At 46.0% G+C, this 1,153,433-nt stretch overlaps 12 protein-coding genes and 7 long non-coding RNA genes across 58 annotated transcripts; 9 read left to right on the forward strand and 10 right to left on the reverse strand.

Moving 5' to 3' along the window:
* Window positions 1–9,917: 9,917 nt before the first annotated feature.
* Window positions 9,918–48,744, forward strand: LOC128333513 (tumor necrosis factor receptor superfamily member 10B-like). Of its 3 annotated transcripts, none has more exons than XM_053268994.1 (10): window positions 9,918–10,113; window positions 33,471–33,603; window positions 35,510–35,641; window positions 37,592–37,706; window positions 40,376–40,482; window positions 40,723–40,827; window positions 41,665–41,705; window positions 43,679–43,726; window positions 45,153–45,210; window positions 46,174–48,744. In XM_053268994.1, the coding sequence occupies exons 1-10, from the start codon at window positions 10,066–10,068 to the stop codon at window positions 46,467–46,469; spliced, it is 1,083 nt and encodes a 360-aa protein (XP_053124969.1). In that variant the 5' UTR covers window positions 9,918–10,065; the 3' UTR covers window positions 46,470–48,744. The 3 variants fall into 3 exon arrangements, with proteins under 3 accessions (XP_053124969.1, XP_053124970.1, XP_053124971.1); XM_053268996.1 differs by lacking the exon at window positions 9,918–10,113 and adding an exon at window positions 20,903–21,003; XM_053268995.1 differs by lacking the exon at window positions 43,679–43,726.
* A 4,440-nt stretch (window positions 48,745–53,184) lies between these two features.
* RHOBTB2 (Rho related BTB domain containing 2) lies at window positions 53,185–80,987 on the reverse strand. 2 transcript variants are annotated; one of them, XM_053269467.1, is made up of 10 exons: window positions 80,505–80,987; window positions 71,703–71,904; window positions 70,174–70,277; window positions 66,468–66,653; window positions 64,915–65,921; window positions 61,996–62,114; window positions 60,333–60,483; window positions 59,194–59,282; window positions 56,610–56,715; window positions 53,185–54,489 (listed from the first exon to the last, which is right to left on the reverse strand). In XM_053269467.1, the coding sequence occupies exons 2-10, from the start codon at window positions 71,892–71,894 to the stop codon at window positions 54,257–54,259; spliced, it is 2,187 nt and encodes a 728-aa protein (XP_053125442.1). In that variant the 5' UTR covers window positions 71,895–71,904; window positions 80,505–80,987; the 3' UTR covers window positions 53,185–54,256. The 2 variants fall into 2 exon arrangements, with proteins under 2 accessions (XP_053125442.1, XP_053125444.1); XM_053269469.1 differs by lacking the exon at window positions 80,505–80,987 and adding an exon at window positions 72,979–73,464.
* A 217-nt stretch (window positions 80,988–81,204) lies between these two features.
* Window positions 81,205–91,804, forward strand: LOC128333684 (uncharacterized). Of its 2 annotated transcripts, none has more exons than XR_008311027.1 (3): window positions 81,205–81,547; window positions 89,444–89,565; window positions 90,602–91,804. It is a non-coding gene; the product is annotated as an uncharacterized LOC128333684 (long non-coding RNA). The 2 variants fall into 2 exon arrangements; XR_008311028.1 differs by lacking the exon at window positions 81,205–81,547 and adding an exon at window positions 89,068–89,147.
* A 30,536-nt stretch (window positions 91,805–122,340) lies between these two features.
* LOC128333686 (uncharacterized) lies at window positions 122,341–132,680 on the forward strand. The gene is made up of 3 exons (XR_008311030.1): window positions 122,341–122,450; window positions 131,691–131,800; window positions 132,548–132,680. It is a non-coding gene; the product is annotated as an uncharacterized LOC128333686 (long non-coding RNA).
* Window positions 132,681–143,368: 10,688 nt separating this feature from the next.
* On the forward strand, window positions 143,369–547,577 carry PEBP4 (phosphatidylethanolamine binding protein 4). 15 transcript variants are annotated; one of them, XR_008311022.1, is made up of 10 exons: window positions 143,369–144,355; window positions 154,860–154,987; window positions 157,414–157,546; window positions 270,820–270,918; window positions 347,395–347,514; window positions 416,906–416,951; window positions 425,446–425,562; window positions 469,409–469,463; window positions 527,296–527,446; window positions 547,129–547,577. XR_008311022.1 is itself a non-coding variant. In XM_053269481.1 (9 exons), the coding sequence occupies exons 1-8, from the start codon at window positions 149,984–149,986 to the stop codon at window positions 527,409–527,411; spliced, it is 762 nt and encodes a 253-aa protein (XP_053125456.1). In that variant the 5' UTR covers window positions 149,784–149,983; the 3' UTR covers window positions 527,412–527,446; window positions 547,129–547,577. The 15 variants fall into 15 exon arrangements, 5 of the variants coding, with proteins under 5 accessions (XP_053125456.1, XP_053125458.1, XP_053125457.1 ...); XR_008311023.1 differs by lacking the exon at window positions 143,369–144,355 and adding an exon at window positions 148,085–148,212; XR_008311020.1 differs by lacking the exon at window positions 143,369–144,355 and adding an exon at window positions 148,872–149,111.
* On the reverse strand, window positions 167,347–169,338 carry LOC128333687 (uncharacterized). The gene is made up of 3 exons (XR_008311031.1): window positions 169,219–169,338; window positions 168,620–168,689; window positions 167,347–167,428 (listed from the first exon to the last, which is right to left on the reverse strand). It is a non-coding gene; the product is annotated as an uncharacterized LOC128333687 (long non-coding RNA).
* EGR3 (early growth response 3) lies at window positions 509,034–514,923 on the forward strand. Of its 4 annotated transcripts, XM_053269474.1 has the most exons (3): window positions 510,311–510,436; window positions 510,755–510,833; window positions 511,300–514,923. In XM_053269474.1, the coding sequence occupies exons 2-3, from the start codon at window positions 510,806–510,808 to the stop codon at window positions 512,373–512,375; spliced, it is 1,104 nt and encodes a 367-aa protein (XP_053125449.1). In that variant the 5' UTR covers window positions 510,311–510,436; window positions 510,755–510,805; the 3' UTR covers window positions 512,376–514,923. The 4 variants fall into 4 exon arrangements, with proteins under 4 accessions (XP_053125448.1, XP_053125450.1, XP_053125451.1 ...); XM_053269473.1 differs by lacking the exons at window positions 510,311–510,436; window positions 510,755–510,833 and adding an exon at window positions 509,034–509,218; XM_053269475.1 differs by lacking the exons at window positions 510,311–510,436; window positions 510,755–510,833 and adding an exon at window positions 509,320–509,414.
* Window positions 547,578–551,867: 4,290 nt separating the features above from the next.
* BIN3 (bridging integrator 3) lies at window positions 551,868–679,327 on the forward strand. Of its 3 annotated transcripts, none has more exons than XM_053269480.1 (9): window positions 551,868–551,927; window positions 599,879–599,927; window positions 623,558–623,598; window positions 624,873–624,934; window positions 632,824–632,960; window positions 633,209–633,249; window positions 658,465–658,606; window positions 661,491–661,625; window positions 678,321–679,327. In XM_053269480.1, the coding sequence occupies exons 4-9, from the start codon at window positions 624,907–624,909 to the stop codon at window positions 678,465–678,467; spliced, it is 630 nt and encodes a 209-aa protein (XP_053125455.1). In that variant the 5' UTR covers window positions 551,868–551,927; window positions 599,879–599,927; window positions 623,558–623,598; window positions 624,873–624,906; the 3' UTR covers window positions 678,468–679,327. The 3 variants fall into 3 exon arrangements, with proteins under 3 accessions (XP_053125455.1, XP_053125453.1, XP_053125454.1); XM_053269479.1 differs by lacking the exon at window positions 551,868–551,927 and adding an exon at window positions 556,533–556,658; XM_053269478.1 differs by lacking the exons at window positions 551,868–551,927; window positions 599,879–599,927 and adding an exon at window positions 556,299–556,658.
* Window positions 636,087–639,932, reverse strand: LOC128333685 (uncharacterized). The gene is made up of 2 exons (XR_008311029.1): window positions 639,821–639,932; window positions 636,087–636,359 (listed from the first exon to the last, which is right to left on the reverse strand). It is a non-coding gene; the product is annotated as an uncharacterized LOC128333685 (long non-coding RNA).
* Window positions 679,328–679,712: 385 nt separating the features above from the next.
* Window positions 679,713–708,168, reverse strand: CCAR2 (cell cycle and apoptosis regulator 2). Of its 4 annotated transcripts, none has more exons than XM_053269466.1 (21): window positions 708,030–708,168; window positions 706,868–706,959; window positions 705,820–705,911; window positions 702,974–703,065; window positions 702,537–702,651; window positions 700,582–700,708; window positions 699,252–699,348; window positions 696,166–696,282; window positions 695,502–695,736; window positions 694,782–694,895; window positions 694,023–694,186; window positions 688,380–688,554; window positions 687,650–687,901; window positions 686,306–686,536; window positions 685,627–685,786; window positions 685,184–685,263; window positions 683,844–683,990; window positions 683,618–683,726; window positions 682,882–683,079; window positions 681,953–682,158; window positions 679,713–680,895 (listed from the first exon to the last, which is right to left on the reverse strand). In XM_053269466.1, exons 2-21 carry the CDS (start codon window positions 706,932–706,934, stop codon window positions 680,839–680,841), a joined length of 2,835 nt encoding a protein of 944 aa, XP_053125441.1. In that variant the 5' UTR covers window positions 706,935–706,959; window positions 708,030–708,168; the 3' UTR covers window positions 679,713–680,838. The 4 variants fall into 4 exon arrangements, with proteins under 4 accessions (XP_053125441.1, XP_053125438.1, XP_053125439.1 ...); XM_053269463.1 differs by having other exon boundaries at window positions 685,627–685,792; XM_053269464.1 differs by lacking the exon at window positions 708,030–708,168 and adding an exon at window positions 707,690–707,712 and having other exon boundaries at window positions 685,627–685,792.
* A 6,117-nt stretch (window positions 708,169–714,285) lies between these two features.
* Window positions 714,286–763,773, reverse strand: C8H8orf58 (chromosome 8 C8orf58 homolog). 4 transcript variants are annotated; one of them, XR_008311016.1, is made up of 9 exons: window positions 763,630–763,773; window positions 748,956–749,742; window positions 733,325–734,022; window positions 727,785–727,949; window positions 725,783–725,981; window positions 723,968–724,080; window positions 721,168–721,286; window positions 716,964–717,139; window positions 714,286–715,284 (listed from the first exon to the last, which is right to left on the reverse strand). XR_008311016.1 is itself a non-coding variant. In XM_053269470.1 (9 exons), the coding sequence occupies exons 3-9, from the start codon at window positions 749,002–749,004 to the stop codon at window positions 717,040–717,042; spliced, it is 1,443 nt and encodes a 480-aa protein (XP_053125445.1). In that variant the 5' UTR covers window positions 749,005–749,091; window positions 749,321–749,742; window positions 763,630–763,773; the 3' UTR covers window positions 714,286–717,039. The 4 variants fall into 4 exon arrangements, 3 of the variants coding, with proteins under 3 accessions (XP_053125445.1, XP_053125447.1, XP_053125446.1); XM_053269470.1 differs by having other exon boundaries at window positions 714,286–717,139; window positions 748,956–749,091; window positions 749,321–749,742; XM_053269472.1 differs by having other exon boundaries at window positions 714,286–717,139; window positions 733,544–734,022.
* Window positions 763,774–774,520: 10,747 nt separating this feature from the next.
* Window positions 774,521–841,061, reverse strand: PDLIM2 (PDZ and LIM domain 2). 2 transcript variants are annotated; one of them, XM_053268975.1, is made up of 10 exons: window positions 840,704–841,061; window positions 821,426–821,564; window positions 814,133–814,284; window positions 802,663–802,732; window positions 798,885–799,078; window positions 796,416–796,500; window positions 783,020–783,168; window positions 780,643–780,788; window positions 777,041–777,161; window positions 774,521–775,471 (listed from the first exon to the last, which is right to left on the reverse strand). In XM_053268975.1, exons 2-10 carry the CDS (start codon window positions 821,516–821,518, stop codon window positions 775,276–775,278), a joined length of 1,206 nt encoding a protein of 401 aa, XP_053124950.1. In that variant the 5' UTR covers window positions 821,519–821,564; window positions 840,704–841,061; the 3' UTR covers window positions 774,521–775,275. The 2 variants fall into 2 exon arrangements, with proteins under 2 accessions (XP_053124950.1, XP_053124951.1); XM_053268976.1 differs by lacking the exon at window positions 840,704–841,061 and adding an exon at window positions 840,273–840,474.
* Window positions 841,062–845,416: 4,355 nt separating this feature from the next.
* SORBS3 (sorbin and SH3 domain containing 3) lies at window positions 845,417–922,047 on the reverse strand. Its single transcript, XM_053269751.1, has 21 exons — window positions 921,809–922,047; window positions 896,270–896,425; window positions 891,846–892,091; window positions 890,676–890,793; window positions 889,099–889,331; window positions 886,844–886,907; window positions 885,644–885,679; window positions 884,467–884,554; window positions 877,723–877,819; window positions 877,206–877,268; window positions 873,674–873,760; window positions 871,847–871,932; window positions 866,629–866,759; window positions 865,351–865,433; window positions 864,086–864,132; window positions 860,042–860,156; window positions 857,030–857,155; window positions 854,933–855,451; window positions 851,944–852,038; window positions 851,261–851,367; window positions 845,417–850,283 (listed from the first exon to the last, which is right to left on the reverse strand). The coding sequence occupies exons 2-21, from the start codon at window positions 896,312–896,314 to the stop codon at window positions 850,222–850,224; spliced, it is 2,448 nt and encodes an 815-aa protein (XP_053125726.1). The 5' UTR covers window positions 896,315–896,425; window positions 921,809–922,047; the 3' UTR covers window positions 845,417–850,221.
* On the forward strand, window positions 887,856–890,334 carry LOC128333778 (uncharacterized). 2 transcript variants are annotated; one of them, XR_008311069.1, is made up of 3 exons: window positions 887,856–887,915; window positions 888,801–889,023; window positions 890,181–890,334. It is a non-coding gene; the product is annotated as an uncharacterized LOC128333778 (long non-coding RNA). The 2 variants fall into 2 exon arrangements; XR_008311070.1 differs by lacking the exon at window positions 887,856–887,915 and adding an exon at window positions 888,373–888,490.
* A 20,388-nt stretch (window positions 922,048–942,435) lies between the features above and the next one.
* PPP3CC (protein phosphatase 3 catalytic subunit gamma) lies at window positions 942,436–1,024,396 on the reverse strand. 5 transcript variants are annotated; one of them, XM_053269212.1, is made up of 15 exons: window positions 1,023,908–1,024,396; window positions 980,633–980,830; window positions 980,207–980,331; window positions 969,020–969,131; window positions 966,435–966,580; window positions 965,284–965,423; window positions 964,419–964,496; window positions 964,227–964,321; window positions 962,934–963,059; window positions 961,318–961,395; window positions 959,983–960,009; window positions 958,922–959,003; window positions 956,844–956,941; window positions 951,256–951,285; window positions 942,436–948,952 (listed from the first exon to the last, which is right to left on the reverse strand). In XM_053269212.1, exons 1-15 carry the CDS (start codon window positions 1,023,960–1,023,962, stop codon window positions 948,792–948,794), a joined length of 1,551 nt encoding a protein of 516 aa, XP_053125187.1. In that variant the 5' UTR covers window positions 1,023,963–1,024,396; the 3' UTR covers window positions 942,436–948,791. The 5 variants fall into 5 exon arrangements, with proteins under 5 accessions (XP_053125187.1, XP_053125188.1, XP_053125189.1 ...); XM_053269213.1 differs by lacking the exon at window positions 1,023,908–1,024,396 and adding an exon at window positions 1,023,637–1,023,691; XM_053269214.1 differs by lacking the exon at window positions 959,983–960,009.
* A 131-nt stretch (window positions 1,024,397–1,024,527) lies between these two features.
* LOC128333601 (uncharacterized) lies at window positions 1,024,528–1,029,573 on the forward strand. The gene is made up of 2 exons (XR_008310983.1): window positions 1,024,528–1,025,257; window positions 1,026,983–1,029,573. It is a non-coding gene; the product is annotated as an uncharacterized LOC128333601 (long non-coding RNA).
* Window positions 1,029,574–1,030,976: 1,403 nt separating this feature from the next.
* SLC39A14 (solute carrier family 39 member 14) lies at window positions 1,030,977–1,081,021 on the reverse strand. Of its 2 annotated transcripts, XM_053269922.1 has the most exons (11): window positions 1,080,875–1,081,017; window positions 1,079,023–1,079,240; window positions 1,055,801–1,055,926; window positions 1,052,186–1,052,474; window positions 1,050,381–1,050,567; window positions 1,045,204–1,045,373; window positions 1,042,999–1,043,121; window positions 1,039,539–1,039,721; window positions 1,038,140–1,038,347; window positions 1,036,823–1,037,007; window positions 1,030,977–1,034,575 (listed from the first exon to the last, which is right to left on the reverse strand). In XM_053269922.1, the coding sequence occupies exons 4-11, from the start codon at window positions 1,052,462–1,052,464 to the stop codon at window positions 1,034,429–1,034,431; spliced, it is 1,482 nt and encodes a 493-aa protein (XP_053125897.1). In that variant the 5' UTR covers window positions 1,052,465–1,052,474; window positions 1,055,801–1,055,926; window positions 1,079,023–1,079,240; window positions 1,080,875–1,081,017; the 3' UTR covers window positions 1,030,977–1,034,428. The 2 variants fall into 2 exon arrangements, with proteins under 2 accessions (XP_053125897.1, XP_053125896.1); XM_053269921.1 differs by lacking the exon at window positions 1,079,023–1,079,240 and having other exon boundaries at window positions 1,080,875–1,081,021.
* Window positions 1,081,022–1,098,320: 17,299 nt separating this feature from the next.
* Window positions 1,098,321–1,148,074, reverse strand: PIWIL2 (piwi like RNA-mediated gene silencing 2). 4 transcript variants are annotated; one of them, XM_053269992.1, is made up of 23 exons: window positions 1,147,550–1,148,074; window positions 1,142,667–1,142,868; window positions 1,141,015–1,141,093; window positions 1,140,742–1,140,886; window positions 1,139,323–1,139,505; window positions 1,138,801–1,138,911; window positions 1,134,441–1,134,558; window positions 1,132,938–1,133,062; window positions 1,127,311–1,127,391; window positions 1,123,796–1,123,909; window positions 1,122,540–1,122,728; window positions 1,122,212–1,122,296; window positions 1,121,216–1,121,305; window positions 1,118,322–1,118,462; window positions 1,116,699–1,116,812; window positions 1,115,492–1,115,680; window positions 1,113,654–1,113,755; window positions 1,113,217–1,113,336; window positions 1,112,117–1,112,205; window positions 1,110,600–1,110,705; window positions 1,105,693–1,105,946; window positions 1,104,081–1,104,147; window positions 1,098,321–1,102,398 (listed from the first exon to the last, which is right to left on the reverse strand). In XM_053269992.1, the coding sequence occupies exons 2-23, from the start codon at window positions 1,142,859–1,142,861 to the stop codon at window positions 1,102,261–1,102,263; spliced, it is 2,835 nt and encodes a 944-aa protein (XP_053125967.1). In that variant the 5' UTR covers window positions 1,142,862–1,142,868; window positions 1,147,550–1,148,074; the 3' UTR covers window positions 1,098,321–1,102,260. The 4 variants fall into 4 exon arrangements, with proteins under 4 accessions (XP_053125967.1, XP_053125966.1, XP_053125965.1 ...); XM_053269991.1 differs by having other exon boundaries at window positions 1,104,040–1,104,147; window positions 1,113,654–1,113,743; window positions 1,147,550–1,148,073; XM_053269990.1 differs by having other exon boundaries at window positions 1,104,040–1,104,147; window positions 1,142,667–1,142,865; window positions 1,147,550–1,148,072.
* Window positions 1,147,623–1,151,490, forward strand: LOC128333916 (uncharacterized). Its single transcript, XR_008311116.1, has 2 exons — window positions 1,147,623–1,148,691; window positions 1,151,189–1,151,490. It is a non-coding gene; the product is annotated as an uncharacterized LOC128333916 (long non-coding RNA).
* Window positions 1,151,491–1,153,433: the final 1,943 nt, after the last annotated feature.

Raw genomic sequence — 1,153,433 nt, forward strand, 5'->3', positions numbered from 1 at the left:
TGATGAATGATAGTTCAACAACATCTGGGGACCCACTTTTGAGAAGCCTGGGTCTGGAGTGTTGTATACCATGAGTTGGCAGTCAATGCAGAAGACCGTCTGAAGCCATGGTGAAATAATTAGATAATGCATTCCGCACTATGGGACTAAATTCCTCAATAAGGAAACATGTTCTCCAGCAACAGCTCACTCATGAGGCAGCTGTCTCTGTCCAGGGATGTCCCACGCCTGTCCCAATCCATCGGTTGCCCCTTTTCCTGCCTTTTGGGGATGCCGGCTGCATTTTTATTTTAAACCTGAACTGCTAGAATTGTCATGCTTCAGGACAGAGTCTCTAGAAATAACATCTCCCAGGACAGCGGAATTTACTACAAGGCTTTACTGCGAGTTCAGAGTTGCCAACCAAAAACGATGCAAAAAAGTGGATTAAAATGGCTTGACTAGCAAGCCAGAGGTTGCCGGTTCGAATCCCCACTGGTATGTTTCCCAGACTATGGGAAACACCAATATCAGGCAGCAGCGATCTAGGAAGATGCTGAAAGGCATCTTCATCTCACACTGCGCAGGAGGAGGCAATGGTCAACCCCTCCTGTATTCTACCAAAGACAACCACAGGGCTCTGTGGTCGCCAGGAATTGACACTGACTTGACGGCACACTTTGCCTTTACACTCTAATGCACAATGACAAACCTGGATCATGTGTGAAGTGCTCCCCGAGAGCTCACAGAATCTTTGGGGTCAATCTGGCTGATATATGAACACCCCCCCTCCATTCCGGAAGAGATGCGAGCTAAAAGCCCTGTGTGAAAAAGCTCTAGCTGGCAGGTGGATGCATTTTGTGCACTTGCACATCAGAGGATGTAGAACTGTAAGGCAGCACAATATCTAGCAGGTGGAATTGAGTCTTCAGCCATGCATGATATTGGGGCGGGGGGGGGGGTGCCTGGCACAATAACTCTTGGTCTGAGAATTGGTTGCTACAAGGATATCCCTCTTTTCATTTGTGAAATGGTTTAGGGAGGATGGGCCTTGGTAATCTGGAATCATCTGCTTTGGTAATCTAGAGTCATCTGCTTTGGTAATCTGGAATCATCTGCTTTGGTAATCTGGAATCATCTGCTTTGGTAATCTAGAATCATCTGCTTTGGTAGTCTGGAATCATCTGCTTTGGCAATCTGGAATCATCTGCTTCGCATGCACTTTATGACCTGCCTTTTTTGAGTGGCGTCCTTGGAGTCCAGATTGTATGCCATTTCCCTCAGGTTGCCTGGCCACGCCCCCTGCAGATTCCCAGGCATTTCTCTGTTGCATCAGTGACCTGCTGGACAGCATGAGGATACAATCTGGTTGCACAGGAGTCCAGTTTTATTGATGCTTGCCCTTCTGTTGTTTTGAATCTCCTTTTCTGTATTTGCTTTTAAAAAGTCAGATGAATTGGAGTCAGATGACTCACCTGCTAGGCATGAATACTGAATAAGCTTTGAAAGAAACTTGGAACCAATATAAGGCAGCTTCCTGTCTTCCTATGTCTGTTCCTATGTTCCTGTGATGCCCACTAGATTATATGGCTTTCAAAATATGCATGGAGACTATCAATGGCTATTGCTTAGGATGTCTTTGTAATCACCCTGGGGGGATTTGTAGGGCTACTCTGATATGCAGAGATATGTAAGGAGAGCTGGTCTAGAGCAAGCATTAATTGTTTCCTTTGCTAAACAGGGTCTGCCCTGGTTTGCATTTGAATGGGAGACTACATGTGTGAGCTCTGTAAGATATTCCCCTTCGGGGATGGGGCCGACCTGGGAAGAGCACCTTCCTGCTTGCATGCAGAAGGCTCCATGTTCCCTCTCTGGCAGCATCTCCAAGATAAGGCTGAGAGAGACTCCTGCCTGCAACTTTGGAGAAGCCGCTGCCAGTCTGTGAAGACAATACTGAGCTAGATGGACCAAGGGTCTGACTCAGTATATGGCAGCTTCCTATGTTCCTATATTCCAGAGCATCTGCATGCAGGTACAGTCCTCCTTGGCAGCATCTCCCAGAAGGGCTGGGAAAGCCTCCTGCCTGAAACCTTGGAGAGCTGCAGCCCCTGCTAGTCAGCCTGGACAAGGCTCCTGCTGGAAACCTTGGAGAACTCTTGCCAGTCAGGGTAGACCAGCATGAAGAGACTGGCAAGCAATGATGACGGAGGGAGGAGGAGGCAGCAAGGCAGGGGGTGGCACGGAGGCAGAGGCACACTAACCTTGGGAACCCGGTCCGGTCCTCCAAGGTCCCGGGGAGCCTCCAAATGGCTGGGGCTGGGGGCCTCCGGCAGCTGCACCCCCCCACCCCCCAAAGCTCCATTTAAAAATCCCCCCCAAAAAACCCTCTTACCATGGCCAAGGGATGTTATTGACTGGATTTGGTATTTTAATTATTGGACCCTTTCCAAGGCTCTAGGATAACTAAAGAAAGTTTAAAGATAGCGTCCTAGTATTCGTGCTGCCCCAAGTAGTGTGGCCTTCTGTAGTTGATGTGTTGTGATTTTATTGATGCCCAAGGTGTCGAGATGGGGTTCAAGTTCTTTTGGTACGGCACCAAGGGCACCCACAACTATTGGCACCACTGTTTTTTTCTTTTTCCAGAGCTGCTCAATTTCAGTCTGAAGGTCCTTGTATTTATTTATTTTCTCCAGTTGTTTTTCACCAACTCGTCTATCCCCTGGGATTGCAATATCAATTATCAGAACCTGATTCTTCTTGATGACTGTCAGATCAGGTGTATTGTGCACTAAATGCCTATCAGTTTGTATTCGAAAATCCCAAAGGATTTTTGCCTCTTCATTTTCTGTGACCTTCTCAATTGGATGATTCCAACGATTCTTGCTTGCTGGCAATTTGCAATTCTTGCAAAAGTTCCAGTGGATCATTGCAGCAACTTTGTTGTGTCTTTCCTTATAATCAGTCTGTGCGATTTTCTTACAACAATGTACAAGGTGTTCAACCAACTAATAAATGTAATACTACTACCATTACTAATACTTTTTATCCTCACACTCTCTTTGCACCTCCTGCTAACGTTATTTAGCACCATCCACTTCCCTGATTATCAGAAAATTTCATGGGTATGTGTGTGGGTTTCATAATGTTTTGTTTAGAAATATGCAAGTCAAATTGTGGGGCTTGGAGTAGGCTCAATCTGAATAAAACAAGTATCAGTTCCCCAAAAAGGAGTCCATGTGGCCTCTGTGGCTATTTTGGGCTGGCTCTTCACAGCAGCTACCCACATAAATGCATGTCCCTTTTGCATATTCCTTTTAGATATGGCACCACATCTAAAAAAGGACATTGTAGAACTGGAAAAGGTGCAGAAGAGGGCAACCAAGATGATCACTTGGGGCTTCTTAGTTTAGAAAAATGACTATGGGAAGACATGATAGAGGTCTATAAAATCATGCATGGTGTGGAGAACATGGAGAGAGATAAATTCTTCTCCCTGCCCCATAACACTAGAACCAGGGGTAATCCCATGAAATTTATTGCCGGGAAATCTATGACCAACAAATGGAAGTACTTTGTCACACAATGCATAATCCACTTGTGGAATTCTCTGCTACAAGATCTGGTGACAGCCAACAACCTGGATGGCTTTAAGAAGGGTTGGATAATTTCATGGAGGAGAGGTCTATCAAGGGCTTCTAGTCGGAGGGCTGTGGGCCACCTCCAGCCTCCAAGGCAGGATGCCTCTGAGTACCAGTTGCAGGGGAGTCACAGCAGGAGCGAGGGCATGCCCTCAACTTCTGCCTGTGGCTTCCAGAGGCATCTGGTGGGCCACTGTGCGAAACAGGATGCTGGACTAGATGGGCCTTCTTGGGCCTGATCCAGCAGGGCTGTTCTTATGTTCTTATGGCTACACTCCCACTCCAAAATGTTCCCTATAAATGCACACAAAGGCGGAACAATGATCTAAGTTCCTATCCTGTCCTACTGGCACATCTAATAGCCTGTAACCACCATCCATCATGGGTGGTTGAAAAAATAACTTTAACTCTTAGTATCATTGAGAAAATGTGTTAGTTGTTTAAATACTGAGAAGATAGCCTCTTGCCAGAGGTGGCAGAGAAGATAGCCTCTTCCTACATCTTATGTTCCATACTGCTTCTTGTGTGTGTGAAAAAGAGAAAGAGAATATCTGCAAAATACATTGGAGCAAACTTTTTTAACAAGTGTACCGCTTCTGTCACAAACCTTCAGCTCAGGTACCCCATAGAGATGTTTCGTCTGTGTGTACACACAAAGTTTAATGTTACACTTATGAAACAAGCTACTCTCTACCCACTGACTTACATCCAGACCAAGTTGGTTTTGCACTGAAATTAATAGAAGTAAACTCATCCCATTAACTTTAGTACGACTGCTTATGCTTAATCTGAATGAAAACCAGTGACTGGAGTAGCCTACAGGTGAAACTCGGAAAATTAGAATATCGTGCAAAAGTCCATTAATTTCAGTAATGCAAATTAAAAGGTGAAACTGATATATGAGACAGACGCATTACATGCAAAGTGAGATAAGTCAAGCCTTAATTTGTTAAAATTGTGATGATCATGGCGTACAGCTCATGAAAACCCCAAATCCACAATCCCAGAAAATTAGAATATTACATGGAACCAAGAAGACAAGGATTGTAGAATAGAACAATATCGGACCTCTGAAAAGTATAAGCATGCATATGTATTCAGTACGTGGTTTGGGCCCCTTTTGCAGTAATTACTGCCTCAATGCGGCGTGGCATGGATGCTATCAGCCTGTGGCACTGCTGAGGTGTTATGGAAGACCAGGATGCTTCATTAGCGGCCTTCAGCTCTTCTGCATTGTTTGGTCTCATGTCTCTCATCCTTCTCTTGGCAGTGCCCCATAGATTCTCTATGGGGTCAGGTCAGGCGAGTTTGCTGGCCAATCAAGCACAGTACACTGTATACTTTTCAGAGGTCCGATATTGTTCTATTCTACAATCCTTGTCTTCTTGGTTCCATGTAATATTCTAATTTTCTGGGATTGTGGATTTGGGGTTTTCATGAGCTGTACGCCATGATCATCACAATTATAACAAATTAAGGCTTGACTTATCTCGCTTTGCATGTAGTGCGTCTGTCTCATATATCAGTTTCACCTTTTAATTTGCATTACTGAAATTAATGGACTTTTGCACGATATTCTAATTTTCTGAGTTTCACCTGTATCTCATAACTGTAGTGTGTGTGTGTTTACACACTCAAAAACACGAAATTATATTTAGGGAGACCGGCCACTACAGTCACTGATTCACATCCAGAGGAAGTTATTCATTGAAAGCATTGCACACCTTTCTTTCAGATTCAGAGACTGATCCAGGTCTGCATAAAACCTGCTAAACTCAAATTTTAGACTCTGCAGACTGTTAGGACCCCTTTTAGCACGCCCTCTTTCCTCCCCCCATCCTTTTTCTTATGAGCTTGATGAAGAATTCTGTAGGATGTGAAAGCTTGCTGTTTGATGCTTTGCGGAAGAGGGCAATGAAAATGACCAGGGACCTGGAGCACCTTATGAGGCTAGGCTACAGCATATGGGGCTCTTTACCTTGGAAAAGAGGCAACTAAGAGGAGACATGATCAAGGTGTATAAAATTATGCATATGGAGTGGAGAGGGTGGACAGAGAGAAATTTCTCTCCCTTTCTCACCACACTAGAACCAGGGGTCACCCCATGAAACTGAAGGCTGGGAAATTTAGGACCGACAAGAGGAAGGACTTTTTCACACAGCGCATAATTAATCTATGGAATACTTTGCCATGGGATGTGGTGATGGCCACCAGCATGGATGGCTTTAAAGGGGCTTAGACAAATTTATAGAGGACAGGTCTATCAATGGCTACTAGTCTGGTTGTTGTGGGCCACCTCCAGCCTCAGAGGCACGATGCCTCTCAATATCGGTTGCCGGGGAGCAAAAGCAGGAGAGAGGGCATGCACACACCCCTCTTACCTGTGGGCTTCTCAGGGGCATCTGGTGGGCCACTATGTGAAACAGGATGATCGACTACATGGGCCTCAGGCCTGACCCAGCAGGGCTGTTCTTACGTTGGTCCTTCAAAAGCATGGATTGCTTGTTTTAAGGCATTTTCACTGGAAGGAGGGGAGGTAGACTCTCAAGGACATATTTTTTTTAAACCATGCAAAGTGACATGTTTAGCCTTGTGCTACAAATAGAAGTTATACAATAAAGCAATACTATGATAGAAAGTTAGCACATTTAACTAAGACAAAATCCATTTGGGCATAAACCTGCTTGTTGCATTTCCATGTGTATTTAATTTTACATTTATATCCCGCTCTTCCTCCAAGGAGCCCAGAGAGGTGTACATGATTATGTTTATCCTCACAACAACCCCAGTCCTCGTCCAACACTCTAACCACTATGTTAGCCCTGGTTTTCACACTCACTTTCTGCATGGTTTAAAATGCCCTTCTGAGTTCATTTCCCAGGGAAGACTCCTTTAAAAAGCCTGTCCGGGGCACCTGAAGTTAACAACCTTGCTGAAGCTAAGTAGGTCCATTTCTGGTAATTGCTTCCCCCCAGAATGTGCACCCCCACTTTCTATAATAAGCTAGAAGGTTCTTCAAATGCAAAGTGGGCAGTTAAGGCTGGCAGCTTAACGGTTCACATTCCAGATGGGAAGAAGACTAAAGGGACCCATGTGAGGAAAGAGGCAGGGGAATAATATCTTTCGCACTAGCTTCACTCCCAGACATCACACAGGCCAGCCTGTGAAACTCTGAGCAATTTATCTGATGGAACCCAACAGAGTCCAATGTGCTCTTCACTGGGGGAGATACTGGGTGAGGAGGGGCCCAGGATGGGCAAAGGGACCCACCTCGGGGTCACAAAGGTGCAGAGTACGAAAAAAGGTACTTGACTGCATGGTGGGACCCGATTTCAAATGTTCCAGGGAATAATTTCCACCACCGTATGCATGCGTGCGTGCGCACACGCACATGCGCGCACACACACACCCTGCTTTGAGAGGACATAGATGGATATGCATCCTGGGTGTGCATTTGATTCAGAGCTATGCAGTATGGCTAGATATTGATACACAGGAATCCAGCAAGTTAGGGGTTCCCCAGCTTTTTAAATGAGTGCACCCCTTCTGTCGCAAACCTTCAGCTCAGGTACCCCACAGAGATTTTTAGTGTAATCTCTAAAATCTTCTGCAATCCTGCCATTCCTGGGCCTCTTCTGTTCCATCCACTCTGGCCTCTTCTGCAATCCTCCCCACATCAGTTGAGAAGTGACACCTCTCTGTGCTTTGGCGGCTGGTGGGTGGGTAGGTTTGAAGTTTCAATCAACCACTCTTCCCACACAGCCTGCTGTGTGGATTGTTTTTCTAAGCAACCTGCACTCCAATTATGCACGGAGTGGAGAGGGTGGACAAAGAGAAATCTTTCTCCCTCTCTCACCACACTAGAACCAGGGGTCTCACCCCATGAAACTGAAGGCTGGGAAATTTAGGACCGACAAGAGGAAGTCCTTTTTCACACAGCGCATAATTAATCTATGGAATTCTTTGCCATGGGATGTGGTGATAGCCACCAGCTTGGATGGCTTTAAAAGGGGCCTCGACAGATTCATGGTGGGCAGGTCTATCAATGGCTACTAGTCAGAGGGCTGTGGGCTACCTCCAGCCTCAAAGGCAGGATGCCTCTGAGTACCAGTTGTAGGGGAGCAACAGTAGGAGAGAGAGTGCATGCACATACCTATTGCCTGAGGGCTCCCCAGAGGCATCTGGTGGGCCACTGTGTGAAACAGGATGCTGGACTAGATGGGCTTCCTTGGGCCTAATCCAGCAGGGCTGCTCTTATGTTCAATGTTGTGGTTTCCTCTGCCCACAGTACCAGAGGGCCTCTAGGATTTCATTTCTTGAACTTGCCTAGCAGTGTAATCTAAGCAAAGCAACTTTGCCGGTCACCAATGGGCCTCACTTGCTTACTAGCTCATATGAAACTTAAATGCACCCAGTGAGGATTACCCCCCCCCCCCAAAAAAGCTGCAGCTAACACCACCTTCCCAGCTCTGCTAGGCTGGACACAGTAAGGCAGGCTTGTATTAAGGCAGGGTTCTCCGATTTGGGACTGCTGCAAATATTGCTGGGCAGAAACTCCCATCTTCCCCCAGCCACCATGGGGATGATGGGAGTGGTAGTCCAGCAACATCTGGGGACCCAAGGCAGGAATCCTATGCCTGCCTGCCTGCCTAGGAGCAAGCTTCCTTGAACTTAGGAGAGGAGAGCTGGTCTAGTGGCAGCAAGCATGACTTGTCCCCTTAACTAAGCAGGGCCTCTCCTGGTTTGCTTTTGAATGGGAGACCTATGTGAGCATTGTAAGATATTCCCCTCAAGGGATGGAGCCGCTCTGGGAAGAGCAGAAGGTTCCAAGTTCCCTCCCTGGCAGCATCTCCAAGACAGGACAAGATTAAAAAAAAAAAAAAAAAAAGGACAAGACTATTTATTGAATCAACAAACTACCAAAGCATACAGTACGTTACCAAAGCACAATTATATACAAAGTGGTTGTTTGTACATCATATATCTACAAATATTTGCACACAAGGATTTGGTAACCCACAGGGTTATAAAGTGTATGCAGACAGTACTGTAACCTGTGGGGGGGGGTTTCAAGGTACATCAGGTGGTAATTGGAGGGGGGTTTCATCCAACACCTATTTCCACAATTGTTCCCATTGCTGTTTAGAAGAGATACCCTTGTCTTTTTGCACATAACCATACAAACTTTTCCAGAAGAGATTTACTGTCTCATCTGCGTGAACCTCTTGGTCGCGTCTTCCCTCCCTATTCTTAGCGCTCCTTCCTCTTTCCAGGAAATAAGCAGCCTTAACTTTGGTCTTGAAAATAGAAGTATACAAAAAATCCACCCTCTATGTAATATCACATAAAAGGTATTATATCTTGAATGTAAAAACCTAGTATTTATTTTCACTATGTATCCAGTAGCCTGAATAAAACCAATAATCTGAATTTGCATCAATTCCAGTCCAAAATCTACATAAAATCACAGTGATACATCCAATGAAATGTGATTACAAGAACCAATCATTCTTCCATTGTTACCAGATAGTTAATTTTTCACAAAGTTCATGTAGAAAGAACCCACTGTTGTTGTGTATAACTGACTTTACCAAAAGTTATTACTCTTGTTATCTTGTTCTTATTGTTGGAGTTCCTCTGAAGAATGCAGATTTCTGTGCAGCCTGTTAATCTCTGCCAAAGGCGTTTCCACCTTTATGGTCTTCCTCAGTGGCATTTATAACCATGTTCATGCAAATTCTTCCTCCAAAGTGTCACTATAAGCACAGCAAATCATGAGCACACTGAAAAGATATACATTAATTATTACAAACCTTCTTTAAAACTATCCATATACCAATGCAAAAGTTAATTAAAACTACTTACACAATGGTATCCAAATGAAGAGTAACCTTCTGTTGCAAACCTTCTTATCTTGCCTTCTTCGAAGAGTGGTAAATGCAAACAAACAATGAGCTATACATTCTTCATCAGAGCTCATTGTTTGCACACCACTATTGTGTGCAGAAATCTGCATTCTTCAGATGAACTCCAAAAAGTTGGATATGATTCAATATGATTCATATGATTCAAGATAACAAGAATCATAACTTTTGGTAAAGTCAATTATACATAACAGCAGTGGGATCTTTCTACATGAACGTTGTGAAAAATAAAGCTAAAGCTGGTGAGGACGGGGAGGGAAGTTACTTGGTGGGCGCGGCTCACAAACTTCCAGGACCGCCCCGGCCCGCCCCTTGGGAAGGCTAGGGCTATAAAGGCCACGCTCAAGAAACCTTCGAGTTGTTCAGTCCCGCGATCCGATGGTGAAGTTTGTAAGTCGGCTGCTGGCATACATTAGGGAGATAGAAACAGCCAAAGTGCGCTGGTGCTGGCGAACTTTCTTCCGTTCCAAAGGAGACCTGGTGGGATTGCCGCTGCCCGCCGAGTCTGTCGCCCCGCTGCCGGGATGAGTCCGGGGGCTAAGTTGGTCCTGTGCCTGAGCCTCGTCTTCCTGGTGAGCGCCACGCTCGCGGCTGTCCGCCCCCGGTTTTAAACCGCGGCTTCTTCGAAAGGCTGCGCGAGGAGCGGAAAGGGAGGGGGGTGGCTGGTCTGGGCGCGCTTGTTTGGGGGGCCCTCGGAACGCCGCGAGACATGCTCCCGAGGCGGAATGCATCGGCATTCGGCATTTCTGCAGTCTTGTTCTGTTTGAGCGTTGGAGCTTCGGCTTTCTGGCGGAGAGGGTGCACTTTAGACGCGCGCACGGGCATCCACGCGTGAGGACGCTGTCAGTGTCCACCCCACGCCGAGTGGGGCAGAGGGAGAAAAGATGGCGAGAGGCAGCCCCAGTGTGTGGCCCCCGAGAAGGCTAAGGCGGGCAGTCGCGTCGGGTGGTGTGGGAGCCCCCTCCCCACTCACAGGCAACGGGGGGAGCAAAAGGGGGCGGGTCTCCCAGGCGATCGCCCCCCGCCGCTCTCCTTCGCCCTGGGAACATGCCCGGGCAAGCGAGCCAAGCCGGCAAGTAACGGCGCTCAGTCCAAAAAGCGGCCGTTTTGGGGCGCTGGTCTTGGCGATCGGGAACCGGGATGGGGCTGTATCTGCGTCCTGGCTGGCGAGGGGCGAAGTGGCGTGTTCACACGTGAAATCGGCGCCGAGCCCGGCGTGGAAAACCGCTCCCCGGTGGCCGGCCTATTCAGGGTCTGTGATTTTCGCTCCTCGTGGGCGGTGGAGCGCCTGCCCTGGACAGCACATGCCCAAAGCTGGAGAGATTTCGTGCCCGTCCTCCGAGCTTCAGGCTGTTTCCTCGGAGGTTAGCCCCACTGAACTCAATGGGGCTTACTCCCAAGCGAGCGATCTTGTGGTTTTGATGCGGCAATGTCTTCTCCTGCGACGCGTGGGCCTCGGTGCCAATGAGCTCGCTACGGGATTACTCCTAAGTAGACCTGGGTTAGGGTTAGGGTTAGGCTCAGGCGGGCATGGCTGATGTTACAAAGTGTACAAAGTAAAGCAGCGGGAATGGGGGGGGGGGCTGGAGGAGTTGTGTGATGGGGAACTCCCAGGAGGAGGGGATTCGGGATGTCCAGATCTGGCTCCCCTCCCCCTTTCTCCAGCTAGCCCGGTTCTTTCCCCCTTTCTCCACCCCAGATATCAGCAAAGTCACATGCAACAATGCACTCTGCGTCACCCAAGGCTGGGTTTGCCCACCTCTTGATGTTGCAATAGTTGGGACTGTTTTGCACAGTTGAAGCCCGACTCTTGCTTTTCCTACCTGGGTTGCTTTTCTCCTCCTTCTGTCTCTTATCTCTGTCACTTCAGAACAACTTGGCTGCAATCCTGGGTGGACCTACTTGTGAGCCTACACACACATTCACACACACAGAATTTGGGACTTACTTCTAAGTAAATGCACACACTTGATGCCTTCTGCAGGAAAGGCATCTCAGTGCAAGTTTCCCCATCAGTGGCCTTCAGATTCATAATGATGACGTAAAGTTTACAGAGCATAAGAACAGCCCTGCTGGATCAGGCCCAAGGCCCAGCTAGTCCAGCATCCTGCTTCACTCAGTGGCCCACCAGACACCCCTGAGAAGCCCACAGGCAAGAGCTGAGGGCATGCCCTCCCTCCTGCTGTTACTCCCCTGCAACTGGTATTTAGAGGCATCTTGCCTCTGAGGCTGGAGGTGGCCTGTAGCCCTCAGTCTAGTAGCCCTGATATATCTGTCCTCCATGAATTTATTCAAACCCCTCTTAAAGCCATCCAGGCTGTTGGCTGTCACCATCGCTTGTGGCAGAGAATTCCATAGGTTGATTATACGTTGTGTGAAAAAGTACTTCCTTTTGTGGGCCCTACATTTCTTGGTAATCAGTGTGTGTTTGTGTATGTGTGTGAGAGAGAGACTGGATGACCCCACTAACTTTTGTAATTGTGTAGGATTTCAGTATTTGTTGTTGACCCGGTCCCTAGCCAGCCCAAAGGTTTAGGGGCCATGCTCCCCAAAGGTAGTAGTAAAAAAACATCTTTGGTAGCCATCACAACAGACCAAACGGAGAAGAAAAAATACAAAATACAATACAAAGCAATTTTAAAACTGTTTTAAAAATCAGTTTTAAAAATCAAATTTAAAACTCAAAATGTAAAAGGCCTGAGTGAACAAAAAGGTCTTTACCTGGTGTCTAAAAGAACAAAGTGATGAAGCCAGGCAGATCTCACTGGGGAAGTTCAAAGTAGGGGGAATTGGCCCTATCAGTCCTAAGTGCAAGTAACATCCAGCTATTTAAAAATTGTTTGCAAACAAAATATACAAGGGGGGCAGAGAAAAATTTAAACCCACCCTAGCTGCCCCCCCCCGCCCACAAGCTATGGGTCTGTTGTTGACTGCCCCATGCAGAACTAGCAAGGCTCAGACACTTAATTTAGGAAATACCGTATTTTACGGACTATAAGACGCTACGGACTATAAGACGCACCTTAATTTTAATCCAGTTTTTCAGAGTTTTAACATATTAAACTGTTAAAACATATGATGCTCCTGAATTTTGGCGGATATTTTTTGAGGAAAAAAGTGAGTCTTATAGTCCATAAAATACAGTAAGTCATTTTGCCAGCCTGCGTATGTAAGACTCAGCAGTTAATATGCTGGTTCCCCTCTTAGTCATATCATCACTAACAAATACAAGTGCAATTTTAATCTTGGTTCTCCTTCTCTGAATTTCATTTATTATTATATTTTATATAATAATGCTATATAATTTTATAGAAGCCAGCGTGGTGTAGTGGTTAGAGTGCTGGACTAGGACCAGGGAGACCCGAGTTCAAATCCCCATTCAGCCATGAAACTAGCTGGGTGACTCTGGGCCAGTCATTTCTCTCTCAGCCTAACCTACTTCACAGGGTTGTTGTGAAAGAGAAACTCAAGTATTTAGTACACCGTTCTGGGCTCCTTGGAGGAAGAGCGGGATATAAATGTATAATAATAATAATATTTTTATGCTGACCTTCAGCTTCAGGCCCTGGGGCAGTGAGCAGAGAAGTTAAAAATAATAATAAAACATCCATACAAAACTTCCTCAGAATAATACAGACACAGCTACAACTTAAAAAGAGAGGTGAACTGAAAGAAAACATTAGCTTAAGCTGTTGTTGGTACCAAGGAAAAGGTACCCAAAATAGGAAGGAAAGGAAGCGGAACATGAAAGGTAAAAATGATACGGGATTTATTAGGAAAAGATTTGTTCTAGGTTCAATGCGTTTAGCTAATTGCCGCCTTGAAGCAAGAGATGACCAAGATTACTACAGTCGGTGGGTTTTTAATGCCATGGCAAACTTGCTTTTGTGCCCTGCAGAGGGCAATTTGGTCAGTTAGGCCTAGAACAAATATTCTCTTAAATAGATAATTGTCTTGTTGGCACCTCCTTGGAGATCTCACCTGCACTTTCTATTGGTGATATCAGTAATTGTTGGTAAATTGAGCCTTGCAGTTGGTAAACAGAGCCAAATTGGTGGCTCTTTGAAGGTGGAAAGGTCTAATGAAAGTTATTGTTTTCACTACCTGACCCAACCCCCTTTCTGACTGCATTCCCCTCTCTGCCCAGGTAGGGCAGATGACCTACTTGCCTGGACATGTTCCCGGTGCAAAAGGAACTGCAGGGGGTGATGCCTGGAGACACCCCCCCCCCCTTTGCATGTGAGTGGGAAGGGGGCTGTCCACATCCAGCCACCCTGGTGCAAAGCTCTACATGCTCTTCCACCACTCCCTCTGGACTCTAGCTGCCATCCTGGGAACACTGCAGCATGCATTTGTAATCTGGGTTATTCACATGCTAACCTTGCTAAAGATTGCGGGGGTTGTGTTTGTGTGCGGAGTGTATGGGAAGGGTAGAAAATGATGGTGTGTGGTGGTTGAATGAGAGAAGTTAGCTAGCTTTTTGTAGTAGTTGAGAGCCAGCGTGGTGTAGTGGTTAGAGTGCTGGACTAGTATGTAGTACACTGCTCTGGGCTCCTTGGAGGAAGAGCAGTATATAAATGTAAAATAATAATAATAATAATAATAATAATAATAATAATAATAATAATAATAATAGTTACATAGGAAGCTGCCATATACTGAGTCAGACTCTTGGTCCAACTAGCCCAGTATTGTCTTCACAGACAGGCAGTGGCTTCTCCAAGGGGCAGGCAGGAATCTCTCTCAGCCCTATCTTGGAGATGCTGCCAGGAAGGGATTTTGAGTGGGCTCCATCCCCTAAGGGGAATATCATACAGTGCTCACACATCAAGTCTCCCATTCATATGCAACCAGGGTGGGCCCTGCTTAGCTAAGGGGAGAAGTCATGCTTGCTACCTCCTCTGCATAAGAGAGAAGAGTTGTCTCCAGTTTTCAAACTGAAGTGGTTCGCCATAAGGGTTCAGATGAAAGGCTTTGTGTCCATTGTGTGATTGCATTAGCTAATCCACAGCACCAGTTGCCAGGTCAAAATTTGCATGGTCTTGGGCTATACAATCTGCTGCTTGGTACCATTTTCATTTTTTAAAACGTTATGTTGAAACCAAGGAAGTCCTCCCGCTGATATTGAAGGGCAACCCTTGATGCAGCATGTGAGAGGAACACAACACACCAATGAGGCAATTGAGTCTTGTGCTGAGGAAGCCACAGAGATCGCAATCGCATCTGCTGGGTGACTGTTTCGGAAAGGAAGAGTCATGATGCTCCTGTAATGCTTTGACCTGGAGAGTATAATTCTGCTCCTAGAAGGTTTTGTCCTAATCTTGAACTTTCCAGTTTATGGTTGCTGGATTAGAGACAGGCCAAAGGTTGCATAAAATCTCTTTTCTTTTCTTTTTCTTTTGGAGTGGGGGAGGGAAGACAGTTTCTTTGGAGGGAGAAAAATATATTTGATGGGGGTTCACGAAAATGCGGGGGTTCACTCAGATGCTTGGGTGGGTGGGGGGAATAAGCACTCCTGTCTGGTTGGCTTTTGGATCCTAAATGTGGAGGAGGTGCTTGTCTCCTCCCAGAATGGCCTCCTCGTGAGATGAGGGGAATTCCCAAGAGAGGTTGCCTCTGCTTATCAAGTCCCCATTCCTTAGCGCCTGAGAGTTGGCCTTTAGTGACTACTAGTCATCTGCCCGTCATCTTAATGGGGCCTTATGGCTTTAAGCCAAGGGTCCTCAAACTTGGCATGATGGAAGTTGTAATCCAACAGCACCTGGAGACCCAATTTTGAGAACCCCTGGCTTTAAACGGTCCACGTGACTGCCATTTCTCATCCCTTTATTTCTCTTGAAAAGCGGTATATAAATATTCATGGTCCTCCTCCTTGTCTTCTAGTCCAAACTGCTGCCCAGTACAGCAAACTGGTACAGTTAGGAAGGTGGACATTCTGTTTAGCAGTCGCAACTCTTGGTAACTGGGAGACTGATCTGTATGAGTTTTTGTCTGGCTAATTCCAAAGCAAAAGTGTAGGGAAGTTCAGTATCTTTTTCCAGTAAAATTTATTTACTTCCAATATCTTTATTTCCAAAAAGTTTCAAGTTGCGTATCTTCACAATCTCACACTGATCCTATTAATTTATGTATTTTTTGTATGTATTGTTTTATTTCATTTCATTTATTTATTTAGTTCGTAGACTGCCCCAAACTTCTGTCTATTTGTCTTGTCAACACTCATACTGTTGCACAACAATTGTGTGGGTGCAGGATATATAAACATATATGTTGTTACATTCATCGTATCTGTCAGTTTCAGACTTGCAGTTGTCCTGCTTTCCACTCAAAAAAGAGTATTGCCTGGAATGCAGAAGGAAGACAATATACTTTCTCTTCTGACAACCCTTTGTTGCTTCCCTTGCATGTTTATCTGCCACTGTCTTGGATTTGCTTTGTCCATCTAATCTTATGGTCTTCTCCTTATCTTGAGTTTGATTAGTTCACTATGTGCTGTGCAAAGAAGTACTTTTTCTGTGTCCTGAATCTACAGGCACTCAGCTGGACTTGGGAGTCATTCAGTCTGGTTTTCTGTGCCCTCTATTCTTACAGTGAATAATGTCATAAGCCATTATGTCCTTCAGTGCCTGTTATCTCCCCCCCCCCCCGCCCTCCTCCTCTCGGCTACAAACCTCCGAGCACTTCTCACTTTTCTTTGAAAGAAAGATGCTCCAGCCTTGTGCTCACTGGGGCCACCTTTTTCTTGAGTGATGGCAAAAATAAATAAATATAAAACAAAATAAATAAAATAGATATATAAAAAGAAAACAAACACCTGTAGTACACCAGGGCTGTAGCTAGAGAGGAGTGGGCTCCCTTGGAGCAGGCAGTTTTTCAACTTGGTTCCCCCGGCTGTTGTGGGACTGCAACTACCATCATGCACAATGCAGCCTTTGTGGCTGTGGATAATGGGAGTTGTCATCCAAGATCATCAGACGATCCCATTTGGAAAACACCCTGCCCCAAGGGAGCCAGGTCCTCTCTGGTAGGGAGCCCTGGTGTACTACAAATTCCATCATCCACAGCCACAAAGGCTGGTATGCATGATGGGAGTTACTGTCCAACAACACCTGGGGACCCAAATTTGAATAATCCCTACCTAAAGGGAGCCAGTCCCTTTCTGGCTGCAGCCCTGGTATACTACAGCTCCCATGATCCACAGTGGCCTCTGACCATTGTGGCTGTCAATAGTGGGACTTGTAGCCCAACAGCATCTGGGTTGGGCTGGCGAGTGCTTGCCTGAATGGCTACCCTATGGCTGGGATTCCCAAACCTGAGTCCCCAGCAGTTCTACAACTCCCATCATTCCTGGCTGTTGGCCAGTGTGGCTGTGTAAGATGGGAACTGTAGTCCAACAACATCTGGGGCCCCAGGTTTGAGAAAGTGGAGAGGAGAGTTGGTCTTGTGGTAGCAAGCGTGACTTGTCCCCTTAGCTAAGCAGGGTCCATCCTGGTTGCATATGAAAGGGAGACGATGTGAGAGCACTGGAAGATCTTCCCCTCAGGGGATGGAGCCACTCTAGGAAGAGCAGAAGGTTCCTAGTTCCCTCCCTGGCAGCATCTCCAAGATAGGACAAGATTTTTTTTTATAGGACAAGATTTTTCTTTTAATTGAACCAACAAACTACCAAAGCATACAGTACGTTGCCAAAGCACAATTATATACAAAGTGGTTGTTTGTACATCATATACAGTATCTACAAAGATTTACACACAAGGATTTGGAAACCAACAGGGTAAGAGAGGGCTGAGAGAGATTCCTGCCTGCAACCTTGGAGAAGCCGCTGCCAGTCTGGTTAGACAATACTGAGCTAGATAGACCAATGGTCTGACTCAGTATATGGCAGCTTCCTATGCTCATAAATGAATAATTCAAACCACTGCTCTAGGGCCCTTCCTTTAATCTTCAGGATCTTATTTCTTTAAAAAAAAAAGTAAAATCTGAAGCTTGTTAGTTACTACACTGTGGGTGGATATGTGTGTGTAGATATTTAGGTGGTACTGGAATCAACTGCGCAAATAAAGAGCAGCCTGTCCCCAACTTCCATTGTTCCGGCCACTGCGTGCAAAGGTCCCTGGGACGATTAACAAACACTTTGGCCCTTAGGTTAAATTTTATGAAAATATTGCAACTAAAATATAACTTCAGTTGAATCGTATCAGACGGTTTGCATTTGAGTTTTTGCACAGACTTAGGATGCCTCTCCCCATCACTGTGGTAGCCCCCAAGGAAAGGCAGTTTGCAGGAGTCTTCCTGTGATAAACGTAACCAGCCGCCCTGCCCTTACCCTTCTCCGTGTATCTTGCTTGTGGTTCTGTGCGGGGGGGGGGGGTGATGGAGGCTGGCAAAGAGGATCGGTTTCCAAAACAGCAAGAGGGTTTATCTCGAAAGAGGGCTCTGGAATGTGCTGACAAGGGAGAGGGTGATGCAAGGCCTGGCCGGGAGTGGAGAGGGGGAGGGTGTTTGTCTCTTGGTAGGGTTACGTCAGCGGAGAAGGGCGGCTATTTTTAGTTCTTCTGGCTTTTCTTGCCTCCACACACTGGATGACATCACCGTGTCTCAGGTCCTCTGTAGTGTTACAAGAACCTGATCTTTGGAGCACACAATCTGTGAGCATACAAAACGGCCTTCTGGTCACTGCTCTCGCGTCGGTGTCGACTCCTTGCGACCAGAGAGCCCTGTGGTTGTCCCTGGTAGGATACAGGAGGGGTTGACCATTGCCATCTCCTGTGCAGTCTGAGAGGATGCCTTTCAGCATCTTTCCTATATTGCTGCTGCCTGATATAGGTGTTTCCCGTAGTCTGGGAAACACACCAGCAGGGATTTGAACCAACAAACTCTGGCTTGTTAGTCAAGTCATTCCCCGCTGTGTCAGTATTGTCTGCACAAGGGGTTCTCAGACACGGGCCCCGAGCTATTAGGGCCCCCTTGCTAACCTACTTTTTAGCAAAGGCTGCACAGGAGTGCTGGACTGGGACCAGGGAGACCCGAGTTCAAATCTCCATTCAGCCATGAGACTTGCTGGGTGACTCTGGGCCAGTCACTTCTCTCTCAGGCTAACCTACTTCACACGGTTGTTTTGAGGAGAGACTTAAGTATGTAGTACTCTGGGCTCCTTGGAGGAAGAGTGGGATATAAAATGTAAATAAAATAAAATAAAATAAACTTTGGCCCTCCAGCGGTTGTTGAACTACACTCCCATCATCCGCTGTCACAGTGGCCAATAGTCAGAGATGATGGCAGCTCTATTCTGGCAGCAACTGGGGACCTGTTTGAGACCCTCTGGTATGCACTAAATGGCATCATGGTTTTCCAAGGGCCTCCTGGAGAGAGGAGAGCTGGCCTTGTGGTAGCAAGCATGCCTTGTCCCCTTTGCTGAGCAGGGTCTACCCTGGTTTGCATTTGAATGGACTATGTGAACGGCTTGAGTCCAGGCTATCTTAGAGAGTGCGTACTTCAGTATGATCCCCATCGCATGTTGAGGTCATCTAGAGAGGTCCGTCTCCAGTTACCACCAGTGTGTCTGCTGGCGACTCGGAACCGGGCCTTCTCTGTGGCTGCTCCTGGCCTATGAAATGCACTCCCAGCAGATATCCGCAGTTGAGGCTCACTGTCGGCCTTTAAGAGAACCCTAAAGCCCTACTTTTTTGGCCTGGCCTTCCAAGGTTTTTAAATTCTTGCATTGTGTTTTAAATGGTGTGTGTTTTTGTGTCTTTTAAAACTTCTTGTACACCTTCCAGAGCCTGGGGCGGTTTGTAAATATAATAAAATAAATGTGTGCGTGAGCACTGCAAGATATTCCCCGTAGGGGATGGGGCCGCTCTGGGAAGAGCGCCTGCATGCAGAAGGCTCCAAATTCCCTCCCTGGCAGCATCTCCAAGATAGGGCTGAGAGAGACTCCTGCCTGAAACCTTGGGGAAGCCGCTGCCAGTCTGTGAAGACAATCCCGAGACAGTACTGGATCTGTGGTCTGCCTCTGCAGAAGGCAGCTTCCTATGTTAACTTTTAACTAACTTTTTAGTGCAGGTGGCACAACTGGTCTTCCAGCTGTTATTGTACTCATACTGCCATCATCCCCAGCCACAATGGCCAGTAGTTAGGGATGATGGGAGTTGTAGTTCAACAATAACTGGAGGGTTGTGCAGCCCTGTGGAATGTCTCTGTAAGAGCAGCAAGGTGCTATGACACCATAACTGGCTAGGGGGAGCTCTTCTTCCTGGGGCAACCTGTATTGGTTATAGCCCTATAGCTCTAGTTATAGCCCTGTTCAGACATTATGGTGTATGTGCGTACAGATGTCTGTACATGTGTTTGTGTGAATCTCCATGTGTTCACTTCAAAAGTGAACCTAGGTGCAAGGCCCTTCAAATGCAAGGCCCAGAAAGCAAGGGTCCTGCTGTAGCTCTTGTGTGTGTGTGTGTGTGTGTGTGTGTGTGTGTGCATACAGGTCTGGGTTTATGACTCACGTCCTTCTGATTTCAGTGAGAGACTGAGGTTTGTGGATCTTGTTGGTGTGGGAACAGAGTAACATGTGGCATTCTCCTGCCTAAAGTGGTGCAGTCCAAGGAAAGTTTTTCCTCTTGACCTCTGTTGATTGTTTAACTGGCCTTTGACCTGAGTGATGTGGGTTCAGATCTCACCTTATAGACTGACATGTGTACCTTTGGAATCACTTGAGTTTGCTGGCCTACCTCACAGGGCTGTTTGTGGGGCAAACATTAAGACTTTGCCAAGACCTACGGCACAAATATATAACTACTTTTCTAAGTTGTCATTCCTATGGACTCCTTTTATCTTGATTATCTTCTAGTTGACCAGAATGATTTAATATCGATAATGTGGCTAAATTTTGTTTGATAGCCAGCAAAATTCCCCAGGTGCTTTTTATGAATTCAATTTAGCTGCACTGTTCTGAGGTTTAACTTGTTGATATTATATGACAACTTTTATCTGTTGGGCTTCTGTGTGTATGTATTGCTAATGCACTGGTCTGTGACTGTAATAGTGATTTGATTCGGTTCATCAAGACTGAAGTACATGAAAGGTAGGCTAGTGATAACAGTACTGTGACAAAACAAACTATTAAGATGGCTGTCTGTGTTTTTGTTTTTGTTTTTGTTTTGCTAGAAAGTTGTTATGGGACTTTCAGACGGAAGGTTTTCCACCTTAAAGTTTTGTTTGGAAAACTACTATGCAGGAATGGGGTCATAGCCCATTGGTAGAACATCTGCTTGCATGAATAGCAACAGCAATAGCACTTACATTTATATACTGCTTTATAGCCAGAGCTCTCTAAGTGGTTTACAATGATTTAGCATATTGCCCCCAACATTCTGGGTACTCATTTTACCGACCTCGGAAGGATGGAAGGCTGAGTCAACCTTGAAGAAGGTCCTAGGTTCAATCCTTAGCAGCGTTTCCAGGTAGGCCTGCCTGAAACCTTGGAGAATCACTGCCAATCAGTGTGGATAATCCTGAACTAGACTGACTAGCTCTGTAGAAGGAGCTTCCTATGTTTCTGTCCTCTGGGAAGCAAACGTGGAACTCTTCAGTGGGGATTCAGAAATCATTGGATACCTGTCAGGCTTCCGGAAACCCTGGGGACTGATTGAGAACACTTGCAAACTAAGAGGTCATTAACACAACCCAAAACTGTGTTCTACCTGGGTTTGGGAGCTGTGTGTGCTCCCAGTTTTTGGTTGTGTGGAAGCAAGGTAGGAGGGAAACCTGGGTCGCTTTTCCTCCTACACAATCCTTCCACACATTCACTCTAGGGGGTAGAATGGCAGTTCAGTCCCCAAAGAGCAGAGCAAAATCAGTTTGAGAAAGCAGCAAAGCAAGAGGTCTTGAGACAGTTCTTTAGTATTGAAGAACTACAAGGATTTATTTAAAGAAAAGGTTACAAACAAATGTGAAAAAGCCTGCAGCTTAATTTCAGCTGTAGCTCATGGTTGAAGAGAGAGACCAAAACAGCCATCTCTGGAGAGACAAAATGGAGACTAACACTGGAAGAACAAAGAGGGGAGGAGTCCAACACTTTTATCCATGTCTGTCTGTCTGTCTGTCTGTCTCTCTCTCTCTCTCACACACACACACACACACACACACACACACACACACACACACACATATATATATCCATGGTCACTATGTGACATTGCAGCTGACAGCTGATGCTGCCAGGGTCCTAGCTCTGACAATCACTCTTATCCAGGTTTTCCTCTTACCTTGCTTCCACACAACCAGAAATTGGGAGCACACAAAGCTCCCAAAACCTGGGTAGAACAGAGATTTTTTTAAAAAATTGTGTGAATGACCACTATACATGCTAAAAGGATTTCTGTTCAGCTGCCTGCCTAGTTGTGCATACGTTCCTGGCCCTGCACGCCAGCTCTGCTGGGTTTTGCAGAAAGGAGGGAAATGGGTTTGAAAAGTTTGGAGGTGCTGAGTCATGCAGGGCTGAGGAGATCCCTTGGGCAGGTTGGCAGACTAGTTTCAGCCAGTTCACTGCTTCAGCCTTCTCCGTGGCCCATCCTTTATGTAGCGGAGAGGGAGTGTGGCAGATCTGGGGGAAAAAAAACCTCACAAAGATCAGGTGTGTTGACTGCTTATAATCACACCCCCACCCCTTCCGTGATGACTCATTCCAAAAAAATCCCCCAAGGCCTAACACAAAAGCAAAGGAAGCGGAGGGGGAGGGGAAGCACAATTGGGCAGCTAAACTACATCTGCATCACCCTGGAGAAGGGATAGAGCTCAATTGTGCTGTCGAGTTGGTGTCGACTCCTGGCAGTGTTGACTCCTGTCGACCACTGAGCCCTGTGCGGGGGCAGAGCCATCATTGGGCGGATGGGTTCAAAGAACCCGGGCCGCCACCAGTCAGGGACTGCGCCTCGCGGCCCCAACCCAACCCCCTGGTTTAGATCCGAAGCGGGGGCCATGCGGCCCCCGTTCAGGAGTAAAATGGCTGCTGCATTCACCGCGTGGCCAGGAGCGGCTGGCTGCACTGCGGACACAGTGCCAGCCCCAGACTAGCTCCCGAAGGGGCCATGTGACCCCTCTGGGAGTTAAATGGCCGGCGCGACAAACGCAGCACTGGCCAGACCCCAGCTCCCAGATGGAGCCTCCCAGATGTCAGACGCAGGGGGTGGGATGAGCAGCCACAAACAGGCCGCTGGCGGTCAGGCTCCACGCCTGGCCCTGGAACATAGGGAGCTGCCATATACTGAGTCAAACCATTGGTCTATCTAGCTCAGTATTGTCTTCACAGACTGGCAGCAGCTTCTCCAAGGTTGCAGGCAGGAATCTCTCTCAGCCCTGTCTTGGAGTTGCTGCCAGGCAGGGAACTTGAAACCGTCTGCTCTTCCCAGAGCGGCTCCATCCCCTGAGGGGAATATCTTGCAGTGCTCACACATCAAGTCTCCCATTCATATGCAACCAGGGCAGACCCTGCTTAGCTACGGGGACAAGTCATGCTTGCTACCACAAGACCAGCTCTCCTCTCCCTGTGGTTGTCTTTGGTAGGAGCGGTTGACCATTGCCATCTCCCATGCAGTCTGAGATGATGCCACCTTTCAGCATCTTCCTATATCGCCGCTTCCCCATGTAAGTGTTTCCCATAGTCTGGGAAACATACCAGCGGGGATTCGAAGAACCAGCAACCAGGGATACAGCCCTATTAAAGTGGCTGCCGCTTTAATATGAATGCAAGGCGGAATATAATGAATATTTATATACTGCTTTTCAACAAAAGTCCCCAAAGCGATTTACAGGGATTTAAATGACATGGCTTCCTTGTCTCCAAAGGGTTCACAATCTAAAAAGAAGCAGAAGATAAGACACCAGCAACAGCCACTGGAGGGATGCTGTGTTGGGGATGGATAGGGCCGGTTGCTCTCCCTCTGCTCAATAAAGAGAATCACCACTTTTAAAAGGTGCCTCTTTGCTCAGCCAGCGGGGGACAGATTTCACCTGAGCCAGGGGTTCCCAACCTTGGGCCCCAGATGTTGTTGGACTACAACTTCCATCACTAGCTGCTATTGTGGGAGTGGGAATGATGGGGGTTTTAGTCCAACAATATCTGGGTGCCTCTGCCCTAAGCAATTCAGGGATAGAACTACATCTGTTTACCCACAGAGAATGCTGGCCAATATTGTTTTTCAGGTGATTGTCAGAAATTTTTATTTCTACATCCCCCGTCCTCCATTTATATCCCACTTTTCCTCCGTGGAGCTCAAAGCAGTGTACATGGTTATGTTTATCCTCACAACAACCCCGTGAGGTAGGTTAGGCCAAGAGATAAGTGACTGGCCCAGACTCACCCAGTGAGTTTCATGTTTGAATGGGGATTCGAACTCGGGTCTTCCCGGTCTTAGTCCAAAACTCTAACCACTACGCTATACTGGCTCTCCTCTTTTCTCTTCTTTGCTTCTTTCCCATAAAGATTTCTCCAGTTCTGTTCTCTTGTGGTTTATTTTTACATTTATATCCCGCTCTTCCTCCAGAGAGCCAAGAGCGGTGTACATGGTTGTGGTTACCCCCACAATAACCCTGTGAGGTAGGCTAGGCTTAGAGCAAAGTCACTGCTCACTTAGTGAGTTTCATGACTGAATGGGGTTTTGAACACTGGTCTCTCCAACACTCAAATCTGGTGTGCTTTTTCTTACTGTATGTATACCCCACTTTTCTATAGTGTTTATAACTAGAGCAGATTCCAACCCACCCACCACCCACAATTTTACAGTGTTACATCACAATGGGACAGACTCATGTTCTGCTAGGGATATTTGAACCAAGGGACAGGAGCAATACAGATGGGGAAGACATCTAATGCAAAACATCCAAGATTTATGATATATTTGATTTGAGTAGAATCAAAATATACCAAATCAATTAGGGAACTGGCAAAATGACACGTTCACACGAGGCATTTGGCAGGATGGACTTGCAAGAATGTTAACACAGAAAAATGATGCATTGAAACTGTGAAATTGAAATGAATGTTAAAAACGGCTGGGTTCTGGAAAGTGCAACTCCTAGTCAGCACTTGAATTGACTGGCAGTTTGTAAAGCTACTTAGGGATGGATCCTAGAACAGACAGCAAGGCCAGATACGAGTGCAGGAAGAGACTGGGCAGATCTGGTTCATTTAGTTAGCAGAGGTGGAAATATAGCTGTCTGCAAAGCTTTTCCTGGAGGAATCCGGCACCCAGTTGGCAAAGGGCAACTCAGGATAACTGGGCTGAAGTTTGCAGGGGGTTGAAGCACCCAAGCAGTATTCCCTCTAACAGGGATTCACTACAACAGGGGTTCTCAACATTGGGTCCCCAGATGTTAGTGGACTTCAGCTCCCATAATCCCCAGCGGCAGGGGCCTATGGTTGGGGATTATGGGATTTGAAGTCTAATAACATCTGGGGAACCAACATTGAGAATCCCTGCACTACAACTCCCAGCATCTCCAGCTGCAGTGGCCTTTAGCTGGGGCTTGTGGGAGTTGTAGTCAACAACTTAGGATTGGCCATCAACAGTAATGGATCCAGCAGTCAAGAAATACGCCGCAGACTAGGACTTGGTAGGGTTGCAATGAAGGTCTTGGAAAAGATATACTGACAAAGATTAGAATTGTTCGGACAATGGTTTCCCCCGCTGACACACTATGGATGTGAAAGCTGGACTTTGAAGAGGCAAGATAGAAAAAGTATTGATGCTTTTGAACGTTGGTGCATCTATGTGGACACTGACAGCACTTAATCAATCAATCAATCACTCAGTCAACAGTATCTGGGAATTCCTGTTAGAGGGGACCCAAGGGAGTGAAATCAGCTCCTTGATAGCTAGGAACTTGTGAAATCAAGAATCTCTAGAGCAGGGGGATAGGCAGCGTGTGGCTCCCCAGATGTTGCTGAACTACAACTCCCATCATCCCCAGTGGGAGAGCTGCACATTGCATCTCCCTGCTCTAGGGACTTGTCCACATAATTCTTTCTCTGGGCTTTGCACTGTAGTGGTTGGCTGTTGGGACAGAGACCTGCACGGCCATGTGATCTCTTGGAGGAGGTCTGCAGTGTTCTCAGATGTTCTGGGACAGAGGCCCATGCCACTAAAGCGTGCTTTGGGAACAATCCGCAAGCGTTCTCTTTGGGTATCTGGGCTGGACTGCTCAAAAGTGCTGACTCTGAGCAGCTGGGGTTCTATCTTATCCTCTCCCCCCAATAGATTGGAAGAAACAAAAGGATGGAATAGATTCTACCTTCCTCTGCCATTCAGAGGGCAAAGGTGAGAAGGTGATTTTGAAGGAAAAGTGTTTTGAGAAGGTGGGTAAGAGACTAACTCCATTGGCATTGGTTTTCCTCCTAGGTCTGTTGTTTTTGTAATTCAGGCTGGCTGAACTAACAAAGGTGATTGCATTACAATTCAGGGTTTGATTTAATCATGGATTGGTAATCCTTTCACTAACTCAATCAGTGAGAGGTGAAATCTCATTAATGCCAGGGAGGGGATAGCTCTAGCTGGGGGGGGGGGGGGAAGGTGTTTTCGCATATGCAAACCAGACTTAGTTTTTAACCAAACTATTCTTGCAAGTAGTTTCCTTCTGGGCCTTCTAAGGTAATTGATGCCGCAAGGATCTGTCTATTCAACCTTTCCCTAGGGCATAGCTAGGGAACCAGGGCCCGTGTTCGCCCCTCTGCACAGAGGCCCCTTGGAATGAGGAAGATAATGAAGAAGATAGGGAGGTGTGGAGCTGGGGGGCCCTCAGGACCTGGGGCCCCCGGATTCTTTGAACCCATCCGCGTAATTATAGCGACACCCCTGTATTCAACCCATTGTTAGCAGGTGAAGGAGAGGAGCACAGACATCGACCTCCTCCCAAATTCCATTTCAAGATGCCCATTTCTCTTTGGTGTCTGGTAGTACCAACCTGGACCCCAAGTCCTGGTTCTGCCTGGGAGACCCTCAAGGGTCGTGTGCTCTGAAAAGGGGACTCTTCTAGCTACAGATGGAGCCCCTTTTCACGGCCAGTGAGAAAGGGCCACCCGGTTAGCACTTACCTCCTTGCATACGAGCAGTCCACCTTCCTTGGGAGGGCAGATTGCCCCCCCCCCCCGAGAAGCACCAGCTCCCGCCCCCCGAGCGCCATGCAAGTGTTCAGTGCATTATGGCCCTCCCCTTCCTCAAGTCTGACAGCTGACACACAATCAAGGGAAACCGGGTTCAGAGAGTGCTGGCTCTCCTAACCCCGTTTTCAAGGGAGGCTTCATATTCCAGTTTGCCGCTGTGGTGTCGCCAGGATCCTGGTGCCAGCGCTGCGGTTCACATGCGTGTAGAAAACCAGGCTGGGCTCTCCTAGCTTGGTTTTGCACACGGGTGTGAATAGCCTCCATCATGTGTCTCAAACGAAAAGCATTGCAACACAAGTCAAGTCCATTGACTGTAATTAACTTGCCACTATACAAAACATGGCAGTACCAGGCAGTGCTAGTATTTGTGTTTGCCAGACAGAGAGGTCGTGTATGTGCTTAGTGAGGAGAGGAGAAGAGAGCTGGTCTTGTGGTAGCAAGCATGACTTGTCCCCTTAGCTAAGCAGGGTCTGCCCTAGTTGCATATGAAAGGGAGACTAGAAGTGTGAGCACTGGGAGATCTTCCCCTCAGGGGATGGAGCCGCTCTGGGAAGAGCAGAAGGTTCCAAGTTCCATCCCTGGCAGCACCTCCAAGTTAAGGCTGAGAGAGACTCCTGCCTGCAACCTTGGAGAAGCCGCTGCCAGTCTGTGAAGACAATACTGAGCTAGATAGACCAAGGGTCTGATTCAGTATATGGCAGCTTCCTATGTTCCTATGCTGGATCTTGGAGCAAGTTTTTTGCTGCTGGGGTTAATTTTTTTGTGAAAGGGCACATTCTTTTAGGTACTTAATATCCCTCTTCTCAAACCAAAGGCTCTCTTTTCCTCTCCCTCCATTACATTTTCACTCACACTGCTCAAGGCAGGCCTTGACATATTTTCTTTGGAACTACGAGCCAAAAATTTGAGAGCAAGACAGTGGATACTGACACAATTACTGGACATAGGGATGGACATTTGCAGAGGGGAGGAGTAAATGGGCTTCTCTTTAACCTCCTTACTAGTAAGATACTTAGAACAGAAACAGGACTGCCTGGGACAAATGGAAAATTTATTAAATAACTCTACCTCTGAATGTCCTAGCTTAGGTGCCGTGATTAAATTTCTAGGTGTCATGGCTCCCTGGCATCTGATCAGGCCCAATGCCCATCTAGTCCAGCATCCTGTTTCACACAGTGGCCCACCAGTTGCCACTGGAAGCCTACCGGCAGGAGTTGAGGACATGCCCTCTCTCCTGCCATTACTCCCCTGCAACTAGTACTCAGAGGCATCCTGCCTTTGAGGCTGGAGGTGGCGTTTAGCCCTCCGACTAGTAGCCGTTGATAGACCTCTCCTCCATCTGGGTTTTCCAAGCCTTGCCATAACGTCTTGGGTTGCCTCTGCAAATAAAGGCCTTATGAAATCATTCTACCGTGGAATATCCTAGTCTATGGGTACAATGCTGTGGCTCCCATAAGAACATTGAACAACAGCCCTGCTGGATCAGGCCCAAGGCCCATCTAGTCTACCATCCTGTTTTGTACAGTGGCCCACTAGATGCCACTGGCATCTAGCTGAAAGGGGCATGCCCTCCCTCCTGCTGTTACTCCCCTACAACTGGTACTCAGAGGCATCCTGCCTTTGAGGCTGGAGGTGGCCTAGAGCCCTCCGACTAGTAGCTGATGATAGACTTCTCCTCCATGAAGTGATCCAAACCCCTCTTAAAGCCATCCGGTTGTTGGCTGTCACCACATCTTGTGGCAGAGAATTCCACAAGCTGATTATGCATTGTGTCCTGGCAATCAATTTCCTGGCAATCAGTTTCATGGGATGACCCCAGGTTCTAGTGTTATGTGAGAGGGAGAAGAATTTCTCTCTATCCACTTTGTCCACACCATGTATGATTTTATAGACCTCTATCATGTCTCCTCGCAGTCATATTTTTTCTAATTGATTGGTCAGGCCCAATGTTCATGGCTCTTCTCTGCCTGCCTCGCTGTATTTGATCTGCAAAAGCCTGTCCTCTAACAGGGTTGTGTTAGTGAAGTGACCGCAAGAGTTTCCACTTAAACTAAACAATAAACAAAACCATAACTGAGCTGGACAGAAGCTCAGCAAGGGATTATGTTCTAGTTTGACACCACGACAACATCCAGAGAGTTGGCTGTCTTCAACTATTGGAAAAACAAATGCTATAACACCTTTAAAAAGCTAACACAGTTGTTGCAGCATATGCTTTCATGAACTATATGCATCTGACGAAGTGGACTATAGCTTATGCTGCAGTAACTTTGTTGGCCTCTAAGTTATCACAACACTCCTGTTGGAAAGGAGTTTCAGCACTTCTGAGACATTTGGTTTGTGTAAGCAACTGAGGATGGTGTATTAACCTTGAAACCGGTTTTGTTTTAATTCTTAACATCTGGTGGATGGTATTTTATCTTTTGCGTAATAAAGAGGTCTTGGTGGAAGAATTGCTTATAGTTAATATGTGCGTAGCATCTCCAACTTTATCTGTCTATATATGGGATACCTGAACTGAGGTTTTACAAAAGAAGGGGTGTACTTGCTAAAAAGAGGGGAACCCCTAGGCTAGGAAGATCTATATCTCGATGAGAGAGAATGAGCCCACACATAACTAAATGTTACAGTTATGAGCTAGGCTACTCCAGTCATTGGCTGATATCCAGATTAAGTTACTCCTCCCACTGAAATTAATAGAATAAGTAAACTTGTCCCCTTAATTTCTGTAAGGCTGCTTATATATAACTAAATATGGATGTGAGCCAGTGACTGAAGCAGTAACATGTCGTCTTAACTATAATGCTTAAATTTGTGTGTATGTATGTTTGCACATAAAAACACAAACATAAGTGTTACCCTTAGGGAGACAGGCTGTTACAGTCACTGGCTCACAGCCACACTAAGTTACTCATGAGTAGTCTTCTAGAGATTAAGGGGATGAGTTTACTTGTCCAGTGGGAGTAAAGGTAAAAAGGTATAGTGTGCCATCAAGTCCGATAATCGGCTGCTGCTCGATATAGGTGTTTCCAGCAGGGATTCGAACCAGCAGCCTTTCTGCTTGTTAGTCAAGCATTTCCCCACTGCGCCACTTAAGGTGGTTCCCAGTGGGGAGTACTCAGTGGTAACTCTCAGATGAGGAACAAATAGCTCTGTGTGGGGAAGCAGGAGGGCTCGGAGGACCTCCTGGGAGCCCTTCAAGTGCCCCTAAGGCAAGGGGCTATCAAACGTGGGTCGCCACCCCAAATGTTGTTGGACTTCAACTCCCACAATCCCCAAGCCACAGAGGCCAAAGATCTTCGGCCATTGTGGCTGGGGTATTATGGGGGTTGAAGTCCAACAACATCTGGGGCCCCAACATCTTTGAGTGTTAGGAACCCCTGTCCAAGCCTCATTCTTGTGTATCGGAACGTGCCAGAAAGCAGACCGCTAGCCTCTTTCCCACTTTGACAACAGCTGGCTGTGTGGGCAACCACAAGCCGCTTGGTTTTCTTTCCTCCCTGCTCTGCCTGCCTGTGAGATCAGTCATAACTGCTGTTGTGGCTTCCCCGGGACTTTCCTCTTGCACAGTTATCAGCGCAAAGGCACCCTGGAGATGTGATGTAATCAACTCTTAAGAGTTTTTGCTTGAGGGCCTGGGCCTTATTGTTATTGTAGTAGCCTTATTGTTATTGTAGTAGCCTTGTACTCTCCCAAAGACAACCACAGGGCTCTGTGGCTGCCAGGAGTCGAAATCAACTTGATGGCACAGTTTACCTTTCTACAGCCTTTACTCTGACTGGCAGCAGCAATCCAAGGGTCTTTACACACCCTTTGCAAGGCATATACTCTTCCATTGAGCCTCTCCCTGTAGGGGAGGGAAGCTGATCTTGCAGTTGTGAGCATGAATTGTCCGCTTTGCTAGGTCCCGGTTTGCATTTGGATCTGTGACTATATGTGAGCACTGTCTGGTGTAAGATATTCTTCTTAGAGCATGGGGCTGTTCCTCAGTGGCAGAGCTCAGCACGCAGAAGGCCCCTCAGTTCAGTCTTTGGTGCCTGAAACCTGGGAGAGCCGCTTCCCGTCCGTGTAGACGATGCTGAGCTAGATGGACCAAGAGTCTGTCTGACTCAGTATAAAACAGTTTCCTATATTACCCAAAATCTTATCAAATCTCCATTTGTCGCTTGGATGCCTTCCCTGATTCTGACTGAATCTATGCCCCTCACCCAGTCCAGGGGTCCTTTCAGCCTGCCTTATACACATTCCTCAGTGATGAAACGAGCATTTTGGCATGTGGGGTGGTCTTGAACCAGCAGCCGAGCTCACTTAAAGCCAGAAAGATATTTTAGTTAATAATGGAGGGGATGGGTGGGCAGGCTGACAGTTCAAAGAAAAAGTAAAAATTATTTCTTCTCTGTTTTGATGACAACCTTCTGCACAGTTGGTTCTAAGACCTAAAGGTTCCTTGCTAAGCCGAGAGACAGGGACTTGTATCTCTAAGGCAGGGCTGCACACAACTGTTTCAATCAAGTTCCTGGACCTGGGGTGTAAGACAGACACGCATGCAAAACGCAAACCGTGCAACAAAGAAATGCAAAGGCTGGTTGCCCAAGTGAAACAGCATAATGATACGTGAGGGGCTACTGCTTTGAAGATACTGAGGGGAGCCTGTCTGGACATGCAAGTGTGTATCTGCCTTGGTGCTAAAGGAAATGGCCAAATTAGCATCCCATTTTTGATTAAAATTGATCTGGGCGGGGGGAGGAATCAGAATATTGCTTTATGTATAGTGTGCATCTGCCTTCTGGAAATGAAACCCACATCTCTCTCTGAGTGGCGATGAATATGTATTAAGGTTTTATCAAACAACAAGAATGCACTTTTACTAGAAAATGGTGATTAAATAGAAGCTTCCTGACTGGTGGTTTCGATCGTGGTTTCAGTCATTAAATTGAAACTTCCTGAGAAGTGATTCAAATCCTGATTTTAAATTGATTGGATTTAGATCAAATCTGCCTTCCTTTATAAAGTGGGTGGTGGGTAAACAGAACCCTCCTCCTTTAGAGTTCTCTAAACAAATTAATGTCTAGTCTTAAAACTGGTTAACAGCCCACTTCAGATAAAAGATTGGCACCTGGTAGGTAATTGATTTAGCAGGTAACTGGTTTGTTGTTGTTGTGCTGCCTTCAAGTCAGTGTCGACTTCTGACGACCACAGAGCCTTGTGGTTGTCTTTGGTAGAATACAGGAGGGGTTGACCATTGCCATCTCCCATACAATATGAGATGATGCCTTTCAGCATCTTCCTATATCACTGTTCCCTGATATAGGTGTTTCCCATAGTCTGGGAAACATACCTGCAGGGATTCGAACTGGTGACCTCTGACTCCCTAGGCAAGTTACTTCCTTGCTGCACCATTAGGTTTATTTATTTATTCTATTTAATACATTTCTATACCACCCAAAACACAAGTTCTCTGGGAGTTTAGCAGGAGTTAATTTGACCCCTTGACAAACAATTCCTCAAGCAGTTCCTGTCCCAAACAAGAGGAAAGCTGATAACATACTGATACTACACTAGTCTTCTTCAGACTTGCTGTATGTGTGCTTGGCATAATGTGTGAATAACTGCACATGCAAACAGATCTGTGCATGCGTATGCTGTGCACGGATTGTATATGTGTTGAGCATAACATGTGAAAAAGGCTATTTCTTTAGAGTGTAAGCTTGTGGGTATGGTTTTGTCAGTGTGTATGCAACACACCTTTTTAAAGCTCTTAACTACAACTGCAGCTACAATATGAACCACAGCAACTACAGCCGTGGTCCTCCCCAGGAGTAAGCCCTATTGAATACAGTGGGACTTGAGTTGTCAGTAAGTGTGCATTAGATGGTTCTGCAAATCTCTGCCCATTAGTTGCAGTAAAAAGTTTGCTTTATTTCATTAGACTCATGCCCAGCGGCCATTTGGGGGGTCAGTGTGGTAGAAAATGTGCCGCGCTGAACCCTACCGCGCATACGCATTGGCCAGCTGAGTGGTGGGGGCGGGGCCTGGTTGTCCATGTGGGATGCCAAACAGTGGGAGTTTTTGCCAGGAGTTAAAGATATACTCTGCCTTCCTCTCCACCCTCCTTGCCTCAGCCACCCGAGATAATACTCAGTAAGTCTACAACAGCATATGGAGGCTACTCAGCATTATACACTTACCGGGTAATCCTAACAACTTGCAGCTGGAAAAGAGAGTGAGCTCTAGAAAAGAGATCTAGATTCTAGAGCAGGGATCCTCAACGTTGGGCCTCCAGATGTTCTTGGACTTCAACTCCCATAATCCCCAGCCAAAGGGCACTGGGCCTGGGGATTATGGGAGTTGAAGTCCAAGAACATCTGGGGGCCCAACGTTGAGGATCCCTGCAGAGTACAGTAGCAATTGTTGGGAAGGAGCATCTCCTAAGCTGCCAGTAGATGGGGGGGGGGCTGGCTGGCTTCTGGAAAAGAGGTTCAGACTACAGTGACTGACAGTATCGGCCAAATCTCAGGCCTTTATCTCTGTTAGAATGCTTCTGGTGAACATGAACATGTAACATTGCAAGGCCATATTGGATCATTAGCTGCCATATTGGATTTTTGGGGTGCCCACTTGCACTTTCTAAACCCACACATATCGGACAACGTTTCTGCAATTGTTGGGAAGTGGCATCTCCTAAGCTGCCAATAGGCATTGGGGGTCGGGGAGTTCTTCTGGAAAAGAGGTTCAGACTACACTGACTTCTTGCCCATTCCTTGTCTTCAGTGTGTTGCCAAGACAGCAAGTCTTCCTGTAATTCAGCATTCAGAAGACGCTCCTCCTGTGACCTCAGAACTGCAGGATGAGATGAAACAGTTCTATGAACATGGTGGACTCTCTTGTAAGAAGTGTTCTCCAGGTACTGTATTCCTAGATCCAAAGGACCATTAGTTTGTTCTGCATATTAATTAGCTAAGCCTCTATTCCCATATTCATCAGAGCAAGTGCAATCAGAGCAATCAGATAAGACAGTTAAAGCAAGCCGTTCGAAGCCGAACACATGTCTTCTAAGATGGCGATTCTTACTGAGGCACCCTCTCTCATACTGTGGTTTGTAGCTGGTTATCAGCACATGGGTTATGTAGGGCAGGGATTCTCAGCATTGGGTCCCCAGATGTTATTCAGCTCCCATAATCCCCAGCTCCAGGGGCCTATGGTTGGGGATTATGGGAGCTGAAGTCCAATAACATCTGGGGACCCAACGTTGAGAATCCCTGATGTAGGGGGGTTGCCTATAGTTAGAGTGGACACCATCTTGCAACAAGATGGCGGATCAGCAACAAATATCCCCGTTGGGACCCGCTAGGCCCCCCACCCCTATACTGTGGATTTGGTTTGTATCTGACTGTAAACACAACAGTGATTAGAAGGTGGTGTGCATAGCTGTGGCAATCTCCTGAGCCGCCTTATCTTTGGAAAGTAGGCTAAAGACATAGACAAACTAGAAAGTAAAACTAGAGATGGCATAATCATGTGGAGTAAAACGGATGTGTCTATCACCATCAAAGGCAACCCATCTCACTCTTCCTCTTTAGGCCTCTTTAGGCCTTGGGGAATACCTAAAGATCAGTGTGGGGCAGAATGCTGCCTCAAGGATGCCTGGGGGTCCTAGACATCTCAAGTATTATACTCCTCCAGCAGTGGCTTCCATGACTGCCATTTTGCTTCCAGGTTAGATTCAACGTGCTGGTTTTGATCTTTAGAGCCCTACAGGGCTTGTGGCCAAAGTATAACTGTATTCACCTATCCGAATCTCCTACTCCAGGAGGCCCCCACTAGCAGCATTTTGTTTTTCTTTTGCTGTATTCAGGAGACCCTTGAATATCATGGGAGTAACGTTACAGTTCTGTGAAGGTTAAATCCGCAATATTCAAAAATGAAACCTAACCCGGGAAATGGGGTTAGGTTCTGTGCAGGTTGCTCCTGTGGGGTTTAAAGTTTCAATACCCAATTTCTTGCTGCTTCTCTGCTGGCATGGGGTTGGATATTTTAAAAACGTTGAAGCCCCAGAAGCAGCTTCTGTGTTTCTTGGCTCCAGGAGACTTGAAGTTTAAATATCCAACCCCATGTGCCAGTTGAGAAACTGTGCAATTGTTGAAGGGTGTGAGGAGAAACATTAAAACCATCACACAGCAGAGTATGCTCTGGTGGTAAAGACATTCAGCCCAAGAGATTATCTGGAGACAGTAGGTTGAGTTCAAATAACAGATAAGATTTATTAAGAAAATCACTTAATGAGAGAGCCATTGAACAACATGCCCAAGCAGGTACTAGCCTTCAACAACAAATGGAACAGTTCTAAGTGATTCTAATTGACCAAGAGAGACCTAGCATCTCATCATGCCTCTAGTGGCCAGAAGAGGTTACTGTGGTGCTTAAGATAAATGCTTTATAATCCTAACAGCAACAATGGGTGTTTAAACTTTAAACCTCCCCGAGCTGCCGTTGTGCCAGCTGAGAAGTTCACAGACTTCTCCTGGGGATTTTAAGTTTAATTATCCAACCTCGCACCAGTTGAGAAGCCGTGAGAGATTGGGTATTCCAACTTTAGACCTCCTGGAGCAGCAATATGCAGGCTAAGTACATCGATTTAGTTAGGGGGTAGTTAAAGGGGATTCCCAAGTGGAAAACTCCATGATTGACGACCCCTGCGATAACTAAATTGGTCTACGAGGAAGTGGCCTGCAAGTGAATGAAACTGCGGGAGGTGAACCCACGGAAGTGGAGGGTCACCTGTATTTCCATATCCAATTGCTTTCTTGCAGGCCATCACGTCTCTGTACATTGTACACGCAGTGGGAAGGTGGGGATTTGCCATCCTTGTCCAGAAAATACATTCAGCGAACATATGAACGACCGGGAGTCATGTTTTGGCTGCGCATCCTGCAGACCTTTAGGTAAGGAGTGTGGAGAAGTGGGGCGGGGGCTGGTTCTTGGGTCCTGCCTGCAAAGGCCAGCCTTGCCTCCTACTCACCACTGAAAACTCACACATGGTTGGACCCAGAGAAGGGATTTATTTGTATTCATGACCTGCAGCACATGTAGAAACGAGTTAAAATGTGTCAGGAAAGATGTAAGAATTCTGACGTTTATAATAGAGCCGAGTATACTGGACACTAAGCTTTCTGGCCCAAAACGGCTGAATTCTGTGTCCCGGGAATGTAGGAAATTGCCTTAGACCGATTCTGACCATTAGGCCATCTCGCTCAGTGGCTGGCAGCAGCTCTCCAAGGTTTCAGGCAGGAGTCTTTCTCAGCCCTAACTGGAGATGCTGCCAGGGATTGAACCAGGGACTGAGCAGAGAGGCACCTTTTAAAAAGTGGCGATTCTCTTTATTGAGCAGGGGGAGAGCAACTGGCCCGCTCCATCCCCAGCACAGCATCCCTCCAGTGGCTGCTGCTTTTATCTTGTGTCTATCTTATGTTGCTTTTTTAGATTGTGAGCGCTTTGGGGACAGGGAGCCACTTTTATTTATATCTATGTAAACCGCTTTGGGAACTTCTGTTGAAAGCCAGAATATAAATATTTTGTCATGTTCTGCAAGCAAGCAGATGCTCTTCTACTGAGGTACAGCCCCTCCTGGGACCTTCTGAGCCACCCCTGAGCTATAGATGCACCCCTTAATGGGAATATCTTACAGGGGACTATCCCCTGCCATGCTAACCCCTGTAAGAGGGATTCCCAGATGTTGTTGACTACATCTCCCATCATCCCCAGCTTTAATGGCCTTTTGCTGAGGATTATAGGGGTTGAAGTCAACCACCGCTGGGAATCCCTGCTACAGGGAACTCTACTCACATGTCATCCAGCCAAATGCAAACCCAGATGGACCCTGCTTAGCAAAGGAGACAATTCATGCCCACTACTGCAGCCACCTAATGGCGCAGCGGGGAAGCAACCTGCCTAGAGAGCAGGAGGCTGTTGGTTCGAATCCCCGCTGGTGTGTTTCCCAGACTATTGGAAACTCCTATATCAGGCAGCAGCGATATAGGAAGGTGCTGAAAGGCATCTCATACATGAGGCGGCAATGGTAAACCACACTCCTGTATTGTACCAAGAAAACCACATGGCTCTGTGGTTGCCCGGAGTCAACACTGACTCAACGGCACAATTTTTCCCTTTACTGCAAGACCAGCCCTCTTCTCCAAGGCTTCATTGTGCAAATGGCCTCCTTTTACTTAATGTATTCTCTTGTGTTTGCAGCTTGGTGTAAATCTGGTTTTGCTAGTTGAGGGTGGGTGGGGGCAAAAGGTTATACAGAGTACCAAAGATCAGTGCCTGGACAGGGACTCTTACACGGAGGGAAGATAAGGAGGACTATAGCCCAGTGATGGAGCATCTGCTGTGCATGCAGAAGGTTCCGGGTTCAATCCTGGGATTCTCTGGATAGAATTAGGATAGGGCTTTCCCTAAACCTCTGGAGAGCATCTGCCAGTCAGAATAGACAGTGCGGAGTTGGCTGGACCAATGGTCTGACTCCCTCCAAGGGAACTAACATACATTCCTATACGTTATGTCCTGTTCAGCCAAGGGTTCTGAAATTCACCAGCCTCTACACACACATCTTCAAGACTATTTTGACAACCATCAGAGCTAGAAACCTTTTTCGTGTGTTGTCTTTTTTTAAAAAAAAAATTAAAGCTGAGATTCACAAGGAGCTAAATTGTGCATAGTATCAGCTCCCTTGTTCATCCGTTGCTTCTATGGTAATCTCAGCACCAGCCTATCCCTACATCCAAGCCCTTAGTTCTTTCCTGTAATTAATTAGGCATTATTGTATCCAAATATCGAGGAACTGCTACACAGCAGGAATGAGTGGAAACTGATTTTGTTTGTTGCCTTTCCAGATCAAGTGGAACTAAAGTCCTGCACGAAAACCAGCAATACTCAATGTGCCTGCAAAAATGGAACTTTCTGCCACCTTGACAGTCCATGTGAAACATGTTACAAATGCACTGACAGGTCAGCACTACATTAGATATGTTTGTTTACCAGGCCTGCTCAACTAAGACCCCCCCCAGCTGTTTTTGGACTACAACTCCCATAATCCCTAGCCACAGTGACCAATAGCCAGGGATTATGGGAGTTGTAGGCCAACATCTGCAGGAGGGCTGACGTTGAGCAGCCCTAGTTAGACCATCTATTTAGAAGGTCCCTCTTTACATATATGAGGACATTTCCAAAGTGTGGATGACTGCTCCTGCAGTACTGTAGGATTACCAGCATTTCACACACCAGAGATGTAAATCTATGATTCACAGTGACACAATAGCCAAGCAGATTCTTAAGATTGTGCACCTCCTCCATCACCCTTAGAGCAGAAACTCTACACTGGAGCCAGTGTAGTGTAGTGGTTAGAGTGCTGGACTAGAACCGGGGAGACCCGAGTTCAAATCCCCATTCAGCCATGATACTAGCTGGGTGACTCTGGGCCAGTCACTTCTCTCTCAGCCTAACCTACTTCACAGGGTGGTTGTGAAAGAGAAATTCAAGTATGTAGTACACCACTCTGGGCTCCTTGGAGGAAGAGTGGGATATAAATGTAAAAGTAAAAATAATAATAACAGCCTATATTCTGCGACGATATCTATAACAACTGACAATAAAATTCAGCCATCCCAAGTCCTTGGGAAGGACTCGATGTCTGGATAAAACAAACCAGTCAATAACACCTGTCTGACTGTGCAAACAAGAAAAAATAATAGCAATTAAAAAAAAATAAAACTGAACTACATAGGCAGAAAAGGCCTTGTGGTACAGCCCTCCTAGAATTGCAGAATAGAAACAGGAGGCAACATGCTTGACTTTCCCCTACCGTGCGAGGGTGTGGAAAAAACACTCTGTGGATGGAAAGCTAGCATTTCAAGGGGACCCCTTCTTCCTTGATATTAGAATGGGGGACTTCTGACGCTGGATAACATTTCAAACAAAGAATTTTCTCCCTCTGTGTTCTGAAATACTACATTCCCAGCAGGACTAATGGGAAGGAAAATTAAAGAGGGCTTTCTCAACCTTGTGGCTTCCGGGAACTGCTGAAATTGGGGAGCCCCATGGCCAGATGGGATGCTCAGGCGCCAGAGAGTGAACTCTCATGACACAGGGGAGCACAATGTTACCCCCAGATTTCAGAGAAATTGTTCCAGAGCAAAACTGTGTGCAGTGTGGCACAGTTGTTGCTGCCCCAATAGACCCTCAAATCTGGTTGTAAGGTAAAGTGTGCCGTCGAGTCGGTGTCAGCTCCTAGCACCCACAGAGCCCTGTGGTTGTCTTGGAAGAATACAGAAGGGGTTGACCATTGCCTCCTCCCGCGCAGTATGAGACAATGCCTTTCAGCATCTTCCTATGTCACTGCTGCCCGATAGAGGTGTTTCCCATAGTCTGGGAAACATACCAGCAGGGATTCGAACTGGCAGCCCCTGGCTTGCTAGTCAAGTCATTTCCCCACTGCACCATTTAGGTGGCTGAATCTGGTTGTACCACATGCTTATTCTGAATGTCTATTTCATCAGAGGCGCTGCTTTTCATGGAGGGAGCAGGTGGACAGCCGGTCTTGTGGCAGCACACATTAACTGTCCCCTTTGCTAAGCAGGGTTCATCTTGGTTTGCTTTTGGATGGGTGACTACATAGGAGCGTTGCCTGGTGTAAGATATTCTCCTCAGGGGATGGGGCTGTAGTTCAGTGGGAGAGCCGAGTTCAAATCCCCATTCAGCCATGAGACTTGTTGGGTGACTCTGGGCCAGTCACTTCTCTCTCAGCCTAACCTACTTCACAGGGTTGTTGTGAGGAGAAACCTAAGTATGTAGAACACTGCTCTAGGCTCCTTGGAGGAAGAGCGAGATATAAATGTAGAAAAATAAATTAAATTTAAAAAATCTCCAGGTAGGGCTGGGAGAGTAACCTCTGGAAGCTGCTGCCAGTCTGTGTAGACAATACTGAGCTAAATGGACCAAGGGTCTGACTCGGTATAAGGCAGCTTCCTATGTTCTTGTGAGGTACATGGAATCTTAGCATTCTGTAGCTATGTCAGGTAGATCCTTGCAATAATCCTCTCTATTGACAGTCATGGGGATTACAGCTGCGCAGTTGATCCATCAGGAAACTTCTGTAGCTCCACACGATGCTCCCATTAGGGATGTGCACGAAACGCGATTCGAGTGCTGAATCGCAGCACATCCCCCACACCTTTAACAGGGAGGAGAGCAGGTCCATACCTGCTCCTCTGCCTGCCACTCACCACCACAGGAAGTTCAGCAGCCCTCCCCGCAGCTATCATTGTGTGCCGGTGGGTCATCTCCCAGCTGCCCTTGCATGACACCGGCACGCACATAGCCTCCGCGCATGCGCCACCGAACTTCCTGTGGTGATGGGTGGCAGTGGAGCAGGTATGGACCTTGCTCGCCTGCCTGTTAAAGGGGCAGGGAATGTGCTGCATTTCGGTGCTTGGATCGCATTCTGTGCACATCCCTCGCTCTGATGCCACCTGCACATGGCTAACGTGTCTGTTGAAAATGGTGGTTGGGAGCAACACCTCTTCCTTTTTGATTGCTGCAGAGGGAGGAGGTGTTTGGACTTTTAGCTCTTGGTAGCAGACAAGTAGTTCCATTTACCCCCTTTATTTTTCACCCCTTAGATGCCCGAAGGGAGAGCAGGTGGTGCAGCCGTGCACCTCTAGAAGTGACCTGAAGTGTGCCAAGCCCCCAACAAACCCCTCTACAACCGCATCGACTCCCGTACCAGGTAGGAGCAGGAGGTTTTTTTGGTGGGTTTTTGTGGGGTTTTTTGTCTGGGTGTCCCCAGTTGGCCCAAGAGGCAACTCCCCTAGCTATTGTGCTCTGCTGAAGACGGGATTTCAGATACGAACCGACTCTCCTGGTTCTTGTCCTGATGGATAGGGCGCCCCACCTGGGCCATGGGGAGAGGTGCTGAATCCAGATCGCTGTTCTGTGTGTCTGACTTCTGTTCTTAATCTTTCTCAAGGTTTCAAGAGAAGTAACACAGTTCGGATGGTTGCTATCGGGGTGCCGCTGGTTGTGGTTCTGCTCGTTTTCTTTCTGTCTTGGAAGTGCAGAAGAACGTGCCGAGGTAGCTACCGACTTCTCATTGGGAGCCAGTCTAACGCGGCAGCGAGGGCCGGGGCTGGCCACGTTGGCTCTCTTGCTGTCCTTGAACTACAACTCCCATCATCCCTCACCACCATTGAGTGTGGCTGGGGATGATGGGAGTTGTAGTCCAGCGTCAGCTGGAGGGCCAAGTTGCATACTCCTGATCTAGGGTGCTTGGACTTGAGCCAAGGAGCCCCGGGTTCACATCTCCTGTCAGCCCTGAAGCTCAGTTGGTGACCTTGGGCCAGTCACCGGCCTAACCTACCTCGCAGGGTGGTTGTGAGAATGAAAGGTGTATGCTGCCCTGAGCTCTTTGAAGGAAGAATGGGATTAAACTTCAGCCCTCCATACAGGTGAGGCAGCCTTCTACCCCCTTGTTTATTGCTGATTATTAGGGTTAGTCTCCAGGCTAGGTATTTCTGGCTGGTTGGCTTTTAGACAGTAATAATAAAGCTTTGTTAGCCACCTCATAAATGGTTCTCTGGGTGGCTTACAACACAGCATTAACACATGAGAGAAAAACACACACAACAGAGGACTATTCATTTACTGTAATATAGATCCTGCTCTTGCATGGAGGACCACTCAGTAGTCTCCTGCCCAGATGGATGGCCAGATCCAGGCTTGCTTTGCTTCAGTGAATTTCAGCGTCTGGTGCCTTCAGGCCATTAGCTTGTCCATAAGACCAGGGCTTTGTATGCTCCACATCTTAAAAGAAACGGCCCCAAATCTAAATTCTGGATCCAGGAAAGCTGAATGATGCAAACTGGTAACATTTGCATTTTTTATTAAAATTCAACGTGCTTTTCTTTTGCAGGCAAGTGCATATTACCATCTCGCACAACGGACTACACCAAGGTGAGTCAGTTAGCTCAGTTTCCTCCTCTGGGGAAGTTAGAAATGATCCGGATCTTGGTTGTTGGAAGGCTCTTTGTGGCTTCTGCCCCTGATGGTGAACAATGGAAGTGGTCTTCTACCGAGTCAGACCCTTGGTCCATCTAGCTCAGTATCGTCTACACTGACTGGCAGCGGCTCTCCAAGGTTACAGGCAGGAGTCTCTCTCAGCCCTACCTGGTCTTGTGGTAGCGAGCATGAATTGTGCCATTTGCTAAGTAGGGTCCACCCTGGTTTGCATTTGAATGGGAGACTAAATGTGTGAGCACTGTAAGATATTCCCCTTAGGGGATGGGGCCGCTCTGGGCAGAGCACCTGCATGCAGAAGTTTCCAAGTTCCTTCTCTGGTATCTCCAAGATAGGGGTGAGAGAGACTCCTGCCTGCAACCTTGGAGAAGCCACTGCCAGTCTGGGTAGACAATACTGAGCTAGATGGACCAGTGTTCTGACTTGGTATAAGGTAGCTTCCTATGTTCCTAGATGCTGCCAGGGAGTAAACCTGAGACCTTCTGCATGCAAGCATGCAGGCACTCTTCCACTGATCTATGGCCCTATCCCCTAAGGGGAATATCTTGCAGGGCTCACATACGGACTCCCATCCAAATGCAAACCATGTCAGACCTTGCTTAGCAAAGGGAACAATTCATGCTTGTTAACACAAGGGTAGCTCTCTTCCTCTAGCACCTTCCTGATGAACTCTGGTGGTGTGGCTTGCTGGAAGTAGCCCTAGGGAAGTACCCCTAGGATATCTTGATATTGAATGATGGTCTGACAATGGTGTGTGTTTTGAACTGGAGGTTGCAAAACAGGCCTCCCTACAGTAGAGTGGGACTGTAGCTCTGAGGCAGATTGTCTGCTTTGCATGCAGAAGGTCCCAGGTTCAATCCCTACTACTACGAATACTTATAGTCTACTTTTCAACAAGAGTTCCCAAAGCGGTTGGCATTGAGATATACAAATAAAGATGATCCCTGTCCCCAAAGGGCTCACAGTCGAAAAAGAAACATAAGATAGACGCCAGCAGCAGTCACTGGAGGGATGCTGTGCTGCGGGTGGAGAGGGCCAGTTCCTCTCCCCCTGCTAAATAAAGAGAACCACTATTTTAAAAGGGTATCCCTTTGCCCACTTAGCAAGGGCATTTAAACTGAAGTCTCAAATCCCTCTGAAGATTAATACTGTAACTTTAAAGTGTGATGTCAAGGCTATTTTTAAGAGGCCAGTTCTCTAAAAAAAAGGGGGGGGGGAAGTATATCTTCTGGGAAATCAGACACTTCAGTGCCAAGTAGTTGGGTATCCAGTACAATACAAAGACTATGATGTTTGTGGTCCATAGTAGGCGGAAGCACCTTTCTGAAGCCTTTTGTCTCAATTGTGTACAATTTTAGGCGTTTGCAGAATAGATCTCTTGTGCAACTCCGTCTGTTTATAAAGTCTGAAGCAGCATAGATACTGCGTGGCAATGTTTTGCAAAAATCTGTGCCCAAGGCACTGGCATCTCAAAATGATGCCATTTTTCTCCCTCTCACAGCACTAGAACCAAGAGTCACCCCATGAAACTGAAGGCCAGGAAATTTAGGACCTACACAAGGAAGTACTTTTTCACACAGCTCATAATTAGTCTAAGGAATTCTCTGCCACGAGATGTCGTGATTGCCATTAGTTTGGATGGCTTTAAAAGGGGCTTAGGCAAATGAGGTCTATCAATGGCTACTAGTCCAGTGGCTACAAGTAGGCCACCTCCAACCACAGAGGCAAGATGCCACTCAATACCAGTTGCAGGGGAGCAACAGCAGCAGAGAGGGCACGCCCTCACCTCTTGCCTGTGGGCTTCCCAGTGGTGTCTGGTGGGCCACTGTGTGAAAAAGGATGCTGGACTGGATGGGCCTCCTTGGGCCTGATCCAGCAGGGCTCTTCTGATGTTTTTATCTGCTTCCCAGGCCAGCTCCAGTGCAGGCAATGGAATATTTCCAGGAAACAAAACGCAGGTAAAATGCAGCGATTGAATTATTTTTTGCTTTGAACACAGACATGACATAGCTGGGGTTAGCTTGCCGCTCTCTTGAGCAAAGGAGGCCAGTGCAGGCAGCACCAACTGGGAAATGAACAGGATCAAACTGCAAGGTGCATGAATCGGTCTACACGCTTGCATTTCTAAAATGCAGATAGAAGCTGCATGGTGCCCTAATTTGAAGCAGCATTGTGCTGAGGGTGTGAGTAAAGGTAAAGTGTGCCATCAAGTCGGTGTCGACTCCTGGCGACCACAGAGCCCTGTGCTTGTCTTTGGTAGGATACAGGAGGGGTTCACCATCGCCATCTCCCGCACAGTAAGAGATGATGCCTTTCAGCATCTTTCCTGTATCACTGCTGCCTGATAGAGGTGTTTCCCATAGTCTGGGAAACATACCAGCAGGGAATTGACCTGGCAACTTCTGGCTTACTAGTAAAGTCATTTTCCTGCTGCACTATTAGGGTGGCTGCTGAGGGTATAGGGGGGCTTTAACTCTTTGCTCCAGGTCTTGAACGGGGACCATGCATGGGTGCTGATTTAAAGTTGAGGGGGGGGGCAGCTTCCGTTTGGTGCCAGTGAAAGCTCTGGCAAATCAGAGCTCTCTTGAAAATAGCACCCATGGGTGACTTCAGTTCAGATCTACACTGCAGCTGGTCAAAGAGCTAAAGGAGAGGAGAGCTGGTCTTGTGGTAGCAAGCATGATTTGTCCCCTTAGCTAAGCAGGGTCTGCCCTGGTTGCATATGAATGGGAGACTAGACATGTGAGCAGTTTCAGAGATTCCCCTCAGGGGATGGAGCTGCTCTGGGAAGAGCATCTAGGTTCCAAGTTCCCTCCCTGGCAGCCTCTCCAAGACAGGGCTGAGAGAGATTCCTGCCTGCAACCTTGGAGAAGCCGCTGCCAGTCTGTGAAGACAATACTGAGCTAGATAGACCAATGGTCTGACTCAGAATATGGCAGCTTCCTATGTTCCTAAAGCTTTCCTTCACCATCCCAGTCAAAACTGTCACAGCTGTTGTTTGTGGGCCTGTGCTAACTGAGCAGAGAAACACTTTTTCAGGTGGTCTTGTATTTTGCAAGGGGATAACCAGCCTCAGCACAGCATTCCTCCAGTGGTCCTTGCTGATGTCTCTGTTATGTGTCTTTTTGGATAGCTCCCTGTCCCAAAAGGGCTCCTTATCTTATTTATGTATTTATCCTATGTAAACTGTGGTATGTAATATTTGCAGTAGTAGTAAAAATTCAGGCCTCCAATCCACGGCTTTCTAGTTATTTACTATGCACGAGACACCCCCACGATTGGCTATTTTTCTAAAGTCAGTCCCCAGAGTGGTGTTTCTCTTGCTTCTTTTTCCAAGTACTCTTCCTTCGGTCCTCTTGATAACACAGTTCTGACCTGTTTCAGGAACCTTTGCCAAGAAGGAGGAAACTCACCCCGGCCACAGAGGGGAGTCCGACAGAAAGCAAGTATTTTTATGTTCTTGTATCTCAGTCTGAACCCGCCAGCCAGGGAGCTGTTAAACACTTGCTGTGCTTGGCCAATATTGAACCTTCGTTAAAGAACTGGGTTGACTTCTGCCCACTTAGTTTTCCTTAAAAATATTTAAGGAAAGAGCTGGAAACTTAAAAAACAAACAAACACACTGTTGAATATTTAAGGTAGGAGCCTTGATATTCCTGAGGGGGTCCAAACCCATAGTGGCTACACCCCTAGCATCTCCAGGTGTCCTTGGTCCCCTGCCCCTGCTACATAAAATACATATTTATAAACAAGAAGAACTCACACACACACACACACACACACACACACACACACACACACACCCCATTGCTCATTCTTTTTGAACTTACCAGGTGGTTGTGTTAAAGCAGGCCTGCACAAAACAAGGCCCGGGTTCCAGATCGGGCCTGCAGGAACTTTTTTGCTGGCCCCAGGGTAGGAGTATCCTGCAGTAGGAACCATGAACAGCAGGATCCATGAAGAGCTCTAGGACTGCATGCCTAGAATCGGAGCTTAAAATCAACTGTGACTGAGGAAGAGGAAAAGATGACTTGGTATTTATTTGGGGCTATTATGTACTCCAGTTGCCCCACTGACTGAGCAGGGATAGGGCCTATTTTATGGGTACTCTCCTTGGTTTAAATTGTGGGTCCTTTGACAGGGGGAAAGATCCAGAGGTAACTAATAGTTACTTCCCTTAATGTGTTAAATAATTTTAATGTCACAATGCACTGAAAATTGACCTCGGCCCCTGCAAGCCAAGTCGTGGTTGGTTCTGGCCCACTGGGGTGTTTGAGTTGTATGCCCCTGTGTCAAAGGAAAGCAGAGTATCTCGGAAAGCAGAATTCTTCCCCCACCCCATTCGGCACACCTGCAGGATTGCAGCCTTCACACAACTCTAATCTCTCTCTCTCTTTTCTTCTAGTTCTTCGTCGGTCTTTTCAGACATTCGTTACCGAGGTGCCCGTTCCTATGTGGGAGAGGTACGCGAGGGCCCTGGGCTTGACAGACAACGAGATTGACAGCATCAAGGTGAATGAAAGAGACGTGAATGAGCAGCATTTCCAGATGCTGCGGACCTGGCTGGACCATAATGGGAAGCAGGCAACACTGGACACACTGCTGGAGACCCTCTGTGACCCCAACATCAAGCTCTGGGGTCCCAGGGGGGAAATAGAAAAGCTGCTGATCTCACGGGGTCTATATGCTGAAGAAGACTAAGTCGTATGAGCAGGACTCTCTCCGTTCTCACCCTGCGTATGAAACCTCTCCAGTATTGGACTGTCTTGGTTTTCCCGGGAAGAGGGCACTGATGCTTTTAAGTGCATCAGTGTGTTGGCAGAAGCTTGGAACCTTCAGACTGCAGTGATAAGCTAGCATGAGACTTCTTCAATACCTCCAGCCTACCCTCGGCGGAAAAACTTGTTTCTGGCCGAGTCCTTTTTTCAGGGACTGCAAGAAATGGAGAAGGAGCTGGAAGAAGTTCATACTGGTAGAGTTCCCATGCCCCCCTGGAATTTTGGGTTTTGCCTGGATTTTAAGCATCTCTCCCAGATTGCTTAGCCCACCCAGATTTCATTTTTTTGGTAAAAGCTAAGCTCTAGCTCTCGTAGAAGCGGAGTTATGGAGCAAAACGTGCTGTCATGATTCTGCTCAAAAATTTTCAAGCCAATTTACATAATATGAAAATTAGGCACCCGGATTTAGAGAGCCAGAATATGGCAACCCTACATACTGGCTAGTTTTATAACTTCAGGGGTCCAGATGCTTGATGCCCGCTTTCTTAATGTGATGCAGCCTGCTTTGCATGCAGTATCTTGCATCCAGAAGGTATATTTTTGCCTCCAAACCGAGCCTTTTTGCTGCAAATGGGTACCAGTGTGGTATATTTAACTTGCTTTCCAAGGCAAAGAAGGCTTAGGAGATCACAATACCCCTCTGATAACCTTGGTGTTTGCAGATGGATACAAACCAAATTCACAGCATGTGGGAGAGGGGTCCAAGGGGACCCTGCTGGGTGTCTTTGGTTGATCTGCCCTTTTCCTAGGATGGGCAACACCCCTTTGTAACCCATATGCTGGCAACTGGATACAAATCAAATCCACAACAGAGGGGACTAAGTCCTAGGAAAGGGTCATTATGATAGAAGAAGGGAAAGTGGGCTCCCATCCTTCTCCTTCGAACTTCTTGCGTTTTATGACGTTTTGTACAATAACTTGCGGTGCCTGGAAGAACACCTGCCATTTTTGCCATAGGTAAATAGTAGCTTTTTGAGGCTGCGGAAAGTCTCTTTAGCTTAAAGGCTGGTTTTGCACAAAAGCTTGCCCTCAGGGTTAAAATGTTTACAAATCCAGCTGCTATGCAAAGGTGACAGTTGGGATGTCAAATGCCATGCTTTTGGCAGGGCTGGGAACGCTCTGCATTCTCTGTGCGGAAGTAGAATTCCTGATTTCCGGGTGCAAGATTTCAACTCCTTGTATAGATTTGCGAAGTTCTCTATTTTGCATTAAAAAAAAGAAACACCTGGCTTTGCTGCTTGGGGGCAGAGGAGTTGTGCCATTCTGAACTTTGCGCAACCCCCTCTTCTGGCTCTTCAGCAGCCCTCGAGAGTCTCTCTGCAACTCTAAGGAGTAGGACCTTGATTTTTGTCCTTTAAATGAAACTGGAACATCTCAGGGAATTGAATTCTGCTCCCAGCACCTCATTCAGTGCTTTTCTGCATCCCTAAGCATCTTGGCACACGCTTGGTCCTGCCAGAGACCATTGTTGCACTTTGAAAGTGTCCTCCTTTTCCCTTTTGCGGGGAGGAAACCACAAAGATCAAAATTGATTGGCCTGCCTCCTGTTTACTGCTGTTGTGAAGCAATGTGAAGTCTGGAGGCGGCGGGGGTGGGGCGGGGCGGAGGGAGACGGACTCCTGTGTGGCAGTGGAGCCCTTGCCCTGATTGCAGAAGGTCCCAGGTTCAAAGCCTGGCATCTCCAGGTAGCATCTCCTGTCAAGCTGCTGACAGTCTTAACAAACTGGATGGTCCAACAAACTTTTACTTGGAACCAGTAATCTGGCGGGCATCTGGTGGCCCACTGTGTGAAACAGGATGCTGGACTAGATGGGCCTTCTTGGGCCTGATCCGGCAGGGCTGTTCTTATGTTAACCAGAGAGATAAGAGGTTTATTTATAGATTTGTGGTTCTTAAAATACTAAAATGAGTTTTTGAGCAGTGGGTGCATCTCTCTCTTGGTCACTCTCTGTTGTCGTCCGCTGATGTCTGTAAATTTTGCAAGATGAATTTAGGTACAAGCAGATGTTTTGTCGTTTTCGATAGATGGAATGCAGAAAGTTCCTGGCAGCATCTCCAGATGGGCATAGGCAGTAGGGATGTGCACAGTTTGGACGATGGGCAGTTTTGCCGGTTTGAAGGTGGGGGGGAAGCATGGTGAAGCACTTACCCCTCCCTCCACTCTCCCCCCCCCCCCGCCGGTGCTCCGTGTTTCAAAAGTCCACCAGGGCGGCAGCTTCCCACCCTGCTGCCACGTTGCCTTTACCGGAAGTAGGCAGAATGATCTGACGTACCTGCATGCACTGGGCATGTGCACACACATCGGGCTCCAGCTTCTGCTGCAAGTGCAGGTAGGCACAGTGTGGCCTGGGAGAGGGAAGGAAAGGGGGGTGGGGTGGGGCGGGGGGAGAACATAAAACCCCTGCTGGATCAGGCCAAAGGCCCAGCCAGCCCAGCATCCTGCTTTATGTAGTGGTCAGGCGGATGCATCTGGGAAGCCTGCAGGTGGGGGGAAGAGGGCAGCAGCCCCCTCTGCTTGGTGTTGCCTAGCACCTGGTATTGAAGGACATGCCCCGCCCCATTTGATGGCCAGTGGCCATTGAAAGCCCTATCCTCCATGAATTTGTCTAACTGGTGGCAGAAAGTTCCATAGTTTAACTACGCTTTGGGTAAAGAAGTCCTTCCTTTTGTCTGGGAAAGAAAGAGGGACGGTGGGAGGGAGGCTGGTGGGAGGGGCACCCATTGTGGGGGGTGGGTGGGGCCAGGTGCGCTGAACATAGAACAGGATGTAAAAGTGAATGCCCGGACAGGAAAAGCTTCTAATTTATTGGGAGGAGGGTATTTTTAACTCCTTGTCCTGGGTTAAATCCTATTCAGCTCTCTCCCTCACTTTTAAGTCTTTTTCTCTTACATGCATTGGACATTTGTGAATAATTGTATGTGCATACACTGTATATCAGCGATGTTGTTTTTCAAGTGGGGGGGCACGTTGGCCCCCCAAAAACCAAACCTCCCATGCATGAGAGCCATTTCCCACAGTTGTTGATCTCTGCAAGTGCTGTGCTTTCACCATTGCTGGGCAGGCTTTAAGAGAAACGGAGCCCTGTCAAACTCCAGCACCATCTTGGAAGGTGGGCATGGATCTCTGGGGAGCACAGTCTTTCCCAGAACTTCTATGGGGAAATCACTGGGGAAAACTATACTTCCCAGTGATCCATGCCCACCTTCCAGGATGGCACTGGGGCTCTCGAGGGCCCTGTTTCCCTTCAAGGAGTCTCCTCAGTGCTGGGGAAAGTGTAGCACTGCACAGTGGTATGGTCGCCTCTGCACAGTGCCAGGAGAGCTGTGCAGAGCATTTGGCTTTGGCTAAAACTTTGCACAGACCTAAGACACCATTAGTCAGGGTGCCACACTTTGGCTCGATGGAAGCCATCTCTGGCCCTCGGGCCTTGCAGTGAAGAACCCTGCTGTATACAGAGTGCACATGCATTGAACAGGACTTGTGGCCGAGCAGGATTTTTATTTTCAGAGGAGTCTGCTCGCTGGGCTTCTGCATGAGTTGTTGTTCTGGACTCGACCCTTCTGAGGGGCAGATAATTCTGCTGCACTTCTGCATCGAGAACATGGAGTGAAGATGTTGCAGCTGATGAAGGGGAGGGTGGGCCAAGGTTCCCCATCCCTGGCCTAGAGCAGTGAGCCATACAGAGAGGCAGAAGGCAACCCCCTGTATTGTGGGGGGTGGGTCCTAATGCTTTGTAATTCTGTGTTATGAGGGCGCCTCATTGTTGTCACTCCCAAATTGTGTGCCATGAGAAACGGAAGCTTTACTGCATTTAAAAATTAAATGTTAACAAGCTTAACCCTCTTCCCAGAGACCTCCCCACCCTCACCCGAGCCCTGCTCCTACTCCTCCCCACAGGAGGAGCAGCAGCAGCAGTTGACTGAGCCCTTCCTGACTGCCGCCACTGCCATGGCCACTCATTCCCATCAGGCCACTGACAGGCTCGGGCCCATGCCTCACCCTTCCTTCTTTCTCTTTCTCTCTCCTCCACTCGCTCTTCCCCTATGTCTTTCTTTCCCTCCGTTCTTTCTCTCTCTCCCTTCCCGAGTTAACAGATCTTGTTCATTTCCCCCCCCTCCTAATTCACACAATGGCAGCCTCCTTCTCCTGAAGGGGCTCTTTCCTCCCTCACGACCCCTCTCTTCAGACCCCTGCCCACTATCCTTTTATATAAACACAACTGACCTTAACTATCACAGGCTCCTCCTCCCCATCTGCATATGGAATCCCCACTGCCCAATCACCATGGTGCTTCTGCTCAGGAACTCTCATGAGAGCTGCTACACACGAGATTAGCCATGGGTATGCCTTAGAGAATTATATATATTGATGATTCTCTGACATGTAGCAGCCTGATTCTGAGTGTACTTCCACACGAAGTCCCACTAAGGTGAATAGGGCTTGCTGCCAGTGAAATGGGCACTGACTTGGGAGATCAAATCCTCTTATTCCTTGAAATTATCTGATGGCCAAAGGCCATTGTGGTGGGGGATGATGCGAGTTGTAGTCTGGGATCCAAGTTTGAGAGCCCCCACTCTAACCCCTCCCAGAAAGCAGCTCTGATTCTGGAAGATGATTCAGGGAAATATTAAAAGAATGACAAATTGTGTCCTCATGACCTGGATAGGACCATTTTGCTAGAATTGGTAAGTAACATCCCCAAGAGGCACATGGAGTTAAGAGTCCTTACAGTGGCCAAGTTAGTAATGGTTACACATTGGGAAATGCATCAAGCACCCCTCCTGTAAAGAGTGGATTAGCAGAGAGGCAGGGATTGTGAAGCTGAAGGATGGATGGTGGATTAAACTTAATTTTAAAAACCCAATGGCAGCCACAGAGTTCTGGCATGAGAGAGATGTAAAACTACAAATATTTATGTGCCGCTTTTCAACAAAAGTTAGTGGTTTACATGGAAAAATAATAAAGTTGCTTCCTTGTTCCCAAAAGGCTCACAATCTAAAACAAAACACAAAGTAGACCTCAGCATCAGCCACTGGAGGGATGCTGTGCAGAGGTTGGATTGGGCCAGTTGCACCCCACTGCTAAATATAAGAGAATCCTCACTTTAAAAGGTACCTCTCTGCTCAGTTAGCAGATGTTGTTGCAAAGGGTTTGTCAGTACATTAATTATATGCTTAAGCCAAACATAAGGAATTGGGATATTTTGTTAGTTGAGAACCACTAAGCTTATTTTAAACCTCTTGCTCTTTTTTATTTAAAAATTGGAATCTTATATAAGCTTATTTGTACTTTTTAAATTTAAAATAATGTAGTATAAGCAGAACACTGTTACTGCTGTCAAAACTTACTTGAAGTTTGTTTTTGAAGTTTTGTTATCTATATATTTTGTATTCTTTGTAGTTATGATGTGCAATTTCTAATGTAGGATTTTTATACTAGAGATGAAAGCTGTGTACAATGATAAAAATAAACAAGTTCTCAAGACAAGATGGTCAATGGAGCTTCTTCGTTGCCTTTTCCGTGAGATTTGTATATTTGATAGAACTCGTCACTCAGGTTGTCAAAACATGTATAAACCCCATCCCCATCAAAATGTGACTTAAATATGTGACACATTTTTGCTGTCACATTTTTGGTTTTCTTGTATTTTGCAATCTATGATGCAGCTTTGTGGGCTTGTTGCAAACTTCAGAATATGTATAAGTGATTCTCTCTGAACTTGAGACTTCTAGTACTCCTGTGTTTTGCATCGGCGTGGTGGTGGTAGCATCCTCATAGAATTGTGCTAGGCATAGACAGCCTGATCATGGAGACAAATACAGATGCTGAGATGGCAATCACAACAGTTTCAAAAGCCGTGTTTTAGAAGGCTGGCTGTGTAAGGCGCCTGCTCACATTTTCATGTGGGTATGGTTTTTCCAGTGGGAAGTGGAGGAATCCTCATTGGAAAAGATTAATGGAAAACGGAAAACTGCATTTCCCGTTTGCAGCCACAGTTCCTGTAAACTGCAGGAAACTGGACTGTATATTTGAACTGAAGGCAATGCAAAGGCAGATGATTTTGGCTATTAGTGCTTATTCTAGACAATAGACAATTATCGGGGCGTTAAATCTATTGTACAATCCTAGTCTTCTCATTCCACTATTGGTCTGGAATAAAAAAGGTAAAGTGTGCTGTCGAGTCAGTGTTGACCAGAGCCCTATGGCTGTCTTTGGTAGAATACAGGAGGGGTTGACCATTGCCATCTCCCTCACAGTATGAGACGATGCCTTTCAGCACCTTCCTATATTGCTGCTGCCTGATAGAGGTGTTTCCCAGAGTGAAAATACCAGCGGGGATTTGAACTGGCAACCATGGCTTGCTAGTCAAGTCATTCCCTGCTGCGCCATTAGGTGGAATAAGTTGAGCTTAATAAGCTCTCTTTGTCCAGGGGTTCTAAAATTGTGTACCCACATGCAACTCCTATCATCCCCTGCCACAATGGCTGAAGGGGGATGATGGGAGCTGCAGTCTACCATCAACTGGGGACCCAAAATTGAGAACCCCTGCTTTAGTTCACTCTGCCTCTCCTTGAGGTTTCCTTTCTTCTCTCTCCCCCAACCTTCCAAATCACAGAAAGACCACGCAAAGACCCTGTCGTTTTAAAATACCATTTATTACAACTGAACCATCTGCACTGAAATCCAAATTGTTGTGTATTGGTTTGTTTTTAATAAAATAAAGTGTCAACTGCTGGGATCTTCCATTTCAGAAGCAGAACGTTTCCAGACATCTAACTGAGCAGACCAGGGTGGGAAAGGCTCTGCCAGACTCTCGTAACTTAGCTGTGGTCTGGCCACCTTGTATGCAAGCCAAAGACATAAAGAAAATAGAGAGAAAGAAAAAGAAAAGCAGCATCTTTTCAGCCTCTCTGGGCTGAATTCTCATTCAGCAGAAGATCTGGCTTCTCCAGCCTAGAACCCCTTCCTATCGCAGTTCAGTTCCAGCACTGGACTGAAGCTTCTATTGGCTGGAGCCACTTCTGCAGGACCTGCCTTTCATCAACAGGGTCCACATCCATCTGTTGCTCACAGGATATGTGCCCTTCAGAAAGCAAACATCCCAGAGATAAGAGCCAGGGTGGTAAAAGTGCAACCAAAAGGGTACCTGTCGCCAAAAGCAGCCCAGCCAAAATCCTGGGCACAGAGTTCACTAGAAATGTCATAGTGCTAAGGATGGCCAATAGGAGGTACCCAATCACTTTTTTTTTTTTGCCATTAGCAAAGGAAAAAAACAACCCAGCTCATTAAAAATAATGCAGAACTGCTGCATCTTCCTTGTAGCAGAATTTTCTTTTTAAATTAAAAAACAAAACAAAACCCTCTGGCATTCCTGTAAACGTTGAGGTTTGTTCTGCTAGATTAGTGAGGCCCTTATTAAAACAAAAAGCCAGCCTGCCTGCCCTTTTGTAGGAGCCTCTTGGCTCCTGTGCAACGATGCCAGCTGAGGCAGGGATCAGGACCGCATGGAGCTCTGGATGAGATGGGCTGCATGGAGCTCTGGCTCCTGAGCCCCACCTGTGCAGGTCCTCGCCAACCTCCCAGGGATGGGCATGCTTGCTTTCTCTCTCCACGGAGAATGTAGCTGGTGGCGTCTTCCAAGCCTCTTGAACCAGATGCTGGCTTGGCCCCTTCTCCCAAGAGGCCCTGAACGGTGGTCAGCGCATCTCTCAAACCACAGCAGAGGAGGAGGAAGAAGAGGAGGAGGAAGCTGTGGCCGCCGAGGAGGCAGGCGACTGGGCTGGGGAGGAGGCATTCCAGAAGAGCCACCTCCTTTTAGGCTGCCGTTTCTGGTGGAGGTAGTCTTCCTTCTCTCGTTCCTTCCTGGCCCGCTGATAGTGGTCCTCCTCCTTCAAGTACCAGACTGGAGGCCATCGATGCTTCTCAAAGTAGTCCTGGTTCTCTGCAGGAAGGGGGGAAAGCAGGGGAATCAGGCCACAAGCTGACAAACTTCTTAATTAATTAGGGATGTGACATTTTTAGAGATTTACCAATGGATTAAAAACCACTTTGTCCACTAAAAGCCAGGCTGAATTAATCAGGACAACGTTTTGTAAAGGTTAATCTTAAAATGTGTATGAAAACTAAGGCACCACCTTAGAAGTGGCTAGAGAGACTTTATCACAGCCATGGACCAGCGCATAGCTTAGAAGAGGCATCTCTCTGCTAACTCACATTTGGGGATGCCTCTTTGAGACTGTGGCTGCTGCAACAGATACATGTACCATCTAAACACAACAGGCTGGTTATGTGCTGGGTAGGATGATGCCATCGGAGCCTGTGCCTGCTTCCCACATGATCCGTCCCCCCTCCTACTACTTAGTTCTTAACTCAGACATGATTGCAAAGCAGGCGCACACACAGCTCCCAAACGTATGTAGGATGCTTGCCCTGCTAGTTACCATATCAATGATCATGTGAACAGCCCTAATGTATAATTCTTCAAAGCAATGCCTAAGTGGATGCAAGTACAGGCGGACCTTGCGGATTTCACTATTGGCGCATTTGTGTATCCACGGTTTAAAAATAAGCACCAGATTCAACAGGTGTGGTAGGCGGTTTCACATATCTGTGGTTTTGAACTCAACCTTGAACTTGACACTTGGACCCTGAACTTGCAGCTTTGACCTTGAACATTGGAGGGGGGCATTTGTGCTGTTAAGTGCTGAACTTCAACTGTGGGGAAAGGAAGCTTCATGATTACAGTACTGTACGCATTACTGGAGGAACTAGACAGTGGGAATGTGTGAGATCTGAGGTGGCCACAGTACAGTGCTGTGCCCCATCCTTAGTTCTGCTCCTGCCCCCCAATTTTTTGGCTCTTTTTCCAGGCTCCAGAACTTAACCCCCTCATCCCACAGATGCAACACCTCGTTATTCACGTTTTTTGTTATTCGTGGAATGGAACCCCTGCGTATAATGTGGCCCACCTGTGCACGCAGCTATAATCAAAGTAGTTTGGCTTTTTAAAGTTGTGTGTTACGTTGTATAATAAAATATCATTAAAAATAACAGAGAAACAACAAATATATATATCGTTTGCTCAATCAATTGTGATGTCTTTAGCTGTGAGCCACAAGGGTGTTAATTGCAAAAATGGGCAGATTTACACAAATGTGTTCGAGGGGCATGTGAAAAAACTATGTGGACAGAACTGCCTCACTGGTAAGTTTTGGAATATTATGTACATTTTTCCCATAACAAGACTATGGCAAGGGCTTTTGCCTTGCTCTCAAGGCAAGAGGAGTTTTTATAAAGCAGCAGATCCCAACTTGGTTGGATTACAACTTGCATCGTCCTCAGCTGCAATAGCCTTTGGCCATTCCATGCTGGAAGCTGTCAGCCAGCAATATTAGGGATCCAAGGTTGGAAGCCGCTGCTTTAAGGGAAGAGAAGCAGAGACTAGGCATCTACAAATCCGCTCGCCAATGGCGAGTGCTCCCAACCCTCTGGCGAGCAGTCAGCCAGCAACACACAGATCTCCCCGGAGGCCCCATTTCCCCTGCCATTTTTGAGGTTAGCAGGAATCCTTCATGAGAGGGATCCTGGGGTATCCTACCATCTCCATATCCCAATGACAAGACCCACTTCTCTCCTGCCTGTGTGCTAGAAAAGGGTCTAGGGAAGAAAGGGAATGGGTGGCCACCACCAATGACGGCTGGCTAGTGAGCTAAGCCTAACCTTGTGGATCCCTGGCAGGGACCAAGGGCAACAGGAAAGATCATCACTAAAAGTGACAAGGAACTTCCATTCAAAACACAGAAAAAGCACTGGGGCAGTTTTCTGGGTTTCTAAGCCTTTCCCCAGAAACTGAACATTTTCCAAACTTTAAACACTGTTGGTTTTGAGCTCGAGGCGACAAGATGGCGGGCAGGCTACAGAGGCATTGCCCACGGCCACAGAGGTGGCAGAGCTGGGCAGGAGCAATGTCAACTGGAGGACCTCCCATTGTATTGACTAATGTCTATTCGTCGCTGCGTAAAAGGCAACCAAGGCAACAGACAACTCATACGCCACACTCACCGGCTGACATTGCCTTCATCTCCCGAGGAAACTTGCGACAGATGTTGTTGTAGTTGGTGCAGATGTGATGAAGGCACCAGTCAGCAAGCTGGTAGGCACCGTGGAACTGAGGAAAAAGGTAGCCAAGGCATACAATTATGTCACATTCTGAAGAACCATCCAAGTTCCTAATTGTTCCTTGAGCCAGGCCCACAGAGTTTGGTCACCGGTGCCATCTCTGGGGACAAATGCCTATAGTGATTTCTGGCAACGTCTTCCCCCCTAGAGATGAAGAACAGGTGCTAGAACTGCTGCACTTACAGCTTTCTCTGTGGCATCTGCCCTTATTTATCCCTAACCCCCAAATCATTAAGGTTAAATTACAGTCAATTATTGCACAGAGAAACAAACTCTGTGCGAAATGAACACATGGTTGTACTCCCTCCATGAAAATAATACTTGGAGGATATCCCTGCCAGTTTTTATTTCTGTTCCTCTGACGCCATCGATAAAATTTTATTGTGGCTTTTTTTTTTTTTAAATTTCTAAAAGCCATGGCAAATTTGGCCACTGCAGGCTCAATGGTCATAGGAACATAGGAAGCTGCCATATACTGTCAGACCGTTGGTCCATCTAGCTCAATATTGTCTACACAGACTGGCAGCAGCTTCTCCAAGGCTGCAGGAAGGAATCTCTCTCAGCCCTACCTTGGAGATGCTGCCAGGGAGGGAACTTGGAACCTTCTGCTCTTTCCAGAGCGGCTTCATCCCCTGAGGGGAATATATTCCAGAGCTCACACTTCTAGTCTCCCATTCGTATGCAACTAGGTCAGACCCTGCTTAGCTAAAGGGACAAGTCATGCTTGCTACCACAAGACCAGCTCTCTTCCATGCATTCCGTGCATTCACAATGTACTTGCTCAGTATTATCTACACAGACTGGCAGTGGCTTTTCCAAGGTTGCAGGCAGGAATCTCTCTCAGCCCTATCTTGGAGATGCTGCCGGGGAGGGAACTTGGAACCTTCTGCATGCAAGTGCTCTACCCATACCCTCAGGGGACACCACTGAGGTGTCCCTGTGTGACCCTGCAGTTGTAGCACGACTTCCCCCCACTTCTTGCCTGCCAGATCCACTTCCTCCTCCTCAGCCACATGGGCAGGAGAGAGAGGAGGGCTGTTCTCAGAGGAGCTGGGCCCGCTCCCAGTCTTTGGGCATGTGCCTCCAAGGTTGCAGGCAGGAATCTCTCTCAGCCCTATCTTGAGATGCTGCCAGGGAGGGACCTTGGAACCTTCTGCTCTTCCCAGAGCGGCTCCATCCCCTGAGGGGAATATCTTCCAGTGCTCACACTTCTAGTCTCCCATTCATATGCAGCCAGGGCAGATCCTGCTTAGCTAAGGGGACAAGTCATGCTTGCTACCACAAGCTCTCCTCCCTATTAGTTGGGGCAATAAAAGCATGGTAACAATGAAAGTTGATTATATTGCAATATGATCATGTATTTTCCATCTCTAGGGGTATAGATCTTGTCAATGAGCATCCATCCCCCTCCCAGATGGTACCAAACACCCCATGTACTATAACCCACTCAAGGAAATAGCACACAAAGGAGGCTCTTACATGCCATGGAAAACAGGCAAGAATGGGCTTGATGGGTCAGAATAAATGCCCATCCAGCCCAGTACTTTGCCTCTAACCACGGTATTATCTAATCCACATTCTACCATTTTGTAGAAAAGGATGTCATGGGAGTCTTTGCCAAATGTTTTGCAGTAATCGAGAAAGACTACGACTGGCATCCCCATGATTTCCTAAACTAGTAACTCAATTAAAGGAGGTGGTAAGATTAGTCCCCCATGATATGTTCTTGACAAATCCATGCTGGCTCCTAATAGCCACTACATTCTTTTCTAAGTGCTCACAGACAGACTGCTTAATCATCTGTTCTAGGACCTTGCCAGGTGAAGTCAATTTTCCAAACTCCTTTTTGAAGACAGGGACAATGGTTTCCCACCTTTGATGTGTTCTAGCACCAAACCCGATCTCCAGGTATCCTCAAAGGTGAAAGATAGCAGCTCTGAGATCACACCTGCAAGTTCCTTCAGTACCCTGCGTCATTTTCCTGTCTGTAGTACTCAAATCCCTGCTGGTATGTTTCCCAGACTATGGTAAACACCTATATTGGGCAGCAGCGATACAGGAAGATGCTGAAAGGCATCGTCTCTTACTGCACGGGAGATGTCAATGGTCAACCCTTCCTGTATTCTACCAAAGACAACCAGGAGTCGACACCGACTTGATAGCACACTTTATTTTTAGGACGTGGCTCTTCACTTGATTCTTGTTAGAAAAGGGCTGCTCAATTTCAGGCCTCCTGCAGATGTTGGCCTACAACTCCCATAATGTCTGGCTATTGGCCACTGTGGCTGGGGATTATGGGAGTTGTAGTCCAAAAACAGCAGCGGGGGGTGGCATAAGTTGATTAGACCTGGTTTAGAACCATCAGCAATCAGTGAGATCCCCTTCAGTCTTACATAATTTTCTAAACCACCAAGTGCAGAAGCAATACCAAGCTCTCCTGTGTTTGCTATGACTGAACAGCTTGTACCTGAGCCAGCTCCAGGAACACGAGGACGTCTCCGTCGATATCCACCAACATCTGCGTAGCCTCCATCAGACCCGACACTGTGAACTGCTCTGTAAAAACATACACAAGACCCAGTTCAGAAGTCAGGGAGAGCCAGGATGAAATCGTGCTTCCCCTCAGCATACACAGGGAGGAAATGTTCTACTTCCAACCCAGGCTTGGAACAAGCCAGGATATGTTGTGACAAAGACACTGGCATCTCAGGTTGCAATGATACAATCCCAGCATCAGATCTATCTGGAAACTTTGGCTAAAATAAAGCAGGATTGCCAGGTTCAGACATCACAACAGACTATGGCTTTTTCTAAGTCTTTTTCTAAGTCAGTACCAGAAGTACTACCACAAATATTTATATCCTGCTTTTCATCAAAAGTTCTCAAAAAGAACTGTCTGCTAGAATAATAAATGCACCAAGATGGTTCCTTGTCTAAAGGGCTCACTGTCTAAAAAGAAACAGCAGGTAGACACCAGCAACAACCACTGGAGAGATGCTGTGCTGAGCCTGGATGGGGCCTGCTGCTCTCTCCTGCTAAAGATAAGAGAATCTCTGCTTTAAAAGTGCCTCTTTAAAAGTGTAAGTAGAAGCTTGAAAGACAGGAGAGAGGTGAACGCACCCGAGGCGAGGGGATGTCGCAAGAACACAGGGTTCAATTCTAGCTTTGCATGAGGTCTGAATCAGAGATATCGTATGGACTATTGTTAACAGAGTGGATAAAAATCAATTATATTCTTCTATCAAGTTAAAAAAAACAACCCAAATTTTAATTTTTAAAATGGACCTGTTGTGTCATATTTAGATTTCTTGGCCTCAGGACTTGCTCGTGTTTTCCTGAGCAGCTCTTTGGCTACCAGCCTAGATGCCCAGAACTTTCCAGGAGCAAAAGCTGGTGATTAGAAGGCTGAACCGCGTTTCTCCGTAAAGTGGGAAATAATGGCCCATCTTGTCTGGGGTTCACAGGGCCATAGTCACAGTCGACCCAATAATAAACACGATGCATGATCTGTTTCATTGCATTAGCAAAGTGGGGTCTGGCGGCTTACAAGGAGGTTCTTGGAGGCAGCTATGCAATCGGATCTTTGCCTCTAACTCCCCAAATTACCTGTGAGAGCAACCAGGTGTGGCAAACACAGGCGGTTGGCCAAGATGATGAGCTTCATGTAGTCGAGGTCTGATGTGGAGCAGAACTGGCCGGTGTACAGGTACTCAAGCACAGCCCGCATGCAGCTCTTGCTGGTGTACGGTAACACCACCTGTAAGAGGAGAGATACAAGCAGGGGTGAAGAAATGTTGGCTCGGGCAAAATATTTTACTCATCAGGCTATGTTGGTACATTGTTCAACAGGGCTTTCCCCCCCACTCGTCAGGCATCATTTTTCACTCGTCACAGACTAGTAGACTAGTGGATTTCTGCAGCCCTGGATATGCGCACATGGGGTTAAATTCCTGGCACGCCGAGAGGCAGAAAGCTGCATGGCTGTGCATAGCCTCAATCATGAAGGGGCTTTCTCCTTCAGTCACACTTTCAACCCGAGACCCAGCTGCTGTTTTCTTGCCTTCAGCATGGTGTGTCAGGACAGGAACATAGGAAGCTGCCTCATAATGAGTCAGACTCTTGGTCCAGCGAGCTCAGTATTGTCTACACTGAAGGTTTCAAGCAGAGTCTCTCCCAGCCCTACCTGGAGATGCTGCCAGGGATTGAACCTGTGGCCTTCTGCATACCAAGCAGATGCCCTGCCATTGAGCCATAGCTGCATCTCTCACTCTGACCGCCCCACCCCCAAATGGGACCAAAGTACCCCACTGCTTGAGAGATTCCCATTGAGAGAGTCGCTCTCTCTCCCATTTCCACTTCTCATTGCTGCACAGAACCTGAAGTCTCTTTCCCCTTCCAATTTCACAAAATTGCTCCTTAGTATCCTTTCTTCTCTTCCCTTTCCGTTCTCTGTCCTCCCTTCTCTTTGGACCACGGATAGAGACAGACATACAAGCAACAGGCAAGCACGAGCCCTATTTAGACATTGCACTGTTTGAGCTTACAGGCCTCTGCACACACGTACACGCGTTTGTGTGGATGACATACAGGCATGCATTTTAAAAGTGAAGCTGGGTACAGACCCCCCTCAAATGCGGGGTACAGACAGAAAGTGCACTACAGTATGAACCAGTGTTTCCTCTAACAGGGATTCCCACATGTGGTTGACTACAAATCCCATGATCCCCAACTGCAATGGCCCTTGAATGGAGATGATGGGAGCTGTAGTCAACATCTGGGAATCCCTGCTGCAGGGAACACTGGCATGAATGTTGATCATAAAGTGTGAATAACTGTAAGTGTGTACTGAGCTGTGTGTGCATACACTGCGCACAGATTGTACCGTATGTACCTGAATCTAAGATGGGATTTTTCTCAGTTCTTCCCTGTTAAATATAGAGTGAGGGTGGGGTCATTTTAGATTCCTCTTTCTTTGGGGTAAATACAGGTATAACCTGTATTTAGCCTCTTTTAAGGCACTGTCTTACTTTCAGGGTCGCCTTCTATTTGGGTAAATATGGCATGTGTGCTGAACATAATGTGTGCCCAGCCCTTCGGGATGTCAGGTCCGCAGACGAAAGGAGCCAAAAGGCTGGTTGATCAGAACAGTTGCCCAGATGCCGTGCGGACCAACGTCAAGGAGCACATTTGGGGGGCTCAATACCGAGGCCTCCGGAATATGGCTAAAATGGGACGAAGAGGAGATCACCCATCCGGTCCGACGCCTTACCTCACGGGTGGAGCTCTCCACAAACGGGCCTCCGAACATGGCAGCCATCCAGTCGCAGCTGGAGATGAGCAAGGGCTTGTGGGCACTGATAGCACCATCGTCCAGTAGAAAGGTGACGTCTGCAGACAAACAAAGGCACGTGAGCCGGAGTTCGGTGTTCACAGACTGGGCTTTGCCCACAAAGCTACCTACTATGGATATTTAGACACCACTTCCCCACAGTTTACATAGATTGATTAATTAATTAATAAAGATGGCTTCCTTGTCTCCAAAGGGCTCACAATCTAAAAAGAAAAACAAGAGAGACACCAGCAACAGCTACCAGAGGGATGCTGTGCTGGGGGTGGATAGGGCCAGTTGCTCTCCCCCTGCTAAATGTAAGAGAACCACCACTTTAAAAAGATGCCTCTTTGCTCAGTTAGCTACCCACTATTGCTACTCTAAACTGGGTCCCTGTATCCCTGTCCTCTGGCCTTCCTTGATAGCCAGCGTTGTAAAGAATCACAGGCAACCAACCAATCCTACTCCATATATACTTGGCCACAGGTCAGGAGAGGAGAGCTGGTCTTGTGGCAGCAAGCATGACTTGGTCCCCTTAGCTAAGCAGGGTCCATCCTGGCTGCATATGAAAGGGAGAGTAGAAGTGTGAGCACTGCCAGATATTTCCCCTCAGGGGATGGAGCTGCTCTGGGAAGAGTAGAAGGTTCCAAGTTCCCTCCCTGGCTTCTCCAAGATAGGGCTGAGAGAGACTCCCGCCCGCAACCTTGGAGAAGCCGCTGCCAGTCTGTGTAGACAATACTGAGATAGACCAATGGTCTGACTCGATATATGGCAGCTTCCCATGTTCCGATGTCATGCACTTATCTCAGTATGAAGCAAAGATGAAATGGAACTCAAAGGCTACCCTTACAGGCCAAAGCAAAACCAAAACACTGGTCAGGCTGACGCAAGGCTCCAATAATTTAAAAGGGCATTTTAACCATCTAGGAATATCCCACACCTCAGAGCTGGGTGGGTCCCAGATGTATGACGAATCTCTCCTACAATCCAGCATGGTTCAGAAGAACAGGGCCCCAGGGCATGGTCTAAAGGCACATGAAACCGGCACCTTGCTGAAGCTAAGCATGTCGTGGTGTGGTCTGTACCTGCATGAGAGACCCATGTATGCCACTTTGGGGATGGGTCCATAGCTCAGTGGTAGAGCATCTGCTTTGCATGCAGAAGGTCCCAGGTTCAAGTCCTGACTTCTCCAAGTAGGGGTGGGAAAGATTTCTGCCCCAAACCTGGGAGAAGCTGCTGCCAATCAGCTTAGACAACACTGAGCTAAATGGACCAATTGTCTGACGCGGTATAACCTTCACCTTTGTGTCTCCACTACAAGCGTAATCAGAAAAGGATGGAGGTTATGCACTAGCACTAATCACAACAATTTGGTGAGAAGATTCTGCTGTTCCATCCAGCATTTTAAATTTGTATTATCTGTGGTCTTGGACTGTAAGGGTTTTCCCAGACTGTAGTAGTATATTCAACTTGAACACAAAATGATTTTTTTTTTAAAAAGCGCGCGGGGGGGGGGGGGGAGGGTTTCCACACTACAAACATGGACATCACATAATATTCTTAGTGCTGTCTACCCTACTGGCAATCTGTGACGATTCATGAAAAAACTGGGAAGAGTATCTAGGTCCCAAGTTCCCTCCCTGGCAGCATCTCCCAGATAGGGCTGAGAGAGACTCCTGCCTGCAACCTTGGAGACGCCGCTGTCAGTCTGTGAAGACAATACTGAGATAGACCCATGGTCTGACTCAGTATGTAGCAGCCTCTTATGTTCCTGTCTTTTTATCAAGTCCGGAATAAAAGGTGTTTGAAAAAAACACAGTTATGTCACAGATTGCCAGCAGATGGCACACAATGTCCTTATTCGCAGATGGACCAAGGCTCTGTCTAACTCAAGATGAGGAAGATTCATATAGTCAATCTAGCTTACCATTGGCCAGCAGTGGCTCTGTAGGGACCACGCAAAGCTGCTTTATACTGAGTCAGACCATCAGTGTCCCCTCTACAAGGGATTCCCAGATGTTGTTGACTACAACTCCCATAATCCCCATGCAAAGGCTACTGCAGCTGGGGATGCTGGGAGTTGTAGTCAACAACATCTGGGAATCCCTGTTAGAGGGGGCACTGCAGACCACTGGTCCATCTAGCTCAATTTTGTCTACAGTGACTAACCAGAGTTTCTGGCAAGGTGCTTTCCCAACTCGATCTGCAAATGTCAGGGATCCAACCCGAGACCTTCTAAATACAAAGCATGTGCTCATCTTGGAGCCACAGTCCCCCCATTTCAGACAAATGACGCAGTGGAATAGGAAGCTGCCATATACCGAGTCAGACCCTTGGTCCATCTAGCTCAGTACTGTCCGCACAGACTGGCAGTGGCTTCTTCAAGGTTGCAGGCAGGACTCTTTCCCAGTCCTATCTGGAGATGCTGCCAGGGAGGGATTCTGGAACCTTCTGCGCATGCAGATGCTCTTCCCAGAGCAGCCCCACGCCAGAAGGGGAATCTCTTAACAGTGCTCACCAGTATTCCTTGTAAGAGGGAATCCCAGATGTTGTTGACTAAATCTCCCAGAATCCATAGCTGCAGTGGGCTTTGGCTGAGGATGCTGGGAGTTGTAGTCAAGAACATTTGGGGTTTTCTGTTAGAAGGAACACAGGTGCTCGCATGTAGTCTCCCATCCAAATGCAAACCAGGGTGAGCCCTGCTTAGCAAAGGGGACAATTCATGCTTGCCTCCTCGAAACCAGCACTCTTCCCATCAGCTGTTCTTCATTAAGGAGATACAAATGCCCACCTGAACCCCCTCTGGAAAACCAACCCCTGGGGTGCAAAACCGTCAAGTCCTGCTGTTCCAGGGCATACCTGAGAAGGTCCCTTTGGCCAGGCACTCCTTAACACGGTTGGTTCTCCTGACGTGGAAGGCTTTGGTGATCTCCTGGTTCATGAACGCCTCGTGGTTCAGGATGTTCGCCACCATCATCCTGAGGTCGAAGACTTCCAGCAGCTCCGCAATGTGGGCGATGTGCATGAGGTCCCTCTCGTTCTCGTCCAGCTCCCCGGTGTACAGGTATTTGAGCACCGCTCGGAAGGGCCCCAGCTGGATGGAAGGGTCCATCTTCACCACCACCATCAGCCGGGGCTTGTAGGTCACGGGGTCATCTGCCATCTCCTCCTGGATGCTGACAAAGGCACGGCTCCAAGAGGAGAGGACCCGGCCCCGCTTGAGCCCTCGTTCCCCGTAGTTCCTGCCCCGTAAAATCCCGTCGCTGGTGGAGGCTCTAAGGCACGGTTTTTGCTGGCCAGAGGCCGCTTCCTCCGCACTCTCGCAGATATCGAAGCTAGCCGCCCGCAGGAGGAATTCCCGCCCGTGATGATGCCGTTCCTCCTGGTGAAGGGGCCGCTCGGCCGCACCGCCTCGGGGGCCGCCCCCTGCCGCCGCCGCCTCCTCGCTTAGGTCCATCAAGAACAAGTCGTAGAACTTGGAGGAGGAGGTGGCGAGGTAGATCTTGTGCGCGTAGATTTTGATCCGCTCTTGCAGCACCAGGATGACGTCGGCACACAAGGGGTCCTCCAGCAGGTGGGCCGGCCGCTCTTCGTTGTGAGAAGGAGGGTCGGGGACGACGATGATGGGGGGAGGCGGCTTAGGGGGCAGAAAGGGGGCCTGGAGCAGGGGCCTCTGGACATTGCGCAGGTGGGACTTCCAGAACTGGAGGTGCCGGCGGGAGATGAGGGCCGCTCGGATGGCATTGTCAAAGACGTCCTTGATGCCAAACTGGGCGACTACGCTGGTCTCATAGTAAGGGATCCCCAGTTCTTTGGCGACCTCTCGCCCCTTCTCTGGTGGGAGAATTTCATTGGGTTTGATTGGTCTAGACACAGCAAAAAAATAAAAGTGGATTTTACATCCGCTCAATATTTCTGGGTGACATTTGTACTCCACCTTCTTGCTGCCCCGGAACTCCACGCCACCCACATGGCGTTAAAGGTGGTCCCCCATCCAGGCAGTGACCACACCGAGATTTGCTTAACTCCAGCAAGCGCGCTGTCTCGTGTGCCTTGAGATCACATGGTATCCTGGGCAGTGTTCCCTCTAACAGGGATCCCCAGATGTGGTTGACTACAACTCCCATAATCCCCAAGCAAAGACTATTGCTGCTGGGGATGCTGGGAGTTGTAGTCAGCAACATCTGGGAATCACGGTTAAGAGGAAACGCGGATCCTGGGGCCCAACAGATTTCAGAGAGGGCCTTTGTAAGGCCACAAGAGGAACAGAGAGGCCTCGTGGCCAGAGGAGAAACGGGAAAACTTTAAGGAAACACTACACCCCATGTGGCAGGCTGGGGATCTTCACTACCCTTCAGGCAGGAGCCATTCTGGCAAAAAACCCCACCACAAACCCTTGCATCCTCCTCTACCTTGCTAAGGGTCGCCTGGCACGGTTCACGGCTTCCAGGTCGGCATAGCGAAGGTCAAGCTGGCAGCCAACAAGGATGACAGGTGCTCGGGGGCAGAAGTGCTTGATCTCGGGGTACCACATGGTCTTCACGTGGTGCAGGGAGTTGGGGTTGGCAATAGAGAAGCATAATACGACCACGTCAGATCTGTGGACAGAGGAGGCAAGAATCAGTGGGAATCTGGACACTCCGCAAGCTCCTTCTATACAGCAGTCAGCAAGCGTGGGTGCAAGCACCCATTCCAGTGCACGGACAGTCTACGTATGCAACTCTGTAGACGAGATGGAACGTCGGAAGCGGCCTTCTACTGAGTCAGACTCTTGGTCCATCTAGCTCAGTATTGTCTACCCAGGCTGGCAGCAGCTTCTCCAAAGTTGCAAAGAGAAGGGGGAAGAAAAACAAACCCAACCCGTGAACAGAATGCTGACCACTCTAAATAGGCAGTAAAAGTAACATAGAACTATATACTAAACATATAGTAAAGTTTAATCAAAACAACCACTGTGTAACTAAAAACCAGGACACATGCAGTAAACCGTATGACTGGAAACATCCTATACAGAAAAATCGACCAGCTAGACATCTATAACCACCATGTATACACAATAAAATGCAATGCACATATGAAGACACTGAATAATGAACTCCATTAAAGAACCCAAGGTCTTTTTGAGGCAAGGAGATAACTCCCACAGCCAAACTTGGCAGTAATATGTCGCTCCAAAGTAGCTCAAAGTTCCCAACTGCAGCTCTTCTTATAGGGACCAAGTGCAGGATAATTCAGAGGGATGCCAACAGTTCAAAGATGATCTATAGATATCTCGCCAGTGTTTGTACATACATACAATTCTGCTCAGAAACCTCAGGACCGGAGAAGGAAAGACAAGACACTCTGTTGTGTCTGCTAGCTGAGAACGGTGATAGTAAACACATACAGTTCTGCTCAAAGCCTCAGGGCCGGAGAAAGGAGAGCGACACATGCTGTTAGTCTGCTGGATGAAAACTAGGAGAAACTTTAGCCTGCATATTAATAGAGTCTGATGGAAAATGCTCCTGAGGAAGCGTTCAGCGAAACGGCTATCTATCCTGGGGTGGCTGTAGTGCTTTTCCAAGTTGCTCCTAGTTTTCAGCCAGCAGACATAACAGCGTGTGTCGCTCTCCTTTCTCCGGTCCTGAGGCTGGTTTTTGGTCACACAGTGGTTGTTTTGATTAAACTTTACTATACATTTAGTATATAGTTCCAGGTTACTTTTATTGCCTATTTAGAGTGGTCAGCATTTTGTTCACAGGTTGGGTTTGTTTTTCTCCAAGGTTGCAGGCAGGAGTCTCTCTCCACCCTAGCAGGGAAGGAACTTGGGACCTTCTGCATGCAAGCAGGCAGGTGCTCTTCCCAGAGCAGCCCCACCCCCTGAGGGGAATATCCTACAGTGCTCAGATGTAGTCTCCCATTGAAATGCAAACCAGGGCAGACCCTGCTTAGCAAAGGGGACAATTCATGCTTGCTGGCACAAGAGGACCAGCTCTCCTCCACAGCGAACTCATGTTCTATTTGTAAGGATGCCCAAGGGGTACAATATGAACCCACTTCCCAGATAAGCTGAAGTTCTCTGGCAAAGACCCTGTTCTGGATTCTCCTACCATCTGTCATATCGGGCAGGGCCTTTCCCACAGTGGCACCGAGGTTGTGGAACTCCCTCTCTAGGGAAGTTTGATCCACTCTATGATTTGTGGCCTTCGGGCACCTGGTGAAGGCAATGCTTTTCAGGGGGCTGTTGAGAGGTTTCATCTCCAAATGGAGTTGCCATGGTTATTTCAGCTGAATCCTTTCCCCTGTTGCTAATTGTTTTTGACTTTTCTGCTCTTTGATCTGGGAGGAGAGCTGGTCTTGTGGTAGCAAGTAGGACTTGTCCCCTTAGCGAAGCAGGGTCTGTCCTGGTTGCATTTGAATGGGAGACTAGAAGTGTGAGCACTGGAAGATATTCCCCTCAGGGGATGGAGCCGCTCTGGGAAGAGCATCTAGGTTCCAAGTTCCCTCCCTGGAATCTCCAAGATAGGGCTGAAGAGATTCCTGCCTGCAACCTTGGAGAAGCCGCTGCCAGTCTGTGTAGACAATACTGAGTGAGATGGACCAAGGGTATGACTCAGTATACGGTAGCTGCCCATGTTCTTATGATTGTTGTGCTTGATTTGTCTTGGTTATTATTTCATTGCTGTGTTGGTGGTTTGAAGCATCTCGTTAGTCACTTTGTAGATCTACCAGGCCCAACGTTTTAAATAAGCAGATGTGCCTCTGCGCCTTTGGCGACTCCGTGAAATTCGGCCAGTGGCCAGAAGAACAAGCAGCAGGGAGGGGGAAAGGCTTTATTTCCGCCATAAGAGTGCCCCCAATGGTAGAACTATTTCCCTCCACCGCTGACAGCCATTCCTTCTTTATGGGAAGAAGTAAAAGGACGTGTCTGGGGGGAGGGCAATCCTGCTCCCTGCCCCAGGTGGCCTATCACCCCAGTCATCTAGCAGCCCATCTTACTTATCCTCACAACCATGGGGATGGGGTCATGGCTCGGGAGCAGAGCCTCTGCTTTGCACGCAGGAGGTCCCAGGTTCAAGCCCTGCCAGCACCTCCAGGTGGGGCTGGGAAAGACGCCTGCCTGCAACCTTAGATGCTCCTGCCAGTCAGCACACCTCAAATGCCCTGGTGGGCTGGAACCAACCACGGCACGGTATTCGAGGGCCGAAGTCAATTTTCAGCACATCAATACATAGATTAATGAAAGCAGTTATTCGTTACCGGTGGAGGAGAGGTCATAGGAACATAGGAAACTGCCATATACTGAGTCAGACCATTGGTCTATCTAGCCCAGTATTGTCTACACAGACTGGCAGCGGCTTCTCCAAGGTTGCAGGCTGGAATCTCTCTCAGCCCTCTCTTGGAGATGCTGCCAGGGAGGGAACTTGGAACCTAGATGCTCTCCCCAGAGCGGCTTCATCCCCTGAGGGGAATCTCTTGCAGTGCTCACACATCAAGTCTCCCATTTATATGCAACCAGGGCAGACCCTGCTTAGCTAAGGGGACAAGTCATGCTTGCTACTACAAGACCAGCTCTCCTCTCCTATCATCGGCTACTATCATTGGCATCCTATCATCGGTCTATCATCGGCTACTAGACGGAGGGCTATAGGCCAGCTCCAGCCTCAAAGGCAGGATGCCTCTGAGTACCAGTTGCAGGGGAGTAACAGCAGGAGGGAGGGCGTGCCCTCAACTTCTGCCTGTAGGCTTCCAGTGGCATCTGGTGGGCCACTGTGTGAAACAGGATGCTGGACTAGATGGGCCTCCTTGGGCCGAATCCAGCAGGGCTGTTCTTATGATCTTTCCCCTTTGTCAAGGGACCTACAATTTTAACTAGAGATAATGGCCAGAAAATAGCCCCAGTTCCTGTCCAGTCACTGTGACTGACCCAAAGGGTGATTGTCTGCCTTTCTAGGGTACTGTTGCTGCAAGATATTTCTACCTGCGGGCCAGCAAAATAAAAGATCTGGCCCCCTTATGTTCTGCAGGCCTGGTGTAGAGGATATGGAACTGGTCTGACTCGGTACAAGGCAATGTGAAATCGGAATGTTTGGCTTCCGTGTTCTATGCAGGTGCTGCACCAGGCTGAGTGGTACTCACCTTCCATAAGCGAAGCGCCTGTCCTTATGATGATCTCCAAAGGTATCCCAAAGCCTCAGGGATACACTAACATCATCCACCACATCTCGGGAGCGCTCCAATACCTGGGGCGGGGGAGCAGGGACAGCAAAAGTTAAGCACTGCATTGCCTTCAAACAACAGCTCTAGTCACACATTGTGTTCAACACTTGTACAATCTGAACCCAGGGACGAGGCCGTCGCTGCAGAGTAGAGCATCTGCTTTACATGCAGAAGATCCTGGGTTAATCCTTCACCGGATCTCCAGGTAGGGATGGGAGAGACCCCTGCTTGAAGCCAGGCAGAGGAGACAATACTGAGCTAGCTGGACTAATGGTCTGACTTGGTATACGGCAGCTTCCTATGTAGAACTGTATGCAGGTATGACTATTTTATTTTTACTATTTTTACATGCATACTCTGCTTTTCCTCCAGGAGCCCAGAGTGGTATATATGTAAGGTAGGTTAGTCTGAGAGATAGGTGTCTGGCCCAGACACCCAGTGACTCAAAATATAGCAACAAATAAGAAAAAATCCCTCTAAATCCCCCCAAATCACCATGAGTCAGTGAGAGGAGTGAAGAGGAACCCCCCCAAATCATCCCTGGCCCTCCTAAAATTACCCAACCCCTGAAAATCATGACACCACACCCCCACCCATCCACCCCCCCCACACACAATTGCCAAAAAATCTTGCCAAACCACAGATACTCGGGGCACGGCAGGTGGGACCGGCCACAATTCCCCAGTCACAGAAACTCAAAACCACGACTGGGAAACTCATGGTTGGCGAGGGAGTCAAGTACACGTGTACAGACATCTGAACGCAGGAACAGAATAATGTCTGAATAGGGCTAGAACGGAAGGGCGAAGAGGAGGAGATTCCACAGTAGCTTTTCAATCTGGCAACCACTGGGATCTCTCACAGGGATTCCCAGATGCTGTTGACTACAACTCCCATCATCCCCAAACAAAAGCCACCGCAGCTGGGGATTCTGGGAATTGCCGTCAACAATATCTGGGGATCCCTCTTAGAGGGAACAGTGCTGGCCACAGGAGTGGATTCAAGACATCAAGGTTCCTGCCATAGACCTGGCAAGGACCAGCACGATACTGTAACTAGGCCTTTACATACACATCAACATAAAATAATTGCACACTCTTCCTGTTTCCCGTTTCGCCCATTTCCCCCCCACTTCCTCTGTCATCTCCCTTGTGAGATTGTGAGCCCCTTTGGAAGAGGGAATTCTGTTCTGTGTATCATGCCAGGCACTCCGATGGCACTATAAAAATAGGACAACAATAACCATCATCCTCACCCTGCAGTCCTTGAGAGAGGCGTTCCCTGTGACAGGGATTCCCAGATGTTGTTGCCTACATCTCCCATCATCCCCAACTGCAATGGTATCTGGCCGGGGATGATGGGAGTTGTAGTCACTATCGGGGCCTCTGATACAGGGAACACTGCTTGAGACACCCCATGTGACACCCGCTGCTGGAGATGCCACTCACCTCCTGGCAAACGCGATACTGGTCAATGGCCCAGACGGTGGGCACGTGAGTGGCAAGAAGCTGGTACTGAGTCAACGTGGCATTGCAGGCACGGGCACAAATGAGCCGGGTCTTGCCCACTGCGTTGTCTCCAACCACGACGCACTTGATAGTTTCTACGTTTGGCCTTTCATAATCCATGTCAGAATCCATTAATTGGGACCTGTGGCAGGAGAGAAGGAGACACAGCAGAAAAAAGTGAGTCAAGCGTCTAGAAATGTTTCCCTGCTTTGTATGGGCTCCTCTCCATGCCAACCTTTCAGTTCTCTGTTCCCTCAGTCTGGAGTGGTGGAGGATATAGCCCCAGGAACTCCTTGCCACTGGCTGCCTCTCCACCCGACACCAACAGCAGCTTCCCTCATGGGGCAAACGGCAACAGGATTGGGGCCAGGCTGGGAAAAGAGTCAAAATGCCCCCTCATGCTATGGTTTCAATCCAGATTGAGCTATTTGCAACTGCTATTTAAAACAAAGAAACAAAAAAAACCAAACAAATACAGAAGGCCAAACAACACGTTCACAGTCACGTGTAGCTTGGCCCAGAAGTAGTCCTATCAAACCTCCGTTTCACAGCATGAGGAGTTGCAGGGGACAGAAACAAGGGAGGCTGCCTTATTTTGAGTCAGACCATTGGTCCATCTAGCGCAGGATGGTCTACTCTGACCGGCAGCAGCTCTCCAAAGTTTCAGGCAAGAGTCTTTCCCAGCCCTCCCTGGAGATTCCAGAAATCGAACCGGGGTCCTGCTGCATGCAAAGCAGAGACGCTCTACTACTGCGTTCCAGCTACTTTTCCCAAATGGGAAAGGATCCACTCCCTTCCACTAAGGCTTCCTTTACTCCATACCAGTTCATCAACAGAAAGCGTCTCCCCTTCCTACCCAGCTCCGAAACGAAGGATTCCACACTCCTCACAACATCAGAATCACTGCAGAGTCCGTGCAAGGGTCTCAAGTTAAATCAGCCAACCAATCACAAAAGCAAAAGAAAAAAAAAGCATTCCAGGTACAACCTTGGACAAGATTGACTAGAGACAAGAGTCGGGGCTCAGGGCAATATAACCAAATGTGCCACGTCTTCTTGCGGCTTCACACTTACGAGAGATTCGTTTTCTACTCTGCACGGGGACCTGTAATTCAGCCTAGAGCCGCCTGGCCACCCTGGGTGAAGCGCGTCCCCCCTTTGGGTCAGCCGGCCTGCCAGTCAAAGCATCTCTTGTCCTCTGCGCCGACCAGACCCACCTCCTCAGGGTCCAGTTCAGTGGGATCTCCACATTGCCCGTCCAATCTGTGATCCTCGGGGCGCCAGTCGAGTAGACCCGCTGCCCTTAGGAACGTGGCCCCCAATAATCTTCCCTAATTTCCAAATAATCTTCCCCCAGGCTCCTCGTGGACAACTCCCCGACGGCACCCCGGCCACCAAGGAGCGGGCTCCCGCCACGGGGACTCCCCAGCGGAGGATGTGGCTGGCCGCCCTCCTCCCGCCGGAGCCAGACCCCGCCAAGCCCGGAGAACAACAAACAAGAGTCCTGGAGAGGGGCACGGAGCCAAGCCGGCTCCCCCTGCCTCCCCAGCATGCATTCCAGGCACCATCCCTTTAAAATTTAATAAGCTCGTGGAAGCATGCCTCAGCTCGGCTGCTGCTAAGACACATGCCCTGTCGGCTTGATTCCGGCCTCCTCCCTCCTTTTGTCTCTCATGCTTGTTCATGTGAGGGCTGCGATTTCCACCCCCCAACCCGGCCGCCCGCCCGTTCCTCCCCTCCCAGCATCGGCTAGGGAAGCTTCCAGATCCACCTGACTGAGCATGGAATGTGTCCCCTCCCTCACTCCCGGTGCCACCTCCACCCCCACGGCCATCCCCACGTCTCCACACAGGCACACGGCTGATCTCTCTCTCTCTCTCTCTCACACACACACACACTTCTAAGAAGTTGCCCCGGGGACCTTGCAGGCAGCTCCTCCCGCCTGCTTGTTGAGTAACTGGAACCACTGTGCTTCCAACAGACTCAACACAGAGCTGGGCAGCAAGAGTGCAAGATCCCCGCGGGGGATTCTGCTCCTCGTTTCCTCCGATGCGGACGTTCGCCACAGTGGTGCCTCTGCGGGACACGGCCCTGCGATACGAGAGGACCGTGCCGCGTTCGGAGAGCCTAACCGGCTGTTGCGGGCAGCTGGGGCACCACGACGGGGAAGCGCGGATATTGACCACCCGAGGGGCCGCTCTCGAAGCAGATCCCGGCACAAGCAAGCGGCTGGGGTTTGTGGCACGATCCGCTGCCAGACTCACACGAGCCCGAGTCTCACGCAAAGGGAGTTAAGGCTTAGAGCGAGGGATTCGAAGCACTGATGTGGGGAGGGGAAAGGGGGCGAGGCTTCCCTCCAAAGCGGCAGCAAACCCACAGCTGCACAGTCCCAAACGCTCCAGAGCAAGAGGGCTTTGTGGCAATTCGGTGTTGGTGAAGGGACGGAAAAGAAGGCAGAACAGGTCAAGTCCCCCAGGTGGGTAATGGCCACCAGGTCAGGTCAGGAGCTAGGAATGGAACTCTCGGGGACCCAAGTTTAAAAGGAGCATGAAGATCTTTCAGCATGGCCCTCTCCCATTCCGACAGCGGAAGATCTCAAAGAGCAGCTAAATGCTGGCAAGCACGAAGGACCCTCAGTCTCCATGGGATTCGGCACTTGGCGCAGCAGGCTTCTGGCACAGAGAGGCGGCCCGCCCCGCTGCTCGGCTCTTCCAGCCTGTGCAAGCCAGAATCTCCGTTTGAATGGGGTGCCCGCAATTCACCTTGGCTGGGGATCGCACACAACCTGGTGAGGCTTTGAACTAAGGGGCCCGATGCAAAGCAGCATTGATTTCGCAGCCACACTGCATTGAAAACACAGTGGAGAAGGAACAGGGCTGTTTTCAGTCAAAGTGTTCAATTGCCTCTTTTGCTTCCAATATGCTGATCAAGTCGCAATCAAGCCACATCCTGTCCACACACAACAGAAAACTGTGGGTACACAGGAACATAGGAAGCTGCCTTATTCTGAGTCAGACCAGTGGTTCATCTAGCTGAGGAGTGTCTAAACTGATTGGCAGCCTGGGACCTAGGAAGCTGCCATATACTGAGTCAGACCATTGGTCTATCTAGTTCAGTACTGTCTACACAGACTGGCAGCGGCTTCTCTTCTTCACCTGCAGGCAGGAGTCTCTCTCAGCTTTATCTTGGAGATGCTGCCAGGGAGGGAATTTGGAACCTTCTGCTCTTCCCAGAGCGGCTCCATCCCCTGAAGGGAACAGCTTACAGTGCTCACACTTCTAGTCTCCCTTTCATATGCAACCAGGTGGACCCTGCTTAGCTACGGGGACAAGTCATGCTTGCTACCACAAGACCAGCTCTCTCCCTCATGCAAGCAGATGCTCTAGAATGAAGCCATTGCCAATTCCCTAAGGGGCATAGCTTATAGAAGACAGTGCTCAAATGTAGGCACCCATCCAAATGTAAACCCTGGCAGACCCTGCTTAGCAAAAGAGACCATTCATGCTCACTACCGCAGCAGCAGCTCTCCTCCCCCAAACACTCATAAGAGATAACTGTGTTGCCATCCCTCCCTCTTTTTTAATATCTATAACTGGTTAGATGTGGGCCAGCGTGGTGTAGTGGTTAGAGTGCTGGACTAGGAATGGGGAGACCCGAGTTCAAATCCCCATTCAGCCATGAGACTTGGGTGACTCTGGGCCAGTCACTTCTATCTCAGCCTAACCTACTTCACAGGGTTGTTGTGAGGATAAACTTAAGTATGTAGTACTCCTGGAGGAAGAGCGGGATATAAAATGTAAAAATAAATTTAAATAAATAAATAAATGTACTGTCTGGCACAGGAGAAGGGAAGCACACTGTCTCCAACCTCTCTGGCAAATGGGAGGTTCCACTTTACTTTCAGCCCCTTTGCAGATAAAACACAGACAATCATCCTGTACTCAGTGCAAAATTTATCACTTTAACCTGGACTCCTTGCCTAAACTGAAAACAAGAAGATAATTTATGAATGGAAGCATTCCATCTTGTGCTGGAGTGCACAGCTCACTTTAAAAACAACAACAACTAAGAACAAGAATATGGCTAAATAAATTAGAGACCAATAATATGGCTAAATAGTAGCATGGCCATACTGTCCCCCCAGTGCCTGGCACATATTCAAGAAACTTCAGGCCATGCGGCTGGTACCTGCTGCCACCTTGAATCTCATATGGCAATCTGATTTGGGGCATCTAGAAGGAAACTTTGGCTAGAGAGATTTGTTGGACTCAGTAGCTGACATACAAAGAAGGGATGCACCGGTGCAGTGATCAGCCTAACAGAACTTTCCAACTAGTTGCACTGGTGCAGCGGGGAAGCAGCAACTTTTGATGACTTGCTGTTCCGCAGAGGCAGTGTTCCCCTGGGGAACGACAAGCCATATTTCCATCTATGTGCGGAACGGGCTTTGTTCTAGAGAGTAGCCTCAAGGCAGTGTGCGTTATGTGCCACCATATGAAAGGATGCAATGTATTTTACATTTTCTTTCTTCCTACCACTTCACATCTCCAAGTCTATCTTAACCAACTAACTGATGGAGAACAGATTCAGCCCTGAACACACAATTTCTTGAGCGAGTGCCACTGGTTTACTATAGAGTACATAGGAACATAGGAAGCTGACATATGCTGAGTCAGACCATTGGTCCATCTCGCTCAGTATTGTCTACCCAGACTGGTAGCGGCTTCTCCAAGGTTGCAGGCAGGAATTTCTCTCAGCCCTATCTTGGAGATGCTGCCAGGTAAGGAACTTGGAACCCAGATGCTCTTCCCAGAGCGGCTCCATCCCCTACTAAGGGGAAGATCTTACAGTGCTCACACTTCTAGTCTCCCTTTCATATGCAACCAGGGTAGACCCTGCTTAGCTAAGGGGACAAGCCATGCTTGTTACCATAAGACCAGCCATAGGTGCCCCCTATGAAGAAACAATACTGTATGTTACTTTTAGTTTATGCCAGCTAGTCTTAATAATGTTTAGCCACTCCACTACTTGTTTCCTGGCTAAAATGAAGATTTTGGTCTCCTTTTTCTCCTGCACTCAATACCAGACACTATTAAGAGCCAGTGTGGTGAAGTGGTTAGACTTCTGGATCAGCATGGGGGAGATCTGGGTTCAAATCCTTCCATGCCCAACTGGGAAGTTCACCTTAGGCTAGATACTCTCTCTCACCTTAATCTGCCTCACATAATTGTTGTCAGAATAAAAGTAGAAGGAAGAACCATGTGCACCGCTGTGAGCTACTTGAAGCAAGGGCAGGATCTAAGTGTCATAAAAAAATAAATGAATATATGTACATGTATCATATAGGTATTTATATTGACCTTTAGCCACATGTCTCCAATGAAGTCTTCTAATGCAATGCTATTAAACAGAAAGAAAAGCCAGCCACTAATAATCAATTTAGACTCCCTCTCTCTCCCTCTCCTAGTTTGACAGCAGAATGTCATACATGGAGACACCTGAGTTCCTTAGGACTTAAGGATAAGTAAGCATTTTAAGGGCAGAAGAGAATAGCAGCTTTCAAAAAAAGAAAGAAAAAAAAATCCCCATCATCTGATTTGCAAAGTCTTATGCAAGTATTATTTTTTTTAAAGACTACAGAATCATGCATTTTTGGTCGACGGGCAAGAAATGCTTAATTCTCGGGTTTGTACATCATACCCCTTTGTCAAGAGTGAAGCCACTTTCAAGAATCTGGAGCTATTTTGTTCCACTGCAAGCTTGTTAAAACTGTGTAATTCATTTGTTTATGAGCTATTGAACAAAATAAAGTGGCCGCTAATTCTTATGAGGAGAGAGCTGCATTGGGGAAGATAACTATTTTTTTTCCATACTTCTTGCTATGTGAACTACTTTGGGGACTCTCTTGTTTAGAAATGGTGTGTGTATATGTGTCTGAATGCCACCTAACACTGCAGCAGGGAAGTAACTTGCCTAGGGAGCAAGAAGTTGCTGGTTCGAATGGTATGTTTCCCAGACTATGAGAAACTCCTATATCAGGCAGCAGAATTATAGGAAGATGCTGAAAGGCATCATCTCATACTGCACGGGAGATGGCAATGGTAAACCCCTCCTGTATTCTGCCAAGAAAACCACATGGTTCTGTGGTCGCCAGCAGTCGACATCAACTCAACAGCACAATCGTTCCTTTCCTTTATGTGTATGTGTGTGTATTTTAAATCATTCAATCCTGTCTACTTCACAGAAACATTTGTTTCTTTCTTCTTCTAAGCAATTGTTCTTTCTGTCTGAAAAGAAATGAGCTTTAGTTTAGCCCCTTATGGAAGGGATGTGGCTCCAACCTGCAAGATCCCATCACATTAAACACACACACACACACTGAACATAGGAAGCTGCCTTACACTGAGTCAGACCATTGGTCTACCTATCTCAGTATTGCCTACACAGACTGGCAGTGGCAGCAGCTTCTCCAAGGCTGCAGGCAGAAGTCTCTCTCTCTCTCGGGTCCCCAACAACATCTGGAGACCCAAGTTTGCAAACCCATGAACTAGGTGAAGAAAGGCCATCTTGGGTAACTACATTCTAGGGTTGCCGCTAAAATACATATGAGATGTATTCTGCTCCAGTGAAGAGCAAACATTATTTTCAGAAGGGCAGAACTGAGACAATTCATCTTTGGGGGGGCGGGGTTAATGGGGGCAGGGGCTCCACCTAGTCACGACAAAAAGATGGCATGGATGTGGACACATGCCAGAATCTTTGCAGGCGCTGGTTCCGCACAGCCTATGCAAGCCTTTGCATGAAACTCCAAACCTGTTTTGGCCAAGCAGGGGTTGCGGAGGGAGCCAGCTCTCCCTCTTCAGGAACTCCTGACACCTCATAAGAGTTCTTTAAAAACAAAACAAAAAAAACTCATCCCCAAAGGGAGCAGGTTTCAGCAACGGAGGAAATGAGTGCCCAGGACACGTGGGAAGGTGGGGTGTGTGGAAGCCAGCGAGGCAAAGCGGAGACGGCGAATGCCATGTGCATCTCCAGCAGCAGCTGCGGAGGCGGTCAGCAAACTAGCGCCCATGTGACATTTCCCAAGGGGACCATCAAGTCCCTGCACAGACAGATGCCATCATTCCTGGCTGGCTCCTCCCCTGCGCACACACACACACACACACACCCTCACCCATCACAGGGCCCCTCCTCCTCGCTGCCGTCCCAGCCTACAAAGCCTGAACCCGAAAGGATCCGTGGGGCCGTCCGGGCGCGCAATGCCTCCAGCAACGCCACGGACCTCTCTCTTTCGGTGGCTCTTTTGTCTGAGCGCACACACTCACTCCTCCACCGGCTTTGTTCCCTCTGACCTGCTCCGACAGCCTCCGTAATCCCCACATGCGCCGCCTCCCAGCCGAGCCTGCCTCCTCCTGGGCCGCTGCTTTCTGACTCCATCTCCTTGGCCAACCCTCCCTCCCGCATCTGGCTGCAGTTCTCCGGCCACTCCTAAGCGCTCCTCCTCCCCCCGAGTCCTGTGGGCCTCCCTCTGCCCCCCATCATCCTGTCCTCCCAGTTAGCTTCTCGCCCCGTCGTCGTCCCAGCCCCCGAAAATGCCCCGCAGGTGCTCCAAAGGGAGTCACAGCGCGCGCGCGTTGCCGGCGAGTTGCCCCGTCTCGGTTGCCAAGGAAACTAGAGAATCTCCCGGGGAGCCAAGCCCGTTGCCTAGCAACCTCCGGGCGAGAAGTCCCGCCTCCCCGTCAATCTCATTTGACACCCCGCCCCTCCAAAAGGAGGAGGAGCCCCCGCCATGGAGAGGATGGAACAAAATAACAAAACGGTCTCCGAAAAACCCGTTGCAATTTGCCAGGAGGACCGTGGCAAGAGGCAGGTGCAAGGGGCGGGTGACCTGGACATCCAAGGCCAGCAGAGCGGGAAGAATCCTGCATATGGACGCCAATGCCCTCTTGGCACCGCGATTGCCATCAGTAATGCGCACACTGGAAAGGCGAAGCGAAATATGAGTAAGGCTGTTGCAGTTCAGGCCGAAGCAAGCACCGATGTGCCTGCATTCACACGTACACGTCTCTCTCTCTCTCTCTCTCTCTCTCTCACACACACACACACGTTCTGCATGACTCTCGAAAGTGTGCTGCGCAGCTCCACGCTGCAAACGTCATGTTACAAGGGGCAGGAGACCGAACTTCTAGTTTCCTTGCTTCCTGCTTGCAGGCAGGGAGAGAGAAACACGCCGCAAAGGTTTATGCAACGCGGGAGACGCTGCCAAGAGCGCCCTGGGGACAGCGCTCTCCTCCCCGCCCGCTTTGCAAGTCCCGCCCCGATCCTGCCGCCAAGGCATTGCGACCACTCCCCCTCCTCTTGCGTGTTTTGGGCCGTGCAGCAGCGCGCAGAGCGAGTGCGTGTCAGAGAGAGCCCGAGCGCCCTGCGACGGCATCTCCCTTCCCCCGGCAGGAGATCGCTCGCCGAACTCCGTGTGAGTGCCGGAGGAGGGGAGGCGGCCAAAGCACTTTGGCGAGCCCTTGCAAGGAACAGCTCTCGCTGCGCGCGCGCGCGCGCACAAGCCCACCCCACGCGCGCATACAGCGCGCTGCTTCTTCCGCCTGCCCCGCAAAAGCCTCCTCTGCTGCTCTTAGGCAGCTCTGCAAAATTCTGCCCCCCGTCTTCTCAGAGCGGATCTGGGCCGACCTCCCTGGGGCCAGGGGGCTGGCGGAAAAGCTAGCCAGGCAGCCCGGCGTCTACTTACACCAACACATCGGAGGGGGCAAGCGCCAGCGGAAAGAACCGAGCTCTTCCCTGGAGACATAGTGATCGGGGTGGCGAACGCCCGGCTCGGGTCCTCCTCTTGCGCCGCTGTTGCTGCTGCCGCCGCCGGGCCGAATGCGCACTGCTCGGCGCCGCTGCTCAGATCCCCTGCCATAACGGTGCGGGCCGGCACCGGAGCGGAGGCGTCCCTCGGCTCTGCAGCTGCAGCCATGGCCTCTTCCTCAGCAGCATCCTCCGCGGCGGAGCCCCGCTGCTCGCAGAGCGCTGGAAACCCCGGTGGGCTCCGCTCCCGCGCCCCCCCCCCCCGCCCCGTCGTCTCCCCTCCCCTGCTCGGGCAAAGATGCGCCTTCCGAATCCTGCCTGCCAGCACCGGGGCTGCGGAGCGGAGTGAACGGCCGGCGGGAGGGTGCAGCAGCCCTAGAAGAAGACTCTCCCCCACCGCCTCTTTTCATTCACAAAATTAAGGGGGGGGGAGGAACACCAAAAAAAGAAAGAAGCGGGGGGGGAGGTGGAGAGAGAGGGGAAAGAAACCGCCCAGAAGCGCAGCGGCAAGCCCCGCCTCGCCCCAGGGCGGCTGCCCATTGGCTGAGAGCAAGCCAGCCAGCCAGGCAGCGGGGGGCGGGGGCAGCCACGCGCGGTGCCCAGCCTTCCTGGGCAGAGGGGAGGGGGCTGCAGGAGGCGGGGCCAAAGATCCTCCCCTCAGTCTGTTCACTTGGAGGGCTGGACTGGACTGGAGCAGTGCCGCTTCCTCCACTACGCTGAGCCTCTCTCTCTCCGCCGCCCGCCACTCTGCCAGCCTGCCCTGCGTCCTTCCCCTCTTCCTTCCATCGCCCTCGGTCCCGTCCCTTTGCTTTCCAACCTCCCTAACGCCACAGGCCCCTCTCCTTCTCATTCAGCCCTTTTGCCTTCCTCCCGCCCCACTGATGGCCGGAGGAAACCTGGTGCCACAAAAAGGCGACTGTAAGAACACACATCACCTCTGGAGTGACTGCTGGGATAATTCTCCTCCTGGCAGAGCTGTGGGTAAGGTGTGGGATGCGCATAGAGACCCGGCATCCTTTATGGGGCTTAGAGGTGTCTAGTCTGGCTGGCAAAAAGGGGGCATTTTCAAAAACATCTGGTTCTATTCTAAGGCAGGGTGTGCAAGCAATCATTAGTGTTTCTTGGTCTCACTGAAGAATGGACACTTCCTCACAGCCAAAGATTCCACCTCCAGTTCCTTCCTCCCACAATATGAGAGGGGTGTTAATTTTCAGGCATTTGGAGGCGATTCAAGGGAGCAGTGCTGGCCCACGGTAGGGATCAGAGGTTCTATTCTGACCCAGAAGATTTGGGGATCTCAACCTTGGGTCCCCAGATGTTGTTGGACTACAACTCCCATGGGAACACAGGAAGCTGCCTTATACTGAGTCAGACCACTACTCTTTCTAGCTCAGTATTGTCTACACTGACTGGCAGCAGCTCTCCAAGGTTGCAGGGTGAGGCAGGAATCCCTTCCAACCCTACCTGGCGATGCCAGGGGCCTGCTCTCCGGCTGAGCTATGACCCTATCCCCTAAGGGGAATACCTTGCAGCGCTCACACATGTTGTCTCCCATCCAAATGCAAACCAAGGCTGACTCTGCTTAGCAAAGGGGACAATTCATGCGGAGTCCCACAAGACCAGTCCACCTCGCAACAGCCATTGTGGCTAGTGATTATGGGAGCTGTAGTGTTAACAACATCTGGGGACCCAAGGCTGAGAAACCCAGCAGTAGCATCTGAATGCAATCGCATGTCGGGTGTTGCAGTCTCAAGATGACAAAAGCCACCCTCTGTCTTCCCAGACGGAGGAGATCGTCAAGCCCTCCCTGCCCTTTCTTGTGGCCCCTCTCAGTACCGACAAAACCAGATCCTATTGCAAGAGTCCCAGACTCTAGGGAGTACGCGCACTGATTTCCAAGAAGATTGCTTTTTCCCAGCACAAGACATGCACCAGCACACACCCTGAGCAGTTACAGCTGCCTTGCACTGAATCAGACCATCAGTTAAGCTAGTCCCATATTGTTTGCTACAGTGATTGGTTGGAACTTGGTAGGGTTTCAGCCAGGGGTCTTTCCAGGCCCTACCTAGGGAGGCCAGGCCAGGGATTCAACGGGGACCCTTGTGCATGCAAAGCAGGCCTCTACCACTGAGCAGCAGCCTCTCACCAAGATTTTAAAGCAAAAAGTACAGCTCCCCACAAATCCGCCAACACACAGATGCCTCTGTGTGTTTGTGTTGGGTGGGTTCCTCTGATTTGCCAGGGAGTGCCAGGGTCTGGCCCCGAGAGCTCTGGCTTGCTCCCCCCACCCCAAAAGTCCATGTAGCAGTGATGCACTTGCCTCAAAGGTAGATCTCTGCTAGGTAGGCTTTGTTGAACTGTCCCAGTACCACTGTGAACTCTGCCCTGCTAGCCGCCCCACCCCCACCCCACCCTGTGCTGTTTCTGGTGCTGCTGTGCTGCCCTCCCCAGTCTCCACCCCCACCTCCTGCTGCCGCTGGAGGACAGCGCCTAAAATCTCAAGTCATCAGCTGGCAGCAGAGTGGCTGGCCAGCTCCCTGGCAGCTCAGACTAGCTGCTGTGATCCAGCAGATCTCAGTCATGTGATGGCTCATTGTCCTCACTCAAGGCTTAATTCCCTCCTCCCTCCCCTCTTCCCTCTCCTCCCCCGCCCCGCACCCATGCATAACCAAAATAAACTTGTTCCTGCTCTCATCCTGTTAGGATCAGCCTGGCCACTGGCCCCCAGAACTGCTCCCAGGGCTGGTACTGATGCAATGCAGCGTCGTCGGCCAGCGTCAGCATTCCAGCATCTACCTCACCCTGCCCCTCTGCAGTCTGGTCACACAAGCATCCCTCAGCTCCTGGAGGCCTCCATCTCCCAGACACCCCGTCCCCCACCCCACCCTAGTCACACTCACTGGCAGACATCACCCCACAGCAGCCTCCCTTCTCCATTTCTCACCTAACTCGAAAGACGGGGATCTCTCTCTCCATAGCAGAAGCACCCTTGGTCTACTTGACTGGGGGTCCTTTAGGTTTGGTTTGGTTTTTATGCCAGCTCCCCAGCAAGCCCACAGAGACCTCGGAGAGGCTACCGGCTTCACGCACAAGGCTGTTTATTTCCCTGCATTGGGCTGGAATGAAATCTACAGGCAGCCGAGATGCAGCTTCTAGCTTCCTTGCTTCGAGTGGGTCACGGGGGAAGGAACGCAGAAAGCTTTCCTTGCCAGCCGCATGATTTGGCTTATTTGCTCTGGCGTAGCAGGTGCTTAATTGTGGCATAAAAAGTTCCTGGCAGCTTTAACCATCAGTCTCATTCCTGAATGACCCCCTGCTTTATGCAAGACAAAAGCACAATTGTGACTTAGGTCAAAACAATGCCAGCAGTGCCCTGTTTAACCTAGAGAACCACTGAACTGGTGGGCATTTGCCCGCTTCCCGTCTTTCCTTTGTCCAGAAGGAGGTGCTGCAGAGCCCAAGGCATAAGTAGCTGAAAGATGGGTGGGGGGATTAGTCCTACCAGCAAAAGAGGCTGTGGGGGAAAGAGAGTCGTTTCTTGGTCCAACTGTTCCATTCTACTCCACAATATAGGCAGCTCATATAGAGCGCCTCGAGTAGAATTTGCAGGTTATGGACAGCAAGGGTGCATTTTGCAGCAAACCGTTCCAGATCCTACAACATGTAGGAACATAGGAAGGTGACGTATACTGAGTCAGACCATTGGTCCATCTAGGTCAGTATTACCTACACAGACTGGCAGCGGCTTCTCCAAGGTTACAGGCAGGAGTCTCTCTCTCAGCATATCTTGGAGATGCCAGGGAGGAAACTTGGAACCTTAGATGCTCTTCCCAGAACAGCCCCATATCTAACAGTGCTCACATGCAGTCTCCCATTCAAATGCAAACCAGGGGTGGACCCTGCTTAGCAAAGGGGGAAGTTCATGCTTGCTGCCACAAGACCACCTCTCCTCCCATGCTTCTGTTACCAGAGTGTTACCAAAACTAAGGGCTCTGAGCATGACCTGAAGGTAGAGTTCCTAACTGACCAAAACATCACACATACCTTGGCCTGCTTTTGTGTATTTGAAAGCATCCTAATGTGCATTTAAAAACATCTTGGTGTGCAGAAGTCAACAGGTGAATTCTTGCACAGCATGGAGAGACACATTACCATCTGGTAGCATCTATATATCAAGCTGCTGTTAGAAGCAGAACTCCAGGGGGAGGCTGGTCGCTTGATGGGAGTCTGCTTGAGAACCTCATGTACACCTGTCTGAGAACAGCTCTGTGTCGTCTTTGCATGTTGTGTAGAGCTGTGTTCTTCATTTTTAAGGCCTGGGGGCCATTGGCATGGATCCCTGGCTAATCGTTTATTGGACCTGTGTGAAACTATGTGTAAGTGGAGAGGAGAGGTGGTCTTGTGATAGCAAGCATGACTTGTCCCCTTAGTAAGCAGGGTCCACCCTGGTTGCCTATGAATGGGAGACTTGATGTGAGAGCTGGTCTTGTGGTAGCAAGCATGACCTGTCCCTATAGCTAAGCAGAGTCTGCCCTGGTTTGCATATGAATAGGAGACTAGAAGTGTGAGCACTGTAAGATCTTCCCCTTAGGGGATGGAGCCACTCTGGAAAGAGCAGAAGGTTTCAAGTTCCCTCCCTGGCAGCATCTCCAAGATCGGGCTGAGAGAGATTCCTGCCTGAAACCTTGGAGAAGCCGCTGCCAGTCTGTGAAGACAATACTGAGCTAGATAGACCAGGGGCGTAGCTAGGGGAGAGGGGGCCCGTGTTCACCCCTCTTTCTGGCGGCCCCCCAGACTGAGGGAGATAATGAAGAAAATAGGGAGGGATGCAGCTGGAGGGCCCTCTGGAGCTGGGGGCCTGTGTTCTTTGAACCCTTTCATTCAATTATAGATATGCCCCTGAGATAGACCAATGGTCTGACTCAGTATATGAGAGCGTCCTATGTTCCACCACTCTGAGAACAGCTCTGTGTCCTATTTGCATGTTGTGTAGAGCCGTGTTCTTCATTTGTAAGGCCCGAGGGGGGGGGTCAGTGGTGCTGCTCCCTGGCTAATTGTTTATTGGGCCTGTGTGAAACTTTGGCCAAAGCTGAATACTCTGTCCATTCCCTCTGGCACCATGTAGAGATGATCATTCTCACCATGTTCTGCCATGCTGTGCTTTGCCTAGAGCTGGTGAGGCTGCTTTAAGGGAAGCTGAACTCTACTGTATCCCTGCAACATCTTGGAAGGCATACTTAGAATGCTGGGAAGTGTAGCCCTGCCATACAGCTCTTAAAGGGCCCTCCCAGCTCTGAAAAGGGCAAACTACTGTGCAGAGGTTAACACAGTGTGAAATAGCTTTCACACTGAAGGTGGTGGTGGTGGTGGTTGTTATCAATATGCTGATTACACCCAGATCTATTTCTCCATGTCAACCTCATCAGGAAATGACATATATTCTTTAAATGCCTGCCTGGGGGTGGTAATGGGCTGGATGAGGGATAACAAACTGAAGTTGAATCCAAATAAGATGGAAGTACTGACTGTGGGGGGTCAGGACTCTAGATATGGTTTAGGTCTGCCTGTTCTGGATGGATCCCCCCTGAAAGATCGGGTACATAGCTTGGGAATACTCCGGGACCCAAAGCTCTCCCTGATTTCTCAAGTTAAGGCAGTGGCCAGGAGTGCTTTTTATCAGCTTCAGCTACGTCAATTTCTGGAGGTAAATGACCTTAAAACAGTGGTACATATGCTGGTAACCTCCAGGCTTGACTACTGTAATGCACTCTATGTGGGGCTGCCTTTATACGTAGTCTGGAAACTACAATTGGTACAGAATGCAGCAGCCAGAATGGTCTCTGGGACAACACAAAGGGCCCACATAACACGGGTCATGTTATGTGCACTGGCTGCCAATATGTTCTGGGTGAAATACAAAGTGCTGGTTATCCTCTCTAATAAAAGCCTTGGTGTCCGTCCGTGGACACCCAGGCGTGTGTCTGTGCCTCCCTCGGCCGTTCTGGGCATGCACGGAGCGCATGCCCAGAACACACCGAGGGAGACATGACCGCTGGGACCAGGCGGCCATGATGGCCGGGAGGAGAAGCGGTGGCTGAGGAGAAGCAGCCGCCGCGAAGCCGGGTGGGGGGAAGAGGCGGCAGGGGAAGCTGGCCGAGGCGGCGGCGGAGCCATGGCCGAGGCCTGGAGGCGCCGCCAAAGCCAGGCGGGGGGAAGACTTTGGGGCCCTTGCCCGGCTGGGGAGACCAGCCGCGGCATGGAGGCTGGCGGCAGGAGGGGGAATGGCGGCGGGGGGCCTGGAGCGCTTACTAGTGCCCATTATTTAACGGGCCGAAAATCACTTGTAGCCTATAAAGCCCTTAATGGCTTGGGTCCACCTCTGGCTGTAGGTGCAAAAGGCTTAAGAACCCTGGTGTATCTGTCGTGCATTCTCTACCTCTCTCAGCTGCAGTCCCTGCACAATCCCAGCCATGTGGCATGAAAGAGGGGCGCAAATTCCACACACGGAATCTTTTTGTGCTTCTTTGCCACATGACAAGCCCCTTCACAAATGCTACACCAGCCACGTGAAAATGTGAAGCGCTTTGTGCCTCCTGCTTCCTTGCTTTCAGGTAATGCCTGAGGGCAGGAACGGGGCTTTAAAAGCAATGAGGAATTATGCCTTTTTTTGGTAAATTACATCATTCTGGCTGCAGAATAACACTGTAACGTGACTCCTTGGCGGAGACTTACAAGGATTTACAAGGAGACTTACAAGACTTACGAAGATTTACAGTGAGATAACCTAAAGGTTGAATGCCAAAGAGGTGTGAGAGGAGGAAACTGGAGAAGGAACTTAATGACAAAAATGCAGATGGTTATTATCTTTCAGCCCTTCAGACAGACAAGCTCAAGTCTCCAGCTCTGCAAAAACCCTCAGGGTCCTAACCTTGCTCCACCTTGTCTTTCTGACCATTTGTGGTTAGGGAGCAGAAGTGCACCTAGGTAATTTTGGAGCTTGGACCTAAAGGCCTTTGGAGGCCCCCCTCCCCTGCAAATTAAGCATAATTATGCTCCGCTGGGTGACCAAACCATCCAGGATAAATTAAAGAGGATTTGGGTGCCCCCATAACATCTCTGTCCCATAACATGTCCCATAACATCTCTGGACTGTCCCATCCCGATCATCTCTGTTAGGGAGTATAACATCTGTGGTCAGTTCCACGAGTCTTAAATTTTGCAGCCGTCATAACCTAATTCAGATCAGAAGTTCTCTGATCTCAAGTTTCTCAAGTTTCCTGGTGGGTGGTTCCTCTCGGGCTGTTTCACAATTAAAATGCAAGCAGGTACACACTGGAGGCCCACATGATGTACCGGCTAAAGCCACAACGTTCCAAAGGCATACAAACCTATTTTTAATCTCTTGTGTACACCACAGAAATATTCCAGCAGCCACACAACGTGGGTCTGTAACGTGCACCCATTGAAATGGTAATTTGCGAAGAGACCTTAGGAAACATTACGAGAGCCATGTGTATGTTACCATGGAGACAGATCTCTTAAAAATATCAGGAGAGGCAGATGGAAAGGTAGAGCAGTGTATAGGGTAATGATATAACAGACAAACTAGAAGGGGAGGGGGTGGTAGGGAGAGGGACTTCAGAGCTGCCAGCCACATCAGACCTTCTACCCATTTCCCCATGGTTCTTTGTAATTCCCCATATCCCTAGTAATTATCCCACATCCCATGCTTTTGGATCTGCCCCATCTCCATGGGGCCTGTCAGCTAGGAGGTGGCGGGTGGCACGGGCTGAAGGTTCCCCCCCTCTAGCATGGACAAAGTGGCTTCATGTCCAGGCTAAATTTTCCAAGCTGCAAACCTGTGGACGCCTCTTTTAAGAGTAAGCCCCATGGACAGGGGCGTAACTATAATAGGGCAAGGGGAGACAGTTGCCTAGGGGCCCACTGTCTTGGGGGCCCCCCAGAGGTAAGTCACATGACTGACTCCCCCAGACGCACACCCGCCCGGGCCTCCTTCAGTTGTATTCATCCTCCGAAACTGATGTGAGTGTTAAGACCTGGAGCTACCAGAACAGCATGTCTTTCTCTAGGACCATTCAATGACTTGCATTGTCCACAATTTACAAAATGACCACTATTCAGCCTCATTTAAGATTTCTTTACTTCATGAGCTGAGCTTCAGTGAGGGGGGCCCATTTTAAAATCTTGTCTCTGGGCCCACTCCAACCTTGCTACACCCCTGCCCATGGAACTCAGTGGGATTTTTACTTCTGAGTAAAGATGTGTAGGATGGATCACCCTGTAAGGATGCGGTTCTAAGGATCTTCCCCCAGCTGAACTTGGCAGAATTGTTTTACTGTGTAAATATGCTTAAGAACAGGTGGTGGCATTTATTTATTTATTACTGTTATGTAATCAGGGGAATGAGTTGGCAATTGTGTGTGTGTGTCAAAATAAGAGAGGGGAGTGGTTTCATTGTTACACACAGGAAGTAAGAGGAAGAAGAAATGGCAATAGCATTTTGAAAACCCAAGTTCTCCCTACTACAGCAGATGCTGTAATGTGATTATAACGGTTCAGAGTAAGCTTAAAGCAATGTTATAAACTAAGCCACTTTATAAACAGTGTTATAAACTAAACCACAGTGGGGCAGTAACTTGCCTAGGGAGCAAGAGGTTGCTGGCTTGAATCCCTGCTAGTATGTTTCCCAGGCAATATCGGGCAGCAGTGAAATAGGAAGATGCTGAAAGGCATCATCTCATACTGTGTGGGAGAAGGCAATGGTCAACCCCTCCTCTATTCTACCAAAGACAAGCACAGGGCTCTGTGGGCGCCAGGAGTCGACACTGACCCAAGGGTACAACTTCGCCTTTACAGTTGTTAAGTGTCTGGAGTTGCATGGTTGGGGTTTTGTGCTGCAGAAGAATATTCCAGGAGTCAACATGTAGCCAGTGACTATGTTGGACCTGCTGTGGAGAGAGAGTCTCCCTCCAGCACTGGTGAGTGCCCATGGAGTGTTGTTATATGTATGTTTGATGATATAGCTGCTGATTAATTTTAAACTGCATGGTATCCTAAAAACAAAAACAAAAAACCCCCAGAAATCTATTCATGTTTGGATTAGGTAACTAAAACAGTCGGGGCGGCGGTGGCGGGGCGGGGGGTGGGGGGAGCCTGCAGGATACTGGAACATCCATGCCCAGGCCTAATTCTATACTACAAATTTATATCTTGAGTGCAAAGTTTAACTGTCAGGTATTTATCCAAAGTATCTTAGTAACTGTCGGCAAGTGAGTGGGTGGATTGATAATCTCCACTGGAGGAAGCTGCTGGCCACCCAGTCCCCTCCATGGGACTACAGTTCCTATCGACTGGGAAGCGGGAGTGCCTGGCCAGCTGAGTCAGTTCATCTGAGACTATTACAAATATTTATGCACTTTGTTTCAACAAAAGTTCTCAAAATGGTTTACAGAGAAAGAAAGAAATGAGGTGTCTCAAAAAGGGCTCATAACCTTAAAAAGAATCAAGGTGGACACCAGCAACAACCACTGAAGGGATGCTGGGGCTGGATAGGGTCAGTTGCTCTCCCCCTGCTAAATACAAGAGAATGATCACCTTAAAAGGTGCCTCTTTGCTCAATTAGCAGGGGGATGATGGCCTTCTTGCATTGTGGCTGGAGATGATGGGAGCTGAAGTCCAACAACATCTGGGATCCAAGGTTGGGAGATACTGGTCTATAGACCAGCTAGTGCAAATTAGAAGTACCATCACAGAGAAATTTACACCATTGCGGCATAGCCTATTGTGGCTGTGCCCCAAGAGTGTAGATTTCTCTATGATAGTACTTCTAATTTGCACCAAGTTTAGAATCTGGTTTAAATGACATTTCCTAGAATATGGGAAGAGAGCTTCAGACCATGTGCAGAATGTTCCCCTTGCTATAGAGGAAACCATGCCACTGGCCTGTGTATGCCTAAGAAAGAGATACAGGTTCACTGCAAATGGTTGCCGTCTCTCTCTCTCTCTCTCTGCTAGATGGGCCAAGGGTGTGACTGGGCATATGCAGTTTCCTGCGTTCCTAACCTAAGCATGCTGGTGGGGCAAGAACATTCACTCTCTTCCCTTAGCCCAGGAATCACCAGGCTTCCGACTGTGAGGCTGCTGCACCTTTAGCACTTGTAGGTACGTACAGCCTGTCACGTGATGCTCTGCGAGTCTGAACATTTGCTCCTGCCAACATTCCTCCAGCTGCACATCTGTTAAAGATACAGGAGCCCTGATAGACTGGAGAGCTGGCCCCTCCTGCTGTGGCCCGGCCACCGACACAGAAAGGTGCTGAGGCTGCGACTTCCCTGGAGCTCCGAACAAGCTGGTGTGTGTGGCCCAGTTGAAAGGGAAATCATCACACATGCTCCAAAGTTACCGACGCAGCCAGCGTCGGCTCCAAGTTAAGAACTGGATTTTGCCAAAAGCAGCAGCTGAACTCTCCTTTTCCCTCCCACCGCCTTCTGTTTTATCACAGCTGTAATTAAAATGCAGTTGGTTCTCTGTTCCCATGTCTCCCTGATATAAGCCTCTTGAACGTATCCCAAAAGGCTCCCATCTGCTCCACTCCGTAATCGCCCTTGTCCCAATCGGATAACTTCATGCTCAAATGCCAGGTCCGAGTTCTTTGTCTGAGCATTGCAGCAACTACGGATCAAGCCGGGGATGGGGGACATTTTCAAGCGGCCTGGTAAAGAAGCCCTTTGCCTGGGCTTCCAAAAATATCCATTTGTTCCTCTGTATATACACATCATTATCTAACATCTGCACTGCATCCCGCTCTGCAGTCCTTCCCTGGATTCATAAGCAATTCTCTCTCATATCGGTGAATCTACTTCACCTTACATATTTGGGTACCAAAAATTCTGCAGCTATCCTAATAAATTCTCCTGCCTCTTCCTTGCATTCTCAAAGTCTGCTGGGCCTCTTTGCCCCTTTCCTTATTACCCAGAGTGCTTTATGCCAGCACCAGCAATGTAGAATATACCTTGTGCATTGCTCTGGTGGTGCTATATCCTCTTAATTCAGAATCCTTTACAGCTTTTCCCCCACGCCTGAACTCCAGCACAGCATGCTACATTATTCATAATCACTCAATGCCCCTAAGCCCCCAGTGCTGCCGTAGTTTGCTCCCTAAGCTGCCAGGACCCTGTTGACTTAGCCCCACTGCTGCAATCTGTTGCTTATAAGCCCTTGGACAGTTCTGTGTTTACGGCTTCAGATAATTACCAATAAATATCCTGAAGTTCTACCAACCTCTTCCAATGGCCTCTGATTGCTGTAGCTTGTGGGAAGCCTTGCAAAGCCTCAGTTTAATTTCGCAGTCTCTTGCAAAGCTGGTGTGAGCTGCCGGATGCTTGTCAGTATATAGCAGGCAGCTTGGTGAGATCAGAGATTAAGAATCATCCCCTTGGGCTAAAGTTCAAACTCTCTCTTGGAAGGGCAAGAAGCTGGCATGGTAGGGAGGAGGGCCATACACTGTATAAAATCAGAGGCACTTGTTTCCCCCCCCCCTTTGGCTACCATCTGACCCACCCATATTATATCTTCCAAGTAATAACTCGAATTAATGTTACAAGTAGTTTCACATCAGCTCCAGAGTCTAAAGATCCAACTCTAGCTGGGAGTCAGGACCATAGGAAGCTGCCATATACTGAGTCAGACCCTTGGTCCATCTAGCTTAGTATTGTCTACACAGACTGGCAGCGGCATCTCCAAGGCAGCAGGCAGGAATCTCGCTCAGCCCTATCTTGGAGATGCTGCCAGGGAGGGAACTTGGAACCTAGATGATGCTCTTTCCAGAGTGGCTCCATCCCCTGAGGGGAATATCTTACAGTGTTCACACATCAAGCCTCCCATTTGTATGCAACCAGGGTAGACCCTGCTTAGCTAAATGGACAAGTTATGTTTGCTACCACAGCTCTCCTCCAGAGTTCAATTCTGAGGGCAGGGGTTCTACTACTACATATTGCAACAAATGTTTATATATATATATACCCCTTTTCAACAAAAGTGCTCAGAGCAGTTTAGATAGATAGATAAGATTACTCCCTGCCCCAAAAGGGCTCACAATCGAACAAGAAATATAAGGGAGACACCATGTCTGGCTGAAGGCCACCACCAGCCTCCGAGGTAAGATGCCTCTGGATACCAGTGGCAGGGGAGCGGCAGCAGGAGAGAGGGCATGTCCTCAGCTCCTGCCTGTGGGCTTCCCAGGGGCATCTGGTGGGCCACTGTGGGGATCCGGTGCTGGACTAGATAGTCTTCCTTGGGCCTGATCCAGCAGGGCTCTTCTTCTGTCCCAGTAACAGCCACTGGAGGGATGCTGTGCTGGGATTGGATAAGGCCACTTGCTCTCTCCCTCCTAAATAAAAGAGAATCGCCACTCTAGAAGGTGCCTCTTTGCTCTGTTAACAGGCTTCCAGTTCTGAAACCAGGAGCGTAGGGAGGCTAGCAGCGGCCCGTGTGTGGCCGCTGATGCAGCCCCCTGGCCCCGCCCCTGCCTCTGACGTCAGACATGGGGCCGGCTAGCCATGCCCCTGCATCTGACATGAGACGCGGGGGCATTGTCTCCCTCCCAAACGGAGCCACACAGTCCCGTTTGGAAGGGAGGTTGGCCCGCACTGCGTTGGGCAGCACAGGCCAGAGCAACTCTCCCTCCCTTAAGGCAGGGAAAGCCGTTCCGGCCGCACCGCCAAAGCCATGCAGGCCGATCTCCCTCTTGAATGGGGCCCCATGACCCCATTTGGGAGGGCGATTGATCAGCCCTGCTGCATTGGCAGTGAGACCCGGAGCAGATCTCCTTGCCTTTAAGGCAGGGAGAGTCACTCCGGCCATCCTGCCAACGCAGTGCGGGCCGATTTTGGTTCCAAATGGGGCCACGCAGCCCCGTTTGGGACCAAAATAATCCCCCCCGCATCTGACATCAGACACAGGGGGACGTGTCTGGGGCCGCGCTTGTGGCCCCTGATTGGTGGTGGCCCGGGCTCTTTGAACCCGTTTGCCCAATGGTGGCTCCCTCCCCTGTCTGAAACCTAAAGTGGCATCATTTGCCGCAGAGCCAAAACCAGTGGGCTGCTCTTTCTGCAGCACTGCCCGATCCAGTGTGGCAAAGCGATGGATCTCCATTGTCGGAGTGGCGCAGGAAAACACTTGGTGAATAAAGCCGTTCTTGCCACACCATAGCATGGGGGTGTCTGTATTGTTTCCACTGGCCCTGGACGGTGCTTGCCTCCCAGTGGTTCTCTTGTCTGGTGCAATTAGTGATTTGTGAGCCAGGAGCTTCTCAGGAATTGCTAGACTGGCAGGCCTCCAACATTTTACAGGTGAAACTGGGGACATGCCTGTGGAATGCGTCGGGGGCGTGGACAAGCAACCTGAGAGGTGTGCTGTATAATCCAGGCAAGCCACCAAGAGAAGCAGCAGGTCACCAAGTCCATGCAGAGCACACAGATGGCCAAAAGATTGCCAAAGCAGATGAGCCGATGCGACAAAATTTCATGGAAACGGGAATCCATTTGTAACAGCAAGAATTGTCATGCCAAGTCCCCACCGCCAACATACACACACACACACACACACACACACACAAATACACACTTCTGAAGACAGGATCCCACCTGTTGCAGTATGTACTTAACACTGCATAGTTTCACATAGGAAGCTGCCATATACTGAGCCAGACCATTGATCCATCTAGCTCAGTATTGTCTACACAGACTGGCAGCGGCTTCTCCAAGGTTGCAGGCAGGGATCTCTCTCAGCCCTTTCTGGAGATGCCAAGGAAGGAACCCTCCATGGAAAATTTTCCATTTCTAAAATTTCTGCTTGGGTACTTGAAAACCCTTTGAGAAACAGTGAGGGGAAATTTTGGTGGGCTTTTTTAAAAAAAAAACAACAACAATACAACTATATACATATGTTAAATAGCATAACAAATGGGATCACAATCTATTGAGGGAGGCAGGGAAAATGGTATAGTCATTGTTTCAGAAAAAAATATGCAAATGAGAGGGAAATTTACACGGGAAAGTTTTCTGGAAGGTTTTCAAATTCAGATTTTTTTGGGAAACCCACATGTCCATTCTGAAGGGATTCAAATTTGTTTGAAACTAATTCAGAGGTCTTGAATGTTGTTCCTTGTATTTTTCAACATCCAGTACTTTGTCCAATATTGTACTGATTTGAAAGCAAAAAATAAGCTGCAAACTAGTGAACTGTATCCTTCATGTCTAATTTGTCTATTACAGAACAAGCTCTAAATAGCTTGGGGCCAAGGTAGCTTAAGGAACACTTCCTTTCTCATTAATCTAACTCCCCATAAGGTCTTATGTTCCTTCTGTGTGTCCTGCCACTTTTTGAGATTGGTTGGCAATCTCAATGTGCAGGAGAGCCTTCTTGGTGGTAGCTCCTAATCTATGGAGCTCCCTGATGTGTAAATTTGGTTTGGCACCGTCCCTGAAAGTTTTCTGGCACAGGCTGAAGACCTTGGTTTTTTCCAGGAGACCTTCTGAAATGCTTCCAAGTTTTTGTAGCTCTGAGTCTTTTCTTGCTCTTTTGCTTTGGACTACCTCTTATTATTATTATTATTATTATTATTATTATTGATTGTTAGCTGACTTTAGTCCCTTGTGAAGGAGTACTTGGTATGGAGGCAGAGTGATCACATATGTTTATACAGAACTATAGCCCTTTGCCCATCCCCAAAACATCCTGCTTGCCATTTTAATCTCACTTATGTAGCAATCTGAATTTTTTCTTCATGTGGTTGAGGTGGGGGATAGAAGGATTACTTTATGATCTTGTTTCTCTTGGGAAACAGTTAATTTTGAACCAAACATGGCATTATTTATAGTGTGATATGCCTGAAAATTTATAGGCATCTTAAATATTATACAAAAAGAACATGTTTTGGAGCACAATTAAAAAGAATGTTGACCTGAACATGCAGCCGTTGTATCATTATTGAGAATATCAGCAAGATCTAGAGCAGGGCTGCTCAACTTTGGCCCTCCTGCAGATGTTGGCTACAACTCCCATAATCCTTGGCTATTACCCACTGTTGCTGAAGATGATGGGAGTTGTTGTCCAAAAACAGCTGGGGGGGGGGAGCAAAGTTGAGCAGGCCTGATCTAGAGAAAGGAAAATTGGATAGATCCAGGTACTCACAAAGCATGGCTCATTTTGGTCTTCAGTTTGAGGTGGGGTTTGCCTCTGAATTCCATCTCTTCCTCTTCTCAACAAACCCTGAAAATAGAAAAAAGGGTCAATGCAGGTGAAATGAGCCCATCTGCTTTGAAAGTGCTCTTCTTTACCATGCTTCTCCCCAGCATTTGGGAGATTTCCAGTTTCCCAAGGAAGGAAATGCAATCTGCCCCCAGAGACTATCCATACCAGCTCTGATTTCGGTGAGTGAGGTAGTTTGGAGACTAAAAATGACCTATTGAATGGAGTTTATGGAAATATTTCCATGTTCGTCCCAACATGCAGATATTCCATAAGAATTGATTGAAAACCTTCCAATAAGAGAAGAGTTAAGGTGCTTACAGATTTATTCACACAGCAAGAAACATGGACATTGTAATTTAAGGTGCCAACCTTAACTTCCACACCATGTAAGCAGGAAACACATTCTATAGTTGCAATTATTGAACCACTGAGCTATGGCCCCATCCCCTAAGGAGAACATCTTACAACCAGTGGTGCTCACATGTAGTAGTAATCCATACAAATGCAAACCACCCTGCTTAGCAAAGGGACCAATTCATACTCACTACCACAAGCCCAGCCACCTAATGGTGAAGTGGGGAAGTAACTTGCCTGGGGAGCAAGAGGTTGCCAGTTCAAAACTGGTATGTTTCCCAGACACCTATATCGGGCAGCAGTGATAGAGGAAGATCCTGAAAGGCATCATCTCATACTACGTGGGAGGAGGCAATGGTAAACCCCTCCTGTATTCTACCGAAGACAACCACAGGGCTCTGTGGTTGTCAACGGCACAACTTTACCTTTTTACAAGACCAGCTCCCCTTACATTGTTTGAAAGGGTTTCAACACTTGCTCATGGGACTGTAATATTTCTCTCCAAGTCTGTCATAGGAACATAGGAAACTGCCATATACTGAGTCAGACCATAGGTCCATTTAGCTCAGTATTGTCTACACAGACTGGCAGCTGCTTCTCCAAGGTTGCAGGCAGGAATCTCTCTCAGGCCTACCTTGGAGATGCAGCCAGGGAAGGAACGTGGAACCTAGATGCTCTTCCCAGAGTGGCTCCATCCCCTGTAGGGAATATATTACAGTGCTCACACTTCTAGTCTCCCATTCATATCCAACCAGGGTGGGCCCTGCTTTGCTAAGTTATGTTTGTCTAAGTTATGCAAGACCAGCTGTCTTCACTCTTTGATGACTAGTGTTTATATTTATTTAATATATTCATTGTTTTTTTGTTTTGCCTCCCAGAATTACTGGGAGGAAAATGTTATAGAAAATGTTAGAAAATGTTATAGGAGGGTGGGTGGATCATGGATGTGCTGGGTTTAAAATAGGGAATATATTTACCTATAATAAGGAATAGTTTACCTATTTGTTTTTTTTGTTTTTTGTTAGTTACTTTAGTTTTTAATTTAGAATGTAATTTTAATGCTGTCTTGCTTTGCATGTTTTTGTACACCGCCCAGAGTCTTCGGAGTGGGCGGTATATTAAATGTTTCTAATAAATAAATAAATAAATTAAATGAGAGCAAAAACGGTGCAAAGATTGCTAGGTAAGCATTCATAATAACCCATGGTTGGCTTCTACCTTTGGAAACTCAAACCATGATTTCTAAACGATAGTTTATGCAAACCATATGCACGTGTCTTATGCAATGCATGCAGCTTGAAACATGAGAACAGGACATCCTTTCTAATCTATTCTGCAGCTTGAAACATGGGTTGGTGTGTTCTATCTTGAACCAAGGCATGCTGCTAATAAAAACCTAGTTCCCCACAGGTCAAAGGAAGTCAAGCAAACCTCTTTGCTTTGTGTAAAGCTTTCCTTCTGTGAACTCTGTTGCAAAATAGCAGCACAAGGTCTCTCCCCCGCCCCCCTCTCTTTTTAGTTGGTATAGCAACTGTTTCTAAGCTATCCAGCAGCGGGTCTGGCAATCGGGAGTCCTGATACCTGATATGCAGAGGCAGCTGCTGGTACCACCCAAAGTTTCCATGATGGAGATATTAAAAAGCTTCCATGGCTGACAGGCTGAGCTTTGAGCAACCCCACAAGCTGAGTTTTAAGGGTGGTGTACATTTTAAGCAGATCCAAGAAAATCTGGGATATCCTAGAGGTCTTCCGACAGAAATCTCAAGGTCCAATCCAAGACTCGTTTTTTCAAGGGGAAGTGTTTTTTAAAAAATAGGGATCCTTTTCAGGGGCGGGGCCATAGCTCAGTGGAAGAGCATCTGGTTTGCACACAGAAGGCCCCAGGTTTAATCCCTGGCTTCTCAGGGATAGAGCTGAGAGAGACCCTGTCCTGAGGCATTCCCATATGGAGGGGTTCTTCTTGCAGGAGCTGCATGCCAGAGCCACAGGAGTGATTCTAATTGGTTTTGGGTTGACAAAGAATATTATTGGCGGGCGGGGTGTGTGTGTGTGAGGATTTTGCTATACATTTAATACTTCCAGAGGAAAGGTATCCTAATTAATGTTGTAAGCTCATTTACCTTATGAATGAAGCTTGTGTGATATTTTCAGACTTATTCAGAAAATGGGCCAGATTCCTCTTAGAAAATACTGAGGCTATTCCCACAATCATTGGAAAGCGGGCGAAGGGAGCTTAGCTCGCTTTCCAGGGATCGTGGGAACCACCGGCTCCCGGGCTCGCCCGGTGCTCCCAAGGCAGCTAGCCCATCTGAACCACCCTCTCCTTAAACGAGGTCATTTCCCCGCTCGTGTGCCACAGCAGCGTACAGCGACACATGAGTAGACTCCCGACCGGGAGGCTGCAAGCAGCCTCCCAGTATCGGGGGCCCCCCTAGAATGCCCTGCACATCTGCGCAGGGCATCCTGGGATTTCCGGGGGCCAAGTGGACCCCAATCCCCGCAGACCCCATCGACGCCATGGCGGAGCTGGTAGTCATGTGGGCAGCCGATCTAGCTATCCAGGGCTGCACAACTGCTAGTCTGCAGAGAGTGTGGGCTAAGCCCACTCTCCCTGCAGAACCCTCCCAGGCTCTGCACACAAATTGTGGGTAGAGCCTCACTGTCTCTTTGGCCTAGACTAAACCTCCCAGTCCATTTCCAGGTTAGTCTTCTCTTCCTGTCCAAGATCAGGTGGCAGAGAGAGACCGGGGTAGGGAGAGAGGTGAGTGCCAGGCCAGCTGAATCCTGCAGGGCAGAGGGCCCTGCGCTCCATTTGCACGCATGCTCTCGCTAAGCCCGGTTCCTGGCCAGGAAGGAAGCGAAGGGGTTGGCCTGGCTCCTGGGAGGCTGGAGGAGTCTCCTCCCACCTGGCGGCATTGGCCTCTGCTGCTTATTCTGGGGTAGAGGGGTGAGTGGATGAGGCTTCTTTAAACACCGGACGCCTTTAAAAATAATTAAAGCCTTAGGAGCATATATGCTATGATTGCATTGTCTGACACTTTGCTGTAAAGTTCCAGTCTGGTGGATAGGAACATAGGAAGCTGCCATATACTGAGTCAGACCCTTGGTCTATCTAGCTCAGTATTGTCTTCACAGACTGGCAGCGGCTTCTCCAAGGCTGCAGGCAGGAATCTCTCTCAGCCCTGTCTTGGAGATGCTGCCAGGAAAGGAATTTGGAGCCTAGATGCTCTTGCCAGAGCGGCTCCATCCCCTGAGAGGAATCTCTTCCAGGGCTCACACTTCTAGTCTCCCTTTCATATGCAACCAGGGCAGACCCTGCTTACCTAAGGGGACAAGGCATACTTGCTACCACCAGACCAGCTCTCCTCCCGTGGGGGAGGAGCCAAAGGGGGAGTGGGAAATATTCGGAGGGGAGCACCTGCTATCCCTTGCTCACCCCTCAGAGTCATTCTTGGGCATCTGTACCAAAGCTGGACTTCTGGTGGCTCTTCCCATTTTTTTTCTGTCCACACAGGATTAGAGATCACATGTTGTGTTCCCTCCCTTTGCAGATTCCAGTCCCTCCCTGAATCGCCACCTCTTAAGTTGCTTTCGGCACATATGTATAGACAACCAGGACACTGTGTGTTAGGTTTAAAAATGAAAAATGAAAAATTCCTGCACAATAGAGCTCTGCTTGAGATCCACTCCCCTGCATATATTTCTGCTCATTATTCCGCCACACTTGAGTTCCAGAGACAGCCCTTCAATATATCTTTAATAACTCATAAATAATGCATTTCCTCTGTATTTCCACTATATCATGGAAAATTCTAAAATCACTGCTTTGTTTTTCTGCTGTGAAAGGAAAAGTTTGGGAATGCTGTTGCACCAGTCTTACACTAGACTGGTTCAATGCGAAAACACCAAAGTGGTGTTTCTGGAAGCCTGCAAAACCAGAGAAACAATATTCCAGTAGAGTGTTATAACTGGAGAGTACTAAAAGGGGGCTGGTGAGTGTGTGTCCTGGTCAATTTCACCGCGGCTGCGAAATTTCCCTAGCAAGCCTGTTCATTTGAACTTAGCTGGTCAGTTTCACCTCAGCTACCAGTTTCCCCAAGACGGCAAACAAAAGCAGCAAATGTTTGAAATGGGTATCTGTTTCTCTGAGCATTGTTGCTTCTTGATTGTTTCTGCTCACCAGACCTTTCTTTTTAAATGACTTGCCTGGGAGAAGCCCCATTGAACTTAGAGGGACTGACTTCTGAGTCCCACTTCTCCTGTTGAGAGCACAATTTCCTCCTTGTTCCGAAGCTTGACTTTTGACCTTTTAAATCTCCCTTCTCAGAGAAGCAAGGAAACAAATTGCAAACAGGAAACCCATGTGGGAACATATGCCCCATGTGTCAGTAATACTAATACTAATACGAATACTGTCTTTTTATAAATAAATAAATGGCACCAGTCTGCGGGCGAACTGGGAGGAGTGGAAAAGCAATATAGTCCTTATAGTACCTAGAAAAATATGTGTATTTTAAAAAGCTGGGGAGAGGTTATGATAAACCACGGCACAGGCAAGTAACTGGAAGAGGAGTTTCCATGGTACTGAGAGGTATATTGTGAGGCCACCCCTCCTGCATCAATACCCATACAACTATCCACATCTCCGCAGAACATGCTGAAGTGAAGTCTGTCCGTATAGTGTCCCTCATCTCACAAAATGTTTTAATTTGTGGGAAGGTGCCCTCCCCCGGAGTGGAGATCAGGCCTGTATCTAGGAACAAAGGAAGCTGCTTTCTACCGAGTCAGACCCTTGGTCCATCTAGCTCAGTATTGTCTACCCAGACTGGCAGCGGCTTCTCCCAGGTTGCAGGCAGGAGTCTTTCCCAGCCCTACCTGGAGAAGCTGCCAGGGACTGAACCCGGCACCTTCTGCATGCAAAGCAGATGCTCTGCCACTGAGCTCTGAGGTCATTCCCTGTAATACAGAGGCCGGCTGGAAACTGAGTGGACATGCACGAGGCTTGGGACAGAGGGCTACTGCCTATCAATCCTGCATCTTCGGCTTCTCTAAAGATGAAAGGGAGCAGTGGTGAGAACTTGCATTGCTGAGCAGGGGGAAGGAATGGCAATGTCTTGCAATTTGGTAAGAAAGGTGGCACTGTTTTGAGGCTTGTTGGCCAGGGTGGGTGTTAACCCCTGCTAACGGGAGAGCAACTAGCCCAATTCAACCGCCAGCTCGGTGTCCCTTCAGTGGCTGTTGCTGGAGTCTCCCTTGTGTTCCCTTTTCACTTGTAAACCCTTTAGAGACAGGGAACCACCTTCTTTTTCTTATATCAACCACTTTGATGAGCAGTATATAAATGGGGGGTAGTAGTAGAAGTGAAGGCACCTAATGACTCAGCGGGGAAATGCTTGACCATCAAGCAAAAGGTTGCTAGTTCGAATCCCCGCTGGTACCGGGCAGCAGCGCTATAGGGCAGCAGCGCTATAGGAAAATGCTGAAAGGCATCGTCTCCGACTGTGCGGGAGATGGCAATGGTCAACCCCTCCTGCATTCCACCAAAGACAGCCACAGGGCTCTGTGGTTGCCAGGAGTCGACGGCACACTTTACCTGTAGTTGTAGGGTGCCAACCATGGTTTGCAAAGTCAAGCCCTGGTTTACTATTACGTTTAAGCAGACCCCGGCTTACAAAGCAGGATCTCAGACCACAGTTTGCACGACTGAGAGCTTGCCACTGTGTCTGGATTCACAAGCCATTGACAAACTACCATTACAGCCACTGCTCTGCTTCAAGAGGCTGCTGCACCCGGGAGATGGGAGTACACTTGGGAAGCAGAGTCCTGAGCATATGTCAGGAACAAAGCCAGCTGTCTTATTCTGAGTCTGACCATCTAGGCCAGTACTGTCTACACTGACTGGCAGTGGCTTCTCCAGGGTTGCAGGGAGTGAACCTGGGGCCTTCTCCATGCAAAGCAGACGCTCCTTCACTGAGCTGCGGCCCCATCCACTAAGGGGAATATCTTACAGCAGACCGTGATGGAATGTAGTTGCCCATCCAAATGCAAACCAAGGCAGAGCCTTCTTAGCAAAGGGAACACACTTGCTACCCCCAGCTCCAGCTCTCCACTTCAATTGCATGCAGAAGGTCCATGCATATAGAAGTGATGCAGAATATATTGCATCCAGGGTTTGAACCTGTGGCCTTCTGGATACAGAGAATTATTATTATTTTTTATTATTTTACATTTTATATCCCACTCTTCCTCCAAGGAACGGTGTACTACATACTCAAGTTTCTCCTCACAACAACCCTGTGAAGTAGGTTAAGCTGAGAAAGAAGTGACTGGCCCAAAGTCACCCAGCAAGTCTCATGGCTGAATGGGGATTTGAACTCGGGTCTCCCCCGTCCTAGTCCAGCACTCTAACCACTACACCACGCTGGCTCCACCTCTGAAGATGCTCTACCTCTGAGCTACAGACCATCAAAGGGTAGATAACACGGAGCTCAGGAAGCTGACCTGTACTCAGGCAGAGCCCAAACCACGGTGTTGACACAACCTCAGTTTGGCGTGCCGTCTGAATTGGGCCACAATGTGGCCAAAACACCTCTGATTCCTTCTAATGCCCCTGCAGCAAACTACGCCTGAAACCATAGTTACGTAACCAAGAGGCACTGCTGCCGTCATGTCGTTTTGGTCCCTTCTGCTTCCTAAATGTCGTAACTCAGATGCTTGCATAATGTGAAAGAGCTGTGCTCTTTTGATATATGGGCCAATCTCTCAGGAATGCTGGTCTGCTAAGAAGGATCTTGCTTCAGAGTTTAAATGGCTATCTGGCTTAAACTTGGTTTCCAGTCTTATCTATAAATAACAGGTTTCATGCCCTGATCACATTCATTTTTGATAGGTACCTCCAGCAGTAAAGAGAAAGGAGAGCAAAGTATTACGTGCTGATCACACAGTGTGTTCTGTCTTGGGATCGTATTTAAAGCCTCAAGCAGGAAGGGAAAACAAGAAATAACTCTCTCCTGTTTGCAAAGAAACTAAAGCCCCACATCATGTTGTACCTGCACACAGATGTCTGTTAACATATCCCTGTTTGGGGTGAATGACTGTACCCGTGTCAATTTTAAAAATGAACCTGGGTGCAGGCCCCTCGAAATGCAGGATACAGATAGCAAGCAAACTGTTGCACCTTTGTTCAGCATAACATGTGAACAATAATGCAGTTCTGTACCTGTGTACACCATACACAGATTTAACTTGTGTTAAACACAATGTGCGAATAGGACTTAAGCCTGCAATCCGATGCACATCTGGAAACCTTGGAAGCTGCCTTATACTGAGTCAGACCATTGGTCCATCAGTACTGCCTACTTGTTCCTACTTGTAGGAACTGCTCCAAGGTTATAGGCAGGAGTCTTTCCCAGTCCAATCTGGAGATGCTGCCAAGGATTGAACCTGGGACCTTCTGCATGCAAATCAGATGCTCTACCACTGAGCTATGGCCCCATCCCCACCTGGGAGTACCCCATGAGTGCAGTGGGACCTGTTTCTGAGTAAGCATGAAGAACATTGAGCTGTCAACCAGCAATCCTAAGAACATTTGCCTGGGAGCGAGTGTGCTTAACCCATTGCATTCCATGGAACTTGCATCTTTGTGAACATCCATCAAGGTAAAATGTGCCGTCAAGTCGATTTCGACTCCTGGCGCCCACAGAGCCCTGTGGTTGTCTTTGGTAGGATACAGGAGGAGTTGACCATGGCCTCCTCCCGTGCAGTGTGAGATGAAGCTTTTCAGCATCTTCCTATATCACTGCTGCTCAATAGAGGTGTTTCCCGTAGACTGGGGAGCATGCTAGCGGGGATTCAAACCGGCAACCTTCTGCTTGTTAGCCAAGCATTTCCCCACTGTGCACTTAAACTGGGAAACATGCCAGCAGGGATTTGAACTGGCAACTCCAGGCTTGATAATCAAGTCATTTCCCCGCTGTGCCATTAGTTGGCTGTAAACATCCATAGGATTGTGCCATAACTGTGTATGGAGGGCAGGGCAGGAGAGGAGACGTACTGTCTTCAGCCCAGGAAGCAGACCACACAGCCCTCTGTCCCTCCAGCGGCAAAGGTGCCTTTGACTTGGAAACGTGGGCAGAAGAAGGGGCCCTTTTTTGCACCCGAAGATGGTTTCTGAGCACATTCGGCCCTTTTTCGGAGCACATGCGCAGGCAAGCCAATGTGGAGTCCAAGCGGAGCAGTTGCGGCTGTTGGCATGAAACATTTAGAGGCCTGCCTCCCTGCTGAACTGTAGCTTCATACAGTATTCACAGCCTCATACAGTATTAAGAGCTGCTGATGCCATATGGGGGGGGGGAACCCTGCAAAAACATGTTCTGTTGGGACATGGTTTTGCTTTTAATAGCGCATCTCATCATTTCTCTCCAACCTCCTGCTGCTTCCTCCCTCTGTTTCTTTTTGCCAAGCAAAGATGCATAAAAATAGGATAATATTGCCAGTAATACTTCACACTTTTCATTTGCAAGTGCCTTGCAGTGCATTAATTTTCACTGTACATTCATAAGGCAGCGAAGTGTTATCAATGCCCTCTCTCCCCCCCCACCTTTTTTCCCCAATGGAGAGAGAAACTGCAGTGCAGAGAAGCAAATGACTTGCGCTTAAAACACCAAGGCTGTGAGGAACGCATCCCATCTCTGACTCTGCATCCTTGTGAGGCCTTGGGCAGGCCACTTTACTGAATCGCTGCATCCACTTCCCCATTCTCATCCCCCAGAAGGGGATAATCCTAGATCTTTCTTTCTCCTGCCTTCTCCCCCACCCCCGCCCTTCTCTGTCTGTCCAGATCTCGAACACATTTCATTATTTATTTTATTATTATTTATTCAATTTCTAGACCGCCCTTCCAAAAATGGCTCAGGGCGCTTGACACAGAGAAATAACAAATGAATAAGATGGCTCCCTGTCCCCAAAAAGCTCACAGTCTAAAAGAAACATAAGACAGACAGCAGCAACAGCCACTGGAGGGATGGATGGTGTGCTGGGGGTGGATCGGGCCAATTACTCTCCCCCTGCTAAACGTAAGAGAATTGCCATTTAAAAAGGTGCCTCTTTGCCAAGTTAGGAGGGGAGAGAGAAGCTGCCAAATGGATCTACCACTGCCTCCCAGGATATCAACATCTGACTAAGTGCAGACCAGGCCTCAACAAACCATTTTTGGCTCTAGGAACCAGTCCAAACATGGAGGAGCAAGAGACCACCCTCTGCTCCACTGGGGTAGCAAGCAAGCTCTCTGCTCACCCCCAGCAATGCCTTCTGCTCCCGTGTGTGGGGGGGGCAGACACTCCGCCTTGCTTGGTCACTCTTTCTCCTGGTCACGTCTGTCCGGTTCAGGCAGGCAATGGACTGATATGACCAGGAGGAGGAGAGGGGAGCAGACTACCTCTGCTGACTCCAAGGGGTAGCAGGTGCTCTGCTGAAAGTATTTCCCACTTGCTACCACAAGAGAGCTGCCCTGGTGGTAGCAAGCTTTACTGGTCCCCTTAGCTAAGCAGGGTCCACCCTGGTTGCATATGAAAGGGAGACTAGAAGTGCTGTGCAAGCGCTGTAAGAGATTCCTCTTAGGGGATGGAGCCGCTCTGGGAAGAGCAGGAGGTTCCAAGTTCCCTCCCTGGCAGCATCTCCAAGATAGGGCTGAGAGAGATTCCTGTCCTGCCTGCAACCTTGGAGAAGCTGCTGCCAGTCTGGGTAGACAATACTGAGCGATATGGACCAATGGTCTGACTCAGTATATGGCAGCTTCTTATGTTCCTAAGGTCTGGGTTCACACAACCATGGACTGAGAGAATGCACAGCTCTCTTACCCTATCTGGGCTCTCCTCCCACTCTGTTTAGGGCTGTGTGGCCAAGCCTAATAGGTTTTTGAGTTACACAGAGCTCTTAGGACTACAGTCCACACTGATTTTGTGGGCAAGCCCATCCCAAATAGAAATATCATAGGGGTGACTTAAGCACCTCCGTAGCTGGTATAAGAGAGAACCATAAACACTCAGGGCTTAAGGATAATGCAAATAGATTTTGGCCAGTGCTGCTTCTCTGGGCTGGTGGCTGAGTTTGAATGTACTTGGAAGCAAGGCTTAGAGAAACCAGGCAGCAGTGATAAAATGCTGCCGAGCATTCATCTGGAGAGAAACAGTGGAAAGACGTCAAGGCTGCAATCGATACTGTACATTGAATGGAAAGGGGAGAGCAAGCAAGGTTTCCAAGAGAGATTCTCGCACCCCATTACTGAAGAGCACGACACTCAGCATCCTTTGATGCACATCTTAACCCGCTGCATGTCATTTGAACAGAATTCTACTGAATGTTGCTCTGGTAGCAAGTTTCTTGTTCTTGTGTAGATGCACGAGGAAAGGAGGAGAGGAGAGCTGGTCTTGTGGTAGCAAGCATGATTTGTCCCCTTAGCTAAGCAGGGTCTGCCCTGGTTGCATATGAAAGGGAGACACTGCAAGTGTGAGCACTGCAAGATATTCCTGTCAGGGGATGGAGCCGCTCTGGGAAGAGCAGAAGGTTCCAAGTTCCAATAGGGCTGAGAGAGATTCCTGCCTGCGACCTTGGAGAAGCCGCTGCCAGTCTGTGAAGACAATACTGAGCTAGATGGACCAAGGGTCTGACTCAGTATATGGCAGCTTCCTATATCCCGAAGTCACAGACTTTCTCCCAGACATCTTGGAAACCAGCTTCCAAGCGATGACATGCAGGCTGTATCAGGGCAGGGTCAGGGAAGAGGAGGTAATGAAGGGTAGGGACACCTCTTGGTTACATAACCCTAGGCATGGTGGTTGTACTCCTGTGAAATAAATGGAAATACACACCTTTGTTTTGATTAGATCAGGGCCAAGCCCCATGCGCACACACACACACACACACACACACACACACACACACACACACACACACCAGTGCCTGGGTCTGGCCTTAAATATTTGGCAGTGCAGGTAAATAAGCAAAGCCACCAGCCATACCCAGTATACTGTTAAGAAGCACAAGTGGGGTACAGCTTCTCTAACCCAGAACATGTATGTGCTGGCACATCTTGCTCTTCGTCTCCTGCAATGTGTGATCTATCCCCGGCATGCCACTGCTTTAAACAGCGGCCTGGTGCTCTTCTGGATGGAGGGCTGTTTGGAGCATGCTTCAGTCACTGTCAGATAATTGTGGGGAATGGTGCTTCCACATGCAGCAGTCCTCCTGGATTTCATTTGTGTACTTGTGTCACTATCAGGGGCGTAGCCACCAATGGGTTCCAAGAACCCGGGCCGCCACATCCCTGGGGCCACCTGTGGAAACCTAGCCACGCCCCCTGCATGAGATGCAGAGGGCATGGCCACATGAGGAAATGGGGCCACACACCCCATTTTCAAGTAAATTTCGGCCAGCTCTGTGTTTGCGGTGTGGCTGGGAGCACCTTTCCCTGCTTGGAAAGGCAGAGAGATGCATTCTCGCCCAGGCTGGGAACACAGTGTTGGCTGCAGCTTCTAAAAAAATGGGGCCTTCTTCCTCATGTGGCCACACAAACTTCTTTTTTGTGGCTATAAGTGTCTCCTGGTTCTCTGGACACTGTTGCTGATTGTTAATCATTTCCCGAAATCCCACAGATCATTCAATTTTCCTTCCTCCCATTGTTCTCGTTTGATCATGTGGCTGCAACCCTATGCACATATTCCTGGAAGTAAGTCCGCTTGTACATAGTGGGACTGACTTCTGAGTGAATATGCATACATTGTGCCATTGAGACCACCATTTCCTCCATTTTTAATTTTATTTATTTATGATAAATTGGTGATCTTGTGCACTCTTGATTACTGTGGGGGAAGGGAGGGAGAATAAGCAGTATAGCAGAAGACTGTAATCGTGCTAAAATTATTCTCTAGACTAGACTACTACTAAAAGTATCTAGATGTTAAGAAATTGCTAACATGCCTATATATATATTTTTTCATTTCTTGATAGGATGGGATGAAAAACATAGGCATGGTTGGTTTTCCTTCCTGAGGGCATTATACCATCCAGATTTCAGGCAGATAGGTGCAGGGGTTCTGTAAAGGTAACCATTGACGTTTGAGGTTTCTCCTCCCTTAATCTCTTTTTGTTTCTTCTCAGAACCGGGCAAACGTTGCAGGTATGTTAGTTCCTTAGGAAGGGTATGCCAAAACTGAAGTTCAGTAAGTGGGATTTCTGTTAGCACACACTTTAAAGTGAGGGTTTGCACCTGCCCCATAACTTTCCCACTTCTTCACAAAGTGGGCTGAAACTTGCATTTTCGATACAACCTTCTGAAATTGTGATGCCCCCCAAATTTCAGAGAAATAGCTCTAGTGGTTTCCATACAGACATACTTTCAAAGTTGCAAGGCATGACTTTCACCATTTAAATTGCTGCAATCAGAATAGTTGGGAGGGGAACAGTGTTTAAAAATCCTACATCTGCACTGATTTACTGCCCTAGTTCTTTCTCTAAATCTTGTGGTTCTCCTCCCCACCACAAAGTCTTGGAAGGAAGTTCCATTAATAGCAGCGCAGCTTACATCTGAGAATGGATACGGGTATGATACGACAAATATTTATATACCGCTTTTCAACAAAAGTTCCCAAAGCAGTTCACATAAATATAAATAAATAAAATGACTCACTGTCCCCAAAGGGCTCACAATCTAAAATAAACATAAGGTAAACACCAGCAACAGCCAGTGGAGGGATGCTGTGCTGGGGATGGATAGGGCCAGTTGCTCTCCCCCTGTTAAATAAAGAGAGATTTTTAAAGAGATTTTTAAAAGGTGCATCTCTGCTCATTTAGCCAGGGTATACCTGAGTGGGAGCAGGCTTGATTAAAATAAAAAATAAAAAAAATAAGGGGTGGGCAGAATATCATAATGGCAATAAAACTGGCCTGGCCGTCAAAAAGAAATCTGTGAAAGATGATGACCAGAAGTGACATGGCACAATAGCCAAAGAGAATTTGGGTATGGAAGAGAGCCTGTGTGTCTTGGGAGCCGACACATACTAAGTTGCCACCTTTGCAGCAAACCATTCCCACGTCAGAGTTCTGCTACACACCATCTATACATGTAGCTCGTTCCACAAGTTCTGCTAGGGTTTCCATGTCAGAATAAGTTTAGTCTGAAAAGAAACAGGTCTTTATGGAAGCAGCACCCCTCAAAAAACCCACAGGATATGTTTGACATGTGAAAGGAAAGGAAAGGCTGTGCCATCGAGTTGGTGTCAACTCCTGGCAACCACAGAGTCCTGTGGTGGTCTTTGGTAGAATACAGGAGGGGTTTCCCATTGCCATCTCCCATGCAGTATGAGATGATGCCTTTCATCACCTTCTTATATCACTGCTGCCCGATATAGGAGTTTCCCATACGTGTAGATGCCCCAAAAGTTCCCCCGTAACAATCGGTGATAAAGATGGAATAAACTGCCGACTAGAAGGGTCCCTACAGTTTCTTGATGCCCAGAGCAGTAGAGCGCCAAAGAAACAAAACTATGAATCTCTATGGCCACAATTTATTGTGGCTGGGGATGATGGGAGTTGTAGTTCAACAACAGTTGGAGATCCAAGGTTGCCTACCCATTCTGTGGCATTAATAGACCATCAAAGGCAAGCAAATTGCTCAATATTTAGAGGCTCTTGCCTTGTTTCAGCTCCCCTTGCCACTAGAACCCATGGGGTATAGTGGTTAGAGTGTCGGACTAGGACTGGGGAGAACCGAGTTCAAATCCCCATTCAGCCATGAAATTTACAGGGTGACTCTGGGCCAGTCACTTATCTCTTGGCCTAACCTACCTCGCAGGGTTGTTTGTTTGTTTGTTTGTTTGTTTGTTTTTGCATTTATATACCGCCTTTCGTTAAAAGACAACCCCAAGGCAGTTTACAAAAGTTAAAACATACAATAAAAAGACAATAAAAACATCAAGCTAAAAAGTATAAAAACATAGAAAAACAGGCATAAAAACAATACAACAGATAAAAACACCCAGAAGCAGCAGTAAAAACGATTATGTAAAAGCCTGGGTAAAAAGCCAAGTCTTTACAAGCTTTCTAAAAGCCATGATGGAGTCCGAGGAACGAATGGCCACTGGGAGAGCATTCCAGAATCTAGGAGCAGCAACAGAGAAGGCCCTGTCCCGAGTGCGCGACAGCGGGGCCTCTCTCATTGTCGGCACCTGGAGCAGGGCCCCCTCAGATGTCCTCGTCAAGCGGGCAGCAACCCTTGGGAGCAGGCGGTCCCTCAAATACCCTGGGCCCAAACTGTTAAGGGCTTTAAAGGTCAAAACCAGCACCTTGAATTGGACCCGGAAACAAACCGGCAGCCAGTGCAGCTCTTTCAAAATGGGGGTGATGTGTTCCCAACGGGCAGCTCCGGATAAAACCCTCGCTGCCGCATTTTGCACTAGCTGCAGTTTCCGGATATTCTTCAAGGGCAGCCCCACGTAGAGCGCGTAACAGTAATCCAGCTGCGACGTGACTAAGGCATAGGTAACCGTGGCCAGATCTGTCTTCTCGAGAAAGGGACGCAGCTGGCGCACTAGCCGAAGCCGTGCAAAGGCACCCCTGGCCACCGCCTCCTCCTGAACTTCCAAAAGCAGAGCCGGGTCCAGTAGTACCCCCAAGCTGCGTACTTGCTCCTTCAAGGGGAGTGCAACCCCATCCAGAACCGGTAAAATCTCCTCATCCCGATTGGCTCTCCTACTGACCAACAGTACCTCCATCTTATCCGGATTCAATTTCAGTTTGTTAGCCCACATCCAACCCATCACGGCCTCCAGCCCCCAATTCAGGACATCCACCGCCTCCCTAGGATCAGATGACAAGGAGAGATAGAGCTGAGTGTCATCCGCATATTGCTGACAACTCAGTCCAAATCCCCAGATGACCTCTCCTAGCGGTTTCATGTAGATGTTAAACAGCATGGGGGACAAGACCGATCCCTGCGGGACCCCACAGGCCAACGGCCACGGGGCCGAGCAGTAGTCCCCCAGCACCACCTTCTGGACCCTCCCCCCAAGAAAGGACCGGAACCACTGCAACGCAGTGCCTCCGATTCCCATACTCGAGAGGCGGCCCAGGAGGATACCATGGTCAATGGTATCAAACGCCGCCGAGAGGTCCAGCAGAACCAACAGGGACGCACTCCCCCTGTCTATTTCCCAGCGTAGGTCATCCACTAGAGCGACCAAGGCAGTCTCAGTCCCATACCCGGGGCGGAAGCCAGATTGAAAAGGGTCCAGATAATCCGTATCATCCAACACCCTCTGCAGCTGGGACGCCACCACACGCTCCATCACCTTGCCCAGAAAGGGAAGGTTAGACACAGGTCTATAGTTGTCCAGGTTGGAGGGATCAAGGGAGGGCTTTTTTAATAGTGGTCTTACCACCGCCTCCTTGAGGCACGATGGCATCCTGCCCTCCCTTAATGAAGCATTAATGATCACCTCCATCCATCTGCCTGTCCCCTCCCTGGCAGCTTTTATTAGCCATGAAGGGCAAGGGTCAAGAGCGCATGAAGTCGCCCTCACACTGCCCAGGATCTTGTCCACATCCTCAGGCCGCACCAACCGAAAAGAATCCAACACAATGGGACCAGATGGTACCAAAGGCACGTCTGCCGGAACTGCCAAAACTCTGGAGTCCAGGTCAGCACGGATGCGAGCAACTTTATCTGCAAAGTGACAGGCAAACTGATCACAAAGAGCTGTAGATGACTCCTCCCCCATTGTCTGGGGGGATGTGTGGAGCAAGGTTTTTACCACACAAAACAGCTCTGTTTGTCTGCACTGAGCAGACGCAATGGAGGCGGAGAAAAAGCATTTCTTCACCGCCCCCACCGCCATGGAGTAGTCCCTAAAATGGGCTCTAGCCCGTGTTCGGTCAGATTTGTGACGACTTCCTCCAGCGTCGTTCCAGCCGTCGCCCAAGTTGCTTCATCAGCCTAAGCTCCGAGGAAAACCAAGGAGCAGATCAGGCTCCACCAAGCCGGAGAGGGCGTTTAGGAACAACCGTGTCAACAGCCCGGGCCATCTCTCCATTCCAGAGATCAACCAGGGCCTCGACAGGGTCACAAGCTCTGGACACTGGAAACTCCCCGTGGGCTGTCTGGAATCCAAGCAGATCCATAAGCCTCCGGGGGTGGACCATCCTAATCGGCCCACCACCCCTGCAGAGGGCAGACGAAGCAGTCAGACTAAACCCCACCAGATGATGATCTGTCCATGACAAGGGAGTGGTCTCAAATTCCCCCACCTCCAGATCATTTATTTCCCGGTTGGCAAAAACCAGATCCAGAGTGTGTCCCGCCAACGTGGGTAGGGCCCGATACCAATTGAGACAGGCCCATGGTTGCCATGGAGGCCATGAAATCCTGAGCTGCATCCACTAGGGGGGCCTCAGTGTGGACATTGAAATCCCCCAAAACAATAAATCTAGGGGAACCCAAGGCCACCTCCGAGACCACCCCCGCCAGCTCAGGTAGGGAGACTGAAGTGCAGCGGGGTGGTCGATACACCAACAGAATCCCCAGCCTATCTCGGAGGCCCACCCTCAAGGACAAACACTCGAAATGTTGTGAGGATAAACATCAATTGTGTACACCACTCTGGGCTCCTCGGAGGAAGAGCGAGATATAAATGTAAAAATAAATAAAGTCCTTGCTGGGAGGGGGAGTTTCCCATGCAAGCTTTCTGGGAAAGCATTAAGAAAACCCACTTCAGCACTGTCAGCTGCAGATTGCTGTGTCCCATAGTGAAGATCTTGCTTTCGCCATCAAGAAAGGCATGCCTTGGGTTGACATAATTCTTAGAATTCCCAATTTCTTTAACAAGAGCATGGTTGGTACCAGAAGAGGAAGGGAAAGCCCCAGAAGATAAGCTGGGAGAGGAGCTATGACAGCCCCAGATGTTACCTGTACACCAATTCTGGAGGAGATGGACTTCTTGCCTTAATGCACAAGATTGATGGAGAGGGTTCTCTTTGCTCTCGTTGATCTTTCTCTTTGCCTCTGAGGAACAAGGAGCTGTATCTCTCTCTGGTCCTTGGTGCTAACTGGCGTGAGCAGGTGAGCTCCATTTTATATGTAGCTGCCCATGTGATCTGAATATCCTCGGGCTGAGCAGTTTTTTTAATCTCCTCCTCCTCAATTCACTGGAGGGAAAAAAAGAGCTGGGAACCGAAACCTGTTGAACCACAAGTTGTGGTTTAGGCTCAATAGAAAGGAATTTTCCACTAATAGGAGTACATTTCTGTGTTTACAACCTGCTGTGCCCTCTCAACCGGAGATCAGTTAGGGCAGGATGGAGGCAAACCATTAAGACAAAAAGAAGAAAAGAAAAAAGCGTTGATTTTGGATACTTTCCTATGTGCCTTTGAATGAAGAAGCACAAGTGCAGAATCCAGTCCAAGAGAAATGTGATCAGTAATTTGTGTTGTTCAGAGTACAGGGGATGTAGATGTTGTTTGTTTGTCCTGGTTCCGTTCTGCTTTCCTCCCTATCCCTCTGGAATGTTGTTAGGAAGTTATTCTTGGAGTTCTGTGGATGCTGGAATTTTTCTGGAGCACCAGAAAAAAGGCAGAATGTGGTACCAGATGCAGAATTCGGCTTCCTGAATCTCGGCTTTCATTAAAAAAAAGTTTCTAGTTCTCATGGATGCGGAGATACACTTGAAAATGCAGTGCTTGTTGAAATCTCAGAAGGTGGACGTGGGTGGGGGCAGATGAATAAAATGCCCAGTGGTTTAAGGCAAGACTTTGGTACATCTTGCAATAGTCCTTGAAGCAGGTTCTCCCTTATTATTGTAAAATCCAGCAGAGTGAGGGGAATGCAAAATAATTGTAGCCTGGAACATAGGAAGCTGCCTTATACCAAGTCAGACTATTGGTTCATCTAGTTCAGTGCTGCCTTTGCTGACTGGCAGCCAATTCTCCAAGGTTTCAGGCAGGAATCTTTCCCAGCGGAGATGCCAAGGATTGGGCCTGGGAGACCTTCTGCAGGCAAAGCAGATGCTCTCCCACTAAGCAAGGGCCCCATCCAACGACCGCATATGACTGGATTATGCACCACCAACCCCAAAACGGATGCATATTGTGCAATTTGCATAACCATTTCATGCATAAGAATAGGGGACTATGTTTCACACCCCAGTTCTAAAACCACTGCCTAAAATGGCCACAGTATTCTGAGCCTCTTCTCCTCCCCTGCCGCCACCATTGTATTGAAGGCTCTGCTTCACCGGCTTTATCAGCTTTCTCTGAGATTTATTTATTGTTAAATTTATACCCCACCTTTCATTAAGAAAATCCCAAGGCGGGATAGCCCTGTCCTCCCTTGATTTAAAGGTCAAGGCTGGTTACTCTCTGGATGCATGCATTTAAAACATGTAGATCTGACCTCTCCAAAGCTTGAGGTAGCTCCCAACAAATTAAAGCAATAAAATACGTTTCAAGCAATAAAGTTGACAGCAGCTTCACAGTGCCACAATGGGCCAGCGTGGACTATACTCCCCCCTGACCCACATGATTAAGGAGTGGATGCACCAAGAGCACTGCTATCCTGTTATATTCCTAGAACAGGAAAAGTGGGATCTACAAAGATCCCATATTACTTTGTAGCCTTTACAGTCTGGTGTTCTAGACGAGGTATCTACCACCCCCAGAACGTAATGTTTCTGTAGGGAGAAAACATGGCGACTTTTCCCAAGGACCTGTAAGTCTTTTCAGCACAGGAAATTTAAAATAATTCCAACCAGTGGGTTGAAATGACAAGGAGCCAGATTTAGGCTATGGAATTTCCTAACTGTAAGACGTGTTGGACCATGGAGCAGCTTGCCTTGTGCAACAGTGGGCTCGTTTTTGCTATGGAGGTTTCCAAACAGAGGCCAGAGAGCCATCAGTCAGGAAATGCGGGAGCAGTTTCCTGCACTGAGCAGAGGGTGGGTCTAGAAGACCGCAAAGGTCCCAACTCCAAAGTTCTATGATCCTAAGAACACCAACAGGTGGAAATATACAGAACATTGCCGGAACAAAAGCCGAAAGATTTTTCTACTTACAAAATAATGCCTTCCAAGGAATTTTGGTGGGTCTGTAGTTTGGAATCTTGGCGTACGTCCACGTCTCCTTTATAATAACATGCCTCTATCAGTTCTACAACCCTCAGAAGCCACAGCAGTACAAAACACCCTGACCGGTTCTGGCCCTGCTGCTTTATAGGAGGTACTCGGGATAAGAAAGGATGCAATTAGATCCTGAGGAGGAGGAGGCGGCTGAGGAGAGTGAGTCAATGTGAACTGAGAGGCGAGCATTCTTCATGGAGTGGTTCGGTGACTAGGCGCATGTCAGAGAGGATGGTGACTGCATGGGAACCTAAAGATGTAGAGTCAGCAAGGAGCAGACAGCTAGCCATGACCAGGTTATGGAGAGGAGTGAATGAATCACTGCTAATGAAGAATTGCTATGTTGCCACTCAGTGGGAAAGAATTCCCTGGGAACTCTCCTTTGAAACTGATGGGGATAGCCTGTATCCTATACTTAGGGCAGTGTTCTTCATTGCAAGGCCTGGGAACCAACAGTGGATCCCATCAACTGTCAGTGCAACTCCCTAATTGTTTATGACATAAGAACAGCCCTGCTGGATCAGGCCCAAGGCCTATCTAGTCCAGCATCCTGTTTCCCACAGTGGCCCACCAGATGCTTTCTCTCTTGCTGTTGCTCCCCTGCAACTGGCATTTAGAGGCATCCTGCCTCTGAGGCTGGAGATGGCTTATAGCTAACAGACTAGTAGCCACTGATAGACCTGTCCTCCATTAATTTGTCTAAGCCCCCCCAACTAATGGCCATCACCACATCCCATGGCAGAGAATTCCATAGATTAATTATGTGCTGTGTGTGAAAAAGTACTTCCTTTTGTTGGTCGTAAATTTCCCAGCTTTCCATTTCCTGGGATGACCCTGGGTTCTAGTATTGTGAGAGAGGGAGAAAATTTTCTCTCTGTCCACTCTCTCTATTCCAGGGATTCTCAACGTTAGGTCCCCAGATGTTGTTGGACTGCAACTCCCATAATCCCCCAGCCCCAGTGGCCTTTGGCTGGGGATTATAGAAGTCCATGAACATCTGGGGACCCAACACTGAGAATCCCTGCTCTATTCCATGCATCATTTTATACACCTCGATCATGTCTCCCCATCGTCACCTCTCTTCCAAACTAAAAAGCCCCATATGCTATAGATGCATATCTTCTGCATCTTTTCCAGTTCTACGGTGTCTTTTTTAAGATATGGTGACTAGAATCGTAGAACCAGAACTGCAGTATTACATGCATGGTGGGAGACCCAGGTTCAAATCCCTATTCAGCCATGATATTTTCTGGGTGACTCGGGGCCAGTCACTTCTCTCTAAGCCTAACCGACTTCACAGGGTTGTTGTGAGGAGAAACTTAACTATGTACACCGCTCTGGGCTCCTTGGAGGAAGAGTGGAATATAAATGTAAAAAATAATAAATAATAATAATAAATGTGGCCACACTATAGATTTGCATAAGGGCATTATTATACTAGCATTTTTGTTTTCAATCCCCTTCCTAATGATCCCTAGCATGGAATTTGCCTTTTTCACAGCTGCTGCACACTGAGTCAACACTTTCAACTAGCTGTCCACCCTGACCCCAAGATCGTTCTCCTGGTCAGTCACTGACAGCTCAGACCCCATCAGTGTATATGTGAAGTTGGGGCTTTTTGCCCCAATATGCATAACTTTACACTTGCTTTCATTGAACTGCATTTGCCATTTTGTTGCCCACTCCCCCAGTTTGAAGAGATCCTTTTGGAGCTCCTCACAATCTGTTTTGGATTTCACTACCCTAAATAGTTTAGTGTCATCTGCAAATTTGGCCACCTTCATGCTTACCTCAACTTCTCGATCATTTATGAACAAATTAAAGAGCACTGGTCCCAGTACAGATTCCTGGGAGACCCCACAACTTACTTTTGTCCATTGTGAAAACTGTCCATTTATTCCTACCCTTGGTTTCCTGTCCTTCAACCAGCTACCAATCCATACACGAACCTCCCCCTTTATTACCCCATGACTGCTAAGTTTACTCAAGAGTGGGGAACTGTGTCAAAAGCTTTTTAGAGGTTAAAGTATACTATGTCAATCAGATCGCCTTTATCCACATGCCTGTTGACACTCTTAAAAAAACTCCCCAAAGCTTAGTGAGGCAAGACTTGCCCTTGCAGAAGCCATGCTGGTTCTTCTTCAGCAAAGCCTGTTCTTCTATATGTTTAACCCTTTTGTCCTTGGGAATGCTTTCCATCAATTTACCCAGCACAGAACTTAAGCTAACCATCCTGTAATTCCCCGGATCCCCCCTGGATTCCTTTTTGAAAGTTGGAGTTACATTGGCTGCTTTCTAGTCCCTTGGTACAGAGCCTGAGGGACAAGTTCTGTATTTGTGCTAGGAGAGCAGCAATTTCACATTTGAGTTCCTTCAGAACTCTTGGGTGGATGCCATATGGCCCTGGTGATTTGTTAATTTTTTAGTTTTTCAAGACAGTTTAGAACATCCTCTTTCGTCACCTCAGATTGGCCCTGTTCTTCAGCCTCCAAGCCTGAGAAGCTCAGTTCTGGAGTCGGTATATGGTCAGTGTCCTCTGCCATGAAGACAGATGTAAAGAACTCATTCAGCTTCTCTACAGTCTCCTTACCCTCCTTAATCATCCCTTCCATGCCCTCATCATCGAAGGGTCCGGCCGCCTCCCTGGCAGGTTTCCTGCTTCTGATATATTTCAATAAGTTTTTGTTATTCCCTTTGACACGTCTAGCTATATGCTCCTCAGACTCTCTTTTTGCATCCTTGCATTTCTTTTGCCAGAGTACATAGGAAGCTGCCTTAGTCAGACCCTTGGTCCATCTAGCTCACTGTTGACTGGCAGCAGCAGCTCCCCAAGGTTTCAGGCAGGAGTCTTTCCCAGCCCTACCTGGAGATGCTGCCAAGGGATTGAACTGGGGACCTTCTGCATGCAAGCAGATGCTCTACCACCGGGCTACGGCCCCATCCCCTAAGGGAACTATCTCACATGTAGACATTTATCCAAATGCAAACTAGGGTCGACCCTGCTTAGCAAAGGGACAATTCATGCTTCCTACCACAAGACCAACTCTCCTCCCCAAAGCTGAATACTCTTCACAGCCCTGCCCGTCTCCCAGTCCTGAGTGAAGATGACCATCCCCTCTGCTCAGTGTTGTGCTTTGCCCAGACTGGTGAGGCTCCTTTTAAGGGAACTGGTGCTCTCTTGAGCCCTAGTTCCATTCTGGAAGCTGCACATGGAGTGATGGTAAATGTAGTCCATCCCGAGCACTTTCCCAAAAATGCTCTACAGGGAAATCACTGGGAAGAACTTTACTTCCCAGAGGTCCATGAATGCCTTCCAAGGACACCCCCCACCCACACTATAATGAAGGGCGGGGAATGCCCCCTGGAATTCACTGGTTCCTTCGAAATGGCCATGGAATGTACTGGATTTCCGAATGGCCAGTGGTCATTCGGAAACTCCATGCAGTTCTATAGCCATTTGGAAAGAACCAGTGCATGCCAGGGGGCATTCCCTGTCCTTCATTACAGTACATTCCCTAGAGTCTACACAGTCAGATGCATGGCGTCAGCCTCATGGACTAGGAACACAGACCCTTGGCCCATCTAGCTCAGTGCTGTCTACGCTGACTGGCAGCGGCTCTCTCAGGTTTCAGGCAGGAGTCTCTCCCAACCCTACTTGGAGATGCTGCCAGGGATTGAACCTGGGACCGGTAGGATGCAAGCAGATGCACTTGCCAGTGGCCGCCCAGAGATGCAAGCTTGGGTGGGGTATAAATTTGATAGATAGATAGATAGATAACCTCACCTTTGCATGCAGGTGCTCCTGTGCTCTGGGACACCTCCGCTTCTGCAGCAATAAGGGGCCTTGAGTGGCTGTTCTCACAGCAGGCTGTGCCACTCGTTCAGATCCAAATGGCAAATATGTTAGTGCAGGCCTGCTCAACAGGGCCCCCCCCAGCTGTTTTTGAACTACAACTCCCATCATCCCCAGCCACAGTGGCCATTAGCCAGGGCTTATGGGAGTTGTAGGCCAACGTCTGCAGGAGGGCCGAAGTTGAGCAGCCCAGGGTTAGAGGCTGAGGTTAGGCACTGCATGTGCACGAAATGTCCAGTCTGGGTTAGGAAAGCCAGAACAATGAAGCCGTTTGTGCCATGACAGGGATCTGGGGGACCCCTAGTTTCCTCCTCACATGGCAATGCTTGCACAGACACTGTTAATTCCAGGCAAAGCCAGCCCTAGGCCTTCAGGCTTTGAAAACTCTCTGACACATTTCCATGCCTATCTGCAACTGCAGCAGCCTACCTGACCTCGGATCCTGTGCTGCACGAGATCTGTTGGTGTGCAGACTGTTTGGATGGAGGGAATCTTGCAACCCCCGTGGCAGCTGTTCCTCTCGGGGCCTGTTGCTGCACACGATCTCAGCTTTGAATTGTGGGAAGCAGATGTTTAGCACGTCCGTGTTTGCTTGTTGGATGCTAAATAGCGGCCCTCTCATGGCCTCCGTGGCTCTCGAGCATGGGGGAGGTGTGGGGAGGGGCTCTTTAACCTTACCCTCTACCATGTCCTCAGTCCAGATGGCTGCTATGGGTATGAGCTCGGGACAGATTTACACATAGGCAATATAGGCACTTGCCTACGGCGGCAAATTTTGAGGGGCGGCAAATTTTGGGAGTGTTGTGCAAGTAAAGGACTTGGGTTGGGGGGGAAGTTAAATCTTCTTTCTCTACCTTTTAAAAACCACCACTGCTCCACCTTGGGATGGCAGAGGATGGTGGCGAGAGCTCCTCCCACGGGCCCGCCTGCCTCCCAAATGACAGGTCGGGCTGTTTTTGGCCCATTCAGGGCTCTCTGTGCAGGGGTTTGGGGGACTTAACTCCGCCCCCCACCAAGCCCTTTACTTGTAAAGGGGAATCATTGCCTGATTCCCCTTTACAAGTATAGCCATCGAGCCCCTTGAGTCAGGGCAGCAAATCTTGGGTTGCAGGCAGGTTACAGGCGGCAAAAAGCTTGATCCACCCCTGGTGGGGCTGCAGCTTATCTGAATGGGACACTGATGCTATTTGTCAAGGAAACAAACTTAAGACAGACCATTCAATTTTGTCATTGTGGGCCAGGGATTCCCAACCTTGGGTCCCCAGATGGACTACAGATCCCATCATCCCCAGCCACAGTGGCTGAAGATTGGAGTAGGGATTATGGGACTTGTAGTCCAACACCATCTGGGGACCAAAGTCGTATCGTCCCCAGCAACAATGTCCTCGGTCATTGCGGCTGGGGATAATGGGGCTTGTAGTCCAACGACAAGATCACAAGTTGCACCAAAGGTTACAGGGGCAGAGAAACAGTGGTGGGTTTCCCTTTTAAGATATAAATGTGAGCATGCAATAATATATACTGAAATCATTCTGTTGTCACCAGAATAGGATCCCAGTCCCTTCAGTGCTCCAGGAAGTGCATTTATGTGTGTCCTTAAAGGAAAGTGAAGGCACTGCTTGCCTCCTGCTCTTCCGTCCCTGCCCATCCTTGCAAACACCTCCTTTTAATTGCACAAACACTTTTGTGCACCTGGATGCTTGTGCAGCTTGTTGTTGACACCGAAAGAAACAACATGTACCGAGATATGTAGATGCAACAGCAACACATGTGCCTCTGAGACAGATGCTGGGGGCTGCTCTCAGATGATGAAGAGTCCTTTGAAATCAACCCAAAGGGTTGTGAGTGGGGGCATTGCTGGATACTTAAAAGAGCAGAGGCCTGGGCCCACAGGCCCCCCTTTGATGACTAAATGCCATCATATCCCCCCAAGGATATTTTATGTATTTATGTGCTTATTTGACATATTTGTGGTTAAAAGATTACAATAATTTAAAATTCAAAACCATGTTAAAAACTATTAAAACAGTATCTAATGAAAATCCTGGGTGAACAAAAAAGTCTCGACTTCCTTTTTACAAGTTGCAAGTTGCCAGAGATGGGGAGGATCTTATTTCAGCAGGGAGCGCATTTCAAAGCCTCGGGGCAGCAACGGACACAGGCCCGGTCCCTGAGTAGCCACCAGATGAACCAGTGGCAAAAATGTGTGTGTGTGTGTGTGTGTGTGTGTGTGTGTGTATACACACACACACACACATACACTTAGAAACCATAGATAGATAGATAGATAGATAGATAGATAGATAGATAGATAGATAGATATGGTTTCCAAATGGTGCAGCAGGAAATGACTTGCCTAGCAAGCCAGAGGTTGCTGGTTCAAATCCCCACTGGTATGTTTCCCAGTCTATGGGAAACACCTATATTGGGCGGCAGCGATATAGGAAGATGCTGAAAAGCATCATCTCATACTGCTTGGGAGGAGGCAATGGCCAACCCCTCCTGTATTCTACCAAAGACAACTACAGGGCTCTGTGGGCGCCAGGAGTCAAAATTGACTTGATGGCACAACTTTGCCTTTACCTATGAAGGTGGAAGCATCAGAGAGCTAGGTAGGGATAGGATCTCTCTCCCATGCGCTGTGTACATGCCTCCACTGTTGCACTTCCTTTCTGGAAGAGGTCATGGAGGAGGGAGGTGGCTGATGAGATTCAGGGCTCTGAGACATTAACTGAGGGCCTGTTCCCCATGGGCCACCCCCTAAAGATGCCTGTGGTTGTAAGATTTTTTTTAAAAAAAAAATCTAGTGGTGCTGGTTTGTTTGGTGTCTGTATTTCTGACTCACTGGGGCATACTCAGGCGCATAACAATGATAGGGCAAGGGGAGACAGTTGTCTGGGGGCCCCACTGCCTGGAGGGGCACCCCAGGGGCACCTCATGTGACTCCCCATTGCCCCCTGCCCAGCCCCAAGGCCCCTCAGCCACTTGCCCTGTTCGCCGTCTCTCCTGCTTGTTCTGCTGGCCCGCAATCGAAGCAGCAGGCAAGCTGCCAAGAGCTCCTTTTCTCCCGCCTCTCAGCTGATCGGCGGGTGGGCGGGGCTTCCACGGAGGCCTCCGTGTAGGCTGCAGTGAAGCCTGAACTCGAATAGGGCCCAAGCCAGCCAGGAAGGAGGAGGCAGCCAGAGTGTTCTCTGCAGCAGAAGACCACTTGCTGCCCTGCTCAACCCAGCCCAGCATTTGCCAGGTAGAGTGTGAACTCCTTTATGTGGTTACCTTTCCCGCCCCCCCCGCCCCCCATATATAGGGATCTGCTTGCCATAGGGCTTGGATATGGGGGGGGTTAGGGACCGAGAAGTCTCTGAATATTTATTTTGAAACAGCTTGGAAAATTTGCTGACTTAAAAAAAACTATCTAAAAAGTCCTATAAGTGGCTTGTTTCATGGCAGAAAATTGCAAAAACTTCTGGAACAGTATTTTATTAATTTTATTTATTCATTCATTCATTTATAAATGCACTTATGTTCAAGTTGTTTTGCAACCCAGGTCTGAGTGAGAACTGTGAAGCATGTCTTGTGCTTTTATTTTATTTTATTTTTCTTGTGTGTGAACTGCTCCCCAATAACTTGCAGGGACTTCAGGGTAAATCTGGCCAACATGTGAATGCAGCACCTCCATTCCAGAGGAGATGTGTCTTAAAGGGCTTTAAAAGCCTCCTGTGAAAAACCTCCTGCAATCAAACTTGACTGAATTTGTTCAGAATTCTGGGAAAACTAACATAGGTTCACCCTGCATGGTTGAAAGTCTCCTTTGCTAATCTGCAGCGAGGGGCCCATTTTAATAATTCATCTTTCTAGTGTGTTCTAGGCATTAAAAGTAATACAAATGTATAGTACTCAATGTATATCACTATATATTGTGGTGTGTGTGTGTATTCAGTGAAATGTATTTGCAGGCAGCATACTTATTTTGGAATATCAGACTTAAATCCTTGGGGGCCTGGGGTGTGCGGAGGCCCTGGACTTGGGGGGGGGGGGGCCCATTTTAAAATCTTGTCTCTGGGCCCACTCCAACCTTGCTACGCCCCTGGGCATACTGAACCCATGTTTTCAACCCTTCCTTGGCAATTGTGGGACTTAGCTCCACTCAAAGAGTCTTTCAACCTTAGGGTTGAATTTTAAGGTCTTCCAGAAGCTTTGTAATCAGACTGATGGGTGCCATGTGCAGAAATTGGAGCCCACCCCATTGGAAAAAACAGGTGGTATACAGGAGGCTGGTTCACATGATTATGAATAGGGTAGGAGGCCCGTCCTACCCTAGTGCAGGAGCTGTACATGCTCCTGTTTTCTGCTTGCATCTGAGTCAAAACCAAGGGAAGTACTGTCTGTGATCATGTGCTGAGTGGCAGCTGGGCCAGAGGGCTCCCTCCTATCCAGCAGCTGTACTCAGGTCTTTAGTAAGGTGTGTGGGGGAGCGGGGACCCTCTGACCCAGCTGCTGCTTAGCACACAATACAGATGGTGCCTCCAGCCTGGTTTTTAATTAGGAACACAGGAAGCTGCCTTCTCCCCAGTCAGCCTATTGGGCCATCTAGCTCAGTATTGTCTACGCCAGAGATTCTCAACCTTGGGTCTCCAGATGTTGTTGGACTTCAACTCCCATAATCCCCAGCCCCAATGGCTTTTGGTTGGGGATTCTGGGAGTTGAAGTCCAATAACATCTGGGGACCCAAGGTTGAGAATCCCTGGTCTACACAAGACAGGTGGCAGCTTCTCCAAGGCTGCAGGCAGGAGTCTCTCTCGGCCCTCTCTTGGAGATGCTGCCAGGGAGGGAACTTGGAACCTTCTGTATGCAGATGCTCTTCCCAGAGCAGCCCCATCACCTAAGGCAGGGATTCTCAACATTGGGTCCCCAGATGTTATTTGAATTCAACTCCCATAATCCCCAACCAAAGGCCACTGGGGCTGGGGATTATGGGAGCTGAAGTCCAATAACATCTGGGGACCCAACATTGAGAATCCCTGATCTAAGAGGAAGTTCTTACACTGCTCACATATGTAGTCTCTCATTCAATCAATCAATCCGTCTTTATTACGGTCATAGACCAGCATAGTCTCATTCAAATGCAAACTGCTTAGCAAAGGGGACAATTCCTGCTTGCTACCAGATAGACCACATATGAGCAGAAAGCGGGAGAGTGCACAGCTCCCGAACAAGGGTATGATGGGTCGGGTAGGATGGGTTGGGTAGGATGGGTCTCCTACCCTATTCTTAATCATGAGAACGAGCCTAAATGTTAAAAAAGGAAAGTTTGAGGATACGTTCTTCACTCCTTCATTGCACAAGATAACAATTAAGTACATTATACTTATGTATGTGGCAGGCGTGTTGCTCCCAGCCCTCTTGGCCCCAGCAAAGTGAAACCGCTGCCAAGGCCGCCAGCCAGCCAGTGTGCCTTCCATGTCCTTCTTAGTTATTGTGAAAGGGCACACAGCAGGCCAGATTGTCTTCCCTCCCTCTGCAGGGTGGGTGTATCTAGTCAGTCCTACCTTCATCCAGAGGTGCACCTATATAATTTTGGAGCCTGGACCAGGGTTCCCACTAATGGAGTCCCAGATGTTGTTGACTACAACTCCCAGAATCCCCAGCAGCAATGGCTTTTGCTCAGGGGCTATGGGAGTTGTAGTCCACAACATCTGGGAATCCCTGTTAGAGGGAACACTGGCCTGGACCTAAAGGCCTTTGGAGGACCCTCCTCCCCTGAAAAGGAGAGCTGGTCTGGTGGTAGCAAGCATGACTTGTCCCCTTAGCTAAGCAGGGTCCACCCTGGTTGCTTATGAATGGGAGACTAGAAGTAAGTGTGAGCACTGCAAGATATTCCCCTGAGGGGATGGAGCCGCTCTGGGAAGAGCAGAAGGTTCCAAGTTCTCTCCCTGGCAGCATCTCCAAGATAGGGCTGAGAGAGATTCCTGTCTGCAACCTTGGAGAAGCCACTGCCAGTCTGGGTAGACAATACTGAGCTAGATGGACCAATGGTCTGACTCAGTATATGGTAGCTTCCTGTGTTCCTATGCAAATAAACATCATCATGCTCAGCTGGGCAACCACACCACCCAGGACAGAATAAAGAGGATTGGGCGGGGGGGCAGGGGCTGTGGAGGCCCTGGACTTTGGCCCGGAAGTCCAGGGGTAAGAGCACCTCTGCCTACATCTTCTCAACCTCAGACTACACCTGGCCTCGTGCCAGCGTCTGCCTCTTACGCAGTCATTTCAGAGTTTTGTAGAGGCTGACGTAATGACAGCATAACCTGGAGTGAGAGCTAGGCTAGGCAGAGGCCCTATGCAGCACCCCTGGGTGATTCTTCAAAGCATGACTGTAGCCCTTCCCATATCCTGAGTGACACCTGAGCGCCAGAAACTAAACAGAAGAGCACAGGTGCTTCTTAGTAAGGAGAGGAGACAGCAGGTGACATGGACTCGGCTGGAGGCCCATGAGTCAAACTCCAGGTTATCTCATCGAAGGGAAACAGCCCTGATACTCTGCCTGGCTGCAGGGCTTTCCCATGGCTTAAATGGAATCTCACCGCACCTACAAGCAGTCTATTTACAAAAAGTTGTTATTACCGTAATAATATTTGTTTATACATGTGACAAGATTACTTAATGCAGTGGTTCTCCCAAGTTAGGAAGCCCGTCGAAGCATGTGGGTGGATCACTATTGGCCTTCTGGCAGTAGGCACTGCAAACGATTGAGGCCGTGGGAAAGAAATCATTGGCTTCCTGTCCACTAGGAGTGTACTGACCACCATTAACTTATGGTAGTGTGGATTTGGCTGCAATTCTGTGTACAATTACCTAGCAGTTGTAAGACTAATGGATCTCAACTGGACTTCTGTGTTTTGTATACACTTGATTGAAGAATAGAACATTCCATGTACAGGAGGACCACAGTATTTGCAGGGCTTCCATTCTCCGCAATTACTGCGGATAACGAAACTGCAAATACTGAATCATTATGTCTATGGGATCACAGAGGTTAGGTTCCCGGAGGTCGGGAAAATGTCTAAAAACTGGGTAAAATGGCTCTAGAAACGCAGGGGAAACTGGCCTATCGTGCTCTGCAGGTCCCCAGCAGTCCAGAAATGCACCCCAAGAGTTTCAGTTTTGGCAAAATCACATTTTAAAGAATGATTTAAAACGAGCTACAAAATTGCTCCTGAGCACAAAATGACAGCCAGAAATAACCTCTGAGGTCATTTCCGGCCACCACTGATCCATGGATATGCAAATTTAACCTTCCCACTCAGTGTTCCCTCTAACAAGGATTCTCAGTTGTTGACTGCAACTCCCAGAATCCCCAGCTGCAATGGCTTTTGCTTGGGGATTATGGGAGTTGTAGTCAACAACATCTGGGAATCCCTGTTAGAGAGAACAGTGCTCCCACTCCCTTTCCCCCCTCATGTATACTGAGGTCAGGTGTTAAATACCCGACCACGGATACGTGAAACCGTGGTTGCTGAATCTGTGGGTAACGAGGCCCTCCTATATCTGGGATGGTTGTCCTCTTCCACTGTGTGCAGCTTCAGGAAGGATGCACATGGCAGTGAGGCAGAATAGTGACTGCACATTTTGCTCCATAACTCCGTTTCTACAAGGGCTAGAGCTTAGCTTTTTTCTTTTTTTAAAATGAAAGCTGAAATCTGGGGGATTTTGGGTGGGCTAAGCAATCTGGGTGAGATGCTTAAAATCCAAGTGAAACCCAGAATTTCATGGGGGGGTAGGTGTTGGCATGGCACCTCTATCAATGGCACACTTTACCTTTGCCTTACTACTTTAAAAGGTGCCTCTTGGCCCAATTGTTAAAATCACATACTATAAAGGGCAGTAACTCAGAGAGCCTAGCGTTGCTGCTAGTGTTATGTCACAAACTGTTTTGTTATCTATATCTCTTCTCTATGGGAGCACGGAGCAGACAATAATCCCTTGAAAGAACTTTCACAAGTAAAATGTTTCCTATAACCCTATTAGTCCATTCTCAGAATTTAAATCCACGTTACCCATCCAAATTTGAGCTCTGTTGCTCATACAGTATCTAAAAATAAAACAATGACAAAAAAACCCATTGAAACAGCAATCTAAATCCATCACACACTGTCATGGTGGGAAATGCTAGCTCCGTTCTGTGGTGTTGCATCTGTAGTAGGTAACTGAGCACAGTCCAACAAAAGCTAGTTGCAATTAAATCTCATGAGACTTCAGTGCAATGAACTCAAGTCCCAATCCCACTGAGACTTTGGCTCAAACTACATGTGAGGTTAATCGCTTGCAGTTTCTTCCCTCTCCACCTGCCAATTCTCTCTCTCTCTCTCTCTCTCTCTCTCTCTCTCTCTCTCTCTCTCTCTCTGAAGCAGCCTCTGAGGCTGCTCCTCCAATGGGAGACCAGTGTGGTGGGTGGGGGCAGAGGATAAGAACAGCCCTGCTGGATCAGGCCCAAAGGCCATCTAGTCCAGCATCCTATTTCACACAGTGGCCCACCAGATGCCCTCTGGGAGACCCACAGGCAAGAGGTGAGGACATGCCCTCTCTCCTACTGCTACTCCCTTGCAACTGGTATTTAGAGGCATCTGTTCTCTGAGGCTGGAGGTGGCCTATAGCCACCAGACCGGTAGCCATTGATAGACCTGTCCTCCATGAATTTATCCAAAAACCCTCTTAAAGCCATCCAGGCTGTTGGCTGTCACCATATCTTGTGGCAGAGAATTCCATAGGCTGATTATGCATTGTGTGAAAAAGCACTTCCTTTTGTCGGTCCTAATTTTTTGCCATTCGGTCTCATGGGATGACCCCTGGTTCTAGTGTTATGCGAGACGGAGAGAAATCTCTATGTATCCATTTTCTCCATTCCATGCATGATTTTGTGGACCTCTATCATGTCTTTGCTCAGTTGTCCTTTTTCTAAATAAGTGGGATCTTAACCTGGAATCCTGTGTTCAGTTCTGGAAGCTACATTATAGGAAAGATGTTGAAAAACCAGAAGGGGTTCAGAGGAGGGCAACAAAGATGGCGAGGGGAACATAGGAAGCTATGTTATACAGAGTCAGGCCATAGGTCCATCTAGCTCAGTATTGTCTACACTGGTTGGTAGCAGCTCCCTTAGGTTTCAGCCAGGAGTGGCTCCCAGTCCTTATCTGGAGATGCTTGGGATTGAACCTGGAATCTTCTGCATCCAAAGCAGATGCTCAGCCAAGTCCTAGGAAGACTGGTTGAAGGTGGTGGGTATGGTTAGCCTGAAGAAGAGAAGACAAAGGGGACCCATGGGTTGAAATTACACAAGGAAGCAGATTCAGGGCTGGACATTGGGAAGAATATCCGAACGGTAACAGCTATCGTTGACAGTAGAACAATCTGCATTCTGCCCGGGTGGGTCTGGCGGATCATCCTGTCCAAATTCCTTGCCTAAAAACTAGGTAATGTCTTTTATTTATTAGTAATAAATAAAATACATTTCCTAAGGAAGCAGGTTAATATAATATCAGGATAATGATGGGAGTTGTAGTCCCTGGGTAATGTATTTTATTTATTGCAAATAAATAAAATACATATCCCCAGATGGTGCTGGACTACAGCTCCCATCATCCGCTAACTAAAGTGTCCCCCACATGTGTGACCAGTGTTTTAAAAATCATTTGGGGGTGGGGGAGAATAGTATCCTGCCTCCCTATGTAATATATTTTAGTTACTGCTAAATTTGCTCATGCATTTAAGCTTATCTTAACGTTTAACCAAAATCTGTGTGCTGCTTGTTGTATTTTGTATGCTAGGAGCCCTATTAAGAGGAAAACTTCACAGAAAGATGCTAGGGCTCCTAGGCTTTTCAGGAATCTTCTTGGATCCCATATAACTTGTTAGAATCCTTCCAGAACCGTAACTGCCCAAATGGGAAAGTAAAGTAAAGTAAAGTGTGCCGTTGAGTCGGTGTCGACTCCTGGCACGCACAGAGCCCTGTGGTTGTCTTTTGGTAGAATACAGGAGGGGTTGACCATTGCCATCTCCCGTGCACTATGAGATGATGCCTTTCAGCATCTTCCTATATCATTGCTGCCTGATACGATGTGCAGGCCGGTGGCAACCATACCACCCAGGACAGTCTAAAGAGGATCTGGGGGCTCACAGGGTGTGTGGAGACCCTGGACTTTGGACCCGAAGTCCAGGGGTAAGAGCGCCACTGACCACAGTGGACAACCAGATGCTTCTGGGAAGCCCACAAATGAGACATGTAGGGAAATAACCTTAGGAACATAGGAACATAGGAAACTGCCATATCCAGAGTCAGACCATTGGTCTATCTAGCTGAGCATTGTCTTCACAGACTGGCAGCGGCTTCTCCAAGGTTGCAGGCAGGAATCTCTCTCAGCCCTATCTTGGAGAAGCCAGGGAGGGAACTTGAAACCTTCTGCTCTTCCCAGAGCGGCTTCATCCTCTGAGGGGAATCTCTTGCAGTGCTCACACATCAAGTCTCCCATTCAGATGCAACCAGGGCAGACCCTGCTTAGCTTTGGGGACAAATCATGCTTGCTACCACAAGACCAGCTCTCCTCTCCTTCTTCCCTTCTTCCCACCACTGACCTCTCCCCAGCTACTTATCTCCAGTGGTATCCGACCCCTGAACGTGGAGGTTCCTAATAGTCACCATGACTAACAGCCATTTAGACTTACCACCCATGAATTTGCCTAATCCCTGTTTGAAGCCATCTAAGCTAGTGGTTATCGCCACATCCTGTGGCAGCGTATTCTATCAATGAATTATGTGAATAATGACCAGGGACAATAATCATGGGAATTATAGCTTGTTGCTGAAAGAATGATTGGAGATCTTTCTCCCCCACGCCAGTTCCCTGTAGGGAGGAGATCATTCATACACGATTTTAAAATTCTGTGGTGTCATTATGGATTCCAGTAGCAAACCAGCCCATGCTATTAACATGGGGCGTGCTGAGAGTGTGCATGTCCTTATATTTTCCCAGCATGCCCTTACATCCTCCTGGCATGCTTCTTTCTTGTGTGTGTGTGTGGGGGGGTTCATCCAAGCCCCCACTCCATACGTGACCCAAACATTAATAAAAGGGAGCTGTAAGACATACATGCTATCAATAGATCCCCTGCCGGTCCGTGAACCAGTGCCAGTCCGCGAGGCGTTGGGTACCAGTCCGTGAGGCATCGCTAATAAGGTATCACCCAACCCCCACCATGGTAAGGATTCGAGCTGCAGACTTCACTTTGAGTACAAGATGTGAAATTGGAGAGAGCATGCTATTCCCCTAAAGATCATCTACTCCATGAGCCTAATTTATAAATAGGGCCTTTGCAGAGGCAAAGTTTATGGGGTCCAAACTTTAAGCAGGACAGTAATTCAATAAATATAAAAGGTCACAGAAAAGCCAGTGCCGCCGTGCATATATTGAAACTGGTCCTGCTCAGACTTAATAGGGCAGAGGGGAGTACTGGTGCTTTGTCCTGTCTGGCCTCTAAGGACAGGACCATGTCCTAAACCCGAGAGCTGCTGAAACAAAAACAAAAAAACACAGGCTCTCATCAGCAGCACCTGCCTTGTGACTGCAAAGTGTGTGCACTTTATATATAGGCCAAAGGAAAACATTGTCCTCAAAATAGAAGCCTGCGAAAGATCTGCAGCTGTATAAACGCTGCCCAGGCAGCAGCCAGCACAAGGTGCTTGCCTGCGTGGCTGGTGGGTGGGTGCTATTGCCAGGTGTCTTATGTAATCCTTGCCGGGAGAAATCAGAAGCTCTGAACTGCTGCTGGATGTGATTGCTGCAACTCTCCAAGCTTGTCAGGATTCCAAGGTCACCTCCCACCGCCTTTTGCTGTGTGATCATTCTTGAGAACTTGCCCGTGCATACCGGAGCAGTCAGGTGACCATAATAAAATGTGCTGCCCGGCATGTAATTGCCAGATGCGGATTCTGTTCTGCACTTGGCTTTTCTGTTGTGGAAAAGTGCAGGCTCGAGGCATGTATAATGTGTAACTGACCTAGACTGACCAGATGCAAAGGAGATCAGGGCTGCTTGAAAAAGAGGGAATTCCAGGAAATGCACCTTTTCCTGCTTCTGCATCACTGTTGCGTGACAAGTGCAGTCAGAAATTCTCCTTTCTATCCAAAGGTAAAGGTAAAGTGTGCCGTTGAGTTGGTGTCAACTCCTGGCGACCACAGAGCCCTGTGGTTGTCTTTGGTAGAATACAAGAAGGGTTTACCATTGCCATCTCCCACGCAGTATGAGATGATGCCTTTCAGCATCTTCCTGTATCGCTGCTGCCCGATAGAGGTGTTTCCCATAGTCTGGGAAACATCCCAGCGGGGATTCGAACCGGCAACCTCTGGCTTGGTAGTCAAGCCATTTCCCCACTGCACCATTAGGTACAAGAGCTATTTTTCTGTCCATCCGGTCACCTTATTTGTCCTGTGCTATAGATTCTGGGAGGACTGTGGTGGCAACATTGAAATCTCTACCAGTCTGGAGACTCTCTCTGTAACCTCTGTGGACAACCATATCCTTTCCTCCGATGTCCTGGTTTTAGGAGGTGAGATTTGCTTGTTTTGGGGCCCTTTTTGTTTTCTGATGCCTGGTTGTGGAACTTCACCAATTTGCTACATGAATCTTGATCATCTCCCCACTGTATGGTGGAGGTGGAAATCCCATGGGGATGACAGGCATGGGGGAATAATAGAATTTTAGAGTTGGAAGGGACCTTGGGATCCTCCAGTCTAGTACTCAGTACTCAGACCTCCCTGGCAGATGGCCGCTCAGCCTCTGTTGCCCAACTCTAGAGAAGGAGAGCCCATCCCTGCACGAGGCAAATTGTCCCAGTCAAACAGCATTTACAGTTGGGAAATTCCTTCTAATGTGTCTAGTCTGAATCTCTTTCCTTGTAATTCCAACCCATTGGTTCTAGTCCTGACCTCAGGATCAATAGAGACTCCTCCTCCGATATAACCACACATTTCAAGACGATGATCTTATATATCCCCTTAGTCTTTTCTTCTCCAGGCTAAACATGCCCAGTCCCTTTGACCATTCCTCATCGGACTTATTTCCAGGCCCTCCCAGTCAGTACCCTGCTCATTGAGCAAAGTGGTGGTTCTCTTTCTTTAGCAGGAGGAGAGCAACTGGCCCTATCCATCCCCAGCCCAGCATCCCTCCAGTGGCTGTTGCTGGTGTCCATTTTATGTTTCTTTTTTAGTTTGTGAGCCCTTTGGGGACAGGGAGATCCATCACCGTATCCGTATCTTTTCTCTTCCATTTTATCAACGTTCACCTTAAAATGCAGTGCCCAGGACTGGACGCAGTATTCCAACTGAGAACAGAATGGAACTACTGAGTGAGGAGACGTCGCGCCAGCAAGGAAGTACCGTAGGTGGTGGGGGAGAGTCAAAGACCTTCTATACTAGCTGACCCTGCACAGAGCATCCGTGCAGTTGTGAGCCTGAGCCTGTGGCATCCTCCCGCAGTGCTCTCGCTCGCTCCCCCCCGCAGTGCTCTCCCCCCCCTTCTTGGTCGTGGCTGCAGCACTGGCCAAGATACAGCCCCCTATCCCCAGAGACCTCCCCACCCTCACCTGAGCCCCACTCCTGCTCCTCCCCCCAGGAGCAGCAGCAGTGGTTGACCGGGCCATTCCTCACTGCTGCCACCACCATGGCTTCTCGTAACAGTTGCATTCCAACTGACCTTAACCATCACAGGCTCCTCCTCCCTATCTGCATATGGAATCCCCACTGCCCAATCACCACAGTGCTTCTGCTCTTACAGGCTCCTTCTCCCTATCTGCATATGGAATCCACACTGCCCAATAAGGTTCTTCTGCTTGCAAACTCTGTCAGCCAATCGCCTCCTTTCTACCACGTCCCCACGCATGGCCCGTCTTGGAGAATTAATAATATAGATGTTCTCTATACCGTCCACAGCTTCTTCTTGTCTGACCAGTAGCAGTTGCCATAGACCTCAGTCCATTGAGTCAGCCAGGGCGCACACACCTTGGCTGCCCTTCCAGTGAATGGCCAGTGTTTCAGACAATGTGCCAGGGGAGCACAGGATGATGGTCCATCTTTTGGTGTACACTCAGCTAGGGGAGTGTTAGGGCTGGTGTGGAGACACAGTCAGATCTGGCAGAAGCCTGTTGCCATGCAATGGGTGGGTTGGGGGCAGGGTTTCCTGTAACAGAGATTCCCAGATGATGTTGTACAGCTCCCACCATCCCCAGCTGGGTGATGACGATGGGAGTTGTAGTCAGCAACATCTAGGAATCCCTGTTACAGGGGACAATGGTTGGGGGTGGTTGGGTGAAGCAAAGCAGGCATTGATGATCAGGGGCCTGGAGCACCTTTCTGATGAGGCAAGGCTACAACACCTGGGGCTATTTAGTTTAGAAAAAAAGATGACTGCGGGGAGACATGATAGAGGTCTATAAAACCATGCATGGTGTGGAGAAAGTGGAGAGAGAGAAGTTCTTCTCCCTCTCACATAACACTAGAACCAGGGGTCATCCCATGAAATGGATTGCCAGGAAATATAGGACCAACAAACGGAGGTACTTTTTCCACACAGTGCATAATCCATTTGTGGAATTCTCTGCCACAAGATGTGGGGACAGCCAACAACCTGGATGACTTTAAGAGGGGTTTGGATAACTTCATGGAGGAGAGGTCTATCAACGGCTACTAGTCGGAGGGCTATAGGCAGGGGAGCAACAGCAGGAGAGAGGGCATGTCCTCAACTCCTGCTGTAGGCTTCCAGTGGCATTTGGTGGGCCACAGTGTGAAACAGGATGCTGGACTAGATGGGCCTTGGGCCTGATCCAGCAGGGCTGTTCTTATGTTCTTATGAGCAAGGAACATAGGAAGCTGCTGAGTCAGAGCATTGGTCTATCTAGTTCAGCATTGTCTTCACAGACAGGCAGCTGCTTTGCACGCAGAAGGCCCCGGGTTAAATCTCCCTAGGATCATAGGCAGCTGCCATATACTGAGTCAGACCATTGGTCCATTTAGCTTAGTATTGTCTACCCAGACTGGCAGTGGCTTCTCCAAGGTTACAGGCAGGAATCCCTCTCAGCCCTATCTTGAAGATGCCACCAGGGAGGGAACTTGGAACGTAGATGCTCTTCCCAGAGCGGCTCCATCCCCTGAGGGGAATCTCTTCCCATGCTCATACTTCTAGTCTCCCATTCATATGCAACCAGGGCAGACTCTGCTTAGCTAAGGGGACACGTCATGCTTGCTACCACAAGACCAGCTCTCCTCCCAAGCAGATTCAGGGAGCCTGTGAGCAGCTTTAATCTCCACCCAAGAGATGAGTTGCTCAGACTGAAGAGCCAAGCCAAAGTCCTACGCTTTATAGGGCCCAGTAACCTCCAGGGGCCCTTTGTATCACCTGACCATTGCTGCAGTGCTTCTTATTTTTGTGGTGGCTACATCATGGAGCAGACAATGAGCCAACAGCTCCCTCTTTTGGCAAGCAACTAGAGTGGTGCAGCTGCTACTCCAGTCAAGCGCTTGGGTGTAGCCGCCACTGCAGTCTCTGGTTCAAGATCAGGGGCCAGCCATGGCAGATGTGACTTGGGCGTTTCCCTAGCAGCAAACTGACAATTCACTCCAAAATACAAGTCAGGCTTGACTCTTCACTTCATCCATTTTAGGCATGAGGCACTGGGGAGAGAAGCATCTAAATTCCGTTTCCAGCACGTTTGTTGTTGTGGGATCAGTTGCTGCTCATACCAGATTTAGCATGCCTCCGAGTAAATGTGCAGACCTCCTTTTTTCCATATTCCCAAGCAACGGGGGGACGACGACACATTTTTAAAAAGTCACTCCCAAGGGTTAATCTCTAAAAGCAATCAGAATCCATTAAAATCTCCTGAAATGAACAAGAGCCGCGTGCAAGATGTTGCCTGCTGTTGCAGATTTAAGGGCTCTTACGTGACAAGAGCTCAAAGAGCAGAGATGTTTTGCTGTGCCTTGCCAAAGTGGGAGAAAGGAAGCAGCTGAAGTGAGAAATGGGGCGCCCTCCACTGTGTAGATTTGGTACAACCACTAAGGCCAGGGGTGTGTGTGTGTGTGTGTGTGTGTGTGTGTGTGTGTGTGTGTGTGTGTGTGATGGGGGGGATTCATCTGTTCTGGTCTGAACTTCATCACAGACCCATCTGCCTCCTTTCTAGCCTGTGACATTGCTAATGCTTAATCCGGTATGACCGAATGCAGCTGCCCATTAGCAAATGGTGCAGATAAAATCCAGACGCTTGAACTCTGACAGGTAAAAATCCTTGTGGCTAATCTCCTGTGCTGGCTGGCTGCTATGGCATGGAACCCGCTGCCAGAAATGTTATGTGTTGTGTTGTGTTTATACCCAGGCCAGAGCAGTTTGGCTGCTGCACGTATGCTGTGAACCGGTAGGCGTATTTAAAACCACAGGGCAGCACACGAACACAAACTGAGTAGGTGATGAGTCCTGCCCAGTTTTGGGCGCTGGGCACCAGGGGTGGATTAACGCATAGACAATATAGGCACTTGCCTATGGCGGCAAATTTTGAGGGGCGGCAAATTTTGGAAGTGGTGTGCAAGTAATGAGCTTGGGTCAGGAGTAAGTTAAATCTTCCTTCTCTGCCTTTTCAAAACTGCCCATCGGGATAGCAGAAGGATGGTGGCGGGGATGGTGGCAAGAGCTCTTCCCACGGGCCTGTTTGCCTCCCAAATGACAGGTCAGACCATTTTGGGCCCATTTGGGGGCTCTCTGCACATGTGGAAATGATTTAACTCCCCCCACCCAAGCCCTTTACTTGTAAAGGGGAATCCTTGCCAGATTCCCCTTTACAAGTATAGCCGCTGAGCCCCTCAAGCTGGAGCAGTAAATCTTTGGTTGCCTACAGGTGGCAAAAAGCTTAATCCATCCCTCCTAGGCACGCTCAGGTTTTGTGCCTGTGTGCTTGGAAAAAAGCAAGGTTGGAGTTGGGGACCCTGATCATCAAGCCTCAGCTGGGTAGGACAAGAACGCCCTACCCAGATTTCATCCCCAGCTTCGGAACAAGGTAGGAGGAAACATTGTCCTACCCACCTGGAGCTTGACTGACAATCAGACTCCAATCTTGCTTTTTTCCAAGCACACAGGCGCAAAATGGAAGCATGCTGAGCTCCCAAGATTGAGTAGAACTCGTCTCTGACGCAGCTTGTGGTCGTATGAACTGCCCTTACTTTTTGCCGGGCTTCAGGAACTCAGAGCAGCCCATTCATGTGCATTTTAGACACACTTCATCTAGGCCATGCTTTATGCAGCATTTCTTCGCAGCTCTGGGACAGGCACATACTAGAAATTCCTCTGCTCTGAACTTGAGAAGAGTAAAAAAACCTGCCTCGGGCATCACCTTTCACTCTTCAAGCAAGCAGGAAAGAGGAAAGAGAGTGAAAGACACCTGCTTGGTGATATTTGTGAAGTACAGTACACCTCCGCCACCTTAAGTGGAACAGCAGGGAAATGACTGACTAACAAGCAGAAGGTGGCCAGTTTGAATCCCCGCTGGTATGTTTCCCAGACTATGGGAAACACCTATATTGGGCGGCAGCGATATAGGAAGATGCTGGAAGGCATCATCTCACACTGCGTGGGAGGAGGCAATGGTAAGCCCCTCCTGTAATCTACCAAAGACAACCACAGGGCTCTGTGGCACCAGGAGTCGAAACCGACTCGACGGCACACTTTGCCTTACCTTTAAGTACACCCCCAATTCAGAGGGGGTGTGAGCGACATGCCCACAGCCCACTGCTAACTGGGAACACAGGAAACTGCATTATACCGAGTCAGACCCTTGGTCCATCTAGCTCAGTAGTGTCCACACGGGCTGGCAGCAGCAGCTTCTCCAAGGTTTCAGGGAGGAACCTTTCCTAGCCCTACCTGGAGATGGTGCCAGGGATTGAAGCCAGGACCTTCTGCTCTTCCACCGAGCTCCATCCCCTCAGGGGCAGTGCTCCCTATAACAGGGATCCCCATTGTTATTGACTACAGTTCCCAGAATCCTCGTCGAAAAGGCCATTGTAGCAGGAAAGACGGTAAGGCTCTCCACACGAGCAGTGTGGGGAGCCTAAAAGGGTTCTGTGGGGAGAGCGGGCTTGTCCCACTCTCCCCGCAGATGAGCAGGGAGGCCGCCCACACCGTTACCTGCTCCATCACAGAGCCAGTTGGGGTGATGGTGTTCGGAGGCCTCCTGGCCCCCAGAAGTCCCAGCAGGGCATGCTGACACCAGGAGGCTTGTTGTAGCCACCCAATCGGGGGGCTACTTGTGAGTTGCTGTGGAGTGGTGACACGCGATCAGAGAAATTGGGTTAGTGGAGCGTGTTCCTTGCTAACCTCGTTGCGGGGGGGGGGGGAGTTTAAGCCGGCTTGCCCCCACGAGCCACGTGGCTCCCGTTGCCGCACACAGGGGCGTAGCAAGGTTGGAGTGGGCCCAGAGACAAGATTTTAAAATGGCCCCTCCACTGAAGCTCAGCTCATGAAGTCAAGAAATCTTAAATGAGGCTGAATAGTGGTAACAAAAAGAATCACACACACACACACACACACACACGCCACAATAGAACATCATCCTAAATTATTTTTAAAAGGTTTGTAAATTGTAGATGATACAAGTCATTTAATGGTACAAGAGAAAGACATGCTGTTCTGGTAGCTCCAGGTCTTAACACTCAACATCACTTTCGGAGGATGAACACAACTGAAGGAAGCCCGGGTGGGTGCGCAGCTGGGGGAGTCAGTCATGTGACTTGCCTCTGGCGGGGGCAAGGCAGTGGGCCCCCAGACAACTGTCTCTCCTTGCCCTATTATAATTACGCCCCTGGCCGCACACGACCAGCCAAAACCAGGCTGGGCTCCTAGCCCGGTTTCGGCTGCTCGTGTGAATAGCCTCTGTAATTGGGATATCGTACAGCGTTCACACGTAGTCACCCGACCAAATACAAACCAAGGCAGACCCTGCTCAAGAAAGCGAACAAGATCAGCTCTCCTCGCAAAGGAGGGACAAAGTGGTGATTCTCTTGATATTTTGCAGGAGGAGAATAACTGGCCCTGTTCCTCCCTGGCACAGCAACTCGCTAGTGGCTGTTGCTGCTGCTTCCCTTGCGTGTGTGTATGGGGCGGGGGGGGCAGTTAGATTGTGTCCCCTTTGGGGACAGGGAACCATCTTCTTTTTCTATGCAAGCTGTTTGGAGAATGTTTTTGTTCAAAAGTGGTATATATACATTTGCCTTGGAGGCTAAGATCTTGGCCTGAGCTAGAACCTGCCAGGCATCCAGACAAGCATGCTAAGAAAGCTAGCACTCTCTACATAACTCTCTTGGACACTGTCCCAAGTGCTAATCACAGACATTTTCAGGACTTTTCCCAGGGTGGGGTGGCGTCGGGTGGTAGCTCAATATACTCAAAGTATGTAAATTATAGAAATCAGAACACAACAAGTTGTATCCAATGTTAATCCTGCTTAGAGTAGACCTGTTGAAATAATTGGACTTACGTTTGTCCTAAGGCTGTAATTCTATACTCACTTGCCTGGGAGTAAGCCCATGGAATTCAGTGGGACTTAGGACTGCACTGTTATTTAAGTACTACCGTGTTTCCCCGAAAATAAGACAGTGTCTTATATTAATTATATATTATAATATATAATATATTATATATTAGCCCCCCAAAATGCACAAGGGCATATTAGCAGTACATCAGAAATTACTACTAGGTCTTACTTTCGGGGAAACAGGGTAAGAGTTTAATGGGTCTACTCTAAACATCCCGATCAGTGAATGGGAGATTGATGGCTATTTTAAGTTGATTATTGGGTTAAACAAATTATGTCTCTTGGTGCACTAATTCCATATCTTGTAATTAAAATCAGCGCAGACAACATAGTAACCATAATCCTGGTCAATCTACGTATATATACCACCAAGAAATTCAAGGCATTATGAGGATGCATAAATGCAAATTATAGAAGTAGCTATAAATACACAGCCCATAATATAACTCAAAATCCACACTGGGTTTTTAAAAATGATGTACCAGTTGTATTATTATTGACGATTCATGAAATAATAATTAAAAAATTAAGAACACAATGTTGCACAAGGATCAGAACACTGGAATCAAACAAGAGTCTCAAATATAGATATCCGTTCAGCCATGGTCACCTTCTGGCCCTGACCTGAAGTAATACCGAACCCTACCAGACAATATCTTGGTAAGGTATCTTACATGGGAGGTCTTTCAGGGTTATGGGGCCCATTGGGAGGAAGTTGATTGCCTGATCAGTCTCTCCCAGGGTCTCCTTCTTGGGGCCCCAGATCGATGTTGTGGGATTACAGCTCCCATCATCTGCAGCCCCAGTGTGCTGAAATCACAAAGAAACGGATTCCAGCTAGACATTAAGAAGAATTTCCTAACTGTCCTTAACCTCTCTTGCCTTTGTGCAGCGGTGGGCTCTCCTGTTAGAGGACTTCAGACAGAGGCTGGACAGGTATCTGTCCAGGATGCTGTAGCAGTTCCCTGCACTGAAAATGGAATTGGGCTCATCCTGTGGTTCTCGACCTTGCTTCTGCAGATGTTTTTGGACTACAACTCCCATCATCCCCAACCACAATGGCCAAAAGTGATGATGGGGTCTGTAGTTCAACAGCATCTGAGAGCCCAAGGTTGAGAACCCCTAATACAAACAGATTTCTGGCATCTGGATCCTGGTGAACCTGAGTCATGAGATCTGTATGTTCTGGTTGTAATTTCCAAGATTCAGCTTCTCTCTTTCTATGTGCTTGCACAAAGGGAAAATGTACATAAGAACAGCCCTGCTGGATCAGGCTCATCTAACCCAGCATCTTGTTTCACACAGTGGCCTACCAGATGCCTCTGAGAGCCCACAGACAAGCGGTGAGGGCATGCCTTCCCTCCTGCTGTTGCTCCCTGCAACTGGTATTCAGAGGCATCTTGCCTCTGAGGCTGGAGGTGGCCTTCAGCCACCAGTCTAGTAGCCATTGTCCTCCATGAATTTGTGTAAGCCCCTTTTAGAGCCATCCAAGCTAGTGTCCATCACCATATCCCGTGGCAAGGAATTCCACAGATTGATTACGTGCTGTGTGAAAAAGTACTTCCTTTTGTACGTCCTAACTTTCCTGGCCTTCAGTTTCATGGGATGACCCCTGGTTCTAGTGCTGTGAGAGAGGAAGGAAAATGTCTCTCTGTCCACTCTCTCTAAAGGTAAAGTGTGCCGTCGAGTCGATTTCGACTCCTGGTGCCCACAGAGCCCTGTGGTTGTCTTTGGTAGAATACAGGAGGGGTTGACCATTGACTCCTCCCACGCAGTCTGAGATGATGCCTTTCAGCATCTTCCTATATCGCTGCTGCCCAATATAGGTGTTTCCCACAGCCTGGGAAACACACCAGTGGTTGCTGAATCAGCAACCTCTTTGCTCCCTAGGCAAGTTACTTCCCTACTGCACCATTAGGTGGCTTAAAGGTAAAGTGTGCCGTCAAGTTGATTTCAACTCTTGGCAACGAGATGATACCTTTCAGCATCTTCCTATATTGCTGCTGCCCATTATAGCAGCAGTGGGGATTCGAACCGGCAACCTTCTGCTTTTCCCCACTGCACTGCTTCCTCGTCAAGCATTTCCCCACTGCGCTGCTTAAGGTGCTATGCATAATTTTATACACCTCGATCATGTCTCCCTGCAGTTGCCTCTTTTCCTAACTTAAGAGCCCCAGATGCTGTAGCCTTGCCTCATAAAGAATGTGCTCCAGGCCCCTGATCATCTTGGTTGCCCTGGTACACAGGACAAGGTACGTTTTGAAACATATGCCCTCCTTAATTGGGTATTCCCTTCATCTGAAACTGATCTAGTTTACTGTACATTCCTTAAGCTGACACTGGATGGAAAGTCCAAATAACATCGAGGCTCTTTTGAAGGCAGTCTGTTCTGCTCTTACGCAACAGGCTTGTATTTTTGCCACCAGGACATACAGGAGACATGAAATTACAGCTTAATCTGCTTATGAGCAGGGGCTCACAGTACAAAGCTAATGAGGCATTTCCCTAATAATCGTAGTAATCATAATCTTTTTATTATTTATAAAAGTGCCTAGTATACACTGGGCGCTGTACAAAAAAATAGAAAGAGCAGGCACCTGCTTGTGGGCTCACAACCTAGCAAGAGAAGGAAGGATGGCGAGCTCAAGGCAAGAGGGAGAAACTTTGCTTTTCTGAATTGGAGGTGGTTACAACAAAATCCAAATTTTTGCTAGCTTGCTAGCCCACATTGCTACAAAGATATGGATGCAATGATTGCTAAAGTTCTGAAACCAAAAGTACCAGTGTAGACATGATATTTCCGATTCCTAGATCCATCCCCTTCCCATAATAGGGGTGGAAGTGGAAGAATCATGGGTATTGGCAAATTGTGCACACACTTGCACAAATCAGAGTCCTGGTTCAAACCTGCATGTTCATCACATTCTTTCTATATACTCCACAGCGGTGGCAGCATAAATTGGGGTGGGGGCTCAGAAGGGGCGATGTGCAGAGTGCAGACCACATAGATAGAGTCTCTCTAGGATGATCTGTCTTCAACCCGGCCTTTTAGGTCTCTCAGTGGTGCATTCATTGTTGTCGTAATCGAGTCCATCCACCTTGCTGCTGGTCATCCTAGGAACATAGGAAGCTGCCATATACTAAGTCAGACCCTTGGTCCATCTAGCTCAGTAATGCCTACCCAGACTGGCAGCGGCTTCTTCAAGGTTGCAGGCAGGAATCTCTCTCAGCCCTATCTTGGAGATGCTGCCAGGGAAGGAACATGGAACCTAGATGCTCTTCCCAGAGCAGCTCCATCCCCTGAGGGGAAGATCTTACAGTGCTCACACATCAAGTCTCCCAATCATATGCAACCAGGGCGGACCCTGCTTAGCTAAGGGGACAAGTCATGCTTGCCACCACAAGACCAGCTCTCCTCTTCTTCTCTTTCCTTCAACTTTCCCCAGCATTATGGACTTCTCAAGGGAGCTGGGTCTTCACATCATGTGTCCAAAGTATGATAGTTTCAGCCTGGTCATTTGTGCCATCACATAAATGATCACAAAAATGACTGCTGCAACCTACCATTCACCTATAGCTTGCACAATGTCTGCAGTGGAATCCTGACGTGTTCTGGAGTGTTATATCCCATGAGGTCTGGTTTCCTTGGTGGGTGGGAGAAAGGATATGTACCTTTTTGTTTTGAGCAGGAGCTAATTAACATTTTGCCTTTTGTGAGAACATGGCGCACTTTATATAATTTAAGGCACGTCAAGGGGGAATCTATAAAAGGAAATATCTTAATTTTGTTCCCAAGAGGTATTAACTTCTTCCAGGAGATGAAGGTAAATCAAGGAGGTTTCCAGATGGCAATAAAGTGCAGTGTCTGCAGATTTTTGTTGCATATGTTCCAAGCACAACCTTACTCGCCATACAGATGCTCTTGCAGGCTTCCATGCTCCTTCCTCGCACAATCTTGCCCTCTGTACACGTGCCTAGCAGAGACCTTGAATGATTTTAACAGTGCTGTCTGCTGGACAGCTCTTATATTCCAAGAAACAAATTGTGGCTGGGCATGATGGGAGTTGTAGTCCAGCAACATCTGGGGCGCCAAGGTTGGAAGGTCTTGGACTAGGTCAGGGCCCTCCGGCTGTTGTTGGACTACAACTCTCATAATCTCTAGTCAAGGGTTGAGGATGATGGGAGTTGTAGTACAACAGCAGCTGGGGGTCCAGGATTGGAAGCCCTTGGATTAGATGGACAGTTGGTCTTATCTGACAGGGCTCTTTTTATGTGCCTATAATCAGACAGCTCAATGCCCACCTTTTCCTCTAGAAGGCAATGCAAATTATAACAAATGTGAGTCTGTGAAAGTTCTGGATCTCACTGAATCAAAATGGGAATAATATTTATTCATGGTTTATTTATTTAACATTTTTATACTGCCCAAAATTTGCATCTCTGGGTGGTTTACAATTAAAATCATTTAAAACATTAAAACCATTTAAACATTAAAATCATAAACATTAAAATCATCAAAACCAACAATAAAAATTAAAACCATGAATCTAATTAAAAGCCTGGGTGAATAAATGTGTCTTCAGTGCCTTTCTAAAAGTTGCCAGAGATGGGGAGGCTCTTATTTCAACAGGGAGCACATTGCAAAGTCCAGGGGCAGCAACGGAGAAGGCCCGTTCTCGAGTAGACGCCAACGAACCTCTCCAGATGATCTTAACAGGCAGTGGGTGGATGGGGGTGAAGAAGACATTCTCTTAAATACCCAGGGCATAAACTGTTTAGGGCTTTATAGGTAATAACCAGCACCTTGTATTTTGCCCGGAAATGTATCGGCAGCCAGCATGGTTCTTTCAACACATGAGTAATATGGTCAATGTCTCCTAGATGATCCAGAGACGAACCTGGCCACCACATTCTGGACCAACTGCAGTTTCCAGACTACGTACAAAGGCAGCCCCACATAGAGTGCATTGCAGTGATCCAGCCTAGAGGTTACCAGCATATGCACCACCGTTTTGAGGTTGTTCATCTCAAGAAATGGACACAGCTGGAGTATCAGCTGAAGCTGATAAAAAGCATCTCTGGCCACCATCTCAACCTGGGACCCCAGGGAGAGGTTCAGATCCAGAAGCACCCCCAGACTGCGTACTTGTTCCTTCCGGGGAGTGTGACCCCATCCAGAACTGGCAAATCAAAATCATCTCCCGAGTTCTGACCCTGCACAATAAGTACCTTCGTCTTATCTGCATTCAGCCTCAGTTTGTTATCCCTCTTCCAGCCCATTACTGCCTCCAGGCAGGCATTTAGGGAGGTTATGCCTTCTCCTGATGATGTTGACATGGAGAAATAGATTTGGGTGTCATCAGCTCATTGATAACACCCTGCACCAGATCTCCTGATGATCTCTCCCAGCGGTTTCATGTAGCTGTTAAACAACATCATAGACAACACGGAGCCCTGAGGGACACCATAGGAAAGTTCAGGTTTTGAAGAACAGCAGTCTCCAAGAGACACCATCTGGAGTCTGCCCATGAGGTAGGAGCAGAACCACTGCAAAGCAGTGCCTCCCACCCCCAACCCCCTCAGACATTCCAGAAGGATCCTATGGTCAATAGTATTGAAAGCCTTCGAGAGATCTAAAAGGACCAACAGTGTCCATGGTGGCGGGAGCCCCCCAGGCCTTTGGTGGCCCCCCAACTTTGGAGGCCATGGGCTGGGGCCCCATGGTCCAAAGGTAAGAGCGCCTCTGCATCTCTCCCTAGCCAGCGTGAAACGTTGTCTGGAGAGGAGAGGGGCATGCTTTGTGCTCCCAGCCGGCGAGCACTTTGCTCACTGGCTGGGTGCAGGTAGGGGCAAGGAGGCCTTGCCCAGGGTGAGGGAGAGCCTCAGGGGACCCCCTAGACCCTTGGGGACTGGAGACAATTGCCCCCACTTGCTCAACGGTTGCTATGCCCCTGCTTCTTTCTCAATTATTTCAGTTAATTTTTTTAGTTGTGACCAGTATTTGCAGGGATGCAGCCAATATGTAGAAGAAAGCAGTAAGCTATTAAGAAAGTTGTTCCTTCTGTTTCTTAGCAGGGTTTTTGTATGACTGAGAAGGAAGCCTTAAAGTGAAAAAGCACTGAAAGTTTTCCTTTCGGTGCAGTGCTGGCTTACACATCTTTTTGTTCATTTTTAAGAGTACTACACCGACTTTTCAACAAAACAAGTTCTCAAAAATTTTGATGTAACAAAATAGATTGAAAAATAAACTATGGTTCTCTGTCTCTAAACAGTTCATAACCTTGAAGAAGAAGGAAAAAACACAAGGGAGACACATTGCAGCAGGTGCTGGGAGGGATATTTGGCTCAGATGATTGATAGTTGATCTCCTCCTGCTAAATATGACAGTCACCAAGTTGAAAAGTAATTCTGTTCAGGTAGCAGAGGCAGACTGAAGATTTTTCTTTCAACAGAACCATTGTCTTTGTGATTAATTATTGGTCAGGTTCCAGAAACACAAAGCTCAGCTGTACCCAAGTAACACCTTTGATAATAAACATTTATTGTGCCTTATTACACATTTGATAAACTTCTTAACTGAGAAAATTAGATAAGTATATGTAACTCCATTGTACCCAAATTGCCCCCCAAACAAAAGTAACTTAAAATGGGGTACATTTTTAAAATAAGAAGTTTATTATTTAAGATCAGTTCCAGGTTTTTCTTGTGTTCTTAATGCTTTTAGTATGTTTGGGACCCCTAAGAACTGATAGGATTTCCTAGAATTGTCTTGGAAATTCTGTAGAAGGGCAAATTTTTGTTGTCTAGCACTATAAGTGACATGGTCTCCACTGGCAGCAGCTATGCCCCTGTCTAGCAATAACTTTAAATATGGAGCTAGAATAAAACATGCATAGTGAGTTAGAAAGCCCCAGGGTTCTGGATGCATTAGCTGACGGTCATTTGACCTTGAACACTAAAATTGCTGTGCTAAGTGCAAAATGCAAACACTGCTGTACTGAGACTTTCTCCTTTTTTCTTTATAAGTGTTATTTCTTGCCAATGTCCTCTCGAGTGTGAAAACATGTTGGCGTTTGGCCCACCATGGGAAGCAATAATTCTTTTTGTCATTACAGCTTTGTCTATGGGCCACGGTTTTTGCAGCATTTCTTTCTGAACTCCCTTCTGCCCAAACCACACTGATATTTTATTTTATTTTATTTTTATTGACTGCATTTCTGTACCGCCTAATCCAGTAACCCTAGGCAGTTTACAACAAATAAGACAGACAGACAGACGGACGGACAATCAAATGGTCAAACAATAATTAAAACAAAATAATAATAATAATAATAATAATAATAATAATAATAATAATAATAAACAACTGTTCAAAATTCACTAAAGGCTAGACTAAAGAGAGAGAGAGAGCCTTTAGGGCTCTCTTGAAGGCCAGTAACAATGCCAACACTCGAATTTCTATGGGGAGCACATTCCACAGTTTGGGGGTGGCTATAAAGACAGTTCGATCTTGAGTTACCACCACTAGATGAACTGGTGGCAGCTGGAGACGAATTTCTCCTGATGACCATAATACTCAGTGGGGATGATGCAGAAGAAGGTGCTCTCAGGTTACTCTGTCCAAAGCCATTTATTTTATTTATGTTTACATTTATATCCTGCTCCAAGGAGCCGAGAGCGGTGCACATGGTTGTACTTATCCTCACAACTTTGTGAGGCACATTAGGCTGAGAGAGACACAGTGACTGGCCCAGAGTTACACAGTGAGTTTCATGACTGAGCAAGGATTTGAACTCTGCACTTGGGTTGCCCCAGACCTAGTCCAACACTCTAATCACTACACCATTCTGGTTCTAGGGCTTAAAAGGTAATTGCTAGCACTTTGCATTTTACCTGGAAACATGTTGGCAGCCAGTGCAATACAAAGGGCCAAAAGTGTGTGTGTGTGTGTGTGGGGGGTCCCATCATCTCCACCCACAATAGCCTTTGGCTGATCGTGGATAGTGGGGATTTTATATTGTTTTGTATTTCATCTGTTTTACTAATTTTGTGAGCCGCCCTGAGCAGTGGAGGGGCAGGGTATAACTATTTAAAATATAAATCAACACACTGTAGTCCAACAACATTTGGAGATCCAAGTTGGAGAACTCCTGCCCTAAATGAAAGAGAGAAAGATAATGGCCTCCTGACTACGTTACAGTACTATTAAGGAATTACTCCAAAGACTACTGAACTTCATTAAGACTTCCTTTAGTAAATTTAGTCATGTTGTCCACCGGTGCCCTTGGTACAACCCAGCAGCTGAAGTCCAATGAGGAGAAGACACACAAGAGGTTAGTGTTGCCAACTCTTACTACATTATCCTGGTAGAAGTTGTTGAACCTGTTGAGTTTCTCCCCATACCAAATGCTGTTTTCAGTTAGGCAACCCTACTACGAGGGTGCAAAGCACACGATGATCTTGGAGACCATTTGAGTTATCTGCACTGCTGCTTTTAAATGGTTTTTGCATGCTTCTTAACAATCCAGAGCTCCCCTGGCTTCTCCTGTCCCTCTCCATCCTCAGTCCAACTCCAAATCTTTTTGTGGGATCTTGTTATTGATTGGTGTGGGGTTTTTTTTGCAATGACTGATGTATTTTTAGGTTTAAAAAAAAAATTAACCAGTTGTTAGCCACCTTCGAAGCACTGCATAGACTGAAAGGTAGTGTACAATATTTAAGCAAATAAAATAATTGTGGCAAATGATAATTTATATTATCTTAATACTTTGAACAGTGATCTGTTGATGGAATACATAATTTCCTATTTGCAGGGGTTCTTAAACTTGGGTCCCCAGATGTTGGGCTACAACTCCAGATGTTGCTGGTCTACAACTGTTGGACCATCAGCTTTGGCCACTGAGGCTGGGAATGATAGGAGTTGTAGTCCAACATCATCTGGGGGGACCCAAGTTTGAGAAAGTAAAGGTAAAGTGTGTCATCAAGTCGATTTCAACTCCTGGTGCCCACAGAGCTCTGTGGTTTTCTTTGGTAGAATACAAGAGGGATTTCCCATTGCCTCCTCCCATGCAGTATGAGATGATGCCTTTCAGCATCTTCCTATATTGCTGCTGCCCAATATAGTACCAGTGGGGATTCAAACTGGCAACCTTCTGCTTGTTAGTCAAGCATTTCCCCACTGCGCCACTTAAGCTACTCCAAATTTGAGAACCTCTGTCCTTTTTCTAATGTACTATGAAAAGATCCCCACCCCCTACTCCTGCACACGAGATGGGCTGCTTCCTTCTGTGTCAGGTTATCTAGTTCAAATCCTTTTACTCCCTGGCTGCACTAATTATATTGATATTTTGAAATAGATCTCATATGTTTTCAAGGAAACCAACTTCCAGGTAAGGCTGAAATCTTATGCACGGTTATAATTAAATTAATGAGACTTCACTTTGCTTCTAAGGGTTAACTGTGTCTAGAACTGGAATCACGGGAGGCCATCAAATAACACATTTGGGAATAAGCCCCACTGAATTTAAGGTTGCCAGTTGGCCAAGAGAAACAAACTCCCAGCCCAACTGTTTCTGTGTCCTTAAAAGAAGCTCGATATGCAGAAATCAGAAAGTGAAAATTTCCATGGCATAGAGCTAAGTGCCAGTTGCTGCAGAGCAAACCGCTGTTAAATGGGACATATACCGTTTCTTAAACTGGCAATTCTAAATAAAATTAAAGGGGCTTTTCCAAAAGGAGATGCCCATTTAATCAGCCTAGGAGACTGATGTATCTTATTGTATTTATTCATTTATTTATTCGAAACGTTTAATATACTGCCCACTCCGAAGACTCTGGGCAGTATACCAAAAAAAAGCAAAGCAAGACAACATTAAAATTACATTCTAAATTAAAAACTAAAGTAACTAACATATATGTTTGTTTTCCCTGCTTATGCTTGAATTATGTCAGTTTCCCCCTTTCCTTCTCCCCATGTGTGTCTCCTTAAGCCAAAAGGTCTCTAGGGCAGCTCTTGACTTTCTAATTCCATTGGAATCCCATTGGTGGGTGGAGAGAAGCTTGGAATCTCTCTCCAACTGCCAGCCTGTGCTCTGATGGATGATTGCAAAACCCAATTGGCAGCAGTTTTCCTTTCTGTTTAGCTGGCCCTCCCTTGCACCTGCGGTGCCAGCTGCCGCTCTGGCATGAGTTTAGTAATGACTGAGTCCTCCCAGCTGCTAGGATTATTTGCTTGCTCACTGCAGACAGTCTCCCCTGGACGGCTTGGTCCCGGCCTCCTCAGCCCCAGGTAACAATGCCAGAAGCAAATGAGACCATGATGCATGTGCAGGGCAATCCTTTATGCACTTACCCAGAAGTAAGCCCTGTTGAGCTCCATGAGAGTTACTTCCTGGGAAGGGTACACTGCACTGCACCCTTCAAAAGCAGTATTTCTCTCCTTGGGTGTGGGACGGCTCCCTCCCCAGAAGAGGCCTTTGGGGACCAGAGAGTAATTCTGCTGCAATGGGAAACCCAAACGTTTAGAGTTGCAGTCTTAAATACGCTTACTTGGGAGCATTTCCCACGGAACTTGAGGGGGCTTGCTTCTAAGTAAATGTGTAGGAAAAGTGGGTTGCACAGAGTGAGCAGCAGGCAGGGGCAATGAGAAAGCTTAACACCAGTAAATAACATTGTCTTTCTGGGCCTGACAGGAAAGGAGAGAGGCAAGAGATTTGGGGGCTGTTTAAAAGCCAGAGCAGTGCATATATCTTCAGGGGGTAACTTAATATGTTTTGAAGTTATTTAAGTAATGCAATTAAATCACGAGCAGCTGAGTACAGCCTGTGTGTTTTCCCTACAAGTAACAGGACGAAAGGTTTTAAATGGAACCGGAAAACTCAGGACAGGGGCCTGGAATATCCCGGAGGAGGGCAGGCCCTCCTCACCATCTCCATAGCAACAGCCCTGGGCTTGCCAGAAAAGCAGGAGGCAGAGAAAGCTATTGTTGACCCTAGTGCAGGCCTGTTCAACTTAGAGCTCCCCCAGTTGTTTTGGGACTACAGCTCCCATAATCCCTAGCCACAGTGGCCAATAGCCAGGGATTATGGGAGTTGTAGGCCAACATATGCAGGAGGGCCCCAGTTGAGCAGCCCTGCCCTTGTGGGAAACTCCAGTCTACCAATGGTAAGATAAGATGGAGGCTGAAGACGTTTCCTACAAACTTAAGCACATTTAAAAGTAAGGTGTGCCCTCAAGTCGGTGTCGACTCCTGGCAATCGCAGAGCCCTGTGGTTTTCTTTGGTAGAATACAGGAAGGGTCTACCATTGCCATCTCCTTACCCTCTGCCTTGATCCTTAGAAGGTTTTGCAAGGATTCCCCTGTTTCGGGGCTATGTTCTTGTGGAGAGGGCTGCTTAGAAACAGTTGCTCATGTGCTTTTGTACTGCCCTCTGTTTCGTGACTCAAGGAAAGAATTATTGACCCCCACATTTGATCAGTTCCCAGGCGGGCCTGACTCATTTTATCTTAAATTATGTCTTGCTGATGTTAATGTGGGTATTACTAAACTGGTTGCTAAATTTTTATATGGGGCTATGAAACTGACCTCTCGTCATGGGGTTTTATGAGGCTGATTGTGTATCTTTTAGTTATTTTATGCTGTTATATTTATTTATGGTAACTCTCTACAGTTTTAATTTTGTTTGGCTTACGGCTGTAAACAAAATGATTGACTGATTGATTGCATTGCCATCTCCCTCGCAGTCTGAGGTGGTGCCTTTCAGCATCTTCCTATATCGCTGCTGCCCAACATAGGTGTTTCCCACAGCCTGGGAAACACACCAGCTGTTGCTGAACTAGCAACCTCTTGCTCCCTAGGCAAGTTACTTCTCTACTGCACCATTAGGTGGCTTAAAGGTAAAGTGTGTAGTCAAGTTGATTTCCTGGCGTCCACAGAGCCCTGTGGATGTCTTTGGTAGAATACAGGAGGGGTTTCCCATTGCCTCCTCCCATGCAGCGTGAGATGATTGATGCCTTTCAGCACCTTCCTATATCGCTGCTGCCCTATATAGTACCAGGAGGGACTCGAACCGGCAAACTTCTGCTTGCAAGTCAAGCATTTCCCCGCTGCGCCACTTAAGGTTTACCTGAGGGCAAATTTCATAATAAACCAAGTGATTGAAAGTGTACTGCCTTATCATTCTGCTCTTGTGATTTGTCACCTGAGTTAGACAGTTTCACTTGGCCTCAGGATGAAGCTAGCTTTGCCCACCTAGTGAAATGTCTAGTGCACAAGAAGGGAGCAGGGCGACATAAACAGCTTTAGTAAGGTGGGCCTGAGGCCACATTCTACCCAGTCGGAGGTGCTCTGGCCCCTGGACGTCCTTGCCCAACCCCCTGGGGGCTCCCAAATCCACCAAGTCCCCGGAGGTGTGGCCGCCATGCTGCACCCCCAGCCTGTGCTGCGCCAGCAGCTAGGTGTGACCACTGCTTTAGAGACAGAGCGAGGAGTGGGGAAAGAAATATGTGGGATGGGGATATGTTAAATTGTGTGTCGAAATGTTTCTGCTAGTGCATATTTGCATAAATATACCTTGTTTTATTATTGATTGATTGATTGATTTGATTTATATACCGCCCTTCCAAAAATGGCTCAGGGCAGTTTTACATGAAAATCAGCACAATTAAAATCAATTAACAATTAAAATCAAAATGAAATAAATTAAACAATTAAAATCATTTAATCATTTAAAACCAACATTAAAAATTTAAAGCCATAAATCTAATTAAAAGCCTGGGTGAATAAATAATTATGTATTCTCATATTCTTGTGAGTTCAGTTGCTGTTTGAGCCCTCAAGCACCCAAAAAGACTGTGTGTGTCACGGTGTGTGTGCCCATAGGGGGATGTTGCTTAACTTCCAGCTGGGGGGGGGCGAGGTGGTTCCAAAGGCCCTTAGGGTCCAGGCTCCAAAATTACCTAGGTGCACCTCTGTACCCACTTGCCTATTAAGTATGTTAGACTATCTGTATATATGTCCTGGCTCTTCTGTAATGATTGAGTGGGCCTTCTTGACATACTGTTTCTGACTGTGGACCTGGGTGAACCTGAAATCATGCTCAGTATTTTGTTGTGGTGATTCATTTGTTTGTTTATTTGCATCTGAATCCCGTTCTTGTATCCTGTTCTTGACCCCTGCTGCTAATTGAGCAAAGAGACATTTTTTAAAGTGGTGATTCTCTTCTATTTAGCAGGGGGAGAGCAACTGGCCCTATCCAACCCCAGCACAGCATTCCTCCAGTGACTGTTGCTGGTATCTGCCTTATGTGTGAGCCCTTTGGGGACAGGGGACAATCTTATTTGTGTATTATGTATTTTTCTATGTAAACCACTTTGAGAACTTTGGTTGAAGAGCGGTATATAAATATTCATAGTAGTTGTAGTTTTTCCTTCCTCCGAGGAGCCTAAGGTTGTGTGATCCTCACAACAACCTTGGGAGGTGGTTAGGCTGAGAAATAAGAGACAGGCCCAGAGTCACCCAGTGAGTTTCATGGCTGAGTGGGGGAATGAACTTCCCATTCGTAACCCAACACTCTAACCACTACACCACATTGGCTCTCATTTAGTTGGTGTATTGACTAAGTCTGATCATTTGATTTAGTTGGTTCTAATAAACGTAGTGTTACTTTTGGATTTGTTTGTTATATATTTTACCCCTGGGGGCACCCTTCGGGCTGTGTCTGCCAGTTGAGTCAAATGAGTAGGAGCATTAGGGATTTTTAGGAGGCTAGAAGCCCTGATTTGAATTGCATACTTTGGTTCCCACCCAGTTTTAGTACATTCAGAGCATGTGTTACTCATTTCCTTGAGGTTCTTTATCACTGTGAACAAACTTGAGGCACTGGCTGATGATTCAAGGTAAAGTCAAGAAGAAAAACAACTGTGGTGTCAAGGTTATTCATACAGAATAGCCTGTCATCATTCATGGTCTTTCTCAATGGCCACCATTTGGTATCATTAGGTTGACCACTGCCTTTCTAGGCAGCAGCTTCTACTGGGGGTGGCCCTATCCACCCCCAGCACAGTACCTCCAGTGACTGTTGCTGGTGTGTGTCTTATGTTTCTTTCTAGAATGTGAGCCCTTTGGGGACAGGGAGCCATCTTATTTGTTATTTCTCTTTGTAAACCGCCCTGAGCCATTTTTGGAAGGGCGGTATAGAAATTGAATTATTATTATTATTATTATTATTATTATTATTATTATTATTACTGAGGCAAGTTCCAGCATAGAAGCTGGAACTTGATAAGCTCTTGATGGAAGCAAGTTTGCCCTTGCTGAGTGAATCATAAATTGTCATTTTCTCTGTGTGTGTGAGATTGTGAGGAGAGCCCTTTTTGAGACAGGAACAATTTTCTTATTCCTTTTGCTGTGTAAATTGCTTTGAGAATGTTTCTTGTTTTTGCTGTGGATTTTTTTTTAATTATTAAAAACAAGTGCTTAACCTTTCCTGGATGCAAAGCTGCTCTAGGAAAGTTTCAAAGGCATAAGAAGTCTTCAGCACAGTTGGGTAACATATGGTCCAATGTGAGGACTGCAATTAAAAGACCACTTATGTTGAATAGCTGTCAGGAATCCTTGGTTCTAGGGATGTGCTGTGCACAAAAGGGTTTGTGCACTCCTGGGAGGAGGGGGGGGTTACCTTTAAGGAGCAGGGAAGGTGCCCATTCCCCCCCCCCCGCTTTCTCCCCACTAGCACTGTCTCCAAAAGGCATACCTCCATGCAGCCCTGGTCAGTATCATACATGTGCACATGCATTGGCCATTTCTGGTACGGCGCTGACCAGGGCTACAAGGAGGTATGCAGCAGCCACAAGCCAGCGTTTTTGGAGACAGCACCAGCGGTGGCGGCAAAGGTGGGGATGGGCACCCTCCCTGCTCCTTAAAGGTAACCCCCCTGCCTCCAAAACGGTCCAAACGCCAAACCTCCAAACCAGTTTGGCAGTCCGTAAAAGGACTGCCGAACTGGTTCGCACACATCCCTACTTGGTTCACTTAATCAGTATTGCTGGCATATAAGCTGGTGAATGTGCGTGTCATTTTTGAGGGCTCAGGAGATACTGGGGACATTTTGCTAAGATTTTGCCCCGCTAATTGGGCAAAGAGGCACCTTTTGAAGTAATGGCTCTCTTACATTTAGCAGGAAGTGAGCAACTGACTTTCTTTGCCTAGCATAACCTCTCTCCAGTGGCTGGTGTTTCCCTTGTGTTTGTGAATTTACAATGTAAATAGCTTTGAGATGGGTATTTAATTGAAAAGCAGTATATACATATGTATGTATATAGGTGGTGGCAAGCATATTATTGCATCTCCTACCGATGTATGTGGACAGGGGCATCATTAGGGAGTGGTGATGGTCCATGAGGCACAGGCCCCCGGTGAATGGCTCTCTCTTCCAGAAAGGAAGTGCAGCAGTGGAGGCACCTGCTCAGAGCATGGCAGAGAGCTCCTTGCCCCGCCTTGCTCCCTGCTGCTTCTATCTTCAAAGATGATGTATTATTAGAAACTTGAGGGGGATGCCATGGTTCTTAGGGGACTATGATTGGGTTTTATTATCAAACGTGGGGCTGTGAGCCCAAGCCCCGGATCTTTCAAGTACCTAGCAACACCTCTGAATGCAGACAAGCAGCTGCTGTTTAGGATATCTTCCTACTATAGAAGCATAAATGCACTCGGAGCTGACAGCTGACAAAACTCTCCAAGGGCTTTTGTTGTTCTAAATTATGCATTGTAAGGAGATGCAGTTTATGTCTGACAGGATTAAATATGAGATTGGCAAACGTCTTATATAAGAGCAATGTGACTTAATGAGCAACAGGGAAAGATGAAAAAATGGTGTCCTCATGCAGGTGTTGCAACATCAGCAGATGCAAAGTACAAAGTTATTGAGAAAAGATCTGGCAGTAGAACTTGGAAGAAAAGCATGACCGTAACTTGATAGAAGCTTTATATGTGGCCTCATTGGGAAGCTGTAACCGTTATACCCTTTACCTTTGGCAGGTCAGGATGAAGCCTCTGGTCACTTATTTCCTGGCAGTTGGCTTGACTGCAGTTGCTGTGCAAGAGGGCGTGTCTGCACAGATGTGCACCTTTGACCTGCTGGACAAAAAGGACAGCCAATTTTGCAGGTGAGCTGGACATTCCATCACATTTTGAGAGCTTTCTAGTTCTGAAGCATGGCCCACAGAAGTGTAGCCGAGAGGGTCTTTCCAGTGCATCACGACCCATGTCACCCAGCAGTGTGGTAAGTCTGCTTTAGAGACTGAGGGTCCAGTTAGACACTACTTTAAGCAGGTATTTTGTAAATGCATTTTTGGTTTATTAAGCTTGAATGCCAGACAGATCAGGATCACCTGCAGATCAGGATTGTGGCTGGTGGTGCCAGGTATGGGGTGGCTTTAACTCCAGCTCCCAGGTCCTGATCAAAATCCTCTTCCCCACAATGCTATTTACTGGGGGGGGGGGAGGGAGCTATTTTTCCTTGGCAAATCACAATCATGGTGGGGACTAGATTGGCAAGACAATGTGGTTAAGGTCCCGTCTACCTGCCACAGTGCCAATCTGCAAGGGGCTTTGATTTGGCTGCCATTTAATATCAAGAAGAAGCAACACACACTTAAGATCATTAGTTTGACTGCAAAAGTGGGCAACCTATTTAGCACCAAGTATCACACTGGAAATGTGATTTCCAGGCAAAATACAAAGTGCTGGTGGTTATTACCTTTAAAGCCCTGAACAGCTTAGGCCCAGGTTACCTTAAAGAGCGCCTTCTTCTGCATGATCCCCACCGCATGCTAAGGTCATCTGAGGAGGTCCGTCTCCAGTTACCACCGGTACATCTGGTGGCGACTCAGAGGCGGGCCTTCTCTGTAGCCGCTCCTGGACTGTGGAATGCACTCCCTGCAGAAATCCGTAATTTGAACTCTTCATTGGTTTTTAGGAGAGCTCTTAAGACCTGTCTGTTTGGCCTGGCCTTCCAGGGTTTTTAAATTGTTTTAAAGGGTTTTAACTGTGCCTGTTTTTCAAGATTTTTGAATTGTTTAATTGTTTGATGTTTTATGGTATTTTATAATTTTAATTGTTGATTGTTTTTAACTGTCTTTGTTTTATTGTAAACTGCCTTGAGCCAATTTTGTGCGGCTGCATTTAGTAACCTTGCTAACTGGACTAAGAGGCACATATTTAAATGGTGGCTCTCTTGAATTTAGCAGTGGGAGAACAGCTGTCCCTGTTCGACTGTAATATTGTGTCTCTCCAGTGGCTATTGCTGGTATTTCTCTTGTGTTTCTTTTTAGTTTGCAAACCTCTTTGTGACAGGGAACCATTATCTTATTTTTATTCCTTTTGCTCTGAGAACCCTTTTGTTGAAACACAGTATATAAATAAGAATATGTCATTCATGATGTTTGGGGGCAAAAAAAAAGCTCACATATGTATAACTCTCTATTTGAAATCCATTGAAAGCTGTGCTTAATTTTGATGGGATCATGCTTCTTACTCTACAGTTATATAAATGTTTTGAGAATCAGCTCGATGAGTTGACAGATAGGAGTGATATGGTATCTCCGAGATGACCCAGAGACCAACCTGGCTCTCACATTCTGGACCAACTGCAGCTTCCAGACTACATACAAAGGCAGCCCCACATAGAGTTCATTGCAGTAATCAAGTCTGGAGGTGACTTATGTAGTCACCCATCCAAATGCAAACCAAGATGGTCTCTGCTTAGCAAAGGTGACAATTAATGCTCGCTACCACAAGACCAGTTCTCCTTCCCTGTCATTTTGGGAGGTATGCTACTGTAAAAATATCAGCAGAAGATCACCTACACATTCAAGGGGCCTCCACTGTAGAAGATCTCAATTGGTTCCTATGTTGTTGTTTATATTCTGAACTAAAGATGTAATTCATTCTGACTGATAAGTGGTGTGCCCAGTGTCAATAATCAAGCAAAAGCTGTATCTTTTATTATCTAATTAAGATCAGCTTGTGATTGAGCAGCCAGAATTGCAGTGACTGTTTGAAAGTTGAGAAAAATATTTGTTGATGGTTAATTTGGTGAGTTATAAAGATGTAATTTGATATGGATGAAATCCTCAAAATCTTTTGAGTTTGTTCCATCGAAACAGCCAGCTCGGTTGCTGTTTCGACGGAACATTCTGGCTGTCTTGCATTTTGTTTCAAGCTTGAACCAGAACACAGAATCTGTTTCACACACATCCTTACTGGATTGTTTGGATCATCAAGTCCCATTGAAATTATGGGACTCAAATTCATCATGTCTCATTCATTTCAATGACACTTAGTCAGGACTTAGTCTGGATCCTGCTGAAAGCTGTTTGAAATCATTATTGTCATGTATGCTTGTTGTGAGAACTAGAGAATGTCAAATTTATTCTGTATTAATTTATCTGATGTAAGCTTTATTTGGGAGCAAATTAAATATAATTTAAATGAATATTCTTCACAGGGCACTGTTGAACCTCAGTACATTCCCAATTTCTAATCTCTGCTAATTGGCATCAACTTCACTCCAGTATTCTGTTCCTTACAGAGGGAAGTTAGAAATTATCTACCCAGAACTGGGAGATGTTGGCTGCACATATATTCCAGCTTGCAACCAGTACCGTAAGCTGATCAGCAACGAATGGAAAAGCCCAACTGTTAGATACCGGAAGGCAAATGAGGTAAGATCTAATTATATTGTCATGTCATGTGTAGATATTTGTGACAGTGGAGATGTTTAAAACAGAATGAATCATAAATTGTCTTACACACAGTTTCTTTTTATCCTTTGTAGTGTCAAGCATCAACACAAGTACAAAAATTACTACCATGGTTTTTGATATTTGGTGTGTTATCTAGAACATCTATGATCAGGCTAGTAGCTGTTTTAGAAGCTCCTGCTTGTATCTGTATGGCGTAGTACATAGGAAGCTGCCCTATACTGAGTCAGACCCTTGGTCCATCTAGTTCCGTATTGTCTGCACAGACTGGCAGCAGCTTCTCCAAGGTTGCAGGCAGGAATCTCTCTCAGCCCTATCTTGGAGATGCTGCCAGGAAGGGAACTTGGAACCTTCTGCTCTTCCCAGAGCAGCTCCGTCCTCTGAGGGGAATATCTTACCGTGCTCACACATCAAGTCTCCCATTCATAAGCAACCAGGGTGAACCCTGCTTAGCTAAGGGGATAAGTCATGCTTGCTACCACAAGACCAGCTCCCCTTAATAGTGGTAGGCAACCCTGCTATTGAATTACAACTCCCATCATCCCCAGCCACAAATTATTGTGACTGGGGATGATGGAAGTTTTGGTTAAACAACAGTGGGACAGCCAAGGTTGCCTGCCCCTGGTGTACTAGGTAGTATACTGCTTCACACAATGGTAAATAGGGTAGGAGACATTTCCTATCCAAGTTTGGGAGCTGTGCACACACCTGTTTTGTGATCATGTGAAAGTAAAAAGCAAGGTAGGAGGGGGAGGAAGTGATCATGTATGAGGCTCATTCTGGAAGGCTTCATCCTACTCTGTACTTCACCCAGCTGTTAAATGAAATAGGAGGAAAAGCCCCTCTGCTTATTGTAACCCTCATAAACCATCACTTCCTCCCCCTCCTACCTTGCTTTTTACTCACAGACGAGCAGAAAACAGGTGTGTGCACAGCTCCCATACTTGGGTCCAATATGTCTCCTGTCCTATTGAGGATAGTGAGAACAGCCCCAGTGTGAGACTAGGACAAGGGTGACCTCACCTCATAGTACTGGGTGGCCTTGAGTCAGTTACCATTTCTTAGCCTAACCTACTTCACAGGGTGTTTGCAAGGATAAAAGGGGAGACCATCTACACCATCCTGAGCTCCATGGAGGAAGAGCAGGACTCAAATGCAATGCATACATAGTTTGCATCATGCACTTACCCAGAAGTGCTGCATCAGCACAGTACAGAGAAGAACGTTTGGTGCATGAACAGTCACTAGCATAGCAACTGTGCATCTCCTCTACAGATCACGTTGCAACCACACACACTTCCCTGGCAACTACACAGAGAAGCACTTCTCAAGATGCCTCAACATTATTCCTGCATTGATTATTTCCAGGCATATCTTTTAGGTTGCTTTTATGAGATAGGAAGGAAGTGATTACATTTGGGAGCAATGTCTGTTCACAAGAGCAGATTTTTCAAAAAGTCTTGAGAAATGTCCTTAGACCAGAGGCATGATCTGAAGTAGGAGCAAAGTGTGTATTATTGGAAACAGTCTACACTTCCCTGGAGCCGGAAATACTACCGCTCAGAAAGGATCTCTCATTGCTGATGCTCCAGCTTCTCTTCTCCTGTTACCAAAGTCTGCTTTCTAGAAAGGTGTGCAGCAGCATCTAGTGGCTCCATAAGATATTGCAAGTGTTTTGTTTCAAGACATCTCTTTATTACTTAAAGGTAAAGTTGTGCTGTCGAGTCGGTGTCGACTCCTGGTGACCGCAGAGCCCTGTGGTTGTCTTTGGTAGAATACAGGAGGGGTTGACCATTGCCTCCTCCCGTGCAGTATGAGGTGATGCCTTTCAGCATCTTTCTATACCGCTGCTGCCCTTATAGGTATCTCCCATAGTCTGGGGAACATACCAGCGGGGATTCGATCCAGCGACCTCTTGCTCCCTAAGCAAGTTACTTCCCCGGGAGCAAGAATTTCATTATAGCTTTTCCTACAAGGCAAGAGTTACTGATGGATTCTATCAAAGAATTGTACTGGCGGTGCTGATGTCCTTCAGCCAATGATGATTTGAAAAAGCCATGTACAATTTCAGGGAGCCTGGCGAATAAACAGGAGCATGTTGGATCAGCTGGAACTATACATAAGGGAAGACCATGGACTGATTGTAGTCCTCCACTTCTGTTTGCAGCCAGCAGGGGGAATTCCAGATGTTCACGGTTTGTGGCCATTTCCCAGGACTTTGTGGAAACACCTGAAGGCCAAACGTTATATTAAATGCATGGTTTGTGTTTTTAAAAGTTAAATGGTAGCCACAGTGGGGGGGACGGGACAATCAGAATAGGGACTATGGGATGCTGGGAAGGGGTACTTAACCTATTCCTGCCTCATTCTTAACAACAGCAACAAAACATTCTGGAAGGGAAGCTCTGTTGGTGCCAATGAAAGCTTCCCTCTGAGACTGATAGCGGTCTTGGGAGTATGGTTTTTGTCAGGACTGCAATAGGAATGGGTTAATTACCCTTTCCCTGTGCTCTGCCCCTCCATTGCCCCCCGCCCCCAGACTGCTATTTAACTTAAACACACACTATACATTTAATGAAAATTGTTGAGTGGCCATAGGGCCCCTCCCCAGCCCTTCTTGCCACACTACATCTGTCTTGTTTCCCTTCTCCCTGGATTCAGAACCCCACAGTTGAAATTGGTGATAGTTTTTCCATGCTGTTGATGTCAGCCAGCCAGCTAGCCGCCTGGCCTGATTTTCTGGGAGAATGAAAGCCTTGTGTGCTATTATAGACAAACTCGCTGGTGACATTGTAACAGATAGAAGGAAAGCAGAAAGAGAGAATGAAGGAAGAAAAAGAGGAGGGAATGGAAGATAGGTGAGAATGTGAAGAATTTGGAGAATGTGAAGTAAAGGAAAAAGTGGCAGCCAACAGAGATGAGGATGCAGAGAGATCTGAGAGATAATACTTGGAGGTGCATAAAGGAAAAGAGAGGGTAATGGAAACAGGGTTACTGTGGAGAATATGAGTAGAGGATTAGAAAAAGAGGGGATAGCTGAGCACTGAGGTTGCAGACCTTTGGGTGGAACACAGAGAGAAGAAACAGCATTGTGGAGAAAAAACTTGAGGGAGGTTCCTAATCGGGGTGGGGGGAGAGAGAGAGAAGAGTTTGTATTGCAAGGGGCATAGAGGAAAAGAGGATGAACAAAGAATGGCAACCACGGAACTAAAATTATTCATTTTTTAAAAAACCCATCCTTATCCATACCATTTTGACCTTCTTGAGTTCATGATTTAAGCTATGAGCTCCATTTTGGGCAATTGATCTTGTAGTGGACTGTTTCATGATTGAGTTAAGCCAGATCAGAAGTGTTTCACCATTTGCTTGTGAATTTGGGCTAGCTTTCATGTTGTACATGAGGAAGGGGTTCGTTGTGCTTTTGGGGTGTGGGCTGGGCTGGGCTCAGTGTCATGCACTGAGCCCTTTTCCTGCTGCTCAGAACTCGTGTTCATATGAATGCAGGAAGAGCCCTGCCCGATCAGTCCAAGGCCCATCTAGTCTAGCAGCCTGTTTCCCATAGTGACCCATCAGATCCATCACAAGCAGGAGGTGAAGGCCTGCCCCCTTTCTTGCTGTTGCTCCCCTGCAACTGGTACCTGTAGGTAGCTTATAGTCATTAAGACTAGTAGCCATTGATAAACCTCCTCTTTTAAAGCCATCCAGTCTCGTGGCCAACACTACATCCTATGGCAACAAATTCCATATACTAATTATATGCTATGTGATGAAATCTTCCCTTTTGTCCATCCCAAATCTCCTGCCAGTCAGTTTCATTGGATGACTCCTGGGTCTAGTGTTGTGAGAACTTCTCTTTCCATTCTTTCCACAACATGCTGGCAACTGTGGTTTGCTTATCCGCAGACAGGTCTGAGAGACCCACTGTCTCTATCTGCGGTGTGAAAATAGACCAAAATTCACCTATTCGCAGTTGCGAAATGGCTGGAAATGACTTCTGGTGTAGCTTTCAGCTGCCATTTTAGAGACCAGCGCCATTTTGAGGCTCTTTCTGAAAAAAACCAGGCTGATTTGGCAGTTTTGGGGGGCATTCCTAAATCCCTGCAGCTCTGGAGAGTGCAATTCTACTCTTGTGCAATTCTACTCTTATTTCTCCCCCCCTTCCCACTTTTTAGGCATTTTAAGACACTCTTCCCCCCAGAACCTAACCCCCCCGCCCAATCCCCATAGAGTTAAGGTTTTGTTACTTGTGGTTTCTGTATTTGCGCTAATTGGTGGGAATGGAACCTCCGTGAATAATGAGGGCCACCTGTAAACTTTTATTATGTCTCCTCTAGATTGCCTTTTTTTAATAAATGAGAGAGGCTACAACATTTGGGGCTTTCTTTGTAAGGAAGGTATTGCAGCTCCCAGATCATTTTGGTTGCCCTCTGCTGTACCTTTTTCACTTCTATATCAGTTTCGTTCTGTTTCCTATCCTTTAACAACTTATCAATCCATAAATGGAACTGTCCCTTTATCCCATGACTGCTAAATTCACTCAAGAGCCTTTGACAAGGAACTTTGTTAAAAGCTTTTTGAAAATCCAAGTATGCAATGTCTGTTGGATCACCTCTGTCCAAAAGATACTTACCTTTGTGGAAACTATGCTGATTTTCCTGCAGCAAGGCTTCTAGAGTGTTGGACTAGGACTGGGAAAACCCAAGTTCAAATCCCCATTCAACCATGAAACTCACTGGGTGTCTCTGGGCCAGTCATGTAACTACAGGGTAGTTGTGAGGATAAAAATAACCATATTCACCGCTCTGAACTCCTTGGAGGAAGAGTGAGATATAAGAAATAAATAAAACAAATAAAAAATATATATCTAAGTTTATCCGAACAAATGTTATGCCAACTGGCCCATAATTTTCAGAATCCCCTTATAGAAATTGATGTTACATTGAATATCTTCTAGTCATCTGGCACAGAGCCAGATTTGAGCAACACATTACTTTTTTTTTTTTTTTTTGCTATGAGAGCAGCAATTTCACATTTGAGTTCTTTAAGGACTCTCAAGTGGATGCCATCTGACCCCAGAGATTTGTTAACTTTTATCTTTTCAATACACCCTAGAACATCATTTCTTGTTGCCTCCTATTTGACTCAGTTCTATAGATCAGGGATTTTCAATATTGGGTCCCCAGATGTTATTGGACTTCAATTCCCATAATCCCCAAACAAAAGCTACTGTGGCTGGGGATTATGGGAATTGAAGTTCAATAACATCTGGGCACCCAACGCTGAGAATCCCTGCTATAGATTATCTCCCTGAAAATTCAGTTCAGGCATGAGTGACTGCTCTGTATCCTTTGTAGTGAAGACTAATGCAAAGATTCATTCAGCTTTTCTGTAATCTTCATATCTCCTTTAAGCATCGCTTTTATCCCATGTCATCAAATGGTCCAACTTAAGTTTGATATATTGAAAGTATGCAAAGCTAGAAAAAAGCTTCTGGGGGGTGGGGAACAGGGCAGACAGGGGAGGTACTCCAACTTGCAGTGTGCTCCACAATGCTTTGTCCCCAGTGTAGGCAGAAAATAGTGGGACGTGCTAGTACAAGAACTGCTAGGTATAGACAGCCAGCTATGTGTCCCCATGCAATTCCTTGTGCAAAGAAAGTGCGTGCATGAAAAAGCCCTCCTGTGAAATGCTAACCATGTGGGGAAAGGACCACGAGATGGCAGCGTTTCTCTTGAAGTTTAAGCAGAGAAATTGGCAACCGAGGTGACATTTCCCTCAGGATGCTAGCGTTAACTCTGCAATGGGATCTTTCCCACTTGCAAGTGGGCAGAATCTCTATGACTTCTGCTGCCTCTTCTAAAAGGCTTGTGTAGCAGCAGTAGGCTTCAGTATCATGCTACTTAAAGCATTAAGAGGACCATCTGTAGTATATCACTTCACTTCTGCTGCAGCAAGACAATGTGCAAGATTCCACTTCAAACATTGGTCAAGAAGTCCAGTGTTACATAGCTTCTATGAACTCTGACTAGGCAGTGACCTGGAGGATGCAGGCCTGTATGTCTGGGTGAGTCTAATCTTCACATTTAATTACTTGCCTCTTCACTATGTTTGTAAATGTGGGGAGCAGCAAATTAGAGATGAAGCCAGTGCTGACTTCTCATTGGTTGCTGTGCTGTTGACTTTCTGGCAGAGAAGCAAGGATAATAAAATATTGCAACAGCTTATAAATGCAAGCGAAACAAAGCAAAATTGCCAAGGCAACCATTGAGCACCAGCACAGATACTCTGCGTTTGGGTGAAGAACTAATTTTACCAGTCAGCTAAGGCCAGCTGCCCTCATCAAAGTTCATGCTGTTTCAAACGTAGGGAGGGTACAGAAATTATTCTGGAACTTGCAGGGAGGCAGGAATGAAAGCAAAGAGATTTGGTGGAAGGCAAATGTACTTTTGAGAGCATGTGCTGTGTGTTAATTCCGTAGTAAGCAGAGCTATTCTTCAGTGCTTCTGAAGAATAATCGTGTGTTCTGAAGCACCAGGGAGGGGAACTTGCCCCTTCTCTGCCCTCCCACGATGACCCCTCTGGAGTCTTATATCATGTTCTGCTTCCCTAAAACGACAGATTTTTTGGCCTTCGTAGTCCTTAGAACATGGAACCCCTGCAGCTTCCAAATCTTTCTAGATGAGAGGCGTTCGTGATGCGAAAGATCTTGTTTAAATACCCCAGTTGGCCAAGCTTTCTCTAGAGATTTCCAGTTTTGACTGTCTCTCCATTCAGTAGAAATCTCACTCTTTGACAGCCAGCAGGGAGCGCTATGTGGACAGCATATGCACAAGCTTTCCTGACTACAGCCTACATGTGGCTCTCTACTTACTAGCCTTCTCCCAAATTGCTTGGTAGAATTCCAAGCAAGTCTCTTTTGAGTGAGGATGAATAGCACATAATGTGCTAAGGTTTGCAGCATGTGTTGAGTTTTTATTTTATTTTATTTATTTATTTAATTTTAAGCAAAGGAAGAGGTGCACTAGATCAGAAGCAGAAAGCTGGCTCTGAGATTCCATGTTCCCTGTGTGCTTTTTTTTAATTATTTTTTTAAACATATATACATTTTAACCTTTTGAATGCCTTGGGATGCTTCTGAAGTTTAGAGGAGCCCTCGTAAAGCCTGCTTCACCAAAAAGGACTGCCTGCAGGTGAGATGATGGCTGGAATCTGAGCCTAGCAGTAATCAGGGTTCCCCCCACCCAGTCCGCATGCATGCCAAGCTGAGCTGTTTTCTAAGCCTGCACAGGAGGGAGAGAGAGAGTGTAAATCGGATATCTAGAATGCAGCAAAAAGTACCCAGTACTGAGCATAACCTGATACTGCCAGTCCCAGAGACAATACTGTTGGATTTACTTGGAAAGTCCTTGTCACAATCTTTAAGATTTTATTTAATGGGAAGATGTTAAAGAGGGAAAAGGGAGATATGACTGCAGCTGGTATATATATTTTCAGAAAATCAGGTGTTGGGTTAATAGCAGTCAGATGGATTGGAAGTGCCTGCTCTCTTTAGTAACAGATTTGAGGCGCATGGCAGCCAGATTAGAAGTAGGATGTTGAAGCAAGGCTTATGATTTTAGCGCTGTGTGACCCTTTTTGAGAAAGTGACCCTTTGGGGCGCAACTTCCTAGGCATATTTTTCTGGCAGCGCTCACAAATGGATCTGAGGTATCTCTGCACTGAAGCATCAACAGGAGGCTTAGCTAAAAGTGTCGCTTTTGGGATTTAAAGACCTACTCCATTCAAAACTTCACTGAGAATTCCACTCGCATTTGGAAAAATACTGAGGGACAGTGGCTGACATCCAGACTAGCTGTACGTGTAAATTGTACAGATTAGTACATGTAAACCTATACTAATGCAAGGATGTTGCACTAGCTAGTTTTGTTAAGCTGCATTCCAAACTAGGGTTGCATGAGGGTATGCCTGCACAATGTGTAGCGCTCCTCCTGCTGTGAAACAAGAGGTAAGTTGCAGGGAATGATGCAAAGCTGTCCACTATCCTGTTGTGCAAGCAGCCCAAGAGTGAAAAAGACTGAACAACTCTGATCTACTTGCATGGCTGCATCTTTGTTGGTTTCACTAGTGCAGCGTTGGTCTGTATGTCGGCCATTAAATTTATTTAATTTTAAAATTCAAAAAACGGGTTTTAAAATTTTATTTAAAATATTTCTGCCCTGCCCCTCCAGTATACTATTGCTCGGGGTGGCTCACAACAATAAAATAGAAACAATGTAAAATAAAACTAATACAATTAGCTATTTGGGCTTCCTACTGACAATGTTCTGGGCTGAATCCAATCCCCTAAGGCAGGGATCCTCAACATTGGGCCCCCAGATGTTGTTGGACTTCAACTCCCATAATCCCCAACCAAAGGCCACTGGGGCTTGGGATTATGGGAGTTGAAGTCCACTAACATCTGGGGGCCCAACGTTGAGGATCCCTGCCCTAAGGGGCATTTTAGGAGAAGGGTTTAGCTCTGTAGTAGGTAGAGTGTATGGTTTGAGTGCATAAGTGCCCAGGTTCAGTCCTCAGCAACACTTGTTAAAAGGATCTCAGGTAGCAGGTTTGGGAAAGACCCTTGCTGAAGAACCTGGAGACCCACTGCCTGTCAGGATAGACCAGGACCTCTCAACCTTGGGTTCTCAAATGCTGTTGGACAAGAACTCCCATAATCCAAAGGCCATTGTGGCCGAGGATGATGGGAGTTCTAGTCCAACAGCATCTGGTGATCCAAGGCTGAGATTCTTTGGAGTAGACAATACTGGACTAGACAACCAAGGGTCTGCCCGTATGTTCAATATGCCCCATCAGCTGAACCCCAGTTACAAAGGAAGGTAGGAATCTAGCCATTGGTCCATCTAGCTCTGTATTGTCTACACAGTGACTGGCAGCAGCTGTCTGAGGCTTCAGGCAGGAGTCTCTCCCAGCCCTAACTAGAGGTACCAGAGATTGAATCTGGGGCCTTCTGCATGCAAAGCAGATGCCCTACCACTGAGCAACTCAGAAGCTGGGGCGGAGCCACCATTGGGCGAAGAGGTTCAAATAACCTGGGCTGCTGCCAATCAGGGGCCGTGCCTTGCGGTCCTGACACACACCCCCCCCAGCGTCTGACATCAGACGCAGGGGTACTGGTTTAGCTCCTGAGCGAGGGCCATGTGGCCCCCGTTCGGGAGTTAAATGGCTACTCCTGGCCATGCTGTGAATGAAGTGCCGGCCGGACTCAAACTCCCAAATGGAGCCACGCAGCTCCGTTCGGGAGCCAGACCATGCCCCCCACATCTGACATCAGACACAGGGGTGTGGCTAGTCCCTGCGTCTGACGTCCAATGCAGGGGGCGGGATGAACGGGGCCATCGTTGCAGCCAGACATGAGCCGCTGGCGGTCTGGTTCCACGCCTGCTCAGAAGCTTGTGTGGGTGTAGAAAGAGCAACAGGCTGTAGCCCTGAGACTTGCTGGCAGTCCCAGGGATGGGAGGGCATTATATCCCTTTCAGTAAAACTAGTGACTAACCTGAGAAGAACATATAAACTGGCACAGTACTATGAATGTGATTCAGAAGAAGGGAAAGAATTAATTAGGTTGATTCCCATCACAAACAAAAGCACACTTGTATGGCCACGATATACATAAAAAGTACAAAGAGTGGGATAGGTATTGAATTTTCCCAGCTTCAAGATTTTGACTGCATGGAAAATGTAATATTCCAGTACCTGAAAAACTGTGTAGTTGTTGGTGATCTTTCCCTGGTTAGGAGATGATTATCCAGTAACATCCCAGGAAGAAATGATTAATTCTGGAGTCTTGGAGAGGAAGAGATAAATTGGTGAAAGCATCTGAAATGTTTTAACCAATAAGAATATTCCAGTATCTGATAGGTTTAATGCTCAATTTATGACCCTTCATAGTCTTGCAATAATATCTTTATAAGATAAAAAAAATATTATCTCAATGCAGTAATCTACTCTTAAAGAACTTGGCTGCAAACTTATTTGATTTATTTTTCTGGTCTTCCTGCTTGAGATAATGTGCTCTGAAGAGCATAATTTAACCCTCAGTCCATTCTGCTGGATACACACTAACTTGTCCCATTAATTTAATGGGATTACTCGTGAGTAATTTAGTCTGTCAGCCACTGCACTTCCCCTAACACCTGCCTTCATGAGGAACACCATCTTTAAAGCACGGGTTACCAACCCTTGGATCCCCAGATGATGATGGGCTACAACAGCTTTTATCCCCCCCACAGTGGCCAAAGGGCTTGTGACTGGGGATAATGGGAGTTATAGTCCAGCAACTCCTGGGAACCCAAGGGTTTGGAATTGCTGCTTTAAAATATTACTCCATTTACAGTTGTAATGGCTTGTGGGAGACCGGAGAGATTAAACAGAAAGCAGCATCTACCCACCTATCTGGGATTATCTCCAGGGGAGGGGGGCAGGGGGAAAGGTTGTGTTTTAAAGGGCATTTGCCATGTGATTATCAAATCTCCTTGTTTATCTTCATTTTCAATAATCTGAAATTGCCTAGATATCTTCTTTATTGTAATGATTATCATTCATTCCCTTGTTAAAAAAACATTGTGGTTTACTCTTAATAATGGAATAATATTGTCCTTACAAGGTTTCCTTTACAGGGTGCGGGGTGCTTTCTGTCTCTATATAGTTCAGGTGTCACAAACACTGGGTCTCTTGGTCAGAATATTCCACAGTTCAGAATACTGAAGGTTTTTCTCCCTGTACTCATGGGCACTTTCACACTGCCCACTTGCATGGGCAGATGTGTACTCTTCTTTGCAATGCAGCCTTAATAAAAGGAGGAGCCTGGTATGTCTTTAAACCTGATGGATGCCAGATACTATCTTTGTAAAGGCTTTTAAAATATTACTTTCTTACTTTCACTCACATTGAGATTGATAGGCCACCAAACTAAGAGCTTCATGTAGACATTTCTATCTTCCAACACATTGTAAAATGGCTACGCACAATACTCACATGTTTTAGAAAAGGTTCCCACTGTATCACATAATCCCTGGTTGATTAGATTTGTAACTTCCTTACAAAGCTGTAATAAGAAAAACCAACCTTTCATCTTGTTAAGAATATTACATGTAGCATGTTTTCCTACGTATTCAAAGCATTTTATGTTGTTTTAGTTCAGATCTAACTTGAGCGCGTTCATGGCTGACATTGGAATTTAACTAGAGCTGTGTTCTTCATTGTAAGGCCCACGGGCCAGTGGTGACCCCCACCAGCTCCCTGTGGAACTGTTGCTCCCTGACTAATGTGTCTCCCTGACTATTGAGCCCATGTGAAGTTTCAGCCGAAGCAGAGTGCTGAGATGACCCTTCTCACCGTGTAGGGCTGCACTACTCACCCTCTTAACTGGTACTCTGCAGGAATTTCCCCTTGTTCCTGTGTTTGAGGAAAGAGTACCTAATACCTTGTGTTGTATCTTGGATATCTTTCTGTAGTTGTCAACCCTAGTGCTTGGGAAATCTCTGCAGTTTATAGTGGTGTGAACCAATGTTTGAAAACCATTGTATATGGTAAGTTTTTCAATACAGAAACATCCAGTTATAGGCTTTACTTACCCATGTGCTACAAAGTTCTCCAGAAACCTTAGCGTCTGAGGAAACAGCAGCACTTGGTTGCTTTCAGTTGGCCACTCTAAGGAGTAGTCTCCTCCATCACTACTGAATTGATCTTCCTGGAGGCACCAGGGATCTTACAATGGTGTGGTTGGTCTACTGATGCAAAAAACAGCCCATCTGAAGGAACAGGGAAGGAATGGGGAGTGCTTATAAGGACATGAACTGAAAAGTTAGAGTTCCATTCATGTTTGGAAAATATAAAGAGACATTAGATTTCTTGAACTGCAAGAAGGGTGTGTGTGTGTGTGTGTTAAATTCCATGGTCCTTTTACTGATGCTCCTGAACTACTTATCAGCAACTGGCATCCTCTGAACCAAATCAAAATTCCCTAAGGGGCATTTAGGCAAATATCCTTCACCAAAATGTGAAAGATGTATATCATTCCTCTCCCCCACCCCCCATTTTTGTCTTTACTGCTTTGGTACAGGAAGAACTTTGATCACACCAAGTTGTGTATGCATATGGCTTTATGTTCTCACCTTTTGCTGTAGGTTTAGAGCATATGTATACACTTCTAACAGTATATTTATTCTTGTTTGAAAACAGTTGGAATTCTTAATGTCTCTGAGAAGCAATAAGCTTCACTGTGCTTTCCAAGAGCAGAGAACAGCAACCTGCCGGAAGGGTTCTTCTGCTGCTGACTGTGCTTCCTTCCACAGTGGGTACACTCTTGCTCTAGCAGGAAGTTCAAGTTAAGCTGGAAACATCTGGATAGATGGGAAATACTCCCTCCTTGTCTTGCAGACACCTCAATATTGCTTTGCTCAACCAAAAATAAATTGGAAAAGAAAATTGGACATTGCATCAATTTGGAGCAAGTTTATAAATTCTACAGCTAAGCAATCCCAATAGAAAATGATAGATCGCCAGCAAACGTGCAGTCCCTCTGGTGATGTATAGTCGCATTAGCCGAAATTCCGTATTACATGATTCTGCTTTATTACCAGTGTTGGTGGCAGACAGAAAAACAGATTACACTTGAGATCAAATCGATAGGAACTTTATTTACTGGCCTTTTAAAAACATATTTCTGTGCTTTATAAAAACATACGGTAGATGCTATTGATAGAGCTTGTCTGCTTGTTAAAAAGCAATTTACCCTCAGCGATGTTTTTAAGCTGCAATTTACGGCATTACCTTTTACCTACTCTTCCACATTTCTCTTTTTTATCATTGCATTTGACGACTTCCTCAGAGGATTCTGTGGGCTCCAGCCATGTTCACTTAGGCCAAGACAGTCTCCATGTCATGTGTTCAGTTTTGCTTCACTGTTGTAATGGGTAAATGATGCCATACGTTAAGTGGCTTCGTTGCATGCATTTGGTGGTGTCTCTCGTTTGCTGCTCTGTGACCACTTCAAGCACCACAGGAAAGGAAAACCGTAAGGTATTTTAAGGAAGATACTTGAACTGAGTGCAAATCATTTGAGGAGTTAAGAATTTGCCATCATATGTACAGGAGAGAGGCCAAGAACCTTCCGTTTCCCCTTTTCAGCATCCTTAACTGTTTTTCCCCTAGTGGGGCTATATCTCTGAGGGAGGGGCTGCAGGGCAGTCACCTAGGGCATTGTACTTACAGGGGTCCTACACTGCAGCCCAACAGAGACTGTTCTAGTTCCAGCAGGGCTGGAGCTATATTGATTTGTTATGGAGGGAGGGCCCGGTAAACTGTTTGTGTCCTGGGTCCTGTACAAGCTAGAAACAGCCCTGCCTCCAGTCTTTGAGACCCACTAGGAGAAAAACAGCTGGCTGGAGGGAATTTTTGAGGGAAAGCGCAGGTGGAACATAGGAAGCTGCCTTCTACTGAGTCAGACCATTGGTCCATCTAGCTCAGTATTGTCTACACAGACTGGCAGCGGCTTCTCCAAGGTTGCAGGCAGGAATCTCTCTCAGCCCTATCTTGGAGATGCTGCCAGGGAGGGAACTTGGAACCTTCTCCTCTTCCCAGAGCGGCTCCATCCCCTGAGGGGAAGATCTTCCAGTGCTCACACTTCTAATCTCCCATTCATATGCAGCCAGGGCAGATCCTGCTTAGCTAAGGGGACAAGTCATGCTTGCTACCACAAGACCAGCTTTCCTCTTGGGAGAAGGTGGGAGAAGGGCTTAGCATAAATGTGCTATAAATTGAACCCCCTTCCTGTTCTTTATGGGGATTTGGCTGCAACCTGATTCTGAGACACGCTTCTACACTTGTGTTGCTTCTACAGATACTAGCTTTCAGTATCTCAGTAGAAGACAACCTTTTCAGAAATCTTTTGATTAAATTATTATGTCTCCCAGGATTTATCTATTTTCAGGTTGCAAACGATTCAAATGGAGTAGTTTCAGGGCTTAGGAAGCTTATTCTGGAATTTGTTCCATATTTACAATACTGAAAACACACACACACACACACACACACACACACACACACACACTCTCTCTCTCTCTCTCTCTCTCTCTCTCTCTCTCTCTCTCTCTCTCTCTCTCTTCATTCATTCATTCATTCATTTGATTTCTATACCATTAGAATATAAAACATGTGCTTGATCCTCCTTTTGAACCTAGGAGATATTTCAAGTAACCCTTTATTCCCTTTTGAAGAACAGGATATTTTCCCAACCACGGTTTCATAATAGTTCATTCTGTGGCCTAGTAATAGAGATATATATTAGGCACACTGTATGATTTTTATGTTTTGTTTCTTGGAGTGTTTTGAAACCTTTCATTTACCCCCCACCCATGTGCAATCATTTAATACTCCCCCCACATTTCTATGATCATAAACAAGTGTATATATCAGCAATGAGAACAATGTGTGCTTTTGTTTTAAGGTGGTACAAATATGTGGAGGGATAGCATGGAGGGGGAGGCCCTCTGCTCCATGTGCCGACAGTGAGGGAGGCTCGCCTGTTGTGCATGTGGGGCAGGGCCTTCCCAGGAGCTCCGTAATTCTGTTTCTCTTCCTTTTGTTGAGAGAGAGAGAGAGAGAGAGAGAGAGAGAGAGAGAGAGAGAGAGACCCCTTGCAGGACTTCAGAGCCTGGTCCACAAAACATAATGTTGCAAGTTACCCATTCTTTCTGCTGCATGATGTTGCCTAACATGTTTGGTAGTAGGCAGATTTATCTTGAAAGAGGAGTTCCCAACCTTGGGTCTCCAGGTGTTGTTGGACTACAGCTCTTATCATCCCAAGCCACAGTGGCCTTGGGCTGGGGATGATGGGAATTGTAGCCTAATAACTGGGTACATAATGTTGGGAACTCCTATCTTAGAGTAGTCCTGGAGCCAGCCAATCAAAATCTTGGATGGTGCTTTTGATGGAGCTCTTCCATACTATATTGTTTGAAGGAAATTTCTCCCTAGTGTAGAGGTCCAACACAAGTCACTTCTGTGTTCTATGCCTGGATGTTCCTCTTGTTTTCCGAGGTACATCTTCATGTTAATTCACACATACCTGTGCTGGTCATTTGTAGTGGCCATAAAACAAACACACCAAATCCTCCCCACCCCCTATCACCAAAACACACAAAAGTTTTGTACAACTTTTACTGGCCACCTACAACAGAGGTTCTTAGCCTTGGGTCTCCAGATATTGTTGGACTACAACTCCCATTATTAACAGCCACTTAAAAAAAAACCGGTTTCAGATTGGTTTCTGAAATGGTTTCATTTCATATTGGTTTATTTGGTCATGGCTGGAAATGGGAGTGGGGAACAACACTAACAGGGGAGGGACGGGTCTACAAGACTAAGACCAATCGTACTTGCACACAAGATTTTCTTTTTCTTTGTTATAGTCTTGTAAAGTTTGTTGCATCATCAAAGGCAATTCAGATACGGTTCTTCCTTTAGCACTTTTTGGGCATTATGTTCTATGTGTATACTGATGTCTGTACCTGTGTATATCTTTTTCTGTGAATTACCGTACTGTGTAAAGGCCCGCTCAATTGCATGGTATAAAGAAGTATACTGCTGTACAGGCACTGAGCGTAATGTGTGAATTGGGGTATGTGCATACAGATCTGTAATGCATACACTGCACACGGATTGCACATGGGCTGAACATAATGTCTGAACAGGACTTGAATTTCTCCTCTCTACCATATCATAGCCTATCAGTCTGAGACATCTGGACTGGCATACATTTCAGATTTCCAGAAATCCTCCTGTTGCAGGATTCTGTGGCTTGCCCTTAATGAAAACTTATTTGCCTTTCTGTACTGTTACCTCTGTCTGAAATGGGAATGGTTTATGTCTGTTCTGTGGAGGAGAGTGGAATTCACTAGCTAAGAGTTAAGCACGCTGGGGCACCCAAATAAAAGGCACATAGGGAATTGTGAACAAGCTTGTTTCTTGGTGCAGGCAGAGCTGAGCTGCGGATGCCTCTTATGATAAGAACCTCCTCTCATGAGCAGTCTTGGCAGAAATGTCACTTCACATCCACTTTATTACCTATATTCTGGCCAGACATGACCATCCCAGACAAACAGCCTTCCACCCCTCCAGGCATGATAGGAGGAAGGAGAAATGTGAAAGACCTATTAGGTCATGCACAGTCCGTTTCTGCAATCCTTAAGTGTGAATTTAGGAGATAGGTTGGTGGTGCCCCTTAATAAAGCGGCAGAATGTGGATGGGTTTTACTTTGATCTCCGCAAACAGTATACAGTAATCAAGGCTTAAACTGCCTTGGATGAAATAATTGCTTAACAATTGCATAAAACCAAAATGATTCAACAAATGACAATTAGGACTTGTGATATACAGAACAGATGCATTCAGTGTACCATATTATAATGTGCTAATACAAGATTGACAGCACAATAATAGGAGAGAACAGCAACTCAGCCTATAATTCTAAACCAAATGTGAGGCTGTCCACAGAACTCAAATCCCAACAGGCTGTGAAATTAGAGGTAACATGGCACAAGGGTCAAAAAGACTCATTAGCAGGTTGGCTGTGAATTTTTTTGAGGGGAAATTCCTGACGCTGGGTTTTTCGAAGCGATGGCTTTGCAACTTTTAAATGCAAAAAATACCTTGTGAATATCCATAGAAGAAAGCACTTGATGGGGGGGGGAGCGGGGGGAGGGGAGAGGGAGTGTGTGTGTTACATCTCTCTCCTCCTGCTCAGATGCATCTTAGCAACAGCCACTCTCTTTAACACCCCAGTGCTGGAAGAGGAATTTGCCGATCAGACATTGTGGTGCAAAAGCTCCCACAACTTGGTGTCAAGAAAGCCAGGTCCATCAGTTACTATTACTGTAAAGGACTAGATAGATTAATGAGACAACAGAGTCGGGAAACAAATGAAATTAAGACTGATATGCACATGAAACCCTAATTGGCATTCCCCATGGGTGTTGGAGAGTCCCCAGCCTCTAAATGCTATTGATGGATGATGGGTGCCCCTGTAGCACTGTCTTCAACAATTAAAGAAAACTGGCTTGTGCCTGCCTGTATTCAGGCAAACCAGAGAAGGGAACATTTGCTGAAGAGGCAGGCTGCCAATCTCTTTTGGAGCTTGTCTGCATAGTAACTCTGTGGAAGAACCAAGAGTTTGTGAGCGGGTTGCCTGAAGAGCAGCTGCACCGAGGAACTCAGACAATGGTTCCATAGAGCAGGGATCCTCTATGTTGGGCCCCCAGATGTTCTTGGACTTCAACTCCCATGATCTCCAGGCCCAGTGGCCTTTGGCTGGGGATTATGGGAGTTGAAGTCCAAGAACATCTGGGGGCCCAACGTTGAGGATCCCTGCCTTAGAGGGAAGAATGGCCACCTCCTAACACACTGAGCAACATGAGTCAGACCATTGATCCATCTTGTTACACTGACTGGTAGTGGTTTTCCCAGGTTTCAGGCAGGAGTCTCTCCTGGCCCTACCTGGAGATACTGCCAGGCTTTAAACCTGGGACCTTTTGGATGCTCTTCCACTGAGCTGTGGCCCCATCCCCTAAGGGGAGTATCTTACAACGCTCACATGTAGTCTCCTATCCAAATGCAAACCACGGCAGACCCTGCTTAGGGACAATACATGCTGGCTACCACAAGGCCAGCTCTCCTTCCCAAACTTGCCAAGATCTTTTCTCCATGTTTATCGGGGACACCACACTTGTTGCCAAAGGATGCAGGAAGGCCTTCCCATTCCAGAGGCAAAGGGGTTGACTCTTGTCAATCAGTGTGTGTTGGTGCATGCCTTCTTGAAATGTGTCGGTGCTAAGATGCATGCCTGTTGGTTGGATGCAGCTGCTTGAAGATCAAGTTCCAAGTAGCCAGAGCATTCCATTAAGCAGAGAACAGGATTGATAAATTCATGGAGGAGAGGTGCATCAATGGCTACTACCGGTGAAACTCGGAAAATTAGAATATCATGCAAAAGTCCATTAATTTCAGTAATGCAAATTAAAAGGTGAAACTGATATATGAGACAGACGCATTACATGCAAAGCGAGATAAGTCAAGCCTTAATCCTCTCTAATAAAACGCTTGGTGTCCGTCCGTGGACGGACACCAAGCGTGCGTTCGTGCCTCGACTGTTCTGAGCGTGCGTGGAGCGCACGCTCAGAACAGTCCAAGGGAGACACGACCGCCAGCACCCGGCAGCCATCTTGGGCGGCCAGAAGTGGCCGCCCGAAGAAGCCGGATAAGCGGCGGCGGGGGACACTGGCCGAGGCGGCGGCAAAGCTGCCGCCTCGGCCAGAGAACGCGGCGCGGCCAAGGCGGCGGCGGAGCCATGGCCGCGCCGCCGAAGCCGGGTGGGGGGAGGAGGCGGCAGGGGAAGCCGGCCGAGGTGGTGGCCGAGCCGCCGCCGAGGCCTGGCGCCGCTGCCACAGCCGGGCAGCTTGGGGCCCTTGCCTGGCCGGGGAGACCGGCCGCGGCATAGAGGCTGGCGGCAGCGCCGCCACAGCCGATATCCACCTTCCCGCCCTCCCAGCTGCCCGACTTACCCTTCCCCGCACCCTCCCCAAAGGAATAAGGGCCTCCGCGGCCGCCGGAACTGCCCTCCCACCCTCCCAGCTGCCCGAGCCCTACTCACCCGAGTCAGCCCGCAAGAGCCGGGCGAAGTGCAAGCATGTTTTCAAAAGGTCCAGAGAGGAGCTCACGAACAGAGCTCCTCTCTGTGCTAAGTGTTCGAGACTTGCGGGCTGACTCGGGTGAGTAGGGCTCGGGCAGCTGGGAGGGCGGGAGGGCAGTTCCGGCGGCCGCGGAGGCCCTTATTCCTTTGGGGGGGGTGCAGGGAAGGGTAAGTCGGGCAGCTGGGAGGGCGGTTATCGGCCCCTTCCCTTCCTAGCGCCCGTTATTTAACGGGCTAAAATTTACTTGTTTGTTATAATTGTGATGATCATGGCGTACAGCTCAGGAAAACCCCAAATCCACAATCCGAGAAAATTAGAATATTACATGGAGCCAAGAAGACAAGGATTGTAGAATAGAACAATATCGGACCTCTGAAAAGTATACAGTGTACTGTGCTTGATTGGCCAGCAAACTCGCCTGACCTGACCCCATTGGGAATCTATGGGGCATTGCCAAGAGAAGGATGAGAGACATGAGACCAAACAATGCAGAAGAGCTGAAGGCCGCTAATGAAGCATCCTGGTTTTCCATAATACTTCATCAGTGCCACAGGCTGATAGCATCCATGCCACGCCGCATTGAGGCAGTAATTGCTGCAAAAGGGGCCCAAACCAAGTACTGAATACATATGCATGCTTATACTTTTCAGAGGTCCGATATTGTTCTATTCTACAATCCTTGTCTTCTTGGTTCCATGTAATATTCTAATTTTCTGGGATTGTGGATTTGGGGTTTTCCTGAGCTATACGCCATGATCATCACAATTATAACAAATTAAGGCTTGACTTATCTCGCTTTGCATGTAATGCGTCTGTCTCATAGATCAGTTTCACCTTTTAATTTGCATTACTGAAATTAATGGACTTTTGCACGATATTCTAATTTTCTGAGTTTCACCTGTAGTCTGAGGGCTATAGGCCACCTTCAACCACAGAGGCAGGATGCCGCTGAATACCAGTTCCATGGGAGTAACCGCAGGAGAGAGGGCATGCCCTCACCCCTTGCTTGTGGGCTTCCCAGTGAAGCAGGATGCTGGACTAGATGGGCTTCCTTGGGCCTGATCCAGCAGGGCTGTTCTTTTGTGCTTATGGTTCCTTGCAACCAATCCAGCCTGCCACATTCCTATTACTGTCCAGGAACACTCTGCACACAGAGTACCTATATCTCTGTTTCATAAAAGAGATTTTCCAGCTATGTCCATTTCTAGAGGTGAATGACCTTAAAACAGTGGTACATATGCTGGTAACCTCCAGGCTTGACTACTGTACTGCGCTCTACGTGGGGCTGCCTTTGTACGTAGTCTGGAAACTACAGTTGGTACAGAATGCGGCAGCCAGACTGGTCTCTGGGACAACACGAAGGGACAACATAACACCAGTTTTCAAAGAACTACACTGACTGCCAACATTGTGTTTCCAGGTGAAACACAAAGTGCTGGTTATCCTCTCTAATAAAACGCTTGGTGTCCGTCCGTGGACGGACACCAAGCGTGTGTCTGTGCCTCCCTGCCCTGTTCTGCGCCTGCACGAAGCGCAGGCCCAGAACAGGGCAAGGGAGACACACTTGCCGGCACTGGCAGCCATCTTGGGCGGGCAGAAGCGGCCGCCCCGATGAAGCCGGAGAGGCGGCGGCGGGGGAAAGTGACCGAGGCGGCGGCAGAGCCGCTGCCTCGGCCAAAATAGATGGAGGCCGGGGGTGGTGTGGAGGCCATGTAACTTAAAAAAAAAATTTACTCCCGCGGCCGCCGCCGCCGACTGCCCACCCTCCCTCCCAGCTGCCGAGTCCCCCTTACCCTGGCCGACTGCTGTCGGCCGAAGACTGCCCTCAATTTAAGAGGCAGAGAGGAGCTCGCAAGCAGAGCTCCTCTCTGTGCAAAGCCTCTTGCCGAACTGCCGCTTTGGGCGCAAGGGACGCAAGCGCCCAAAGCGGCAGTTCGGCAAGAGGCTTTGCACAGAGAGGAGCTCTGCTTGCGAGCTCCTCTCTGCCTCTTAAATTGAGGGCAGTCTTCGGCCGACAGCAGTCGGCCAGGGTAAGGGGGACTCGGCAGCTGGGAGGGAGGGTGGGCGGTCGGCGGCGTCGGCCGCGGGAGTAAATTTTTTTTTTAAAGTTACATGGCCTCCGCTCCGCCCCCAGTCCCGGCCTCCGTCTCCCTGGCCTGGCGGGGGCAAGTGCCTGGGCCGATTTGGCCCTTAAATGTGGGGGGGGGGGCGTACGGCGGAGGGAGGGGGAATGGCGGCGGGGGGCCAGGAGCGCCATTACTAGCGCCCGTTATTCAACGGGCCAAAATTCACTTGTTACCTATAAAGTCCTTAACGGCTTGGGTCCAGGCTGTTTAAGAGAGTCCCTCCTTTGTCATAAACCCCTGCCACCTATCACGATCTTCTGGAGAGGTCTGGTTACGGTTGCCAACAGTTCGTTTGGTGGCAACTCTGGACTAGGCTTTCTCTATGGCTGCTCCAGGGCTTTGGAATATACTCCCTGCTGAAACAAGAGCATCTCCTTCTTTGTTTGTTTTCAGGAAGAACCTCAAGGCTCTCCTGTTTTCGCAGGCCTTTAGAATTAATTTTAATCATTTAAAAAACTTGTTCTAATAACTATTTTATTCTATTGTTTTTATTGTCATGTATTTTAATCTGTGATTTTTAAATATTGTAAATTTCTTAAAAACTAGCTGACCCTGCACAGAGAATCTGTGCGCTCTTTGGGGCCGGCGGTTACCTCTTCTCTCCCCCACCCCCACCTTCTGCCCCAGTCTCCACTTCCAGGCCCAGCCACCTCTCCTCCTCACCACCACTTCTGCCCGCCTCCACTTTCTCCCCCCTCCCCTCCTGGGCCTTGCCTCCGTGGCTGGGCTGGGCCTGCCGCTGCCTCTGGCCTCTGTGGAGAGGCCTGCTGCTGCCGCAGTGACCAATCCTCCTGGGTGTGCCTCAGCCAATCAGGCCCGTCTGCTGCCCAGCCAATCAGCTTTGCACTGGGACGCACATTCTAAGGCACACCCAGGAGAATTATATATATAGAAAATTTAAAGCCACACCCCCTGCATCTGATGTAGCATCTGACATCAGACGCAGGAGGCGTGGCAGGGGGGGTCTCTGGCAGGAGAAACATGGGCCGTCAGCTGGCTTCCTCCGCCAATGCTTCAGCCTTAACTACTTCACATTAGCTATGTCTGTGTGTACATGCACTTATGCGTGCAGGCAAGCACACACACACACACACACACACACACACACACACACACACACCACTTAAACTGCTCTGCTTTTCTCTTACTGTGCTTTAATATGTGCCTCAGGCTGATAATAGATGTATGGCTATCCCACATTACCTTGAAGAAAGTTATCATATTGCCTTTGACAAGGTCACTGTATCGAGCGGGAAGTAGTTGCGCTATGTCTGAATCCAGAAAGTATTCTGTTGTCCCTTTTAGCACTGACTGCTCTAAGATGCCCAGAGTTACTGTGGTTATCTTTTAGCAATGTCTGAACTAGATTTAACAGAAATTAATACAGCCAGTGTGGTGTAGTGGTGAGAGTGTTGGACTAGGTCTGAGGAGACCTGAATTCAAATCCCCATTCATCCATGAAACTCACTGGGGTGACTCTGGGCCAGTCACTCATCTCTCAGCATAACTTAGCTCACAGGGTTATCCTTGTGAGGATAACAACCATGTGCAGCTCCTTGGAGGGAAAGTGGGATAGAATTTTTTTTTTTAAATAAAAATACTATTACCTAGTTGAGACTTATTTGGGATCAAAATCCTGTATTTTGGTGGGAAATGCAAACTGTACAGCAGTAGGAAAGGTTCAGTGGGTAACTCCATTAATTAAGGTACTGAATCCTGGTTATTGATTCTGGTTAAATTTTATTTATTTATTTATTTATTTATTTTATCCCATTTATATACCACCCTTCCTAAAGTGGCTCAGGGTGATTTATATTAAAATCAAAAACACAGAAAACAATTAAAATTAAATAAACCCCCCACACACATTTGAACCAAATTAAAATTAAAAACTACATATTAAAAGCCAGGCTAAAAAGAAGGGTCTTTAAGGCTCTCCCAAAAGCCTCCAAGGAAGAGCACGTTCCACAACCCAGGGGCAACAACCAAAAAGGCCCAATCAAAACTTGTGGTGGCACCACAAGTTGGATCCCTCCTGATGATCTTAATGAGGATTGGGGATCTTGTAGAGAAAGGCACTCTCGCAGGTAACCCAGACCTAAGCCATTCAGGGCTTTAAAGGTAATAACCAACACTTTTTTGTACTTTTCCCGGAGACATGGTATCAGCAGTCAGTGCAACTGTTTAAGAACAGGCATAATGTGATTTCTTCAGGATGCCTGAGAGACCAATCTGGCTGCTGCATTTTTAAACTAACTGACGTTTCCGAACTACATACAGAGGCAGCCCTACGTAGAACACATTGCTCTATATATGCCCAACCTGGGCATTTTCCAGTTTACATGCTGCAACGTACTTGCAATGTATCTGCTAAGTGCCACTCCGTCTTGCCCGTGTTTCCACTTCGGTGACACTGTGTTGTCAGCAGGGTGCCATTCATATTTCCCATGCCTTGATTCAAATTCTAATGATGCGTTTTTGCCCTACAACATTGTAAATGTGCTACAGGACAGTAGCTGTATTTTTCTATCATAGGGAGCCTTGCCCTGCATTTTATCCATTGCAGTGCATGGCAGTATGGACAGTTCTCCCCCGGCCCTACCACCACTGCAAGACTCTTCGGCCCTAGCGAGGCTCTGCCTGGGGCACTGACTAAGGAGGCGTGGCGGAGGCTGCTGCTGCTACGGCTGCCCCCTGCACGCCCAGCAGAGGAGCTGAGGGGGCCACTGGCTGCTGCCATGGAAGAGAGCACCCATCCAGGCACCCCAGTTTCTCTCTTCCCCCTTCCAGGCTGGCCACAGAATTTCCTTTTACTCCCCCATTTAAAATTTTTATATACACACACACACACACACACACACACACACACACACACATATACACACACACACACACACATATATGTGTATATGTGTGTGTGTGTGTGTGTGTGTGTGTGTGTGTATATATATATATATATATATATATATATATATATATATATATATAATATAATATAATATAATATTATATTATATTCCTAGAATCACTTACACAAGGATGCAATGATGAAAGGTTTTGTTTTGGAATGGTGCTTCCCCTTGCTGGTAGATTAGTGCAAGGCAGCTGAGAAATTTTGTGTATATATAAAGGTCGTCACATCACACATACTCCACAACTCCATTGGCCCAAAAGGAGCAGGAGGAGGGGCAGATAAATGCGTTTCAATGAGAATATGGACACTTCTGCCTGGAAAACACATTGCAGCAGATAGAAAATATGAATGGCCACCAGCTTACATCGAAGCATTAAATAACCTTTACTCTCGTTTTAGAATTGTTGCACTATTCCGTCACTGTTTACAACGCATTAACTGTTGCAAATCCAGTAGTCCGGAAAGCACTCTTGAGGTTACCAGCTGGTATACCACTGTTTTCAGGTCATTCTTCTCAAGAAATTGGCAGAGTTGTCAAATCAGTCGCAGCTGGTGAAAATCACTCCTGGCCACAGCCTCAACCTGAGGCACCAGGGTGAGATCCGGGTCCAAGAGCACTCCCAAGCTATGAACCTATTCTTTCTAGGAGAGTGTAACCTTATCCAGAAAAAGATATTCTATCTTGTCTTGCAGATTACGACGCCCATCAATGAGCACCTCCATCTTGCTTGGATTCAACTTCAGTTTATTATCCCTCATCCATCCCATTAATGTCTGTAGGCAGGCATTTAAGGGACTAATTCCATTTCCTGATATTGATGACAAGGATAAATAGATTTGGGTATCATCAGCATATTGATAATAGTGTGTCATCAAGTCGATATCGAATCCTGGCTCCCACAGAGCCCTGTGGTTTTCTTTGGTAGAATACAGGAGGGGTTTGCCATTGCCTCCTCCCAAGTGGTATGAGATGATGCCTTTCAGCATCTTCCTATATCGCTGCTGCCTGATATAGGTGTTTCCTATACACTTAGTCTGGGAAACATACCAGCGGGGATTCGAACCAGCAACCTTCTGCTTGTTAGTCAAGCATTTCCCCATTGCGCCACTTAATACTCAGCACCAAATCCCCTGATGACCTCACCCATTGGTTTCAGGTAGATGTTAAAAAGCATTGGTGACAGAATGGAGCCCTGAGGGACTCCATATAGTAGCTCCTGTTTTGAAGAGCAACTGTCACCAAGTGCCACCACCTGAAATCTACCTGAGGCATAGGAGCAGAACCACTGTAAATCAATGTCTCCTATTCCAAATCCCTCAGGTGATCCAGAAGAATACCATGGTTGATGAAATCGAAAGCCGCTGAGAGATCCAAAAGAACCACCAGGGCAGGGCTGCTCAACTCTGGCCCTTCTGCAAATGTTGGCCTACAACTCCCATAATCCCTGGCTATTGGCCCCTGTGTCTGGGGATTATGGGAGTTATAGTCCAAAACCAGCCGGGAGACCTAAGTTGAGCAGGCCTGCACCATGGTTACACTCCCTCTGTCAATTCCCTGGTGAAGGTCATCTGTCAGGCCGATCAAGGCCATCTCAACCTCATAGCCCACCCTAAAGCCAGTCTGAAATGGGTCTAGATAATCAGTTTCCTCCAAGAAGCTGGTCAACCACCTCAATCACCTTACACAACCATAGGAGGTTGGAGACTAGACTATAATTATCCATCACCAGGGGATCCAGGGTGGGCTTCTTAAGAAGGGGATCTAACCACCCCCTCCTTCAAACAAGGTGGCATCCTGCCCTCCCTCAGTGAGGTATTATTGGTATCAACTAGGCCAGCTCTAACAACCACCCTGCAAGGTGAAACCGGCCATGTTGGACAAGGATCCAAAGAACAAGTGGTAGGCTGTACTGCCCCAAGCAGCTTGTCCACATCCTCAGGAGTCACAAGTTGAAACTAATCCATTCTAATTGAACCAGAGGAGTTAATGGACACCTCTGTGATTGACCCCGCCATAACAATGGAGTCTGAGTGGGTTCGAATGCGAGAGATTTTTTTCGCAAAAAGTTGTTAAAAGCATCACAGCGGGATGATGAAAAATCCAAATCTAAGTTCAGAGAGGAGGGAACCGGAGTCAGTCCCCTCACAACTCTGAACAACTCTGCTGGATGCAAACTTACGGACACATTATGCACAAAATAAAATTGCTTCCTTGCTGCACGAATTGCCACAGCATAGGCCTTCAAATGGGCTCTATGCTGTGTCTTATCTGATTCAATATGGGTCCTCTTCCATTTGCGCTTCAGTTGTTTACCTTGCTGCTTCAGCTACCGTAGCTCTTCCATTTACCATGGAGCTGATTTTGAAGCGAGTTGGAGAGGACTCTATCGTGCCTGGTAGGTTCCCTGTTCCAGGTATCCACAGGGCATTGACAGAATCACTGGCAGAACCAACTCTAAAACCCTCCAAGGCCCTTGGGAATCCTACTGGATCCAACAACCTTCTCGGCCGGGCAGACCATTCTGATAAGTCCACCACCCCTGCAGGGGTCAGATGTGACTAAGTGCTGGTTAACTGGAATGTTTGACCTGGATTGCCCTGAAATTCTGGGTTCTTGCAATCAGCTCCACAGGGCTCACTAATCCTTCCCAATTAATTTTTAAACCAGGAACCTTGTGATTGTGTGAACTCCTCCCTCCATGGTAAAGTGTGGGAATACAGCCTGTGATGGCTCTGGACATCTTGCTATAATCTTAGAGGAGGGTTGCCTCTACTGGGTGCAGCCTCTAAGGCAGGAGACTAGACATCCCAAAGCCTATTGTGTCTGGGGATGATGGGATTTGTAATCCAAGAACCTCTGGGGATCTAAACTTGAGGACCGCTGCTGTAAGGGTTGAAGGAAGTGGTGGCAGAGAGGGTAGAGGAATTCCATGTGCAGCAGCCAGCTGTGTGTGGCATCTTTCTCAGAAGCCTCTTCTTGCAGGCTCCTCTGCCCTCCCTATTTCCCTGCTTCCTGTCTGCCTACTTACGAGCCTTTGACAGAAGTGAGTAACTCTTCTAAATTAGGGGGATCCTCTTCTGTTGCCAAGCAGCCTGCAAAAGTCCCGGGGTTTTCTCGCTTTTCTCCAGCTGCCACGGTGATGGATTTTCTCTTTGACTGGGGGTGGAGTGAAGAGGAGGATCTCAATTAGACAATGTGGGGGCAGGGTGGGGGGGGAGATTAGTTTGCAGACATATTCCCTGCCTACAAATTGCAGTTTAGAAGGTGACAAGTTATAAAACACTTGAGTCATCTTTCTCTCTCTCTCACCCCCACTGCAAGAGGTGAGACTGCTAATTTTTTATCTCTGCGCCCCCCCCCCCGCAGCCCCATCTCTCCCTCTGACTTTCTGCAGCCCACACTCAGGGTATCTCTGAAACGGTGTTTATGTAAGCTGCTCAGGTTCTGCTGAGCCACGTTGAGAAGCTGTTGTCAGTTCTGAGGAAAGCCCACGTCTGCCCACACAGGAACTCCCAGGCAGGGGTTGTGTAACAAGGATGGGGAGGGGAAGCCGGCAGCGCTGACTCTGGAGGAGGCTGGCCTCGGCTTGCTTAGAGCTCCTGCTGCTGGCTGAATGTGCACGACCACCTTCCTTTCTCTAGGACATGCACCGAAATGGGGCCGCGTGCTCGACTGCAAGCGGGAGAGAGCCGTGCATGGGGCTTTTTGTGACTGAGTTCTATAGCACTTTAAAATCTGCAAAGAGCCCTGCTGATGGAGCAAGAGGCACCTTTCAAAGTGTCCAGGCTCTTTATATCAGGGCTGCGCAACTTCAGCCTTCCTGCCAACTACCACTCCCTAGCGATGTGCCCGAAGTGCGGTTCGAAGCACGGTTCGAGCACTTTAAAGCAAATTAAAAAGGGGACTTTAAGGAAAAGGAGAGCAGCGCTGCCTCTTCCAGCTTCCTGCTGGGGTGGCACTGGTCCCCAAAAGCCCTGCGTGCAACCAGTATGCATATGGCATCGGCGCCAAATGGGGATTCTTAAAGTCCCCATTTTAATTTCCCTAAAAGTGTTTCCCAGATTATGGGAAACACCGATATTGGGCAGCAGTGATATAGGAAGATGCTGAAAGGCATCATCTCATACTGCACGGGAGGAGGCAATGGTCAATCCCTCCTGTATCACCCCACCTGTAAAACAATTAGCACCCACCCGCATTAGAAGTTAACAGGAAATAACTTTCCTAAGGCCATCTCAGTGAATTCATGGCAGAATTTAAAAACTGAGCCAAGACTGGAAAACTCACCTCTGATTGAATTCGAGTCTGAACCAGACTGGGCCAGTTCAGTTCCTGCCCCATCACACACACCGCAGTTTGGTTCAGGGTGTGTGTGTTTTGCAAGCCATTTTGAGGTTGTTTTTGTTTTTGTTTTTTAAATAGTACTTATACTCTCCAGGGTGCTTCTCTGGGGCTGCTGGGGCGGGGGGGAGTCTGTGGAGGTTCCACCCCCCCCCCGCCGGCCTCCCTTATGCCAAAAAATGCACCTGTTTCAGGCTTTCCCCTGTTGCAGTGGCCATTTTGGAGGCCGCCACGCATGTGCAATGGGCCCCTGCATGGCTGGGTCATGACTACCTCTGACAGCACTGAGTCATGTGTTCTAGGCTGCTAGAATCAACTCTGTACAAAATAAGCCCCCTTATTGGACAGTTTCATTAGATAAGAAAAGGCACTACTGCATCCCAATCATAGGTTTCCATGATTTAATAAAACTTGGCAGAAAAGGAGAGAGAGGAGAGCTGGTCTTGTGGCAGCAAGCATGAATTGACCCCTTTGCTAAGCAGGGTCTGCCCTGGTTTGCACTTGGATGGGTGACTGTAAGGTATTCCCCTGGGGGAATGGGGCCCTAGCTCAGTGGTAGAACATCTCCTTGCATGCAGAGGGTCTCCGGCTCAATCCTTGCATTTCTAGGTAGGGCTGGGAGAGACTCCTACCTGAAACCTTGGAGAGCTGCTGCCAGTCAGTGTAAACAGTATTGAGCTGGATGGACCAAGGGTCTGACTCATTTTAAGGCAGCTTCCTATGTTCCTAAGTGGGTAGCCCCTCCACTTTGCACTAAAGGTAAAAGTTCCCATCCAGATGACATCATGTTTCTGTATATTCTGTCTGGCCGGCATCCAGACTAATGTTGTGCTGGTGAAAACCTGTTGTGCTCATTCAAGGATATTGCATTAGTTAGTTCTGCCAAGTCAGGAACTTGCGATCCTGAGAAGTGTTACGCAGGTGCCACGGGGTGCGCTTGCTCTCCCTGTGTGGCACACGTCCTGCTGTGATCCGTCTTCTCAGTCTCTATATGTTGCAGAGAACTATGCAAAACTGCTCGTTATTCGTGTTGCGTGGTGCTTGCGCAAAGTGACCCCAAAGCACAAGGGATTCTGCTTAGCTACACAGCTTTTTTGCATGTGCACATCTTTGTTCATTGCACCTGCACTGCATTGGTCTGGACATCTCCCACTGTTTATATATTTTTTAGATGTACTCTGCAATAATGACAGCTAGAAACTTGCCTTGGTGGCGCAGTGGTAAAACTGCCGCCCTGTAACCAGAAGGTTGCAAGTTTGATCCTGACCAAGGGGCTCAAGGTTGACTCAGCCTTCCGAGGTTGGTAAAATGAGTACCCAGAATGTTGGGGGGCAATATGCTAAATCATTGTAAACCGCTTAGAGAGCTTCCAGCTATAGAGCGGTATATAAATGTAAGTGCTATTGCTATTGCTATTGCTATTGCTATTGCTATTGCTATTAAAGAAGCAACTGGGGTTGCATTGTTCCTTGCAGTATATTGTGTCCTCGAAGCTTGGTTCTAAGATTTATGGTCTGGCCACAGCTATACAAATCCCTAGGTCTCTACTAATAGAACACTTTTCTACCCACAGCATTCAGATTAGACAACTGCAGCGCATTATGTTTACTCAGTTGGCACCGAACACACCAGTGGGAGCAGTGACCAGAACTGATCTGTCTGATCATAGCTCACTAGTGTTAAAAACAGCTCCAGAAGTTTCCTGTTTCTGAATGTGCTGCTTTTAGCTTCCGAAGCCCTATATATGGAGGCGATTCTCACGACCGCGGGAAAGTGGGCTAAGGGAGCCGAGCCCGCTTTCCCGCGGTCTTGTGCTGCCACGGGAGCTGTGCAGCTCCTGGCAGCAAACCTCAGTAAGTACCCCCACCTTTAAACGAGGTTAGTGGAGCGAGCGCTCTGCTCCCCCTGTCTAGTTGATCATGTGCTGCCGCGGTGACATATGAGTAGACCCCGGCCCGGAGGCTACAACAAACCTCCTGGCCTCAGGGGTCTCCCCGGGATGCCCTGTGCACTCATGCAGACTTCTGGGGGCCAGGCAGCCCCCGATCCACACCGCCCCTACTAGCTCCGTGACGGAGACCAGGGACAGCTCTCCGCTCACCACCTCAAGGCGCTTTACTTTGCTCGTGTGAAGCACCTCGCTGTCTAAAAGACTGCATCAACCTGCCTATGAACTGAGAACTGCATCAGAACTCTATCTCTGGGTGCTCCCATTGTCAGATACTGAGTGAGTGGTGACCAGGAAAAGGGCTTTAGTCACCCCACATGTGGAGAGCACTCCCCAAGGCTGATCGCTGGGTGCCTCATCTGATTAGTTTTGGACATCAGACTATGAACTTTGTCCAGGTTTTCAACTGCTGCTAGAACTGCTGTTTTATGGTGTTTTGTTTGCTGTAGCTCTTCTTTTTTGTTTTGCTTGCAAGCTGCTTTGGAATTTTTGATTTAAAACCAGGATAAATAAATACAATGAATGCACATTTTTATTTCATGGGGGACAGCAAAATCTGAGGCAAGGATACAGAAAGCCCACTCTGGGAAAGGTGCTTGGTAAAGGGATGCATGTCTGAAGGAGAGTTCCTAAAATGAGTTATTTCACAAAATGCATTTTCAGTCTATGGAATTATTTGCAACAGGATGCAGTGATGGCCACCGGCTTGGATGGCTTTAAAAGGGGACTAGGCACATTCCTGGGGATGCAGACAAATCTATCAATGGCTGCTAGTCTTGATGGTTGTGCTACTTCCAGAGTCAAGAGGCAGAGGAGGGACTCACCTACATCTCCTGGGCACTTTCCAGATTACCTGCTACCACAGCGGTAGTTTACTTTGGCTTGGTAGGATCGTATTGAAACCATAAATAAAGGGTGTTGCTCAAAGCCACCAGCAGGGGGGCAGTCTTTTCTAGCTTGCACAAACCTCCTACAACGGGAAATTACAGCTGTCTTTTTGCAGCGTTGTAGCTGCAAAACTGTAACGCAAAGATACAACCTGAAAGAAGGCATCAGAAACATGAATGGCACCTTGCTGACAGTGCAGGGACTGCAGGGTGGTGAGGCACGCCTCACCTTTTGTATAAGGGAGGTAACAAAAATGAAAGTACCAGTGCTGGATTTGTAGGATTTCCATCCCTACCCTTTCTTACAGTTCATCAAATGGAATTAGGGACAACTTCTACATGATACAGTTTATAGCAGGGTAACACCACTAATGGTGCAGTGGAGAAGTAACTTGCCTAGTGAGCAAGAGGTTGCCGGTTTGAATCCCTGCTGGTATGGGAAACACCTACATCTGGCAGCAGCAATATAGGAAGATGCTGAAAGGCATCATCTCATACTGCGCGGGAGATGGCAATGGTAAACCCCTCCTGTATTCTACCAAAGGACAACCACAGGGCTCTGTGGTCTCCAGGAGTTGACACCGAGTCAACGGCACAACTTTACCTGACATAGAACACCCGTTGTACTGCATGCCTGGCAGATAGGATGTCTGTTGCAGATGCTCATGTTGAACATATTGTGTGGACCAACTCTTCAAAGGAAGGGCTTCACTCAAAGGAAGGGCTTCTTCGTCCTGTGTAATTGGCATTATCTTACAAGTAATTAACATCAGGGGTGTGCAAGACAGAGCATGCCTATATTGCTACTGTTAACAGGTTTGTACAGATGGCTTTAGCATCTGAATTTTTCTAAGCCACTACAAAGAAAAATAGAATTCTTGCACATGGAGAGCAAAAATTCCACATTATCATTTCAATGGTTCTTTACATAAATACCGAAGAATCAGAAAAGCTGGAGGCTTGTTTTCCTCCCAGCCTCTAAGAAACACTATTGCCATTCTCGGATTTTAGTCCTTTGCAGCATTACATTTTTTATACATATTTATTCATGCAGAACAGAGAGGCTGAGTTTCTCGCCCTGCCATGGGGAGCTGATGGAAACACTGTTATACATAAGAATGCACCTTCATTTACATCCTCGCTATTTTTCAACAATTGAATTGTATGCAACTAGGTTATTTTTACTCCTTCTGTTTCTTAAGGTATGGGTGGGGGTGAGGCTTCTAAGTTTTTAGGAGTCTCCCCCCCATTTCATGAGTATAAAAACTCCCCTCCTGAAATTTCAAAAGTCATAGAAATGCACAGAGTTGGTGGGCCTGTCTTCAAAGGGGAACTGTGTTGGGACATATAGTGAATTAATGGCTATTTCATTTTGATTGAAACAGTTAACCTCACTGTGCAAGCTATTCATCTCCCAGTTTAATAACCCATTGTGCCTGCTTGGAGACCTAGGGTATTATACTCCTGGATATTTCTTTGCTGCTCAGTATAGAATATCAAAGCTGTATCCCGTTTTTCAAATAAAATGTGTTTTCATACTAATTGAAATAATTTTTAATTCCTTCATTTTCCAAGCTCTCCTTCTAAAACTTGGAGTCTCCAAATGCAGCCTCTTTATATAACTTTTAGTACTGTGTATATTATTTTATTTAAACTCTGGATCTTTCTAGGAGCTCCTGGCTGTTTGTTTGGCCAGCAGAAATAGCAGAAGCTGCTCTTTTTAGCCACTGGGGAAGTAAACACACGTATCTACTTCTAAATATTTTTGTTTCTTGCCTGTCTAATACCTTGACTATGTCAAGGTTGAGTCTGACATTTCTGCTAGCTTTCCTCACTGGAAGTGTCACTGCATTCACAAGGGTATTGATAGTCAGTAAATAATGTACCATTGCAAAATCTGTCCCTTTGGGAGGGAAAATTAGCCGGGGGCATATGTGAGCAGGACACTAGAGTAAGTGTGTGCACAAATCAATTTTTGCAATTGGATTCAAGCTCGAAACAAAACACAAAAACTCAAATTGATTAATCTAAAACAACAAATCGACCTTGAATCACTTGAATCAATTCGAGTGATTTGGTCGCCATTTTGAGGCCCATTTTTCTGGGGGAAATGGGCCTCAAAATGGCACTTCCCACCCACCCCCGGAGAGATCTGGTCTACCAATTGCGATTGGTGGATAGACCAGCTCTCCACTCTGGACTTGGTGCGTCTGCCCGCCTCAGGTAGGTCTACCTGGGTAGACCTGTCCTCCAAGGCAGGCTGATGTGCCAAGTCCGGAGTGGAGGGCTGGTTTACCCAATTGGTAGACCAGCTCTCCCCAGGAAAAAGTGCCATTTTGAGGCCCATTTTTCCAGTAAAACGGGCCTCAGAATGGCATTTGAATCACCTGAATAGATTTGGGTTAAATCTGGGTGGGGGATCTTTTAAATTGGATCTTTTATTTTGAGGGTGATTTGATTTGGGGTCAAATTTGCGAATTATCCCCAATTCGATCCAAATTCAAGGTCAAATTGAATTGCATACCCCTACACTAGAGACCATTACTTTCATGATGTTAGGGACCCAGAGTCTTGCCATAATTATTTTTCTCATCATGCTGGATGCTGTGCAATCTGTTCTTGATCAAGTAACTTAATTTGGAATTGGTACAGACAAAATCTGGCATAGAAAAAGGATCATTCTGTTGTACCTCTCCTTACTATGAATGAATGAATGAATTTTTATTATGGTCAGTGACCAGTGGTCAGCAAGTAACGATAAAAGTAAAAATAAAAATAAAACAAAATGAGATCAAAACAACAGAGGCAGGTAATAAAATCTATTTTGCATTACACATGAGGCAGACAGGATCACTAGGAAGTAAACTCTGATCATCTGATCTGATCCTACAATTTTTAAAGATTATTGTTACAATACTAAGATTTTCAATAACGCTTTGCAATCAAAGACACCATAAGCATTTGCTAACTCAGCTGTTTGTTGAAGTGAACTATTACCTTCTCCAGCAGGTTGGTTTCATGAAGCAGGGAGTCAGACCATGGAAGATTTGGGTTTGGTTCTGCTTCTAGTTCACTAGTATTTTTTAAACTCTCTGAATCATATATTTAACTCTAAAAGGGGTTGATAACTGGTTCCTACACTTTGAACTAGTTTAGCTATATTTCATGCAGTAATAATGCAATTGTATAAAATGAATACTTGTGGGAAAATATGTATTTTAAAATTACATATTTTTGAATTTTAAAAGGTTTTTCATATAAAACAAAACACTTAAGCAGGATTTAAAAAACCAAGAGGACTTCAGAGGCAGTGCAAGACATTTTGCTGCCTGAGTGGAAGGACAGTCTCTCTCTCTCTCTCTCTCTCTCTCTCTCACACACACACACACACGCGTGATCTATCTGTAGGTGGGTGCTAAGCATTCTAAGGACATGCTACCAAGGTAGCAGCATGCAAGTGCTCTCCGTCTACGCCACCAAGCCCTGCCATGAAGCAGGCTGAAGCGGACCATTCCAGGCAATGGATTTGTGTGCCTTTGTCACATTTACTTACTCGTAAGTGAATTTGCTTCGTAGCCTTATATGTGTAGAGAGACAGGACCATATTTTGCATATTGGGTTCCCTAAGCAGCAATAAAGGAAGGGGAGACTAGTTTTAATAGAAAATGAAGGAAAGTGGAGAGATTTGAAAGAAAAAAAGGAAATGGGGCTGTGCAGGGGCTTCTTAAGCCCCCACCCCGGCACATGAGGCGGCATTGAAAGCCCCTTCAGCCTTCCAGCCCTGAGTCTTCGGCCCTAAATCTTTCCAGCAGTTCAGAAAGCATGCCACTTCCTCCACCACACCACCCTACTGCCCACCGCATCCCCCCCACCAAATCTTCTCCCCGACAATCTTCCTGAGAGTGTACAAAGCATACTGCTCTTCCATTAGGGTAGAGTCCTCACCCTAAACCAGTTGGGCCCACCAGACTCCTCCCACCTTGCAGGACATGCAGGGCTCCCCCAACACGAGCAGACTCCTTCCCCCTTACCTCACCTGGTGGTGGGTGTGCCAGTTTCTCTTCCTCCACTCTTTTCAGAAGCCAAGGGAAGAGGGTGGGAAATGAAGTGTGGAGGAGGAGAGGACAGTGCTGGGACTCAGGTGGTCTTCTGGCTGCAACCTGCATATGCTCTTCTTGGAAACATCAGAGGCCAGCAGGATCAGAAAGAGGGAGTTGGTAGGGAAGGAGGTGGCTCTGTGTGCTGTAGGGAGCACCTATCCTTTCCCATTGGCTCTGGCTGCATTTCATAAGAAGCTATACTCTTTACGTACATATGTAATTTACATACATATGTAATTACATACATATGTAATTTAAAAATACATATTGGCTCTGGCTGCATTTCATAAGAAGCTATACTTTTTGTATAGATTAGAGTTTTATGACAGTTATCAGGATTCCACTGAAACTGGGTTGAGGGATGCTGTGAAGCAATGTGATGATCTAGGAAGGTTTTTTGTTTGTTTCTTTAACTTGATCCAGTGATCTGCTATTTTAAATTCTATAACCCCATCTTGAGCTTTTGGGTGGAAAGTGAGGTGACAACGTCCTATTTTAAAAGCCAGTTCTCCATTTCTATCATATGCCTTTGCTTCTGTCATGCTGTAAGACAAAGTATTCCCTTTAGGGGATGGGATCACAGCTCAGTGGTAAAGCATCTGCTTTCATGTAAAAGGTCACAAATTCACTCCCTGGCACCTCCAGGTGGGAGAGATTCCTGCCTGTTACCTTGGTCCAGTATTCCATCTGGAATACTGGACCAAGTCTTCCATCTGGATGCCTTACCCAATAGCCACATGGAATCGGGTTCCATTTAAACCTAATATCCATCTGGAAGATCTCCAGTGGGAAGAAGCTCTGACATTGTCCAAGAATGCTTCACTGGTCAGGGAAATAAGGTAACTTTTAGGAGAGTATTTGGAGGATGCATGCATGGCTACATGTTGTATTGTGACCCTCGCTGGTCAGATCCAGTACGGAGAGGGAAAGGGTGCTTTTTATCAGATGTCTGCAAGTAGTGTACCCTTAGCCAGCTTGTTAACAGGAAACAGGCAAGGAGGCAAAATATAGGCAAAAACAGCCTGAAGCTGGACGAAGTCTTTTCCTGATATATTTTGTGAGTGCCTGCCTGCATATACATAATGAAGTTTGTTTGGGAAATGGGCAAACTCAATAAAACTCCACAAGGACAGAGACTAAAAATGTGGGTGGGTGAAATCTCCCAAAGTTGGCCAAAGGGTCTCAGGCAGTTAGCACATGGAGAGGGTGAGGACAGTGAATAAGTGGGTTAACAAATATCAAAATGACAGTCCCTAGCTGGAGGCTTGTTTGTGTGCAGGTATCCAGGCCGACAGCAAGCTCCTGGTCATCAGCTCATTGTTATATAAGGAGCTGAGGTCTGCCTGCCTTGCATAAGGACAGCGTCAGAGGGAGACTGCTAGTTCAAGTGGGAAGATTATGGGACAGACAGAAAGGAGGAGAGACTTGACTTGGTATTAGATGAAAAGAGATTCTCCTCCTTTCTCCAAGGAGTTCCATAAAATAGCTGATCAATAATCTAATCTGCAGAAGCTAGAGCAGCGGTCTCATGACAGCCTCTCTTTTGATGGTTTGCCAGCTGCAGCAGTTAGTCTTTTCTCCTTTATTAGATTCCTGCCGTTAGAGAACTCTCCACGGAGCCCACGTAGGGCTGGAATTCCCTCATTAAACAAATATTTGGCAAGTGGGAGGAGAAGGAGGCGAAGAGATGCCGCAGCGCAATGAGGTGTCCTGGCAGCCACAGGCTGGAGAGCGCCCCTTGCCCTTCCTGCACAGGCCTACTCAGGCAAGCAGCAGCCACAGCAATCGGCAGCTAAAATACTACGAAAGAGACTTCACAAATCTCTTGCCATTTCAGAGGAAGCAAGCGACCCTTCGCTGTTCTCTCTAACATGCGGGAAATCATTCTGTTCCACTGATGGAATGGTCAGTGTAAGACCGTCCACATGATCATAATTTGGGTAGGAGAAGAAGCAGCTGGGTTGGAGAGCTCCCTCTTACCCAGCAGTTAAACCCAGGTCTCTAATGAAGTAGGAGGAAAAGCCCTCCAACTCCACTGCTGCTGAACACCATCACTGCCGGTGTTGGGTGTCCCCGACCTTGTTTTTAACTCTCACTCAATCAAAACGGGAGTGCACACAACTCCCAAACTAGAGTAGGAGGCTTCCCCAACCCTGATTCTGATTGTATGAACTGCCTTTGTGTCTGCACTGACTGGGACAATGTTCTGAGCATTTTTTCCAGTTATTAAGGCTTCAAAAATCAGGATCATGTGACCATCAAGTTCCTGGGGTTTAGTGAGAGGGGCATGATATAGCCATAGAACTCTCCTTCGTCATCTCTGTTTTGGTTTACATTATCTGGAGTGTATCTGTGTTATAGATATAAACAGGCATAACAGTCCTTCCCCTGACCCAGGGAAACCTCGGAGCTCTTGCCTTGTGCTGGGCTGATATGCTCCAGTTTTAAAGATGTGATTTACTGGCTGTGGTCATGTAGTGGTTAGAGTGTTGGACTAGGAGCAGGAAAATCTTGGTTCAAATCTTTTCTCAAACTAGGTGGTTTAGTTTAATTTAGAAGATTCATATGCTGCTTTCCAACAAAAAAATGATAAAGTGATTTCTATAGCAGAGAAATGAAAAAAACGTTCCCTGTTCCAAAAGGCCTCACTATCTAAAGAAATGAAAAAGGGGAAGCTGCCCTTTTAGCTACTGGGAAAGGTGTGATGCTAGAATGAACAGGGACAGTTGCTCTCCCCTTGCTACATATAAAAGAAATACTACTTGAAAGATGGTTTTTGCCCAGTTAGCAGGATGTAATTCTGAGCCCATCCCTATTTCTCAGCCTAACCTACTTCACAGGGTGTTATAAGGATAAAATGGGGTAGGAGAGGGAGAATCACGTATGCCACCCTGAGCTTTTTGGCAGGAGGACAGAATAGAAATGTAACTAATAACATCATAATGTGGTTGACACTGGCAGCCTGGCAAAGGCATCATACACCTCCACTTGCAGTCAGTTCTGCTTCCCGGTCAGGGTCTTTCTTTTTATGAGAAAAGAGCCAAGGGATATAGTTAACCAGTCTCCTTGAATGTTTGCTTCATTGGCCAGGTAGGAATTCAAAAAGGATTCCTCTCCACCACCACCACCACCAATCAACCTCTTGTCTGGCTTAGTCTGGAACCTCTAAACTTTTGTCCTGATGAATTTTTACATTCAAGATTGCTATGCTCTTGCTAAGCGATGTGGGCACATATTTATATTGTGCATGGCCTGGAGACAGTATGGTACAGTACTGTCAAATCCAACATCTTTCGCATCTTAAGGACTTCCATAATTTAAAAAGCCGATTCTCTTCTGAAACCATTTTCCCTTCTGTTACCGCACTTTGAAGGCAGGTGCCACTCTTAGCTCTTCATTACCATGACGGGAAACCACCATGACATATGAATCTCACATTTTAAAACATGCACTCAGCAGATGTCATTTAATGAAGATTGTCTGTCCACTGTAATTACTGCAGCTTGACAGGCTGTAAGATAGTTGGTTTTTCCACAGTGAAGTTCCTGTAATTGGGAGCACAGAATTTTCAGACAGACACAGTAGAAATTATTCCTGCTGGGGACCCATATTTTGTTGATTTAGATTATATGTGTATATATAGGCCAGAGCTGACCCTTTGGGATCATATCTATATAAATTACTTCTCTAAAGATGCTATTCTCATCTTATCCTCATGCTGCTATTCATGATTCAATAGGAGGTGCTGTTTGCTTTGATTCAGAGTTAACTGATTCCTCTTACTGTGTTTCTGTTGAAGTGATGTAAACAAGCCGTCCTCCTTTATGACTGTAGCCATTTGAACGTATATGCATTTTGTCTAAATACGTCTTCAACACATGTATTTAATGCTGCGTTTTTCAAGCTGTGTTTGGGGAACCCTGGTGTTCCTTGGAAGATTAACAGTGGCTCCACTATGAGAAGATCAGTACTGCTAGATAGTCTTCTCTGGTACACAGCTTGCCTACCACTACTGGTTTCCCCCTCCAATATGTAGCTCCAGAGGAGGGCTGAGCACCTTCTCAGTGGCACTTACAGGGAAAATCTGAGTGTTGCAATAAGTGTGGGGTTGTGATAATAAATATTATCAGAAGCATAATAATTATGCTATGCATTTTGCTGTACTTGTCAGCAGCCGCCAATGATGTGGAGTGTGGTGGTGTAATGCACCTACTTTCCCCATCAGTTCATCACCCTGGGTTCCCAGATGTCATTGGGCTGCAACTCCCATAATCCCCAGCCAAAATGGCCAAAGGGGTTCCCAACCTTGGGTTCCTAGGTGCATAGCCAAAGGCTATGTTGGCCTCCAGCAACATTTAGGGACCCAACTTCCCAGCACCCCCAGCCAACATAGCCTTTGGCTATGCACCTGGGAACCCAAATTTGGGAACCCCTTTGGCCATTGTGGCTGGGGATTATGGGGGTTGTAGCCTAAAAATCACATCCCAGAATTCTTTGCTATGTGCAGTGGTCCTCTGGGAGACATACTGGTGTCCCTTTGCAGAAAAGTACATGTGACAAGGGTTCCCTGAAAGTAGAAAATTTTGAAAACTGCACACTAGGTACCATAAGGAAGTGATATAGCTGGCGCCTAAGAGGCTTACTGTCTAAGCAGGATGGATGAGAGCAAGGTTGAGGGAAAAGGCAGAGCTCAATAAAAGAGTCAGAAGGATAGAGTAGGGAAGGACTGAGTGGTACCAATCGGTAGAAGTGAGCACAGAAACCATGGAAAAAGGTCACAGATGAAGTGAGCTTTGGGGATGGATTGAAGAGTGTGCACTTTATAGATAATTGGGGGGAGGGCTTTATAGGCACTGTAAGAATCAGCACTGAAGATGGCAGGAGAGGAGAGGCGAGAGAAGGAAGCCAAGGCCAACAGCTATTGAGCTTGACATAATGGAGAGAATGAGGAAGAAGAAGAGACAGGTGTTATAGCACTGGCAGCGGGAAGATTGGCTTGAGTGGATGGTGGCTGTGGTGAATCTACCAACCCTTGCACAGTGGGTCAGGTTCCTGGGGCTCTCTGGATACACTTCTCCCAGGTTCCCGTGGTGGTGTTCTCGCCTTGCCTTCTGCACCTCTAGTCCTCTGCATCACCTTTCTCCCTACACTGTTCTCACTCTAAAAAAATGCCTCTCCAGAAGTAGCAGTTTGTCCCTAATTGCTCCTTTAGGGGTGCCATGTTCAGGGTGAAAAGAGAGCAAGTGCTACACTCGCCAGCACTCCACACTCTCCATTCAGGTCAGGAACGGAGTTCAGTTTATTTTTAAAGATAAAAGGACCACTTCTGGGTTAAGCACATCTTAGATGGGTTTAATGCAGTAATCTTCACTATTTTTCAAGCATGGGCCTCTTTGGCAAAAAGACCTTCAGTCTGAAAACCATTTCCCGCTACATTGACAACCCCATGGCACTGCACTTCTCTCAGTGCTGGGAGACACTGGGAGAGAGGAGGAGCCCTCTTGTAAGAACTCCATGGGGACAGCACTGGGAAAGGCTTGATTCCCCACCGCTTTGTGTGCACCTCCCAAAATGGTGCAGGGACTCAAGAGGACTCTATAAAGAGGTCCCACTGATGCTGGGCAAAGGACAGCACTGCGCAGTGTGAATGGTTGTCTCCACATGGCGCTGGGGAGCTGAGCAGAGTATTCAGCTTGGGCTGAAGCTTCACACAGGCCCAATGAACAATTAGTTAGGAAGCTGTACTTATGGTTGATGGGGGCTGCCATTGGCCCCTGGGCCTTACAGTGAGGAACACTGGTTTAATCTCTTCTGTAATTTGGCTCTTAGCAATGCTTTACACTTCTTTTCACTTACAGAATAGATAACTGTCCTTCTACATTCTTTCTTCACTTTTGGTTCCACAGGTGAATGAGAGAAAGCAGAAGAAGGAAATAGTTGTTGTTTATTTATTTATTTGATTTGTATACTGCCCTTCCAAAATGGCTCAGGGTGGTTTACAATTAAAACAAACCACTAAAACAGTAAAGAGCTAAAACAAGTAAAAAATAATATAACACTTAACAATTTAAAAACATTTTAAAACAACAATTAAACAATTACAATGATTAAAATCCCAAAATCGGGTTTTTAATTTTAAAATAAACCAGATATTAAAAAACCCCAAATTTAGGAAGCTGAGAAAGCTTGGGTGAAAAGATGGGTTTTCAGGTGTTTTTTGAAAATTGCCAGAGATGGGGAGGATCGTATCTCAGCAGGGAGCACATTCCACAATCTTGAGGCAGCGACTGAGAAGGCCTGTCTCTGTGTAGCCACCAAATGAGTTGGCAGTAACTGGATATGGACCTCCTCAGATGACCTCAATGGGTGGTTGGGTTCATAATGAAGAAGACGCTCTCTTAGATTCCCAGGGCCTAAGCCGTTTAGGGCTTTGTAAGTTATAACTAGCAGTTTGTATTTTGTCTGGGAACCTGTTGGCAGCCAGTGTAACTCCATCAGTAAAGGAGTAACATGTTCTCTCTGAGATGACCCAGAGACCAACCTGGCTGCCGTGTTCTGAACCAACTGAAGTTTCTGGACTACGTACAAAAGCAGCCCCACGTAGAGCTGAGTGAACAGGCAAATGAGCAGAAAGCACAATCAGGATATTTCCGGACGGCAATTAATTCTGACATGAACACAAACTGTGATGAGATTTTCCAGGGGATCCAGATGACACCAAAGGACATTGCACTATTTCTTAGTGCCATCAACTGAAAACCCTTCACTTTTAAATAGTACTTTGAAGTAGTATTTAAAAGGGACAGGTTTTTAATGGGGGTTTCACAGGTTGTCAGCAGATGGCGCTAAAAAATAGTGCAACATCCTTTGATATCATCTGGATTCCCCACCCCCACCCCCATCTCTCCTTGCAGTTTGTATTCATGTTAGGATAAATTGCCATGTGGAAATGCCCTTTGTTAGAGGTCCAGCTAACAACAATTCAGAGTCTGTATCTGGCTCATAGTCTGCTACTTGCTGACTGACTACCATGTTCAAGTTGGAAGCAGAGCAGTAAAAAGCCTGATAATTAAGACTCTGAAGCAATAAGGATAGGGCTAACATTATCATTTGGAGGGGGAGGCTATTTTAAGGAAGGTTTTCCCCCCCACTTCCCATCTGCTTATTTGTTGGAGCAGGATTGTTCTCTCAAGATGCATGTGCAGTGCCTAAACTGGAGAAGTTCCTAAAAGTAATGCAATTGTTGGGGAAGCCCTAATGAAAGCAGATGCTCTTCTTTCCCTTTTGTTCAATGGAACAGGTGGCACAATGCCAGGAAAAGCTCCTTCCACACTCAGACTTAGAGCCCTTGTATCCTTTGCACCATTGCAAAGAAGCACTTGATCATCATAGTCTGCAACAAACAACGTGGCTTTTCTTTTGCTCTTCAGGAAGATATGTCCATAGGTCATTTCTTTCCTGCATTTTTATGACTTGGGTGGATAAAAGTGTGTGTTGTGGGGCAGGATATGCCAGCAGTCCTCCCCTCTCATATAGTTAAGTAAACGTATGACTGGGGAACAGTGAGAAGGCTAGCCACAGATGCAAAGGTTGCTGGGGAAGCATGTTGTTGCTCCCATGGACTTACACATACTTTTGGAAGCTTACCTATGTGACAGGTCACCTTAAGTGGCACCATGGGGAAATGCTTGACTAACATGCAGAAGGCTGCTGGTTTGAATCCCTGCTGGTACTATATCGGGCAGCAGTGATATAGGAAGATGCTGAAAGGCATCATCTCATACTTCGCGGGAGGAGGCAACGGTAAACCCCTTCTGTATTCTACCAAAAGAAAACCACAGGGCTCTATGGGTGCCAGGAGTCAAAATCGACTTGATGGCACACTTTACCTTTTACGTTACCTATGTGACAGATGCCCTGAGAATGCACAGCTCTTTTTTACCTGTCAGTTGCAGGAAGATGTGGTAAGCGGCCGCCCAGGGAGGGAGACAGAGATGAATAAAAGAATGTCATACTCTGGTCACTTTCATTAATTCTTTCCAACCACAGTCAGTGAATGTATGAATGCCTTCCTGGCCCCAGTGTTAAAAGAGTGGACAGCACTCCTTTGTTCACCTTGGGGATTCCATCCCTCCAAATCTGACCACATTTCATCAGTGCTGAATACATGACAAGAAGTGTATAAAACCGGGATCCTCTGTTAGAAGAATCTTCCATTTTTCTCCTTGTGGCATTTAAAAGGCAATAAACTAAAAAAAGACATGAAACTTGTAAGGTAGCCCTGGCGAAACCTTAGGAAATGATCTATCACATATCAGCTCCATCCCTGAATTTCAATCCACATCAACAAAATCTGGCCATTCCATTTTGTTTGCTGTCAATCAGTGTCTCTCAGTGTCATTGAGGCTGCTGCTTCTTTTATTTCTATTGGTGTTGCTCAGAGCTCAATTGTATCGTAGCCAGCCATAATCACAGAGTGATTAAATCATCTTAAGAGATGAGATTTTGCTTCCTAGACATAATAGTGCAAGAAGAGGGCGGTGGGGGTGGGGAGAGACTTCAGCTTGTTTATGTTCTGATATGTGCTAGCTACAACTGTATCCATTTCTGAACAGGAAATAAATGGATTTAAGCCTTCAGTAATTCATATTTTTGTTTGCCCTCTGGATGGCAAATTGCAAATGTTGTGCTTTAATTTCTCTCCTGCAATTCCAGATATACCCAGTCCTCTGCTTCCCTCATCAGGAAGAGTGGGTCAATCTCAATAGCACCTACTGTAATTTCAAATCCCCACATTTGTTGCAAATAGGAAGATGAGACAGAAGCTGTTTGCTAACTTAAAGTGAATGTGTCAGTTTACAGCTGGTTCTATCATTGTACAGGCCAATCCAATATTTTTCTTCTCTTGCATGCACGGTCTTTGGTGTAATATTACTTCATTGCTATAGGATGCTCCTATGTCATTTAGGTCAAAAGGCCATGTCTTAGCCATGCTGGAATGTCTTTGGTCAGACTGTTAGATGTTCCTTTCATTACTCCATCCCTGTTTTCCATAACTCATTTTTACACTCTCAGCGTACAGTTCCAGTGCAGGAAATGTGCTCTGCAAATAAATTCCAATTCTGCAGTTATACCCCTCTCTCCATGGTCTCTTTAGAACCTGGATCCTTATATTGAGTTCATGTTATTAAAGCACTAGATTTTGAAAGAGGGAGATGTCTTGATGTTGTTAGGTAAGAAAAGTGAGAGAAAATTTCTAGCATCATTGGAATCTGAAATTATTTGCCAGTGGCTTGTTATGCAGATTTTTTTAAAAGGTAAACGCTTGAGACAGTGTCCAGAGAAGGCCTACTAGTCCTACATTTCACTAATCCTTCTTCTGCATGATCCCCACCACACATTAAGGTCATCTGAGGAGGTCTGTCTCCAGTTACCACCGTACGTCTGGTGGCAACTCAGAGACGTGGCCTTCTCTGTAGCTGCTCCTGGGCTGTGGAATGCACTCCCTGCAGAAATCCATAATTTGAATTCATTATTTGCCCTCAGGAGAGCCCTCAAAACCTATCTGTTTGGCCTGGCCTTCCAGGGTTTTTAAATTGTTGTAAACGTTTTTAACTTGTAACCTGGTTTTCCAGGGTTTTAAACTGTTTTGATTTTTTTAAACTGTTGATTGTTTTATGGTGTTTTATAGTTTGTTTTTAACTAATTGATTTTAATTATTTTGTTTTATTGTAAACTGCCCTGAGTGGTTTTGGAAGGGCGGTATAAAAATCGAATGAATGAATAATAATGAAGCATAAAGGAAATAGGGCATATAGACCCCTATATTTCATCAGTTGTGAGAGATTAAGGTCCTTCCAGATAGCAATAAGCTGCATTATTCCAAGAATGAATTTACTCACACTCAACAAACTATCCCTGCTAGCTGAACCAAGAGGCACTTCTTAAAGTGGTGGTTCTCTTATATTTAGCAGGGGGAGAGTAACTGGCCCTATTCAGCCCCAGCACAGCATCCCCCCAGTGGTGATTTCTTTTAAATTGTGAGCCCTTTTGGATCAAGGGGACCATCTTATTTATTTACTATTTCTTTAGCTATGTAAACTGCTTTGAGAACTTTTGTTCAAAAGCAATATGTAGATATTTGTTGCAGTAGTAGTAATAATACACTTCCACAGGCTTCTGGCCTCCCTCCCAGCACAAATTCATGCCCTGTTCAGATGCAGAGCAAGGTCCTTGAATGATTTTTGCAGTTCCACCTGCTGGCCAGCTCTTGCTCTCTGAGAGGAATTGGATACTACTTTTCTGAAGAATGGGGGAAAGGGCTGGTTCTTCTCAGAAAGCAAGATCTGGCCAGCAGGTAGAGCTGCAAGAATCGCACAAGGACCCTGTATCTGAAAAGAGCATTCATTCATGCTGGGAAGGAAGACTAAAACCTGCGGGAGTTTGTGGAACATGAGTAAACTTGTGCTTGAAACAGTGCAGTTTATTGCCCTTCGGAAGGACAATAAGTGCAGACTGCAATTCTGCCTCTTGGCTCAATTGACTTATATTGCAAGAGATCTGGAAAGAACATTATTCATTCATTCATTCTGTTTCTGTACCGCCCTTCCAAAAATGGCTCAGGGTAGTTTACACAGAGAAATAACAAACAAATAAGATGGCTCCCTGTTCCCAAAGGGCTCAAAATCTAAAAAGAAACATAAGATAGACACCAGCAACAGTCACTGGAAGTACTGTGCTGGAGATGGATAGGGCCAGTTACTCTCCCACTGCTCAATAAAGAGAATCACCATGTTAAAAAGGTGCCTCCTTGCCAAGTTAGCAGGGGCATTATATCTTCCCTTGGGACCTTTAAGTTTCTAGGAAGGCCCACTTTACAAGGCAACAACCATTATTGGTCAACAGGTTGTTAACTCTCTTCTATGAGCACCAACACTAGGAGCAACCGATATAGGCAGAGCAGGGGTGGGGTTAAATGATCTGTGGGTGTGGCTTCTTCCCTATCTCCCCCCACCTGCCCCCAGCTGTCTCTCTGCCTTGTTTCACCCACTGCTGCATTAACCCCAGGCATGCGGGCTGGTTATTTGCCCCGTTGCAATCTGTTTGCATCCTTCTTGAAAACTCTGGCCTAGAAGTGACAACAGTACTTCAGACATGGTCTGATGAATGCTGTGCAAAACAGTATTATTACTCATGCCTCGACTTTGTAGCACAAATTTGCTCCTTCTAATATGCCATCTCCAACTGTGTGACATGAATGCTTCAGAGACTGGATTTAAAAAAAAAAAACTTTTCTGGGACATCAATCTTTCTGACCCAAGTAAACCACAACAGAGAGGATGAATAGTGACACACAGCATGTTAACATGCTTCATATGTGTGTTTTCTTGTTATGAAATAACAACTGAAGATACTTGGCAAGTTCAAGAATTCTCGTGCTAAGTAGTATAAGCTGTGCTAGATATCTGAAAGAAGAATAAAGCAAGCCAGTGTGGCAGGATTATAATTACAGTTTTATAGAGGCTTTTCTTCCTTCTGTACTAGGGCAGAGTAGCACTTGAGGTATGGAGATCTGCTTTGGATGAGATCCAGTTCCAATTCCAATTCCAGTTCAGTTTATTTGTGGTCGCTGACCAGAAAAATAGGATGAGGTCTGACTCTCATTCCATTCTTTGTCTCTTTACAGTTCCTACGCCAGTGTTAGAGCAGAACTCTAGCTAAATATAATTGTGATACATTTCCTTCATCTCCTTTGTGTTTCCTGATGGTGTCAGCTGAGAATAGTTCATGCTTAATTGACAGTAAACATAGCTTTGGGCTCTGGGCTGCTTTCTGCACCATTCTGCCTCTTGGCTCAGTGGTGAAGCTGTTACTTTACCATGGTGTTAAACTGATCTCTGAGCATAAGGAAGGAATATACAGTAATTAAATGTATACCTGATTTGGGATCCTTCTAGGCAAAAGAGAGAGAGAGAGCGCGAGAGAGAAAGCATTACTATTGGCGTTATGGTTATTAAGGCGTGATTTGTACATTATCATTTAACTGTGGGAGCTATTTTCACATGGTCTGGTTCAACACTGCATCAGTTCATGTCAGTAAACAGTTGAGTGAATGATGTGGTTACTTCCCCCATTAGCAGGGTGGGATGGCACTGGCATGGAAATAACCAAATAATTAATACTTTCCACATGGTTCCTGTTTTGACATTAACCCCTGCATTGTGGGGCTGGACTACATCAACATGTCTTCAGTGGTAGAGTAGCAGTGTATGAATCAGGCCAAAGGGACACTATGGGGAGCTGCTAAAATCAGTATGTGAAGCTTTCCTGATGATCACTGAAAACCGGGCTAGGGGAGCCCAGCCTGGTTTTCAGTGATTGTTGGAACCACCAGGCTCGCAGGTGAGCCCGGTGGTTCCACAGCGGCTAGTCCGCCTGACAACCCCTCCTCTCAAATGAGGTTAATGGAGCGATCACTCCGTTTACCTTGTGTTTCTGTTGGTGTGTCAGCTGCGGCTGGCACACTTGAGGGGGGGAGAGGGGAGGGAGGACCCCAGGAAGGCATCGTGCACTCGTGTGGTGCCTTCCTGGAGTTTGGGGGGCTGGGGCGCTGCATGGCAGCACTCCCCTTCCCCTGATCCCTAGAGTTTCTGATGGAGCTGCAGCCGGGCACCTGAGCGCCTGACCGGAGCAGCTGCTTGTTTGGGCAGCTAATCCGGCCACCCAGCAACAAACAACGGCTCATGTGTGGGCTAAGCCCGTTCTCCCTGCACAAACCCTCCTGAAGCTTCACATTAATCGTGTGAAGTGTCTCTGTGTGTGTGACACTGGTCCATTCTGAATTTATTTGCACACACACTTCAGACCATCAGCAGTTAGAGCTTCCTGCTTAGAGGAGTGGTCAAAAAGAAGCTTCCCTAATTACTGGCCTGGAGCCTGACTCAGTACAATTGTTCTGTCCCTGTCCATTCAATCTTGGCAGGAGAAGCTCTGGGTCTGGGGAAACACATTAGGTGCCACAGTTTCCTCATGGTGCTGCTGCCTGTGTGCTGGAACACCGCCCGCCCACCTACACGTTTGTTTACTTGGGCGGGACGGTTATTGTGGTAGCTGCCCTGATTACTAGTAAATATTGTAGCAATTTCCATCTTTGTTTCCTGGGAGAAAGTCCTGTGCATGTTACTGCTTAAGCCATATAGTGACTCTTTCCTATGTGATTCCTCTCATATATGAAAGATCTCAACGCCATTTAAACGACTACTGTTTTGCTATTCCTGAAAGAAATTGGCATCTTGAAAAAGCAAAAGCACGTTTGCCTGTGATTAGCCATAGTTATAACTGTGTCCAAACTGGGAACAAGAAGTTCTGTTGTCTGAGAACATGGTGCTTGCTTGACCCTTGACTCCTAGGAGGGCAGGGAAACACTTGGAGATTACGATGCTTAAGTTCTGAGTGTCATTGTGTCACATATTAAGCATGAGGTTATGAGAGTTTTCCCCCTGCACGACTCTGAGATACCTTCCTTGGATATTGTTATGTGCACCCCAATTCCAAGCCGTGGGAAGTTCGAGGGGAAATGTTACAAGGTTTAGTTTCCTGTGGATGAGAGACCATTAGAGACTAGCCTTGTCTTTATAATGTGTACTTTATACAAAAATCCAAGCCGAGCATATTGGAAACAAACAGATTCTTACAGCAGGGAGCAGATCTCTGGAGAGCAACAGCCTCCCGACCAAGGCTATACTCCAAGGCGGTTAACCAAGGCAGTTAACCCACCTAATTACCCCTCCCCTTACAACTGGGTTTGCAGAGTGAGCTCTCCGCAAACCCGGTTTTCAAAATCGTGAGTAGCCAGTCACAGTGCAGCTCCGCACCTACTCACAAGTAGACCCCCGGATGGGAGGTGAAAAGCTGCCTCCCGGCTCCAGGGGTCTCGCCAGCATGCCCTGTGAGCTTGCACAGGGCATGCTGGAGCTTGCGGGGGCCATTTGGCCCCCGCTCCCCACAGACCCCACTGGCTTTGTCACAGAGCCGGCAATTGTGTGGGTGGCCGATCCGGCCACTCAGGTGTCACGCCTTCGCTCTCAAATAGTGAGGAGAAAGGGGAAGCTGACAGCCCTTCAGCCAATGCAGGGGTGCCTGAGGGGCAGAGCCTGGCTGTCAGTTCCCAAGAGACAGCTGAGGCAGGTCTGGCTGATGTTTCAGAGCAGGCACAGCAGTCTGAGGCAGCAGAGACAGTGACGGATGAACCAGAGGATGAGCTGTGCAGGCAACCCCCACTGACTCCACAGCAGAGGCGCGTCACAAGATGGTGGGCACAGCTGGAAACCATCAGGAGAAGTAAGCGCCTCTTGCAGAGGGCTGATAAACCTTGGATCCCTGCCAGCTGAGAGTTATTAGCTTGGACTATAAAGCACGTCTACAGCTTGCAGTTAGCTACTGGAAGGCAACGTGTGTCATCCCTGGTGTCGACAGCTATCAGCCTGAGCCAGAGAGAGAGAAATATTTCTGAGCCGTGTTTCATCTGCAACCCAGTTTGGTCTTTTGGTGAACTATCATCCTAGACTTCCCTACCAGGCAGAGGCGTAACGAGGGAAAACGGCGCCCGGGGCAAGCACTGAAATGGCGCCCCCCCACCGCGCCCCCCCAACATACTACATTATACTTAGGTTTTTCCTCACAAGCGTCCGCCGCCGCCGCCAAGCCAGGCCACTGACTGGCCGCCAGGCACCAGCAAAGCAATGGGGGGGGGCGCGCAGGCGGCGCGGAAGGGACCGCTCGTGGGGAAGGGGGCACCGACGCGCTCCCTTGACTGCTGCAGCGCTGCTGCACTGAGCAGGAAACATTTGTATTAACAAAAAATTAAAAAAATTTTTAAAAGAATTTGGTCATGGCGGCGCCCCCCACGTGACCAGAAAAGATGGCGCCCGGGGCACGTGCCCCCCCTGCCCCCCCTATAGTTACGCCTCTGCTACCAGGTGGCCAGATTTTTGACACCAGGGCTCCCTCCCCACTCGTGTGCAGGGAGAGCGGGCTTAGCCCTCTCTTCCCGCTCACCGCCCCAAACCAGGTCTCACTGATTGTGAGACCCAGCTCTATCTGTGGTGGAAAAATGTGACCGTGAGCCCTCTTTTTAGGAGTGAAAAACTTAAACTGCTGTATATCAGCTATTTTGCAATGCATTTGCACCAAATGTGGGTGAGTGGTGTCTCTTGTCCCCTAGTTTATGTGTGCACAATTTCATGGGGATTGGATGGATACCTTTGATTTTGTAAGCAATAGAATATTCAGGGTCTATAATGGTGGAATGTTGAAAACACTTCTCATCTTAACAATAAAGGCACGAGGGTGCCAGTATAATGATAGCCATTCTCTCTTACAAAGGCTTCGGGATGGGAGAACCCTTTGTGCTCGGTTACCTCAGGCAACAGTAATGCTCCCACTCTCATAACTAAAAAAGTTGTTGCCATGTTGGTTTCAGGTAATGTGAGATGTTAAAATATAAGCCAATCAACAATGGATATACAAATAGATAAAACAGGCAGAATATTAAGATGTTTAATTGAGGGCGCAACTAGATATGATGTTGGAGATCCATTATTAGGAACCCTCATAATTAACCCCCTGCTTGCCATTTCCCCAGTAAAAATCACCCTGTGTGGCTGCTATTTACCCCACATGGGAAGGCTTACAGTTACCCGTATGCTACCTATATGATTTACCCCTTGGAAAAATAGTAGCTTTGGTGGGGATATTTTAAACCAGGAAAACTATGTATGTGGGGAATAGGTTAAATTTTCCTTCCCCAGTGTCGTGGTCTTGTTCTGACTTCCACTCCCCAACCTGTGACTGCTATTAAATCACGCCACCGATAAAAACCACAGGAGACCTAATCACAGATCTCCTATGTCACATCTAGTTTGATTCTGAATGATTAAGGTATAAATGCCCCAGGTGATTTATACATGCACAGAGAAGGCTAAATAATTAGAATCGGTTCTTAATCCTTGGGTATTTCCATCACAATTAGGTTTTGCTTTATGTTTTAATGAAGCCTAACAAGTAACCTGCAAACAGGTTAAGGATATGCTGTCAAAAGCCTTTGCACCTCATCCCCTCTGGGTCCTTGCACCTTTTTCAATTTCTCTGTGTACTCTATAGCACAAAAAACTGGTAGTTAGAAATAGGACTGTCTGGGGTGGGGGGACGAGGAGGGCAGTAACCCAGGGGCCACATGCTGCAGCACACCCACAGAGATGCTTCTAGTTCCATCAGGGCCAAAACAATATTGATTCATTTTGGGAAAGTATATTTGCATTGTGCCATGTGCAAGCTGGAGACTGCCCTGGTTAAGGAAGACTGCTGAGAAAGAAGCAGAATTTTTGAGTTTCCAAACAAAACAGACATATATCCAAAAGGTTACTTAAATTAGAAAACAGTTCACCACACACACCCCTTGCTAAGATATTGGCTGGGCTCAGACATCATGTGAAACCGTGGCTGACATAGTGAGCAACTAGAGTACATCAGCTTAGTAACATTGCATGTGTGCAATTTGTGTAATGAAAAATTTGCATTGCATATGAGTAAACCCATTAGGAATCATGGGCTTACTCTTGTACAATGCAATTTGTGCAACTTGCACAAATGTAACATTACTAAGCTGACATGCTCTTGTGCAGTATATCAGCCCATGGTTCACTTGCTAAAGCCTGGTTTTGTGTTATATCCAGATGTGCACCTAGGTAAAAAGGAGCCTGGACCTAAAGGCCTTTGCAGCCCCCCCCCCCCGCTGGAGCCCCCCTCCACCACTGAAAGTAAAGCATCATCCCTCTACACACACATACACCGTGACACATGCGTGTGTCCCCACTCCTCCCTCTCTCCCTAAAGTACCTAGCACAGCTCATAATTACATTTGGTCGCCTGGTGCAGTGTGGGCCAGTGGCAACCACACCACCCAGGATAGTCTAAAGAGGATTTGGGATCCCCCAGGGGGTGTGGAGGCCCTGGACTTCAGCCCTCCCAGCCCCCAACCCTCCCTGCTGCCTGGGCGTGCAGGTAATTGTCTGGCCGCGTGGTGAGCGTGCACAGCAACGCCACCGCAATCCTCTGCAGAGAAGGTAGGTTTAACCTGCCTTCCCCACAGCCCGCTCTGGAGCCCTCCTCACAGATCGCAAGAAGAGGCTCTCCATAAGTGTCCTGGGTTTAAAGGAAAAACAGATGTGGGGTGGAGCTGTTTACGTAACAGCATCGGGAATAATAAATCAATCTTAGTATTTTTATCACAAAGAATCCAATTGTACCACAATTTAGTCATAGCCAATTACAGCTCCCTCTGTTTGGGAAATAAGTAAACAATTACTTGTGTTCTCCTCTATTCACTAATATATGTAATCAGTTCAGTACACATCTCCTACCTCTGAGTGTGTCTCACAGATCTGAAGAAAAGCTTTGGGAATGCAGGTGTAAAGGAACAACCCATTAATTAGGTAATCTGGGTCTTCCCTTGGCTAGGAAAATACTCTTATCAGACTGGCCTTTCTTGTGCTGGGACTCAACATTTCCAAATGCAAAATGGGAAAACTTGCATGAGATAAGCAAGGTAGAACAAAGACTTCTGTGGTTGCAAGTCTAGCTTTCAAAGGCAGATTGTCTCAGATACAGATTAAGTGCCATCAAGTCGGTGTCGACACTTAGCGACCACATAGCAACAATATAGGTATGCCATATACAATAAGCATCTTCTATATATTTAATTCTCTTAAACGTACCCGTCGCGAATCCCATGAGTGGCAGCTCTCGTGAGAGTTCCTGAACAAGCTGCAGATTCGCGACAAGGATGAGAGGAGAAGCGGCCGTCAAGGAGAAGCGCCCGCCGGCCAGTGAGGAAAAGGAGCCTGGCTGCCGAGGGAGAACGGGCTGGGCAGGGTGTGTGTGTGGAATGAAATGGGGCTGAAGCAGAGGGAGAAAGAAATGAAGGTGGGGGAGGAGAGACAGGGAGGCAATTCTCACAGCTGCCAAAAAGCGGGTGAAGGGACCCTAGCCCGCTTTTTGGCGGTCGTGTGCTGCAGTGGGAGTCGTGCCGCTCCTGGCAGCAAACTCCGCTAATTCCCCCTCCTCTCAGCCCAGGTTAGCGGAGCGAGCGGTCCGCTAACCTGGGTTTTTTGGCTGTGTGTTGCCGCGGTGCGGCTCCGTGGCAATACACAAGGAGACCCCCAGCCAGAAGGCTGCAATCAGCCTCCCGGGCTCGGGGGTCTCTCCAGGATGCCCCCCGCGCTTGCATGGGGCATCCTGGAACTTCCAGGGGCCTCCCAGGGCTTCCTGCCTGCTTGTCTGCGGGGGCAGTGGGCTAAGCCCACTCTTCCCGTAAACCCCCTAGAGGCGAGTCTCACTGATTGTGAGACTCGCCTCAGGGAGAACTGGGGGCACAGATGCTCTGCACCAGGTCAGCTAGTACAACTTCCCTTAATACCCGATTTTAACTGCTCAGGTTAGCAAATTGTGTGAGTAGAACTTTATTTACTTGTTTGTTTTTCTATATAAAACGCTTAGAAAACTTTGGTTCAGAAGGTGGTATATAAAATGTAGTAGTATTTAGCGGAGTTGTTATATGACAACTTTTGTATGTGGTGGTGGCTGGAAAATCAGGGTCAAGTATGTAAAATCTGTCGGTATGCCCTGTCTAGGAGATCATTTGCTCTAGATCTGTCTTGTTAAGCCACAGAGCCACGCCGTGGCAACTCACAATTGCCAAAACGGGTTTAGCAGAGCACTCGCTGCACTAACCTAGTTTAAGGGGAGGGATACTTTGGGAGGTACCCCGCCCAGCCCGTTCTGGTTATGAGAATTGCCTCAATAATACTTGCATGCAACTTGAGTGGGAATGCATTTGCTGTTCTGCTTGATTAAGGGGTTTTCCAGCTGGCAATAAACCGTGGAATGTCTAAAGCTTTCGCACAAGTTCCAAGTGTGATCTTACTTCCTGTACACACACTGCAGCAAACTTCCACGATACTTTCTAGTGCAGTCTTACCCTCTGTAACACACACTGAGCAGCAATCTTGCACAATTTTGGAAGTGCTGAATGGTATGCCAGCAATTCCATATCAAAAAGAACCCACCCCTTTTCATTAATTTTGGCAACTGGGGGCGGGGGGAAGGGTGGGTTCTTCTCAGAGTACAGGAGTTGGCTGGCAGGTGGCATTGTGAAAACCGCACGAGATCTCTGCTTGGTGTGTGTACAGAAGACAAGATTGTGCTCGGAACCTTATGGGAGTTGTAGTCCAAACACAGCTGGAGGGCCAAAGTTGTGCGGCCTTGGTGTAGACAGTCCTGAACTAGATGGACTAGTGGCCTACATGTTCCTTTCCCTCTCCCCTCTATCCATTCATGCAATAAAATCACTTCATCAATTTTGTTTCTCTAAATGGCAGGGCCTATTTAGAATTCAGCAAATGCTTTTTTAAAAAATCTTTTAAAACAGCTGAATCTCTGGTGTGAGTAGTAGAGGATGTCATAGAACAAATGTGGGTAATATTTTGGAGCTGTATGGCAAGAAAAGTGAGATGGGAGAGTTTTTCTAATGTGCAAGCTCCCTTTCAGTGCCGCACATCCAGGAGAGCGGGCGAGGGAAGACAGCTGCATAGAGAGAGACAGCAAATAGACAGGGCTTTAATCTGACTCCCTTACCAGAGGGGCAGAATGCTATCTGCTTGTCTAACATGTGGCTGATTAATTATGACATGCACAGGGTTGTTCTTTTGGTGAATGCACATGCTCCCAAAAGATCCAGTGGTCCTTCACCCTTGGCTTCCCTTGTTTTCAGTCATTTTTTCCAGGTTTGTGCAAGCAGAACTATGGGAGACAAGTGTAATGTGACCCATAAACTTTGTCATATCCTCATTAATTTTGCGATGTATTCCATTGTAGCCTAAGGGAGCAGTCAGATTTTTAACAAGGGAATGAGGGTGCCGTCACTTTAACGGCTTCATTTTGACAGCTACGAAGGCTGACATGTAAAAGGTGCAGTGTCAGGTTGTACATCCCACCCACCCCAATTTAAGACAAGGGGGAGGGGTTGCAGGATTTCATAATCACATAAACCTGACCGTGCAGTGTTAAGACTCAGTAAGATTAAGAGCAGGCAGTGACCTCAGGGCACAGTGTGTTTTGTCCCATATTCCTCACTGCCCAGTTCCCTGCTTTTATAGGAACTGTCTGTGAGGTCCAACAGAAAGCTGATGGCATACTGAGTCATCTAGACTACTGCATAATAGTACTTTTATTAGGACCAGCTAAAAATCACAAAACAGTGAGAGGCAATCGCCAAAAAGTGGGCTAAGGGAGCCTCGTCCACTTTCTGGAGACCATAAGAACCACCAGGCTCGCAGGCGAGCCCGGTTGCTCTCAAGCGGGTAACCCGTTTATGGAGCCCTCCCCTAAGCCCAGGTTAGCAGAGCGAGCGCTCCGCTAACTGGGGTTTCTGGATCGTGTGTTGCCGTGGTATTGCTCTGCGGCGTGGCAACTCACGAGGAGACCCCTGACTGGGAGGCTAAAAAGCAGCCTCCTGGCTCGGGCGTCTCTCCAGCATGCTCTGTGCACTCACGCAGAGCATGTTGGAACTTCCGGGGGCGGCATGGCCCCCGAACTCCCAAGCCCCCGCCAGCTCCGTGACAGAGCTGGCAGTCGTGTGGGCGGCTGATCCAGCCACCCAGGGCTTCCCCTCCGGTTGTCTGTGGGGAGAGCGGGCTAAACCCACTCTTCCCACAAACTTTCTCCCCCCCCCCGCTCAAACCCACTCTGGGCGAGTCTCACCGATCGTGAGACTCGCCTCTGAGTCTGCTTTCAGGTTTCACAGAACTCTTCCTCAAGCTCGACACTGGGGTAGTTGGAGAGAAAAAGATTGCAGGTAAGTGGTTATGGTAGAGGCCGAGCTTATAACTCCTGTGGAGCTTGGAATGAAAGAAGTCATGTTTGGCTTCAGTGTCTCCTTGTTTTCTTAATAAATCACTTCACTTCCTGAAACTGTACGAAATGGTTCTCCTTTCCTCCTGCCTGATCCCTCCATAATGACTTAACTGTAATCCTGTGCACACTTTCCTGGGAGTAAGTCGCATTGAACTGGGGGAAATGAAGCTAAGGTTTGTTTGTGATGAAGCTTCTCCATTTCTCCTTGCATCTACAAGATTGCTACACTCTCAAGGGGAGGGGAGAAGAAGATGAGCCATGCAAGACAAAGCAGGGAGGGTCCCTTTGCATATTGAGAGGGAGGGGTACTTGTTTCTCTAGGGAAATGTGTAAACTGCTGATTAGGCTCCATTTATCACTGGATCTGATTCTTGCACTTTTCACTTGTGTAATATGCTGATGCTTCAGATTAGGACTGCAATGTCAATTAACTGGTTGGATTTGTTGATTAAAAATACCTTGATAAGATAAAGATAAGACCAAAAATGTGCTCCTGACTAACTGAGCAGAAGATTTAAAATTAAGAAAAAAGTACAAATATATACAGAAACCCCAGAAGCATCAAAGAGGTTTTCCTTTGTGTATGAGAGAGAAGGGGAGAATGCTGATGTAACATATGCACATATCATCTAAAAAGAAAGTGGCTGACGTGACACCCTGTCTAACAAAGAGCCCACATACGCTGATGCTGAATGTGCAAGCAGGGCACAGGCACAGATTGTGCAAGGGGCTTGCAGCAAGAGTACACAAGTCCAGCTATGTCACGGGTTGTGTGCCCTGCTTGCGCTGGAGCAGTTGTCAAAGCATAAGTCTGGAACAGAAGCTCCCAAAGTAGTGGAACTATTTGTGCCAGCCTTTCCAAGAGTGCTTCATTAGTCAGGATGTCACCCACTGGGCTTGTTTTTTCAGAGCTTTTAGTTTTTCCCATTTGCAAATGTATGCAGATATTAATTCACTGATTAATACTTCTTTAATCAGTTGACAGCCATGCTCCAAAGGTTTCACCTCAGCAGCTGAATATTCAGCCATATTATCTTTTTAGAGTGAAACAATGGCCTTTATTTCTAAAAGGTCACTTTTTAAGGGGAAGGGCTGGGTGAAGAGCATCACAAAATCCAGGCCAACCAAAGAGAACCGGTGCCTGGGCCTTGAGAGTCTTCTTGTAACAGAACCTCCCAAATTATTGATCTGTGTGGCCGTTGGGGTGGCTGAGCCTATGGGGCATGGGATGGGTGTGCCTATGTGGCATGGCTGTTGGGGTGGATGTGCCTATGGGGGCTGTCATGAAGAGCACGTGCACTTCTGAACTTGTGATTACTCCACTACTACCCAGGCCAATAATTCCAAGTAGGAGGTGCCACAACTGAAGAGGCCATGCCTTGGCCTCCGCAGAACTTGTGTCAGAAAAATAATGGACATGGAACAGGTATTCATCTTCACACTCATATCTCAGAGGGCAGGAATGCTCATATGGGAGAAGGTGCACCTTAAGGTACACACAGTCCAGGGGCTTTAAAGGTGATCATCACCAGCACCTTGAATTGGACATCTCTCGAATAATAGCCCTGAGAGAGACTTCTGTTCATCCATCTCTGTCTGTCCTTTCCACTAAGCTTCTTGTACAGCTTGTCTGTAGCTACATGTTCTTTGTTTCCTCTAGGGTAAAGAATTGATTTGCCTCCCAAATGTCATATTGATGAGGAGGATTAGCTGCTTGTTACTTATGTGTCTGAAAATAGCAGGCGACAAGGCAGGTCTCCTCGGTGTTTCTTTCAGTTCCTTTTGTTTGAACTGTGGTATCCCTGGGGACTAGGTTCCAGCTGCGCTAATGAAATTGGTAATTAAAGATATTTCAGAACAATTAGCTAAACTACTTTATCATCATACTGCTCTGTCTGTACAAGGCTCAATATTTGGCCAATTAGAGTATCTCTCTTTTTTTTTAGTGGAGCCATTCCTTTTCATACTGCTACTACTTCATTTAGAAATATTTATTTCAGTTTCACTTCAAGTCCTTTTATTGTTCCCCCCAAATATATACTTCTTCCAAGATAGTGACCATCTCGAGGTCCTCCTACCTAGATCTTAAGGCTTCTAATACTCATTCTTATCCTAAATGGCTCACTGGAAAGGGAGCACCCAGGGGAATTTACATATCTATCTGGTAAAAAAAAAAAAAAAGCACCATAGTCTATATTGCTGTTACCGGGAAGCTGCTCCCCTTTGTTGTGAACTTTGAAGTCATGCCCCATGTAGATAGTGATCACTTCCCGCTCTTCCTCTAACTGGCGCCTTTGGCCCAACAGCTATGCCTGGAGACTTGCTACACTCCCAATATTCTACCAGAGGGTCAGGGGAGATGTCATGCCAAATGAAAACCTCAGTTTGATCAAACAATAAAAGAATTGCTTGCAGTAGAACCCCTCCTGACCTACGAGCGAGACCTCACTTCAAAGGATCCATCTCTTGCCCCTTTGGAGAGTTATGACGCGCTGGTACATGAACTCCAACAACATTTAACTAGGAAAGTAGACTACGCTTCAAAGCCACCCGGGTGTCCATCCAAACCCTGGTTCGATAAGGACTGCATAGAAGCAAAGAAAGCCCTTACATCTGCCTACCTCTCCTACAGTGCTAGCACAGGGGCAGACGCCTTAGAGGGCCTCTTTCACAACTCAAGAAACAATATAAACATCTATTGACAACCAAGAAGAGAGAGGCCATGAGGGCCACTTGGTCACGACTTATCCAGGCAGTCAAAGATAAGGACTCCTCCACATTCTGGCACATTACAGCCAACTCTTCCTACAGTGGCATAACCCCAACAGATTTCCACATTCCTCCAGCAACCCGGGAACTCACTTTCAGAGCCTATACGAGGACGTAACAGCAAACTGTGGTCCACCTCCAGAGGACATAAAGGACTTGCCTAGCTGGCCACCGGTCTCAGCCGTGGAAGTTGAGTTCCTTGTTTCACAATCTAAACAGGGAAAGGCCCCAGAAGAAGACCTCATCCCTATAGATCTTATAAAAAGTAACCTGGAGTGGTGGGCCCCAGACATGGCTTTGTTATTTACCCATATTGACTGCCAGGGTCACATCCCCAGGGACTGGGGGCGGACAGTCATCGTCCCCTTATTCAAAAAGGGACAAAGGGATGACCCTGCCAACTATAGGCCCATTAGCCTGCTCAACACCTCCAGCAAGCTGTATGCCAGGCACATACATGGGAAACTCAAGGACTGGCTAGAGCAAGAAGGGATGCTGGCAGACGAACAAGCGGGCTTTAGGGAAGGCAGATCTACAACTGATAAGTACCTGATCCTCCAGCATTTCATTGAAAGGTACTCTTCTAACAAATTTATCTCCCTCTATGTTGCCTTTATAGACCTTAAGGCTGCATTTGACTCTTTCTCTCGAGTTAAGCTATGAGAAAAGTTTGAATCCTCCTCTATTGATCAATGCCTGCTTTATCTGATCCACGCCCTCCACACAGACACATCTCTCAAGGTGAGATGTAGCCCCCAAGGACACCTTACAAACCCTATATCAACCCAGAAGGGAGTTAAACAAGGATGTATCCTGGCCCCGCTATTGTTTAACTTCTATATCAGTGCCATGGTGAGCTGCCTCAACAATCCTGACTTCCATCCTCCTAAGTTGGTTGGAAGAGCCATGTCAGTTTTACTCTATGCAGATGCTGCTGCTATCCTATCGAGAACTCCAATAGGCCTCAGAAGGGTGATGGCAACACTTTCACAGCACTGCAAGAGAGAACAACTTGTAATAAACTACCAAAAAACCAAGGTTATGGCCTTCGCTAGAAGACCGAAGACCTACTTTTAGAATATTGACGGACACAGAATTGAGCAGGTCGCCTGCTTTACATACCTGGCAGTGGCCCTTCATACCTCTGGCTCAAGAAGGGCCCATTGTGAACATGTTGTCCTAGCGGCACAGAGGAGTTCCACTGCCATCTTGAAGTTCCTTCATTCTAGAGATGGCCATTACATTCCTGCAGCACTCAAACTATATGAAGACAAGTTGCTGGCACAATTATTATATGGCGCCACCCAGGATCTCCATCCAATTTGGCTATAATGGAATGTGTTCAATCTAAATTCTTGAGAGAGGCCTTACAAGTGCCTTGCTGTGTCTCCAGTGCCACTCTACGACTGGAAACTGGCATAATAAAAGTGGAGGCTAAGGTTTGGATGTCAGTTCTCAACCATTGGCTCAAACTAGCCATCTGTCTGCGGGGCTTGGCCCCGCTAACCCTGCAGGACAACTTCCAATCCTCATGGAAACAGGCTCAACAAAGTGGTGCACTCAACAAAGTGGTGCATCTGGGCTTCTCCCCATCCCTTCTGTTGGCTGTGGGCTGGGACAAGGCAAAAATGGCCATCAGAGGACTCTGGACATGGAACACCAGGCAGATTTCAGTAAGATGCCAGGCTTTCTGGACCCGGATAATTGTAGATTTACCGTCTCCCCCTCTCTCCATATCTGGCGAAATTGGAAATATCAAGCCATAGAAGGGTGTTCACCCTTGCCTGGTGTCATGCCCTTTCCTCTGCCGTTCTGGAAGGGAAATACAAGAAGATTCCACTCATGGAAAGGCTTTGTCCTTGTGACTCTGGGGAGGTGGAAACGATAGAGCATGTTCTCCTCTCATGCCCCTTTTATAAAGACAGCCGTGACAAGCTCATATCCCCCCTGCTTTTCAAATACCCTGGTCGCTCCAGTCAAGTCTACACCAAGATGCTGCTCTCAGATGACAATCGGAATCTCACGTACAATGCTGCTAGGTTCTGTGGGGCAGTGTGTAAGATCCGCTGGGTCCTGATCACCAGTTAATATCCCTATCTTAACCTTTTTATATTTCCAGGTGCCCCACTTTTAAAGATAGTTGTATATTTACTCCTGTTTTATCTATACTCTTTTAATCTCCCTACAGCTTCTAGGTTTAGCCGGCAGTATCCTATTTTATTAGCTACCCCACAGATTCTAGAGTTGTATTTTATCATAACCACAATGATCATTCATAGCATTTTAGGCATATCTATCTGGTTTTTAATAATTTTAATGTGTTTTATTTCAGTTGTATATGCTCTACTTTTAAAGTTCTTTTTGCATTTTTAGAGTTGTATTTCATTAACCATAACCATAGTATAGTTACTTTTTTGTAGGTTAATTATAGCCATGGACTTTTAACCTGTATCTATCTGGCTTATATTAATTTTAATGTGCTTTAGTTCATTATACTATATCCTGTGCTGGTCTTTGACCGTAATAAAGATGATTGAAAAATCATTCTTTCGCCTTGGACACTGGGTGTCACTAGTCTTATGTTACAGCAAGAGAAAGCATAGAGGTTTGGTGATGTTTTCCCAGTTGCACAGTGAATCCATAGCACATTTGGAAATTAAACCAGGCTCCTTGATTCCCAGTTCAGTGCTGAATAGGCACTGGTATTTTATGAAATCCTCTTGGTTAAACAATTGGTTATGCTGTACTATGGCTGGTAGGCAGGATACGCTTTTGCAAGATCCTGATGTGTGAAGTGGAAGAAAATTTTCTTTTAACATTTTATATCCCGCTCCTCCTCCAAGAAGCCCAGAGTGGTGTACTACATACTTGAATTTCTCCACACAACAACCCTGTGGAGTAGGTTAGGCTGAGAGAGAAGTGGCCCAGAGAATTCCAGTGGATTTTCTTGTTCTCTTCACTTTATCTTACTGTGATGCTCAAGAACCTGCAAATAGTCTTCTTTTACCAGATGGTGCATTACTCAGATCTTTCTCAAGTCTTGAACTGCCTTAATAGACATTCTGAGCCATTCCGCGGTGTTAATAGCTTGTGGTACTGAACTCTGCAAGAAATCTTCCTTTGAATATTTTGTGTGTCAGGCTTAACATGCCTCCTCATAGGAACATAGGAAGCTGCCATATACTGAGTCAGACCATTGGTCTATCTCAGTATTGTCTTCACAGACTGGCAGCGGCTTCTCCAAGATTGCAGGCAGGATTCTCTCTCAGCCTTACCTTGGAGATGCTGCCAGGGATGGAACTAGGAACCTTCTGCTCTTCCCAGAGTGGCTCCATCCCTTGAGGGGAATATCTTGTAGTGCTCACACATCAAGTCTCCCATTCATATGCAACCAGGGCAGACCCTGGTTCACTAAGGGGACAAGTCATGCTTGCTATCACAAGACCAGCTCTCCCCTTCTTCCCTGAGGTCTTCCAAAGTCTAAGCTTGAATCCCTTCTAAAAATGATGTGATGCCTTTTCCCTTTATTTTGATGTCACTCTTTGTGAGGTGCACAATAATCCAAACTGGCACAGAATCCAAAAAGTTTCTGGTTGAGCTAAGAATTGTGTTGTTCCCATGAAAGCCTTTAATTGTAACCATGTGATTCTATGACCTAGTTAATGTGTAAAGGGCAGAGCATACCTAAATCTACAGACCCTCTTGTGTTCTTTTTAATTCAGAGTTCTTTAGCCATCAAGCTGCCAGTTTTGAGCATCAGAGGGATACATTTACCTGAATGCTAGGGCAACACACATTTAAACTTCAAGTAAAATGCTGCATAACCATAAAACAACATCAAAGAAAGCATAAGGGCAAATATTCTACTTCTGTATCTAATTTCTAGGTGGCAGATATGGTACATCTGACTAGGGCACATTTATCAATATTCAGAATCAGAAAAGTCAGGTTTATGGAGGAGAAGCAAGTGTATGACAGCCAGCTAGTGGGATGGTTTCCCAAGCCATGGGATGGGTTCCCCATCCCTAACATAATGATATAACTACTATTCCTCTATGATTGCTGGTTAACGGATCAGAATGACCAATTGATGTTTCATCAGTTACGAGAGACACCACTCCACAGCTGAATGGAGGGGCAGTGTGTGTGTATGTTTGTGTGTTTGTGTGTGTGAGAGAGAGAGAGAGGGAGAGTGATAGTGGAGCGCACAGTTGACAGTTTGGAAGAAGAGACAGACAGAGGGAGAGTTTCTTGTGAAAATTAGCTGAAACTCGGAGTGATCATTGGATGCTGCCCAAGTTGCTCTCTGATCCCAAAGAGGGATCTTTATAATATACATCTTTATAATATTTATTTTAAGTCTCTGGTGCTCTTTCAACCCAAATAAACTTGGGGAACAAGGGAACATGTAATTTGTACACAGAATTACATTTATAGAATGCATTTAATAAATTAGCAGATTGCTCTCCAAATTTTGAAGAAGGACTTTAAGCAGAGGCTGTATTCTGTCTCAATTTCATTTCAGCTTCAGGATGAGGACAAGAATAAGGCCGTTGCACTATTTAAATACCACTTAATCCTTCAAAAGATATGGTTAAGTGGCACTTCTGATGCCTTCGCCTTGGACTGAAAAGGGCCACTTATTATTATACAGAAAAATAATTCTGGTGATTCAGTGACTTTTTAAAAAAATGTAAGGACACAGATTATCTTGTTAAGCATGAAATTGTCAAGCTTGGGTATTGTGAAAAGGCCCTTTTACAAAAGCATGCACTTCATTATGTATTGGGACTGAATAGTTTGGGTGGTACTTGGAAGGAGGGCAATAAAATACTTTGGATTTAGTTTGTATTTTAGGGACGCAACAAATTAAATAGCTGGGGGGGGGGGATGTGAGGGTTTCCAGACAGCAATATAGTGTGGGATCTGCAAAGTGTGTGCAAGTTCCATTCACAATCCTATTCACCATACAGACTTTCCTGCAGCTCTACAAAGGAACATAGAAAGCTGCCTTATGCTGAATCAGACCCTTGGTCCATCTAGCTCAGTATTGCCTACACTGACTTGCTGTGGCTCTCCAAGATTCAGGCAGGAGTCTTTCCCAACCCTACCTGAAGATGCTGCTAAGGATTGAACCTGGGACCTTCTGCATGCAAAGCAGATGCTCCTCCACTGAGATATAGCCCCATCACCAGTGGATCCTTCCACACTCCTTCCTAGCACAGGCTTACCCAGAGGTTGCAGAGAAGCAAAATGAGTTCTTTGCATCTGTCTTCACGGCAGATGATACTGAGCATATACCTGTTCCTGAACCAGGCTTTTCAGGGATGGAGGCTAAAGAACTGAGTCAGATAGAAGTGACAAGAGATGATGCTCTAAACTGTCTGGAAAAATGGAAAATTAGCAAATTGCCAGGGCCAGACAGCATCCATCCAAGAGTCCTTAAAGAACTCAAATGTGAAATTGCCGACCTCCTTGCAAAAATATATAACTTATCCCTACAATCAGGCTCTGTACCAGAGGACTGGGAAGTAGCAAATGTAACACCGATTTTCAAAAGTGGATCTAGGGGCGATTCAGGAAATTACAGGTTGGTTAGCTTAACGTCTGTTCCAGGTAAATTGATGGAAAGCATCCTCAAGGATAAAATTGTTAATCACAAAGAAGAATAGGCCCTGCTGGGGGAGAACCAGCATGACTTCTGCAAAGGTAAACTTGCCTCACAAACCTTTTGGAGTTCTTTGAGAGTGTCAACAAGAGTGTGAATAAAGGTGATATGGTTGACATAATATACCTGGACTTCCAAAAAGCTTTTGACAAAGTTCCTCATTAAAGATTCTTGAAAAAATTTAGCAGTCATGGGATAAGGAGACAAGTACATGTGTGGATTAGTAACTGGTTGAAGGACAGTAAACAGAGGGTAGGTCTAAATGGAGAGTTTTCACAATGGAGGAAAGTAAGAAGTGGGTCCCCCAGGGATACTGGGACTGGTGCTTTTTAATTTATTCATAAATGATCTAGAAGCTGGGGTAAGCAGCAAGGTGGCCAAATTTGCAGATGATACCAAACTCTTTTGGGTAGTGAAATCCAAAACGGATTGTGAGGAGCTTCAAAATACTGGATGAGTTGGCGACAAAATGGCAAATGCAGTTCATTGTTGGCAAGTGTAAAGTGATGCACATTGGGAGGGACGAAAAACTCCAACTTCACGTATACACTAATGGGATCTAAGCTGTTGGTGACTGACCAGGAGAGGGACCTTGGGGTTGTAGTGGACAGCTAGTTGAAAGTGTCAACACAATCAATGTGCAGCAGCTGTGAAAAAGGCCAATTCCATGCTAGCAATCATTATGATGGGGGTTTAAAATAGAACTGCTTCTCCTCACAACAATCCTGTGAAGTAGGTTAGGCTGAGAGAGAAGTGACTGGCCCAGAGTCACCCAGCAAGTATCATGGCTGAATGGGGATTTGAACTCGGGTCTCCCCAGTCCTAGTCCAGCACTCTAACCACTACAACACGCTGGCTCTCCCAATTCTGGTCACCACATCTAAAGAAGGACATTGTAGAACTGGAAAAGGTGCAGAAGAGAGCAAACGATGATCAGGGGCCTAGAGCACCTTCCTTATGAGGCAAGGCCTGGGGCTTTTTTGTTTAGAAAAAAGATGACTGCGTGGAGACATGACAGAGATCTATAAAATCATGCATGGTGTGGAGAAAGTCGGCATCTGGTGGACAACTATGTGAAACAGGATGCTGGACTAGATGGGCCTTGGGCCTGATCCAGCAGTGCTGTTCTTATGTTCTTATGTACAATGTTCTTATGTACCTAATGTAGGAGGGGACTTCATTGTAATGTAAACTTAATTGCAAACTTCATCGATCAGTATGTCACAGCATTGCGTGCCTTAAGCGTAACCTGTGAGTTTGCCAACTTTACTGATGAACTAATGAGTGATCAGATTGTTATTTATTTGTTTGTTTGTTTATTGCATTTATATCCCGCTCTCCCTCTGAGGAGCTCTGAGTGGTGTACATGCTTATTTTTATCCTCACAACAACCCTGTGAGGTAGGTTAGGCTGAGAGATACATGACTGGCCCAGAGTCACCCAGTGAGTTTCATGGTTGAATCGGGATTCAAACTCGGGTCTTCCCAATCCTAGTCCAACACTCTAACCACTACGCTATGCTGGCTCTCTTTTTACGTGTGTCTGCCATTTCCGGTATGACGCTGACCAGGGCTGCAAGGAGGTATGCTGCAGTCCCGTGCCAATGCTTTTGGGGAGAGCGCCGGCAGGGGGAAAGCAGCGGGGCAGGTAAGTGCACCCTCCCTGCCCCTGAAAGGACCTTGCCCCGCCTCCTGGGAGTGCACGAACCAGTATGTGCACATCCCTATCCTGGATGAAGTTATAGAGAAAACTAGGAGGGTGGAAAATGCTCTTTGCTTTGCCAGATCACTCTCTTTGGTACTGCAAAACCAACCTCCTGAAATCCAGTCTGTTCAGTCTGAATCTTTCAAAACCCAATCTTCTCATATGGCACTGCCCTAGACAGTGACAGCACAAGAAAGGAGGAGCTACCCATGCCACTGATGTGGAGACTCTGCCCACAAAGCCAATTTTGCTCATTGTCCTGCACAGAAGGTCACAAAGGGGACACTAAGCTTTACAAGTCTGCTGTCCACTCCATTACTGATTCAAGGATGAGGCAGATGAACCACTTCCTGACAGTGTTTAAGTGTGACAGAATCAGAGCCTGCTTCTCCACATTGTCGAGATAAATGGCCATGGAATGTGGATGCTGGCTGATTCTGGTTCTCCGTACACTATGATTTCTGATTCACTTTACAAGAAACTCCTTAATACATCAGATCTGCACTTGCAGCCTTCAGACATCCACTCACGGGCATATGGAGGTTCCCCTAATTGCATAAATGGATACTTCACTGCTGTCCTGGAATACAAAGAACGTACTGCAGAAGGGAAAGTGTATATGCCACAAAAAGGAGTCTCAATATTGGGCTTGAAACATCAGAAAGATCTATGGATCATGTTAGACCCAATACGGAACCTTTATTTTATTTTATTTTATTTTATTTTATTTTATTTTATTTTATTATCTATCTATCTATCTATCTATCTATCTATCTATCTATCTATCTATCTATCTATCTATCTATCTATCTATTTGACATATTTTTATACTGCCCAAAACTTCTATCCATCTGCTAATATGATTGCTGATTTCTCAGACATTTTTGCTGATACTTCTGGCACTGCCATACATTTCAAACATAAAATTCAGATGAAGGCAAATGCAATACCTACATAACACAGGTATGTGTTAGGATTACTTTATAGCATTGCACCAACCACTTAGAGAGGAGCTCTTAAGACTACAGCATGCTGACATCTTAGAGCCTGTTGATTCATCAGAATAGGTGTCTCCCATTGTTCTTGTGCAGAAATCAAATGGTACAGGTACACTTTGAATGTCCATAGATTTAAGATTTAAAGATTTAAGGTAATGCCATCCATTACCTAATATCAATGAAATGCTACTTAGTCTGAAAGAGGCCTCAGTGTTCACAAGTTTGGACTTATCTTCAGCCTAATCAAACTCCTCTGTTCAAATGTTCTCGCAAATACACAGTCTTCATTATCCCAGAGGGTATTTTTCAATACAAAAGACTGCCCTTTGGATTAGCCTCTACAGCTTCAGTATTTTAAAAAATGATGCATGCAATTTTTGGAACTACGGATGGAATAACTTACTTTCAGGATAATATTTTGATTGATTGATTGATTGATTGATCAAGTGCCGTCAAGTCGAGGTCGACTATTAGTGACCACATAGATAGATTCTCTCCAGGATGATCTGTCTTCAACTTGGCCTTTTAAGTCCCTCTCAGTGGTGCATTCATTGCTGTCGTAATCGAGTCCATCCACCTTGCTGCTGGTCGTCCTCTTCTTCTCTTTCCTTCAACTTTCCCCAGCATTATGGACTTCTCAAGGGAGCTGGGTCTTCGCATAATGTGTCCAGAGTATGATAGTTTGAGGCTGGTCATTTGTGCCTCAAGTGGAAATTCTGGATTGATTTGTTCTGTGATCCATTTGTTTGTTTTTCTGGCTGTCCATGGTATCCTCAAAAGTCTTCTCCAGCACCAAAGTTCAAAAGCGTCAAAACCTTTTTCTATCTTGCGTCTTCAAAGTCCAGCTTTCGCATCCATTGAGTGTCACGGGGAAAACCATTGTCCAAACGATTCTAATCTTATTGATGTTTCTTCCTCCAGCTTTAAAACCACACTCATATTCTTCCAATCCAGCGTTTCTCAGTATATGTTCAGCATATAAATTGAATAAATAAGGAGAAAGTATACAGTCTTGTTGTTCTCTTTTGCTGATCTGGAACCAATCTGTTTCACCATGTTCTGTCAAGACTGAAGCTTCCTGCCCTGTGTATAGGTTTCTCATGAGAACAGTGAGATGTTCTGGGACGCCCATTTTCCTAAGGATATTCCACAACTTGACATGGTCCACACAATAAAAGGCTTTTCTGTAACCAATAAAGCACACATTGACTTCTTTTTGGTATTCTTTGGCTTTCTCAATTATCCAGCATGCATCAGCAATGATGTCTCTTGTTCCTCGGTCTATTATTATTATTATTACTATTACATTGATATCCTGCTCTTTCTCCAAGGAGCCCAAAGCGGTGTACTACATACTTGAGTTTCTCTTTCACAACAACCCTGTGAAGTAGGTTAGGCTGAGAGAGAAGTGACTGGCCCAGAGTCACCCAGCTAGTTTCATGGCTGAATGGGGATTTGAACTCAGGTCTCCCCGGTCCTAGTCCAGCACTCTAACCACTACACCACAGCTTGAACATCCAGCATTTCACTTTCCACGTAGGGCTGTAATCTGCATTGGATGATCCTGAGCATTATTTTGCTAGCATGTGAAATTAAAGATATTGTGCGACGGTTTGCACAATCATTTCTCCTTTCTCCAATCTCTTCTCTTTGGTATTGGTATGTAGACTGACCTCTTCCAATATTTTGGCCATTGTGTTGTTCTCCAAATTTGCTGGCATAGTTTCGTTAGAGTCCTGACTGATTCTTCTGTTGCCTGGCAAATGGCAAAACTATTGAGGAGCATGATGCTAAACTAACAGTAGTCTTGGTGGCGCAGAGCCCCTGGTGGCGCAGTGGTAAAACTGCCGCCCTGTAACCAGAAGGTTACCAGTTCGATCCTGACCAGGGGCTCAAGGTTGACTCAGCCTTCCATCCTTCCGAGGTCGGTAAAATGAGTACCCAGAATGTTGGGGGCAATATGCTAAATCATTGTAAACCGCTTAGAGAGCTCCGGCTATAGAGCGGTATATAAATGTAAGTGCTATTGCTATTGCTAAGTGCTATTAAGAAAACTCCAACAACACGGACGCACTATCTTTGCAGATAATATCAGTTTTGCACGAACTCAATGATGTATTTGGGACACACAATATCTCAGAGTGGCATACATCCCAAAACAGACTTGGTGAAAGCTATTTGGGAAGCACCAGAGCCACACAACAAGGATGCACTTTGCTCATTTTAAGATTCTGTGATTATTACTCTAAATTTGTTAGGCAATTTGCCTCAAAAGTTGATCAATCGCACCGTCTTTTTACAAAGAATAAAAAGCATTTAACTGTGTTGCATCCTGCAAGGCTAATTTTCAGACTATCAAATCAGCCGTTGCTGAAAGCCTGCTCTCACTTCCTTTGACACCAACAGGCGCACTGTTGTAGCCACTGATGCTTCTGAATATGGTTTGGCTGCTGTCTTGACCCAGCAAAAAGGGGACAGGTTATATTTGCTTTTGCTTCCAGAGTGCTTACTGTATCAGAAAAGATGTATTCTGTCATTTTAAAAAGAAGCTCTAGTATGTTTCTGGGCAGTGAGGCACTTCAGGACTTACTTGTGGGGCATAAGATTCACTTTACGGTCAGACCATAAACCCTTATCTTCTTTATTTACTACTCAGGGATCAAGTCGAGCAACCCCAAGTATAGCCAAATAGATCACCAGACTTTTGGATTTTGATTTCCATGTGGAATATCTTCCAGGTCTTCAGAATACAACTACAGATTGTTTATCTTGATTCCCACTTCCAGGTCAAGAGGAGATCCCAAAAGACAAGGATGAAGGAGTCGTAATTGCGCAAATAGCTTCATGCACTCATGGAGTGATCACATATTCTGAATGGAAAGCCGCCCTCAGTGCTGATCAAGTGCTTACTAACTTAAACCTAAAGGATGGCCATGCAAAAACACCTTCAATCATACATGCACATAGCAAGTGAGCTGTCTCTTCTCAATGAGCTGGTGCTGAGGACTGATCGTTTGGTGGTGTCTACCTTCTTACAAGCAAAAGTGATCAAAATTGCCCACAAAGGTCACCTGGGCATGAGCTTGACTAAAAGGTGAATCAGATAAAGTTTTTGGTGGCCAGGTATGGACAAACACATTGAAGATGTGATCAGGCACCGTATGGCTTGTGCTGTATCTGACAAGTTGCAGAAGACTTCCCCCCCCTTTACTCCAGCAGAGTATCCCAATGGTCCCTGGGAAAAGCTTGCTCTGGATATAATGGGACCTTTTGATAACCAACCCGCAAACCAAAGATTTGTTATAGTGATGGTGGATTACTATTCCAGGTATCCATAAGTTTCATTTGCTGACAACATGTTGACTTTTATTAGAGAATGTTTAACATATGGTTTACAAAAGCAACAGTGAATAGAATTTCCCGATAAAGCATGGCCGTGTACTACAAACAAGGTGATCCAGTTTGTGGCTGCAGTTTTTGCAAAAGAATCTTCCTAAAGAACTAGTGACTGACAATGGGTCACAGCTTACCTCAATCAAAATGGAGCAATATTTGCATAACCATGGGATAAAACACAAGACTATTTCCTTGTACCATCCTCCAGGATATGGCTTAGTGGAAAGAATGAACAGATTAGTGAAAGAAAGTTTGCAACTGGCTACTACACAACAATAATCTTGGAAAGAGGCAATCCGTGAAACTCTATTTGCTTATCTAACTACTCCTCATTCCGCTACAGGAAAATCACTTTTTGAACTGCTGAGAGGATGCAAAGCTACCACCAGACTTACCAGCGGCAACAACTGATAGGACTTTCTGCACCATCTCAGTCTGAGGATGCAGAGATTTGTGATGGCACTGCGATGGAAATGCTTGACTAACCAGCAGAAAGTTGCCGGTTCGAATCCCTGCTGGTATGTTTTCCAGATCATGGGAAACACTTATATCGGGCAGCAGCGATATAGGAAGATTTTGAAAGGCATCGTCTCCTACTGCACAGGTGGAAGCAATGGTAAACCCCTCCTGTATTCTACCAAAGAAAACCACAGGGCTCTGTGGCACCAGGAGTTGAAATCGACTTGACGGCACTCTTTACCTTTAAGGGAGAAACAACAAAAATACAAATTGTATGTGGATCAGAAATGGGTTGCGAAACAACAAATATTTCAGGTGGGGGACTTTGTTCGAGTACGGCTGCCTTATAAAGTGAGAAAGGGATGTTCTTGATATTCTGGACCAAAACAATCAAAATCTGAGGAGATTCTCTCATACTGGATGATGGAAAGAAATGGAACAGTTTGAGACTTTCCAGCATGCATACTATGAGAAAAGAGGGAAGGGAGTCTGGTCTCGAGAGAGGAACTGGAGAGGACTTTCATCTTGCCTCCAGTTTTGACCTCACTGAGGAGGCTGATGAAGGTGATGGGCAATTCTCTTTACCAGAAAGAACATCACGAACAGCTCCTGTGCCAGAAAACCCAAGAATTAGGAGAAGTGTGCATAACAGGAGACCACCTAAAGACTTCAAGACTTTGTGACTGAATTTTAAAACAATTCAATTCTGGTCGTTATAAAAGGGAGGGATGGTTGTGTGGTATTCTATCCAGTATCTTTTATGTTTCGTTGTTTAGAAGTTTTTCCAAGTGGGGATCCTATAGAGAGGGTGAAGTCGGAAAGGAAGAGGAAGGGAAAGGAGAAGGAGAAAATGGAGTTGTTTCAGAATAGACTCTTAGTCAAATCTATATAAGATTACTTTGTGTTTGTGAGGGAAGCAGCTGTAAAGCCGTGAGTGTCTAGCATGACCACCTGCCGTCCTTACCTCCTCCTCTGGAAATTGCAAGTCTTCGGCAGAGGCAGGAACAGGTGACAGCGGGGGAGGGGGAGGGCAAGCCAGCCGGCAGAAGCCAGGCCCCAAGGGCTGAAAGTGGACCAAAACAATGGCAGGGGGAGGTGAAGAGGTGAAGAACCATTTTCTCCAGAGCAGCTCCCAGAGGGAGCTGTGGAAGAGGAATGCCACAATTATGTTAGCGGTGCACCTCTAGAGGGGAGGGGGCCAGAGGGGGAGTAAAGGAGGGTCATGACACATCTGTAATGGGTGGGAGCTTGTTAAAGGGAATAAAGGAGGGTGGGGGCATATAAGGGGGATGGCCAGTGGTGAGGTGGAGGCTTTGAGTGGTAGTGTCCTGGACCTCCTGGGAGAGGTGGACACAAGAACCAGCAAGTCCTAAAAGAGGAGGATTCAGGTTGCAGGTAACCTCCTTCCCTTTGTACTCTGAGGCCTGAACCGTCTGGGCCCACACCCCCAAGCAGCGTGAGAGGAGACCCGACTGGACCATGGTCACTGTGAGAAACAGGATGCTGGACCAGATGGGCTGTGGGCCTAATAAAAATAACCGTCAGAGGAATCCTCAGAGGAAGAGCAGGATAGAAGTGTAAAAATAAATAAACAGACAAAGAAATAAAATAATCAAACAAGATTCTTCTTTTGTTCTTGGAATGCCAGAGCTGGCTGGCAGGTGGCACTGCAAAGATCACACCAAGTCTCTGCTCAGCATGTGTCAGACAGCACTAGGAAGGGCAGTGGGAGGCTGCAGGGGTGTCTGCCGGGTGAGTCAAATTGTGCATGCAACTTGTGCAAAAGCTTGGTAGAACCCTCACTTTATTGCCATGTGGAAACTCTGTGTGTTGTGATGTAGAGCACATCTGTATCCCATGTTCACGTCTAAAGAAGCACATTCCATTCCAACTTAAAATATCAAACTTTTACTTTTCACTCCGAGTTTCTACATGACAAAGAAGCAGGTATCTGTGTTAGAAAAATATATATACCATTTAACCTGCTGATTGACCTGGGAAGCATAATTGGATCAGATAGGTGGTCTTTAAGGCAGGTTTCACTGGACAAGAAAATGAAGATCCCTGTCCATAACCCAGTGTGGGAAAGAACAGAGACAAGATGACTAATGGTTCATAAAAGCAGCAAACTTATTGACTAATAGAATTCTTAGTCATGAAGTCTCCATGTTCCATATGTACCAGAATCAAAGCAATTACTGATTTAAGTGAAGCTGAAATCTATAGAGCAGAAAATGCTTGTTTTAGCATAAGATTGGACGGAGGTGAATGACCTGTAAAACCTCTGATAATGAAAGCTCTTCACAGCTTGCAGTGTTTCACTGAATGGTAATTGCTTCAGTCTCTGATATAGATCTAGCTGTGTTAATGATGCACTGTTCCTTTTCACAGGACTTATTTAAGCTTCACATTTTTCACAGATTTGAGAGAAACAAGGCATAGTAGAAATTAATACATTAACATTGACATTTTATCACTTTGCAAATTTAAAGTATTATTGAAGATTTTGAATGTGTCCCCCCCCCCACTCTAAACCACTTAGGGAGTGATTTTTCCTAATCATTTTGGGAGGCTTACTCATTCATGTTTTCAAGTTTACAGTTGGGTGACACAATGACACTGCATACTTTTAGGGATCGTTCAGTGAAGCCAGAGAACAGGAATCTTTGGAAGAGCCCATTTCGCCCCCATGAACAGAGAAAAGAAGCAGATGCCAGCAAAGTACCTGTTGGAAAGCAGATACTAGAACCAATCTATATCCTACTAAATTTTACACTGGGAAAAGACTACTGGTGTCCCTCCATCAGTGGTGGCACCACACACACACACACACACAAAAAGAGGGTGCAGAAGGGGAAAAGTACACTTATGAGTGTGCAAGCTGTGTCTCACATGAAACAGAAATGGGGGGCGGGGGAGCAACCTACTTGCATTTATGGGTTCGTGCACTGTGTGCCACATGAAACAGAAATGGGGGGTGAGGGGAAAATGTCTCCCCACCCCTGCCACAGAGTCGCCTTTGCTCTTGTCCACCCTTTTCCAATATGGATGTAGTGATTTGTTAAATGGTGCAACTTTCATATGCATTCCAGGAAGTATCCATTCTTGTAATTAGGTAGATTATTTTGTGCTGTGAACTGGAGCATTTTGCAAGAGGTCTCTTGATTTGAATCAACAGTTGTAGAGAGACGCTCTCCTTCACAACTACACAAACAGTCATAGGTGAAGGGATAACAAAGTGGCTTCCTTGAACTGGCATTAGATCTCAGTGATGGGGTTGGCAGAGAGGTCTGTTCCAGTCGCTTCTGAAATGCATTTGAAGAAGCCTAATAACCAGTGCTTGCAGGAGATTGCACGATTCTCTCCCAACACGTGTAATTTTCTCTGGATGAAGCCAGGAGGCTTCTCTCCCAAGGGGAACCACAGTTAATTTCTTTCTCTGGCCCAAGAAGGCTGATGTGGCCTGACCTCTGGTCCTGCTGGACAGACAGGTCAGGCAGCAAGAGTGGAAGAGAGTGGAGTAAATGATGAAGGGCTCTTGCCACTTAGAGTTTGAACAAGACAGAAAAGGCATTTCCAGTTAACTTAATCATAGGTAGGTATCCAGCGGAATAGAAGCAACGGGATTCAATTACTGTCCCTGCTTACACTGCCCCTAGGGATAAGTGTTTCCGTCTACCCAGGCAGGACATACGCAGAAAAACTGAGGTCCTATTAAACAGGCAGGTAGGTAGCTAGGAGGCTCAGGTGGGTGATGGGTGAGACGTAGAGCCTCTCCTTTTGGCATTTCTTCACAGAAGTAGCTTTTGCTTTCAGGGGTCAGTTTAGATCTTTTCTTTTGTCCTTTAAAATGGGGACAAAGGCCTGACGTTAACTAATGTGGCACGATGGACACTCCTACACAGCCTGTCTACAAAGCTCTCCCTGCGAGAAAAGTACAGAAAATCAAACCAGGGCAAAACATTTTCACTAGGGCTGCCAAAACAGCCGTGGTTTTCTGTTTCCGTTGCAGCACCCACAACTTTGCTGTTACAGATAACTGTCCTGAACAGTGAGCTGCTTTGATAATATTGTTACATGCTCCCCAGTTTCCCTGAGCTGTGAGAAGCTGCAAGAGATGATGCCATTCAGGTTTTGGTCAGTCCTGCTAACTGGGCAGAAAAAAAGGCACCTTTTCAAGGGCTGTTTCTCTTGGTATTTAGCAAGAGGAGAGCAACTGGCCCTATTTAGCCCAGCAAAGTGGCTATTGCTGCTGCTACTACTTCTGGGTATTTTTCTGTTCTGTATTTTAAATTGTGAGCCTTTTTAGAACAAGGAACCATTTTCTCATACTATTTGTTCATACTGACTTAGAGAACTTTTGTTGTTGATGATGATGATGATGATGATGAAGAAAAGTTGGATATAAATATTTTAAGCAACAGTTATTATGGTGTTTTATCAATACTTGCTTTATTTGCAAATCTAAGAGTTGAGCATCAGTAGGAGCATCAGTAGTAGTAGGTTTTCCTACTAGGCTGCAGATCTGTTGCCTCGCATCAGATCCCCAGAGAGAGGGCTTGCATCACAAAGAGCCTTCAGGTCTCTCTTTCTCTCTATGCCAAACTGCAAAACACTGGCATCCAGAATCATCTCCTAGAAATTAACTCCCATTTTAGGGGCATCAGCTGATCATTACGAAACATTAACATTATTTTGTAAAATCTGAGACTCCATCAGACTTAGCTTAAAGGCAGAACTTTGAGAGGCCTCTTCAGAGCAATCAGACAGCAAACCCATATACAGTATTATCAAGGCAACTGAATGTGCAAGTGCCGTACAGATAAGGTAGCAATCCTGGGAGTAAGCCCTTTTGGACACTGTGGCTGCCACATTTCATGGTGTAACATGGATGGTTCTGAGCCACCTGCACTGCTAAAGGCTCCTAAAGAAGAGAGCGAGAACACAAACACTTACAAGTCGTGTGCCTACACTCAGGGACTGCTACTCACTTTATTTCAAACTAAGTGGTGCTCCTGTCCCAATTTAAGTGCAGACTTGCTACTATAAGTGTTTGCACTCTTGTGTAAGACCACTGGTGTTTCTTAGGAGCCTGCAACAGTGCAGGGGTAACCGCGTTATGATGAGGAACTTGTCGGCCAGTGAGACTTGCTTCCAAGTACAGATACGTTGGATTGTGCTGCTTGCCAGGGAGTTATTTGCACATGGCTTCATGCTTTGGGGTAAATGTTGAGCGAAGCCACTTCAAACTCCATTCGCGGCATTGAGGGAAGCAGCCCCTTCCCTCTGCTTTTGGGTTTTGTTTTGAAACAAGTGCACATGGCATGCATCTGTGTTTTCCTTCTAGCCAATGCAGGGGGGTGGAGGAGAGTGAGACTTTCCTTAAGAGTAATATCTGCATTTCTAAAGAGAACATCCCTCTTATCATGCTAATGATTCTACTTCAGTGCCTCTAGTAGCTTAAAAGCAGCATTTTAAAAATCTGAAAATACCTCGAGATAAGCTAGAATTCGCATCACAAAGCCCGATTTGTGTGTGGAGTGGGTCTAAAAATCTCGAAGGGTAGGTTTGGCTGCTGTGTGAATGCACACACTCTCCTCTGAAGTAGATTCGGGGTAGAAGCCCTGTGTATAAAGCCTCCGGTTGCATATGCAGCATTAAGCGGTGTGTCTGTGTTTTCAGATGGGGCGTGTCATACATAATTAAGCAAACAGCTAATAATATGCATATGATGCACAAAAGTGATTTGGATTTGGATTGTGCACGTTGCATGTCTGCTGCTCTTCTGGAAAAGTGTTCTGAACATGCAGTTCCACTCAAGTGGAAAATAGTTTGGAAGCTCTGGAAATGACTTGACTAGCAAGCCAGAGGTTGCCACTTTGAATCCCCACTGGTATGTTTCCCAGACTATGAGAAACACCTATATTGGGCAGCAGCGATATAGGAAGATGCTGAAAGGCATCATCTCATACTGCACGGCAGGAGGCAATGGTAAACCCCTCCTGTATTCTACCAAAGACAACCACAGGGCTCTGTGGGCACCAGGAGTCGACACCAACTCAACGTCAAACTTTACTTACTTTACTCACCTGCACTTGGACATACCAAGTTGCTTAAAACATTTGTGAATCAGAGGTCTGCATTTCAACAATGGCAATGGCTTCAGCACCTTGGAATAGGGCTTTGCATCGCTTCTTGAATCTCAGTTATATCTCCACCATTTCCTCCTGTGAGTCATTGAAACGCCGTCAGAATTAGAACAGATTAAATGACTTTCCCAAAGGGATGGGCAAGAAAACCTAAGCATATGGCCACAGACAGGTTTTCTGCACTAACCATTCAACTTTGGTCCCCTGCTCAAGGGGATGCTCAAGGGAGTTTTCACTAACTTTGGAACCGTCTGGAATTCCAACACTGTTTGTGTTGTAGCAGATCCTCTGGCTGGATCCTCTGTATTTGGGTACACTCTCCCTTTTCTCCCCAGGGTCTAGCCAGTGTTAACCCAGCCAAACATTTATGCAGCTTACTGTTCTAACAATAATTGATTAATCCAGTATCATTGTAGCCAGATTCTGTCTTGCTTTTAGTCTGTTAGCTTTTCAAAAAGACGTTTTAAAATGCAAAATGAAATATTTTCCTGCAGCTTATAAGTACCCTGTTTAGGAATTTGTGTTAAAAAATTTAGAATGCTCATTCCTAAATAGTACATTGATACGCTGTAGGCGCAGAGCACCAAACTCACCTAGGCAGGGCCCCACACCTCCCTATCACTGAAAGCCTAAAGTCCATAGTGGAACCTGCTGCATAGCTAACGCCGCTAGAGGCCCCTAAGCACAGAAGAGCCGTCACCGTAGCTCCTTGCAGCGCCCCCACCCCGGCTGCGTTAAATGGAAGATACAAGAAGAGCCCCTTCCCGGAATGTCTGTGCCCCTGCGATGCTGGGCAAGTTGAAATCACAGAGCATGGCCTCCTACACTGCCTATTTTATAGAGACATCTCTAGCACCCTCATTCTCCCACTACTTACAAGGTTGCCATGCCACACGAGCCAGTTTCTACGTCTCCCTACTACTCTGACCGCAACCCTTTTATAACACAGAATGTTGCCAAGTTCTGCACGGCAGTGTACCAAATTTGCCAGGATCTGACCGCCAGCAACGATTAATCAGGCCCGACACAGCTCCTCTCTGCACTGCTGCCCCTGATATCCAGTTATACAGTTTTCATTTTATCATATTTTAATCAAATTATAACTCTAATCTTAACTGTTTTATAACTTCTCATAGATTTCAGTTTTATGCTCGCAGTCTCTAACTTCGTCACCTCTATGCATTTACTTTATCACATGTTAATTAACTTTATAACGCTCTATAGATTTTAGTTCAACAGTAAGATTTTAGCTTTAACATACAGTTACTGTCTCCACAGGCACAGACTGTTTTTCAACACTATTGTTGTTTTATTATGTTTTATTTTATGCTGGTCAAAGACCAAAATAAAGATATTGATTGATTGATACACTGTAGGAAAAGATTTCACTTTGCAGTTAAGAATGTCTTTTTCTAAAACTGAACAAGACCAACTATTACATTTCTAAGGGATCTATTGTGCCCTGAGTGCAGTCACATAGCCCGAAGGAAAGATCAAAATATGGACAAAATACCTTCTTTCTTATGATCTTTGCTCTGAAGCATTCATCCCAAGGACACATCTCTTATGTGTCCTTGGGGTTCCCTTTATTCTCCAGACAGTGGTCCAGATGCTGGAAATGTACTTTGATGCACAACTATGCTGCTCATGAGCATCAAGCTATATAATAAAGTTGGCACTACCACCTAGAGCTCAAGTTCTAAAGTTCCCTGGATGTTGTTGGACTACAATTTCCACCTTCTAGAGCCACAATGGCTGAAGGTCCATGTGGCTGTGGATGATGGGAGTTGTAGTCCAACAACAATTAGGGACCCAAGATTGGGAATCCCTGTTTTAGAGTTACAGAACATGGGCACTTAGATACAAAACTGTGTACAAATGTATGTGTTTAGATGTTACATATGAGTTGCAAACAGGAGAGAGAGAGAATAAAGGATTAATCTCTCTATTAGTTACAATTTTAAAACATTTTTCTCAGTTGTGGACAATCATTCTACCATGACTCAGTGAATATTTGGGGATATTAGGGGAGGAGAGCTGGTCTTGTGGCAGCAAGTATGAATTGTCCTCTTTGCTAAGTGAGGTCTGTTTTGATTTGTATTTGGATGGGAGACATGTGAGCACTGTCTGATATAAAAGATTCCCTAGGCCTAGGGAATAGGATCATAGCTCAGTGGGAGAATATCTGCTTGCATGCAGAAGCATCTTCAGGTAGGATTGGGAGAGACTCCTGCCTGAAACCTTGGAGAGCTGCTGCTCCACTGCTGTCAGTGGAGACAATAGTCAGCTAGATGGACCAATGGTCTAACTCAGTATAAGGCAGTTTCCTAAGTTCCTATTTGGTAGGCCTGTCAAGGGCCAGATAAACTTGGCTTGGAGCTATAGCTGAAGCCATCCCAAAGGCCATCCTTGATCCAGAACATGGTAGGAATCCTGCCCTTTTCCCACCCAGGTTTTTAGGAGCATTGCTCATGGCCATTTATATGCACACACATACACACTCAGGAGGCTTTTGAGGCATGACTGAAATGTTGTTCCCTCATGCAGGAAAATTAGGTGCACGTTTTTGGCATGCAATGGGATGGCTTGGAGCGGGAGTGTGCCATTTCTAAAGAGAATGCAATAGTCAAGGGCAAAAGAAAATGTTTACAGATATACCAGGTTAAATTCAAGTTTCCATAGTGAAGAGAGCAGCATTTGTCTGATGTAAGCAAGATCAGAATCCGCCTCCTAAGTATTTTTCTGCCAAGAGCTATAAATGGTAAAGTGGGGCTAAGCAGCATCATTCTTAAAACTGAAACAAGGAAAGGTGGAAAATAGGATTGGAAGCAAAGATGCCTCCTCTCAAAGTTGCCTTAAATTGGTTGCAATACAGAATGACGAGGGCAAATTTATACTTTTCATTTTTCTAGAGATAAAAAGCAATTACAAATGTAGGTTATAGATATAAAAATAAACCTAGAAGGGACAATACTGTTTCTTAACCACCTTCCCTCCCGCCCCCCCCCGCCCCAGCACACTCAATCATCTCTAACACGGAGCAATTGGATGGTATACTTAAAGCCCCACTAAAATAAAACTGCCAGAGAAAAGCTAAATGCAGCAGCAAAAAGAGAAGTTAAATAAAACAAAAATGACTCTGTCTGTTGGGGGAGGTTGTGATGTCTTCAACTTGATAAAAGTGGCTGGCCAGGCTGTGAGAATTTACGTTCCCTCCCTTTTAGGATGTAACCAGGACTCCTTTTATTTGACGAATGCTGTCAAGAAATTTTCTTGGAAAGAGTTTAATTATCAAAATCATGTTTAAAGCCATGCCACTTTCACTGCATGTTTCAGAGTCTGGATAGAGACACAGATGTGCCTATTCAGAAGCCAGGGAGCCAAGTGCATTAACGAAGTAAGCTTAATGCATTTAAAAATCTCACCAAGGAGGAAGAAGGAGGCAAGCAATGCCTCCAACAGGCAACATAGCCTTCCAACCCAATTACTATCATACAGGGGGACATGCAGATTGGTGACATTTGACATATTCTTGAAAATGTTTTCATGCAACATGGCACCTCCATCACAAATTATTTTCATAATTCTGAGATTTTGTAAAGATTTCACTCAGTGACATTTATTTAAAAAACAACAACAGAAAAGAAGCTAAAGCAAGCCATTCCCTGACCAAAAGCTAAGGAGTCACTCTGCATAACTATTTCTTATCAGTCCTATTCTTTTTGTTCTGATGTGGTCCTTTGCACCTGTTAAGGGTGGTTCACAATGAGAAATTAATCAAGCATGTACTCATTTTGGTTAATTACCATGGGCTTGGATCCACAAAAAAATGGAATCTTTTAAAACAGCCAGCCTAATGTGCATTGTTGACTTTACAACAACCGATAGGATGAAATCATGGTGGACCTTTGCTTCAGATGATATTCCTCATGGATTCTATCACGCTGTGATTGCAAAATAATAATTGCATAGCAAGCATGCTGAACATATGAATCACGGCTTAGTCTGTAAACAGTTCTACCCAAACAATATTTACTATCTGTGCCTGAATCAGAACTAGTTCCAAATGTTACCTACTTATCTGGTAAAGCAGCTGTCCTGCCCTGCTCTCACTGGGGTTAAATTTCTCATGGTGTTTAAAGTATTGTTAGTCCTGATGAGTATTCATTTCACTCTTCTTTAGTGAAATGCAGCCAGATTGGGTGCCCTACAGATGAGGACTATGGCGGTGGGGATGGTGGAGGGGCTTTAATGCTGTTAACCCTTTTGCAGTGCCAATCTACAGGGGCCCCAATCTGGCTGCTACCCCATAAAGAAAAACTAGGGCTAACAACACTTTCAAAGTAATGTAGCTTGGCCTTCACATCATGATCCTGCATTTGTTTTTCACACCTTAAGAACATAACATAAGAACAGCCCTGCTGGATCAGGCCCAAGGCCCATCTAGTCCAGCATCCTGTTTCACACAGTGGCCCACCAGATGCCACTGGAAGCCACAGGCAGGAGTTGAGGGCATGCCCTCTCTCCTGCTGTTACTCCCTTGCAACTGGTACTCAGAGGCATCCTGCCTCTGAGGCTGGAGGTGGCCTATAGCCCTCAGACTAGCAGCCGATGATAGACCTCTCCTCCATGAAGTTATCCAAACCCCTCTTAAGGCCATCCCGGTTGTTGGCTGTCACCACATTGTGTGGCAGAGAATTCCACAAGTTGATTATACGTTGTGTGAACAAGTACCTCTGTTTGTTGGTCCTAAATTTCCTGGCAATCAATTTCATGGAGTGACCCTTGATTCTAGTGTGATGTGTGAGAGAGAAGAATTTCTCCCTATCCATTTTCTCCACACCATGCATGATTTTATAGACCTCTATCATGTCTCCCCGCAGTCATCTTTTTTCTAAACTTATTATTATTATTATTTCTTGTTTACACAGTCAGACAGGTGTTATTGACTGGTTTGTTTTATCCAGACATCGAGTCCTTCCCAAGGACCTGCAATGGCTGAATTTTATTGTCAATTGTTATAGATATCGTCACAGAATATAGGCTGTTCCCAGTAAAGCTGCTTTTTGTAATTGGCTGATGGTGATTTCTGTGGCCCCTATGGTGTTGAGGTGCTCTTCAAGGTCTTTTGGAACTGCACCCAGGGCGCCAATTACCACTGGGATTATTTTGGTCTTTTTCTGCCACAGCCTTTCAATTTCAATTTGTAGATCTTTGTATTTGGTGATTTTTTCTATTTCTTTTTCTTCTATTCTGCTATCCCCTGGTATTGCTATGTTGATTATTTTGACTTGTTCTTCTTTCTTCTCCACTACAGTTATATCTGGTGTATTGTGTGGCAGATGTTTGTCTGTCTGTAGTCGGAAGTCCCATAATATTTTTACATCATCATTTTCTTCAATTTTTTCAATTTTATGGTCCCACCAACATTTGGCTACAGGTAGCTTGTATTTTTTGCAGATGTTCCAGTGTATCATCCCTGCTGCCTTGTCATGCCTTTGTTTGTAGTCAGTCTGTGTGATCTTTTTACAACAGCTGATTAGGTGGTCCACTGTTTCATCTGCTTCTTTACGAAGGCGGCACTTGCTGTTTGTGGTTGATTATTCTACTTTTGCTCTTATTGCATTTGTTCTTAGTGCCTGTTCTTGCGCAGCCAGTATTAAACCCTCTGTTTCTTTCTTCAAGTAACCATTCTTAAGCCATTGCCAGGTCTTGGTGATGTCTGATTTTCCACTTATATTGTACAAATATTGACCATGCTGGGGCTTATTTTTCCATTTTTCTGCTCGGTTCTTGACTTGTTCTTTCTTGTAGGCCTGCTTTGTTTCATTGGTGTTGAATAGTTTCGCATTATTGACCATTTGAAGTGCATCTTCTTCACTGTCCTTGATATATTCTTCAAGGCCTCTTTTCTGCTCCTCTACTGTTTGATGGGCTTGCAGCATTCCTCTTCCACCTGAGCTGCGAGGGAGGTATAGCCTATCTACATCACTGCGGGGGTGCAGAGCATGATTGATGGTCATGATTTTCCTGGTCTTACGATCTAGCGTCTCTAGATATGCCTGGGTCCTGTCTATTATTCCTGCAGTGTATCTGATAACAGGTATAGCCCAGGTGTTGATGGCTTGTATGGTGTTCCCGTCATTGAGTTTGGACTTGAGGATTTTTTCTAACTCTCCTGATGTATTCACTTCCAATTTTTCTTTTAACTATTATTCGTACCATTATTATTATTATTATTATTATTATTATTATTAATTCAATTTCTATACCACCCTTCCAAAAATGGCTCAGGGCGGTTTACACAAATAGCCCCAGGTGTTGTAGCCTTGCCTCAAAGGAAAGGTGCTCTAGGCCCCTGATCACCTTGGTTGCCCTCTTCTGCACCTTTTCCAGTTCTACAATGTCTTTTTTTAGATGTGACCAGAATTGTATGCAGTACTCCAAGTGTGGCCACAACATAGTTTTGTATAAGGGCATTATAATATTAGCCATTTTATTTTCACTCCCCTTCCTAATGATCCCTAGCCTGGAATTGTCCTTTTTCACAGCTGCTGCACATTGAGTCGACACTTTCAACGAGCTGTCCACCACGACCCCAAGATCCCTCTCCTGGTCAGTCACCGACAGCTCAGGTCCCATCAGCGTATACTTTGGAGTTGGGGTTTTTCATCCCAATGTGCATCTTTTTACACTTGCCAGCATTGAACCACATTTGCAATTTTGTTGCCCACTCACCCAATTTGGAGAGATCCTTTTGGAGCTCCTCACAATCCATTTTAGATTTCACTACCCAAAAGAGTTTGGTATCATCTGCAAATTTGGCCACCTCACTGCTTACCCCAACTTCTAGATCATTTATGAATAAATTAAAAAGCACCGGTCCCAGCACAGATCCCTGGGGGACCCCACTTCTTACTTACTTCCATTGTGAAAACTCTCCATTTATACCTACCCTCTGTTTCCTGTCCTTCAACCAGTTAGCAATCCACACATGTACTTGTCCCCTTATCCCATGACTGCTAAGTTTCCTCAGGAGTCTTTGATGAGGACCTTTGTAGAAAGCTATTTGGAAGTCCAGGTATACTATGTCAACTGGATCACCTTGATCCACACACTTGTTGACACTCTCAAAGAACTCCAAAAGGTTTGTGAGGCACCTTGCAAACCTCCTGTCTGGATTACTGAAATGCACTGCACATGCTCTTGCCCTATGATAGCTCAGAATTGTCAATGAGTGCAGATTTCAGCGGCTCATTTCTTGGCTGAAGTGCATAAAAGAAAATATAGAACTCCAGTGCAGTCTTACTATGGTTGTGTTGGTTGCCTATTTGCTTCCCGGACCAAATCAATGTGCTGATTCTAAAGCTCTAAGTGTGAAGGTGTCATTAGTGGCCCATGGGGCACAGGCCTCCAGTTAATTCCCCAGAGTCTCATCAGCCACTTCCCTCGTCCATGACCTCTTTCGGGAAGGAAGTGCAGCAGTGGAGTCACCTGCACAAAGCATGAGAGAGGGATCTCCTAGTCTCACCTACCTCTCTGCCACTTCCACCACAACAGATGCTGTTATGATTGTATCATTTAAAATACCTAGCAACGCCCCTGCCTAAGTGGGTTGGGTCCTGCATACTTTCAGCAGCTTCCTCTCCCCTAAGGTGCCTACTTGCTTGTTAAGAACTGCTGGAGCAGCCTTGCTGCATGTTTCCATGTTTAGTTAGCTCTGCAAGAGCAGGCCCTTCTTTGCCCTTGTGGAACACCCATTCCCAGGAAATCAGACTGTCCTGATTTCCCAGTGGTTGACTGTAAGTGAGATGTGCCAAGGCCAGGGGGAATAGCACAAGTAGAGAGGAGAAAAGCAGTCTTCTAAGTAGAGCAGAAAGGTCTACTGGGGAGAGGGAAGCTCAAAACCAGAAGCACTCAAATTTGGGGGAGCCATTGGGGATGGGCACATAAACCGGTGTGGGGCATGAGAAGATATGACCTGTAGGTAATGTAACTAGCTCAGTTAATTTAAGTTGTTGCTGGTGTTTGTATGCAGCAGAGGATCCAGCACACTCCCTGCACCAGTGCAGCAAAGACATTTGCTCCCAGGTTTTCTTTTACTCCCTCCTTTGTTCAAGATCTTGACAAGCCTTCAGTCCACCCTTTGTCCTGCCAAAATAATCCATATCCTGGCTACTTCTTCCAGATATGATCTGGAACCGAATTTCTACATCCTTATTCCATGCAGATGGGGCTCATCATGGGTCCCAAAAGTAAATGAAAGAGGGAAAGGAGGAGGAGACACTAGCACTTCAGAGGTACACTAGAAACAGTTTTAGGCCCACCCAGAGTGTCTGAAGTCACAAGACTCTTCTTCCGGGCAACAGAATCAGTCTCATCAAAGGACAACTAAAACCATCAGGCATGCTACATGGTAGATTCCGTTGCCCCTGAAGAAGAGTCCTATGATGACGCATGTTAGCTCTTAATAAAACTGCTGTAGTATACCTCTGAAGTATCTTCTTTCCTTCATTCCCAGAATTAATTGCACCATGTTCACTCCCAGCTTCTGAGATCACCATATACCAGGTATTTTCAAACTTGGGACCCCAGCCCCCATTTTGATAATTAAACATCTTAGAAGTGGGATCCCCAGATCTTGTTGGACCATAACTCCCATTATTCCCAGCCACAGTGGCCAAGCCTCATTATGGCTGTCAGTGATGGGAGCTGTAATCCAACCGTATCTGAAACCCAAAAGAAGTGGGATCCCCAGATCTTGTTGGACCATAACTCCCATTATTCCCAGCCACAGTGGCCAAGCCTCATTATGGCTGTCAGTGATGGGAGCTGTAATCCAACCGTATCTGAAACCCAAACTGGAGAGCCCCTCCCTGCTATATACAATTCCCAAAAAAGGAACCAGACTTTACAACATTCTCAGGAAGCCTTGGGTACACAAACAACTACATGAGAAAATGGGAGTTTCTCTCTCTCTCTCTCTCTCTCTCTCTCTCTCTCTCTCTCTCTCTCTCTCTCACACACACACATTTTGATGGAGAACGGTGCATTTTAAGCAGCTGCAGCAATGAGGAGCCATTATTTTGCTTCCAAAAAAAAAAAAAGGATTCTTAAAGATGGGTATTAGCACTATGAACTCCTTCACTGTGATGGGAACTGCACAGCAGCTGTAATTGCTGAACTCCGTGCTACCAGACACCTCTAAAAAGCTAAAATGACTTTAAATGCCTAAACATTTTAAAACAAACCTAGGAACAATTCAGCTTCTACCTCTTCGCCTGATCTCTCTCTCTCTCTCTCTCTTTCTCTCCCTCTCTCTCCCTCTCTTTTTACAGTTTCCGAGAACTGTTTTATGCCTCATTACCTGCACACTGTGAGTGATGTCTGTCGGTCCTAGAGCTGTAAATACCTTAAATCATGCTTCATTAAGAATATCTATGGTGCTATTAAAGAGCTATAATAGACAACGAGTTAACAGATGATTAAATATGAACTCCATTTGTGTCAGTCACCAGCTTGCAGGGAAAGGCTTTAAGTTTTTTTAAACTCATACTCATTAGCTGCTGGGATGTGGCTCAGTCAGGTGCTGTCCGCGGTGGGACTGGGAGAGGAAGCATTTCTGGTGCTTGACAGAGTGGCAAGAAGAGTGGTGGCTTTCTTTAAATTAGGGGCCTGTTTTCCCTGTTGTGTTTGTGGAAAGAGGGGCAGAGATCCCGATTCCCTTCTCATCAGAGCAGCATACCCCTAAGGAATCCAGATGCCCCACTCCACGGCTGAGCAAGATCACCTTGTGCTCTCCTTGTTGCTGGGATTTGTGTTTTCCTAACTGACAACACTGACAGTCCTTGCCTGGCTGTTTCCATGCACACAGTCAAATACCATTTGGAGACCCAGGCAACAGATCAATCTTTAATGTTTGTTAGCCACAGACAAATGGAGGAGGAGGAACAGGAGGGGAGGGGACTAGACATACTAGGATGTTGGTTCTCTTTAGCAAACAAGACAAAGGGGTGTGTCTTTGCGCCCTTGTACACAAATCCTGTGTGCTCTTTCCACTCTATAGGAAAATAGGAAGCTGCCACACACCAAGTCAGACCATTGGTCCATCTAGCTCATGTACTATTATAAATATATCTTATATTGTACGGTTACATAGATGTATTTTCTCTTTTGCTCTGATGAGTATGGTATATGATATCTATTGTGTGCTGGTCTATGACCATAACAATAAACAAACATACTTACCGACATCTAGCTCAGTATTGTCTACCCTGACTGGCGGCGGCTTTCCAGCGTTACAGGGAGGAGTCTCTCCCAGCTCTACCTGGAGATGCTGCCAGAGATTGAACTTGGGACCTTCTGCCATGCTAAACAGATGCTCTTCCACTGAGCTATGGCCCCACCCCGTAAGAGGAATTAACTTACAGTGCTGACATGTAGTCTCCCATTCAAATGCAAACCAAGGTGGGCCCTGCTTAGCAAAGGGGGCAATTCATGCTCACTTCCATTTGCCCTCTTCCCAAGACCAGCTATAGCTGTTGGAGTCAAGATTTTAAAGGCTGCTTCCCATGTCAAATTTTCCAAATGCACCTGATTGGCCACTGGGTGAGGCAGGATTTTATTTTATTTTATTTTACTTACATTTTCTATCCTGCTCTTCCTCCAAGGAGCCCAGAGCGGTGTACTACATACTTAGGTTTCTCCTCACAACAACCCTGTGAAGTAGGTTAGGCTGAGAGAGAAGTGACTGGCCCAGAGTCACCCAGCTAGTCTCATGGCTGAATGGGGATTTGAACTCAAGTCTCCCCGGTCCTAGTCCGGCACTCTAACCACTACACCACGCTGGCTATAGAAGGATGCTGTAGAAGATTAACCTTGTCCTTATGTAGCAAGGCTTTTCTTATGCTCTTATGAAATTTAAATTGAGGGGTTGGAACAGGGGGAATAGCTCAAAGGTTAATCCTCTCATACCATGGTCCTGATTCAAATTGTGATGCCTCAGATTCTAGCGAAAGCAACAACAAAGTCTGAGATAATTGTACCCTTCATTCTCTGACATCATGACTAGTTATTGGTGTTACAAATATTTATATACTGCTTTTCAACAAAGAGTTCCCAAAGTGATTTACATAGAAAAAGAAATTATGGTTCCCTGTCCCAAAGGGGTCTCAGTCTAAAACAAAACAAAAAAAACCTACCCAACTTTAAGATGGACACCAGCAACCAGAGGCGTAACTATAGGGGGGCAGGGGGGGCACGTGCCCCGGGCACCATCTTTTTGGGTCACATGGGGGGCGCCGCCATGACCAAATTTTTTTTTTAATTTTAAAATACAAATTTCTCCTGCTCAGTGCAGCAGCGCTGCAGCAGTCAAGGGAGCGCGTCGGCACCCCCTCCCCCACGAGCGGTCCCTTCCGCACTTCCCGCGCCCCCCCCCCATTGCTTTGCTGGCGGCCAGTCAGTGGCCTGGCTTGGCGGCGGCGGGTGCGGCGGCGGGCACCTTTCATGCTGCTCACTGCGCCTGCCCGCCCGCCCCCCCATTGCTTTGCTTGCGGCCAGTCAGTGACCTGGCTTGGCGGCGGGCGCCTTTCATGGTGCTCACTGCGCCTGCCCTTGGCTGAGGCTCGCTCGCTCCGCCGCTCGCTTAGTCTGGAACAGCCAGAAAGAGGCCCTCTAGTGGCTTGCCAGCCAGAGGGTCTCTAGTCAGTGACGCACGCACACGCGACTTGGCTGGCGTGCCATGCGTCCGTCCTCCTCTGTTCGCCTGCACGTGGTGGCGCGGTCGCCGTCGCGGAGAAAAGCGTGGTTGCTGGGGCTGGGGCTGGGGCTGCACTGCAGCAGGCGCAGGCAGGACGACGAGGACACACACGGACACCCGCACAGAAGAAAGGATTCGGCGGCGGGCGGGTGGAAGCAGCAGACCAAGTGTCAGGGTGAGAAATTGAATGAGTTGCAAAAACTACAGAAGCCACATGTGGGGGAAAAAACATATTAAAGAATCAGGCTTTTATTTAGCTGCCCAACTATGGTCTCAGGTGCCTAACAGGTGTTAATGTTTGCATGATACGCTCCTCTCTCCGCCCCAAAAGAAAGAAAAACAATCATAAAGATTCTTTGGCACTCAATCTTAAATGCATGCATGTATATGGAACTGAGAGTCAATTCCCACAGCCTGGGTAGTACAGCAGTGTGAGTTGACTCAAGCAGTGTAACATAGCTGCCTGTGTATTGTTACAAGGTGTTTCAAGAGAGTTTTACCATGAGTTCTGCTTGCTGGCATGCTCATTTTTGCACTGTGAAAGCTTGCCTTGTGATCTCAGTTTACGCTGAAGTGCTCCTATAACAGCTCCATCTCAGAAAAACCTGCAGTGTTAGCTTTAACAAGTGCCTGTGGTATCCTGCTAAAGACACAAAGTTTGGCAAGAAAAATGTGGGAGGGGGTTATATGCCAGGACCTTTGGAGATTGTCTCTTGCTTTTGAGGAAAAACCTAAGTATAATGTGGTGTGTATCATCAATCATTGCATCATAATTCTGTTGTTTGAGATACAAGCCAACTCCACAGGGTTGTTGCTTGTGAGGAAAAACCTAAGTATAATGTAGTGTGTTTCATCATTGCATCATAATTCTGTTGTTTGAGATACAGGCCAACTTCACAGGGTTGTTGTGAGGAAAAAACACATGTGTGTCAGTCAGATGTATGCTGGGGGGGCGGCGGCGGGGGGGCGGCGGGGGGGCGCAATTTCAGTGCTTGCCCCGGGCGCCGTTTTCCCTAGTTACGCCTCTGCCAGCAACAGCCACTGAAGGGATGCTGTGCTGGGGCTAGAAAGGGACAGTTGCTGGTCTTGTGGCAGCAAGCATGAATTGTCCCCTTTGCTAAGCAGGATCTGTCCTGGTTTGCATTTGAATGGGAGTCTACATGTGTGAGAACTCGAAGATATGCCCCTCAGGGGGTGGGGCCGCTCTGAGAAGAGCACCTGCCCGCTTGCGTGCAGAAGGTTCCAAGTTCCCTCCCTGGCAGCATCTCCAGATAGGGCTGAGAGAGATTCCTGCCTGCAACCTTGGAGAAGCCGCTGCCAGTCTGTGAAGACGATACTGAGCTAGATAGACCAATGGTCTGACTCAGTAGAAGGCAGCTTCCTGTGTTCCTCTCCACCTGCTAAATACAAGAGACTTGCCATTTTAAAAGGCACTCCTTTGCTCGGTTAGCAAGGGTAACAGCCCCTGAGAGGAACAGAAATTTGTATTGAAGGTCCTCAGTCCCCAGCACTGGGTCTAGGAAGAGAAGTTCACCTCAGAAAAAAGTGAAGAGGGAAGAGTACAGCAGGCAGTGCCTGGCCTCCTATCCTTCCCATGCAGATATCCTCAGGCCATGTCTAAAAAAACCACTTTCCCTTCAGCTGTGAGGCACAGAAGAGGAAGAGAAGTCAGTAGAAGCCAGTTGAGGACCTCATGGGGTAAGACTCTCCCCCCCCCCTTCTAGCCAGGAGATGCAGCCCAGCACTGCTCAGCATGGCAAAGGATTTAGCCAAGCATATGAGGAGGCCCCAAAGTGGCAAGTGCACCACAGGAGCCAGAGTGCTCCCAGAAGCTGTGAGGGTTCCCACGGTCCGTTCCACCCTTTCCTCACATCTGAGGCCAAGATGGAAGCAGGCCCCGTGGCTGGCTGGGTAAGTTCTGTGCTTCCCTGCTTCGAACCCACAGGTCTTTGGTCTCTCCGCTTCAGAACACGCCACACATTCCTTCATAAGGTCCATTCTGCTTTTTCCAAGTTCCAGCTTGAGGCTTTCAAGACACAGCCCAGCTTTCTTTGTTTCCAAAAGTTGTGCATCCTAGAAAGGGAGTGGCAAAAGTGTCCCCTCAAGGATCCCTGCTAACTTGGCAAAGATATAATGCCCCTGCTAACTTGGCAAAGAGGCACCTTTTTAATGTGGTGATTCTCTTTATTTAGTAGGGGGAGAGTAACTGGCCCTATCCAGCCCCGGCACAGTACCTCCAGTGACTGTTGCTGGTGTCTATCTTATGTTTCTTTTCAGATTGTGAGCCCTTTGGGGACAGGAATCCATCTTATTTATTTATTATTTCTCTGTGTAAACCGCCCTGAGCCATTTTTGGAAGGGTGGTATAGAAATTGAAGAATTATTATTATTATTATTATTATTATTAATAATAATAATAATAATAAAAGCCCCAGCCAGACATTGTGTTCAGTGTTCCCTTTAAGGCGTGCGCATGTGTGTGTGCTCACATGTTTTTGGATTTCCGCTCAGTTAATTTTAGATCCCACTCAGGTTTGAATCAGGAAAGTCCCACTCTGAATGCTCACGTGCGCATGCACTGCCTTGATCCTGCCGTCCAGGAGAAAACTCATTCTGCACACAGATGAAAAAAATGAGAGGGAACACTGATTGTGTTGTGCCTGCATTGAGGTGTCTGTACACAAGCACATGCTTTTGTGTGAATGACCAGGGGTGCAGATGGAGGGGAAGCTTGAGGAGCAAACCCCCCACTGAAAAAAATTGGGGAGGGGGGAGGAAAGACATTTTTGGAGGGATACAAATTGAAGACATGGGCTACTAGGTTTGGCAGAGGCGGAGTTTAGTAAAATGAGGGAAGGGAATGCCCAGATGCCTAGGGGGGGATCTGAACCCCTGTGAATTACTGTAAAATACAAAATGTCAAAACCTCTCAAATACAATTGCAGATAGGAAGTGTTCTGCTGTACCTGCATCAACATAACCTGAGAATACAGTAACTGTACCTGCATAGAATATAACCATATTGTACTTGCACTGAACATAATGTGTGAATAATAGGGTTACAGACTTGATGTCTGAAAGGCACTATGTTTTTACATTGATCACATATCAGAAAGACAGGAGTACTTGTTATTTCCTTTAAAGAGTCATCTTTGCAGGGCAAAATGCATTCAAGTCTACCTTAGCAAGGTGGCTGCAAGATTTTAATGTAGAAACATTTACGGCAAAGGGGTCCCCCCCTTCCCCAGGACCTTGGTGTACTTATCAGGGGAGCAGCAGCCTCTGTAGCCTTTCAGGGCAATAACTCCAGAGCTGAGCTTTGCACACTTTCTATCAGTATTATTAAATCTGATACCTCTCTGCCTCTGTAGTAGGAAATGGCTGCAAAATGCTTTGAAACAATAGAACACATTAAACAATATCTTCTAATTATACATGATATTTATGTACTATACGTTTCATACATTATAACATTTATTATTTGCTATTGTGAATTGGCTTAATTTGTGTGTGTTGTGAACTGCCATAGGAACCATGTATGGCTGAAAGGCACTCTATAATAACATGCACACAAACTCTGCCACCTGAGATGATACTGCTCAGGAGGAACAAAGGAAGCTGCTTATCATCTCCACCAACTGAGGAAGAAAAATGGGATTTACCATGAAGTTTTGTTCTTGTAACTAGTAGGAGAGCAGCCTGCCCCATCCAAATTCTAGGGATGGGATATATGAAGAGAATGAATATCTCTTCAAGTTTGGGTACCACCCTCTTTCCTGCTCCTTCTAGTCTTGTTCTCTTTGAGTGTTGACATTCTTGATATTGGCTGACATGCAGTCTAATGCCATACGACTGAAAGGTTCGGGGTGGACCTTTCATGAGGCAAGGTGAGGCATTCGTCCTCAGACTATGGATTATTGGGGCATCAGTCGGAAGGCAAGACCACTTTAAGTGGCGCAGCAGGGAAATGCTTGGCTAACAAGCAGAAGGTTCCTGGTTCAAATCCCTGCTGGTATGTTTCCCTGACTATGGGAAAGTCAGACAGCAACGATATAGGAAGGTGTTGAAAAGCATCATCTCATACTGTGCGGGAGGAGGCAATGGTAAATCCCTCCTGTATTCTACCAAAGAAAACCACAGGGCTTTGTGGGCTCCAGGAGTCAAAATCGACTTGATGGCACACTTTAGTAGGAAAGCAAAACATCCCCCTCTTCCGCTGAAGCAGCTCTTTGGGACCTATCTGAGATTTGCAAGCTCTTCAAGGAACATGGAGAGAAGCTTGCAAGAAGATGAGAAGAGGCCACTGGCAATTTCCCCTCCTCCTCACTCTGCTGCCACTTTCAAGCTTGAAAGGGTCAGTTTTGAAAGGGAGATGGCCCCATTAGGGGCTTGGGGCAAGGCAGCCTTTGGTACCTCACCTCAGGTTCTCTAGTCCCTTGGGCTGCTCCTGGCAAGGATGTTGCAGGGTTCTAGATTGGTGTGTGCTTGCAGAACAAGAGGTGTACTTGCAGAACAAGATGTGCAACTTGTGGTAGGAGACGTTCACATCCTGTTCCCCTATTCTTGTTGTGCAAGCAGTGCCTGTGCAAGCCCGGCTTTGAGCATCTGCTCAACTATGTGCCCTTCCAGCGTGTGCACATCTTTGTTGATTGCACAAGCACAGCATTAGTCTGGATGTTGGCCATTATATTTAATGTTGTTATAAGTTTGGAGTGTATAACTTGACTATACTTATTCTAGAAAGGCATGAGGATTGTTCTTCCACTTGACTTCCTCTTTCTGTATGAAACAAAACTTTTTCCAATTTGAATCAAAAATCTGCAGCAGTAGAACAAGCTTCATCCCAAATTAAACGTCTTTCCTGTCACCATCACCAAGAACAAAATTTCACAGTACCATAAGCCCAGTTTGTCTTTCTTTGTGAAAAAGAGTGTCTGGGGGGAGGCATTTCCACACATTCAGTTTATTGCACAATAAATGCACATTTCTTATTTGTTGTGCACCCCTCTGAAATCTTCCCTCAAGACTGGCCATTTGTTGTGGGGATATTGCATTTTCACAGAGCACTGAAAGTCAAGATTTTTGTACCTGGGAAAATGATATATCCCCTCCTCCCAACGGTTCCTTCACTGCTATTGTGCAAGTGTCACTATCGGCTGTTTTTGGTGACATAATTAGTGATAGGTGACACAACTCTCCTGCTGCCCGTCATGCCTGCACCCTTTTGCAGACCTTTGGTGTGAGTTTTAGAGTACACCGCTGTGTGAGAACACTCATCTCTGTGTGTGTTTCTTTTAAAGTGGTGACCACTAGTAAGTCTGTCCTCCTCCCTAAACCCGCAGGCAACATTCTGCCATTTTCTGCTATTTTGTTTTGTTTGATTTTATTCCTTATTATGAAGTGGAGGCAGTAACATGACTGTTTCCCACAGCAGTGCTATTCCAGCCTTGTTATCGAAGAAGCACTTGCTGGAATGCTTGTTCAATAACTCTTTGAGAGTTATCTTGAGAATTCAATAACTCATTCATTGCATGTTTCCAAATGGAGCAGTATTCCATTTTAAAATGGAAATTCTTACCGCTTTTCTACTCACCATCCAGTTTACTTCCTTGACTGTCATCATGTAATTCTGCAGCAGTGTTAACTGCTGTCAATCCATGATGAGAATTGAGGTTTTTGAGAACACCTTAAAAGGATTCTCAGAAACCTCGATTCTCATCACCAATTGCCAGCAGATGGAGCTGCAAAGTTGTGCAAAGTTGGACATTATCTGGCTGCCAAATAGAGATGCAATAAGAAATTCCAATTTAAAATGGAGTATTTCATTTTAATGAAAATGAAAGTGGAGGCAGTGGAGACTCGGATTCAAATCCCCACATTACCAAGAAGCCCACTGGGTAACCCTGGGCTATTCACTATCTCTCAGCTTAACCTACCTTACAGGGTTGTTGTGAAATAAAATAGGGGAAGAGGAAACTTGTATACCAACTTGAACTCCTTGGAGGGAAGACAGGATAGAAATGTAGCTAATAACGACTGCACATAAAATGAAACTCAGACTTGATACATGTTTAGGATGCAGCAGAAGTCCTTCTCCAAGAATTTTATGCACCTAAAAACATACCATAGGGTTATACTGGTGTCTGTTTCTGAGACAGGCATGGTTATTGCTGAGTGGTTTCACTTTCAGAAATGGACATATGTAGAAACACTTCTTCTGTCATGTTTTCAGAAGCTAGTGCAGGGGTTGTAATCCCAGATGTTTTTGAATTACAACTCCCATCATCCCCTGCCATAATGGTCAAAGGAAACAAATTTAAATCATGGAGGAAGTCGCACTAACTCAGGGATTCTCAATCTTGGGTTCCCAGATGTTGATGGACTACAACTCCCATCATCTCCAGCAAGGCCATTGTGGCTGGGGATAATAGGAGTTGTAGTGCAACATCATCTGAGGACCCAAGACTTAGAACCCCTGAGCAAGGTCACTGAGGCTGGGGTTGATGTAGATTGTAGTCCAGCAACATTTGGGGACCCAGGTTTAAGAATCCCTGAGGAGTATGACTGTCTTCCGGACTTAAAAGACATCGAGGCTAGTCTCACGATTAGTGAGACTCGCCAGAAGGGGGTTTGCGGGGAGAGTGGGCTTAGCCCGCTCTGCCCGCAGATGATCAGAAGGCAGCCCTGGGTGGCCAGATCGGCCACCCACACAACTGCCGGCTCCATCATGGGGGCTGTGGGGATTGGGAGCCGCGCGGCCTCTGGAAGTTCCAGGATGCCCCGCGTGAGTGTGCGGGGCATCCTGGAGAAACCCCCGAGCCTGGGAGGCCGCTTGCAGCCTCCCGGGTGGGGGTCTACTCATGTGTCGCCGCGCGCCGTGGCAACAGAGGAGCAGAAGTACGTGGTTAACAGAGCACTCACTCCATTAATCTCATCTTAGGGGAGGGATATTTTTTTAGGGCTAGCTGCCGGGAGCCACGCCGCTCCCGTTGCAGCACATGACTGCCCCAAAGTGGGCAAGGCTTCCTTAGACCGCTTTCAGGCGATCACGAGAATCGCCTCATTAGTTTTTATTTCCTGGGCTGTTTTTTCCCTTAAGGTGGCTATGTTGCTGCTCCTCCCCGCTTCTTCTTTCAAATTGCTTTAGTCCACCCTCCACCCTTTAGATTATATTTTTGGGTAGGCTCTAATTCTCTGGGAGCCAGGTCAGATCCAGCCTGGATCCTGACACATTTCTTGGCTTTGTTCATTTTCCACAGATCTGTGCTAGGCAGCTTTAGTAGTGCATGTATGGCAGTTCCCTAGTGCATTTGTTACCTAGGAAACCATGAGCTCTACATGTGTGTCACTTAACACCCTATTTGCTTTCATTTGGATAAGTCTTTAATTTCTGCACTGCCCCATCTCCTCTGGATCTATTCAAGGTGCCTGTCTTCGTGCACTAATCCCTTTCCCTCTGCCCTGCTTGCTTCTCTGACTGTGGTGGTTCTCAAAAAAAGTCCCTGCCTGTTCAAAGCAAGTTTCCAAACCTGTGGGTAATCTGAACACCTCGTGCCTTTAACAATAATAACTCAAATTATATACGCGGCTTCTCCCATCCAGAAGCAATTAGTAGCTCAAATGTGATGCTTAACACTTCCATCATCAAAGCACTCTGCAGACGTTAACTAATTAATCTTTCAAATATCACAATGAAGCACAGTAAGGTGGCTATTTCTACTTTGCAGATGGGGGAATTAAGGCACACAGAGGATCCAGACCAGTGGCTGGCACTGCCTGGTTTTGCAATGTGCAAGAAATGTGATTCGGATAGAAACAGAGCCCTCCTTTCAGCCCTTAGAGAGTTTCACTTGCATCCAAGTTCATAACTGATTAATATAAGACTTTTCATGTTACTAAATCATATAGACATGCTTCCTGTTTTTGTGATTTTTACATTGAAACATGAAGTTGGGTTCAAGCTTTTTTGCAGCATATTTACTACTCAGTCATCTCTCAGGCCCTTCCTTATGAGTTGTTGTAAGGATTCCATTAAAGTAATAAATATGAAGCACTTTGCATGCTCAAACAGGGCTTTAGAAATGCTGAATATTATTATTATGTGAGCAACTGCCAGGAATTCAACAGGTGCAGTTTCCCCCATTATTTAAGTAGCAAATGCGATACCTCCTCAGAGTGTTTTGCTTGCAATGCCTCCTGGGAAATGATATTGGATTAAAGCAAATGCCATCACCTTCCACAACTGGGTGATGTTTTGGTTAACTTGTGCCAGCTGTTCTACAGGCTGAATGTTTTGTGAACTTGTACACACCCACAAAGGTGTACAGTGGAGTTTCTTCTGCAAATCTCCCACATAGGGTGCAGGTGCACAAAACACTGGGAGTGTGAAACAGCAGATCCAGTTAAAGCTGAGAACTTTGCAGAGAGTGGTAAATAGTCCAGAAATAAATGTGAAGGCAATAATGCCACCTCCTGCCTGCTGCATTGATATAAAATCCTATCCTTGACAACATTGTACATATACATGCCCAACTAAAGACAAATCAGATATTATGAGGGATACAATTATATTTTATAAGCAGTAGGTCTTGTAGTAGTGAGCATGAACTGCCCCCTTTGCTAAGCAGAGCCCACCCCTGGTTTGCATTCAGATGGGTGACTACATTTGAGCACTGTCTGCTCAGTAGTAAAGCATCCGTTTTACATGCAGAAGGTCTCAGGTTCATCTCCTAGTACGGCTGGGAGAGACTCCTGCCAATCAGCACAGATGGACCAATAGTCTGATGTGGTATAAGGCAGCATCCTATGTTCTGGTGTTCCTAGATGTTGCCTAAGACCATCAATCTGCACACACCACAACCCTATTCAGACATTACATTTTATGTGCATTTAGGGGTTTGTATACATGTGCATGTTAATTTTAAAAATGAACCTGGGTATGGGTCCCACAAATGCATTGTGCAGATAGGAAGTCTACTGCTGTACATGTGTTCAACATAACATGAATAACTGTATGTAAATACACTATACTTAGATTATACATGCACTGAAGATAATGAGGCGGGTCTCACGATTTTTGAGGCGGGTAATGAGATAATGAGGCGAGTCTTCTCCATTTTTGCAAGGAGGTCGGCAGTTTCACATTTGAGTTCTTTAAGGACTCTTGGATGGATGCCATTTGGCCCTGGAGATTTGCTAGTTTTCCATTTTTCCAGACAGTTTAGAACATCATCTCTTGTCACCTCTATCTGACACAGTTCTTTAGTCTCCATCCCCAAAAAGCCTGGTTCAGGAACAAGTATATGCTCAGTAGCCTCTGCTGTGAAGACGGGCACAAATAACTCATTCAGCTTCTCTGCAACCTCCATATCCTCCTTAATAATCCCTTTCACTCCCTCATGGCCCAGCCGCCTCCCTGGCAGGTTTCCTGCTTCTGTTGTATTTAAAGAAGTTTTTGTTATTCATCTTGATGCTTTTAATGAAATGTTCCTCAAACTCTCTTTTTGTCTCCCTTATTGTCACCTTGCATTTCTTTTGCCATAGTTTGTGTTCCTTTCTGTTCTCTTCATTTGGGCAAGATTTCCAATTTCTGAAGGAAGTCTTCTTTCCCTTCCCCATTGACTTTATCTGTTAGCCATGCTGGCATCCTCCTGGTCTTGGTGCTACCTTTCCTCTTTTTAGGTATACAATCTAACTTGCATTCTAGTACTGTGGTTTTGAGTAAATTCCATGTGTTCTGGAGTGAAGTGACTCTCCTGATTTTCCCTTTCAGTTTTCTTTTTACCAAACTCCTCATTTTGGAGAAGTTTTGCTTCTGAAATTCAAAGTGTCTAAGTTAGACTTCCTTGGTAATTCTCTCCCTGCATGTATGCTGAATTTGATCGCACTATGGTCACTGTTCCCTAAGATATCCATGGCAATGACATCATGCACCAGGTCCTGGGTGCCACTCAGGATTAAGTCCAAGGTCTCTTTCTCTCTGGTTGGTTCCATGGCCAACTGTTCTAGGGCACAATCACTCAGCATATCTAGAAATTTGACTTCTCTGTCATTACCTGATGGTGAATTTACCTAGTCTATGTGTGGGTAATTGAAATCACCCATTATTACTGCCTTGCCTCTCCTTGATGCCTCCCTGATTTCCTTCTGCAACTCCCAGTCACTGTCAGCGTTTTGATCCGGAGGGTAATAGCATGTCCCCAGTAACACATTTCCTTTCAGGCCTTGTATTGTCATCAACAGGGTTTCTGTGGAGGTCTCCAGTCCACCTAGGTTTTCTAGCTTGTTAGATTCTATCCCTTCTTTTACATACAGTGCTACTCCACCTCCAAGGCGCCCCTCCCTGTCCTTTCTATAGAGTTTATATCCAGGGATAACAGTGTCCCCACCGGTTCTCACTGTTCCACCATGTTTCTGTTATGCCCACTATATCTATTTCTGCTTTAGCAACCAAGCACTCCAGCTCACCCATCTTGGCTTGGAAGCTTCTGGCATTGGCATATCTATCTATCTATCTATCTATCTATCTATCTATCTATCTATCTATCTATCTATCTATCTATTTTTAATAAGCACCTATACACTGAATCTCTTACCTGGGGTACCTCTTAGCTAAGGATCACTTACCTGAATCTCTTAGCTGAGGATGGTATGTCACACCTAAACATTGTATGTTTTTATGTATACCAACTTTTAGTTTTTCCTTGTTTTGTGCAAAAAAAGGTCTTTTTGTTGAGAGTTTGGAGTTAATATGTGCATTGCATTGCCGACATATCAACTTATTCTCTTACCTGGTGTATGCTATCTTTCTTTTGGCTCTTTAGTCTCTGACCAGCTAGTACAGCCTTCTGTCTGCTCTTTATGTGGTTCTGCTCTGTCCCCTTCAGTTTTATCTGAATCTTTTACACCCTTGCACCTTAAGGGATGGCATTTGCCAAACCGGATACTGCTCAGCTCCTGTCAGCTATTTTCCAGGTATCATTTTAAAAGCTGCTCTGTGACCTTTTTGATTTTAAGCACCAGCCGTCTGGTTCCACCTTGGTTCAAGTGCAGCCCATCCCTTTTGTACAGGCTTTGCTGAGGGCTCTTAATGTGTGGATGAGATGTTGGTGCTGGGAGGAGGGGTTTAGAACAAATCTCAACCACTCCTCCCGGCACCAACATCTCATCCATTGAGAACCCATTGAGAGCCCTCAGCTCTGCCCATCTCGCTGACCCTGCGTGTGGAACAGGTAGCATTTCTGAGAATGCTACCTTGGGGGTCCTGGACTTCAATATGCTACCTATCAACCTAAATTTGGCTTCCAGGACCTCCTGACTACATTTCCCAACATTCTTGGTGCCAGTGAACACCACGGCAGCTGGCTCCTCCCCGGCACTGCCTAACAGCCTATCTAGACACCACATGATGTCCGCAACCTTCGCACCAGGCAGGCAAGTCACTGTGTGGTCTGCACGTGGGTCACAGATGCATCTATCTATGCCTCTAATGATTGAATTGCCCACTACAAGGAGGCCCCCACCCCCCGGAGGAGTATCCCCTGTGTGAGAGAATATGGGCTCATCATCCACAGAAGGGGTCCCTACTAAAGGAGCATTTCCCTCTTCCTCAGACTGATGTCCTCCTTCCCCGAGAACTTCATTCTCTCTGACAGCAGAGCTGCTATCAGCCTTAGAGTGGGATGCCTCTACCAAGTCCCTGAAGGTCTCATCTGCATGCCTCTCTGTCTCTGAGCTTCTCCAGATCCACCACCTTGGTCTCAAGGGAATGAGCTTGTTCCCTGAGAACCAGGAGCTCCTTGCACTGAGCACATACCCATGACTTCTGCCCATGGAGCAAATAGTCATACATGTGACACTCTGTGCAATACACTGGGAAGTGCCCCTTCCCCTGCTGGTTATCTATCTTCATAACTACTTTTGCTGGCTGTTTACAGTACAGTGGTCCCTCTACTTACGAAATTAATCCGTTCCGAATGCACATTTGTAAGTCGAAAAGTTCGTAAGTCGAAAAGCGGTTTCCCATAGGAATGCATTGGGAACGGATTAATGCGTTCCGGAGCCTAGAAAAAAGACCCAGACCCCCAGTAAGGTTTGCAAACTGCACAGGAACATTTCTTTTCAAGAATAAACAGGCAGTAAACAGGCAGGCAAGTCAAGGAAACCGCATGTAAAATTCGTAAGTCGAGGAAACCCCATCTAAAAATTTGTAAGTAGAAAAAACCGCATCTAAAACCGGATCTAAAACTGCCGTTTGTAACTCGAAAAATACTTATGTCGAGTAGTTCGTAAGTCGAGGGACCACTGTATTTAGAGATCGTTTATTAGAAAGTTAGGACTTAGCTGTATTGGTCAGCTATTTAACTGTTCAAACTTCCTTTCTTAAGAATATGAAGGAGGGAGTAATACTTACCTTCTCTTTCCACTGGGCTCTTTGTGATCAAGGGGACACATTTCAGGCTCCCTTGGTTATCCTTGAGATTTTATTTATTAACTAGCTGGGCCGGACACAGAGCATCTGCACCTCTAGTTCTCCCCCTCTCCCTCCCACCACCGCCACCGTTTTCTTTCCCTGCCTGCCTGCCTGCTGCTGCCGTTTTCTTGCCCACCCACTGCTGCCATTTTCTTCACCTGCCTGCTGCTGCTGCCATTTCCTCCCCACCCCCTCCGTTTTGTTTTCCACCTTACCCGCAAGCCTGTCTGCTGCCACCGCCACTTTCCTCTCCCCCTGCCAGCAGCTCGCTCTGCCGCGCATGGGATTAGTGACAGGTATGCCTTAGAGAAATAGATAGATAGATGGATAGATAGATATCCTAAAATTGATTGGATATACCTGGCAGTGCAGTCAAAATAGGCTTGATCACTTGTTGGCAGGCTCCAGAATAGAAACTGCAGGACAACAAAACTTGCTCCACACTAACCACATCCTGACCATTACATGGCAAACCCTCAAAGACAGGGGAATTCCAGCTTATCTCCCCTGCGAAACTTATGAAGGGAGTACACGAAGTCTTGCCCAAGAGAAAGTGTTTTGATAATTAACTACATGGAGGCAACTGAGGTGAGCAGCCAGCTGGAAGGCACTTCTATATGTGATGCCAAATAAATCTGGTGAGCAGGATGTATGAACGGATGCAGAAAGGTCTTGAAAGGATATATCCCGTAGTCTTTTCTTTACTAGAGCTACAGCAAAATTATACCCCTTCTGGGCGCTTTCCAGATTAGACCCCACAAAAGGGTCATGTCGTATCTCGGAAGTGTGCTTCCACACTTCCTGCATTGTGACACCGCAGTCCCTATGCGGACAGCAGGGTTCAGTTCACGTTGCCAATGCCTTGTCTTGAACTTAATCGCTGCGATATAGAGCTAGGACGACATATATCCGGCGTAAGGAAGTTGCTGGTTTTGGGGGTTGTTAGTTGCTGCAAGGCTGCTCCCCCTGCTGTTTACGTTTTCAATGCGACTTGCCTGAATGGAGTCATTTTGCTGCTGTTGAGCAGCTAGCCCGGAAAACTCCCTGGAGGAAGAAAGCAGGTGCCAACCCAATACGTGAAGCTCTTTGGACGATCAGAGTCACCCAGGAGTTATAGTGGCCATCAGCAGGGAGATGGGACAGTAATCCAAAAGCTGTCCTAAAAATATACACTTTCAGCCAAAATTTTAGGGCAACCAACCAAGCTCTGAGCTCAAGTGAGCACTGTTCTATCTCCAGTAAAAAAATAATATTGGATTTATTCCATGGTTTTGCTATGATCTGATGACTAATTCAAATGAAGTCTACTACTACACAGCACAGTAGTTCACACATGTTGCTGAACTCAGGTACAGCAGTACGCTTCCTGTTGGTACCATGCATTTGTGGGGCCTGTACCCAAGTTCACTTTTAAAATGAACACAGGTACAGTCATTCGCACAAAAAGATGGGTGACCGTACAGACTTCTGTGCACTCATACAACATAATAAGGCTGTTCTCACGAGCAGCCTAGCGTATGACCCCGGCACTCCTGCCCAGCCTAACCCTGCTCCTAAGCCTGGCTCTTAGCTGAGGTTAAGGGAGCAAGTCCGGCTGCCGGGCAAGTCTGGCTGCCAGGCTTGTGTGTCTCCTCAGGCTGTGTGCAGGTTGTGTGGGTGTGCGGCTCACGCACCAAAGGGACAAAGATTGATTGTCTGGGGGAAGGTAGGTTGAACCCTGCCTTCCCGCCTGTGTGATCCTGTGAATAGCCCCAATGTCTGAATAGGACTAGTATTAATCCCATATTCTTCCCTGTTTCATCTTTAGCCTGAGAAATCATTGGTCCCTCTTCCTCTATTGCAATTTTTGTTTTAATCTCCTGCAGGCATGGAGTACATAGTCTTGTAACCTATAGCTGACAGATCTGATACACAAATGAAGATGGAGCATGCCAGCTTTGTCACAAGGTTGCCAACCCCCTCTTCCACCCGGATAAGGGTCTTGTTTGACCACCCTGAAGCCGTGTGCGATGCTGCCTTTGTAGACCACAATCTGTACTGAAATCCAAGCCTGCTGTTAACTTCACTTGCGCTCTATTCTCGTGTTTCCTGTTATTTTTTAACACTTTTTTTGTGCATAAAAGCACTATCCTCTCCCTAGAGCCTGCCTGCAGTGAAGGCATGGTCTGTACAACTGCAATTATTTAGAAGAACAGATGGAGTGAGGAGCAGAAAGTCTGTTAATAGTAATAGAAATGCTACATGTTAACCTGGACAGCACACGATGACAGTCCCATGACTACACGTTCTGTTCCCACCAGCTGGGCACCAACGCAGAAGTGAGAGATTCACAACCATAGCAAAACCAAGAACCCACCTAAAGTTAGAAATCAAATTCCTTCACACTTTTCAGTGTAGATTTCTTTCCTCTCTTTCTTTTCAATAATCTCATACCTCATGGTCATTTCAAAATATTGTCATATTTAGGGTGTGATGTTATACACTTCAGTGTGGTTGGCAGCACAGAAATTAGGCATAAATGTGCGAGAAAGAGATACAGGCTAGTGATAACCAAGAATTTTCCATCCCCTCTTATCACTGTCCTTAACTTTGGGACTGTGCCTAGCTAGTGTAAGCACACATCAAGCCTCTTCTCATGATCTGTGAGAAGGGCTGGGGGAAGTCTGCAGGGAGAGTGGGTTAAACCTACCCTCCTCGTAGATAATCATGGCGCCATTGCTGGGTGTGATCCCTGCATGCCCAGACAATTCCCCGCGCACCGAGGCGGGCTGGGATGTTTCATCCCAGCCCCTGAAACTACCAGGATGCACTGCACGAGTGCGCGGTGCATCATGTGGATCCCCCCTCCCCTCCCCGGGGCTCCCTGCCATGTGGCGCCTGTGTCTGCCACACGAGCAAAAAAACTAGGTTAAGGGAGCATTTTGAAAGGTGGCTAATTAGGCGGGTTTGTGTCATAGAGCCGCTGGGATCGGGTCCGATTCCAGCGTTGCACACATGTGTGCACATCCGGGCTGGGCTCCCTTAGCCCAGTTTTGCACATGTGTGTGAATTGCCTCATCTTCTCTTATACCGATTAAGCATATAACCATAGACCTGTAGAGTCAGAAGGGACCTTAGGGGTCTTCCAGTCCAACCCTGTCCTCGGTGTAGGAAACTGCTACAGCATCCCTGTCTGTCTAGCCTCTGTTTGAAAAATATCCAATGGAGGAGAGAGCCCACCACTGCATGAGGCAGACTGTTCCACTGCTGGGTAATTCCTATAGTTAGGAAAGGCTTCTTAATGTCTAGCCTAAACCTGCTTCCATGCCATTTCAACCCACTGGTCCTAGTCTGGTCTTCAGGAGCAACAGAGAACAAGTTTGCTCCTCCCTCTACTTGGCATCCCTTCAGATCCTCTAAGACAGCTCCCATATTTCCCCTTAGGCTTCTCTTTCCCACGCTAACCCCCCCATGTTTTTCATAAGACTTGGTTTGAGAATTAATCAAAAGTTATTCCTAGAGGCAATTGAAAGGCCAGGGGCTTATGATTCAGCATTTCAGGCTTTGGCCTCTGAGGCTATGGATGATGGGAGTTGTAGTCCTATTGCATCTGGGGTCCCAAGGTTGGGAACTTCTGGCATGGGCAACAGGGAGACTGAGCTGTCATGACTTGCAGATTGTGACTAGTTTTCTATGTTTAAGCATTTTCCAGCCCCAGTCGGCACATAAATTCATGCCTCTGCCATGCCCTATGTTGTCTACTAAGAAGCTGATACCGCAGAGCATTGCCTGGGGGCACAGCTGAAATTTTCAGCACCAGTCACCTCTGCAGTCTATCCTGTATCAGTGAAAGCAAATCATTAAGGTGTTTCAATGGCTAGACAAAAAAGGGGCATTTGTAATGGGATGGGGCCATAGCCCAGTGGTAGAGCATCTGTTTTGCATGCAGATGGAACCTTGGAGAAGCTGCTACCAGTTAGTGTAGATAAAACTGAGCTAGATGGACCAATGGTCTGACTCGGTATAAGGCAGCTATGTTGCTAATGCACATGAGCATTTTGACCAATGGAGGGTTTATATTTGCATTGCTGTAACCACCTAATAAGTCACCTTAAGTGGCGCAGTGGGAAAATGCTTGACTAACAAGCAGAAGGTTACTGGTTCAAATCTGTGCTGGGATGTTCCCTAGACTATGGGAAACATCTCTGTTGGGCAGCAGCGATATAGGAAGATGCTGAAAGGCTTCATCTCAAACTGCACAAGATGAGGCAATGGTCAACCCCTCCTGTATTCTACCAAGGACAACCACAGGGCTCTGTGGGTGCCAGGAGTCTAAATCAACTTGACGGCACGCTTTACCTTACTGAGAAGTGTGGGGCATAATAAGCTGGATACATTTCCATAGCTCATTTATAATTTACATAAACTAATAACTTACAAGTGTAAAGTCCATGAACAGGGCTGATTCAAGGCATTTTGGTATCTTACACAGAAATGACTCACCCCACCCCTCTCTAGTTAACACAGGGCACAATGCATTATGACTATTACATTTTTATCCTACCTCTCCTCCAAGGAGCTCAGGGCAGTTAACATGATTTTCTCCCTTCCCTCACAATTTATCCTCACAACAGCCCAGTGAGTTAGGTTAGGGTGAGAGAGGAGAGCTGGTCTTGTGGTAGCAAGCATGACTTGCCCCCATAGATAAGCAGGGTCTGCCCTTGTTGCATATGAATGGGAGACTTGATGTGTGAGCACTGCAAGATATTCCCCTCAGGGGATGAAGCCACTCTGGGAGGAGCAGAAGATTTCAAGTTCCCTCCCTGGCTTCTCCAAGATAGGACAAGATTTTTTTTATTGAACCAACAAACTACCAAAGCATACAGTACCTTGCCAAAGCACAATTATATACAAAGTGGTTGTTTGTACATGATATATCTACAAAAATTTACACACAAGGATTTGGAAACCCACAAGGTTATGAAGTATATGCAGGCAGTACTGTAACTCGGGGGTGGGGGATTTCAAGGCACATCAGGTAATGGGGGGGAGGGGGGTTTACATCCAACGTCCATTTCCACAATTTGTCCCATTGCTGTTTAAAAGAGATACCCTTGTCTTTTTGCACATAACCATACAAACTTTTCCAGAAGAGATTTACTGTCTCATCTGCGTGAACCTCTTGGTCGCGTCTTCCCTCCCTATTCTTGTGCAGGAGCATTGCATAAATGACATACAGGTTTACTAACCTGATTACGAGAAGGGGAACATTCCAATTCCAAGATAGGGCTGAGAGAGATTTCTGCCTGCAACCTTGGAGAAGCCGCTGCCAGTCTGTGAAGACAATACTGAGCTAGATAGACCAATGGTCTGACTCAGTATATGGCAGCTTCCTATGTTCCTATGATGAATGGCCCCAATTTACCCAATGAATTTTATGGATTTGAACTTGAGTCTCCAACATGGTAACCACTATGCCACATTGCTTCTTGCATAGTTCCTATGCTTTTCAGCGCAGGATAACTCTCTGGTAGAATGTGCCCGACAGATCAGATTTGGGCACCCTTTCCCATAAATATGAATACTGGTAGAAGTACTGTATCCAAAAAGGTAGTGTGGGATTTGGACCGTAAAGGTACAGTGGTAGGCAGCTGTGGCGCCATGTAGTTATTCTGTGTTTGGAACTTGCATTCCAGACTAGGGCTGCTCTACTGCAAACATTTTTGTGGCATGCTCATACTGGGAACCTTTGCGCAAGAGCGCACTTTCAAGCATCCCCATGACTTCAAGCAGTCATGTGGTCTTCTTGCACTAGTGTGCAACATTGTTGTGCATGTGCTTCGTTAGACTGGATTTCAGCTACTACATCTACTGCTGTATAGAAAGAACACTGAAGTTCTCCATCTGATTGCCAGTGGAAACATAACTGGCTGGCGAGGACAAAGAGAACGTCTGGAAGTGCCCTGAAATAGGAGGGATCTGTTGATTATCTCATGCACAGCACAGCACAGCACGGTGTTTTTCTAAACAAACGTTCATTGTTACATCAGTTATCACCTTTCCCTCTCTTGTATATTTGCATGTTGTTGATAAATTACAATTAATATTTTGTCTGTGGTATCCATGTACACTATAGCAACTGTTGTAAACCTGTTAAGACTTTCTAAAAAGCTGTTTTGCTCACTGGCAATTCTGATGAAATGCTTGTTAAAGTATTTGTTGTTAAACCTAGCATTCTTAGAAAGTTAAAAGAGTATTTTTATTTCAGGGGTTTTATAAGGAGGTGGGAGTTTGCTTTTTCCTCCCAAATGTATTTTAGCATTGAGCAAATGAGAATTAAACAGCTAACATCTCATTCATAAACACTTCACAGAGAATGAAATCCCTTGATATTCACTACCTTGCAATGGCCATGGTCCCGGTAGCCAAACTGATGAATTCATTTAGTCTTCCTTTTTCAAGACCATTAATTAGACCAGCAGTAATCAGCAGACCATAATTCATTCCTTTATTTTTGGTATGATGTTTCTTCTTTGAAGTCTCAGGGAAATTACCACATAATCATCGGTTAGGAAATTGCAGCAAGATAGGAAATATGAGTGCAAACACTGGATTCTAGTGGCCGATATCCAGACTAATGAAGCACTGATGGTGTTTGTGAGTTAGTTATTTTTGTTTATTTCCCTCTTCCCTTTTGAAGCACACTGTGACTCACAAAAACAATTACTCAATCTATGAAATTCTCTGCCACAGGATTTGCTGATGGCCCACCAGATTGTATTTGGTGATGGCCACCAGCTGTGGCACTATCAATGGCTACTCGTCTTGATGGCTATAGACCATCTCCAGGCTCAGAGACAGGATCTCTCTGAATCCCAGTTGCAGGGGAGCTATGATGGGAGAGGGGTATGCCTTCATCTCACCTGTGGGCTTCCCAGAGGCATCCAGGAATTTATTATTTATATCTATGTATTTATAGCTATGTAAACCACTTTGGGAACTTTTGTTGAAAAATGATATATAAATATTCATTGTATTTATATCTGGTGGGCCACTGTGTGAAACAGGATGTTAGGCTAGATGGGCCTTGGGCCTGATCCAGCAAGGTGTTCTTGTGTCCCTTAGGGACATATTTTGTGGAGTCACAATGGGCTTCAGAGGGAAAGGGAGATCAACCAAAATTGTCCTTCCCCCATAGCACCAGTGCAGTGTTGCTGCACCAGACTAATTTTGTTAGTCTGGATGTTGGCCAGTGTTTTCTAGGAATTTGACATTTGATTGATTGATTGATTGATTGATTAAGTGCTGTCAAGTCGGTGACAACTCCTAGCAACCACATAGATAGATTCTCTCCAGGATGATCTGTCTTCAACTTGGCCTTTTCGGTCTCTCAGTGGTGCATTCATTGCTGTCTTAATAGAGTCCATCCACCTTGCTGCTGGCCGTCCTCTTTCCTTCAACTTTTCCCAGCATTATGGACTTCTCAAGGGAGCTGGGTTTTCGCATAATGTGTCCAAAGTATGATAGTCTGAGCCTGATCATTTGTACCTCGAGTGAAAATTCTGGATTGATTTGTTATATGATCTGTTTGTTTGTTTTCCTGGCTGTCCATGGTATCCTCAAAAGTCTTCTCCAGCACCAAAGTTCAAAAGAGTCAATACTTTTTCTGTCCTGCTTCTTCAAAGTCCAGCTTTCGCATCCATAGAGTGTCACGGGGAGAACCATTGTCTGAACTATTCTAATCATTGTAGGTATAGACACGTCACGGCATCTAAATATCCTTTCCAATGCCTTCATTGCAGCCCTACCAAGTGCTAGTCTGCAGTGTATTTCTTGACTGCTGGATCCTTTACTGTTGATGGTTGATCCCAAAAGGCAGAAGCTATCCACCACTTCTATGTCTTCATTAACAGTTCTGAGGCTGGTTGCTGTACCCATTGTCATTAGTTTAGTCTTCTTTACATTTAGTTGTAGTCTCATTTTTTTCACTGTGCTCCATGACTTTCATTACTAGAGCTTGCAGATCATTCGCATTCTCAGCTATCAGAGTGGTGTCATCAGCATAGCGCAGGTTATTGATGTTTCTTCCTCCAACTTGAAAACCACACTCATCTTCTTCCAATCCAGCTTCTCTCAGTATATGTTCCGCATATAAATTGAATAAATAAAGAGAAAGTATACAGCCCTGTCTTACTCCTTTACCAATCTGGAACCAGTCATTTCCACCATGTTTCGTCTGGACTGTGGCTTCCTGTCCTGTGTATAGGTTTCTCATGAGAACAGTGAGATGTTCTGGGACACCCATTTTCCTAAAGATATTCCACAACTTGATATGGTCGACGCAATCAAAGGCTTTTATGTAGCTAATAAAGCACATATTGACTTATTTTGGGTATTCTTTGGCTTTCTCAATTATCCAGCATATACCAGCAATTATGTCTCTTGTTCTTTGGTGCTTTCTGAAACCAGCTTGAACATCCAGCATTTCCCTTTCCACATAGGGCTCTAATCTGCGTTGGATGATCCTGAGCATTATTTTGCTAGCATGCGAAATTATGGCTATTGTGCGATGGTTTGCACAATCTGTTTCTTTGGTATGGGTATGTAAACTGACCTCTTCCAGACTGTCGGCCACTGTGCGTTCTCCTAATTTGCTGGCATAGTTTGGTTAGAGCCTTGACTGATTCTTCTTCTGTTGCCTGCCATATTTCTATAGCTATTCCATCAGTTTCTGTAGCCTTCCAACTTGGTAATGACCAGAGTGCTGATCTAACTTCATCTTCCCATACTAGAGGTTCTTTCAAGTAGGGGATATCTTCTAGAGTATGTCGGATGCTGACATCCCTGCTGTGCAGATTTCCAGAATACTCCTCCCATCTCTGTTTGATCTTTTCTGAATCAGTTTCAATCTGTCCTTTCGCATCCTTTAACATACCAATTCGAGGCTGGAACCTCCTTATGAGTTCAGAGATCTTTTGGAAAACTTTCATTGTTTTTCCATGTCTATTTCCATCTTCAAGGTATTTACAGATGTCATTGTAGTACTGCTCCTTGTCTCTTCTAACAGCTTTCTGAAATTCCCTATTAAGGTCCTTCATGAGGTTGCTCCCAGTTGCAGGGGAGTAACAGCAGGAGAGAGGGCATGCCCTCAACTCCTGCCTGTGGCTTCCAGCGCCATCTGATGGGCCACTGTGTGAAACAGGATGCTGGACTAGATGGACCTGATCCAGCAGGGCTGTTCTTATGTTCTTATGAGGTCTTTATTTTTCTTGACTTTGGCTTCTCTCCTCTTCCTGGCAACTTCCGCCGTCTGTTCTGACATCCATTTTACTTTCTTCTGTTCCTTGGTTTTTGGCAGTCTGTTTTCGCATTCGTCCTTAACAACTTCTTTGATTTAATTCCACAGTTCCTCAGGTTCCCTATCAATGAGGTTCAGAACTTCAAAGCAGTTCCTGATGTTCTCTTTGAAAGTGGTGGGTACATTCTCAAGATCATATCGTGGAAACTGGATATATTTGTTTTTCTGCTTTAGTTTAACTTGGAGCTTGCGCATGAGCAGTTCTTGATCTGTTCCACAATCAGCCCCCAGCCGCAGCTTTGCTGTTATAACTGAGCTTTTCCACCTCCTTGCACCAATAATGTAATCAATTTGATTTCTGTGTACTCCATCTGGTGATGTCTATGTGTATAGGTGCCACTTTGGTGGTTTGAAGAATATGTTATGAAGAGATCACTGGCTTGGCAGAAACCAATAAGTTGTTCTCCTGCTTCATTTCTGTTTCCTAGGCCATACAGTCCGACTGTGTTTTCCCCCTTACCATTTCCAATTTCAGCATTCCAGTCTTCAACCACCAGTAGCACATCTTGCTTGCATGTTCTGTCAATTTCAGACTGAACTTGAGTATAAAACTCATCAACTTCCTCTTCTTCTGCACCAGTCGTTGGGGCATAGACTTGCAAAACTGTTATGTTAAAGGGTTTTCCGTGAAATCTAATTGATATTAGTCAGTCACTGAGTGTATTGTACCCAAGTATGATCATTGCTATATCCTTCTTGACTATGAAAGCAACACTGTTCCTTCTTTGTTTTTCGTGTCCTGAGTAATAAACGGTATGATTTTCTGACTGAAAGTGTCCAGTTCCAGTCCATTTTAATTTGCTGATGCCCAAGATGTCAATCTGTAGTCAATTCATTTCATCTTTCACTGTGTCAAGCTTTCCCATATTCATGCTTCTTACATTCCACATTCCCATTGAAATTCTGTCTTTGCATCTTTGGATTTTCTTTTCCCGCATGGCAACATGTTTTTATATTTTTAGCTAAATACTTTTAACTGTCATTTTTATTATATGTGTTTTAAATTTTGTAAACCGCCTTGAGATTGTTTTTAATGAAAGGCAGTATATAAATTTAATGATAAATAAAATAAATAAAAAATAAACATCAGCAGCTAGACATCCAAAGGGCTTTAACCTAACTGTGTCATAAAGACCATTGGTACTCTGAAATATCCTCATGTCTTCCTCAGCCCACCATCTGGCACTACATCGACGATCATTCTATCTTGTCTCTCTATGTGGTTTTCCTGGTAAAATACAGGAGTGGTTTACCATTGCCTTCTCCCATGCAGTATAAAATGATGCCTTTGTCATTTTCACTAAAGAGATCGCCCGGTGCCAGCACCTTCCTATAATGCTGCTTTAGGTGTCTGCTATAGGTGTCTGCTTGCTTTAGCTAGGCAGCTGGGATGACCTTCATGCCTTGGGTGACCCTACTGGGGGTATACCTCCCAGCATACTTCACTCATCCGTCCCAGGAACACCGCCCCACCCCCCACCATAATGAGGCAGCATAGCCGGACTGGGGGCAGGGGGAGAGCCAGATTTGACATATCATGGTACAAATCCCTCCCTCATATAACCCACAGTTTCTCCAATGTTTAGTGACTGCAAGTAAAAATGTGGCTGATTATTTTGAATCAACAGATGAAATCCATCATTCCTCACATTTTGACACCCTATCCCATGCACAGCATATTGCCCCTCCTCTCTCTAGGGCTTATGTGATTCGCGCCTTCCTTGAGTCTCCTTGGCTATTTGGTCCTTTCCTATTATCCTACTAAGCCCTCGTGTCCTTAGGCCATGTATGAGGTCACTCACACTAATCTTTGTATGAGGTCATGTGAGATCCGTAGGCCATGTGTAAGGTCCAATTAATCTTGCTTTTAGCTCAGCAATGTTTTAAATAATGTTTTTGGGGTGGGTTTTTTTTACATTTTCTATCCCACTCTTCCTCCAAGGAGCCCAGAGTGGTGTACTACATACTTAAGTTTCTCCTCACAACAACCCTGTGAAGTAGGTTAGGCTGTGAGAGAAGTGACTGGTCCAGAGTCACCCAGCAAGTATCATGGCTGAATGGGGATTTGAACTCGGGTCTCCCCGGTCCTAGTCCAGCACTCTAACCACTACACCATGCTGGCTCTCTTTCACATACTATGTGCTGAACTTCCAGTTTTCTTCACTCTATTCCATTTTGCTTACCCAAGTCCTATTTTTTTAAAGAACCATATGTTGACTATTTAAAGAGAGAAGTTCTTAGAATAAATAATGTATATCAGTTTTTGCAATCTTTTACTGAAACAATGTTTGGTACAGTTGCTTCTATTAGAATTGCCTTTCTGTATATAGCAACTATTCTAGAAAAAGTGAAGACCATAATTCAGTCCAAAAGGTACCATTGACATAGGAAAGTGGGTGAATGATAAATTATTGTACTAGCAAAGTTTCCTTCTTCTCTTGCTTACCACCTAACTGCATAAAGATCTCTTACCTTATATGTTTTCAGAATAAAGAGTATGTCCTGATCATGGTTGATCCAGATGCCCCTAGCAGAGCAACTCCAAAGTACCGTTTCTGGAGACATTGGCTTGTCAGCAATATCAAAGTGAGTACCAAGAATGTTTTCATCACAATATTCTCTTCATTAGGATGCATCAGTTGTTTTGAAAATGCTATCTGATGTGTTCAGTAAATATTTCATCCATATAGATAGATAGATAGCCTCTTCCTTCATGGTTTTGGTTTTAATTTTACTCAGGAAGAGCAACGTGGGCTGATCGTCAAAGGAATTTTCATTTTCAGTATTGTTTCTTAAATGTGTACTGATTATTGTTTTCCAGTGACATGGAGGTGACATTGTAGAATCACCTATGTCACTGTGGGTGGGATTGGAGTCCTTATTGGTCATTCGGGCTAGGTGAGGACTTACTTGGGATATGAAAAGAGGTACCACAAGCTTTTGCTCAGTTGGGTTGGAAAGCTTCATCAAACTTGCTCCTTGTGAACTAGCTCAGGGGACCGCACAGCTCCCTTGCTCCCAGGGCTCATCTCTGGTGTATGGCCCATGAGCTAGTCAAGGATTGCATAGTACCCTGGAGCCCTAAAAATCAGCCGTTTGGAGTAGTTTTTGCACAACTCTCTTTGAGCAGGGGCCAGGGCTTGATGTCCAGGACTTGGATGAAAATACGGAAGTGCTTTAGACTTTTGCACAGTTTGCAACCTGTCTGGCAAAGTGTTCTGCCATGTTGAAAATGTAAATTTCATTATGGAAATTGAAATGTAATAAACATTTGGCTCAGTTCTAACTAAAACACACACACACACACGTCAAATAACACACATTTAACCAGCCATTTGTAGTTCAGCATTATGACTGTTGCATGGATTGTCATGAGTCGATGTCTTGCTGCCCAGAACAGGCAGCAATAACTTGCAGTTAATCTTCTTCCAATGATCTTCTCATAATTGTCTAATAGCGGTATTAGAAATGTAAATAGCAGATAAAGGGGGAAATAAAAAAGAAGCAGTATTTTATTATCTGTCCTGTAAGTGAAGAAAGTTATGTCCTCCAGCCCTCCACATCTACTAAGAACCATCCCTATTTACTAGTACAGTGTTTCCCAACCCTTTTCCCATCCCACAAGGCACTCTTGGATTAAAGGAAAAACAAACTGAGTTCAGCAAGCCGAGTGGCCTAAGGAGGCAGCTGGCAGTGGCAGTAGTAGCAGTAGGCATTCACCCGACTGAGTCCATCCTCCTTCCATCGGCTGGGCGCAAGTGCAGCCAAAGGAGGTGGTTAGCCTCGGCTGAAGACCAATGGTGGCACTGGCAGCGGGACCACTGGCATCCCGGAGGACGGAGCTCTGCAAGGTCTCCGTGAGACTCAGTGGCTCCCCAGTGAAGGGCTTGACAGGTTCTTTGAACCCATCAACCCTATTACAGCTCCACCCCTGTTGTGCATTATGGGGCACATCAGCTGCAAAAGTTGAGTTTAAACTCCTGACTTTGCAGCTGACTCACCTTTATTCATTGGGGGGGCAGGGGGCTCTCTCCTTGTGTATTATGGGGTGATTCATCTCCAACACATGCATACTTTGCAGCTGATTCTCTCCTTTCTGTATGGGAAGGGAGCGCCTCCTTCCCCACCCGTGATGGGCCAAGTCAGCTGCAAAGCCAGGAGTTTAAACTCCCTGCATCTGGAGCTGACTTGCCCCATAATGCTCTGGGAAGGAGGCACTCTTTTTCCATCTTTTCTTTATACATTCTTGATGCATAAAGGAGTTGACTCACTCCTTTATGTGGTGGAAAGGTGGTGCTACCTTCTCAGTGCATTATGGGATTAGTCATCTGCAAAAGCTGGGAACTCCTTGCTTTTGCAGATGATTTAGAGCCAGTCAGCACCAGTGATATAGTTGCAAATTCAGAAATGCAGGCATTCTCCCTGACAGCCCTCATGGCCATGCCCACTGCAACAGCCAGAGAAACTGAGAAGTACCGGTGCTCCGTCCCTGCATGTCCCCAATCCACTATACCCCTGGTCAGCATGGCACATCAGCCAGTCTCCCACAGTACACTAGTGTGCCCCAATACACTGGTTGAGAAGTGCTGTTCTAGTACATGGCCATGGTAAATCACCGGTCTTTTGCTTCTACTTTTGCCTTTTGGGATGCACCTTATTAAAACGTGTGAATAGCTCAATTTACCCTTGCTCCAAACCTGAGGCCTGTAGAAGTTATATCTCTGGGGAAGGGGTGGGAGTGGATGTGTCTCATCTCTAATGCACATACATGTACATGCATAAACACTGATGTGTTCATGCTTGCCATTTTATGTGCTAAAAGCTCATTTTGATAACTGATTGAAGGACAAATTATGTTTCTCTAGCATATCTTTAGAACAAGCACCTTCTTGGATTTTAAAACCATGTAGAACAGGCTGTTGCAGAGAAAATAAATATAGCATATAAGAAAGAGTGGAGCCTTCAGCAATATGTTATGGAGGGTATGGGCTTGGGCAATGATCTTTGGTATGAGATTGTAACAGGCTTTGTTACAAGCCTGTCTCAGTTTTAATATGTTAAATGTTGGTGGCATATGTTATCTTCACTGGATCTGGGGATAGTTGAGGGTAGGTTTTGTAGAAGATTTGGAAGTTGTAAGACAGCTGTTTCCACTTGTGGAGAGTTGTTTCCTTTGTCCCATTATTGTGACTAGTCATACCGATTTTGCGAATTATTGAAGTTTCCAAAATTTGCAAAACCTGTCCTGTCAAAGACAAGCGTTGGACAAAATAAAGGAGTTCATACTCCCTTGGACAACAATGATTGTTTCATATCATTTTCAGTTCTTCCAAAACCATTGTCCATCACCATCTTTTAACTAAGTCACTGTCCAGAGACTTGGCTAGTGATTTCACTTCGTACTTCTAAGTGTGAGTAACCATGGTTCTCAGTGTCAGCTATATAATTCATACTACTATACCCTTGCTAACTGAGCAAAGAGGCACCTTTTAAAAAGTGGTGATTCTCTCCCCCTGCTAAATAAAGCAGGGGGAGAGCAACTGGCCCTATCCAACCCCAGCTCAGCATTCCTCCAGTGGCTGTTGCTGGTGTCTACCTTTATGTGTCTTTTTAGACTGTGAGCCCTGTGGGGACAGGGTGCCATCTTATCTATCTATCTATCTATCTATCTATCTATCTATCTATCTATCTATCTACAGTATCTATCTCTATGTAAATCACTTTGAGAACTTTGGCTGAAGAGCAGTATATAAATATTCGTAGTAGTGGTAATTCAGGAAAGTTTTTAACATGTCAGGAAGTGCTAGAATAGAAAAAGCAAGAGAGGACCTATTTATTTATGCCAATTCTGTTGCGTTGTCTCTTCCTATCTATGAGTTACTGGCTACAGAGAAATGCTTTTTTAAAAAGCAACTTATTTCTCTTTATGCCTTTTCGTATTTTATAATATGTTTTACAGTTTAGGTGTTTTCAGCCCTGATTCGATCTAATAATCTCAGTACTAAAGTCTAATTAAGATATCAATTAATTTGCAACCTGCATTTAAAAAGAAATATCTCGTTGTTCTTCTGTATTATTCTCTGAAATTACTGCCAAGGGCTTTTTGTACAGATACCTTAATTAGACTTTTTATTGTTAATGGGAATATTGAGCAAATTAAAATTGGATATTAATACCTTCCATGATTTTCATAATTGGCTGAAGAAATAAAGCATTCAGAATAATTGTAGCAGCTTGTGTACAATTTTGCTCCTATACAAATTCTTTCATGGGAATCCTTATGCATTTCTTAACAATGGGATCTTGAAAGTCTCTCATTAATTTTAATATTTATTAATTTATTAATCACAAAAAAGCTGGAGCTAATGTTCCTCCTTCTGTATGCGGATACTCCTAGTGTATTAGCTGTTGCTAATTATTGTAATTAAAAATAACTTTTATGGCAAGCAAGAAAAGTCTGAAATTCAATGTGATTCTCCTCTGAAAAGCAAGTATATTCAAAATGGCAAAGTGTAGTTTCTCATAGCACTGGTGGTAGTTCTGTCTTTCTTCATAGCTACAACACTATAGTTGGGAAAGGAGAAAATTTGCTTGCCTGATTTTGAAGAAGTGCTCAAAGGCTGAGTGACAAATTCAAACTAGAAGGTGTGTGTGTGTGTGTGTGTGTGTGTATGAGAGAGAGAGAGAGAGAAAGAGAGAGGGAGAGAGAAGGAGAGGGAGAGAGAGAGAGACTTCCATTTATACCTTAATGACATTTTTAGGAAACCAGAAAAGGTTAAAATGTAGGAAAACCTACACTGGCCACCTACAATAAAGACGTTATGGGATAAAATTGGACCTTTCCAGGCCTGTAGCCAGTCTCCATTGGGGGGTGGGGGGATTGCAGAAGTCAGAGGAGGCAGGTTATAAGGTTATAAAATGTTCAGTGAAAACAGTCCGTGAGGCTGAGGAGGAAAGAGAATCTTTTGGTATGGCAGGTACACGCCGTGCCACCAGCTGGCTATGGGCCTGGACCTTTTCATTTGTGACTACCATGGATCCTCTGTCTAGAAAATGAGATCCACATTAAAATGTAATAATAATAAAAATCATCATCATCATCACCATCATCATCATCATCATCGCACAGACTGACTACAAACAAAGACATTACAAGGTAGCAGGGATGATACACTGGAACATCTGCAAAAAATACAAGCTAACTATAGCCAGAAATTGGTGGGACCATAAAACTGAAAAAGTTGTAGAAAATGAAGATGCAAAAATATTATGAGACTTTCGACTACAAACAGACAAACATCTGCCACACAATACACCAGATATAACTGTAGTCGAGAAGAAAGAAAGAAAAGTCAAAATAATCGACATAGGAATACCAGGTGACAGCAGAACAGAAGAAAAAGAAACAGAAAAAACAACAACGTTGACCAAACTACTGTCAAAGATACCTGATTTTATATATTTGATGACATTTTAGACTTTGTTTCCATTATTGTTTTCTCTTTTTACTGTGTATATTCTGTGTATATTGATGTTTGATCTAAGATCGTAAATAAACAATAACAATCTACAAATTGAAATTGAAAGGCTGTGGCAGAAGAAGACCAAAATAATCCCAGTAGTAATCTAAATATTTATTGTTACAGTCATTCGACCAGGTGCAATTCCAAAACATCTTGAAGAGCACCTCAACACCATAGGGGCCAGCAGGGGCGTAGCTAGGGAAGAGGGGGCCCGTGTTCATCCCTCTCTCTGGCGGCCCCTCAGATTGAGGTAGACAATGGAGAAAATAGGGAGGGGTGGTTCTGGAGGGGCCTCAGGAGCTGGGGGCCCGTGTTCTTTGAACCCTTTTGCTCAATTATAGCTACGCCCCTGGGGGCCGGGGCAGAGCCTGACCGCCAGCGGCCCATGTGTGGCCACGGCCCTGGCCCCGCTCACCCCGCTACAAATTGTCTGACATGGGGGCGTGGTCTGGCGTCAGGTGCAGGGGCGTGGTCTGGCTCCCAAACAGAGCCCTGCGGCTCCGTTCGGGAGTTGGGAGTCAGGCTGGCGCTTCATTCGCAGCGTCAGCCATTTAACTCCTGAAGGGGCCATGCCTTTGTGCCTCCGCGCCCTTCAGGAGCTAGACTGGGGCTGCTCTGTGTTCGCAGGGTAGCCAGGAGCAGCTCTTCCCTTCCTTTAGGCAGGGAAGAGCCGCTCCTGGCCGCGCTGCGAATGCAGCACCGGCCATTTAGCTCCCAAAGGGGCTGCGCAGAGGGGCCCCTTAAAGGCAGGGAAGAGCTGCTCCTGGCCATGCTGCAAACGCAGCGGCTGTTTAACTCCCCAACGGGGGCTGCGCAGCCCCTGCTCGGCGGCTACACCAGAACCCCCGCATCTGACATCAGACGTGGGGGGCATGTCAGGGCCATGAGGCGCGGCCCCTGATTGGGCCCGGCCCGGATTCTTTGAACCCGTTTGCCTAATGTTGGCTTCGCCCCTGATAGGGGCCACAGAAGTCACCATCAGCCAACTACAAAAAACAACTTTACTGGGAACAGCCTACATTTTGCCACAATACCTATAACAACAACAGTATTGATAACAAAATTCTGGTATCCCAGGTCCTTGGGTAGGACTCGATGTCTGGATAAAACAAACCAGTCAATAACACCTGTTTGACTGTGCAAACAAGAAATAATAACTAGCCGACCCACACAGAGCATCTGTGCGCTCTTTGGGGCCGGCTGTTCTCCCCTCCCTCCTGCCTCACTCTCTTGCCCTCTCTCCCTCCCACCCCATTCTCTTGCCCTCCCTCCCTCCCCTCTCTTGCCCTCCCTCCTCCTCCTGCCTCAACTCTGCAAGAACACCAAAATAATCCCAGTAGTAATTGGTGCCCTAGGTGCAATTCCAAAACACCTTGAAGAGCATAGGGGCCACAGAAATCACCATCAATAAATTACAAAAAGCGACTTTACTGGGAACAGCCTATATTCTGCGACAATATCTATAATAATAACAGCAACAGTATTGATAATAAAATTCAGCCATCCCAGGTCCTTGGGAAGGACTCGATGTCTGGATAAAACAAATCGGCCAATAACACCTGTCTGACTGTGTAAACAAGAAATAATAATAATAATAATAAATCACCATCAGTCAATTACAAAAAGCAACATTACTGGGAACAGCCTATATTCTGCGACGATATCTATAATAATAGCAGCAACAATACTGATAATAAAATTCAGCCATCCCAGGTCCTTGGGAAGGACTCGATGTCTGGATAAAGCAAACCAGTCAATAATACCTGTCTGACTGTGTAAATAATAATAATAATAATAATAATAATAATAATAATAATAAATTTAAAAAAAATGTGAACTGCCTCAGGGTGGACTTACTCAACTGCTTTTCTGTGAAGACAGAGAGGCTTTTGTTTGTGTGAATCCCTCTTATCTTCCTCAGTCCAATATATCCATGTGTCTAAGTGCAAATATTTTATTTTATTTATTTAAGCTGCAGAACTATTGTGAGTATTAGTTGGATCCCATAGCCCTAGGTTCTTGAACATAGAGATAAACTTCCAAAGGCTTAGAGGGTGTGCATGTGCATATGTGTAAATAATGACCAAGGCCCTTTTGATTTCCAGTGAAGGGCATCTCTCTTGTGCTCTTTATCCCAGAACTGTTTCATGACTTTGGCAAAAAAAAATCTGGCTGATATACTGACTATTCATTCATTCATTCATTCATTCAGTTTATATACCACCCTTCCTAAAGTGGCACAGGGCAGCTTACATTAAAATCAAGAACACATAATAAAACATTTTAAATTTTTAAACATTTAAACCAGATTAAAATTAAAACAAGATATCATTAAAAGCCAGGCAAAAAAGCAGACTATTATTTATTTCATTTTTAAAGCATATTTCTATACTGCCCAAAACTTATGTATTTGGGCAATTCACAACAAAGCAAAATAAATGACAACAGAAAAGTTAAAACATTAGTTAAAACAAAATAAATGACAATAGAAAAAGTTAAAACATTAAACAATATGTAAAAACAATGTTAAAACTATTATAACACTTTTTAATTAAAAGCCTGGGTGAACAGATGTGTCTTTAAATACTTTTTAAAACTGTCAGAGAGGGGGTCTCATTTCAGCAGGGAGCGCATTCCAAAGCTTCAGGGCAGCAGTGGAGAAGGCCCGTCCCTGAGTCGCCACCAGATCAGGTGGTGGCAACTGCAGATGGACATTTTTGATGATCTCAATGGGCAGTGAGGTTCATGACTAATGAAACACTTGCAGAAGTATGTTGTGCTAGCTACTTGCTCTGAATTATCTGTTTTTAATGAAACCTTTGCACACATGTGCAATAGCACAGTTCTGCAAATCCCCATTTTTAGTGCAACTATGCCCCTTGTGCTAGCACAACCTTTTAATTGTATAAGTGCTTTGTTAGGATGCCCTTTTCTGATTCCTTTTATCCCCATCTGCAAAATGAAGGTGGAGCCAGTCTTATAAGCATAGGTGATTATCTTTACTGAGCAGAGCAGGAGGAGAGCAACTGGCCCTGTGCAACACCATCAGAGCATCCCTCCAGTTGCTGTTGCTCGCGTCTTTCTTTCTTTTTCTATTGTGTGACCTTTGGGGACAGGGAGCCATCTTTATTTATTTATTCTTATTTCTCTATGTAAACTGCTTTGGGAACTTTTGTTGGGAAACGGTATATAAATATCCATAGAAAGTAAGAGTTCTCTCTAGTAGCAAAGAGTTTCAGTGCCATTTTGTGTGCCACTTCTACTTTGGCACTGTTCCAGAATTCTTCCTGGCAAATTCAGTTTTGTTGTAGGGGTTTCATCCAGAACTCTTCTGATGTTGTAAATTTCAACAGTCTAATCTATTGAACACCTTCTGTTATATAATTTGTCATTCACTGCTTATCACCGTTGACAACAATGTTTCTCGAATTGTCAGAAAGAGGGTGCTTTAACTCCAATTGAAAATAATGTATATTTTAAAAATTGTTGCTACAAAGTGGAATAATATCTTTTGATGACTGTTTTTAAAGCCCTTTAGGTTTTCATGGTAATTTGCAGTGTAAAATTATTTAGAGATAAGAGCCAAATTAGCTCTTAAAGGCAGGAGGTCGATATGTCCCGTTATCCATGCAAGCAGTGTTTAAATATAATCAGCCTTTACTCTAATGCAGCATAATTGTTCATTTGAAATAGCCTTTTTTACTCCATTCAATGAATCATTAAAATATTCAAAAGATAATGCAGTGAATTAGAAATAAATTTATCACATTATCCTGCATATACTGAGGAGTATCAAGTAACTAGGCAGAGACTGAACCGGTTTACCCAGAGATGCAGTAAACAGTGTTTTGTTTTTTAATTCAGTGGGAAGAATGAAGAAGTGGGGGAAGCATAATGAAAATCCCAAAACTCTGTTTTCACTTCCCAATCAGCGAATGTACAAAGGAATGTACAAAGAATGTACAAATCCATGCTTTCCAGAGTGTTGCTGTTTTAACTTTTTTTTATTAGAACAATATTTTCTAATAGAGGATTATTATGGGAAATGACTCTTTGGAGAGAATTACGGCATGATAATTCCTTCTTGCAACATAGTTAAGGGAAGAACACACCCTACTATGACTTTGATTGGCAGTAGGGTACAACCATCTATTTTGCATGAACAACAAGATTTGAAGTCACTAGGAAAATGCCCAGACCGTGGTTTGGCTTTTCCATATGCGTACAGATCTGTACGCAGTTTATTCACATGTTATGTTGAATGCAAGTACAGTAGTACACTTCCTATCTGTAGCTTGCATTTCAGGGGGCCTCGACTCAGGTTGACTTTTAACATGAACACAGGTACAGTCATTCACACAAAACACATGAACATGCCACTTGTACACTCGTACAACATGTCTGAATAGGACTTAGGACGAAGAACACTCAGGAGATCTGGTTCCCATATTCTCCTCCACAAACAACTAGGTTTTACTCCTGCGAGTTACTCCACACTCAAAAGCCAGCAATGTCATATGACTATGTTTACTTTTGATAATGTATGGTCTAAGCGTTGTTTTCATGACAGGCATTTTCTTCAACATGTACAAGGTGGGAATGGGGTCCCAGCTGTGCCTGTCCTGAGGTACAGGCAGGCGGCTCTGTCTCTTAGCGCTCCAGGTGTTCTCATTAAGGATGCTTTGATGCCTGAAGGTGAAGCAGCAGGGACGGTAAAGGAAACAATCTGTTCAGCGAGGAACATGGTACAGAGACAGCTGTTCCTTCTGTGCAGTACGGTAGCTGTGTGAAAAGCATGCCCCAGTAGGATGTTAGGCTAGCAAGCTGCTTCTGTGACATGAAGAGCACGCCTGTTTTCATCAGCATTGATCTCTCAGTCCTCTCTGTGTCTATCTCTGTGTCTTGGGCATGTGTAGAACTGTGCAGAGGGAGGGACAAATTGCAGCGCCCTTCTGTGCAAGGATCAGGCCTCTATTAAAGGGAGCCAACTCTTTGCATCAGGGCCACACATATCGAGGATTTTGCAGGCATTTTTCTGTTGGTTGACTTTGTCAGTGAATTTCCTTTTATTGGCTGATGAATAGGTTCTGGGTTGCAAGTGTCACCATAGAAACAGGTGCTATCTTAAGCAAACAAGAGCTTTATTAACATTAAAAGTAGTGGAATGTTTCAGAAATTATTGGAGTGGAGTGGAGGGCTTGCTGGTGGGGAGCTTTGGTTAGTCCCAGTATTCTTGGTGGGGAGGAGAGTAAGAGGGGTTGTCCGGGTGCATATTCTGGGTTATCTTCTGAAGTGCAATACTAGGTTCTTGTCTTGACTTGATCTTCTTTCCAGATTTCCTGGTGAATGGGCATGCTCACATGTGTCTTGCATTGCCCTTGTTAGCCTGTCTGTTGTCAGTTCCTGGGCAGGCAAGAAGTCATCCTAGGGATAAATGAAATTAGGGTTTTTACTTTCCACACCATTTGGGATTATTAGGCTGACTCACCAGATAACCTCTTTTCTTCCTCCAGTACATGGAGCTCTCCAATGTGTTGGTACTTGGAGAGTGGGATGTCATTTGCACATTCTGCCTGCCCGAGTTCCGTCATTGATGCCAGCTCAGCTGGGAGGGCAAAGCAGATCCCCAGAAATTAAAACAAGGTTATTTCAATTATCAGGTGTCTCATGTAGGAAATATCTTTAGATCTTCAATTGCTCAGCATTCAGCCCATCATAAACCTTTCTGTAAAAAGGGTATTTTCACACAAAGGTGTCTTTGAGCTTCTCTCCCTTCCTGCTCCCCCCTTGCTGTTTGTGCCATGTGTAAATGTTATTAACGTGAGATAGAAAACAGAATAGAAATTAAATGTAGGTTGTAGCCAATGTAGGCTTTTCTTTTATGATATAGACTGACTGAAGCCCATGCCAACTTGAGTATCATGTGAAAATGTCAGTCATGTATGAGAAAAATCTTTGTGATGCATTTATTTTATAGATTTAGTAGCTGCATTTGGCTCGGTGTGCAAGTACATTGATCTTACAACGTAAGATGAAAAACAGAAGTGTACCGGGTATTTTGGGGTTTTTTGTGTTTGTTTGTTTGTTTGTTTGTTTGTTTTAATCACCTTTCACTGGATGGAAAACAAGGAGGTGACTAGGCAGATCTTCCTAGGTAGGGAGTTCCAAATGGTGGGTGCCAAGAAGGGGTGGGGAGGAATTTACAGGAGAAGGGTATTCTCCTAAGGCATGGTCAGAGGAGCAAAATGCTGAAATGGGATATAGTGTGTGAAAATTAGTGAAAAGCGAGATGAACTCACAACTGCAAAGTGAAGGAAGAGTGACAGGTTAACAGAAGGAGTTGCAAAACCTGTGCCCAATGACTGTTGCTAGTAGTTCATTTGTGTCTGTAGCATGATGCTAGTAGTATTACTTCTCTAAAATGCTAGTTTTCGTATTACTTGAGTTGGGGTTGGTTGTATAAGTAAGTCACGGGTCATAACGATATGTCACTAAAAATAGCAATGGCTCTGACGAGCCATCAATGTTAGTACTAAAATTACAGATTAGGACGATAGCTGGCAGTTGTTTGGCTACAAGCACAAAGGCCTCCAGGATTTTGACCCAACATTTACATGATAAAGGTCGCCGTGCTCATGCTTATGGATAAACGCTTATGGATAAACGCAAGAACAAATGCATTCTCACACTCCTATATGGCCGTCTTATGGGAAAGCTGCATTTTCAGACTCCTATTGCGTTGTACTGTGTTATTGATTTGGTCACTAGTATTATATTATTCTAGCTGTGCTTATGGATCTTGTAGCTTCTGAGTTCATCTTTGTCATAGTTTGCTTTTAATTTGTATGCCCTGTTTGACTGCAGCTCCCTGCTGCATCAGTGGAATACACCACAGCTTTGTACTAATATGCAGATATCATAGTTAGTTACTGTGCAGTGCTCCATCTTGCTGGGGCCCTTTATAGACAACTTTCGGGTTATCTTTAAAACTGAGTGTTTAAAGGGAAGAAACAGAAAAAAATAGTGTTGCTACATTATGGGATGCATTCATCCCATGATGAATGGGATTCTTGACTTATATAACAGCTTTAGGATAATCCTCTAAAATCTTTATTAAGTACAACCCCAAGAAGTAGTGATAGTAATTCAGCTGCATAGAAGCATAGGGTTGAAAAGAACAAGCAGGTCCTAAAGAATACAGCCACTTCCTAAAGAATACAGCCACAAGGCAATAAAGTGCAGAACTTTAACAACTTCAGTGCAAGTCCCATGCGCAATCTTACCACCCATACAAACACTGCTGTAGGTTTCCATCCATGCTACTTCATAAAGTGAGATCTTATCCTCTGTATACACACCGAGCAAGCACTTTGCATGATTTTCACAGTTCCACCTGCCTGCCAGCTCTTGCATTTCAAGAAGAATCCACCCATTTTCATTACCATTCCTGTAACATCTGGGGAATTTCTGGCAACTGGTGGAAAGGACGAGTGCTTCTTGGAATGTGAAAGTTGCTGGCAGGTGGCGCTGCAAAGATTATGCACAATCCCTGCTCGGGGTGTGTTCAGAGGGTAAGATCATGCTAGGAAATGGTGTGGAAGTCTGCAGCAGTGTGCATATGGGGAGTAAGATTGTGCTTGGAATTGCACAAAAGCTTTGAATGTCCCACACTTTATTGCCATATCCTTCAGTACTCCAGAGCAAGACATTATCTAAGCAGCAGCTGTGCATCCCTCCCTCCATCTGACTCATGTAATCCAGATCACAGCATTCCACAAAAGAAATAAAGATTATAATAACAAAGAACATATTGCATAGATATTGCATGTTACCTTTATAAATTCTATATGCTTCTTAAGGAACTGAAGAGTTGAAGTTCTCTGTTGTCTATGCCCCAAAGATTCTATTCCTCTTTTCATTAGTCATTTTCTCTGTTCCTCTTTATGTATCCCATAATTAAAGCCAGTAAGAAAATCCAGCCAGTTTAACATTGCCAATGGGAATGCTGGACCCCTAACACAGAGCATTTCCAGTCTGCAGTCCAAGATGATATTTCTAATTTTCTTGGGGAGACTTAAGTAGTTCAAACGAACTGTGAAGTGTGCAAAATGTCTAAAGGATGAGGATCCATCTGTGTGTGGAAAGGCAAAAACATTTGGTGGGTCACTCTGCCTAGATGTCACCACCTACAGGTGAAACTCGGAAAATTAGAATATCGTGCAAAAGTCCATTAATTTCAGTAATGCAAATTAAAAGGTGAAACTGATATATGAGACACACGCATTACATGCAAAGTGAGATAAGTCAAGCCTTAATTTGTTATAATTGTGATGATCATGGCGTACAGCTCATGAAAACCCCAAATCCACAATCCCAGAAAATTAGAATATTACATGGAACCAAGAAGACAAGGATTGAAGAATAGAACAATATCGGACCTCTGAAAAGTATACAGTGTACTGTGCTTGATTGGCCAGCAAACTCGCCTGACCTGACCCCATAGAGAATCTATGGGGCATTGCCAAGAGAAGGATGAGAGACATGAGACCAAACAATGCAGAAGAGCTGAAGGCCGCTAATGAAGCATCCTGGTCTTCCATAATACCTCATCAGTGCCACAGGCTGATAGCATCCATGCCATGCCGCATTGAGGCTGTAATTGCTGCAGATGGGGCCCAAACCAAGTACTGAATACATATGCATGCTTATACTTTTCAGAGGTCCGATATTGTTCTATTCTTCAATCCTTGTCTTCTTGGTTCCATGTAATATTCTAATTTTCTGAGATTGTGGATTTGGGGTTTTCATGAGCTGTACGCCATGATCATCACAATTATAACAAATTAAGGCTTGACATCTCACTTTGCATGCCATGCATCTGTCTCATATATCAGTTTCACCTTTTAATTTGCATTACTGAAATTAATGGACTTTTGCACGATATTCTAATTTTCCGAGTTTCACCTGTATATGGTAGTCCTGGAGGTAAGATCTCCTATCCAACTTCACATTTGCTTGTTGGTATCAGTAGGAAATTATGTGTTGCTGAAAATGGTTCTGTTTAATGGTATCAAGATGAAGTGCAGCAGGGTGGGGGGTGGGGAGAAATCTCCAGAGTAAGGAAACAAGAAATCTCAGCTTTGGTGCTGATGCCTCTTAGCTCCATGTGTGAGGGTGGCACAGACCAGCCCTGAGGGCACATACTTGCGGCAACAAGTTTCTGTGTTTAACAGGTTTTCCATGAATGGTATTAGAAGTTGAGTGTCAACTGTTATTATTCATGCCCTGCAAACAGATGGGGTTTAATTGCTGTTACTGTCAGCCCGGCTGCAAATATCACCAGGAAAAAAAGAGCTCTTTGGCTAATTGTTTTAAAATAAAAGTTGAGAAAGTATGTATGGAAATTATAGATCAAGTGTATTTTAAAGATCAAACTGTTTATATTGCCTTTAAATACAGTCTTTAGTCAACAGCATTAGTATTGGTGAATGGCTGAGAGATACAATGCCTCCCTACGGCCTGAGATGCCGGAACAATATGACAGCAGTAACTTATTACTGATGGGATGGGGGGGAGTACCTAACATGAGAATGTGATTGGCCAGTGCACTAGAAGAATAGAACAGCTAATCTTTGTAATTTCCTGGGCCCCATTAAGGCAAAGTGCTGCTTTTATATAGCTTTTGGGAGGGCAAGGTAACATACACAGGTTTGCAAAGGGACTGAGAGTTAAGACACACGGCATTGGGAGGTATGGCTTTTCTTTAGCTCCTGAGAAAATGTAGGTGACGGGGGTGGGGTCAGTGGTGAGGCAGGCAATAATTGCATGTGAGAACAGTGCGTTGAGCGTGCATATAAAAATATATATATATATGACTAATAAATAAAAATAGTGGTTTGTGGCAGTTTATTGTAATTACCGCACCATTCTTTGTATATGTTGTGGAACAATTTCTCAAATCCACCTGTGACTATGCTGCTATGCGAGACGCCCACCTTCACCTGGAGGGACGTTTTAATGCACCAGTGTGCCAGGGCAAGAGCTTCAACTTATTGTGACACAAATTGAGTCACACAATAGTGTATTTTTGAAGTGTGGGAGACAGGGATCAGAGTCATCTCCTAACTACCACTAGGATTTGAGGGCACGTGTTTGCGCCTTCATACAAAGAGTGCTTCATGACATGCCTTAACCATTATTTTGTACCCACAGTCAGTCATACAAGTCACTTTTGGTCCGTTTCTTCACTCATTACATTTCACCCCTTGCATGGGCAATTTAACACATGAACCAGGAAGTGCAAATCTGTCACAACAACTTTTGCAATCTGGAAAAAAGTGCATGTTTTGGAGATAGCAAATTCAAACTCTTGGGTCTCTGGAGCTGCTGATAGCACATTTGCTTTCCCAATATGACAAGCGTATAAAGCAGTATTTGCTTCAGTTTTTACTTTACTTCACCATATGCAATGGCCAATGACAATAACAGAATGCTAATGTTGTGCACAGGCAAATCTTTGTTGCTGACTAATCATAGAAATCATCTAGGCAGCCAGGGACCATGGGTAATACTGTGCGACTCTTAGAACTAATGTTCACTTCTGAAATTGGTTGTGCATGCCTGGAGCTAATCTGGTATGCCATGAAACTTTCTCTGGAGAGTTATTATATCTGAGTATTTGTGGTTTCATTGACAAACAAGAAAGAGAATGTGGCTACAGTTCTCAGCACAGTTACATGAGAGTAAGCCCTGTTGACCTGAAAGAGACTTAGTTCTGAGTAGACATACTGTAGATATAATTACACTGTAAATTATCAAAGATGAAACTCAGCTCAGTATTCATTGGTCAATCCTGAGAATCTAGATTTCTTTCAGGGCATTAATGGATACTTTATTATTATTTTTTTTTAAAGAAGGATGACTAGGCTTTATGGCTGTGAAATTAAACTTGAAAGGGTGTAGACAATGCCTCCTAGAATCTCAAAAGCCTGAGGTGGCTGACTAAGATTTTGAATGGTCAGGCACAGCTGCTTTCCCCTCCCCATGACTAGCAAAACAATAAAAGGATAAGCAAAATAGTGAAAATTACAACATAAATTATGCAAAATTGGACACATTTGCACAATCAGCATGAGATACAAATAGATAAATAAACTGTATTATTCACACAGGTCATGCGCTTCAGCTTTTTATGCTTTAGAATTTGAAGCCGCTTGATCCAGAATTTTAAGTTTATATTTTTGTCCAGAGAGTAAACAGCCTTGATTATGTTTGGTCTCTTCTGGCTCTTTTTCCACAGATGAAATTTACTCTACAAATGATAGTTGTTTGCTTAGTTCTGACCATTTCATACAGATTTTCAAGTTCCCATCAAATAGAAGTGGCTTTGGATCTCTCCTAACTTGACCAGGATCCATCCAAATGTATTCCACTTCCTATCCATTAATACTTGGAAATAAATTTCTACATATGTAGCCATTGGCTTGTTAACATTTGTTTTTCAGTGCTTTGACAGGTTACCCTCCCTCCATCGCAGGCAGCTCTGAGGATGAGAGTGAATCAGTCCTTGCTGCCTTCATTTTCACAGCAGGTATCTACTTTATGCAGATTGAATTTAGGGTTTTTCCTGGATGCTTCTATTTCATTTAACATGCAAGGGCTAATAAATTGTCTCAATTCAATAAAGCGAAGGTTACAAACACTCACTCTGCTGTTTATTTAAATGATGGCTTGTTAATTAGCTTCTTTCAACAAGGAGGGAATAAATCAGATAAAATATCTCACGATGACAGTGCAGCATTTTTGCGGGCTTATGTTATTTTGGTGGAACTATTTTGTGCTTTTCGGCCTTGAAATCTAATAAGCACATTTTAAAGATGAATTGGTGGGATCTGCCCTGGTGTAGCTCAGACCGGGTAGTCAGTTGCTTTTTATCAGACCAGATAATCAGTTGATGCTGCACCACTGACTCAAGCACAAGAGTATTTACACAGCTCCAGGGCTTTTACACAAATGTGCAGCCAAACACAAAATGAGCAGTTCTTTAAAAAAAATTTTTTTTAAAGGAGGGGGGGCGGTCCTAAATGAACATTTGGCCTGTTCAAAAATACAAGTCTTGCAAAAGTTGTATAATATTAGCTGATGTAAAAAGTGACTGATAACCACAAGAAAAGCAAAGTGAGTCGTCCAGGCTGCTCTAGAACGCTGACCCTGACCAAGCACACTCATTTCTCTTTCCCCTAACAAAGATGCAGAGGATTCACTGATAACACTATTCTGTCTAATAGGACTGTCAAATTCCCAGTTCTGAGGATTTTCTCCCACTCTGTGTAGACTTCCAGATGTCATGGAATGTGATTCCAGGCAGCAAAGTATGTGTGCGCAAACAAGGAAAATCCACAGGTGTGTGTTGTTTGTTGTAAAATATAAACATTTTGAATAAACAAATTGATTAATTAAAATAAATAAATAGTGGCCCATGCTATGTGCATGAATTACACTCACATACCATTGTGCAGTTCTAAAATTTCCTTTTTAATAAAAACCCTGCACCGCTCTTGAAATCTTATCAACCAATAAGCAGTTAGCACTTTAAGTGGCGCAGCGGGGAAATGCTTGACTAACAAGCAGAAGGTTGCCGGTTCGAATCCCTGCTGCTACTATATCGGGCAGCAGCAATATAAGAAGATGCTGAAAGGCATCATCTCACACTGCGTGAGAAGAGGCAATGGTAAAGCCCTCCTGTATTCTTCCAAAGACAACCACAGGGCTCTGTGGGCGCCAGGAGTCAAAACTGACTTGACGGCACACTTTACCTTTACTTTTTTAGAGGAGAGGAGAGCTGGTCTTGTGGTAGCAAGCATGACTTGTCCCCTTAGCTAAGCAGGGTCTGCCCTTGTTGCATATGAATGGGGGACTTGATGTGTGAGCACCGTAAGATATTCCCCTCAGGGGATGAAGCCGCTCTGGGTAGAGCCGAAGGTTCCAAGTGCCCTCCCTGGCAGCATCTCCAAGAGAGGGCTAAGAGAGATTCCTGCCTGCAACCTTGGAGAAGCCGCTGCCAATCTGGGTAGACAATACTGAGCTAGATGGACCAATGGTCTGACTCAGTATATGGCAGCTTTCTATGTTCCCACCAGCAGATGTACCCCTTCTACTGCAGTACTACTCTGCTGCTCTATAGAACATCCCCCACATCTTTAAAATATATTTCTTTGAAGGCAATACACCCCCGCAACACAGCTTTTCCCCTGCAGGGTGGCTAGCCCTTTCCATTGTATTAGGATAGGATATAACACTCCTGGCACCAGATCAGATCTAGTGTAAATATAGACCAAGGGAGCGACCCAGGATGAGGTACAAGTTCTGAAAGGTTCCGTTATATATTTTGTACTTGTATAAACAGGACTGTACTCTTGTGGAGGAGAGAGAGACTGTTCTAATTTCCTCCCTGTGTTCACATCCCTTTTGGTTTTCCTCTGTGCTTCCTACTCTACTATTTGGAGTGTGAGTGTGTGTGTGTGTGTGTGTGTGTGTCAAATTCTTGACCTTGATCATTAATCCCTAACCATTCATCTCTTTTTAAACAATTGTTATTGTTAAACAATATATATATCCCCCACCTTTTCCCCCCGAAGGAACTTAAGGTGACTTAAGTTATAAACAATAATACAATAATTAAACTTTTATTGTAATAAAAACAAAAAGTAGCACTGGAATCAGATTGATAGGCTCCAGGGGGGGAGAGAAAGATGCAGCAAATTACACAAAAACATCAGCAAGACCAGAGTCAGAGATCATCTAAGTTGTGTTTAAACACTAAGATTTTCTTTTACAGTTAGAAACAGAAAGGGAAGGTGCCAGATGTACAACAGATGTATATCCATAAGGTGAGAGCAACCACAGAAAAAGCCTCCTTCTCCCACATAGTCATCAACCATGCCTCTGACAGGAGGGCCTCCCTGAAAGATCTTATGCTGTCCGCAAACCAGGCCCGCATATTTTGGTCATCGGTACCGTCTTGTAGAACGAATGCTCACAGTGATTTTTGGCAACGTCTACCCCACTAGAGAGGGAAAATAGGTGATAGCATTGTTGCGCTTACAGCTTTCTGTGTTTGATCACCCCTTTTTCTAATCCCTAGTCCCCAAATGATTCAGGTAAAATTGGAGTCATTTTTGCACCTAGGAAAGGGCTAGGGTAAGGGTTAGGGTAACAATGAACAAATTGTTGTGCAAGGAGTCATCTTTGGAGGACATTCCTGCCAATTTTCATTTCCATCCCTCCGAAAACATTGATAAAAATTTATAGTAGTTTTTGTGTTTTCAACACTTTTTAAAGCACCTTGTAAATTTGGCTTTTGCACGCCCGATGATCAGGAAAATAAAATCATGAGAACACACTGAAAGCTGAATGTATTGCCATGCTATCACCTATTTTCCATCTCTTGGGATGTAGACCTTGTCAAAAATCACCGTGAGCATTCATCCCCACCCCACCCCAGATGGCAGTGGCCATCCCAGCTGGCTCCTGTACTTATGGACAGGACAGACTCATATGGGATGAGGCAGTCCTTAAGGTAGTATAATCTTAAGCTGTTTAGGGCTTTAAAGATAGCAACCAGCACCTTGAATTGCACTTGGAAACTTACTAGCAACCGCACAATTGATAACAGCAAAGGTATAATGTGTTCTGGTTATCTAGCACACATCAGAACTCTTGCTGCTGCATTTTATACCAGTTGTAATTTCCAAAGAGTCTTCAAGGGCAGTCTCACATAGAGAGTGATATTGTATGTATGTATGTATGTATGTATGTATGTATGTATGTATGTATATTTATATTTATTACATTTCTATACCTCCCAAAACTTGCGTCTCTGGGCGGTTTACAATTAAAATAATTTAAAACATCAAATCACTTAACAATTAAGATCATTTAAAACATTTAAAAAAATAAAACATTTAAAACCCAGTACTTTAAAAAAAGATTTTCTTCTAATTAAAAGCCAGGGTGAATAAATGCATCTTCAGTGCCTTTTAAAAAGTTGCCAGTGATGGGGAGGCTCTTATCTCAACAGGGAGTGCATTCCAAAGTCCAGGGGCTGCAATGGAGAAGGCCCGTTTGCAACTCGCCGCCAGGCATGTAGGGGGCACCCGCAGACAAACCTCTCCAGATGATCTTAACAGGTGGTGGGGCTCATGGCAAAGAAGACCTTCTCTAAAATACCCAGGGCCTATGCTGTTTAGGGCTTTATAGGTAATAACCAGCACCTTGTATTTTGCCTGGAAACGTATCAGCAGCCAGTGTAGTTCTTTCAACACAGGGGTAATATGGTCTCTCCTAGATGACCCAGACACCAACCTGGCTGCCACATTCTGAACCAACTGCACTTTCTGGACTATGTACAAAGGCAGCCCCACATAGAGTGCATTACAATAATCCAGTAATCCAGCCTAGAGGTTACCCGCATATGTACTACCGTTTTGAGGTCGTTCATCTCAAGAAACAGACGCAGCTGATGTATCAGCCAAAGCCGATGAAAAGCACCTCTGGCCACCGCCTTAACGTGGGATACCAGGGAGAGGTTCAGATCCAGAAGCACCCCCGGACTGCGCACCTGTTCCTTCTGGGGGAGCGTGACCCCATCCAGAACAGGGAGATCAAAATCATCTCCTGAATTCTGACCCCACACAATAAGTACTTCTGTCTTATCCGGATTCAGCCTCAGTTTGTTATCCTTCATCCAGCCCATTACTGCCTCCAGGCAGTAATGCTCCAGGCAGGCGTTTAGGGAGGTTATGCCTTCTCCTGATGATGTTGACATGGAGAAACAGATTTGGGTGTCATCAGCATACTGATAACACCCTGCACCAAATCTCCTGATGATCTGTCCCAGCAGTTTCATGTAGATGTTAAACAACATCAGAGACAATACGGAGCCTTGAGGGACACCATAGGAAAGTTCAGATTTTGAAGAACAACAGTCTCCAAGGGACACCACCTGGAATCTGCCCTTGAGATAGGAGCAGAACCACTGCAAAGCAGTGCCTCCCACCCCCAGTCCCCTCAGACGTTCCAGAAGGATACTATGTTCAATAGTATCAAAAGCTGCTGAGAGATCTAAAAGAACCAACAGAGTCACATGCCCTTTGTCAATTCCAAATGGGAGATCATCCATCAGGCTGACCAAGGCAGTCTCCACCCCATAGCCCACCCAAAAGCCAGTTTGAAATGAGTCTAGATGATCAGTTTCCTCCAAGATCGCCTGGAGCTGGGAGTCCACCACCTTCTCAATCACCTTGCTCAGCCATGGGAGATTGGAGACAGGCCTGTAATTGCTTAACTCTGAGGGATCCAAGGCAGCCTTCTTCAGAAGTGGTCTAATAATTGCCTCCTTAAGACAAGGAGGCATCCTGCCCTCCCTCAGAGAAGCATTTATGATCTCTACCAGGCCCTCTACAACAGCTTCCTTGCCAGATTTTATAAGCCATGTCCGGCAAGGATCAAGAGGGCAGGTGGTAGGGTCCACCATTCCAAGCAACCTGTCCACATCCTCAGGGGTCACGAACTGAAACTAATCCAGGGTCATCACATAAGGGGAGCTGCTGGACACCTCGGCATCATACTCTGTAACAATTGTGGTGTTTGAATCTAAGTCAGCCCGAATACGAGAGATTTTGTCCACAAAAAACTCATTTAAAAGGTCACAGTGAGTAATGGTTGTTTCCAAGTACTGATTCAAGGGGGAAAGGACACACATTAGCCCCTTCACAACCCTGAACAACTCTGCTGGATGTGAACTTGCGGACACGATACGGGAGGAAAAGAATCTCTTCTTTGCTGCACATATGGTTTGAGCATAGATCTTCAAATGCTCTCTATGTAAAAATCTGTCTGATTCAAGTCGAGTCTTCCTCCACTTGCTCTCTAGTCGTCTGCCTTGCCGCTTCTGCCCCTGTATTTCTTCTGTATACCAAGAGGCCAATTTCGAAGCGGGTCAGAGATGAAGGAGAGGAGAGCTGGTCTTGTGGTAGCAAGCATGACTTGTCCCCATAGATAAGCAGGGTCTGCCCTGGTTGCATATGAATGGGAGACTTGATGTGTGAGCACTGTAAGATATTCCCCTTAGGGGATGGAGCCGCTCTGGGAAGAGCAGAAGGTTTCAAGTTCTCTCCCTGGCAGCATCTCCAAGATAGGGCTGAGAGAGATTCCTTCCTGCAACCTTGGAGAAGCTGCTGCCAGTCTGTGAAGACAATACTGAGCTAGATGGACCAATGGTCTGACTCAGTGTATGGCAGGTTCCTATGTTCCTATGATCGTATCCACTGCCCTAGTGAATTGATTATTCCAATTCTCCACCAGAGTGTCGATATAGGGTCATAAGCAGAGCCAACACTAAATCCCTCCAAGGCTTCCTGGAATCCTATAGGATCCAGTAACATTCTCGGGCGGACCATCCTAATGGGCCCGCCCCCCCCCCCCAAGGAAGTGGGTTGTGGGCGTGAGTCCTACCTTAACCAGATGCTAGTCCGTCCATGACAATGGGGAAATCACCAGAGTCTCCATCCACGAGTCTAACCAAGAGGGGACAAGAGTATGAATAACCGTGACCAGGTCCATGAGCAAAAAATTGATTCACCAGACAAAGCTGTGCAAATGCCCTCCAGGGCGCTTTCCAGATTAGACCCTGCAATGAGGTCACGGCGTATCTGCAAAGTGTGCTTCCGCGCTTCCTGTGCTTTGACTCCGTAGTCCCTATGCTGACAGCAGGGAGCTATTCACATTTCCAATGCCTTGTTTTGGGTTTAATCGCTGCTATTTATTGCCATAATGTTGTATGTCCGGTGTAAAAAGGTTGCTGTATTTTCCAGTTGTTAGTTTTTGCGAGACTGCTCCCCCTGCTGGGTGCTTTGCTATTGATGTTTTGAATGTGTTTTGCCCAAACCAAAGCATTTTGTCGCTGTTGAGCGGGTAATCTGGAAAGCACCCATGCCACCTAATAAGCAACAAGAGCACTCTTAAAATGCAAACCTGTTTTTTCAAGAGGAGTGCACCCAGGGGTGTAGCAAAGGGAGAGTGGACTTGTGTTCACTATATGGGTGACCCCTCAGTGGTGGCAACATGTGCACCCCACTCACAGAGGTCCACCCATCCTCCTTACATCATCAGGACTCCTAGCCATTGCAAAAAGTATGGGCAGAGCTCGGCCAGCTGCAGAAGGAAGTGGCTGGTGCTACGATAGGCTGTGTGCGTGCCCTCCTTTCATCGGCCAGGGATCCAACCAATGCAAGGAGGAGGTGCAGAATTGGGTCAACTGCCAAGGGAGGCGGTGGGGCAGGAGCCCCATCTGGGGGAGCTTGGTGGCTCCTCCAGAGGCTCCTCAGCTCCTTTTGAACCCGTCTGCTCTATTACTGCTCCACCCCTTGAATGCACCCCATCCAAAACAGGCAGATGTGCCATTGGTGGATCTGTAGGTTTCCTGACAATGAGCATCTCTTTCTTGCTGGATTTAATTTCAGCTTCTTTACCTCATCCACCCCATCACTGGCCTCTGGCAGTTGGTGACACAGTCCTCTTCCTCCCAGAGAGATGTGGGCAGAAAGAGTTGCAGGAGACTTGGGTTGGCTAATGGCAAGGGTGCCAGCCAGCCCTCAGGAGCAGCTCTTCATTGAACTGCAGTCTCCTGCCCTATAGTATAAATTTTGGAATAACGAATGCTCCATGTTTTCTTTAGTGAATTGTACATGGGTTATGGCTGCGTCTTTTCTTCTCATCTCCTCATAGTTGCTTTTGCTACTCACACCTGTAATCTGGACCCTGCATGACACCATCAGCTCTCTCACTTTTGGAACACATTTGTACAACAACTGCCCACACTCTCAGTTGGGTATTGTAGTGTTCAGTCAGAAGCATGGAAAGTCTCTTCGGAAAAGGCAGGCTCCTCCTTCTGTAACCCTTCACTATCACCCTCCCCTATTCCAAAACTAGGAAACCAACTGTACAGATTGCATAGTCTCTACTGAGGTCGCACAATGACCCCGCCCCCCCCCCCCACACACATCAGATGAGGGAACTAGTAAGAATGGATGCACCCTGTACATGTAGACTGTGGGGGTCAGATGAATTCAAATTTAACAGACATGTAAATTCTACACCAGATAAATTTGCATTGATTATCGGACCATAGCAAAACAATAATAACATAGAATAAACACAAATTACACAATATACAAGTAAGATAATATTGCAGAGGACCAAACAAAAATTAAGGAACTTAAAAGTATATCAGAGGTGACATATGGGACAGGGAAGTAAGGTATTAGCTGCAGTCATTAATACAAATATCCTGTAGCATTCACTGTTAAATCTCTTAGAAATAAGGAGGAGTCTAGATTTTCAGGAGCATGCATGTTCATTGTGGGTGCTGAAAGACGACCTAATTGATAAGCTTGTTCTCCTTGTAAATCAACCCCGCAGTTGCTTAACAAAAAATATAGGTCATGAAGAAAGCTGGGGGAATATTGCTACACGGCAAGTTGTAAGATCAGGGCAGGTTTACTAGTCTCTGAGCTGTTCAGAAGCAAGCTTGAACTGGTTCCTTCTGTCAAAAGCACAGCATGAGTACAGGTGCCTTGGCCCAAGGCCAGTTTGAAATCGAGTTCACCTGAACCTCAAAACGTGAGGCAGCAGCAAGGAGAGTGAAACTCTTGAGATTAGACTAGGGACTTGGGGAATTGATTAAAGAGGAAATCAGAGTTCTTTTTTAATTGGAGTGATACTTCTCTTGTGAGCCAGGCATGCTTACAGGAACCCCTTTGGTTGATATCAGCAGGCCCTAGAGTAAAACTTCAGAGTGCTCCATGTCAAAAGGGGTTTTTCTGACTTGAGGAGGAGAAAAAGCTCTAGAGGTCTGAAGCACTTGAAAAAAGAATATTCAAATACCTACCAATTCCCATGCTAAGAATGAATGATAACTACACATCATGATAACCCAGTGTACAAAAATGTGTATGCACACTACACCCTAAACAAGGTACAGTTGGGTGTAGCATATGCAGGCACAGCCCTTGTATACAGCTGAGTATGTGTCATTTCTGCCGTAATCTCCTTTGGATATGTGTACAGCTCATCTTGACATTGCCAGGCTTGGTTTTGTTATTTTATCTGCTCTCTTTTACAGATAGGGAGTCACTGATTACTCTCTGCGGCCAGCTCTGTGGCCACTCCCCAAACACTGTTAGGTTATATTCACTGGACATACTTTCCAAAACCAAAACAAAACAAAACAATGTTATGGCATAAGAAACAAAGTTATGAAAGGGTAAGGAGTGGAGAATGTCTGCACTGTGTTGTGTGTGTGTGTGTGTGTGTGTGTGTGTGTGTGTGTGTGTGTGAATCTGCATAATTTTGAATCCACTATTTGGGTTTGAATAATATTGGTATACGTATATCAGAATTATCAAGGCCCTTTTGGCTTTTTAGCTTACAAAAGATTCCACATTTTTTAAAAAAATCATTCCACAACCATGGGGACTAGAAACTCCTGGTGGGGTGGAGCCAAGATGGCAACCGATTAACAGCTCAGCTCATGAGCTCCTGCCTCATCCTGGGCTTCCCCCACTTCCTGGGCATGCCTTCTAGGTGCTTGCCTCCCCCAGGAGGAGGAAAAGATCTTGCAAGAGCCCAGCCTGCAAGAGTCCTGCCTATTACCGTGGAGGACGCATTGGAAAGAATTGAAAATTTATGCCTTCCTCTCCGCGGCAGTTGGAGATGCGAGCACTGTGAGTATCAAGAATAGATTTACAGTTCTGGGCACAGAATCTCCCTCCCCTTTAGCCAAGGAGGACACTTCATGCAAGCCGGCATCTCAGAAGGCAGCTATAAATCAAACTCCTCCAATACTGTCTCATCAGAGGGCCGAGCGGGAAAGAGCCTCAAAACAGGGAGGCAGGGGTCCCATAGCTCCTGGCTATGCACCTCACTCCTCAATTGACCTCGTCACTCAGCAACTCAGCAATGCCTGTTAAATTTCAGCGGAATCCTTAATCATTATCCGTGGCAGGTTGAACACCATTGCAGGAAAAAATGGACAGTTTTAGACAGGTTTTTGACCAATTCATCATAAAGAACGAACAGGGGGTTAAAAATACGTTTGACATTAACAACTCCCGACCGGACCCTCCCCTTGCGTCTGACTCGCTCCCCACACTCAAGGTGCCTTCAGGGCTTTCAGGAATCAACCGTTACCCAAATTTCTATAGAGTCCTACTAACATCTCAGATTATTCTTGAATTTCCCAGATATGATTATCACAACTGGGCTAGTTGCCAGGCAATTATTAACTCATTGTCTTGTCTCTCAAACTCACAGTAGAAACTATTGGATTAGTTTCTGTCTCCCCTCCAGACTGAATGTGAAAAGACTTTTTCTAACCTTTAAAAATGCAGCAATTGTTTCAAAACTAATGTGCTTGACACATCACCTGCAAATTTATAATATTGTGACAAGCAGAGTCCCTACCCCCAAAATGCCTTTAAGAAGCCTTATCTCTGGCCAAGAGATTCACAGCCCATCTGTCAAAGTATTTAACCCCAATCACAATAAATTCTCCAGTCAAGACAAGCCTCAACTAACTTCTTCCACAGAGATGGCTAATTTTCAGGCTCACAATCACATCCAAGATGAACTGTTTCAGTTAAGAAGTAAACTTACTGCAGTTATGCAAAACATAAGACCACAGACAGGAATACAAGGGTTCTCATGCTTAGCCTCAGACTCTGGACGTGATCAGGGTCTGGAACAGGATGTGGAAACTCAGCTATCACACACAGAAGCTAATCACATGATGGGAGAAAATCGGGCTAGCGGAGGGTAGCCCGATTTTCTCCCATCATGAGAACCACCGGGCTCGGCTGCAAGCCCAGTGGTTCTTAAGCAGGTCACCTGCTTAAATAACCCTACCCTAGGCCCAGGTTAGCAGAGCGAGCGCTCTGCTAACCCGGGCTCTATGATCATGAGTTTCTGCGGCATGGCTCTGCAGTGCGGCAGCTCCCGAGTAGACCCCCGACCAGGAGGCTTACAAGCAGCCTTCTGGTTCAGGGGTCTCTCCAGCATGCCCTGCGCACTTGTGCAGGGCATGCTTGAGCTTCTGGAGGCCACATAGCCCCGATCCCCCCAGCCCCTGCCGGCTCCATAACGGAGCCGGCAGTCGTGTGGGTGGCCAATTTGGCCACCCAGAGCAGACTGCTGAGTTGTCTGTGGGGAAAGCAGGCAGAGCGGGCTAACCCTGCCGAGGCGGTTCCCACTTATTGTGGGAACTGCTTCACAATCTCTCCAGCCCCTCAACTCCAAAATCAGGTCATGTTTCAGTGCAGCTGGACCAACCTGATGGAGGTAACTTCCTCCCCTGCAAATGGCTACTGAAAGTGCACTCATCAGACTGTTATTCAGAAAGTGAGTGAAAGGGACAGTGAAAGAGACAACCCCGGAGCTCCATCTCTCAGGCTTCCCCCTGCCTCCCCTGAATGCCTCCTAGATTACAGGGCTCCTGCTCCACAAGATATGCACCCCAGAGTGCTCCTTGCTTTTGACCCACACTTTGACAGTGTTACTGCTTTCCTCATCCCACACCACGGGTTCACACCACAGGTCTCCTGGGTACTTCCTGCACTGTCACCTCATTCAGCAATAGGGCTGATGACTTCTGTGACGAAAGAACCAATTCACACTAGCCTTTTGGCATTCAACGAGAATGAAGGGCAGAGACCTGCAGCAGCACCACCACCCACCTACAGCATCTCCTCATTAAGAGACCCAGTGACACAGCCCCACCAAGGCTTTGAGTCTGTGGAAGTCCCCACCACCTTGCAGGGTGGGTGCTGGTTGTATCTTTGGACAGTGACTCTCAACTCGAGAACACTAGCAAGCTGAGTGCCCAAGGCAACCCACCCGAGCCAGTGAGCACTCAGATCTTCCCTGCTGACCTCCTTGGACTAGACCAAGACAGCAGGCTTCTGTGAAAGACGTGTTGGACCAACTGAGTGCCTCACCAGCAACCCCCAAGGCAGAAGGGCTGGTAGTCACAGGTGCCCCCCCTCCCCATCTTGGCAAGAGCCCCAGTCCCCCAGCTTGGCCGCTGGAGATTTTCTGATTTCTATACGGAGTTCTCCCATCCGGAATTCAACTACCACCTCAACCCTATGACACCCCACAGATGAGCATAAGATCAAAGAGGTCCTGTTATGGAATGTGGCTGGGTGGTTCCATTTCAGAGATGCAGACTCCACCAACTTCCTCTCCCAGTTTGATATAATCTTGGTGCAGAAAACCTGGACAGTGGATGACCTTACACTTAATGAATACCACTCATACAAAGTGGGGGCAGTTCCTGGGGTAGGCCGAGAGAGACGTAAAAGTGGCCTGGGGATATTAGTCTCCACTATCCTGCGTGCAACAACATCATCCCTCACTCCATTTAAACAAACTGCTATGGCTATTCTAATTCACCTGTAGCCCAGCTCACTGCTGATAATGAATTCATACTTCCCACCACAGCTTCGAAAACCTGAAATCAACTCTGCATGGGCTGAAATTGAAGATTATACAAACAACCTTGTGCTGGCCAATCCTGATTCACTGGTGGTGTTGGGGGGCAACTTCAATGCCAGACTGGGGCCTGATGACTGCACCCTATTCTCCCAACACCAGCTTCCACCTCCCTGCTTGGAGTCCGAGCACCTTCCCTCACCCGCCTCTCTAAGGACCAGAGGTCAAATTATGGCCTCTGCCTAGCAAAATCGATTGCCAGGCTCAACCTCCATATATTAAATGGCTCTTTCGCAGAGGACCATCCAGGAGAATGTACTTATTTTTCTGGCTCCCAAATAAGTACCATTGATTACATCACTGTCTCTAGGAACCTGCTACCCTTTGCTGAGAATTTCAAGGTAGTACCTCACCTTGACAGCGATCATTTCCCCAATCTGCCTTCAATAATAATTTCTTTCCCAGCAGATCTGCTTGGAAACCCACTCTAACCCACCCCACCTTCTTACCTGCAGGACAAGCTAGGTGCCGTGCCAAATGGTTCCTCCCAGTTAGATCAAACAATGAAGGAGCTGCTTGTCGAGCAAACTCTACAGAGCTACCAGCTAGACCTAATTTCAAAGGATCCCACTTGTGCCCCCTGGCGACCTACGAAACCCTAGTGCACAAGCTACAAAAGCACCTAATCCAGCCCTAAAAACTGCCTGTGCTTCCATCCAAACCATGGTTTGACACAGACTGTGTTGATGCCAGGAAAGCTCTTGTTTCTGCCTACCAGATCCACAAATCCAGTTCAGCAACCAACACTGCAATGGTCCTCCCAAGAAAAGAGAGGCAATGAAGGCCACTTGGTAATAGCTCACCCAGGCAGTGAGAGCAAAGGACTCAGGTATGTTCTGGTGCATCATGACCAACTCCACTGGCAATGGCTTGGCTCAGTTAGGCACCCATATCCCATCAGAGATCTGGAAAATGCACTTTCAGAAGCTGTATGAAGACCCCAATGCAGAAGATGCCCCCCCCCCCAGATGTAGAGGACTTGACCAAGTGGCCACCAGTCTCTACGGCTGAGATTGTGTCTCTCATTTCCCAAACCAGAGCAGGGAAGGCTCCTGGGGCAGACCTTATCGCTTCATAGCTTATAAAAATATATATATAGAATGGTGGACTCCAGTCTTGGCCTCACTCTTTACTTACATTGACTTTCATGGCAATATTCCCAAGGACTGGGTGCTAGCGATTCAGAAAGGGAAGAAAGGATGACCCTGCCAACTATAGGCCTGTCATCTTGCTTAACACCATCAGCAAGATCTATGCTAGACATCTGCATGGAAAACCTAAGGACTGGCTAGACCAAGAAAATCTGCTTGCAGAGGAGCAAGCCAGCTTTAGGGAGGGTAGATCCACAACCGATCAATGCCTGGTGCTTCAGCACCTCATTGAAAAATATTCTTCCAGCAACTCAGCCTCCCTTTACACTGCCTTCATTGATCTGAAGGCCACTTTTGATTCCTTCTCCTGAGTCAAGATATGGGAGAAGTTGGAAGCCTCCTCAATCAATCAATGTCTGCTCTATCTTATGCACATTCTTCATGCAGACACGACCCTCAAGGTAAGGTGCAACCCACAAGGGCACCTCACGATCCCTGTCCCAACACAGAAGGCCCCACTCCTTTTCCACTTTTACATCAATGACATGGTGAGACACTTTAACAGCCAGACTTTCACCCTCCCAAGCTGGCGGATAGAAGCATTTCCTCCCTACTGTATGCCGATGATGCTTCAATCCTCTCTGAGACCCCTATAGGTCCTGGAACTTCCAGAGGCCGTGCAGCCCCCGATCCCCGCATGCCCCGCCGGATCCATGACAGAGCCGGCAGTCATGTGGGTGGCCGATTCGGCCACCCAGGGTTGCAGGAATGATTGTCTGTGGGGAGAGCGGGCTAAGTCCACTCTCCCCACAAATCCCATTCAGGTGAGTCTCACTGATCGTGAAACTCGCCTCATTATGTAGCAAAGGTGATTCTTATTATCTACTACACGTACACACGTGAACAAATTTGTTGGTACCCTTACAACTCATTGAAAAAGTGTTTTATGCCTCCTGAAAAGCGATTAAATGAAAAGCAATTGTCCCATGTATACCTGCATGCCTTTGATATGTCATCGAATAAAGCAGAGCAAGTGTAAAAAGAGATAAATTATTGCTTATTCTACAAAGATCTTCTAAAGTGGCCTGGACACATTTGTTGGTACCCCTAGAAAAGATAATAAATAATTGGATTAGAGTGATTTTTCAAATTAGCTGTTTTCTTTAATTAGTATCACACATGTCTCCAATTGTGCAATCAGTCCTTCAGCCTATTGAAATGGAGAAAAGTAGTCACTCTGCTGTTTGGTATCATCATTTGTCCCACAATGAACATGGACCAGAGAAAGCAAAGGAGAGTTGTCTGAGGAGATCAGAAAGAAAATTATAGACAAGCATGTTAAAGACAAAGGCTAGAAGACCATCTCCAAGCAGTTTGATGTACCTGTGACAACAGTTGCAAATATTATTAAGTTCAAGGTCCATGGGACTGTAGCCAACCTCCCTGGACGTGGCCGCAAGAGGAAAATCGACCCCCAAATGGGCAGAAGGATAGTGAGAATGGTAGACAAAAAGCCAAGGACAACTTCCAAAGAGATACAAGCTGAACTCCAAGGTCAAGGTCCATCAGTGTCTGATCGCACCATCTGTTGCTTTTTGAGTGACAGTGGGCTCCATGGAAGAAGACCCAGGAGGACTCCACTGTTGAAATAAAAACATTAAAAATCCAGACTGGAATTTGCTAAAATGCATATTGACATCTGGAATAATGTCCTTTGGACAGATGAGACAAAACTGGAGCTTTTTGGCAAGTTACATCAGCTCTATGTCCACAGACAGAAAAATGAAGCTTTCAAAGAAAAGAACACCATACCTACTGTGAAACATGGAGGAGGCTCGTTTATGTTTTGGGGCTGCTTTGCTGCATCTGGTATGGGGTGCCTTGAGTCGGTGCAGGGAACAATGAAATCTCACGACTATCAAGACATTCTGGAGTGAAACATACTGCCCAGTGTCAGAAAGCTCTGTCTCAGTCGCAGGTCATGGATCCTCCAACAGGATAATGACCTAAAATCACTCAAGAATGGCTAAGAACATAACACTGGACTATTCTGAAGTGGCTTTCTATGAGCCCTGATTTGAATCCTATCGGACATCTATGGAAAGAACTGAAACATGCAGTCTGGAGAAGGCACCCTTCCAACCTGACACAGCTGGAGCAGTTTGCTCAGGAAGAGTGGGCCAAACTACCTGTTGACAGGTGTAGAAGTCTCATTGAGAGCTACAGGAATCACTTGTTTGCAGTGATTGCCTCTAAAGGCTGTGCAACAAAATATTAGGTTAGGGGTCCCATCATTTTTTTGTCCATGCCATTTTCATTTGTGTTATTATTTGAAATATTCTGTTGCATCAAAACTATAAAGCAAAGTCTGTTTTTTGCTAAATGCGGAATAAACAATGATGGGTGTTTACTTTTGTCAGTTTCAAGTTATTTCAGAGACAATTGTGGATTCTTCTTTTTTCGTGGAGGGGCACCAACACATTTGTCCATGTGTGTATACCCTAGATTTCCTCCAAGCAGCTCGTAAGAGCCTCCAAGTGGTACCCAGGTGGTCTCCAATTCAGGCCACCTACAAAACCAGGTTTGCTCAGTTTAGCAGAAGAACTGTGTCATCTGCCTTCAGACCATTTTCTGGATCAGCAACTCTTCTTTTAGTTGGTGTCTCTGCTCACTTGAGCAATGCTCCATCCCAAATGCCAAAGTTCCAGGCTCCAATGTGATGTGAAACCAGTTCCTATCGTAATGGTAGGGGTGGCAGGGAGATGGTGGAGGAGGCTCCAAGCGGCTTTTTGATTCCCAAGTTTACCTTGTGGAAGAGACTCTCTAATAAATGATTAATCAGGCATATGTGTCTGTGTGGGAGAGCTCTGTGTTGGAGGAGGGAACTCCTACAGCACCCCGGTCATGAATCATTTGAAAGGCAAATTCACTTGGTTACCAAGGGAACATGTGAAAGGAAGGGACTTCCCTCGCTGGAGTGACTCGTGCTCTGATGCTGCTGAGAAAATCGCTCCACATTTTAAAAAAAGAGTCAAAGCTGTGACTAAGCAACAGAAGTTATGTAAAGTGCAGGGGAGGGCCTGCTAAATCCTCTCCCAGGGGAGCGCATGGGGGCCTTCCACCTACGGGGCGATAGACAGCTGCTGTGACTTCATTGTTCAGAGGGAGTAAGCCCTTTGATCACTGCGAAAGGAATAATAATTCATAATGGGGGGAGGGTGCTCCAAAGGGGACAGATGCTCCACAGCATCGTAAGCTGCAGTCCAAACAGACTAGAAGCCCAAGAGTGCATCCCTGTGATGTTTGGCTATGATATTGACACATGTGGCCAGTTTTTAATGAAAACAGCCTTTAACAAACAAACAAACCTAGATATGCTGTTCATTTAGCTTGGCCCGTTGCTAGGCAAATGGGTCATGTTGAAAGTTGCAAATAATAAAATTAAGATAGGCAAATAAGAATACTACACTTTCCCCTGACTTGAAGATATGGCAGTCCTACAAATCTAGTCCAGCTGTTTCCAAGCCTGGGTCCTAAAATGTGGATGAACTACATCTCCCATCATCCCCAGTCACAATGGATTTTGACTATTGTGGCTGTGGATAATAGCAATAGCAATAGCACTTACATTTATATACTGCTCTATAGCCGGAGCTCTCTAAGCGGTTTACAATGATTTAGCATATTGCCCCCAACATTCTGGGTAATGAGAGTTGTAGCCAAACAACATCTGGGGAGCCAAGTTTGGGAACTTCTGGACTAGATTTGTAGGAAAGGCACTAAATGCTGCATCCTTCATGGATATCAGCAGCCTCAGTACCTACACATCAAAGAGTAGGGTGTAGCTAGTTAAGGATGTATTTCTGCCTCATTTTGATCAATTTGCATGCCCATGTGAGAACCAGTGTTTTCAGTGGACTTAGATCTGGGAGAATTTTGTGTCTTACAGAACTCATGATATACTGATTTGAAGAGTGCTCATTTTAAGAGATAGACTGAGGAGGTATAGTATGGACAAATGAGTACAAAGTCATCTCAGAATACAAACTGTGTATATACTCCTTTAAGACCTTCAAATTTATTACGTAAAAACAGATGACAATACCTTGTAAAAACATAGGTTAAAAAGTGTTGTTAAAAGCATAGTAAAACAAATGTTTCAGCATCAAATGCCATCCCCAGTGTTGTTCCTCCAACCTCTGTGGAATACCTGCTTATATTGTTCACAACTTTAATTACACACATTCTGGCAGTAATTTCAATCAACAAATTAGGTAAAAAGGTGAGGAGGGAGAAGACAAGAGACAAAGGGAACCAAGGTCATCCAGCTGTGTGTGTCTGTGTTTCTACACAGGAGTACCCAAAGGAGTACTTGGGAGTCACCTTAAGTATGTGTATTGCATCGCCAGCTTATCAATTTATACAAAAGTTATAGTTAAGTTTATATAGTCCTACACTGTCCACTGTCCTACAATGAATATGGTGAAAGTTTGCATGTTTTCTGTCATTTCACTGCATAGCCCTATTCACACATGGTCAGTGCACATGCAATCTGTGTGTGTTGTATATATGTGCAGTTATTCAGTTATTATGTTTAATGCATGTAAGGTAGCATCTTTCCTATCTGTGCCCTGCATTTGAGGGGGCCTGTACACAAGTACACTTTAACATGAGTACATGTACAGTCATTCACACAACACGTACATGCATATGGACACCTGAACATATGTACAACATAATGTTTGAATAGAGTTGTGTTTATGGGTAAAATGCAAGTTCCAATCCACTTCAGTGTACAGAACCAGGGCCGTGGTAATTTCCACTATGGGAGTTGTTTTCTTCAGATGCCTCTAATGGAACTCATTTTATAAAGTGTCAAGAAGTTCTATAATAGCGAAGTATTTTATATACTTTGGAAGTTCAAACTAAGGGCTGCAAAGAAGTTGCTATTGCACTGGATCTGGACTCACTTATAAAACCTGTTCTAGTTGGATATTTTAAAAAGGTATTAATTAATAGGTTGCCATCGATGGATATGGCACTGTACAGAGAATGAGAAGACAAGTCTTCTGCGCCATGGGGCTTACAGTCAAAAAATAGACACAGAGAGGCAACAGAGGAAAGGGAGGGAAATGGAAGCCAGTGAACAGGGGAAGAATATCCGTTTTATGTGCTTAGTTACTGGGACTAGGGGGCTGCACCCTGATCTGTATTTATAATTCACTAAGACATACCCGCAGCTAATCCCATGCATGGCAGCTCTCTCAAAATTCTGCGAGTTAGGGGAGGAGGAGGAGAAGGTGAGCAGCCAGCAAAAGGAAGTGGCGGTGCCGGATGCTGGGCTGCGAGAGGAAGTGAAGCAGTGGCCAGGCTGGCCAGCAGGCAGAGAGAGGAAGCACTGCCTGATGAGAGGAAGGAGTGGCCAGGCCAGCTGGCCGGTCAGCTGCCAAGAGGAAGTGGTAGCCGGGGCTGAAGGGAGGGGGGAAGAACGGCTGACGGGATGGGAGGGAGACAGGGAGAACTAGGGGCGCAGATGCTCTGCGCCAGGTCAGCTAGTTTGTATGAATGGTTCTGATTTTTTAAAAGATGTTTATGAAAAAAGAAGAAAATTACATGGGGCGATCTCATCATGAATCTTCCTTGTAACATCTAGTATAACTAATTTATTAGTTATATTTATTAGTTATACCTATCCACCTCCTCCACCAGTGCCTGTTGCTGGTGTCTAGCTTATGTTTCTTTTTAGAATGTGAGCCCTTTGGGGACAGGGAGCCATCTTATTTATTTATTATTTCTCTGTGTAAACCGCCCTGAGTGTTTTGGAAGGGTGGTATAGAAATCAATCAAACAAACAAACAAACAAATAACATAGTATCTTGAGAGATGAACGGCGGGTGGAATTCAACTGACCGGAATATCCCCCAGACACACGGCTTAGGATGGTGATTTCCCCTCGCCCCTGTTTTCTTTAAAACCTCCAAGAATATGAAGCCAGGGGATGGGTGCAGGGGTGCGGAAAGGGTTCTTCTCAGGCTCACTCCCTGCCTGTCCCCACAGTGGGAGCTATAACATTGCCCTAGCATCTATATGGTTGTTAGGCAGAGGAGCCTGGAGTCTTAGTGTAGTGAAGGCAGACTGGGCTGGCTGACAAGAAATTCAGGTGACTGATGAAGGAATGGCACTTGCTTGTTTTGAATTTCACACCTTTGCTTTATGAGTCTGGCCCCATTAACCTGAAGGGGGGGCGGGGGCGGGGAGAGGATCAGGCCACAGGCATGGAGGAGAGGAAAATGGATTGTGAGCTTTTTGGGGACAGGGATCTATCTTGTTGATCTAATATTTTTCTGAGTTGACAGCTTTGAGAACTTTTGTTGAAAAGTGGGGTTTAATTTTTGAAGTAATAGTAGTAATTGCAAACTGGGTGTGATTTAGAGATCAATGATCATATCAGGCTCTTGTTCCAAAGTTCTGAAACTAGGTCCACAGATAGCTCCCTGCTGCTGAAGCAACTAGGGCTGTGATTCTGGCTTAGTAGTAAGTTACAAGAAAAAATCCTGCCTAGTTTTTCTAAAATTACAGCGATGTCTTGTCCAGCATCCTGTTTCCCAACAATGGTAAGCCATATGCATCCAGAAAGCTTACAGACAGGGTTATTCACTTAAATGCCTGTTTATATCGGTGGGACCAAAGTCTACTTATGTAATGTGGTTTGACTAATTTGTTGAGCTGATTCAATCAATCAAATCTGCCCTGTACTAATCTGCCTTGCCTGTAGGTTTGTTGGTCAAATTTATTTATTTATTTTTACATTTATATCCCTCTCTTCCTCCAATGAGCCCAGAGCGGTGTACTAGAGTTTCTCCTCACAACAACCCTGTGAAGTAGGTTAGGCTGAGAGAGAAGTGACTGGCCCAGAGTCACCCAGCTAGTTTCATGGCTGAATGGGGATTTGAACTCGGGTCTCCCTGGTCCTAGTCCAGCACTCTAACCACTACACCACACTGGCTCACAATTGAAGTGAGGCCTTTGATTCAATTCACCTGTTTGGTATTCCGTTTATTTGCTTGTCTGCAATGCACTAACTGAACACTGAGACGTCAGAATTCAGGTTTCACATTTGAATACCACTTCCACCTCCATACCTACTTTCAAAAGGGTCAGGAAAGATGCAAAACACAATGAGGCTACTCACACGATGGGAGAAAATCAGGCTAGCGGTGGCTAGCCCGATTTTCTCCCATTATGAGAACCACCGGGCTCGGCTGTGAGCCCGGTAGTTCTTAAGCGAGTCACCCACTTAAATAACCCTCCCGTAAGCCCAGGTTAGCGGAGTGAGCGCTCGGCTAACCCGGGCTTTACAATTGTGAGTTAGTGTGGCTCCACGCCGCAGCAACTCACGAGTAGACTGTCAGGAGAGGAGAGCTGGTCTTGTGGTAGCAAGCATGACTTGTCCCCTTAGCTAAGCAGGGTCTGCCCTGGTTGCATTTGAATCGGAGAATGCATGTGAAGCACTGTAAGACATCCCCCTCAGGGGGTGGAGCTGCTCTGGGAAGAGCAGAAGGTTCCAAGTTCCCTCCCTGGCAGCATCTCCAAGATAGGGCTGAGAGGGATTCCTGCCTGCAACCTTGGAGAAACCGCTGCCAGTCTGTGAAGACAATACTGAGCTAGATAGACCAATGGTCGGACTCAGTATATGGCAGTTTCCTATGTTCCTAGACCCCCGACCGGGAGGCTTAAAAGCAGCCTTTCTCCAGCATGCCCTGCGCGCTCATGCAGGGCATGCTGGAGCTTCCAGGGGCCACGCAGCCCCTGATCCCCCCAGCCCCCTGCCGGCTCCGTAATGGAGCCGGCAGTCGTGTGGGTGGTTCCCAGCTTCCCACTGATCATGGGAACCCTCGCTAACCCTGCTGAGGCGGTTCCCACTGATCGTGGGAACCGCCTCAATGAGGTCATTCGCACAACCAAAAACTGTGTTCTACCCGGGTTTGGGAGCTTTGTGTGCTCCCAGTTTTTGGTTGTGTGGAATCAAGGTAAGAGGAAAACCTGGGTAGAATTGTGTAGAAGTGACTGTGTGGAAGCAAAGTAGGAGGAAAAACTACCCAGGTTTTTCTCCTGCCTTGCTTCTGCACAACTGAAAATTGGAAGCACACACAGCTCCCAAACCTTGATAGAGCACAGTTTTTGATTGTGTGAAATGACCTCAGCAGCTGATATCCAGACTATTTTACTACTGAAGAGTATTCTAAAGGACTGCTTAATTTCAATAGGAGGAATAATTTAATCTGGATGTCAGCCAATGCAGTGTGATACCTCCCTAGAAGAATGAGTTATCAGAATGAAAGTCTGTGTGTATATTTAGGAAAGTATTCTACATTTCAGGTTCAAAATCCTACCATGACTCTTGCATCTATTTTAAGGGGCCAGGAGAGATATACATACTGTAACAAACACAATTTCTGACTTGACTGAGAGAGCACGATGAAACATGTTACATACATTTTTTGTACAAACATAATTCTCTGTTTGAAGCATCTCAGCCCCTGAATTTATTTTCAGAGGGAGGGTGGAGGATTGTAAAGTATATAATGCCGCATATGTTTTGGAGACTGAGATATCAGAGTGAAAGTTGGGTGCTTGTTCGGGACACAGCTATAAATATTGAGGCGAGTCTTACGATCAGTGAGACTCGCCAAGAGTGGGTTTGCAGGGAGAGAGGGCTTAGCCTGCTCTCCCCGCAGACAATTATTCAGGCAGCCCTGGGCGGCCATATTGGCCACCCACACGACTGACGGCTCTGTCACGTAGCCGGCGGGTGCTGTTGGGATTGGGGGCCGCGTGGCCCCCGGAAGTTTCAGGATGTCCCGCGCGAGTGCATGGGGCATCCTGGAGAGACCCCCAGGGTCGTGAGGCTTGTTTCAGCCTCCTGGCAGGGGTCGTGTGTTGCCGCGGCGCGGAGTTGAGCCACGGCAATACACGATCTAAAAGACAGGGTTGGCAGAGCGCTCGCTCCACTAACCTCAGCTAAGGGGAGGGGGAATTAGGAGGGTTTACTGCCAGGAGCTGCGCTGCTCCTGTGGCAGCAGGCGATCAGCAAAAAGCGGGCTAGGCTCCCTTAGCCCGCTTTTTGCTGATCATGAGAATCTCGTCATTGTCTTCAAACCTCAGCTTGACCTTCACAACTGCATTCAAGAGAACCAGGCCTAATTTAAATGTAATGTCTGGCTGGCCAAAATAATTTGCATTACTTAAAAACAACCTTGCTGAATTGGGCCCAAGGTCCATCTAAACCAGCATCCTGTTTCCCACAGTGACCCACCAGATGCCTCTGGGAAGCCCACAGGCAAGATCTGAGGGCATACCCTCTCTCTGCTGTTGCTCCCCTGAACCTGGTATTTGGAGGCATCCTGCCTCCGAGCCTGGAAGTAGCCTATAACTATCAGGACTGGTAGCCATTGATAGACCTGTCTTCCCTGAATTTGTCTATGTCCCCTTTAAAGCCACCCAAGCTGGTGGCCACTACCATATCCTTTGGCAGAGAATTCTATCAATTAATTATGTGCTCTGTGAAAAAGGAGTTCCTTTTGTCAGTCCTACATTTCCTGCCAATCAATTTCATGGCATGACCCCTAGTTTTGGTGTGGTAAGAGAGGGCCTGGTATAAACCTGTTGACTTCCAGTCTTATGGTGCAATGAACAAATGATGCATTGACCACACATGAAGGTCACATAGCTGAGGAGATGCTTAGAGCTGTTCAATCTCTTGCACTCTTGGTCCAACAAGGGTAGTGGATAGCTTTGCACCTTTCCCTGCAACATATATGGACTTAGGAAGAGATTTCACAGCAAGAGGCATGCCACAGTTTGCGCAGGTGTGCCCTGCAGAACCAGTGCAACAGTAGTCTGGCCCTGACTGAGCAGAACGAGCTAGTGCAACATCCTTGTGATTGTCCACTGGGTGCCAGCCACTGGGTGCATGCAACAGCACGTGGGTGCATGCCTGCCCAGCATCATGTTTAAATCAGGACCAAGCCTCAATCAGGGTCTCTCAGATACTGTGTTTAACCAGAATAAAGAAAGTGGGGTTACCAAGATTGACATCCATGTTGCCACCCTCTCAGTTTTGGAAGAGTTCTTTCTTTCTGCTGGGGACAATTCTGACAGTGGAGTGCAAGGAGCCACCGTCAACTTTTTAAGCAGCTCTCCAGATTGTTACACATATTTCTGGTCTCTGCCTCTCCAATGCGATGCTTTGAGGGAAGTGTTAGCAATAATTTGTGTGACACTACATCCATCCCCATGGCAACACATGCTGCACTCAGTGTTGGCAAGCTCACTCTTACTTTTATGTGCCATTTAAGGTTTGCGGAATGAATTGAGAAAGGGATGGAGCCACACTGTTCAGATTTCAAATGACCTCCAAAGAACACAGTTACTGAGATGTAGGGCATAGGGTGGTGATTTAGTTTGTAAGGGTATTTTGACTGCTAGAAATTGAAGCATATCTCTGATTAAAACAAGGAGCACAGCTGCCACATTGCTTCTGGGATTCTTGGTTTACCTGCTTGACTCATGAGTAGACATGGATATACTCTCACAGAAGTGCCTTGTGGAAAAGCCTGCATATATACAAGGTCTTTCTATTTGGAGCACTCCGCTCTGAATCCCAGAGACAACATATCTGTTGTTGTCACATGGCTGCCATTCAGTAATGTCCTTGTTTCCACTTTCCTAGAACCTGAGTCTGGGTCACATCCGATACAGCCAGTTGTAAACGTAACAGTAGAAACCGTTGCATGAGTCTAGGAAATTGAGTACTGCTGTTTCCTTCAGTTTCAGAGATCCAGACAAGTAGGTGTAACATCTGGTCAGTTTTCTTAATGTATAGGCTGTAGTCCTTTGCTGGAGAGAAGTTTTTATAAATCAGAATGGAATAGTGAAGCACTTCATACAAATGAAATAGCTTCTCTTGTCCTCTAAACCTGGATGAAATCTTGCAGCAAGATTAAAGGTAGCGGCGGAACTGTAAGACCATGGGCCTTCCTGGAACCCTTTAAGCCCAGGGGTTCTCCAACTTGGGTCTCCAGAGGTTGTGGGATTACAACTCCAGTCATCCAGCCGCTAGGGTAATGGATGACCATTTGTGTGGTCAGCAACCATGGTGGAGTATGCAAATAGCCACCTTGCATGTGCGGATGCCATGTGAGTGCCAGCATTGTGCAGGGGCAGCTGGAGGAGAGCACCGCCAGCACGTGATGATAACTGAGAGCGGGGGGTGAGGTGGGGACGTCGTGATTAAGGAAGTGGCGGTGAGCAGTGGAGGAGCAGCTAAGGACCTGCTCTCCTCTATGTTAAATGGGATCTGTAATCCCTCCATGCTAAAGGGATGTGCTGTGATTTGGAGTCCGAATCGCTTCTCATGCACATCTCTATTATCTAACACATCCATCCGATCATTCTCTCTCTCCACCTCTGGGAATAAAGAATCAACTGTTTCTATATGACACACAGGAGCTAGTCTCATGACTAGCAGGAACCGGGCTAAGGGAGCCTAGCCCGGTTCCTGCTGGGGAGCCACACAGCTCCCAGCGGCAGCTTGGCAGCAAGCCCGCTTATGGAGCCCACCACTTAACCCGGGTTTGGGGCACGAGCGCGCCCTCCAAAAGGGTTATCCGATTGTGTGTCTGCCAAGGCTGCTTGCAGCTGCGGCAGGCACACTGGGGGGGGGGGCTCCCAGAAATGCACCTCGCGCAGTGCATTACTGGGGCTCCAGGGGGCAGGGGGCCATGAGGTGGCACTTCCATTCACCCGACCCCCGGCGCTGCCGGGTGAGGCGCGGGTGGACGGCAAGAGAGCCGCCGCTTGTCTGCCCCACCAAGCTGCCCACCCAGGGCCCTGTCTGCGATCATCTGTGGGGAGGTAAGCGCTTTCAAGCTTCCTCCTTGCAGAAAGGGGTCGCCTCCTCACACGATCGTGAGGATCGCTTCACAGAGTGATAACAGAGTGATTAGGCAAGAAGATGGTTTACACAAAGTCCGTTTAGGTAATTGGAAAAACATGTACATCCTTGTGCTAACCAGAGTGTGGAGATCAAAACTGAAACCTAGTACAATTCTTGGAATTGTTGTAGACATCATGGAGGGAGAGGAGCATCTGTTTGGTCGGTAGCGTACAGTGGTACAATTGTATGCCACTGACCTGCCAGGACCCTCCGCTCTACATCTCAGGCCCTGCTCATTGACTGAGATCTGGTTGATGGGGACCAGAGACGGCACATTTTTTTAATTGTTCCCCGCTCCCTATGAGCTTCACCATGCTCCCTCTTGCAGGGTTTTAAAGAAATACTTAAAGATCCATCTTTTTAGAGACGCTTTTTAGTTTTCATTATTTGTTTATTCATTGCCCAAGCAGTGTTGCACAAAATGTTTTAAATAAATGAAAAATGCTATAGAGTCCATCCCAGTTAACAGAGAGCTTGTGATTTTACAAGGGATGTTAGAACCCTACTAGGACAAATCAGTGTGTCCTTCTGACTTAATGTAAGGAGTCCCAGATGCAGAGTGAGAAATAGCATACTTCCAGAAAAGGGAATGCAGAGGCAGCTGTACCTCAGAGGAAAGCCCTCTCCTGCCCTCCCACTCCCTTCTAGTGTCGCAGACAGACAATTGGTGTCTGAACGATTAGTCACTGCAATAAAGCCGAGGAGGCTTCTTCCCTCCACCACCAAGCCTGTCCCCCCACACAGGCAAGCAGTCTGAATACTTAATTGGAGTTCCTCACACCTCGAGATGTATAGTCTTAAATGAAATGACAGGGTGATCAAAGCACCCGAGTTGGAACCTGGGAGCTGCAGGTTGCTATGGAGTTTCTGGCTTTGGAATTAGAAAAGGCATATACATAAATGCACACTCCACAGATACACTACTCTGTAGTGTACACATAGAAAAAAAATGGGAAAGAACAAAATCATCACTGGTCTCAAATATCAGGCACGGTGTGTTTCTTAGTCAGTCCTACAGGAATGGGATACTGTCCTTGTAAACTGTCCTGGTAGCGACCTCATTGTACAGCTTAGCTTTCTCTGTATAATTGGCATATAATGAAAAGCTTCTCATCCTTGGGTCCCCACTTGTTGATGGACTACAATTCCTATAATCTCCCATCACAATGGCCAAAGACCAACAAAATCTGGGGACCCAAGTTTGAAAACCCCTAATGTAATTGGTTGTATTCCAAGATATTCCTTTCTTCTTTTAGGCAGAGCTTTTAGGCTTTTGAAGCTCCTTCCTCTGAAGGAAGGGGAACTTTGGGTACAATCCTATGTCTATAAGCTGCTTTGGTTTAAAAAATAAAATAAAATAGAAAAGTATCCTAAGCATATTCTAAATAAAATATGGAAAGCTTAGAGCAAATGACTAGAAGACTGGAGGTTTCCTTCAGATAACAAACAGAGACTGAATCCAAATAAGACAGAGGTAAAGGCATCATCTCATACTGCGTGGGAGATGGCAATGTTAAACCCCTCCTGTATGCTACCAAAGACAGCCACAGGGCTCTGTGGCCACCAGGAGTGGACACCGACTCAAAAGCACACTTTACCTTTACTTATTGTGTGGGGTTAGAACTCAGGGGACAACTTTGATCTGCCTGTCCTGGAAGGGGTTACACTCCCCAAGAAGGAACAGGTATGCAGTCTGGGAGTGTTTCTGGATCCAAACCACTCTCTGCTATCAAAGGGTGAGGCAGTGGCCAGAGGTGCTTTATATCAGTTTTGGCTGAGACGCCAGCTTCTTCCGTTTCTTGAGATAAATGACTTCAGAACAGTAGTGCATATACCCGTAAACTCCAGACTTGATAACTGTAATGCATTCTATGTGGGGCTGCCTCTGTAATTTTTAAACAATCCAACTGCAATTGGTGCAAAATATGGCTGCCAGGTTGGTTTCTGGGTCATCTCGAAAAGACCACATTTCACTTATACTGAAAGAACACTTACTACCAATTTGTTTCCAGGCAAAATACAAGGTGCTGGTTATAACCTATCAAGCCCTGAACAGCTTGGGCCCTGGGTATTTAAGAGAATGAGGCAATTCTCACGATTGCAAAAAAGTGGGCTAAAGGAGCCACGCAGCTCCTGGCAGCAAACCGCCAAAACTACCCCTCCTCTTAGCCGAGGTTAACGGAGTGAGCACTCCGTTAACCTCGGTGTTCCGCTCATGTGTTACCACGGAGCGCGGCGATACATGAGTAGGCCCCCGACTGGGAGGCTGCCTCCTGGGCTCAGGGGTCTCTCCAGGATACCCCGCGCACTCTTGTGGGGCATCCTGGAACTTGAGGGCACACTTTACCTTTACCTTAGAATGGAGATATGCTTTGTAGCCAGTTAGAGAAGCATGGATCTGTCATGATCATTAAATTCATGGACAAACACCTTGCTCTGGACATTAGAGATCAAACCTCACTCACCCCATTCAAAAAGTAGTGTTGCTCAGTGTGCATATCTGAGTTACAAATGTGTACCACCCTAATACCAGTTTAATTGTCAAAGCTTCTCCAAAGAGCAACCGTTGGGAATCTGGTGAGAGATCCCTAGCTCAGAAATGCTGATTCAGGAAGTTTATTTTCTCCAGCTGTGGTTTACCATACATTTTCCCCTCCAGGTCAACTTGCTTAGCTTGAGGGAATGGCTAGGCTCACCCTCATGGCACAGAATTAATAATGAACAGGGGAGAATTATTGCAAGGCTCTTGTGTCACCATATTGCTATGCTGAAGGACAATAAAAAAGGAGAAATTAATTGATCACTGTCTGTTTACTTTCTGCTGGAAAGTGAATTATGAATACAAATATTTGCTGTTTTTTGATGCCTCATGTGTCCCCAAACAGCAAAGAAATATAATGGGGGAGGGGGTTTCTCCCAGGCTTTCAGGAGGAGTAGCTGAGCACCCAGATATTTATCTATTTATTATTTATTTATTTAACATATACCACCCAAAACACAAGTCTCTGGGCGGTTTATAACAAAACAAAACAAAAAGTAAAAAGGTTAAAACAACTATTTAAAACAACATTAAAACTATTAAAAACCATCAAACAATTAAAACAGTATCTAATTAAAAGCCTGGGTGAACAAATGTGTTTTGACTACCTTTTAAAAAGTTGTAAGCAATGGGGAGGCTCTTATTTCAGCAGGGAGCGCGTTCCAAAGCCTCGGGGCAACAACCGAGAAGGCCATCCCTGAGTGGCCACCAGACGGAGAGACGGACCTCTCCTGATGATCTCAGTGGGCGGTGGGGTTCATAGCAAAGAAGACGTTCTCTTAAAAACCCAGAGTTCAAGCTGTTTAGGGCTTTATAGGTTATAACCAAGAACTTGTATATTGCCCGGAAACTGACTGGCAACCAATGTAGATCCTTTAAAAAAAAAAGAAGAAGATAGGAGTTATATTTATTTATTATTTATTTATTTATTTACACAGTCAGACAGGTGTTATTGACTGGTTTGTTTTATCCAGACATCAAGTCCTTCCCAAGGACCTGGGATGGCTGGATTTTATCAACAATACTGTTGGTTATTATAGATATCGTCGCAAAATATAGGCTGTTCCCAGTAAAGTTGCTTTTTGTAATTGGCTGATGGTGATTTCTGTGGCCCCTATCAGCCAATTACAAAAAAGCAACTTTACTGGGAACAGCCTATTATTTTACACAGTCAGACAGGTGTTATTGACTGGTTTGTTTTATCCAGACATTGAGTCCTTCCCAAGGACCTGGGATGCCAGAATTTTATTGTCAATGTTGTTGCTGTTGTTATAGATATCGTCGCAGAATATAGGCTGTTCCCAGTAAAGCTGCTTTTTGTAATTGGCTGATGGTGATTTCTGTGGCCCCTATGGTGTTGAGGTGCTCTTCAAGGTCTTTTGGAACTGCACCCAGGGCACCAGTTACCACTGGGATTATTTTGGCCTTTTTCTGCCACAGCCTTTCAATTTCAATTTGTAGATCTTTGTATTTGGTGATTTTTTCTATTTCTTTTTCTTCTATTCTGCTATCCCCTGGTATTGCTATGTAGATTATTTTAACTTGTTTTTCTTTCTTCTCCACTACAGTTATATCTGGTGTATTGTGTGGCAGATGTTTGTCTGTTTGTAGTCGGAAGTCCCATAATATTTTTACATCTTCATTTTCTTCAACTTTTTCAATTTTATCGTCCCACCAATTCTTGGCTACAGGTAGCTTGTATTTTTTGCAGATGTTCCAGTGTATCATCCCTGCTACTTTGTCATGCCTTTGTTTGTAGTCAGTCTGTGCGATCTTTTTACAACAGCTGGTCAGGTGGTCCACTGTTTCATCTGCTTCTTTACAAAGGTGGCACATGCTGTTTGTGGTTGATTTTTCGACTTTTGCTCTTATTGCATTTGTTCTTAGTGCCTGTTCTTGTGCAGCCAGTATTAAACTCTCTGTTTCTTTCTTCAAGTTGCCATTCTTAAGCCATTGCCAGGTCTTGCTGATGTCTGATTTTCCACTTATATTGTGCAAATATTGACCATGCAGGGGCTTATTTTTCCATTTTTCTGCTCGGTTCTTGACTTGTTCTTTCTTGTAGGCCTGCTTTCTTTCATTGGTGTTGAATAGTTTCTCATTATTGACCATATGAAGTACATCTTCTTCACTGTCCTTGATATATTCTTCAAGGCCTCTTTTCTCCTCCTCTACTGTTTGATGGACTTGCAGCATTCCTCTTCCACCTGAGCTGTGAGGGAGGTATAACCTATCAACATCACTGCGGGGGTGCAGAGCATGATTGATGGTCATGATTTTCCTGGTCTTACGGGAACAGCCTATATTATTATTATTATTGTTTACACAGTCAGACAGGTGTTATTGACTGGTTTGTTTTATCCAGACATCGAGTCCTTCCCAAGGACCTGGGATGGCTGAATTTTATCATTAATACTGTTGGTTATTATAGATATCGTTGCAAAATATAGGCTGTTCCCAGTAAAGCTGCTTTTTGTAATTGGCTGATGGTGATTTCTGTGGCCCCTATGGTGTTGAGGTGCTCTACAAGGTCTTTTGGGACTGCACCCAGGGTGCCAATTACCACTGGGATTATTTTGGTCTTTTTCTGCCACAGCCTTTCAATTTCAATTTGTAGATCTTTGTATTTGGTGATTTTTTCTATTTCTTTTTCTTCTATTCTGCTATCCCCTGGTATTGCTATGTCGATTATTTTGACTTGTTTTTCATTCTTCTCGACTACAGTTATATCTGGCATATTGTGTGGCAGATGTTTGTCTGATTGTAGTCGGAAATTCCATAATATTTTTACATCTTCATTTTCTTCAACTTTTTCAATTTTATCGTCCCACCAATTCTTGGCTACAGGTAGCTTGTATTTTTTGCAGATGTTCCAGTGTATCATCCCTGCTGCCTTGTCATGCCTTTGTTTGTAGTCAGTCTGTGTGATCTTCTTACAACAGCTAATCAGGTGGTCCACTGTTTCATCTGCTTCTTTACAAAGGCGGCACTTGCTGTTTGTTGTGGATTTTTTGACTTTTGCTCTTATTGCATTTGTTCTTAGTGCCTGTTCTTGCACAGCCAGTATTAAACCCTCTGTTTCTTTCTTCAAGCAACCATTCTTAAGCCATTGCCAGGTCTTGGTGATGTCTGATTTTCCACTTATATTGTGCAGATATTGACCATGCAGGGGCTTATTTCTCCATCTTTCTGCTCGGTTCTTGACTTGTTCTTTCTTGTAGGCCTGCTTTGTTTCATTGGTGTTGAATAGTTTCTCGTTCTTGACCATTTGAAGTGCATCTTCTTCACTGTCCTTGATATATTCTTCAAGGCCTCTTTTCTCTTCCTCTACTGTTTGATGGACTTGCAGCATTCCTCTTCCACCGGAGCTGTGAGGGAGGTAGAGCCTATCTACATCACTGCGGGGGTGCAGAGCATGATTGATGGTCATGATTTTCCTGGTCTTACGATCTAGCGTCTCTAGCTCTGCCTGGGTCCAGTCTATTATTCCTGCAGTGTATCTGATAACAGGTATAGCCCAGGTGTTTATGGCTTGTATGGTGTTCCCGCCATTGAGTTTGGATTTGAGGATTTTTCTAACTCTCCTGATGTATTCACTTCCAATTTTTCTTTTAACTTCAGTGTGTGCGATGTTATCAGCCTGGAGAATGCCCAAGTATCTGTAACGTTCTTTCTCTTCCAGGTTCTTGATCTTGCTTCCATTGGGCAGTTCTGTTCCTTCTGTTTTTGTTATTTTTCCTCTTTTCATTATTAATGCAGCACACTTGTCTAGTCCAAACCCCATTGCTATATCACTACTGAATATACGGACAGTGTTTAGCAGTGATTCGATTTCTGACTGGGACTTTCCATTCAACTTCAGATCGTCCATGTACAGCAGATGGATGATTTTACTTGATGTTTTAGATGTTTGGTATCCGAGGCCTGTTTTGTTTAGTATTTTTGAAAGTGGGGTCATGGCGATTACAAACAATAGAGGGGATAGTGAGTCCCCTTGGAAAATGCCTCTTCTAATGCTAACTTGTCCAAGTGCCTCGCCATTGATTGTTAACTGTGTACTCCACATGCTCATTGCTTTTTTAATAAATGTCTGAATGTTTTTGCTGAAACCAGTTGTTTCTAAACATTTTAGTATCCATGTGTGAGGCAATGAATCGAAGGCTTTCTTGTAGTCAATCCATGCAATACTTCGATTGGTTTTTCTTCTCTTGCAGTTTTCTAAAATCATTTTGTCAATCAGCAGCTGGTCTTTTGTGCCTCTGGTGTTTGGGCAATTTCCTTTCTGTTCAACTGGAAGCTGTTTGTTAGTTAATAAGTGTCGCATCACTTCATCCGCTATTATTCCAGTTAATAATTTGAACATGGTTGGCAGGCAGGTTATCGGTCTATAATTACTTGGAACTGCACCTTTTGCTGGGTCTTTCATGATGAAATGAGTTTTCCCAGTTGTTAGCCATTGTTCAATATCACCTCCTTGCAAAATGTGATTGAACTGTTTTGATAGTTGTTAACGAAGGCTTGTTAGGTGTTTAAGCCAAAAGCCATGCAGTTCATCGTCGCCTGGCGCAGTCCAATTTTTAATTTTCTTTGCTCTTTCATTTATTAATTCTGGTGTTATTATTAGATCTTGCATTTGTTGGTTACATTTTTTGACCTCTTTCATCCAGCCTGCTTTTTTATTATAATCTATTGGATTGTCCCATAATTTCCGCCAGAATTGCACTGTTTCTTCTTTATTTGGTGTTTCTACGTTTCTTGCAGTTTCTCCTTCTATGCTTTGGTAGAAACGTCTCTGATTCGACTGGAATTGGAGATTCTGCCTGTGTTGCGTAATTCTGGCTTCATATCTGCTAATCTTCTTTGACACTGCTGTTATTTGCTGCTTTATTATTTCCAGGACTTCTCTAATTCTCCTTGAATCTAGGTGGTATTTTTGGATCAGATTCTGTTTGGTGTTTTCATTCTTCAGCTTCTTGTCTTTCATATCTTTCAATTTACTAGCATCTGATCTAAGCCTGGAGATTTTATTTTCTAATCTAATCTTCCATTTACGTGATGTACTGCTTTCTTTTTTGACAGGTCCACTGATCTTATATCCGAGCTCTTGTGTTGTTATTGTTGCTGCACTGTACATTATTTGGTTTGTTTCTTGCAAATTCTTGGTTGTTATTCCTGCAAGTGCAGCATTGACATCTTTTAATGCCTGAGCAAGTTGTTTTTTGGCAACTGTTTTTAGAGCTTGAAGTCGAACCCTGGTGGTTGTTTGGTTCATGTGCTCAGTTATTTTTTGCTTTAGTTCTTGTTGCTTTTCTGTTAAACGGAATTCGGGCTTTTGAGGTGAAGGCAAAGGGGAGGTTGCCTGGTTTTGATTTTGAAACAGTTCAGCAACAGTGGCATCCTCGATTTCCAACACCTCCTCCACCTGCGCCTGAGCAACTTCTTCAATTGGTGATAATTCTTCTTCCATATCTTGAGCCTGTGTTGCTCTTTGCAATTCTTCCAGCTCAACTCCTGTGAATACTTTATTTCTTATTATGAATCTTCTCTGATCTGCTAGCCTTTGTTCTGTGATTTCTGTATCTGGATGCTTCTCTTTCCAAATTTGGTACATTCTTTTTAAATAACCTCTTCTAGTTGCACTAGACTTGTAATAGCAGATCATTATTTCCTTCTTGGCATTTTTCGTATATTTTTTTTGGTTAAGCGACTTTTTTCCAGTAACTGCTGTCTCCAGCCCTGGTTGCTCAACTGAAGATCCTGAGTCCTGTTGCCCACTTGCCACCAAATGTCTAGGGACTATAGCATCTGGCGCGGTCCTTGTTGACCTGGGCGACGACCGATCCGGTATAGATTTATTAAAGTTATGTCTCACCATATTGTTAATGGGAGAGGCACTCTTTGTCTGTCTCCTCTGGTGAGACCTGTCCAGTATGGTTGGACCTCTGGCATAGTTCTCACCTTCATCAGAGCACACAAGCCCCACAACCACACCAAGGTAGTGCCTCACTGGGGGTTGTTGTTGTTGTTGTTGTTATTTTATTACAGTTATATCTCGCTCTTCCTCCAAGGAGCCCAGAGTGGTGTACTACATACTTGAGTTTCTCTTTCACAACAACCCTGTGAAGTAGGTTATATGATCTGTCTGAGATGACCCAGTGACCTGGCTTCTACATTCTGGACCAACTGCAGTTTCTGGACTACGTACAAAGCTAGCCCCACATAGAGTGCATTGCAGTAGTCAAGTCTGGAGGTGACCAACAGATGTACTACTGTTCTGAGGTCATTTATCTCAAGAACCGGGTGTAGCTGGCGTATCAGCCGAAGGCACCTCTGGCCACTGCCTCAACCTGGGAGAGGTTTGCTAGAGGGGACTAGAATGTTGCTTTGCTAGTGGTCCCGGTGTGGTAGCCTACTCTCACAGAGAAAGTAAGTTCTAGCTGAGAAATAAGAATCTCTCTGAGGAATGGAAATAAGATACTGTTCTTGCTGTGCAACAGTTTGTTACATCACTGAGTATCTGACTACAATCTATATATATAATTCTCCTGGGTGTGCCCAGGAGAAATGCGTCCCGGCAGCCCAGCTGATTGGCTGGGCTGCAGGGGGCACCTGATTGGCTGGCAGCACACCCAGGAGAATTCGCTTGCTGGGCGGCTGCGGAGGCAAGGCGGCGGGCCCAGGGCCGCGGCGGTGGAGCCCAGCGAGGCGGTGGGCCCAGCAAGGTGGCGGCGGCCCTGGGGTGAGGCGGCGGGCCCAGTGCGATGGCGGCGGGCCAGGCCGTGGTGGCGGGGCCCAGCGAGCGGCGGGCCCAGCGAGGCGGGGCAAGGCGGCGGGGCCCAGCGAGGCGGCGGGGCCGGGCTCGGCCGCGGAGGCGAGGCGGCGGGCCTGATGGCGGCACTCTGGGGCTGGCCAGGCCCGCTGGCGGCGGCGGCCGCACTCTGCCCCGCCGGAGACGGGGGGCGGGAGGAGAGAGAGAGGTAGCCTGGCCTGGCCAGGCCCGGCCGCAGAGGCGAGGCGGCGGTGGCTGCCCTCGGCCCCCGCAGGGCGGCGGCGGCCGCACGGGTCAGCTAGTTGATTTTATTGCCTTTCTTCCTGGCTTCAGTTACAAGGAGCTTCCTCCTTCCTTCATGGTTGGCAGTTCATACTGCTCTTCTGGGTGAATAACCACATGAGGTTCAAGCTTAGGAAACTAACCTTTATTTCTTGCAACACAGCCCCCCCCCCCCCCCGTTGCATCTATCTAAGTGTGGGTGTGGCTATGGGGCATGGCTGTCACTCAGGGGCATAGCTATAGAGGCTGCCATGGAGAACGCCTGCAGTTCTGAATTTGTGACTACACCACTGGTTAGTATATCCATTATGTTAAGGCAGATGTTATGACAGATGACCAGAAGAACGTTTCTTGCTTGTAGTTTACTTTGAACTTAATTTCCCCCCCTTGATTATGCAAAGAAATCCAAAGGTAAAATCTATTGCAGGATTAACATATACATGGATGTGTGTATGCAAACTAGTTTGGAAAATTAATAAGCTGGAGTTCTTGAAGCCATTGGTATCAGTATAGTCAGCAGTGAGTCAGAGGTTTCTGTATGATACAACTTTGTCCTAGTCACCATTCTTTAATTCCATGCTATTTAAACCAGGAAATCTGCAAATGGTACAATCTAATTAATGGCTTGGGGGCAGCAGGGTGAGGAATCTTATTCGGTGTTTTGAGGGTCATGTTTCAGTTTAGCAGAATTGTGGAGAGTGATGATGGGGGAAAGCACAGTTGGAGAAAGTTTCTTTTTGGAAAAGACCTGAAATGAGCATATGCAGAAGATGACTGTTGTGTAACACAGCAGAGACAGGCGGTTGCTGAGCTCTTGTTAATTGGTCTTGTTGCTGGCCTCTGGTGCATCTGTAATGTGGTAGAAGAAAAGTGATTCCTGGTGCCAAGATGCCTGGCCCTGGGGTTTGGGGTAAGCAGATGATAGGTGGCATGAGGTGGAGTTAATGAGAATTTCCTGCTGAACAAAGTAGTTTTCTCAACTTACCAATACAACACACCAAGCCAGATTCAATAGTTAGTAGGTAATAGTTCATAACTTATGTTTTTGCTTAAGTAGATACAGTTGCTTGCTTTTTCAGTGGAAAAGTCTAATACAGGGATTTGTAATGTGGGATCCATGGGGTAGGTCCAAGTGGGCTATGGAAAATCTTGGCTGTACTGGATTTCATTTGCTTCCTGATGAGCCAGAACAAAGTTCTTGAAAATAGCATTCCTACCTCTATCTAATTTTTACTGGTATGAAAATATTTAAATGGGGAACAGGTCCATGGGTAATACTTGAGGATCTTGGGGGTTCATAGGTGCAAAAATATTAAGAATCCATTGTCTAATAGAGCAGAATTGTGTTTTTAAACTGTTGCTTTGCAGGAAACAATTGAAGAAGTTAGCCAAGTCTCAGTTAGGGTGATATGATATCATCTGAGATAGAGATCATATCTCTGTGAGGGCTGTAGAGACTGAACCTCTACTCAGGCAACTTAAGAATAGTTACTCTACTTGGGTGTTTTCCAGATTACACACTGGAACGTATTCGCACCGTATCTGCAAGCACACCGTATCCGCAAGCAGTGAGCAGCCTGCTCTACTTGCCCACCTCGGCTCCCAGTCTACTTGCCCACCTCAGCTTCCCCCTTCCAGGCTTGCCACAGGATTTATTTTTGTTCCTCCATTTTAATTCTTTTTTTTTTTTTTTAAGAATCACCTCACACACACCCACAACTCCATTGGCCCCAAAGGAGCAGGAGGAGGGGCAGGTAAATGTGTTTCAAGGAGAATATGGACACCCTTGTCTGGAAAATACATTTCAGGGGATGGAAAATATGAATGGCCACCAGCTTACAAGGAAGCATTAAACAACCCTTTACTCTCATTTTGAAATCATTACACTATTCCGTCACAGTTTGCAACGCAAATCTTGTAGTCTGGAAAACACCCTGGAGAGCTATCCCCAAGCTACATCTAGCTGTCACGACCAATAGCCATTGATAGATAAATACCCTCCATGAATTTGTCAAGGATGCTCTTTGTCTCAGTGCGTATAACAATTAGTGTTATTGGATCTTTGCTCCTGTTTTAGCTTACCAGGGACCTCAGCGTTCATTCTTCTGAAATTTCCCCCTACACAAATTTAAAGAAAGATCGTTATGTGCCATTTCTCTCATTTGTGAATGCCAGAATTACTGAAGAAAAGATTTTAATCAATAAAGCATTTGCTGCTGGAGGGCAGTGTTGATAGGATTACAAAGATCATCTTAATGTGATTAATTAATATCTTGCTAATGAGATTGACAGCATATACAAGAGCAATTAATTCTGTGTCGCCTATTAGTGTATGACCACCATTCTGCATTGATCAGGGCCCTGGGGATTTGCTATGGGCTGATTTCAGTGATAAAGTGAGAGTGTAGATCAGATACCACTTAATTGGAACCATCTCTGTTGATGGGCTTGTCACATCTCTGAGGATCAGGCCACATTGTATGTATTACCCCAAAAACATAAATCACCAAGAAGATAGCCCCAGCTCTCAGTGACTGGGTTAATATAGATGGACCAATTGTCTGACTTGGTAAAAAGCCGTTTTCTCCTATGTTCCTAAATAGCTGTACCGCCAAGTGACCCCCGCTGCCTGAACTGAGCCACCAAACTCTGTCTGTCCATCTGTCTGTCTATCTATCTATCTATCTATCTATCTATCTATCTATCTATCTATCTATTCATTCATTTAATTAATAAATAAATTCTTTATACTGCCCACTACAAAAGTCTCTAGGCGGTTTAGAACATAAAACAAACAATAAAACAAACCAAGAATTTAACAGTTAAACATATATAAACCAGATTAAAATATCCATAAAAACACCAACCAGCTAAAAAGCTTGGCTAAAGAGATGTGTCTTTAGTTGTATCCTAGAAGCCAAAAAGGGATGGAGCAGCTCTAATCTCAGCAGGAAGTGCATTCCGCAGTCCTGGGGCAACAACAGACAGAGAAGGCTCGTTTTTGAGTCGCCACCAGATGAGCTGGCAGCACCTTCAGATGACCCTCCCCTGAAGATCTTAATAGGCAGCGAGGTTCATAACAAAGAAGGTGTTCTCTTAAATACCATGGACCTAAGCCATTAAGAACTTTATAGGTAATAACCAGCATGTTGTAGTTTGCTCAAAAACCTATTGGTAGCCACTAGCCAGTGTAGATCTTTTAGAATCGGAGTAATATGATCTCTACAGGATATCCTGGAGACCAATCTGGCAGCAGCATTCTGCACCAATTGCACCTTCCAGACTACGTACAAAGGCAGCCCCAAGTAGAATGCATTGCAGTAGTCAAGCCTGGAGATTACCAGCATCTGCACCACAAGACAGTGAGGTGCATTCACTTCCAGGAAAGTTGGTTCGATTGGTTTGCAGTTGGCAAACCAGTCGAAGCTGATAAAAAGCATTCTTGGCCACCGCCTCCCCCTGAGGTATCAGAGAGAGGGTTGGGTCCAGAAGTACTCCCAAACTGTAACCTGTTCCTTCTGGAGGAGTGTAACCTCATCCAGAACAGGCAGATCTATACCATTTCCAGTCTCCAAATAACACCCTCTGAAATCTGCCTGAGAGTATGAGCGGAACCACTGCAAAGCAGTGCCCCCTACACCCAGTCCCCACATGTGATCCAGAAGGATACCATGGTCGATGGTATCGAAAGCTGCTGAGAGATCCAAAAGGACCAACAGAGTCACATTCACTCTGTCAATTCCCCTTTGGAGATCATCCATCAGGCTGATCTCCACCCCATAATCTGCCCAAATGCCAGTTTGAAATAGGTCTAGATAATCTGTTTCATCCAAGACTGTCTGGAGTTGAGAGGCCACCACCCTTTCAGTCATCTTGGCCAACTAGGCCTATAATTGCCTGAGGGATCCAATGTAGGCTTCTTTAAGAAGTCTAATAATAATAATAACAACCCTACTTTCGCTCAGAGAAGCATTTATGATCTCACCCAGGCCCTCTCCAACAATCTCCCTGCTTGATAATATAAGCCATGTTGGACAACGGTCAAGAGAACAGGTGGTAGGATTCACAGTTCCAATCAGCTTGTTCATGTCCTCAGGAGTCACAAACTGAAACTGAAACATGCATATCTAAGGTTTACGTTGGGGGTTCCCAACCTTTGGTCCCCAAATATAGATAGACCTTCCTGAATTAGATGGACCAGTTTGTTCATATGAGCAAGAATAAAAAGAAAGAAAATAAGAAGAGTAGACTTTACTGTCAACGAGTCACATTTGCTGTCTCTTCTGCATTGGCTTCAGACCCTGCATTCAACTGGTGTGTCCCAGGGATGCAGGAAGCAGTCTGACTAGGGAGCCAGAAGGCTGTAAATCAAGCACTACGAGGAAAATACGTGGAGGCAGAGAACAAGAGATGAGACTGGGGAAAGCCCTCCACTAGCTTCCCTTGATGAACGGAGCTAATTTTTGTTCTAGCAGTTAACTCTGTAGCTGAATGTGAGGCTTCCCTCCTTCATAGCAAACCTTTTCCCACACACAGACAAATAGGCTGCATATTTAATTGGAATTCCTCACACCTACAGGGTAAAGCCTTGTCAGTAGAAATATAGACCATTGCCAGCTGGCATCCCCGCATTCCACCCACCTTGTCTCTTAAAAAGAAATCCCCCCACCACTCACTCCACACCCACGAGTCTGTGCAGATTCATCTTGATGCAGCTTTGAGTTTGAAGAGGGCTTTGTAAACTCAGTCAAGGAGCATTGCTCTCCGTCCTTCTGTCCTCCTGATCTAGATCTTTTCTACAAGCCACAACAGAAAAGAACCACTGACTGGTTCTCGAATTCAGCACATGATGGTGTGTGTGTGTGTGTGTGTGTGTGTGTGTGTGTGTGTGTGTGTGTGTGTGTGAGAGAGACAGACAGACAGACCGACAGATAGACTGACTGCACTTTCATTGAGTATATCTCTGCAGATCAAGTCCCCTGATTTGGCATTGCCTGCGGCAAAGCAGAAGTGCAGCCAGATTTCCAATAATGGGATTTTGAAGCATGCTGCAATGCAAACTATTGTTCTTTATGCAATACCACAGTTGGGCAGTACAATCTCTGTGATGTACCACAATGTGGTGGGTCTGCACTGAGCACCTTCAGAATCTGGTGCTCGCATGACCTCCCTCCTCCCCTCATGCACGTTGATTCTCTCCCTCAGATCTGATTTAGCAGCAAACTGTAACTGGGCCTAACTGGGCTGATTATGCTTTGTGCGAACCAGAACTGCAACCCTGGTTGGTGTGCAAGCCTTGGTTTACACAAAGCATAGTTTGCCAGTTTGCATATAGTGGCAAATTATGGTTGACACTAAATTGGAAGTGTGGCTTGAAATCGGAGCACAATGAGGGAACGGGAGAGAGGGAACATGTCTGAGCATAAAGATTATTGCCATAGTGCCAAAGTGAAGATGAGCCCCTGCCCCTCCCCAATTTCTCCATCTTCTTCTTTGGAGAGGCAGAAGGGGAGAACTGAAATCATGCTGTCACTCAGCTGGCATGGCCCCTCTCCCTCAGCGGCTCAGGGACATTTGTCCCCCAACCTTGTTCAGTTATAAGTGCATCCCTGTATGTCAGCCATTACTTCTGAGCTGGCTTTCTGTGGCTCTCCCTGCAAAGAGAAATGTATCTTGTTGCAGGTATTTTCTCATTGGGCTGTTTCTGCCATAATTATTTGCTAGCAACTAACTAAACAATTTGTGCCTACAACCTTCATGGAACATTTAATACAAGAAATAGCTAGTCTTGTTTCTGGAGTGTCCCCTTTTCAGAACTGTGCAAAGCTGCCATTTGGTTATATCTACCTTCATCAAGCACCATGCCCTTGATATCGGGGCTTGGATCATATGCTACTTATGGAAGGGCTGTCCCCCATAATATTTCCTAGTGATTTCACCAGCATTTACCTCTTTTCTAGGTCAGATTTATTTATTTATTTATTACATTTCTATCCCGCTCTTCCTCCGAGGAGCCCAGAGACATGGTTATTTTTATCCTCACAACAACTCGGTGAGGTAGGTTAGGCTGAGAGATACATGACTGGCCCAGAGTCACCCAGTGAGTTTCATGGTTGAATGGGGATTCAAACTCAGGTCTTCCCGGTCCGAGTCCAACACTCTAACCACTACGCTATGCTGGCTCTAGGTTGCCAGTTGTCTGATTTTGGGACTGCACTGAACCCTGAAAGAGTAAAGACAGGTTGCTTATCTAGAACTAATATTCTTTGAGTGACCATCTGTGGAGTCTCACATCCTGCTTCTCTTCACTCCTGTGAGTGAGATCCATGAATAGGATCCCTTGTGATTTTAAAAAAATTAAATAACAGCTGTGGGGGAGGATTCAGACTGGGGCTGCATTGATGAGGAGGAAGTTAACCCTTTCCCCCATGTCATTTTCTTGATGGAAATCCCCCCCGAAAAGCTACTATTTATCCCATGGGGCAAAATATTCAGGTTATTCCCTATGGGGCAAATACCCTGTTTCCCCGAAAATAAGACATACCCATAAAATAAGCCGTAGCAGGATTTCTAAGCAGTTGTGCAATATAAGCCATACCCCGAAAATAAGACATAGTGGTGATCTCTCCTGGCTCAGTAGTAGGCTGCTTGCTGAAGCTTTTCCCCTATCCCCCAGGTGTGTGTGTGGGGTGAGAGAGACCCACAGACAGGGGCGTAACGATACCGGTAGGGGTGGCAGGCTGCAAGCTGAGGCATATGGTAGAGGGAAGTACGGTTAAAAATCTCCTCAGAAAATCTCCTCCTCAATCTCCCCTCCTCCTGGTGCGGTGGTGCGGGAGGCGGCAAGAGTACGCCGGGAAGCGACGCCGGGCCTCGGCGTCGCTCTGCACACTGGCAGGCGGGAGTGCGCAGAGCGACGCCAAGGCCTGCCGTCTGGCCCAGCGTCGCTTCCCGGCGTACTCTCGCCGCCTCCCGCCACCGCCGCACTTACTCTCGCCGCTGCCCGCCACCGCCAGGAGGAGGGGAGATTTTTGAGGAGGAGATTTTCTGAGGAGATTTTTACCGTACTTCCCTCTACCGTATGCCTCAGCTTGCAGCCTGCCACCCCTACCGGTATCGTTACACCCCTGTCTGTGGGTCTCTCTCACCCCACACACACACCAGTAAAGCTGCTGCTCCCCAACACTGACCAGCAACAGTCTGTGGGTCTTATATGGATCATATGAGAGTTATGAAGATGTTCCAGAAGAAGATGACTTAACTATAATTGAATAAATGTAGATTGTTGTACCACACTTAATAAAAATAAGACATCCCCTGAAAATAAGCCATAGTGTGTCTCCTTGAGGAAAAATAAATATAAGACAGTGTCTTATTTTCGGGGAAACACGGTAGCAGCTAGAAAGCAGTTTTTGTTGGGGAAGTGGCACTGGGGCAAAAGACTATTTGTAACCATTTGAGGAGGGTTGCTGGTCTTAGCTAGTGCAAATGTTTCCCTTGCTAAGCAGGTTCTGCCTTGGGTTTCATTTGGATGGGTGATGACATGAGCACTTTAAGTCTTTGGGACTGGAAGAGCATCTGCATGCAGAAAGTTCCAGGTTCACTTTCTAGCATCTCCAGGTAGGGCTGGGAAAGGCTTTTGCCTGAAACCTTGGAGAAGCCACCACCACCAGACAGTGTAGACAATAATGAGCTGGATGGACCAAGGGTCTGACTCAGCCTAAGACAGCTTCCTATGTAACATGCAGTGTTCCCTCTAAAAGGGATCCCCAGATGTTGTTGACTAAAAGGTAAAGTGTGCCCTCAAGTCAGTGTTGACGCCTGGCGACCACAGAGGGCTGTGGTTTTTCGTTGGTAGAATACAGGAGGGGTTCACCATTGCCATCTCCCGCGTAGTATGAGATGATGCCTTTCAGCTACTTCCTATATCGCTGCTGGCTGATATAGGTGCTTCCCATAGTCTGGGAAATATACCAGCAGGGATTCAAACCGGCAACCTCATGCTTGCTAGGCAAGTAATTTCCTGCTGCTCCCAACTCCCATAATCCCCAAGCAAAAGCCATTGCAGCTGAGGATTCTGGGAATCGTAGTCAACAACATCTGGGAATCCTTGTTAGAGGGAACACTGGTAAAATGGTCCATGCCCAAATTTCTCCCCCACAACTATTGTTCACTTTTTCAAAACACACACACACACACACACACACACACACTCTCTAATTCATGGATCTTCCGCATAATGAATAGTTATGCCCTCAGTGGGAATGAACTCTCCTCCCCACCCCTTGGAAGCTGGTGCAGAAACCAATCCACCTAGAGCTCTAGAAAGCCCCAGAGAGGCTCTTTGCAGGCACAGAAAGGAACCGGTGGGCTGCTCAGGAGACCTTTCAATGTACAGCACTTACAGTTAAGAAGCCTGCCTTTCTTTCCCCTGTATCAATCACTCTAGCCGGTTTCTAAGCGTTCAGCCTGAGGTTTATGGAACATATGCTGTCAACTTACTTGCTAATGATGAAGTGCTATTGGTGTTTGAAGACTTAATGTAAGTGTGATAAAAAATATCTGGAGTTAAAGAGGCTTTAAAGAAAATAACTAATCCTTGCAGTTTTTGGAAAGGTTGTAACACCTGTAAAGATACATTTGTAAAGACTAAATTACATTCTCTGTCCCTTTGTTTCTTTTGGATTTGAAAAGAGTTTTCTATCCGTCCTCCCCGCACCCCCCGCCCAAACCTGTTTAGGGGGTCATCTGGTGGAATAGTGAGATCAGCTATTAAGATTTGTACGACAGTAGACATCTGAACAAAGATCAAGGCCTTGATGTGAGAAATATAAGCACAGAAAGTATACAAGGAGCTACAAGCATAAGAAAGAGCTTGCTCAACCTGTCAAGTCATAGAAATGGCTGCAGTCTCAAGACAGAGTTCTGGTCTGGAATTAAGAGGGAGGAAAAAGTGACTCAGAGTACTGTGGTCTTTACGTTAGCCCTATTGTTGTAATCTGCCGCCTCTCTTCAAGACTGGAGCCCATATCTTTCAACTCTATGGTGCTGGAACCTGCATCTCCTCCTTCCCTCCCCACTACCCCAACCTCCTAATATAACCAGGACTTTGCTAGTCAACTCACTTTGCCCCAGGGATAATTAAATAGGTTTCTTCTCTCCTCATCAAGAAGGCCTTTGACTGTTCAATGGATTCACACATTCCCTACCCACCGCCTGTATGGGAGACACTGCCTATCCCCCCACCCCCCGCCTTACCTCTACCATGCTTCCCAACTACTACTCCCCAATTATACTGGGGTGGGAAAAACATTGCTATTTCTCTGATGATACTTATAGGAAATTGTTTATTTTAGAATATTCTGCTTCTCCATTCCATCAAACAGATGCACAGGATAGCTTCTAAGAAATACAGTATTAACATTAGAAATCCAGTTTTTAAACCAACAGAGATCAGCAGAGACCTGGCCTGCAATGAATCCAATACAACATAAAAAACTTGAAATGAAAAACCTGAACCTGCTTTCTTAAGAGAAAGAGAGATGAATAGGAGTATCATTCCAAGTTTAAAATGCAATAGGGGGCTTAATTTCTTTGATAATGTGGAAAGGTCCCTGGTCTGACACCAACTGAAACTGCACAGTGACTTCACAAATTTTTTTTGTAACTTGTCCAACAACTGTAGTTTGGCATTCACCATGGATCCATTAAAAGTATGTACAATTTGTTTATTCCAATTTGCATCCCCCATCATCCCAAAGGCTCTGGGCAGGCAGCGGTGTGTTTTAAAAACAAATATAATGAGTAAAAATAGCCCCCTACCTGCTTAGCCCCAGAAGCAGATGCCAGTTTAAACAAACTGTTGCTGCTAAACATACTGATGCTACGATTCCCTACTTGGATTTTGAATAAGATTCCCTTCTTAAGGAAGTAGCCAGAAAATGGCAGAAAATGTGTGCCTCTTTCATGTTGGAACTATCAGATAGAAGCAAGAGAAAGTCTTGCAAAACTCCTTCTTCAGCCTTCTTCACAATTCATGTGTACTTGCATCTGACCATTCTGACTCTACCAAGAAGTACATCTTTGGCCTTTTCTTTCTGGCTTTCCTGCATCTTTCTTATGTTTCCTTGAAACATAAGTGGGCAAATCTGTTGGAAGCAGGCTTTAATTAATATCAAACAGAAGGGAATTCCATAATTTGTATAGCCATCACTGAGAACATCTCCCTATGTTAAGAACATAAGAACAGCCCTGCTGGATCAGGCCCAAGGAAGCCCATCTAGTCCAGCATCCTGTTTCACACAGTGGTCCACCAGATGCCGCTGGAAGCCTACAGGCAGGAGCTGAGGGCATGCCCTCCTTTACGTGTTCCTTAAGATAATATTATTAAGAAGATGTTCTTGGTTGGGGATTGCATTGAGACAGAAGGAATGAGGTGGCCTCTAGGGCATAAAGGGCGAAAACTGTAGTAAAGGGTGAAAAATTGGAGAACTGAGTTAGGACAGCTGCCTAGTGGATACAAAAGGCGTGGGGCTACCGCCAAAAAAATCTCTCAGATTTCTGGGAGAGTCTGAGGCTGTTCTCTGGGAAGGTGCAAATCCCACACATGTGAATGCACAGAAGACCACTAGAAGAAACATCATTACTGGTAAGCAACCTGTTCTTCCCTGGCCGGTTACTGAAATTCACAATCTATTTTTTAAAAAATCCAGTTCCAAACATCCATTGCACTCTAGTGAGATCAAATAATAGAACCTTCATGGCATCTGTTATTGTTATTTATATACTTCTTTTCAACAAAATGTTCTCAAAGTGGTTTACATAGAAAAAGGAATAATGGGTAGATGGTTCCCTGTTCCCAAAAGGCTCACAGGTAAAGAAGAAACACAAGGTAAGCAGCAGCAACAGCCGCTGGAGAAATACTGTCCAGGAGTTAAATAGGGTCAGCTGCTCTCCCCCTGCTAAATATAAGTGAATCATCACTTTAAAAGGTCTTTGCCCAGTTAGCAAGAAATGTGGAACTTCTTCCCATCACCCATCTGTGAGGATCCCTCTCGGATTATTTTTAGGGAACAACTAAAATACAGATGTTTTTCTTTAACTTTTAATGGATTTTGATATGTGCTGCTGAAGTGGATTTGCTGTTAATTTTGTACCGATTGTTTTTATGTGATTGTTAGCTGCCTAAAGGAAAGGAAAGATTGTGCCATTGAGTCAGTGTTGACTTCTGGTGACCACAGAGCCATGTGGTTTTCTTTGGTAGAATACAGGAGGAGTTTACTATTGCCTCCTCCCGCAAAGTAAGAGATGATGCCTTACAGCACCTTCCTATATCGCTGCTGCCCAATATAGGAGTTTCCCATATTCTGGGAAACACACCAGTGGGGATTTGAACCAACAGCCTCCTGCTCTCTAGGCAGGTTGCTTCCCTGCTGTGCCATTAGGTGGCTTGTTAGCCACCTAGAGAGTCCTTATGATTATGAGGAGGGATATGAATATTTAAATAAAAGTAATAAATAAGGCCCAGGGTGGAATTCTGCAGATAGGAGGATGGAATAGGTTCTGCCCCACCTCAGTGGTGATGTCATCTATGTGTTCTCTTCATCCCATTCACCATTGAAATCATTGCTGCTCTAGGGGACTGGAGCAAGCGATGGGTTTTCCCATGGGTTTTCCCCTTTGGGGAGCAGGAATGGTGAGTGGCTACCATCCTGACTAATGCTGTGCTTGCTCAAGGATGTTGCACAAGGAGTACAAGCTTTGTGGCAAGTCTGCCATGTGTTCCAGACCAGAGTTCTGCTAGCACAAACTTTTGCACTTGCACAACCTGTGGCACGCCTCATGTGTGTTTTGCAGGTAACTTTTGCACAAGAGCACAATTGTGAAAATCCTCATGATTTAGTGCAGCTATGCGATCTTCTTGCACTAGCACAGCCTTGTTCATTTTCAAGAACAGCAGTAGTCAGGGTGTTGGCCAGTGTGTGGCGCACATGAGGTGGCAAAGAGTGGGGTTGAGAAAAGAATGGAAACCATCAATCTCTCCTCTGCCTTCTGTATGGGGAAGACTTCTAACTATCTACCTACCTAGCAAATCTGGTTGACCAACCTACCAAAGTCTGGTTTTTCAGCTAAAGCCACTTCCTGTAAACTTCTGCTCCCGTTCATTGCTCCCTCTTCTTTTGAAGACAAATGGTTGGAAAGAAAGTAATTAGGGTAGATTTACCCCACCCCACACAAACTAACAGAAGAAGACCAGAGTCGTCTTCAAAAGACTAGACTTTTGGAGTGGAAACAGCAAGTGCAAAGACAAGTGGCGGAGTGGGGGTGGGGGGAGAAGTAAAGTTCCAAGACTCATTGTCTTTTGTGCTTCTGAGCTTTAACGGAGATGGCAGCTATTTGTATTCCCCAACGTCTCTCAATTTAGTGTGATTGAAATGTCAAGGAAGTGGAAGCTGGAAAGCACGCCTGAGGAGCATGCACGTTCTCTCCCATTGTTCCCATCTGAATTGTGCCAAGATGCTTCATACACCTTCCTGTCGCTGAGCTGGCTTCGCTCCCCCACATGATACCACCCCTGTTTGCTTTCTGTCAAAATGTCACTTTGTGGCTTTCCTGCGTTTTTGTGCTTCCAAGGCCAACCAACTACCACTGTCCCGGGTTCTGGAGGGCTCTGGGCCCAGCAGGTATCTCCAGACATCGCCCATTTTTTAATTGTATTGTCTTTCTTTTTTCCTCTTGGCTTTGTCTCAGCGAGCCAGGTTAAATATTCTATAATCAGTGTAATAACACACCTGGTTTTGTTCTCCAGATATCTGCCTTTTGTACTGCGACAGGACATTAATAGTAATTATTCTGCTTTGTAATTGGAGCTTTAAATACTAATTCAAACAGCCAGAGGAAAACCAATTAGTGCTAATTTATCTCTATGTGTTTTGGAGAGCCTGTGTCTGTCATACTGTGAAGAAATAGGTTGGTAATTAGTACAGTTGAGTGGTAGATAGAAGTAATTATCAGATTCTTTCATGTTCTTTTGAGGGGGGGGAGAATTATAAAGGCTGGATGACTCTTCCTTTCGGAGGAATCTTTGCACCTCAGAGGAAGGCTGTGCATGATCGTATCAGCTGCTGGGGATGTGTCTTTATAGACTTTACAGGTCTGGTCCAGAGTGCATTTGCGGGGGAAAGGACTACACAACCCCCAAAGGAGCCATAAATCTTCTTGACCATTCACTACAAACCCACAGATCTGGGCCAGAGTGCATTTGCCAAAAAACAAAACAAAAGACTATAAAGATCCCCAATGGATTCACGTGGCTTCTTGACCATTCACACACTAACAGCGCCCCTGAAGGATGGGGGAGATACAACAATAACTTGCCATTAAATGCTTGGTGAAACCAAATCTTTTTACCAAGTGACAAACACCAGCAATGACTGCCACACACATACAAAAAGCCCTGTCACATAGCCGTGCTAGATGAATCTCTGATGGCAGAGAAATGCAGAGGAGGGCCACCAATATTGATCATAGTCAGTAGGGAGATGCATGTATTGGCTTTCAACAACTATTAGCCAGAATGTCTAAATGAAGACTCTCTGTTCACTGGCAATATAACAGTGAATATTGTATGTTGGGGACAAACAACAGGAGTGAGCTGTTCCTTCCTGAGCTTCCCAGAGGCATTTGGTCAGACATCAGGAAAACAGAATGGGAGATAAGATGGACCCTTGATCTGATATACCAGAACTCTTACTTATGTTCGTTGTAAAAATACAATTACAGCACAACAACAGTGCAGATTTATAGCATTTTTGACAGCATTTTAAAAATAATCATTTCGCTAGGTATGTATTCATGATTGGTCTATTGGAACAATAATAAGGTTTTCGGAATTTCAGTTTTGTTCTCCAGTGTTGGGTGCAAGAGAGCAAACGAACTGAAATGGAATCCAGTCAAGAGAGAAGTGATGCTAGTCAGGAATTCTGTTAGATCAAGCATGGGCAGTCAAAAGGCTTGCTTCCTAGTCAGTGTACATAGGATTGCAGCCTAAATTCCTTCATCACATGAATGTATCATGAGCTCAAAAGGTTCATCTGCATTCCAAATACCTTTTTCATGTGCATTCATCAGATATACACATAAATAGTCTGCAAGAGGTTCAAAGGCAATTTAAGCCTCATTTATGAAAACTCCCCATCCGGAGGTTGTTTGTGCCAAGTTGCTCTTAGTTAGGCAAGTGTATAGCCTGAATATGCTCTTGAAGCCCAGGCTCCTTCTGGATGCACAGATAACAGCATTGACCAAATCTGCATTTTATCATTGCAGCTGCATTGGAGAGAAGAGATTTAGTGCTTATCTCCCATGTTTTTGTAATCTCCTGACTAGTCTACTCCAGTGATGTACACATGGAGCTTCCCTTGAAGAGTGGTCAGAAACTCCCGCTGGTACAGACTCCATATAGACCCTCCAGCTTCTGAATGGGGCAAGATGCAAAAGTAATTTCAATATCATATGAACTGCACTAGCTGCTAATAGCTTCTGCCAATGTGCTTGTTTTAATCTTCAACCTTTTAGCCTTTAAAGGCTGTCTTAGAGAGCACCTCTCTCCAGGTGCTTCCTTTAAAAAGGAAAATACCTTTCAGATATCCAGAATTTCTGTTCACGATCCCTTAGGAACATAGGAAGCTGCTTTATACTGAGTCATCAGACTATTGGTCCATCTAGTTCAATATTGTCTATACTGACTGGCAGCAGCTCTCCAAATTTTAAGGCAGGTCCTACATGAAGATGCCAGGGATTGAAGCTGGGATCTTCTGCATGCATACCAAAGCTACAATCTCTCCACCACCAATCTGAAATTCAAATGACACATTAAAAGCTTTCTCAAATAGGGAGGTTTCATTTCCTGAAGACTGACAATGTTATCCAGTTGTGCATTAGTTTCACAAGGGAGGGAACTCCACAGATATGGATCTATAACAAAGTTCTATTCCTAACCAACTCACTGGAAAGAGAAACAGAAGGGGCTTGTGACAGGCCCCTAGCTACTATTTTAATAAGGCTATGGTGTCTGTCTGTCTATCTCATAGTTTGGCTAAAATTGGAGGGGTCGGGAGTTGGGGCTTGTAGGTTTTATCATGGGATCCCTTCCTTTCTTCCCATAATTTGAGCAGTGCTCCCAACTCCAGGAGCTGCCGCCTCTCTTGGAGAAGGCGCTCTCTTGGGTGAGGCCATAGCTCAGTGGAAGAGCATCTGCTTATTTTAGCTTATTTTAGCTCAGTTCATTTTTTCATTCATTCTTATTCTATTATATCATTATGGGATTTCCCCCCTTTGGTTTTATAAGGAAAAGTGGCACCAGATATATAAAATATTTTAATTATAATTACAATGTTATAGCACATAAAACAATCAAATAATCGTTACCTAAAATTAATGACAGCAGCACCACTAGAAAAATATAATGTATGCTCTGTGAAACTTATTATTATTGCTGACTGACATCCAGACTAGTGTTGCACTGGTGCAAGAGAAGTTGTGCATACTTAAGAAGTTTGCAGAGTTGTGTGACATTGTGGTGTTCCATGATTTGTTGTTCTAGCAACAACCTTCTCTGGGCACATACAAGGTTGCTCCACTGGTGGCACAATGCATAGTGCTAACAACTGTGCAATGTGTTATATGACTTGTCAACATCTTTCACTTGTGCAGTGTAGAACAGACATTCCTTTCTTCAAGCAACCTCCTTGTGCTACCTCCTTCAGCTAGCGCAACATCCTTACATGAGCGCAACATGTTTGCACAAGTCCAGTGTTAGTTTGGATGCTAGCCATGTATACATTTAATTCTCTTAAACATACCCATCGCTAATCCCATGCTGCCGGACTGGCGACAGGGACGGGGGAGAAAACAGGGATGTCAGCTGCCAGGAGCAGGAGGCAGTGGCGGGCCAGCCCAGCCGCCAAGAGCAAGAGGCAGCAGTGGCCGCCAGGAGCAGGAGGCGGCGGTGGGCCGGGCTGGCCACTGGGAGCAGAAGGTGGTGGCAGCCTGGCCCGTCCACAAGGAGCAGAGCAGGAGGAGTAGGCCCAGCCGCCAGGAGGAGGAGGCTGCCACTGCTGTGAGTTGGTGGGTGGGCAGGAGGAGGTGGCAGGCTGGCTTTCTGGCTGGCCTGCCAGCCAGAAAGCTGGGAGAGGGAGAAGGGGTGGAGAAGAGAAGCCAGCCGGCAGCCAGTGGCAGGGAGGGGGAAGGCAGCTGGGGTGCTGGCCTGACGCTCAGATGCTCTGCACCTGGCCCAGCGAGTTATTATTATTCACTTATATCATTCTATGAAAAGATGTTTTCTCTGAAGGGTGACACAGAGAGTGTGCAATCGTGAGGTCAGAATGAAGACATGCACAAGCAAGTGAACTGAATGCTATGTAATTGCCTTTTACTGTATAGCTTACATACTCTCACTGTGCCATTCTTCATAAAAACATTCTTTCATAGGATCATAGAAAGGCCTAATGGGCTCTGTGGTCTAAGGCAGGATGGATGCCTCATCTTATAGCACTGCTGAAAGATGTCCGTCCATCTTTTCTTATACAAGGCAGTTGCACAATCAGCCTCAGGAGCTGAAGCTGCCCTTTCCTGGCTGCAGCATTTCCCTCAAAGCTAGAAACCTCATCCTCATGTTTTGACCGATATCCTGTGGTTTCAGTCTACTGCATCAAAGTGAGTTTTCTCCTTGGAAGGCAAAGCCTGACAGACCAGAGCAATACTAGCAGACAAGAAACAAATCTGTATCAGTTCTTATTTGTGTTTCTTTGAGAAGCAGGAGGAACCATACTGGATATCTTCAAGTATAAAGTGGGGATGCTGGTGTTAGCCCAAAAGCAAGAATCAAAGCAGCCACATTTTTCTCTGCTTCAACCAAAGTGCCACTTTTGTGCGCACTTCAGTAAGTGTTCATCCTCATGCTGGTGAAGCTGACTTTGCTTTTAGCCTGCTGAACTTTAGCTGGCAGCAGCACAGCACTAATGTGTGTGTGTGTGTGTATTATTTATTTATTTATTTATTTCTCAAATTTGTAGACAACCCCAAACTTCCATCTCGGGGTGGTTTCCAACGACATGTATGCCATTGCAGGTTCTCCAGCTTCTGCCCAGGCATGCTGCAGCAGGGGTGTGCACGGACCGTGCTTCAAGGTCCAGCCTGAATTCGGACTGGTTCATGGTCCAGTGAACAAGTTAGGTCTGGTCCAGCTGAAGTGTGAACTGGTCCGGCAGTTCAAGGGGGCGCCAGACCAAATAAAAGTTAAGATGCAGATCCTTACCAATTTGACTGCTGCTCCAGACAACTTCCGGCTGCTGTAATCACCTGGCCTCCATCACTCACCTGGCTTCTGCCGCAGGCACACAGGCTGCTGTGGAGAGCACCATCGTAGTGGGAAGCTGCCTGGAGCAGTGGCCATGCTGGTAAGGACCTATGTCTTTCCTTTTAAAGTTGGTGCTCACTGGCCCCCACCCTGCCCGGTGATGCCTCAAACCCCGGACCAGGTTGTGGTTCGGCCAAACCGGACCTAACCAATTTACAGGCCGCAAACCAGTCCAAATTTGGACTTGACCTTGAACACACCCCTATGCTGCAGTTTTCCACCACTTGTAGCAGTTGTGCCTGCCGTTTTGTCACCAGTGTACTATGTATGATTCTGCCCACCCTTCTCTTTCCCCACCCCTATCAGACAAGTTTAGTAACTCGTTTGAAAAACTCAATTGTAGGACCATAAGATCATGGGTTCTCTTAATATCCAAGTGGTAATACTGAGTAGGGATAAGGAGATCTTGGCAGGTACCATGGGCCTCTGTGAAAAAAACATTTCCTTCAAAGCACTGGGCAGGAAGCATTATGACATAGTCAAGGGCTGGCAACTGGCGTGCTGTTGCTGGTGAGTTTAGGACGCACATAAGAGCTTCTGCTTTTCAAGATGCAAAAATGTCTTTTAGATTCTGAACTTTTGTTGACTGTCAATCGGTAACGAGCATCTAACTACCCCTTTAATTTTTGGTTGAGAAATGCAGCTCACAGTGACAGAACCCTTGGAGCAAAGAACATTAGACATCATTCCAACAGAGACAATTTTATTATCCCCACCACAAGTAGCTGATGTCAAGTAGGAGAGCCAAAGTCAGCTGACTCAGTGAGATGGCAGCACACCTGTTCAACCTCTGCTCTTCTCTATTGTCATGGATAAGTGCATTTTTCAGTCTCATAATTATTATGGGAGCTTGATACCGTGTTGTCTTAATATCACAAAATCATCTCCCTGAGGGTTGCATTTAGACCTTATTACTACCAAAAGCATTTCCTGAGCCAGGCTTATGAATATTAAGAGCTAGTGATGCATGAGAAAACTGGATATCTATTAGTGCCTAAAAGTGCAGGCCATAAAGGCCTGCCACAACATGTGAAAGAGGGGAGGCCTGGGGCTCATCACTGCCAGTTCCCGCTAGCTTCTGTCTCTAGGCGGTGGCTGTGCCCTGAGGGTTGAACCTGCCAGGATATTGTACCAGCAGCATATGAGCTTTTCTACCGAGATTTCCATTTTCCACAATGATTCAGATTATAGGGTGGACAAATCGGAATCAGAAGAAATGTATGTGTTAGAACCACAGGTCTTGACAAAATATTTAAAAAACAACCGCACACACAATAATATGAATAAAACAAATTATTATTATTATTATTATTATTATTATTATTATTATTATTATTATTATATATTTTACATATTTTTATACCGCCCAAAATTTATGTCTCTGGGCAGTTTACAGATAAGACCATAAGAAATCAAGTGTTATAGAACACGTGTCTACAGATTATTGGTATCCTTTTACTGCAACAAAAGTACAGAAAGCAACCTTTTGGATAGCATTTCTATCACTTATTGGTGATCAAGAATTCAGTCTTCTACTTAGTGGACCAATGGTTCTTTTGCAGCAAAAGGTTATCTAAGTGTTCAGATTTTAAAACATTGTAAATACAAGCGAAACCTGCCATTCACGGGCCCGGCACCTGCGGTTCCGCGTATCTGCTTTCAGGTAATTGACACTCAACCTCGGCATGTGTTGGGTGGCGGGAGGTCTAACGGGTTAATTCCATGTATATGCGGGTTTAGGGTTTCTCAAACTGAGCCATTTTGTGGTCCATGTATGTCTTTAGAAAATTGCAGGGAAATAGTGATTTCATACGTTGAGGGGGCATTGCGGGACATCTACAGACCAGTGAAGCACAGTAGGGCACTTTGTTTCAATTATTTCCACCCTGTTTTGACATTTTTTTCATGATTTTTCACGATTTCTAAGCCTCTGGGAACCTACCCCCGCAATTTCATTGACTTAATGCCCTGTTATCCGCATTTCTATAATCTGCGGTTGCAGCAGAGAATGGAATCCCTGCGGATAATGAGGTCCGCTTGTAGACACTAGGGAAGTAGTGAGTTTCCCACAGCCTGTTAGCTATAGATGTGGTTCCTGGAGTTGAAAGGAGTTTTCCTATATTGACTCTCCACAACTGCCATTGATATCTGCTGAACTTGAAGATGTGTCGGGGTTTTCCAGAGTGGGCACTTGGGATTGGAAATGGATTGCAGAATGTATTGAGAGACAGAGTACTTTGAATTATTATTAAATTATCAATCAAGTGTTGATAAACTATTCAGCTTTGAATATGCTGAATTGACTGCATAATCATTTCACAGTCTAAATCAACTAAAAGCCTATTGTAACCCATCTACCCTCTTCCCTGAATAATATATGAACTGAGCTGAATCAAGGTCAATGAACCAGATTAAGAATGATAATTTTAAACACTATATCTGTGTGTGTGTATGTGCATGCGCACGCACACACACACACGCATATATACACATACATATATATATATTACACACACACACATACGTTCAAAGCACTTCATATTCCTTATTTAGTAATCTTTACCACCACCCTTTAGGGTAGGTTAATATGTGTTCCCATATTGAGACTGAAGGATTGTAGCTTGCCTTAAACCACAAAGTAAGGCAAGATGTGAAGAAAGATAAAGGAAAGAGACAGAAGACTCTTTAAGAATCCAGCAGCTTTCATCCAGAAGTTTTGTATCTCATCCAGAAGGTACATATTTCCACTCCAGAAAATACATATAAATATAATCTGAGTGGTTTTGGTTTCGTATAGTAAATGCAGGGCTATTTAAAAGGAAAATTCAGAACTTAGGAACATAGGAAGCTGCCATATACTGAGCTAGACCATTGGTCCATCTCTCTCAGGAATCTCTCTCAGCCCTGTCTTGGAGATGTTGCCAGGGAGGGAACTTGGAACCTTCTGCTCTTCCCAGAGCGGCTCCATCCCCTAAGAGGAATATCTGACAGTGCTCACACATCAAGTCTCCCATTCAAATGCAACCAGGTGGACCCTGCTTAGCTAAGGGGACAAGTCATGCTTGCTACCACAAGACCAGCTCTCTCCCGATTTCACGATAGTAGGTGATTGTAATTTGCACATGTGCCACAGTAACGCACACGTGCATTTTTCTTGTCTCTGTGACTCTAGACTCTAGGCTTTGTTTGTTGCCTCGAGTCACATTCCATGACATTTAGAAGCCTACATAAGAGTGGGAGAAAATCCTCAGAACTGGGAATTTGACAGCATTGTTGCAGAAGAATGTGATATTCATTGGCAAAGATTATGTGGGGTGTAGCAGTGAAGTCTGTGGGAAACATCTTTGGCAAGATGAGGAGACATGGGTACACTTGATCAGGGTCCGAGTTCTAGAAGAGCTGGCCTACCCATTTTATTTTTCTCATTGTTATAAGTCACTTTTTACATCATCTAACATATTACAACTTCTTCATGACTTGAATTTTTAAACTGCACAAATGTTCTTTTAGAACTGCACTTCCCCCCCCCAAAAAAAACCCTGCTTGTTTTGTGTCTGGTTGCACATCTTTAAAAGTGCTGGTAATTGCTTGTTGACTACCAATGCAAGGGGCTCATTTAGCCATACTCTTGTTTCAGCTAGCCTTTGGAATACAATGTAAGATGGGATTAATCTGGAGATTAATCTCATTTCCCCCACTAACCGAACAAAGAGGCACCTTTTAAAAGTGGTGATTCTCTTTATTTAGCAGGGGGAGAGCAACTGGCCCTATCCACCCCCAGCACAGCATCCCTCCAATGAATGTTGCTGGTGCCTGTCTTAGGTTTCTTTATTAGATTGTGAGCCCTTTGGGGACAGGGAGCCATCTTATTTATTTTTATACGTTAACCACTTTGCAGACTTTTGTTGAAAAGTGGTATATAAATATTCTTAATAGTAGGAGAGTATGGTGCTGAGAATGAATCAGTCCACCCTCCTTGATTTGGAGAAAATAGATTAGGTGTCCACAACCGTCTTGGTTTCTTCGCTTTGCTTGTCCCCTTGGCTTTGCTCCGTTGTCTGCTCCATGAACTCATTAGTCAAAGTTTCTGTAGATGCTGGCAGAAGTAGAGCTATTTAGCACTGCCTCTCCCTCTTTCTTTTGATATCTGTAGAATAATAGAATTCCAGAGTTTTTATTTGTAGTTAGCATCTGGCTCATAGTTACTTTAATTCCCTAGCTACATTTAAAAAAATGGAGGTGCAGGGAGCAGGGTCTTTTATGCTTTTGGAATAGCTGTACAGTTGAACCCAGGGGTCCAGCAAGAGCCATGAGAAAGTATTGCTGGCTGATTATTGCTTCTTTTTAATTTTAAAAAACGAATACAGTATCTGGTTGTTAGTAAAATGTACTATTCCAGGAGGGAGCATGCAGATTTGTATTTTGCTTAAACAGACGTTCCCCCCACCCTCATTTGCCCTTTTTATTCCTGCCAATTTAAATCAGATTTTTTAAAAAAAATTGAAAAAAACACAAGGACAATAAGCAAATTCTAGTGTGGAAAAAATCATTTGTTAGAAGAGGAGAAAATCTGCCATTAGAAATGTTTGATGCAGAGTGATGCTGGGGGGCACAATATATCAAAGAAAATATAATGCAGCCAGTTTAAAACTAATGATTGCCATATAATTAGATGTGAACCATTGTGCTATAAATGTGTATTCTTCAGCGTGCTGTGATTTTACTGTAAGAGAGAGAGAGAGAGTGCAAGAAAAAGAAAAACACAGAACCCAGCAACATACTATAAAAAGAACTCTGTTGACTTTTCTGCTGTTTAGTATTCCTTGCCTGTTCTCCCCTGGGAGTATGTAATTAGTGCTTTATGAAGAGTGCATTTAAAGCAGTTTAATATTCACCTCATTCAGTCTGAAACAATGTGATCACTGCTTAGACAAATCAGTGCTCCTTACTGACATAATCTGTCAGTACATTACCTCTGAAAAGACCTTTCAAGAGGCTTGGATGTTAATTAGTTGTCTGTCATGTATAAACAGAGCGGTGAGCAGAAGGGGCTTCAGCGGGCCAAAGACACACAGGGCAATGTATTTCTGTGCGTGTCGGTTACTTTATTCCCGAACAAAATTGGGGAGGCTGTAGGCACATGGATTGTGTGGTGTGTGGTGTGTGTGTGGTTAAAGGCCATACAAATGGTCTCTTCTTCCCCCCTCCCCTACTACGGCGTTCCTGTTTCTGTGTATCAGAAAAGAATTCCCGACTATGGCAAAGGGACCTGAAGAGCCACGTGCACTCAGTTCCTGTTTGCAAACCCAATTCATAGCACAGCCATTATGCCAGATGGCTGTTTGGCTTTCTATGGGCCTTTTCACACATTACACGATGGCAAACCTAAGTTGCTACCCAGTGTACATTCCACAGGGAACTGCAGCCAAACCTGTCCCTTGATGCTACCTGTATGATACACGTATCATATTAACACATGACATTGTATGTAAGATGCTTTACACAAAAGCCTAAAAATGTAATGTGTGAAGTATACCACAGTACGCATACCCCCTGGGATAAATTCAGCACGATAATCCTTTTACCTTCTGATGCATACCCCAATGTTCAACATACTTTATCTTAAAATATGTAATAGGTGAACACACACACACACACACACACACACACACCTCAAGTCCTGCTATGCTGTGGGGGGTGTTTCCTGGGAGGGGTGAACAAAGTATGCCAGGAGGTATACTCCCAGTAGGATCACCCAAAGCGCAAAGGTCATCCCAGCTGCCCAGCTAAAGCAAGCAGGCACTTATGTTTGGACAGAAAATGGTGAAACAGACTGGTTCCAGATCGGCAAAGGACTGTATACTTTCTCTTTATTTATTCAATATATATGCTGAACTATACTGAGAGAAGCTGGATTGGAAGAAGATGAGTGTGGTTTTCAAGTTGGAGGAAGAAACATCAATAACCTGCGCTACACTGATTACACCACTCTGATAGCTGAGAATGCGGATGATCTGCAAGCTCTAGTAATGAAAGTCAAGGAGCACAGTGAAAAATTGGACTACAATTAAATGTAAAGAAGACTAAACTAATGACAACCGGTACAGCAACCAGCCTCAGAACTGATAATGAAGTGGTGGATAGCTTCTGCCTTTTAGGATCGACCATCAACAGTAAAGGGTCCAGCAGTCAAGAAATATGCTGCAGACTAGCACTTGATAGGGTAGCAATGAAGGCCTTGGAAAGGATATTGAGATGCCATGACGTGTCTACTCCTACAAAGATTAGAATCATTCAAACAATGGTTTTCCCTGTGACACTCTATGTATGCGAAAGCTGGACTTTGAAGAAGCAAGACAGAAAAAGTATTGACGCTTTTGAACTTTGGTGCTGGAGAAGACTTTTGAAGATACTATGGACAGCCAAGAGAACAAACACATGGATCATAGAAGAAATCAATCCAGAATTTTCATTTGAGGCACAAATGACCAGGCTCAAACTATCATACTTTGGACACATTATGCGAAGACCCAGCTCCCCTGAGAAGTCCATCATGCTGCGGGAAGTTGAAGGAAAGAGAAGAAGAGGACGACCAGCAGCAAGGTGGATGGACTCGATTATGACAGCAATGAATGCACCACTGAGAGACCTTCAAGGCCAAGTTGAAGACAGATCATCCTGGAGAGACTCTATGTGGTCACTAAGAGTCAGCACCGACTTGACGGCACTTAATCAATCAATCAATCAATCAATCTGTGAAATGTGCCACAGCACCCATGCCCATTGGACTAAATTCAGCACTTGAATCCTTTTTTACTTTCTCATGCATGATCCAGTGTTCAAAACATTTTAAGTTTCCAAAAGCACACAGATCACCATTCCAAAGCACAGAGATCCAAAAGCACACTGATCACTTGCCTGTGCACAGGAGGGGAAATGTGATTGTGATTATACAGGCACATGATACAGGAAGTGGAATTCAAAACAAAAACTGAAGAACATGCCCAGGATTTGCAGTGTTTGTTTTAATTATAACTAAATAAATCCAAGTATTTGCAGCATACAAAAGAAAAAGAAAAAGGAGGGTTTAAGTTTTGTATTACAGTTAAATCACACACAGTCTTATTTTGAATAAAGTATGTAAGGGAGGAGCGGCAGGAGGGAGGGAGAAAGTCAATGAACAGAACATTACAGTAGTCAAGACAAGATATAAGGAATACCCTGACTAAAGCCTAGAAGCATCAACAAAGAGGAAGAGGTCAAATTTTGGTGGTTAAAAAACAGAAAAAACTTAAAATAAAGCAAGAGAGATTAACAAATTCCAAGCATGGAATTGGCTTTCTTCACAGCTGCCACACATTGAGTCAACACTTTCAACAAACTGTCCACCATGACCGCAAGATCCCTCTCCTGGTCAGTCACTGACAACTCAGACCCCATCAGCGTATATGTTAAGCTGGGGTTTTTTGCCCCAATATGCATTTCTTTACACTTGTTAACATTGAAACGCATTTGCCATTTTGTTGCCCACTCCTCTAGTTTGGAGATATCCTTTTTGAGCTCCTCGCAATCTATTTTGGATTTCACTACCCTAAGTAGTTTGGTGGCATCTGAAATTTGGCCACCTTGCTGCTCACCCAAACATCTAGATAATTTATGAACAAGTTAAAGAGCACTGGTCTGAGTACTGATCCCTGTGAGACCCCATTTCTTACTCCCCTCCATTTATTGTCCATTTATTTGTATTGAATAAATGTCCATTTATTCCCACCCTGTGTTTCCTCTCCTTCAACCAGTTACCAATCCACACATGAACTTGTCCCCTTATCCCATTAAGGTTTCTCAAGAGTCTTTGATGAGGAACTTTGCCGAAAGCTTTTTGAAAGTCCAGGTAGACTATGTCAACTGGATCACCTTTATCCACACAGCTGCTGACACTCTCAAAGAACTCCAAAAGGTTAGTGAGGCAAGACATGCCCTTGCAGAAGCCATGCTGGTTCTCCTTCAGCAGGGCCTGTTCTTCTGTATGCTTAACAAAAAATGCCTTTACTCTTCATTATGGAAGAAAGTATTTCGAAAGTCTTCTTATTTCTTCCTAGCCAGGCTATAGAAAAAATGCAGAGGAGATACTTCAGACCCATGATGGAGTGCAAGCAGAGTCCCTTTCCCTATCAGTGCACCAGGGAGAAAAGTATATATCCTGAGGTCAAGACCAGTGTCTTTCTTCCACCTTCTTTCAACTCCTGCCTGTAGGCTTCCAGTGGCATCTGGTGGGCCCCTGTGTGAAACAGGATGCTGGACTGGATGGGCCTTGTGCCTGATCCAGCAGGGCTGTTCTTATGTTCTTATGTTCATTCTGGCAAAACCTCACCGTTGGCAGATTTGCCATTGGCAGATTCGCACTTGGCGAGCAATTGAAATCAATGGGAATCAGGGGGTTAGGTGAACTGCGGCCGCAAAAAGACTGAAAAATCAAAGAAAAAATACAAAATAAATTGCCCCAAATCACCCCTAATCCTTTAAAATCACCCAAGAATAAGCAAAAGGAATGAGCAAATTGAACCTCCGGAAAATTTTGAACCCTCCAAAATTGCTCGAAGATACTTTTGAACCACTCAAAATCACTTTAAATCACGAGGAGTTGGCAGGGTCAGCAAGAGAAATGAGTGGATTGAAACTCAGAACCCCCACAAATCACTAAAAAATCCCGCTGAACAGAGGATACTCGGGTTGCAGTTGGCAAGACTGGTCACAATTTCCCAGTCACGGATACTCAAAATGGCAATTGGGGAAACCGCCGTTGGTGAGGGATGGCTGTATACTCAAAATCTCCTCACATTTCCCTCAGCCCAGTCCAATCCAATAATTCAGTTTATAACTGAATTATGAGGCTCATAAAAAGTAAACAAATGTACTCCTATGTGAATTTACAGTAACAAAAACAGATTATCATTAACAGATATTTATCAAGTGCAGCAGTTTCTCTGCATCCTCATATGAGCCATAGGATCATCATGTTTAGATTATGCTTTTAACTGAATAATAATCCAGTTTTCATATTAAACTTCCAGCCAGCATTCCAATAGTAGTCACCGTTGCTTCAAAGAATGGAAGTCTATAGCCTGCTTCTGCTGCCCTAACACAGATGGTCCTTTCATGAGGCAAGGCAAGGCAGTAGCCTCAGGTGGCAAATTATTGGGTGGCAGCAGGTGCAGCAAGATGTCTCCTGCCACCACCATCAGAGCAGCTCCTCAGGACCAATCTGTCTCTTGCAAGCTTTGCAAGGAATGCCTCTCCTCACTTGCGAAGTTTGCAAGAAGCACGAGGAGAGAAGAGCCTGGCAACCTTCTCTCTTCCTCACTCCCCGCACCACTTTCAACGCTTGCGAGGGTCTGTTCCGAAAGGGGGCTGGTCCCCGACCAGGGCCAGGGCAGCATTTGGCACTTCGCCTCAGCACTGCAACCCCTTGGCCCGCCCCTGTGTCCTAACACCAGGACAGAACTCGCTTTCCAGAGCCACAGTTAAGAACCTCAGTCTGCCACTCCTGCACTGGTCAAAGTGCAGACATCTTTATAAAGGAAAAAGTTGGTCATTTAAGATTGGCAGGTGCATCATGTGGCTCCTAAGGTAAGCTAGGTATCATGCTGCCTTAAGAAGATAATGTGATGCTGCTGCTACTACTACTACTACTACTACTACTAATAATAATAATAATAATAATATTTGTATGCTGCTCTTCAACCAAAGTTCTCAGAATGGTTTATATAGAAAAACAATACATAAATAAGATGGTCTCCTGTCCCCAAAGGGCTCACAATCTAAAAAGAAACATAAGGCAGATACCAGCAACTGCCACTGGAGGGATGCTGTGTGTGGGTTGGATAGGGCCAGTTGCTCTCCCCCTGCTAAATAGAAGAGAATCACCACTTTAAAAGGTTTCTCTTTGCTCAGTTGGCAGGGGTAGTTATCAGTCCTCTTGCCTAAGATGGACCAGATGGGGCCATCCTCCTTCTTTTGATGATAACCCTAGTATTTACTCTGAACCTTATTAGAGTGTGGCTGCTGTTCCTTAAGCCCGATTATCCCCACCTCCATGAGGCCCTAAAATCAATCCCCGTGTTACCTTTGGGCTGCTTTTCCTAGAGGTCCTTTCAGGCACCCTCTCAGCCTAGCCCACGCGGTCTGCAAATGCCCCCTGGCTACCCTGCAGGGTCCCGATCTCACCCCTCTGTCAATACATGGGCTTATGCGGCTGGTTGTAATCTCCTACAAACCCCCATTTCATTCATCTTTTCTGAGCCACAGTGCAGCGCTGTGAGAGGAGGACTGTGGAGAGCCCTGCATGAGAATCTGAATGAACAAGACGGGACAGCTGGTCACACAAGCTGCAAAGCTTCCTGTGCCATTCATCCTGCCGCAGGAGAACAGTTGAGCCGCACAGCCTTTAACTATAGGGAGGAGGCTTATCACTGAACAAGGCACATTGAGTGCACTTCAGAAATGCCAGTAAACGTAACTCACTTGAGAGCCAGTTCACCCAGTCCTGTAAGAGATGCTGGGTGTAAAAAGCATGTGTGCATGCACACACATCCAGTGAAATGTGTGTGCATGCACATACTGCAGTCTAGGTTAAACCGAAGTGATCCGTTTCTAGAGCTGGAAGCATTATTGGTCAACTAAAGCTTTGAATAATTAATTGGTGTGGCCAATTAATATTTTTAATTGATATTGCTGCAAATTCATTGACATTGCTGCACTATTTTAATTGATAGTGCTGCAAATTAAGGTAAAATTGGGTTTGGGGGCTTCTTGGGAGGCCATTAGTTTATTCATTTGTAATTTATCTTATCTTTCATGAAGTAGCCCCAAAAGGCACCTACATGGCATGAATACTGACATTTTGTAACTAGCAAATTTATTTAAATTTAATTGGTTAAAAGGCAGGTTTTAATTAATCTAATTTAATTTGGTTTTAAACAGCTAAAACTCATTGTATTTGTCTGACATCCATCCTCGAAACAAGACGTACATTAATGCAGCTGTTCAAATGCAGGCTTGCCCAGTCTGGCTAAAATTTCTGTGTTGGGCAGCACTTTGCTTCAGTTTATGCAATGTGTGAAAACTCAGCACAAAGAGGGCCTCAGTCTGATTAGCAGCTTGGTATATCTGCCAAACAGTGCAACACACAATTTACACATGTAATACAAACCCATGTTCTAAATGAGTGTCATGCAGGTACATTTGTTGGGGAGCCAGGACTGGTTATCACTCTGTGTATATACAGTGTGTGGCAAACCTGTACTTGCTGCTAGTAACATGTGAAATTGCTCTGGCTCCATCTGGCCACTGTTAGGCATAATGACCTCAAGCTGAATAGCTGTGGCTCTGTGCAACTCTCTGGGACTTGAGAGTAGGAGCAAGCTCAGTGTTTAGTCTTGGCCATCAAATCCAAATGAGCTCCAGAGAGCTGGAGTTATCCCACCTGGCCATGGCAGACTTCACTGACTCTTCTTCCTTGTAAGCCAACAATAGAGAAGATTGCACTCATCTGACACTCATTGTACTTCAAGGCATAGAAATGGCCCCAAGACCAATTTCAGCAACATTAAAGGTCAGTAAGCAAGATGGCAAGTTGGTGGCCAAGTTCCTTTGTATTTGTCTAAGATGTGTTAAAGTATCTCCAGTCTGTTGTAGTAGCACAGACAGAGACTGGCCCACTATACATCCAAATCTGAATGTCCCACTATGTTCATTCAGTCTCGTACAAATATCCCTAGCCTGGTGCTATTTGAAATACAAAATGAATCATTGAAGATTTGAATTAGGCAAATGATTCATCTGGTACAGATGGTGACGTATTTGCTAAATGTGGCCAGTAGAGGGCATGCTGGTTGGCTCCAAAAAAGTCGAAGTTGCATTCAGACAGTCCAGGCTGTCTTTTTCCAATTATCTGTCCTCATCTAAATGGCGGGGGCGGGGGGGGGGATGTTTTGTAACTCTGTAGCTCAACTCATTGCAATCAGGAACTCACACTGGACCTTTCTGCACCTTTTTGTGTGGCACAAGAAGGTTCTGTATGTTCCTGAACATGTTCAACATTATCCTCCCTGTGTGGTTGTGCTGAACTGTGTCCACTTGAATTTGCAACTGGACAAGCAACTACATGATGTGCCTCTCCTATAACATTATGTGCAATCCACCACTGAGAGCATCGGTCTCCTGTTCTAATTACAGTTCCCTTCATTATTATCTGACTTCCTCCTTGGGCCTGTGATGGCAGGGGCATCCTTTTCCGCAAAAGTCAAACTTTGCCTAGGGTGCCAGAAACCCTTGGGCCAGCCCTGCCCTTGTGTGTACCATCTTCGCCTTTTTTTAAAAAGGGGGCACAGGAAGATATCTTGTTGCCTTACAAGTGTCTCGATAATTGGCTCCAAGAGGCAACTGCCTCACTGACTCATGGAAGTGCTTCCCCTGACTTGGATAGTAGACCTAGCCAATCCAAAGAGGTTCAGGTTTCTCCACTCCATCCTTGCCAGCCACCTATCAGTCCCAACACTTAGCAGTTTCATTGGTGGCAGGACAGCAGGAAAAGCAGTGGTGGTGGCACTGCCCAAGGAAGAGGCTCTCTTGCCCTCCCTGCTCTCCAAAAGAGTGAACCATGGCAAAAGTGGCAGCAGTGATTTGGAGCTCTTTCCCTTTCCCCTCCTCTTGTTGCTCTGACGCTGCTCTGACTGAGAAAAATACATGGAATGTGAAATCCCATAAGAACACAGGAAGCTGCCTTATACGGAGTCAGACCCTTGGTCCATCTAGCTCAGTATTTTCTACACAGACTGGCAGCAGCTTCTCCAAGGTTGCAGGCAGGAGTCTCTCCCAGCCCTGTCTTGGAGATGCTGCCAGGGAGGGAACTTGCAACCTTCTACACAAAATCATGCAGGTGTTCTTCCTAGAGTGGCCCCATCCCCTAAGGGGGATACCTTATGGGGCTCACACATATAGTCTCCCATTCAAATGCAAACCAGGGTGAATCCTGCTTAGCAAAGGGGATAATTGATGCTTGCTACCACAAGACCAGCTCTTCTCTCTGTAATGCATTTACATTACTGTTTTAACCATTGTGTGTGCTGCTCTGGAGAATGGGGCGGGAGGGGGAGAAAGCTTCCTCCCCCATGCATGACCCCTCTGCTAATGAGGCCTTGAGGCCTTGGGGGAGAATTTATCCAGGCTTGGGTGAGCTCTCGGGGCTTTAGAAATTTGCCCCTCCTTTGGGGATGATTTTCTGAGCTTGGATCTGGAGAAATCTTCCGATATTTTTACCCTTGTGGCTTCCTGCATAGTCCATTTAAGCCCAATGAAAGTGGTTGGGTCTGTCGAAGTTTCCCTGCACATGAACTTCAGGGTTCTGAGCAATTCATTGGGCCCCCGGGCCCCGTGAGCCACCCCCCTAATGATGCTGCTGCCACTGGGCTGGGATACCTTAAATCCTGCCTGCTCCTAGGCAAGCCTGCCCATGCATTATCCTCTTTAGATTAATCTAAATTATCCCCTTTAGAATAATCTAAAGAGGCCCTGATCCAGGTGCCTCATCCTTTAGAGGTGTGGTGGGTCAATATTTGTTTTTTAAATCATTTTTTATATCCCACTCTTCCTCCAAGGAGCCCAGAGCGGTGTACTACATACTTAAGTTTCTCCTCACAACAACCCTGTGAAGTAGGTTAGGCTGAGAGAGAAGTGACTGGCCCAGAGTCACCCAGCAAGTCTCATGGCTGAGTGGGGATTTGAACTCGGGTCTCCCCGGTCCTAGTCCAGCACTCTAACCACTATGCCACGGGTTTCTTTATAGTGGTGCTCAAGTTATGGGATGCTCTCCTCTGACTCATATGTCAGATACCTACACTGTGATTTTTAGACACCTATTAAGCACTTTAAAAAAATTATCCCTACCAATGCCTTTGAATTTGCATTGATGATATCTTTGACTATTGATTGCTGTTGGGTCCTGGTCATATTACTCATATTACTTCTTTACCTGGTCATATTCTCATATTACTTCTTTTATTGTTTTTATTTTGATTGATTGATTGTCATATTTGAGGGCCTAAAACTGTGGAAAGACAGGAGTATGCATGCTATCAGGTGCTAGGAAACAGTTTCCCATAAACAATGGTTGGGGTATCGTCCAACATGTTTTAGGTTACTTCGGGACCTGTGAATCAGCATCCACCTAGCTGCTGGAGAAAGCTCTAGAGACATTATTGCCACTAGGGACTGAGCTCTTTTTTCATTTTCAAACAGAATGTATGTTTACAGTGTCGTCTTGCTTGACCTCTCTTTTATTCCCCCAAAGCATTAGGTTGTTTCTAGATTGTGAACCCCTTGGGAGAGAACTATTGAAATTTAGGGGGAAAGCTACATGCTGCTCAGAATTCATGGGCTAGAATGGGATATGTCAAATAAATAAATCAGGGGCAACTCAATTTATTCAGTTGTGTCATGAGATTGCTTTTTGCTGTTTTCTATAATTAGTCTTATCTTGTGACAGAACTGGTATTACATTTGTATTTTATTTGTATTTTTCTTTTGTTGGCTGGTCTTAGACCGTAACAATAAAGATTGATTGAATGAACACATTTGTTTGTTATCAGATCTGCATAAAATCACTCTTGTATTTAAAAATATCTACTTCTTCTCTGGTGGAATCTGTTGCTTATGATTTTGTCTGTGAACTGCCTTGAGGGCTCCTTGACTTGATTGGTGGGATGCAAATCAAGGGAATAATAAAATAAACCTCCAACCGTATCTGGGACGTGGAGAAGGGGCAGTTTGGAGTTATTTACAGTTGTGCACACACCACACAAAGGAACCAGAACACAAATCCTATATGACTAAGAAAACCGGGCTGTATTGAAATGACTCCCAATGTTTTAACCTAATGCATATTAGGTCCATTCCAAGCCTACAGCAGTAACACTTAGGTAAATCTTTTAATTCCCTAACAATGCTGAGCTAACTCCCAGCTAACTCTGTAATTTCAGTGCACCACAGCCCTATGCATTATGTGTTTTGTAACCCTCCTTGGCAAATAAGTAATTCCTTTTCTGAGAGCCCAGAGTCTGGCTCAGGCTATAAGTTCTTAGGGCCATGGACTTGCAAGCATGTTGGCAAGCTTGCTTGAAAGTTGGCAACAACAACAAAAAAGTTACTAATGTTAATGTTTATTTAGTGCAGTGGGGAAAGGCTTGACTAACAAGCAGAAGGTTGCCGGTTCAAATCCTCACTGGTACCCTATCAGGTAGCAGCGATATAGGAAGATGCTAAAAGGCATCATCTCATACTGCGTGGGAGGAGGCAATGGTCAACCCTTCCCACCAAAGAAAACCACAGGGCTCTGTGAGCGCCAGGAGTCGAAATCGACTTGACGGCACACTTTACCTTTAGTGTGCTGGGAACTCAGAATAGAGAAGTGAAACATGGTCTGTAATCGGAGTACGTGTAGTTAGTATAAACATAACAAAGGTGAGGAAGGTAGGATTTGTTAAAAAGAGATAATAAGGATGGGGTTAGAAGAGGCTTATTTGGTAGCAGAAAGCCAAGACCAAGGACCTGCTCACACATAGATCCAGCCAATGATTCTCTTTGTGTGGAGGAAGAGCGGATGCATGTCCCGCTCTACCACCAACTTTTGTACCAACTTTAGGTACAAAAAATATCTGCCTCAGACATGATCTAAGGTGTGCATATGCTTCTCCTCTATGCTAGGAGGATTGTCAGTGAACTGTGTGTTTAAACTGGCCCTGTGGCAGTCCAAGAAAGGGGTTTTAGAAATGGGAGTTGTGAATAAATTTGGGAGAGGAGAAGTAAATGTCATGATAAGAATTTGTTGAAGGTATAGGGAACGAAACTGAAGAAAACACAAACATGAGCTCTAAAGAATGGATGGAACAGAGCAGGGATTCTCAAATATGGGTCCCTAGATGTTACTGGACTACAACTTCCATTGTCCCCAGCCTCAGTGGATGAAGGATTAGGCCATTGCAGCTGGGGGCGATGGGAGTTCTGGTCCAACAACATCTGGGGACCCATGTTTGAGAACCCCTGCAATACATACCTTCTGATACTAAGAAAGCAAGGAAGTGCTACTTCCAGTCAAAAAGTGTGTGTGTGTGTAATCCTGTGTTGAACCTTACTGTATGTAGTTAGCAAACATTCCTATCCTGTGTCTAAACATTCAGAAACGCCTCGGACACAGCATGCCATATTTTTATTACGGCACATTGTACTTCAAACAGCCTGTATTCTGCTAGACTAGAGAACTTGCCACTGGCTGCCACTTCATTTCCCTGTTCTCCATTTTTCTCAGTAGTAAAGCAAAGGAACAAAGACCTACTTGCTTCTCAAGGGTGTCACCAAGTTTAACTGTGGCTTTCAAAACACTTTTGAGTTTCTTGGATTAGCGGCACTTTAACTACAAGTGTGAAGCATGTATTGTGAAGGAGGTTGTCTTAGGGAAATATCCACAGTTCTTCCATTGTGCACGTGGAGGAGGAAATCTGCCTGGGAGCAAAGAAAAGAAGTGCCTGAACCTGCCAGGACTAGGGTGCGTGATGAGCCTTCTTTTATTCCCTTGGTTGATAGACACAATGCTAAGGTGTAGATACTTCCAACTGATGTGACATGTTTGAAGCAGGAAGCCTTGCCTGCCTTGGAATTGCTGCAAGGTGAGTGAAGCATCACCAGCAACCTCCACTTAAAAGGGTCCTCTCCGCACTCCTTGAAACTTTTGGAGATTGACTAGTAAAAGGGTGTAGCAGTGGAGAGAAATGGCAGTCATAACTAGTGAACATTAGGAGATAAACCCTTTTGAAGCAGGGTGGTGGCAGCAGAATAAAGCAGAGTAAAACAGGCAGGAGGGACACTTAGTAAGCTAATAGGCTCCTGCTTTTGTTGGTGTAATGATTACATCGTCTATGGTTGTTACATGAATTGTATAATGTGGGCCGCAAATGACTGGAGGTACTTTTTCAGTGTGGAACCTTTACAGAAGATTATACTTTTAAACCAACATTCCTGAGACAAGGCACCTTTCCACTCTGTCTTCAAAGGTTTTGGAGTACAATAATTCTCTCTTCCTCCTGTTATTGAAAGAAGGGATTCTGTCCTACAGACATGAGTAGTGATAGGCAAGGCTTCCATAGACTCAGTCCAGAATTTGAGATAGTTCTCTTCAAGGAATGGACGCAGCTGTCGAATTAGCTAAAGCCGATAGAAAGCGCTCCTGGCCAGAGCCTCTACCTGAAATACCAGGGTGAGGCCTGGATCCAAGAGCACTCCCAAGCTGTGTACCTGTTCTTTCTGGGGGAGTGTAACCCCATCCAGCACAGGGAGATCTAACTCATCCCTTAAAATCCAATCCCCCACAATGAGCACCTCCGTCTAGCTAGGATTCAGCTTCAATTTGTTATCCCTCATCCAGCCCATTACTGCCTGTAGGCAGGCATTTAGGGAGTGAATGCCATTTCCTGATGATGGTGGTGGTGGTGGTGATGATAAGGAGAAATAGATTTTGGCATTACACTTACATCTGAAGTGCAGTTGCTGTGCACGTATGAAAGTCTTTTTTTATTGTGGTGCCTAGGCTAGAGAACTTGCTGCTGTGGGAGAACTGTTTAGGTCTATCTCTTTTGCTGTTCTGATGTTATCTTATTTCACAAGGCCTTTGCTCTGGCTTCCTCATATTCTTGTCCAATGGCTCCAGTGTTTTGACTGTTTAAAACGGTCCTCTGTGTATACACTGTTGTTGTTTTGTTATAATTTTTATTTGATTGTCTTGATCCATGTTGTGGACCACCTTGGACATTAAAAGCCAAAAAGTGATGGCAAGGCAGGTCAGAAGTAGTTTACTGAATAATAAATACTAGCTGATCCCGCACAGAGCATCTATGCGGCAGTACACTCCCCCCACCTTCTGCCCTACTCCCCTCCCCCCACAGCCTTCTGCCCCACTCCCCGCCCCCCAAGCCTTCTGCCCCAGCTTGCTCCCTCTTCCGTTTCCCCCTCTTTCTCTCTCTCTCATTCGTGCGCCCCCCGCCTCCGCCTCTGCTTTTTAGCCTGCTTGTGTTTTCCCTGCTGTCCGTTGCCGCCTCCTCCTCCCTCCAGTCCCTGGTGTCGGGCGACCAAGCGTTCAGCCGGCCCCTTCCTGCATGGCCCTCCCTCTAGAGAGCATCTTCCAAAGCAGCCAGCCATTTGTCTCTGCCCAGCCAGGCTCCACCGCTTTCTCTCCCCTCAGCTTCCCCCCCACACACACACCTTCTGCCCCAGTCCGTTCAGTTCTCCTCTCCACTTGCCCGCTTTCCTTCCTTTCCTTTCCTCCCCAAGCGGCCACTTCCCTACGCGGCCAACCGCTGCCCAGGCAATCCAGCGCCTCCACCGCCCAGCCAATCCACTGGGTTGCTGAGACGCATCCCCACAGAGGCACGTCTACGAGAATTAATATAATAGATTACAGAGTAGAAAAGCTGTTCCATGTATTTAAACATTTAATGCATGGAAAAGGGGAGGCCGTGTTTTCAATCTGCTTCTACTCCCTTTCCTCTTTGTCACTCGCTTGTGGGGAAATCTGGTGCTCATTTTAGGTGTCATGAATGGGAGCTGTATTCTTGTGGCCATCTAATCTGTTGAGCTTTTTGGTAATTTGACAGATTTCTTGAATCACAACGAATCCTTTGAAGTAAGATTGCAATGTGCAAATAATTAATACTTTGTTTTACCAAAAAACTTACTCAGACAATATTCAGACAGAAACTGTGGGGCCATTCACATGACCTACTGGGTGGGCAGGTCGGGGGAAGGCTTCCCAAACCTTGCCTTCCCTCCAGATGACCCTTCGTTGCCCGGTAGGAGCACACTCCATGCTCTCACACGATCAGCCCTGCTCTGTGCAGTGCAGAGCAGGGTGGAATGATCTGAGGCCAGGATTCGTTTATCTGATTGATCTCGTTGGGCAGATTGATCTGAGGCCCGGACCTATGAAGCCCGCTATGCAGTGTGCGACCCACGCTCTGCACTGAGGGGTTCCCGCAAGAGACAGGCGCTCTAAGAGCCCACATCTATGTGCAGCCGGTCTGGAAGCAGCCCATGCTTGCACACGAGCAGGATAAGGGAGTACACACTCCCTTGCCCTTGGCTAACAGCCAGGCTTAAAAGCCAGGCTAGGCGGCACTGAGCCAGTGGTTTTCACACGCAGCTTAACCTGAGCTGGGCGTCCCTAGCCCGGGTTACCTGTGTGTTTATGCATGGTTTTAAATACACCGGGCAAGTTGACTTTAAATTACTGTAGACCACACAGTAATCTAAACTAGTTAGTAGTTGGAACTAGTTAATAGAACTAGTAATGAGAAATGAAAACATTGGAATGTTATCCTCCGTAGCATATTTCCTCACTTGGTTGAGTTGTATGGTTGTGTTTTTTTTAATTAAAAAAAACCTAAATTGTTCACACCAGATGCCACTTACATCATGTACTTTCCTCATTTCTGCTTTTAGTTCTTCCAGTAATCTGGATGGTGTAGCTTTATCTTTGAAGGATGTTTTGTGGATGGGATATTGCTTAGTAAAAGAGAAATTCCTCTTACAGTATCTCTTCTGTAATTCTAAGAATCCTCTCTAATAAAACGCTTGGTGTCCGTCCGTGGACGGACACCAAGCGTGCGTTCGTGCCTGGCCTGTTCTGGGCATGCCCAGAACAGGGCAAGGGAGGCACGAACGGCAGGACCCGGCGGCCATGTTGGGGCCGGGAGAAGGAGAAGTGGCCGCCGCCTACGCCAGGAGGAGAGTGCGGGAGAGGCGGCGGCGCAGCCGTGGCCACGGCCAGAGGTGGCGGTGGCCGCGACGGGGCAACTGGCGGCGGGAGTGCGGGTGAGGCGGCGGCGGGGCCAGAAGCGGCCGCCGCAAATAAAGGAGAGAGGCGCCGGGGGAAGAGGCGGCGGGGAAGCTGGCCGAGGTGGCAGCAGAGCCGCCGCCGAGGCCTGGCGCCGCCAGTAAAGCCGGGCGGGGGGGGAAACCTTGGGGCCCGATCCCACCATTCCCGTCCCCCCGCCAAATTACTAAGGGCCAAATTGGCCCTGAAAAATGCCGCCGCCGAACCGCCCTCCCAGCTGCCCGATCCCACCATTTGTACAGGAAAGAGGAGCTCGCCAGCAGAGCTCCTCTTTCTGCAAAGGCTCTTCTCAAACTGGCGCTTTGAGCGGAAAGGGCGTCCTTTCCGATCAAAGCGCCAGTTTGAGAAGAGCCTTTGCAGAAAGAGGAGCTCTGCTGGCGAGCTCCTCTTTCCTGTACAAATGGTGGGATCGGGCAGCTGGGAGGTTCGGCGGCGGGGGCCGAAAGCATTACTAGCGCCCGTTTTTCAACGGGCTAAAATTCACTTGTCTCAAATAATATAACAGATGACCAACATACAGTAGTAGCACTTCTTTTAATCATTTCTAGTCCCATATGAACAATTTTTGTAACATTAATAGCAGGCGTGAGCCAAACAATGCTTATGTAATGAATGCCCCATTTTATGTTCCAGTCCTGCTCTTAAGGAATTTGGTAGGTATCCTGCCATTTGTTTAAACTGGGAAAAGAGAGGAGTTCTGCTAGGAATATTTGTGCAAGGAAGAGAAATAGGGAACTTTTCTACAACATTTTGAACAAAGATCCCCAAGACTGAGATTTCAATGGCTTTACAGATCTTATTAGGAAACTCCTAGACTGATATCCGCCTGACATAAGAAGAGCCCTCCATCCTGGCCAGCATCATGTTTCCTACAGTGGCCAACCAGATGCTTCTGGGAAGCCCACAAGGATGAGAACATATCCCCTTTCCTATAGTTGCTTTTCAGCAACAAGGGTGTACTGTCTCTGAACCTGGAGGCAGCAAATAGACATCAAGACCAGTAACTAGTGATACTCCATAAATTTGTCTAATTCCCTTTTAAAGCTATCTGAGGTTGTGGCCATCACCACATTTTGTTGCAGCAAACTCCACATATTAGTTATGTGATTTGAGAAGAAGTACTTCCTTTTATCCATCCTAAATCTCCTGGAGGCTTTACAGACAGGGCTGTTAGCCGAAATCTTCTCTGGAAGAGAGTGTTTCAGTTTCATTGGATGACCCCTGGAAGTTTTTCACACCTGGCTTTTAGTTCGCATATCCTCTAGAACAGAGGGGGTGTATTCGCATATCGACCAGATTTCCCCCAAAGTCCCCAAGAGCTATCAGGAAGCACTTCACACACAATTCGGGGGTTTTATTGCAAGTTAGAGTGTGGCCCGATTTATATCCGGGGTAAAAAAAATCCACTTTTTGTTTTGTTTTGGGGGGGGCAACTTTAAACTTGCAGTAAAGCCTCTCAGTAAACCTGCAGTAAAGCCTGCTGTCTGGGAAAGCTCCGGGTTCTAGTGTTTGTGTGTGAGAGAAAAACTTTTCTCTGTCCTGAGAACAATTGAAATTGCAAAGAAGCAGGCTCAGGCTAGACAGTAGGTGGAATTTCCTAACTGTGAGAGCTATTAGCCAATGGAACAGTCTGCTTCGTACTGTGGTGGGCTCTCCTTCTCTAGGGGTTTTTAATTAGAGCTTTGATGGCCAGCTGCCAAATATGCTAATAGCAAATACTGGCACTGAGCAGCAGGTTGGAGTAGAAGGGATCTCCAAGGTCCCTTCTAACTCTCAAATTATGTGATCCATTTTCTCCACACCATGGATAGGTTTGTAGTCCTCAGTCATATCTCTCCTTAGTCACCTTTTCTCTAAACTAAAATGCCCCAAGTGTTGTAGCCTTTCCTCATAAGGAAGGTGGTCAAGTCTCCTAATAATCTTGATTTTCCTTTTCAGTACCTTTTCCATTTTGAGATACAGCAACCAGAACTGTATACAGTTGTGGAGGGTACTGCCTGAGCAGCGCCTGTGCATAAAACAACTCACTCTCACCAGGGCGCTTTCCAGATTAGACCCTGCAATGGGGTCACAACATATCTCCGAAGTGTGCTTCTGCACTTCTTATGTTGTGACTCGCAGTCCCTATGCTGACAGCAGGATGCCGTTCACATTTCCTATGCCTCGTTTCGGATTTAATCACTGCAATTTATTGCTATAATGTTGTATGTCTGGCATAAAAAGGTAGCTGTATTTTCCGGATGTTAGTTTTCGTGAGACTGCTCCCCCTGCTGGGCACTTAGCTGTTTACATTTTGAATGCGATTTGCCCGAACTGAAGCATTTTGCTGCTGTTGAGTGGATAATCTGGAAAGTTCCCAGGTAGGGTTTTTTTTAACTGGTTCTACCATCCAGTCCCTGAAGCCTAACTCTCAGCTTGACAAAAAGGTGGGGAGGTAATTTAGGCAAGTAGGCGTGGAGTGAGAAAAATAATTGAGAGAGACACTATTGAAAGTTCAAAAAAACAAAACTTTTCTTTTGAAAAGTTGGTTCAAAATCTTCTTAGTTTCAAAACATTTCAGTAACATTAAGTAAAAAGAAGAAGAAGTTTCAGATAGAGCAAAAACACAAGAAAAGCAAAAAATAACCAAGACCAATAGCCTGCACAAACTAGGATCAGTGACAGTCTCAAAAGGAGGGAGAAGGATAGCTTCTCCCAAAGCTTCCTTCTTTCCCCTGGGAATTTTTCACACAGCTGGCTTTACCGCGAGTTTACTGCAAGGCTTTATGGTGAATTGGAAGTTGCCTCCAAAAACAGATGCAAAAAGTGGATTTCTTTACCCTGGATATAAATCGGGCTACGCACTAATGCACAATGAAAAACTTGAATCATGTGTGAAGTGCTCCCCAATTGCTCTCAGGGACTTCAGGGTAAATCTGGCTGATATGTGAATGCACACCCTCTATTCCAGAGGAGATGTGAGCTAAAAGCCCTGTGTGGAAAATGCCTTGTAGTATGCCAGGCTCCTTCACTATTACCACCTAGTAGTTTCTGCCTCTTCTATGCTGCAGTGGTTCCAGCTCAGTGATTTCAAGCTCTCTGCTTTTGACTGCCCCAGCCAGCTTTCTCCTGCAGTCTGCTTGCCTCTTTACCGTACCAACTGTCTCTTTCGGGGTCTTACTCCTAGTCAGCTCTAATTCCAACTTTAAACTTTTCCTCCAGCTTTCACTAACTTTCTGCTGCAGGCAAGCCTCCTTTTATTCTCTTTACTCTCTCCAATTTTACTAAACAAACCAATAACAATAAATTCAAGTTCCCTCCATTTAAAAAAAATATAGCCAATCAAATCAAACCCTCTCTTCCCTCCAAAAATTAAACAGCAGAACATTTTGCCCCTCCCAGACCAAACTGTAGAATAGGAGCTGTTATGAACTTTTGTCCCTGCACCTCTGCTTAATAAAGAACACAGGAAGTAAGCAATTACATATATAATACAAAAATTTGAAAAGCACAAAGAGGAGCTAAAGGCTTCATTCCTTCACAACTGTATTCCAAATGTAGCCACACCATAAATTTGTATAAAGGCATCATAATATTAGCTGTATTGTTTTATATCCTTTCCATAGCATGGCCCATTCACAGCTGTCATGCACTGAGTCAACGTTTTCACTTAGCAGCTATCCACCAAGATCTCTTTCCTGGTTAGTCACCAACAGCCTATCAGTGTATATGTGAAGCTGAGATTAGGGTTTTGTTTCGTTGCCTCAGTGTTCATCACTTTATACTGATTTACGTTGAACCATATTTGCCTTTTTGTTGCCTGTTCACTCAGTTTGGAGAGATCCTTTTGGAGCTCTTCACAATCTGTTTTGGTTTGCACCAACCTAAATATCTTGCTATCACCTGCAGTTTTGGCCACTCAGTCCTTGCCCTTAACTCCAAATCATTTATGAATAAATTAAAAATCACTAGTCCCAATATAGATCTTCAGGAGGAACCCACTTCTTACTTCCCTCCATTGTGAAAATTGTCAATTTATTCCTACTCTCTTTTTCCTGTTCTTTAATCAGTTGAATGATTGATTGATTAAGTGCCATCAAGTCAGTGTCGACTCTTAGTGATCACATAGATAGATTCTCTCCAGGATGATCTGTCTTCCACTTGGCCTTGAAGGTCTCTCAGTGGTGCATTCATTACTGTCACAATCAAGTCCATCCACCTTTGCTGTTGGTCGTCCTCTTCTTCTCTTTCCTTCAACTTTCCCCAGCATTATAGACTTTTCAAAGGAGCTGGGTCTTCGCATAATGTGTCCAAAGTATGATAGTCTGAGCCTGGTCATTTGTGCCTCAAGTGGAAATTCTGGATTGATTTGTTCTGTGATCCATTTGTGGTTTTTTTTCTGGCTGTCCATGGTATCCTCAAAAGTCTTCTCCAGCACCGAAGTTCAAAAGCGTTAATACTTTTTCTCTCTTGCGTCTTCAAAGTCCAGCTTTCGCATACATAGAGTGTCAATGGAAAAAACAATGTCCAAATGATTCTAATCTTTGCAGCATCTAAATATCTTTTCCAAGGCCTTCATTGCAACCCTGACAAGTGCTAGTCTGCTGCGTATTTCTTGACTGCTGGATCCTTTACTGTTGATGGTCGACCCTAAAAGGCAGAAACTATCCATCACTTCAATCAGTTACCAGTCCATGAAAAGACCCGTCCTCTTATCCCATGACTGCTAATTTTGCTCAATAACATTTAGTGAGGGATTTGGTTAAAAGCCTTTTTAAAAGTCCAAATATGCATTGTCAGCAGGTTTACCTCTATTTGCATGTTTGTTGACACTTTCAGAGTGAGGCAAGACTTTCTTTTGTGGAAGCCACACTGACTCTCTCTTAGCAAGACTTGTTCCTCAGACTAGACAGAGTCTATGTGTTTAATAATTTTATCTTTAGTTATGCTTTCCACCAATTCACCCAGAACAGACATTAAGCTAGCCAGTGTATACTTTTCAAGATTCTTCTGGATACCTTTTTAAAAATCAGTATTGCATTGGCTACCTTGCAGTCCTCTGCCACAGAGCCTGATTTTAGGGACAAGTTGCATATTTTCAGGTTTGATTTAAGTACTCTGAGGATTGATTCACAAACTCTTGAATGAATAATGTCCAGACGTAGTGATTTGTTAGGTTTTAATTGTTCAGTATGACCTAAGACATCATCTCTTCTCACTTCTATTTGACTCGGTTCTTCAGACAACATAAATGTTTCTCTGTTCATAATGTGCCGTCCGTCCTTAGGATAGTTTGCATATCCTCAGTGCAGGCACCTAGGTGTGACAGCAGAAGGGTTAATGAGTTAGCTGCTTGCAACTTCTGAGCTCCAGCCCTATTTACTTTCATATTATTTCACAATGTAGCTCCTGTAGTTTTACTACAAGTTTCAAACAATGAAGGTGTGTCTGAGCTCAGCACCTGAATTTGCCCATTATGTGGGCGTTGAGTTCAATGCTGTCTTGTCAACACTTGAATATGTTGAACATCACTCACACGGGCATACTGTAAGAAACCTATTAAGTTAATTATGGAGGCTGTGTGTGAGTGTATATGTGCACGCGCAAGCGCAGATATAATGTGGCTTTCTTCATTCTGAGACGTCTTCGATGCAAACCTCTTTCAGAGTGATGATGACACCTTGTTTATCTCTGAACTACTGTAGTACAGCCAGTGTAACATTTTACAGTCAGACTTTTGTCTCTCTTTCTCAGTGATGGTTTAGAACAAAAGAGAGATAATGAAGTGGTAACTGCATTGTGACAGCTTATGAAAAGGGAGAGACCCTTCAGAGAAGAACTTCCCGAGAGCTAGATAGTTTCATCTGTGACGGCAATAACAGTGAAGAGTCTTGTGGCACATTACGGTCAAATTCATTGTAGCATAAGCTTTCATGGACTTATGTAGTGTGTTTTAGTCTACCACAGACTCTTATGCTACATATACATGTGTTGATCTTTCTTGTTTTTCCTTTTGGGAAAGGTGAGCTTCCCCTACTATCCCCTGCCTCTCTACCTCCTGTCAAAGCGCTATGGAATGCGCTCCCTATTGAGATAGGATCCTCCCCATCTCTGACAATTTTTAAAAAATATTTAAAAACCCATCTTTTTACTCAGGCTTTTTCAGCTTCTTAATAATGTATAGGTTTTAATTCTGTGATTGATTTTTTAAATCATTAGTTTTAAATTGTTTTTATGTGTTTTTATATGTGTTTTAACTGTTTTATCATTGTGAACTGCCCAGAGACACGTGTGTGGGGTGGTATAAAAGTGTAATAAACAAACAAACAAACAAATAATGCTTGATGGTAGAGAGAACTGGTTCACACGAGTCAGAGGCCCCCATGTGAGCACTTCAGGATTGTGTGAGACCCCACAAGCTTGCATCCAGCAGATGCTCACATCAGGGTCTGCCCGTCCACTAAGCAGATTTAGGGGCTTGCCTAGGGCACCAGTTCTTGAAGGGGGTGCCTAAACAGTGCCAGGATATAACACTGCCAATTATGCTTTTTCTCCCTCTTGTATCGCACCCTTGAAGTACTGCACAGTGGTGTGAGAAGGTAAGATGTAATAATGTACCCTGCACCCCAAAGGGCCTGCATGTTCTGCACCCCAAAATACACAGTGCTCATTGCACTTCAGCCCCCAATAAACAGCCAGGCTCCTAAGCTGCTCTCCCTCTCTTGAATATGAATTGTCTGCCTCAACAGTCATTTCCAGAAAGAAATGGGGGCTATTCTGACGATCAGCAAAAATCAGGCTAGCAGAGGCTAGCCCGATTTTTGCTGATCGTCAGAACCACCGGGCTCGGCTGTGAGCCCGGTGGTTCTAGAGCGGGTAACCCGCTCTGGAACCCCTGTTAAAAAGCAGGTTTGCGGAGCGAGCGCTCCACAAACCTGCTTTTTGCAATCGTGAGTAGCCGTGCCTTTGCGCCGTGCCTACTCATGAGTAGACCCCCGGTCGGGAGGCGAAAAGCCGCCTCCTGGCTCTGGGGGTCTCCCCAGTATGCCCTGCACGCTCGCACAGGGCATACTGGGGCTTGCGGGGGCCATGTGGCCCCCGCTCCCCCCACCTCCCGCCAGCTCTGGCTTAGCCCGCTCTCCCCGCAGTTGTTACAAAAACGGGTCTCACGGATCGTGTGACCCGCCTCATGGTCTCAGACTGCATCTCCAAATTAACAGCAGCAGCTTTTCATCTCTGAAGTGTTAGAGTTTTGCCCCCCAATAGACTGGAAACGCTCTCCCAGTGCATCCTCCCAAAACAACTCCGCTTTCCCCCCTTCTCCCTTTTCTTTCTGACTCTTCCCCCAGGATTAGGATCCCCAGTTCCCCACTGGGGCAGACATCCAAATGGCAAAATACAAAAGATTGCTGGATAGAATACACCACTTCCCTCCATAGTGGTGCATAATATAAGGTGAAGCATAACTTTCCTGTCCTGGAGGAGGGAGCCTGCTGCATGCAGCAGTAGAAAGGAAGTCCCTCCTTGGGTCACTGGCCAGTGAGTCAGAGGAGAGGATGAGGCTGCCGCCTCTGGCTGCTGCAAAACACATCACTGAGCTGAAGTCATTGACGGCTGGCCGGTTCCTGCCACTGCTGCGCGCTCTATAGCATAGCATAGTCTTCATCTCGTCTTTGACCAGCACAACAGCAAAACAGACAAAAACCATTCAAACCATCTACTCCTACAAAATAATAAAAAAGTCTCTATAAAATTACTCGGCATAATAAGTAGAAGAAGCTAGAAGTTGAAACGGTGAACATAAAACTATATATAAACGCTCCCTAGCCCGTCTTGCCTCCCGTGCTCCACCCCAGCTCCCCTGCCCCTTGTTGTCATGCCAGCCGCCTGGGCGGGAGCGCTTCTGATTGGTGGCAGGCGGCCCGCTTGCAGCAGCGGCAGAAAGGCTGCTGGCTGGCCGCACTGTGCAAGCGCACCGAGCTAAGCACAGCCCTGAAGCTGGCCGTCTGGCTTGGGTCAGGTGGGAGGAGGAGCAGAGCTCCGCACGCGTTCATGGGGGAGCCTCTAATTGACTGGCGGCCCACGGCACCCGTCAAAATTGAACTTAAAATGTGAGCAGCTCTGCTGGCTGGTGGCAGGATGGCCTGGACTCCAGACACCCCCTCCAGCACAGAAATAGTGGGAGGGGGTTAAAAGTCGTCCAGAAAATGGGCCGGTGGTCTCCAGAAAGCAACGCTAAGTTAAAGCCGGGGCTCTGCACTTCTTGGCTTGGGAGGGGGGGCAAAGTAAGACTTTGCCTCGGGCACCGAAAACCCTGGAGTCCTGGCTCACACAGAGGTGCCACTTGTAGGAACTGATACCTGCCCCAGGGGCTGCACCCACCACCAGCACTGTAATTTTCACAATTGCAGCAGCTCAGAATAGCTGCTGTGCTCATCTAAGTCAGGGTTGCCTCATGCTCAACAGCTTCCAGGCCTTTTATTAATAGCTACGGATATGTCTGTCTCTTGTTAATTTGGCTTACGTTCTATACTGCCATTTTACTCTCAGTCATTCTTGTATCCTTTGGCATTCAGTTCCAAAGCTCAGCTATGCATTTTGTTTCAAATGTGTGTAGTAATGTGATTGGAAACCCTTTCGTTCTGGTATTAGAACAAAGAACAAATAGAAGTTCCCTTCTTGAAGCCATTCCTAACTGAATATAAACTTTCCCTCATATATAACTATAATACTCCAGATGTGTTTGAACTATATTACGTTTACTCATTAGTACTTGTATGGGCACTTCAAGGTTACCATACCAGCATTTGTAAACTTAACAACTGCCACAAGTTTCACTGCCGTTTCAGAGGAGTGAGAGAGATCAGGTCAAGGGCTTTGTTGAAGCCATGCAATAATATATCTGAGAGGCAGCATCTCCCAACCATGCCCCTGAATCACTTCTCTGTAAAGGCACTTATTCTTTGGAATTCCCTCCCAAGGAAGCCCAACCAAGCCTACGCTCAACCCTACTCTCCTATCTTCATCCCTCCCCTGCCCCCCGGTTTCTGGTACGCTGATGATACCATATACGTTTCTGTGTGCTGCTGGTTTTTTAGTATTATTTTGGATATTTTTTGTTATTGTTCATATTGTAGGGGGTTGTTTTTTACTTTCTTGTTTTGTAGATTGGTTTGTGTGCTCCTTGCTAGAACAGAAAAACATCTAGCAAATAAATACGTTAGAATAAGTTATGTTAGAATAAGTTAGAATTCTAAATAATCCTTTACGATCAACTAGGTTCCATGCTACGCAAGTTTCTTTGAGTAATTCTTTCTTTAAGCATGATATTGTGCAATCCAAGCACTCCATAGGAAGGGAATCTCAACTCCGTGTCTTGTGAGCTCCCTCCCTCCGCCTGGGACCACAGGAAAAGATCCCTTTGGTTTGTGTGCCAAATTCTCTGTATGCTGAGAAACCCCCCAACCCCCTGGGAATCGTGTTCCGGTTGACTTTTAAGGAGAACGGGGGGAGTGCATTCTCTGCGCAGCTTTGGAAAGAGCCGCTGCTCAGCTCCTGCTAGGATTATCATCATGCAGCAATAATAACAGTTTTTAGTATTAACCTCTGCTACAGTAAAAGACTCCAGTCTCTGTGACTAGGCAGCAAGAGAGGTCATATTGGCAGGCTGCACATTAATCTGGGCTCTGTGTATGAATGTGAGAGTGATTCTCTTACTACTTACTACTGTAGCCTGGGTGGGTTCTATTAATTTATGCTTATGGTCAGACCTAGACCTAAATCTGCGGCTGAGTCATTAGAGCAAAGGGTTAAGCAGCTCCTAGAATGATCCTCCTTTCTGGTGCCTCTAGAGATCGTTTCATTGTCTGTGGGCAGAAGCTGAAGCCAGGCTGCAAAAGATGGATGATATGGTGGGAGTAGCTTGGAAGAACAAAGCAGTTAGCCTGAAACGGAGCTCAGAACAAGCAGCCGAAGCCAGGGGACTGCTGATTTCACATGATTTTAAGCCATGCAAAAGTTCCCACCAATAGAAGATCCAGGCGGAACGGATGGGAATAGGATCATGTTATTCAAATTATAGACATTTCCTGTTGGGCTGTAACATCTCAATGACAGCTCTGTTTCCTCGCTCTGCAAATGGCCAAAAAAGCCTTTCCCAATCCAGAAGTAACTCCCAAAGAGGCCACTATAATGTCAGTGTCTGAAACTGAGAGAACTGTGCTTGCTTTCTGAAGAGAGATGATGACAGTGAAGACATGCCCCTAAGTTCTAGCAAGGAGTGGCCCTTCCATGAGGGTCCCTGCCCTGGTGGCAGTGATAATATTAGTGCAGTGATGGCAATGATGAGTGATGGCAGTGCTGAGTGATGACAAGAAAGCACAGTGATGGCAGCAATGGTATTATCACCAATGGCAGCGGTCAGTGATGGCAGTGATCAGGCAGTGAGCCTGACGACAGTGACCGTCAAGCCTGTCCAGAATCCTAGCAAGGAGTGGCCCTTCCATCAGGCAGGGTGAAGCGGTCACCTTAGATCCAGGAAAGGGCACACGGGGTGGCAAGTGCCAGGCCCTTACCACCATGGGTGTTACCTCACCATCCACTACTGCTGCCCTTTCTCACCCCACTGGGGCATACTATTTATTTTCCCTTCCTCACCCTGCTGGGTGAGGAAGGGAAAATTTCGTCTCCCCAACCCAACCTGAGCAAGGAATGCCTCTGCTACCATTGCCTGACTTGGTGGCAAAGTCCAAGAGTGCTTACGTATCACTGCCACTGCCTTGACAACACGGACTACGGAGCACCCACTCACAGATGGGGAGCATCATATTGCCATTTGCCTCAGACAGTCTTGGGCCGTCCCTGTTCCTAGCTGCCTGGAGGTTGAGTTTGGTTATTTTGTGTTGAGGGAAGAACACTTGGCACATGCTTAGAGGCTAATGCATGAGTCTCAGATTCCAAAGTCTGATACCAAATTCTGAAATATATTATTGGGTCGAACATGAGTCCAAATTCTAATGCTTGAAATTCTTCTGTCTACCACAGTGGCTTGTTTGCATTAATCTAGCTGGGTGGGGGACTTTGAGCATTGTGACTAGGGATGGTGAGAGTTGTAGTGCAACAATTTCTGGGCGCTTTCCAGACCTGCTGCTGGAATAGCAGGAAAATGCCTCCATTTGGGCAAATCGCATTCGGGACGTTAACAGCAAGGGGAGCAGTCTCGCAGCAACTAACAACCCAAAAAACCAGGGACTTTTACACGCCGGATGTACAAAGTCCTTGCTCTATATCGCAGTGATTAAATTCACAACAAGGCATTGGAAATGTGAACGGCACTCTGTTGTCCCCGTAGGAACTGCAGTGTCACAACGCAGGAAGTGTGGAAGCACACTTCAGAGATTCGTCCTGACCCCATTGTAGGGTCTAGTCTGGAAAGCACCCTGGTGACCCACGGTTGGGAACCTCTGCCCTATGGGATAGGTACTTGGTGGACAGATCAGGAACAGCCATACCTTGAAATAAACAGTTTTGTTCATAGTTTTTTTAACCTGCCCTTTCCCAAGGGTTGAAAGCCGATAAGAGCAGAAAACAAAATAAGATAAAGCTAATGGAATAAAATAGCCAATAAAACAATATCTACCAAATGAATTTTACTGTGTTCTAATTTAATCCTGGCCATTAAAACCTACCTAAAACTGGAAAATGCTCAGGTTCTTACTTTGGTGAGCCCCTGTGAGCATTTATCTCTCTTTCCTCAACATTTGGACTAGGCAGACCAGATTCCAGAAGAGGGCATTGCCTAAGTGGGGACGAACCCTGCCATTGGCCCTGCCCAGGTGGCTCCTGAATTCAAATGTTTCCAGTATGTGAATGGAGCTTCAGTCATCATGAAGATTAATTATTCCCCTCCCAAAAATAAAAATAAAAATTTGAATTGCCTACAGCTGGAGCAGTAAGAAAACACAGCAAACCACAGTAATCTCAAGCAAATTTTGAGAGGTGGCAGACCCGAGACCAAGTAGCTGTTCCTCAATCCGCATGTTATGGTCTGATCCCAAGCAGAGGAGCAGCTAAGGCACAATGCCCAAACAGAGTGACCTGGCTCCCCATCCCATTGCAAACACACTCTGAATCCTCTCAGTTTTTCCCACCATGCAGCCTCTTGGACTCATTCAGGGAAAGTCCATTAGCCTTCCAACATGAGTACTGGGGTTGCCAAGGCCTTTCTCCTGCTGCTGCCTCCTTCAGGGTCCTCCTAATTTCCAGCCATGTATTTTCCTATAAACACACCCCAGCACAGCAATAACAATAATTATCTCGGTCCAAGGCACTACACCCATTGCACAGGGTTGGGGGCTGGGGCTGAATTCAAACATGCTTGGCAAGATCTTTATCCTTGGCTTGCAACCAGCTTTGCTGGGAGGAATCAAAGGCAAGGCATCTTGGAGAAATCCCACAAACCAAATCCTCTCCTTAAGGATTTCACCGCTCAGAGGGGGAGTGCAATGAGGCCAATGGGTCATGATGATTCATGCTGAGCAACGATTAGTAATTCTCTCATCTACAATTGCATCATGTCACTACAATACTGCAGTCAGCCAAGGAGTTGTGCACACAAAAGAAACTTAATTATTAAATTAGTATCCCTGATTGTTGAAGGGAACCCAGAGAGAAGGTGGTATGTTGTGAGCCTAGGACAGATGTCCTCGACCTTGGGTCTCCAAAAGTTAGGGTTACTGGGCTATAACTCCCATCAGTTATAGCCACAGTAGCCGAAGGCCATTCTGACTGGGGATGATGGAAGTTGTAGTCTAACCATATCTGGGCACCCAAGGTTGGGAACCCTGGCCTAGGGGGAAGTAAGGCAGTTTAGACACTGAGAGTCATTTCACACATTACATTTTTAGATGCATACCTAAGATGTTTTAAGTTCATCTACAAATGTAAATGCAGCAGACTTGTGTTTGAAAACGTGTACATACAGGTACTTTTTTTTAGGGAGTCTCTAGGCACATTCACATGATTACAAGTATTATTTATATTTATATTTATATACTGCCCTTCCAAAAATGGCTCAGTAGTTCAGAAGCTGTGTGTGATCCTGTTATCATGTATGAGGGGGAAAGCAAGGTTGGAGGGAGAGGAAGAGCTCATTGGGCAGAGCAGCTGGGTCATACAACATTTCCTCCTACCTTAGCAGTTACCCCTGCTTAACAGAGCAAAGAGTCACTTTTCCAAGTGGTGATTCTCTTATATTTAGCGGGGGAGAGCAGCGGGCCCTCCAGTGCTGGTTTCTTTTTAGATTGTGAGCCCTTTGGGGACAAGGGGGCATCTTATTTATGTATTTTCTATTTTTCTATGTGAACTGGTTTGAGAACTTTGGTTGAAGAGCGGTATATAAGTAGTCGTAGTACCTTGGCAAAGTGCTGGGTATGAGAGCTGGGTTGGACAGCACTGTCCAACACATCTTCTCTCTGCCAGATGAGCACTTCCTTCCTCTCCAACCTTGCTTTTCCCCCTACACACGATCACAAAACAGGAGTGTGCACAGCTCCTAAACTTGGGTAGGACATTTGTCAATAACGGTATCTGTGTCCACTGTACACTCATCATATGGGACTTCAACATAATATCTGAATAGGGCTAGGAAATGTTACTACATTTGTCCATTTGTTCTATACTAATTGTAATAGTGTGAAAAAGCCTATTGTTATCCACACTTCCCTTTTGGGTGTATACTTGGTAGCAAACCCTGACTTCAGGGGCAGAGCCACTATTGTGCGAATGGGTTCAAAGAACCTGGGCCACCGATGAAAAAGGCCGCCAAAGCCCACAGGGGGTGCATGGCTGAGGCTCCGGAGGAGCCCCAAGCGAACTCTCCCCGTCCATTTCAGGCAGCACTTGCTGCCTGACAGCATTTATTTCTCTTTCTCTCCCTCTGGCGAGAGAGAGAAATAAAGAGAAATAAAGGCTGTCAGGCAGCAAACACTGCCTGAAATGGCTGGGGGGAGAGCTCGCTTGGTTTCTCCGGAGCCTAAGCCACGCGTGTGACATCACATGCAAGGGATGTCACTAGAGGAGCCACTATGCAGGGCTGGACAAAGGCCGCCGTTCAGCTGGTTCCATGCCTGCCTGACTTAGTGACAGTTCCTAGCCCTATTCAGTAATTACGTTGAACAATCATAAAATGAGTGCACAGTGGACACAGGTACAGTTATTCACATGTTACAATGAACACAGGTACAGCAGGACACTTTCTATCTATACCATGTATTTGACAAGCCTGTGCCCAAGTTCACTTTTAAAATGAACACAGATACAATCATTCACACAGAAACATGTACCTGTGTAAAGACATCTGTACACTCGTACTAAATAATGTTTGAATAGAGCTTCTGCCTGCCTCAGTCTAAACGACCTGAGATGTTAGGGGAGGAAAGTGGGTCTCTTGTTATAGTTTCGAGTGATTGGAGTGCTTTCACAAGCTGCAACTGTCTGTAACGCACCTTGTAGAAAGCGTGTGTATACACATGAGTGTTTCCAAGAAACATTTGAATGTGCAAAGAATTAAGAGCAACTTGGCAGCAGTTCCTGTTTCTGCTTTAGCACAGCCATTTATATAAGACCTCTCTCCATATTGCATTGCAAGAACACTCCCAGTCCCAGGACTTCAAAGTGTAACATGGAGAACAGCCTGGAGGTGGGAATGCTGGAGTAAGCTAAAGCAGCTTTCTATATACACCTAGCCAGAGTTATGCTTTCATTAAATGACAGATTGCATCTTCACTCCAAACTCCTGTAAACCGATTTTAAAAAACCAAAAACTTCTTGAAAGCCATGAATACTGTGTTCTTATAGGTCACAATAAGCATAGAATGAGCATTCATTTCACATGCTTGAAATAGACAGTTTTAAAAATCAGCCAACCTCATTAAGGTTTTGGGTTAGGTAGTACCTGGGGATGTCTCCTTTGGTGTGAGCACAGCAGCGGTGTGTGGCTACAGTTGGACAAGGCGGAGGGTGTCCCTGGGCCCCTGAGGAAGGTGGGCCACTGATTGGATTACAGCTTGCTCTTTGCTCTCTCCCTCTCACCTCTCTGAGGATAGTCAGATCTGCCTATCTTCACTTTTCCTCCCAAGAGTAGACCCACTCCATCTTTGCTATACCCCTGGATCACAGCCTTCAATCACTTCATATGATTGAAGGTGCCTCTAAAGGTGCTTTTGAAATCTGGTGCTTAAAAACACTCCTGGTCACAGAAGGGCAAAGTATCACTAATTCACACCACCTTTTCAGACATTCCAAGATATGGGTTACTTGGCTGGACACTACAGAATGCCAGGAAGCTGGTATGGTGAACGTTGATTTGGCCATAATGGTGGCCCAGCTACAATTTTGTTGGGGACTAAGTGATTGTGAGCCTAGTTGGTTAAAAGGACTGCCTGAATCAGTCTGCTTTGGGAGAGCACTGAAAAAGAAGACAGAATCACGTCACCACCTAGATTTTTTGCACACTGCTAATTTGCATCTATATCTGAAGTTTGAATTTAGATTTCCTCCGACTCTGACAGCCAAGATAAATAGTTATCTTCCCCAAGACCCTAGGGCATCCTCCCATCCTTCCCCCCCCCCCGTGCTAAGTGAGCAAAGAGGCACCTTTTAAAGTAGTGATTTACTTACATTTAGCAGAGGGGAGAGCAACTGGCCCTTTCCAAACATAGCATCCGTCCAGTGGCTGTTGCTGGTGTTTACAGTAACTTATGTTTCTTTTTAGATTGTCAACTCTTTGGGGACAGGAAACCATGCTATTTCTATATTTTATATTTTTCTATGTAAACCACTTTGGAAACCTTTGTTGAAAAGTGGTATATAAATAGTAGTAGTAGTAGTAGTAGTAGTAGTAGTAGTAGTTTATAAACCGTTCAGTTCCAGAGCTGCTGTAGTATTGTGACTGGGAGATGAGGCTCAAATCTTGCTTCTGCTCTGAACTCTGTAGGTGACCTTTGGCAAGCCTACCTTTCTCCACTTCAGACTCCCATGTATTATGGGATAATAATATTGAATATTGACCTACCTTATAGGAGTGTTGTAAGGATTACTGAGATAATGTGTGTGAAGTGCTTTGAACACTCTGTATAACTGCTAATCATTATATTAGGTGGCCCACCTCCATGAAACTCTTTTAATATGTTTCATCTCTACACTATTTTACAGAGATGTTTCTATACTGGAAGAGAAAAATAGGCTTTAAAGTGGCTTTTATATGCTGTGGCTACAGCTTCTTTGGGTCATTTAGTACAGATATTGGTCTATGGCAAACAGCCAAACTGAGGCTTGATTCAGGTTTATTTGATTCCGTTAATAACTACAGCATATCCATCTCTGAGCCAGCAAGGTACATCAGAAAAAATCATTAATTTGAATTATGACTGTGTGTGATATTTATTTTTTAATATATTTTTATGATGTTTTCCTCTATTTAAGGCAATCCGGGGAAAGGGAGAACTGTATTAAGAAGGCGTAGTTGCCATATCTGTAAAAGCAATCAAAGTCTGGTGTGGTGACCCTGGAAAGACGGAGGTGAATGTCTTAAAACTTTGGGTTTACTGCTGGCCTACAGCCCAGCAGTTATAGGCTAGGATTCCTTCTAGGCTGAGAAAGCTAAATAAGGTGCTTGAATAACTGCCAGTGACTGGAAACCATGTTTACGCTTGTGGAACAAGAGGGCCAATTTGCACAAGGTTTTTTTCCTTAATTTTTAATGGGGGTCAGGGTGCAGACAGACAGAGAGAGAGCTTGAGAAGCAACTCGCTTACATTTTTGATAGGGAGAAGAAAGACACTTCTGTGGGCAGAGGTCTTGTGGTAGCAAGCATGAATTGTCCCCTTTGCTAAGCAAGGTCTGCCCTGGTTTGCATTTGAATGGGAGACTACATGTGTGAGCATTGTAAGATATTCCCCTTAGGGGATGGGGCCACTCTGGGAAGAGCACCTGCCTGCTTGCATGCAGAAGGTTCCAAATTCCCTCCCTGGCATCTCCAGGGCGCTTTCCAGCTTAACTGCTCAACAGCAGCAAAATGCTTCTGTTCAGGCAAATCGCATTTGAAACGTAAACAGCAGGGGGAGCAGTCTCGCGGAAACTAACAACCCCCCCCAAAACCAGCAACTTTCTTACGCCAGATATACAACATCATAGCACTATATCGCAGCGATTAAATTCAAAACAAGGCATCGGAAATATGAACGGCACCCTGCTGTCAGTGTAGGGAATGTGGTGTCATAGTGCAGGAAGTGAGGAAGCACACTTCAGAGATACGTCATGACCCTGTTGCAGGGTCTAATCTGGAAAGCACCCAGATAGGGCTGAGAGAGACTACTGCTTGCAACCTTGGAGAAGCCGCTGCCAATCTGGGTAGACAATACTGAGCTAGATGGACCAATGGTCTGACTCAGTAGAATGCAGCTTCCTAGTTCCTATGGACTAGTGGGCTATGTGAGCTATTGGGGTTCTATCAAATGAGGAGGGAACTTCTTAAGTGCTTAGTGGGGGATCTTGTATCACTGATGGGGGTAAAGTCAACGTGAGCTTACTTTTCATTCATTCATTCATTCATTCATTTAACATATATTTATACCGCCCAAAATTTGCGTCTCTGAGCGGTTTACAATAAAATAATACAAATGACAACAGAAAAAGTTAAAACATTACAACAATTTAAAATTTTAAAACAATGTTAAAAACTTTAAAAACAGAATTTAATTAAAAGCCTGGGTGAACAGATTCAAGGACTTTTAAAAAGTTGTCAGAGATGTGAGGAGGCTTTTATTTCAGCAGGGAGGGCATTCCAAAGCTTCGGGGAAGCAGCGGAGAGGACCTATCCCTGAGTAGCCACCAGACAAGCCAGTGGCAACTGCAGACGGACCTCTCCTGATGATCTCAATGGTTGGTGGGGTTCATAATGAAGAAGACATGGAAGCTCTTCTCACGATCAGTGAGAAGAGCTTCTCGGTGGTCTGTGGTTTTGCCTGACCTTCCCTGCAGATGTGCACTCACCCGTCGCTGGGCGGGCGGATCGGCGGCCACCCAGACAAGCAGCGGCTCTCCTGTGTCTGCAAGCAGCCACAGCAGACACACAATCGCGAAGCCCAGTTTTGGGGTGTGCTTGCGCCCAAAACCTTGGTTAAGCAGAGGACTACTTAAGAGGGCCCACTGGCTGTGCATGTGAATAGCCTCATTCTCTTAAATACCCAGGGTCTAAGCCGTTTAGGGTTTTATAGGTTATAACCAGCACCTTGTATTTTGCCCGGAAACCTATCGGCAGCCAGTGTAGTTCTTTCAACACGGGAGTAATATGGTCTCTCCAAGATGACCCAGAGATGAATCTGGCTGCCACATTCTGGACCAACTGTAGTTTCCGGACTACATACAAAAGCAGCCCACAAAGAACACATTACCATAGTCCAGTCTGGAGGTGACCAGTAGATGTACCACTGTTCTGAGGTCGTTTATCTCAAGAGATTTTAGCACATTGAACAGTCTTCTGAATGCTCTGAAAAAGACTGAACTCTGACTTGCTATAACCAGAGAAATCTTCAAAAAATAGTTGAATTAGAACAGGGTGAGTAATAATCAAGGTAATCTTTTGAGCACTTACAACAATAATAAATGTAATTATAATAATACTTGGCATTTATATAGCCCATATTTTATCGCAGTAATCTCTGTAAAAACCCAGTATCATCTGGAAGGAGGCGAGGCTGAGAAAATGGTGATTTGCTGAAGGCTGAGATAAGATTTGAATTGGGTTTTTTCCAGTTCATGTTCTCAACCTCTGCAGTGCTCAACAGAAGACCTAAAATTCATTGGGAATGTCAACAGAGGAAACTGCCTTATACTGAGTCAGAGCACTGGTCCATTTAGCTCAGTATTGTCTGACTGGCAGAACATAAGGACAGCTCCACTGGATCAAGCCTATCTAGTCCAGCATCCCGTTTCCCACCGTGGCCCACCAGATGCCTCTGAGAAGCCCACAGGCAAGACGTGAGAACATGCCCTCTCTCCTGCAGTTGCTCACCTGCAACTGGCGAGGCATCATCTAAGGCTGGAGGTAGGCTATGGTCACCAGACAAGTAGCCTTTGATAGACCTGTCCTCCATGGATTTGTCTAAGCCCCTTTTAAAACCATCCAAGCTAGTGGCCATCACCACATCCCATGGCAGAGAATTCCACAGATTAATGATGCAGTGTGAAAAAGTACTTCCTTTAGGTGGTCCTAAATTTCCTGGCAATGTTTCATGGGAACTCCAAGGGAGTTCTCCAAAGTTTCAGGCAGGAGTCTTTCCCAGCTCTTCCTGGATATACTGCCAAGGATTGACCTTCTGCATGCAAAGCAGATTGAGCTATATGGCCATTTAGCTACCATTGAGCTGTATGGCCTCATCCCATATTGACTGAGCTGAATAAAAAGTGGCCCTTGACTTTCTTCCCTAACCATACTTCCCAGGCTGTTTGTCATGCAAAGCCGAGGGACAAATTCCATCAGCAATGGCATCATGTACCACCCAGGGGCATAGCGAGGGGAGAGCGTCCCGTGTTCAGGTCATGGGCGGCCCTCCCACTCACATTGCATGCTCAGGCATGCGCACACTCCCACTCACTCCTCCCTTCCACCAGGCCAGGGTTTCTGAAGCACCGCCAGTTGCAGCCACCACTGCTGCCAGCCACCCAGGCTCAGCCAATGGAAGAAGGATGAACACAGAATGGTGACCGTGGCCGAAGGAGGTGGCGGCGTCTGCTTGCCCAGCTGCTTTCATCCTCCTTTCATTGGCCCAGCTGATGGGAGGAGGATGAAACAGCCGGGTGAGCGGTCTACGGAGGTGGCTGACTGCAGCAGCCACTCGTCCAGCTGCATCCATCCTCTTCCTGTCGGCCGGGCATGAGCTGAAGGCAGACAGTGGCAGCAGCAGTGGGAGCCCCGGCCTCAGAGAGGCTCCCCAGTGAAGAGCTTGACGGGTTCTTTGAACTTGTCAGCACTATTACAGCTCCGCCCCTGAATACCACCACAGTAAAGATGCCACCTGCCTTATTATTAACCCCTTAAGCAATGGCTGTGGGTGTTGATTAACTGTACGATTCATCACATAGGTGGCTGTATCTTGGTGGTATTTGCAACATCTCTTAATAAACATTATTTAGCCCTTAACATTCTTTAAGCATTGTTTTATCGACAAGCAGTGATGTTGAGAAGAGCTCGTCTTGTGGCAGCAAGCAGGTCTTGCCCCCTTAGCTAAGCAGGGTCTACCCTGGTTGCATATGAAAGGGAGACTAGAAGTGTGAGCACTGGAAGAGATTCCCCTCAGGGGATGGAGCCGCTGCTCTGGGAAGAGCACCTGCCTGCTTGCATGCAGAAGGAGGTTCCAAGTTCCCTCCCTGGCAGCATTTCCAAGATAGGGCTGAGTGAGACTCCTGCCTGCAACCTTGGAGAAGCAGCTGCCAGTGTGTGTGGACAATACTGAGCTAGATGGACCAATGGTCTGACTCAGTATATGGCAGCTCCCTATGTTCCTATGATGAAAGACTGATAGGAGGGTGTGTTTAATGCTTTTCCGGTCCCCTTTTGTGAAGAGTGGTGATTCTCTGCAATTATTTATTTGTATCCCACTCTTCCCATAGCCTCAGAGCAGCTTACTGTTTGTTTGTTTTTTAATAGTCCTGTTCCCCAGTGGATCAGAGTTTTAAAAACAAAATGAAGCAAACAGAGCTCAGTCCCAAGTGTGGAGGTGACAGTGTGTGTCAGGAGCTGTGCCCAGGAGGGAGGTTGATATTAATTCACAGTTCCTGGAATGCTTCTTCTCCTCTTCAGCAACAGCACCAACTCCAGTGGGAACCCCTGAAAAAGGTGCTGCAGAGTGGGCTGGGCGAAGTCAGGGCCAGAGCTCAGTCCCAGGTAAAATGGTGTTTCTTAGAGCTCTGCCCTGGAGGGAAGTAGATGTTAACTCTCCGCTCCTGCCGCGCTCCTCCTCTTTAGCAGCGGCATCCTTATAGTTAATGCATTATCTGATGGCAAAACAAAACTTGTTTTCCTGAGTTTAAGGGCCAATTTTTAAACTGCTGCATTTCCACCATTGTACAGCAGATCTGCAACAGATTTGGAGGGGTGGTGTCATTTGCCACCTAGTTGATGTGTGAAAACATTTGGGCAAATTGGAGAGATGGTTTCAGTTTTATGAACAATAGAATGTTCAGGACTTATAATGGTAGAATGTTGAGACAGTTACTCGTCTTAAGTATACTGCCACTACTGTGCCTTCATTTTAAAAAGGACAGAACAAATGGGATAATTCTTTATTCCAGATTACTCTAGAATGAAATAGCATGGTCCTGCACATGCTCTTCTGGTGACACAGGAGTTCTCATTGGTCAGAGATGATGCAAGAAATGATTAATATTTGCACAAGACTTGATGAACCAAGTACTCTAGAAATAGAATTAACTTTTTTTGTTGTGATATGCCTGATGATATATCACCCTGATATCCTGTAAGATGAAAGACATAGAATAAATGATTGCTATGATTACTAGTTTTACTGCTCACTTAAGTGCAAGATTTGTTGTGCACCTTGTGCAAAAGGGAGAACAAGGAACAGCACAGGTGAAATATGGGGGCAGGTGCATCTGCAGTTTGTGCAATATGGGAGCACATCTGCAGGAAGGTGAATGTCAGAGAAACTGCAGAACTGCCTCCTCTTGTATGTACCCCACTCCACCCCACCCCACCCTCTGCATCTGCAGATCAGTGTTGGAGGCCTTGCTGTGGGCCCCCGAGACCCGAGAGACAAACCCTTTCGGCTTGGGAACCCTTACTATGCAGTGCCTTTCCTGGCTTATTCATTGGTTATTTTGTTGTGTAGTCTCTTGTTTAATCTTTAACAAATAGCTCCAGTGTTGTAAGCGTGCTGTAGTGGTTAGAGTGCTGGACTAGGACTGGGGAGACCTGAGTTCAAATCCCCGTTCAGCCATGAAACTAGCTGGGTGACTCTGGGCCAGTCACTTCTCTCTCAGCCTAACCTACTTCGCAGGGTTGTTGTGAGGAGAAACTTCAGTATGTAGTACACCGTTCTGGGCTCCTTGGAGGAAGAGCGGGATATAAATGTAATAATAATAATAATAATAACAACAACAACAACAACAACAACAACAGCATATAACTTAACATATTTACTAAGCCTTTGGTTTCTCACCAGTCTCTGTCTCTGAGTCTCTCTCTTTGTGGGTACTTCCTATCTCTGCTGCCACTTCCTGGCTCTGCTGCACAGTCTGTTGAGATCTGTACTGCAGGAAACTCTGTAAGCAGCTACACTACAGCTTACACACACACACACACACACAGACACACACTGCTGTTTGGGAAAGCCTTTGGGGACTTGGCAGCTTGAATAGGAGAGCTGGTCTTGTGGCAGCAACCATGACTTGTCCCCTTTGCTAAGCAGGGTCTGCCCTGGTTGCATATGAACAATGGGAGACTCAACGTGTAAGCACTCTCAGATATTCCCCTTAGGGGATGGAGCCGCGTTCCCTCCCTGGCATCTCAAGATAGGGCTGAGAGAGACCCCTGCCTGCAACTTTGGAGAAGCCGCTGCCAGTCTGTGTTGACAATACTGAGCTTGATGGACCGGTGGTCTGACTTGGTATATGGTAGCTTCCTATGTCACTATGTAATATTGGAAGACTGTATTGCTGGGTTTTTGCCTGCCAATATGGTTTTAAATTTTTATTAGGAGGTGGGGGCTCCCCGCTGATGAGGTATGTTTTTGGAAAAAAAGATCAGGATACAAATCTTTTAAATAAATAAACCCTCTGTGGAGCTTGAAAGCTTGTGCTGTTGTCTTAAAGGGGCCCAATGAAAAGTGTCCCTCTTCCTCCTATGAGCCTTTCAACTTTTAATAATAAAACATCATGACAATTCTTACCTAGCATGCCTAGAGCATCCAAACAACACAGTGTCCGTGTGTTTTAAAAGACCTATGGGTAAAATATCTCTCAGCATATACAGAGTGTCTTTGCTTTGTGAATAAACGATTCCTCATCAGTCTGGAGACTATCCAGGCAGATGAAGTAATTTTTGTTCCGGGCTGGCTGCCTCCTTGCACCTCAGAAACAAACGTCATACATACAGGTCTCACGGAATGGCAAACTGGGACCAGCAGCCTCTGCGAACACTATTAAGAGACAGTCCCTCTACATGGCAGCACAGGATGCATGAATGTACATTTATAGCACATGCTTGTGCATTACACTTTAAAAATAGCTTATTTACTTTAACATATTTATATCCCACCTCTGCGGCACATTGCAGCTTGGGGCACCTTACAATAAAAGCATAAAAACATAAAATCCATGATAAAAGAGTAAAGGACAATAAAATACAAGAAATTAGTTGCTGAACTACTACCCTCGTATGTGGCACCTTGTATGCACTATGACAGCTCAGGTCTGTGCACAAACAGCCAAACCTAATGGCACAGGGAGGAGAACATAGGTGGCCTGGCAAATTCTGGCCAGCTGGCAGCCCTAAAGTGTAAAAGTGCCCTTTGGTTTGGAATCTTCTTCCCTGTGACTTGGCAAATCAATATCCATCTGAGGTTCCTTGTTTCTTGGTTGCTCCATTCGTCCAGACTGACTGTTGGGTCACAAAGTTCTCTTGCCCTTATTAAGCTCCTGCACGACACCCTGGCATGATCTTGGGCAAGTCTCCTCAATGAGCCCTTCCTTATTTCACAAGGCCATCAGCCGGGCTCCACGCCTAGGAGATCCCAGTGCTCTAAAGAGCATAAATTAATTAACTTCTGCAATTAAGCAGCTGACACTAAAAGGCCAATTGTAGAAAAGCCTGCTTGGATTTAGGACTATTAAGCAGATATGATAACTTGCCTGATAACACAAATCACAAGAGCAAAGCTGAGAATGCTAAAGAGTATAAATTGAGTGGCTGCTGAGCACAGTAAAATGTCCATGTTGATTTCCTGGGTATAATTTGCCATAAAAGTGGCAGAATTATTCAGTAGATTTGTTTATTTGAAGCATTTCTATGCTGCCCTTCAGTCTGACAACTCCCCAATCAGCTTACAACAATTTTTAAAAGCACACTAAATAACATAAGAAATAACATACATTATAACAATTAATAAGGACTGGCTCCAGGTTTATGGAACCTCAGCCCATGAGCACGATGCACCCCACCGGAGAGTAGTGGAGGGTGGAGGGAATTTGGCAGCAACTCTCCCTAATAATCAGGGCAAACCAGGGAGTGATGTATTAGGGATAAGGACAGGGAAATGGGGACTTTCTTTGATAAACAGGGACAATTTTGAACATATAGATTTATTTACATCCTGCCTTTCTTCCATGGTGGATGGCACAAACCGGGTCCCCAGGCAGTCTCCAGTCCAGGTGCAGACCAGACACAGACCCGCATAGCTTCCACAAGCTGCGCCCTCACCCTATTACATGCTGCCCACATCATGATAAATGTGACGGAGAGTCATTGTGAAAGCAAAAGGCAAGAAATATCGGGGAAAGTAGCCAAAACAAAGCGTAGTCCTAAACAAACAGAGAGTTGCAACAAGGAAAGTTATGAGGAAATATGTAGGAAAGGTAGTAAGTGAAAACAGAGGCGGAGAACATGGGGAAGTGGTGTGGATATTCTGATTGTACTAATTTCATGCCTAAGTTATATGCATATTTATCAGATATGGTTGATGATAAAATATGTATAACCTCTAAAGGCTAAAAACACCATGAAAGCATGAGTTGCTTTTCACTAAACTAGCATGTGGTGTGGTGAATAGAGGATTGGGTTTGGTCCTGGTAGACCCAAGTTTACATCCCTGTTCATACCCTATGATTTGGGAACCATTCTTGGAAGTGTATGCGTTTTAAGAGATATTTTTATGGAAAGTGGTGGTCAGGGTGATTCTGTGACTGGAGTGTTTCTTTGTTTCTTTGTTTCTTTCTTTCTTTCTTTCTTTCTTTCTTTCTTTCTTTCTTTCTTTCTTTCTATGTTTATTTAAAGGGAGCAGGTATTTGGATAGGAAAATTGTGGGTATTTATATCATATATTAAATTGAAATAATAATAATAATAATAAATTAATATTAATATTAACAACAACAACAGCAGCAGCAGTGTCAAAGAAGATTAGCAGATATGAAGCCAGAATTACACAACACAGGCAGAATCTCCAATTCCAGTCGAATCAGAGACGTTTCTACCAAAGCATAGAAGGAGAAACTGCAAGAAACTTAGAAACACCAAATAAAGAAGAAACAGTGCAATTCTGGCAGAAATTATGGGACAATCCAATAGATTATAATAAAAAAGCAGGCTGGATGAAAGAGGTCAAAAAATGTAACCAACAAATGCAAGATCTAATAATAACACCAGAATTAATAAGTGAAAGAGCAAAGAGAATTAAAAATTGGACTGCGCCAGGCGACGATGAACTGCATGGCTTCTGGCTTAAACACCTAACAAGCCTTCATAAACAACTATCAAAACAGTTCAATCACATTATGAAAGGCGGTGATATTGAACAATGGCTAACAACTGGGAAAACTCATCTCATCATGAAAGACCCAGCAAAAGGTGCAGTTCCAAGTAATTATAGACCGATAACCTGCCTACCAACCATGTTCAAATTATTAACTGGAATAATAGCGGATGAAGTGATGCAACACTTATTAACTAACAAACAGCTTCCAGTTGAACAGAAAGGAAATTGCCCAAACACCAGAGGCACAAAAGACCAGCTGCTGATTGACAAAATGATTTTAGAAAACTGCAAGAGAAGAAAAACCAATCTAAGTGTTGCATGGATTGACTACAAGAAAGCCTTTGATTCATTGCCTCACACATGGATACTAAAATGTTTAGAAACAACTGGTTTCAGCAAAAACATTCAGAAATTTATTTAAAAAGCAATGAGCATGTGGAGTACACAGTTAACAATCAATGGCGAGGCACTTGGACAAGTTAGCATTAGAAGAGGCATTTTCCAAGGGGACTCACTATCCCCTCTATTGTTTGTAATCGCCATGACCCCACTTTCACAAATACTAAACAAAACAAGCCTCGGATACCAAACATCTAAAACATCAAGTAAAATCAACCATCTGCTGTACATGGACGATCTGAAGTTGTATGGAAAGTCCCAGTCAGAATTTGAATCACTGCTAAACACTGTCCGTGTTTCAAATGGTCAAGAACGCGAAACTATTCAACACCAATGAAACAAAACAGGCCGACAAAAAAGAACCAGTCAAGAACCGAGCAGAAAAATGGAGAAATAAGCCCCTGCATGGTCAATATTTACACAATATAAGTGGAAAATCAGACATCACCAAGACCTGGCAATGGCTTAAGAATGGCAACTTGAAGAAAGAAACAGAGGGTTTAATACTGGCTGCACAAGAACAGGCACTAAGAACAAATGCAATAAGAGCAAAATTCGAAAAATCCACAACAAACAGCAAGTGCCGCCTTTGTAAAGAAGCAGATGAAACAGTGGACCACCTGACCAGCTGTTGTAAAAAGATCGCACAGACTGACTACAAACAAAGGCATGACAAGGTCACAGGGATGATACACTGGAACATCTGCAAAAAATACAAGCTACCTGTAGCCAAGAATTTGTGGGACCATAAAATTGAAAAAGTTGAAGAAAATGAAGATGCAAAAATATTATGGGACTTCCGACTACAAACAGACAAACATCTGCCACACAATACACCAGATAGAACTGTAGTTGAGAAGAAAGAAAAACAAGTTAAAATAGTCAACATAGCAATACCAGGGGGTAGCAGAATAGAAAAAAAAGAAATAGAAAAAAATCACCAAATACAAAGATCTACAAATTGAAATTGAAAGGCTGTGGCAGAAAAAGACCAAAGTAATCCCAGTGGTAATTGGCGCCCTGGGTGCAGTCCCAAAAGACCTTGAAGAGCACCTCAACACCATAGGGGCCACAGAAATCACCACCAGCCAGTTCCAAAATCACCTTTACTGGGAACAGCCTATATTCTGCGACAATATCTATAACCATTGACAATAAAATTCTGGCATCCCAGGTCCTTGGGAAGGACTCGATGTCTGGATAAAACAAACCAGTCAATAACACCGGTCTGACTGTGTAATCAAGAAATAATAATAATATAGTGTGAGGCACTACCTTGGCGTGGTTGTGGGGCTTGTGTGCTCTGAGGAAGGTGAGAGCTATGCCAGAGGTCCAACCATACTGGACAGGTCTCACCAGAGGAGCCAGACAAAGAGTGCCTCTCCCATCAACAATATGCTGAGATGTAACTTTAATAAATCTATACCGGATCGGTCGTCGCCCGGGTCAACAAGGACCGCGCCAGGTGCTGGACTCCCTGGACATCTGGTGGCAAGTGGGCAACAGGACTCAGGATCTTCAGGTGAGCAACCAGGGCTGAAGACAGCAAAGTTACTGGAAGAAACGTCGCTTAACCGAAAAAATATATACGAAAAATGCCAAGAAGGAAATAATGATCTGCTATTACAAGTCTAGTGCAACTAGAAGAGGTTATTTAAAAAGAATGTACCAAATTTGGAAAGAGAAGCATCCAGATACAGAAATCACAGAACAAAGGCTAGCAGACCAGAGAAGATTCATAATAAGAAATAATGTATTCACAGGAGTTGAGCTGGAAGAACTGCAAAGAGCAACACAGGCTCAAGATATGGAAGAAGAATTGCCACCAATGGAAGAAGTTGCTTAGGCACAGGTGGAGGAGGTGTTGGAAATCGAGGATGCCACTGTTGCTGAACTGTTTCAAAATCAAAACCAGGCAACCGCCCCTTTGCCTTCACCTCAAAAACCCAAATGCCATTTAACAGAAAAGCAACAAGAACTAAAGCAAAAAATAACTCAGCACATGAACCAAACAACCACCAGGGTTCGACTTCCAGCTCTAAAAACAGTTGCCAAAAAACAACTTGCTCAGGCATTAAAAGATGTCAATGCTACACTTGCAGAAATAACAACCAAGAATTTGCAAGAAACAAACCAACTAATGTACAGTGCAGCAACACAACACAAGAGCTCGGATATAAGATCAGTGGACCTGTAAAAAAAGAAGGCAGTACATCACCTAAATGGAAGATTAGATTAGAAAATAAAATCTCCAGGCTTAGATCAGATGCTAGTAAATTGAAATATATGAAAGACAAGAAGCTGAAGAATGAAAACACCAAACAGTATCTGATCCAAAAATACCACCTAGATTCAAGGAAAATTAGAGAAGTTCTGGAAATAATAAAGCAGCAAATAACAGCAGTGTCAAAGAAGATTAGCAGATATGAAGCCAGAATTACACAACACAGGCAGAATCTCCAATTCCAGTCGAATCAGAGACGTTTCTACCAAAGCATAGAAGGAGAAACTGCAAGAAACCTAGAAACACCAAATAAAGAAGAAACAGTGCAATTCTGGGGGAAATTATGGGACAATCCAATAGATTATAATAAAAAAGCAGGCTGGATGAAAGAGGTCAAAAAATGTAACCAACAAATGCAAGATCTAATAATAACACCAGAATTAATAAGTGAAAGAGCAAAGAAAATTAAAAATTGGACTGCGCCAGGCGACGATGAACTGCATGGCTTTTGGCTTAAACACCTAACAAGCCTTCATTAACAACTAGCAAGGAGGTGATATTGAACAATGGCTAACAACTGGGAAAACTCATCTCATCATGAACGACCCAGCAAAAGGTGCCGTTCCAAGTAATTAAGACCGATAACCTGTTTGCCAACCATGTTCAAATTATTAACTGGAATAATAGCGGATGAAGTGATGCAACACTTATTAACTAACAAACAGCTTCCAGTTGAACAGAAAGGAAATTGCCCAAACACCAGAGGCACAAAAGACCAGCTGCTGATTGACAAAATGATTTTAGAAAACTGCAAGAGAAGAAAAACCAATCTAAGTGTTGCATGGATTGACTACAAGAAAGCCTTCGATTCATTGCCTCACACATGGATACTAAAATGTTTAGAAACAACTGGTTTCAGCAAAAACATTCAGATATTTATAAAAAAAGCAATGAGCATGTGGAGTACACAGTTAACAATCAATGGCAAGACACTTGGACAGGTTAGCATTAGAAGAGGCATTTTCCAAGGGGACTCACTATCCCCTCTGTTGTTTGTAATCGCCATGACCCCACTTTCACAAATACTAAACAAAACAGGCATGGGATACCAAACATCTAAAACATCAAGTAAAATCAACCATCTGCTGTACATGGACGATCTGAAGTTGTATGGAAAGTCCCAGTCAGAATTTGAATCACTGCTAAACACTGTCCGTATATTCAGTAGCGATATAGCAATGGAGTTTGGACTAGACAGGTGTGCTGCATTAATAATGAACAGAGGGAAAATAAGAAAAACAGAAGGAATAGAACTGCCCAATGGAAGCAAGATCAAGAACCTGGAAGAGAAAGAACATTACAAATACTTGGGCATTCTCCAGGCTGATAACATCGCACACACTGAAGTTAAAAGAAAAATTGGAAGTGAATACATCAGGAGAGTTAGAAAAATCCTCAAGTCCAAACTTAATGGCAGGAACACCATACAAGCCATAAACACCTGGGCTATACCTGTTATCAGATACGCTGCAGGAATAATAGACTGGACCCAGGCAGAGCTAGAGACGCTGGATCGTAAGACCAGGAAAATCATGACCATCAATCATGCTCTGCACCCCCACAGTGATGTCGATAGGCTATACCTCCCTCGCAGCTCAGGTGGAAGAGGAATGCTGCAAGTCCATCAAACAGTAGAGGAGGAGAAAAGAGGCCTTGAAGAATATATCAAGGACAGTGAAGAAGATGCACTTCAAATGGTCAAGAACGAGAAACTATTCAACACCAATGAAACAAAACAGGCCGACAAGAAAGAACCAGTCAAGAACCGAGCAGAAAAATGGAGAAATAAGCCCCTGCATGGTCAATATTTACACAATATAAGTGGAAAATCAGACATCACCATGACCTGGCAATGGCTTAAGAATGGTTACTTGAAGAAAGAAACAGAGGGTTTAATACTGGCTGCACAAGAACAGGCACTAAGAACAAATGCAATAAGAGCAAAAGTCAAAAAATCCACAACAAACAGCAAGTACCGCCTTTGTAAAGAAGCAGATAAAACAGTGGACCACCTAATCAGCTGTTGTAAAAAGATCGCACAGACTGACTACAAACAAAGGCATGACAAGGTCACAGGGATGATACACTGGAACATCTGCAAAAAATACAAGCTACCTGTAGCCAAGAATTTGTGGGACCATAAAATTGAAAAAGTTGAAGAAAATGAAGATGTAAAAATATTATGGGACTTCCGACTACAAACAGACAAACATCTGCCACACAATAGACCAGATAGAACTGTAGTGGAGAAGAAAGAAAAACAAGTTAAAATAATCTACATAGCAATACCAGGGGATAGCAGAATAGAAGAAAAAGAAATAGAAAAAAATCACCAAATACAAAGATCTACAAATTGAAATTGAAAGGCTGTGGCAGAAAAAGACCCAAATAATCCCAGTGGTAATTGGCTCCCTGGGTGCAGTTCCAAAAAACCTTGAAGAGCACCTCAACACCATAGGGGTCACAGAAATCACCACCAGCCAATTACAAAAAGCAGCTTTACTGGGAACAGCCTATATTCTGCGACGATATCTATAACCATTGACAATAAAATTCTGGCATCCCAGGTCCTTGGGAAGGACTCGATGTCTGGATAAAACAAAGCAGTCAATAACACCTGTCTGACTGTGTAAACAAGAAATAATATAAGCAGCTTTACTGGGAACAGCCTATATTCTGCGACGATATCTATAACAATTGACAATAAAATTCTGGCATCCCAGGTCCTTGGGAAGGACTCGATGTCTGGATAAAACAAACCAGTCAATAACACCTGTCTGACTGTGTAAACAAGAAATAATAATATAAATAAATAAATAAGAGCCAGTTAAAAAAAAACAAAAACCTGTTCACTTGGATTGAGAGAACAAGTTTTCTCTATGTAAACAGATTAGATTTTCTCATCATCATTGTAAAGGTGCTTCCTTGGTGATCAGAAATGCCCGAGTGAAGCAGACAAAATTCATGGACAAATTATGGAGTTTTGTCTTGTGGACAAAACTCAAATGAGAATTTATGGGGGTTTCCCCAAATATTTAAACGTTTTTGTTTGCTGTTTCAGTTTAAGGCTGGAAGAATGGGATTGTGTGGCAGAGAGAGCAATCATTAAAACAGAATGGTATTACTTTAGTCACATTGGTAGCACTTGCCTTCATGCATAAACCCACTGTAATTTGAGAAACTGGTGTTCGGGTGGGGGAGGAGAGAGAGAGCAGTGGCAGCCTACATGTATTGTTGGATGAGCCTCAAGCAGAAACCAATAGATGAAGTCTGAATGGTCCACAGGGATGTCCTCAGTGTTTCAGCCTGAGGCTCTCCCTTACAGCCTTCCTCGATAGAACATGGAGATTTGGTATTATTATTAAAATTTCTTGTTTACACAGTCAGACCGGTGTTATTGACTGGTTTGTTTTATCCAGACATCGAGTCCTTCCCAAGGACCTGGGATGCCAGAATTTTATTGTCAATGGTTATAGATATCGTCGCAGAATATAGGCTGTTCCCACTAAAGGTGCTTTTTGTAACTGGCTGGTGGTGATTTCTGTGGCCCCTATGGTGTTGAGGTGCTCTTCAAGGTCTTTTGGAACTGCACCCAGGGCGCCAATTACCACTGGAATTACTTTGGTCTTTTTCTGCCACAGCCTTTCAATTTCAATTTGTAGATCTTTGTATTTGGTGATTTTTTCTATTTCTTTTTCTTCTATTCTGCTATTCCCTGGTATTGCTATGTTGATTATTTTAACTTGTTTTTATTTATTCTCCTTTTTTTCCAAATTCATTTTTTATTAATTTTAACAATAGCATTATTATCATTCATTACAAATACACACATAAAAGATGGACTTCCCGCTCACATTTCTTTGTGATTCATCAACTATAAAGTTTACCCTTGCTATAATAATAATTCAAAACATAAGTTCAAACCCTTACAAACATAATTAATCTAACCAACCTGCGATTTATACTAAATTTCAAACCCTGCTGTCAAGTCCATAGTAGGGAAGTAATTTTTTAAATACAAGAATGGTTTCCAATCTTCTTTAAAACATTCCAAGTTTTGATCTCTTAATAGTGCTGTAAGTTTTGCCATCTCCGCATATTCCAAAATTTTTATCAGCCAGTCTTCTTTTGAAGGCAGTTCACTAGACTTCCATTTCTGTGCATATATAATTCTAGCTGCCGTAGAGGCATACATAAAAAATGTTAAGTTGGTTGTAGAAATAGGTCCTTGTGTTATTCCCAGCAGGAAGGATTCTGGCTTCTTAGGAAATGTCATTTTAAATATTTTCTTTAATTCATTAAATATCATATCCCAATAGGCTTTAGCCTTCCCACAGGTCCACCACATGTGAAAAAATGTGCCTTCAAAATGTCCACACTTCCAACATTTGTTTGAAACATTTTTATACATTAATGTCAATTTTTTTGGTGTCAGATACCATCTATACATCATTTTATAATAGTTTTCTTTAATAGCATAACATGCAGTAAATTTTAAATCATTTTTCCATAACTTTTCCCAGGCCGCCATTTCTATATTATGCCCCGCATCTTGAGCCCATTTTATCATAGTCGTTTTAACTACTTCCTCTCTTGTCTCCTTCAGAAGCAACAGTTTATACATTTTAGAAACTAATTTTTCATCATTTTGACATAATTCCTTCTCAGAATTTGAAATCTGCTCCTCAAATCCGACTTTAAGGGCCATCTTATACATCTCATTTAACTGATGATACTGAAACCAATCTCTAACTTTATCTTGTATTTCAGTTAAGCTTTTTAACTTACAATCCTTTTCGTGAAAGTGTACCAAATCCCTATAGGTACCCCAACCCGTTTGCATATTTACTTCTTTACGTGATAAAGCTTCTGTTGAGGTTCTCTTCAGGGTCTTTTGGGACTGCACCCAGGGCGCCAATTACCACTGGGATTACTTTGGTCTTTTTCTGCCACAGCCTTTCAATTTCAATTTGTAGATCTTTGTATTTGGTGATTTTTTTCTATTTCTTTTTCTTCTATTCTGCTATCCCCTGGTATTGCTATGTTGATTATTTTAACTTGTTTTTCTTTCTTCTCAACTACAGTTCTATCTGGTGTATTGTGTGGCAGATGTTTGTCTGTTTGTAGTCGGAAGTCCCATAATATTTTTACATCTTCATTTTCTTCAACTTTTTCAATTTTATGGTCCCACAAATTCTTGGCTACAGGTAGCTTGTATTTTTTGCAGATGTTCCAGTGTATCATCCCTGTGACCTTGTCATGCCTTTCTTTGTAGTCAGTCTGTGCGATCTTTTTACAACAGCTGGTCAGGTGGTCCACTGTTTCATCTGCTTCTTTACAAAGGCGGCACTTGCTGTTTGTTGTGGATTTTTCGAATTTTGCTCTTATTGCATTTGTTCTTAGTGCCTGTTCTTGTGCAGCCAGTATTAAACCCTCTGTTTCTTTCTTCAAGTTGCCATTCTTAAGCCATTGCCAGGTCTTGGTGATGTCTGATTTTCCACTTATATTGTGTAAATATTGACCATGCAGGGGCTTATTTCTCCATTTTTCTGCTCGGTTCTTGACTGGTTCTTTCTTGTCGGCCTGTTTTGTTTCATTGGTATTGAATAGTTTCTCGTTCTTGACCATTTGAAGTGCATCTTCTTCACTGTCCTTGATATATTCTTCAAGGCCTCTTTTCTCCTCCTCTACTGTTTGATGGACTTGCAGCATTCCTCTTCCACCTGAGCTGCGAGGGAGGTATAGCCTATCACATCACTGCGGGGGTGCAGAGCATGATTGATGGTCATGATTTTCCTGGTCTTACGATCCAGCGTCTCTAGCTCTGCCTGGGTCCAGTCTATTATTCCTGCAGTGTATCTGATAACAGGTATAGCCCAGGTGTTTATGGCTTGTATGGTGTTCCTGCCATTGAGTTTGGACTTGAGAGTTTTTCTAACTCTCCTGATGTATTCACTTCCAATTTTTCTTTTAAATTCAGTGTGTGCAATGTTATCAGCCTGGAGAATGCCCAAGTATTTGTAACGTTCTTTCTCTTCCAGGTTCTTGATCTTGCTTCCATTGGGCAGTTCTATTCCTTCTGTTTTTCTTATTTTCCCTCTGTTCATTATTAATGCAGCACACTTGTCTAGTCCAAACTCCATTGCTACATCGCTACTGAATATACGGACAGTGTTTAGCAGTGATTCGATTTCTGACTGGGAGTTTCCATACAACTCCAGATCATCCGTGTACGGCAGATGGTTGATTTTACTTGCTGTTTTAGATGTTTGGCATCCAAGGCATCATCATCATCATCATCATTATTATTATTATTATTATTATTATTATTAATTATTACAATGGGTCCCAGCTTCAGATCGATCCACCCTGCTCCACACTGCACAGAGGAGGGCTGATCGTGTGGAATCACGCTCCACACTCCCACCAAGCAACAAACAATCATCTGGGGGGGAGGCAAGGTTTGGCAAACCTTTTCCCCATCCACCTGCCTAGTAGGTCATGTGAATGGCCCCTTTATGGCTATGAAATCTGAAAAACAATGGTTTCATCTGATGATATTGGCAGACTTTCTTGCTGCTCACTGGCAACAAGTTAAGCATGGCTCTTGGGGTGCACTCAGGTTCCACGCTGAATGATTCGAAGGAGCTGCGCAATGGACTAAAAAGTCACCGAAGAACCGCATTCCATAACAGCAGGGCAACTGCAAAATCCAGGCCTTGCCTGCTCTCTCCCGTCCCAACATTAAGCTTGTGTTCTGTGATGTTAATAGGTTAACAGTCTGGCCGTAGTGGGATATGGCACTGAATGAAGTGTGGCGATGCCCTGCAGAGAGGAGCAATGGCTCTCAAGCAGCTGATTAATCTCCTGTCATTACATTCATTAAAGCCAATTTGCTTGAGATGGATCAAAGTGTCTGGGCAATTAGCTGCAGGCGCAAAGTTAATCTCAAATTTCCAAGCAGCTCAGAGGCAGCACTAGTTTGGATTGTCCCATCAGGCACAACAACCCGTTCTAAGGTAGCTATGCATTTCCTGCCTTCCAGTTTTTCAGATATCGTTTTAAAATGCAAGTTGGCTACTCCTCATCTAAGGCAAGCAGCACTGACAAGTCCTATTGATCCTCCATTTTCCCTTTCAAATTGTGTTTCCTTCCTCCCGCATACTCTGTTACACACATCCAATTAATACTGCTTAGGTAGGAGAGTCTTGGGCTACCTTTCTCTGTGCATAAATAGAGACCCTGACAATTCCAGACTAAAATCCCTTCTAGCAATCTCCTCATTGTTTTCCCCAAGCAAAGACCCAGTTCTGACCTGGAAGCATGTACAATATAACCAAGCCAGACAATTCGAAAGAGTTGCTTTGGGGCCCAGGAGGGAACTTGGGAACAATCATGGCCCCTCCTTCCTTCACTCAGCTACTTTAACAAAAACAAACAAAATGGGTGCTCTTCTTGGCTCTTCAGTTAACATGGAAGGAAGTTCATGATACTTTGGCAGGGAAGAGCTTTCACCTTTGCAAATATTACTTTAAAATTAATTTTTCTATCTATACTTTTAAAAGATGCCTCTTTAAAGTGGTGATATCTATCTATCTATCTATCTATCTATCTATCTATCTATCTATCTATCTATCTATCTATCTATCTGCTGTTTGGCAATATAACACCATCTTGCCTATCCACTCACAGCATTGGTGACATAACACTGTATTGATTTAACTGTTCATAGTCTTTTTCCAGTACCACATTCACAAATGAAAAGGGAAAGGCAGGGGAGGAGTCAGGATGCCAGCTGACAGACGTGTCCTTGAGATAGTCCATCACCAATTTCTGCCTCCATAGTAGGTATGGAAAGTATGTGATGCAATTCCACTTGTCACTCCAAGGGAAAGCAACCCCTGGGTGGTACTACAAGGAGCATTGAAGTGCCCTCTGCATCTGGCCTGGCTTGTATAACAACCCTGTCTTGGTCCAAGTGTTTCTGCTTGTCAGCCTGCCTGTTCCTCTTCTGTCTCTGTGTCCTGCCTGCTCCCCTTTCTTCCAGCTTCTGTATCTGCTTACCTGCCATTTGGCCTGTTATATCCATCCCCTGTCCAGGCTAATTTCTCAGTTCAGAGCCTGGCTTACTCTGTATTAATCCTCTGTATAAACCCTCCTCTGGATCTGATCCAGCTCCTGTATACTTGGCTAACCTTAGCTTGACACTGCCATTCATCTGCCTTCGTTATTGCTATCAGTGCAGTGAAGAGGCCCCCTCATTTTCAGTAGCTCAATTAACAGAATAGGAGCACCTGGCTGTCCAGATCATCAGAAGAAGCAAGCAAAAGTGAATGTTATCCTATCGCTCCAACTAGTGATGCCAGCATTTGGCATAAAGATACCACAAATGGCTTGAGAGTGGTCTCTGAGCCAAGCTGAAAGCAGCTGTTGGTTGTAGTAACCCCGATACAGTGAAGACACACTTGCCCAAAAGCAGCCATTGATTTCCACCAGTGAATCTAGCGTCATATACCCCCATGAGGGACAATACTATTACAGGATGCCAATGCCAAGAATCTTTTGTTCTGCACTGCCACTTTTTTCTGTTGACTATATAGTACATCAGCATATATTTTCTCCAGAAAGAAAAAGATTCTGGCATACATTTCATACAAGAAGTATCTAATTACATATCGTTCTCCTGAGTTAGCATGGATAATTTCAGAGCCTGGACTTTGGGTTTTATCTTTCTTAGGAAAGATAAGACTTTTATTTAATGCAATAGTTCTTAATGTTTTTGCACCTATGTAATCATCACCCAAGATAATTAATTATTATTATTATTAATTAACTATTACTCATGGATCCCCCCCACCTCCATTTATATAATATGTTTTCATAAGGCTCCAAATTCCATCAGTTGAAGCAGTGTGGATATATGGTGATGGGCCTTTTCTTTTATGGCATCACAATTGTGGAATGCCTTCCCCATAGAGGCCCACTATGTATAATCTCTGCTGAGCTTTAGATGGTTAGCATCTTAAATCACCTGCTCTGCCAGTCTCCGGGGGCAAAATTTGACATGACGTGGGACATTCATGATGGACCCTGATGTCTTTTTCTTTAATTAGAAGGAGTCATGGTGGGAGAGATGTTAGAATTTTAAAGCATTGCTCTTAGCACCGCAGTAGCCTCTTCTGGGCACTAGAGGCATGATGAAATGCTAATGGGTCTGTCTTGTAGGGGTGTGCTGTGCATGGGCCAAAACGCAGGTATGCAAACCAATTCGGCCAAACCAATCAGCTGGCCTGGTCAGTTTGACGAACCAACTCAAACTGGTTCAAAGCGGTTTGCAGTGGTCCGGTTCGTGATCGAACCACTTCTGCACATCCCTACTGTCTTGGTCAGTTAGTCAACTAGAACAGCTAGTGCCTGTTTATGTGTGTTGTTTTATGTCTCTCTCATATGTGATGTTCTTTGTTTTTTGAACTCATCCTAATGTCTCCAGAAAATCTCTTGGGCTGAACTTCTTTACCACCAGAGCATACTCTGCTGTGTGAGGACTTTAATGTTTCTCCTCATGCCCCTAAAAAAGGGAAAGGGTGAATTCCCGATCTGCCCCCACCCCTGCCAGTGTGGCAGCCCTAATTCACATTCCCCTTCCTGGTTGGTTTTTAGTAGATTTTTATGAGCTTTAATTGTTTGCATTTGATTATTATTGTTTGCTATTGGTGTGTACCTTATGATTTTATTATGACTATACATAGCTTTGATCATTTGTGCAGAACAATTAATAAATGTAGTAAATAAAATAAAACGATGAACATCAACAGGGAAAATCAGAACCAGTACTTGGATTGTGTTTTTTCTAAGTATTCCGGATCAAAAACGGATCCCTCTTGTTGGGAAAGTTATTGGTTATATGGCAATATATCTGGAGGGGGATCCTATAATCTGTGTAACCATGATCACACCATCAAGTGCAGAATATGGCCTCAAACACAAAATATCATTGTTTGCACAGAAGTCTAAGTTTATTTCAACTTTTAAAGCAAGCATCCTAGGCATAATTAGTGTGGCATTCAGTGAGATCTGATCAAAACAGCATCTTCCCAGTTAAAAATGCATTAGATGAGAAAGATTGTGAACATCAGGAAACCATAACAGTTATGATCTGCCTGTGGATGGGAGAAGATCAGCAGCATTGCCAGATTAATTCAACCATTGAAGGGAGTCTCTGGGGCAGTCTCAGTCTCCACAGATTTCTCCGCACTCTTCCCTCCTTTTCCTTGTGATTCTTCTGCACTGTTTCAGAGTCCAGCTACATCTGAGTCATTCTGTGGATTGGACCATCTGTGTGGGATTCCACTACTCAATGTTTTCCAGACAGGATCATTTAATTGGATTCTCAGATGGGCAGGGTGTGTAATCCTAGCAATCATCATCAGCCAGGGAAAGGAGAATTAGCTATTCACAGTATTTAAAACACACACACACACACACACAAACACCAAACATAGAGCTACTAAAATAAACCTGCAAAGCCATAAGTGTGGCATGCACATGGAAGTACAATGTTAAGAATACAGGGTCATATCACTTATTGATCCCTCCTAACTGGTATCTATACTGTAAATATAATCAAACTAGCTGATCTGGCGCAGAACATCTGTGCCCCAAGTTCCCCCTGTCTCTCCCCGCCCCATCTTCATTTCGTCTTCAGCCCCAGTCCGCTCTCCCCCACTCCTTTCAGGCCAGGGGCGTAGCTAGGGGAGAGGGGGCCCGTGTTCATCCCTCTCTCTGGCGGCCCCCCAGAGTGAGGGAAATAATGGAGAAAATAGGGAGGGGTGGAGCCAGAGGGCCCTCAGGAGCTGGGGGCCTGTGTTCTTTGAACCCTTTCGCTCAATTATAGCTACGCCCCTGCTTCAGGCCCAGTCCGACCTCCCCCTCCCAGTCCGCTTTCCCTCACCACCCGCCTCTTTCCTCCCCTGCTGGCCGGCTGGCCTGTCCACCATTCTCCCGTCCCGCCACTCTCTGGCAGCAATTTGCACACTCTCGCGAGAGCTGCCATGCATGGGATTAGTGGCGGGTATGTTTAAGAGAAATAGAGAGAGAGATGTTTCCATGTCTCACAGAATGTGAGGGGGAAAGCAGCCACATAGTGCTGCCAGGCACTGGTTTCCATGCAAGATGTTTGTGGATTCTGAATAGGCATGTGTCAATATAGCCAGATAGAAATTTATCCAGTTGAGTTGCTGTAGTTAAGAAAATATACTTAGTTCTGCCCATTCTGCAATCACCTAGAACAGCAGCCCTGCTGTCTTGAAGCTCCCCACACCCCGCCTCCTTTTTCAGGGAACAATTTCTTGGTGATTTTGTCTTTTTCCATTTTCCTTCCTTCCTTCCCTTCTCTCTTTCATAACCTGTACACAGTTGTTCTGGAACCCATAAGCATTGCAGAGGATTCTAGGCGTGTTGAAGGTCGCCCTTTTGGTATGCATAAGATGCTGGCCAGGCCTGTTGTGAACTGCGAGTGAACCACAGAACACAATGCAGATTCCCCTGGGGCTGCAGGTCACAAGAGAAAATCAGTGGCAGTGGGCAAGCTGCCTTTCAGCAGGGGCTTGCCTTTTATTACTGGTTTGCTCATTGAGTAACCCCTGACTAGCTTCTGAACACGTGCAGAGCTCCCTAGAACCAGGGGCATAACTATAATAGGGCAAGGGGAGACAGTTGTCTGAGGGCCCACTGCCTTGGGGGACCCCCCCAGAGGCAAGTCGCATGACTGACTCTCCCAGCCACGCACCCGCCCGGGCTTCCTTCAGTTGTATTCATCATCCAAAATTGATGTGAGTGTTAAGACTTGGAGCTACCAGAACTGCATGTCTTTCTCTAGGACCATTAAATGACCTGCATCATCCACAATTTACAAAACGTTTTTAAAAATAATTTAGGATGATGTTCTATTGTGGCACATAGGTTTACTATGCTTTTTGTTACCTCATTTAAGATTTCATGAGCTGAGCTTCAGTGAGGGGGGGGCACATTTTAAAATCTTGTCTCTGGGCCCACTCCAGCCTCGCTACACCCCTGCCTAGAACACACAAACCAGTGGGAATTGCAGTAGGAAGCAAGTATGAGTCAATAATTGATCACGTCTGCAATGGCCATCATCTCCCAATCAACAAAAAGGTTTCTGTTATTCAGGAGCGTCATTGCAGAAAGAATTTTATTTAACCACTGTGTTGTAGCAATTTGATTGCCCACCGAAGCACTTGCAGCTGGGAGATGGCATCCTTAGATATCCAGCAGGGCAGAGCCTGGGCAGGAACAAGACAACAGTCCAGAGAGAAAGAGCACACACTGAGCACTGTCCCCGCGTAGCCAATAGGGGCATTGGTGGTACCATCATAAATCCATGGTGCGTACCTGGCCCCTAAATGGTGCAGTAGGCTAGGTAAAGGTAAAGTGTTCCACTGAGTTGTTGTCAGCTCCTGGCAACCACAGAGCCCTGTGGTTGTCTTTGGTAGAATACAGGAGAGGTTGACCATTGCCATATCCCGCGCAGTATGAGATGATGCCTTTCAGCATCTTCCTATATCACTGCTGGCCAATATAGGCTAGGTAAACATACGTATATCATGGGCTTCAGAGGCAGAGGGTTGTCTTGTTTTTCAGTTAAAGGGCTCTCCGTGAGTCTGAAAAATACTAGCTGAGGAACCATTCTCCAAGCTGCACTTTGACATGTATGTGTTAAGCCCTGCTTCAGCTTCACCATCTGTAAAATGTTAAAGGGAGAAGATCTGGGAAGTTTAACCAATATATGTTTGTACAGCATTTTGTAATTTCCTTTCCAGTAGCTCTGAAAGTAGCTCTATAGCCCTGCAAGAGCCAGAAATCTTACTGGCCCTTTAGGATTTTGATGCTTGGACAGATATTAAGATATTTGGGGGGTCTGAACTTAGGAAAGGATCTACTCTGCAGGTGCCGTTGCTGTTTATGTTTCTAATTTGGACAGGGTTTAAAAGGGGAGTTGACACATTCATGGAGGTCAGGACAATCAGAGGCCATTGGCTCTAGAACCTCCAAGTTGAAAGCAATGGAGGGTACTGATGTGGGGCAAAGGGGGTCTTACCCCCTTCTTGCCAGCCCCTCATTTTCTCACCAAACATATCATCTTTTTCTGTCTTTCTCTCTGTCTGTCTCTCTTGCATTTCTGCTGCTTGCCAGTAGATGGCAACTCTTGGTCTTTTTTCTAAATTCCTTTGTAAAGCTATTTGCTCCCTCTTGGGTGTTCAGTGGGATCCACTGCCCCCAAATGAAGTAATTACCATACTTAATAACTACCCAAATAGTATATTTAGTGTCCCAGCACCTACCAGGATCTGCTTTTTTCCCCTCCTCCCCGCAAGGGTGGGCAGAGGCTAACCCTGCCCCCAACCAATCAGAACAGCTTACAGGGACCTATTCTAACTAATAGCCTGCAACCAAAGCCAGCCCAGTAATCTGATTTCCCAGGGCCCCCCTAGGCTGGCTGAGCAGACCTTTGGGGAGCATCCAGTCTGCAAACAAATGAAGTTCAGAACAGGTAGGAGCCCTGGCTACTTTTCTCCAGCCTTTCCCTTCTCCAGAGGAAAGCCAGCCCTTTTCTCCTCACTCAGCACCCCAACCAAGCTGTCAGGAGGTGTTGGATTTCTCCATCATTTGCTGAGAGCTCTCTTCTTTTCCTTTCCTAAAAAATAAAATAAAAAATGCCACTGGCAAATCTTGGCAACATTCAGAGATCTAAAGAATGAGGGGGGAAATGGGAGATATGGTGGACTGGCGCTTCCTCTGGGTAGTTCTTTTACTAACAGGCAAACAAGCAAATAGCTTCCTGCCTTCGTTTTTGTTCTGGGACTTTAAGCAAAGCCTCTTACTAGCTCCCTTATCTTATTCTCTCACCTCTCTTTGGGGTAAAAGAGAGGAAGGAGGTTATGGCTTCCAAATAAAATAAGGCTTTTTAACTGAAATTACTAATTGGACAGCTTCAAACTTACCCTGTTTGAAATGTGTGTTTTTTTTAATGCAAAAATATTTGTTTTTGGTTTTTTAAGGATTCTGAGATTATTGTCTTCTCGTCATGGGCAACTTGACAGGCACAGCTTGGAAACCAGGCCAGTCCAAAATAGTAAAGAAGCTCCACCACTATAGCCCTTATGCCAATTTTTGTTTGCTGTTGGTTGGTTATTTTGTGTGTTATGTGTGTGAGAGTGAATAGTATTGAAAGAAGTCCTTAGCATAAATTCTTTGGGCAGGTTTGTGATTTATATGGCTTAACTTCCAAATCTGATAAAGGATTATCTCAAGTAAATGCTGCGTAGAACTGCAGCCAATTCTATACAGTTTATTACTGGTTATTACTTGGGCTTACTCCCAAGTAATTGTTGTGTGCATAGGATTGCAGCCCAACGACATATCCCAGAAATGTTTATATTGTGAGAAAGGAAGAAATAAAGCTTGCGCTCGCTCTCTCTCTCTCTCTCTCTCTCTCTCTCTCTCTCTCTCTCACACACACACACACACTTTTTGTGCATATTTGTGAAAAGAAAGGAAGTAGTGGGCTCTGTGTGGCCAAATCCATTGTGGTATTTTCAAGCGGTGTGAAACGTGTGTATTTGAGTACTGTCTGCAAATAGGCACTCAAAACTCCAACCCCTCCCTTCTTCAGTTGATCTTCTTAGCCTATTCCTGCACGGGGTGTGGAGGAAAGGGCCGAGATTGCAAGGAGGGGGAGAAGTTCAGGCAATGCTGATAGAAGTAGAGGTATGGGGAATTGTGGGGTGGGGGGGCATTGCTACTTTCCACACTGACACCCACCTGAACCACTCTAAGGGCAGGATTCCTTCCCTCACAGGCAACCAAGGGGCAAATTTAGCACTTAATAGCCAGCTGCCAAGTGCTGGTGTGAAAGATGGAGATTTGGGTTGAGACAAGTAAACAACTTGTCTGGAGAAAGCCATGGGCTGGTTCTTTCTAACTGAGGGTTGGACCTGCCTACTATTAGCCCCATCTCTGATTACCCCAGCTCCCTCCCCTCCCCTCTGCCCACCCATCCCAGCCCCAAGAGGCAGCCACTGCCACCACTGGTTCAAAGGTAATACACCTTGGAATAAGCAGCTAGGCCTTTCCATCCCTTCTTGTGAACTTCCTGGAAACAGCTGTCTGGCAATGACGGGAAATAGGATGTACAGGGATTCTCAATGTTGGATCCCCAGATGTTACTGGACTTCAACTCCCATAATCCCCAGCTCCAGTGGCCTTTGGTTGGGGATTATGGGAGTTGAAGTCCAATAAGACCTGGGGACCCAATGTTGAGGATCCCTGGACTAGATGGGCCTTTAGCCTGATCCAGAAGGCCTCTTCCCATGTCCATAGTGGCTTTGTTTGTTTGTTTAACATATTTCTATACTGCCCAAAACTTGTGTCTCTAACTTATCACAGAAAGAGTTATAACTGTTATAACTTTATCACAGAACCTGGTGAGACAAAACAGGAGAACATAAACTATGGGGGGGGGGGATAAATGTATATGAAGCCTAAGGCTCTTCTGACCGTAGGTGCTCTGCAATGGCCCATATGGAAGCATAAGGCTGCCATATGTAAAAGAGGACAGGTCTCCTGTATTTGTAATGTGTATGCAGAAGAGGGATTTCAGCAGGTACAGCTTTTCTTCCTTCTGCATGGTAAGCTGCACCAGCTCATTGGAACATAGGAAGCTGCCATATACTGAGTCAAACCATTGGCCTATCTAGCTCATGCAGGCAGGAATCGCTCTCAGCCCTATTGTGGAGATGCTGCCAGGGAGGGAACTTGGAATCTAGAGATGCTCTTCCCAGAGCGACTCCATCCCCTGAGGGGAATATCTTACAGAGCTCACACTTCTAGTCTCCCATTCAAATGCAACCAGGGCACACCCTGCTTAGCTAAGGGGACAAGTCATGCTTACCACAAGACCAGCTCTCCTCTTCTGTGCATCTCTTAAAAGGTACAGGAGACCTGACCTCTTTTCTTTTCATATGGCAGCCGCATGGGAAGCACCTCTTTTGCACCTCTCCACAAAACATACAATCTATGTGGAATCAAAGGATATGCCTCTAACATCACCATTCCATCCCTCAGCATCTATCAAGATGCAACAGCCACACCCTAACTGTCCCCTCATTACTAATCTGAATAATAGAAGAAAATAACAGTCTGTTAATAGACCAAAGTGCATGAAAACCTGCAGTGCTTGTAGGGCTAGAAGTATATCTGGTAAGATAAACTAGATGGCGACATCCCAGCTGCCAGCAGCCATATTTATCATAGAGCTCTGTAGTTAGAGGGGCCAGGGCTGCCAGGCAGAGGGATGGTGGCAGTGAGCCAGAGCACAGGAGACGAGGGAAGACAAAGTGCCCCCTTTTCCCCCAGCAAGTCACCAGTGAATCTGAACCCTGTGTGTATTGATCAGCTAGCCTCTGAGTAGGCATCACATGTCTGAGTTTACTGAATATTTTCTCTAAAATTCAGGAACCAGTTTGGATCCATTTTGAACCATCTTTGTCTTTGAAAGACAGGGCAAAACAAAATCAACAAAACATAGGGTGTGTAAGATGGATACACACCACCTGAGAGATATGATCTTTGCAGTCTTCTGCATAATTGCCTTTCCTGTTAAATAACATTTTCCAGTCCAAGAGTTGGTTTTGTGGAAGAACCCTTGGGGTTTTTATTCCATTCAAGCTGGTTTGGCCCATGTCATCCTTCCCTCTGGGCTCATAAGAGCCATGTCATAATTTCTGGCCTCATGATAAAAATACACAAAGGAAAGTCTGCACCAGAGTTCCATGTTTCCGACTGTACAAACTTTGGAGATGCCTCTACCAAGCTAGCATGCTCTTAGCAAGCAGTGGAGAAGGCAGCAGCTTGTTTGGGGACTGCCTCTACCAGATCACTAGCTGTTGTTTAATCATAGCGGTTGTTATGCTGTACAAACAGCACCCAGCAATGCAACTGCTTTGTGGAATGAAGCCTGACTGACAGGGTAAGCAGCTGGAAGTGCCAGGAGCTGGAAGCTGTGCTCCATCCTATCTTGTAGTGTGTGCTACTTGTTTTCTGGGTGTTCCAGCCGCAAGGCTGAAGGGGGTGGGGTGGGGAGAAGTGAATAACAAATGGGATCTGTTTTTCATTCACAGTCCAACCAGTCATCTGTTTGTACTGGACTCCTGCCAGCTATTGTGTCAATTCCCACACCCACTTTCCTTCACCCTGACTCCCTTTTTTCTCTGCCAGTCGCCTTTCTAGTTCCCTGCTATCCTTCTTGCCTCCTATCAATAGGATCAGGCATGTTCTTGAGATGATTTACTGTAAGGAAAGGAGAGAGATTCATTCTGCTCTTCCTCCTTCCCCTGCCAACACACACGCACACACCCGTTTTTAGCAAATGGTCACAGCAGGCCAAGCTAAGTGATCCCTGCAGCTGGCCTGTAAGCACGAGACTGCCTTGAAGCAATCTGCTACTGTTAGGATCACCTCATTAACCTTTATCTAGTACCGACAGTGTGCTGGTAGCTGTACAAATCATATCTGATACTCCACGGAATACTGTAGAGCGATTTTCTATATGAAAGACGGTCCAGCCCCCACTTACCTCCCTGGCCTTGTTTTGGGACACTTGGAAATTCAGTGGTGTTTTTGTTTTTGTTTATTTGGTTGTTTGGTTGTTTGTTTGTTTGGCTTTATCCATTTGTCCTCTCCAAGAGCTAAAGCCAGAGTTGTTTGTTGTAGCTGTGTATGATTACTGGGCTACAAACTTCAGTCTGCTTTGGTAGATGAATCAGCTAAAGTTCCCATTGATTAATTTGAAATCATGTCATCCTCTGTTTCTTCAGTTCCATTGGCTGCCAGTTTATCTCATACATGAATTTCACAATGCAAGGTGCTGGTTTCCTTTTAAAGTGGCTTCTGGCCAAGGTACTTAAGGGACTGCTTCCTCCCATACAGAACTCCTTATTCCCTGTGCTCACCTGGAAAGGCTTTGTTACAGATCCCATTGTTCTTGGAGGTTCAGTTATTGGTGATGCGCAAGAGAGTATTTTCAGTGGTGGGGACTACTATGGGATTACCTGGACCAGAAATTTCATCAGCTCCTATTTATTGGGGTTCCATCCCCTTTTGAAACATTGCCCCAAATCCTGAATAATGCTGTGCTTGCATATAGCCATTGTGCTGGCTAGTTATCCTGGCTAGTTATCCTAAGTCTTGGGCATGCATTCCAAACTAGTGTTGTGCAAGCAGACACATATTTGCGCTTGTGCAGCAAAGTACATACCCTGTGACACACCTCGTGTGTTAGGCAGGGAACTTTTGCACAAGTGGGTAAGCTGATCCCCATGCTCTTCAGCAGAGTTTCAAGCAGCCCCAGGATTTCTCACAACAATGAAGTCATCTTGCACTAGCACAGCTTTGCTCATTGTACAAGCACAGTGTCAGGATATCAGCCACTGATATTTCAGCCCGTCATCTTTCTCTGATATGCTGCTGCTGTCTCTGGGACTTTTTATGCTGGTCTTATGTCTGCGGAAGAGAGCTGGTCTTGTGGTAGCAAGCATGACTTGTCCCCTTAGCTAAGCAGGATCTGCCCTGGTTGCATATGAATGGGAGACTAGAAGTGTGAGCACTGGAAGATATTCCCTTTAAGGGATGGAGCCGCTCTGGGAAGAGTATCTAGGTTCCAAGTTCCCTCCCTGGCAGCATCTCCAAGATAGGGCTGAGAGAGATTCCTGCCTGCAACCTTGGAGAAGCCACTGCCAGTCTGTGTAGACAATACTGAGCAAGATGGACAAATGGTCTGACTCAGTATATGGCAGCTTCCTATGTCTTAGATCGTAATAAAGTTGATTTGATTTTACTCTAGGACTTTTGCTGCAGAGTGCTCACTGCTGCTTTTTGTTATTTTATTGTACATTAATTATAGGATTTTACGTTCTCTTTGCTATGTTTGCTGCTTTGGGTGCCTCTTTGGAAGAGAGAAGCAGGTTATGAACCTTTTGATAAAAGAAATAAATTGGGCCAATTTTAACCAGTGATGGCAAATATTAATCAGTGTGACTGTTAGTTAAGGGCACACCTGTTGTTGTTTTTTAAAAAATTACAGTAATCCCTTGCCAACCACAGATTTTCCCAGTCGCGGTTTTGAGTTTTTGCGACTGGGAAACTATGGAAGGTCTCACCAACCGTAACTCAAATATCCGTGGTTTGTTGAGATTTGTTTTAGCAATTTGGGGGGGAGGTTGCATTTTTCGGGGGTCGAGTGATTTTCAGGGGTCAGGGGGTGATTTTCAGGGGTTCCCCTTCATTCCTCTTGCTGACTCGTGGTGATTGGGGGGGATTTGGAGGGATTTTTTCTTTAAAAATTTACTGTATTTTGCGGTCCTTTCATGACCGTGATTCCCCTAACCCTGTTTACCATTGATTTCAATGGCTCACCAACCACTAATTTGCCATCAGCGAGGTTTTCCCGGAACGGAACCTCCATAGTTGGCAAGGAATGACTGTGACCACTGATCACATTATTTTATATTATGACCTCCACAAGGATATTGGTATAAATCTTATTTTAGCTTGGCTGAAGACATATCCTGAACATCCAGATGAATTCTATCTAAATGCCTTATTGTTTAATTTTAATTCTAAGTTTACTAATTCAGTGGCTAAATACTGTTATATTGTGTGTAAGCGCCGCTCTCTTGTTTATGATTCTCTTTCTGGTCAATGACTGAAATAAAGTGACTGACTGACTAACTGCCTGAGGTTTTTATAATGTGCACGCTTTGATGAATTAACCTCTTCAAAGGCAGATAATTGTCAATGATAATCATTTAATTGGTTGACAGCCCTAATTATGACATCTACTGTGAGTGTTGGGTGTCAGCACATTTCCCTCCCACCAATTCTTTAGTGAAATTGCCATCAGGCTTGGAAGTTTACCATTGCTTTCTCTCGCGCAGTATGGAATGGTGCCTTTTTCGTTGTTACTAAAGTGACCGTCCTCTGCCTCCAGCACCTTCATATATCGACGCTGCCCAATAGAGGTGACCTTCATCCCTTGAGTGACCCTACTGTGAGTATACCTCCCGGTGTACTTCACTCATCCCTCTCAGGAACACACACACACACCGCCATGAAGAGGCAGCATAGCAGGACTGGGAGTGGGGGGTGGGATCTCTGATTAAGCATGGTGAAAAACCAATAGTCAGCAACAAAGACAAGACTTCCTGTTGTAATGTGTGCCTTATTTCATTTTTTAATGCATTTTTTTTAATGTTTTGTGAATTGGGGGGTGGAGGAATTGGTGCTCAGTCCCAGCTCCTTTCCATAGTAAAGGGAGTATTCTTCAAGCTGAGAAACCTCCCACTCTCTTTGTTCAAGCCCTCCTTCCCCTGCACCTTTCCATTGAGTTCCATTAGCTCTGCCTATCTGGTTGTCTGTTAAGTGCTCTCTGAGTCCGCAAACATTCTGCTCCCTTGAGGTGCATTGGGGGCAGTTTGACGGAGGGGTTGATTTTTTCCTCCAGATTTTTGTGAAACTGACATATCGGCAAGTTACCCTGAGCCTGGCAGTACCTCCCTCTCACCCACAGGTGTTCTGGTTATGCATCCCTAAGGATCATAACCTTGTCAGCAGTTTCAGAAACAGATCTAAGATATGCATAATTCTTCTCCCCCCATCCCATAATTTTGTGATCATTTCTTAAGTTTTCCACTGCATATAATTTGTTCTGGCACAGAAGAGCTCATGCAGCTCTTTTTTCAAGAAGGTGGCAACCAGTAATAAGTGTACCTCCTTCTCCTTCATTGGCCCAGTACACACATTCATTCATTCATTCATTCGATTTCTATACCGCTCTTCCAAAAATGACTCAGGGCGGTTTACACAGAGAAATAACAAATAAATAAGATGGCTCCCTGTCTCCAAAGGGCTCACGGTCTAAAAAGAAACATCAGATATCACACATACACTTTAATAGCAGTGAACACTAACCGGAATTAAAATCGCAAACTCCCAATTCGTGCCGCAGACATACAACTAACTGTCGTTAGCCTAACCAGAGTAGAGGGAAAGGTGAGCCCCTCCCTGCCGCTCAGCCTCCCAGCCTGGTCCCAGCCTGTTCTGCGGCCAGACGGTGGGCAAAGTGTCACCAAGTCAGCCATTCGGCTGCAATTGGCTACGATCTCCAGCGGGGCGTGCCAAGTGAGATCGTGCCCCGCCCACCCTTGGCAGGGGAAGCGCATTGAAAGCCCTTTAAATGCCCTGCAGTGCCAGTGCCGCTTCTGCAAGCCATGGCACCGCCGCCCCCTCCCAAGTGGCACCGCACCCAAAAGCACTACACAAACTCAAATCCCTGGGGGGGATCGGGGGCACAGGGGGGATGGAATCTCGCTTTCTTTGCAGGATGGCAGGGTAGAACCCACATTCGCCAGAACGGGATATGCAGGTGGAGCAGGGTGAAGAATGTTGGGTGGTCTGTCCCACCATGACCAAGGAAGAGGTCATGAGGGTAGACCTCGGCAGAACATTCCGGCCAGACCCATCACTAAGCTGCTGTAAGGAGCTTGCTGCCCAGTGGGCTAACAATCTCATGAGAGGCCCTGTCTATGGGGGACATATCTGAGCCTATTAAGGCATTATCCTCACCCGTGGACTGCAAGCTCACGAGCTGAGCTGGCCACCAGGGAATCCAAGGGGGCTCTGCTCTAGTTGGGCCCTCAACTATCATTGTTGAAAAATCGAAGAAGAAGAAATAAAACTTGCCTCTCCCCTAATACCTCTTCAGCACTGCATGCACACCAGAGAACATCCCCATAACCTGTGTTCCATAGTCTGGCCGCGCACATGGCCGTGGGGTGGGCCAATGGGACAGCACATTCACTCAAGTTTTAAAGTTATCAGATCTGGTCCATCTGTGCACTGTATGCAGACGAGCAAGTGTGGGGAACCGGGGGAGAGGCCACTTTCCTCTGCTCCCCCAACCCCGGGGCAGCTGGGAAATCCAACATATTTCAAGCAGTATGGCCTTTACGAAGGTTCCCAAGTGGACCATTCTGAATCTAAAGCTATGGTGTCTGTCTGACTTCCTCTACATGCAGCTATCTCTAGTAGCAAATATTGCCCAGAAAAATGACTTTATAGCCCATAATGCACTGGGACTTTGACTTTGTATTGGATTAATACATTTTGCACTCTTTTTGTATTTGGTTTGGTTGGCATCATCCTGTTCCGTTGCTTTCCTTCTCTTCCCTTCCCACCACCTGTCTGTGGTGGCTGTGGTTTGAAGTAATATAAGGGGTAATATAAGTAATATAAAGAAAGCCTTTCTTGTGGTGTCTGAGATAGTTATTTCATGCCTGCAGAACCAGTCATCTGGTAATGCACATGCATGTGTGAATTCACCCACAGTTGCTTTATAACATCTAGTGAGCAGAATGTAGCATTCATTATGACTTACCCCGTTCCCCACAGCACTAGGGCAAGCTATACTTTTCTCCTTCTCCCCTTAGTGCTGGCCACAGATGCATTCTTGAGAAATAGAAAGAAACATTAAACCCAAATGGTGTCATTAAGAAATATTAATGCTGTTATCAACGGGCATTAATAAGCATGGCAGCACATCAGTGTCCATTAGCTTAACTCGCGTTAGGGAAGCGCATTGTCCATGCGGTGATATGTGGATCTCTATGGGCAGTTCGAGCTGAGTAGCCTCCAAGCAGACAACATGCCGTCAGGGCCATTAAAGTAAAATTTGCTCATCCTAGGTGGCATTGATGTGTTGCAGCCAAGCCCAACTCCACACCACCAACATGCTTGTGCATTTAGCCATTTCAGAGAGTGCTGGGATTTTGAAGGCTTCACAAAACGTGACACCTCCCTTTGGAGAATCTTTGGCCTCATTATAATGCCTTTTACAGCAACAAGCTAGAACCAGGACATAGACTGAGAGGCACTGGGACATTTGAATTCACATGGGAGCATGCAGCAAGAATATCTATCAAATAGTTTGTCCAGGGGGGCAGTTCCTTTTCTTTTTAAAATCTCTTTGCTCCTTGGTTCTTTCTAGTCTACCTTATCTTCTTTTTATCTTCTAACTAACCCCTATTAACGCAGCAAAGAGACACCTTTTTAAAGTGGTGATTCTCTCTGTTTAGCAGGGGGAGAGTAACTGGCCCTATCCACCCCCAACAAAGTACCTCCAGTGACTGTTGCTGGTGTCTATCTTATGTTTCTTTTTAGATTGTGAGCCCTTTGGGGACAGGGAGCCATCTTATTTATTTATTATTTCTCTATGTAAACCGCTTTGGAAACTTTTGTTGAAAACAGTATATACATATTTTTTGTTGTTCTTTATTTGCTCTCTCGTCGTCTTCATTTTGCTTATGTTTTTTGGATGGCAACCTCAGGTTACTTCCTCTATTTCACTCTTCCATCTTTTGCTGTTGCTGTTCCTTACCCCTGGAACTCATTGCTTCTTGACACTAGATTCTAGAGTTCACTCTTGAATCCTCAATAGCATTATAGGTGATTCTGAAGCATATTCTCTTGTTGCTTGAGAATACCTTTGCCCCATTCCATCAAGGGTCGGAAAGAAAGGTCTGAACACTGGTTCTGATTAAGTCTGGCCTTCATGCAGTAGATGTACATAATGACCAAGAAGAACACAGCCCCCACTCCCCAGCAGTGCGGGAAGGAAAAATGCAGCCAGCTTGCCCAGGAAGATTGGGTGACCTGAGAACCCTGTTGACCCTACTGTATGCAAGGACTATTCTGGACTTCTTATCTGTGAGAGCAGGTGCTGAACAGACTCATTTGGATTGTCCTAGAATCTGACCAGCAACCTCCCTTAGACCATGCCTTCTGCCTCTGGCCCTTTGGTACATTGCCTTCCTGCTCTGGTACCTGGCCACTGGCCTGTTTCCTGGGCTTGTTCTACTGACTCCTGGCTTTGCCCTGCTTCCTGGTTTTGTCCCTGTAGTAGTTCCTGGCTCCACCCTGACAGCTGCCACAGCCCAGCCCTGTCGCCAAGTCTGCCCAGAGATCTGCCTGGCACCTGGCCGCCTGGCAGCAGCTCACATGCCAAAGCCAGCAATATACACCAGGAATCGTGAGAGATTCTAGAGAGGGAAGGAAGCCTGATTCCGTTTGTCACGGCACCATGTGCTCGGTAAGCAAAGGAAAGTGATTTATTCCTCCTGATAAATGGGACGAAGTGAATGAAAAGATTAAATCATCTCTCCCTGCACTCACAGAAATGTGCTGCTGACCCCATGCTCTGGCAGGGTCAGAAGGAGTCAGCAATGCGGGACTAGAAAGCTTCACAGTGGGCGGGCAGTTTGCAGTCAGTAATTGAAGTGGAATGAGGAAATATTCTGTGCCGTTGCCAGGACTCTCTCTAGCCAGAAGAGGAGGGGAACACATCTGCCTTCTTCAGTCAAGGAGACTGGAGTTGGTCTCCTTAACTTCCTTGCTGGGAGAGAAGAGAAGGCACCCTAGACTCCAACTGACCCAGCCTTCAGGCAAGGGCCATTTGGCTAATAAAAAGCTCAAAGGCCAATCAGTCGTCTGATCCCTAGTTATTAATAGGACCCTTGAGATTCTGGGTCCTGAAAAGTGTACAGATTGCCCCCTTATTTCTTAACTGAGACTATGAGCTACAAGTCTAGGATGATATATAGTAACAAAGAAAGTTGCCACCTAACTGGCTACACAATTTGGCTTGGCTACACAATTATAATGGTGTGATGTAACCTCCCCCCACACTCTTTTTGCTCTGATTCCACACGAGCGCCACTGGCTACCAAGAATATATGTTGTTGGTCTGGACTGGAGTAACTGGTCAGTCAGACCTGTCCATGTGGTAAAGCCAGGTACAAATGGGGGTGTAGTTATTGGTCAGAGCACATGCTTTTGCATGCACAGTGTCCCCTATTGAGGCAGGGCGGGGAAAAGATCCCAGTCTAAAATCCTGGAGAGACACTGCTATTCAGTGTTGACAGTACTGGCCTAGATGGGCCAGTGGTCTGACTCGGTATATGACATATCCATAGGTTCACCATGGGCTCTTCCAGGTGGCAATAAAATATGGGATCTGCAAAGCTTTCACACAAGTTCCAAGTGTGACCTTGTTCATCATACAGAGGCTCCTGCAGGCTTCTGTGCTCCTTCCTAATGAGATCCATCTTACCCTTTGTACCTACACTGAATTATTTTTGGAGTACCACCTGCTGGCCAGCTCTTGAATTCTGAGAAGAAATTATCCCTTTCCCCAGTTGCCGCAAGAATGTGCCATCGAGTTGGTGTCGACTTCTGGCGACCACAGAGCCCTGTGGTTTTCTTTGGTAGAATACAGGAGAGGTTTACCATTGCCATCTCCCGCTGTCTGAGATGATGCCTTTCAGCATCTTCCTAAATCGCTGCTGCCTGATATAGGTGTTTCCTGTAGTCTGGGAAACATACCAGCGGGGATTCGAACTGGCAACCTCTGGCTTGCTAATCAGATTATTTCCCCGCTGTGCAAGAGTAGTAGGTGCCAGTTCTTCTCAGAATGCAAATGCTGACTGGCAGGTAGTACTGCAAATGTAGTACCTCCCTCCTATAACTAAAATTATAGCGCTACCCCAGCCCCCCAGCCCCAAATCAGATTTGTAAAGTTCTTTTTACAAGTATGGGGTGATTAAAATGTGGAACCAGCGTGGTGTAGTGGTTAGAGTGCTGGACTAGGACCGGGGAGACCTGAGTTCAAATCCCCATTCCGCCATGAGACTTGCTGGGTGACTCTGGGCCAGTCACTTCTCTCTCAGCCTAACCTACTTCACAGGGTTGTTGTGAGAAGAAACATAAGTACACTGCTCTGGGCTCCTTGGAGGAAGAGCAGGATATAAAATGTAATAAAATAAAATAAAATAAAATAAAACAGAACCTATTGCGAACATAAAACCAGCATTGGCTACTCTGTATGTGCAACTTCATGTCTGAATTCTCTTCCACATGGACAGCATCCATACAGCACACAAAAATGTGAGTGAAGGTTTGATGCATAAGTTTGTGTTATTTCTGACCTACTGTATTCAGTAGTGGCCGAATAGGGGGCATGGTAAACAACCAACCTGGGCAAATGAGAACCCATGTACCTAGGGTTAATGGGGTGGCAGGGCAGGTGAGGCAGTCAGGGTGGGGAGATGTGAGCAGGACGTTTACCCCCACCCCACCCCACTCTACTGGCTTTATTATTGCATTGGAGTCACTGGAGCTTTGTTAAAGGATACCCTGCAAGGATGCAGCTTAGGAATATGCAAGTTACCTGTGCTAGGTTTGCAGGCATCTTCTCTGTGCCAGTTTATGTACTTTCTGCAACCATGACGGTGACCTTTTTGCCATTGCAAAGATATTAATTAGCCACGGCCTGAATACCTGTGCACACAATGGTGTAAGGGCTTTGAAAGCAAGCTTTTGTAGCCCTCCTACAACCTGTTGCCCAGATAACAGGTCTGGTGTGATCAGTCTGTCAGTTCATGTGATTGAGTGACAGCACAGCTTGTGATTCCGGAGAACTCTATAATGCACTGGGCTGCCGTGTACAAGGCAATGACACTTTAAATATAAATTAGAAGCAAACTACAGCTCCCACCAGCACATTTGCCCTCTCTGCCTTTTCTGTTATATTAATCACAAAACAACGTGTCAGGAAGGTTTGAAAAAAGCAAAGTTAAAGGAAACTAAGTAAATTTGGGCAAACTTCTCTTGGTATAGTCAAGACATCATAGTGGATTATTTTTGCAAGGAGGCAAATAAAAAGTCATTTTTTTGAGGTCATTCAAACAATCGGTGTTCTACCCAGGTTTGGAAGCTGTGTGTGCTCCCAGTGTTTGGTTGTGTGGAAGCAAAGTAAGAGAAAAACCTGGGTAGAAGTGACTGAGACTATTCTCGTGAACAGCCAAGACCCGGCTAGGGCAGCCAAGCCTGGGCTAGGCTGCCTGTGAGAACTGGCAGGAGCTGAGCAGCTCCCGGTGGCGCCTTGATGGTAAACTTGCCTAGGGAGCCCGCCTCTTAAACAAGGTTAAGGGAGCAAGAGCTCCCTTGCCCCCCCACGCCCGTTTACCTGACTGTCTGCCAGCACCAGCTGCCTAGGTAGCTGAAGGTAAGCTCTTTGGAGCCTTGCTAGCCTCCCCCCACCCACCCACCATCATAATCCAAACCTTTCCCAATGACATCATCTACATAGTCAGCTATTTGCTTCCAAGAATCTGCTTTGTCTTAATCCTCAACAGGAAAAATGGACAAAAACGCCCCTTCTGCCCCCATCTTCTTCACTTTCCCTTGCACCTTGTAGTCTCCTGAGATCCCATTCTTCTCACAGTATCATTCATTCCCACATGGAGCATCAGGAAAGGATAGCAGGTTTTGGTTTTGATGAGTCTTGGCAATGTGTCTGCCACCTCTGCCCACTGAGCAAAGAGGAACCTTTTTAAGTGGTGACTCTTATATTTAGCAGGGGAAGAGTAAATGGCCCTCTCCAGCCCCATCTCAGCATCATTACAGCTGGTGTCTGTTTCTTTGTGACTCCTTTTGGGGACAGGAAGCCATTTTTGTTATTTATTATTTTTCTACGTAAACTTCTTTTGAAAACTGTGGTTGAAGACTGGTATATAGTCACATATATAGTCACATGCATAGTAATAATCCCATCCTGGATGCCTGCACTGGGGAGACAGCATACCTTCCATAACAAAATGTTGTGTCTGCACTCATGTGGTGATATGTCAAGTTTGCCTCTGTAAATCTCAGTGGGGGCTCTGGGGAGTCCCCCCACTGCCCCATCAACTATCTTCTCCTCTTCAGGAAGCTTTTCACCTGGGGCTTTTGAAACTCTTTAACTCACATCTCTTCTTGAATGGAGGGGGTGTGCTCACATATTGGCTAGATTTAACCCAAAGTCCCTGAGAGTTATCAGCGAGCCGTTCACACACAATTCAGGTTTTTCACAGTGCATTATAACCTGATTTATATCTGGAGTAAAAAAAAATCCACTATTTGTGCTGGGTTTGGGGGACAATTTTGAGTTCTCAGTAAAGCCTCCCTGTAAACCCGCAGTAAAACCTGCTGTGCATAAAAGCCCCAGGGCAGTGATTGGGTTTCTCCCATCCATGGGAGAATCTTCCTCTCTGTTTCAAGCCTGGGGTGGCAATCCTTATCCAGATGGCTATGGATCACCTTCCACAGAAAGAGCCTGATACTGCTGCAGGAATACAGCATGTCTCTGATTCTTCTGTCCCATGCGTCACATGCTTCTGTGTGCCTGCCTGAGATTTCTTCTTGCCCCATGGAAACCTTGTCCTTCTGTTGTTCTTCTCAGAGTGCTGCCTGTGTCACATCTAAAAACTCCTCATTTTCTTTAATAAGTTACAGTGTAGAAGGGTGTACCTCGAACGCTTATATATTTTCTTTCAGCATGGATACTAGTTTGCATTTGCAGCAAATGTAGTTCAGAGCCTCTTCAGGTAGTAAAGCAAATATAGCACATACCCTGCAGGTCACAAGATTTCCCTTGCTGTCCCTGTTGCTTGGAGTTTCTGGACTCACCTGCATACTTCCCCACTGAAGTCTCTTGCAAAGCTCCCTTGGTCCTGTTTGCAATGTCCTATTCAAGAACTCTGAACTACACTCAGCTAAGTGGCCCACTTCAGCCGTAAGCTCCACCTCCTCCTCAACATGTGCTCAGCACACAGCTGCAGACAAACAATCCAGTCAGAAATAGCACAAAGAGCCCCACACAAACACACGCCATCAATTTCCCACAACAGGAGAGAGCCCTACAAATTCACCCTCTCTTTCTCTCTTCACCAGTATCTCACAAAATCCCCTTAATCCTGTTTGCAATCCTGTTCTCAAGGTTCTCAAGCCCAGACCTCTTTACTTTCAATGTATCAGGAAACAAGGGTCTCGAACACAGGTCTGTATTTGCCTTCTATGGGTGATAGATTCAGGTGTTGGCAGGGAGAGTTTCCATTGCTGCTTGTTTTCTGCTCTTGCCTCTTTATGTTCTTCAGAGCAGGCTTTATGATATATGCACAATAATGGGATGTGAAGTATGAAAACTCTATTGTAATGTACGCAACTAAGTTGCAACATCATTCCTCTCATTTCAGGGTGCTGACCTGAAGAATGGGAATCTCCAAGGCAATGTGTTATCAGGTAAGCAGAAGCTGGACACACCTTAACAGTGATACTCCTCAGTAGGTCTTGACATTGAATGGAAAGAAGCCTCTTTGCAGCAGAAGCTTCTATTTTTGTTTGGGAGTTCTAGATTCCCATTCATTTGTGTTATCTTGTTTCTTGGATCAAATAAGACCAAAGTCCTCCTAAGGGTAGCAAGAGGGGATGAGGGGTCCTCAAACGTAAGTACCCAGACATTGTAGGACTACAGCTCCCATCATACTCAGCCACAATGACTAGACATTGTGGCTGGGAATGATAAAAATTATAGTCCAACAACACTTGAGAACCTGACTTGGTTATTGAACAACAGTTAGGTTTGGGGCTCATTAAAAGCAATTTGATATCTCAAAAATTTCTCTAGAGCTCCCTTAGTCTAGGAACATAGTTCCCTGACAGTTTGTGGACAAATCCAAAGAGTTTGATGCTGGAACGCATGATTCCTTAGAGCTAGTCAGGAATGAAGATAATCCTCAAAGGAAAAAGTTTGAAAAGGTGTCTTCTGCTTGGAATTCTAAACAAATACTGCAACCACACAATACAGTATCCATTCTGCACCAGTTCTGGACTGTTCAGCTTTCTCTAGTCCAGTATTCTTCTTTTCAAACTCGTACCCATCTTTAATCCCAACTTGCAATATGGCACCCACATTATAAGTGTGTGTGTGTATATACACACACACACACACACACACACACACACACACACCAAACGTGTCCATCGTTCTCTCTGCTTTTCTCCTCCTTTCTCTTGCCTCTCCGCCCTCTTTCGGCCTCTTCTCTAAAAATACAGCATTCCCTAAAAATATATAGCTAATACAAGTATATTTAGCTAATACACAGAGGCGTAACTATAGGGGGGGCAGGGGGGGCACGTGCCCCGGGCGCCATCTTTTCTGGTCACGTGGGGGGCGCCGCCATGACCAATTTTTTTAAAAAAAAAATTTAAAAAATTTTGTTAATACAAATGTTTCCTGCTCAGTGCAGCAGCGCTGCAGCAGTCAAGGGAGCGCGTCAGTGCCCCCTTCCCCACGAGCGGTCCCTTCCGCGCTGCCTGAGCCCCCCCCCCATTGCTTTGCTGGCACCTGGCAGCCAGTCAGTGGCCTGGCTTGGCGGCGGCAGCGGGCGCTTTTGAGGAAAAACCTAAGTATAATGTAGTATGTTGGGGGGGGCGGAGGGGGGCACGGTGGGGGGGCGCCATTTCAGTGCTTGCCCCGGGCGCCGTTTTCCCTAGTTACGCCTCTGCTAATACAGGCAAAGTATTCATCCCCGGTCCATACCTGCTTACCCACCTTTGCATCTCGGGGATAGCTTATTGTAAATTCAAACACTCAGTAGTGAGAAACCAATGAAATTAACACAGGGTGGAACAGCAGCTTTATCCATAACGTTTATTCTTTGCCTTCACTGATGGCCTTTACAGCTTCAGATCTAATCCCTGTAACCACCAGCAGCTAACTGCCAGGAACATCTGAAAAATATGGACAATAATCTGTTCAGTGTTTTTATATGCGAGACTTAAGCACAGTTTATGCTTAATTTGACTGATAATGTAAATGCAAAACCTGCATTGGCTAGAATGTCCATTGACTAGATTTTTCTCCATAGACTATCCTGCATTAACAATACTAGCACTTGACACAGACAGCTTGATTTTGCTGAGCCTTTGTTCCATTGCACCCATGCATGGATTTGCAGGAATTAGCCCAGGGCCTCACAACCTCGGATATCCTGCAGATGTTGGCCTACAACTTCCATCATCCTTGATTCTTGGCCACTGTGGCTGGGGGTGCTGAGAGTTGTCATCCAAAAACAGCTGGCAGACTGAAGGTGTCCAGTCCTAAATGAGCCCAAGCAGGAACCAGGCTAAGCTTACTGTCTGAAATGGACAAAATAGGGAAAGCACATCACACATGCACTAAGGACGTTTGCATTAAGCCATTTTAGTCTGAGGTGGTGTTCAAGGGGAGAGGGATTTTTTTCTTCTTCTTGATTTGATTAGGCTCTGGAGGAATTTTAGTTTTTCCAGTCCCTTCACATCACATCCTCTTTCTTTGAATTCAATCTGAAATGGCCTTTGAGCAAGGATTGGGGTTTAAAACAGTTAGGGAACATCTGCATACATAATAGCTCTGCTTGGTTTTAGGCTATTTTTCACAACACATGTTGAGAGTGGGGGAGCCATCAGACAGCTCACCAGCAATCCATAAAGACTGACAGTACCTAGATATCATTTAAGTCTGAGCGCTCCAAAATTGATTGTCGTTTCAGCCTCCACTTTCCCATTACCTACAACCCATGCATTAGAGAATATGGAAGCCAAGCCTGATGGAATTTTAAAGAAGCTTGAGGCTGGTCAGGGGTGGGGAGTTCTAGAATAGCTTCACTGTCTTATGATGCATTACTCAACCCGGTTACTCCATTTGGCTCTGACTCTGACCCTCTTCATGGACCTCCGTGGTCCCTGCTTTCATGGAGACCATGGTTCAGCATGGAACAGGATTGTCTCCATCTATGAGCCAAAGGCATATACTTGATACTTGAGGTAAAGGCTAAGAAAAGTAGTTGTACAACAGAAAGAGAGAAGTACTCTTGACTGTAACAGCAACTCTATGCTGCCTTGAGTTTGAACAGGAGGGCGTATGTGACTGCAACCTTTGCTCAAACACCATTCTTCATGCTCCATAATTCATTTACACTTTTCTTGGACCCTTTCAGAATGGAGTGCAAAAGCATTTTCTATATATAAGGGGCTTATGGTCAAACCTGAAGATGCTTTCTACCTGCAATGGGAGAGCCCTTCTCAGATACAGGCTCACATCACGTGAATTGCAGGTTGTCTCACACCTGCACACTTTTTCTCTTTTTACATAAAGTCGTCATCCAGTCCATCCAGCGGACTGGATGGCACCTTTGATTATAAGCCATCCTAGTGGCAACTTTGATTATAAGCCATGCCAGGAGCTATTAAGCACAGGGGTTTTTAATCTAATCAGTAAGGGAAATCTTAACCCTTTCCTTTCCAGTCATTTACTGTAATACCTACAAATTGATCTCCTGCCAATCTTGAAGCTACTACTTGTTCCCTATGGGGGGAAGACACAGACAACCATTTCTTCTTCCCCTCAAATATTAAAAGTGGCTTGGAGGGGCTGGATTGGAGGTGGAAAACCAGAAGCGAGAAAAGAGTTAAGACTCTCTCTGCCAGGTCTCTGGGTCTCCTGTTGCAGATTGCAGCCAAGAAAAGGGAGAGGAAAATGAAAAGAAGTAAAGTATGTGTGGGGAGAACAACATGTGATTAACATCATGTGTAATTTGAGCATCATTCCAAAAGAAATAGGGAAGCTATAGTGAGGCTATTAGAATTCAAAAAATGCAGATGATCTTTTTGATATCCTCTGAAATCTGCATAAGGTTGATGGAGACTGCTCCAGAGCTAATAGCTAGAGTCATTAGATAGCCACACTGTATTGGGATTTTGAAAGCTGACTTTAAAATTCAGGTTTTGAATTCAAAATAAATATAAGGACTTTGGATTTGTTGACAGTCAAGTCTGTCTGCTAGATTCTTGTCAGGTATCAAATGGCATAAGCTGTCAACAGTCAAACATTCTGGATTCAAAGAACAGCTGACAAACTGACAAATATTAAATACCAAAAGCATACCAACTACCAAATACTGACAAAAAGGCCTGTTGCATGTCAGGTAGCAAATGCTGTCAAATATGAAACACTATTGCATGTCAGATATTGAGTACTGTATAAATCAAAATCAGCTGTCAGTCTCTTCTCATTCCCTTTTCAAGTAACATTTTGATGACTGGGCATGCAATTCTATATGCATATTTAGAAGAGAACAAATAAAGAGGGAACAATTGAACAATCCTTAAAAAATAACCTTAGAGGAGGAAATAATGGAAAGATAAGTATTTAAAATGTGGGTTGGAAACAATGTAAAGACGTGTTTTTTAAAAAAAAACTGGTAGAGAAAATAATGGAACAATACCTGTTTAAAAATAGTAAGGAATACACCTCTTTGGAGGTGGAGAGGCAATCCTGTGGTAAAGATAAAGTTGTGCTGTCGAGTCAGTGACAACTCCTGGCGACCACAGAGGCCTGTGGTTGGTCTTTGGTAGAATACAGGAGGGGTTGACCATTGCCTCCTCCCACGCAGTATGAGATGATGCCTTTCAGCATCTTCCTATTTCGCTGCTGCTCGATATAGGTGTTTCCTATAGTCTGGGAAGCATACCAACAGTGATTCGAACCAGCAACCTCTTGCTCCCTAGGCAGGTTACTTCCCCGCTGTGCCATTAGGTGGCAAGCATGAATTGTCCCCTTTGCTAGGCAGGGTTTGCCTTGCTTTGCATTTGTACTACGTGCGAGCACCGTCTGCTGCAAGATATTCCCCTTAGAGCAGGGCTGCACCACTTTGGCCCTCCTGTAGATGTTGGACTACAGCTCCCATCACCCCAGATTATAGGTGACTGTAGCTGAGGATGATGGGAGTTGTAGTCCAACAACAGCTGAGTTGTGCAGCCTTGCCTTAGAGAATGGGGCCATAGCTCATTGTAAAGCATCTGCACTGCAGGCCCTGCAGGCCCTGGCAGCATCTCCAGGTAGGGCTGGGAAAGACCCCTGCTCGAAACCCTGGAGAGCCACTGGCAGCCTGTGTAGACAATACTGACTCTGTATCAGGCAACTTCCTATGTAAACCCCAGCTTACTGGGCAAAGAGGCACCTTTCAAAGTGGTTATTCTCTTTATATTAAGCAGGGGAAGTGCAAGTGGCTTAAAGAGGAGAAATGTACTCTGCACATGATCAGAGGCTATGCTGTCTGTGTTCAGCTTCTCAAATGTACTGCTTTCTAGCCGGCAGGGAGAGCAAGAGACAGAGGCCAAAAAGTATTATTAAACATGCTACAATTTTGTTAGAAGTGAGGGGCCCAGGTCAGAAGAGCTCACAGCATCCGGCCCCCCAAGGGAGCTGCCCTTCCCCCACCTTCCCAGGGGCTGCATGTCGTGAGGGAAGGGAGAAGAAGGGGGGGCTCATGGTGGGACCACCACTCTTTAAGGGCTGGAAACCTAAGAATTGGGGGGCTAGTCTGCTCAGGGGCTGTAAAACAGAGTGTGAGCTTGCACCTATGGTTGCAAAAAGGTCCTGAGGGCAGAAGATTTCCCTCAGGCGGAGGTTTCCCTCAGGAGGAGCCAGAGAGCCGCCTGTGTTTTAAGGCCTATCCATTAACTATTTCAGATATGAGGAGGGGCTTCTACCCGACTGTTGTTGAAGGTGGAGTTGTGTTTCTAATCACTGTTTTGTTATTTCTGTAGTTTGTTATTGCATGTATAACTTTGTTTATATGAACATATATTATGAAGTAATTCTGAGAGAATCAGAGGGCTGAGACAGCAGGTTTTCCTCAGTAGGATACAGAGAACAGTCTGGGTTAAGCCTCTTATACTGGCATGGTAGTGCCAATTTCTTAAGGTTCAGCCAAATGAAGTTTGAGATGCTTTTCATTTTCACTTGTGCTCTAAAAAGCACGGAAGTGGCAAGTTAAGGTGCCCCTCTTAACTTTCACACCATGTAAGCTGTAAAGACTTTGTACAGCCTCATAAGTTATGCTGGCTTTAGAAATGGGGCTCCATGCACTCGCACTTTCCCTTGGCCTTTCAAATGGACATTGGGCTGGGGAGGGATGCATCCAGACATAAATTCAACAGGTGCACTTCCCCAATCACTTGCTAGAGATGCCCCTGGTGAATTTCTGCCTGATGTATCTTTACAAGTGCTTCCCCTATATAGGTGGCATTTGTGGGGAGCTGCACATTGAACTTCTGCCTGGACACATGCTTCCTGTCCAGTGCCCAGTGGCTAATTCAAGCATTCTGGCAAACAACAGCCAATTATTTACTATGAGAGATTGCAGGGCAGTGTCTTGAATCATCAACCCCAGAACAGGTACTACCGAGCATAATAGGTACTAAAGACAACCCAAGTTTCCACAGACAGCTTTCAATTTGCTACTCAAATGGCAGTTGCAAGCACATGGAAGACCATGCCTACACTCGAACAGTGGCACAACAAAATGTGAGAAAATGCTGCTGGGGAAAAATATCCCACAAAATAAAATAAAATAAAATAAATAAGATCAAGAGCAGACAGACAAAAATCTGATAATTATCTAGAATTATGGTTTGTTTAACTCAGACACAAGCAAATCTTCTGTCAGAAACTTCCACCCCAACAATATATCAATCTGTTTATGTTTATTAATGAGGGATATGCTTTTACAAATATTTACACAGGACTTTTAGTTTAGGAATGTAAACATATCTTTTTAACCTACCTGTTTGTTTGCCATGGCTTATGACTAGTATCACTTGACTTGAACCTGATTGATTAAGTGCCGTCAAGTTGGTGTCGACTCTTAGCAACCACATAGATAGATTCTCTCCAGGATGATCTGTCTTCCACTTGGCCTTGAAGGTCTCTCCCTGGTGCATTCATGGCTGTCATAACCGAGTCCATCCACCTTGCTGCTGGCCGTCCTCTTCTTCTCTTTCCTTCAACTTTCCCCAGCATTATGGGCTTCTCAAGGGAGCTGGGTCTTCGCATAATGTGTCCAAAGTATGATAGTTTGAGCCTGGTCATTTGTGCCTCAAGTGGACATTCTGGATTGAATTTTCCACATGCATAGACTTGAATCTAGCTGTTTCATAGGAATCATAGGAAACTGCCATATACTGAGTCAGACCATTGGTCTATCCAGCTCAGTATTGTCTTCACAGACTGGCAGCAGCTTCTCCAAGGCTGCAGGCAGGAATCTCTCTCAGCCCTATCTTGGAGAAGCCAGGGAGGGAACTTGGAACCTTCTGCTCTTCCGAGAGCGGCTTCATCCCCTGAGGGGAATATCTTGCAGTGCTCACACATCAAGTCTCCCATTCAGATGCAACCAGGGCAGGCCCTGCTTAGCTGCAGGGACAAGTCATGCGTGCTACCACAAGACCAGCTCTCCTCTTCTTAACCTGGGGCGCGGGGCCGCCCAACGCCAGGCCCGCCCCACTTCTTCGTCCCCGCCCGCGGGGGAGTCCGGGGGCTGGCCGCCACTTCTTGGACACAACCGGGGGCCTGCCGTGCTGTCCATGGCCGCCGGGGGTCTCTCCCAGGCGGGCACAGGGGCACCGTGTGGGTCGGGAGGGCCGGTCCGGTTGTGCAAGGGTCCTGAAAAGAATAAAGCCTGTATCTTATTACAGTTCTAGGGCAACAATGGTATTTTCATTAAGAGCTGAAAAATGAAGAATAAGAGTAGTTTATTCCTGTTTTTCACCATAGGTATTCTTCAATTTGTATACAATTGTCTTACATCCTTACCAATTCTTTGAATGTTCCTACAAGCATCTTTGCTATATTTAGTGCTTGTCTTTTAATGCAAGTGAATTGGTTCCATTTTTCCCTTGCAAATTTCATTTAATGCACTTCTCTGTGTTTTGTATTTTAACTCTTTTTTAAAAAAAAACCTGTTGTTTTGCTATTTTTTAAAAAAAACAAACTTCTGAAGCATAGACCTGAGGAGAAAAGGTAGGGAAATGGTGCGACAGTGTCAAAAGACCTAAGAGGAGGAAAGTTTGTTGGGGGAAGGGGGGCCACAGCATGTTGAAAATGATAGACTGTGTGCACATGGTAATGAGAAACAGAGACTGGGTACATCTAAGTTATTCCCTTCAGGGAAAGCTTTAGGGCTTGGGTGTCATCCATTGGAAGAGGGTTAGAAGAGGTAACCAGAGGAGAGGTTTGGAGAAAAGGAGCTCAAATTGCTGGGAAAAGTAGGTGAGGTTAAAGGGAGGTTTTTGCAATTGAAAAAAGGCAAGAGCATGCTTGCAAGCAGATGGCAAAGAGCCAGTACCAGAGGAAGTAGAGAAGGGTGGGGAAGGTGTTCAGAGCTCTCACATACACATCAGATGTTTTATAGAGAGATGTGAGATTTACAGTATCGATCCCCATCTGTTTCCTTGATCGTATCTGCCCATTTAAAGCTAATGCTGTGACTGAATGGAACTTCCCTGAATAGGGATCCTGGCTTTGTGGCTCTAAATTGAAGAAAGTAAAGTCATCTGATCCTCTAGTCTAACGTAATTCCCCAACACACACAAATGTTTATGGAGCAATATAGAGTTTAAAATGCAGAGAAATTCCTGAGAGGAAGAACGATTAAGAGAGGAGCACCCATACAATTTATCTAGAAAATCCAAGAAAAATTAGGGTAAGAAGAGGTATATCTCGTTCCTGACATAGATAGGTTGTTAAAGTCAAGGGAAAACTTGGTTATAAAGGGTCAGAAGGGAACATCATTGGGTGATTCTTGTTACAAAGATACCATATGTCGGACTGGCAGGAGATATCTGTTGTAAAGAGAATAAATACAATGCATGCTGTGAACTTCATTGTTTTATTTGTTTTATTTCCTGTATCCAGACTACCTCCGACCCACTCCACCACCCAAAAGTGGTTTCCATCGCTACCAGTTCCTCATCTTTGAACAGCCAGCTCATCAAACCATAGCCTTGAGTCTAGAGGAATCAGCATCTCCAGGTAAGAGATGACTTCACTTTGTTCCCTAAACAGATATTTAATCTGTTAGGTGCAGGGAGAGCATCAACACAGCTTTTTCTTAGCAGGCAGGGATTTATTTAAGAAAGACCTAATGGCTGCTGCTCCAGCCTATGATATAACCTCCTTTTCAATTAACCAGTCATTGAGACTATTCCCACGATCACTGGGAAGCGGGCTCACAGGTGAGCCCAGTGCTTCCAAGGTGGCTAGCCTGCCTAATTCCCCCTCCCCTTAAATTATCTCATTTTTTTTGCTCATGTGTCACCGCGGTGTGCAGCGACACATGAGTAGACCCCTGACTGGGAGGCTGCAACCAGCCTCCCGGGCTCAGGGATCTCTCCAGGATGCCCCGCGCACTTGCGCAGGGCATCTTGGGACTTCCGGGGGCCACGTGACCCCCGATCCCCACAGCCCCTGCCAGCTCCATGATGGAGCCGGCAGTCGTGTGGGCAGCTAATCCGGCCGCCCAAGGGCTGCTCTTCGATCGTCTGCAGGGAGAGCGGGCTAAGTAACTGATAAATGAGAAAAGGGGGCGGGGAGAAAAAGTTCACTGCATAGAACATGCCCCCAAACTAACAGCCAAGAGAGCAACTAAGAACCATGGTGGGTTGTAGCTACTGATGAAATAATCATTATACCAGTGAACAAAACCAGTGCACTATTGGCTACTGTGATTTGCTTGCTATTTTGAATTGCCTGTTCTATTCACAGCCTACTGGGGCAAGTGGAAGGGAATAGAACACAGGTTCAGTTAAGCGCATTTCCAGGCATCCTCATAGGCAGTCATATACAATAACTTTTAGCCTTTTCCAAGCCAGAAGGTTCTGGCAGGTTCTGGAAAACTGCCTACTTTGCTCATTGGATAAAAGTACCTGGGTGCCATCAGTAATGTCAGAACCTGAGGGATGCTTAGCAGGGGAAACTGCAGAGGATGATGTGCTTTTGAGAGAGACATAATTGTGGTCTTAAAGCGGCTCATTCCGCCTCAAGTTGATAGAACTGCAAGCTTGAATGAGAATGAGGGAAAGGAAACAGGAAAGTTGGAGAACAGAGGAACATATCGGTAGTTGGAGGAGCATATCTTTAGTGTTTAAAGAGCTCTTTCTTAAATGATGGAGTACATCTTGTAACAGAAGCAGGAACAGCATCAGTGTTTATGAAGCACTCTCACCTTATGGCACAGAGTGTCTGCTGTATTTTGCACTATTTGCTCAAAAGTTTATGGTCAAAGTGTAGTAAGGGTCAGCCAAAACAAGGACAAGCAGTTACAGTAATGTTGCTTATGAGTCAGGAGAGGCATGACTGGGATAAAAGTGTTGATCTAAATAAAACCTTAGTTGGGGGATGGCTCAGTGAAGGATTGTGGTGAACATTTCTGTTGTATTGTTGGCTGCAATAGTTGATTGGCAGTTGTTGATTGTTCATTGAAGATAATGTTATAACTGAAAAGCAAAACATGCTTATTTCTCAAACTGTTTTGGTGTGCTGCTGTAATAGGGAATGAAAAAATCATGTTAATAATGTCCATAGCAATAAGTAGTAGCGTATGTTTATCAAATCTTGAGTTTTGTCATACTTTCCTCAGTCCTTACAAAGACACTTACGCTGAAGTTTTCATAGTATGGAAAATGTTTTTAAATTTAATTAATGAACCAAAAACATTATGGTTGATCAACTAAGGAATCTTCCAGCAATGAGTCTCTGCTTACTGTATAAAAATAGTATGAGTGATTTGTATTGCCTTTGCTACAGTGTCTCAATTTTGACTATGGAAATTACATTTTGGCCAAGATATTTATTTGAGCTAGGAGACGAGAAAATAAACTCTAGTATTCAGTTTCTTTTTACTATTCTTGTGTCAGTTACATAATCTGCTGATTTCCACTATGGTCTAAGACAACTTCACACATTCTAATCCCATTTTCTTATTCTCCTTTGTCCACCTGGCTCACATCTGGGTTTCCCTGCAAGAGGTTGAAGTGCAAGTGAATTACATGATTGGTTCCAAAAAGACTGACCTGTCCATGAAGTCACTGAAGTGCTTCAACCAAGTTGTTGTTTCCTTGTCCTTGAAAAGTTCACCAGTTTGTCTAAAAAGAGCACAAAACTTCTGTTTTGCTCTCTGAAGCTAAAAACATATCTATGCACTCTCCTATTAGCCAATAACATCACAAATTAAGATAGTGGCTAGTTATGTAGGCATGCTGTTTTATTTGTTTCCTTTTGTATCTGATTTTAGAAGCTTTTGTTGGTTTGTTTTCTCAGAATAGACCTCTTTTGCCTTGGGTTATTCAAGAAACTCAGACATAAGCACAGATAAACATCTGTTACTTGTTTCTATGCATATAACCATCTTTATTAGGAGTGAACTGGGAAATTAGAAAGTCTTGCATTAACAGAGGGCATACATAGACTTTGCACCTATTACAAGTTCTCATGTTTGTACCTACATGGTACAACAGGTAGGTACCTACTTGGAGTTGAGATAAGGTGGTAGCAGCTACCCTGAAATAAAGTGCCACATGAAAACTGATTAGCTTAGCCCTGCTCTTGGGTATTTTAAATCACCCCAGGACTGAATCTGCATATGGGAAGCATGGTAGTGACTCTGCTTAACCTATCGCTAGCCTATGACAGGTGCAAATTCACAGGATCCTTTGCAGATTTATTTCAGATTGCTGACATTCTTTTTAGCAGCTCAGCTTGAATTAATGCATGGCGGTTGGTTGTGTGAATGGATTTGTTATGTGCTCAGATCACTGGTGCACCCAGCAATGGATTGTGTGAGGGGGGAAATGCACAAACTGGCATATTAGCACTCTAGGAGCTCTAGGAGCTTGGATGTAGATGACCAGTCACTGCATACCATTTCAGACTGGGTTGTTTGCTTGTTTGTTTGTTTGTTTGTTTGCTTGTTTGTTTGTTTTTTAAAAAGCCAGGTTTGATTGACAACATAAGATTGAAGTCACTTGGAAGTAAAGCTGAGGAGGGGTCTTAGAGACTGGAGAACTGAGACAAGTCCTTGCTGGTACATCCAAGAGCAGCAAGAGTTTCATCAGTGACACCTCAGAGCCATTATGCATATCAAGCAATGAGATAAAATCGTGAATAATGAGATTTGGCAATGGGGGTTGCACAAACAGCCTTGAAACGATGCTCATAAAATAGCAGCTCTGCTGAGCCAGGCACGTCTTCAGCACTGAGGGACAACCTGGCTTCCAAAACAAAACACTGCATTGAGAATTTTCGCACAAGCAGAATTTCAGGAGGGAGATGAAAGGAGAGATAAAGGAATGTGGATGCCTCGCCCATGGCGAGACAGCAGCATGCAAGAAGCACCAGCCATTTGTGGAGCCAGAGAAACAGTGCCAAAGAGGCACTGGTCACCTGTCAGAGAGAAGTGAGCCCTCTGCAATCAGTTGGGGAGCAAAGAGCAGAGCCATCTGCCCCACAAAGCTGCATTGCTTTGCCTACCTACCTATAAACCAGTGGCTGTAGGTTACTGCTTTCTCTAGCCTTAGCTTGATTAGGTAATAGTGCTGAAGAATCCTGCAAGTGATGAAAGGATGGCTCACATGTCTGGATTTGATTATTCAGAGACCACCTTCCTGACTAGGACTAGGGGTGACTTCAGGTCAGCTATCATGAGTGAGACTTCTGCCTCCAACCGTGCAATGATGCAGAAGGCTCTAAGCTATGTTCTTCCTTAGTAGACTGTTAAAATGGTCTCGACGATGGCAAGTGACCAACCTTGCTGGCTGCTGGTGACAGCCGTGACTAGGACCTCTCCTTCATGGAGAAGGAGTATCGATGAGTATTCCAACTGCATGTTATCCTTTGTGTGTGATTCTTCTCCAGCCTGTCCGTGGCAATGATGCAATGTGCCCTCCACATGTTATGGTGAATGGGGAAAGAGAGTGTTTTGGCAGAATGTGTATATGTGTGGAATAACATTGGGACTGCCCACTTCCTCTTCTTTGCAACTTCACTAGATAGGTGTATCCTCCAGCACGGGAGAGGGCAGCACATACCCTCCAGACCGCTAACAAATTTCATATATAGCACAAACATCATAAAATTATGGGACGCTGAGTATACAGGTGAAACTCGGAAAATTAGAATATCGTGCAAAAGTCCATTAATTTCAGTAATGCAAATTAAAAGGTGAAACTGATATATGAGACAGACGCATTACATGCAAAGCGAGATAAGTCAAGCCTTAATTTGTTATAATTGTGATGATCATGGGGCGTACAGCTCATGAAAACCCCAAATCCACAATCTCAGAAAATTAGAATATTACATGGAACCAAGAAGACAAGGATTGAAGAATAGAACAATATCGGATCTCTGAAAAGTATACAGTGTACTGTGCTTGATTGGCCAGCAAACTCGCCTGTCCTGACCCCATAGAGAATCTATGGGGCATTGCCAAGAGAAGGATGAGACACATGAGACCAAACAATGCAGAATTGCTGAAGGCCGCTAATGAAGCATCCTGGTCTTCCATAATACCTCATCAGTGCCACAGACTAATAGAATCCATGCCACGCCGCATTGAGGCAGTAATTGCTGCAAAAGGGGCCCAAACCAAGTACTGAATACATATGCATGCTTATACTTTTCAGAGGTCCGATATTGTTCTATTCTACAATCCTTGTCTTCTTGGTTCCATGTAATATTCTAATTTTCTGAGATTGTGGATTTGGGGTTTTCATGAGCTGTACGCCATGATCATCACAATTATAACAAATTAAGGCTTGACTTATCTCGCTTTGCATGTAATGCGTCTGTCTCATATATCAGTTTCACCTTTTAATTTGCATTACTGAAATTAATGGACTTTTGCACGATATTCTAATTTTCCGAGTTTCACCTGTATGTAGGTGCTCCAGTTGGCATTATTTTGGGGTTACACAAAGTGGAGTACCCAGGCATTTTTAAAAGGCTAGAATTAAACGGAAAGTTTAAAAAACAGTTTGTGCACAGAGGAAGATGTTACTTTTTGCCATTTTTGCCAGTTGCACAACAGGAAATACCCAGTAAGTTTCTGTGGGACTCTCAGAATTCCACACAGTAATCAAAGATCACAGCAGTGGATATGGTATCTAATGGAAGTATTATACTTCACCAGATAGAAAATATTATACCTCTTGTGCTTGGAAAAATATGATACACTCATGATGGAAGCACAGTTGAGGGTAAAGGTGTGGACTGAATTTACTAGACAAAAATGAATTGTGTAGCAAGATGAATTGTCCCCTTTGCTGAGCAGGGTCCACCCTAGTTTTCATTTGAATGGGAGGCCATATACCGAAGGTTCGAAGTTCCCTCCCTGGCATCTTCAAGTTAGGGCTGAGAGAGACTCCTACCTGCATCCTTGGAGAAGCTGCTGCCAATCTGTGTAGACAATACTGAGCTAGATGGACCAGTGGTCTGACTCGGTATAAGGCAGCTTCCTATGTTCCCTGTTCAGGTGCTAACTGGCCAAGATCTTTCATCTGTCAATATGGGAACAGAAGGTGGTTTTAATTTCCAGCATCCTGTTTGACTGCAGGACTCGCAGAGGGGAAAAATAGAAGTACAAATGCTGTATCTGTATTTTTTTTCCATTTCAGAACTAATAGCAGTTTGTAAGGGGAAGTAATTTAGATCACAGGAACACACCACTCCCCAGCACTACTGCTTTGATCAAGGAGTCACCTGTATCTATATTTTAAAAAAAATTTAATGACTCACATCCTAACAAAGCATTTGTAGAAGTATGTTACACTAGTACAAAGCTGTTGTGCTAGTTCCTTGCTTGCATTCCAGAGTAGTGTTGCACTACTGCAAGCATGTTTGTGCTTGCACAACAGTTGCGCAACCTGCAGCATATCTCATTTGTGATGAAAGGCGTTTTGGTGCAAGATCGCAATTCTGAAAATCTCCTTTTTAGCGTAACTATGCAATCTTCTTCTTGCATTACTGCAACTTTGCTTGTTACACAAGCACTTTGTTAGTCAGGAGGTCAACCAACATTGGAAATGACAGATGATTCCAGTCTGCATGGGTGGCATTCAGCTGCATAACAGCCAGAAAGGGACTCACACAATTCGACCCAGTGTTTGTTTGTTTAAGTAGTGTGTCCCACTTTATCCCTTAGTTCAAAGTGGCTTGCGAAATTTGTATTAAAACCATAACCATCATAAAAACAAATCCAATTGAAATAGAATCACCAATTTAAACATTACACATAAAAACAACTGTAGAGGCCAAAATAAATACAATGAAAGCAGGTACACTGTTACAGTGTAAACAGTAAGCATGTCTGTTAAAACATGATGCTTTGTGAGCCTCACTGAATGCCTGCAGGTGTGGAGCTGATTAATATGGGAGCCAGTTCCATCATAACAGTACCACCATTTCAAAAACTTTGCTTTTACCAACCCACAGGCCTAATCTCATCCAGGCATGGAATATGAGGCAGGGTTTCACACGCCAGCCTTAATGGTTTGGGGCACATATGGGGAAGATGTTTTATGAGCTGTGTAGAGTCCAGGATATGGAAAGCTTTAAAGGTTCACCCCAGCACTTTGAATGGTGCCCAGCAGTGAATGAACAGGTGCAGCTCAGCTGTTGCAATATATGCTGAGACCCAGTGTAGTGTACTTAACGGACTTAAACTGGGAAGCTCTGGATTCAAATCCCCACTAAGCTATGAAACTCACTCAGTGATGTTGGGCCTGTGCCCAACGCAGTCCTACTCCACACAGTCTTTATGAGGATAAAATAGCAAGAGGTGTCTTTTTCATTGCCTTTCACTTCTTTCAGGAACAGTGGAATAACAGTGTAATCAATATGTTAATTATATATTCATTTCTCCCCAAACCCATCAGAAATGCTGCAGCATTATGTGCTGGTTCTAAGAGATGAACATACTTCAAGGGTAGCCTCATCTAGAGCGGGGTGGGTAGACATCAGGATTACACAACCTGTGTCATGTTTTCCTAGTACCCAAGCTTCCATCAACCAGAGTCAAGTGCAAAATAGTGGCCCGGAGCAGACGTCATGGGCATCCGCAGGAATCTTTCCATGGCAGGGAACGTCAAAGTATATATGCACAAATATATACATTAAAGGTCAACTGCCTCTCTTCCCCCTGCCCTGGCCTCTGCCCTAGACATCCATAGCAGACATACACTTAGCATTAAGGAAAACTGTGTCTGAACACATGCTCAGGCCAGGACATTGTTTTCAGTATGAATCCAATAATTTGGTTTTAATGTTAGAAATCAGGGGTCAATTAAATTCAGAGAAGTCATCTTTTCAGGTACATAGGAACATAGAACATAGGAAGCTGCCATATACTGAGTCCGACCCTTGATTCATCTAGCTCAGTATTGTCCACACAGACTGGCAGCAGCTTCTCCGAGGTTGCAGGCAGGAATCTCTCTCAGCCCTATCTTGGAGATGCTGCCAGGGAGGGAACCTGGAACCTAGATGCTCTCCCCAGAGCAGCTCCAACCCCTAAGGGGAATATCTTATAGTGTTCACACATGTAGTCTCCCATTCATATGCAACCAGGTGGATCCTGCTTTGCTAAGGGGACGCCATGCTTGCTACCACAAGACCAGCTCTCCTCCTCTAAAACCAGCTCTCCTCCTCTGTAAAGGTAAATACAGTAGAACTGAACACACAGCCTTTTATATTTAAAAAAAAATCCACTCATGGATTTCCCCCAAATTTTCTTTGTTTCAACAGTCTAATTTAGAAAAGAAAAAGAAGCCAATTGTTAAACAATTGAGAGTCATAAACCCTTGCATAGCTACTTCAAATTACTCAGATGTCTATATTTCCAGCCCTAATCTAAAGCATATTGCAGTACTCAACACTTAGCTTTCAGACCAGGGTTTCAGAACTACTTTTGCAGTTTTTGAAACCATCAGGTACTGGTGGAACAGGAAACAAAAGTGCATCAGGATGGGATGGTTAAACTTGGTGTCTTAGTTCAGACCCCTTCCCTCTTTCTTAACAAAAGAAGTTCAGATGCTCTGCATAACATTACTGCACATTACATCAGAGTTGTTATTATTACTAGCCAATTTACAATCTAGTTAACCTGAAGCACAGGATTTAAGCAAGTGCGTTCCATTTAGTTCAGTAAAATTAAATAGGCTTACGTTGTACTACTGTCCATATCCCCAACAAGTTGGGGAGAGGAGAGCTGGTCTTGTGTGGTAGCAAGTATGACTTGTCCCCTTAGCTAAGCAGGGTCTGCCCCGGTTGCATATGAAACGGAGACTAGAAGTGTGAGCACTGGGAGATCTTCCCCTCAGGGGATGGAGCTACTCTGGGAAGAGCAGAAGGTTCCAAGTTCCCTCCCTGGCAGCATCGCTAAGATAGGGCTGAGAGAGACTCCTGCCTGCAACCTTGGAGAAGCTGCTGCCAGTCTGTGAAGACAATACTGAGCTAGATGGTCTGACTCAGTATATGGCAGCTTCCTATGTTCCTAAGTTTTTGGTTGACCACAACCAAAATTTTATTACATGAGTAAAATTTTATTAGTTTCATTATCTGCAAGCGAAAGAGTATTCTTCCTCTGTCATTCCTTCCTTTCGCTCTCTCTTTCTTGTGAGTGTGGGTGTGTCTGTGATAGACTCTAGTCAGACGTCATGTCAGACCATGGTTGCATTAACCATGGTTTATAGCTATTTGTTTTAATTTAGCATCTGTTCAGCATGACTTAAAAGCTGTAACTATGTTTGGCAATTCAGACATCACATCAAAACATAGGGGCTGTTCACATGACTGCGCGTGTGGGCAGGTGGGGGAGAAGGCAGTGTTCAGCCTACCTTCCCCGAGACAACTGCTCACAGCCTGGTGCAAGCCACACACCCACGTGACCAGCACTGTCAAGAACAGTGCAGGTGAATCTTCTCCATGCCACTCTGCATTAAGCTGTGCATGAGACCAGCCTCCTTGTTAGCATAAAAGATGATTTGCAAGTCTAGTTCAAACCATGGTTTTTGATTCTGGTTTGTTGACCCAGTTGCGAACTATGGTTTTTCAGCTCAGTCATCACACTAAGCTATAATTAAACCTTCTTAACCATAGTTTGGCATTATGACTGAACTGAGCCAGGGAGGCTGAGAAGATGGCCTAATAAATAGGCAGATTATGTATATGTACATATGTATGTCAGTACATTCACCCTGTGTACTTCTGTATAATTCCCCACTTTAATCTTTAGCAGTGCATCTCAAGTAAGTCTGAAATATCGGTCCTGTGCTTTAGTACTGACATGACGGCCACAATTTTAGATCAAAAATGTTCTTTAATAGAAATGGGACCAGACCTTAACAATCACCAAGAGCCCACCTGAAAGAAAGGAATTGGATATTGTGTTTTCATTTGGCTAGAATAACTAGACCACACTTAAATTGAATTTGCATATTCAAATTGCTGTTGGACTTGCTGTTCATTCCTTAGATCCATATTTGGTGTTGTATAGACCAACCTGCTGTAGAAATGCAAGGAGATGGAGCAGAGGGTATTTTGCAAACCTCAGTCACTGTTGCCTTTCAGACATGAAAGATAACGTTGAATCTCTACAAGTAATTAAATACACTAATCCTAACTCCACTCTAATTAATGAAGAGGAAATCTTGAGACCCATGCTGCCCAACAATGTTGTCCTGTAATTATGCCACAATTGTCTTTTAATTATTCCATCTGCAGTTTATTTTGCTCCTTCCAGCTCCTTGCCAGCTAAATTGAGCTGTTTACAACACTCACTTATTTTCTCCTAGATAGATCAGGAAACTTTAGCAGAGTTGTTAGTCTTTAAGATAATTGGCCACTTACACTATTGAGAAAGTTCACTCTAAGCATGCTCCACTTTGTTGTAATATGGGCAAGAATATTCGTGATAAATTGCTTTGTAGTGATGGCAGTGGTGTGCTAGAGCACGGTGCATCATGCAGTATCATCTCCATGTGCATCCTTATTCAGAAAGGTGCTGAGCACCTGAGTCTCTCAGTGATGAACAGAAGAGCTGCAATGCCTTAATCAAAGAGCTTTCTATCCCAGACAGCTCCTGATCAGATAAAAGGCTACATGCAGAGAAATGATCTTATTACTTCAATAGGAGTTTCAGAGGTTGGGCAATCCCAAAAATCAGGGCATGTATGGATTGAATAGCATCTAACTTAAAGCAAACTGCCAATGCTCAGGAACAGGAGCTTCCAAACTGTCCAAAGGCTCATACCTTTCATACTTTAAAAATCTTGCAACAAAACAAATCCACTCACTTATCTGGAAGCTGATCACTTGTGTCTTGAGCTGAGAAACATGAAGGTGATGCAGGCAGGTTGCTCTAGGCCCATAAACTGCATACCTGACAGGCAAAAGCCCTTGGTAACTGCCAGCACGGTAAGTTCATATAAAGGCCATAATCTGACCCAGAGTTAGGCATTCTGAAACCCAATCGAAACTAATGGACGTGTGCTCCCAGCTGTGTTGAATTGTGACCATAGAGACAGACTCATTGTTTCCTGTATTATGCTGTTGGGACATTTAGGAGGAGTGAGATGTTCCTTGTACATACATTGCTTCTTCTCAGTCAGGAAAAATATCACACACACACACACACACACACACACACACACACACCCTAACTCTTATTCCTTAGAGACCCTGCCCCTTATATTATTCACAAGGAAAAGATTACATCAATATTAATGTACAAAAGAGACTCCTCAGAATGGAACTGCAACAGCCTAGGCACTCCCTGCTGCTTCCTTGTAGCACAGAAGAGCTGTCCACACCACAGCAAACCAAGAGACCGCACTATTCCACAAGAACAAATTCCAGCTATTTTATTATTAATTTATTTTATTTAAAATATTTCTATGCAGCCCAAAGCTTGCGTCTCTGGGTGGTTTACAATGAATACCATGATATACAATGAATATCAAAAGTTTCTACGTCAAACAAAGAATGCAACCCTGTATAATATAATGATGTTCATATCACCCTAAGTTAAACATATTGCCAATTTAAGGTGCTCAGATAGTATCTTCAAACTATAGGCAGCTGAGCTTTCAAAATGTGGATTGTGATTGTCTAGAAATCTGGAATAACCTAGTACATTAGTGTTCTGAGTTGTCAACAGCTGTGCTACGATGTTGACTCTCATCAGAGAGGCTCTGCTACTAAAACACTTGTTGGAAGATTATTTTTAGCCTTTTCACTGCTGAGTCATACAGCTCTGCTCAGATTTTTCTGCCGAATTCACAATGTGCATTTAGGGGCGTTGGTGTTTTCTAAGAGTCACCAAATTTATTTTGAAACAGATGACCTGATCATCCACCAAATGGCTGATCCCGTTTATTTCAAGTGAGAAATAATTCACTTGACTCAAAGTTTAGAGAGGCATTTGCCCTATATTATCTTGTATTATTTCTAAACTAGCCAAGACAGTAGGTTAGTAAAATTACTAAGCTTTTACATTGTAATAACAAGGATCAAAAAGACAGTAGAGTCAAAGAAATTCAGTTGAAGAATAAGAGGTAGACCATTCATTCTGTAGTATATAGTTGGCAAATAAAATCATGAATTTCTTTGACTTGATGCTGCAACCGAAGAACAATGTGGGAGTTGAGCTGGCAACTTTAGCTTAACATATTTTATCTGATCTTGCTTTACACTAGATCCTTGCTGTCGTTTTAACCTAGTATTTTTGTTGATTTAATAGACCCCTGTGCTTCTGTTGAATAAACATGAATCCCCAATATAGTCCATCTGTTCAATGCTGTCAGAATTACTAGATGGGTAGGATACCTAATCAAAGTGCCTCCCACTGAAGACTGTATGTGATCATACAGAAAACTGCATGAAGAGAACCACTTATGAAGCTAACCATTTGATGGAGCAAATTGAAATCCACACTGCTTTCATCCCAGCCATGGAGGAAACTGTGGTCAAACAGTTCTCATGTTGCCGGTATTAAAAAGAAACTCTTCAATATTGAGCACATGGATTTTTATTTCTAAGAGTCCAAGGGGCATTTAGGAACTGTTGTCGTGGCTTCTCTATAGCCCCCACAGAGCAGCCGGTGGGCTCCAATCAGATCTTTTCCGCTCTAAAAGCAGTCTGGCCCTGAAACTCAGTTGTATAGGAACAAGGGCATGCAGTGAAGCAGTTCTTGTTCCACCCTGGCAATGGTAGTGATGTTTTCCCTTTTCTGTTCTTCTTACCTGTAGTGAGCACTTGGAAACAAGCCAGACCTCCAGTGGAAATGTAGCGGGTGGTAGAGAGAAATACAGAGGCTCTCACCATGAACATATGCCCTTGCTAACTGAACTACTTGGTCCCTGCTGCAGGACCATCCACAATGGCTGAACTATTCAGGGTCATTAACAAGGGCTGGGATAGCAAGGGTTCATTGGGACCCAACATCTACAGAGTCTTTTCAATTAAGGTTCTAATTGTGGCATTAACAGTAGTAATACTTCACATGTACATAGCACCATAGGATTCAAAGCACTTCACATACATTATGTCATTAAGCCTTACAACAACCTGTGAGGTGCTATGATACCTGTATGGCAGGTGAGACAGGGCTGAGACTGAATTATAGTGGCTTGCCTATGGTCATCTCTCAAGCTCATGGATGAAATAAGATTTAAACCAGGGGCTTCCTGGCTCACAATGCAGTCTCTTAGCTGCTGTGCTAACTAATTCTGTCTCAGATTAGAAATTCAGCATGAATGCAGCTCAGGTGTTTTAAGATGCTCATCATTATGTGCTTTTGATGAACACCAAGCCTCAAATAAACTCATGGAGCCAACTCAGTAGAGTAAGTAAGTAGAGTAGATTGTTAATTGCTCACTATGGCTACCATCACAAGCAGAAGAGTAGACAACTTGATAGTGTAGCCTGTAGGAGGCTTAGTCCTAAACTTGCCTTCTGCAAAGACCAGCCCTGAGTGCCAAATATATTGTACAACTACAGCACATAAGGATTTCATAGATATCTACAGATATAGATAGATAGATAGATAGATTGATTTTATTAGAAACATTTAATATACCGCCCACTCCAAAGACTCCGGGCAGTGTACAAAAATATGTAAATAAGGCAACATTAAAGATTGCATTCTAAATTTAAAACTAAAGTAGCTAACGGAAAACAATAAAGTAAACTACAGGGCAAAAGCCTGGCAAAAAAGAAAAGTCTTCAATAGAGATTTGAAGATCAGTAAGGAAGGGGCTAGATGAATCTGAAAGAGAAGAGAGTTCCAAAGAAGTGGGGCAGCAACCGAAAAGGCCCTTTTGCGGGTCCTAGAACTCCAAACCTCTCGAAAATCAGGGACCAACAAAAGGGCCATCTGAGATGATCTAACAGGATGGGATGTAACTGGGTGGGAGAGGCGGTTCTGTAGGTAAACAGGCGCCAAGCCCCGCAAGGCTTTGAAAGTAAGAACCAGGACTTTGAATTGAATTCGGAAGCGAATGGGTAACCAGTGCAGAGACTGCAGGAGACTGTCATATTTTCTGGCACCCATGAGTAGGTGAGCTGCTGCATTCTGGACCTGCTGCAGCTTCCCGATCATCCTCAAAAGTAACCCTAGATAGAGAGCGTTACAATAATCTTAGCGGGAGATAACAACGGCATGGGTCACTGTCATTCATGCCTGCCAATCAAGGTAAGGGCATAATTGGCGAACCAGATGAAGCTGGGCAAAAGCACTTCTGGCTGCAGCCCCCACCTGCTGTTCAAGCAGGAGGCGCGAGTCCAAAAAAACCCCCCAAATCATGAACAAGCAAATCATGAACAAGCAGAAGCGCCACCCCATCTAAAAAAACGTTCACATCCAACTGTTGGCCGGTACGAGGGCTGAATAAAAGTAGTTCAGTCTTAGTGGGATTTAGTCTGAGCCTGTTTTGAGTCATCCAGACCTTAACAGCTTCCAGGCATCGAGTAAGCACAGAAACAGCATCCCCAGAAAGGTCTGGGATGGCAATATACAGCTGAGTATCATCAGTGTTGATGAAATCTCACCCCAAACTAGGAAATGACCTGACCCAGCGGCTTCATATAGATGTTTAAAAAGGACAGGGGCAAGAACTGAACCCTGGGGGACTCCATAAAGGAGTGTCCATGGGTCAGAGCACCTGTCCTCAACGTGTCCAACTGGACACGCCCACTAAGGTAAGAACGGAACCACTGTAAAACAGTGTCCCCGATACCCAACCCACACAGGCGGTTGAGAAGGATAGCATGATCAATCGTGTCAAAAGCCGCTGAGAGATCTAAAGACCAAGAGAGGGACACTACCCTTGTCAAGGTCCCGAAGAAGGTCATCTACCAGAGCGATCAGTGCTGTCTCCGTGCTATGCCGAGGCCTGAAACCCGACTGATAAGAATTGAGGTAGCTAGTTTCTTCCAAAACCCTCTGGAGCTGGGCACACACAACCCTCTCTTTATCTTTTGTTCATGTGATATTAATCAAATGTGGTTCATCTTTATTAGATACAGCAGCCCATTTGTAGCTGATTACCTGGTCCTTCTGGTGTTCCTGTATAGAATCATATTCTGTGTAAACTCATGAGTTATTCTGGAGGTACTGTATTATCCCTCCCTGGGATGTTTGACTGTGGTCTTTGGGTTTTATCTTCTCCAATAATTTTCTCATTGTTTGTTCTTTTTTTCCCCCATCCCAATTGTCTATGGCAAGAATTGTGCAACTGTACAATCTGGTAAGATATTGCTTGGGGTTTTGACTAGAGTTTTTGTTTATATGTTTTCTCACTGTAGGGACAGTGCTGAATTTTTGAAAACAAAGTCCAGTGTCATGGTGAAAACTACATTCTGGCATTGGCAAATATAGCTGCATTTCCTGTGGGCTTTTTTCTCCATTGAGAGTTGTGGGCTAAAATTGCACAATTAATGGATTGTAATCAAGTAATAGAAAAGCTGCTTACAAAATATTTTGTGCCAGGAAGAGTGAATAAGGATGATAGTCCTGATGATAGATTTCTGGGCTTTCCTTCCACGAATGTTCTTTTTGCAGTAAAGGAAAGTTGCCCTCTTTGTTTTTGTAGAATTGTACTGTGGCTGACTCTCACATTTATTTTATTTTATTTTTATTTTTTTACATTTTATATCCTACTCTTCCTCCAAGGAGCCCAGAGTACTACATACTTAAGTACTACATACTTAAGTTTCTCCTCACAACAACCCTGTGAAGTAGGTTAGGCTGAGAGAGAAGTGACTGGCCCAGAGTCACCCAGCAAGTATCATGGCTGAATGGGGATTTGAACTCGGGTCTCCCCAGTCCTAGTCCAGCACTCTAACCACTACAACACGCTGGCTCTCACATGTTGCCCATGGGATGAAGCAGCTCAATTGCATGTTACAGATCTCTCAAATTAAATCTATACTGTGTTGTTCTGGTGGCAATGAAGCTTCAAGCAGCCCACGTCAGAATGGAATGTGAGAGAGTTCAATATGGATGGTTGTGTGTCTGTGTGTGTGTGTGTCTGTGTGTGTGTGAAAAATGAGTCCAAATGGCAGAGGCAAGCATGCATGAGAGAGAGAGAGAGAGGCTGAGACTAGTGTACCTGAGAGAAAGATGGAACATACGGTTGAGGGGGAGGGGGGCGCATGCATGGGGGAGAGAAAGATACTCATCCATTGATTCAGTACCTATATGGTGAGGGAAAGGAGGATTGTGTGTGTGTGATTTACCATCCAAAACATTGATGGTGGACCTCTAGTAAGCAATTAGTGCAGATATGCTCATAGAGTCCATTAATCTTATGCATTCTAGTGTCTGAGCTGTTCAGTCTCTCTCTTGGAGTGTGCAGTAAATGACTATGATATGATTAACCTTAAGGGATGCCCATGCATACAGTACCGTTTGATGTCCTTGCAATGGAATACTGTACCCCTGAGCAAGCCCTAATTTACATATTAATTTTGACCATATATTTTGCATGCAGTTATACATATAAAACCCTATTCATTTCAGTGGGGTGCTAGTTGTTGTAATTATGCCTGGGATTGCAAAGCAGCCTCTTCCTAGAAATCATCAATGTTTGCATTTCCACAATTACCTCTTAAAATATTGTAATTTCTTCAAAAATCATATTTAATATTATTTTCAAAGCCTAGGAAACTTCATTTCATAAAACATAAACTGGACTTCTGAATGTCAAGCTCAATGTGGATTCCTTAATCCACTAAGTGTCCAGAAGAGGGCACTAATCTGTGGCCTGTGTTGGTCTTTAACTATTTGGTTATATCAGTGGAAAATAGAAGGAGGAAGGTGACACCCAAGGCAGCTAAAGACAAAGAAATCTTAGAAGAATGGCAATGATTATCTTTAATAGGCCCTCTTAGCACAAGGGAGCCATGAGAGGTTCTTTCCAGAGGGGGTGCATTTGTATACATTACTTGAGTAATGTGAGCTGACACGCTTAGCAGCTGAGAACAAAGTAAAAGAAAAAAGAGGATTATTTGACACCAGCTGATAACAGAAGAGATGGAAAGATCCAGCCACTTTGCCCACTCAATGGTATATGTCACATGCATTTTATGTATTAATTTTATATCTCGCTTTTCTCATCGGCTCAGAACAACTTACAGCAGTCTTTCCAAAGCTAACATTTATATCACCAAGGGATCTAGGTAATTAAACTGGGGAATAGAAGAGACCAGATGAAATGATATGACAGTGTAGACATAACTAGGGATGTGCACGAACCGGTTCGGCGCTCCTTTTGTGAAGTGCTGAACTGGTTCAGAGGCGGGGGGGTGGGGGAGTGGCAAATGCAAACCAAAATGCAAACCAAAGCAGACCCTGCTTAACAAAGTAGGCAATTCATACTCACTACCACAAGACTAGTTCTTCTCTGTGTGTGCAAACCTTTTTTGAAATGGGTGATCAGATTGAGTTTAAACTGCAAAGTTTATTAGTGACCTGTGGAGGTCTGCCCAAATGATAAAAAGAAAGTTAACAAGTCATTGCTTGGCTGCAGCAAGGGTGCTGGTAGTTAGACACTGGAAATTGAGCATATTGACAATTTTAGAGGAATGGCACAGGAAAATCTGGTAGTTAATGAGTAAAATGAGCCATAATTAAATTTTTAAATTGGAAAATTAGGGCTTTAACAGAGTTTAAGACTAATTGGTACAAGTTTATAGGATTCTGGAATGGAAAATATAGCCAATAAATGTTAGATATGCATGTACTATATGTTTGTTGTGTAGGCATTGTTATAGCATAATAGATAATAAGGCTATTCACATGACTAAGCTAGAGGAAGGCAGGGTCCAACTCACCTTCCCCCAAGACCAGGGGCATAGCTAGGGGAGAGGGGGCCTGTGTTCGCCCCTTTCCCCTGCAACCCCTTGGAGTGAGGGAGATAATGGAGCAAATAGGGAGAGATGACGCTGGGGACGTCCTCAGGAGCTAAGGGGCCTGAGTTCTTTGAACCCATCCACTCAATTATAGCTGCACCCCTGCCCAAGATGATCTGGCACATGTTGCTGGGAGTGTGGTTCGCGCTCCTAGACAATCTGCGCTGCTCCAAGCAGTGCGGATCTCCGGAGGCAGGGGCAATGTGTCCCAGTCTCCAGATATCCCACAATGCACTGTGCAACGAGCACAATGCATTTGGGGGATACCTCCATGGGACGCTCTAGGTCTCTGTGTATGCTTGGGCTGAGTGCAGCCTGACCATACACACAACCTTGCACCCTGAACCCTGGCTAAAGGCCGGGGTTTGAAAGTCGGACTACCCGCAAGGGCAGCACCAGGATCAGGCTTGATCCCAGTGGTGCACACGGGCAGCCAAACCCAAGAGAGGCTGCCCTAGCCTGGTTTTTACTGCTCATGTGCATAGCCTTTACATAGTGTAATACTAGACTGATACATTACATATTGTACTGTTTTATACAAGATATATTGCAGTATATTATATCATATTTCCACATCAGGGAGCTGTGAAATGGAAGGAAATTATCACTAATTTTTGCTTAGGAAGAGAGTAGATGATGGAATATTTAAGAGGTTCATAACTGATTAGCTAGATTTTACTGAATTGATATATTGGCAAAGGGTGATTAAGTATAAATGTTGAAACATTAATTGTAGTAAACAAGTCTATGTTATCTTTATATGTTTTCTTTTTTATTATTATTTTCTTCTCCGGTTGTGATTTTTTTTTTGGGGGGGGGGTGTTATTTGTTAGCACCTATTCGTGTTACAATAGTAAAAACAAAACAAAACAGGGGCATTGGGACAAATCAGAAGTGGCAGCCAGGTCTGGCCAGTATAGAATAAAGACTTCAGCCTATGTGGGGTCAAGCTCTAAAATCCCCCATAGGGTAAATGGAAATTTCAAGAAGAGAGTTGGAGCCTGTGGTTTCCTGCCAAAGCCTCATTGAGAAAACAAAGATGAGTATCTCTAATAGCTTAATAACACTTGTGGCCATAACATTACTCTGAGTGCTGTCATCTGGCTTGGAGCTTCCCTGGGGAGGGGGAAGAAGGAGATTGGCGTTTGCAGACCAGGCAAGCAGCCAGTGAGACAACTCGCCTCAGAAGAAGCCCTGCCCCTGTGAGCCCAGTAAACATGATCTGGCCCTTATAAGGGCATTTCTGGGGAATGGAAATATTTTTCTGCAGTTTCAATCCATTGATGGTTTGCCTGCAAAGGAAGCAGCACCCAAAGGGGAATCACCCCTTTGGGTCTCACCATACCCTTTTATCCTACAGAAAGAACACGAATCAGTAGGGAAAGTAGGTGCCCTCAGAGGGTGTGCAGGGACAGAGGGATTTATATAGAGCTGGAGACCCCTAACCATTGTGTTATCCTATATAATAAAACCCTAGCGTGTCCGCCCGTGTCTCCCTCGGCCGTTCTGGGCATGCGTGGTGCGCGTGCGCAGAAAAGCTGAGGGAGACACGGGCGCCGGCCGCTATGTTGGCCGGTTGATCGGCCCGGCTGCGGGAAGGCCGGAGGCGGCGGCGGCGGGACCAGGTGGGCCGCGGGAAAGGCAGAGGCAGCGGCGGCGGGACCGGTCCTGCCGCGGGGAAAGCCGAGGCAGTGGTGGCAGGCCCGGCCATGGGAAGGGAAGCGGCGGCCTTGGCCAGAGGACGAGGTCCGGCCGAGGCGGCCGCAGCCGAGGCCAGAGGAGGCAGAGGGCCCAGGCCGCGAGGGAGGGGGAAAACAGCGGCAGACATGCTGCGGCCGAGCCGGCGGCCGAGCCGCGGCCTCGGCCAGAGGAGGCGGAGGGCCCCTGCCAGGAGGAGGCGGCAGGGGAGGCCAGGGAAGACGGCAGACCTGGGGGAAGCCGGAGCCCTGGGTAAGCGGGCCCTGCTGAGGGCCCCGGCTGGAGGAGGCGGAGGGCCCGGGCGGGAGGAGGCGACTGGGGAGGGCGGAAAAGGCTACTAGCGCCCGTTAATTTAACGGGCTGAAAGACACTAGTACTATATAAGAACATAAGAACAGCCCTGCAGGATCAGGCCAAGAGCCCATCTAGCCCAGCATCTTGTTTCACACAGTGGCCCACCAGATGCCGCTGGAAGCCTACAGGCAGAAGTTGACGGCATGGCCTCTCTTCTGCTGTTACTCCCCTGCAACTGGTATTCAGAGGCATCCTGCCTCTGAGGCTGGAGGTGGCCTCTAGCCCTCTGACTAGTAGCCGTTGATAGACCTCTCCTCCATGAAGTTTTCCAAACCCCTTTTAAAGCCATCCAAGTCGTTGGCTGTCACCACATCTTGTGGCAGAGAATTCGACAAGCTGAATATGTGTTGTGTGAAAAAGTACTTATAGTATATAATTATACTATAATCTATTTCCTTTCTCTGTTTTTCTTTCTTTCTCTTTTTTGTATTATTATTGAGACCCATGGATCATACTGATATAAGCTGTGAATCAATAAAGAGATTGTAAAGATACCATAGGGTAGATTACAGTTAGCTTCCCAGTTTATTTTGCATACATTACTTTGCTTAAGTTTACACAAACATGTTTTAATTATGCACCTAAAAATGTACAAAGTGTATGCAACAAATATATGTGCCTGAGCTTGGTTCTGGCTAGCAGAATGCTGATGTGCCATGTCTAGTTGCCCTTGATGTCTACTTTGGCTTTAGGGCCAAGGGAGGAATGCAAAAGAGTAAGACGGCAACACACATGTGTTTCTGAACATATGTATCTTACCAGTATACTTATCAGAGAACTATGACTGGCTACAGGCCCCTATTGATTGTAACCCTAAGTTTGCCTTGCATAATTTGTGACCTCATGTTCAAAATCATCATAGTGGTGCCACTGTCGGACCTGAGGGTGGAGCCGTAGAGGATCATAAGATAAAATATGGTAAAAGAGAGATGTTCAGGTTTCTGGGACACTGTGTCCAGTTAACCTAATTTTATGAAGGGTATTTGAATATCAAAAGGCATACAAACATTCTTGCGTGAAAAGCACAGATGTGTAGATAAACTTTATGATAGATTTAGATGAACATAGACAGAAAGTTAGGAGAAAAATTCTTCTGAAAAGCAAAGTGAGAAATTGTTTTTATAATATCCCTGTGTTCTCTTACGTCAGATTTATAGTTGACTTTAGGAAGGTGGATATCTTTGATCATGATTCCTGGATATAAATAAAAACAAAGTAAGTTTTACAATAATGGTGGCTCTGCAGACTTGCGTTCTGGTCTTGGCTGTGTCTCAAACTCCCAACCAGTGTATGGATACTCTGTGAACCTTTGTTCCCCCATAATACAGATGTAATATTTTCTACATTATATTCTTTCATACACTTGTAGTGACTTGCACTTTGACATATTTGGAAAGAAGGCACAGTATTAGGCTAGAAACCACACACAGTGCCAAGGACTGCCATAGGGTTGTTTCAGTCACCAGAGATGAGAAGGTTCTAATTGCTTTGGATTAAACAAGTGAATAAATATTGTTTGCTGGTGCTTAGCACTTGCCTATTTTTAGCAGATGTTTGGTGCTGTGAAACCTCATCCCTTGAAAAAGAGTTACTTCTGAAATGTATCAGAAATGAAGGATGCCATCTTTCTGTATAACTATGATGTTCTTCTCTGCTGTAGGATGCCAAGACCCAGAATTGTATTTTGTTTAACAACAACAATTATTGAAAAACAATAGAAATAATGGTGATTAATGGTTTTGTGAATCCAAACTAATTCTAATTATCAATTGTTATTACTAATTGCCTAAAAGACTAAGTACTGTGCAAAGGTAATTGTAATGTTGACTGGCTATACAGCCACCATTGTTCATGCAGTTTTCAACTTGTTCCACAAAGATTAAACCTGGACATAATCAGTGACTGTATCCTTTAAGGCTAATTTCATTACTTTGGACCTTCAGGGTCAGTTCTTGAATAAGCCTAATATTCTTGCCTGCCTGTTCAATTTAAAAATTGAGGAAGATAAAAATAAGTATTCATTGAGGTTCAGGGCAAATAAGGAATTCCTAAATAATCTTCCAAAAATACGTTTTCCCCAAACTCACCAGCTGGCTTCTCAGTAGGGGTTGCCACTTGGATGGTCTCCTTTTTAAGTTAAATGAATGGGACTGCAGCGTGAGTCTGCTCAGGAACATAATCAAAAGTACACAAGGCTCTGGGTATTGTTAGTGGCAAAAAGGATTCCCGCCCACTGCCACCAGGACATCATTAATCTCTGCAGAAAAGCTTCAGGACCCCTATCACCCTGAAGAACCCCATTGATGAGACAGATAAATTATAAAACGCAAACTCTGCTGATACCAGGTTAAATTGTGATTCTGTGATTCTAAAGTGTGAGATCTCCTCACAGTGACTAGAGCCAGCATCCAAAATTCTGTGGCCTCCAGCAATATATTAGATTGTACTTGGGCCAGATTCTTCTTATGCCTGAATGCTTAGCAAGATATATATGCATAGTAACAAGATTTGGCTAATGTCTCAATACAGACAGCACTGTGATTGGCAGCAAATAGGGTGTGTGAAAGAGATATATAAATGGTGGCAATGGGCTTGGCGCCATCATGGCCCTTGCGAAGGAGTGAACATAGACTTGACTAAAAGCAGATGTATATTGGCTGTGGGGAGAGAGACTGGCCCCAGCAAAAGGACTTGGATGCCTGGTACCATGCTAGGTAGTCAAAGCATTGATCAGGCATTGGGCCTCATGCCCCTTCTTACAGTTTGGCTCTTATGATTGGGTCAGGCAGTATTCTTGTACAATGGAAATGGTAGCTATGGTGAGTGAGAACAGCTGTTTTCTGTATGCTTTCAGCTTCTCAAGACTAAAGCAGGACCTCTGATAAGGGCAAAACACTATGATATAACTCTGCAGGAAATGACTCTAACTATGGGCCAAGCCAACTGTGAAGCCTTTCATTGTTGAGACACAGAATGGATTTCAACCCTTCTGACCCACAATGGCTCACTCTTCCCTTCCCCATTTGATTGTTAATGAGTTCTGGTGAGTCACCAGCACCCAAGATTAGTTGGCCATTTTGTATCAAAGCAATAACGGCTGTCATATGTTCATAAACGGAAATTTAAAAAAACAATAGGAGGTCACTGGATTCCCACTTCAGCCAGCAACAGTGTGGGAGAGCTTGGTGTTCCTAATCTTTTGTGAGGTTCAGACAGGGAAAGCCCATCATGAACACACAGAGACATCCAGGATTGCCATGCTTAACCATGGGTGTGTATGGAACACCGGTGATCAGGCAAGATTTGCACAGTCTCTCTTTTATTATACTGGTGCAATAGTGCCAGCCGAGGAACATGTCTGAACAGGTGAGAGGGGGGGTGTCCTTGGGCGTGCCCATGTGTGCCTGTGTGTGCCTGTGTCTGTGTGGGTGAATGGCTATGTCACTTGTGTACAACATTTGCACTATTTTGTTGATAACACCATCCTGAAGGGAATTAAATCAAGCAGGAGTACTATGAGGTTTATGGGAAATTTCTGGGAAGATAATCTGTAGTTTGGACACACTTGTTAAAGCATTTGTTGTTTTTAATTATCATTGGGGGTGGGGGGGTGGGGGGTGTTAAGAAAAAGGAAAAAATGAAGTACAGACTAAAAGTGAACACAAATTACCTGCTTCTTGTGTCCTTATTCATGGCTGAATGATTTTATTTTATTTTATTTTTTATTTATTTATTGTTAAATTTGTATAGTGTATTTCATTAAAACAATCCCAAGGCAGTTCACACAAAAATTAAAACAAGACTATAACAATTACACATGGATCTGATTAAAAAGATTTAAAATACAAACTTACAATAACCATACAAAATAAAAAGAAGCAGCAGTAGGGACAATCATATAAAAGCCTGTGTAAAAATCCATGATCTCACACACTTTCTAAAAACTGTGATGGAAACTGAGAAGCGAATAGCCACCAGGAAAGCATTCCAGAGTCTGGGGCAGCAATGGAGAAGGCCCTGTCCTGTGTGCACGACAGCCGAGCCTCCCTCATTGTTGGTACCCAGAACAGAACCACCTCAGATGACCTCGTCAAGCAGGCAGCAACCCTTGGGAGCAGGCGGTCCCTCAAGTATCTCAGGCCCAAACCATTAAGTGTTTTAAAGGTGAAACCAGCACCTTGAATTGGACCCAGAAACAAACTGGTAGCCAGTGCAGCTCTTTCACAATGGGTGTGATGTGATCCAAGTGGGCAGTTCCAGATTAGATCCTAGCTGCCGCGTTTTGCACTAGCTGCAGTTTCTGAATATTCTTCAAGGGCAGCCCCACACAGAGCGTGTTACAATAATCCAGCCGTGACATGACTAAAGCATGGGTAACTGTGGCCAGATCTGCCTTCTTGAGAAAGGGACGCAGTTGGCACACTAGCCGAAGCCATGCAAAGGCACCCCTGCCCACCACCTGAGCTTCCAAAAGCAGAGCCTGGTCCAGCAATACCCCCAAGTACCCCATACTTGCTCCTTCAAGGGGAGTGCAACCCCGTCCAGAACCAGTAGAATCTCCTCCTGTATTGCTGACAACTCAGCCCAAGTCCCCAAATGACCTCTCCCAGCGGTTTCATGTAGATGTTAAACAGCATCATGTAGATGTTAAATAGGAGGGACAAAACCGAGCCCTGCAGGACCCCACAGGCCAATGGCCCACATTGTCACCCATAGTGCCCCAACACCACCTTCTGGACCCTCCCCGCAAGAAAGGACCAGAGACACTCCAAAGCAGTACTTCTGATTCCCATACTCAAGAGGCGGTCCAGAAAGATACCATGGTCAATGGTATCGAATGCCGCTGAGAGCTCCAGCAGAACTATCAGGGACATACTCCCTCTGTCATGAGGTGGGATCACGCTGTCACTATTACTGAATCCACTAATTTTATTTACATAAAAAATTAAAAATTTTAAATCAGGGGAGTGTGACCTTATTTTAGTTGAAGGTTTTACAAAGTTTTTGGTGTTCAACATCAACATCAGGAAGTTTTACCTTGTAGTTAGGGTAATCTATTCCCCATAGTGTCTAATCATATTTACCTTTTAAAATGCCTAGAAATTCAGTATCCAATAACCTTCGGTTTAAAATGAGAGTTATGCTGCTCACTCCATATAAGCTATAAAAATTTTGTACAGCCAGCCTGGTATATGATGGTGCTTTAGAAATGAGGCTCCATACACCCACACTTTGCCTTGATCAGAAATGCATCAGGCAGATGCACCATGGCAGCACACGATCCGTTAATCCCGGTTAGCGGAGTGCTCGCTCCGCTAACCTGGGCTAAGGAGAGGGCTTCTTAAGTGGGTTAGCTGCTTGCAAACCACCAGGCTTGCCTGCGAGCCCGGTGGTTTACACGACCAGCAAAATCGGGCTAGGCTCTTAGTCTTAAGACGGAGCCTCTTAGTCTTAAGACAGAGTTTTTTGAGATTGCCTCTTTTTATCTGATGGAGGCTATGTACTTTTGATTTTTTGTATACTGTGCAATTATTAAGAGTTGCAGTGTTTCCTAGCATGGAACAGCAGAGGCTAGTAGTGTTACAGCTGTAAAGCCTTTGTCTGCCATTTCTCCTCTGTCAGAAGAAATGTGGCAAACCATCCTAGAGGTTTTGCAGTTGGCAATAATCTAAGCTTTGTTCGGTGCCATTTTGCCTTGACAATTTCAGTAATACTAGTCTACAAAGCAGTAATTCCTTCTCCTAGTACCCTAGAGAGAGAAGGAAATGTCTTCCACAGGAAAGAGATTCTGCATAATTTGGAACAGAAGAGATTACATAGGCTAGATTCAAGGGACCATGTTTTCCATGTGACTGTGGTTAGCATTGTACAATAACTTCATCCGAAAAATTGCCTTCTTATCCAATTGCCTTTTAAAATATGACTAGCCGACCCCGCACAGAGCATCTGGGCACTCTTTGGTGCTGGCGGCTACCTCTCCCCACTCTTCTGCCCCAGTCTCTGCTTCCAGGCCCAACCACCTATCCTCCCCACTGCCACTTCTGCCCCCCCCTTTCTTTCCCCCACTCCTGGGTCTTGCCTCCACGGCCGAGCCGGGCCCGCCACCTCTGGCCTCCATGGCTGGGCCGCCGCCGCAGCAACCAATCCTCCTGGGTGCGCCTCACACAATCAGGTGCAGCTGCTGCCCAGCCAATCAGCTGGGCTCTGGGACGCACATTCCAAGGCACACCCAGGAGAATCAATATTTTATTTATTTATTTATTCAATTTTTATACCGCCCTTCTGGAAATATAATAGATGGCATCCATAGATAGGCTGTAGGTTTGCCTTGGTGTGTGCTTATCACCACATGAATGGGGCTGAAACTGATCCTCCAAATTCTGCTTAGATATTTGGATGGACAATGTGAAAATGGTCTCCCAGAATTACACACATGCATACAGAGACTGTAATCCAATTATTAATTCACACTATCTAGATTGTGAAATAATCAGCAGAGACTAAGTAACTTGCCTAAGGTAATACATGGAGACAGTGACAAAGGAGTCAGGAATGCAGTACAATGCTTTGGTTTCCTAGCCCAAAGATGTAACCACAGGAACATCCAACTTCACACAGAAACGCAGGAGGCTGTCTTATACCAAGTTAGGTAAGTTTGTTAGGAATAGGCTTTTTTAGGGTTTGCCAGGTTCTCTGTCTTCAGAAGACTGTGAGGCCTGAGCACACACAATCCTAGACAGTATGAATGTGCCCCAACTGGTTCGGAGGTCAAGCAGTTCAGATGTTTCGGTGGTGGTGGTGGGGTTACCTTTAAGGGACAGGGAGGGTGCTCTCCCCCGCTCCACCGCGACGTTTCCACACTGGCGCTCTGTCCAGAATCACTGGTGTGGGGCGGCAGCGTACCTCCTTGCCGCCCCAGTCAGTGTCAGACTTCTGATACAGTCTGAAGCTGACCGGGGCGGCAAGAAGATACACTGCCACCCTGTACCAGCAACTTTGGGCACAGAGCAGGTGTGGGAAATGCAGCAGTGGGGGGAGGGGCAACAGCACCCTCCCGGTCCCTTAAAGGTAACCCCCCACCGCTGGCAAACTGCCAGTCAGATGGTCCATGCACATCCCTACTAGACAGACCTCTAGAATGTCCCAGCCTTAACCCATGTGGTTTCTAGTGGCTTTAACCCTAATCGTAGCTTCTTTACAATTTTTATGGTGTGAACAAAGTACTGTTCATATTTATTAGACCACCTAGTGAGTTTTGTAGGAGGTTAAGGATTTCTCATTAATCTCCCACATCCAGTCTAAACAATCTGTCTGCTGCATCACAATAGATGCTGAAGATAAGAGGTCAAATGCTTGCAAGTACTGAGGATGGAATTGCTGCTCACATAACCACTGAGGGCACAAAGCAATGGGGGTCTCCTCCTTGCCACATGAGATAAAACTGTCTTTGCACAAAGCTTGCAAGAAGCTGCCTTTCTTCCTTTGTATGTAATGCAGGTTGGCATTCCTGGGACTTTTCTTGAGTTCAGCAGGACAGGTACAGAATCAATTTACTGCTTTCACTCAAGGCTGCTCCCTCAGAAAAGAAAGGCAAGCCTCTTGGGGAAAGTGAATGAACTGGCACTGTACAACATGTACTCTCCTAATCAAGGCAGTGACTTAAGTTCCATCACTGGCACTTCTTTGGAACTAACCTAAACTAACCTAAATCTAACAGCATCATTGGGGGTTGGGGGCAAGTCTTGTCGTAGAGTATAACTCAAGGATCAATAGTTACAGGTAAGCAACCTGTTATCCTTCTTGCACAGTCGTAAAACTCAGGGGCGTAACTACTATTAGGCAAGGGGAGGTGGCTGCCTGGGGGCCCCCACGCCTCGAGGGGCCCCCCAGAGGCAAGTCACATGACGATATATTGTGAAGTGTGTGTGTGTGTGTGTGTGTATGTGTGTGTGTGTGTGTGTGTGTATCAGCGAGGGGCCCATTTTAAAATTTTGTCTCTGGGCCCACTCCAGCCTTGTTACACCCCTGGTAAAACTGCAGCACAGAGAACCTCCAGTTCCCTTATGTTCCTGCACTGAGTCATCAGGGGCCAACATGTATGAGCTTGCTCTTTGGCTGGTCCCTCCTTTAGTTTGTGGAAGTAAAGAGAATACACCTAAGTTCAGTTGCATCCTCACTTGTTCTGTGCTGGACCCATTGCTTTAGAGGCAGATGATGAAGCTCACTGTTTTGCAAGAACTGCAGTCTGTTGGTTGTGTTTATTAAACCACTGAGATCTGAATTTTGATAAAGCAGACGGCCTTCTGGGCCCAGTGACTATTTGCAGTGCAGTATGAGAGGGTCCAAGAAAAGAAGAATGGAATAACAACAAGCCACGGATCACAACTAAACTCAGTCACCTGCTCCATCCAAACCCTGTGTCATGCTTTTAACAAATTGCTTTAGTTCTCTAGATGCTGTGGGTTGGCCAGTTAAGGTAGAACTGTAGGTTTGTCAAATCTACATATTTAAGAAACAAACCACCACTAAAAGAGCTGAACTCCTCACTGCCATTTGTTCATCTTATCATCCTTGAAATTTACTCTTGCACTGATATAATCCTGAGGGAATGCTATGGATATCACTACACTACCCATTCTTGTAGGTCAGTGCTAATTAACTTACTGCTGACAGGGAGTGGCCACAGCTAAGTACCAACTTTGCATGTAAAAGGACTCGGGTTCAATGCTTGACATCTCCACTTGAAAATGGATCTTATGGAGCACATCTGGGCTTGAGACCTTGGAGAGCTGCTACCAGTCTGGGTAAACAATAATGAAAAAAGGTGGACCAACTTCATATTCTGTTTGTACAGTGAGAAGATCAAAGAATTAGGACTTGACATTTTAAGCAGAAAATGTGCTTGCTGTGGGTAGACTGGTATTGCACTAGTATTTTCTGCAGCAAACATATAAAATATGGGCAACATACATATCATTAAAGAACCAATGTGTATGCATCTGGGAATTGTCCTTAGTATACTGTAGATACAACTGGGACCTTGGATGGCATTATTAAAATTGCACTTGTTTATGGAGACACACATCTCTGTCATGACCCTGGAGTAGGGATCCTCCCAATTGAGGTATGAGGCAGAAGACTCAGGGATAAGACAAGTTAGGAAGTTCCCACAGCCTAGATGTTGGGCAGCTCAACCCCAGGGGCGTAGCTATAATTGAGCGAAAGGGTTCAAAGAACATGGGCACCCAGCTCCTGAGGGCCCTCCAGCTCCACCCCTCCCTATTTCTTCATTATTTCCCTCACTCCGGGGGGCCGCCAGAGAGAGAGATGAACAAGGCCCCCTCTCCCCTAGCTATGCTCCTGCCCCGCCCCCCACATCAAGGGAAATGATCCAGCATTTCCTGCATGACTTGAGAATACAGATCTGGCCTCCTATGATGAAGAGTCTCTTGAGGACCTGAAAATTGAGGTGGGTGTCCCCCATTGCAGCCAGAGTCAGCAGCATTTATGAAATCAGGCATAGCCCCTTTAAGTTGCAGAAGCCTCTTCCCGTAAACGGCAGGGGCAAATGACCCTACCTAGTTTGTAAGCCACAAAAGCCTGCATTCAACTCCAGATCTTTGCTGGTGCAACATCTTTCCTGCTTTGATGTGACCATCCAGATCTACCTCGCTTGTTCAGAGCAGTCTAAGGTTGCAACCCGGCCCGATCCTTGCTCTTCCTCAGAGCTGTCCAAGGTCCAGATCCTGCCTGGAACTCTTGCCTCACTCTCACTCCTGCCTCGGCTGAAACCCCAGCTGCCAATTATCTTGCCTGGGACAGGGTAATTTCTCTAACATAGCTTAACAGCAACACTAAAACTAATGTGGAGAAAAATCCTGTGTTAATCCTCATATCAGCCCTCATGGTTACGTGTCAACTGAGCTGGTAGGTTCTTGTGTCCTTGCTTACTTTGTCCCAATTGCATGACTTTGCAGCATTAATTAAAGTTTATTATTTCTCACAATTCTACTCTTCTCTTCCTCCAAAGAGCTCAAAGTGATGCTCATACATGACTGTTTCAACCAACATACAGGACTAGACTGTATTCAACAATAAAACTGTGTCATGTGCCCTCAGACACCTGTCTGGATCAATTATTTATTTTAATGATTAATAATTATTATTTGGTAAAAATGCCCAGTTGCATTTTCCCCAAAGTGATTTTTGAAGGGTAATCACCAAAACAAATGCAGCTGCCCCATCATGTCTGGTCCTGAGAAAACATGCACATTCACCACTACTACAGTCAGAATGCTGGAAATTGTTTGTGGTGTGTATAGCAGTCAGGGCTTACCATGCAAGTTAATGGGCACAAAAGCAGTCTCCCTGGGGCTAGGTAGAACAATTTCACTTCTTGTTTTTCAGTAAATTCAGTTTTGTCTATGATTCTTGGGTCATGGGATCAGATGCTTGCGGAGACAGGGGGTTTACATTTTCAAGATACTGGTTTTTCTCCTCTTCCCACACATCTAGTCTGAAGTAGCAGTCTGAAATAGCAGAGACTGCTACTACAAATACAACAGGGTCCACATGCATCTGTGGCCTGGCCAGTGCTTTAGAACTACAATTAAACTTATACAAGATGATCAGAGGGGAGGAACCAGCCAGCTCCAAAAAGGCTTTGAAGCAGCAGGCATCAGGGGTTAATCTCACTTCCTTGATTAAGAAAACACTAAAGGGAAGAGTCCCAAGTCACTCTGTCACTCTCCTCACCAAGACGGGTGGCTGGGGATTTCCAGGGCTCCTTCGGGGTGGGCTAGTGGAAAGCTGTGAGAAGACTTTCTTCAAAGGTCATAAGGACAAATAGCCTGTGAGTACAAGTTAGATTTTTTAAAAAGAACAAAAAGAAAAAGAACACAGAAATGGAATCATGAACACTAAAAATGTGTCTGTCTCTTGGGAAGAGTAACCTAGCAGTATTACATGAGCATGGAGTTTAGACTGGTGCTGAGATGAGCCAATGCACGCCCCTGCTATATTCCTGCAGCTGGGGGGTTCTCATCTACTGTCCTTGCTGGTTTCTGTTTGTATTATTTTAGCACATGAGAAACTCGAAAGAGGCTGCTGCTGTTGGCTGAGACATAGGCCCATATAGCTCAGTCAGAGGAGCTGGCTTATTGCAAGAACACATTTACTGTTGTAAATCAATTTACAAATGAATTTCAGTTTTATACCAGTATATGTGTCATGGCTTTCCTCAGAGAACCCTGGGAAGTGTAGTTTGGCGAGGCTGCTAAGAACAGCCTCAATTATCCTCAGCCCCACTTACAAAACAATAGTTTCCACTAAGTTTCAATGGGGAAAGAGAAGGATTATAAAACCAATTAAAGTCTGTAATTTAGATAGAAGTTATATTATAGAATGCATTCCAGGAATATCCTCTGCTAACTGGGCAAAAAGGTACCTTTTAATAGTGGCTCTCTTCTATTGAGCGGGGAAGAGCAACTGTCCCTGTTCAGTCCTGCACAGAGTCCCGTCAGTAGCTGTCACGAGTGTCTCCCTTGTTTTTCTTCTTAGACTGTAGGCCCCTTTGGGACTACAAACTTTTTTCCTATTCCTTTTGCTATGTAAACCACTTTGAGAACTGCTCTGTTGAAAAGCAATATATAAATATTAACAACAGCAACAACAATAAAATCCTGGGACAGGAGTTAGACTTCTAATGCTTTCATTCATCTTGGTCCACCTGCAAGGTATGGGCTGAACTTTGGAATCCCTCAGTCCTCTCCTATGCAGGCTACTGGCAGGGAAGCTCATCAGGTAAGGAAAGAGATTGGATTACTCAAGCCTTTGGTAAGCTGGGATGAATTCCTTACCAATTAACATTTATGGGGATGAGCATAAAGTGTAGATGGGGGGCACACATGAGGGTGCAGATGTACAGCAAAGGTCCCACCTCTTATTTTATAAATGATTGACCCAGACCCAATGTATTTCATACCCACATGTCATTCGATTCCAGATGACAGACTCTCAAGTCACATCCACTCTGTACCAGAATTTTAGTCATTTTTCTTCCCTTTCCAGGTTCCTGGGAAATGGAGAGCTTCGTGGAGAAGTTTGAGCTTGGGGTACCTGTGGCTTCAACCCAGTTTCTCACTCGGAACTTCAAGGAATAGCAGCAGCAGTACTCCTCGCCATTCTGAAATGCTTTGGCTTGCTCTTTCCCCTTTGGAGCACAAGTGTGATTCCTCTCTCTTCCTTTGGCACCAGGCCCTTAATGTATCTGATGCATTTTTGCCAGTTCAGAGAGCTTCATAGTGTGTGTTTGCAATTTTACGGTCTTAGGATACCAGCCTTCTACCACCTAACTACACTTTGATCTGAAGAGGACGGTATGGGCACTTCTAGCTTTCTGGCCCCACCTGTAACACATAAGAGGCAGTAACTGCAGAACTTTTTTATGGGCCTGAGCATATATCCTGAATTATTTTCACATTCACCTGGGTGCAAAGCAACAGAAGATCAGTCATATAATCCACCTTTTGTTACCCAATGTATAACCGCTAAACCTACCAGCTAGAATTTGCAGGAATGGGTCTTTTCCTAAAATATAACTGTGCAAATTTTTCAGCAAGTCAACTTGTGTCACAAATCTTGCTCCTCACTATGCTAAAGCTACTTATGTCCGAGATACAGAGACTGTGCCTCTTGCAGATGCTTATTGCACCTGTTCCTCTCAGTGTAGGTAAATAGTGCTAACCTGCCTCAGTTGGGCTGGTTCTGAAATCAAACAGGCAGACGTGAAGAAGCCTCTAGTGCAGTCTATGGATTTTCACAATATAAGTGGCCACCAAAAAAGACAGATTGAAGCTTTTCAAATCATTTGCATTCTACCCAGCTCCAACAAAGTTTTAAACATCCCTACAGCTTTCCTATTGAAGTCCTTGTTATTGCTGAGATGCTTCATACTTACGGCACCGTTTCTGCTCTTTTACCTTTTATGGTGTTCTTTCCAACCTAAACAAACTATAGTGGTGTGGTGTGTGGTTTCCCCCCCGCCCCACTCCAGTGTGTGGTGATGTCCCCCCGCCCTTTTAAAAAATACCTGTTATGTATTGCAGCGATCACAATAATAAAATAAAATAAAAATACTAGCATTTGACTCTAGCTTTTCTGTTACATGATTGGGAAACAATCTCATTTTTCCTGGACCTGGCAGGATATTTCTATAACCTCCATCACTGCAGATATCAGGACAGATGGATTGATTACTGGAGGATTTTTAACTGTGTCATTATAAAAGACACAGTAAACAACAGACACTTCTGAACAACAGAAATGAGGCTGCAGAAACAATGATTTTTAAAAATCATTAAGATATACTGGGAATGGAAATGAACACTTCCTAAATAGGTTTTCCTTTTCCCATTTGCAGGTATCTCCTCCTAGTAATGTAGGTGCTGTTGAAATGCTTCACTTAAAAACAAAAAAATCATCACAGCTTCTCTGTCCCCATGCATCCAACAGAGAGTCCAGATGTTGTAAACTACAAGTTATTGTAGCAACACCTGGAGTACCACAGGTTGGGAACCACTGTGTTAGATGGCCTATAAGGCCCCCTCCAACTTTATGATTCTATAATCCATTCCCTGTAGCTTCAGCTGGAAAACAGTATATTGTCTAGGGCTGCTTCTTCGTCTTCCAAGACTAACTCACTATTATGGCCATAAAGATGAACTCTGTAATGCTGCTTTGGTGCCCATGTCCTGGTATCAGTACTTTGGTCACTATAAGAGGAATTGTAGCATTATCTTCAGACTGTAATCCTGAGCATACTGGTATATTTGGGAATAAGAGCCATGAGATGATGGAGGTGCAGAAATGCATTTCAGTATCTTTTAACCTTTTTGTAAATATACGCCTCAGAACTTTGATTCAGATTGAGACTGTGGTGCAGGTTGAAGGAGAGGTTAACCTCTACTACCCACTACCACCAAAGCTGCTATTTGCCCAGATCGGAAAAATATACATGTGTACAATTGTTTTTCCTGTCCAAGTAAATATCAACTGGGGGGATTCGGGGGGCGGGGGGCATGGTTGTTATTTACAAAAAGTTCAGAACAACATGAATCAATTCACACATGTCCATCACACCTGATTTGGTCCTCAGTTCATTTGAACTCAGTAGAAGTTCCACAAGTGTATAGAATCAAACTGCACCACATAAGTCCCATGTCCACCAGCCACCAGACTTGGATTTCCATTGAATTGCCCTTTCAGTTAATTATATTTAACATTTATTATTGTCTAAAACATAAATACCTGTTTTCATTGAGGCAGCTTTCTGTCCTGCTGCAGAACATGCTACGGCATGTGATGTGATGCATATCACCAAAATGAGAAGATATATATCCCTTAAGCTCTTATTCAAAAGCCTTCAGTGCCAGTTTCCAAAATGGTTTGTTATCAATAACCTTTTGTGTTGTTGGTGTAGGTCTCATAACTACCATGAGCTTAAGTGACTCTAGCAGGGCCAGAGGTAAAGCTTAAGGACTGCAAGGCCCCTGTAAATCTCTCATGTACTATTTGCCCTATTCATATGTTTTCAGCCAGGCTGCAAGACCACCAGGAAGGTGTAGGTTCTCCCAACCTGATACCCACTCATCAGGTTTCTCAGGTCCTGCAGTGGGATGAAGCATCTCTCTTGGGAACCTGTATTCTGAAAGAACATAATGCCAGGTAGATCCAGAAAGCTGTGAGGTTGCTTAGAAAAAGCAGCATCACTAATGCATAGGCATGGAGCACAGCCTGGAGTGGCAGAACCGATGCAACTATAGGCAGAGTTGGGTGAGTGCCTCTGACAACTGGTTTTTGGTTGCCATTACAAAGGCAGCATATGTCTATCATTAGGGCTGCTCACACAACCATTAATGGGGTAGGACAAGTATCCGACCCGGATTCTGGAGCTGTGCACGCTTCTGATGTTCAGTCATGGGTTAGCGAAAACCTAGGTAGTATGAAGGGGTACTGGGTAGGATGGCACGATCCTACCCTGTATTTGTACCCAGCACTTTAACAAGGTAGGAGGAAAAGCCATCCTACCCAGCTCCCATCTAACATATGAACACTCCTCCTCCTCCTCCTCCCTTTGCTAGCACGCAACCAAAACATGGGACTGCAGATTGCTCCCAGAGCTTTGCAGCTTGAGTCCAATGATGGAAGGAGGGGCAGGCTATAAATGTAATTTTAAAAATCAATAAATGCAGCTAATGGTAAACATGAATGTACTTTTTCACACAGCGTATAATTAATCTATGGAATTCTCTGCCACGGGATGTGGTGATGCCTACTCACTTGGATGGCTTTAAAAGGGGCTTAGACAAATTCATGGCGGTCAGGTCTATCCATAGCTACTAGTCTGAGGACCATAGGCCACCTCCTGTTGCAGAAGTAAGATGCCTCTAAATATCAGTTGCAGGAGAGAGGGCATGCCCTCGCCTCTTGCCTGTGGGCTTCTCAGAGGCATCTGGTGGGCCAATGTGGGAAACAGGATGCTGGTCTAGATAGGCCTTGGGCCTGATCCAGCAGGGCTGTTCTTATGTCAGTTGAATCTATAGGAGAGGCCAGTGATACTGGCTCTTCAGCCCTTGTGCAATGCAAACATGGTCTCTGTTAACATTTAGTGCCTACCAAGGTTCTGAGGAGATGCATTAAGAGAGAAGAGGATCAGCGAACAGTGCTTGATGTTGAAGTTGAGGTGGCATGATTCCGTGCATTTTTGACGCATTGTATTTATAGATCTCACGAGTGTCTGTCATGGTTCCTCTTCAGGAGTGATGAAAGCTTTGTAAGGATCCATCTCTGTCCTTTCTTGGTGAGGATTAGGGAAAGAGTTAAAAGAAGAAGAAGAAATAGTTATGGCTTGTCACACACTACAAGCAAAGAGGAAGAAAGTCCAAAACACACAACCCTACATGCGGTGTGAGTTAAAATTAGATTCAAGAGGAAATGACAGTTCAGCATGTCATGGAAGTGAGCTAAAGTGGGACCTCTCCTTTTTTTATATTTATCATTTTCAGAGGGTGTAATTGGTGTTTCAGATTAAGGCCAAAGAACCAGTAGAAATGAAAGGTCACACTTTGTTGACATCCTGCCATCAGACTATAGTCATCCTTTCCTCTCTGTCTTTAATTCCTTGTGGCCAGTATGTTTACTTTTGGGAGAAAGAGAGGGGAGAGTCGGATGTTTACCTCTCTAGGAAATTGTCACCATCATTTTTTTCTTGCTGTGCTCCTAAGTGACGTACAGAGTGTGTGTGGGGGGGGGAGCTAAGAACAGCCCACAGGGCAACTAAATTTCACTACCATTTTTGTCTTACAATTAGTTAATTTAGTTTTAATTCAAAATCTGGTGGGGTAGTGGGATTTTATACAAAAAGGCCAACATTCTTAAAAGCTATTAGCACTATTGACCCATTCTTGCTATGTCATCTCTCCCATAATTCCCTGAACAGAGTGGGGTGTGGTGTGTGTGTGCGGTATCGGAAACCAATCAGGAGAGAGCAGGTGACTGATCTGTTCATTGGGAAACATCCTTCAGAAAGAAAGAACTAAATTGTTATGGCAAAGTTCATTGTTGGCAAATGTCATAAAATTGCAAAGAACAATTCAAATCTTGCATTCTCATCACATGATGTGTCTGTTGAGGAAAAGTCACTGTTTTGTTCATTTATCATTTGCACGTTGTCCATTTTCAGTTCTCAGTTTGTTAGTTCAGTATTGAAGTAATGAGGGTTTCGGCCATGCTTGATACCTTAAGGGCCACCACACCTTTCGTGTAAGCTCTCCACTCACTTAGGTCATCAGCTAAGGCCCTGTTCTGCCTTCCTCTCCCCCCGCAATGCTTTCAGATATTAGGCTGTGGTTTGCAGGACTTATGCTCATTGGACCTATGACTTCCAGTGGAAGTCCCTGCCTGTAATATGTGTGCACTTCAAAGCACTTCCTATTCCCCCATGAGATTCCAAGCAGATGGTTTGCCTTGCTCTGTGCTCTCGATCCTTCTGCCAGCTGCCACTCTCCTGCCTGATGGTAAGTCTTTATCTAAAGTGGCAAAATTAATCCATGAAAAAGGCTCTGGACCTAAGACCAGATCTGTCTAGGTGAACAGATGATCTATCAGGAATGCACTTCCTCTCAACACCTTCCTCACCTGCTCAGGTCTTTCCAAATGATACATCTCCTCCTTTCAGCTACACATAGGTTTCACTACCATCCTCCATATTATTCAAGCTTTGGGAGCATGAGCATTCCCATACCCATGACCAGGACTTGCACAATCCTTCTCCATAACTCAGGAGAAGAGCAGAACAGGGGCATGAACTCTGACATATTGATAGGCATCAGCAAATAATTAATAATTAATAATTAATTTAACATTTATTTATGGTGTGTGTGTCTGGGGAGATGGGTATGTGTGTATATAGATACATAGAATTCTGTCTGTGGCAGCGGGCCTGCCACCAGCGGGGTCACCACACAAGAGGCGACACCAAAGGGGGTCGCCCCTTTGGGGGATAACGAGGGCGAGGGCCAGGCCATTTGGCTCAGGTTCCCTCAAGGTGTGTGAAGGTGGGTGTATCCACTGGATACACCAGGGAGACAGGGGGATATATCCACCGATTATGGGGCAGCTATTCTTCCTGTATTCTACCAAAGAAACCCACAGGGCTCTATGGGTGCCAGGAGTTGAAATCGACTTGATGGCACACTTTACCTTTTTATTCCAGTGGTGGTGGGGAATAGAAGGTTGACAGGTCAGCAGGCCATTGCAGGGGAAGGGAAGTCAGAAACTTAACTGCTGTTACCCCTTCTGGCTGTCCTGCCAGCTCTTTGACCTTGGAAAGCAATGCCAACCATCCACAGAGCCTCATCTTGCTCTTTTGTAATTCCAGTTTGGCCCAGAATAAACCTGAAATCATCCATAATCTGATTCTGGATGAAAGGGCTGATCTGGTATGTATTACAGGGACTTGGTTGAGGGAGGCTGGTGGCCTAGTCTGGTCCCAGCTTCTCCCTGCAGGGTACTCTGTTGAGGAGCAAGGGAGGGGACATGGTGGGGACATGGAGTGGCTGTGATCTATAAGAAATATATCTCCCTTGCCAGGATCCCTATCGAAGTGTCTCACCATATTGAATGTGTGTACCTAAGTTTTAGGCCAGGGATAGTGGGACTTTTGTTGGTATACCGATCACCCCACTTCTCAACGAGTCCATAACTGAGCTGACGGACTTGGTCTCAGGCTTGGCGTTGGAGTCTCCCAGGCTTTTGGTGCTCCGGGACGTCAGTGTTAACTTTGGGACCAATCTGTCCAGGGCGGCTCAGGAGTTCATAGCGGCCATGACAACTATGGGCCTCTCCCAAGTGGTCTCAGGACTGACACATATTGCTGGTCACATGCTTGATCTGGTATTTCACTCTGATCAGGGTGGTGTTCCATGGTTGGGGACTCAGGTGATTTCCCCATTGTCATGGATGGACCACCATCTGATTAAAGTTGGACTCACTACCATGTCCCAACTCCACTGGGGTGGAGAACCCATTAGGATGGTCTGCCTGAGAAGGTTGCTGGATCCAATAGGATTCCAAGAAGCCTTGGAGGGATTTAGTGTTGGCTCTGCTGGTGACCCTATTGACACTCTGGTGGAGAACTGGAATAGTCAACTCACAAGGGCAGTGGACATGATCACTCCCATGCGTCCTCTCTGACCAGTTTCAAAACTGGCCCCTTGGTATTTGGAAGAACTATGGGGGCTGAAGTGGCAATGTAGACGACTAGAGTGCAAATGGAGAAAGACTCGATTCAAATCTGACCTATTATTACATAGAGAGCATTTGAAGATCTATACTCAGGTGATACGTGTGACAAAGAAGTGATTCTGTTCCTCCCATATTGTGTCTGCAAGTTCACATCCGGCAGCGTTGTTCAGGGTCAAGAAGGGGCTAATGTGCACCCCATCCTCCTTGAGTCAGTATTTGGAACTAACAATTACTCACTGTGACCTTTTTAATGAGCTTTTTGTGGACAAAATCTCTCGTATTCAGGCCGACTTAGATTCAAACTCCACAATTGTTACAGAGTCTGATGCTGAGGTGTCCAGCAGCTCCTCTTATGTGATGACCCTGGATGACCCTGGATCAGTTTTAGTTCGTGACCCCTGAGGATGTGGACAAGTTGCTTGGAATGGTGCGACCTACTACCTGCCCTCTTGATCCTTGCCTGACATGGCTTATAATATCTGGCAAGAAGGCTGTTGTAGAGGGCTTGGTAGAGATAATAAATGCTTCTCTGAGGGATGGCAGGATGCCTCCTTGTCTTCTTAAGGAGGCAATCATTAGACTACTTCTGAAGAAGCTTTGCAGGGGTTCCACTCCTACCTCATGGGCAGATTCCAGATGGTTTCTTTTGGAGACTGTTGTTCTTCAAAATCTGAACTTGCGTATTGTGTCCCGCAGGGCTCCATATTGTCACCCTTGCTGTTTAACATCTACATGACACTGCTGGAATTGATCATCAGGAGATTTGGTGCAGAGTGTTATCAGTATGCTGATGACACCCAAATCTATTTCTCCATGTCAGCATCATCGGGAGAAGGCATAACCTCCCTAAATACCTGCCTGGAGGCAGTAATGGGCTGGATGAGGGATGAAAAACTGAAACTGAATCCAGATAAGATGGAGGTACCTGTCGTAAACCTGTCAGGTGAATCAAGAGCTATATATCAGCAGACAGAGCTTGCAGCAGGCAAAGGGTCAAAAGGGGAATGTCAGAGCCAAACAGTAAGCAATGTCCAAACCACAGCCAGTCTGAGTTGTTACAATATCCAGTCAGTCAAGCCAAGTCCAAATCAAATTCCACAAACAGAGTCCAAACGGTCCGGAGTCAAAGCACAGTCAAACAAGCAGGAACACAGCTGGGTAGCTCATCAAAGTACAGCATTGCTACCAGCAATGCAACTGCAGCGAAGCCGTCTTAAATAGGCTGAAGCCATGTGCTCTCAATCATGGGTCCCTGATTGAGCAGCTCTCCTTGTTAGTCAAGCCGTTCTGCGCGTGCGTCTATCTCCTCCTGTCTCTGACTGACACCTCTCTACAGCTGAGATCGGCTGCGCCTCCTCCACAGGAGTTGTCATATTAGGCTTTGTTTCTTTTTCAACATACCGTGAGTCGGTCCCACTTGCCTCTGCAACTTCTTGCCTTTGAAGTAGCTGCACTCCCTCCTCCACTGTCACACTGCCTGCCTCCTCCTCATCCTCAGAGTCCAACAGCATGCCCATAACAGTACCTATTGTGTGGGTTTGGAACTCAGGAGATGGTTTTGATCTGCTGGTTCTGGATGGGGTCACACTCCCCTGGAAGGAACAGGTACGCAGTCTGGGGGTGCTTCTGGATCCAAACCTCCCCTTGGTGTCCCAGGTTGAGGCAGTGGCCGGAGGTGCCTTCTATCAGCTTCGGCTGATACACCAGCTGCGTCCATTTCTTCAGATGAACGACCTCAAAACGGTGGTACATCTGCTGGTAACCTATAGGCTGGATTACTACAATGCGCTCTATGTGGGGCTGCCTTTGTATGTAGTCCAGAAACTGCAGTTGGTCCAGAATGCAGTGGCCAGGTTGGTCTCTGGGTCATCTGGGAGAGACCATATTACTCCTGTGTTGAAAGAACCACGCTGGCTGCTGATACATTTCTGGGCAAAATACAAGGTGCTGGTTATTACCTATAAAGCCCTAAACAGCTTAGGCCCTGGCTGGGTATTTAAGAGAACATCTTCTTCACTGTGAGCCCCACGGCCTGCTAAGATCATCTGGAGAGGTTCACCTGCGGCTGCCACCAACTCATCTGGCAGCTACTCAGGAACAGGCCTTCTCCATTGCTGCCCCTGGACTTTGGAATGCACTCCCTGTTGAAATAAGAGCCTCCCCATCTCTGGCAACTTTTAAAAAGGCACTGAAGACACATTTATTCACTCAGGCTTTTAACTGGATTTATAGTTATAAAATTTTAATACTGGGTTTTAAATGTTTTTCATGTTTAAATTATTTTAATTGATTTGATGTTTTAAATGTTTTTAATTGTAAACCCCCCAGAGACATACATTCTTCATGGTGCAGGATGTAAGAAAGATTTCAATGGATTCTGTGATGTGTGTTGTTTAATTAAAAATACTGACTGACATCCTGACGGTGGACTTTCACTGGGACGTTGCACTAGTGCAAGGCTGCTACACTAGCTACTTACACTAATTCTGAAACATGCATTCCAGTTCCAGACCAGTTAACACAAGCATATTTCCACTTTTGCAACTGTGGTGCAACCTGTGGCATCCCTTGTGTGCTTTAAAGGGAGCTTTCAAAAAATTCCTGGTTTTTAGTGCAACTACGCAATCCTATTGCTCTCATGCACTTCTGTTGCCCAAGTGCACCATTAGTCAAGAAGCTGGCCCTACTTTTCTATTTAAAGAAACATCCAGAGACTAAGATCCAAAAATATGCATAGAAACAGCCAACACAATAAAACAATAATCAAAGTAAACCAAAAACAGAGAGAATAACACTAGAGAAGACCAAAGGGAATTAAAACCCATACACAGAGCATATAAAACTAATCCTCTCCTTGAAATGCCCTCTAAAACAAACAAGTTTTATCAGAAGGTCAGAAGGGAAGGGATAAAACAGGGCGAGGAATTCCAAAGCCTGGGTGCAACAGCCAAGGAGGAATCTTTGAGGTCCCTTGACCTCCAGACAGGGGAGAATACGAGACTGAGGAGAAGCACCTGGTGGTGGTCTCCCCCACTTCTGCCCTGAGGCCAAAAAGAAGAAAGCTTTCTCCAAAAACCGCCTAGTGATCTGGTTATGCAGGTGATCTGGTTCTGCATCTCTCCACCTCAGTTCCCCATCTGTAAACTGGGACTAAAAGTGCTTTACAAAATTACGATGCAAACAAATAACAGTATTTGTCTGTATCTCATCTAATTTAGAAGTGGGGCTGAAGAGGCACATGGTAAAAACAGATTTTAGAGTCTCGTCCTAGAGAATCCTTTCATTTCCATGTCTTTGAAAAAGACAACACTGTTTCTTTTTTTTTTCCTTGGGGGGGGGTGTGAGTTATGCTGCCATACCCAGTTTTACCCAAGTTTTTATATCACGGCCAATATTGCTAAAAGGAGCACATATATTATTTGCACCATTTTGCTTATGGAACTGTTGAAAGAGAGTGTAGTAAAACTCAAATAATGAGTATAAAGAGATCTGAAATGTGCATTTGGTTGAGCACACACATTTTTATTAATATACATTGCATAGTAAGAATATTGACCTGATGATCATAACCACAAACTCTCACTTGGATGTTTGCAAGATCTGCATTGTATGGAAAATATTAATTGTTGGTTTTGTTTGCTTAATGAACATGGGTTTTTTAAAAAAAAAATAGTCATGTACAGTCATCCACTAGTCCAGCCCCCTTCTGCTCTCTTTCATTTGCTAACAATCAGAGTCAGAGAAGAAGAAAAAAAGAGAAGCTAACTCTCTCTGTGGCCAAATGTAGAAAGTTTTGTTTCTAAATCAGTCAGTGATGGAAAGGAAATACGTCACGTCCTGGAGGAAGAGGCTAGACTTCAGCAGACAAGCTTTCAGCAAAATGCTGCAATGGAACAGTCCAGCCTTGAAATAGATTTCAACTTATTCCCTCCAGAATATTTACTTCTATCTCTGAGTACTTATCATTTTTAGCATCCAGAGGAAGTATGATTGGTATTTGTTAGTCTGTGTTTCCATTGCAGCGGTTTTTTGCAATGGAATGAGAAAGAGAATAAGAAAATAGCTCATAGTAAATCACCTTATGAATGTATTGCCAGTTACTTCGGAATCAATTACTTAGAAATCAAATTTGAGAGAGAGAGAGAGAGAGACTTCCACTGGTGGTGGCAAACTTTGGAAACATTTCCTTTGAATTCCATAAGCTTATGGAAGTCATGTGCTGCCCTGTTTCTGATGTTGTATTGAGAGACAACAGAAACATTGTGGGAGAAGTTCTCCAGCAGAACTTCCATGTACCTGATGCATTTGTGCTGACTGTGTAGATTCTCTCATATTTACCATATTGCTGACCATAAGGCAACGGGTTCAATAGAAGAAACCCTGATAACTGCTGAAATTCTCATGAATGTTCTCTCTGCTGCCAGGTTTCCTCTTTGGCTGGATAATCCAGGAATCTGTCTAGTCTAGCATCCAAAACAATGATGTTCCTGGGAGTATAAAAGGCATAACTGAGCCCATAGTGCTCCATACTTTGATTGCGTTGGCTGAAAGGTGGTATTAGGGACCTGTTGGGGCTGCTGCACAACATGATAGGCAGCCCCGACCAGTACAGCATGACAGAGCAGCTGCAGAAGGACTGAAAACAGCTTCTGGGTCATTTCTTTCCAATGGAAGTAGCACAGCACAACTGCTCGGAAGCTGTTTAAGTCATTCTCGACTTAAATATCCTCCAGTGCATTTAATTGAACGGATATACGGTAATAATTCTCTGAAATATTATCTCCCATTCTAAACAATGCAGAGAATATTCTTTTACAATATTTTTTGCAGTAGCCCAGGCAGGTCTTTACCATTGACACTCCACTGCAGAATGTCAGCCACTGTTTTCAGTAGTTACTGAACTTAATTGTTGGCTAGGTTGCAGCTGCAGTTTTCAGGAGGAAGATAAGACAGGACTGCAGTCTATCTCTTTCTCACCATCAGGAGTGGTAGTGTCAGAAGTAAGAGCCAGCCTGTTCCTCCTGGTTTGTTTCTCTAGCTATTCTCCCCATCCCTGATTTGAAAGAGATCCACAGATAGAATGTCTGGTATTTTTAGGGAGAAGAATGTCACCAGTAATATAATTGCTGTAAGAATGTTAGGGTTTATTTTAACACTGCTTTTATGATTTCCACTTCTACTGGGAAATTTAAGGTAGAAGCATGTCCTCCCAACTACCTCTTGTGCACAAAAATTGCTTTGCAAATGTTGCAGCCCTGGCTGTTTGACAACTCCTGTGTGCCTGAAGTTCTCATATAGGAGAAACAAATCTTGAGGCCCAATATACAAAAGGGAACCTTGAATCCAAGTATTTGCAGCCACAATAGAACCTGTGATCTTTAGCAACTCCTTCAAAACTAAGAGTCCTGTGACACCTTGAAGACCAATAAATGTACTGTGACATTAGCTTTTGTAGACTAGAACCCACTTCATCAGTCCACAAAAGCTTCTGCCACAATAAAACTATTAGTCATAAAGGTGTTTGCTGTAACACACTCACACAGCTTCCCTTCTTTCACAGCTGTATCACTTGAGCCAGTGCTACGGATCTCCTTTTCATTTGATCACCTCGTATTGTAAGTAGGACATAAATAGTAAACTACCATGAGTATACAGAGAGGTTGGAGTAGATTTTTTAAGTAAAATAAATTGGCTGACATCCTGACTAACAATGCACTTGCAGAAGGATGTCGCACTAGCACAAAGGTGTCATGCTAGCTCCTTGTGCAAGTCTAGAGCTTGTGTTCCAGACAAAACATTTAAAAACATTAAAGCATGCTTGTGCAACAGTTGCCCAATCCGCAGGATGCCTCATTTGTGTTTAAAGGGAACCTTTGCACAAGAGTGCTATGGTGCAATTCCACAAATCCCTGTTTTCCGCACAACTATGCAAACTTCTTGCACTCGTGCAACTTGTCTCATTATGTGAGCATTTTGTTAGGATGTCAACCACTGATCCTTGGGAAGTGAAGTAGCTGTAGTAAAAAAGCTGCAGTGTGATCATGTAGCTGAACCAGGTACTAGGGAACACCAACAGGAAGAGGCATTGCCCTCTTCCCCCAGCTGAGGGCTTCCCAGGTGCACCTAGTTGAACACGGTGTGAAGCAGGATGCAGGACTAGATGGGTTTTGGCCTGATCCAGCAGAACTCTTTCTTGTTTTCTTATTGTCTTGGCTTTTGCTCCAGACCATGTTTGTTTTGTTGGGGAAGAGCTCATAGCTCAAAAGTAGCAGAACCCATGTTTTACTTGCAGAGCCGTCACCCCCACCCCCCTTCCCCCCCCACCCCGTCCATTCACCAGCATCTCTGTTTAAACGATCTTAGGCAGCTGGATTGAGAAAGGCCTCTGAGTTAGGGCTGTGCACGGACTGGTTGGGGCAATTTGGTCCTAATTCAAACCGAATTGGGTCCAAACCACAGGTATTCGAACCAGTTCGGTCTAACCTATTGGCTGGGCCACTCAGTTCAACAAGTCAGCTTGAAGCGGTTTGCAGTCAAACTGGTCCAGTTCGCTATCGAACTGGTTCTGCACATCCCTACTCTAAGTCCTTGGAAAGTTGCTGCCATTTGCGATAGAAAGTATTTCATTCTTTATACATGAAAAGGCCGCACATATTAACCACACATGTGGTCCTTTCATGTCTAGTTGAGTGCTGTGTTTTTCTGTGTAACTCAGTACTCCGGAATAGTTTGACATAGTCCTAATTAGGAGGCAAAGGAGAAGTTGGCTGCAAGCGGCACAGTGCATCGTGTCAGACTAATTCTTTTCCAGATGTAGCTTGCACATCCATGTCAGGTCAGAATTAACTAATCCAGCCCTCTTAGTCATAAGGGAGAGGCTAGCCATGTCACCCTGGTAACAGCTTCTGGGCAAACAGCTTACTACCTTGCAGGGCATATAATTCAATGGTCAGTGCCATAGCTTGGAGCTGCTTACTTCTGGTGACTGGAATCCCACCACCATCACCATCCTGCCGCCTCCTCCTGCATTTGCCTATCTGCTCGAAGACAGGAAGCTCTGGAGGGAAGGGAATGACTTCTGTTGTATTTATTTATGTGTTCCATTTAGAACCCACTTGATATTATTTCAAGGAACTCAAGGCATCAGACGTCGTGTTTTCAGGCAGTTTCCCATCCAGTCTCAGATCTGTTTAGCTTCGGCAGAGTTTCTGCATCATGTGTAGACATATTTTCACCCACTGCATGATTCTGTATGAGGTCTCTCTCATAATGATAATAATCATTCTCACTGGAAAGGAAAGAGAGAGAGAAAGAACCAGGTTCCTCTTGCCTGACTTTACTGGGGCAAGGAAGTGGTTACAGAGGATGGCTGGTTTGCAAGTGGTTTCCGCAGGGCACTGCATAGATGGTTGCTGGTAACTGAGTTGTGGAAGGGAAAAAGAGAGAAAGCAAAAATTCCCCTAAGTTCACCAGCCCTTGCCTCCTATGACCCTGTTCCTCAGTCGTCAATGTAAGTACAGTATATTCTTATATAGAAATCTTATGTACCTTCTTTCCACTTTTCCAAGCAGAGAAGAGTTCCAGGGGTGCAGTCAGAGGTGTAGCTATAATTGAGCAGGTGGGTTCAAAGAACCTGCCCCCCCCACCTCCTGAGGGCCCCCCAGGTCCATCCCTCCCTATTATCTCCCTTACTCCAAGGGGCCGTCAGGGAAAGGGGTGAACACGGGCCCCCTCTCCCCTAGCTACGCCCCTGAGTGCAGTGCTGAAAACCGTTTGGCATCCTCTGGAGGACAGGCCATTGGAGGCTCACAGCGTCTTTGTAATATTTGGTTTGTTTACAAATATACAAGTTGAGCTTGACAGAGTTGAAACAGCAGAGCACTCCTAAAAGTTCTCCTTCAAGATACATCAGATTACAGAGAGCAGCCCTCCAGCCCAAGATGCTTCAGCTTTCCCCATTCCAGTCTCTCAAAAACTCCGCCTGTTTCTCTCTGTGTCTCATCAAGAGGCTTCTGTTTCTTTTCCTTGACCACGGCCCTAGCTGTGAGAGAGAGGAGGATGTCACATCAGTCCCAGCCATCAAGTGGAAGGGATTCCTTGCCATCTTACAAGACTCTTGGTGGCTTCCCCTGTCTGGGTACTTCAGGAATATTAATTCCCCCCTTTCAGAAACATCCTCTGGACTCCTGGAACATTAGCCAGTGATCTAAGAAAAGAATTGGCCAGCTAGCGTTCATGACTGCAAACTCATGGCAACAAGAAGAGTCCTGCTGAATCTGGCTAGAGGTCCAGCAAGTCTAGCATCCAGGTTTCCACAGTAGCCGAGGGCAATAGCCCTTTCACGCTGTTGCCCCTCAACAACTGCTGTGAAGTGGCATACTGCCTGCCAGATGGCAGTTCCACAGAGCCAACTGGGCTAATCACCATTGATAGACTTATCCTCAGATCAGCAATGCATACTCACCCAGTGACAATATCACTATTTTTCATTATTTTTATTTTATTTTATTTTATATCCCGCTCTTCCTGCAAGGAGCCCAGAGTGGTGTACTGCATACTTAAGTTTCTCCTCACAACAACCCTGTGAGGTAGGTCAGGCTGAGAGAGAAGTGACTGGCCCAGAGTCACCCAGCAAGTCTCATGGCTGAATGGGAATTTGAACTCAGATCTCCCTGACCCTAGTCCAGCACTCTTTCCATATATATTCCCTGTTGCCCATTACAAGCAGGGTGAGGACAGCATCTCATGAACAAGCAAACACATCTGCAGCCAGCAGGTGGGTTTCAGCCTCTGCTCTCGCATCAGCTACAAAGCCTTTCATAAAAGGTCACCCATTCTTCTGATTCCAGGCACCAATGTTTCATAATACCTTAACACTGCAAGGATCAAAGCATGCTTAAATGTCCTTGGCTCTAATCTTCTGCACCAAGGCCAATACCTCCTAGAGTCCAGATTACCACAAGCAAGAGGGCAACATTGAGAAAGGTGTACTGTGTTAGAAATTCACATAGGGCAATAAATTCACTCAAGTAAAACAGAGCTCCTGAGGCATCACTTTTTCATTGTTAACTCTAAGCAAAATTAAAATTGAAGTTTTTCACACAATGCTTAATATAGCATTATAGTATCCAGCAAGGCCCTTCCCCATGATTAAGATCATTGCCTACAATTAACTATGCAAAAGAGTGCTTGCTTGCAAATCAACCCCATTCGGGTTAAGTGCTTTCCAGTCAGATCTGGTCCCATATCATGAGGTGACTTGAGACAGTTGCTTCAGGTGGCAGATTACCAGTGGGTAGCAGCTGCTGCAACTGCCCCAGCGGCTGCCCTCCACTTCCTCACCTCCCTCCTCCTCATTGGCCACCGCTGCCTAGCTTGACTGTAGCATACCATGAACTGTCCACCTTCCATGCTCACTGCCTTTGGAAAGGGAGAAGACCGAGTGGACGTGTAGTGGCCTAGAGGGTATCTTTTGGGGGTGCTTTTCTAGAGAGGAGAGTAGTGGGCTGGAGTGTCTCCTGGTGGATGCTTTTTCTGCGCTGTACCACTTTTTCTGGACTGCAGGTAGAGGAGTTACATACTTGAATGCTCTATGGAAAATAGCATATGATACGCTATGGGAAGAGAGCTGGTCTTGTGGTAGCAAGCATGACTTGTCCCCTTAAGCTAAGCAGGATCTGCCCTGGTTGCATACAAAAGGGAGACTAGAAGTGTGAGCACTATAAGATATTCCCCTTAGGGGATGGAGCCGCTCTGGGAAGAGCATCTAGGCTCCAAATTCCTTTCCTGGCAGCATCTCCAAGACAGGGCTGAGAGAGATTCCTGCCTACAGCCTTGGAGAAGCCACTGCCAGTCTGTGTAGACAATACTGAGCGAGATGGACCTATGGTCTGACTCCGTATATGGCAGCTTCCTATGTTCCTATGATATATTTGGTCGGTGCTGGCAGCACAGTTCAAATACACATTACATCTGTCTCTGATTGATTTTAGCTGATGTTCCTAACCCCGACAAGCAGGGTTGGCTCTCCTATGGGCCCCCTCCTGTGTGGGTGACCCCTAGCTTACTTGGATCTACTGTTGCCTATTACAAACAGGGCGAGCTGTGCCATGAACAAGCAAGCACATCTACAGCCAACAAGTGGGCTTCAGCCTCTGCTCTCCCATCAGCTACAAAGTCATCTTAAAAAAAAACTTTATGGGCCCCCTCCTATGTGGGTGGTCTTAGCCTCTCTTGATGTTGTGGAGTGTAGTTTTCCCCACACTCCACCCACCCATCCATCGCTTCCTTCTCTCCTCCAGGCACCCTTCCCATGTATTTTTCTCCCAGAAACCCTTCCATCATTGCATGAAAGTGGACTGCAGCCTGAACACTCCAGGGATGGGCAGTGGCCCCTCTGATGGCCCTGGGCCCTTAGCAACTGCCTGAGAGTGTCAGATTCTGACACCAGCCCTGCTGACAAGGCCTCCGTAACTCTTCCTTTCCACTGAAGCTGAGATTCTTGGCAAACCCAGTCAGCAGGGCTTGGCTACTCTGATGTTTGCATCCCAGTTATGATGTCCACATTTCCAAGTCCTCCAAACACAGGTTTTAGACAAAGACAAAAAGAAAGAATATAAGCAATGTGGCATATTAAGATAGCTGTCACAGGACTTTTTAAAGATTTTACAAGAAAGAAAAAAGGCATGTAACCAAAGGCAGTTCTCAGGAGGTATTTCGTTTGAAACTGGGCAATAGTTCAGGGGAAGCCTGTGTGAAATCAGATGCCGAAATCAGCAGGGTAATAATTATCTGTTTTAACAACTACCGAAATAATTACCATCATGAACATCTCAACAAACGGCTCAAGGGCAAGCAGGCAGGTGGCCTCAGATACCTTCCCTTGCAGAGCAATGGGAGCTCACTCTCCTCCTCCCGTGCGTGACTGCCTGTCCTTTCCCTGCGGCAGGGGCTCCTTTGCCTGCCTGGTCCCAAGTGACTGGGGTGGGGGCCGTGTGGGAGTGCTGCTCAGGCTTGCATAAAAAGAGAGGGCAGCCTCAGGAGGAGCACAGCGAAGCAAGCAAACCCAGCCGTGCAGTTCAGCCCCTGCGAATGATACTGGGGGGAGAACAGGGATCGTTTTAAGACCACCAGCGGCATCCCCGGAAAGTCGTTCAGTGCCCGATAGAACTTTCAAGGCACAAAACAAGCAAGGTCACAAACACTGACTAGATGATGCAGGAGCCGGGCATACTCTCTGACAGAACGAATCCGAGCCCAAAGGGAGATGATGATGATGATGATGATGATGATGATGATATATTCTGTGATGATATCTATAATAACAGCAACAACATTGACAATAAAATCCAGCCATCCCAGGTCCTTGGGAAGGACTTGATGTCTGGATAAAACAAACCAGTCAATAACATCTGTCTGACTGTGTAAACAAGAAATAATAATAATAATTAATTAATTAATTAATAACAACAACAATGCTGAATTGGATGCACTGGATCAGAAAACCAAGAAAATAATGAACATCAATCATGCCCTGCACCCAAGAAGGGATGTTGATAGGCTGTACCTGCCAAGAAATAAAGATGGACGTGGAATGTTGCAAGTCAGACAGTCTGTTGAAGAAGAAAAACAAGCATTGGCGGAACACATGGATGAAAGCCAAGAAAAAATGCTACAGGAAGTGAGTAAGACAGGACTGTTGAAAATAAAGGAATCAAAGGACAAATACAAAAAACAATGGATGAGGAATTGACGAGAAAAATGGCACAACAAACCATTGCACAATCAGTTCTTTAATGACATACAATCAAAAGTCAACAATAGCACAACATGGCAGTGGTTAAGGAAGGGGAAACTGAAGAAAGAAATGGAAGGTCTCATTTTGGCAGCCCAGGAACAATCATTACGAACAAATGTTATAAAAGCAAAAATTGATAAGACCCAGAAAGACAGTGAAACTCTTCTCAAGATCAGTGAGAAGAACTTTGGGGCTAACTGCAGGGAGAGTGGGCTTAGCCCACTCTCCCTGCAGCCGAGCAGCCGCTCAGAGCTGGACAACCAGATCGGCCACCCACACAACTGCTGGCTCTGTCATGGAGCCGGCAGGGGCAGCGGGGATCGGGGACCGTGCAGCCCCCGGAAGTTCCAGCATGCCCCATGCAAGTTCATGGGGCATTCTGGAGAGACCCCCGAGGCCGGGAGGCTGCCTGCAAAAAGATGAGGTTAACAGAGCACTCGCTCCGTTAACCTCATCTTAGGGGAGGGGTAGTTAGGCGGGCTAGCCACCTTGGGAGCACCGGGCTCGCCTTCGAGCCCGGTGGTTCCCACAATCCCTGGAAAGTGGGCTAAGCTCCCGTAGCCTGCTTTCCAGTGATCATAAAAATAGCTTCAGTAAGTGTTGCAAGGAAGCAGATGAGACAGTTGAGCACCTTGTATGTTGTTGTAAGAAAATCGTGCAGACTGATTATAAGGAAAGACACAATAAAGTTGCTGCGATGATCCACTGGAACTTTTGCAAGAATTACAAATTGCCAGCAAGCAAGAATCGGTGGAATCATCCAATTGAGAAGGTCACAGAAAATGAGGAGGCAAAAATCCTTTGGGATTTTCAAATACAAACTGATAGGCATTTAGCACACAATATGCCAGATCTGACAGTCATCAAGAAGAATTGGGTTCTGATAATTGATATTGCAATCCCAGGGGACAGATGAGTCGGTGAAAAACAAGTGGAGAAAATAACTAAATACAAGGACCTTCCTATTGAAATTGAGCGGCTCTGGAAAAAGAAAACAGTAGTGGTGCCAATTGTTGTTGGTGCCCTTGGTGCAGTACCAAAAGAACTTGAACACCATCTTGACACCTTGGGCATTGATAAAATTACAACACATCAGCTACAGAAGGCCAAACTACTCAGGACAGCACAAATACTACAACATTATCTTTAATGTTTCTTTAGTTATCCTAGACCCTTGGAAAGAGCCCAATAATTAAAGTACCAAATCCAATTAATAATATATGGTAGACTGTGTGTAAATAGCATAATAATAATAATAATAATAAGTAGTAGTAGTAGTAGTAGTAGAATTAATATAACTGTAGTCGAGAAGAAAGAAAAACAAGTTAAAATAATCAACATAGCAATACCAGGGGATAGCAGAACAGAAGAAAAAGAAATAGAAAAAAATCACAAAATACAAAGATCTACAAATTGAAATTGAAAGGCTGTGGCAGAAAAATAATCCCAGTGGTAATTGGCGCCCTGGGTGCGGTCCCAAAAGACCTCGAAGAGCACCTCCACACCATAGGGGCCACAGAAATCGCCATTAGCCAATTACAAAAAGCAGCTTTACTGGGAACAGCCTATATTCTGCAATGATATCTATAATAATAACAGCAACAACATTGATAATAAAATTCAGCCATCCCAGGTCCCTGGGAAGGACTTGTCTGGATAAAACAAACCAGTCAATAACACCTGTCTGACTGTGTGAATAAATAATAATAAATACCACCTTTCCCCTAAAACATTCTCAAAGCTGTTTACATAGGGGGAAACAATAAGAAGATGATTAGCTGTCCTCAAAGGGCTAAGAATCTAAATGAAATGTGAGCTAGACACCAGCAACAGCCAGGGGGGAACACTGGGCTGGGGCTGAATAGGGCTGTACTGCTCTTCCCTGCTAAATACAAGAGAATCACAACTAAATTATAAGAGAATTGCCACTTTTAAAGCTGTCTCTCTGCCCAGTTAACAGGGGTTAGCATATTATAGTTAATATTGCATCATCATTCTGAATACAAGGTTTGCATTTCCCCCAAAATGGAGCGTTGGGACTATTCTGTAGTAGAAGAAGTCAAAGGCTTTCTGTTCCAGGGATGCAAGGGTAACCTTGGCACATGATGACTTGAAAAAAACAATGTGGTGAGCAAAGGGGAATATGCAGAACTACAAAAGGCACAGAAAGCCAAGAACCCTTTGGCTGCAGGGTTTCCGCATATTCCTCCAACCTTTTTCCTGAAAGCATGATGACAAGACACCTGGCTTTTATAAATGAAACTTTGGGGGCAGGGGGCGGACATTCCCCTCACACTTTATCACTTTATTTATTATAGTTTTAACACACATACTCACATAAAAACTATAATCAGCATGAAAAAAAGATCAATACAAAATATAAGAAAAAAGATGCTTCCACACAATAAAACAAGTAAGAAAGATAATCAGCAATTAACTCCAGAGTTGTCATGGACCAGATGAATCTAATAACAATCTTAAAAGTTTATGTACAAAGGGAAATTGAAAGAGATGTAATTAACCGTATAACCATAAATATTATAACATTGTCAGTGATCAGTAAACATAAAACAAAGTTTGGATGACTTTGCAGTGTGTGGATCTGGATTATCTACAAGAGTTACAAACTAGAACCAAACTTCGATTACATTCCAGTTCTCTAGTTTATACTCCAATCATCTGTCCTGTGCAGCTGATTGGAGCTATGTGAAGAGCTTGACAAAAGAAGTCTGCACTGGGCTCCAGTCTGCTGTGATACAGTGCCAAAAATCTCAGTCTGGTGTGAGAAAAGAAGGAATTTAGGAAGCTGCCTTATACCAGGTCAGACCATTGGTCCGTCTAGCTCAGTTTTGCCTACAATGACTGGCAGCAATTTCTCCAAGGTTTCAGGCAGGAGTCTCTCCCAGTCCTACCTGGAGATGTCAGAGAGTAACGCTGGGACCTTTGGCTTACAAAGCAGGCAGTCTACTGCTGAACTATGGCCCCATACCGTAAGGGGAATATCTTATGCTCACATGTAGTCACCCATCCAAATGCAAACCAGGGCATGCCCTGCTTAATTCATGCTCGCTACCACAAAATTATTTCTCCTCCCATGGCTTTTCCCATGTGTGTGAAGATATGTTTATTACGTTTTTCACTTTTGTGTCACTGAAAACTAGAGAAGGTTCCTCATGCTGCACCCAGAGGCCATAGTCAGTGACAAGCATGCTAGAGTTGGGTGCTTGGTATGTATGCCACTGCTCTTGTGTTTCATCTTAAGTGAATCACTTCATCCCTACCACTAGTCTGGCTCTTCCAAACCTGATTCAGCCTTGCCTTTATGCTATATGGAGTCCAAGAGTTTTGTGGAGCAGCTTGCCTGCTGGGACAGAGAGCTCAGGTGGGAGCTTCAGGCCCTCTGCACCATGCAACAAACGAAAACAAAGAGTTGTTTCCATGTGCCTCAAAATAATTCACCTGGACGATAAAATCTGTGGTCATGCACCTGTCTATGCAGCAAGAGCAGAACTGGCTGGACCAGCCATCCTCCCTGTGGATGGAAGTTCATTGCTTCCAGGAATCCCATCATCACGCCATTAGAGCATGAACATTCGGAGCAGATTCCCTACTGTTCTATGCTTGCAAGATAGACCTTTCTGGGGGTGTACCTTTAATTGAACATGGGGGGTACAAATGTCTGGGCCCGTGAAGAAGTCCCCTGCCTCCCCAACCGCCAGCTGGGAAACAGCCTGCTCTTCACTTACCCCTCCCGCCTCCCTGGCTTATGGGCAGGCTCCTGATCAGAGAAAGGGCATGCTGAGAATATTTTGTTTTTCACCATGTCCCTATTGTTACATTCAGCGGTGGGGCAGGGGTGGGGGGAGGAGAAGAAGAAGGTGGGGAGCCCAGATGCTCATCTTCACTTCTTGTCCCAGAGCTCACTTCAACCTTGCTGCACCTCTCCCTTCATGGCTGCTCCACCCTTTCACCGACCTGACTCCCTTCTCATACATCTCTTGCTAAACAGATCAGCTCCTGCTGCAACTGAAGATCTCTTTCACTTTCATCATCGGCTCTTTTTAAAAATTATTATTTACTTTTCCTCCTTCTCTCCTCCTTTCTCTTTGGCTGTTTCTTTGGCTGGTTTATTGTGCAGCGGATTATACAACTCAGGGACTGTCGGGGAGAGGAGGGTGGAGAGAGCAGGATGGGCACTGAGTTCGGGAGCACACCCAAGTTGGTGTTATACACGATATTAAGCCCATCATCAACAGGGAGGCTCAAAGCAGCCAAGGAACCCAAAGTCCCTTTTTGTCTAAAAGCACCTGTGGAGGAAGGCCATCTGGTTTGGGACTGTGGCTGCTTTCCCACCAGAAACCTACCCACGAGCAGCTCTTTGCCCATGAAGCAGTCACTTACTGCAAATTGTAAAATTGTGACAAAAATTATCATGTTGTCTTGTTTAGATGTATTCCCCCTGTGTTTAATAGGTTCTGTCAGTTTACCTCTGTTGATACTAATAATGAAGCAGAGGGGAGGGGGGTTGCTCTGGATATCCTGGATGGGTTTTTAAAAATCTCTATGCCAGCATAGAATAGTGGTTGTTGGACTAGGACCGGGAAGACCCGAGTTCGAATCCCCATTCAACCACAAAACTCACTGGGTAACTCTGGGCCAGTCATGTATCTCTCAACTTAACCTACCTCACGGGGTAATTGTGAGGATAAACATAACCATGTACACCGCTCTGAGCTCCTCGGAGGAAAAAGCGGGATATAAATGTACAAATTAATAATAATAATAATAATAATGATGATGATGATGATGATGATGATGCATAAGAGCAGCAGCATGGACTCTCTGGATTTATCTAACACGACAAATTAGGGTTATAACCCAATTAAAGAAATTGCATGATAATTGTTAATTACATGAGTTTTTGTCTCTTAATCATTTCAATATTGATTAAACCTGCAATAATTTGCTTGTAAGAAAAAACAATTGCTCTGAAGGAAAAAAGAGATTCTGCGGGATTTGCATCGGGCACCAAACTCATTCACACAATCATTTGAATTTAGGTTTAATGTGATTTACTGATTGACATTAGTGCGATTGTGTGAACCCACACCAAGGTGTTTTATGTCCTGAGATGCAGCTCAGATTGCCTCCTTGGCATGACGTCACACAATCATGTTAATGTTGGTATCCCACAGGCCACCTTTTTTCATGATGTATTCCCCTTCTCTCACAAATAGGAGAAAGAGTACTTCTCCTAAAATGGCACTTACATTCTGCTGTTTTTATAAGTACTTGTATTAAAAATAATTTCTAAAAAACTAAATCTGTGGACCAATTAATCAGGGGTACCTTTTTAATTGATCAAAGTGTTTTTAATTGCTTGATCAGATTAATCAGCTAAACGTTGCAGCTTATTTTAATAGTTATTCGCTTTTCTAGGAGAATCCCAGGAATACTGTGGTAAACATCTCTAATAAAATTCTCAGCACCTTTGCCAAAATAAAATTCCCAGGGGATTTTTTGGGGAGTTTGTAGTATAGATATGTCCAGAGGCACTCTTACCCCTGGACTTCTAGGCCAAAGTCCAGGGCCACCACACCCCCTGGGGGCCCCCAAATCCGCTTTCGTCTGTCCCGAGTGGTGTGGTTGCCACACTGTGCCATGCCACCAGCCTGCGCTGCTCTGGGTGGCCAAACATGACTGTGACCTCCACTGGGCAGCTGAGTGTGACCTCTGCTTTAGAGACCAAGTGGGGAGTGGGGAAAGAAATATGTGGGATGGGAATATGTGAAGTTGTCTGTTGAAATGTTTCTGCTCATGCATATTTGCATAAATATACCTGTTTTATAATCTTACATTCTTGTGAGTTCAGTTGCTGTTTGTGCCTTCAAGAACCCACATGTTAAAAATACTGTGTATGCAAAATTATCTAGGTGCGTCTCTGGTTATGTCTTCTGTTTTCTGGACATGATTGTAAACTGCCCAAAGACATGAGTCCAGTATATGTTCAGCATATAAACGGAATAAATAAGGAGAAAGTATACAGCCTTGTCTTACTCCTTTGCCAGTCTGGAACCAGTCTGTTTCACCATGTTCCGTCTGGACTGTGGCTTCCTGTCCTGTGTATAGGTTTCTCGTGAGAACAATGAGATGTTCTGGGATGCCCATTTTCCTAAGGATATTCCACAACTTGACATGGTCAATGCAATCAAAGACTTTTCTGTCAATAAAGCGCAGATTGACTTCTTTTTGGTATTCTTTGGCTTTCTCAATTATCAGGTGTGCATCAGCAATGATGTCTCTTATTCCTCTACCTTTTCTGAAACCAGCTTGAACATCCAGCATTTCCCTTTCCGCATAGTCTAATCTGTGTTGAATGATCCTGAGCATTGTTTCCCTAGCATGTTAAATTAAGGATATTTTGCGATGTTTTGTGCAATCTGTCAGGTCTCCTTTATTTGGTATGAGTATACATACATACATACATACATACATACATACATACATACATACATGATCTCTGTGTGCAGAGAAGGAGCAGTTGGAAGGATGCAAATCACATTTTATTTAAATATCTGGGGGGAGGGGGGCTATCGCTTGGCCATCCATATCCCATTCCATATCCCTGTATTCTGCCGTCACAGACATCCTTGAGGTTGCAAGAAGGCAACAGCCACAGGGTCAAATTTAAAAGCCAATGTGATATTGATTCATGTTGGCCTCTTCTTGTGGTCTTGTTGGGCATGCACCATTCTGGAAAAGCAGACTCAACTCCCCTGCAATAATGTCATGGGATTTTAGAGATTCCAATCCATCAGAGACTAATTCAGTTGAAGGTGACTTGAATGAGTGAGTGAATGTGTGTAGGGGGGGTTGTACACAGAAAGCTTCCTTAGAGAGACATCGGCCCAAGGAAACTCTCTGGAATCTCCTGGCATTACAAACCAAGAACTGCATCCTGACCAAAATGTCTTTCATGGGGCAAGCGAACCCACGCCTTCTGCGGCTGCTAAGTGGAACCAGGCCTTACCTCCTGCGCTTGCATCTTTGCTTCCTCTTTTTACCCATCAGTTTTAATTGAACCATCTCCCTCTTGCCCTCGGCTCTTCATGTGGATTTTGCCACATGCATCAAAGGGCAAGCTGAACAACAGAGGAGAGGCTATTCATTCCTTCTTAGCAAGAGACAGTGGGATACTGAGAGTGCATTGCCTGAGTGCCTGCATGTGTGGCTTCAGCTGGCATGCGTGTCTGCTTGCTTGTTTTCTCTGGTTGTTTAATATATTGGTTTTCGTTGTCTGAAAATTCATGGCACAGATGACTAATGTTGCAATGTTATGATAAATAGCCACTTAATGGATGCAATTGTTCATCAAGACACTTAAGCATGAAGGCTTCTATTGCACCATCCCATAAACTTATGGTTGTACTGTGAAGACTGGAATGACGTCAGGCTGGATTAACTACTAAACTAAGTAATCAACAGAACAGTGCTTCTGTCAAAAAGGTTATAGAGTGGAGCCCGTGTTACTCTCTACACCATCCCAAACTGGGAGCCTCCAGATGTTGCTGAACTACAACTCCCATCAGCCCCAGCTACAATTTATTGTGGCTGGGGATGACGGGAGCTGTAGTTCAGCAACATCTGGAGGCTGCCACTGGATGTAGTGATGGCCACCAATCTAAGACGGTTTAAAAGGGGATTAGAAATTCACGGAGAACGGGAGTATCAACAGCTCCTAGCCTTGGTAGTTATATACCACCAGGGACCAAGGTGGCATGCCCTTGTACACCAGGTGCTGAGGAGCCCTAGGGGAGGGTGTGCTTGGAGTAAGAATATAATCCTGTGCAGGGTCTTCAGGCCCTATAACCTGGGCCTGTACAGCTCCATGCACAACCCACAGTGATGCCAAGTGCATGGCTACAATGGAGCACAGGGGGGCGGGAAGCAACCTTAACTGAGAAACAAGGGTTTGATATTCATTGAAAATTACAGATAGGCTAAGAAACTAACTCACTGCCTCTTATGAAGACAGAGAGAACCCCTCAGTTTGAATGCAGGTCAGCAAGTAAGGAGGAGATAAACAAAACACAGTGACTCCACCCCCAAGCCAATACACAGACATTTTCAAATATATACAGGCATTCCCCATATAAAGAGCCAAGACACTGTCCATGGCAACATTCCAACAATGACATCATACTCAGGGGGCATGGACAGCAACAGAGGGAAGGGGGCTGCAGGCAAAAGCTTGTCCTGCAGCCGCTGGTGATCTCCCTACACCCCTGAGTGGTGCCTGCAATTCACTCAGTATTCCTCAAATAATATTGCCAGCTTAGTTTGCATGTCCTCCTTGCTTTCTATTTTATTTTTGCTCTGGGGTGGAAAGCCCTCTATTGTGATCTTAGCTTTCAATGTAATAGAGAGCCAGCTATGCGTATGCAGGGAAAGTTACTTACAGTTTTTGCTAACTTGCTTGCTTTGGAACTGGTGTATCCCTTCATTATTTAGGTTAAGTTGACAGATTACTTTTCTACAAAAACATCGTTCTACCATGGTGAGAGCAGTTGACCATAAGTCATAAATGAGTTAATGGGACCATCATGACTAAAGAGCTGTGCCATCAATCCAAATCACCACCAAACTGTCCACCACAAAAACATGCCCATGGATTATGTTTGCTTCCGCTGTAATTAAATGCCTCCTTCTCTGTCCATGACATAGCTTGTTTTGCCCCTTGTCAGTGTCCTTGCTTCAACCCTATGATACTGCCATCCATTGAATTCAGATAAGAATGAGAAATATTTCCCCCCTTTTGCTTCATGAATCCTATCAAAAACCCCAGGGACTAGCACATTGAAAAGTAAACTCCCATGGACTATGCACTCTGCACCCATGCACTTTTTCTGTAGACACTGGCCTACATCCAGACTACTGTTCTACTAGCATAATGCGAGAAGATGCTTCGAGATGGTTTACCATTTGCTGTAATGTTCTGCAGACTGCAGTCACTAGCAGAAGTCCTTTTCTGGAACATATATGGTACTGTGCAATAGGTTGTGCAATGTGTCCACATCTTCTGCTAGCAAAAAACAAGTCTGGAAGAGAGATTCCTTTCTTTGAGCAACATCTATATCCTTATGCTAGTGCAATTCTAGTCTGGCTGTAGGCCACAGAAGCGATGAGAGGAGAGGAGAGCTGGTCTGGTGGTCGCAAGCATGACTTGTTCCCTTAGCTAAGCAGGGTCCATCCTGGTTGCATATGAAAGAGAGACTAGAAGTGTGAGCACTGTCAGATATTCCCCTCAGGGGATGAATCCGCTCTGGGAAGAGCATCTAGGCTCCAAGTTCCCTCCCTGGCAACATCTCCAAGATCGGGCTGAGAGAGATTCCTACCTGCAACCTTGGAAAAGCCGCTGCCAGTCTGTGAAGACGATACTGAGCTAGACGGACCAATGGTCTGACTCAGTATATGGCAGCTTCCTATGTTCCTATGATGCAAGAGGATCTTTCTGTATCAAAAACATGAGGCTTCCCAAAACATCGCTGTGACAATATCCATACTGAAGAATTCACCCAAGCTGTTTTGTTGTTTTGCCTAGTGCAAAACATTGACTATGAATACCAGTAAGAGATAAGAATTCACCCTTGGCTAGTTGTGAGTTCTAATTCAGCCAGACAAAAACAGTTACTGTTCTAGAGCTGCTCCAAAATGCTTCTCCTCTTCTGTCTTCATAGGGTGGTGCCCACCACTGCCACCTGACTCAGCACACACCTTCCTCCGCCACCTACCTTGTGCACTGCAGGGCCAGTTATGAAAAGGGGGAGGAAATGGAAGACAAAATGTGGAAAGGGAAGTAGGGTACTGGAGACAAGCTATAGAGCATCTTCAGTACTCTGCTCCCTTTCCCATATTTCTCTCCTAAACCTTCCCCTTTTTAATAAGCCCAACAGTGCATAAGGAAGGCAGAGGAAATGGACACAAATGGAGTCCAGTGGTGATAGCTATCGCCACCAGGAAGGAGAAGGAATAAGCGGAGGAGGCAGATGTGGTCAGGGGCGTATCTAGGGTGGGGCAGGCAGGGCACGTGCCCCAGGCACCACTTGAAGGGGGTGCCTTTTTTAAAAAATGAATTTTTTTTTAAAAAAAAAGGCCACCAAAAATAAAATGGCCACCCTGCATGCTCAAATGGCCTCTGTGAGGCCCTAGGCCATGCCAGGCCTCGCAATTGAGCATGAGTGGTGCCCATTTTGTTTTCAGCAGCCATTTAAAAATATATATATATATTTAAAAATGGCCACTGCACATGCTCAAATAGTTCCTGTGAGGCCCTCAGCCCAGGACGGGCTGCAGCGGTGAATTAATAGGCCGGCAGGGGGAGGGGAGCCTTTGCAGACCCCCCATGGCCTTTAGGAAGCCACCCGAAGGGGCTACAGGTAAAAAATAATTTGATTTAATATAATATAAGTCACTGTACACATAATCAGTTTGGCACTATGTACAGAGAATAAGGGCTTGTGAATACTGAGCTGAAGCTTATGAGCTAAGATTGTATTCATTTGCTCTTACTTTGCTTCTTGTGATAAGTGAGTTAAATGTGATGTCTTAATAATATGGCTATTAATGGTGAGTTTGTCTTTGAATCAGTGTGAAATCCTTAGTATTAAGGCCCACTGGGAGTTTTTTGCTCTCTTTCTCTCATTTTAACTGTCTTTCTGAACTACTAGAATATATTCCAAGCAGTGGTACAGTTTACTCTTTAATTATTTTCAGAGTATCTGGGAAAAGTCAAATTCTCCATTTATTTTTAAAACTGATGTAATAGTGATGCTACAATGCATAGTAGGGGATTAGACAGGCACTTCTGTTTAGCTTTCCAAGTACACCTCCACATAGTATTTGGGTATTTCATGAGCCCCAGCATACTGAAATTTGTGGTTTTCCAGCATTTTTTGGTCTGGCTATGTCAACTGCTAAATAGTTTTTGAAATATTAAAAGATCAACGAGCCAGACTTGTATTTTTGAGCTGATATTATGGTAAAGCTATCTGAAAGATGAGTGTCAGATGTTTGGACAGGGGCCGCAATTTCAGTGCTTGCCCTAGGCGCTATTTGCCCTAGATACGCCTTTGGATGTGGTTGTGTGTATATGTGTGCCTGCTGAGTCAAGCAGTGGTCGCTATTGCCACCACCCCAATAAAAATAGAGGAGGTGATGTAGGGTGTGTGCAGGGGGGTGGAATGTGACATCCTGTCTCATACGCACTGAAGTTTTGTGACACCACTGTATGTATAAATCAAGCAAACTGAATTCTGTGTGTAATATATACATTGTGCCAATTGAGTTAATTTGCTTAATTTCTCTCACTTTGAAGAATTTATTCTGCAGTTCTTGTTATTTTTCATACTGGTTTTGCTATCCATGGGACAGGGAAGGAGATACACAAGGTACAAACATTCACACTCAGCCAATGGAAATGCTGTTTAGCTACTGTACCTCTGTAGCTTCTGAGATGCTCTAGGCATTTTGACTCCATTGTCACAGCTATAAAACAGAAACTTCCTTTTTAAAAAAAAAAGCAAATAAAGACATTAACACAGTAGGGTTCCTAACCTACTTCACAGGGTTGTTGTGAGGAGAAACCGAAGTATGTAGTACACCACTCTGGGCTCCTTGGAGGAAGAATAGGATATTAAAGACAAAACAAACATAGATTCTATATGCCCAGTACCACAATCCACATTTTTTTCCTGGCTCCTGAAGAACTGAAGCATACATACAGTTCTGTTAAAGTAAAGGAAATAATAATGCACTGTACAATAACAAAAAGATGTGCCAGAGCCTCATCTGATTGATCTACCAGAATACACATCTTTGGGTTTTGATTGTTTCCTCCGATGTCCCGGGTTCATTTAGTACAAACATCTGGTGTCATCTAGTGCAAGCATCTACCCCAGGTCCGGGGTTGTGTGTGTGCTCGGGCTACACACAGCTGGACACCTAGAGGACCTGACTCACGGGCATAAGGACATAAGAACAGCCTTGCTGGATCAGGCCCAAGGCCCACCTAGGCCAGCATCCTGTTTCACACAGTAGCCCACCAGATACCACTGGGAGCCTACAGGCAAGAGTTGAGGGCATGCATTGGCAATCCCCCAGTGCACTGTGCTGGTGGTCTAGAGGCTGGCATTTTCCCAGACTCCAGAACTCTGCGCTGTCAGGCACAGCACAAATAGTGTGGGTGCATGAGCCATGCATCCCACACTTGAACCTTGCTCATCTGGAGCAAGCTGGAGCTTGCCTTCCCCTCGCGCCCTCCAGTTAATGCATGGCCTTTCTGGTTAATGTGGCATTCAGGATAAAGAATGTTTGGAATACTATTAAAACAACTCTGGTACAAGCAGAAATGCAGGGGGAGGTCTATGCCAATCTTTCAAGGCTTCCTGATTGGGTCTACTCTATGGAGAGGCTGAGCTATAGTAAAACCCAGGTTGAACTGTTCCAGATGCTAAAATATGACAACTACAAAACATGGACTTCTAAACATCGCAAAAGGATGTGTATAGTTTGAACTTTCTTTATAGAGGGGGCTTGGCTTGTAGGATCTAGATCAGGAGTTCCCAATGTTGGGTCCCCAGATGTTGGACTACAACTCCCAACATCCCCAGCCCCAATGGCTGAAGGCTGGGAATGGTGGGAGTTGTAGGCCAATGACAGCTGGGATTAGGAACCTGTGGTCTAGATTAATCACATCACTCTTTGTTTCAACTCTCTCAGAAAGGGAACTGATCTTTATGGCTGCACGGATGTGTCTGAGAGTGTATATGTGAGAGCAGGTGTCTCTGTTTGAGTATGTACAGTATGCAGAAATATTTCATGAAACGTGAGCTTTTCATCATATATGCTGGGATATGCAAATATGTATGTGCGTGCATGAGTCTTTCAGTGTGTATATATGTGTGTATGTGTGCTGCTGCATGGTTTGCTGGATCTGTATGCGTAAAGGTATATCTGTTGTCAGGAAAATGAGGGATATGTCTCAGGAACTGTCTGTACATCATGCTATGCCTTTTGTAGGTTTGCACAGGTGTCTAGAGAAATGTGTGTTCCAGTGTCTCTCTCCCTAGCCTTCTACATTCCCACCTGTTTGAATGACTTCTCTCCCAGTTCTTTCTCTCCTTATGCTAAAGCTCTCTCCCTCCCTCTCTCCCTCCTGCCAGCCAGCTGCTAGTGCTGCCACCTTCAGGGTTCAGCCCTCTCCGCTGCAGATGAAACTTTTCACTCAGCAGGTTTTCCAACCCAGCTCCAAACCTGCAAAGAAGCCCAGCTCTTTTATCCTCCCTATAGATGGTTTGACAGTGCGCTCCCTTGTCCCCTATGCAATAAGGGTGGTCCCACCATTTCCAGAGTAAGTGTGGCCTCACCTGAGCCATTTCGGAAGGGCGGTATACACATTGAATGAATGAATGAATGAATGAATGTGACTGTGCAGCAAGCCCAGTGAGTGCAACTGTTGGCAGAGCAAGAAAGCAGTCACCTCTTGCTCCCACACAGCCTCTTAGTCCCGTGGTCTAAATATTGTTCAAGCTCCATGGAAGAGAAATCTGAGGTCTGCCATGCTATACAGCCAGCTCTGAGTTATATTGAACATACCATGAGGCCAGGGCCAAGTCTGGTTGTTTGGATGAGTCCATAGGTCATTCCCACAAATATGTTTTTAAACCCGTGGGAATGTATAAGACTAGTGAGAGAAGCACTGGAACACACATTTCTCTAGACACCTGTGCAAACCTACAAAAGGCATAGCATGATGTACACACAGTTCCTGAGACATACCCCTCATTTTCCTGACAATAGATATACCTTTACACATACAGATGCAGTCAGTCAGTCATCCTTTATTGCGGTCATAGACCAATATTTAGTAAAACATACTTACACAAAACTCAGCATAATAAAACAAACAATCAATGCAATACTGACAGGTTAAAATTAGGACAGTTGTGGTGAACTTACTGAAAGCCAAAGAGAGCAGAGCACCCTCCATTACAATCATAAAATAGGAATCACAGAAAGAAGAAAGCAGAACATTATTGAAAACCTAAGCGGATGTTGCAAATGATATAACAGTACCTAGCCATTTTGCTAATTAGGTTGTCATCAAGACTGGACAGTAAATACTTCAAATAGAAGTCATCCGAATGCCCAGGAAAACGTTGCAGCAAGGGGACACTAGTCTTAAGCGGGTGTCCCTATAGAAATTACTGTATAAAATGGCATGCGCACTTGTCTCCACTTGACCAGACCCACAAGGGCAAAGTCGAGCAGAGAAAGGGATACCTTTAAATCTTCCCTCCATAACAGCAGATGGAAGTGCATTAAGACGGGCGAGCGTCAAAGCACGTCTAAATTTAGGAATGGTAATTAGACTCAGATAGCTAGCTGGTTTAATGTTAAATATTTGATCCCCCAGAAAGATATTCTTGGGCAAGGAAGCAACTTCTTCCTGCAGTTCCATGTCCATGATACGTTGTTTGATCTCAGTCCTGGCTCGATTATATCCCATTTTGATAATCTCATCCTGACAGAAACCATAATGAGCCAATTTGTCAATAATTTGGGTCTTCCACTTAAATCTGAAACAATCAGTCTTAATAAGGGGGACCAATCCTACACAAGAGAAGACAAATTTTAACCAGAATAATATGATATTCCTCCAATAACAAGTTTCCAACCTAATTATACCCACCTCTCGTCTTAACGCAACATTAGGCACGCATCGGGGGACTAACAATATAGATCTCAGAAATTTAGACTGCAGGGCTTCTAAAGCCGTAAACTTGCTAACAGGTCCTATTTGGGCTCCGTACAGCACTTGAAAGTGGACTTTAGAAACAAATAGTTTAACTTCAGCGGGGATATAAGAAGCCCCCCTCGAGAAATGAAAAGATGTAATAAGGTTCGTAGTTAGCTGTGACGTCAACAAAGTAGATTTGAGGTGGGCATTGCGTGAGCCTGATGAATGAAAAACCACTCCTAGGTATTTAAAGGAGTTGACCTGTGCAATCCTATGACCATTGATGGCCCAACAATATTGCCTAGGTCGTTTTGCAAAGACTAGGACTTTAGTTTTTTCATAATTTATCTCAATGTACTCTTGGGAACAAAATTTTGAAAGGAGGCCCAAAGCACATCTCAAACCAATTGGGGTTTGGGACATGATTGCCATATCATCCGCATATAAAAGAATAGATATATGCTTATTTGCTATTTTGGGAGGATGCATGGACGGTGTAGATACAAAAGAGACCACCGAGTTAATGTATAGATTAAATAATAAAGGAGCTAAGATGCAACCCTGCCTCACGACCCTGTATGTAGGTATTGCGGTCGAAAGGAACCCCAGTGCATTACAGCGAACTTTCAGAAAGGCGCCTTCATACAAGGAAGAAATCAATAACAACAGCCTTCTGTCTATTGAAAGATCCCACAGTTTGCGCCAAAGCCTTTCACGGGATATAAGATCAAATGCAGATTTAAGGTCAATAAAGGTGACATGAAATCCGGAAGCTGGCTTACTGGAATATTTTTCAGATAAGAATTGTAGAGTGAGGGCATGCTCCAGAGTGGACCAGCCCGCCCAAAAGCCAGCCTGCTCCGGTGCCAGAACATCATTTGACTCAATCCAGTCCACCAATTTATAAAATAGGTGTTTAGCATAGATCTTACTAAACACGTTTAGAAGGCTGATTGGGCGATAATTTTTAGGGTCATCCCTATTGCCCTTTTTATAAATGGGTATAATAATGGCTACACCCCAATCACAGGGGATATTAGCCGTGGAGTCGATGTAAGAAAAGAGAGAAGAAAGCAGGGGTACCCACCAATCAAGATTAGACCGAAGCGCAACAGATGCAGAAACCATGCAGCAGCACACATACACACACATATATATACATATATACACACACTGAAAGACTCATGCATGCCTGTACATATTTGCACATCCCAGCATATATGAGGAAAGGCTCACATTTCATGAAATATTTCTGCATACTCGCAGCTGTCAGGTCAAATGTCAGCCAAGGTGCAGCATGATGTCACTTAGACCCTACAAGTCAGACCCACCAGAGCCTTCTTTTCTCTTGTGTGAAAAGCATTTGAGCTATCTCTATACCTCTGTTAATTCCTATTATCCAAGAGGGGGAAATTCCCTCTCTAATACACATGGCCTGCACTGTGATAATTACCACCACCACCTCATATCTTCCATTTCCAATTGCCTACATTCCTTTCCACATCCACCTGCTTGAAATAACTGTCCCCTTATTTCCCTGGTCAGGCAAAGTTTACAGACAGTCTCCTTCAAAGCCAGGTAAATTTGAGTCGCAAATAGGGCTGCCAGCTTCTTTGGTGGCAAAGCTCTTGTGCCTTTCTTTAACGGCTTCATGACAAGCAGAAATCCCACACATTAAGGTTTTCTCAGCACACAAATGCAGCAATGGAAAAAAGGGTGATGTGCTGAAATTCTGCTTCTCACGCAGTTGTTAAAAGCACAAGAACTCTGTGATGGAGGGGAGTTAGCAACCCTAGCAACATCTAAATAATTAAATGTCGTGCACATTCAGAGTCATCATCTGACTCTTTAAGAATGAACACAAAGATCTAAAATATTGTCTGCCTATATCTGTCTGTCTTGGAATCTACCATTCATGACAAGTCATCTATAAAATCCAAGTATATTTCACCTCTCAGAATTATAACACTCTAAAGAAATTTTAGTTTCTGAGAGAAACAAGGAAATACATGGAAGCCAAGTTGGCCTTTTATTGTGTTTTTACCTATCCAACTTTTGAGTCAAACAGGGGCAAAATTTAAGCCCTAGCTGTGAGATGGTGTATATTTTGAAAATCTAGACAGGACAACTTTTTACAGAGCTGCCATAGGCCCATCGTAGCACACATGCTTTTCTTGCAAAGGATCTGAGGTTCAATCTCCAGTCAAAATAATCTTAGGACTGGAAAAGTCCTTTGCCTGAGACCTCAGAGAATATGTTCTAATCATAGTACTGGGCTTGGTGAATAAATTGTCTGACTCAGAATAAGGCAATTTCATATATGCATATTCTGATGATGATGATGATGATGATGATGATGATGAATATTTATAAATTCTTAATACATAACCAAGAAAGTAAAAGTTCATATGGATTTGGCACATCAGCACATGTGAAGCTGACCAGAAATTATTTTTAATTGTGATTGTGTTGGTATCAACGCTGTCCCTGGAGGCGCAGGTAGCAGCAGTGTGCAGAAGCACCTTTTACCAACTGCAGATGATACGCCAGCTGCGACCCTACTTGAAGAATTCGGACCTGACCTTAGTCACTCATGCATTGGTAACATCCAGATTGGACTACTGCAATGCACTCTACATGGGTCTGCCTTGAAGACTGTTTGGAAGCTTCAGCTGGTTCAGAATGCTGCTGCAAGGATGCTTGTGGGTGCAAGTCGCTTCACGAGTATTACACCCATCCTGCGTCAGCTTCATTGGCTTCCAGTCCACTTCCGGGCTAAATTCAAGGTTCTGGTCTTGACCTTTAAAGCCCTACATGGCTTGGGGCCAGGGTACCTGTCGGACCGCATTTGCCCATATGAATCTGCCAGGGGCCCTCTGCTTATCATCTCAGTTCCTGCTCATGATCCCTCCACTAACAGAGATCTGGTTGGTGGGGACTAGAGACAGGGCCTTTTCGGTTGTGGCCCCTTGGCTTTGGAACGCCCTCCCTGAAGACTTTCGCCATGCTCCCTCCCTCAGTGTTTTTAAAAAAAATATTTAAACACATCTTTTTAAGGAGGCTGTTTAATGCTCCCTTGCTGGTTATATCTGGTAGGTTCTTTAGCTTTTTATAATTTTCAGTTTTTAGCTTTCAAAATAACCTTTAATTTGAACCTAATAATGATTGTGGTTTTTAATCTGACAACTCTTTTGTTTAATTTAGTTAATTTTATTACTTTTATTGTATCTTGTATCTATCTTATTGTTGTGAGCTGCCCCGAGCAGTAGTGCACTGGAGGGGCGGGGTATAAATATTTTAAATAAATAAAAAATAAATATCTAGCCACCTCTATAGCTTGCAGACCTTGTTACCTGACAAATAGTCTGTCCATAACAGAGAAGGCAACTGACTATACCAGATGAGACATCAGAACAGTTCACAGAAACAGATATTCTAATGGCCTGTAGCTAGATGAAAACTTGGAACACCTCTGGTCCTTCTTCTAGACGTGGCAGAGTGGGCTTTCCTTACTCACTAACAAGTTCACCAAGCTTCAAACTGTCTTGCCTCACACCCACGACGATGTCAACAAATGACTCAGAGGGACTTTATGTACAACAAACTGGCAGACAGCACTGGTTCTGTAACTCCAAACCATCCCAATTGACCAACATTTGCTATCTCAGAAGAAGACAGTGTTCCAATGCAAGGCACCTGTCCTGAAGTGCAGTGGGAAATATGGGAAATTGGGTAGCATAGATGTGAAGAACATCTGGTCGAGAAAACATTTAATGAAGAGATGGGAAACAGCTGTAACAGCAGTGGGCTTCTGCAAAAGGCTAGTGTACGGTGAAAAGCAGGAAAGAGATATGACAAGTAGCTGTCAAGAAAAACCAACACCTCTTGCCACTATGCCATTATAATCATGTGGCTCTTTGTTTTTGCCTTAGTGTTTCTAACTGGAAACAGATCCTGTCTTATCAGTTCAGGCAGCCATGTACAGTGGCATCTTCTTACAATCAGAAATCAAATGACAAGGATCTAGCCACATCCTCTGGATTCAGTGTGGCCCACTGAAAGTGCTCCATTGCTTTCAAACAGTTGGGCCAGTCCACAAATTTCCCTGTTTCCCTGGGCACTTATTGTTGGCCCAGATGGTGTTTTCCAAAGACTTACAAGAATCAAATTCTGCTCCATTCTCCAGACAGCTTGGAAGAGATAATTTGTGTAGAGATTAAGTACCAAAAGCAGCCACCTACATGTATGGCACGTAGTCAGCAGCCTTGGCATCTTGGGAATGAGTTCTGTGGCTTAGGTACACGACTCGGCGAATCAGAGCAAAATATAGAACCAACACAGAAGTCTACGGAAATCCGAGTAAACACAATGCAAGGTGTCACATGCAAACTTCTTGCTTGGATTTGCCAGATTTCAAGATGAAGATCTAGACACAGGGACATAGAAATTTGCCTTATATTGAGTCAGATCTTTGTTCCATCTAGCTCATTATTGTCTACACTGACTGTCAGCGGCTCTCCAAGGTTTCAGGCAGGAGTCTTTCCCAGCCCTACCTGGGGATGTCATCCGCCCAGAAAACAATATGTTATGAGGCTGCTAACAAAGTTGTTTTATTATTTTTATTATTAACTATATATCTATATCTATTTATATCTATTTATCGATATAGATATAGATATAGATCTTAGGCTTACCCATTGCTAATCCCATGCATGGCAGCCCTTGCAAGAGTTCATGAGCAGCTGCCGGATAGCAACGGGGACGGGTGGGAGGGGGGGAAATCGCGGCGTCTGGGCCAGGAGCCCAGGTGGGGGGAAGGCAGCAGTCGAGTGGGCAGAGAAAATGGTGGGGGTGGGCGGGCAGAAGAAGGTGGTGGGTGGGGGGAGCAGTGGTGGGCGGGTGAGGGAAGTGGTGGCAGGTTGGTAGGGGGACAGTGGCGGTGGGGGTGGCGAGAGGAAGCAGCAGTGGCGAACTAGAGGCGCAGATGCTCTGTGCCCGGCCCAGCTAGGTTTTTTTATTATTGCTGTTGTTGTACCTGGGATCTTCTGCATGCAAAGCTGATGCTCTGCAACTGAGTTACAGCTCCAGCCCCTTGATAAATGGAACAAATCCAGTTTGCTCCATTTAACCAATGTAACATTTATGCTGAGCCAACACTGCATGAGAGTTTAATGTCACTAATGTCACGCCTAGTTTGACCCTAACAATGCTAGCTAATATTAATTAAGGACCTGTCTACACTACATGCGACATTGATTTCATATAATTGCCATGGCTTTCCCCAAATAATTCTGGAAAGAGTGCTGAAAATTCTCTGAGGCCCTTCACACAATCAAAAACTGTGTTCTACCCAGGATTGGGAGCTGTGTATGCTCTCAATCTTTGGTTGTGTGGAAGCAAAGTAACAAAAAAAGCTGGGTAGAAGTGATTGTGTGGAAGCAAGGTAGGAGGAAAGCCTGGGTAGCTTTTCCTCCTACCTTGCTTCCACACAACCCAAGATTGGGAGCACACACAGCTCCCAAACCTGGGTAGAACACAGTTTTTTTATTATGTGAATGACCTCTCTGCTAGGGATCCTGAGCACCCATCACAAAGCCACAATTTTCTAAGGCAGGGGTTCCCAACCTTTGGTCCCCAGATGCTGTTGGACTACAACCCAAGATTGAGAACCCTGTTCTAAGGCAAGGAAATAAGTAACTGTTAATCTTTTCAAGTCTAGTATTGGTCAAATGATCCTTTTATTTAAAGCCTCTTTCCTTAAAACTGTCCTTTGCCTTTGCTCCCCTCTACAACCTTTTCCTGCGCCAGGAGAACATCAGCTGAATATGAATCGCCTTTCTGGATGCATTTGCTTGGGCTATAGCAGTGGGGCAGCAGACCCAGAATTATAAGATGCAGCCAGCCTTAGTGGGACAACTTGCATGTCAGTTGATACTGAAAGCCCACACAGCTGAAAGGACCATAGTCATGCAGGCATGGCTACTGATATTCAAAATTTGTGGTTTGGGTGGAAGCAAACAGTTTGAATGATTACCCTCCTACTCCTGTTACTGTTACTGAGAAATCTCAAAGTGCCCTGATAAGGACAATCAAGGGATACACTGATGCTGTAAATTATTATTAGTGTTATTGCTACTAATGACTACTATTACTATTATACTTGCTTAATAATTTAATAATAATTGTGTAATAATTTAATAATAATTGCTTAATAATTTAATAATAGCTCAGATAATTTCCATGCATCCAAACTCTCCCTACTCACTGGTGGCAGTCTCTGTTTTCTGATCTCTGTCCCTGGAAAATCCCTGCCCCAACCTTGCTCTTATGATGGCTTTTTGGAGATGCTTTGTGAACATTTTGCTCGTGTGAGTTGTTGCTAGCATTGCCATTCTTCAGGGTTCAGCACCCTCCCCAGGACCTCTAGGAGTTAAATTTCAGAGTGCAAAATGAATACTTCTTGTCTCTAGAGCACATCCCTGTACATGTGTGTGCAGGAACCTGAGGCCGTGCCCATGCAGCCTGCCCTTTCACAGCATGCAGCTGCTGAGGAATGTTTTGCACTGCTGATAAGTGGATGTAGGACAGTTATGTCTCCTAGTCTCTCTTTAACCAAAAGAACCACTTTGGCATTTAAACCAATGGAGGAGAGCAGTATTGCAGAGTAAGTGAACATAGTCGATGCAGTAGAGCTTTCATTAAAGTATCATGTGAGGGTGGGGTGGAATTCAGGAAGTGAGCTTTGATTTGAGGTCTTAAAGGTATATCTCTGTTCTGTCTGTGAAATGTTGAAGGCTGTAAACTTGTCAATGGCAAAGCTATGATCAGAATCCAAGACTTTGGATCCTCAGTCCCAGGGGTTCCCAATAGGTGGTACTACCCATATTTACCCGAATACAAGACAACTCCAAATTTAAGACGGTTCCCTTTAAAAATACAGGTTAGATCCTGGTTATACCTCTTTTTGCCCAAAAGGAAGAGGCCTCCGAATTTAAGACAACCCCCACAATTTCTAACATTAAAGAACTTGGGGGGAAACCCAGTCTTGGATCCAGATAAATACAATACTACCCTAAGCGTACTTGAAGGGCTCCCAGGTGGTCCTCAGAGCCCTGAGGCCTCCCCACGCTACAACCACACTGCTTGTTAGCTGTCATTGAAATCAGTGAGTCAAGTTTACTTCAAATGGGAGTAACTTCAAAAAGTTTATTTCAGTGGGAGTACTCATATGTAACTTAGTCTGGATGAAAGCTGGTGACCAACTGTAACATTTAAGTGTGTGTACTAACCAGCAGAAGGTTACTGGTTCGAATCCCCGCTGGGATGTTCCCCAGACAATGAGAAACACCTATATCGGGCAGCAGCAATCTAGGAAGATGCCAAAAGGCATCATCTCCTACTGTGCAGGAGGAGGCAATGGTCAACCCCTTCTGTATTCTACCAAAGAGAACCAGAGGGCTCAGGGTTGCCAGGAGTGGACATCAACTTGATGGCACACTTTACTTTACTTTACTTTACTTTACTTTACTTTACTTTACTTTACTTTACTTTACTTTACTTTACTTACTGTATTCTACCAAAGACAACCACAGGGCTCTGTGGTCGCCAGGAGTTGACACTGACACGACGGCACACTTTACCTTCATACACTTAAAAATCTCTATGGCTAACCTGAACTGAGGATCTGTGGCAGAAGGCGTACACTTGTTTAAAAAAGGTTGAGAACTTCTGCTCTATCCCACTAGCCATCTCTCGACTTTAACTGTTTAATCCAGTTGCCTACCATGTGGGCAGGACATGAAGCTCAATTCACTCCACTCCACATATGCTCAACAACATTCATATTAAAAACAAACAAAAGATTACACAGAGAAAGCATCAAAATATAAACCTACAAAATCACAAGATATAGAACATCCCAAACTCATCCAGGTTAACCAGCAGCACAGGAAGGACTTTCAACTTCTTTGGAAGATGCTCAGGTTCATGTTTTGGCCGGTCTCCAGTGGGGGAAAGGTTCCATAATTCTGAAGCAGCAACTGAGAACATCTCTGTACCCAACCTTCTTGAACTGATCTGACACTCAAATAATGTAGTCCAAAGAACATTCATTCTGCACTGATTTTAAATATGGCGATGGGTCATGGCAGGAAGAGATGGCAGGCTTTGCTTTAGGTCTGTAGGATACAAACTGCTTAAGGCAGGGGTTCTCAAACTTGGATCCCCAGGTGATGTTGGACTACATCTGCCATCATCCCCAACTCCAATGGCCAAAGATCATTGGAGATTATGGGAGCTGGACTACAACAACATCTGGGTACCCAAGTTTGAGAACCTCTGGTTTATGGCTTGACAAATCAATACCAGGAAAGCAAAAGGAATCAAGAGAGATCCTAGGACACCAGAGCCATGTAATGTTTGCCTTCCATCATCTTTAGAAGAAGAGCTGCCCCGTCCAGTGTTAGCCTCAACAGCCTTCAAGGGCAGCCCCTTGGAGAGAACATTGCAGTACTCAAGCAACTGTTACTGTTACCTAATTACAGGGTTTGAATTCTGGAGGCAGATGCACAGGGTACTTCAAATTATAGCCTCATCATTTTGAACTTTAATTTGTCCGTACATGTCTTGTAAAAGTCCTGTGAGCAACTAAACCCAGCTGAAAAAAAACCAAGCAAACAACTTTTTATCCCCCCCTCACCCCGCCATCACTCCACCCACCCCCTGCCACCATTTCTTCCCATCCCTCCGCCCCAGGACATTTTTACAATGTGAAATTGCCTCAGACCAGAGGAACAGCTGACAGCTAGTCAAGCCAGGTGCTGCCTGGGAACAGTCCAGGCATTTGAGGCTTGGTCTTTCCTCTCCTCCTCTCTCTTCTCTCCCCACCCAGTTCTTCTTTTTTTCCTTTGGTAAACTATTAAATTATTTTCTCTTGCACTCTGAGCAGAGCTACCATCCTGAGAGGCAGGGACTTTATCAATCAAACAGCTCAGCCTCTAATTAAAATGTGTGCGCGCGTCTTTTAAACCATCTGTTTGGATTATTAGTGAGGAGGGTTCCCCCCCCCCTTTGCCTGAACTTGGTGGCAAAAGATGTCTGAGGCAAAGGGGTGGCTCTAGCAATGTGTTCACACACTGCCTGCTCCCCTGCCCCTCCACCCACTGTAGACTCATCATCTCCCTAGGCGGCTCTCTGCAGTCATATCGGCTGGTACCATGTGGAAGGAGGCCAAGGTGGGGCCGGGCTGCCTGGCACTCAAACGGATGCAGGGCTGGAACCTGCCTTTCACCATTTCTGAGGGTGAGGACAGCTTGGGCCAGTGCCTGCTTGCTCCTGCACAGTAATTACAAATGAAATTCTCACCTGTGTCTGCCAACAGAAGAAAGCAAGCGTTCAGCCTCTCCACTATAAAGTCTGGAGCAACTTTAAAAAAAAAATTGTTATTGTTCTGCCAGGTTTGGCCGTGGGGAAGGGGGTGGTGCCAGAGCCTTTCGAGCGGAGGGAACAGGCCTGATCGGCACATCTCACCTCACTGGGATGTAATCTTAGTCCCCCAAGGCTGGGGAGTGGGGCTGGAAAGATTAGCCTTCCTTTGAGAGCAGTGTTCCCAGACAGAACCTGCCTCCAGGAAGGATCTCCATTGGCTTGTTGCTTGGGGATCTAGATTTAACCCATGTGACAGAACAGGACAGATTTTTTCAAGGGAGCAGAATAAACCAGAACGTTTGAACAGCCCCAGCTCTGTGCTGCTCTCTTTTGGAAAACGATTTGGCTATTAGTCTCCCTTGGCCTCAGTTCTCCATCTGTAAACTGGGAATTAATATGCCTAACCCTTCCCTTAGATGTGCAGTCAGGATGAATGCTATTAAAAACAGAAGATGCTGTGATAGCTATGGTAATGGGATCTGTGCATAAGACAAATAATTATATAGGACGCATGTTGCAACTGGATCAGTTCCAAGCACACCCACAAAAGGTACCTATTAAAAGGGCATTTGGAAGCCAGACTACCAAGCATTGGTCCAAAGATGGGGATAGCAAAGAAGTCCTTGTTCCATTGCCTAAGATGGCTTGGAAGAAATGGGAATGAAGCCTTGCATGACTGGTGCATTCAATCATTGTGACCAAGAAGGAGGCAAAAATCAGAGTCTTTAATTTAATCCTGGCCCCTCTTCCCAAAAAGTTCCAAATATCCATATTCTATACATGCTATCATTGCTTTCCATATTTTAAATGGAACAGTTTCCCCACAGTTTTCTTTTTGAAAACTGAAATTGTCCAAAGTGCACTCTGGTGTGTTGCAAGATGTAAAAAGCCGGATGACTGATTCTTGTTGTATTTATAGAAATTGAAACCTTCAAACTGAATAGCAACCCTACCCCCACCCCCGCCTCCTCCTGAGACTGAGAATTGTGCAGCCGGATCCTATGCATGTTTACTGTGCAGAAAGCTCCACCAAGTTCACTGGGGCTTCCTCCCACATAAATGTGCAAGCCTGATTTGAAGTCCTGGAAGTCCATAGTGTAAATATATCATTTGATTTGACAACCTACCTTAGCCCTAGCATTTCATAACACTCTGGGATCGGACATGTAATTATTAAATGGATTGTATTTGGGAAATAGTATAGCAATAAAATATTTTGCTGTTGGGTTGGCCTTAAGCATTTTGCTGCCACAGGCAAAATATTAAGTGATATCCCTACTTCTCCCCTCGAAAGCAAGGTGGCATTTGTAAGCCTTCCCTATCTCTACACAAATATTTCCCACCCTTCATGGTCCCTAGAGTATTTAACACACACAAATACCAGACTCACATACCCATGCCTCACACTCAGGGCCACTGGACTCTGCCTGCCTTCCCATTACTATTGGGGACCCTTTGCTTGGCCTTTGTTCAGACCTTTGTAGACTGCAGCACATTAGATCTTCATCAAGGCAGTCTGAAGAGGGGAAAGTCCCTTCCAGCTGCCTAAACACTGTTTCCTACAGAGTGCTATCCTAAGCAACTGTGTAGTTCTCGGTCCAGAAGAAAGCTCTTGATCCACTCATAAGATTGCAGTTCTGGTCAGAAGATGGTGTGAAGCTACAGAAACCTAAAGATGATTACTAGAAGGAGGTTATCTGTAGGGGTAGTCCTACCACAAAGTAAAGTGATTTGGGGTGTCATTGAGGGCAGCAGATGGCGGGGTGGACTGACCTCACCTGCAATTCTCATTTGTTTCAATGGGGTTTGTGCAGGAGAACTTTCCTGCCAATTGCTTCCCCATGTTAAACAGTGGGAGGGAAAGCACCATTTAGATTTTCCCACTGACCACTGATTTTTAGCCCACTGACTTGGGCTAGTCCTGGTCATTTGTGCCTCATTCTTCCTGTGAACTGTTGCCTTGCTTCTTTATCATACATATTGGCCTGGTTCACACAATCATATGAATCTAGATTTAATGTGGGTTACCAACATTTGCATGATTGCGTGAACCCACGCCAAAGTAGTTTATGGCCCAAGTTGAATCTGAGATGCCTGCTTTGGCACGGGTTCATACAAACATGCTATAATGTTGGTAACCCGCATTAAACCTAGATTTGAACAATTGTGTGAACCAGGCCGTTACATCCTATCATTCTATCCAAGCAGGAAACCCAAGAGCATTTTCCCCTTACCTCTGTGGGGGACATTGGGGAGATGGCTTACAGAAGGAAGGGAAGACCAAGCTAGCTCAAGATATTTGCCATATAGCCCAAGAGTGTGCCTCAGAAGCTCTTGCAAGCAAAAGGAAGGGTTTCTTCACACCACGCATTGAGGCTCCACCCACACACAATCCGTGTGTAGAGCCTAATAGAGTTCTGCGGGGAGAGCAGGCCAAGGCCACTCTCCCCGCAAACAATTGGGAGGCAAGCCCACACAATTACCGGCTCCGTCATGAAGCCAGTAGGGGCGGCAGGGATCGGTGGGGTTTCTGGCCCCTGGAAGTCCCAGAATGCCCCATGCGAGTGCGCAGGGCATTCCGGAGAGTCTCCCGATGCCGGGAGGCTTGTTGTAGCCTCCCAGTTGGGAGGCTTCTTGTGAGTCGCCATGACACGGAGCTGCACCACAGCATCTCATGATTGAAAAAATGGGGCTTTTGCAAGCAAAACCTGGTTTTAGGGGAGGGCTACTTTGGCGGGCTAGCCGCCGCTGAACCACCAGGCTCACCCGCAAGCCCAGTGGTTCTCACAGTGGGAGAAAACTGGGCTGGGTTCCCTTAGCCCGGTTTTCCCCCTTCGTGAGAATAGACTCATTTTATGTAATTCATTGTTACAAGTTATAGTAAAATGCACTAGTGTAGGGTTTGGTTTAAATACAGTCCAATTAGGTTTGATCCAAGATTATTGAACCTAATATTAGGTTTAATAATACAGTCCAATTAGGTTTAATTCAATTAGGTTTAAATACAGGATTCCTGAACAGGCTTAAACTTTGGTACCTCTCCTTTTAGGAATTGTTTGTTGGCCTATTGAGATCCTGTAGCCAGAGGCGATCCTACCATGAGGCAAGGTACACTGGATGCTTCTAGTGGTGCAGGGGCGTAACTATAATAGGGCATGGAGAGAAAATTGTCTGGGGGCCCACTGCCTTGGCCCCCCCAGAGGCAAGTCACATGACTGACCCCCCCCCAGCCACAAACCCGCCCGGGCTTCCTTCAGTTGTATTCATCCTGCGAAATTGATGTGAGTGTTAAGACCTGGAGCTACCAGAACTACATGTCTTTCTCTAGGACCATTAAATGACTTGTATCATCCACAATTTACAAAACCTTTTTAAAAATAATTTAGGATGATGTTCTGTTGTGGCACATAGGATAGATAGATAGATAGATAGATAGATAGATAGATAGATAGATAGAAAGAAAAATTTTACTATGCTTTTTGTTACCACTATTCCGCCTCATTTAAGATTTCTTTACTTCATGAGCTGAGCTTCTGCGAGGGGGGCACATTTTAAAATCTTGTCTCTGGGCCCACTCCAACCTTGCTACGCCCCTGCAGTGGTGGATTCTGGGTGCCAAACAGATGGGAGCAAGGCAAACATGACCTGTGGGTTACAATCAAGCAGGAAGCTGCCACAGAAGCCTCACTGAAATGTTCTCCCTGTTGATTAGTGAGGTGTCACTTAAATTCCCCACATTCAGAAATCTAGAATGTTCCAAACTGGCTCTGCCTACAGCCTAGAGGGGGGAGGAGTATAGTGTGCCCTGTTTTGTGTGAGGACGGCCTGACAACAGCAAGTAGTTTTATTTTGACCAAGATCTTGGCCGCCTACTGACTTGACCACACCAAGAAAGCAGCCAAAACCTCCAGGGTTTGCCCACAACAGGAAGACAATAAGCCCACTTCCAGTCGGCTCAGCTCACTAGCAGATGGCCCTCTGCCCTCTACAGGCAGCGTCACTGATTCCGTCTCCTCTGCTGAGAAGCAAGGGCACCACTTCCCATTTCTCTGTGTGTGTGTGTGTGTGTGTGTGTGTGTGTGTGTGTGTGTGCGCGCGCGCGCCCGCAATGAGATGCCCAGGGGCAAGACAGAGAAAAGCAAGGTTGTCCCTTTGGTCGAAAGGGCCACACTTCTATATATACTGTAGATTCAGTGGCAAAGGAGAGAAAGAAGAAACACTTTAAGAGTGCTTGCTGTGATTACTGTTTTTATGCCTCCTATTTTAGCAACACCAACCAGTCACTTCTTTTTTCGCAAGCCAGGAGATTTGTGTCTTTGAAGGATACCACTGTGGTGCTTCATAGCCGATACACCCATTGGTAGCATAAGGCCAAGGTCCTTACTTTGCAAAGCCAGCAGTGTGCAGAACCAGTGAGCTGGCGAGAAATATTTGTTTATTATTTTTGCGAGGCTGTGTATGCTGCCTTTCTACTGTAGCACCCGAGGCCTCTGACAGTCTTTAAAACCAACGTCTCCAATAGGAGCAATCCAAGGGCTAATTAAAATAAGAAATATCACTGTTTTTATATGGGCGCTCCTGAAGAACAGGAACAGTGAAAGACGCGGGGAGGGGACATCTACCTGCTCTCCCCCCCACCCACTTAAGGAGGTTATACTGGCAGGGGGCTCTACCAACCTCTCTGGTTTTCTGCAACTGTGACCCTTTGAATTTGCGTGTGAGAGGGAGCGATTGTCCTGTGCATCGAGAAGGGAAATAGGGGCGGGCTGCAGTGTGCATGGGGGTGAAAAAGAGAGGAGACGGGGGGGGCGTGCGCAGCGATGTCTTTTGCACAGCCTTCCGGGCCGCTTAGGGGAAAGGCACGGCTGACTCTCCGCTTGCAGCCCAATTCTGGCCGCGCGACGGAATTCGGGAGCATCTCCGCCCCGGGGTGTTGCCCACGCCTGAGCCCAGCCTGGGCCGGCCGTGCCAAAGGCCCCGCGGCGGGGCTGAGCAGTCGCTCGCTCGCTCGCTCCCGTCGCTTGGCCGCCGCCGGATCTCCCCTCCCCCGAGCGGGCGGCGCCTTTCAAGGCCGCTGGTTCCGCTCTCCATCTCGCTTTCCACTCGCTTGCAGCATGCCGGGGGTGGGCGGGGAGGAAAATGCCACCCGGGAGCCGGAACCGGGCGCCAAATAAGGAGTCCGAGGCGGGGCCGGATCCTGGCCTTGTATGGAGCTTCCCCTCGGCTGCCGGCCTAGCCAAGCCCGGGGCTGCGGCGGCGGGGCGCTGCCTGAGCAGGGATCCCTGGCGAGCCGCCCCCGCCAGCCGCGCGCCCCCGCGCCCTTCCTCTCCTTGCAGACACCTGCCTGCTGCTCCTCCTCCTTGCTCGCTCGCTCGCTCGCCCTCCTCCAGCAGCCCTGTCCCTACGAGCCATAGAGGGCGCCCAGCCTCCCCCCGATCGCCCCTGGGCTCGGCTCCTGCACGCTTCAAGAGCTGCCCTGTTGGTGCATCTCCCGGCGAGAGTTCCGGACGGCAGGACCCAAAATCGACCTGCATGTAACCTGAACTCGCCCCTCACAGCACTGTCTATCCTCCTCCCCCCACACCTCCGCCCCGCGCTTGTGGGGCGAGGGGTCCATGCACAACCCAGCACCCACGGAGCGGGGAGACGGGCCACTGAGCACAGACACAGTTCCAGTCGCAGGGCTCAGCACTCCATCACCCCCGGGGCTCTTGGGTCGTCCAGCTTTTCTTGTCTTTTCCGAGTGGAAATCGGACCAAACAACTCACCCCACATTTTCAAGTGTGGTCTGAAAGAGCCTCTGCCCCGCCTCGCACCGCAAACCGCTCAAAACAGTTCTCCCCCTCTCCTCTCAGGAATACCATTTTATTCAGGTTGTGGGCTGGGGGCCAAGATTCACATCAAGAAGAGCCTGCTTTTGGATACATATATCCAGAATTAAATTACGGAGGAAAGGAGGGAAAATGTGATGCTTAAAGAGCCCATGTTGTGCTTAGTTTTCAACACTCCCGAATAGCCATAGGTATTCCCCAGGAATAATGTGAGATCTAAATGAAAAGGCAGGGGGCTCACTCCCCCACCCCCATGAACGCAGAGTCATATTCACGAACCATTTTGCCTTCCGGTGAGGTTCACACTTATTCCTTCCCAAATTTCCAGCCATCAGTGAACACAGTTGATGTAGTAGAGCTTTTAGTAAAGTTTAGTGTGGGGGCAGGGCGGGACTCAGGAAGTGAGCCTTGATTTGGAGTATCTCTCTGTTCCCTCTGTGAAATGTTGGCTTTGGCAACTTGTCGATGGCAAAGCCATAATCAGAATCCAAGACTTTGGATCCTCGGTCCTAGGGGTACCCAGCAGGCGGTACTACCCATATTTACCCGAATACAAGACGACTCTGAATTTAAACCCTCCTCCCCCCCTTTTTTTTTAAAGGCAGGCTACCTACATCCAGGTTATACCCACCATCAGTAAACAAAACATGGGCAAACACACCCCAGTCAAGCCTTAGGCTGCAGTGCTCTGCACACGGGCTTATTCGGCACTGAGCCCCGTGAACACTAGGATGAGTGTGGGTCTTACTTCCGAGGGGACACCGCATGAGAGCGGGCATGCTCAGGCATCGAGCTACTACTGTGCGGCGTCTCCTCCACCCCCGCTCAGGTAGACAGACCTCTTGTGCGGCACGCTTGGCATCCGTCAAGGACCATCCTTGCGATGCCTGCTGCGGCGCTGCCCAGGAGTCGGCTTTTTGCCACCTCCTCACACGCCCGCGAAGCAGCCAGCCTAGAGGCTCTCCGGGCTCACCTCCGGTCCCGCCACCCCGCGCTCTCCCGATCCAGCTTTCCCTCCAGCGCGCCTTGCGCTCCCATCGCAAAGCTGGCGGTGCAGGAGTTGGGTAAGTGGAGCGATTGCAACATCTCGTTTTTCCATGCATTTGCTACATAACTCCGAGGGTTTTATTTCAAGATAGCATCAGTTGGCACACTTAGCACGAAACCACCTAATTACCGACGCCTCAGTTCGTGCCAAACTTTCGGCGGGGTGGGGGACGGGAGGGCTAGAAATCACCGGCGAGCAACAAGTGTTACCTGCTTGCAATTATTCAGGCGATCGCTGAGCCTGGTTTCAACTGGAGACGCGGCGGGCGGGCGGGGGGGAAGGAGAGGAGAGGAGAGGATTACAGCCCGCACGGGATGGGTGTGTGTGTGTGTGTTGCCTTTCTGTCTCCCATCACTGGAAGGGGAATCTGAGGAGGCTGGCTGCCACGGCCTCTCCTGCTGCCTCTCCGCATCCTCCCGGTGCCCTCAACTCCCACAAAAGCACCGGCTGCAGCAGCCGACACTTTTTTCGTCACCTCGCTCCCTTGGGAAACCAATTCTCCTTGGCAAGCCGTGTTCCTCGCCAGCCAGCAGCCTGCCCTGTCCCCACTGGAAAGAGGAGATCTGCTACTCTGGAGTTCGGCGGGAGGGGGGCGGTGGCCCTTGGGTCACTTCGGAAGAAGTCGGGCTTCCAGCCATTTCTTCTGGCCGGTGCGGTGTGTCACGGGCAGTGCTGGATTTGGGCCGGGGAGAAGCCCCGCGTTCACTTCCCCCACAGGATGGCCTTGGGCCAGCCACAATCTCCCAGCCTAACCTCCCTCACAGGGTTGTTGTGAGGATGAAAGGAGGACCCAAGCAAATGCCCTTAGCACCCTTGGAGGAAAAGTGGAATATAAATCGGATAAACAATAGTGCCAGAAGAATAAACTATATACCTTGCGCCGCGGCGTAGCTATAACTGGCCCATGAAGTGGGGGCGGGGATGGCCCCTGAGGGAAGGGTCTCGCCTGGGGGAGAAAGTGGAAGGAAGGAGCCTGTCTTCGCTTCTTGTGCCAGAGTCCCCTTCAACCTTACTGAACGCCCCCCTCCCTTGAGCTGACCTTGACTAATGAATGCTCAATGGGAAGATCATCCCACCAACCTCCCCCCCCGCAAAAAATTAATGCTCTTCTTCTTGTCCAGTGTGATTAACGTTTAATTGTAATCGAGCTTTCTGCGCAACAGCAGACTCTCCGGGAAATGCAGGCCGACTCACAGGGAGGACGTTTGCTGGGGCTGGAACGAGTCCACTGTGACCCGTGCAGCCCCGCAAGCCCCGCTGTGCCCGGCGGGCAACTCTGCCGCCCGCCCTCATCCATCTAGTCTTCAGAAGGAGCGAGCCTCGGTGCCCCCACCCCCGGTCAAATCCTGCGGGTCGCGTGCCGGGGCATCAGAGACGGAGCGGGGGAGGGAGGCTTCCCCACGATGTCTGCGTCTGCGAAGCGCGCCTGCTGCCTGCCCCTTGTCGAGGGGCTTCTCTCGGACTCGGAGGGTCCCTCTCTGCAGCTGGAGCCCCGCTCGGCCAGAGGCAGGCTGGTCCTCGCCTGGCTGGGGGCGCTTGAAAGCCAGGCGCCGGCTCCAGCAGCCGGCTGGAAGTGGCCCTGCTGCAGCAGCAGCAGCAGCAGCAGCCGCCGCCGGCGAGCCGCCCTCCCGGCCGTGCCGCGGCTGGGAGCAGCTGTCCGTCTCCCTGCCGCGGCGGCCCTGCTTTGCATCTCCCGGCTTCGGCTTCGGCGCGGCTGGCTTCCTGCTTGCTAAACGTTCCATTGTGAGGAGCTTCCATTGTGACGTCTCAGCTTCGGCTCGACTTTGTCTGTCCATATATGGGCAGCTACGTCACGGAGCTTTCCCGCCGCTCACATAAATAGGCTGGTGGATTTCCCTGGCTGAGCATTTGGGCTGCAGTGAGTGAACCTGCTTCACGAGCGAGCGGAGGAAGGCAGGAAGAAAGGCAGGGAAGAAGGAGCGAGCGAAACGGAGCGAGCGCGGGGAGGGGGGGCAGGGAGGGACTAAAGACTCCCACCATCTTCCATAACCCGATCTGCAAAGCAGATCAGCCCCCCCCTCCTCGCTCCAGGAATCACCTTCAGGGATCCACCGAGGATTGCGCGCCCCCACCCTCCCCGGTTCACACACCGCCTTCATGCCCCCAACCCGCCTCCCTGCCCACCGCCGCAACTTTTCTCTCGCATGATCTCCCTCGCACGGATTTGCCATTCGGATGCCGTCTCGTCGGGAACGGAGCTCGGAGCCACTTTGAACCCTCCGTCGTCGCAGCGACAGCAGCAGAAGCCGCCGCCTCCTCCTCCTCTTCCTCCTCCTCCTCCTCCAGTGCTATGACAGGCAAACTCGTGGAGAAGCTGCCGGGGACCATGAACACTTTGATGAACCAGTTGCCTGACAATTTGTACCCAGAGGAGATCCCCAACTCGCTGAACATCTTCTCCGGCAACGGCGAGGCGTCGGTGGCTCACTATAACAACCAGATGGCGGCAGGTAAAGGAGGGCGGAAGGGAGAAGATGGTTGCGGGGGAGGGGGAGAGGGTGGGAGGGAGAAGCATGTGTTGAGGTGGGGGGGAGGTGGGTGGGCGAGGGAGCCTCCCGGGCAAAGCGAGGCCGCCGGGCTGCGCCTGTACGGCTGTCCCTACCGCTCCCGCCTTCCCTGCGCGCTGTCGGGCTCCAGGCGAGAATGGTAGGACGCGCCAGCCGGGGAGAAGCCGGGAGGTAGGGCGGGCGAGAGGCGGGCGGGCTGGGGGCCTTGAAAGCCCCTGCTGCCCCTGAGGCCGCCCTTCGTAGGCCTCCGCTTGGCCGGCGGAAGGGTCTCTGCTGCGCGCTGCCTGTGTGTGGGGCGGTGGCGGGGCCGAGGCTGGCTTCTCCCGGCGCTGGTGTGCCTTGTGGCTGTGTGTGTCGCCCTCCCTGCCTGCCTGCCTGCCCTCCTCGGTGCGTGTGTCTCTCCCTCGCCCTCTCCATGTGCTGCTGTTGCTGCCTGCCATCGCTGCTTGCGCGCGGGCACACACACACGCCGAGCCCCCGCGCGGCTCCCCCTCATTCCTCCTGTCTCTTGTTATGACTCCAGATATATCTCCATGTCAAGAGCTAGAAATCCTGCGAAGCCAGGAGGGTGTGGGAGGGAGTGCGGGGATCTTCTCTCTCCCAGCGCGGGGAGGTTTCTCCGGGGGAGGATTTGGGAGTCCGGGATTGCTGGAGAGATGGTGGCGGGAGAGGAGGCGAGTGGAGCAGGGGAAGCCCAAAAGGGGGCTGCTGCCTCTCCTCCGCTTGGCCAGCCGGCCTTCGGGCCAGCGCCGAAGTTGCGCGGCTTACTTCTGGGTGTCTCCGGATCGCTGGAAGGAGTGCAGAGGGGCGAGCTGGGGAGAGGTCTGGAGCCGACTCCGTTCAGGTCCTCCTGGCCCCGCCGCCGCCTCCCCCTCGTGGGCTTTTGATTAAGCACCCCTCCCCTCCCAAATCCTCTTCTCCGCGGTGGCTCTGCTCTTGCTGGATCGACACCGCCGCTACTAAACAAGAAACGGGGTGGGGAGGAATACCCTCCCCCTTATATTTTTCATAACTGGTCTAGATGCAGAAATCACGGCAAGTTTGTAAAGCTCTGCTGGAAGTCCCCTGCTGTGTCGGTGGGGTGGGAAAGCGCCTGGAGCCAAGTAGAGAGAGAGAAAGACCAGCTCGCTCTCGGCAGCCTGAGCCTACCTGTAACTTCAGGTACCTGCTTCCTCTGACCCCCCTCCTCCCCTTCCCCCCTTCCCGGGGGGCTGCTGCTGCTGCTGCCCTTGCCCCTCCGACCATCTGCCTATGCCCCAGCCGTGTGCGCCCCGGGGCGCAGCGGCTTCTAGCCAGCCCCGAAACTCCTCGGGGCTGCTGGCTCTGTGGCTATGGCGTCGCGGCGGCGATGCGCTCTTTCGCGGTTCCACGTGGCCCGGGGCTGCTGGGGAAGCGCTTGTCGATTCTCTCGCGTGTGTGCCTACCTCTTTTGCCCGTGTCCAACACGCGTGTGCACATGTGTGTCTTTTTCGTACCAAGCCCTGTGCTGTTTGTGGTGCCCCCCCCTCCGCTGTGCGTGCCTGTGTAGAGATGGCTGTGAACAGATCCTTACACACATGTACGTATGTCACATCGCCTCAGTTGTGTGCGCGCGGGCGTTTGTGTACCTTCACGGGTGCGTGGGGAAGGGCGATCCAGACGCCTCTTTTCCCATTCACTGGGGTGGGCTGGGGGAGACACCGAAAAGAGTTGACGTGCCCCTCCCCGCCACCGGGCATCATCCAGGTTCTTGGCCCTGCTCCCAGGCTTCAGATCCAAGGGCTCCGGCCTGGGCCGCCCTCCCTATGCCTCCCCCCGGCCAGATCGTGTGCAGGCACCTGTGCTTGAGGCGTCGGGGTCTAGCTTGGCCCGCCTTGCCACCGGCTGTTCAGCCTCGGGGTCTGGAGATCCCGGGGGCCCCAACTTCTCCCCAGGAACCCCTCTCCCTGCCGCCATAAGCAGGTTCCCGCCGGCCCCCTCCTTCATGCCCCCCACCTCCTCCCCCCCCCCAGTCGCTGACCCTCTCCTTCTCTCTCCCTCCGCAGATAATGTAATGGATATTGGCTTAGCCGACAAGCCCAGCCAGGACCTCTCGTCATACTCGGGCTCCTTCCAGCCCGCCCCCGGGGGCAACAAGACGGTGACCTACCTGGGCAAATTCGCCTTCGACTCGCCGTCCAACTGGTGCCAGGACAACATCATCAGCCTGATGAGCGCGGGCATCCTGGGGGTGCCGCCTTCGTCCGGCGCCCTCGCCAGCAGCAGCACGCAGGCCTCGACGGGCAGCATGGTGCAGGTGCAGAGCCAGGCCGAGGTGGAGGGCATGTACCCGGCGCTGCCCCCTTACTCCACCTGCAGTGACCTTTACGCCGGCGAGCCGGTGCCCTTCCACGACCCGCAGGCCAACGCCGGCCTCGCCTACTCGGCGCAGGATTACCAGGGCGCCAAGCCCGGCGGCGGGGCCGGCGGCGGCGCCCTAGACAGCAGCCTCTTCCCTATGATCCCGGACTACAACCTCTACCACCACCCCAGCGACATGGGCAGCCTCCCCGAGCACAAACCCTTCCAGAACTTGGACCCGATCCGGGTCAACCCGCCGCCCATCACCCCGCTGGAGACCATCAAAGCCTTCAAGGACAAGCAGATCCACCCCGGCTTCGGCAGCCTGCAGCAGCAGGCGCCGCTCACCCTCAAGCCCATCCGGCCGCGCAAGTATCCCAACCGGCCCAGCAAGACGCCGCTGCACGAGCGGCCGCACGCCTGCCCGGCCGAGGGCTGCGACCGGCGCTTCTCGCGCTCGGACGAGCTGACGCGGCACCTGCGCATCCACACGGGCCACAAGCCCTTCCAGTGCCGCATCTGCATGCGCAGCTTCAGCCGCAGCGACCACCTCACCACCCACATCCGCACGCACACGGGCGAGAAGCCCTTCGCTTGCGAGTTCTGCGGGCGCAAATTCGCGCGCAGCGACGAGCGCAAGCGGCACGCCAAGATCCACCTCAAGCAGAAGGAGAAGAAGGCCGCCGGTGACAAGGGCTCCGCTGCCGCCGCTACGGGCGCCGCTGGCGCCGGCTCGCCCCCAGTGCCCCTGGCGCCCCCCGTGGTCACCACCTGCGCATGACGCTCCCGCCCCGCCGAGTCCCAGTGCCTCCCGATCGCTGCCTTTCGCTGCGAGGCGCAAAACCCGCGCAGCAGCCCCTGCGCGTTTTCCCGCCTCCAAGCTCCCGCCGCCGAGGGGCTGCCTTTGCGCTGCTGGTGGGAGCGAGCCTTGAACTGTCCGCCGGATCGTCTTGATCCGCAGCGGCTTAGGGCAGAGGGAGGAGGGCCAGACCCGCGCCCCCCAGATGAGCTGCCGTGGGGTGTGGGGAGCTCAGGCTGGCACGTGTGAATGGGGCGGGGGGCAGGGCGGGGCATTTCCCGGGGCCCCCTAGCAGGCGCCCTCCCCGGATCTTCTTCCTTTTCTCCCTCGATGGAGGGGGGCACCAAAGCGCGGCGCTTCCTGCCCGTGGAGACCGTGTGTGTATGTGTGTGTGCGTGCGCGCGCGCGTGTCTTTGTGCGTGTGAGAAAGAGAGAGAGGCTCCCGAGCGGAGCTGGGCTGCTTTTACCGATCACTGAACCTCTTCCCCCCCCGCTGCCCTCCGTCCAAGCCCCTCTCTCCAAGGGGCTGTGAGCCTCAGAGCCAAGCACCCCGAATCCTCCCCTCCTCCCCGCTGCCCCCCCGCCCCCGAGCTGGAGAGGGGGAAAGGAAAGGACTGGCTGGTGGCAAGTGCCCTGCTCCAGAACTGAGCCGCCGCGGCTTCTGTCTCCGCTATTGCGGCTCTGACTTTTGGATCTCTGAGCGCCTTCAGGCCCCTTCTTCGCGCTTGGCTTGCGAAGGGAGCCGCGCTTTGCATGGAGAGCAGCCTGGCTTGGGACCTCAAGAACGGGTGATTCTCTCTCTCTGGCGGCTGAGCTTTCCCCCCAAGCCCATCTCCTTTCCCCCTCCACCCCAAAAGCATTCCCCAGTATCCCTTCTAAACCAGACAAATCCCCACCTCTCCACCGGTCCCTTTGCGTATCTCAGGCACGCACCTTTCCGCCGCCCCCTCCCCTTCCTGGATGCTCTCCTGCCTCAACATCTTTGGGATTTCACAGGAGTTTGTTTTTAAAGACACTGTCCTCCATGTCACTCTTGGCTTCATAGTGCAGGATAATGATGCTGAAAGAGGGTCTGAGTATTTTACAGACTCTCTCTCTCTCTCTCTCTCTCTCTCTCTCTCTCTCTCTCTCTCTCTCTCTCTCATTGTTTCCACCAAAGGAGGAGGGGGCGAGAAAAGCATTTTTTTAACACCCCCCCCCCTTTGATTTTTGTTTTGCTACCCCAAATCCACTTCTTACTTATCCCGTTGGGAGCTTTGAATATAGTTATTCGGTGGAGCCCCAAAGAAGGGGGGGGGGCATCAGACTTCCCTTCTTGCATCTCCCTCCTGACTTGAATGTACTGTTGATGGATTCCTATTCATTTCCCTCCTGAGGCTAGGATACTGTTGGAGTGGAAGAGGCAGTAGAGTTTACAGGGTGTCTGCTTTAAGGGTCATTTTATGCACCCTCTTTCCCTTCTCTTCTTTTAAAAGCACTATTTTTGTGTGTGCCTGAAGTAAGAGAGTGAGTGTGTGTGTGTGTGTGTGTGTAATTCAAATGAACTGTGTGTGTGTTCAAAAGACCCTTGAAAAGTGAATGGGATGTTGGTTAGCAATTTCCAGGTCCTCCTAGCTCCCCCTGGGAATGTCATTTTGGGAAAGAGGGCTATTGGGAATCAATTTGGGGTGGGTTTTTTGGATTTGTTTTTTATTTTAAGCACAAGGGCAATTCTTTCCAGAAATGCAGACAACAGTGTTTTAATGAGTACTTTTTATAATGTGATTTTATTTTTGTTTTATGCGGGGTGGGGAGGTTGTTCCACTTAAGAGAAACCGAGGGGGAGAGAAAGCGATTTGCCCTTTTCCTATTCTCCTTCTGGTACGTGCATGTCATTGCATGTCTTGCTTTGTTTTTCTTTCATTTTGTTTTGTTTTAATAAAACTGCTCAGATATTTAAGCAAAACAATGATAATAATTATTAAAAAAAAAACTTTGTTGCCAAAAGGTTGTGTTTTATCCAGGTTTGATGTCTGCATGTTTAGAAAAAAGAACTTAAAATGAAAAAAAAAAAAAACTCAGAGAGACAAAAATGCAGTCTAATTTATGTGAACTGAAAGAAACAAAAATCAGGTTTAACTAAAAAAAATAAATCTAAGGGAATGATATTTTTTGAAAGACTTTTGTATAAAGTTGAGTACTTAGAAAAAAAGACAAACCAGATGTAATATATTTTGTGGATGTTTTTATTTCTTGGATTTATAGTACCTTATACTAAGGTTAAAATGCTTGATATTGTGAAAAAGTGATAATTTTCACACACATTTCATTTGCTCATTTGTCACGTTGTAATGCAAATATGATAGTTAATGCATACAGCATTTTAAAGGGGAAAAATCAGAAATATTGAACTGATGTATTGTTGTACCATTTGCACTGTGAGCAAATGCTAATGCAGTAAATATATTGTGTTTGCTGACAATCAAATCCTTGTAGTAAATATCTTTTTATTATTATTTTCTTTTAAAAATATAATTGCGTGAGCATATTATATGTTGTATATTATCTGTTTTGGGAGAAAAGATCTTTGATATGTAAAAGAAAGAAATGGTTTGCTTAAAACTGGGATTGTAGGCATTGTGAATCCTTGCAGATCTGAGCTGGAATGTGTTTATATGTGTTCTCTCGTTTCTGGCACCATTTAGAAGTGTTTGTCTCTTATCCGAGTTCCATTTATTTTCCTGGACAGTGCATAAGGTTTAGTGGTCACTACTCGAGTGCTTTGAACAAGTGAGGCTTTGAAATCAGCTTGTTTTTGTGGCCCGTGCTCTGCTCTCTTCCACCATTTCCATTGTATTCCAGAAGCTGGAGATAGAAGGGAACATTTAGGGCTGCAAGTCACAAGCAGTTTACCTGGAATTAAAATCCACTGTAATAAGGGATTTACTTCCAAGTAATTTCATGTAGGATGGGTCCTGATTCTCAGTCTTTTAGGTCTCTACTGCAGATGGTCTCTGTAGACTTTGGCTCTTCCTCCTAATGTCTGACTTGCTCTGTATCATCCCTGGTCTATAATGCAGAATGTTTAATTTTAAAAATTGCAACTCCCCATGTAAACTCTCCCTCTTACCTTACTGAAGGTTATAAGTGCATTGGCACAGAGACTGTGTTGGCATACATATCTTTGTGTGGCGTGGAAGCCCTTTAACTGTCCATTTCCATCTTATTCCAGGATTCCAATAGACAGTGCCACACAAATGATAAAAATAATTACTGCATACTGATGGTTCTCCATGAAATGTTTAAAAGAGGCTAGGATGAAGGAGGGTCTTAATGGCTTAGTTGATAATACTCAGTCTCCTTCCCAAAGCCTCATGACTTCCGGTAGAGAAAGACAGGCGAACAGGACTGTTCTGGTAGGCATGTGGCATGACATGTGAGGGTTAAAAACAACCCATGCATGGTTTTTAGAAATGGTAGCCGTAACTGAAGATGAAATTGCTCATTGGGAAACTGCTTATTAGGGATTCAAAGATCTTAAGAAAGAGAGGTGCCATCATATGTCCTGTGCCTAATCTAACATGTCATACTGGGGGGTACTGCAAGTACCATGAGGATATGGTCTTCATTCATAAAGTGAACTTTGAATAGAAGGGGCTACAGAAAAGCCAAGTATTATTTGGTGATGTGATCTGCCTTGCTTTGCAAGGACTAACCAACAGTGGTGGTATTTCTGTGTCTGTGTTAATATATTTATTACTTGCGACTTGCTTCTCCATTGAGGAGCAATGGAGGAGAAGTCCTAAAGTCTATACATTCAGCTAATGTTTACAGACATGCATTAACTAGATCTGTTAAGCTTGGAGCAGCAGGTTTTCAAGTTTGTTTCATTTAATAGGGTTGGATCAGCTGAAAGTGAATTATTCTGACTTGTAGATCAGCTCAGACACATATTTTGCAGTGCTTGAATTATGGGGTGGGCAGAGGGGGGCTGGTTGTACCCGCTACTACAGGAAGGGTAGAAGGCTACCTGGGGGGTATGGTTTGACTAAATTGGTGGAATTTAAGGGTGGTGTGTGTGGATATCATTAAGAGTCCTGCTGCTTCTCCCTCCATAATTACACCTAATCAGCTGGATCATGTGAAAAAGCTCTGCATCACTTCACAGAGGTGGAAATGTTGGATGTTTAAATGCTTCTCCTCCCCCCCCCCAGGTAAAAACCCCTTTGCACAAAGAAAACTAGCATGTTGGGGAGAATGGTTTGGCTTAGCTTTCTCTGACCGGCTGGTTTTCTGTGTGCAAGGAAGTCTTTTTTTAAAAAACAGGGGAATATTTAGTTCAGGCATGCCGTACTCCCACTGTGCTGAAATTATCTGTGCCAGAAAAAGCTGTATCACATGTTCTGCTCTTTGGGTAAACTGGACCTTGGAGCAGATCAGCTCTCACAATCAGTGGGGTTACTACTGCTTCTCAGGGCATTTATATTCAAAGTGAAACATTGAAAATCTGCCAAAAAACCCCACTCTAAAACCCACCCACCTTCTCACTACCAGATTTAGGTGCCCCCTAAGTGCCTTCTTTTGTCTTTTGCCTTGGGAAATCTGTAGTTTTCATTATTTTGAAATAATTAACCACTCCTGTCTGGTTGAAGCATATGAGGCTGCTTTGGGGAGAATCAGACCATTTACTTCTTTTCTGCCCCAGTGCTGTCTGCTCTGACAGGTGCTGGCAGCCCTTCAAGGCTTCAGGCAGGGACCTTCCTAGCCTTGTTACTGTTTTGGCTTTGGATTAAACATGGGACCTTGTGCATGCAAAGCTGTGCTCTGCCACTAAGCAATGAGCTCTCTCCTGTCTTTTCTCACAGTTGACAGTGTTCCTATTCCTCTAATAATGCCTGTGTATCAATCCCAAAAGACAGAGGAAATCAAGTCACATCTCAGGTGACAACCCCCCCCCTCTACACAATGCATTAAAGCAGGAATAAATTTGAGCCATCATCTTGCCACATTGTTTTAAATATATATAAAAAGAGAGGCCTAAATTTTGGGACATATAGATGCAACTGATTTCCCCTCCCATCAAGGTTTTCTGTTAAAAAAATCATATAGGTGAACTATGTCAGAACTGGGCCTCAGGTTGGCTTTTGAGCTCACACTAGCCATCTCTATCTCCCCTCTTCATGTGGACACATTTCTGTAAAATATGTGGTCTGTTTCTGCCTCCAGACTCCAGTTCTGCTCTTCCAAGGGAGAGTGGAGTTGTGGGGTTGCAGGTGATTATAAAACAAGGGTTTGCAAGTGTGTGTGTCTTTCGTTACATGAGATTATCTGCTTGTTTGGTTTGAATCCTCTTTCCCACAACTAGGCTCCTAAGTTGACTTAGTAGGTTCTCAATAGTAAAACATTATGTATATTCCATTCTGATTTGGCAAAGGATAATACTTTGAAAGGAGAAATGCTGGTAGGCCAAGTGGCTAATTCCAAAAAAGGGAGCTATTCCTTCCCTTTCTGATCATTGCATGTGGCATGATCTGTGCTAGTAATTCCTGATGGACTTGAGTAGCCCACAATAGGCTTACAAGGAGGGCCGCATGATCAGTGTTTCATGCTGCAGGAATGAAGTGGAGTGGACTATGGCGTGGACTGGTGATCTCTCTTCTATGGAGCTGGGGCTTCCATTTTGTTTTTGGGAGCTGTCGGTTTCTGGAAAAAGAGCTCATCTTCAAAAGCAAGGATTTTTTATTTTAAATAAGGCAATACCACTTATAAATGACTCATTTCTACAGCAGAGGTTTCCGTCTTTGGATCTCCAGGTGTTGTAACAATATCTGAGGACTCAAAGTTAGGAACCCGTTCTACAGGAACCAAACAATATCAATTTGCAACCTTTGGGAGCTGATCCCTCCCCCGCCCCCCGCCCATCAACTGCTCACTTTTATCTAGGGGAATATGCTCTGCTTTAAGAACACAAGAACAGCCCTGCTGGATCAGGCTGAAGGCCTATCTAGTCCAGCATCCTGTTTCACACAGTGGCCCACCCACCAGATGCCTCCAAGAAGCTCACAGGTGGGGCTGAGGCCATGCCTTCTCTCCAGCTGTTGCTCCCCTGCAACTGGTATTCAGAGGCATCTTGCCTCTGAGGCTGAAGGTGGTTTATAGCCACCAGACTAGAATCTATGGATAGACCTGTCCTCCAAGATTTTGTCCAAGTCCCTTATAAGAACTTTTTCAAGGAAGATGCTTTCCATCTTCCTTTTCACTCTCCATCAGTGTTTCTGGAATAAATTTTGCCACTTAACTTCTAATCACCTGCCAGACTGTTACAGGTTTATCTATAACAGGTCTGGATAACACTCAGTGTTCACAGTGGTGGGCAGGCATTAAGAACAGAAGGCTTACTGCAGTCCTGGAGGGTCGCTTTATGTGGCTGATGGGGGCTGTATTCAACTTGAGTCACACTGCTGGGAGGAAACAAGCTTCTACAGTCCCTTTCATTTTCTGAGTAATGGATTGCCCACCACCAGGCTCCCATGACAGCTGGGAAATTAATCTCATGCTTAACACCATATTGTATATCAATTCAGTCATAACCTTTCATGAATGATGTTTATGGGAGGGTCCTTCTCATCAGCTTTGGGTAGATCTTGCTTTTCCTGAGAGTAGTCCCTTTGTCCATGGTGATAAAACTCCTTGCAAAATTTTATTTTCGCTACTAGCGTGTTGTTGTTTTTTAGAATAAGCTGAAGGTGGTCAGCCATCAAGTCTTTAGCTCTTTCTCCTACAGTCTGATTCTATATGGCAGGAGTTCTCAACCATGGGTCCCCAGTCATCGTTGGAGGCCATTGTGGTTGGGGATCATGTGAGTTGTAGTCCAACACCACCAGGAGATTGGGATTCGAGCATCTTAAATTTGTTTTAGGGCACCTACCATAGAACAGGGATCCTGTGTCCAATGTGGCTAAGTATTCGGGCAGTTCACACAATCATCGTTAGGGTAGGAGAAGCCTAATTCCTAAATTCTATAGCCTAACCTAATTCAGGAGCTGAGTGCACTCATTTTTAAAAATTGTGTGTTAAATAAAAATAAGGTCAGAGATCATTAGTCCATCCCCAGCTGGGTAAGATGAGCGTACCCTCCCCAGATTCCATCCCCAGCTTCTGAACAAGGTAGGGGGGGAAACCATCCTTCCCATCTGGGGCTTGGCTGGTGATCAAGCTCCCTGCCTCTAACCTTTTTTATCTAACACACCATTGGAAATCAGGAGGGCACCCAGCTCCCAAGTTAGGGCAGGAGGCTTCTCCTTCGCAAATGATGAATGTGTGATCTATTATATATTTCCTCTTAAAGCTGTCTCTTCCATCCAACACAGTTCTTTGTCATTCTTGGATTTCTGTCATCTTGGTTGAAACCTTTAATTCTCTGAGAACGCCAGAAGGGAATGGGGTTGGGCAAAGTGATATTGTGTCCTGGCAGAGATTAAAATAGACAGGAATGGAATGTTCGTTGTGCTTTCTCATGAGTGAGTTGCCCTCTCTTTATAGCCAAGGCTCTAAACAGAACTTGCCTTTCAACTGTCATGTTACCTCTGGGCTTCAGTGCATGTCTAAGAGTCTTCAGGTCCTAAACAATAAGGCCCTGCTTTATTTATTCATATATTTCCATTTCACTACCTAGCCCTGTTGAGAACCCATTCTTATTGGATGTCCACTCTTACCTCTAGGTCTCATTGGGTTTCCCCCAACTCCCTTCTTAGATCTTTCCTCTGCAATGCATGCTTTCCCTCAAGGATAGTTTATCCCAAGTTATAGGTTGCTTACATTTGTCCAGCCTGGATCTATCTTGGTTTCTAACCTCTCTAGATCCTTTTACGTTAATCCTTTGTCCTCACTGATGTTTGTAACACCTCCCAGTTTAGCATCATCTGCAAATGTAATTACCGTGCTCAGTGCTGTTTACCTGCCTGTCCAGATTGCTAATAAATAAAGCCAGCCCTACCGCTTATCCCTGCGGTTCCCTTCTGGACACCACCCTGTCTTCGCGCAATGCCACAGAGCATTACTCTTTGTGTCTTCTTCTCTAGTACCTTCTTGTACCATGTGGCAAATCTCACATCCAAGCCAATTTGAATTAACTTATCAAGTGAGATTTCATGGGGCACATACCAATGCATTTCCTAGAGCAGCAGTGACAGAGATCTTCCAAATCCTCTTTTGCTGAGATTTAGAAATCAAAAAAGGTATTGTATATGGGAAAGTTTTGGAGCAGAAAGTAGGAACCAGAACCTTTGACCTTTTCAGAAGGACATATTTTTTGGAGGCGGATGCCACCATATTGAAATAAAACAACAAAATGTGATGCTTTATTATTTATATTGTGCCATCAATATACATGACTGCTACAGAGTAACATAAGCAAAACGGCAGGCTCTTTCCCTGGAGGAGCTTACAATCTGAATTCCAGTGGAAAGGGAGACAACCAAGAGAGGGAAGGAAAGACTAAGGGGATGAATGCTTACTTTTATGAGTGTGGTAGCCTTTCACAATATTCATTCTCGTTATCACATATAAAAACTTATGTATACTCTATCTGGATTTTGAATGGGATTTTTTAAAAAACAAGTAGGGCTACAATTTATGTTGGCTTCAGTGTTCATCTCAAGAGCATACAACCTGCTCCACAACCCAACTGAGCCAAAATGCTTGGATTGGAGTTGGTTTTGATCCTGTGTAGGCACTAAATGGAGCCAAAACTGCAAAAGTCGAACTGCATTATGGATTGTGCGTTAGTCCCCCTACCCTTCATTCCCTACAGGAGGCCAGGTGAGAATCTCCCTCTTCTGTGTTTTCCTTCCAGATGCCTTTTCTCCCCCCTCCCCCGCAATGTGGAATAAGCCAGCACTGCCAAACTTCTCTCTCTGCCAACCCAAACCCATCAGATTTGTGCGTCTCCACCTTATCCCTCAGGTCAATTTCATCACCTCTGTGCAACCTGCAAGTTCCTCCTTTCAGATCTTGATCTTCAGCCTGACCTAATACTGATACTGGTGGCACCCCATGCCCCACCTTCTGCAATTACTGCTTCTCCCCTCTGCTCTCCTTATCCGTCAGTCTTCAGTCTCAGGTGCTCCCTCTTGGCTGATCCTTTTGTGTAATGCTTGTCTCTTAAGCTAAGCTAAGCCCCTGTAGGGAGTTCTATCAGCAGAATTTGCTCATTGCTTCAAAGATCTCTTTGAGAGGGATCTCCTCTCCCTCCCTGGTAACATCTGGCCTAAATTTGTTTTTGTATAATGTCCTCTCTAATGTTCCCAGTTATAGCATCCTCCTCATCCAAACCTCCCTTCTGTGTACTTGATCAACATTATAGCTCGCTCAACTTCTTGCTGTAATATGCCTGCTCTTTTCATTTGCCTGTGCATTCCAGATCTTGTAGCCCATGGAATTCGGCACACAGTGGCCCTGTTCAAAACTGCTCTGCCCTCCCCTATCTACCTTCTACCTGCCAGCTAGTTCCACTTCCCTTCCATGAGTCTTACCACCATGATTCTCCAACACTCTCAACATAGGAGACTCTTACAATCTCCCCCCAGAAATACAGAATGAGCAACGCATATTGTGGGGAAAGGCAGTTCTCTTTGTGATGATCACCAAAGTAACAGGGGAGATTTGTATCTGAAAGTATACACTGAACACCCCACCCCCACTTGACTAAAATTCCCAGTTGTGTGCTTCAAACTTGCATCTTCCTACACGTCCTTGTGTTCACTGCACCTCTACAGAGTAGGCAATGGGAGTTTGCCTTTATAATCATGTGTGTGGAGCAGGTATTAGGCATCCGTACCTTTCCTTCAGGTGACCACCACACAGTGATCTAGCAGTGGGGGTGGTATAGTTAGTCCCTCTTGTACTGCCTGTGTGTCCATCCTGCTGGGAGTCCAGACCATGCCTTGACTTGAAACTTCTCCACTCAAACAGATGAGTCTGGATTACAGTTTGCATAGCCAGAAAAACTGGACATGGTTAGTAACTTACAGGTTCACTCCTGTTGGCTGTTCAAGCCATTGCCATGTATGAACTTTAGCAGTCAAACTAGAGGCAGCCTGTTGCTGTTTCCCAAAATCCTTCCGGGCCCCGGTTGCCCACTAGGTATTTCTCCTGCCCACGCTGTGGCTCACTTCGCCTGTAACTCCTTCTTTCTCCTCTTCTAGCTACTTTTCTTGGCTGGGGCTCCAGCCAGGCTTTTCTCTAGATGCCCTCCTAGGACGAGACTCATCGGAAACAGTTTAAATGGTATTATTATTAATAATAATAGAAATCGAAGTGGTATAGAAATTGAATTATTATTATTATTAATAATAATAATTCAATTTCTATACCACCCTTCCAAAAACGGCTCAGGGCAGTTTACACAGAGAAATAACAAACAAATAAGATGGATCCCTGTCCCAAAAGGGCTCACAATCTAAAAAGACACCAGTCACAGTCACTGGAGGTCCTGTGCTGGGGGTGGAGAGGGCCGGTAACTCTCCCCCTGCTAAATAAAGAGAATCGCCACGTTAAAAGGTGCCTCCATGCCAATTAGGGAGGGGTAGGGGGGCGTCCTTTAGATTCCAAGGAGCTAAACCCAAACATAACAGTCCCGCTGCGTATATCAACACACGCACACCTTTATGTTGTAACATGGCCACTCTACGGGGCATCTCCTTTCCACACATACAATTGCAGAACACGTTAAGAAGATAAAAGAATGCAAAAGAAAAGGACTCTCCGCGTCCTAACGCAAATCTTTGGAGCAGTCATTTCTCCCTGTGGAGTTTGGTCTTGAATCTAGCTCCGAACCGAACTCCATCTCTACATGATCTTTCCGACTCCGGGAAGTGTCCCGCGCACTTTCTCTAGTCAAGTTTCCGTGCGGTGCATGCAACGTGTGTGTACGCGCGCCCACGCAGCCAATATTGTGAGCCCTTTGGGGACAGGGATCCATCTTATTTATTATTTCTGTGTGTAAACTGCCTGAGCCATTTTTGGAAGGGCGGTATAGAAATCTAATAAATAAATAAGAATATTAGCTTTGCGCCCTGCACACGTCGCGTCCTGTAGGGTTCCGTGGGGGCAGAGTGGGCGGAAGGTGTGCGGACTTCAGAACGGCACTAGTCGCCTCTTTGGCTAGCGGAGCTGTTCCGAGCAGCGAAGGGCTTGTTACGTTCCGGCCCTCCTCTAGAGTTCATAACCTTCCTTCTAACGCCACCGTGGCGGGATGGAAGTTCTCCTGTGCGAGCCCCATTGAAAAGAAGGGTTGCTGAGCAAAGCTCTTGGTGGCCTGCCATAATACGCAGCTCCGCCTTCCTTTCAGTGGGGCTTGCGCGAGAGTAACGCCCTGCTGAGTGGCGTCCCCTGCTGCTGGAGGCCTTGGGGAAGGATCTCTGCGGCACGGTCGAGAGTTCCTCTGAACATGTGCGGATCGCCCTCTGGGCGTGACTACAACCCTGTTCCTCCCACGCCTCCGGGATTAAAGGGAAGGGCGGTAGCTCAGTGGCTTAGCATGCACAATTTAGGGCCCAGGTTCAGTTCCATTCCCTGGAGTCGTGCTGGGAAGGGGACGGGGGTGGAAACCCCTCCGGCCTGAAACCTTGGAGAGCTTTCAGAGTAGGCAGTCCTGAATTAGATGGACCAATGGTCTGACTCAGTAGTACCAAGCAGTTTCCTATGCGCGTGTGAAGGGGCGCGGTAGGGCTTTCGCAAGCAGCTTGAACCTCCTCACCTTTGTCTTTCCCAAAGAAACGAACTGCTGCTGGATCCGTTGGCCTCCTTCTGAAGGAAGTTCAACCTCACCCCGCCCGGCCCCTCCCTAAATCTATTCCTTTCCTGAAAATAACTTCAAAGAGCTTTTCAAGCCTCCTTGACTGGCAAAGCGGGGAACTAACTTCTGGCGGTCGTAAATGCTGGAACCAGCAAGGCGCACTTTGCACCTGCAAGTCCCCGTTTCCCAAGCCGTCTATTGCAACATGTGTTTGTGTCAGAAGGAGGAGGAGGACTCAAGCCAACTCGGTGCTTTCCCAAAGGCAAGGCAAATTGCCTTGCAGAAGGTGCGCGGACGAGCAGGCTGCCAGCCTTGCAAAACCTCGACACGCCTTTGGGCGCCCTGAAGGCGCGCGGGGTGCTGGGAGGCCTCGCGGGTGTGCGTGCACGTGTGAGTGCTGAAGCGAAACGCCTTGACGAGTTTTTATACTCGTTCTGCACACACACGCACAGAAGAGTCCTTTCCTTGTTTGTGCAAAATTAAATACAGGAGGGTCCCTTCCTATGCTCTTTCTGGGAGTGAGCTCCATTGGACACACTAAAGTAAGGGACTTACTTCTGAGTAAGTATCGTGTGATCCTGCTGTAAAGTGCAGAGAGACTGGAACCAGATGTATGTTAGAACATTTGCTGAGCTGAAACTGAAGTAGACCTGGGCTTAAGTTTTCTTTTTTGTGGAATTTTCCTTAGGGGTAAGTATGTTATTTCTATCTATCTCTCTATATGCATATATATGGGCTCGATCCAGTCAAAGAAAAACTCTTATACCCCACTGATTTCAATGTGATTTCAATGGAGGAGAGTTAAAGTATGTCTGTGTTTAAGTCTCTCTCATTGAAGGACTTAGCTTTGGCTTGATCCTGGGCCTTATATTTTTGCTAGGGTGAAGTAGCTGATACTTCACCTTATTTTCAAACTTATCATGGTCTTCTGCTTATTCCATTTACAACATACTTTGCCATTTTTACTTCACCCTAGAGTTTGGGTCTGCATCTGCAACTGGAAATCCCTGGGTCAGATTTGGCCCCTTGGCCTGCCTGCTCCCACAGCTGACAAAAATGTTGGCAAAAAGTGGTGCCTATCATTACACAACTCGCCTTGTGTAATTCACTATGCCTTGGCCTTGCCACTATGCTGTGGCACTTGAGGGATTAGCAGACTTATTGTGATTTAAACTTTTGCACCACTGAGAGACCTTCAAGGCCAAGTTGAAGACAGATCATCCTGGAGAGAATCTATCTTATGTGCTCACTAAGAGTCACCTACTTGACTTAATCAATCGATCAAACTTTTGTAGAACTCACTGCATCAGTTGGAAGTGGGTCTTAGTCCACACACACAAAAAGATTTTGTAACATTACAACTGCTAGTCTTTGTTGCTTTTGTTGCAACAGACTGCAGACTCCTTTGTTGTTCAGCTCTGGAATTCCTTGTTGAAATGCCTCCAGGAAAAATGGTTACTGACTGGGGTGGCCTCCAGTATGATGGCAGTTATGCCATGGTAAGGCTGAATTGCTTGTGGCCCCCTGATGAGATGTAGATTTGCAACTACTTGAAACAAATGCATCATTTTCCTCTTTGATGAGCTGCCAAATATTGAAGGCTAAAAAATATTGGGTGGCCCTCTAGATTCCTCTGTACTATTTTCCAGGTGCCTAGATGTGTTTAAAAATGCTGTCCTACGCTTAGAGGTGGGTTTAACCAGAGTCAGGGCCCAGGGGTGGCTTCACACGTTTAACTACTGACTCAAATTATATTTTTGCCATCAGGGCCTGGCCCTGGTATTGAAAGATGAGTTCTACTTTAATTGGTGTAAGAGCCTTTATGGTAAATTGGGCAGATAAGGCCTCTCACCACATTATCTACTTCTATTGAGACATGATGCCACCAAAGATATTATTAAACAACATATTGTGGATATGGATAAGCAATCTGATTTAAGCCTTGTTACCATCAGTGGTATTCCAGGTGGCTTCTCAAACTACCCTCAGCCAGCTGCATACCTCACAATTCTGACCACTCTAAATCAAAGGAGAGCTTTCTCGCTGGATGGCAGATTGAAGAGAATATCGCTCAAGAACCGGCTATGTCCATGTGGTTCAGGCAATGTCAAGTCCATCTCATCAGTAAATATACTGTTTATATTATAGGGACATTCGCATTGCCTGGATTGAACCACTTCTAAAAAATATGCCAGGTTGATCAGAAGAATATTACGCTTCCTTCCTTCTGCCAGATCAGCAAGATTCTGTGCTGCAGCATGCAAACTGAGATGGGAGCAGTTGATTAGTTGTAATTGACGTCTGTATGTATATGTTCTCATGCTCATAATAACCCAGTCCTGTTGTTTTGACTTTGATTTTATTTATTTTTTTATCTCTTGATTGCTGGTCATTGACTGTCATAACATTCATTCATTCATATCATTCATTCATATTGGGTGCCCACATCTTTGGCATCAGAGTATCTGTACACAAGACTATGGGCAGTTTCCTCAAAATGACTTTTTCTGGAGAATTCCCATAGATTTTAATAGAACAACTCAGGTATAATTCCTTTGATGATCACCTGGGACATAGCTACAGTTGATCAAGGGGCGGGGGAGAGAAATGTTTTTGAATTTGGAGGGAGGGCACAAATGTTCCTGGGACCCTGAGGGAGGGGTGCCCTCTGGCTGGGTGATAGCTTGCGCTTTGCTCTCCTCATTTTAAGAAGATGGCGGGTAGGGGCCCATCTTCACATTTTGTTCCAGGGCCCACTTCAACATTGCTGTGCCCCAGTTGATCGCAATTGTACCTTGTATCTCCTCTGAAACCACTAGTCGATTTCGTAGGGGGAGATTTATGCAGCCTGCTTACTCAGAAGTTGGTCCAAATTAGTTCAATGGAACTTACTCCCTGGTAAGCATGCTTTTAGAGAGCCATCTTCATTTTTAGCACTACTTTCCAGCTCCTGCTTGCCAACCCATAATATACACAGTGCATTCAAGTAAAAATAATTCCCACCTTCCAGTACTATTAAAGAGGGTGGAAAGCAATTAAATGATCTCACAATATTTTAAACACTTTTTGAGTTTGTTTGGGGGTAAGATGTCTAGCGAATTTATTTTTTGTGTTATTAAATTTCAGTATTGCAGTTGGCTTTTCCAAGCTTCGGAGCAATGCAAAGTGCCTGCCATGTTCCCTCCCCCTGGATGTTAAGAACAATTCTTCTGAATTCTGACATGCAGGGAAAATTGCAATAGATTTGAAAAGCAGACTATTCCCAGGAGAAAGGCAGGTAAAAATGATTTTTACTTATATGAGAAGAGCGATGGCAGTGCTTTTTTTATTTCTTTACTCAATGAATTCTTCCATTTTGTGTAATTTCTGGAAATAAGAAGTTCTATCAGTAATAGGTTTTACTTGTTAATGACAGTTAAGTGTACACAGTTAAACACAGGCTATCATATCTAAAAGCTCTCACAAGATTCTCTGCAACATTTTCTACCTTGTCTTCAGAGTGTGGGCTTATTTGTCTGGGGCTGCTAGAAAAAAAGCCCCATGACCTGTGTTTTATCTCTAGTTCCTGGGGTAAATTGCTGGTCTAAGGCAGCAATCATAGCTACACCTAACTTGGGAGTAAGCACCACTGAAGCTCAGAAGATTCATTTCTGAGTAAACATGTTTAGGATTGCTCTGTACGTTTTTAGAAGATGCAATGGGATGTATTACTACTACTACTACTGTGTCCTAATTGGATATGGCTCCTTACAGAGATTCACAAGCAAAACACATGGGTCTTCGCCCCCAAGGAACTTACAGATGCAAATGTCCAATTCGCATTGATTTATTACTTTAATGCAATAGGAGTATATTTGTTTGCTTGTGCCCCTTGGTCATTGCAAATCAGCGAAACACATTTTAGGCTTGTAATTCAATGAATAATGCAAATTAAAACATGAAACCAGCTATAAAATGAACAGTGAAAAATAAAGCAATGAATAATAATGTGTTCAGGGGACAAGCTGGCCAATGCATATAGAACACAGGAACATAGGAAGCTGCCATATACTGAGTCAGACCACTGGTCCATCTTGCTCAGTATTGTCTACTACGCAGACTGGCAGTGGCTTCTCCAAGGTTGCAGGCAGGAATCTCTCAGCCCTGTCTTGGAGATGCAGCCAGGGAAGGAACTTGGAACCTAGATGCTCTTCCCAGAGCGGCTCCATCCCCTAAGGGGAATATCCTACAGTGCTCGGACTTCTAGTCTCCCTTTCATAGGCAACTAGGGGACAGGTCATGCTTGCTACCACAAGACCAGCTCTTTTCCTACCTCACATGAAATGAGGTAGTCCTCATAACATCTCACCACATTTTGTGCAGTCAATACATTTTGTTTTGTTCATTTTTCTTCATCTGAAGAGCAGCTGCATGAACTGTATGTTTCATTGGAGAAAGGAAGGTTAAGTGGGTGGTGTGGATATGTTAATGGATTTCAAATATTTTTAAAGGATGTTGGCAACAAAAGGGAGAACAATTATACACTAGGCTTGCTTTTGTTTTTTCTTGTGGCTTCTAGAGCGCCTATAAATCTGATGTTTCCCATTGGCTGTGATCTGCCATTTTAGAAAGATGGTTATCAAGGCAGGAGATAAATCTCTGGAAAGATACAAAGGATTTCCTAATGGAGACCCAATGTGCTGTGAGCTCTGGCAGCGTATGTCTCTCCCAAGAAAAGTTTTACTTTCTTGCAAAGGGACTCGACCAACCAAGTGTTCTGTTCTGGTCTAGTGATGATTGATGGCTCCCAGATTTGAACTGGAATGGGCTTTGTGGCCATTGTGGGAAGCTTGGATGTGTTTTTTTCTTGGTTTAGGAAGGCTTGCTGTGACAGAGATTGAGGACCCTTGGTCTCTAGGGCAAGGATGGTCAACCTGAGGCTCTGTAACCTTCTGCAAAATCTGTTGGATTCAGTGGGACAATTCTGGCTTGAACAACTGGCTTGCGGAGGGGCTAAGGAGGTTAGCCCTCCATTCCCCATCCCTGCCCCCCCACCGCCACCACAGAAGGGCCTTTAACCGACACCAGCCAAGGCAGGACTAGCCAAATCCAGCCCTCCAAGTTTTGGTTAAGAATAATCACTCATCTGATCATTCTTAGGGTGAATTTTGTACTGAACTGTGAAAGCATTTTGTGCCATGGTAATTTTGTCAGGCACCTTTAGCACTCCAACACAAAAATGTGATATAAATCTACTAAGTAAATCAAATAAATACAGAGTTTGCCCCATTCTTTTTTTAATTACTTCAACTATTTATTGATTAGATGTATGCCTTGCTTGTTAATTGGAGTCTGCAAGGCAGCTCACAACATTAATAAAATGCAACAAATCTATTCAAAATGGTTACCATTTAAAACTAAAAACCATAAAATAAATAGACCTAGGAGAAGAGATAGAACTTTGGTTGCACACATGTAAAATTATTATTTATCATTAAAAAAAATATTTATTATTTTTAAAAATGGTACCACTTATGGGACAGGGATTAGAAGGGGTTAGAAAACTGAAAAGTTGATCTGCAACTGAGGAACATCAACACAACAACAACAAATATTTATCTACTGCTTTTCAACGAAAGTTCCCAAAGTGGTTTACATAGAGAAATAATAAATAAATAAGATGGCTACCTTTCTCCAAAGGGCTCACAATATTAACGGAATCACACCATCTTTCAAATGCCTGAGATAAATGTGTCTTTAGGCAAAAATGCAGATCCATGAATGTTCCATATTATTTGCCTGAAAGGCTGGTAAAGATATAATCAGGAGTTCCCTTGTTGTGTTGGAGGCATTTCATCTGCAAAATGGGGTCAGTTGTCGCCTTTTTGAACTTTACCTCTCGTGGAAGGGGTGCCTACATAATCTATATATTTAGGGCTGGGTTCTGGAAGGTTTGCACCTCTTAAGTCTGTGCCTGTTTTTAAAAAGCCTCAGCCCCATCGAAAAAAGACCCAGAGCCTTTTGAAATTGGCTTCAATGAGCTTAGCAATTAATGTTAATTATCTCCTATTATCTTGTGAAGCCAGTGAGATGCCAGGCAGAGTTGCCAGTGGATGTTAGATGGGGCTATTACAACATCTTTGGGAGGTACCCAGATTCTTGCCATCCCAAGCCAGGGGCACAGACTGCAGGAGCCCTGTTTATGGTGCAAGTTTTGCAGTGGATGATGCCATTAGAGAACAGCTCATAGGCAGGCAAGGGAGAAGCTCCTTCCTTGGTTTCCCAAGCAAGTGTGTCAGGAGGACTTTAAACACATGCATAAGAATATCAGAGTTGTGGCTCATAGGTTCCAAGAACCAGCTTGGTTAAGTCTGCTGTCAGTTCCAAATGTGGATAGAAACCGGAATCTATAAACGTCCCTTAAACAACATCCCTTTATGCATGTGTATACACAAGTCTCACTTTCTTCAATAAGATTTACTCTCAGGTAAGTCTGCAAAAACCTAGATAGAGCTTTCCTGGATCAGGGACACTTGGTTCTTTTACCTCTGGTACCATGATCTTCTGAATCCTTCTTGTCACCCACCTCTTGTGTGTAGAGTCTTTTCTGTAAAAGATATATTGAGTTTTAAATAGAGGTGCAAACAGAGGGAAAGTCTGAGGAGCAGCTCCTTGCTTAAATTTTCTGGGGTGAGTGGAAAATACAGTATTGGGGAAAATATGTTTTGGCCCAAAACCTTTGGGGAGGAGTTCAGGAAAATGATGGGGGAACTCCTCAAATGTTTAGGGCAGGATCTGTACCTGTATTCCTGTATACATCTCTGCAAGAGACCAAACATGGAACTGTTTTTGCTCCAGGCTATCCACTGGAGCAAGAGTTTAGTTTAGTCAGGGGCCACTCAACAGGAATTTGGAAATAATTTGGCAAAGGTGCTTCTTGTGCAAGGGCTCAGAGTGTTCTTGAGTCTGTGCTGCTGAGCCTTTGGCTAGAGCACACGCTATTCTTTCTGCCCCAGTTCCCTATTTGCATCCTGTGAAATCCTCTGCGGGGAGTGATGGTGGACTCTGCAAGGTGTGTTTGTACAGCACTGAACAAAATGGGGCCTGGATCTTACATCAATAATGTGCCTGGACATCATAATAATAATCATTATTGTTGTTATTATAGGTCAAATAATGTTGCACCCAGAAAGTATGGCAATACAAATGACACAATCCATGTACATTGTGCTTTACATAGAGTGGCCGACATTGAGACTAAATTACTCAGAAGTGGTCCTGGTGGCGCAGTGGTAAAAACTGCCGCCCTGTAACCAGAAGGTTACAAGTTCGATCCTGACCAGGGGCTCAAGGCTGACTCAGCCTTCCATCCTTCCGAGGTCGGTAAAATGAGTACCCAGAATGTTGGGGGCAATATGCTAAATCATTGTAAACCGCTTAGAGAGCTTCGGCTATAGAGCGATATATAAATGTAAGTGCTATTGCTATTTAAAGCATCAAAAATCCAAAATAACTGCATCTGGAAGTCATCAAGGTCCCAAAGGATAAATAGGTTGAATCAAAGGCATTAAGCAGAGGGGCGTGAAAAGCAAGGGGAATCTGCCTAGGCTTAAGGCCTCACTGACAATTTGGAAGCATCAGTATGAGCTAGTTTATGATAGATATCTGTTCCTACATTTTGGGAGAATGTGGCTCTTGGAAGGTAGAGATCCCACACAGGGTAGAAAAGGAAATCAAGCATCCACTGTTAGGGCTGACACCAAGTTCCAGGGGGCCCTGGGCAAACTGGCCTCTGTGGTCTCTCCTAGATGGGTGGCCCCAAAAGAGTTGCTCTGCCACCATCACATGAAGGCTATGGGCAGGTTGCCTGTTGTATCTCTGCCTGTTGCTGTTCTGGTGCTTGTTTGCTTCCGCTCAGACTTCCTCTGCATCAGTGAGATTGGTTGGAACATTCAGTTACCCTTGATATAGAGAGGCAATAGAATTGCTTGCCTTCAGTAGAGTTTTTCTGTTGCATCTCTGTATGACTCACCCAGTTGAGAAGCATGCCCGGGATTCAGGTAGAACCCCAGGGAGTGAGCTCATCTGTGAACGGGTGATTTGTACACACTCTCAGAGTAATTTTTCCCCCCCCAGATGTAAGAGAGCTTCTGGGTTCTGGAAGGTGCTCCCATATTAGAGGCTTAAGGGTTTTAGCAGCCTTTAAAAGAGCCCTAAAACATATCTTTTTAGCCTGACCTTTAGTGAGTACTGAAATGATTTTAAACTGGTTTTAATTTTGTATTAATGAATTATTTGTTTCTTTCATCTGTTTTTATATTTGCGAAACACCTAGAGCTATCTGGGTGAAGTGGTAAGAAAAAATAAAATAAATGCATAAATTGTGCTTCCATGGAATAGAACACTCTCTCTCTCTCTCTCTCTCTCTCTCTCTCTCTCTCTCTCTCTGGACCTCTTCTTAGTCATTGGCAGCCACTGGGAAGGTGCTTTGCTCTATAGGTAGGGATCCTGCTGTGCTCCTTCTGTCACTGCTATTCCAAACTTATTTTTTAAGTGAGCACTGGTTAAAAAAATTTTTAAATGGCACATTATAGAACAGCTGGTGCAAATATGGGTAATGCTTGAAGTGGTGCTGGCTTCAATTAATATATTATAAAGGATTTCTAGTGGTGGCAGTAATGATAGTGAAGCCTCTGGAAATGATGGATTCAGCTGTCTGCCTGTCACAGAAGCTGGAAGGACTGGCTGCTGTTGCCTGAGCAGCAGGGCAGACAGAAGATCCTGGGGAGAGGAGAAGCCCAGAAAAAGCAAATTTGAGAATGGGAGTGGACCCGTGGAATGAGGTGAAGAGGAAGAGGCAGCAAGCCAGAAAAGAGAGAAAGCAGGTGAAGAGAAGAAGGAATAGCCAGAATCCGAATCTCCCATATTAGCTTGAAATGACTGCGTATTTGACTGCAGGCCTCTAATAATAACAAATGCAATAATTAGGGATTCAGTCAATCGGTTGCATCAATTTATTAAACATGTTGACTAAAATGGTGCCCTTGGTTAGCCAGTTGGCATGTTCTGAAGAAATGTTTATTTTTAATACAAGTACTTACACAAATTACAGAAGGCAAGTCGCCTCTCTGAAGAGCAGGAGCGGCTGGTGAGGGCAACGCAGGGCAGGGGCGGCAGCGATGAGAGGCACCTTTAAGGAATAATAAGCAGGTGCTTACAAGCATGTGAGCAGCACCCGCAAGCTGCCGTGCACCCCTCGCAATCCTGTGCGGGGCAGTTGCACTCCATCTGGCATCCGGCGCAGCTATGGCATGGCCCTAGGGGAATGCCACGGCCGCACCAGATGCTGGGCAGAGCACCGCTGCCCCATGTGAGATTGCGGGCATAGCATGGCAGTTTGCGGGTGCTGCTTACATGCTTGTAAAGGGAAAGGGAAAGGTGGTGCTGTCGAGTCAGTGTCGACTCCTGGTGACCACAGAGCTTGTAAGCACCTGCTTATCATTCCTTAAAGGTGCCTTTCACCTCCCCCCCACCCCTGGCGCTGCCCTCAACAGCCACTCCTGCTGAAGAGGCATCCCTTCCCATTTGGGCCAGAAGGCAGAATGCCTCTTAAGGTGATGTCTGCTGGTGCACATTGCCTAAAAACACTTTATTTTGGGGAACTGTTTCCCCCTCCTGTGCAAATTTATGAAGATTAATTAATTAAGGCTGTTTACACAAGCAGCCCTACTTGGTTAGGGCTCCTTGTGTGAAGTGCCGGGATTGAGGCCGATCTTGATGCTGCCCTGCCAGGTAGCCCAAGGTTTTAACCCTGGTTGGGAGATGGCTTGATAAACAAGCCAGAGGTTGTCGGTTCGAATCCTCGCTGGTATGTTTCCCAGACTATGGGGAACTCCTCTATCGGGCAGCAGTGCTATAGGAAGATGCTGAAAGGCATCCGCTCATACTATGCGGGAGATGGCAATGGTCAACCCCTCCTGTATTCTACCAAAAGGAAACCACAGGGCTCTGTGGGCACCAGGAGTCAACAGTGATGGCACACTTTACCTTTTATCTGAAAAGGAGGGTGCAAGCGTGCCCTTCTACCCAGGTTCCCAGTCATGTGTCTGTTTGGGCTGCCGGCAGCCCGAGCAGACACAGAGCCAGCTGCCTAGAGCGCCCGGCTTGCGAGGGAATCCCCCAGTGCATGGTGCTGACTGTGCAGGGCATTGTAGGATGTGGGAGGCCACCGCTGCTTGCTGTCCTCCTGCTCCCCAGCCTCTCTCGGAGCTGCCCACGCTGCTTGTGGGCATCTGCAGCAGCCCGAGAGCAGCAAGAGCCCTGTGGGGGGAAGGCAGGGTGGCTCTTGCTTCCCCCCCCCAGCCCTCCCTAGGACTGGGCGGGTAAGGTGGTGTGAACAACCTTCTTGACTGACGTTCCCGATTAAGATTTCTTTACCTGGATATTAGCCCTAATGATAACAACGCTTAGATTTCTCAAAGTGCTTTTCATGCATTATCCCAGGAATCCTTAAGTTAGGTCAAGATTAGTATCACTGTACTGCAGATGGGGGCATCTGGGGCGGAGAGAGCGGTGGCTTGCCTGAGGTTATGAGAAAGGTGAGACTTGAACTCGTCCTAACCTCCTAGTTCACAGTCCAGTTGTTGCACATTCTCAGTACCAGGGGAAGTGGGTGGAGACATTATGGATTACTTAGCACAGGAGTCGTGGGGCCTTGGGTCCCCAGAGGTTGCTGGACTACAACTCCCATCATCCCCAGCCACAGTGGCCTTTGGCCATTGTGGCTGGAGATGATGGGATTTGTAATCCCGCAACCTCTGGAAACCCAAGGTGGGGGCCACGGCATAGCACATTAGAAATTAGAAGTGATATTTAGTGGGAGTACCCCATGCTATCCCCATCCTAACAGGGATTAACTTTGCCACTGGGTTGCTGCTGCTTACCTCCATGGGCTCATATTCACATTGCATGATGGATCTTACCGGATGGCTTTATATGCTGTGAAGGCAGCTGTTCATAAAAAGCAGCTGTGTAGATGATGCCCTCAGTTTCCACCAATGATTCGGTGTGGCCCAGTTGCGATCCTTTGTCAAAAGCTGCCTTGTATCCAGAGGTGCACCTGGGTAATTTTGGAGCCTGGACCTAAAAGCCATTGGAGGGCCCCCTCCCCTCCCCTGCAGATTAAGCATTATAATGCTCCACCGGGCAACCACACTCCCCGGGCTAGACTAAAAAGGATTTGGGGGGCCCCAGGGGCTGTGGAGGCCCTGGACTTCAGCCCTGAAGTCCAGGGGTAAGAGCGCCTCTGCTTGTATCCACCCTTCCTAATTCTTTTTTGGCTGGCAGGAGAGGTGCAGAGCTGGCCTTGCCACCAGGTAACCCCAGCTGGCTGCCTCGACCAGCAGTAAGAGCAGGTATCTGCAGCAGCAGCAACATGATGTGTATTTTTCATCCTTTTGCTTGCAGAGCTGATGATGTTTCAGAAACAGTAGCGTATGGAGAAAGGGGGAGAGCCTGATGAGATAGGAACGCAGGAAATGGATGAGCAACAGACAAGGGAGTCAGAAGGGTATTACATAAGACAATCCTACTGGATTAGACCAAAAGTCCATTTCATTCAGCATTCTGTTTCCAATGGCAGCCAGTGAAATGCTTTGGGAGAGTTCAGAAGCAAGAACATAAGAATATGCAGAACATAAGAACAGCCCTGCTGGATCAGGCCCAAGGCTTATCTAGTCCAGCATCCTGACCAGATGCCTCTGGGAAGCCCCCGGGCAAGAGCAGAGGGCTTGCCCTCTCTCCTGCTGTTGCTCTCCTGCAACTGGTACTTATAGGCACCTTGCCTCTTAGTCTGGAGGTGGCCTGTAGCCATTGATCGACCTGTCCTCTGTGATGTCTCTCCTATTTGCTCACAGACTCTGGTATTCAGAGATATACTTCCTCTGAACAAGGAGGTTCCATTTAGCTAGTAGTCTCTATTATGAACAAGAACAAACATTTACCTTTTCTACACTTTTTCAGAGTTTTGCAAACCTGTACTGTGTCTCCCTTACCTATGGTCTTCTGTTCTAATCTTAGAAGGCCCCAAATGCTTTAGCCTAAGGGTGACCAACCCTTGAGTGCTGGACTCTAGCAGTTGTTGGACTACATCTCCAGAGAGCCAGCGTGGTGTAGTGGTTAGAGTGCTGGACCAGGAATGGGGAGACCCGAGTTCAAATCCCCATTCAGCCATAATACTAGCTGGGTGACTCTGGGCCAGTCACTTCTCTATCAACCTAACCTACTTCACAGGGTTGTTGTGAAAGAGAAACTTAAGTATGTAGTACACAGCTCTGGGCTCCTTGGAGGAAGAGCGGGATATAAATGTAATAATAATCATCATCATCATCATCTCCCATCACCCTGGCCACAATGAAGCTGGCAGTGATCAGAGTTGTAGTCCAGCTGGGGAGCCTCAGGTTGGTCACTCTTGCTTTCGTCATTCCTCTTAGGAAAGCAGCACTCCAGGCTTTGACCAGACACATTTTTCCTGCTTTGTAGTACCTTTCTAGCTTGCTTGCTTGCTTGCTTGCTTGCTTTATTTATTTGATTTCTATACTGCCCTTCCACAAATGGCTCAAGGCTTCCAATAATGGCTTCCATTAAAATAAAACTAAAATCAATTAACTGTTAAAATCAAAAACTATAAAAACATAAAGCCATTATTAAAACATTTAAAACAGTTTTTAAAACCCTGGAAAACCAGGCCAAACCTTTACAGTTTAAAAACAGTTGAACTAACTGAAGTTTCCTAACTATGTACAAAGGCAGCCCCACGTAGAGCGCATTGCAGTAGTCAAGCCTAGAGGTTACCAGCTGGTGCACCACTGTTTTGAGGTCATCCTCTTCAAGGAATGAGGTCATCCTCTTCAAGGAATCCTCTTCAAGGATGCAGCTGTTGAATCAGCCAAAGCTGATAGAAAGCACTCCTGGCCATAGCCTCCACCTGAGATACCAGGGTGAGGCCTGGGTCCAGGAGTATTCCCAAGCTGCGTACCTGCTACTTCTTGGGGAGTGCAACCCCATCCAGGGCAGGAAGCTCTAATTCATACCTCAAATTCTGAGCACCTACAATGAGCATCTCCGTCTTGCTTGGATTCAGTTTCAATTTGTTATCCCTCATCCAGCCCATTACTGCCTGTAGGCTGGCATTTAGGGAATGAATGCCATTTCCTGATGATGCAGATTAAAAGGAGAAGTAGATTGTGAGTTTATGAAGGTTATGAGGTCACTATGTCTGTTTCTGTGTGTCCCCCTTTAATAACATTTGCATTTACAGTCAAATACAAACCAAATTCACAGCACATGAGAGGGGATCCAGGGTTTGTTGTGGTTGTTGTTGCTGATGATCTGCCATCTTATTTCAAGATGGTGCCCACTCAGTGTATAAGCTTTATAACCTAAGTGCTGATAGATACAAATTCACTGCACATGGGAGGGGCCCAACTTGAGAGTCACCTTGTTAAAAGAAGCAGAAAATATTCCATTAATTCTACTTAGAATAACTAGTTTGGGATGGGGTGACTGGAACTTGAGATCCAAACATCTTTTAAAGATGTGGTTCCCTTCTATTTAGCAGGGGAAGAGCAATTGACCCTATCCAGCCTTAGCACAACATCCCTCTGGTGGCAGTTGCTGGTGTCTACCTTATTATTATTTTTAGATCGTGAGCCCTTAGGACAGGAAAGCATCTTTCTTTTTTCTTCTTCTATGCAAATCACTTTGAGAACTCCGTTGAAAATGAGTATATAAATATATGTTGTGGTAGCAGCCGGATAAATCTGAATCTTGTGCACCTGGGCCAGGGATGAGGCACCGGTGCAGGAAACAAACCCCACTAGAGCTCTGCAGACCAGTCCTCATCAAAGGGAGGGTGTTGAGTTAAGCAGTCCTTGCCAGGCTTATGGGAATGTCGGAGTGAAGGAACCCATGTTGATGTGTGGCTGAGCAACAGAGGGACATACAACAACAAATATTTATATGCCACTTTTCAACAAATGTTTCCAAAGCTGTTTACATAGAGAAAGAAATAAGGGGTCCCTGTCCTCAAAGGTCTCACAATCTAAAAAGAAACATAAGATAGACACCAGCAACAGTCACTGGAGGGATGCTGTGCTGGGGGTGGAGAAGGCCCGTTGCTCTCCTCCTGCTAAATAAAGAGAATTGACACATTTAAAAAGGTGCCTCTTTGCCCAGTTAGCAGGGAACATCGGGCTAGGGTGGTGGGAACAGCCATTTAGCATTTCCTCAGAAGGCCCTCAGACTGGCTGGGTCAGGTGAGACGCCCTCTGTTCCCTCACAGCCCCCACATGTGTTCTCCTGCTTCAGATTCTGTTGTCTTTGAGATCCTCCACATGTCATAAAAGTGGAGGAGGGGAGAAAGCAGGAGAGAGAGAGAAGATGAGTGATGCTGTACTGGCTTCTCTCTGCACAGAAACACCGTGACTAATGCTCCCAGTTGGCAAAAAAAGGCAGTGTAATCAAAACACTTTTTTTTTTTTTAGTCCTTAAAGTTAGTCATTCCAAAAGCAGGAATCCAAACAGGCAGACATGAAGGAGAAACCAAACCACCGGAGCATCCTCTTGTGCAACAGGCGAGGCACTTAGCTAGGAATTCTTCAGCTTGGTCTGGGATGTTGCAGCTTTTAATTTGGGAGAGGAGCAGCATCCGGGGAGTGGAATGGCCAAAGGGTACAGGGGTGGAGGGAAGCTAGTCTGACCTGCAGCTTTTCATTGGTGAGTTGGAAAGGGAGGGAGGATATCTGGACAAGTCCATCACGAAGACGATTCTTCCACTGCAACATCTGCATGGATTAATCAATGAGCCAGATGCAGTGGTCATGTCTTGGCCGAATGGGAGTCTATGGCAAGAGTGGGAAATTGGTTGCCCTGAGGTCTTTCTTCAGCCCACACTGGTAATCTCGCCACCAGCTGCCAAAAGAAGGTTGGCACTGGTGTGCTAAATCTGGGTAGAGCTGTGAGCTAGATGTATGAAGAGGCAGTCATGAGACCACTTCACCACATGCCAGAATTAGACCCAGTGCATGCAACTCTCATTCTCCACTATAAAAGGATTCTCAACCCAACCCCCTAGCTGCAAGAGAGTTTCTTTTTTTCCTTCCTTGTATAGGAAAACGTCTGGTATTGTGGAACTCCAAACACAAAGCCCAACTGTGGAAGGAACACAGCTCAGTGGCAGAGAACGTACCTTGCATGCAGAAGGTGCCAGGTTCAGTCTCTGAACCTAGGCATCTCTGGTCAGTGCTGGTCTATGACATTTTAATAATACAACAACAATAATAGTAATAACTTTGTTAGCTGCCCCGTAACAAATTGTTCTCTGAGCAGCTCACAAACCCCACCCCCACATACAATTAAAACACATACAACAAAACAAAAAATTGCAATGAAATACAAAACACAATACAATACAAAACAAAATATTTAAAAACCTATTTTAAATGGCCTGAGGGAACAGAATGGTCAGAAAAAACCAGAATTTTTGCTATATGAAACAGAATATCAAATGGTATCCCCTCCCTTTTTTCTATTAAAATCACACCCCAAATTCCTTCCTTCCTTTTCAACATTTTTTCCTACTAGAAAGCAAAGGAGAAAAGCAGTGTGGCACCATGGGGCCTTCCTCCTCCTGCAGGCCATCCAATGCCGGTGGGGGTGGATGGGTTGGGGGATGCTGGGTGCACTTTTGCTGTGATTCCACTGAGACCTGGCTTTCAGTTTGCCAGCTGAAGCAGCCCACTTCACCCTGCTTCATGGTAGGGACAGCCCTTTTTCTGGTAGATTGGGTCTCAGGGAGCAGGTCTAGGAAAGATCTTTCCTTGAGATCCTGGATGCCAGCTACTAATAACAGCAAATATTACTGGGCTGGGTGGACTAATGGGCTGATGTAATATAAGGGCACTTCTTACAGCTGGACTACAGCTCCCATCATCCCTAGCCACAGTGGCCAGTAGCCAGGGGTGATGGGAGTTGTAGCTAAACAACAGGTGAGCCTCAGGTTTATAGACATTGACTTCTGAAATGTTACTCTGACAGGAGTTTCCTTTTCTTTTTGGGAACATGATCTTGTCAGTCCATAGCTAGGAACCTAAGAAACTGCCATATACTGAGTCAGACCATTGGTCTGTCTAGCTCAGTATTGTCATCACAGACTGGCAGTGGCTTCTCCAAGGTTGCAGGCAGGGATCTCTCTCAGCCCTATCTTGGAGAAGCCAAGGAGGGAACTTTAAGCCTTCTGCTCTTCCCAGAGCAGCTCCATCCCCTGAGGGGAATATCTTACAGTGCTCACATGTGGTCTCCCATTCAAATGCAACCAGAGTGGACCCTGCTTAGCCAAGGGGACAAGTCATGCTTGCTACCACAAGAGCAGCTCTCCTCTCTAGATCTGCTCTAGATATACAGCAAAGGATTGTTGCCTCTTCCTGCTTCTGATCCTCAAGCTTCTCTCCCTTGTAGAGCTCGAGAGAGAATCCCATTTCATGTTTAAAACATAATTTTTATCAGAGGCTTATGGTGCAATATATACCCTGAGAGAAGGAAATTGATACACTTGCTTTGCGTGATGAACAATAGATTCACAACCTGGTGGTAAGCAAGCAAAAAGAAGTCCAGTGGTATATCCTAAGAAGGGTATCCCCTTGAGACTTCAAAATAGACATCTCCATGCAGTATCTCATGTTCAAAACACCCAAATATTTAGAATATCAGCACAACTGAAGGCTCATCTGCATTGTCACCAAAAGTGTTCCCCAATCTTATTCTATCGATGTTGGAAATTTTGCACATATTTCACAGTCTAAGTATGTGAAAGTAACTTAGAATGTGACAGCAGTGCCCTGTGCAGTGAAGTTCTCATTGATACATGGAATAGCGATGCTGTTGCATAAAATAGTACAACATAAGTGTGTTGTCTGTTGGACCTTAAATATTGATTGGGACTCCGTACACATGCCGGTGATGTAACAGGGTTAGAATCCAGAATATTTATTATTACAGTCACTGACCAGTAGAAGATGTAACAGGGTTATATCAAGCTCCCTGAGAGGGCTCTAAAATCCTCACAGGCCTGCAGCAAAGAGTTGTATATGTTTTCAATGTGTTTATGCTTTTATTGTCCTGACCATTGGACCTTCAGCAGCCAAATTTGCAATGATGCTTTGCATCGAATAAATGGAAACTCCCAAGTCTTCTCAAATAATATTTATAATAATGCAGTATTGCAGGCCAGCACAAATGCTCAAAATGGTGGGGACCAGCTTCATGTCTAAGAGAGAGCTTCAATCTAAGTCTCATTGGTCTTAGTCCAGCACGCCAACCACGACACCGTCCTGGATCTCCTGGTGCTAACTAGAGGTTGGCACAACTTGTAGTGCACCAGACTGAAGGCAACCCAACAGCCATATATATGCCAGCAGCTTGGCAGCCCGCTTGTATTTGTATTCCAAAGCAGGCAGCCAATCACTGGTGGGCTGCATCAAGTTCTTAGTGGATCACATGTTGTGCAGACCTGTAGCAATGTAATGGGGCCATTCACATGGCCAGTAGGGTAGGCGGGGGAGGGGGGAAGGCGGGTCCAACTCACCTTCCCCTCCAATAATCGCAGAAATGCTGCTGGGAGCGTGGACTGCGCTCCCAGACAATCTGCACAGCATAGTGCAGTGCGGATCGCTGGTGTCCAGAATGACGCATCTTGGCTGCCAGATATCTCACAATGCAACGTATGACATGCAAGATCCTGGAGCCCGGGTTAAGGACTTGCTTGAGCCCTGAGCTTGCTTCCCAGGTTTCCCTCCCACCTTGCTTCCACACAACCCAAAATAGAGAGCACACACAGCTCCCCAACCCAGGTAGAACATCATCTTTTATTGTGTGAAAGACCTCTATGTGTGAGCGCTGTAAGATAGTCCCCTCAGGGGATGGGGTTGCTCTGGGAAGAGCATCTGCCTGCTTGCATGCAGAATGGCCCAGGTTCATTCCCTGGCATTTTGCCTGAAACGTTGAAGAGCTGCTGCCAGTCAGTGTTAAAGACAGTACTGAGCTATTTATTATTATTATTATTATTATTAATTATTTATTAATCCCTTGTTTACACAGTCAGACAGGTGTTATTGACTGGTTTGTTTTATCCAAACATCGAGTCCTTCCCAAGGACCTGGGATGGCTGGATTTTATCATCAATACTGTTGGTTATTATAGATATCGTCGCAAAATATAGGCTGTTCCCAGTAAAGCTGCTTTTTGTAATTGGCTGATGGTGATTTCTGTGGCCCCTATGGTGTTGAGGTGCTCTTCAAGGTCTTTTGGAACTGCACCCAGGACGCCAATTACCACTGGGATTATTTGGGTCTTTTTCTGCCACAGCCTTTCAATTTCAATTTGTAGATCTTTGTATTTGGTGATTTTTTCCATTTCTTTTTCTTCTATTCTGCTATCCCCTGGTATTGCTATGTTGATTATTTTAACTTGTTTTTCTTTCTTCTCCACTACAGTTATATCTGGTGTATTGTGTGGCAGATGTTTGTCTGTTTGTAGTCGCAAGTCCCATCATATTTTTACATCTTCATTTTCTTCAACTTTTTCAATTTTATGGTCCCACCAATGTTTGGCTACAGGTAGCTTGTATTTTTTGCAGATGTTCCAGTGTATCATCCCTGCGACCTTGTCATGCCTTTGTTTGTAGTCAGTCTGTGCGATCTTTTTACAACAGCTGATTAGGTGGTCCACTGTTTCATCTGCTTCTTTACAAAGGCGGCACTTGCTGTTTGTTGTGGATTTTTCGACTTTTGATCTTATTTCATTTGTTCTTAGTGCCTGTTCTTGTGCAGCCAGTATTAAACCCTCTGTTTCTTTCTTCAAGCAACCATTCTTAAGCCATTGCCAGGTCTTGGTGATGTCTGATTTTCCACTTATATTGTGCAAATATTGACCATGCAGGGGCTTATTTTTCCATTTTTCTGCTCGGTTCTTTCTTGTAGGCCTGCTTTCTTTCATTGGTGTTGAATAGTTTTGCGTTATTGACCATTTTAAGTGCATCTTCTTCACTGTCCTTGATATATTCTTCAAGGCCTCTTTTCTCCTCCTCTACTGTTTGATGGACTTGCAGCATTCCTCTTCCACCTGAGCTGCGAGGGAGGTATAGCCTATCGACATCACTGTGGGGGTGCAGAGCATGATTGATGGTCATGATTTTCCTGGTCTTACGATCCAGCGTCTCTAGCTCTGCCTGGGTCCAGTCTATTATTCCTGCAGTGTATCTGATAACAGGTATAGCCCAGGTGTTTATGGCTTGTATGGTGTTCCCGCCATTGAGTTTGGACTTGAGGATTTTTCTAACTCTCCTGATGTATTCACTTCCAATTTTTCTTTTAACTTCAGTGTGTGCGATGTTATCAGCCTGGAGAATGCCCAAGTATTTGTAATGTTCTTTCTCTTCCAGGTTCTTGATCTTGCTTCCATTGGGCAGTTCTATTCCTTCTGTTTTTCTTATTTTCCCTCTGTTCATTATTAATGCAGCACACTTGTCTAGTCCAAACTCCATTGCTATATCGCTACTGAATATACGGACAGTGTTTAGCAGTGATTCGATTTCTGACTGGGACTTTCCATACAACTTCAGATAGTCCATGTACAGCAGATGGTTGATTTTACTTGATGTTTTAGATGTTTGGTATCCGAGGCCTGTTTTGTTTAGTATTTGTTTAAGTGGGGTCATGGCAATTACAAACAACAGAGGGGATAGTGAGTCCCCTTGGAAAATGCCTCTTCTAATGCTAACCTGTCCAAGTGTCTCGCCATTGATTGTTAACTGTGTACTCCACATGCTCATTGCTTTTTTATAAATATCTGAATGTTTTTGCTGACACCAGTTGTTTCTAAACATTTTAGTATCCATGTATGAGGCAATGAATCAAAGGCTTTCTTGTAGTCAATCCATGCAACACTTAGATTGGTTTTTCTTCTCTTGCAGTTTTCTAAAATCATTTTGTCAATCAGCAGCTGGTCTTTTGTGCCTCTGGTGTTTGGGCAATTTCCTTTCTGTTCAACTGGAAGCTGTTTGTTAGTTAATAAGTGTTGCATGACTTCATCCGCTATTATTCCAGTTAATAATTTGAACATGGTTGGCAGGCAGGTGATCGGTCTATAATTACTTGGGACTGCACCTTTTGCTGGGTCTTTCATGATGAGATGAGTTTTCCCAGTTGTTAGCCATTGTTCAACATCACCGCCTTGCAAAATGTGATTGAACTGTTTTGATAGTTGTTTATGAAGGCTTGTTAGGTGTTTAAGCCAAAAGCCATGCAGTTCATCATCGTCTGGAGCAGACCAATTTTTAATTTTCTTTGCTCTTTCACTTATTAATTCTGGTGTTATTATTAGATCTTGCATTTGTTGGTTACATTTTTTGACCTCTTTCATCCAGCCTGCTTTTTTATTATAATCTATTGGATTGTCCCATAATTTCCCCCAGAATTGCACTGTTTCTTCTTTATTTGGTGTTTCTACGTTTCTTGCAGTTTCTCCTTCTATACTTTGGTAGAAACGTCTCTGATTCGACTGGAATTGGAGATTCTGCCTGTATTGTGTAATTCTGGCTTCATATCTGCTAATCTTCTTTGACACTGCTGTTATTTGCTGCTTTATTATTTCCAGGACTTCTCTAATTTTCCTTGAATCTAGGTGGTATTTTTGGATCAGATACTGTTTGGTGTTTTCATTCTTCAGCTTCTTGTCTTTCATATCTTTCAATTTACTAGCATCTGATCTAAGCCTGGAGATTTTATTTTCTAATCTAATCTTCCATTTAGGTGATGTACTATTTTCTTTTTTTACAGGTCCACTGATCTTATATCCGAGCTCTTGTGTTGTTATTGTTGCTGCACTGTACATTAGTTGGTTTGTTTCTTGCAAATTCTTGGTTGTTATTTCTGCAAGTGCAGCATTGACATCTTTTAATGCCTGAGCAAGTTGTTTTTTGGCAACTGTTTTTAGAGCTGGAAGTCGAACTCTGGTGGTTGTTTGGTTCATGTGCTCAGTTATTTTTTGCTTTAGTTCTTGTTGCTTTTCTGTTAAATGGCATTTGGGTTTTTGAGGTGAAGGCAAAGGGGCGGTTGCCTGGTTTTGATTTTGAAACAGTTCAGCAACAGTGGCATCCTCGATTTCCAACACCTCCCCCACCTGCGCCTGAGCAACTGCTTCAGTTGGTGGTAATTCTTCTTCCATGTCTTGAGCCTGTGTTGCTCTTTGCAGTTCTTCCAGCTCAACTCCTGTGAATACTTTATTTCTTATTATGAATCTTCTCTGGTCTGCTAGCCTTTGTTCTGTTATTTCTGTATCTGGATGCTTCTCTTTCCAAATTTGGTACATTCTTTTTAAATAACCTCTTCTAGTTGCACTAGACTTGTAATAGCAGATCATTATTTCCTTGTTGGCATTTTTCGTATATTTTTTTCGGTTAAGCGACGTTTCTTCCAGTAACTTTGCTGTCTCCAGCCCTGGTTGCTCAACTGAAGATCCTGAGTCCTGTTGCCCACTTGCCACCAGATATCCAGGGACTCCAGCACCTGGCGCGGTCCTTGTTGACCCGGGCGACGACCGATCTGGTATAGATTTATTAAAGTTACGTCTCACCATATTGTTGATGGGAGAGGCACTCTTTGTCTGGCTCCTGTGGTGAGACCTGTCCAGTATGGTTGGACCTCTGGCATAGCTCTCACCTTCCTCAGAGCACACAAGCCCCACAACCACGCCAAGGTAGTGCCTCACTGGGGGTTGTTGTTATTTTTTATTATTATTATTATTATTATTATTATTATTATTATTATTATTATTTTATTACATTTTATCTCCCGCTCTTCCTCCAAGGAGCCCAGAGTGGTGTAGCCCAGAGAGGTTTCTCTTCACAACAACCCTGTGAAGTAGGTTAGGCTGAGAGAGAAGTGGCTGGCCCAGAGTCACCCAGCAAGTCTCATGACTGAATGGGGATTTGAATGCGGGTCTTCCGGTCCTAGTCCAACACTCTAACTAGCGTGGTGTAGTGGTTAGAGTGCTGGACTAGGACTGGGGAGATCCGAGTTCAAATCCCCATTCAGCCATAATACTAGCTGGGTAACTCTGGGCCAGTCACTTATCGCTCAGCCTAGCGTACTTCACAGGGTTGTTGTGAAAGAGAAACTTAAGTATGTAGTACACCGCTCTGGGCTCCTTGGAGGAAGAGCGGGATATAAATGTATTAATAATAATAATAATAACAACAACAACAACAACAACAACCACCCTGTAGGAGAGGAGACGAGAGCTGGTCTTGTGTTGGCAATCATGACTTGTCCCCATAGCTAAGCAGGGTTTGCCCTGGTTGCCTTTGAATGGGAGATTTGATGTGTGAGCACTGTAAAATATCCCCCTCAGGGGATGAAGGCGCTCTGGGAAGAGCAGACGGTTTCAAGTTCCCTCCCTGGCAGCCTCTCCAAGATAGGGCTGAGAGAGATTCCTGTCTGCAACCTTAGAGAAGCCGCTGCCAGTCTGTGAAGACAATACTGAGCTAGATAGACCAATGGTCTGACTCAGTATATAGCAGTTTCCTATGTTTCCTATGTTTCCCTGGCTTAGATGAGCTAGATGGACCAATAGTCTTCTTAGGTTCCATTGAGAGCCAGTGTGGTGGAGTGGTTCGTGTGCTGGACGAGACGAGAGGGGAATCTGGTGACCATTGAAGAACAAACCATCTCCACAGAAAAGGGAGCCTCACTGCCTCCACCTAGGGCTGGGGTGCATAGGAATAAGGAGTGTGCCCAGCCTGTGGCCATCTGCTTATTTCTATAAGATTCTTCTTAGTGTCATAAGAGTTCAGTTTCTCCTTTTGTTGGTTTTGCTTTGCTGTGCTGAGTTTAGCAGGGATAATAGCGTTAACCGTTTCTAATGCAGCAATCAAATGTTGGTGTTTCCGTGCCAGATGCTTATTGGATGGATGTGTTAAAGTGGCCACTGATACAGCTGACATCGCTTGGCATCTCTACAAATTAGGCTCTAGATGTCACTAGCTGGTTACCCGCTGAAAATATCTATAGAGCAGAGACCAAATCGTAACACCCTGGAGCTTCTTTTTCTTTTCTTTAAACATGTAGTTTATTTGATTTTTAGGTTTTATTATAAAGAGAAACAATTCACATCCATGTCCCCATCTGTCCCCCACCCCACCCCCCACTCCCAGCCCAAGGATTTTACAGTATGGCATAAATGCTTTATTGTTTTTAATTGATTTTAATATTTTTATGGGATTTTATTGCATTTTAACTTTTGTAAACCGCCTTGGGACGAGTTTTATGAAAACTCATATATAAATTAAACAATAAAGAAAAGAAAAGAAAAACTGACTCAGAACACAAGATATGTCGCTTATACTTCTCCAGTGTTGACAACTCATTTGTATAACGTAAATAAGAAAAAAAAAAGAGATTATCTAAGAATTTCCTCTTTTTTTTAGACTCTCTGCCAGAGTGCAACAAGTCTGCTAGTTTCTGTGTGATATCCTAATCCTTGCCCTTGTGTTAATCCACTGAGTCAGAGGAGGCGCCTGAGCCCTGAAGATTGTTCTAGTTCTGAACCACACTAGATTTTGCCGCAAGGGAGCAGGGTGATAAGATCTTTATAACAAAATGCCACCTCCATCCAGCTACCATTAAGCAGTATCAAGCAGGGGTTCAGTGGGATGTCTTAGACATTTCTTTCTTACCAGGTATCTGCTTCCAAAATGCAAAACATGTAAAGAAGAGAGAGAGAGCTTGATTTCTTTGCCACACTCCCCCCCCAATGAAGTTTGTATCCCCCTAATTAATAAGCTGATCCGTCAGCATCTGTAAGTGTTTTAGGACGATAGATGAAAGCATATGGAAGTTCAATCCTAATATACAGATATTTTTTCATCTTTCTCTGTGTATTGATGAGTGACAGTCCAGTGCTGACCGTACTGTGGAGCCTCCGCATGCATTTCTGACCTCAGAGGCAGCCTTACCATGAGATGTATTATCAGCTTCCTCAAATAGTGGATTTTGAGCCCCATCAAGATGGCAATCCTATGTATGCTTATTTGGGAGTAAGCTGCATTTAATACAGCAGGACTTCTGAGTAAGTGCATAAGATAGGGCTACATGAGCAGTGGAGTGGGAGATAGACAGTTGACCACCAGCAACCTCCATTCTCCAGCAACCTCCATCCAAATCAATTCATTTCACTGAGGCCTGTGCAAGAGAACTTCCCAATGAATTACATCCAGTGTTAATTAGTTGGGGTGAGGTGTGGCAGGGAAGCAACTGTTGAGCACATATTCTGCATACAGAAAGTCTCTGGAATGTCCAGGTGGGGCTGGGACTGCGAAGGAATCCCTGTCTGAAACTCTGGCGAGGCAAGAGTCATTGCTAGTCCATGGACCAGGGCTGCACAGTGTTGTCCTCCAGCTCTTTTTGGACTACACCTCCTGTAGCGGATTAAAGCCTTTGTCTCAGAGCAAGCTCACGTGAGGGAAAGAAATACTGAATCATCCCTGCTGAGCTGCATGACTAGGCTTCTCCTAATACTCTTCTGTATTTTTGGTAGGTTCAAAAATGGCTGCCACCACCACCCCTCGTTATTACAGAGCTTGACCCTCCCTGGGCTTGGGGTGGAATACCAGGGAAAACTCTCTTTATTTTGCTACTAGACAAGTACAGAAATCTTCCACATGCAAGCCTACATGCGGTGAGAAAACTGATAGCTGCTGAACACTTGAGGAGACATGTCTGCACCAGAGAAATCCCCCTTTAGCCCCGCCATCCCAAGTTAAAAAACCAACTCAGAAAGTCTTGTAAAAGTAAAGAACAAAAAAAACCAGTTTTATTTCAGTACTACAGACTGCTTCCATCTGAGGCTTACTCAGCTTTTAGTTACAGATAAAAATACTCAGTAGGTTACAAGAATATTTCAAAAGCACCCTGAATGATGTTGGGGTGGCACACTTTAAAAATCTTGGCTATCCAGTTGCAAAGAACATGTGTGTAGGAAAATACAAAAGCACACTTACATTCTTACAGAGTCTTGCTACGCCCTAGGTGTATGGAACGTAGGCTAGTGTTTCTATTTTGATTATGTTGTAGGTAAACTATAATAGAACAGTATCAGGAATATGCAAAACTCACACACAAAAGGAATATAACTTCTAACACAAAGTCTGACTAAACAAACCTTTCCCTAGACTAAACTTCCCGAAGCCAAAGCCCAGGCTTCCTTTTCTTGAACTCACCAAACCCCAGAGGAGTTTTCAAGCTTCCTGCCTTCCTATCTTTCAAGGATCTGCAGAATCATTTTTCTGCAGCCATCCTTCCTGGCCACATGTCCTTCTCTAACAAAGAACTGCCTTCTTCCTCCCAACGGCTCTCTAGGTCCCACCCACTAAGTGTGCTGATTGGCTGACTGGTCCTTGGAGTTCACCAGTTTGTCAGTCAAGACAGGGCTCACTTCTGGTTAGCTTCTTAGAGTGGGTGGCTGATCACTACACCTCCCATCAGCCCTGACTGTTGGCCACTGTGTCTGGGGATGATGGGAGCTGTAGTCCAACGTCAGCTGGAGGGCCAAGTTGTGCACCCCTGCTGTAGACAATACTGAACTCAGCAGAATATGTTCAAATAAATGTTCAAAGCCCTTTGCGTTTTTCACCACAGGCACCAAAACCTTTTGGGCCAACCCTGTCTGATCCATACACCATACAGAAGTACACCTGCAAAATTGCAAGTTCCAAGAAATCAGTGGTGGCCAGTGTTCCCTCTAACAGGGATTCCCAGATGTAATTGACTAGAACTCCCAGAATCCCCAGCTGCAGTAGCCTTTGCTTGAGGATTCTGGGAGTTGTAGTCAACAACATCTGGGAATCCCTGTTAGAGGGAACACTGGTGGTGGCCAGCTGTTTTGGGCAAGTGCACCACATCAAGTCCAAAGAATGAGATAATTCCACTGTAATGAGCATTACAGAGTAGCTTTGTCTATAGTTTGCTGAACTATGAAGCAGGTAGCAAGCAGCACCACACAACTGAGAGAAGGCTGAAGTGTAGGCCTGGAGTGCCAAAACTCCTGACGCTGGAGACCCTTCTGGCACCAGTGCAAGTGGCCCACCCATACAATAAAAGGCAGAAGTCCAACAGGTGCAGGAGACCAGGTAGTAGTAGTAACAACATTTTGGGGGGTACATGACCAGGGAAGAGAAGAAGAAGGAAAGAGAAGACCAAGTTATTAATTCTGGTAGTATAAATGGCAACATATTTTGAGCAATTAGCTCTCATCAGGGATGTATCTTACAAATGCATAAGAAATTATTATTAACCACACACACACACGAAATGAGTTTTTCTTCAAGCAGAAACACATACAATGAATGCTTCCAATGGTAAAGTGTAAAATAACAAGTACAAATGATTTTACAAAGAAAACATTGTGTCCTCAAAACAAAACTAAAATGTAGAGGATCAAACTGCATCCCCCCAAAAGAAAAATTAAAAAATATATATTAAAAACTTCACTAAAGAACCATATACGCCACACACATATATAAAATAAAATAATCAAAGTGCTAAAAGTCAAACTAGTGTGAACAAATATTTAACTCCTATCATTCTATGTGAAGACTTTGTTCAGAAGGAAAAGCTTATCAACATATCAAGCATCACAAAAACACACTCTTAACAAAGGTGATTGATAAGCTGTGCATTACATGCATCTCAAATTGGGACGGCCAATCCTGGAACCCAACGCAGAGCCACATGAGCTTGTGAGTCTATCTGTATTCTGTACTACTTGACACTGAAAACGGTCATGTTTAAATATGACAGTTAAACATGACCGTTTTCAGTGTTAAGTAGTACAGATAGACTCACAAGCTCATGTGGCTCTGCGGTGACTCATATCTCCCCCCCAAGGGATCCTGGGGGATCTACAAACTACAATTAGGAACATAGGAAACTGCCATATTCTGAGTCAGACCCTTGGTCCATCTAGCTCAGTATTGTCTTCACAGACTGGCAGCGGCTTCTCCAAGGTTGCAGGCAAGAATCTCTCTCAGCCCTGTCTTGGAGATGCTGCCAGGGAGGGAACTTGAATTGTTTGTGAGCATTCTGAGGCTTGTCCATTAGTGCAGGGGTGGCCAAGCTGAGGCTCTGCAGCTGTTGCTGGACTACAACTTCCATCATCTCCAGCCATAACTGCAGCTGGGGATGATGGGAGTTGTAGTCCAACAGCAGCTGTAGAGCCTCAGCTTGGCCACCCCTGCATTAGTGATCCCTGGCCACCCTTACAAATTGTGGAGAGAGGGATTTCTGGCTGTTGAAAGTGATTTCAGTCTTGAAAGACTATAGATTCAGCCTGTGTTCTTCAGTCATGTTCTTGGCAATAAGTCTCCTTGACTTCTGTGAGATTCTGCCAGGGTCTGAGGATTTGCAATCTAATGGGGAAGTGCTGCCAGCTTTACTCAATTTGTCCACCCTGGCTACAAGCCCACGCTTAACTGATTAAGGGAAAGCAAAGGATTTGTCTTGACATGTGCTGGGTCCTGGGTAAAAGCTGGGTTGGCTTCCTCAGGGGCAGCCTCTCCTAATAAATAAATCAAGCCTGAAATGGGAAGGTGTCTTCAAAATTAACTGTGAAGAGACAACAAGCCTTTGTGCACCATCGGAACAGTAGCTGCTCACTCTTCTGCTGGAAAGGTATGCAGAAGTGTGGAAAGAAAGTCACCAGCAACTGAAAGGCTTGCCACAAAAGAGCAGATGTGGTTGATTTTAGGCAAGGCTTTATGACACATCTGTTCACCCAGTCTTTTAATTAGATTTACTGTTTTAATACTTTTAACCTTGTTTTAAATTGCTTTAATGTTTAAATTTTGTCTTTATTGTAAACTGCCCAGAGATGCAAGTTTTAAGAGGTATATAAATTTGATAAATAAATAAGGCTCTGCCTATGCAGATAACACACAGCTTGCTAATGAAGGCAGTAGAGATTATCTAGGTGCAGAAGGCTTTGTCTGGATGGATGATTTGGGATGATGATGATTATTTATTATTTATTTATTCGATTTCTATACCGCCCTTCCAAAAATGGCTCAGGGCGGTTTACAAAGAGAGATAACAAACAAATAAGATGGCTCCCTGTCCCCATAGGGCTCACATTCTAAAAAGAAACATAAGACACACACCAGCAACAGTCACTGGAAGTACTATGCTGGGGGTGGAAAGGGCCAGTTACTCTCCCCCTGCTAAATAAAGAGAATCACCATGGTAAAAGGTGCCTCTTTGCCCAGTTAGCACTTCCCAGGTGACTTGGCCAATAGGACATAGCAGAGAAAACTATTCTTGAGCATATCCTTCAATCAAATGCCTGTGAGTTTATCTGGTTTAATATAGGAAGGATAGTTGACACTTAAGAGTAGAAGAGGAGGTCCGCTGGATCAGAGCAAAGGTCCATCTAGGCCAGCATCCCGTTTCCAGCAGTGGCCAGTTAGATGCATCTGGATTCATAAGACATAAACGCGATAGTTCTTTCCTGTTGTTCTTTCCTGTTGTTACTTCAGAACATAGAGGTTACCTATAGCTCCCATGGCAAATGGTCAATGAGAGCCATCTTCCACTAAACTAAATCCTCTACTATCATACTCTAAAATATCTACAACTAGCATATTACAACTACAAAGGTTTATATACTGCTTTTCAGCAAAGGTTCTCAAAGCAGTTTGCATAGAATAAACAAATAAAGTTGCTTTCCAGTCCCCAAGGAATATAATCTAAAAAGAAACACGAAGTAGACACCAGCAACAACCACTGATGCTGTGCTGGGGTTGGAAAGGGACAGTTGTTCTCCATTTGCTAAATACAAGAGAATCACCACTTTAAAAGGCACCTCTTTGCTCAGTCTGCAGGGGTTAAAATATCTAATATTTTAAAAGGCAGGGATTGGAAGGGGGAGTGAAAATATAATAAACATGGTCAGCTGGACCAGAAATCAGTGCATGTGTGTGAGTGTAATACTTTTACAGAGAGAGAGAGAGTGAGTAGTCAGGCCCTGAAGGGTTCACAATTGAAAAGTGACAATAGAGGAAGGAGAGGGAAGTGAGGACATGGGGAAACAGAAAACAAATATGCCATTATTTCATATATACTTAGACAGTTATAGAGCAGCAGCAACAACAACAAAAATATTTATATACTGCTTTTCAACAAAAGTTTCCAAAGTGGTTTACATAGATAAATAAGATTGATCCCTGACTCCAAAGGGCTCACAATCTAAAAAGAAACATAAGATAGACACCAGCAAGAATCACTGGAGGTACTGTGCTGGGCAGGGGCGTAACGAGGCTGGAGTGGGCCCAGAGACAAAATTTTAAAATTGGCCCCTCGCTGATACACACACACTCACTTCACATGTGACTTGCCTCTGGGGGGCCCCTTGAGGCGTGGGGTCCCCCAGGCAGCCGCCTCCCCTTGCCTAATGGTAGTTACGCCCCTGGTGCTGGGGGTGGATAGGGCCAGTTACTCTCCCCCTGCTAAAGAAAGAGAATCACCAGGTTAAAAAGGTGCCTCTTTGCCCAGTTAGCAGGGGTCTAGTAAGAGGAATATAAATTTGGGTCATTAAGGGAGGTGGCATCCTAGGGGCATTCTGAGAGGTGATTACAGGCATAGTGGGCAGCAAGGGAGAAAAGGAGGAGTCAACTGAAGGAGTAGAACACCTTTGGATATTTGAAGGTGGACCCAAAAGAGCAAATGTCTCCAGCAGAAATATGAGAGCAAATTGATGGGGTGGAGGGGAGATGTCAAGACCATGGAGGCTTTTGAAGATAAGGACAAGAAGCTTCTGCAGGACCTGGGTGCAGACAGAAGCCATGAATGCTGGGATGTAATATGGGGCGTGGCATTGTACATGCATACACACAGATATACAGGTATATAACACAGTCTGCATATCAGACAAGATGGACAAATGTGTAGGAAAAGATTCCATACCCAAGTGGATGAATAATCATATTAAAGATGACTTGGGGTGTGGAGGAGGGAGAACAGGTAATAAAGAAGAATATATCTAAGAAGTTTGGAAGTATAGGGGGAAAGATCAGCTGAATCCTATTGGAGACTAACACAAGGAGCAGGAAGTTTGGGGCCCCTGTCTACAGATGATGGAACAAGATTAGAGATAATTTGGAATGTCACAATGCTTAATTAATGCTTTGCTCTCATTTTAAGCAAGGGTGCTAAACAGGGTTGTGTCAAAAGTATGGTTGATGCAAAGGTCTGAAGAAATTGCTTTGAAACTGAAGCTTAGGCAAAGCACAAAGCTCTCCCTATAATCTATGGCTGCTGAAAAAGAAATGTTTGGGTGTAGAGCTATGTTTTGTACTTTTTTCTTGTTCCCGGGCCTTTTTTCTACTGATGATTTTATTGGGGAGGAGAGCTGGTCTTGTGGTAGGGAGCATGCATTGTTCTCTTTGCCAAGCAGGGCTGTCTTGATTGGAACGGGTGACTGTATGTGAGCACTGAAAGATATTCTCTCTTAGGGGATGGGGGCATATTTCAGTGGAAGAGCATCTGGTGCAAGGTTCAGTTCTTAGCATCTCCGCTCCAGGTAGGGCCGGGAGAAACTCCAGCCTGAAACCTTGGAGAGCTGCTGTCAGTCAGTGTAGACAGTACTGAACTAGATGGGCCATTGGGAGTGCCAAGTTACTCCTTATTCAACATGGAAGTGAGTAAATGGACTGAATAAGGAGTTAAAGTTTACAGCCCCACCCAATCCCATTACTCATAAAAATTTCTGGGCCACCCCAAATCATGTAAAAGCTGCAGAGGGTGAACACCATATTCAAAGAGGCATTCTGCCTGTTTTAATACCAGGGGAATTCTCCTTCAAAGTGGATGTCTGCTACAACACATCTAAAAACAAAGAATGCAATACTATTGCTGGGATTCCTATGCGAATTTAATCAATGAATCAGACATGACCAAGGCTGCAATGCTTAACACTGCAGCCTTAGTTGAGACTGTACAATTGTATAAAATGGAACTTACTTCTGAGTAAAGATGCATAGGATTGTACTGTAACCCTCATACTAATCAATTAACAGCCTGTTTCTATCCTATGCCTGGTTGTTTACTCAAAAGTAAATCTCACTGTGTTCAGTGGGGTTTATATTCCCGGGTAACTGTGTGCAGGATAAGATTTGATTGGGGGACAGCTCGTGTGTGTGTTTGTGTGAGTGATACATACATGCTTTGGTGTTTACAAATGCAAACGTGTTATTTTTTTAAGTAGGTAACGATCCAATAATATTTAAAAGCAAATTCACTTTTAAAAAAACATATAGCGATCTTTATGCAGCAAGAAAAATACAACAATCTTATTGTAATGCTTGCAATAGATAAACGTCCGCTTGCGAACAGCACTGAACAAGCCTTGATAATCAAAAGTTGCTCTTTTCATCGCCTCCCGCATCTCCCTCTTTGGGAATGAGCTCCCTTGATCGCATCTCTGACCATGCAAATGCTTTTGCACAACTCGACCGTACTCCACGCCTTAAAGCACGCCTAGAAACTTAGCCCAGCATGGACAAACGGAGGCTCTACAGCCACCAGCTGCGGCTGAACTTTGAATTTACAGCAACAATAAATTGCAGCGGGCGGGGGGTTATGGGAGCCGTAGTCCAACTGGCGAGTCTCAGGTTGGCCACCGCCTGCTCCAGCTGATCATCACACCCAGCGTTATGGCACCTGAAAGGCTGGCGCTGCAATCCTAGAGGCACGTCTGGTGTGGAGAGTGTCAGGCTGTCGTGGAGGAGGAGGAGGAGGGCTAGAGCCCATCAGTCCACGGAAGTTCACAAGAGAGACTACCGGGCAATCCTAAAGACGCGTTCCCAGCCCCATTGCACCCAGTGGGATTTGTTTCCGAGAGGATCATGGAAGAATACAGAGGGTGGCTGACGCAAAAACCGTGCAATCCAACTTGGCGCAGCCATTGTGTGCGCGCGCCTCTCTCTGCGCCAGTCCCACGGAGCGGCGGCTCTTCTTCTCCCTCCTGGGTAAACGTGCCTAGCATTGCAGAGTTAATTGACTCCCTTCACTGGCTCTCCGTCCCGTCTCCGTGGTGGTGGCTGCTGCTGCAGGGGGAGACTCTAAGGCGGCACTCTGGGCGTCCTCCTTTCCTCCTGGGCGCTGGGCAGCAGCGCCCCGGGCGGGCGAGCTCATCGGCCCCACCTCCCTCCGCCGCAGCAGAACTTTCACTTGCGGGGGCGCGGCATGGAAAGGGTTACAAACAGCCCGGCCACCCACGCCGCCGGCCCCGCCACGCCGTCACGTGGCCCCGCCTCACCGCGTGCCTCTGACCTCACTTCCGGAGGGCGGGCGCAGCGCGGAGCCGGTACTTCCGGGGGAGAGCCGGGCCAGAAGGGGGACCATGAGTTGGTGAGTGGCGGCGGGGGCGCGAGCCCAGGGGAGCGGGTGGGCGGCGGGGCTCCCCCGGCCCCGGGGGCCCCCAAGGGGAGCCGCCCTCGCCCCGGCGCGCCCACCCGGTGGCGACTCTGCCTGCTTGTTAGCAACTCTCTTCCTTTCTGGAGGTGGAGGAGGTAGCGAAGGACACAGGGGGCTTACGGGGTGCTTCCTGCGGGTCGCGTGCAGAATAAGAGGCCCACCATTTCCGAGGAACTTCTTCGTTTTTTTAAAACACACACACCTGTTTTTGTTGTCCTAAGTTCTGAGTTTTAAGTGGTCTCTCCTGTCACGGAGCGTGTGTGGGTGCGAGCCCCCCTTGGGGCTTAAGGCAGCAAAAAGGCACGTGCGTCTTAAGATAAACGCAGCCCGCCTCTGAATAGGAGGAGAGCTGGTCTGGTGGTAGCCAGCATGACTGGTCCCCTTAGCTAAGCAGGGTCTGCCCTGGTTGCATATGAAAGGGTGACTAGAAGGGTGAGCACTGGAAGATCTTCCCCTTAGTAGGGGATGGAGCTGCTCTGGGAAGAGCTGAAGGTTCCCAGTTCCCTCCCTGGCAGCATCTCCAAGAGAGGGCTGAGAGAGATTCCTGCCTGCAGCCTTGGAGAAGCCGCTGCCAGTCTGCGTAGACGATACTGAGCTAGCTGGATCAATGGTGTGACTCCGTATATGGCAGCTTCCGATGTTCCGCCACTTTAAAGGGGGGTCTCTCTGCCATGTCAGCAGGGGTTAATAGTCATGTCAGCAGGGGTTAATGAATAGTCCCAAAGTTGCACAGGAACATAGATTGGCAGCAGCTTTTCCAAGGTTGCAGGCAGGAATCTCTCTCGTCCTATCTTGGAGATGCTCCCAGGGAGGGATCTTGAAACCTTCTGCTCTTCCCAGAGCGGCCCCATCCCCCACTAAGGGGAATATCTTACAGTGCTCACACTTCTAGTCTCCCATTCATATGCAACCAGGGTGGACTCAAACTCCTACAATGGGAAAACTATTTTGTAAATTATAAACGTATTGTTTTAAATGTTAGGCTGGTCTAAGGACCATAATAAATTTACTTACTCCTTTCTACAACGGGCAACAGTTATTTTTCTGCAATGGACTTGCAATGATGTAGCACTATAATGCAAATATAAAATCCGAAATAAGGCATCGGAAATGTGAATTGCACCTTGCTGTCAGCACAGGGACTGTGGGAAGTATGGAAGCACACTTAGGAGATCTGTAGTGACACTGCTATAGGGTTTAATCTGGAAAACAGCCAGTTGGAAACAAAGTGCTGGTTTAAATTGACCTTTTGGCCTGATCTGGCAGGGCAGTTGTAAACAAAAGGTGGGGGAATCTTGGGACAAGCACCCCTTTTCCTCATCCCTGGACACTAACAAAGTATCTCAATCCATCAAATGGAAACCATTATTGAAGAAATTATAGGAGATTAGCTGTGTTAGTCTCTGTAACAAAAGCAAGGAGTCTTGTGACATTTTGTATTACAAGAAGGTTTGTGCCACAAATGTCTGTATTGGAGAGGCATGAAGTGGACAGTGAAGGCTGTGTGCAATACACATGGGTCTTGGTTGTGGAGAGGACTGTTTTGCAAGGTGAGATTTAAAAAAAACGAATTTCCAAGTAGTGAGTGGAAGATGCTATTTGTTCATCACACTTCCAAAGCACAACAGAAAATGGAAGGTCCTCCTATCTTCTCGGAACTGCATCTGTCTCCTGTCCTCCGCTTATCTCCTGTAATGGGGCAGAACTACATACCCTTTCAGTTTAACAAAATACACAGACTTTTATTGCTCCAGAGTTTTGTTGAACATATCTTGCCATTATCCCTAAAAGAGAGTGTTTGATCTTTTGGTTTGAATGTTCAGCAGGACAGTCTCATCATTACTAGACCATACGGTGAAACCACAATTTTCCTAAACCTCATAGGATATAATGTACCTATTCCACTGTATAATCTTGCATCATTCCACAGAGCTCCTGTTCTGTAGAAGAGAGTTTGCTTGCCATCACAAAATGTTTCATGGAACCAAGAACTCACACTGTACAGATTGTAAATAAAGCCCAGGTCCATAAACATCCATGGAACAAAACCAGTTTGCAGCCTTAGAATATTGTATGGGATGAGCTCATTTATTCAAACATTGTGAATTTAATTGAAGAATGGGCACCTCAATAAGATGTGCCAGATTGCCAAGCAGCAATAAATCAGTTTCATAACCCTGTTTGGAACAGAACCTGTCTCCAGTTCTATAGAATCTTATGGAACAAGCAACATTCTCCCCCGCTCCCCACCTTCTGTTGATACTACCCGTTGGAGCTATGTTAATCTGAGTTGCCATGTTTATCTCAGTTGCTGTTGGTTAGCATGTGCAATCAATTAGCATACTGTGTATTTATATATAGCACCATTAGTCTACATGACAATGCAGAGTAAAATTTGGAACTCTAGGGCCCTATCCTAAAGAGTTTACAATCTAAATTGGAGGGAAATGAAAGGATAACTAAGAATAAATATTTGCAGTGCAGTCCTGTGCATGTTTACGCAGACATTTTCTTTGTTAATTGAGGTTACTGTTACATAAGTGCACATAAGAATTGCAGTCTTAAACTTTTGAGTCGGGGATGCAGACTAAGGAGATACATAATCCTTATTGGCTAATATATAGAGCCAAGGATGCACCAGTGCAGTGAGAAAGCAGCATAACAGAACTTCCCAACTAACTGCAGCAGGGAAGTGGCAATTTTTGACACCCTCACCTTCCCCAGGAAGTCTTCTGTGCCACCTGAAAATACATTCCCAAGGGCTGTGCAACCCTCAGGGACATATTTTTAGGTGGCACAGACACTGCACTGGTGCACCCTTGCTCCGTATGTCAGCCACTACTTTTTAATCCTATAGTTGATGGTTGATGGCCCAGAGCCATTTGGATAGGGTGGTATATAAATGTAATAAATATTTTCCAGGCATTTGTCTTAGAGAGAGGTATGCTTGTGGCTGAAAGGGGCTTTCTGACTTTTGGATTTTTATGTGGCCTTGGCCATATAGAATTTATTTGCACCATCTTAGGATGGCTGCTCACCTGTGTAGAGCATAATTCAGACTCATCCGTCCATTACTGTTTTACTGAAAGTTGAGAGGTTTTCCGCAAAATGATTACTATTCCATAAATAAGCATTTACATAGTGCAAGATGGATGCTCACCGAGCGGTTATAGCAGGGAGGAAATTTAGTATCTTGAATAGAATGCAAAGGAAATAGTTACTGTAAGTTTATATCTGCTTTTTGTGGGGGAATAGAATAAATTAAAATAATGCAGATTAGGAACAAACTTCATGTATGGACTCACAGTTTGGACCAGGATTCTGGTTGGAAAGGCTTTGATCTTGGCTTAAGAGGTCACCCTCCTTCAATGATATTTTACCATGCTAGTTAATAATTACAAAGAAAGTTGTTTGTATGTAGCTGGCAGATATTTAAAATCTTCAAGAATGATTAGATGATTAGAGCCTCCTGATGGGGCTCTGTAATCCGAAGTAAACCCTGCTAGGAGAAAAACAACGTTTTAAAAGTAGTTTGCGATGGAAAATAGTAAGTTCTGGGAGAAGAATCTAGCTCCTGCCCACCCATGCTGCTTTAACCCCCTTGCCTCTCCTTCATATTCTCCATACATGAGAGAGTGCTAAGAAACAGCGTTGTGGTTTCAGGAGCCAACATTACAATGTTGATTTTTCTGGGCCAAAATGACTTCTAAGAACTTGGTTCCTGCTCTGGTGGTGCTTCCACAAATTTCATCCTTGGGAGCTAAATGTTTTCAAAAAGCCAATAGGAGAGAACAGAGCTACACTGGAATGCAGGAGTCAAACCAAAATGGCCTGGAGGCTAATTACTTCAGGATTTTGGCCAGCTTTGTCTGACTGAATCCTGCATATCATTTTCAGAATTAGGTGACATACCCATCAGGAGCAGCAGAACTGGCAAAAGTTCTATTCAGTAGCTAAAACTGTGTGCAAAATATTTTGCAGAAGGACATGGAGTTTAATTTGCAGGGAAGCTGTGCTTGCTCCAGAGGTAAAGTTGATATAAATTGGCTGCTGGGATATGCACAGACTGGTCTGACCACAATCTGGTCTGCTGTGAACCAGGCCAGTTTGAGTAGCTTGAATGTGAATTAGTGTTAGCTGGTTCATCTACCCGGTAGGTCCAACCAGTTAGGAGACCCGTGATTCAGTCTGAATTCTAACTGAATTTGGACCAAACCACTGCAGCCAGTCCATGCACACCCCTGCTGGCTGCATTCTGATTTGTAATTAAGTTGTTGACTCTGTTTTTGTGCTAGGATTTGGTACCATCTGTGGGTGTATATGTCTGTCCTGCATCATAGTGTTCTTGATTTGAAAGGTTTAGGTAAAGTAAAACGTGCCGTCGAGTCATTGTCGACTCTGTAGTTGTCTTTGGCAGAATACAGGAGGGGTTGACCCTTGCCATCTCCCGTGCAGTATGAGATGATGCCTTTCAGCACCTTCCTATATCGCTGCTGCCCAATATAGGTGTTTCCCATAGTCTGGAAAACATACCAGTGGGGATTTGAGCCAGCAACCTCTGGATTAGTAGTCAAGCCATTTCTCCGCTGTGCCATGAGGTGGCCTTATATCTTTCTCTTCCACTTCCTGTCATGTGGCCACAGTTACACTAACATCCCAGTTCTCTGTAGCATCACCCATCAGGGCTGTAGGCAAAGTGGGGGGAGGCTATGGAGGTCTGTCTCTTCCTTTTAATTTTCAGCTTTTAAAAAATCAATGTCTAACCCTTGTAGTTGTGATAATATAGGGGAGAAAGGATGTAGGCAATATTCATCCAGTTGCTCTGTAAGACGTTAAAATAAAGGCACTGCGAGGACTTACTCCCTTTCTCTTAAAATTTTGTATTAATCTTTATTACAGTATACTTTAAAACATATTAGTCTACCTGTATATAATCTCTAACTGTTCTGCATTGATTCACCACCATGCACAATATACTTTTGGGCTCTCTGACCGCCTCCACATTGCCCTCATTCAGTTCCCATCATAAGATGCCGTAATCTGCAGTCCTTGGTAACTGGATTCAGTATCTTTTTTTGCATATTGAAAATTGATGCTATGAAATAGTGACTAGAGATGTGCATGAACCTGTTTGGAGGCCCTTTTCCGGGCCTCCAAACAGTTTGAATACTGGCCAGTTCAAATGTTCGGCAGGGTGGAGGGTAAGACTTTAAGGGCGGGGAAGGGTGCATTTACCCCTCCCCCTGCTGCCCACTCCCCACTGACCCTGGAGTTTTGTAAAATCCCTCGGGGCGGCAGCATACCTCCCTGCCAACCCTTCTTCTTCTTTGGCCGGAAGTACCAGGTGCGCAGAAGCACACATTGCGCACACATTGTGATCGCACACGAGCCTGCTGTCTGAAGTGTGTGCGACGTGCGCACATGCTCCTGGTACTTCCGGCCGAAGAAGAAATGGCATCAGGGAGGTATGCTGCCGCCCCAAGGGATTTTACAGAACTTCAGCGCCGACAGGGGGGAAACAGGGGGAGGGGTAAGTGCACCCTCCTCCACCCTTAAAGTCCCCCCACCCCTTCAAGCCAGCCCCGCCCAGTTCCGTGCACATCCCTAATAGTGACTTGCCCAAGGCTGAGTAGGAGTGTGCACTTGGGTGTCTCTGGTCAAAGTCAAAATGCTGCTTCTTACTTTGAGGTATACTTCCTGCTGCAATTAAATACCAGCCAATCAACTATTTTGAATTTGTTGAAGCACCATATTCAGGAGAAATGCATGGTGCTCAGACAGGAAAAACATCAGTGCTTAAATATTTGAAATATTTTTCTAAATGTTATGGTGTCTATACTCCTCTGTGATTAAACTCTTCACCTGCCCTCATTGCTTTTTTCAGATCTGAGTGTCTATTTTTATTTGAAGCTAGGGCTGTTCATGAGCCGCGTTTCGAGTATGGTTTAGGAGCGGGAGCTTTAAGAAAGAGGAGAGTAGGTCCTGTTGGGGCAGTGTGTGTCCCAAGTTCCCTACGTGGCGCCAGCATACACATATTTATTTAGTACATTTACGGTCTATACCACTCCATACAAAAAAGTCCCTGGTCGGTTCACAATATAAAACTATTAAAGCATTAACATAATTAGAATAATTTAAAATACAATAAAAATTCTTAAAACCGAAGCTTTAAAACGATGGATGATGATTTATTTATGGCGAACACACATGTGCGGCACATGGTGTCCATGCATGCGTGTTCACCATTTGCGTTGTCAACAACACCATGCTGACCATACAAATGGCACCTGCGCATGTGCAGATGCACTGTATGTGCTGGCGCTGCGTGAGATTACTTGGGATGCTGCACTGGGAAGGAAGCTGCACGGGGGCAGTGGAGAGCAGAGAAGGACCTGCGCTCCTCTTTCTTAAAGCTCCGCTCCTAAACGGTGCTTGAACTGTGGTTCATGCACACCCCTATTTGAAGCTTCCATCTGCAGCAGAATTGGTTGAAATGTTCCAGGATAGCCAGGTCAGTCCTCCGTCCCTCTTTTGCCCTTTTAAACAGAAAATAACATTCCAGTTTTTTGATACAGAACCATGTTGTTGGTCCTAGATAACAATCCATTTTCTGCTGGAGGGAAAAGTAGAGACTTTGAGCCTGACGAACACTGGTGAAATGAGAAGTGTTGCTGTTTTCTGCAGATGTCACACAGCTGTCATTCCACCCTTCCCTAGAGGCCCTCTGTTCTTCTCCTCTGATCGCAACCCCTTGTTCCACCTCTGAATTCTTTGCCTGCCCTCTTGATCTTATTGGTGGACCTGCTGTGATATCACAGTGAGGCTGTTCTACAGTGGGCAGGATCATTACCCTTCTGGCTGCCATTGGTTAACTGCTCTAGTGTCAGAGAAGGACGTGGCAGCTTAGGGCCAGGCAGCTGAGTGCTCAGGAGAACTTGAAAGATTTTAATCCTTAAGCAACACTTACATTAAATTAAATTCCTTTATTTTTGTGTGGACATCTTGAGCTAAATTGTTGATATAGAAAATGTTGATTATGACTAGTTTTGTAGCCTATTGATGGAAACGTACAGACACTTTCTGCTTATGTACGTGATCATTAGGTTCTACTCTCAGCAGTTTTGGTTCAACTGTGCTTGGTTTACAAGTCAAATGTTTGATTCCCTCCCTCTCCCCCCACTTCTGCCAGCTCTGCAGATTCATCTTGTGAATTGGAAAAATCCAACTGCGTCCTCACTGCCTCCCTCTGTTCTCTGGAGTAATAAAGATTTCCAGCTAACAAGTAAACTTGACAGTTGTCTTGTTGGAGTACATGCACCAGATTTTTGCTCTCTCTGTTGAAGCTGAATTAGCTCTTCAGGGCTAATAGAAACTTCTCTCTATCACTAAAGTTAGCATCTGTGTCAGCCAGGCATAATCGGTGAGAAGTTTGTCAGTTCTACAGTCAGTTTGTCCCGATTTATTAACTGTACTTTTCAAGGCTGGCAATCAGTGAGCAATATTGTGTGTGTGTGTGTGTTCGTGTGTGTGTTCATTCTGTGGCACGAGAATGTCTGCAGCGTACACCAACTGGAGGTACAAGCCATATTTGTATTGTTTAATGGGCTTGGAAATGTTAAACATCTTTTGCCATATACAACTTTCGCTTAGGCTTGTGGCACTGGAGATTCTGTACAATGAGTACAGGTATCGGGGAAAACCTCAACAGGTTGAGTAGGACAACACTTCTTGTGTCCACAACAGCATCCTGTTCTTCAGACTTCAACGGAACGCCGCCTTCTCTCTCACACTCTGCAGGATGACTCCTGCCTTCATGTTTAGGCTTCCTTCTACTTCTTGGTTTGACAAATCACAGGCACCAGGGAACCATGGTTTCTAGACTAGTCCATTGTCTGGCTCTTAAATTTTTGAGCTGGGTCCTAGATCCAAAGAAAAATTGTCAAGGCATTACTGCTGTATTGCTTTATAGGGCCATTTTGGGGGAATTGGATTGCCAGTACTTTGAACACAATGTGTTCAGGTAGGTTGGTGTGTGTGTGTCTGTGTGTGTTTCAAAAAGCAATTTAGGAAGGGGCACATGGGGGCTGTTATTGGGGGGAAATGGCAGTGAAAGCCAAGCTGTGTACACAGATCTCCTACCCCCCCCCACCCCATGCATGGGGCCTGGGACCGTTGACAGGCATTTTTGGTGTAAGTGATTTTAACCTGTAATGAAAACTTTTGTGGTATGTTTTTTAAAAAGCTTTGCTTTGTTGCTTTATTTAGCTTTCATGTTTTTAGTCTTAGTTCTGCAGCTGTAGGTTAGAAATGTAGCTTTGTGTGTATTTTTATATAAATGAAATCTGGGACTAGATCCTTTGGCACATACAGCCTATGCTGCTTAAGTGTATCAAAAATAAAAATACCAAGTGTTGAACTTACTGTACGTTGTGTTGCTATTATCACTGCTGATCCATTCATGTATTTCCAGCCGGTTTATGGCACTGGGGAAAAGCAAGGCAGCTGCAGTTCTTCCCTTGGAAGGCCAAGCACCCACTTTGGTGAACCCTAATATAGACCATGAGGTTACAGTAGTAATTTCGCTGCCAGGTTCTTCTGTATTAGTTCATCAATCCAACACAGGGATTCTCAATGTTGGGTCCCCAGATGTTATTGGCCTTCAACTCCCATAATCCCCAAACAAAGGCCACTGGGGCTGGGGATTATGGGAGTTGAAGCTAATAACATCTGGGGACCCAACGTTGAGAATCCCTGATCCAACATGTAACTAACCAACATAGACTGTAATTTTAGCAGACTTACTTGTACTGCTTGCTTCTGCAACATAATAAGCAGGATATACTTCCAAGAGAATGTGTTTGGGAATGAGAGATTATCTGGGCACTCCTTAGTTCCAAATAAAAAGATTTGAATTAAAAACTTTCCAAAATACAACTGAGCATTATCTCAACCTTAGAAGATTAACTCCCTAAAGGGTTCCTCCTTATTTTAAGCATTCCCCCTGCTTGCGTTTGAGTCAGAACTTGCTAAAAGCTCAGTGCTAGATTCTAGAAAATTGATATTATAAAACAAAATTGCATTCAAAATCCACACAGCATGACACATTGATGTAATAATTCTGAGCTTTTTAAAGACAAAAAGAATCCGACTGTAATAATAATGCTGTTGCAGATGGCGGGAGGAAGCCTCAAAATGGACTGTGTGCTGCTTGCACTTTCCATGTAAAATTTGAGCGGAAGAAGATTTTATCCCTCGTGTAGATGTAACTAGTAGGAGGAGTTCATTTGCCTATTGGAATTTGAAACTGGAATCAGAAAAGAGATTTGCTAGGACTTGAGTGACCCCCACAGAAATCTCTTGCATGCTTGGTTCAGCAAAGACAACGTAACATTCGGCTTTTGTGCATCAATAGCACTAAAGATTATCAGGTCACAACCCAGAGGTTCCCCTTCTACCTTGGGAGATTATTATTATTTTTTTAAAAATCTGATTATAACACTTTTCAACAGAAAAGTTCTTGAAGTGGCTTATGGGACAAAAGGTATAAGAAAATTGTTTCCAAAAGGACTCACAGTGAGGGGTGTTGCTAGGTACTCACAAGATCTGGGCCCACAGCCCCCTTTTGATAATTAAACTCAATCATCCCCCCCCCCAAATAATTACATATGTTATAAAAAGTCTCTAAAATTATAATATAGCATCTATGAAGGTGGAAGCTGTAGACAGCCAGGTGAGAGTAGGAGCTCTCTCCCTTGCAGATGCCTCCATTGCTTCACTCCCTTTCTGGAAGAGACCATGGAGGAGGGAGGGAGGTTGCTGATGAGACTCAGGGTTGTGAGCAATTCATTGGGGCAATTCATTGGTGCCTCTAGACACACCACCAGCAGCAGCCACTGGAGGGAAAAGCTGCCTCTTTGCCCAATTAGCAGCTTCTCTTGCTCATTTTCTCCCAGCCCTTTTTGGCTGGGGGCACTAGTTAGGGAAGGCGCCATAGGTCGGAGAATGTGCTTGCTTAGTAGGCCGAAAGTCCCGGATTCAGTCACCAGGTAGGGCTTGGAAAGACCCATGCCTGAAATGCTAGAGAACAGTACAGATGTATGGTGGTGGACAGCACTGGACCAGATTGACTAATAGTCTAATTCGGTATAAGGCAGCTCCATATATTCATACAGATAACTGTTGTAGGAAACTGGGCTCTGGATGTGCCCCCTAATAGATAGGAGAGGATTAATGGAAAAAACTGGGTGGAAAACGGACAGCTGTTCTACCAAGGCAGCCCTGAATGGAAAGGTACGGGGGTGGGGGGGAATCTCTGAATTGCTGTCTGGCCACACGAACTGCGCTCCACTGCCCATGTGGCCTTCCCTGCCACTCACAGCTATTGATTCTGTTTAGAGATGCAGGCAATTGTTTGGGCTGGTCGTGTTGTAGCTGATGAGAATCAGGTGTGCAAAATGAGTGCACCCAGGGCTTATAAATCCTGTTGTGTGGACATGCCCTAAAAAGCAAGCTTTTAAAAAACAGCACCAGGATCCTGGAGCATCCAAAACAGTGAGAGGTGGTGCTTCTTGATCAATTAAAAATTACTAATGAAGCTGGAGGAATGTGTGGAATTTCTTTTTATCACCAGGGGTGTAGCCACCATTGAATTGCGGTGTGTGGGGGGGAGGGTTGTCCCCTGGCCAGCAGTTTCTGGGGGCTACCTGGATCCCCCGATCCTCCTGGGAACCCCATCACCCCCCCCCCCCGGCAAATGAACCGGCAAACGAAGCACTCATCAGCTGAGAGAGGGCAACAGGTGGCGCCTCTGTGTTCTGATGCCGGCCACGGCCCTTGTGCTGATGTCAGACGCTTGCCAAGGGGAGCATGGCTGGCAAACAGTGTGCTGCTCACTGGCTGGGAGAGGGAAGCGGGCAGTGCATCCTTCCCTCCATGTGAGCCACACACACACACACACACCCCGCATTGGTCTGCTTCTGATGCCAGCCCAAGGGGCACGGCCAGTGTGGAGCTGGGTCCCAGCATGACACTCTGCCCTAAGCAGGTGCTGCAAGGGGAAGGCAGGCTGGTGGCAGTGGTGGGGGTGCAGAGGGCCGCTGTGAAGGTGGCAGGTGGGGACTGGTGGGGCCCACCCTCAAATCTTCCCTCAGAGCGGCCTCCAAGCTTCCTCCGCCCTTGTGTGTCCCAAACAACACTTAGCACAAGGCCTGTTATGAGAGCAAGGTTTCCCCACAGTTCCTGTTTTTTGCATCACTTTTGAATAGTTGGGGAAATGTTGCCTCGCAGAATGGCTGTCATAGGCAAGCCTGAAAGGATCTTAGTTGATTCGTTAACTTGCCCCGGGGTGCATTGGTGAGGCGAAATGAGAAAGCCAATCTGGTATGTAAATCCGATCAGTAGACATGGGGGCAGTGTAGCCTTGGCATTTCATACTGTTCTTTCTACTCCTGTTTCATATCCGAACTGCCCAGCAAGGCACTGCCTGCTGTGAAGGGAATCTTGTCCTGATGTGTGTTATGTGGCAAGTGTGGAATGGGAATCATGCTGGTCTTCTTTGCAGGCTTGCTTTGAGAATGAATGAATTGGGTTTTGTGAAGAACTTTGTATGTTAAAGGAAGACATAGGAAGCTGCCGTACACAGAGTCAGACCATTGGTCCATCTAGCTCAGTACTGTCTATACTGACTGGCTGTGGCTTCTCCAAGTTTTCAGGCAGGAGTCTTTCCCAGCCCTACCTGGAGATGCTGCCAGGGGTTGAACCTGGGGCCTTCTGCATGCAAAGCAGATGCTCTTCCACTGAACTACAGCCCCATCCTCTAAGGGGAATACCTTACAGCAGGCTGTGCACACATGTAGTCACCCATCCAAATGCAAGTCAGGGTGAACCCTGCTTAGCAAAGGGGACAATTCATGCTCACTACCACAAGACCAACACCTGTGATTAATACAATATTTACCCAAATCAAAGACAACTCTGAATTTAAGGCAACCCCCTTAAAAAAAAGTGATACCTGTATTTACGAAAATGGGAGATGACTCTGAATGTAAGGTGACTCTTCAGTTTCTGACATCAAAGTACTTGGGGGCAGGGTGGGGGACTAGTCTTGGATTCAGGTAAATACAGTAATATTGATGCAAAACGTGATGCTTTGTCGAGATTAGCTTACTGTTTTAGGGAGTGTTGGACCTTTTTTGGTCTGGGAGCCCATTTTTATTTATATGTGCATATATCAAGGTTATGTGCATATATCAAGGCTCAAGGTTGACTCAGCCTTCCATCCTTCCGAGGTCGGTAAAATGAGTACCCAGAATGTTGGGGGCAATATGCTAAATCATTGTAAACCGCTTAGAGAGCTCCGGCTATAAAGCGGTATATAAATGTAAGTGCTATTGCTAAGTGCTATTGCTATATACCCCACCCTTCTAGCACACTACTGCTTCAGGGCTGCTGTTTTTCCAGTTTTAAACTTTTTGGTGCACTGGACTCAGGGATACACACACTCAGGAACTGTAAAGCGCCAAGCGGTCTGGACCTTGCTGGGGCTCTAACACCTTACTCCCTGTGCCACCAGGACACCGATTCCTGTGCAAGGCTGCCGACACTGTCTGAGAGGCAGTACCTGCCTGCCTGAGCACTGTCAGTTGACCCTCAGGGGCAGTCCCTAACCCCAGCATTTGCTCCTCGGGTCCAAACAACTTGTCTCTACTACTACCACTGCCTAAGCACCTGCTCCCTTTTTCAGTTGCTGCCTTGGATCTTGACGCCTGTCTGTTTTTAATGAACTATGTACTTGCCTCTGGAACACCTGAGCCTTGATTGCTGTTCTGAAATGTGGCCCTGCCATGTTTTGGACCATGCACTTAGGAACATAGGAAGCTGCCATATACTGAGTCAGACCATTGGTCTACAGGTGAAACTCGAAAAATTAGAATATCGTGCAAAAGTTCATTAATTTCAGTAATGCAAATTAAAAGGTGAAACTGATATATGAGATAGACGCATTACATGCAAAGCGAGATAAGTCAAGCCTTAATTTGTTATAATTGTGATGATCATGGCGTACAGCTCATGAGAACCCCAAATCCACAATCCCAGAAAATTAGAATATTACATGAAACCAATAAAACAAGGATTGTAAATAGAACAGTATCGGACCTCTGAAAAGTATAAGCATGCATATGTATTCAGTACTTGGTTTGGGCCCCTTTTGCAGCAATTACTGCCTCAATGCGGCGTGGCATGGATGCTATCAGCCTGTGGCACTGATGAGGTATTATGGAAGACCAGGATGCTTCATTAGCGTCCTTCACCTCTTCTGCATTGTTTGGTCTCATGTCTCTCATCCTTCTCTTGGCAATGCTCCATAGATTCTCTATGGGGTTCAGGTCAGGCGAGTTTGCTGGCCAATCAAGCACAGTAATCCCATGGTCACTGAACCAGGTTTTGGTACTTTGGGCAGTGTGGGCAGGTGCTAAGTCCTGCTGGAAAATGAAGTCAGCATCCCCATACAGCTCGTCTGCGGAAGGAAGCATGAAGTGCTCCAAAATCTCCTGATAGACGGCTGCGTTGACCCTGGACTGAATGAAGCACAGTGGACCAACACCAGCAGATGACATGGCTCCCCAAATCAACACAGACTGTGGAAACTTCACACTGGACTTCAAGCATCTTGCATTGTGTGCCTCTCCATTCTTCCTCCAGACTCTGGGTCCTTGGTTTCCAAATGAGATGCAAAAGTTGCTCTCATCAGAAAAGAGGACTTTGGACCACTGAGCAACAGACCAGTTCTTTTTTTCTTGAGCCCAGGTAAGACGCTTCTGACGTTGTTTGTTGTTCAGGAGCGGCTTGACAAGAGGAATACGACATTTGAAGCCCATGTCCAGGATCCGTCTGTGTGTGGTGGCTCTTGATGCACTAACTCCAGCCTCAGTCCACTCCTTGTGAAAGTCCCCAAGACTTTTGAATGGCCTTTTCCTGACAATCCTCTCCAGGCTGCGGTCATCCCTGCTGCTTGTGCACCTTTTTCTTCCACACTTTTCCCTTCCACATAACTTTCTATTAATGTGCTTTGATACAGCACTTTGGGAACATCCAACTTCTTTTGCAATTACCTTTTGAGGCTTTCCCTCCTTATGGAGGGTGTCACTGATGGTTTTCTGCACAACTGTCAAGTCAGCAGTCTTTCCCATGATTGTGATTCCTAATGAACCAGACTGAGAGACAATTTAAAGGCTCAGGAACCCTTTGCAGATGTTATGGATTGATGAGCTGATTGGAGTGGGACACCTGGAGCCTAGACTGTTGAACCTTTTCACAATATTCTAATTTTCTGGGATTGTGGATTCTCATGAGCTGTACATCACAATTATAACAAATTAAGGCTTGACTTATCTCATTTTGCATGTAATGCGTCTATCTCATATATCAGTTTCACCTTTTAATTTGCATTACTGAAATTAATGAACTTTTGCACGATATTCTAATTTTTCGAGTTTCACCTGTATCTAGCTCAGTATTGTCTTCACAGACTGGCAGCGGCTTCTCCAGGGTTGCAGGCAGGAATCTCTCTCAGCCCTATCTTGGAGATGCTGCCAGGGAGGGAACTTGGAACCTTCTCCTCTTCCCAGAGCGGCTCCATCCCCTGAGGGGAATCTCTTCTAGTGCTCTACTTCTAGTCTCCCTTTCATATGCAACCAGGGCAGCCCCTGCTTAGCTAAGGGGACAAGTCATGCTTGCTACCACAAGACCAGCTCTCCTCTCCACTTGTTTCTGGCCCACTTGGGCTGATAGCTACCTGGAACCCAGCTGCCTGGCAACTGACCCTTGCCCTGGCCTGACAGCAATACATCCTACAGAGACAAGTGATGCACATTCTCTTGCCTCTCATACATTCCCTTTCTGACTCAGTACAGACTCTGTTGGGGCCCCTGGAGAAACAACTCCAGGCTGATCTAGGAAGCAGTCTAGTGGAACGTCTCTGTTTCTTGCACTGCTTTGCCTCCTGAACCCAGCCCTCTGAATCTCTCCTCAAAACTCTGCTGTCCTCTCCAATGAAAGATGAAGCTGCATTCTCAGCAAAAGCAAGGCATGTTCAAAACACAGGAGGCCAATGAAGGTCTGGCTGCAGCGCACCAAGGTTGAAGTTTGAGCCCTGCACTGTTCACCGTTCTGGGCTGGATGAGAGGCTTGAGGTTCTTTATTTTGAGGGCAGAGCCTCTAGCTCAATAGGAGGGCATGCCGTTTGCTGGTCTTGTGGTAGCAAGCATGAATTGTCCTCTTTGCTAAGCAGGGTCTTTCCTGGTTGCGTTTGGATCGGAGGCGACATGTAGGCACTGTAAGATATTCCCCTTAGGGGATGAGGTCACTCTGGGAAGAGCGTCTGCATGCTTGCATACAGAAGGTTCCGAGTTCCCTCCCTGGCATCTCCAGAGAAGGGAGCTGGTCTTGTGGTAGGAAGCATGACTGGTCCCCTTAGCTAAGCAGGGTCTGCCCTGCTGGCATATGAATGGGAAACTAGAAGTGTGAGCATTGGAAAATATTCCCCTCAGGGGATGGAGCCACTTTAGGAAGAGCAGAAGGATCCCTGGCAGCATCTCCAGATAGGGCTGAGAGAGCTTGCTGCCTGCAACCTTGGAGAAGCCGCTGCCAGTCTGGGTAGACAATGCTGAGCTAGATAGACCAATGGTCTGACTCAGTATATGGCAGTTTCATATGTTCCTATGTTCCCACCCTGGCATCTCTGGAGAAGAGAGCTGGTCTTGTGGTAGCAAGCATGACTGGTCCCCTTAACTAAGCAGGGTCTGCCCTGCTGGCATATGAATGGGAGACCAGAAGTGTGAGCACTGGAAGATATTCTCTTTAGGGGATGGAGCTGCTCTGGGAAGATTATCTAGGTTGCAGGTTCCTTCCCTGGCATCTCCCAAGATACAGCTGATAGAGATTCCTACCTGCAGCTCTGGAGAAGCTGCTGCCAGTCTGTATAGACAATACTGAGCTAGATGGACCAATGGTCTGACTTGGTATATGGCAGCTTCCTGTATGCTTCCTGCATGCATAAGGTGCCAGATTCAATCTCCAGTTGTTAAATGATCTCTGGAAGTAGGTGGGGAAAGACCCGTATTTGAGAACATGAACAGGGGCTGTCAGTTGGAATGGACAGGGCTCTCAACCTTGGGTCTCCAGATGTTGGTTCAGCTGCGGCCAATGTGGCAGGGGGTGATGAGGACTGTAGTCCAACAAGATCTTGGGCTCTAAGTTTGAGAACCCCTGAAGCAGATGAGACTCTGCTAGATTCACCATAGGTTGGCCTGGTATAAGGCATCTTCACATGTTCCAGTGAAGAATGGGATGGCTTTGAGTCTCCACCCCAGTAGCTTTGAGGCTTTTCAGCACGTCCTACTAGTTATTCTCTTAAGCAGTACATTCTTGGAAAGGTTGGGGGAAGCCACTGAATTTGAGGAACTTGATTTCACTGAGAAAGAAGGGCTCATTGTTGAGATGGTTACTTTTCAGAATTCTGTAATTCCTGTCTTCCTCTTCAGTAGCAAACCACGTCAGCTCTTGTGCATATGGTGGCCTCATTTTTACATGTGAATGCCGGAGGGATCAAACCCCGGAGATTTGTCTGTGTGTAAAAGCACACAATCGCCCTCAGTTCAGTTTGTCAATAGCTGGCAGAGAGTGGCTTTGATTGTAATAGTTGCTAATTCATGCCGAGAAGGCCAGGCTGAGTTCAGGCTGCTGCTTCTTGAATGAATTGTGTTGTTCACAGAGCGCTGGAATGCCCTACGTCTTTGGAGGGAGAAAGGGTCCCGATGACGCGCAGGCTCGGCTGTGGGAGGTCAGAGTCATTCATTGAGGCTTCAGGACTCTCAAGTGAACAAGGCAGCTACAGCATGGGGGGCGGGGGAGAGGGGCTGCCCATTGTTGAGGGGCTCCTGCCCTGCTTCCCAAATGTCAGTGTAAAATATGCCTTGCATTGATATCATTTTGCTCTCGGAGAGTTCTGCATAAAGAGAGAATGAACTTTATTTCCGACATTCAAAGCTGAGTGTTTTCTTTGTGCACGGGCTCTGTTGCTGCTGGCTGGGTGAGTGTGCACGTGCCGCCTTTCTCCCAACAATGGCCCCTCAGACTGGGCTTGCCTGCAGTTTTGCGCCTTGGGCCGCCTCAGGGTCTCGCAGGACCATTGGGATGAAGAGAGCACCAAGCGGCTTGGCTTTATTCCTCAGTCCATCCAGTCTTGCTGCCTCTCCCTCTTGCCCCATTTCCCCATCTTGAACATGGGGATAAAGAATTACTTCACCTGGATGTTTTGAAAACTTTAATGAATGCCTGTGATTGCACTCGATTGTAATTAGGAGAGATGGGTGTAACTGATAAGGGTTGCTACTGTTTCCTTCTCCCAGATCATCTTTCCTCCCCCAAACAATGCTCACTTGCATTGCATTCCCTTTCAAGGAGGGCCCATCTGCGTTCTTGTTGCAGAAGGTGCAGACCAGAGAACTTGGGACATCCTTGCTGTTGTGTAAGCAGGTTCTGTCTTCAGGACAAACTAACTGTCCATTCTTCACTCCCAAGTTAATAACCTCCCCCTTACTTCGAATTTTAGAAGGCAAAATTTGAATCAGGCTTGTGTGGGGGAATGCAAGTTTCGGATCTTTTCTTTATGCTCATCTTACGTACTTTAAAAGAAAGATGTGTGCGCACTCTTGGAGAAACAGGCTTGTATCTGAAGATGCAGAAGTCATTTGAGGAGGACAGAGCACACCTGCTTTTGAGGAAACACAGTATTTTCTTCTGACAGGTGTGTCCGTTGTAGCTCTTCGTTTTGGAACATAAAGGCATAGCATGGAAGCAGCCCCACAATTTGCATGCTGCCTGTGGAGGGGCTAATGCACATAATGTGCTTCTCACAGGTTTAGGGTGTGGTGCTCAGGGCCATTTCACACAATGCATTTTTAGCTGTACACTTTTAAAAATTAATGGATATTGAACATTTTTCTCATTTTCAACATATTCAGTTCCCCATTATAGTTGTATCCCACCCTCTTACCGACCCCTTACTCCCATAATCACCCGAGGGAGGGAGGGAAAAGTAGAAACAGTGAGAAAGAAGGAGAAAGAAATTATTGTAAGATGTGGGTGCCTAGGTGGGGTATATCCTGAATACATGGAACCTAGATTAGAGTTCCAGATGACAGATGCTGAGGGGTTCTTAGTGGCAAAATGGCTAATGTTGCACACTGGAAGGGTAACCAATGCTCCTAAAGTGGAAGTCTGGGCACAAGATTTATTTGCTCTAGTTTTGTACCAAAAATGGGCCTTCACCAAGGATATAACAAGTCAGAAAAGTGGTTAAAGATTTGTCACAACGTCCTTAAACTATATGCACACCACAAGAAATGCACACCCACATGTTTTGAAAGCAACGTGAATGTGAATATGTTCACCACTGCTACCTGGGCAAAGAGGCACCCTTTGAAGGGATGGCTGCTTTATATTGAGCTGGGGAAGAGCCATGGTCCCAATCCACCTTGCCACTATGTCCTTCCAGTGGCTGCTGATCATGTCTCCCTTTGTTTAGCTGGTGAGCCCCTTCGGAACTGGGAACAATTTCCTTATTCCTTTTGCTATGTGGCCTGTTTTGAGAACATTGTTGAAAAGAGGTGTGTAAATAGTCTACATAATAATTAATTTTTGCAAACATAGATATTATCTATATTATAGAAAATATGGGTCAGGGAGCAAGAATTGGTTGTCGTTTCTCCTTGGTGCTCACTTGGTGGCAAAACCACCTCTGTGAACCAGCCCTTGATCTCAGTTCACATGTGAGCCTGATTATCTTTTGCCGGATGTTTTCTTTGCCATTGGACTATTATGCTGTCTTTTCAGTGTGCAGCTCTGGAAGACAGCCTTGCCACTTTGGGAAGGTTGTTTGATTTGGTGATGCGCCTGTAAGGTTGCAAGGCAAAATCGCTGCTTTCAGTGGTCATCTGTGGTGTACAGTATTTAGCCACGGCTTAAGTGCAGACGTGCCCTGTGACTTCTGCAGGTTTACAGGTGAAGAGTGGAAGGCAATTGGAGGTACTGGGATTCTTGAAGTTTTGATTGTGGATGTGGGTGAAAGCTCCAGCCTGGCTGTGTCTGAGCACTGGGGCTGGTTAAGGTCATTTGAAGCACCAGCCTTCAGGTGTCATATTCATCTGCAACCTTAATCCTGTGCAGGAGGGATCAGCTACTGGAGACCTCAGGGCCAAATCCACCTCCCTGTGGAGTATCAGCTGGCCATCTGGTTGCCAATCTGGAGGAAAAGGTGGCGGGAGTGTGTGTGTATGTGTGTGTGTGTGTCTTGCGTGCATTACATTTTGGGAGCCCGAGGCCCACCTGCTCTCTGCGTGTCCCTCCTGTAAAACTAGTTGTTGCCCAGGGCTGTAGCATGTGGCTTGTCTTGCTTTCTTGTAGCTCTGGGAGAGCATTTGCACGGCAAGCACCTGCTTTCTACTTGTGGGAACTCTGCTGCATTCTACGTGCCTGGATTACGCAGCGGGATTAATGGCAGTGGGTGCAAAGGGGCAGGAGTTGGCCTCTCTGGCTTCTTCCTCCCTTCCAGCTTTTTGTGTGTGGTGTCCTGTCAACAAGATGCTAGTCCTGTTGATTTCAAGAGACTTTTCCCAGCAAGCAGACTTGGCAGAGCCGCCTGAATCTGACCTGCCTTGATTCTCTCAAGTAGTGGTTGCAGTTGAAACATGAATAACTGTGATGCTTTAGGAAAGAGTCTGAAATACCGTTGATTCGAATGCATGGGGGCTTTTCAGAATGCCAATGCTGCTTCAGCTGCTTGCTCTATGAGTAGCTAATCGCAATGTAAAGCAATTTGCGTTCCCTGGAGCTATGACAGAAAATGCATAAAACCAAGTTCTGCCGGGTTTTGAAAGCAAACGGCCAGCCTCAATTAACTCTGGTGGTTTTCTGGCTCCAGCAGGCAAATTTGAAGGCTGTATATTAATCAGACCCCCAAAGTGGAAGGTTTAAAGTGCTGCCGTGGTAGGTTTGTGCTGTGGCTGCTGTGTTGACTCAGAGAATGCAAGCCTGAAGTGTGCGCCAATAATGTAGTGTTATTATGGTGCACTTAGTTCATTCATAAGTAATTGACTTGGTGGCTTTGATTCGATTTTTATATTTGAGGTCAACTGGCAAATTCTTATATTAACTGGCTTGTGGTTGGGCTTAATTGTAAGATCAGGAGCATTTTAAAAAGCGAGAGTTAATCATGGCTTCCAGAAGTCCGAAACTTATTTTGATCCAAGTAGATTTATTTTACTGTTTTAGATAAATACATTTCCCTCTCCAAAGAAAACTTGTGCAGGGGAGACTGGTTTAAACTTATTTTGCTGCCTTATGAGTCAGGCTGTTGGTCCATCTAGTCCAGTATTGTATGCTCTGACCAGCAGCAGTTCTCTAGTCCTGTATTGTAGCAGCTCTCTAAGGTCTTGGGCTGAGGGATGCTTTTACACCACCTGTTACTTGATCTTTAACTATTGATGCCAGGGTTTGAGCCTGGGACAGTCGGCATACGAGGCTTTTTGGTGGGTGAGGGCAAGGATCCACTGAGCCATGGATCCTTGGGGGTCTTGGAATGGAGCAAATTAAGGATCTGCATACAAAGCAGGTCAGATTGCTGAGCTCCATCAAGATTGATATTTTTTGGACAGGAGGAGGAGACCAGTGACATCTGGAAGTCGTCATCCCTTAAAAAAAATAAATCCCTTTGCTTGTTTGTTTACTGCTGTAGAGTTGACAGGCCCAGTAGAGGTTGAGAAACGGAGGCTGCAGTTGTAAGCACACAGTACTTGCCCTGAAGTGAGTGCCATTGAACTTGGTGGGACTGGGTTGAATATTTGGATGCATTAGGTGCTATGAAATTCCATGCAGAGATACAGCTGTGGTTTCAAACCTTTTAATTTCTAGCCTCATTGGAAGCACTTCTGACAAGTGCTGACCATAATACTATCTGCATCTTGCACAAAACGTTGTAGTCTAGGAAAAAGCCCCAATTCTGCTGCCACATCCAGCATATAGATTATAATGACAATTTGATTTCCTGTCCCCAGATGTGCAAGGCAGCATGCACAGGGGCTGTGTTTATTCCGTTTTATCCACACAACCACCCTGTGAGGTAGGTTAGGCTAAGAGAGGCTGATTGATCGAAATGGAATTCACACCTTGGTAAATATAAATATGCCTAATGTGGATAATTAATTCTGATCAGACCGTTTTGGGCTTTTCTGGTTGAGGGATTTGGGAACTTGTAGCAACAAATCCTAAGCTCAGCCCACTCTATGGCAATCTTTCAAGTGATTCCATACAAGCTAACCCACGGCAATTTGTAGTAGCCCTTCTATCTGTGTTTAGTTATGTTGGTTGTTTATGACCTGGAAGCGAGGAGGGGGGAACTTGAATTCAAGAAGTGGTTCAGAGAGGTTTTTTCAGTGAACTGAAACGGAACCTAAAATCTCTTGGCTGCCTTAAGCTTGGACTGGAACCAAACTCCTAAAAATAGTAGTTACTGCTTTAAAGGAAGTGGTTCAGTAATCGGGCACTTCGCTCTCAGTTGTGTAATTGGTGTCTTATTTCCCTTATTTTATCCTGTTGTACATATTTGGTTTGTAAAAAAATTAAATTAAAAACCCTTATATTCATTCATTTTATAGAGTTATTTTGTAAAATAAGAGTGTAATATTGTTCTTCATGAAATGCATAGTAACCCGTTCAAAACTGGTTCAGTGTCTGAATTGTTACTTGTTAAAGTTAGCGTCTGAACTGCAATTAAACCATGAAGTTAAAAAACCCACAGATGAACCGGAACCAAGCCCACACGTTTAGTGGTCTGACTCCCTGAAAAAGGAAACGTCCTTTTTAGGTTTTAAGTTTTAAGGAAGCTTCCCTTCCTAGTTGCCGGCTGGAAGAAACTCTCACAAGCTGCAGGCAACCAAGGAAGATTCTGTTTACAGAGGAGTCAGCAGTGTCTCTGCTACCCTCGCCATGACCAAGAATTGGGATAGCCAGTACATGGGGTGTGCACCACCCTAGTAGGAAGCTGAATGCAGCAGCGGAGAGCAGGTAAGGAACTGCTCTCCTTTTTCTTAAAGTTCCCAGGACCCTTTCAAAAAACCTGCTCGAACAGCGCTTTGAACTGTGCTATGGGAACATCCCTACTACATCCCCATTTTCCCCTTAGGGGATGGAGCCACTCTGAGAAGAGCAGAAGGTTCCCAGTTCCCTCCCTGGCAGCATCTCCAAGATAGGGCTGAGAGAGATTCCTGCCTGCAACCTTGGAGAAGTCGCTGCCAGTCTGTGAAGACAATACTGAGCTAGATGGACCAATGGTCTTTCTCAGTATATGGCAGCTTCCTATGTTCCTACTGGCCTAATCATCCAGTGAGCTTTATGACTGAGTGTGGATTGCATATCAACCATCAGATGCTTATTCTTGTAGCCCTATTGCAGAAAGTCTGCTTCTTTAGAAAGTCTGCTTCCTTTAGAGTGGGTCTGTAGCTCAGTTATAGAGCATCTGCTTTAAATGCAGAAGGTCCCAGGTTCAATCCCTGGCATCTCCAGGTAGGGCTGGAAGAAACTTCTGCATGAAACCTTGGAGAAGCAACTGCCAGTCAGAGTAGATAATACTGAGCTAGATGGACCAGTGGGTTGACTCTGTAGAAGGCAGCTTCCTATGGTCCTATGACCTGCTTCAAGTAGCACATTCATTTAACTGGTTCTTGTAGTTGATGCCTCGGTGTGATCCTGACCCGGCCACATGCCCACTCGTGGCCCCATGCAACTCTGAAGGTGATTATGCAGGAGGCTGTCAGGCACCCAAACCCAGACCATAGACAAGCTGGTATCGAGGTCAGAGGCACGTGTGTTAAATTCCAGGGTTGGAGTTCACTGATCCCTCTAAGAGGGATTTCCAGATGTTGTTGACTGCAGTTCCCAGAATCCTCAGCCAAAGGCCATTGCAGCTGAGGATTCTGGGAACTGTAATCAACAACATCTGGAAATCCCTCTTACAGGGAACACTCTGGGGTTTTTACTTTATGCAGGTGAGTAAAAGTCATGCGATTGCCATATTTTCTGCAGCCAGATTTCAGTTCCTCTAATATGGTCATCACGGTGTGTTTCTTGTTTCCAAACAGGCAGCTACAAACAACATTCCAACACAGTTGAGCGCCAACCGTGTTTCACAAGCCTGTTTTAACGGGGTTATTTTTGTAGCGCAGTCACTAAAACAGCCTTGCAGAGTTCTGCTCGCCCACGCGCCCCCAGTGAGTAATTTTCTTTTGATGGGCGAATAAAATATCATTAGCTTAAAAAAAAACTCCAAAACCATCATCTTGCAATGGTTAGGGGATTTTGACTTGGCTGCTTACTCACATAGTACTGATAAGTTGCCTGGGTGTGTGCAGAGTAAGAGGAACTGTCCCAGAGAACTTGCACATGAAATGTGATTGATATGAAAGAAGGATTAAATATCCCACCACGACCCCATCAGTAGCAAAAGCCATGTTTCCCAAAGTGCATCTCGTTTCCCCTTTCCCTTCTACATTGAGCACAAACCCCATGTCATTCTCTTGAAAGCTCTCGACAGTCTCACCACCTTATCTGTCTGCTTCCCTGTCTCAATATTGTATAGCCTGTGACATTTGCTCCTCCAAGCTGCCTTAGACCGAATCAGACATTGGCCCATCTGGCTCAGTATCATCTTCACCTGTGGCCAGTGTGGGGGGAGGGCTGTGAGAGGTACCTAAGTCTTTACTGGTAATACCACCCCGCCTGGCATCCCACACGGCGGCTGCCCCACCTACAGCACTCACCTGGCCTCTGCCCATACATGGCGGCCATTTGCGTCGTCAGCTTGGTGTTGCTCATCATGCAAATGGCCACCATGTAGGTGCAGAGGCCTGGTGGGCAGCCTGGTGGGGCAGCCACCATGTGAGATGTCAGGTGGGTTTCTGCTGCTCCTCACAGCTTCCAGGTGTTGGTGGTATTGCCAGTAAAGACTTTTAAAGGTACCTCTCGCTCCCCCACACGCTGTGCCCCCTAACCAGCTGCCACTAGTCTACACTGACTGACAGCAACTCTCCAAGGTTTCAGGCAGGAGTCTCTCCCATCACTGCTTGGAGATGCTGCCAGGAATTGAAACTACTACTGAACTACAGCCCCATCCCCTAAGGGCAACCTTGGCTCTTCCGCTGTTGTTGAACTACAACTCCCATCATCCCCAGCCACAATAAATTGCAGCTGGGGGTGATGTGAGTTGTAGTTCAGCAACAGCTGGTGAGCCAAGGTTGCCTACCTTTGCCATATGGGGAATACTGTACATTGCACATGGGGATGAAAAACCCCAACTTCAAGGATACGCTGATGGGATCTGAGCTGTCGGTGACTGACCGGGAGAGGGATCTTGGGGCCGTGGTGGACGGCTCGTTGAAAGTGTCGACTTAATGTGCGGCAGCTGTAAAAAAGGCCAATTCCATGCTAGGGACCATTAGGAAGGGAATCGAAAATAAAACTGCTAATATTGTAATGCCCTTATACAAAACTATGGTGCGGCCACAACTAGAGTATTGCATACAATTCTGGTCACCACATCTCAAAAAGGACATTGTAGAACTGGAGAAGGTACAGAAGAGGGCAACCAAGATGATCAGAGGCCTAGAGCACCTTTCTGATGAGGCAAGGCTACAACACCTGGGGCTGTTTAGTTTAGAAAAAAGATGACTGCGGGGAGACATGATAGAGGTCTATAAAATCATGCATGGTGTGGAGAAAGTGGACAGAGAAATTTATCTCACACACACACATAACGCTAGAACCAGGGGTCATCCCATGAAATTGATTGCCAGGAAATCTAGGTCCAACAAACAGGGGTACTTTTTCCACACAACGCATAATCAACTTGTGGAATTCTCTGCCACAAGATGTGGTGTTTGCTACTAGTTTGGATGGCTTTAAGAGAGGTTTGGATAACTTCATGGAGGAGAGGTCTATCAATGGCTACTAGACTGACGGCTACAGGCCACCTCCAGCCTCAGAGGCAGGATGCCTCTGAATACCAGTTGCAGGGGAGTCACAGCAGGAGAGAGGGCATGCCCTCAGCTCCTGCCTGTAGGCTTCCAGCGGCATCTGGTGGGCCGCTGTGTGAAACAGGATGCTGGACTAGATCGGCCTTGTGCCTGATCCATCAGGGATGTTCTTATGTAATCCAAGACTAGGTTTTTTCCATGTTCTTTGACGTTAGAATCTGTGGAGTAGTCTTAAATTCAGAGTCCTCTACCTTTTGGGTAAATACAGATATAACCTGTATATAACCTTTACTTTTAAAAGGGTCATTTTCTATTTGGGTGGATACAGGATATTACAGCAGACTTCTATTTGGATGTAGTGACCTGTTGAAATGCAAACCAGGGTGGGCCCTGCTTAGCGAAGGGGACCATTCATGCTCATGACCACAAGACCAGCTCTCCTGCTCTCATAAAAATCCACCCATTCTCCTCCATTTACTTGGAATTCCCAGAACTCCTTTGCAGTGCCACCTCTATCTCAAACCCCAGCTTAAAACCCTTCCCTTTTCTTGCCAGCCCCATGTTTATGGGACCTCCTTTTGTGTTTATAAAGTACCATGAAAATAATGCATAAATATTTCCGCCCCTCCTCGGTGGGGATTGTGCTAAGGTTAAGTTGCTTGGTCCCCTTCCGTCCTGCCTTTATGTGGGGAAGTGGCTTGAACTTCAGGCTTAAGTACCCCCTTCTCCCCTGTTTCTACTGCCAAATTATGGTGTCACATGATTTAAGCATTCCGGTTTACTTTTCCCTTAGAGTTGCACAGGTCTAAAGTTAGTGCAGAATTTGGAACAGCATCTCTGTCAACATAAGCTGTTTGCAATCCATTTGAATAATTCTTTCCTCTGGTGTTCTGTTTGGAGTGGTTGTTATGAGTTTCTATATAGGGAAGGGGAGTACGGTGGGGTGGTTCATGCAGTTTCCATGGTCACGGTGTAACACAGCAGCAAGAAACTCTGAGCGACCGGCTGTATGATTCCCACTGTGCCTTGTGTTCCCACTTCATGCACCTGTGTAAGCCAGGGCTGGACTTTGCCCTTGCTGCTTGGGCGCTCTGTGGTGTGACGGAGTTTCCCAAAAAGTGGACACCTGCCTCCAGTTTAAAACGTTTAAAAACGTCTGTAATTTTGAAGCATCATTGGTTGCACTAGGAAAACAGTGGATAACATGCGGTTTCCAAGTTGCTTTTTTGAGCCAGAATGGGCCTTTTCTGAGCCGTGAGGCCCAGCATGGTCTTAAGGGAGGCTGGGCTCCAAATGTGACTCAGTTGTGAAGTCACTGGGATGGTTGGGCAAGTTGCACATGCTCAGCTCCTCATGCAGAATGGGAGGAATTATGGGCTGCGACTCAGTTATAGGAATGAAGAAAAGATGGGGCCTTTCAGATGTGCCAGTGCTCCCAAGACTGTAGAGAGGGCTTCCTTGTATAATGAGCGAGTCGCATTGGACTTTGTGAAATAATCTTCAGTGCACCTTTTGAGGTCCTTTTGTTGTTTCTGCATTGCTCCTTTTCCTCTCTGTCCGTGGGAATGAAGAAAAGAAGAGACCATAAAGCACCCCAAATGCAAGTGCAATAGAAATCATCCCTCCTCTCTCTCTCTCTCTCTCTCTCTCACACACACACACAGGAACCCTAGGGAGCTGCCATACACTGAGTCAGACCACTGGTCCATCTCGCTCAGTAATGCTTACCCAGACTGGCAGCGGCTTCTCCAAGGTTGCAGGTAGGAATCTCTCTCAGCCCTATCTTGGAGATGCTGCCAGGGAGGGAATTTGGAACCTAGATGCTCTTCCCAGAGCAGCTCCACCCCCTGCTCCACCCCTGACACACACACGCGCTAAAGCTGTCTGTCTTGGTCATGCTGGGGCTATGTAAAGGGCGAGTCAGGGCCCAGGGCCATTCTCTGTGATCTGTATCTTGTTGCATTGGCAGCAGCACTTTGAATGGAGGCAGAGGCTGGAGGCCTTCTCTCTGTGTCTAGGAACAAAAGTAGAGCCCTGCTGGGTCAGAAACAAAGACTCTTATAGTCTAGCATCCGTTCTTCCACAGTGGCCCACCTCATGCCCCTGGGGAAACCCACAAATGGGGCCTCAAGGCAGCAGCCTTTGCCCACTCTTGCTCTCCAGGAAGTTGTATTCATTGGTGCATTGCCTCTGAATCTGGAGTTTCCACTTATCTAATAATGGCTAAGAACCATTGATAGCTCTGCCCTCCATTAATGTGTCCAGCCCCCTTTAAAGCCAACTACGCTGGTGACCCTCACGATATCTTTGGCAGTGAATTCCATGAATGAGTTACACGTTGTATGAAATAGTAGTCTCTTTTGTCCGTCTTGACTGTACAGTCAGTCAGTAACACTTGTGTTAATGGAGAGTGAGTAGAATTTGCTCTCTCTACACCAGGGCTGCTCAACTTCGGCCCTTCTGCAGATGTTGGCCTGCAACTCCCATAATCCTTGGCTATTGGCCACTGTCGCTGGGAATTATGGGAGTTGTAGTCCAAAAACAGCTGGAGGGCCTAAGTTGAGCAGGCCTGCTCTACACCATCCAGCATGTCATAAGTCTCTCTGCCCTGCAGCCCTCGTTCAAGATACTGGCTGAATCTCAGTGAAAGGGTGATGCCCCGAAGGTGAAGGTGTGGGGGGGGGGGAGCAGTGGTGGGGTCCTCCAGAGCACTGCTGGTAGCTTCAGCCAGTTGACCCGAGTTTCTTCCCCTCTCCCATAATCCCGATCTGCCCAGAATGACGAAGGCGAGCAAGAACCCTGCCGGCCAGGTTCCTGTGCAGACTGCCAAGGGCCTTGGCTTCCTGAGGAGGTCAGGCTAAGCGAAAGTTTCCTTTTTCAAATTCTTCATTGTTCTTGAACTTGCTAGCAAGGCTGCTGCAGAACCAGCTAATGGCCCTTCTTGGGGGAGCGCCCTCCTTGGGATTTCTGCTGCCCGTACAAGGAATGAGGCCAGGAGTCTCTTTGCTATAAACTCTTTGACTTAATTCAGCAGCTTTTCAGCGTGGAAATTCTTGTAAGTCTGCCTCTTGACCCTACTTCATTGATGAACATAATTTGAAGTGTTAGTGGCTCATCCTAACAAACCGGGGCACCAAAGGAGATACAGCTGCCTCTGCTTCCCGGCACCTCGGATTGCTCCTCTCTCCTGCCCTGCCCAAGAGCTGCACTGCCCGCCAGCTGGCCATTTGTCAGAACCTCGCAGCTCTACCTGATGAATGGCCAGCCTACAGGCAACACAGCTCAGCCGAGGTGGAACAGAGGAGCAACCTGGGCTGTCTCCTTTGGCACCCTGGCTCATGAGGACAAGCTGCTACTGATCTGAGCAGAGCTTGACGGATCCCAGCCACCAGCGAGCTGTAGCGCCTAGAACAGGGCTGCTCAACTTCGGCCCTCCTGCAGATGTTGGCCTACAATTCCCATAATCTCTGGCTATTGGCCACTGTGGCTGGGGATTATGGGAGTTGTAGTCCAAAACAGCTGGGGGGGCCTGAGTTGATCATGCCTGGCCTAGAAATTGAACCGTGGCACATAGATTAGGATATTCAGAGGTAGTGTTATTCAGTAACATCTTTAATTGTCCCAGGCAACCCTGTTACTGTTCTCAGTATACAGGTGGACCTCCTAACTAGCAGATTCATTATCCGCGGTTTTGCATATATCCACGATCGGGAAAATGACACCCAACCTCAGCATACGCACTGGGGGGAGAGAAACATGTCGACCTCGCGTATCTGCGGGGAAATCCTGGAAATTACCTTAGGAATCAGAGCCACAGAATGAATGGCTCCTGTAAAAACAAAACCCCCACGATTTTTGGCCGATTTTCGGCCAGTTGAGGGGCACAGTGCCACTTGGGGGGAGCAGCAGAGACAGGTAAGGAGGAGGTCCCTGCACGAAAACTGGCAGATTTTCAGCTGTTTTCGGCCTAAAATGGCCAACCAGGAACCTAAACCGCACAATCCCATAGGGATCAATGATCCGATATTCACGGTTTCCATATCTGCGGTACAGCCACTGAATGGGAACCCCCATGAATATCAAGGTCTGCCTGTATTACTTGTAAAGGGGATCAAGAAAAGCCTATTTATCCTCCTCCTGTGTCTGTCACAAAGTCTGGTAATTTCATCAAGTGACTCTTATCTGGTCCCCACATTTTGGGGGCTGGCTCCTAGGTCCAGAGAAGATTGGCCGATGCCTGATTTGAAGAGATTTCAGACCCCACATGAAACTTTGCTCTGTTCTCACACTACTAAAGTACAGACCGAAAGCACACGCAGGAAACCTGCAGTTCTCTCTTCAACATTGTGTGTGTCCAGGTGCCATTTTTATGGATTTTATTCATGGATGTGATGTAGGGATGTGCATGGAACCGGCAGGGGAGATGCCTTTAAGAGCAAGAGAGGATGCAACCCCCCCCCAACGCCACGTTTCCCCCACCAATGCACAATTTCCAAAAAGCCCATCAGGGCTGCAATGTACCTCCCTTCCACCCTGTTTCCCGGATATAGCCGAAAGTAAAATGGGGGGGGGGAGTGCATTGTCCCCCGCCCATAAAAGGGCCTCCAAACAGATTTGTGCACATCCCTAATGTGATGGAGCATGAGAAGTTTTGTGAAGTTACTGGGCCATACATATGAAGAACTGTGGGGCTTGGAACTGGGAGCATCATGAGCTGAGGGTGGCTTAGCTTAGTGAACTACCTAGAAATTGCCCGTGCTAAGGCCCCAAATTCCTCCTCCAGTTGGAGAAAGGAACACTTGTTTGTTTTAAGCCGGGCTGCACAACTTTGGCCCTCTGGCGTTTTGGGCTCCCAACTCCCATCATCCTCAGCTACAGTGGCCAATAGTCAGGGATGGTTGTAGTCTGGTATTTGCAAGAGGGCAAAAGTTGTGCAGCCTTATTCTAAAGCTTTTAAAAATAGATCCGGTTGGGTTCTTACATTTTGACCCAGAGGCCCAATCTTCCATCAGGATGAATGATTTGTATTACCTAGAGAAAAACCTGATTTAAATCGAGTTTCCCCTGCTATTTCTTTGCAGATCTGATAACTAAAACATGTTAATATATGACTTAGAACGTTTTACAGTGTTGAGGAGGGCACACGTTGTGTAGGGTTTTTTTTAGATAACTTGATTTTTACTAATTTAGAAAATAGTACATAATAGTTGTTTTTTATGTAATGAATCTGCTTTGGCTTAGTGCCACCACAAACAGTAATCCTACTGTTCAGCCTTTGTCTTTACACATTGGGCTTTAGCCCTCTTAGAAACAGAAATTAAAAGGCCAGATTGATAGGTAGCTCAATGTGGGTGAGAGCCATTAATTCACGTTTAAGAGACTGTAAGTGTAGATTTAGAATGTTTGTGGTGAGATTTAATTAATTAATTAATTAATTCATTAATTCATTAACATTAACATTAACATTAATTAATTAAAAGATTTAAAATGCCGCCCAATCCACAGACTCAGTATTGTCACAAGAACAGCATCCGATATTTTTTAAAAAATTAAATAAAAATTAAAAGGCAAACGCCTGGCAGAAAAGAAATGCCTTCAATAAGGTTTTAAAGGCTGAAAGGGAGGAGGCAGACCAAATCTGGGGGCAGGGGGAGAATTCCAAAGTAAAGGGTCGGCAACAGAGGAACATCAGAAGCTGCCATATACGAGTCAGACCCTTGGTCCATCTAGCTCAGTATTGTCTTCACAGACTGGCAGCGGCTTCTCCAAGCTTGCAGGCAGGAATCTCTCTCAGCCCTATCTTGGAGATGCTGCCAAGGAGGGAACGTGGAGCCTAGATGCTCTTCCCAGAGCGGCCCTATCCCCTACTTAAGGGGAATCTCTTCCAGTGCTCATACTTCTAGTCTCCCATTCATATGCAGCCAGGGCAGACCCTGCTTAGCTAAGGGGACAAGTCATGCTTGCTGCCACCAGACCACCAGCTCTCCTCTCTTGTTCCCTGCTCTAGTACAGCAATAGCACTACAGACAGCCAGAGGGTGATACTGCAGCTACCAGTTCAGCAAGGATCAAGTGCAACAGAGAAAGCCCTTGTGATGATTTGTCAATTATAAATTAGGTTTTTTTAACACATTAAAAAACTGATTTTTTAAAAAAAATGATCTTTAGTTTTTTGTTTTAAAATTTTGATTTTTATCCACCCTGTCCTCCATGTATTTATTCTGATCCCCTTTTAAGGTCGTCTGATTCAATGAATTGCATTCACTGGCTCCTATGATTGCCCAAGCAATATGGCGCTGCGTAGACCAATACGGACTGGGCATCAATCAATTAGTTTTGCTGTGTGCTGCGTTTGAGATTCCAGGTCAGGCCTCCCATTCCAAGCATGGTGTATAGGAACCAGGGCTGAAAGCCATCCACCCTGAGTCTGGATTCAGCCCCAGCCTCTCTTGACCCCAGACTGGTCTTGACAGGTTGTGTTCTCAGGTGAAATCACCTGCAGGTTCGGTTGTGATGACATTACGGATTGTGAAACAGGGCCTGCAGTGCCCAGATGGGTGCTTCCGTTGGTGGTTTTCAACTGTCGGCAGTTTCTTGAGACCCTGCTGGGAAACTTTGGATGTTAATTTATTTTAGAAATCTTATTCGGTGATTGCGTGTGTGACTCTTCACTGAGGCATATGTACGAAGTAAAGTCAGTCAGTTTATTTGTGTATCCAATGGCTACTGACTGTAACATCAACAAGTTTACATTTTAAATAAAGTGCTAAAATTTCAGGTCTGGGAAATGAATTGTAATTGGCTATATTCTTTTAATGATCGGGCTTTAAAAAGAAAAGAAAAGGCGGGGAAATTAAAACGGTTTTGCTGAGTAAAGGATAAGCAACCCGCTGGAACTGAATGCAAACAGAGATATTGCTGTAGAGAGAACACTTCAGAGAATTCTTGTAGCTTTGCCTTCTGTATGTCTTTTGTTCCAAAAGTAAGCCTTGACATTTAAAAAACAACACCACCAGTCTCCTCTTCACACACAACATTTGAGGATGAGACCTAAAAATTTTCACACACACACACACACACACACACACACACACACGCATACACACACACTTCAGCATGAGACGGGTTTGAAATGGTTTGCTCTTCACATCTTGGTATTTGAATGACATAAAGAAGAATGAACCACGTGAAAGAAGGTGGACATGCTTTCGTTATCTCTTGGTGGCAGAAGAAACGTAAGCAAAGGAATCTCTGTCCTCAGACGAAGCCAAGATGAGGGAGCATGAAGCCTCAAGAAGGCTGCCCAGGAACTTTGGAGAATATGAAATACTCCTCGAGTTCCATCCTGACTATGAGGCAGCGGTGTTTGCAGGCTCTTGATTCACCCAAAGTACTAAGGTCTAGGAAAACTAATATGTCTTATGCTGGAAAATGCCCAAATTAAATCACACCTCCCACTCCTTACTAGAATTATTTGCTGCTGGCATGGCATCAATGGTGACTTTGTATTTCTTCCCTTCTGGCTTGAAATATTTGTTTATCGTGAGTTGCCCCTCCTGAAAGCCCCCATATTTAATTAGCTGCCTGATGTTAGTTTAATATTAGAGGTTTAATTAGAAGTTTTGGTCTTGCTTTGTAGCCGTGAATATCAGGATACACATCAGGATAACAGGAGAGAAGGGTGCCTGTTTTCAGGAATACGCCCCCCCGCCCCCCGCAAACAGGTGCACAGCACTGTCAGAATTTGGCAGTGATGATCAGTTGTTCACATGTAACCCGGGAGCATTACTGGGATGAAGTCTGGTGGTCTGGAGACCAGCAGCTATGTGGGGATGGGCAGGCAACAGCAGCTCAGTCTGTGCCTCTGATACTCGGGGTGAAGAGCCAGCTGAAGGGAGCAGCTCTCCAGGGATGGGGCCGTAGCTCAGTGGGTTGGTAGGGCATCTGTTTTGGATGCCGAAGGTCCCAGGCTCAATCCCTGGCAGCATCTCCAGGTGGGTCCGGGAGAGACTCCTGCCTGAAACCTTGCAGAGCCACTGCCAGTCAGTGTAGACGATACTGAGCTAGATGGACCAAGGGTCTGACTCAGTTTCAGGCAGGCAGTTTCAGGCAGCTTCCTATGTTTGCCTATGCTAGAGCCGGATGGTTGCACTTGTAGCACTTGATCCCTGCTGAACTGGTAGCTGCAGTATCTCCCTCTGGCTGGCTGTCGTGCTTTTGCTGTATACTAAAGCCGGGAACAAGCCAGCAGCTCCCTCCTCTGGCAAGCTGCCATAGTGCCTTCGAATACAAGCTCCCCTATCAGACTGTCGGCTCATCTCTCCCAGTACTGCCTACTTTGGCTGGCGTTGAGTCTCAGGAGGTCTTTCCTGGGATCGTTGAACTGGTGATGCCCGGGGATTGGAACTGGCATGTTATGCAAGCAAGCAAGCAAGGCTTGGGCTCGACCACTGAGCAGTGGCTAGTGTGGTGTCGTGATTAGAGTGTCGGACTGGGACCGGGGAGACCCAAGCTCCAAGCTCCACTCAGCCATGAAAACTCACTGGTAGACTCTGGACCAGTCTCTTCGCCTAACCTACCTCACGGGGTTGTTATGAAGATAAATATGACCATGTACACCACTCTGGGCTCCTCGGAGGAAGAACAGAATCTAAATGGAATAAATATGTACATAAGTAAATAGTTGGCAGAGGTACAGCCCTGTACTCCCCAGCAGCAAGGGCTCGGAGATTATGTTGCCCGGGTCGTCCTCCTGTACACCCTCGCCCAAGATATTTATTGCAGGGTGCTGCCGCTTGTACCTTCTTGCACCCATGGATCTGGAGTCAGGGCGTTTCCTTTTCCTTTTGTGTTTCCTGTTCATGCTCCCCATCTCTGCATCCAGGCCAGACCATCTTTCTCCTTACCATGCAAGGCCAAGGAGGTTTCCTCTTGGAAATCCACCTGATTCCCGATTTTGAATGAGTTTCTTTGTCTTAATTTCGGACCATAAGGTTTGTACCTACAGAACAGGGATGCTCTAAGCAGAGTACTGTACTCAGTGCACAAGCAGAGCTTGGTTGTCCCATTAAGTGACAGGGACAGCCAAGCTGCCGAGTAGATTTTACCTGATAGTTTGCTCCAGTGAAGAATTCAGACTGTCACTTGACAGTCTGTGTCTGTGCATATTTGGTTACTTCCCTAATCCTCATGCTGCTGTTAATCAGCTGGCAGCCTGCTGTCTCAAATAATTTTGCTTGTGGCAGCTTCTACCTAACGGACCTTGATCTTCTGTGTATGTAAGCTTCTTGTTTCAATTCTGTTTGCTCTTGCAGTAGCTTAGATTAAAAACCCCAACAGCCTGGAAGTTGTATGGCTTTGTGGTCCCGAATGCATCAAAACGGTGCACTCTGACTTTAGTCCCTTGGATATTATCTTTATAAATGTTTTTATTTGAAAGTGAGATTGTAAACTCTTGGATGCAAAGCAACAAGACCACAAAGCATTATGTTGAATTCTGCATTCAGATAGTTTATGAACAGAGTGGGAACCCTTCTTTTTCTTCTGCAGATGCTATTTATTTATTTACCATTTTTTTTAAAAAATGCTTATTTTGCCTTTTCCACAAATAGCACCCCAAAGCTACTTGTTTATTAAACGTAAAACATACATCATGAAGAGAAAAGCAACCCAACAACCATAAACAAAACAACATAGTAGCCTTTGGTCTCATCCCAAATCAAATGCTTTATGAAACAGCCAGGTCTTCACCAGATTGCTTGAAGACAGGTAAGGTGGGGACCAAACAGGTCTGCCGTGGGAAGGAGTTCCATACTGTTCGAAGCCAATGTGGAAATAGTCCTGCTGCTAGTCAGTCAGTGCCTGCCTCGCCTCACCAGCACCAACACCTGAAAGCAGGGCTGGGGGCAAGGCTCCCCTCTAAGGTGGGCGCATGTGCGCACCAACCCCTGGGCACCTGCTCAGCCATTTGTGGTGGGTGCACAGTCTCTGCTGCGCCTGCCACCACCATCCAACTGCCCGATGCCCCATTTCCCCAGCTGGGAAGGGACGCATTGCCCTATTTCCCCGTCTCCCTGGCCACCCTGCTGCGTCACCTCCGCCGCCTCGCCCCCCACCGCCCGGGTCCAGGCCTCGGCCGCTGCTGCCTCCTCCAGCCAAAGGAGGATGGAGGGAAGAGCTCGGTGGCCATGGCAACTCCCCTCCCCTCCAGCAGCCCAGAGAGACTGGAGGTGGGGGCCGGGGTTAGGGGGAGAAGCCAGAGGAGGATGGAGGGAGGAGGACGGGTGGTGGCTCCCCTCCCTACCCCTGGCAGCCCAGAGAGAGCAGAGGTGGGGTAAAAAAAAGGTTACAATTTTTTGCACATTAATTATCTCTGGGGGCCTAGAGAAATTTTTTTTTAAAAAGATTGTGTGAACATAAAAACAGCCCTGCTGGATCAAGCCCAAGGCCCGACTAGTCTAGCATCCTGTTTCGCACAGTGGCCCACCAGATGCCGCTGGAAGCCACAGGCAGGAGCTGAAAGGGGCATGCCCTCCCTCCTGCTGTTACTCCCCTGCAACTGGTACTCAGAGGCATCCTGCCTTTGAGGCTGGAAGTGGCCTATAGCCCTCCGACTAGTAGCCATTGAGAGACCTCTCCTCCATGAAGTTATCCAAATCCCTTTTAAAGCCATCCAGGTTGTTGGCTGTCACCACGTCTTGTGGCAGAGAATTCCACTAGTTGATTATGCGTTGTGTGAAAAAGTACTTCTGTTTGTTGGTCCTAGATTTCCTGGCAACCAATTTCATGGGATGACCCCTGGTTCTAGTGTTATGTGAGAGGGAGAAGAATTTCTCTCTATCCACTTTCTCCACACCATGCATGATTTTATAGACCTCTATCATGTCTCCCCGCAGCCGTCTTTTTTCTAAACTAAATAGCCCCAGGTGTTGTAGCCTTGCCTCATAAGAAAGGTGCTCTAGGCCCCGATCATCTTGGTTGCCCTCTTCTGCACCTTTTTTAGTTCTACAATGTCCTTTTTTTAGATGACATTGTATAACTGGAAAAGTGTGTGTGTGTGAGAGAGAGAGTGAGAGTGTATGTGTGTGAGATGTGCACACAGTGCCTTGATTGTGCTGCCCAGAACAAAGCTCTTTCCACTTACTAGTGATAAAAATTAGAGGGAATACTGCTGGGGACGTCCAATGATCATGCAAGGAGGAGTGTATAGCGAAGTGGTTCAAACTCCTATGATCCTAGTTTCTGGGCCTTTCCTGGCATTACATTTCCCCGCTTATGCTTTGAAAACTTATCAAAGTTGTGCTGTCCATGATATTGGAATAAACAGGTGCAAGTCTTAGATACATGTAGCTAATTGTAGTAAATTAGGGCTGGGAGGAGAGCTGGTCTTGCAGTAGCAAGCATGAATTGTCCCATTTGCTAAGCAGGGTCTGCCTTGGCTTGCTTTTGGATGGATGACTACATGTGAGCATTGTAAGTGCTGTAAGATATTCCCCTTAGGGCAGGCATAGGCAACCTTGGCTCTCTCGCCCAGCCACAAATAAATAAATTGTGGCTGGGGTGGATGAAGGGAGTTAAGAACATAAGAACAGCCCAGCTGGATCAGGCCCAAGGCCTGACTTGTCCAGCATCCTGATTCACACAGTGGCCCACCAGATGCCTCTGGGAAGCCCACAGGCAAGAAGTGAGGGCATGCCCTCTCTCCAGCTGTTACTCCCCTGCAACTGGTATTGAGAGGCATCGTGCCTTTGAGGCTGGAGGTGGCCTTTAACCACAAGACTAGTAGCCATTGATAGACCTGTCCTCCATTAATGTGTCTAAGCCCCTTTTAAAGCCATCCAAGCTAGTGGCCATCACCACATCCCATGGCAGAGAATTCCACAGATTAATTATGTGCTGTGTGAAAAAGATCTTGCAGTTCCTAAATTTCCCAACCTTGTACAAAAACACCTGGAGAGCCAAGGTTGCCTACCACTGCCATAGGTGATGGGGCCATAGTTCAGTGGTACAGCCTTTGCTTGCATGCGGAAGGTCCCAGGTTCAGTCCCTGACTATCTCCAGGCTGGCATGGGAGAGACCCTGCCTGCAACCTTGGAGAGCTGCTGCCACTGAGCTAGATGGACCAATGGTCTGCCTCCCCGTAAGGCAGCTCCCTATGTTCTTAGTTCTTGAAAGAAAAAATAACAATGATTTGTTAAACAACATTATCTTCTTTTGCATCAGTTTTACTCTGTTAGAACTCTTTTATTTTGAACACTGGATACTGAAGGCTTTGCAGAATTTTTGAAATGTATTTGGGTTTTTTTGTTTTAAAAGGAGCAATGCAATGGCTGAAGAAAATGAGGACTGGGTAGAACATTATTGGGCCATTGAGGAATAAATAACCAAGTGGGACACAGATGCTCTGCCTCCTAAGCTCTGTAGCCTTTTGTAAGTGCTGCCTGTGTATTTTGACACACATCAGTGCAACAGAACTGGGGAGCTGTGTTTTTGTGAGTGGGAGTCATGCTGTTAATTTTCACTTGGCCAGTACACTATGTTGCACATTCTGGCCTCAAATACCCCACAGGGGCCACGTGTGGTTAGTGAATAGTACTGATGGTGTGGGTCTGTCTTGTCCGTCTGACCATCTGCCATGCATATGCTGTTCGGAGAAAAACAATATGAGGATTAGCATTTCACCTGGTGTACAGTGGAATTGTATGCTGGTGGTATATTGGTGACGATCATGGGAAGTTCCAGCGATGGATGCAGTTCTTCCAGGGATTAATAGTAAAAGTGATATATTTGATGAATAACAGTCTAATATAGTAGTTCTCAACCTTGGCTTCCTATATGTTGTTGTATTACAGCTCCCGTCAGTTGTATGGCCGTCAATGGCCTAAGGCCATTGTGGTGGGGAGTGATGGGAGTTGTAGTCCAACAACATCTGGGGAGCCAAGGCTGGGAATCTGTGGTCTAAACCTCACCCATGCATCAAGTAGCTGTAGCTGCTGTTGCCAACTGCTTTGGTGTTTATTGTGTGGATATGTACAGTCCTGATAATAACAATATGACTTGGCCTGCTTCACCTTCTGTTCTGTTCCCTTCTCTTGACCATTTGTTCTACATTTCAAAGCTTATCTTTAAATCTCTTAAAATTTGGCTTCCATCATTCCACACAGCAACTGCTCTTGCCAGAATTGCAAGTGATCGCCTTCTTGTTCAAGAGAATAGTTTTAATTATCCCTTGCCTTGAAAACTGTAGGTTGTTCTATACTGTCTTTTTACTCCCTTGGTTTTTATGGATCTATCCTTGACTCATTCAGTTCATTTCTCTTGGCTCTTTGGTGACAACAGAACAGTTCCAAGGTGGGAGTGCCTAGAGAATGGGTTCTCCTTTGGCAGGACCAAACTTATCATGCAGGCCACAGAATTCTTGTTGCTTCTGCTCTGCAGCTATAAGGGCTTCTATGGACTTCTATTTTGAAGAAGTAAAGTGTGATTCTTATGAGTTTGTCTTACATCAGGTATCGGGCTACACAATATAATTCCATGAGTGTCGAATTTCAGAGAAAATAGGCATTTCTTCCTGTACTATTTTAAATTAACTGGCAGGTGCCTTGAAGAATAACAGTGGAGCCATCCCAATTTAATGGTTTTGCCCATGTAGAGAAAAGTGGGAAAACATTTTTTTCTCAGTTTCTTAGTTTTTCCTCCAAAGCACCCCATTTGCAATTGACAGTGTAATTATACGCCAGACAATTCTTGTTTATGGAAGACGTGTGATTCATTGCTGCTGAGAGTGCCAGCAAAGCTAGAAAGGGTTAATAGCCTAAAATTGCACCAGCCCTGCTACAGAACAATAAACAGGAAACACTCTAGAAATTAAATTTATACGTTTGTGACTAAGGTTGGCTTGAGCTCCCTGCTCAGTTCAGGAGGGGATGGTTTGCAGGGCAGGTTTATTATTGGTGGCAAAATTATATGCTTGGTTAGGAAACAGTGGTGGCCCTTGGCTGAGCGGGAGAAAGAAAGAGGGACCTGAAGGCACTCAGAGTCTTTCTCTTTTAGCCTCTCTCCTTGCATCTGCATTGAGGGTTGTCTCTTGTGGTGTGGTGTTTGCAGAACGGCGCCTCCAGCCAAACAAGTTGCTGGCAGGTAGTTTCATATTTGGATGCGGAAACCCCCAGGGAATCAAGATGTGGCTCAGCTGTGCAGCTGACCAGCTATCCTTGGACCAGTCTCTTCTCTCTCAGCCTAACCTTCCTTGCAGGGTGGTTGTAAGGACAAAACACCCCTAGATCCTAGTTAACAGCCTAACCTAAGATCCTTGCAGGGAGGAGACAATACACACAGAGGTGAATCATTCCATATTGGAATGCACCCCTATTTTCCCAGATGCTGTGCTCTTAGCTCAGTCACGGAAAACTTCCAGACAAGCCAGATCCTCCTCTCAACTTTTTAGTTCCTCCATACCTCTCTTTGGACACCCTCTGCTTTTGATAAGACCTCATCACTAGGGGCTATCACTGCCAGGTGATTTTATTGCTTTATTATGAAGAGCATAAGAACAGCCCTGCTCGATCAGGCCCAAGGAAGCCCATCTAGTCCAGCATCCTGTTTCACACAGTGGCCCACCAGATGCCTCTGGGAAGCCCACAGGCAGGAGCTGAGGGCGTGCCCCCTCTCCTGCTGTTTCTCCCCTGCCTCTGGGCCTGGAGGTAGCCTGTAGCCACCAAGATTAGCAGTCATTGATAGGCCTGTCCTTCATGAATCTGTCTAAGCCCCTTTGAAAGCCATCCAAGCTGGTGGCCCTCACCACATCTTCTGGCAGAGATTTCCATGCATTAATTATGTGCGGTGTGAAAAAATACTTCCTTTTGTCTGTCCTAAATTTCATGGCAGTCAGTTTCATGGGATGACCCCTGGTTTTAAAGTTGTATGTAAGAGAGAGAAAATTCTCTCTATCTACTCTCTCCTATAATACTATAATATATTGTACTTTAATGTATTACTGTATATTGGAATTGGAATATTGTGTATTACAATAGAGCTCTTTTCAGGGATCTACAGTTTTCGGCTTAGCTCACTAGCCAGCCATTATCACCACCTTCCTTCAGGTTCTTTTCTGGCACACAGGGAGAGGTCTTAGGAGAGAAGCAGGTCTTATTTGTACCAGGAGATGGAAAGAGTAAGAACCAGGGAGAGCTCTCTCCTGCTGCTCCTGACAAATGCCTGCCCTTTCTTACCATCTTAGAAATGGCAGTGGAAATGAGACCTCTGGAGACAGCTGGGGGCACTGACGACCCGGCAGGTAGATTTGTAGGTGCCTGCCTGTTTTGTAAACTACTTTTGACAATTTTGATTAAAAGGGGGATAGACTGGATTAAGTAAATGATAGGCAAGGGTTGTGTTTTGTTTTTGTTTTTAAAAGGGTTCTGTGGAAGTGAGTGAAGCTTGGTTTAAGTGGCCACGTTGACAAAGGTGAGGATAACGTGTGTGTGTTTGGAGGGGAGGTGTTGTGTAACTGCGTGTGTGTGTGTGTGTGTGTGCGCGCGCATGTGCATGCTCATGCCTGATAAATGGTTGAGCATGCATGCTCTTGAGTGCAGCCCAGTGCGCTCTCTTAAAATGTGCGAGATGGGCTCCTGAGTTACGGACCCTCAGCTCATATGTCAGATTTCATAAATGGTATGGGAAGGAGAATTTAGGAAACCGCATCTTCTCCTGCATTAAGGAGAATGCATTTAACTGCCTAAGTTAATGCTTAAGTGCTCTGGAGAAAGTGGTATAAACAAATTAATAGCAGGGAAGGCCATTCTTGCTGCAGTTCTTTTTACACAGCCACTGAAAAGGTGCTTTGCTCAGAATAGAATTTGGGAATTTTCACCCCTGCATTAGCTGCAATGAAATGGAAAGTGTATAGTGGTTTGCAGCCACAGATTTGACTGTTTTGACTCTATATGTGTGTCCTTTCTCAATTCTTTGGCCCTTTTGGATAGACAACTCCCAACCTTGCTAATCACCCTGCCTATTCCTCCCTCTCTCCCTTCCCACCAACAGCAAAATCACCTCTCCTGTTGCTAGGCAAGTGTGAGGTTTGCCTCATAGGTCACTAGAAGAGCCCATGCTTTGCAAGCAGTAGGCTCCAGGTTCAATCCCCAGCATTTCCACCAAAAAGGATTTGGGGTAGCAAGAGTTGTGAAATGCCTCTGTGCCTGAATTCTCGAGAGCGATTGTCAGCCATTGTACTTTACTTGTTGCCTTTCTTCCGTCATGGAACTCAAGGTGGCATACATGGGGTTCACAGGTGCTGACCTCTCCAGGCACTGACCAGACCCAGATCTGCTTAGTTCAGCAAACTGGTTGCATCCTTTGCCCTCAGACCATGTCCTGTATGGAGCAGACAGTGCTGGCCTATATGGACCAATGGTCTGTCTTAGAATAAGGCAGCTTCATGTGTTCAGAATAGGTTTCTGATTCATCAGAGCACATGCCCCAATGGCAACAATTCCCTGACTTTTCTCCGGAATAGTTGGAATGTTTCTCAGTGTTCATGACATCACAGCAGTTCATCCAGTAGCTAATGGGAGACATGTGGCTGTAAATAACCAGCAACCAGCTTTTAGTAATATTTACTGTAGATGGCTTAAGTGGTTTTTGATTAGTTTCATATTAATATTTTAAATGGTTTTATTTTTGCTGTAAACTGCTCTTAGCCATTTTTGAATGGGCAGTATGTAAATGAAATAACCACAAATATTTGTATACCACTTTTCAACAAGCGTTTCTGAAGCGGATTAAATAAATAAATAAGATGGATCCCTGTCCTCAAAGGACTCACAATCTAAAAAACGCCCCAAAACATAAGATAGATACCAGCAGCAGTCACTGGAGGTACTGTGTTGGGGGTGGATAGGGCCAGTTACTGTACTCTCCCTCTGCTAAATAAAGAGAATCACCACGTTAAGAAGGTGTCTCTTTTCCCAGTTAGCAGAGGAAATTATTTATTATTAATAAATAAATAATAAACCAGCTTTAGCCTGTAGATGATGTTGTGTATCATACCACCCCGTGGTCCTTGCATCAGAAATTCTTTGTAACTGTTTTGGGGATTGTCACAGCTGATATCTGACTTGCTGGCATCCAGCACAATATTATTATTATTACATTTATATCCCGCTCTTCCTCCAAGGAGCCCAGAGTGGTGTACTACATACTTGAGTTTCTCTTTCACAACAACCCTGTGAAGTAGGTTAGGCTGAGAGAGAAGTGACTGGCCCAGAGCCACCCAATAAGTCTCATGAGGCTGAATGGGGATTTGAACTCAGGTCTCCCCGGTCCTAGTCCAGCACTCTAACCACTACACCACGCTGGCTCTCTACAATAGCACGTGGGTGTGCAGTCACCTGCCCAAGGAATGTGGTGTGTTGGAGGCTGCTGAGATTTAAAAGCACCTTCCAGAGCGCTGCCTTCACCTTGCAGGTAGCTCATGTGAGGAGATGAATTCAGGTCACCCACTTTGTCCAATTTGTCTTGGGAAGGGAGGCTGCTCAGATGTTGGAGGAGCCAACGCTGCATTTGGAGCTACCTGGTGAAACTGTTCACAGCTTTAGGCAATGGCTTTGTAATTTTTTTTTTTTGCCCTCTTCTTCCTACTGTTCCCTATCAAAACATTTGCAGTGGTTTCATTTCCTTTTGTAATTTGCTTTTCTGCTTAAATTGTTCAGAAACATGTTCCTGCCAATAAGCACCTCGGGCCTGCAGCATTCATATTTGTGTTAACAGGACCACCCTCATTCACTCACATCAAGCGGATGGTTTGCTTCTGGGACCTCCTTAATAGTGGCGGTGGGGAATTAAAAATCTACAGAACCCAGAAATGGTGACTTGCGCTGCTATCCAGACTTTTCCTGGATTGCCATAAAAATCACAATCCTTTTCCATCCAGTTCCTCCCCGAAGAAGCGGCTTGTGGAAGATGTGTGTGACATGACACTCTGCCTGAGAACAGCTATGCTTTTGCTTGTTTACATAAGTTCTTATCTCTAATGCTTCCCCCCCCCCTTTTCTCCCTCCCCACCATCCAGGATTCCGTTCAAGATTGGGCAGCCTAAGAAACAGATTGTACCCAAGACAGTGAGTAAACCAATTCCCCCCTTTTTAGATCCAGTCTTTGATCATATGGCTGATGACTCAAGCCAGCACATTAACTGGTCCCAGTTTTTAATATGTTGTTTGTGTGTGTGGGAGGGGAAAACATGAGTGAGCTGAAATTACTTCTGTCTTTTGACCACCACTCAGTTCCTCTGAGTGAGGGGGAGTCTCAGTGCCGAGTGGATTATTTTGGTAACAGGGATCTGCTGTTTCCCCCCCTTTCCTTCCTCCCCCCCCATCCCTTTTTTGTGTGGTAGGAGGAGGGGCTCCTTCTCACTCTGGCATGGTTTTCCTAGGAGATGGATGAACATGCTTCCTTCCTTCCTTCTTTCAGCAATGGCTTGTTTGTTCATCTTTTCTGAGCAGATGGAGCAGGGGGAGTGGTTCATATTGCTGAATATAACCGTTTCCAAAGGAAGGCTTATTGGAGGAAGCTGAGATGCTTAGTGCCCGGGAGTGAATTAATTTGGGCTGCAGAGCATTTGCTTTAAAAGGCATTTAAAACAAAAAACAACCAAAAAAAAACCCCAAAAACACCACACATGCATTTTTGCGTTCTGGTGAATCTGAATGTCCTGTCCTGAAGTGTGGTTTCTTGCTGCTGGCCACAACATTTCCTTTCTCTCCCTGCACTGCAGAATGTTGTGCTGTGTGTTGGCTGTCCCGGAATTAACCTGCATTCACTTGTGAATCAAAGTGTCCCTGAATGTGACACTTGGTGTGACAGACGCATTGGCTTTGTAACTGTTCTGGCCAACAAATCCTTTGTACAGACTAGCATGCCACCTTCTTCCTCTGTGGAATGCCCACTTCACCACCAACAGCGTGGTGTAGTGGTTAGAGTGCTGGACTAGGACTGGGGAGACCCGAGTTCAAATCCCCATTCAGCCATGAGACTAGCTGGGTGACTCTGGACCAGTCGCTTCTGTCTCAGCCTAACCTACTTCACAGGGTTGTTGTGAGGAGAAACTTAAGTATGTAGTACACCGCTCTAATAATAAAAATAATAATAAAGTAGGCTTACACTGGTGAACGTCTCCAAACTGCTTTCCTGAAGCACGTTGGGTGGCGGTATGATACTTGCGTTGATGGCACTCCTCATTGTGGTTCGGTGGTGAGAAGGATGTGGCAGCAGGCCTTGGATGTTCCCGTTTTTCTGTTTCTACTTCAAACTGAGCAGGGGCCCATGTGCACCAGGGAATCTGGTACTTTCCAAACATAACTCTGCTGTTGTGTACAGGCAGCGAAGCCTTCTCCATTGGTTTGGCTGGAGCCAGATGTCTTCCCCTCTTAGAAGACATATTGTCCCCTGGTCAGTATGCAACTATAATATTCCCAAATCTTTTATCGGCAACCTTTGTCAGCAACAGAGAAAACAAGTGGGACCTGCAACAAAATGTTGCATCTCCCCCACCTATAAGCTGTTAAGGCAGAGCTGAACAACTTCAGCACTCCAGCTGTTGCTGCACTACAATTCCCATCACCCATCTGTCAATAGTTGGGAATGGTGGGAGTTGTAGTCCAACATCTGCAGGAGGGCCAAAGTTGTGCCGCTTTGTGTTAAGAGCTCAAGCAGGCCAATTCCCTCTTCCCAGCACCCTCGTGGTAATTTTACTGCTGCTGATTTCCCCCCAACTGATTCCTCAGTGTTCCGTGGCTCCTGGGGGCCACTGAGTATGCTCAGTCTGTTTTGTGTTTGTTTGTTTTTTGGTTTGTTTGTTTTTTTGCCTGTTCTAGTTCTGATTTGCAAATAGAATTTTAGAATATTTTATCAGAATATTTATATGCTGCTTTTCAACAAAAATACTCCACAAAGCAGTTTACATAGTCAAAAGAATAAGAAGGTGTTTCCCTGTCCCAAAAGGGCTTGCACTTTAAAAAACACACTCAAGGGAGAGATCAGCAACAGCCACTGGGAAGGACACGCCCTACTAAATATAGGAGAGCCACCACTTTAAAAGGTACATAAATATACATAAGCCCTACTTGTATACTCTGCATACCTAGGGAGTCTCCTGAGTATGTAGAAATCATTACCTTGCCTGAGGGTGTCCCCATTTTGCTTTCAGTCTGATAGGCACTCAGTCGCCTGAATTCACTATTAGGGTATATAATGACAGTAAAGATGGTGAAACTCCTCCATTTGGACTCTCTCCTACATCTCTCTCCTCTCATATGTCTCCTTTCTGTGGCCATCCCAACACTCCAAGCTCTGTTGCCCCCGGAATGGAGTAACAGAACACAAAATTATCGGCTTACCATTTTACTGCGCACGGTGCAAATAATCAAGTAGATGCCTGCAAAAATTGCTTACATGACACAAAATGAAGAAGGGACATGAGAGAGGAGGAGGAGGAGGAGACACATTCCATCAGTCTTTCTTGTTTAGACACTGGCCATCATAACTTGTGAGTAACTGGGATAGATGCAGCACAACATCCAGTATTATCAGCAGCAAAAGGCTGCTGTGGCTCAACCAAGTGAGAGCCACCATAAATTTAAGCAAAGCAAATAAAAATATTTATGCAGAATCTAAACATGTAATTGCATAATAGTAAAAGAAGAAGAAATGACCAGGCTCAAACTATCGTACTTCAGACACATTATGCGAAGACCCAGCTCCCTTGAGAAGTCCATAATGCTGGGGAAAGTTGAAGGAAAGAGAAGAAGAGGACAGCCAGCAGCCAGGTGGATGGACTTGATTACGACAGCACTGAATGCACCACTGAGAGACCTTCAAAGCCAAGCTGAAGACGGATCATCCTGGAGAGAATCTATCAATGTGATTGCTAAGAGTCAACACCAACTTGATGGCACTTCATCAATCAATCAAAAGAAGAAGAAAAACTAGAAGACAGTAGACCTAACCTGATATTAGTGATGATAAAACAAGCCACCAGTCTGTTACTATTAGTCCTCTGGCATTGCAGAACAAGTCATTAGTGGTTCAAATAGGTTTCAGCCCAATTTTATCTGCTGCTACCTTCCTTCCTTCCAGAGCCAGATGAAGACCTTTTTATTTGCCCAGGACTTGTAGTAGCTGTTGTGTTAGCAGTCTGACTGATACACCTTTTCTGTGTTTAATTGGTGTGTTTTTATATATTTTGTTGCTTTAGACAACTGATTTGAGAGGCTTTTGCCTGATGAAGCAGGCAACACTTAAATAAAAACATTAAATAAAACATTTATAAATAAAAATACATTAATAAAATGTAGTAGTAATCTCCCCTCCCCCTCAATCAGGAATTTTCTTTAATGGTGACAATGTTTTTCCAGTCTGCCAATTAATGATTCAGGAATGTTATAGTTACATAATGACCAAGGACAGAAACCTCTATGGGAGCAAAGTGGTAGATGGTCCTAGTCAGGTAATGGAGAGGGCTTTGCTTGCTGTATACTATAGAAAAACTGTGCCTAAAATGTGCTAACCAGGCTGTCTTGGACACATGCGTGCTCATAGCCTGGCCAGCAAACAAATCTACTGTGTGTTGTGTGAAGATCTTACTTTTAACTGTTGCATTACATCTCAAATCACTCCTCGAATTGCTTTGGTTTATCTCAATAACATTGTATGCAGGCTGAAATGTTGACTCCCCAAAGGCTTTTGAGAAGAAGGTCCATCACAAAATTTCCCCTTAGCAATCATGGAATGAGAGAGCAAGTTCTTTTCTGGATTGGCAACAGGTTAAAAAGCAGGAAGTAAAGGGCGAGAGTAAGCAGGCATGTCTGCCCAGTGGAGGGAAGAGTGGGATCCCCCAAGAATCTGTTTTGGGAGCTGTGCTTTTAAACTTATTTCTTAGAGTTGAGGGTGAGCAGCTGTTACCAGAACTGCCCCAGAGTATTGGCTAGCTAGACGCTCCAGATGTGCTTTTGGCTTAGCGTGGGGAAATTAGCTTGGGTAGAGGGAGCAGTTTGGTTCCAGTATCAATTGGAGCAAGTTTGGTGTCTTGGAAAAGATGAAGAGGCAGACGTAAAGTTCAAAAGTTTTATTAAGGGTATATGGGGGTACAGAATGCAAAAGTTCAGTTAATAAATTTTAGCTGATATACTAGGCAAGAATATGGCTAACGATAATTTGGCTTGAAGTCTTAATCAGCGATTGATTGGCTTGGCTAAGGTGCTTAGACCAGAGCCTGGCTTAAGGCTTCCCATGGAAAGTGCTTGAAAGTGGGGAGGCTTGAAGGGGGGGGGGCGAGGAGGCTTAGAAGGGCAAGAGGTTAGCTTACCTGTCCTTCCTGATTTAAGTTGGTGTGTTGGTTGCACATTGGTTAGCCAGTAGACAAGTGAGGAAAAGCAAGAAAAAGGTGAGGAGCGAAGAGCTCCAACTTGCTTCTATGAGAGTCGAAGATGCTGGGCACAGGGCTCTGAATTGATGGGTGCAGGATTCTGAGGCCATATGCTTGCTAAGGGTATAAGATATACTCACAATCATGCCCTGAGGTGAGAATTGAATCATTCTGGGGCTTTTCCTTCCCAGTAGGACAAGGAGAGTCTTGCAAAACAAAGAAGTTCTTTGCTACTCAAGTCTAATTACTTGGGACATCTTGGTGGAATAGCCTCCATGCTGGAGGCTCTTCTGCCCAAGAGCTGTAGTGTCTTTTTGGTCAATTGTGGAAGGGTTGGAGCAGGGGACAGGGAAGGTAAGCAGGGGTTCAAAGAGGGCTTTTGAGCACTCTGCACAATAAGAGAGGCTGTTAAAGTAAAAGTAAATTTGGAAGGCTAGCCTATCTGGTGGATTCTCCTGCCCCGCCTCCCAGGAGAATAGGCGACAGGTCTGATCTGTGTGCCTTATCTCTTGTCAAAGGGAGAGTTCCTTCCCTGACTGCTTTACCTTTTGAAACAGGGACTGCTCACTGATTACTGCCTTCTTTCTGAAAGAGAGGGGTGGGGCATCCCATTCAGTCTTTGCTGTTCTGACCTTGGAGTACCTTGCCTCATGCTTTGCTCATGCTGAGCGATTAGCTGTGGGTCTTGCCAAACCCAGGCAGGTGAAAGGTTCACCATAGGGAACATGATCCCGCAGTATTGGGCTGTATAGCCATTCAGAGTAAGGTAGATAGAGGGGTGCTCTTTGAGCTACCCCAAAATCGGGCTGGCTGGCAACAAAGCAGGGTAGCAGAGTTAGTGGATAATACCAATCACAGGGTGGTACCACTAACAGGGGAGGAGAGCTGGTCTTGCAGTAGCAAGTATGACTTGTCCCATTAGCTAAGCAGGGTTTGCCCTGGTTGCATTTGAATGGGAGACTTGATGTTTGAGCACTGTAAGATATTCCCCTTAGGGGATGGAGCCATTCTGGAAAGAGGAGAAGATTCCAAGTTCCCTCCCTGGCAGCATCTCCAAGATAAGGCTGAGAGAGAGTCCTGCCTGCAACCTTGGAGAAGCCGCTGCCAGTCTGTGTGGACAATACTGAGCTAGATGGACCTATGGTCTGACTCCGTATGTGGCAGCTTCCTATGTTCCTATGTACCAAACTATTCAGATTGGTGAAATCCAAAGCATTTTAGAACCCCTGTCATTTGTAAAAGGCATATCTCTTCAAAATGGAACAAGCATCAGGAAACCATAAGATGTTGAGATTTAAAATCTGTCTTTGGTTTTCGTTAATAAAACGGTGTCTGCTTTTGCAGTTTAGATCTCTTGGTTTTCCTCCGCGTGGTGGACCGAGGCATTCAATTTGTGCAGGCGTTTTGCGATTAGTAGTAGCAGTAGGGGGAGAACCAGTTTTACTGTTCTGTTATATTCCAGATGTTGGCTTCTGGAGGAGTCTGCTCCAGGAAGTGGGAAGGTCATGTATCTCTAGGGCTGAATCCAATGCTGGTCAGCGAGGGAAGTGGTTTGCTGGAGAGGCTCTCCCACTCGCAAGTGTAGATCACAAACATATACACATGCAGAAAAGCAGTTCATCGAGGCTGGCTACTGACTGTCCCCAGAGGAGGAGAGAGTGTAGGGGGAGAGAGAGAAACTCTCTGACATGACAGACTGGGCTCATTGGGCTTTTTTGGATTGGTGGAGGTTTAGCAGCAGTTGTTCTAGGAGATGATTGGATCCGGCTGGAGGATACATTAGTCATCCTTCAGTGTGCCTACTTACTGCCAATTCTCTAAGGAAGGGCAAAGTGGCCGTTTAGTACTTCATGGTCAAAGGAAGCTCCTGTCCGAGACAGGAGCCAGTGAACTGAGCTGAACTGATCCCCAGCCTTTCAGACCCATCACGGCAATGCTTTCACCTTAACCTGGCTAAATCCAGCACCAGACAGAATAATCTCTCCCTCCCTAGAAAAGAGCAGCTGTCGCTCGGCTGGTATGGAGGCGAAGACGGAATTGAAAGGCCGGTCTGTGCTGCTGCCTTATCATGTGTTAATCTCTGTTTCAAGTGTATTTGCTGTGCATCTTTTCCAGTGGATGCAGAGCAGCCGAAAAGCAGAGTAAACTCCCAAGCAGTTGTTAAAAGATCAATCTGAAAGACAGCTTGCCTCTCACTGCTGAGCTTTCCATGCAAGGTGCAGCTGCAGGAGAGAGCTGGATGTGGTCTAGGGTGGGCACTCAGTTCACGCAGGGGGTAGACCTGGCCTGCACTCCATGAAATGTGATTGTGTACCCCTGGATGCTGCCCCAGAATTGTCAGAGAGGCTCCCCAGTAGACAAGTTAACAAGACAGAAAGTTGGGAGAGCAACTCTTCTGGTGTATCCAGTGATGCCAGTAATAGTAATGGAATGTTGGGTGGGGTGGAGTTGTGCCCGATAAGATGTTCACCTAGGAAACTGAAAAACAAAGGGATGCATCAAAACAGGGGGCTTTCTCAGTAGCTGTGCCAAGGCTGTGGAAATTCCTCCCCTGGGAAGCTCATCTGGACCCTTTGATCTCAATTTTTCGGTGTCTTCTTAAGAACACCTCATTTTGCTTGGCCTGTGGCCTTGCGTGAGATTGGGTTTTGTTCTGTTGAATTTCTCTTCTTGTCTTGTTGATTTTAATCATTTCACTGGTGCTTATATTTTGAAGATATTGTTTTTTTAAGCGTGGTTACTCTATGCCACCTTGATATGTTTTGCAGAAACGTCTATAAACTGTAATAAACCAACATAAATAGAGTATCCTGTTCATAATCCTAAAATGGTGATGGGGAGCTTTTTTAAAAAACAAAACCATGTGAAAATAGCAGAGTTCATGTGGTTAAAAGAGAGTGGGCTTTCCTCACATATCTTATCTGTCATGTTCCGCCTGTTCTAGATGGGGTTTCACTTCCCATAAAGGATCAGGCTTGCAGTCTGGGGGCACTCATTGATTCAGCATTGTCACTAGAGACTCAAGTGGCCTTGTGGCCTGGAGCGCCTTTTGTTAGATTTGGTTGATAAATGATGACACCCAAATCTACTACTCCATGTCAGATTCATCAGGTAAAGGCAAGTCTTGAGGCAGTAATGGGCTGGATGAGGGATAACAAACGGAGACTGAATCCAAACAAGACGGAAGTGCTCACTGTAGGAAGCCGCAGTTCAGGAAATGGGATAGATATGCCTGTTCTGGATGGGGTTACACTCCCCCAAAAGGAACAGGTTCGCAGTTTGGGAGTACTTCTGGACTCAACTCTCTCTGGACTCAACTCTCTCTATTCTTCAGGTGGAGGTGGTGGCTAGGAGTGTTTTTTATCTGCTTCAACTGGTTTGCCAACTGCGCCTTGTCCTGGAAGTGAATGACCTTAAGACGGTAGTGCAGATGCTGGTAACCTCCAGGCTTGACTACTGCAATGTACTCTATGTGGGGCTGCCTTTGTACCTGGTCCAGAAGCTGCAATTGGTGCAGAATGCTGCTGCCAGATTCGTCTCCAGGACGTCCTGTAGAGACCATATTACTTCAGTGTAATTCTGTGAGATCTACACTGGCTCCCAATAGGTTTTCGAGCAAAATACAATATGCTGGCTATTATCTATAAAGTTCTTAATGGCTTGGGTCCATGGTATTTAAGAGAACACTTTCTTCATTATGAACCCCCCACCGCCTATTAAGATCTTCACGGGAGGTTCGTCTAAGGGTGCCGCTAGCTCGTCTGTTGGCGACTCAAAGGCGAGCCTTCTCTGTCGTTGCCCCAGGACTGTGGAAGGCACTTCCTGCTGAGATTAGAGCTGCTCCATCCCTGTTGGCTTCTAGGATACAGCCAAACCTTTTAGTTAGTGATCAATAAATATTTAGAAGTTGCAGGTTCTGCACCTTGATGTTAGCTATCTGGTTCTGAAAACTGTGACAGAAAAGGCATTATGAATAGAATATTAATATCTGTACCTGGACTTAACCAAGAGGCCATCATAATCAAAAGAAGCTACCAGATATCTGCTTAATTTCAAAGAACAATGTGAGATTAGCACTTTCCAGAATAAATATAAATTATGTAGTTTCCATTCAAAGTGCGCAGTTAGGTCCTGGACCTGTTGGGAATTAAGTTTAGCAAGCATGTGCCACTGGATAGCAGCCAGAGGCTCCAGAGACCGTATGCCTTCTGTGAGGCCAGAGTCCCGTGTGCCTGCGTGTTTGTGTGTGTTCTCTGTAAAAAGTGTGGATTCAAAAAAGGGCTTCTGTCAAATGCTTGATTGTCACATAGTGTGAAACCAGTGAAATATTAGACTGATGTTTGATATGGAGGAAAGCTACCCTTATGATTTCTAAGAAGAGATCAAAAGCAAATTTGACCTGCAAACATGAATGTGCAGTGATTCTGTCCAAGAATCCTGTACCTTGCTTTTCAAAATTTTAACAGCTTTGCTCAGGACTGTGTGTTGTAAATGTAGTTATGGCTTCAATGGAGCCTCTGGACATGCAAATACTATAATCTGAAATGTGAGGAATGTGTGGCGATTCCTGCTTTATGGACCGTCTTTGATTCTATATGTAGAATTTTTCTTGTTCAGACCTTATTTATACCTAAAGTATTATGCCAACCAGTTGGTGTACCAGTTGCGCCCTTTCCTGGAGAAAGATGACTTCACCTTGGTGGTCGATGCTGTTTTAATGTCTTGGATTACTACAGTGCTTCTTAAGTGGGACTGACTGCCTTTGGAAAGTGTTAGGAAACCAGCTCGGGTGAAGTCAGGCTTTCTGGATCTACTTTTTTTTTTTTTTTAATTAGATTACTAGAATGCCGAGATCCATCAACCAGAGCCAAGTGCAAAAGAGTAGGTGATTGTGTACTCTTAGCTATAGGAACAAGGTGCATCTGAGCATTTGCTCCACCTAGAAAATTGTTTCCAGCACCAGATCAGTACACAAATCTGCTCCTCATTTTGCCCCAAGTTTTCTTCATTTCAGCAGTCTAATTTGGTGGTGGTAGGCGGAAAGCATTGTTGGGCTTGCTGACCATTTGGGGGTCAGAAACTCTTGTTGATCTACTCACCCAGAAATCTACCAGTAGATCTCTCTCTGCCTTCTGCCCACCATTGCTCCAGCTGGTTCTTAATACAGTGGCAAAGTTCTCATCATGCCCACCACAACAATCAAATGTCACCTATATTAAAAGATCTACATGGGTTACTAGTATGTTTCTGGATACGATTAAAAGTGCTGGTTTTAACTGTTACCCTAAATGACTTGGGACCAGGATATCCAAAGGACTGCCTTCTCCCTTGTGATCCTGCCTGTTCATTAAGGTCTTCGTCAGAGTTCCTGCTCCAGGTGTCTTGGTCCTAGAGAGTTGGCAACCAAAGATAGAGTCTTCTCAGTGAATGTGCCCTGTCTCTGGAATGTCCTTTCTAGAGAGCTATGACTTGGCATTATTCTTCTGCCATGAAGAAAACAGGTTATTTCCCTGTGCTTTCTCCCCTGAAGTTGCTGGTTTTATTCTCTTGCTGCTGATTATCTCTTGGATGATGTTTTGGGTTGTGTTTTACTGGATCCTAAAAGATGTATTACATGTGTCTTGTGGTTTCTTGTGGAAAATAAATGTTTCAAATAACTGAAATGAAATGGTGAGAATATCTGTCGGGGTTCACCTCAACACCAGCCCAGAGGAGACTCCATCAGAGCAGGAGGGGCCCATCCTGGCCTGGATCCCTGGACCCTCTAGTCTTTGGGGGCTGTTGCAGTGGGAGCTGGTTGCCCCCTCAGAGGAGCCTTGGAGCACTGCAGAGCCAGTACTCGCCAGGTGGTCCCAAGGAAGAGACAGGAGCCGCCTCCATTGCCCTGGGAAGAGTGGAGGCAACACTGTGCCTGGGTGGAGCTCCAGCAATGAAGGTGGAGTGTGAGCCTAGCAGCTCGGGGCCTTCTTCCCAAAGGGCCTACTTGAGAGGAGGGGAGGTTGGCTCAGATGTTTCTTCAGGAGTAGGGATCCAGGAAGGTTGAGGGCTCAGTCTTCCCTCTAACAGGGATTCCCAGATGTTCACTACAACTCCCAGCATCCCCAGCTGCAGTGGCCTGTGGCTGGGCATTATGGGAGTTGTAGTCAGCAACATCTGGGGATTCCTGTTAGAGGGAACACGGGTAGGGCTGTCCGCAGCTACTTACATCGTCAACTGGTACCAGCCTTCCACTGGTTCAACAGCTGCCATTCAAGAGTTCATGCTGCCTCGGCTGAGTCAGGTCCAGACAGTCTCCCGATAGACTCCCGCAAACATTGCTCACTTTTCTCCATCTCAGCTGTGCTCCTTCAAGTCACTCAAAACCCAAAGCCATGTGGCACCTCATTCAGCCAATCTGCTTAGCAGGTGGGTAGTCCGCTGGTCTTGCATGCAGTGTCTGCACATGGAAAAGTGTGACATCGGCCGGAGAAATCCAGTGCCACCTCTTACTCTTCTTTGCCTGATCCCCCTTCCGGTGTATCCTAGTCCAGAAGTGGGAGTGCAGGGAACCTCCTGTGCGGAAGTGCCTCAGCAGCGGCTAGGCTGGGAGGAGTGCTCTATTTCCAGCCCGGCACTGCTGGCCTAGCTGGCTGAGAGGCGTCTGGCTCCCCCTCGAGTGATGTCATGCTCTTCAGTGGGTTATTGGAGTTGGCAGCTGCTTGCAAGGGAAGGAGCTGCCGCCTCCTCCCCACTGTGCCTCGAGTGCTTCAAGCCTGGAGAAGAGCCTCCCACCTGCTGCCGGGTGGGCTAGGAAGGATGTGTCTAAGGAAGCTGCCTTATCCTGAGTCAGGTCTGTCCAGCTCAGTATTGGCTACCCTGACTGGCAGTGGCTCTCCAAGGTTTCAGGCAAGAGTCTCTCCCAGCCCTGTCAGGAGTTGCTGCCGGGGAGTGAACCTGGGACCTTCTGCATCAAAGCAGATGCTCTACCACTGTGCCTTGCTGCCCCCCCTGCCCCGGGGGGGAATTTCTTACGCCAGACAGTGCTCATGTGTAGTCACCCTTCCAAATGCAAACCAGGGCAGACCCTGCTTAGCAAAAAGAACAATTCATGCTCAGTACCACAAGACCAGCTCTCCTCTCTCTCTCCTAAATGCAGGCGTTGCATGTTTCTTTCAAGGGCCCATGAACTCTTTCCAGGGCAAATGCAGTGACCTTGTCATATATTCAGGGTCCAGTTTAAGTGAATGGACATGTTTTTCAGACTCTGTTCTGAGTTGGCTTCCAGCGTACATGAACAGCATTAAGCTAACTAGGTCTTGTACTGGCCCTTGACTGTGGGTTGCTTCCATCACATACATAACAATGTATGCCAGCTGAGGTGCGCATGGGAGTACCCCAGACTTGTTGAGCCTATAAAGTTAAGTGTGCCGTTGAGTCGATTTGGACTCCTGGTGCCACAGAGCCCTGTGGTTTTCTTGGGTAGAATACAGGAGGGGTTTACCATTGCCTCCTCCCGCGCAGTATGAGATGATGCCTTTCAGCATCTTCCTAGATCGCTGCTGCCTGGTATAGTACCAGCGGGTATTCGAACTGGCACCCTTCTGCTTGTTAGTCAAGCATTTCCCCACGGAGCCACTTAAGCGTATAAAGCCGCCTTCTCTTGGATCAGGCAACTGGTCCATCTAGTTTAGTATTGTCTACATTGTCTGGCAGTGGCTTCTCCAAGATATTGGCTAGTGGTCAATGTTTTAACTCTTTGTAAGCCACTTTGAGGTCAAAGATACCCTAAAAATACAATAAATATTCATATCCTATCTTTCTTCCATGATGGAACTCAAAGCAGTATGCAGGTTCTTCGGGACTTCTGATCAGACACTGAACAGACTCAGACCGGTTTATTTTTAGCAAGATTGCTGTATCACACGGTTCAGACTATCTCTGGCAAAACTCCAGAAACTTTATAAACGTGGAAAGCATTTATTCATGGAAAACAGCTGAATTCAGGCCTTGGCCATTGTTCTTTGGATCTAGGAGCCAGCCAGAGGACACATGGCAAAATTACTGAACATTGGTGGGGAGGATAAATGAGCTTCTCTGTATCCCCTATACAAATGGCCTACTTAAAACAGAAGCAGGGCTGCCTGGGACAAACAAAGGCTTTTATTAAATAACTCTACTTCTGAATATTCTAGGTGCCGTGGTTAAATTCCTAGGCACCATGGCTCCTGGGCGCCTGGGATTTGTCAAGCCATGAGTGAGTTTATCATCAGGTACATGAGAAAGGAAACACAGAAGTCAGCATGTTCTGTAAAATACTGGCCAAAACTAGTTGTTGAAAGTAACAGAACAGGGCACAAAGTCAAGAAACCATACTCTCTTTTATAAAAACAACTTAGTCTAGGTAAAACTAGTGACTACATGGGCCAGCTGATTCTGAGCATTTCAGCTACATTTCAAATTAGGCAAACAGCTCAAAGCTGAAATGTAAAGAAGATAGATGACTCATAGGAGGAATCAATTTGCACTGCTTACTTGGAATCACCATAGAATGTCTGGTTTACCAGCAGAATGTGATGGATGTATAGTCAATGTAAATGCACACCATTAACAGAAAACATGATAGCCCACTATCATTTCATAACTTTTTGCCTGGAGGAATGTATCAGGCAAAATGATAACTTGGTGGCCACACTGGAGACACTTTGGAGACACTTTGGCTAATGCAATACAAATAAAGATATGTTTGTTTCTAATATAAAATAGTATTACAGTGAGTGAGCTGTGACCCAGAAGTGCCTGTTCAGAGTTCACCTCTGCCGCAAATCCATTGCTTTCACCAGCACTCATCCATGCTATGAAGATATAGAATACTCTGCCCTACACAGGGGCATTGTAAGAATTACTGAGATTGAGGAAGTGCTTCAGATACTCTAAAAGCAGTAAACAAATGTATGATAAAATAAATCATAAATAAAAGTAAATAAAAATATGACAAATAAATAAATGCCAGGTAAGAAATCCCAAATTCTGCACTCAGAACAAATTATGCCTGTTGAGTGATTCTGTGTGCATGTTGTGCATGTTCAGTGTCTTGGGTTGTTAAATAATGCTATGCAGGTACAAATGCAGCTGCAAATGATATGAAATCCATGTTAACTATTTATTGGTGCTTTGGTGTGTGCAAGGGACCCCCTCCCCAACATTCCTCCCAATTAAAAATCTTTGGAAGTGTGTGTCTTCTGCTTGAGATTAAGGATACAAATGAATATATATTGTAGAGACGTAATCTTATTCCCAAACTTGGGGACAGATTCCTGGTTCAGCCACAGTAGGAAGCCCTGGTTTCCATTGCACGAATGAGCTGTGCACTTGTGTGCATCTGCCCCTCCTCTTTCATAAGAGAGGAGGGGAAATAGTTCCTTAGAACAGACATATATGGATTACTTTAAAGTGAAAGTAGGAGCTTTCTCTCTCCTACAGTGTGAAAGAGGAGAATGGAGGGAAAGATCCAAGAGGAGCGTGCAAACCCACATCTTGCAGGGGCTTGTTAACATAGTGGGAAGCCCGTGGCTTTCTGTTATGTCTAAACTGGGTCCGAGAGTGAAGCGTTTTTATTTTATTTTATTTATTTATTTTACATATTTTTATACCACCCAAAACTTGCGTCTCTGGGCAGTTTACAAGTAAAAACATTAAAACATTAGTTAAAAACCAAAACAACATATTTAAAACATAACAATTTAAAAAAATTAAAACAATATTCTAAAACGACATAAAAAGCAATCAAATCAGTATCAGTTAAAAGCCCTGGGTGAACAGATGCGTCTTTAAAGACTTTTTAAAAATTGTCAGAGATGGGGAGGCTCTTATTTCACTAGGGAGCGCATTCTAAAGCCTTGGGGCAGCAATGGAGAAGGCCCGTCCCTGAGTGGCCACCAGATGAGCCAGTGGCAACTGCAGACAGACCTCTCCTGATGATCTCAATGGGCGGCGGGGTTCATAACGAAGAAGACGTTCTCTTAAATACCCAGGGCCCAAGCTGTTTAGGGCTTTGTAGCTTATAACTAACACCTTGTATTTTGCCCAGAAACATATCAGCAGCCAGTGTAACTCCTTCAGTACAGGGGTAATATGGTCTCTCCTAGATGACCCAGAGACCAGCCTGGCTGCCGCATTCTGAACCAACTGGAGTTTCCGGACTACGTACCAGGGCAGCCCCATTTCTGGCAGCAACTGTTGCTGTGATGAGTTTGCCCCATCTTTATTGCTATGGATTGGGTGGTCAGGATTTTTAACCTTTTCTTGTCAATGTTTCTTAGTGGCTGTGGATAGTTCATGAATGGGTAACTCATCTGCAGTGGTGGGGGTAGTGGTGGCTTGTCCTAATGACCAGGGGTCATGAAACGTTGGCTCTGTTCACCAGCCAGACAAAAACGTTTTATTCGTCGAATTATGTTGGTACATTACTTGCCAGGATTTCTTTGCTCGTCGGGCATCATTCCCCACTCGTCACAGACAAGTGAAGGTATCTAGCTCAGTTTTGTCTTCACAGACTGGCAGCGGCTTCTCCAAGCTTGCAGGCAGGAATCTCTCTCAGCCCTATCTTGGAGATGCTGCCAGGGAGGGAACTTGGGACCTTCTGCTCTTCCCAGAGCTGCTCCATTCCGTAAAGGGAATATCTTCCAGTGCTCACACTTCTAGTCTCCCATTCAAATGCAACCAGGGTGGACCTTACTTAGCTAAGGGGACAAATCATGCTTGCTACCACAGGACCAGCTCTCCTCTCTCCTAGCTGGGGTTGGCTGAAATTGGGGATACAGCCAGCATTGTGGGGTTGGGGGGGGTGGATGCAAGAGTTGTTTTCTGGGAATCTGGTACGCTGCCTGCCTTAAAGGAATGCATTTGCTTTCACTATTCTCCATTTGTGTGAATATAACCAAAAACAACAAAGACACCATAAGTTTCCAGCACTCTCTCATCCATATGTATATGTGAACAGGGCTGGCCCATATACTACACAGACCTAGGCAGTTGCCTAGAGCAGGAATTCTCATCGTTGGGTCCCCAGATGTTATTGGACTTCAGCTCCCATAATTCTCAGCCCCAGTGGCCTTTGATTGGGTATTATGGGAGTTGAAGTCCAATAACATCTGGGGACCCAACGATGAGAATCCCTGGCCTAGAGCACCAATTCTTGATGGTGGGCCACGTAGGCATTGCCTCCAAAATAAACTGGGAGCTCTCTCTCACTGTATCCCCAAAGCAGTGCAGGCTAGTCATTTGCTGATCATCTGTGCAGGCTGGTCATTTGACCTGGTCACTTAGCAGCCTGCATGGCTCGAGTTAAAAGTTGGGGACCTGATTTCTTGACTGAGATGACGACTCCAAAGCCAAACTTTGCCCAGGGCTACAAAAAACCCGAGGCCGGCCCTGTATGTGAACCTGCCTTCTACTGTGTCATTCCATCTAGCTCAGTGCTGTCTATTCTGTCTGTCCATGGTTCTCTTACAGTAAGTCCCAGGGCTTTCCTGTCCTTACTGTCAGTGTTCTCTCTAATTTTTTTCATCTGTGTACAGAATGAGTTTTGTTCTGGGTGGCAATATCAGGACAGTGTGTGCGCACATGCATTCAGAGTGGGACCTTCCTGATTAAACCTGAGCGGGATCTAAAATAAACTGAGCAGACATCAAAAAATGTATGAGCGTGCACACACACGCACACCTTAAAGGGAACACTGCTTACTATTTCATATCCTTTTGAAACTGGAAGTGCAAGGAAGTGGACCTTGGATCTTCTGCCTACAAAGAATGTGCTCGGCTACTGAGCTGTGATCAAGGAAACTAAACTCAGTAATGCTATCTCTGGAACTTCTCATCACTTGGAAGCGGGAAGCACATAATGCTACTTTGTTCTGCTAATAAAGCATCACTAATTGAATTGACTCTGGGAAATACATGTTATTTTTTCCCATTTCGGCATGCCAGCTACTAGGTGCTTAGTGAACAATAAATGTTGTTCTGAGTATTTCCTTATTTCCGTCCAAGTGCTGTCTCTGGTGTTCATGTCTTGTCCACGGTTGGTCAACTTGAGGCCCTCTAGCTGCAGTTGGACTACAACTCCCATCATCCTGGGCTGTTGACCATTGTGGCCAGGGATGATGGGAGTTGTAGTCCCACAACTGCTATAAAACAGAACGCTGGGCCAATGCAAATAGCGGTAATAGTGTGCATTTGCAATATTCAGAGGTTGATGTTTTTCCTTGCAGAAAAGGTCAAGGGAATGCTTTGGCTCTGTGTGCAGCCCATCACTCCTGCAGACAAGAACCCACAAGGTCTGGCAGCAAGGCAAGTTGGGGTTGCAGGACCCTGGAGAGCTCCAAGTGAGCAGCTTGTTGCAGTGAGGGCCAGAAGGTGGAATGAAGACTTGTCCTTCCCAGGCTCTGCCTTCCTGCCTGGAAAGCAGAGAGATTTAAAGGGGCAGTCCTGTAGTCTGGAGTCTAGCACTCCTCCTCTACTCTATCAAGTCTCTCCTGGCCCATTGCTCATGTGCAGGCTCAAGGGAGAGCAAGGTTCTTGGTGTAGAAAGGGCTGGTTCTTTGAGGGGCTCGGCTTAGTGAGTCCTGGGTCTCCAGCTGTGGGGCCTTCTGGGCGGCGGGCCCAGGCTTCAGCCTGGTGTTGGAGCTGAGAACTTGGACTGGGTCCAGGCTGGTCATTCCGACCCAGCTGCACCCCCTTACTCAGAGGTGAGCTACTCTGACTCATACTGAGCTACTGCTCATGGCAGAGGGCATGACAGTGTGTATGTATGCAAGGAGGATACGAACTTCCAAGGGTACAGAAAACGTAAAGCGTAATGCTTCTCCCCACCCCCATCCACCCCCGGTTCAGGCTCAACAAATTTCAGCCCTGTTGTCTTCCTTGTGGGCAGCCTAGTAATTCTTATGCCTAGAAGCATAAGAGCTACTAGGTCTGTAACAATAATTGGGAGTCATAGCCCTGTAATTAACACCCCAAAATCTTCCCACCCACAAAATGTTGTACTCTCCTGCTTCCCTGCTGGCTTTTTCTTCTTGTTGGTGACAAGGGTTTTATTTTAATTTATTTGTTGCTGTTGCATCTCTTCCAGGCATCAACAGCTTCAACAGTGCTTGGAAGCACTGAGAATTCCTGGCACCTGGTTGGTGCTGGTTGCCATCTTTTTTTAATTCTTGGATGAGGCAGGAAATGATGCAGCATCATGTCTTAGGGTCATTTCCTACTTCATCTTAGAGGGAAAAAGATGGTAACTGGCAGCAGTTGACCACCGGGAATGTTCTTGGCACTTCCAGGTGCTTATCTGCACCCCCTGGAGTTAATCCTCTCCTTGTCTTTGCTCTTTTGGGTTCCAGCCATTTCCTTTTCCCTTGTATGTATATATACACTCATCTGAGAGAGAAGGGGAAAATCGAATTGGGTGAAAAAATAGGGAGATTGGAACACTATGTTGAAATAGAAAAGATTGCTTATACTTCATGTCAGCCTCAACACAACTTGGAATATCTGGGAACTGTTCTGTGTGCGTGTTGAATATGAGTTGTTGTCCCATAGTTTGGGTTATTGAAAGCATATTCTGCAGTAGTGCCATAAATTATATAGTTTGTACACAATTTATATGTCAAATATGTGATAAAATGGTGGCTGGAACTCTGAGTTGGGTGCCAGTGTAGAAGTCTGTGTCATGCTGCCTTCTAAGGCAACCAGGACAGTTCACACATGGACATATAAATAGAAGTGGCAATTCAGCAGCTATTTTTACCACCGGAACAACCATAGAAACGTAGGGTGGCTTTACTTCTTGTGCTTGTTACCTGACCTGAAGGCGTCAGCTGCTGTGGATTTTGGCAAGCCTGGGACACAGAAAGCGGCAGTGCAAACATCCTACACACTTCTCTAGCCCCGTCCTAGAAGGACCATTTTTGGCAGTGATCAAACTTAGTTGCCTGTACACAGACTTTCGGCATAGGTTCTAGTGCTGGTAGCTTCCAGGAGAACAGGCTCAGATCAGGGATGGTATCACAGAGAGGGGTGTGCACGAACCGGTTCACCTCAAACCAGGCCAGTGTGACAGTTCAATCACGGACCGGAGGCGGTTCGGTCCCGGATCAAACTGAACTGAGCCCAGTCTAAGGGTTGAACTGGGTTGAACCGCTTTGGCAGTTTGAGGGGGCTATGCTTGTAAAGGGGAATTGGGTGAAGATTCCCCTTTACAAACAAAGGGGTGGGAGAATCCTTTAAAAAACTTATAAAGAGCCTTTCCAGTCTGGCAGTCATACTGCTTCTCCTAGAAGGTCCCTGGCAGCCCAGCTGTGCGACGTGGCTCCGACATTGACTGGCCTCTGTCTGTGCAGAGCCGCACCACACAGGCAGGCTGCTGCGGAACGCTAGGGGCCTTCTAGGAATGGCAACACAGCTGCCACTAGACCAGTAAGGCTCCTTAGAAACCCTTTTTAAGGATGCCCCCACCCCTTTGCTTGTAAAGGGGAATTCTCACCGGATTCCCCATTACAAGCATAGCCCTCAAACCGAGTCGAACCGGTTCGACCAGTCGAACCGAACTGGCGGTCTGGACCAGTTTGCAGACTTGCAGTTCGGTTCCAGTTTGAACCAAACTGCAATAAACGGCTCTGTTACAAACTTCTGGCCAGGTCAGCCTCCCAAACAGATTGGGATGCTTCTGGACCGATTCAAACTTGCAAACTCTGTGACGTTCACAGAGACTGCCATAAAAACAGGAGACATTTACTTCTGCAGGCCTTTGCTTTGAAATGGTGGCCTTGTAGCAGTGTTAATTAAAAACCAAATGGGGATTTAATTTGAAGGTTCCTTTTTCTTTAGGTGTCTTTTTTTTGCTCCTGAGAATTTTGGTTCGTGAATGCCTAGAGCAGCGTGTGTGTGTGTGTGTGTGTGTGTGTGTGTGTGTGTGTGTGTGTGTGTGATCCCCCCAGCCCCACTCCCTTTTAATGTTCTGGTTCAATTTGGCTGAAGGGACATGTAGCATTTTTCCTGCTTTTTCCTAAGCACTCTGGTTTAGCTGTGGGGTGAACTTGCTTTTTATCTTGTGACAAACCACCAAAATGTTTCACTGGTGGCTTCTGGGTACATTACCAGCTCAGTGCATTACCAGAGAGGGGCTCCCCCTTGCCAGCATCCTGCATGGCACTTCTCTGCGGGATCAGGTGGACTTGTGTGCCTCAACTAATCCTTGCAGTTCACTCTCAGTTCTACAGCACCTTGCTGAGAAAATCCTTTCGAGAGCAGGCCCTCCATCCAGCCTCTCTTAACCTCAGTTCATTTTATTTGTTAATTTTTTTACTTCGCCCTTCTCCCCAAGGGGCTCATTGTAGTTCTTCACCCTCCTCCTTTTATCCTCACAACAGTCTTGTAAGTTAGGCTGAGAAATTGTGATTAGCTGATGATCACCAAGTGATCCTCATGGCTTAGTGGGGATTTAGGAACATAGGAAGCTGCCTTATACCGAGTCAGGTCATTGATCCATCTAGCTTAGTAGCTGCTCTCCAAAGTTTCAGGCAGGGGTCTCTCTCAGCCCTACATGGAGATGCTGCCTGGAAGTGAACCTGGGACCTCCTGCATCCAAGCATACACATACTCTTTCCCTTGAGCTTTATCCCCATCCTCATCTTACAGCACTCATGTGTAATCACCCATACAAATGCAAACCAAGGTGAACCCTGCTTAATGCTCGCTACCAAAGACCAGCTCTCCTCCCCTAAGGAGGCTCCCCATGCTGACACCCTAATCTGACTGAGCAAGCCATGGGATCACTCACTTTGTCCAAGTTCCGTTCAGCGTTCTCTCTAATCTTTTTTCCATCTGTGTGTGGAATGAGTGTTGTCCTGGACAGCAGTATCAAGGCAGTGTGTGCACACCTGCATTCAGAATGGGGCCTTCCTGATTCAACCTGAGCGGGATCAAAAAAGAACTGAGCGGAGGAACACTGGTTCCCTTCCCAGAGTGATGAACCCTCACTTTCCTCCATTATGGTTAATGGATGCAGTACCATCAATCATTATTAACACTAACCAGATTTTCCACTTAACTGGGGGTTGATGTTGGTTAACAAGGAAGCCCTGAAAAGAATGTCAAGCTAGATTACACCGTTTCACTTTAAAAATAGGAAAAAATTGTTTTCACAACAGTCTTGGGGATTGACCTGCAAAAGAATTATGTAGCAGCATTCATGTTGGATTACGTCTTTAGGTTTAGAAACGTTTGCTGATGGCGACGTCGAGTAAAGCAGCGGTGCCAAGGAGTCTCCGAGGAAATAATAAAGAAAAAATAATATTCAGCAGTCATTATCATTGGGGTGTGGGTGGCAAGTGCTGAAACCAGTTAAGCACTTTGAAATGCCCTAAAGACGTGGGGAGTGGGGTGGGGGAACAAAAGAAAAGTTGTCATTTGCACGTTTTTTAAAGAGCAAAAACTATATTTCCGAATAGAAAGTTCAGACTACTTTTGAATTTTCCAGTGCAATTTTCCACGTCTTTCTCTTAAGGTTCCCTAGATATAAAGCATTTTTCCTTTGCCAAGGAAATTGTTGGAAATTGCTCAGTGATAATGAGCAACTATAAATCTCCAAAATTAAAGTGGCACGCTTGTTTCCCAGCTTCACGCTTGCGGTGCATCAGTTATGGTGGCAAACAAAGCCGTTTGCGAGGAAAGGGCTCTCACCTGCATCTTACAGATGGCAAACCAATACTAGAGCAGTGGGCTTAGTACAAGTCAGCTTCCCATGTTCCTGTGGTCAGAACGGCGATGTAAACAGGAATGCCAGCTGTTGAGGATGAGGCGGTAACTCAGTGGTGGAGCATCTGCGTTGCATGCCGAAGGTCCCAGGTTCAGTCCTCAGTATCTCTGGTTAGAAGTCTGGGAAAGACTCCTGCCGGAATCCTTGGAGAAGCCGCTGCCAGTCAGTGTGGGCAGTTTTGCACTAGATGGACCAGTGGTCTGACTCGGTATAAGGCAGCTTCCTATGCAATAGCTCTTGGATTCCTTTCTGAGCACAGCATGTTGGCAAGCAACACCTGTAATGCAGCTCTCACCAAAATAATATCACGACTTTCTAGCACAGTAGTCGTTATACTCCAGTTTTCACACTAAGCGCTTAATCTACAAGGCAGAGTTCAACTGCTTTAATATAAATCCAGAAGCTGCACAATCTGGCAGTACCTTCAGGAGCAGCCAAAACGAGACAGAGTTTTGAGCATCGTGTGTTTGCAAGTTCTCCAGAAAGCTTACTGCTCAAGACATTGGTTGTCACTTTGCTTGGGCCTAATCAAAGGTATTATCAGATTGTGACTCTTGGATTTTTGCTAATAGACCAACACCTATGATTTTTCTCTACTGAGCCAGCCATGTGCTTGGGTTTAATATAGTAATTCCCTTTTCCCAAGGGATCCTGGGAATTGTGATTCTGTGAAAAGGGGCTGAGTATCTGCAGCACTCTCACCAAACTTCACTATTTGGGGCAGATCACTTTCTCACACCCTACTCCAGGGAGTTGTTAGGTTAAGCTGGAGCCCTGAATGCTTTGGAGGAAGGCTGAGATAAGAATGCAGTTGTGTTGTGTTTAAGTGGCAGCAGGGAGTCAAATTCCTTGTGATCAGAAGCCAAGCACTGCTGCTTCCCTGGGTCCAAGAAGCCCAAGGGAAGTGGCAGGGGGAGATTGCTCATGGAGCTGCCACCACAGGCTTTGTATGCAGCTTCCTGTCTTAATTCTGCTGTAAATGGCCAATAGCCCTTTAGGTGGAAGAGAGGTGACACACAACCCCTGTTGTGGCCATGGGCAGTTCTTGGCCTGCCTACTTTTGAGCTGTGTGTTAAACACTGGACCTTGCTGAGTTGGCTACATGCTCTCTTCTGCTTCTTCTCCTCGTGGTCGCAGCTTTTTATTCTTTAAAACTATGGGGGGGGGGGGGGTGAGTGCCACACTCTGGCACTCGGGTGCCCCAAGTGAGCAGCAGTTTACAAAGCTGCACTTGAGACCCTCTTTTGTGCTGCTTGATGCATCAGCCAGAGATGTCTGTGTGTGACTGGCAATATTCGTTCTGTCTTTTGCTTAAGAAGTAGCTTTCAAGGAAGGCGACGTATTGAAGATTCACTGCATGGACACCTAATAGCTGAGCCAGAGTGAGCGATTGCTTCTTGAGAAAGAAACATATATAGAAAATACAAAAGGCCACTTAAATTAAAGTGGAACCCCAAGGTTTTCCTCTGCCTGCTTTGCCACTATCCATGTTACAGCATCGTGCATGTGCTTTTTCAAATAAGTGCTTAGGTTCAAATCACTTTTGTAATGCTTATTCTGGGCTGCTGGAAGGTGAGTGGAATACAAAAGAAAAGGAGACTGTTGAATTGCACACCATCAGTCTTGAACCTTCCTCTCATGTGACGGCCTCTGAAGACAATCTGACAGAAATTCAGATTGTTTAGGGCAAGGGTTCTCAACCTTGGGTCCCCAGGTATTGGATGACAACAGTGGCCAAAGGGGTGATGGGAGTTGTACTCCAACAACATCTGGGGACTCTGTGTTGAGAACGCCTGGTGTAGGGAAATCATTTAGATATTAGAATTCACACTCCGCAATTTCTAGCTTTGGTTGTGGGGCATAGAGCTCTTGTCATGCCAAGCATGGGTGATTATGTTTTCTAGAGATTACAGGCGGGAAACCCTTAGCAAGTAAGATGCTTGAATGGAATTTACTGGGTTTTTATTAAGGGTGTGCACAAAACAGATTCTGCGTTTCGTTTCAAGCTCGAAACAAAACGTAAAATGCTCAAAACGTTTTGTTTAAACAACAGCCAAGCCGGCTGTTTCAGTGAAACAAACTCGAGATGTTCTGAGTGCCATTTTAGAGGGCTTTTTTTCTGGGGATAGCTGGTCTACTAATTGGGGTCAACAGGTAGACCAGTCCTCCAAAATGGGCCAACGTGCTAAGTCTGGAGCTTAGGCCTGGTCTACTTTCTAGTTGAAGTGGGGTTGTTTTATTTCAAGCTCAAAACAGGCCCTTTATTTGAAGAGCATTTTGTTTCAAGCTCGAAACAGCCCGTTTCGAGCTTGAAACGCTTTGTACATCCCTAGTTTGTTTGTTTGTTTGTTTATTCAGTTTCTATACCACCCTTCCAAAAATGGCTGAGGGCGGTTTTTATCTAATGCTGTTTGGAGACGTAACTATTTTGGACTTTGCACTTGGAAGATGAGTGCCGACTGCCCTGGGTGGAGTCGTGTTTTGTTTTTGTTTTTTAATGTACTCCAAGTTTTGTCGCTGATCCAGCTCTCTTCTTTTTTGCAGGTTGAGAGAGATTTTGAACGAGAGTATGGAAAGCTTCAGCAGTAAGTATTCTCAGCCAGCTTGTTGTGGTGAATGTTCTTTCCTAGGCCTTGCATGTGTTTTCTCTCTTGCGTCCAACTCCAGTTTGGATTCCCTTTGGCTCCTTCTCCTGTGTTGGTCCTTTGCCTTTTCTAGAACTGCCTGTTAGGCCTAAGGGCCATTTTACTAAAGGCAAAATGTCCACTCAGGAGGCACATCCACGTAAGAATGACTGTGGCATTCCTATATGGATCACTGCAGGCCTTGACAAATTTTATTTGGATCTACGGTAGGAGCCAGACAGCAGGCACCTGACAAAATTACCGGACTTACTGGTGGACTTTTTGGAAGGGGAGGATAAATGGGTTTCTCTTTATTTCCTTTACAGGTAACAAACTTAGAACAGAAATAGGGTTGCCTGAGACAAATAAATAAATAATAATAGTATGGCACTGGAAGGGAATAAATATTTTAAATAAATAAATAAAGATTAAATAACTCTGCCTCTGAATATCCTAGTGTCGGCGCCATGGTTAAATTTCTAGGCACCATGGCTCCCTGATGCCTGGGATTTGTCACTCTGGATCACTGCCTTTGAATTCTGCATATGTGTCAAGTGCTGGTTGTACACACCCTGGGAAACAACAGTTGTCTACAGCTTTTCATCACCTCTGTGGCACATGGGTATACTTGTGTAGGATTGTGGCAAGTGGTGATCTATCCACACAAAATGCATTAATTCTTTCACACAGACTCCTTCCCTCTAGGAATGTTTTAACTTGGGGAGCAGCTCACGCTTCCCTTTAGTTTGACTTCTGCCTGGCTCTTGACCGTGAATTGGCCCACTCTTGATGATGTCACCTCGACTTGGCTGGTCTTTCTAGAATTGTCTCAGTTATAGATCTCAGCCTGCCCTCATAAATCTCTGCCCCTGCAAAGATTTGCAGCCCCTCTGGTGGTCTCGGTCCTGAATAGAAGCATCTCTTCCCCTACTCCCTTGGTCTATTGTGAGACATCCATTTCAGCCCTTGGCAGCCATTTCTTCACCTTTTCAGCAGCAGAAGAGAAAAGTCCTGAACCTAGCCACAGTTGCCAGAGGAGGCAGAGACAGTGGCCAGGGCAGATGCCTGCTCCCAAATTAAATTCTAGGGTTTGTCTGTGCCCATTTCATCAAGGTGAGGAGGGGAATTGTTCTGTGTGTGGGTGGGGCAAAGAATGCATCTGCAGATTGCCCTATAACAGGGATGTCTCCATCATACACTTTAAAAAAGAAAAGTAAAATTGTTTGCTATTTTAGACTGGAAGATCAGACTAAGAAGCTCCAGAAAGACATGAAGAAAAGCACAGATGCAGACCTAGGTAAGTAATGTTGGTGAACTAACCGGGAAATAAAGCCTTTTGGAATCTTTCTCAAGGTTTTACATTGGACATATGTTGTGTAGCTGTAAATTTATCTACAATCCCTTGAGTCCCTGTTGAGCTTCCTCAATAGTCAGAGCATCTTCTTTTACATAAAGACTCGGAACCTGTGGCTTACCAATGAACTACTATGAATCAATAGCAAATTCTTTTAATTGGCTTGTAAGAAAAAATTATCAAGGGAGTTCTGGTTAATGCTAGGCTTAGCTTGGTTTGGCCATGACATAGTGATAAGCGTAGGAAGCAATGAGTGAGTTGGTTCCCTTGCTCTCTCTGTCTTTTTTTCCTTTTTTTTTTATGGACACAGCTGTTTGCTTCTAAGATTTCAGAGAGAAACATCTGGCTTGCAGGTGTTTCTTCTGTACATTAGCATCATCCTGCTGTGTAACTTCTTCAGTAGGAACCCCATTCAACCGCATCACACAATAAAGGGGTTTAAATAAACATAGGTAAAGCGAGGAGACTAAACAATCTGGAGGCTTGTGGAATAGGAAATTGCAATCACCAGTGTCAGAGTATAGCTGGGTAGTCTTAAGAGGCTTGCATCTATTTTGCAACAGTTACTCATTGTGGGAAGGAAAAATGAAGCTCAGCTTTTCTCGGGATCCCCAAATTCTCAATTCTCTACCATCCCCAAGTTGTGGGAAAACGTGAGCCTTGGGGCGGGGGAGGATGGATATTATTATTGAGCCTAAAATAAGATTCTCCAGTTCTGTTTGCTAGAGAAGAAATGGCAGAATTTCTGGTTGGCAACATGTCTGTAGTTTCTTACCTGTGGTCTGAGCACGAATAGCAGCATTTCAGACTCCTGGACGGTGCATTATTTCAAGGGACTGAAATGCAATAAAAAATGTTAGCATGAACAAATCCATTTTTTTACACGTGTGTGTATGTATTAAATATGCAACATGGGTCAATTTGACCCATTATTTAATTTTCTATAAATAAAGTTCAAGCTTACATAGTGCAGAAACTGCATTTAAAAAATTGTCTCGGAATATGACCACCAAAGCTAAGAGTGAACTACAGAGAAAACTTGATATTCTGGACCCTGATATTCCAGATTTCACATTTTCCGGATAGCGAAACCAGAAGTTCAGCCATTTTGGTTCCTCTTTCTGCTCCTGACTGCTGCCCTGGGCATATGCTGTGCAACTTTGTGCAGAAAATCCACTTTCTGTGACCCAAATAGTGTTTTGTGTGGTAGTGTACACACTTTTTAATTGTTGCATCTCTTTACCTTGTCCCGAAAGCATTACAACACACATTTTGTGTTGTAAAAACGTGTCTTAGCAACTTTTGTGACCATGTGCTTTTTGCCTCCGTTTTCCGCATAGTCTCTAAATCTGGACTAACCTTCCCAATTAGTCCCAATTATTGAGGTTTCTCTGTAAATAAAACCTGTGACGATGAGTTGGTGGTAGAGTCATGATAGTGTCTGTTCCGCCCTACCTAGATGTTGGACTACAATTAAGTTGTTTAACTTTGTTTTAATTTGTGCTGTTCTACTGTAAACCGCCCAGAGACATGAGCTTGGGCGGTATATACACATGTTAGATAAATAAATATCAATAAATAATAAACTTCCACCATCCTTGACTATTGGCGGCTGTGACTGGGTATGATGGGAGTTGTAGTCCAAGAACAGCTGGAGGGCCGAAGTTGTGCAAGCCTGCTTTATTTTAGAGCTATGCCTGCAAAGAGCGCTAATTCTGAAGACGCTCGGAATTGACGGTCTCTGTGCATGCATGCAGAGAAAGGATGGATGTGCAGAGTCTATGCGCATGATGCACAAATGTTCCAGGTCTTGAAGATCAATTCCAAAGGCTTAAAAAGGCCCGCAGGGCCATTGTTAAGATTCCCCTCGTAAGAGTTTCCTTGCAGAGGATTCCTCTCTCCCTTTCAGTGGGCGTATTTATATGGATTCATTTCAAGCCCCAAAGGAGCTGTGGGAGGACTCTTTTGCATCCCACCCCCCACCCCCCAAGCTTCATGGCATCATCACACATTAGCTCAGGCCCTGTCCACTTAGCAAGAGATGATTTTGCATTTAAAGGCATGTCATCCTGAATTACGGAATAAGGATGCGAGTCTTTTTAAAATTCCGTGTCTCCCTGGTGGTGAGTGGAAACTGGACTGAATGGGGCTAGGTAAATCCAGTTACACAGTCAAGTCCTCTGGAGGGCCCTGGCGCCTTGTAACCATGAGATGTGAGGCTGTAGCTGGAACGGGTTGCTAACATGCTTTTTCCAGGTCCATCAGAAGCCTGGTGGAGTGTGCTCCACTGGGGTTTTTTCCAGTCTCCTCCTCCTCCCTAATGATGGAAGGTTTATTATTTACCCTGCCCCTCCTGCTGGCTCAACTCTCCATCTTCTGCAGCAAGCAGTTACTTTCCTCCATACAAAAGAGAAGCTCCATATATAGATAGCACCACTGGTACCTACTACACAGGCAGTATAGTACAAATGGGCATACAAATTGCAAGTGCATGCATTTCAGAGATAGATTCTAAAGCATATTTGAATGTGGAAATGGTGCCTGTTGTTTGGGAATGCTGGTGCAAAAGATCAGTTCCTTTTATTCCCTCCCCCCAACAGAGCAAAGATGCCTGGGAAATTCTTCTCCCTCTCACATAACACTAGTACCAGGGGTCATCCCATGAAATTGATTGCCAGGAATTTAGGACCAGCAAACGGGCGTACTTTTTCACACAACGCATCATCAACTTGTGGAATTCTCTGCCACGAGATGTGGTGACAGCCAACAACCTGGATGGCTTTAAGAGGGGTTTGGATAACTTCATGGAGAAGAGGTCTATCAACGGCTACTAATCAGAGGGCTATAGGCCACCTCCAGCCTCAGAGGCAGGATGCCTCCGAGTCCCAGTTGCAGGGGAGTAACAGCAGGAGAGAGGGGGGCATGCCCTCAACTCCTGCCTGTAGGCTTCCAAGTGGCAACTGGTGGCCCACTGTGTGAAACAGGATGCTGTACTAGATGGGCTTCCTTGGGCCGGATCCAGCAGGGCTGTTCTTATGTTCTAAACATCTCAGTAGTGGTACTTCATTGCCATTTTTCACTTTATTTAGTGGCCTTCCTTCTCAGCTTTTTTATTACTTTGCTTTTAGATTTTTATCTCCCCTGGTGATACATACACAGCTCTATTGATTTGTAAACCCAGAGGTAAAATAAAACCAGATCCACTTCACTCACCCTGGTGGATGATCTACACTAGGAGTTAGAGAAGGGGAATGCATCCCTAATGATTCTGCAGGACCTCTCAGCAGCATTCACTACCACTGACCATGGTATCCTTCTGTATCACCTGGCAGTGTTTGGGCTGAGCATTGGACCAGTTCTTATTCATGGGGAGGTTCCAGAAGGTACTGCTGGGGGCTCTGCTGCTTAGCCTCTTGGTCTTTGGGGTGCTACGGGGTTTGATCTTGTCCCCCAGGCAGTGTTCTCTCTAATTTTTTTCATCTGTGTGCAGAATAAGTTTTGTTCTGGGCGGCTATATCAAGGCAGTGTGTGCACACCTGCATTCAGAGTGGGGCCTTCCTGTTTCAGCCTGAACGGGATCAAAAATGAATTGAGCGGACATCAGAAAACTTGTGAGCACATGCACACGCCTTAGAGGGAACACTGCCCCCCCATGCTACCCAACCGCTGGTGGAGGTTGTCCAGAGATTTGGGCTGCAGTACCATCAGTATGTAGATGACACTCACCCCTGTCTCTGTCTCACTGTGCCTTCAAGTAGGGAGCCGGTGAATGTGTTGGACCACGGATTTGGGATGGTGATGGGCTCCTGGATGTGGGTGATCAGGCTGAGGTTCAATCCTGACCACAAGGGTAAAGAGGCATCTTATCTTAGTCTCCCATGAAAGCATCTTACATGGCATCTGAGTCTAGGTCCAGGTAGCACTCCTTACTGCTTGCCCACCCACTTTTAGTTCTGTCGGGTGCTGTTCTCCTGCCCTCTCTTTCTAGTTCCTTCCCCACAGCGGCGCGGCTTGCAGCGTGCCAGGCCAATCCTCTGCATGTTTTCTCCGGAGCAAGACCCACCCCACCCCACATTCATTGGGGCTTATTCCCAGGTACATGCAGAGGAGTGCAGCCTAAGCAGAAACCTTTGCTTTGCCTTCATTATCTTGTCACAGCTGCCATAGGATAATTTTTGCAAATCTACTTGGAAACTGCGGAAGCTTAATAGGCTGCGATTTGTTTCGTTGTGAAAAAGCCGCGTTGAGACTGTGCGGTGCTTAACGCTCCGTTGAGGAAAAGGCAGGCTCTGTGAGCATCCAGCCACCGTGTGCTCTTTTAAAGAGAGCCTTGCTCCTGCAGCATTGGGAGTGGTGCATTTAAATCGTATGGACTTGATTACATAGTTGCTATTATCTCGGCATTTAAACAAATTCATTAATCGCTTTTCTTCCAAGACATCAGTTAGTGTTCCTGGAAGGTTTCCCATTAACATTTTAGGCTCTATGGAGTGTCTGCTCTTTGTGTCTCAGTTTACGTTGTAGTCACAGAACAACCAACTGAGTTCCTGAGAAGTGGGATTATTAAGCTCTTGACCCACCACAAGAGCCATCCTGGGAAAAGGCAGCACAAGGCATACAAGGGGGAAAGTGCAGACTCCGTGCCATCTTAACGTTAATTGCTCAGTGATAGCACTTGCTCAATGGGGCAGCATTAAGTGGTTTCCCAACTGAACTAACCCATTGATTTTACAGCTATATCCCGCAATTTGGCCCCCTTTTTAAGGAAATTTCACATAATTAGTTGCCCCGAAAGTGATCACTTCCCTATGAATCTGATCTTAGGCTGGAAGGGAAAGTGCACCTGGATTGTAACCAGGTCCCAATTAGAGAGGAGGAGCAATGTTTGCACTGAGTGAAATGGTCCTCCACTCAACAAAATCGAGTAACTACGCTCCTAAGTTTACTACAAGCTTGCAGTTTACCAACAGCCTTAATTACCGGGCCGTACGACTTTCCTGAGACCCCGATGTTTGAGCACGATGGTAATTTGGTCCAGTTATTACACCCAGTACTTGCTACTACGAAGTCTCTATCTAACAAGACTGGGAAATTGTCTTCTCGCCCATGGTTTGACGCCGGCTGCCAAGAGGCAAAAAGAAACCTAATTTATGCGTTTAAAGTATATGCTCAAGGTTCCAACATATACAAGGCCCAAGGTTTACTAGAAATGAAGAAACAGTATAAGAAATTATTAAGGGGAAAGAAAACATCAGCTATCAGGGAGACCTGGTTGCTGCCGCTAAATTGAAGAGCCAAACAGTGTTCTAGTGCCTTGTGTCACAACCACTGGGAGGGGACCTCTCAACCCATCGTGAGTTATACCAGCTTGGGTGTGGGGATGTCATTTCCATGCACTGTACACGCAGGAAGGCACCTCTGTGTTTAGATTAGAACTAGACGTCGGACTCTTGCCATGTTGGGATTCTGTCACCTGCTCCGCAATTGAAGCAATTTCAGCCTGGCGAGGCTCCAGGGAGTGATTTTATAACAACTGAGGCAATACGTAGTAATTTGGAGTGGTGGGCTCCCGTATTAGCCTCTCTCTTTACTTATATAGATTGCACTGCAAAAGTACCTAAAGACTGGGGTGTCGCCATTATAGTACCTATGTACAAAAAGGGGGGAAGAGATGAGCCAGGTAATTATCGCCCAATTAGCCTTTTGAATGTCATCAGCAAATTGTACACTAAACAAGTTTGCCCCTGTTAGCTTGGCAAAGAGGCACCTTTTAACTTGGTGGTGATTCTCTTTATTTAGCAGGGGGAGAGTAAATGGCCCTCTCCACCCCCAGCACAGTACTTCCAGTGACTGTTGCTGGTGTCTGTCTTATGTTTCTTTTAGATTGTGAGCCCTTTGGGGACAGGGATCCATCTTATTTGTTTATTATTTCTCTGTGTAAACTGCCCTGAGCCATTTTTGGAAGGGCGGTATAGAAATCAAATGAATGAATGAATAAATAAATAAACACTTAAACAGGAAACTTTTAGACTGGCTCAAATCCAACAACATTCTGGCGCCTGAGCAGGCTGGGTTTCATGAGGGGCGTTCCCCTATTGACCAGGCTCATATCCTGCAGCACCTAGTTGAGAAATAAACCCATGCATGGCCCAAGGACTGCTCTGTATTGACCTCAGAGCAGCCTTTGACCTCATCTCAAGGGAAAGACTCTGGTTAAAACTTAGTGACTCCACCATTGATAAGCGCCTATTGTTACTTATATATAAACTTCATGAAGACTCCTGCCTGAAGGTCCGTTGCCGTGTTAGAGGACATATTTTGGCAGAAATCCTGACTCAAAGGGGTGTTAGACAAGGTTGTATTCTGGCCCCGATTCTGTTTGATTTCTATATTAATTCCCTGGTACCCCACCTAAATAGTCCAGATTTCCATCCACCCAAATTGGCTAATAAACATCTACCGATTCTGCTATATGCAGTCGATATGGTCATGCTAGCACAGACTGCAGTTGGGCTGAAGCGGGCGCTTGCGACATTAAGTGCTGATTGTGCAGAAGAGGCGCTAGAAGTCAGCTATTTGAAAATGAAGGTGATGGTCTTTGCCAAACGACCCAAGTCTCAATTATGGTCTATGAATGGCCACATAATTGAACAAGTGAGAATCTTTAAATATCTTGGAGTTGTTTTTCACTCTGCAGGAGGCTGAAGAGCGCACCTCAATTACGTAATCCAAAACGCTCAGCAATCAGCTAACGCTATCAGGTCCTTTTACTTTACCAGGGGAGCCCTTTTCATTCCAGCTGCTATAAAACGTTTTACAGCTAAAGTTTATCCGCAGCTTTTATATGGTGCCCAATTAGGCCCACTTGAGAATTTTACCCCCCTGGAAGTAGTATAAACTAAATTTTTAAGAACAATCTTCCAGGTACCATGCAGTGTTCCCAACACTGTCCTTAGAAGTGAGGCAGGAGTCCTTAGATTAGAAATGAGATTTTGGCTGAGCATCTTTATGTTTTGGTTGGAGCTGATTGTGGGCTTGGCTCCCCTAACACTTGTAGATTGTTACGCCTCGAAGTGGAAGGTGGCCCTGAGACACAAGTTACAATCTTATGGTCTCCCCCAGGAAGAGCTCCTCAGGATGGGGTATGATCAAGCCATGCGGGTCATCCAGCAGTGTGTCTGCAAGAAGAATTAGCAAAGTTGCCGAGAGGGATTTATATAGGCAATCAGTCCTTACATGTAAGGCCTGCCGAATATCTAAACAGTTTAACCACAGCAAAATTTAGGAGAGCTATGACTCTCACTCGCCTAATTGCACTCCCTACTGCCGTTCGAGAGGGGAAGTTCAAGAAACTACCATATACTGCCTGCCTCTGCCCTTGCGGCTCGGGAGCAATAGAAACTGAAACTACAGCACATGTAGTTCTTTACTGCACATTTTACAAGGATAGTCATACAAATTTTATTTCACCATTATTAATGGAGTTTCCTGGCCCCTCATGAGTTTTATTTAGATTACCTGCTGTCCAGTTTTGAAGAAACAGTCTCTAGCAATGTGGCCAAGTTTTGCTGCGTAGTTTGTAAAACTCGTAAAGAACTTACTACTTGATTGGATGTTGTTGTTATTCAATTATCTTGCTGGTCAATGACTGAAATAAAGTATCTATCTCAGTGATCATCTGAAGTAGTCACAGCTTCTGTGAACTTGCTACCTACTGATAGCAAAATACTCTTTGGGGAATTGTCTGTGTGCCTGGGGAGTTCCAGCATCGGTTGTGCCACTTTCATCACTAACAGATTTCCTCTTGTTCCTGGGTTCGGTCCCAATTGCAGCAATGTCCAAGTCAGCAGTGAAAATCTCATCTGATTTGCTGTCCAACCCACTCTGTGAGCAAGACCCCAAATTCCTTGAGATGGTGATGGCGCTGGACACAGCCATGAAGAGAATGGATTCTTTTAACCAAGAAAAGGTAAGCTTCAGAGGGAATGCAAGTGGACAGAAGCAGCTGTGTTGTTTGTCTTTGAGCTTTTTGCCAATGACCTATGCTTTCCTCTCCACATGGGCGAGAGCCTTCTCAGTGGTAGAGCATGTGTTTTGTAATAGGTTCAAGCCTTAGCATCAGAAGTATGGGCTGTGGTCCTGCCTTAATATAGCACGCACACAACTCAAACCATTTTCCTTGTCAATTGTTTTAAACAATTTTCCTTCTTCCAACAGGTGAACCAAATCCAGAAGACAGTCATAGAGCCCTTGAAAAAGTGAGTAGCAGCATTTCTATCTGAGCAACAGCAGGTGCTTTCATACAGAGGAACATGATTTAACATGGGGGTGAGCAATATGTATCCCCCTCAAGGCTCTCTTGTGAAGCCCATGAAAGCTTATGAAATCCTGCAAATCCCAACTTGCATTTGGGAAAGGGTGGGTGGGTGGGAATTAGTAGAACCTGAATTTCTAGCCCTCATTGCTACAGGGAGAATTTTTTGAAAATGTTAAGGGTGGGGGGGAATAAAGAATCCCAAATGCAAAGTATTTTGACTAGTTAGTCAGTATATCAGAATGCATGATTTTTTCTTCAAGGGCTGACTTGCTTTTTCTTTGACCTCTAAAGCTAACCCAGACATGCCATGCAAATTATGTTAATTATGTGCAAGGAAGGCTGCAGTCTCTTGCATGCTCTCTTGGAAAGAGAATCAGTCCTCCTAAATTCAGTGGAACTTACTTGTGAGTAAACACATGTGGAATGTGTGATATGTAAACACATCATGTAGGCTGTGCGAAATGTGATGTGGGTTTTTTTTGCTTAGGCTGGGCTCAGACCAGAAAGCATGCTCTGTAGTAGGCTCACGCATGGGATCCTAGGAAAGAAGTCTGAGTAACGCATGAGGGTAGAATTGGAGAAAAGAACTAAATTCAAATGTGCTCTTGCCCTCTTTCTAAATTCCTTTAGGAAGTCTACATTTTGCACATGCTGACTGATCCCCATGTTTGTGGCTGAGGGAGGAATTTTTTCTCTCAGAACTCTTAGCTCCCCCCACCCCGCTCTTCTGTGAGAGCTGGCCTTGCAGGAGTGGGCATGTATTAACATAGGGGTTAAGCAGGATCTGCCCTAGTTTGCATTTGGATGGGTGACTACTCACGAGTGCTGCCTGCTGTAAGATATTCCTCTGACGGGAGGGGACCATAGCTCAGTGGAAGAGCATCTGCTTGCATGCAGAAGGTCCCAGGTTCAGTCCCTGGCAGCATCTCTAGGTAGGGCTGGGAGAAACTCCTGCCTGTCACCTTGGAGAGTTGCTGCCAGTCAGTGTAGACAGTACTGAACTGGAAGGACCAATGTTCTGACTCAGTAGAAGGCAGCTTCCTAGATGTGATTTGGCTGGCTTGCTTGAGATCTTGGAATATTTGCTCTGAAGAACTATTTCGTGTGTGTGTGTATGATGCACTTCTGCAGAAGCACCCAAAAAAAATCCCTCAGGATGTTGCCTTGGCTCAAAATTCTGAGTATTTCAGCAGCGACTTTCTAGCTTTTATGGGTTGCAAAGTTGTGCTTGAAAGCATGTGAGTAATAAATGCATAGTGACTCACAGCAGCCAGGGGAGTTGCTAAATAAGCTTTCCTGGGGCCAGAGGGTGGGACTTCAGCATCCTGAACAGCTTTCCTGCCTCTTGCCTGCCAGAGCATAGTCTGGGGCCGCATTATACAGCCACCTTGCCGAGGTTCAGCAGGCTTCGTTCTGGTGGTCAGCGCTTGGGTGGGAGGGCCAGCTGGGAACCCCATGTAGGCTACCTTACGTTTCATGATGGAAGAAAGGCAGAATATACCGTATTTTACGGACTATAAGACACTACGGACTATACGACGCACCTTAAATTTAATCCAGTTTTTGAGAGTTTTCCTTCTCTGAGCTTTCCTTCTCTGAGCTTTCCTTCTCCCCTCGCCTCCAGCTCCCCTCCAAGCCCTTCCACCGCGCCCTGCTCTGTCCTCTTGCTTTCATTCTCTTGCGGGGTGAGCAGCAGTGAGCCCACGTTGGTGACCCGCATCAGTGGCAACCGCTGGTGGTTGTTCATCGCGGCTGCCAGCGGGCAGCAGCCTCCCTCACTGCAGAAGCATCGGAGCGGCAACCGGAGGGAGCCTGGGGAAGGGGGCGGCGGGCGGGCTGACTAGGACACTCCCGGCAGGCCCCAGCGAGAGAGGAAGGGAGGTGGGAAGCGAATCCTCCCTGCTTGCCCTTCCTCCTCCTCCCCCCCCCTTTCCCGACAAGCCCAACTTCCAACTTCTCCCCGGACTACAAGACGCACCTGAATTTGGGCGGTTATTTTTCAAGGAAAAAAGTGCGTCTTATACTCCATAAAATATGGTAAATGTATCAAATGGTACAAGTAAAATAATAATAGCAGAAGCAGAATGTGTGAAATCATGCAAATTGGTGAACATAGGAAGCTGCCATATACTGAGTCAGACCATTGGTCTATCGTGCTCAGTATTATCTACTACACAGACTGTCAGCAGACAGCTTCTCCGTGGTTGCAAGCAGGAATCTCTCTCAGTCCTACCTTGGAGAAACCAGGGAGGGAACTTGAAACCTTCTCTTTCCAGAGCATCTCCATCCCCTGAGGGGAGTATCTTACAGTGCTCACACTGTGACCAGCTGCAGAATTCAGCTTCCATTGTCACAGAACTTGGGTTGTCTTGGGGCAGAGGTTGACACTCACCGTTCCACACACAGCCCTGTGGTCCTACTGTGTTCCAGATCACCTCTGCTGTGAGACAAGCGAGTTTCTGGTCCTGCCTTTTGGGCAAGGAGTTGGCCAGCTTGGCCCTTTAGTCTCTCACAGCTCTGAGCATTGATGAGCTTGTCATCTTCCTTCTGGAAGTGGCAGATGAAATGTAAAGGTGTTCTCTTTAGGCACACATTCAGTCCTGTAGACATCTTCTTCCCCTCGCATGTCTCAGAGCATCTTTCCTGCATCTTAAGCATTAGCTGAAGCTATAAGCAAGCATCAGAGACCCCTTAAATGTTTAAGGAGAATTTCAGTTACTGCAACCAAATGACATCAGAAATCTTTAGATTCACTCCTTTAGTACAGGGAAATAGTGCGAGAGAGAATAAAATGACTTTAATAAGACAGTGAGTGAGGCAAATTGCTCAATAACAACTTTAGTTTACAACTGACATTTTTGTTGTCTCTAATCCCAGGCAGGAACGTAAAATACAGGTTGCCCTGTGCTTGTATCATGAGCTAGGCTGTTGGCTTTCTTGCAGTTCCAGAATGTGTGCAGAATTTGGGTTCCTGAGAATCTCTGCTTGCTCTCTTTGTCTTGCTTCCCTTCACTTGTTTCGCCTCCATAGAAGTGGTGATACGTTTGGAAACTTGCAAACAGAAAGGCAACCACACAGTCAAGAACTTGGCAGGACACGTGTCCTCCTCAGTTCCAGGAGCTGTGTGCACTCCCAGTTTTTGACCGCCTGCAAGTGGGGAGGAAGTGATTGTGTGTGGGACTCACACTGGGTACGACGGCTCCTACCCAGCAGCTGTACGCAGCTGCTGAATGAGGTCGGAGGAAAAGCCCCTGTGCCCAGCAGGAGCCTCACATGCAAACATTTCTTTCCTTCCTCTGTAGTTCTTCTCTGGCAGAAGAGGAGGCCTTCTCTCGCGGGGAGAACAGAAAAGGAGGCCTTCCCTCGCGGGGAGAGAAGAGAAGGGGAGAGATCTTATTGATTGGGACCTTTTTTTCTAGTCGTCCCTAGTCTCAAAGGACTCCCAGATTCTGCTCCCTCCTGACATGGCCCACCCAGAGATCTTATATGGGCCACTATATAAATGCAATAGATAAATAAAGTTAATTTTACAGTCTGTATGATTAGTGAAGCCTTCTTGATTATGGCAAGGGAAGCTTGTTGTGCAGTTATATCACTCAATACAAATGGCCTTCCAGCTTCCTTCTATGTAAAACCAACTCAGCCTGCAGACGTGTCCTCTACACATTCTTCATGCACATGCACGACCCGTGCCACATCCCCTGTGCGATGGAGGCCTCACAGTGCCTGCCAGTTTTAGCCCGGTCCTGAGACCTGCTGCACCAGCAAATGCATGGGCGGAGTGAGCATGAGAGCAGCGCTGCAGGAGCATTGCAGTGTGTGGCTTTTTGAAATCAGGTCAGAAGAATGATCTCTGCGTTGGGCTAGTAACACCAATGCAAGAGTGGGAGCGGGGATTGGCAGAGTGGGAGGCCGGAGGGGTTGCTTAACCTTTCTGCCCCTGCGGTGCTGCAAATTTCTACCCACCCTTCCTTTCTGACCAGTTTTGGCCAGGAGGGTTCTGGGAGGAAAGCGGTGAGTGCCGAGGGGCTGAGTACACCCAGCCTGCCCAACGCCCCATCCCCACATTGCATATGCGAGGAAACTCTGATCTGTAGACCATCATCCTTGCTGTCCCCCAGTCAGCCAGTGTCACAACAGCTAGATGGTGAGGTCATTTTGTTCTCATTTGCTTCCCATGGCTGATAGAGGCTGAGACTCCCGAGCGGTGCTCCCTGTAAGAGGGATTCCCAGATGTTGTTGACTAAAACTCTCATAATCCCCAGCTGCAGTGGCCTTTGGCTGGGGATTATGGGAGCTGTAGTCAGCAACATCTGGGAATCCCTCTTATGGGGAACACTGCTCCGGAGTGAGCCTTTGGCTGCCCTGAGAGCTAAATACACACATGGCTTGTCATGGGAACGGAGACCTCTTCCTTGGCTTTGACCTCCTCCTTGGGTGCTGCTCTTCTTACCTCCATATCTCTATGTCCTTGGACTTTCTAAGTTTCTAATCCCCTTATTTCCTCTCTCTTTTCATGGTTGCACAAGTTGAGTGCAGATGCAGCCCGTGATCTTAACTTTTCTTCAGCTACGCACTGGAGTTGGCTGCATTTTAGGGTGAGCCTGGGTGATCCCTTTTCTTCCGTTACATCCGTGGATGTGAAAAGCCGGGGCGGGGGAAGTAGATGCATATGTGATTGCTGTACGTTTTTTCAAGAGCAGTGGGATCCATTTGAGTACTAATGAGAGGCACTCTAGACGTGCATGCTGATGTCTTCTCTTCATCCCGATGTAGGAGTCCTCCAGTAATGTGCCTAGGAGAGTCATGCAAAGCTGCCTTGGGGTTCTTTCACTTGTTTCCTGTTCGGTAGTGCTTTCCCAGTGGAGTTCATCCTCCCTAGCCTCTCCCAGACTCGCCTTGACCTAGAAATGGGCTTTGATTTTAACAGCTGTATTTCATTACTCCCTTCAGTGGTGGTCCTTCCAACTTATTAGTTAAAGGAATAGATAAATTCAGTCCAGGCAATTATCGTTAGAGGCAATATATTGTAATCAGAGTCACATGCAGGATAGAAATCCCTATTCCCTGGTGCAGCAGTACAAAGCTCCAGGAGGTGTTTGGCCACTCAGCCAAGTGCAAGCGCTTCTCTTCAAAAGCCGCAGCTGACTAGGGGGAGGGGGGAGCATCTCCATCATCCCCATCTCCTTGGGTTAGACTCAGAAATCTTTCCTTTTCTTTTCCCTTCTCTCCCCCCGCCCAGTTGAGGAGGTCCCTTTGTGGGGAATTGCTCAGGGTTAATTTCAGTGCATCTGAGTTTTGAGCGAGAACGTTACGTTCTCCAGTACTTGGGTTAGGCAGGCTGAGCAAAGGGGGGAAATCCACCTTAGATCCAGGTCAGTAAAAAGTCAGCTACCCTGCAGCTGCCAGTTCTTATGTTGCCCCAGGATGGGGTGGACAAAACATACACTGCACTGGCTGCACCCATTGTGGGCAGCACCCTCTGTGCTTTGAGTCTGATGGCAACACATTGAGGTCATTCACACAATCAAAACCTGCGTTCTGCCCGGGCTTGGGAGCTGTGTGTGCTCCCACTTTTCAGTTTTTGTGGGAGCAAGGTAGGAGGAAAACCTGGGTAGAAGTGATGCTGTGGAAGCAAGGGAGGAGGAAAAACTACCCAGGTTTTCCTCCTACCTTGCTTCCACACAATCACTTCTACCCAGATTTTACTTCTACCACACAGGAGAAAATTGGGAGCACACACAGCTCCCAAACCCAGGTAGACCCAGGTTTTTTATTGTGTGAATGACCTCAATGTGTCAGAGCTGGAGGATGGGAAGAAATTGTTAAAGGATTCACCCAATGTTGCATCCTCCCAATGTCTTTCCTATCCAGCAGTCTTGGTTCTGACCTCACTGCATTAACTCTTATTAAGCCACCCAGATGTCACCACCAGCAGTAAATGAATGCTCCCCCACTGACAGCTTAGGTTCCTTGGGAGAGAGCTGCATCTCAGTCTGCCAAGCCCTCCGTTATCCAGGATAAATTGTCACCAGAGAAGCCAGTGCAGTGAAGGATATCTCCTTTTTCGTTAGGGCTGTTCTCACGAGCCCAAACAGGGTCAGGGGAGCACGCGGCCAGGATAGGAAAGCCATGCGTGCTCCTGATCAGCCGCCATGCATTTGCAAAGATCAAGGTGTGAGGAGGGGAGAGTGATTGTGTGGGAGCCAGGATCTGGGTAGGACATGTAGCATGCTGCGGATGGAATGTGGCTTTGCCGTCCTACCCAGCTCCCTCGTGACCACTCTCCCCTTCTCCAACCTTGATCACTCAACTGCCGATGGGGCGTTTTCACGGCTCTCCTGCCCTGTTTAGGATCATGAGAACGAGTCCCGTGTGTTCTCTGGGAACGAGAATAGCTCCTGCCGTCCACACACAGTCTGGATCCTGGTACCTGAGAAAGGGAACAAGGCAGACTGTGTGTACCACCCTGCCTCAAAGGTTTAACCCAAGACATGCTCAGAGCAACTTACATGGCTTTCCAGTGTGTTTCCTCAGCTGCTGGGATCAGCGTTGCTGAAAAGCACTGAAGGGAGCTGCCGGGCTCCAGAGTCGCGGAGGATCGGAGGATCCCAGAGAACTTCCTTCCACAGCAGGGAATGGTGTATTATATGTTGACTCTCTCCTGGCACCAATACAGAGGGGAAGGGGCCAAAATAGCCAGCCACTTGACACTCTTGGCAGTACTTGGAGATGCAGGACTGTGCTGATGTATGTGGGTAGGATTTATACTAGGCCGAGACCTGCTTCGTACCAGACTGAGACTCTCCGTGCCTGTGCTGAGGTCACTGTGGGAGACCAGGCTTACAAGGAGGGGTTCTGCCCCTGACATGGACCTCAAGGAGGGGCCTCCGGTCCCGATGAAGCCGCCGCCGCAGACTCACATCAGGAGTCCTCTGAACCCAGACTGAGTGCTTGTGGGGTCTGTGGGCTGAGGTTAGTTAGCAGATCTGGGGCTGGTGCCTCTCCATACTTCTGTCTAGGGCCTTTTGTGCATCATTCTGCCAAAGCTAAACACACACACACACACACACCCGCCCCCTGAGAAACCTTTTGCACCAGCGGGATGCAGAAGCTCATGAGTGAGTTTCTTGGCACATTTCCATTGCAGCTGGAAACCAGTGGTGGGAGTTAAAAACCCCTGCCTCGCCTGCCCAAAGGCCCCTCGCTTGTGTGAACAGCATCATCAGACTCTCCCTTTCCCAAGCAATAGCCTCCCTTCCAGGCAGCCCTGCCCAGCCTTTGCGAAGGACTGCAGCTTGTGCTTGCACATATGCAGGGTGTGTATGAGCGCCTCTTCCCTCCCCCTAACCCCATAAATCTCATCCGTTAATCTCACGGTCTCAGTCTGTGAATCTTTCTCTGACAGTGAAAGCAGATAACCCAGCCTTAAGGCTCCCTGGGGGAAGCGGGTGGGGACGTGTTGGGGACCGGAAACGGCAAAAGCTGCTTTCATGTCCTTTCAGGCCTCTAAGGAGGATTGCGTACACAAAGCTAGCCACATGGCCTGGCCTCCCCCCGGCCACCAGTTGCACACCCTCCCTCATCTGGGGGCTCTTAGTTTTAATCCCTAGTTCCCGTTGGTTTGAACTGTCGTCTCATTTTCTGTGCCTTCTTGCTGTAGTCGGAAAGGGATGGTTTTAATTTCCTCTTCCTGGTGGGTGGACAGGCCTGCGACGGACGTGTGGGCATGGATTGTGGAAATGGCAGGCATTCCTGAACGGAGCCCAAGTGCTTTGGCCTAGCTGTATACCAGCCTGTCTCTTGTCTCACCCTTCCCTTCCTCGGCAGTCCTTTTCTCTCCCACCCCACCCGGTTGCCTTTTTGGGGCTTAGCTACTCTTTTGCTCTCCCTTGATTTCCACCCTTTCCTCTTTAGCCAAATCCTGCATGTCTCCTTCTTTTCCCTTTTCCTGCTCTTTGATTCACTTTTTGCTGCCTTGCATATGCTCTTAGCACACCCGTTGTTGCACAAGCTTATGGGGGGGAAAGGCCCAGCCGGCCGGATTCCGGTCCCCGTTCTGATCGGGTGCCGCTGCCGAACGGCTTCATGTTGTCCTCAGCCTTTCCCAGCTGCACAGGCCGCGGAGGCATACAGACGCTACACAGTTGGAGAGCAGCCTCCGATCTGCTGCCGAGAACTCGGGTGAACGGTTGACAAAACCCTTCTCAGGAGTGGCGAGGGGATTGTCAAGGCGGGCTTGGATTCAAGCGGGGAGGTGGCTTGGAGCACAGGAAGGTCATGATGGGGCTTAGCCTTGTCTCAGCCCCTCGTGCTTTGAAAAAGTCCAGAGACAGGCCATTCAGGCGACCCTGCGTGTGCCTTCACTGCTCGCAGCCCCATTTCAAAGGAAAGGGAGTTCACGGCCAAGTGTCACTTAGCGGGCCTGGCTAGCAGCCATCTCTAGCAAAGGAGCGGCTTCAAACCTTTTCCTTGTCACAGACTGATCTGGCGCTTGGGGCAGATGCCATGACATCCTCCTCTGTGTGCTCTCAGCAGCGTACCCAGCAGGGCCCAAAGCTGCCGTCAGCGGAGTCCGACCCTCCAGCCCAGGCTGTCTGCTCTGACTGGTAGCAACTCTGCAAGGTCTCCGATCTTGCCCAGACTGGTCATCTGGATCCGCTGTGAAGGTGGCAGGGGTTGAAGCGGGGGCCTTCTCCCTGGGAAAGCAGGTGTGCCCCCACTGAGCTACAGGGCTGGCCCTCCTTGGGAGCAAGAGCTGAATCAAGCTAGGCAAGAAATGGTTCTGTTTGCCTTTAAACCCTCAAGCCTTGTTTGTTTGTTTGTTTATTATTTTTTTAAAATATTTCTGTGCCGTCCCAAACTTGCGTCTTTGGCAAACTTGTTTACCTGCTCGCTACTCCATCCTGCTTTGGTGGGGGGATGTTTGACTTTTTAAAGCAGGGGTGGCCAAGCGTGGCCCTCTAGCTGTTGTTCGACTACAACTCCCATCATCCCCAGCCACCACAAATTGGGGCTGGGGGTGATGTAGTCCCAACAGCAGCGGGAGGGCCAAGTTTGCCCACCTGTTTTAAAGCATCACCCACACAGCAATGAGAGTTATCTATGCTTAGTCTGTCTGAACTAGAAGGGAAAACCTTTCTCTTGCCCTAAAGTAAAGGTGTAGTATGCCGCCAAGTCAGTGTCAACTCCTACCGACCACAGAGTCCTGTGGTTGTCTTTGGTAGAATACAGGAGGGGTTGACCATTGCCTCCTCCCGCGCAGTATGAGATGATGCCTTTCAGCATCTTCCTATATCTCTGTTGATCAATATAGGTGTTTCCCATAGTCTGGGAAACAGACCAGCAGAGATTTGAACTGGCAACTTCATGCTTGCTTGGCAAGTCCTTTCCCCGCTGCACCACTTAAGGAGGTCTTCTCTTGCTCTAGAACAGCAAAAAACAAATAACAACAACAACAAACCTCTAATTCCCATTAAGTACTAGAAGACGAAATCTTGTTCCTTGATTGTAGTCTCTGTACTAAATTGATGCAGCCGTATGTTTGTTTGCCCAGCTTGAAAGCACATAGAGTGAAGTGATTATCCTCAGGTTTCTGGTTAGTGGAGTGGGCAGGGCACCTTATTTTCTCCTCTAACTGTAACAGACATTCTTTTTAAAACAGAGGATATACAAAATCCGCTAAGTGGGCCTAGAGGTGTCTTTTTAAAGTGGGGAGTTGCTTACAATTAGTTGGGTCTCTGTTCATTTCAGCATCCCTCCAGTGGTGGTGGTTGGTGTCTCCCTTGCATTTGTGAACGCTTTTGGGACAGGAAAACCACTTTGAAAACTCCTTTTGTTGAAAAGCAGTCAGACAATCAAAGAATGCTTGTGATGAAAGAGCAAATTCGGATCTGGGCACACTTGCCTGTGAACTAGTGTTCCCTCTAAGATAAGGCTGCTAATCTTCGGCCCTCCTGCAGATGTTGGCCTGCAGCTCCCATAATCCCTGGCTATTGGCTGCTGGGGATTATGGGAGTTGTAGTCCAAAAACAGCTGGGGGGGGCCTAAGTTGAGCAGGCCTACTTTAAGGCGTGCGCACGTGCGTGCGCTCACAATTTTTTTCTGTCCGTTCAGTTAATTTTAGATCCTACTCAGGTTGAATCAGGAAGACCCCACTTTGAATGCACGTGCACTGCCTAGGTACTGCCACTCAGAACAAAACTCATCCAGCACACAGATGAAAAAAATTAGAGAGAACACTGCTTGGGAACTCTCAGATGACCAAATTCAGTCTTAACCCAACGGGCTCACTGGGCTGGAATATCATCCCCCAAATGGGTTGTTTGCCTGAGCTCTCTGAGGCGCCAGTTTGAAGAGACAAGCAAAGTCTTATGAAGGAAGTGGCTGGATTTCTCTTTCGATTCCGTCTCCTGGCTTGCAGGTATGTCCTTCTGTTTGAAACACAGCCACTTACTTCATATGGTAAATTATCTGCCACGGGAAGTGGTGATGTTCACCAGCTTGGATGACTTTAAGTGGGGCTTAGACAAATTCATGGAGGACAGGTCTGTCAGTGGCTGGTAGTCTGGATGGCTATAGGCCTCCTTCAGTCTCATAGGCAGGAAGCCTCTCAATCCCAGTTGCAGGGGATCAACAGCAGGAGAGAGGGCATGCCCTCCCCTCTCACCAGTGGGCTTCCCAGGGGCATCTGGTGGTCCACTGTGGGAAACAGGATGCTGGACTAGGTAGACCTTGGGCCTGATCCAGCAGGGCTGCTCTTCGGTTATGTGCTTACCTCTTTCTGCCTCCTTTCCAGTAACATGACAGTGAGCAAGAACCACTTTTTAGTAATGTACTGTTAAGAGGGCTGCAAGCGTTAATCCAGGGGTGGCTGACCTGAGGCTTTCCATCTGTTGTTGGACTACAACTCCCATCATCCCCAGCATTAATTTATTGCAGCTGGGAATGATGGGAGTTGTAGTCCAGCAACAGCTGGAGAGCCTCAGGTTGGCCACCCCGGCTTTAATCCATTGAGTAATCAACTAAAGCCTCAGCTGATTAATCAGTAGGAGCTAATTTGAATTGGTGAAGCCAGTGTTTAACCAGAAACATTGTCAGGTAAGAAAAATGTGTTTGTGTGTGTGTTTAGGCTCTGTTGGCTCTAGTGTATAGAGAGTGTTTCCTAACAGGGCATGAAAACAAACATGATTTTTCTTTCAAACAATGAGTGGCTGGCTCTGCTTATTAAATGTAAGTTCTCACGCTTCCTTCATTATCTCAAAAAGGCATTCATATGGTAATATGCAGATTTAAAAGCAATTGATCAACTGATTGAAGAACTGCTTTAAAAAGCAGCTAATCAGTGAACTATTTTTTTTAAACTAGTTATTAGAAAGGGTTCAGAGTTGGTAGATCTCTCCCTTACTAGCATGGTAAGCCAAGGCTTCTCAAATTTCCCGTTTGTTTGTTTGTGTTTGTTTGTTTGTTTGTTTAGCATATCTGTACACCACCCCGAACTCGCATTTCTGGGCAGTTTACTATGAAATAACATAAATTAAAACATTAAATTGTTAAACATTAAAACAACTTAAAACAATATCAGATTCTATAAATCTAATTAAAAGCCTGGATGAATAAATGTGTATTCACAGCTCTTTTAAAAGCTGTCAGAGATGGGGAGGCTTCTCTTCCTAGAGGGAGCTCATTCCAAAGACTAAGGGTGGCAACAGACAAGGCCCATCCCCGAGTAGCCACCAGATGAGCCTCTCTGGCTTATCTCAGTAGCTGGTGGGGTTCATAATGGAGAAGGCATTCTCTTCACTGTGTGGTTGAACCACAACTCCCATCAACCCCAGCCTCTTGTAGCTGGGGCTGATGGGAGTTGTAGTCCAACGGTAACTGGGGACCCAAGTTTCAGAAGCCCTGTGAAAAATGAACCTGCAGTTTCCCCTTTCCTGAAGGAATTGTGACTACCCTTCTTGGAGTTCCTGGGGATCGTCTTTCCTTATTTCTCTTCTACTTGCCCATGGGGCCCTGCACAGGTGTGGGGTGCCCTTGCCTGCACACAGGCAGCCTAGCTCCACCCCACAGTTAGCAAAGCAACTCCTTGTTGCAGAACCCCAGGGGTAATGGGTCTGCTGCAGTCACTGTGTCACTGGAGAACGAGAGAAAGTTTCCATTTTGAAGGAACAGGCTTGTCAGGCAGGTTGACTAGTTAATGAATCCAGCAGCAGTGGGAATCCTGATGGTGCTTTTATCTTTTCGGGGCGCTGTCTCTCAATCCTTATCCTTTAATTATGAGAAGCTGAAGGGAGGCGACAGATTCAAGAAGAAATGGCAATATTATATATAATTCAGAGTATCTTATAAAGAATGGCACTTCCCCACCCCCCCAGGTTAAAATGTCACCTTAAGCAGAGCCTCAGTGGTATCTTCACTCCTCATTTCCAGTAGTTGGAGAAACTATAACGTTGTACTTTCTTTTTGTTACCTTCTTTTATCTAGCTACCCCTGGCTGTACTCCTCCATTCAACCTCCACCCACTGTCCTAGCAGGAGATCTAAAGAGGGAACAAGTCATGATTTCAGCTGCCTCTGAGCCCAATAAATGCATCTGGGGCCACCTTGGGGCAGCCTGCTCCAAACCCCAACTGAGCCCAGGGGCGTAACTACCATTAGGCGAGGGGAGGCAGTCGTCTTGGGGCCCAACTGCCTTGAGGGGCCCCCCAGAGGCACATCACATGACTCCCCACCCGCCCATGTTGCACCCCCTGTGAATTATGTTGAGTCTCTTGGAGATCGGCAGGAGCTGAGAGTAAAAAAACTAGATTCCATGTGAACTAGATATTCACCGTATTCATAATGGGGATGTGAGTGCACTATATATTGTCAAGTGTGTTTGTGTGTGTATATCAGCGAGGGGCCCATTTTAAATCTTGTCTCTGGGCCACCTCCAACCTTGCTACGCCCCTGACTGAGCCCCAGCGATGCGTTTGTCCGTTCTGAAGTGCTGCCCCAAATGGCACAACACCAGTTGCCTTCCTTCAAGAGGGGTCTGGCAGCTCCAGTCCAAACTGTGGGTGTGTTGTGTCCCAGCGCTGCCTGACCACTTACCTGAATCAATGAATGAATCTTTATTTTGATCACAGACCAGAGAAAGGAAGAAAAACTAAATAATACTAACATGCTACTAATCAAACAGTTGAAGTATAATAACAGCACAATTAAAATATGTAATAATTACGAACATTCCAATCCACTTATCATCTTCTGTCGAACCTCCCTTTCTGTAAAACAAAACTTCTTTACACTTAAAGATAACATATCATTCATATCCGCTGAAAGGGTAACTTGCATAAAACTTACCCTGGGTAATCTTTTTTAAAAGGCAGCAAATGATAACTACAGAGATCATTATAAAAATTGTGGTATAACAAAAAGTGAGCTGCTGTTTCAAGACTTCCTGCCTTACACAGACATAGGCGCTCTGCACACAGAACCTTCTTAAATCTTCCTTCAAGCACAGCTGTACACGGTGCATCTAAAGAGGGACAGCTTTATAATACTCGGGGACAGCAATCTGACCGAGGTGCCTGGCAGGCATGATGTTAAAAGCATGAGTGCCCAGCACCACAGACTTGGGTATGTGGCTCAGTTCTACTTGCCGTTCCACATCATCCACTCGCCTGTTAAATAATCAATCTGGCCTTTTCATAACCCGTAAGCCAACGTAAGTGCAGCAGGGAAGTAACTTGCCTAGTGAGCAAGAGGTCGCTGGTTCGAATTCCCGCTGGTGCGTTCCCCAAACTATGGGAAACACCGCTATCGGGCAGCAGCGACATAGGAAGAGGCTGAAAGGCATCATCTCACACTGTGCGGGAGGAAGCAATGGTCAACCCCTCCTGTATTCTACCAAAGACAACCACAGGGCTCTGTGATCGCCAGGAGTCAACACCGACTCAACGGCACAACTTTACTTTACTTTCATAACCCATGTTACCAGAAAGTCCAAGGAGAAGCGGTAATGACAGTTTCCTTTCTAATGAACGTTTCCAGCCAGACAAAAATTTATTGAATAATACCAAGGGAGGGAGCTAGGTCAGTAGGATGAAAATATAACTTTAACCACAATTCAAAAATGCCAAGCCACTGGCCCACTTCTACTTTTGTGACACCCACTTCCAAGCGGAGTCCTGAATTTGTAACACAACGTGGTGTCTGCCGTAAGCTTTTTAAAAACGTTGACTGTTGAACTTCATGTTTTAGAAGATTTGTATACACACCAATTTGCCCCTGTAGAGAAGTTGTGTATGGGACTTGACTAAATATAATTTAACTGTAGCAGGGACAAAATGAGCAAACTTGGATCAATAGAACATTAGAATAGCCCTTGTAGACTTCTAGGCATTTTGAAGAACATAATTCAAATGTACTGCTCTACTGCCCGATGTCTGCACAACTGCACCAAGATATTTGAAGCAGATAACCTGCTCCAACCTTTGATTATTCAACAGCCATTTCCTTATTTCAGGTCTTTCCCCAAATGCCATTATTTTAGTTTTATTGTGATTTATTTCGAATAATGCCTGCTGATCACAGTACAAAGAAAGGGCCTGCAAGGCTTGCCTTTAACCAATTGATGCCTTGGCCCTCTATGCATGGAGCCATCTTTCTGACATTGCTGGAAGGCTCCCCCCCCCCCGCCAAATCTCCACTTCTGTCCTGGTTGGCTATCCCTTGCTCAGCTCTTTGCGGGCGGAGGCTGAAGCCTTGAGCCAGCTCTGCTCTTACCTGCTTCATCCTGGAGCTTTCCAGTTCATTTTTTTCCTTCTAACTCTCATCTAGAGCCACCTCTTCTATTTTATAGCCACCTCTGGTATTGTGCCAGCAACACTGCTGTGTATATGCAACTGTGTTTAGTTTCTCTCCGTGTTCACATGTCCACTTTAGCTTGCTGTTCCATGACTTCCCTCCTCTTAGGAAGTCCCCTCCTGGGTCCCATCCCCGTGATCATCATGAACAGAGCCTGTTGAGCTCTTTCCGCAGAGTTTGTCACTTTCCCTGGTCTTGCTGCCAGTGGGTGGGAGAGGGAGAAGTACATATTTTTTGTGGTCTGCCCGCAGTGAGAACATCTTTACCCTTGCATTGACTAGCTTTCCGTCCTCCATGTTGTTTAACACTGTTGATTAATTGGGACTCTTCAATGGTAGGATCTCAATCGAGTCAAAAGATTGGGCACTATCCCCACTGTTTCCCTCTTCAGGGCATTTTTTAGGCAAAGTGAAATAGAGAGAAAGAAAGATGATCAAATATTGTAGAGAATGAAAAGTGGATCCACAATTAATCTCCTATAAATGTTCTTCCTGATTTTGCAAGAATGGATCAGTGGGAAGAATGTAGCTTTCTTTGCATTCTTGTAGCACTGCAGATGCCAGCTTGGGCAACCTCAGATGGCTTTCCAACCTTGCAGGATCAGCACCTATATCTGAATTGGTTTTAGAGAGAACTGTTCTTTCACGGGTTTAATCCTTCAGGTGGTCTTAAAAGTATGGCATTTGTGTGGCATGTTACATAAGAACAGCCTTGCTGGATCAGGCCCAAGGAGGCCCATCTAGTCCAACATCCTATTTCGCACAGTGGCCCACCAGATTCCACTGGAAGCCACAGGCAGGAGTTGAGGGTGTGCCCTCTCTCCTGCCATTACTCCCCTGAAAAATCCTATGTTGCTGGGTCATGGCATCATATATAGTTTGGATACCACCCGCCCCGCCGTCCCCACTCCACATATGGTGTATGATCTATGCATTAGAAATTCTTCTGAGACAGCCATTGCTGTGTCTACAGAGTAACTGCCTCCTCAGTCCCTGTACTATTGCTATTTTTAAAGCAATCTGTTGTGCTGTGCCCCTCCATTAGTGCCTGGAAAAAAATCACTTTGTTAAATCATGGCTACTAGAATGCTGTAAGCAGGAAAAACAAACAGACAAGTTAATTAGTTTTTAAGAACAGATTTAACTCAAAAGCAGAAGAATCTATGTTCAAGCTAATGATCATACTTTCATGGCCTTTACGTCAGTGCCGGCAATTTATTTCAGAGATGATGATGACTTATATAGTACCAGTAATGTAAATGGCACTTTGCAGAGAAGCATAAGCAAAAGGGCAGGACCTTGCCCCAAGAAGCCTACAATCTGCATTTCACTAGAGGAAGGGAAGGGATGAGGTCAAGGCGGGGCGGGGGGGGGCGGTGAATAGGAGCAAATGCAGCTACAGAACCTTGGACTTTATTTTGGTTTTTGGTGAGAACTATGGTTGAGCCAAAGGCTTTATGGAGATGAACTGATTTGTTTGAATATTGTTGGTTACTTTCATATTGTTGGTTACAGATACGAGCTCCAAGACCACCTACATGTTCCAAGTGAAAATAAGCAGTTATAAGATACAAACAAGTAAATAGACAATACATGTAATTTTCATATGTAGAGACTCAAAGAAAGCTTTTACATGCCTACCTGTACAGAGAACATGATCACACACACTCTCTAATGAGATGTAGAGGTGTGTGCATTCATACACGCAAGCACGCACACACGCACACATATATCAGATAGTTTTCATTGTGTGCTTGTCAAGAGTAAATCTGAACTTTAGCTTAGCCTGTTTAAAGCTTAGAGGGTTTAGAGAGACTATCATTGTCAATATTGGGATAAGGACACAAATGCTAGGTAGTTGCATGGCTAGGGTTGGACTGTAAAATCTAAAATATGGTCTTCAATCTACAAGTTTAATCTTTTCCTCTTGTGCCATTTCCCCCTATTTAATTTGCAACTCTCCCCAAAATTGCTGTTTTCTCCATTAATGTGCCTAAATGACTAATACTTGTATGCATAAGTTAGTCACTTTTTTGTAGACTCATTTGCAAGGCTGATATAATTTTCTTCGGATTGAACCAGCTGGCTTTAAGTTCCGATACAAACTCTAAATATTTCTTGTTGTCTCCCAGCGTTTGGTCTCAACTTTTCTGTCTCTGTCTTGGGCAAGAAATTCTCCCACCCAAAGCAGCACAGGCAAAATTATGCAAGTAGGACACTGAATGTATGAGAAAACGTGGGCAAAATGGTATTAATTGCATAATTTGCATAAATGAGAGCTACTGTAGTGCAGTGACTAATCTCCTGAATTGTGAATCAGGAAGCCCCCAGTTCAGTTATCACCTTTGCCACAGACTTGAGGAAGTGGTCTTAAGGAAGGTGCAGGCCTCAGTCTGTCCGCTGCAATGTGGGATGATTGTGCTGACATGCCTTACAAGGTGGGTGCAATTGTTGCCGAGAGGAGGTGTGTGAAGCCCTGTGAATGCTGCACATTACTTTATAAATGCGAAGCATCATCACGCCTTGTTTATTGCGGTAGCAGAATTTGGTGTTTCTTCTAGTCACAGAAAATGGGATTCCCTCTCCCCCCCACCCGAGTCCATGGAGGAGTCGTTCGGAGTTCAAAGGTTCAGAGTCCTCAGTTCAACCCATCCGCAGAAATGCAGCAAATATGCATGCAATTAATTTCTGTGCTCTGTTTTCACAGTGCCTCTGGCGCTGACAAATTGTTGCTCCTCGTCTCATGGAGAGAAGCCACAACGCTCTTCCATGCAACTTGCACATGAAACAAATGTGTGTAAGCAGCAGTAACACCTCATGGCAACAAGTGGTTGCCTTATTGTTTGATACTCTTCTCAGGAACAGGGGGAGGCGTGGAACAGCCACCCTGGAGGGGAAGTGCTCAGTTGGCGTAGGCAACTCATTCAGCACCAAGGAATTCATTATATTATTTCTAGCAAGCTGGAGGAATTACAGCTAATTGACTTATGCTAGCTGCACCTAATTAATGTAATTTGCAGGCATAATTTTCAGTTCATAGCAGGTAGCAAGCTGTAGTCGGACAAGCTACATGCGCTGTCGCTTGTAAAAACAGTTGCCTACAAATGCTGGAAATCTGTCTGCTTTATTTTTAATGAACACTGGTATTTTACATGGGCATGTCTTTGGGCTCTACATTCCACTGCTATGCTTAAATTTGGCAGCGGAGGAACCTGCTTCTGTCTCTCCATCATCTTGATAAGCTTACCCACTGCCTCTCCAACAATCATGGGTGTCAGGATTAGAAGAAGAAAATCACTAGTTTTACGTGATCATTGCACTGTTACCGAGGTAGGCAAGCTTGACTCTCCAGCAGTTGCTGAACTGCAAGGAGAGCTGGTCTTGCTGTAACCAGCATGACTTGCTAAGCAGGGTCCACCCTGGTTGCATATGAATGGGAGACTAGAAGTGTGAGCACTGTAAGCTATTCCCCTCAGGGGATGGAGCTACTCTGGGAAGAGCAGAAGGTTCCAAGTTCCCTCCCTGGCAGCATCTCTAAGATAGGGCCGAGAGAGATTCCTGCCTGCAACCTTGGAGAAGCCGCTGCCAGTCTGTGAAGACAATACCTAGCTAGGTGGACCAAGGGTCTGACTCAGTCTATGGCAGCTTCCTATGTTTCCTAACTCCTATCCCCCCCAGCCGCAATAAATTGGCTCTCCAGCTATTGCTGTACTACAGCTCCCATCATCCCCAGCCAGTAAATTGTGGCAGAAGATGATGGGCAGTAGTTGTTGTTCAGCATCAGTTGGAGAGCCAAGGTTGCCTACCCCTGCTCTGTGGAGTAAGCTCACCAGAATTAAGTCCGTAGTGTGATCTGCTAACCTAGAAAGATATAACCTCACAGTGTTCATCAGTTTACTTCAGTGAACTCAAATGCATTTTGAATGAAGCCCACAGTGACCAATAGATGGTACATTGGTGGCTGTGGAGAGGTTTGCAGTAGCACAGGCATTGCCGTGCAAAGGAAATCAACAGGAGCCCAAACAACTCTTCTACGCATTCCACTAATCTTGCCCGGGGTTTCCTTATATTTCCTGTTCAGTCCTCTGTGAATCAAAGTCCTTTTTAAAATCACTGATATTCTTGCATGTGGCTGTTGGAGTCTGATGTTCCCGCCACCGCAGCCCAAGAATTGTGTAGCTGCTTTAGGAGTTCTCTCTAGCCAGCAGCTGTGGGGAGATGCTCTTTGTTTCTGCCATTCTCTGAATACAATAACAAGCCCTCTGTGTGCCACCTACCGTGAAAAGCGAATCTCACAGTTACAGTGGCATTTGGTACAGATGTGGCCAGCTGCTGAAAGAAAGATCCTGGGAAAGATCTTATGACTGATGACTTTTGTACGCAGCATATGGTGGCATTTGCTTTTAATGCCGCCGTAAATTAAACCCATGTTTTCGTTAATGAAACGAGGTGACATCAGAAGCAAAGTGCCACCTCTTGCAGGAAGATTTAAAAAGGCCCTGCTGGATCAGAGCAAAGGCCTGTCTAGTCCAGCCGCCTGCTTCCCACAGCGGCAACCAGATGCCTGCAGGAAAACCACAAATGGGGCATGAAGGTTGTTAACTGGTATCCCAGCAGTGGCTGGTATCCTGAGGGGTATAGCCTCCGTACAGGGATGTTGCATATAGCCATAGATAGGCCAATCTTGTTCCATGAATGGTTGCAATCCAAAAATTCCCAAACTTGGGTCTCCAGATGTTGTTGGACTACAACCCCCATCATCCCCAGCCACAGAGTCCAGCATAATTGGAGGACCCAAGTTTGAGAAAACTCAGATGGCCAGAGGCCTTTGTTGCTGGGCATGATGGGGATTGTAGTCCATCTGGGGGCCAAGTTTGAGAACTCCTTCTGTAATCCCATTTTAAAGCCATCTGTGTCCATGGCCAGCACTACATCTCTTGGCAGTGAATTCTGTACATTAATTGTGGGTTATATCAGGGAATGGCAAACACGCATCCCTAAATGTTCTTGGATTATACAACTCCCATCATTCCCAAACACAGTGGCCAAAGGCCATGGGAAATTGTATTCTAACCATCTCTGGGGGTGCAAGTTTGAGAAACCCTGAGTTATATGGTGAAGATTTTTCCCTTGTCTTTCTCGACTCTGCTGCTAGCTGATTTCATTGGATGACTCCAGTTGCTAGTCCTGTGCTAGCAAAACTTCTCTCTTCATTTCCCCTGCACATGCATTGTTTTACAAACTTTAATCACCTCTCTCCCTCCTCAGTTGTCTCTTTTCCTTCATCCAAAGGCTCCAACTCCATTATCATCTCTCGTAGGGAAAGTGCCCCAACCCCTGGATCATTTTGGTTGTCCTCCTCTGAGCCTTCTCCAGCACTCCATCCATGTTGCTTGGGGGCCTTTGAGTAGAACTGGGTGCTGTTGTCCTCAGTGAACACTGGCAATCCCGCGGCTAACTCTGAATTCTCCCTTGGCTGGCAAGCCAGAAGTAAAGAGGGTTGTGAAGGCCTCGCCCTCTCAGTGGGCTTGGCTGGCATGCCACTGTGCATAGCACAAACGTGTCTGGGAGAAGACTGACTAGAACCTGTGGTCCCTCTAATTTTTTTCGTCTCTGTTCCTCTTGTTTTGGCTGGCAGTATCAAGGCATTGTGTGCACATCTGCATTCAGAAATGGGGCCTTCCTGATTCATCCTGAGCGGGATCTAAAATGAACTGAGTGGACATCCAAAAACTTGTGAGCGTGCGTGCATGCGCACGTACGCATGCCTTAGAGGGAACAGTGGCTAGAACCCTTCAACCTAGTATTTATGTGAAGGACCTTCAGACACACACAAGTGCACATCTGGAGTTTGAAGTGCTACAGCCCAGACATGCCTTTGCCATCTCGGCCGTAGTCCGTGGTAATGATAATTCTCTCTCACTAAACACAAAGGGAAGCCTTGGAGATGTAGATACATGTTCAGCAGGACACCCATCTTTTATACTTTTGCAGTATAACTCTGCTTCAGCAGTGGCATGGTTAAGATTGTGTCGTTGGTCCTTTAAATCAAAACCACGATTATTTGGAGGCTGCAAGTCCTTCTCCACAATGCAGCAATCTAAGTATAGAAGTGAATGTGAATAGCTCTTATGTTTTAAATAATACAGCACTGGCTTTCCTGCTGTTATGTCTTTCGTACAGGCTGTTACAGGTGAGCAGGTTTTATAGCTTAGACTTTATGGCGCAGCGGCATCTGAAATAGCTTAAGAGGGCAGTGTGGTGTTCCGGAAGAAAGCAGGATGGAGGGGAATTCTGCTGGTGCCCTGTTCCATGTACTTAGATTTTCATGATGTATAGAAGAGGGTCTGTAAACAATCATGGTTTTGATCTAAAGAGTAGGAACATAGAGGGAGCTGCCTTGTAATGAGTCAGACCATGAGTCCATCTAGCTCAATATTGTCTATACTGACTGGCAGTGGCTTCTCTAATGTTTCAGGCAAGGGGTCTTTCCCAGCCATACCTGCAGATGATGGGGACAGAACCTGAGATCTTCTGCATGCCAAGCAGATGCTCTGCCACTGAGCGCCCCCATCCCCACCTTATGCTTGCCATCTCTCCTCTCGCGCCCCGTCTTCCATGATAGCTGCTTACCTTGCTATTTCCTGACCACAGACTAGAAGGGCAACGTTAGAGCAACATTTCACACTATCAGAGTTTGTTTTATAAACTGATACATCTTCATCAAAAGGGACCAGACATGGATGGCTTTCTTTGTCAATTTGGCAGTTCCTGCAGTGAATTATTGCTAGGCAATTTACTCTATTCATGCAATTTAGTTTTCAGCCATAAAAACAAGCCATGGTTTCTTGTTACTATAGCAAACCTCTGTCTTGCCTGCTTTTTTCTCTTCTCCCTTTCCTTTCTGCTTCATGTAAAATTGAAAGCTTCCATTCATATTTGTGACAAACCACAGTTTCTCTTTTCATCCAGATTTGGGCATGTGCAGTTTGGTCAAACCGTATATATTTATCAAACCAGGATTTGATCCTGGCTTTTTAAATAACTGTGGCTTGTAAAAATCACAGTTTGCTGCATTCAGATGAAATGGAAAATGTGTTTTGTTACAAATTATGGATGGAGGCTTCACATTTCCTCCCCTCATGCATGAAAGTGAGGGGACAAGTGAGCTTGAGATTTGCCACAGCACATTCTCATGACCACCAATTTGTTGTTACATGTGAATGCAGCGATAGATTCAGTCCATCAAGTCGTGGCTAAGGAAGCTCAGACTATTATTTGGTGTGGTGGTTTGTGATTGGCTGGAATGCATGGCTTGAAGTGAGTTTGCAGGCAGTGATTTGGCATGACATCTGAATTGATAAACCATAGTTACAGACGTTGCTCTGAAGGCCCCTGCACCATAGAAACAGGAGTGTTGAGCAGATGGAAAATGAAGGCAGACCAGCAGTTCTAAATAATGATTTGCTGAACTTTAAAAACAAAAGTAGACAAGCAGCACTAAATGGCCATTTGCCTATCCATTGGGAAGGCCAAACTGCAGCATAGGTCCTAAGCCGCAAAGGCCGCTGTGGAATGACGGGAGTTGTGCTCCAGCAGCATTTGGGAGTGGCGACCCACGGTCGGGAGCCCCCCTTCCAAACTATGATTCGGTTCAGCTGTAACATCCACGGTTCTCCAGATGATGGTTTAGAAAATTGGGGAACATAGAAAGCCGCCTGATATGGAGTGAGGCCATTGGTCCATCTAGCTCAGTCCTAGCAGGCAAGCGTCTTTCCCGGCCCTACCCGGAGATACGGCAGAGTGAAACTGGGGCCTTCTGCATGCAACGATGCCCCACCACTGAGCTGTGGCCTGCCCATCCACAGGCTTTGGGCTCCCTACCTGTCATCTTGTGTGCTTCAGTTCCCTCCCGGTTCAGATCAAACTATAGTTTGTATCACATCCAGTCTTGTTTGTGCTTGCTCTCTGAACCACAGTTAGGAACCCTGATCATACCAGAGTTTCAGATTCTGTCTAGAGGATGACTATAAATCATAGTTGGCCATTTCATGTGTCAAGATGATTTGATCAGAGCAGGAATCTGGGCAGGAGGGAGTGTAGAAGCCCACAGCATGCTCCTGGCCAGAATCAGTTGGTCTTGTGGTAGTGAGTGTGAATTGTCCCCCTTGCTAAGCAGGGTCAACCCTGGTTTGAATTTGGATGAGTGACTACGTGTGACTGCTGTCTGCTGTAAGCTATTCCCCTTAAGGGATGGGGCTGTAGCGCAGTGGTTAGAGTATCTGCTTGCCTGCAGAAGGTCCCAGGTTCAGTCCCTGGCAGCATCTCCAGGTAGGGCTGGGTGAGACTCCTACCTGAAATCTTGGACAGCTGCTGTTAGTCAGTGTAGACAATACTGAGCTGGGTAGACCAAGGGTCTGACTCGGCATAAGGCAGCTCCTTGTGCAGCGTACCATATGGCAGTGCAAACCATGGTGAGGCTAGGTATCTGAACTGAGCCACAGAGTTAAGTAAAACTGTGTTTCAAGACCTGAGAAATGCGACTCTATAGTTGAAAGAAATGTTGGGGCCCCGAGGGGCAGGTGGAAGATCTCAGAACTTTTAACTAGTTTGGTGTGAAACTGGCAATTTAAAAATTATTGGATACCTCCACAAGACAGTGTTGAAGTGAACGAAAGAGTGCAATTTTGTTCTTCGTTAGCATTTTTCCTTGGCTACTAATTGAGACACCTTGCAAAACTTGAATTTTGACTTCATTTTTTAATATATAATTTTAAATCTGTTATTACCCTTCCTGAGCCTTCGGGGAGAGGTGAACTAGAAATTAATTTAGAGTTGGGATTGGTTCTCACATTACTTTTAAAAGACATGAGTGCACTCTTGGGAGGGGCAGCACCCCAGGCTGGGAGAAGCCTCAAGTGAAGCGAGAGATCTACAGAGGACATTTGTGCACAAAGCAGCCCCAGGTGACCCTGAGCCACTGATCTCTCAGCCTACCTCACAGGGTGCATGTGATGACACCCAAGACTTGAGGCTGGTTCACACAATTCTACTTAGGGTAGGAGATGCGTCCTACCCAAGTTTGGGAGCTGTGCACACTCCCATTCCCCACGTGTGTGTGAGTGAAAAGCAGAGTAGGAGTGGTGGGGAGGACGTGTCCTAAGCAGTAATTGGGTAGGAGGAGCTTTTCATCATTCCAGGGCTGGGTACAGCTGCTAGGTAGGACGGAGCCCTTTGACGATCACTCCCCCCTCCCCCTTGCTTTTCAAAAGGTTGAAAAACAGGAGTACGCACAGCTCCTGGTCTTGGGTGGGGTGCATCTCCTACCCTAATGAGACTTATGAGACCAGCCCTTTTGAATGCATGCAGAGGGGTGCTCTGAAGGTTTATTGGCAACAATAACTGTGATCACTTCCTTTTGGGGGAAGAGAATCTTCGACTCAGTAGAGCACCACACATTTAACATCTGTGAATAGCATTCTTTCAGAGCATTTCAGTGCTGTTCGTTTCCTCTGAATTCACATGCATTTCTTAAAGAGTAAAGATGGGTAACCCCAGTTTCCAAGTGGAGAGTGTTTTCTAAACTGACTTGAGAAAGGTGTCCGTGCTGTTCCATATTGAAGTGCTCAGCACGGATTTTGTCCAAATCCTCTTGATCTTCTTCAGAACCAGCTGGTGCCGTGGCTGGTATTGGACTTAAGACAGAGGAGCCCCAGGTTCAAATTCCCACTCAGCTACCGTGCTTACAGGGTGACGGTAAAGTGTGCCGCCGAGTCAGTGTCAACTCCTGGTGCCCACAGAGCCCTGTGGTTGTCTTTGGTAGAATACAGGAGGGGTTGACCATTGCCATCTCCTGTGCAATATGAGATTATGTCTTTCAGCACCTTCCTATATTGCTGCTGCCCGATATAGGTGTTTCCCATAGTCTGGGGAAACATACCAGTGGGGATTCGAACCAGCAACCTCTTGCTCCCTAGGCAAGTTACTTCTCTGCTGCGCCATTAGGTGTCTGTGCTCACAAGGTGGCCTAGCCTATCTCATAGGATCGTTGCTAGAGGATGGAGAAGAATGCATGCCACCTTGAGCTCATCAGAGGAAGGGCAGGAGAAAAACAAAGTGAATCAATCTCTGAGGAAACCTGCTTTGCCTCTAGATTTCTAAGGAAAGATGCTAACTAGCTGCCCTTTCTTTAGCTAGCACCCAGCTTCTACTCCTTGCATATTCAAATTCTCAATGGAGAGTTCAGCTAAGTGTGTCATGAGGATGCCATCATTGTGATCGGTTATTTTTCCTTCTCCCCTGCAGATTCAGTGGCGTCTTTCCTAGCCTGAATATGGCAGTGAAACGGCGTGAGCAAGCGCTCCAGGATTACAAGCGGCTGCAGTCTAAGGTGGAGAAGTATGAAGAGAAGGAGAAGACGGGACCCATCCTGGCCAAGCTGCACCAGGTACTGGACTAGGGAGAAAAGGCACTCGTGTTGCCCTTGCCACACTCTGCCTGTGGAAAGGATCTGAAAGCCTCCCAGGTGCAGAGGAGCACTTTGTGTGGTTGCCCTGGGACTTATTTCAGAGGTTCAGGCACTTTTCAAAGGAAGGCGCAAAGGAGGAGGTGGCAAGAACCCTCCGGAGGGGGATGGTCTAGATTCCTCTTTGAGGCGTTGATTCTTTTAGCACTGGAGTCAGTTCAAGCCACACTCGAGAGCCGAGGTTCCCAATCCTGGGTCCCCAGAGGTTGTTGGACCTCAGCTCCTGTCATCCCCAGCCATGATGGCTTGGAAACAGTGTTCCCTCTAAGGAGCGCGCTTGTGCATGCACTCACACATTTTTTTATATCCGCTCAGTTAATTTTAGATCCTGCTCAGGTTGAATCAGGAAGGCCCCACTCTGATTGCACGTGTGCACACACTGCCTTGATATGGCCGCCCAGAACAAAACTCATTCCACACACAGATGAGACAAATTAGAGAGAACACTGCTTGGGAACTATAGTCTAGCAATATCTGTGGAACCAGGGTTGGGAATAAATAAACAAACCAACAAATATAACACTGAAAGAGGACACCAGCAGTGTTCCCTCTAACAGGGATTCCCAGATTTTGTTGACTACAACTCCCAGAATCCCCAAGCAAAAGCCATTATAGCTGAGGATTCTGGGAGTTGTAGTCGTCAACATCTAGGAATCCCTGCTAGAGATTGGACGCTGGACACCAGTCATTTTTGAAAGTGGGGCTACAGCTGCAGTTCTAAGCCCCTACTTATTCTGACTCTGCTCCTTAAGATGCTCTTCACTGGAACTAGCTGGCAATAAGTGTATTTAAGGATTGAAACTAAGCTTCCCGAGTCTCAAAAGGCTGTTCACTTGGCAGTTGTGTGTGATGCGGCTGCACTGGTGTACAACACGTGGCGTGTGATGCAGTGGGCATACAGTGGGGAGTCACAGCCCAGGTGCTCAGGGACAGGCTTTGCATCCTTACCGTGGGAAATGCCACGATATATTGGGGATGAACACGATTGCTGCATAAAGTATGGAGGTTGAACGTGACTGCAAAGCAACTCTGAATACAACATTGTTAATATTATTTTCTGTGTTTGCTTGGAGCCTCTGAGATTGACTCCAACAGCATCAGAGAATGCAAATTTTTTTATAATGTTATAAATTGGGCATTGTGTTAAGAATTAGCATATCGACATTAAGAAAAGAGAATTCAAGCTTAGTAGTAAGAAGCTTACAGTGTTTCTTGTGCATGCATAAACCTAAAGATGTGGAACAGTGAGCTGCTTTGTCCTGGTGACTAAGCAGGAGGATTTCTCCGCCCCCCCCCCCCCCCCGCCCGCCAGCCCTGATAAACTGCTAGCAGGACTGTGCTGAAAATGGGAGGGAAACTTCACAAATGTTTCCATCAGCGTCAAAAGGCACACACCCTCCTCGGCAATTTTTCAGGAAGCGTGGTAGAAGAGGTGAACCTCGTCTGTTCAAGAAACATTGCCCTTGTGGTTCTAATTGGATGGAATCACCCATGTAACCAGTACAGAGGCATTGCCTTGGCTCTAAGTGGGACCGCGAACCACTTTCTGTTTTCTTTTGCTATGTAAATTGCTTCAAAGCCTTTTTGTTGAAAAGCAATGTATAAATATTTGTAATAATACTAAATCAGCCACGTTTGTCCTTCCTGATGTCAGCCTGTCAGATTTGGCTGTGTGCTCTGTAGACGTCATGATGTGAATTGCTTATGTTTACCACGTGCTCCCTGATTGGCTGAGATCACTGCAAAAGAGAAAGTGCTAGCCAGAGAAAAAATGGTACAGCAGCAGATCCAGAGAGCCATGGCACGAAGGAAGGCAAATATTCTCAGCACTAGGGAATTTGGAAGAAAATATTAGGGGGAAAGCAAATGTCCTGCGTTTGCCTTGAAAATGGAAACTGACATACATACATACATGAGGATATACCTTCCCTCTGTTGTAAATGCGTCCAGAATGTCTCTGAGAGCTACTGATATGGATGATGACGACCCACCTTAGCTAAACCGCACTAAATATTAAGTCTGGAAATGAGAACTCTCACAGGGAACAGTCATATACTGAGTCAGACCATTGGTCTATCTAGCTCCGTATTGTCTTCACAGATTAGCAGCTGCTTCTCCAAGGCTGCAGGCAGGAATCTCTCTCAGTCCTATTTTGGAGAAGCCAGAGAGGGAACTTGAAACCTTCTGCTCTTCCCAGAGCAGCTCCATCCCCTGAGGGCAATATCTTCCAGTGCTCACATATCAAGTCTCCCTTTCATATGCAACCAGGGCAAACCTGCTTAGCTAAGGGGACAAGTCATGCTTGCTACCACAAGACCAACTCTCCTCTCCGCTGGTTCTCCAGGGCTGGTTCTCACAATCAGATGTCTGTTGGAGGAGCTGCCAGCTAGGATGCAGCAGCCGTGTGTGCTCCAGAAGATGGTTCATGTGGACAGCAAAACAAAAGAACAGTTGGAGAACCATGAAATGATTGTGTGGGAGGAGAAATCCTGGTTGGCCAATGCGTGTGGCCAGCATCGATAGTCTTAGATTTGATCTAGGGTGGAGGAGGTCTGCTGCCCACGCCAACTGACCAGGGTTGCCTCCACCCACATGGTTATTCCCCAGTCCTCCGACTGGGGTTTTTTTTTGCTGCCCACACAGTCCCTTTTCAGGAGTTCACACAGCTGCTGGATCCTAGCTGGAAACTCTACCAACAGACTTCCAGTCATCAGAACCAACCAGCCCATATCATGGCTGTCGGGTGGGGGCGGTTGGTGTGATATAACATTTTGTGAATATCTCCTTCCACCTTCTGTTCTCCCAGGCTCGGGATGAGCTGAGGCCAGTGAAAGAGGACTTTGAGGCTAAGAACAAGCAGCTTCTGGAAGAGATGCCCAAATTCCACAGCAGCCGCGTCGATTACTTCCAGCCAAGCTTTGAATCCCTGATCCGGGCTCAGGTATGACTTGAGGGTAGTCTCTGATCTTTTTCTTCTGCAGTATGAGAAAATGCTTGACTTTCCCAGGTGCATCCTATAACCGGGCAAGTTTGTTGGATGGTACTTTACAACTACAACTATGAATATTTATATACCTCTTTTCAACAAAAGTTTTCAAAGTGGTTTAATTTTTTTTTAAAAAGTAAATAGATAAGATGGATCCCTGTCCCCAAAGGACTCACAGTCTAAAATGAAACATAAGGTAGACACCAACAACAGCCACTGGAAGGATGCTGTGCTGGGATTGGACAGGGCCAGTTGTTTTCTCGCCACTAAACAGAGACGAATCCCCACTTTAAAAGGTGCCTTTAGGCTCAGTTGGCAGGGGTACTTTAATCAGTAAGAACTGAATGCCATGGAGAGATGCAATCAGTCTCTGCTAGAATCCCTCCACATCTCAAGGGTTTTGCAGTATTGCCTTTTGGGAATGAGGGAAATTATGAAGGAGGATCAAAGGGCCTTGTCACCAGGGAAACAGGAATTCCCATGTGTAGTTTAAAACTGGTCATTCTAAACAGTCTCAGTTTGAACTGAAGAAACCATCTTTGCCAGTTTGGATCATAGCATCCTAGAATACAGATGGACCTCATTATCCTTGGGGGGTTCTGTTCCCACATATTACCGCAGATAATGAGTCATTACGTCTATGAGAATGCAGGGGTTAGGTTCCCAGACTCAGAAAAAACTTACCTCCAAAAAACCACAGAAACGGGCCAGATAAAGTGCCCTACCATGCTCCATGGGTCTCCTGGCATTCAGCAGTGCCCCCCAAATGGTCCCAAAAATTGTGGATTTTTTCCATCCCCCCCCCACATTCATTCTCTCTCTCTCTCTCTCTCTCTCTCTCTCTCTCTCTCTCTCTCTCTCTCTCTCTCTCTCTATATATATATATATATATATGCTGAAATGAGCCACAAAATGGCTCCCACGGACAAAATGGTGGCCGGAAATGACCTTCATGGTCACTTCTGGCCCACTAGGAACCACAGACATGTGGGTTTTAACCCCTTTGCATCCACAGATAATGAAACCGGGTGTCAATTAGACACCCAGAATATGCGGAACTGCTGATATAGAGTCCGCTTATAATGAGGTTTTCCTGTATTAAGAGTTGGAAGGGACCTTGGAGATATTCTAGTTGAAACACCCCCACCCCACCCCTGCTCAGTGCAGAAAACTGCTACAGCAAGACCAACACACTCTCAAACACCATTGTTCTCGAAATGCTCCGGGCCTCCCTGTCAAGGTGTGAAGCCGTGGAGGGCACGCCTCACACCCCTGTGGGATGGGATCTGCGTTGTCTTTTGCTAGAAGCCTGCAGTCCGTCACTCGGAGCCAGGTGCAAGATAGTGGCAAGGGGGAGAAGCAGAGGAACGCACTGAAGAGTAAGGAAGAGGGTGCCTCAAAGCCGATACCCAGCTCAGGAATGCTTGTTTTCCGTATCAGAACTGAGCTCACAGTCCTGTTGCACAGAAATCTGCTCCTGGTCTCCCTGCAAGCTTTCTTGGTTTCAGCAGCCAAGGATAAGGCCTTCTAGTTGTTGCGATGGTTAAACAATAGGGAGCTACAAATGCTTGCTGACCTACTGCAGACCAGCCAGACATCTGCCAGTAGATCCTGGTCTACCTTCTGTCCACAAGCCTTGACTGGCCGATATCTGGGACCTTTCCTGACTCCTCCTAACTTAGTTTTAACTTAACTTATTTTTGTGATTGATATGATTTCCAAAGCTTGTGCCAATTGCCAGCATCTGAATACCAGCTTAGCTTTTGATAGTTCGTTGGGGGGGAAATGTGGTGGCTTTTCAGTGCAGAATCTGGAGTTTTGTGTCGGGGACTGGAACAGCGGAGGAGGAGAGGAGTGGGCTGTACGATGTATTGCCACATTGATGTTTGGTGGAGTGTCAGGGAGGAAGAGAGCTGCATTCTCTGTCTGAAACTTTACCTTCTTGTTTGAACTTTGAACAAAAATTGCTCTCAAATGTTAAACGGTTTTTCTGCATGAGGACTGTAGACTTGATTTTGAATGAATTTAAATGAAAGGCTGAGATTTCTTGCCGTTCCAAATGTATGGTTGTGGCTGTTCTCATCCTTTGGAGAGGAGAGCTGGTCTAGTGGTTGTGAGTATGAATTGTCACTTTGCTAAGCAGAGTTTACGATGGTTCAGATGGGTGACTGTGTGTGTGTGTTGCCCGCTGTAAGGCATTTCCCTTAAGGGATGGGGCCATAGGAGCTCAGTGGCAGAGCATCTGCTTGCACGCAGAAGGCCTGAGTTTCAAAACCTGGCAGCATCTCCAGTCAGTGTAGAGCTAGATGGACCAATGGTTTCACCCCATATAAGGCAGCTTCCTATGTTCCTATGCAAGTCAAAAAGAAAGTAACTGGTCCAAAGAACATGAACAGAATCAAGATTTAGACCCACACACACACACACAGACACCCCCCCCCCAAGGAGTTTAAAATCTGTGCTGCAAACATTAGACCACATCACCTTCTTGGGGTTTGCTGAAATGAAGAATGGTGTGTAATCCCAGCAGCCGGAACCCGCCCCATCAGATCCTCTTCCTTCACCCGTTGAGCTCAGAATGGGAATGAGCTCATGTCCAGAAGTATGTGAGTTGTGAGCGGACTGAGCGCCTCCCCCAGCCCCTTCGCTCCTTCAGCCGGTGTTCTTTTCAGGGTCTCTCTCTCTCCATCCACGCCTCATTAAGTTCATTTGCTTTTATAGGGTGTATTGTGTTACTGTTCCCATCTTTGTGTGTCCTTTTCAGAGTAGTCATCGCTCTCCAGGCTGCGGTCCTTATGGGAGGGATGTACATTGCTGTCAGGAGGGCAGATGTCTGGGTTTCCTGAATAGGACTAGGGGCAGTGGCATCTGTAGCCACCTTTTAGCCCATCCACTTTTACCAACTGCTTGGTCCACTCACCTTCCATGCCTCTTGGATTGGGCACCTTGGCCACATGTCCGTCTCTGAGGTTTCCGCGAGAGCAAGTACTGGCATGGGGCGCCCAGCTGTTTGCTGCTGAGGCTACTTCCTGGAGCAAAGGCAGTTCCTTGGAGGGCAGCATCAGCGACAGGCTGCATCTGTAGGGGCTATTAAGGTGCTTGGCTGGCATTCACGGTCTTGAAACTCCCCATTTTCTCTGCAAGGAGGGCAGTAATCCCAATTCCTGGGAGATAGTGCAGAGGGGCCCACACTCTGATAACAATCCAGGTGTACATATGATAAAACAAGCAAGAACTCTGTAAAATGGAATGTTTTCTCCTGTTCCCACCTGAGCAACAACAGGAATCGAGGCATAGGGATCTGGTTGCCACTTGCTTCATCTCCTCTGCTCTTGGAGCACAGTTTGACAGTCCACAGCTAGACTGTTTATACCTGACAAGTGGAAATTAAGCCAAGGAACTTTTCCCCACTGCTTTTCTGTACACCAGGAAAAAGCTTCACCTGTTTAACTCAAGTTGCTTTTAAAAGCACAGGAGCAGGGCTGGTTGGGAAGGGGACAGCAGCCTTGCACATTAAGGGTTTGTTAAACTGAACTGCATCTGAGTAGGGATCTTTGGCTATCCCTTCCTCTGAGGTTAAGCGCAGTATCATCGTTAAGAGAATAAACGGCAAGCTGGGGAGAACCTGGGCAGAAGAGCCATGAACTGATGAAGAGCTTTTGGGCCAGTCATTATCTCTCAGCATTACCTCCACATGCCTGTTGGCCAACCTTGTGGGGATGTTATGGGAGGATTGAGCAAATGTATTAAAGAGGAGATCTGGAGCGAAGATTGCTGATCTTGTGGTAGCAAGCATGACTTGTCCCCTTAGCTAAGCAGGGTCTACCCTGGTTGCATATGAATGGGAGACTAGAATTGTGAGCACTGGAAGATCTTCCCCTCAGGGGATGGAGCCACTCTGGGAAGAGCATCTAGGTTCCAAGTTCCCTCCCTGGCAGCATCTCCCAGATGGGGCTGAGAGGGATTCCTGCCAGGAACCTTGGAGAAGCCGCTGCCAGTCTAGGTAGACAATACTGAGCTAGATGGACCAATGGGCTCAGTATATGGCAGCTTCCGATGTTGCTATGCTTTTTTGCACCTAGGAGAAAGTGCTAGACAAAGTGTTGCTAGTAAGTGAGTAGAGTAGGAAGCCCTTTGCTTCTGAATCACTTTCTGTGTTGGATAAAACAGCCACTCAAGCCAGCCAGTTGAGCCAGGGGCAGATGAGTAACCGGTCCAAGACTGTTCAGGGATTCCTGCCCAACGGAGCCCTTCCCAGACCACCCTCGGAGTTCTCTGTTTTATTTATTCGCAGCTGAGGAGTGTGAGTGGCCAGCGTGTTTGTAGTAAGTTAGCGAGCGACTCAAAAACCATCCGCCCTTTCACAGCGAAGTCTTTCTACTGTTTTCTGTCTGAGAGTCTGCCATTATTGATTATGATTACATAACTCTAATGATTGGCTCAGCTGTGTTCCCAGGAATTGTTTCAGATCCCAAAAATTGTTTATCTGCCCCTGAAAACAAGGAGAAGAGAAATACCGACTGAAAACAAATCCAGCCACAAAGAGAGAAAATCATTTAAAGAGCTCCAGGGAACTCTGCTTGGCTGACTCTTCACCTGGCACCCAACTAGTTAGAAACGTTAGAGCAAACTCTACTCATCTTCTCCCATAATTCTCCTTCCTATGTTTGTGTTACGTAAGTAGATTATGTGTCGGGAAAGGCCCTCTTCAGAAGCAAAAAGCACAAAAGAAAAGCACCTTACCAAACCATCTTAGGGTTTTTTCTTCTGCGCAGTTACTTCGGCTAACAAACCCCACGATTGTATTTCTGTCCCACTTCCTTTCATACAGAGAACATTTAGAAAGAGGCTACAGGAGGTCTTAACTCTCCTGTCTCCTTTGCTCTCGAATAATGTGTTTGGGGAGAGGGTGCCCGAGTCAGAATCCTCTCCGTCCCCTTCCAAGGGCGCCTCCATCTTTCCATCAAGATAAAAATCTCTTGGTTATTTCTATTCTTAGTCTGTACATTCAGCCATGATTTTCTGGGCCAGATTTCTAAAAATTGCAGAACAACCCCAATTTTGTGTACCAAAATAATCATGTTGCAAGACTCCCAAAAGGTTGAAAGTGCACGATCCTCCTAAGTGTGGGTGTGCTCAAGTCGGGGGCGGGGGGAGGGGATCTGTCTGTTCCTGTCCCTTCTAGGCTTCCCCTTCCAGACCAAGGGGAAACTTGAGGAGCAACTCCCCATTGGAATTTTTTTGGGGGAAGAGGAAAGATAATTTGTGGGGGAAGATCAGGGTTATTAGATTTGGCGGTGGGGTTCAGTAAGATGAAGGGGGGAACTCCTCAAAGACTTGTGGGTGGCGGTTCTGCATGCCTGGGACGAGCAGAGCATGTTGGACAACAACTCTCATAATTTCTGACTGTTGGCCACTGTGGCTGGGGATAATGGGAGTTGTAGTCCAGAAACAGCTGTAGGGCCAAACTTGTGCAGCCTTGATATAGTACTCCCGTACTTAAAAGTCAGGAAAGACATTCCCATAACTACCACAGGGCTTCTGAGACTCAGGTCCCCAGATGCTGTCGGCCTACAACTCCTATCATCCCCAGCCGCAAAGGCCAAAAAGGCCACGGAATGATGGTAGTTATAGGCCAACAGCATCTGGGGACCTGAGTTTGAGAACCCCAGAACAACCATATAACTGTGGGCCTTTGTCTGTGTCGAAGCAGCTGATTTCCAACTGCAGAAAACCCCTGCTTGCACTTGGGTCTGGCCTGATGAAACATTCCACCCCCCCCCCCAGTGAATATTAACTGTAATGTTCTACTGCCAAATACCTCTGCCCACCCACAAGCTTCATCTGAATGGCTGGAGTCAAATATTTCCCCTGCCGTAGACTTTGAAGTTCCCACAAAGATGAAAGGCGGAGAGTCTGTGCTCCCTTGTTGATGGGAGCCCAACGAGAACACTTCCTTCTCTCCTTGTTCTTATCACTCTCTAGTTTTAGAAACCATAATTTCTTTCCTTTGCTGAAGGTTTAAGAAGTCTGAAGTTGGAATCAGGGTGTGTGTGTCTCTCTCTCTGTGTAGGGGGGTGTTTGGTGTGTGCATGCACGTGTTTGCACCCACTGGGTGCATCAAGTCTATTTTTAGAGGGTTTTTAAGCTCTTGGGAATAAGGTTCATTTGTAAGTGATTGCTATTAATGGTAAGCAAAAGAAGCCGCCTGGAGTGACTCCACCCTGATTCTAAGCAGCTGTGCCATGTTAACGCTTGCATCATGCCCTGCATTGTCATGTTGTGCTGCTCCACAGGGGGCCCACCCCATCCTAAGGATGTATTTGGGGGCACAAGAAACCTTGGGGGATTGGCTTCTGCATTAAGAGTAAGTACCGTAATTACCTGAAGATGACAACTCTGAATTTAGGATGGCCCCCTTAAAAAACGGAAGTTAAATAAAGATAATACCTGAATTTATCCAAAAGGAAGAGGACTTTGAATCTGTCCCGCCCCCCCCCCCTCCCGATTTCTGACATCTAGGAACTTGGGGAAAAGCTAGTCTTGGATTCAGGTAAATACGCAAGGTCTTTTTTTGTTGGGCTATGAATATGAAAGCTCCCTGCTTGCATGAAATTGCACATCAGGAACACATCTGCTAAATAGTTCTCTGTAACTTGAAAACCACATATAAGGGGTGGCCAGTAATTGAGTGGAAGGTTTCATAATATGTTTTCATGAGCCTAACTTTTTATTTGGATGTTTATTGCATTTCTCTCTCACCCTTTCTTCAAGGTGCTTAGGGTGGTGTACTTTTTCTTTCCCTTTGTATCCCTGCAACAGCCCCATAAGGTAGGCTAGTCTGCGAGATTGTGGCTGGCCCAAGATCACCCATTGAGCTTCATGGCTGAGTGTGAATTTGAACTCAGGTCTCTTCAGTTCTGGCCAAACCTGCTAACCACTAGGCCAGGCTGACTCTCATGCTTGTAGCCTGCTCAGTCCCCTGGGAATGGGAGACGAAGGAGGAGTCAGAATACCCAAAGCCAGTTTCTCGGCAGTCTAAGTGAAATATTTGGAGGAAAGCTAGTAGCATGTTGCATGTATGCCCTATATTTCAGATACGCGTCCTGGATCCATTGTGTGGCCACCCCAGTTGTGAGTGAGCTTCAGAGTCAAAGGAGGAACGACCTAGAGCAGTGTTCTTCATTGCAAGGCCTGGGAGCCAGCCCTGAGCGCAGCTCCCTAACTGATGGTTGGTTAGGCCCGTGCAAAGCTTCAGCCCATGCCCAATACTCCCCACAGCCCCCCCAAGCACTGCACAGAGACTCTTTTGCCCAGCACTGAGGGGCTTCCTTTCAGGCCAGCAGAACACTCTCCAGCCCCAGGGCCATCTTGCCAAGTGTGCCCAGAGCACTGGGAGGTGTAGTCCTTGTTCTCAGCCTTTCCCCACTGGGCTGGGAGAGACTGAACTCCCCAGTACTCTCTGTGTGCCTTCAAAGGTGGCACTCAACAGGGTTCTGTCGTTGCTCTGAAAGGCCCCTCCCAAGTGCTGGGGAAAGCTTGGCCACCGCATGGAGGTCAGCCCAGTGGGGGGGACCGTCAGTCACTGACGCGGAGGGCCAAGTCTTTGAGGCTCTGATGTGCTCTGTGACGCAAGGTTTCCTCAACAGATTCCTGTGTCATACTGAAGAGTCGTATTGTACATTCCTGAGCGGGACTAGAACATGAAACGTATTCCATTTTGTACTGGAACATGCACAGGTCGTGGGGGGGTGTCTTTTTTCTCTCTCTCTCCCCTGCCCCAGCAATGGCTTTAACAGCAAACCTTACAGGTGCCTGATGCAGACTGTCATATTTTTGAAGTCTAGAATGAGGCTGGAAATTGCCTACGCTGCCACATGATGCGAGATCATTTCCTGTTTTTTCCCCCCTAGGCTGAAAAAAGATGGCGATCTGCACCAGCTGGCTGTCAGGAATGCGTTAAAAGTTGCCACTGGTGAAAAGCATTGTTTGTTTCTTTTGAACTAGTAAAAGAAATTGTACACGAAGACATTTGTACAGAACCTGAGGGTCATCTTAACTGGTGCAGAATCGTGAAAATCCCTGTGTTGTTTTTAAAAACCAATGTCCCAGCCCATATGATTGGGAGAGATACGCTTGGAAAAATGCAGGCAGTGTCTGGAAAGTGCTCCAGATCTCGGAGAGGTGGCATTTCTGTGTCTTGTTGGCTGCTTGTTCTTTCATTGTGCCCTCTGCTCTGTTTTACTTCTGCCTCTTTTCTCCAGGGAGACCACAAAGAGGGTGATGTGTTTTGCTTCATGCCTTTGAAACTCATTGTAACCCTCCCCCAATTAAACATTCGAAATTCTAGAAAAACTCTTAACAATGAGTTCAGAATAAAGCATGCAAATTGAGAACATATCGGCAAAATATGCCGATTTGCATAATTTATTCTGGGTAAAATCTGTGCTGCATGTAATTAGCACATTAATCCTTTATTTCTAAGTGCAAAGACTTGCTTTGATATCCAGACCCCAATAATGTTATAAATTTTCTTAACTCTTGCTGTTTGAGAGATTTCAATATTGTTCGAAGTACAGCTTTTGCGGGAGGAAGCATGACACTTGCATAATTTGTTATTGATTGGCACACCATGATTTATTAATCACATTTTATTGGCATAGAAGTTGGGTGGGAGGGTTGGCACAGAATTGCCAAAGAAAGAGTTGTCTTGGATTTGGAGAATGCTGGTTGATTCTGTTGGCTTGGATGTTGGTGTGTTTTGTTTCTTTTTAAAAATCTTTGTGGACCTTGAAAAGTTTCCCCACATTAATCTCCCTTCCTGGAGAGGCGGCTGCACTCCTTGGAGTATGGCGCCCTCCAGTGGACTTGCTTGGCTACTGCTGCTCATTCTGGCCCCCTCCCCCACCCCTTGAGGATGTGACCTTCTCATTCTGTGGATAGCTAATGCTTGTGGAGCTTTTCTTACTGCTGTAATGGTACTTTCCTGTCCAAAGAGCATTCCCACCGCCGCCACCCCCCCCACACACACCCCTTCCCATACATACACACTCCAGTTAAAGAGGGGCTTGTGTGCAGGAGAACTTCCTTCTTCTTGCACATCGGTCCATTTCAGTGGAGGTTGCATAAAAGAACTTCTTAGTAGGTCACACTCAGTTGGTCACACGTTGGCCATTGTGGCTGGGGATGATGGGAGCTGTAGTCAACAACATCTGGGTCTCCCTGTTCCAGGGAACACTTGGTTGGTCACTCCTGCAGATCTCCAGTCCTGCCAGTATGGTAGTTACTTGTCCTACAAAACCTTCCGGATGCAGTCAGAGAGAGATGTGGGGACTTGAGTTTGAGTCCTCTTGCAGTAAGAGCTCTGTGAAAGCCCAAGAGTTGTTTTTTGCATGGCTGGACAGAAGACCACCTGCTAGGCATCTGTCGGGACCAACCCCCAGGTAGCTGCAAGGTCACCAACTCTGTGGCTCAGAGAATAGGCTGCTTATGCCCAGTTCAAAAGGGTCACAGTAGTGTGTGTGTGGCGGGGGACACGTGCTGCTGCTGGGTTTCGGGTTTGGGGTTTTTTGAAATGTTGAATATGAGGAGGGGTGCAGGTGTTGAAGCAAGGTATGTGAGGAAACACCCCCCCCCCCGGTGTTCCTTGGAGCTGAGCAGTTTAATGGCACAGCCAGAGACTTGCCCACTCAGTCCCGGGTGGTTTGGCTCTGCTTATTTTGGTGGTTCTGCTGCTGCCGACTTGATTTCATGAGTCATTGTGTAAGCCAGCAGTCCTGCTGAATCACCAGAAAGCATCGCTCTGTGGCCTGCTGGTCAGAAGGGAAAGCAGTGCTCCAGATCGCATGGAGCTGTTGAGTGAGTTGACCTTGCCGGTCTTCTAATCCAACCCCCCCGTTCCGTGCTGGAAAGTGCAACAGCCTCCCTGGCAGATGGCTGGCCAGCTTCTCTTTGGAAACCTCTAGAAAAACAGAGCCCCCCCTGACCCCCCCCCCACTCACTACAACAGTTTCCACTGTTGAAAACAGCTTTCTGTTAGAAAATCCCTTCTACTGTCTACTCTAAATATACTTCCTTGCAATTCCAACCCGTTGGTTCTACTCCTGCCTCAGGAGCAACAGAGGCTTCTCTTCCTGTGCAACAACCCTTCAGATATTTGAACACAGCGGTCATATCTCCACTTCAGTCTTCTCTTCTCCAAGCTAAACATACCCAGCTCTTCCAGCCATGCTTCAGAGGGCTTGGTTTCCAGATCCGACATCATCTTTGTTGCCTTCCTGGCAAACTAAACTAAACGGGTTTAGTTTTTCAGTGTCAAAATATGATGCTTAGAATTGGATGCAGTATTCCAAGGGAGGCCTGACCAGTGCAGAATCGAGTGGAACTATTATGTCTCTGGACACCATGCCTCTGTTGATGCTGCCCAAGATTGCATTGGGCTTTTTAGCAAGTGCATCACACTGCTGGCTCATGTTCAACTTGTGGTCCACTTGCCAGGTCAGGTCTCCCTCATCCTATGCTCGTGCACTTGCTTGTTCTTACCCAAATTACACTTCTGTCTGTTGAACGTCATCTTGTTGGCTTTGACCCAATGTTGTTAGCCTGTCGATATTGTTTTGAATCTTGGTTCTGTCTTCTAAGCGGTTAGCTATCCTCCCATCTGCAGGTTTGAGAAGCATCCCTCATTTATTAAAATGTTGAATACCACAGGGCCCTGTGGCATTCGACTTGCTACCTCTCTCCAGGTTGACATGAAGTCATTAAAGAGCAACCAGCTATGGTCATTTAGCCAGCTAAGAGTCCACTGAACGGCAGTATCTAGCCCACTCATCTCACATTTGATAGTCAAGAGGCCAAATGGCTGTAAGGGAGATAGCTTACACTCTGGCACCTAGAAAGGGGCACCACATGTGTTTGTAGACCAGTGCCTGAAGCCTCTGAGCCAGGATGAGCGAGCTGGAGTGCTTGGTTATGAAACGAAACCAGATATAGATATGACTGTGGGCTTCCCAGAGCCATCTGGTGGGTGACTGTGGGAAACAGGATGCTGGACTAGTTAGGCCTTGGGCCTGATCCAGAAAGGTTCTTCCTACATTCTTACCATCTTATCAACATGGGAGACTTTGTCAAATGTTTTGCTGAAAGGATAGTCTATGACCACAGCATCCCCATGATCTACTAAACTAGTCGCTCTATCAGAAACAGGAGATAAGATTAGTCTCAAGATTAGTCCTCTGCAAACCCACACTGGTTCATGGTAATCACCACATTCTAAGTGCTCACAGACTGACTGCTTAATAAACTCTTCTTGGTGCTTGCCAGATATTGCTGGCAAGCTGACCAGTCTAGTTTCACAGCTACTCCTCTTCCCCCTTTTTGAAGATAACATTTGCTTTTCCCCAGCCTCCAGCACCTCACCCACTTTCTAGGGATTATTAAAGATTCCAAACTGAGGCTCTAAGACCATCCCTGGCAAGTTCCTTTAGTACCCCTGGGATGCAATTCATCTGTCCCTGGAGACTTAAATTTATAGCTAGATTCTCTTATTAGCTCTTTACCTTACAGTGAGTGTGCAGTTCTCTCCTTCCGTTGTTACTGCAACTCTTGCCTGGTTGGGCCACATTTATTTTGTGGGATAGATGTAAAAGGGGAGTTCAGCAGCTTACCTGTTCACCATTTGATCACCTCTCCAAGCAGCAGGCCCGGGCACTTGATCTTCTTCTTTTCTTTTTCTGACATAGTCAAAAAATCATTTGGTATGGATTCCAAGATGGCAGCATCATTTCCCCCCAGGGACCCGGCTACTTTCACCTGAACAATTTATGGTTCCCTGTTGACAAGGATCGAACCAGCTGAGGATAGCCGACCCCCTCGCTCCCCCTTCCGCCTTCTGAAAGAGGAAGTTGTCAGCAAGGCAGGTCAGCAATGGATTGGATCTCCTGCTCTTAGCAGAGGGAGACATCCAGTGGGGTGGGTGTCTTTTATATCCTGCCTGCCTTCTGTGCCACACACATGGTTTCCAGGTGGCCTCCCGTCTAGGCACTGACCACAGCCAGGCCTGCTTAGCTTCAGCAAGAGGGCTTTCTAGTCCAGCTCCCACTGCAGCTGAGCTGCTCAGTTATTTGAGACACTTCAGATAAACTTAGTGGCAGTGGACATAATAAGAGGAGGATGAACCATCGTGAAGTGCTAGTGCAGGTGGATACTAGAACAGGGGAGGGATCCCTTTGGCAGTGACCCCATGGCATCCATCTGCAGAAGCACCTGATCTGATCTTTCTGTTTAAGTGAGCATTTGAGGTGGGCTCATGTTATGTGTTGACCGCTAAGCTAATACGTCTTTATTATGATGACAAAGAAAAACTCCTCAGCAGAAGCTTACAGATGGGAACCACCATCCTGTGTGCAGCTTGTATCACTGCCTAACAAAAGCCCGGCACGGGTAGCCGTGATGGAGAAGCTGGGATTTCTGTGCTTCTGCGCAGAGCTGACTCCCGTCAGCTTCTGTTGCTATGGTAATGATGTATAAAAGGGACAGGAGCAGCGAGGGAGGCAGTATGGCCTAGTGGAGAAGTACAAGCCCCCAAGTTCCAAGTACCCTCCAGCCGTAATCCCTGGTCTCAACTGGCTTGCACTGACCTTGAGGGGAAGGCAGCTGACCCTTCGGGTACCTATCAATAACATAGGGGTAATAATAGCCACTTTGTGGGGGCGTTGCAAGGATTAGCCAGCGTTTGTGGAAATCCTATCAATGCCCGGCTGCCCATGAAATGTTTCCAAGGAGAGTGCGAAGCTAGGCCTGCGTGTGTGTGTGTGTGTGTGTGTGTGTGTGTGTGTGTGTGCGCGCGCGCGCGCTCCCCCCCACCACCACACAACTCTAAAGACGGCTTGGAGCAGGAAGCGCCAGTCTCCCCCCCCCACTGTGTGCTGGAAAGGTCAGAGTTCATGACTCACCCTTGCTGCCTCCTCTGTACGGCTCCAGACGGCTGTGTAGGAAGAGGGTTTTTGTCACGGCCTAATCACAACCAAGCAAACAACGAATCCCCTTCAGATCTGGTTTTATCATGGCAACTGGGATCCAGCCAGGTCTTTCCTCCTCCAGCCTGAGGGAGGAGGGGATAGCAGAAACCCAAGCTCTCTGCATCTGCTTTTTTGGCATTGTTGAGTTGGGAACCCAGCTTTTTTGTCAAATCCCAGATGCTTCTAATTGTCTCACAAATAGCCCCACCCCCTCTTGGCAGCATATCTCCTTATTCCATGTGTGGATGTGGCTAGCTATGGGAGGAGGGAGAGCTTTCATTATACGCACAAGGCCCATTCACACATTATGTTAAACACTCATAAAATGAGTATAGGGTACACAGGTGCAGATCTGTGCACAAGTACAGTGATTCACATGTTATGTTGAACGCAGGTACAGAAGTACGCTTCCTATCTGTACCATGCATTTAAAGGGCCTGTATCCAGCTTCACTTTTAAAATGAACACAGGTGCAGCCATTCACACAAACATACATGTGTCTGAGTGTACAGACCTCTGTAAACTTGCACAGCATAATGTCTGAATCAGGCTACACTCGCTCATGTGCACACCCCTGATTAGTTTATTTCTGTAATCAATTGACTAAATATGCATAAATGTGTATATTTATCTATATTTTTATACTGCCTGATATGTACATCTCTAGGTGGTGTACAAAATGAGGGGGAAACAAGAGTTTGCAAGAAAAAAGCATCCTTTCTTCTTATAGGATGAACATGTGCGTCATAGCAGGCATGATCTTAGGAGAGGCATTCCCCACTTCTCTCTCACACAGGACATGCCTCTTAAAATGGCATCTGCCAGTTGCAGTTTTTGTATGTTTGTGTATTAGAACATATTTTTCTTTAATTGGGGAGCACTTTTTAGTTGTTCAGAATACTTGAAATCAATTAGCTAAAAGTTGAAGGCCCGATATATGAAGTCACCAATTCATGACGTCCAGTATTTGAAACCTGGAGAACTGGAGGCTTTGATTGTAGTTGCAATCTGTTACCCTACCTGGCCTTTCCTTGCTTTGATAAGGTTGCTGGTCACCTGCACTCAAACTGGCTTCTGCCCCGCTTGAACTGGTCCTTTCTCTCTTTCCTGCCTTCTGCCGATGCCTGCTGGTTTCCAGTGACACATTCCTCAAGCAGAACTCGGCTCCTCCTGCTCTGTCAATTTATATCCACTTCACAGTCAGTCAGCTGGTACACTTGGTCGTTCTCATATATCCTTCTTGAAGCTTAGATCTACCTTTAGTGGATAAGACCAAGAGGCTTGAGGGTCAGTAAGACTCGATAAAAACCTCTGGGGCGACCCAAAGTGAAGTGTTTTCAAAAAGTGCAGTTCACATCCATTGCCACCTTCTCCCTTTTGCCCCGTGGTGTCTTTGATGGTCTTTGCCTAGTCGACACACAATATGTAGCATTTGTAGACATGAAACAGATAGAAGTGGAACAGTCCTGAGGTGGTAGAATAGATTGTATGACTTCAGAGGGCAGGAAGTAGAAACTAGCACAGCAAGGAGCTGACTTTCTTGGCTGGATAAGGATTACATTCCTGGTGATTAATGGGAGCGAAAACATCTGGCAGGTGCTGTATGGTATATTAAGCAGTATCAGTACCATTTGAATGTTAGAACAACCCTGTATTCAGTAGGAGTTCCAAGATGAAACCACTGGTAGGTGCAGAGGCACTTATGAAGAGATAAATGTAAGTAGCAACAAACAAGTTAACCCTTTGAGTAAATACAGTAATTTGTTGAAGGTAGTTTTATGCTAAAATGATGTATTATTGTGATTTGGTTCACTGTAGATTTCTCCTGATGAAATCCTGCCTAAGCGGGAAGAAACAGGTTAAAAGCTACCTAGGACACCTGTAGAGTAAGAATCTGAACAAGAATCTGTGAGAGTAAAGACCTATAAGGACTTTGTGGGAACCATAAGGATTGCTTTCATATTTACCCTTCCATTATATAGCAATCTATATGCACAAAGGAACTGTTGACATATTTGACCTTCAAGCAACATCATTTGGGACTTATAAATTTAGAAATGATCTCTCTCACAATTTTTTTAAAATTGTGTGTTTCATCATTGTATGCAAATTTATTACAGGAGGTTCAACTGATACTTGTGTTAAAACATTCATATATTTGGTTAATTGTAAATGTATTGTAATTTTGGTAAAAAACTTTTGGCATAACGTTTATGCAGAATTCTCTCACATGGTCTGTGTGTGAACAGCTTTTAGCTAATTGATTTCAATACACGGTGCATATATATCTTTCTATGTATATGGTCTGCTTATTATGCAATTGATGTCAGAGCACGAAATGATGCTGTGTTTGGTAGGAGTGTCCTGCAGTTTGTGTTTCAAGTAAAACTTTCTGGCAGATTACATATTGCTTCTGTTTCTTCCCTCCTCCTTGGGTGCTGGCTTGTTATGCGCCCATTTGTGTAGAAGACAGAGACCACATTGAAGTACAGGTTACTCACCCTTAACGTTGGTTCTTCTAGTGGACATCTGTACTTTTACACGCCCTCCCCTTCTCCCTGCGGGGTTCACTGAAGCTGGACACCGTGACTCAAGGGATGAGGAGTGGCGCAGCTGCATATAGCAGCTGGGGGTGGAGTTCTCGCCCAAAGCAGGAGAATTGAGCTTGTTAGATACCGACGAGGTCTCTGTGCGGGCACATAGCCCACTTATGTAGAAGTACAGATGACCACCAGAAGAACCAAAGTTGTAGGTGAGTAACCTGCAGTTTATTGGTCCTGTCTCTGGGCACGTGGGAGGATCAACCCATCGCTCAAGAGGAGACACTCCCACACAGTCGATGGTTGACCGGTCATGGTCGACTAGTTTATGGCAGCATTGACCTGTTAAGATGTTTGACCGGTCAGGGTTGATATTTGACCGGTCGTGGTCGACCAGTTTGTGGAAGCATGTCGACCAGTTTATGGCAGCATTGCACTGTTAAGATTGTTGACCGGTTAAAGATGTTTGACCGGTCATGGTCGACCAGTTTATGGCAGCATTGCCCTGTTAAGATGTTTGACCGGTCAGGGTTGATATTTGACCGGTCGTGGTCAATCAGTTTATGGCAGCTTTGACCTGTTAGGATGTTTGACCGGTTAAAGATGTTTGACTGGTCGTGGTCGACCAGTTTATGGCAGCATTGCCCTGTTAAGATGTTTGACCGGTCGTGGTCGACCAGTTTATGGCAGCATTGCCCTGTTAAGATGTTTGACCGGTCGTGGTCGACCAGTTTATGGCAGCATTGACCAGTTAAGGTCAACATTTTATTGGCCTCACATTCACTGAGGGAGAATGTGTAGTTAACTATAGAATTCACTGCCACCAGGTGTGGCTTTAGTCCCTTTAATCAGGCAATAGCCTAATTCTCCAACAAGAGAACCTCATAACATTGTTTCTGTTACCTAAGTAATTTTGCTTTAGCAATTAATTCAATTGAGGCAAGTATCAAAGGGCCTTGCTATATGAATGTTTGCAAGGTTGCCGAGGGTGAATGGTGGTTGTAGATTACAGAAGCCCAGAGTTTGGCGTTTCAGCTACTGGCGAGAAATGCTTCTACTGATCTAACGGGATTCCTGTTCTTTTCCACTAGGTTGTGTACTACACTGAAATGTACAAAATATTTGGAGACTTGACGGAACAGATTGATGAGCCTGGCCTGACAGACGAGCAGAGGGAGAAGGAGAATGAAGCCAAGCTGAATGAACTGAGGGCACTCTCTATCGTGGCTGATGACTGACCTCCACTTTGTAGGAGTTACAAGGCAGCAGCTGGTGCTGTGGGGACCTTTTGCTCCTACACAGAAACCTTCATGGTTAGACTCCTTGTTCTCCAAAGACGTGGGCCCCTCTTGACTTTTAGCCCCTTGCAGGTATGCTCCCCCAGATCAGAAGTGCCCGCTTGCAGCAGCTCTCCAAAACTGAACCGCCACAGCAAGAGAGTGGGACAGGTCCTTGTCACTACCACATACGGACTCTGGAATTGGACTTTAGGAGTTTCTCTTTCCACCTCCCCAGCACAAGACACAATGATTTATAAGCTTTAATTGTCATGGTCTGTAGCTATGTGTGCTTAGTTACTACAGGTAGAGAATTTCTTTCCAGATGTGGTGGTGGGGAGACTGTATAACTGTGCCTTGAAGAGAAAGGTCTTGTCACCACACTGGAGCCTTTTTCTAGAAGAGGAGCTGGTAAGATTTGTGTTTGCATGCGACAGAAGGCCATCTCTAATAGCAATGGTTTTGGACTGGGTTACAGTATTATTAACCTTGGTCTCAAGGGTGTCTCACTCACCTCTTGTGGCCCCAGAGAGAAGGCTCTGTGCAAGGCAAGGCAATAACAGCATTATGTAACTCTCCTGAGGGATTCTTTGGCTCCCGAGGTAGGACGGCCTGGATTGACTGCTTGAAGCACTGCAGGTGTATTCCAGGGCTGAGGGGAGCTTTGCTAGCAAACAGGCGCCTCTGCTCCCAGCAGGAAGTCGGACTGTACAAGCACAGGTGATTTTTCTTTGTGTAGACTTTCCCCAACTCTTTTCTGTTTAATCCGCCTTGGAGCAAGTAGGTAGATGACATTTCTTTAAATGTAAGTGTTCCTCTAAGCTGTGATTCTAATTTTTATTTTTTCCACACACACACAAAAAGGAAACTTGCTCTCCGCTGGGCTCTTTGCCTTTGTCTACCAAACCCACAGACGACTACCTCCTGCTGCTTGAAAAGGTGACTAAACCTCACCTGTGGCACAGGGAACAGGGTCCATGTTGCTCAGCTAATGTATTGCCTAGCATAATATTTAGCCTGTCGTCTGAGATCACATTCTACCCTGTTCCGTGCTGCCGCTTTCTCCCGCTCCCCCTTCCATTAAGCAGCACCTGAATGGCCACTTCAGCACCCACAGACCATTTGGAGTCATTCAAAAAAGTAGTTCAAGGCCAAGCTCAATGAGAGAGAGAGCTAATGGGAAATGAGGACTCGCAGACCTCCAAGTGAGGAAGAGACTTTTATAAAAGGGACCTTGGCCAGTTAAATACAAGTTGTTACCACGTTTACAGACTAAAAGCAACACATCCAGAAGTGACAGACCGCCTGTGAGGATGGGGGAGCAGGTGGCCAGAGCAGAGACAGTCGGCGCCTCCTGCGGGCGTCTCTGGCAGGCCCAGCCACTCTGCTCGAGACGACCACAGGGACCCAAAGGGTTCCCTACCGCAGCCCTCCTGAAATCTGCTCCTCCCCCAAAGCCCACATTGACCGCACTGCAGCCCACCTCCTACCACGTCTGAGGCCTTAAGCCCAGTCCTGGTGACCAAGAACATCACTTGCGCGTGAAGGCTGGTGTAGACCTAGCAGGCTGCTTGGGGTGTGAAGCTGCAGAGGGCCAATGACTGGCCTGGAAGCAGTCAAAGGACCCACCAATGCACTGTGCTGAATGGGTGAGGGGCTGAACTCCCACCACAGCAGCCAGCCCCCCCGTCAGTGCCTCGCAACACCAGCAAGAGCCACTAACTAGCCTGCAGCACTGAATGGATCAGCCATGGGGGGTGGGGGGAGAATCGGCTGCGCTGCTTCCACCGTTGGTTTAAAATCCTGCCAGTTCTGACCACTCCGTTGTGCCTTTCCCAAAGCACCTTTTAGCCAAGAAGCAGCCGAACACCACCTCCTTGAGCAAAAGCGTGGGGGGGGGGTTGGGGGGGGTCTCCATGCAGCACAAAGAGGCTAGCCATGCCCTGTCCCTCGGAGCCGTGGGGCACCTGCGCTCCGTTTCTAACTGCATCGGGTTGAGCACTGGGAGGAACTTCCCTGCAGACACGCGCTGCTTGCAGGCAGCCTGAAACTACCTGGGCTGCAGCTTCTCCACTCACACAATAGACCATCAAAACTCCTACCTAATGGGAATCCTTTAAACAATAATGGTGGCTCCAGCGTTATGAACTGCAGATCCCAGCCATGCTTAGACTAGGTGGCCCTTTCCCCAAACCTGAGGTGGTGGTTTAGGATGAAAACCAGCTCCGGCCTTTCATGGGGCAGCCAAAGGTCACCCCAACCGCTAACCCACAGCCCAAAATACCACACCAGGGTACTGATCTTCCCTGCTGAGCTGCCTCTCCAAGGAATGTCAGTTGCTGGAAGCTGCCGTCGGTGTTGGTTCCTTCTTTTCTAAGCAGTTATTGGTCTGAAAGAGATAAAGGGAAGGAAGCACAGCCGTCAACTTGCTGCTTTTCTGTGTGGACAGGCAGGCAGTCTGCATGTTTGCAGCACAGAGGAGTATTCAAAGAGCTGGTTCCCTCCGCCTCAGTCTGAAGGGGTACAGGCCCAGGAACCCCTCCGTGTGGGGGGAGAGCCCTTTGTATCCACCCAAGCAAAGATGCTTTTTTGGAGAGAGGGCAGAACGCCACTCAACTGGTTAGCTGAACATTCATATGATCAAGCTTGGACAGGCTTGATGAGGCACTGGGCTCATGCGTCAACCCTAGCAACATTCGACACGCGTTTGCAAACCAAGGCCTCCTATTTTTGTCAAGATTCAGTCAAAACAAAAATCTAGTTCTACCCTTAGAACAATCCAAACAGATTTTATATACGACGACTATTTCTAAAATGCACCTAGCCCAGTGTTTTGGCAAGGGCTGCTGCGATAGACAGTGAGGGGAGGGAGGCAGGGGGAAGGGGGACAAGGCCCCCAGCGTGCGTCTCCACTACAGGACTGAGTCTGTGGACAGAAAAAATGGCTTCTACCCGGCAGGAGGGCTTGATTGCTCAGGAAGTGACTGAGCGGAAACTTGAGGGTCTCACTCCAAGGAGGCAAGCTCCCCTTTGCGATGCCTCAGTATTTCACAAAAAGGCTGTACTCCAAGACACACTAACTAGTCTTGCTTAGTGGGAAAAGCTGCAGAGTAACTATACATAGCATGAGGCAACGTTTTCCCAGCACTTGAGACAAAAGCATTGCCATAAACAAACAAAGACACAAATGCCCGAATAAAGACAGAGAATGTTCTGCCCAACGCCGACCATGGATGTGCTCCCTCATTAGATGTTGCCAGACACGGCCCCACCACTACAGTGCCGGGCAGCCTACACAGCATCTCGTAGACTCAGGGTCACCAGAGCACAGTGCTTCTGGAACTGCAGGGGAAACTGCCCAGAAAAGTCACGGTGACACCAGGCCACAAAGACTCTGTCCGGACTAAAAGACGCTCCCAGCTTCATCTGGGTGACAGACGGCCTACCTTCTCAACAATCTTCTGGATTTCCAGCTGCAGCGGAACCAGGCGCTTCTTATTCTCCTGCAGCAGCCTCTGGAACTGGGATTTTTGCCTCTCCGCCGCTTTAGACTGTTCCTCCATCTCACCGAGACGCTTCTGTAATTCCTGCACCTCCGCTGCCAGGACCTTGTTGGAAGCCTCTGTCGATAAGAAGCGGTTTTGCGTCTCTTCTGTAAACACAATACAACAAAATTCAATTTCCAGGCAACAAACCAATGGGCTGAGATCAGAGTAGGGCAGAGAGAGAGAAGCATCTCCCAGCCAGGAAATGGAAGAGCAGCCATCACTGTCCTAAATCCGTACAGCACGCAACTTGGGGAAAGGGTGGAGAGTCAGTCCCTCCAAAAGGCTGAAGGGCGGGGAGAGATTTGCACAGGGCTACACAGACTATTGCCCTGTGGCTCTAGCAACTCTGCAATCAAATGTGTTTGCAGAATCCATATGGCGACAACAATGTAGGGTCCCTCCCACCCACCTGCTATTAGGAAACCCCAATAGGCCTGCTGGCTGCCTCCAGCTCAATTTCCTGGCAGCAGGCAAGAGCAGGGAGGGAGTCCTGGTCTTTGGGTCACTTCAATCCCCCAGCAACCCCAAGAGTTCTACTAGTCAGAGCATTTGGTGCCAGCTCAGCTACAGCATCCAAACTCTTGGTCTAATCCATACATGCTGGTCCAAGAATTTGGGCTTCTGCAAAGCCCAGTTTGGACGGTTGTGGATGCAGGAGTGTTCTTAAAGGGGCATCCCATGATTTGCTCAACAGGTGTAAGAGGCCGAGGCAGAGGCTACTCTCAGGCAAGGAAGGCACCGCGCTTCTTGGGGAGACGGTGCAGCCGCGTGGCGGGTGGGGCCATTCTTCAGCAGGACAGGGCAAGACCTGGCCACATGCTGCTCACCCAACTTGAGCTCCAGGGTGTGGATTTTGTTCTCCAAATAGAGGCGGCTGTTTTCCGTCTGTTCTGCCTTCTCCAGCAGCTTGCCCACGTTGAGGGCAGCCCCGTTGAACATAACCAGGCTGCCAGGCTGAGTTTCTAGGGTAGGCTTGGCAGGAGCCTTGGGAAGGGAGGCGGACGAGTGCAACAAAGCCAGGTTGCCTGCAAGAACAAGAAGTCATGAGCATTGCTTGCCTCCGGAGTAGAGCAACCCAGAAGCAGGGAGCGGGCAGCAAAAGGGTTCAAACAGCTGCACTGCAGAACAGGTTCCAGCCACTCCTGTTCCTGGGTGGGAAGAAGCCCTCTCCTCCTCCTCCTGCTGCATACAGAGTGCCAGCATCCCAAAGGGAAGCCAGGCCCACTTCTCAGACAGCTCAGCTTGGGGTTTCACTGCAGGGTAGGGGGAGCCTTCTTAAAACCCTCCTGCTACTCTTTGGATGGGCAGTGGGTACCCGGAGCTGCCAAGTTCACAGAGGAATATATGAGCAGGGAAAGGGGAGAAGAGGGCCGGAACTGCTCCCCATGTAACTAGCTGATCACTAACTCAAGCAGCCTGGAAACTGCGGGCCCAGGGGCAGGAGGCCAACCACGGAGTTGCATCCATGACCCAGCCCTGGAGTTGGAGTTCAAGCGGGAAACGCAAAGGCTCTGCCCGTCTCTTCGCCACCAAATGCTCCCTCGCCCCATATTTGGCACCTACCGAGCGGTTCCTCATTAGGGCCTGGCTCAGTCCCTTCCTGCCGGCTGTAGCGTAGGCTGCGGTAGCGGCACACGAACTGCGTCACCACCCTGTTCACCAGGCGCTTCACCTGCCACCAGATGAGATATCCCCCTCCATGAACAGCACTGGGAAAGGCCACCGACAGAGCCTTGCGCCCTCCGCAGCGCTATCCACCAAGCAGGGGACAAACCGGGCTGGTGCTCACCTGCTCTTTGCAGAGGTGCAGGCCCAAGGTGAGGAGGACTTTCTCCATATCCCTCCGGTGCAGGTAGCCGCAGAAATTCAAGTCAAAGTAAACAAAGGCAAGAAGGGCATCCAGTGGCAACACAGCGCTTGGGTCCAGCTCTCTGGGCTGGGAAGGGAAACACACACACTGCTCAGACCGTCAAGCTGACACTCCCTTTACCCTGCATGGACTCTCCCATACCTTGATGCAGACACAGCCAATGTCCTTTCACTGTGCCCTGGCCTTGAAAGGGGTGTCCCCTTCCCCACCGCCAGCTGAGCCCTAGAAACAGGCATCAGCTGCGTCTCCAGAACAGGCTCCAAGCACACTGCTGAGATTGCCGGGGGGGGGGGGGAGGGGGCCTCTGCTAATTCAGGACAGGGATCAGCTCCCAGAGGTCAGCTCCCTGAGTGGGGTATCCTACTCTGTACTCAAGGGCAAACTGTGCATCAGACACTAGCGTGGGGAAAGCTAGAGTGGAATGTTTTCTGAGTAGTCATAGGGTGACAGGTGCGGGGACAGCAGAGGCTAATCTAGAATTGGTAGGCAGGAAGCTAGGACCTCTCAGTCAATACCCCCAACCCTGAGAACTCTCCCCCACTGGGGAGGGGGGAACAGACACAACAACGTCCTGGGATCATGTGGAACAGAAATCTACATGGATGCAATCTTGCTGCAGAGAATGGAATATGAATCTAATGCAAAACTTGGCTCCTATAGAATCCCACAAACCCAACCCTTCAATTTACAGACCACGATTCATTTCTAAACCACATGGGTTTAGAGAGATTCCTGTCTGCAACCTTGGAGAAGCTGCTGCCAGTCTGTGAAGACAATACTGAGCTAGATAGACCAATGGTCTGACTCAGTATATGGCAGCTTCTTATGTTCCTATGGGTATGAAGTCAGACCTGGAGGCAAGAGGGCCACCTTCTTCTTAGGAACCAGAACTTACTGGCTGGGAATTCTGATGCTCGGGGATATGGTTGCCTTCATGCAGCGTGTCCCGACCACAGCTGACAAACAGCTTGACAGACATAATTCTAATGTTCATCAAAAATGTGTCTTTAATCACAGCCAATCATTCCAAGTACATCCATGTAAGTTTGCTGGATGGTAAAATGGGAGTCTGGGTTAAACAATTTGCTATGCGGAGTATTTATTAAACACTCAAAAGTGCTGTTTTTCCTGCCTGAATTGGACTGGATCACTGAATTAGTGGCAACCCCACAGTAGTGGGATATTAATTTTCAAGAACCCAACCTGGAGCAAGACAGAGCCTATAGCTTGAAGTGCCTGAAGCAAACTAGATCACTGACCACATCATGAAGCGAGGAGAACTCCATCTCTGATTGGTTTGAAGCAACCGATCGCACTTCAGCATCTTCTAACTTGACACCTGTGGACAAGGCAGACCAGACCTGCTTCAGCTGCTGGCATAAAACTGCCCCTCGTACAACCATCTGCAGGGTTGCAATAAACTCAGTATGGAGACGGGGGAATTATAGGGTACTGGCTTGCCTCAGGACAGACCGTGAGCAAGGGAAGGGAACCCAGGAGTCCTGATCTTCCCTGTTAGGGCTAAGGAGAGTCACCGGATGTGCTCTTTTCACCTTTCGTTTTTCCTGTGATTAAATGAATATGGGTGTCTGCAGGCAGCATTATGGCTTCTCCCCATTCCACCTTAAATCGGGGGGTGGGGGGGCATCCCATAACCTTGCATGCTTCCCTATACGACTGCTGCATTTCACAGAGTACCTACCAAAATCCTCCTCCTCATCCTCTCTCAGCAGCAGCAGGTCATCCTCCAGGCTCAGGTCACAGAGCTCATCTGTAGAGTCCTTGGGGTCTGCTTTGACGTTCCCACTAGCCTTCTCGTCCTTAGCTGTGTTGGCCCCATCGTGACCTGCTGGCTTCTCCTCCTGTTTCTACGAGAGCAAAAAAGCACATGAAGAGGACTGGGCACTTCACATGAGTACAAATAAAGGAATATATCCCCAAGCAATCCAGATTCTGCAACCTTTGCAAGTGTCTTGTTTTGCATGATTTGATGTGCAATATTTATTAGCTGCATAGCCTGTTCCGGTTTTGCCCGTTACGGCATTCAGTCGTCCCTTTGTGAGGATATGCTTTGACAGAACGTGGGCACTGCCTGCTGAAATCTCAAGCCAGCCACAGGATGGGAAAACTCGGATTCTTTCTTTGTGGTTTTAAATGAAAGCCACGAGCTTTCTGCACCCAGCTGGACATGCTGTGTGTTTTCTGCTATCCTGCAAACAGTGGCACATGCACCCCCTTGCACATCAGTCTCTCTGCCTTGGGAAGCCACAGGGAGTGCTCAGCCCCAGCCTGAGGAGCTCCACCTCCACCAGCAGGCAGCCCCCACTCAACCAAGGCCACTTGTCAAACCTGCCAATCGCCTGGGAAGCCTGTAGACCCACCTGCACTTCCTCCTGGTTATTGGCAGGTGTCTCTTCTGTCCCTAGACTCCTGGGAGACTCTTCTTTCATCTCACTCTCTTCCTCCTTCTCCAGTTCAGCGGCTTTCTCCGCTTCGGGGTGCTTTGCCTCCAACGGTTCCTCCTTCTCCGGTAGGGCCATCAATGCCTTGTAGAGCTTGAAGCCAAAATCCCGCTGAAGCATCTCCTGGAAGAACTCTGCCACCACTGCCACCTGTGGAGAAAGCAAGGGGGAGAGCAGTGAGCAGTAGCGATGGGCCCGGAACCAGCAACTGCCGGTTCAAAGGGCTGGGGAGGGTGCTCCCCCTCCCCGCCAGCGCTGTGTGAAGAACTGGTCACACAGGGCAGCAGTGTACCTCCTTGCCACCCCGGTGCATGTTGGGCCAGAAGTACCCCCGGAGGTACCTGGTACGCACGCATGCACGCGCACTTGGTACTTCTGGGGGTACTTGCAGTCCAACAGGCACCGGGGCGTCAAGGAGGTACTCTGCAGCCCCGCAAGACCATTTTTTAACACAGTGCCAGTGGAGGAAACACGGGGGGGGGCACCCTCCCTGGTCCTTAAAGCTAACCACCACCACCACCACCCCCTTTGAATCGGCTGAACTGCCGGACTTTCAAACTGGTTCAGAGGTCTGTAAAAGGGCCTCCAAACCTGTTCGGGCACATCCCTAGTAAGCAGGAGGCAAAGGAAAGATCTGGAGGCCTACATCAGCCACCAGAACACACGGAATTCACTACGGAACAGTATGTGTATGCAGAACTCTTAAAGCAAAAGGCATCACAGATGAAAGACTCCATTAGGCCAAGTGCAGCAAACTACACAACAGTGTGCCTCTCTTCACAAAGCCTCTGCTTTCCCCCCTGCTTCATCCAACTGCAGAGATACCAAGATGAATATTTATATATTGTTTTTCAACCAAGTCCTCAAAGCGGTTCACAGGGGGAAACAAATAAGGTCGTTCCCTGTCCCCAAAGGGCTCACCCTCTAAAAGGCTCCCCCACCATGGGACATATTGCTTTATGGCCCCCAAGATCACACTGCGGACATCCCCTCCTCCCAACCGCTCTCGAGGTGTAGCTGCAAGGGGAAAAGGCAGAGGCGGCAGATGGAAGCCCCAAACACCTTTAGAAGTTTTCGTGAACGTCAAGAGCCACGAGAGGCTCCTGAGCTGGGTTGGCCATGAGTGCTCTGCCGCTTGCTCACCATCTACCCTCACCGAACTTAAGAGGCCCATCTCTCCACTCAGCTGCACAAAAGCAGGCAGGGCAGCCTCTGCCCACCAATCTCCACTGATGAGCCCCATCCTGGGGAAATCAGGGTTACCTCAAAGGAGAGCTTCTCTCGCTGCCGCCTGTACTCCAGCAGAGTGCCAAGGGAGAGGTTGGTGCAGCTGGGCTGCCCACCCTGCAGGGCTGGCTGGGGGTGAGCAATGATGGCAGGTTCCAAGCGGGGTGTCGGGGTCTCCGGTTCAGCTGCAGAGGCCTCAAGAGCTGGCTCAGGGGCAGATCCGGTGGAGTCTGCTTCCTGTTCACTGGCCTCCATCTCCTGCTCAGAGGCCTGTTCAGCGTCCTCTTCCTGTTTAGAAGAATACACATTTCAAGAAGCACCAGAGGCTGCAACCTCTCTCTGTGCCCAAGTGTGCACTGATGAGCCTAAAGCCGAGCATCAGCTGACTTATTACATTTCTATCCCAACTTCTCCAATGAAACTCTCCTTGGCATTTATGGGCTCCCAGCTGGTCTCCCAACCAGGCACAGGCCTGCTTAGCTTCAGTAAGGTGGCCGTCTAATCTGCCTTCAGACCAACAAGGACACGCAGCCTGCAAGACCCCAAGCCAACTTCACACAAACTGGTGGGATAACCCCATAAAGCAAGGGAGAAGCATGCCAACATGTCCCAGAATCCTTCTGTATCAAGTGGATAAAAACACCTCTGGGAAGTGATGGGGTCGGAGTTAAGGCCCCCTCGCTTCTAGTCACACTGGTGCTCTCTCCAAGTACATTTGTTCCTTTCCCACTCAGGTTCACTTCCGCCAACCCCAAACCGTCCTCACCACCTCAGCTTTCTCTTCCAATGGCAGTGGAACCTTTTCAGCTTTCTGCTTGCACAAGGCTTCCCACTCCTCAAGAGACGGCATGCAGCTCCAAACATCTGGCAGGAAGACCACTGTCTGTTCTGGATGAGAAGGGCTGCCCTCACACAGATATCTGAACTCGGCAAACCGGAACCTGAAGTACAAGAAGCGGAGAGGAAATGTTAGGCAGCAAGATGCAAAGAGGACCCTCGGCAGACTTACTTACAAACATAGGAAGCTGCCATATACTGAGTCAGACCCTTAGTCCATCTAGCTCAGTATTGTCTACCTAGACTGGCAGCAGCTTCTCCAAGGTTGCAGGCAGGAGTCTCTCTCAGCCCTATCTTGGAGATGCTGCCAGGGAGGGAACTTGGAACCTTCTCCTCTTCTCAGAGCGGCTCCATCCCCTGAGGGGAAGATCTTCCAGTGCTCACACTTCTAGTCTCCCATTCATATGCAACCAGGGCAGCCCCTGCTTAGCTAAGGGGACCAGTCATGCTTGCTACCACAAGACCAGCTCTCCTCTCTTGGGAGTTCTAAGCAGGGTTCTGCAAATGCACCTTCTTTTCTTGGCTGCTGACACTACACCCCTTTCAGGATTGAATCCATCATAACCAGTCCCGATAAGAAAGAACAGATGGCTTCCTAGTCCAGTTGCAAAATTTGGGGAGGCATTTGCCTAGGTAGGACAGTTCTCCCGCAATATAATCCTTTGTGAGCGTGGAACTGCATGGAGCTCTTGCTCAGCTGCTTTCACCAAGCGAAATGGCAAAGGCATGCAGGACTTCCACTAGAGAAGAGGAGGGCAAATGAAAAGCTATTGACAGAACCTCCAAGAAGAACCCTTTCTGAAGACAGGAACAGAGGAAGCTGCCTTCTACCCAGTCAGGATTGTCTACTCAGACTAGTGGCGGCTTCTCCAGGGTTGTAGGCAGAAGTCTCTCTCAGCCCTATCCTGGAGATGCTGCCAGGGAAGGAACTCGAACCCTTCTGCATGCAAGCAGGCAGGTGTTCTTCCCAGAGCGGCCCCATCCCCTGAGGGGAATATCTTCCAGAGGTGTCACCTTGATCACTCAATAAAGGATTATTAGGCTCCCTGCCTAAAGTCACCAAGGGGCATCTAGGAATTCAATTAGCCCACACTTCTGCAATGGGATTAAGCTATGCAGACTAAATAATGGGTTTGCATAAAGTAAACTGCTTAGTTTACTGGCATGGTTTGTGCAGTTTCATTTTGGAAAAAGGAACATGCTACATATGGACTTGTCAGGGACGAGGAGAGTGGAGGGCAAGGAGGACAAAGGATGCTGGCCAGTAATGGGCAGCGAACCGAGGGCCCTTTTGCCTGTTCCTGAAGTTTGTGGCTTGGTTCACTTGCTCAAATCACCTGATATTTGTTTATGCTTACATCTATCTCTCACTCTACCTCCAAGGAACCCAGAGCAGTCTACACAGTTCTGTTTGTCTTCACAGCAACCTTGCGAGGTAGGTGAGGCTGAGAGACAGGGGACAGAGGTCACCGAGATTCTCTTGCCTACACTGCTCCATCTACTGTTTTATAAAACACTTTATGAAAGACCAACACAGGTTCAGTGTATTCACAGAAGTTTTCTTACTTTGCTAAGGTGGGGAAATTTTTCTTTTTTCAAGACACCTCTTCCCCATATCCACTCACTATCCAACCATTTTTAAGCAGAGCTACAACAGATAATATTTCCAGATGTTTGGGTCTCTTGATATATTCAGGGAACCTGTTCCATTTCTGTTTTAGGCCACTTCAATCATGACAGCAAACCAACGTTTAGTAGACAATGTACATTTGACATGACAGCAGCTAATCTTAGGTTCCTGATGCGCATGCCTGTATAGTATTTGTGTATGCAAACACCTGTTTTGTGCATTCACGCTCTGTTTTAGACATGCACCTAAAGAAGCAATGGGTGAAGGTGGCCTTTAACCTTGACTTGATCTTTCTACTGGAGAAGTTGAGAGCAGCCCAGTTGGCACTCCCAACCCAAGAAAAGGAAAACCGCTCTCTGCTATTCCTGACCAACAAAACCCCATAATCTTGTTTTCCTCCTAAGATAAATTCATTCCATCAGCCCCCACGCTGTAGTCAACCCAGCACTGGACTTCACTCCGAAAAGCTCTGGTTTTGCTTAGTGCTACCAACAGAAGGAGCCCCAAGACTTCAATTCAACAGGTGGCAAAGCTTCAGAGGCCCACAAGTCCCCATCTTCCCTCATCTGTTGCTTCCCAAACAAGTCATATGCACAGCTAGGTTTAAGCAAAATAAGATCAGTTGCCATGGTTACCCAGTGCCAGGAATCTATATATAGCCATGTTGCAACCAACCAAACCAATGCACTCCAAGTTCCAGCTTATTTCTTAATGTTGATTGGCCAGAGATCTGATCTTTGAAGCCTGAGCCGGTTCCAAAGTGCTCGCGTGCAAAAGCATCTGCAGGAGGCTCCAAGGAACCAGAATCACATGGCTCTTGGTTAGGACAGCAGAGGGCAAACACTTTTCTTGTACCAGGCCTTTGCTCTGACAGATCATGGTGATTATGGTGCCCATATCCAAAGCCTCCAAACCTCCCCCCTTTCCTATTCACTTGTGCTTCCCATATGCGGAACAGCCTCTCAGCCTCCAGTGATGGACCAATGGAAGGATTCCCCTAGTTGCCCGGAAGCAGACTGAGCAAGAGGGCAGAGGAGAGGCTGTTCCCAGCATGATGGTCTGAAAGGCACGTGATGCCATCTTCTTGCTGAAGCAAAGCAGGTCGCAGTATGGTCACTATGCCTGGGGTGGGAGACCTCTTGGCCACCCCACGCAGGTCACCTTGTGCTTCAAGAGGGACAAAAAGCAGGGCATGGATGTAAGAAACAGTTTTGTTCACAAAGGGTTTTAGAAACAATCCCCAATTCCAGAATACAGCCTTTAATGCAGAGCTCTCACCAAATGTGTAGAGTAAACAGCAAGTTCAATATTTGTTCTCACCAATTCTGCTAAAAAAAAAAAAGCAGTGTGGGAGTGGGGAGAGACTTTAAATAGGAGGCATTTTTTGTTAAAAGGCTTTCTGTGCGGCTGAGATGGAGGCTTTTACATTCAGTATGGCTCCCCAAACCCACCTATTGCCCCCTGTCCATCTGCCAGAGTTGGCATATTTTTCCTACTTTCCAATGACAAATAAATGTTGACTAATCCCGTTACATAATCTGGGTTTTCTAGCCTCAGAATTCCAGGCATCCCTCAGGGAAAACCCCAACTTGGTTCTGCAAAGGAAAAACTCTTTAAGAGAAAGTTCTCCCTTTTGGTCCTGCATGGTGCCAATTCAGCTCAGCACTGCACAACTTTAATGGAGAGTGCATTAAAGGTCCAAGCCTTGCCCTGCACTAGCCACTCCATAGGCTACCAAAGCATTTCCTGCCTGCTCCTGGTACAGCATGCACGAAAATAAGGCTCCACAAAACTGACTCCCTCACAAGCATGATGCTCTTCACAACAGGCGGACACCTAGTGGCCAGCCTCAGGAAGTGCAACTACATTCCTGATGTTTTAAAGGGAAAAGAATATTGTGGTACCTTGAACAGCAGATGTATTTGGGGCTTAAGCTTTTGAGGAGTGTCCATTCCATCAGCCCATATAGTTTAGTTTAGTTAGTTCGCCCTACTCCCATAGGACTCAGGGCGGCTTACAAGCAATAGTATACACAACACAATTTCATAAAAATATATCTTACATAGCCTCATCCAACTCCATACAATACTCATTCCACATGACATAATAACCATGGATTACAAGAGCACTCTACGACCAGCTATCTCAGCGACCGAACACCTGGCGGAACATTTCAGTCTTACAGTATATCTTCAGTATATATGCCACAATACACCTGTCAGTCTCTAAGGTACCTGTAGAAGTCTAATGCAGCTACTCCACTGAAACATCTGAAGGTTGTGGGTGTCAGTATAGCTTGGCCTTATGAATCCACCCCCAGTATCTTCTGTCTCCCAACCCAGGAGAATTATGATAGCTAAGTGTAAGCAAAATGGGATCTAAATCCCCAAAAGGTCTTCAGTTCACGTGTAGTTGTTCCGAGCTCCCCACACCTCTATTCTGCAAATACTTCTTTGATACATGCACCAGTAAGGCCATCTCCTCCGACCGTAGCACAAGTGAGCATTTGCAGAGCACTTTCAAGTGTTCAAGGTGCTTCACATTATCTGTTAAGGATAACAAACCTTAAACCAAAAGAACATTGTCCCCATGTTGCAAATGGGGAGCCGAGGTTGGCTTGCCCAAGGATATATGGTAAGGTCTAGGAAGAGGTGAGATTCAAACCATGGACTTTCTGGTTCACAGCTTGGCCACCAGCTTTCCACCTTTGGGAGGAGAGCTGGTCTTGTGGTAACAAGCATGACTTGTCCCTTTGCTAAGCAGGAACCAGCCTGGGTTGCATTTGAATGGGAGACTACACATGTGAGCACTGTAAGATATTCCCCTTAGGGGATGGAGCTGCTCTGGGAAGAGCATCTGCATGCAGGTTCTAAATTCCCTCTGTGGCATCTCCAAGAAAGGGATGAGAGAGACTCCTGCCTGCAACCTTGGAGAAGCCGCTGCCAATCTATATAGACAATACTGAGCTAGATAGACCAATGGTCTGACTCAGTATAAAGCAGCTTCCTATGCTCTTACCTATTTCCACTCCATTTCTCTGCTCAGATTTTCAGCCAAGTTTGCTCCTGCATAAAGGATTCTCAAACTTGGGTCCCCAGATGTTGGACTACAACTCCCATCATCCCCAGCCACAATGGCCTTGGCTTTGTACTTAAGAACCCCTGATCTATACAATATACTGTCCCAACAGCAAAACAGGCACTTGTTTTTGTTATTAAATCTACCTTGCAAGTCAGTGAGATTATCAAGTATATCCCACTTAACTCCAAGCAAATCAATGCAAAGTTGGCTACAGGTATACTGTTACCCCAAGTCTCGTCAAAGCAATATGTTGAAAATGTAACCAAGTCTACAGGCAAGATAAGAGAGTTGGGGCCTAGACTGTATTCCTCAAGGCAGTAGGTTTTATATTCTACAGGTTCCACATTCAAGGTTGGTAAATACCTAAACAAGAGCATCCGCTTGCAGAGGGGAGCCATGCTACCTGATGCACAACAGAGTGTCTTGTGACACCTTAAAGACTAGCACATGTTTTGTGACAGATACAAGGTCAATGCATCTCCACGATATGGCTGCTTTCCTCCCCCAAAATGGTTAGAATGCTGGAAGACCCGGGTTCAAATCTTGGCCATGGAGTTCACTGGATGATCTTGGGCCAAACACTCAGCCTACTCTACCCATAGGGTAGTTAAAATGGTGGTTAGGATAAAATGGAGCAGGGGAGAGAGAGAACCTTGTACACTGCTCTTAGGGTCTTGGAGGAAGGGCAGGATAAAAATGCATCATGCACGTGTCTGATGAAGGAGGCTTTACTTCTAGAAAGCTCCTGCCACCATAAATGTGCTAACCTTTTAGCTGCCGCACACACCTCCAACGTCTCTTCTCCCAAGAAAGGTAGCTGCTTTGGAAGGCACAGCCGATCAGCCAAAGAGGATTACTCACCACTTCGTGCAGGCACTCAGGTCCAACCCAGTCTGTGCTTTGGCACAGCGAATGGCTGTGCGGATCAGGACCATTGGGTTTGCAGCTGGGTCACGACCATCCAGGGATGGAGACCACTGCCCTCCAATCAACACTGTTTCATCTGCTTTCTTCCCTAGCAAGAACTAAGGAGAGAGAAAACTGTAAGGAAACATACTGCCTGGGTCTGCACCCAGAGCTTGGAAGCGGGAGGGGGGAGGCTTGCCTGATATACAGACTCTATTCTCCTATCAGTATCAAAGCTCTTAGATAAGAGGAAAGTTGTTACAGTCCCCAATGGCAGAGAGCAGGGGCTCCCAACCTTGAGTCCACAGATGTTGAACTACAACACCCATCATCCCCTTCAACCACTGTGGCAGAGGTTGATGGGAGTTGTGGTCCAAAAGCACCAGGGGACTCAAAGTTGGGAGCCCCTCAGATAGTGGTTCGCTCCCACAATTCAGACCCCACAATAGAAAACAAAACATATCCTTTGTGAATCAAAATCAATCAAACAAGTTATTGTTACGGTCCAAGACCAACCAACCACTGGTGGCTCCTGAACCACTCTTTCAGTCTCCAGCCTAATTCTACTTCTTCTCCAACTCTGATTTTACACAATTCTCACTGCAGCTTATTTCCTTCGCTCTTGAAATGTCTTGGAATTTCTCCGAGGTGTCTGAGCTGCCCTAATTCCAAGCACACGGTCAAGTCTACATCCCTGCTCTTGAGGATGCTCACCTTAATTTGCTTTGTTGGGTGCTCAGGACTCTCCTTATGGTCACTGGGATCTTCAGTATATAGCAAACAATTGCGGTAGAATTCTTCTATGCCCGGAGAGGACAGCAGCAAAACCTACATTGGAAAGGGACCAGTGCTTGGTACAAGGTCTCAGGTGGCATCCCCAGGCTCTCCGGTAGCAGTGCTGGGAAAGCCTCTGCCAGTCAGAGTGGAACATACTGGAACAGACGGGCCAATGGTATGACCAATGTACAGAGAAAACCGTAGGATGGGACAAGCCTCACTCTTTCCTTAAAATTAAGGGCCCTTACCATTGAGATTTTCCTTAATATCAAGTACGCACAACCCTGGTACAATGAAGATTGTTCCCCATTGTTCTGGCACCAGCAATGTAGGGGCAGAAGAAGCTGGTTAAGAACAGGACAGAAACCACAGCTGAATCTGTGCAGTGCTGTGCTCAGCCCAGTTGGCACTGCCCTTGTTCTATCTGCAAAGGGAAGCCAGGCTGAAGCCCTTAACTAGTCGTCTCAGGAATGATAGGGCAGGCACAGCATTAGAAGGGCAACCCAGGGAGAAAGCCAGTAGATAAGCCAAGGCTTGCGTTTAGGATCCAGCCTCGCCCAAGATCATTCCAATGCTTTCTGCACCACCGGTTGTACCTCCTACATCTTTAGTGCAGTCCTAGTTTCGTCTACACCACCAGGGGACCAACTCCTTCACCTTGGCACTGTATGCAGAGTTGGCGTCCTCCGGTTGAGCATCCAGTGTGGTGCCCTCGTCGGCTGGAGGCACCTCTTCACCAGGACTGGCCACCTGGATCCGGCTGGGATGTCGAAGAGTCAGTGGCTGAGCAAGTGGGAAGGTGTCCAGCCAAGAGAGGCGAACATCATAGAACTCTTTGGGCAACTGGATACTGGCGTAACGCCTCAAGATTTCCATGGCATCACAGAAGGGGCTGAGGAGAAACAGAGATGGACAGAAGCTGTCAATATTAGACTCTGCAAGGCTAGTGGACAGAAGCCACACTCTGCCCTTCAAAGAGAAGCCAGGGCTCCAGTCGGCATGTCTTATGGCCCTTGATTCCAGTCAGGGAGTCTGTCCATTAATTTGGATATAGAATGAACACACTTTAAGCCAACACTGACCCACCAGGTCTGATGCTAGTTGTTCTCTCTGTCTAAAGCAAACAGTGTTATTGCATTTACTAAGCATCTGCCTGATAACACCGCCAGGCGCTCTGCCATTCACCAAGAGCCAAAGCTGGTTGTTTGTTTCTGCCATGTATGCACTCAGGATGGTTTCTGAGTATGCCCAAGTTCCCATCACTCCAGTCTTCCCATTGCACACAATCCCAGGAAGAAGCTCCTTGCTCTCTTGCTCTTACCTGTTCACAGCATAGCAAGCCAACTGGACCCGGTACTGAGGGGGCTCGTACCGTGGCTTCTTCACTCCCCATGGCTCACCAGCCTTCTGCTTCCGCTTCTTGGAATCAAAGTCATCCCTAAGAGCAGGATAAGGACATAAGAAGAATCTTGCTGGATCAGACCTTAGGCCTGCCCAGTCCAGCATCCTGCTTTTCAACCATGGCCCACCAGATGCCTATGCAAAGCCCACAAGTAGCAGATGGAGGCATGCCCCCTCTCCTGTTGCTCCCCTGCAACCAGTATTCAGAGGCATGCTGCCCCTGAACCTAGAGGTTGCACATAGCTACCACAACTAGTAGCCATTGACAGACTTGCCCTCCACTAATTTGGCTAACCTTTTTCTAAAGCCACCCAAGCTGGTGACCATCACCACAACCTGTGGCAACAAATTCCACAGACTATGCACTGTGTGAAGAAGTACTTCCTTCTGTCTACCCTAAATTTCCTGCCCATGGGATGACCCCTGCTTCTAATGCTGTGAGGATTCTATAAACCTTCTTCATGCCTCCCCCTTCATTGCCTTTCCCCCTAAACTAAAAAGCCCCAAATCTCTCTAGAACTTTCCTCGCAAGGAAAGTGCTCTAGCCCCATAATCAATGGTTAGCTGCTTTGGCACCTTTTCCAGTTCCTTTTTGAGATGAGACCAGAATTGTACACAGCAGTGTTCCCTCTAAGGCGTGCACGTGTGCTCACATGGTTTTTGATGCCTGCTGAGTTAATTTTAGATCCCACTCAGGTTTAATCAGGAAGGTCTCACTCCGAATGCATGTGCATGCACACTGCCTTGATACTGCCACCCAGAACAGTATTTTAAGGGTGGCTACACACCGGATAATTTTGCTGCAACCAACCATGAAACTGCACACAGTACTGATATGCAAGACCCTCCAATCTGCTGTTCTTAGCAGCACACAGTTCTATCACGCAACAGTTTAAAAGAAGGCAAGCAGGCAGCCTGGACACTGAATCTGGCTATCCAAATTATGATCTGCCAAACTGATACAAACACTCTGAGAAGACGTAATATGGCGCCTGAAATATGTAGCAGCCAGCTACACATTTCATCTCGAAAAACCGCACCAGCTGCTCCCATCAGAGTGCCAGTGCTAACCACCTAAAGTGCCCACTGCACTGACAAGGTAGTGTCTTGTGGCACCTTAAAGACTAGCACTAGGAATGTGCACCAGCCCTCCGTGCAGGCACAAGCAGGGAGTAGTTCCGTTGAGGAGCAGGCCCTCACCTGCTCCACTGCCACCCCACCACTTTTCCGGGCACGGCGCTCACTCGAGCAAAGGTTGCGCGAAGCTGCAGTGCCATTCCCTGCAGGCTGTGCACAGCATCAGCATGCAGCCTACAAGAAACTCTGACGCAGCTGTGTGCGGCCTTTGCTCGAGCGAGCGCCATGCCCAGAAAAGCGACGGGGTGGCAGCAGAGCAGGCAATGACCCGCTTGTCTGCTCCTTAAAGGAACCACTCCCCGCCCTGCCAAACCAGTTCCGCAGCAGGCGCCTGAGCCGGTTCGGCACTTCCCAAAGGAGGCTTGTGCACATGCCGGACATATTGACTCTAGCACAAGGTTTTGAGAACTCCAGCCCACTTATCAGAAGCATGAAGTGGACCGCAGTCCATGAAAGCTTCTACTACAGTAAATGTGTTTTAACACAGTAGGAACAGCAGGATTTAAAATGTTTTAATAACATTTAATTTCCTTAAGGTGCCACAAGACTTGCTTCTTTTTGCAGCTACACACCAACATGGTGTCCTCCTTAGAACTGCACCAACAACCCCCAGTGCTGCACTGTAGGCAGGAATCTCCCACTCTGGAAGCAGCCAAGCTAGATTCTGCTTTGCTGCAGACTGATGAGCACTAGAAAGTACACATCTCAGACAGCATTTTATGGAACACACACATAACTGCCTTGCTGGACCCTTGGAAGCAGGGTCCGCCCTGGCTGCATATGAATGGGAAACTAGAAGTGTGAGCACTGTAAGGTATTTCCCTTAGGGGATGGAGCCGCTCTGGGAAGAGCATCTAGGTTCCAAGTTCCCTCCCTGGCAGCATCTCCAAGATAGGGCTGAGAGAGATTCTTGCCTGCAACCATGGAGAAGCTGCTGCCAGTCTGTGAAGACAATACTGAGCTGGATAGACCAATGGTCTGACTCAGTACATGGCAGCTTCCTATGTTCCTATCAGACCAAACATCCATCTAATCCTACATCCTGGTTACCCACAGCCAACAGCCAGATGCTTCCAGGGAGTCCACAAGCAGAACACGAGAGGTCAGTTGCAACAATGGATATGCAGTGATATATCAGCTTCAGATCCAATCCCTGGAGGTTGTGTTCAGGGAACCTGGGACACTGGGCTATGTAATGAGGGTGCAAGAAGCCTTGAGGGCCATGGAAAGACTGGAAGAACATTTCAGCTACCACCCTGACCTTCCTGCAACACCACAAACTGTTGAAACTAAAAACGGGAAAGGCAACACACCACCACAGATGGGAGAGCCTGGAGCAGCACTTGGTGGAGTGGGCGGAGTGCAATGCAAGGTAAAGTTGTTGTGCTGTCGAGTCGGTGTCGACTCCTGGCGCCCACAGAGCCCTGTGGTTGTCTTTGGTAGAATACAGGAGGGATTTCCCATTGCCATCTCCCATGCAGTATGAGATGATGCCTTTCAACATCTTCCTATATTGCTGCTGCCCAATATAGGTGTTTCCCCTAGTCTGGCTATAACATACCAGCGGGGATTCGAACCGCAACCTCTTGCTCCCTAGGCAAGTTACTTCCCCGCTGCACCAAAGGTATAGCCACAGAATTCCTTTTGCTCAGTAACAAGCACCAATGCTTACAAGAGAAATCCTAGAGCTCTGAAGAGGTGAGATGGGGGGAATAGAGAGACTTGGGGTGGGGGGAGGTTTGCAAGTTCCTACACAAGCACACACACACGAAATGCTCCTTGGGAACTGGCATTACTTTCTATCTGAAGATGAGGAGCAAGGCGGAGGGAGGGATTTTGTGCAAACACAGAAGAAACGATGGTCCTTACCATCTACCCAGGTCCTGCCTGCCCTTTGGACTCCGACCACTGTATCTGCCAAGGTGACCCAGATGGAGTGCCGGAGACGTCTGGAAGAGGCTCATAGCTGGGGAAGAAACACACACAGGCTTATTTTCTAAACCTTGGACGACAACCACTTTCCTGGGCTGGGCCTCAGGATCACTCAGGATTGTCATTATCACTGTTCCCTAACACATGCACCATTTATTTACTACCTTATTTAGGCATGTCCGTATGGCTTCCTGACAGCATCAGCTCACGACATTAAAAACATAACACAGTAAGATCACATTGTGCCAGAAATATAGACAGCCACTTAAGTTAAATAATCTTGACAGGAATCAACACATTAGGAACATAGGAAGCTGCCATTTACCAAGTCAGACCCTTGGTCCATCTAGCTCAGTATTGTCTACACAGACTGGCAGCAGCTTCTCCAAGACTGCAGGCAGGAATCTCTCTCGGCCCGATCTTGGAGATGCCAGGAAGGGAACGTGGAACCTTCAGCATGCAGATGTCTTCCCAGAGCGGCTCCATTCCCTAAGGGGAATATCTTACAGTGCTCACACATGTCTCCCATTCATATGCAACCAGGGTGTACCCTGCTTAGCAAAGGGGACAGAGTCATGCTTGCTAACACAAGACCAGTTCTCCTCCTTCCAGGGGGGAAACAACTCAAAATTGAACAATGGAACGAACATCTTTCACTATCCATCAAGAGAGAGAAGGGGATGAAGCCATTCCGATCTTCTTAGGGAGGACGTTTCAGGGCTTGGGGCAACTGCAGAGCAAGCCCTGTTCCCTGTACCCACCAGCTTAATCTCAGATGGGCTGGGTCAAGGAGCATGTGGCCTTTTAAATACCCTGAACACAAACTCTTGAGCTCTTTAAAAGTGATCACCAGCACCTTGAATTAAGCTCAGAAATGAATGGAGAGTCAAATGCAGCTGGCACAAAATGGGAGTATCCAGCTCATACTGTTAAAGAAGATGGTCACACACACACACACACACACACACAATGCCATTTCAGAGCTCCTTACAACTAATGCCTCCAGGGCAGCACCACAGCTCCTGCCAGTCATTACAAAAATAGTTCACCTAGTCCACGGAAGGAAGGGGCATATCAAAGACTGTTGCTTCATGCTGTCAAGATGGAATGGTAAACACTACCCTAAAGAAGGGCCATGCCTCCATCCTCGCTCCGCCCGCTCTCCAACAGAGGTTCACATCTTGATTTCCATCACCATGCGGCATCCTCAAACACTCTAGATTTCCAACACTCAGCACCCGCCACCACAGCATGCAGCAATACTTACGCTTCTGAGGAAAGAGTGGGGGGATCCGGTGAGGCTGGAACAGCAACTGGGGCTGGGCTCCCAGGATACCTTGCTTCTGTCCTAAGGAGGCCACATGCAGCAGAGGTGTGGGAGCCTTCAGAAGAGGCTGTGGAACAAAAGAATGCCATTAACCAGGAGGTTATCTGCCAGAAAGACAAACCGTGTCTGTCAAACGTAATTTCGTGTTGCTACAATGGGGTGGATATATTTTGCTGATGAATCCAGTCAGGTTACTTCTTGGCTAGGCTGTTTTGTCTCCCACAAAACAAGACAAGCTAGAGACCTCCCAAAACAGTAGTCTTCCTGCTTCTTCACTGCATTGTCTGATTGTTTGTTTTTAAGTCTGAAAGCTTGCAGGGTAAAATAAGCTGTGTCTATGGGATGAGCTTTGTTTTTACTGTATCTTAATTGCTGCTGCTTTAAATTCTTTATTTTACATTTATTTATAGGTTTATTTTGTTTTGTACTTCACTTGTAAACCGCTTTGTTGCCTGGTGGCTAAGTGGGATAAAAATACTTAAAACAAATATGATCAATGCATCCATTCTCTTGCCAAAGCTGGTTCAACATTATTAGACTTCCACATGTTCCACTGAGACTGAAGTACTCTCAGGGCAACAGTCTCGGCTCTTTACTTTCTCCGTTGTATCGGATGCTAGCCACCATTGGAGACACGATATTGGGTTTGGATAGATTGGTGTAATGTCCTAATAAAGTTACCAATATGTACATACAGTGGTCCCTCTACTTACGAAATTAATCCGTTCCGAATGCACATTTGTAAGTCGAAAAATTCGTAAGTCGAAAAGCGGTTTCCCATAGGAATGCATTGGGAACGGATTAATGCGTTCCGGAGCCTAGAAAAAAGACCCAGACCCCCAGTAAGGCTTGCAAACTGCACAGGAACATTTCTTTTCAAGAATAAACAGGCAGTAAACAGGCAGGCAAGTCAAGGAAACCGCATGTAAAATTTGTAAGTCGAGGAAACCCCATCTAAAAATTTGTAAGTCGAGGAAACCCCATCTAAAACCGGATCTAAAACTGCCGTTTGTAACTCGAAAAATACTTAAGTCGAGTAGTTTGTAAGTCGAGGGACCACTGTATATGCTAGGTAACATCATACTCAGATGTGAAGTCATCCATTATGACAAAAGCAAAATCTGACACTTAACTCTGCTCAGCATCCCTAGAAATAGCTTATAAAAAGGTGCAGCTACTCTAATGTCACTCTGTTTTCTTAGACAAGGAACTGATACATCTATAGATTAAAGCAGTATTTCCTTCTGCCACCCACACAGCAGGGCCACAGGAAAAGGAAGCAGCAACTCATTTCTACTGTAATGTACAAAGCAGAACTCTTCATTTTGACTGGCAATGAGATGCAGGTGATTCAGAAGCTAACTGAGCTTCAATGATTACACTAGAGAGCCATAATATCCACTTTCCAACTATTTGTGTTCTTTTGGGACATATAGCAATAGCAATAGCACTTACATTTATATACCGCTCTATAGCCGGAGCTCTCTAAGCGGTTTACAATGATTTAGCATACTGCCCCCAACATTCTGGGTACTCATTTTACCGACCTCGGAAGGATGGAAGGCTGAGTCAACCTTGAGCCCCTGGTCAGGATCGAACTTGTAACCTTCTGGTTACAGGGCAGCAGTTTTACCACTGCGCCACCAGGGGCTCTTCAATGAAGGGGCTTTCAGCAAAGAGTTCTTGCATGAAGTTCGTACCCTGGCAGAAGAAAAGCATCTAGTTCTTCACATGAGGAGTCCAAAACAAACACACGCAAAGTAACTCAAACTCCACAAACTAGCACAGAATCCTCCCTTACACATGTGGAAAATGAAATACTGATGTGTATCCTTTTATAAGCCACCCAGAGAACAATTTGTTATGGGGTGGCCATATAGAGTTATGATTACTACCTGATTGGACAGTGTTTGAACCTTCAAGGCATTCCAGGGCACTGACTGGCTTGGGTTGTAGACGGCTTTCACCAGCACCTTTTCCCCAATCTGTGGCATCCGGCCTTTGACCACACTGAAACAAAACAGCAAAACAGGTGCATCAGTTCTGCTGGTGCAAAGCTCCTAGTGGGCACCTCTAAACTTTGAATTCAGAGTCAAAGGTCAGCATCCAGCTCCCCCACCTGCTGTCTGAAATGGTACAGTCCATTCTACCATCTCATTCTGCTGCACACATAGACCAGGCCTTGGCTGCAATCCCACGAGACATACACAAATGGCACAAAGTCAGAGCCACTTTTCTTCAAGGGAGTTTACTGGGTTCCAGGTGTGTGACGCCACCCTTCAGTTGCTGTCTATTCCTGTTCCTGCTGCCACCCCAACAGCCCTCTGCTCACCTTAGCTGGAAGAAAACTTCGTCATCCACTACTCCAAAGTAATCGTGGAGGCTGGTGACAATTCCAGTAAAAACACGCTGCTTCTCTCCCCCCTGAAAAACAAAGGCCCAGGGAAATCACCATAATGACATAATGAAGGGTCACACACTGAGCATCAATGCGACAGATTGGGTAGCCTGGCATAGACTCTCCAGGGCTCAGACAACATACACAATCATTACACATGGCAGATGTGACCAATGTACAAGCTATCTAATTAATTCTCATTGTCAGCCACTGAATCAATACAGGCCTTGACAAATTTTCTTTGCATCTAGGAGCCAGACAATGGACAAACTTACCAGACTTACTACTACTATTTTTAATTGGTTCCCGCCACCCCCACCTTTTTTAAAATATACATTTCTACCCCACTGTTCCTCCAGGGAGCCCAGAGAGGTGCTCACGGTTATATTTATTGTAACAACCATGGGAAGTAGGTCAGGCTGAAAGACAAGTGACTGGCTCAGAGTTACCCAGTAAGTTTCACAGCTGAACAAGGATTTGAACTCAGATCTCCCTGGTCCCATGCCAACACTTTAACCACTACACCACACTGGCCCTCTACTACTACTACTACTACTTATATACCACTTTTCAACAACAACAACATCCTCAAAGCAGTTTACATATAAAAACAATAAGGATAAGATGGTTCCCTGTACCCAAAGAGCTCACAGCCTGAAAAGAAATACAAGAGACACCAGCAACTGGAGATATGTTGTGCTGTGATTAAATATAATCAGCTGCTCTCCCCTAGCTTAATATAAAGAAAATCAACACTTTGAAAGGTGCCTCTTTGCCCAGTTAGCAAGGTGATGGACACTTTGGAGGGGGAGGGTAAATGGGCTTCTCTTTATCTCCTTTACAAGTGGCAAAACAGAAACAGAGCTGCCTGAGACAAATAAAGATTTCATTACACAACTCTGCCTCTGAAGATCCTCGTCTAGGTATCATGGCTAAGTTTCTAGGCAGCATCATGGCTCCCTGGGATGTGTCAAGCCCTGAATTAATACATCAGACTCTGACGAGTTCTAAACCATTCAGAGTGTTTTAGGCTGAAGCAAGGAATGTGAGCCACATCACCACCACTTCAGGCATCAAACTCTCTGGGTCTCTACCTGCCAAAGGAGGCGTTTGCTATCTGGCGAGCTCTAGCCAACTCACTTTGCCCTCTCTTTAATACTGGCCCAAGTATCAAGTCAAGTGACAACTATACTAACTAGCCCACTTCAAAACTGCACACAAATCCTACTTGGAATAGATCAGTGCAAGAGACTTATTTCCTCCCTAACTGCACAGAACACAGAGAAACTGCATCCTGCAGTCCAGAAGTTAGCAAGCACTCTAATCTCCTATGTGTGGTAGGGTCCGGAACTTGGGGACAACACATCTGCCATCATATGGCAGAAGTCATGGAAGACTCAGGGATGCAAGCAGAAATTGGGCAAACAGTACATGTATCTGAACACATGGATGGCTGGTTCACACATGACTTCCGGGCAGCAGGAATATGTGATCACGAGAACACATAGTCCAGGGGTTCCCAACCAGTGGTACTCCAAATGTTGTACAACTCCCATCATCCCCAGCCACAATAAACTGCAGCTGCAGATGATGGGAGTTATAGTTTAGCAACATTTTGAGTACCACCTGTTGGGAACCCCTGCCATAGCCCATCACATTTGAAACAACCCTCAAAAAGAGTCACAACAGAAGAGCAGATGGGAGTTCCTAGTCATAAATCTCTACCCCAGTTCACCTAACCAGTTGGTCCCCAACTTTGAGCTTAACAGAGGTTTGCCTTCCCCTGGCTATGAGAGTTTAATTATTATTATTATTATTTATTTAACTTGTATACCGCCCAAACTTTCATCTTTCGGAGAATTAACAAACAATTTACAGATGCTATGCAGTGCACCTACTCCCTAAAGGTACACTGTATTTTATAATGCAGAGGGATTAATTTAACAGTTGGAAGCCCAGTAAAAGGCCATTTATGATTCCATTACCATCTGCCACACAGCCTTCATGCTAGAGTAATTAGGGTGAGGAATGAGAACTTAGATAGTACAGAATTTTCCTACGCCAGCCAGGTAACTGACTACAGAGCCTTTGGATGGGGTGGTATAGAAGTGTAATAAATAAATAAATACAAGCAGACTAAAAACCAGGCACTCCACAGTCAAAGCTGTTTACTGTTTTTATTCTCTTAGTTTTTCACAGCATTTGATCTGGGCTCTTAGGACACCCAGAGTCCTAGCCTTTGCTCAGGTTTTTAATATATTTTATTTCAATTTTCAAGTCTTCATAGACTTCATCTACAAAGCTTCATTCCTACAGTCAGAATCATACTAAATGAACAGCTATGCAAAAATGACATCGTCATTAGAGTTATGCTAAAGACAGTGGTGGGGGAGGGGGGCAAAATGTCCATCTACACACATACATGCCTGCTTGCTCTGAGTGCCTGTCTTTCCAATCCTTCTTGCAATGGCCTTGAGCCAAACTGGCACCAAGTATGCAGCTCTGGTTTCATCAGATCCAGAGGAAATTCAAAGCCACATGCCTAAGGCATCAGGAGAGCTACGCAGAACTTCTTCACCTGACCTCTGGCCAAGATTCAATCTGAGAAATGAAAAGCCCTGCAGCCCTGACTCAAAAATATACAGATTCTGGCACAAATTCAGGGAGGTGCTTCCAGAACCACCTTAGCGTATGAGGGGCTCAAATAGTATTGGATGGAGACAAGAGCCCCTTAGCTGACCTCTCTGCAGAATATAAAGGGACAACCAACTGTCACATACCTGGAGATGCCGTGCTGCCTGAATAATATCTGCTGAGATAGGAGGATTTAATAGGCCAGGTGCAGGTCCCAATAAAGAGGCTGGCTGGGTTCCTAGTGTAAAGAAGCAAATAGTCTTAATCCCTAGAAAATTCTACAAAGATAAAATATTAGACAAAAATCATTTTCCCCAATTAGACAGGTAATAATTTGTAACAATTTGTTTCACATTCCTAGCTATGAGAACAACTCATTATTCCCTTCAGAATCATGGGAGTGGGGAAATCCATTTCTGGGTCTGAACCCAGATCCACACTCAACATGCCGACCATTAGTCCATACTGCCTCAAATTTATCTATCCATCTATCCATTGTCTTTATATACCACCCCATATAAAATATCTGGGCAGTTTACAAATTAAAATGCAAAAACAATTAAAACCTTAAATCAAATAAAACAAATTAAGATTTCAAAACATTATAAACTAAAAGCCTGACAAAATAGGTGTATTTTCAAGAATTGCTTAAAAACAGCCAGAGATGGGAAGGTTCCAATTTCATTTGGAAGCATGTTCCAGAGCCAGTTTTAGGTCACCACCAAATGAGCCGGTGGTAACTCCAACCAGACTTCCCCCAATGATCTTAATAGGCGGCAGAGTTCATGAAGAAGGCGGCGTTCTCTTAAATATCCCGGGCCCAAGCCATTCTGGGCTTTATAGATAATAACCACATTGTATATTTCACTGTATCTCAAATTAGATAGAGGTCATATTTACACAGCCATGTCAATGTAATATACGCACTTTAAATCATTAGCACTCTCAAACTCCTATGCTGTATACATAGGGAGAAAGACACAGGAGTCATGCTCACATTTGCTTATACTCTTTTTTAATCATCATATAAATGCACAAGCACCAATAACACACAGACATACAAGAATCACTATGGAGCACCATTCATCCATCAGAAAGCAGAAGGCAGAAAAGCACAGCAGAATGCAGAGGACTCTACATTGGCAGCTTGAACTACATCGAAAGCAGAGCAGAAACAAGCTGGATCTGACTGACCTGAGAACGACCTAGCTCCCTGAAGATTGCTGGTTCGCAGTTGCTTCTGGCGCTTGAACTGGGACATTTTGATGGCGTAACCTGTTTATTTTCTAAAAAAAAGAGAGAGACACACACAAGGATTACAGGGATGTCCCCCATTTGAAAACTGGCAAAAGGGATGCAGGGTGGAGATGGACCCTTTCAGCTTGTCAGGAGCCACGCTGACAAAACAGCAACATGATGCTCAACTAAGGTGTTAAAACTCCCCCCAAAGAGTTCTATTAACTCAAAAACTCATGAACTGCCCAGATCTTGACAGCAAAGATAACACTAGGTCAGCATAGCAAGCAGCATCTGGTACGCTGCCTGAATTCCTACTCAAGAAAGAGAGTTAATAAACTTTGGCTAGCAAGGAAACTGACATGTATTACAAGGCTCTCTTTGGGGAAGGCAACTAAGGAGTGGAGATGGATAAGCAACGTCTGACAGGACTTAAAAGAAAGTGCCCTAGGGGAAGAGGTCCTAAATTTTGGTGGGGGGGGAGAGGGCAGATAGATGAGGAGCAAAAACTGGGCTTGGGTCCCCATTAGCTATTCTGCCCCAACCCCTCCTCTTCCCTCTGCAAAACAGGGATATTGACCAGCTGGCCGCCACTTGTCAAAACTCACTCTAGAGCTCTGAGTCCCCTTCCCTCGGCCCGAGGGAGCCCATGATGCGGGACTGCCCTGCAGGGTGGCCACCCACCCGTCTCCCTCAGACCCTGGCATACAAGCCCCCCCCCCGCCTCCCGCTGATCTAGGGCTTTTCAACCGGGTTTCGATAGGAAAACAAAGAACCAACAAGTAAGGGGGCTCCCCGCCCGCAAAGGGCTCACAATCCGAGCCACCACGGGATAAAAGCCGCTGGGCTACACCGCAGGGGGGTTGTAAACCGCCTGGGCGGCGGGGAGCTCCGAGGCCGAGGATAGCGGAGGAGAGCCGCCCGGGAAGGCCGCCAGTAACGGGCGCTGAGAAGGGCGGGTGGGGGATACATGGGCGGGGGGGGCGCTGAGGGGCTGCTTCTCTTCCTCCTCCTCAGCCGGGGCCAGGGACTTGGGGGGCCTCTGGGGGAGGGCGGGGGGCCGCAGGGGGCGAGGGAGGGGGAGCGTCGGCCCCACCCAGCGAGGCCGCCTCAAGCGCACCTGAGGGGGGCGGGGGAAGGCGCCGGGCTGCGACGCCAGGGACAAAGGAACCCGGAAGCGCCTCCCGGATGTGCGCCTCAACGGAAACACCGCCCGCCCCCCGGCCAGCCTCCTCCTGCCTGGCAACCGTCTCCGCCCACCCGCCCAGGCACCGGAAGTGCTTCCGCCCGGAGTGAAGTCGCAGCCGGAAGTGGCGCGGTGTGTAGAGGTGGGAAGCCTTGGAGGCCGAAGGAAAGGCTTGAGCCCGGGATGGTCGACCGGAGGGAACGCCAGCAGTAGCTGGACTACAGCTCCCATCAGCCTCAGCCTTGCTTGCTGGGAGCTGTAGTCCCGACAGCCGCTGGAGCCCCGCCCAGATTGGCCGCCCCTGGGGCGAGCCCGCCTTGCGGCTGTAGTCCAACAGCTGTAGTCCAATGGCAGCAGGAACCCCTCAGCCCTAGCCATCCATTGTGGCTAAGGACGATGGGGGCTGGAGTGCAACAGCATCTCTGGTGTCCTTCAGACTGGCCACCCCTGGCCTAGACAGACATTCACACGCTCTTTGGGAGTCTTACTGGACTACACTGCAGGGTTGTCTGAAGCCACTCTCTTCTCATTGCTCGCTCATCCACCACTCGTATTGTTGGAGAGTTTATTTCTCCCTTCCTAGTAAAAGGAAGGATTTTCAGGGTCATGTTTTGCTGTTTTTTAAAAAAACAAAACAAAACAAAAAAACCCACCACCACCAGTGTTCCCTCTAACAGGTGTTGTGGACTACAATTCCCATAACCCCCAAGCAAAAGCCATTGCACCTGGGGATTCTGGGAGTTGTAGTCAGCATCATCTGGGAATCTGTGTTGGAGAGGAGGTCACTGCCTTACATATACACACACTTTTCAGGAGTGGGAAACTTCCGTTTTTGGCAAAGGCATGCTGACAAATCACTGCAACAATACAGTCCCTATCTGTAAGTACATTTCCCCCTGTAAACATGGAGCACTTTTACTCCTCTAGTAATGGCATCTGGTTCAGAAACAAAAGATCTGTCCCTTCCTTCTCATGCTGGAAGGATGGGAGTGGTAATGCCTGTGACATCTAGAGACACTTTAGCTCCCACCTTTGTACGTGACATCACAGCACCTGGTTGAGAAAAAGCCCTGTTGAATACTAGGATTTACTTCCAAGTCAAGATGCATAGGATGGGATCAAGTTGTCATCAGCACATGCTCTTGTTTTAAGGGCTCAAGGCCTCATGCCTTCATGCAGTTAGTCCAAAATCCAACCCTTCACTCAGATTTAAGTAATTAAAAAAAAAAAATCAGCCTTGCAGCTGTGTTACTGGAGAAGGGATAAAGATGAAGAGGTACAACTTAAAGGGTAAATATATTCAAGAGACTGCCCTGGAGTATTCTTGCAACAGGAATGCAATTGCCATCCTGTGGCCAATATCGGAACTCTTCCTTTGCTGTTCTGTTTTACTTTCCATACCCAGGACAATCAAAGGGGTAGCTGTTTTACAGCAAAAAAAGTAAAAGAAAAAAGGACACCATAAATGACTAATACATTTCTTTAACATAAGAACAGCCCTGCTGGATCAGGCCCAAGGTCTATCTAGTCCAGCATCCTGTTTCACACAGAGGCCCACCAGACACCTCTGGGGAGCCCACAGGTAAGAGGTGGGGGCATGCCCTCTCTCTTGCTGTTGCTTCCCTACAACTGGTATTGAGAGGTATCGTGCCTCTGTGGCTGGAGTTCGCCCACAGCCACCAGACTAGTAACTATTCATGGATAGTCCTGTCCTCCATGAATTCGTCTAAGCCCCTCTTAAAACCATCCAAGCTAGTGACCATCACCCTCTCTGCAATATGCTCTACGTGGGGCTGCCCCAATTAATAACTTTTTATTTGAAATTTAATGTTGATTGTGGTTTTTAACCTGATTTTAACTTGTTTACTTAATTGGGTTGATTTTATTACTTTTATTGTATATTGTATCTTTTGTTATGAGCTGCCCCGAGCAGTAGTGTACTGGAGGGGTGGAGTATAAACATTTTAAATAAAATTAAATAAATAAATATCCCATGGCAAAGAATTCCATTGATTAATTACGCACTGTGTGAGAAGGTACTTCGTCTTGTCAGTCCTAAACCTAAGACAACACTTCATGCATCAGAATAAAAAGGACTGTATCCACACAAGCTAATGCTCCTTGGACTCCATTACAGCTTTTAGAAAGCTTGTTAAATCTTGGCTTTTTATCCAGGCTTTTACATAATTGTTTTTATTGAGGCTTCTATGTATTTTTATCTGTGTATCATTTTTATGCTTGTATTTTATAGATTTTAAATTTGGTTTGTTTTTATATTTTTAGCTTAATACTTTTATTGTCATCTTATTGTATGTTTTTTAACTTTTGTAAACCGCCTTGTGATTGTTTTTTAATGAAAGGCGGTATATAAATGCAACAATAGAGAAATAAAATAAATAAAATACAATCAATGTATTAATGTTCAAAGTGCTACAGTTTTTCACTGATCAAACAAAATACAAGAGTTGGGAGCCTAATCAGGGGCGGATCTTATCTGTGGACAGCACTCATCTTACATTTCTCAGTCAACCAAGTTGCCTCTGCCTCCGTTTTGTGTGCCTAGAGTTGTGAGGTGGACGACAGCAGCAACATCAAAAAAGAAAAAATGAAAAGTCCCAGATCTTTTAATGATCTGCAAGCTCTAGTAGCGAAAGTCAAGGAACACAGTGAAAAAATGGTATGACGACTAAATGTCAAGAAGACTAAACTAATGACAAGGGGTACAGCAACCAGCCTCAGAATTGATAGTGAAGACATTGAAGTGATGGATAGCTTCTGCCTTTTAGGATCGACCAAAAGTAAGGGATGCAGCAGTCAAGAAATACGCAACAGATTATCACTTGGTAGGGCTGCAATGGAAAGGATATTTAGATTCCATTATGTGTCCATACCTACAAAAGACTGGAATCATTCCCAAGACACTCTATAGATGTGAAAGCTGGACTTTGAAGAAGCAAGACAGAAAAGGTATTGACGCTTTTGAACTTTGGTGCTGGAGAAGACTTTTGAGGATACCATGGACAGCCAGGAAAACAAACAAATGGATCATAGAACAAATCAATCCAGAATTTTCATTCAAGGTACAAATGATCAGGCTCAAACTATCATACTTCGGACACATTATGTGAAGACCCAGCTCCCTTGAGAAGTCCATAATGCTAGGAAATGTCAAAGGAAAAAGAATAGGATGAACAGCAGCAAAGTGGATGGACTCAATCATGACAGCAATGAATACACCAAAACACCTAAAAGGCCAAGTTGAAGACAGATCATCCTGGAGAGAATCTATCTATGTGATCGCTAAGAGTCGACACAGACTTGACGGCACTTAATTAGCCCGGCTGGCAGTAAGTCTGATCTTTTGCTGGCTTGAGTTTGTTTGGAGGGGACGAATGCTTCCTCTCCCTTGCTCTCTGATCTGATCCGTATGCTAAGCATTATGGCCCATTCCCAAAATGACATGCCATAAAACATTGGAAGGAACAGCAAACTGTAATACTGGACTAATTAGATTAGGCACTGGAATAAGAAGCCAGAAAGTTATTTTAGGCCATAAAACCTAAAATATGCATGGATTCCCGAGTCCAAACTGCTTTTCAAATAATTGCATAAGTGGCTTTCCATGTGGTGTTGTATAGCAAAGGAATGGATTCTGTTGGAAGGAAAATAATTTCAGCCAAAAAGCCAATGTATGCTAAATAAAAAAAAAAATAATATGACCTAGTGTAAAAGTGTTGGAACTAGAGCAAAAGATCTTGGTTCAACCCCCCACTCAGTCATAAAGTGCAGAGTGACCTTGGGTCAAGCACCCTCCTAGGATAAACATACAAGTTGCCTATACTTAAAAGTAACTTAGAACCTGTAATGCAGTGATTCCCAAAACATGTGTTGTAAGAAATATAGGAATTAAAAGTAGTCAGAGCAGACAGCTTGCACTGCCTCCTTCCAACGAATATTGGAAATACAAGCCTGTCTGTGCATTGGCTGTGATCAGCCACTACGGATACGGCAGAAATACCTGCTCTCAGAGGAGAGGCATCCAGGAGTGCCACACCACAAGTCAGAGGGGATGGGCTCCTTTATGATCAGGTAGTTCTGTTTTTGGTAAGAGAGCTGGTCTTGTGGTAGCAAGCATGACTTGTCCCCTTAGCTAAGCAGGGTCTGCCTTGGTTGTATATGAATGGGAAACTACATGGGGGCACTGTAAAATATTCCCCTTAGGGGATGGAGCCGCTCTGGGAAGAGCATCTCTAGGTTCCAAGTTCCCCTCCTTGGCTTCTCCAAGATAGGGCTGAGAGATTCCTGTCCGCTTGGAGAAGCTGCTGCCAGTCTGTGTAGACAATACTGAACTAGATAAACCAATGGTTTGACTCAGTATATGGCAGCTTCCGATGTTCTGGTAGATTTTCCAATACTAAAAAGGAACCTTAGCAAAATTGTGGCTATCACATATTCAGACTGGGAAAATGTATGCATAGACAAAACCAATGAAGTATTTCCCTCCTTCCCCAGATAAGACACAGTACATGATTAGTTGTTCTGGGATAACCACCTCAACCTCTGCTTCATTCACGTATTCAAGTGGCACAGGTAGCTGAGAAAGTGAGTCAACTGGCAAGAACCGGGGCTCTTTTTAGAGTGAAGCGTACCTCTGATTTATAGGTGAAAAGAGTTACCTCTCTTTTCACACCAGTTGCAAACACAGAAAAGAAAATATATATAATACATTAAAGGTAAAGTGTGCTGTCGCGTCGGTGTCGACTCCTGGCAACCACAGAAATGTGTGGTTGTCTTTGGTAGACTACAGGAGGGGTTGACTATTGCCTTCCTCCTGCACAGTATGAGACGATGCCTTTCAGCATCTTCCTATATCACTACTGCCCGATATAGGTGTTTCCCATGAAACATACCAGCAGGGATTCAAACCAGCAACCTCTGGCTTGATAGTCAAGCCATTTCCCTGCTGCGCCATCACAGAATTTTATGCGCGCGCACACACACACACACACACACACACACACACACACAACCAATACATTTTACCACTTTTCAACAAAAGTTCCCAATGCTGTATACATAAACAATAACATTATGAATGTCAACTTTAAATCAGAAAGTGAGCCTTAGCTAGATAAAGCTTGGAAAACACGAGTGTAGTGTCTAGTGCAGTTGCTTTGGGAATAGAAAACCAGGATCAAACCCTTACTTGCATAAGAAACATATTAGAGAATGTTGTATTAAGTAGCATTGCCATCTTCTTCCATTTATTTCCCAGGATGCTCTGCTGCCAACCTAAAAGTCACCAAAAAAAGAACTTCAAAAGGGTGGCTCCAGCATGAAATCAATAAACTAGATTTTGTTCATATGTTCTGTTCTATTTAGCTCAAACTGGGGTTTTTCTTCTTCTTTCAATGCAGCTGTTAAATTAGCAGAATAAAGGAAAGACAATCACATGCTTGCCAATTGGTGGTGTTGCAAACGGTCACTGCTTCTCCTGAATACATCTGAACTTGTGGTACAAAAATGTCACTGTACATCTTGCATTTCATGGCCATTTCCTCCCCCTCACCCCCGCCACCTGCAAACCCCACTTTAACCATTTGCTAAAATGGGATCTAGTCCACTCAAGTTTATGTCATGAAAACATCTGCTAGTTTTAAGAGTTTTGTTGTGTCATTGACTCTTATCTTGCAGTTAAGCAGGCAGAAATCAAGCAAGAGAAACTTTCCCTTTAACTTTATCGCCCTGATGGGAAAAATGTCTACTGCTAAACTGATGCTAAGTCACGCAGACAATCACCCAAATACTCAGTCTGGCCTGCTTCTCCTTACTGCAAGATTAAAATGCTGCTCCTTAGAGAGAGGGAGGGAGGAAACCAAATACATTGCATCAGTTCCCATCACTCTCCTCATACATCATGGCTAAGGGTCCAAGGCAATAGGCTTAAATGGGAGCTTGTAGCCCCGCGATTACCTTGGTGAAAACATACCTGTTGCACTCCATGACCTTGGTAACCCAAACTTTCTAGCTGGTTCTTATTCTAGCATTCCTTTCTAGAGCATTGTAGTCTTTTAAACTTTGCTGAAAACTCCACAGGATTGTTGTGACAATAGAAGAGAAGGGGTATGTGTCTCTTCCCCCACACACACCCCGCTGCGCATCTCCTGAGCTCTTTGGAAGATTTAAAAAGTGTGTGTGTAATTTTTTTAATTTAAAACAAGGTACACAAAACAGAGCCCAGATATGCACAGTGTGTCTCTTGTTTTGAGAAAACATTTGATGTGACAAGCCAAGATAAATCTCCAGTCCTCCTTATAGCCAAGCTACTCACAGAGGTAAATCCAACAGTACCTGGTGTTGTTTAGTGCACATCAAAGAGAAAGTGGGGGAGTGGGGGAGAGCACAGTCAAATGGAAGGAGCCTTCCCTTTGCCAAATCCCTAACAGAGTTTATACAGAGCCTAGTGCCAAAATACAAAGCACCGATCACAAGCTCCAGCAAAGAACTTCAAGAGTCCCCACTGCCTGGATTATAAGACGTCCACAAGTCAGGCCATCTTATAGACACTCCTCCCACAGATACTCCTTTGAGACAGGAAAGGGACAGGTTCTCTTGTTTACCACGGAAGGTGAAACACACCTAACACCCCAGGATACAGCTTGGTTACGGAGCCATCGCCCAAGGGCCATTTGGCTAATGAGGGCTACATTCCATTCCATGGGATATTCAAGAGTAGCTGTTTTCTAGGAAAAGCAGCTGAAAACCCAAGACACTTCTGTGAACTGTGTATACAAGGATTGCATTTCAGAGGGGCAAAAAAGATTTCAGAAAAAGAAAGCATTCTCATCAAATTTAGAAGTCTGCTTACAAATATATCCAAGTTTTTATATTTTAAAAAAAAACAAAACACTAAGAGCAGGTTTTGCAACTCCTTAAAAAAAATCATAATGGCAGTGTTACCAATCTAAGTCAGAGTCACAGGAATGCACTTCTTTGGCACGCAGGAATTCAAGTGCATTGAAACAGGACGATGGAAGAAGTCAGGATTCTCAGTCTTGGGTCTCCAAATGTTATTGGACTAAAGCTCTCACAATAGCCAAAGAAACACTGGGTTCTGCTGAATGTATGAACTGGCTTTCAGGCAAATTTCCTCCATCATTATTTCCAAAGCAGGATTTTTTTTAAAAGTCTGCAAAAAAAGTTTATTGTCCTGTTTTAGGCACCTTGTGAATACATCCATTTTCTATAATATACATATTTACACACACACTCATACACGCACACTCACAAACGCACGTGACCGTTAGGCCATATAAATATACACGGCTCACCCCATGTGTGAAGTCATACGGTTGCATGCATAAGAAAAGAAAAGAAAACAGGAGAGTGTAAATCATGTCTTTAAAAAAAAAAAAGTGTGTGTGTGGCGGGGGGGGGGATGGAATAGTAGTCAAGCATGACCAGGAAGTGATTTCACATTCTACGACACAGGGATTTCCTGGTGGAGGTCGGGTGACAGAAGACCCAAGATGAACAATTTCTCCTTAGAGCCATCTTTCTTGCTTACTTACAGCCTCCATAAGCTAATGCTTATGTCTGCAGTCTTAGCTAGCCAATGAGAGCACAGTCTCAAATCTCAGGAGAGCAGAGTAGGGACCTGGTTACAAGAACACCATTGTCATGGCTCTGCCGCCACCGCATGGCACGAGGGTGGCGATAGGCCTTTCTTCCGCTGCTTGGAGGCTGTCTCGGTGAGTGGTTCTCACCCCCAGGCTACGGGTGTTCTCGGCCCTGTCTGGCTCCCCTGGTCGGCTGACTCGTTGACTGCACCGAGCAAGATCTCACGAGGCCCAGAACCGGGTACGCGAGATCTTGCCCCGAAGTCCCACTGGAACGAGACATCTTGCGAGATTTCCAACGAGAACCCGCGATCTCGCAAGATCGTCGGCGAGACTTCGAGACTATATATAGAGCCGACAGCCAGTGATGAGGGGCCAGACTGGGGAGAGCTACCCAGTGGTTGGGTGCTCCGTGATCCAGGCAAGAAGGGGCAGAAAGAACTGAATAGCGAGGAGAGCGTCCTGTGGGGTTAACAGGTGCTCGAATATCCTTGGTAAAGCCAGTTCAAGACTCGGAGTCTGTAGGCTAACCCCTAGAAGGGCCGGGGCAAAAAAGGGACAGGACAACATTATAGAATGCCAAACACACCCTGTGGGGGTGCATGTCGCAGACCTAAAACTAGCTGTCTTCAGAGGACCATGGTCAGGGAGATCTGCCCCTAAGGCAGTGCATTGAAAAAGTGAGGCTAGTGAGAACTAACAATAAGATTCTGTGTTGACACAACACTGGCTCCCTGCAGACTGTGCTTTGCAAACTAGAAACTAGCTTCACCTAAACATGTGCACCGCTGCGAACCATGGCCACTGCAATCCAGGTTCCCTTATAACCATGGTTTGCAATGCCATACTGAACCCGGATTTGTGTTCGTGTGTGGATGCATATGCAACATAAAACTAAGATTGAATACCAAGAAGAGAAGTTGAGGAGGGGGGGTGCTCCGGAGAAGCAAGGGAGAACATGTATTCAGCTGACCCCCCATCTGTAAACCATGTTTTGCGGGGAGCCAGGGTGATGTCTGCATTGGGCCAAAGAGGATCTCCTCGTCCCGCTGAAGATACGGGCACATTTTTCACCCCTCGCCAGGGAAAGGGCTGAAAGTCTCAAGCCTATCCGCTCCCAAGGAGGAGGGCTCCTGCATTCCAGGTCTTGCCTGAAAATCCCTTCCCCTCTTGCCCCTCACACCGGAGGAGATTCAAACTCCATGGCCCTTGCTGAAGCAGGCAGAGCATGCTGGAATCTGATGCGCACATGAGAAAGTTAGCACTCAGGGCAGTGATGAGGTGGGGCTCATAAATCCATCACGTCTCCGAGAGGTCCTGCCGCTTCACCGCATGGAAAGGTGTTTTGACCGCCGTTTCTTTGCCCTCAGAGTAGGTAGAAACCGTCGCCTGGGCTGCTCTTGTACGACCACCGTAGTGTCTGCTCTGTAAGGAAAATAAAGAGCGGTGAGGAAGATCAGGTTGGAGACTCCATTCTTTGTGGCGTTTGCAGCCCAGCTCTTTCAGTTACTAGCAGGATTTCCCCCTGCTACACTTGGGGAAGCTGGAAAACCAAGCTCCTTCAGTGACACAGGCACCCGTGCAATGTTATGCATGAGTCGGTCAGCTGGAGTAACTGAATTCATGCCTCAAGCCGCGTGCCAGTATCACTCCTCCAAAGCCAGAGCTATGTTAACAAGTGTCCGAGCTCTGTACAAAGGCAGCGCAAATGAAACAATTGTGGAGATAAGTAGACCGTGAGCCAGGCCCACAGATTTGGCTATCAGTACCATTTCAGGGGATGAAAGTGTAGCTTTTGGCAATGTATACCCCCACCCTGACTCCTGGTGACCACAGAGCCCTGTGGTTGTCTTTGGTAGAATACAGGAGGGGTTTGCCATTGCCATTTCCCATGCAGTATGAGATGATGCCTTTCAGCATCTTCCTATATCGCTGCTGCCCGATACAGGTGTTTCCCAAAGTCTGGGAAACATACCAGCGGGGATTCGAACCCGCAACCTCTGGCTTGCTAGGCAAGTCATTTCCCCGCTGCGCCAGCACACTTTACCTTTACACCCCCACCCCCCAGAGATGGAAAATAGGTAATAGCATGGTTACACTTATAGCTTTCTCTGCGTTAGAGAAATGTCCCTTCTTTATCCCTACCTCCAAATATTTAAGGGTAAAATTGCAGTCATTTTTGCACAGGGGGCAGAATAAAAATGAACATATGGTTAAACTCTCTGCATTGAATAATTCTGAGGACATTTCCATTCCTCTGATAACAACGATAAAATTGTATAGTAGTTTTTGTGGTTGTTAACCCTTTTTAGAGCACCATTGCAAATTTGGCTGATGTAGGCCTGGTTGTATAGCCACCTTAAGTGGCGCAGTGGGGAAATGCTTGACTAACAAGCAGAAGGTTGCCGGTTCGAATCCCGCTGCTACTATATTGGGCAGCAGCGATATAGGAAGATGCTGAAAAGCATCATCTTACACTGCGTGGGAGAAGGCAATGTTAAACCCCTCCTGTATTCTACCAAAGAAAACCACAGGGCTCTGTGGGCATCAGGAGTCAAAATCAACTTGATGGCACACTTTACCTTTAGGCCCGGTGGTCAGGACAATAAAAAGCATGATAGCCCATTGAAAACAACGTTTTGCAATGCTATCACCTTTTTTCCATCTCTGGGGTGCAGATCTTTAAAAAAAAAATCACGACGAGCATTTGCACCCCACCCCCAGATGATATTGATCACCCCAGTTGGCTCATATACATGGCTTAGTGTTAGGAGAACAAGCTATAGCAAGTAGTAGATGGAAAGCTTTCCTTCTCAGTTTTGAAAATGCCTGAGGTTCCTGCAACTCAGGAATTGGTGGTTCATTCTAACTGTGGTTAGTACAAAGGAACCACAATTTCAGATCCCACTTTATTTTCACTAACCACATATAAAAGAAACCACAACTTCCAGGGTTTGTGTAACAGGAAACTGCAGTTTATGCAAAACCAGAAACCGCCTCTTCCTCTGCAGGCAAGGGAAGTGGGGAGCATACAGCCCAAGAATCAATGCAGATCAGTAACAGAACATTAAGCCATGGTTTAGAGTTACATCTGAACCAAACCAATGTGCATTTTCAGCATCTGGAGTATCCAAGCAGCACTAGGATCCTCCTCTTCTTTAACTCTTACTACCAACCTGGGAAGCCTCCCTAGAACAGTAGTAAAATTGTTCAGGTCTCAATAGCCAATCGCCCTGAGCCAATTTTGGAAGGGTGGTATATAAATTGAATAAATAAAATAAATAGATACAAGAAGAGGGGTGGGAATTATCTCCAGCTACCAATGTTTACTTTTTGTCCCAGGCAGACAAACCAGAGATGGGAGGAAACAAAAAGTAACTGAAAATGTACTTTCTGCTATTATTAGTTATTAGTTAATTTCATGTTAGGGGATGGGGCCGTAGCTTAGTGGTAGAGCATCTGCTTTGCATACAGAAGCGCCAGTGTTCAATCCCTGGCAGCATCTCCAGGTAAGGGAAAGGGTCTTTCCTGAAATCTTGGGAGAGCCACTACCAGTCAGTGTAGACCACACTAAGCTAATGGACCAATGGTCTGACTCAGCATAAAACAGCTTCCTATGTTTAATTATTGCAAGCCAACTCAAGAGCGTATTGAGCTGAGAGATTGGAAATAAATGTTTTAAATAAACACAAATTCGTAAGGCAAACAAACTTCCCAACAAGCTTAAGGTCTCCTTGTGATGAATTCAAAGACTGGAGGAGACAAGCGGCAGTCGAAAGAGTCCCACTTTACATTTACATCTGCTGCCAAATATAAAATAAGAGATAAAAGAGCCACAGCTTCTTCCACCTATTCCTTTCCCAGTCCTTTTCCCCGCCTGCTGCAGTGAGCAGGTCTTTTAGGTGCGGAGAGGGCAAAAGGCCGAGGAGGAAAAGGGGGCCGAGGAGAAAGAGCTACACGCACCATCTCCGGGTTCAGTATGTATGCATATAGTCATTTATTCATCGTATGTTTATACCGCCTGATATGTACATCTTTAGGCGGTGTACAAAATTTAACACACAATATAAAACAATAGAAACAATCTCATAAAACAAAAATTAAACCATTTAAAATCAATGCCAGTTTTAAAAAGGTGCATCTTGAAAGTCTTCCAAAAAAACAGAGAAGGAGATGCTCTAATTTCAGAAGGGAGCATATTCCAATAGTCAATTGAAAGGTAAAAGCCAAAAACTGGTTTACAACCTGGCAATTTATGCTATTTTTATTTTCTCAGTGCTCTTAAATGTGTTTTATATTGTTAAACACTTCTTTTTAAATTTATACTGCGAGGAACCTTAGGGCCTTTTTAGCAGACGGCAGCAAATGAACTGAAAAACAAACAAAAACTTAACACACCAACAAAAAGGATTTGTTTATTTTTAACTCCACAGAATTGGACTTCCAAGTATCACCAGCCCACATCTAAAAAAGGACATTGTGGAACTGGAAAAGGTGCAGAAGAGGGCCAAGGAACCTTTCTAGAGCACCTTTCTTATGAGGCAAGGCTAAAATACCTGGGGCTATTTAGTTTAGAAAAAAGACGACTGCAGGGAGACATGATAGAGGTCTATAAAATCATGCATGGAGTAGAGAAAGTGGATAGAAAAATTCTTCTCCCACTCACATTACACTAGAACCAGGGGTCATCCCATGAAATTGACTGCCAGGAGATTTAGGACTAACAAATGGAGGTACTTTTTCACACAACACTTAATCCACTTGTGGAATTCTCTGCCACAAGTTAAGTGGTGACAGCCAACAACCTGGATGGCTTAAAGAGGGGTTTGGATAACTTCATGGAGGAGAGGTCTATCATCGGCTGCTAGTCTGAGGGCTATAGTCCACCTCCAGCCTCAAAAGCAGGATGCCTCTGAGTACCAGTTGCAGGGGAGTGTCAGCAGGAGAGAGAGCATGCCCTCAACTCCTGCCTGTGGCTTCCAGTGGCATCTGGTGGGCCACTGTGTGAAACAGGATGCTGGACTAGATGGGCTTCCATGGGCCTGATCCAGCAGGGGAGAGGAGAGCTGGTCTTGTGGTAGCAAGCATGACTTGTCCCCATAGCTAAGCAGGGTCTACCCTGGTTGCATATGAATGGGAGACTTGATGTGTGAGCACTGCAAGATATTCCCCTCAGGGGATGAAGCCGCTCTGGGAAGAGCAGAAGGTTTCAAGTTCCCTCCCTGGCTTCTCTAAGATAGGGCTGAGAGAGATTCCAGCCTGCAACCTTGGAGAAGCCGCTGCCAGTCTGTGAAGACAATACTGAGCTAGATAGACCAATGGTCTGACTCAGTATATGGCAGTTTCCTATGTTTCCTATGTTCCTAATCACACAGAAAGCTTTCTTATGGAGGCCACTATCACAATCCGAGCAAGCGTGGCTCCAGGGCCATATCTAAGAAGGAGCATCTTACCGACACTGCCTGCTGCTGGGAGAAGGCTCGTCAAAGGGGCTCAGCTCACCAGCCTGCACAGACCTCCTCGTAATCCTGTTAATCAGCACTTTGACTTTGCCCCAGTGCGAGTGGTCATTCTGGAAGAGAAAGAGAGGGCACCATGATCAGCCACACAGAAGAGGGTCCCACAGACAGAACAGAGGCAGAGAACTCCCATTCCAGCATTTGCCTCCCTTTGGGAGTATGCAGTCCTACTCACAAGGGGAATTAACCCATAGACATAAAAACAAACTAGACAGACACAAAAATTCCAGTAACAAACTGAAAGCCTGTCGTGTTGCTCCACAGCTCAGATGGAGGCATTGTTCTACTCCTGCATCCTTAGGGCAAAAGCCCAAGCTGCCTACCACTGGCAATTCTGAGGAGGAACACATGCCAGAGCAGAGGTGACAATCAGGACTGCATCATGACCCCTTGGTCTAGCCCCAGAAAGCAGGGGCAGCTCCAGGAGCAAAGAGGTACAAGTCTTGGTGCTGGTGTCAGAGATGTATTCCAGAAAAATCTTCCTCAAGGGCAATTAACTCTTGAGGCTAGCTTGACAATGGTCCTTGGGGCAAAATCCCTTGCTACCCTTGACTTAGAGAGAAAGCAAAAGCGGTCCACCCTGGTTGCATATGAAAGGGAGACAGTGTGAGCACTGCAAGATATTCCCCTCAGGGGATGGAGCCGCTGCTCTGGGAAGAGCAGAAGGTTCCAAGTTCCCTCCTTGGCAGCATCTCCAAGATAGGGCTGAGAGAGATTCCTGCCTGCAACCTTGGAGAAGCCGCTGCCAGTCTGTGAAGACAATACTGAGCGAGATGGACCAATGGTCCGACTCAGTATATGACAGCTTCCTATGTTTCTGCAACCTTAGGAAGGGGAAGCCATTTACCTTTTTACCATTTACCAAGAGGCTTGCACGCAGAGCAGAATGAAGGAGGCCCATGGGTTGCACAAACCCAGTCACTTCAGAGTTAATTGACCTGCATTAAACACCCTGTTAAATCACCCTGTTTGTAGCCAAGGTGGGTTATTCCATAGAGAGCCGGCGTGGTGTAGTGGTTAGAGTGCTGGACTAGGACCAGGGAGACCAGAGTTCAAATCCCCATTCAGCCGTGATACTAGCTGGATGTAATCTACTTCACAGGGTTGTTGTGAGGAGAAACATAAGTATGTAGTACACCGTTCTGGGCTCCTTGGATGAAGAGCGGGATATAAAATGTAAATAAAATAAAATAAAATAAATAAATAAAATATTCCACCTTTTCACTGCATTGGTAATAGGTTAAATCAGGCCTGCACAACATAGGGCCAGGGGCCAGATCCAGCCCGTGGGGAGTTTTTTACGGACCACAGGAAAGGAAGTCCTACAGCAACAGCAGGAGTCATAAAGAGCTCTGGGCCTGTCCACTGACCTCAGCAGTGGCTCAATGCATTCGTCCGCTTGAGATGTTCCTCACCCACCTGGCTAGTCCTGCCTCTGGGCCTTAGCCCACTAACACCACCCCTCATCCCTCACACCTTCCCCACTCCAACCCTTTGCCTCCTCGCCTACATTGACTTTTTAATAATTAATTTTAGTGTTATAATTAATGTCATGGTTGTCCACCAAGACATTTGAGCTGTGCACCTCTGGGTTAAATGGAGAATTCTAAAGTCAGAGTTGCTACCTTTTTTCCTGTCAGGGCTCCCATGCCTTTAAAAGTTGCAGGACAAGCAGAAATATCTATATTTTTCCTGGCATAGAGAAGCCTTGATGGGGGAAAGCTACACACGTGCTATTTCTTTGTTCATTGCAAAATAACCCATATTAGCCACTTATAGAACTAGAGCAATTTTTTCCAGATTTAATTACCGTGGGATATGAATTACCATGGTAACCCTTGCTAACTGGGCCAAGAGGCACCTTTTTACAATCATGGCGCTCTCCCTCATATTTAGCAGGGAGAGAACAACAATCTCTGCACAGCCTCTCTCTTGATGGCATTTGCGGTTGTCTCCCTCAGGTTTCTTTTTAGATTGTGAGCCATCTGGGGACAGGCAACCACCTTCTACTTTGTCTTGCTACGTTAAAGTTCTAAAAGCAGGTTAAGTACTCTCTGGTAACAACAGCAGAGTTAAATATATTTCTAAAACATTTTCCTACCAAAGCACTTGAAGCATTGTATACTACCTAAAACAGCACAGATCCCATATTTTGCTTATATAGTATTAGCTAGTGATGTGCAAACAGGTTCGACTGTTTGGGTTGAACTGAACAACCCCGTTAAAAAATATTATTATTATTTAGGCCCCCTTGCCTCCCAAACCAGCCCATTCGAGCCTTCCCCCTCCAGCTTGGCAACCTCCAAAATGGCTGCCGGCTGCACAGGCGTGGTGGCCTCCACAATGGCTGCCACACTGAGGTGGAGTGCCCGTTTGAGAGGCAAGGAGTCTGGTGGGCGAGGGGAGGGGGAACCCCCACGGACCACGACCCCCGCCACTTAGAGCAAGTCCCCCAGAGGAAGTAAGTTCTAATATTAATTTAATTTTATATATACCTGGACCGAACCGGGAGTTGGGTAGGTTTGAGGGGGTGCTGGACTGAACTGGTGCGGTCCGGTTCGGACTTGAACCGTACCGGACCAGCCAGTTCCATGCACACCCCTAGTATTAGCAACGTTCCCTGGGACAATTCAAACCCACTACACGACAAGAGAATTAATTTTAAAAATGTAAAGCTTCATGCACAGGAATGACACTCTTACAATCTGCTATGGAGCACCCCATCCCAGGTTACCTTGAGCTTCATGCCAGATGGCAAGGTGCGGGAGCCCCCGTCTGGCTGATCCAGCAAGTTGGGTTCACTGGCAGAGTGTGCTGCCGCCTTCCTAGAGCAGTCGAGCTTGTTCCCTGTGAGGGTGGAAGAGACTGCACTTAAACTTAACTGCCCAGAGGCAGGCAGAAACCTAGTGTTGCCGCTTGCAACTATGCAGTGGAGCAGAAGGGAGAGGGTTATAGGAACACAGGAAGCTGCCTTCTACCAAGACAGAACATCAGTCCATCTTGCTCAGTATGGTCTACACCAGGGATGCTCAACTTCGGCCCTCCTGCAGATGTTGACCTACAACTCCCATAATCCCTGGCTATTGGCCGCTGGGGATTGTGGGAGTTGTAGTCCAAAAACAGCTGGGAGAGGGCCTAGGTCGAGCAGGCCTGGTCTACGCTGACGGGCAATGTCTCTTCAAGGTTTCAGACAGGCACCTTTCCCAGCCCTACCTGGAGATGCTGCCAGGGATTGAAACTGGGGCCTTCTGCATGCAAAGCAGATGCTCTACCATTGAGCCATGGCCCCCATCCCCTAAGGGGAATACTTACAGCAAATAGTAACCCACCCCCATCCAAATGCAAGCCAGATTCATGCTCACTGCTTCAAGATCAGATCTCATCCCCCACAATGCTTCCTGCTTCTTCACCCTCTTCTGTAGCACAAACAACTCTCTGGGATTCCTTCCCTGCCTCACCCTCCTCTGGTGCTTTGAAAAGGATCTGCTAGTATTAATCCGAGTCGTCCGATGACCCAAATACTAGTTTAAACTAATATTTTAAATATAGATTATATTTAATCTAATATGCAGATTAACAATCTATATTTAATCTAATGTGTGTTATACCGATAGATTAGATAATTGGCCTCCCCAGCTATTTTTGGACTACAACTCCCATAATCCCCAGCCACAGTGGCCAACAGCCAGGTATTATGGGAGTTGTAGGCCAACGTCTGCAGAAGGGCTGAAGTGGAGCAGCCTTGCCTTAAAGGATGGGGCCGTAGCTCAGTGGTAATCTGCTCTGCTTTGCATGCAGAAAGTCCCAAATCCGATCCCTGGCTTCTTCAGGTGAGAAAGACTCCTGTCCAGAAACTAGGAGAGCCGCTGCCAATCAGTGTAGACAACACTGAGCCATGCGGACCAAGAGTCTGACTCAGTATAAGGCAGCTTCCTATTCCATGTCCCACTGTCACTAGGCAGAATAGAATAGGATGCATCTATGCAGAGAGGAGAGCTGGTCTTGTGGAAGCAAGCATGACTTGTCCCCATAGCTAAGCAGGGTCTGCCCTGGTTGCATATGAATGGGAGACTTGATGTGTGAGCACTGTAAGAGATTCCCCTCAGGGGATGGAGCCGCTGCTCTGGGAAGAGCAGAAGGTTCCAAGTTCCCTCCCTGGCAGCATCTCCAAGATAGGGCTGAGAGAGATTCCTGCCTGCAACCTTGGAGAAGCCGCTGCCAGTCTGGGTAGACAATATGGAACTAGATGGACCTATGGTCTGACTCAGTATAGGGCAGCTTCCTATGTTCGAAATTAACTCTACAATAAAAATAAGCAGTGTTTGGGGTTATTGTTTGGTTAGACCTACAGTAAAAAGATTGGGGTGCTCAGAATATCGGTGCCAGGAGAGCAAACAGGGAGTCTCCAGGACATGGAAGAGATAATGGCTAAAGCCCGACTATCTGCCTGGGTGCTCTCCACAGAAAGTAATTCACACTAGATGGAGACAGAACAGGGGAAAGAAGTGGTGGGCTGCCCTTGCTCTTTGGAATGGAACTGCCTACTTACTAGAGTTATGGCCTGGACTCCGCAGCACACCTGTGTCCGAGGCGGATCGTGCCCGGAAGTGGTGGGAACTCCAGGAGCCTAGCGGATTGGGATCCTCCTCCTCCTCCTCCTTCTCCATTTCCATGGCTTCTGGATCTCTTAGCTGGGGCTCCGCCATAGCTGGTTCAGGCCCTACAGGACTTTCTTGAGAAAGGCCTTCCTATCAGGAAAAAGATATCAGAGTTGGAGGAAAACCACTCTAGGACCCCAGGGTTTAACATCTGGAGAAGGGGAAGGGGGAAGAATTGGATATGGCTGGTCCGAGGACCAGTGTTTCCTCTATCAGGGATTCCCAGGTGTTGTGGACTACAACTCCCAGAATCCCCAAACAAAAGCCATTGCAGCTGGGGATGATGGGAGTTGTAGTCCACAACATCTGGGAATCCCTGATAAGAGGGAACACTGCCAAAGACCATGGATCAAGACCCTTCCATTACCCCAGAATGGCTGGCAATACTACTGGTCTGATGTCCACTTGATGAACGATGCCCACTTCTTCTAGTCCGGGGTAGACAATGGGTGGCTCTCCAGCTGTTGCTGAACTACAACTCCCATCATCCCCAGCTATAATAAAATTGTGCCTGGGAGTGATGGGAGCTGCAATACAGCAACATCTGGAGAGTCACACATTGCCTACCCCTGTTCGAGTCCATGAGCCTGGCCCATAAGTATTGGCCACTGCTACCTTCTCAGGGGACGGATGCTCATAGGGATTTTTTGTTTTGCTTTTGGCAACATCTACGCTACTCGAGATGGAAAGCAGACAGTAAATAGTACTGCTGCACTCATTTTTACACAGAGAAAAGGATTAGAGTAAGGGTTAGGGCAACATTCAACAAATAGTTGTACTCTCTCCATGGAGTAATCTTTGGAGGAAGACATTCCTGCCAATTTAAAACAGCGTTATATATTTTGCAGGCCCAATGGTCAGGGCAATAAAAGCATGATAACATACTGAAAGCCTTGCAATACGATCACCGATTTTCCATCTCTAAGGGTGCAGACCTTGTCAAAAGTCACAGTGAGCATTCATCCCCCCCCAGATCAGGCCTGCTCAACTTAGGCCCCCCAGCTGTTTTTGAACGACAACTCCCATAATCCCTAGCCACAGTATCCAGGGATTATGGGAACTGTAGGCCAACATCTGCAGGAGAGCCAAAACTGAGCAGCCCTACTCCAGATGGAACTGAACACCTCAGCTGACTCGTATTCCCCTCCGGAAAAAAAGCATTTAGCTCTGCTAGATACAATATAAAGCGTGCCGTTGAGTCGGTGTCGACTCCTGGCGACCACAGAGCCCTGTGGTTGTCTTTGGTAGAATACAGGAGGAGTTGACCATTGCCATCTCCCTCACAGTATGAGATGATCCCTTTCAGCACCTTCCTATATCGCTGCTACCCAATATAGGTGTTTCCCATAGTCTGGGAAACATACCAATGGGGATTTTAACTGGCAACTTCTGGCTTACTAGGCAAGTCATTTCCCCACTGCACCATTAGGTGGCTAGATACAATATACTGGGATCAAAAAATTTAGGCTTAGCTCACTAGCCAGCTATTATTTTGGCCGTCTCCAGTCCCCTCAGCTCCTTTTCTAACTTCGGAGAGAAGTGGGTCTTCTGTCACTTGCACTGGGAGATGGAGTTGGTAAGCAACAGGGGGACACCCTCTCATACTGCCCCAAAGGGATTCCTGCCATTTCTTGCCTTCTCAAAAACAGCAGTGGACTTCTGGGGAGGAGAACTGTGTTATGCTGGGTATCCTGTTCACCAGAGGGCTGCTTGCCAGGGATCTGGGGTTACCCAGAGGGCAGGGGGCACTTGCCATTGGCGAGCTGGCAAGTGGATTTGCAAATGACCAACAACATGTGAACGCAGAATCAAGACCCACCAGTTTCCAATTGGGGTTTACTCCCTGGTAACTGTGCTTACAGTCCTAGCCCTGGCCCTAGCCCATTCCCTTACATTCCCAGATTCCTGGGCCCGGATCTGGCACTCCATGACCCGATGCTGATGCTGGAGCCTCAAGTTGGCCTGTTGCAGCTGGGCAATCTTCTCCAGCATCTGGCAGATGTGCTCTAGGTACCGCAGGCCCTGCCCAGGCATGGTAAGCGAATGTCCGTCTTGTGCCTGGGGGAAGAAGGAGGTCGTTTCAGTACACCATGCCTCTGAACAACACTCTGAGCATTCCCATAAATACTGCAGCTACTGCAACTCAAGCCCAGCTTAGGCACAGAGCTCACGATGGGGTGGAATTGTTCCTGGATTATTGTGCCACTCAAGATCAAGGATGGAGAAATGGCATGACTGAATGCTCCTCCCACGGTGGTGGGGTGGGGAGAACAGTTCCTATATATAGAAAACTAGAAGTCAGGGACAACAAGTTTAGACTAGCCTTTTCCTTGCCATGCTAGTTTTCTAGGTACAGGGAGGTTCTTCTATTAGAATCCAGGGGAGTATTCAATCGCAGTGCCACACAGAATGGCTCTTAGTCACAATTAGGATTATCAGCTCTCCCCGTTAACAGGGATTCCCACATGTTGATGACTACAAATCCCATCATCCCCAGCCAAAGGCCACTATAGCTGGAGGTGATGGGAGTTGTAGTCAGCAACATCTGGGAATCCCTGTTACAGGGAACACTGTTACTAGTATACTGTTACTAATCCAGGAAATTTCTCAACACCCATGTTCAGCACCAAGACTAGGAGAGCTAGTCTTCTGGTAGCAAGCATAACTTGACCCCTTAGCTAAGCAGTGTCTGCCCTGGTTGCATCTTAATGGGAGACTAGAAGTGTGAGCACTGGAAGATATTCCCCTCAGGGGATGGAGCCACTCTGGGAAGAGCATCTAAGTTCCAAGTTCTTTCCTTGGCTTCTCCAAGACAGGGCTGAGAGAGATTCCTGCCTGCAACCTTGGAGAAGCCGCTGCCAGTCTGTGTACACAATAGTGAGCTAGATGGACCTATGGTCTGATTCAGTATATGGCAGCTTCCTATGTTCCTCCCCAGTGGTTGGCACTGATCCTCTCTGGCTGTCCCAGCACAGTTCTCCCAGTTTCCTGGAAGGAGAGGGAGATTAAGGCTCTGGGGGAAACTAGTACCAGAGACTGAACTATACTGAAATAATGCTGGCCCTGAGCAAGGCTTGACAGCCACATCTCTGTCCCTGGAGCAGACAGAAATAGCCTTAAAGTTGACCCCTGCAATCTTTGTCCTTTGCGCACCTCAACGTCTGCAGCTGAAACCCTGGAATTGCAAGTTAACACTTCAAATCACACAAATTTGCATTTTATTTTATTTTATTTGAAGTGCATTGCTTTATTCTACTAGTGCTGTATTTGGGACCATTAACAATCCAGATGTACAATCTGGGGAAACATCTGGAAGGCTGTTGGTCTCTGGCTGACTGGGAGTGCGTGGATCCATGCAATTTTGCCAGTCAACATGTATGCTGAAGCCAACTTCTTTCCTCTCAAGCCCATTCTGCAATGCTAGTCCAGATGTCCAGCATTGTTTCAAAAAATTCAGTAGTACCAATGAATGGATGTCAATGCCATATTAGGAAGGTTAGCGGTTTCAAAGTAGTAATTAATGGTTTTCAGGTGATTATACTTAGGAAGTGTATAAGAAGGTACATGTTTTCACTTATTTATTGAGTATTCCAATTTTTTTAAAAAACCTACTTTCCACAGAAAACTTTGGATTTGTTTCAGTATAAGAATTAAAGGACATGAAGTGTCTTTATTGACCCCACTCATACTCATCAAATATTTCAGTCCAACCATTTCATTACCTGAAAAACTTTTGAGATACAGTGTGGGAAATCAATATGGTTGAGGTGTTTGTTTTACTGCATAAACAGGCCAAGCAACATGCCAAATCAGAACATAATCTATTTAGGACAGAACAATTTGTAGTTTTGGAGAAAAAGTAAGCATATTTTATGTAAATGAGGGGAAAATTTGTTTGGAAATTTCCCACCAGAAAGTTTTCCAGAAAACCCATCTCTGCTGTTAAAAGCAGAGATCTCTTCATAAGGGGGGCAAATACCACTTAAAACAGTGTTCCCTCTAAGGCGTGCACATGCTCACATGTTTTTTTTATGTCCGCTCAGTTAATTTTAGATCCTGCTCAGGTTGAATCAGGAAGGCCCTACTCTTGAATCAGTGCTCCCTCTAACAGGGATTCCCAGATGTTGCTGACTACAACTCCCGGAATCCCCAGCTGCAATGGCTTTTGCTTGGGGATTCTGGGGGTTGTAGTCAACATCTGGGAATCCCTGTAAGAGGGAACATTGCTCTGAATGCATCTGCACGCACACTGCCTTTATACTGCCACCCAGAACAAAACACAATCCGCACACAGATGGAAAAAACACTGCCTCAGACAAATAAGTTGCTCCCTCCATCTGCCTGCCAGTTCTGTTTCAGAAATCCAACATGGGGCACAACTTGCTCATCCAAGAACGCAATTTGTTGCACCTTCTGCCACTGCCACCTCGCCGCCCCCGTGCTGTGCAATGCATTTTGAGGGTCCTATTTTGCAATGCACCCGTTATGGAGTTTTCTAGCTCTCCTGAACCTGTATAGGTACATACTGAGCCAGGGTGGTGTAGTGGTTAGAGTGCTGGACAAGGACCGGGGAGACCCGAGTTCAAATCCCCATTCAGCCATCATACTTGCAGGGTGACTCTGGGTCACTTCTCTCTCAGCCTAGCTTACTTCACAAGGTTGTTGTGAACTTAAGTATGTAGTACACTGCTCTGGGCTCCTTGGAGGAAGAGCGGGATATAAAATGTAAATAAAATAAAATAAATAAATAAATATTCTTCTAAATTGGAGATTCTCAGCCTTCAGTCACTGTAGTCCAGCAACATCTGGGGGCCCAAGGCTGAGAACCCTGTTGTCATCGATAGCTTCAAATTGGCATGAGAGTAGGTACCAATGGCACGCAAGAATGATCAAGGCTCTGAGCAAAGGCCCCCATCTGCAGCATTCCTTCCTTTCCAACACTGATTCACTCCCTCCCAGCAAAATCCTTGTATTGTACAGAAGTAACTGCCTGAACTCAATCACAGCCAGAAACTTCAAAGTTGCCCAATGCACACAGCTTGAACAGAGAGCTCTTCTGGTCTCAAATGACCACAGTTGAGGCACCAGGACAAACACCCCGACATTTATCCAACGGTCTTACACCAGTGGGGAGCAGTGTTCCCTCTAAGGCGTGCACACATGCCTGCGCTCACAAGGTTTTTCATGCCCGCTCAGTTAATTTTAGATCCCGCTCAGGTTGAATCAGGAGGGCCCCACTCTGAATGCTCATGTGCGCATGCACTGCCTTGATGCTCCCGCCCAGAACAAAACTCATTCCGCACACAGATGGAAAAAATTAGAGAGAACGCTGGTGGGGAGTCCAAGATGGCCACAGGACGCCCCATGTGCTTTCCCAGGAAGAGCATATGGGAACTTTGCAGCTCAATTGTTCAAAATCCCCTGATGAACCACCAGAATAAGAATATGAATTATGTATAGTCAAGTGTATGAGAGTTAAGTTTTCTGCTCAGAAAATGGGGGCAGGTGTGGATGATACCTAGAAGAGGATTCCAGACCCTTTGCCAAAAAGGCCCAAATACCCTGTGGATGTGGATAAATGCTAGTAATGTTGTTCCTGCTTTATCTTTACTGTCATGGAAAGTAACTGTTGAACAGAAGGGACTCTTCAAACATATATATTATCATATTCTCAAAAAAGAAAGAAAAAGAAAAAGAAAAAGAAAAAAGGGGGGGGGAGCCACCAATGTCATTTAGTATTCAAAGCACTTCACATGCATTCTCTCATGTTTTAACAGGAACACAGACTTCTACCGAGTCAGACCCTTGGTCCATCTAGCTCAGTATTGTCTACACTGACTGGCAGCAGCTCTCCAAGGTTTTAGACAGGAGTATTTCCCAGCCCTACCTGGATATGCTGACGGGCAGGGTGGATCTGATTTAAATCACTAGTCTGTAAGACTAGATTTAAATCATGGGGTTTTTTTACATAAAGACATTCTTGCTGGTATAATCTTAATATTTACAACCAGATGATTTCATTTTTGGTCCTCTTCTAGATAGAAAAATCGCCCAAAATAATCTTACAGAAACCTCTGGAAGAGCATGACACTGTGAATGGATTAATGGAATTCATTTACCAAAAAATTTAAACTTTGCATGTATACAGCCTCATGCTACATAATAAAAACTAATCCTTATTTCATGATGAATAGCCTTTGGACTATAAATGTATCTTAAATAGAAAACTATCTTTAGATAGATTTTTTTTCCTCAAAAAGCATTTTATTTTTAAAAATTCGATTTAAATTTTTAAAAAAATCATTGATTTTTATCCACCCTGTTGTCAGGGATTGAACCTGGGACCTTCTGCATGCAAAGCAGATGCTTCGCCACTGAGCTATGGCCCCTTCCCTAACAACTCTGCAAAGCAGACAGTATCATCCTAATGGCAGCTAAACAAGAAAGATCTGCTGATAGTCACCAAACAAAACTACTGGCGAGGGCAAGGTCTGAACTACCTGCTCACCAGTTGCAACCCTATGCACACCTACGCAAGAGTAAATCTATAAGGGCAGCCCTCCTGGATCAGGCCCAAGGCAGCCCATCCAGTCCAGCATCCTGTTTCACACAGTGGCCCACCCGTGGTATTGAGAGGCATCTTGCCTCTGAGGCTGGAGGCAGCCTCTAGCCACCGGACTATCCCAGTGTGAACTCGGCAGGACTTACTTCTGAGTAAACATGCACGGGATTGGGCCGTCGGCCACTGCATTTGCACCTGCCACAATATAATCCGGCAGCCTCTGAAGGAGCTGGCACTGCATTCTGCAACCCGTGGCAGGTCAGATCTGCATTTACCCCCGTGGGGCCTTTAGATTCCTGCCATATTCTGGCGGGAAGCCAACAACTCAGGACTGTTAAACAGGTCTATGAGCAACTATAACTCAGAGGTGTTAAATTCTGGATTCCAGACGGGACCTTATAATCCCAGCACCTCCCGCTAAGAATCAGGTCAGGAGAAAAAGCAGCACACCGTGTGTAAGCTGTTACGAGGGCAAGGGCAGTCTCACATTCCAGAAAGAGGCAATTATGCAAGGTATCGTCATAGGGTGGAATGAAGAGCATTTCCCATACGAAACCACCCCACCTAGCCAGTAGGCGGAGAGATGAGGTCACAGCAGGAAAGCATGCTAAAATCCATGCAGTCATGTTCCCGGCACTCTCAAAGGGTGTCTATCATCCAAGAGATGCATTTTGGCTCTACAAACCCCATTTTAGACCCCCATTTGTATCACAAAATGCTTCATGAGAAAAAGTATCTCCCTCCCTCAGATAGAAGACAACCCTGGCATGAAAAAAAGCGAGCCCATTGCAAAAAGATTCTGGACAAGAGGAAGAAGCAACATTTCCCAGGCCACACTAAGCTGTGGCTTGGCTCTTCAGCTTCCACTGACCTCTTCTTCAGTGCTCTGTTCCTCTGGGGTGCTGCAGCCAGAGAGAGCCCAACATCCTCCCAGAGGAGCAGCAGCAGCAGCATCCACTTCTCCGTCCACATTCACGGAGTGGTGCAAACAATCGGATTTAAATCCTTCCGAGTCCACCAGACTACGGGCTCTCTGACCCAGTGGCCTGGATATCCGGCCAGCTCGGTTCTTCTGTGATCGCTGCACTACCTGGGCGAGCTTCTTGCTGATGGACAGATTCCGGTGGTAGGCACGATCCTGGACAGGTCCTGGTTCCTCCAGCCCTTCTTCTTTGGGGCAGCTCTCATGAGGCATGGGATGGGGAGGCAGAGGGGGAGGAGAAGGAGGAGGGTCTTCTGTAGAAGGCTGGAATCCATCCAGAAAGTCCAGGGAAAAGCTTTTCTCAGAGCCCACCGGGGTCGAAGGAGAGTGATCGCTGCTGGCCATCTCCACACCGGAGTCCTCCGATTCGGATTTGAGCAGCCGTCCACTTGTGGGTAAGAAGTCCAGTGTGTGGGGCAAGGCCTTGTGAGCAGGTGGCTCTGTTGGGGACTCGGCCTCAGCCCACCTGTCCATTTTGCCAGCCAGCTCTCGGTCGAGCGCACACTCGGGCGGAGGGTCCTGCAGCTTCCGATACATAGTGACCGAGGTTAACACCACACTGCTCTCTACCGATTTCCAAGCACGATCTGTAGTTCAGAAGGGAAGCAGGCATAGTTAGAGAGAAGCCACCCCCATTTCTCCAGAGAATGAAAGCCCAGCCCCTGAAACTAGCTGAACGGAAGACCGACTCAGCATACAACCCCGCCTTGGTCCCTCCCCTTCGCTCCTCCAACTCCTGGCGAAAGGGACTAGCTTGCAACATACACATTCCAAGAATATTCCTCATACATGTATGATGACTCAAGCAAAAGTTACCTTTTGCTTCAAGACAGGGAGCAGCAGAGAAAGGGGAGAGGCTGGAAATGTTTGCTAGAGAGAGAAACCTGGGAAGAAAGTTGCACAAAGGGTACCCCACTCCGGCCTCCTTTCACAAAAAGGTGTGGGCTTTCTAATCAATCCTCTTTAAAACAAATATGATGGTGAGAGGTCTTAGGCAAGCTTCCCAGCTTTGACCCACAGATGTGCCTCCATTTTTGATGTGGGCTTCCCCACAAACACTCTTCTTAGCCCACTAAGACACACGCTTTTGTCAATACAGCCTAAGACTGTAATCTCCATGGGGCAGTGAGATTTATAAAGCGCCATGCCGGCTGATGACACTATATACAGGGCGGCCCTCCTATGGGGCAGGGCATAACATAGGAACACAGGAAGTTGCCATATACTGAGTCAGACCATTGGTCTATCTAGCTCGGTATTGTCTGCACAGATTGGCAGCAGCTTCTCCAAGGTTGCAGGCAGGAATCTCTCTCATCCCTATCTTGAAGATGCTGCCAGGGAGGGTACTTGGGACTTTCTGCTCTTCCCAGAGCGGCTCCATCTTTTAGCTTTCAGTGCTCACACACATCAAGTCTCCCATTCAAATGCAACCAGGGTGGAACCTGCTTAGCTAAGGGGACAAGTCATGCTTGCTACCACAAGGCCAGATCTCCTCTCCTAAATAGTTGCCTCAGGCACAGGAGCGACAAATGCCAGTTCCGTGCCATAGTGGGTGCCACCCCACCATTCAGACGCTGCTCTTCCGCAATCACCCGGGATACATTGTTCATTTCCTCCTCCTCGGCCAACCCAAGGCACACTTCTCTCTCCGCTCCCAACCATAGCCAGGAACCCCCCTACCACCACTGCCTGCCTTGGTGGCACAGAATGAGTGTGCTCGCGTGTTGCCACCACAAATGGGGGGGCCGCATAATAATGTCCCCCTCCTCGGGCAGCAAAATGTCTTGGCCTGCCCCTGCCTACATATCAAATATTTCTATACATCTGCACTGTCTGCTTCTACACAATTAATAAAGAACACTGAGCTGCTACTGCAACAGGGAACACTAATGCACGGAGATCTGGACCCATATTTCGGCCACTGTGGAGAGGGCTGATGGGAGTTGTAGTCCAACCACTTCTGGGGATCCAAGTTTTACTGCACTGTATTCAAAAGCAGTTTGGTTAAGTAAAGGCAACACGTAGCAATTATATGAATGTCCCAGGCCAGTCAACCTTACACCAGCCCTGTAAAATAGGTCATCCAACACAACTTCAGGTGAGAAGTGACCACGGCCTGCCCAAGGTTACCCAGGAAAATCTGAACTTTCCAGCTGACTCCCATGATCACTATATTGTGCTCTTCCTGTACAGTGTCAGCCCAGCTGACTGGATGCAGTTCACAACCCAGAGATCCTGCCTGTCCACTTTATGTTTCAAGGAAGCACAGGGGAAGAGTGAACAAACCAATGGAGGAACAAAAGGAGAAGGCGCAAAACCTTATAGTCTCCTGCTGTCTCCAAAAATTTAAAGAGAGATCTTAAACTTCACTAAGATTAAGATCACTAAGAGAGATCCTTGGCAGTGATCTGGCAACCCTGCCCGGCCACAGGGCTTCTGCATTTTCATATGATAAATAAATATAAATACACACATAAGCAGACACATGAGTTTCAACAGGTGCTACTTGCATGTCAGCTTTACAGAGCAAGAAAAGCCTTCACATTAGAACAACCTTTTCTAGGCCATTCCTCCTTGCGCCCTGTTCCAAAGTGAGAAAAATTCGAAGTTGTGTGGAGGGGAGGATTCTTATGAAATACTAGTAAAATGGTTTGCTGTTTGCAGGCATGACTCCTGTACCAAGAAGTCTGGACTTTCTGCGTCTAAAAATACCCGAGAAAACGGTCATACTTTGTTGGAACCCTAACCCACACTTTCCGATAGAAGAGTTTCCCCACATTTTCCAGGAACTTAATGAATTTTTCCAGGGTTTCCCATTTCTTTGGTAGTTTGTATGAGGTCTAGAAACTTCCTGCGAAATGGCATGTTAATATCTTTCATGGTTTGGTCTGGGAGCTTTGTGTCAAGTCAGTGAGGCCCAAGCAGCTTGTGTTTTTTACACACACACTGAAATGATGTTAGTTGTACTACTATAGGGAACTTCATTTCGCAGCTCTCTCTTACAGAAACATCAAGTTTCTTCCACTGCTGCACTCCATTTCCAAGTTCAAATCCTTTAAACTTCCCTTTTCATTTACAACATTTAGGGTTTCTGTTTTTGACTCTCCCTCACCACTGTTCAATGGGCATATTTAGGTGCCTTAGCTTGGCACTTTCATCTAACACTGGAGACATCCAACTAAAAAATCTGGACTGGAAATATGCCAAAGAATACTTGTGCTAATCAGTAAAGTACACACAATGTGATGCATGTTTTCTAGCTGGTAATAAACTTTATAGGCTTGGTAAGTAAGGACTGCAAAGTTTTTCAGTTTTCCCCAAGACTCCCAAAACACCACACAGCACCTCAAGATTTCTGTAAATTCGATCTATCTGCCTCTACACAATTAATAAAGAACTTGTATTAGGTCTCTTTAATGCATTTAGATATGGACCCCCATCTGCTAGCTTCCGATACTCCAAACTAGGACTTCTCAGTTGTCTCCTAACATCCACCCCCTCCTCCCAGGTTCCAGGCTGGGGGTGGGGGCAGTGGGGAGAAGAGAACGAACTATTAATCCTTCTTACATCTGTAGTAGACTTGCCCCATGTCTCTTAGAAACATAGGAAGTTGCCATATACTGAGTCAGACCATTGGTCTATCTAGCTCAGTATTGTCTTCACAGACTGGCAGCAGCTTCTCCAAGGTTGCAGGCAGGAATCTCTCTCAGCCTTATCTTGGAGATGCCGCCAGGGAGGGAACTTGGAACCTTCTGCTCTTCCCAGAGTGGCTCCATCCCTTAAGGGGAATATCTTCCAGGGCTCACATTTCTAGTCTCCCATTCATATGCAACCAGGGTGGACCCCGCTTAGCTAAGGGGACAAGTCATGCTTGCTACCACAAGACCAGCTCTCCTCTCCTTGTACATATCTCCCAACTTTTCAGGTTAGCAGAGGACAAGTCTGAGTTCAGTCATCCCTCAGAATAACTGTATACTTCCCGTCTTTTGGACTAAGGTGCCTGTTCCAGACATACTAGATTTTTGGGTCACTTAGGTCACTTGTGGGACATTTTGTTCCAGGCAGTATCATTCCTACAGCACTTCTAGAGTGCAATGTATTTTGCAATGCTTACACAAAGATCCTCACCATGACACATAAATTCCTAGGCACGGAGTCCAGACTGTTGCTGAGTCGGTGGAGTCCTCTCCAACTCAGGCACAGAGTGGGTTCACGGTGAAGCCTAAATAAGGGCAGGGGGGGTCCCATGGGAGAAGAGAATGGAAAGAGACATTCGGCAGTCTCAACCAACCCCAAATTCTACAAATAGAATCAATACTGAGAGATCTGGGCAAATCAGCCAGAAGCCATTTAAGTGTGTCTACCATACTTTTAAGGGAGTCGGGCAGGAGGGAAGATTGTGGGAGCACAGAATATATTTGTCTTGTTAGAAATAGCACTTATTGTTCCAGGACCCATCAGTGCACAAGGGGGGGGGGTGCAGGTTCTCATCTGTAAGAGACTATGAGGTCTAGAAACTGGCCTTTCAAAGAAAAGATACTAGAGAACACCAAGATTCAGTTAACTGTGGAATTCAATTAGCCTTCGCTAATCTAACTTTTTTGGCTTTTAACCAGCTGACGATATATAGACATCGGCTTAACTGCAATACCTCAATGTACTTTGGGAGAACTGGTCTTGTGGTAGCAAGCATGAATTGTCCCCTTTGCTAAGCAAGGTCTGCCCTGGTTTGCATTTGAATGGGAGACTACGTGTATGAGCACCGCAAGATATTCCCTTTATAGGATGGGGCCGCTCTGGGAAGAGCGCTTACCTGCTTGCATGCAAAAGGTTCCAAGTTCCCTTCCTGGCAGCATCTCCAAGATAGGGCTGAGAGAGACTCCTGCCTGCAGGAGAAGCCGCTGCCAGTCTGGGTAGACAATACTGAGCTAGATGGACCAAGGGTCCGACTCGGTAGGAGGCAGCTTCCTACGTTCCTATGGAATTCAATGTGCTATGCTGGCCACGCCTCCACCTCCCTCTTCGGTAACAGATATCTAATTTGTATTTTTTGTGGGGGGAGGTTTAGTGGAGGGCAAAATCTGGGCAGGAATTTCATGCCCTCAATTCCCCTTCTGGCTACAAGTATACACAAAGACAGGACTTAATTCCACAGGCTGTGTGTGAACTCCTACATACTACTATCAGCAATTTCCTCCGATATGCCAGCACCCATATACACCCATGGTTCCTGCAGGGGCCACATGCCCTCTGCCCATGCACAGCAGCAGCAGAATGCACAGAGACAGACTGCTTGGTTCTCAACCCACTCCATTACCAGCTCCTCACAGAGGGGGAAACAAGAACAACAAGGGACGTGTTTGTGTCCAGCCCTGGCCTGCCAAGGAGCCAGATGCCTACACAGCCTACAGAACTCAATGCTATGCAAGAGAGCATTGCTCAGTTAGCAGGGGCCAAGAAGCAAGCATGAACTGTCCCCTTTGCTAAGCAGGGTCTACCCTGGTTTGCATTTGAATGGGAGATTACATGTGAGCACTGGAAGATATTCCCCTTAAGGGATGGGGTTGCTCTGGGAAGAGCATCTAGGTTCCAAGTTCCCTCCCTGGCAGCATCTCCAAGACAGGGCTGAGAGAGACTCCTGCCTGCAACCTTGGAGAAGCCGCTGCCAGTCTAGGTAGACCATACTGAGCTTGATGGACCAAGGGCCTGACTCGGTATATGGCAGCTTCCTATGTTCCCTGTCCCAAAAGGCCTCACAATCTAAAAAGAAGACAGAAAGTAGACACCAGCAACAACCTGGAAGGATGCTGTGCTGGGGATGGATAGGGAAAGTTGTTTCCCCACAGGGGCAAAGTAGCTATAACTGAACAAGAGAGGGAAACAAATGTCCCTGAGCCTGTGTGGGAGAGGAGGGCCACTAGCTGAGTGACAGCTTTTCTTCGCTCTCTCACCTCTAGAAGAAAATGGGAGGACAGAGATCCATCTCACTCACTTTTGTCCAGGGCCTACTCCAACCTTACCGCTAATATTATAATGCCCTTATACAAAACTATGGTACAGCAACACTTGGAGTACTGCGTACAATTCTGGTCACCGCACCTAAAGAATGACATGATTGTAGAACTGGGAAAAGTGCAGAAGAGGGCAACCAAGATGACCAGGAGCCTAGAGCACCTTCCTTATGAGGCAAGGCTACAATACCTGGGGCATTTTAGTTTAGAAATAGAGGTCTATCAAATCATGCATGGTGTGGAGAAAGTAGATAGAGAGAAATTCTTCTCCGTCTCACATAACACCAGTACCAGGGGTCATCCCATGAAATTGATGGACAGGAAATCTAGGACCAACAAATGGTGGTACTTTTTCACACAACGCATAATCCACTTGTGGAATTCTCTGCCACAAGATGTAGTGACAGCCAACAACCTGGATGACTTTAAGAGGGGTTTGGTTAACTTCATGGAGGAGAGGTCTATCAACGGCTACTAGTCAGGGCTATAGGCCACCTCCAGCCTCAGAGGCAGGATGCCTCTGAATACCAGTTGCAGGGGAGTAACAGCAGGAGAGGGGGCATGCCCTCAACTCCTGCCTGTAGGCTCCGAGTGGTCCACTGTGTGAAACAAGATGCTGGACTAGATGGGCCTTGGGCCTGATCCAGCAGGGCTGTATTTATGTTATGTATGCTCCTGGCTCTCTCCCTGCTAAATATAAGAGAATCACCACTTTAAAAGGTGCCTTCTGACATACCCGATTCCCCACACCACCCCAATACAGGTACACATCACAGTCCAACAGGGATGACCCATCATTTCACCCTCTCTTTTTAGGATGCGGAGAACACAATTATATCTAAGCCTCTTATCAGCACTGCTGGACTGTGCAGTTCCACTGAAGTGTGGAAGAATGCATTGCCCAAGGAAGGCCCTGCAGGGAGATAACTGGGTTGGCTGCATAGCTATTTACAGAAGGCAAAAAGCAGGAACGCATCTGCCATCACCTTGCAATTTGGAACGTAATAGCACAATGTAATTGAAGGAAACTAGTACAACCCCATCCAGAGCCGCCCGTCCCACTTGTTCTGCTAAGGGGGCCTCTGCTCTCTCCAGGGTCAGTGGAATGCTTAAAGGTGGTGGTGGAGGAGGGGAATGAAGCAGGTACTCCACGGAAATGAGAGATGGGCTGTTTGATCACCAAAGGCTTAGCAGCCGCAAGAGAAGCTTCTCCAGATGGCATGGACCCAAACCTCATCTCTCTCCAACTGGCAAGGAGAGCTGGTCTTGCGGTAGCAAGCATGACTTATCCTCTTAGCTAAGCAGGGTCCACCCTGGTTGCATATGAAAAGGAGACTAGAAGTGTGAGCATTGTAAGATATTCCCCTTAGGGGATAATGGGGCCGCTCTGGGAAGAGCAGGATGTTCCAAGTTCCCACCCTGGCAGCATCTCCAAGATAGGGTTGAGAGAGATTCCTGCCTGCAACCTTTGAGAAGAATGTCTGTGTATACATTACTGAGTGAGAGGGACCAATGGTCTGACTCAGTAGAAGGCAGCTTCCTATGTCCCTATGTTATCCATTGAGTAGTACATGTGCCTGCTTTCCAACTTTGGGTACTAACCACTCTTGCAGAATTAAATTAGACCTCATCTACACACAGAGGACAGTATCCTGTGTCATACCTAGGGAATAGCTTGGACAGTTTTCTCCTGCTCTGCATTGCATTTTCAAATTCTGGGAACTTTAAATTGTTTTCTTAAGTAATTCTTTTAATTTTACTTTAGAGTTTCAAAACACAATGTACAGCATAAGAAAGCTGTAAGATGCTTTCCATATTGTTCTGCCTGCATATGGACAGCTGGTAGAGCACTGTAAGATATCCCCCTCAGAGGATGGAACTGCTCTGGGAAGAGCAGAAGGTTGCATCCACAGGAGAATGGGTTATTCAGCAGCTGGATGATCTTTTTGCAATTTCATGGGACTAAATGTACAATTTTGCAAAATTTTAACTTTTTCTGGTTACATGCAAAGCTAGTTTTACTACTACACTACTGCACACTGAACTGTTGCCAGCGTAGACAGTGCTGAGCTAGATGGTGCAATGGTTTGACTTGGTAAAAGGCAGCTTCCTATGTTAGTTCAAGAGGGCGGCCACCCATAATAATGCTGCTGCCCGATATAGGTGTTTCCCATAGTCTGCGAAACATACCAGCAGGGATTCGAAACCAGCAACCTCTGGCTTGCTAGTCAAGTCATTTCCCTGCTGCGCCATTAGGTGGTAGCAAGCATGACTTGTCCCCCTTCGCTAAGCAGGGTCCACCCTGGTTTGCATTCAAATGGAAGACTGCATGTGAGCACTGTAAGATATCCCTTTAGATGATGGGGCCCCTCTGGGAAGAGCACTTACACGCTTGCATGCAGAAGGCTCCAAATCCCCTCTCTGTCATCTCCAGTTAGGGCTGGGAGAGACTCCTGCTTGTAAGCTTGGAGAAGCCGCCGCTAGTCAATGTAGACCAGGCCTGTTCGACTTCCCCCCACCCTGCTGTTTTTTGGACTACAACTCCCACAATCCCCAGCCATAGTAGCCAATAGCTAGGAATTATGGGAGTTGTAGGCCACCATCTGCAGGAGGGCTGAAGTTGAGCAGGCCTGGTATAGACCAGGGATCCTCAACGTTGGGCCCCCAGATGTTCTTGGACTTCAACTCCCATAATCCCCAGCCAAAGGCCACTGGGCCTGGGGATTATGGGAGTTGAAGTCCAAGAACATCTGGGGGCCCAACATTGAGGATCCCTGGTATAGACAATACTGAGCTAGATGGACCAATGAACTGACTCGTTATAAGGCAGGTTCCTATGTTCTTATGAATTATACCACTTCAGTTGTGAGGAGGGAAGGTTACCTCTTTGATTGTCCCCATACAACACCCCTCCCAACCTCCTAGTATGAAATCTAGGACGTCAGAGTTCAGCCAACCCATCTCTCTGACAATTTCTCCAACCCTTGCCTGCACACATCGTGTTTTTCTTCCAAGGGCAAGCTTCAAAACCCACAACCCTCCTCCTACAGCTAGAGGCAGGCCAATCCAAGAACTGCTTTACAATCTCTGGTGGTTGTGTAACCGACTTTCTGTTGCTCTATTCTCATCTTAGGAGACATGCAAATGGTGAGGCTGGTTCACAAGATCCTTGATAGGGTAGGGCAAGAATCTTGTCCAAGTTCAGAAACTGTGCATGCTCCTGTTTCGTCAGGGTTTATTCTATAATGTGCAGCTGGACACATTTTTGGCAGTGGGAATATGGGTTTGTTTGTTTTTTTAAATAAGGAACAATGTTGCAGAAAGGTTTGAGAGAGAGAAGTGTCTCAGTCCTAAACTATAGTTTGCGAAGGAAGAGAATCCCATCAATTCTATGCAAGGCACCTTCTTTTTTCCTTCTTTCTCTTATTTTCTTATCCTTCCTTCCCTCCTCCTCCTCATAGGAACATAGGCAGCTGCCATATACAGAGTCAGACCCTTGGTCCATCTCACTCAGTTTTGTCTACACAGACTGGCAGTGGCTTCTCCAAGGTTGCAGGCAGGAATCTCTCTCGGCCCTATCTTGGAGATGCTGCCAGAGAGGGGACTTGGAACCTAGTTCCTCTTTCTCTTAAGTTCTCTGTTCATTTTCCCTTCCCTAAGTTACATTTTAATTTTGGGGTTTCCTTTTTTAATTAGGTAAATGTTGTGGAGGTCCTCACCGATTGGGGATGGAAGGCTGCATCAGTTTCTTGTGCAGCTGGGGGGAAATGCTTAGAATAAACTCTGTGTTTTGTAATGGTTTGCTTTTTTTAAAAAAAAGGTTTGTTGGGGGAATGTGTTCATCTGTGTGGCTCTCATAAGAACATAGGAAGCTGCCATATACTGAGTCAGACCATTGGTCTATCTAGCTTAGTATTGTCTACACAGACTGGCAGTGGCTTCTCCAAGGTTGCAGGCAGGAATCTCTCTCAGCTCTTATCTTGGAGATGCCGCCAGGGAGGGGACTTTGAACCTTCTGCTCTTCCCAGAGCGGCTCCATCCCCTGAAGGGAACAGCTTACAGTGCTCACACTTCTGGAGACCCTTTCATATGCAACCAGGGCAGACCCTGCTTAGCTAAGGGGACAAGTCATGCTTGCTACCACAAGACCAACTCTCTTCCCCTCTTGCTGGGTACAGCTGCTCAGTAGGATAAAGCTCTCCTACACAATGGAGCCTAACAGACCAGAGGATCACTTCCTCCCTCCTCCTCTTTTTTTTTTTTAAAGCACAGACCTGCACAGCTCCCAAACTTGGGTAGGATGCTTGTCCTACCCTGTTAAAGACCATGTGAACCAGCCTGTTATCTCACCCTTCATCCAGGAAACTCAGGGAAGCACATATGGAGGTTATCTCATTTTAGTCACACAACCACCCTTGTAAGGTAGGCTAGGCTGGCAGTGTGTGCCTAGTCCAAGGCAATGAAATCAAGACAATGGTTCCATGCAGCACTTTATATATACACTATATTTTACAAGAAGTGTCCTGCCAAAGCCCAGGTCCTCCACGCAGCTCCACCTCGCCAGTACAACTTCCTCCTTTCAACCCACCTTTCTGTTTATGGAAGGACCATTTATGGGAATCTGAACAAAGAAAACACAGTCCTGTCCCACCCTGCGTTGAGCCGTGTCACCAGCAGCACAAAGCCAAACCGGTTCTGGAAACGAGTTCAGCAAAATGGGCTGGAGAGCGAACCTGTCAGAAGGGTGGCTGGAGCTGACCCACATTTGGCATGCAGGCAGGTGTGCTTGCTAGCAGGAAAACATTAGACAGATAGATATATAATGTGAGTGAAAGCTTGTTTCTCAGGTGCCAGAGCACGGTCTGAGGACAAACACAATACAGCCACCTTTCCGAAGCTCAGCAGTTACATAGGAACATAGGAAGCTGACCTATACCGAGTCAGACCATAGGTCCAACTAGCTTAGTATTGTCTACACCAGGGATTCTCAATGTTGGGTACCCAGATGTTTTTGGACCAGCTCCCATAATCCCCAGCCCCAGTAGCCTTGGTTGGAGATTATGGGAGTTGAAGTCCAATACCATCTGGGAACCCAATGTTGAGAATCCCTGGTCTACACAGACTGGCGGCAGCTTCTCCGAGGTTGCAGGCAGGAGTCTCTCTCAGCCCTATCTTGGAGATGCTGCCAGGAGGGAACTTGGAACCTTCTGCTCTTCCCAGAGCAGCTCCATCCCCTGAGGGGAAGATCTTCCAGTCATGCTTGCTACCACAAGACCAGCTCTCCTCTCCTGACCAGTTCTCAGTCTGGTCAGTGACTGGATGGGAGACTACCTGGGAACCTCATGTATGCTGCCTTATAACGGTGGTTATAAATGTAATAAAGAACACAAGACACATCTGTTGCACACCCAAGACATCCATGCGACCTGTGGATCATTCACCCCCACTAACTGAGCAAAGAGACACCTTTTAAAGTGGTGATTCTCTTCTATTTAGCAGGGGGAGAGCAACTGGTCCTATCCAACCCCAGCCCAGCATCCCTCCAGTGGCTGTTGCTGGTATCTGCCTTATGTTTCTTTTTAGAATGGGAGCCCTTTGGGGACGGGGCAGGAGGCCAGTTTTTCTATGTAATCCGCTTTGAGAACTTTGGTTGAAGAATGGTAGATAAATATCCATTGTAGCAGTAGAAGCATGAGCCCCAGATAGCTTTCTCTTAGAGCATTTGCATTAGAACATAACAGCAGCTCTGCTGGATGAGGCCCAAGACCCATCTAGTCCAGCATCCTGTTTCACACAGAGGCCCACCAGATCCCCCTGGGGAGCCCACAGGTAAGAGGCATGCCTGGGGAGGAATGCCCTCTCCTGCTGTTGCCCACAGGCATGCCCTCTCTCCTGCTGTTGCTCCCTTGCAACTGGTATTTAGAGACATCTTGCCTCTTAGGCTGGAGGTGACCTATAGCTACCAAACTAGTAGCCACTGATAGACCTGCCCTCCATGAATTTGTCTAGCCCCTCTTAAAGCTGTCCAGGCTGGTAGCTGCCTGTCACCACATCTTGTGACAGAGGATTCCATAGGTTAATTATGTGTTGTGTGAGCAAGTGCTTCCTTTTGTCGGTTCTAGATTTCCTGGCAATCAGTTTCATGGGATGGACCCCTGGTTCTAGAGTTATGAAGGAGGGAAATTTCTCTCTCCACACCATACATACTTTTATAGACCTCTGTCCCGTCTCCCCTTAGTTGCCTTTTTTCTAGGCTAAAACGCCCCAGGTGGTGTAGCCTTGCCTCATATTGAAGGTGTTCTAGCCTCTCCCCCCATCATTCTGGTTGCCCTCTTCTGCATCTTTTCCAGTTCTTTAAATTTCCATTTCTCAGACTAGAACTGGCATTGAAAAGCCCTATTCAGCAATTCACTCCATGAGTACATTGAATGCACAAAGGGAGACATTATCCTTCCTGGAACGTGTAAAAAGAGCCTTCATGTGCATATGGTTGTGTGTAGAGTCATCCAGATGATCCAGAACCCCTATCATAGAGAGACCCTTTTCTTGTGTTAACATGCAGAGGTGAGGATATAAACTGGTTCCCTCTCCACCAAGTATGAAGAGGGAATGACCACACAGAGTTGAAAACAATGCACAACATTTGCATACACTTTGAATAAAAAAGCATTTCACGTGCTTTATTTTGATGAAATCTTTACAGCAGCTCTGTAAAGCAGAGATTCTTAACCTTGAGTCCCCAGATGCTGTTGGACTACAACTCCCATCAATCCCAGTCACAAGAGCCAGGAGTCTGTCCATCTAGCTCTGTACTGTCTACACTGACTGGTAGCAGCTCTCCAAGGTTCCAGGGCAGGAGTCTTTCCCAACCCTACCTGGAGATGCTGCCAGGAATAGAACCTCAAACCCTCTTTATGCAAAAGTAAAAGCTGTGTCACTCAGCTACCCCATTTTGTAACTGGTTCCAGCCATTATTTTGCATCTGTATCCACATGGTGGACTTCAAGATTCCACTACTACTACTCATATAACCACTTTTCAACCAAAAAAAAAAAAAGTTCTCAAAGTAGTTTAAATAGAAAAATAAGAAGAAGAAGAAGGTTCCCTGTACCCAAAGGGCTCACAATCTAAAAAGAAACACATGGCAGACACCATCAAGGATCAGGGGGGAGGAATGCTGTGGATTGCACTCTTAAGTGGCGCAGCGGGGAAATGATTGACTAACAAGCAGAAGGTTGCTGGTTCGAATCCCAGCTGGTACTATATCTGGCAGTAGCGATATAGGAAGATGCTGAAAGGCATAATCTCACACTGCGCAGGAGGCGGCAATGGTAAACCCATTCTACCAAAGAAAAACCACAGGGCTCTGTGGGCGCCAGGAGTCAAAATTGACTTGACAGCACACTTTATCTGAAAGCCAGCGTGCTGTAGTGGTAAGCCAGAGTGCTGGACTAGGACCAGGGAGACCCGAGTTCAAATCCCCATTCAGCCGCGATACTAGCTGGATGTCTCTGGGCCAGTCACTTCTCTCTCAGCCTAACCTACTTCACAGGGTTGTTGTGAGGAGAAACCTAAGTATGTAGTATACCGCTCTGGGCTCTTTGGAGGAAGAGTGGGATATAAATGTAAAAAAATAATAATATGAGGGTTATCCAGTTTGGCCTGTGAAGTAGGATAGGCTGAGAGATGGTGACCTTAGGACAGCCACCCCCAGCTTTACAACTGAACAGAAATTTGAACCCAGGTCTTGGTACTCTGCCCCCTACACCACACAAGTTAATAAGCTACCCCATAACAGCCCACTGCATGAGCTGGAACTGAAGACAGATACTCTTCCCCCAAATATTGTCCCAAGCTTATCTTTTACATCATTTGCTACATGTCTTGTGTCTGATGAAGAGCTCAAAGTCTACAAAAGCTTCAGCCCAATAAATCAGTCTCTAAGGACGTGTGTGTGTGTGTGCGCGCACACACACACTCCAGCTGCCCTTGAGGAGTTGTCTCTTTTGTAACTTTTTCTCCACAAAAAACCAGAGATACATGGTCCCAGGGTATGCTGTACAGTTGCCTTACTTGAAGAGGAGAGCTGGTCTTGTGGTAGCAAGCATGGCTTGTCCCCATAGCTAAGCAGAGTCTTCCCTGGTTGCATCTGAATGGGAGACTTGATGTGTGAGCACTGCAAGATATTCCCCTCAGGGTATGGAGCTGCTTTGGGAAGAGCATCTAAGTTCCAAGTTCCCTCCCTGGCATCTCCAAGACAGGGCTGAGAGAGACTCCTGCCTGCCACCTTGGAGAAGCCACTGCCAGTCTGTGAAGACAATACTGAGCTAGATAGACCAATGGTCTGACTCAGTATATGGCAATTTCCTATGTTTCCTATGAAGATAAGCATATCTGGGTTCATCAATCAAAACCTGTCTGGGAACCCCACATACGCTACTGCAGAGTTTTGTGATGGAAGAAAGGCAGGATATAAATGAATATACATATATTTAGCAGAGCCAGTTTGTTTCAAAATAATGAGAACTGGGGTACTGCTAAAAACAAAAAGTGGGGGAGGGGGAGAGATGACTTCCCCTTGTTTGCACCGAATGGAAAGCTAAGGCATTTTTACCCATGACAATAAATGTACCTTTGCATCTGTATTGTGTGAATGGTATAAAAAGCAACAGAGCCCAGTTTAAAGGGACCTTCTCAGAATACTAAAACACTTTGTATTTTGGTGGCCTGCAGTGCAGATGCAACTTGGTTAAAATGAACACATATTTTTATTTTTCTAACTGTATTTGTTGCTTTTCTATTTATCACAATGTTTGCATAAGTAGTATTTAACAAGGTTTTTTTATTTTAAAAAAACCTCACATATTTAACACACACACGCTTGTTTGCATGTTTACTCAAGAGTCAGATCTCATGACTTTTACCTCTGAGCCCAACTTCCGAGTAAGTCAGTGTGCAAAGAGTGGGATATCCTAAAAGAATTACACTGCCTTACATGCAATCCAATTGCCATTCAGAACCATCCTTCTTTTTTAGAGTGGCCTGGCCCCATACAAATCAATTTCACTTTTCCAGAATGAAATAAGAGTTTTTAACTTGGTCTCTTCCTTTCGGGAAAACAACTAGGAGTCCTGTAGTACCTTAAAGACCAACACATTTATTAAGATGCCATAAGACACTCAGTTTTAGAAGAAAGCCTTTAAAATATATATATATTAGACGAAATTAAGCAAAGGTGAGCAGAATCTCTCTCCACAAAGAAAGCTTTGCCCCGTTTCTGTTTCTCTCTCTCTTTCTACCCTTAATCGCCCCGCAGTGAAAGCTCCCCAGCAGAGCGTATTTTGGGGGAGGCTTAAAGAGGCACGTCCGGCGGGAAAACGCAGCACAAGGGCGAGAAGAGGATCGCGTGCGCAGCAGGAGCAACACTGCGCTTTACGCACGGCAGGAGCGCGACCGCGGAGCCCTCGCGCGGCAAGAACTGGGGAGATGGTGCGCCAGGGACAACTTACCCCGGTTCCAGATCGGCTCCACCGAGAAGATTCGCCGCCTGCCGAGCATCTCCTCCAGGACGGGGCAACCCAAGCGGCGCCGTCAGCCCCTGGCGAACCTTTCCTCGTCCTTCTCCGTGTGCGGGTAGGCGAGAGGCTGGGCGGGAGGGAGAGGCGGCTGCAGTGATTTAAGCAGGGAGGGGTCGGGATGACGCGCCGCCAGGGACACTCCCAGGGGAGGCGAGGACCCCCTCCGCCAGGGGGAGAAGGGGCCGGGCCGGGCGGACAAAATCGTGGAGGAGGCTTGGCTGGGTTTACGCGGATTCGGCCCCATCGAATGCAGTGGGACGTGCTGCTCCCGTGTAAGCGCGCACAGCTCTGCTTACCGCCGACCCTCTTCTGTGTGGCGCGCTGGATTCCTCCGGGGGCTGGAGGAGAACCCTCGGCCCGGCGCCCCTTCCGAAGGGAAGCCTCCGCAGAGGCAGCAGCAGGGCACGCTCCGCTTTCTGCACCTGACCTGCGCTTCCCGGGGCCCGGGGGCGGACGACTCGTCGTTTTGAGCTCGCTCTCTGAACGGTTAAGTGCGCGTAGCTGGGAGCAAACGCGGGCCTCCCGGGCTCTCCCCTCGCCTCTACAAATTGCCTCTAGCGGCGGCGTTTGAAGCCTCTTCAGCCAAAACCTGACCCTACTAACGGGCCGCACGTGGACGCCTTCAGGAAGCCTCACTGCCGCCCCCAGTGAGAGGCAGAGCATCCTGGCTGTTACAAGGCTGGGTGGCCGATGCAAGCTGTGGAGCACTTTGGACCTGCTAGAAATAACACGAATATGCCTTCTGTTTGTCACCTTAAGTGCAAATGCTTGACTAGCAAACAGAAGGTTGCCGGTTCGAATCCCGCTGCCGCAGGTACTATAGCAGGCAGCAGCAGCAATATAGGAAGATGTTGAAAGAGACTTACTGCGCGCCGGAGGAGGCAATGGCAAACCCCTCCTGCATTCTGCCAAAGAAAACCACAGGACTCTGTGGGCGCCAGGAGTCGAAATTGACTTGACGGCACACTTTACCTTTACTTACCTTATGTTTGTTGCATTTTCAGTCAGAGAGAAATGTACAAACTTTTGAAGCAGACAGAATCCTCTGGCCATACCCATAGAGGCTGCTGGGTGTGACAGGAGTTGCAGTCCAACATGTGGGGGACCCAAATGTAAGAACCAACTGTCTGCACTGCACTTTCCTGGCACTTCTGTTCTTTTTGGAATGGGATTCATTCCCCTTCCAGAATGACTCCATGCCATGCAACCCCAAGCAAGACCTCTTGCTCCCCCTTTCCCACTGCGCCTCTGCAGTTGCTGCAAGAGACCCAAGATGCAGCTTTTGGGTTGCTCTGCAGCTTCATTGGCAGGGCTATCACCTCCTGTAGGCTCTGCCTCGAGTCTTATCTACTGCAGTTTACAGCGAGTCACATTTAGCAACTTGCCATTAAAGTTTCACCTCACCTGCTGATTTCTGCAAATCAGTCCTCCTTAGTGGCAGAGGAGCAGGACAGGCCATTTCAGTGCTCTTCATTGTAAGGCCTGGGGACACCCACCCACCCACACACCCATCAACCCTAAGTGCAGCCCTCTAGTTAATTGTCTGTGGGACCTGTGTGAAGTTTTGGCCAAAGCTGAATACTCTGCACAGGCCGCCTGGCAGGATGCAAAGAGGACCACTCTCACACCATGCAGTTAGTACTGCGCTTTGCCCAGCAGTGAGGTTGTGGGGGAAGGGGACTCCTGTCAGGGAAACTGAGCCCTCTTGAGTCCCTGCACCATTTCAGAAGATGTGCACAGACTGCTGGGAAACCCTGCCCAGCACTTTGCCCATAGAACTCTTAAGCGTGGGCTCCCTCCTCTCCCGTATTCCCTCTAAGGCATGCACGCGCTCACACCTTTTTTAAGGTCCACTCAGTTAATTTTAGATCCCACTCAGGTTGAATCAGGAAGACCCCACTTTGAATGCACGTGCACTGTTTTGATACTGCCGCCCAGAACAAAACTTGTTCTGCACACAGGTGGAAGAAATTAGAGAGAACACTGCCCCTCTCTTAAAGGGCCCTCCCAGCACAGGAAAAAGCACAAGTCTCTCTGCTCTCCTATACACGCACATGCACAAGCGGCTCAAAAGCCTTTTTAATGTTGTCTAAACCTACTTTAGAACAGAGTTTTACCTGCAGATTTACACATCAGCACACAACTAAGAAAGCAGAGCATTTTAAGAAGGCAGAGAAGCCCTTCTTATCATTTGATCACATTTGCATTTCTACTTATCTTGTAATAGCAGGTCTGCATCATACTCAGGTTCATCACTGGGTTATTCTGTGTTTCTTTGAGCAGACACTTTTACAAGCATACAGGGACAGGCTGCCTGCTTTAAAGACTACAGATGCAGTCCTTGGAATCCCATAAGAGATCCACTACCAAGCATGGAGAAAAGGTCAGGTAGAGTAAGGTGGTTCTGACCATTAAGATGCCTTCTTGGGTTACCTGCAGGCTGGTGGTGGAAAAGGACCCACTATCGTGTGAGTCAGTACGGAAGGAGACGTAGGGCTGACCTTGCAGAAAGAAGCACAGCAAACAGAGAGCACAAGCTGAAGCATATTTACTCAGAAGTCCCACTCGAGGGCTTACTTGCAAGTAAATGTTGGAGACCTGATTGCATCCAGTGACCAGGTGGAAGGGCTTGGGATGAGGGACCCGGCTGGTAGAGTGGCTCAGAGAAAGAGCTACAAATCAGGACTGGTTGGAATCCTGCCACTACCATGAACTCACCTGGCAGGCTGGGTTGGGCTGGGCTGGGCTGGGCTGGGCAAGCCATCCCCTTTCAGCCTCCCACCCCCACAACATGAGCATAATGATGTTAGCCCAGCAGCGGCGATATAGGAAGATGCAGAAAGGCATCATCTCGTACTGCGCAGGAGATGGCAATGGTCAACCCCTCCTGTATTCTACCAAAGACTCTGCAGTCGCCAGGAGTCGACACCAACTCGACGGTACACTTTACCCTACAGGCTTATTGTAAGGACTGCAGTAAGATAATACATGTGAAGACTCAAAAGTACTATACACATGCTCAGTATTCTTATTGGATGGTCACCATGTTTGGTTTTTGCCTCCTTGGGAAAACCTAGGAAGCCACAAATAAGTTGACCAAAATTTTCAGGGCAGATTAGCTGTATAGCCAGGAACAGCCCTCTGGATCTTCCAGGTCTGACAACTCTTTGCATGGAAATTTCAGCATCTCCTACCTAATGAAGAGTGCGAGAAGGGCAAGGGGTCAAAAGGGGGGATTACAGTACCTGGAGGCGTGGAGAAAGGAAAACCCCCAGTAAGAAATGAGGACATCTGCTATGACTTTGAAGGACCGGAAGTCAGAGCAGCTCACACCTGGCCTTGCCCAGATAAATGGGGATTAGAAACCCAAATCCTCTTGAAGAGACCTGCCATCTCCGTCCTGGGCTAATCCTCTGGATAACAGCAGTGAATTCACTGAGAGGTTAATTTTGTGTGCGCTCACCGAGGAAGCCCCTTGGTTCTATATCCAACCTTGGGCCTCCTGCAGCGCAATATATTTGTATGCAGAATTGTGACCCCCTCTTTCCTTGGCCACTTCCTGTGCCCTCACCCTGAACCCTCTTGCATATATAAACAGAATTATCTGCAAGTTGCTTACCTTCCTTGACAGCTTGTGACTGCAAGAGAAGACAGCTAGCATGGAACCAGGCAGCATCTGGCATCATTCTTCTAATCCAGACCACAAAAAAAGGGAGTGCCAGACCTCTGGGGCATTAACCCTGAGAATGTCAGCTGCATGGTGGTGGTGGGGGGGCGCGTCTGAATGGGACTGTTAGACTTGTAGGCCTGCAGTGTATGGGTGTGCTCCTTGCAAAGCTTACAAGGAGCTTGCGGGCAGAAGGGGGGGGGCTGCTGGAAACCTTCCCTCCTTCCTGCCATCCCCCCTTCCAGTTTTGGAGCTTGCAAGGGGATGGACCTACACACTAGGGGTGTGGTACATGGCAGAATTTGATGCTTCACCTTAGCCAATACTTTGGGCTGCCCTCCTCTATGAGGAACCAAGGTTGCAGGCAAGAGTCTATCTGGCAACGTACTGTATGCTTTGGTAGTTTGTTGGTTCAATAAAAAAATTGTGTCCTATTTTTTTTTTAAAAAAAAAAATCTTGTCCTATCTGGAGATGCTGCCAGGGAGGGAACTTGGAGCCTTCTGCACGCAAGCAGACAGGTGCTCTTCCCAGAGCAGGAGAATCTCATCCAGTGCTCACATGTAGCCTCCCACTGAAGTGCAAATGAGGGCAGACCTTGCTTAGCAAAGGGGACAAGTCATGCTTGCTACCACAAGATCAGCTCTCCTCCCTCATGTCCAACATGCAACAAGGCAGTGCAGAGCACACCTGGCTGTGGCAAGCCTGGCCGCGGGGGGGACCCAAAGATGCGAGGAGAAATGGGGCAAGCCTCCAGCAGCTCCTGGAAGGGCTGGTGGGGGCTGCAATGGCCTGACGATGCTTGTCCATCCTGTCCCCCACCCCATGCAAGCCACGTGGCTGTAGTCAGAGATGCTGGAGCCGTTTCCTGCACTGAGCAGGGTGTTGGACTAGATTAAGACATCCAAGGTCCCTGCCACCTCTTAAATTCTATGCCTGTTCAGAAACTTCTGATGGGCTATCAAAACACAACCCTCAGAATGCTGGTGGTCATGAGGCAGTCTGTGCTTGTTGCACCTCTCTTTGTGCCTGTGGTAAAGGTAAAACTGTGCCATCGAGTCAGTGTCGACTCCTAGCGACCAGAGCCCTGTGGTTGCCTTTGGTAGAATACAGGAGGGCTTTCCCATTGCCTCCTCCCGCGCAGTATGAGATGATGCCTTTCAGCATCTTCCTATATTGCTGCTGCCCGATATAGGTGTTTCCTCTAGTCTGGGAAACATATCAGCGGGGATTCGTCGAAGTGGCAACCTCTGGCTTGCTAGTCAGGTCATTTCCCCACTGTGCCATTAGGTCCTTGCCAATTCATGTCTTCCGGACTCCATTCAAAGCGCTGCTTATGATATTTAAATCCCTATATGGCCTAGGAATATGTTACCTTAAGGACTGCCTGCTTCCACATGAACCAGCCCCAAACATTAAATTTGGGTTCACAGGTCCTACTCTCTGGTCTATCACCACTTAACTTTTATTCAGTTGATGGGTATTGGAGACAGGACCTTTGTGGTTGTGATGCCAGAGTTATAGAACTTACTCCCTGGGAAGACACATCAGTCTTTCCAGGGACTGTTTGCTAATTTCAAGCCAACTGTGAAAAGTTGGGTTTTATCACACCAACGGTTTTATAGCGGTGGTCCTGATAGTTGTGTTTTGCTCAGTATTTTCACCCATGTTTGTTATGTTTTTCTTATGTTTGTAGTTCTTGTATTGGCTTGTATGCTGCCTTGGGAATTGTATTTTGTTAATAAATAATGCCCTCGAGTGGTGCTGCCCCCAGGCAGCCTATTTACGCTGCAGATTACATCCCTCTGGACTGTGGAGTGTTCTCCCGGTGGCTATTTGCTCCTCGGTCTCCATCACCGTTTTTAGAAAGTGTGTTAAATCTTGGCTTTTTACCCAGGCTTTTATAGGATTGTCTCTACTGCTGCTTCTTTGTATTTTGTACAGTTCTTATGCTTGTATTTTAAATTTTTAGTCAGATTTGTTTTATATTTTAGCTTAATATTTTAATTGTGTCATTTGTATAGTCTTGTTTTTAATTTTTTTGTGAACTGCCTTGGGATTGTTTTAATGAAAAGTGGTATACAAATTTAACAATAATAATAATAATATTAAATCCCTATACTCCAACTGGTTTGTTTGATTGGCGCAGAGCAGACCCAGATCTGAGAGCAGCATTTGTGGTCTGGCCCTTACTCCCTTGTGCACGTACACAAACCTTTGGCCGTCAGCTGGCAGCTCTCATTTGTGGATCAGGTCCCAACCTAAGGCAGGCTGTTCCACCAACATTATATCCCAACATTTTTGCTCCTTAGAATTGTTTATTCCCCCCCCCCCGCCCCGCCCACAACAGAAGAATAAGAGAGCGAGAAGGAAACCAGACAGAAAGATTGCTAAGTTCCTGAACCAAGCCCTGAAGCTCTTGCTTTAGCAGCCCTCTGATCGAAAAGCAGCAGGGGATTGTGTTTCGCTGCATGTCATGAATGGCTGCACCAGCCCTCTTCTACATATCAACTCTTTTTTAAAAGGCATAAGACGTAGTGAATGAGAAAAGAGGACAGAAAAAAGGTAAGCAGGACTCAAGTTATAGTAAAAGGTGGACCTCACTTGGGTCTGAGAGTGCAAATACCTCTGAATACCAGTTGCAGGGGAGTAACCGCTGGAGAGAGGGCATGCTATGTCCTCAGCTCCTGCCTGTGGGCTTCCCAGAGGCATCTGGTGGGCCACTGTGTGAAACAGGATGCTGGACTAGATGGGCCTTCTTGGGCCTGATCCGGCAGGGCTGTTCTTATGACTGCTGACTTATAGCCTGCACCTGTGCATGTTAACTACAAAATAAGACCCACACATTCAGTGGGGCTTCCTCCCATATAACTGTGAACAGGGCTGCAACGCTGGCAATTCAAATGCCAGCCCTCAATTTTATCCTTGATCCTCCATGGTGCCAACAAACTCTGCCAGGAGGAGCCTGTACAGTCTCGGCCCATCTAGACCTGCATGCTCTATGGGATTCTGGCAACCAGAGCTGCATCTTCCAGCAATACTTCAACTGGGTTAACACCAAACTACTACTTGGGAGAAAGCAGACTCTTCAGCTGATGGGTAGAGCTGGTGCAGTATCTGCAGAAATAAGCCAGCTCATTGCAACCCTAACTTCTCCTTTTTTAATCTAGTGCCTAAAGTAAATAAAGGAGATGAGCAAGGCTGATAAAAACATGACCTAAGCTAGAAAAGCCACCCCAAACTATCTCTTATGAAGAGCCTCGTGCTACCCATAAGGTGTAGGATCCCCTCCTCAAGGACTTGGAGAAGGAGGTCATTCAGCCAACACAACAAGGAACAATAGTATAAAGGCCATTTGAATGAGGTCGAAGAGAACGTGACTGGAGGTGTGGTTCTTCCTTCCTTCCACTGATTGCCCTTTAACTAGGCTTTCTAACCAAGGCAAATAGTGTTTAACCATTTAGTTGGCCACAGTTGCATTGCCAAGGGACTATCCATAAAGCTCACTTTTAAAGGCTACAATAGCCTCCCTATTTTTGTCAAATGCTGGTATTTTAGGAGTGCAGGCCTCCCTTCAAAAAAACATGTTCTGTTTCAGAACATACCCACTTCTCAGCCCAGAACGCAGAGTTAATGTGTTTTTAGTTTGGCCAGTACTGAATTTCCATTTGGTATGAACAAGAAACCTCCCCCACCCTTCCCAGTAATTATGGCCATTGTTTCTCATTATCCACTATAACCCGTAGCATCAAGGGTGGCTGTGGGGGGTGGGGGGAAGGAAAGCCACAGCTCGCCCATCCATACATGCACTTAGCCCCATCTGTACCCTACCCCTCAATTATTTTTCTGGTGCCACCACCGAGAAACATAACTGTTGGCCAAGCACATGTTCTCTTATTAAGGATAAACTCTCATTTAATAAATCACACAGGCAAACTGCTTTTGGACACTAACACATTTTCCTGTAGGTTAGGGTGTAGGGTGTTTCCTGTAGGTTAGCCATATTCTGGCTTTCCAAAACTGGGTGCCTAATTCTTGTACATATTATGTAAATTGGCTGGAAAATACTTTCTGAGCAGAATAGTGACAGCACATTTTGCTCCATAACTCTGCTTCTACAAGGGCTAGAGCTTAGCTTTTTCTTTTTTCTATGAAATCTGAATGAATCTGGGTAAGCTAAGGAAGCTGGGTGAGATGCTTAAACTCCTGGTGAAAATCGGAATTTCAGGGGGCGTGGCAACTCTACTGTAGGTGGCCAAGGCAGCCCCATAAAGTCTTTACTCCTAATGCTGTGCCTAACGGGCTCTCTGTGGTCTCCTTTTAATCCAAGATGCCACGTGCAGAGTGAGGCCACTGAGCCATGTCATGTCACCTGCCTACACGCATCTTCTCACCCTTCTAGTACAAATGTTTTTCCATCTGAGGTAGCTAAACACACTATACAGGTATGTACCAAAGTGTCATGCATTTGGACTGGACACAAAATTTGGAGCCTTTACACAAAAGTACATTTTGGAGCCACTTTACAGGTGGCGGGGAAACCCTCCTGTCACTGCAAAAGTAGGGCCTGAGTTGCTTGTTTTCCTGAGATATTTCCCTCTTTGTAAACATTCCTTCTTACCTTTTGCCTTAGGCCAAGAGAAAAACTCTTTCAACTTACAAATAGTAAGTTAGTCCTCCTCTGTGAAGTCCTGCCCAAAATGCTCTAAATGGTTGGTCCTGCCCTCCTTTGATTATAAAAAATAATATCATCCTAAATAGTCATGAATAGCAGAGTAATCTCTAGCATTCTTTAGCAGAGAGGTAAAAACAAGGACTAGGTGAAATTGGGACAATATAACTCCTGCACTTTACACCTAATGACACTGCACTACAATAGAAGCAGTAAATTATGGATTCCAGCCTTGCAGATACACAAAATCTATTTTTTTCTGTTCGGTCCTGGATGGGAGGTCTTGTTCTTCTACAACCAAAGGGAACTATGGAATCGCATTTACAAAACAGTGGTACATACTTCAAAACAGTGGTACATATGCTGGTGACCTCTAGGCTGGATTACTGCAATGCACTCTAAGTGGAGAGCCAGCGTGGTATAGTGGTTAGAGTGCTGGACTAGGACCGGGGAGACCCGAGTTCAAATCCCCATTCAGCCATGAAATTAGCTGGGTGACTCTGGGCCAGTCACTTCTCTCTCAGCCTAACCTACTTCACAGGGTTGTTGTGAAAGAGAAAGTCAAGTATGTAGTGCACCGCTCTGGGCTCCTTGGAGGAAGAGCAGGATATAAATGTAAACATAATAATAATAATAATAATAATAATACATAGTCCGGAAACTGCAGTTGGTCCAGAATGCAGCAGCCAAGTTGGTCTCTGGGTCATCTAGAAGAGACCAGACCATATTTTTCCTGTGTTGAAAGAACTAACTGCCGATACATTTCTGGACAAAATACAAGGTGCTGGTTATTACCTATAAAGCCCTAAACAGCTTAGGCCCTGGGTATTTCAGAGAATGTCTTCTTCGCCATGAGCCCCACCGCCTGCTAAGGTCATCTGGAGAGGTTCGCCTGCAGCTGCCAGCAACTCATTTGGCAGCTACTCGGGAATGGGCCTTCTCCATGGGCCTTCTCCGTTGCTGCCCCTGAGCTTTGGAATGTGCTCCCTGCTGAAATCAGAGCCTCCCCATCTCTGGCAACTTTTTAAAAGGCACTGAAGACACACTTATTCAGCCAGGCTTTTAATAAGAGCTATGGTTTTAATCTTTAATGCTGGTTTTAAATGATTTTAATGTTTTAAATGACTTTAATTGTTTAATTGGTTTAATGTTTTAAATTGTTTTAATTGTAAACCACCCAGAGACGCACATTTTGGGCGGTAAAAAAATATGTTAAATAAATAATAAATCTACAACAAGACTTTCAAGAACAGCAGCCATTCCATCACAACTTCTAAACCAGAGCAGGGAAGAAGTCTCAGAATCTACTGACAGAACTTTGGGTTAGGTTTGCAAGGATTTCCTGCGCCCAACTGCTATTAAACAACAACAAAAAGGCTGTAATCTTACCTACACTGATTAATGGGCAATCTCTGAGCCCCAGCAGTAAAATGGGACTTTTCAGTTAAGCGTGTTAACACAGCCTGCTGTTCCTTAAAATTGCAAGTAAAAAACGAAACAAAGAACCCTGCCTAGGCTGGCCTTATGCTAATTACTCCTCTCAGTGTCCCGCCCCTGCAAAATACAAAGATGAATTGGTTGCCTTTGGCTAGTTCTTTTGTTTAGCTCTGCTGGCCAGTTTGGGGAGTTTTGCATTAGAATTTCAGAATTTCTAATCTGTAGTCGCTCAGATGTAAATCTGCATTTCTACATGCTAGCTGGTCATTCTAGCATGTGGCTCATGACTGAGGTGCAGCAAGTATTGGCTCTGACCAGAGACGCGCTGCACCTATAGGCCCAGCTGCTGGGTTCCAGTAAAAAATGAAGCAGATCTCAAACCTAAAGCCTTCCCAAACAGTGTTCCCTCTAACAGGGATCCCCAGGTGTTGTGGACTACAACTCCCATAATCCCTGAGCAAAAGTCATTGCAGCTGGAGATGCTGGGAGTTGTAGTCCACAACATCTGGGGGAATCCCTGAACACTGATCCCAACTCTGTTCTCAATGCAACATGGCCCACTCCAGTTCCTTACAGGACAGAGTAGACCTACTGAAACTAAGTCATCCTTAGAGTAACTAGTACTATTGAGAGATTGTTTGGATGTCATCAAGTGTTCCTGCTGGGGTTGTGCTTGGATCACTGTTTTAAAATGCTGTCCCCCAACCCCATCTCTACCTCCTATGTTCCTCTCTTTTCTAGACTCAAGGCTGCATTTTTCCCTGCCCATCTTCAAAACAATTTTTCACAAACAAATAATTCATAAGTAAATGAACGTTGCTTGCACTTAGGACTAATAGGACTTTTAGACTGGCTATGGGCTTGCTCTTTCCTCTTCTACTTCATGTATGTGTTCTATGATTGCCAGTCCTGTAAAGGACTAATTAATATATACATAAATAGAAATTAACATAGGAAGCTGCCTCATACCAAGTCAGACCATTGGAAGCCGCTGCCAGCCTGTGAAGACAATACTGAGCTAGATAGACCAGTGGTCTGACTCAGTATATGGCAGCTTCCTATGTTCCTTTGTCCATCTAGCTCAGAATTGCCTACACAGACTGGCAGAGGCTTCTCCAAGCTTGCAGGCAGGAGAGAGTGTCTCAGCCCAATCTTGGAAATGCCAGGGAGGGAACTTGGAACCTTCTGCATACAAGCATACCGGTGCTCTTCCCAGAATGGCTATTAGATATTCCTCTAAGAGGAATATCTTTCAGTGCTCACACATGTAGTCTCCCATTCAAATGCAAACCAGAGCAGACCCTGCTTAGCAAAGGGGACAAACCAGCTACCACAAGACCATAATACACATATACACCTGTTTTGAATATATAAATTAAAATGCAGCAAAGAGAAGGCTATAAATCTATTTAATATTTCTATTTAAGGCTACCACATCTTACTGCAGGACTTTGGTCAAGATAATCTGCCTCAATTCTTCACCTGTAAATTGGGAAGATTCATGATCAGTCTCATCAAAGCAGACACAATAAAAGGATGTCCAGATTAAAGGGGCCCTCCAAGTGTGAAGTAGCAATGGGCAGCCAGCCGCCAGAAATTTCCCAACACTTCCCAGTATTTTTCATTTATTGATTCAAGCACCTCAGGACACACCCAGACTCCTGCAGAAGGACAGGCTCATTGCTCTAAGCAAAAGCTCTCTCGCCAGCCGCCCCAGAAGGAGAGAGGGGAGGTAGACAGACTGATAAGGAAGATAAAAGGGGCCAGAGGAGGACGTGCAGGAATTCACCTGAGCTCTTCTCTTCTTGCTGCCAGCACTGGCAATCAGGAATCAGCCCTAGGCAGGAGAGGCCAGCAAAAACAGAGAGGATTTGTTGCAAAAGCAACAGAGAAAAAGGGGATGGCTGGAGAGAAAATATGGAGGTCTTTGTGCCCAGACAGGGGATGCTTGTACAACAACATCATGTCGGAATAGGGCTAAAGGATTCCACACGAGAGGTGGCATAAACGCTGTAGCCCAAGATGTGTCACCGCCAAAAGGTGAGAAATCAACCAAGACAACAAGGTCCAAGTGTACCAGAAACTGCTTTTCCCAGTGTGGCCAACAGCCTGGGCCCTGATCCCAGATAGGAGAGAGATGTCAGTGGTTATTTAGTGGCAAGGGGAATACATGGTTCTTCCCCATTTGCAGAACCCATGATCAAAATGACTTCCGATGCTCCAGACCTCATGCCTCAGTTCTAGGGTCGAGGCCTGGCTCCAGTTAAGACATGCTTCCTAACTAGAGCTGCCATGCCCTCCCGAAATTCCAGGTTTCACCCAGAGTGCTTAGCCCACCCAGATCCACCCAGATTTCAGCTTTCATTTATTTATTTATTTTAAAGCTAAGCTCTAACCCTCATAGAAGCAGAGTTATGGAGCAAAATGTGCAGTCATGATTCTGCTCAAAAATTATTTTCAAGCCAGTTCACAAAATATGCAAATTAGGCACCCGGATCTGGAAAGCCAGAATATGGCAACCCTATTCCTAACCGTATCAGTTATGCATTCTAGCTTTGGCCTCAGGGGTGCAACAAGATTGAAGCGGAGGGGGGGGCCCTGCACTCCCCATCTTCTTCAGAGAGGTTAAGTGAAAAGCGGACATTATATTTTCCTGTGAATATTTCAAATATTTAGCACCACAGATTCATTAGGTTTGTTGCTCACCACTATATCACAGGTTTTATTTCTCTTAAAGAGGAAGAAGAAAATGGGTAAACTGCTTTGAGAACTTTTGTTGAAAAGTGGTATATAAGTATTTGCAATGGTAGTGGTAGGTATGTTTTCCTACCAGATGGAGAAACAGGCATGCAAAAGTGGACACTAAGAAAAATGCCTCTAAAGATAAAGAGACAATTTGCAACTTCCTCAGTTGTAAATAGGCTGAAGCCTTTGCTCCAAACACTACATGATAAAGGGGCCCCTCTTAGTCCTGAGAAGGGCACACCCCTCCCCCCTTGCTCATTAGGAACCATAACATTCCCTATTAACGCCTCTCAGAAGGGGACAAGAGACAATACAATGTCATCTGCCTGGAGGGACAATCACGACCTCATTCAAAAAAAGAGCAACTTCTTCATCAAAGGCCCTTTGGATTACCCAGGTGCAACTGATGGACCAGTCTTCTAAACAAAGCCAAAGTGGAAGGGAGGCAGGGGGTAATAGGACCTCTATTTGCATCTGCACCAAGCACCCGATAGGAAGATTACATAACCCTCAACTGTACCCACTACCTGCTTTCGCCTCATATATACAGATTTGCTGAGAAGCAGCACATTCTCCATTAGCAAATAAAAGGTCTCTGTGCACTCCTCCCATCTTCTGTGTAAAGGGGTGTCCAGATGTCTCTGCCGTGCCCCCCACCCTATGCATATGTAGCTTGTAACTACGGAACAGCATACATTTCCCAAGATGTCCTGGTAAGTAAGTTCAGCGGAAAAGGGGAAACGTGTATATCTTCCTCTCACATATACCAGTAGCGAGAATTTTGTAAACTGCCTAGACACACATTGAGTGGGTGGTATAAATAATGAATAAAATAATAAGCACTCATTTTAAAAATCCTGGACGGAGGGTGGTGGGGAGGATTCAAACTTGCAGGATCTACTTTAGATTTTTACTAGAACTTTGAAATTCACCAACACAGCCCTATGCAAAAGAATCAAGAGACAGAACCAGATGTGTTCTCTCTCTCTCTCTCTCTCTCTCTCTCTCTCTCACACACACACACACACACACACAGCAATTCTTCCTTAAACATTTTTTTGGCGAGGGAGAGAAAATACTTTTTTGCGGGGGGGGGGAGAAAATGTCTTTTGGGATTGAAGAAATTAGATTGGGCAGGGTGGGGCTCAGCAAAAAAGCTGCCTTACCCCAAATCAGACCATCTGTCCAGTCAGCTCAGTATTGTCCATGCTGACTGGAAGCAGCTCTCCAAGGTTTCAAGCAAGAGTCTTTCCCAGCCCTTAACTCAAGATGCCGAGGATTGGACCTGGGGCCCTTCTGTATGCAAAGCAAATGCTTTACCACTGAGCTACAGCCCCATCCCTTAAGGGTATGTCTTCAAGTAAAGTGTACCGTGGAGTCGGTGTCGACTCCTGGCACCCACAGAGCCTTGTGGTTGTCTTTGGCAGAGTACGGGAGGGGTTTGCCATTGCCTTCTCCTGCACAGTCTGAGATGATGCCTTTCAGCATCTTTCCTATATTGCTGCTGCCCGATATAGATGTTTCCCATAGTCTGGAAACATACCAGTGGGAATTCTGGCTTGCTAGTCATTTCCCCTCCGCACAGTTATTTGTTATTTATTTATTTAACATATTTTTATACTACATTACAGTAGGTGGCTACAGGGTATGTCTTATAGCAGACAGTGTTCGCATGTAGTCTCCCATCCAAATGCAAACCAGGGTAGGACCTGCTTAGCAGAAAGGACAGTGCAGGACCAGCTCCCCAACAGAAAGCAGACCACCCAACCACGCACAATTCTGTTTTGAAGTTGCTCCATCAGTGTAACTGCCAAAAGGTCGAGAAATCAACAAAGATGGCAAGGTTCAAGCGCACCAGAAACGACTTCCCCCAAAGCCCTGATCCCAGTAAGGAGAGCTATGTCAGTGGCAAGGGGAAGATATGGTTCTTCCCATTGGCAGAACCATGGTCAAAATGACTTCACAGGCTCCAAACCTCATGCCTGAATTCCAGAGTAGAGGGCTGGCTCCAGTTCAGCCGTACTCTGTAGCCTTCTTATTCACACACTAGTATTTTTAAGCCCGTTAAAATAACGGGCGCTAGTACCTTTTTGTTGTTTCCTTTATTCCTTCTCCCTCTCTCTTTCGCCCTCCGTTCCATTTCTCTCTCTCACTCTCTCTTTCACTCCTTCCTTTTCTCTCCCTCTTTCTCTGTTTCCTTCCCTTCCTTTCTTCTCTCTCCCTCTCCATCTCTTTCCTTGCCCCACTCCCTCTTGCCCTCCCCCACTCCCTCTTGCCCTCCCCCACTCCCTCTCCCCTGCCCAGAAGACTCTTGCGCTCCACCCACCACCCACCCACCCAGCAACTTCACTCACTTGATGAAGGTGGGCCCGGGGCCCAGTCTTCCCCTCGCCACCGCCTCCATGGCCAAGCTGCCTTTCCGGTCCAGGCCACCCCCGCCCCCGCCTCACATTCCCGGCCGGTCTCCCCGGCCGGGCAAGGGCCCTAAGGTCTCTCAGCCGCCTGGCTCCGCCGCCACCTCAGCCGGCTTCCCCCGCCGCCTCCTCCCCCCACCCGGCTTCGGCGGCGCGGCCAGGCCTCGGCCATGGCTCCACCGCCGCCTCAGCTGCGCCGCCTCGGCCAGTGACCCCCACCGCCGCTTACCCGGCTTCTTCGGGGCGGCCGCTTCTGGCTGCCCAAGATGGCCGCTGGGTGCTGGCGGTTGTGTCTCCCTTGCTCTGTTCTGGGTATGCGCTCTGCGCATGCCCAGAACAGGCCAGGAAGGCACAGACACACGCTTGGTGTCCGTCCACAGACAGACACCAAGCGTTTTATTAGAGAGGATTATGTTCAATGCACATACCATCTATGCAAGTAGTTGATAATAGTTACTAGCTGGGCCGGGCACAGAGCATCTGCGTCTCTGGCCGGCCCACCCATCCACCACCACCTTCTCCCCCCACCGGCCTGCATGCCACCTTTTCCTTGCTCCCCCCACTCGCTTTCTGGCTTCTTCTCCCTCCCGCCACCCCTCGTTTCTGGCTGGCTGGGCACCAGCTTCGTCTCCCCGCAACCCCGCTTTCTGGTTGGCGGGCAGGCCGGCTTCTTCTCCCCCTCCCTGCTTTCTGTCCGGCCGACGTTTTTTTCGCTGGCCGCAGCGGCCATTTTCCTCCCTCCCACCCATCCTGGGGCTATCCGGCAGCTCTCTGAATTCTTGCAAGAGCTGCCACATATGGGGATTAGCCACAGGTATGCCTTCTTAGAGAATGAAATATATAGATGTTCAACACATGTACAGTAGCACACTTCCTATCTGTACCCTGCATTTGAGGGGCCTATACTTGGGTTCATTTTTATTATTGTTGTTTTTATTATTGTTATTATTATTATTTTATATCCTGCTCTTCCTCCAAGGAGCCCAGAGTGGTGTACTACATACTTAAGTTTCTCCTCACAACAACCCTGTGAAGTAGGTTAGGCTGTGAGAGAAGTGACTGGTCCAGAGTCACCCAGCAAGTCTCATGGCTGAATGGGGATTTGAACCCGGGTCTCCCCGGTCCCAGTCCAGCACTCTAACCACTACACCACACTGGTTCTCACTGGTTTAAAAATGAACATATGTACATAAATCCACACAAACACATGTAGCTGTGAACTCTGCACTGTCTGAACAGGGCTGCTCTCTCCGAGCCTATGCTTGGCTGAGCAGCAGAGGGCAGCTTTGTCTTGGTGTATCCTGCTCATCACAGAATTCAGCACCAAACACATCACGATTCCCCAGGGAGTTCTGGGAACTGTAGTTCTAATTGGGGGGTGGGGGTAGCTACTATGGTTTACAGAAAATTCTCAACACTCACCCAAACGACATTTCCCAGGGTTCTTTGAGGTGGGGGTAAAAACCACCATCATGGAGATAAAACCAACAGGAGTTTGTTAGCCTCGGCATGCAATGCGCGCCCTGTAAGCGTCAAAGACGGCCTCAGAGGAGTCGGTGCAAGGGAGGGAGGAGACCTGCACTGCTTGCCCAGCTTCTCTGGGTGAACCGTCCTGGTGGCGAAAAGCCCGGCCTCCTGCTGCCTCGCCCTTCGCTTGGGGGGGTCCCTGAATGTGGGGAATGTGCTGGCTGCATTCCAGAGCATGTCGGGCTGGCCGTTTCTGTGGCGACTTCATGGCAGGAATGCTGCTCAGAACAGGAAGAGGCGCAGCACCCAGAATGCCTTTGTCTGCCCTGCTTTGGAGGGACCCACACCCCGCTATTGTCCTTCTCCCCTCTCACCAAAGTGCCTCTCGCTACACCCACACCCCCAAAGCATTCCAGACATGCCAAAGGCCTCACGTTTGGGGGGGAAAGGGTGGGAAAGATGGGAGAAAATGCATGCCCAGGTCATGCCCCACTCACCCCCACAGCAGCCCCAGTGAAAGACCACCCATGGCCACATCTGTTTCCCAGTTATGGACTCCCTCTCCCTTCTAGCATCATCCGACCAAGAAGTTACCTCACGGTTGAAGGAGCTTAGTCTTCGGAGATGTGAAGGGTTGCCCCCCCGGGCAGGCAAGGGGAGGACCTTTTCCTCTCTGACTTCCAAGGGCAGGGCGAGGACAAAAGGCTGGCATTCCAAGAAAAGAGATTCAGGCTGGACATAAAGATGGAATGTCCTCCTTGCGACTGCTGTTGGACGGTGGAATAGTCTGTCCCACACCATGGTGTGCTCCCCTTCATGAGATGTTTCCAAATGGAGGCTGGGCAGCCATCTGCCGGGGAGGCTGCAGGAGTTTCCTGAACTTAACAGGAAGTTGGTCTAAGAGGCCTCCAAATAGAGCTGCCATCCTCCCCCTGCCCGAAATTCCAGGTTTCTAGCATCTTACACCCAGCTTGCTTAGCCCACCCAGATTCCAGCTTTCATCATCATCATCATTATTTTTAAACTAAGCTCCAGACCTTGCAGAAGTGGAGTTCTGGAGCAAAACGTGCAGTCCCTCTTCTGCTCAAAAGTTATTTTCAAGCCAATTTACATAATATGCAAATTAGGCACCCGGATTTTGGAGAGCCAGAAAATGGCAACCCTACAAGTCCCTTCCAACTCTAAAACTCTATTATTCTATCTATCAAATGCTGGACTAGACTGTCAGAGAAGCCTTATTTTAAAGAATTTCCAGGAGGCCCCCCCAAACCCTTTTGAGTCCAATGGCAGGAGTCAGACCAACCTGCACATGAGGAAAAGCCAATCAACATCCCTGTCTCTGCATGGAGGTATGACACAAAGGACATACCATTGGCCATTCCCCCCACCCCACCCCCGTGCTCAGAATCTGCTGCCTGAAGGGGCCCTCATGTTAAAAGCTGGTCTTTTCAGCTTCTCACTCTTTCCTCAAAACATTCCCACAGAGCACTTGCAACCTTTAAGACTGGGCTCATCGTATTAGCCAGTTAGTATGGTGCAATGGGTAGAGAACTCCACGGACCCAGGAGGAGACCTGGGTTCAGACTAATGCAGCCATGTGGACCAACTGTCAGATAGCCTCAGGCACCTTTACAATATCACTACATCCTCATCTGCAAGAGTTATCAAGAGACCCAAGTCAAAAAACCTCTAACAGCAGGGAGGCTAGCCTAGCTTACAGTGCAGACTTGCTGACCAACCCAGGAAAGGGATGCAGCATTTTTCCTTGCCACTTTGAAAGTCCTTTGCAGAACAGTGTGCATGCCGAGTTGGCCCAGGGAGTCCCAGGGCAAAGCTTTGTACTGGGGCCCTCATGGCACCCCCGGCCCCTGTCTACCCCACCACCACCAGTGGTGCCTGGCCATTAGGGAGAGGACAGCTGGACATGTGGTACCAAGCTCGACTTGTCCCCTTAGCTAAGCAGGGTATGCCCTGGTTGCATATGAATGGGAGACTAAACATGTGAGCACTGTAAGATATTCCCCCTCAAGGGATGAAGCCGCTCTGGGAAGAGCAGAAGGTTCCTGGCTGGCATCTCCCTGGCGGCATCTCCAAGACAGAGCTGAGAGAGATTCCTGCCTGCAACCTTGGAGAAGCCGCTGCCAGTTTGGGTAGACAATGCTGAGCTAGAGGGACCGATGGTCTGACTCAGTATATGGCAGCTTCCGATGTTCCTAAGGCAAAAGCAAAGCAGAGAGATTCTCCTCCCTCAGTAACACGCCAGGAGAGTGGGGGGTAGAAATCTCATTGCCCGGAAGAACATCCACCCCCCGCCTGGTAAGTCAGGCATCAATGGGGTAGGGCTTACTGTGCAGCAGCAGAAGCTTCAAGGGGCAGCTGAGTCGGAAGTGGGCTCTTGGGCCCCTATGCTCACCCTAGCTGACGAAGCAACCACAATATGCATTAATATACAGAGCTGTCTTGGACTGAGACAGACATTGGCCCATTTATTCCTGCACGGCTTACTCTCACTGGCAATCAGGCCTTTCCCAGATGTGCTATTACTCAGAGATTTTTAAACTGGAGGTCCCAGGGACTAAAGCAAGAACCTTCCACGTGTAAAAGCATGTGGCCCATCACGGACCTCTGTGGCACTTCCTCTCACAGCATCGTCACAGTAATAAGACACAAAGCATATCCTTAGTACTGTATATCCACGCACAAAACATGAGACTGAGAAACCCAGCACTACACTTTGCAGACCCCATGGGTATACTCCAGCCTTGCTGGGCTGATACACACACACACACACACACTCTGAAGTCCACCAACCCAAGCCAGGTGCTAAATAGTGGCCTAGAGGGATTAACATAGAATTAAGGGATCTGGTGTCTCTGAGCACATGTTCAGCCCTGCAACCTGTTTTCAGTAACATAACTGAGTGTGCACAAGTCCTGTTGAGATCAAGGTGCACTCCCCACCCCCACCAATCAAGGTGCCTTCTATTCAGCAGCATAGTTTAAAGAGAAAACAGTTAAGACCTACTGCAAATCCCACAGAAAGCAAAAGGCAGAGGGAAACACTCAAGTATTGAAGTGCATCTGGAGCCCTCTACTGGCTGGCTTCCTATATTACATTTAAGGATAAAACTTTTGCTAGAGATTTTGCTGCTCAGGACCTGTCAAGCTTCTGTTGGAAACAGAATGCTGGATGAACTCTAGGCCCACCTTCAGCAAGGCACTTCATATGTTCTTATGATCAAATGGAAAGACTCTTGGGGCAAAGTTATGCATATTCTATTTAAGATGCCGTCCTATGAATTTTTCCAGGCTGGTGACAACTTCCCTGTTCTAGTGCCTTGTCCATGAGAATTCAAAGTCTGTGCTGTCATACTACATCCTTATTTGTTCCATTGTCAGTGATAAAAGAGATGGGCTTCTTTTTTCTTTTTTAAAGGAGAAGGAGCTGTCTGGTAGCCAGTCACTGATCCCTTTTGCTCTCAGTTACTGTAAGAGTCCAGCTGCTCTGCAATGCCAACTTCTAAAGTTTCAAGTTTTGTTGTACTTTACTGCGTCACAGCAATAGAAATAACACATCTTGGGTGTTGTGCTCATCTGCTCACAAACTGGTGGTGCACCCACACACTATTCTGGCTGCCATATTTGGAATGTGCCTACAATTGAAGAGAAGAAGAGGATGACCAGCAGCAAGGTGGATGGACTCGATTAGGACAATAAATGCACCACTGAGAGACCTTAAAGGCCAAGTTGAAGACAGATCATCCTGGAGAGAATCTATCTATGTGGTCACTAAGGGTCGACACTGACCTGATGGCACTTAATCACAATTACAGAACCTCAGCAACCGTTAATGACACTCAATCATGGATAGGTGTTTTAAGTTACAATGGGAAAGAGAATATGCTGTAGGACAGGACAGGTTCCCTCGAACAGGGATTCCCAGGTGCTGTCGACTGCAGCTGCCACAATCCCTGGCCAAAGGCCATTGCAACTGGGGATTATGGGAGTTATGATCAACAACATCTGGGAGTCCCTGTTGCAGGGAACATTGCTTGAGACGAACAATCACACTTACAATGTACAGTCTTTACTTGTGCTACAAGAACCAACACCACAGTGTCAAACTGCAGGGAAACACTTTTCCAGTAATGGTTTTAGCTATTCCCAGACCCCCATTGAGAACAGAGCAATCCCATGACAAAACTCCAACAGAGAGGAAGCATGTCGCTTCTACAGCATCTTGAAGACTAAGGAACTAATGCCAATCTCTCACTTCACCAGAAACACGCACCGAAGTGGTTGGTGGATCAGCATGCAGCTAGCACCTAATTATGAAGCGAAATCCGGTTGGTCCAGAAGCCCATCTGAGCAAGATGCCCAACTGCTTACATTCCAGTGGGACCTTCACTTATCTCATAGCTGAGGACCACCATTGCAACACCAGACATGCTGTAGGGGATAAGTGTTCAAATAGCCACCACCTGTAGAGGTGAGCCGTAGTGCCCTATGGTGACCTGCAACTGTTCATCAATGCCTAATTGGGAGATGGGGAAAGGGCCTCTTCCCCTCTTCTGCGTATGCGACAGCCACTTTCTGGGACCTGAGCTATTCCTCTGCCTCAGAACTACCTGGAAGAATGCCCTGAAGAGCACTCCAAGCTCCTGACATAAGCCTCCTCTGAATGGGTAGGCAATTCACCGTTCCTAATAGCACAGCGGGGAAATGACTTGACTAGCAAGCCACAAGTTGCCAGTTCAAATCCCCGCTGCTATGTTTCCCAGACTATGGGAAACACCTATATTGGGCAGCAGCAATATAGGAAGATGCTGAAAGGCATCATCTCATACTACACGGGAGATGGCAATGGGAAACCCCTCCTGTATTCTACCAAAGACAACCACAGGGCTCTGTAGTCATCAGGAGTCAACACTGACTTAAGAACATAAGAACAGCCCTTGCTGGATCAGGCCCAAGGCCCATCTAGTCCAGCATCCTGTTTGGCACAGTGGCCCACCAGATGCCGCTGGAAGCCACAGACAGGAGTTGAGGGCGTGCCCTCTCTCCTGCCATTACTCCCCTGCAACTGGTACTCAGAGGCATCCTGCCTCTGAGGCTGGAGGTGGCCCACAGCCCTCTGACTAGTAGCCATTGATAGACCTCTCCTCCATGAAGTCATCCAAACCCCTCTTAAAGCCATCCAGGTTGTTGGCTGTCACCACATCCTGTGGCAGAGAGTTCCACAAGTAGATCACACGTTGTGTGAAAAAGTACTTCCGTTTGTTGGTCCTAGACCTCCTGGCAATCAATTTCATGGAGTGACCCCTGGTTCTAGTGTTGTGTGAGAGGGAAAAGAATTTCTCTCTCCACTTTCTCCACACCATGCATGATTTTATAGACCTCTATCATGTCTCCCCGCAGTCGTCTTTTTTCTAAACTAGAAAGCCCCAGGTGTTGTTGTCTTGCCTCATAAGAAAGGTGCTCTAGGCCCCTGATCACCTTGGTTGCCCTCTTCTGTACCTTCTCCAGTTCAACAATGTCCTTTATAAGATGTGGTGACCAGAATTGTACGCATTACTCCAAGTGAGGTCGCACCATAGTTTTGTATAAGGGCATTATAATGTTAGCCGTTTTATTTTCAATCCCATTTCTAACGATCCCTAGCATGGAATTTGCCTTTTTTACAGCTGCCACACACTGAGTCGACACTTTCAACGAGCTGTCCACCACAACCCCAAGATCCCTCTCCTGGTCCGTCACCGACAGCTCGGATCCCATCAGCATATACTTGAAGTTGGGGTTTTTCGTCCCAATGTGCATCACTTTACACTTGCTAACATTGAACCGCATTTGCCATTTTGTCGCCCACTCCCCCAGTTTGGAGAGATCCTTTTGGAGCTGCTCACAATCCGTTTTGGATTTCACTACCCGGGAGAGTTTGGTATCATCTGCAAATTTGGCCACATCGCTGCTTACCCCTGCTTCTAGATCATTTATGAATAAATTAAAAAGCACTGGTCCCAGTACAGATCCCTGGGGGACCCCACTTCTTACTTCCCTCCATTGTGAAAACTCTCCATTTATACCTACCCTCTGTTTCCTGTCTTTCAACCAGTTAGCAATCCACACATGTACTTGTCCCCTTATCCCATGACTGCTAAGTTTCCTCAGGAGTCTTTGATGAGGAACTTTGTCAAAAGCTTTTTGGAAGTCCAGGTAGACTATGTCAACTGGATCACCTTGATCCACACACTCGTTGACACTCTCAAAGAAGTGCAAAAGGTTGGTGAGGCAAGATTTACCTTTGCGGAAGCCATGCTGGCTCACTCCCAGCAGGGCCTGTTTTTGTAGGTGCTTTACAATTTTATCCTTGAGGATGCTTTCTATCAATTTGCCTGGAACGGACGTTAGGCTAACCGGCCTGTAATTTCCCAGATCGCCCCTGGATCCCTTTTTGAAAATCGGTGTTACATTTGCTACTCTCCAGTCCTCTGGTACAGAGCCTGATTTCAGGGATAAGTTAAATATTTTAGCAAGGAGGTCGGCAATTTCACATTTGAGTTCTTTGAGGACTCTTGGATGGATGCCATCCGGCCCTGGTGATTTGTTAGCTTTCAGTTTTTCCAGACAGTTTAGAACATCATCCCTTGTCACTTCTATCTGACTCAGCTCTCTAGCCTCCATCCCTAAAAAGCCTCGTTCAGGAACAGGTATATGCTCAGTATCCTCTGCCATGAAGACAGATGCAAAGAACTCATTCAGCTTCTCTGCAACCTCCTTATCCTCCTTAACAATCCCTTTCACTCCCTCATTGTCTAATGGTCCAACTGCCTCCCTGGCAAGTTTCGTGCTTCTGATGTATTTAAAGAAGTTTTTGTTATTCCCCTTGATACTTTTGGCTAAATATTCCTCAAACTCTCTTTTTGCCTCCCTTATTGTCACCTTGCATTTCTTTTGCCAGAGTTTGTGTTCCTTTCTGTTCTCTTCGTTTGGACAGGCCTTCCAATTTCGGAAGGAAGTCTTCTTCCCTTTTATGGCTTCCTTGACGGTACCCGTTAGCCATGCTGGCATCCTCCTGGACTTAGTGGTACCTTTCCTCCTTTTGGGTATACAATCTAACTGGGCTTCTAGTATTGTGGTTTTGAGTAAACTCCATGCACTCTGGAGCGAAGTGACTCTCCTGATTTTCCCCCTCAGCTTTCTTTTCACCATACTCCTCATTTTGGAGAAGTTTCCTCTTCTGAAATTCAAAATGTCTGTGTTTGACATCCTTGGTGATTCTCTCCCCGCATGTATGCTGAATTTGATGGCACTGTGGTCACTGTTCCCTAAAGGGTCGATGACACTGACATCACGCACCAGGTCCTGGGTGTCACTCAGAATTAGGTCCAAGGTCGCCTTCTCTCTGGTCGGTTCCATGACCAACTGTTCTAGGGCACAGTCATTTAGCGTATCTAGAAATTTGACCTCTTTGTCCTGACTTGAATGTGAATTTACCCAGTCTATGTGTGGGTAATTGAAATCACCCATAATTACATCCCTGCCTCTCCTTGATGCCTCCCTGATTTCCTCCTACAACTCCCAGTCACTGTCGGCATTATGATCCGGAGGGCGATAGCACGTCCCTAGTAGCACGTTCCCTTTCCGGCCTTGTATAGTCACCCATAGGGTTTCTGTGGAGGACTCCAGTCCACTTAGGTTTTCTAGCTTGTTAGATTCTATCCCTTCTTTCACATACAGTGCTACCCCTCCTCCAAGGCACTCCTCCCTGTCCTTTCTATAGAGTTTATACCCAGGGATAACAGTGTCCCACCGGTTCTCACTGTTCCACCATGTTTCTGTTATGCCCACTATGTCTATTTCTGCATTAGCAACCAAGCACTCCAGCTCACCCATCTTAGCTCGGAGGCTTCTGGCATTGGCATACAAGCACCTATACACGGAATCTCTCCCCTGATGTATGCTATTCTTTTGACTCTTTGACCTGCTGGCACAGCCTCCCGTCTGCTCTTTATGCGGTTCTGCTCTGTCCCCTTCTGTTTTATTTGAATTCTTTGCAGCCTCACACTTTAAAGGATGGCTTTTGCCAAACGGGATACTGCCCAGCTCCCATCGGCTGTTCCCCAGGTGTAATTTTAAAAGCTGCTCTGCAACCTTTTTAATTTTAAGTGCCAGCAGTCTGGTTCCATCTTGGTTCAAGTGCAGCCCGTCCCTTTTGTACAGGCCTTGCTTGCCCCAAAATGTGTCCCAGTGCCTAACAAATCTAAACCCCTCCTCCCGGCACCAACGTCTCATCCATGCACTGAAACCCCTCAGCTCTGCCTGTCTCACTGTATTTGCGCGTGGAACAGGTAGCATTTCTGAGAATGCTACCTTGGGGGTCCTGGACTTCAAAATGCTACCTATCAGCCTAAATTTGGCTTCCAGGACCTCCCGACTGCATTTCCCCACATGGTTGGTGCCGACGTGCACCACGACAGCTGTCTCCTCCCCAGCACTGCCTAGGAGCCTGTCTAGATGCTGCGTAATGTCCGCAACCTTCGCACCAGGCAGGCAAGTCACCGTGCGGTCAACACGCGTGTCACAAACCCATCTCTCTGTCCCTCTAATGATCGAATCACCAACTAGAAGGAGGCCCCCACCCCTCAGAGCAGTATCCCCTGTGTGAGAGGATATGGGCTCATCATCCACGGAAGGGGTCCCTTCTAAAGGAGCATTTCCCTCTTCCTTAGACCGATGTCCTCCTCGCCCAAGACCTTCATTCTCCCTGACAGCAGAGGAGCTACCAGCCCTGGAGTGGGATGCCTCTATCACATCCCTGAAGGTCTCGTCCACATGCCTCTCTGTCTCTCTGAGCTTCTCCAGATCCGCCCGCCACCTTGGTCTCAAGGGAACGGATTTGTTCCCTGAGAGCCAGAGACTTGATGGCACACTTTACCTTTATGAAGTCCCCACAGGCTGCCATGAAAACTGTTGTATCCAGAGTCCTGGGGCAAGAGTGCTATGTTCTTCTAAACCCCAAAGTATAATGGAAAAAGTCACAAAAATGGTTTTTCTTTCACCACCCATTTTCATAAAGCAAATGCAAGTGTGGGCCAAATGCCTTATACATATATTATATTTCACATAGAGATCTGGCTTAATATCTTAGGGAAGCTTTACAGAGTCAATATTCAAAGCCACACCCATGCCATCGGAGTACCTAGTGCTTTCAGTGACACCCCCCCCCCACTTTCCCTTTACTCTTCCATTTTTGACATGGATGTGGGGATGGTGGCAGCTGTGGTGAGAAAGAGGTGCTGCAGGCACAGAAGGGGGCAACACAGCCACCTACCATACTGGTCTCTGGAGATGGCAAGAGATGGCTAGTTTTGGCTTCCACTTCAGAACAGGAATGGTGTGGGCATGATCCTAACACCCCACAGCGTACCCCATAAGTGACCCCCAGGAGGCACATTTGGCAGAGTAGGAAGTTCAGTCTCTCTCCCAGCGCATCCCTCGGAAACTTCTTAGTGCTGAATATGCAATGCTTGTGCTATATGGACATTCGCCCTTCTAAGAAAGAGACCAAAAACCTGCCCAGCTAATGGGAATACCATGTCCCTTGAGAAGCTCCATGCTTGTTCTCCAAATCCTGGAGTCATTCTTCAGTTCTGAGCTGGAAGCTCTTTCCTGGGTGTGTCTCAACTGGCTGAATCCCCATTGGCTGGATGGTGCAAGAGAAGGTACGTGTGGCTAATCAAGAGAGACCCAAGGGAATTTCTAGCAGGGACCAAGATGGCATACTGGGAAGAAGCCTCCAAAGTGGCAGCGCCAGCTCCCTTCTTGCTCAGCGCCCACATGCTCCGGTGGAGTTTAGGACTGGGAGTAGACTGCTGTGACGGTGCCGTCCCCTCCCCGCCCCTGGTGGTGCTGGCGGGCATGCTTCTCGCAGTACATCTCCTCGCCCACCCAGAAATGGCCACGCATCTTCAGGTTGAGGCCGCAGTCGGTGCACACGTAGCAGGAGGGGTGGCGGTAGCGGTTCTCCTGGATCCTCACTGCCTGGGTCCTGCAGAGAACACAACGGGGGATACAGCCGATCAAGAAGAAGGGGTACGGACGGGCATGATCAGGGCCAATAACAATCCACCACACAGACGCAAGTGGCACAGAATCTAGAATCTGGTACCCTAGTAAAAGACGTTCCCTCCGCAATCCCGAAGGCAAGAAAGTCTTGGAAGCCTGTGGCAGCACTTGGCAAAGAGTTGGGAATCATCCCAGCCTCACCTAGAATCACGTTCAAATAAAAGGTGTGGGCAGGGGGCATAGGCTTGGAAGCCATAAGGATTTACGCAGAGCAAATACTTACACACACAGACACACAGAGTATTGAGGGCAGCAAGTCTGAATTTATTCAGCTCTAAATCCCCACCTCACGCCTCCTCTCTCTTGCTGGGTACAGTAGACAAACAGGCCACAATACAGAGATGCCCTTGCACCCGCTGATCTATGCATTGCCCTGACAAACTATTGTCATCGTTATCTCTAACGGCAATGATCACCTGTGGGAGAGGATTTGGAGACCTGGATTTGGTTCCTCCCCCTCTTCTAAAGATATGTGCAGTGCCAAGAAATCCATTTAGAAGCACTGCACATATGCGCGCACATACACACACACACGCTGGATGTGAGTACACACACACACACACACGCACGCACGCACGCGCATCGAGGTCTGGTTCTGGGAAAGCAAAATGCATTGGAAAGGGGCAGGGGGCAGCCCAAACCTATATTAATGTCCTTTCTATCTTTGGCTATTTCCCCTGGCTCTTCAGGCATGACTTTCATTACAAATTGCCACAGCAAATTGGAATTTCACAGGCCCACAAAGAGCTGCTTTCATCTCTGTCCAACAGATGAGGATACGTTTCGCCACCAACATTCGTGTAAGAACAGCAGCTGTGCCCCCTGTTGTTCATTCCATGAACTACATCCTACCATGATCTCTCCTCCACCCAGAGCACCACAACACCTACTCCCCCAAGACAAGTGTCTACTCACATTTTATTAACAACTTTTGCATCCCATCCTTCCTGCACCAAGGGAGAGATACATAGACATGGGCGACCCGAATGTATCCCGACAACCAACCTGTGAGGTGGATTAGGATTTGGAGAGGAGAGCTAGGAGAACTAGCCTTGTGATAGTGGGCATGAATTGTCCCCTTTGCTAAGTAGGATCTGCCCTGACTGACTACATGTGAACTCTGTCTGCTGAAAGTTATTCTCCTGGGGCGCAGGGGGAGGATGGGGCTGTGGCTCTGTGGAAGAGCATCTGCTTCCAAGAGAAAGGCCCCAGGTTCATTCCATGGCATCTCCAGGTATTGCTGGGAGAGCTGTTGACAATCAGTGTAGATAATACTGAGCTACATAGGCCAATGACCCGACTCTATATAGAGCAGCTTCCTACGATCCTATGAGGGTGGAAGCGTGTTCTAGCTCAAACATAACGCAGTGAGCTTCATGGCTGGATGGAGATTTGCATCCAGGTCTCCCTGTTCCTAGTCCATCGTTCTACCCACAACACCACACGGCCTCTCCATTTGCACCTCTTTAACCCAAGGATTTGCAACACTCACGTGATGCTGCCGCTGCACTTTTCGCACACATGGAGTTTCTGGACGCCGCCGGCCACAGAGCTGCTGACTGGCTTGTAAGTGCTGGGAGAGAGCTGGCTAGGGAAGGGAGCAGTGGTGCCCTCTGACAAAGCAACCAAGAGAATAGGTTAGAATTCCAAGAACAGCCACCAGCCAAGTATAAAGAACACTTAGCTGATCAATCACCGGCCCTTTAACTGATTCATAGACCAGTTCATCCGTGAAACTGGAACAAAACTGGCATATTACCAAAACTTTAATAGCGGTGCCTTTTTAATGGTACTGAAGGAAACATGAGAACTTACAACTTAAGAAACCAAAATGACAGGGGCAACCCTAAAACGACTAGCAAAGGATGTTATTGGGGAGCAAGGATTTTGCCACACATTAAATTCTTACAGAAGAATGGTATCTATCTATCTATCTATCTGTCTAATGTATTGAAGTTATTTGTATACTGCCCAAAACACAAGTCTCTGGGCAGTTTACAACAAAACAATAAAAACAGGTAAAAAGGTTAACACATTGCAACAATTTAAAACTGAAAACAATGTTAAAACTATTAAAAACCATCAAACTATTGAAACAGTATCTAATTTAAACTGTCCTTTCTATGATATTGCCCGTTCCATTCAGATCACCCCCTATCAACCCCTATCAAAAGAAACATTTGGATTGGTCTGAGGAACATTTTATTGTTTATTTTTTAGGAGATAGGCATGAAAAAGTTACTCATAGGATTGCTTGTTTTTGTTCAGAGGCATGCTAAATAAAGTGTCTGCAAACTGGTTTTTAAATTTTGACTTATGTTATTGTATTATACAGTATTCCTCTTTGCTGTAGTGTTTATTTGGTCGTTGACCGTAAATAAATGAGTTCAGTTCAGTAACTAATTAAAAGCCTGGGTGAACAAATGTGTCTTCAGTGCCTTTTTAAAAGTTGTAAGAGGCTCTTATTTCAGCAGGGAGAGCGTTCCAAAGCCTCGGGGCAGCAATGGAGAAGGCCCATCCCTGAGTAGCCACCAGACGAGCCAGTGGCAACTGCAGACAAACCTCTGCTGATGATCTCAATGGGCGGTGTGGTTCATAGCGAAGATGGCGTTCTCTTAAATATGCAGGGCCTAAGCTGTTTAGAGATTTATAGGTTATAACCAAGACCTTGTATTTTGCCCGGAAACTTATCAGCAACCAGTGTAGATCTTTTAAGATAGGAGTGATATGGTCCCTCCGAGATGACCCAGAGACCAACCTGGCTGCCGCATTCTGGACCAACTGCAGTTTCTGGACTATGTACAAAGGCAGCCCCACATAGAGCGCATTGCAGTTGTCAAGTCTGGAGGTGACCAGCAGGTGTACTACTATTCTGAGGTCATTTATCTCAAGAAATGGATGCAGCTGGCACATCAACTGAAACTGATAGAAGGCACTTCTGGCCTCTGCCTCAACCTGGGACACCAGGAAGAGGTTTGTGTCCAGAAGCACCCCCTAACTGTGTACCTGTTCCTTCTGGGGAAGTGTGACCCCGTCCAGAACAGGCAGATAAAAATTATCTCTCGAGTTCTGACCCCGCACAATAAGTACTTCCCATCTGTTTGGCCTGGCCTTTCAGGGTTTTTAATTTGTTTTAATTATTTTAATGTTAACCTGGTTTTCAGGGTTTTAATTGTTTTGATAGTCTAATTGTTTTTAAGCTGTTTTTAAATTGGTGTTTGTATTTCTGTTTTAATTGTTTTAAATGATTTCTGTTTTTTAATTGTAAACCGCCCTGAGCCAGCTCGGAAGGGCGGTATAAAAACAGAATGAATGAATGAATAAATAAATAAAATTCAGTCTCAGTTTGTTATCTTTCATCTAGCCCATCACCGCCTCCAGGCAGGCATTTAGGGAGGTTATGCCTTCTCCTGATGATGTTGACATGGAGAAAAAGATGTGGGTGTCATCAGCATGCTGATTATACCCTGCACCAAATCTCCTGATGAGCTCTCTCAGAGGTTTTATGTAGATGTTAACAATCTACATAACAATCTACGTCTTATGGCCAGGGAGGGAACTTGGAACCTTCTGCTCTTCTCAGAGCAGCTCCATTCCCTGAGGGGAATCTCTTCCAGTGCTCACATGTCTAGTCTCCCATTCAAATGCAACCAGGGTGCACCCTGCTTAGCTAAGGGGACAAGTCATGCTTGCTACCACAAGACCAGCTCTCCTCCCTAGGCCCATCAGGCCGACCAAGGCAGTCTCCACCCCAGAGCCTGCCCGAAAGCTGGTCTGAAATGGGTCTAGATCAGGCCTGCTCAACTTAGGCCCCCCAGCTGTTTTTGGACTACAACTCCTCAGCCACAGCAGCCAATAGCCAGGAATTATGGGAATTGTAGGCCAACATCTGCAGGAGGGCCGAAGTTGAGCAGGCCTGGTCTAGATAATCAGTTTCATCCAAGACTGCCTGAAGCTGGGAGGCCACCACCCTCTCCATTACCTTGCCCGACCACAGAAGGTTGGAGACTGGCCTATAGTTGCTTAACTCTGAGGGATCCAACACAGGCTTCTTCAGAAGAGCTCTAATAATTGCCTCCTTAAGGCAAGGAGGCACCCTGCCCTCCCTCAGAGAAGAATTACTATTAGCTCATTCACCATGTTATTGAAGCTTGCTTTGCATTTTCAAACTTGTTCAGAAAATGGGCCAGATGCTTCTTAGAAAATACTGTCTTTTTAGGATTAGGTCAAACTTTCCAGTCTGCTTTCCAGGCTAGTTTTCTCTTCCTGTCCAAGACCAGGTGGCAGGAAAGGCTGGGGTGGGGAGAGAGGTCAGTACCACACCAAGCGAAGTCTTCCAGGAAATGACTCTGCACCCCTCGGCATACATGGCTTCACCCAGTCCTGTTTCTGGCCAAGAAGGAAGCTAACGGGGGTTGGGGTTGGCCTGGCTCCTACCTGCCCCTTTGCTGCTTGCTCTGGGGTAGATGGGGCCTCTCTAAACCACAGGGACCTTTAAAAATAATGCATGTAGAGGACCATAATATACTTTGACGGTTTTGTCTGACACTTTCCAGTAATGTTCCAGTATGGTGGATCGGGAAATATAGATGCTATATCATTAGATGCTACGTTTCTATATTTTAATTTAATTTAATTAATTTATTTATTTATCAAGTTTGTACACTGCCCCAAACTTTCATCTCTGGGTGGTGTTTATTTCTCTCCCTTTATACTAACACACCAGGATCAGACCACCACAAACAAGTGTGTCCTTAATTCACCAAACTACCAACTGTTTTCCCTTACAAATCAAGCTTTAGCTATTTAATTAAAATTAAAGGCTAAATCCCTATCTGGAAAACATCAGCCAGAGGCCCTTTGATCACAGCAGTCTTCCCTCCAACCACAAGAGCACTCGCTATATGCTGTTACAATAACTCACATCTTTCCACCAACCCAGACAAGGTTCTAAACAGCGTGGAAGAGGATGGCAGAGCAGAGGAATGAGCTTCCCATGTCTTGGTGCTCAGTACATTTGCACTAACTACCCCCAAGTGCACACATGTGTACACACACACACACAGAGGTCTCCCTCCCCAGTCACCCTTTCACCTTTTTCATCCAACTCCAGAGCCACCTGGAGCAAGCGGAAAGTGCTAGACTGCCGTGGCGGGGCCCTGGTTTCGCGGTTTTCCTGCATCATCTTGTAGACTTCCGAGTCTCCTTCAAAACGGCGCATGGCTGGCTCGGAGTCCAGACTAGAGAAAAGACAAGTGCAATCAGAAAGGGAAAGATACTTGGAAGTTTGTATCCAGGGAAATGGAACAAGCCACCCTTCCGCCACCAGGATCCCTCCACAAAACATGGAACATAGGAAGCTGCCATATGCTGAGTCAGACCATTGGTCTATCTAGCTCAGTATTGTCTGCACAGACTGGCAGCAGCTTCTCCAAGGTTGCAGGCAGGAATCTCTCTCAGCCCTATCCTGGAGAAGCCAGGGAGAGAACTTGGAACCTTCTCTTCTCAGAGCGGCTCCATCCCCTCAGGGGAATACCTTGCAGCGCAAAGACATGTAGTCTCCCATTCAAATGCAACCAGGGCAGACCCTGCTTAGCCAAGGGGACAAGTCATGCTTGTTACCACAAGACCAGCTCTTCTCTCCGAGAGGAAGAAAGACTTGGAAGAAAGGGTGGGACTAGGACAGACAAACACCAAGGAATCTAGGCACCTAGCACAGGGGCCTCGGAGGAAGGACGTGATCAGATGGGATTGTCAGAGGCCTTGAGAGTTAGGGGAGGGCAGGAACCTCCTCACCACACAGCCATCCACACACTCCAAGTAGAAAGCATGCCAGAAAGTGGCCGTTCACACAGAAACGCCGGGGACCTCCCCAGAAACACTCCCTCCTGTTCGTAAATAAGTAACTCCAATTCTTTGGGCTTTCAGCCCACCACGAACAAACAAAAAAGGATGTACAATATGTAAATGGAAGCCCACTAGCTAGAATCCTAGGGAAATCCACCAAAGCAGCCCCAAGAACAAGCAGTCCCTCTCACAGCAGCGTCCTCCAAAGTCCAGACTCACCTGTGAGAAATGGAAGAGAGTGAGCAGGGCAGCAACCCCCTCGCTCTTACTTAAGCAGCTCCCCAAGTGCTAAGAGGGAGACCACGTTATCAATCCCAAGGACCGATTCTTTCTGCAGTGACTAATCCTGCTGTCCTCTCATCTGATTGCCTTTCTTCCTGCTCCCAGGCCCTGACACTCTCTCTCTCTTGTTCCTTCCCTCTTTCTAAGCACAGGTGGAACACACCCTGCTGATGAGGCCCAGACCTGCCCAGCCTTTTGACTCGTCAGCAGCTCTGAATTAACCCTCACTCTGCTCGGTTCAGGTGCAAAAAATGAACACAGATAAGGCCAGCCACAGATCTGGGTAAGCCCTATCCCATCAGGAAAGGAGGCAGAGGCCGCATATCCGGGGCGGACTCTTCCGTTTAGCAGCAGGGTTCTTGCTTTCCAGAGTGGGCTTCCCACTACCCACTGGAGAGAAAGGAAGATTTCTCTCCACACAGCACCAGTTCCCAGCTACAAAAATCACCAAGGGATTGTACTCAAGAGTTGGCGGACCACTCTAGCCAAGACAGGGATTACAGCTTGATGACCTAGAGACGGTTTTTAAGAGCTGTGAGCCTTTGGGCCTAACTACACGTTATGTAGAATGCATGATTAAGAGACGTGCTCTTTTTTTGGTTTGACACACAGTGCCTGCAGGGCCCCCAGTCAAGACTTCAGCACACAGGGAGAGGGGGGTGTAACCCTTTCCCCCTGCACCAGAAATCCCCCCCACTAAAGCAGCTATTTAACTCTGAAAATGACCATGTCAAGAAACAGTTGCTTGAAGGATGGGAACTTCTTGCAGGAAATGGCACAGGAAAGAGTACTACTACGAACAATTATATACCGTTTATTTGTTGTCAACTGCCCAGAGACTTGTGTTTTGGGCGGTATACAAATATGTTAAATTAATTACATTAATCAATCAATCAACAAACTTTCTCTCAACACGGTTTAGAGAGAAACATAAAGATGGTTCCTTGTTCCAAAAGGATTCACAGTCTAAAAACAAATATATACGCTATAAAGCAGTAACAGCCACTGGAGGGATGCTGTGCTGGGGCTGGATAGGGCCAGTTGCTCTCCCCCTGCTAAATATAAGATCACCACCTTTAGAAGGTGTCTATTGGCTCAATCAGCAAGCATTAGCTGAAGTAAACATCCCCCTTTCTCCACATTGAGGCCCTGCCAGCTACGTCTTCATGAGAAGCAGTTGCCAGAACTCAAATATGTCATTAAGGGAGAGGAGGGGTTAGAAAATTAGAGAGGGCAGAAGCTTACTGAAGCCTACCTAGAGAGTTCAGGGGACTGGAAATGTGAACCAGGAACTCCCTACGCTGCCATTTAGTCACGATGCCACACTAGGTAAGCATGTTACCTGTAACGTCGGTAATAAGAGGGGGAACTCCTATCCTGGTCCTTCCTGACTTCCCAAGGGCTGGAGAGCGAATACGATCCTGGGGACGGAGAACCGTTCAAAGGAGGCACAACTGGAGATCTACTGGAGTGACTGAAGCTTCTCTGCTCCTGCAACAGGCCAAAAAGGGAAAAAAAGAGAGAGAGAGCAGGATTGTGAGATGTTCTGCAGGAAACTAGAGGACGAGAGACTCTTCTGGGGGAAGGACAGCACTGCTGGGTTGACAATCACAAGGGGGACGTTTCCAGAGTCCCACCGAGTGCATTATGGCAGCTGTTAAGCCAATCTTTATTGCGGTCCATGAGCGGTACTCAGCAATCAGAGGCAGCCGCCTCCTTTCCATACGGGTGGCACCAAAATGAAAGAGGAATGCTGCATTAACAGGGTGCAGCTGGCCAGGGCACAGGACATCCCTCGCCACAGGACGGTGCACTCATTTGTGCAATCGCTGTTTGCCAGCTATTAGAGCCTGGCTTTGCTCACTCTCCCATGGAGTCCGTTAGGCTACTTGGAGGACTTCCCATAACATCAGCAGCACTCAGACTAACTGAACTTCAGAGAGATGTATTGATGAGCATACATTTCAGGGGTCTGTCCCACAAAAAGAAGCCGCTCTGCCACGCAACTGACATTTACTTGCCCAAGGTAGGAGGCATACCCAGGCAATCCCAATTCTGCAAGCGATATACCAGTGGTCAAGTTTATAAATTTAACAAAGGGAAATTAAGAGGGACAAGAAGTTATGCAGGGTAACAAAGCTTCACTCCCCCAAACAGGAATTTTGTTAAGCTATTTTTCTGGATTTTGACATTTCAGCAGGCATTACTGACAACCTTTCAAGCATAACTCTGCATTCATATTAGCAAGGAACTTGTTCTTTTAAAGATGACAACTGAGATTCTTAGGAAGAATACATTGCATGCCCAATACTGCATTCTGCACCTTTTTGTGCTCCCACACAGTTGTGGCATGCACACACACACACCATCCCAAACTTAATTCACTCGTGCAATCAGCTACCGCAACTCTGTCCTGTTCCCATCAATATCCCTCACTGGTCCCTCCAAATACTTGTTTGCACAGTGAAATGCACACTGCTGGTGGCATGGCATATTCCCAGATAGTGGGCTTTTTTGCACTAGCTGCTGAGAGTTTGCACAATGAACTGAGTGCGGTGTCATGGCTGGGTGTCTACACCTAGCAATTCTTGCACTAGATCATCCCATTTTCTGTCTACACTAGGGGTAGAGTGCTGGGGAACACTGTAGACTGGGATCCCTTCTCCGTTCCTTCCATTGGCATCACCTCCACCATTTAATGTGCACATGCACGGACAACAAGATCACTTTTGCATTCACATTTTTCTGTTGCAGACTTCTGCAATTTTGCTCACCCATTCCACCTCTAAGACATGTAGTTTTCCATACTTCCCACAATTTTATTTATTTGATTTATATACCGCCCTTCCAAAAATGGCTCAGGGCGGTTGACAAATGACACACACACACTACTTCAACACCGAAAAAGGAACAAGAATTAACCCCAAAAGGTATTCCGTGGAGAGTGGAAGAAACAAAAACAACATCATCATAAGAGGAAAATGGTGCAAGAATGATCAACAAAAATTAACAGGACAATTGAAAAATCGTATCATCAGACTGGCATCAGAGGGAATGGTAGTGGTGGTAACTGCATGAGGAAAGAACCAGAAGAAAAGTGGTCTCAGGGACAAAGGTGTGCTTGGGAGCAGAAGTGAGGGGATGCAGCCTTTGGAGTCAACCCCACTATATGTCACCACCCATGCAGACAACCAATCATCTACTGTGGGCACTATAGCCCATCTACACCTTTCCTTCTTGCACAAGATTCCCCCCCTTCTGCAATCAAGTTAGAATAAGTGTAGTACGAAAAGGCAGTGGTAATTCACTGATTGTCATACAGATGATGCAACCAAGTTACAGAATGTGAACATCATCAGGATCCCCTGGTAAATTGTGCAAAAGAATCAGAGGTCATGTTGGAATAAGCTACCATCTCAAAGACTCATAAGCGGCTAACTTGAAAGGAGCTGGGTAAGCAATGAACATACAACACAGAGAATCCCTTCCCATCCTAGTCTGTCGTCATATTACACCAGAGGGAAGCCACAGGCAGGACAGTGTGTTAAAAACAAACAACCTGCTTAATAAAAGCTAGATTTTACAGGCCTTGCTGAAGGAGAACCAGCATGACTTCTGCAAGGGCAAGTCTTTTCTCACTAACCTTTTGGAGTTCTTTGATAAGTGTCAACAGGCATGTGGATAAAAGTGATCCGGTTGACATAGTATACTTGGACTTCCAAAAAGCTTTTGACAAAGTCCCCCACCTAAGTCAACTTAGCAGTCATGGGATAAGGGGATAGGTTATGGATTGGTAGCTGGAAACAGAAAGTAGGAATAAATTGACAGTTTTCACAATGGAAGTAAGAAGTGCCCACCCACCCCCGGAACTGTACTGGGACCAGCGCTCTAACTTGTTCATAAATGATCTAGAAGTTGGGGGTAACCAATGAAGTGGCCATATTTGCAGATGAAACAAAACTATTTAGGGTCGTGACATCCACAAGAGATTGTGAGGCGCTCCAAAAGGATCTCTCCAAACTGGGGGAGTGGGCGACAAAATGGCAAATTTGGTTCAATGTAAGCAAGTATAAAGTGATGCATATTGGGGCAAAAACCCCAACTTCAAATATACACTGATGGGATTTGAACTGTCGGTGACTGACCAGGAGAGAGATCTTGGGGTCGTGGTGGACAGCTTGTTTAAAGTGTTGACTCAGTGTGCGGCAGTGGTGAGAAAGGCAAATTCCATGCTAGAGATCCTTAGGAAGGGGACTGAAAATAAAAATGCTAGTATAAAAATGCCCTTATACAGATCTATAGTGCGGCCACATTTGAAGTACTGCATATAGTTCTGGTCACCATATCTTGAGAAGGGCATTGTAGAACTAGGAAAAGTGCAGAAAAGGGCAACCAAGATGATCAGGTGCCCAGAGCACCTTCCTTGTGAGGCAAAGCTACAGTGTCTGGGGCTTTTCAGTTTGGGGGGGAAAGAGGCAACTACAGGAGACAAGATAGAGGTGTATAAAATTATGCATGGAGTAGAGAGAGCGGACAGAGAAAATTTTCTCCCTCTCTCACAACACTAGAACCAGGGGTCATCCCATGAAACTGATGGCCTGGAAATTTTAACTACAACAAAAGGAAGCACTTTCCCCACACACTACCTAATTGATCTATGAAATTCTCTGCCACGACATGAGGTGAGGGCCATTGGCTTGGATGGCTTTAAGAGGGGTTTAGACAAATAGACAAATTCCTGGAGGACAGGTCTATCTATGGCTACTAGTCTGGTGGCTAAAGGCCACCTCCCGTCTCTGAGGCAAGATGCCTCTAACTCCCAGTTGCAGGGGAGCAACAGCAAAAGAGAGCTCTTGCCTGTGAGCTCTCAGAGGTGTCTGGTGGGCCACTGTATGAAACAGGATGCTTGACTAGATAGGTCTTGGGCCTGATGCAGCAGGGCTGATCCTATGGATTTTGTTAACTATAAATCCTGGGTGGGTGGAGTGGAGGAGATCAAGCAAATTTGCTTATTTTGCAATATTTGTTTGGCTTCTTTCCAACAACAGTGACAAAAAGTAAACAACTCTGCAAGACACTGAAGTTTCAACCACTGGAAATCCTCGAGTCCTTGAGACCCTCCACCCATCCCGTGACATTTTGCACATTTCAGAGCCCAGGGGATTCAGAAGATGAAAGCAGTTGCTCAGGGAGCTGGAGGCCTGGTTCCAAATTCCGTCTTTGCCATGGACACATCGTCCACCCTTGACAAAGCACTCTCTCCACCCATCTGTGGAATGGAGATGACTGTGGCTCACCAGGGCTGTTAGTGTGTGTGTGTGTGGGGGGCAGCATACAAAAAACAGACTGTAAACCACATTGCAAAGTAAAATGTAGATAGCCCTAGCAACATGACAAACAGCTGTTGTGCTTGTCATCCCACATAGCATTGAGGGAGAGTCCATGTTGCAATTGTGTGGGGAGTTTCCTTGCAATAAGGCGAGGATCTACATGACAAGCTGTGCTAAGCATTAGGCGTCTACATGTATAAGCAGCTTGCCCTGGGGATACAGGGATGGTTTCAGAGTCATGTGCAGACTGACTCTTAAACTGGGCAGGTTAATGATACATTGAGCTCATTTCCCAGGGGCGGGGGGGGGGGCAAAGGAAGGCTGACATTTGCACATGTTTGTGCTTACTCCTCCTTGAGCACTGACAGCCAGCACCTAAAGACTCTGGGTGGACACATTTGATTGCCCAAAGGGGTGACGTGTTATCCAAAGTCATTCTTCCACAACATTTGCATCTGGTTGCTGGAGGGCATGGACCAACCACAAGGGGGCGCCCCTGGTCAATCTTCAAGATGCTGGAACTCGTGTCCCAGCAGCAAATGAGAGAAGAGCAGCACAGCTGAACCACAAGTGCAGCATCTGGGGTGGCAAAGGGCAGAGAGAAGACTACTTGCTTCTCCCCTCTCGCTAACCTTGGGGACTTGGCAGCCCGTTCGGGATGGGGCCGCTCTGGGAGGAGCACTTTGCAGGCTTGCATGCAGAAGATTCCGAGTTTTCTCCCTGGCTTCTCCAAGATAGGGCTGAGGGAGACTCCTGCCTGCAACCTCGGAGAAGCCGCTGCCAGTCTGTGCAGACAATACTGAACTAGATGGACCAAGGGCCTGACTCCGTATAAGGCAGCTTCCTATGTGCACTAACCTCAGGTCTGAATACCTTTGCTGGACTTCAGCTCACAGGAGTGTGGTACCCAGGCCAAGGGCTAACAGCAAAATGGGGGCTGGGGGATTTAGGTATGGCCTCGGGAACTGAGCAGCAGATAGGGATGCTGCACAGAAGGATGCCATGCCATTTTGCTGATGGGATTCCTGAAACTCCTAAAATGGGCCAGCATATCCTGTTCCTCACAACTTTACGGCCACCCAAAACACACCCCCAGCTCCCTAGAACCAATTTTGCCCAGCAGAATGCAGCCACCTCACCCGCTGGACAATTTTCTCAGTGGCAGAGCACTGCCTTGCTACATGCTCACATTTGGGTGTGCAACACAGACTGCATGTTTTCATTTCAGCAAGCGTTTCACGTTTGCCGATGACTGTGCTGCGGTTTTGGGAGGCTGGGTGCTATACGGTGTGTTTATGTTTTACAGTGATGTTTTCTTATTTTAATAGATATTTAATCTATTAATTGATATTTCATGTATTATCACTAGATTATTTTTATAGTCTTCAATTTTGTCAGCCGGCCAGTGTGGTGTAGTGGTTAGAGTGCCGGACTAGGACCGGGGAGACCCGAGTTCAAATCCCCATTCAGCCATGAGACTTGCTGGGTGACTCTGGGCCAGTCACTTCTCTCTCAGCCTAACCTACTTCACAGGGTTGTTGTGAGGAGAAACCTAAGTATGTAGTACTCCGCTCTGGGCTCCTTGGAGGAAGAGCGGGATATAAAATGTAAAATATAAAAATAAATAAATAAAAATAAATAATTTATAGAAGAATGGAGATACAAACACAGTGACATAAGATTTATGCGACAGTGCTCTTAGAGCAGGGGTTCTAAACCTTGAGTCCCCCAGATGATGTTGGACTACAATCCCCATCAATCCCTTCCTTTCCTACACCTCTAGCAAATTTGGTTCAAATTGGGTTAGACAGTCCACAACTTAGCACACTTGTGCATCAAATGTTCACATCGACCACCTTGAATTGTGGTGAATGACATTGCAAACTATGCCACTGAGAGAGGAGAGCTGGTCTTGTGGTAGCAAGCATGACTTATGCCCTTAGCTAAGCAGGGTCCACCCTGGTTGATTGTGAATGGGAGACTAGAAGTGTGAGCACTGGAAGATCTTCCCCTCAGGGGATGGAGCCGCTCTGGGAACAGCATCTAGCTTCCATGTTCCCTCCCTGGCAGCATCTCCAAGATAGGGCTGAGAGAGATTCCTGCCTGCAGCCTTGGAGAAGCCGCTGACAGTCTGTGCAGACAATACTGAACTATATGGACCAAGGGCCTGACTCCGTATAAGGCAGCTCCCTCCTGCTCAGAAAGGGATTCCTGCTGTTCCTTCCCTTCTCAAAAATGGCAGCGGAAAGGAGACCTCTGGGGAGGAGATGTGTGTGGTGTTGAGTGTCCTGCTTGTCAGAGGCCTGGGGGCATTCGCCACGTGAGGGGTTTTGCAGATGCCCAAGTGGAACACACTGGCTGTAGGGCTCTTCCCAGCCTCCCAAGACCAAGTCAGCAATGCACATCTGGCTAGGAGCAGCAGGCAGCAAGCTGGCAGGCACAAGGGCCCTCCCCCAGGACCCCCTTCCCTCCCGTCTCCTGGCACTGACCAGTCACTCTCACCTGTGTGTCCTTCCCAACATTCCCCTTTTTACTCCTCAACAGCTTGTTATTTTAAAGGCACAGTATGCCTAGCCCAGCCATGTCCCCTTTCCATCCCATCTGCTCCTGTTTAAAGGCTTTGGAGGTGGAAGAAAGAAAAAACCTCAGCCTAAGTAGAAGCAAATGTTCTGGGAGCAGCTGAGGGTAAGAGACTCGACGGAGAAAACATTAAACAGCATTGTACACAGTCTCTCCATCCTCCTCTCCTATTTGACTTAACAGGGGTAATTTCCCCTCCTAGCGCTCATCAGCCGTGTTTCATCCAGAGAGATTCCCTGGATGGATCTCGCTATACTCCCTTTTCTCCCGAACCAAGTCCAGTCCTTTGATTCCAGAGGGCCCACCCATCGTGCGCATGAGCATGCACACACGCGCGCGCGCACACACACACACACACCCCACCAACTCCAGAGGATAATGAAATCCCCAGACACTTCACCAACCCTTCAGGATTTCTGCTAAATGGCCCAATCTGTCCGACTCTCCAGTTCTGGAGACCAGTTCAATCCCCACCCACAAACACATGAGCAATTATCTTTAGGGTTGCCAGCTTGGGATTCCAAAGATATTGGCCTCCTGCCCACCACCAGCAGCACAGCCAAAGCAGGCAGAATCCGATGGATCAAGGGCCAAATGAGGACAGAGCTTTGACCACTGCCGCTTCACCACAGCACTGGTTATCTAACGGAACATGGCTTTACTGGTCAGACCAGCAAGAGACTGGTTGGTTGCCAGCCCTAGTAAACTCGCCATGCTTTGCTCAGCCATGCCAGGGATTATTCAAAAAGGGACTGAAACCAGGAGCAATGGCCTTTTACAGGTCAACAGTGCAGCCTCTTTGGGAATTCTCCGTGCAGTTCTGGTCATCCTGTCTCAAAAAGGTCATCGCAGAGTTTTTAAGAGGTAGAGCAGGAAAAGGGCAGCCAACGCAGTTAAGGAGGCAGGCGGAAGCAATCCGAGCTTTTTCGTTGAGAAAGAAATGACGACTCAGGGTGGCGGGAAACATGACAAAGGCTTATAGAAATATGCAGAGTATGGAGGAAGTGGACAGAGAGAGCGTCTACGCCTTCCTCCAGAATACTTGAACTCAGGTTCACCTAATGAAACCGATTGGCTGCAGATTCAGGACAGACAAAGGAAAACACTTCCTCACATAACAGATAATTATGATGTGGAATTTGCTGACACCAGATGCAGGGATGACCTCTGGCTCAGTGGACCACAAACTGAACATAAGCCAACAGTGTGATTCAGCTGCTAAAAAAGCTAACGCAATCTTAGGTTGTATTAACAGAGGCATTAGGTCCAGATAAAGAGAAGGTATAGTTCCACTCCATTCTGTACTGGTCAGACATCACTTGCAATCATCTGTCCAGCTCCAGGCCTCATATTTCAAGATAGCACTTAAATGATAAAACGTATCCATCAATCTGGTCATCGACCAGCAGAGCACAACAAGTAGTAAGCAAAGCAAAACTATGGTTTTCAGCCATTACACTGAATTGGTAAGTAAGGTAAGTTAACCAAGCGTTGACAAATTTTACAAGCTATGAAACAAAATTTTGCCATGTTTAAAGTAATTAAATCATTCTGCTCAGACAGTAGATAATGAAGATAAAATAGATCTGTATGGCCAGGAACAGGGGTGGAGCCACCACTGTGCGGGATGGGTAGGTTAAAAGAACCCGGGCCGCGGTACTCGGGGGTCGTGCCTGGGACCCCAGCCACACCTCCACATCTGATGTCAGTTGCAGAGGGTGTGGCCACATTAGCAAACAGGGCCACGCCCCCTTTTGCAAGGAAACTTCAGCTGCTGCTATGTTTGCAGTGTGGCCAGTAGAACCTCTACTAGACAGGGGCCTCTGGCATCCTCACTTTACCACTGGCCTGGAACATTTACTATTAAAAAGGGGTGATGAACCGAGTTCGGATATCCTTATAGAAGAGGCAGTATAGGAGGACACGAGCGTTTGATTCAATAGCACCTGAACCGCAAGGGCATAGCTGGGCTACATAAGGAATTTTCTTATACTTCCTTTCTAATAAGGCTGTAGGAAGGACATTTAGAAATTGGGCAAGGGTCAAAACTCTTCTAAATGCTGACACCATTTTCCAGTTCAAATACCTCACTGGTCTTGAAATAGGAAATTGGTCATTCAGAAATGCATCTCTTGGAAGGCATAAACCTGATATTTAAAATGATCAACTAGAAATGGTCTGGAGGAAGGAAACAGAGAGGGTGAGAGATCTAGAAACCAAATCCTATGAGGAACAAACCACTGAAGGAACTGGGTATGTTTATGTGGAGGACTAGAGAGAGATAAATGCCTTCAAATATCTGAAGGGCCACCACCGCATAGAAAAAGAGTGCAGAGAAGAGTTGGTCTTGTGGTAGCAAGCATGACTTGTCCCCTTAGCTAAGCAGGGTTCAACCTGGTTGCATATGAATGGGAGACTAGAAGTGTGAGCACTGCAAGATATTCTCTTCAGGGGATGGATCTGCTCTGGGAAGAGCAGAAGGTTTCAAAGTTCCCTCCTTGGCAGCATCTCCAAGATAGGGCTGAGAGAGATTCCTGCCTGCAGCCTTGGAGAGGCCGCTGCCAGTCTGTGAAGGAAATACTGAGCTAGATAGACCAATGGTCTGACTCAGTAGATGGCAGCTTCCTATGTTCCTATGACTAGAACCCATGGGTTGAAAGTACAAGGAAGCAGAATGAGGCTAGACATTTGGAAGGATTTCTTAACTGGAAGCTGTGGAACAGCCTGCCTTATGCAGTGATGGGCTCTTCTTCACTGGAGACTTTCAAACAAAGGCTGGAAGACCATTTGTCAAAGAGGCTGGACCAGTTTGCCTGGACTGTGCCTAGGGTTGGACTAGAAGACGCCCAAGGACCCTTCCAACTCCAAATAGTCTACGTTTCTATGAAAAGGGGATTGGCTAAGCTAATGGAGGATAGGCCTATCTATCAACGGTTAGGCATGATAGCTAAACTGAACCTCCAGGTTCAGGGTCAGTATGCTGCCAAGGTTTGGATGGCAACAGCTGCGGGTCAAGCTTGCCTGGCTTGCGAACCTTTCCAGAGGCCACGGTGGGAAGCACAATGCAAGACTAAGAGGACATTTGGTATAATCCAGCAGAGCTTCAGTTTGCCCAGGGATGGCTCATGCGTAGCTGCCTCCTAGTTAATCACGCTGAGCATAAGCCACTCACCAACACGAGGAAAAGACATCAGGAAGGAGAGGAAAGGAGTAGATTGACAGCCCGAAACAGGTTCCTCCTTTAAGGGGCACTCCAAGTTAAATGCTATTCCATCCGCCCACCCCAAATATGGAAAACTGCATGGTTAAGGAATTCTTCTGGGGGAAACGAGATAAGGGAGAACCAAGCAGGCCTGAGCTGTGGCTAACCACCCTCCAAGACTCAAATCACAACCCCGGCACTGTTGGAACCGCTGGGCAGGGAGGCGGCCAACTGACAGGGCCAAGAGCTAAAGCAAACAAACGCTAGGAAGGAAAGAAAAACACGACTGAGAAGCCAAGGGGCTGTGGGGCTCGGGCGAGCAATGCCAGCTGGCAAACACCGTGCTCTGGGGCCAACTTTGCTTCCCAATTTGGGCTTGAAAAATAGCCCCAGAACACAGCAAACACAGAGGGGGTGGGCAGCCCCTGGAGCCAGAACAAGCAAGCAAAGCCAGCCCAGAGCAACAGCCAAGGGAGGTGCCAGGCTGCCTGGGTTGCAGACAAGGAGCAGGCTTCTTGAGAGAGGATGTGGACATTCCAGCATGGTCACCCCGGGAAACTGGCTATATGGAGCTCACTTGAGGGGCCAGGAAAGACACCAATGCAGCTGTTCAGCAATGGTGGGAAGCTGTATTCAGAGCGCACACACACACACACACACACACACACACACACACACACACACACACACACACACACACACAAATTCCACCCATCCCAGCACCCTGTTGGGTCTATGTGCCAGGTTCAGACCTCATGGGGGCAAAGATGCAGCCCTCTGGCAACTCTGCCCATGAGAAGGTGCTCAAGTCCAGCCTGAGCACTTTCGGGAAGCATTAAGCCTGACTTGTCTGGGCGGGGCTTTGGCCAAGGGTAGGGGATAATTTAACTTGCTTTTTCTGGGGCGAGGGGCCACGCTTTTGCTACCTGCCCAAAAGCCTGCCGATCAGGATGAGCTAGAGACCCTAACAAGCAGACAGTACTCTGCCACCGAAGATTCCACCCTCAGAAGTTATGCAAACAGGACGGACTTGCCTCAGTATATTTAAGTTTGCGTGCTTTATTCCACTGGACAATCTGGAATTCTGCGAGAGAGTGTTTGTTTTCCCAACAGGAAGCAGCACTGGCATTCAAACAAACAAGGGTCCAAGGAAGAGAAAATATTTGTGTACGATCAAGAGGGACAGGGCGACACTGAAAAAAGTACTGGGAAATCATCTTAGGGAAGAAGGTCCAGAGAGCACAGCCACCAAGAACCTTCTGGTTTCTAAGTGTTTAAACAGAACCACCCACACATATTCAAGGTCTCTATCATAAGGACAAGAAGGCCGCTGTTCTTATTTTTAACTAAAACTATGCAGTTTCTGCAGAGTTTTGACCAGGTGCTACATTGGGGACACTATTCCATGTCCAATGGTTCAATTACAGCCACATGGACTTCTCCACCCCGTACCTTTCAAGGCTGCCTTTCCCTCTCGCCACAGAGGTTCATGGATGATCCCCTGACTATGACAGCACAACTGGGCATGCAATATAGCCTGGAAACATGGTTTAAAGGCAGTTTCCTAAGTCAGACCATTGGTCTACCAAGCGGAGTACATAGGAAGCTGCCATATACTGAGTCAGACCATTGGTCTGTCTAGCTCAGTGTTGTCTACACAGACTGGCAGCGGCTTCTCCAAGGTTGCAGGCAGGAATCTCTCTCAGCCCTATCTTGGAGATGGTGCCAGGGAAGGAACATGGAACCTAGATGCTCTTCCCAGAGCAGCTCCATCCCCTGAGGGGAATCTCTTCCAGTGCTCACACTCCTAGTCTCCCTTTCATATGCAACCAGGGCAGATCCTGCTTAGCTAAGGGGACCAGTCATGCTTGCTACCACAAGACCAGCTCTCCTCTCTCAGTGGCATAGTTTGCAATGTCATTCGCCGCAATTCAAGGTGGTCGATGTGAACATTTGATGCCAGATTTGGTCTTTATCAAGTAGAAAGGAGACTCAGTTCCTCCTGCTAACTGGGCAAAGAGGCGCCTTTCCAAAGTGGTGGCGATTCTCTTAGCAAGGGGAGAGCAACTGGCCCTATCCAACCCCAACACAGCATCCCTCCAGTGGCTGTCACTGGTGTCACTCTTATGTTTCCTTTTTAGATTGTGAGCCCTTTGTGGACAGGGAACCATATTATTCTTTTTCTACACAAACCACTTTGGTAACTTGCTTGTTGAAAAGTGGCACATAAAATGATCATCATTCAAAAGCAGCAGCTACTGAGAAATATACCTGAACAGAAACTGGGTCAAGAGGCTAGTGAAAGGATCCTGTGTGTCTACATTTGATGGGGCTGGAAGTGTAAAAATAAAGACAAATCGAAAATTCTAAAGAGGGAGAAGGAAGAAGCCAGTTCGCTGGGCAGTTACTGAGAGCTAGGAACACAGACGGCCTTATAGCGAGTTGCATGATGGGTTCGTCTAGCTCAGTGTCATTTACTGACTGGCCGCGGGTTTCCAAGGTTTCAGGGAAGAGTCTCTCCCAGCCCTGACTCGAGATGCTGATCCAAATGCAAATGGAGGGCCCTGCTTAGCAAAGGAAACCATTCACGCTTGAGACCAGCCATTCTCTCACCAGCGATGATGCCCCCCAGCAGATAACTTTGCACAGAAGGCTTGGATTGAACAGCATACCAGCTTCTCCAGACCCCATTGCAAAGCTGTCCCAGGACTGAAGGGTGCTGCAGAAAATCAAGCCGTGGGGTCCCAAGTGAAACGTTAGTGGGGCTTCACATCACATCAGCATCAACAGGTCCCTTTGGCTGAGGCAGGCATGCTCTGAATAGATGCTTTAATCGGTCCCAGGGTGAGGCGAGGCGAGGCGGGCAGGCCACCTTCCCGTGCTAATACCCTGACTCTCGTGTCCATGAGATGTAGGCAGCACCGCCCCAAACTGGTTCCACCTCCCCAGCTCCCAGCTGTTGCTTGGAGACGCCAGGTAGAAACAAGCAAACATCTTCCCAGCCAGGTGTGCCGCTAGTACTTGCAGGGACACGTGCAAGAGAGCAGTGAAGCCCATGACCCCAAGGGGGCAGCAGAGGCAGGGGGGAAAACAAACCCTCACGCTTGTAGGAGAGGCTTCAACATCCAGGAGGGTTTTGAGTAAGAAACCAAGATGTGATTTCTGCTGGAGGAAGATCTGTCTGAGCAGAAGGAGAGGGCTGAGAAAGGAAAGCAGTGCCGCTTGGTTTGCGTTTGGCTGGGGTTTATAGGTGGCAAGTAACAAAAATCAGCAGCTGAAGCTTTTCCAGGCATGCAGATTACATTGCAAGAAAAGCTTCACTTGTTCTGCGGCTGTTAAAGGCACAGAAGCCCAGCCACAAAGTAAACATGTGTAACTGCATCTACTCACATTTAATTCCCTTTTGCCTTTCCCTCTCCCTTCAGTCTGCTCAATCCCCACCAGCAAACTTCAGACTGTAGACACCTTTGGGGCAGAGACCCATTTGATTTATGTCACTTACCTTTCACTTTGCCCAAACAACATGCTCAAAGTGGCAAACCACCAACATGGATGGTGCTACATCCATCTCATCAACAGGACCCCAAAGAGTCCCCCACATAGTTTGGGCTTCTCTGTCTCCTCACCTGCTGGCTGCTTGGATACTGCTGCCCAAAGGGTGGTGGAAAATGTTCATCAGAAATTCCTGAAGTATTTCCCAGGGACTGGAAGCTAGAAATTAAAATCAAAACACAGAAATTAAAAACAAAATACTATTTGCATACTATGGGGGGAAGCATCTGAAAACAGGAGATGATAAACAAAGGTGATACCAGAATTACACACAGCTCACTGGTTTGTATGGGTTATCAGGTGTCAGGACAGGGTGGGCAAGCAGGATAACTTACACACCTGTCCAAACACACGGTCCTCTAGAACAGGGGAAGGCAACCTTGGTTCTAAAGCTGCTGTTCATCTACAACTCCTGACCAATTTTAAACCTGTAATTTCAGATAATGTGGCAAAGTTCTGTTTCGTGGCATCAAAGCTCCTTAAAGATTGTATTAGTAATTTGAACAGTTTGTGATTTTGTAAACTTTGAAATTTCTTGAATTTTCTTATCAATGCTATTAATCGTTATTGTTTGTTAATCTGGTCTGTGACAGTAATAAACTTATTACTACAACTCCTATCATCCCCAGTCACAATTTATTATGCCTGGGGATGATGGGAGTTGTAGTTCAACAACAGTTGGAGAGCCAAGGTTGCCTACCCCTGGTCGACTGTAGGCAGGATGCAACATGGAGTTACAGAAGGCAGAAAGAGGTCAGTGGAGATGCTGGTGTGGTTAAGATTTGCAGAAGCTATAAAGGCAAGGTGGCTACCTTCAGAAAATGGAAGTCTTGCCCAATGGCGGAGAATCAGAAGGAGCACAAATTCTAGCAAAAAACAATTGCGACTGACGATCAGGCAAGCAAAAAAATGCAATTTGAGAAGAACAGGAAGCAGACGCAGGAACAAATGGAGCTTTTACAATGGAAGGAAATATGTAGTGGGGGTCTCTCAGGGATCAATGTGTGCCGTTGAACATTTTTAAAATAATTTGAGTCGGGGGTAAGCAGTGCGGTAGGCTAGTTTGCAATGGCACCAAATTGTTTAGGGTGATGAAGTCCCAAGAGGACAGGGAAGAGCCCTCAAATAATCTCAACCACCAAACGACAGACAGTAGACCCATTCACATGATGGAAAACTGGGTGGCATCCTACTCCATTTGGGATGCCGTGCACATGTCCATTTCTGCTTGTGTGCATGGGAAAAACAAGGTTGGAGGTGCCAGCAATGATAGTCAGCTAGCCTCCTGCAGGGTAGGAGGGTTCCATCCTACTCAGCAGCTCTATGATATAGGAGGAAAAGCCACCCTAACCAGCCAATAATCACTGCTGGCTTTGTTTTTCCCTTGCACATGAGCTGAACACAGGAGCATGCACAAATTCCCCAACTGGGTAGAACTCTTCTCCTATCCAATTTTCCATTATGTGAATGACCCTAGTGTAAAATGCACCCCCCCCCCCAAAATCCCAATTTCACATATAATTCCAACTTCACTGATGTTTTGTGAATTGGCCGTGCTCTGAAAGGTTCTAAGGTGTCAGGGAAATAGCTCAATAAAAACCATCAACACCTGCAGAGTGAAAGAGACAGATTCCATGTTAGAGATTATGAGGAAAGGGACTGAAAAATGAGACAGCTGGCATCATGAATGCCTCTATATACATCCTGAGTGCATTTTGGCGACTGCGGGTACAAGCTTTGATCACATAAAGAGCAACAGCAGCACTGGAAAGGGTCTAGAAAAAGGGCAAACCAGTTGGCCTTAAGTGATGCAGTGGAGAAATGCCTGACTAACAAGCAGAAGGTTGCCGGTTCAAATCCCCGCTGCTACTATATCGGGCAGCCGCGATATAGGAAGATGCTGAAAGGCATCATCTCAGACTGCACGGGAGGAGGCAATGGTCAACCCCTCCTGTATTCTACCAAAGAAAACCACAGAGTTCTGTGGGTCAAAATCGACTTGACGGCACCCTTTAGCTTTAGTTGGACAAGGGGCTGAAGCATCTTTCCTACAAGAAAGGGCTAAAGAGCCTGGGGCTTTTTATGGTAGGGGGGAAACATTGTGGGGTGGCGGGGGGAGATTTATAAAATTATGAGTTGTGTGGAGAAAGTTCATAGAAATTTTTCATAACAGAACATGGGGATATCCAATGAAAAGTGATTGGCAGTAGATTCAGGACAGAGAAAAGAAAATCTTCATACACCACATGATTAATATGTGGAACTCACTGCCACAAGATGTAGTGAAGGCCAGTAGCTTAGCTTTAAAAAGGGGATTTGAGCATTTCATGGAGAAGTTTGTCAATGGTTATTAGCCACAATATCTAAACGAAGCCTATGTTCAGAGGCAATAAACCTTGAAACAGCTGTGTTTGGTGGGCTAACGAGAGAGGGCAGTTGCCCTCAATCCCACTCGTGGGCTTTTCCGAGGCATCTGGGTGGCCAAGGGGATGCTGAAGCAGACAGACCCTCGGACTGATCCAGCAGGGGCGCTTTGCACATACCTGCGGCTGCTCACAGCAGAGTCCCCTCTGCCCTCAATGGGGAGGCTGGGCCTCTGGGGGCTGTGTGGGCTGCACGTTCGGTATCCAGGAGATGAAGGCGAGTACGGACTGCTCGGCCGTGGGCTGATCGAGGCAGGGCTGGAGTAAGAAGATCTCAGCGAACTCTGGCTGTCATCCCGAGTTCTCACAACGTCCTACAGGAGAAGGCCACAAAGACCACGTCATGAAGTTTGGGAGGCAAAGAGATGGGCCAGGACATTTTGGTGCCCAAGGCAGAAAGCTGGAATGAGACCCTTAGCAGGGCTGAAAAGATAAGCAACTAAATCAAGGGTTCCCGACCTTGGGTCCCCAAATGATGGTGGACTACAGCTCCCATCATCCCCAGCTGCAATGACTAAACACCAGCACCACTGTAGCTGGGGATGATGGGAGCTGTAATCCACCATCATTTGGGGACCCAAGAATGGGAACCCCCAACTTTAAAAATGCACCATTCACAGACATGCATACACCTGAACACTCTTCTAATTTAAGCAGTGGTGAGGGAGCTGCAAATAACCACACACCCCAGCGGTTATTTGCTGCAAATCAGCACTTCAGAGATATACTAGATTTCGGGGGGGGGGGGAGATTTTCAGCGGGAAAATGACACTGTGTGAGACCTTCATATACTGCCCTTTCTACAGTAGCCCAGGGTGGTTTACATTAAAACCAAACACACAGTAAAACAATTGAAATTTTGTTTTTAAAAAAACGTTTAAGCCAATTTAAAAATGAGAACTAGATGATATTAAAATCCAGGCTAAAAAGATGGGTCTTTAAGGCTTTCCTGAAGGCCTCCAAGGAAGATAACCGTCTTATACCCACAGGGAGGGACAACTGAGAAGGACCGATCCCAGGTCAGCACCAGCTAAACTGGTGGCACCTGAAGACAACCCCCTCCCGATGATCTTAATGAGCAGTGTGAAAAATAATAATAATCTTGTTGAGAAAGGTGCTCTCTCAGATAACCTAAGCCATTCAGGGCTTTAAAAAGGTAATCACCAGCTCTTTGTACTTTGCCCGAAAACACATCGGCAGCCAGTGCAACTATTTAAGAACAAGGAGAAGGGGGAATCCACGGCACCACAAAGGAGAAAGACAAGCCCAACCCGTGAACAGAATGATCACCACTCTAAATAAACAAAGTAAAATAACATTGGACTAAATACTAAACATGATGTGAAATTTAATCAGACAATATGCTAAATGTAATATGAAGTATAATCAAACAGACACAATATGTACTGGTTTTTGGTTATATTGTGTCTGTTTGATTATACTTCATATTACGTTTATCGCTATAGTTATTTTACTATTTAAGAACAGGCATAAGGTGGTCTCTCCAGGATACCCCAGAGAGCAATCTGGCTGCCACACTTTGGACTAACGGAAGTGGCCAAACTACGTACAAAGGCAGCCCTAATTAGAGCCCATTGCCATAGTCCAGCCTGGAGGTTACCACTGTTTTCAGGTCATTCTCCTCAAGGAATAGTGATTGATTGATTGATTCGTTGTCGAATCAGTCACAGCTGGTAAAAAGCACTCCTGGCCATGGCCTCAACCTGAGGCACCAGCGTGAGACCGGGTCCAAGAACAGTCTCAAGCCAGGAACCTGCTCTTTCTGGGGGAGTCAGTCTAACCCCATCCAGAGCAGGAAGTTCTATCATGTCTTGCAGATTACAAACTACTACTACTACTAACTAATAAAAAATATATTTTTATTTATTATTAACCCATTATTATGAACCTTTCCCTCTAGGCACTGCAATCCCAGACTGGATGGCTTCTCCGCACCAGGTGTCGTCTTCTTAACTACAAGGAGCTTCTCAGCGCAAGAGCCATGGGTGATGCGTTTAAAACAGTGGTGGGCAGACTTGGCCCTCCAGCTGTTGTTGAACTCCCGACGTCCAAACTGCAAGTGGATTTATTTATCATTTTATTTATTTAACACATTTATATACCGCCCAAAACACAAGTCTCGAGTGTGTAGGGCCAGAAGCTTCTTAGGGTTAGAATCTTCAAGGAAAGAGGCATGCACCTTCAGGACCAGCCTCTCTGCCCTGCAAGGTCCTCTCAGGAGGGCCTTCTCAGAGTTCCAGGTCCATGGGAGGTGCATGGGGCCCAGGCGCGTGGGAGGGCCTCCTCTGTGGCAGCCCCCTCCTTATGGAACACCCTGCCTCCTGAGATTCGTAATGCCACCTCCCTTCTGACCTCTAAGAAGCTTTTGAAAACGTATCTGTTTTGCCAGGCTTTTAGGTCTGTGTGTCTTTCCCTGTTTCCTCTTGTTTTCATGGTTAATTTATGTAAATGGCCTCGAGTCAGTGGAAGTCAGGTGGTCAATAAATTTGCTAAACGAAACAACACACACACACACATACAGAGATACAGACCCTGCAACACACAGGGGCATGGATTCATAAGGACCAGAGCATTTTATCTCTTAGAGTTGACATTCTCAAGCTTGCAGTAGAGATACAGTTCCAAACTATTCATGTTTAAGCCCCGACAGGGAGTCACTGACAGCACATGTCAGGGCATGTGCTTCTTTCTGCTCGAAGAGGTAACCGTCTCCTCCTAGTCTTGGCAGAAATACTCTGCCATGAGGTCCACATTATAGACAGCTGCCTGCCCAAACTATGATTAACCAAAGTTTTTGCATATTTCTCATGTCAGTTAACCGAGAATGTTCATACCTGAAGAGACATCTCAGAGTTCCCCACCCGCACCAGCCACTTTTGCTGAATCATTCATTGAGTTTGCTCAAAGCCGTCTTCTGGAGACCAGTTTTCAGCTAAGCTGTTCTTTTTTTCCAGTTATGCATACCTCTGCTGTGAATTGGCCAAACTTTATTAAACCTAGTCCGCATTCTATGGTATCTCGCTCCAATCAAACTTAATGGGCTATTCCATATACATTTGTTGAAGTGCTGGACATGTCAGATAGGGCACCAGTTACTTTTCATTTGCAGTGGAGTTGCTTGTATGTACAGCAAAGCTATTTATTAAATGGTACATTTAATTTTTGGAATTACTTATTCTTTCATGTGCTGAATGTACTTGATCACTTGCTGTCCACAGAAAACACACTTTTGGCAAACCATACTAGTTGCAGCCAAAATAGTTTGGGCGAGACACCAGAAAATGAACCTTCTTCCGTCTATTGTGGAGTGGTTAAGGAAGATTCTCGACATTGTTGAAGTGGAAAAAGTTACAGAAGTCCTGTGTGGACAAAGTGAGGAACACACAACACAAGCTTTAGCCAAATGGAAAAGGCTTATTGATCACTGGAGTGTGTAACTCAAGAGTGGTCACTGAATTGACATATCTTCGTTATCTAGTGTTTTCCATTATGTTTATTCACATTTTTGCTTATTTGAAGTTCTATCTTAACTATTAAAACAAGGGACTTGATGGCCCTGACTCAACCATATGGATGATTTCAGGTGTAAAGATTAACAGGACAAGAAAACAATGCCTGCCTCTCTGTGGTGTAGAAAGAGAGGAGAAAATGCACCAAACCGACCAGGGTGAACTGGTGCCCCATATATGGCTCCAAATAGGGGTCCCATTTCATTTGATTTTTATCCTACTTTATCCCATAGGATCAAAGCAATTGGCAGTATTTTTTCCTAGAGCTTAATATTCTTGTCCCCAAGAGGCTCATAATTTTAAAAATGTGCTTTAATCCTTAAGACTGTCCGAAGGAACCATTTATACAAAAGCCAAGGTGTGCTCACCTGAAATCGTATACTCAACATTTCTGGAGAACTTTCGCCATTGGTCTGGCTGGGAGAAAATTGCTGAGACCTGGAATCAGAGGAAGAGGATTGTTAGGGAACAAAAATATCTAGTTCTGTGCAGTTCTGTGAACAGGCACCTAACGTGACCTTCATATTTCTCAAATAAGTTAACCAAGATCCAATAAGCAAGCATCCCCTCCAATATTTCTACACCCTCCTGCAGCAAGTGCACCTTAGTGCTCCCAAGCCCATTGAACACTTAGGAAACTCCTTAATTTCATGTAATAGGGTGTCTAATGCACAATAAGTTGGTTCTTGCAAAAATGTGTTTGTCATGCTTAGGAACATAGGAAGCTGCCATATTCTGAGTCAGACCCTTGGTCCATCTAGCTCAGTATTGTCTTCACAGACCGGCAGCGGTTTCTCCAAGGTTGCAGGCAGGAATCCCTCTCAGCCCTATCTTGGAGATACTGCCTGGGAGGGAACGTGGAACCTTCTGCTCTTCCCAGAGCGGCTCCATCCCTTAAGGGGAAGATCTTCCAGTGCTCACACATGTAGTCTCCCATTCATATGCAACCAGGGTGGACCCTGCTTAGCTAAGGGGACAAGTCAGGCTTGCTACCACAAGACCAGTTCTCCTCTGGTCTTTCCGCCATGAAAGAAGTATGGTGCTCCCCTACTGGCCTCTGGACTTTGACAAGAGCCCACCATGCTGACTGACCGAGAAACTTAGGCAAGCAGCACATGTACCTGGCCGTTCATTTTCGATAAGGGAGGAGCCAGCCCTTTGCTTTCGCAAACTGTCCAGTTTGTCTGGGTTTCCATCCTTCGGTTTTAAGATACTTATAACTTCACCTTTCTAAAAACATTTGAGGGGATGAACAGAGCAATCCATAGAAACACACACAAATTAAATACAAATCTTTGGCATCTAACAGTATCTATCGTACCTTTTAAAAAACATTATTTTAAAAGACCACACATGCTTCTAGCCCTCATGATTGCAGAGAAGCACACCAACAATGTGGGGCTGGTTTCTGCTGAAGTCAGAGGAACTGCATGGGTGGCTGGGTGATTTGGGTGTGCACAAATTTCGAGACCTCCTGCGAGAAATGGGGAATTTTAGCTGATGCATACAACAGATCCGTGCTTGAATGTTGTGCAGTCTTCATGATTCCCTCATCATCTCACACTCTCCCCTAAAGACTGGGCTTCCTTCAACAGAAGACGCTTACCTCTCTCAGAGGGTGCACATTAGATGAGGCACAGATGGTACGTCTTGTCTATATGAGCTGCCCTAATACTTCTGCCCTCCTCTAGGATGAACACAGAGCAGCCTCAGTCTCAAGCAAGGATCAAAAGCAGCCTTATACCACCCACAGCTCCCCTCCTTCAAGGGAGCTGCTGGCTCCAGCCGCAAAACAAGGAGAGGGGTTGGATACCTCCCCTGCCTCCAATCCCCACTATGAAATTTGGAGGCGGGAGAAGCGGGAAGGAGTGGCTCCCTTTATAGCCTTTCAACAGGAATGCATTTGGGGCTTTGAAGTAGCTGGGAGCTGGAATTCATTAGGGGGAATTAAATCACAGGGGGTGCGTGGAAAAGGCAGACTGCAGAGATGGGGGAAGAGGAAAGAATGTGGAGAAGTAAGGGAACACTAAGGAGGGGAGATATACAGCATCATGCCCTACATCATTTAAGGTAAGGTGTGCTCTGTGGTTTTCTGTTGATAGAATACAGGAGGGATTGGCCATTGCCATCTCCTGCACAGTATGAGATTATGCCTTTCAGCATCTTCCAGTATCGCTGCTGCCCAATATAGGTGTCTCCCCTAGTCTGGGAAACACACCAGCGGGGATTCGAACCGGCAACCTTCTGCTTGTTAGTCAAGCATTTCCCCACTGCGCCACTTAAGGTGGTGCCCTACATCGTTACGCCAAGCATATATCAGCGTCAATTTCTCTAGTGAGCGTCTTCACTTTCTTTAGTTCTAGACCGTGGTCCAGAAGATGAAGTGTCTCTTGCTATGAAAAACTGATACTCAAGGAGTCAGGACTCCACAATGTTAAGACCATCTAGCAGTGACAGCTTCCCAGTTATTTTAATGTTTACACTCTTCCTTCAAGGAGCCCAGAGTGGTATACACATGGTTATGTTTATCCTCACACCAACCCTGTGAGGCAGGTTAGGCAGAGAGATAAATGACTGGCTCAGAGACACCCAGTGAGTTTCATGGCTGAAGAGGGATTTGAACTCTGGTCTCCCCAGTTCTAGTCCAACTAACCACTACATCATAGAGCATGTGTGTTCAGGTGTACAAATATGTCAGTGCACACACTACATACAGTGCAGAGGAGAGCGGGTCTTGTGTGAGCATGAATTGTCACCTTTGCTAAGCAGGGCCCACCTTGGTTTGCATTTGGATGAGTGACTATGTGAGCACTGTAAGGTAACATAGAAAGCTTCTATATATCCACACCATTGGTCTATCTAGCCCAGTATTGTCTACACAGACGGGCAGCAGCTTCTCCAAGGTTGCAGGCAGGAATGTCTCTCAGCCCTATCTTGGAGATGCTGCCAGGGAGGGAACTTACAACCTTCTGCATGCAGATGATCTTCCCAGAAGAGCCCCATCCCCTACAGGGAATATCTTACAGTGCTCACATGTTGTCTCCCATTCAAAGGCAAACCAGGGTGGACCCTGCTTGGCAAAGGAGACAATTCATGCTTGCTACCACTAGGCCAGCCACCTAATGGCACAGCGGGGAAGTAACTTGCCTAGGGAGCAAGAGGTTGGTTAGGGGCTGGTTCATCTGGAAGTAGGCAGTCCTTAAGATAACATATTCCTAGGCCATAGAAGGATTCAAATATCATAAGCAGCACTTTTTGAACAGAGTCCAGAAGACATGAATTGGCAAGGACCTAATGGCGCAGCAGGGAAATGACTTGCCTAGCAAGCCAGGGGATGCTGGTTTGAATCCCTGCTGGGATGTTTCCCAGACTATAGGGAACACCTATATTGGGCAACAGCTATATTAAGATGTTGAAAGGCATCATCTCATACTGTGCGGGAGATGGACATGCTAAACCCCTCCCATATCCTACCAAAGACAACCGGATGGCTCTGTGGTCGCTAGGAGTCGACACCGACTCGATGGCACAACTTTGCCTTCACCAGGAGACCAGCTCTCCTTTCCCTCAAGGTATTTCCCTGAGGGGTGGGGTCATAGCTAAGCAGAAGAACATCTGCATGCAGGGCTAAGGGGTAAGGTGTCTCTAGGCAGACCTGGGGGAAACTCCTGCCCTATCCCTCGGACAGCCACTTCCAGTCAGTGTAGTAGACCATACTGAGCTAGATGGACCAAGGGTCTGGCTCTGTATAAAGCAGCTTCCTCAGTTCCTACGCAAGAAAAACGTTGCCAGTGAAGCTATGAAGGATCTCCACTTATAATTTGGAAAACCCTTTCCCCCTTTCTTATGAATGAAACTGCAGGCAACCCTTACACCGACCGGATTAAATTGCCTAGGGAGGGATGGGGAGGGGACAGATACAGCGAGAGAGAGAGTCACCAACTGGCTGTGTCTGCTATGAAGAAAGCCCAGCCCAGAGGGAGACCTTGCTGCACTGGAATCATAGGAGGGTGTATCTCTGTGTAGGGCACCTTTACGAGGAACTAATTAACAGGACAGGAGTAGTGCCTCTGGAATCAGTAGCAGGGCTACCTGAATACATATATTTAAGGAGAGGCATGGAATAAATTTCCAGCTCCTAATGGAAATTTTAAAGTGAGGGACAGTCAGGAACAAAACTCTTGAAAGAAAAAGGCACACAGAGAAAGATTTTTTTAAAAAAACCTATCTTTTCAGCATGGATTGCTACGGTCTTTGTGCAAGAGGAGGGTCATCTCTGGAAGAACTAGGAGTTCAGAGGAGTTCTGGCATCCTCTGAGCTAGGTTGTTACATAAGGCATGCCGTGCAAACAGCCGTATGGTTATTGAAGGCTAGAAGGATTGCTCGAAGCACCCAAATGCATTTGCTATGAAGCAGGCAGCACACAAGGGTTTCCAAGCAATCAGAATTGTGGGTACCTACACAGAATAATCAAATCAGAACAGCTTTAAAGAGAGCCTAGATTCAGGTCAGGGATGGGCCTGAAAAGAAGGGTCAAAAGTGCTATCGATGTACAAGATGCAACCTAGTGTAGGGTAGGGATGTGCACAGAACCAGTGGGGGGGTGGTTCGGAGGTGGGGGGGCATACTTTTAAGGATGGGGGAGGGTGCCCTTACCCCTCCCGTCGTGTTTACCCCACCAGCACTCCATTGAATAAGTCTCCGTCAGGGCAGCAGCGTATCTCCCTCCTGCCCGTGTCCTCCTCAGCTGGAAGTTCAAGGAAGTACCCGGTGCACGTTGGGCAAGCAAGTGCGACCTGTGCGTGCCGGGTAGTTCCTTAACTTCCAGCCGAGGACGACACAGGGGTGGCAGGGAGGTATGCTGCCGCCCCGAGGGGGACTTATTCAATGGAGCACCAGCTGGGGAAACACGGCGGGAGGGGTCAGGGCACCCTCCCCCACCCTAGAACTCGTGGAGCCACCAGTCGATCAAACCAGTTGGGAGGCCCATAAAGGGCCTCCGAACCAGTTCCGTGCACATCCCTAGTGTAGATGTTCCCAATCTTTGGGCCCGCAGATGCTCCCATCAGCAGCAGCCACAATGACTTTGGGGGACATCTCGAGACCCAAGGTTGGGAACTCCTAACTTAGTAGATCAGGGGGGAAAGAACAAACCATTTCAACAGGGTTTTCCTATAGCTTCTCATTACCATGCACACCTAGTAAGGCCACCATTCCAGAATGGTTTCAAGGGCAAGATATTTTAATGCCCAAACTCTTTTGCAGCTTAAGGTAGATCTGAGCTAGCTGGAGATTCTCATTCCAGAAGTAAGACTCTTCACTCTACACAACTTTCCTTCTCAGTTTTGGACTCCACTTTCTACACCTCACAGACAGGACAACAGTCCTATTCTGGGCCCAGCAGAGAACGTAGTTCCAGTGATCGAAAAGATCTGGGTCCGATTCTAATCTCACGAAACAGGGAGGTAAGTTCAGTCAGGGAGTTTCGGACAGAGCACATCAAGCGCTTGTAAAGGAAATTTCAGAATCAAGTTGAGAACCATCTCAGGAAATATCTCTCTAACGTTTTGGCTGGAGTGGGGTACATATGTATGTCTGGGGTTGGGTTTTTTTGACAAAAAGTTGTCAAAACAAGACCGTTAGTGGAGCATAATAGCTAAGAGTGCAGACAGGAAACCCGCAATTCAAAAAAACGCCACCACAAACACACACACACACATAATGCCCTTAGATAAGTCGCTATTCTCTCAGCTCCCATCCACTATATGGGGGATAGGACTCCTGGCATACCTGACAGGGCTGGGTTTTTTAAAAAAAAGATAATATTTTGTCTTTTACTATTACAATAATATAAGATATAGTGATGCCGTAGAACATGGACACATAAGGTTGCCAACTGACAAGTTACTCTTCGTTTCCCACCCCAATATCAAGCCATTAAAAATCTCCAGGATTGCTTTTAATTGTTTCCTGAAGAGCGACACCAGTTCTTAGAGAAGCCAGGTCAATTCCGATGGACTGGAAGTCTATGGGCACAATATTAGACACTTTTGCATCCTGGCCCGTGTGAGGAGAGCAGAGGCGCTCTTACCCCTGGACTTTGGGGCCAAAGTCCAGAGCCTCCACAGCCCCCCGGGGGAGGGGGCAAATCCTCTTTAGGTTGTTCTGGGTGGTGTGGTCACCTGGTGGAGCATGACGATGCTTAATTTACAGGGGAGGGAGGGCTTCCAAACACCTTTAGGTCCAGGCTCCAAAATTACCTAGGTGCACCTCTGGAAGAGAGGCTCCACCCAGAGCAGCAGTTGCGGGGCTGGGTGGGGTTGAAAGCAGACAAAAGGGGAACTTTTACAGGGCTTGCACAGGCCCCGAAGAGGAGCAGCAACAGCAGCAGCAGCCAGGAGTTTGAATCACAGCATCTCTGCTGTTCCAGCGACATCGCTTTTATTGTACTGTGTAACTTACTCTTAAGTCGCCCCGGGGATCTTTTATATGGAAAGCAGTGTACAAAACTTTTAAACAGGGCCTTCCCCATTGAAAAATAAAGCCAACCTAGGTATAACATTGAATCGTACTGAACTGTTGCAAGAGTGAGAAATGCATGTGAATCACTATGGATGGTTGCAGCTAGGGATGATGGGAGCTGTAGTCCAAGCATAGCTGGGGAGACTCAGGTTGGCCACCCACAGACTAAAAACTCAGGGGGATCAACTCCTCAGCGGCTGGCAGGAAAACTAAGTACACAAACCAAAATACACAGACTCTGCTTCAAGGGTCGGGGAGGGGTTGGGAAGCATTCTAGACCTCGGTATTCGACACAGGACTCCTCTACTCTGCGGGGAAAGAGAGCCAAGACGACAGCCAGCACTGAGCCAACTCCAAAAGCTCCAAGCGCCCCAGGACAAGTGGAGAGAGGCAAGAGGCTCAGAGGAGGGTGGAGGAGGAAGAGAGAGGATGAGCCGAAGGCCCCGGAATGAGAGGAATGCCGCCTCCTGAGTTGCTCCAGTTCGGTTTGTCGGTTTTGGGGCGGTGCCAAGATGCCATTAGAACTTCCCAAGCCTCATCAGGCCTCCGTCGCACGTAGGAAGCGGCAGGAGAAATGAGGAGGAAAGGACACCGCTGCGAACCGAGGGGACAAGGCAAAGGGACAGGCCCAAGGCGTGAGAGGCCTGGCCAGGCATGCAGGCAGCCTGCTTTGCCCAGCCCAGCTGCTCCGCAGAACATTTGGGCATACACACACACACACACACACACACACACACACACACTCGCACAGGGGCACCAGAAGTTTGCAAGCTGAAGCATGCTAAGTGCAGTGGAGAGGTGCGAGGAGGGCCCACCAAGGCTCACGCGGCAGGTGTGGAGTGGGGCAGCTCGGCTTGAATACCTCCAGCAAGAGTGACTGATCCGGTGGCGGCCCTGGGCAGGTACCTTTTGAGTGAGGCATCCGAGCCAGGGATTCCCCCCGGAGGCATGAGCTGGACCCAGCACCTGCGGAAGCAGGCCAAGCCCCAGTATTGGCCAGCACAGGGCAGGGAAAGAGATTCTGAGTCATGCCACTAGAAGGCCACACCTTGGACAGCAGCCCGCTGGCTGATGAGTGCTTCAGTCCTCTGCGGGGGGGGGGGGGGGGCTCCTGCCACCCTGCCAAACAAGTTTCATACGTCACACAGTTGGAAATACTGAAAGGCAACAAGCTTGCCCCCCCACCCTGGGCAGTGCCACTGGCATCCCTTCCTGTGCGGCACCTCCAAAAGCCGGCTTCACAGCTCACTCGCTTCCGAGTCACACGGGGAGTATTGCATAAGCCTAGTGGAACTTCTGACAGGTCCAGGAAAATTCTAGGTGTGCATGTAGCAAGAGCAGGGTTTTGAAGCCGTCTCCTCTGCATGTGCTCTTTGTGAGGAAGGCAATCTGTATGCAGCTCATTGACTTTTTTTAGTTCAGGGGTTCTCCAACTTGAGTCCCCCAGTGTTCCCTCTCAGGCAAGCCGCCAGCGCATGTGCACACAAGTCTTTTGATGTCTGCTCAGTTAGTTTTAGATCCCGCTCAGGTCAACTCAGGAAGGCCCCAATCCGGATGTACATACACTGTCTCAATACTGCCGCCCAGAAAAAAACTCATTCCACACGCAGAGGAAAAAAATTAGAGCAAACACTCCAAGAGGAGAGCTGGAGTTGTGGTAGCAAGCATGACTTGTCCCCTTAGCTAAGCAGGGTCTGCCCTGGTTGCCTTTGAATGGGAGACCACATGTGAGCACTGGAAGATATTCCCCTTGGGGGACGATGGAGCCACTCTGGGAAGAGCAGAAGGTTCCAAGTTCCCTCCCTGGCAGCATCTCCAAGACAGGGCTGGGAGAGACTCCTGCCTGCAACCTTGGAGAAGCTGCTGCCAGTCTGGGTAGACAATACTGAGCAAGATGGACCTATGGTCTGACAGACAGCTTCCTCTGTTCCCCATATGATGATGGACCTCATTGTGGATGATGGGTGTTGTAGTTCAACAGCTGGGGACCCAAGTTTGAAACTCTGTTCTAGCCCTTCCTGACAGAAGAATTTAAGTATCAGTAACTGTCATCAACATTTGAAAAGGGACATTCAAGATTAGCAACCCAGAATGCCTGTGGACTGAAGTTTCAACATACATCTGGCTTGTGGCTACTTAACAGGGAAGCCTTACCCAATGGCTTCCCAGAATGACACACCCCATCCTGGAGGGGGGGGGAAGAGAGAGAGAGCGAGAGAGAGAGAGCTCTCCTACTCATAGCTGGGGAAAGCAAGGAAGTTTATGGGCTCTGTCTCCCCATGCTCCCTATCAAGGCTTTTAATGGGCCATAGTTCTTGAGCTTGAAACAAAAGTCTTGCCTGCTGGCTGGTTAGTTATTTTTTGAACCCAACGTCCATGCAAGGCAATTTAAAAATGTGCACTTATGGCAGTGAGTTAGGTATTTGGGTTTTCCTCTTCTGGGACAAGTGGCCACGCCACATATCATCACAACTGGAATGTGTGCATTCTTGGCAAATTTTCTAGTCCTCATGGCAGGCGTTTGAAACCATACAGACGCTGCAGGTTCCAAAGCAACACAGACTTTGGGCAAAGCTGCTGAGCGTATGGCTCTTCCCCTCTCCCGTAGGTTCCCAGTTCTTCTTGTCCCTCTACTGCCCACTTGCCTTGGCCTCGTCTGCCAATCACGGGCTTGCCAAAACCATTTGCAAAATAACCCACAGTACAATACAAGTGTGTGTTGCAAAAAAAAAAAAAAGGTTCATTAAATGGCAAAAGTTTAGTTTGCTTGGAAAAGGGCACTTGTGCATACAATCACAGGGATCTGCAAAACCAAAACCAGAGCAGCTTTAAGAAGCTGTCCTGACCACAGGATGTCCTCATTTGCAGGGCACAGGAAGCTGCTCTTCCCAAAGTGCCCTCTGGCAGGCCACACGCAACGGAGGACTGCCACTCTCTCCCCCCTCCCCCGGCAAAAGAGGAGCCCCTGAGCGCTGGAACCAGTCGGACCTGGATGGCAGGAAAACAATGGCCAGAACCACCTCCCCTTCCAGCTAAGCCGCTTTGCCTTAGCTGTGCTCTACTTTCTAAACCACTAAGGCTCCCAAAGCCAAGAAAGCGGCTCTTAAACATTGTGCAAGAGGAACCAAGAGGAGGCCACTCAAGTCTAGCAGACAAGCTCGTTCAGCGGCTCCCACAAGGCCAAGCCCAGGCGACTTCTCTGCAGCCAGAACCATCGACCGGCCAACTATGGTATACATACCACTGCTGTGCTACCCTTGAATCCGGGATTCAAGCCATTTCTCCCGGCTGCAGCTCCCACACAGAGCCAGAAAGACGGCTTTAATTTCATGGACGGGGTGTGCCATTCCAGTGCTTTTGATCCCTACAGTCCCAACATAGGGCAGACAGCCCCACACAGCCAAAAGGTTTAAGGCAGGGGATTCTGACGGAACACCTTACTAGGGTGGGTGGATATACGTTTAGTATTAGACAGCAAAACCCTAGATACAGACAGCCTAACGTTCAAATTATTTAGACGGGATGGGGGGTCTCAAACGTGGGTCGCCAGATGTTGGTGGACTACAACTCCCATCATCCCCACTCCCAATGGCCAAGCATCTCAGGAGGGCACTTCTCACATGGCAGGCTGCATGCTATTGCCCTCTATAAGTCACAAGGGCTGTTCTCACGAACGGCATGAGGGGAGGAGAAGCCTCCAACCCTAATGCGGGAGCAGTGTAAGCTCCCAACTGGCCATCGTGAGAATTCTATAAGCAAGGTAGGAGGAAGGGAAGATGCTCTTCTGTGAGCTGGATATGGAGGTGGGCAGTAAGGGTGAGCCCAGGATTTGTGCCCGAATGAGGGTGGAGGAAAAGCCCTCCCCTCGGCTCCAGACCCAGCTTGCAGGCAGTCACTCCTCCAACCCCATCCACCTCCCTTGCTTGGAGAAGTCTCACGATGGCCAATCAGGAGCGTGCCTGGCTCCCAATTCAGATGGCGGCTCCTCCTACCCTTGTGCCTGAGACCATCCCGACAGCCTTTCTATTCCTGGTGCAACCCAGCTACCGCCTTAGCCCATGTCTCTTCCACCTGCCTTAAGTGAAAGAGAGTTTATCGTAAACAGAGGCTGGAGCTTTTTCTGTGGCAGAGACTTGTGCTGAGGGGAGGGCGAGGAAAAGACCGAGCTTCTCCTGGAACTAAAAACCCCTGCTTTTAGTTTGCATCTCCTCCAAAATGGAGCAGGTGCATTCACATGTTGGTCAAATTTACCCTGAAGTCACTGCGAGCTATCAGGGAGCACTTCACACACAATTTGTTTTTTTCATCAGGTGTTAGAGTGTAGCCCAGTTTAGACTGGTTAAAAACAATTTATATTGGTTTTTTAAAAATCCACGTTTTATATCACTTTTGGGGGGCAACTTCGAACTCGCAGTGAACCTGTGGTAAAGCCTGCTGTCTGGGAAAGCTTCTGCTCTCTGCACAGAAAGGTAACCCAGCACCACCAACCATGGCCCTTAGGGTCAGGGTGTGTTCATTCCCAGGAGGAATTTACTACCAAGGTGTCATTCATACAGCCAGGAGTATTATTCTATCTGGATGGTTTGCCCTTAATGCGGAGCAAATGCATCCTAAAAACGTTGCACTGTTTACAATGGTTTGGTGGGATGCATCATCATTTCTGCGGAGCCATATGGAGAGACCCCAGATTAGGATCATTACAATATTCATTCTATGGGAGCAGAAGAATTGGGAGAAGAACCAAGCAGTAGGTAGAGCTTCACAATGGGCCATCTGCCAAGCACTAAGGAGGACTAAAGGTCAGCGGCAGCAGTGCTAGTGTTAGAACTGAGAACCCAGCTCAAGAGCTAAAAGCACCACTGTCTATACCCAGATAGCATAAAACCTGCAAGAGAAGTGGTCCTTGCAATATTGTTGCTTTGGTGTCTTTGTCAAGGCAGAAAAGCGGTATACAAATGCAACCAATAAATAAAAGGGACAATTCATGCATGCTACCACATGACCAGCTCTCCATAGAGAGCACACTGCAGGAATCTAAACTATGGAATGCTATGGTTAAATAGCACAATGAAGCAAGACACCCTGATGGTGATTGTTAAACATATTTATGGGATTCAGAGTCCCAGAACAATAGTCTATGGCAAGGTTCCTTAACCGTGTAGTCCAGCAACATCTGGGGACCCAACTCTCATCATCCTCAGCCATGGCCTTTGTGGCTGGGGATGATGGGAGTTGTAGTCCAACACAATCTGGGGACCCGAGGTTAAGGAACCCTGGTCTATGGTGAAAGCAGCCCCAATTACTTGCATTCTCACCTGTCCACCTGAAGCTGCAGCTGCCCAGAGCACTGCTTAATTTTGTTCTGTGCCTCCACGTTGAGCATCTCAGAAGTGGTCTCACCATTGATGGAGACTATGACATCACCAGGTCGAAGGTTGCCCAGGGCTGCTTTGCCGTTCTCCGTTACCTGTACAATAAGGAAGGAAAGTATGCAGCCAAGATGAGGTAGCTAGAATTAAGCCCTCCTATTTCCCCAACTGCACAAGACTAGCGTAGCTCCAGAAAAGATAAACAGGCATTCTACCCGGTTGCCCTATGAGTGAGAGAGGCATTCTACATTTGCAAAATCTGCCTCCACTGACTCTGTCCCTGGTATCCAGACAAGCATCTGCACAAAGGATTTCCCTGGATTAGTCAATAATATGGGCTAAATTAACCTCTATTAAGAGCCCATGCACCCATCCATATCGGGATTAGAAGTGGATTTGCAACATTACGCTTGATAGAAAGAGTTAATTAAGCATGACTAAAAAACCTGAGAAGAGTAACAGTATCCTGTTACGGCAAAACACAAAGATTCCTGCTACCTTTTAAAAGACCAATAAGCTTATTATGCTGTAAGCTTTCCTACTCCACCACATGTTGGATTTTTAAAGTGCCAACAAAGGACGCTACCCTCTCCTGTTACAGAGTAGAGTGTAGAGTTCTGTTGCTGCAGTCATCTAAAGAACACGCATGGAGATTGTAGTACGATCTAAACTAAATAGGTTTACTGGTGAAGTACATTCTGGATAAGAAAGATCTAACCCTGTCTAAAGGCTACATAATGTATAGGTGGGAGGAGAGAGAGATGTTTTCAGCTACTCTCCAAGAGGAAAGGAGGTGGACTGACTCCCCACAGGAAATACCTGAGGAGTCAAGGCAGGGGTCATAGAGTAGAGGTAAAGCAGGGACAGGTAAGGAGACCCTCACTAACTACCTCTACTCCCAATGCCCCTAGCGACCATTAGGATAGTTGATGCAAAAAGGTTGATGCACTGGAACTCCATCTCCAACATCACACACACTCAACAAGTGGTAGGGGAGAAAGAAACTAGCTCACCATGCCTCTCTGTTAGGGGTTTGCAAACAAGTTGGACTTCAACTCCAAACTCAACTTGGAGTTCAACTCCAACTCTGGCCCTCTTGTCAGTCCCTGATTTCCGAGAGGTTCGGGGCTCTCGGACCCACGAAAGGGCTTTTTCAGTTGCTGCCCCACTTCTCTGGAACTCTCTTCCCCTCCAGATTCGTTTAGCCCCTTCCTTACTGATCTTCAAATCTCTATTGAAGACTTTTCTTTTTCGCCAGGCTTATGCCCTTGAGTTTACTTCATTTGTTTTTTGTTAGTTAGTTTAGTTTTTAATTTAGAATGCAATTTTTAATGTTGCCCTCTCTGCATGTTTTTGTGCACTGCCTGGCTTTGGAGTGGGTGGTATATTAAATGTCTCTCATAAACAAACAAACAAGCAAACAAACAAACAAAACTCCCATCAACCCCAGCAACACATCCGAGGACCCACATTTGCAAACCTGAGCCCTAGAGTTCTAGCCCCCCACATTGCTGGCCTGTGTGAGTTATATCTGAATCATGTGGTTGCTTAGGGGTTGTTTTTTTTTAAAAATGCCTGATATATATTTATATATTTACTGAGGTGTGGGTATGTGTGGTTTTTTAACTGCGAAAGCTACCAATACCCCTAAATGTGGAGCTGTAGAGTGACCATGTGATCAAGCTAGCAACTGCCTTGTACATAACAGCCAGTTTTATAGTACAAGGTTGGCCGATAATACTGTAACAGGCGGCGGAGGACCAGTCTTGTGCCGGATGAGGGGGAAGTACTTAACCATGTCCAGACCTGGAAACTGAAGGCTAGAAAATTTGGGACCAACAAAAAGTACTTTTTCACATAGCGCATAATTAATCTATGGAATTCTCTTGCCAAGGGATGTGGTGATAAGCTTGGATGGCTTTAAAAGGGGCTTAGAGAAATTCATGGAGGACAGGTCTATCAATGGCTACTAGCCTGGTGGCTATAGACCACCTCCAGCCTCAGAGGCAAGATGCCTCTAAGTACCAGTTGCAGGGGAGCAAAAGCAAGAGAGAGGCCATGCCCTCACCTCTTGCTTGTGGGCTTCTCAGAGGCATCTGATGGGCCACTGTGAGAAACAAGATGCTGGACTAGATGGAGTTCCTTGGGCCTTATCCAGCAGGGCTGTTCTTATATTCATGTAACTTTAAAAGGCCAGACATTAAAGGGAGTCTACTGTTCCTTTTTTGCATGCATCAATCATTAGATAACAAGAGTATAAATAATAATAATAATAATAATAATAATAATAATAATAATAATAATAATAATTCAATTTCTATACTGCCCTTCCAAAAATGGCTCAGGGCGGTTTACAAAGAGAAATAACAAATAAGATGGCTCCCTGTCCCCAAAGGGCTCACATTCTAAAAAGAAACATAAGACACACACCAGCAACAGTCACTGGAAGTGACTTCCCCCCACAGTGAACACCTCTGGCACCATCAGGCAACTGCTACGATCCCAGCATAGCCCACTGCTGATGCATGCCCTCCAAGGAGGATTTGGCCCAGGCCTCATTTTTGCTGCTGATGGCTTCCTTTGCTGTTATAGCTTCCTCCACCCACAACATAATGTCATTCTGGAGCATCAATGGGGTGGTGGGGAGGGGCGGAGGATGGTGGCCATCAGCTAATGGCTGCCAAGAGATGCATCCACCACTGCCAAGGACCCCCTTAAAACTAGAGCCAAAATGGCAGACAGAGGTGCACAAGAAACCAAGAGCAAGGACCCCCTTAAAACAGGAGCCAGTCCTGAACTGCAGAAATGATGAAGCTTATACAAATTGTATCATAAAGGGAGAGAAGAAAACAGTTGAGCTATGTGGACTACTTGTTTTTATCTAACTAAAGTAAACAATAACATTTTAAATTGGTCTCTTGCAATATCATAACCTTCTTTGTACTCAGATTCTGCTTTGTTATATAGTAGCTGGAATAAATCTTTATTTATTGGTGTTTTAATGGTTATTTTACTCTGGTTTTTATATGCTTTAACTGTTTTATGCTGTAAGCCGCCTAGAGACTTGGGAAGTGGGCGGTATGCAGATTTATTAAAGAAATAAATGATTTCTTACATCAACATACTTAATACTTGCTATTCATTTCGCAATGTATTTGGGAAACACCTCAATATAGGACGCACGATCATGATGTACAAATTAGGTGAAATGTTAATCAAGAGACTGAAAACGAAGTCATCGCATTACATCTGTAGCTTCCCCTCTAGACAATTTGTTTGAAGTGAAAAACATTTACAAATCAAGTCCCTGTCAGCAAGCAAGTATATGCCTTATAATATTCTTCTCCCAGACTACTGGCAACTGACAGCCAAGTTGAGTATGACGAAACCAGGTGGCTGTTGCTAAGAGAAAGTGCTCACCTGGGAAGCTCTATATCCCTAGAGCCAATGCAAGGTTGCTGCTCAGTTCCTGAAGCCAAGAGAGAGGAAAGAAGGTGCCCTTGGACTTGTTTCCATAGCCTGGACCAACCCATGGGTGGGACACCCTCAACCCCTGATCGAGCAGTCCCGTTGAATTCAATGGGCCTTATGCCCAGGTAAGTGGATATAGGATTGCAGTCTCCCCCACCACACACACACAAATAGTCCTGTGGTTACCCATTACCAAGCCCTAAACTCAATTCAACACACTAATTTTCAATGTTCCTACCACATTCACAAATACAAATGGCAAATCAGAGGCTAAAGTGAACAGAGAGTGAGGAAAGAACCCCCAATAAAAGCCAGGAGTCTTGGTTCTCCTGACAAATAATCATGGAAGCAATAGCAGGGTTCTTTTTATGCAAAGGGTGATGGGTGGAATGCAGAATTCCCTAACACTAAGTGACTCAGGGCAGAGAGCTCGGGGTCTAACCAACCACTCAAAACGTTCTTAGCAATGCAGATGGTGGGGGTTTAATTCAAAGAAATAGCGACCTCTGAAACCATTTCAGGTTGGTTCACGTGTCCAGATCATGTGAGGGAGTCCCTACCATCTATAACAGAGAGAGCAACTACTGACCGGGGGGGGGCGTGGTCAGAGACCAGTGTTCCAATATGACTAACCCCAGCAACCATCACGGCAAGTTATTTCCAAAAAGGGACTGGAAACAAAATGGAGCAGTGAATTTCCCAGTCCCTAACAGGAGTGATAGTGAGCATGAGTGGTCCACTTTTCTAAGCAAGGTTCACCTTGGTTTGCATTTGGATGGGTGACTAAATATCAGCGTTGTCTGCTATAAGAGAGAGGATGGAACTGTACTTCTGTGGCAGAACATCTGCATGTAGAAGGTCCCAGGTTCAGTCCCTGGCAGCATCTCCAGGTAGAGCTGGGAAAAACTCAGGGAGAGGAGTGCTGGTCTGGTGGTAGCAAGCATGACTTGTCCCCTTAGCTAAGCAGGGTCTGCCTTGGTTGCATATGAATGGGAGACTTGATGTGTGAGCACTGGAAGATCTTCCCCTCAGGGGATGGAGCCGCTCTGGGAAGAGCAGAAGGTTTCAAGTTCCCTCCCTGGCAGCATCTCCAAGATAGGGCTGAGAGAGATTCCTGCCTGCAGCCTTGGAGAAGCCGCTGCCAGTCTGTGAAGACAATACTGAGCTAGATAGACCAATGGTCTGACTCAGTATATGGCAGCTTCCTATGTTACTATGTTCCTGCCTGAAACCTTTGAGAAGCTGCTGTCAGTGTAGACAGTACAGAGTTAGATGGACCAAGAGTCTGATTCAGTATAAGACAAGTCCCTGTGTTCCTATACGAGTGCTCCTATCCAAGCCAATGGTTTGTAGACCTCTGTGCTTAGGCACAACACATTCTGCTCCCCTACGCACGCAAGTCAAAAGGCAAGTAAATTCCTTCGGTCAACACTGGTATCTAATAAGGGAGAGTCAGAAAGAAATACATCCCACTCCTGCTGCTTGCAGCCATCATGAATAGCCCTAGAGACCTCAAGTCTATTCCCAGGGGGCAGGTTTCTTGAGAAGATGGTAAACAGGATCTGTTATTAGGCTGAAGGATCACGCTTGGCTCAGTGCCCACCACAGAAGGAGGCAGCTTCCTTTATAGCCTCTGCCCCACACATCTATGGAGCCCTCGAAGGCAGCAAAAATGCTCAGCATTCCAGGATGTCCTGCAAAGCCCCACAGACAATTGGAACAGCCATGCCGACAGACCTCCTCTCTCCCAGCTCTCCAGAGGAAATTCCACTCTTCGCTCAGAGTTCCCAGCAAGGCAGGATGCACTAAGCTCGAGGGAATAGAGTACTCCCTTGTCCAAGAACCTGCTGCGGCTTACAGCTGCAATTCAGGCCATTTTCTCTAGCCCTGTGGGTCAAGGCAACTGGCGCACCAAAACTCTGGCTACCACCAGTGACCTTATCCATAACACCTCTTCCACATCAGAGCTTCCAAACCCCATCTTAAGATAACATGGATATATTTGGGTATATTTGGGTATATTTGGATATATTAAGCCCATCTTAAGATAACATGGATATATATTATCCATAACAACCCCACATCAATTCTGCTTAATTGCTTTGCATTACTGAAATAAATATCATGCCCACTCAAGATTTCAGAGAAGCTCTTTTGCCTGGTTCATCACTTTTGGAGACTCCTTTCACAGTCACATGGGAAAGTGCCTTCTCCATGGTTGCCCCACCATATTATGGTGGAGAGGAGAGCTGGTCTTGCGTTAGCAAGTATGACTTGTCCCCTTAGCTAAGCAGGGTCTGCCTTGGTTGCATTTGAATGGGAGACTAGAACTGTGAGCACCGTAAGATATTCCACTTAGGGGATGGATTTGCTCTGGGAAGGACATCTAAGTTCCAAGTTCCCTCCCTGGCATCTCTCTCCTGAGAGAGATTCCTGCCTGCAACCTTGAAGAAGCTACTGCCAGTCTGAAGACAATACTGAGCTAGAAAGACCAATGGTCTGACTCAATATATGGCAACTTCCTATGTTCTTATGGAACTCTCACCCACATGAGATACATCTGTCCCCTCCTCTGTCTTTCAGCAGAAGTTGAAGGCTTCTTTTTTCCATGTGGCTTTCAGATGTTTTTGTTTGTGAGGTCCTGCTTTGGGAACTTTGCTGAAAAGTCGTATGTAAGTATCTTAGTAGCAGCAGCAGAGGTCCCTGTATCTCATTTTCCGTATAGTCTTTCTACATATTTTATCTTCTACATTCTGCTGCTATACAATTTTAAATTTTTGTTTATGATCTTTTAGAATGGTGTTGTAAGCCATCTTGTGAGGAAGAGGGAGTAACCAATTTGAAAATAAACTGGACTTAATCACACTCTGCAGCCAAAGTTCCTCAATACCACCTGTATCCTCCTTGGTTTGGACTCAGTTGGGTGGGGGGGAGGTAAGGTGGCTTTAAGACCACTTTTGTCCTCCTCTTCAGATACCTTCTTCCTAGTCCCAGGAAGCTCAACTCATCCCTGTCTCCTCCTTGACCTCCCTGCCAGAGCTCTTAAACAACCACTACATGCCCCTGGTGGCACAGTGGTAAAACTGCCGCCCTGTAACCAGAAGGTTACAAGTTCGATCCTGACCAGGGGCTCAAGGTTGACTCAGCCTTCCATCCTTCCGAGGTCGGTAAAATGTGTACCCAGAATGCTGGGGGCAATATGCTAAATCATTGTAAACCGCTTAGAGAGCTTCCAGCTATAGAGTGGTATATAAATGTAAGTGCTATTGCTATTGCTACACAGCATTTGACCCACACACCACAATCCTGTCCTTAGGGAGCCATTCCTGGCGGCAGTGCTGGGTGAGTCAGACATCCCAACACTGCTCTTTTCATTCATTTGTGTAATATTAATTCAACACATTTAGATCTACAAGTTTGCTCCTGTCTATTACGAGCTTGTGCATACTTTTTCCATTTCTCTCACGTGCAAATAACTGCTTTTTCCAATTATGAATTCATGGCTCTCTTTCATTTCTGAGCCAAACTAATGGTCCGTCCCAGCTAGCATCCCATCGACAGAAGTGGCACAAACTTGGCAAAAGCAGACAGAGTCACACCCTCTATTAGTAAAGTGGGCACGTGGGTCTCCTGCAATGGAAGACACGTTCTGCTACACTGTCTGGACTATCAGTGGGAGGGGACAGGAGTTCAAATGCCAGCATTAGTCACTGGAACCCAGTCCTGCTCCACAACTACCAATCAGAACATGGAGGAAGAGATACATACCTTAGACACCACAATGGGCTTCCTGAAGTCTCTTCCCCCGGTTATACGGAAGCCCCAGGGGGCTGGGCCCATGAGAGTCACGCTCACCGACATGGTAGCTCCACCAGCAACGGGAAGGCAACCAAGGCACCCCGTGGACCTGAAAAGCAAACACAAGGGAGACGCATGAGCCCTTGAAGAAATGTGAGAATGCTAAAGCACTTTATAGGATGAAGAGCATGCTACAGAAATGCCAATTCATCTCATTAAGCAGATGCTTGCAAGTCAGAAGATCAGGAAGTCTTTTGGCCACAAAAAAAGTCAGCTACCTACATAAACAACATGGGGTTTTTTGGAGCCAGACACTCACAGATTTCAACCGCAGCAGCAACTTCTCGGAGATGGCAGAGGCTGCTGCTGCAGATCCCTGTGAGCTGCTGGTTCCCTCGTTGCATTGAGTAATCAAACATTTCTGAAGACAACTGGCAATGGAAAGTGTCAGAATTGCGCCTAATTGGCAAACAGGATGACATTAACCAAAAATACTCATTTCTCTCTCAAAACTAGCCAACATGCCTCCAAATTTTTCTCCTGCTGTGATTGAGAACCCAGCATCAGGTTCTTCGATACTTGCAATTTCCCTTGCAAAGTTGGAAATACAGTTCTGAGACTCCACACTCACGAGAACCCCACTACTCCTGGTCTGTCAGGAAGAAGACCCTCAAACCCACAAGATACTCCTTTCAGTTTCAGGCACACCCTCAGAAGATTTCAGAAGGCTGCAGGTTCCCAGACCTACTTCGACAATTGCCCAAAGTGAAGCACGGCAACTTTCCCGAAAGAGATGACTCCACTGGCTCAAAGGCTTCGATTCTCTCATGAGCAGTGAGTAGCACTGAGTATCTTCAGAAGGGGAACTGGAAAACTGAAAGCTGGTTGTTCTGAGGCACATGGTGTGACGAAAATTTGCCTTCCTGTTGCAGGCCTCACATCCGCCAAGCTGTGAAGCCTGCAAGTTCCTCCTTGCTAGCCACAAATACCTGCCTGGGAAACTAGCTCAGTCAATCAATATTTCAGCCCAGTGATATTAAAATAAACTAGTTTCAACCACAGAACAACGAACAAGGTTTAACTGGGTAAAATGCTTGTAGGAACAGAAGCAACCAGAGATGTGTTCTCCAGTCAACGCAGGCAACTGTCCAGATAGCAGCTGACTCAGGGCACTGACGCATTGGGCCAGAAGTAAAACTTGAGCATGGTTATTCCACAAGGCACTCTAGGACTCACATTTGACTTGCAAGAAGCGATTCTGATCAGTTGCAACAGAGCAAAGTGTTGGGTTTGGTGAAGGAAAACCTTGGTTTAAGTCCCTGCTTGCTCGGCCAAGGACATTGGGCCAAGATCCCTCTCTCAGCCTAAGTTACCACGCAGAATTGCTGAGAAGCAGAACAAGCAGCATACACTGCAATACTGCAAATATGTTTGGGGACCAAACCATTGCAGTGCACATTCTTACTCTTTCCAACCACAATACTTCTCTGCCGCCGCCAGGTTGGTACATGCAACTATCAGCTGCACCTTCACCAACCTTGAGAAAGGACAGGAAATACATCGAATGAAAGCAGGCCCAGATATATTGTAGTTCACCCACACTACCACCCACTAACCAAGGGGATAGTGCTTCTCTCCGCTTCCAACCTCTTGCAATTTTATATTGGAATGTTAGTATTTTCCCGTGTTAACATATTTATTGCATTGTCGTCTTACAGCTTCGCCATGTCAAGAGCCTGTAGGCCGAGCAACACAGTCTATTTTCCTTCTCAAATGTTCTGAATAATTCTGGAAATTAGATAGGAAATTAGGGGGGAAATCTGAAGTCACTGTAAAATCCTAGGGGCAGAAACCATTTGCCATAAAGTGCTAGGTGCATTTGATGGTGCTATATACACAATAATGCTTAGGGAAACATTTAGTCAGTTTGTCAGAGCAACAGATCTGCAAACAGTTTCAAATCAACCCAGAATGTATTCCTGGCTAAAACTGGGCAGAAGCTTCCAAAATATTGTATTGCCATCTTTACGAAAAATGCTACAGGTGGGAGGTACCATTTTTGGAACACAGGAAGCTGCCTTATGCCAAGTCAGACCATTGGTCCTTCTAGCTCAGTATTAGTCCACACCAGAGGCGTAGCAAGGTTGGAGTGGGCCCAGAGACAAGATTTTAAAATGCACTCCCCTCACTGAAGCTCAGCTGAGGCTGAATAGTGGTAACAAAAAGCATAGTAAAAATTACCTCTCTCTCTCTCCTCCTCCTATGTGCCACAATAGATCCTCCTCCTAAATCATTTTAAAAAACATTTTGTAAATTGTGGATGATGCAAGTCATTTGATGGTCCTAGAGAAAGACATGATGTTCTGGTAGCTCCAGGTCTTAACACTCACATCCATTTCGGAGGATGAATCCAACTGAAGGAAGCCCGGGTGGGTGCGCGGCGGGGGGAGTCAGTCATGTGACTTGCCTCGGGGGGGGGAAGGCAGTGGGCCCCCAGACAATTGTCTCCCCTTGCCCTATGATAGTTACACCCCCGGTCCACACTGACGGGCAGCAGCGCTCCAAAGTTTGAAGCAGGAGTTTTTCCCAGCCTAACCTGGAGACAGAGGCGAAATATCGCAGAGGCAATTGCCTACAGTGGCAAACACGAGTGGAGCGGCAAATCCTGAGGTGGGGAAAAGTTTATTTTTTACTTTTAAAACTCTCCTAGTGAGTCTGCCTGCCTCCCAAATCCTGTGGGGTGCTTGCATTGATGGCGGCAGAGAGAGCAGCAAGGGACCTCCTCACACGGGCCTTCCTTCCTCCCAAATGACTGAGGGCTGATTCTGGCCCTCTGCATATGAGCAGAGGGCCAAAACTGGCCTGACCTGTGTCATTTGGGAGGAAGGCAGGCCCGTGAGAGGAGGTCTCTTGCTGCCATCTCTGCCACCGTCAGCTCAAGCGTCCCACAGGATCTGGGAGGCGGGAGTCCTCTAGGAGCTCTCGCCGCTGGCTGTCCCTGCTGTGCTGCCACTGTACAGCGGCCGTTTTATAAGTATAATAATAATAATAATAATAATAATAATAATAATAATAATAAACTCCAACCCTCCAGCCCAGCAGCAAACCTTGGCGGCCTATGGGCGGCAAAAACCATAATCCAACCCTGCCAGGGAGTGAACCTGGAATCATCTGTATGCAATTCCACCGATCTGTGGCCCCATTCCTTAAGGCAGTGGTTCCCAAACTGGGAGCCTCCAAATGTTGCTGAAGTACAACTCCCATCAGCCCCAGCTACCACTTATTGTGGCTGGGGATGATGGGAGCTGTAGTTCAGAAGCATCTGGGGGCTCCCAGTTTGGCAACCACTGCCTTAAGGGGAATATTTTACAGTCTCACCTGCAGTCTCCCATCCAAATCTATTTGAGGACTCACATCTTAATCAGCCATTAAAATAATCCTTAAGACTTTTTTTTGGGGGGGGGGCTGACTTTTAGTAATCTTTGAGTGTGTTTAAACTGTTTTAATTCATAGTCGTTTTAATAGTTTGTTTTTATTGTGTTTGTGTTGTATTTAGCCCCTGCTAACTTGGCAGAGAGGCACCTTTTAACATGGCGATTCTCTTTATTTAGCAGGGGGAGAGCAACTGGCTCTTTCCACCCCCAGCACAGTACCTGCGGTCTGTTGCTGGTGTCTATCATATGTTTCTTTTTAGATTGTGAGCCCTTTGGGGACAGGGAGCCACCTTATTTATTTATTATTTCTCTGTGTAAACCTCTCTGAGCCATTTTTGGAAGGACGGTATAGAAATTGAATGAATGAACGAACGAATAAAAATATTTACTGTTGTGAACCGCCTAGAGCCTCCGAGTCAGGCAGTATATAAATTAAAGAAAAGAAAATAAATAAATGCAAACCAGCAGACCCTGCTTAGCAAAGGGGACAATTTGTGCTCGCTACAACAGAGCAGCTCATTCCCTCTTGCACAAGTCGGGAATGTTTCATTTAACATCATGCCTGCAACATGTACGCATCATCTAAAAACAAAGAGGTTTTCAATTAATGTATCCTATGTTAATTTATGTAGATGTAATCAATTGGTAGGCTCATGAGTAATCAGCTAAGATTTCCTTTGATCAAGGGACAGTCTTTGTAATAATGAGCATTAACTTGGTGCTAGCAGGGAACGTACAAGGACAGAGGCTGTCCGACCCATCCTGGGTATAAGTACCATGGCATTACAATAATAGTGCTGGACTAGGACCAGGGAGACCCGAGTTCAAATCCCCATTCAGCCACGATACTAGTTGGGTGACTCTGGGCCAGTCACTTCTCTCTCAGCCTAACCTACTTCACAGGGTTGTTGTGAAAGAGAAACTCAAGTATGTAGTACACCGCTCTGGGCTCCTTGGAGGAAGAGCGGGATATAAATGTAAAAATGTAAAAATAAATAAAATTAAAATAAAATAAAATAAATAGTGCTAATGCTACCCATCTTCCCATTCCTCTCCCACAGACAGAACAATGGTGTCTTATTACCTGTGCTTTGGGCATGTTAACTCCTAACCTTGGCTCCCAGCTGTAAAACAAGGACAACGGTGACCCTATTTTTGAACTATAATAAGTGACATAATGATAAAAACAGCATAGAAGGAAGCTAACAGAATGGTTATCAATCAAAATAATAACCATCATAATTACTGAACACAGCAGACAAGACGACCCTCCCGGGCATCCGAGTTAAGGCTGGCTACAATGAAATAAAACTTGTGGTTGCAGCAGAGTCTAGTCGGAGGAAACAGAGGGCTGATTCATACATTCATGTATGCCACTTGATTCCTCTGACCAGCAACGGAATACGTGCATCCATTCCACAGAAGTGCATCGCCGTTTGAGGTCATATACCCAAGTTCCACCTGCAGCATTTGATTTCCAACTGCCCATTCAAGGATGCCCGGCGCCGCTTGGATCTGCTGCAGTCACTGAATGGTGACCCTGCAGAAGAGAATCCCTGAGACGCCATCTGATTTTCTTACTTCCAAGGCAGCTGGAGTCTTCTGCACTAAGCAGTCATGTGCATCTTAGCCAGGGGAAGTCAAGGCATAACAGCATGAAACAGGAGGGGGCTAGCATCAAAGGGGTGAGGGGAGGCCCAGTAGGCACGGACCTAGCTAATGCCAGAGGAAAGCAAAACAAGGCAAACTTCAGAAGCCAGTAATACACTAGAATTGTAATGGGAATATGAGTAGGTTATGGCAAGAGAAAATGCCCACCCCTAGTTGTTTGCAGAGTTCTGCAGAACTCAAACTTTCACGGTTTAATGCTTTGGAATTATTGAGTTGGTTCTAATAGGGGGTATTAGCCACCGAATGGAGCAGCGGAGAAATGACTTGACTAGCAAGCCAGAGGTTGCCGGTTCAAATCCCCCTGGTACATTTCCCAGACTATGGGAAACAACTGTATCGTGCAGCAGCGATACAGGAAGATGCTGAAAGGCATCGTCTGATACTGCATAGGAGGCAGCAATGGCAAACCCCTCTTGTATTCTACCAAAGACAACCACAGGGCTCTGTGTCCACCACGAGTTGACACAGACAGACGGCACACTTTACAAAAGGGTTATTATCAGCTGCGGTGGCCCAGTGGGGTAGCAGCTTGCCTAGAGAGCAAGAGGCTGTTAGTTCAAATCCCCACCGGTGTGCTTCCCAGACTGTGCCTACTAGATATATATTTGTAGTCACCTATTATAGGGCAGCAGCGATATAGGAAGGTGCTGGAGGCGGATGCTCACTTCAGTGACAACGGCAAAGGCATCATCTCATACTGCGTGGGAGGAAGGCAATGGTCAACCCCTCCTGTATCCTACCAAAGAAACCACATGGCTCTGTGGTCGCCCAGAGTCGACACTGACTAGACGGCACAATCTTTCTTTCTTTAATAGGGGTATTGCCCTACTTTGGATTGTGGATTTTTCTTCCAAATGGACCAGTAAGGTGACCTGTGGTTTTCTTGATGACTAGCAGGGGCATAAACCTCGTGGGGGCAGCAGGGTTCAAGCCCCCTCCAGGTTTTCCCAGAGAGGGCAATGCCCCTGCCGGGCTGCCATTCATTTAAAAATATTCTAAAGTATCTTTTCTATTTTTAAAAAAATATGCAGAGCAGCATACAACAAAATAAAAATATTTAAGACAACAGTCAGCCACAGGAGATTAAAGCAATATTCAGAACTGCACTAAAAGCAATCGTTTCTATACGGACCCGGGAGAACAAAAAGATGTTCTCCAGGCACTTGGACAATTGCATAAGCAGCACCAAGCGAGCGGTTAAGCACAAGATTCACCCTTAACCCTAAGCTGCAACAGGGGACCACAATGTTACTTTTATTATTTAGTGCATTTCTCTCTGCCCCGCCCTCCCTTCTCTGTCGGTCTTTTTGTCTCTCTTCAAAGGACAGACGTGGTGCTCAACTCACCCCAGCCAGGTCACGACCCACCACTGGAAGAGCTACAATTAAAGGATGGGGAAGTGTGTTAATAGCAGGGGACAGGACTGGGAATGAGGCGGCAGGAAGAAGGCAGGAAAAGGTTCACAAGAGGGAAAGTCTTGTCATGGCATTGAGGCAGGCAGCGGCAAGAACGGAGAGAGAAGTCCCTTGAGCAGCAAAGAAGGAGCTCATTATGGGGTGGGAGCAGAGCCTAATTCTAGCCAGGCAAGTGTGGTGTAGTGGTTAGAGTGCTGGACTAGGACCGGGGAAGTAAAGGAAGTGTGCTGCTGAGTGGGTGTCGACTCCTGGCGCCCACAGAGCCCTGTACGTGTCTTTGGTAGAATACAGGAGGGGTTTGCCATTGCCGTCTCCCGCGCAGTGTGAGATTATTATTACTACTACATTTATATCCCGCTCTTCCTCCAAGGAGCCCAGAGCGGTGTACTACGTACTTGAGTTTCTCTTTCACAACAACCCTGTGAAGTAGGTTAGGCTGAGAGAGAAGTGACTGGCCCAGAGTCACCCAGCAAGTCTCATGGCTGAATGGGGATTTGAACTCGGGTCTCCCCGGTCCTAGTCCAGCACTCTAACCACTACACCATGCTGGCTTGGTAGAATAAAGATGATGCCTTTCAGCATCTTCCTATATCACTGCTGCCCGATGGAGGTGTTTCCCATATCATTGGGGATTCGAACCGGCAACCTCTGGCTTGCTTGTCAAGTCATTTCCCCACTGGGCCATTAGGTGGCTTGCTAGGACTGGGGAGACCCGAGTTCAAATCCCCATTCAGCCATGATACTTGCTGGGTAACTCTGGGCCAGTCACTTCTCTCTCAGCCTAACCTACTCCACAGGGTTGTTGTGAAGAGAAGCTTCACGATGTACACCGCTCTGGGTTCCTTGGAGGGAGAGCGGAATACGAATGTAAATTAATAAATAGGAGGGGAAGGAAGGTCCCCCTTAGAGCCCTGAGCAACTGCCAGCACCAGACACTTGTGCCAGACCGTAATGCTCCCCAGGCATCAGGAAGCAGGGTGGTGGAGGGTGGAGAGAGAGAGAGGGAGAGCACACACATAAACCAAGGGCACGGCAGGAAGTCCACAGGTCTGATTCATACATTTTGCGGCTGGGCGATTTGCAGCTCAGCAGAGGCTCTCAGGGGAGGATGCCAGGCGGACACACGGAAGAGCAGACTGCCACCTGCTCACGCAAGGCACTGGGGCAGAGAGGGGGAGAGACCGTACTGGCAAGCGCCCAAGTCAACTCTGAACTAAGTCTCTACACCCACCGGAGGGACTTCCGGGGAGGGGGGAGATGCAGGAGGGAGAGAGAGGAAGCCTCTTTGCTTTGGTTCCCTGGATTATAGCCCCCACACCAGTTCCTTCACCCCAGACACCATCCTTGGGTGCTCTCCTGCCCCATCTCTCTGCCAGGTGGCACTTAAAACCAGAAATCTAGGTTAACTGGGCAGAGCGGCATCTGTCTAAGCAGAGGCTCTTATATTGGGCAGGGGGAAGAGATGTGTCCCTATTCAACCCCAACATTTCGTCCCACCCAGTGACTGTTGCTAGCTTTTGACTTTATTTTCAGGTTGCGAATCCTTTGGGGACACGGAACCACCATTTTATCCCCCCTCACCGCCCGCTGCATAAATAAACCCACTTTGAGAAAGCTTTATATAAACAAGTAAGAACAGTAAACAGCCAGGGAGCATCCAACTCTGCAGCCCTGCTGAAGCGAAGGGTGTGGACCTGAAGGAGGTTACTCGGACGGGCGTGAGACTGTCAGGAGCCCCATTTAAACCACTCTAAAGCCACGTAAGCTTCCTAGAAGAAGAATGGGAAATAAATGAAGCCCGGAAGGGTGAGCAAGCTAGGACTAGCCAAACAGAATGAGGAGGGGGTGGAGAGGGAGCAAGTCCGCATGAAACCCACCTTGTCTTTGCATTCATGACTTCCCAGACTCACAATACCTTTCCCTAAAAACAGCCAACGAGAAAACAACCCCCCCAAATCCCAGACATGCAGAGAGAGGCTTCGGGGAAAGAATTTCCTGCATTTCCCTGTCTTTGTGTCAGCAGGAAACTACTACCCCTCCCAAAGCCAGGGACACAGACGGCCTCTGTATAACAAGGCTTCCCTCACTTGGTGTGTGTGAGGGGGTGGATTTTCTCTTACAAAACCTTGCGATTGGGGTCAAGGGGTAAACACAAGGGGGAGAGGCCCTTCAAGAGCGACAGAACAGAGTCACAGCCACGCACAAGGTTATGTTCCCACAAACAGCTCATCCAGAGGCTAAAGCCTTTAAATGGCATTTCATTCTCCTCCTTGTTCACATGGCAGGCGGGAGTAAAGCAAGGTCTGCTTGAACTTAAACACACAAACACACACACACACACACACACACACCACGCTCTCCTCTAACTTGCTTCCACTTAACAAGTGGCAGGTGCGGCTTGGGGTATGTTGGTGAGCAGCCATGGAGTGATGCCGCATTCTTCAGAAAAGCCCTCGCAAAAATATCCACCGGCTTGCTTTTGTTTACATACAGATCCAGACTCAGGTGTGCTTCACACAGGCAAGTGGATACTTGGGGAGAAGAGAAACAAGGGAGGGGGAGGGGGAGGAGAAGCTGCCTCAGTGCCCCACAAGCCAGAAGGCCCCCAACATACTGGCTCACAACTCAAAGCATGGCGGGAGGGGGCAGGGACCCACAGATTTAGGCTCCCTAGCCCTTGTCGGTGGTCGCCACCAATCCCCTCTCTTCCCTCAGATCCTTTTTCGGCACATGCAGAAGAGAAGCTCAGAAATGCCAGTGGAAATAAGATCAGCAGAGAGGAGAACTGAGCGCTGCTGGGTGTCCTGCTCGCCAGAGGGCTGGGGGCACCCACCACTGGCAAGTAGATTTGCGCTACTGCAGCAGGAAGCTGTATGCGGTGGCGGCAAGCAGGCGAGGGCCTGATCTCCTCTTTCTCTCTTTGAAGACCCTGCTCCCCTTCCCCGCAGCGCTTGAACCAGTGCACGGACCTCGGTTTGTGGACATCCCTACTCTCTGCAGCCCTGAAGAGTCAGGCAAGATTTGTAGATTGTTGGGGCTGATTTGGAAGAGTCCTCACGGCAATGTAACTTTTTCTCCATCTGCTGCTGAGAAGGTTGTATCATCATCTAGCACAAGAAATCGCAGAGCAGGGGCTGTAATCAGAGAAGTGCAGTACCGCCACCTCAGAGCCCACTGGCTATTGTGGCTGGGGACGATGATGATGATTTATTAAATTTATACCCCACCCAAACTTACGTCTCTGGGAGGCCAAAAACAATTAAAACACATATACAAGTTAAAACAATACAGTAATTTAAATGGGATGGGAGTTGTGGTCCAACAACATCTGGGGACCCAAGTTTGGGAACCCCCAGACATCCCAAACAAAGACACACAGTCCCCAGAGCATACAAGACCTCTCCTTGTGGCTTCGGCATCTCTGCAGGGTATGCAATGGTGTCACACCTCCAAAATGACAAATGTGTTCCTCGGTCTGGAGGCGACAACCCAAGCTGCCATGAAAACTATACTGGAGGCATCAACCTATATCATCAGCTAGAGGCAGTACGGAAATTGTGACACACAGAGCATACCCAGGGATGAAAGATCTGTGCCGAGAAAAGCGACCAGGAAGATCCTGATGCACACTTTGCTCCAAAATCCCAAGTATAGACAGCAGGGTGGATGGGGGAGAAGTAGGAAAAACAGATGCTGCTTTAAAGTGTAAGATATGGGGAGAACGTAGGGAGACAGAAAGAGGGTGGATTTGGGACACAGCAGCACCTAGGCCCTCATGCTTCCAAATGTACAGGTGAAACTCGGAAAATTAGAATATCATGCAAAAGTCCCATTAATTTCAGTAATGCAAATTAAAAGGTGAAACTGATATATGCGACAGACGCATTACATGCAAAGCGAGATAAGTCAAGCCTTAATTTGTTATAATTGTGATGATCATGGCGTACAGCTCATGAAAACCCCAAATCCACAATCTCAGAAAATTAGAATATTACATGGAACCAAGAAGACAAGGATTGAAGAATAGAACAATATCGGACCTCTGAAAAGTATAAGCATGCATATGTATTCAGTACTTGGTTTGGGCCCCTTTTGCAGCAATTACTGCCTCAATGCGGCGTGGCATGGATGCTATCAGCCTGTGGCACTGATGAGGTATTATGGAAGACCAGGATGCTTCATTAGCGGCCTTCAGCAATTCTGCATTGTTTGGTCTCATGTCTCTCATCCTTCTCTTGGCAATGCCCCATAGATTCTCTATGGGGTCAAGTCAGGCGAGTTTGCTGGCCAATCAAGCACAGTACACTGTATACTTTTCAGAGGTCCGATATTGTTCTATTCTTCAGTCCTTGTCTTCTTGGTTCCATGTAATATTCTAATTTTCTGAGATTGTGGATTTGGGGTTTTCATGAGCTGTACGCCATGATCATCACAATTATAACAAATTAAGGCTTGACTTATCTCGCTTTACATGTAATGTGTCTGTCTCATATATCAGTTTCACCTTTTAATTTGCATTACTGAAATTAATGGACTTTTGCACGATATTCTAATTTTCCAAGTTTCACCTGTAGAGTAAGAGATTCATAAAAATGAGACAAATGGTTAAAATAGTAGGTCGGGAGATTGGGGCTGTGTAACTACAGGAGTGGGACCCTGTGTTCCCCAAGGATATTCCAGAACCCTTTCCTGGACGCTTGGCTTTCATTTAAAGCAGAACCAAAAAAGAATTTGGTCCACTGAGGCTGCAAACCTATGCACACTTTCCTGGGAGTAAGCCCCAATGAACAGAACACAACTTGCTTGCAAGTAAACATGCACAGGATCATGCTGTAACCCTTTTGCTCACAGCTATAAGAGAAAAAGGTGGGATTCCACTCAGTCACACAATGACACACAAAGCTTAGAACCCCAACCTTCCAGGGTTTTGGACTGAGCACAAAAGGGATTAGGATGATTCTCATTCATTTGGACACTTGTTTTTCAATGCTTTCAAAAGTTTAAGGCATTACATCACTTCAATCATTGTAGTCAGGTTTTCCTTTTTTTGCACTGACTCACTGTGTGTGTGTGTGTGTGTGTGTGTGTGTTTTGCACACACATATGCAGTGTGCCCCGAGGTGCCAACCCTACACATTTCCTGATTACAGGCCCTGTTCTATGTATTCTTGTGCTAAATGACACAACTTTCCCAAACTAACAAAAACTCAAACAGATATTTTACCAGAAAAGGTTAGATTCAGAAACCTGGACTGCAACGAATTGCATAAGGGCCAGAAACTTGACTCCTCTCTTTAAAGTGAAAGCTGAGGTTCCAAAGATATTGAATTTTAATCCTCACTTGGCAAGTGTGTTATTATAGAACATTACACAGCCCTAACTAGAATACTATCCCCCAGTCACCATCACAAAAGATAGATTTCTCAAAACTAGCCAATAGATTTCACAAAGATAAAGCAAGCCCAAAAGAAAGTTAAACACAGCAGTGAACCAACTGGAGGATGAAGCTCCGGCTATTTGTCAGGGAGATGCTCCTGGTTATTGTAGGCATGTCCAGACAGGGGTGTAGCTATAATTGAGCAGATGGGTTCAAAGAACACAGGCTCACCAGCTCCTGATGGCCACCCCAACTCCGCCCCTCCCTATCTTCTTCATTGTCTCCCTCACTCCTAGGCGCTGCCGGAGAGAGGGATGAACACAGGCCCCCTCTCCCCTAGCTACGCCCCGGCGTCCAGACCAGTGTTCCCTGTAACAGATGTTGTTGACTACATCTCCCATCATTCCCAGTCAAAGGCCACTGAAGCTGGGGATGCTAGGAGGTGCCGTCAACAACATCTGGGAATCCCTGTTAAAGAATACACTAGTCCAGACATAGAGAGGCTCTCTGCATGAGCAGCGTGGAGAGCCGAGGAGGGTTCAGGCGTGGAGAGCAGGCTTGGCCCACCCTCCCCGCAATCAAGCAGAGAGCTTGACCTGGGCGGCTGGATTGGCCACCCACACAATGACCAGCTCCATCACGGAGCCGGTTGGAAAGGCGGGGATCAGGGGCCTCCTGGCCCCCCAGGAATCCCAGAAGGCCCCACACAAGTGCGCGGGGCATTCTGGGGAGCCTCCCCCCCCTGATGCCGATAGGCTTGTTTTAGCCTCCTAGAGGGGGTCTGCTCGTGAGTCGCCACACCATGGCGACCCACCATCAGGGCAACGGGGTTAGTGGAGCGCTCGCACCGCTAACTTCGTTTAAGGGGAGGGGGGATTAGGCGGGCTAGCCACCAGGCTCACCTGGTTCTCAAAATCGCTAGAAAGCGAGCTGGGCTCCCTTCGTCTGGTTTGCATCGATTCATCGATCGATCGTGAGAATAGCCTCCTAATCTTACCTCATTGTTGAATAAGCAGAATAGCCCGAGGAAAGGCAGAGCGATCTCCTCACAACACCCGTACACTTATTGCTGAGAATCGGGCCCACACCAGTCTCCAACAGCCAAGGGGCTCCCCAGGGGGCTAGCCCCCACCCCCCCAGAGTGAAACCCCCCAAGTCTGGACGGCAAGCACAGGAAATGCCAACACTCCCACCCACCCCCACAAGGTAATGCAGACTGGAGGTGCCTTGGGTTTCGGCCAGATCGGTCTCGTCAATAAATCATCCTGGAACTCAAAAAAGGTACTGTGAGCAAAGAGTTAACACCTCATCTGGAAGGAAGGAGGGGTGGACGGGGTTACAGCAGCCTCACCACAGACCTTGGCTTTATGTATAATTGCAGCGGGATTAGGAGTTTACTGCTTCCCCTGTTGTGCAGGCTCAAACGGTTGATTCGCACAGCACTTGGCAGCCGACCCAAAGTAAATTTCTCCCCTTCCTCTGTGGAGCAGCTTTCTCCAAAGCAGGAAGGGGGATACAGAGCAGACCGAGGGAGGGAGGGAGGGAGGTGCAATGCTGGACAGGTGGAACCAAGCCTCCACCCTTTAAGTGTGCCGAAATTCTGTACCACAAAGAGGGGCGTCCTGAAATCTGTGTAGGTTATGCAGACTTAAGCAACTCTGCATTCCTTGGTGTGGAACTGTCCCTGGCTAACTAGGCAAAGAGTTAGCAAAGTGGCAATGCTCCTAATACTTGATTCTCTTATACATCGGAGGAGGGAAGCAACTGGCCCTGTTCCACCCCAGCACAGCATTCTTCCACTAGCTGTTGCTAATGCTACCTTGTGTTTCTTTTTTAGAATGTGAGCCCTTGGGGGGAACAGGGAACCATCTTCTGGTTCTTTTTCTGTGTAAACCAGCTAGAGGATTCTTTCTACTGAAAAGCGGTATATAGATAATAGTAGTAAGCATAAGCAACAACTTATTCTGCTTTTACTACTTGGGAGCAGCAGTACACTGTGCACTGCACTGAAGCCCCACCTTTTGACTTCTGTGCTGTGCTGCTTAGTCAGACCAGGGCAATCCCAGCTTAGATCCTCACTTGGCCATGAAGCTCTCGGGGCAACCTTGGATCAGGCTGTCTCTCTCAGCCTAGCCTGCCTGGGAGACTAAATATGGGGGATCAAACATCTGCACCAAACATGCCCAACCCTGGATCCCCAGATGTTGGACTACAACTCCCATCACCCCCTGTCACAATGGCCATTGAGGCAGGGGATGATGTGAATTGTGGTCCAACAACATCTGGAGATCCAAGGTTGGGAACCCCTGATCTCTGTGAACAAAGGATGGGGCAACAATATTATTCACGCATACAAAAAGAAGGTAAAATGTGCCATCAAGTCAGTGTCGACTCCTGGTATCCACAGAGCCCTGTGGTTGTCTTTGGTAGAATACAGGAGGGGTTGACCATTACCTCCTCCCGCGCAGTATGAGATGATGCCTTTCAGCATCTTCCTATATCGCTACTGCCCGATATAGGTGTTTCCCATAGTCTTGGAAACAGACCAGCGGGGATTTGAACTGGCAACCTCTGGCTTGCTAGTCAAGTCATTTCCCCGCTGCACCATTAGGTGGCTCATTTACACATATAGGAAGTGAATAATATAGGAAGGTGCATATGCTCCACAAACCTATAGGCATATAGGAAGTGGATGATCTCCACAAACCTTGTCATCTTTTGGGATTTCACCATGTATTGCTTGGAAATTCTAGATAAGTGGTGCAAACAGGAAGATTATCACCCCCAGTACTCCCAGTTGTAAGCTTCCTAGAGGCAGCTGGCTGCTGGCCTCAGTGAACCGTGGATCTGATCTGGAAAGGCTGTTCTTTACCTACTTTGAGCCTTTGGGACAAGGTGGGAAACAGATGTAAGGGGAGTAACTATGGGAAGGAGAGCTGGTCTGGTGGGAGCAAGCATGACATGTCCCCTTAGCTAAGCAGGGTCCACCCTGGTTGCTTATGAATGGGGGTCTAGAAGTGTGAGCACTGGAAGATCTTCCCCTCAGGGGATGGAGCCGCTCTGGGAAGAGCATCGGGTTCCAAGTTCCCTCCCTGGCAGCATCTCCAAGAGAGGGCTGAGAGAGATTCCTGCCTGCAACCTTGGAGAAGCCGCTGCCAGTCTGTGTAGACAATCCAGAGCTAGATGGACCAAAGGTCTGACTCAGTATATGGCAGCTTCTGATGTACAATGCCACAGGGCCCTCCAGTAGAAAGAATCAGCAACTCCTGAACCTGGACATGTGCAAAAGCTTGCGCAAAACCTGGCCAGGAGAACTAGAAAGGTTCTGGAGTGACCTGTGGCCCCAGACCCTGATGAGAAAGAGGAACAGGAGGCCAGGCTCCCACAATGCCGCCTCAGCCAACCAAAAATAGCTCCAGCCCTTCCCCTGCTGCTCTGCAGCACCCAGCCAAGTCCTGGACTCCTGTCATTACCCCTCCAGCCATAAAGACCTGTGTGAGTCAGCCAAGTTTGCAGAACAGCAGACACACAGATCAGAGTTCAGAAGACGGGGGAAGCACGCATACAGCATTGCCAAGATGAGAGGTCCCAGGGTTCAAGCTCGCTTGGGTGGCCTGCCCAGCTCTACCCCAGAAACTTCCACTCCTTATCTCCAAAGCGTGGGGACTGTATGGAATGAGGGGAAGTCATTCTGCACATTCTCAGGAGGGCATTCTTCTTCACCATGTTGCATAATTATCTGGTAATGGCTCTGGGTCCAACTTCCAAGCCCTAACAGGAAACATGTCCCCCAACAGAAACCGAAGTAGCAAATGCACAGGAGACCTCCTGCCCTGGACATCCTCAGAAGCAACTTCCATAAAAGATGCAAACTCCAACTGTAGTCCGTCTCTTACAGAGTCTAGTAGCATCTTAAAGGAGAGCTGGTCTTGTGGTAGCAAGCATGACTTGTCCCTTTAGCTAAGCAGGGTCCACCCTGGTTGCATATGAATGGGAGACTAGAAGTGTGAGCACTGGAAGATATTCCCCTCAGGGGATGGAGCCGCTCTGGGAAGAGCATTTCGGTTCATAGGAACATAGGAAACTGCCATATACTGAGTCAGAACATTGGTCCATCTCGCTCAGTACTGTTTACACAGACTGGCAGTGGCTTCTCCAAGGTTGCAGGCAGGAACCTCTCTCAGCCCTATCTTGGAGAAGATGCCAGTGAAGGAGCTTAGAGCCTAGATGCTCTTCCCAGAGCGGCTCCATCCCCTAAGGGAAACCAGGGCAGACCCTGCTTAGCTTAAGGGGACAAGTCATGCTTGCTACCACAAGACCAGTTCTCTTCCCTCTCTCTTCCAAGTTTCCTCCCTGACAGCATCTCCAAGATAGGGCTGAGAGAGAGTCCTGCCTGCAACCTTGGAGAAGCCGCTGCCAGTCTGTATAGAAAATACTGAGCTAGTTGGAGCTATGGTCTGACTCTGTATATAGCAGCTTCCTATGTAACAGATTTATTGCAACATACATCAGGGGTTCTCAACCTTGGGTTTCCATGTGTTGCATCTGTTGCAACTCCTATCATCAGCCTTTGACTGTTGTGGCTAGGGATAATGCAAGATGCAGTCCATTATCATCATCATCTCAGGGTCCAAGGTTGAGAACCCGAGACCGAAGTCTTTGTGGACTATAAGTGGGTTCTAATCCATGGAAGTTTATGTCACAATACATGTGTTAGAAGGATACCACAAGACTGTGTTTTGTATTCATACAGAGGGACCTCAGCAGCTTCCCACACACCCCTTCCAAAACATCCCCCACTCTCAAATCCTACTGGAGATGACTATCCTGCAAGCAAGCTTCCCTTTCCCTAAGCATTATTTTAGGATGCAATTCTAGCCACACTTGCTAGGCAGTTCAACGAGTAAGCATCATTGAACACAGTGGGATTTACTTCTGAGTAGCCATGCATAGGATTATAGAGCCTCAACAATTTATTTTAACCAAGCCCAACTTCAGGCATTTCCAGAAGTGCTCCATGTAGTAACAGCCTCTCATTGCTTTTCCGCCCTGAGTCACAAGCAGAGTTGCATTGCTAAATCCAGACTTCAGGAAATAATCACATGCTTTGGGGCCACAACAGATTAATCCTCCCCCTTTTTACCCCTTCTCTTTCTGCTCTGGTCTATTATAGCTAGACACACAACCCTCAAAACGAGATGGAACACTAACAGTGGACATGTTCAATCAATTGCAGCGGTGATATGCCACCGTTCTCAAAAAGAGCCAGGTTTTCTCCATGAATCAGCGTGACAATACAAGTGCGGGGAAGGTACAGGCAGACAACTGGTAATCATGTTGTGTCAACTAAACATGCAACAATCCTGGCACTAGCGGAGCCAGGCCAGTGGCGGCCCCGCTCACCCCGCCCACTGTGACTGACGCCAGGCGTGGGGGCGTGGTCTAGATCCCGGACGGGGCCATGCAGCCCCATCTGGGAGTGAGATCCAGGCCAGTGCTGCATTTGCATCACAGCCAGAAGCGGATCTCCCCGAGGAGAGCCAACCCCGGCCACACTGCAAATGCAGTGCTGGCCATTGAACTCCTGAACAGGGCCGCACATCCCCGTTCGGGAGCTAAACCAGCCCCCGGAGTCAGATGCGAGGGGCGTGTTGGGGCTGAGGGGGCGGCCCCGGTTCTTTGAACCTGGTCGCCCAATGTTGTCTACACCCCTGAATCCTGGACTGGAGTCTGGAACTATCCAGAGTGTGACACATAGTCAGTGGTGGACTAATGGAGAGGCAGAGGAGGCATTTGCCTATGGTGGCAAAATTTGAGGAGCAGCAGATTTTGCCGCCCCTCTCTGTGGGCAGCAGCTGCTGAAGGAAGGGTGGAGTGGGCGAGGAGAGAGTCCCCCTCTTTTACCTTATTTTTTTTTAAAGGCAAGCCTTTTTTGTTTAAGGTAAAAGGGCAGCAAAAGCCTTTTTGACTACGAGTGGCAAAAAACTTAATCGGCCCCGCAGAGAGTCTTTATCCCTTACACTGATCTCCCTCCCATCTCCTCTGTCGCCTTGTTCTTTGGAAGTACCATGCAACAGCATACTGATGATGACATCCACATGCTATATTCAGTGCATATACAGACTGCACACAGGCACATATTCACATACGTTCCACACACATACAGCCACACACTTCCTACTTGCGCTCTGTATTCCGGAAGACCTTATCCTGGCTCATTTTTTAAGACATACAGTTATAGGGTCATTCACACAGACACACGTAAGTGTGTACAGACACCTGTGTGTATCTACGACACAGCATCCCAACAGGGCTACACGTCTTTCAACCAGGAAGAAGTGCAGTTTCACGAACTGGGCCGAGAGGAAAGAGGTATTATTCTCTCCGAGCCTCTCTGCCAGACGTCCCTTGCTTTCCAACACTGGCCCCTTGTTCCTGTTCACGGCCCCATAAGGCATTGTGGATGGCTCTTGCCTGGAGTGTGTCTTCAGGGCCGGGGGCTATTTCAAAAGGCAAGACTGTCTTGCCTTGGAAGGAGCCCCCAGCTCTGTTCAGCCACAAGATGTGCAGTTTGCCTATCAGGGGCAGCAGTTTCCCAGGCAGTTTATATATCGGAGTGTGGTATAGAGCCAGAGTGGTGCAATGGTTGGACAGACTAGGGCCGGTTCAAACCCCTGCATAGCTCACCTTGGGCCAGTCACTCAGCCTGACCTACCTCACAGGGCTGTTGTGAGGATACATACAGCAGGGGCTGGGGAGAAGAAGAACATCCCTGAGCTTCTTGGAGAAAACGGTGTGTGATGGATGCATAGGACAAAGCAATCTTAAAGATCTAAAAAAACCAACCAACAAGCACAACATCTAACCCACCGACAACAGACGCAGAGAGCAGTTAGAGCTTGCGAATCAGCAATACTCACGGGGTCTAATGGCTCAGAAAGGCCAGTTGCAACAACGGTTAAGCCTTCACCTCCGAGGAGAGAGCCTGCTGTGCGCTCGCCAAGCCAAGCGACTCCCAACGAGTTGAGGCCACCACAAATATGCAGCCACCTCATATATCCTGCGGAGGATGGGCGAGGGGGCTACTCCTCCCTCCCACCCCTTCCTTAACCCGCTCTGGCCCCAGGCACGCTCCCCGGGGTAACCGAGACCATGCAACGTGACTGGATGGGCAAGAATTGCGCAGGGGAAAGAGCGCGCCTCCTCGCGGTCGGATTTAGACCACCAGCCACCCGGCAGAGGAGAGCAAAACCCGAGTCACATCCCTGCTGGCGGCGGTCCCTGCCCTGGAGCAAGACTTTCCCGGCCAGTGGGGGGAGCAGGGAGGTTGCCAGAGTGCGCGCTTGCTCACCTCGAACCGAGACGAGTCCGGAGGAGGTCCCAGCCCTCGGAGGAAGAGAGAGAGAGAGAGGTGGCCAGGCACTTGCTCGCCAAATCTTGGAAGCGACCCCCAGGAGGACAGGAGATGCTGGCGCTAAGGAAGCACCAGGGAAGTCCGCCTGGCTACTTGGAGGAGCCGCAGCTTAACGCGTGGGCGGCGGCGCGTCCTTTGCTCCAGCCAGCTGCCTCCCTGCCGAGCTCGGCTCCCCTCCTCGGAAGAGGCTGGCTGGCTGGCTGGCGGCTCACTAATTGGCCTCTTGAAACGACCTGGGCAAGCAGAGGGAAAGCGGCAGGCGAGCGCCGCCTCCAGGCTCTCCCGCGTCCTGGCAGCGGTCTCCGGAATGGCCTCCGCGCCCGCCTTTCCTTTAATTGCTCCTTACTCCTAGCTTGCGCCGTGCCCGAGATCGAAGCTGGTGTCCGCCGAAGAGTGCCGGGCAATGCCGTCCAGCCGCCTGGTGCATTCGGAGGCGGCAGCAGCAGCAGGCAGGTGTGGTGGACCTTACTGGGGAAGAGCCCGGCTGGCTGGAACAGACCAAGAAGGACTCAGGATGTTCTTTCCGATAGTGGCCAGCCAGCCAAGATGCTTCGGGGAAGCCCACAGGCAGCAGGCCAGGGGAGTCCTGGCCACCCCCGGCATCTATTGCTCAAGCGATATACTTCCTCTGAACATGGACGTTTTATTTAGCTACCCCCAAAGGACGCTCTAACCCTGTCTCTAACAAATTGCCAACAAGATGCATCAGGATTCAGGGAAAACCACAAGCAGGGCAGGAAGGCAGCAGAAGCCCCAACAAGAGATGATAGACTGCCTCTGAACATGGAAGTTCCATTTGGCTATTATGGCTAATAATTGATCAACTTTTCCCCTCTGAAGGCCCTCCTTCCTAGGGCCAAACTAGACGTCTGTGATTAGAATCTCCTGTGGTGTTAATAGCAGCTGTAGGGTCGATATGCATGTGAGAGAGAATCAGATCAGGTCTGCGGGGGGGGGGGGGGAGTTTAACCCTTTTCCCCTGTGCAATTTTCCAGATTAAAATTGCCCTTTGAATCTGTTATTTGCCCTGTGAAGGAAATGTAGGATACCTATATTTCAAACATATGGGGCAAACAGAAGCTTCCGGGAGCAATTTTATGTAGGACAACAGCACAAGGGGAGTTGAACTTCCCCCCATCCCTGTAATTGTGTTGGGAATCCAATTCACACACACCTGCTGTGTTTGTATTCACAAGTGTTTGTTGTTGTTCAGACTGTGGTCAATCCCAATCTCAGGGTATCAATAGGTTCAGTCAATTTCAGTGGGTGGGTTTAAGTTCTAATATTATGACGGGAGAAATTCCTCTGTCTTCTTTCTGCACACTGTGCATTTTTAAAATATAAACCTGTCGTCTCCCCCTTACAGGGCAATGCCATGTATGTTTATTTGCAAGCCCGTTGGACCCTGTTCAATAGGGCTCACTCACAAGTTTGAGATGCCAGAATGTTTGCAAAACAAAAGTTGGGAACCCTGTGACTTCTGTTTAGAAAACATCTGTTTGTACTGTTATTAACAGGCACATACCTGCTTTCTAGGCATGCTCTGCTGAACGTCTTGGAAAATAAGCTTTGGCTGCAAATTTGACCAGGGAAAGAGCTCCAGAGGGACTTGCTCTAACACACACATGTAGAATCGGGCTCCAATATTTTGCCTATCCACTTTGGAGTAAAACCTACTGCCTTCACTTGCACTTACTTTCAAATTATTCTTATTTAGTTACTTCCCAATCCAAATGCATACACTAATGGTGCACAGCTCTTGCAAAGATGTCTTCTTTCATCTGGCCTTTCAACAGCTTGTGAGACATCCGATACCCTGCACATGATGAGAGGACCCTAGCCATGCAGCCTGATCCTATCCATGCTTACTCAGAAGTAAGGTTCATACAATTCTCTGTGGTACTTGCTCCCTAATAAGCATGCACAGGATTTTAGCTGTAGCAAGCCTGACCCAAAGAACTAAAACAAGAGGCAAGGGTCTTCCTCCCCCACCAAATGTAATCACTTATTCTGATGAAAGAATATTTGCACTACAAATTAAAGTGCAAATCTCATTATGTCTCTTTGATCCCACATTCTGAAATCCATTAAAGCTGAGTAAGGAGGTTTGCCATAAATTACAGAGGTCAAAAGAAGAAACATCCAGATGCGAATCTTGAATTTATCCAATTTTTTTATAAAGTGCTCAAATGAAAAATTTTAAAACCAGACAATCTCTCTTTTCCTTATCCATGGCATCTACTTTAAAGCGACCTTAGTAATCCTTTTTCTTTTTGGCAAAATTTATCTTAGCTACCATAAAAGCCCCATTGCTTAAGAAACCTCCATGAAACAAACCATTTTTAGCACTTTGGCATTATGAGAACATAAGCCATTTTGAAGATTTCAGCACAGGAGGGAAAACAGATTAGGTGCACCAGGATCTTAGGCCTATTAATTACGTATGCACACAATTTAAGATTAAGTTTAAGTAGCTCATTCTGATAGGCATGAAGACTGGTTTGAAGAATAACAGCATTTCTTTAGCACTTTAAATCTTGAAAGAACTGCACATACTCATTCGCTTGCAGCAATTCTGTAAGGGAGTTCCGTGTTAATAGTCCCCATATTGCAGGGGGAGGGCTGGCTGGGTGGGCTTGAGGCTCAACAAGCAGTAGATTGCCTTGTGAATTTGTGGATGAGGTGGCATTTGGACCAGAATCCTTCTGGTTCACAGATCACATCCTTGAACCATTCCAGTACACCAGTTCTCTCAGTTCAAATGTTCCTGCCTCCACACCAAAACGACTAAGGGCTGGACAACGTGTTACATTGCATACATCATGTTGGCTTCTGTCTCCCCCTCACTCAAACATAAGCAGAACTCACCAGATTGGGATCAGGATTGGAACTGTGATGTAAAGGGGAAGGGTACTGAATCCCCCACCCCATGGCAGAACTCCCATGTCACGCCAGTTTGGCTCTTAGGATATGAGCATCCATCTTTCTTTCATCTCTGCCAAGCCTCCTTAAAGCCATCCCTGCTTCCCAGGAGCTCTTGTCCAAGCTGGGAGGGATGCTGCCCTTTTAGGATCCACTGGCACACCACTGGAGTGTACCGGCTGCAAAGGTTGAGTATGTGGCTGCCAGAGAGAGGGACTTCTCTGTGGCGGCACCTTGACTTTGGAACTCCCCGATTACCATTACTGCCTTTCAGGCACCAGGCTAAGTCCTTCCTTATTTGCCTGTGCTTTTCACGCTCATTAACCTTCCAATGCTCTAGCTCTGGGTTTCCTGCATCAAGCAGGGGTCAGTCTAGATGGCCTAGAAGGTTCCTCCAGCTCTGTGATTCTGCATTGTTGCTCAGATTGTTGCACTTCAGGATTCAACCCTCTCCCTTGTACTTAAGCCATGAAATCTCCGGCAGCAGCAGGGAGCTGCATCTTGTCTCTATTGCACATGCATCCAAAGGCAGTGCGCGCATGCAAGTGCACGCACACACACACACTCTAAGGTGCTCTGCAGTGTACCCTGCTTTTGTACGCTGCTGCTGCTGCATATTAAAATTGCTGACAACTGGTTTTAGGACAGTTCCGGTTTTCTAGTACAGCTTTAGCCCAAAGAACAAAATCCTCTTGGCTTTTCAATCAGTAAAGAGCAGGCTACTGCAGAGTAAATGAATATAATGCAAAGCAGGCAAAGTAGAGGTTTCAGCAACTGTGCAATCATCAGGGGTGCAAATCCCTCCCTAAGCATTTGGGGAGTTCCCTCATTGGCTTGGGAGTTCCCTCCACTGTTCCCTCTAAGGTGCGCACGCTCACAAGTTTTCTGATGGCCGCTCAGTTAATTTTAGATCCCGCTCAGGTTGAATTAGGAAGGCCCCACTTCTGAATGCATGTCTGCACACAGTGCCTTGATTCTGCCTTGCAGAACAAAACTCATTCCGCACAGAGATGAAAAAAATTAGAGGGACCACTGGTTCCCTCCCTGTCAAACCTAACCACCCGTATCTTACCTTCAAGTGCCTTTCCTCTCCCCACCAAAAAATTTAAGTGAGGAGTTGCTCCTCAATCTTCCCCTTTGTCTGCATTAGGATATTGGCAGATGGTTACATACATGTCCCTGCTTTCATCTGTGGAATATTGAAGGTTGTGTTGGGGAGATTCATCTTTAGTGGAAGCAACTGAACTCCACCTTTGGTGTGTCCTAATTCAGCTGCCAATGGACTACTTTGTAAGTGTCCTGTTGGGTTGTTCACCTGATCGAAAATTGGGTAGGTCAAGCATCCTACCCAGCTTCAGGAGCTGTGCATACTCTCAATTTTCAATCATATGTGAGCAAACAACGAGGTAGGAAGAGGGGGAGTGTGATCATGTGTGAGTGAGCTTGGTAGGGTGGCTTTTCCAATGGCAAAAAATGCTTTGCACACAGCTTCTCTCCCCTATGCAATCACTCCTCCCTCCTCCTACCTAGTTGTTTGGTCTTGTGGTGGCAAGCATGACTTGTCCCCTTAGCTAAGCAGGGTCCATCCTGGTTGCATACGAATGGGAGACTTGATGTGTGAACACTGAAAGATATTCCCCTCAGGGGATGGAGCCGCTCTGGGAAGAGCAGAAGGTTTCAAGTTCCCTCCCTGGCAGCATCTCCAAGATAGGACAAGATTTTCCAAGATAGGACAAGATTTTTTTATTGAACCAACAAACTACCAAAGCATACAGTACGTTGCCAAAGCACAATTATATACAAAGTGGTTGTTTGTACATGATATATCTACACAGATTTACACACAAGAATTTGGAAACCCACAAGGTTATGAAGTATATGCAGTTAGTACTGTAACTCGGGGGTGGGGGATTTCAAGGGACATCAGGTACTCGGGGGTGGTGGTGGTTAGGGCTGAGAGAGATTCCTGCCTGCAACCTTGGAGAAGCCGCTGCCAGTCTGTGAAGACAATACTGAGCTAGATAGACAGAAGGAGAAGCAGACTTGGGTTCTTGTTGTCCCCGAGGAGTGGAACCAATGAGCTGAAACTACAAGGAAGTATATTTAGGCTAGAGATTAGGAAAATTTCCTAAGAGCACTGCACCAATGGAACAGTTCATCTCATGCAGTGGGGGACTCATCCTTTCTAGAGGTTTTCAAACAAGGCTGGATGGTTGTCAGGGATGCAGGCAATTTGGTGCTCTGAGCAGGGCTAGAACTCTGAGGTCCCTCTTCCATCTCAAAAATTCTATGATTCGAATGCTTGCCACAGACATGCCTAAAATCAGCAGGTAGCTCTATTTGATGGCTTAGAAGGGTAGCCCCCCCCCCACCCAGTGAGTACCGTCAAAGAGATGGGCGAGAGATAAAGGCGCTTCTGAGAAACAATCACATGGGAACCAAACCATGCAGTGGAGGGAGGGAACTGCCCTTCCTAAATGGCACCCAAGAAAGATCACAGCCACTTTGGCGTGCATGGCAGCTAAAAAAAGCTGAAAGCATGTCTATCGGATGGGTTTGTCTGCAGCTGAAAAGAGGCCCTTTGTTTTGTGCTGAAGCCGAAATTCCATCTGTGGCTTAAAGTGGTCAATAAACACCAGCCAAACCCTAACATGACTAAGGCTGGAAGAAGGAGAAGCCCAGCCAAGAACAGGTGTGCTGCTTCAAAGCTATGCCCATGCTAATCTCTGTGTACACTGCGCTCTTGAAAAACAAGCATCTCAACAGTTTGTTTTGCTTTGGGGTTTTGGGGGGCAGGGGATGAGCTCCAGATTCCAGCCGGCAAGACTGCAGAGGAAATTTTTTGAAGGGTGTAAATGTAGAATTCCAGCGGCTTGAAGTCTACGGTTGTCAGCGTGCTTTACAGATCTTTCTTCTGTGCTTTAAACAGCCCTATGCATGTTGATATATACCAGGTGAAGCTTTTCCTACCATGAAGATTATGGGACTGGAACAGTGTTCCCTCTAAGTTGTGCTCATGTGCGCGCACTCACAAGTTTTCTGATGTCTGCTCCGTTAATTTTAGATCCCGCTCAGGCTGAATCAGGAAGGCCCTACCCTGAATGCACGTGCACACACAATGCCTTGATACTGCCGCCCAGAACAGAACTCATTCACACACAGATGAAAAAAGTTAGAGAGAACACTGGACTGGAAACCTCTTGGATAATTTAGCTTCTGCCGCACAAACTCTTAAGGGTACAGTAAAAGAGCCAGCTAAAAGGTTGGCAGTTCTGTCAGAGGCACGTGAAAGACCACCTAGAAAAGGGATTCTTCAGTCCGCGAGTGGCCCTTGTATACTTCTTACAGTCCCTCCTTCCTCAACTCTGTTTTGCTTCCTGACAAACAAAACAAAAACTCATTGATGGAAATGGATGCAAAAGGGAGGAAATACAATTATCATCTTAGGAACATAGGAAGCTGCCTTAGACCGAGTCAGACCCTTGGTCCATCTAGCTCAGTACTATCTACACTGACTGGCAGCAGCTCTCCAAGGCTGCAGGCAGGAATCTTTCCTAGCCCTACCTGGAGATGCTGCCCGGGATTGAACCTGGGACCTTCTGCAAGCAAAGCAGCTGTTCTATCATGGAGCTACAGCTAATGACATTTAACAAATGTTATTGTACCTCATGGTAGAACTGGGAGTGGTTTTCTGAACTCCTAGGCTTTAACAGTCTTGCAGACCAAACAGAAGAGCCCATTTATCTCATCATCTGCATAGAGTGCACGCCTGATCATCATTGGAAGTTAAGAGCAGTTTTTATTATTCTCTTATTAATAATAGCTCCAGGAAATCTCGTTGGCACAACCCAGCCTTCCTTGAGGTGATCATGACTTTTAAGGTCCACAGAGACTGGCTGTTGCCCCTGCTGCTGAGGGTGCCTCGGCATTCCCTGCCAGGCACTAGCAGGTAAAGAACAATGGAATGGTCATGTTTGTGCCCAGAAAATGCAAACAGCATCCCTTCGCTAGTGAAGATGTAGCGCACAACTGTCCCCGAATTTCCCCCCCATGACGCTCCACTGAAGTGAAGAGGTTGCACGAGAGCACTATTCTGCAAGACAGACTTCCAAGCAATTCAGCCTCAGAGTCTGTCAATATCACCCAAACCAGCCAGCTGAGGCTGCTGTCCCTTCTTGCTTCCTGGCAGGGCCACCCCTGCCTTCGCTGGCTTCTTATCTGGTGTATGTTTGGAAGCAGGGAGATCAAGTGTCACCCTAACCTTTAGCTTTATGTGGATGAGATTTTATTGGCAGAAGCTGTACAAGCAATAACACAAGTAGCCCTCGTTTCCCACAGCAAACAGACCAAGCACCTTCCTTCATCTTGTAGAAGCTGGTTGATTCTAATGGTGCTCAGGACACACTGCATCTCCCAACAGGCGTCTGGCCAGTCTGTTTTTCAGTCTTTAGCAAAAGGATAGCTCATCGCCACCCGGGGAGCCCTGGGATTCTCCAGGAGCAAATCAGCACGGAGGAGATCAGTCCTGGTGGACAGGTTTCCCCGAAAGGCAACTCCCCCTGCAAATATGCAGCCTCAAATGCCTCCAGATTTTACTCTCTGTTTTCACACGATGACGGTGAGGCGGCCCATGCCCCGCATGAACCGTGTGCCCGAGAACATGCCGCAGAATCCTTTGCAGTCCACGGGATTCCACGGCAGAGGCACAGGGGTGGTGGTGCTGCAGCAGCAGGAAAGGGTCGCCTGAAGGTAAGTAGTTTGAAAACCACTGAGGTAGGTGGCAGAGTCTGAACCCGCAAGCTGCAAAACTGTATCTCAAAAGGAGGGCAGTGCCCTCCTCCTCTCACAGAGGAGAGAATCGGCCCCGCCAGGACCAGTCTCAACCTGCGTGCTTTGTTTTCCAGTAGCTGCGGTTGTGTCAATGCACAGCTGACTAGCGGCTGCATGGGGAAGAGCGCATGGCTAATGCTAGGCAAGAGTCAGCACAGATGCCTCGGTGTTCTTGGCCGAACACAGTCTCCTCCTCTCTTCTCCTTCCTCCCTGCTTCTCACCAGCTGCATGTCCTAAATATTTAAGAACAGCTCCTAGTGAAGCCAGAGGAGAGTTTATCACTAGAAATGTTGGCCTGGTCTGGACCCCTGGCTCCGGAGGTGAAAGGGGACCACCGGAAGAGAATGATTAGGAAGAGGCAGGGCTGGAAAGAGGCAGCGAACAGCCAGGCCCTGATTTCCTGGGACAGGCTGCAATTCCTGCAATATAGCACAACACGTCACCCCCCTGTATGACAAGCCGCACCTGTGGAAATGTCCCCTTCTGTGCACCTATTAAAGGAGGAGGAGCTCTGTCTTCTTCTCTGTCTGGCCCCCCTAGCTTGTTTTGGCTTCTGCAATGGAGGGCAGGGGTGAGATGCGTATTTGGGGAGTAGCTGTGAGCAATGTGGGGCTTATGCAAAGGCAGGAACAGGGAACTCCCAGCATTTCTGGCCCAGAAGTCAGTACCCATAAGAGGAATAACCCCTTCCTTCCTACCACCCCTGAGATCAGGATCTATATTAAATCCCTTGCAGCAGGTGTTCTAGTTCGGTCAGAGGAGGGGAAGGATCAAGCACTTTTGGAGGGAAAGTGCCCCAGCAGCAGACTTTACAAACTCTGCCAGGTCTCCTAGGGAGCAGCCCTTGCTTAGGCATCCACTCACAGGGCTGAGTATGAAAGAGGAATGATTGCAAGTCGTTTAGATCAAAGTTCTAGATGAGTCACTTAGATGATAGGGTTCTTTAGATCAAAGTTCAGCTGGCTACGCTTTTTTTTTTTTTTGGAGGGCGGTGAGGCAAGGTACAAAAATGTCAATACTGGTGGCCAGGGAGCGCCTCTCACTGCACAGAGTACTGCCTACAGTTAGTGGGGCAGCCTCAAATGGGCAGGGTGCAGCAATTCCGGTGGGATTGCACAGAGGAATGCACATGTTCAGGTCACATCAGTTGCAGCTGGCTCGTTGGTTACCCGTGGAGTCTCCAAAGATTGCACCGGGAATGTCTGAGGAATCGGTATCTATCTGGATGGGATATCTGACGAAGAACAGTCACGCGGCCCCCGCAGTCCATCTCCCTCCTCCAATGCTGCCATGAAAGGCTAAAGAAGGGATGAGACTCCAGTTTTGTCAATAAGGAGAAAGCTCAGCTGGGGCAGCAGGCAAAGCCTAAGTAAGAGCTGCAGTGCCTGCTCAGGTCAAGTTTCTGCTTGTCACGGGAAGACTGGAATAGTGCATTCTGGGAAAAGGAGTAAGGCTTTAACCACCCCATGCACAGAACCCAAGACACAAAACTGGAAGACAGTGGGCCAAGGAACAGGAGACTCCGTCCAGGTAACGAACTGCAAGGCCTTGCTGGACACAGCTTGGGGCCCAGGCCAATTCTTGCACCGTCCTTCTGCTCCTTGTCTACAGGTTGTGGGGCATCTCTCCGGGGAAACTGGGCACAAGCGCTTGCGATTCTGACTCCGTTTCCACTTGGCACACATGGGGTCTTGAGGGTCAATCACACAGGGGTAACATAATTCCCAGGGAAAGTGCCAAATTTTTGCGTTCTTCTGGATACGCCTGGGGCAGAAAGAAAAACACGAGGCCCCTGATGAATGAAAAGGTTCAGAACTGCCCATTCTGCAGTAGGAACTCTCATAGAAAGGCTAAGACAAGCCTCTTGAAATATTCGGCACTAAGAAGCCAGTTACTCAACCTGCTTACCTCCCAAGTCTCAGCACCACCAGAATCCCCTTCACCCTGCCCTTGAGGGACTCTCCAGAAGTTGCTGCTACCCAAGACATAAACTGGGGTACAAGCTTTCCCACCCACAACCCCTTGCTGGACTATTCAGCATGGGAATGATCAGGAACACCAAGGGGCCCAAGTTCAATGCAGTTTGACTACTACTTCTGGGTTCCAAATAGACATGGATGCTTGAGTGGCGACCAATGCCTGGCAGATAGAACTTGGCTATAAAGATGCAAGGATAAAACCATCTGAATGAGAGCTCTGCCACCCAAGTGGTAGCTTTTGATCTGGTGCCTGAAGTCTAGGTCCGTGTGACACTGTCGGCTTGTTCACATGACCCTAAACCAGGTTGGAAGAATGCCCAGCCAGGGTAGGAGAGACGTGCACGCTCCTGATCAGAAGTTGTGTGAACCCAACCAACAAGGTCAGAGCGGGGAGCAATCGTTGTGGGAAGCGGGAGCTGCATAGGATTGGCACACATTCTCTCCCCAGCATTTTATCAAGGGTGGGGAAAGCATCATCCCCCCCAGCTCCTGCCTCCCACATGATCTCCCCCCCTCTGCTTTGATGTTTGGGTTCATATGACTGCCGACTGGGAGTGTGCATAGCTCTCCTATTGGGAGGAGGCACTCTTTGGGCCCTGTTTAGAGCTGTGTGAACAGACCTAGTCTCTTTCTTTCCTTAAATCTATGGGGTCCTGGAGAAGAACCCTACTCTCTTCCCCCCCCCCTCTTTAAGACTAGGCTCCGCCTCACCCCCAATGTCGCCTTGCAGCGGGCCCGGCTTCCTGTTTAATGCAGACATACCCACAAACCAGCCATCATCACACTGCTGCATAACATCCACTTGGTCCCCTTCCTGAAGCTCCAGCTCATCCTCATTCTGGGGTCTGTACTGGTAAAGAGCCCGGTACCTGCAAAGCACAAGCTGTCGGTGAGTGCACATCCCTTCACCGGTTCCCCATTTATTTGCTTATCAATAAATAGTGGCAAACATCTGAAGGCCAAGAAAACAATAAAAGGAGAGAGAAGATTCGTCCCAGGCCTCCACGCGGCAGGCTGCGCTGAACTGTGCATTGCACATGGACATGGAATGTGCAGAGACAAACACTGCGGCCGTTGTCCTCCCCCGTCCCCTCCTCCCCTCCCGACATCTTGGGGGTGGGAACAACTTCAGCCTGGAAACGCGGAGCTGTCTCAGCCTTTCAACAAGGCGTCTGCAACGCCTGGCAGAGGCTGGTCAGGGCACAGGTAGAGCAGCCAGAGGCTTCCACTTCCTTGGGCTCCGAGCAAGCCGCTCTGAAAAAGGCCCTTGTTCCCAGCAACAATCCAGACACTGTCCCCGGCTGGCACCCCGGGGGGCTGTCTGCAGCCAGCCCTCCCTACGGGTCACTTCACAGGGATGGAGGGCCTGGCCAGCTGCCAGCCAGAGCAGGCTTTCCCCCTCGTGTGCACTTCCCTCCCTCCCGTCAGGAATCAGCCTCACTTACGGGGTCCACTGGATATCGGAGGGGGGAGCATCGGAGGCCTGCCCGGTGCCAGGTGACTGGGAAGCTGCAGGAGCAGTTCTCTCAAGGGCTGGGCTCTGTGGACAAAGAAGAAGAGGGTGAGAACACAGGGCACCACCTGAGCCAGAGAATCAGACAGAGGTGCAGGGAAGAGAGGAGAGCTGGTCTTCTGGTAGCAAGCAGGACTTGTCCCCTTAGCTAAGCAGGGTCTGCCCTGGTTGCCTTTGAATGGGAGACCACATGTGAGCACTGGAAGATCTTCCCCTTAGGGGATAATGGGGCCGCTCTGGGAAGAGCATCTAGGTTCCAAGTTCCCTCCCTGGCAGCATCTTCAAGAGAGGACTGAGAGAGATTCCTGCCTGCAACCTCGGAGAAGCCGCTGCCAGTCTGTGAAGACAATACTGAGCTCGATAGACCAATGGTCTGACTCAGTATATGGCAGTTTCCTAGGTTCCTAAGCAAGAGATTATGGAACACTGGCAGGAGCAGAGGCCGACAAGGAAGCCCCAAAGGAAAGTGCCATATTCTGAGCTCTCAGGACAGGGAGCGCTATTGATCTAAAGTGTTCAGATGAAGCATGGACACACACTGGCTCTCTTGAATGGGAAAGCAAGGATGGGGAGTGAGTTTTCCAGAAGCCTTTGCTAATTCTGCAACTTCAGAAATGGCAACATTCGGATTCTGAATAGATATGCTAGGAGCCAAAATTCATTTGGTCCACTGAGAAGCGCTGTGGAAGTGATCACGATGGGGAAATGGGAGATTTGCACATATTTAATCTTTGCTATTATCAGACATTGTTTTGCATGGACGTGCAGGATTTATAAGAGCTGATGGTTGAGAAAGCTGGGCTTCATAAAAAATTGAAAGGCAACAGTGAAGGGAATTAGTGTAGGGAAACTGAGGGCCAAACAAAGAGCCTAGGGCCCTGCCTAACAATTTTGAGCCACGTCTAGATCCCCTATGCTGTTGGGGGCTTGACCACCAGATAACCTTGCAGCAAGCAGAATCTTCAGGAGAGGGCCATTTTTAGCAGGAAAACATGGATGTGGCCAGAGTGCACCCTCCTATCTGTTGTGGGGGGAGAATAGGGGAGGACCCTTCAAGGAAGTTCAAAGTCTGACCCTTAGACTGTGGGTCAAACCTGATGTGACGGGCGTGGTGGCAGAGGTATGCGTTTCAACCCAATCCTTCTCCAGTCACATAAAGCAAGTCCTGTAGACCAAAAGGGGCATTCAAGTGAAGAGAGCTGAGCCCAGACCCATAGCTGGTGGGGGCCTATGTTGGGTCGGATCCCCAATTCCCGCCCCCCAATTTTTACAAGCAAATAATTTTTAAAGAACTGGATGTTGCTTGCACTTAGGATGGATGGGGACCAGATAAGCGGGCCCCCTTACTTTCTTCTGGCACCCCCACTAAACCTGGCTATGGGCCTGGCTGAGGCCTCCCTATATCGCAGGGGTAGGGCGACATATGGCTCTCCAAATGTTGCTGAACTAGAAAGCCCATCATCCCCGGATGTAATAAATTGTGGATGGGGGTCATGGGAGTTGTAGTTCAGCAACATCTGGAAAGCCAGACATGGCCTGCTATAACCTCTTCCCCACTTTTTTCTCAGTCAAGTTCACTTCTGGCACTCAGGTGAGGAGAAAAAGCATCAGGGGCCAGAGAGAATGGTTGCACATTAACTCCTTTCCCATCCAAGGCACTCCTTTCCCCCTAAAAATATATCCTCCCCTTTATATGGGATTGAGGTTTAAACTAAGGGTTCTGCTGCCATCATATCTAGTCCAGCCTATAGATTCAAGTTTCTTTTAGGTATTCCTTTCTAAGGCTCCACTGCGATTTCCTTTATTTCAAACATTCAACTCTAAATCATCGTTCACAAGTTCTGAATGTGGATATCCACATTTTGCATAAGAAAGATATCTGTTAGGTGGCAGCTGCCACCTAATGGTGTAGTGGGGAAGTAACTTGCCTAGTGAGCAAAAGGTTGCTGGTTCAAATCCCCGCTGAAACACCTGTTTCGGGCAGCAGCAATATAGGAAGGTGCTGAAAGGCATCATCTCATATTGAGAGGGAGGAAGGCAATGGTCAACCCCTCCTGTATTCTACCAAAGACAACCGCAGGGCTCTGTGGGCGCCAGGAGTCGACGCCGACTCAACGGCAGAACTTTACTTTGGCAATGCAACAGAATTAATGTGCAGAAAGACAGGCAGTGGGTTGGGGGAGGGTTTTACCCCCCTTGGCTCTAAATTTCACATCCCCCCCACTTCATCAGCAACTGGGGCAGACCAGCGTTTAAACAGCTGCTATCGTGTGAAGTTGAGGACTCTGCCCAAGCCCTCCCTTGGTAATATTGTAAGGACTACAATATTACAAGATAATGAAGGGGATATATTTTGAAGATGCACTATATTAATGTATTATCAGCACTCCAGTTGGCATAATTTTTTCTAATTACAGAACCATCTCTGCCTCTCAAGATCTGCATGACTGGGTGTTTTTGTTGTTGTTGTTGTTCAGTGCAGATGTTTATTCCCACTGGCTTTGGAAAGGGATACGGAGTAGTCCTCTCCACCAAGTTCCTTTGGGGGTCTTTGAGCTCCCTGAAAACCCAGGACGGAGCTGATCCCTAGCGCTGCAAGCGGGAACGAAATGCCTGGGAGTTCTCCACACAGCAGGCTTTACCACAAGTTTTCTGAGTGGCTTTACTGCAAACTCAACGCTATCCAAAAAAACCCCGATGGAAAAAGTGGTTGTTGGTGTGTTTTTTTAACCTCGGATACAAATCAGGTCGCACTCTAATGAGCAGTGAAAAACCCGAATCGTGTGTGAAATGCTCCCCGACAGCTCACAGGGACTTCGGGGTAAATCTGCCCAATATGTGAACACGCCCCGCTCCATTCCAGAGGGGATGCGGGCTAAAAGCCGGTTGTGGCAAGTTTCCTGGAGAGGACAGCATCTCACCTGTAGTGGGAAGCCAACTCTTGAGGGTGAAGCCAAGGCACGGGCAGCTGGCCGCAAAGACTCCTGCGTTGGGAAGGAGGAGACAGGCTGCAGGTTGCTGCTGCTGCTGGGCGCCTTGGCTGGGTTCTGATTCTGCGGACTGAAGGAGGCGGCTTGGAGAGCGCTCTGGGGTCTGCGAAGCACAGCCTCCGTGGGTTCTGGCTTTGGAGACACAGGGAAAGTGAACCCAAGTTGGCCCGCTGAGAAGGACAGTGTGTCTGCAGCCAGGGAGACCTGCGGGTTTGGAGGCAAGGCGTCAGGCTGCCACCTGCTGCCCAGGCTGGGTGACTGCGGCTGGGACGGCGAGATGGAACGGACCACGAGGCTCGGGGAGGAAGGGAACTCCTCCGAGTTCTTCACTCTCGGCTCCTTCACCACCTGCACGTAGTTGGCTGGGAAAATGCCCTGCCGGCTGGTGCCAGAGACGCGGCCTTCGTACCAGTTCCCATCGACTCGACGGACCAGGCAGATGCGTTCACCCTAGGGGCCACAGGAGAGGGAAAGGTTAGCCCTGGGGAGCCAAACAGGCTGGCCCAGTTAGCTTAAACGCGGACTGAAAGCTCCCCCCCCTCCACCCAACACAATAGCTCAGTCTTGCGAGACTTTCAGCCTGGCCACCTCTTGCCAGACCCCACTGGTCTGTCCAGTCTGGTCCCCCGACAGGTCCAGCAACAGCTCCAGCTCATCCTACACAGGATCTCCAGACACATGAGAACCAACACACAAGAATGCAGCCCACATTAGCCCATGGGCTATGTGGCCTGGTTGCTGGGTGGGGTGGAGTGGGGAGAAGACCCATTGACTGCACAGCTTCGTAGCTTAGGAGTGCCCTTGGACCCAGATCTCTTCCTGGTGCCTCAAGTTGAGGCTGCAGCCAGGAGTGCTTTTTCGCCCGCTGTGATGGATTCAACAACTCCGCCTGTTCCTGGAGGAGAATGACCTGAAAACAGTGGCAACCTCAAGCTGGTCACTTCCGGGTTGGACTACTGCGCTCTATGTAGAGCTGCTTCCTTTGTATGGGAACTTTGTACGGCAGCCAGATTGGTCTCTGGGGTATCCTGGAGAGACCACATTATGCCTATTTTCAAACAGTTGCACTGGCTGCCAATATGTTTCCGGGCAAAGTTCAAAGAGCCGGTTATTACCTCGAAAGCCCTGAATGGCTTAGATTGTTCTCTGGGGTTACCTGAGAGAGCACTTCTCTCTACAAGGTCCCCACTGTTCCTTAAGATCATCAGGAGGGCTCTGTCTTTGGGTGCCACCAGTTTAACTAGCGGCAACCTGGGATTAGTGCTTCTCAGTTATCGCCCTGGGTTGCTGAACACGCTCCCGGTGGGTATAAGGAGATTATCTTCCTTGGAGGCCTTCAGACATGCCTTAAATACCCATCTTTTTAGCCTGGCTTTTAAAGATACCGAGTTTTAATGATATCTAGTTTTAATTTCAATCTGGTTTAAATGGTTTTTTTTAAAAAAATTAATTGTTTCTCTCTCTTTCTGCTGTTACATGTCTCTTTATAAAAACACTGCCACTATAAAGCTCAGGATAAAGAGTGCAAGTTAAGAAATGTTATGCTTTAGTAAGCAAATGATGTCTGCCTAATTTATCTTCAGCAAAGGACTTCTGAGTTTCTTTGGTGTAGACTTTTTCCAGGGGTAAGGAAGGAAGGAAAGGGTAGCAAAAAAGTATGAATAGTCCAGCCAGGACTGGTGCTACCATGAGGCAAGGATAAAGCCTGCCTCATGCATCAGATCTGGGGGTTATTAAAAGCTATAAATTATTTGGTTTATTACTGTTTTAACCACTATGGGAGACACCATTGAGATTTCCTGCCTCGGGCACCACGATGAGGTTGGCCGTCTCAGAGCCCCGTCTATGAGAATCAGACCACGGCAGACAACCAAAGAGCTATAGAACATGAATGAGCCGGCCTTGAGCCCATGAGACAGTTCTTTCATCACCAGAGCAAACTCTGAAGCCCTTTGCAACAGGCCTCATCCGGAACTGGAATGCGTTTGTGCACCAATCCTTGGCTTCCCCAGTTCTTTGCTTTGGTACCTTCCGAAAGGACAGTTCCACTGGCAGGTCTCCTTTGAAGTTGTATTGAGTCACGGCCTCGCCATACTCCAGGACTTGGATGGTGGGGGATTTAATGGGCTTGGGGATTTCTGTCGGAGGCAGGACCTGTTCAAGAGAGAAATATGGTGCAATGGGTTAGGGCTTTAGCTAGGAGCACAGGTTTTTCAGGTTCAATTCCGAGCTCAGCTCTGCTTGAGGGAAACAGAGTCTCTGCCTCCCAGGCTTTGGGGGCCATCAGTTTCTCTCTGCAACTCGCAGAGACTCTAAGTCACACCGTGCGTTTCCTTCTTCCCCACCCACTGGGCCACAGTTAAGTGCATAGCTACCCCACAGGCATGGAGCGGTTTTCTTCCACTCCCTCAGAGAGCTTCCTTGTTCAAATGACAAAGCAGGGGAATTAAGGATTGGTTCAACTGGAGTTGTTCTAAGCCAGGGGCATTAAAGCTTTCTACCTTAAGGAAGTTCTTTCCCGAAATCCCAGCATATCTGGCAGGCAACTCCAATGCGATGCAACAGATTCTGGTACTTGTTCAATGGCATGCTCAGTTCATGTGAGCCACCGGCCAGGTTTGTAGAGCCTTACTGTAGCCTCGCATGAACATAGGAACACAGGGAGCTGCCTTCTACTGAGTCAGACTATTGGTCCATCTAGCTCAGTATTGTCTACCCAGACTGGCAGCGGCTTCTCCAAGGTTGCAGGCAGGAATCTCTCTCAGCCCTACCTTGGAGATGCTGCCAGGGAGGGAACTTGGAACCTTCTCCTCTTCCCAGAGCAGCCCCATCCCCTAAAGGGAAGATCTTCCAGAGCTCACACTTCTAGTCTCCCATTCATATGCAACCAGGGTAGACCCTGCTTAGCAAAAGGGACAAGTCATGCTTGCTACCACAAGACCAGCTCTCCTCCCTAGGAACTAGGAGTGCAAAATAGGAAACTGCCATTTATCAAGCCGGACCATTGGTCCATTTAGCTCAGTATTGTCTACACCAGGTCTGCACAACTTCTGCCCTCCAGCTGCTGTTGGACTACAACTCCCATCATCCCTACCCACAGTGGCCAATAGCCAGGGATTATGGGAGTTGTAGTCCAGCATCTGCAGGAGGGCAGCAGTTGTGCAGCCCTGATATACACTGACTGGCACAGTAGCATCTTTCCCCAGCCCTACCTGGAAATGCCAGGAATTGAACCAGGGACCTTCTGCATCCAGGGCAGATACTCTGCCACTGAGCTACAGCCCAACTCCATCCACTGACTGAGCTATGGCCCCATCTCAGCCTAGAGAGGAGAGCTGGTCTTGTGGTGGCAAGCATGACTTGTCCCCTTAGCTAAGCAGGGTCCACCCTGGTTGCATAGACCAGAAATGTGAGCACTGGAAGATATTCCTCTCAGGGGATGGAGCCTCTCTGGGAAGAGCAGAAGGTTCCAAGTTCCCTCTCTGGTATCTCCAAGATAGGGCTGAGAGAGATTCCTGCCTTGGAGAAGCTGCTGCCAGTCTGTGTAGACAATACTGAGCTAGATAGACCGATGGTCTGACTCGGTATATGACAGCTTCCTGTGTTCCTATAGCTCACACCCACCATTCTCCTGCACACTGCAGGGAAAGATCTGTAATGGTGGGCAACCTGTATTTGTGGGGAGCTGGTATGCCATTACATATCCCTTACTGATAAACCCCTGATAGGCTTCCAATGAATTCCAGAGTCCCCCAGAACAGACGGAAAATCACTTCTTTCATCTACAAGTTTCCCCTGTGCATGGCCTTGACAGTTCTTATAACAAGCTTCATTTTATAGCGATGCAGATGCATGCCAACTGCCCTAAGCAGCTGTACTCATGTTTCAGTTAAGGGCATAGCTGGACCAAGAGTGAAAAGCCTCTTCTCACATAGCATGGCACTGGCTGAAAAGAATTGCTTTGTGATTATTTGCAATAGTCCAGCCTTCTTTGCTATATTTAAACCGACTGCATTAATTGTGCCAGATACCATTGCGAGACATTCCAGTACAGAAAAAAAAAGAGTCAATTCCCAGACTCCCATCATGAAATCTAGCATGGCACAAAAATTGCCGATAGTCTTGCTCAATTAAATGCAACAATTCCCAATACTACAAAAAGGCTGCAACTGGCAAGTGTGTTGTGGGAGGAGCAAAATCCGTTTCCCTCCCCAGCCAAAAGAAACTGGAATCACGAGGAGCAGGTGTATGTTCTTAACTGCACACAGTTGCTGTTTTCCATAGGGTGGATGGCAGCCATTTGATTCTACGGAGAAAAGTGCTGCACTTTTAAATGCATTGAGGCGTAAGGAAAAGCTGTTCCCATCCCTGGGTGGCCCAGCCTCCACCGAGACATCCACCAGTGAATTGGGGTGGAATGTGTGCGTACAGCCCATTCTATGACCATGGAACACACAGGCCCTCTCCCACTGCCTTTCTGACTGTCATAACGAGGATCACTTTGCTAGTTCAAACTAACAGTGGCCTTCACAGTTTTGGAAGGCAGTTTCTGCAGATTATCTGGACCCTCTATGAAAACATTGCTCCTTTGTTTCAAAACATGTTGCCTGCTACTATTTTGTTCTATTTGCATCTCCAGTTCTTGCAGAACGCCTCCGTGCTGCCACTTCTCTCTCCCTTCAAACACTACCTCAAAACTCTCCCTGAATTCTTTGCCTTAACCCCTTCATCCTCACCCCAACCCCAAAGAACTGCTTTTGCTCAAATCCGGTCCTCGCCTTTCCCTCTATTGTCATCTTCCCCTGACTCTGCACATCTAAACTTAGACTGTAAGCTCCTTGGGGCAGAGATCTATGTTTTGTTTATGTTGAGCTGTAAAGCAGTATGTGCACTGATGGCACTATATTAGTTCTGGCAATGCAAGTTACCAGGGGCGTAACAAGGCTGGAATGGGCCCAGAGACAAAATTTTAAAATGGGCCCCTCGCTGATACACACACACTTCACAATATGTAGTCATGTGCTCTCCCAACATTCTTACCTCCACATAGTTGGCAGGGAAAATGCCCACCCTGCCATGGTGTTCTCCTTCCAGCCAGTTTCTGTCGACTTCCTTGTGGATATAAACAATGTCACCCTTCTGCAGGGTCAGCTCCCTGAAAAGTCAAAGGGCAGCATGAAGACTTACTGTCAGGCATACATAGTGAACTCCATTCCAGAAGCAATAGCCTGTTTTGTCCCATCAAGGTGCCTATTCTACACTGACGTGTTGCCTTCTGCTCAGGTTGTTGGGCTGAGTACAGCCAATGAAAAGGCCAGAGTTACGTTTGAATGTGGAGGAAGACCCAAGTTCGAATCTCCGCCCAGCAAGGAGATGCCTTTTCAGGTGTTGTGGGAAACAACTATGAGTCATAGCAACATTCACAGACCTGCTCTTGAATATATTTTATATTCAATTGCAAAACAAGAATTATATTCAATTGCAAAACAAAAATTATTTCATTTTTATATTTATATCCCACTCCTCCCCCCAAGGAGCCCAGAGTGAGATAAACATGGTTATGTTTATCCTCACAACAACCCTGTGTGGTAGGTTGGGCGGAGAGATAAAGTGACTGGCTCAGAGTCACTCAGTGAGTTTTCATGCCTGAACGGGGATCTGAATTTGGGCCTTCCCAGTCCTAGTCCAACACCCTAACCACTACACCACACAGGCTTTTTTGTTTTGTTTTTTAAAGTAACAGTGGTTTTTGGAACACATTCCAGCAAACACTCCAGAAGGGATATGTTCTAGGTTAAATCCTCAGTTCCAGTGGGTCAACAGCACTTCACACAAGCAGAGCCTGTGCCCTAGAAAATGCTTCAAAATCTTAGGGAGGAGAGCTGGTCTTGGTGTAGCGAGCATGAATGGTCCCTTTTGCTAAGCAGGGTCTACCCTGGTTTACATGTGAATGGGAGACTATATGTGAGCACTGTAAGAAATTCCCCCTAGGGGATAGAGCTACTCTGGAAAGAGTACCTGCATGCTTGCATGGAGAAAGGTTCAAAGTTCCCTCCCTAGCAGCATCTCCAAGATAGGGCTGGGAGAGACTCCTGCCTGCAACCTTGGAGAAGCCGCTGCCAATCTGTGTAGACAATCCTGAGCTAGATGGACCAAGGGTCTGACTTGGTATATGGCAGCTGCCTATGTTCCTATCTCCTGCAGTTTGCCGGTGTTCCTGGGCAAACCTGAAGGTGTTTGTCAAGAGAGGAGTCAGTGGCGAGGGTTCTCTGAAGGGAGAAAGTGTGAAAATGATGGGCTTGTAAGATATAAGTTCTTCTGAAGAATAAACACATGTGGACTGAGACACTGGGGAGGGCAACAGCCACTTAGCCATGGGGTTCACTGGGTGGCTAGGCATCAGTCACTCTTTTTCAGGGGAATCTGTCATTCAAGGGTGTTGCGAGGATGGATGAGTGAAGAATTGCAAAGCAGCAGTTAAAGCTCAGAGGCAGAGCAGATGCTTTGCATACAGAGGGCCCAGTTCAGATGCAGATTGGGTGTTCACTCAACCACAGGAATTTTTCAGCAACACAGTGGGCTGTTTTCCAGTTTTCCCAAATAAAGGCAGGTGATTCTGGAAACAGTGGGGCAATCTGCCCAAGTTCACCATTTTTTAGGAACATAGGAAGCTGCCTTATAATTAGTCAGACTCTTGGTCCATCGCCAGCAGCTTCTCTAAGGTTGCAGGCAGGAGTCTCTCTCAACTCTATCTTGGAGATGCTGCCAGGGAGGGAACTTGGGACCTTCTGCATGCAAGCATTTTCTGTTGCCTTGGCTAGGATTTTGGTCACTTCAGTAATGGCATTGCCACTTAAAAAAAATAATAATATTACGACTCTATTGGTTTCCCAGTAAAACAATATCTAGTACTCATTTTAACAGTCATTAATAAACATCAGTCTTAATGATGTGTAGTATCTTTTATGGGTGCCTTCAATGGTAAGCGGGGGTGAGGGGAGAAAAGAAAAGGTGGAAGAATGAGAAGGGAAAGGAGAATCCACTTCTACATGTGTCCACGTCTAAAATTGGTTTACCATATGTATAGCACGCACAGACTAATTAGGCTAACTGCTACTGGACTCTACACAAAAAAGAACCCAACTGTCACAGCGCCAACCGTTTCTAAGGAGAGGATGGAGACAGACCAGTCAGGAGATGAACATGTGAAAGAGAACAGGCTCACTCTACTGTTCACCATCCATCAGCAGACACATGCCAGTTCTCAGATATGTGCCAAATTGCTGTTTGAAACCCAGCTTTCCCAGGAAAACGTTGGCTTAGCCCCCAGATGAAATAAAGCTTCAGTGAATGTAATTGGACAAAAACCTACATGCAAGTAACTGCATTTGCTCATCATTATCTCTTCTTATTACTTTTCTTCTTCTTCTTCTTCTTCTTCTTCTTCCTGTGGATGGTAATGGCGTACCAGGACCGTATGGTCCCACTAACGCCACCTACTGGAAGATCGATAAAGAGCTCAAGCGTTTAAACTAATAAAGATCTACAAACGTTCAAATAAACGAGACGAGAAAACTCCATAAAAGCGAGATTGCCAGTTTCCAACCTCGTCGATCCAGAAACAACTCCCGAATAGACCTACCGCTAAAACCAGCGGATTGAAGAGAGAGAAGAAAACCAACACGATCATCACTGAAACAGATACAATCCCACAAAAGATGGTCCAGTTTCAGAAACTCCACAGAACTGGCACAAATCATCCCCCAATTTTCCAAGAAGGAGCAACCTATCCCTAGTCAAGCAGTGACCCGACAGCACCCTGAACAAAGAGACTTGCCAGGACCTACCCAGAATACCAAACAAGCTGAAATCACCCAACTTCGGGCAGAAAGCATAAACCCTTCGACCCGTGGAGTCCACAACCCAATCCGCCTGCCAGACCTTCCGCAATTCCGACCGTACCCAAGATCTAACCTCCATACTATTAAATGGGATTCTGCAATCCACATCCGGGCGGTCCAAAGACGCCTTTGCCACAGCATCCGCAAGTTCATTACCAAAGATCCCAACATGGGACCGTACCCAGCGAAACCGGACGCAAAAAAACCCCAAATGGAGAAAGTTACTCAAGTTCCAGATTTCAGACACAACGGGGGATTTATTCAAAAAAGCACCCCCTTGAATAGCCTGCAAACCGGACTTAGAGTCTGACAAAAGCACATACCTCCCAGGGGGCATTCCCTGGACCCATTCCAGAGCTAAAAGGATCGCGGTGAGTTCTGCCGTCATAATGCTGACACCCCCAGTCAACCTATATCCCCTTCTCACGCCCAAACTGGGAACAACAAACGCCGCAGACACCCTATCTCCCTGGACGGTCCTGGAAACGTCTGTATAGATCCTGCAAAAACCAGAATCCGCTGATAACCGTTCCAAAGCCAGAGATTTTGACACAGCGTTGGACTCCCTAAAAGGGCCTCCCCCCGAACTGTCCAGCAGAACCTCAGGTGGACTATACAGCCAAATTGGATAGATCAAAGGCACACTCCACGCCTGCCGTAGCCCCTCAGTGAGATCCGACTTAAGCCATCTGAACAATCTTACTGCATGAGGGCAGCGACCTCCATCAAACTTTCCAGGATCGCTAAACTCCCAGCATTGTTCATACACGGAGCCCCAATTCCTAAATGAAAAATCCCAGAGCCGGTTCCATAGCACAATATCCAGGTATTCCCGACGTAATGCCCCAGGCATCTCGTCAGTCACCCCCCGGAGAACACTACAAGGAGTAGTTTTACTTTTCTATTTCTTCCCTCTTTCAAATTTTGGATTGTATTTTCCAGGCAGTGTCCTCTTTTGCTACATCACTGTAAAATCTACACGCATTTTGGACTAGAGGGTCAGGCCTTTGGGCTGGCAGAAGCCCTAAATCCCCCCTTTATACAAACAGATATAAATGCACCATCGAAGTATACAGAGCAATCTACTTTGATAGTGCTTTCTCATTTGCTCTACAAGTCATATGAGCCAGGAGGGCCAAAGCTTTTTGCCACTGCCAAGAGACCACTAGCCGCGGCTACTTACTTTGGCGACTCTGCCTGGAAGTCAAATTTGAGGCGAGCAGCTTTCATCTGGAGGAAAGAGAAGGGCACATTTAGGCTTTTATTCTACGCCACCAAATCCTGATATGCCATCCGAGCACCTCACCTGTGCAATGTACAAAAGGCAATGCAACCCCTGGCCTGAATCAGAGCATCACATGTGAACAAAGCCCACTAAGCCACAGATGACGGTTGGCTAAGAAATAAGGCTGGACTCACATGAACACAAGGCACTACTATAGGGGTATCACTGAGGCTGCAAGTGCCTTACCTTACCCATCTACTTTCTCACAGAAGTGTTCATTCCCAGCTAGGGAGGGCCTGTGTTGATCAAAACTCCTGTGAAGATTTTATTTATCATTTATTTATTTACTTACTTACTTACATTTATATCCCGCTCTTCCTCCAAGGAGCCCAGAGCGATGTACTACATACTTAAGTTTCTCCTCACAACAACCCTGTGAAGTAGGTTAGGGTGAGAGGGAAGTGACTGGCCCAGAGCCACCCAGCAAGTATCATGGCTGAATGGGGATTTGAACTCAGGTCTCCCCAGTCCTGGTCCAGCACTTTAACCACTACACCACGCTGGCTCTCCCAGAATTCTCTCCCACTGTGCAGAATGTAAGTAATAATCTCGGTGTACTCCAGTAATTCACAAAAATAAGAGAATGTTTTCCTCTCTAAAGAAAACTCTGCTCTCCTAGTCTCTCAACAATTCAACTTCCCCCTCAACAAGGAGGAGTGAAAGCAGGTTAATGATTTTTTTTGCTTAAGGCAACTGTTTATATAACAATGGTCTGAATTAAATGGCTCAGAGCAGCGAAATATGCTATCAGGGGAGGCAGAAAATTTGCTTAGGTGTTGCTATCCACACTCAGAAGATAAGATAGGTTCAAATTTTAAATTAAAAAACCAAGAAACATGTGACTTGCTTGTTTCTCCGATTTGAGGGGGAAATCTCTTCTCATGTGACCATCGATATAACTACCCTACAATCTTATAGCAGTGCTATACCAGTCTGAACTGTCAAGGCTGTTTCCAAAGGATCCTGGAAATTGTAGTTTAGTGAGGATTCTGTTAAAGATTCCAAAAGCTCGAATCCTCGCTGAAGGATTCCCCAAGGAGAGGGATTAAGTGTTAAATCAGTTCATAACAGAGAAGCTTAGTGACTATCAAATCTAAGCATAACCTATGTTTGAAAGCAAAAACCTATTATATGCCTCCTCTTGGGCAGAGGCTCCATCTCACCTTCTTTTCATCTCTCTTCGGACTATCCGGTACCACTTCTGCAGTCTCAGGAAAGGGGTTTTTCCCAACATGCCTCAGAGGATCTACATGAAAAGGATGAGGAAACAGCTGGGTAAAGGCATTTCCCTCAAGGGAATGTTCACATCTGCTGGAAGGACAAAACAGGTCTGCAGAAAAGTGAGTCACAGAAACTCACAGTCTACAGTGAATGGCAGCAGCTTCGCCAAGGTTTCAGGCAGGAGTCTTTCTTAGCCCTACCTGGAGATGCTGCCAGGGACTGAACCCGAAACCTTCTGCATGCAAAGCGGATGCTCTGCCACTGAGCTATGGCCCCATGTTATTGTAGGGCCACTTCCTACAATTCCTAGTTGTGCTGGAAGGAGCTTCAGGGCCCTAATAGTTAATCCCTCTCCTCTCAGACCAAGCAGCATGAGAGAACAAGGCATCCCGCTGCCAGAAGAACATAGTTCAGCCCCTTGAATGTTTTGCCCAAAGGAGCACATACCAAGCCAGAGCTATATTTATTTATTATTTGTTTAGTACATTTATATACCACCCCGTACAAAAAAAGTCCCTGGGAGGTTCACAATATAAAACCAATTAGAACACCGACATAATTAAAACAATTTAAAATACAATACAAAACTCTAAAACCAAAGCTTTAAAACTATAAACTAAAAGCCTGACTAAACAGGTATGTTTTTATGTCCTTCTTAAAAATATTCAGAGACGGAGAAAGTCTAATTTCATTAGGAAGCATGTTCCAGAGTCCCGGGGAAACTCTAGAAAAGGCCTGGTTTCGAGTTGCCACCCACGGAGCCAGAAATACACACCACCACCAGCCAGTCCACCTGAGAGTGGGGGAGAGGTGAGACAGCAAAGCCCCATTGGCCTTGCTGGACCAAATGGGATTAGGTTATTCCCCACCCAGATCTGTCTCCTGCAGTGAGCATTCCACCAGGTCATTATTTAACTTCATTATGTAACATTATGGAAGAGCTAGTCCCTGGATTTGCTTATTTTCCTCTTCACCATTCCTTCTGTATGATGTAGATCAGGACTGCTCAGCTTCAGCCCTCCTGCAGATGTTGACCTACGACTCCCATAATCCCTAACTATTGGCCACTGCGGCTGGGGATGATGGGAGTTGGAGTACAATGGCAGCTAGCGGGCAACTGATGTAAGCTGTAGCCATTATTACAAAATGTAAGCTACCACGAGGGCTTTGGCAGAAAACCAACATGCAAATTTATTAATATATAAATAAAACATGCATACCATTCCTGGGTGGAGAGTTACCCCAGCCTGGACTCCCTTTCTCCATTCTAAGTGGAGAAGCCGGTAGGTGGCCCTGCACAACAGGAAAGCTTTGTGCCGTGGAAGGAGAGGCACCGAGGTCAGGCAGCTGCCTGTTGGGTTAGAGGAAATGGAAGCAGAGTAAGAGATTGCGCGGTCCAGCAAAACAGAGCATTGTGGATGGACCTGGGAAACCAGCGTGGTATAGTGGTTAGAGTGCTGGACCAGGACCGGGGAGACCCGAGTTCAAATCCCCATTCAGCCATGAGACTTGCTGGGTGACTGTGGGCCAATCACTTCTCTCTCAGCCTAACCTACTTCACAGGGTTGTTGTGAGGAGAGACTTAATTATGTAGTACACCGCTCTGGGCTCCTTGGAGGAAGAGCAGGATATAAAATGTAAATAATAAATAATAATTAATTCAGTGGAGACTCCTGGGTGAGCCACTGTCAGTTTCTCTCTCATGTTTTGAAATCAAGCACCCTTAATAAGCTTACACGGCTTCTGGGAACTCCCAGTCCCATGCCAATTAACGTAGCTACTTGACTAGGTTTTTTCCAAGGTCTCTGCTTTCAGAAGTTTTTAGATGACGACCCCCTCCTTTCCACCAGTAGACACTGCTCCCCCACCAGTCAGTTAAAATTCAGAGTCTTCTTCTTTTTGCATAGATACAGGTATAACTTGGATTTAATCTGTATTTTTAAAGGGAGTTGTCTTAAATTCACAGTATCTGTTTGGATAGTAAACCCACAGAGATTCTTCCGTATGATGGTGTGCATCCTAAAGTCATCAGTGAAGATTTTTGACCCATTTTTGACCCCCCATCCAGGGGAAGAGTTCACTTTCACCCCTGCACCAATTTTCACATGGAGGGAGTAAAGAAAGAGGCAACCTACATGATAATGAGATATCTGCCTCGAAGAAAGAGACGATGGACTGAATTCAAGGATGCATTGCTACCTTTCATGCTTAAGAGGGGATGTGTTCCCCCACCACGGCAATACACCGAGAGGCAAACCAACTCACTGACCCCTCAGTCTGTCTCCCCCCTGAGCCAAATACACATGACTAAATGCCATCAGCTCTGCCCATTCCACACACAAAACCTGTCCAGAATCACCACTCCCTGGGGCACAGCCCTTAAGACAGAACAACAAAAGGAAAACCTTAGAGGCAACGACTGGATTCGGCCGCTATAACCCAAGCTGCCCCTTCATAGGACTGGCTGGAACGTCTCCAAGCCCTTCCCTCCGTCAAGCCAACCTGCCCAACTCCCCATGCCCTCTATTTTCAGGTCCTCTGCTTCCCTGTTTTCCGACTCCTCACCTCCTGATGAAAACACCACAGATAAGCGTTTGGAAGCAAGGCAGTGGGGGCTGGAGATGCAGACCTGCAGGGGGTCTCCCCCACCCTCTCCCTTGCGGTGTCTGCTGCTCCCCCCGTTTCCCAAGTGGGCGGTGGACCTGTTCTCCCAAGTCAGGGCCCCTGGAGCTGTCTTGGCAAGCCGAGGCCAAACTCAACAGGAAGCACTGAGGCAGCAACAAGAAACTGGCAGGAGGCGGCTATTTTGCTGAAGTTTAACTTCAGTGTGTTTCAACAAAATTAAAGGGACAGCACTCCCTTTCCAGGCAAAAGAGGGCAGGAGAATGAAAGGCGCTCAAGGGCCCACCGCTCAGACTGTGCCTCGGTCTACCCACAGCCCAGTCTATGCTGCACAGACCTCAGGAATGAAAGTACCGGAATCTCTGGGAGAGGGACCTGTGGTTGGTCATTGCATACGTTCACATTTCTTAAGTATTAGAATCGCGAATTGCCTAATAGCAGCATAGCTCTGCGAGTTATGGGCCAGGAAACCCCCAGCTCAGTCCTCACTTCAGCCACCAACTCACTAGGGAGCCTTGGGCAAACCTCCTTCCTCTTAGCCACGGCCTCCATCTGCAATCAAGAAATAATGCTACTGACCTAGCTTGAGCTGTTGTAAGGGTGACTGAGATACTATATATACAAAGAACCCCAAACACTCTCAAACTTCACCTAAGTGCTAGGGATGTGCATGAATTGGTCCGGCAGTCCTTTTGCAGACCGCCAAGCTGGTTCAAAGGTCCGGTGCAGGGGGGTTACCTTTAAGGATCGGGGAGGGTGCTTTTACCCCACACGCACACTGCATTTCCCCCGACAGCGCTGTCTTTAAAATCGCTGGCGTGGGGCGGCAGCATACCTCCTTGCCACCCTGGTCTGCGCCAAACCCAAAATGCCTGTCACGCATGGGGCATTTCCGGTTTAACGCCGACCGGGGCAGCAAGGAGGTACTCTGTTGCCCCACACCAGCAATTTTAAAGACAGCACCAGCGGAGGAAACATGACAGGGGTGTGTGTGTAAAAGCACCCTCCCCAATCCTTAAGTATTATTGACGTTTTTTAAAAAGGCGAACTAGTCAGGCACCATTCCTATCCATTCAGTTTTGCCGTCCTCATCTGCTCCTAGTAGAACTACCAAATATAGTACACAGAAAGCTGTCTTACACAGAGTCAGACCATTGGTCCATTTAACTCAACATTGTCTACCCTGACTGGTAGCAGCTCTCCAAGGCTGCAGGCAGGAGTTTCTTCCAGCCCTACCTTGATTGAACCTGGGACCTTCTGCATACAAGCAGATGCTCTACCACTGAACTATGGACCCATCACTAAGGGAAATCTCTTACAGTAGATATTGTCACAAATATTCACCCATCCAAATGCAAACCAAGGTGAACTCTGCTTAGCAAAGGGGACAAGTCATGCTTGCTATCACAAGACTAGCTCTCCACAAAAGGAATAAGAAGGGCACCAAACCAAATACTTGGTTCCGAGCTTATTGTAGGGTCTTTGCTCTTACAGCTAATGGCTGGAGACAAATTCTCATGTCAATTTCCCAAGAAATGTTCTTTTTTTTTTTTAAAAAGGATAAATAATCTTGAGAAAGACAAAGATAAATCTTCCAGAGAGGATTCTTGCACTGCTCTCGTTCAGGTTGATGAGACTTTCATGAGAGGCCTTTCCAGTGGAGGGATGCCATTTGGATTTTCCACTTCAGGCACCAAAAGCATTTGGCTATGCCTGGCAAAAGTGCAACATTATTATTACATTTAGAAAAAAACATCTGTTCATGCCAAACTCATCAGATGATTTTTATAATGGGGCCAACAACTCATGCAATTAGCTTGGCAAGAGTCTGTTTTTTCCTCTCTTTTTAAAACCAATTGCAGGTGTATCAGGGTTCCGGAGCTCAAACGTCACTCCTGCCACCAGAATTTCAGGGGCATACCCCTGAAACATACCCCCAGCGGGTCCTTCTGAGCCTAGTTGGGCATGCTAACCAAAAAGTCCCTCCTTGCTGCTGTTGTCTGTTCAAAGCAAGAATGTGGACACTCTCTGCTGAGGCAGAGAATTCTTTGTTGGTGCTCACAAATGTCCAACCTTCTCACCCTGATGGATATAAGAAATGTATAATGCCTCATATGTGGAAATAATATGGAAATACTGAAGGAGGGAAGTGGCAGAATACCTGCTTTGCATGCAGAAGGTCCTAGGCTCGATTCCTGGCAGCATCTCCAGGTAGAGCTAGGAAAGGCCCTACTCTGAGTCCCTGGAAAGCTGCAGCCAGTCAGTGTTGACCTCAGGTAGGCAACCTTGGCCCTCCAGCTGCTGTTGAACTACAACTCCCATAATCCCCAGCCACAATAAAGTTGGAGATGATGGAAGCTGTAGTTCAACAACAGCTGGAGGGCCAAGATTGCCTACCCCTGGTGTGGACAATACTGAGGGTATTCTTGGACCAATCAGTAAAAAGCTGCTCCATCTATCCAATGCCAAACATAAGAAGTCAGAGTACATCAGAACCCAGCTGTGGAGATACCAGACCCAGCCTGGAACATACCAGAGATAACAAAATTCAGAGCCAAGGTCATCACACACAGGGAGTGAGCCCTGAGAGGTACATCCCAAAGAACAGCACCTAGTGAACCACTGCAATGATGTGTCAAACATGTGACACATATTGCAACATCCCTTATCTCCATGTGAGAGGTCATCTTTCTCTGCATCTGCTAGTACACGAGTATCTGAATCAGGAACCAGCTTCATAAAGCAAGCCTCTGTCCAGGAGCCAACTCAGTCCACACTTAGGTACCACCCCACCACAAACTATCCACAATCAGGCCTAGCAGCTCTGTAAGCAGCTCTTCTTCCTAAATGAACTCACTTATCTCGCTTGTTTTCCTTGTGGACAGGATGAGTTCTGATAAGAACAGGAGGATGTCCTTGCAGGACCAGACCGAAAAGTCCACCTAGTCCAGTTTTCTGTTTGTCGCAGTGGCCAGCCAGACTCCTAGCTAGGCAGCCTCACAGGCATGAGACCAACAGTCCTCCCTGCTGCTGTCTCCACCATCCAGCTGAGATAAAAAGGTAAAAGTGCTGTCGAGTTGGTGTCAACTCTTGGCGCCCACAGAGCCCTGGGGTTGTCTTTGGTAGAATACAGGAGGAGTTGACCATTGCCTCCTCCCGCGCAGTCTGAGATGATGCCTTTCAGCAGCACCTTCCTATATCACTGTTGCCCGCATGCTCTGGGAAACATAGTCTGGGAAACATCCCAGCGGGGATTCGGACCAGCTCCCTAGACAAGTCATTTCCCCACTGCCCCTAACCATGGAGGCTCCATTTGCCAACGCTCGGAAAGGCTGCAAGGCCTGGCGTATCCCTTGATTTGAACTGCCGGTCACCTGGCAGCAAACTCTGAGCCACACCTCCCCCCCCCCCCATGCAGCCCCTACAAAACCAACTTTGGCTCCGCAGAAAAGGAGACCCAAGATCCCCACTTCTTAAAGCGAAAAGAGGGAGAGAGAGTTTCCCTCCCCCCCCCCCGCCAGCTGCACGGCTCTCCCTCCCTCCCTCCCGCCAGCCCCCCTCCCCGCGCCCCTTTCTTACCCCCTCCACGCGCTTTGCCCAGCTCGCCCCCCCCGTTGCCCCCCCCTCCTCCGCTCCAGCAGCGGATACACCCCACATGCCTCTCGGGTGACGCCACCACCCGCTGCAACCAGCCAAGGTGTGGCAGCAGCTGGAAGGAAGGCAGAGAGAGAGGCGACCACTGGCCGGGCAGCAGCGTCCCCGGCGTGCCAGCCAGCAGCTGCCGACCCAGCCGTGCCGTCGTGTGTCCATACTCACCGGCGGGCAGCAGCAACTTGGGCCGGAGAAGGGGAAGGGGCGGCGGCGGCGGCGGCGGCGGCAGGGGCCGAGGAGGAGGAGGAGATCTGTGGAGGAGAGAGACGGGGAGGGACGGAGGAAGCGCTGAGCGGGAGGCGCAAAGGCGCTGCCCAGCCCAGCCCAGCCCAGCCCCGTCCCGCGCGCGGAGAGGAGCCAGCAGGAGAAGGAGGAAAGTTAGCCAGGCGCGGGGCGGGCGGGAGCGAGCCAGGCGCTCTTGCGAGGCGCTCGGAGCAGCCGAGGGCGGGCAGGACCCAGCAGCAGGGTCCTAGAGGCCTCCGTCCTCCGGGGCAGAAGAAAGCGGCGTCCTCTTCCGAGGGGGAGCCCGCAAATCCGAAGCGTGCGGATTGCGGACGTTCACCCGCGCGGGGAAACATCACCACGCCGCCAGATGGGGCTGCTGCTCAGCTTCCTTCCCGCAGCGCCAGCGAAGGCAGCGGGTGGGCAAACTGGGTCTTCCCTCCAGCTGGTGTTGGAACTACAACCCCCATCTCCGAGTGGGGGGAGGAGGAGGAGGAGGAGGAGAGCAGGTCTGGTGGGAGCCAGCAGGACTTGTCTGTCCCCTTTGCTAAGCAGGGGCCGCCCTGCCGGTTGCTTTTGGACGGGAGACGACTTGTGTGTGAGCACTGTAAGGTCTCCCCCTGCGGGGATGGGGCCGGGCCAGAGCTCAGTGAAGAGCCCTTGCATGTTTTCATGCAGAAGGTTCCACGTTCCCTCCATGGCGGCATCTCCACGACAGGGCTGAGAGAGAACCTTGCAGAAGCCGCTGCTGCCAGTCTGTGAAGACAAAACTGACCTAGATGGACCAAGGGTCTGACTCAGTACATGGCAGCTGCCTATATGTTCCTGTCACCCCCAGCCACAATAAATTTGGATGGGAGTTGTAGTTCAGCAACAGCTAGAGAGCCAAGTTTGCCCCCCTCCCCGCAAGGCAACCAGTGCAGAACCCGTCCTAATTTTCAGTGTGTTAAGGCTGCAGTTCTGTGCTCACCTCCCTGGGAATAAGCCCCACTGGACTCAGTGGGGCAGGCTTACTGGCCAGCCAGCCTGCACAGGGATTGGGTCCTTAAGATGGAAATGTCAGGCACTTCTGACATTTAGCAATAAATGCCTAGCTAAGTTCCTTCAGCAAATGGCATCTTTATTTCCGTTGTTTACTAGTTAAGAATATTCCCTGTGCTGTGAGTGAGAGTGTCAAAAACAAGCCCTGTGATACAAATATTTATGGTATTCCTTGCTCCATCCTGCAAAAATGTTACAAATTACAAGTAAATGTCAACACTCAGTGATTCACCCAGTTTCTGATGTTTACCATAACACAGAGATGCAGCTGGGGGAGTCATAACCACAGAATGATTTACACTGCTAAGGTGGTCAATGTTTTCATTTATCCTGCCCTTTTTAACAGCAGAAATTAAGCAAGTGAAACTTTTCCTAATGCTTTACCTTCACACTATATATTTTTAAAAATCTGTTTACCACCTGACTCTATGCAGAATTAGGGATGTCTAAGCCTGTTCATGCCTAATTCTTCCTAGGATCAAGGTTTTAATTTCTGTGTGCCAAGCTGTGGTTACAAAGCACAAGAGAAATTAGCAACTCCAGCTGAAAATGAGGTTTGTTGTCCTCTAAATTTGGACAGGGGAGTGATCAGGCTGGTTCTCAATACAGTGTAAGGCCAGGAAAGGGAAGGAGGTTGGGAGACAGACAATTGTACAGAAATGGCATCAAGACAATCATGCACGTAGCAGTAGATAGTGGGCACAGAAAGGGCAGCGAGATGAGATTTACCTTGAGGGCAAGCTGGCGTGTCTCAATGGCTTTAATGTCCTTGTCCAGCTGTTCACTGAGTTGCTGCAGCTCCTTCTCCAGCAATTCCTGATATAGGGTGGAAATATGCAGCTCAGTGGCTGAGCATAGACACACTAAGTCACATTTGTCTTAGCAGGAAGGAGAAGCATGAGGAGGCAAGGGTGTCCTCACTGCACAGACATGTCAGGGGCCAAAACCACTGTATGTATGACTGCATCGTAATGTCCCCAGATACAGTCAGTGCCATATTAAGTGGTGAGAGGAGAGCTGGTCTTTTGGTAGCAAGCATGATTTGTCCCCTTAGCTAAGCAGGGTCTGCCCAGGTTGCATATGAATGAGAGACTAGAAGTGTGAGCACTGGAAGATCTTCCCCTCAGGGGACGGAGCCGCTCTGGGAAGAGCAGAAGGTTCCAAGTTCCCTCCCTGGCGGCATCTCCAAGATAGGGCTGAGAGAGATTCCTGCCTGCAACCCTGGAGAAGCCGCTGCCCGTTTGTGAAGATAATACTGAGCTAGATAGACCAATGGTCTGACTCAGTATATGGCAGCTTCCTATGTTCCTAAGTAGCATCTTACAGCTAAGCTGTGCTGTGTAGCCACCCAGTTCACTCAGCCAAGCTACACATGACGATACACACACAATCAGAAATCAGAGAGTTGGGAGAGGTCTTGGAGATCTTCTATAGTTCTATTCCACCCCCTGCTCAGTGCAGGAAGCTCTTACAGCATCCCTGACAGATGGCTATCTGCTTGAAAACCTCTAGAAAACAAGTCCCACCTCTGCAGAAGACAGACAGCCCCCCCCCTGTGAAACAGCTCTCACAGTTAAGAATTTCCTCCTACTATCTAACCTAAATTTGCTTCCTTGCAATTGCTCCTTCTTCCTTCTAACGTTTGTTTTCAGTCCTCTTACCATCTGTGTTGCCCACCTTGGAATCTGCTCTAATCTATCAATGTCCTCCTTAGAATGTGGTGTCCAGAACTGGGCATGGTATTCCAACTGAGGTCTGATCAGCACAGAATAGAGTGCAACTATTACATCTCAACACTATGCCTGTACTAATGCAGTCCAACATTACATTTCCTGCATCACACAGCCGGCTCATGTTCAACTTGTGGTCTACTAACACATCTAGATCCTTTTCATACATGCTGCTGCAAAGACAGGTCTCATCCCTGTACTCATGCATTCGATTTTTCTTAGCCAAATACTGGAAAGTTTACATTTGTTTCTGTTGGACTACTTCTTGTGGGTTTTGCCTAGAGCATGTCCATATCTGCAACAGAAGTGTAATTTTCCCACCGCTGCCAACAGATCATAGTTAAATGGGGGAGACTACATTTCCCAGTGCTCCTAGGCCCTGGCTCATAGCCATAGTAACATACCAGAAGCGGGAGGGGAGGGAGAACTCCCTTCTTCCTCCCACTGCTGCTGCCACTAGAGCAGCAAGGAAGATAAGGGGATGAGTGGAAGAAGATGTAGGAGTGGTTGAGAGAGAGGGACTTCTCTGGGTCAGATTAAAATCTGAGCTGGAAAATAACTTTTGGACCTCATAGCTGAGATGAGCATCGAGCCACTGAGATCTGTACTTCCAAGCCAATAAATATAAGATCTCCCAACGTGACTAAATGATGCCCTCGACAGGGTAAGAAATCTTAAGCATACCCTCCAGCCATTCAGACAGCATTAGGAACACTCGTGTGTACTTCTATAGTACCTACATTCTCACACCTAGGATCAGTGCCTGACCTTTACCCCTGTGCTTTGTCGTATGTTAAAAGGACCATAACATAAAAAATAAAGGATATTTAATCTAAAGTTCAGTTTCACTGATTTTGCTTCATACAGAATAGCTGCTACATGAAGTTATCCAGTATCATTTGAAAGCAGGCCCCTGGCATTCTTGATCTATACATGTGCATTCACTTGCAGGCACACTAGAGTCATAAGAACATCAGAACAGCCCTGCTGGATCAGGCCCAAGAAGGCCCATCTAGTCCAGCATCCTGTTTCGCACAGTGGCCCACCAGATACCACTGGAAGCCACAGACAGGAGTTGAGGGTGTGCCCTCTCTCCTGCCATTACTCCCCTGCAACTGGTACTCAGAGGCACCCTGCCCTTGAGGCTGGAGGTGGCCCACAGCCCTCCGACTAGTAGCCATTGATAGACCTCTCCTCCATGAAGTCATCCAAACCCCACTTAAAGCCATCCAGGTTGTTGGCTGTCACCACATCCTGTGGCAGAGAGTTCCACAAGTGGATCACGCGTTGTGTGAAAAAGTACTTCCGTTTGTTGGTCCTAGACCTCCTGGCAATCAATTTCATGGAGTGACCCCTGGTTCTAGTGTTGTGTGAGAGGGAAAAGAATCTTTCTCTCCACTTTCTCCACACCATGCATGACCTTATAGACCTCTATCATGTCTCCCCGCAGTCGTCTTTTTTCTAAACTAAAAAGCCCCAGGTGTTGTAGTCTTGCCTCATAAGAAAGGTGCTCTAGGCTCCTGATCATCTTGGTTGCCCTCTTCTGTACCTTCTCCAAGATGTATCCAACCATATTCAAGGATTAGCTGGATACCTGGGAGAAGATGGCTCATGTATCCACACTCAACATATTTTTAAAAGGCATTCCTTAAAACAGCAAAGATTAGGAACAAAAAAGAGACATTATTTTACCGGTGATGGTGGCCAGAAAATAGGGACGGTCCCCGTTAAAAAGAGACACTTGGAATAGCTGCTTAGCTAGTTCTACAACAACAAAAGGAAGGATGTACTATAACTAGAGCTGTGTGTTTGCCAGGATTCTGTAGGAGTGCAAAAAAGCGCAACATGTGATACTGGGCACAGGATTCAGCTTCCTGAGAATCTCAGCTTTCCTTTTCAAAAAGCAAAACAAATAAAAACACTTCCTTGCCCTTTTCTATGAGTGGCAAAACCAGGAAAAAATAATGCAAAAAAGTTAATATTTCTTTATTATCTGCAATAAAATTATTATTGCAGAATAAATTAGCAAAAAAAAAGGAGAAATCTGATCACATAAGCCAGCTTTTCTTGGTGAAGAACTTGAATGGCTTGGATATTTTGATAAATTTATCTGGGAGTACACTTGGCCCTAACTATTGCACACAGAAGGTGCAGCTGGCACTGCAGGAATAGTTTTGGGACCAGGGAACTGCTCTTGTCCTGCATCCTAAAGCGCTTTGCCTTATTCACAGCTTGCAGATCTTGACAACATATCTGCAGAGGGAAGACGATCTTCAAGGCAGAGGAAATAACAAAGAATCCTACTCCATGGAAGCCAGTAAACACAGCTGCACTGCAGCCGTCTTGGGAGAACCCTGCAGGGAGGATTCCAAGTGGAGTGCTGCTATCCCGTCCTGCTTGCTATAGTAATCTCCAAGCTGGATTTTTCTTTTGCTTTAGGGAAGTTTCTAACATAAGGTGGGCTGAGCCCCAGGCCTGGCTTTGTGACTTCCGTTTGAGTGCATGCTTCCCTGGCACTGCAGACCACTCACCTCAATCAGAGGGGATGGCGTGTGGCGTTTTGATGATGGGGATGCTGTAGGGGGCTTCTTCAGCTGCAAACGATAACAGAGGGCGAATTAAAAACACCAGCAAAGAGGCTGCTGAATGAGAGTTCACTGGCAAATCTGACTCTACATATCCCTTGTTCTGATTTAGGGTGTGTGTGTGTGTGTGTGTCTCTCGGGGGTGGGGGGTGCCTTTCCTACTACAAAACGGAATTCTCCGTATGGTGATGCAACTATTGTTCAATATCTGTGCTTTCCTATATTCAGTTTGAGCATAATATGCTGTGTGGGATAATTTTGCTATGCATTATTACTTGGAAGTAAGTCGCACCAAGTTCAATGGGCTTACTTGCTAGAAAGTGTATATAGGATTACAACGCTGGCACTCTGCTATATTTCAGTTGTCGGACAATACGTGATCCAATCCAGACACAGTCTGGACCTATTACTAGTTGAATCAATGAACATTACACAGTCTGAGCTGAGGACGACGACTGCATACCGAGTCAGAGTGATCAAGGATGGACGACTTCCCAGGTTCATAGTCAAAAATGCTCTTGGGCTCCTTGGCTGCAGTATCAGCGACTTCCCAACTTCTCCTGAAAGGGAAAGAAAAGAGAATCTCAAGGTGGGGTGGGCAGGCATGAGCTCTGCTCTTTTTGTCCTGCTAACTACCTCTTTTGAGTTTGCAAAAACTAGCAAGACAGACTACTTAAGTAGGGATTGCTTCCAGAAGAAAATGCAAAACCTTAAGTGGATTCAGTAATATCACAATATTTATTTATCTATCATATTTCTGTCCCGCCTGATATAGACATCTCTAGGTGGTGTACAAAGTTAAACACACAGTGAATGTAGAACAATATAAAAACAGTTAAAATTAACAAAACAAGTAAAAAAACCCTCAAGATAAAAACGTATTAAGAATTTCAGTTAAAAGCCTGGGAGAACAAGTATGTCTTGAGGGTCTTCCTAAAAGCAAACAGAGAAGGAGATGCTCTTATTTCAACAGGGAATCCTGGAGCAGCCACAGAGAAGGCCTGGTCCCAGGTCGCCACCAAACGAGCCAGCAGAAACCTCTCCAAATGATCTTAATAGGCAGCAGGGTTCGTGACAACGAAGGCACTCGCTTAAGCATCCTGGACCCAAGTTGTTGAGGCCTTTATAGGTAATAACCAGCACTTTGTATTTGGTTCAGAAACATATCAGCAGCCATCTGATATGACAACAAAGAATCCCAATACTATATGTTAATGTTTTAATATGATACTAATCATAAAACTATATAGTTGGAAACTATACGATTGCAGAGTCGCATTTTAATTGAAGAATGGGATATCCATCTTGTCTGTCTTGTAGTTATGCCAAACACGTTTTGAGTGAAATCAATCTTCTTCAGTGGCAGTTAACAGGAAATTTCTCACTTCCACTTGTAGTCTCCAGTACTCTCATAGAGTACATGGAGTATTGGAAGCTACTACTGGAAGTGAAAATTTTTCTATTAATTGCCCCTGAAGAAGTGGCAATTAACTTTTATGAGACCTCATTGATGATTCTTTATGATTCTTATTCTGATGCATGGACATATATTTATTAATTTTGACCAATTATACCTTATGTAGTCAAGATAGTTTTTGACTATAACGTTTTATTAGTAGTATCATATTAAAACATAAACATGTAGTATTTGGATTCTTTGTTGATATTGGGATTACTTCCAGAATAGGAAACCTGGCTGCAGTGGAAAGCCATCTTGTGCCTCTGAATCGAGCCCATGCATTTCCCACAGGGTGCGCGATTCACATACTCATATTCCTTGGCTAAATGATTGCAAGAGCACACACGTGAAACAGCCACCACAACTCAGAACACCAGACAGAGCTTTCAGATCATCTAACATAACTTCAAAGACCATATTTCCAACAACGTTTTCAACAAAGGCAGTTAACACATTAAGCCGAGAGTGATCCTTCACCAAATAATATGTATAAAGGACAGCTCTGCACTGCATTCCCTCCCTCCAGATTACTGAAAAGTTGTTCTTTTGTTTGGGGATGGGTAGGGTCTCTTACAGCATTCTCAGCACCCACACCAAACCACAGTTCTGTGAAGGAAGTCATGGCATTCAAACCAGTACAAAGCCGGTATAAGCCTTTGCATGCACAAAATAATGTGCATGCATGTGTGACTCATCCCTAAGACGTCTTGGTCACCTGTGCATCTTTAAACCATAACTGCACAATGCATGAAAAAAGAAATCTGATGAGCCAGGACAAAGAGGGTCGAGCAAGAAACTGTTACAAAATAAAGACAAGGAAGCTGAAAATGGTAAGTAAGAACCTGGCTGAAATCAGAAAGCAGTTCAATTAGCTTTAGCTGAATGCATTTATCTCTTGTTATTTTGATATCCTCACTGTTCTTGTGGTTTTGTTTTGTTTTGTTGCAGTTTATCCTATTATACAAATCTGGTTATTGCTATTTTATTTAGCAAAACATTAACTTTAGTAAACATTTAGTAAAGAATTAACTTCATTATTAATTCACGTGGTCTCTGAACTTTGTTCGCCAACCCGTGTCTAATCACCATCCCACATTAGTCAAGAAAGCTGCCTGGGTTTTTATCATTTTTAGAGGTTAAAGCAAGAGAGGTGGGGGCAGTCAAGAAAAAAAAAAAGAAGACTTCCACTTGGTGGCAGTGGTGAAGGCCAGGCCGGGGTGGGGGCAGGGGGGCATAGCTATAACTGAACAAGGAATGGGGGGCAAATCTCCCTGGGGGCCCATGAAGGCAGGCCCTTCTCACTGGCTAGGAAATCGCCTTGCTCTCCCCTCCTGCTTCCCCGACAAGCTGCTGGCTCCTGATCAGAGAGAGTGTGGGGGATGCAGGATTATTTGCATAGGACTGAAAGAAAAGGCATGCTGAGAATGTTTAGTTTTCCACCATGGGTCCATACAGTTATTCTGTAGCAAAGACAAGGGGGTGGGGGTGGAGAAGGTGGCAGCACGAGGGGGCCCATCTTCACTCCTTGTCCGAGGGCCCACTTCAACCTTGCTACGCCCCCACCCCTTGAAGACCGTAAGAAGGGAGAAGCAAAAAGGAGGCTATTGTAGAAGGCTTTTTTTTAAACTGAAAAAGAAGGAGATTGTAGAACTTGAAAAGGTGCAGAAGAGGGCAACCCAAATGACCAGGGGCCTGGAGCACCTTCCTTATGAGGCTAGGCTACAGCATCTGGGACTCTTTACTTTGGAAAAGAAGCGAATAAAGGGAGACATGACCGAGGTGTATAAAATCATGTATGGAGTGGAGTGGGTGGACAGAGAGAAATTTTTTATCCCTCTCTCACAACACTAAAACTAGGAGTCACCCCATGAAACTGAAGGTCGGGAAATTTAGAACCAACAAGAGGAAGTACTTTTTCACACACTGCATAATTAATCTATTGAATTCTCTGCCACAGGATGCGGTGATGGCCACAAGCTTGGATAGCTTTAAAAGGGGCTTAGACAGATTAATGGAGGGCAGGTCTATCAATGGCTACTAGTCTGGTGGCTATAGGCCACCTCCAGCCTCAGAGGCAAGATGCTTTTAAATACCAGTTGCAAGGGAGCAAGAGCAGAAGAGAGGGCGTGCACATACCTCTTGCTGTGGGCTCCCCAGAGGCATCTGGTGGGCCACTGTGTGAAACAGGATGCTGGACTAGATGGGCTTCTATGGGCCTGATCCAAGCAGGGGTGTTCTTATATTCTTAAAGCTGAGTGAGTTGTTCTGCTCCCCACCATGCATGGTGCAGGCTATGTAGGGTTGTAACTCCCCAGGACTGGCCTGGAGTCTTGAGGAATCAGCATCAGTCTCAGGTGACTACTGAAAGCAATCCTGGGGGTTTTAATGGCTTGATATTTTGAAAAATATTGGGAAATTCAAATAGTATTTCCGGGAATGGCTTCAGGCAAAGCCGGCAACCCTAAGGCCATCTCCTGGATTGTAACACGCACATTGCATGGCTTGATTAAACACTGATGCCCTCCTAACTAATTGCACAGGTTGGATACATATCCGTAGGCATAGAAGTTTGGTGAACAGAAGAACCACTGGTCCCTCACTTTTTCCCGTGTTCTGTGATGTCCCAGACCTATGGAAAGTTAAGAATCATCCCCGGAATGAATGCCAGCAATCTGTCAATATCGTCCCACTGCTACTGTATTTGTTGGCAAGACAGAATCCAAGCAGGTACCAACCTCACTCTGCCAACGGAACAGCCTTTTGTTTTAACCATCTGTGGCCTATACAGAGTATGGTGCAGACCAAGGTATAGATAGATAGAAATCTTTATTTCGATCACTGACCAGCAATAATAAATAGACAACAACTGCAAACAATAATCAAGTGGTGAGTTCTTGCCAATTTTACAAACTACGTACTGTATTAGTAATTTGATCAGTTTGTGACTTTGTAAACTTTGAAATTTCTTGAACTTTCTTATTAATCCTATTAATTGTTATTGTTTGTTCATCTGGTCTGCGACCGCAATAAACTTACTTACTACAAACTATGTAACAGAACTTGGCCACATTCCAAGAAACTGAGTCTTTAGGTGTAGCTTTGCAAACTGAGGGTCTGGCAAATGTGGCCAGAGCAGACAGAGGTTCACCTAGGTAATTTCGGAGCCCGGACCTAACATCATTTTCGGGGAGCACTCCCGCCCCACACCTCCACCAGAGAAGCAGCAATGCACTTAAAAACAACAACACCACCACCAGAACATGCTCAGAGAAAGCTGGAAACTCTCTCTTTTTTGTATTTTTAAGAAGAGATTCTGAATAAGATACTTCCCACTGATTTGCAGAGATACCACATTTTGCATAGACAGTCCTGCCACTTAAATTAGCAGGCCACTCAGCATTTGGAGGCCCACAGACCTGCTGGGGACTGGACCTCTGCCCAGAAGTCCGGTCCAAAGAGCACCACTGAGAGCAGCCCCTAGTGACAGCCTGGGGCAGTGGTCTTTGGCTGGTGTGCCCAAATATTCCCTGAACAGAAGACTGGTAATAATAAGGAACAGACTGCTTGGAAAGAACACAAAAGCAAAAACAGCTTTGCCTATCATTACCAATCTTCCGGGCAATGTAAAGTACCAGCGAACATTCAGGGTATTTTAGGCAGGGGCATAGCCGTAACTGAACAAGGAGAGACCAATGTCCCTGGGCCCCTGAGCAAGGGGGGGCCCACCAGTGACAGCTTGCTCTTCACGGTCGATGTTCTATAAATATGTTACGTGATCTTAGTAGGTACTGTATATACATTAAACATGTTTCTGAACCAGGGAAATGTGAGCATGCAAGTGTGTGTGTGTATAAAAGTGTCTGAGTTCATAGGCAGTTCACAATATTATTTGCATAGGAGCGAGAGAAAGGGCACACTGAGAATGTTTTGGTTTTCACCACAGTTCTGCAGCAAAGACATTATTATTTAACACATTTGTATACCACCCAAAACTTATATATCTGTAGGAGGGCCTTCTCTGTGCCTGCCCCTCTTCTTTAGAACACTCTCCCCCGCCAGATTCACTCAGCCCCTTCCCTGGCTGTTTTTAAGGCCCTTCTTAAGACTCACCTGTTTCACCAGGTGTTTCCCCCTTAATAGCTATATATTTATTTCTCCTAGGCATGTCCGTCGCTAATCACATGCGTGGCAGCTCTCGTGAGAGAGCTGTGGATTAGCAACGGGGATGGGAGGAGAAGCAGGCGTGGAGGAGAAGTGGTGGCCGCCAGGCCGGCAAATGGCCGGCTGACAAGAAGCGGCAGTTGTTGTCCACTGAGGCAAAGCAGCCTGGTTGCCGAGGGAGAACGAAATGGGGCAGGGCGAAGAAATGGGGCTGGAGAGGGGGAGAAAGAAAAGGGGCTGGAGGGGGGAGACAGAATTGAAGATGGGGGAGGAGAGACAGGGAGAACTAGGGGCTCAGATGTTCTGCGCCAGATCAGCTAGTTTCTTTTAAAATTGATTGTTGTTGGTATTTCTGTTGTCCGCCACCTAGAGTCTTTGGAGGAAGCGGTATATAAGAAGTTCCAATCAATCAATCAATGTCTGGGCGGTTCACAACAAAACAAGACAAATTGAAACAATTTAAAATGCTAAAAAGTGAAAATAACAGTTTTTAGCATTGTGTTAAATTTAAAATTAACTCTAATTAAAAGCTTGGGTGGGCAAATGTGCCTTAAGAACTGTTTTAAAAGATGAGGAGGCTCTTATTTCAGCAGGGAGTACATTCCAGTGCCTCGGGGCAGCAAGAGAGAAGGCCAACCAGATGAGCCAGTGGCAACTTCAGACAAACCTCTCCGGATGATCTCAAAGATACGGCGGGGGGGGAAGGAGAAGAGAGCGGGAGGCTCTGGGTGCCCTCTTCACTTCTTGTCCCATGGCCCACTCTAGCCTTGCTGTACTTCTGATTTTAGGTCAATGTGTGCAGTCAAGCCACCTAATGGTGCGGCAGATAAATGACTTGCCTAGTGAGCAAGAGGTTGCCAGTTCGAATCCCCGCTGGTATGTTTCCTAGACTATGGGAAACACCTATATTGGGCAGCAGCAATATAGGAAGATGCTGAAAGGTATCATCTCATACTGAGCGGGAGGTGGCAATGGGAAACCCCTCCTGTATTCTACCAAAGACAACCACAGGGCGCTGCGGTCACCAGGACAGCTACTTGGCGGCACACGTTACCTTGCAGAGTGACAACCAGGTCCAACAAGCCTAGCCAAAATTCACGAAGCTGCTTCAGAATGCATCTCAGAATCTTTTGCAATGCCCAGGGATTACGTGGCAGGTTTACAGGGGTTCCTCCTCAGCAGATACAGTCATACGAAAAGCATTCCGTAAGAGCATAGAAAGTTTGAAATCCATTGACTTCCGTTGGTGTGTCCCACACCACCCCCTAGCGTCACACTTGAGCACTGAAATTGGCCTGGATTCAAATGGGTGAGTCATCTAACATATGGAACCTTTCTCTTAGGTCATAATGAGAAAAGCATCCCCCACTGCAGATATATGCAGCATCAGGAGGTTATTCACACTTGGCTTCCGGCTTCCGGGTAAATGTTGAGCGAAGCACACACTCTCTCCCAAAGGAGATACGGGGCAGAAGCCCCGTGTGTAAAGCCTCCAGAATACCAGACCTTGGATTCTCTCTAGATTGCTCTGCAGATGCTCTCCTCTACAGGAAAGACACGTTTCCCCACAACCATGCATGCACTCACCAGTCCAAGCCATTCTGTCGGCAAGAGGGACTGTTTGACACTAGAGCTGGTGGTCGGCTTTTCAGCACACGTCCTGGAGGTCTGGGATCTGGAAGAGACAACTTTATCAAGCTGGAACACATGCAAGTTCCCTTCAGCCACTTTCCGAGCTGTGTGGGAGCCACTCAACTGCGGGCAGCTCCGGCATCGCGAAAAGAAAATTTGAAATGTGACCCAACTACGCAGTCTCAACCATGCAGCAGTGCAGGCTTTTAAACATTTTCCCTGCCACGTAGCAGCTCCTTATTCAGAACAGCAGTGTTAGTATCACCTGCTCGCCAGGCATGGGTTTTGAATCCGAGGCTAAGGTTCCTATGGAACTGCCCAGCATTTAAGGGAGGCATAGATCTCTTTATTTAGCGGGGGGGGGGGGAGTAACTGGCCCTCTCCACCCCCAGCACAGTACCTCCAATGACTGTTGCTGGTGTCTATCTTGTGTTTCCTTTTAGATTGTGAGCCCTTTGGGGACAGGCATCCATCTTATTTATGTATTATTTCTCTGTGTAAACTGCCCTGAGCAATTTTTGGAAGGGTGGTATAATAATAATTCTGAGAAGCGTAGCCCCAATCAATGTAAGGAAGAGATATGGTCTTGTGGTAGCAAGTATGACTTGTCCCCTTTGCTAAGCAGGGTCTGCCTAGGTTGCATATGAATGGGAAACTAGAAGTGTGAGCACTGGAAGATATTCCCCTCATGGGATGGAGCCGCTCTGGGAAGAGCAGAAGGTTTCAAGTTCCCTCCCTGGCAGCTTCTCCATCCAAGACAGTGCTGAGAGAGATTCCTGCCTGCAACCTCGGAGCAGCCGCTGCCAGTCTGTGTAGACAATACTGAGCTAGATAGTCCAATGGTCTGACTCAGTATATGGCAGCTTCCTATGTTCCTATGTTTTCTGTGGGAGGAATTCCCAGCTGCACCTCCAGATTTCTGTTTTCACTTAGTTATTACCAACCAATTAATTCCAACTCCTGATTCATAAATGATACATCCTTAGCCCCTTGCATTGTGTTTTTCTCAATGCACACTCACAAGACCCACCAAACACTGGTTTTCCTGATATAGGGACTACTTGTTCTACAAAAACCACAACCTTTCCACAACTGGCACCCAGACTGTGCATTCATGAGTGCTAATTCTTACCTCTGGAGTTGTGGAAGTCCCAGTTCAGGTCTGGTTCTGAAAGAGAAAGGATACATAGACAAGGTCTCTGCTCAGAATGCAGATGTTAGCAATAGGAAGTGAAGGAAGGGACAGCCGGCCAATGACACGTGGCACAGGAATATATAGATACCAGGAGCCATGTTATATACTAGGGTCTGCTGAAGGATTTGAAAGGAAATGTGGGTAGGTGACGTTGTTTTCCAACCTATCACATTGGCAAAGAGAGCTAGTGTAGTGTAGTGCCTAGAGTGTTGGACTGGGACTGGGGAGACCCAAGTTCAAACCCCCATTCAGTCATGAAACCCACTGGGTGACTCTGAGCCAGGCACTTATGTCTCAGTCTAACCTTCCTCACAGGGTTGTTGTGAGGAACATAAAATCATGTACTAGGCTCCTCTGAGGAAGAGCAGGGTATAAATGTAAATACATACATACATGCATGCCATTGATGTTTTGGATGAAGAAACATACAAAGTCATGGTTACAACCCAGACATGGAATTGTTTTAATACATCTGGGATGGTAAGACACATGTAAACTGGGATGGAATCCTTGTGATGAGTATATTGTCCAGTCTGGCTCTCAGTAGAACTGGTCTGTAGGGTGGGCCAATAATACTCTCATTCCCATATTGCAATTTGGGGGCTGAGGCTGAGAAACAGCAGCTTTGCTAAGGTCACCAGCAAGCTTTTCGCACAGGGCTTTTAAAGCCCTTTAACTCGCATCTCCTCCAGAATGGAGGGGGTGCATTCACATATTAACCAGATTTACCCTGAAGCTCCTGCGAGTTATCGGGGAGCAGTTCACACACAATTCGGGTTTTTCACAGCACGTTAGCATGTAGCCCGATTTATATCCGAGGTTAAAAAAAATCCACTATTTGTGTCAGTTTTTTGGGGACAACTTCAAATTCGCAGTAAAGCCTCCCCTAAAACCTGCTGTGCGTAAAAGCCCCAGGTGTGTTCATGGCTGAGCCTCATGTTTGTCAACATTCAAGAATAGGCTGGAGCCCAGAAATAATTCAACAAAACTTTAACCACTAGGGGTTGCTCAATAACTGCAAGGAGTTTTGTCTTAATGAGAGTGTTTTTCATTGGGGCCAATGTGGCGACAGTTTCAATTATTCTTGTTCCAGTTTTCTGGGACGAGTTTATTGCAGTGCTCCGACAGGGTCCATACCAGGAAGTTTGCTGTGAATCTGCTGGAACATGCTGCGGTACCAGTCCCGAGGGCTGTCCACACTCTGCAAGAGAAACCAGCCGCGCCAGGACATTAGCAGGGAAAGAAGGAACTGTAAGGGCAATGTCAGAATGAGACTGATGGGCAGGAAAGCAGATCACATTTGCAATCTTGGACTGATGTTTTAATATTAGTACAAAGCACAATTACTAGTGCAAGAAGACTGTGCATCATAGGAACACAGGAAGCTGCCTTCTACCGAGTCAGACCATTGGTCCATCTAGCTCAGTATTGTCGACACAGACTGGCAGCGGCTTCTCCAAGGTTACAGTCAGGAGCCATATCTTGGAGATGCCAGGGAGGGAACTTGGAGCCTTGTGCATGCAAGCAGGCAGGTGCTCTTCCCAGAGCAGCCCCATCCCCTAAGGGGAATATCTTACAGTGCTCACACATGCAGTCTCCCATTCAAATGCAAACCAGGGCAGACCCTGCTTAGCAAAAGGGATGATTCATGCTTGCTACCACAAGACCAGCTCTCCTCCCTATCCAGGCTTACACCCTGCATGGCTGGTAGTGGTACTGCTTTTTGCCACGATGTGCAGAACAGAAAGACGGATGATGGCATCTGAGACCCTGGCAGAGACTAGACTGCATTTGACTCCATAAGAACTGCCCATACGGCTGCACTCAGAGTGCCTTTGAAGTGAATTTCAGAGCATCTCCTGCCCACATAAGGCTGGCTCCCGGCAAACCAAATTCCCTCCCACATCCTCCTCCTCCTCCTCCTCCCCTCCCTGGCCCAAATCCCCCTGCTTTCCCTTGTGGGGCTTGAACCACAGTTTAATGCCACACAAGCCTGGTGTGTCAGCATGTCACTTCCTCAGGCAGTTGCCAGGGCCCACTGCTAACACCTGACTGACTTAGCCCCCACCCGCCAGCCAGCTGTTTTTGAACTACAACTCCCATAATCCCCAACCAAAGCGGCCAATAGCCAGGAATTATGGGAGTTGTAGGCCAACATCTGCAGCAGGACCGAAGTTGAGCAGCCCTGCTTTAGCAGAACTGGGGAGATGTATGGGTGTTCTTGTTGGTTTATATTTGTATTTGATTGCATTTTTTGCCTGCTTTGGACCATAACAAACAGTGATTGGATAACAACTGCACTTGCCACCTCACCCTCAGCAACTGCCATTTCCCTCCTCCCATAATGCCCCCTATCTAGCATCATTTCAAGGCACCCTGAGGGGAAAATGGCAGCCGTCTTTTTTAGTTGCCCCTAGGATGCTTATATTGGGAGACCTGTGGAGAAGTGTGTGTGTGTGTGTGTGTGTGTGTGTGTGTGTGTGGCAGGGGGAGAGACACCTGGCAGCTGCCAGTCTGTGGCAGTGTTTCCAGTAAGTAACAGGGAGCCCCAGATGTTGTTGAGTACAACTCCCATCATCCCCAGCCAAAGGCCATTGCAGCTGGGGATGATGGGAGTTGTAGTCAACATCTGGAAATCCCTGTTACAGGAAACACTGATCTGAGGAGGAGTGGGGGGTGGGAGAAACCAACCCCCACTGCTGCCACCCAAAGGCCCCTCGAACCTGCAGCTGGCCCTGATAAATTTGCAACGATGCTCATACCCTGATTAAGATGGAATTCCTGGTTAGTATCTGGGCAGATATAATGTCCATATCCATGGTTAAGGCTAACAAGGAAAGGGAGGGTGGATCCAGGCTGGAGAGAGAAGGAGGGAGGGAAAGGGAGTGTGCTTTCCTGAGACTGGCTCCGAATCGGCCAGCCAAGAATTGCCGTGAGTCAGTATTGCCGCTGCAGCGGGCCAGTATCCTTTTCTTTTTTGTGGGACTACTTTCATTCTTTGGCACAGAAGTGCCAAGCCAGATGTGGAAGATTTTATTATTATTATTATTATTATTATTATTATTATTATTATTATTATTATTATTATTTGCAGACATACTCACAGAGGCCACTGGGGGCCTTCTTAATGAGGCCCATCAGGAGCACTCTCAACTTCAGGTCGCCCACCCACAACATTTCCTTCAATAAAGCCCTTGGATAACTTTTAAGAAGTTACTGTCCAACTGCAGACCCAGCCCAGCTCTGAGCGGCTTGAGAGAAGACCCAGGAGATTCCCAGCCCAAGTCAGCTTGGCTGCAGAAGACACTCTGTGCAAGGTAGACAGAAAAGAAGAGGGGAGGGGATCGGGGAGGGGGTGCCATTTACATGTTCCACTTCATGCAGTGACTCACCGATCGAGAGGCAATGGGCATCCCAGACTCATCCACTGGCCCAATGCCACCGTACTTCACCCAGCGCTTTTCCTTTCTCTTTCCATCTTTTGTCCAGGTCGCAGACCAGCCAGGTTGAGCTATACCATTGACAGCTTCATTTGTGGCTGAACCAGCTGGGCAGAGAGCAGGGGGTGCTCGAGATTTCAGTGGTTTAATGTCTTTAGCAGGCCAGGTTGGATACCAATTGGTTGCTACAAAGAGACACAGGCAGTTTACAGGGAGGACTAAGCAAACTCTCTAGGGAGCTGGCAATGGGAGAGGTCAAGTGAGCCAAATGAAACAGAAGGAAGTTCTATCGTTTATTGAGCCTGTATTATATTAGCCATGATAGGTAACTGGAACCTCCATGTTCTAAGGCAGTATACCCCTGAAAAGCGAATGCTGGGGGTAAGCAACAAAGGAGGTCATCACCGTCACGCCCTGCTTATGAGTCTCCTAGAGACGTCAAACTGGCCACAGTTGGAAAGACTGTTATGATGAATAGACGCCCACGCAGAGGGATGTCGTTCAGGGGCACAGCATCTGTTCTGCATGCAGAAAGCCCCTGATTCAAGCCCTGGCATTCCTACACAGGGCTGGGAAAGAGCTCCTCCTCAAACCCTGGAGAGCCAACTGGCAGTAGGTGTAGACAATACTGCGCTCGATGGAACAATGGTCTGACTCAATATAAGGCACCTTCGTAGGTTCATATGCCTGATCCAACAAAGCCATTTTTGTGTGCCACTGGGGCAGAGTATTCTGCTCTATCAGTCACAGCAGTACAGAACTCAAAAAAGAATGGATCGTGATCAAGAGTCATAGACAGCTCCCGTGAGTTCTTCTGGACATACTCCATGTGATGTTCTATCCACTCAATGTGAAGCCAACCATCCACTCCAGTTCTGTTTCCATGCTCACCAGAGCTGTGCTGGACAAAAGCAAAGTTGTCCTCGCTAACTGCTCTACAAAGGAGAGTAGCAAGGGCAGGGGTGGGCAGGGACATTTTAGGGATAACTCAAGTAGGGTGTGAGGCTTGTGCTTTCTGTTGTATATATGCACAGGCCCTTCCTTCTCGAAGAACAAATGCTACAAAGAAGACCTTGCCCAAGCCACAAAAAGATGTCAACTTCTGCACCACTGGGAGGGCAGAGAAAGCTGAGCTTGGGAAATTGGAACGGGTTTCAATCAAACCCAAAGACTTGAGCAAATGGACAACAGGAAGGTAAGCAAGCCAAAGGGTACATCTAAGTCTAAGTGTGCTGTCGAGTCGGTGTCGATTCCTGGTGCCCACAGAGCCCTGTGGTTGTCTTTGGTAGAATACAGGAGAGGTTTACCATTGCCATCTCCCACACAGTATGAGATGTTGCCTTTTAGCACCTTCCTATATCGCTACTGCCCGATATAGGTGTTTCCCATAGTCTGGGAAACACATACCAGTTGGGATTCGAACCGGCAAACTTCTGCTTGTTAGTCAAGCATTTCCCTACTGCACAAATAGTTAATTCTCCTTGCAAGGATGCATTCCTGGCATCTCCTCCATACTAGGCTGGAATTACCTGAACTTCCCTGGGTTGCTTTCCATGGTGGTGATATCCCATTGCACACTGTGCGGGGAGCTGTATCATGGAACTCAAAGTTCAGGGTGTTAGAACCACAGTTACGAATCACAGGTACCTTCAAGAAAGGACAACACAATCCATTAGTATGGTTTCTCCTTTCTTTATTTATTTGCCCCTGCTAATTGGGCAGAGGCACGTTTCGAAATGGCGATTTTCTTATTTTTACTAGGGTGGGAGTAACTGTCCACCAGTATGAAAAAGGCATGCAAGCATCACCTAAAGCAGTTTCTTCAGGAGGAAGGCTTAAACAATCTGACAGGCTCTCTGATAAAGTAACTCATGAGACAGCCCAGAAGGAACTTGTGTAACCCTGGATAGAAGAGTTACTTACTAGATAAAGAAAAACCACACACCCTGGGAGATTAATTTTCCAGTTATTTCAAGTGTTTCTCCTTTCACCTTCCTTTTTAGAAGCACCTGTCTTCCTCCTTGTTAACAGGTAGCTATAGGCAAGTGTTCTATTTTGCCCCTCCTGCACAGATTGAATTATCTATCTGCCCAGTTTCCAGTGTGTTGCCCATTTTAACAGACTGCCGTCTCACTTTATTAGCTAGCCCGTGGAAAGCCAAACTGCACGCTGTAGAGAGTTTCTGTATAACTTTCCCACCAACTGTTTTAACTGATAAACAGTCTCTGCTGTTTGATCACTGATTAAATTGATAAACAGCCTCCACAAGCTGCAATCAGAAGTAGAGGAAGGTGAGGCTTAAACGTTTCCTTGCTGACTGTTTTGCCTCTCAAAATTGCTCCCCCTGTGCTGCTTTTTTCTCCTCGTAGGAAAAGATACAGAGAGCTGCAGCCCTTCCTGGGAGTGGAGGTGGATACAGATGGAGGCATTTGGGAGGAAAAGTTGCAGGCAGGGAAAGGGCCTTTTCTCCGCACCTGACTGCAGCCTCCAGTGTTATTGTGTGTTATTTTTAAACAAAGTTGGTGGGAAACACACATGGGACTTACATAACTTTGGCCCTAAGATTGTTTAAGCCTCTCCTCTAGAAAAACTAGTTCAAGTCAAGTTAGCGTGCATTTCTTTGCATACTGGTGAAGTGTTCCAATGGTACAATCGTTGCACAAGTGTTGGACGCAGCGTGTGAATGGGCCTCTACTCACCCTGCGATGTGACACACTCTGTGGAGTAGATGTGGCTCTAGGGGAAGTCGGGCCCATGCTGTTGGCGAAAGATGAGCTTTTCTGGAGGTGTGAGGGAATGAAGTCATCCAGACGGAGGCCCAGAGTTGCCTCACATCCTCCAACTCTGGACTGAGGTGGTGGAGAGGTGAGACTGGGTCTTCCTGCTGGGGAAGGAGGGAGACGTTTCCCATGGACATGTGGTCGCCATTCTGCACTGGACGCACCCTGCATGGGATGTGGAAAAGATAAGATTCTCCAGGCACATTGTTCTGGGCCTGGTCTGCATAATCTCAGCGACACTCTCCTTAGTGCAGTCCAGTTGTAAGTTAAACACTTTCACAAAAGGTTGACAGATTTATTCTATAAGTGTCCATGTCAACTGTTTGCCAGTAGTTGTTTTTGGAAGTATTGATAGCCAGCATGCAGTAGTATATAGTATCTATATTTCACAGAGTACATGCCATGGCATTTAGTATTTGGCAGTTAAATACTTGGAACATTTCATGTTTTTTTATGCCTGCCAAAACCCAGAGCAACCTAATTTTGTCTATAAATATCACTCACATGTTGAGGTAAATTTAACATGTTCACACTCAAAATTTACACAGCGAAACTAGAAACGGTGCCAAATGTCAAATATTCATAAATATTTGTTTTATCTCTAGTTTATCTCTAGAGAAAATTCTTGCCTTAATTTCAACAAGTCCTTTCACTACTTGGTCCTAAGAGGAAGAACAAAGAGCCAGAGAGAGATCAGACCATTGTCAGCAGTGTTACCTCTCCTACTTTCAGCAGGATTTATGTGCCTTTAACAGCTGCAGAAAAACCACCTAATGGCACAGCGGGGAAATGAGCAAGAGGTTGCTGGTTCAAATCCCCACTGGTATGTTTCCCAAAATATGGGAAACACCTATATTCCTATATTGGACAGCAGCTATATAGGAAAGATGCTGAAAGGCATCATCCCATATTGTGTGTGAGGAGGCAATGGTAAATCCCTCCTGTATTCTACCAAGAACACCACATGGCTCTGTGGTCGCCAGGAGTTGAGACCGACTCGATGGCACAACTTAACCTAACCTAAGCTGGCGATGGTTTGGGAAGAGTCCTGCAGAAAGGCACTGGTTCAGTAGAAATAAAAAACCCAGCTTCAGAGAGATCAAAGCTTCATTCCAAACCAATCTTAGCCCGCGATTGACACACTGGAATATGTCACACATGGTCAAAGAGATGTACAGAACTTTCCTCATTATTATGTCATTAGGCTCGTTCACACAACCACCTGCCTGGGTAGGATGAAGCAGGGGCGGAGAGACCGGGTCTTGCGGTAGTGAGCATGAATTGTCCCCAGGGTCACCCTGGTTTGCATTTGGATGTGTGACGGGTGAATACATGTGAGCACTGTCTGATGTAAGATGTTCCCTTCGTGAATGGGGCCATAGCTCAGTGGTATTGCATTTACTTGCATGCAGAAGGCCTCAGCTTTACTCCCTGGCAGCATCTCTAAGTAGGACTGGTAGAGACTCCAGCCTGAAACCTTGGAGAAGCCGCTGCCGGTCAGTGTAGACCAGGCCTGCTCAACTTAGGCCCCCCAGCTGTTTTTGGACTACAACTCCCATAATTCTCAGCCACAGCAGCCAATAGCCAGGGATGATGGGAATTGTAGGCCAACATCTGCAGGAGGGCCGAAATTGAGCAGGCCTGGTGTAGACAATACGGAGCTAGATGGACCAATGGTCTGACTCAGCATAAGGCAGCTTCCTATGTTCCTATCTGCTACTATATTTCTGCCTTTCAGGGTACAGGAACCAGGACAGAAAAATAGTGGCAACCCCAGGGAAGAGGAGGAGCTGCATCAAAACAATAGCATTACTAGAGAGTCCTCAAGACTGAAACAGCCATCTGGAGGCTCTAGCCGAGAGACTCCGTTTCATAATTGCCACATGCGCGCTGTATCGCCCTGGGTAACACACCTCGGACTCTTGTGCCCAATTTCAGTGTTCGTTAATTAGTAATCATGTCACGACTGTAATAGTGCACATGTAATAATGTCACCACAGCAATAGCGTGCATTTGCAAAATGCTCCTGGCATACTATGGAACTTTGTTCTTTCTGAATTACTCCAGAGACTGGTTTATGACATTATGGTGCAGAAGGCAGCATATAAACATAATAAAATACTGGAATTATTCAAAAATGAGGGCACATTGTCTTAACAATCTACCTATCAGAAATAAGGAGAGCATAGTGCGTGATCTACCTACCAATCCACAGAACGTATTTGCATCTCATCCATTCTCCACTGAGCTCAAGATGGTGCACATAAGGCTTTTCTCAACCAATTTTATCCTCATCACAGCTCTGTTAGTCTGATAGGCAGGAATTTGCCAGTGGCGGAGAGGGGATTTGAATAGGGCCGGCCCTAGGATTTTTGGCAACTTAGACAAAGTTTGAGTTTGATGCCCACCCCCCATCCGAGAAATGTGGAGCTGGTCTTCTGGTAGCAAGCATGACTGGTCCCCTTAGCTAAGCAGGGCCCACCTGGGTTGCATATGAAAGGGAGACTACATATGAGCACTGGAAGATATTCCCCTCAGGGGATGGAGCCGCTCTGGGAAGAGCATCTAGGTTCCAAGTTCCCTCCCTGGCAGCATCTCCAAGATAGGGCTGAGAGAGACTCCTGCCTGCAACCTTGGAGAAGCTGCTGCCAGTCTGGGTAGGCAATACTGAGCGAGATGGACCAAGGGTCTGACTCAGTATATGGCAGCTTCCTATACTCAGCTTTAACTTGAGCTGCACAGGCTGCTCATTCGTGAATAAGGCTGAATGACCAGCCCAAGCAAATGAGCAGCAGGCAACTAGCCTGCACTGGTTTGAGAATACAGGGGGAGAGAGTTCCCCGTGTATTAAAAGGGCAAACCTCTAACACTTCAGAGATGGAAGGTTGCTGCTGTGAATTTGGAAATCCAGTCTGAGATGCATTTCTTTTTGGAAATGAATGCTGAGGCATGGAATTCATCTTCAAGAGAGGAAGCGCAGCTTATGATACTAGATATTTATTGGAGGCTGAGGTGCAATCAGCAAAGAAGACTGTGTATTTTGGAGTGCAGAATGTGCAGACCCTTCTTTGAGCGTCTGCACAAGATGTGCTGACAGCCACCAGCCTGGGTGGCTTAAAGAAAGACTTAAATAAATTCATGGAGGACAGGTCTATCAATGACTAGTAGTCTGAGGGCTATAGGCCACCCCCAGCCTCAGAGGCAAGAAGCCTCTAAATACAGTTGCAGGGGAGAAACAGCAGGAGAGAGGGCACACCCTCAGCTCTTGCCTGTGGGCTTCCCAGAGACATCTGGTGGGCCACACTGTGTGAAATAGGTCTAGATGGGCCTTGGGCCTGATCCAGCAAGGCTGTTCTTATGTTCTAGGACCAAGTATAGTATACTGTTGTGCAGGGGTGCAACAGAAGAGGGAGAGAAAGAATAATTGGCAGTGCTATATGCTGGCACTGTTTATGCACCCTCCAAGAACTGGTGCCCTAGGTGACTGCCTAAGTCTTCCTAGTGGACAGGCTGGCCTTGAATACAGTTCCTGTCTGAGCAACCTGCAACTCTGACTGCATGCCTGAAACTGTTGATGTCTGTATAGAGTCACTCTGTTTTCGTTATGAAAGTTAGATTGCAACATGCAGATTTTAAAAATAAATTCGGAATACTTTTGCATGGACTGGGATGGTACAAATCAAAGGAAGGGGGCCACCAACAGCAGAGGGATGAGGACCAGGAGCCATGAGGAGCTGTGCAGTGCTGGAAATCTATCCCAAAGTCTCCTCCGGTTTCTAAATTGTAAGGCCTTCCAGTTTACATCTCCAACAACGAGGGGTAGAAAGCTGCTTTGAGTGTTGTAGGTGAGGCTTAGGTAGGCAGATTCAGAAATCATAAAGGGATTTAAGTGGATACAAGGAATACACCGAGACCTGCACAGGCACATTTTGGAGAGGTGCCTACCTGAAGCTGCCTTTGGTGATGGGGATGTTTTGGGTGTTTTTGCCGATAAATCAGAGGATGAGCAATACTTCCAGCTTAGTCACTCCACAACTCTGCCTTTGTGCACATTATCTAATCATCTCCCATGCAGAGTTCCAAAGTCACGTTATTCTGTCCATGGGAATATGAGAGGCCACAGCCTCCCTTTGGCTCCCAGACAAAGGCCTGACTGGAAACCCAGTGCCTCAGCCAGCCATGGATGATTCCCTGCCGTTATTTACAAGAGGCATCAACGGCCCCCCTGGGAGCTTCAGGCCACATCCAAGACCAATCTGTTCAGAAACATTTCCTGTTATTTAAAGACTGATGGTCAGAGATAATAATAATAATAATGATACTATGCACTAAGCAAGGCTCACATTCAGGGAGTGAAACATCCCAGATCCGGAGGTCTGAAACACCATCAATATCTCGTCACATCCAGATGTTCCAGGTGCAACGGGGAATCAGCACAGTGCTGGTAGGTCTTCTGGGCTTAGAGAGAGAGACGTAATGGTGGCGGCACGCAAGGCGACCTGAAAATGCATGGATGATAGTCATTTTTGCAGGCTGAGTGCCAAAAAAAAAAAAAAGTCAAACAAACAAACAAACAATGTTTTAACTTTTTCTGTTGTTTTGCTTTGTTGTAAATTGCCCAGAGACGTAAGATTTGGGCAGTCTATTAAAAATATATATGTTAAATAAATAAGATAAATAAAAATGTACTCCTCAGTCCAGCAAGAAACACACACACACACACACACACACACACACACACACACACACACACAGAGCATATTCCTGTATTAATCGATTCATTTAACTTCCAGTTTGTCCTTATGTATGTGAATCACAGAATGGTAAGAGCCAGAAAGGTTTTCCAGTCCTGTTCCCTGTTGAGTGCAGGAAACTGCAACAGCATCCCTGGCAGACGGCTGTCCAGCCTCTGATTGCAAATTTCTAGAGATAGAGATCCCACTCCTTCACAAAGCAGATGATGGTACCATGACCAAATAGTTCTTACAGCATCCTGTGCTTGGCTAAGCCGGGGTCTCTGTAGAGGCAGTGAGCTGGGAGACACAGAGCTTGGATAGCTCTGAAGGGAAGGGGATCAGTACCTTGGCTAACTGTGAGCAGGAATCTACAAGGCCTGGATCTAGCCACGTAGGGGGGATGTTTCTGCTGAGGTTTCTTCTTGGATCAGACTGTTGGTTTTTATTTCCCTTAGGAGATGGGGCCATAGCTCAGTGGAAGAGCATCTGCATACAGGTTCAAACCCTGGCATCTCCATGTACGGCTGAGAAGGACTCCTGCCTGAAACCTTGGAGAGCTGCTGCCAGTCTGTAGACAATACTGAGCTAGATGGACCAACGGTCTGATTCGGTAGAAGGCAGCTTCCTATGTTCCTATGTCCCCCACTCACTATCCTTCTATATATAAATTTCTCTCCTCTACGATCAAGAACATCTTCCAACCAGTAACAGTCGCATTCCAACTGACCTTAACCCTCATGGACTCCTCCTCCCTATCTTCATATGGAATCCCCACTGCCCAATCCCCAATGTGCTTCTGCTCTCACAGGTTCCTCCTCATCTGCATATGGAATCCCCACTGCCCAATCACCACGGTGCTTCTGCTCGTGAACTCTCAAGACAGCTGCCACGCATGAGATTAGCCACGGGTATGCATTAGATAATTATATAGAGAGAATTATTATTTTAAAGACTGAAGTCCTTTGAGACAAAGAACAATTTCTTCATTTTAATTTCTCTGCTGTATAAACTGCTTCATGAATGTTTTGTTGGGAAATGGTACATAAACATTCTAAGCTAAATAAAACTGAACTAAACTAAGCACCAAAAAACAAAAACCAGAAGTGGCCATATTCTCATAAGTTCCCAAACCTCCTATATCCCAACTTCCTCATAAAATGAAGAAAGCTTCAGCTTGCTTCTGAATGATCAGTGAGGAACTTGCCACTCAGGACTTTCTGAGGGATAGCATTTCAAAAGAGTACAGCCACTGCTGCTAAGGCCCTGCCTGTGGTAGACAGCCATCGCTAGCCTGATAAGGAAGATGTCTGTGGCAGATCGCCATCTGAAGATGTTAATGTACAAAGAAGTACTTTCTTCTAGAAACACTGTAGCCAAAAACTCTTTGACACTCAGAGGCACCATTTTGGGAGAGTAGAGCAGGCCGATCCCCCTTACTGTGATTCATGCCAGATGTGATTTGGTTTTGTATGTTCAGGACTCAACAGTTGGACCTCCAGGAGGCAGGACGGGATGGGCCTTTGGCCTGATCAAGCAGGGCTTTGCTTATGTTCTTGCTGCACTCCCCACTTTTGGAAATCTCTCCCCATTGGCTGAAATGATACCCCTGTTGACAGTAAATATCGACCATTCTCAACCCGGACCTGTGAGGTGTGTCAGCCTACACTGCAACACTCATCTGTCCATATAGGTAACCCTGGAAGGAGCACTGTGTGTGCAGTCCTGGCTTCCTGCAGTGAGCACCTTAACGTCTCATGGAACAGGCACATGGAACAGGCAAATGCTTCTGGTACCTGGGCAAACGGAGCATAGGAAACTGCTATCTAGACTCAGACTAAAGGCAGCCTATAGCTGGAAATGAATGACGTTGACATAGCAGGAAAGACAGAGAGAGAAGTGTAAACGTTTTTACACTTGTTTTTCCTCTTAAATGTTTTTCCTCTTAAGTGTAAATGTTTTTACACTTGTTTTTCCTCTTGAAACAAGAGGGCTGAGAAAGAGCATGAGTGTGATTCAGTGCCAACCAGTGTCGACAATCACACAGATGTAATTTAGGCTAGTTCTAAATTTGTCTAACCCTAACCACCACCACAATAGTGTCCTTCATCCACAGCAATACACAACCTAGCAAATGCAAGGGGCATGAGAACCTGGTCTACAGTTGGAATCAACATTTCTCCAATGTGAAATCTGAAAAAGAACTTCAGAGTTCCTTTCAAGCAGAAACACCAGAGCATTTCCCCAGATGGTTGCTCCATATCCCAGCTGCAGAGACCAGACTCTCTCCCAGGTACAAGGGAGCATCCAACTCCCAAAGCTGCTCCAGTGAGTTACTGGAGCAGGACAGACTCCGCTATTGTCTAGTTTTGACACTGACCGCTGCTAGGCACTAGGGAAACAACGTCTCCTTTCCGCAGCTGGTGCAGTGCCCACAGCGAGGTCACTGCCTGGCCCCTTTTCTCTGCCAGTGCAGGGTGTGTGTGTGTGTGTGTGTGTGCTGTGTTTGGTCTTTGATTGCTGCTGTGACGATGCAAATTGTTAGATATTAATTCATCCCCAAACAACACTCTATAGTTGCTTTGTGGCGTGCATGCATTCTTGTGGGGGTGTAAACAATTAATCTGGTGGGAGGGGAGGAAGCAAAGGTTTAAGAGTGGGAGACAGGAATCTCCGAAGAGCCAGAGCTTAGGAGGCAAAGGAAGGTGAAGGGAATCAGGAATGTAAAGCTTCGCAAGGTCTCTTTAGCCAGGGCTGATGCTGGGATGGGGCCTGCTCAAGTGAGCCAAGCCTTGCTGCAATGGGACACCTCCTCTCCAAATCCCTCATATCGAAAAATACAAACAAGCTGCCAAGGATCTAGAAAAGAGCAATAAAAATGACAGAGGAAAGGCTGAAGAAAACCTTGTGTCTGGTTAAGCTTAGAAAAATATATTACAGGGAAGAGGACATGACACCATCTGTCAAATATACCCAGAGACTAGCATAAAGAAGAAACATCGTTTACCAGGATCAGGGGCCGCACTTATTCTGCAGCTTACTATGTTGCATAATTTAACCTGTTAGTCATGGGGAGAGGCAAGGAACTGTTCAGCACATTGAATCCCCACTCCAGTGACCACCCGTGATATAAGCAGAGATATAAAGGCCTGGAGGAAGGGGGGGGGGGAATCAAGGGTTTTTTCTTTTTTATTCTGGGGGGTGGGGATGTTCCCCATCACCTCCATCTTCAGAGACCTTCACATCTCTAGGCACAAGAGCAGGGCTGTCCTTACGGCATGGCAAGCAGAGCGACCGCCCGGGTGACTGCAAGCCGGGCAACCAGCCCTGCTCTTTTAACCCCCATTAGAATTAACTGGAAGGGGCCCCTGCATTGGCTGATTTGCCCCGGGCCCCACATCCCACCAGGGCTCTCTAAGGACATCCCTGAGCATAAGAAGGGTCCCCTCCTTGGGTCAAACCAAACGCCTTTCTAGTCCAGCATCCTGTTTTTCACAGTGGCCAACACCACTTGGACGATCTGTAGATTTTATTTCCTCCCTGTCCTTCCAAGGCAAGGCCATTTGAAAGGGGAGAGCTCAGCTTTGCAGTCATGGAATCTGCTTGTAAACACTCCAGTCAACTCCTCCAGCTCAAATTAAGCCCTGGACAACTACTGTCTTCACACTTGAGCCACGAGTATATTACTCAGTCACCTGTAAGACCTAACAGCTGCAAGAGAAGCAAGTGTCTCCACCAAACTGCAAGTAGCTTTTGTTTCTCCAGGTGATGATTTCAGGTACGCTGCCTCTTTTACAGGACTAGCTTAAAAGTAAAGTGTGCCATCAAGTCGATTTTGACTCCTGGCGCCCACAGAACTCTGTGGTTTTCTTTGGTAAAATACAGGTGGGGCTAGCTTGCCAAGGCTAACATGTGGCAGGTACATCGCTCTAGTACCCATCATCTGAATAACCAAGGGCCAGATGCAGTTTGATGGAGAAACTTGTTCCTCCTGTCTACATTTCCTGGGTGCTGCTGCTGAGCCTTATAGTTGACTGAGTCATGCACTGGTGGCTCAAGTATCGGAGGCAGAGCTGATACCCAAGGCTTAATTTGAGCTGGGGATGTCTGTGGGAGCATATTCAAGTAGAGCATATGTATTTATTGCAGTTCAAACGACACATTTATGGGTGTTTTATACCATTTAATCTTTGTGACTTTGCAAAGGAATCCTAGGAATTGTATTCTGGCCGGGATGCCGAGAATTCTCTGCTAGATAATTCTCAGCATTCTCTGAGATTCTCTTAGGAGCCCCCTGCCACCACTACAGATCCCAGCTTTCCCTACAGACAGAGCCAGCCACTCCTCTGCGGGGGGTGGTGCTACATGCCTCCCGTTCCCCCTTCAAGCAACAACTGACATGTCTGACTTGCTGGGAGTGCCCATTCACTCTCCTCCCCAGAGGGGGAATGAGGGATGCAGGAGGCAGAGCAGGGGCAACCTTGCGTTGCCTTGCTTTCCTTTCTCTCCCATCCCGTCCCAGCGAATGAGGAGACTCCAGTTAAAGCTAGGGCTCTGTGTTTGTTGGGTTGGGGGCCAGGGGGCCAAATCACACTTTGCCTAGGGCATCAAAACGCCGAGGGCCTGTCAAGGGGTGTGAGGAGAAACACTGAAGTCCTTACACAGCAGAGTATGCTCTGGTGGTAAAGACGTTTAGCCCAAGAGATTATCTGGAGACAGCAGCTTGAGTTCAAAAAATAAATAAAGATCTCTTAAGAAACTAAATGTCACTTACTGAGAGAGAGCGAGAGCGCACCTTTGCACAACATACCCAAACAGGCACTAGCCTTCAACAACAACTGAACAATTCTGATTCTTAACTGACCAAGAGAGACCTATTGACATCTCATCATGCCTCTACTGGCCAGAAGAGGTTACTGTGGTGTGAACAGCAAGTTTAGAATTCTCACCTCTAGCAGGGTCAGCCCCGCTGCTGCCTGCAGAGAGGAAATGACTTTTAAAACAGTTTGAGTGTGCAATGTAGATATACACACAGGCAATAACGTGTGCAATTTTATTTATTTATTTGTCTATTTACTAGCTTATTTATATCTTGTTCTTCCTCCAAGGAGCCCAGAGAGGTGCACAGAGTTATGTTTATCCTCACAACAATCCTGTGAGATAAATAAGACAGAGATAAGTGACTAGCCCAGAGTCACCCAGTGAGTTTCATATCTGGATGGCTCTGGGCCAGTCACTTATCTATCAGCCTAACCTGACACCTTGCAGGGTTGTTGTGAGGCAGTTTCCAGAGGGGCCAGGGAATGGCCATGTTACTGATCTTAGTAGCTCAGGCTTTCAAAGCAATTAATGTATGCGTAGCAAATCACAAATATATATTTTGGTACGCATAGTTACAATTTTTTTTTTAATTTCTAGTTTTTGAAAAAGTCTTTTTTAAAAGTCTGAATTATGGGTGCTTCAGCCCAGGAGAGAAAGAGAAAAAGCTTACAAATAAGATACTTGCTTCAGAGCTGGAATGAACTGGACTCAGTGGAGAAGCCCCTTTGCAGTTTCACCTTAGAAATTAGTCTGCTAAACAAAAGGGATGGAGGGTATCCAATTGGACAATCATGCTACTTGCTGCACAACTGCCAAAACACAACTGGAGGCTCAGGTGCTACTCTAAAACTAAGTGCCACCGTATCATGTCTTTAACTGTCCATTGGCCAATCTGGAGAGGAGGGCTGATCTTCTGGTAGCAAGCATGACTTGTCCCTTTAGCTAAGCAGGGTCCACCCTGGTTGCATATGAATGGGAGACTAGAAGTGTGAGCACTGCAAGATATTCCCCTCAGCAGGGGATGGAGCAGCTCTGGGAAGAGCAGAAGGTTCCAAGTTCCCTCCCTGGCATCTCCAAGATAGGGCTGAGAGAGATTCCTGCCTGCCACCTTGGAGAAGCCACTGCTGCCAGTCTGTGAAGACAATACTGAGCTAGATAGACAAATGGTCTGACTCAGTATATGGCAGCTTCCTATGTTGCCACATTCCACCCTCTGCTCCACACTCCTCATATACCTCCAGTCAAAAAGAGGTTGTGCTGGTCCTAAGGGCCACCGTTCAATAGGAATGCAACAGTTTTCCTGGCCTCCATTCTAGCAGGTCATGGTTTACAGAGCCCCTGGTGGTGCAGTGGTAAAACTGCCGCCCTGTAACCAGAAGGTTACAAGTTCAATCCTGACCAGGGGCTCAAGGTTGACTCAGCCTTCCAGCCTTCCGAGGTCGGTAAAATGAGTACCCAGAATGTTGGGGGCAATATGCTAAATCATTGTAAACCGCTTAGAGAGCTTTGGCTATAGAGCGGTATATAAATGTAAGTGCTATTGCTATTGCTATTGCTACAGCTCATTAACTGGAAGGTTCAATGATCGGCCAAATAATATTGCCAGTCAGTATGATCAGCATTTAAGCAAATCATCTCCCAAGTTACAAAGCTGCCTGTTTACGTGATCCAAAACAGAACTGACTTTCACAATTAGAGGGGAGTAGTCAGACACTCTGACTCTAGCTTCTTCAAAAACAAAGGCAGAAAAATAATCCTGCCAGCAGATAATTCTGGGATAAAGTTGTTGTTAGGACCTTTTACTGAATATTCTAACAACTTAGTCTCATCTTTGAGCTTTTCCACACGGTAAGATTTTTGCACAAGCAATGTTATCCTTATTTATGATTATTCATTATGATTAATATGGTGCCATCAATATGGTGTATCACAGTCTAATGGGCTTTGATCCAACAAAATCTACCAAGCTCTGCCCCATACCAACCCAAACCACAAACTGACCAGGCTCTGCCCTTTAATTAGTCAAAACTGCCTCTGGTTCTACCCACGGGCCAGGGATTTTCAAAACCATGAGTTGCCACCTTATTTGCGCTCACAATTCACCGGCCTGCTCTTCCAAGCTGCGCCTCTATTGTAGGGATGTCATATCTACCTAGCATCCAAGTGACAATATTGCTATAAACAGACACTTTTGAACCACAAGGCAATTGCAATGGCAGTGCCAAAGGATGAGAGAGCACGAGGGACTTCTGGTGTCCCTGTAATATCTATCGTCTTTACTACTGTAGCATCTTGGAGACCTATAAAGAGACAGCACAGCTGCTAGTTTTGCATCAGGTCAATGAAGAGAGCCAGACACCCAAGGGATGCTTCAGTTTCATCCCACAGCTCTCTCTGCCTCTTTCCTCTGCTGAACTGAAGCTGCAAACTTTTCCCCCTCTCACCCTCCTCCAAAAAACACTACCCAAATATCTCCTAACCATCAGCTCCCATTGAGGGAATTTCAATCCATCATCACCATTCCTTCAGCAGCTGAGCTTGGGTGGTCCACTGCCTATAAATTTTGAAGCTATAAAAGGCCACCCCAAAAAACAAGTTACTGGCTTCTGCATACTTGGGGAACTCGCTAAGTATCCAGGAGTTATCTATGTTTGTACACCAAAAAGGGTGGGGGGGATGGCTTAAAATCTCCAAAACAGCCTGACATGATCATGGAAGCTTAGTCTGGCTTAGTGGCTTCCATGATACACAGAATGTTAAAGACAACTAAATTATCCATTAGGGAAGAAGAAGAAGAAGGGGAAATGGAGAGAAAGAGAGGTAATTGGCCTACTTCAGTTCAAAGCAGCTTAAAATACACCAGGGCACTTTCCAGGTGTCCAGGTGACACTACCACAGCGTCACGACGTATCCCTTAAGTGTCCTTCTGTACTGCTTGTGTCTTGACATCACAGTCCCTGCACTGTAAGTGAGGTGCTGTTCACATTTCTGATGTCTCCTTTCTCCGTTACAGCCCTATAATGTCGCATCTGCATTGCAAAGAAAGCAAGCTGTATTTGCCCATTGTAGGAGGCAATGGATTTCAACTGAGGTTTTAAATTGGCACCGCTTTTTGTGGTACAAAGCTCGCTGTCTGGAAACCACCCAGAGGGGGCATAAGGGCTGTAAGGAGATGGCTTGAAGTTAAAAACCTCTCTTCCCCATGCTAAGTATACAGAGAGGCTTCAGGGAGGAAGGAAAAGGGATGCCTTTTGCTTTCCCCCCTCTCCAGACGCCTCCCTCCCCTCTTCTCCCACGATCTTGCAATAAAGCATTCAGTATCAGGACTGGCAGCCAGGCCTGAAACTGAGCTCCTTAGTGTTATATAGTACAGCAAGGTAAGGTTTCAGAAGGGTGGGGTGGGGGGGAAAGGGTATCCTTTTTTACTTTTCTGCTCATGCAACCCTCTCCCTTGCCCGAACACCACTGCAAGACTTCTGTGCCATGAGGTTTTTCACACATGGCTCTATGCCTTGGGGTATCTGAAGAGTGAATCTGCTTTGCAATAGATTCAAGGCATTTTAATTCGAGCAATTAGATGGACCAGCATAGCCATCAGCACCTCCATCACCACCTTCAGAGAAAGCAGAAGCCCCGGAGTTTTTGTTTCAAAAGCTGCTGGAAATAGAGGATTTTTTTTTACCCCGAACATAACTCGGTCTAAGCCAGAACAGAAGCCAGAAGACAGAAAAAGCATTGACGCTTTTGAACTTTGGTGCTGGAGAAGACTTTTGAGGATACCATGGACAGCCAGGAAAAACAAACAAACAAACAAACAAACAAACAAACAAACAGATCATAGAACAAATCAATCCAGAATTTTCACTTGAGGTACAAATGATCAGGCTCAAACTATCATACTTCGGACACATTGTGCGAAAACCCAACTCCCTTGAGAAGTCCATAATGCTGGGAAAAGTTGAAGGAAAGAGAAGAAGAGGACGACCAGAAGCAGGGTGGATGGACTCAATGACGACAGCAATGAATGCACCACTGAGAGACCTTAAAGGCTATGTTGAAGACAGATAATCCTGGAGATAAGCTATCTATCTGGTTGCTCAGAGTCGACACCAATGTGATGGCACTTAATCAATGAATCAAATCAATCAAGCCAGAATTCGCAGCCTCCCTTCGGAGAAAAACAAAACCCTTTTGGTCCTGGTCCCTGAGAGCCTGCAGGGAGATCGGGTTAAATCCAGTGAATCCACACTCCAATCAGGAGTGGAATTGGCGGGGAAAGCCCTGTCTGTAAAACCTCCTGGCTATTATATGGAGCCTTGAACAGGAATACTGCTCCTGTTAGGAGCTGGGGATACACTGCAACATTTTGTTGAAGCAGGCCTCTTCTGTTAGCCAGCCATCAGGCAAATAAGGATGGTCTCCCAGCATCCATAAGAGAATTTTGTCCCGAAAAAAGATGCAATGCTTCTTCCCTCGCTTATTGCAAGTGCTGTTTGGAATGTGGATGCATGAGAGTCATGGGAACTTGCAAGCCTCTTCCTGGGATGTAATTAGTAATGAGTGACACTACTTTTCCCCAGCCACCACCAACAGCACCACCACTACCACAAACATTTAGCAAACTTTCTATTTATTTATTTTTAAAAACTGAAACAGTTTAAGCCACATTGTATAACTCCATCCGGCAAGACAAAAAGCAGAAATGTGGTTTCTTTCCTTGCTGGTGCTCCACTATTTTATTACTATTGTTATCTGTTTGGAGGCCATGAGCATCTTGTTTGATGTGTGCCCCTCTGCACAGCTTGCCAATTATTGGTTGGTTGGTTGGTTTTTTAAAAGAAAAATGTAAGACTATTCCCACCCCCGCCTCACTCCCATATATTACTGATGGCATGATATGGTGCTATTGTCATTGGAAAGGCTATCTTCCAAAGGCTAAAACATGCTCAAGGCAAGCATGAACTAATCAGGCAGAAAGGCCCTTGATGCTTCAGGGCCAACATAAATCATAAAACCTGCACCTACACAATTACAGTTGCACTATAGAAGACAATCACTACTGCACACATCGCAAAGGGAGTATATGTATCATGACTTTCTGCCTTATGTTTTCTATAACATCTGTTTATTAAGAGATATTGAAATGTTATCAAATTAAGCTTCCACACCCATGTTGCTAAACTCTGTATTAGACTGTGTCCATACTAGTTAGCATGTTTGAACTGTGCCAGCAAGTGGTGAGTGTGTGTGTGTGTGTGTGTGTGTGTGTAACACCCCTCAAGCTCTGAGGCTAAGGTGGACAGAGAATTCAGAAGCCCAGATTTCTAGTTTCCTCAGGACCTCTTGACCCAATTTCCCAGCCTCAGACTTTGTTCTCATAACATACATCAAGAATGAAGGTTAGTTCCTGCCTTTCCTGGAAGAAAGAGAAGAGTCGCTGGCTGTGGATGAGTGAGCGATCGCTTTCACTTACCTCAGAGCAAATTGCTTAGCTCTGAATGTCAGCTTGTCTTATGATACACAATAGGCTTGTTCTCACAACCATAAACTGGGTCGGACAACTATGACAAACTACAAATATTTATCTACCGCTCTTCAGCCAACGTTCTCAAAGCAGTTTACATAGAAAAATAAATAATACAGAAACAAGATGCTCCCCTGTCTCCAAAGGGCTCACAATCTAAAAAGAAACATAACATAAGACAGATACCAGCAACAGCCACTGGAGGGATGCTGTGCTGGGTCTGGATAGGGCCAGTTGCTCTCCCCCTGCTAAATAGAAGAGAATCACCCCTTTAAAAGGCGTCTCTTTGTTTAGTTAGCAGGGTTAGTGGACAAGCACCCTACCCAGCTTTGGGAGCTGGGCACGCTCCCAATTTCTGATCACATGTTAGCAAACAACAAGTTAGGAGGAGGGGGAGTGACAGTCCAACAGAGGAGCTGGGTAAGGTGGCACTATTCTACCCAGCCCTCATAGCTAGCTGTTTAATGAGGTTGTAGGAATAGCCATTCTATCCAGCTCCTCCCTCACACACAGTCACTTCCCCCTCCTCCTACCAGCTGTTTGCTCACATATGATAAAAAAACTGGGAGCATGCACGGCTCCGGACAAGCATCCCACCCAGCTTCAGCCCAAAGCTGGGTGGGACACTTGTCCTACCCAGCTTTCGGTTGTGTGAATTGACTTAATGTTTATGTGGCATTTTCACATGCACTTGATCAATCATCAGTCATCACAGGGCTATAAGGTAAAGCAGTATTATTATGCCATATGGAAGAAGGCAAAGACTGAAAGAGAGTGGCTTGCCCGAGGCCACCAATGCTGAACTGTGAAATTCAGGGGTCAAGAAATGTTGGCCCTGTTCACCAGCCAGACAAAAATTGTACTCGTGGAGCTATGTTGGTACATTACTCATCAAGATTTTTTTTTTCACCCATCAGGCATCATTTTTCACCTGTCACAGACAAATAGGATCATAGGAAGCTGCCATATACTGAGTCAGACCATTGGTCTAGCTAGCTCAGTATTGTCTTCACAGACTGGCAGTGGCTTCTCCAAGACCAGTGGGTTTCCTGAGCCCTGATAATCTTAATCCTTGTGCCACACCAGCAGCAGCAGCAGCAGCAGCAACACACACACAAAAACCACACAGAGAGAGATTGTAAACCTATGAACAGAATTTTGTCATTGCTAATCTTAGATTCTGTGTTTTATAAAGATTAAATGCATCACTGAAAGATTTGGGAGGTTGCTTTGTGCTCTCTGAAAAGTCATCAGACAGCTATAGTAGATAAATAAAAACAAACAAGTCCAAACTAACACAATCATTGATTCCCCATCCTCAGTCAGGTCAGTGTCAATAATGATGAGATGGCACCCTCAGCCATCTGTGGTTTCAAGCTGTTCGAGATCATTCCTGGAGTGCCTCAGAAAGGCACTGATGATTAGTAATGAAGAAAGAACTTCCCTGGAAGACAGTTAGCCTGCCATTACAAAGCGTCCTCTGCAATTTATAGCTGTATGGGTGTGCTGGGTGTATTCTCGGGCAGTCTCTTATCAGATTGCATGGAGTACCTGTGACACATCAGAGGCTCGGCTAGCGCCCTAGGAAATACTCCTCTGCAACATGCCAGGGTTTCGTGACAGTCAAGTTGATGGGGAAAGGGGTTCTCTGAAGGCACAAAGTTTGAAAACTGCAGCTATAAATATGACCCCGCGCAGTCATGGAAAAAGAGAGATGCCAGGCAGCCTATTTGTGGGAACATTTGCTATCAGTTGCACTTTCACAATGTCTGAGGCTGTGTGGGGGGGATGCCTCAAACTGCCTTTTTTTATCTTCTTCTCCCAGATTGGAAATTATCTGCCGGCCCTGGAAAGGGTGAAGAGGGGAAGAGAGAGACAGGGCGTCCTCTGTTTTGCCCTCAGCACTCGTGCCATTCTCCACCCAGCCCCAGCCCCACCCACCACCATGGGCCTTGGGCAGAAGACATTGTAAACAGCAAGCATTGGAGAAGCCGAGAGGAAGTGACTTTGCATCTCTGCTTGCAACACTTTCAAGAGCTTTGACTCTGAGGCAAAGATGAGTCCCACACAGATGCAGTTTTAACACAGGAACATAAGAAACTGCCTTATAGTGAGTCACCCCGTTGGACCATTCGGCTCAGACTTGTCTACAGTGACTGGCAGTGGCTCTCCAGGCTCTCCAAGGTTTCAGGCAGGATCCTCTCTGCCCCAGACCTACATGCAGATGCCAAGTAGTGACCCTGGGACCTTCTGCAAACAAGCATGCAGACACTCTTCCACGGAGCTGGGGCTCCATCCCCTAAGGGGAATATCTTACAGTGCTCACATGTAGTCATCCAGGCAGAACCAGGCAGATCCTGCTTAGCACAGGGGACAATTCACACGGGCTACCACAAAGCCACCTCTCCTCCTGACCAGTGTCAGCAGTCCAAGGAAGCCAGAAGTTTTCCTTGCTGCAGGTGACGGAAGAGGTAGAAGACTGGTCCCCTATTTAGATCGGGAATTAGTAGAAGCTGCATTTGTGGAATATATATAGGCTGACCAGGGACTGTCCCCCTATATTTTGCCACTTGTCCCTGGTAAATCACTGTGCCTATTTTGACCTCTTTGTTTCCTTTTCGGAGATGCCTTGTTTTGTTAACATAAGCCATTCGAGTGGTGATTCTTCAGGACTCCACTCTTCCCCCAAGTCTGAGAGATGTGTGGCTGCTTCTTGTTTCTAGCGTGCATGCATATAAAAGCATGCACATTACCATTAAGGCACCATGCAATGCACAACCAGCCATTTCACATACTGAAGATACTGCAGTTTTAAAGTGTGAGAGCACAATTATATTTTTCGAAGAAATCTTTAAATTTAAAAAAAAAATCAAACCAAAAACACCTCCTGACTTTTAAAGCAGTGAAGAACAGACTATTGCAGAGTAAACAAACGCAACATACAAAGTACAGATAAAGACTCTAAAATTTGAAAGCTATAAATGAAAAGCCTTACTAAACAGGTATGCAGCTGCCGCCACCACATCCCATAGAAGAACAAGCTATAATTCCGTGTGTCCTAAGAAGGAAAGGGTGGAACTATTCCACAAGGCCAAGGCCAACAATGCATGCAAGAACACTCTTTGCACCACTTGCGCAGGGGGCCAGTTTCTGTACAGGAATGAGTTTGGGCACCACAGAGATCACTATAAAACTTCTGCTCGCTCAGAGCCAGCGGCTGTCATTGCAGTCCGTGGGAGGAGCAGTGTCCCAAGGTCAACTCAGGTGTGTGAGGTAAGGAGCTCCTCCCAAGTGCAGCCAATCAAGCTTCCTTGGAGCCCCGCCTGTGCTGCTCCATTGTGCTTTTAAGGTAACGTATCCCAAGATCTTAAGTGCCACACGTGCCAGCATGCAAACCTTTCCACACCCTGCAGGGGAAACACTTAACTGAAAAGCAGGTCAGGGAGGAGGGAAGGGGCCAGGGCTGCATGTCTGAGCAGGAAAGGAAAGGAAAAAGAAGCCTTGAAGGGAAGCCACTAGTTTGAAAACTAATCCCTGGAGCTATTGTTACGACTGCACAAATCCTGGGTCCAGAAGCTTCCTGGAATATGGCAGGAAGATGCCCAAACACTGCCTGTCACACAAGGGGAGAGGACAAGCAAACCTCAGGCTGTCTTCTAGAATTTGAAAGGCAACAGATGGGTTCAGTTCCCATATATCAGATCCCTACACCCTGGACACATCTGCATTACAAATTTTAAAAAGGTTTGGCATGGGTATGAAACCAGTTTGACTGTCACAGCTTTCCCCATGAAAGCCTGCTGAGAATTGTAGGAAAGTTTTTTTTTTTTTTTAATGTGATGCCAAACATTCACCATTCAAAGCAAAGAGCCACTTCACAGAACTACAGTTCCCAGGACTCTTTGGTTGGGTGCCATGACAGTTTCACATCCAGATACACATCTGGATTCACATCAGCAGCCTGCATGGAAGTCTGTTTCTGCATGCAACAATCCCTTGCTGGGTTAAAGCAACGGAGATATGCCTACACACACTTCAGTGGTCTCAAGAGTGCAGCTTGAAAGGTTACTTTAAAATAGCATTTAAGAACATAAGAACAGCCCTGTTGGATCAGGCCCAAGGCCAATCTAGTCCAGCATCTTTTTCACACAGTGGCTCACCAGATGCCTCTGGGGAGCCCACAGACAAGAGGTGAGGGCATGTCCTCTCTCCGGCTGTTGCTCCCCTGTAACTGGGATTCAGAGGCCACCTCTGAGACTGGAGGTGGCCTTTAACCACCAGACTAATAGCCATTGATAGACCTCCATTAACTTGTCTAAGCCCCTTTTAAAGCCATCCAAGCTAGCAGTCATCACCACACCCCCATGGCAGAGAATTCCATATACTAATTATGTGCTGTGTGGAAAAGTTCTTTCTTTTGTTAGTCCTAAACTTCCTGATCATCACTTTCATGAGATGTTGTGTGTGTGTGAGAGAAAATTATCTCTCGCCACACCAGGCATAATTTTAAAAGATCTCTATCATGTCTCTCCTAAATCACTTTGGTTTTCTAAACTAAAAAGCCTCTGGTGCGATAGCTTTGCCTCATAAGGATGGTGCTCCAGGCTCCTGATCATCTTGGGTGCCCTCTTCTGCATCTTTTCCAGATCTATAATGCTCTTCTTAAATTATGGTGACCAGAACTCTACACAGTACTCCAAATGTGCTGCACCATCAATTTGTATAAGGGCATGATAATATTAGCATTTTTTGAGTCAACACTTTCAACAAGCTGCCCACCACGACCACAAGATCTCTCCTGGTTTATCATGTATATATGTGGTTGGGGAGGCCTCTTTAGAGAGCAGATTAGAGGTTCTCACACTTGCGTCCCCAGATACCATTGGTCTACAATTCCCATCACAATGGCTGGGGATGATGGGAGTACAAAATCTGGGGATGCAAGTTTGAGAATCCTTGCCTTACATGGTATATAAAGCTGGGCCCTCTGAACATTTGAAAGCACGATACATATAGTTGTCGTAATCAAAACACCGCAAATGGCTCACCCATGTGGAGGTAATGATCTTTTTTGCAAGGCTGCGTTAGGGCCAAGACAAAAACAAACACATCATGGCAGGATTCCTCTGGGGAGTGCTGCCCATCTATAAAGCATATTTATGCTAATTGACTATACTACTAAAATACATCATAACCCTTCAAAGCCACCGGTAACCCTATTTTGCCGCCCCCCCGCCCCATATGCCCTAAGAAAGTGAGAGGCCACATTACTGTCTGTAACAGCAGAGAGAAAGTGCATCTCTGTACCAGGGCAGGAAATGGTGTCTTAACCTTATCTTAAGCAATAGCCGTTGCTTATTAGCAGCAATAGCGAAGAGCATCTTTAAGGAGCATAGATCTTAGCCCCCTCACTTTCACTGCCACTGCCCATATAATTTCCTCTCTGTCATCTTGCTGGCATTTCCCTCCCATTTTGGATCAGCTGAAAAAACCAAGCGGGAGATCAGCTGTCAGGACAAGGCTTACTTCCCACTTATCAGCAAAAAAGTTCTACTTCTCTCATCTGCGTGCCTTTGCTCTGTTCTGTAAGCAAAGTTGCCTTTTGCTGAGCAACAAAATGGAAGTGTGGAAAGTGAGCATGCGACAGTAAAGGGAAGGTATCAGATGGAGAGTGTGTGTGTGTGTGTGTACACGTGTGCAGGGGAAAGGAATAATACCAAGTCCTTCCAGATAGCCTAGAGATTTTTGTCACTATTGCTCTGCAGAGGTTCCCAACCTTGGGCCCCTAGATATTGTTGGACTACAGCTCTCTTCATCCCCAATGGCCACTGTGCCTGGAGATGATGGGAGTTGTAGTCCAAAGTTTTAGAACCCCTGGGTGAAACCTAACTCTGAAGAACCAGCAGAGAATGGGGGCTGGGGGGGAAAGCAGCAGCTACAGCCTGGCTGGGTCTGTGCATTTCTCAGCCGTATGGAGATTTTTGTTTTTGCAATGTGCCTCTTCCACGTAAGAGCTTTGGCCATCCTTTCATTGTACTGCTAGGTGCCAAACTCGCTCCCACCCATATTTCCTGCAAGAGTGCCACGTTCTTCTCTCAACTAACTTATGAGAATTAAGCCTCGTTCCCTCCCTGAAAAGCCACTGGTGGGGTGGGGTGGGGCACACTGGCTGTTCAGACTTCAGGTACTAACGCATTTGCCTCTGCTCACAGCTTTACTAACCCCAATTCAGTCACCTTTGTTTCAAATCCCCTGGCTCTCTCTCTCTGGAGAGATGCTGGCACGAGATTATTTGGGGTCTGGATTTCATTAGCTGCTACAGCCAACTAATTGTTGTTCCCTTCAGTTTTCCATGTAAACATTTCCATTCCCCACCCAAATGTTCTCTCCCACCAACTGTGTGCACTGCTAATGGGCAAAGTTAATAACTGGCCAGCTTGGGCTCATCCTTGTTGCTTCCTGTCCAAAGACTTCCAGGTCCTGAATGGAGGGATGTCTGGGGATGTACCCAGGGGCTGTGGTGGGGGTAAATAAAGCAAGCAAACACCAAGTATAGCCATCAGGGTGTCATAATTCATTTAGTCCACCATGCATCTGATCCCCAATAGTGGGTAAAATGTAGCAAGCATGAATTGTCCCCTTTGCTAAGCAGGGTCCACCCAGGTTTGCATTCAATTGGGAGACTACATGTGAGCACTGTAAGTTATTTCCCTTGGGGATAGGGCTGCTCTGGGAAGAGCACCTGCTTGCTTGCATGCAGAAGGTTCCATGTCGCCTCCGTGGCATCTCCAAGATAGGACTGAGAGACTCCTGCTGCCAGCAAGTGCTGTCAGTCTGTGTAGACAATACAGGGCTAGATGGACCAAGGGTCCGACTCGGCATAAGGCAGCTTCGTAAAAGTCCACCATATGAGGTTGCCTTATACTGAATCCAACCATTGGTACATCCTTCTCAATATTATCTACTCCAATCGGGGGCAGCTCTTCAGGATCTCAAGCAGAAGAAGGCTTCTCAGTCCTCCTACCTGGGACCATTTTTCAGGTGGAGATGCTAGGGACTGAATCTGTGAACTTCTACATGCAAAACATGTGCTTGAATGGCTCTGCCACTGAACTATGGTCCCTTCCTAAATGAGCATAATCTAATAATGTTTATAGTCATCAGCTAAAAATGGCCTGTTTGTCATTTGCCTGCCTCTCTAAAAGTCCCATCCCCATATCTCATTGGCAGACCTGCTATGATGTCATGGTATGTTTACTGACATTCTGCTTGATGAGAGGGAAACTATAAGCAGAACGTTCCTAAACAGTGCAGCTTCTGTGAACAAAGTAAAAAGTTAGTGTGGTGGAAAAAAGTGTACATAGTATAGAGGAACTCAAGAGATAGCAAACTAAGGGATCAGGAGCTCAGTGAGGATGACTGAACGAAGGGATGGTGAGCTAAGAAACAGAAACCTGAGGGAGAACAAAGAGGCCTAAAGAAAAAACAACAAAGTAGATAAGATGCTGAAGAAAGCAGAAGTGTTCTGGGCAGATGGGCCGGCAGACTGACTGCAGAACTGGCAAGCTAAATGGGGAAGAGGGTGAATGAAAAGTATGGTACAGAATAGGCAGGCTGAGAAGCAGGGACCCGAAGAAAGATGCATGTCCAGACAAATACTGAAAGCCAGTTGGAAGAACTAGTATGACTGTTGGAGATGAACTTCCAGTGCATCGACCTCTTGCACCAACTGTCCTAATGACCACTAGGGGCATTGGGAGTAGAGACAGTGAGGCAGGGTCTCCCTATCTGGCCCTACTCTATGACCCCTGAACTGACTCTGCAGCACTTCCTGCGCTGAGTCACAATCCTTCCTTTCCTCCTAGAGAGCAGATGGAAACATCTCTCTCTCTCTCTCTCCTTACCTATCCACTATATAGTCCTTTAGATTAGAGATAGGTCTTTCCTGTCTAAGTGTATTTAACCAATAAATGTTTAGTGTTTAGTCACACAAGGATCTCCATGTGTTTTCTCTAAATAGCTGCAATATCCAAACCATCCTCTGCTACCTACGCTGTAACTGGAGTGTGTGCTCATTCCTTAGTGCTCTGCTGTTTTACCTATTGTGGGTAAAAATCAACAACCTCTAACAATGACATAGATATGTGCATAAAACACTGCTAGACGTTGTTTACAACTCATATTGCTGATGTTCCCAGGTGTTGCTGGACTACAACTTCCATAATCCTCAGCCACAATAGCTGAAGTCTAACAACATCTGGGGTCCCAAGGCTGGGAATCCACCACTTAGGATATAAGGAATAATACTGATGGTTAACAGAAATCAATCAATCAATCAATCAATCAATCAATCAATCAATCAAATAAAAGAGCCCAGTTTCATTAGGCCTTGCAGCTCTCCAGGGCAACAGGCAGAGCTTTTTCCCAGCACTGGCCACTGACATTTTCACACCTGAAGTCAAAATAGTAGTCCTCTCTACCCTTTTAAAAATTTGAGTTCATTGCCTCTTACAGTCTTTTAGAGTTGGTCTTGTGGAGCTGTAGCTTAGGGACCGAGCACCTGTTTTGCATGTAGAAGGCCCTAGGTGAAGTTGCTGGCATCTCCAAGAAAAGCTGGGAAAGACCCTCTCTGAGACCCTGGAAAGTCACGGCCAGTACTATTAGAGCTAGATGGACCAATGATCTGACTCAGTAGAAGACAGCTTCATATGTCGCACTCACTTTTGGTAGGAATACTGAAGCAGGCAGCAAAGCAAGATTCATAGAAAAAAAGGGTCAGCAGAAGAGTTTGGCAGAAAATCCAGGAATCTTGCCATTAGATCAAAAGCCCATTCGCTACAGAGAAACCATGAAAATTGCTCCAGTTTCAGAATGCCCCATGACCCTCTGAGCAAACATAAGTCCCTTTGCTAGCTTGACAAACTCTGAGAGAATTCTGAAGAACGCTTTAAAGATAAGAGGGCCAGAAGGCAAGCCATACAAAGAAAAGTTGGTGGTTATAATTAGCCTAGGAAGGAGGAAACCCCAAATTTCAAATATTTAGTGGATGTCAGCTAGAAGAAAGAGGACAGTTACTCATATATGCAGAGGAAATGAAAACAAGCAAGCAAATGGTTTTAAATAATAGGAAAAGGATATTCGACATATTTTAGGAAAAATCCAAAGAAGCATCACTGGAATAAGTGACTAGGGAGGATGTGGAACAGAGTTATTTGGAGCTCTTCAAGCAGAGCCTAAATATTTATTTATTTATTTGACATATTTTTATACTGCCCCAAACTCACATCTCTGGGCAGTTTATAACAAAGCAAACAGCACCTCATAAAGGGTTGTTTCAGATGACAGAGGCTCCTGTTCTTCATTGGATTTCCAATGTGCTTTCTTGGGTCCGTTGAGGTACAACAGGCCTTCCGTGACTTTGTTCCTCCCACCCATCTCACCCTGACAGCACCCAGCCTCTACTATTATCAAAAGCAATCAATGATCTGGTCCCAGCCGATACTTTCTTAAGGGTAGACCTGCAGAATGAAAGGCCTGTGTGAGCTCTCACTGGCTATCTGTAGCCCCCTGGGGGAATTCCATATGCTCATTGCTTCCAAATAGTCATATTTTTTGTAACATCTAAGGCTCTCCAGCTGCGGTTGGACTACAACTCCCATTATCCCCAGCTCCAAACTGAAGCTGGGGGTGATGGGTGTTGTAGTCCAACAACAGCTGGGGCGCCTCAGGTTGGCCACCTCTGACCCAAGGCCTACCCAAGCCCATCAAAGTGGGAATTATTATTATTATTATTACTATTATTATTATTATTACATTTATATCCCGCTCTTCCTCCAAGGAGCCCAAAGCGGTGTACTACATACTTGAGTTTCTCTTTCACAACAACCCTGTGAAGTAGGTTAGGCTGAGAGAGAAGTGACTGGCCCAGAGTCACCCAGCTAGTTTCATGGCTGAATGGGGATTTGAACTTGGGTCTCCTCGGTCCTAGTTCAGCACTCTAACCACTACACCATGCTGGCTTGAGAGAGTGCCGGCATCACTCCATATAATACATCGATCCTCCTTTCCTTGCATTCAGAAGCACAGAGTGGAGACTGTGCTTGCTTTTTTGCTGCCAGTCTCTTACATTGCACAGTCCACCCGCATCTGAGATGCCTTCAGTTGTGAGATTTGCTTTGGGAGTAAAACCCTCGTGCTCTGTTGCCACTGAACTCAGCAAGGAGCGTGAGTAAAGGGGGCATGGATAGAGACAGCGTAGAAAGAGACTGGAGGAGGAGAAGGAAGAAACAGAGTTGGGGTGCAAGGAAGTTTATGGGATGGGGAAAGAGGGGGGAAAAGGGAGTAACGGAGACAGGAGTGCAGAGGAAGAGAAGAGCACACCCAGTGGAGAGCAGAAGAGAACAAGAAGAAGAGTTCTGGAGTGGAGGAAGAGGAGAGGGGGTGCAAGCATTGACAGAGAAGAACTATAGGGATGCAGAGAGAGAGAGAGAGAATGTGCTATGGGGCTCAGACAGAAAAAGGGGATTAATATCAAATAGGTTAAAAACATGGGGTGAAAACAGCGACAAACATGCTTTTCCACACCTGAGGGAAAGATGCTTTCCTCTTGAGTTTGGTAATGTAGAAGTAGCCCTCAGAGTCATTAGAGTTGTATAGTCTTAACCCTCTGATCAAGGGTGGTCAAAAATTCTTCTCTGAGGGAAGGTTGGATGCCTCCTTGTTTAAAGGAGAAATTATTAGACCTCCTTTAAAGAAGCCTACGCTTGATCCCTCAGAGTTGGGCAGTTATAGGCCTGTCTCTAATCTCCCATGGTTGGCCAAGGCGATTGAGAGGGTGGTGGCCTCCCAACTCCAGGCAGTGTCTTGGATGAAACAGATTGCCTAGACCCATTTCAAACTGGCTTTCAGGCAGGTTAAGGGGTGGAGACTGCTTTGGTTGGCTTGATGGATGATATCCAAAGGGGAATTGACAGAGGGAGTGTGACTCTGTTGGTTCCTTTGGATTTCTCGGCAGCTTTTGATACCATCTGGATTTCAATATCCTTCTGGATTGCCTGCGGGGACTGGGTGTGGTGGGCACTGCTTTGCAGTGGCTCTGCTCAGGGGCGGAGCCACCATTGGGCCAACGGGTTCAAAGAACCCGGGCCGGTGACCAATCAGGGGCCGCAAGAGCGGCCCTGACACGCCCCTCCACGTCTGACATCAGACGCAGGGGCGGTAGTTTAGCTCCCGAGTGGGGGACACGCAGCCCCTTCAGGAATTAAGATTGGTGCTGCCTTCGCAATGCAGCCCAGGAGCAGGGGGAAGAGCCTGGGCTGCGCTGCGAACGCAGCGCCAGACTTTGTTTAACTGCCGAAGGGGCCACACGGCCCCTTCAGCAGTTAAGATTCAACTCCCGCCAGACCACGCCCCCCGTGTCTGACGTCAGATGTGGGGGCGTGGCTATCCCCTGCGTCTGATGTCAGACACAGGGGCGGGGCTATTGGGGCGCCCGCCACGGCCGCACACGGGTTGCCGGCGGCCTGGCTACGCCCTTGCCTCTGCTCATACCTCTCGGACAGATTTCAGAAGGTGTTCCTTGGAGACTGCGGCTCTACAAAGCAAGAGCTTTTGTATGGTGTCCCTCAGGGCTCCATTTTGTCTCCAATGCTTTTCAACATCTACATGAAATCTTCTGGGAGAGATCATCAGGGGATTTGGTACAGGGTGTTATCAGTACGCTGTTGACACTCAAGTCTACTTCTCCATGTCAGATTCATCAGGTAATGGCAAGTCTTGAGGCAGTAATGGGCTGGATCGGGAATAAGAAACTGAGACTGAATCCAAACAAGATGGAAGTGCTCACTGTAGGAAGCAGCAGTTCAGGAAATTGGATAGACCTGCCAGTTCTGGATGGGGGTTACACTCCCACAGAAGGAACAGGTGTGCAGTTTCTTGACCCAACCCTCTCTCTGATTCCTCAGGTGGAGGCGGTGGCCAGGAGTGCTTTCTATCAGCTTCGACTGTTTCACCAACTCCGCCCTTTCCTGGAAGTGAGTGACCTTAAGACAGTGGTGCACTTGCTGGTAACCTCCAGGCTTGACTACTGCAATGCACTCTACATGGGACTGCCTTTGTCCAGCCGCTGCAATTGGTGCAGAATGCTGCTGCCAGATTGGTCTCCAGGAGTCCCGTAGAGACCTCCACAGTAACCAGAATCTGCCATGGAGGCAGCCTCTTCATCTTGCCTCCTGGTAGGACCACCACCAATACCATGGGGTCTGCATCCTCATGCACCATGTAAACAAATATGGGAGTCCGTGTAGTTTGCATGCCCAGCATGAAATGGTAATACAACAGTTGAGGACTGAGCTGCTGCTAACTGCTGAATGCTACAGCGGAGCAGGAGAAACCATGGCCAGGGCATAAGAGGTTGGGGGTCCCAGCCTGACCAACACTTTGATTGTGTAACACAAGTATGGGTCACACTGCTTTGCGCTGGATGCTGGACTTGCTCTCCTGCAGCTCTCTTCAACCTGAGCCTGCAATATGGGACCTTCTCTGTATTCTTCTCTGAGCCATGACCCACAACTGGGTCACATTTTAACCTGAGCTATACTGTACCCTATGGGTGTCCACAGGAATTTTTCCAGGGGGCTGTCAAGGTAAAGGGGATACCAAGTAAGGGAATACTAAGGAGGAGAGATATACAGCATCATGCCCTACATCATTAAAGGTAAGGTGTGCTGTCAAGTCAATTTTGACTCCTGGCGCCCACAGAGCCCTTTGGTTGTCTTTGGTAGAATACAGGAGGGGTTTGCCATTGCTATCTCCCGTGCAGTGTGAGATGATGCCTTTCCGCATCTTCCTATATCACTGCTGCCCGATATAGGTGTTTCCCATACCAGTGGGGATTCGAACCAGCAACCTCTGGCTTGCTAGTCAAGTCATTTCCCTACTGCACCATTAGGTGGCTTGCTCAAGTTAAAGACATATAAATATATACATAAAATATATAAACAGAAATCTAAATGCACAAGGCCTCGAAATGCATATACTGCTTCAAGCAGGGGCATAGCAAGGTTGGAGTGGGCCCAGAGACAAGATTTTAAAATGCCCCCCCCCCCACTTACTGAAGCTCAGCTCATGAAGTAAAGAAATCTTAAATGAGGCTGAATAGTGGTAACAAAAAGCATAGTAAATTATACACACACACACACACAACTTATGTGCCACAATAGAACATCATCCTAAATTATTTTTTTAAAGGTTTTGTAAATTGTGGACGATGCAAGTCATTTAATGGTCCTAGAGAAAGACATGCTGTTCTGGTAGCTCCAGGTCTTAACACTCACATCAATTTCGGAGGATGAACACAACTGAAGGAAGCCCGGGCGGGTGCGTGGCTGGGGGAGTCAGTCATGTGACTTGCCTCAGGCGGGGGGAAGGCAGTGGGCCTCCAGACAACTGTCTCCCCTTGCCCTATGATAGTTACGCCCCTGGCCTCAAGTTGTTTATATTAGGCGTTATATAAATTCAATAAATAAATAAAGAGGCAATGAATCAAAGTGACAAATGGGACAACTGCTCTCCAGCATATGCCCATGATTGTACCAGTGGTTCTGCCACCATTTTGGGGAGGTGTACACTTTTTTTTTTAAGAGAGAGAGAGAAAATTAAAGACAGGCATAAACACAGAACATAGTTACAGAAGGGTAGTCATGGTGGTCTATTACAGCATGTGCCCAAAAAGAATCCTGTGGAAATGTCAAGAGGGACAATTTCTGCCACAAACAATTTGTTAGTCTTTAACATGGTTTAAAACAACAACCTTTTTAGTGTTTAGTAAGATATTAACAGTGGGTCCCATATTGCAGGCTTAGGCTCGAAGCAGGGCCCCAAATGTGCAAATGTCAAACACAGCTGACCTAGATGTTCAGTGGACTTTGTCCAACTCTTCCCCCCCTCCATGGTACAATACAGTAAAAGCATTCCTGAGTTGATCTCTCCCACCACCACCCATATTAAAGATAGGATTGATTGGTTCTAATAGCCTCAACCATATGTCAGAAACAAGCACAAACCCACAGTCTTTCCCCAGATAATGAGAAAACGCAGCCTAGCAATACTGATTTCCAATTTACACCCCAGCCTCGGACCCCATCCCACTCCTATGGGGTCAAAAACCCCAGTCCAATTCTTGGGTCCACTGCTCTGCCTACAAAATACCATTACCTTCAAATATGCTGGTCTAGAAATCAACTTTTCTGCCTGCTGCAAGGAGTTGCCAGTCAGACCTTTCTGTTTCAGCAGAATGCACACTTCTCATTTGCACACTATTTCATTTAAATGCTTGCGATTATGAAATTGGCAATTGACAAGACATGGGTGGCGGGGAGGAAATGATGTGCTGCAAATGAAACACACTGTCAGGATGATGTCTATTAATTTAGATTTCTTCTTTAGAGAACCTAGTCCGGCTTTGCCATAGCCTCCCTCCTCCTCCTCACCACTTGACCCCACTTTTCTCTGGAACTTTGCGGGAAATCGCCGCTTCCTTGACAGCATATTAAACGCGTTGAAACGTGTTTCCTTGCCTCCCTCCCACACTTTTTGAGCCCCTCTGGAAGTATTGCCATTTCTTGGCAAGACATTTACATACCTGACTTTGAGCCACAATGCCCGAGATCAGGAGGCTCCTGGCTGAATGTTCGGACAGGGTCCACCCCCCAAACCCACAGGGGAGATTGCTATAGTTCTCATCTCCCCTCCGACTCGCTCATTCACACAAACCCTCAGTATGGAGATTAAGAGGCAGTGCCTACCTTCCAGAGAGAGTCCGTCAGGAGCAACAAGAGGAGCAAAACTCTGCCTGGGTTTACTGGCAGGGCAGGTTATACCTCTCTGTAGCTGTGCCTGCAGAGTCCTAGTGCCAGGCTGGGTGTCTCCTGACCATGGCAAAGCTGGAGAACGTTAACTGGGGCTTTCTTGGCTGTAGGAGGCAGGCAGAGACACAGCATGAAGGGGAGGGCACCACTTGCTTTCCTGACAGAGTGTGCTGGTGTGTGCCTGTGACTTTAATATTCAAGCTGCGAGCTGCAGGGGGAGCAAATCAAACAAGCACAACAGAAAAACAAGCAAAATGTGAAGGGAGCACGATGTGGAGAGACCAGAACGAACTTCTGACCAGCACACGGGGTGGGGAACCAGCGCATTCTTGCCTAAGCTTCATGGCACTGGCTGGTCCTGGATAAAAGCCCCTTTTTGAAGTGGCTTGACTCACCTGCTACAGTGCTGCTTGCATCAGGGGATTCCCACAGCCTTCTCCAGGACATGGCAACAGGGCCCTGAATTCAGCATTCCTAGGAATTCAGCATTCCTAGGGGCAGCAGCTATGGTTAAGCAGAGCCGCCCATATATGGGGACAAGACAAAGCTGTCATTCTAAGAAGCAGATTGTGTGTGTCATAAAGTGTGGCAGAGTGGGACAGACAGATAGGCCTGACCTCTGTCAGCAGAAAGTTCTCTTGCACTATCACATACAGGATAACCTCCTCCTCTTCCTCCTCCTCTTCCTCCTCATTTTTGTTGTTGTTGTCGATATAGCACCATCAATATACACTGTGCTTTACAACCAAGAAACAGTTCTCTGCCCCAGGGAGCTTACAGTTGCCACACAAGAGGCAATAGGGGGAAAGATGGAGGCAGTGATAAAATGGAAAATAAATATGCATTCAATTCAGTCACACACATTTCTTTTCAGTAGGGCAGGGGTTCTCAAAGCCAGAGGCTGTTACATAGGAACATAGGAAGCTGCCATATACTGAGTCAGACCATTGGTCCACCTAGCTCAGTATTGTCTTCACAGACTGGCAGTGGCTTCTCCAAGGTGGCAGGCAGGAATCTCTCTCAGCTCTCTTTTGGAGATGCTGCCAGGGAGGGAACTTGGAACCTAGATGCTCTTCCCAGAGCGGCTCCATCCCCCTGAGGGGAATATCTGAAACTGCTCACACTTCTAGTCTCCCATCCAATGCAACCAGGCCGGACCCTGCTTAGCTAAGGGGTCCAGTCATGCTTGCTACCACAAGACCAACTATCTTTCCTGTTATACTACCATTCCCACCATCTCTGGCCATAAAGGATCAAAGGCCATTGTGGCTGGTGATGATGAAGGCTGTCGTTCAATGACAACTGGGGACCCGAGGTTGAGAACCCTTGCAGCAGGAAATGAGAAACAAGGGGTGTATGTGTTATATCCCATGTTCATTAGTTTGCTCTGGGGAATGCAGTTTGGATTTTCTCTCTCAGGCACCAACATATCTCTGGTCATTGGGCCCTGTGACTAAAGGCTGGGCAGTCTCAACCATTCACTCACTAAGCTGATTTAGCCAAGACATTCCCCTCTCATTATCACTGTCAGTCTGCAGTCTGGGGACAATACTACTTCTGACCTATCTTACAGAATTGTGAGGATTACTGAGATGTTTACAAAGCACACTGGACACTCCTAGAGGCGGCGGGTGGGGGGCAGACGGGGCGGGGAGAGCCACCCCCTCTGCCTCATAGGAACATAGAAAGCTGCCATATACTGAGTCAGACCATGGGTCCATCTCGCTCAGTATTGTCTTCACAGACTGGCATTGGTTTCTCCAAGGTGGCAGGCAGGAATCTCTCTCTCAGCCCTATCTTGGAGAAACCAGGGAGCAAACGAACTTGGAACCTAGATGCTCTTCCCAGAGTGGCTTCATCCCTTGAGGGGAATATCTAACAGTGCTCACACTCCTGGTCTCCCTTTCATATGCAACCAGGGCGGACCCTCCTTAGCTAAGGGGCCAGGTCATGCTTGCTACCACCACAAGACCAGCTCTATTCCCTGGTCTTCTTCAGAGAAGCAGTGCTTCTCTGAAGAACTGAAGAATCTCGCCCTACTGAGCCTTTACAATCTGCCTGACTGCTACAAGCTCGTCCCTAAACCCAGAAGACTGGACAGTTCTGCAGTCCGAGCAAACCCATTTCAGGCTGCAAAGGGTCTTTTGGAGTTTCCAGTGACATGGCCAGAGTGTGGGAGTGGATATAGGATCCAAAGAGCCGAGGCATTGAGCCAAAACACTGAAATCATTAACTGGAGACACAAACACCGAGTTTGGTTCACTGGGGCTGGTTATGAAACATTCCGTTGCGGAGAGCTCAGAGACACGCACGGATGTGAGCACTTAAACACACATGTGTGTCATGAACATGTACCTACAGACACATACATGTAACAAAGCAAACAGGAACATGTATACATTGTGATGGAATCTCTCTAACACACTTCCTCCCTCTCTCTTTTCTTTTAAAGCTTACTTTCCAAAGGGAAAAAGGCTTGCAAGATCTCTGTGTGTGTGTCCACCCCAATAAATTGTGTGTTCATAGTCCAATACAACCAAACTTACAGTACGCAGGAAGCAGTCCTAGGGAAAGGCTGCACAATTTTGGTCTGCCTGTGGATGTTTGACTACAGCTTCCATTATCCCCGACTCTTGACCACTGTGGCTGGGGATGATGGGAGTTGTAGTCCAAACTCAGCTATGGGCCCCGGGTTGTGTTTTCCTGTTCTAGAGGGACCCCACATTGCTTACCATTCTGAAACAAGATGGCAGTCACTCACCATTACAAGCACCACACCTTTAGAAATCATGTCCTCTTGTCCAATATAGACAAAAATGTACAGTATTAATTATTACTAAGCATAATTAAATTAGGTATTGCAGTTACATCCAATTCATACTGCCTATAGATGGTGATCGATTCCACGACACTTTTGTGGAGTGTTGTAGGGCTCACGCATGTCGAAAGCTGTGGAAAGGTGGCTCCATTAGTCCTACTTCTTTCCATTCGTCAGAACTTCTTTCTATTAAAGCATCTCCCCAGTACCGTTTTTCTTTTCAAATCTCTTCCCCTTCTCTTCTTCCTTCTCTATTAAGAACGGAAAAGCAAAAGCGGTGACACGCCATTTATTCTTCCTTCCTCATAAGAACATGAGAGGAGATCTGGTCTTGTGGTAGCAAGCATTAATTGTCACCAGTGCTAATCATGGCCTGCCTTGGTTTGCATTTGGACGGGTGACTATGTGTGAGCACTCAAAGATATTCATAGGAACATAGAAAGCTGCCTTATACTGAGTCAGACCATTGGTCCGTCTAGCTCAGTATTGTCTACATTGATTGGCAGCGGCTTCTCCAAGGTTGCAGGCAGGAGTCTCTCTCAGCCCTCTCTTGGAGATGCTGCCAGGGAGGGAACTTGGAACCTCCTGCTCTTCCCAGAGCAGCTCCATCCCGAGGGGAATATCTTACAGTGCTCACATGTGGTCTCCCATTCAAATGCAACCAGGGCAGACCTTGCTTAGCTAGAGAAGCATTTCATAGGAACATAGGAAGCTGCCATATACGCAGTCACACCACTGGTCCATCTAGCTTAGTATTGTCTACACCAGTGTTTCTCAACCACCGGTCCATGGACCAGTGCTGGTCCATAAGGCATTGGGTACCAGTCCGTGAGGCATCACTAATAATAAACATTCCCTTGAGGAGATGGGGCCGTAGCTCAGTAGTAGAGCATCTGCCTTGCATGCAGAAGGTCCCAGGTTCACTGTCTGATGGCATCTCCAGGTAGGGCTGGGAGAGGCTCCTGCCTGAAACCTTGGAGAAGCCGCTGCCAATCAATGTAGACAATACTGAGCTAGACAGACCAATATAAGGCAGCTTCCTATGTTCCTAAGAGCTTGGAGGTAGCCTATAGCCATCAAGACTATTTACCACAGATAGGCATGCCCTGCATTAATTTCTCTCCATAGGCCGTCCAAGTGAGGTGGGGTAGGTTGCTGCTGAGAACTGGCCAACAGTTGGCCTCCTGGAGCTGGCTGCTTCAAGGTAGGGCCACCCACCCTGCCTGGAGACAGAAATACAAGCCTGTGCAGAAAAACTTGGGACCAAAATATAGCAGTAATGGCTATTCATATATGGGATAAATACAATCATAATTGCACATACAAGCAACCATGCAGCCTTACACAGTGTTCATGCAGTGTTACACAGTGTTCATGCATGTCTAAGGAGTTGTGTGTGGCTTAAGTGTCTCTCTTTGCATCTTCATTATTGCAAAAAGGAAGCTTGTGTTGTACCTCTGACCATGTGCAAAGTGTATCTTTCCCTTCCCATTGAGCAACAACAATCAGCCCAGAGTAAAAACTGGGCTTCTAGGCATGATGACTAAGCCACTGGGCAGTCAGGCCCGGCCCATCATTGACAGATGAGTAATTAGAGTGGGGATCTGCTCCCCCCGCCCCGCACAAAATGCCAATCCTCCCTGCCTGTTCTGGCTGATTATGTAGCTTTGTTATTCCAGCTGAGAGATTTCCCAAACTGCGTGCATGGAACAAGTGAGGAACTGCCCAGGATGATTGGCTGGGCTCTTATCCCGAGCTAGTATTATCTCATCTTTCCCTTCTGTTCTCATTCCAGCTGACCCCGACCTCAGAACTGGGGAGGATGCAAATGGCTGTCCAAGTTAAACATCCATGGGGCATAGAGCCAGGTGCTCAGACTCTCTTGGTGGTGTTTGCTAGCCACTGGCAGTGTTTCACAGACGTCCTATGCACACTCATGTGGAAGAGGAAGAGGGCTGTCCCTTTGCAGAAATCATCTTTACTAGAGCTGGAAACAAAAAACTAAGTCCTAAACTAAGCTAAAGTAAAGTAAAGTATGCCGTCCAGTCGATTTTGACTCCTGGAGCCCCCAGAGCCCTGTGGTTTTCTTTGGTAGAATACAGGAGGGGCTGACCATTGCCATCTCCCACACAGTATGAGATGATGCCTTTCAGCATCTTCCTATATCGCTGCTGCCCAATTTAGTAGCAGTAGGGATCTGAACCGGCAACCTTCTGCTTATTAGTCAGGCATTTCCCCGCTGTGCCATTTAAGGTGGCCAGTACCTAGCTAGAGATTTACAGTTCCCCTCACTCCCAGGACAGAGACCTGAAGGCAGGAATCTCAGTAAAGTAAAGTAAAAGTAAAGTAAAAGTAAAGTAAAGTGTGCCTTCAAGTCGGTGTCGACTCCTGGCGACCACAGAGCCCTGTGGTTGTCTTTGGTAGAACACAGGAGGGGTTTACCATTGTCTCCTCCTGCGTAGTATGAGATGTTGCCTTTCAGCATCTTCCTATATTGTTGCTGCCCGATAGAGGTGTTTCCCATAGTCTGGGAAACAGACCAGCGGGGATTTGAACCGGCAACCTCTGGCTTGCTAGTCAAGTCATTTTTCCGCTGTGCCATTAGGTGGCTAGGAATCTCAGTGCCTACATCTACAGTAAATCACTAGAGAAGTCAATACTAGAACTCTGTGAGGGGAGGAAGGGAAGAAATGATGCATGTGGACATGCCTCCCTCTCACACCACCTGGTCTACACACGCAGCAGAACAAGGCTGGAATGAAGCAATAGATTGGACTGTATTATATCAGACTGAGGGTGGGGGAATCAATCTGATATAACATAGTCCATTCTAATCACATTTTTATGCTCCCCTCTGTAAATTAATAATAAAAACTTGCAAGTAGAAAACTAGCATGACAGGGAGTGGGCTGAAATGGGACGTTTCTTCCTTGTGTGCTAGGTTTCACTAGCCGGAGTTTGTTAGTTTATTTATTCAGAATGGCCTCCTCCCTCCACCAGCCACCTGAAGCAGTATTGCACCATCTCAGGATTCTCACCACATTCCACTGATGCCTGTAAAAGACAAGCCTCCCGGGATGCTAAACGTTGGGAACAATAAGCTCAGGGGGCTGATGGAGGGAGCATGAACTGAAACTTTGACTGTGGAAGATGGCGCACTGTCTTCAGAAGAAATTATGATTTCTGTCATAAGGACTAGAAAATAAAAGTACCCTCAGACATCTGCCATAGGAGGGCTATCAGCCTACTGATGCAGCTGGTTTGTAGGACAGGTTCCAAGGGTATGCATGAGCCAAGTAGTCCCTGGTTTATATCTGACCTCAGTAATGAACACACTTAGAGGGCTTTAGCAAACCACTATTCTGGCACTGTCACCCCCACCCCTATCTGTAACGCGGAGAGAATAGTGGTCTACCTTACAGGGTCCTTGTCCATATCATTCCGATGACAATCTAAATGTTGTAGGAACTGAGATCATAGGAACACAAAGTAGTCTGGATGTTAAACAACAAACAACAACAACAACAACAACAAGCATAATATAACTGCCAAGCCAGAAGCCACTCAGCTTTCAGTTGTATGGTTAATATTCAATGTTTCTAGGTGTTTGTTTGTTTTTAACCCTGCTAACTGAGCAAAAAGGCATCTTTCAAATTGGAGGTTCTCTTAAATTTATCAGTGGGAGAGCAACTGCTCCAACCTCAGCACAGCATCCTTCCAGTGTTTCATGCTTGTGTCCACTTTGTGCTTCTTTTTTAGATTGTAAGCCCTTTGGGGACAGAGAGTCCATTACTATTACTAGTCCATTATTATTTCCCCATGTAAACTGCTTTGAGAACTTTTGTTGAAAAGCAGTATCTAAGTATTTGTTGTAGTAGTAAAAATCCAGTTGTATGTCTTTCCCCCATGGAACATTTGTACTCAATTTAAAAAATTGTCCCCCCATGGAGGGGAAAGATCAGCGCACTTTTGCTCTTTGGGGATAAAATCATCAGGGGTGGGGAGGGGAGTGGTTTTGAGTGGGAAAGTGGCCAGGGGATTAAGCACCCTTTCCCTGGGCGCTTTCCAGCCTGGCTGCTCAACAGCAGCAAAATGCCTCTGTTCAGGCAAGTCAGATTTGAAACATTAGCAGCAGGGGGAGCAGTCTTATGGAAATGAACAACCCAGAAAAAAGCAAACACTTTCTTAAGCCAGATATACAACGTCCTAGCTCTGTATCGCAGCAATTAAATTCCAACAGCACCCTGCTGTCAGCATAGGGACTGCGGTGTCACAACACTGGAAGTGTGGAAGCACACTTCCAAGATACGCAGTGACCCCGTTGCAGGTTCTAATCTGGAAAGCACTCTACTGTCCCTCCTTCTGCTCCCAGTGACAGCTTCTCAGGAGAAAGTTACAGACGTGTGTGTAATATCCAGTTTGGCTCTCAGCCACTACATTACATGAAGCTAGACACGTGGACAAATTTGTCCCCTTACAGCTCATTGAAAAAGGGTTTTATGCCTCCTGAAAAGTGATTAAATGAAAAGCAATTATCCCATGTATACCTGCATGCCTTTGATATGTCATTGAGTAAAGCAAAGCAAGTGTGAAAAGAGATAAAGTATTGCTTACTCTACAAAGATATTCTAAAGTGGCCTGGACACATTTGTTGGTACCCCTAGAAAAGATCATAAATAATTGGATTAGAGTGATTTTTCAAATTAGCTGTTTTCTTTAATTAGTATCACACGTCTCCAATCGTGCAATCAGTCCTTCAGCCTATTGAAATGGAGAAAAGTAGTCACTCTGCTGTTTGGTATCATCATGTGTCCCACAATGAACATGGACCAGAGAAAGCAAAGGAGAGAGTTGTCTGAGGAGATCAGAAAGAAAATTATAGACAAGCATGTTAAAGGCAGAGGCTATAAGACCATCTCCAAGCAGTTTGAGGTTTCTGTGACAACAGTTGCAAATATGATTAAGAAGTTCAAGGTCCATGGGACTGTAGCCAACCTCCCTGGACACAGCCGAAAGAGGAAAATCAACCCCAGAATGGGCAGAAGGATAGTGAGAATGGTAGCCAAAAAGCCAAGGACAACTTCCAAAGAGATACAAGCTGAACTCCAAGGTCAAGGTCCATCAGTGTCTGATCGCACCATCCGTCGCTTTTTGAGTGACAGTGGGCTCAATGGAAGAAGACCCAGGAGGACTCCACTGTTGAAAGAAAAACATTAAAAAGCCAGACTGGAATTTGCTAAAATGCATATTGACAAGCCACAGTGCTTCTGTCCTTTGGACAAATGAGACAAAACTGGAGCTTTTTGGCAAGTCACATCAGTCCACAGACGAAAAATGAAGCTTTCAAAGAAAAGAACACCTTACCTACTTTGAAACATGGAGGAGGCTCAGTTATGTTTTGGGGCTGCTTTGCTGCATCTAGCACAGGGTGCCTTGAGTCGGTGCAGGGAACAATGAAATCTCAGGACTATCAAGACATTCTGGAGTGAAACGTACTGCCCAGTGTCAGAAAGCTTTGTTTCAGTCGCAGGTCATGGATCTTCCAACAGGATCATGACCCAAAACACACACCTAAAAGCATCCAAGAGTGGCTAAGAACAAAACACTGGACTATTCTGAAGTGGCCTCCCATGAGCCCTGATTTGAATGCTATCAAACATCTATGGAAAGAACTGAAACATGCAGTCTGGAGAAGGCACCCTTCCAACCTGACACAGCTGGAGCAGTTTGCTCAGGAAGAGTGGGCCAAACTACCTGTTGACAGGTGCAGAAGTCTCACTGAGAGCTACAGGAATCGCTTGTTTGCAGTGATTGCCTCTAAAGCCTGTGCAACAAAATATTAGGGTCCCATCATTTTTGTCCATGCTGTTTTCATTTGTGTTATTATTTGAAATATTCTGTTGCATCAAAACTCTAAAGCAAAGTGTTTTGTTTTGTTTTTGTTAAATGTGGAAAAAACAATGATGGGTGCCAATTACTTTTGTCAGTTTCAAGTTATTTCAGAGACAATTGTGGGTTCTTCTTTTTTGTGGAGGAGTACCAACACATTTGTCCACGTGTGTGTATGTATGTCAAGAGGAGAATTTGAACATACAGATGTCTGAAGTATGTATGTGTGCATGTGCGTGTGTACATGTATGCATGAGAAACAAGCCTTCAGTTACAAACCTGGCCATTTCACCCTTCCTCATCCTCTCTGAATGGAAACCCATTTAACAGCCTCTTACTCTAGCGCAGATATAGAAATTTAATGTTGTTCCTGGCATGAGCTATTGAATGGCCATGATGGTCTCAGATTTGGAAGCCAAAGGCAAGATTCTGTAACAACAACAAACATTTGGAAAGCAGCACACTGACACCAGCATAGCATCTCAGGCAAACATTAATCAAGCAGTAAGAAATGAATAATGCCATTCAGTAAAATCAACATTTCCCTGCAAAGCGTGCACAGCAAGCAGATACAACATTTTGTTAGGATAGGAGGATCAGCCAAAACCACAAAGAAACCACCAGCAGCTTCAACTGTAACAGCAGGAATGGTGGATTTGTCCCCATCTAAACGAGCAAGTGTTAACAACTGCTGGCATGTTCACAAGCAGAAACAAGCTAAGGACTGCTGTTAGATATCTGTATTGTTCCTTGAATGCACTCCATTAGGGCCAGCCCAATATATATTTGGTGCCAAAAGCAGAATATCCAAATGGCAACCCTTCTTTCCACACTAATCATACAAATCTGCCTTATTCCAAGTGAGATGGTTGGTGCATCTAGGTCAGTACTATCTACAGATTGCAGCTCTTTGGTTTCAATCCGGGGCTTTCCCAGCCCTGCCTAGAGGGATTATCTGCAGTTTTTTTACTGAGTCAGACCACTGGTAAAGTAAAAGTAAAGTGTGCCGTTAAGTCAATTTCGACTCCTGGCACCCACAAAGCCTTGTAGTTTTCCTTGGCAGAATACAGGAGGGATTTACCATTGCCTTCTCCCGCGCAGTCTGAGAAGATGCCTTTCAGCATCTTCCTACATCACTGCTGCCCAATATACTGTAGTAGCAGCAGGGAGTCGAACCGGCAACCTTCTGCTTGTTAAGCATTTCGCCGCTGCGCCACTTGAAGTGGCTTCAGACTGCTGGTACATCTAGTTAAATACTGTCTTTTAACTAACTGGCACCAGCCCTCCAGAGTTTCAGATGGGATCTTTCCGAACCCTACATAATGCTAGGGATTAAAGCTGGGATGTTCTGTATGCAAAGCAGGTGCTCTGTCACTGTCTGTGCAACATCCCTTCCCCAACATAAAAACAAAAGTCACATATATGACGATGCACAGAGGCACTCTTACCTCTGGACTTCAGGGCCCGCACAGCCCCTGCCCCCCCCCAATCCTCCTTAGTCGGTCCTGGGTGATGTGGTCACTCGGCCTAGCATGATGATGCTTAATATGCAGGGGAGTGGGGCCCCTCCAAAGGCCTCTAGGTCCAGGCTCCAAAATTACCTAGGTGCACCTCTGATGATGCATCTTACTCTGCTGCCCTTTATTGGCCCCCAAAGTCTACCTGATGATCTTGTTTTTCACAGTATAGCCACCACTTTGCTCCTTTAACTCATGGATAAAATGAACAAGCCATAGCCATTTAATTTCAGCGGTTATGGGGGTGTTTTTACAGTCATATCGTTATTCTATTGTGCCCAGTGAAGATAAAGCCCCTCTTGTTCTAGGTACTTGCAGCGCCTGCAAGCTAGCAATAATATAATCTATGTATTTCTTAACATTCTGACTTCTTAACATATCACATTAGGCTAGTTTTGCAGCTGGACTACTTGTGTGTTGTTGGGGTGTGGTTTTTTTTGTACTTGCTGGGACAATATCCAAAATGTTATCAGCGTGGTAAGCTTGTCTCCTTGCAGTCCTGACATTTAGGAGAACTGTCTTGTATCAGAATCCTCCAGTGCTTACAGTATAGACAAAGTGCTTTAGTTTCAGAACATGAAATTCTTTTCCCAAGGAGACCCATTTGCCTCAACACTATCTGCTTTTAGGAACCATGCAAAAACCTTGCTCTTCAGGGAGGTGTTAAACCTGTCTTTATATTTTCTGTTCTGGTTTATGATGATTGCTGCTGCACAGGTGTGTTTGTTCATTGTTCCTGGTTTTAGTTTGTGAACCATTCTGGATTTATTACAATTTGAAGAACAGCGGGATATTTTTTTGTAATAAATAAAATAATAAATAAAAGTGGATGTGAGGTTTTCTCCAGCAACCCTACATTTATGTTAAAAGACAGCAAGCCTATGTATAATGGCAGCTGTCACCTACTGGAACGTTCCCAGCACTCATCACAAACATACTTACTTCAGGACCAGCCAGGATCTGACCAATTGTTTTAATAATTCTTTCCTAGGTTTCAAGAATCAGCTACAAGCTCTCAGCTCACTTTCCCCAGTGAGTGGCCTTTGATACTCCTTCAGCGGCTGCAGCGTATCCCTTGCTGAGTTCCCTCTGCTGCACTCTTAGGTTGCAATAAAATATTTAACACAGAGAATGAAGGGCTTGCTATTCCTCATTTCGCTTGCTTGTTCCAGAGCTGCCAAGGCAGTCAGGCCTGATTTGGTCGCACCACCTTCCCCTTGCTTGATATGCCTTAAAGAGCCCAAATACGGAATCTGGGGCCCTTGTTACTTTGTCCATGTAGATCACTCCCCATGAACTGGGCATACACTGCGATCTTATCTTCTATGAAATGAGAAAATAAAATTGACTTTGGACACCAACCAGTCAAAATCCAAAGAGGAAATTGGTGGCTTCTGCTACAAAGCAGGGATGGTAACCAGAGGCGCTCTTATCCCTGGACTTCCAGGCCGAAGTCCAGGGCCTCCACAGCCCCTAGGGGCCCCCAAATCTTCTCTAGCCTGTCCCAGGTGGTGTAGCTGAGCATGATGATGCTTACTTTGCAGGGGAGTAGGGAGGGCCTACAAAGGCCTTTAGGTCCAGGCTCCAAAAATTACCTAGGTGCACCTCTGATTGTAACTTTCTGCCAAACTTTCTAATTGTAACTTTCTGACATCTGCATGAGCAAAAGGGGTAACATTTTGGTTTCTCTTTGGTTTCAGGGCCAAAGAGTAAGGAAGTGTAAGGCTGAGACACTTCTCAGCTTTCTCCTGGCAGAGTTGTCAACTAATAGTGGGGAACACACTTGCTCTGGGGGCCAAGAACTGGGAACAGAGTTAATATTAATGGATATGTGAGAACAGAAGCACATGGTAAAGGTAAAGTGTGTGCCGTCGAGTCGGTGTCAACTCCTGGTGACCACAGAGCCGTGTGGTTTTCCTTTTGGTAGAATACAGGAGGGGTTTCCCCCCTGCAAAGATGCCATGTCCATTGTGGCTGGGGATGATGGGAGTTGTAGTCCATCAACATCTGGGGGCCCAAGGTTAAGAAACCCTGGCAACCAGTTTATATTTACAGAATCTAGAATTCTGATATTTGAGATACATATAGCCCAAATTGTCTGTATTATAAGAGAAAGAAAATGGGACAGTCAGAACACAAGGCATGACGTTTAACTCATAAAAGAGACCGGTGCGCTAACACAGCTTATGCAGAACTTCACCTGGGAGGCACTAGTCGCCTCTCATGCCATTGAACGAGGCCTCTGTACCTGAGACGCGGCGATTCTTGACAGAAAAAACCAAGGCATACAACTCTAAGAAGCCAGCCTTCCACGCAGACTGTTGCTTTCCACCAATACATTGTGTCAAACAAACAAACAAAAACGGAGGAAAATGGCTCACAGCTGTGTCATGTGTAGTTTGGCCTGAAGTTCCCCACACGATTTAGTGCGGCCATAGGCTTCCTAGGATGAGGTGTTTCCAACAGTTGCACCAGAACTGTGCAATTTGCTTTCTTGGGAAGTTTGCTCCAGACTGTCACACCCTTTCCAACGGGGGCAAGCAAAGGCTCTGTTTTCCCTCAGAAGCTTCGGAATTCTGCGTTCTGCGCGGATGTCGACCAGTTCCTGCTTCTGTTTTGCAGTGGCCCTGGCTTTACTAATTGTCTTAGTGTGTATTGGGGTTTTCAATCTGTGAGCCCCCTTGGAGGTTTGTGTTTATTTTTAGTTCAAATAGCAGGATATAATAACTATTTGTAAAAAGCAACAAATCATAAGTTAGAGTGGCCAGAACTTCCTCACAGCACAAGCCAAGCAAGCAAGACATGCTGTGGAATGCAGATATGTGGCAGCCGTTCCCCATTCACAGAGGAGAGCCAGATGAGGGAAAGGGAAACGTGTGCGTGGCAGCCAGGAATGCATTCATGCTTGCAGGCCGCATGCCTTTGCTCCAGTAGCAACTCTGCCTCCCACAGGCACCAGCGAGCAAGAGCATGGGAGCTTTGTTGTGGGGCGTTGCTAAGGTACTGTGTGTGCACGTAATCGCCTTTCTTCTAGAGGTGGTTCTGGCATGGAACTGCAAAGCGCAAATGGGAACTGGCGGGTTCGCTTTTGGCCACGAAGGAGTTTGCACTGGAGGGCCGACCTTTCAGAGCTCCTCTGAGGGTGAAAAGGGAAACAAGAGGCCTTGGAAGAGAAGGAGAAGCAAAACCACGGGGGGTGGGGGGGTGGGTGGATGAGAAGGCATGTCCCTGCTGCCTGGCAGTGATCGAGGCCAACAAAAGGGACAGGGAGCCTGGGAGTGTTTGCTTAACCTTTTCTCTGAAAGGCCCACAGCAGGTTTGGAAACGAGACGGAACAGGTTGAAGAACAAAGCTAATCTCTGTGCCCAGGCTGTGTAGGAGAGAATGTTTGTTCAGCACTGAAGACAACAGGCAGCCCCGATTTTGGCTTCCTCTCTTTTAAGAAGGTGGCCACTCCCCCCCCAAGAACTCTAGGGCTAAGTCTCTCTGAGCATATGCAGAGTTCTTGACACTTACCAATGGGAAAATCATTTTTTAAGAAGGCCCCATTGATCAACATAAGAACAGCCCTGCTGGATCAGGCCCAAGGCCTATCTAGTCCAGCTTCCTGTTTCACACAGTGGCCCACCAGTTTCTGGGGAGCCCACAGGTAAGAGGTGAGGGCACACCCTCTCTCCTGCTGCTGCTCCCCTGCAATTGGTATTTAGAGGCATCTTGCATCTGAGGCTGGAGGTGGCCCACAGCCTCCAGGCTAGTAGCCATTGATAGACCTGTCCTCCATGAATTTGTCTAAGCCCTTTTAAAGCCATCCAAGCTAGTGGCCATCACCACATCCCATGACAGAGAATTCTATAGACTAATTATGTACTGTGTTAAAAGGTACTTCCTTTTGTCAGTCCTAAGCTTCCGGACCATCTATTTTCATGGGATGACCCCTAGTTCTAGTTAGGGGTAGGCACAAACCAGTCCAGCATCCAGCTGTCTATTCACAGACCACCGAACCGGTTCAAAAGGCCGGCAACTGAGTTGGTTCGAAGGCGTGTATGTGTGGATTGCTCTAAGCAGAAGGGAGAGTGCCTTACCTCCCCACAGCCACATTTTCCCCTCTGGTGCTGCTTCCAAAAACCGCTATCATGGGGCAGCTGTATACCTGCCCTACGCACATGCCTCTTCTTGTACGACACTGACTGGGGCAGCAAGAGGGTATACAGCCAGCCCGCGACAGCCGTTTCGGAAGCAGCGCCGGAGTGGGAAACTTGGCGTGGAGGGGGAGGTAAGGGCACCCTCCCTGCTGCTTAAAGCAACCCCTCCCCGTCACCTGGGTGTGCATGGAACTGGTTTTGTGCACATCCCTAGTTCTAGTGTTGAGAGGGAGAAAAATTTCTCCCCCGTTGCCTCTTTTCCAAACTAAAAAGCCCCAGATGCTGTAGCCTTGCCTCATAAGGAAGGTGCTCCAGGCCCCCGATTACCATCCATGTTTTCCTTCTAGCCAATGGAGTGGGGGGAGCTTCCTAAAGAGTGACATCTGAATATCTAAACGCCTCTCCCTATTTGCTCCGGCGTTTTCAGAAAAAGTAGCTTAAAACCAGCATCTTAAAAATCCAGAAATAAGTCGCGATAAGCTAGAATCCACATCACAAAGCCCAATTTGTGTGTGGTGTGGGTCCAAGAATCTTGAAGGGACTTCGGGGTATGTTTGGCTGGTGTGTGAACGCACGCACTCTCTTCTGAAGTACATTTGGGGTAGAAGCCCTGTGTGTAAAGCCTCCTGGTCAGTCACTGACAACTCAAACCCCATCAGTGTCTATGAAGTTGGGTTTTGTCTTGGTTTTTGCCACAATATGCATCACTTGACAGTTGCTTACACGGAACCACATTTGCCATTTTGTCACCCACTCCCCCAGTATGGAGAGCATCTTTTGGAGCTCCTCACAATAAGTTTTGGATTTCACTGCCCTAAACAGTTTGCAGTCATCTGCAAATTTGGCCACTTTCGTTACCCCAACTTCTAGATCATTTATGAACGAGTTAAAGAGCACTGGTCCCAGCACAGATTCCTGGGGGACCCCACTTCTTACTTTCATTGTGAAAACTGTCCATTTATTCCTACCCCATTTCCTGTCTTTCAACCAGTTCTCAGTCCACACATGAACCTGTCCCCTTATCCTATGACAGCGAAGTTTACTAGGCTTGAGTCCGATACGTTTCGGAGACCATTATAGAGGTCTCCGAAATGTTTCGGCAGCCGAGGCAGTTTCAATTTTTGGCGGTGGTGGGGTGTGTGTCCTTTAAGGGCAGGGGAGGGTCACTTGGTCACTTATCCCCCCCCCGCCCGCTCTCCGTTTTTAGGAAATTCCATGGGGCGGCAGCATACCTCCCTGCTGTCCCTTCCCCCTTTCGTTGCCGTAAGTAGTGGCTGTGCATGTGATGGGAGCATGCGCAGCCGGTACTCCCGGCGACAAAAGGGGGAAGGGGCGGCAGGGAGGTACACTGCTGCCCCATGGATTTTCCTGAAAATGGAGCGCTGGTGGGGGGAAAGTGGCGGGAGGGGTAAGTGCACCCTCTTGTGCCCTTAAGGAGCCACCCCTGCCGCCTCCAAAACATGGCGGAGCCGTTCCGGCCTCAAACCTAAAATTTACTTGGTGGGGAACTTTGTCAAAAGCTTTTGGGCAATCCAAGTATCCTATGTCAACTATGTCAAAAGTCCATGCACGTACATTGTCTTGCTTGTGAAAGGAACGCTTTCTTACCTGTCTGGAAAGCATTGCAGTGTGTTTATCTGACCTCACCTATGTGCATTTATCTAGGCAGGGCTGCTCAACTTCGGCCCTCCTGCAGATGCTGGCCTCCAACTCCCATCATACCTGGCTATTGGTCACTATGGCTGGGGATTATGGGAGTTGTAGTCCAAAAACAGCTGGGAACCTAAGTTGAGCAGGCCTGGAGAGTCACAATGGCCCCAAGAAACTGCACTACCTGATAAAGGGACTGGATCACATCAATGCCGCTGCACTGTGATAGTGAGCATGACAACACAATTAAAGTACTTTGAGAAATTACATAATCTACATTTTGAGCTTGCATCCCTGAAGAGGGTGGCTCTGCACTTGCTGTATCCTCCAGGTCTTGCCCAAGGTATTCTTTGGAAACCCTGCCCCCTCCCACTGATCCAACTGGAGCACAATCCACTGGGAAGTTATTCTGCACAAGCCCCACTGTTGTGTATGGAAAACCTGCAACCTGGCAGGCTCAAGGCTGTGTCATTTCATCCGGCTGGAAAGCAGATCCCTTGCCTTACTGGCACTGTCACCTTTGTTTTCTGCTTGTTTCCTAGAACTTGTAATATGACTCATGTGGACTTTACCCTTTGTTTCTGAAATGTGAACTGCCAACCACGCCAGTACCTGCTAGACAAAACTGATATAAGTCACTGGCTAAAAGACGAGAACCTTTCCATAACAAAAGTTTGTGCCAGTCAATTCAAAATATACATGCGAGGCCTGTGGTGGTTGGAGCATGACTAGGGCTAGGGATGTGGTGACACCCCATCGCTCACGCTTAGGAACACAGGAAGCTGCCATATACTGAGTCAGTCCATAGGTCCATCAAGCTCAGTATTGTCTGCACAGACTGGCAGTGGCTTCTCCAAGGTTGCAGGCAGGAAACTCTCTCAGCCCTATCTTGGAGATGCTGCCTGGAAGTTGGAACCTAGATGATGCTCTTCCTAGAGCGGCTCCATCCCCTGAGGGGAATATCTTCCAGGGCTCATACTTCTAGTCTCCCATTCATATGAAGCCAGGGCAGACCCTGCTTAGCTAAGGGGACCAGTCATGCTTGCTACCACAAGACCAGCATGCTTGGATGCTGACTTGGTGGAGCTGGTCTTTCTCCCCCTGCCGGGCTACCCCAAGCTGGAGGGTGAGTGACTCATGGGCACCTGCGCCCACTGCAGCAACACTGCCAGCTCATTCCACCCTGGCCCACCACCAAACCAGATGTGTCACAGTCTAGCCGTTAGTGCTGCCAACACATGCAGACACGCACACGCGTCCACTGCCAGGCCCGGGATGAAAATGGACTGGTGCCCTGCAGGCCAGCATCATCGGAGGCCATGGTGGAGCAGGCAGGTTTGATTCTTTGTGGTTTACTGCTCACTTGTGTTACTGCCAACTCCCCCACCCCCACAAGCAGCACAGCCACACATGCACCCCCCGTCCCCCGTCCCCCAAAAGCCATGGCCTATGGTGAGTGTTTGAACCAAATTTGAACCAGACCAGCAGTCAGTTCAGTTGAACAGGTTCTTGAATCCACCGTTTGGTTCAAATCTGTTCCGAACCACAGAATCTGGTTCCGTGCACACCCCTAACTCTGGGCGTGAATGCTCTTGTGAAAGTATCCTTAGAACATCCAGTTACACTTCCAAGCCATCCAAAAGAGAAAAAAGAAAAAAGAAAGCAACACACCATTAGAAACAGACCACACAGACGGAGAGGCATCAGCAGGATGTTTACCAAATGCTAGTTTATATAGCACTATTTATTTATCCTTAACATCCAGCAATATCACCACAGCCAACCTTAACCAGACTTCAGCTGCAAAGGCAACAGCACCCTCTACTGGTAAGAGCTCCCTATGCTAGAGCTCTTTCACAGAATCCTGCCCCCTGCTAACTGGGCAAAGAGGCACCTTTTAATGGGGTGATTAGGGGTGCAGCTATAATTGAGCGAAGGGGGTTCAAAGAACCCGGCCCCCCCCAGCTCTACTCCTCCCTATTTTCTTCATTACCTCATTCACTCCGAGGGGCCATTGGAGAGAGGGGCAAACACAGGCCCCCCCTCTCCCCTAGCTACGCCCCTGGTGGTGATTCTCTTTACTGAGCAGGGGGAGAGTAACTGGCCCTATCCACCCCCAGCACAGTATCTCCGGTGACTGTTGCTGGTGTCTAGCTTATGTTCCTTTTAGATTAGACAAAGGGCTTACCCTTTGGGGACAGGGATCCATCTTATTTATTTGTTATTTCTCTGTATAAACTGCTTTGCAAACGTTTGTTGAAAAACGGTATACAAATACTTGTTGTTGTTGCTGTTGTAGTCCAACCTCTGCTTAGTGAGGAAAATCCAGAGCAAGAGCATCCAACAGCTGGCTGTCCAGCCTCTGCTTGAAGACCATGAGCAAGGGAGAGCCCACCGATTCCCTAGGTTCCATTGTCAAACTACTATCATGGCAGCATAGAGCCCCATCAACTTCTCAAGAGACCCCTTCCCCAGGTTCTCACTACCAGCCTCGACATTTTTGCACCTGCCTCGTCAAAATGGCACCTTCCCTGGTGCTTGAATGCATTTCTTAAATACCAAGATTGGAGGCAGGAAAATGGTGCCGTCTCGACTCTAGGGCAGGCGTAGGTGACCTGGGCTCTCCAGCTGCTGTTGAACTACAACTCCCATCATCCCCAACCACAATAAATTGCAGCTGGGGATGATGGACACTGTAGTTCAGCAACAGCTGGAGAGCCAAGATTACCTATCCCTGCACTAGAGTGAGCTTTGGGTTGGCTTGCCAGCCCTCAAAATCTCACGGTTTAGATACCGATCACCTTTAGAAGTCCTAACTGCAGTCTGGTAGAATTTGTCATGACATATAGTATCAGCAACCACAGAACCAATAATTTCATTTATTTATTACGTTTATATATCGCCTCATCCAAACGGCTCTGGGTGGTGCACAACAATAAATGCAATAATACAGTGTGTTTCACAGTATTCCTTGGAAGTCTTGGGGTTTCTCGGAAACTTGTGAGAGATTCCTCTTTTACCACCATTGGTAATGGTGGTCAAGTTTCACTCAGGGAGATAGGTGACACCAAAGGGGAGAGGGCAAGGCCACCCCCAACCCACATGGTAACACTTCTATTGCTGAACCCCTGTGCACTTCTCATCACTGATCAGTAGATCTAAAAAGCATCTTTTAAAAATAAATTAGCGCCTAGTGGACTCACTTGTTTGAAGTGAAATTCACCTTTTTATTGTGAAATTCACCTTTATTTTCTTTGTAGAAAAACATTTAGGATGTTTGCCCCCCGACCCCCAAACACACATTCTGACCCTAAGCAGGGATACGTGTGATGGCAGCCTAAGTTTGTACAAGACACAGCAAGATCCCAACAGGCCTGGGTGAGCACACTCCAGAATTATTAGCAATGCACAAGCAGAAAAACTTTTGTGGAGAGTTAAAGAGGGTGCATGAGAGGGAAAGATGACGAATTAAGAAGTGAACCTATGTGGACAGAGTACTCATGGCTAACCTCTGCTGTATTCCTACTGGCATCCTATTGGTTATGATCAGACCTTGTTCAGGACTAGCCCCAACACTTACCTTGCTGAAGGGTACATTAAGAAGTTGCCTCACTTGGAATCCATCTGTTGCTCACCTAGCCCAGGACTATCTATTCTGCCTGGCGGCTGCAGCATTCCGAAGCCCCACCTTTTCCAGCACCTGCTCTCTGAAATATTTTCAATAGAAGACATCAGGGATTCAGCATTAACATTAGAAGAGGGTCTTCTGGACCAGACCAAAGCACCAAGATCCTGCTTCTCACACTGGCCAAGTCAATACTTCTGGGAAGCCCGCAAACGATACCTGGCAACATTGTTCTTCCTCTGTGGCTCTGCAGCTACTGCTATTCAGGGCTTTTCTGCCTCTGAATCATGAAGGTTCCATGATTAATTGACCCATCGTCCTCCATGAATTTGTCCAACGCTCTTTTAAAGCCACCTGTCCTGAACTGGTGTCCATCACCACAACTTGTGGCAGTGAATTCCATCCAGTAGTTATGTGCACCTGAGACTCTCTGTATGCAGAGCATGTACTCTTACCATGAGTGACGGCCGCTCCATGGTGTACTTTATCACTTTATCATGGTGTACAAGAGTTCCCACCAATTCCCCCCAAGGGCAGCCTGCTGAGAAGACTTCAATGAATCCAACCACACATTGGATATTTGGTGTTACTCGACAGACAGGCTGATGGGAATTCATTTTTGCAATGTTAACTGCAGAGAACACTTTGCTAACTTCAAAGCCAGCATCTTGTTTCTCAGTGCATCTCCCCGCCCGCCCCAATCATCATACAATGGCCAAGGTTTCCTCCCCGCCTGCCCCAATCATCATACAATGGCCAAAGTTTCAAAAAGAGCCAGAGGCTGGGAAGAATCATCTGCCTTGTACCAGCTCAAGGATTTCGGTTGCCCTGGAGAAGGTAACAATAAGGGGTTTAAACCTTCCTTTGAGAATATACCATCTGGACCCAGGTGCCACTCAAGGACTCACAAAAATGACACAGGAGCCAAACAACTGTCATTTAATTTTTAACTTTTTTCTTCTTAAAGATGACCTTCCAATTTACATTAAGACAGTTCTAACAAATCCATTCCTTGTTCACAAAAGAGAAATTATATTAATTTCTGCCAATAAATAACATTGTTCACCATTCTTCTTTAAACATAACTAAAAAAGAGAGAGAGCAAGAAAAATGAAGGAGACAGCCTCCAGGCAATGGGCAGACACCACTTCAGAATCAAGAACCTCCTCCGTCCTCACCAACATTCCCAGGGCTGAAAACTCCACCTTGGATGGGATGAGCAAAGCTTGCAAGGTGCTCTGGTGGGAGTCTAGCGAGATCAGGCTCCCAGGGAGGGGCGAGTGAGCTGTGGCACCGTGGCAGAGAGGTTCTCTTCAATGAGGTGAAAGCACCTTTGGTTCCTGAAGCTTGGAAGACCCATTGTGGATTCCCCTCCTCGTTACATGCACCTTGCTTTTAACATGCAAGATTATTCCTTGTTTTTAAAAAAATTATGATCGGCTGCACGTGGGCAACCTCACCCAAAGGGGCAGTGCGCACTGCCTTTAACACTCTGGAAACCCCGTGGGCTGTGGGCTACTACTTGGCCTTCCCACCCTCCACCCCCCTTTTGCAAGTCTTGCTGAAGATTCTGTTCCTGGATTTGTTTGGGGTTTTTTTCCTTTCCCTTTTAAAAAAAAAAAAAAGAGAGGGAAGAATGGAGAGAAGTGGGTGGGAAAAGGAGCTGAGACAAGACATCTTCAGATATTCACAGCTCCAAGACAGACTCACGGCTGGCTCTTCAGAAGGTGGGCTTGGGAAAGCAGCCCAAATCCATTTCCAAAGCTTTTGTGGTGGAAAAGAGAGGACAATATGGAGACTCAAGCCCAGTTCAACCCAGCATGGTCTGAAAAGGACAGGAGTCATAGACAGGTTGCATCAACTGGGATGTGACCTTCTGATGTGGTTAACGGCTGCTCCTCTTGGAACTCAACCCCTTGAGTTGCCAACTTGCAACTGGAGACTGTTCTAAGGGTTGCTGCAGGTGTAATGCTTGCTGTCTTTTAACTACGGGAGATCAGGAGTGGCTGCAAGGTCAGGTGCTCCCTTTCCCCAAGCCCTCCCCTCTCACAGATTAACACCCCCCTCCAATCCACCATGCTTTAACCATGCTTAAGGCTTATGTCTGTCCTGGCCTGAACCACAGTTTCCACTAAGGAGGTTCCCTCACCAGCTCCAACCCCATTTCAAAATCTGGTTAAGAGATCAAGAAATGTTACATTGGCACAGGACCTTAGAGAAACTGGGGCTGACCATGGCAGAAGGGGGCAGCTTTGGACAGTACTTTTGCTGGCCAGAAAGCATGGTTTGCCAGCATGTGGCATTTGCTTTAAGACCACCCTTCCCCGGGGGAAGGAAGGAAAAAGGAGGCCCAAGTAGTAAAAGGCTTCGGTGTTCAATACTGGAAGTTGGTTTCAACACTGCATTTCCAACTTCTGCTTGCCTAGGTGGCAAAAGCAGAAAGGATCTCAAAAGGGTCCTGGATGGCAGCAGCTTGAGAGAGTTCATTCCTTTCCCAGGCCAAGGCCTGCCTCCTGCCTCACTTTCCCAGGTACTAGGATTTAACTAACCCTCTCACTGAAAAGGGGTGCCAGCTGAGTGTGTTAGAGGAACAAGCATTAGCACATCAGGGGGCAACACCCACTCCCCCTGCAATGGTGCTGCTGCTGATGCCCACTCTCCACAAGAATACTGAAATCTGCACTGAGGAAACCAGAAGCCTCCACACCAGCGTTCCCCTAGCAACCAGAGCCTGGGCTGGGCCTGAGAGCAAGCGAGTTGAATGTCGTTGAATGTCGTGTGTGGAACACCTTTTTCTTCCGGGCATCACAAGGATGCTGGGGGGAAAGGGGGGAAATCCCAGCGCTCCTGCCTGCAGAAGTGAGGAGTCACTCCTGCACCTACTTTTCAAGCTACCCAACTGATAATGGGGCTTCTTTGGCATTACTGGGGGGTGCGGGTAGACTTGGCACTGCCATTTCAGCAACTATCATCTCCCCCCGCCTCTTGACAAACAACCGTGATTCAGTGAGAAGCTACTTTGAGGGCATGAGGGACACCAAGCGGATGACTCATTCTTGATGCGCAGGGTACCAGTAGTCAGTCCAGAAAGATTTGCTAGCAAGCAAGCAAGCAGCATTTGTTTAAGACTGTTATTTCTTGAGTGGTGGGGGAGGCAGAAGTGGGGAACAAAGAGATGAGGGCAGGAAGAAAAGAAAGATGATGAGGATGATCTAGCTAGACAAACCCAAACCCTGGAATTCCAGGGCCCAAATGCCTTCTCCTTTTAACGAACCTCTAACCAGCAGTCCATGTGCCAAGCCATGAGAGTCAATGAAAAGAGGCGCAGACAGTTGCCAAAAATTGAATTTCTTACAGTATTAACAAGAAGAACAAGTACCTGGATAATATCTTTCTCATGTCAAGAGAAAAAGACAGACCCAGCTAGGCAACCATGACTTCTGTGATATAACTTGCCTCAGAATCTTATGGCTTAGGAGGTACATTTGCTCCTCAGGACTTCCTGGGACATATAAAGATTTCTACCCACCAAGTTAAGACTTTCTTGCATATTTACATAAACACAAGTGGTGCCTGCCCACTGAATGGGTCTCATTGCTTATGTGTTCTGTAAACAAGCAAGGAAGGAAGTCTAATGGTGTGGGTGGAAGTCCACACAGTCCTAGGAATATGCATTGAGACAACAGTAACCATATCATGATATCATATCAGGTAGATATGATATTGCAGTAACCATATCTTATATAATCCATTAAAGCTTGTGGCCCACTTCAGCCAAGGCCAGACTGTCTGCATCTGGTTACCTGGTAGTAAGCATGAGGTCTCTCTCTGAGGAAAGGGCATGCCACTACCACTGCCCTTCTAAGAGAGAAGGTGCCATAGAGAGATCCAGCAAAAAACCACAAGAGGCGCACACAGTTTAAACACAAACTGAATTCTTCCTTTTCCAAAGGAACATTCACAGTTTCAAAACAACAGTTCATGTAAAAAGGATGGTAATAGGCAGCTTAAGAGTACATAATCCCCAAATGGCACCCTGCTCTGAAATGTAGACAAATGTCTGAATTCTGACAATGTTTGAATTCTGAAGAGGGGAATTTATATGGGGAAAGCTCAAGTACAAACTGAAGGGAAAAAAGTGATGGCAAGGAATCCTTTGCTTTCAAAGGATAGTCCTGAACAACCTGATAGTTCGTTTTGCTTAAGCCACTAAGCTGTGAGAGGCTGAAAGTCAGAATTGTCTGCGGAAGACTGATTCAAACCTACCACAACCAGAGCCAGGAAGGGGCTGTGTGGCTGAACTAAGCGAGGTCACTGCAGAGGGAGGGTGCCCGCCTGCACCTCTTTCCGACGTGACCAAGTCTGCGTTTAATTTCTCTCTCTCACACACACGGGCGCGCCTGGTTTCCATCAGAGTCAGAATAAAGAAAAACTAGCCAAGCTCATTACTCTGCAGACGGGGATCCCAGTTTCAAAGCACAACGCATCTGTGCAATTGCTGTTCTTTGGCACGTTACAAGACAATTCCCCAGCTTGCAACTCAGACCTGAAACAAATTTCCTTTAAAGAACCAGACATTAGGCTCCAGCTGCCGGCCAGTCATTTCTATTCCAAAAGCCTCTCCTCTCAGCTCTACAGAGGTTTCCCTGTGCAATGCCACTTAATCACTCATTCACATGTTCGGAAAGAGCAGAAGTGATAACAGCCCCCTTACATTTCTCCCCTCTCCCTTTTCCCCTAGAATGCCTCAGCACCGCCTATAGCAGGGGCAGGCAACCTTGGCTCTCCAGCTATTGTTGAACTACAAGTCCCAACACCCCCAGCCACAATTCATTGAGTTGTAGTTCAACACCAGCTAGAGTGCCAAGGTTGCCTACCTCTGACCTACAACTTCGTTCTTGCAGCACGCACACACACTGCCTTGCCTTCCATACAGAGCAGGCCCATCACCACCACTGCTCACAGGACGACAACATGACTATTCTGGGCTCTGGTTTGGGCTGTAGCAAACGTTTGCATGCACGGTTAAGACCTACAGTGGGTTTTTAACGATGTCTGGCAAAGAACAAGACAGATGTTCTGCCTATCAATCTGCTTCTTCTTCATTACACTTCAAGAGAAATGTGAGATATGCTGCCAGAGGTCTCCAACCTCTTTGAGGATGAGGCAGGCTCAGGGTTGCCAGTTATCAACCTGGAGACTCAAAGCCACTTCACAATCTACGTGGCAATGGGGCAGCTGTGGCCACCTTGGCATTGTCTTCAGTTAACACAAAGATGGGTATCCCTTTACACACAAGGGACATATGCCAGGGAACCAAGGTCATTCAGGCATGTGTCTGCTGTTTTTAGGGGCAGATGCTTGCCTGCAGCAAAGCATAGCTCGGAACACCCTTGCCAACACACAGAGCAAAGCGACTCTCAGCGGCCATTTTTGGAGCTTGGTCTAGCGAGAGGGAAGAAAGCAGCAGGGCCTCCTGTCTCGTAGCCCTGATGGTCCCCTTCGGCCATGCTGCCTGCTTAAAAGGACAGGCCAATGGGTCCGATCTACCAAGAGATGCATGGCGTGGGCCAGAAAATGATAAGAATGTGTGCCCCAGACCTCTGACCTGATGCTGGCAAAGGATGCTGTGATTATGGAAACCAAACTTTGCTGGTCAAGACTTCTCTAGCATCATGTGGAAGGTCATGCTTTGCAAGCCTAATGGATCAACAGCCACACTGGCTGACCTGTCCTCTTGGGATGACTGAGAAACCTCTTATGCTCAGCATAAGGGAGGGTTGTCAGCTGAACGCCGACGTCAAGGAAGGGCCCTTTCAGGCCTGCTTGTTCTCACTGAGCCCTATGAAGGCTCCCTCAACGCCAGTCCACAGCCTGCATGCGTTCCCCCCGCCTGTGCACATGGCAGATGCAAGACAGACTAGCCTTGGCATCTGAGTGCTACAATCCAGAGAAGGCAGGGATTTTCAAAGTTGGTTTGTCAGATGTTGTTGGACGGCAGCTCCCACCAAATGGCCATCCTTTGGCCATTGTGGCCGAGGATGATGCATGCTGTAGTCCAACAATATCTGCAGAACCAACTTTGAAGCCCCCTGAGACATGAGGGAAAGTGTGGCTGGTGTGCAAAACTCCACAGCACAACCAAAACTTTATTCCTATATCTCCTGTTTCCCATGGTACCAGTTTCGTTCTAAAGCATTGAACAGGGAATGTAGAAGGCCCCATTGTGGACAAGTCACTGATCTGTTTTGTGCTAGGCTTCAGCAGTTGAGCAGCTATTATATAGCACAGTGAGAGGGGACGGGCAGGATGTGGGAAGGAGGAAGGTCCTTTTCCCAAAATATTCATCTCGTGCAGCTTTTCACAGCCAGATCAGGGCTCCATGACAATCTGTGGAGGCTGTGCTCATGTCAAAGTAGCAGACATAAATCCCACCTGTGTGGTGTTTGACGCATGCCAAATATGGCTATATTCATGAATAGCACAAGCAGCCTGCTGGGTGAACTCAAGAGTGCAATGCTTTCACATCAATGGAGGCCGCAGGATCACATTCATTGAAGCTCACCCATTGGGTTTATTCCAAGAGGTGTTTGGGGTGTGTGTTTTTCTCCACTGAAACTGGATTCCGGAAGGGAAACAGGAATATTTGAGGGCAGTGAAGAGGAGAAGGGAGGTTCTCATTCCCCAGTTCCAGCAACTCATCTAGAGCCAGATCTATATATTTCAAACATTTGCCGCTGATAAAATGTTCCCAAAAAGGAGAGAGTTCACTAATTGCCCTCTGCAACATGCCTTTAATGGATGTCAACTGCTGGAGCATCAGATGCGTGAGAAAATTAAAAACAGCGAAAGCTGGGAAGAGAAAAGGGTGGTTTTCAAATGAAAGATGCCACTAAAAAACCCAAAGAGGATAATTTAAAACTGTTCCAATAAATCAGATGCCAGAGGTGCCCCTAGACTGTTTGTTTTCCTCTCCCTCCCCCTGAGTACAGATGGGCCACCTGTACAGACCGCCACTTGGTATGCACTAGTATTTAATTTTAGACCCTTCTCTAAATTAAAAAAAAAAGATGACTTTATATAGTGAACATAAAATTTTAAAAAACTTACAAAATGGTCACCTCTCTTACAGAATGAATGCAAATTGGATTATGGACGTCCCTCCAGGATAAGTTGGTTTCTTCCCCCCCCCACCCCTCCCCCCACCTTCATAATAAATAAATAGAATTCATTAAGTTTTGGATCCTTTAGTGATACAGACTGGGCTCTTGCACTGTTACTAGGCTTTCTTCCCTGTCCCGTTCTTGTCCACAGAGTTTGTTGAGGTTAAGTCTGGGTGCTTTGCATCCCTGCGTGGTGGCATGCGCTCATTAATGCGGTCCAGGCCCCTGGCTTCTTCGAAGCTGCGGATCTTGTGCTGTGGTGAAAATCCACGGATGGCTAGATGTGGGGAAGGGAGAGGGAACAGGGACAAGAACAAGAAAAGGAAGTGAGTGGCCTTCTGAGCCTGGTGGACCAAGTCTTTGTACTCATGCCACACTGCTGCTAAGCAGAGTGGTAGCTATACAACATGTGTCTGACTTTGGGAGGGAAGAGTGTGTTTTTGCCAATAGGTGCACGGTCGCACTGCCGATATGAAAGAGGCACCTCTTCAACAAGACTTATGAACGTTCTGAAAGAGGGCACGGCTGCTCAGGGGATGTACACTCAACCCACTTTAGTCTCTCATATACAAAGGTATTGCAGGTTTTGAGACTGTTTCAAAAAACCTGTAAAACCAGCTGGAGTGGCACTGGGCCAAAAGAAATTGATATATTGTCACACCATGGGATGAGAACTCTCTCTCAAGCCACTCTCTGGAAACTAATATTCTGTCTCCAGCGTCACTCATTCCTAGGCAAAGAAATCTCTTTGATGCTGGTTTTCCCTCAGTACAGCTCCTGGTCTGGAAATGTGATCTTGGGAAAAGCACATCAGCAAGTCAGACATATGCTCAATGATTAAGGTATTAGTGCAGTGAAATAGTAGCACACTTTTGAAAGCTGTAAAACATAAAATCAAAATAATAGTGAGGACTAAATCAAAGTTCACTTCAACACCACACCACACACACACAGTCACACCACAAAGAAAGAGAGAATAAGCTAATCTTTGGATCAAAAGGCAGGGCTTTTTATTCAATCTTGCATGACTAGGAGAGGAATGCAGGGAGAAACATGGGACCTGTGGAACCTCTTTGCCCATTCCATATGGCTTTGTGCTCTCCATCGGCTCAAGAGCTAAGCACAACATGCCCTTTTAACACATTGCTTTCAACAGAACAATGAAATCGCTGCATTTATCATGGCTAATTTTACTGCCAGGGATAAAGATTGTGATCTCCCGACACCGTTTTGCCCAGCGACACCCACTGCATGATTGCTGCAACTGAGAAAGTAAATAGGCGGAACAATATGGTCAAGCCTATATTATAGCTTTAACAAACCCATCCAAAGGAAGGGCAAAAAGGTCAATAACTGAAAGTGAGAGACCAGGGCAGAGGAGTCCTAGATTTTGAACATGGATGCCACTCAGTTTTACTCAGTGTCCTGAACTGACACCAAGATGTGCATTCTGAAGGAGAGCTGGTCTTGTGGCAGCAAGCATGACTTGTCCACTTAGCTAAGTAGGGTCTGACCTGGTTGCATTTGAATGGGAGACTAGAAGTGTGAGGATTGTAAGATATTCCCCTTAGGGGATAATGGGGCCACTCTGGGAAGAGCAGAAGGTTCCAAGTTCCCTCCCTGGCTTCTCCAAGATAGAGCTGAGAGAGATTCCTGCCTGCAACCTTGGAGAAGCCGCTGCCAGTCTGTGAAGACAACACTGAGCTAGATAAACCAACGGTCTGACTCAGTATATGGCAGCTTCCTATATTGCTGCCACTCTATGCAGGATGGGTCATCTTGAGGGCACAGAGTATTCTGGGGGCACATGGCAAAAGTTGAAAAAGAGCTAACCAAGCTCAGTGGTAGAGGGTGTCTCTGCATGCATAAAAGTATCAGGGTCAATCCCCATCATTTCCAGTGAAAGGGAACTGGTGTACTTAGGCCATGCCAGAAACTCACAAGAACAGAGATGAGCATGTTCCTTCTGGCATGGCAGGTGCCCTTTGAATGATGCTGTCCAAGGCCAGGGCTGCCCAACTTGGGTCTCCCAGATGGTGTTGGACTACAACTTGCATCATCCCCAGCTAAAACAGCCTTTGGCCATTGTGATGGGCGTGGTAGTCCAACAACATCTGGGGGACCACGGTTGGTATCCCCTTGGCTAGCATGGCTGAGCCAGCCCCAATTCTGCTGCAGTAAGTCCCAAAAGATGGAACCAATCCCATACTGTGAGTCGGAAGTCAGCACAGAATGGTCACTGCTGAAGGCTCAGTTAGTACCAAAGGGAGTGAACATTATACCACCAGGGGCTGTCTGCAATCCACCACCCTCCCAGTCCAAACCGGAAGATGGCAGGCAGCATAGGTGATGGCACCAGAGGCAGAGAGGCGAAAGGAGGCTTTTGTGTTCTTTCTGGGATGAACCCAAGGGGAGATTGCGGGGAGCCAGTTCAGCTGGCACCTGCCCAAACCCTTCAGCTCCCCTCCACTTCTGGTGATGCAAGAATAAAAAGCTTTCACGCTGCTGCTAAGGCGGCTCTTGGGGGAAAATGAGCAAACACACAAAACCATCAAGGCTCTTGCAAGAATCTAACCATACCTTCCCGTGCCTCTACCGCTTCTACTGTGGCTGTAATACAGAAGGAACAGTTGCATGCAAAAATGAAGACAGAAAAGAGTGAGTGAACTTAACATCACCATGGCTGTTTGACACCTACAACCCTCCCAGTCCCAACAGAGGAGGGCTGCGATGAAGGCTAGCTAGCAGAGGATGGTGGCAACAGGGGCAGAGAGATGGAAGGGAGTCTCTTACCTGGACTGGCTGCTAGATTTAATCATTTAACATGGTTTCATACCACCTATAACCAGGTCTCAAGACCATTCCATTGAGCCAGTGGTTATCTTGGAGGAAAGCTTTTTCCACCAGGGCGTGGACTAAGCAGCGACATGCTCCCATTGCCTTGTATTCCTGCATTTAATAGGCAGCCACAGCTGCCGTCTGCCTTATGATGGCATTTTTCTGGAGCTAAGGAACATTGACCTTAAGGGCCAAGTTGACATGTGGAAGTCGGGGATGGTCACACAACATCTGTTAAGCAGCTACACAGCAAAGGTGTTCTTCTGCCATGGAAGGGGAATCTGGCAGCACAGGACCTTTCTCTTCCACTAGTCACACCTTGACTCGAATAAGGCACTGGATCAATCCCACCCCCAAATGGGGTACAGTAACACATGTATGAATATGAACAAATATCCTCAGCTTTTGCTATCAGATGAACCTGTAACACCATATAATTTGTTAAGGCAAGTAGTTCAGTAGAGAATTACTGGCCGACATGATGAGTTCTGCAACTCCAGCCCCTTCAATTGCAGCCCCTCTCCTTGTAGTCAACTGGCACCCAAGATCCATGACAAACTCCCCTACTGGGTGTCCCATCAGCAATGCAAAGTCTTTTTGTTTAGGCATGCTTTTGAAGAATGCTTTTTACTGAATTTTGATTTGTACTTTTAGAGGATTCATTTCACTGTGCTAGAATTCAGTGATGTAGGAAATGGAGAAGCACCTCAGGGGGAAACTAGGACTGCCTTTGCGTGCACACACCACTCAGTGCCAATCAGAAAAATCCAGGGTGATGGACTGAGCCTTTCTAGAAGGTGCCAGTGATGGATCACTCCAGTTTGCTGAAGTATAATAAAGCAATCATGAATCAAAAACTCAGATCTTCTCTTGGGGTTCCTATTATATCTGCACAATCTCATATTCCATTGAGTTTGTATCTGATAATGCTGAAGACTTTCCTGAAAGTTCGAGTACAGCCCCCACACTAAACAGCTTATAAGAGCAGTTACATCCAAACAGAACAGGGGTTATGCCTACATAAAACATCTTCGAGTGCTGGAACTCACATGACATTCTTGCTGTACCCAACCTTAACTTCAGCTCCATCTTGATACTATGTTAGAGGTGTTCTCAAACCAACCCACTTTCTGGGCAGAACATTCTTGGGCAAGAGGCTCTTCAACTCTTAGGGGTACTGGATTCACACAGAGGTACTGGATTCTATTTTCTGTGATGAGAGTGAAGCCCAACTACAACAACAGCTACAAGAAAGATGTTTTTGAAGAGCAGAGATTGCTCTAATGGTCAAGGATGCAAGTCAAGTCCTTGCTTCCTGCAATGAAGACTGCAGTAGGGGAGACAGTGGGTGCATTCAAGCAATCCTTGGGGGACTGCGAACAAGTCATGTGTGCACATGCTACCACCTCCCCTGACTCATCTGCAGGATTTAATTTAATACTTCTTGTTTTGTTCAAGCCACAGATCTGCCAGCTATCCAAACCAACAAACTGTGGTCTGAATGATCTCTCCAAACCAAGATCAAAGGTTTCAAGGACCACTCAAATGAAGTCGATGGCTTGGATGGCATGGTGAACTATGATGTAAGGGAAACGGGAAGTACTGAATTAAGCTCCACAGGCAAGAGGAAGATGAAGTGCATGCACAAATACATGGCTTGATCATGGTCTTTCAAAACATAGCTTGGAAGGTCATTTGAATGTGTTAGAAGTCTTCAGATGGAGGATCCCTTCCTCAGCGTGTCATATCTGGAAGCCCAGGGTTCAAGCTATAGCTCAGCTGCAAACCCTAAGTAGTGTTGGGCCACCCTGCCAGCTTACAGCCTCGGTCCCCCATGTGAGACGTGCGGATATTTCTGACCCACCTCACAGGGTTGCTGTAAAGCTACATGATGGGAGGTACAATTACACAACATAAGTAGTATACAGAAATTGTTATCTAAAGAACAGCAGGGCTTAGGGCTCATTTTGGCAAGTTATCACTGGGTCTGTAAGAGCAAAGAAGCTCTTACAAACTGGTAATATGAATGAAAGGTGGCACAAAACTGTAGATGGGGCACAGGAATGAGGGGGGCTGCTGCTTGACAAGGGGGTGGCATTCAGGTGATGGGGACACAGGCAGGGAACTCGGAGTTAAAGGCCAGGCAGAGGATGAGAAAGCTTGGACTACTTGCAAAGTCAGCGTGGAGATTAAGCGTGATAGAGAATCACAAGACTAGCAACAGGAGCAGCTCTTCCAACTAGTCCCTGCTTCTTTCATCAAAGAAATCTCAAAGTGACAAGGCTCACTAAAACGCAAATCATTTGCTTCATGTTAAAATGGAACATTGCGGGAAGCTCCTAAACACATACACACCACCTTCGGGGGTTCCAGCAAGGTGAAAAAGCTTGACACGGCCAATCAGGTAAAACAGTCATCTAAGTTATTAGAACCTAGTCAGTCTCCGAAGCATATGGTTCTCTAAGCCCAATCTATCACAAAGCTCAAGAAAACAGGTGCAAAGGTAGCTCTTAAAACTTACGACTTCATCTGCCGATTTCCTGATGCCATTAGAGAAGATACATTCCACTGTCCGTGAAATGAAATCTGCCCTTATCTCTGGTGAAAGCAAGCAAACTCCAGATCTTGGGAAACCACCACTCCCTTTGACCACGCTAAATTCTACTACAACAGCCTTCTCTTCACGCACATGTGAGCAATTTAATCAAAAGAGTGACTGCCAGGGCAAACCTCTTTGTGGCACACCAGGAAGTCATCCAATACTGCCAGGAAAGGAAATCGGGTTGGTTCAATGCCAGATTCAAAGGCTGGCAGCATAAAAGGATTAAAACACTAGATTACAGGGTTCCCTCTAGAGACACATGTTACTATAACTCATTTCCTGATCCCTGACCAGTCATGATTGCCTGGGAAGCTGACCTACAATGGCTTACTGCAAGTTTGATCGGGGCAGATTATCAGATCTTGAAACTTCTTAGGGCTTTTCCATGTTACAGTTTCCCTATATTTTTATATGGGGGGAAAGGCCAGTGAACTACTATGCAAGTTGACTGCATGTATGTATTCCATTGCATGCACACAGGGCAAAATAAAAAGTGCATATTAGAGCTGAAATGCATATTTGCAAAGATCCCAAATTTCACATTTGTTGGATTCAGAATGTGCAAGTTCCCCTCAATGGTTACATGCTTTACACTGGAAATAATCTCTGGATTGCTCTGATGCTGGCAGCATCCAATATGAAGCTGTACAAACTGTCAACTGTTGAATACTATTGTTAGGGAACAACCTTCTCTAACTAAGAGAGGGATATGTAAATGGTTTAAACAGTATGTTTCATGGAACAATTGTAAAGGTTTTGACAGTAAAACTATATTTTATTGCCTTATGCAAGACTCCTCACAAATCTTTTTGAACTGAAGAGGTGGGGAGAAATGAACTAAATAAATACCATTGCATGTCAACTGTTATATGCAGTTAAAGATCAAGGCTGAAATAAAATATCAAATTCAGCTATCCAAAATCTAGTGAATATGTGACTCCAAATTTGGGGGCGCACATGCTTTTCAGCTTCAGCATAGCTTCATCTGTCATGTGTTTTTCCCTAGGATATACAATTTCAATACTGATCTTTGGCTGCATTTTGCAGATGGCATGCAATGGTATTTACCCAATTTCAATCCAGGAAGATCCACATAGTGGCTTACATAAAATAATAGTAATACAATTAAACTGGGAAGCATTACCTGTTTAGAAAAATCAGACTTTTTGTATGATCTTATACTGATATGCATGCGATGGGCTCGTTTTATACCACAATGATGACTCACTATATTACATGCTTCTGTGTCCATAGACATACCCAGGCCTGCATTTTATACTGGCCTCAGTTTGTCAGATTAGGGCAGCGAAAGGCAAAACTTAAGTAGGGGAAAGCAAGGAGGTGGTGGTGGTCCATAGGCAGCAGGCTGTAGCAAGAGGAGAGCGACTTCATTTGAATTGCTAGGATAAAACCTGACCTGGAAGCCCCTACCGATGTGCTCTGGCCTACTGCTATGAAGAGGCTTCCGTATTCATATGCCTCGACTCCATCCTTTGGCAACAGCCAGGTGGCAAAACACAAGCTAGATCCCTACCTCACATCAAGTTACCAACTCAAGAGCAACTGTGGTCTCAAGTCCTGAAATTATGAGTAATTGCTCTGGCAGAAGTCTGCTGCTGCTCCTCTCCCCGAGTTATCCAGTTCCCTTGCCTTGCATTATCGAGGCACTTCCTTGCTTTTTAAAAAGTGGTGGGTTTAGTTTACCTTCTTGCATGCATTCATCCAGATATAGAAAACTGCGTCTGCTTGTTTATTTTAGTAGATGCTAAAACGCCTACCCTAGAGGATAGGAGTGAATGCTGCACAATTAGATTGCTTAACACAGTTTCCGTTAGAAGGGCACATGAGTGCAACAGGACAAACTTGGTTAACCAATTAAAAACGATTGAGCCCACAGTTCTGGCAAAGACAGTGTAAATGTGTAAGTAAAGGTACATTTACCTTTACTGTGAAGAACATATCCAGAAATGAAACAAGATGCAAGAAGAGCACATGTCTGGACACACCCTGAACACTGTTCCCCACACTCCAGCCTAACTTGCCTAAGAAGCACACAAAACACCACAAATGTGCTCCAAGTTGCAGAACCAGCACAAATATTAATGCTGAAACTCTACCCAAAAAGAGAATTCCAGAACTCTTTACCGTTTCCATAGACTGGGAGCATCAACGTTAGCACTCAGAACAGATGGACTTAGTACAGGAGGGAACAAAAAAAGCAGGCTCTTTGCGTGTGCTCGTACACAGCAGCAGAAGCATAAAGGGCAACTGCCGTTAAAAGGGATGAAATCTGAAGAGCTGTTATAAAGAACAGACGCCAGCAATGCTACACATGCTTCCAGCCTCTATTCCCAGCAAGATCACCAGCTATGACGACATTATACAAATGCCTTGGACGAGATCCTTCCCTCAAGTTTCCCTGCCAGGTTTGTTCAACTGACCCAAAGGCTTCAACTTCTCCTTCCTGCTCTTCTCCCTCCACACTTTGTTCCATGCCCCCTTTGGTGCTCCAGAGAGAAGAGCCAGGGACGTTACCCAATAGACCATGGGGATATCGGAGTCCAGCTTTTTTGTGACAGAACTCCATGAAAGAAAAGGAAACCTCAGCTCCTTCCCAGAACTCTGGAGGATCCCCGTGAGATGAGTCAGAGCCCAAATTCACACACCCAGTCTTCTTAACCCATACAAAAATATTGGAGACGCAGGAGACAGCTTCTCATGTACTCACCAGTCTGTAGAGTCTGTTTCCCCCCTGAGAGGACTCCCAGGGGCAGAGTACCTGTGGGAGTCAGGCCTTTGAGTGTCAGCACACTCTCACTCTCCTCTCTGCAAAAGACGCAAAGGGTCAAGTTACACGCTCGTACACAGACCAGTGCCTATCAGCTGAGCACCATTCCACACATTAGGTATAGATCTAAGGCCGATTTGAGGAAACACCTCACACACAGAAACAAACCACTGTGTGTTTGTAAATATGCAAACCATTATAGGTATGTACATCATGAAGCCGGGACTAGGAGCAATTGCTTCTTGACTTGCGAGTAGTTTACCCAAGGCAACCCAGTGAGCTCATGGTGAATGTCACTGAAGGAGAGCTGGTCTCGAGAGCAAGCATAAACCGGAGAGCAAGCATAAACTGTCTCATTTGCTATGTAGGGTCTGCCTTGGTTTGCATTTGGATGGGAGACTATATGTGAATGCTGGTAGATATTCTTATGGGATGGGGCCACAGCTCAGTGGAAGAGCATCTGCTTGCATGCAGGAGGTTCCAGGTTCAATCCCTGGCAGCATCTCCAGGTAGGGCTGAGAGAGACTCCTGCCTGAAACCTTCTGCCAATCAGTATAGACCAGGCCTGCTCAACTTAGGCCCCCCAACTGTCTTTGGACTACAACTCCCATAATTCTCAGCCACAGAAGCCAATAGCCAGGGATTAAGGGAATTGTAGGCCAACATCTGCAGGAGGGCCGAAGTTGAGCAGGCCTGGTATAGACAATACTGAGCTAGATGGACCGATGGTCTATCATCCCAACTCACAATCCTACCACTGCCCCAGCTCTGTGGTTTGAGGTGTTCCTCAGCTGAACAAAGCTCAAACAATACCGAGCTCCTGGACTGACCATCAAACGAGAGAAAGGTCAAGAGCCCGAGGAATTCAAGCACTTCTGAGCAACTGCTCACCATTATCTGCCAAATAAACCACAGCTATGACTTGCCTCCCTTTAACAGGGGTACACACTCTCATTAAGTGCAGGTGACCTGTACATGTTGCAGGCCTGGAGCAGGAGCTGCTTTTCTGTAGATTCAGCCCACAGCATGGCTGTAAGGTCTAAAAGCCGGCCACAACACAGGTAGGGTCTATTACAGGGATCTTTCCCATAGAATTGGCAAGTCCAAGGAGGGTGCTGGTTCCTGGGGAAAGACCCCTGCAAAGGGCCATGTGCTTGCGGTTCACACATGATGGCTGGGCAGCAGAGGTCACAGCAGGGCTGTATCACCTAGAGGGCGCCACTGTTCCCTCTAAGGCGTGTGCACATGCACGCGCTCACAAGTTTTTGATGTCCGGCTCAGTTCATTTTAGGTCCCGCTCAGGTTGAATCAGGAAGGCACCATTCTGAATGCATTTGTGCACACACTGCCTTGAAACTGCCGCCCAGAACAAAACTCATTCCGCACACAGATGAAAAAAATTAGAGAGACCACTGCAGGACGCCTCATGCTATCAGACCATTACATTAGGACAAGAGCTTGCAAACCTTGGTTCCCCGATGTCTCTGGACTACAATTCCCATCATTGTGACTGGGGATGATGAAAGTTGCAGTCCAGCATCTGGGGACCCAAGCTGGAGAACCTGTCTACTAGGAGATCACAATGAGTTTATTTAAGACAGAAATGCTGGATATATGGAGCCATGTACAGAAGTCCATGACTTCCCACCACTCCTTTTTTCCAAACAAGACTCGGGAGTTTCACCAAAACCACTGGCTGATTTGGTTTTGACCTGTATTATTATTTTTTAAAAAATTATACCCCATCCCTCCAGTACACAACTGCTTGGGGTGGCTAATAAAATATTAATAAAATAGATACAATGTAAAATAAAAGATTAATGACATTAAACAAGTTAAGAGACCAGGCTTAAAGCCACATATAAAATTACAATTTTAAACTAGTTTCAAATTTTTAAAGTTATTAATAAAAAGCTAATAGCTGAGAACTATACTGTACTGGCACAACCAGGGCAATCTGGCAAAGAGATGTTACTTTCCTTTCTTTTTCCAAGATTCCCAAGGAAGAGTGAACTTACCGAAGAACTGAAAAAACACGTGCCATCTTCCCAATGGCCCTGATCTTATTCCTGATGATCTCTTTGCGGTCAGTTGTGCTTACTTTGGAAAGAAAAATCAAACAGATTTAAAAGAATGAGGCAGAACATGCTCAAGGCTCAGGTGATGCCCATATGAAGCATCTGCTTGGCTCTAGGAAAGAGAAATCTGATTACAACTGTACAGCTAAATTCCAGTCACAGTCATGGAAAGGGAATGATCAGAATGGAAGGGGGAGCAGGTGACAGACAGGATGACACACAAACGGAAAGTCCAAACAAGAGGTAGAACCACCAAAAGTAGAAAGACAAGTGTTGCCTAGACTTTTCCCTCCACCCCCACAGATGGGGTTGACCAGACTACACATGGGATGTGACATGAATGGCTCAGCCATAGACACACAGTTTGGCAAGGCAAGAACACACTGACAAGACCAAGTGAGGGGTGAAGACGACATCAGGATGCTGGGCTGTGCTTGCAGAAGGGAGAGTGGTCACACAAGCACTACCTTTGGCACAGATGCAGACAAAGGAATGGCTGGAACTTTGCCGCTTTGCTTGAACCCTCGTTCAATGCTGAGTGCTAGGGATAGGTACGCTCCCTTTTACTACACAGGCCAAACATGGACTGAAAAGCATGGAGGTTTGGGGAGACTCAATTGTAAACTGAATGATCAAAACATCTCTTTCCAGTTGAGATCTTTAAAAAAAAAAAGACGACCCAACTATGCATTAAAAACAGGACAAGCCAAACTGGAGTTTTGACATGCACCAATGGATCAGCCATGCAGAAGGTGGCTGCATTCAGAAGTCAAAGAGGAATGTGACCCCCAGCGTTCAGGTTCCTGTTGGAACACAGCAGGGTTAAAAATAACAAGGGAAAATAAAATACACCAAATGCACCACGTTCATGTTAAAACTGAAGGGGGAGAAGAGGAAAATGACGAGACTGTCCGACTAGTCAGCTATTCAAAATCCACTCCAAGGAAATCTTGTGGCACAGGCAGTGAGAATTAAGCTTTTAGCAAATTCTAGCTGGGTACCTTTCGGATAGCTTGAAATGTAGTTATCTTCAGGGAGAGGAGACACCAAGTAACAAGGAGATGAAGATAGAGATAGAAGAAACAAATTTAATTTTAATGGGAGGGAGGGAGAGAGGGGGAGGGAGGGAAGAACATTTTTTTAAAAAATGCAATGGGACAAGAGGATTAGGTCTGGAGCGGTTGCTGATTCTTCTCTGCAACTGCATCAGACTCATTTGGCTAAGTCCTCCTCCATTTGTTTCTGCCAAAGTCTGATCAATTGCCTTCTGATCTACGTGGCAGTGTCTAAAATCGCGACTAAGGGCCCCAAAGGAGGATGATTCTATTTCTGATGCCAAAAGGATGGGAACGCCAGTTCACTGATTATGGTATGTTTTAAAGTGATCCAGCAGTGCAAAATGCTGGAGGTGGGGTGGCGGCAGTGTTCATGCCAGGAGATAGAAAAATAGATGGTTGCGGGACTACCAGGTCTTCCGTTTCAGCTGGCCAGGAGTTCTGGCACCATAAAAACAACTCCCCATACTTCGCTCTCACTAGTTAAAGAGAAGTGCTGTAGAGACAAGGGTCTTTGAGGTAACTCAAGAGAGGGCAGTACAGCTGTCATTGCCTGTGCAACGCATTCAGTGTTTAGGTCTCCCACAGTGTTCTCTGGCCAGAGCCAGTTATGTGGGCTCCTTAAGCACTTCAATGTGTACCCCAGGAAAGCCAAAACAATCCCCAGGGGACCAGTAATGCTGCAGTAGAAACATGTGTGTGTTTCACCGAGACTGTTCCAGGCACCTCCTGGAGAGTGTAACACTCACTCCCACCCCACTGTCCACTGGAACTGGGTTTTTCTTTTTAAGGTACATGAAAAATGGGCTTATATCATTAAAAAAAAGAGAGAGTACAGTTTCTCTTAGGAGGAGACCAGAAGCGGTTTAGTCGAGTTGTTTTCACAACTCCATTGACTTGGATGGGATCTGGGCACGCAGCAGCACTTCATTAGGAAAACTGGGCAAACAGGCTCCCTCTTTCTAATTTCCCCCTCAATACATCTGGATAAATGTATCAAGCGACTGATGCTACATCAGGGCTATTATTTGTGTTGCTTATTTTTTTATATACCGCTTTTCTATTGCCACGGTAGTGGACTAGGGGAGATGTTGCACTTGTTGCTCCGGAGAAATAATCATCTGTAAACAGCCAAAGACAGTAAGCTTAGAACCATGAATGAAAAAGATGGCAACGAATAAAAGAACGAGGCCGCCCATCCAGTATGGAATGCCGGTCTCTCCAGGTCTGCCCCAAAGTGCCCACGCGTAGCCCACCCTGAACAGACACATGCTTCTTTACCTTCCAATGCATCATCTGTATCTGAAAGCAGCTCATCATCGGAGCAGATGTTGAGGATGTTAACCAGCATCTCTGTAACTGCAGGAAGTGGCGAGAAACAGCAAAGTGGTTAGAAAGGCCTGGGCTGGGCACTGGCCAGTGGGAGAGGGAGAGCTGGACCACACACAGTGGCAAACGTGAAGCTGCTGCTCTGTGAATGGCGCTTGCAGTGACACACTCCAACTCCCTGCCCCAATTCAATGCTCCCCAACCCAAGGCTGCAAATCGGGTTTTGAAGCTGGTTCACAGGGCAAGTGCCCTTGTTTGTCTCTTCAGATGTCAGGGCAAACACGTCCGGTCCTGGACTCCCACGGGGGGGCGGGGGCGGGGATGAGGTGAGGCTGATCTGCAGGACCTTGGAGAGCTCTTAGAGAACAAAAGCCAAGCTCAAACTGAGCCCTCTTAGGTCTCTTGACCCCAACTACTTCCCTAAGACTCCACCTCTCTGTCCCGGAGCATGGATTTTTTAAAGGGGCAGCCTCTGGGCTGGAAGCCAAGCACTCTTATCTCTTAGCCACCTCTTGACTGACATCGGTGCTCTTTTGGTGTTCTTTGGCACCAAAGAGCAAGAAGTCCCTAGAATATGCTCTGGAATAAACTCTGTGTCCAAGTAAGAGCTTTTTTTTCATCTCTGGCTGCTCTTAAAAAGACCTTTAAGACACACCTATTTTCTCAGGCTTTTAGTTAATTACTTAATTTTAAATTGCTTTTTTAAATTTCATACAATTGTTTTAATTGTTCTAGTCTGTTTTATACTACTTGTATTTTAAATTATGTACAGTGCCTAGGGATTTACATATCAGGAGGTATATAAATATGATAAATAAATAAATATCCAAGACCAACCCTTTGGGTGGGGTAGGTTAAAGGGGGAGCATCTCTGGGGTGTCTATGTTTGGGTTTCTGGAGCTCCCCCACTGCTTGCTTCATTCTCCCTGCCAGGGCTCAGGGCCTGCACCCTGGCAACTGATATAGACAACGGGAATTTGCATGGCTCTTTCGCCTCTAGATCCTTGTCCCAGCCAATGTTTGAGGTTGGGGCCAGTGTCATTCACAGAACATCAAGCCACAGCCTGACATGATGTCTGGGCCGAGCCAACATATCCATATAAAAGTGTCTTTTTCTAGCCTGACCTGGGCTACACAAAATCTAAGACATTTGATCAAAATAAAATTAAAGTCAGGTGAGACACCACTGCTAGAGCCTCACCTTAGTTGTCATACCCAATTGAAACAAAGCTTATATATATTTTAATACATGTGTTCACCACCCCCCTGCTCAACTCTCTTGCTGCTTCTCCTTCCATCCCATTCTCTGTTAGAAATCAAGCTGTAAACGCCTGGTAAGGCAGGGACCCATTTTTATCAACCTCCTATTATTGTGAGAAGTACCATTTGCACTGGTGTAATATTAACATTCTTATTTTAAAGGACACCACCACAAGTTGGGCCAAATGAAAAACATCTTTCAATGCTTCACCATCACTTATTTGCAAAGCACCTTTAATTCTCTAGGCAAAGTACAAAGAGCTAATTCTTCTGAAAAGAAGCTGCCAGATACTACCTTTCCCACTTACCCTTTTCCCCCACAAAAGGCAAAGACCACGTGAAAACATCCATGAAATTTGGAAGCCAGTAGGGGTGTGGAGAACAGTTGAACTGCCTGATGTTCATGACATTATTTTCATATTTCAGCACAGCAGCTGGAAGAAAAACAAGACAGAAAATGTTGACCCATGTGCTGAGCCTGCCTTTGCCCTCCAGGCTTAAGGGAAAGGAAAGATTGTGCTGTCAAGTTGGTCTCGACTCCTGGCGACCACAGAGCCATGTGGTTTCCTTGGTAGAATACAGGAGCGGATGACCATTGCCTTCCTCCAGCGCAGTGTGAGATGATGCCTTTGCCGTTGTCACTGAAGTGAGCATCCGCCTCCAGCACCTTCCTATATTGATGCTGCCCTATAATAGGTGACTATAAATATATATTTACTAGCACAGTCTGGGAAGCACACTGGTGGGGATTCGAACTAACAGCCTCTTGCTCCCTAGGCAAGCTGCTTCCCTGCTGCACCACTGCAGCTGATCAAAATGCAACAGTGATTACCCAAACAATTTGCCAAAATTCTTCCCAATGCAGTTTAGGCCACCAATGGAGACTCTGAAGGCATGTGTGTATGGAACTGTCACTGTCATTTTTGTGGAGGGCCTCATAAAACTACCACATTTTTTGTGTGTGATGAGCTAATCTTTTTAAAATCTTTTTAGTGATGAGCTAATCTTTTTAAAATCAAAAATGCCATTTCTCTATGCCTGGTGGTGGTTCCTGCCAACCCCCCCCTCCTGAAATGCACCAGGAACAATGTTGTGTCATGACATATTCTTGATGCATTCCAAGGGGGGAGAGGGAGAGGGGAGAGGGAGAGGGAGAGAAAGAAAGAAAGAAAGAGTTTAAGAAGCAACCTACTGATTCTCTAAAGGAGATGGAAGGAATTTTCCTAAGCCTCTTCCTATTTGCAGTCTGGATTTAAGACAGAAGGCCATCTCATCACTTCTCCCCTGCTCTCCCTTCTCAACACTTTTTCGAGCGGGGCTCAAGTTCCAGACCCAGTTAGTTGTGAAATAGTGGCAGCTGTTGGGGCAGAGGAGAAAGAGGGCGGGGGAAAGAGAAGCAGATGGCCCCAGGTGAGGTAGGTTAGGGTAGCTCTGGAAATCTGGGGCCCCCAAATTCCTAGCAAACAGGGCAAACACAAACTGCCTCTGTTTTATGGAGGGAAGCTATTAAGGGAGAAAAGTATGAAATGAGCAAAAGCTCCCATTAAAAGGCCTCAGGCACGACCCAACACTGGCACTACAGTAGAGAATCAGAGTCTTACCCTTGTTGTTATAGACATCTAGGTAATTTGGTGCAGAAAAGATTGTGATTAGGGATGGAAAACCTGTAGTTTGGCTCTTCCTGTACATTCGGTACCTGTGGAAGTAGACAGAGGGTGAACAGGTTGCTTCTGCAACCCACATGGAACACAAGAAAGCTGCTGAATGCGGCACTAAAGCGACTCTGAACCTACCCTGCATCCTGGGCTTCGTGTGCTCGGATCACAGATAACAAATTATTGTTTTGCAAAAATTCACAAATTGCAGGATAACTGGAAGGGAAATTTTACAACATCAGTAGGTGGTAATGACATCAACATCATCACCACCACATTTGTATCCTACCCTTCCTCCAAGCAGCTCCTGTGGTTCTTTCCACTTTTCCTTGCAAGCAACTATCCTGCAATACAGGCTGAGGTCATGTAACTGGCCCAGGGTCACCCAGTAGTCTTCACAGCTGAGTGGGAATTTGAACCAGTTCTTCCAGCCCAAACCCCATGTTCTGTCCACTACATCACTGTCTGTCTGTGGGGACAAAGGGAGTGAGTGGGCTAAGAGAAGAATGCTTGCACTCGGATGAGGGCTGCCAAGCACCCAACACCTCAAGGTGACATGTCAGGAAACTGACCATCTTGAAGGTACTAGGATGTGCACGAACTGGTTTGTGCACTCCTGGGAGGCGGTGGGGGGGGTCCTTTAAAGGGCAGGGAGGGTGCCCTTACCTGCCTTGACGCTCCCCCCTCCCCCGGCGCTCTCCCCAAAAGTGTTAGTGCAGGGCTGCAGTGAATCTCCCTGCAGCCCTGGTCAATGTCGTACCGGAAATGGCCACTGAGTGTGCGCCTCAAATGACCTCCCCCTGCCCCGTCTCCAAACCAGGTCCAGAAAAGGAGCGCTGAACCGGTTCGTGCACATCCCAAGAAGCCACTCCAATAGGCATTCATTGTTCACAGTGACTTAAAAATGGCATGCAACTCGAATTTAAGCGACAATGCTGTGCGCTAAATTGGCTGGTCTGAAAGACCTTGTCAGCCTCAAAACACTTGCTTTACCCTTTCTCACCTGTAGAAATAAGAGCATCCTCGAACTGTATTGTGGGTAAAATGTTCCAGCGTCTTCTCGTTGCCATAATCCTCTGATGGATCAGACCATAGCAGGTCACACATTGGACCAAAGGCTGGAGGCTCCTTAAACCTGTCTAACTGGAAGGCATACAGAAGACAGACAAATTATGGACAGAAGGCTGTGGGATGAAGGGCACAGATTATGCCATCTGGTTGCTTCAGAGGTGAAGTTGAGAGTATGAGGTCCTCTCCTTTAGCTGTGCCAGGACTAACAACCCTTTGTCTTCTCTGCTCCTGGAATGGTTTTATGCAGTGGCCATGGCCCCCAAATTGCCCTATTTCTTCTTCCTCCCCAGTCCTTATTCCACTGTATCATGTCTATGAAATTGTAAACCATCATTTTAAACCATTAACTTCCTTGAGTACACTGGCAGGAAAGTGGCATATTGAATTTTTTTAATATACCAAAAGGCACTGTGTGCAGGCCAAACCCCTGATTAACCTGTGCTAGGTATTCACAGCTCACGATGCAGTCTCTCAGTAACAACTATTTTAACAGACTCATCAACCAACCAGCCATGACACAGGCTATAGAAATACTGACTTCTACATGACGGAGACCTGAGTGAAAACCCTGGTTTTATTTAAACATTCAAAAGTACCCGTGTTTCAAGCAATGTGTTTCAAGCTTCAGAGGCACTTAAAGTTAAACACCCCCAAGTTATACAATGTTGCATGAATCTACAATACTACCCCCTTCCACACAAACATTAACACAGTATTATTATCCACATTAGAGCCTACTGTCTCTAAAAAGATGCATAAACACTGATCACAATAATGCAAACAATTATAACGTTGAACCAAAACAACTGGGTGAATGGCATACATGAAATACTTGAGGTTGGATATCCTTTACATTAGACAGCAGGGTTGATAATAGGTTTATATGTATGATATTCACCCAACATTATGATTGTATAACATGGTGGTGTTTATCTTTGCCAGTAACTCTGAAGAACCTCAAAATGCACATGCTCAAAACACATTCGGCATTTTTGAATGTTCTAACAAAAACAGGGTTGGTTGGTTGGCAGGCTTTTCAGGGTGTTGCAGGATGAGGGAAGTGGAAAAAGAGAGATCACTTACTTTCCTAATGTCGTCTAGACATGTGATTTCTGGGGAGAGCCCTCCATGTACGCACAGAAACTGCTGGTTCAAGAGGGCGGCAAGAGGAAGACAGTCAAATGTATCCATGCATGCATCATACACCCGCTCCGAGTACTTGATTCGACCTACAGGAAGCAGAAGCAAGCAAAAGGATGTGGCTGTTAGGTCTCGACTACAAAGCACAGACTCATTGGAGGCCTTCTTGGGCCCAACTCTCCACGTAGACCACAACATTTTGGCAAACACAATGACTTGGGCAAAATTACATGTTATGGTAGCACAACATTAGAGTGGACGTTCTTGGCTGTTTTTGTCCCTCTAAACAGGAGCCACTGAGGGGGCTGTGGAGGAAGAAGCGGTTTTAACCCTTTGCTCCACAGCTCCGATCACTCCTAGCCCCCCTCCCCCATGTTGCACTTATTTGCCCTGGGAGAAAAGCTCCTATCTACCCAGGTATGACAGGTTTCCAACAGACCCAGATCTCACAGGTCTTCTCTAAATATGCATTATATGTGTCATGTCCTCTTTTCACAACTCGAAGTGTGGGTGTATGAAGATCTTTCCTGGCCAAGACATAAATGGTGTTCCAAAGGAAGCAGGGATTGTAATTTACTCTTGTGCGCAAAATTATGGGTCATCTCTCACTTCAGTCACTGCCATATTCCTATCTGGTCTTCTGTTGTCTCTTCTCAGTCCTACCACCATGATCCAGTGCTCCATTATCAAAATATTTAATTCTCTCATCACCTTGATCACATCATGCCTATCCTGAAAACTATGTACTAGCTTTCCATCTGTTCCCTTCTCCAATGCCAGCTCCTCATCCTTACCTTCAAGGCTCTCCTCCTCTCCACTCCGGGATCCCAATACAGCACTCCCCAAAACCTCTGTTCCTTCAGCCCTCCCACCCTCAGCCATCTGTAGGCCTCTTGCTCCTCACACGACTCTGCCCTTCTCCGTTGCTGCCCCTTATGCATGGAACTGCCTCCCAAGACAGTTCTACGATGCCACCTCTCTTCCTTCCTTCCTTCGAATCTCTCCCTCAAATCCCTGCTCTTCTGTGCAACCTATGGCACAACCTGCTGGCCCCCATACCGTACTGTAACTGAGCTTAACTACATGTAACTGAAGTCATCCATTCTTCCCCTGTTTACTGCTGCCTTCAATTCCTTCACCTTCCTCTGTTGTCTTCCCTCTATCACATTTTAGATTGCAAGTTCCTCAAGGCAGGAACTTGTCCTCTTAAACACTGTAACACACCATGCACATGGATGGCGCTGTATAAATACACAAAATCATCAACAGCTTTGAAAATAAATGAATATCTTTTCCCACAGAGTGCACAGCTGACCTCCAGAATGTACAACCACAAAGCATTCTGAAGTTTGTTCATACTTCAGAAGAATAACGAAGACTGGACAATATGTATACCAGTTATCTGTGGCCTTCCACCTTCCAGTTATCACATCATTATTTTGGAAGCTACTGTGGCTGTAAAATTAAACTTAGGAAGAATTAAAATGAGAACAAAAATGAGGGTTATTATTTCCAGGGCATAAGCGGGATGGGGTGGACCTGAATGGGAGAGCTCAGGCTCTCATAGACATGTGGCCAGAATGTGAGCAGCATACCTGGGTGAGACGAATGCTAAGAACAAATATGCACAAAGACCAGAAGTAATTCAAGGGGAGTCAGAACAGAAAAAAAGCAAGAACATGAGATGAATTAGGAAGGAGCTATACACAGGAGCTGCCGTCCAGTTTTCCAGGAGCTCCTTCCTGCTTCCTTTTACAGGGGCTGCTGGAAAGTGGAAGCCAGAGAGAGCAGTGACATCCACATGGTTTCAGGTGGGCTCGCATCCCAAAGCAGGAGCAGGGCCCAGGAGCAATTCCTGAGCATTTCAAGCATGCAGAGCAACATGACAAGGAGGCACAAAGGAGACTGCAGATGGGTTTGCGCAGGTAGAGCGGGGGAGAGGAGATACAACTGCAGTGCTCAAAACATAAAGAGACAAGATGCTTGAAACTAATGTGGAACGTCAGGGAGCTAGTGCACATCATTAAAGGAAAGCAAAAGTCGTAATGATGTGCGGGGACATCTTTTTGCAGTGGCCTTTTTGAACTGCTGGGCCTCACCTTTGCACCATCTCCACTCAGATTTATAAAAATTAATAAGTTTACTGTAAATTTTAAGCACACACACACACACAAAATAAGAGGTAAGGATTTGCTGAGGAACCCACGTTAAAGGGCAAGTACTTGATTTCCTTCCAATTCTGATACCAGCTGCACAAGCTGGAAGTGAAAGCTCTTGGCAGTAATTATAGGGTTTTGGGTCCCTAAGCTGACAGGGGTGGGAGGGCCGGTTTGCATGGAGTCAGACTGTCAGGGAGAAGGCAACGCAGGAACCGTGCTTGCAGCCTCTCTGTGAGGAGGGATTTAAGCACTGCTTCCCTGAACACTGAAGGAGGACAGGAGGCCCAGGACATACATGCCACCACCACAACATCCACAGCTTTCTCTTGGCTTTCTCAGGTAAGTCCAGCCAAGTCATCCCATACTTACATTCCTGTTTAAAGGTGAAGTATTCTGTGAGGTGCCTGCACTCGTGGTTCCCTCGGAGTAGGTAAAGTGTTTTGGGGTGGTTTATCTTTAAACTCCATAAATACAGTACACACTGCAAAAGAAAGGGAAGTTCCGCATGTCAGAAAACCTTTTCCAGAGAGCTGCAGCACAGAACTCCTGACTGGTGAAAACAAACTCAAGGAATAGACCTCAAGGAAAGAATCTGACCACAGCACAGGTATATGAGAAGGGCTATTTAGAATGTGTCAAATGGGGTGGACATACTTAGGGGATAAATGTGCCAGGATTGCATCATTCTAGGCATTGTGCACTACATACAGTATAGATACGAACAGCCCTGCTGCATCAGGCCCAATGCCTATCTAGTATAGAACCCTGTTTCACAGAGTGGCCCATCAGATGCCTGAGAGGCTCACAGGCAAGCAGTGAGGGCAAGGCCCTCTCTCTTGCTGTTGCTCCCCTGCAAATGGAATTTAGAGGCATCTTACCTCTGAGACTGGAGGTTGCCTATAGAACTTTTTTGATGGTCTGGGAATCCCTGTTAGAGGGAACACTGGAGGTGGGGCACCAAGACTGGAGATCTTGGGAGGTAGTCAGGCAGGATACGAAGGCTTTTCCTTGAAAAGCAAAGCCTTTGGTAGAGTCTACCTGTATGCTTTCAAACATCTCTCCAGGTCCACGGACCTAGAAATGCACTATACAAGGAATTTGCTGCCAGACAGAATTCCTCATGCAATTTCCTTGCATTAAGTCAGGGGACACAAAGTATAAGCCAAGAGCATAATAGAGCTTATTCAGGATCACATTTCCTTGGATTTATTTCCAGTGAATGTGTACAAAACAAGTCTTGCCAATACATCAGGGTTAAACTAGAATGACTGAAAACGAAGGCACCAATTCAGCTGAGGGCTGCTAAACAGATAGCTTTTTGGGCATTATAATCGAGAATATAATAATGAGATAGATATGAATAGAGAAAGTGCATACACAGTGATATGTGAATTAAGATCAAGAATCTGTACTGTTGCAGGTACACAAATCAGGATACCCACATTAAGAATTCATGCTTGTGTCTGAAGGACCATAAAGCAGACTTTGAACGAGTTTTACATATTCCCCCACTTCACTATAAGAGAGTTCATGTAAATTGTTTCTACACTTTTTTTCATTTTTCAGCAGTATCTTCACAGTGAAGGTCAGCACAAACACTGCTGGCATTCATAGTTTCATGAAAGCACACGTTAGATGATATTCACAAGACCAAGATTCATGTCATCTTTACCATAATAGAAGTACAACAGTCACTTCACAACAAAGCAAATGGTAGTGTGAAACAAGAGCAAAGCATTCTTTTCCAGACAAGGTTAACAAAATCTCTTAGACAGATGTACCATTGGTGGAAAGTGCAATTGAAGGCCATTACGTTCAATTAATGGTCATAGAGCTCATAACATGGTGTCAGAACTGTACAATGGCCATTAAAGGTAAAGAGTGCCTTTAGGAGTCAGTGTCAACTCCTGGCGACCACAGAGCCCTGTGGTTGTCTTTGGTTTAAACAGGAGGGGTTTACCATTGCCATCTCCTGCGTGGTATAAAATGATGCCTTTCAGCATCTTCCTATATCGCGGCTGCCTGATATAGGTGTTTCCCATAGTCTGGGGAACATACCGGTACTAGCGGGGATTCAAACCGGCAACCTCTGGCTTGCTAGTTAAGTCATTTCCCCGCTACATCATTAGGTGGCTTACAATGGCCATTGCCAACTGCCAAATATTAATTTTGGATGCACAGGAAACAAAACAGCTACTTTATATTGAATCAGACCATTGATCCATCTAGCTCAGTATCATCTGCTATGATTGGCAGTGGTTCTACAGCTGGTTTAGACCAATAGTAACCACAGAAAATATTTACAAGCTTTAATTACAAAAAAGGTCACTTCGCCATTGCATGCAAACTAGCTGCTATTCACCTCTAGGGCATACATTAAAATCTAGTTCTACTGAGATTTCTGGACTGCACCAATTCAGACCGCAGATGGAGACTTGCATGACAGTGTTCCTTCATGGAGGAAAAAGGGGTGGGGGGGGAAGAAAGTCAATCCACACAGAAAGATTGCATGGCAGGGGGAAGGTTCTAGCCTCATCTTAAATGCTATTTTTCTATATAGAGGAGCATTCAGTCATGTGAGCCCTCCCCATCAGCAGTCTGACATAGTACATACAGCCTTGATTAGGGTTGCACAACTTTGGCCTTCCTGCAGATGTTGAACTACAACTCCCATAATCACTTATTATTTGCAACTATGGCTGAGGATTATGGGAATTGTAGTCCAAAACCAGCTGGAGGGCCAAAGTTGTTCAGCCCTGTAAAAGTTAACCCAATTCTCACTGATGTAGTAAAGAATCAAATAAGATTCTGGCACATTTTCAAGTTTTGAGTATTACTTTTTATCTCAGTGTCACTTCTGTTGTCTTGCATCCACAGTATCATGAAAGCCAAAAAATAAATGAGATTACACAAAAACAGCCAAAGACAGAGGACTGAAGACCTTAAAAGTCCACCGTTTGTTTGTTTATAGAAAGATGCCTTATACCGAGTCAGCCCACTGGTCCATCTAGCTCAGTGTTGTCTGCACTGACTGGCAGCAGCTCTCCAAGGTATCAGGCAGGAGTCCCTCCCAGCCCTACTTACAGATGCTGCCAGGGACTTAACCTAGGACCTTTTGAATGGAGCAGATGTTCTATCACTGAGCTACAGCCCTGACTCTCAATAATATTTATTTATTATTATTTATTTATTTATTTATTTAGAGCATTTTTATATCGTCCCAACCCAAGGTCTCAGGGCGGTTCACAACAAATAAAAACAAAACATTAAAATCAATTAAATATTAAAAACAGTTTAAAACAAATCAATAAATAATCCAAAATTTAAAAAGTTACAAAGTTAAAAAGCTAAAATGTAACCAGTATGCAAATTTTACATGAGTACAGAAGATCAGAATTTACAGTGTAAATTCTTAGTAAACAAAACTATAACGAAAACTAGTAACGCCTCTTAGTAAAGGCCTTCAGTGGGTTTCAGTTCCAAATTAGGGATGTGCACAAAAGAGATTTTGCATTTTGTTCCAAGCTCAAAACAAAACGCAAAATGGTCAGAACGTTTCATCAAAACAGCGGCCAAGCTGGCTGTTTTGACGAAACAAATCAAATTTTTTTGAGTGTTTCAGCCATAGGGAACAATGAGGTAACTCAAAATAACCCAATGTTCCCCACGGGTACCTCCTAGGGATACCAAAATGGGTTGTGTGGTAGGGTATGATGGGTGCTACCTACCACCCAACCCACAAAAGAAATGGGAACATGGGCAATTTTAAACCTTTCTCAAAACCTTTATCCAGTGTTAGGATCCTAGTGGTAGTGGGTTTCGGAGAAAGGTTAAAAATTTATTTAAAACCACCCGCTTGCCCATTTCTTTTGTGGGTTGGGTAGTAGGTAGCACCCTTCATGCTCGACCACTCTGGTGTCCCTAGGAGCTACCCATGGGGAACAATGGAGTGTTTCAAGTTTCCCTATTGCTCCCTATGGCTGAAACAAGCTGCACACTCAGAGTACACTGCACACAGATTTTGCACTGTAATTTGCAATACATTTTGCAACTCTGCCTTGAAAACGAAAAACACTGAAGTAGCACACAGTAAAAGGGAATCTGTCCCTCCAAATGCAGAGCACACGTTTCAAACATGTTCCAAAAATGGCCAAAAAAAGCATCACTGACCCAGAATCCATTGTCAGTCACAGTGCCTGCGCTGCAGTAACAGCACTGGAACAAGTTGCACTCACACACAATTAGGACTCCTTATGCTACTTCCTAGCATTGCAACAGCTGCCACAGCAGCACCCTCACTTAACAGCAAGCATAGATGCTTAACTAGAGCAACTTCAGCCACATTTTGACTGACTACACCTTGCAATGCAGACTGTAGAGCAGATCAGAGCAGTGAGTGAAGCACAAGTTAGCTTCAAGGCCAGTCATGGAGCTCATCACAGCAAACACCAAGAAATATTTCACACACACTCACACACGAATACACACAGCTGTAACTGTCTATTTCTCGCCACAACACTATCTCAAAAACAAGCTAAACCACAACTCAAGGCAGACACCCAAATTCTGCCTTTGTCAATCTGAGATTCAGCAAAAACAGACAAATATAGCAGCAACAGCACAACATATTATACTCAGTGCTGATAAAAGAAAACCACAAAAACAAACCTTCCTTCCTCCTCTCCTGATGCATCCTCTTCAAGAGAGGCATAAGGGCTCTCTCTGCCTCCTAGTCCCTATGAATACATTTTGAAATTCCCTTCTTTTGTGCCCCCCCTCCCGGCAATGGGGGCATAGTTGCCCTTGACATTTGATTTGTATGGTAAGCCAACCAAGAAGCTAGGAGATTGCAAATTAATCAGAAAGCCAATCAGCAAGGGAAAAACAGTCCTCCAAAGTGGCACTCAAAATGTTTCAATCAAAACAAGGTTGCTTTCTTTTGAGCTTGAATCAGGCCCTTTTAAAGAGGACATTTTGTTTTGAGCGTGAAACACTTGAAACAGCCCGTTTTGAGTTGAAACATTTTGAACATCCCTAGTTAACAATGGGAAAGAGAAATTCTACAGGAAGGCCTATTTAGATTTCTGTCCTGAAAGGACTTCCCAAGTTCCAGAAAATGTGTATGTGTAGAAAAAAGGGCAGGGTAAATGTGGAATAAGGAGGATTTGACAGACTATGCTTGCTTTGGAAGGAGGCTGGGATGAGAAGCTGGAGAGATTTAAGAGATCCCTGATCCAGATTTTCTGAAGCTTTGTGCCCAGAAATTGATTACTAGATTATTGCAATATCACAAGACCCGACAAGAGACTATTAGGGATTACCAGATTTAAAGTAGTCTACTTCCCATTTTCTTGCCACTTATCTTTATAACGCTAAACCAAGGTATATGCTGGTGGTGTGTCTTTCCCCCATAAAGTTCACCTCTCTTACACATCTACAGTGAAGACAGAGAAAGAAAACTAAGTTTGTGAAAAACTGATCTGAGTATAAAATTTTGGACTACTCATTGTAGCAAACTCCTTTCAGAACCAAATGTACTTGGAGTATCATAAAAATCTACACAATATTTTTAAAAAGTTTCTTTCCTAAGAATGATCCAAACATTTTCTTCTCTATTACAACTCCACTTACAAAGCAGGGCATAGATTCCTAAAAGCTACTGTGACTTTGGGTTAAGATACCTGTAGGTTTTGAACACCATCAATGCTAATGGATGGGTCCTTTTTTCTACCCAGGTGCCTTCAGGCCCCTTATTAAAGACTAGGTTCAAAACTCCTTCAGAAACAGGAAGGAAGGAAGGAAGGACAGGAAATAGTATCTGACATTTCTGCCCCTCAGCTTTAAAAAAATTGGGATGCTGTGTGGAGCTGGGTGAGGGAGAACTGTTTTCTTTGCTGACCAGATTCTGTGGTTATTTTTGAAGCTTTGGTTATCTCACCTTAGAAATGGGAACAGTTGGCAGCTGTTCATAGTAGACAATGTTGAAATCCCAGATTTTTATTATTGCAGTAATTTGGTAGCATTGTGCTCAACTCTCCCCCGCTCCCCCTCTGAAAAGTAGAAGCAAAGACAAGTTTTTTGTTTGTTTTTTAAATGCAATCTGCGGTGTTCTTTTTTTAATTGGGAAGAACTGTATTAATATCCTCATATGGTTGGGCTGAGGCACAGTGACTTTTGAAAAGTCCACATTTCAGGCAAGAGCTGAGGTTGATAATATAGTGGCTTACAAGAAGTGTCTAATAAAGGCTTTAAGAATACTCTGGAATACAATCCCAGGTTCAGATTCTAGGACATTTTGACTCTGGCTAGAATAAGCTGGCACTGCTTGATTCAGACATAATGAGTGACGCTGGCTTGTTCTTAACCAGCATTGGAAACAGAATTCTTCTGGGCCTCACAAATGAAGGGAAGAGGGAAAGACACACTGCCATGACTTAGGAACATTGTGTGAAGCCAGGATTTACTCTTGATTTTGAGCTATGTCTGAATCTCCCTGCTATAGACAACACTGGGCTAGATGGATCAATGGGCCAGCCTAGGGTATCCAGCATATATTCAGAGGAACTGACATACTAGTAGAGTTGATTACTGCACTAAACAGTATCCTGGCGCCCACAGAGCCCTGTGGTTGTCTTTGGTAGAATACAGGGGGGCTTTACCATTGCCTCCTCCTGCGTAGTACGAGACGATGCCTTTCAGAATCTTCTTATCTTGCTGCTGCCCGATATAGGTGTTTCCCCTAGTCTGGGAAACATACCAGCGGGGATTCGAAGCGGCAGCCTCTGGCTTGCTAGTCAAGTCATTTCCCTGCTGCACCATTAGGTGTGGCCAGAAACAATAAGCACTATGTGAATTTTGTGCACAGGCACAAAATTCAAATTCCATTACATGCAGTGGGGAAATGCATGCCTAAGATACTTTGGGATGGGGCCATAACTCAGTGGCAGAGCATCTGCTTTGCCCGAAGGTCCCAGGTTCAATCCCTAGCAGCATCTCCAGGGTGAGACTCCTGCCTGCAACCTTGAAGAGCTACTGTCAGTCAGTGCAGACTATACTGAGCTAGATGGACCAAGCATCTGACTCAGCAGTAAGCAGCTTTCTATATTCCTAGGTACATTCACCCCACCCTCCAGGGAGCTATACCTTTTAATCATCGTAACCACACTATGGGCAAGTTAGAGTGAGAAAGTGAGATTCAGGGGCACCTAGAGAGTTTTCATGGTCTGTCTGAATTTGAGCATGGGTCTTCCCAATCCAAGTCCAACAGTCAGATCACAACACCCTGATATAAACAACCATTCACGTCAATACAGGTAACTACCCTCTGCACTAACAACGTTAACTCTGGCCTTGAGCCCCAAGCTCTGCATCCCGTTTCCTGGCTGCCTGCATCAGGATGCAATTATAAAAATTACCTCCTATTCCATTCCATTAGAAGGTCATTAACATCAACTGTTCTGGCAGATGCTCCCTAATATCCCCAACCCAGATGCACAGACTTGCACTGTGATTTCCAAGACCAATAGAGGTTTGCATTCTCCTCCATTGTTGAGAAGCAGAAACAGCAACAGAAGAAGCCCAATACAATAGACGCTCCTGAAAATCAGTGATAAGAGTCCAAGCCTACCCACAATAGTGAGATTCTTCCCATATCTGGAATCACACCAGCTGGATTTTCTTTTAACCAGTTAATGCCTATTATTACAAGCTCTGACAAAAGCCATAAATATTTGCGTTATGTTGTCCTATTTTTGTCAATATGCTCTTCTCTCTCTCTCTCTCTCCCCCTCCCTCTATTTTACGAGCTCCCCTCTCAATCTCAGAAGCCAGTGCTAAACACACCCAAGCAGAAACCTTTCAGCATATAGAGAAGTATTTGGCAGGAAGCAGTAAGAGTATCTCTGAGTGCACAACCAAAGCACAGCTTCGCAATTCCATTTTATCAGCAACATTGGGAGCAGCCCCCGCGCGTACTAATCAAAGCCCACCCTGTTTTGTGAAAGATGAATGCCTAGTCGGTAGGAAAGGAATGAATGCATCATGGCGCTCTCTCCATTGTGGACTCCGAGGAAAAGGGGGTCAAGAATAGCATGAAAGGGCTCCACGCTGACAGCTTACAAAGGACGGCATTTTCAAGATTGCAAATGCTCGTTTGTGCAGCATGATGCAGTGATGTTTTGAATATGTTCTCCTGTACTGCATCACATATTTTCTGAGTGGCGTTCCAAGCAATCACCTCAACATAATTTTCTGCATCCTCCCAGCCCCACCTCCTCCCAATAGCTCCTTTCTAAACCATCCTCCCTCACTTAAGTAATACAGAAATAAGAAATAGAGAGACTTCCTCCAGGGCACCTTTGGGAAGCCTATTGTTCTTGGAATTCTGAGAGTTTACTTTATATTTTATTTTAGAAAAGTTTCAGTTTTTGCCATTAGCAGCACTGCTGAAATTCTGCCTAACACAAGTGAAGCAAATTTGGGTGATCCTCAAGCAACACTGCGGAGGAATTTCAGAGAATGACAAGAGTTTCAAAAAATTATGAGAGCGTTATCATCCACTTATAAAAACTGTTTAATCCACAAATTATTGTGAACCATTTTGAGAACCATCATCATTGAAAAGCAGCCCATAAACCAACGAGAGCAGAATTCTTCAGAAGGGTGTGTGTGTCTGCACATAAATTAGAGTTTATTATTATTAAGAAGAATATTTATATACTGCTTTTCAGCAGTGGTTTACATAGAAGGAATGTGAAAGTGTTTCCCTGTCTTAAAGAGCCTGTAATCTAAAAAGAAACAGCCTTCGGAGGGGCTCCATGCTGGGTTAAAAAGGGACATTTGCTTTCCCCCCAGTTAAATAAAAGAGTCTATAACTCCCTGCCCCTTGAACTTATGCTTGCCCCCTTCCTGTTTAATTTTAAATGATAGATGAAGACTTTTCTCTACTTTCAGCAGGCCTTCCTTTAACTCTCTTTGTGATAACCTTGTTTTAAGTCTTATTCTGCACATTTATGATTTTTCTCTTTTTTAATTTTGTTGTAAGCCACCATGAATTCATTTATAGAGAATGGCGGCATAAAAGCCTTTTGAAGACGATAAATAAATAGTCACCTCTTTGTCCAGTTGGAAGGGGTTAACAACTCCAGCTACTTAAGGATTTTATTATCACCTGTTACTGCAGCTGTGAATTGCACTGTGCTTATTCTTGACATAGATTTGTTACTGACAGTAGCCTGACACTCTGGCATTCAGTCACTATATACAACGCACATGGTTACAATGCTGATTGAAAGTGCCTCTTCCTGCACCGACGTGCTCCGTAGTTCTGTCCCCAATACCAACCATAGGCACAGTACAGTGTTGGTCTGCCAAGACAGATGCCATACCAAGGAAGAGATCCTCCCTATGATTCGGAATCGGGGTGCAGCATCTGCCTCTGCAGACCAACACTGAACTTATGGTTGGGGCCAGTGTTCCCTCTAACAGGGATTCCCAGATGTTGTTGACTACAACTTCCAGCATCCTCAGCTGTAATAGCCTTTGCTTGGGGATTATGGGAGTTGTAGTTAACTACTTCTGGGAATCCCTGTTAGAGGGAACACTGGTTGAGGTAGGGCTTTTTCAGTCAAAATTGTAACTGTGTACACAGTTACTGAGTACCTGAATGAGGGATGTACTTCTTGCATTTTGTGGCCATTTGACCTCACTGTTTACATTTTCCTTCTTTTTATCTGCACGTGTGTGTGTGTGTCGTACTAAAACTGTGTCTTAACTCAGATTAATCTGCAGATATATTAGTGCAACCAGAGCTCACTAAGATGCCCACGATGGAAATTCAGAACAATTATTTTGTTTAAATATTGTATACTGTTTTATTTCAGAAGCAGTCATAACTATTCAGATTTCTATTCAGGTCTACTACGGAGCAGCAAGACAATAGATCGGGGGCTACTGACAGTTTACCAAGTGATTTTCAGGTCAACAAGAGTCCTTGACTCCCAATATTTAACATTAAAAAATAGCCCCCCCCCCCCCAAAAAAAAACTAGGCTGCTGAAATGAAAGAAGCTTGGGGATATACCCAGAGTGGATGGGCGTGTGAAAGGACTATGAGCTCAGTTCTAGTACTGAAACTAAATTGCAGCTGAGCACATGCTCAGAGGCATCTTGCTCCTTAATTCTAAGTTATACATCCCTATCATCCCTCCTACTTCTTCTGTTCAAAGTTTTGCAAATGGCTCCAGTTGGTGGACCTTGGGGTTCCAATAAGAAACACAGAAGACCCCATAAGGCCACCCCAGGTCTACCATACACAAAGCCAACATGGTCAGCTCAGTCTGACCTTCTTTGATTTTTGTGAAGTGACTTTTTGTGAAGTGATTTTTGTGAAGGTTCTCATCTGCAGCAAATTAGAAGAGGCAGGAGGGTAGGGTCTATGGTAGCGTTTTGGAATGAGACGAGCAAGCAACCCCATGCCGTCTACTGCTGCAATCTAACCACTTGGCAACCACAATTTTTAACTGACCTAAACAAATTTCTATAAGTTGATTTTAAAATAAATGTTGTTTTATGTCAACCCTGTGTAGAAATGGGACTTTTGATATTTAAAAGTTGTATGAATTGTTAAGCTAGAGATGCAATACACATACTTAAAAGGACTCCCAAGTATGTATGTATGTATGCATGTATGTATGTATGTATGTATGTATGTATGTATGCATTTATATACCGCCTCTCGTTAAAAGACAACCCCAAGGCGGTTTACAAAACTTTATTTAAAACCTTCAAATTTATTGTGTAAAAAACAGATGCTAAAACTTGTAAAAACATTGTTAAAATGTTATTAAAAGCATAATAAAAACAGACGTTTTGGCGTCAAATGCCAGCCTCAGTGTTGTTTTACTACTTCTGTGGTTCACCTGCTTATATGGTTCAGTTTTAATTACATACAATCTGGCAGTAATTTCAACCAACAAATGAAGTTAACGGGGGGGGGGGGGGAGGGAAAGAAAAGGTGTGTCTCTGTGTTCCTACAGACACAGTAGGAACAACACTGAGGCTGGCATTTGACACCAAAACGTCTGTTTCTATTATGCCTTTAACATTTTTAACAACGTTTTTACAAGTTTTATCACCTGTTTTTAACACAATAAATTTGAAGGTTTTTAAGAAATATTTAAAAGTTGTACTGACTCCCAAAGCTACACAAGAGGAAAATATTATGAGAGGAGAGTGGGTCTTGTGGTATCAAGCATGACTTGTCCCCCTAGCTAAGCAGGGTCTGCCCTGGTTGCATTTGAATGGGAGACCACATGTGAGCACTGTAAGATTATTCCCCTCATGGGATGAAGCCACTCTGGGAAGAGCAGAAGGCTTCAAGTTCCCTCTCTGGCTTCTCCAAGATAGGACTGAGAGAGATTCCTGCCTTGGAGAAGCTGCTGCCGGTGTGTGTCGACAATACTGAGCTAGATAGACCAATGGTCTGACTCAGTATATGGCAGCTTCCTCTGTTCCTATTCCATAGGCTTTAACTTCAAAGAATCAGCTGAATTCTCACCTCTATACTGAAGTAGCCTCTGTCCACGTAGTCTCCCAGGAAGAGGTAGCGAGTGTTATTGGGTGATCCTCCAACTTCAAACAGCTTCATCAGGTCGAAGAACTGCCCGTGAATGTCACCACACACTAGGGGAGGAAGTAACCAAAAAAAAAAAAGGGGGGGGAAGGGAAAAAAATTACACGCTAAGAACAGAAAGGTCGTGGAATCAACAGAGTATGATTTTGCTTCAGCATGTTGTTCCATTATATCCAGCTCCTGTACACATTTTCCAAGGTACAAAGATACTTCTTGGGATTTAGCAGGTTTTCTAATCCTGAGCATATTCCAGCACAACCAACATGCACTAGGAAAACTGCTGGTTTTGGCAGCTTGCAATTATAGATGGGACTCACAAGGCACTGATTGTAACAGAAAGTGTTCTCTGACCTGTGATTGGAGCTTCAACTTCAATCATAGTCTTCTCATGCCTCAAAATGGCAGCCCCATCATTGATTATCTTCAGTGCTGCCTCTTCTTCTAGGCGCCCTTCTTTCACCATGTGGTTTTTTAATACCTCCAACCTGGGCTTCCCATCCTCAAAAACTTCATTCAGGGACAGCCGCTGTGTGGGAGGGAAAGGGACAGCTAGAAAAAAGGAAACGAGAGAAACATTAGGAATGGAGCTCCCCAAATCATAAGAATCCTTGTAATCAGATTTCACAACTGATTTCTAAAACCAACACAAAATGGACTATGAGGATACTCAGGCTGGAAAATCCCTAGGTATCTGCTACAGATTTCTGGAAGGCAGCAGCAGATTTTTATTTATTTTCAAATAGCCCTACCAGAGCTACATATGCCTCATTGCCAGAATCAAATTTATAGACCACACAGCAAACTATATATGTTTAAGGTTCATCCTTCCTAAATGTATCCTTAGGAATATAGAAGGCTGCCTTATACCGAGTCTCAGACCTTTGGCCCATCTAGCTCAGTACTAATCAGGCTTCTCCAAGGGTGCAGGCAGGAGTCTTTCCCTGGAGATGCTGCGAGCAACTGAATCTCGGACTTCTATGTTCAAGCAGATGTTCTGCCACTAAGCTACAGCCCCATCTCCAAAGGAGAATAGTCTACAGCAGATAGTGCCCACATGTAGTCACCCATCCAAATGCAGAGTAAGTAAGTAACTTTATTGCGATCGTAGATCAGACAGTACAACAACAGAAAAGAGGAGAAAGAAGAGAGAAAAAAAGAAAAAAATATTACATGAGACTACAGCGTATAGTACAAACAATGTAGCAAAACCTAGCCACGTTGAAGGTAATCTCTTTACAAAAATTGGATAGCAAAAACTCTAAGCCAAATGCAAACAAAGGTGAACCCTGCTTCACAAGGGGACAATTCATGCTTGCTACTGCAAGAACGGCTTTTCACCAGAAGGTATTGTTCCTACCTCACATCTGAGATGTATGCCAAACATACCTCATCACAACACCCTTTCCCCTAATGAAACGGACAACCAACCAACCAACCAACCAACGAATGAATCTATCTATCTATCTAGACAGCCTTTGAGGCCTTGAGCAACTTGGAATTAACACAGAATAAGTATTTTTATCTATCTATACCACCTAATATGTACATCTCTAGGTGGTATACAAAATTTAACACAATATATAAAAATCAGTACACAAAATAATTAAAACAGTAGCACAAAACAATTATTAAAATGCATTATTAAAATCAATTCTAATTAAAAGCCTGTGAGAACAGGTGAGTCTTGAGGGTCTTCCTGAAAACAAACAGAGAAGGAGATGCTCTTATTTCATCAGGGAGCATATTCCAAAGCCCCGGGGCAGCCACAGAGAACGCCTAGTCCTGGGTTGCCACCAAATCAGTCAGTGGCAACCGTAACCAGACCTCTCCAGGAGATAGTAAAAGGTGGCAGGGTTCATGACAAAGGAGGCACTCTCTTAAATAGCCTGGACCCAAGCTCTTAAGGGCTTTATAGGTAACTAGTATTTTTAAGCCCGTTATGATAACGGGCGCTAGCTTTCTATCCCGTCTTTTCTGTCTCTCTCTCTCTCTTTCTGTCTCTTTTTCCCCCCCTTGTCCCCTCTCTCTTTTTGTTTTGTGTTTTTGTTGTTGCCTCTGTTTTTGTTCTTCCTTATTTTGCTTTTACTTTGGGGGGGGGGTTGTGGATGAATAACGGCCAAAATGGCCCATGAGAAGGTGGCCGCCCCCGCCTATTGCCCTCCCGCGCACCCAGCTGCCGGAGCCCACCTTACCTGCTCCAGCTCGAAGGAGAAGAGAGGAACTCGGGAACAGAGCTACTCTCTGTGTTAAGCTGCTGCCCATACTGTCGCAATGGACGCAATAGGCGTCCTTTGCGTCCATAGCGGCAGTTTGAGCAGTGACTTAGCACAGAGAGGAGCTCTGCTCGTGAGCTCCTCTCTTTTCCCTCGGGCTGGAGCGGGTAAGGTGGTCTTCGGCAGCTGGGTGGGCGGGAGGGCGATAGGCGGGGGCGGCGACCTTCTCATGGGCCATTTTGGCCCTTAATCTTTGGGGCGGGGAGCGGCGAAGGTGATTTTGGGCAGCTGGGAGGGCGGGTGAGCAGGCGGCGGCAGCGGCTGTGAGCGGGCGGGGGCCTCGTTGGCGGCTTCGCCGCCACCTCGCCCAGCTTCATTTTGGGCAGCTGGGAGGGCGGGTGAGCAGGCGGGGGCGACGGCTGTGAGCGGGCGGGGGCCTCGTTGGCGGCTTCGCCGCCACCTCGCCCAGCTTCCCTGTCCCCCGTCTCGGTCTTCCCCCGCCGCCATTGCCCTCGCCTTTTTCAGGGCGGCCGCTTCTGGTTGCCTCGGCCTCCTCTCGCCGTGCCGCAGCTCATGGCCGAGGCGGCGGCTCTGCCGCCACCTCGGCCACTTTCCCCCGCCGCCACACACCGGCTAATGGCTGCCCGTGGCTGTGGGACACTGGTGTCTGCAGTCCTGTGTCCCTTGGGCTCTTCTGGGCCTGCGCCTCGCGCAGGCCCAGAACAGCCCAGGGAGGCAGGGACGCAGATCCCCAACGTTCCAAAGCCACAGCCACTCACTTAGCCTTTTATTATATAGGATAACCAGCACTTTGTATTTCACCCAGAAGCGTATCAGCAGCCAGTGCAGTTCCCTTAAAACCGGTGTTATGTTGTCCCTTCGAGTTGTCCCAGAGACCAATCTGGCTGCCGCATTCTGTGCCAATTGCAGTTTCTGGACTACATACAAAAGCAGCCACACATAGAGTGCATTAAAGTAGTCAAGCCTGGAGGTTACCAGCATATGTATCACAGTTTTAAGCTCATTTACTTCCAGAAATGGTTGCAGCTGTTGTATTAGCTGAAGCTGATAAAGCGTGCTCCTGGACACTGCCTCAACCTGAGAAACTAGGGAGAGCTTTGGGTTCAAGAGCACTCCCAAACTACGAACCTGATCTTTCAGGGGGAATGTAGCCCTGACCAGAACAAGCAGATTTAAACCATCTCTCGGGTCCTGACCCCCCGCAGTCAGTACCTCCATCTTATTTGGATTCAACTTCAGTTTATTATCCCTCTTCCAGCCCATTACCGTCTCCAAGCACCTTGAAATAAGTACCTTGAAAACAAAGGCTTTGGGGCCTGAATGTTTTCCCCTGCTTACTTTAACCTTGTAGGATCTTCAGGAAGAAGAGGAGGATCATGAGCTATGTTTCAAAACTAGCTGCATGGGCCGTTCAGTTTTCCTTCAACCCATCCAACAAAATCATTCTCACCTTCTGTTCTCTGCCCTCCAATCCTAACATTTCCCAACCCTCTATGTGATATCAATGTAATTACTTGCTTAACTCCAGGTCAGCAGGATGTGGTCTCCATTTGTGCACACTCAGGTGTGTCTGAGTGAGTGTCTGCATTTCACTTTTCCATTTGGAGATAGTAACTTGATCCTTTCAACACCTGGCATAAAAATACACCTCAAGACCCATGATGGCCCTTTACGCAATGTTTGTAGATTTTAAATTTGCCTTCGACCTTACATCGAGAGAAATGTTATGGCATAAACTGAAAGCTTCCTCAGTTAACTGCCGTCTACTTCTTCTCATATATAGTTTGTATCCTAATAACCACCTTAAAGTGAGGTGCACTGCAGCAGGCCACTTTTCCAATGCAATTTCAACAGTGGAGCGTTTACCCAAACACGGTTTAATGTTCTGCGCAATGCTGTGCATGAGGGCAGATTTAACATAGTTTCCTTTGCAGAGTGCTTTTGTCCCTGTGACTCAGGAGCTATAGAATCAACAGCGCATGTTCTATAATATTGTAAATTCTATAGGGGCATTCGTAATATGCATATTACTCTATATTTATTAAACTTTATGGGCTGCTCTGATGATTTTTACATATGCTATCTCTTATCAGATCATAATGATAAGATCTGTTATGCATTTGCCAAGTTTTGCCTAAGTGCTAGCAGAATTCGTAAGATTATGCTATGTACCTGAACAATTAAGTATCTCTATCTATTGAGGATAGCTGTTATATAATGAGTCAGTTTCCCCCTAATATGTTTAATGTTTTTAGGAACTTTATGTATTTCTCTTTTTCTTTTCTGTATTGATTGGTCAGAGACCAAAATAAAAATTAGTACTACTAACATACACCTTGGATTTGGCTTGTTTTGTTTTTTTAAATCAAGACTTAAAGTTTCCATGAACTTTTTTTTTAAAGTTGACCAGGCTTACTCTGTGTGCACACACACGGTTCCTTTGAGACTAGTATCTCCTCTCTTTTCCACATGTGCACATGCACTCAGTGTTCATATACACACATGCACTCAAGCATGCTCACACTGCAAACCTGTGGGAAAACGTCACAAGAAGAGGGAAAAGATTTAGCCTCAGAGGAAATGGTATATCTTCCCTATATGCCTGCCTAGAGGCGGTAATGGGCTGGATGAGGGATAACTGGAGTTGAATCCAAATAAGATGGAGGTACTTACTGTGGGGGGTCGAAATGCAAGAGATAGTTAAGATCTGTCTGTTCTGGATAGGGTTACACTCCCCATACGAGATCAAGTACATAGCTTGGGAGTACACCTGGGCCCGAAGCTCTTCCTGGTTTCTCAGGTTGAGGCAGTGGCCAGGAGTGTTTTTTATCAGCTTCGGCTGATACGTCAGCTATGCCCATTTCTAGAGGTAAATGACCTTAAAACAGTGGTACATATGCTGGTAACCTCCAGACTTGACTACTGTAATGCGCTCTACATGGGGCTGCCTTTGTACGTATTCCGGAAACTACAATTGGTACAGAATGCGGCAGCCAGATTGGTCTGTGGGACAACACGAAGCAACCATATAACCTTGGTTTTGAAAGAACTGCACTGGCTGCCGATATGTTTCCAGGTGAAATACAAAGTGCTGGTTATTACCTATAAAGTTCTTAACGGCTTGGGTCCAGGCTACTTAAGAGAACACCTCCTTTGTCATGAACCCTGCCACCTTTTATGATCTTCTGGAGAGGTCTGGTTACGGTTACTACAAGTTCGTCTGCTGGCGACTCAGGACCAGGCTTTCTCTGTGGCTGCCCAAGGGCTTTGGAATATGCTCCCTGCTGAAAGAAGACCATGTCCTTCTCTATTTTCAGGACGACCCTCAAGACTCTCCTCTTCTCGCAAGCTTTTAATTAGAATTTTAATAATTTGTTTTAATAACCGTTTTATACATTTTTATTATTTCTTGTGTTGTAATTGTAATTTTATTTACGGTCATTAGACCAAACAGTTATGTCTTGTGTATTTTAATCTGTGTTGATATTTTAATCTGTGTTGATTTTTAAATCTTGTACACTACCTAGGGATGCCCATATCAGGTGGTATAAAAATATGATCAATAAATAATATGATAGATAAATAAATAAGGAGAGTTGGGTGGAAGGAAGGAGGGAACAACTGGGGTTAAAAGGTATGTCAGAAGGTACATCATGTTGCCCTTCCCTCTTCAGTCTAACTGCCAGCTACAGCTAGCTGAGGGCTCACAGCTGCATGCTGTTCTGTACAGCCAGTGAGACAGCACACATGCCCAGGCTGTGCGTGTTTTCTGAAAAGATAGGTGGGTTTCTGTCATCAGAAGAGATCCATTCCTACCCTGCCCCCCCACCCCCCGCATTTAGCCTCTCAGCTCATCCATATGCAGCACATCCACTTTACCAATACATTATTCTATATGTGAGTGCTGGCATGTATAGTGCACAATGCTTCTTCCTACAATTACTAATCCAGAAAATATTTCTCACAGGGTGCAAAAATCCTATTCCCTCCCCGAAACCTAGGGCAGAAAGCAGAAACATTGCTGAAGAGATACAGACAGATGGCATGCATATCTATGTAATACAAGGCTTAATTTTTATCCTCCAATTCTGTGATTAGAATGAAGTGTCCAAATTTACAAATATGTATTTGTCTAACAAAATATTGTTTTGTCTGCTTGACAGTATTTTAACTGGAAAAATGAAACTCAAGAACTCCTTAAAATAAAATATATGTCAACTGCTTTTTTTTTTTTTAAACCCTGGACTGCACAGTTTGATTGTGTGTGCTTGATTTCTGTTCCAATTAGAGGCTAAGGAGGATTTCACCACTCTATGCAGCCTCCACAGCATCCTTGGTGGTGTGTCACCATTGTGAGTGATGAACTGCATCTTTAACATAATACAAGAGTTGCTTATTCATGTGGCATAGATCTTCCTTCTACACACCTCTTGCCTTCCAGAGACTCCACTGAATTATCTTTGTTTACGTGGCTGGCTTTGATGCTCATTTTAATGGGTTCTGGTCTGTTGAAACTTATTTCAGTTTGATGTTTTAAAGTGTCTGGATGTTTACAATTTGTATGGCTTGTTCCATTTTTATATTTTTACAATTTTATGATGGCTAAACCTTATGCCAGTATTCCATACCTGCTCCCTTACAACAGTTCTTGGCTTGGAATTTTTCCCTTTAGTGCAGAGTACATATACGTCCAGAATGGCTTGGCTCATATGAGACACCAAACAATTAGGGCTGCAGTGTTTAATAAGTTAATCAGCTTGATTAATCAATGTTTTAAAGCTTAAGTACTTACAATAACTGCAGATGACAAGCACCATCTTAAGAGGCATTCCCCTCTCTCACACATAAGAGGGAATGCATCTTCTAAGATTAGGCCTGCTATGACATACATTATTTATCTAAACACAAAGTAGTTCCCTCTCCCCTCTTTCAAATGATGTATTTTACTCATGTGCAAATTTGAGCAATCAACTACGACTGACTAAAATACCTGATTGACTAAAATTTATTAATTCGGTGATAGCTGGCCAAACCATGATTTGGTCTTTTGAACATGTCTTTGCACTTCCTTCTCCCCTTGAGCACTTTGCTTCAATTTATATTTACATAATTTACATTTCAACACAAACCATAGTTTCCTGGTTCACATGCTATGGTAAACTATGGTTTCCACAAAAGAGAAAGTGCCAACTTGAGCACGTAAGGGAGACAGGAATGCAGGCGTGCACAAGCACAGAGCTATTTCCAATCATCTTAAGCCATGGATGGCTGAATCAAGTCCTAATTAGCCAGTATGGACAATACATCTGAATGAGCCTCTTACTCACATGTTATAAGGGATGTAAACAAGTACAGTATATCATGCTCCCTGTCCCAGCAAACCTTTCCAATTATCCTAATCATGCATGGTCAAGGGGTTAGTTCAAACTGCATCCTCACATGCAACTGAAATAGCACCAGGTGCAAGGAGGTGATGTGGACAAGTCTCCCTCATGATTAGCAACAAGGGCAAGAGCATCAGAAAGAGGTGTTAATACGTGTCCCTAATTGCATATGGGTCAGAATTAGCTTGGGCATTCCATTCAAACTGGTCCTGTGTGTGTCCATGCAATGGCTAACCCTCCCGGCTTTAACCGGGGCTGCTCAGCTTCGGCCCTCCTGCAGATGTTGGCCTACAACTCCCATAATCCCTGGCTATTGGCCACTGTGGATGGGAATTATGGGGTTTGTAGTCCAAAACCAGCTGGGGGGGTCTAAATTGAGTGGCCTACTTTAGCCCATGCTTATCTGTGTCACATTTGCATGATCTAACTGCACCGCTTGTCTTTCCACTGTCAGATTCATGCAACATGTTAAATGGAGTTCCACAATTCTTTCCTTTGGACGGGGATATGGTTTCAGTAAATCAAAGCATCCTAGGGCAAGCTGCATCTGAGCAGAAGAATGGGTGGTGAGAGGCTGATCAACCCTTTGTCATTTTTCAGCTCGATGTAACTTATTTGCCTGCACGAGACACACACAAGGGGAGATACAGGAAGTCCTTAATATCTGCCTCCCCATAGTCGAAAGAGCAGTTCAGAGGAACCAGAAAGGGACCAGAGCGGAAAGGATTAAGCAACACCTCTCTGTGCACCATTCCTCAACTCAGGCACAGTCTCACTCAGAGTTTAATACATAAAAATGCAGAGGAAAGAATCACAGAACTTCACATAACATGAAATTTGAGCCCAAGGATGGAGATGTCCCAGAGAAAACAGAGCCTGCCTTTTGGAGAGGCTTCCCAAGTTTCTTGCTGTGCATCACAGCACTCTAGCAGAATTAGGGGCAGCTGTCGTAAGGATGTGCCTTGCTTGCACAGAACCCAATATGGATGCAAACCACCCACAAATGTCTCCCATAATTGCTCCTCATTCACTGCAGTCACTCTACCAAGGCAAGTCCTGCATCGTGTGATTTTGGAATGAATTTGTCAAGCTTATTTGCTGGCATCCCATTCAATCCACTCCTTAAACAGGGCTACCAGTCCCCCGCCCTAGTTCTTTTGCAGCAATAGGCTCTTTCCCCCCAAACTGCCCCTAGATATATGAGTAAGGTAACTACAGCTGCTTGCTTGAACAGATGGTTGTTCTCTGCAGGAAAGAGAGATATATTGCAAGCCACAACAAAGTACAGCAAGTACAATCCAAAGTGGAACTGTGTCCTGAGATTTCTTTCCCCAGACATTCCAGCTTATAGTCTGCCACTGAGTGGCCATCCAGATTTCAAAGAAGTTTGAAACTCACTAAAAACCCATGCAACTTCAATAAACCCACCTCGTTCTATAATGAAGCAGCAACCAAAGTTCTGGCAATCCTTCAGTAGTACTGTACATAAAGCCACAACAGCACTGTATCTAAAAAGGAGTAACTACTTGGATGGCAAGTTTTGGATGATAGCTGAACTGCGCCCACACATTTGCTTTACGGGCTAGAATTTACTTATGGAACATGTCTAATGTGGCAACTGACTTTCAATCTTTATCTCATGCACTCTCACAAAACCCACATGAAGCAGGTCATTATTATGAACCATTTCACAGACAGGAAACTGAGAATGACATACATGTTGACCTTCCCAAGGCCATCCGATAAGGCTGTGCTAAGCAATGCCAAAAATATTTAATTTTTAAATTTACATTTATATCCCGCTCGTCCTCCAAGGAGCCCAGAGCGGTGTACTACATACTTGAGTTTCTCTTTCACAACAACCCTGTGAAGTAGGTTATGCTGAGAGAGAAGTGACTGGCCCAGAGTCACCCAGCTAGTTTCATGGCTGAATGGGGATTTGAACTCGGGTCTCCCCAGTTCTAGTCCAGCACTCTAACCACTACACCACGCTGGCTACAATACAATACAAACTCTTGTTACCGTACTCCATCATTTGCTTTCCCAGTCACCAAAAGAATGGTGAGATGAAAGCTGTTAGGAACAGCAACAATGATCTAATAAAAGATTGGGATGGGGTGTGTGTGTGTGTAATATGCTACCCCAGAGCATGGCCATCTGCCAGAGGGGATAGAAGCAGCCCCAATGCAATTGTATGGAACCTCCATGCTCAGAGGCAGTATGCCATTAAATAGCTGCTGGGAAGCAACAGTGGGGGAGGGTTATTACACTTCCAATGGGCTGCTTCTTAGTATCTGGTAAGCCATGGTAGGAATGAGACAGTTGATCTGTCTTTTTGTCATATCTTCCCTCATCTGACAATGATTATTCTTTTTTGTACCCATGCTGGGCTCTAAGGTTTCCAACTTCCCCATCCTGCAAAAGAGGGTACCACAGATTAAATTCCACAATGCTGCTTGTCTCCCCGCGGCCATCAGAGAGCTCCTGGGGAAACCTCCCAGTAGAGACCCCATATGACCCTGTTCAATGCTGAAGGCTTGATGATGATTCACGGCTTAATATTTTTTAAATGAATGCTAAAGACCGACTCTAAAAGCAGTTACTGCAGATAGCTGGAGCCCTGCAGATCTGCCTGTGAGTGGCCAAAGTTTGGGATTTATTTACTTGTTTTAATGGAATAACAAATGCATCAGAGGTTGGTCTTCTCAAGAAAGCAAGCACGGGGAGATTTTTGTCCACTTGGTTCTCTTTTGCAACTATTGTGGACTGAGTCTGGATAAGTCTACTAGATCTTGTTGATACTAAAGGAACAGGTTGTTTGACAAGCTGATGCTTTTACAACTGACTTGACTCACTGTATCTGAAGGTGTATTGCGGTTCCAAGACACAGCAATTGACTAATTCACTGTATCTTGTTTGTTTTGTTCTTGGAGTGTTTCCTCTTCATCACAGGTGCTTATTTTGCATCTTGGATATTGTATAATTACAAAATAATAATTTTTAAAAGCCACAGATTCAATCTACAAGTAGCAGTTACAGAAAAGATCCAGCAACAAGGTGCTCGTTAAGCGCCACTTCGTCAAAGGATTCTCAGACAATGGCCTGTCATAATATTTAGCAAGAGCTACAAGCTAAAGCAGAACCTGAAACCACGTTAAGTTCTTTAGCGCTGCCAGACTGAACGAAAGAATGAGCTGAACCCAGTCTGACCCTTCACATTTAAGCTGATCAGATTCAAACCTGTGTTTAATTTGCTGTTGTATTTATAGCTAGAGTCCCCTATCCCGAGAATAATCTTTACCTTCTGAAGCAACCGCCAGCACAGAACATCAAGGCATACAATGTCTAGATTTCTTCTCTTCTCAATTATGAGCAGCCCCTTCATTAGTCTCAAATACACTTTGCAGAAATAAGGCCTTGAAGGAATACGTGTGTGTGCCCCTGCGCCTGGCATGTTAGGTCTTAAGACTACAGCTACAAAAGAGATCCATAAGAGGGACTAGCAAGCACTTTTACTAACCCCACAATTTATACATCTCTAGGGCAACCTTATGGCTTGAAAGGAAGAAAACTGCTTTTCTGCTGAGTCAGTTTCAGCTGGCTCCTACTTGCCATGGGCAACCAGGCCGAGCAGCTATTTAGAAGTCATTTTTGCTCTCATGATCGCACTGTCAAAAGTGACTTGACATGACAGCTGTGTGTGCCACAGACGCTCAGAATACAGAAGACATTTTAAATGATCTTTGTGCCATGCCAATCTTGTACTTTGAGTACTTCCAGCTGATGGCTTTTGAGCCACTTCAAGATGTTAACAGCAGGGCATGTGGCCACCCCAGCTGGCTAAGATGCAGAAACTGAAATCTACCTACAAGCCAGGTTCTCCCATCGCTCTTTATTTGGGTATAAATAATTCCTGCCAGCAGAAACAATCTTGGCCGAAAGTCTTAATCCCCTGCCAAGTTCTTCTGCCTAGAACATTAAGCAAGTTAAACAGAGTCCACCCCCCACACCCATAAATCCCAGCTTTTGTAGGTTAGTCATATCATGTGCTGAAATACGATCCGCCCTCTTTACATGGGCACAGAGTATTTCAGTACATACTTGACAGCATCCATGTGCAATGGACATATTTTTGTTGAGTAAATTCCTTGGCAGCCCACTAGTATTCAGTTATGTACACAGGTACTTCATGCTTCTGCCCCCAACCCCACCGCAAAGCACGGGAAGGAAGTCTGAAGAGTGAAAACCAGGATGTCTCTTTTGCAACTCCAAATAGCACTTCCAGTGTGGAATGAAGAGGAGAACTGATGAGAAGAAATGAAATTTAAAAAGGAAACTGATGAAAAGAACTGATGAGAAAAAAGAAATGAGAACCATCATTTGAGCAGTGGAAAGCAGGCTACCTATAGCTAGCACTTAAAGAGCTTTACTTTGCAGACCAGTGTTCCTGCATTTTGATCAAGAGGAAGGATACAGAGTGTATGCTCCTCCCTACTTTCCATCAATGCAATGAAGCTCATTTTGCTGCCCTGATTTTACTGCTCTATTTATGGTTGGTTTTATTGTTTTATGCTTTTAATTTTTCATTGCCATCTGATTAATATGATAGATAGATAGACAGAGTTAAGCTTCATAGTATTATTATACTTTTTAAAATACAGTGCAGGTCTTTTTGAGAGCTTGTAATATATGTCAAGGTCGCTAAGAGTCAACACCGACTTGATGGCACTTAATCAATCAATCAATATATGTCAGAAAGCAGGGTATAATCAAAGCTTAGCTGGGTTGGGTGGTGGACAGGGAGGAGATAATTTTTAACTCTTCAGATTTTAACTAGGGAATCTGCATTGCCTTAAAAAGACGCTGTGGTTTTTTGCTGCCAAGCTTTTTTATTTCAGGCTTGGGTGGTATTATGTTTCTAGTCCAAATGCTCTCAGACTGGGGGCTCTTATATTTTGCCAAGTTGAAAAGCTACTTATTCTGTACTGGGATTCCATTTCTCTGGGGTCCCTGCACTACACCATGCACACCTGCTGCTTAGTTTTCTACTTTTAACTGAGAAGTGCCTTCCACTGGGCCTTAACACAAGAATGAATGACACTAAACAGACTGCGTCTTTTGGCTTAATTATTCTCCGGAGCTTCAAAACAGTTTTCGTTTGGAACCCACTAGGACTACAATGGAGATGCTCTATAATAGGAAGTAATAAAAGCCCATCAAATTTAAGCCCACAGTAACATATTGGGTTGCAGCAGAACTCATTCTGCATTTAAAATGGATAAATTTCTGCTTTTAAGAAAAGAAAAGATTTACAGTCCCAGTAACTGCAAGTAGAGTTCCAGAAGCAGGTACTCTGACAACAAGGTCTATATATCTTACTCTTTATGCCACTGGGACATCAGTTAGCAGTAGGAATTGCTGGGTCTGACCTCGGCTACACTGCAGTGGCATCACTGCAAATGGCCAGAGGGTGGTACTGCAGTTACCAGCTCAGCAGGGATCAGGTGACCTAAAGCCCCAGTAGAAACCTGCTTGGCTTTCGAGAGCTGCTTGTTCTGGCCTGGCCCCTCACTCTGAGCAATTTGAGCTGCATCTCCACCTGCAAACCTGTCTGGAGATGGGGAGACGTGGGGTGTATCCACCGATTATGGAGCAGCTATTCCAGTGGTGGTGGGGAATAGAAGAAGTAACATTGACAGGTCAGCAGGCTGTTGCAAGGGAAGGGAAATCAGAAACTTAACTGCTGTCTCCCCTTCTGGCTGTCCTGCCAGCTCTTTGACCTTGGAAAGCAATGATAACCACTCACAGAGCCTCGTATTGCTCCTTTGTAATGCCAGGTTGGTCCAGAATAAATCTGAAATCATCCATGATCTGATTGTAGATGAAGGGGCCGATCTGGTATGTATTACAGAGACCTGGTTGGGGGAGACTGGTGGCCCAGTCTGGTCCCAGCTTCTTCCTCTAGGGTACTCTGTTGAGGAGCAGGGGAGGGGAAGTGGGCGGGGCGGTGGAGTGGCTGTGGTCTACAAGAGCAATATCTCCCTTGCCAGGATCCCGTCGTAGTGTCTGACCATAATGAATGTGTGTACCTAAGTTTGGAGACCAGGGATAGACTGGGACTTCTGTTGGTATACCGATTACCCCACTGCCTGATGGAGTCCCTAACAGAGCTGACAGACTTGGTCTTGGGCTTAGTGTTGGAGTCTCCCAGGCTTGTGGTGCTGGAGGACTTCATTGTTCACTTTGGAACCAATTTGTCTGGGGGGGCTCAGCAGTTCATAGCGGCTATGACAACTATGGGCCTATCCCAGGTGGTCTCGGGACCGACGCATATTGCTGGTCACATGCTTGATCTGTTCTTTCACTCTGAACAAGGTGGTGGTCTGTGGGTGGGGACTCCTGTAATTTCCCCTTTGTCATGGACGGACCACCATCTGGTTAAGGTTGGACTTACAACCACATCCCACCTCCGCAGGGGCGGGGGACCCATTAGGATGGTCCACCTGAGAAGGTTACTGGATCCAATAGGATTCCAAGAAGCCTTAGAGGGATTTAGTGCTGGCTGTGCTGGTGACCCTGTTGACACTCTGGTGGAGAATTGGAATAATCAACTCAGTGGGGCAGTGGACATGATCGCTCCTAAGCGTCCTCTCCGACCTGCTTCTAAATTGGCCCCTTGGTATATGGAAGAACTACGGGGGCTGAAGCAGCGAGGTAGACGACTAGAGCGCAAGTGGAGGAAGACTCAACTCAAATCCAACAGATTATTACATAGAGAGCATTTGGAGATCTATGCTCAGGCGATATGTATGGCAAAGAAGCAATTCTTTTCCTCCTGTATCACCTCCGCAAGTTCACATCCGGCGGAGTTGCTCAGGGTCAGGAAGGGGCTAACATATGCCCCTTTCCCCTTGAATCAGTACTTAGAACCAACAATTATACACTGTAAAGTTTTCATTGAGTTCTTTGTGAACAAAATTTCTTGTATTTGGGCCGACTGGGATTCAAACTGCACAACTGTTACAGAGTCTGATGCCGAGGTGTCCAGTAGCTCCTCTTATGTGATGACCCTGGATCAGTTTCAGTTTGTGACCCCTGAGAATGTGGACAAGTTGCTTGGAATGCTGCAGCCTACCACTTGCCCTCCTGATCCTTGATCCTGCCCTCTTGATTCTTGATCCATGGCTTATACTATCTGGCAGGGAGGCTGTTGTAGAGGGCCTGGTAGAGATTATAAATACTTCTCTGAGGGAAGGCAGGATGCCTCCTTGTCTTAAGGAGGCAATCATTAGACTGCTTCTGAAGAAGCCTGCCTTGGATCCCTCAGAGTTAAATACTTACAGGCCTGACTCCAACCTATCATGGTTGGGCAAGGTGACAGAGAAGGTGGTGGCCTCCCAGCTCCAAGCAGGCTTGGAGAAAACTGATTATCTAGACCCATTTCAAACTGGCTTTCAGGCGGGCTATGGGGTGGAGACTGCCTTGGTCGGCCTGATGGATAATCTCCAATTGGGAATTGTGGGAGTGTGAGGGAGTGTGACTCTTTTGATCCTTTTGGACCTCTTGGCAGCTTTTGATACTACGGTATTGACCATAGTATCCTTCTGGAACATCTGAGGGGAATGGGGTGTGGGGGGCACTGCTTTGCAGTGCTTCCGCTCCTACCTCACGGGGAGATTCCAGATGGTGTCCCTTGGAGGTGGATGTTCTTCAAAATCTGAACTTTCAAATGGTGTCCCTCAGGGCTCCGTATTGTCTCCGATGTTGTTTAACATCTACATGAAACCGCTGAGAGACATGAGGAGATTTGGTGCAAGGTGTTATCAATATGTTGATGACACCTAAATCTATTTCAGCATGTCGACATCAGGGGAAGGCATAACCTCCCTAAATGCCTGCTTGGAGGCAGTAATGGGCTAGATGAGGGATAAACTGAGACTGAATCTAGATAAGACATAGGAACATAGGAAGCTGCCATATACTGAGTCAGACCATAGGTCCATCTCGCTCAGTATTGTCTACACAGACTGGCAGCGGCTTCTCCAAGGTTGCAGGCAGGAATCTCTCTCAGCTCTATCTTGGAGATGCTAGGGAAGGAACTTGGAGCCTAGATGCTCTTCCCAGAGGGGCTCCATCCTGAGGGGAATATCTTACAGTGCTCACACATCTAGTCTCCCTTTCGTATGCAACCAGGGCAGACCCTGCTTTGCTTAAGGGGACATGTCATGCTTGCTACCACAAGACCAGCTCTCTTGTGTACCTCTCTCAAGACAGAGGTACTTATTGTGTGGAGTCGGAACTCAGGAAACGATTTTGATCTGCCAGTTCTGGATGGGATCGGGCTCTCCCGGAAGGAACAGGTGTTCAGTCTGGGGGTGCTTCTGGATCCAAACCTCTCCCTGGTGTACCAAAGGTTGAGGTGGTGGCCAGAGGTGATCTTTATCAGCTTCGGCTAATACGCCAGCTGCATACGTTTCTTGAGATGAACGATCTCAAAACAGTGGTACATCTGCTGATAACCTCTAGGCTGGATTACTGAAGTGCGCTCTATGTGGGGCTGCCTTTGTACCTAGTCTGGAAACTGCAGTTGGTTCAGAACACAGCAGCCAGATTCGTCTCTGGGTCATCTAGGAGAGACCATATTATTCCTGTGTTGAAGGAATTGCACTGGCTACCGATACTTTTCTGGGCAAAATACAATGTGCTGGTGGGTATTTAAGAGAATGTCTTCTTCACCATGAGCCCTACTGCCTGCTAAGATCATCGGAAGAGCTTCGCCTGCGGCTGCTGCCAACTCATCTGGCAGCCACTCGGGAACAGGTCTTCTCTGTTGCAGCCCCTGGACTTTGGAATGTGTTCCCTGTTGAAATAAGAGCCTCCCCATCTCTGGCAACTTTTAAAAAGGCACTGAAGACACATTTATTCACCCAGGCTTTTAATTAGATGTATAGTTCTAAATAGTTTTAATACTGGGTTTTAAATAACTGATTCAATGTTTTGAATGATTTTAATTGTAAACCACCTAGACACGCAAGTTTTGGGTGGTATAGAAATACTTTCAACAAACAAACAAACAAACAAACCACCTACACTCTCACTTTCCTATGAAACTATCAACTGGCATCTAGGCCTGCCAGATGCAACCAGTCTTCCACAGTAATGCTCACTGTGGCAAGTGAGCAGGGCCCAGTAGGGCAACTGTTACCAGCCCTGCTCTTCCTCTCAGCCTTGAAGCTGAAGAGGTAGGTGGGAACAGTCCCAGCAGCTGCACTACAATCCCTGGCCCCTCCCCAGCTTTGGGGTTGGGAGGAAGGTTGGGGACCGTTTGGACAAGCTGCCTTGGACATGCAGGATCAAACTGGAGGGAGGGAGATGCGTGACCAAACAGAGCCAGTTGGGGGCCTGGAGTGCCACGGATGAGCGGCAGCTGAACAGGCATGCCCTGCACCTGCTATGAAACAGGGATGGGGGGCAGGGAAGGTGCTGGGGTGCTGCTCAGCCACAGCTTCTGGAGCACTCTAACTGAGCAGCAGCTGAACAGGAATGCTCCTCATTGCCTTCCCTACTTTGGTGGGAAGTTGGGTGTGCGGAGAAGAGTCTCCAGCTACCATTCGGTCTCAGTGCCCAGGATGTTGTTGCAGACTGGCAGCCAAAGGCAAGGTCTGTCTCAGCTGAAGCAACACTAGCAGGAAGGCGGCCATGATTTTGACTTGGTGACTAAGGCCAGTAAAAAACTGTGGATCTCCACCTGTAAGCAAGAAGGGCCCGACGCAGCTCCTGTGGTCACTCTTCTTCCAACCACCAAACGTGTTGCTGTCCTTCCCACTGTTTCCCCAGTTTTTCACACTATGTAGACTTTTCATTAAGACGTTAGCAAAATCTTTCAAAGGCATTCATCCAGCCACTGTCTTGCTCAGCTGGCTCCCAATCCCCCATAGGCAGCCATCAGGCTAGTAGGCCTTTCAGGCTAGAAGGCGAACTTAAGCTATGTTAAGGGCTTTCTCAGCTGCTGCCCCAAAGCTTTGGAACATGCTCCCTGTCGAAATAAGAGCGTCCCCAGCTATGACAATTTTTTTAAAAAATCTATTCTATTCACCCAGGCTTTTAATTAAATGCTGTTTTAATAGTTTTAACATTGTTTTAAAATATTGGTTTAAAATTTTAAATTGTTGTAATGTTTTAACTTTTTGCTCTCATTTTAACCAATGTTTTAATATTTGTTGTCATTTGTTTTAACTAATGTTTTAACTTTTCTATGATTTTTTTGTTGTAAGCCGCCCAGAGACGCAAGTCTTGGGCAGTATAAAAATGTTAATTAAATAATAATAAATATATGCAGAGAGCTACCAAAGGGGAATTGCATTGTTTGCCAACCTAATGCTCACTCAATGACAACTGCCCCCTTTCCCCAAGAAAGTGACCAGTAACCTAACCATATTAACCTGTCCGAACTCTAAATTTGGCGGTTTGCAATTTGCTCTCTAGCTTGCAATTAAGTTGATGGACATCAGAAAAAAAGACCTTCTTGGTGTTCTTTCACAACACTACAGTTATGGAACACCCCCACAAGGGCAGAGGTTCTGAACCTTTGCTCCCCAGATGATGTTGGACTACAACTCATTTGGGGAGCCAAGTTTGGAAACCTCTAGCCTAGGGAATTAGATTGGCTTCCTTGCTTTTCACCGTCAAACAAATGTAAGTCGTTTTAATTTCTGTTGTGCTTGATTGCTGCGTGTTGATCTTAATACTGTTTGTACTTGCTTTATTATATCTTGGTACGTTGCTTGGATATTTTTAGATTAAACGAGTAAAAACAAATATATACAAAAATAAGCAATTTCTTCAAACAACTACAGATGTGGATTCTTTTCCTTTCGTGGAAATGACAGGTAGAATATATGCCTATATGAGGACATTCCCAGTTATAGCACTAAAAGACATGTACATCTCTACTGTGCCTGCCCACTTTGTGATTCATGATAATCATCAGGAGTACCAAGTACATTTCCACCCTCAGCAGAATCTCCAAATGCACAACACTTCATGCCTCCCTCAAAGGGAGGCAACTCCAACACATTTATTAGACAGCCGAAGGGCCATTTATTTTCTGTCCTGCAAGATATTCTATCCCCACCAGGGAAACCAATCTGAAAAACTGCATGTTCAGAAAAACAGAATCCAGAGGGGTGGCTTTGTTAGTCTCTTGCACACACAGACTTGTGGCACCTTAAAGACTAACAGATAAATTGCAGCAAAAACACTGGTTCAGGTCCTTAAAGAATTCTTTAAATAATTATTTTATTTAAATAATAAAATAAAATTGTTGCTAACTGAGCAAAGAAGCATCTTTTTAGTGCTGAATCTCTTTGTTGAGTAGGGGGAGAGCAACTGGCTCTTTCCATCCCCAGCACAGCACCCCTCCAGTAGCTGTTGCTGGCGTTTATCTTATGTTTATTTTTTAGACTGTGAGCCCTTCAGGGACAGGGGGCCCTTTCATTTATTTATGTCATATCTATGTAAACCGCTTCGGGAACTTTTGCTGAAAAGCAGCACATAAATATCTGTCGGATTTGTATTTATTAGCTTTGTATTCCACCAAATCATAAAATATCAAGGTAGGTATATAACCTATCAAAACAGTTAAGAATAACTTATAATTACAACAACTAAAAACATCCTGTTTGGCAAAGACTGGGAAGAATGGAAAGATGGGGAACTCCAGACAGGTGGACAGCAAGGTCAGAGGAAAGCAGTCAAGGGAGGGGGCCAGAGTTCTCTTCCCTCAAAACTCCTGCTTCAATATTTGCTGCTTTGGCTTAGAAAATCCAAGCAGCATTTGTAAATGAGATATGACACACAGTGCAGGAGATACTTTGGCTTGTCTCTGGGATTTTCTCTTTTTTGCCTTATGCATTTAGAACATCCCTGCTGGATCAGTCCCAAGGCCTCTCTAGACCAGCATCCTATTTCACACAGTGGCCTACCAGATGCCTCTGGGAAGCCCATAAGCAAGGGGTGAGGGCATGCCCTCTCTCTGGCTGTTGTTCCTCTGCAACTGGTATTTAGAAGCATCTTGCCTCTGAGGCTGGAGGTGGCCTATAGCCACCAGACTAGTAGCCATTGATAGACCTGTTCTCCATTAATGTGTCTAAGCCCCTTTTAAAGCCATCCAAGCTAGTGGCCATCACTACATCCTGTGGCAGAGAAATCCATAGATTAAGTATGCCCTGTGTGAAAAGGTTCTTCCTTTTGTCAGTCCTAAATTTCCTGACCTTCATTCATGGGATGACCCCTGGTTCTAGGATTGTGAGAGGGAGAAAAATTTCTCTCTATCTACTCTCTCTAAAGGTAAAGGTAAAGTGTGCCGTCAAGTCATTTTCTACTCCTGGCACCCACAGAGCCCTATGGTTTTCTTTGGTAGAATACAGGAGGGGCTTACCTTTGCCTCTACCTGCACTCCATGCATAATTGTATATACCTCAATCATGTCTCCCTATAGTTGCCTCTTTTCTAAACTAAAGAGCCCCTGATGCTGTAGCCTTGCCTCAAAAGCAAGATGCTCCAGGCCCCTGATCATCTTGGTTGCCCTTTTCTGCACCACTTCCCGTTCGACAATGTCCTCCTTGAGATACAGTGACCAGAACTTTACGCAGTACTCCAAATGTGGCCGCTGTAAAGCAGTTACTGTGAAGGCCCAATGATCTGAACAATATGACCCTGAACGTTTGGACAAAGCTTTCTTGGGACATCGCCTCTGGGTTCTGCCCCATGCTTAAACACAGGGCTACAAAATGCTCAGCTGCAATTGCAAACCGCCACCTGCCCCAAAGAAATGGCCCAAGGGAAATCTGCAGCACAGTTTTAAAGCAATCTTTGAGACGGCACAGGTCCCAAGACCTTTTAGCAGTTAAAAATATACTGGCTACTCCAAAACAATCACTCAACAGCGTGCCAGCCAGTGTCAGAGCCATCCTCCTCCTTTCATTGGTGCCATCGGACTGGATGTTTGCCTCAGCTAACTTGTCTAACCTTAGCCAGGGCGGGGTGGTGAGGGGAGAAGAGGCACAATGCCCAAGGCCTACAGCAAACAGCTGCATCTACTTTACAAAGGGAGCGGACCAAAGGAGAGGCGAGGGGATTCCTAGATGTCAGCGGGCAGGGAAACTCACCACCTGTTTTCATAAGGTTAGCAAGCTGACAGCCAGCCCAAGAATAGATCATTAATATATATTTATATAAAACAGGGGGGCTCTTTGTTAGCCGTAAATGAGTTCCCTCACCTGCTAGCGAATGTGATCCTGTCCTTTACAGCAGTTGGGTGAAGGGTGGGGGGAAATGGGGAGAACATTTTTTTAAAAACCATAAAAGTACTTGAAGTAGAAAGCGACGCTGCATATTGTGTACTTGTCATAAAAGCCAAGCCAGCTCTGAGGCGTACGCTGACCAGTTCCGTACAAGAAATCTAAACAAAGTGACAGTCAGCAGCACGCACTGCAGAGGCCGGTGCCAACTGTGAGGCAAGGCAAGGAGGCAGAGAACAGCCAGCCTGGGAGGAAGCATTACGCGGAAGCAGCAGCACAAAGTCCTCCCATCCCGCCCCCCCCCCCCCACTTTTTTGAACACCGCCGCAGGTCCAAGGCAGACATCTCTATTTTCCTTCCCCTTTGAAAGCCCAACATGGATGTTGGGCTTCATAGGCAGACTATGAAATGGTCAAGAGACTCATTAAGCCTCCTTGTGTGTGACTTCAGACTCCATAGCTGTCCTCCTCTGCTTCCTGGGAGCAAGCACAGCATTCCTTGAGGTTCTTGGGCAGGGATTGAAAAACTAGTATGGTTGTTTTTAAGTATCTGTTTTCTAGGTATTGCATTTTTCCAGCTTTCATCCAACCCAATAGGGAATATGGTCCAGTCAATGTACGTAACGAGGCCATGATCCTTTTTCCATGATAGGTACATGCACAGACGCACTCTCTTCTGCATATGCAGGCCTACATAACACAGAGAGGGAATGGGGGTGGTAGAATGGACTGTACCATTTCATACTGCAAAGGGTGAGGTATCAAGTCTGAGTGCTCTATCATGTTTATTATTATTATTATTTTACACAGTCAGACAGGTGTTATTGACTGGTTTGTTTTATCCAGACATCGAGTCCTTCCCAAGGAACTGGGATGCCAGAATTTTATTATCAATATTGTTGTTATTATAGATATCGTTGCAAAATATAGGCTGTTCCCAGTAAAGCTGCTTTTTATAATTGGCTGATGGTGATTTCTGTGGCCTCTATGGTGTTGAGGTGCTCTTCAAGATGTTTTGGAATTGCACCCAGGGCACCAGTTACTACTTGGATTATTTTGGTCTTTTTCTGCCACAGCCTTTCGATTTCAATTTGTAGATCTTTTTATTTTGTTATTTTTTCTATTTCTTTTTCTTCTATTCTGCTACCACCTGGTATTGCTATGTCGGTTATTTTGGCTGTTTTTCTTTCTTCTCAACTACAGTTATATCTGGTGTATTGTGTGGCAGATATTTGTCTGTTTGTAGTCAAAAGTTTCATAATATGTTTGCATCTTCATTTTCTACAACTTTTTCAATTTTATGGTCCCACCAATGTTTGGCTACAGGTAGCTTGTATTTTTTGCAGATGTTCCAGTGTATCATTCCTGATACCTTGTCATGCCTGTGGTGGTTGTCAGTCTGTTGTTGTTGTTGTTTACATTTTATATCCCACTCTTCCTCCAAGGAGCCCAGAGCGGCATACTACATACGTAGGTTTCTCCTCACAACAACCCTGTGAAGTAGGTTAGGCTGAAAGAGAAGTGACTGGCCCAGAGTTACCCAGCTAGTTTCATGGCTGAATGGGGATTTGAATTCGGGTCTCCCCGGTCCTAGTCCAGCACTCTAACCACTACACCATGCAGACTCTTTTAAAACCTTGCAAGTAAAAATCCAGCACGCTTAGAGAAATATTGTAACCCACTTTCTTTGTGTTATTTTCTTATATGCAAGAGTGGGGGACATTCAAAAATGTAATACTTCAAGTGCAGTCTGAAGGGGTAAAGCTGATTCAAACCATCTCACAACTCTGCCTCTTAATGCTCATCTCATTCTGTGGCATGGGTAGAGCAGGTCTAAGATAGCAGGTGAGGTAGGAGCTCTGTGACCCAATTCCTGCAAGTCTTCTGTGTCAAAAAAGGGGAGGAGGGGAGAGGAAGATGAAATTCAGGCCTCCGTATAATGCACCCACCTCGTGCTGCTTTAGGAGGCATTCTACCATATGGAAGACAGCTAGCTGGGAAAGTAAGCCAATATGCCTCTAATATTTATTTATTTGCTTTATATACATTTATATGCATCCATCTTATCACTTGTTTCAGCATGTTATAGCATAACACACTGCGACAACTTATAACTCGCAGTCCTTAATGCAGTGGTTCTCAAACTTGGCTCCCCAGATGTTGTTGGACTTCAACTTTCACTACTGTGGCTGAGGATGATGGGAACTGTAGTCCAATATCATCGAGAACCCCCACATTAATGTATTTTCCACCAGATATTCACCCGAAACCCAAATACATCCGACACTGAAGAAAGAGCTGGAAACTTACCTCTTAATATTGTTACTCAAACCATGCTGACTGCTTGAAACTTTGGAGAAGCCATTGACTGGCAGCGTAGACAATACTGAGCGAGATGGACCAATGGTCTGACTCTGTATAAGGCAGCTTCCTAAATTCGTGGGGATGAAGTTGTAGCTCAGTACTAGAACATTTGTTTTGCATGCAGAAGGTTCCAGATTCAATCCCTGGCATCTCCAGGTAGGATTGGGAAAGACTCCTATCTGAAACTTTGGAAAGCCACTGACAGTCAACATAGACAATATTGAGCTGATGGTTTGACTCAGTATAAGGCAGCTTCCTATGTTCCCTGAGCACCTTTTTTAAAATTACATTTCATTTATATCCAGCCTTTCTTCTATGACATCTTGTCTAGTGCCAGGCAAAGACAATAGTCCAGAAAAGGGCCCAACAAACCATTGCTAGAAATTTATTATATCTGCACCCTACCTTTCTTCCATGTGTCGGGACTCTTCCCCAACGCTCAGCGGGGCAGGGCACTCCCCCAACTGGGCAGTGAGCAGATCAACTGCCGGGAATCGCCTGGCCGCGCACAAAGCTGACAGCAACCATGCTGGGAGGTGTGGGAGGGTGAGTAAGCTGGGAGGATGGCCACCCTTGACTGGGCCAGAATGCCCTGAAAAGCCATTGCCTGGCTGCAGCCAGGAGCTAGCAGGTCCCTCTGCACTGCAGAGATCCTGGAGGATAAGGCAGGAAGAGAAAATGGAGTCCTGTAAGGCGACCCCTTTATGGGCTAACAGGCAGAATACATGATGCTGGGAATGGAAGGCAGGGGAGGGTCTAAGGGGGGGCGGGTTGACCCTGAGAATGTGCTTGAAGGGAGTGATGAGGAGGCCAGTGAAGATGGAGGGTGGATGCCTATACGGGCTCTCTCCCTGGCAGATGGAGGAGGAACAGGGTGCTTAGAATCCCCTCCCCATCCTTCTGAGGCCTGTATGCCCAGCGTTTGTGAGGCTTGTGCAGAGGAAATGCCACACCATGATGGAACTCAAGGGGGTGTACCCTGGTTCCCATGCAGGTACTGACTAGATCCAGACTTGCTCAGCTTCAGCAAGCTGCCTGGATCATGTACCCCCAGACTTGCCCTGGAACCACTGTTGGTACTACATGAATACTGTGTAAGTCAAATCAAGTTGATCCACTGGCCCCAGTACTCCCAATCAATGCAACATGGTGCGGAGAGTAAGGGAGAGAATGTCGACATTTTGGTACCAAGTGGCAAGGAACAAATAGCCTTCACATCTCCGAGGTTAATCAAAACATGTAAAAACAGCACTATATGAGGTTAGAGAAGCTCACACTTCCTGTGACACATTATCCAGGATTGTTTGAAAAGTGCTGCTCTTAAGAAAAAAAATTAAGACAAGTTCAAAACAGTCTTTGAAACAACACTCACTGTTTATCATGGTAAAGTAAAGCTAGTGAAAGAGAAGTTAACTAAACCAACCTGCCTACATGAGGAATCTCCAGGGGAAACCGATGCACCATCATGACAGTCAGCAGATTCAAATCAGGGACCCCCTCATTCATAGCTCAGCCCCTGCACTACACTAGTCCTCTAACAGGTGTGATGCTTAAAATTAAGCAATCTCAGCAAGACTTTGTTACCTTTGTTATCAACCACTAACTCACTTGTTATCACCAGTATTTATTTATTTATTTAAAATATTTCCATCCTGGCCCTTTAACACATGGTGGCTTGGAACTGCTTTCATTTTTTTTTTAAAGCATAAAACTAAAACCAAAAGCAGGATAAAGGGCTTACAATCTAAAAAGAAAAATAAGATAGACACCAGCAACAGCCACTGGAGGGAAGCTGTGCTGGGGGTGGATAGGGCCAGTTGCTCTGCCCCTGCTAAATAAAGAGAATTGCCATTTTAAAAAGCTGCCTTTTTGCTAAGTTAGCAGGGGAATCCACAACTCTTGCTTTCAACAGCAGAGAAACACATAAAGTATTAGAACTTGACATCACCTAATCAAATTGGTCAGCAGTAGATCCAGAAAAGAAAATATATCTTCACAACATGCACAATTAATGTATTTGCTACCACGAGATCTAAAATGGTCACTTTGAAAACCCAGATGGCTTTAAAAGGGGATTGGACACATTCACAGAGGATAGCTCTATCAAAGAGTTCTGGATGGGGTCACACTTCTCCAGAAGGAACAGGTAAGCAGTCTGGGGGTGCTTCTGGACACAAAACTCTCCCTGGTGTCCCAGGTTGAGGCAGTGGCCAGAGGTGGCTTTTATCAGCTTTGGCTGATATGCCAGCTGCATCCATTTCTTGAGACAGATGACCTCAGAAAAGCAATACATCTGCTGGTCACCTCCAGACTTGACTACTGCAATGCGCTCTATGTGGGGCTGCCTTTGTACATAGTCTGGAAACTGCAGTTAGTCCAGAATGCGGCGGCCAGATTGGTTTCTGGGTCATCTCGGAGAGACCATATCACTCCTATCTTAAAAGATCTACAATGGCTGCCAGTAAGTTTCCGGGCAGAGAACAAGCTTTTGGTTATAATCTATAAAGGCCCAAGCAGCTTGGGCCCTGGGTATTTAAGAGAACGTCTTCTTTGCTATGAACCACACCACTCATTGAGATCATCTGGAGAGGTTCATCTGCAGCTGCCACCAGCTTGTCTGGTGGCTAGTCAGGGACAGGCATTCTCCATTGCTGCCCCAAGGCTTTGGAACACACTTCCTGCTGAAATAAGAGCCTCCCCATCTCTTACAACTTTCAAAAGGGCAGTCAAGATGCATTTGTTCACCCAGGCTTTTAATTAGACACTGTTTTAATTGTTTTAATCGTTTTTGCTTTTTAATTTTAATTGTTGAAATGTTTTAATCTTTTATTGGCTGTTTTTATTGTTTTGCAAACTGCCCAGAGAACTTGTGTTTTGAGCAGTATAGAAATGTATCAAATAAATAAATAAATAAATAAATAAATAAATAAATAAAGAAAGAAAGAAAGAAAGAAAGAAAGAAAGAAAGGCTATTAGTTACAATAAAATAAAGTAAAGTGTGTCGATTTCGACTCCTGACGCCCACAGAGCCCTGTAGTTGGCTTTGGTAGAATACAGGAAGGGTTTACCATTGCCTCCTCCCGTGCAGTCTGAGACGATGCCTTTCAGCATCTTCCTATATCACTGCTGCCTGATATAGTACCAGCGGGGATTCGAACTGGCAACCTTCTGCTTGTTAGTCAAGTATTTCCCCACTGCGCCGCTTAAGGTGACTATTAGTTACAATAACCAAATCGAATCTATAGGTTCAGAAGCATTACACTCTCAAATACTAGTTACTGGGTGCGGGGGCAAGCGACCAATGGGGGCTGTTGCTATCATGCACTGCTTCTGAGCTTCCCACAGGCCTCCAGCTGGCCACAGTAGAAATTGCACCTGACCCAGCAGGGCTTGTTTGATGCTTTTATACAAGGTGGAGAGCTGGTCTTGAGATAGCAAACATGAAATGTTCCCTTAGCCAAGCAGGGTCTGCCCTGGTTTGCATTTGGATGGGTGACCACACGTGAGCACCGTCTGCTGCAAGATATTCCCCTTAGGGGATGGAGACATAGATCAGTGCTAGAGCATCTGCTTGCATGCAGAAGGTCTCAGGCTCACTCCCTGGCCACATTCTTCAAGTAAGGCTGGGAAAGACTTCAGCCTGAAACCTTGGAGAGCTGCTGCCAGTCAGAGTAGACAATACTGAGCTAGATGAAGCAAGGGTCTGACTCAGTATAAGGCAGCTTTCTAGGTTCCTGTACCTGGATAACTGAACAACAAATTGTTAGCTCCAAAGTCTAAAGCAACTCCATCTAACGTCTAAAGTAACTCTACTCCATCTTGGCATTTGTATACCATACAGTACTTCTTAGCTGTTCTCTCTGTTCAGAAGCACTCACAGTGGTGAACAACATACTGTACTAGAGATAATGCCTAAGCAGTTGTGTACACAGCCAATTACCTGCAGACCAAACTGAGATGGAGCAAGTAAGAGCCCTTTATTTTGGAGGGGCTCTTCTTTACTTTAAATTTGCTGTTCAGCTTCCAGTTAGGCTCGAACAGGTACATGGGAAAGTACAGTAAGGACTGAAATTAAGAGTCTTATCTCAGAGTCATGGAACAAATAAAGAAGCGTTTAAGCCACAATTAATTGTGATGTGGGGTGCTGGGAGTTGTTCAACGGCAGCTGGGGGGCCAGACTGCCTACCTCTGCTCTATTGTGCCCCACTTTGTTTCTCTGCTACTATTTTCTAGGTGCACATACTTATACCTATATAAGCTTTTAAAAAGGCTTTAAAGATGCATTTTTTCACACAAGCTTTTTAACTAGAATTGTGATCTTAAGTTGTTTTAATAATTTGTTTTATGTTGTTGCAAACCGCCCAGAGATGCAAGTTTGGGGTGGCATACAAATATAATAAATTAAATTAAATTTCCTCCCCACCCCCGCACTCTGGTTTGCATCAGATTTCCAGCCACTGTTCCCTCTAATGTGTGCACACATGTATGTGCTCACAAGTTTTTGCTGTCTGCTCAGTTAATTTTAGATCCCGCTCAGCTTGCATCAGGAGGGCCCCACTCTGAATGCAGGTGTGCACACACTGCCTTGATACTCCCACCCAGAACAAAACTCATTCTGCACAGAGGTGAAAAAAATGAGAGAGAACACTGTTTCCAGCTCTAGTTGAATCATTGTTTTTAACTTGTTTCAATGTTTTAATTTTGTTTTAATCTGCGTTTTATTGTAAACTGCCCAGAGATGTGAGTTTTGGGTGTTACAGTATATAAATGTGCTAAATTCATTAATTAAGATGATGAACATTCACCACTTGCATCGGACAGAGTAGAGCAAGACCCAGTCTAGCCTTCAAACAGGAGGAAAAACGTTTCTAGACATGTCAGGGAATTACTACCCTTCAGTGGCTGGAAAACAGAAGAGCAATCTAGATAGCACACGGAACACTCCCACCCACCACTTGTTAAACAATTCAAGAAAAGCAGAGAAGCATTTTATCATCCCTCCCTCCAACTTCTGCCACATCCTTCAGGATCTTCTGCCTACATTCAACTCCCGCCCACTCCTGTTTTTCATCTCGCCGCCATCCCACCAAGCCTTGGCTTTCCTGCCCAAGGCCTCCATGGCTGCTCAGGCAGGCACAGCACACCCATCCCCTTCGGGATGCCTCAGCTCTCTTTGCCCACGCCTTTTTCACAGGGCAGCACATCATCCACATGGACCACCAGCCTGGCCCTGGAGAGAGGAACTAGACTACAAACCAACGCCTTCGCTACCACTGCTGTTTTTACTTCAGCTGCTTTCGAAATGCTTAATGCCATTCTTATTCAAGATATTAAGTTCACTGAACAACTCCAACATGCAGCAACACTGGCAGCACAACACCCCCTGGGTGGACTGCAGAGTCCTCAACAAGAAGCAAAGCAGGGATAAACCCAGCCCTTTACTGTACGGGTCTACTAGCTAATATCTTTAGATTAGCATGTGGCTCTACCTACCCCCACCATGACTCCAGGATTTACCTAAATAGCTCAGTTCATCACAAGCAGAGGCCAGCCTCCGGGACTATTTTAAACCAACACCCTGCCCTACTTCCTACAGGCTCACTTCCTAAGCCAGGAGCCTTCCTTCCTTCTTGCTTTAAACAGAAGTGGCTAAATACGAGTGACTTAAAAAGCCAGCTGTTTTGTCATCACAGACAAGGAGAAGGACTGATGTGGAATTAAGGCTATATGACATGTTCCTCAATATCAGCAAGTTTCTCTAGCCAAGATATGCCAGTGGTCAGCACAAAGGTAGAATCTTTTCCATAATGACACCTTTGCTATGGGACTTCCTCATCAGAAAAATTCAGCAGGCCCACTCACTGCTGATCTTTAGGACATCAAGGAGACCAGTTCATTCCAGAAATAATTTGCAATCTCTCTTAATTCTCCCTCCTTGCCTGCCCCCCATTTTATTGAAATTTCACTGGGAATTTGCTGCTGCCAATTATTTATATGGTTGCCCACTGAAGTATGCCCCCCTTGATTTTAACAATGGTATTTTATTGTCACAATTGAAAGTTTGCATTTTATACACCGTAAGGCATTTTGAGGAATTCTGGAGACATGCTGGAGGGACATGAATCCTCAAAACTAATTAATAATTTGCTACTTAAACTATTGTTTAAGTGGCAGTGCAGTTCATTACCTGACAGATGCTTTCAAGCAACCCATCTGTGTAGTAACTGCAAAAGCAGAAACTGTATCCCAATTAAGTTGGTGGGCTCTTTCTGGTTATCGCTATTCATATTAAAGGAGAAAAATACAGTACTCAACCATTTGGTTCTGCAAGGACATCAATTATTTCAGAGGCTGATGTTCAAAATGCAGAAATTCACACTGTACTACTGTATAGCATCAACTCCTATGCCGCTACTACAGGAATTATCTCCTCCTTTCTCAAGCTAGAGCACCAGTTAAGACATCATGCTTCTTGGATGTACAAATCATCTACTAGGCTTTTTCTATAACTGCTTTTACATATGCACTTGAAGATACCCATCCTAAGTTGTGGGTTCTTTGGCATACATCAACTGCCAGGTGCCCTCCTATCCCTGCTACCTGGGCAGAGGCATCTTTCAAAGCAGCAATTTTCTTTATATTAAGCAGAGGGAGAGCAACTGGCTCTATTCAACCTCAGGACAGCTTCCCTTCAGTGCCTGCTGCTGGTATCTACCTTCTGTTCCTTTCTGGATGGTGAGCTCTTGGAGACAAGAAGCCATCTTACTATTATTCTTTTTCTTTGTAAACCACTTTGTGAACTTTTTGTTGAAAAGTGGTATACAAATAATGGTAGTGAGAGTGTTTCATTTCATGGCCAAGTGCTCTCTCAATTCTGTAAGAGAAAAGAGAAAGGAGTCCTTTGAAGGTGTAAGGCAAGGAGGATGCAGCCACACATCTGTGGATCCATGAAGAAACAGGAGGAAGCTTACCCTGGTTGCCAGACATCTGTAAAAATAATATCTCTAGCCTCCCTCAGAACAATTATACTGTGGCAGAGTCAGGTTGGATGTTGTGAATGATTGCACCCAAATCCCACCCTGTGATGAGTTTCCTGCCCAGCCGCCCAATTTCCGACCTGTGATGAGTTTCCCGCCCAGCCCAGAGTCTTTTCACTCATTTGCTGGAACCTGACGTGAACAGGCAGAAGAAACATTTCTGTTAATTGGGCAAGAATGGAAAGTAAGGCTCCTGGCAGGTACCACAGGCTTGGCCAACTCAAAGGCGACCTAACATAGGAGCAATATTGTATAGGCCTGTTCCCTTCTGTGCCTGAAGAGGGCTCTAAGATCTGAGCATCAGTAGTCCCAGGCAGCTCACCAGGCTAAGCCCCAGTCTCCACTAACAAGATTTCCAATTTGTGCTCTAGAGCCCCTGACATATAATAATGGATTTCAGTGCATTAAAGGGGATGCCTCCTTTAACTACCAACTTTATTTTTTCTTAACTGTCATGTGAAATTTCTTGCTAGCTAAAGCCTCTCATTTCATCCTACAAGGGAAGGCTGCAGCCAGCAGAAACCCTTGCATACATCTTACTACTAGGTACTTCTACCCTGCATCACATTTAAAATATGACAGGCTCATTCTCCATGGGCACAGCTCTATTTCAAATAAGATGAGGGCTACGATCCAACAGGCAATTCCCTTGGCAAACCCCACTGTGCTCTCATGCAGCTCCTGTTCATTTCAGTGAGGTCTGCATGGAACGTACCACTGGACTGTACTCCAGGACAGCAGTAAGAGCCTTGTGGGGGGGGACCTACAAAGCACCACCACATATGTAGGGATACCACCTGTCTGTCTCAGTCCACCAGGTATATGTGAATTTTTTTTAAAGTACCCAACATTTCTGAGTCTTGCAAAACCATCAGCCTTCATTAAATCTTTAGCTTCCTACAATCTTGAATTACCTCACTGTATCCAGCAACATTCTGTGCATAGTAGAAACAATTCTTATCAGCCTTACATCCAACAGTGAGTTAGTTGGGGCTGAGCAGGACTTCAGCAACAAACCTGAAGCAGTAGGTGAGCACATGAAGCTGGATTGGTCCATCCAGTTCAGTATTGTCAACATCGACTGCCAGCAACTCTCAAGGGTTTCAGAGGGATCTTTCCCAGCCCTTCTTAAGATGCTGCCAAGGAGTGAACCTGGGACCATCTGCATGAAATATATGAGCTCTACCACTGAGCTAACCCATCCCATCCCCATGAAGATATTGTGCTTTGGGAAGTTATTTCAATGACTTTTTTGGGGGGGGAGTTAATAAAATAAAGACTTGCAATAAAGTAAACTCTGATAGTTTGATTCCATTAGGTCTCCAGAGGTTGCTTTAGATTTCCCATGCAGGAACTGACTAGTGCCCATTGTGTTATATTCTTTCCTCAAATCTTCCATGCATCTCCAAATCTGTTCTACTGTGTCCCTGTGATGAATCATTTCTTCTCTGCCCCCTCCACCAATCTTTAAATATCAAAATCTTAACTATTCTAGATTCAGCATACAACATCATACAAGACAAAATGTACAGGGTTCAAAACTGAAAAGTTTAGTTCTCACCCAGGGAGATAATTTGAAATTCAATTTGAAGGACCAAAGAATTGTGCAACCTAATACCTGCTCTCTAAGGCTAGGTTTGAAGATACCTTTTAAACGCCTACTTCCATTCCCATGGTACACTCTGCATCAAACAGAAGCCTACGGATCTCTGTCCATTTACTTTTATTTTATTAGAATGGCAAGGAAGTAAAATGAAGAAAAAGCAAGAGTATGTTCTTCTCTTAAACCTTTAGAGCCCTAAACAGTCTGGGATGGGGTATCTCAAGAACTGCTCCCTCCCATAAGAGCTTCACAGAAAGCTCCATGAAAGAAGCCCTTTTCCATGTTCTGGGTTTGCATAAAGGATAGTGCCTTCTCAGCCAAGGCATCCAAGCTACAAAACAGCCTCCTGACAGAGGTGCACTTTGCCCCATCCCTGTCCCCTTTCAGTTTGCTCCTAAGGCCCCCAAGCCAGGTCAAAGCCTCAGCTCTGCGAGAAGTTTTTTCCTCCCTGTGCCATTTCCCCTGATCTAAATCCCGACTTCCTAAAGCTGCTATTTATCCTATGAAGAAAACATGTAGCTGGAGCCCAGTCTGGAGTTTCCTCCAATTTCTAAATTTCAAATCCTGGCCCCCGTTTCCATCAGATTTTGTATATCTTCTCAGATAACCCCTTGATTACTACTTCCAGATATCAATTCCTGAAAGCTTTGCTTTTGGTTGTCCTTGTCCAAAGTTTTTGGATTTACTATTTAGACAGTGCTGCATCTTAAACTGAAAACTGATTGCTCAGTTTCTTCATAAGCCTTACTATTGTAATTAATAATAACCACTTCCCCATACATTGAAATTAGAGATGTGTAAAACTTTCCAAGCTCAGAATGTTCCAAGCTGGTCTACTGATTGGGGTTAGTGAGTAGACCAGGCCAGTGGTGGAGGGAGGCTGGTGGCGGCCCGTGTTCGGCCACCATCGCCGATCCCTGGCCCCGCCCCTGCATCTGACATCAGACGCAGGGGGCCGGCAAGCTAAGCCCATGCATCTAACAGATGTGGGGATGTGGTCTCCCTCCCAAATGGGGCCGTGCGGCCCCGTTTGGGAGGGAGAGCGGCCCTGCTTTGTTGGCAGCGAGGCCAGAAGCGGCTCTCCCTGCTGATTTCGGCCCCAAACAGGGTTGTGCGGCCCCGCATGGGAGTGAAATAACGCCCCCGGCAACTAATGTCAGATGTGGCGTGTGTGTCTGGGGCTGCAAGGTGTGGTCTCTGGGGGTGGCCACCTGGGTTCTTTGATCCCGTTCACTCAATGGTGGCTCCGCCCCTGCAGGTGTCCACCCTGGACTTAGTGTGCCATCCTGGATAAACCAGTACTCCGAGGCAGGCTAATGTACTAAGTATGGAGTGGAGGCCTGGTCTACACACCAACAGTAAAAAACAGCCCTCCAAAATGGGTGTTCTAAACACTCAAAACATTCTAAGCTCATTCTGTCAGAACAACCAGCTTGACTGATTGTTTTGACGAAACGTTCCAGGGACTTGCGTTTTGTTTCAAGCTCGAAACAAAACAGAATCAATTTCATGCACATCCCTAGTAGAAATATGTCTTCCTCCTATTGGAGCATGTCACATAGCACATTTTCAAATTTAATTACTTCAAAGACTGGCAAGTAGAACATTCCTGGACTCTGTCCAATATTCCAAATCCTTAAAATAAATACATCTTTGGGGATTCTAGTTCTCTCCATTGTTTTTACTCTTTTTATCATCACAGTAAGATTCTTTAAAATAATCTTGGAATATATTTGCTATAATATTTGTCTATCCCTCTTTCTAGATTTTTCTGATACTAGTATCAGTCTTGCTATAAGATAATAAATGAAAATACTGGCTAAATCCATAACTCTTTATTAAAAGGCTTTTACAAGTGTGTGTTCTGTCATTTTACAGTCATCTTATGCCATGCCTGTAGAATTTTACAGAAATCTGAATCAATGTTGTTTGTAAATAAAAGGCCACTACTTCCTGTTTTCTCTAGTGGTATTTCCTATTCCTTTTCTTCTCAGCAGTTGAAGGTTGTACAGGTCACCCAAACTTCCCTTTTCCTTCAGTCAACAAAGCATTACAATGACTTGCCCTTGTGTCATTTTCTTTTCTGCTCACCATGCTACTCACCATGTTACTGTATAAAGGTCTTGCCCAAGGTGTCTAGGAAAGGCTGAACAGACATTCTAAGATTCAGCTGTGGCTTCACAGAGCAGATACAGAATCTGGTTTCTGGCCTGAAATTTCTGAGGTCAGCAAACTAAAGTGAACTTATGTGTGTGTACTAGACATATCGATACATAAAATTTCAAAGTTTTGCAGCCATGGAAAAGCTTTTCTGGAAAAATACAGCCAGAAATCTGCAAAAAAATTGAAATGAATGCTATAATTCCTTATCAAACCTAGACTTCTTTTCTACTTTAAGGAAATTAAGATGTATTTTGAACAACTCAGCAGATAAAACTGTGCTATGTGATATATTTATGACATACAAATGTCTTAATTCTATCAAACAATGGCCGACATCTAGTTATGTGTGCAATTTTTTAATCCCACCCTTCTTTCAAGCACTTCAAGGGCACACACATGGTTCTTCTTACCCTCATTTTATTCTCACAATAGGGCAGAGGAAGAGAGAGACTGGCTCAAAGTCATCTGGCAAGCTTAATGGCTGCATGGGAATTTGAATCCAGGTCTTCCCTTTCCTAGTCCAATACCAACAACTATACTAAGGGGCATAACTAAAGTGTCTGTCCTGAAGTTACCAGCAGTTTCTGAAGTTACCAGCATGACTCCAGTTAATCAATGCCCAAGAGCCAAACTGCATGTTACGTTAAAAATATATAGTTTAGCCCTGCATATTTTATAAATTAAAATAGAAGATGCATGGACAATAATAATCGGGACCACAGTATGTTGGAAGGAAGTATCAATTAAAATCCTGTCCCCAAGACTGCTATTGCCCCATGAGGAAACTTCCATAAGCGGCAGGGTTAAACACCCCTCTCTGCACACAGCAGTCCCAAAGGGCCAAACTACACATTTTATTTTTCATACAGGATTTTATACCATCCTTTCCAAGGAACTCAGAATTTACAAAGTACAAAAAAAAACACCAAAAAAAAAAACCTGTAAGAAAAATACACAACACGTAGTTTCCCACAAAAATCTATAGCTTCCTATTCTTAACTTCCACTTTGACTTCAGAAAATGGAAGATCTGCATGAAAAAAAGCAAAGCATATTGCCTTGTACAACATAGTCCTATTCCTCTTGCTTCTTGGTTGCCTCAGATGCCTCCAGATTCTCAATCAAGTGAAAGGATAGAGCAAATGCCTTGTCCAAATCCTACTAGGTTTCACTCTCTGCCACAGTTAGCATGTGGAAATATTGCTTGTTTATTTAGTCATTCAGTAAAATGCAGCAGCAATGCTATTATTTTTAATTTTGTATCTTGGATCGAAGATCTGCAGCATCATGAATTGGCTATAACCCTATTGCTTTTTTTTTAAAAAAAATCACTCATTCTGAAAGAAAACATATGGTTTTTCCCCACCTTCAATTTTGCCCAAATTTCCATTTAGGGACTCAGAACAAGAAAAATAAAAGAAAGCCAATTTCCTCTCAGGGCCTTCATATCTCTGACTGCACAGTTCTTCCATTCCTTGGTTACTACTACCCATCTAGATATCACACCCCTGCCCAGCCATGAGGTTTTCAAGCACAGGTCCGCCCTTCAAAGCTGAAATCACTGGACATGACTCCTAGGGATTTCTTCTAAGATTTATGGATAGAATCCAAAGTACTGTATGACTAGTTCTGCGCACCCAACTGATTTCTTACATTCTTTTAAATAATGTAAAAAGTCCTTAAAGAGTCATTATGGGGGACATTAGCCGAGGACAGGGCTAGATATTATCTCAGCAAATGCGTATTCTCAAAACAATATTTTCCAAAGTAGCAGGAATAACTACTGGGGGGAGAAGAGGGACGCTTAGCCTCTTAAACATCCCTGTTATCTCTCCTCTGCAAATCCCCACTCACCCAGCTTTCTTCCCTCAGTTTTGGTAGAGAGAATTAGCAGATATGGCATAACAGGTAGAATGGCCCACACTTCAGATATCCACCCCCTACAACTGCCACATAACCAAAATGAATGAAATATTTAGTTGAACTCAATGTTTTTCTTATAATGGCTCATTCCTCTCAGAGTCAGTGACTGGTCCAAGGCCCCATAATGAGCTTCATGGCTCATTGGAGGAGGGATATCAACTGGGTATCCCTGGGCCAGGTCTCTTGGACTTATGTCTTTAGCAACAACTTCTCATATAGTAAACCCCTTTGGAAATGTCAAGGGAGTTTCAAGAATTCCTTGCAGCATGGCATGAGGATCATAAGGAGGGCTCTGTTGGATCAGGCCAATGGTTTATCCAGGCCAATATCCTGCTTCCCACCGTGGTCAGCTAGATGTCTCTGGGAAACCTAGAAATGGGCCTTGTAGGCAGATATGCCTCTGCCACTATAGCTTTCCAGCAACTGGTATTCAGTTACTGCCACTGAATGCCAGAACATAGGAACATAGGAAGCTGCCATATACTGAGTCAGACCATTAGTCTATCTAGCTCAGTATTGTCTTCACAGATTGGCAGCGGCTTCTCCAAGGTTGCAGGCAGGAATCTCTCTCAGCCCTATCTTCGAGAAGCCAGGGAGGGAACTTGGAACCTTCTGCTCTTCCCAGAGCGGCTCCATCCCCTAAGGGGAATATCTGACAGTGCTCACACTTCTAGTCTCCCATTCAAATGCAACCAGGGTAGACCCTGCTTAGCTAAGAGGACAAGTCATGCTTGCTACCACAAGACCAGCTCTTGCATTAAGTCATCATGACCAGTAGCCACTGATAGACTTGACCTCCACAAATTTATCTAATTCTTTTTAAAGCCATCTAGCTTGGTGACCAGTGACTATCCCACAACATTAAATTCCATAAGTGCTATATGTAAAGTAGTAAAGGAAGTAGTACATCCCTTTGTACGTACTGAACCTTCTGTTGACCAGTTTCAACAGATGATCCTGAGTTTTAATGTGATAGAAGAGGAAAGAAAATATCAACTTTCTCTACATCATGCAGTTTTATACATCTCTAATACATCCCCTCTTATGTATCTTTTTTTCTCAACTAAAAAGCCACAAACATGCAATTCTATGACTCCTAAGTACATATACTCAACAGGATTTGGTGAAGGGCTTTGTCAAGAGCTTTTCGAAAGCCTACATGTACTATGTGAACTAGATCAACTTTTCACAGAAATCTCGAAGGGCACATGCAAACCCTTGGGTATACCCAAAGAAGCTCTTGGATGTTCATTCACGTTACTATTATTCTTCACCAAGCCATATCAACACCATTCCTATGGGTCCAAAGCAAACATACACATTTTCCTTTGTTGTCAATTCTTCAGGTTTGGCAGCTTTTTTGGATTGCAGCTTTTTTCATTGCATTTGTAATATCTTGGAAACATAACATTAGAAGAAGGAAGACTGCATTCTGAATCATGGACAATGGACTGTAAGTGCCCTCACTTGTTATTTGGAAAGAAAGAAGCTGGAAACTTGAAATAATTGCACAATTAAGTCGGTCCAAACCATCCATTCTTAAGCTCCATTATATTACAGAGAGTACTATTCTGACTCATTTGCTCTTTGCAGACCACTTGTATTGCAGCCATCATGTAGGTGGCTACCTGAAAAGTTCACACATTTTATTTATTTATTTATTTGATTTCTATGTCGCCCTTCCAAAAATGGCTCAGGGCCATTTACACAGATAAACAAACAAACAAACAAACAAACAAACAAACAAACAAACAAACAAACAAATAAGATGGATCCCTGGCCCCAAAGGGCTCACAGACTAAAAAGAAACATAAGATAGACACCAGCAACAGTCACTGGAGGGGTACTGTGCTGGGAGTGGATAGGGCCAGTTATTCTCCCCCTGCTAAATAAAAGAGAATCAACACGTTAAAAGGTGCCTCTTTGCCAAGTTAGCAGAAACTTGAAATAACTGCACAATTAAGTCGGTCTATACCATCCATTCTTAAGCTCCATTATATTACAAAGAGTACTATTCTGACTCATTTGCTCTTTGCAGACCACTTGTATTGCAGCCATCACGTAGGCGGCTACCTGAAAAGTTCACACATTAACATTCAATTCCTTCTGCATTGGGCAAGCAGCAGCACCTGGAAAAATTATACTTGCAAGAATAATTACTAGAGCAGAACACTTAAAGCATCCATAATATGGCAGCCAAATCTTTAAAACTATTTCTAGACTTCACAAAAGAAAGGCAAAAAAAAAAAAGTAAGGATTAACTGTCCGAAAGTCTCCTGAAAATGACAGACAACCCACTAGACTGAGCATTCAAGGATATTGACACAGTAAACAATCAAGCGACAACCGAATAAGCCACAAACCAGGACCTCTACACTTGTAAATAATTTTTTTAAGGTGTGGCAGCATGCACAGTTTGACACCATGATTCACATTCATGAGGAGGTCATACACAAAATTGCCCTTTTAAAACAGCACTGTACAACACTTATAGAGGAACAGAACATTTTAAGCAATTCTAAATTCCATTTGTCGTTGCAAGTCAAAGTATCAGCAATCAATGTCGAAAACTAAACAAACGTTTTAACTAGAACATTCCTTACACCATTAGATGGAAGTAACACTGTTGAACAAGATAATTTCTTCTAAAGGGCACCAACCTTGGACGAAACATCTACCTTGATCTAATTAAAACTGTCAGGATTTAAGTTTCTATATTTAAAATCAATGGCCAGGATCTCTCTTCATCCAGTCTAACTTTCCTGCCAAACTCTGGAACAAATACCTTTCATTTGGAGATTCCCTGGGCACAACTCTTCTCCCTGTCATCAAAGGATGCCAGATTATGTTTTCAAACACAAAGTTTCACATTGGAAATTTAAACTCTAAGACACAGCAATCATCCTATGAGGCTGCCATGTTCTAAAATAAAAGCCCACAGCAATCCTGCCATTGTCTGTAATTCTTAAAGGTTTTCCTGCCTTAACTCTTGGTTTAGCAGTTTGAGGGTTGAATTCCTTTTACAAAATCTTTGGAACGCACAAATTTTAAAAAGCTGTTAACAAATATACTGTATTATCACATTTAGATGTTACTCTTTCTCTAAGGAACTCAGGTGAAAATACACAGGGCTGATCCCATTTTATCCTCCCAACCACCTTGGGAGGTAGATTAGGCCAAGGCACAACTTGACCCAGTGCGCCTCATGGATCCATAAGGATTTGATCTTCTTGGTCGAAATCCAGAACTTTATGCATGAAACTCCACCGGCTCCTTTCCTCAGCCCATATATAAGGATATCCTCACACAAACAACTCAGGTTTTCAGTCAGTTGTGGCTCAGGGCTGCAGAGGGACACCAAAGGCCAATCAACGTCCAACCTTGCACATATCAGGCTGCAGATAAACACCTTGCCATGAGCCAATATGGTTGGAAATAAGCATAAAAGACCACATTTGCCACAAACGGAAATGGCCAAGAGCTTGTTTCATCACCTGGAGGACCATATTAATGCAGAAAGAACTCAGCATTCACAGCCTATTCCTCCTAACTGAGCGGGGAGGCACCTTTTAAAGCAGTGATTCTCTTATATTTGGTAGGAGAAATCAACTATCCCTATCCAACCTCAGTACAACATTCCTCCAGTGGTGGATGCTGGTGTCTATATGATGTTTCTGATGTTTCTTGTAAGATTGTGAGCCTTTGGGGACAGCAGACCATCTTATTTATTTTTCTATGTGAAGTGCTTTCTGGAGCATGTGGAGGGATGTAATCCCACGTTGGGTGACCTCCTACACCAGCCAAGAATCTACTGTTTCACAATGGGTCCATATGATTTCCTAAGCCCCTTTATATGGGGGGGGAGGGGATCTGTAGTAAGTTTGTTCTCTAGTTACTTTCTTCTACCCAATGTTTGGCAAACCAGGCTTGTTCAGTATCAAAACTTTACACAAATTACATCAAGGACATGGAACCATTTTTGTTTAGAGTTAAATTCTGAGCACTCCCATAGAGATGTTCCTCAAAGTGATTTGTTGCATTTGTTGAAGAGCAGCTAGCAAAACTAGATACTGATTGCCAACATAAAGCTTAAGAGAAAGCTTGGCATGTGATGCGAGATGGGAGAGGGGCTCCAAGCAAACTGGGTGGGCGAATGGTTTTAATAAAGGTTAGAAACAGTACAGTTAACAAGAGGTTTCCTAAGTCACTGCAGAAATAGATCCACAGAGCAAACATTGCTTTGTATAATTAACAAGATGGAGACATTTTCAGGACAGAGAGTGATCAAAGTTTGGATTTTTTCTCAGATCTCAAATGTAGCTATGGCAAATACAGAAAATTACCTTACAATCATTTTGTTTAAAAGAAACAGAGCCCCAGGCATCCAAAATTACTTCAAATAAGCTCTGCTGCCTACACTGGGAGGGAGGAGGGTGAACCAAGTCACTCATCACTTTGCTAATCATCAGGAAGGGGGAAGAACCACTAAGATGCTTCTGTATCACCAGCACTGTCTCACTTATCCCTCACTATACATTCTGATAGTGAAGATTACCCCCAAACTTCCAGCCCTACCAGATGTTTCTGGGGCATAACTGGCCATAAACTTATTTGCTAAAGGCAATTTTGAAATTTTGAAATTTCCTTCCAGACAAAAGATTCCCATTAAATACTCCTCTATACAGTACTGGCTTTCCATATGGGATACACTATTCATATCCTAGTACTTAATATTTCTTTCATTTTAATTCCACCTTTGTCCAAGCAGCTCTGAGAGGCGCATAAAGTGTCCCTTCCATTTATCTTTTCAACAAGTTAGGCTGAAGCTGCTGACTGGGTCCAAGGTCACATAATGAGTTTCATGGTTGCGAAGGGATTTTAATGCAGGTTTCCCTGGTCCAGAAGTCCAACACTAACCACTACACCACACTGAGGACTTCCTATCCAAAGTTCCCACTCTCAGGCTGCAACCCTACACACATTTAACTTAAAGTAACCTCCACTGAAGTCCATGGAACTTTATTTCAAGCAAAAATGCTCAGGAGCGATCTGCCAGCCATTATACCACACCAGTTATCTGCACAGGAGAGGACTTGACTCAAAGTCACTTAACACAGATTAGTTGAGCTCTGTCTTTGTCCATACAGTCAAGGTGAATACAAGAACAATTAAGAAGTAGGGTCACCCCCCCACCTCTCTGCAGTTCTTGCAATACATGTTGATGAGAGGTCTAAAGCTACACTAACAGCAAATGCACTAATATTCTAGAATTACTAGTAGAATAAACAGGAAACAATTGGAGACTAACATTAAAAAAAATAATAATTCTATAGTTACAGGCCAGCATTAGCTTTCATGGGAATAATCCACTTCATGCTGGAAGCACAACTCCTCATCAGAGGTGTACCTAGGTAATTTTGGAGCCTGGACCTAAAGGCCTCTGGAGGCCTCCCTCTCCTGCAAATTAAACATCATCATGCTCCGCCAAGGTGACCACACCACCTGGGACAGACTAAAAAGAATTTGGGGGCCCCCAGGGGCTGCGGGGGCCCTGGACTCCGGCCCTGAAGTCCAGGGGTAAGAGCGCCTCTGCTCCTCATAAAAATCTACACTAAACGTGGTAGAGGAGAAGAAAAAGGTTTATTGTTTGACATAGTATCTAATCTTTGTGATGTGTACAAAAATAAATTCTTCGTGATCATAAGGAAAGAACAGGAAGAGATAGAGCAGCAACTGGGGGTCTGGAAAACGATTTTGAGGATGCTCCTTTTACAAAGAATTCAGCACCTTTTCATCCAATAGCAGTATTACTGAGTCCCAATAAGGTCAATAACAATCAACATAAAAGCTTACTTAAGCCTCAAGGCCATAGAGCCAGTATCTTTCAAGATACTGTATAGTAGATATGTTACCACCTAGTCACATCGTGCACAAACATACATTCAGATCTGGACTAGGACAGCAGACAAGGAAAGGTTCACAAAGGATGAGCAAGGGCTCTTACAAGAGATACCTATACCGATAATTTGGCAAAGGTCTAACACACCCCTGCAACAGCAAAGATCGAGGCTGTTTTGCAGAAGCTGTTTATCTAGGAGCTGAGTGAACATTTAAACAAAGTGAGCATATAAAACAGATCTTCCTCAATACGTGGGTATGATAGATAGCACCAGATTAATTAGGACAGCTAAATCTACATTGTAAAAGCCTCCCACTAATCCAACAGCTTCTCGATTAACATTTTGCCCTCATGCTTATTAACTGTTTCCAGTACCACAAGCTATTTTAAAACAGCACATAGTATTTCAGGCACACAAATTTGGGGAGGGGAGGAGATCACTGACCATCAATTAGATAACCAGTGAACAAAGTCAGGTAGGTTTCAGGAGTCATAGAAGCTGGCTCTGCTAAGGGCCACAAAGAGAAGAGAGTAAACCATAATGTTGCTAAGAATGAGGAATCCACTCACACACAAACACACACACCCCAGACACATGTTCAGTTCATGTTCCAAAGAAGGGTGGGGAAAAACAATTCACAGACTCTTCATATTCTGCTTATCTGATGCATGGCTCATTACTAGTATTTCAGAACTGTATGGCTCACTTCCCTACTGACAGTGGACACCCATGAATTACTTTTTTAAAGAGATAATGAAAACGTATTCATCATTAGCTATTAACCACATTCGGTAAATGGAAACTCCATATTCAGAGGCTATATATCTTGGACAAACAACAGGCAAAGGCCGCTACCTTCATGTGCTTCTTATGAACTCTCAGAGGCTGGTGGATGTTGGAAACATCATGCTGGAGCAGGTGGCTTCCACCAGACAGCTCTTGCATTCACGGATAAGCTCCCTGTCACCGTCCCCCATGTCCCCATCCAACAGCCTCCCCAAATGCCACACAAGCAGATATTGGTGGGGAGCCCTGGCTACCAGGGGCAGGCCTTTGAATAACTCACTCTTCTTCTAACACAGAGGGATCGCCACTGCTCACCCTCAATCCTGTCTCCTTAGAGCTTCCCTGCTCCTTTCCCGCCGCCCCCCCATGCCATCGCTCCATCTTCCCTTTGGCACAGAAGCAAAGGGACTCCCCATTCCTCCTCCTCCTCCTCCTATTACTATTATTATTATTAATTTGGTTTCTATCTAGCTGTGGGGCCAGACTTGCCACCTCCCCACTCCCACACCAGCTCTCTCCCACCCCCCACCCACCCCACTGACTACCCCCTTACCTGCCCAGGGAAGGATCCCACCAGCCGCCCACCTGCCTCCCCACGCCCCTACCTGCTTTAGAGCCCCTGCGGACCCACCCCGTTCGCCCCCAGGGGCTGCCCCACACACCTCTCCCGCCCCACACAGCGGGGGCCTGAGGAGGCTGCATGGCTGGCGTGGGGGGGCGGCGGCCCGGAGAAGCGGCCCAGTTCAGCTGCCTCGCCTAGAAAAGGCTACCAAGGCGAGGGCGGCTCATCCATGATTCCAGGGATGGAGAGGAGCAACGAGGCCCCTCCCTCAACGCTGGAAGACGCCCCCCCCCACGCCATGCCTGCCCGCCCCCCCCGAAGGTCCCGCCGCTCACCGCCTGTTTCTCACCCCCCGCGCGCAGCCCCCTCACCCTTCACGATGCGGTCCGTCGTGGACAGTTTGCTGCTCTGGGCGCGCCCGGACATGGTCCCGCCTGTGCCGTCGGCTCCGGCCGGGACCCCGCTGCCTCCCTGCGGGAGGGGCCGGGACTCCGGCGGCGGCTAGAGCAGGCCCAGACAACGGCGGCGGCGGCGGCGGCAGCAGCAGCGGAGGCGCAGGACCTGGGGGACCCTCTCCGTGCCCGGGCGTCGGCGGCGGCGGCTCCTCCTCTCTCCACCCGAGCGCCCCTTCCGCGCGCCTGCCAGCGCCGCTGCTCCAGGCGCAAGCTGTCAAGGCCGCCGTCTCTTTGCTCCCAAGGCGCAGGCGCCGGCAACCACCCTCTTGCTCCCGCGCCCCCCTCCTCACTCCGTGGCGCATGCGCGAGGCCGGACTTCCCCGACTGCCGCTTCCAAAGCGGCTGCCACTGCCTGCGTTATGATTGGTTTCCGTCACGCCTGCGGGCATGGGGTGTGTGTGTGTGTGTGTGTCGTGAGGGAGGGGGAGATAAGAGGGGAGACGGCGGCCGGCGGGGAGGGAGACGGCGGCCCAAGCGCCCTCCTCCTGTCACATGACCCAGCTGCGGTCAATGGATTTCCCCCCTTTTCTCCGCCATTTTGAAAGGGAAGGAGAGTTGCTAGGAGACGCGTAGTAGCCGGGGCTAGATTTGAGCCGAGCGAGGCCGCCGGCGGGGAAGGAAAGCCTGAGCACATGGAGCCGTGGTGGAGCGCGGGGAGGAAGGGCCGTCCTCCAGCGGCGCCCAGGCGGCTCTCCCTCTAGTAGCAGCCCGGCTTCCTCCTCCTCCCCGCCTCCGTCCTCTCCCACTGCAGCAGCAGCATGCGTGCCCCATAGGGCCTGTGGCCTCCCTCAGCGCGCCATGTGAGAGTATTAGTGCCAGACCGTGATGCATCTGCAAGCTGTGTTTTACTCATCTCCGTGCAGTAGAGGTTTCGTATGTCAAAGAGTTTAAAGTATGGCACCGAAGACGGACTTTGGCTGGAGCATGGCCCTTCTAGCAGCACCGGGCTTGGTGCTGGAGAAGACTTTTGAGGGTGCCATGGACAGGCCGGAAAACAGGTGGATCATAGAAGAAATCCGTCCAGAATTTTCACTCGAGACACAAATGACCAGGCTCAAACTATCATATTTTAGACACATTATGTGAAGACTTGAGAAGTCTATAATGGTGGGGAAAGTGGAAGGAAAGAGAAGAGGACGGCCAGCAGCAAGGTGGATGGACTCGATTATGACAGCCATGAATGCACCACTGAGAGACCTGAAAGGCCAAGCTGAAGACAGATCATCCTGGAGAGAATCTCTGTGGTCACTAAGAGATCTGGAACATGTAAGGTCATGCTTAATAACACCACACAAGATACATGGGAGGGAGCATACATGCTAAAATAGGATTATTATTCTTCAGATTGACCCAAAAAGGCAGATGTGTTTGCTGCAAGCTGCCGTTTAACAAGGTAATATCTCCATTGGTCTGTTGGCAGCTATAAAGCTACAAAAGAGACAACACATACTTGATTTCTGAATTATGCTATAGGCCTGCTCACCTGTGCAACACAAACATGTTCTGAAAATGCATTTTTGAAATAATTGTAGTTTCCTTGTAAAGGTAAAATGTGCATTGAGTCAGTGTCAACTCCTGGCAACCCTGTGGTTGTCTTTGGTAGAATACAGGACGGGTTTACCATTGCCATTTCCCACACAGTGTGAGATGATGCCATTCAGCACCTTCCTATATTGCTGCTGCACGATATAGATGTCTCCCATAGTCTGGGTAATATACCAGCAGGGATTTGTACCGACAACCTCAGGCTTGCTAGTCAAGTCATTTCCCTGCTGCACCATTTCATAAAAACATAAGCACAGCCCTGGGTCAAGCCCAAGGCCCATCTAGTCCAGCATCCTGTTCCACACAGTGGCCCACCAGATGCCGCTGGGAAGCCCACAGGCGGGAGTTGAGGGCATGCCCTCTCTCCTGCTGTTACTCCCCTGCAACTGGTACTCAGAGGCATCCTGCTTTTGAGGCTGGAGGTGGACTATAGCCCTCAGACTAGTAGCCGAAGATTCACCTCTCCTCCATGAAGTTATCCAAACCCCTTTTAAAGCCATCCAGGTTGTTGGCTGTCACCACATCTTGTGGCAGAGATGTTTCCTTGTACCTTTCCCTTATTTTGCCATTTCAAAACATTAGCACAATCATCTTCAGGTCTCGACTCTGCCCCATTGCACTCAGGATATTAAGTACTGGAGGAAAATTGGGTCAATGTGCATCACATTTCTAATGCACAGACCTATACATGAATGCTAAGACACCAAGGAATTCAGCCTGTGATGTCACATGCAGCAGCTGGATAGGTTCATTTTCTCTCAGTAACATGATAGGACAATTGTTTTTCTAGTATATAACCACAGAGAGAGTTTGTAATAAGCATTTTTTCACCAAGTTAAAAAGAAGTGAATACAGCAGGCAGAAACAGGACTTCAATAATGTCTGATAGAGAGCATTCCGACAGCACCTATCAGTGTGACAATAGCAGTAGTGTGCCTATGCATGCACATTCAAGAAATTCAGATTTAACCCGATCTGAATTTAACAAGATTGGATGCAGATTCTATGGGCTCTGGAAATATCGGGTCAGATTCAGAATCCAAATCCACTTAAATTTGGATTTTCCCCCATTGTGGTCAATGGGGAAATTAAAAAAACACACATCAGAAATCACTCGATTGGTCCTTGAAACTTGCCACAAATGTGGGGAAGAAGGTCAGGGTTCCCTATAGGCTTCAATTTTGCTAACTTCAAAGTATTTCCAAAATTAATTTTGATATTTTGGAATTCCAACTTTACCGATTTTTAAAAATGGATCCTGGTTTTACAGATTTTGGGCAATTTAAGATAAAATCCAGATTTTTAAAATCCAAATTTGCACAGGCTTAATTAGTAGTACATAAGAGGTTTCATCTTATTTTATCTCTGAAATATTAAGAGTATGTAGTAGCGCCAAGCCCTTGTGATACCAGGTTCTTCATTTGAGATACTGTTTTGTTTTGACAGTTACATCCGGGAAAGCAAACATGCCCAAGTTCCACTGAACAAGCAGCTGGCATTCTATATAATGCTCTAGGATTTGTTCAACATACAAAAGGCATAATACTTCACAAGCCTTTACATGAGCAGTGGCAAGGCAGGGCCAAAGCCTACAGATGTTAAGATCATAGGCATCACTGCCATCTTTTGTTGAAAGTGCAGAACTGCATCTGAAGCCCGACTGGTGATTCTGTTGTTGAACTGAAATGGCAAACTCACCAGGTCAGTAGATATGATCGCTCCTAAGCGCCATCTCCAATCCACTTAAGAATTGGCCCCTTGGTACAGGGGTACCAATTAAGAACTACAGGAGCTGAAGCAGCAAGGTAAGTGACTGGAGCACAAGTGGAGAAAGACTAGACTCAAATCTAACATTGCAACACAGAACACATTTTATGACATATACACAAGCAATACATGTAGCAAAGAAGTGATTATTTTCTGCCCATATTGCATCCTCAAGCTCACATCCAGCTGAGTTGTTTAGGGATGTGCGAAGGCTAGTCATTCGGCTCTATCCTTGAGTCACACTTTGGAACCATCAATTACCTGCTGTGACATTTTAAAATGAGTTTTTTTGTGGATTAAGTACTCTCTTATTTGGGCCGACAGATTCAAACCACACAATCAAATTTAGAGGTGTCCAGCAACTCTTATGTGGTTAAGCTGGATCAGTTTTAGTTTGTGGCTCTTGATGATGTGGGCAAGTTGCTTGGAATGGGATGGCCCATCACCTGTTCTCTTGATCCTTGGTGGCATGGCTTATACTGTCTGGCAGGGGAGGGCCTGGTAGAGATTATTAATGCTTCTCTGAGGGAGGGCAGCATGCCTTCCTGTCTTAAGGAGGCAATTATTAGACCGCTTCTGAAGAAGCCTGCATTTGATCCCTCAGAGTTAAGCAACGATAGGCATGTCTCAAACCTTCCAGAGTTGGGCAAGGTAATTGAGAGAGTGGTGGCCTCCCAGCTCCAGACAGTCTTGGGGGAAATTGATTATCTAGACTCATTTCAAACTGGTTTTCAGGTGGGCTATGGAGTGGAGACTGGTCAGCCTGATGATCTCCAACGAGGAATTGACGGAGGGTGTGTGACTCTGTTGGTCCTTTTGGATCTCCCAAAGGTTTGCAGTACTATCGGCCATAGTATCCTTCTGGACCATCTAAGAGGGTTGGAGGAAGTAGCAGCCGGAGGCACTGCTTTGCAGTGATTCTGTTCCTACCTCTCAGACCAATTCCAAAACTAGCAGGTAAACACCTTACAGCTCTTATGAGTACAGACAATGTAGGAATTATCTCACAAACTCAGGTATGCCTAAGCCGAGTGCTGCGCTTGCAAGATGATTTCTGTAAATCGAATTCTCTTGAAATCAATTGTGACGAGACCAAAATCATGGTATTTGTGAAGCATCCAAAAATTTGTATGTGGTCATTAAATGGCTGTAGGCTGGAGCAGGTTAATCACTTTAAGTATCTTATCTTCCAGGCTTCAGGCACCCATACAGCCCATTGAGACTATACTATACAGACTGCCCCAAAGAGCGCTTTTTCAATTCAATCTTATTATCGATCAAGAGGTGCCCAATTCATCCCAGCAGCTATCAAACTGTTTCAAGCTAAAGTACGTTCGCAGCTTCTATATGGTATACAGCTGGGCATTTATCCTTGTTTTAATACATTGGAAGCTGTACAATCAAATTTTTCGAAACCTATATTCCAAGTTCCTGGCTGTGTGCCTAGAGCGGTTTTGCGACTTGAAGCTGGGATGGTTAAATTGGAGGCCAGGGCTTCGATTGCTTTCTTTGATTAATGGTTAAAACTTACATTTTGCTCCACAGGTCTAGTATCTTTAGTACTAAAAGACATATACCATTCTGGTTGGATTAAGAATGTGGAGGATAGATTAACATACTATGGTTTCTCTCCAGCTGCTATACTATCCCTAAAGTATGATACTGCAAGGACCAGGTAGCAAGAGAGAATTTTTGACATGGAACGCCAGATTGATCGAGGAGCCATTCCAGCAAATGTGTTTCTGGGTAGCCAGATTTCGCATTATTCCCCGGCAGCATAACTATTTCACTTATCTGTTTCTAAATTTCATTGGGCCCTGACTTTGGCCCGCTGTAATGCTTTGCACACAGCAGTGCTGGAAGGAGGTTTCATGGTATCCCCCAGGAAGATCAGGTGTGTCCATGTGGTTTGGGAGAGATTGAAAGTACAGCCCATGTTTTTTTACACTGCTAGTTTTATAGTGATGCTAGATTTGAGCTTATTTGCCCTGAACTTGCCTTATACCCAGATTCGGATGATAACTTATGTTTATCTCGTCTTTTAGCTGAACAGAACGAAGCCAGACCGTGGAAGGTTGCCAAATTTTGTTACATTGTGGGTAGGATATATCTGGAGGTTATGAATACTTCTTAGTTGGTTATTTTTCCAATGTTAATTATAATCTTGTTCCTTTATTTTCTTTTGTATTTGTTATATCGATATTGATATTTGCATTTTGTGTGTATGTGTTTTCTGGTCAATGACTATAATAAAATTGAACTGAACTGAACAGATAGTGTCGCTTGGCAACTGTTCTTCAAAATATGAACTTTTATATGGCATCCCGCAAGGCTCCATACTGTCCCCGATGCTTTTTAACATCTTCTACTACTACTACTTCTACTTATATACCGCTCTTCAACAAAATTCTCAAAGCAGTTTACATTGAAACATGAAATCTACTGGGAGAGATCATCAGGAGATTTGGTGCAGGGTGTTATCAGTATGCTGATGACACCCAAATCTATTTCTCCATGTCAACATCATCAGGAGAAGGCATAACCTCCCTAATTGCCTGCCTGGAGGCAGTGATGGGCTGGATGAGAGATCAACTTAGACTGAATCCAGATAAGACGGAGGTACTCATTGTGCAGGACTGGAACTCTTCTTCAGAAGGAGCAGGTATGCAGTTTGGGGGTGCTTCTGGATCCAAACCTCTCCCTGGTGTCTCTGGTTGAAGCGGTGGCCAGAGAGGCTTTTCATCAGCTTCGGCTGATATGCCAGGGGAAAAACCCTCAAAACAGTAGTATATATGCTGGTAACCTCCAGTCTTGACTACTACCACACACTCTTTGTGGGGCTGCCTTTCTATGTAGTCTGGAAACAGCAGTTGGTACAGAATGCAGCAGCCAGGTTGGTCTCTGGGTCATCTTGAAGAGACCCTCTTACTCCTATACTAGAAGAGCTGCACTGACTGCCATAAGCTTCTGGGCAAAATACAAGATGCTGGTTATAACCTATAACGCCCTAAACAACTTAGGCCCTGGGCATTTAAGAGAATGTCTTCTTCACTATGAGCCCCACCACCCATTTAGGTTCGTCTGCAATTGCCACTGGCTCATTTGGTGGTTACACAGGGACAGCCCTTCTGTGTTGCCACCCCAAGACTCTGGAATGTGCTCTCTGCTGAAGTAAGAGCCTCCCCATCTCTGACAACTTCTAAAACATCTCTAAAGACACATTTTTTCACCCAAGCATTTTAACTAGACTTGTGGTTTTAAATTGTTTTAAGGTTTTAATTAGTGTCATGTTGTAAACTGTCCAGAGACATATGTTTGGGGAGGTATACAAATAAATAAATAAATAAAATTGAATCACAGGCCTTTTAGAAATGGATAATAAAACTCCCATCACAACTTCCAGTTAGTTCATGCAGGATTATTTCTTCAGCATACTTGGCTAGCACATTCCTCAGAGGACTGGCTATTCTTCAGAGTCAACTTTCTATATCTACTCCCTCAAGTGGTCTGCTACAGGAATATTTTCCCCCTTTTGTATCAAAGCTGGAAAAATATTTAAGGTTTCTAGGCTCCCAAACCAAATTTTTAGTTGCTTAGTTAGCAAAGGGAAGGGATTTTTCCAGCTTTTTGTTATGAATACCTGGGGAGGGAGGTGTGGGGATCACTCTTCAAATGTCATTACAGAATATAGTTTATTTATGGAATTTTACAAATAACTTTACAAGTCACATGACATAAGTTATATTTTTTGTTTCAACAACACCTGAGTTATTCAAATACTGAGATGGAATCTAAAAATTGGATGCATTAAAAGCAATACAGATAAAAACATAGTTTGGTCAGTTTTGCTTTCTCCCCTCAAAAACCCTTTCCCTAAAAGGATAACTGTCCTGGCAAAAGCTAGAGAGATGGTACCTCACTTCTCTGTGCACCCTTTTAAATAAACTACATGTGGAGCAACACCCACAGCCTCCTTAAGCTCCAAGAGCCTATATATTAAGGCTGTGATCCTAAGCATACGAATAAGCCCCACTTATTAGTTTGACTTACTTCTGAGTAAACATAGGATATGGCTGCACACAAAGTTTATGTAGATGGTTGCAGAGCTACTTTCACAGACAGTCCCAGTTTTTGGAGTAGATTGACACACTTTACTTTGCCACACCTGCTGGGCCTTGATTATTTGTTAATAAAGACTCTTTCCTGAATGAAAGTCACCAAGACTGATAAAGTTATGAACACATCATACCTAGTCAATCCAGTCAAAGAAGAGGAACCATGAAACTGACAATAGGCTATTCTGTTCCGATGTTTCCAGGGACCAAAGATTACCTTATTTTTGTATGTTTATTAATGTGCCACAGATGAAGACATTCAAAGAAACGCCACCAGAAAGTTTGAGGGCATTCAAATTCAGGCTGACAAACTAAAAAATGATGGCCAAGTATTTTTTTCTAGAATGATCGTCATACAGATAAGGTGTTTTATAAATGACAATATCTCATCATTGGAAAGATCATGGTACTTATTAAACAAAAACAGAATTAATGGCTTTTAAAGATGGGTTGGTCAAGGCAACAGAAAGATGACTATTTGATCATGCAGATATTGTCAAGTTCTATTTTAAACCTCTTTACTCAAAATGGTTATGAAAGTCATAGCATAATAGGGAACACTACCATTTCTGCTATATGCAAATCGCAATCCTTGTAACTCTGGGGCCAATTACATGATCAAGGGATCGTCTAATGGTGCCATTTTGTTGGAGGTCAACCTGCTAGGAAAATTCAAGTTGGAGCCTTCAAACCACAAAGAGAAGACGCTGTCACTACAAAGACCATCCCTGAAGTACTTTGTGCTTTCTACTTTCAACCTCAACTTTCCAGCTACATTTTGCAAGTCTCAGGACTGAAAGGTCATGAAAAATACCACACTTTAACAATTTAATACTATTATTATTATTCAAAGGAGGCCAGAGCTTGAGTTAGGCATTGCTAATATCAATACCCTTTCCCCTCTCCCACACACCCCACCCATCTGGGCCTGAACCCCAAGAGCCTTCTCCTAAAAAAGGGATGAAACACAACAGATGCCTCCCTACAGGAACAACAAGAATGCTGCTTCCTGCAGGCTAGAATTGTAAAGCCCAATATAATGTAGCCCATCCATTACTGGGTGGGATAAATTATTTTCCTTGAGAGGCAAGCAGCCTAGTTCACAGCAAGGAAAGATGTGTTGTACTCAACTCATATCTTTCTGCTTCTTTTAATTGGCAGGTGGGAAGGAGGCAACAGCCTTACCACGAGTCAAAAGTGACAAAGTGAAAGTTGGTCCTTATTAAAGGCTCCTATTAATTTCAGTGGGGTTTGCACAGGAGAAATTCCTGGTAGGTCTCATGGATAATAGCGGGGAGGGTGGTAAGAGGAGAAGTGGTGCCATCTGGATTTTCACTGAACTATCTTGGGCCTGCACTGGTGGGAGTGGCTTCTAACTCCAGTAAAACCTTTACAATAGGAGAATATAATGGAGGTGACTCAGCGGGCTTATGCACCAGACTAGTGGGGAGAATGACAACATTTGTTCCCTTATGCACCAAGACAAAAACAATTCAGACAGACAAATTGCCACAAGAGATTAAACACTCTGGCAACCAAACTAAGGAAAGCCCACTCTATGCTAAGGAAGTGGGTTCCCTTCTGCAGAGTTGCACACGCTCACAAATTCCTAAAGCAATTATGTGAGGTGGAAGGTCTGTTACACACCCAGCTGAAGGGCTCAGTATTATCAATATGATAATAAATACATCAGTTCACCTAGTGACTCTGGGAAGGTCTAATCCTAGAGTAAGCCTCTCTGCAAGACAAATCTGCCCCCTCCCCAAATCTGGGCTTGGTTTTCATGGAATGCTTTGTGGCCTCCACAAGTCAGCCAGCAGATGCAACCGGACTGCTTAATGCCGACTTCACATGGGCCAGATTCACACTGAAGAAGCTGGCTGGGCCAGCAACTGTGTGAATCTTTTGAAGGAAGACAGAAGAAATTAAGATTTCTGATTTTGCCCCACAGTGTTGAAGGAATATGCTTACTCTTAAAACAGTTCTGTAATTTGGGATAGACCCAAAAGGAGGACTCAAAATAACATCCCAAATGTATATAACAGGCCTGTTCAAAGTAGGCCCTCCAGCTGTTTTTGGACTACAGTTCCCATAATTCCCAGCCACAGTGGCCAATAGTCATGGATTCTGGGAGCTGTAGGCCAACATTTGCAGGAAGGTCGAAGTTGAGCAGCCCTGGTATAAAACCATCATTCGTTACCTTTTGATCCAAATGGTTTACAGCTAGTGCTGCCACCTGATTAAAGACATCTTAGGTTGATTAGTCATATTAAGCAGCCTATTGAACTTGCATATTAATTTTGTATGAACATGTGTGGTAGTTTAGAAGGAAAATCATGTTTGTATGTTTATAGATTATATGCACACATGTTTAAACAGGTACCATCTTGAGAGACTTTCCCCCCCTCTTGCACACATGCAAGGAGGAACACTTCTCCTAAGAAGGCACTAGCTACCCATGGTATTTGCACATTCTCTGGTTATTAGAAATATGCATTTTTAAAAAATCTCCAGCCCAATTAACAGTTTTAATCAAACTTAACCGATTGACTAAGTATTGCAGCTCTCTCTAAAACCCTGAAATATTACTCTCCTCTGCAATTCTCATCACTTGTGAGCAGGAATGGGATGGAGTAGAGATGAGCTCTCTCACTGGCGTACCTGGTGTAGCATAAATGGATTGTAGTCCACTGCCAGCCCTGCAAAAAGATGTGAACATTTTAACTCCTGTGGCTGGGGCCCGTATGAGGGCAAAAGGCAACTTGGAAAGTTGTTCTCCCTGGAGCCCATCAGATAGGTGGCAACGGAGGGAGGGAAATGGATGCAGCTGCTACACTAGGAAAAGGTCCTTGGGTCACTTAATTCTACAGTGAGGAAGTTCACTGGCCACTGCCAGTCAGTCAGAGGTCCATGAAGCAGATTTAATGGAAGCGTCCCTGTCCTGGTATCCTTGGCGACACGAGTGCTTTATGCAGTCTCTGTATTCCTGCCGTCAGGAAGAAGCATGTCTCTATCCAATTTGGATTTGTCCCGAGTACATGGTGAGCAACACCATGATGGTGAATCCAGTCAGCAGTCCTGCATTCTGGATGGCAAAGGCAATCAGAGCACTGCCGTTTCTTTCGTCTTCTCGACTGACTTCATTCATCTCTGGGAACTGATGGGACAAGCAAAGAAATGCTCATTTCTGTGACCAAAAAAGAAGAAGTTCTTTTCCATCAGAATTGCTAACTGCAGCACACTGTAGTGCATTTCCTGCCAGTTGTTTGCTTAATGTATTTATACCTTGCCTTATCAAGCAAGGTTTCCAATATATCAAGACAACTGAAATAAGATAATGCACAACAACATTTATCAGGAAAGAAAAGCAGGCATTAAAACAGCATTAAGACCACACTGAAAAAGCAGGCAGGCTAATATCAAGAATAGAAATCAGATAAAACCAGAGTTTCTGGGCTGGAAGGCCAAGGCACATGATTATGTCTTGACTGATGCCAAAAGTCCATAAAGGTTGGTGCCAGGCAGACAGCCCTGGGGAGAGTATTCCAAAGTCAGGATGTCACAGCAGAGAAGGCCTAATCCTCAGTCACCACCCTCTTCACTTCAGCAGGTGGGGATCAGCGTTCCCTCTAAGGCGTGTGCACGCCCACAAATTTGTTGATGTCCGCTCAGTTAAGAGGCCCCACACTTATTATTATTTACATTTTATATCCCGCTCTTCCTCCGAGGAGCCCAGAGCGGTGTACTATATACTTAGGTTTCTCTTTCACAACAACCCTGTGAAGTAGGTTAGGCTGAGAGAGAAGTGACTGGGAGAGAAGAGTCATCCAGCTAGTATCATGGCTGAATGGGGATTTGAACTCGGGTTTCCCTGGTCCTAGTCCAGCACTCTAACCACTACACCACGCTGGCTCACTGAATGCAGGTGCGCGCACACTGCCTTGATACTGCCGCCCAGAACAAAACTCATTCCGCATACAGATGAAAAAATTAAGAGAGAACAGTAATGGGGATACCCAAAGAAAGGCCTCTCCAAATTACCTCAAGGAATGGACAGGTTTATTCAAGAGCAGGCAGCCCTCAAGATGACTTATAAAGCCTTTTATGACTTGGGACCAGGACTCCAAACTGAACCCAGAAACCCACTTGTTAGATATTCATGCTATAGAGGACCACACAGAAATATATCCCGATAAATTTACAAAGAGCTGTGACCAACCCAACTCCCACGCCTGCCTTACAAGCAACTTGTCCCATGGGTTTCACTCTTACATCTGGATTGATGCATGACAACAAGCCACAAATATACACTCCCTAATATTCCTTATAGTCTCAAAATGAGAGAAGGAGATGCACGATAGGAAACAGATCTGCCTGTCAATGTGCTTTATAGAATTAAGAGTAGACGTGCACAGCAGTAGTTTAGTTCACATCAGCTCCAGATGCAAAGCAGCCACAGAACTACTGCAGAGATTCCTTTAAGTGCATACTGCCTGGAGGGGAGGGTCACCCCAAAGTGTTTTGTTTTCCTAAAGTGATGCTGTTAACAACCTACTACAGGAACAGAAAGGCAAAGAGGAGGGAGGTCATGGCTGGAGAACAGGCAAGGAACAGGCAAGGAACACGCAGGGGAAGGCCATAAGGTTTGCACACCCATACAGAATTTCACACAAGAACAACTGTCGGTGTTTGCCCAAAGCAGGAAAGGGGAAAGTTTATGGAAAGTAGTGGGCAAATAAATGCCACAAGGATGCTATGACACAGACAGGACACGCACTGAGCAGACGACATCTAGCAACTTAGAAGAGGGACTCATCTGCAGGCGAACACAATAAATGGCTAGCAGGTAACCTGGGCATTGAACTTTTCCAAGCACTGGAATTTACTACCTAACTTTTACTAAAGAAGAGGAGTCCACTCAGCAGTATTGTACTCTAGACAACTGGAATAAACCCTGCAATTCAACTGCACTTCTGACAGGCTTCTGCAAGTCCATGCATTGACAAGGCCAAATCCTGTGCTTGAAATTAGTGTAAGTAATCTCAAGACTATACTTAGCGATCAACAAAAACTAGATTGGAAATGGAGAAGGGTGGATAAGCATAAAAATAATCTGAAGGGTGGGGATGGGGAGGCTGGGATTATGGGAAGAACCCTGAATCCCAGCCCTGATCAAGTCCCCTGGGATTTCTGGTCTTTCAAAACATCCTTACTGTCCACACAAGTCCAGTTTCCCCATTACTATTACATCATCATCATCATCATCATCATGAAAGCTTTGTTCAGCAAAACAAATTCTACCCCTCTTGTGTGGATCAAGGGCACACAGAATGTATAATACTGCCCATGTATGGCTGACAATTCCTTTGTATAGAAAGGCTCCAAACCAGTAACTGTCACTCACCATATCAGCCAGTGCAATGTAGAGAAACATACCACCAGCTAGAGCAAAGATCCAGTTGGCAGAGAAATGGCTGCCAGCCAGTATGCCAAAGCCTAGCCCCAGGTAGCAGCAGCAAGCAGAGATGAAGTTGAAGAAGAGAGCTTGCTGGATTGTCATACCAGCATTCAGGAGAATAACGAAGTCACCTGCAAGAGGAAGGATGATGCACAAAAATAATAAAATTAAAATAAAAAAATTAAAAGGACACATGCATCCTGGCAGAACCTAAGGTTAAACATGTTGACTGGGCGGTCAACATCTCTACAGCACAGTATTTAGGAGCTCCAAAACATAGTATCTATATATCATCACACATTCTGTATCTACTTTATACTGAGTCAAACCACTGGTCCATCTAGCTCAATATTATCTACACTGACTAGCAGCAGCTTTCCAAAGTTTCAGGCAGGAGTCTCACCCAGTCCTACCTGGAGATGTCATGGAGTGAACCTGGGGGCTTCTTCACGCAGATGCTCTTCTACAGAGCTATGACCCCATCCCCGAAGGGGAATATCTTTCAGAGAGCACACATAGTCACCCATCCAAATGCAAACCAAGGAGGACCCTGCTTATCAAAGGAGACAATTAATGCTTGCTACCACAAGACTAGCTCTCCTCCCAATTTCACTAGGATCACCTATTGCTGACTGGATACTGAGCTGGGAATTGGACTAGAAGACCTTCAAGATATGTTCCAACTCTATGATTCTACACTTACGGGGTTTGCTAGGGGGGCGGGTTTGCTCGTTTTGCAATCAAACGTTTGGTTAAGCAATACATTGAGAAGTTACTTGACAATCTATGCACTTTCAGACAACCACTGAAACCATGGTCAAAAGATGATTGCAAATGAGCTACAGTGGTCTTAAAATCTGTATGCTCGCTCTCTGCTCTTCTCTTTCTCTGTGGAGAAGGAAGAGAGTGAAGGTTTGCTTCCGCCTTAAGAACAAGCTTACAAACTTGAGGAACTGCAGTTTGTTAGTTAACTAGCATTAGAACAAACCAGGATATCACACCCATTTATTCCAACTCTAGCTGGCCTTCTTAGCCTAGATGGTATCAGACTGCAAGGCTAAAACATTTCTCACGCTTTCAAGACTGCAGAGAGACACTTAGCCTTCTGTGGCCCAAAGCAATGGGCTCAAAAGTTAGAAAGAAGACGTGGCTTCCTTTAGGGCAGCTGGCACACATGTTTATGTCCAGCAGATACCAAGGGAATTCCTAGGAGGCATGCTCTATTTTATTTTCTTCAGCCCTGGGGTAGAGATTGACATGTACCTAGCTCATGGGGAAATTCTTCACAAAGAATGGCCACAGAGGTGCTGATCCCTTGAAAGACTGACACAGTGAAGGAGGCACCAATGGCCAAACCATCGATGAAGTTGTGTAGGCCATCGCTCAGGGTGATCATCCAGGCCAGGGTGCCAATGTCAGAGTAGCGCACACCCTTCAGCCAGTAGCATGTACTCTGAGATGCCTGGAGATCCTGAAAAGGCATAACAACACAGCAGGAAGATCAGCGTTTAAGAACAACAAGCATCTCAACATCCAACACATATTAGTACAGGACTACAGAACTACACTCCTGCCAACACTGGCCTACAACTCCCATCATCCTTGACTCCTGGCAACTGCGGCTGGGGATTATGAGAGTTGTAGTCAACAATAGTCCTGTGCAGCCCTGTCTTAATATATTGCACATGGAAGCTCTTATATGGACCCTGCAGATCTATCTGTTGCCAACTTTTTACAGTGGGACTTGCCTGCTTCTTATATTACTAAATACTAAAGATATCACAAGGAAGTTAAGAAGTCTAATTCTAGAATTCTAATAAACCAACATGAAATTTGTATAAAAGCTCACCTAATCCGACCTCCCCACCCTGTCTGAGCTGGGGATATGCATGTTTGCTTGACAGTTCTTGGGAATCTGCTTTGCAATGCTACTATTTGCCATATCCCAAGAGTACTGCCTGTAACTTCTGCCTATATCAATCTGCCCTGGGCAGTAACAGGCCAAAGGTCACTGGATAGGAAATGGGTTGTTGAAACCATAGTAAAATAATACATTTGCACAGGTACCAACCATGGTTAAATGCTAAGCAGATTTACCTTCTTGGGAAATCTAAGGCAATTTCACAGCCTGAAATTGAAGTCAGTTGTAAGCTCAGGTTGAGAGAGAAATCCCCTTAACATTAATCCCCTTAACATTAACAGAAACATCCGAGATCCTTTAAAAGGACCCCAAAATGCCTCTAAAGCAGCCCCCAGTTGTTGGAATCCAGCTATCCATGGTTAGCACCAATGCAGATGTAAGACTATATCCATGGGGAGGGGGTGGAATTTACACAGGAGAGAGCAAGAGGAGAGTGCCTGCAAACCCACAGGACATTGCTGACCTATGGCACCACCTTGCAGTGCCATATGGGTAGAAAAGTAGGATGCCAGTGTTTCACATGCATTGGGCCAAACTCACAAAACTAGGCCACAAGAGTGTGCTTCTCCCTCTTACTCAACAAAAGCCAACAGGCCCTAGGCTGAAGAGTGGGTCTAGGTCCCAGACCTCTGTCTTGGACCAAGCTTCCTCCCAAGTCCATTTCCTGCAAGCTAAGCCAGCTTCTCTCCAGCAAAGGATGAAGCAGCACACCACACCCTTAGCAAACAGGGGCCTGCTGACCTGAACCGACAAGGCGCCAACGATCTTCTCGTCGACAGATGGGTTCTTGCACTCCAGATCACTGCTCCTGTGAGGGATCATATGGTCCAAGTCCCCATTCTGAAGTTTCTCAGTGACTCCCTCTTCCTGGTCTTTCTTGGAAGGGCCGGAGTCAGGGCTATAGTGGCTGTGCCCATGATGGTTCTGCAAAAAAAAAAAAGCGAGAGGCGCTTTAGCTAGTATAAGTTCAACATATACAGTTAGGGCTATAATCCCCAGTGCAGTGAGAGCCAGCATAGCGTTAGAGTGTTGGATTAGGAGCGGGAAGACCCGAGTTCAAATCCCCATTCAACCATGAAACTCACTGGATGACTCTGGGCCAGTCATGTATCTCTCAGCCTAACCTACTGCATAGGGTTGTTGTGAGGATAAAAATCAGCACATACACCACTCTGAGCTCCTCGGAGGAAGAGTGGGATATAAATATAATTAATAAATAAATAATAAAGTTGCTGCAGTTTTCCACACTGAATTATATCTGCAGAAGCACACAGACCCCTTTCCTAATCCTTCAGGCACAGTATCTTTCTTAACACCAACTTTGGTCATGGTTTTAGCTTAGAAAAAAGGCACCTAAGGGAAGACATGATAGAGGTTTATAAAATTATAAATGGTGTGGCGCAAGAGAGAAATTGTTCTCTCTCTCTCACAGCACTAGAAACAGGGGTCAACCCATGAAACTGAAGGCTGGGAAATTTAGGACAGACAGAAAGAAGTACTTACCCCACAGAGTACATAGTTAATCTATGCAGTTCTCTGCCATGGGACAAGGTGATGGCCAACAGCTTGGATGGCTTTAAATGGGGCTCAGACAAATTCATGAAGGACAAGATGTAGCCATTGGTAGACCTGTCCTTCATGAATTTGTCTAAGCAGCAGCAGGAGAGGGGGCAGGCCTTCATCTCTTGTCCGCTGACTTCCCAGAGGCATCTGGTGGGCCACTGTGGGGAACAGGATGCTGGACTAGATGGGCCTCCTTGGGCCCCATCCAGCAAGGCTGTTCTTACCTCTTCTCACATTCACAGTTATTTGCTGGTCCTTGTCACAAGAAACAGCCATCTATACCCACATTTGGCTGAATGGGGACATGCCCTTTGATGCCCTTCAATTTGAGAGAGGCTTTTTCAAAGTCCCCATACCTGGAATCAATGGTATCAGCTTTATCAGTGTGTGTATTGGAACCTTCAACAATTCTGTTGGCAAAGAGATATGATTCCTCTTTGTAAAATCGATGTTGACTGTTCCATACAGTATCTGTTAGCGTGGTTTGCTCAGCTGCTTTAATTTCTGACAAGTGCTTTACATTTGTTTTAAACCTGTTATCAGCCCGAAGTGGCTGAAATAAGGTGAAATAGGAATAAGGGCATGATCTGGTCTGTACCCTGCACATGGTACTATGCATTCCTCAGCCAAACAAGCACACCTCCCCACACAGGGTTGGCGATGAGGAATCCCACATACAAATTAGTATGTGCAGAACAAGAAAGCAGCAGCGAGGTCTGGATTGTCCCTAAACCGTTTGTTTTGTTTTAAATGCTACCGGTAGTTCCTATCAACCCGATCGGCACTAAAGTCGGGCTCACTGGTCATTAGTTTCTAGGATTACTTTAGGAGGCTTCTTGTTTGTTCTTAACCGCGACTGCAAAAGCTGCCGTGAGAGAGGAGGCTGCACGCCAGCGTTAGCAGTTCAGCAATGTCTCATTTATGGAGCCTCTTAGAGTTCTCGCCCAAGCGCCATCTTGTCCTGGGGGACTTACGATTTAGCAGTCACATTTCCTCCAAAGCCCTTTCTAGGGACACATTTATATGGGCCAGTTCTGTTCTGACACTAGAAAGGGCAGACTTGGGTCCTGGTGATCAGCAAGGTGGTCTTCCTTAACCAGTGTTTTTGTAAGCCAGAGAACTATGAGCTCCCGCAAAAGCTTAGGAATACAGGAAGCGGCCTTCTACCAAGTCAGTCAGACTCTTGGTCCATCTAGCTCAGTATTGCCTATACAGACTGGCAGCGGCTTCTCAAAGGCTGCAGGCAGGAATCTCCCTCAACCCTATCTTGGAGATGCTGCCAGGGAGGGAACTTGGAATGAGGTTCCATTCCTTAAGGGGAATATCTTACAGGGCTCATGCAAGTAGTCTCCCATTCATACACAACGAGAGCAGACCCTGCTTAACAAAGGGGACAAGTCATGCTTGCTCTCCCAAAGAAATGTTCAAGAAAAGCAGATAAAGCTTCTCTGGGGGACAGCTTGCTACTGAAGCTCTTTGCAGTGTGCAGCCACTGAAGACAAAGATTTGGCCATGATCTAGCATGCCTGCTCAGCCCAAGGGGCTTAGCTGGTGCTCCTTACCAACTCAAGAGCATCCGCTGGCATATATCCCCCAAATCCTCTGTGGCATAGAGGGATTGTATCAGACATTTAGCAGGGAGAGAGCAACTGGCCTGATCCACCCCCAGCACACTATCTCCAGTGACTGTTGCTGATATCTATCTTATGTTTCTTTTTAGAAGGTGAGCCCTTTGGGGACAGGGAGCCATCTTATTTATTGATTTGTTATTTCTCTCTGTAAACCACTTTGAAAACTTTGGTTGAAAAGCAGTATATAAATATTTGTTGCTGCTGTTCTAGCAGCTAATCAATCATGATTGGCATGGCAGCATGGTGTTAGAGTGCTGGACGAGGACCGGGGAGACCCGGGTTCAAATCCCCATTCAGCCATGAGACTTGCTGGGTGACTCTGGGCCAGTCACTTCTCTCTCAGCCTAACCTACTTCACAGGGTTGTTGTGAGGAGAAACTTAAGTATGCAGTACATCACTCTGGGCTCCTTGGAAGAAGAGTGGGATATAAAATGTAAAAATGATAATAAATAATATACAACAGAAAGCACATGCATAGCCCCTTGAAATTATTTCCCCAAGAAGGTAAACTAATAGTCGGTTCAGGGTGATTTTAGGGGGGCAAAGGACTAAACTACCCTCCTCACGTGCCATGGTACTAATTGTATCTCCCCCCACCTGACCCCCACAGCTGCTATTTAAGCAGAGTACTGCACAGTGAGGGCCAAACTACATACTATATTTGATGCTATGTGCAGTTTGGCCCCAAGATCCGCTGAAGCAAGAGTCTGGCACTGTGTAGCTGGAACTACCCCAAGCCCTGGATGGGGGAAAGTCTTCCCAAATGGACAGCTGCTAAGCTCCAGCAACTGCCAAGGAAATGGGCTGAGCAGCTGGGACTTTCCTTAAGGCTTTAAAAACAAACATACATTTGAGACAGTAATGAAATATAAACATTGTGTGCTTTTAAAAGAGCACAAACATCAACACAGAACTGGAGATTTGGGCTAGAGACACCCAAGCGGCAAGAGATTTCTGACCCAAATACCGTCCAGACAAAAATAATGCACCTTCCGCCACACCTCACCTGGTCTTTCCGCTTGAGAAGCATATTCAGTATCTTCTCCGTGAAAAAGAACAGGTAGAAGCCCCCGAAGACCACTGCAGACTTGGAAACATAAGAACCTTCCTGTGGATTGAATCCAAAGGCCTGTACAGGAGGAGCAGAAGAGAGTTGTTAGAGAGAGAGGAGCGTTCTCCCATGTTCTGCATTCCCCCAAGTCAGTTTCCTTCTCTCATAATCTCCAAGGGAAGGGCTGAGAGCAAACTTTATTCATTAAAACAAAAAGATTCTGCAGAAATCTGCAGAGATTTGGCTTTTATCTCTTCACTTAGAGAAATACTTCCTGATGGTGGCTAGCAACGTTCCTTGGATATAACCCACTATAGTGGTAACGCTGTGCTTGGACTGCATCCTGAGCTTGCTCTGAAGAGTAGATAATCTGACCAGCATCTCATCTGGATTTTGCAGCTGGTGTAAAAGCAAGTGTTACCATGGTGCACCCACCAAATGCAACAGGGGTCATGTGTTTCAGCGCAAACCAGGGCTGCACAACTCCGGCCCTCCTGCAGATATTGGACTACAACTCCCTTCATCCCTATCTATTGGACACTGTGGCTAGGGATGATGGAAGTTGTAGTCCAACACCAGCTGGGGGGGGCGAAGTTGTGCAACCCTGACATAAACATTCTATCGGGGGCTCCTTTCGGCCACTGACCGATGGTGTCCAACAATATCTGGGGACACAAGGCTGGGAACCTCTAGGACCAATGCTGTACAACTTTGGCCCTTCAGCTGTTGGACTACAACTCCCATCATCCCCAGTCACAGTGGCCAACAGTCAGCAATGATGGGAGCAGTGTTCTCTCTAACCGGGATTCCCAGACGTTGTGGACGGCAACTCTCAGAATCCCCAGCTGCAATGGCTTTTGCTTGGGGATTCTGCAAGTTGTAGACCACAACATCTGGGAATCCTGGTTAGAGGCAACACTGGATGGGAGTTGTAGTCCAACATCTGCAGGATGGTCGAAGTTGTTCAGCCCTGCCCTGGTGGCTACTCAGGGAGGGGCCTTCTCCACTGCTGCCCCAAGGCTTTTGAACACACTTCCTGCTGAAATAAGAGCCTCCCCATCTCTTACAACTTTCAAAAGGGCAGTCAAGATGCATTTGTTCACCCAGGCTTTTAATTAGATACTGTTTTAATTGTGTTTTAATAGTTTTAACTTTTAGATTTTAATTGCTGAAATGTTTTAATCTTTTTATTGGTTGTATTTATTCTCTTGTAAACCGCCCAGAGAACTTGCGTTTTGGGCGGTATAAAAATATGTTAAATAAATAAATAATAAATAATATGGTGTCTATATAATATTGTTCTAGGTTTATGCTGCTGTGCTTCATATACTTTTATCACAAACATGGACATCTGAAGCTCAAGGAATTTTGTACTGAGGAAATCCACACCACAAATATACAGCAGATCAGCTGAGCGCTCACTTTCCCAGCTGACTCCAACTGCACATTGAAGCTGCTTTAAGTCACATACCCTGTATGCTCCTACCTGCTCAAGAAACTACTGCAGTCGTGTGTGAGGATAACCAAGTTTCCCCACTAGTTATCTGACTTACCTAACATAATCGTGCTCAGAGACCAGGTCAATCTTTTATGGATGATTGCTTCACTACTCTAGTCCTAACAGATTTGCTACCTGGGCAACACCCAGCACACGGAGTAGCAACTCAGACTAACTAGGTTTTCATTTATAAGGCTGCACAGCCAACACTGGCACAAGATCTCTGCCCTTAAAAATGTATGAGACCAAAGCAGAACTCTCTTAACATGGCACCTTTTCCTCACCCAAAATTGCACTTGCTCTTCAGTGCAGAACTGATGCGCAAGACATCTGGCAGAATATCTAAAGAGTGAACACCCAACTGTACCTCAAATATTAATTTACTCAAAAGGTGGACATATTTCTACCCTCTCTAAATGGAGTTCAGAAGCCCTTCAGAATAAGGCAACAGAGTTTATCGCAACACATCTGTCAGGCAATGAATTCCAGAATGGTACGAATGATCACCGTTGGCCAAAGTACTTCATGCTGAAAACAAAATGGTAGCTAGGAGGCTCATCTCTTCCCAGAAGCGGTCAAGAGTCCCACCAGGTCTTTTCAAACCACAGATGGCACAAGACAGACACAGCCACACAAGGAAAGCCAGAAGGCCCTGGTCATACCTCAGGAATGAGCTGGAAAAGGGCGTTGGAGTAGAGAGTTCCAATCGCCAGAGCTATGAAGTAGAGGAGCAGTCGCTTGTAAAAGGTCTTCTTCATGAATGGCACCACACTGGCCCCGACCAGGGAGCAGAGAGAAATGACGGTCACGCAGAGGAAACCGTAACCCCAGACTGCCGGGCAAGTGCCAGACCACCCCAGTTAAACCACCAGTGGGAGGAGATGCCAAGGGGAGATAATCAAATAATCAAAACAGGAATGTGCAGAAATTGAATTCATAACAGGGAGAGAAAAAGAGGGAGAGAAAAAGAGGACATTTATTAATGACTGCAGGTCCATTTGGAACTAATTCAGGCATGCTGGAAGTACATGAGGGCATTATTGCACTGGAACTCTCACAAAGATACCGCTGTAGAAGCATGGCAAGGGGAATTGTGGAGCTCTGACAGAAGGTTTGTTCAGGAGACATTTCCACCCAGCTGGGGAGAGACAAAGGAGAAGAATCTTATAGTACATGAAGAGCGATGTTCTCTCTTGCCCCTTTACCTCAGGTATTCCCTGTGCAATGGTCCTTTTAACAGCCTCACTAAAACTGGCATCCAATATCCAATGCAATGGATATTTGCTTTAAGGAAGTCGAATTAGTTTTATTGCACGCTGCTCTTAAACATGCTTGGGACCACAGACATAGAGCATTCAGACTGCAGCAGAACTGAATACAGAGCCCTTGGGTCCACAGTGCTCCAGACAGTTTGGAAGGCCAACCCACTCACGGTGCATGCTTTTTCTCTTTCCAGAAAGCTTCATCAAAGGGATCAGTGCTAGAGTTCCATGCCACAAAGATGACCTCTGTTTTGCTCCCAGCATCCTATACACTTCACCTTCACGTTCTGTTGCTTGGTCAGAAGCAGCCTAACTGTGACCCTAACACAGCCACAGGATTGCAAAGCTATTTTTAAAAATCACTAATGGATTGGCACAATCTCACTCCGATTGTTCTAACAAGTTGGGCAACTTTACAATGGAGGTGAAGCATTTACAATCATTACTGTTCCTGCTGGATCACAAAGATATTTTGTTTTCACACCAGAACCCCCACTCATATATCAGATTCACAATTTTAGAGCTGAAAATACCACAAAAATTCTGTAAAGAAAGATCGATTATACCACACAATATTTCGACAGGCAGAAGTGATTTGTACCAAAATTTCCAGCAAATAGATTTAACACCCTGATCTTTTCCACTGTAAGAAGTTGAGGCGACTGTGAGAGAGATTGTAAAGTTAGATCTGGATTTGGAGCATAGCTCTTTCCATACTAGGGACAAGCTGAAGTCTTATTTCAATACTTAATTTTAGAAGTTTGACGAACTAGCTGGATTTTCAAGCCCCTCAAAATGTACCTAGCATATATGAAGTTAAATTATGTCAACAGAAAAGAAGGGAAGTTGAGGGATATAAACACTGTGAAATCAGGAAGTAGAGAGTTCATGCTTGTACTTAAGCCCCCAAATAAGAACTGGGCCAAAATTAATTCAAGATTATATACAGAGCCCATCATGGCACTGAAATGTCTTTTATTTGGAGAAAAAATAGCCCAGATACTGAAGAGTCAAACGCAAACTTGAGTGTTCAGTGTAAGAGATGTTTTTATATGATGTGTAATTATTGAATTTATAAGCTAGTTTCTTCCTTCCCCTTCTCAAAAAGCCTCTGCAGCCTCCAGCCAAGTTGTGCCCTACCAACTGTCATTTATTAGCTCAGTGAAGAAAGTGGCTGTTTTCAGCCCACAGAAACCGGTTAAGAGAAACAGAGCCCTGTTAAACCCCAGGGCCATCTTAGACCATGGGCACGGACTGCTGGGAAACATAGTCACTCCCAGCCCTTTACCCATAAGAGCTCAATGGGGAAAATGCTGGGAAGGACAACACTTCCCAGTGCCTCTTCCAAGATGGTGCTGGGGCTCAAGGGGGTTTTGTTCCCCCCCAAAGTAGACTCACCAGTGTTGGATAAAGCACAGCACAGCACAGTGGGCAAGATCACCTCTGCACATTTCCAGAGGAGCTGAGTGGAATATTGGCTTCAGCTGAAGCTTTGCAAAGCTCGGTAAACAATTAGTCAACAAACCACATTTAGGGTCAATGGAGACCACCACGGGCTCCCGGGCTCTGCAATGAAGTGCACTGCTCTAGAAAGATAGCCCCTGAGTGTGCCCACACCAACTTTGTTTTTTCTCTCCGTTGATATAGGAAGCTTTCTGATGCTCAGAGGGGAAAGATGTAACTTCTCTCAGCAACTTATCAGGCACTGGCAGCTGACTGTTTTGTACATACCAGTAGAGAACCCAACTATTTAATGCATGGGGAAAGCGGAGTGATTTTGACTAGATCTGTGTGTGTTTATGTTTTACTGCACCTCTGGGATCAGCTGGAACAGTGCGTTAGAATATAACGTCCCGATGGAGAGAGCGATGAAATAAGTAAGGACTCGAGCGAAAAAGGCCTTTTCGGTGCAGGGCACGATGAGGACACCAAGGAGGGAGGCCAGGTTAATCAGCGAAACACTGAGAAAGCCAAAGCCCCAGACTGTGAAACAAGAAAAAAAGGAGGGCTGGTTTACTCATGCAACTGGAAATGTGAAGAGGCCTCTAGATCCCACAAAATAGGGAAGGCTTAAGTTGATCCCACTGAATACATAGCCTGGTGGCCATCATTTGGCAGTTTATGATGGGCAACTGCACGACAGCCAGTGGATGTGTGTCTGGCTGATCTGTCATACCTCTGAGTTATTCTAAGAATAACTAGGAGTTATTCTGGCCCACACCCAACCAGGGCCTATTAAGTCAGTAAAGGGTTTGCTTGGATCAGCTGAGATTTAGCCATTTGACATGTTCTCTGGTCCTCTGGCTGGCGAGAAGTGATTGACGTAACCATTTCCCAAAACCTTCAAAAAGGTCTCAAATCCCTTTAACGAGACCCCCAACTTTCCTGGCTACAAGGCACCTTCCTGTGACTGATAGCAGGAAGCTCTTGCTCAAGTCAGAGAAATGATAACAGAATAATCCTTCCCCTGTTTCTGGAGGGCCTATGATATATCAGGCTATTTAGAGTGGCTTTGCACGTTACATTTCGTACTTTTACATGGATGGTTCCTGGGTTCTGAGGCAGGGCCCCTTTGGGAGGGGGTTACACAATTCCGGGAAGGAACAGCACCTTGGAGGCTGCTGGTATTCCCCACCCTCATTGACCACGACATGGGCCACCAATTCACGTGGGGAAATGTAGCCTCATCTTCTCAATTTGGGAAGGAGAAGAAAGGGGTCCCAAGTGCTGCTGCTTTCTCCTTAGCCTGTTTTCCTGCGCATGGCTTCAGGAGGGGATCAGACACAGTCTGCTCCATGCCTGGTCTAATGCCAGTTTGGGGATTACTAAATCCAACCCACACATGCTGCAACAGGTGCATGTACACAGATCTCTGCACACTTATTTAAAAAACAACAACCACCAAGAGCATCACATTATTGACCCGTTCACCTTGTGATCAACTAAAACAAGTCATCACTAGTTTCCTTGCTACTTCAAAAGAAACAATCAAATTCATACATTGCACTCTTCTTGTTCAGTATCCAGTACTTACAATTAATTTTCCCTTGCTTTCTCCCCCAACCGACATGACAGCTGCTCACCCACCTGGTGGTTGTCACAGTTCACTGGCTAGTAAAAAGGGATGTGCCTAACAATTTAAGAAGCCTTGGATTCCAAGGTGTTAAATCAATATTTTTCATTAGGTAAAGTTGTGCCATTGAGTCGGTGTCGACTCCTGGCACACCCAGATCCCTGTGCTTGTCTTTGGTAGAATACCGTAAAGGTTGACCATTGCCATCTCCTGCACAGTATGAGATGATGCCTTTCAGCATCTTCCTGTATCGTTGCTGCCCAATATAGGTGTTTCCCATAGTCTGGGGAAACATACCAGCGGGGATTCGAACCAGCAACCTCTTGCTCCCTAGGCAAGTTACTTCCCCATTGCATGGCTACAGGCATCTTTTGTGAATGATAAGCTCTAGCTGGAGTGAAAACTGAAGGAGAAAAAAGAAGCTCTGAGGATAGACAGGCACCCCTTTGAGTTGATAGGCTGTTTTGCTTTGTGAAATGGAGCAGAGCACATTTTCTGCAGCACAAACTATGACGATTCCAGTTTTGTCCTGCAGAAAGGAGATCAGCAGCAGTTACAATCGAACACTATCTGTATAGAGCAACCAGCATCTAAACTAGCTCACATCAGCACCTCAACTATTTAGTGTAGTCAGAATATACTGAAAAGGTTTTCTGAGGTCTGTCAACTGACTTTTCCTAAATGGCACTTGTCGCAGCGTTATATTGGAAAGCACTTTCTCTACATAATTATTAATTATTTTTCTAGGCAGTTGATTTTTTCCTATGTAAACCACTTTGAGAACTGTTAATGAAAAGCGGGTTTATAAATATCTGTAGCAGTCTCTAGGTTCCAGATAGAAACACCGAACCACCCCGGATGCAGAAAGGCAGCGGCTGTTTCTTACTTGTCTCCAAAGTGATCGACACCTTTACCAGGGGGTTCAAGGGCTTTGGTACCCAAAGTGCTCACACCACTTCTTCCCAAAGCATTTCATCTGTCAAGCAACCCGGAATGTGCATGAGACTTACTTGGCCTACTAAGAAAGGAAACCTCCAGTTTTGGGTGTTTGCACATGTATTATATATAAGATTGGTTTATGCAGTTTCCGAGAGAGCCAAGAGTGAACTCCCAGGCATCTATTTTCATTGTACCGATTCAGATTTCATTTATGGTCATTGACCAACGATTTCATTGTACCTTAAGTCTGGAATGATGTGGTTCAAGAGTAAAGCTCTCAGTGTTGCTATAGGCTCAGAAACCCTCTTCTGCCCCTGCCCTTCCATTTTCCACTGCCACAGACTTTTTTGCTACTAAACTAGAGATTAAAGGCAAGTGTCAGCTTGCAGCCGGAAAAGGAAAATCCATCAAGAGCTATTGTTGAGGTTGATACTCAAGATTTCCAGCAGCAACTTGCAGGAAAGCAATGATGGCCAAGACTTGAAGGAATTTTGCAGGATGCTTCTGTTTCAAGGACTAGCTGTTAAGTTTGACAACTGTCTTGCACACAAACACGCACACCTACCTTCTGCTGAGCTAGGCTTCACCTTCTCTGTCCACTCATCTTCCTCATTCTCCAGGTTCTCTGACTTGCATGCCCCTGACACCAGCTGCTGCACAATAGCTGGGCAGAACTCCTGGAACTCACTCTGGCCGAGTGGGGTCCCTTCACTCAGATTGTGAATGGCAAAGAGCTCCGAGGAACTGAAACACTGCAAGCGAGAAAGAAAGACAGGCGGAGAATTCCAGAACTACGTACAACAGGCTTGAATTCCACAGGGGTCCCCAGGGCTCTTTTACAAGCCTGCCGCAATTCAAGGCGTTGGGTCCTACCTTTAAGGCCCTAAAGAGGCTGGGACCCAGGTATCTCATTGACTACCTGCATGGACCTACCCACACAATTGGGTCATGTATGGAGGCCGTGTTTTGTGCTTCCCACCCAATCAGATATATGATGGGGGTTGTGCAAGACATGGCAGCACTGAGACTATTGCCAAGAGGCTTGCCTTGCTACTTCTCTGTTAAAGTGCAGAAGGTTCCAAGTTACCTCCCTGGCAGCATCTCCAAGATAGGGCCAAGAGAGACTCCTGCATGCAACCTTGGAGACACCGCTGCCAGTCTGGGGAGACAATGGTTTGACTCTGTAGAAGGCAGCATCCTGTGTTCCTCCTTCCAAAGGGCCATGGAATGCATTCAATTTCCAAATGGCCAATGGCCATTTGGAAACTCCATGCATTCCTATGGCCCATTGGAAGGAACAGTGCTTTTCAGCGGGCATTCCCTGGAATTAATTTTAGTACATTCCCTAGATCATCTGCTTTGCATGCAGAGGATCCCAGGTTCCCTCCCTGGCAGCATCTCCAAGATAGAGCTGAGAGAAATTCCTGCCTGCCACCTTGGAGAAAGGAGCACTGGTCACTCACCATGAAGGCTTTTTAATGCTGCTGGTGTTGAGGACACCTCATGTGGGTTATCCTTCCCAGCATGCTCCAGAGGGCAGGACATATTCAAATTAATTGAAGCCTTTAAGAGGCCCGGGAAGATAACCCCTCCCGGTTTTGTTTGTCCTGCAGTGCTCCAGAATGGACGACTTCGTCTTGCTTCCTCTTTTCCACCGGGAACGCTGGATCATGGTGCACTGGTCGCCATGGTGACCCGAGGTTGCGTCCTGGGTCCTACACCCACCCCATCGCTCCCAACAAGAATGCAAAGTCTGCGGCAGGGCGGTTTGAGAAGCGTGCACCATCACACAATGGTGATGGGGCCTGCTGGCCTGAAAAGAGTCCGTCGTCTTCTTGCCCTTCGGCAGCAAAGTCTGCCAAATGCCGACTCTCTGAGGCAACATCGGCAGGGACAGGAAAGAAGGCAGAAAGAGGGCGGAGATAGCAGAGAAGGGTCTTTTTTTTGTAGAGATAGAAAGACAGGTAAGGCTGGTAAGGGTAGGCAGGCAAGAGAAGGAATAAAGGTAGAAGGAAGCTGGAAACCGATTGGACAGGATGAGATGTCCTCACATGAGATGTCCTCACCCAGCAGCTGAGAAACTGCTGCCAGTCTGTGTAGACAATACTGAGCTAGATGGACCAATGGTCTGACACGGTATAAGAGAGCTGCCTATGTTCCTAAAGTTACCTTGACACTGAAGAGTTATTTCAGAGGACTTAGGGGGACCCAATGAATTGAGTTTTACTGCTGGTACTTTGTTCTGAAATCTCTACATTCTTGTTTTAATTTGTTTTAGCAGTCTATTTGTTGTCATACTTATTTTTTCCATTTTCATAAGCTGCTTGGTATACCCCATTTGGATCAAAAAGAGGGTCATAAATACTTTACCCATGAGAGATTCTTGTGCTGCTCCTGCTGCTGATGCTCTGTGCGACTAATGTTGTCCCGTCCAACTCCCACACTGAGCTTGTTCAACAGAAACTTAAGCTGCTTCAAAGTGAGCTTGTCCTGCTCTCCATATCGGAGAAAGAGGTCCTGCAGGAAGGAGGCCGCTGTGATGGGAGGCTGGGATGAGGCTTCGGTGCCTGCCCACATGCAGCAGGCAAAACCCAGCAGACCAAGTAGCAACACCAAGAGATGCCTCCGAGGACCCACATTCCAAAACATGGCAACGAAGCTGAAAAGACAGACAACATCCTTGAAACTGTATTGGCTGCGATACATGAAGAAGCAGTAAGTGATCTAGTCCAACCACACATTTATTAAATGGCACCTGTTGGCTAACAGATGAAAAGATTAGAGATAGGAACATAGGAAGCTGCCATATGCAAGTTGATCATTGCCACCCATCCATCTTGCTCAGTATTGTCCACACAGACTAGGAGCAGGCAGGACCCCTATCTGGGAGATGCCAGGTTGGGACCTTGGAGCCTTCTGCATGCAAGCCTGAAGATGCTCTTCTCAGAGCGGCCCCATCCCCTCAGGGGAATCTCTTACAGTGCTCACATGTAGTCTCCCATTCAAATGCAAACCAGGGTGGACCCTGCTTAGCCAATGGGGACAATTCATCCTTGCTACCAACAAGACCAGCTCTCCTCCCTGGCAAGAGGTTATCTTGCTTGAAACTTTTCTACCCTATGTCCTTGTGCTGCGTTCCCATTGTACATGCTTCCTGAAGCCAGGACCATACTGGCCTCCTTAAAATGCGTAAGGAACTTCAGGTTAAGAATAAATCAAGTTCTGGCCTCTCCTATACTGGAAGAGGAAGACATCCATCCTGACACTAGCAGACACCCCTAAACTTCATTTTCACCACCACCACATTGCTTTTCAATGAAAGTTCTCAAAGGAGCTTACACAGAAATAAAAACAGAACATATAATAATAAAATGGTGCTCTGATCCCAAAGCACTATAAACAGAAACAGAGAGGAGCAACAGAAATAACAGCCACTAGAGCAGGGTTTCTCAACGTGTGGGTCCCCAGATGTTATTGGACTTCAACTCCCATAATCCCCAGCCCCAGTGGCCTTTGGTTGGGAATTATGGGAGTTAAAGTCCAATTACATCTGGGGACCCACATGTTGAGGAACCCTGCACTAGAGGAATGCTGTGCTGGAGTTAAGAAGCCCTGCTAAAGATAAGAGCATCACCAGTTGGAACGTGCCTCAAACATGGTTAGCAGTGGATAACATTTAGCTATTCAGAGTTTCCTGAACACCTTTGCTTGTTTAGCAGAGACCTTTGAACGGCTAGAATGGAAAGCGGAAAGTGAACAGAATAAGTCACTGTTGACTCTGAAACGGTCTGGCTGGATCACAGAGTGTTTTCTGCTGCTGAAATTTTGAGAAAGTTGGCCATTCAAAGGGAATGCAGGATGGCAGTTCAGTATCTCTCCAGCTAGGGCGGAGAGCTTGTCTTATGTGAGCAAGCATGAATGGCCTCCTTTGGTAAGCAGCATTTGCCCAAGTTTGCCTTTGAATGGGAGACATACGTGAGCACTGTAAGATGTTCCCTTTAGGGAATGGGGCGCTCTGGGAAGAACATCTGCAGGCTTGCATGCAGAAAGTTGAAAGTTCCCTCCCTGGCGACATCTCCAAGATCAGATTGGGCTGAGAGAGATTCCTGCCTGCAACCTTGGAGAAGCCACTGCCAATCTGTGTAGACAATAGATGGACCAATGGTCTGACTCAGTAGAAGGCAGCTTCCTATGTCATTCTAGAAACCATAGTGAGGGGCTGGGAAAACAATAGGTGCAATTCCTATTAAGCAAAACAAGAATTTCCTACCCTATAAGCTTGTTTTTCAAAGCATGTGGGTATACAAAAACCTCTCATGTGCATGAGAGCCTGCAGGACAATATTCCTCAGCTCCACCACCAGAATATGAAGAGGGCTGCTAAGAACTGGTGCAACCCCAGGCACTACATTTTTGTTAGGCCTATTCTTAGCTGCTAAGGAATTACACACCATTTAGCACATGCTTCAGTTTCCATCGTTCAAAGAGGCACTAATTACACTTCTCAATTTCACTGCAAGGCAGGCAGAGCAGGATTCTCGTCTCTGTTGTACATGGAAGCAGAGAGGCTGCTCTATGACAATGAAGAAGATGGGGACTGCACATCTCCTAGAAGGGATCCCCAACAGGGAAGTACGCGAAGGACTCCCAGATAGTACTCAGAGCCCAAAGCCTCCTCATGCTGCAGCCATACTATTTGCCCCCCATCTGAGGATTGCCAGCTTGCATCCTCAGCAATGTGTCCAAAGCAGAAAGGGAGGAAGGAGACCGAAGACCCTCCTCTTCTGCTCCTGATTGGCTGGCTGCATGCTTGCGCTCAGCATACCTCTCCCCTTAGCCTGACAGGCTTCAGAAAACTAGCACTGAGTAGGAAAGGAAAGGTTGTGAAGTCGAGACAGTGTCAACTCCTGGCGACCACAGATCCCCGTGGTTGTCTTTGGTAGAATACAGAAGGGGTTGACCATTGCCCTAAGACAATGCCTTTCAGCACCTTCCTAGATCGCTGCTGCCCGATATAGGTGTTTCCCATAGTCTGGGAAACATACCAGTGAGAATTTGACCTGACAGCCTCTTGCTCCCTAGGCAAGTTGCTTCCCCACTACGCCAGCACTGAGCACTCCCATTGAAATAGGACAATTTCAATAACTGTCCCATTAATTTCAATAAGATTCTTTATGAGCAACAGCCCTGCTGCATCAGGCCCACGGCCCATCTAGTCCGGCATCTTGTTTCACACAGTGGTGCACCAGATGCCGCTGAGAAGCCCACAGGCACGAGGGGAGGGCATGCCCTCTTTCCTGCTGTTGCTCCCCTACAACTGGTATTGAGAGGCATCTTGACTGAGGCTGGAGATGGCCTTTAGCCACCAGACTAGTAGCCATTGATAGACCTGTCCTCCCTGAATTTGTTTAAGCCCCTCTTAAAACCATCCAGGCTAGTGGCTGCCACCACATCCTGCAGCAGAGAATTCCATAGATTAATCAAATCTGTTATGTGTTTTTATTGTGTGTTTCAATCCTCTGTTGTGTGAGCCACCAAGAGAACAATTTGTTATGGAGTGGCTAACAAATAATGATGATGACAACGTGCTGTGTGAAAAGTGCTTCCTTTTGTTGGTCCTAAGTTTCCTGGCCTTCAGTTTGATAGGATGGCCCCAGCTTTTCATGTGATGAGAGCCTGTCCCCCAAACTGTAACACTTAAATGTGTGTGTGCAAGGTTTGTGACAGAAGGGGGACACACTTGTTAAAAAGGGCTGGGAACCCCACCAGAGGTTGCTACTTCAGGAGCACCACGAAGAGAAAGTGAATGTCCATTTCACTCCTCCAGCACGAAATGCTAACCTCTTCCCAACTGGGAGCGGACAGGATAAGGTGGATAGCTTTGGCAAGCTGTGGTCGAGCACACTACAAGCTTGTCGGGATCAACCAATATTCAAATGCCCGAGACTGCCCTGCATGTATAGACCAGAGGAAGGTGGCACCTCACCTTCCTGTCCAAATCAGCCACCGGGCCTTCAAGCCTCAGAACACTTGTACAGTCAACACAGGAATCGTCTCTCAGAATTACGGGCTCCTCCACACCTTCACAGCTGGGAAAGCTCTAAAAAGGGACCTGGAGCAAAGAGAAGAGATTTGTTAATCGTCACACATTTCTCCACCTGGAAAAATGTTGACACAGAAAGAACAAACATGAAGCCAGAGTAAGGAGTGTAAGCAGCTGAAGGTTTTCTGCTGGGCAGAACTTCCAGGCAGGGGTGCAAAGGGCTTGCTGGGCATATTGCCAAGGGAACAGACCAGCTGCCTTTCCTACCAGACAGATTTCAGAGTCACAAGCATCAGGATGCCCAAACTATCAGTCATCCAGTGATGAAAATGCAGCACAGAACTCTTGGAGAGAGACACTGATGACTAGAGGCTGTTATGCAACGACATCTATTTATTGCTACAGCCATGAGAGATATAAACTTGTTTCTCTCTCTCTCTCTCTCTCTCTCTCTCACACACACACACACACACACACACACACACACACACACACACACACACACACTCACTCCTTGGTAGTTTAGATCTTCAGAATCTAGAATCAGGTTCTATGGTAAGTTGTCACCATTCTCAGTTCCTAAAGGAAGAATAACCACGGATTACAAGGACACAGATTCCTAAATTCTTCGACCCAGTTAACACACCAGCCCTGGCCTTGAAGCTTAGACAAAGTTTCTGAGAAGCTTAGAGCCAACACCATGTTGTGTTACAAATGCAGGACTCTGCTTGGCAGCGGGTGTCACAAAAGGAGGAGTGGGCCAGTGGCTTGGCATATGTGAATTGCGGTTAGGGTTACATTTTCATCCTATTAGATATATTCTTGTCTTGCTAGAAACGTTCATTAGAAAGGAAATTATGTCATTACGGCTTCTTCTTGGGCTTTCTTGTATCATGGGTTATGAAAAGGCCAGATTGATTATTTAACAGGCGAGTGGATGATGTGGAACGGCAAGTAGAACTGAGCCACATACCCAAGTCTGTGGTGCTGGGCACTCATGCTTTTAACATCATGCCTGCCAGGCACCTCGGTCAGATTGCTGTCCCCAAGTATTATAAAGCTGTCCCTCTTTAGATGCACCGTGTACAGCTGTGCTTGAAGGAAGATTTAAGAAGGTTCTGTGTGCAGAGCGCCTATGTCTGTGTAAGGCAGGAAGTCTTGAAACAGCAGCTCACTTTTTGTTATACCACAATTTTTATAATGATCTCTGTAGTTATCATTTGCTGCCATTTAAAAAAAGATTACCCAGGGTGTTCTGATAAATTAAAACTTATTTAATAAATTTGTATGCCGCCCACTACCAAAGACTCTAGGCGGTTTACAGCATAAAACAAACCAAAAATTTTAAACAGTTAAGACATATAAAAACCAGAGTATTGATAAACACACCAACTAACTAAAAAGCTTGCCTGAAAGGATGTGTCTTTAGTGGTTTCCTAGAAGCCAAAAGGGATGGAGCCGCTCTAATCTCGGCAACTACAGAGACGGCTCGCCTTTGGGTCATCATCACCAGACAAGCTGGCGGCACCCTCAGACGAACCTCCCCTGAAGATCTTAATAGGTTGTGGGGCTCATAACGAAGAAGGTGTTCTCTTAAATACCACAGGCCCAGTGTTCCCTCTAAGGCGTGCGCACATGCCTGTGCTCACAAGTTTTTTCGTGTCCACTCAGTTAATTTTAGATCCCGCTCAGGTTGAATCAGGAAGGCCCCATTCTGAATGCAGATGTGCACACACTGCCTTGATGCTCCCACCCAGAACAAAACTCATTCCGCACACAGATGAAAAGAAAGTTGGAGAGAACATTGCATAGGCCCAAGCCGTTAAGGGCTTTATAAGTAATAACCAGCACTTTGTATTTCCCCTGGAAACCTATTGATAGCCAGTGTAGAGCTTTTAGAATTGAAGTAATATGGTCTCTACAGGACATCCCAGAGACCAATCTGGCACCAGCATTCTGCACCAATGGCAGTTTCTGGACTATGTACAAAGGCAATCCCATGTAGAGTGCATTGCAGTAGTCAAGCCTGGAGGTTACCAGCATGTGCACCACTGTCTTAAGGTCCCTAACTTCCAGGACAGGGCACAGTTAGCAAACCAGTAGAAACCGATAAAAAGCACTCCTGGCCACTGCCTCCACCTGAGGTATCAGGGAGAGGGTTGGGTTCTTAAGTGAGTTATCCTTTTAGGAACATAGGAAGCTGCCATATACTGATTCAGACCATTGGTCTATCTAGCTCAGCATTGTCTACATAGACTGGCAGAGGCTTCTCCAAGGTTGCAGGCAGGAATCTGTCTCTCTCAGCCCTCTCTTGGAGATGCTGCCAGGGAGGGAACTTGGAACCTTTCGCTCTTCCTAGAGCCGCTCCATCCCCTGAAGTGTTCACACCAACTCCATCTTACAGTGCTCACACTTCTAGTCTCCCATTCAAATGCAACCAGGGAGGACCCTGCTTAGCTAAGGGGACAAGTCATGCTTGCTGCCACAAGACCAGCTCTCCTCTCCTATTATTGGATACCTATTATTGGATACCCTATTTGTTGGATACGCGTATCTTATCTTTAAGTGTAGCAAAGTTTTGTTTTGCAGCAGGGAAGGTTCAACAGAAGATAAGTTGACTGGAGTGTTTACAATTATATTTTAATTGTGCTGCTGCTATATTTAAACTGCTTGATTATTATTAGTATTTAGTCTCTCCTCCTTTCTCTGGTCTGTGATCAAAATAAAGATTCATCCATTCATTCACTCACTGGCCCTGGCCTTGAACCTAAACACTACAGCCTTTCACTAATTCAAGTGCTTAAATGTACCTAGATTTAAATGTTTAAGTGTACCTAGATTGGCAAAGTTCTCTCGCCTACAATTCTTATTAGCAGTTTCCAAAATGGACCACAGAACACCGAGCTTGGCCTGCAACTTGCAGCTTTTACCCCGATGCAGAATCATAACCTTCCAGAGATGCAAAGAGAAACGATATGCCGAGGCAGCACTCTTGCTCTCCAGCTGGGGCTTTGGAAAGAGCAACGGGCCAAAAGCGACAACCAACACCAATCTAATTACCCTAAAAGCCATGCAAGAAATTCCTGGCTCCGATATCCTTCTTTGTTTCCTTTACCTTCAGCCTTAAAAAGCCTCCCCAGGTCAGGCTCTGCAAGTAGGGATGTGCATGACCCGCGGTTCAAACCATGGTTCGTGCACATCCCTTTCTGCAAGTCCAAAACAGACACATTCATGACCTGCGTTTCCTACTGTTTACAGGCAAGGCTTAAGAGAAGTACAGAACACATTTCAACACCAAGGACAGGAACAGAGCTGAGTTTCTAGGCTAATATGTGCTGCCTTTCAAACTCATGGATGATTAAAAAAAAACTATTGGCAATGCATTGTTTGGGGTGGGGGAGAGAGAAGAAGTAGTGTTATTTAGTCAATAAAATATGGCAAACTCAGCCGAGGGGCAAACAAATGAGGTATCCAATACATTACTAACCCCTGCTAACTTGGCAAAGAGGCACCTTTTAATGTGGTGATTCTCTTTATTTAGCAGGGGGAGAGTAAATGGCCCTCTCCACCCCCAGCACAGGACCTCCAGTGACTGTTGCTGGTGTCTATCTTATGTTTCTTTTTAGATTGTGAGCCCTTAGGGGACAGGGTTCCATCTTATTTTGTTATTTCTCCGTGTAAACCACCCTGAGCCATTTTTGGAATAGAAATCAAATGAATGAATGAATGAATTTCCCCCAGTGGGATTAACAACAGCTTTTGGAGGGTGTGGAGTTTAGATCAAGGAAAGCACATAATGGGAATGATTAATCCCTAGCACCACTGCTTCAAACTCGGGGCACACTTTCCTTTTAAAGGGAAAGTGTGCCTTCGAGTCAATGTCGACTCCTGGCGAACACAGAGCCCTGTGGTTTTTCTTTGGTAGGATACAGGAAGGGTTTACGATTGCCATTTCCCATGCAGTATGAGATGATGCCTTTCAGCACTTTCCTATATCACTGCTGCCCGATAGAGGTGTTTCCAATAGTCTGGGAAACATAGTCTGGGAAACATACCAGAGGGGATTCGAACCGGCAACCTCTGGCTTGCTAGTCAAGTCATTTCCCTGCTGCGACTTGTAGGTAAAAATGACAACTATGGGAAATCCAATCCTGGATTTCCTTCATCCCGTCTATTTGGCCCTTTGGATACACACATGCAGAAGGAGGTTGCACCAAGAGGGCAACTGAATGACCACTGCAGGAATGGAACGTTTCAGATAAGGAGCCAAGACTACATGGAGCCCCCTAGACCTGAATGAAATGGACAACTCAGCTGACAGAGGCTGCTAGCCAGCCTGCCCACAAATACCCATCTTAGTAATTAAGAGCTCACTGATGTTTCTTTTGTAAACTTTCACCTTGTTCTTACTTCAACCCACCAGGCAAGTGGCTATTTACAAATGCAACCGAAGTTGTCTGGATTTGAAAAATGTGTTGCCAATTAAAACAGTTTAATGAAATTATCCAATCAATTAAACCCTACTTTTAAAAAATATCATAGTAACCAATTCAAGAGGAATACAGTACACAGGTTTGCAGCAAGACAGTCTGGTGGCACCTTGAAATCTAACCAACTTATTGTGGCATAAGCCTTCACGGGTCAGAGTCCACATCAACAGGCACAAAACAACCCAGTTGTGTCAGGGCAACCTACCTTAATCGGGGGCACGGCATAAATACGAAGATATACTAAGACTACAGGTCTAAATAGCCTCCCCAAGAGGGGAAGGGTTTTCTGTATTGTGCAAGAGAATAATGCATATTGTGCTTTGGAAACCTTTATCATGCATGGAGTCAGGGCTGGCTGTAGGCTGCCTTTGGCAAGATGCCCTCGGTAAGCCCCCTCCAATCTGAGTGCCCACCCCCAGGGTCATAGTGAGACGTACCTTGTGGTGGCAGAAAGGAGGAGAGGACAGAGCTACTCTCTCAGCTGAGAGGTTCACTCTCTCACGGATTCCCTTTAAAAGTGTAGCTCATCTGCAAATAGGATGGGAGAGATGAGGCCACTCATCTCAGCGGTCATCCTTACTTGAAGGCAATCAGCAGTGAGGTGGTCTCAAGGCCTTGAAATGGGTCCCCAGGAGGTGCCAGCCCTGCTAACTCCCAACTTTCCTATGCTCCTTTCAAATTCATTCAGATGTTTTTGAAAGAAGTTTTGATATGGGAGTTACAGCACATCTGCAGCACACACTCCTGTGAAAACGGGCCGACGTGTGCCTTGCAGGATCGACTTCATTGTTATGGGGACCCCAGAGTCCACCAACTGGAGCCAGGTGCAAAATACTGGCTTGGGGGACACAGCCAGCCCACCGGCAGCACCCCATGAGCCAACCAACTGGGTCAACCTACATATACACCTGAGTTATTATAGCTCAAGAGCCTCAAGTGGAAACAGCACCTCTTCATGGGTGCTTCTGTTAAACAACTAGGAGGGAGAAACTCTTGCTTAATTAAGCAAGATTAATAATTAATTAAGGGCACCTGCCCGTAGATCCTAACCCCAACTTCTGCTCACCCTGGACTACTTTATTCATTTATCATATTTATATACCGCCTCATATGTGTATCCCTAGGCGGTATACATAATTTAAAAAACAAGTAAATAAAACAGCTTTACAGAATAAACACAATCCAACAGTTTAGTTAATTTTGACAAAAAGCTTGAGAATACAGGTATGTCTCGGTAGTCTTTTAAAAAGCAGCCAGAGATAGAGACGCTCTTATTTTGACAGGGAGCACATTCCAGAGCCCTGGGGCAGCCACAGAGAAGGCCGGTCCCAAGTTGCCACCAAACAAGCCAGTGGCAACTATAACCAGACCTCCCCTAGAGCTTTCCTCAGAGGACCCAGCATTTTGAAGACAGGCTTTAGCCACTGAATCCAGTGGTGGAGCTGTGGGCAGGAAGGAGATACCGTCAATTTCACCAGGCCCTGGGGGAAGATCCCCAAGCTAGATTTGCCAGCCATGTGTGGATTAAAGCAATCACTTGCACTGAGTTTGGGCTAGGAAACAATTTGCCATGGAACTTGTTTTGGAGGAAGCAGTATCTAGGTTGAGGCAAGGCATTTTAACAAGGGCAATCCTTCTGTTATAAGGAGGACTGATTCAGTGCTAAGATGCTGAAGATTGGACTCCATTGTCGAGCTCACAGAAGGCATGTGTGTGTCCATTGGCAATTCATACTCTTAGAAAAACACACTGCACTGCCTACAGCAAAGAAAGAAATTGTGCCTCCACACCCATTCACTAGGCTCATGGCCACATTAAACACGAATTTCTGCTGATGTGTTGCAGACTTTAGTCCCCTCTGGCATCTGACCCAGAACAGTTTTGGACCATATCCAGACAGATAGTGCTCATAGCAACCAGAGTGGCAAGGCCCATTCTGAGCAATCTGCCTACCCAGGAACCTTATTCCCTTTCCCACTAGCATCCCGAACAAGATGGAGAAGCAAGCAATTCCACTGCCATATAGGAAGCTGCCTTAAACCAAGTCAGACCCTTGGTCCATCTAGCTCAGTAACATAGACTGGCAGCAGCTTCTCCAAGGTTGCAGGCAGGAGTCTCTCTCAGCCCTATGTTGGAGATGCTGCCAGGGAGGGAACTTGGAACCCAGATGCTCTTCCCAGAGCGGCCCCATCCCCTACAGGTTATATCTTACAGTGCTCACATGTAGTCTCCCATCCAAATGCAAACCAGGGCAGACCCTGCTTAGCAAAGAGGACAAGTCATGCTTGCTGCCACAAGACCAGCTCTCCCAGACGGGAGCTCCCCATGTCCTTATGCAACATTTGCCGTTTTCTTATTTTGAAAGGATCAACATTCTCACAGTCTTAAGAGCTTAGTTCAGCTTTGAGACCTCCGATTCACAGAAGTGGCAGGAATTTGAGAAATGAAGTCAGCCAGCTTGTGGGGATGGGGGAACAGTTAACTTTCCCCACTAAGGCTTTAAGTGGGAAAAGTGGGCCAATTTAAATGCTTAGTTTCCTAAAATGCCTCAGGGTCACTTAAACACACACACACACACACACACACACACACCACACAAAGTGGCTGGACCATTGCCTAGTGGAGCATTTGGGAATGCACCGAGAATTCCACAGGCAATAAAATAACCAGTAACAACAGTGCATGGCACATCATGGATGTCCCATTTTGGTCTGCTCCTTCAAAAAGAAAAGCAAGATCCAGACAAGGCTGCTGCCCCCGAGTGCTGGGTTCAAGCACATCCAAGCCAAGGCTGGTCCAGCTGCACTCCAGTCACCTTCACACCTTGCACGGCATTCGTGGCTGGAAGCACCAGCTGAGTCAATGGGAGACCCACATCTCCAAACGCGCAGCAGATACACCAGGGAGAGGCACTGCAGCCATCTCGGACTTCCAAGGGTCTATCCAGCGAGTGCCCTCAGAAGTTTGGCTATGTGCATCCAGCCAGCCAGGGTATCTGCTTAACCAGGACTGCAATCTTGGGAGAATTCGCTAATATTCAGAATGGAACACGCAGCAGTAACTGTTCCTGCTCTTAACTCCCTTGCAGTGCAAGCAGCAGCAAGCAGAGACTTAGTTATCCCTCCTTCCCTAGACAGAAACATAGAACTAGAGGGATGATGCTCTTTCTTGTCTAAGGAAGCCAGCGCTGACCCACTCTCGTGCAGGGCAGCACAACTTTGGCCCTTCTGTAGTTGTTGGACTACAATTCCCATCATACCTAACTATTGGCCATTGTGGCTGGGAATGATGGGAATTGTGGTCCCAAAACAGGTGGAGGGCCAAAGCTGTGCAGCCCTGCATTAGGGTATCCCCTCAGCAGCAGCTTGTCCTAATGAGCCCGCGCGTGGGGGGGGGGAGCACAGTTGCCCCTGCTTCCTGCCTGCAGCTTGCGTTGCTCCTCTCTCCCCTGCCCTAGCCAAGAGTCATGCTGCCTGCAGGTGCTGGCTATCTGTCAGGTAAAGCTGCACGGTTAACTTCACAGCTCTACCCGACAAATGCCAGCCTGCAGGCAGCATGGCTCTTGGGCAGGAGAGAGGAGCAACCTAAGTTGCCGCTTGTCAGGATGATTCAACCTCTGAAAGCAAACAAGGGATGCAACAGCAGATGCAACTAGTGCTAGAAAAGGACAACCAAGAGGAAGTCATGCTTAGTTCAATCCAGGAACCACCTGGCAGGAGTGGAAAAATCTCTGGAAGGAGAGCTGGTCTTGTGGTAGCAAGCATGAATTGCCCCCTTTGCTAAGCAGGGTCCATCCTGGTTTGCAATGGGAAATTACATGCGAGTGCTGTAAGATATTCCCCTTAGGGGATGGGTAAAAGCTAAAGTGTGCCATCAAGTTGATTTCGACTCCTGGCGCCCACAGAGCCCTGTGGTTGTCTTTGGTAGAACACAGGAAGGGTTTACTACTGCCATCTCCCAGGCAGTATGAGATGATGCCTTTCAGCACCTTCCTATATTGCTGCTGCCCGATATAGTACCAGCAGCGATTCAAACTGGCAACCTTCTGCTTGCTAGTCAAGCATTTCCCCGCTGCACCACTTAAGGTGACTGGCCACTCTGGAAAAAGCACCTGCCTACTTGCATGCAGAAGGTTCCAAGTTCCGCCCCTGGCAGCATCTCCAAGATAAGGCTGAGAGAGATTCCTGCCTGCAACCTTGGAGAAGCTGCTGCCAGTCTATGTAGACAATACTGGACCGGTGGTCTGACTCTGTAGAAAGCAGCTTCCATGTAATCACACTACACAGTTAAGTGGACTGTTTTAAAAATGCTCAGGGCAAGGAGAGAGAAGAGTACAAAGCCATTCAAGAACACAGATGCCTGGAATTCATGGAAACTATGACGAAGTTACTGAAACTGCACTGCTCACAGTTTCCCTCCGCCGGCTCAAAGTGCCAAGATGCAGGATGCAAATACTCAAACGCAGTGTAGGTGCCCAAAAGCCGCAGTTTGGAAACATAAAAGGCAGGAGACTGAACAAACAATGTAGGCTGCAGAGACTTTAAAAGAACAGGAGTGAGAAATCAGAAGGCAGACTCCAAAAGGAGTGCACCAGGATGCCCCGATTTAGGTCCCTAGGCCAAAACATGCTCTCAAATGTTACACAGCAAATTAGCATATATCAGCAGCATGCCTGGGCAAAGGGCACAGCCCTGAGAAGAGTCAGCCACATTTTCAGCCTGACTGATTCCTCTGCAGAAGCTTATGACAAGAACAAATTCTTCCCATCATTATGGGTGGGCCGATTCTCACACTTGGGCATCAGAGATAGCATACATGAGTTTAGTCCATGAGCCGGCTGGAGTGGTCCGTGCCACCTAGAGGGACGAACGTTCAGTGTGATTTCAACAAAGTCTACACCCTTAAAGATGGAAACCGCCCAGAGACATAAGTTTTGGGTGGTATAGGAAAGGAAAGATTGTGCCGTTGAGTCAGTGTTGACTCCTGGCGACCACAGAGCCCTGTGGTTTTCTTGGGTGGAATACAGGAGGGGCTTACCATTGTCTCCTCCCATGCAGTATGAGATGATGCCTTTCAGCATCTTCCTAGATCACTGCTGCCCGATACAGGAGTTTCCCATATTCTGCGAAACACACCAGCGGGGATTTGAACCAACAGCCTCCTGCTCTCTAGGCAGGTTGCTTCCCCGCTGTGCCATTATATACAAATATGTTAAATATGTTTTTAAGAACTACTATAAAATGTTGATGTTCTCAGAGGCATGGAAATGAAAGTTGGCAAGAATACCCTCCAAAGATTACTCCATGGAGTGAATGTAACCATTTGTTCATTGTTACCCCAACCCTTTCCCCTGCGCAAAAATGACTGCCATTTTTGCGATGTTGAGCTGGTACCTCCTGGTGATGAGATAGTCTGCGTTTTTCCTTGTGTTTGTGGAGGGCAGCAGTTTCTGAGGAGGGCGCTAGACATTTGAGAGGTTTGGATGGTGGTGGCGGTGCCTCCTTCCTCTTCGTTTTGCACTTGGTGGATATGCTGGAGGTGTTCGAGCCCGAGGACGGTGGGGCTGTGGATAGGGCAGCTACCGCAGTTGAAGATGCAGACTCTGGTAGCGCAGGAGCCATGGGTTATGAAGGCCTCGAAGAGGCGGGCGCACTGGTAGAGCTGCCAGTGGCCAAGACAAGGGGCTGTGAGCCTGAGGGAGGTGCAGCCAGGATGGAGGAGGCCTGCATGGTTTTGGTAGAAGCTGTCTTGGAAGATAGAAGGGCTCACTCCCAGAGCTAAGATGGTAGACGGGAGGTTCTTTCGGGCCTGTTTGGTTAATTTGGCACAGTGGGCACAAGCTTTGACCTTGTGGGCCTCGCCGAGGCAAAAAAGGCAGAGGCTGTGGTGGTCGGTAGATGGGAGGTTGGCCGTACAACAGGCGCAGCATTTAAAGGTGGTCTTGCTGGCCATAAGCAGCCAAGGGGGGGGGTACTGACCCCTACATGAGGCGGCTGGGAAGGAAGGTGGGGGGACATGAAATAAATGAAAGCGCTAACTGTAAGGAGTGGAAAAGAGCGAAATAATAATGAGAGAGAGAAGAGCAAAACTAGGGATTGGAGATAGGGAGGAAGGAATGACAAAGGTTTTTTCTTTTCTTTTTTAGCTCAGAGCAACTCGCGAGTGATGTCTCTCTATCTGTGGAGGAAAAAAGACTGAAGGACTTGTCCCCATAGCTAAGCAGGGTCTGCCCTGGTTGCATTTGGATGAGAGACGACATGTGTAAAGCTCTGCAAGATATCCCCCTCAGGGGATGAAGTCGCTCTGGGAAGAGAAGAAGGTTCCAAGTTCCCTCCCTGGCAGCATCTCCAAGACAGAGCTGAGAGAGACTCCTGCCTGCAGCCTTGGAGAAGCCGCTGCCAGTCTGGGTAGACAATACTGAGCTAGATGGACCAATGGTCTGACTCAGTATATGGCAGCTTCCTCTGTTGCTAAGGAGAGAGGCCATGACGTCACTGGAAAGGGGAGGGGCTACCACCTATTAGGCAGGAAATTAGCTCGGAATAACTCCAACCAAGTCTCTGTGGAGGCACAAAGCCCATTCATGTAAGGCATAGAGAGCACGTCGAAGAACAAAAGTTAATCAAATCATCATCATCATCATCATCATCATCATCACCACAAGCAGAAAAACTCAATTAAATCAAATTATATTAAACTCTTAATGAGCTCCTAACAAACTGTTTTCTACCAAGCAAAACCTAGCCACATTATAAGATATTGTATCATTCTGGTCAGCTAAAAGGTAAAAAGAAGATAAAAGAATATCTTAAGAGAATAAGATAAAAGAAATCAGTATGTCCTGGATAGCAAATTATGTGAGATGTTATATATTTATACTGGAAAACACAATCAAATTGGCAATAAAGAAGTTCATGCGCCATCGTTTCAATAGCACCTGACTTACAATGACAGAGATGCTCATTATAAGGGATTTTTTGGTAGCTCCCTTCCAAAACAGCAGTTTTTAGGAAATTGCAGCGTGCCACCTTCAGGGCTGTATTTATTTATTTTACATTTATATCCCACTTTTCCTCTGAGGAGCTCAGAGCGGTGTACATGTTTATTTTTATCCTCACAACAACCCTGTGAGGTAGGTTAGGCTGAGAGATACATGACTCGCCCAGAGTCACCCAGTGAGTTTCATGGTTGAATGGGGACTCAAACTCGGGTCTCTATGATACTCTGGCACTGTAATCAAGATAAGATATTTGGCAAGGTTAAAACTAAAAACCTGATTGCCCAGGAAGACACCTGCAGGGATAAAACCCCTCTCAGTTTGTCACTCCATATAATGTATTCGCTGTCTAAGATTTATCCTAGCCCTTTCATACTCCAGAAGTATCAGCTCAGAGGAAGAAAAACCATAATGATGCACCATCTCCAATAGCGCTCTTCTCCATCTCAAAGAATAAGTATCTATTAACACAGGTGGAGTTGAGCCTGCAGGATAGAAAGCCAGTTTTAATCCAAATTCAAAGATACGAATCCATACCGGGGCTTCCACCTTCAGAAGTCCTGCTTCTAAACAGAGAACTGCACTAAGCACACACCAAGGTACCTGGAAAATGTTTCTCAAGAACTTGGACTGCATGGATCCCACCCTTGAAAGATTAGGAGACATACCACGTTGAGCTCCATATAAGAGCTGAGCTCGAACCTTAGCCGAAGAAAGTCTGATTACCGTGGGGACAAACTGAGTGCCACTGGAATGATAAAAAGGTTGAAGCAGCCAATGCAGACTGGCGTGCATTCTGCAAAACATGCTCTCTATGAGCACATCTCCTACCTGCAGCTTGAAAAATTACACCAAGGTATTTAAAACATTTAACTTGTTCTAAGCTATGCCCGTTTCATATCCATTTCTGTATCTTTGGCTTCTTCGTAAACACCATTCTCTTTGTTTTGCCAATTTTGGTGGGTGGATGACGATCTAAATTATCCAGATGAGTTATTATGAAAATTAAACAGCAACGGGGCCAAAATTACAGCCCTGCCTAACTCCCCAAAATTTGTGGGCCTGGTTCATGGACTAGTTAGGACAGTATTTCATCATTCATCCATGTCTTTTGCCAGAAAAACTCCCCACACAATCTTGAAAGATCCAGGGGCCAACCTGGAATCGCTTTTAATCACTGTATGCAGCCAAAAGGCAATCCATACACTGCTACCCACCAGGCTGTCGACAGGGAGCCAATTCACCCTCCTCCTGCTGGACTGGAAATTCTCCTTCCTCTCTGGGATGGAGTTACGCCCAAGAGTGGAGCGCTAGTTAACATTTGGGGAGGAGTGGCGACTTTTGAACGATGTGGATCATCTGCTCACCTGGAGGAAGAGGTAGGTAATCTGGGAGAGTGTCCGAGAACCTTTGCTTTAAGAGGCAAGAGCAAGAGGCAGCGTCCCACAGGATGGTTGGATCAGGATCTTCCACTGACACTGCACCCAAGTGATGAAAAGCACTCAAGGTAACCACAAGTTAGAATTTAAAATGTATGGTTCTATTAAAGAGCAAGCGTTTTCAAAAGACTATTGGGAAGCTCTGCTGGTATTTCTGCCTTCTGATTTGACACCGCTTGCTCAAGCCATTTCAAGATGAATGCATAGAAACACCTCTGGTATGAATTCATCTTGAAACGGCTTGAGCAAACGGTGTCAAACGAAAAGGCAAAAATACTGCCAGAGCTTCCCGATAGTCTCTTGACTCTTTTTAATAATATCACACATTTTCAATTCTAGCTTGTGTTTAGAGCACCAACAAGTATGGTGCTATATGGCCCCTCTGGTTCTCCACTTAGCACACCTCGTAATTGAAATCACCACAGGCCATCCTGCTGGAATAATCACTATGGTGGACTAAGCCTCTAGTGGGTGGGAAGGATGAACTAAGTGACCTTCAAATCCCTCCCAGTCCTGCAATTATATCATTAGGATACTTACTGGTTCTGGGGATTGAGTGAAGGATACAGAATCTCCTGCTCCGAAATCTCCAGTTCAAAACCAAGCTATCTTCTCTTCAGATCAGATAACATGTGCAAGCATGATTAACTTCAGGGCAGGTCAGCAGCATATCATTCTTGACAGCATCAACCAAGATCCCAAAGACTTAGGGAATGAGAGCTGGTCTTGTGGTAGCAAACATGAGTTGCCCCCTTTGCTAAGCAGGGTGGGTAACGACATGCAAGTGCTGTAAGAAATTCCCATTAGGGGTCCATAACAGAGTGGAGGAGCAACTGCTTTGCATGCAGAAGGTACCAGGTTCAATCCCTGGCAGCATCTCCTGGTAGAGCTGGGAAAAAGACTCCTGCCTGGAACCTTGGAGAGCCGTAGACAATACTAAGCTAGGTGGTCCAATGTTCTGACTCAATATAAGGCATTTTCCTATATACCTATCCTTTGGAGGAGCTGCAACTGAGAAAGGAACAATATGGAGAAGACCATTGATGGCTCCTGGGCAAGATGCATCTGCTTTGCAGATCTTGAGCAGTCTCTTATTTTGTAATTTAGGTTGTCTCAGGGCAGGAACGAATCTTTTTTTGCTTATGTTATTCCGTGATATGCATGCACAATAGTGGTGCTACATGCACTAATAATACTAAATAGTGATTGTGATAATTATATTATTAAGAATAATTAGTACTAGCTGGGTCGGGTGCAGAGCATCTGTGCCTCTAGTTCGATGCCACTTCCCCCCCACCCCGCCCCCTGTCAACAGTAGCCACAGAGCCTACCTCTATGACGTGTTTTATCACAGTAATTCCAGGAACTTTTATAGCAGGGCTGCCACATCAGAAAGTAGCAAACAACTTAACCTACCTCAAAGGGTTATCATTATGGCAAAAAAAGTTGTGTGAGGAGGGAGGTGTCCGTTTATAAGCCACTTTTTAAATTTTTTAATATGTTTATAAAACATTGATATTTGCCCAAAGCAACACCTTTAAAAACAAATACATGCAAGGGAGATAGTACAAGCAAAAGCCATTTTACACAATCGGCCTGGAAGAAGGACTTCAGCCTTGTGTTGGAGTGCCCAATTCAAATTCCCATTCAGCCACGAAACTCACTGGGTGACTCTGGGCCAGTCACTTCTCTCTCAGTCCAACCGACTTCACAGGGTTGTTGTGAGGATAAACATAACCATGTACACCACTCCGGGCTCCTTGGAGGAAGAGCGAGATCAGAGTGCAAAGATAAAATCAATTTCTGCTCAGGCTTTTTCCTCCTATATACCCTACTTTCCCACCCCACTATTGAGTGTTTAAAGTCACAGCGGCTGACAATCACTAGAACACCACTATAAAGTCACATACAATATTATCCACATAGAAAGACAAAACCAGCCCCACTTCTCGGCCATTACAGGTGCCAGTAACTCAAACCATTACGTCTGTGGGCCAGTTCAGAGACAGCTTCCGGAGGTGTCTTTGCATCTTTAAGGACGACTACAGGACAAGCTTCCACACCACCTGGACATGTCATATCCCTGCCTCAAGCTTCAAGGTTTTCCCCCTGGCATGCTGCATGAAAGGCACTGTGCATGTACAGGTGCTATTGCACACAGTGCATTTATCAGGCATTACCAAAACACAACCCTGAGCTTTCAGTTCCAGAAGAAAGAGTGAGCGACCGAGTGCCGTCTTCATATATACAAAAGCTTTGTACCAGAACAGATGCAGAGTGCTGACCTTATCCTAGCCTTGGGTAAGAATTCAGTAGCACTGTGTACACTTCCAAGGTGCCACAGGACAATAAAACAATTATTCTAGATATTAAAAGAGACGCCCAACCCTGAACTCCTTTACCCAAGCTCAGCAATCACTGTTCAGTCACATCATCTCCTTATCTGGAGGGCCATCAGCTGCGGGGAAGCAGCTTGCCTAGAGCGCAAGAGGCTGTTAGTTCCAATCCCCAGCCGTGTGCTTCCCAGACTGTGCCTAGTAAATACATTTGCAGTCACCTCTATTGGGCAGCAGCAATATAGGGAGGTGCTGAAAGGCATCATTCCATACTGTGCAGGATACGGCAATGGTAAACTACTCTTGTATTCTACCACGAAAAATGGAATGTGATCACTAGGAGTCGACACCAGCTCAATGGCACAATCTTTCCTTTCTTTATCTGGAGGGCTAAAAATCTCATACCACTACGTCCTGCTTGCTGCAGACACACCAGAAATGTGGGGATAATATTTAGCATTTATACAGTGCTTTTTTGTTTAGCATTCAAAGTGCTTTGCAGACTTTATGAGAACCAGCGTGGTGTAGTGGTCAGAGTGCTGGACTAGGACCAGGGAGAAGAGTTGCCAGAACCTAAGGGGTATACTCGTGGGTCAAATGGGCCGTAAGCCAGAATTTGGCTTTTTAAAAGCCAAATCTGGCCACCTAGCCAGGGAGACCCAAGTTCACGTCCCCATTCAGCCATGAAACTAGCTGGGTGACTCGGGGCCAGTCACTTCTCTCTCAGCCTAGCCTACTTCACAGGGTTGTTGTGAAAGAGAAACTCAAGTATGTAGTACACCGCTCTGGGCTCCTTGGAGGAAGAGCAGGATATAAATGTAAAAATAATAATTATTATTTTGTTGTTGTATTATAACAAGCGCTATAAGGTAGATCAGTCCCATATATGTGCCCATATTAGACATGGAGGAGGGCAGAAGCTGAGAGAGAAAGAGAGACCAGGAGAGGGATCTTGGGGTTGTGGTGGACAGCTCGTTGAAAGTGTCAATTCACTCTGCGGAAAGCAGCTATACAATTTTGGCAACGAGATTTTGCTTTCCTCTTAAACACAAACCAATCCTACATTTTGTTCAGAAACAACTCCATTTCCACCCCCTTCTCTCCCTTTCCTTTCCCCCCACGCTCTCTACAGGATCCCCACAGGGACAAAGCTCTAATGAACAAAATATAAAAGCTTGCTAAATAGAACACAACACCCACTAAGTAGCCTTAGGCGAAGACTCTCTCATAAGAACAGCCCTGCTGGATCAGGCCCAGGGTCCATCTTGTCCAGCATCCCGTTTCACACAGTGGCCCACCAGATGCCTCAGATGTGTTTCTATGAACAACAGTCCAGGATTGAGCCTGCAAAGTGAAAGTGAAAATTCCCACATTTCCCTTTCATTGCATTACTGGGCCTACATTCCTGAAGTGCTGCATTCTATTATTGCTGCTGTCAATTGTTTCTCTAGCTTCCTGACCTGCACAACCCCTGAAGATACTTTTTCCTTATCAATCCTGGACTGTTGTTCACTGCAGCATGGTCCATATCCCAACACACCACCCTTTTTCTTGTCTACCCCAGGAGAACCTGCTCTTCCCTGGAAATAATGGAGGCCCTATTTCTACAATTGCCTCCTCACTATACAGACCCCTGACTTTACTCCAGCACAGCAGAAGGCTATATTGCTTCACTGCTTAGGCCTTGAAGGCCAAATAATACATACTCATTTGTCCTTTCCCGCCACCTTGGAAGAGGATACCAACCCTTCTGAAGATGCTCTTCAAGCCTTAGATGATCATTCCAACCCTACTTTGAATGTGATTGCTGAACGTTACAAGTTCTATTCTAGATCCCAACTATCGATCAATAGTTGGGATACTGATTGAATCTATTGATCAATATGTCACAGCAGTTGTGTGCCTTAAGTGTAACCTGTGAGTTTGCCAGCTTTGCTGATGAAATTATTGAAGTGAGAAAAAGTGGCATTTCTGAATAAAGTTTAGCTAAACAAACGTAAGTTTGCTTTGTGTTTAAGAGGGAAGGAGCTATAAAACAGTGGCTAGTGGGTGGAGGTAACTTTCAAGGCAGAGACTAGACTGATCCGTATCTCAGTCTCAGCTATTATGCTGTACTAGAGATGTAGAAGTACAAAACAGAACATACTGATTATTCTGCAGCAGGGCTGATGTCTGTAGGCAAGACTCGTCCAACAAAGACCCCTCTTCCCCAGGTTGTCTGAATGGCAAAACAGACTTGTGGAGGAATAAATATGAACTAGAGCCCCTGCATTCCAAAGAGCTTCATCTCCATTCAATAATTAAATTGGCACTTAAAAATCCATTCAGATGTCAAGTTTTCTTACTGCAAACCTTTGGACATGCCAACAGATACACCATGTGGACAGAAACAAAGCAAACTGCCTTATACCGAGTCAGACCATTGGTTCATCTAGCTCTGTGTTGTCTACACTGGCTGGCAACAGCTCCCCAGGCAGGGATCTCCAGCACTACCTGGAGATACCAGGGATGGAACATGGGACCTTCTGCGTGCAAAGCAGATGCTCTACTACCGAGTGATGACCCTAAGGAAGTGCTGACTCTGGCTAGACCCAACAAAGAGAGAAAACAGGAGAGCTATTCCTTTTTGTACCAATGTTGAAATAAGCCATCTCTTGCTAAAAGTACATGTCACTTTTAGTGTATTATGTCTAGCAGGTACACATCAAGAGAAGTTACACTCCAGAATTCCCCATGATCAGTGGAGGAAACAAAATTCACCTAGGATCTTCAGCATATTCAGTTGTACAAGCATTCTTCTAAAGTCTTTTTAAAAGAAGAAGAAGAAGAGTACTTCATGTAAGCACTCCCAACACAAACATGAGCTCCTCCAAAGAGCATGAAGCAGACATGCTACATTTCACATTTTTCCGGTACTGTGCCACTTGCATTAAAGCAACAGATCTGAACAATAACTAGAAGGCAGCCTCTTCAGATTCCTTTTAAACATTGAAAGAAAAATCCGGCCATGCACTGAAGATACAGTTTTTCAAGATGTGTTTAAGAAGTTAAAAGTAAGCTGTTGCAAGCATCGTCCACTCACACATTCTGCTTTGCCAAGGAAGTGCCACCACCAGCTCAGTATCACCCCCATCAAGTCACAAGGCTCCCCATGCTTTGTTCTGAGCCACTGAGATAACCTCCACTGCATTCCATCATCGCATTTAAATGAGATGCTAGAGAGCTTCAATAGAGGGAGTGGAGACTTCAGTTTAGACAGTATCATAACAACTGAGTCAAATAACCCATTTTTACAGTTTCACTGCTGCACTACCCTTGAGGCTGCTTTAGAATACAGAGATCTTTAATAACACATTTTGTGAATACACACACACACACACACACACACACACACCCCATCTCCACCACTGTGCAGACCAATCAGCTCAATCCTTCTGGGCTTTTACTGGGGTGTGACAAAATCCCACAAATCTGGTGAGGTGAGGTGATGGGAGAGAAGGGGAAACCTCAGCATGCTTCTGCAAAATTTAACCCTCATCTTAATCTCTTTCAATGATGAACATCTCAGTAGATTAATGACTACTACAACAAATATTTATATACCGCTCTTCAACCAGAAATCTCAAAGCGGTTCACATAGAAAAATACATAAATAAGATGGTCCCCTGTCCCCAAAGGGCTCACAATCTAAAAAGAAACATAAAAGAGATACCAGCAACAGCCACTGGAAGGATGTGGTGCTGGGGTTGGATAGGGCCAGTTGCTCCCCACCTGCTAAATGTAGAGAACCACCACTTTAAAAGGTGTCTCTTTGTTCAGTTAGCAGGGGTCAGATTAAAGAAAGAGAACACAAAACCCTGACCCATATGCCCACTAAATATCAGAATTAGCAACTAGTATTGCTATCTGCAAACTCCTCCGCTTCCTGAGCAGATGAGTAGAGATCTATCCACTGCTACAACGGAGAGCTATAGGCCACCTCCAGCCTCAAAGGTTGAGTACCAGTTGCAGGGGAGTCACAGCAGGAGAGAGGGCATGCTCTCAGCTGCTGCCTGTAGGCTCCCAGAGGCATCTGGTGGGCCACTGTGTGAAACAGGTTGCTGGACTAGATGGGCCAAGTTGTGCCTGATCCAGCAGGGCTATTCTTATGTAGTACCCTTGAGGTGCCAGCTACACAAACTACAAATATAGTTGAGACACACGCTGGTAAATCTACACTGAAAACAGAAGTCGCTAGTTTTTTATAAACTGTGGGAATCAAGTTTCTGTAACAAGATATACCAGATTCTGATACACTCGAAATGAAAGCACTTTTCAACATGTATCTATTTTAAAGAACAAAAAAGCACGATCATTAGCAGTGAACCTAATTCACCACACACACACACAATATTTCAGTTTTTAAAAACAGTCTGCAAAAATAATGTGTGTATAAATAATGCAATTTTTCAAACAAATCATCCTACAACTAAACTCTTAAAATGCATTCATATCTTCATAAATATTCTTTCTTCACTTATATGTCAATATGGTAGTCTCAATTTAATGACAAGATAATCTGTCTGATATGTCTGTTTTTCTAATTATTGAAATCCTATTCTATCTATTAGGAAAAGAAATAGATATAAATAATTTAAGGCATGTGGTCATGTAATAAAACTCCTATAAGCTGATCAGGCTACTGCACAGAAACCTGATGTAGAGAACCAAATTTTCTTCTTAGTAACTGCTGAAGAACACATTTATTTATTTATTTTAAAAAGAGGCTGTAGAAAATAGTTTAAATTACAACTGATGAGCTCATTCTTCCCCAAAAGGTAAAGCATTATATGGAACTCATTACACGATTACTAACCCTCATTTTTAATTTGCAGTTTTAATATGTATTTTATGCTTTGGTTTGCTCATGTGGATGAACCAGATTTGCAAAGTGTCAACCCATCTAAAGACCATCTATATTGAATTCAATGATTGACTGAACATTATATTTTGTTTCTGTTGGCATATTGCTTTTCTTTCTAAGTTAACACTGACAACCATTTATTTTGAACTTCCAAAACTTTCTGCAACCCTCAGGAACATATTTTCTGGAAGCAGCTGCAGAGGGAAGGGGAGATCAGCAAAAAGTTGCCCCTTCCCAGTTGTGAATGGGGAACAGTTTCCACTGTGCATGTTAGTCTGGATGTCAGCCTGAAAATACTCAATGCACTTTTTTTAAAAAAAAGTGTAACACATTTGATTTACATTCCATATAAATATACGTTTCATGTAAATATAATTTACAATTATATTTTTTCTCCAACGTTCTTACACCGTGTGCTTCAGACTTTTAAACAAATAAATAGGGAAGAACAGAAAACAGCTCGGAGACAGGGGAATTCAGAGAAGGGAAGTGGGAAGAGGTGACTAATCCTCTCTGCCCTCTTTCCCTGCTCTAACTCTGCAAAGCAACTGTTCTCCCTGCAAAGTTCCAAAAGTGTGTTTGCCCACACAAATGTGTACTCAGGACTTTGCTGGGGGAGGGAGGAGCTGCCGGGGAAGAAGGTGTTTGGAGCAGAGAAACACCAGACAGACAACCAACACTCCTCCGCTTCTCCATTCTTAATTCCATTTTCTCAGAGCTGCTTTTCATTTTAACCAACTGCATACCTTTGTATTGCATACAATGTGTAGTTTGTTGGTTGGCGAGTACACTCTTGTCCACAGATTACAGAATTCCCTCCTACAAATCAAAACTCTCCCTCCAAGGCAAAACTCCATGATGTGACAGCATTTCCCTCATCTCTCTGGAAAGCTATGTGCTCTAGGCAAATAGCTCAGTCCCATCCACCAACTACCGGGAACCAAGACTCACCCGGCATCAGTAGCACAGTATTCATGCCTGACATACAGGAGCACTCTAAGCCATGAGAAGCTGCCCCACGGAAACCCTATCGCTGAACTATTCACATCTGTGCCTTTAGAGTGCAAGTCTTGACAAACTCCCAGAAACAGGAAGGCGGCATATATCCCTAGAGTGCTAGCCACAGTTCCCTCATCCTTCTCAGAACAGAATAATGGAAGATATACTCCCCTATATCTAAGAAAATGCTCAGCTTTTCTACACACCTGCTTGCTCCCCGAACTGTTCACAAGCATTTCCCTCAGTGCTGCAAAATCTGTCCAGTACCCTCAATTTGTCCTGGATAATCAATACACATACACATATATTCTAAGGTGCCTCCCCACAAATCATTCCACTAGCACACTGTAACTCAGCACTAATCAGTGTGAACTATTACGGCTTCCTTTTAACAGTTAAAATAAAAAACCAATGAAAAGCAGATTAAAATTACAATTAAAACTAGATATGGTTAAAAGCCAGGCTAAAAAGATGGGTCTTTAAGGCTCTCCTGAAGGCCTCCAAGGAAGACAATCCTCTTATATCTATGTGGAGTACATTCTACAGCCTAGGGGCAGCAACAGAGAAGGTCCTATCCTAGGTCGCCACCAGATGAACCAGTGGCACCTGAAATCAGACCCCTCCTGATGATCTCAATGAGCAGTGGGTATCTTGGAAAGAAAGGGGTTCCCTCAGGTAACACAGGCCTAAGCCATTCAGGGTTTTAAAGGTAATAACCAGCACTTTGAACTTTGCCCGGAAACATGTCAGCAGCCAGTGCGACTGAGAACAGGCATAATGTCACCAAAAAAATTGGCATTAATGTATAAAAATGTTTCAAACAAATGTTGGAAGTGTGGACACTCTGAAGGCACTTTTTTTCATATGTGGTGGACCTGTGGGAAGGCTAAAGCCTATTGGGATATGATATATAATGAGTTAAAGAAAATATTTTAAATGACATTTCCTAAGAAGCCAGAATCCTTCCTGCTGGGGATAACACAAGGTGTAATTTCTACAACTAATTTAACATTTTTTATGTACGCTTCTACGGCAGCCAGAATTATATATGCACAGAAATGGAAGAGTAATGAACTGCCTTCAAAAGAGGATTGGCTGATAAAAATTTTGGAATATGCAGAGATGGCAAAACTTACAACACTGATAAGAGATCAAAATTTGGAAGGCTTCAAAGAAGATTGGAAACCATTCTTGTTGTATCTAAAGGATAAATTCCCTACTATGGACTTTACAGCAGGGTTTGAAATTTAGTAAAAAAATGCAGGTTGGGTAGATTAACTGTGTTTGTAAAGGTTTAAATTTATGTTTTGAATTATTATTATAGCAAGGGTAAACTCTATAGCCGATGATTCACGAAGAGATGTGTGCGGGAAGTCCACTTTTGTGTATATTGTAATGAATGAAAACATTATTATTGTTAAAATCAATAAAAATCAAATTTGGAAAAAAAAAAGAGAACAGGCATAATGTGTTATTCAAGCTCCCATGTCCTACCCAAATGCCACTGACTACAAGATCCTCTCTCCAGTGCCCACGCCATTTCACCAGGAGCTCACCACAGCCCTGACTAGAGAGCCCACACAGTACACCCACTCCCAGTAAGGAATCGGTAATACAGCAGTAACTGAGCTATCCACCCAATCCTCACCAGTTCCTACCCAGAGAACTCAAACTGCAGATATTTAGATTCAAGCCTGCACAGTCTCCATCCAAATACCTCTTTTTGGAAGCATCACCCACACCGCCAGGAAACCCTGACCAGATATTTATTTATTTGATGTATACACTAGTTTCCAGCTTGTAGTACCAAAGCAGGTACCAACAACTAAAAACAGAATGCAACAAAAAACATAAATGAGAATGACAAGAATTAAAGGACAATCCAAAGCAACAAAATCAGAGATGCCCCCAAAGGCAAAGAAAAAGGGGTGTGTGTTTTTAAAAGACATCAGAAAGCCTGATGGGATGGGGGGGCACAAATCACCCTGTGGGAAGAATTACCTTGCCTGGATGGAGCCATAGAGTGTTCTCCTCCCCACATGGAACACCCCTTCCCATATGCTTTCTAACTGAGCCTCAGTAAGCATGAGTAGGCAGAGCAGAGCCTGCCCCAAAGACCATAACAAGCAGGCACGATCATGTGGGAGCTACAATCTTTCAGGTACTGGGGTCCAAACCGCTTCAGCTTTAATGGTGACAGCCAGCACCTTGAACTGCGCCTGGAAACAAATAGGAAGCCGGTAAAGATCACACAACACGCTCCCTCCACGATGTCCCCATCAACCACCTGGCAGCAGCGTTCTGTGCCAGTTGTCGTTGCTGGGTACTTTTCAAGGGCAGCCCCACACGGGAAATGTTGCAATAATAAAACTGGAGATCACCAGTTTCCCCTCTAACAGGGATTCCCAGATGTTGTTGACTACAAAACTCCCATAATCCCCAAGCAAAAGCCAGCTGGGGATTTTGGGAGTTGTAGTCAAAAACATCTGTTGATCCCTGTCCCCTACCAGCTACCTGAGACATCACCACTGCCCATCAGTGAGGACCAGGGTCCATTCATCCCAAAGCGCAGCTATCCTTTATCCATTGCAGCCTGCCAGGCATTGACCTGTCAACTCAGTGCTACCACACATGCCCCAAACATGTCCCCCCTACCCACACATGGCCCCACCCTTGCTCAGTACCTACAGGACTCTTTCACCCACCCACTGTACACTCAACTGCCCCTCATCCATAAGCTACCACCTACCTTCATAGTCACTTCATGTACATCCAGGGGCTATTCCATCACCAGTCAATAAGAATCTGGCAGCTTACCCAGTCCATTTCCCACATGGGGAAAGGTGTGCATGGAAAGTGAGTGGGTAGAGGGTACTTACCTATGTTAGGGAGGAACTGCACAGACGCGGTCTAAACAGGCATGGAGGTATGCTGGATAGGGCAGGGGTTCTTAACCTTGGGTGCCCAAATATTGCTGGCCTTCAGCCACTGGGGGAGGAGATGCGGGGAGTTGCAGTCCAACAAACTTGGGGGACCCCAGGTTGAGAACCCCTGGGATAAGAACTAGTGGGGTCTTGGGGGCAGTGAGTGCCAGTTAAGTGGGTCTAACAGTCAACCACTGGAGGTGCAGGGCAGGGTTCCCTCTAACAGGGATTCCCAAATGTTGTCAACTACAACTCTCATAACCCCCAAGCAAAAGCCAGTGCAGCTGGGGATTCTGGGAGTTGTAGTCAACTATATCTGGGAATCTCTGTTAGAGGGAACACTGGCCCCATAAAGAAGTCTCTGGGCCGTTTAGTTTTGAAGACATAAACCACAACACTGCATCCATTAAGGAGGGAGATTAAAGATGCCAAACTTCAAAACCAAGAACTGAAAGCCTGGTTAAAGGGGGATGCATTCCATTTTTATTTATTTTTTAATTAACACACTTCCAGAGATGGGGGGCCCTCCAATTTTGTTGGGGAATGAACTGGGCCCAAGAGGAGTCCGGTCCTTGTGGAGGAGCAGCGGGGATGGGAAAGGCTCGTGGGAACCGGCAAGTGGGTTAGCAGGGCTAGGCCTCCAGGGAGGCTTTGAAGGGGGCCGAGCGGAGGTGGAGGGCGCATGGGGGCCGCCTCAGCCCCCTCCTCGGCCAAGAATGCCCCCCTCCGTTCCCTCTAAGAGGGATTCCCAGGTATTGTTGACTACAACTCCCAGCAGCCCCAGCTACAATAGCCTTTGACAGGGGATTATGGGAGTTGTAGTCAACTATATCTGGGAACCCCTGTTAGAGGGAACACTGCCCCCCAACAATCCAGGCCCCCTATGCTGCGGTCCCCCGCTCCGCGCTCCAGCCATCCCTCTCCCTCACCTTGCAGCGTATGACCCGCCGCCGCGCGTCCCGCTGCTCCTGCCGGCTCCCTCCGCCGTCCACCCCGAGGCCCGCGCAGCCAACAGCGAGTCAGCGAGCCCGCCGCGAGTGACTAGCAGCGGCCGCCGTCGCGCATGCTCGCCACAGCGCAGGGGGCGGACCTGCCGGCTGGCCCGCCCCGCTCGCCGTCCGTGATTCGCCGGCTTCGGGACGCCAAGGCGTATTTGCATTCGCCCCGCCTCCCCAGCCGGGAGCCTCTCCTGTGAATGGGCTGGCCGCGCCCCCTCCCGGGTGCCCGACCGCGTGGCGGGGCTGCGGTGGGGAGATTGGCGCCCGCCGGGCTGCGTTTGGCTGCTGCTGCAGCCGGAGGAGGCGTCTTGGCACGGGGAGAAGGGCCCTCCGTCCTCCCCTCAGCTGCCTGGGTGTCAAGGCCGGGGGGCGGGGGCTGACCTAGAAAAGCCTTCTGCCCATATTAGATTGTCTTCGAAATCTAATATGCGGGACCCCAGCTCGCCCATCCATAAACGCACTTTGCTGCCCCCCTTCTGTGCCCCCAATTTTTTCCCCTTGGTGCTGCCACTGCTTGGCATGGCGAGGGAGAGCCGCTGCAGAAAACGTGTGACGCGGAACGTAAGGTTGCCTTTGGCAGTGACCTGTACGGTCGAGCCACTAGTCCTCAAGAAACCAGTAGAGGTGAACAAGGTCCGGAACCAGGGCTGCAGCCTGGCCCCGAAGCGTGCTGCTGTGTACGTGTCTCCTCAGAGGAAGGACAGAGAGTGGCCCTTGCAGGGCACGGTTTCCTTCCGAAGGGCACTGAATTTCTAAATGAGAAGTGAGATGCATTAAATCGAGAGTGACTGGGTGCTACGCTTGCATGCCGGTTTTGAAGAACTGTCCACTAAAGATCAAAAATAACCTCAATATATGTATCGTTAGGGATTGTGCTTTCCAATGGCCATTGCCATTCGTATCTATCTAATTTTTATACTGCCTGATATGTAAATCCAACATTAAAATCACAGGTTAAAATACAGAAAACACGATAAAAACAATATAAAACAAATTATTAAAATTCTAATTAAAAGCTTGCGACAGGAAAGTCTTGAGGGTCTTCCTGAAAACAAACAGGGAAGGAGATGCTCTTAGTTCAGCAGGGAACATATTCCAAAGCCCTGGGGCAGCCACAGAGAAAGCCTGGCAACTGCAACTGGACCTCTCCAGAAGACCGCAAAAGGCACACGGGTGCATGGCACTCTCTTAAATAGCCTGGTCCCAAGCCATTAAGGACTTTATAGGTAATAACCAGCACTTTTTGCATCTCTCTCTCAGAATAAAAAGGCTTGCCATTCTGAATGACCATTGAAATGCATTTTGCCTCCTCCAGGGCTGGTGTCAAGTGTGGGCCAAATAGACCAAGGGCTATGCCTCTCCACGAATCTGAGGAACCCCCTTTGCAATGGCTGGGAGACAATGCATGAGATATTCCTCTCACTGTGAGAAGACCACGTGTGAGATACTCCCCTTACACTATGAGATATTCCCCTTAGGTGACAGGGCCGCTCTGGGAAAAGCACATGCCGGCTTGCATGCAAAAGGGCCCAGGTTCCCTCCTTGGCAGCATCTCCAAGATAGGGCTGAGAGAGATTCCTGCCTGCAGCCTTGGAGAAGCCACTGCCAGACTGTGTAGAGAATACTGAGTTAGATGGAGCAATGGTCTGACTCAGTGGAAGGCAGCTTCCTATGTTCCTATGCTCTTCTTTCAGTCATACGAGGGCTGCAGAGCTCCATGGGGGGCAGTGTCGTGACACACACACCCATCCTGGCTAGTGAATCTGACCCCAAGAGAGGTCCACTGTTAAGACACATACATACATACATACATACACACACACACACACACACACACACCCAAGATAGTACCCACAGTGCTTGACCACGGCCTGGAACCCTGGGTGTGCTGAACCAGCCCCTTCCACACCATGGGCAACAGGCTAGGTAGGTTGGGATGGGAGAGGAGGCGTACTAGATTCCAGGTCAGGCGGCTACCCTTTTAAGGCTTCCAGCCAGATGAACAGCTCTGAGCTCAAGCTAAGACGGGTTGTCTTATTTGGGTCCCCAGCTGTTGTTGGACTACAGCTCCCAACATCACACTGGCCTTTGGCCATTGTGGCAGGAGGTGATGGGGGCTGCAGTCCAACAGCATCTGGGGACCTGAGTTTGAGAGGCCTGGGCTAAGAGCTCAGTCTGCCTGACTCTTTACTGGATCAGATTGGCCCATGGAGCTGTCTATGGTGCTGCAGTCTGGCCTCCTCACCTTCCAGACCTTGTGGAATTCTGTTCACAGGACAGTTGGGGTCCCAAGGCCTGGCTTTGCTCCAGGTCCCAGCCCCAGCCCTGGCCCCCTCTGAATAAAACTTGCCCATTGCATTTTATTTGCAACCCCCAGTGCTACTACCAGTGCTGCAGACTAGCACTTGGTTGGGTAGCAATGAAGGCCTTGGAAAAGATATTTAGATGCCATGATGTGTCCACACCTACAAAGATTAGAATCGTTCAGACCATAGTTTTTCCTGTGACACTCTATGGATACGAAACCTGAACTTTGAAGAAGAAAGATAGAAAAAGCATTGAAGCTTTTGAACTTTGATGCTGGAGAAGACTTTCGAGGATACCAGGGACAGCCAGGAAAACCAGCAAATGGATCATAGAACAAATGAATCCAGAATTCTCACTCGAGGCACAAATGACCAGGCTCAAACTATCATACTTGGACACATTATGCGAAGACTCAGCTCCCTTGAGAAGTCCATAGCTAGGAAAAGTGGAAGGAAAGAGTGGAAGAGGACGACCAGCAGCAAGGTGGACATACGACAGCAGTGAATGCACCTCTGAGAGAAAGGATCTATGTGGTCAGTAGGAGTTGACATTGACTTGACAGCACTTAATCGCATTTCAATAGTTATTCAGAAATGCATTGAAATAGTCATTCAGTGTCATTTCTTTCTGTATGTCCTAACACAAATCCCCAGGGAAGTTCCTCAGAGCAAAACCCATGTGACTGAACAGGCGCTGTGTCATAGTGATCATGGGCAATTTCCATTCCTTTCAGCAGGGGGTGGAAGCTTCGGGGTGAGTCAGTGGCAGCAGAGAGTAAGGCGCAGTACAGAGGGGGTTCCCACAGTTGGGGCCGAGATGTTGGACTACATCTCTCATCTTGTGCTCGATTTGTAGCTGGAGATGATGGGAGTTGTATTGTATTTCAGTCAACAATTTTTTACTTTTATATCCCACTCTTCCTTCAAGGAGCCCAGACTGATATACATAGTTTATCGTCACAACAACCCTGTGAGTTAGGTTAGTCTGAGAGATAAGTGATTGGCATGGAGTCATCCAGTGAATTTCATGGCTGAACAGGGCTGAACAGGGCTGAATTTCATGGCTGAACAGGGCTGAATTTCATGGCTGAACAGGGATTTAAACTCAGGTTTCCCTGCTCCTAGTCCCACATTCCAATTCAGGAGTTCTCAAAACTTGGGCTTTTCAGACTTGTTGGACTACAACTCCCATCATCCCCAGCATTTGGCTGTTGTGGCTGGGGATGATGGTAGTTGTAGTCCATCATCAGCTGGGGAATGAGACCCAAGTTTGAGAACCCCTGCTCTAACCACTAACTCCTCATTCAAGCCGATTGAATCCAGTGTTCCAACATTGGGCACCTTAGGTGCCCTTAGCAAGCTCAGGAGCAGGGCATGAAGACAACCAATGTCCCCTATTGCCTGCCCCGAGAATCAGAAGGTCTCACAGGTATCCTGGCCTTTATCTATAGAGATTTCTTTTTCCCTATCATAATTAGTAACTTTTGATAGACATACCTTCCATTCATGCACATATTCTTTTTTTTTTAAGCCATCTAAGCTAACAGCCAATACTACATCCTGTAGTAGTGAATTCTATACATCCCTATTGGGGGATGAAGTCACCACTGCTATACAGTTCTTTGTATATGAGATTGCGCAGAGCACTGCCAATTACTGGTGGTGGAGAGGAAGACCTTGAGCCCCATGATTGCAAGAAACCTGGGGGAGACAAGAAACCTGGGGGAGGTGAGAAACTGGAAGGAGACCTGAGCTTTTGCTTAGGAGGCATCAATAATAAATGGATAAGATTGACCCTTTGCCCTTGGCACTATCTGCCCAAGGCACTTAAGACACTGTTCAAATTAGTTGCAAGCGGGTGGAAAGAAATTCACAACAGTGGGCTCCAGGGGTGCATTAACCGTTAAACTAAGCAAGCAATGGTGGAAGATCCCAGCCAAATGAAGGCTCCAGGTGGGATGAACCTGTCTGTCATGGGTATTATGCACTGATGATACACTTCTCTCGCTTGCCAGAGAGGAAGAGGAGAATTTTACCACCGTTTTACACCTGATCAGAAACCTGGAGAAGCAAAGGATTGCTAGGATTCTCCTCTCCAGCCAGCAGGATAGTACCGACCTGTAGCTTTCCCCTGTACAGATTTGTATGAACATATGGAGTGCCTTGTTTATTTTGAGTTTTATATCCGGCCTTATACTCTCAAATGATCCTAAAGGCAGCTTCCAATAGATTTTACAAATACAACAACAATGATATAATATTGGCTTTAATCCCACACATACACACAACACAGCAGCCCTTAGGCCAGATAATGCTTCCCCTCAGTTCCCCAGTCATATAGGAAGCTGCCATGTACTGAATCAGACCATTGGTCTATCTAGTTCAGTACTGTCTACTGTACACTGACTGGCAGTGCCTCTCCAAGGATTCAGGCTAGACGCTCTCCCAGTCCTATCCAGAGATGCCAGGGACTGAACCAGAGGCCTTTTGCATGCAAGTCAGGGGCTCTACCACTGAGTTATGGCCAGCAGACAGTGCTCATATGTAGTCACTCATGCAAATGCAACCAAGGCAAGACCTTCTTAGCAAAGGAGACCATTCAATGTAGACACTACTGTGCTAGATAGGCCAGTGGTCTGACTCAGGAGGCAGCTTCATCAGTGCATAAGCATTTCTGTTAACTTTGGCCACTGAAGAATACATGGAGTCAGTTCCAACCTATGAAGCTTCTGTGATGGGAGATCATGCAGGAGCATACTCAGAGCGGTTTAGGAGTTCATTCATAATGGTCCATGGATGTGTACTTCAAAATAATAGTAAAATATATACATTTATAAAATATTTGCATGCATAGTCTCAGCTTGGAACCAGTTTATTGCCTTTAGATAATTATGCACATCAAAGGTTCTTCATTAGACTGTTCTTGAGATTTAGTCAGATAATGATCAAAGAGTTTTCCCATCCAAGAGGACAAAAGGAGTAGTCTCTGCCAACCCTCACTCTGCAGCTTTCCTCCAATTTTCACAATTACAGCTACCCGGCCCATCACAAAATTACACCACAGAGAAAAGAGCACTGCCCATCATATCTGACTTTAAGAGAAACAGCTCCTTTGATAAGGCAACACCAGGGTCTTTAACATCCTGGAGACACTACAGGTCCTGTCTGGGCAAACAATTAAGAGGTGCCTTTCTCTGTGCTCAAATTAAGGTGAAAGTGACCACCAATTTCAAAGCAGAGGATCCAAAGGTAGCTATTCCACTTAAGCCAAGAGATTTAGACAAAACAGCATCTGTTTGCCTCATATACAGACAACATGACTGACTCACAGTTTAACAGCTAGGAGTTTAAGAGATTTAGCCAGAGATATGCCAAGGGATGGAATTAGCACAAAGCAAGTCGTTTTCATCAGTTAACCCCCACGCAATGTATGCAATAAATTCTGTCCCTGGCCTCTCATTTTCTCAGCTTACTGTGGCCATTAGGGGTCTTGGCTTTTATTCTCTGTGCTATTTTATTTCTAGACACAATTGCCATTTTTGTAAGGTGTCTGGGTATTTCTTTGGATCTGAAAAGCAGGGTAGAAATCCTTGTATCAACCTAATTCCCCTCCAAGAACACACCCTGTTCTCCTGTAGCCATTTCCTCCAAACTACAGTGAAGGATGAGGCAAAATAGTGAGTGAGGTCCCTCTATCAGCCTGGAGAAAACTGTATTCCAGCTAAGCACTCTAAGTGTTCATCAGTGTTTGATGGTGTCATTGCCACTTTCTGTAAGCCACCTTGTGAGGCCTTTGTGCCCGAAAAGCTGGATTAAATCAGGGGTTCCCAAACTCAAGTCCCTGAACGTTGTTAGCCTACAGTTCCCATCACCTCCAGCTACAGTGGCCTTTTGTGGCAGGGGATGATTGAAGTTGTGGTACGTCATCTGGGGACCCAAGTTTGAGAACCCCTGCCTTAACGAAAAATAATAGCAGCTGCTGCTTCAGGCTGTGCGTGCCACGGTGCAAGGGGTGGAAAGAATTAGCTTTCCCCCTCTCTCCATGTCATGGTCCTGCTCCAAACCACATGCTCCTGCAGCTGTGTTCTGTTTGTTTAAGCAAACGGTGTTGGATATTCCAACCACAGAATCCCCATGCATGGCCAGCTGCCCACTAGGTGAGCTACGGAGTTGCCTCCGGCGCCAAGCAGAGCAGGGCACTGATGGCCTGGGTACATGCCACCCACGCGGCTGGATGCTTGCACCTCCCACTGGAGGAATATTAAGCAGGTGGGCAAGTGAATGGGCACTCCCCTCCCTGCCCCCAAAGTCATTGGCTGACATCCTAACTAAATTTACTAGAGGAAGTTCTACCGTAGTTTTGTAGTCCTTCAGACTAGTTTTGTAGCCCCTCTTGAGTAGTACTACTGTCAAGTACTTTCGGCAGGATGCCAGCCTCTATCCACAAGTTGCCTTTCTTAATTGCATTGACCGCAAGTTGGCAACTATATCTTTGACTTCTTGTCCTACAAGAAGGAGAAGTGGCCAGTCACAATGACGGAACACTCTGCTTCAGGGGAAAGGGGAAAAAAAGGAAGACGCCTGCACTCAAATAGAAACCAAAGAGTTTGGAATCCAGCCATTTGACCAGCGATGCCTTCTGGAAAGCCACTTAGAGCCGTGTCAGCAAAATATATGCATACGTAATGGTTGTTTTCTGATAAGAAGGGTGAAAAAGGTATGAGAATCTAAGACCTTGGGAACAATTCAACCGCTTAATCAGGTTTTATGGAGGCACACTAATTTCAACCCAAGGGGAAAAAAAACACCTGCTGTTTGTAGACAGAGCCCAGGCCTTTGTCTGAGTCCGTAAAGTGCCGGAGAATGTGTTTGTCTTTAACGCAGCAAAGATTCCAGGTGACGGAGGCAGCTAATTGCACTAAACAAAACAAGAACTGCACAGTGACGCACAGTCATTGGGTAGGAAAAGATTTATAGCGTGTGGAAGTACAATGGCTTTTTGCTGCTGGAGCCTCGTTGACAGGCAAAGAGGCACCTTTTAACGTGGTGATTCTCTTTATTTAGCAGGAGAAGAGTAAATGGCCCTACCCACCCCCAGCACAGTACCTCCAGTGACTGTTGCTGGTGTCTGTCTTCTGTCTCTTTGTTAGATTGTGAGCCCTTTGGGGACAGGGATCCATCTTATTTATTTATTATTTCTCTGTGTAAACCACTCTGAGCCATTTTTGGAAGGGCGGTATAGAAATAGAATAAATAAATAAATAAATTTGGCTGTGTTGGGAGAAAACAGCTCTTCCGGCCCACCTCAGGTGGTGGATTTCAGAAGCTGTTAAGAGCAGCATGGTGGGAAACACAGATTTGTCTGCCAGGGCACAATCCACTGGGAAATCTACTGGGTTCCTATAATCTATGGAATTCTTCGCCATGGGGTGTGGTGATAGCCACCAGCTTGGATGGCTTTAAAAGAGGCTTAGACAAATTCATGGAGGACAGGTCTATCAATGGCTACTCATCTGGTGGCTGTGGGCCACCTCCAGTCTCAGAGGCAAGATACCTCTCAATACCAGTTGCAGGGGAGCAGTAGCAAGATAGAGGGCATAACCTCACCTCCTGCATGTGGGCTTCTCAGAAACATTTGTTGGGCCACTGTGTGAAACAGGATGCTGGATTAGATAGGCTTTGGGCCTGACCAAGCATGGCTGTTATGTTTTTATGAAATGGACAAGAGACATGGGTGTAGCTATAATTAGAGATGTGCGCCAGTTCGCCATTGAACTGGTTTGGCTCAAGGGCTCACCCTCAAGCTGGACCAGGCCTAGTTTGGCTTGAGGTCGAGCCGAACACCTGGGGCCTGCTTGGGGCCAGTTTGAGGGTTGTAACGTTTTGTGGGGTTTTTTTTGTTTGTTTGTTTTAAACACTCACCGCCAGGTACAGCGGCCTCAGGGGCTGCCTGCTGGCCTTCTCTGGTCTTCTAAGGGCCGTTTGGCCCATTCCGGCCCCTTCGCTAGTGGCAGTGGCCATTTTGGAGGCCGCTGCGCATGTGCCCCAGTCATTTACATGGACGGATCATGACCTTGGCCAGGGCACATACACAGCAGCCTCCAAAATGGCTGCCGCCACCAGAGAAAGGGCTGGAACGGGCTGAAATGGTCCTAAGAAGATTGGGGGGAGGCCAGTGGGGGGGGGAATTGGCAGAGACCCCCCTATGGCTGTGGCAGCATCACCCCCCAGGGCTGCTGGGCCTGGCGGTGAGAGTGTGTGTGTGCACAATAAATTTAAAAAGCCTTTAGAACCCTCCAACCAGTGAATTCGAACTGAACTGGGGGTGGGGATTGTTTGGGGGCACAAAACAAACATGCCTGACTCAGTTTGATTCAGTTCAGATTCGAACCAAACCAGGCAAACCGGTTTTGTGCACACCCCTAGTTATAATTGAGCGGATGGGTTCAAAGGTCCCAGGGTCCCCAGCTCCAGGGGGCTCTCCAGCTCCATCCCTCCCTATTTTCTTCATTACCTCCATCATTCTGAGGGGCTGCCGGGGAAAGGAGTGAATGCGGGGCCCCTCTCTCCTAACTACGTCCCCGACAAGAGCACAGTAGTCAGTGGGACTTGCACTGTTCACAGCCTTGTGCATCTTTCATTAACTTCAGTGGGACTTGCATCAGATAACTACATGGCAGATTGAAGCCCATGTTAATATGTGGAAGATGTGCCATTGGGATTTGATGGCTCAAGCACACAAGGGGCCTTGGCCAATAGTGGTCCAAGGCTTATTCTTAGGAACATAGGAAGCTGCCTGTCCATCTAGCTCAGTTTTGTCTCTGACTAGCCGCAGCTCTCAAAGGTTTCAGGCAGGAGTTTTTTCCAGCCCTCCCTGGAGATGCTGCCAGGGATTGAACCGGGGACCTCCTGCCTGCACAGCAGGGGTTCTACTATTGAGCAACAGTCCCAACCAGTCTGAAGCCATCAGGACATATCCAGCTGGCTTTCCTTTCAGGAAATGGATCGGAAATACTGGCTAACATCTTCTTCAGTACAACTAGAGGGTGGGAGCGGGGGCTCTGCCCTCAAAAAACAGCAAGAACCTGGTTGCATTGAAGACTTTCTCTGCAGCCTAGCACTGGTAGAAGGAGAAGCAAGTTTCACTCCCCTCCCCTCGCCCTCTTTGCTGCCAGGGATATGCCCCCGAGGGCTGCATAACCTTCAGGGACATATTTCTGGCAGCAGAAGTGCCCCTGGAAGGAGGAGAGAGAAGCAAAAATATCTTCCCCTTCATCAATCTGCAGAGCAAGGCTTTTGCACTAGAAGGAGCAACAGAACTAGAACAGCTGCTGTTCCCATGGGAAGTACAGGATTGCTTAAGAGGTGGAGAGGGGAGTATAACTACCTTCCTACAGCCCCTGCTGAGCACTATGGTAGAAAACTCCCCTGAGCGAGGCTCCTAGCCATGAACAAATAGAATATATAATGCTCCAGCTGGCAACGATTCCTAGTGGGTGTCCATTTTAAGTGGTAGAAAACCTAGTGCTCACCCTCAACATCACCTTCTTCATTAACGATGGTGGCAGGAGCGGCAAGACAACGTGGGGGAGGCGAGTGGAATACATGATGTGAACGTTCTCAAGAGTGTGATTTGCCATCCGAGAAGACTGCAGAGCACATGGTGCAGATGTGTTGGACAGCTCAGTACACAAGCAGTACGTAATATTCACACGCTCCTTGTGGTGTGCTGCCCAACATAACATCTCCCCGTGACTGCTGCTGGTGTCTCCCTTACGTTTCTTCTTCAGGTTGTGATCAGACTGCCCCATATTAACATTGCTGTAACTGAGAGGCATTGTTTTTTAAAAATCTGATTTATTTTTTTTAAGCTCCATTAACCTTGAACTTCAGCTTTGGACTTTGCCAAATCTCCATTCAACAGAAATCCATCCCTCTGCCCCCAAACACACACTTTTTAATAGTGCCTTCACACTCACAAGTTGCCACCATAAATCATCCCCCCAAAAGGCAGTGATCAGAGTCTAGGTCTCCAATACCAGCTGCTCCAGGACCAAGCTAACTTACACGGGCAAAACAGTACCCAGGGGACTTCTAAAAGATCATCCTGCATGATTTAACATAGAGGATATTTCTGAGAATTATTCTACCCATTATATTAAATGTATCAGATAATACTCTTTTACTAGTACCCAGCAGCATTTCTTTAACAACTTTGGAAGTAGAAAACTGAACAGCAGCATTGAAAACTGATGAAGGCACTTCTTAAGCCATGATCAAGAACCAAAAGCTTGCATAATGCATGGTGCACACAATAGCTGCCAAAAGTCATTTAGCAGAGCTATAGGAAAAGCAGATGTAAGCAGACATATGTAGCTCCGGACAAGGCGAGATGGGGCCCTGCCAAATGCGTTGATGCTGCTTTTCTGGGACATGATTTTTCAGCACTTCTGAACAGCTCGGCAGTAGATTCAAGCTGGACAAGTGGACAGTGTTTGGTCAGTGAACAGATTGGTCCCAACACACCAGAAAAGTCACAGCCAACATGGGATGGGCCAAGAACAGTTACCTGATCCTGATCTGAACGTTTGTTGCATAGGAACTTAGGAAGCTGCCATAAACTGAGTCGGTCTATCTAGCTCAGTATTGTCTTCACAGACTGGCAGCGGCTTCTCTGAGGTTGCAGGCAGGAATCTCTCTCAGCCCTATCTTGGAGATGCTGCCAGGGAGGGAACTTGGAACCTTCTGCTCTTCCCAGAGCAGCTCCATCCCCTGAGGGGAATCTCTTGCAGTGCTCACACATCAAGTCTCCCATTCAAATGCAACCAGGGCAGACCCTGCTTAGCTACAGGAACAAGTCATGCTTGCTATCACAAGACCAGTTCTCCTCCGCAGAAGGAGACAGATCAAGACGACGACAGGATATCCCTCCCTGTCACTCATGTCCAGCAATCAGAATGAAGCCTAAACTATTCATGCAGTAGAATGAGGTGGGAGAATCTTAAGGTATCAATAGCATGTTCTGCTTCAACCTGCAGGTGGATTATACACTTTTTTGATTGTCTTCCGATATTTAAAAAAAAAATAAAAAATCTGCTGACGAAACACAGCATATCAGGGAGAAAGCTTCTAGCCCCATCTGCTCCCTGATGTGGTATTTTTCTATTTGCATTTTTTTTCCTACATAGCTCTAAAAAAAGAAAGAAAGATTCCCCCACAGGCAGGATGAAGGGAGGCAATCTATGCAGTCCTTGCTAGCAGCATCTGGCCAGCCACTATGAGAAACAAGATGGAAATCTGGTCTGATCACAGGAATATAGGAAGCTGCCTTAAGTCAGACCATTGGTCTATCTAGCTCACTAGTGATGATGCTGATTGGCAGAGGTGCTGGCATCAAGCCTCTTCAAGGTTTCAGGTAGGAGTCTTTCCCAGCCCTACCTAGAGATGACACCAGAGAATGAACCCAATACCTTTTGCATGTAAGCAGATGCTCTACCACTGAGCTATGGCCCCATCCTCTATATCTTACAGCCACCCAGCCAAATGCAAACCCAAGTGAAGCCTGCTTCAAAAGGGACGATTCATGCTTGCGATAGCAAGACTGGCTGCTCTGTCTTCACCCAGATCCAGTAGGATTCTTATGTTTTTATTACGAGACCTCTACATCCTACCAGCTCATTCCCACTGATTTCTGCTGCAAGCATAGAACAGGCAATAGACCTAAAGCCTGTTGAAGAGATCCATCAGCAAGAGAAGTGTTTCTTGTCTCACCTCCACCAGAAAAACAAAAAGGCCCTGGCTTCTCAAACATTAAATGCATTAATATTTTAAGTAGCTATGGCTTAGCACTGTGGCAAAAACCTTCTCCCACAGGCAGTGCAAGTTGTTCTGTATTACTATTATATTAAAATATTTGTATGTAATATTGGGATTTTAAAAAATAATGTTTGGATGTTGTGACACACATGTTCCCAGAAAAGGAGCTTTCACCCCAATATGTGAATGTTACGTGCTACTTGTGAACTGAGATGTTGTGTGTGTGTGTGTGTGTGTATATATATATATATATATATATATATATATATATATATATATATATATATAATTTTATATTCTGTTCTTCCTCCAAGGAGCCCAGAGCGGAGTACTAAATACTTAAGTTTCTCCTCACAACAACCCAGTGAAGTAGGTTAGGCGGAGAGAGAAGTGACTGGCCCAGAGTCACCCAGCAAGTATCATGGCTGAATGGGGATTTGAACTCGGGTCTCCCCAGTCCTAGTCCAGCACTCTAACCACTACACCACGCTGGCTCACTATTCAGCTAAAATATAAACAAATCTCCAGGTATCCAACACATCTGCGCCATATGCTCTACAGTCTTCTTGGATGGTAAAGCACACTCTGAGAATGTGTTTTAGCAGATGCCAAATGGAGCAACTTGGCAGCAGGACATCTTGGTAAACATCACCCTGACACCCTCCCCCAGGGTTTTCTCTTTCCCCTTTAGGTTCTAAACTTCTAATTTCCCCTAATTATTCTTCTATTTTCAGGCACTAATTCCCAAGTTGACTCTCATGCTTAACCTCTTTTTGATTTTTTCTCTATGTTCTCTCTCTTGTAGGCTTTGCCTTCAATATTCTTCTGTAACTATTGTGTTACTTTCTCCAAGTATTATTTTCCTTTCTCCAGCTAAACATCCTCATTGCATCTTCATGGAGATTTAAAGAAATAATGATTTTCCTGGGACGTTTATAGCTTTTCTTTTTTTTTTAAGTAGAGGGCTAAAGGTCATGTAGGGGGGCGAACAGGGACACCAACAACACAGAAGCAGACCTGAGTAACAACAGGTTACTCACCTGTAACGCTGGTTCTTCTAATGGTCATCTGTACTTCTACACATATGGGCTATGTGCCTGCACAGAGACCTCATCGGAATCTAACAAGCTCAGTTCTCCTGCTTCGGGTGGGAACCCTGCCCCCAGCCACTATATACGGCTGCACCACTCCTCATCCCCTCAGTCACAGAGTCCTGCTTCAGTGAACCCCACAAGGAGGATGGGAGGGCATATAGAAGTACAGAGAGTCAGTGTGGTGTAGGGGTTAGAGTGCCGGACTAGGACCGGGGAGACCCGAGTTCAAATCCCCCTTCAGCCATGAGACTTGCTGGGTGACTCTGGGCCAGTCACTTCTCTCTCAGCCTAACCTACTTCACAGGGTTGTTGTGAAAGAGAAACTTAAGTATGTAGTACACCGCTCGGGGCTCCTTGGAGGAAGAGTGGGATATAAATGTAATAATAATAATAATAATAATTATTATTATTATTATTATTATTATAAGAATAATGACCACTAGAAGAACCAACATTATAGGTGAGTAACCTGTAGTTCTTCGATGTGGTCGGTCTCTGTCTTCTACAGATATGGGCGCATAACAAGAAAGCACCCAAGAAGGAGGAAAGAACAGAGGCAACATGCAAACAGCCAGAAAGGATTTCAAGACAAGTGAAATCAACTGAAAATAGATTGCAGGACACTCCTGCCAAATACAGCATCATTATGTACTCTAACATCAATAGCATAATGCTGAATGAATGAATGGATGGATCATTAGGAAGAGGATTGAAAATAAAACGGCTAATATTATAATGCCCTTATACAAAACTACTGTATGGTGCGGCCACACCTGGAGTATTGCATACAATTCTGGTCACCACATCTAAAAAAGGACATTGTAGAACTGGAAAAGGTGCAGAAGAGGGCAACCAAGATGATCAGGGGCCTAGAGCACCTTTCTTATGAGGCAAGCCTACAACACCTGGGGCTGTTTAGTTTAGGAAAAAAGACAACTGCAGGGAGATGTGATAGAGAAAAGCAGAGAAAAATTCTCCATCTCACATAACTCAAGAACCAGGGGTCATCCCATGAAATTGCCAGTAAATCTAGGACCAACAAACGGAAGTACTTTTTCACACAATGCATCATCAACTTGTGGAATTCTCTGCCACGAGAAGTGGTGACAGCCAACAACCTGGATGGCTTTAAGAGGGGTTTGGATAACTTCATGGAGGAGAGGTCTATCATTGGCTACTAGTCAGAGGGCTATAGGCCATCTCCAGCCTCAAAGGCAGGATGCCTCTGAGTACCAGTTGCAGGGGAGTTACAGCAGGAGAGGAGGCATGCCCTCAACTCCTGCTGTAGGCTTTCAGTGGCCACTGTGGTCGGCCACTGTGTGAAACAGGACTAGATGGACCTTGGGCCTGATCCAGCAAGGCTGTTCTTATGTTAAGATACAAAAATCCACTTGAGGGAATACGTGAGAAGAGCTGGTCTAGGACAGCCCTACCTCATCCTCTGACAACGCCCCTTCCTCACTGTCCAATAGAGTTGTCAGATTGTTCCCCGTTCTGATCCATCTGGGGAATCCAATGTGGTGGGTGCCTTAGGAGAGAGGATGGGAGGAACAGGGTCTGGCCTGGACAGGTTAAGCTGATTGTCAGGGGTGGGAGAACTGAGCTCAGATCTGGAGGAATGAGCAGAACGGGTTATAGTGCTGGAGTGCCATCTATGGCAACAATCATCATTGAGATCACGGACTGGGGTGCTAGGCACGGATGGAGAGGCCTCATGCTACTGTGTGGAATTGGCAGGAACCAGGGGAAGGAGTCCCTTGTGCACCTCTTCTGCAACCAGGTGCCAGGAGGGTTGTCTTCCTCCTCTGCCTCTTACCCCAAATAAGGGGTGTAGGGTGAACAAGCTAGTGCTGCCGCCGCCGACTGCAATGTGTGTGTCTGATTGTTTTGAAGGTGTTTCGTTTTGAGCTCAAAACACCACCACAAAATTTGGTTTGGGCACATCCTTACAATGTTCTTTATCCTAAATGCATTTCATACTATGAACTTATGACTAGGTGTCCTTTATCCTAAAACCTACGCCGAATGATCTAAGCATAGCCTTCCACTCAGACCCATCTGACACACAAGTATCAGATGCTCCTCACTTCTGAGTGGTGAGAAATTCCCAGCTCAGTGCTGCCAGGTTTCACTTCCCTTAGAACACTGACAAGGCCAGACTGTGCATAACATGGACCAAGGTTGTCACCTCAGGCCGTGGAATAGCAGGGCCCACCTCCACCAATCATTTGTTGCGCCTCCTCCCCCCATTTGAAAAGAGGGGAATGGGATGAAACAATAAGAATGGAAGGGGGGGGGGAGTGGTGGCCTCAAGTATTGCACACTAGGAAGACACTCCCCTCCTTCTGGGTCCCCTTTTCTTTCAACTCCAGGAGATATGGGAGAAGCAGGAGCAGTTCTTCACACCTAATAAGGCATCATTTTGTAAAAAGGGGGTGACATTTCATATGGCAAGGCACTGTGCATTGCCAAAGGGCTAATCAGCAGCATCTGGTATCTCATCTCAGGCACCAGAACTATCTTTGGCTAGCCCTGAACACTTATGACATTTTCATAACCTTTAACTTCATTTACAAGTCTATAGGAAGAGCAAAAGTGGAGGCAAAGGAAGCTGCCATATACGGAATCTGCCATATACGGAATCAGACCATTGGTCCATCTAGCTCAGTATTGTCTACCCAGACTGGCAGTGGCTTCTCCAAGCTTGCAGGCAGAAGTCTCCCTCAGCCCTATCTTGGAGATGCTGCCAGGGAGGGAACTTGGAACCTTCTGCATGCAGGTGCTCTTCCCAGAGCTGCCCCTCCCCCCAAGGGGAATATCTTACAGTGCTCATATATAGTCTCTCATCCAAAGGGGACAATTCATGCTTGCTACCACAAGACCAGCTCTCCTCTTCTACGAGGCAATAAATCTCCTACTGCATATTGGATCCCAAGAGAGACCATGCACCTCCAAGGTACCTTCTGGCGACTCATGAAGCTCTCTCTCTGCCTTGGTCTCCTCCGAAAACCAAACACTGCTCTTTCTTCACACTCACTCTTGCTCTGCCCCTTTTTCTTTATTGGCAGGTTCCACCCTTCTCAAACTCCAATGGCTTTCTTCTCCAGCAAAAGCACTCCAATCTGCATCTGCTGCTTACGTTTTGGTAAAACTAGTCAAAGTCCAAACAGGTTGTAGCAAGATTGGCAAATAAAATTGGATAATGACACTATCAGGAGATTAATGTTGACATAGGGTAAATTATTAACCCAACTATACAAGTTAACTGCATGATGAGTTCTTGTGTTCTAGAGATACAGACTTCGAGGAAACTGGAGGGGGAAATTTTATTGTTCAGGACAAATAATACATTTGGAATTGATTTCTTACCTTTGGTAAACAGAATCTACTTCCTTCCTGTCTGCTTTTTGAGTGTATGAAAGTGACAAATTTCCCCTAAAGCATTTGCCCAAAGAAGTTTCTATTCGTGGTAGTAGTTCCTTTGCAGGGCTGTATTTGAGCAGTGTGACAGAATGGAGCTATCCAACAGAGCTACCTACATGAGAATATTGAGTTCACTGCATTTCATATTACAATGTCCTTATGAAAACCCAGCTATGGAACCTCTCACTATAAAAAGTTGAAGATTGAGGTTCGCATCTCAGCCCTACCTGCATTCTTGTGCAAGGCTTTGAAAGACAGCTGATCAGTCACCCATTTCCCACTAAATTAGGGCAATACACCTCTAAGAGGTGCAATCCCTGATATAGCATAGGGCCTTTGGCCAATTAAAGTAGGGTAAAGATATTATGAACACGCCATTATTCCCAGGTATTCCTTATCACCTACCTGCTCTGCAACTGCTTTTTGTGAAAAGAGACACTACCAATTTTAAGCCCTTCTCTTAATGACAGGTTTAACATAATATGCAGTTTGGCCCCGACTATGCTACAGGTTTGTTCGTTACCGCACTTTTATTTATTTATTTATTTAGGCACTACGGCACCCTCTGCTGTGACAACTGCATTAACCGGTTATTGAAACCTCTAGCCAGCTAAGGCAAATTTGTTTTTATTTGAATATTTAGCCTGCTTCTGTCACAAGGATTTGTAGTCATGCTGAGCCTACAGAAAAAGTGTAATTCAGGGTCAATGGCAATGTAACATTCCATGTTCAAAGATATTGCTTATTTACCATTTATTTAACAATTAAACCATTTGGTGAACAGAGAATCTAAATAATAATAATAATAATAAAATAAATAATAATAATAATAATATAATAATAATAATAATCAACACCAAGCATCCTGGAAAAACATGCAACAATGATAGCATGGTAAGTCGTCAAGCTCCATAATGTTAGTTAGTACAGCCACAGAAAATATATTTTGTTTTTATTTTAACTCAACAACAAATGCTATTTTTAACAAAAGAAAAAAAAAGATACAGGCTAGTTTTCATGAACAAACTCTGGCAGGAGTTTAAAAATTATGTTAGTTAGTTGTTCACTCTTTTACCCTCATCACATATAGTTAAGGCATTGTCCTTAAATGCCAGGATAAGTTCAAATGACCTTGGATTATATGCACATTTTCATTGCTGCCCTCCACACTGGGATGAGGGTTGTTGTCTACTAAGCCACCAATCTAAGGATAAGATCAGTAATATTGCTGGGTTCGGTCTCGCTCAAATGGCAAATCGTATGGACCTCTACATTCTGAATGGAGCCACAGGAAAGGACTGGCCATTGGAGTCTACATTCTGGTCTACCTCTGGGGAAATGTAAACTATAGATTATATCTTAGTTTCTCGTAATGTCCTAAATGATATTGAACATCTGAAGGTGGACTGTCATTTAGATAGTAATCACTTACCAGTGGTACTCTCACTAAAATCTCTGGAATGTCATCACTGTGTTTCTCCATCAGGGCTTAAAATAGAGATTAGGAAAATCAGACTAAAATGGTCAGAACAATTAAAATCTGAATTGGAAGCAATGTTTACGTCAGATAAGGTGGAAGATCTGAGAACCAGTATTTTTGTCAGAGGACATACCGAATTCTAAAACTGTTTCATACAACTCCCTGACACAGCTCCTGCAACCCAAATTGCCGATTTAAAAATGTACTGACCGACAGCACTGGAGATCTCAAACTTGGTTTGAGCAAGGCTGCATTCATTCAAAAAAGTTGTTCGTAGATTGCTATAAGCGTTTATAGGTTAGATCTAGGATCATACACAGCTAAGGAACTATAGCTGAAGCAAAAAACAATATAAGGCTCTCTTAAAAGTCAAAAAGAACAATGCACTAAAAGATTTACAGCAACAAACAATTGACTCAGTTAAGAACAGGGACCATACCTTTTGGCGACTGACTGCTGAATGCCCAAACAGGGCTATTGATAGAGTGGACCACCTTATCCAGGGTAGAGGCATGGGAAGAGCATTTAAAAAAACTTGTATGGGAGCCAGACTAGGATTGCGGAGTCTTTAGATTTTAGTAAATTGATCCTGCCTGACTGGCCAGTTGTCTCTGTTCAGGAGGTCACTGGACTTATAAGCCCAACTGAAATCGGGCAAGGCCCCAGGCTGCGATGATATACTCTCCGAGCTGATAAAGACCGATGTTAATTGGTGGGATCCCGTTCTGGCATCCCTTTTCACACACATAGACAGAACCGTTGAAATACCTGAAGACTGGGGTCTTGCTATAATTCCCCCTATTTTTAAAAGGGGGAGGAAGGATGACCTGGGAAACTATAGGCCGATAAGTCTATTGAGCATTATCAGCCAACTTAATGCGAAACACGTACAATTGAAGCTTCAAGATTGGTTGGAGCAGTAATCAATCTTGGCTGAGGAGCAGGCTGGCTTTCGAGCTGGTCGCTCTGTAGTAAGTAGATCAAAGCCTAGTACTCCAACATCTTGTAGGAAAAATATGGCAGTAAACCCGATTCCTCATTATATGCTGCCATTAACTTCAAATTTGCTTCTGACTCTATTCCGAGATCATTTATAGTCCAAGCTCAGTGCATCCTCAACTGACAAACATCTGTCATTTCTGATTCATAAATTATACAGCAATACATCTCTATAAGACATAATCCCAATGGTGATTTATCTAACTTAATTCCTACAGGCACTGGCATTAAGCGAGGATTTGTTTTAGCCCCCGTTATTCAACTTCTATATTAATTCACTTGGTAAATATCTGAATAGGGTAGACATGTACCCCCCTAAGATAGCAAGTAGGCAGATATCTGTACTTCTTTACGCTGATGAGGCAGTGATTTTAACTTTGACACCCGTCGGCCTAAGGAGAGCACTAAAAGCACTTTCCCAGTTCTGTTTAGAAGACAGTTTGCTAATTAATTACCAAAAAAATTAAGTAATTGTCTTTGCCAAAAGACTCAAATCTCACAGATGGAGAATTAATAGCAACATGATTGAACAGGTTAAGTGTTTTAAGTACTCATGGGGGGTGTTTCACACTTCCGGAGGAAGGCACATTTAGAATATATAACACAAACAGCTCAGTGAGGTGCTACTATGATCTCAAGGTTCTATCGCTCTAAAGAGGGACAATTTGTCCCAGCAGCTTTTAAGCTGTTTCAAGCCAAGACAATGGCCTAGCTGCTCTTTGGAGCTCATTTGGGCCCATATTCAAACTTTACCCCCATGGAGGTTGCCCAAACTATATTTCTAAGAATGGTTCTTCAAATGCCAAAAGGCGTATCCAAATCAGCCTTAAGGTTGGAGTGAATAAGGTGGAGACCAGAGTGTGGTTGGCAATCTTTAAGTATTGGCTAAAGCTAAAATTTCAACCAAGTAGACTGCACGCACCCCACCCACCGAGTTCTGGAGGATCAGACCCACTCTAAGTGGTTATTCAAGTTAATGGGGAAACTTCACAGTCAGACTCTCTTGCAAATCCTTAATTGCTGTGGGGTTTGATCAAGCCAACAGAATTTTAGAACAACATCTTCTAGATATTGAATCACAAGAAGAGAGAAGTAAACTCCCTAACTGTATTAAGAATTTGTGGGTCACCTCAATTTTAGCTCCAGCAAGTTATTTTTGTAATTTGACATGTCCAATCCATCGGAGAGCCTTCACCTTAGCTCATTATAATGTTTTCCCATCAGCATGGCTGGAGGAGAGATACAAAAAGTTACCCTATCACCTGCACAAGTGTTCTTGTGAATCAGATCAAGTTGAAAATTTGGCTCAGATTTTACTTCATTGTAAGTTTTATAGAACTCCATGCAGCAAATTGATTTTACTGCTTTTAGAGAACTTACAAGGAAGACCAATGACTTTTTACGTAACTTATCTTCTTGCAGATAAGACTGTATCTGTTACTTCTTGTGTTGCTAAGTTTTGTGCCACCGCATACAAGATTCATCAAGAGATGGTGAAGGGCCCCCCCAGCGTCAGTTAGGTGGTGGTAATTTTTATTTCGGTCACTGACCAGCCAAATCAGCTAGGTAGAGATGTGTCTCTGATTTGGGTAAACTTCCTCTATCTAAATGTAACTGTGATCTCTTACAGACTGTACCAACTGCATTTAACGTTAACTTTGTACTATAATGCTGGAATCTGGTCAAGTACCGTAATAAAGATATTGACTGATGATAGTACAAAAGCAAAGTATATATCCATAAAAGACCCTTAAATGATTCTAACTAGACAGAAGGGTTGTTGTTCTTTGGCAGAGTGTTTGTATGGGATTCATTTTTCTAGTATTGCAATCACAGGTTAAGGCAGAAAATATGACTAGTTTTATTCTGGAACAAAGAGGAAGGAAAGATATGCATCAACTAAACATGTATACCTGGAATCCCAGTTTCTACAAGATCAAAATGTTTACCAGCAGTTAGGTACTACAGTGAAGTGATTCTAACACTTTGTTAATTACAAACTGCGGCAATCTGAAGAATGCTTGGCCATTTGCTTCCAAACATAGCTGGGCTGTAAGAGCTCTTGCAGAGTCCTCATCAATGGCGGCAGTCCACAGCTGAGCATGTCCATCAATAAGCTTTCCCCTGAATCACTTTGTGCTTATTTCTGTTCTCTCCTTGCTCCCCTTAAAGCCAGCTGTCTATAGGAAAAAGAGTTTCTCACAGAGCTCGATAGCAGGCTCGTGGTGTAGAACATGCCCGGAGAGAAAGGCCAACTTGTGAGCATACTTGCAGGGTGCTGGCAATCTGATAGTACCTGGCCAGTTCCAATACATGTGACAAAGCTTGAAAGTCAACCTATGAAAAATGGGATGGGGGAAAGAAAAAAATGCTATTAGAATTCCCATTCTCTGGACATTTTATTTTTCTGTCTGGTGCTGGGAAATCTCCTTATTGTGGCTTGATCTTTAGCTATCATCCCATTTATTATTCAATAAAAAGTCCTCAATACTTACTAGGCACTGAACGTTAAGTAAAAGCCCAGCCCACAGGCCTACAATCAAAATTAGGAACCAGACACACAAGGAAGGTATGGAATGAGAAAGGAAGTTTATCTGGGCACAATGGGAAAAAACTAAAGCAGAAAAGGCAGCACAAAAGCAGCATTAAGAAACAAGAGGGAATGTGAGAGGGAAGGAAAGAAAACAAACTGGGTTTTTTTAGAAGAGAGTCATAAAAACAAATGGAGGAAGAGATCCTTTTAACCACTCAGAGGTTCTGTTTTAGCTATTTCGCTTGAAACCTATGAGCAGGCCTGTCTTTCAGCTGGGATTCCATTCTATTGAGTCCCAACTTCAGTTGGAACCCATTCTATGAAATGTGATATTATTCACAGTTTGAGATCGTCAAGCTGGAGCCGCTCAGTATTTCATCCTACTATGTCCTGGGCAACTTTCACTGCTTTATCACAGGGGCGGAGAACCTCAAGGTTTCATGGCCAAATCACTCCTGTCAAAGTGTTTCTTCATTGCTTTCATATGTGTTATCCCAGGGTTTCTTAACCTTGGGCCCCCAGATGTTGTTGGACTACAACTCCCAGAATCCCCAGCCACAAAGGCCATGTCTGGGGATTCTGGGAGTTGTAGTCCAAGAACATCTGGGGGCCCAAGGTTAAGAAACCCTGTGTTATCCTAACGTTAGAAGTCACTGTCTAGGAAGGAAGATGAGCAGAACATGCAATTAGAATGCCACTTTCCTGTTCCCTTGTCCCTGGACACGCTTTCCAAGGGCCTTTTTCGAACTGGGGATGAGTGATACGAGAAGGAAAAAATACGCAAGAGAGAAAAAGAACAAGTGTGCTTGTGCACTCAGACCTAGTGTACAGTGACAAGTACTTGAGCACAGAAGTGCAACATATACTCAGTACAAGTCACTGGCCATTTTAAGATGTAGCCCTAGGGAGAAAGTTTAATGAAAGATTCTGCTTTGCTACTCACTATTTGCCTTACCTTTCTTAACAGCTTGAGACAACAAAGGCCCAGAAGCCAATTCTGCCATTTCTTTCAAAACTGAGACTGGTTGACTCGATTTTTTTTTTTAAAATAATACACCCCCTTCATCTGCATTACTGAATGCTCAACTCAGTATTCTACCTTGCAATTATTCCCTCTAGCTTCTACTATATACGATACACACAGGTATATAAATACCCTCATTCTGCTGTGAGACAATTCAGCATTGTAAGGAAGTCACTGCCTCAGCAAGACAGTTATTAACTCAAAGCCCAAGCTTGCAGAAAGGATATTCATGGGGCCAAACTGTGGCACTTTCAACAGATTTGGTCATCCCTGTCATGAAGTGACTGGGGACCATCTCACAATTAGGGGAGGTGCAACATTTTTAATGGCAAGATATGAGAAAGCCTCTTCTCCCCAAATATTTTTTGCATTTAAAAAAATATGTGTACCCCACACCACATAAAACATGAAACACATTCACCTCTGCATGTGATCGGGACTGAGGTTAGCAGTATTTCTTACACAGATATAGTGAGTAGGGATGCCACAGCCTTGACGTGCATGGTGAGCAATCAAGTAAAAATCCACCCTAAGAATAAAAGTGAGAGAAAATGAATGGTGAAGCACTGTCAATGCAGTCCTTATTTATTGTGTGTGACGGACAGAGTGGCTTGATTCTTTAGTTCCTTCTCAAGGAATAGCAGAAGAAAGTTGCTTACCTGTAACTGTTCTTTTCATCAACATAAAAAGTCATACTACATAAAAACAAACACATACATAATGCAACAAAGAAACAATAGAGATATGCCAGGCCAAAAGATGCAAAAAGAAGTGGAAATGTGGTTCTTCAGCTGAGAACTCTGCAAAGCACACCCGCAGGGCTGTTACTGTGCAGATCTTATGAAAAGTTCTTTAAGTTTGAGAGTGCGGTCCTCCCACCTATTGCCATGTAAAGTAGCATTCTATGCCGGAGGTGAGGCAGAAACAGTACCATCTCACTCACTGCCATTCACTGACTGTCACAGCGAGCATAACTGGTCACAGATACCTTCTAGGATAAAGGTCCCATGACCTCTGGAAAGTTTCTTCTTCTGCAGATGGGAGGACAAGAAGTGTGGCTTTTGATGCTGGTGAAGTTTCCTGGATTTGATGCAGGAAACAAGTTTCTGGGGCTTAGTAATGTTCACCCCCAAAAGAGAGGCAAGCATCAGAGGTCCCCAAATTCTTCTCCAACTCATAAAACACAATCCTGTAAAAAATGGGTGACCACGTGCACCCTGACTTACTCAGATAACATTTAATTATGTTGTCAGTAGCAAACTGGACTTGGAGAGTCTTAAAAGAAAATGCATACGTGGCCACGTCTTGGTACAACTCAAGTAGAAGAAAGAGGATGAAAATCATGGTCTATAATGAAAGGAAAAATAGAGATTCCCAAAATCTAAATTATCTCTCTGCTTGAGGGTATTGTCAGTGCCAGCATTAAGAACTTCCTTGCAATCCAAGTTAAGACCTCCAGAACAGATACTACCAGTCTAGGAAGCCTCTGAAGCTGAAAAGGCTTCAGGGCTCAAACACAACTAAAACTTCATACTAAGAACAGGCTACATGATCTTACAAATGGTATCTACACAAAATTCTAGCATGCCACATTTTACTTACCTGATTTTAATCATGGCAGAGGAGGAGGGAAAGGTCTGAGAGGCACTATACTTCCCAGATCATTTCTAATTCTGATGCTTTTTAAATGTTTTAAACAAGCAAGAGCAAAGCATTTCTTAAGACTCACAAGCCAGAAAGGTTCTGTGCTAAACATTTCTATACTTGAAACAGTCCCCCATTCCATCATAGAATACCTTTGCTGTCATCTGGAACAGCCTCTCTCCCTCTCACTCCATACATTTCCCTTGACACATTGAATGTTTAAAAAAAATGGTGACAGATGACATAGAGAATAGGTTTATACTAACTGAAGTTATTTTAATGGTAGAATTTTTATCTTAGAAGAGGCAGTAGAGGAGGTAAAGCAAAGATCTGGATTCCTGAAGAGGTGAATGTTTCTTCTTACAGAAAGAGCAAAACAGTAAGTGGTACTGTGGAGAAAAGGGAGCTATGCCAAATGTATCTCACTCACCATTCTCGGCTGGTGATTGTATGGTCTACCACTGTGCCTGGAGAAGGAGTTGTGAAGTGATCAGTGGTTGCTGAGTAGATGTTGGCACTGATTTTCTTCTGAACCACAAATACCACCATTTTAGGCTCATAGTTCTCAAAAGCTTCAAAGCATTTCTGCAGCTGTACGATTTCATAGTCCCTCACTGTTTTCACCTGGCCATCTGACACTCCATCTCTGTAAACCACTATCTTCTCAGGAAGGCAGTGGTTGACCTTCAAGAGAACAAAGACGCAAGGAAAGAGATTGCAGCATGCACAAGAGGGCCTGGATAGCTCAGGCTAACATGCTTGCTCGACAATCTATTTGACTTCAGTATAAAGCACCACACAAGTCATATACCTCACTCAACTGATTACAGATCAGAGCATTGGTTACTCGTGGTGAAGGCTCCTTCTTGCTGCGGGGGGCTGCAGCGTGTGTGCGTGTGTGCGTGTGAGAGAGAGAGAGAGAGAGAGAGAAATTGCTAGTTCTCTGCTGCGTAGGGTCCAAGGGCACCTCACGCGTGGGTTATGCGACCCACGTGACTCCAAGGCAGGACTAAGATAATTAGCTTAACTTTTAAGGCTGGAAGGAGCAAACCTCTCCTCAGTTCTTTTAGTACCAGAGGTGAAAGGTACATCGATGAAGCAGGAAAACCTGGTAAAAACTAGGTATAACAAGTCAAAAAACAATAAGCAAACAACTAAGCTGTAAGAATCTTTATATATGGCAGGAAAAGTAGCCCAGTCCCCAGACAGTAGGCGCTGGCAAGAGAAGGGTGGGTCGAGACGCCCTTGGACCCCGCAGCAAGAAGCAGCCCTCCCGGTGAGTAACCAATGCTCCGTTCTCTGCTGCCTGGGGTCCAAGGGCATGTGTGGGGACATACCACACGTGTGGGGATATACCACAGCCCCAAGTCCAACCAGGGGGCATACCAGCGATTACTGTGCAGGGAATACCTGCTAGAGGACCCTCCTCCCAAACGCTGCCTGGGCAGATGCAAAAACATCTTGTTTATAGTGCCTAGTAAACGCAGAGGGCACCCGCCAGGTTGCTGCTCTGCAAATGTCCTGGACGGGTGCATTTGTAGAAAAGGCCGCTGATGTGGCCGTCGCCCTCGTGGAGTGGGCAAACACTTTGGTGGGAGCCCTGAGGTTTTGTGCTTCGTAAGCCAGAATTATACATGCCTTGAGCCACCTGGCTATGGTGGCGGGTATGACAGGCTGTCCCATAGATAGTGTCTTGTAAGAATGAAACGAAAATGGACTCTGAGGTTCTAAATGTGTTTCGTCCGCTTGATGTAAGCTTTAAGGCACCTACAGACATCAAGCTTATGCCATGCCTTTTCCACTGGGTGAACCAATTTTGGGCAAAGTGAGGGCAAAATAACATCCTGAGACATGTGGAAGGGAGAAGCTACTTTTGGCCGAAAAAAGGGGTCTGGGATCAGCTTCACAGAGTCCTTCAAAAATATACAAAGATTTTTATGTACAGAGAGGGCAAGACACTGAGAGACCCGAGCCTAGTACCTTGTGTACCTCTAACTCCAGTGTGTGTTTGCGGTCCCGTGGTAGGAATAGCTTGTCTTGAGTGTCTATTAGCACTCCGAGATTAAAGATCTGGCATGTCGGGTGCAGTTGACTCTTTGCCTCATTGATCAGGAACCCGTGATAGTTGAGCATGTGGATGGTGGTCCACAGGTCTTTCTGGGCTGTCTGAGGTGACTTTGACTGGATGAGGAGATCATCCAGGTACCAAAAGATCTGCACGCCCTGTATTCTGAGGTGTGCTATCACAGGAGCCAGGACCTTTGTGAAGATGCGTGGAGCTGAAGAGAGGCCAAAGGGGAGTGTTTTGTATTGGTAGTGAAACCCCGCGTACAGAAAATGGAAGAGACGGTGACTATCCTGGTGGATGGGCACATGTAAGTAGGCCTCCTTGAGGTCTATGGACATGAGGAGGTCCAGATGATGCAGGGCCTCTGCGATAGATCAGAGAGTCCATGCGGAAGGTGCGCTTGTGCACAAAGTGGTTTAGATGTTTTAGGTCCAGCATCGCCCATAGTGAACCGTCCTTTTTTGGTACAGTGAATATTATGGAGTAGACTCCCGTACCCCATTGGTGTCTTGGAACCAGTTCTACGGCTCTTATTGCCAGAAGGTGACGAATTGCCTCCTGCAGGCCCTGATCCTTTTGTTTGTGGTGGTATGAGGGAGTAAACAAAAATCTGTGAGGCAGCTGGCTGGTCAACTCTATGGAGTAGCCCTCTTTTATGGTGGATACTACCCATAGGTCTGATGTGGTGGCCTCCCAAGCGCACCAATGAGAGGAGAGGCGACCACCTAGGGACACCTCTCCCGCCCTGTCACGCTTGATGCTTGGATTGCTTGAACTGGGCTGTGAAGGAGGCCCTGCTCCCAAACGGCTGCCTAGATGCCCTAGTTCTACCCCAGTAGGGACGTTGGGATCTTGATCCTCTGTCTCTGCCCCCGATGGGGGACCGAAAGGAATGAAAAGGTTGAAAAGACCACCTTCCTTGAAAGCGGTCCTGTCTTTTAGCGGAAGTAGGCATGGCTTTCTTTTTATCTTTTGACTCTAATAGTATTTCGTTTAGAGCCATGTTCCCGAATAGCTTTTTGCCATTGTATGGAACGGAGGCCAGGTTGGTCTTGGATGCAGCATCTATTTGCCAGTATTTAAGCCACAGACTGTGATGGCCAACCACCAAGGACGTAGCACTATGGATGCACAACGCAGCCCATCCAGGGTAGCATCTGAAATGGACTTGCGCCTTGTGCAGTTTTAATAGAATTTGGCGCAATCTGACTAGATCCGAGGCGGGATCTTGAATTAAATCATCCAGCCAGATTAGGGAGGCTTGCAACACCATAGAGGCTGCCACCGAGGTCCTCATGGATAAGATTGTTGACTCGTATGTGTGTTTTAGGGCCCCCTCCATGCGTTTGTCTGCGGGGTCCTTAAGAGCCGATTCCTTGTCTCTGGTCAGTACTGAGCCAGAAATTAGTTGTACCACTGGTGCATCTGTCGGGGGCATAGTGAATATTTCGCTCCCCTCTTGTTGGAAAGAATAAAGCCTATTAACCACGGCAGTAGCCCTCTTAAAGGGGGTGGTCAGAGACGATTCAGCCTTGACCGCTTCCACAAATTGTTTAGGGAGTGGAAGGGCTCTGCTAGATTGTTTTGAACCTGGGAAAACCAATGCGCTTTTTCCCGCTGGTTGAGCCTCCTGAGAGGTGGGAGGATTAAGGCCCAAGGTGTGCACGATTTTGAACATAAGTGGTGCCAGATCAGCTGCCTGGAAGAGCCTCAGAGGTGCCTTAGATGAGTCTGGTTCTTGGGCATCAGACCATTCGCCCTCAAACCTATGTTGGTCCAGTTCGTCTTGACCTGTTGGGTCAGTTGGTGAGTGGGGACCCCCAATGGAGCTGGGAGGGGACCACTGGGGGGCCCCTCGTGAAGGTCCAGTGGCTAAGTTCCCCGTACCAGTATGAGGAGTAACCCTGGGGCTTGGGGACCCATGGTCAGAGATTTCAGAGGAGTGAATGCTGAGTTCCCTCTGTCTAGATCTGGACCTGGCCTTTTTGGACTTTTTAACACGCTTCCTCTTTTTCTTCACTTTTTTAGGGGCTGGAGTCTCAGAGGGGGAGGAAGCTGCACTGGAAGAGGAAGCCCGCCTGGTCCACTTTTGGAGATGCAGGGTCCTTCGACACGTCCTCCACAGTCACCCCTGATTTTGTTGCTGGTGTCTTCTTATGGGCCTTAGAGCCCGAGGACTCCATTGCTGGCGGCAAGGAGTCTGCCTGGCCTTCCGCGCACCCCACGAGGCTGCGCTGGGTGAGCGGGGGTTGTGGGTAGTCTGGTGTTTTGTCTGGCCAGCAAGAGGGTTCCAGGGAGAGCAGTAGCGGAGGCGCTGCTCGGCCTGCTTTCCCACCCATGGCTGAGGTCTCTGCTGCTCAGGGATGCTGCCGAACAGCTGATCGGCGGCGTCCACCTGTCTCGGAGGCCTCCAGCTTGATGAAACGCTCGCCGGCGAACACTGACTCAGCGGCAGCGTTGTGGGTGGCAGGAAGAGCAGGCTGGCCGGCAGTTAGAGACCCCCTCAGTACTCACACAGGGAGTACTCTGGGAAGGTCTTTCCATAAAGCGGGGCAACAAGAGCAGAGCAAAGTAAGAAGCCAAAATGGAGGGGGGGGGGGGAGACTGGGAGAGAGAGAAAAAGAAAAAAGAAAATGAAACCGCCTGAGCGCTGAGAGAGAGCTGCCTGGAGCCTTCGCAGGACTAAAAAGAACTGAGGAGTCGTTTGCTCCTCCCAGCTTTAAAAGTTAAGCTAATTATCCTAGTCCTGCCTTGGAGTCGCATAAGCCACACATGAGATGCCCTTGGACCCCACGCAACAGAGAACTAGCAATCTCTCTCTCTCTTTCTCTCTCTCTCTCACACACATATGCTATGCACAGATTATGTAAAGATAAAGTTACTGCTGGGGCCTGAGTTATCAATGGGAAAGATGTAGCTCTCATCATTAGTATCTATAGCGTGCTATGTATGTTGACAGTGCCATTAAAAAGTAGCATAAGCAAGAAAGACAGTTTCCTGCTCCAAGGAGCTTGCGATCTACATTTCAACATGGTGATCTGTTGAAGCAAGGATACTTTGAGTAAATGAATTTACATGATTTAAGATTTCATTGTGCTCAGGAAGGAAGACAAAAGTTTAATGGAAGAGAATTGAAGAAAAAAGTAGTGTTGTATAGGTATTGCGGGAGTGAATTTCATACACAGAGGTAGCAGAGTAGTGATAAAGTTGTTGGATGGAGTGCAGGAGATATCTGGTCAGTCAGAGAAACACCATTCACATTTCCTTACCTCATGGAACTTCTGCAAAGCACTGACCAGACAGACCTTCAGGCTATCTACAATTTCTTGATGAGGCATTTGGAAAACCACCCTAGAGTACCACTTTGTCAAATTCCTGGTGTCAGAAAGAAAAGGGTAAATTCAAGATATTATTCACAATAACCCCAAGCTCCAACTTAAAAAAAAAAAGTTTCTCATAAAAATATTTATCAGTGCCCTAAAACCGACTTACTGATAGAAATCAGTACGCAATAAGTAAGTGAATAATAGTAATGCAAGTAATAGCAGTTGACTGTTTCTACAATGATATCATCAGATATTAAAAGGAAGCAGAACTAGAAATAATCTGCAGCCTAAATTTGCATTCAAATTCCTTCACTATTCCTATCAGGTTTCCCTTTAACATTTTAGGTATATCTCCAAATTCAAAAGTTTCAATTTCTGCAGAAGGTGAAGAACTTAAATTTGTGAATTCTGGTTTATTATCCGAATTGCTTGTCAGGGTTTTCTGGTTATTTATTTTCAAAAGGATCTCCTCCCATAGGCAGGTAATAAAAAGTCATCTGGAGGTATAATTTTTATTCTATTTTTTGGCCAAGCAGCATTTTTCCCAAGTTGCCCTCCATGCAGAGATACAGGCAGGCAAATAATGTTTTTCCATTATTTATGCTACTTAGTATCCCACTCTCTGTCACAAAAGGTCTTTCAAGTGACTTACAAAAAAGGATAAATACAACCAATATAAACACACATACAATCTAAAGTCCAGCAACAAATGAAGCTACCACACCAAAGGTATAACTAGAAACCACACCCATATCCAACATTCACCTAACACCCCCCTACCCCGCAATCTTCCTGAATGAATAACCAGGAGTTCACTGCTTGCCAAAAGGATAGCAGTGACTGTGCCGGGCAGGTCTTTCTCAGGAGGGAGTTCCAAACTGCGATGCTTCAAATGAAGAGACCCTCTTTCATACACCTATCCACCTCACTTCTAAAGATGGGTGGGTGAGTGGGTGGAGACACACAGAGCAGGACTGCAGATCCTGGATCCGAGCACACAGATGGGTAAAATGGGGCAAGGTAGCCCTTCAGATATCTTAGGCCCAGATCACTTCGGAATTTTAATGTTAACACCAGCAATTCAAATTGGGTGCAGAAGCACTGATTATATTGCAGTCTTGTCAATATGCTCCAGGAGTGTGCCTGGCTGCTGCATTTCAAACCAATGGAAGTTTCTGAGCACTTTGCAAAGGCAGCCTCATATAGAGCATGTTACAGTGATCCAGCCTAGGACTAGGTGTTACCAGGGGCTGGAACAGTCATAGCCAGGTCTGCCTTGTGTGCACTTAAGCTGTATTCTAGTTTTGTGGCAGAGGTGGCCAAAAATTGCTGGATTTCACTTTTTCTACACGGCGGTCAGCAGTGGCCTTTCTAGAAATAGCAATGGTAATAGCACTTGAACCTACAGATATGCCTGGAGACCTAAAGAGTCAAGATCTTCTCAAAGAGAATGCACTTACTGATTGACACTTGCCACGAAGCCAAGCACAGAACGCTTTCCCCGGCTAGGGTCATGATAGACATCCATACCAACTACCATCAATTGTTTCTGGAAGGCAGATAAGAACCCAGTTGCAGTGCAGGAGTTATTACACACAAACTCACACTGCACTGGAGAAAGTCTCTCAGAACAGGTGTAAACCCCTTCTGTAGTTTCCTCTAAGCCTGAGGGGAAGTTGTTAACTGCAGGCCTAAATTTGAGGACTTTCTTCCCAGCAAAAAATTAGTTTGAAGTTATTGCTGAACCAACATTTTAGACCTTTTTGCATGAAATGGGGTATTCTCCAGCAAAGCTGGCAATGCTGGACAACTATGAAAACTTTTATCATTCATGGGCGAGCAATTACTTGTGCAACCAAAAAAGAAAGTCACCACAATAGGGTAGGAAACTCCCTACCCTAGGGGCTAGGGTGTGAGAGTGTGAGAGAGACTGACACTGACTGAGAGAGACTGACTTTTCTTTTTGTGTGTGTGCACAAGGAACCAGGAAGAAGAAACAAGGGGGTTGACTATCCTGAAATCAATCCTCACTAATAGGGAAGAATTGGTTGGTGAAGTGAAAATGGCAGGAACCTTGGGGGAAATTGTCTACATCCTGGTTCTCATTATATCAAGAGGAGGGAAAACTGCAAGTAGTTAGATGTGTACCCTTCATTTCAAAGAAGTTAGTTTAAGCGAGCTGGGGGGCGGGGCGAGGCGGGGGGATCAGACAGGATCCTATGGCTAGAAATCTTCACACACAGAGAAGCAATTCACAAGAAATCTCTGCAATAAAGGCATCTCATGAGCTCCCCCAATGGCAGCAGGAGAGAACTGAGAGAGGGAGAGAGGAGTTAACAGTACCATCGTTATCAAGCTACAAAGGGACTAGCCCAATTACTGAGCAGATAGAATACAAGACACACAGACACACGTGCATGCTTGTGTATCGTGTGAACTACAGAGCATAGGCTGTGGTAAATGTAGAAGAGGTAAAACATTCCAGGGGAATGCTTTGCATGATCAGATGCTTAAATCACTGCATTAAGTCTCCCTGACTAGAAGCAGTTGCATTACTTACCAAAGGGATGTCCACACCCCAGAGCTCTCCACCTAGCTTGCAGTTAATCTGCAACAGAATTTTCTGTGCTATACTTCTAAGTTTGCTGGGCTGGTTCATGATGGTTCGAGCATTAATAACCTGCAACAAAAGGCAAATATTTGAGTAACTATCCCTCCTCTTCCAACTCTCCACCTCAATAAATCAAGGTTTATACAATTAGGCTGTAGAACCGATGGAGAATAATGCTCTTCTGTATGCATGCAACAGAAATAAAACCTTAAAATATAAATACTAAAACAAAACAGGAGAAGAGAACAAAGGGCAATTGCTGCCCAAAGGAGAATGCATATGCAGGCCCCTGGAGACATACATGGCCCTCAGTTAATCCTGCCTGTTAACAAGGATGCCTTAAACACCCTCAACTCAAGGAAGTATAATGCAACCACTGGACTCACCTGAGAAGGGACTGGAGACTGCACACAGCACAGCTTTTTAATAGCTCCATATAAGTCATCTCGAGTCCCAGTGATGATACAGACGACCAACTGTACTGTGCCCTTCCAAAAAGGGAGAGAAAGTAAATGACTGGTTCAATGATAATTCCAACACTAGCACACTGAATCCTACATGAAGGCTGGAATTGTATAAGGAATGCACTGAAGTGTATCACGGTGCAGTTACTGTGCAAACAGTGGAATACCATACTGATCCATCATAGTGCCTTATGTTTACTAGCATTTATGCAATACAAATTTGGATCCAGGAGTACCACCATTTACAGATTTCAACCTAAAGTTAAAGCATACAGAACTCTCCAAAATAATTAGAGCTAGGGCTGTGGCAAATGCTCCCATGCAAATATGTATATGGAGGCAGGGGGAATTCTCCAGACTCTGCAACATCTACCCTTTCCAACCCTTTTCTTGTCATATTTACCAGCTGCTTCATTACTAGTACTTTTCCCAAATGGGGCTGCTTCTTCCAGGTTAGGTGACCCCAGCCAACTGAAGATCAAGTAGTCAGTGTGACTACCTCTTGATGCTGTACAGCCAGGTGCAACTATGTGATAAACTTGCAAAGCCAGTTCAGAGTGAGAGCAATGCTGACTCAAGTTATAACAAATAACTGGCATATAGATTTACTAAACAAGTCAACCTGCTTTCTGTTCCTCTCCTGAAGGGGCAAAGTGGCTTCCAATTCCCCACCAAACTGAGGAGACAAAGCAAGAGCACATATCCTCCTATTTCAGCTCAACACTAATTTTCCTTGGTAATTAGGGTAAAACTAGATTTTTCACCCAACTTGAGGTGGCTACCAATGCATGCCTGTGTAGAGTTTTCCTTCACAACATCAGAACCATTTACAGTGTGTTGCAATGTCGTCATTTTTGCCCACCCTACTCCATATAATTGGCTGCTGCTACGATGGGCAGGGGAACTCAAGGTGATGTCACTGCCACGTGGCATAAGTCAGGAGTTCTCAAATTTGGGCCTCAAATATTCTTGGATTACAATGAAGGCCATTGTGACTGGGGATGATGGGAGCTGTAGTCCAACATCTGGGGACCCAGGTTTGAGACATAGGGAGGCCAATTTTGCCAGCAGCCTCTTTAGACTTAACATGCAATGCTTAGCTACGTGGGTAAGAAGCAAGGTGCTTCTGCTGTTATCTTCCTTTCTCAGTTCAAAGCTTCATCATTTTTCCTCCACTGCAGTCCATGGAGTTAGTAGACAGAGTCAAAATTTTGACTTAGTTCCCAGATCAGTTGAGGACAGGATCTCAATTTCAAATGCCACTGTCAAATCTTCTCCCAAGCCAGTTTAGTGTAGCTGTTCATTTCACCAGAACCAAAACTATACATATCTTATCCCCAACAGAATGTTGGCCAAACCTTGACATCACTCTTGATGTCAAACCTTGACATCAACCTGGGTCAACCCAATGACCCAGGTTGGCAAGGGAAGTATAATCAAATAAGAGTGGATTCCCTAGCCATCAGGAAAACAGTATGAATTCTTGGGCAATAATTTTTTGTGGTGATAAGATCACATCTGGAGACTTCCAGTGTGTAGTTCAAAGCAGAACAAGCCCTTCAAGGATGTGCATTCTGTCATATCAAATATTTCCTCTCATAAGATTTCAGAGGAATGCTGAAGACGCAAGGGATGCGCAGAACTGCATTCACCATTTTAAAGAGCAAGTACATCTGGGCTACATAACGAGTGAACTATATTTTTATTTAGGCAACACAAATCAAGAGGTGTCAGGAATCAAAGCTCCAATAACCACATACCTCAGTGCTCAGTACTGATTTAATGGCCCTGGCATAAGTCTCTATTCGATCATCCTTCAATTCAGTCCAAGCAGGGGAGGTTAACGAGAGACCAAGTGGACCAGAGACGTTATGCAGCATACTGACCAAACTGTGGGCTTGCTCCATTGCCCGCTTTGGATAAAATAATGCCCAATAATTCACTGGAATCTAAGAATGGAACAGGAAAAGCAGTGATATGAGTTTTACAGAAAGTTATTTTATTTATTTATTACATTTGTATACTACCGCATACAAATGTCTCAAAGCAGTTTACAAACAATAAAACCATAATTAAAACCAAACATGAACACAGCTAAAACAACCAATTAAATAAGAACAGCAACCATAAAACCAACTTATGGCTGATCGAAGGCTTCATGGAACAAATGCGTCTTGAGTGCTCTTTTAAAACCTGCTAGAGATTTTACTATGACTATAAGTTTGTTTCAGAGCCCCAGGGAAGCCAAAGAAAAGGCCCAATCCTGAGTCGCCACCAAACAAGTTGGGGGCAGCCATAGGCGGACACAAATCTGTCCAAGGTTATATCCCTGTATGGACAATGGAAGCAGGGGAGGTAGCTGGGAAGGTGGGGAAGGAGGGCACACTCTTGCATGCATAGAAAAGGTCTGAGGAGAAGTATCCCCCTATCTGGCCCAGAGGAACAGAACTCCAGCTTGCATTCTGTGCAGTGACACACAAGCGGATCAGCAATACCTGCACTGCTACACCTGTCTAGATTACTGCCTGTGCCTCTGCAGAACATGGCTGTTTTGCTGCATCTTAAAACTGCATAACTGCAACACTACCCCTGTTTTTCCCCAATGGAGCAAGCATTGCACAACTGCACCTGTGCAATTCTAACCTGTAGCAGAACAGCTTTGTTCTGCAACAGTGCAGGTGGTCTTTTAGAAATACGCAGCAGCACAGGCAGTGCTGAACTGCTCAAGTTTCTCTGTGCAGAATGTGAGCTGCTGTTTTCTCAAGTAAAAGTAGCAGACAATGTTGCAAGTGGGCCTGAAAAGGTTTTGTAAACTCATGTTGTACCTAGGAAAGAGGGTGAGTCAGGCAGCAGATAGAAGAGAAGCACTGTGGGCTTTACTGCTCAGATTGTTCCAGATGTATATTGCAGGGGAAACTCAACCAACTACTGTACAATCAAAACTGTGTTGGTCCAAGACAAACTTACTGCAGAGATGCAGGGTTCTCTGGTGACTTCTTTGGACCAGTTTAAATCCTCTGATGTAGTGAAGGAGCTGTTCTTCAAGTTTATTCTTTCCAGGGGGAGAATACGTCCTTTTCCCTAGAAAGAAGACAGCAACATACAATTACAGGGCTTAATTAATTGGGACTCATTGAAGATCAGCCCAAGAACCTGCTTTCAATGCCAGGGCTCCATCCAAACATTTGAAACAGAATGACAAGTGTGCTTCGTCATTCCTGACCCTGAAGACAATATATTAAACAGAAGATGTAAAGGTGTGTGTGGGGGGGGGACAGAGCATAAGAATAGTGAATAGACAAGCGAGTGAGAGAGCAAGAGCGGGTGTTCATATTTCTATTGAGGTTTTGTAATATGTTTCCTCCTTAGCTGAACTGGCAGATGAGGGCAGGAGCTCAAGTTTACAGGGTTTTTGTTTTAAACATAAATAGAAGAAAGCCTCCAATAAGGGAGGAGAAGAGCCAGGGCAACAGCAGGGAGAGGAATGCCACAAGACTTCTACCCAGACTAATCATGTAACAGTTTGTATATCTTTGATAGTACAGTGTCCCCCAAATTGCAGAGTCCCCAACACTATGTCCTAAACTTCAGGACAGGCAGAAAAATTCATTAATTTTATATTACACCCTGGCTCAGGGAGGTTTACACACATAAAACTATCAAAAACTAATTAAAAGCAAATTAAAATTAGAATTTAAAACTAGACATTAAAAGCCAAGCTATCAAGATGGGTCTTTAAGGCTCTACTGAAGGCCTCCAAGGAAGATAATCCTTTCATATCCACGGGGGCATGGACGTAATCACATCACAACATAGAGGCAACAACTGAGAAGGCATGATCCCAGGTCACCCGAAGTCAGATCCCTCCTGATGATCCCAATGAGCAGTGGGGATCTTGTAGAGAAAGGTGCTCTCTCATGTAACCTGGACCTAAGCCATTCAGGGCTTTAAAGGTAATAACCAGTACTTTGCCCGGAAACATACCAGCAGACAACACAGATTCCATTATGCTGCTAATCCTGGATACTGGAGAAAGGAAGCCTATGGATGTGTATTGAGAGGGTGGGCAGAACTGCAAGTATAGATCCCTTGCCACAGTTTTCTGTGAACAACCATAAGAGGATCTGGTCTACCTTCAAATCTACTATGCTTCTCACATGCAACAATAGACAGCATGAACAGCACCACACTGGAGCATTTTACAGAGCCCAATTCTTTACTAATATCACTGTGGTATGTGCAAAGGCAAATTAAGACCATAGTTGGAGTTTCCTAGTGGTGTTAACCGGAATATGACCCAGTGAAAATATAGTCAAAATGGTCATATAATTTAAAAACAGCTTCCTTCCATCTCCCCCATCAACAGTATTTTTAACTGCTCAAATAGACAAAGCAATTTTTTGATTTAGGAAAAAAGGTTTAAGTTGTATCCATTCTTTTACTGCAAGACACTGTAACTGGTATCAATTCTGTTACAAAGAAAGGGAACAAATGCAAGAATTTGTGACAACTTGGGCCTATTTGCTGCTCTGAAGATCACATTTCAACTAGTTCAGGATCCTGATTTCAGACAAGATTAGATTTCCTTACCTTATAGACATCTTTGTCCAAACAAAGCCCCCACCGTGACAGTTCATTATGGGCAGCCTCATTCTTCTTAATTCTGCTCAGAAGCTGACCCAGAGCTAAATGGTGCTGCTTAGGGCTCAAACTGATCTGCTGGCTGACATCCTAAACAGAGTACACAATACAGACATGAGCAGAAGAGAAGAGAGTCATATCTGAGAATTTCAGCATACACTTAAAAGCCAAAGCACACATTAGGTGGAGATGTGTGAATGCATCGCCGTCTCTTTCCATTTTACTACTGCCCTCAAACAGCAGCAAAGAGTGGGGTTTAACCCTTCTCCCCACAACAGCTGTTATCTTTCCATTATCTTCCTGTCAACATTTCTCTCTCAGACCAAAGGTACCCCTGCATATGTTATTTTAAGCCACTTAACGAAGCTGTATGTATACTAGAAGAAGTCATAACATCATCAATCCCACTCCAATCACAGTGGAAGTCAGTTATTTTATTTATTCATTCAATTTATATACTGCCTAGTATAGAAATCTTTAGGCGGTGTACAGTTGTTAAAGAAAAGCTTGCTTTTTATGGCTTTCCCCCTGAAGCACTGCAATCCATGTGTTATGAATGAACAAACAAGCAAAAAAAAAAAAGAAAGAAAGAAAGAAAGGCTGTAAAGCAAAGAATATTAGATATGGAATGGCGACAGGAGATAAGAAAGGCCCCAAAATGACTTAAATCATGGAGACTTGCTTTTAGCACCAAGCCAGCTGATTACTGTCAAGCCCTAATAACTTCCAAATATCATAGAGCATTTGCATTCCACTTTGACGTATTGCCCTCAGCCGTCTTACATGGTAGATATGGTGAGATCCCTTATTCTGAACATTATTGTCCATGTAGTACACAGGCCATAGAGGATGTGGGTCATGTTTTATTATACTGCAATTTTTATAGGGACTCGCGTGAGTCGTTAATTTTACCTGTGGCTAATCCCGTGTGTGGAAGCTCTCGCAAGAGTTCGCAAGCAGAAGCACCATGGTGATTGGGCAGTGGAGATACCATATGCAGATAGGGAGGAGGAGCCCTGTGATGGTTAAGGTCAGTTGGAATGCAACTGTTACTAGTCAGAAGATGTTCTTGATTGTAGGAGAGGAATATGATATGAGATATATATATATCTCAGGAGATGGAGGATGCCGTTGTGTGAATTAGATGAGGAAACAAGATCTGTTAACTCAGGAAGGGAGAGAGAAAGAGAAAGAAGAGGAGAGCGATTGGAGGGGAGAGAAAGAGAAAAAGAAGGGGGGGGGAGAGAGAAAGAAGGAAGGGCGAGGGATGGGACTGAGCCTGTCAGTGGCCTGAGGGGAACAAGCGTCCATGGCGGCGTCTACTGGCAGCAAGGAAGGGTCGTCAACCACTGCTGATGTTCGGGGCTACTGAGCTCATTGGTGGAGGGAGGTAAGCAGGCAAGGGACACACCCAGGCCTGTCAGCAGCCTGAGGGGAACGAGCGGCCATGGCGGTGGCGGCAGCAAGGAAGGGCCTGGTCAACCTCTACTGCTCTTGTGGGGAGGAGCAGGGCTCGAGTGAGGACATCTCTGGGGATAGGGTGCTGCAGCTTGGCCAACAGGCATCAGCAATGTTGCAGTCGTGACCAAGAGCGGTGAGGGGGATGGAAGCAACAGGATGGAAGAGGAGGAGCAGGAGTGTGGCTCAGGTGAGGGTGGAGAGATCTCTGAGGTGAGGGGAGCAATCAAGTATTAGAACACAGATGCTCTGTGTGGGTTAAGCTAGTTTATGTTATTTCGCCTGTCAGACCATCAAGCCAACATTACTCATAATGCAGCTAGGTTTTAACAATGAATATACGATGGCATCTAATGAGTAATCTACTGGAGTAATTTACTATGCTACTGTATACTCGTAAAGTTATATTGTTGCTATATTGTTGTATGGGCCTGACTTTGTGTTTTTCTTTTTGTTGCTTCTGTACTGGTCAAAGACTGTAATAAAGTTTATCTATCTATCTATCATCAGTCGCAGGATTAAGTTATCTGTTACATGTTTTCAGATTTTATAAAGAAACTCAAATAGCACAAACAGAAATGTTTCACAGGGCAAGTAAATCATGTACAATGCTTCTTTTGCATGTTTCTGGCTACAGAAAATTAATTATCTTGTTCAAAAACAATTCTCTGACAAGGAAGAGTATAAGCAAACGGAGTGTGGGTGGCAGTGAAGGTGCTGAGGACAGAGTAGGGTGCTATCCTATGGCAAGGGGGTAAAGAAGCTTGCAGGGGAGAGGTTACGAAATACTGCTACCACTCCACCCTACATGTAACACACAAGTCACAAGCCACACAATATAGAAGCTTAAATTAGTTTAAAGCAAGGGTTTCAACACCAAATGCTGACGCAGCTTAGAAACTGTACTTGAGGGTTCTGTGCTTAAGTTGGATCCTTGACTGAAGAGAGACCTTACCCTCCTGGCAATTGCTCCTACTAACATTCTGTGCATGCACACGGACACACACCCCTTTGTTCATTCAAAATGTAGTGAATACATCTGCAATCGCAACATCCACAGAACCCTACTCTCCCTCCTGTACATCTATGAGTCTTGCAATAGTCTGTTGAGTTCCCCTAAGCTTAGCCTTCAGGTGTCATTGGACAGAGCATTTCAACAACTTCTCTGCCCAAACACAAAACCACCACCATCTGCAATCTTAGCCACCAAAAGAACCAATTATGAAAGAAGCTACAACAAACGAGATAACAACTTTGCTTAGGATGTCAGTACAACATGCTTAGACACTGGACAAGGAGTCAACCTATGCCCTGTAACTTGACTTCAGACTAAGCTTTTGAACAAGTAATAAGAGCTTTGGAAGGGAATTCTGATTTCACATCACCTTCATGGCTTTGAAATCTTTCTTCATCTTCTCAGGAATTCCAGTCAAGAAGGAAAGTTCTGGCAGCAACAGGATTTCACCCTTCTGCAACTACAGAAAAATTAAGTGCAAGCAATATTTGTACAAAGGTATGGAGAAATAATACCCCACAGAACAGCTGCAAAATAATCAGGTAAGATAGGAAACAGACAAATTTCCATCCCTAACTTGTCCTGGATTAGGCCAGTGGTGGTGGATATAATTGCCATATACAGTATATCAGCTATTTAGTACCAGGTCCAATGGATTTCTACTTCCCACCCAGTTTTCATAAGGGGATTCTGCCACCATGCTTTGCATGCAATAGTAGAGCACATGCCTTGCATGCAGAAGGCCCCAGTTCCAATCCCTGGTATATCCAGCTATTGCTGAGAAAGGACCCATCGGAAATTCTAGAGAGCCACAGCCAGTCATTGTAGACAATACTGAGCTAGTCAGTTTCATATATTTAAAAGAGCGGAACAATACTAGTGCATTTGGCAGTAGCACCTCATTTATATGCCTCTGAAGCTGCCATTTTTGCCCCAATTGCTTTCATGCTCCTTGTGGTAACACCCACAACTTTACCCACAGAGTTAGGGCAGACTGTATCAAACACACACCACACTAACAATACTTGCCCATTAGAGGCTGGGTTGAAATCTAGTACACCCCAAATCCTGTGGGTGAATGTTTCAGGCATTACCGGGAGCAGCACGGGAGCAACGAGAGGCCATTTTAGGCAGGCCTAAACCTACTTTCATTTGGCATTTTGGGGGCAAATTTGGCAATTTTTTCATTTGGGGAGAGTGCACACACTGCTCCAGACTTCTGGAGATCCTTTCCACTATAGAAAGCAGTCATTTGACCCACTTCTGCCAACAGCAGATAGAAAACTTTGCTGTCCAAAGTCACCAGTTTTCTGTTGATGTACAATTAGTTCAATTATCCAGCTCCAAGTAGAATGTCAACGCTTACCTTCCCTGGAGGATTCTTTCTTTCTTTGGGTCTGTGAATCAGCAGTGGCTGGTCAAGCTCCCTGACTGTTATCCCATAGTTTTTACTGTAAATGCAATGGAAAATATTATGTAAATTCCAGAGCATCAGGCTCATTTGAAACCAGTATGTTCAATAAAGTTATAGAAGATAAATTTCAAGAACACACAAAATGAACTTTAAGCCAAAACAAGACAGTATATGAAATCTTATATAAAATGAAGACATAATGTTCTCTCATTAAGGACTTGCTTTTCTCCATCACCCTAATATACTAACTTTTCAAAAAGTGTTTACCAGCAACTTTTACCTGTAGTAGTCTATGAAGGTGGTCTCCTTCCCATCAGACAGGGTAAAACTGTCCTTTGGTGTTTTATTCCAGTCAATGTCATCAATACGGTAAGTCTTGTTGTTATAACGTGTAATTATAATGTTGCCAATTAGATGCTTTGTACACTCATCCTGGAAGCTCTCTCGACTTTGTTGGTAAATTGCATGCCTTTGGGGAAAGGGGATAGGCAAAAGTACTTTTGTGATATACCTAGATGACGAGTGTGTGGGTGCATGAGTGTATTTACAAACACAATTCCTTTATCATAATACACAAAACAGTTTTCTCCACAAAATTCTTGTGCATATGTTTCTAAAATATTTATGAAGTATAAATCAAAGACAGCATGCACAAAACATGAAAGCAACCTCTCTGAACTGTGCTAGGGAAAATTTGTTGCAAATACATAAGCAATGATGTATCATCATCGCTAAGAATTGTGATTAGATTATCAAGGAAAACAAACATGGGTCTAGCTAAACTGGAGTTTTAAGCACAGATTGGGGGAAAGAGAATCCAATCTAAGGACTGAGGGTGGAGTACCGGCAGATATGAGGAAGAGCAAAGTCACATCACATGAGATGGAAAGCAAGAAACAAGTTGTTTAGGTAGCGTAGCATTTCAAAAACTACTCCATGCCAGATAGAAAACTCTGAGGCATTTCATTCTTGGTTCAAGTGCTGTGCACCAAAATCGAACTGTGAAAGAAGTGGGCTGGGTGTTGGGAATGAATAAATCTATATTTGGAGAATAAGTTTTTGTTAGAGGGGAAGGGTCTCCATTCTAGATTTTCAGGAAAAGCTGTTCTTTTTAGGGTTAGTGGTGCAAAATAAGTTTTGGGCACATCTCATTCCTGGGGTGGGAGCACATTTCACCATACACTGTTGAGTAGTTTACAATATTTAACCTTGGCATTAGTTCACCAATATGTGCCTCAAAGAGAAAGAACACCTAGTGTTCTCTTTCAGAGGGCCATGCAATAGAGGCCTCACCATCTGCCCGTTTCTCCAGATCAAGTGCTATGTTTATGCCTCTAGCAACAGAACACAGAAGATAACAGCAGATCTAAGAAAGTTACAAGAACCATCTCCAAGGCTTTGCTCACTATCGGATGGCACAAATCTACATTTCTGTGTTAGCTGCTGTTTTGTTCCACCTTCACAAGAGGTGTATTCCTCTTTATGATCTACACATGTTCCAAGTATACTGACAATATTGTTCAGATTACTACTCACATGCAATCCAAGACAGAATCATTCCTTATAACCTTGTGAACAACATCTGCCAACAGAAAGAGGCCACCATCTGTCCTCCGGATACTGGCTGCATAGCCAGGCCATATCTGCAGCCTTTTAGGGAAGTAAATTTTACACAAAACAGTACGTTCATTTGCAAAGTCCAAGGGAAAGTATGATGTCAGCTGTTTTATTAGAAAATACCACCAATACATAGACATCCCAAACGGTGCACAGAATATGCTTAGAGAGCCCAATTTCAGGTATAAGAGCCATGGATTTCTTCAAACTGCATTTCATTCATTATGCATAATACTTTAGTGTTAAATAACCAACTAGAACCTTCTGCAAATACAAACATATTACCCGAACAAAAGCTCCAAAGGGCTATTATTAAAGCAGGTGATTACTATTCATTATAATCTCCACTACAAACACATACTTGAACAATTCTTGTATATTTAAAAAAGAAAAGAAAAGAATGCTTCAACTTCCGAACTGAAAAAAAGGTTTTCTGATGCTTAAAACCCCAGTCCATTGAAAGACAATAGCCTGGTTGAAATGGAACAATCCTAGTCCAACTTGCCATGGTTTCTTCTGCCCAGGTACTCCTCCCCTTGCCTTAATTCAATACTTTCCAGTTGGTTTAAACTACAGTTTTCTATAACTGGAATCCAAACCAGAGAACTATGGTTGAGTGATCCCAAAGAATCTACAATAAGGTCAAGCTGTGATTTCACACCCTTGTTTGTACATTTTCCTCAAACATTTCTGGGCCAATTTTTCCTCACCACCACTTTCATCAAAGTTCAAAGTGCTGGAGATATGGTCAGTCGCAGGGCTCAGAAAGGTTGCTACATTCGTGAGGGGTGCCCATGGCAGTGATAAGCCTTACTCTCTGTATTGAAAATGCTGTTATCTCCATTGGTGGTGTCGACAGCGGCAGTGTTTCAAGCATTGTTTGTCTTCTTGCAGCTGCCAGTCACCATCAACTTTCCCAAAATGCACTGAGAAAGTATCATTCCTCAGTGTATCCTGAGAAAGAAGATGGCCGCTGGCAACCACTAGGAAGATGAGCAGGGTAGTGGGCAACCCACCAGCACTGATAGAGTTAACTGGAAAAGTAGTTGACCTTAATGACAGACTCGAGACCCTAGGTCATGAACCAATCAATCTGTTTATTTTATTTGGCTAACATTTTTAGACCACCCAAAACTCACGTCTCTGGGCGGGTTACAACAAAGCAAACAGAAAAATTTAAAACATTAGTTAAAACAAAATAAATGATTTATTTATTGTTAGATTTTTATACCACCTTTCATTAAAAACAATCAAATATAGAAAAAGTTAAAAACATTACAATTTAAATTTTAAAACATTTTAAAACAATGTTGAAACTATTAAAACAATATTTAATTAAAAGCCTAGGTGAATAGATGTGTCCTTAAAGACTTTTAAAAAGTTGTCAATTCACCAGGTGGGCGGGCCTGAGGGAGCTCCTGGTGGCTGCTGGGAAGAAGAAGATGTGTGACCCAGGTGAGACAGGAGCAATGGAATCATGGTGAGTCTGCAACTCTTGTGGGACACAACTGCAGGGGGTTGGTTAGGTTAAGTCCAAGGAACGGAAAGCCAAGGTTTGGGGCTTCAAAAGTCTAGCTTAGGAGAAAGTGTTTAGTAACAACTTGCATTAGAATTTATTTTTCTTTGAGTGTGTTGCTTTGCATATCCCTGATACTGTTCTATTATTGCTTATCTGCAACCATAACTAAAATAAGAAACACTAGCCTACACTTAAACCACCTAGGGCATTGCAAAAGACTCTGTAAGCAAACTAAGCAATTTCAAGTGCATCTAAAAAGGTAAGCTTCAGACGAACCAGTCTGTAGTAAGTGAATAAAAGGGGTTCCCCCCCGTTCTTTTCTATTTACAAGCCTCCCAGAGTTGGTTATTATTAACTCAGCAGAAGAAAGAGGAGTGTCTCGTGCAAAGCATCTCCAAGAGCTCAGCAAACTATCATTGTTTTCTCACCACGTGTAGGCATACTTGTCGAAGGTTTTTATATTTGCAAGATGAGGAGAGAAGTCTAGGCTGTGGCTCTCCAAACCAGGCTCTTCAGTTTCTGATAAGAGTATCTGGTGGCAGCATTTTAATCTACTGAAAGTCTAAAGTTTTAAAAGGGAAGCCCACCCAGGAAGCTCAGCAGGGGTGACTCAACACTCTTTCCCCTCATGTGAGCTGGCTCTGAGTCAAAAGGTTAATTCCTTACAAGGAGCATTTGAAACATTGCTGCCACCACCCACAAGCAGAGAAGTATTTTCAACTAGCTAGCCCAGCGCAGAGCATCTGCGTGCTAGTTCTCCCTACCTTCTTCCCTCTCCTCAGCACTCCTCACACGTTCTGCCCCCTCCGACCAACCGTCATCCCCTCCACCACGCCCGATTCACGCACCCAGAGACCTCCCCATCTGAGCCCCACTTCTGCTCCTCCTCCCCATAGGAGCAGCAGCAGACTGGCCCCTTACACATTTCACATTGGCCTGGCCCGCCAAGCACAAGACCACCTCCCCTGACATTTTACCCCCACCGGCCAATCCGGCCTCCTGCCCTGGCAAGCCAGGACCACCTCCCTTGGCCTCCCCTCCCCGTCAGCCATTCCACCTCCTCCTCCCAGCTCCAACTGAAGTATCAGGGGACTTCAAACTCTCGCGAGATATGTCGTGTACCACCTAAGCATTTACACACACACACACACACACACACACACACACACGAGTTAAGGATTAGGCCACTGGCAAGCCATTCCCCCAACTCCTTGAAATATTTATCACGTTCATGGATTTCTCTCATAAAAGTGATAAACACTTTATATTGAAATAAGGCATGTGAGAGAGGTGAAGAGGGAAGTAGTGGAGGGAGCACACAGGCATGCAAACACACATGGTCAAACACACATGACTGCTACATCTGAACTGGGCCAATGTGTCCCAGTTGACATTTCATTTTTCAAACAAATTTGCCATGAGGTAGCAGAACTTTATGCACAGGGTAACTCTGAGTAGCTGAGCCATGGGTCTACCACATGAGTGAGTAAGGAAAGGAAAGAAGAGGGACAAAGTATTTTATACAACTCTGGCAGCCACCTGAAAGAGAGAACACGACAGAAACAAGCACACAAGATCGCCACTTTTTCAGTGTAAATTTTAATTCTAAATAGTCACTACATTTTCCTTTCCAATAACCAACTAAGGAGAGTCATGACCCTGAGCAATTCTTCCAAAAGCTTTCAGAGAATATACATAGGAGGACAATGTGTGAAAAAAAGAGTAGTGTTATTTGGAGGTGGGTGGGATAAAAGTTAGTAAACTCACAAGGAATTCAAGCAAGAAGTCACTTCTTTCTGCAACAGTACAGCATACTGCCCCAGCAAAAACAAAATGGTGTTTAAGATTATTTACAAAAGTGATGGAATGTGCAGTAATGATACCCAGACACAAAGGCACAAGGAGGCATACCTACCTATATTGTTGCAGCACAGTAGCACTAGTGGGGTCATAGAAATTCCTTCCAACAAGCTTCATATCTAAAATCCTCATTACTCTAAAACAGAAACACAAGGCTGTAAAGAGACTGGAAAAGCTGAGAAATGCACAGTGTGCTGCTTAAGGCAAGACATTATGCACTAATAATAATAATAATAATAATAATAATTATTATTATTATTATTATTATTATTTGATTTCTATACCGCCCTTTGAAAAATGGCTCAGGGCGGTTTACACAGAGAAATAGTAAATAAATAAGATGGATCCCTGTCCCCAAAGGGCTCACATTCTAAAAAGAAACATAACACACACACCAGCAACAGTCACTGGAAGTACTGTGCTGGGGGTGGATAGGGCCAATTACTCTCCCCCTGCTAAATAAAGAGAATCACCACAGTAAAAGGTGCCTCTTTGCCCAGTTAGCAATGAATTCTTGATTGAATGCTAACTTTCTGCTCCATTTTGTTAACATAGACCCCCACAACTGCAGGATCTTTCAGGGGTTATCAATCTTCTCCACGGCTCAAGGACCAACCCCAATATAACATTAGACTCGAGAACATCAAATTGCATTTCTGTATGTTGCCAAAAGATGCATTCCAGAACAGGCACCTAACACAGAGCATTAGCAGATTAGATCACCTAGTTATAAAACATGGCTCACTGAACTGTTGGCATATTGCCAGGACAGACTGGTTTAATCCAAGGCAATTTAAATCATGGTTTTAATCCACAAGAAAAGAGCTGATTAAAATCACCTATTTTCAGTCAAGTTCCCATCTATGCGGTTCATGTATCTACAAGTATGCATACTAACTCACTGCTATAACAATTAAGATCGCTGTTTACAACTAAATAGAGACTTTATAGTGCCCAGGAACCTATTTGAAAAGCTCTGGTAATGTTGTCAGAAGTAATTTGCACTAACGCTACTATATGGTTAGTGGTGCAATTGCAAAAACAAGAAATTAAATTTCATTTTCCATATACATGATTGTAGGTTACAAAAGTTGCAGTCCTAGAAAGTTGCTGAAGAGTAAATCCCCACTGAACTCAATGGGACTCTGAAAAGACATGCAAAAGATCCTGCTGCACATAAGATCAGTTACTTTAACACCAAGACTTTCCAGAAGCAAGGACTGGTAGTTTCTAAGTCAATACTTCAAACATTAAAGCAAACATGATGGTATACAGTGCCTACACATTCCTATTCAAAAACAAATACAAAACATTACCTACTGTGTTTTATTTATATTTTTGTGTTCAAAACTTGAGTATTTCTGCCCTAAGTTCATTTTTCTATTGACAAAGTACTATACTTGATAGATTTACCAATAGTCATGGATTCAATTTTGAAAGATTATGAGTGTACCTTTTAGTAGGCATGTTTGTATCATATTAAGATGTCATTTATAGTCAGGTTATTTTTAAGCAACACTTAATATAACTGAAATTTTAATCAAAAATTATTTGTTAGATTTCTATACCGCCTTTCATTAGAACCACCTCAAGGCGGATCACACAAAAGCATAAACTACAAAAGTTACACAGTTAAAATATCAGATAGAATCTAAAAATACAGATCTGACTGAAAAACAAGCACAATATAACCATAAAAGATACAAAGCAGCAGCAATAGGAACAGTCATAAAAGCCTAGGTAAAAATCCAAGATTTCACACACTTTCTAAAAATTGTGATGGAGACTGAGGAGCAGATGGCCACCGGGAGAGCATTCCAGAGTCTGGGGACAACAACTGAGAAGGCCCTGTCCCACATGCAAGATAGCTCAGCCTCCCTCACTGTCAGCACCCGGAGCAGAGCCCCACCAGATGACCACATGAAGTGGGCAACAACCTTTGGGAGCAGGTTGTCCCTCAGGTATCCAAACCGTTAAGGGCTTTAAAGGTCAAAACCAGCACCTTGAATTGGACCCAGATACAAGCTGGTAGCCAGTGCAGCTCTTTCACAATGGGTGTGATGTGATCCAAGCAGGCAGTTCCAGATTAAATCCTAGCTGCTGCATTTTGCACTAGCTGCAGTTTCCAAATATTCTTCAAGGGCAGCCCCATGTAGAATGTGTTACAATAATCTAACCATGTTGTGACTAAGGCATGGGTAATTGTGGCCAGATCTGCATTCTTGAGAAAGGGACGCAACTGGTGCACTAGCCAGAACTCTGCAAAAGCACCCTGGCCATCTGAGCTTCCAAAAGCAGTGCCAGGTTGAGCAATACACCCAAGCTGCATACTTGCTCCTTCAAGGGGAGTGCAACCCCATCCAGAACCGGCAGAATCTCCTCAACTGGGGTTGAGACTGCCTTGGTCAGCCTGATGGATAATCTCAACTGGCTATCGACAGAGGGAGTGTGACTCTGCTGATGCTTTTGGATCTCAATGCAGCTTTCGATACCATCGACCATGATATCCTTCTGGACCACCTGAAGGAGGTGGGATTGGGTGGCACTGTTTTACAGTGGTTTCACTCCTACCTCTCTGGTAGATTCCAGATGGTGTCACTTGGAGACTGTTGCTCTGCAAAGTGAGAACTAAAGTGTGGAGTTCCACAAGTCTCCATACTGTCTCCAATGCTCTTTAACATGTACATGAAACCACTGGGAGAGATCATCAGAAGGTTTGGTGCTGGGTGTCATCAATATTTATTTATTTATTTAACATATTTTTATACCGCCCAAAACTTATGTCTCTGGGACTTTACAACAAAATAAAAGCAGAAAAGGTAAAACATTAGTTTAATAAAAAAAATTTAAACAATATTTTAAAACAACATTAAAACAATATTAACTAAAAATATGCTGGTGGTGACTCCCAGATTTACTTCTGCATGTCGACTTCATCAGGAAATGGCATATCTTCCCTAAATGCCTGCCTGGAGGTGGTAATGGGCTGGATGAGGGATAACTGAGATGGAATCCAAATAAGATGGAGGTACTGACTGTGGAGGATCAGGACCCAAGAGATGGTTTAGAACTGCCTGTTTTGGATGGGGTTACACTCCCGTGAAAGATCAGGTACGTAGCTTAGGAGTGCTCCTGGACCCAAAGCTCTCCCTGGTTTCTCAGGTTGAGGCAGTGGCCAGGAGTGCTTTTTATCAGCTTCAGCTGATATGTCAGCTACATCCATTTCTAGAGGTGATTGACCTTAATAAAGTGGTGCATATGCAGGTAACCTCCAGACTTGACTACTGTAATGCACTCTATGTGTCAGCTGCCTTTGTACATATTCCGGAAACTACAATTGGTTCAAAATGAGGCAGCCAGATTGGTCTCTGGGACAAGAAGAAGCAACCATAACACATCAGTTTTTGAAATAACTGCACTGGCCGCCAATATGTTTCCAGGTGAAATACAAAGTGCTGGTTATCCTATATAATAAAACCCTAAGTGAGTGTCCGTGGCTTTGGAACGTTGGCGTCTGCGTCCCTGTCTCCCTGGGCTGTTCTGGGCCTGCACGAAGTGCAGGCCCAGAACAGCCCAAGGGAGACAGGACCGCCGACACCAATGTTCAAATACTATGTTGGCCAAAATTGCCCTTAACCCACCCGCCCTCCCAGCTGCCCGAGTCCTCCTCTCCCGGCCCCATGGGCGAAATTGCTGCCGCGCCCGCCGATCGCTCGCCCGTCCTCCCTCCCTCCCAACTGCCGAGTTCTCCTTACGCTGAAATTGCTGCTGCGGCCGCCGCTGCCAACCACCCTCCCAACTGCCGAGTCCTCCTCATCCCCGGCCCGAATCAGTCGGGCGATGAAAGTGTTTAATTTGATAGGAGAGAGGAGCTCGCAAACAGAGCTCCTCTCTGTGCAAAGCCTCTGCCTGAACTGGCGCTTTGGACGCAAATGTGTCCAAAGCGCCAGTTCGGACAGAGGCTTTGCACAGAGAGGAGCTCTGTTTGCGAGCTCCTCTCTCCCTATCAAATTAAACACTTTCATCACCCGACTGACTCGGGCCGGGGATGAGGAGGACTCGGCAGTTGGGAGGGCGGGCGGCGGTGGTGGTGGCCATTCTCCCCCTCTCACGGATGTGGATGAGCAGCGCTGAGAAGGGAGAGGGAAGGATGGGTTGCGGAGCTTTGCTGCGTGCGAGCTCTTGACTCAGGCACTCGCAGCCAGCAGCTCTGTGGGAAGAGCCTCTCCTTGGGCTTTGTCAGGTATGCTACTTTTCTTGCACCTGAGCTGGCTTTGTCTTGTAAACAAACATTAAAATGTATTTGAGAGGAAAACAATGTTCCCCCTCCCCCCCAAAAAAAAACTTTCTGTAGCTTTGGTGCTGTTGTAATAAAAGCTCTGCTCTTTGCAACTGATGTTTCTCATCTTGCATGGTAAAGGCATGCAGTGCAGGGTGTGATGAGCTGGAACAAATGGCATGAAAGCCAAAAATGGTTTAGGGGTTACAGTGTTGCACAGGGGAACCTGCTTCAAATTCTTGCTCAGTCCTGCTGCTCACTTGATGGCCAAAGATCTGTCACTGTCTTTCATACCAGCCTACCTTGCAGGAATGTTGTGAGGATAAAAAGAAAGGGCCTGTATATGCTGCCTTGAGCTTACATGGTTCTTAGATTGTAAAGATAACTATCTTGAAATAATTGATACGGGAGAGGGAAGGGTAAATTAAAAAAGAGTGGAGGAAGGAAAAGACAGAAAGCAAGAGAGAGAGAGAAAGAGACAGACAGACAAACAGAAAGACAGACAGACAGAAAACAAGGAGTGAGGAAGGGAGACAGAACAATAGATAAAAGAAAATAAATAAAGAAGGAATAAGAGAGAAGAGAGAGAAGGGAAAAAAATAAACAAAGAGGGAAGAAAGGAAAACAGGAGAGACAGAAGTAAAGAACAAAGGGGGGGGGGGAACGGCCCCACAGAGCACGCCCATTAGAGAAACAAAAGAGGAAAAGAGAAAGAATAGAATAATTTTTTTTAAAAGGAATAGAGAGAGAGGGAAAAGAAGAGCGAGAAAAGGAAGAAAAGGAGAGAAAGGAAGACAAACAGAAAGAAAAAAAAAAAAAAGCCAAGAGAAAGGAAGAAGGAATAAAGAAAAGAAAAAAAACCTAGCGCCCGTTATTATAACGGGCTTAAAGTTACTAGTTACCTATAATGCCCTTAACAGCTTGGGTCCAGGCTACTTAAGAGAGTGCCTCCTTTGTCACAAACCCTACCGCCTTTTACGATCTTCTGGAGAGGTCTGGTTACGGTTATCACCAGTTTGTCTGCTGGCAACTCAGGACCGGGCTTTCTCTGTGGCTACCCCAGTACTTTAGAATATGATCCCTGCTGAAAGTAGCATGTCTCATTCTCTGTTTGTTTTCAGGAAGACCCTCAAGACTCTCCTGTCCTTGGCAAGCTTTTAATTAGAATTAATTTAATTTTTATAATTGGTTTTATATATTCTAATCTGTGATTTTTAATATTAAAATGTGTATACTGCCTAGAAATGTACAAATCAGGCAGTATAAAAATATAAAATAAAATAATCAAAAACTCCATCCCAGCCCCCACCACATATTTTTATCTAATCTGAATGCAAAGCAACAAGTAGTTCACAGACTGACACAGCTGTTAGAGGAAAACTCTAGCTTGCACTTTCCCTTACCTCCTGAAAACAACATTGTAAAATGGAATGCACAAATCTGAGCTGGGATGTAGAATTTTGGTCATCTGAATCTTGACACTGATCTCTATGCCATCTGTCCTCCTTTGACACTTCAGATCAACACTCTAAAGCGGGAAGAAATTTCTTGCATCAGATCAATACATTTTTTTACCCAGGACTCTGACAAAAAATTCTGAAGGATTTAAGAGAATATATAATCAGCACACAACAACAACAACAAAAATCCCAACCCCTATTGCTTCCAGCCACCTATTAAACTGTACTTTCAGAAAAATGTATTCTAGAATGTGGCCAGCTAAGGGTATAACTCCACCACAATTTGCTTTGTTCCTCAAAAAAAAAAATCAAAAAGATCACAGAAACATGTGACTATGCCATTTAAAATTGTATACCACACACCTGCCACACCTTATTTTGAAACTGAAACATTAACTTTGCCAGTGGAACAGCACATCACTTTGTATATTGTTTTTGGCAGATTTACTCATATGCACAGCGGCTTCTCACGTGAAGACTGAAAACAACATCCTTTTCAGGGGCTGCACAGACCTTGCAAGGGACACCATAGAAAGCCAGGGCTATTTTAAGGCAGTACTCCCTTGAAAAGACTCAGAAGTGGAGTACTAATCTCATCTTGACCTGTGCTATGTTAAGGGACTAATCTGGAACATAGGAAGCTGCCATATACTAGAGTCAGACCACTGGTCTATCTAGCTCAGTATTGTCTTCACAGACTGACAGCAGCTTTTCCAAGGTTGCAGGCAGGAATCTCTTTCAGCCCTATCTTGGAGATGCTGCCAGGGAGGGAACTTTAAACCTTCTGCTCTTCCCAGAGCGGCTCTATCGCCTAAGGGGAACATCTTCCAGTGCTCACATTTCTAGTCTCTCTTTCAATGCATTCAGGGCAGACCCTGCTTAGCTAAGGGGACAGGTCATGCTTGCTACCACAAGACCAGCTCTCTTCTACAGAGAAACTGAAAAAGAGTATAACACACCCTTCATTAATGACATCCACTTATTATACCTGTCTGTATAGTTGGTTTTGGAATTTGGCTATATAATCATCTGTTACAACAAGGAGACCCAAATCAATAGTATCCCAAGTAACAAAATATACTTCCTTCAGTTCACTGGCCCATTTCCACCTTCTGCATTTCTATTTCATTGCATGCCGTTTATTTTAAATGTTGTAAAAGACAGTAGATATAAGTTTCCCCATTCACTGCTAAAATAGCAAACTGGCATAGTAAAAATGAAAAGTGTTGCAAAAGCTCCAACAGTCCTGATAGCAGCAGGCTGGGAAGAAAACTGTACTCTAAAATTCCTTCTAGAACCTCTCTCTGCACAAAAGGAGTTTCTGTGTATGATCACTCCATTCAGGAGATTCAACTAAAGCAGGCACAACCGGGCGTGTGGAGCTGGAATAAAAATCTCAATAGAATATGTTTCAGGAAACTGTTCAGTTGCTTCCCTGAGCCTTACTTGGGGCAACTTGACAGGCAAGAAGAGTATTGTGCCATCAAATGCAGTAACATCTCCTGTCACCGATCTATGCTCCTTCAGCATCCCAAAGCGCATACTCTTGCATTCCACATTGGGGCTGGAAGAGAAGACGACATGTAGAAAAGAAATGAACAGTTAGATAGATTAAATAGTACTCCTCAAGAGTTTCTCTAAAATCCTACTGGATTTGGAATGGAAATCCCATCAAGCAGTTCAGGTGGGATGTCAGCTAGTATCAACATTGTAGAAGGATGCTGTCTCCCTGCTAGATTTCAGGCAATAATTTGGACTGCTACCCTTTCTAGCAAATTCTCCAAATCCACTCAACTGTTTACATTACTATTCTTGAACAAATATTAAATCTCTCATGTCATTCATCAGTCAACAAGCTAACAAAAGGGTACAAAACCAACATTCAGTTAAACACAATGAACCTTTATTATTGGGCAACGTAGTAGGCACACTTGTCCCACTGAAGGGAAAGATGACTGTGGAGAAGTGCTGAGTAAAGAGTCAAAGGGAAACTATATTCTATTTGTTTTATTGTGTAACGGTTCCAATCTACATATTTATTTCTCCTGGGCATACCCGTTGCTAATCCCATGTGTGGCAGCTCTCGCAAGAGCAGCTGCCTGGAGGATAGCAACGGGGACGGTGAGACAATGGCGGCAACGGCGGGCCAGGCTGGCCGGCCGGCTGCCGGGAGCAGGAGGCAGCAGGCTGGCCTGGCCACCAAGAGCAGGAAGAGGCGGTGAGCCGACCCGGGCCAGCCGTCGAGAGCAGGAAGTGGTGGGCCGGCCTGGCCACCAAGAGGAGCCGGCCGCGGGCCGGCCGCTGAGAGCAGGAGGTGGCAGCAGGCTGGCCACTGGGGACAGGAGGCGGCGGGCCAGCCTGGCCCAGCCACCGGGAGGAGGAGGTGGTGGCGGGCTGGGCAGACTGCCGGGAATTGGAGGGTGGGAGGAGGTGGCAGGCTGGATGGCCCACCAGCCAGAAAGCAACGGGATCGGGAGTGGGTGGAGGGTGGGAGAGAAGCGGGGGGGGGGGGAAGTGGGCCGGCGGAGGCGCAGATGCTCTGCGCCCAGCCCAGCTAGTATGATAATGTTGGAACCGTTCACTAGTAGCCTAAACCACCTCGGGGACCAATCTTTGGTTTTAAAAGGCAGGATATCGATCTTTTAAATCAGTAAACAAAACACTCAAAGAAATTGGATGTTGGTGGACATCCAGCCCACAGACCAGTCACGTCCTGATCAGATGCATACTAAACATGCATCCCAGCTCTATTAGCACCAGCCCACATGAGTTACAGCTGCTACTTTCCAAGAATATACTGCTTTCAGATTTTCATTTTTCTGCACAACCACAAGGAGTAGAAAATTCAAAACGCAACTGTTCAAAGCGTTAGCACATAAAATCCAGGGGAAACAACAAACAAAGGTTTCCTGGGAACTACCACTTGAAGGACAATAACTCATTAAGGGTAAATCATAGATGCAGCATAGAATATTTGTACTTACTGTGAAGGTTTCTTTTCTCCTCCCACATGCTCCCGAGGCAGGAATTATTCAAATTAAGAGTCTTTACGAGCCAGTGGAGGAAGAACCTCTACTCAGTTGACAAGCTAGTAGGAAAAGAGGCCACTCACAGTATGCAGGAAGAGAGAAAATAGTTAGAGAAGCAGGAGATGACCAGCCAAGTAGTATTAAATGTCATAGAGCAAGTCCATATGCCCATAAGACAACCCAGCTGCCAACTGGGAAGGCATGGGTGCCCTCCATTACACCAGCAAGGCTGGTCCAGGAGGGCAGACAGTGTGGGATATACTACAGCTATCATCCCGGGTGGGGAAGGATGGGTCTAATGAGTGTCAAGGACTCAACAGCTGAATGCTTGGGCCAAGGCATGTGTGCAATTTCGAGTGCCTTGTCTATGTGGATGGGGTCTTCCACATGGCTGCTCTAAAGATTTTCTGCAGCGGTGCCTTGGAGGAAAAGGCTGCGGAGGTAGATCCTGCCCTGGTATAATGGGCTGTAACATGAGCTGGTCGAGTTAGGTGCTGAAGCACGTAAGCTAGTCAGATTCTGGCCTTGATCCGCCTAGCAATGGCAGATGCAGACGTTTTGTGGAAGATGGTGTCTGCCATTCTTGTTTTAACGCATTCATGAATCCCTCTGGAAGGAGAGCCAGGGCAATTCGAAAGTAGAAAGGAACCCTTAGGGACAGGCTCGGGGGAGAAATCTTCAGGGATTAACAGCCTCAGAGATAAAAGAGGCTACTGTGTCCCAATCATCCAACCTTTTCCCATTCTCCCTATCATTTTTTTCCTCTAATTTCTTTCATCTGTGTGCAGAATGAGTCTTGTTCTGAGCGGCAGCATCAAGGCAGTGTGCGCACACATGAGCATTCAGAGTGGGGCCTTCCTGATTCAGCCTGAGCAGGATCTAAAATTAACTGATGGACATCAAAAAATGTATGAGCACGCGTACATGCACACGCCTTCGAGGGAACACTGCTCCCTATTGCTGTGGTCTAGTGGTGAGGGGGATGAAGGTGTATCCTCCCCATCTGGGTGACTGGGGGAACTCAGGAGATCCTGAGCCCAAGGCTGGCTATGAGGGTCAGGACACTCCCCTCCAGACTCTTCTGAGGAATGCAGGCTGATTGAGGAGTTTCTGGAGGAAGAGAAGTCTACCTAGTCTTTTGCTTTCTTTCCCCCATGTCCCTAGGCTGGCTGGGGGATGACGACTGAGAAGTACAGGGAGAATGACTATGTTGGCACTCCCTAGTTTTTTGCTTTTCGTGCTCCAACTGCTAGCCTTCCCCAGTGGCTTGCTGCAGGGCTCCTGGCAACCAGTTTTGCCAGCTTAAAGGTACTGGCTCCTCTGCTGGGAGGGAGCAATGAGGAGATTTGCCCCGTAAATCAATGGGACCCAAACAGTGTTCACTCTAACAGGGATCCCCAGATGTTGTTGACTATAACTCCCAGAATCCCCAGCAGCAAAGGCTTTTGCTTGGGGATTATGGGAGTTGCAGTCAACATCTGGGAATCCCTGTTAGAAGGAACACTGGGCCCAACAGGGATGGCTTACGTCTCACTGGCTGCAGTGAAGACATCTCATGAAGTAGCTGATCAGTGACTGCGGATCCACTGTGTGGAGACATAGGAAACTGCCATATACTGAGTCAGACCATTGGTCTATCTAGCTCAGTATTGTCTTCACAGACTGGCAGCGGCTTCTCCAAGGTTGCAGGCAGGAATCTCTCTCAGCCCTATCTTGGAGATGCTGCCAGAGAGGGAACTTGAAACCTTCTGCTCTTCCCAGAGCGGCTTCATCCCCTGAGGGGAATATCTTCCAGTGCTCACACATCAAGTCTCCCATTCATATGCAACCAGGGCAGATCCTGCTTAGCTATGGGGACAAGTTCTGCTTGCTACCACAAGACCAGCTCTCCTCACTTAACGGAGGCCAAGGCTATGCCATAACCAGCAGCAGCTGCATGGGACCCTGTGGCAGCAAGGAATGAGCCAGAGGCTTTGGTGCATCCCGCTGAATCAGCCCTGAATCTGGAGTGGGAGGCCTGGTGCTCGAGTGGTGGCGTCAGGAATTGGCACGGCTTTTTCCTTCCTTTTTGCCTCTGGCCCGGTTTTGCACTCCACTTCTTGCGCATGGTGGTGTCTGCGGCAGCGATCCTCACTGCCACAGCCCATAGAATTTGAAGATCCTTCCTCCAGATCAACATTAGAGAGTGGAGCCAGCAAGGACCCAATGGTGCTCCATGAGCTCCCTCTAAAGGTCAAAGATGTCCTTGCAGTCTTTGAAGCTGCAAGACTGGGAGGGCAAGGCTTTCTTTTCGGCAGGTGCTAAAGTGTTGGCCCAGAAGCCATTTTTAAGAGAGTGAGAAAAGGATATGAAGAAAAAGAAAGAGCAAAATCAGTTTTTAAAAAATTATGTTTAGGCAAAATTAAGAAGAAGGGGAAAGAAATAACCCCTAAAGAGAAGATAGATAATCTGCAAAAAGCAAAGGAATAGCAGAGTGAAGGATAAGAAAAGGTGAGTAGGCTGGAAAAAAACAGCTAGAGGTGTTAAAGAGTGGCTCACTGGGACAAGGCAGGAGCAAACAACTGAATGGAGGTTCCTCCTCCACTGGCTCTTAAAGGCTCTCTTAATTTGAACAAGTCCTGCTTCTGGGAGGAGAAAACCCACAATGGGTTTTCCCACACCAGCAGGGAATAGCTTATGTCTACCTCCAGCTTCTGAAACACTTCAAACTCCAGAGATCTATTTGAAAGTGCAAACGTTCCACAGTTACAAAAAAAAAGGCAAAACTGAAATACTACCTGAATGTCACATGATATTGGTAAACAGCTTCATTTTGACAGTGTATTTTAATCAGGTTCAGGGCTAAGGAGACTGGTATTCCTGTGGAGCCTTGCTTCATTAGTGGTTCTCTGAAAGGATGAAAGGACACTTTAAAGAGTTTACCAAGGCCTAATTCAAGAGAGAGAGAAAGTATGGTGAAACAAGCATGCAGTCCTATCCTACGAATATTTACTCGGAAGGTACACCATACTGGAATGTCATCAACTGAAGAGATAGAACTATTTTAGAATATGCTCTTACTGTACATCAATACCTTACTTTCTCTCACTATGCCTACCTTTTATCTCAACTGGATTTAAAAGTTTATAAAATTTAAATATCCATTAAATCAAATTAAGAGCCAACAATACAACCACAGAGCACAGCAACAGAGCAGCAAAAGAACAGAGTACTTATGTGAGTTATGCCCAATGTACTTGTACCAAAAACTGTTATGTAACTAGGCATAATTCTTTCTTTTTAAATCAACACTCACTTACTTTCTCTCCATCTGCTCATTAGAAACCTCGGAGGGAACTGCTGCTGGTCCAGGCTCTTTTCGCGGTGCTGGATGCAAAACTCCTGCATTTACAGCAGCGAGGTCTGCATGGGCCCTTCCAAGCCCTAGAGCTGATCTTCCAATAACGACAAAAGGCATTTCACTTTCCCTCTGAAAAGGTATTCTAAAAGCCATTGGGGGGAGAGACCAGAGTTCTATTATATGACAGCACAAAAGTCATGTTCTTACCAATTTTCAAAAAGCAACAAGAACACACTTTAAAAATCAAAGCTGAGAGTTTGAAGTATGTTATGACAGCAATTCTATTTGTAAGGTGTGGCACAGTGACCTGTTTGGATGTGACCCAGGTTCAAATTCCCATTCAGCCAGAAGGCTCACTGGGTGGCTTTGGGCAAGTCAATATCTCTCCACCACATCTACCATACAAGGTTGTTCTACAAACATTTATTTGTAAGGCAAGGGTTATAAAGCACATTGCATAATGAAGCACTTCAGGAAAAACAATGCAGAGTGTGAGTGCAACCCAAAACAGAGTTAGCATCTGAGCTGCACCGTAAGATAAGTTTCAACAGTTTAGCTTGCTACTGGATAGCTCTGTACTTAGAATGGAATAATCAAAGTTGTATGGACTGTGAATATGAATGTGAGAACAGCTGTTTCTGAGATGGAAGGCTACAAAAGAATAGCCACACACACACACTCTACAACCTCTGAGTCTCACATAAGAGGTATGAAAGCCTATGACTTTTCCACATCTCAAGAGAGATCAAACTGATTAGACCTAGTGTCTAATCACTGTCACTACAACTGTAACAAATAAAGTAGACGTGTTACAATTGAGCCCCTGCTTCAAAACTGATGCCCCCATCTCTATGTTAGTCTTGTAATTAAGTCCCAAAGTTCCTCCCACCCACAAAAGATGCACTCACCTGCTTTGAGAGGGGTATCAGTCTTGCTGGTCACAAGACACCTATTTTATTTTAGGTAATTAGTTAGTTACTTTCCCCCCTGCATCGCTGTGACAGCAGCAGCAGCTGAAGCACTGATAGCATTACTGGCAGCCAACTACTGGTTGCCAACCTTTATATCTCTAGAATGCACCAGAAAATGGTGATTGACAGCAGCTGGCTGCCAAGAATGCGAACAGTGCTTCAAGTGCTGCTGAAGCTACCGCTGCCTACAAAGACATGGGGGGGGGGAAGAAAATTAACTCCCTCCAATGCCACTTACTCTGCCATTAATTCTAGACTGCCAATGACAACCGGTTTAAGACATGTTTGCTTTATGTTAATTTCACCTGAGCCCAGGGGTTCCTAGGATAATTCATGATCACCTACTACTACTGCTAAATAAAGCCAATGTATATTGCCTGTGTCCGTCTTAGTCTCTCTTCACGCACCTGCCACGTCCCAGAAGTGCCACCTTGCCGTCTCCAGCTGGCCCTGGCCTTGACTGTGCAAGTGTGGGCTGTACTGATGAATGCACTTTGGGTTTGACACCAGTGTCACCCATCCCTCGGCCTAAAACACCCAAAATGCCTCGACCTGAACAGAGAACATTAAAAAAAAAAAGTTATAGGTAGAAAATAAGTTTGTTTATAGATTTAGATAGAATCCAACGATAAATAATACTAAAGCATGGGCAAGAAGCTCATATGGCAGCAACAGCTTACCTAAAGGAGGACCAGAAACAGTCTCAAAGCCAAGTCCCCGGAACATGGAGGACAGAGTTGGGGCAGATGCACAAGACTCCTGAATAAAGACAGCGGGAGACTTTTACCAGGACACTGCAAAGCCGGTGGTAAGCATAAAACCAATCATAACTTTGTGTTTTGCTGGTCGAATGACCGTAACAATAAAGATTTGATTCGATTTGAAAACCAATCATAACTGCTGCAAATGAGATGCGTATCAAGCAATATAATATTTAAAACTGAAATATTTTCCAAATGAAGGCAACTTAGCAGATGAAATTCCACATCTCTCTACAGGTGCAGGGTATATCCATGGCAGTTTTCCACTTGGCCCCACCAATATTAACAGGGCTAACATAATTCATTCTGTTCTCAATACAAAGCATTATAACCAACAACTTTTAATGTTAGTCTCCCAATAACCTCTACTTTTCTAGCCAGCTTTTACAAGTTTCTCCAATATGACTTGCCTAAAAGGCCTTCTATCCAGGCCATCTTCTCAATTGCAACTCAACAACCAGAGAACTGATTGAAAAATTCTAACAGAAAATGCCAACTATCCTAAAACAAAGTTTCCTTATCTGAACAGGGTAATAGAATTCAGTCAATTTCAACAAATGCAGGCTTTACACCTGCTTGCACCCCTAGAAAAACTGTAAGGTTGTCAGATTTTTTTGCTTCTTTTAAATTATTTGCATTTTCCTGCTTTGTTGCTGTTCCTCAAACAATCTATATATTTATTTCTCTAAAATGCAAGGAAAAGTTCGCCGTCAAGTTGATTTTGGTCAAGCCCTGTGGTTTTCTTTGGCAGGAGGGGTTTACCATTGCCTCCTCCCGCGCAGTATGAGATTATGCCTTTCAGCATCTTCCTATATTGCTGCCGCCCAATATAGGTGCAGCGGGGATTCGAACCAGCAATCTAAATGCCTGTTACTCAAGCATTTCTCTGCTGCGCCACTTATGGTGACTTTCTAAGGCATAACCGTGGATAATCCAATGTGTGGCAGCTCTCGTGAGAATTTGAGAGCAGCTGCCTGGGGGACAGCAACAGGGAAAAAATGGCAGCAGCGGCCGGGAGAGAAAGCACCGCCGGCAGGCAAGGAGCAAAAGCTCCTAAAGCTCCCGCAGCCCAGCCCGGCCAGCAGGGAGGGAAAGGAGAGGATGGAGAATGGACTGGGGCTGAAGGGGGCGGGTGGGAAATGACAGGGAGAACTAGGGGCGCAGATGATCTGAGCCAGATCAGCTAGTAGTTATGAATATGCATAACACTGCAGAACTCATTCACTATGTAGGGGAAATACCCTCTCATCAGTTACAAGTATCCCATGGAACAATCACCTACAACAACAACAAAAATCTGAGGAATCATGTGCTGGCACAAGATGACCAACTGCTTCCCAGACTGGCCCAACGGGCAACAGGGCATATTCCCGGTGCGCCCCACCAACAGGGCGCCCCTGAGCCCCGCCACACTCGGCAGCAGTGAATACTCCCACCCTTAAGTACCCATTCTGCTCAAAACCCGGCGCCCTCCCCACATACATTCCACCACCCTCTCAGTGCCCCCAGTCCCGCCCTGCCAGTAGATAGGTTTCGGCTGGAAACTGTCATTGTAAAAGTTGAACACTTACCGGTTGCAAACGTCCTGGTGGCTGTTGTGCCATTTCCCGAACTCCCGGCATCCTGCCAGCTAAAGGAAAGGACTTTCCTCTTCCATAAGCAAGACCCTCAACAGTAGGCAGCTGCGGCTGAGTCTCAGGCACACAGTCATCACGGGACATGTGCAAAGCACCACCCCCCCGAAATGGGAGTCTTGAAGAATGCATGTTGCTACTTGAGAAAAAACACACATGTTTTATAGGCACACATGCTGACAAGTCATCCACAAAGGTAGAAAGCTAGAGTCAGGGAGGAAAACAACCAGATATTTTGTTTGTTTCAATTTTCCACATTGAAAAAACTCTTCTGAATTACTTTATGAGAATATTTATTCATTTATTTATGTTTTATTTATCATATTTTTACACTGCCCAAAACCTATGTCTCTGGGCGATTTACAACAAGATTAAAAGTAAAACATTAATTAAAAACAAAAACAAAAAATTTAAAAGCAAGAAATGTAAAACACAATTTAAAATTTTAAAACAATATTCTAAAAACAACATTAAAACAATCAAAACTATATCAGTTAAAAGTCTGGGTGAAGACATGCATTTAGAGACTTTTAAAAAGCTGTGTCAGAGATAGGGAGGCTCTTATTTCACTAGGGAGCGCATTCCAAAGCCTTGGGGCAGCAACGGAGAAGGCCCGTCCCTGAGTAGCCACCAGACAAGCTGGTGGCAAATGCAGACGGACCTCTCCTGAAGATCTCAATGAGTGGTGGGGTTCATAACGAAGAAGACGTTCTCTCAAAAATATGTGAAATGCTTTTTAAGATCAGCCTTTAAATATTGCTTTCATCACTCTTTATCCTCTCAAAATGCTTTCTAATAACTATGCAAGACAATCTAACATATTAGGCAATAACAATGCCTACATACTGTAGAGATATACAAGTTTCAAACCCTCTTGCCTGTTCCAGATTCCTCCATCTTTCTACAGCACGGGTTCCCAGCCCTTTAGCCCCCATTTTTTAAACAAGTGTACCTCCTCTTCTGTTGCAAATCTTCAGCTTAGGTATCTCTTGGGAGACATTCTCTCTCTCCCCCGTGTTACAGTTAAGAGACAGCTATTCCTGTCATTAGCTTACATTCAGTTGAGTTGCTCATGAGTAATCCCATCAAAATTAATGTAATAAGTAAACTTGACCTAATGGCTATGTTTAAAATTTTATATTGTTTTAGATGTTGTGTTATTGGTCAAAGACCGTAATAAAGACTGACTGACCTATTAGTTTCAATGGGAGTACTTAGTGCTAATTTTCTGAAACCTGTGAGGCTATGGAGAGCCTCCTCCTTTCCCTTCTGCAGTGGGCATACAGCTGAAGTGGGGATACGGACAGGCTTCAAGCCAGCGATCCTCAGATGAGAAACAAACAGCAATAGATCATGGGAAAGCAGGAGGGCCTCAAGTACCCCTAGGGGTATTAGCACCCCTGTTGGGAAGCCCTGATCTAGCTCCTGGGTTTCCAACCTTTTAGACAAGTGTACCCCTTCTGTCAAACCTTTAACTCAAGTATCCCATTTTAGGGTTACATGTGTGCACACGCACACATGCACACACACACACTTAAATGTTAAGAGTTTTGAGGCAGGCTACTCCAGTCACTGGCTTACATCCAGACTAAGTTATCCATAAGCACTTCCACTGAAATTTAGGACAAGTTTGTTCTATTGATTTCAGTGCTAATTTTCTAAAGCCTGTCAGTCAGGCTGAGGAGAGGGGTATACATAGCCAGCCAATCAAGAGCAGAAGAGGACTGTCTTCACCCTCCTCCTGCTTTTACCCCTTTTGCAGCAGACACATTGCTGAGGATATGCTGCCAGTTTCAACCCAGCAATTCTCAGATGGGGAACAAAGAGAACATCTTAAGCATGGGGAGGCAGAAGAGCTCCAAGTCCTCCCTGGGAGCCCTACAACTATCCCTAGGGCCACTAGTGCCCCATGTTCTACAGCATGTAAAAAAAACCTAGTCTGTGACTGCAAATATACATACCAAATCAAGAAACAAGCTAACACGAGAAGCCTATTTCAATCTGCACTATCCTTCAGTTCTGTACAGCTCAGCTGCTATTTTTGAAAAAAAGTTAAGCCTGTTATTGCAATTGACCGGCTTAAAAAACCATGTAGTTTAGCCCTAAGTGAGAGATTAAAGCAATATAAATAAGTTACAACGGCTAATACATAAGAAAGGAATCTTGAAAAGTCCACCATCCCTGACCTCTCTCCAAGGAGGCCAGATCTTTTCTTTAACCTCTGGGGTCAAACAGCTATTCAATATCCGTTCAAAGTAATGCCAAGAAGTTGCTTCATTCTTGACTTGGTTCTTTTGGCCAATGCAAACTCTCTACCCCAGACCATGTACACAACCAATTGTCAGCACACATGTAACTCACAGCAATGATATAGTTTGCCAACTCAGGTATTCAACTGCAAGTTGCTTCAGCAGAAAAAAGTGCCTGAAAGAAAATTGACTGTGCTGGACAGCATGGCCATTGTAACGTATTGAGTAAGACTCCTTGTTCAGTAAATCAGAATGAGAGCTAGGACTGTTAACTTTAAATTGCCAACATGAATTCTAGACTCAAATGCATTTATAAGAAGTTAGGACAAAGAAGGATGGAAAGGTCAGCACTCTCTCCATCAGTTTTTGGGTTCAGGGCATAATGTATGATTTGGACAAGAAACAAAGGCTAGATGTCTCATTCACAGTCCTCCTCAGTCAGCCTATCTCCCCCCTCTAAAAGCTACCTGATGTAACAAACATATCTGGGGCACTAACTAAGTTTATTTATAACAAAATAAGTCATACTGTGATGCTGATATACACCCAGGACAGGCTAAAAATCCAAATACGTTATTAGTATAACAGCCGGTTCTCACACACACATTCATTCCTTGATAACTACAACATCAAGCGATGACTTGCATGTGTCAGTACTTGCATGTGGTAAACAGATTTCCTACAGAAAGAACTTTTGCATCACCCAACAGCACTTCAAATAGACTACTTTTCAAAGTGTCCATGCTGTTAACTGTCAGTCATCTAACTGTACTTTAGCAAATTCCCTACTGTATTTAACATACAAGTGTTGAGTACTGCACACGTGATGACTGGCAACCGTGCGTACAAGCTGATCCCATTCAAACCCGTTATCGAGTTTGGAAAGGATGCAAAAAGATGCAGAAGTTGTGCCTACAGCATTACATCCATGGCGCCCATTTATATATGCACAGCCTCACTTTCATGGTCATCAGGCCCCACTATTTTGCTTCCTTCACCTGTATCCGAGTGCGCATGTGCCCCACTCAGACATTTAAAATTGTGTCACTGTCACCATGTATAGCAGCAAGACAGGGAAGGAAGTCCCACCCTCACCATGTCAATTATCCTCATGCCCGCTGCTCACACTTACAGTGGGGCCCATCTGGAGAGGGAAGAGCCCCCTATACATCCTGGTGGGTGCTTCTACAATTGAGAGGCTGGATCAATCCAGCCTCATAATCACGGCTCTTCAGGGTTTATTCTAAGCTCTCTCTCTCTTTTAATGGCAGAAGAAAGAATTCGGTGCAGCCCTCAACCCCAGTTTGTGAGCATCTCACAAACTTTTTCCAAATGAAAAAGAAGAACACAACAGTGCTCAATATAATATGAGAGGAAGTGTGGCAAATGGCACTATCATGGAGACTTCTTTTTTTACAGATATGTAAAAGATATGGCCACCAGGGAGAGGGACGAACACAGGCCCCCTCTCCCCTAGATACGCCCCTGGGTGGGGGGCACAAGTTTCTTCCTCCTTGCATTTCTGTACACAGCAAGTGACACAATTTTAAACATCTAAACGAGCCTAGAATCTCTCAGCAGAAAATAACACTTCTCACCTCTGAAGAAGTGAGGTCTAGTCCACAAAAGCTTCAGCTACAACTGATCTGCTCATTCTCCCCCCACCCTCCGCAAGGGACCCAAGACTTTTGGTTGCTTTTTCTGCAGCAGATGAACCCAGACGCCACACTGCAAGTTGTGGCCACTTTCACAAGGGACCAATTTCACTCTCTCTCACTTTCAGACCTTAATACCGCTTTTTCTTTGTTTTGTTTTGTTTTAAAAAATTGATTCTTTTTCTACTTTCACTCCCTCTATGGTATCTCGCCAGGCTAAGGCAACTAGGAATCATCTTTTTAAAAAGGTTAAAACTTCGGTCAAGAGGATATATCTGCGAAGGGAGCAAAGAGGTCCCTTTTACAAGTTGCAATTCTCTCTACTGAGTGGGGGGGAGAGCAACTGGCCCTCTCCATCCCCAGCACATCATACCTCCAGCGGCTGTTTCTTTTTCAGATTGTGAACCCTTTGGGGACAGGGAGGCAGCCTTTTTATTTATTTATTTTTATCACATAAGCCACCTGGGAAACTGTTGTTGAAAAGTGGTATATTAAGATCAGTGTTCCCTGTAAAGGGGATTCCCAGATGTTGTTGGCTACAACTCCCAGAATTCCCAGCTGCAATGGCCTTTGGCTGGGGATTCTGGGAGTTGCAGTCAACACCATCTGGGAATTCCTCTTATAGGGAACACCATCCACTGTTCCCTCTTAACAGGGATTCCCAGATGGTGTTGACTACAACTCCCAGAATCCCCAAAGGCCACTGCAGCAAGGGATTCTGGGAGTTGTAGTGAACAACATCTGGAATGCTAAGAGCGAACAGTGGATCCGTCCTATTCGTATTGCCAAAGCCTATTGTCTCCTCAGGCCAGTCAAAACCTTCTCCCCATCACTTTGCTTAATCAGTTACTCCCTTAATTAGCACAGTTAATTACTAACTAGTTTATTGGACAAGTCACTTTAATTTGTTACTTACCCACGCGCGGGCGAACTCTACAGTCGAACTCCCCTCGGCAGCCAACACTCGATCGCTTCGCGGACAACCGGCTCTGAACTCCGACGCGAGACGAGCACCGCTGACTTCGCGAGCCACACCCTCACGCCTCGCCTCGCCTCTCCGACATCTGCGCTCCCATTGGCCCGTTCCCGAGTCACTTAACGGAAACGGGCCTCCCAGTGGTAGAAAACTCAACTTCTCCCGCCTCTCCAGCGGAGGACGCGTCCAAGTTCTTTAGCGAGTGAGGGGGAAGGAAAAAGGGTCTGTGCGCTGAGTTGCGCGCGCACCTGCGGGTTTCCTCCGAAGTAAGCCCCACGGCGTCCAGTAGGGCTTACTCTCTAGTCAAGGAATATGACGCTCGCAAGGTTGGGCGAGCCTGTGACAAACACCCCTCTCCACCCAGGTTAAGGCTTCTAACGGGAAAGCCAACCAGAAATGGGACCCCAGACTGGGGAAGAGGTCAGCGCGGACGTTGGGATTTGAATTTTAAGTTCAAGCCCTGCCCCGCTCTGAGTCTGAGCAGGCGCAGCCGAAGGGGGAGGGGGCTACAGGGGAGCCTCCCCATTGGCTTATTTGAGTGTCAGCTTGATTTCTGGAGCTGTTTGGCCAGGCTGCCACCTAATGGCACAGTGGGGAAGCACCTGCCTAGAGAGCAGGAGGCTGTTGGTTCGAATCCCTCCTCAGGGCAGCAGTGATATAGGAAAGATGCTGAAAGGCATCATCTCATACTGCGCGGGAGATGGCAATGGTCAACTCCTCCTGTATTCTACCAAAGAAGCACACAGGGCTTTGTGGGCACCAGGAGTCGACACTGACTCGAGGGCACAAGCTTTCCTTGGCCCGGCCAGTCTATCTCAGCTCCCATTTAAAAAAATAATGATGATGCTTAAATTACGTTAGGCCTTCCCACACCCATTGAGTGTTCGTTCATGAACAAAATAGAAATTCCCATTGGAATTAGTGGTTGTGAGAGGGAAGCTTAGGAAGAGATGCCTTTTTAAAGTGGTGATGATTCCCTTGCATTTAGCAGGAGGAGAGCAACTGTCCCTTTCCCTCCCCGTCACAGCATCCTTCCAGAGGTTGTTACTGGCTTTAAGTACCTGGTATTGCTCAGGCTTATGGTGCGAGTTTCTCTTTGCAATATATCCATATTTTTGCAATATATCCATATTTATATCCATATCCATAAACCCGTTGTTTATCTGTCTGTCTGTCTGTCTGTGCAAGGTGGTTGTTGGGATTCCGGGGTGCCCTATGTTACTCGTAGGGTCAGTCAGTCTTTATTACGGTCTTTGACCAATATCACAACATATAAAACAATATACAATTTTAAACACAGCCATATTAATAACATAACTGTACACTGGATCTAACCATTAGTGAACAGAGTGCAGCGAACCCGTATTGCAGAACAATAGAATTTTGCACCTGTGGGTGTGTGAATTCACATCTGTTAGCAAATATTTGATGTAGAATTCATCCAATCGACCTGTAAGATTGTGTAAAAGAGGGTGAATTAACCTTTGCCTAAGGTCTATATAAAAGACACACCGCAGGAGCACATGGGCAACTGACTCAATCTCATCAGAGTTACAGGGGCAATATATCTGCTCAATTGGAATTCTATTATATTTACCACCAGCCAAAAGTTCCAAAGGGAGAGCATTCGTACGGGCCCTTGAGAAGGCCCATCTATGTTTAGGGAAAGTAAGGAGAAATAGATAATCTGCTAGGCTACTCATAGGGTCATAGGAAGTCACTTTGCAAAGTCTGGTCCCAATAGCTCAAAGGGTGTGGGAATGTATAGGGAACAGAGAGACAAATAGACATTCAATTTTATATAGATAGATAGAGTTGTGAGCCCTTTGGGACAGAAAAGAACCATCTTGTTTTATTATTTATTTTTCTATGTAAACCACTCTGAGGAATTTTGTTGAAAAGCACTCCAGATTCATAGTACCTACCTCACAGGGTTGCTGTGAGGATAAGCATAACCATATACACTGCTGCCTCTGAGCTCCTCGGAGGAAAAGTGGGATATAATTTAAAAGGCAAGGGGAGTTAAAAAGTAGCAACACTATTCTCCTCTAGAAGTGCTGCTTTTTAAAAAAATCACTGTGCCTATTAACAAGCAAAAAATTAAGCACATTCATCAAGGCACCTTGGAGAAGCTACTACCACTCTGGGTAGACAGTACTGAGCTAGGTGGACCAATAGTCTGACTTGGTATAAGGCGGCTTTGCTTCCTCTGTTCCTAAGGCAACTCTGCAGGTTGTTCTACATAGTAGTGCCTACAATCATCAGGCTCGGTTCTAACATGTGAAATAATTCGGGCCATCACCCAACTAAATACATTTTGGTTTATTAATTATACGAATTTTAGTCCATTGACTGATTGATTGCTTCCGAGCAATTATGTTAACTCTCATGCAAATATAAATAAAATTATTGTAGCCACTCCCATCTTTGAAGAGCAATTCCATCCTGGGGCAGGGACGGGATGGGGAATACCTCTTAAGGTAGTACTTGCCTCCTATATTAAAAAAAAGTTATAATCTTGAATACAAATTAAATCTGCTGCCTTACTCATGTGAGCACCTTTTAAGTAGATTGGGTGTTTGGGTTTTTTTTTAAAAATAGAATAATCAAATTAGCTAATGTTGCAGCTCTAGGAGTTATAACTGAATGCCTCAAAGCACATCCACAAACACAGGCAACACATCCACAGATTTGAGAACTTCTGGTAGCCACTTCCCAGCTTTCTGTGCCCGTCTTGCTGCACAACTCCCCAGACGTTGCTGGGGCATCCTGTGACTTTGGTTCCCCTTAAGGGCCCTCTCTGAAACTGTGCACATCACTGCTCTGCACAGAGTTGAGCAATGAGAACAGCCACCTCCATGAAGGGCCAAGGCAATGTACACATTATTCAGCTTCTACTATTCAGAGCCAAATTACTGCATAGGCATCAAGCCTAAGTACCAATTAGGGCAAGGTTCTACATCTGAGACGGATAACCTCTGTCTTGGTTTTATTTATTTTATGTCACTGTAATAAGCAAGCTAAGTGACATCACTGACACTTTTTTCTTCTTGTATTTAATAATTTCTCTTTTTTGTTCCATTTATCCATTGCTCAGCTTGTCAATCATGCTCACATTACCGAATTATTGGGATTGTGTATTAGGTTAAGGATCCTGTCCTAAGAGAGGATAGATGTGATGGTGGTCGTTAATTGGGTACCTCCAGGGTGTAAATTTGGGACTTAAATTTAGGAAACTTGGAAGCCCCCCACGCCCCTCACTATCTCTTCAAATTGTACCGCTGCCATTTATAAAGGTCTTGCCTTGCTCAGTTAACAGGGATCTTTGTACACCATCAGTAACTCTAATAAACTAAAAAGGAGAGACTGTTCTCATGAGCAGCCAAGACCAGGCAGACAGGACCATGTTTCCACCGCATTTTGCAATATAACTCGTTCATTGTAAGTTTTGTTCAAACTTCCTGTTTAATTCATTATTATGATAATTGGTACAAGGTATCCCTTGTGGGGATATCTTGGGGAGGCATGCTTTCTGAAATATGCTAGAAGCTTATATAATGATCGAGTTTTATTTCTCAGAAGATCAAGACATTGGAGCATGCTGACCCAAGTTTTTTGACAAGACTGACTTCCACGGGCACTTGACAAAGAGGAATCTCGAAAGAGAGGTCTCCAGGTCCCCATAGTGTGTGTGGACCTTTTCATTCATATTTCCACTTCATGGACTCCAGTGCTCTATTTTGATCCATAGTGTGTGGACTCATTCATTTATGTGTTGTACTCATTTCTACACTATGGATTCCATTGTTTCCTGTTGAAAATACAATTGTTCTATCCATATTTATTAACTGAACTGTACAAATATATTTTCTATAATAGTATTACTCTACCGTATTGTGTTTATTCATTTTTTTCTCATTGGATAATCTGGTGGGGGTTCTTTTTGTGCCTATAAGAACCACCGGGAGTCATGCGGCTTTCGGCAGCACTGCAGCGGCAAACCCACCTACGAGCTTTCCCTGATCATGTGGCAGCACCGGCTGCTTCATCTGTTACTGAAGGGATCCCCACAATGCATTCAATGCATTCATGTGGTGCACTGTGGGATTTCCGGGGGCCAAGATGTGTTGTCCCAGCCTCCAAAGCTCAGCACTGCAGAGATGCAGTGCTGCTTGTCTGGGAGCACCTTTCAAACTCCCGAGAGAAACACTCAGTCATCTTGGGGGGGGGGAGGAAAGTTTGCCATGCCTCCTGCCCACTGCCAGACCTGCCCATTCGTGAGAATGACCTCGGGGTCTTGGTTGCATATAATATATACATGTATGTATGCTTGGGCTTCACTCACTAACAGTCTTGAAGTTCCTAGACCAAACCATAAAAGATAGAAATATGCCATTTACCAGGTAGGTTCCGGATCTCACCCACACTACAGAAAAACCAAAAACCTTGGAAAATTTAATTAGTTTCCCAGAAAATGCAGAAGAACTCTTCCACTGGAAAAACATGGAAAATGATGCCTTATGACAAACTTTGGCAGTCTTCCTGGGTACTTTTACAGACAGGAAGTCCAGACTTTGATAGAATGACGAAGAAACAAAAAAGCTATACTATTTCGGTTCACTGTATTTCTATCCATGTTGACTTTCAACAAAACGTGCTTAACAAATTAAAAAAGTCACCCCCAAAATGCACTAGATATCTTCATTTATCTATTCCATTCAATTTCTTAACATTTGTCTTTTTAGCGTTTCTTATTACAAGCTCAGAACAAAGCAGCTCTTATTTATTTGAAATATTTCTATACCGCCCAAAACTTGCATCTCTGGGCAGTTTACAATTAAAATAATTTAAAACATTAAATCAATTAACAATTAAAATCATTTAAAAGATTAAAAACATTTAAAACCCAGCATTAAAATTATTTAAAACTATAAATCTAATTAAAAGTTTGGGTGAATAAGTGTGTCTTCAGTGCCTTCTTAAAAGTTGCCATGGAGAGGCTCTTATTTTAACAGGGAGTGCATTGCAAAGTCCAGGGGTGGCAACGGAGAAGGCCCGTTCACGAGTAGCTGCCAGACATTTGGCGGCAGCCACAGGCGAACCTCTCCAGATGATCTTAGCAGGCCGTGGGGCTCACAGTGAAGAAGATGTTCTCTTAAAATGAAAAACCAATGAGTTTGTTTATAACTGTGCCTATTCATCATTTAAATAACCAGCCAGGGCCTAAGCTGTTTAAGGTTTTATAGTAGGGGTTCTCAACCTTGGGTCCCCAGATGTTGGTGGACTTGAACTCCCATAACCCCCAACCACAATGGCATTTGGCCATTATGGCTGGGGATTATGGGAGTTGAAGTCCACCAACATCTGGGGACCCAAGGTTGAGAACCCCTGCTTTATAGGTAACAACCAGCACCTTGTATTTTGCCTGGAAACTATTGGTAGCCTATGCAATTCCTTCAACACAGGAGTGATATGGTCTCTCCTAGATGACCCAGAGACGAATCTGGCTGCCGCGTTCTGAACCAACTGCAGTTTCCAGACTAGGTACAAAGGCAGCCCCACATAGAGCGCATTGCAGTAATCCAGCCTAGAGGTTACCAGCAGAAATACCACGATTTTGAGGCCGTTCATCTCAAGTAACAGATGCAGCTGGCGTATCAGCCGAAGCTGATAAAAAGTACCTCTGGTCCCCTCCTCAACCTGGTCATCAACAAGCATGAATGAGAAAGTGCATGGTCATTCTGTGGCACAGGAAGAATGCTTGAAAACTGCAAGCCTGTTTTACTGGTATACGGAAAGGTAAAGGTAAAGTGTGCCGTTGAGT

The sequence above is a fragment of the Hemicordylus capensis genome, chromosome 8, assembly GCF_027244095.1.
Source record: "Hemicordylus capensis ecotype Gifberg chromosome 8, rHemCap1.1.pri, whole genome shotgun sequence".
NCBI classification, from domain to species: Eukaryota; Metazoa; Chordata; class Lepidosauria; order Squamata; family Cordylidae; genus Hemicordylus; species Hemicordylus capensis.

Excerpts from the sequence above, each read along its gene's own strand:
- PIWIL2 (XM_053269990.1), bottom strand. The coding sequence starts at position 1,142,861 with ATGCATTCTTCAAGACTCCCATTTCGGGGGGGTGGTGCTTTGCACATG. Across the intron at positions 1,127,392-1,132,937 it reads TACAATGTTGTTTTCAGGAG|AGTAATGAGGATTTTAGATA; the intron begins GTAAGGGAAAGT and ends TTTCTGTTTTAG. Across the intron at positions 1,121,306-1,122,211 it reads GAAAGAATCCTCCAGGGAAG|TTGCAGAAGGGTGAAATCCT; the intron begins GTAAGCGTTGAC and ends ATTTTTCTGTAG.
- CCAR2 (XM_053269463.1), bottom strand. The coding sequence starts at position 706,934 with ATGTCCCAGTTCAAGCGCCAGAAGCAACTGCGAACCAGCAATCTTCAG. Across the intron at positions 703,066-705,819 it reads AGGCAGCACGGCATCTCCAG|GGGGGAGAGAAGCAGCGTGT; the intron begins GTATGTGACAGT and ends TTTGTTTTTCAG. Across the intron at positions 695,737-696,165 it reads GCTTGCTATGCTGTGAACAG|CCCCTTCTGTGATGCCATGG; the intron begins GTAAGAGCAAGA and ends GTTTCTCCTCAG.
- EGR3 (XM_053269473.1), top strand. The coding sequence starts at position 509,059 with ATGACAGGCAAACTCGTGGAGAAGCTGCCGGGGACCATGAACACTTTG. Across the intron at positions 509,219-511,299 it reads TAACAACCAGATGGCGGCAG|ATAATGTAATGGATATTGGC; the intron begins GTAAAGGAGGGC and ends CTCCCTCCGCAG.
- BIN3 (XM_053269478.1), top strand. The coding sequence starts at position 556,494 with ATGGAAAGGGTTACAAACAGCCCGGCCACCCACGCCGCCGGCCCCGCC. Across the intron at positions 624,935-632,823 it reads AAGCACAGATGCAGACCTAG|CAATGTCCAAGTCAGCAGTG; the intron begins GTAAGTAATGTT and ends TCCCAATTGCAG. Across the intron at positions 661,626-678,320 it reads AATCCCTGATCCGGGCTCAG|GTTGTGTACTACACTGAAAT; the intron begins GTATGACTTGAG and ends CTTTTCCACTAG.
- PPP3CC (XM_053269212.1), bottom strand. The coding sequence starts at position 1,023,962 with ATGTCCGGGCGCGCCCAGAGCAGCAAACTGTCCACGACGGACCGCATC. Across the intron at positions 980,332-980,632 it reads AGTTGAAGCTCCAATCACAG|TGTGTGGTGACATTCACGGG; the intron begins GTCAGAGAACAC and ends TTCCTCCCCTAG. Across the intron at positions 948,953-951,255 it reads AGCGGTAGAGGCACGGGAAG|CCATCCGTGGATTTTCACCA; the intron begins GTATGGTTAGAT and ends CCCCACATCTAG.
- SLC39A14 (XM_053269921.1), bottom strand. The coding sequence starts at position 1,052,464 with ATGTTTTGGAATGTGGGTCCTCGGAGGCATCTCTTGGTGTTGCTACTT. Across the intron at positions 1,039,722-1,042,998 it reads TTCTCAAGCGGAAAGACCAG|AACCATCATGGGCACAGCCA; the intron begins GTGAGGTGTGGC and ends TTTTTTTTGCAG. Across the intron at positions 1,037,008-1,038,139 it reads AGAATTTCCCCATGAGCTAG|GTGACTTCGTTATTCTCCTG; the intron begins GTACATGTCAAT and ends TTCCTCTTGCAG.
- PDLIM2 (XM_053268975.1), bottom strand. The coding sequence starts at position 821,518 with ATGTCGGTGAGCGTGACTCTCATGGGCCCAGCCCCCTGGGGCTTCCGT. Across the intron at positions 799,079-802,662 it reads TGTTGAGTATACGATTTCAG|GACGTTGTGAGAACTCGGGA; the intron begins GTGAGCACACCT and ends CTTCTCCTGTAG. Across the intron at positions 775,472-777,040 it reads AAGTGCAGCGGCAGCATCAC|GACCCAGGCAGTGAGGATCC; the intron begins GTGAGTGTTGCA and ends TGTTCTCTGCAG.
- LOC128333513 (XM_053268994.1), top strand. The coding sequence starts at position 10,066 with ATGAGTCCGGGGGCTAAGTTGGTCCTGTGCCTGAGCCTCGTCTTCCTG. Across the intron at positions 40,483-40,722 it reads CGCATCGACTCCCGTACCAG|GTTTCAAGAGAAGTAACACA; the intron begins GTAGGAGCAGGA and ends ATCTTTCTCAAG. Across the intron at positions 40,828-41,664 it reads GTGCAGAAGAACGTGCCGAG|GCAAGTGCATATTACCATCT; the intron begins GTAGCTACCGAC and ends TTTCTTTTGCAG.
- C8H8orf58 (XM_053269470.1), bottom strand. The coding sequence starts at position 749,004 with ATGCTCGGCAGGCGGCGAATCTTCTCGGTGGAGCCGATCTGGAACCGG. Across the intron at positions 724,081-725,782 it reads GAGTCCAGGCCATAACTCTA|GGAACAAGCTCGACTGCTCT; the intron begins GTAAGTAGGCAG and ends CCACCCTCACAG. Across the intron at positions 717,140-721,167 it reads CCCAGCAGCAGGCAGTGTCG|AGCAGACACTACGGTGGTCG; the intron begins GTAAGATGCTCC and ends TTTTCCTTACAG.
- PEBP4 (XM_053269481.1), top strand. Across the intron at positions 347,515-416,905 it reads CTCTCAAAGAACTCCAAAAG|GGTGCTGACCTGAAGAATGG; the intron begins GTTAGTGAGGCA and ends CTCTCATTTCAG. Across the intron at positions 416,952-425,445 it reads CCAAGGCAATGTGTTATCAG|ACTACCTCCGACCCACTCCA; the intron begins GTAAGCAGAAGC and ends TCCTGTATCCAG.
- RHOBTB2 (XM_053269467.1), bottom strand. The coding sequence starts at position 71,894 with ATGGATTCTGACATGGATTATGAAAGGCCAAACGTAGAAACTATCAAG. Across the intron at positions 70,278-71,702 it reads AGTATCGCGTTTGCCAGGAG|GTATTGGAGCGCTCCCGAGA; the intron begins GTGAGTGGCATC and ends CCCCCGCCCCAG. Across the intron at positions 66,654-70,173 it reads AGGCGCTTCGCTTATGGAAG|ATCTGACGTGGTCGTATTAT; the intron begins GTGAGTACCACT and ends CTCTGTCCACAG.
- SORBS3 (XM_053269751.1), bottom strand. The coding sequence starts at position 896,314 with ATGGTGTTTCAGACCTCCGGATCTGGGATGTTTCACTCCCTGAAT. Across the intron at positions 866,760-871,846 it reads CAAGTTGCTGCTGCCCGCCG|GCAGCTGCCTGACCTCGGTG; the intron begins GTGAGTATGGAC and ends CTAACCCAACAG. Across the intron at positions 851,368-851,943 it reads TCCGATATCCAGTGGACCCC|GTACCGGGCTCTTTACCAGT; the intron begins GTAAGTGAGGCT and ends TGTGCTTTGCAG.